At 47.4% G+C, this 1,153,433-nt stretch overlaps 1 protein-coding gene across 4 annotated transcripts; it reads left to right on the top strand.

Moving 5' to 3' along the window:
- The first annotated feature begins 591,984 nt into the window (after positions 1–591,984).
- Positions 591,985–1,152,763, top strand: REEP1 (receptor accessory protein 1). 4 transcript variants are annotated; one of them, XM_069632177.1, is made up of 9 exons: positions 591,985–592,720; positions 752,976–753,048; positions 838,546–838,622; positions 908,004–908,124; positions 911,984–912,097; positions 954,501–954,551; positions 1,000,764–1,000,926; positions 1,081,865–1,082,022; positions 1,141,576–1,152,763. In XM_069632177.1, the coding sequence occupies exons 1-9, from the start codon at positions 592,689–592,691 to the stop codon at positions 1,141,645–1,141,647; spliced, it is 861 nt and encodes a 286-aa protein (XP_069488278.1). In that variant the 5' UTR covers positions 591,985–592,688; the 3' UTR covers positions 1,141,648–1,152,763. The 4 variants fall into 4 exon arrangements, with proteins under 4 accessions (XP_069488278.1, XP_069488281.1, XP_069488279.1 ...); XM_069632179.1 differs by lacking the exon at positions 1,081,865–1,082,022 and adding an exon at positions 1,125,860–1,125,994 and having other exon boundaries at positions 592,080–592,720; XM_069632180.1 differs by lacking the exon at positions 1,081,865–1,082,022 and having other exon boundaries at positions 592,005–592,720.
- Positions 1,152,764–1,153,433: the final 670 nt, after the last annotated feature.

The raw sequence follows: 1,153,433 nt of genomic DNA, 5'->3' as shown, positions 1-1,153,433 counted from the left end.
TGGAAAGCAGGAACTCTTTTCTCACCTAGGCGAGGCTGTGGAAGGAGGGACCTAAGCACTACAGGAGGCTATTTAAACCACACCCGATGGATGAATCTTGCTTTGCGTTATTCTGCATTCTCTGCAGCAGAACGCTCATCGTGTCTTCTGCTTCTGATCCTGGGCCTAGGGGAACAAAGGCTTACCATCCTGGAATCCAGTCTTCAGCAGCACCTGTAAAGACAAAGAAAGAACAGGTTAGCACTACGGTCTTCAGTGGCAGCGCATCTCTTACCTGGTCCTTCGGCTGTCACCAACGCCTCGCGCTGCATTCCGGCATCTGAAAGACAAAGGCTTACCTACTCTTCGCATGCTCCAGAGGCCTTCGGCGCTGCATCCCGCATCTGAAAGACAAAAGAAGGTGCGTTTAAAGACATTGGGCAACTTTATTACTCACGTGCCATTACTCCTTCCCACGCCGAATCCAGTGGGTATTCCAGCACCCTTCAGCTTCTCTAAAGCTCCGAACTTGTACCTGCAAGATAAAAGGGACAGTTAGTGCGCATCGTGAAGCAGGCTACAAGCGCTTACTTACGTGCTTCCAGGCGCTTCTATTTCTCACGCGGGTTCGATCCTCAACTCTCATCAGCCCGCCATCCGCCATCGCCGGAACCCTGCAAAACAAGAGATATCATTACAAAAGACTTTTAAGACATTTGAAGTGCCCAGAACTTACCGTTCGTGCAGTTAACGACGGACAGCAGTCCTCTGAGGTCAAGAGGCCTGCACCCTTATCCAGTGAAGAAACTGGTTACGGAACCCTGCCCCGAGGCAGATGGAGAGCTCGGCGTTCACTTACCTAAGGTGAGGGCGTTAACCTTTGGGGTTCTACAGGAGAAGAGAAAGGGAAGAGGAGAGAGGCACCCAATAACCCCAGTTCATTAATCTCATATTTTCTACCTGCAGACATCTTACTCTTCGAGTCAGACATACAGTGCACAGAGGTCCAGCCCAAAGAGCCAACCGTGTGTTACACATCACCTTTGAAGATACGGCATTCACCCAGTCAAGACCGGCGCCTCTGCGGGAATCAGGTGAGCGTTACAGAACGCAAAGCCTACCGCAAAACTCCCACCCAGGCGCTATGGAAACCTCGGATACCGACCAGCTAGCCCAGTTACTTGGGGAACTAAGAGCAGAAGTGCATGCAGCCCGTCAGGAAACAAATGCTCTAAGAAGGGAACTGATTATTTCCAAGGAGCGAACAGACGATCTCGCCAGACAATTGCTACAGTCACAAGCCGGACAAACTCCGTTACCCGCATCAGGGGCAAATCTTCCTTCAACATCCTCTACGAACCCAGTGCAGATCAACCTACCTGGGAATGTACCTCTGGCTCCGCCCGAACGATTTTCTGGTGACCCAAAGAGGTTTGCAGTATTTATTAATCAGTGCCGGTTGCACTTCTTATGCCGGCCAGCAGCCTTTCCAACTGATCAAGCTAAGGTAGCTTTCGTGCTTTCGTACCTTAGTGGCAATGCGGCAGACTGGTCGATCCCTCTAGTTAATCAAGATGATCCGGTTCTCCATGATTTTCAAGCTTTTCAGCTCAGTATGGAAAAACTGTTTGCAAGACATTCACAGGGGCAGGCCTTGGACAATGAGCTCCTTTCATTGCGACAGGGTAATCAAGACCTCTTAGCTTATATTGCGTCTTTCAACAGACTGATAGTGGAAACTCGATGGCCTGAGGACAAAAGGATTACGCTGTTTTATAGAGGTCTACGTGGAGAGCTCAAAGATGTGTTAGCCCAAGTAGTGAATCCCCCGCAAGACTGTTCGGACTATATTGACTTAGTCGTTCAAATTGACCACAGTCTGCAGAACAGGAAGGCCGATCGTTCCAAGTTTGATGCTCGAGTATTTTCCAAACCACCAACTCCTACCAAAGGAGTAGACTCCAGGGAACCCATGCAAATAAGGGGACTGAAAGGTCCACTAACACAAAAGGAGCGGGAAAGGAGAAAACAGCTGCAATTATGCCTCTATTGCGGAAACTCAGGGCACTTTCTTCGAGACTGTCCGGTGAAACCAGCCAAGAAGGCAGTAGGAGCTGCAGTTACCAGGGTCACAAACTCTGAGCAGGGAAACGACCTCGCCCGACAAGAATAGAGGTCCTCTTGCCGAGCGTTAAAACCAGTTCCGTGACCTCGCATTTCGTGATACCTATGGTCCTCATTAGCCCTGAACATCCGGATCGATTACATGCGATTGAAGCTTACGTCGACAGCGGTGCCATCGGCAATTATGTGGATCATGAAATGGTTTTGAGGATGAATCTGACTCTTTGTCCAAAGGCTGTAAAGGACGTCATTACTACGGTGGATGGTACGGAGATAGCCTCCGGACCAGTAACGCATACCACCCAAGAAGTGACGCTAGTAAGTCAAGATGGACACCATGAGAAGATCGTGTTCGATGTGATCAAGGCCCCTCAGTTCCAGATTATTCTAGGAATTCCTTGGTTAGAGAAGCACAATCCTCAGATCGATTGGCGAGCAAGAACGGTTCAGTTTCCAGAATGTGTCTCTACTTGTCACCCTCGACCTGGTGTTTCACTGGCAGCAATTTCCCCGGAGGCTCCCCAGTTACCTCCTGAATACCTAGAATTCCAAGATGTTTTCCGGAAGGATCAGGCTAACTCTCTACCTCCTCATAGGTCTTATGACTGCCAGATAGACCTGATACCTGGATCTACTCCTCCTTGTAGTAGAATTTATGCCCTCACCGAGCCTGAGAAGCTTCACCTCCGACAATACCTGGATCAATACCTAGCGAATGGGTTTATTCGTCCTTCCAAGTCCCCTGCTTCCTCAGCTTTGTTCTTCGTTCCAAAAAAAGAAGGGGACCTTAGAACTTGTATAGATTATCGCGCCCTGAACCAGATCACCGTTAAGAATAGATATCCATTACCTTTGATCCCTGAACTCCTGGACCAAGTCAGAAAAGCATGCATATATACAAAGCTAGATCTTAGAGGAGCCTACCACTTGGTACGAGTAAAAGAGGGCGATGAATGGAAGACGGCCTTCCGCACCAAGTATGGGCTATTTGAATATCAGGTCATGCCCTTCGGACTTTGCAATGCACCGGCCGCCTTTCAATATTTTATGAACGATGTCCTCAGAGAACTCATAGATGTGTGTGTTGTTGTTTACATTGACGACATCCTTGTTTATTCTTCATCGGAAACTGAACATCGGAAACACGTGAAAATGGTCCTCGAGAGATTGCGTCAACACAAACTTTTCGCTAAGTTTGAAAAATGTGTTTTCAACGTGACTGAAGTTGAATTCTTGGGATTCATATTATCACCTAGCGGAGTGCGTATGGATTCAAAGAAGGTCGATGCAATTCTCAAATGGCCATCGCCATCCTCCGTAAAAGGTGTTCAAAGCATGTTAGGCTTCGCTAACTTTTACCGCAGGTTTATCCCCGAATTCTCTCGAATAGTCCAGCCCATCACCGACTTGTTAAAGAAAAACAAACGTTTTGAATGGTCTACCGAGGCGGAACAAGCTTTCCAGAATTTGAAGACTAGATTTATCTCTGCACCGATCTTAAAACATCCTCGCCCAGAACTCTCCTACATCGTTGAAACTGATGCTTCGAGCCTTGCCATGGGGGCAGTTCTATCACAAAAGGACCCAGTAACCAATCAGTTGCATCCCGTGGCATTTTGGTCCCGCAAATTCTCGCCTCCTGAAATCAATTACACTATTAGTGATAAGGAACTTCTAGCTATCAAGTCCGCCTTTAAGGCTTGGCGGCATTATCTTCTGGGGGCCCGACACACCGTTACTGTGATTACAGATCACCGAAACCTGAAATATTTGAAAACTGCAAAAGCTCAATCCTCTAGGCAACTCCGTTGGGCACTATTCTTTGCCGAGTTTGACTTCATAATTACCTATCGACCTGGTACAAAAAACGGTAAAGCTGATGCCCTTTCTCGGATGGGAGTGGCAGAACATTTGATCAATCCTAAACCTGTACCTATCATTCCCGAACAAAGAATTCTAGGTGTAATCGCCACACAATCCATAGAGGAAGTTAAGGATAAAGCCAGGCTACTGGTAACTCCAGCAGACATACAGAATTGGCATCTGCAGGGAAAGGACTTTACGGTGAAGGACAACCTATTATATTTCCAAGAACGGTTATACCTGCCCAGCACAGATTTACAGAAAAAGGTAATCTCTTGTTATCACGATTCTTTAATGGAAGGACATCCCGGTATGACCAAGACCTCGGAAAAGATCAAGCGCTACTTCTGGTGGCCGTCTTAGAAAAAAGATATCAGAGACTTTATAATGTCCTGTGGAGTATGCGCCCAAAACAAGAGTCAAAAGGAAAAACCAGCCGGCCTCTTACGCCCTATTGACATCCCACCTCGCCCTTGGCATACGCTTTCTATGGACTTCATCACCGATCTACCTCCATGCTCCGTATACAATACGATCCTAGTAATCGTGGGCCTATTCTCCAAGATGGCGCATTTCATTCCACTCAAAGGCTTACCAACAGCAGCAACTCTGGCCCGAGAATTTCTCGAAAACATCGTCCGACTGCACGGTTTTCCTTCAGTTCTAATTTCGGATCGAGGTAGTCAATTTATTTCTCATTTTTGGCGAAGTTGCTGTCGGTCGGCTCAAATTGATGTGAGACTTTCGACCAGCCACCACCCTCAAACCAACGGACAAAACGAGAGTACCAATCAAACTCTGGAACAGTATTTGCGCTGCATGCTACAGCAAACTAAAAAAACTTGGAAAGATATCCTTTGGATAGCCGAATATGCCTACAATAACTCTGTCCACTCGGGAACTGGGAAGACCCCGCTTTTTCTTTTATACGGTAGTCACCCTCGAACCTCGGAGTTGGATCCACTCCAAGATCTTGGAACACCAGCAGTAGACCACCTGCATTCTACAATCACCCAAGCCTTTAAGGAAGCCGTTTCTCACCTTCAAAGGGCTAAAGAACAATACAAGAAAGGAGCAGACCAACATCGGAAGGAAGCCCCCCAATATCAAGTAGGAGATCAAGTCTGGTTATCCACCAAATATCTACCTCTAAAAGGACCACGCACATTCAACCCAAGATGCCTTGGTCCCTATTCCATCACTACCATAGTAAATCCAGTAGCGGTCAAGTTGGACTTACCCCCTCACATGAAGATACATCCGGTCTTCCACGTCTCTCTATTAAAACCCGTGCAACCTCAAACCCGACTAACTAAATCTCCAAAACCTATTCTAGTTGATGGAGAACTCGAGTTTGAAGTCAAAAGCATCCTGGATTCCAATATCTCCAAATCTAAACTATTTTACCTGATTGACTGGAAAGGCTACGGTCCCCAAGAAAGATCCTGGGAACCTGCAGAATATGTCCAAGCGCCTCGTCTAATCAAAAGATTTCATCGAACATTTCCTAACAAGCCCAAACCCCCGGAGAAGCCCGGTTTGGGAGGGGCCTTGAGGGGGGGTGCTGTCATGATCTCTGCTTCCAAAAGATCAGGACTTGCCCGACTCCCTTGGAAGCAGACCCATAACCCCGGTTCCGAGTGCCAGCCAGTCCCAATTGGACCTTTTGGACCCTGTCCTGGTGCCAGTGGCACCAGGCTCATAACGATGCCCAGTCCCAGCGCTGGAAGCGCCGGGCTCATAATGCTTGGGTGGACTTACCTGCAGCAGACCATGCTGCTTACTTACCTGCCAGTTGAGCCCCTGATCCTCTTCTGTTTGGGACTACTTTTCCTGTTGGGTGGGGCAGGAGCCACTCCCTAGGTTCAGAACACTGGAACTCTTCTGGAAAGCAGGAACTCTTTTCTCACCTAGGCGAGGCTGTGGAAGGAGACACCTAAGCACTACAGGAGGCTATTTAAACCACACCCGATGGATGAATCTTGCTTTGCGTTATTCTGCATTCTCTGCAGCAGAACGCTCATCGTGTCTTCTGCTTCTGATCCTGGGCCTAAGGGAACAAAGGCTTACCATCCTGGAATCCAGTCTTCAGCAGCACCTGTAAAGACAAAGAAAGAACAGGTTAGCACTACGGTCTTCAGTGGCAGCGCATCTCTTACCTGGTCCATCGGCTGTCACCAACGCCTCGCGCTGCATTCCGGCATCTGAAAGACAAAGGCTTACCGACTCTTTGCATGCTCCGGAGGTCTTCGCACTGCATTAAGGCATCTGAAAGACAAAAGCTTACCAGCTCTTCACACGCTTCGGAGGCCTTCGGCGCTGCATCCCGCATCTGAAAGACAAAAGAAGGTGCGTTTAAAGGCATTGGCCAACTTTATTACTCACGTGCCATTACTCCTTCCCACGCCGAATCCAGTGGGTATTCCAGCACCCTTCAGCTTCTCTAATGCTCCGAACTTGTACCTGCAAGATAAAAGGGACAGTTAGTGCGCATCGTGAAGCAGGCTACAAGCGCTTACTTACGTGCTTCCAGGCGCTTCTATTCCTCACGCGGGTTCGATCCTCAACTCTCATCAGCCCGCCATCCGCCATCGCCGGAACCCTGCAAAACAAGAGATATCATTACAAAAGACTTTTAAGACATTTGAAGTGCCCAGAACTTACCGTTCGTGCAGTTAACGACGGACAGCAGTCCTCTGAGGTCAAGAGGTCTGCACCCTTATCCAGTGAAGAAACTGGTTACGGCACCCTGCCCCGAGGCAGATGGAGAGCTCGGCGTTCACTTACCTAAGGTGAGGGCGTTAACCTTTGGGGTTCTACAGGAGAAGAGAAAGGGAAGAGGAGAGAGGCACCCAATAACCCCAGTTCATTAATCTCATATTTTCTACCTGCAGACATCTTACTCTTCGAGTCAGACATACAGTGCACAGAGGTCCAGCCCAAAGAGCCAACCGTGTGTTACACATCACCTTTGAAGATACGGCATTCACCCAGTCAAGACCGGCGCCTCTGCGGGAATCAGGTGAGCGTTACATATAGAGAGCATATTAAATGATGGGCCGACGCCCTGGATGGCAGCTCTCGTGCCGGTCTCTTTTACCTTGTGACCACAGGCCAGTTCGACACCACTGCTCTGGATGGTGAAAACACAGGGTTCGCGAAGAGAGCCCACCATGCCGGGACAAGTAGAATATTCGATTTACTATGCCGTTTGCAAGCTGACCTTTTCCTCCAGGGTAAACTATTGATCAAGAGCATTGACCTTAAAGTGAAACTATCTAGAAACACAGATGCTTTCTGCCTCATAAGCAGGAATGCCGAACAATACGAGCTAGTCATCGTATCAGTGAGTTTTTTTGTTAAATGTGTGAGCGTCTCACCTACAATTAGACTAGCACATGCAGAGGCGTTGCAAATATCTTACGTAAAGTATCGGTGGAAAGGGTAGCCCTTAAAGTCTTTAGCATTCCTACTGGTAGCCGGGGTACCAGTCAAAACAACCTGGGACAGCTCCCAAAAAAAATCATCATGGGGATTGCTGAAATAGTGGTGCTCACCGGTGCAGATGATCAAAATCCCTTCGACTTTAAACACTTTAACATGAACTATGCGGTGCTGCATAAGGATGGTGTCTTGATCCCAGCAAAAGCATACACTCCTAACTTTGGAGTTCCAAACATAATCAGGGAGTACATGGGACTGGTGTTTATCACAGGAAAGCACATGCATGATGAGATATCAACGTAATGACCAGTTTTTGGATGGCGCCCTTTTTCTTTTTCAACACACTTACAAGTCAGTGTGTTAGGGGGATGTGTCCCTTTAAAGTGTTCTGCGCATCCTGTAAAGTAGCGGGCACCAGATTGTCAGTCGCCATAGCTAGAATGGCCTTACATTGTTGAGGGGGGCATGGACAAGCATTTTGCGCAGCACGATATTGAACCGTATCTGTGCTGACATGTTGAAAGCACGATCAGCTACTGACACGATATTACGGTAAATGGTGTTTTTTAGCAGTCCTTTTTAGGGGTGTAAAAAGCGGGTAGACCGGGTGGGAATATGTCGGTGCGCATTATATAATCCTCTAGAGTGGTTGTTTTTAAATCAACCAGCAGATAGCCATAGGGCTTACTGGTCGCGTATTCAAAAGCCTCCATTAAGAAACACGCTTTGGATGGATACATCTGGTGAGCTATCACTGCTAAGTTATTGCTGATAACGGAGGTTTTTAAATAACACTATATAATTAGCGTTTAGCGTTATAGACCTGTTGCTCTTACCCTTGTTGCACAAGTTCTGTGTGATGTACCAAATGCTTATATTGCGGTGATGTCAATATTGAGTAAAGGATTTCTCAAGTTCAGCGCTATGGCCACCCTCTGTCATCAAATCACCTGCTATGACCATATTCACCATACTCAGTCGCAGTAAACAGTCATCGTTGAGACTGTCCGGCATACCTTCTACAAAACAAAGGTGTTAAAACTGTTGCTGTAAAGTTGTATAAAGAGGCTTCCAGCAGCTGTACAGCCATACAATATTTGTGGGTACGTACATCAAAGCTGTGTGGGCATTTTCTATACGTTTTCTGACAAAATATCTCTTGCCGCAGCTGGAGGGGCCAGCTAACACAAACGGGTGTTGTAGCCTGGTATCCATAGCACCAAATTCTGAATAACCATAGGGGTGTGTCAAGCCATCCACTGCTAACATTCTTTTATCAAACATGAAGCTGAGAGTCTTCTGCAAGGTATTTGTGTTATCTCCCACTGCGTTTTTACTGTGCACGATACACGGATGCATAACAACGATAAACCTTAGGTAGTTACGCTCATGTCCCTCTTCAAAGTACTGTACAAGATCTTTCAAACACTCAAAATCTATCTCAGCTGTATTGTTAAAGTTCAGCGGTATGCCTTTCACTTTAATACTGATGGTCCCTAGATGTGTAATAGGCATATGTTTTGGCGCTTGCGTATACAAACTCCACAATGTGTTCCTTGGGGGCTAGATCCAAAGTTAGATACCCTAGATAATCTTCAGTGGGCGGCTTGACATTCCTTGGGGCGCTAACAAAGATAACACTATCGGTGTCATGATACGGGACCCTCTCTTGCAATTGTTCCATCACATCGCACAAATTCAAGCATGCGTGAGTGATCGTGAACGTGACTATAAATATATTGGTATTGTCAGAAGTTGTTGGATATTCCTTGGTGTATCGCCAGCATAAACATGCTGTTTCATCATCTAGGAACATGGTGCCGCTCATGTTGTAAGAATGATCTAATAGATACGCATGATGCACATCGGGGACTGTGATGATGGTTGTGTTTGGCAAATTAACTCTTTGTACATACTTGCCCCACAACGAATTAAGGCATAGTTTTACCAATAGCCGCCGAACTGAGTTTTCCTCAATGTGTTCCAAAGGAAAGCTTATGCCCTGAGGTTTATACTAATCATCTATGTAAGCCTATTTAGCGGTATGGTCCACACAGTGTGCAGGGAACTCTGAGGCCTCCTGTTTTTGTTACAGGAACATCTGAATATAGCCACAGAAAAGCTCTAGGGTGATAATTTTAAAATGCCAGATCTTGTGTGTATGCCCTAGTTGATAGCCCGGTTTCAAAGTGCTCTGTAATTTGATCATACACCAAGTACCTGGCAGCCTTCGCTCTTCATTTGTGTGCCGGAACCCAGCCTATTTTGTCTTCACACATATACGGCAAAGCGGAAACATTACCATATCGTCACATCTATAGGGCAGCATGGGTAAGTAAAGACCACAGGGTGAGTAGGCCTCACACCTGATCAAGCCAAAATACTGGTCTATATACTCGAAATTATCACAGATGGTCTTGGGGTGTCGTACAGGGTACGGTTTGTCATTGTCCACAGATGGGTATAGGCTGGTAAAATCTAAATAGTGTATTTGTTCACCCTCAGAGATATGGAGGTATAACTTTAAAGCATTCGTACAACCCCTGTACAATGCATCATAGGGATGTATAGGGATAGGCAGTTTCTTCTCTTTAAAAAAATGTCCCACTTTTGGATTGTTTTGCACCATCCGTGCCACTCATGTTCCCAGGTACTAACACATGAACACCCCGGGTGGCTAAAAAACTGGGTGCGCCTATACAGCTGCTCATAAGTAGTACCTGTCAAAGTATTGAAACCGCCGGCTGGATAACATTCGTGACATCCATGGTAAAAGCAACTGAGGAATTTTTAGGCTATTTCCACACCTCAAAACAGATCATACCCGTCCAACCAGTACTCTTTACCATAGCGTTTCTCACTGCTGCTCATTAAAGCATGTTATATCGTGATGCTCGCAGTCTCTGCTATGCATAGGAGCCACAAATAGCTGCCGGGGAATAAAGTTTCTGCTGCTTGTGTTATGAATCCTGGGGCAGGAGAACGATTGTTTCAGGCTTTAAATACAGTTTGTAGATCTGCGTACAACAACTAGCCAGTGTGATGCTTTTAATAGGATTGACGTATGATATGTGTGAACCACCCTTTACAGGTGCTTCCTGACAGGTCATTTCAATGATCTTGTCCCTGAATAAATTACAAGTTTTTCATAAAGTGTTGGCATCTTCTTGACAATAGGCCCTTAATTCCTGCCGAAGGTCAAACATGCAACGTACATTCGCCTTATACCACGTCATGAGCTGGTCTTTTTCACTAGGCATCATGTACTGGCAGCGGTATTAATCTGGGGGCAGGATCAGACCTACATAGTTCTGTTTAGCTGCAGTGTTGAAAAGACGTGGAAAGAAGCCCTTTGGACCGGGGGAACTAAAAGCTTTTGGGAGTTTGCTGAATTTCATAGGTAGGAATTCAAGGAGTCAATAAAACGTATATGTAAAGCTATCACAAACACGGCCATAAGCTTAGCACCTTGTGTGATAGGTTTCACTTTAATTCGCTCCTTCACCTGTTGTCTGAGTATAAAGTAGCCAACATACGCTTTGGCATTATGATACAAAAATGTGTAGTCCCTGAATTTACTTCTTACAAAGGTGCTGACAAAATCACTTACACACCAATCGCCCTCAAACTCCCAACAACTGCCTGTTAGATGGCAGACATACATATAGTTTGGCTGGTGGGTTACATTCTCTTGGTGGGCCTCCATGTCATACACAATATAATCTTTGCTTTTATTTTGAGGTCTGCCAGCCGTCATATACCACAGGTGTTCATTTGTGTTGACAACAGGCACTTTGCATACCTGACAGACTATACCATTACACTTGTGACTCTCGGGAGTAATTTCCGGCACATGGGAAAATCAATGCCTTGCTTGCACATGGCGACCCCACTGCAACTTTGTGTATGTGGATGTCTAGACGCGCCTGCAACCTTGCAAAGGTGTGACATTGCAAAAATGTTGAAGGTATCTCAACTGCTTGGCACTCCTCTCTTAAACACTAGCCACAGTGATAATGGCAGCTGTGTTTATGTTTGTTGTTGAAAATATGTTGACAATGCTTACAGAGGTGTTTAGCTCCCAGAGAATATTTTAGATGGGTTATACCGTAGAAATGATAATCGTGGTGTAAAACATACAAAGTGAGTCTTGCTGTTTCATCCATTAGCAGGAAATATCTTGCATACTGCGGTTAAAGTACAATATTTTGATGGGTCTATCGAAATACTCTTCAAAGAGAACCACCTGTTCAAACCCTACAGGTGTATCTGTTGGAATACCCAGCTCTTCATGGGCTTGCAAAGCTTTTGCAATCATATTGGCATCTGTTATGCTCTGTGGTTCGATTAAACCTATGAGACTAGACACCAGACATAGATTTAAGGGGCCGTGACAACCATCTGGTTTTAGATTTTATTATATGGCTGTGAATAACTTTGCTTAAAGGTTTATAAGCACCGCTGTAGCACGGTCGGACAACTAACCACGATTCTTAGTGGCGCAAGACACATGATCTCAGTATTACTCTGCTGGAGCCTCCGCTGATTCTCCAAAAAATTGTAAAATGCAGAAAACATCCTGTGTGGATCGCTTTGTAAACAATGGCCTGGTTAAGCCATCAGTGTCCAGATGTAGCTGGATGAAATCGTTGGGTTAGGCAGTTTCCAATATACGCCGGACTAGTGTTTCCACGGCTTCTGTTATATTGGCTAGCCCATGGCCCAAGGAGCGCAATTGGTCCAAGTTCAGAAATCTAAATTCTTTGTAATGCTCCATGGCTAGAAATGTTTTATAAGCCGTTTGATAGGCCATCACCCTCTCCAAATAGACAGGTGCATCGGAGGCAGCAGGGTTTGGGGGTGTGGGGTTCTAGGTTGATCATGTCTGGATATAACCAGTCTGGCCTTTTTAAAGATTTTAAAGAACTGTCCTTGTTGGGCTCTAGATCTGCACCATTTTATGTTTTGCTCTCTGTCTTTTGGGGCAAATACCCACCCCCGCTCTGGACAGACACCCCACCTGTCGAAAGCACCTATGTTTTTAATTTCCCCCAGAGGATCACTCCCATTACAGTGGATGCTGGTTAAATGAGATTGTGCTTTAGCGGCTTGCTGATTGTTTAAAAGATGCCTCTGGATTCCACAGGGGCATTTACTTTTTGGGGGTTCACTAATTTGCTAGTCATAGGACTTTAACGTCTGCTTTTATATCCAGCGATTGCAATATTGCTGGGGAGGTTACTGACTGGGTACAGGTGGCCCTGTACTAGGACCAGCTAACACTACATCACGATTTTCACCAAGTGTCTGTGGGATAGAAGCAGTTTTGTGATTTTCAAACTGACAGGGGTCATTGTGGGCTAATGTGTTATCTTCCACATTTGGGGCAGTGTCTATCATGGTATTAGCATGCACGCCCAGGTATGCCCCACAAAGCCCCTGACAGGATCCCTTGGGGGCTAGCGTGTTATCTTCCACATTTGGGGCAGTGTCTATCATGGTATTAGCATGCACGCCCAGGTATGCCCCACAAAGCCCCTGACAGGATCCCTTGGGGGCTAGCGTGTTATCTTCCACATTTGGGGCAGTGTCTATCATGGTATTAGCATGCACGCCCAGGTATGCCCCACAAAGCCCCTGACAGGATCCCTTGTGGGCTAGCGTGTTATCTTCCACATTTGGGGCAGTGTCTATCATGGTATTAGCATGCACGCCCAGGTATGCCCCACAAAGCCCCTGACAGGATCCCTTGGGGGCTAGTGTGTTATCTTCCACATTTGGGGCAGTGTCTATCATGGTATTAGCATGCACGCCCAGGTATGCCCCACAAAGCCCCTGACAGGATCCCTTGGGGGCTAGTGTGTTATCTTCCACATTTGGGGCAGTGTCTATCATGGTATTAGCATGCACGCCCAGGTATGCCCCACAAAGCCCCTGACAGGATCCCTTGGGGGCTAGTGTGTTATCTTCCACATTTGGGGCAGTGTCTATCATGGTATTAGCATGCACGCCCAGGTATGCCCCATAAAGCCCCTGACAGGATCCCTTGGGGGCTAGTGTGTTATCTTCCACATTTGGGGCAGTGTCTATCATGGTATTAGCATGCACGCCCAGGTATGCCCCACAAAGCCCCTGACAGGATCCCTTGGGGGCTAGCGTATTATCTTCCGCATTTGGGGCAGTGTCTATCATGGTATTAGCATGCACGCCCAGGTATGCCCCACAAAGCCCCTGACAGGATCCCTTGGGGGCTAGCGTGTTATCTTCCGCATTTGGGGCAGTGTCTATCATGGTATTAGCATGCACGCCCAGGTATGCCCCACAAAGCCCCTGACAGGATCCCTTGGGGGCTAGCGTGTTATCTTCCACATTTGGGGCAGTGTCTATCATGGTATTAGCATGCACGCCCAGGTATGCCCCACAAAGCCCCTGACAGGATCCCTTGGGGGCTAGTGTGTTATCTTCCACATTTGGGGCAGTGTCTATCATGGTATTAGCATGCACGCCCAGGTATGCCCCACAAAGCCCCTGACAGGATCCCTTGGGGGCTAGTGTGTTATCTTCCACATTTGGGGCAGTGTCTATCATGGTATTAGCATGCACGCCCAGGTATGCCCCACAAAGCCCCTGACAGGATCCCTTGGGGGCTAGTGTGTTATCTTCCACATTTGGGGCAGTGTCTATCATGGTATTAGCATGCACGCCCAGGTATGCCCCACAAAGCCCCTGACAGGATCCCTTGTGGGCTAGTGTGTTATCTTCCACATTTGGGGCAGTGTCTATCATGGTATTAGCATGCACGCCCAGGTATGCCCCACAAAGCCCCTGACAGGATCCCTTGGGGGCTAGTGTGTTATCTTCCACATTTGGGGCAGTGTCTATCATGGTATTAGCATGCACGCCCAGGTATGCCCCACAAAGCCCCTGACAGGATCCCTTGGGGGCTAGTGTGTTATCTTCCACATTTGGGGCAGTGTCTATCATGGTATTAGCATGCACGCCCAGGTATGCCCCACAAAGCCCCTGACAGGATCCCTTGGGGGCCAGTGTGTTATCTTCCACATTTGGGGCAGTGCCTATCATGGTATTAGCATGCACGCCCAGGTATGCCCCACAAAGCCCCTGACAGGATCCCTTGTGGGCTAGTGTGTTATCTTCCACATTTGGGGCAGTGTCTATCATGGTATTAGCATGCACGCCCAGGTATGCCCCACAAAGCCCCTGACAGGATCCCTTGGGGGCTAGCGTGTTATCTTCCACATTTGGGGCAGTGTCTATCATGGTATTAGCATGCACGCCCAGGTATGCCCCACAAAGCCCCTGACAGGATCCCTTGGGGGCTAGCGTGTTATCTTCCACATTTGGGGCAGTGTCTATCATGGTATTAGCATGCACGCCCAGGTATGCCCCACAAAGCCCCTGACAGGATCCCTTGAGGGCTAGCGTGTTATCTTCCACATTTGGGGCAGTGTCTATCATGGTATTAGCATGCACGCCCAGGTATGCCCCACAAAGCCCCTGACAGGATCCCTTGAGGGCTAGCGTGTTATCTTCCACATTTGGGGCAGTGTCTATCATGGTATTAGCATGCACGCCCAGGTATGCCCCACAAAGCCCCTGACAGGATCCCTTGAGGGCTAGCGTGTTATCTTCCACATTTGGGGCAGTGTCTATCATGGTATTAGCATGCACGCCCAGTTATGCCCCACAAAGCCCCTGACAGGATCCCTTGGGGGCTAGTGTTTTATCTTCCACATTTGGGGCAGTGTCTATCATGGTATTAGCATGCACGCCCAGGTATGCCCCGCAAAGCCCCTGACAGGATCCCTTGGGGGCTAGCATATTATCTTCCACATTTGGGGCATTGTCTATGCCGTATCGGGTTGCACCCCCATGGACACCTCACAAGAATCTGCCACCAATGCTGTAGTACCATCAGTAAGTTGTTTTATTAGTGTAGGCACCACCCCACCACATATTCAAAAGCACCCCTGTAACACATTCCCCTGTTTTGTTCTTACAGTAAAACTTCCGTTTTTTACCAACATTTTTTTATAACTTTGTTTTAAAGTTTAAGTACAGCCTGTATGTTACTGCTCTCTCGAATTTTATTAGGTTTTTTTTGTTCTTTTTGGCTAATGTTGCAGGGTTTCGAGTTCTAATAACTGATGTATACCTGCATGTACCCTTGGTGCCGTCATCCATAGTAATAATACTAGCGCAGAGGTCATTTGAAATGATAGCGGTCCCCACTGTTTATTATCACACTACTTCCCTGCATCATTAACACCCCCTTCTGAGGTTCAGCAGTCTGATCAATGCCCGTGTCTGGGTTATTAACAGTGTTAATATTAATGACCCCACCATCTTGAGCATCAACAGGAGCCGTCTGTGGAGTAACAAACACATAGGGCCTTGTTACGAGTGACGCAGTCTGGAAATAAAGTTGCGGGTACCAACACTGGCATCTTTATTTCCGGACCGGGTCACTCCGACTCTGCCGGTAGTGGCAATGAACAACCGGTAGGCCTCACCTTCCGGTAGTTCAGGCCCCTAGCTGCAGGGCTGTCTCTGAAGTACTGGCACTATTAACAACGGTGCCGGTGCTTTCAGTGTTCCCATTCCCATGGCGTTCTATAGGACTTCATGGGCATAGGAACTTACTGTACCACCGCCTGAGATATACCGTTAACCCCGGGTTGTCAGGCGGCAGAAATCGTAATGCGAGGTTGCACCTGTAGCACCGGCGGGTTAATGGCAACCTCTTAATGAGGCCCATATACTCGAATACCATCACCTTCACTTGTAACAGCAGGATAATTATGTGGGGTCATATTGTAGAGTGTGTACACCATGTCAGAAACCTCCTGAGTGGACAGATCGATATAGGGTTCTAACTCATCATCCTTCAGCACATCCCACGCAGCGTCTATGTTATCAAATTGCACAATCTCCTTGCCAGGCCTATCACATTCTCCCCCACATCTCCCACATCCTCAACATCCCCTTTACCCTCATCTTCCCCTGCGCTAATGTCGCTATACTGAAGCAAGGCAGTTGGACACTATGGAATAGCTGTTATATGTACAGTCGAGTTGTTTATAGGGGTCAGTGGAACATTAACAATACTATCATTGACATTTTCAGCTTCACAGTTAACCACATTATTTTCTTCAGAACTAACACCTGCTACAAGATGACCCATAGTTACTAGCATAGCCTGTATTCTAACATCCTCGTCATCGATGATGACAACCCCTTGGTCACCCCCCTGTTGAAAAACAATTGTCTGTTGTTGCCACCCCTGAAGTACAGGTACACATGGATAAATCATAGATGCAACACCCCATCATAGATCCTACCCATAGGCCAATATTTGTTCTTTTTTAGACTCAGTGTTATTCCTCTAGACCTGGGTTGTCTTTCAGCGACATCATGCTGCGCTTTTGTCTTTTACAAGACTCAAGATTCAGATCTCCACTCCCCAGCTCACACATCAACTCCAGGTAGGCCTGAGGCTATTGAACACTTTTAAAGCTGTGCATCAATCCCAGACTAGCAGGGGTGTGCATGATGGTGTGGGTAATGCAAGCAGCCCCATTCCTGACCCTGCAAAACACGACTCGTCATTTAATGAAACTATACTGTCCACCATCACATCCTGTAGCGTCGGCTGGGGGCCTGGACCTACACGCCCCTGTTCTGAGACAAGGCAGCCCCCTGTAGCAGCCATTTGACACCATTTGGCAACATTGTTGGCCCCCCATGGATGCAGAATATTCCATAGGCACAATGCTTGGAACGAACTGCCCTTGGTGACAGCATGACCCCACAGTTAGAATCTATTGTGTCTCGACATAAATGCAAAAATAAATCTGGATTAAAAATAACATCCCCACATCATAATCAAGCGCACAGTTTAATTAGACCCACAACGTGGGGATTTCACAGTCCTGATCGGCACACAAGCCTCAAGATGTCAGACCTCTAACACTTCTTATCTATACCAAAAGCACAAACATGGCTGCTATTTAAAAGAAATATTCTCACACCCAGTGCTTAAAATACAATTACACAGATATTTGTAGTTCTCTCCCCAGAGCGAGGGGGGCTGTCAAAGCTTCCAGACACACTGGCTTTAAAAGCTGCAGGCCCCAATAGTTAATATTAGTTTTTTTTTTTAAAACAGCAGCTATATCACCATAGATTGGAGAGACCTAACTGACACAGAGGTTTTACATTTCTTAAATACACTGCATGACAAGTGCATACACAGTTTAAAAAATATATACACAAGGCCTGGCATTTTCCCCTAAACAATGTCGTGGTAATGGCTTACAGATATCTAGCACCACGTGGGCAGCTGGCAAATGTCTGTTCGTTACGCGTAAGCCAAAGCTGCGACCCCAAACAACTAACTCCCCATGACATCAGCCAATACTAAACAGAAACACAGAATTGTTTTGCTCGCCACAGCGACACACAGGCTTTAAAAGCTGCAGGCCCCAAGAGTTCATATTTTTTCTGAAAAAAAAAAACAGCAGATATTTCACTATATATTGGCGAGGCCTAAAAGAAACAGAGGTTTTACATTAAAAAAACGGTGCATCACAATTAAAGACACTATTTAAAAAAAAAGTTTAAAACAGTTATATACAGAAACTGTGCTTACCTTATTCACACTGAATAGGTCAAAGCTTTGGAGTCTCCCAGTCCGCGGTGTCCTGTAGAGAGGACCAGCACCGAACTTGTGTCATCCTGAGTTAGCCAAAATGTTGTGCTTCAGAATAGATCTCCAAACTTCTCTGACACAATGCCTCAGGTTCTCTGCAATGTCCCAGAATTCATAAGGAGCATCACGGCACGCGGAACTCCACATATAAATCAAATAATATTTGACAGACTTCCAATGAACGGCTGAGAGGAAAGCAAAATCAGAACATAACTCAAAACATAGAATCAATCAGACAAATTTTATTAATATAACATGAATAAAAATATATTAAATCTGAAAATTCCGCCCATAATTCGTATTGGGCATTCATGATAGCAACAAAAGCACAAGGTGATAAAGTGCTGATACATTCCTTGTATGTACCTAACAGGGCTCAAGTGGAGGGTACACGCGGGGGACAGAGTCCATCCACTTCTTTCAGAGGGTGGACTCAGTCCCCCCAGCTAAAGTGAGAAACATTGAATGTTCTCTTTGAATGTATGCATTAAAGCCGACCAAGGGGATCACACCACAGTCATCAGGTCTGTAGGCCAGACACTTCACCACTGCATTATATAACCTGATGAAAAATAAACAACTAAAGGTAAAATGTCCCATTTCGGTACTGCAAGTCCCAGAGAAAACATTTGTATTGGTTCTTGGAGATTAAAACATGCACACCTTTTAACGTTTTCAAAAACACTATTAGAAGAAAATATCCTCTCTGGGTTTTGTGTGTGTGTTTTTATGAAAGGCAAATGTCATTCGTCCTGTGCAATTGGGGTGGGTATGAAAAGCCAATTTAATGAAATGTGCATATTTCACCTTGATATGCTAATGTCTGGCGATGGCACATCCCACTGCATTTGTTGATCAGTCCCCCCACTTTAATTTTTAGGACTTGACCACTGGTACCTAATGTATGGTCGAGAGCAAAACAGCAGATGTCCAAGGGACAGTACTCCCACTAAGTGAAGGGGATCACATGGAAGAAGGCTGTCACTCACAACACTGCTGGAATGAAAAATCCCAAACAGCGTCGTCCTGTTGGGGGCTGACTCTGGGGTCGGTCCACATTAGCTAATTATCTCTGCATGGACTCCAGCAATGCTCTGTGCTCTGCCAAAGGTGTTCGTCAAGAAAACAAACCCACTCTAGCTTATCCCAAAGATACAATCCAAGTGCTCGAACAAATGGGGCAGTCCAGGGCCTCTTTTATAGACCAAGTTACACGTCTTTAAAAGGTGGTTGTAGTTCTGTCTCACAGGACCCTCGGCTGATGACATTAATGCCATGTCATTTTACATGTTTGATATTGTCTCCTTAAATTCTGTTGTACTCCTGTGAGCACGCAACACTCAGCTGAGAGTCGCGTGACATTCCCGATTTTCCTCACCTATTCAAATGACTTTTTAAACTCCTGAGCAACACTGGAAACACAGGGCATGGGGCCCTCAGCTGACCAGTGGCCTGAGCAAAAACTCCTAGGTGGCAGGATCATATGTTTAAACTCAGCAGAGATGCATTTATTTTAATTAAGCTGCCACCACAATTACTTTTAAACACAGCGCATGGAACATTTTTCTTCTTCTGAAGGCTCCAATGTTTTACAAGCAGCGTCCTGCAACCATGAACAACCTGAATCTTTTAAACTGGCATAATCCGAGGACACCTTACAGACATGACCACACACAAACGTGGATCAGACTTCATTTCTGCAGTGTTCAAATAATGTCAGCTGTAAGACACTTTGCAATTTGAGTGCAATTTTTAAACGTCCAAACTAATCGCACTCTGTCTAAATGCAAAGAGTTGAATTTGAAGCTATGCGTGGAGTGGACTCATTGATTCAAGATCTCAGTGTTAAAAGCACTGTGCATTCCTTAAAGAGTAAGCATTGACAAAGCCAGCCGTTTGGACTTTTGTGCAGGCGTGGCAAAGACACTTTGCTTATAAATGTTTGATGTTACAGGTTGCTTCAATCGAGCTCAAATGTATAGCGGTGTTGCAATGACCGTGCATTCATTAAAGAACAAGCATTGGCAAAGCCAACAGGCTGGGATTTTGTGTAGGCATATGCAAGGCTCTTTGCTTATAAAGTGTGACGTTACAGGTTTATAAAGCGATCTCAAATTTATAGGGTTATTTTGTGGGTGCAATCAGATTTATAGGGGTTCATTACGTCATCTATTTATACACTACAACAGTGGTCTTATTCAATTTATATCAAATTCATATAAAATGTATATAAAACATTTGGGGGTTCAATTTAGTGGCTCAATGTATCATCTATTTATAGCCCATATCGGGTCTCTTATCAAATTTATATACAAAATGTTAGTGGTCAAATACAATTTATATAAACATTATTGTGGGTCAATCAAATGTATAAGGGTTCAGGGGTTGTGGAAAGGAAAAGGGCAGGCCACCTGTCACTTTTAAAATTGACAAAAAAGATATCCGACCACACTACTCCCTGTATTTACAGAATGAGATTAATTGTTTGTATACCGAGTTAGACTGTGATTTATTCATAGACAGCTATTTATTTACAAAAGAAGTCACAATGGGGTTTACAATATTCAGACTGGATGCAAACAAACTGGGATCATGCCAAGTGATCCAAAGTACATATATGCAGAATTGCATGATGTATTGTTTAGTGCTGGCAGACTTTGTCTAACACTCCTGCACCTCCACTCTGGGGCACTTCCAGATCTCTTTAGGCCATGCCCATTGTTAGAGCCCCAACCAAAGTATTATATTCCTCTTTCACTTCTATAGACAGGGGTATCCTTTGTTTGTAGGATGCTCCCCTCTAGAGGTGTTGTCTCTGAAGGACCCTGTAATGTAGAGGTCCCGGGAATATCGCCTGTATTGACGAATCTAGGCGTCCCACTATTCTCGCTAGCTCTCTCAGGGATATCATCTCTGATGTTGACCTGTTCCGTACCTCTTTCTTTATGTCGTTCACCTTGCTCAGAGGGAGGTTTAACGTTCCCTGCACTGTGTCTAATCTGAAACCCAGAAATTCCATGTTCTGTTCTGCCTGCAGGTCTGACTTCTCAGTTTATTAGAAAGCCCAGTTGTTGTAACAGATCTATAGTAAGTTCTATCTGTTCCATGATCAGCATTATGTTGTGGCACATGCCGTCCAGATAAATGATTAGTCTGATCCCTCTCTCTCTGAGGAAAGTCACTACCGGTTTCATCACCTTTGTGAAGCACCAAGGGGCTGATGCAAGACCGAATGGTAGGTAAGTGAATTCCCAAACTTGCCCCTGCCAGCGAAACCTCAGAAATCTCTGTAGTTTCGCTGCCATAGGTATGGTCAGATAAGCGACTTTGAGATCTATTCTTGCCAGCCAATCCCCTTGTTGCAAAATGTCTCTCAGCAAGTGTATACCTTCCATTTTGAAATGTCTGTAGAATACGAACGTGTTTAGTTCTCTTACGTTTGTTATTGGCCTTGTCTTGGACAGTCTGTCACTATAAACATGTTGCTTATGAAGCTGTCTCCTATGTTTGTTACCTGCTTTACAGCATCTTTCTGTGCTTGCTCTCTTATTTCTGTATCTAGTAACTCTTCGTCTGCTGTGCTGAGCATTCATTATTTCGGCCATCTGTCTTGTTATGGTAAACTTATCCAATCTATGTGGAAGCCCTGTACGGTGTCTAAAACCCAAGCATCTGAAGAGATTAATCTCCATTTCTCTACACATTTCTCTACTCTCTCCCCTACTGTGGGAATATGCGTTTGTGTTTTCTGCACTTGTGCATTTCTTCTCACCTGTGTTACGCTGGTGTTGGTTTCCTCTTCCTCTTGATGTGAAGAATGGGTTTGGCTTTCTTTCGTCCTGTGTCCAGTGTTCTCTGTCACTTTCGAATCTGTTACTGCCTCTTCCAGCCCTGTCAAAAACCTGTCTGCCAAATACTCTCTTCAGAGAGGCTTGTGCTTTGTCTATCTCCACATAAGAGTTGGCGAATTTTGTTAGCTCTTTAATAAAGGCATCTCCAAAGAGCTTCCCTTTTGCTGAAGCTGCTGCCTCAGATGTGGCCATCTCACTCAGTTTGGGATCAATCTTGACCAGAATTGAGCTTCTCCTTTCCGCCATAATAGCGCTGTTGGCATTACACAGTAGGCAAATAGCCCTCTGGGCCCAGCCCGATAAAATGGTTGGGTCGATAGGTTCATTTTTACCTTTCGCCTCTTCTGCCACCTCCATTATCTTTTTAAGTGGTCCAACCACATCTAGCATTCTATCTTAACATGATCGCCAGGATCTGTCTAATCCTTTCTTTATATCTTTCACGTATCTTCCCATGAACCTGACCATGCAGTCATCAATGTCTGGGGTCTCTGCGATCCCTTCTGGCAGTTGTGGCCTTGGGCATTCAGCCCTCAATTTGTTTCTGGCTTCTTTTGCCAGCAGTGTTCGTAGCCTCTTTTTTTAATATACGCCACAATCTTGGCCGGCAGGTCCCATTCTGAGGACATAGGGTGTATGAGTGCGTCTGGATCAAATTCATCTCGGGCCTCCGTTTTGTCCTCTGTTCTCTTTTCCTTAGGAGCTCTATCTTCTTCTTCTTCCGAAGAGATCACTTTCTACCTCTTCCTCCGATGATGGGCTCCCCCAATCATCTCCATCATACCCCTCTGAGCTCTGAGAGGTGTTATCACGCCATTTATGTTCTTTTCTTTTCCGTTTATACCCTTTTTTTTTGCCCTTACTTTGTCATGGCGAGCCTGGGGGGAGGGGGGTTCTTGCCTTTCTCTGCCTTGCAGGCTTTTTTCCTTTCCCCTTTATCCATTCCTGTACCCCTTATCCCCTTCAGCTCTTCTATTCCTCTGGAGAACTTAATCCAGTCCTCCATGACTGCCAGTTGTTGAGAACTGCGCCCCATGTAATGACTCAGGGCTTGATGCAGTCTCTCGCCCATGCCAGGTTATGATATGATATGATATGTCATTTATAACGCGCCTATGCACAAGTGTTTCAAGGCGCGCTGAGGCAAGGGAGGGGAACAAAGCGAGGACAGACAGCGATCCTACTAGGCCAGGTGTCATTCAGATTGCACAAGTGCGTGGGAAGGTGTCATGATTCCTGCCCCTCATGTCTCCAGCTCTCCAAGATGTCAGGCTGGAGCCAGGCCACGATCACCTACATGATCCTCAAGGGCCTCTCCATCCATCCAAAGACCCACTTGGAGTCAGACTTGGTGCTTGTGGCACCAGACTCACTCACTCCCGTAGGATAACATTGGGGATTGGACTTGTAGTGCATTGATGGGGACAAGACGGATGTCCCCACATATTTCGGTTCCCAGAACTGCATGTGCAGTCTAGTCTTTTGGGTGTGGTTCAGCCCAGAGACTTCTGGGATACCCAGAGACTATTTAAGCCACGCCCAGGCTGAGAAACATGCTTTGTGTTTTCTGCACCTGCAGCGTGACACTCACCGTGTTCGGATCGGTCTCCAGTAGGACTGCATCTTTCTTCTGCGCTCAGCTCCTGCAAGAACAAGAACACCATTTAGGAACAGCCTTACCTTGCGGTGCTTCTGCCCATCATTCATCGCTCCTTCTGTTCTGCGGGCATCTTCGGCGGTACCATTCCCATCCCGGCACTCCGCTTCCTAAGGAAAAGGGAAAAGAACAGAAAAAAGGCATTAGTAATCATTCGCTTATTTTTAAATACTGTACGTGCTTCAAACGCTTACCTGAATCCCAGCCGCTCTGGGGGAATTCTGTCTCCGGAACTTCTCATCCATCTGCAAGAGGGAAAAGACACTCCAGGTTAGTGTGGAAACATCTAGAGGCGCCGCATACCGCGCTTACTCACCGCATTTGTTCTTCATAACCGGCATCCACGCTGAAAACGTCGCGACACCTAAAAGACACAGGAAAAGAACTCAGTTCAATACAAATACGAAAGGGGTGCATCGCGCATCGCGCTCTCACTCACCTTCAGCGCTACTCATCTCAGCAGCACGCCGCCACCCCCGGACGCCGGCCATCATCTAAGGATGGAAAGGAACAAAGTTAGAGAACTGTTCAAAAGACTCATTATACTTACCTGTCAGACTCTTGCCAGTGAAGTAACTAGGCAGCAACGAGCCCGCATCAATCAACGTGCCTCTGCGCTGAAAGCAGGATGGAGAGCACACTATCCAAGAAAACAAGGTGAGCTGTGGGTCAAAGGGAAGGGTTGGACCCCGGGGAAGAAGGGGTTCAAGCACACAGAGACAATAGGGAGCTAAACTCTACCAATCCTGTGTTTCAGGCCTAGTCTCCAGTCGAATAGCCTCCGCGGAAGGGTTCGAGGTCATAAGAGGTCAGAACAGGCTAAGTGACGTCCCCGTGGATACCAGGTGAGTGTTACAGAAGGGGGCAGGGAAAGTACACTACATGGAAATAGATAATAACAATGAGTAAAGTAACGGTAAGCATGTAGCAAGTGCAAGAGTAAGTGCAGACATCAGGTGTGAAGGGCAGGTGGGGGGACTGTAGGAATACAGAAACAGTCCCAAGTGCGGGGGTTGCCAGGCGGGCAGTGCAGGTGTATGACGATGGCGGGGGGGGTCCTGGGCCCGAGATCAGAGGGTGACCAGGTAGCCAGTGCGATTCTGGTTACAGCCGGGAGGTCAGCAGAGGAGAGGAGGGGAAAAGGCAGAAGCAATGAGAGGTGAGGATCTTCAGGAACCGGAGATGGTTCTCCTCAAGTTTAAGGGAGGCAGGAAGGCTGTTCCAGAGGGAGGCACCGGCCGAAGAAAGAGATCTACCACCAACTCGTTGCTTGGAGAAGCGACTGACCCTGGGGGAGTTGGAGGCGGATGAGCGAAGAGCTCGAGAAGCAAGATATTTAGGAAGAGAGAGTTGAAGGTGTTGAGCCCCAGGCCCCAGAAGGCCTTGTGGATGATGCAGAGGGTTTTGAACTTAATCCTCGCAGCCACTGGGAGCCAGTGCAGAGATTTCAGTCCTGGAGAGATGTGATCCCTGGGCTTGAGGCCAAGGACACGTTTCGCAGTCCTTTTTCTGGATGAGTTGCAGAGGGCGGAGAGTAGAGGCAGGCAGATTTACAAAGAGGCTGTTGCAATAGTCCAGCCTAGAGAGAACCAAAGCTCTGGAGACAGTGAGCTTCTGGGGGAAGGAGAGGAAAGGAAGAATACCTCCGAGGAGGTGCAGCTGGTAGTGTGACTTCTTGGAGACGTCAGCGATGTGAGGAGAGAAGGAGAGTGTGGAGTCGAAGATGACACCAAGGTTTTTAGCCTTGCAGGTGGGAGCAGGAAGATGGCCAAGAGAGGCCGGCCAGAGAGCTACAGGAAAGGAGGGAGCGGGTGTGCCGATGAGGAGAATCACAGTCTTACTGGCATTAGGGCAGATGTCATTGGCGGCACACCATCCCTGGATAGCAGACAGACAGTCAGAGATGAGCGGAGAGGAGGAGGCCGAGGGTAGCCTGAAAATGTGCTGGGTGTCATCCGCATAGCACTGAATGTTGGGGCAGAGAGCGGCGATGCGGTGGGCAAGGAGTGCCAGGTATTGGTTGAACAGCCAGGGAGAGAGGTGAGACCCCTGGGAGACACCACATGTAGACAAAAAGATAACAGAGAGGAAGGACCCAAGTTGGACCTGGGAGGGTCGGTCAGAGAGGAAAGAAGTCAGCCACACCAGAGCCTGACCAGTGATACCCAGGTTATGATGGAGACGGTTGAGCAGGATGGCATGGTTGACAGTGTCAAAGGCAGAAGAGAGATCAAGCAGGATGAGGACACAAGGGGTGTTAGAGTCAAGATTGGAGAGCAGGTCTTCACAGATGTTCAGGAGAGCAGTTTCTGTGCTTCTGGCAGCTCTGAAGCCAGACTGATGGTCATGAAGACAACCATCAGATTCAGTGTGGAGATTAATCTGGGAGATGGCCAGTTTCTCCAGGAGCTTTCCCAGGAAGGAAGTGATGGACATTGGGCGATAGTTAGCCGGGCAGGAGGGGTCGGCAGTGGGTTTCTTAAGAAGAGGGTGCACAAGGAAGTGCTTCAGGGGGGATGGGAAGACTCCATTGGTGAAGGAATGATTGCAGAAATCAGCCAGGGCAGGAGCCAGGGAGTCGATGTGGTCCTTGATAGTTTTGGAGGAGCAGGGGTGAACCTGTTTCGACAAGACTTTCATAGATCAGACTTGTCTAGAAACCTCATCTGCGGAGAACAGGGGAAAGGCAGAGAAGGAGGGAGGAGAGGTGACTTCAGAAGGGCCAGAGGAAGAGCAGGGAGTAGGGGGGTTAGGAGGAGAGTGAGGACAGGATGTCCTGAGTTTTAGAGATGAAGTGAGAATCCAGTGCCGTGCAGAGGGCCTGGGAAGGGACTGGAGAGGTAGAGACTGCGGCAGGATTGGCTATTTCCTTGCAGATTTTAAAGAGTTCAGCTGAGTTGTTACAAGCCACAGAGACGCAGGCTTGGATATGGGCTCTCTTCTTGGTTAGGAGAGAGAGTCGGTATTGCCTTTGGAGCAGGCGGCATGCCAGTTTGTCAGAGAATGTACACAGAGCACGCCATTTCCTCTCGACCACCCTACACTTGCGTTTTAGGGTGACGAGGTCTGAGTCGTACCAGGAGTTGCACTTTGCTTTGGGCTTCATGCAGATTCCCATGACAGGGGCAAGGATATCAAGAGTATCAGATATAGCAGAGTGGAGCATGGCGAGGGCTTTGTCAGGGTGAGAGTCAGCCAAAGGGGGAGGGGGTGCTGAGATGGTGGCGGCGAACGCCTCAACTGATACGCGCTTCATGGGTCGGGTGACCGAGAAGGTGGGTGGCAGTGATGGAAGTGTCTTGGCCTGAGGGGTAGGGAGGGTGAGGTGGCAGGAGAGGAGAAAGTGATCACTCCAGGAGAGAGGAGTGGTGAGAGGCACAGAAAGGGGAAGGTCTGAGGAGATTAGAACATCCAGCCGATAGATAGTAGCCACAGTAAGGGAATGGCTAGGGGAGAGAGAGCCTGCAGACAAGGAATGCAAAAGAGGAGTAGCCCTGCGTAGGGGTGACAGAGGCAGGAATCCACTCAGAGAAGATCAGAGCTGCACCCCCTCCAGAGCGGTTGGACCTGGGCACGGAGAAGATCTTGTAGCTATCGGGTAGGAGCGTGTCAAAGCTAGTGACAGAGCTGGCCGTGAACCAAGTATCGGTGAGACCGAGGACAATCGGTTCTACGTTATTTCGCCAAATGAAATTTCACCTTGGGACTTTTCATCGCCGACCCTTTCATCGCCAACATTTAATTTTTTAGAATTTTTTTAGGGGGGGCGTTTGTGCGGGTTGGGGTATGATTATTTAAGTAAGGAATTTGAGGGGGCGCAGCCCCCCCATAAATAAAAAAAAAAAAACAATACAAATGTTGGCGATGAAAGGGTCGGCGATGAAAAGTCCCACGATGAAATTACGTTCGGCGAAATAACGTAGAACTGGACAATCGAGGTCAAGTTCTTCCAGAAGGCGGCAGATGTCAGAGGAGTGTTTGACAGCAGAGCGAGAGTTAAGAGTGGAAATATGGAGAAGGTTTCCATCCTTGAAGGACTTCCGAGGAGGGGTACAGATCAGCGGTACGCCCTTCGGAGGTGTAGGAAGAGCCCGAGAAGGGGCAGAGAGGGTACGAGAAGGCAAGGTAGCCACGGAGGAGGCAGAAGTGGGAGACGAGGTAGTCGCAGATGGGGGAGAGGGGACAGCAGGAGAAGAAAGGAAATAGATGAGGCGCGGGAAGCGTCTATCGAAGAGGTTTTTTGATTGATTGATATTTTATTTCTATCGCGCTCGCACACAAGTGTTTCAGAGCGCGACAAGGCAAGGGAGGGGAACAGGGGAGAGCGAAACAGCGATCTTACTAGGCCCAGCAACATTGAGAACGAGCAAGTGCATGGGAGAGGGGGGAGGGAAAAAGTGCATGGAAGGGGGAAGAAGTGCAAAGTGTGAAGCAGAGGAGAAACAGATAAATAACAATAAATAAATAATAAAGGCAACAAACAGTGGTAATGCAGCCAGCAATTTGGATGATGAAGGTGTGCCGTTGAGCTAGGTTTAAGGCAACAGACAGGGTAGGTCTGATAAGTGCAGGAAGACAAAGGGGGGGTTGTATGGGTACAGATACAGACACCAGTGCAAGGGGTGGCCTGGAGGCAGTGCGGGAGGGTGGCAGGGTGAGCAGGTACCTGGGCCCGAAGGACAAAGAGTGGCCAGGTGCATGGTGCCAAGAGAGAACAGATCAGCAGGGGAGAGGGGGAGCGAAGGCAGAAGAAAAGAGGAAGGTCTTGAGGTGCTTCCGGAACCGGAGATGGTTCTCCTCAAGTTTTAGAGTGGCAGGGAGGCTGTTCCAGAGGGAGGCCCCAGCCGAAGACAGAGATCCACCCCCAGCTTGTTTCTTTGAAAAATGACTGACCCCGAGGGAGTTGGAGGTAGAGGAGCGAAGAGCTTGAGAGGGGAGGTATTTGCGGAGGGATAGCTGAATGTATTTTGGACCCAGGCCCCAGAAAGCCTTGTGGACAATGCAGAGGGGTTTGAATTTAATCCTTGCATCCACTGGGAGCCAGTGGAGAGATTTCAGAGCTGGAGAGATACAATCCCAGGGCTTGAGGCCAAGGACAAGTCTCGTAGTTCTGTTCTGGATTAGTTGCAGAGGGCGGAGAGTAGAGGCAGGTAGAATTAGAAAGAGGCTGTTACAATAGTCCAAGCTAGAGAGAACCAGAGAACCAAGCTTCTGGGGGAAGGAGAGGAAAGGCAGAGTACCTCTGAGGAGGTGCAGTCGGAAATTTGACTTTTTAGAGACCTCGGAGATGTGGGCGGAGAAGGAAAGGGTGGAGTCAAAGATGACCCTGAGGTTCTTAGCCTCGCAGGTGGGGGTAGGAGGAGAGCCAAGGGAGGCCGGCCAGAGAGTGAGGGGAAAGGATGATGAAGGTGTGCCGATGAGGAGGATCTCTGTCTTGCTGGCATTCAGACAAAGTTCATTGGCAGCACACCAATCTTGAATGGCAGTTAGGCAATCAGAGATGCGAGAGGGAGAGGAGGTGGCAGAGGGCAGCCTGAAAATGAGTTCAGTGTCATCAGCGTAGCACTGGAAATTTGAGCTGAAACTGGCAATGCAGTGGGCGAGAGTTGCCAGGTATTGGTTGAAAAGCCAAGGCGAGAGGTTAGACCCCTGGGGAACACCACAGGTAGAGAGGAAGATAGATGAAAGGAAGGACCCAAGTTGAACCTGGGAGGGTCGATCTGAGAGGAAAGAGGTCAGCCAGGCCAGAGCCTGATCAGTGATATCCAGGTTTTCACGGAGACGGTTGAGCAGGATGAAGCAGTTGAGGCGGTCGAGCAGGTGAAGGTTGGCCTGAGGGCCTTGGGCCAAGATGGTCCCATCACTGGCGTAACTGGGGCCCTGCAGCTCCTGCGGTGCTGGGGCCCCACCAGCACATGTCCTGGGAGGGGGCCCCACTTGAACAAAAAATACATTCTTTTTGATTTCACTTTGCATTCATAAAGAAATTACTTTCTTTTTGAAGTCTGAGGGATCCCTCCACCCCATGCAATGGAAGACCCTAGGCTGGAGGCCTCCATGTCATGGGGTGGGGAAGCCCTATGATTTCAAAAAGAAACAGTGGAACTCATTATGTGTTTGCCAGTCCGGAAACAATGGTACCGGTAAGCTTGCCAGTACTGTTGTTTCCGGACCGACAAACTATGAGTTCTGCAAGCGGGTGCCTTTCGGCCCACCAGGTCTGACCTGGCGGGCGGATCGCACCAGCGCGCAGAACTCGACGGATGCACCATCACCATTCATGAATGGTGCCGGTGCATCCAGCCTCCCCATTCCCATTGAGTCCAATGGGACTAAAATGGGAATGGGGAGTAATATTTTCCGGCGCCCGGGAATGGGCAATTACCGGGTCCACCAGGGCTGTAATGCACCAGTAATTGCCCATTCTCGGGCACCGGACAATTCATGACTCAGGCCGCAGCCGTGCCAGTATTTTCTGGCATGGCTACCGCCAGGGTCATAATTGCCCCCAGTATCTTTTTGAAGTCACTCAGCATTCATAAAGAAATTATTTCCATTATGGTTCAGTCCTTAAAGGAAATCATTTCTTTATGAAGTCTACGTGACTTCAAAAAGAAAATTTATTTTTGAAGTAATAGGCCTCCCCTTAACCCCATGACAGGTGCGTGTGTGAGTGTATGGCGAAAGGGTGCACACTTAAATGTACGGGTGACTGCCTGGGTGTGCCTGCATGGGTAAAGAGTGCACACTTAAATGTATGGATGGCTGGGTGTGCATGTGTGTTTATGGTGAATGGTGTGTGTGCTTGTGTTCAGGGGTGCAACAAAACCTTCCTTCCGGGGGGGCTAACCATTCAAATGTTGGGAGAGGCACTAACTTCACGGGCGGTGGGGGAGGGGCAAACTTATTTGTGTGGGGGCATCCAATTTCTTTACGCATTTTAATGAGACTATTCTAGTGCAGCTTCAATGTTACAAGCAGTTAACTCTCTCCTTTAAGGTTTAAAGCTCCCACTTATGAGTGGTCTCCTGTTCCCTCTCTACCCTTCCAATCACTCCCTGGCATGCAAGTACTAAACCCACATCACGACTTCAATTGGCTAAAAAATGTCTCATTTGAATGCAGGTACTAACAGTGAAATGCTTTATGTTAGTAATTGCTAGGCTCTTGTGAACAGCAAAACCCAGGTGCCGTTTAAAATCTTTGTCCTGTAGTGTCCGGCAACTGCTCTGAAGGTCAGCCAGGTCGAGTCAACATAGCCCAACAGTTCGGGGGAGAGGAGTGCTGAATCCCAGTTAACTCAATGGTGTTGCACTACTACTTGTGTTAATGCCTTGATTACTTATTGGTAATCTTCATTACTCCTAGCCCTCTGCCTCATACACAAGTACTGGGATGAGGTAGAGGTACATGGAGGTAATGCCACACTTAGCTACCTGTAATCTTCATTACTCCTAGTCCCACTCTTCCTCATCCCCGTACTTACTTATGAGTGAAGGAGCCTTATATGTAAGCTCTGGGACAAGGAAGAGGGACGTGGCGGTAATTCTGGGCCAAGGCGCTGATTTTGGAGGTTGGGGAAGAGGTTGGAGGGAAAGGGGGATGTTTGTGGGGGTGCGGGATTGTGTGACAAATCAGAACAGTTGTCCATGTCCAGTATACGCAGGCATGATATGTGGTATTAGCGGCTAGAGAGGCATTTTGGTGCAGCCAGTCCAGTCATTCCTCAGTTTGGTATGACTTTTTTTTATAACTAAGCATTTCTGATAAAGCAGTCCTGCTAAGTGTAATTACCTGGCTAGACTGGCATTTGGGTGCTGCCAGACTAGTGGTTTCTTACTGGGGCATTGCATAATTTTCTGGGCATCTGTGATAAAATTATATTATATAAGTCATTTATAACGCGCCTGTACACAAGTGTTTCTAGGCGCGACAAGACACGGGAGGGAAGACCGAGGGAGGACAAGACAAACAATCTTACTAGGCCTTGTGTCATTTAGATCATGCAGGTGTGAGAACGAGAAGTGCAAGGGGAAAGGGATGGGGAAGTGCAAGGGAGAGGGGAGGGAAAACAGGGCAGCAATTCTCTGAGTAAGTGCAGCCAGGGCAGTGCAACTCTGGGTAGTGCAAGGAGAACAAGGGACTTTAGGGTTACAGTTACAGCTCCTAAGTGCATGGTAGGCCCAGAGGCAGTGCAGGGGTGACTGATCAAGAAAGAGTCTGGACATAGTGAGACTCTGAGGGTAGCCCAACAACCAGTTGGTACAGCAGACAGGTAGGTAAAGTAGGCCAGGAGGGGAGGGAGAGAGAGAAAGCAGAGAAGAGGAAAGTTTTGAGATGCTTCCCGATCTTCAGGTGGTCCGGCTCAAGTTTGAGAGGGGCAGGGAGGCCTTTCCAGAGGGAAGCACCTGCATAGGAGAGAGATCTTCCCCCGCCCCATACTCTCTGCCAGGGAAAGTGTCTAACCTTTAGAGAGTTGGAGGTAGCTGAGCGAAGGGCTTGAGAAGGAATGTATTTTGGAAGAGAGAGATAGATGTAGTGTGGGCCCGGGCCCATAAAGCTTTGTGGACAATGCAAAGGGTCTTGAACTTGATCCGTGCAGCAACTGGGAGCCAGTGGAGAGATATGATCCCTGGGCTTGAAGCCAAGGATAGGTCTCACAGTCCTGTTCTGGATTAGTTGCAGAGAGTAGAGAAAGGCAGGTTGAGAAAGAGGCTGCTGCGGTAGTCCAGCCTAGAGAGAACCAGGGCTCTAGAGACAGTGAGTTTCTGGGGGAAAGTGAGAACGTGAGAAAGGAAAGAGTCCCTTTGAGGAGGAGCAGCTGGTAGTGGGACTTCTTGGTGATGTCCGAGATGTGAGGAGAGAAAGAGAGAGTGGAGTCAAAGATGACAAACACATTTTTTGCCTCGTAGGAAGGTGAAGGAAGAGGGCCCAAGGTTGGCGGAGAGAGTGCGAGAGGGAAAGCAGGGGCAGGGGTCCCAATGAGAAGGATCTCCATCTTACTGGCATTAAGGGAGAGATGGTGGATGTGCACCAATCCTGAATCACAGATAGACAGTCAGGAATGAGAGAGAGAGAGGAGAGGAGTCTGAGGGGAGCCTGAAGGAAAGCTTGGTGTCATCTGCATAAGAGGAGAAGGTAGAGATCAGGTGAGCCAAAGGGGCCAAGAAGTGGTTGGAAAACCATGGTGAGAGGATGGGGCCCTGGGGAACACCACAGGTATGGAGAGATGTGGCGGAGAGAAAGGGACCAAGTTGCACCTAGGAAGGGCAGTCCAAGAGGGAGGAGGTCAGCCACTCAAGGCCTGATCCATGATACCCAGGTTCTCATGGACTCGATTAATCAGGATGGCGTGGTTGACCGTGTCGAATGCAGAGGAAATATCAAGGAGGATGAGGATAGAAGGAATGCTGTAATCACGTTTAGAGAGCAGATCTTCACAGGTGTTCAGGAGAACAGTTTCCATGCCTCTGGCAGCTCTGAAGCCAGACTGATGGTCATGGAGACAACCAACAGATTCAGTGTGGAGAGCATGCTGGAAGATGGCCAGTTCCTTCCAACAGTTTGCCCAGGAAAGGGGTGATGAATATTGGGCGATAGTTTACCAGGCAGGCAGGAAAGGCAGACGGCTTCTTGAGGACTGGGTGCATAAGGGAGTGCTTAAGGGGAGAGGGGAACATTCCAGTGGTGAACAAGTGATTACAGAAATCGGCCAAGGCTCGAGCTATGGTGTCAATATGGTCCTTGATGGTTCTAGAGGAGCAGGGGAGCACCTGTTTGGACAATCCTTTCAAAGATCGGACTTGTCTAGAAACCTCATCAGGTATTGCCAGAGAGAAAGAGGAGAAAGGAGGAAGAGAAGTAGAGCTGGCCAATGGGGGGCCAAGAGAGGAAGAGGGAGAGGAAGAGGAGATGGGGGACTGGATGTCCTGAGTTTTAGCAGAGAAGTGAGAGAACAGAGCCATACAGAGGGCCTGGGAGGGAACAGGAGGGGTGAAGACCGCAACAGGATTGACCAGTTACTTACAGATTTTAAAGAGTTTGGCTGTGTTGTTAGAGGACATAGAGACACAGGCTTGAATGTGTGTTCTCTTCTTGATGAATGTTATTGCTTCGACTGGCATTTTGGTGCAACCAGTCTAGATATGTCTAAATGTGCCATGGCATGCTTTACTGTAATGTTAATACACTGGTCTACATTGTGCAGCCAGTTGGACATGTTATCATTGTGGTATGGCATTTTTAATAGCAAAGCATTAATGTTCCTGTGCACTTGTGGTGACTTGCATGTATTGGATTGGTGTTAATCTACAAAACCATTGCAAACACTCTGGCTTTTTCGCCAATTTTTCTCAGAAATTGTGCTGTATATTGCATTAAAACACATTTATATCTTTCTCCTAGCGCAGTGTGTGGCATACACCGTCAACAGCACATTTGTGCGTATTGCGCAAGCGTGATAATCTTGGCCGGCCCAGTTTGTGGTGCGACCAGTGATTTGTTGCTGAGTTGGTGGGGGGTCTCCTCAGCATGGATCGCAGGGGGGCCACCACATTTTGTGTTACGCCACTGGGTCCCATTCAAGTAAACATTAATGGTAACCTTAGAGGAGTGGTAGGGGCCCAGGAGGGCGTCCCAGCGGGTGCCACCATTAACGGGAGAAGAGGAGAAAGGTGAGAGCATAGAGACCATATGAAGGGTCCATAGATCTGGCGAAGGAATGACAAAAAGGATGTCAGTGAGAGTTTCCTTGGAGGAGGCACTGGTGTAGATGTCAGTGATAGGGAGGCCTGGGTTGGAGACCAGGATGCCCTTTTTAAACTTTTTCCTTCCAGATTTAATGAGGAGAGCAGGATAGTCAATAGAGAAGCAGTTGGAATAGATAGTGGAGACAGAGAGCACCATAGAGTAGGTGGGAGAGTAGAGAGGTGGAAGGGAGAGGGGGAGACACTAGAGAAGGACACAAGAGTAGGTATACAAGACAGCAAGAGGCAAGCAGGAGGAGCAATAGGATAGGATGATGGACGATGACACTCAGGATAAAGAGCTCAAAAAATGCACATTGTAAGGCAGGAGAGAAAAACACACCTAAGTTTGAGAATCCTGAATGGAGGGAGAAAAGGCCTAGGTTCACAATGCATTTTTTTAAATACTGATACAGTGCATATTACAAGAAACAGTGGGACAAACACCTAAGTTTGAGAATTCTGAATGGAGGGAGAAAAGGCCTATGCTCACAATGCCATTTTTTTTAAAATACTGATACAGTGCATATTGCAAGTAACAGGGCGAATACCCTCAGTTAATTAGACTGCAGGTGGAAGGTGGAGTAGTCAGGGAAGCCTGTGGGACTATCCTATATGACTGACTGGCAATTGGCATCTCCTGCGGACACCTACAGACACGACAGGAGCCGCTAGTGTGGGAGCTGTCTTTTGCTTCGGGCCCTTAGCCGTAGGGGCTGCCGGGCAGAGGAATGCTCAGGGGAAGTCAGTGAGATACAAGGCACTGGCCAATCACAGTGGCGGGGAAGGGAGGGAGGGCGGGGAATAACACAACAGACCGGGAAGGGAAAGAAAGAAACAAGTGGGGCCAGGGGCACCAGCAACCAAAGGAGTCCACAACAAAACAACACAATCCCCCAAGGGGACTCACCGGCACAGAAGGATCAGCTGCAGAAGCGGTCTCCCGCTCAGCCAGGTAGAAATGGCGAGCGAGGAGCACCGCAGGCTGCCACAGTCACAGAGCCAAGGCACTGGCCAATCACAGTGGAGGGGAGGGGAGGGAGGACAGGGAAAAAAACACTATGGACCGGGAAGGGTAAGAAAGAAACAAGCGGGGCCCAGGGGCATCAGCAACCAAAGGATTCCACAACAAAACAACACAATCCACCAAGAAGACTCACCGGCACAGGAGGATCAGCTGCAGCAGCGGTCTCCCGCTCAGCCAGGTGTAAATGGCGAGCGAGGAGCACCGCACGCTGCTACAGTCATGGAGCCAACGCACTGGCCAATCACAGTGGGGTGGAGGGGAGAGAGGGCGGGGAAAAAACACAGTGGACCGGGAAGGGAAAGAAAGAAACAAGCGGGGCCCAGGGGTACCAGCAACCAAAGGATTCCACAACAAAACAACACAATCCCCCAAGGGGACTCACCGGCACAGGAGGATCAGCTGCAGCAGCGGTCTCCCGTCTCAGCCAGGTGGAAATGGCGAGCGTGGAGCACCGCAGGCTGCTACAGTCACAGAGCCAAGGCACTGGTCAATCACAATGGAAGGGAGGGAAGGGGGGGCAGCGAATAACACAATGGTCCAGGAAGGGAAAGAAAGAAACAAGCAGGCCCCAGGGGCACCAGTAACCAAAGGATTCCACAACAAACAACACAATCCCCCAAGGGGACGCACCGGCACAGGAGGATCAGCTCCAGCAGCAGTCTCCCGCTCAGCCAGGTGGAAAAAGTTGCAGTCTTTTCTGGCTCACCTGAGTCCTGCCTCCCTCACTCGAGCTAGACATGATGGGTTTAAATGGAGACAGTAGTGCCACTTTATCACTCTAAATCGCAGGTGTCTTGGGCCTGCACCCGTCTTATTATTCTCAGGGCAAACTGTGAGTTTTCCTGGTGCGTTCAATGCTTGAAAATTAGTTTTCTCCGTGGCTGTTATGCCTTTTGGCCAGTAGATGGTGTTGCCGTAGCATTACCATGCTCCTTCTCTAGCTTTATGCTTAATGTCTTTGAATGCCTTAATTAGTTCACTCCTGATTTCCGAAGCGTTGGAAATTGACGAGAAACCCCTTGCAATGAAACTCTGCACAGTATGTGTGATCCGAATTACAGGCGCTCAACGAAAGAATGTCACAGAAGTAACTGACGAGGAGCACCGGAAACCTGAAGAGACACTGGCCCTCATTACGACCCTGGCGGAAAGCGACTGACCGGAGCGCCACAGCGTAAATAGCGTTTCCGCCATTGCACGAAGGAGCAAAGTGCGGCCCATTCCGACCCATCGGGCACGAGCACCACGGCATGGCGGAAGTGCAAAGTCCGCGATGGCGGAAATGACCCCAAAACGGCCCACACCGCCGCCGTACGGCGCCCTAGGTGCAATACCGCCACCCCTCTTAGCGGTCACCGCAGTGTGCGCCTACCGGAAAGTACGGTGGCCGGAAATATACGGAAACGGAAGTTAAAACATGGGCCCGGAACGGGAAACATCCCGGCGTACACCTATAAATACACTAAAACCACACAACCACTAAAATCACTACCCTGAAACACACCCCAACCCGTCAACCACCCTAGCGAAACCAAGAAAAATGGGAAAAGCAGCGAAGAAAGCGTGCGACCGCAAGCGGCAGGTCCACTTCTCCCGTGAGGAACTCACCGTGCTAACAGAGACCCTCCAGGAGAATGCTGCCGTCGTCTTCTCCACGCAAATGACCAGAACGGCACTTGCAAACAAGAAGGCCATATGGGCTCTGGTGGCACAGCGGGTAAGTGCGGTGGGGACCGCACCCCGCACCCCACAGCAATGCCGCAAGCGATGGGACGACCTGCGGATACGCGTCCGCAGCATACTCTCTGCCAACCGCAACATTGCCACAGCCACCGGGGGAGGTCCTGAATCACCCATCAAGTTGCCCCCCTGGGAAGAAATCTGTGCCTCCACCATCGGAATGGAGAGCATAGAGGGAGTCGGAGGGATGGAGAAAGGAGTGCAGACATCCGAAGATTCAGGTAGGTGGGCCAGATAAAACAATGCCAAATCCACACAGTCCATCCATGTGAAGTACCATGCGTCCACATAGTGCAACAGAAACACATGTCCAGGAGAACGTCCACACACATCGGCCTGCAAGCGCACGTTAAAACCCACAATAAATACATAAATAATTAAAAACCCCTAATACACGCACTACACGTGCAGCAGGCACACCCTAACTGCAGGCTGCCAGACAACTGCACCCTCACTCCACACACAAATCAAAGCACCTCCAAGGCCCCGACCCAAATCACCCTCAGGTACCACCCCAATGCATGTGATACAATGCCATTCCAATTCCCACAGACCCATCAATAACCCTCGCCCTCCTTTACTCCACCACAGGGTCCGATCCAAACGACGAGCTACAGGACACCCCTACCAGCACACCTGCAAAGAGGGCCAAGACCAACGGCCAGAGACCCTCCACCTCAGCTGCACGCATCAAGACACGGCAGCAGCACAAATCAGGTGGCAGCACAGAGGAGGGAACATCAACAGGCACCCCAGCAGCCAGCATGCCCACAACACCACCACCACAGGTCCCCCCAATGGATGCCACAGAAGGCACTGCCTCTGGTGGCAGCAGCACCATAGGTGACACCCCATTGATGGCAGCATGCTCGGACACAGAAAACGGGGATGCCGAAGTCAGATCCATCCATGACCTGTCCCAATCCCCCTGTCTGTTCCATCCCGTACAACATGAGGATACCACGCAGGGGCACCCACCAGACGACGACTGGCCATCCCCCACAAGCCCTGTGGCAAGGCAACATGAGGACAACAGCCCCTCTGTGACACCCCCGCAAATGGCCATGGCCCAGCAGAGGCAACAGTCCCTCGACCAGTTGATCGAACAACAGCAGCAACTGGCCACACTCCTCAAGGACCATGCCGATGAATGTGGGGGCACTAAGGCAGACATAGAAACATCAACTGAGACACTTAGGGCAGAAATGGAGAGAGGTACAGAGACGCTAAGGGCACAAATGGAGAGTAGCACCGAGAGCCTGAGAGTCCAAATGGAGAGTAGCACCGAGAGCCTGAGAGTCCAAATGGAGAGTAGCACCGAGAGCCTGAGAGTCCAAATGGAGAGAAGCACCGAGAGCCTGAGGGGGGAACTGCATGCGACGTCCAAAGACGTATGTGCCGAACTTGCCGCAGTGCACCGTGTGCTCACTGAGCTCTCGCAAACCCTTAGGGACATGCATGGACGTGAGCAGGCAGACACATCATCCGTTGCAAGTTCCGTCCAGGGCAGCCCCCAACGTAGATCTGGGAGGAACCTGCGCTCCACAGGCAGGGGTGCCCCTGATACCCGCAGAGGGGGCTTGCAATAGCGTCTGGCCACTGACAATCAGCATCTTTGGACACTGGTGTTCGGGGGGGAGGTAGGAGGGTGGAGGGGGTGTGTTGGGCTCACTTGGGTGGCGGGTCGATAGGGTGTTCAACATGATATCACATATGCCATAAACAATGCACGATCAACCAATGAGATGTGTGGACATTGATCTTTGTGTACTAGGCCATCATAGGCGTACAGTCCATATTGTGCATGTCCCAGACACACACAGTGCCACGAGTCCCGTGTCCATGTATCAGCCACCAGGCGTGAGTGCTAGAAGCATACATCAATGAGATGCTGACGAATGTCACGGGCCTCCGGTGCCTCGCAGACTCCATGAGGTGCTGCCACATCCCCACCCTCATCATGACCATCATCAGGTGCTTGCAGTTCTGCGTCAGGGGGCATGGGCACATTTCTACGTACGCACATGTTGTGGAGCATGACACATGCCATCACCATCTTTGCAACCTTCTCATGGCGGTACAGGAGTGCCCCGCCAGACCTGCTGAGGCAGCGGAAACGGGTCTTCAGTAGGCCGAATGCCTGTTCAATGACTACACGGGTACGTGAGTGGGCATGGTTGTAGTCCTCCTCATGCTGGTCCCGTGGGTTCCGGACTGGTGTGAGGAGCCATCTCTTCAGTGGATATCCAGCATCACCTGTATGTGGACGAGAAACGTATGATGTGGAATGCCATTGATACGTACGCACACCCCCCCCCCCTTCCTGGCAGGTCAATGCCAATTCACATACCCCACATCATCATGCATGTAATGAGACTCACCGAGTAGCCAGGATCTGTTCCCTGCGTGTCGCTCCATGTAGCGTGGTATTGTAGAGTTCCTCAGGACCATCGAATCATGGGTTGATCCAGGGAATCGGGCACAACAATGTGTAATGATCCTGTTGGAGTCACACACCATCTGTACATTCAGGGAATGAAATTGTTTTCGGTTGCGGTACTGGGCCTCCATGGCATGTGGGACGACCAATTCAACATGGGTGCAGTTGATGGCACCAATGCAACCCGGTATGCCGGCAAGTGCATGGAATCCCACTTTTGTGTTGGTTATTTCCTGCTCCGAGCGTGGTAGAGAGATGTAGTCGTCTGCGTGCTTCAGGAGGGCATCGAGCACTTGCAATAGTGTCCGTGAGAACAGTGGCTGAGAAATGCCATGCAACTGTCCGACTGTGTGCTGGTAGGTGCCTGTGGCCAGGAAGTGGAGTACAGACACCACCTTCAGTAGGGGTGGGATGGCGGTTGGGCTATCTATCATGCTGACAAGGTCAGCCTGTGTCATGTCCACAATGGCGGTTATGGTGTCCCGGTCCAGACGGTAGAGGGTGTGGATCTGCTCATCAGTGAGGTTGAACGGATGTGCTCGGAGGCGTGGGATTGCGGGCTGCCTGCGTGGTGGTAGTGGCTGTGCTGGCAGCCCTTGCTGGCCCTGCCTTGGCCTCCTCCTCCTCCTGCGTCTCCTCCGTGCGGCTGGTTGTAGTTGGTGTTCGTCTTCTTCTTGGAGTCGGAGCGCTTGCAGTGCTATCAGGTCCCCCAGGGCCAACATCGCGAGTCCTGCCGGTAGCATTTCGGAGTGGGTGTGGTTGTGGGAGGAGACTGGCTGTGCAATTTATGTGTTTTCAGGCTGTATGGCCTCCACCTGTGGTGATTGATTCCACCTGTGCAAACTGCTCTCCCCTTTGGCCGAGCACGTCCCGCGCACAACGCTGCAATTCGGGGAATTGTATCTTGCTATTGCAATCATGTATTTGTACCCGATGGCCGTGTAAGATTGGTTGATATGTTCATTCTGCTGTGGTCCCATTGTTTCACATACTATCTGTGCAGTCGCGAACTGACTTGTGAGGGGTCAGTGGAACGTAGTACTCGAGTAACGGTGGACCCTCATGCATCACTGCACCGAGGTTCAACGACGGGCGGGGCGTCCCATTCGTGGGTGAAGGCAGTTGCCATTTTCACACACAGCCGCACTCGATGGAATAATTAGTGATTTCAAACGGCCACAGATGCCTTTTCGACGTGATGTTGCAAATGAGGAATTCGAGGGGCGGCGCTTTCGGTTTCCAGCTAGCGGCGAGGAGATGCCCACAGGTCTGACTGCAAATGTAACGTTCTATTGTTCTATGTCCTTGAGACAGGGCCCATGGCGAGGGAGCAATGATTGATATGAATAGTTTGGGATGCGCAATAGCTACGTGGGCGATGAGGCCGTCCGTTCCCAAAAACATGTTACTTCACAACACTGGAATTACGGGCTGGGGCACTGTGGATTTAGCAGGCTGCATAACGCACGGACTCAATGGATGTTTCTAATGTTATGTGAGTAATTAATCAGGCATTTTGATCCCGGGATGAGGGAATGATGGATGGATGCATGGGCAGGTGATTTGATACAGAGTTTGCCATGTACAGGGCTTCTTGGGATCTATCCGCCTCCCCTACGCTATGTGATGCAGGGCTGCCATTGTGGGACCATCGTCCATCTGGCCTTGTTGAGCCCTCCCTGTCTCGAGGCGCCCTCAGACACTTGTGTCCATGCACGTTAACATTCCCATCTGATGGAATCTGTTTTGACAGACGCATGCACAGGTACACTCGTTTGTGATGGTGTTTGCACCTCGATATAGATGGTTATGAGTCGCAAGTGGTTTTGGGGTGGTGATGATCCTTTTGGTTGGGCTAGCATGCATATGGCTGTGGATTTCGTGTGATCATTGAAGTGAGTAGTTGGAATGTAGTTCTGATGGCCATTCTGTTCTTTTTCTTTTCTTTTGGTTGACAGGTATCTCCTCCCCTTTTGCCACTGCCATCTGTATGCCACTCCTGCAGATGGATTTTACTCCCGACACCTGCTGCTTCGTGTTAATCAGTGGAGCAGCATTATGATCTTATGGGACGATCGCCAATGGGCCACATGCCCTTACGCAGTACTGGTGGCTCGGAGCAACATTTCGGCCTTTCAGCTGGACTAGTGCCTCCCCATTGGGACGGGCCTGCGGTTCTGTGCGCTTCCATGTTGCCTTTTCGTACGTGATTGTGGCTCTGTGTACCATGGGGGAACAGGGCGACACACAGGTAGTGGCTGGTCATTTCTTGCGGAAGCAGCCCACAATGGTGATTGGTGTTTTGGAGTTCATGGCCTGATGGCTGTATGGGCTTGGTGATTTTGATGTGCATTAAATTTCTATTCGGATTTGGCCCGTGTAGCGTTTTTCTTTGCAAGTGATGTGGCATATGCCAATTTGGGGGGCGATGTATTGTGAGGAGATCTGCATCGGGTTCCGGCTTCGGGGTTTAGTTGCGTGGTACTGTACTGGGCGCGTTTGCCTACGAAGCCCAGTGAGGTCAGGGATGGGGGCTGCCAATATGACAGTTTAAATGTTGTCATGCTCAGGGGCGGGGGATTGGGTTTTGTGTAACAGATGCCGGTCAGCCAGGTGGACTGGTGGAATGATGTGATTTTCGGAATATTGCTGGTCACAGGTGCCTGTGTTTGCGTGCGTTTCTTGGTGGGGGACTGTGGTCATGTCCATTGGGATGGCTTCTGTATTCGTGCCATCTGTGCCCTGCAGCTCCCATTGGCCCCTGTTGTGTTTCTTTTGTTCGTTGGCATGCATGGGTGACTTGTACATTTCAATGGTTGCATTGTGGCTTCATTGCACCTACGGGGAGTTGTACTTTGTGGGCAGGGAGCGGTGTACAGGCACTCAGTGGGGCCGTTTACGGTTGATTCGCGATGCCGTACTTCTCGCCATGGCGGAATGGTACATTACGCCATGCCTGATGGCGTTAGGTGCATGTCCGCTAGGGTCGGAATTGGCGTACCGTTGCACCATGGTGGTGTTTGCGGTTTGGCATGGCGCGCGCGCGCGTGCTTGGTGCAGTTAGCGTTGGCGTTCACTACGGTGTCGCTAATGGCTTCGTACTTTGCGGTGACGGGTCATAGTCGCACCGAGCGCTATTCGATGGCGGTATTGCATTTCCGCCATCGTTTTTCGATTTCCGCCAGGGTCGTAATGAGGGCCACTGTCATGCTCCTCTGACTTCTGTGACTACAGTGCCCTCTAAAGCCTACGCAATCGCTGGAACGTTCATCCTGTCGCGTTTTAAACAACGTTATTGTTTTAAATCCCTCCGGATATGCTCCGCCACTTTAAATGAATCCTGCGCATTTACTCGCTACGCTTATATATCTTTACAATTGTGTAAACATCACCACTAACACTCTCATTCAATAAAAGTAACGTAACGTTAGATACTTAACTGGCCTGCCGAGCAGCAAAGCAAGAGGAAGGACACAGGATTGTGTAGGACCATAAAGGACTGTCTTTGTGGTGATTGGTGGAAATAGCACGTGGTTTTGTTTTTTCATGAACACAAAAGAATGAACTACACTTAAAGACTTTATTGGGAAATTTAGTTTTGGTGGTGTTATTCTTTGATGGTTGAAACTGTTAAATTTCAATGCTGCTCTATTTTTCAGTAAAGGAAGAGAAGCATAATACGAGCCTCTGTGTCTTGACATTGAGGTGTCGATTCATGGAATTAATGTGCGCCGAAAATTCCCGCGCAGAGGTGCCAAAACGTGCGATTCGCAGTAAAAGTGCTGTTAGGGAGAATTCTCTGTTTAGGCTGAATTTCCTAACCTAGTGAGTCCCCCAGCAGCTTTGCTGGATTTCTGGAGTTTGTTTTTCCATCCTGCCAAGAGTGGGACCCTTTTACCCTCACTCTTGGACATGTATGTGTGTAATTCCTTTGAAATGTCAATGTGTTCGATGGGCTATGGGGTCTTTTACTCCATAGGGTCTCATCAGTTTTTCTATGTGTGTCACTCTGCACCCTACGTGTCGTGACGCAGGGGCGCCCTTGCAGGTCCCCCACCATAGACTCCATACCCGGGGACTGACTACTGTCTCCCCGGGCATGTAAAGTCACCATTGGCTTTACTAGACCCAAATTTGCTAACAGAACTAGTACCAACCATCTTATTGTGGACGTGCTAGTAAGGGTAATTCGATTACTCCTGGATCTGTTACTCGAGGGGGCACTGTCCCGTCCCCCCTCGTCGAGTTTTGGCTGGTGGCAGTGGAAACTACTTGTTATGTTCGACCCCGAGCATAACCCTATGGGATTCGTCCCATTGTTGAAGATTGATACTGTTTTTTTCGTTAATCTCCAACGTACCACCGATCTACTTATCTTAAATAGGTTTATCGAGTGGTATTTTCTGCCAGAACTCGGTTTGTAAAATAGCGTCTGTGTTTATCTCTGTGACTCCTAAACCAAAGGTCGAGCCCGTTGTTCGACTTTTGGCGGGCCTCTGGACAGAGACCCTCCGAGGTGGCGCCATTCTGTCTGGGTTACCTCAGGGGTGTGGGAGGGGGTTTAGACACCCTGGACCGAGTTGCCTTGCCAACTCAGGTCGCACTCTGGAGTGATTGGCCCAGGTGGTGAGCCTTCCCGCTCACCACTTAGCATGTGTTGATTGACAGCTAGGCTGAATGAATGGGGGGCGTCTGCATAAAAGCAGGGCTTTTGGGACTGGATCTTCGGAAGTCGCCACTGGACCTAAAGAATCCGACGAGGGTAACGCTGAGCCGACCTGCAAACAGTCTTCTTCTTCGTGCTTTTTGTTCGCCCAGGACGCAGTGGTCGAATTGCCCGTGCAGAGCACCCGGCAACCGGATAGCCACTACTCCTGCACCGTGAGCGAAAGGTGGTGCCTTGTGACGGAGCACTCCGCGGCTGGTTTCTTCCCTGGTGGTGCACCGGACTTCTTCTCTTCGACGACGAGAGCATCTCTTCTCTTGGCCAAGACCCGTCGTGCATCCACCACCAGGAACAACTGCCCCCGCCGGAGCTGCCCTCCACAACAAGGTACCGTAACCGCCTGGCTTCCCTTTTCGATCGGTTCGTGTGAGGTATCTGATTCCTCTCCGTTCCGTTGGGTTGCCTCCAAGCTTTATTCACTCTTTGTTCTGAACTGGTTCAACCTGTCGCTAAACAATTTGCTAACCAAGACTTGAGTGCATCGTCAGTAGAGACTTTCTAGGACATCGTGCCTTGCCTCTCGCCGAGTGGGCCTGGCCGCTGAACTTTGTGATCTAATGTGGTTAATGCCTTCCTGCCTTGCATTTTACCCGCTTCAGCACGAACCGTGTTGACTTCATTACCTGCCCATCTCTTCTCTCCCTTCCACACTAAATATTCGAGTGTCATCTGGGTTGAGGTATACACCTCTGTCTGAAAATAAGTGGTGCCGTAGAACCTAGAGTTGTCGATATTGTGTTTCGGGGGATTGAGCTTAATTCCATTCTGCAGAGTAATTGTATTTCGATTTGTTTGCCGTGATTTGCTTTAGTATTTTCTATAGACGTTCTGTTATAAATAAATAACTTACTATCTTTATACTAAGCCTGGTTGCGTGCTTACTCGTTTTGCTGCGAAGAATTGCCCTATCTTGTATACTCCCTATACTGACCAACTTTTCTTGAGAGAAGTCTGACTGCTCAGCCACAGCTACCAATTGAATCTGTGTGGTACAGACGGCTACCAAGTGGGTTCATCGCAACACCTGTAGTCCTAAATCTTTTGCAGTGGTCCCAGAGGGAACTGCACAGGCTTCCGCCTAACAAGTGCGAAAATCGCAGTGTAAGTGCGAAAATCGCAGGGAAACCAGCGCACATCGATTCATGGAAGGCCGTGCGCGAGAAAAATATCGGATGTGCGCTGAAAAAGTGCGGCCCACGCCGGCGCACAGGATATCTAATGGCGTGCGCCACGGCCACAGCGAAATCGCACATAGCGCGGCGCACACAACAAAAGTAGGCGGAACACGGGGCGTAACACTCGGAATGGGGAACAACTCGTCAAAATGTGGGTGTCACGGGGGAAGTACAGGAGGAAAGTGTGCGGAACACCCACACGCTCGCCTACATCACGTATTCATGGAATCCAATAGGGCAAACCAGCGCACGGTCAAACCAGCGCACAGGCCCAAACACGTCCGCCACAAGAAAGCAGGCGGTAGTGTCCCTGCCCCTGAAATAAATGTGCGCCAAAATGTGCGCTAACAAAAAGCACCTATATACAGCTATGATGAATGTCACATACTGTAGCCCTCTAAGACAAATGACGTGCAAAGGGGTACGCGACAAACACGGACACCCGCTGTGTAAAAAATAGCGTGTGCGTGTATTCTGTGCTGCGCGGAAAGTCCCACACGCGATTTGCCTGGGTAAGTGTATTATGGGGTGCGTGGAAAGTCCCACACGCGATTTGCCTGGGTAGGTGTATTCCGGGGTGCGCGGGAAGTCCCACACGCGATTGGCTGGGTACGTGTATTCTGGGGTGCGCGGGAAGTTCCACACGCGAATTGCCTGGGTCCGTGTATTCCGGGGTGCGCGGGAAGTCCCACACGTGATTGGCCTGGGTACGTGTATTCCGGGCTGCGCGGGAAGTTCCACACGCGAATTGCCTAGGTCAGTGTATTCCGGGGTGTGCGGGAAGTCCCACACGCGATTGGCCTGGGTACGTGTATTCCGGGGTGTGCGGGAAGTTCCACACGCGATTTCAGCAGGGTACGTGGATTCCGGGGTGCGCGTGAAGTTCCACACGCTAATTCTGCAGGGTACGTGTATTCAGGGGTGTGCGGGAAGTTCCACACGCGATTTCAGCAGGGTACGTGGATTCCGGGGTGTGCGTGAAGTTCCACATGCTAATTATGCAGGGTACGTGTATTCCGGGGTGCGCGGGAAGTTCCACACGCAATTTCAGCAGGGTACGTGGATTCCGGGGTGCGTGTGAAGTTCCACATGCGATTTCAGCAGGGTACGTGTATTTCGGGGGTGCCGGGTAGTACTACATGTGAAGTGACCGTGTGGGTCCTCCCAGGTGTTCAACCTCCACGGCCCCTGCAGGCAGGCCACACCACAGGGGACTACCCTGCACCCCTGCTCATGTCCCGCAGGCAGCCCATCCACCATGACCATGTCCCCCAGCCAAGCCACATGTCACCTTGCACTACTGATCACCAACGCATGTCTCCCAGCACCCCCACCCACCAGCATCCAGGGGCACCCTTCACCAGGCCCCCACTCATGTCGCCCTGCACCCACACCCCCCAGCAGCCAGGGGCACCCTCCACCAGGCCCTCCCTCATGTCCCCCTGCACCCCCACCCCCCAGCAGTCAGGAACACCCTCCACTAGGCCCCCACTCATGTCCCCCTGCACCCCCACCCCCTAGCAGTCAGGGGCAGCCTCCACCAGGCCCCCACTCATGTCCAACTCATGTCCCCCTGCACCCCTACCCCCCAGCAGTCAGGGGCACCCTCCACCAGGCACCCACTCATGTCCCCCTGCTCCCCCATCCCCCAGCAGCCAGGGGCACCCTCCACCAGGCCCCCACTCATGTCCCCCTGCGCCCCTACCCCCCAGCAGTCAGGGGCACCCTCCACCAGGCCCCCACTCATGTCCCCCTGCTCCCCCACCCACCAGCAGTCAGTGGCACCCTCCACCAGGCTCCCACTCATGTCCCCCTGCACCCCCACCCCCCAGCAGTCAGGGGCATCCTCCACCAGGCCCCCACTCATGTCCCCCTGCACCCCCACCCCCCAGCAGTGCAGGGCACCCTCCACCAGGCCCCCACTCATGTCCCCCTGCACCCTCACCCCCCAGCAGTGCAGGGCACCCTCCACCAGGCCCCCACTCATGTCCAACTCATGTCTCCCTGCACCCCCACCCCCAGCAGTGCAGGGCACCCTCCACCAGGCCCCCACTCATGTCTCCCAGCACCCCAATCCCCCACAGTCAGGGGCACCCTCCACCAGGCCTCCACTCATGTCCCCCTGCACCCCCACCCACCAGCATCCAGGGGCACCCTCCAGCAGGCCCCCACACATGTCTCCCACCACCCCCACCCCCCAGCAGCCAGGGGCACCCTCCACCAGGCCCCCACTCATGTCCCCCTGCACCCCCACCCACCAGCATCCAGGGGAACCCTCCACCAGGCCCCCACACATGTCTCCCACCACCCCCACCCCCCAGCAGTCAGGGGCACCTGTCAGCAGGCCCACACACATGTATCCCACCACCCCACCCCCCAGCAGTCAGGGGCAGCCTCCACCAGGCCCCCACTCATGTCCCCCTGCACCCCCACCCCCCAGCAGTCAGGGGCACCCTCCACCAGGCCCCCACTCATGTCCCCCTGCACCCCCACCCCCCAGCAGTCAGGGGCACCCTCCACCAGGCCCCCACTCATATCCAACTCATGTCCCCCTGCACACCCACCCACCAGCAGTCAGGGGCACCCTCCACCAGGCCCCCACTCATGTCCACCTGCACCCACACCCCCCAGCAGCCAGGGGCACCCTCCACCATGCCCCCACTCATGTCCCCCTGCACCCCCACCCACCAGCATCCAGGGGCACCCTCCACCAGGCCCCCACACATGTCTCCCACCACCCCCACCTCCCAGCAGTCAGGGGCACCTGCCTGCAGGCCCACACACATGTCTCCCACCACCCCCACCCCCCAGCAGTCAGGGGCAGCCTCCGCCAGGCCCCCACTCATGTCCAACTCATGTCCCCCTGCACCGCCACCCACCAGCATCCAGAGGCACCCTCCACCAGGCCCCCACTCATGTCCCCCTGCACCCACACCCCCCAGCAGCCAGGGGCACCCTCCACCAGGCCCCCACTCATGTCCCCCTTCACCCCTACCCACCAGCATCCAGGGGCACCTCCACCAGGCCCCCACACATGTCTCCCACCACCCCTACCCCCCCAGCAGTCAGGGGCACCCTCCAACAGGCCCCCACTCATGTCCCCCTGCACCCCCACCCCCCAGCAGTCAGGGGCACCCTCCACCAGGCCCCCACTCATGTCCCCCTGCACCCCCACCCCCCAGCAGCCAGGAGCACCCTCCACCAGGCCCCCACACATGTCTCCCACCACCCCCACCCCCCAGCAGTCAGGGGCACCTGCCAGCAGGCCCACACACATGTCGCCCACCACCCCCACCCCCCAGCAGTCAGGGGCAGCCTCCACCAGGCCCCCACTCATGTCCCCCTGCACCCCCACCCCCCAGCAGTCAGGGGCACCCTCCACCAGGCCCCCACTCATGTCCCCCTGCACTCCCACCCCCCAGCAGCCAGGGGCACCCTCCACCATGCCCCCACTCATGTCCCCCTGCACCCCCACCCACCAGCATCCAGGGACACCCTCCACCAGGCCCCCACACATGTCTCCCACCACCCCCACCCCCTAGCAGTCAGGGGCACCTGCCAGCAGGCCCACACACATGTCTCCCACCACCCCCACCCCCCAGCAGTCAGGGGCAGCCTCCACCAGGCCCCCACTCATGTCCAACTCATGTCGCCCTGCACCCCCACCCCCCAGCAGTCAGGGGCACCCTCCACCGGGCCCCCACTCATGTCCCCCTGCACCCACACCCCCCAGCAGCCAGGGGCACCCTCCACCAGGCCCCCGCTCATGTCCCCCAGCCAACATGTCATCACAATCCAGATCCCAGGCTCCTATGCCCACCCAAATCCCACCCCACGCCACCCCAGTCCAAACACACAACCAAGCTTTACATCCATTCAAAATGGAAATACCCATTACATGATAGATAACAAATAAGCAGTATGCGCATGAGTACAAGTCCGTCAGACCCACACAATGGCAACACATGACTGTGAAAACCCACATTGTGACAGGCATGAAACCAATGAGAGAAGTCCACACATTGAAGTAAGAAACAAAAATGTATTACAGTGTAAATGAAGTGAATGAAATCTAAACAAACAATAATGGCAACAAATATCAAAATGCAGCATGTCCACATGTTCACAAAAATAATAAATAACGAAAATGGGAATCCAAAATAACCGTAAAGAAATTGTGTCCAAAGTCACCGTCCAACAAAGCAAATCCAAAGGGAAAGTAAAGTGAAAATTCATTGCTCCATGGTGAAAAAAATAATAAAAGATGAAGGCCACAAATCCACTGTCAAACTATGTACAAAGAGCAAATCCATGGTCCATGATCCCAACGATGTAAATGAAACCTACAACAAAACCTACCTAACCAATAACTATATACAAAAAAGTGGGGCATAGTCCAGGCGTCCCAAATTAAAAAAAATAAATAAAACCTAACACTAATTAACTATATACAAAGGCGGCGGGCTAGTCCAGCGGCTCACTCCGTGGTGTCCCGGGCCAGGGCATCATCGAACTCCTGTTCGATGTCCCAGAGGCGGTCCTGTTCCATGGCCCCGAGGGTCCGCAGGGACACCGACATGTCCTCCTCCAACTCCCTGCGGATTCCCTCGAGGCACTCGGCCTGCCTCAGGGCCCTCCGCATGGAGTTCTCCGCCCTGACCATCGTGAGCCGCGCCTCTACCGCCCGCCGCCGCTCCGCACCTATCTGCTGGCCCAACCGCTGCCACACAGAAGACACTTCCCATCCTGGGTCCTCCTGCCCTCCAGCCGATGCCTGCCCCTCCGATGTAGATTGCCCCGAGCCATGATGCCTCCCACGTTGACTCCGCTGTTGCCTCCGACGCAACTGCCTCTGCCAGCACGACGGCATCCAGGCTGATGGAATCCACCGACGCCGTCGTGCACGTGTCCTGCCCAATGATGCCGGCACATCCTCCATCTGCTGGGGCCCAGTTGCTGTGGTGTCCACCCCTGCTGGACCTCCGACTCCCGACTGTGGCAGGGATGGGATCCCCACCAAGCTGGCTGTGTTGGTCAGGGCAGGTCCACAGGGGGCCCTGGTGGCATCTGGGCCAGAAGACGGCATGGAGAACGACTGGCGTATAGTCTCCACAGAGAAGGAGAGGGCCGCCAGATTGGCCGACACATGTATGAAACCCCCGACCACGGCCGATCCCAACTGGGCCACGTCGGCACGGTGCTCTTCGTGATGACGTGCAAGCTCCTCCCGGGAAGCATGCACGTCATCACGAATGACACCTGTGCGCAACGCGACACCAATCAGGACTTCACCATACGGCCACGGGTCCCCTCGTCCGCAGGTGGAGGGGAGTCAGATGACATGGACATCCCCCCTACCTGCGGACGGGCCTGGGATGGGGCATCCCTGCTGGTGCATGATGGTGCAGTCACAGTGTCAGGCGACCTGTGCTGCCTCCTGCCCCTGCCCCTGGACTGCACCACTTGCACCAGCAGGGATGCCCCCACCAGGCCCCATGTGCGCCTCATTAGCGGCCTCCTCCTCCTCTGTGGAAACCACCAACCTGGATGGCTCCACACCGTCTTCCGCCGTTGCAAGCCCGTGTAGGGGCTCACCCACCCCTTCCGCTGCAGCCGTGGGGGCATCCCCGCCGCTTTGCTCCACAACGCCGTCCCCGCCCTCTTCTTCACTTGCCGCTGTGTAGAGGGAGACATATAACACAAGCATCAGGGTAGTGTACAATGGTCCCCTAGACAGGAAGCAATAGCAGATGGGTGGCACTGTCAAAGATCACTTCCATCATGTCCCTCCACAACACACGGGTCATTGCAGGCAAAACACACGCAGTAACAGGCATGGCACATGCTATGGACATTTGCATACATGTCCAAGGGACTCTCCAAACATACAATGTTGTTATGGAACTCACATGCATCATGGGTCATGCCTATCACATGCACACACATCACCGTAGTTTCATCCATCTGGCCTTGTACACCCCAGACACAGTGGATACAAGGATAACTAGGCTGCATCTGTGAATCTGTACATTGTCACAGGCATGTGTCATGCATGCATGGCATTCACAAGTCATAGACACGCAGGTCAGACACTCAGACATGGATACCATACATGTACATGGCATCAGCACCCATCCCTCACCCCCACCCATGTCCAGGAACAGAGACTGGCATGCTCTCATGTGTCCAATCCGCATAGGGCTCCCCATGTTGCATTTAAACACATGCACCAACTGTGTGGTTCACACATTACTGGTCTCACATGCATGACCATGATGTCCGTGCACACATACATGCGTACATGGCCTATGTCACACATACAGTCAAGCATCAGACAACCAGCACACTGCAACATGCCCTGTCTCACACAGCAATGCTTGCCCACTTACCGCTCAACTCCAGACGGGTCTGCCTCGCAAGGATCTGGGCGTGGAGCGCTGAGTCTACACGTTCCAGGACCCTCAGCTGGATGGTACTCATGCGACCCCGGCCCCCCTCCACGAGGCGCCGGGCCTTCAAGAGGGTCCTGGACCTCAAGTCCTCCCAGCGCTTCTTGACTTTCTGGATGTTGCGGGTTGCCACCCCCTCCGCGTTGATGGCAACCACCAAGTCGTCCCAAATCCTGTCCCGTCCTTCCTTGTTGGCGCGTGACGATCCGAAGAGGGCATCATACTGCCCCAGGACTTGCTCCACCAGGACACCAACTTCGGTGGCAGTGAAGCTGGTGCCCCTCTGCCTCTCTGGCCGGGGGGTGCCACTGGTGCCAGATGTTGCAGTGCCCGACATGGCAACCCCAGAGGCAGGAGTGGGTGGGCAACTGGGTCCTGGGGCTGGGCTGTGGAGCGATGGTATACCAGTCGGGAGTCTTCTGTTCCAGCAGGGGTGGACACAGCAACTGGAGCCCTGCAGATGGCAGATGTGCAGGCACAAAATGGCAGGGCACGGTGGCAGCAGGCAGGCAGGCAGCAGCAGATGGCTCCTGGGAGGCTGCTCGGGGTTCTGGGGGGCAGTAATTCGGCCTTCTGGGCAGGAGCGTGGTTTTCCGTGTGCTTACGCGTGGCCAGCTTGATACGGAGTGAATTGGCACGTGAAAATCCTGCACGTCAACGTGAAATTCGAGGAAAGGGCCTTAGCGCGTAAGCGCGTCAGCATGCATACGCGATTCCATTGGACCAAAGACCCTCAGCGTGTAAGCGCATCTGTGACGTGACGCGCGCGGGTGTTTCCCTCCTAGCACGTGATGACAGAGCACACGTGGAAACACTGCACGTCAGAGTATCATTGCGTGTAATTGGAGGAAAGTGCGCGTACATGCAATTGGCCTGGGTACGTGTATTGCAGGGGCGCGCGGGAATTCTCACAGGCGATTTGCTTGGGTACGTGTATTGCAGGGGTGCGCTGGAATTCTCACATGCGATTTGCTTGGGTACGTGTATTGCAGGGGTGCGCGGGAATTCTCACACGCGATTTGCTTGGGTAAGTGTATTACAGGGGTGCGCGGGAAGTTTTACACGCTTGCCAACAACACGTATCCATGGAATTGAATGGGGCTAAGGCATGCGCACAAAAAAACGTGCTAATCCGGAATCACGTACGCCAGCAGGAAGCAGGCGTACGTCGACCCGCGCAGCATAAAAGTGCGCGCAAACAACAAACAAGCTCAGACGCCAGGATGAATATACCGTTCCTAGCAGCAGTCGCCGTGGGTTACCAAAGGAGGAGGAGGAGGATAGTGAGGGCCCGAATTTTCACACCCAGAACCAGCCTTTTTGGGATGCCTGATGACCAGGTGTATGGGAGTTACAGGTTTCCACCTCACATAATACTGGACCTGGTGAGTGAGTGGGAGGATGACCTCACATCACCCACCCTGTGCTCCCAAGCACTCAGCCCCCTGGAGAATGTCCTTAATGTACTGCACTTCTTGGCCACTGGATCATTTCAGCGGACAAGTGCCATAGTGGGTGGGGTGTCACAGGCCACGCAGTCCCGCTGCCTACACCAGGTCTTGAACATCATCACTGCACGCCCATCAGTCCGCAGGCACATATACCTGCCCAGAACACCTGCAGAAAGGCAGGCTGCCGCCCTGGATTTCTACGGTGTGGCACAATTCCCCAAAGTGCTAGGTGCCATTGACTGCACCCATGTGGCACTATGTCCCCCCAGGGCATCTGAGCACATCTATAGGAACCGCAAGCACTGGCATTCCATCAACGTGCAGGTAGTATGTAATGCCAAGGGAATCATCACCTCAGTATATGCCAACTATCCAGGGTCCACCCAGGACAGCTTCATTTACCGAATGTCTACCCTAAGCCGGGACCTAGAAGCTGGGCGGCCTGGCGATACATGGCTGCTTGGTGAGTATGAATGCCACTGCACATGCATGCATGTCAGATGCAGAGTTATGTCACTACCCCACTAATGATACCCATCACCTCCTCACCAGGGGACAGTGCCAAGCCTCTGAGCACCCACATGATGACGCCAATTCGGAACCCCATCACGCCTCCCGAGGTAAGATACAACACAGCCCATATTGCAACCCGGGGCATAGTGGAGAGCACATTCGGAGTGCTCAAGTCACGCTTTCGCTCCCTTGACTGTTCTGGCGGGCAGCTGTTATATGCGCCCCCAGTAGTGTGCAGGATCATAGTGGCAGCATGTGTCCTGCACAATGTTGCAACACGCCGGGGCCTGGCTGTGGACATGGTGGTGCCCCCACATCCCCAACCACATGCACGCCCGCTGCGCATGGGAGGGGAAAGGGCACGGGGTGAGGCAGCCCGTACGCAGCTGGTGGCTAATTTCTTCACATAGAAATCACACCCCTGTGGAGTGCACACAGCCCTGGCACATACCATCTGATAAGCATTGATGACTCGACCTGACAATTATGACGAACAAAGGGACAGTCAACTGTCAGAACCATAGCAGCCTGAGATTGTTCATGTGGAAGTGTCACAATGTGTGCATCCCTACCTACACAAACACCACCAATGCAGTGTCATCAAAAGACACACTTCCATGCAGCAAAAATGAATACCCACTTGCAAAATACTACATGAGAACAGTGCCATGTCACCCAACCCCTCCTCGGCACGGCCACACAACACACCATAGCATGTCATGAAATGTGAGAGCAAACAAATTAATCCCCACAACATGCCCCAAGTTTCACCAAATACAGTGTCCCTAATGGAAACTGGCCACACATGAAATGCTCACAGTAATGCAGGATCAACAACTCCCTTACCAAGAATACCAATCACCTACACAACCTCCAACCTACCATAAACATGACAGTACAGACTTAAAAAATTGGTAAGCTCACTACCTGATAATGCCAGCACTTCGAACACTTCCAAGTATACAGTGTTAGCACCACGCAAGAGTGTAGGTGCACTGCTTACATTCATGGACTCCAGTCCCAAAGTAGACCGCCTTGTGAAGACATGAGAAATGGACCTGCAAATTAGGAGGATGAGATGGATGCAGAGGCACATATCAATACACCATGCAGTGTACAATACAACAACAATATGCACTAGGAATGTATAAACAGTATTTACTACAGACTGCCCACACATCAAATGGGAGTCCAACGTCACTGTGTACGTCAATGTTACTTGGGCACACCCTTTACAAGCCCATGGAAACGGGAAGCAGGAGGGGTGTGTGTCACACAAACCCAAGCATCTGACCCAAATTCAGGACAAGCCTGCATGTGCCCAGCCACAATACAGCGTAAGCCCACGGGAGCCACACAAGGCAACACACTGTCCAAAAAATCAAAAATTAAAAAATTAAAAAAAATTAAAATAATAAATAAAAAATGGCCATTAATGGGCACGGGGGGGGGGAGTCCACCCAGGAGGTCCTAGGACAGGGTGCACACCAAAACCCACCTGTGTGGATCTTGCGGAAAAAAACCACCTCCATGGGCTCATGGCCTGCACGGCTACCCTATTGTGAGAGAATCACTGCTGTCGCTCTCCTCAGACTCTGCAGCTGCCTCAGGAGGTGGTGGCACTATGGGAGGCAGCCCACGCAAAGCCCTAGTCTGGTCCTCCATGGCAGCAAGCATGCGGGTCTGGAAGGTCTGGTTCTGGAGGACAATCGTGCGGAGGTCCCCATGCAATAACTCACGGGATGACCGGACCTCCTCACGAGTTGCCTGCATCTCAGCTGAGAGCGTACGTGTGAGACGCTCCAGCTGCTGTTCTGTCCTTGTGTTTGTTGAATCCTCAAGCTCAACAAGAGTCGTCCTGAGGTGACGGAGTTCCACCCTCAGGGCTTCCCTGTGGCCCTGGGACTCTATGTAAATGGCTTCCCGCAGAGTCGCCAGTGCCGCCCGCCTGTCCCTGTCGGATGCCAACATGTCCTCCCTGTGTGACTGGCAGATGGAGTCTGTTGCCTGCTGTAGTCGCTCCATCAGCCTTTCTGGGGGGACAATGGAAGTGGCCACCCTATCCATGGCCTGAGCCATCATCTCTGATGATGCTGCCTGTTGGATTGCCATACCGTATATGGATTGCTCCCATGCGGTATTGCCAAGTGGCGTACGGCCACCACGTCGGCGGGCACCACACCTGTCTGGGGCAAGGCGAACTGCGCCTTGCTGTGCCGGCACTGCCTGAGGCTGCAGGACTGCATTCCCCCTCTGATCTCCTGGCCCAGGAACAGGATCAGTTGTTGCGGAGTGTGACCCTGCATCCGTAACCACCAAAGGCGTACCTGCCAACACTGACATCCCCATTGAGGGTTCTACCCCTGGTGCAGGTGGGTCGGACAGAACAGAATCCCTCCCAGGAACACTCACATGCGACGGCACATATGTCTCATCATCCGAATCGACACCTGAATACAGCTCGGGGAGGTGCACCCAGAGACACCCCTTGAGAGCACGACCTGCAGCAGTTGTGGGTTCTCACCCACCACACACCACGTCCCTCACTGGTGGTCGGTCGGCCCTGAGACCCCTCCTGGGTCTACACCATCTCCACAACCCCAGCAGTATCAAGTGCGTCATCCCCTGCAAAGACATGAAAGAAAAGAAATGGAAACAAGCATTAGCAATATGGCACACAATTAGGGCTGAGAAGCTACAGAACCAGTACTTGACTGACACATGTCCCACATGACTAAAACCCTCCCATGCATGCACCGTCACTGCGTATGAAGGGGAGGCAAATGGCACACATTGATGACACCAAGATGGAAAATCAACACATTTGCTGCATGCTGCCTAGCAGTGGCATCACACATAGGCCTGTGATTGGCAGGTCAAATACACATGCCATCACACAGATGGCATGTACCCTAGCCATAAAGTGAAGAGGGAGTGGAGGGAACCACTTGTTCATTCAGTCTAGTTTGCTCATGAAATTGCTTTTTTTATTGAAATAGTTCAAATGTTTAACCTGGAGCTGCCAGTCCAAAATGGTCCTATAGCACAGGGACATGTCTAAACAAATGATATCCAGGAAACAAAGTCAGTCCACTTTACCATAGCCATGTCAGACATGTGACAATAGGACTGAGAAATGACTAGTAAAAGTGGTGTAATGCAAACAATCTGCCTGAATAAACAGAGAAAAATAAGCAACAATGTTGTGGCAAGATGACACTTCAAGGGTAACTGGCGTGGTGTTGGGCTAGATGTCTACTGTTGGCAGAAGGGATACTGCTATACCCAAATGCTGGTGCGCAGAATGTATTGGATGAGGCACATGGGTGACCCAAACCAATCAGGCACACACACCCTCACCTGGCACCCAAACAGAAGCCCTCACACACACACCATGCACATGGATGACACACACATGCATGTGCACTCACCGAACAATGCCTTGTAATCTGCCGGTTCTCCCACGCCTTGGATCTGTTCCTCCGTGACGTAGGTCCCAGCAACATGCTCATGTGGAGTGAGTTCTATGTCCTCTGCTGGAGACCCACCTCCAGTCACTAGAGTAGAGGCATGACTTGAGGCCAGCTTATTCTTTGCCCTGCGCTTCAGGTCATTCCAGCGCTTGTAGCATTCAGTAGCTGTGCGCCTCACGATTCCAAGGGCACTTATGATGTCCGCGATGGTCTGCCAGTGTGCCAGACGTTGTGCAGGTGTGGTCTTGGATCCTGCAATAATCACCATTTCGCGTTCATGTGCGGACACATACTCTACAAGTGCATTCAGTTCGGCCTCATTGAAGCTGGGTTTCCTTGACGGGCCGGACTGTGTAGCCGTGTCTGGGGCATCAGCCTCTACTGGACGAGCACTCTTCCTCTTCCGCTTGGAAGGTGGTGGGGATCCTGAGTGTCCTACGCCGCTCTGGACACTAGGGGCAGGAGCCCCGGTGGACTCTGTACTAGGAGTGTGGGATTGCACACTCAGCATGGGAGTTGGTGCAGGCATTAGCTCAAGTGTGATGGTGTCAGGGGGAATGTCAGCAGGATGGACTTGGACCGACACTGTTCTGGCTGGGTGTGTGAGAGGTGGGGTGGATGGAACCGCAGCTGCCCCTGCAGCCTCCCCACCCTGCCTACTCGGGGCAGCAGATGACCTAGCTGCCCCTGATCCACGTGGCCTGATGACACCAACATGCACCGGCACACGTGGCCTAGACCTGCTGACCTGGAAGTCAGCCATGGAGTCACCCTGTGCCAGGTCTGGTGCCACAGTGGGCTGGTCAAACAAGGGCTGAGCATGGATGGTGTCAGCCATGTTACCCTCAACCAGGGGGAGGGGGGGCATGGGTATCCCTGATTGGTCCTCCACACATGGGGGGCTAGGGGCACCCTGCAAGTCACGGCCACGTCCCCTACCGGATCCACCACGGGCCACCACTTGGGGCTCGGCCACCTTTGCCACCCTTATGGCTTGGTCGCCTCCCAGCCATGGCACTGATGTTATTGTGCGTATGGTAGTCGCTGTGAACTATTGTCCTGGGCAATTGGGGGTCAAAGGGGTTGGGTACCAGATGGTAATCGTACCCTAGTGCTCTAGCAAGGCTGTATGTCACCCCTGGGGAAAGATGACGGGTCACGCAACGCACAGGCACCCCAAAAAAGGGAAGTAAGGTGCACGCAACCCCTCCTAGACCACGTGTGTGGAAAAATAAACCTGCACTACGCTGTGGCACCCAGAAACACAAAAATGAACGTATGCGTGTCACACGCAGCCTAGAATGACCTCTGAAGGGGTACGCGGCACGCGGGGCAAGCACAGATGTTAAATACGTGCGCGACTAACCGTCTGCCAGGAAAAAAAGCATGAAAAAGGCGTGCGTGTGCGCGTTGTCAACACCCCCGCCAAAAGAAGAATTGTACGCTGTCTGAGGAGACAGGACAACAGTAGAAGGGAACGCTGTTTGAGGAAACAGGCCCAGGAAAAAGAGGAAAACAGAAAAAGCTGTCAGAGGTAACGGAGTACGAACTTGAAACGCCGTGAAGTAAATCGCGTGTGAACCGACAAGAAGTACAGATTTCACCCACTCGCTCTCCACGAAAAGCACGTACAAGGAAATGGTGTTCTACACGTCCCTTTTATACACACGTCACAGACGCGCATACGCGCTGAGGCCATTTCCACCAATTACACGCTTTGACACTCGGACGTGTATTTTTTTTTACACGCGCCATTCTCAACGGCCATGCGTGTGACGTCATAGACGCGCCTGGGGGCCTTTGGGCCAATGAATTAACGTACGTGTGCTGACGTGCTTACGCGCTAAGGGCCTTTCCTCGAATTACACGCAGACGTGCTGGATTTTCACATGCCAAATCACTCAGTATCAAGCTGGCCACGCGTAAGCACACGGAAGACCACGCTCCTGCCCAGAAGGCCGAATTACTGCCCCCCAGAACCCCGAGCACGCTCCCACCTGCCATCTGCTGCTGCCTGACTGCCTGCTGCCCATGTGTCCTGCCATTTGCTGCCTGCACATCAGCCAGGGGTGCTGCTGCTGTGACCACACCTGCTGGAACCAAAGACTCCCGACTGGGATACCATCGCTCCACAGCCCAGCCCCAGGACCCAGTTGCCCACCCACTCCTGCCTCTGGGGTTGCCATGTCGGGCACTGCAACATCTGGCACCAGTGGCAACCCCCGGCCAGAGAGGCAGAGGGGCACCAGCTTCACTGCCACCGAAGTTGGTGTCCTGGTGGAGCATGTCCTGGGGCAGTATGATGCCCTCTTTGGAAGGTTGCGTGCCGACAAGGAAAGACGGACTCGGATCTGGACGGACATCGTGACTGCCATCAACGCGGAGGGGGTGGCAGTCCGACTATTCCATCATGTGAAGAAGCGCTTGGAGGACTTCAGGTCCAGGACCCTCAAGAAGGCCCAGCGCCTCCTGAAAGCAGCGGATGCTAAGGGGCGCCGGGGCCACTTGTCGGAAGATCAGATGAGGGTCCTGGAACGCATATCCCCAGCGCTCCACGTCCAGGTCCTTGAGAGGCAGACCCGTCTGGAGTCGAGCGGTAAGTGTACATGCATACTGATTGTAAGCTGTGCGTGTGGTGGTGTGGCAGGAGTGTGCAGGTTGCACATGTGGTTTTATGTGGCCAAGTATGGGGGGGTACAGGGCCGTGAGGCTGACACATGCGAGGGCTCTCATGTGTGACACATGGATGGTGCTTGTGTGTGTAGGCTTGCACGGCAAAGGATGTGGAAGAGGTTTGGCAGGTGTGACATGGATGCCGATCTGAACACTGCGACAGTTGGCGGAGGTGTACACATGCATGCAAGTGTGTTGGTGTGTGTGCATGTGTAGTGCACTCCCTGTGTCGCATGTGATGTCTGGCTCACCTTTGCCTGCTCATGCTATTGTATGTGTATGGATGGTGCTGGCTGTTGCGATATGGCTGTGGTATAGCTCATGTGTGCAAGTTGAAATGACATGTGTGTTGGGGATTGTGATGCCATGTCTGAGGTTTGCCAATGCCACTCATGTACAACTGTCATGTGTTTATGAGTCCATTATACAGTGCCCTGATGCCTGTGTTTTATTTCTCCCTGTCTGCAGCGTCAACTGATGAACAGGGCGGAGAAGGTGCTGTGGAGCACAGCGGCAGGGGTCGCACACCAGCCGGAGACGCAAGGCCCGGCTCCCCTCCCGGGATGTGATCTTGTCGGGGAGTGAGGAATCCGGTGCCGCGTTCGAGGCCGCAGCTGCCGAGGGGAGGTCCAGGAGGCAGAGGTTGGAGTTGGACTCCTCGGCAGCAGAAGGGGCAGCTGGGACCCCACAGGGCTCAACGGAGGAAGATGGCACGGAGTCATCCAGGTTGGTGGGGGGTTTGGTAAAGGAGGAGGCTGTGCAAGCAACAGAGGCGGGGTCTGGAGGTGGGGATTCCACTGGTGCTAGTGGTGCAGTGCAGGACCAGGGACAGGTGGCAGCACAGGCCGCCGCGGAGGTGCCTGTGTGCAATCCTGTCCCTGCTCCTGTCACTGCATCATCTTGCACCAGCAGGGATGCCTACCTCCAGACCCGTTCTCAGGGAGGGGATTGGCTTACACCAACTGGCCTTCCTCTCCCTGCGGATGTGGCTATCCTGCAACAGGTTGAGCCTGTCCAGGGTGGGGTGGCGTTGCGTCAACGGGCCATGTGAGCTGACCTGCAGTCTTTCCATGATGAGACTGCATGTCTTCTTGCATGGCTCGTTGACCGCGTTGACCCACTGGGACAGCTCACCATGGCCGGATTCCTCCGTTTCCTGGACCTTGTTCCGACCCCCTCCTCAACGGAACCCCCTATGCCCCAGTCGTCCTCCATGCCATCTTCCCACACATGTATCACCTGGGTGCCCTGTGGAGCTGCCTCTGACCGTGCGGCTAGGCTGGTGGACAACAGATCCCTGCCACAGTCGGGAGTCGGAAGTCCAGCAGGGGTGGCCACATCAACAACTGCACCCCAGCTGGAGGAGGATGTGCAGGCACCATCGGACAGGGCACATGGACAGCAGCAGCAGCAGCAGCAGGAGGCTGTAGGTGGGAGCCACGATGGCTCGGGGCCTTCGACATCGGAGGGGCAGGCATTGGCCGGAGGGGAGGAGGACCCAGAATGGGAAGTGTCTTCCGTGTGGCAGCTGTTGGGCCACGCCATCAATGCGGAGCGGCTCACGATGGTCAGGGCGGAGAACTCCATGCGGAGGGCCCTGAGGCGGGCCGAGTGCCGCGAGGCAATCCGCAGGCAGTTGGAGGAGAACATGTCGTCGTCCCTGCGGACCCTCAGGGCCATGGAACAGGACCGCCTCCGGGACATTGAGCAGGAGTTCGATGATGCCCTGGCCCGCAACATCCAGAAGTGAGCCGTTGGACTAGCCCGCTGCCATTGTATATAGTTAATTAGTGTTAGGTTTTATTTTTTTTTTTTAATTTGGTGCGCTTGGACTATGCCCTACTTTTTTGTATATAGTTATTAGTTAGGTGGGTTTTATTGTAGGTTTCATTTACATCGTTGGGATCATGGACCCTGGATTTGCTCTTTGTACATAGTTTGACAGTGGATTTGTGGCCTTCATCTTTTATCATTTTTTCACCATGGAGCAATGGATTTTCACTTTACTTTCCCTTTGGATTTGCTTTGTTGGACGGTGACTTTGGACACAATTTCATTACGGTTATTTAGGATTCCCATTTTCATTATTTATTATTTTTGTGGACATGCTGCATTTTGAATTTTGTTGCCATTATTGTTTGTTTTGATTTCATTCACTTCATTTACACTGTAAATTAAACTGTTTCTTGCTTCAATGTGTGGACTTCTCTCATTGGTTTCATGCCTGCCACAATGTGGGTTTTCACAGTCATGTGTTGCCATTGTGTGGGTCTGATGGACTTGTACTCATGCGTATACTGCTTATTTGTTATCTATCATGTAATGGGTATTTCAATTTTGATTGGATGTAAAGCTTGGTTGGGTGTTTGGACTGAGGTGGCGTGGGGTGTGATTTGGGTGGGCATAGGAGCCTGGGATCTGGATTGTGATGATGTGTTGGCTGGGGGACATGTGTGGGGGCCTGCTGGCAGTTGCCCCGCACTGCTGGGGGGTGGGGGTGCTGGGAGACATGAGTGGGGGCCTGGTGGAGGGTGCCCTGCACTGCTGGGAGGTGGGGGTGCAGGGGGACATGAGTGGGGGCCTGGTGGAGGGTGCCCCTGACTGGTGGGGGGTGGGGGTGCTGGGAGACATGAGTGGGGGCCTGGTGGAGGGTGCCCTGCACTGCTGGGGGGTGGGGGTGCTGGGAGACATGAGTGGGGGCCTGGTGGAGGGTGCCCTGCACTGCTGGGGTGTGGGGGTGCAGGGAGACATGAGTGCGGGCCTGGTGGAGGGTGCCCTGCACTGCTGGGGGGTGGGGGTGCAGGAGGACATGAGTGGGGGCCTGGTGGAGGGTGCCCTGCACTGCTGGGGGGTGGGGGTGCAGGGAGACATGAGTTGGACATGAGTGGGGGCCTGGTGGAGGGTGCCCTGCACTGCTTGGGGGTGGGGGTGCAGGGAGACATGAGTTGGACATGAGTGGGGGCCTGGTGGAGGGTGCCCTGCACTGCTGGAGGGTGGGGGTCCATGGGGACATGAGTGGGGGCCTGGTGGAGGGTGCCCCTGACTGGTGAGGGGTGGGGGTGCTGGGAGAAATGAGTGGGGGCCAGGTGGAGGGTGCCCTGCACTGCTGGGGGTGGGGGTGCAGGTAGACATGAGTTGGACATGAGTGGGGGCCTGGTGGAGGGTGCCCTGCACTGCTGGGGGATGGGGGTGCAGGGGGACATGAGTGGGGGTCTGGTGGAGGGTGCCCTGCACTGCTGGGGGATGGGGGTGCTGGGAGACATGAGTTGGACATGAGTGGGGGCCTGGTAGAGGGTGCACCACAGTGCTGGGGGGTGGAGGTGCAGGGGGACATGAGTGGGGCCTGATGGAGGGTGCCCCTGACTGCTGGTGGATGGGGGTGCAGGGGGACATGAGTGGGGGCCTGGTGGAGGGTGCCCATGACTGGTGGGGGGTGGGGGTGCTGGGAGACATGAGTGGGGGCCTGGTGGAGGGTGCCCTGCACTGCTGGGGGGTGGGGGTGCAGGGAGACATGAGTTGAACATGAGTGGGGGCCTGGTGGAGGGTGCCCTGCACTGCTGGGGGGTGGGGGTGCAGGGGGACATGAGTGGGGGCCTGGTGGAGGGTGCCCTGCACTGCTGGGGGGTGGGGGTGCTGGAAGACATGAGTTGGACATGAGTGGGGGCCTGGTGGAGGGTGCACCACAGTGCTGGGGGGTGGGGGCACAGGGGGACATGAGTGGGGGCCTGGTGGAGGGTGCCCCTGACTGGTGGGGGGGTGGGGGTGCTGGGAGACATGAGTGGGGGCCTGGTGGAGGGTGCCCTGCACTGCTGGGGGGGTAGGGGTGCAGGGGTACATGAGTGGGGGCCTGGTGGAGGGTGCCCCTGACTGCTGGGGGGTGGGGGTGCAGGGAGACATGAGTGGGGGCCTGGTGGAGGGTACCCTGCACTGCTGGGGGGTGGGGGTGCTGGGACACATGAGTGGGGGCCTGGTGGAGGGTGCCCTGCACTGCTGTGGGGTGGGGGTGCAGGGAGACATGAGTGGGGTCCTGGTGGAGGGTACCCTGCACTGCTGGGGGGCGGGGTGCAGGGGGACATGAGTGGGGACCTGGTGGAGGGTGCCCTTGACTGGTGGGGGGTGGGGGTGCAGGGGGACATGCATTGGTGGGCAGTAGTGCAAGATGACATGTGGGTTGGCTGGGGGGCATGGGCATGGTGGATGGGCTGCCTGCGGGGCATGTGCAGGGTAGTCCCCTGTGGTTTGGCCCGCCTGCAGGGGCCATGGAGGGTGTAGAGGGAACACCTGGGAGGACCACATGGGCAATTCACATGTAGTGCTCCCCGCGCACCCCTGGAATACACGTACCCTGATGGATTTGTGTGTGATACTCCCCACGCACCCCTGAAATACACGTACCCTGCTGCTTTTGCATGTGATACTTCCCGTGCACCCCTGGAATACACGTACCCTGATGGAATTGCGTGTGATACTTCCAGCGCACCCCTGAAATACACGTACCCTGCTGCTTTTGCGTGTGATACTTCCAGCGTACACCTGGAATACACGTACCCTGATGGAATCGCGTGTGATACTTCCCGCACACCCCTGAAATGCGCGTACCTTTCTGTTTTTGCGTGTGATACTTCCCGCACACCCATGGAATACACGTGCCCTGATGGAATCGCGTGTGTTACTTCCAGCGCACCCCTGATGTACACGTACCCAGGACAATCGCGTGTGAAACATCCCGAGAACCACTGAAATACACGTTCCCTGCTTGGCGTTTGCTGTTTGGCAGCCCTGTGAACTGGTCCAGGGTTAGCGCAGCCCTTTGCGATGATTTGGGAATTCTGAAGGCTTTTCCTTGCGCAAGGGCTTTCTTGGGGGCGTAACTGGCGCTGCTGCAGGGTCGCTGCGCCACTCTGCGCCACGGCTGGTTTTTAAGGCTAAAATCCATGAATACGCTGTGCGAAGAAAAGGATTTTATCGCACGCGGCTGGCGCAGTGTATCGCACGGGGACATTATGCGCCAGCCGCGTGCGCCACTTTTGTGCGAATTTCTATGAATTACCCTGTGAATTGGTGTGACTGTCCACAGAACATGGGTACGAACATTGCATGTTCTATTATGAACCAACCTTCTCAGTGGGATAACAGAGGCTGTGGGGTGTTAGGTGGCTCAGAGCTTGGTGAAGGATGAGTGTTCCTCTGTCTCTGTGAACCCCCTGGCTATCTATGATGGTGGTGTAGTTAGATACATAGTTGGATGGTTGGGATTTGGGAATTCACACTGGTTGGAAGGCCAGGATTGAAAGTGGTCCCAACGTGGTTTACGCATTTGTGACTGTTAGGTAAAGTTTGAATGCAGTACCCTCTGGGAACACTACAAACAACTATGACTACAGGTATAGGCAACCCAACCTTTGGTATAATCTTGCACTCCACAGATTTGGTAGCGTGTTGAGCAACCAGGCTTATCTCAAGAGGGGAAATGTGAGCTGTAGTGGAGTTACACAAAGATTCACATAAACTCTTACACTAAAGGTCTCTTGCATAAACAATTAATAATTTATTTATCAGTCAGTTATAAAGCCTTCTTCAGAAGGGAGCAATAGAATAGTCACAAACAAATATACTTCAATACTGTGCACTTTGAGTTTCTGAATCAGAAAAGGCCCTTTTGGGATGGCCCACAGACACAACCTACCCCCACAGGTGACTTCAGTAACAAGGGTGCTGGGGACATTAATACCTTACTGTTTGCATTCAGAATACTCTTTAAAAAGTAAGTAAAAGGCAAAGGTTATTAGAACACAAGAATTTACAAATATTCATAAGCAGGGCAAATACTTTCAGATAGCACTTAGAACAGTCATTCAATTCAATAGGCTAAGCCAATATCAATAGGCCAACGTCTTTGTATAGGATGCAGCACTTCAGGTAAGTAAATGGAAAAGTCTTTGCACAAGTTCTTAGGAGTCTTTGATAAAAAGAAGAACCAAATGTAGGGCCACAAGCTGATTAGACTTGCGAGTTGCAGAAGTTACAAGCACTTCCACAGTAAGATGTAGGTTCTCTTAGGCTAATGTTACAGTACCTTAGTAAAGAAGAACAAGATGCAGCTGAAGACTTCTGTCCCTGTACAGCTCTGCAGATCTCTGTTCCTGGGGCTCAGTTGTGGGGACAAGAGGGAGGACGTCGGAGGACTCCTGCACTGTACTGGCACCGCCAAAGCTGGGAACCGGCAAACTTTACTTTCAGTGGCTGTTTCGAGTTTCAGCTCCTTGCGGTATAGCAAATAGCAATAAGCACGGTTCCTGGCTGTCAAGGTGGACTTTCCTCTGAGGTCCCGCACTCAACTGAGGGGGGTCAGGCTTGGTCAATCCTGCTTCGTGGGAGTCCAGAGGATCTTCCAAAAGCTTTAGGTGAGCTTACAAGCAACACACACAATCTGGTGTCCCTCTCCCTGGCTCTTCGGTTTCCTGCAGGTAACTCTGAGGAATTCCAACCAGCTCCGATATGGGTGTCCAGGTGGCTTACTTGGGAGTTGATTGGTCCCACCACCTCAAAGGGAGAAGTCGTCCTTGCAGGTCTTCTATATCGATGCGCACTTGGAGATTTGGAACTGCAGAAGGGCTTCGCCAGGCAAACCAACAATCCAGGAAATGCAGCAGCCGTCCTCTTCAAGCTCTTCTTCGGTTCCTTCATCCAGTGGTCGACTCTGCCTTTCAAGCCAAGAGACTCGCCTTTTATTCAGTTCTCTCTCATTCATTCCAGCCTAGCCGGACAGTCAGCCAGCCAATCGTCACAGAGTGCATTTGGGTCTCCTTGTTACGCTCACCTGGTAACCCTGGGGACGCCACCCAGCCAGTTGGTCATTGGTGCCCTTTTCAATGATTCCCTGGTGCGGTTCTCGGTGGAATTTCTCCTGGAAATGAAGACTATGTTTAGGACTGCACAGCCAAGGTAAGCCTTCCCACCTCCCTTGTGATTTCAGCCCCTCCGGGTTCTCTTCTCACCTTGTTATCGAAGTTGGTGGGCTCTCCATCCTGCTTTCTGGGCAGGGGCGCGTTGTCTTTCGTGGGTGCATGCTGTCCAGTTACTTCACTGACACCGGCCCAAGTTATGTCTTTCAGGTAGGTCTTATTGCGGTTTATGGAGTTGTTATTCTTGCATGCCTTTTCTCTGTTCGATAATGTCTCTGTTTATCTCCTTTAGTTGCGTGGAGTGTCCGCTTGGCGAACTGGGTAGGCTGGTTCTCGCTGGTAAATGATGGCGCACAATAGCGCTATGATGCGGTTAGTAGGCGCTTTGCACAGCGCGGCGATGTCTTGTCTTCACTGACCTGTGTTTTCTCTTTTTTGTAGGTCGCTGTGTGCTCCCAGCGCGGATGGAGTTCCGGAGCTATACCGGTCGAACAACCACCAACCAGGTAAGTCTCTAAGCAATTTGTGGTTGAAATGTCTCTACAGCCTTCTTTAATGATGTCTTTTTTCCTTTCCCAGGTCCTTCGATCCAGGTGGCGAACCATCCACACGGAGCTGCCCAGGAGCTGTGAACAGTGAAGGATGGAGATTGCAGGTAAGATTCTGCTGCTAACGATGTTCTTTGTTGTTTTCTGCCTTTTCCGGATCTTGCCAGGCTCGTGAGAAGCTGGACACAGTGAGCGTCACGTTGCTAGTAGCAAAGTAACGCAAAGCGTGTTGTCTTGTTCGGGTGTGGTTTAAATAGTCTCTGCAAAGTAGTCCAGGTAAAGTAGTCCCTAGGCCACCACACCGAAAATACTATACCGCATAGCTTGGTTCTAGGAATCAAGCTATGTGGATGCCTCCATGTTAGCTGAAAACCTGAATAAAGTAGTTCCTTTAGCTGATGTCTTTCCCTGTTTATGAGCCTGGTGCCAAAGGCGCCAGGACTGGCCCCAAGAGGGCCTGTGAAGCGGATGCCAGGCCTTATTTGCAATCCGAAGTCTGAGTCCACCTGTCCAATGGGCTTGCCAGTGGGGATCAGGGCTGAGGGTCGTGACAGCACTCCCCCCCAAGGCCCCTCCTATGGTGTGTCTCCTGTCTGGTCCTGGTTTAGTTGGGAAGTTCCGATGAAACTTCCTGATGAGACGTGGTGCATGGATGTTCTCACTGGGCTCCCAGGATCTATCTTGGGGTCCAAATCCCTTCCAGTTGATGAGATAATATAACTTGGCTCTAGAATATTTAGAGTCCAGGATGCCTTTGACTTCGAATGCTGGTTCTCCATCAATAAGTATGGGTTTAGGTGGTGTCTTGACTCGTGTACTAGGTTGCATTGGTTTTAAGAGGGACACATGGAATACCGGATGGATTTGTAGATTAGGTGGTAAGTCCAATTTGATGGCTGCCGGGTTGATAATTGCCTTGATGGCATAGGGTCCTACATATCGAGGATGGAAGGTCCGGGTCCCTTTGATGGGGACATATTTGGCGGCTAACCAAACCTTGTCTCCTACTTGATAGTCTGGGGCCTTTTTCCGATGCTGGTCGGCAAAGTGATTTTGTTTTTCTTTAGCATGAATAAGATGTTCCTTCACCTTTCTGAACGCCTGAGTGAGGGTTGTGTGAAAAGTCTTTACTGCAGGCATTTCCAAGCTGGCAGGAAGGTCGAGTTCTGAGGTACGTGGATGTCTGCCATACAGGGTGTAAAAAGGTGTTTGTCCCGTGCTAGAATGTACGGAATTGTTATATGCGTACTCGGCTATCCAAAGTAAGTCCTTCCAATCTCTCAATTCATGATGCAGCATGCACCGTAAATACTGCTCGAGGGTCTGGTTGGTCCTCTCGGTTTGGCTGTCCGTTTGGGGGTGGTGACTGGTAGATAGCGGACGTCAATCTGTGCCATTGCGCAACCTTTTCTCCAAAAATTGGATACAAACTGGCTGCCTCGATCAGAGACCAGAACTGATGGGAAACCATGTAGCTTGACAATGTTTTCCAGAAATACTTCTGCTAAGGTGGATGCGTCCGGGAGGCCCTTGAGAGGAATAAAATGTGCCATCTTAGAGAACAAATCCAAGACTACAAGAATGCAGTTAAAGCCTTGACTAGGTGGCATATCAGTGATGAAGGCAAGGGAGAGAGTGTGCCATGGAGCGGGAGGGATGTCCAGTGGTTGTAGGAGACCCGATGGTTTCTATTTCTGTGATTTATTTTGTGCACAGACACCGCAGGACTAAACATACTGGACAATTCAGAGAGTCGTGATAATCTGAAATGATATGCTGTTGTAACTCCTTCTTGGGTACATATAGCCGGTCCCTAAAAACAGGTAACTGATCCTTGATGCAATATTGTTCTCCTTGAGTTTGCCATGCGAGGAAAGCATCTGGGTTCATTGACTGCCGAATTCGTTTCGTAATTCTGCTTGCGATAAGGTTGTCGTGATACCCAAGAGTTTGTCTTCTGGTATGATGGGTAAGGTGTCTGGGGTTGTATACACTATTTCATTGATGCCAATTTGAGATAAGGCGTCAGCTATTCCATTCTTTACCCCTGGTCGAAATGTGATCACATAGTCATATTTGGCGAAAAAAGGGGCCCACCGTAACTGGTGTGAGGACTGGGCTTTGGCTGTTTTGAGATATTGCAGGTTCCGGTGGTCTGTGATCACTGTAATGGCGTGTCTAGCTCCCAGAAGATAGTGTCGCCACGCCTTGAAAGCGGACTTGATGGCCAGGAGTTCTTTGTCTGTCATAGCGTAATTAATTTCCGGGGGTGATAACGTTTTTGACCAGAAGGCCACAGGGTGCAGCTGGCCAGTTTCTGGGTCTCTCTGTGAACGGACCGCTCCCACTGCCATACTGGAAGCATCAGTTTCTACGACATGAGGGAGGTCTGGACGAGGGTGCCGCAGGATTGGGTCGGAGGTGAATATTCATTTCAGTTCCTGAAAGGCTCTTTCTGCTTCCTCGGCGGCGATGTCTTGTCTTCACTGACCTGTGTTTTCTCTTTTTTGTAGGTCGCAGTGTGCTCCCAGCGTGGATGGAGTTCCGGAGCTATACCGGTCGAACAACCATCAGCCAGGTAAGTCTCTAAGCAATTTGTGGTTGAAATGTCTCTACTGCCTACTTTAATGATGTCTTTCTTCCTTTCTCAGGTACTTCCATCCGGGTGGCGAACCATCCACACGGAGCTGCCCAGGAGCTGTGAACAGTGAAGGATGGAGATTGCAGGTAAGATTCTGCTGCTAACAATGTTCTTTGTTGCTTTCTGCAGGTCCGGATCTTGCCAGGCTCGTGAGATGCTGGACACGGTGAGCGTCACGTTGCTAGTAGCAAAGTAACGCGAAGCGTGTTGTCTTGTTCGGGTGTGGTTTAAATAGTCTCAGCAAAGTAGTCCAGGTAAAGTAGTCCCTAGGCCACCACACCCAAAACACTATACCGCATAGCTTGGTTCTAGGAATCAAGCTATGCGGATGCCTCCATGTTGGCTGAAAGCCTGAATAAAGTAGTTCCTTTAGCTGATGTGTTTCCCTGTTTATGAGCCTGGCACCAAAGTTGCCAGGACTGACCCAAGAGGGCCTGTGAAGCGGATGCCAGGCCTTATTTGCGATCCAAAGTCTGATTAAACAGACCAATGCCAGTGGGGATCAGGGCTGAGGGTCGTGACACTCCTAGGAGACTAAGCACAGGGAGTTTCTGGCACCTCCCTCACTTTTGCCATTTTGATAAAGATGGCTCCCGCGGTTAACGTTACTGGGTCCACTAACGGTCGCGGTAAATGCAAACCTTGGTAGTTCAAAATGAAATTACTGCCACCAGCCAGAATTGAGGAAAGGGTAACAAAAAAGATGTTACATGAGCATTTAGACACAGGGGATACTAAGTAACCCCTCCAGCACTCTATTGTAAGATAGGGTGTACTGGGTCTAGCAAGTACAATGCTAAGTAGAGTCCATTACTGCTCTTGGAAACAGTAGTTTATCCCAGAGAAGGTATTTAAACCTTGGGAAACCTAAATGACTTCTCTGTGACACTGCACTGAAGGTGCTGTGTGACACAATTGTAAAATATGATGCCTACTGAGTTTTTAGACTCCATAACCAAAAAGAAACACAGAGGTAAAATTCATACAAAAATCCATGAGAGAGTGGGAAAAAGTCTCACACTCTCTCCAGGTTATAAAAATCAAGTCCTGAAAATCCAGCATAGTTACTGGGGGTCTCTAAGGTAGAGGGAATTAGCACATTTTTGAGAATTCTCCCTAACACTCGTCCCCCCCCAGACTAAGGGACAGGAGGATTTAATCCACCCCTGGATGAATCTCCTTACTCCAGTCGGTCATACTTCCTGGAAAGACCATCAGAATTTTGGTGATTACACCCTGACTTGTCTTCAATGGTAAAATCAAACCCCTGTAGGCTGATTGACCATCTTAACAATTTAGGATTCTCCCGCTTCATCTGCATTAACCATCACAAGGGTTGGTGGTCTGTTTGAATCACAAAAGTAGATCCATACAAGTATGGTCTAAACTTCTTCAAAGACCACACAATGGCAAATCATTCTCTTTCTATGATTGCCCACCTTGTCTCAGGTTCCTTCAGCTTCCTGCTGATGAAGCAGGTTGGGTGTTCCCTGCCTTTCTCATCCAGCAGATTCAGAACTGCACCTAAATATGTGTTGGAAGCATCTGTCTGTACAATAAAGGTTTGGCTGTAGTCAGGAGCTCTTAAGACTGGAGCTTGACAAAGGGCTTTCTTAAGTCCTTCAAATGCCTTAGTGGACTACTCATTCCACCTGACCTTCTTGGGGAATTTGGGTGAGGAGATCACGTTTAAGGGAGAAGCTATGGTCCAATAGTTCTCTATGAAGTTCCTATCGTACCCTGTGAGACCTAGAAAGGCTCTCACTTGGGTTTGAGTACTAGGGGTGGCCTAGTTTTGTGCAGCTTGTACCTTGCGAGGCAATGACCTTATTTCACCTCCTCCTACCTCATGTCCAAGGTAGACCACTTTACTCTGACCAATTTGGCATTTACTTGCCTTTATGGTCAGATTGACCTGTTCAAGAGCCTGCAATACATATCCTAAGTGGTCAATATGCTCTTTCCAAGTAGGAATGAACACTGCAATGTCATCCAAGTATGCCATGCAGAAGTCCTCCATCCCATTCAGAACATGATTCACCATCCTTTGGCATGTAGCAGGTGCATTTTCTAATCCAAAAGGCATAACCTCAAACTAGTAGAGGCCTGCTAGGGTCGAAAATGCAGTTTTCTCCTTGGCATGGTCTGTCAGAGGTATTTGCCAATAGCTTGATGTTAGATCAAATGTACTTGGTACTTGGCTGAACCAAGCTTGTCCACCAGTTCATCTGTCCTAGGTAAAGGATGGGCATCAGTTCTGGTGACTGCATTAAGGGCTCTATAGTCTACACTGAATCTCAACTCCTTGGATCCTGCCTTTGGTACTAGCACAACTGGACTAGACCAAGGACTTGTAGATGGCTCTATTACCCCGAGATCAAGCATCTTGTTGACCACTTCCTTTATGTGGGCTCTTACATGGTCTGACATTATGTAACCTCTACTTCTAAGAGGTAAAAAGTCACCAGTGAGAATCTCATGCTGGCCCCAAGGGGTCAATCCTGGTGAGAGTGAAAACAGAGGGGCAACATGATTTAACAGAGCTTTTCACTCCTCCTATTGTTCCAGTGTCAGATCAGACGAGAGATTAACCCCTTCTATCTTTCCATCTAAAGGTTATCCCCTGAGGAGGTCAGGTAGAGGCTCACTCTCCTCCTCCTGATCGGATGCTAGAAGCAAAGCTCCCAGGTCTGGTCTAGAGACATAGACCTTTAGTCGGTTGGTGTGAAAGACCCTGGGGGCCTCTTTAGGATTACCCACCAAATAATTGACCTCTCCAAGTTTTGCCACAACCTTGAAAGGTCCAATCCATTTGTCCTTGTAGGCACCATAAAAGGAACTAGCTGGTCTTGAGTAAACCCAACCATGTTGGCCTTCTGTTCATGCTAATGCTTCACCAGAGCCTGACCTGCTTTCAGGTTTTCTGAAGCTTCTGTCATCATGTGTGTCATTCTCCTTAGGAGACCTAACACATAGTCAGTGACTCTCACTGGCTTGTAGGAAGTACTACTCTCCAACCCCTCTTTGATTAGGGCCAATGGACCTCTAACTGGATGACCATAGAGAAGCTCAAAGGGACTGAATCCAACCCCTTCTTGAGGGACTTCTCTATATGAAAAGAGAAGGCATGGCAGCAGAAGGTCCCACTTTCTTCTAAGGGGTTCTTCTATAGCACCTATCATGCTCTTCATAGTTCTATTAAACCTCTCTACCAACCTGTCATGGCCACCCAGTCTAAGGTACACATGCGCATCCAACCTCAGGAAAGGAGCCCCTTGGGAAGATCCAAAATTCCTTATGGGAGGTGTTCTGGAGCCAAGTGGGCATTGTCCTGGTGCCTCTGGGGATTCAGGCTCATGAGGAAGGCCAAACTATGTGGAGCACTGCATCTGTCAACCTACCAGGCATACTGTACAGGTGCATCGTGCACTGGGCGTGGCAGGGTGTGCCCATCAGCATCTCATGTCGGGAGTGGCAGGGCGTGCCCAGCCAAGCCACCTGCGGGCGTGGCTACAGCCTATGCTATTTAAGCCCCGCCTCTGCTCCAGTCCGTGCTTCGTGTTACTTTGCCTTGCAACGTGACACTCACTGCGATTCTGTCTGCAGATATCATCCCGTCAACCTGAGAAACCAGAAGCCTGCAATTGCTTACCTTGAGACGCACAGTTGTCATCGTCGACACGAGCGGAGAAACCTGGATACCTGCAAGTCTGCAATTACTCACCTGCGAATCCATCACCACGTCACGACCGCTACGCTGGTAAAGAAGAGAAAGGTTAGCACAACACCTTTGAAAGCACACGCAACGCCAAGTTTGCTCGAGTTCACATCAAAAGCTTCACTTACCTGTTACTCATGTTGCTGCACACCACGGCGTGGACATCTGCATACGGGGACCCATTGTCACTCATTGCAGTCGCCTCAGCATATCGCGCTGCACCACCCCGGAGCTGCATCACAACCTTAAAAGTGAAGAGACAAGGTGAGCACGAGCGACATTACAACAGATGCGAAGGACATAGAAAGACACAAAATACTCACCGGATCACAAATACTTACCGTACTGCCACAAAGGGGAAAAGTCACACTTAAGGACTACGCCAGAGCTTGCCTGGGTCAGTCCTCACTAGGAACCAGTGAAGTAACTGGATTCCAGAAGAATAGCACCCCTGCAAGGACAGCAGGATGGGGAGTTTATCATTGCAAAACAACAAGTGAGCCACGCAGCTTGCCCATTCCCCAAGAGGTATGAACTGAAAGGATGGGGAGGGTTGTTTTAGACCACCCTAGAACTATCAAGACTCAACTTACCTTTCTGTCCACGTAGGAGCAGACCCAGGGAGGTTGTTGGGGACCATCCTAACGCCTTTGCAGAGATCAGGTAAGCGTAACAACCAACCCATTCATCTGGGGATGGTAGGCTGTTGAGAACTTGTAGGTCACTCCACAGTTTGTCATATGGCCTGCATGTAGTGGGACATAAAATATGATCCCCTGTCATAGATAACCTCCTTAGGAAAACCTACTCTGGTAAAATACCAAGTAGTGCCTTAGCAACTGCCTGAGCAGTAACAGTCCTCATAAGTATAGCTTCAGGATACCTGGTAGCATGGTCTACCACAACCAATAAAAATTGGTTGCCTGAAGATTTAGGAGGGTCTAAAGGACCAACAATGTTGATTCCTACCCTCTCAAAAGGAACTCCCACCACTGGGAGGGTCATCAAGGGTGCCACATTTTTGGCTCCACTCTTGCCAGATGTCTGACAAGTGTGACAGCTCCTACAGAATTTATCTTCAGCAGACCGCAACTTAGGCCAGTAAAAATAAAGAAAAATCCTTTCCTTGGTCTTCTTAAAACTTAAGTGACCAGCTAAAGGAACCTCATGGGCTAACTGTAGGAACTGATGTCCTACCTCCTGGGCCACTACAAATCTTCTGTAGTCTCCTGGGGTAGACTCAGTAGGCTCACTGTAGAGAAGACCATCCTCCCAGTATAACCTGTGCTTCCCTGGCTCTTGCCCTTCCAGCTGGGAAGCTGCCTGTTTGCAACCTTGACTCTAACATTCCATGTGTTCTCATTTTGCTAGATCTCTCTTCTGCCTTTGATACTGTCAACCATACCATCCTGCTTAACCGTCTCCGTGATAACCTGGGTATCACTGGTCAGGCTCTGGCTTGGCTGACCTCTTTCCTCTCAAATCTACCCTCCCAGGTCCAACTGGGGTCTTTCCTGTCTGACATCTTTTTCTCTACCTGTGGTGTCCCCCAGGGTTCTAACCTCTCTCCCTGGCTGTTCAACCAGTATCTGCCACTTCTTGCCCACTGCATCGCTGCTCTCTGCCCCAACTTTCAGTGCTATGCGGATGATACCCAGCTCATTTTCAGGCTACTCTCGGCCTCCTCTTCTCCTTCCCTCATCTCTGACTGTCTTTCTGCTATCCAGGAATGGTATGCCGCCAACGACCTCTGCCTTAATGCCAGTAAGACTGAGATTCTACTCATCTGCACACCCACTCCCTCCTTCCCTGCAGCTCTCTGGCCGGCCTCTCTTGGCCCTCTTCCTGCTCCTACCTGCAAGGCAAAAAACCTCGGGGTCATCTTCGACTCCACACTCTCCTTCTCTCCTCACATTCCTGACGTTTCTAAGAAGTCACACGACCAGCTGCACCTCCTCAGAGGTATCCTTCCTTTCCTCTCCTTCCCCCAGAAGCTCACTGTCTCCAGAGCCCTGGTTCTCTCGAAGCTGGACTACTGTAACAACCTCTATCTAAATCAGCCTGCCTCTACTCTCCGCCCTCTGCAACTCATCCAGAACAGGACTGCGAGACTTGTCCTTGGCCTCAAGCCCAGGGACTGTATCTCTCCAGGACTGAAATCGCTTCACTGGCTCCCTGTGGCTACGAGGATTAAGTTCAAAACCCTCTGCATTGTCCACAAGGCCTTCTGGGGCCTGGGGCCAAATTACCTTCAACTCTCCCTTCCTAAATATCTTCCTTCTCGAGCACTTCGCTCTTCCGCCTCCAACTCCCTCAGGGTCAGCCGCTTCTCCAAGCAACGAGTTGGGGGAGATCTCTCTCCGCAGCAGGGGCCTCCCTCTGGAACAGCCTTCCTGCCTCCCTGAAACTTGAGGAGAACCATCTCCGGTTCCGGAAGCACCTCAAAACCTTCCTCTTTGATTCTGCTTTCTCTCTCCCTCTCCCCTGCTAAATCACTGAAACTGTACTGAATCAGCAACTGGGCCACTCACCAATCTCGGTCCTTGGCCCAGCCACTCTTCCCTGCACTGCCTTCCTGGCAACCCCTGCACTGCGGGACTGTCTCTGTATCCCTACAGCCCCCCTTCCCAGCACTTGCTGCACTTATCTTGCACTTGCCACCAGCTTGCCCGTATTATTTATCCTGTTCATTACTAACCCTGTACTGCACTTTCCCCTCTCCCTTTCCCCCTTGCACTTTTCCCGTCCCCCCCTACCCATGCACTTGCGCGATCTGAATGACACCTGGCCTAATAGGATCGTTGTCTGTCTCCCCTTGTTCCCCCTTCCCTGCCTCGTCGTGCCTTGAAACACTTGTGTATAGGCGCATTACAAATGCCATATCATATATCATATCATATCATATCAAAGTCCTTCAAGAGTAGGACACTCTCTTTGACCTCTGCTGAAGTCTGCCCTACAGAGGTCACCTTCTTCCAGTGAAGACTGCAGCTCAGGATGGTCTTTATGATCCAGATCTCCAATAGGACCTCCCTCTGATTTGGCACCAGAGGTTTCACTAGACTGACCCAGTTTCCCATGTGGCTTACCCTTTTTCTGTTTGTGGCCCTCTTTTGGATTAGATTTTTTAGAATTCTCTTTGTCCTGCTTCCCTTCATCCTTTTTATGAGTGGCCCCAGAATCCTTGTGAGTAGCCCTGTTGGCAACCCACAAGTCAGCGGCCTTTGCTAGCTTCTTGGGATCAATCTCTTTAGAGTCAGCCAAGTGCTGTCTCAGCGCAGGAGAGCAGGCATCAAAAATAGATTCTAACAAAAACAGAGGTCTCATTCCTTCAAAAGAGTTCACTCTGTAACCCTTAACCCAACCATCTATGTTTTTCAAACATTCACACACCCAGGTAGCCCAAGGGGTACCATCAGTCTTTTTGAGGGTCCTAAACCTCTTAAGGTACTGGGAAGGAGTTTTCCCAAATCTAGCTATCAAAGGTAGCTTCAGATTTTCATACTCCAATCTTTCAAGTTCCTCCACCTCCATTACAGCATCAATTGCTACCTGGGGGAGCCTAGGCAAAAGCCAAGGAATCAACTGATTCCCTGTAAAACCCTGAATCCTATAGTTATATTCAAAAGCACCCAACCAATCCAAAATATCAAGTTTCACCTCATACATACTCACAGCTTCCTTAGGCATGCAAGGTCTCTTAGGCATGGAAGACCTAGAAGACTCTGGGATGAAAACATTTTCAAGAGACAATTTCTTCGTTTCATGAGCATGTTGTAATTCCATTTCCCTTAGTTTGAGATCATGATGTTTGGCTTGAGCTTGGATTTGTAATTTTTTTTATTCTAACTCAAGTCTCATTTGTTCAAGAGAGACACATTCTGGACCCAGTACTGGACCTGGTAGGGTCCCTATGGCTAAATGTTGAAGTATATGGGCCTGTTGAGGCAAAGAGGGGCTCACATCCTGAGACGACTCTAACTCTTCTCACTCTTCAATAACATTAGCGTTAGACTCTGAATCATCATCATCCTCATCATTTTCCACATTTCCTGGATTAGTAGGTGTGATAGGCCTACTACCCAAACTTTGATTTTCAAAAAATCTTGCAATAAAGTTCATTTTTCTTTCCTTTAACAGGGAGAGACATGACTTTACACATTTCTTTCAGTTGCTCTACTGTCAAAATGATCAGGGTTTCCTGTCTGAAATTATCCATATCTGGCATGTTACAATTGCTTTTCTAGTGGGGCTTAGCCTTGTGAAGGTTACTATTTGAACAAAAGTAGAGTAAACTCTAAATGTAACAACTCTACAATATATCCTCACCGCTTGCCACCAGCGTTAGGCAAAGTTTGAATGCAGTACCCTCTGGGAACACTAAAACAACTATGACTACAGGTAAAGGCAACCCAACCTTTGGTATAAGCTTGTACTACACAATTTTGGTAGCGTGTTGAGCAGCCAGGCTTATCTCAAGAGGGGAAATGTGCGCTGCAGTGGAGTTACACAAAGATTTACAGTTACAGGTATTCAAATAAACTCTTACACTCGAGGTTTCTTGCATAAACAATTAATAAATAATTTATCAGTCAGTTATAAAGCCTTCTTCAGAAGAGAGCAATAGATTCGTAACACACAAATATACTTCAATACTGTACACTTTGAGTTTCTGAATCAGACAAGGCCCTTTTGGGATGGCCCACAGACACAACCTACACCCACAGGTGACTTCAGTAACGAGGGTGCTGGGGACATTAATACCTTACTTTTGGTATTCAGAATATTCTTTAAAAAGTAAATGAAAGGCAAAGGTTATTAGAACACAAGAATTTACAAAAAGACCAGCCTACAAACAACGCACACAATCTGGTGTCCCTCTCCCTGGCTCTACGGTTTCCTGCAGCGACTGTGAGGAAATTCAACCAGCTCCGAGATGGGTGTCCACGTGGCTTACTTGGGAGTTGATTGGTCCCACCAACTCAAAGGGAGGAGTCGTCCTTGCAGGGCTTCTCTGTCGATGCGACCTTGGCGATTTGGACCTGCAGCAGGGCTTCACCGGGCCAACCAATAGTCCAGGAGTTGCAGCAGCCATCCTCTTCAAGCTCTTCTTCGGTTCCTTCGTCCAGTGGTCGACTCTACCTTCCAAGACAAGAGACTCACCTTTTATTCAGTTCTCTCCCATTCATTCCAGCCTAGCTGCCACTCACCCAGCAGGGTGGTTGTCCTTGCTGGACAATCAGCCAGCCAATCGTCACAGAGTGCATTTGGGTCTCCTAGGAGACTAAGCACAGGGAGTTTCAGGCACCTCCCTCACTTCCTGCCTACCCCAGACACTCTGGAGCCAGAGGTGGGTTTCACTCCTGAAGCCCGCCAAAGGCGAATGAACAAAGAGACCAAGCCTGGTTTGGCGCGCAGAGAAAAACTCTAGAAGGACCTTTCCACAAAGACCTGGCAAAAAAGAAGACCGAGCACCATTTTAACAACGATGGCTAGATGCCATTTTGAAAAAGATGGCGCCCACGGTTAACGTTACCGGGTCCACGAACGGTCGCAGTAAATGAAAACCTTGGTAGTTCAAAACAAAACCAATGCCACCAGCCAGTCAATTGAGGAAAGGCTAACATAAAAGATGTTACATGAGCATTTAGACACAGGGGATATTATGTAACCCCTCCAGCACTCTATTGTAAGATAGTGTGTGCTGGGTCTAGCAAGTACAATGCTAAGTAGAGTCTATTTCACTTGACTGCTCTGGGAAACAGTAGTTTATCCCAGAGAAGGTATTTAAACAATGGGAAACCTAAAAGACTTCCCCGTGCCACTGCACTGAAGATGCTGTGTGACACAATTCTCCCTAACAGTGACTCGCATGAAGCATGAGCATGCTATTCTAACAGTAGTTAATGTTTATTTTTCTCTGTCTGAGGGAGAAGCGCTCAGTGATATAAATAAGAGTTTCCCCATTGAGAGTTATTTTTTCTTTTCGTACAACATGCAACCAACCAAACACAAAGACATGTTATGTAGGCTTCAGCATTACCGTCTGCTTGTGGAAGGACCATCTATCATTAGGTGGTGTGAAGATATTGGAAGCGCTTGTACGCCAGTTATATTGCTAGCCATTCTGTAATAACATTTTACTGGATGGGGCAGCCGACTGGTCCCATGAGGTTTTTCTTCCTATGGTTCAATCTGGCAGATAAGGTTCCTATAACGAAAAAGGATTGCATACATGCCAACCCTACAGATTTAGGCAGTAGGCTACTGATTTTGAAGCAGTCCTACCGCCTACAGATTTCAGTGACAGATCATACTGCTTTTTACAGTGGCAAGTAATTTAGGCAGGCTCCAGGACAGAGCATCCAACACATTAATTAGTCTGTCTGTACAGTGGACTGGTAGGTGATTACTTTGCACTCAGACCAATCCACTGACCTGACAGCTGTGTGACTCTTTCCTGCACTCTTGCCCGTACAAACCGTAGGCGGACCAGCAGTGAAAGCAAGTGGCAGAGTGTAACACCATCACACAGCATCTGCCGACAATTTGGTGTTAGCATTTAGAATTATACATTTTTAACATTTCAACATCTTTCTATGTTGTACTGTTTGTATGTTTTGTATTTTCCTGTGATGTCATTGTTATGGAAATTATTATTGTTCAAACTTGACAAATCCTACATCTTTTGGTCACAGAATGTTGGCAAGTATGGGATTCAATGGTACGCGGAAGAGTGTTGTGGGGGGGGGGTGATAACTGGATTACTACTCTTCCCCATCACAGTCCTGAATCCATTCCTCTTTGCCCTGTTCTTTTTTCTTAATTCACCTCATTAAAAAAGCAAAAACAGTCTAGGAAAGGCTGGAGGAATACACTGGCGTATTCCACTTCTGAGGCAAGGGTAAGCCACGGGATCCTGCTGATGGGGTGATATCGCCGCATGGAAAAGGACAGTGACGAGGAAGAGTAGGATTTAGAGTAACGACGGTTATCGGAAACCTACTTTACCGATCCTTTTTTATCGATGGGGATGGCTGTAATCTCATTTGAGCAGAACAACCATTTCGCATATGGATTAATACCATATACTGTAGCTTTGAAGTGGAGGTTGCAGGACGTTCCCTTTAGAAACGCTCTTTTCCTGGCACTTCAGGAAACATTTTTTGTGCGAGCAGCTCAGGAGATCTGCTAATTTATGCCCGAGTCTCGAGCGCCATCTTTGTGAGAGTGAGTGTTTTGCAGCCTCCTATCCATGCGCAGAGGTGCCTATATGTAAAATGTATGCTTATGAGAAGAACGACAATCTGCGGTATAATATGTAATTTTAACAATAATCAATGGCATGCAAGTTACAAAACCAGTGATTGGTGTTTTGCACTTTTGCTCAGAATTAAATGGCCAATGTATGCGCACGAAACCTATAAGCAGTGGCATCTATGAAGAGTGATTTTCTTCACGAGGAGTGTGTGAATTGCGAGATAATGAATAATTAAAAGGTTCACAAATGTGAAGAGGAGGCGATGACTACCAGACTGCCTGCCTCACCAATGGCCCTGCGTCACTGTTAGCAGAAGGGAAACATGCAAGGAGATAATACAATAGCGGTCGCCATGCTGTTTACAGTGGAGGCGGCGATATTGCTTCAAGAGGAGGACATCTGCTTCCAGCAGGGGTTTCCTCCATTTCCTTTTCAATGGGCCTATTTCTTGCTCTTTCAATGTGGCGAGGGGTGAACTGAGGGTTGCTTTAATACGAACTTTACCCCAGCACAGAGGAGCGCTGAATTGTCTACAGTTTATAGCAGAGAACTTACAATTTGGGGAAAGTAGCACCCTTTCAATGCCTGGTCAGTTCTGGTCTTTCCAGCCATGTGTGCACTGCTCTTTCTCATGACGTTAGGGCAGAGGCAATAAGTGCTGCTAACGATGTACCAGACCTAAAGCCGGAACCGTCACGTGTTATTCTGAAGGGGACGTGTTTGAAAATACCAATAGAAATGGAATTTGTGAGAAAGAATTCAAAACAAAAAAAAGACATTTTTTCCACGCACCCGGAAGTACAGAGAAGTACACTGTTTGCTGCGGGAGACTTGACAAGCCGTGCTGTATAGAGAGCCGAAGAGACGCCACATTGACTGAACAAGTGGAGGAAGTCTTAGAAGGCAACACAGAAGTTGCCTGGACAAAGTCTAGCCTGATTGGGCACAGCCACAAGGGACCGCCCCGCCTCTGTATTGAAATTCCGTGTGCGTGCACCCGCGCGCGTACCCGGAAGTACAGAGAAGTACACTGTTTGCTGTGGGAGACTTGTCAAGCCGTGCTGTATAGAGAGCCGAAGAGCCGCTGCGTTGACTGAACAAGTGGAGGAAGTCTTAGAAGGCAACACGGAAGTTGCCTGGACAAAGTAGTTATAAGATTTATTTTTTTTACCTCAAAGTGTGGATTCATTGTAACAGCACTGTAACATCATTCACACGGACTAACCATGTTTTCACCCTCCTCCTGTCTCCCCGACTCTTAGGTCTACCCTAATTGGGCACAGTCACAAGGGACCGCCCCTGATCCGTCCCGCCTCTGTATTGAAATTCCGTATGCGTAGCGCACCCATGCGCGCACCCGGAAGTACAGAGAAGTACACTGTTTGCCGTTTGCAGCTTTGAGAGGTAAGCACTGAGCAGATAGCTTTGATGCTCAGAGAGTTACCAACAGCAAGGTTACATAGAAAATTTCAATTAAAGAAGCGACAGCTTGGGTGTTATTGGCGTGTGCTAGTAAGCAAGGGAGATAGCGCCAGAAATTATAAGCACGTGTGAAAATCCTTGCACGTTGAAGGTATACGGCATCCTATCGCATAGAGAGCGAATTGCGAAAATAGCGCATTTGTTTGTTTGCTGTTAAGTCTGTTTGTTTCTTGGAGTAATGAAAAGGAAAATACTAGACACCAAACGCAATAGTGCAATGCTGAATAATAGTGTAAAAACAAGGAGAATGAGTATTGCGTATGCAGCTGCCCTTCCTCTCCCAGACTCCCCTGACACGGATGAGGAGCTTGTGGAGTGTGCACAAAATACATCAAAATTCACCTTGGAGGATGCATGTGTGAATGATTTGCCAGATTTCTCCCAATCATTATTCAATGAGGAAAGAAGGCAGGTGGAGATACCATGCGATCTCAATAAGGCAAGGCAAACCTAGGTTTGTCTTTTATGGACACACCACCAATTTTTCTAACAGGAGAAGTAACAATGTTAGGCTTATCAGAGCATTTTGACACTACAACCCAGACTTCTACTTCTATGGGTGTAAATAAGTTGGTCACAGTAAGTAGCGAAGCAAACTTTAAGCCTTGTATGGGTGACACCAAAGAAAGGGGTTCAGATAATTCTCAGTTATTTAAAGAGGTAAAAGCACAGACTAGAATCTTAAATGAAATTTTGCTTGCTCTAACTGCGTGGCCTGAGATGTTTGCGTAATATATTTCTAAAATGTTGCTCCCTCTTGGTGGGGCGGGTGATAAAGTACAGAAGCCATCTCTGGCAATGAATTTAAATGAAAAACAGCTGAAGGGTAATGGCAATTTTCCAAAGCTACGCCTTAGCGAAAAATCTGATGCTCAAAATGAGAACAATAAAGATAGTAATCCTTGGAGAGCCATGAGTGGGTCAAGGGAGAAGGACTGCTGTGCTATAGAAGTAGCTGAAGATAAGGTATTAGAAAGTGTGCCTGATGCTCTCTTAATGCTGACCGTTCCTAAGCCCCCTATTATGATTGATGATGATCTTTCACTTCCTACGGTTGCGAATCCCCCCATTAAGGTTGCTGAGATATTTAATTTAAACATCTCCAAAAAAAATTGAAAAAAATTAGGAGGAAGCAAGCACAGGCACAGAGGGCTCTGAATGTATCATCACATACGTTCCTGGGGGAGCCTAACTTAAGAGAAGCTGAATCTAGTTCAAAAGAGGTGGACGACGCAATCATGGTTATTGAGTCCCCTACAAAGCAGCAAGCTGGTAATAACCCGATGAGACTCAATCTGACGAGCGAAAAAGAGCCTTTTAGAAAAGAAGAAATGCCGCCTGGTTATTATGATGCAGAAACCAACTTAGCGGATGCTATGAAACATAAAGTACTAACTGATAGAATTGACACTAATTTAAAGAATCTAGAAATGGGGATGCTGGACATATTTGACCTATTTAAGAACCCTGATGCCCCTTTACGCATCAAGATTCCATCAAGGGAAGAAATAGGACCAGGAATGTGTCCCTCTCTAGGAGAAAAGTTTTGTCTTCCAGAAAGAATGAATGTAAAGGACAAAGCCCCAAATCAGGAAGGGCACAAAAACATTACAGAAAAGATAAGTCCCTATATAAATGCAGACTTAAAGGAGTTAAATGGCCCCCTCGAGAGTACAAGGGAAAGCAAAGCGTGCAGGTTTTAAAATCCCAAGCACAGGGCGACAACCCTGACCTGTCCTCCTCTTATCCGACACAAATAATGAATCTGAGCTTGCCGCATCAGGCAATTACTTAACTGAGGATTCTGTCCGGCGGATCATAAAGGATCTACTCAAAGAAAAAGATGAAGCGAACACTAAGCATGAAAGTGTAGCCTGTGAAATACCAAGGATAATATCAGAGCAAGCCAGGCTGGAGCACGAGATGGGATATGTAGGAGGTGCACAGGTTGAAAGTAACAGAATAAGCAAGCTATAGGGGGAGAGAGTAAGTGGTGGTGTTCAGTAAATGCCACTGGTGATAGGAGGGTTAAAGAAAACAATGAGGAAAAGATCAAACACGCAGGTTTTGGGGGGACTCCAATTATGCACTGCGACGCCCGCACTTCCCTGAGGCTCCTAGTCTTATACTGTATTATGTCTTTGATGATCATCATTCGCCAAACCTAAATAGAACCTACATATTAAGTCTGTTCAGTGACATTCCAGAATTGTCATTAATATCTTCTTCTGACATACAATTGGTTGATTACATTCATCCACAAAGATATGATTTTGTGCGTTTGGTGATGCAGTCACCTCTTGTGCATGGCCTGATTTTGAAGGAAGCAGGTTCATTGCAAAAGAGGGGCTTCGACACCTATAATTTCTTAGAACAAGCTGGTATGGAACCTGTGAATAAGAATGTGCATGTGACACAAAATAACTACTCATTGGATAAGAAGGATGACAATATGCATGGTTATAAGGACGATATGTCCCTATTGGAAATGAAGGAACTAATAACATTGGCAGTGTCTCTTAAAGACTCCCTAGAACAACTGAAAAACATAGGTAAGCCACTCTAGCGATGGAGGCCTATATAAGTTGGTGTCGTGGAACTCAAGAGGGCACTCGCACTTAGCTCAGAATAAAAAAGTATGCAAAGCATTAGAGAACTTTGATTTTGTACTCATACAGGAATCTTGGGCCTGTGGGCAACTGATTGTGGTATTGTGTCTTCCTGGTTCATGTGGGCCGAGAGGGCGCCCCAAGGGGGGTTTGGCACTTGCGTATCGTAATTCACAGGACATAGAAATACGATCAGTAAAACATCTGTACACTTCATGCTTGGCTGCGACTTTTTATCTAAAAACACAAAATGACAGGGTGGGTTTAATGGTCATTAATGTGTATTGGAACAGTCGGGAATATGATGATCAAATGCTAGAGAAGTTGCTAGAAGAAGTAAATGACTTGATTGGCGAATGGCTTGTAGGTTCCCCAGGTGGTTTTATCATAATAGCAGGCGATATGAATGCAGACTGCAATCCATCTGGCATAGAGATGGCATGGTGTCTAGGGGACAAGGGAACCAATGGCTCAAAAAAGGGAGACAAACGCTATAGAGGTGCGCTATGGCTTAATTAAATAAAAGCATGGGGAATGGAAAAGATGTATAATGACAAATGTACATGGCATGCTCGGGGTGAGTCTTCAATTATAGACTACATTTTTGTGAGTGATAAACTGATTAAGGACTCAGAAAATATGCTCGTACAGCTGAGGTCTGAAAGTGATCATGCCATGATATCAATCAAACTGAACCTAGAGAAAAAACATACAAACGGAAATGCTTTTTGTTTCCCGATATCTGTCAATGTGAGAGGAAATAGGATCAAATGGCATAAGTGTAAGTCAACTAAATTTAATAATATGATGTGGCAAGACTATGAGACAAGATCCCTGGAACAAAAAATGGAAACATACTTGATTGTTGCGTTTGAGGAGTTACTGGTCACTAAGCTAGCTCAGGTACAGAAACCAAACTTAGGCACAGCTAATATTAAAAGGACTTTTAAGCATGCCTTTGACTTAGAGGTTAAGGAACATAGAGCTGCTCTGCATAAGCAATTACGGGCTATTAGGAAACTGAACTTGTCTCCTGTTAAGCGAAAAGAACAAGATAGAGTATGTCAACAAGCTTATAAGAACTGGAGGATCTACCATCGTGCCTCTCTAGAACAGAAAGATGCGGAAGCATTGCTAAGCGCTATGAAGGAGAACAATTCCAGAAATTATTGGGCAATTATTAATAGTACTGAAGCATCACAAGCACAGTTAGCTACGAATCCCATTGGTGAATCAGTATGGTGCAACTTTTTTGAGAAACTATATGCCCCCTTGAATGAAGGTATAGCAGCAGTTGAATGGAAGGGATACAAATGGGCATTAGATGTTTCAGTGGAGAAAATAATGTTAATGATTCAAAAATTAAAACCATCGGCCACTCCTGGTCCCAATAATTTAACAGGAAATACTCTTAAACAGAATTGCCATCTTTGGGCCAAAATACTGCACTTTATATTTAGAGATGTTATTCAGACCCAAACAATGCCTAACTCGTGGAAACTCTCTTATGTGATACTCATATTCAAAAAAGGTAATAGATAGTGTCCGAAAAACTACAGACCAATATCCTTAATTAATATAGAGGCAAAGATATTTGCAGCCTTGATACTGGAAAATCTGTTGAACTGGATGGAGGAGAAAGAAATCCTAGATGTTAGGCAATTTGGATTCAGGAAGGGCCTGGGGACAGACGCTGGGGGCTTGATAGTAGCCTTGTTGCAGAGTCAAGCTAAGAAATGTGAACACGTTCCACTGTACGCAGCCTTTATGGATCTAAAGGCTGCATTTGACATGGTAGATAGACCACTATTATGGCAAAGGCTTATTGCACTGAAAATTGAAGGCGGCCTGTTAGCCATGATCATTCATCTTCATTCGAATACTGTCCTAAAGGTCAGGCTAAATAATGAAGGCTTGATGTCCAGAGAAATAAGAGCTAGAAATGGTTTGAAGCAAGGATGCTCTTTGGCGGCGATTTTATTCAATCTCTATGTTTCCGGGGAAAATGACAAACTAGAATCTGTTGGGATGTTACCACCCAGGATTGGGGGGACTGTTGTGAATTGGGTTTCCAATGCTGATGACTTTCTGCTAATGGATCGTACAAAGATAGGGCCTCAGAGGTTAATAAATGTGTTTTCGGAATTTGTCAAAAAAAAAAATTGAAAATGAATCCTACAAAAACTGTTGTAATAAACTTGGGACAGTGCGATAGGGTAAGTTCAAAGTCAGTGTGGTGTGTAGAAGGAACCAACTTAAGACCACAGAAAGTAGTAAAATACTTAGGATATACCTTTGCAAGTAACATGACGATAGGCTTTGCAAAAAAATGTTTAGAATCCAAGGCGAAAGAGGCTGGAAATCATTTGAAAGCCATTGAAAGGAAGTTTGGAAAATTCACAATGAAGGGATGCAGAGATTTCTACATGTTAAAGGTTATACCAAGGTTAACATATGGTCTGGAATTCTATCCGATGAAATTGACTCCCATTTTAAAAACTATAGAAACTTTAATTTGGAAAAAAGTATTATTTTTCATACCTAAGTGTGTACTATTAGAAATCATAAGGTATGAGTTTGGTCTCTGTTCACTAAAATTAATAATGGAATGTAAAAGAGTGATGTTATACAGAAAAATGCATTTTGGCAGGACATAATTCGTTGTACAAAATAATAAAGGATGGTGTAACAGAGAAATATATGATGGATTTACAACTTGAGGTGGAAAATATATTGTTGAATCTTGGCGTCTCAATGAAGTGCCTCATAGAGAAACCTGCAAAGATCAAAACACTGATTAAAGCTTTTGACTGGGTGACTAACAATGAAGTGATTATGAAGTCAAAGTTATACAATCAAGTAGTTTCCATGTGGAAATGGATACCTGAACTTGAACCATATTTGGCTAAGTATCCTTCAAGGAAAATCCGTAATAGTGTGATGAGATTTAGGTTCAATGTTTTAAATACTAATGAAATCGGCAACATTAGAAAACTAAGCACTGTGAATAAGAAAACATGTAGGTTTTGTGAAAAAGTTGATGCTGTTGAAACATTATGTAATCTGCTGTTAGTATGCCCAATGTTAGCTAATGAAAGACTTGTTTACTTTTCTGAATTTGTATTTGACACATCATATGTATTTAGGGAGCAATTGTGGTTTTAAATGTTGCATGGGACCAATATTGCACTGAAGTGCAAAGTGATAGATTTTTTAACAATTATCTGCAAGGTGACTTGATTAAAGGTCCCTAAGTATAAATCCCGGGTTCGAAAATGGCAATGAAGTTCAGAACTGTATGTTTTACAGATTGTCAGAATAAGAAGGTTTTAAGTGGTTTCTAGACTGACTAATGCTGGTCATGGTTACCTAGGAGACGTTGTTCTTAAATAAGGATATGTGATACATGATTCTAATTTTTGTAACTTTAGAATGTATTTGTTCTAGATTTGATTAATCAGTTGCAAATTGTTATACTGTTTTGAAAGTTTGCTTTTATGATTTCTGTATATTCATTGTTTTGTAAAGGTTTAAATAAACCAAATACAGTTAAAAAAAGACATTCAAATTAATTAAGAGAATCATTTCAAAGTAAAAAAACATGCTTACTTAAACATATATTAAAAATTATATTTTATTCTTTTTAAGGAAAACTGAAAAAATGAACAGTAAAAGGCAGGGGGAGGGGTGCAGGAGACTGCACATTCTATTAGGAGCTAGTTCGCTCAGTGGGATGTTGGGCTTGGATGTAGTGTGCTTTGGAGCGAAAGGGGGTCTGGGTGCTCCACTATCACTGTGCACCCCCTGGGTGTCAGGGCATGGCTGGATTTGGTTTTGACGGTTGTGTTTCGGCCGCTTCTGTGGAAGGGAAGGCAGGGGATTGAGAGTTATTGAGGAAGTGGGCTTTTGCAGTTAGCTGCATACATGCCAACATTCCAGCGCACCTGGGAGGGAGAATTCGTCAGAGAAATAGGGAGATGTACTTTTTCCCATAGGAATGCTTTGGGGCTAGAATTCTCTTTTTAGATGGGAGAAAGTGAAAAATAACAATACTTTTCACTGAAAAATCGGGGTTATCCGCCTAAATCGGGAGGGTTGGCATGTATGTAGCTTCTATGTAGCGCTATGGCCACACAGGTAGGCTGTTCTTAATACACGGCAAGCATGCTCCATAGTTTTGGGATGCATGTAAGACAGCCACTACCACATGCTTTGCCCTTAGGCACTTATGGAGTGAATCATCACCTCTCCCCTTCCCCTTTCACCCCGTTCCTTGGGTGTTAGCACTTGCACACCGCCATACAATCAGTGGCAATGCATATTTCCCATACATCTATGAGTTATTTCACACTTGTGAACAATGTGTCTTTTACCAAAAATTGGCACTTTGTCTATTTTTTGATTGAGAAACGGGTTGACTGACACCCCGTTCTCTCTCATTTGTTTTGTCTCCCTTACAGGGGACGGAGCAGCTTGTCCATATTGCCTAAACTAGGGGCAATGCTGGAAGACTGATCTACTACAGAATACAAATTATGGTCCTGAAGAAGATGGTTCAAATCACCTCTACCATTGAAACCGGTCGACCTTTCTGGCCATGGGGGCTCCCATGACCATTTAGATATCCCTGACAATCAGGGGGATACATAAGCATCAAGATACCATCGTAAAAACTCACACCACATGAGCATTTTAAGTTGTCCCAGTTAGATGGGTACATTTTTACACAAAAAACACAACTTCTGCATGTGGCAAATTAGATGCCCTAGGGTGACTAAAAAATCGATGGCTATCCCACGGCTACATGAAGTCCATGCAAGCTAACTAGCTGTTCTGACAAGATCTAATAGCCAATCGTGTTCCCTACAGCAGCCAATATGTTGTGTTTTCTCTTCAGTTGCTGTTTTTATGATTAATCAAATTTCTACAAATTTTGGTATTCCCATACAATTGGTGAGATAAGGGACAGTTTCCTCTCTATCTAACCCTATTAGATAGGCGTTACACCATACGCCACCTAGGGCCAGGCACCCCTGTTAGCGTCATGGTGCTGTTTCTGTAAGGATAGACAGCACATTGTTTTCCCCATTGGTGTTTGTCTCAGTCATATGTTCACCACCTTTTTAGCAATATTGTTTCTCCCAAAGAACCGTTTATGTTGTGATTTGTACTGTTTGCTTAACGGTTAGTGACTATAGCTATTTTCCCGTATTGTCTTTGAATTTACCCTGCTGTTCTTCCCTTATTATAGTCTACACGTGGAAAGATCCTTTACAATTAGGTTTGGCATGAAGGTCTTGCAAACGCTTGTTCCTGTATGCCAGTTATATTGCCAGCCAATCTGTAACAACAAGGTACATTGTCGAAGTTTGAATAGTACATTTACAGTATGGGGCAAATCACCTGCCTCTTCCTCTTTCTTGCAAAGAGTGCAAAACAGATCACTGCTCCTTTTCATGACAAGTACACAAAGCGTCCATGATCCCAATGGCTCTCTCTGGAAACCCCTTAAAGAAAAAGGTATTTGGAAACACTATGACAGCTTGAACTAAGATATGCTAATCTTTGCTGCTGGAAGAAGTTTAGTCTGGGGGTGGGTCAGTGTTGGTGCAAATTAATGTATGTTTGCACAGTTATTAAAGTTCTCCCACCTGGGGTTTGAAACAGTTTTTAAAGGATTTCCAAGTTTATCTACTTCCAAAATCTCCATCTGGCTTCTTGCTGGCAAAGGAACTAGATCTGGGACTAATCTTGGCAATACATAGATTTGTGTTGTTCTGCCAGGATTTAATCCAAACCCGCCTGTTGCTTTTAGCAGGTTGCCAAGTGTATAGGATCCCCATATTACCATTTCTTTTACCTAAGTCTTTTTTCTGGAGCAAACACATTTGTATTACAAGCCCTTTCTGTCCAAACTAGGCCTAAAGACTTTTCAGTGCCAAAGAAAGGGCATGTTTTATAGTAAACTGGGTTGTTTTCCCACAGCTATCTAGGTTTCTTCCTACTGTCACCAATTCAGCTAACTATGCACCTCCATCTCTGTGAATGTGATTGAAAATTGGTAGTCTATACACCCATTATTCCCAGGGTAGCCTTGCAATCACTTTAAAGGGGTCACAGTCTCCACAAAAAACCACACATTTTCAAAGGCTTGCTGAATGGCATACTGCTGCTCGGGCAGCAGCTTCAGGGATGTATCCACAGCAGGGAATATGCAAACTGAAATACATCCTAACCTGGAAGTTTCTTCAGGGTCACCCATTTATCTCTACGATATAACTGGCTGTTCGTGGCCCTTCGGGGTTGCTCATTGGGAAAACTGGTACTTACATGGTTGGCTTGCAGCCTAAAAGATTTCCACCCTGCTCCTCAGTGTTGTGAGGTGGGCTTGCTGTGGTATAAAGCGTTACACAGAACATACACATTGTTTGATTTACTTCCTCCGGCTTTACTACCTTAATTCTTTCCATTCTACACCCCTTACCCTTTGTTACCAAAAGCATTGATCTCTTGCACATCCTCCTGTTGAAATAGACCATGTAGGCAGCCCCAGAAGTATTATTCGGGAATGTACCTGTGGTACCATTAATAAACACAGCAGGTGGACAAGCACGCTCTTGAGCTCCTCACACAGCCAATGCTTCTCCATCGCTATATTATAATCCCCCTAAACTGCCTTGGAATCAAAGTGCATATATTAGCTCAACACATACCCTTTTGCGCCCCCTCTCTCATCACCTTTCTCTAGAAGATAGTCCATATATAATGGATGAACACACATCCAAACTAATTCACGCATTTAGCTTTGCTTAACGCCCTCCTTACGTTTGCAAACTCCTCTCTCGCTTTCCCATCCTTATTCTCTTTGTCACAGCAGACTAAGGTCTAGATAATATTGGTGGGGGCATAATACACCATGTAGGATTAAGTGCTTTGATCCCATACTACAGTGGTGATTCAGCACTGACTGAAAGCTTAGTGACATAACATAACCCAACTAACAAAACGTTATAGAAGAAGCAGTAATTGCTGTTTCCAATGGATCTGACCCAAAGCCATGACCATCAACATTTTTATTGAAACTGGTATGAGGGGCCTTGTTTCAAAACATTTTACAGAAATTCTATTGAGATAAAAAATTAAAACAAAAACAAAGCATTTAAAAAAAGACTGAATTAATGACCAAGTGACAAAATTGAATTAAATCAATGGAATAATGTATATGTAACCACAATGCTATTTATATATATCACACGGCCTGTGGTAGCGGCTGTGTAGTTATGGTTAAGTTGCTCAACTCATAGGAAGAGCACTTTTTGGGCAACTTATAACTTTACTCGCCCTAGAGGAATCCTTAGCAAACTTTGCAGAAAAAGTAAATGACCCGCTGTGAATTTTGGTGAAGGTTTCGTCAAGGGGGGCAAATTTATAGACACAATGGAAACAAAATTGTGTTCACGCCTACAGCCCAAACCGTGGGACGGATTTTCACCACATTTGCAGCAGGAGCCGCGGCTTGGTCCCAAAAGCGTGCTTTTTAAAATTTGGTGTAAATCCGTTTAGTATTTTTCTTTAAAACAGGCAAAATGTAGGTCCCAAAAAATGTGTGATAGCTGGGTCCGCTTGGCGGACAGGTCTCGGATTGGTCCGGAGGGCAGCGTGATGTCCGCCGACACCCAACGCGTTGCTGATTGGCTGGTGAAAAGCATGATGTGCGTCATATTTTTCCAAAAGGCCTGCCATGTTCTATCCGTGGTGAGGAACAGGGCTGGGAAACATGTTTTTGGGCATCTGGTGTTGGGAAGAGGGACTGGGAAGGGTGGGGAGTGAAAGATGGCTGATATCATGTATTTGTTTCAGTGGAAGAAGACCATGCGGAGCACGGCAGTCTGCAGAAAGGGTCTTGGCCGGTCGACTTATCTGATGACTGTAGGCAGGCTTCATTAGGGTGGGGGAGTGGAATCTAGATGATATGATGATGTTTGTATAGGTTAAAAATAGGCCATGCACCGAAGCATCTAGGCTCCGCCACAACTACTGCAGTATCATACGGCCATGCAACCAGGAATTTGCCTACAACTATTGCAGTAGGTAGTGTTTGGTGGGCAGTTGGAGGAACATGTTTGGGGATATTTGGTGACTGCACGCCGGCTTGTTAGAGTAGGAGAGTGCAATCTAGATGATATGGTGATATTGGCATTGGTGAAAAAGGTTAAATTGTTGTGTGTTGGTTGTGGTCAGTGGCCAGATTCTTGGGAGCATGGCCGTATTATGCTGTGGTGATTGTAGCCAGACCCTAGAATCTTGGGTGCATGGCCGGAGGCTGTAGGCCATAGGCCATGCACCCAAGAGTCTAGGGACTGGCCACAACCACCACAGCATAATACGCCCATGAACTCAATAATCTGGCCACTGGCTGCAAGTACTGTAATAATATGTGTACAGAAATTAAATTTGGCCATTGGAAAAAACCATTACAATAATATGTGTATAGTAGTCAATAGACCATGCCTTGGGCTTATGTGGTGACTGCAGGCAGGCTTTATTAGGGTAGGGGAGTGGAATGTAGATGACAGGAGGATGTTTGCATAGGTTAAAAATAAGCCATACCCGCAAGAATGTAGGCACTGGCAGAACGACTGCAGTATCATACGGCCATGCAACCAAGACTTTACCCACAAGTTTTGCAGTAGCTAGTGTTTGGTGGGCAGTTGGAGAGACATGTTTGGGCTCATTTGGTGACTGCATGAGGGCTTCTTACAGTAGGATAGTGGAGCCTGGATGATATGGTGATATTGCCATTGGGGAAAAATAAGGTTGGCGGTCTACTTTAATATGTGCAGATGGTGTTCAAATTGGGAAGGTAAAAGCAAATTGTTGTGTGTGGCTTGTGGCCGCTGGTCAGATTCTTGGGTGCATGGCAGTATTATGCTGTGGTGGTTGTGGTCAGTCCCTAGACTCTTGGCTGGAGGCCGCAGGCTATAGACCATGCACACAAGAGTCTACAGAAATGCAATTAGGCCATTGGAAAGAAGCATGCCACTAATATGTGTATACTCATTATACATACTATCCAGGCACTGTATACGTTTTGGAACACGGTGACACAGTACCATTGAAGTAGAAATGGCACTTTTGATTGATGTGCCATTGTGGCCACACATTCTGTTTCTTGCACATGGTAATGCAGGAGAAATCGTTGCTTCTTTCTCTGTGAAAAAAGAGCATAATATGTTAGGTAAGGTACTTTATAAAGTATTATACACAATGTCACATATTCATGTAGTTTGTAGACCCTCATAATTAGTACATTACAAGTACTATGCTTCAAACAACATTACTGTGCGATGCACACAGTTGCTGTGTTCGGTTGCATAATCATTGGGTCTGTGGGAAAAGAAATCCATGCAGGATAAAAAAAACCTAGTACATTTATTTGTATGTTTATTGATTTGTGCAGTACTTACAGGAATGTTTAAGGTGCACACATACATGCTTTTGCTGTTACAAGCACTGTTGCAGCAGGAGGAAATGAAATGGTCTATGCGTTTTTCTTTTCCGAAGTAGTGGGGGTATAGTTGTAGTTAGATACCAGTTGGCATATTCTAACTGTTTATTGTTTTTCACTTTTTAAGACCATCCTTTGATGCACTTTGATTCCTGTTGGTGTATTCCAAGTACTTTACTATTGCAAACTAATATTGCAGTATTGCGGTTGCAGTTAGATACCAGTTGACGTATTCTAACTGTTGCTAGTTTTACAGTTCTGGAGGGTATTTTTTGAAGCACTTTCATTCCTGTTGGTGGATTTCAAGTTTTTCACTATTGACAAGCGATATTGCAGTATTATGGGTGCATTTAGATGCCAGTTGCCATATTCATTGCAGTGGTATGGGCACAGTTAAACAGCAGCTGGCATATTCTAACAGTTGCTAGTTTTACAGGTTAGTGACTACAGTTTGTAGACCCTCATACTTAGTACATTTTAAGTACAATGGTTGAAATAATGTTAGTGCGTGTTTTTCAGTTATTGTTTCTGTGTGCATAATCTTTGGGTCATTGGGGAAAAAACTGTATAGCCTTATGAAAAATGTACAACATGCACATCTGTTGCCGTATTGAAACTGTTTTGCATTTCAGAAACAGCATTGTTGGGCTATGCATATACTCACGTACCAGTTGGTGTATGCTAAATTGTTATACGTTTGCAGGTCAGAAGGGTATTTTTCTTTTGCACTTACATACCTGTTGGTGTCTATCGGGCCATAGCTTATGCTACTTTTACAGGTCAGTGAGTAAATTTAGGTTTCAGGTACATTAAGTAGGCATTTGTTAGATTTGCTGGTAATCTCTGTTTCAGAGTAACGTATGTATAATTGCATTCAAACCACCTACATTTTTTTTAAATGTATGCATTATAGTGACCTGCACTGGTTGTGGCACCCATGTGGTAGATTATGCTTACTGTTGTGAAGGTTTTCTTGCCAAGCGAGACTTGCCCGTGTGTGATGCTAGTAAGCTTGCAGTTGTATTTGGTACCATCTGCGTTGTATCTTAAAAGCATTACTATTACGCATTTGCTATGTGAGTTTATGTGTAAGGTGCAAAGATTGTCTGAATTGCAAAAAGTACATAATATGCCATGATTTGCATTTTGCACCAGCTGCTGAAATGGAATGGATTCACCATTAGGTATAGATATATACACAAAGCGCTCATTAGGGACATGCTCCTGCACAACATGGTTGCAGAGAGTGTATGTATGTTTCCACATATATGAAATCTGGAAGATTTCATTTATAGGTATATTTTTGCTTTCTAGCACTTGCAGTATGTACATTAGAAGTTCTTGTGTATTTATGGTGAATCTCACCATTCCTGCACAATAGTCCAATTCCTGCCTAACACTGTAAGTGTTGTCAGGATTGTTTGTTGCATTTCTATGAAGAGGGAGCATTTGCAAACACAACCGGTCTGCGCCATTCAAGTAAATGTTTTGAACAATTGGTGGCAATTGGAACAGAATATTGTTTGCTAAATTTGCATAGCAATTTACACCAGTTATGTTGGAAAATGTAAATGGACCTGAGATTTCTGTGTTATTTGCTGGAGCTCCACTTGTTTTTTTATAAGACATATTTCTCTTTGTTTGTGCTGTTGGATGTGCACTTGCGTTTGCACTACATACTTTTGTGATTGTGGTTGTGCTACTTGATGGAGTAGCAGCTGCTTTCATTTTTTTAGGTGGTACTGTTGGGCGATCTCTTATAAGTTCTGTTTGCATTACTTTTCTTTTAACAAGTTATTTTTTTTCTTGTTTTTAATCAAAACAGATTTCTACAAGAACACTTTGAAAATTCAGTACAAATATTTCTTTACAAAATACAAATTAAATATGAAATAACATTAGTGTCATCGTAGTTTTACATTGTATTGCATCATGTCCTTTAGCATATTTAGTGCAATTTACATGTAAATCTAGTACATGGGCATATCTTATAAACAAGTCAAACATCGCATAATGTACGTAAGCAAAGATTATTAAGAAAATCTACTGATGCAATGAATAAACTCATGTTGGTGGAGTTTAACAAACAGGCCCATCTCATGTCCGGCTGTACACTAGCAACCACAGACAAATATTTCCTGTGTGCATTATTTCTTAATGAGCACAAGGCAGGGCATTCCACTACTATGTGTTCTAAGGTTTCTTTTTGTGACACATTTTGAAAGAACCTACAGAAGTTATCTGACATGGCTGTTTGTTTCCGCTGTGCCAAGATGTCTCGGGTCAGCCACAAATTGAAACGCATTCTCATAATTGCCATACGGACTTACGGGGAAGGTGATTTTAACAGATAATTTTCAACAGTTACCATTTTTTTGTCCGGAAACAGATGGCTACTAAAATTTTTGTAACTCGGGCAAAGAGCACGATTCGACAACCAATCATGAAAATAGATTTTTTTTTTTGCTTGATCAGGGTTCTGTTTTAAGATTTCTACGTCTACGTCAGCTGCAGCCATTATTTGAAAGACATAGGTGGTCCATTTGGCTGTGAATCAGTGATTTGAGTTAAACAGATATGCAGCCAGTACAGACAGAATTGATTCAAGTTCGATGTTCACTAAACATTTCCTAAATAATGCGCAAATCTACCAATGATATCTCGCCTTGAGTGATGTGAGAACGAGTTCATACCTTATGCATGATACTGGAGCAGATTGTGGAAGCTGTAAGATGTTTCTCCAGAATTTAGCTTTCATTCTGTCTAGATCTTTCACATCAGTGATAGCTACAGCCTCCAGCCCATATAGTATTATAGGTGTTACTTTTTGTTGCCAATAATATAATGCAGGCTTGAAGGAAAATTTACCGTATTTATGTAGAATCAATTTGGACTGGGATATTGCTGTGATCAGTTTACTTTGTAGCAATTGGTGATGTTCAATGGACACAGAGTTAGCTTCAAATTGGGTGCCTAAATACTTGTAGCTCGAGACAATGTCAAGGGTAATGTCTTTGACCCTCCATATAAACTTGGTTCTTTGTGATCGCGTAGGGGTGTCAGCTACAATCTGAGATTTGTTTATATTCATTGATAACTCATTGTCTTTGAAGTAACTTTAGAGTACAGTTATAAGCTTCTGGAGTCCTATCAGTGTCTTGGAGATTAGAACAAGGTCATCGGCGTACCATAAGGCTTGTATTATAGAACCATTCATTTTCGGTGAATCAGTAGGTAGATTGAGAAAAACTTCTTGGACATCGTGGATGAAGAAGTTAAAAAGTGACGAGGCCAAGATGCACCCTTGTTTCTATCCTCTCGATGTGTTGATTGCTGTGGAAAGCAGGCCATTGGAGGACAACCGAATTTGGATGGATGTGCCTGAATGAAGAGCGGTTATGATGTCGATTAGATCTTGAGGGCACTTTGCTCTAATTAATCTTTGGAAAAGTTTTACGCGGGAAACCGAATCAAACGCAGCATTTAGGTCAATAAATTCAAAAAACAATGATGTTTTTGTTTGTTGTGCTTGAGCTTTTAATGAATTGAGGATCATAACATTTATTGACGTCCCCAGACCACGAACAAAACCTGTTTGATTCCGGTCTCTGCTTTTATTTTCAAGTGTCCAAGTGTTGAAGGCCGTTAAGACTAATCTGTTGAATATTTTGCCTGGGGAGGCCAAAAGCGCTGTCGGGCGATAGTTGGCTGGTGTACTGCAGTCCCCTTTTTTAAAAATCGGAACAATAATAGAGGTGCGCCATGAGTCTGGAATACTTGAGTTTTCAATATAAGTTGGAAAATGTTGTTCAGAATTTTGGCCCAAAGTTGTGGATGTTGCTTTAGCGTATGATTAGTTATGCCATTTGGGCCTGCCGCTCGCGAAGATGAAGATTTAGCTATGAGCGCCTCAATTATTTCTTCTGAACATTCTATGTTCCAGGACACTGCTGAATGGCTCTTGGATTCATGCAGAAAAAAAGTTTTGTCTGTGTACAGCGATGAAAAGTGTGCTACCCATTGGCTTTCGGTAACTCCATTTAATTGTGATTGCTGAATATTCGGATTTAGTTTTAGATTGAGTAATTGCCAAATTTGGGCAGAATTCTTGGTTGCTGTGGCTGTCAAAAAGGCCTCTCCATCCTGTTGAAATAACTGTCCTTTATGAGATCGTATCCAGGATCTATAGCAGGTTTTTAATGCTTTACATACTTCTTGGTTTTCAGGCCATGGAAGACGTCTGGCTGATCTTAACTCCTTGCGATGTTCTTTTTTTTTTTGGGACAGTAGCTGATCATATATATGTGGATGAGAATGTCCCGTGGGAGTAAAGAAGGTTCTGTAAGTGGAAAGTGCTTCTACATATGATTGAGTATTCTGTAGATCATTCTGTAGCATTAGATTTGCATTAAGGCTTAGTAGTTTAGATGGTGTTCACTTAAATCGTGATTTAGCATTATTGATTGCCAGTTATTGCGGCATCCATTGAGGTTTGAAACAGTCTTCCTGTGTGTCTCTTGGCCATGTTAAAGTTAACATGTGATGGTTGCTTCTCAATTGCTTAATTATCCTGAATTCATTTGATGTCATGAATAACCCCACTGAAAGGCATATGTAATCAATGATGCTTGACGACGTTCCTCTTTGCCACGTAACTTGTGGCGGAGTATCTCCTGGGATTGAGCCATTGGCCATTCTCATATCAAATTGCTTCATGAGGTGACTCCACTTTTTGTAATCCTGTGTTCTTTTCGCCAATTCACATTTGAAGGAATCTATATTGAGGTCCCCATCTAGAATGACATCAGTTATTTCTTTGGTTTGTGCAATTATGTCGAACATTTTAGATAGATCTTTGTAAAAACAGTCATCCATAATCGCGGCTGGGTTTCTGTAAACGTTTATTAATGCAAGCCTTTGGGAATCAATCGAGATTTTTACCATCTGTATGAACTTATTAGGGTTTTCCCATGCTTGTAGTCGTATTTTAGATCCCGATTTAACGGCTACCAAAAGCCCTGCCATCGGCCGACCTTTTTGTGCTGTAATTGCAGGTTTAATTGTGATGTCATGATTATCCCATAATGGGGCAACACTTATCCATGTTTCTTGAAGGACTATGATGTCCGCGTCATTCAAGAAGGAGTTAGGGTTAGTCAAAAGGTGGGAGTAGCCCCTTGTATTCCAACTTGCAAGTGTTAGAAGGTCAGCTTTTTGCTCAATTGATTCTTGAATCAATGGTGGTTATGACTGGGAAGAACAGTCATTGAGAAATGCAGAGTCCACAGCATTGCATTTTTTACACTGACATACGTTTGTTGCGGGAGTGGCTATTACCAGTTTCTCCGGGGTGATTTCGCTGTTTTTTCTTTCCGGATCTTGAGCTAGCAGGAAACCCATTGCAAAGAGTTTCATTCGAGCCTGCCACAGGGCATTCATGACTAACCCGGATTTCATCCATAGACGCACAATCCCTAAGTTAGCATCACAGATAAATTCCACTTGGTTAATGTCAAATGAGGTAAGGTCTCCTAATTCTGGCACATCGCTAAAGATGTTAAGGACACTCGTGCGGGACAGATCATATTGAGGATGAGGAGCCGCACAACATTTTAAGATTAATGTGTGATGATTCGCAAATTCTTTTTTTCTTTTTGAATCCTGTTTTTGTGTTTTTTTGCTGGTTCATGATTTTTGGAGGATTGTTTGCAATTCGATTCACTAGTCACTTTCTTTGCCTTTTGACATTGGTCAAAGTCACTGTCAGGTCTGTGTTCATCAGAAAACGTAACTTTCGTCGGTTTCTCTGTTAAACATCTTGGCATGAGCAACGGACCCAAGTGAGTAGCCAAATAAGATTCAATTACTGATTTTATCTTCTCATTTTGATCGTACCATATCTCGTCAACTTGATATTCATTTGCTACCTCCGGATCACACCAGGTACTGGACGTAGATTGACTTCTGTTTTCTCTGGCTTTTACACACTGGATTTCAGCGATGGGTTCGCTATTCTGTACAGTGTTCAAGAAGCATTTCGCGACAGTGTTCTGCGTGCTTTTTTTTGCTGCCAGGTCCTTTATCTTACCTGTGCGACAAAGGATATATGAATCTACCGCAGCTTTGAGTTGTTCAATTTGTAGCCTATCAGTTGTTGGCAAGATAACTTGAGTTATTTTTTCGGTTGTCTTGCTTGACTGAGCATTTGGATAAGTTTCATAGTTCAATAGATTCCTTGTTAGTGCAGGCTCATTTGGAATCGCTGTTTCCAACGCCGTGACCAATTGACTCAATGGAGACTCACTGATTTGTGGTATGTGATTGTTCGACGAAGGAATTGCAGCAGGATTCTTTTCACCTGATGTATCATCTCCAATAGCCTGATCAACATGAGGCTTTACAGGTCCAGTCAGGTCCACTGTTTGTGAACGCAATATGCGATTAGATGATTTATTATTTCGTTTCGTAGGTTGGAGCGGTTTGTTTATTCCAGTTTGTTCTTCGTTGCACCTTGGAGAGGGGCTTGTAGGATCTCCATTTGTGCCGCATTAGTAGGCTTGGGTGTGCCTTCAGCATTGAGATCCTCTTGTTGAGATGAAGGCTTTGCAGAAAGTTGGATAGAGTTTTTTAGTACCGGGCAAAATTGCCTAATGTCTTTGCTTGCGAGTTGAGTTTTCCAGCGTGTTTTGGCACGCAGTGTCAATGTTATCGATGTAGACGATGTAATTTTTTTAAAATTGCTTTTTGATCTGGTTGCGACAATCTCAGTTGGAGTGTTTTTGGCCACCGCTGGAGAAGGCATGCTGGATTTGCGCATTTGCGGGGTTAAGCTCATTTTGATTTCGCAACAAAGTTATTAAATAATTAGGCGTAAAGTCAACAATGCACAATGTTAAAAAAAAAGGTTGAAGGTAATAATAACAATAAATCAACGATAAAATACAACATATAAATACAATATATATTGCAATGGTAAACGTTTTATAGGTTATTCAATCGCCACGTATATAAAAATTAAATAAATTGTCGTTAAAACAGAACTAACCATGGACAAGAATTGCTATATCGTCCCCTTAAGTAGTCACGCCCACAAGGATAGAAAGCAAAGCCTGCAGAGGTAAATATGGTATTGTTATACGTGTTTAAGACGTATTATATTTAGTATATTCCTTGTATACTGTTAATCACCTTGTGGTATAGTGAGTCCTTGAAGTAACAATAGTCCAACAATAGTCCAAGGAAATCCAGCAGCAGCATTGTAGTTGATAGCTGGAGAGCAGGAGCAGAGAACATCAGCAAAGCGGGACTTACACGGGACTTCGCCGGTGCGCGCGCGCGGTGCGTGCGCGGGTCCCCTTAAGTAGTCACGCCCACAAGGATAGAAAGCAAAGCCTTGTGGTATAGTGAATCCTTGAAGTAACAATAGTCCAACAATAGTCCAAGGAAATCCAGCAGCAGCTTCGTAGTTGATAGCTAGAGAGCAGGAGCAGAGAACAGCGGCAAAGCAGGACTTACACGGGACTTCGCCGACAAGTTTTCCTTTCTGAGGAACAGGGTTCACATCAAGATGGGGTGTGTAGAGTGACCATAGTCTGTTGTATTCCACGATGCAAGGAATGTAAACCTTGACTCTGTTTGTATCAAAAGTGACTGGAAATAGTCCTTCGAGTGTACGTAGCCGTGACAGTGCTACTTAACTCATACCTTCTATAAAGACTGTGCTGCCTTCTCAATCAATGCCTGATCTAGGGTTAGACGTTGCGATTTATGAATAGTGACTGCATATGCAAGAGACAGAGAGAACTGTTCTCTGCGTACATATATGTCTTTGAAAAGAAGGAATCATGCTGTTGAGCATCCTATCCTTTTCATTCATGAAGGTTTGGCAAAGTGGATATTGTCACATGGATATGTCTGGAAGCCAACAACTGTATCAAGTGCTCCATTAACCAAACCTTGCTCCATGTCAAGGTTACATATCAGAATTACTCTGCAGGTTCAACACAATGTTAACATTTTCTGCAAACCAGCTGTGTTGGAGATAACGTTTTCTAAGCTATTCAGTCATGCTGTTGCTTGTTGACACATAGGGAGTGTCATGCCGTGCACTTCCAGTTTTTCTGTGGAGTTAATTTGCACTATTGGTAGCATTTTTTTGTTTTTAACATTGTCTCATTGCATTGTGTACAGCTTGCTAGGGTTGGCATTAAGGACATACATTTTACATTTTTGTGTTCTAATTGTTCCATGACATCAGGAGCAGATGTGTCATGCCCATATAGCTCATGGATGAGTCTACTATTCAAGATAGATTGTGCATCTTTAGAAAGAAATCCAATCCAAATGTTTTTTTAAATGTTAGCATAGGTGAGATCTTCAGACTGACGCATGTTTTGAGTTAGTTCTCTGTATTGGAAGTGTTGCCATAGATTTACATTTCCTATGCTGCCAAGTTTGTTATGGCACAGTTTGTGTCCTAAGGTTTTAAAAATAGGTTCACCTTTCACTGGGGTTAATTGTAGGAGATCTCTGAAAACAATAACGTTTATGCGGACATCAAATCACATATGGAGAACAACAGATCTAAAATGCTTTCAAATCTTGAGTTCTGGGTTGTGGAAAGATAAATGAAAGCAGATACGGACATTCAAACACTAATGCAGAACCCAGTCAATGCAAAAAAGGCTATGGACACAATTGACTGTATCCTCACAATAGAGAATTTGCGATCAATAATTGGAATAAACACATTCGAGTCTATAAATAAAAAATTGGTTTATATTTCAAAATATCTAGTAAAGTTTTCCGCCTGGAAAATAAGGAAAAAGTTCCTTAGACTACGATTAAATATTGCTCAAACTGGAGAGGTGCTTTCAAGACGAGGAATGATGGAACACACCAAGTTCTGCTGTAATGGGTGCAAAGCCCCTGACGAACAAACACTCAAACACCTGCTACTGGACTGTGAGGGAACTTGGCTGTTGAGATCTTTGTTGTTTGCCAGATACGGTGTGAATTCTGCTAGACATGTACCAGATATGTTTTGGGACCGGTTAATCTCAGGACAGAATCATTCCCTCTCAATCACAGCTGAGCAGGTCTTGGACAAATTCAATATATCATTTTAGAAAGTTTAGCTTCTGTAAAAACCTGAAAGGTCATGCTTGTGATATGCCTCAAAGTAGAGATGTTTGTTCCATTCCAAGTTTATGTTCCCTGTTTGTTCTGTCACCCGGTGGTTCGCTACTCTTTTAGTTTAAATTTTTCTACTTTGCATTTTTTTATGTATAATTAGACAGCAGATCAATTATTTGTTTCTCAATTTTTAAAACAAATCTTATATGTTGTATTTTTAACTTTAGTACAAACTGGAATAACTGCAAATGTAATACTGTCATGGCTATGCTATATGTAAAAGGTTAATAAATGTTTACCAACTACAATAAGAAATAAAAAAATAAATAACGCATTTCCTCCAAAGAGCTCTTCGTTGTTCGTTTTAAGGACCTCTTGCAATCTGAGGTGAATCAAAGCCAGCATTAGGTTCGAGACCATGCTCACCTCATCTAAATGGAGCAATTTCATTTGTTTTAGAATACTGAGGCGCTCCATAGCAGCTTCTGTTAAAAGTTAGTAGTATTCTAATTTGTTTTGGTGTTCTACTGGAAGGAGCAGAAGGCGGTGTAAAGTAATACCTCCTATGTTGTAGGTAACTAAACCTGTGGGGGCTGAAAGCTTGTTGTTTTTGAATTTTTGGAGGAGTTTGCTGATGATTTTTATTAAGAATGTTTTGCCTGAACCAGCTTCAACACTTACATAGAGGAGTACAGGTTTATAATTTTCAATCCAACAACTTTATTCGGCCAAAAGCCCATCAAAGCACATCGTAAACATACATTTCTTGTGCAAAATTACCACATGGCCATCAGAACAGGATAAAACAGAAAATGCCACCAACCAAAGCTTTTGACCCATGGTCAACAACCACCTCCCCCATGTCTCTTATGGTACCCATCGCGTCTTCGGCACAATGGGATAAGATTTGCCCCTGACACGGGTCGATTGCCAGTGGTGACACTCAAAGGAAACATGAGTCCAGAATTGAAAGTGAAGCTGACTGTAATCCCAGTAAAGCCAATGATGGTTGCATTTTTCCATACCATCCCTAACCATATAAGCGTCCCTTAGAACCAATTTGACAGTATCCGATTTGGCATGGCATGAAAAAAGCCTAGTGCATTCTAGCAGAGAGCCCCTGGACAGAAACCCACAGTCCCCCATATTCCGCATCCAGTGAAGGTATTTATTCAAGAGGGCATCCCTTGGTTCTCTTGAAACAGGGGAAAGTTTAGGAACCCCATGTATTGCTACCGCGTCCTTCACATATATGATGCCTGGACAAGGACCTCCTGTGGCCGGGGGTTAATACATTGGCTGCCCTCCCCACTGAATGCACCCTGCCCTCGACCATCACAACAGGGTTCTGCAGTGGTAGAAACTCAGTCCCCACAGCTGGGCTCCCTGTGGGCTCCCTCAGAGGGAGTAACACTGTATGTTGGACTACCGCTGTGCGGCTTTTCATGGGTGGGGGAATCAAAACCGTGGGGACGGGGGGGGCAAGGAGAAGAAGAGTTTGGCCCTTTGGCACTGGCTAAGTTTGGCCCCTCAAACCCATCCCCTAACAAGCCCCCACCTACCACCCCTCTAGCCCCCAACACCCCCTTAATCAGGGTCAACAGCAGATTTTTAATCACAGCCAATTCAGAATGCAAGCCTTGACATAAGCAAGTTGGCAAGCTGGCTGATACAGTGGACGATAAAGCCTGCAGGTGATTATCTCCTTTTATGTGGGGTTTAGGAACCCAGAGGGGGCTAAGGTGTATAAAAGAGCTAGCCCCCGAGGGAGCATCTGGCATGGGCTCACTCCAGGGGCTTAACAGGGGGCTAGCCAGTTTTTCTTCGCCCGCTCTCTCACAGCCTGGGTCCCCTGTGTCAGCAGCCATTGTCATTGGGGGGGGGCTACTGGACCGGTGACTGGTGTAGGACTGAGGAATCAGGGTTTGGAGCAGAGGAGGGGAGGGCGTGGACAGACACCAAAGATGGAGCTGAAGAAGTGCATCCACCAGACACATTCGTAATGCCCCTGGAAATGCTTTTGCAGCCAATGGCCAAGGTATCCAGGAAATCAGCAGTCACCACACTGTCAAAGCCCCCCCGCCCCAGGGGTTAGCAGATCAGTCAACAAGTCAGCTTTGGGTAGGGATGCATCCAGGAGAAGACTGGCCAGTCCAAGGGCGAGAGGCGAGTTCCGATTAGTAGGGCGGAAAGCCCCACAGGGCTAAGGTGGAGCCGCCACCTGAGGGCAGTGGGTGCAGGATAGTACTAATACAGATTCCCCCAGGCCCCCTCAGGGTTACAAACGGTGTCCATAGATGGTTGGGGTACTCTGACCCCTTTTATACCTCCATTCCCCTGCATGCCACCGCCCTGCATATCCTGCGCAACTGCAGCGGTTTTAAATGATGGGCCCCCTTTCCTTCTTCGCCCCATAATGGGTTTCTGAAGCACCTGCGGGACTAGAGGTCCTTGTGAGTTCAATAGGAGGGAAGATTTGGTGAGATAGAGGGGGGAGAAAGGGGAAGAGAGGGCCCCTCCTTCCATAACATCAGCCGTTTCCATTGATGGGAGAAAAATCCAAAAAGCTCAAAACAAGAAAAATGAAGCTCACTTCATGGTGGTTATTCTGAGGCCACTAACCTCATACACCTTATGGGAATCCATACCTGCAGGGCACGAAAACACTGTTGGGACCAAACACCCGCGCCCTTTCACCCCCACGGGCTTCCACCCTGGCAGGATCCAGCAGCAGCAATATCCAGGAGGAGGCAGGGCTTGGGGGACAGACAGCAAGGACAGACTCCATAACTCCCAAATCGCGGCAAAGTTGCGGCAAACACCCGCGCCCTTTCACCCACGTGGGATTCCACCCTGGCGGGGTCCAGCAGCAGCAATATCCAGGAGGATGTGCGGTTTAGGGGACAGACAGCAAGAGCAGACTCCAGAACTCCCAAATCACGGCTAAATCATGGCAAAATCCCACAGCCTTTGACCCCACTGGGTTTCAACCTTGGCGGGGTCCAGCAGCAGCAATATCCAGGAGAAGGACGGGCTTAGGGGACAGACAGCAAGGGCAGACTCCAGAACTCACAAATCATGGCAGAATCGCGGCAGACACCCGCACCCTTTCACCCCCGCGACTAGGGACAGGGACACATCTGAAGACTGTAACTTGTTAAGTTACCCGAGGTCACCTGGGCCAATTGCTCCCACCACTCCACAGGGTTGAAGCACTAATGAGGGTCTTCAGAGATCAGTTGAAAGCTAAGTTTTAATTTCATGCTGCAAACCATGTTCAATTTCTTTACTTCGAGGAAAATGCTACGTTGCTCCTCATTGAGTTGTGATATTAGCACAGCCAAGTTTTCTTCAGATTCCTCATATTGACACATGGTGTTCTCTACTTCGGTCTGCTTCATTTACTATGAGTGGCTCTCCAAGTGGTTCTTGGCTTCCTGTAACAGAAGGTTGACTGCCCTCAGGAGTGTCTTCATTTAGTTGTGCTTGAACTTCTTCCTCTTCTTGGCGTTCATTGTCAAACATGTTTTTGTACTGCTTGAAATGGTTATTTGTTATACTTCTTTAATTTGCATTGAAAGTATCTTCATAAGAGTCACGGGTGCCTAATAAATCTTCTTTTCTCCATGGTTTAAAAAGTTGGAGTAGGGACATGTAGTAAAGTTCTCTATGTTGAGGAGTTTTAAATGATAGCTTTATATGATTAATTAGGCTGGGTTTGGTAAGTTTAACGAGGCTGCCTTCACAAGTTTTGACTATGTATTTACCTTTTTTTCATCTGGTTTAATATTATTCTTGCATGAGAAATTTTGGGCATTGTGGCTTAGGCACATGTTTTCCAAAGCAGTACTTCTGTTTGGGTAGTATGTGTCCAATAAACTGCTTTTCAAAATATCCTGGCTGTTGGGATCATTTGTGGTTATTGTTTCTATGTCTTGATTTGATTTCAGCACTCTTTTTCTGGATGCAGCAGGACCAGGGCTCAGCCAGACTATGTTTTCAGAATTGCAATATAAAGCTGTGCTTGTTAAACGGTCTGTAACTTTCTTAGCATCCCCATTCTCTATGGGAGAGCATTTTTATGCCAACGCTGTATACTTTTTGTGTCATCCCAGAGGTCTTGCAGCTCTGTTTTATCAGCTTTGGTTAGGAAGGCTGTAACATATCGTGCAATAGCAGTGGAATTGTCTGCAATGTACTGTATATCTATGTTTGCATACCACAAGAGGGCAATGATTGCATTGTAATCATTGATGTAATTTGAAGTTTTGCTTCTTTTAATGCAGTGTGTGTTCTTAGGTGATTTGCCTTTTACACTGTGCCTAACAGAATACATGAAGCTGCCTTTGCTGAAACTGGTCTAGGGAAATCAAAGCGGCATTTGGTGTAGTATTTGCCTTTGTTTTTATATCTGCTTCGACAATATTTGCCACATTTATGTCTTTGGAACTGTAAAATATGTCTATGTAGCTCACTATGTGTACTTTCTGAAGGGACGTCACAAGTTACATATTTGTGAATGAACTGCAAAACAGTGGCTTCACTGTTCTGACCAAATTTAGGAGCACATTTTATCCACAAGAGCATGTGGATGAGTGGTGCTCCTCTGGACTGATATTCTTTTCTCCAGAGGGGAGGAATTGTTTTTTATTACAGATGAAGTTTAGCATGGCAATGAAGCGGTGGTGGAAGTACCTTGATACATTTACAGGGTCAAGAGAGCAGAGTTCTCCTGGTGTTTTTATGTCTATCCCTGCTTTGTTTTGGTTTGCTATGCGTAGGAAGTTGTGCAAGTCTTCCCATGCATACTCTGCATAACTCAAAGTGACAAACCATGTGGGTGGGCCAAGGTTCCGAAGCATACACTGCACATCTGCATGATGTCGGAACCAGTATTCTTTTGTACCATGCATGTTTGTCAAGAGATTTGTGATACTTGACTGCAAAACTTAATCTTTGTCTTGTATCTTTTAAAGTAGTTATGTAGCAGACATGTTTAAAAAATTGGAACCTGTTTTTAATGTGTGTGCAACTCCGTAATATAGAGTTGCTAGTTCACTTTGAAACAGGAGGTGGAATATGTATTCAACATTTTGTCTGAATTTGGGGTCTTCAGAATACAATCGTAGAGAGCGGTATTCAGATGCTGTTATAGTAGGAAAGAGCAGAGGAAGAGCAGAGGAAAGGCTTGTGCTTCCACACTTTTTTCAATATGTTGATTAGAGATCATTTGGCTTGCCGCATTGATATGTTTCTAGTGCATCATCTACGCTGTCTTTGGAGTGCAGCGGGTGAATTGTATACGGGTCCAAAATATTGGAGGAATCCTGAATTATTTCGGTGGTTTCTCTCAGGTTTTCTTCAATGTTTATTTATTCACATTGTTTTGTCTTTCGTAGGTACAGCATTCACTAGGATAATCATAGATTGATCTATTGGCCATTGCACTCCCAGAGTGTCTACATTTTCTTTAAGATCTAATGGCAAATAAACTACTTTGCCACAAATGCCTTTCAGTAATTCAGAAGGAGGCAACTTGGCTGTTTTAGGTTGAAGACGTATTATAGCTTGAAATGGGCTTATTGTTTGAATTGTAATGCTCTCAAACAAATTAAGCTGCTGGAGAGGTTTTGGAATTGGGAATATTTCCAAGTTATTAGTGATAGCCCGTGAAGGCATTTGGTTATTATCAAGCTTTGTAGTGCAGTATGTGCAAAGTAATGAGGAGTTAGTCATTTCGCATTTGTTTTTTGCTATCAGATAGCGAGCTAATTGTACCCATGAGATTCCTCGCTGTCTTCTATTTTGTACGTTATATCTACAGTTTTGGTGCTCTTTGTATAAAAAGTTATGCGACAACACACACGTACTTGGTTTGGTACTTCAGCAGATGTGCTTTTCAACTTTGCTATTTCTTTTTTGTGCGTGTGTATTAGAAGGTTGGCATCTGTATGGTTTTTGCTACTCTTCTCTAAAGTTACTGGATTTTCTAACTGCTCTTCACATCCAAAAGATTTGCTTTGGATGTGTTCTATTTCTTCAAGGAGTTCTTTGGCTATGCCATGTAGGAGAATGTGATTAAAATGTTCTGGTTCTAAAGCAAAACTTTTTCCATAGTACAATCTCTGGACAAGATTACGTATAGTGGAATGGTGTGTCGCTAACATTTTGATGTGGTGGAAGGTGCTTTTACAAGTAGGTCTGGAAATGCAGGCTAATGAATTTCCTCGCAGTCCTGTGTATTTGCGCACTGGACAGGAGTCCATGGTTTGCAAAGTTTTTATTCTCACTTTCACATAGTGATTGAGGAATTTCCGTAAAGATTTGAAGGATTGCTTGCATATGTTACACATTGTGGTGCACGGCCATTTGTAGATGGGACGGATTTGTTCGGTGGAATGGAGAGTTGATTGTAAGTTTGTTGGGGGCGTTCTTTCAATGATTGGTTCTTCTGCCATAATGGTGTTGTCTACCATTTTATACCCTTGGCCACTGCTATGTATGGCAATTGGGTTTCTCTGCTCTTGTTTGTATGCCTCTTCATTGAAATATGGTTCTGTGCATAGATACAAAGGTATCTATGTTGACATTGCGCATGTTGCGAAGTACTTTTTGTAGTTTATTGATTAATTTTGTTAGTGGCTTCATTCTGGTTAAAATTAATATAAACAATTTTCTTTTGCGGAGCATTGCACTGTCAATGAGAGCTCCCAGGATTAGTTTTCTGCGGTAAGTTTTAAGGGTTCAGCGTGATTTCTCTGCTGTTCTTAGAAGATTCTGAAGTACTCTACGGTGGAACATCTTTTGTAAAACTAATTTTCTGGAATGCTTGACTGTGGCTACGTTAAAATTGCTAGATGTAGTGCTAGCGCTATTGATACTTTTATTCTTCTTAATACATTTCTTTTTATTTTAACTTTTAAAGTTGTGCAATGTATTTGCATGCACTGTGCATGAGTGTCTGAATATGAGGGCAGCCATAAATAGAGGACTGTGTGATTGTGCAATGGGCTGTTAGTTTTGGTTGGGAAGGTTGTAATAGTAGCTGTTTGTGTTGATGTGTTAAAGGCTTGTTGCAGTGCATATGATGGTGTACTGTGCATGAATAAGTAAGGACATTATGATTTTTTCAAAATACTAGTCAGTGTTACGATACTGGTGTTCAGATGAGAATACAAAGAGTGTGCCTGCTGAGGTACAATGAGTAAGAGTGGAGCAAATGCTGTTCAATTGGATAGAATCTTGTAGGCTACTGTATGAGTAACAGAAAGAGTACTAGTACACTACTGCACTTACTATGTTGGATGTGAAGAGTACTTTCTCTGGGTTTTATCTTCTAGTAGAGACATTTCTGTCTTTCAGGAGGCTCTTCTTTGCTGCAGCTGGGAAAGAAACAAATCAGTGGGTATGTGTGGTAATAGCAAAATAATTGTACTGGAAGAACACATTATTTTACACTGCAGTAGGATTTGTTGGGAAGAAGAGTTAGTAACAATGCACGTGATTATGAGTATGATTGTAACACCGCTGTTGGTGCAGACGGGTTGGCACCAGATTCCTAATACATGTTTGGCAGGTAGCTTCCCAGTGTCACTAGGATATTACAGGTCCTGTTGGCCTGGAAGGTCAGGTGTTGGAAAATGTCACTCTCTATGTGTGTGCAATTGTACAGCACCTTTGTGAATGGGGAATTAGAAGCATCAGCATTGTTGGCTTTGGGGCTGGTGGTCCTCTGATAAGTATGGTGTATGGGGCTGCAGTTTTCAAAGGCTGTGAGTTGTTGTTGTCCTATTTCTATTGAAAATGGAGTACTGCAAGTCCTAGTAGGCTGAGAGAAATGGCGATGCCAAGACAGATGTACAGATTAGAAAGAAAAATGTTAGTGTGTGCCATTTCATTAACTTTGGTAGATGCATCCTATTGCAGTATGTTGGAGAAATGCTTCACCTTTCCTTTCTTTTTTTTGCTAAACATTTCAGACAGCATTGCTATAAATGTGTACATGCATTCATTTGGTTGCGATCTATGTACATGGCATGCTTTGGTAACATACATGAAGTTTTTGTTTTGAGTCTGCATTGTGGATGTTTTACTGCAGGTGTGTTAGTGGGAGAAGTGGTTTTAAAAGGAAAGAAGAAAATAACAGTGTGCACATTAGAATGGGTGTTTTGGGCAAGCATGCATGACATGGTATACATTGCACTTCCGCATAGGATGTGCCACTTAAACATGCTGTGGAAATGTTTGAAATGTGCATTTCCTTTTCTGTTACAAAAAAGTCACAAAGTCTGCAATTGAAATGTCTGTTGTGAAACTGTTATGAAAGTGCTCATTACAAGAAAACTTTCTCAGCAGGCGATATTGTATGTAACTGCCACTTGATGTCAGGGGATGGGACAAATGAGAGTTTGAGTATTGAGTTGGTTATGCAGGGTAAGTGGCAGGAAACCTGATTATATGCATTTTTCATTAAGTTGGCAATTTACTGAACAAAATATATGCATACCTTCACTTTGTGTTGCTAGATGCAGATGTGGTTGAGTCTAGAAGTAGACATCTTGGAGCGTTTTACAGTACTTTTTGATGCATATGCTTGAACAGTACATCTGCAGTGGTGAACTGAGATGACAGAGTTAGATGTACAGTTATTGGCTGAGATTGGTGGATGGTTGTGTGACTGCCTAACAGTAGCCAATGAGGGAGTGCTGCAAAAGTAAAGTGGAAAGGGAAGAAGAGCTGCCCTGTGTTACGGGGTCTGTGGACATGCACGGTAGTCCACAGACAGGGCGTGACACATACAGAACTTTTCAGCATGCCTAGCATGGAAATGGGACTTTGTGGATTAGCCAATCGGATTCTCAGGTTGTGCTTTATAGGAAGAGAGGTTAATACTTTTTTCAATGCTGTATGTGCTGAAGATGGCTGTTGTTGGAGAGATCGAGAGAGTTAGAGTGTGGATGGTGAGAGATTCCTTTGTGAGTGATCTGCAGAGGTATGCAGATGGAAGTGGCCTATCTGGCAAAGTTATTTTTCATGGAGTGGAGGCTTTGTGGTACAGTGTGCCTGGCCGCAATTTGCAAGGGAGTGCTTGCACTTTGCAGAGATATGGCCACTTTCAGTACTCCTGATTTTCTTGTGGTGCACTGCGGGGGAGTGCATTTGGGTTACATCAGTGCTGCAAGTTTACTCAGTGCACTGAAGTACTTGGTGAAGGCATTGATGCTGCTTTTTCCCAGTGCAAAGGTGGTTTTCTCACACATACCACCTAGAGCAGTATGGAACAACCCCAATGTCTTCATTCCTCAGAAAGATGCAGGAAGGTGTCTTGTGAACAGAGGCATGTCTTCATTTCTTTGTAGTGCTGGGAAGTTCTCTTTCCCAACTGAGAACATTAAATCTGACAGTGTGAACATTTTCACTGCAGATGGCATTTCTTTGTCCAACATTGGAAATGCCATTTTCCTTTACAATGTAAGGGATGCTTTGAAGATGTTCATGTAAGCCTGTAAGGAAGAGAGAAAGAGAAAAGGCCCCAACATTTTTTTCCAAAAAAGGCGTTTGTTTACAAGCACCTAAAAAAAAGGCTCTTTTCAGAGCCACCACTAAAGAGAAAATGTCCTACCAGGGTTTACATGTCTGTCCCCACTGCATTGAATTGGATAATATGTCCGTGGAAACCTCAGTAGTCTGTGGATTGCACGTGCCATGGCCAGGGCTTTTGAAGATGGGGGAATGGAAATGGGACTGTGGAGGCCAGGGGATTGGCCAATAAGGTTTACTGGGTGTGGTGTGCAAGCAGAGAGTGTGGCAGAAGGTCTGTTTGCTGAGAGGAGTGCAGATGGCAATGGCTATGGCTGTGTCTTCCAGGAAGCATAGTGTGTGGATTTTGAGGGACTTGTGGATCTACTGGTTGCAGGTGTATGCAGAGCACTGTAGAGTGGCTGCACATCTTGTTTTATTTAATTAATTTATTTGAATTTATAAATTGCACAGCGGTCCTGAGGAATTGTGGCACTGTTACAGTATATTCACTTAGATGCAGTTTACGAACAGACTCATCAAACAAGAATGAGGAGGATAAATAACAATAATGCAGTAGGGATGGTCCATGGTTACAGGGGAATAACATTCAGTACAGTCTAGTTGAACATTACAATCTAGTTGAACAACTTGGTTTTTAGCGCCTTTCTGAACGGCATGAGGGAATTTTCCTTTCTGAGTGTGAGTGGGCATTCCAAGCAGTGGTATGGGGTGCGCGGCATGAAGTAGGTTGACTTGCTGCCACTTTGGTGCCGTGCCATCATCCGGGCATTATTACCATTCATTGTGGAGGGAATAGTTTAGGCCATGGGTTAGGCCATGGGTTTGCAACGAAGGAGACATTTGGGAAAATGATGGACATGTTTCCAAATAACAGAGTAATTTTTTTCTCGCATTGCTCAGAGACAGATGTGGCTGGGCTCCACTTCATTTGGTCCACAAATGGAGAAAGCGAGGTGCAATGTCAACAAGGCTGTTTGTGCATTTTTGAGAGATGTTGATATGATATGACTTGGAAAAGGCCAGGGAAAAAGGCCTTGTTGTTTGCCATTGTTGCCCCCCACTTCATTCCATCCCTGCAGGAGACTGAGAGGGCAGGAGCCCTCTCACCCTGCCCCTGCACCAGCCCTGCATCAGCCCTCCAGGATCCCTTCCACTGCGAACCCCCTGATCCAGCTGACCTGCACTGAATGCTGAGGTAAGGCCAAGCAGCTTACTTCGACCTGAACCGCCTCCCACTGCTGATACTGCGGCCTACGATCAGCTGTAGTCTCTCAGCGAGCGCCGCACCTGATTCCAAAATGGCGAGCGCAACGCGGCCTCAAACCGAGGCTCGCACTGGTTGCTGATCAACCTTTCATCACAATTGCAACGTGCATCCGCCAGCAGGCGGAAGGAAGCCGGCCACTTGGAAAAGGCCAGGGAAAAAGGCCTTGTTGTTTGCCATTGTTGCCCCCCACTTCATTCCATCCCTGCAGAAGACTGAGAGGGCAGGATCCCTCTCACCCTGCCCCTGCACCAGCCCTGCATCAGCCCTCCAGGATCCCTTCCACTGCGAACCCCCTGATCCAGCTGACCTGCACTGAATGCTGCGGTAAGGCCGAGCAGCTTACTTCGACCTGAACCGCCTCCCACAGCTCATACTGCGGCCTACGATCAGCTGTAGTCTCTCAGCGAGCGCTGCGCCTGATTCCAAAATGGCGGGTACAAAGCGGCCTCAAACCGATGCTCGCACTGGTTGCTGAGCAACCTTTCATCACAATTGCAATGTGCATCCGCTGGCAGGTGGAAGGAAGCCAGCCACTTGGAAAAGGCCAGGGAAAAAGGCCTTGTTGTTTGCCGTTGTTCGTCGGTGGCAGCCGCTGGCTACCCAGATCCTTACTAAGGTACTTATCAATATTAGGTGCACGTAACACTGCACCTCCATCAACACTCACTCTGCCTGCAGCCACGCTCCAATATCGATTCAGCCTGTCGCTCTAAACTACAAACTATATTATAAACCATAACATTTCAATAGAAGTGCCTCATGCACTGAGCGAACACCATCCGCCGTGTGTCCCCCCGCCAAAAGACATCCTGCGCCTTTTTAGGTTGCTTTATGGTGCACGAACTACCTAACTGCTATTACTATCTAGCAGCGCCTCTCCTGTCCCTAGTACGGTTATCACCCTAGCATTGCCCACTGTTATGCATTGCCGCCCCTTTAGCTATTCACTCTCACTACAGCTGCCTAACTATGTACTGAACGATCTCGTATATCCAGTTACCAGTGTCACAAGCCCTCGAGCTAAACATTGATTCTAGATGCCAGCACACCCAAGCACAGCATGCTAGAACTATCTCTCGCATGCTACCATGCAAATGTACTGTATGTTAGCACACTGTATTCTCCTAGGTTTTAGGCCTCCGAGGCAAAATTCGAATCTAGATGCTAGTACAGCATGCTAGAATTATCTCTTGCATGCTACTATATTAATGTAATGTATGTTAGCACACTGTATTCTCCTAGGTTTTAGGATTCCGAGGCAAAATTCGAATCTAGATGCTAGTACAGCATGCTAGAATTATCTCTTGGATGCTACTATACTAATGTACTGTATGTTAGCACACTGTATTCTCCTAGGTTTTAGGCCTCTGAGTCAACGACACTGCCTGCATTTTACCAAGTGTTGTGCCTTACCTGATATTGCTTATACTAGTTTCCACCCGAACACTACTGCTGCTGCTACAGTGCACCTTTCTACTATGGCTACAGCCTGACTAACCCCCCTATACAACAGTCGCACCACACTACTGTCGCTGATCCCGTATCTAAATTGCACAATGTATCTTAGTAAGAGCCAAACAGCCACACTACCGTTCCTCTTCATACATCTATTACACCTTGCCATCTTCACTACTGCCATAACTATGTACCCTTCAGAAAATGCACATTGTCCAACTACAGAAAGAAACACCAGATTATGAGCCAGACTACCCCGCCTCTTCGAGCCCATCTGCCACAACAAGAGACCCACCTTGCAACACACTAAAACCCGCCCTAACCAAACCTCACCCTGCTACAAATCCACCCAACCCAAACTCATCCCCATAACAATCCAGAACACTCCCAACACGACCACTATATCCGGAGCCTTGATCAACGCTAGATCGCTAGTGGCCCATGCCACAGAAATAGCAGAAACCTTATCCACAAACAACCTCGACCTCCTAGCAATCACCGAATCATGGCTGCACGAAGCAGCAGGCCCAGCACTTTCAATAGCCATTCCAGAAAATTACCAAATAATCAGAATGGACAGGCCCAACAATAGAGGAGGTGGCCTAGCCATCATAGCTAAAACAAACCTCGAGCTAAGACAACTGCCTCAAGCAGCTCTCAAATCCTGCGAGCTCCTAGTAGCCAAATTGCCTAACTCCAACTGCCGCACCTTAACCATTTATCTAATATATAGGCCACCTGGCCCCATTGGCTCATTCGAAGCTGACCTATCCAGCCTCCTAGCCAAAAACATAAAAGACACCTCCCAAATATTATTGCTAGGCGACTTGAACCTTGGGCTAAATGACTCTGATGACAAACCAGCACAAGCTATAGCTAACATGCTAGATGAACATGGCCTAATCCAAAGAGTGCTCACCCCCACCCATAATAAAGGTAGGACCTTGGACTGGATCGCCACCCTGAACTGCGACGACGTCATTAACAAAATCACTCCCCAACACTGGACAGACCATCACCTCATTGACTTCACTTTATCTCTCAATAAAGAAGTCAACAAAGAAAAAATAATGGCACCACCAATGCTCACCAGAGCAAAAAAAACATAACCCCTGACAACCTCCTGCGACTACTACTGCCAACACTCAATGCTCTTCCCGACAACCTAAATCCAGAGTGTCTAGTAGAAAACTACAACAATGCCATAAAGAAAGGACTAGACATCATTGCCCCTCTTAAACTGCAAAAGAGCAAACAACAAGCCCATCTCAACACCTGGTTTACCCCCCATCTGAAAGAACTTAGATTGCACAAATAATAATAATAATATCTTTAATGTGATATAGTTTAAAAATCCAAACTTTACACATATACATCTTAATTACTTTCAGTACAAAATTCAAATCATCATAATCATAAGATTAAAGTTAAATGAAAATTCTTCGTAAAATAGCACACCATAGTTGCCCATGGGCATAATTTTGATTATTTCTTATCATGGCGGCAATTTTGAATACATATGCTAGTCTGTATTATCCCATAGTTCTATTCAGTACGATGGCTAGCTCTCCTCATATGGATATGCCCAGCTCATCTTCCACTCTTAGCCAAATGGAATAGAGCGCAGTTAGTAGTCGCATACTGTTGGTGTTTACACAATGATTCCAGAACAGTATGTCTCCGATAGTCTCCCAATTATGTACAAACATACTTAAGTGTAGTTTTATGTCAACCATCATACCCTGGCATTCAGTTAGTACATGTTTAGCTGTCTCTAAGGCTTCCTGATTCTTACACAGGCGACAATAGCGTTGTTCTCTGGGTATCTTTTCCATAATACCAGTGGTCATCTTAATAGGAAGATATTCCATTCTTAATAGAAGTATGAACCTCCTTAATCTTGGGGACGGGCATTGCATCAGGTATTTCTGTGGTTTCTTGAAAGTATATAATCTAGTTTCCATGAACTTATACCTTTTTAATTTGCGTAGATGTTCATAATTCTCTAGCCAATCCCATAACTCAACTCGTCTCTCCATACAGGATTGCATAGCCTCCGTATAGGTCCCTTCACGATGATTCCAGCAAATTTCTTTGAGCAATTGTTCCATTTGTTTTTTGAATTCACTGAGGGTGTTTTCATTATTATTATTCAGGGCAAACGTCGTTAGCAGAGCATTACCCGCGCCATTCACCATTTTTAAGTAGAATCCGGCTCTTTTCTTTAGTGTCTGTGCTTTTAATGATATCAGGCCCAACTCGAGTCTGAGGAGAGCCATAGGGATACATACCGGGAGTCCTAATATCTTCCTCCAGTATTTTCCCTCAACAATTTGTAGCCAATTTAGATCCATCTTAATTAGTGATTCCAATCCATACACCATCATGGGCGCTAGGACCTGTATATATAGGTGTCTAGATCCCCATAGTGTGTAACCACCCTGTTTAATTGTGTAGATTGCACAAAAGGAAACTAGAAACCCAATGGCGCAACTCCCCTACAGAAGAGAACAAATCACAAGTTAAAGTTTTTGCGAACAACTATAAAAAAGAAATCCTACTCACTATAAAGAATCTCGTCAATGAAAGAATCAAAAAATCTAGCTCCAACACCAGAGAACTTTTTGCTATACTAAGGGAACAAGACTCCCCCATACCCCCACCAGACAACATAACTAAGGACAAAGTATGGTGCACCAGCGTCCAAAACGCCCTAACTAATAAAACCAAAACTCTACAAGCTAAAATCGCATTAAAAAAAGACTCCCTCACCACTAACGAAGCATCTCCTAGCAACCACGCCAAAATAACCAACCCTCCAGGACCAAACCTCTTCAGGTTCACCAAAATATCTATCCTAGAAACAGAAAGAGTTATAGCCTCAGTTAAACCATCTAACTGCAAAGGCAACAACTGCCCTCCCCAGATAATCAAGGATGCTGCCAGGGACCTAGCCCCCTTTATAACCAAGCTGATCAACGCATCCTTCTCTTCTAACACCATACCAAGCAACCTCAAAGAATCTTGGGTCCTGCCTCTCCTCAAGAAGCAAACCCTAGACCCCGCTATTCCCACCAATTACCGGGCCCATCACCACGTTACCGTTCCTGTCAAAGATAATAGACAGAGTAGCATATCTACAAATTCAGCAATATCTTGAAACTCACAAACTACTAGGCACCCGCCAATCAGGCTTCAGACCTCAGCACGGTACTGAGACAGCCCTAATCAACCTTAAAACCCAGATCAACGAGATTAATGACAAAGGGAACACCGCCATGCTACTCCTCCTCGACCTATCGGCAGCGTTCGACCTGGTGGATCACACAGTCCTGTGTGAACACCTGGCCTCAGCTGCCCATTTCTCGAAAGAGGCCATAACCTGGATCCAATCATTTTTGGACAATCGAACTATGAGGGTCTTCTCCACTCTAGCCTCAGCAGACCCCATCAAAATAACTTGCGGGGTACCCCAGGGCTCCTGCGTCTCTCCCACCCTCTATAACATCTTTACCAAGCCCCTATTTGACAAGTTGGACAGACTGGGTGTCTCATATACTAATTATGCAGACGACACCCAGATCCTCATACCCCTTTCGGGCAACTTCGACTCAGATACGGCCTTGGTAAACAAAATATATCTCATCATTCAGGCATGGATGGCCACACACGGCTTATGCCTGAATGATGAGAAAACCAAAATCCTGCTCCTCGGATCCAATACTAATCTAAAAAAACTCCAACTATAAGGCCTTCAACATCGATGGCAACACCATCACAGTGGCCAAAACAGTGAAAACACTAGGCTTTCACCTTGCTGCAACCATGTCACTAAAAAAACAAGCCAATTCACTAGCGTCCTCTACCGCCTACACATGCAGGCTAATCAGGGCAAGTAGAGCCTTCCTCACCCAAGCCAGCTGCATCATCATCGCCAATGCCCTAATACTATCCAGCCTTGACTATTGTAATGCCATGTACCTAGGAGGCAACAAATACATAACCAACAAACTACAGACACTACAAAATAACGCCCTCAGAACAGCCCTGAATCTACCTTCCAAGGAACACATCTCCAACAAAAGGAGAGAACACAAATGGCTCAAAATCTCTGACCGCATCTCTCTCAAAACAGCATCACTCACTTTCAAATGCTTAAATAATGCAGCCCCCCCCATATCTTGCAACCAGAATAAAGAAAAAAACCTCCACCCGCCCCACCAGATCGATTAATTCTTACTGCCTGCAGGTACCCAAATTCAGACAAAAGAAAACCAGTGGCAGTAGTTTCCCTGTTTTGGCAGCCGAACACTGGAACGCCCTCCCACTCAACATTAGGACAGACCAATCCTACTATAGCTTCAGGTGAAACACCCTCACCTGGTTACGGTCCAATGATCCCCATGACTAACCCTGCCCTCTCACCTGCCCATACCTTCGTTCTAACCTGACTATGTACATAGCATTAACTATGTAAATATGTATGCTCAACCAAACTACCTCTATGCACAGCATAAAATATGTAAATATGTAAGTAATTTATCAACTATATGTATATATGTACATTCTACGAAATGTAATGCTATGCTTATCTTCATGTGTGCCTTATCCTGTAACTAAGTTTGTATGTAATCTTACCTTCCTACTCTCTGTTGCGCCCTGTTACCTCTGGGTTTTGTGCGCCATACTAAATAAACAAACAAACAAACCTCTTTCCACAATGAAAACATGAAATTTCAAGCACCAATATTTTTCGCAGAGATGGAGTACATTTTACTGATGCTGGTAATCAGTTTTTTTTAAAACTAAATATGCAACATGCTTTGCAGCCCTTTCTGCAAATATAGCAAGCATTTCATAGTAGGAATTACCTTCTTTATCTCAAAACCTTGAAAAAAACCTCCGAAACAGAATAATACAACAAAGAAGGCTCTTTTCAGAGCCACCACTTTTTCCCACAAAAGATTGCAATGGTTTGCATGCTGCCACCACCAACATTTTTTGAATATCTCTGGACTACCCTGCTGTCTGCGGACTCTGTATGCTGCGAAGGGGCCTGCACCATTTTTTGGTACTTCTATTTTTCAACTGTGAGAGGTGACTCTGAAAAGAGCCTTTCATTTTTGTATTTTGTAATGTATTTTGTCTTTTTTAGACATCACACAGAAGGAAGGGAAAGGAAAGGGGGGTAGGTTAGGGGCACCAACCACAGGGACAAAGGGGCAGGTGGAGTGAGAAAGATGTTGGGTGGGCCTCACTTAGGTAGAGGACAGTCTTTCTCATGCTCCCGGACCGTAGCCTTGAAAGCACTTTGAAATTGGTCTCCACTGCAGAGTACTGCATCACAGTACATACTAAGTACAGTGACCCTCGAAAGGCAAGGGTCCACTGCGTTCCGTATGGCCTGTGAGGCATGTTCGGGGATCCGCTGCCCCGCAGGAGTGTGTCTTGTGCTGACAGGTGCAGATGTCAAGGGTGCGTCAGAGGAACTCAACCTACTACTGCCTTTGAAAGAGACAAAGCTCCAAACTGCTGCTTTGTGGTTTGACCTCAGGTGTTGCTGGATGGAGGGGGGCACCTAGCAGTACAGCCCAAGCTTACCGCGACTCAGTGCAGCGAACCTTGGCCGCACGCTCCTTGAGTATCCCACCAATGGTGGTAAATAGGCTCTACACCCAAGGCTCCTGCTGGCAGCTAGTAGTAGGGACTTCCACTACCTCATCCTCTTCTTCTTCTTGACCCCCCTCTACATCACCACACCTGTTCCCCTCCCCAGGCCCTCCAGAAGGTGGTGGTGGGGGGTGGTGGTGCTGAGGAGGCAGCAGCATCCATGAGTGTCATAATGTCTAACAGCAGGAATCCAGCAACAGCAATGCATTGTCAGCCAAGTGATCTTTCCTGGGTAGTCAAAAACAGAATGAGGAGCAGTAGTGGGGTGTGGCATTTATATGGGTGCGCTCCACGGATATTCTTCACGCTCTGCAGACACTTTGAGCCTCAGGTTGGGCACAGAATGTTGCAAAAAGTCTTTAGATTGACGAGAGCATGGTCTGGGACCTCTGCAAGGGTGAAGTTTCAGCTTAAAACACCCTGGATTGGCCAAATATGCACATTTAGGTGTCCAGGAGTAAGGACAGGGTCCCCGGATAAGCTTGACGCCCTGCGCAAGTGTGGTCACATGGTGATGTCCCCGGACATCCGCGGATAGGACGGCTGTTTGTAGAACACCTATTGCACAGGATGCAATGTGCGCATGCGCCCAGGTGTCCGTAGGAGAGGGGCGGGATCCCCAAACTAATTAAAAAAGCAACATGTGCAGAGGACAGTTCCAGACAGGTGCAGTGTTCGGAGAGCAGGGGACACAGGGGAATTTACTCAGGTGTCCGTAGGACAGGGGCTGGACGCCATAACTAATTAAAAGTACGCCACAAGTTTACGGACATCTGCGGCCAGGCGCAGTGTTCGGAGGGCACAGGGGTTCGGATGCGCATGTGCTCAGGTGTCCGTAGGACAGGGACTGGACCCCCAAACCAAGTAAAAGTACTCCACAACTTTATGGACTTTTGCAAACAGTCGCGGTGTTCAGATGGCGCAGGGGATAGGATGCGCATGCACCCAGGTGTCCGCTGGAAAGGACAGGTGCCCCCGAACTATATAAAGGTGCGTTATGATTTTACAGACATGTCCACTGTGCTGTTCGGGGGAACCTCAATTTTGATCACGGACAGGCCGTACAGTCGTGTTGTCCGCAGACTGCAAATGAGGATTTAAACAAAAAAAAAATCACACACAGAGCAACAGTAAACACATAGGGCCTCATTACACGGATGGCGGTAGGGATTTAACGTTACCGGTAATGTATTACCGGTAATGTTAAATCCCCATGTGGATCACGACCCGGCACACCGCTATTAGCGGCACCGCTAATTACGGTGCCACTAATAGCGGGCAGGCCGCGTGCACGCGACCCTCCATCTCGTTAATTACGCCGTGCCGCTATTAGCACAGAATCACAAGGCCAGTGCACATGCTAATAGCGGCATGGTAAATCCCCCCAAACCCCTTACCGCCATGGTGCAAATACCGGCATCGCGGACCACCCGTTAAGGGAAATGAGCAGTGTTCCCACCTGCCACAGGTGGACCAAATCAGCACAGGTGAAGGCAATGGAGACTGTGGCAGCTCAAAAGGAGCACACCACACCCCTTCCCACACCCCTCCCCACACCAAGATGGTTCCAATACTGGCAGCATTACATGGCCTGGAGGACCTCATTGCAGCGCAGCTGCTACAACAACAGGCAGCACAAAGGAGACGCAGGAGGAGGAGGAGGAGGAGGAGGGCAAGACATGCACAGCAGGCACCACAACGGCACCTAATCATACCACAGAGGCACCCACCAATACCCAGGATCAGAGCCAGTCCATTCAACCTGTCCCCAGAGCAGATACACACCCTGTACCGTCTGGACAGGGCTACCATCACCAGCATCGTGGACATGATCCACGACGACATGTGAGCCTCATAGACATCAGAACTGCCATCCCCCCACTACTGAAGGTGGTGAGTGTGCTCCACTTCCTGGTCACAGGCACCTATCAGCATACAGTGGGACAGATGCATGGCATCTCACAACCAGTATTCTCACGCACGCTGAACCAGGTACTCGATGCACTCCTGAAGCATGCACCTGAACACATATCCATGCCACAGACTGCCCAGGAGATTGCAAACACAAAAGTTGGCTTCTATTCACTGGCAGGCATTCCAAGTTGCATCGGGGCCATCAACTGTACCCATGTGGAATTGGTGGTCCCACATCACAATGAAGTAGTGTACCGAAACAGGAAGCAATTCCACTCTATCAATTTCCAAATGGTATGTGACGCCAACAAGATAATCACACATTGCTGTGACAGATTCCCAGGATCAACACATGATTCCATGGTTCTGCGGAACTCAACTATCCCACGCTACATGGAGCGACACACCGGACAACGTTTGTGGCTACTTGGTGAGTAGCAGGGCAAGCACATGGCAGCGTGATTTGGGGGGGGAGATACATACTCCATTTGGGTGTGAATGGGGGGGGAGAGATACATACTCCAACTGGGTGTGAAGGGGGGGGAGATACATTCTCCAACTGGGTGTGAATGGGGGGGGAGAGATACATACTCCAACTGGGTGTGAAGGGGGCGAGAGATACATACTCCAACTGGGTGTGAATGGGGGGGGGAGATACATACTCAACTGGGTGTGAATGGGGGGGAGAGATACATACTCCAACTGGGTGTTGACTGGCGTCCGTAGGGAAAATGGACATACAGATGTACGCCAATGTCCTTCAGGGAAGGCCACGATGTACTTGAGAAGAACCCACATGCAATTCGAAGGTGCACAACATTGAGAACAATGCAGGTTGCAAAATATCACACATCCATCCACATTGCACATCATGCCACGCCACATATTACACAAATCAGAAACATGGCGTCAAGACCGTAATACAGAATCAGTGCAGCACAACATAAATCCAGCAACGCGCCCTTGAATGTATGCAAAGGGATCACCCCTAGACATAGCACTGAACCACACACCTATGGCACCACTGAAGTGATGCTTCACAGCATGGCAACATCGGTGTCAGGATGTCAGTACACTAGCAGTGTGTTACCTAATTTGGATGGGCCAGGGACACCTAAGACCTGGCCTCACCCAGGACATGTCAATTACTGTTGGAGGCATGAATGTGGCATTTGTACTTGCAGGGTCGACCTCCCCCTTGCACGTTGCTGTCACACAGACCATCTGCATGTATGCTGTCAATTCAGTACTTGAATCACAATGCAATGTCAATTTGTGTGATGTGAACAGGCCGATCTTGAGGTGAACAGTAACAGGACCCCGTTCATTCCCCCATACAGGTGATGCTGGCTATCCCCTGAAGACCTGGCTCCTCACACCTGTACGGAACCCACAGAACAGGCTCGAGGAGGAATACAATCGTGCACATACCCATACCCGCATCGTGATCGAGCAGACTTTTGGACTTTTGAAGTCACGTTTTAGGTGCATTAGCAGGTCTGGTGGTGCTCTCCTGTATGGACATGAGAAGGTGGGCAAGAACACCATGGCATGTGTCATGCTGCACAATATGTGTATCAGACGGAATGTGCCACTGCCCCCTGACGTTGAAATAGAAGCACCTGAGGAGGATGATGATGGTGATGAGGACGGAGGTGAAGGGGATGCAGGTGTTGCAAGAGGGGATGGCCAGGAGGGACGTGCTGTGTTACAGCATCTGATCAACCAAATATTCTGAGGAACATGTTTCCGTACTGTCACATGGATATGGGGGGTAATGCACTGATACATGTTTTGAAGCACGCAATGGACCCCGTCGCCAATAAAGTACACACACACAATGAAGATGTCCAAGCCTGTGTTTTGATCAGAAACCAGTGTATTGAGTGACATAAAGGTGTAGTAGTGCAAGCCCAAAAACATCCCACCACCCTCCCCCTCTGCCCCACAACAGACCCATAACACCCTTCCCACCACCCCCCACAACAGACCCATAACACCCTTCCCACCACCCCCCACAACAGACCCATAACACCCTTCCTACCATGTCATTTGCAAAGACTACCTCTGCATGCTCTGCAAGGGTCTGTGTTAACATGACCAATTCCTCATTGGTATATTTTTCCTTGCGCTGCCTGTCACTGGTTTTCTTCAGAGCCTTGGGCATGATGCAGGTGTCCCAGATGAATTTGCACAGCTCCCAACTCAAAACAGGTCCAGGGTGCAGAGGATGGCAATGGATTGTGTTTTTAAAGATGGCCGCCGTGCTCTTTCCCGTTCCTGCGCGATGACGCTATTTCCGGTTCCGCAATTTAACAGTCACCGCTAATAGCGGTGACCGCTAATGGCGCGAGGGCGGAGGTGCTATCTGCACTTTCGCGGAAGGCGGTAAATGACTTTTTGGGGACTTTAGCGGCATGGCGATAGGGTCATTAACGGCATGGCGCTATGCTCGTGTCCTCGTACTCGTAATGGTACGCCATCAGCACCCTCTTGCGAGGGCAGACACGTTAATAGCGCCATGCCGCTAATTTGCAGTTTTTAGCGCACAACGTGTAATGAGGCCCATAGACATTTATTAACACACAAATACACTCAATTAGGAAAGGGAAAGGGTAGCGGAATGGGAAACATATACATGGGAATTGGGGTTTTGCAAAGGCTATTCATCAGGGGAGGAAAGGTTTGACGTCCCATCATAGCGTCTTTGACTAAAGGGAATTTGTGGGGATGGTTGGCTGGGAAGAGGGAAGGGGCACAGGTACAAGTGAGGCAGTGGTATTTAATATTGTCCATCATATGCCTTTCTACAAAAGTCTTCAAGTGTGTAAAATTGGTGTTCAGCTGATCAGTTTTTGCACACATGTTTATCAGTTAATTTACTACATTTCCACTTTGGGTCTGTCTGTGCCCATCTTCTTGCACATTTGCTGGTGCTTCCGGCCCATTTTATTAATTTGCAGTATGTACTGTTAAAAAAGAAGCATTTTTCAGTGACATGTGAAGCAATGTGCATTACTTTTCCTACTTTAGAAATTATACTGTGCACCATTAGAGTTGCTATCATCACTCATTTCATCATGGGGGAAATTTTCCTCTAGCCACTGCAGTGTAAATAAATAATGCAATAATGCATTTTACCAGTCATGTACATACAACAAACTCCACTGTTACAGGAAGAAATATAGTGTACTTACTATTTCTGCACTTGCGTGTGACAGTTGCTTCTCACTGTGTTAGCAAAGCAGCACTGAGGTAATATTGTTAGATGCACAGGTTATTTCTGTGCTTTGTGTGTTCCATTATGTTGCACAACCTATGTAATTGCACCTCTGCTTTTAGAAGTACAGAGTTTGTAGACTTCATTTTTGCTTGTAGTATACATACGTGTTGCATTTTAAACATCGTCTGTTGTTCGCTGCATGCTACAACAATGTAAGAGAACCCCTGTGCTTTTGGGCAGTGTGAATGCTGCCCGAGGTCCGCAGACATTTGCATAGTCCGCGGACTCTGTGGCTAACATGTTGGGACAGGGGGGTCAGTATGTTGTATGGCACATTATACACAAATTAAGGGTATCTTGGTAAAAACCTGTGAAATTCAGTGAAACAACTTTGTTAAAGGGATGTTATGGTTAAGTTGCGCTAATAAAAACCTATCAAATTCAGTGAAAAAACATTGTTAAAGGGACCTTATGGTTAAATTGCACTAATAAAAACCTATCACAACCAGTTGAAAAAGTGTGTTAAAGGGATATTATGGTTACAAGTAAAATCGCCAAAAAAGAATTCAACAGTTATGGTAAGCTAAGCAACCATAACCCACGCCACCACTGTGCACTGCTAAGACTAGCCCCCATGACATCACTTATGACATCACATATGTCATTTACTTTTGATCAAAAGTCCCTAGAAGGGGTTGTGATTACAATGTTGGCAAACAACTGTCAGGTGTGATCGGGAGATGTATCATGAACTATGTACTTCATTAAACAAAGTACTGCTCTAAACAACATTCCATTGCAGTGTTCTTTCTAGTACAGGAACCTACTTATACAAAAACATAGGTATTGCCTGCAGCATGCACCATAGAGGTGCAATATTTGTAATCTTGCAATGTTGGATAGTAAAATAATTAATGCTTCCTCATCAGACCTTTGCGTACTGTGAAACATGTAATAACTAGCTAATAATGCATCACTTAATACACACTTGTACTACCATAAATAAAACATTCAAAGACCACGATGCATACAAATCTGGGCCATATACAGGGAAAGTAAAGTAAGCAAAAAAGAAGCTGTATCATCAGAAACTGATCATAGCCTAATTGGTTATCATCATGCATAGAATTGAATGCTGTGTTTCAAACCTGCTTGATCCCCCATGTATATTCACCACAAGCAGCGACTGAATCCTAAGGAAAGTACTGTAAAAACATACGAGAGGGTAACGTCTACAAATATAGTACCTTTTGAATTTTCAGTTTCTGACTGTCAGTGAACAAAACCACCTGCCCTAGATATGTCAGTGAACAAAAACAAGGGGCCAGACATGGGATGTCATCATTGACATTTGTCATCTTTGGTGTCATGGGTGTTAGTCTTAGCAGTGCACGGTGGTGGCGCAAGTTATGGTTGCTTAGCTTACTATAACTGGTGAAATTCTGTGGGTTTTTGATTTTACTTGTAACCATAATATCCCTTTAACACACCTTTTCCACTGGTTGTGATAGGGTTTTATTAGCGCAACTTAACCATAATGTCGCTTTAACAAAGTTTTTTCACTGAATATATATATATATAAATATATATGGCAAAAGGAAGCCTTTCCTAAGAAAGGCAGCTGGTGGAGTGCACTCCCAAGAGCAGATGCAGGGGAAAAAATATCCCTGCAACAAATAAGAGAAAACTAGACACCTCAAAGATTCCTGGCAACAAAAATATCTTCTTTTTTAGTGTTTATGCGTCAGGAAAGGGAAACATCCTGGTAGAAAAAACGACGCGTTTCGCGGTATGCAAACTGCTTGATCACGTAGGTTATATATATATTTTCAAAACGAAAATAATGCCCTGAAACAAGGCAAAATCCAACGGGTTGCACTCCCAAGAGCAGCTGAGGCGTGGAATCCAGTCTCAGCAGAGAGAAGGCATGAAACTAGTCCAGGCAGCACAAATATACTGCCTGGACTAGTTCTTTATTTATAAAAGGTGCAGCAGAAGGAAAAGCCTGGATAACAAAATGACGCGATTCGCTGTACACTGACTGCTTGTTCACATAGGTAGGGGATATATACATAGGGTAACAATAGTTCCCCACAGACAAACAAGGTCCATTGTTGGCAAAGCGCAAAGCCCAAACTGCTGGACGGATTTGGACCAGGTCCGAAACAACTTGGGCTTGAAGCGTTGACTCGCGATTTATGTGTGTTTTGGGGTTATTCCGTGCAGTAGTTATTGAAATATTTGACGGAGAAGGAGGTGCCTCCTTCTAGATAGCTCTATCTTGGGGATTTACCTGAAACTGGGGTTTTTTAGAAATTAAACGACTGCCATCTTGTTTTTGTCTCGTTGCAAGAGATATCCGCTGCTACAGCCGAGGATATGGGTAAATTAAACGCAGGAAAAAAGCAATTTGCAGGTCAAAAAACAAGCACATGTCATCAGGCTAGAGGTGGGGGAGCGGAGGCGGTGGCTAGTGGGCATCAAGCGCAATTTAGGAGTTGGAGGGGGTCTAGGCACCAAGTTTGCAACACAAAGCTTTCTGTAGCCTCGGCTATTGCCTTGAATAGGCAACATCTCAAAGCAAAATGCGTGTCAGAAACAGCATGTGTTGTGGGGGGAAAGTGAGAGGGCAGGTGAGATGAGGAGGCCATCTGGGAAGTGGGGGAGTTGACATGGAATTTTGTTTTCTGGCCGGTTTGCTTATAATTGCGGCTATATCTGAGGCTATGAAGGACTATGGGTACCCGTAGTTGAGAGTATTTCCGTGCCCGCGGCTATATATTTTAGGGTGTCAGTGTTTTATCACTTTTGAAAGTTATTTGTATAGGTATAGTGATGTTGGGGGTGAAAAATGACTGCCCATGGCCAATGGCTGTGCTCAGTGACACGGTATGTATTTGGGAGTCTTATCTATTGTGGCTGTGTGTTTTCAGACTTTCGTACATTTGAGAGTGTGGAGAAAAACAGAAGAAAATCATTAAACAAATTAATACAAAAAGGAGCCTTCCTACTCTAGTTTTAGGTGCGCCATGCACTGTATTTCAGTCTGTGTATTGTCACTCATGCTATTATATCTTGTGCCTATTAAATGTTTTCGTATCTAGTTTACTGCCATGTATTATTCTCTGCTTTCTTTATCTTCAGCTACTTTACATAACTACATGAGCAGTGTTGTACTGTATTGATCTTTTTAGTTCTATTGCATTATAACACCTGAAGTGAGTCCCCCACAGTTATAATAAAAGTCAATGAACTGTAGACACAGGTACCATAAAAAATATTTTTGGATTATTATTTTTTGTATGTGTGTATTTATATGTGTGGAGTCACGCTTCGGGTGGTGCCGCGGCGTGCACTCAGCCCGCACGAGTCCGGAGATGCTGGAGTCCCTGGTGGCATGCCCGCCCTCCTATTCTTGTCCGCCCTTCCCGTTGTAGCAAGGAAAGGGGAAGCCGCTGCGGACAGCCGCGCTGCTGGCGGTCGCGGTGATGCTGCGGAAGGAGCCGCTGTAGACAGCCGCGGTGAAGCTGCAAGAGAAGCCGCTGTGGACAGCCACGGCGGGGCCGCGGAGCACTCACCTGTGTTCCACCCTGGCCCGGGGGACGGGGAGCCGTGCTCACGGTGGTACCAAGACGTGGGAGAGCAGCGACTGGCTCGCCGCCCCCGTGCTCCTTCTGACGGTGCCACCAGGATTACATATGGCTGGAGAAGGACGCCCATCGTCCGGATGCATCCTTACACCACTCGGCCACGGCCGCATGGCCAACGCGAACCCTCACCACCTCAAGGGAAACGGGAATGGCGACACCCCAGGGCAGCAACCTTTAAGGGAGGCGGGACAACGCCCCAGGAACCAATGAGAAGGGGGTTAGCCCAGGCTCCCAGTGATTGGAGGGGGTTTGAAACCTCCTGTTATGATGAAAGGGCGCCAAACCAGACTAATGGGTTGCTCTCATTCTCAGGACACGGAGAAGAGAGAGGAGGGAGAACCAGAGTGGTGGGCCTATCCGGACAGCTCAAGATAAGACCAGACCAGGACTAACGTCGTTATACTTCGGAAGACCAAGACACTGGTGAAGCTAACCGGGAGGACTTGATAGTAATTCCCTTAAGCATAACGCTATCCTTCAACCAGTGATTAAAATATTGTTTTAGCATCCATCTGTCTCCGAGCTTAATTCCACACTGGCGACGAAGGTGGGATTATTGACAGCGCTATGGAGGCATTTATAAAGACCTTGACCGAGGGTCAACAGCAATTGCAACAGATGGTGCAGCTGCAGTCACAACAAACAGCTGCGGATCGGCAAGCCTTTCAACTGGCCATCCAGCTACAGGGTACTATACAGACCACTGCGCAGGACAAACAGCAGGAGACCATAACCTGTCTCACGGATGCAGTAGCCAATACGAGAAACCAACCACTGGTGCCCTCGGCCCTCCTGCAGAAGTATAAGGGACGGGGAGGATCCTGCCTTTTTTTTACCAGTTTTGAACACATAGCCAGAAACGCGCAATGGCCTCCGGACCGGTGGGGTCAGTATGTCGCCCCCCTTTTATCTGGGGTGATGCAGGGTGCCTACCAGGCAGTAAACCCCAACGGCAATACGCCGTACGGACAGATTAAGGCAGCAGTGCTAGACCGCTTAGGCTGGACGATGAAGCCTACCGGATCCAGCTAAGGGAAGCCAGACTCAGGGCTGGGGAAAGCCCACGCCAGCTATATTATAGGATAAAGGACCTAGCCGAGAAGTGGTTGCTGGCTCCAAACCCCGCTAACCAACCCCTGCTCGATAAAATCATACTGGAACAGTTCATAGAAGCCCTGCCCGGGCAAATGCAGAAATGGGTCAGGCAGCACCATCGGCCCACCCTAACCGAAGCAGTGGACATTGCGTCGGCATATCAGAAGGCAGGTCACTTCCGGCTACCACCCACAGCAGTATCAGCCCGCATTGCCATCCCGATTTCCGACCCCCTGTGATTAGGGGTAGCCGAGCCCTACCCATAAGATGGAAACCCTCAGATGAGAACACCAGGAGACCAGAGGACAAGAGACCAGGAAGCGAAGGTAAGGCCCCAATGGCGACACCTGGTTACAAGCAACCGCAGTGTTATGAGTGCAGCGAGTGGGGCCACATAGCCCGGTTTTGTCCCAGGAGAAGACCGGTTGAACCCATGGACATCGGTTACCTGAACCCAATAGACGAGGAGGGCGTCCCGGGGCCCTATGTGGTGGACATTCGTGTCGACGGCCGACCATCACGTGCACTCTTGGACAGCGGCAGCAGGCAGACGGCCATATCACCAACCGTGAATAACGCTCCCTGCTTATCTAACGTAACGGTACCTATCCGATGCATTCACGGGGACACCAAGTGTTACCCAATGAAGGATGTAGTGATTGACTTAAATGAAACCTCCACTCCCTTGAGGGTTGCCGTCCTACCGTGTCTCCCCACCCCGGTGGTAATTGGGACTGACCTCCCCCACTTCAAGCAGACCTTAAGGGACCTAGGGGAAGAGAAGTACCCACCCGAATCCGATGTTACGGGAACGGACCCTGTTTCCCGGAGACCCCTACCAGGGCGAAAGAGGCAGACCCGGATGGCATGGTGTCAGGCCAGTTATATGACCCGGCCCATCGACTGGAAGCTTGAAGATAACGAGGACACCATAAGGGGAGAGATCCTAACCGACCCCACCCTACGTGTGGCCAGGGACAGGGCAGCCCGGGAAGGGGAACCCAACCTGGCCAGAGGCCCAGGGTTCCTTCTACGCCATGGTCTCCTATACCGGAGGTATAAGGGTGATGATGACGCCATAAAGGAACAATTGGTGTTACCGAAGAGTCACCGTCTCATAGTACTACAACTGGCCCACAACCATCCCTGTGGGGGTCACATGGCCTCCCTTAAGACCCAACAAAATCTTCTAAAGAGGTTTTACTGGCCCGGCATTTATGGGGAGGTAGCCCAACATTGCAAGAATTGTCCCACCTGCCAGCTAACCAGCGGGGTACTACCCGCCAAGGCACCACTACAGAAAATGCCCCTCATTTCGATCCCATTCCAGAGGATCGGCATGGACATAGTGGGACCCCTGGAACCAGCCAGCCGCGGTTATAAATACTTATTGGTCGTAGTCGACTACGCCACCCGCTACCCAGAGGCCTTTCCCCTAAAGGGAACATCGGCCCGGGTATTGTGCGACCAACTAATCCCGTTCTTTGCCCGAGTGGGGATACCCTCCGAGAAAATAACTGACCAGGGCACTAATCTCATGTCAACCCTCCTAAAACAAATATGTGGACAGCTTCAGATCAAACAATTGAGAACCTCAGTATACCACCCCCAAACTGATGGGCTGGTAGAACGTTATAACCAGACAATCAAGAAAATGCTAAGAAGGGTGACGGGACCAACCGGGAAAAACTGGGATCGGGCGATCCCCCTGGTGTTAATGGTGTTAAGAGACACCCCCCAGTCTTCCACTGGTTTTTCTCCCTTCGAGCTCTTGTTTGGGAGACAACCTCGGACGATACTGGACCTGGTTAAGGAGGAGTGGGAATCCACGGAAGAGGTGTCCTTAACCGAGTATACAGAGGAATTAAAGGAACACCTAACCGCATTACGTACACTGGCCCAGATCAACCTTGGACATGCCCAAACAACTCAAGAAAGAAATTACAACAATGGGAGCCGAATGAGAACCTTCAGCCCAGGAGACCAGGTATTGGTACTCCTGCCTACCAGCACCAACAAGCTCTTAGCCAGATGGAGATGGCCCTACAAGATCATTGATGTGCTAATCCCAGTGACCTACCGGGTACAGCAACCCGATCGAACTACCCCAGAAAAGGTCTATCACATCAACCTTCTAAAAAAATGGAACAAGCCTCTTCTGGGCGCCTTTGTGACCATCGAGGAACCCGAATCGGAAGAGATCCTGAACACCGTTCCCGATACCCTGGATTCAGTCAATTGGGGAGACACCCTTTCTCCCGAAATGAAGACGGACATTAGGAACAGGCTGTCCCCCTATGCTGACGCCTTTTCCTCCTTACCCGGACGAGCCGATGTGCTTGAGCATGTAATCAAAACGGACCCCGGACCACCCGTGAGGCTTAGACCATACCGGATACCCGAAGCCAGGCGGAACATCATCAAATCCGAGGTGGATGAAATGTTACGGATGGATATCATCGAGCCGTCTGTCAGCGTTTGGTCGTCCCCCATAGTGCTCGTTCCTAAACCGGACGGTTCGGTCCGTTTCTGTATGGACTACAGACAATTAAACGCCTTGTCCCGATACGAAGCCTATCCAATGCCTCGGATGGACGAACTACTGGAGGGCCTTGGAGCGACCCATTTCTTAAGTACTCTGGATTTAACCAAGGGCTATTGGCAGATACCCCTACGCTCCCAGGATAGGGAGAAAACTGCCTTTTCCACCCCACAAGGCTTATACCAATATAACGTTCTACCCTTTGGACTCCATGGGGCCCCCGCCACGTTCCAGAGGCTGATGGACATCATACTAACACCGCGTGCTGGATACGCTGCTGCTTACCTGGACGACATTGTCGTGTACAGCCAATCCTGGGGGTCGCATCTGGACCATCTGGAACTAGTAGTAGCTGATTTACAGAGGGCAGGGTTACATATCAACCCCAAGAAGCCTACGATGGGAACCCACGAAACCAAATATCTGGGCCACATAGTGGTTGGGGGAGTGCTAAAACCTCAGTTGTCCAAGACCCAGGCTATACGCGATATACCGACTCCCACCAACAGGAAACAAATATGAGCGTTCCTGGGGTTGATCGGGTATTACCGGAGATTCATCCCTGACTTCTCCTCGGTGGCCGCACCTTTGACAGATTCATTAAGGCTCAAGGGAGATCCCAACCTGGCCAACAACCCGAGTGCCTTGAAAGCCATAGCAGACCTGAAGCGACGGATCACGTGAAACCCGGTCCTCTGCTGTCTGGACTTCCAGAAACATTTCTTTTTACAGACAGACGCCTCCAACCAGGGCCTAGGGGCTGTACTATCGCAGGAGAACGGAGGGGATCTGCAACCGGTGTGCTTCATCAGTCGGAAGTTGTTGCCCCACGAGGCGGCTTACTCGACCATTGAGAAGGAGTGCTTGGCCATCAAGTGGGCCGTTGACTCGCTCCGGTATTATCTGCTGGGTCACCGGTTCACCCTGTATACCGACCATGCCCCCCTCCAGTGGCTGGCTCAACATAAGGACACTAACCAGAGGGTTCTCCGCTGGTTTCTCTCCCTTCAGCCTTTCGACTTCGTCACGTTGCACAGACCTGCCAGGTTCCAGCTGGTGGCGGACTATCTGTCTAGATGCTCACCCTGGCCCGAACGGCCTGGGATCGGGGTGGGGATGTGTGGAGTCACGCCTCGGGTGGTGCCGCGGCGTGCACTCAGCCCGCACGAGTCCGGAGACGCTGGACTCCCTGGCGGCATGCCCGCCCTCCTATTCTTGTCCGCCCTTCCCGTTGTAGCAAGGAAAGGGGAAGCCGCCGCGGACAGCCGCGCTGCTGGCGGCCGCGGTGATGCTGCGGAAGGAGCCGCTGTAGACAGCCGCGGCGAAGCTGCGAGAGAAGCCGCTGTGGACAGCCGCGGCGGGGCCGCAGAGCACTCACCTGGGTTCCACCCCGGCCCGGGGAACGGGGAGCTGTGCTCACGGTGGTACCAAGACGCGGGAGAGCAGCGACCGGCTCACCGCCCCCGTGCTCCTTCTGATGGTGCCAGGACTACATATGGCTGGAGAAGGACGCCCATCGTCCGGATGCGTCCTTACACCACGCGGCCACGGCCGCATGGCCAACGCGAACCCTCACCACCTCAAGGGAAACGGGAATGGCGACACCACGGGGCGGCAACCTTTAAGGGAGGCGGTACAACGCCCCAGGAACCAATGAGAAGGGGTTAGCCCAGGCTCCCAGTGATTGGAGGGGGTTTGAAACCTCCTGTTATGATAAAAGGGCACCAAACCAGACTAATGGGTTGCTCTCATTCCACAGGACACGGAGAAGAGAGAGGAGGGAGAACCAGAGTGGTGGGCCTATCCGGACACCTCAAGATAAGACCAGACCAGGACTAACGTCATTATACTTCGGAAGACCAAGACACCTGTGAAGCTAACCGGGAGGACTTGATAGTAATTCCCTTAAGCATAACGCTATCCTTCAACCAGTGATTAAAATATTGTCTCCAAGCTTAATTCCACAATATGTGATAAGTAGTTCTTAAAGGTTAGGTCTACTCCATCATGTTCATAGAAATTGGCCATGTAGAACTGTATGTTGTTGTTTGAAATCCATAATTGGTTGTGGTCTCTCATGAGTGCTGAAATGACTTTATTAACATTTCTCTGTGATTTCTCAGTTTTACTTTTAAATCTGGTGGTCCATCTCCATTTTTGCCTCTGAGTCAAATTGGAAAATGTTCGGAAGGGGAGAGCCTCCCTTACCCACCAGGCACTTTAAAGTGAGGCGAGATGCATTTGAGGCACTGTGATGGGCCAGAAGTAGGGGGGGAGGACAGTGAGAGCAACGCCTTCCCGTGTAACAGGCCCCCATTTTTATATAACCAATTATAGTTTAACTACCTGGTGTGTCCCAAGGCATGAGCGGCATCACTATTTTGCGTAGATATTAGTAATCCTAGGTAGAAGGGAAGGCCTGCATGGTAAATGTGGCATTGCATGCACTAGGCCCAAATCCACGGGGCCAGAGACATCTCCAGTCATGTCCAAGCTCCCTTGAGGATAGTTTGCAACCCCACCCGCCACAACGTCTATTCATTGGCCCAAAAGTGTTGCAAAGATGTGTTTTTCACCCAAGAGGAATGTGCCCTACAAGGCTTTGATCACAGACTGGCGCCTGGTGTGCATGTTATCTCACACTTGCCAAAGCATGACCCGGCTCATTCCCAGGTGACCACGTGTTATAGCCCATAAAACTGACTAAACTCTAAGATCCCCGAATTCCATGGCGCCAGATGCCCTTTGACCAACAATCCCAAAGTAACAAGTTCTGAAATGTTCAAAGAGGATGGATAGGGCATCTTGTTGAAGCGACAATCGTGTGATTTGTATTGCGAGGTGCTGGGTGGGATAAAGGTTAGAGTTAGGGTGTGAATGTTAGAGTGCCACAGAACCTCTATTTGTCCGTTTTAAGGCCTGCAAAGTGCACAGTATGAGTGATAAAACAAGCCGTATATTAGGAGTATAATTAATTTGTTTTCTGCTCTTCGGCGTGAGAAGAAGATGAGCCCTGCAACACCCACGTGATGAAGACGGGTGGACTGGGCTGGGATTAATAAAACTGCCATGCCTTATGGATAAAAGTGGTACATGTTTAGGGTCCATCCAATCAGATGCACAGGTTTTTACTGTATGTATTGCGTCATCTATGACAATGTTTTCCCTTATAAGATTCTGCTTGTACTACTATTCGGCAGAATGTTTTTAGCAGCAGCATTCTGCGCTGTTGCTCTCATCTGCGTGTGAGATTAAAACTTGTTATCCTTACATGATCCACTTGGGCTTTTCTTCCCCAGAGGGTTGTATTCTCTCTGGTGTGAGCATTTATGGGCGTGTTTTTAATTTAGTACTCCCCGTACCTGCAGAGGCTTCCATTCCACTTCTCCAGAAGGAGCCGCGCCCATCTATCGGTCCTGAAAAAACATGTGTTCTGAGTGGTTTATGAGGAGCCATTTTAAGAGAAGTCCTCTCTGCTCTTTGAAGTGGGGCACGGCTCTGTGGAGAATGCAGGCCAGTGCTGGAACCCCGTGATGGAGGAGTTCGGGTGAGCACAACCATGTGAGTAGACTCTTGTAAGCGATAACAAGCAGGGGACAGATGCATGGGGAAGTGTGAAAGGTGTGAGTATGTGGAAAGCGAGTTCATCAATGTGACATGGATGAGGTCAGGGTTATTTGTTGTTAAAATTTGCACTATGAATTGAGTTTTTCAGTAGACATCCCCTCCTTGGAAGGGGAGGAAAGGTGGTATAACAAGGTAGTATAGTATTTAAAGGAGGTATATGGAAATAAAAAGTAGGGGTCTCATATAAGTAGCAGGCCTGGAGCAAGTAGTGGTTGTCTGTTTAGCGTGTTGTTCTAATATATTTTGTTCATGTTTTTTGGGTGAAGGTGCGATAATTGTGTGTGTCGCTGTGTGGTGTGGTGTTGAACGACTTTCTGGAGCGGTGTATATGTGCAACGAAGGGTGGAGTTGCTTTTCTTTGTTTTTGTTGTCATAAGGTTGTCATAAACAAGTGGCAATGTGCACAGCTCTTTAGAGGGACTTTGCAGGGTCAGTACGAGATAGACATCACTAGCATGGGGGGAGGAACAACAATAGAGCACATGTACAAGGTCCTCTCACTGTATCGTGACAGGGTGAAGGCAGGGTGAAGAAATATCATAAGCAGTGGATCGTGGAGACGGGGGAAGAGGGGATACCCTGCCTATAGCCAGGGCAGGGCTCACATAACATGTGCATTCTGGATCACATGTCCCCACTTTTAATAGCAAAATATAAGGGAAAGCAGCTACAGAAGAGAAAAGAAATTCTAGATCTTTGACGTATGTTCGAGGACGCAGAAGTTAAAGGGAACGGAGTAGAGGTGCAGAGACAGAAAGATGGGCAATGCAGTAAGGGAGAAGGAGAGGGCGGGGTGCCAGTGGAGTGTTGGGGATTATATTCTTTAACAGCATATCCTGCAGAAGGGTATATTAATCCAAGCTATGTACCTGTTGCAGTAGTAACCCCTTCTGCTGCGGGAGGGTCTCCCGTAGTGGTAGGGTCTCCCGCAGCACCAGTAACACCACAAGCTTCCGCCCCCCACCTCCTAATACCCACCCACATGAAGTACCGGCATTAACGGGTTATAGGTCTAGGGAGTTTGAGGACAGGTTGACAGGATTACCAACAGAACTAAGAAGGATACAGACATCCCCAAGATCAGCAAGGGATACAGGGGCATCAAGAGAAGGGTCCGGAGAATGGAAATAGGGGTAAGTGCTGCTTAAAATGGATTCTAAAGGAATAAGACGTGTAGGTGTTGAGAAAGAAATAAGCCCGGGTGGTGGATCGTCCTGGGAGGGAAGAATACAGTGGTGGAGGAGAATCCAGAGCAAGAGGATGCTGATACGTTTACTGAAGATCAGAGTCAAGAAGGGTGGGGTGAAGAAGCGGCTAAAAATACCCTCCAAGTAGAGGGTCAATGGGTGGGGGCAGGTAGAGGAACAGGGCCGGCCGGATGGCATTGGTAAAGAGAAGAGGAGTTATGAAGAAGGGTGTGGGAATAGGGCAAAGATGCAGATGCCCCTCATACATAAGTGAGTTGGGTGGACACAGTATCTGCCCTGGCCCCAAATGGATAAGAATAATTTAATTATGGTACTCCTGCAGCTCACTCAAGGGGCTAGTAACTGGATATACAAATTCAAAAAGCAAACGGCAGGGGTGCCCCTGGCAAAAGGGGTTCTTAGGAGCCTGCTGATTGCCGTAATTGGAGATCAGGGTGGGGACGTGTCGGTTAAGGCCGGATTCCCAGGAATAACCCTGGAGGACGATGCACATGATGGAGCACCATTCAATGGAGTTAGGGGATTGGTATGGGACGCACTACGGAAGGCCTTCCCAGATACCCCTGATTTACAGTCTTTGATTCAGTATACTATTGGTGATGATGGGAACCTAGTTAGATTTATTCTTAAAATGGAAGTGAAGTGGAGAGCTGAGATGGGAGGGCTGTGGGATAAATCAATACCATTCTTCTAATTTATTGTGAAGAGGGGCGTGCCGAAGGAAGTGCAGAAGGCGCTGAATAAGATTGTGGGTATAGAGGCGAAGGGATGTCCAGAAATACAGAGTATAATAGTGCATCATTGTAAAAGGATTAAGGAGCAGGAGAGGGAAATGGCCCAAAGGCATCAGGGGGATGAAGCGAAATTGGTGGGAAAAAAATTGCCAAAGGTAGCAGTTCAGGGGCCTGTATCCGACGCCAGTACAGGTAGAAGGAACAGCGAGCACCCAGCAAGTCTTGAGTGCCAATATTACAGCACTCTGGGCCGAAGGAGGACAAGGACAGTGGGGTGGGGGACAACAGTACCCCGGCCCACAGTGGTAGCTAGGGGGGCTGCAGCAAGGAAAAGAGGGATTTCGTGGAGCAAGAGGAGGAGGGTTTGGACCCAGGGGAGATGGGTTTGGACAGTCTCAATGTTGGAATTGTTTAAGGTGGGGGAATTTCATAAGGGAATGTATGAGCAGGTCTGCAGTGGGGTATAATTATGGGCTGCAGCAACAGGGCCAATTACACAAGGGCCCCAAGGATTTGGGTATTTGCTACAGGTTCAAGAATATGAGAGCTAATGGTACTCTCAGGGGCAACACCAAACACATAACCAGCAGCCTCAAACATCTGACATGCAAGTGCGCCATCTGCCACAGCAGCAGCAGGACAGTGCTGCCCCAGTAAACAGAGTACCAGGTGGGGCTGCTGCTCCCTCTGGGGGAGCAGCAGTAGTGGGAGGTAACCCCTTCTTGTTCACCGGAATGAACACGTATCCTGATAATGACACCCCTCAGAGAGTGCTCGCATGTCCGGTCTTGTCAACGACTACCCACCCTGAAGAGCAACAATTGGTGTAGGTGGAGATAGGAAATAAGCAGTTCATATTCATGGTGGACTCTGGTGCAACCAAATCATGTATCATGGAAGGAAACTTTCCACCATCAGGAAAGTATCTTGACGCGTAGGGATTCCCTGGGGCAATTTCCAAGGTTCCATACACTGAGGAGTGAGATGTAAAGGTGGGAGGGAAGGTAGTATGGGTGCCCTTACTATATTCTGGGAGTAACCCTGTCAATCTGTAAGTTAAACTGCATCTTTTACAGATCATGGTGTAGTATTGAACAGCCTCTGATTGAATGACTGAGGTAGGTTTGATGCATTTCTCATAAGTGTCACATACGTTATGAGATCCTTTTTTTTCCCTCCTTGCGGCAGCAGCAGCGAAGTAATGAATTGGGCATAGTGCCTTTTTTGTTTTTGTTTTATTTGTTTGATAAAAGTCTCTGCCCTGCAGACACAAGAACCGATACAAGAGACCCCCACACCCCGAGTTAGGGGAGGCGATCTTCAAGACAGCAAGAAGTACTGGAACCAACAGGAACCAACAGCAACAAAAGCAAAACAAGCACGCAGGTGCCCGGTAAAAGGGCTCTGGGGTGTAACCTGAGGGTGTAACCTTGAAACTATTTTTTTTCTTTTTCATTTTGCTAATTTGCTTTTAACGCCCCAGTGGCTTTTCCACCTATTTCATGCCCCACCCCCAGTGGGCTGGGGAATGCTGCTGCTGGGGCTAATGGAGAGTCCCTGCTACGGGCCCGCACAGAGTGCTGTTTAGGTCCATTCAGCCTGGACGTTGGTAAACATGATTCTGCATCGTGAGGACCCTGATTGAGGGCTGAATCAAGAAGCAGAAACATAAACAGTGCCCCCTTTACTTGTGTTTGTGGCAGTGAGTGCAGAAAGCACCTCACTCTAACATTGGTTTTGGTGGCCTATTGGTGGCCTATTGGAGCTTGCTGTCTAATCAAAAAGATAGACCAATCATTCCTCCTGTAATCCATCATATAGTGAAAATGAAATTACTGAGGCCGCGCAGAGGTGGTCTCCGCATTGAGACAAATTGCTTGGGAATGGGACCCTGACGTCTAGGTAAATGGGCAGAGTTCCTGAAAGCCCAGCCATGCCTCAAAAAGGGAAAAGGGACTTACTCAGTGCTGCCAGTAGCAATACTGGGAAACAATAAAAAATTAACAACTTCTTACCTACCATAGTGCCGCGCCATTCACAATCGGCCCCTGTCCCTGCTGAGCTCCTACTACTGTCCCCTTCAACGGGACATCACAGCTTGTTGCTTAATCTATGTCTTGACTTGAAGCACAATTCACTGTGCCAGAATCAAGCTAAGTATAATGATAACAGCTTTAGAGGTGTTGATCTATTAGCCAGTTCCAACCTCGCAGCCATGGCCTCAAGCCAAAGGTCCTCGGATGAGGAACGTGCATATGGGGAAGTTTCCTCTCTAAAGTGGAGGCACTGTTCTCACTTTGTTCACATTTGGCAGCAGAACATCAAGAATTAAAACACATCATCTAAAGAGTTTTAGATGTCATCCTGGCCAGTAGTTCGGGTCTAAGCACACAAGTGGGAATAACACCTACGGAGACACATACACATCTGTTAGCAGAAGAAGTTGAAATTGCCCAGACTACCGTTATTGGGTCTCTAGTAAGCAAACTGGCAACAGTAGCTGAATCACAGCAAACTGATGTTCCTCTGATCCATCTGGCTAATATGCATAAGGAAACCTTAACCATAGCAGCGGCAATGGATAAGGATGCCATCGAGGCAGAGTGCCTTGAGATATCTCTCCTAGGCTACCGCCCCAATCAGACAAATAGCTATGGGAAAAGGCTGGCAAAAGAAAAAAACTCAAGCAGGCTAAGGAGAGTGGAGTTCACCCAAGCGATTTGCCTCTCCAACTTCAACTACTATTTCAAAAGGCCTGGGCAATGGGACCACAAGGCAGGTTGTACTTAGAGGCTGTCAGGGTGAAGGGGTTCATAAGGGGGAGTCAGGGCTTAGTGAGAGACCCAGGGCGCAGAGGAACCAGACAGAAAATGAAGCAAACCCAAAGGAACAGCCTCCAGCCTTACAGGAGGCTTCTCTGTCCCTTTTGCAGGCAGAAGGCTCGCCGGACCACAACTCCCAGCAGCCTCCGGGCCGGGAACTACTTTTCCACTCCCAGGTTGGGAGGCGCTCGCGCACGCGCATGCGCGCAGAACAAAGGCACAGGGCTTGTGCTTAAGCTCCCGACCGGAACGGACGCATCCTGCAGAGCTCCTGTCGACGGGGATCAAACGAGGGGCCACGCCCCAAGGAACCAGCATTCCGGCCCCTCGCTCACAACAGATAAGTGCATGGGAATCAGAAGCGCAGCAGCGGGGGAGAGCGCAAATCAAGCAGAGGAGCATTGGGAAATCCAGTCCGTTGAGGGGCTCGCGCAGGGGGCACCGCCCAGCCATATTACGTCCCCTGCAAGGGACAAAAGCTAAGTGCCAATCAGCGCTCCCCAGCGTATACCCAGCCCCGATTTTGGCTACCAAGACTCGTTATCATTAACGCGTGCAGCGTTTAACTCCAAACGTGTTTTCAGCCACGTGCGGCAAACTTTGGCAGCACGTAGTGCTTAATATGAGCCACGTGCGGCAAAACTTTGGCGGCACGATGGATCTTGTTCCTTTTAAGCTTTAAGCCACGTGCTGCGAACTTGAGCCACATGTTCTGAACCACTCGCTATTGTTGGGAACCAAGAGGCTCAGAGAGCGTGTAATGTGCATGTGTTAGCACTGTATGTGTGTGTGATGTATTATGCCTATGTGAGTTAACACAGGTCACTAATACCAAAAACTCTCTTGCAGCATTGGAACTGCTCCGATCTCCGGACCTGAGAGTGCGCAGGCAGGAGGAAGGCCAGCACTCAACCACAGAGCTAAGTGCCTTTTGCATCAAAAGCAATTGTAAACACTGTGTGTATGTTTGGACGGTAGTGTAAATGTTACTGTTGTTTTTTCCCATATGTTCCCTTGCCTGTCCACTTACCCTCTCCTAACCCTCACTCCGGTTACCCTCTGTTCGAGACCCATCCAACCAACGAGATCCTAACCCTCTTTCCCTGCTGGGGTCTCGGTGGCCTGTGTAAGCTTGTCTTGCAGGTGCTCAGACCGCAGTGGGGGTAGTTGGTTCACGCCACTCCTGCACCTGGATTTAGAAAGCCGTGAAAGAGGCCCCATTGACAAATGGAAAAAGAATAATGCTGAGGCTGCGAGCGGGCATCAAGATGTCCTGATGGAAAGAATTGGGCGATCTGGTAATAAAGCTGAAAACAGCACTATGAATGACACTCAAAGAGTTACCAGATCCACCTCTAATAGTCTGCCTGGCCCATTGCCAATGAAATACATGGCAATGGATTCCTATAAAGAATATCTAAGTGACTGCCCCAAGCCCTTGCAAGATTTGAGATCATCAATACCCCTGGGCCAATGGTCAAACTGGAGGAACTGTCCCCAATGGCCACCAGTGTCATGGATTTCCCCCTTTCTCACCTGAGATCGATCCTTGCAGGATTTCTTGGAAGGAGTCTTCTTGCGCACGGATCGGGTTTTGTACAAGCCCGCGCGAGACTCTTCTGGCTCCAGCATGCGTTCAGTGTTCCGAGATACTTGGAGGCTCCGGGAAGTCCAGGAAACGTGGAAGGTGTACACGAAGATGGCACACGAAATCTGGGAAGCAAGGTAGAGAGAAGAGGGAGGAAGGGAGATGGGATTTAGAGGGTTCCGGAACCAGGAACAGGAGAATAGTTCAGCGAACTACGGAGCACACGTCTAGCCACTACCAGCGATAGCGTTGAGACGCGGAGGGCCCCTGGGGCGTGGTCTATTTGTAGAATACGCTACGTCCGACATGGAGGCTGGTGGAAGGCGTACCACGTTAGACGGCCATGCTGGGAGTATCAAGGAGTGCAAGCCCCGTTGTGATAGGGACCACGAAGTCCAAAAGGGGCGTGTTCTGTGGATCATGACAGCATGCCTCCTCTGAAAACCTGTTCCACCAGGTTTGCCCGGGTGTATGAGATGATACCTTCGGAGCAATTGAGAGGAATTCAGATTAGAAATTTGTTCCCAGGTTCTTTCACATGGAGGATATCCTTTCGACTCGACCAGGTATTGGAGTTGACCCCGTTTATACCTGGAGTCGCATATTCTGGAAACTTCATATTCCAGCTGGTCGTCCACAACCACGGGGTTGGGTCTGCAGGATTTCCAGGAGGATCGGATGTAAGGTTTTAATAAAGAAGTGTGAAAAACTGGATGAATCTTTTTCCAGGAGTCTGGCAACTTGAGCCGGAATGAGACTGGGTTTATGATTTCCTTTATGGAAAACGGGCCATAATATCGGGGGGCCAGTTTGTTTGGTCGTAAATGTCGAGGCAGTAGTTTCGAAGACAGCCAGACTTGATCACCGACGGCATAAGCAGGCCCTGGTCTTCTTTTGGTATCCGCATAACGCTTAGTGTGTGTTTGGGCCTTTTCTAAATGTTCTTTGGCTTCCTTGTGTACATTGATGAGAGTTTCAATCCAGAAGTCGACGTTTGGTACTGGTGTGGGATGTGGGAGAATGGAAGGTAGAACTGACGGGTGGAATCCTTGGCTGCAATAAAAAGGGCTGGTCTTGACTGCCGAGTGATCAGAATTATTGTAGACGAATTCAGCCACGGGTATAAAGAGCGACCAGTCGTCCTGTACCTTGGTGGCGAAACAACAAAGATATTGTTCCAGGGTCTGGTTCACACGTTCCGTAGCTCTGTTAGTCTGTGGGTGGTATCCTGATGAGAGGGCACGTGTCACGTCCTCTCACACACCCCATCTCCCACTTACCCCCTCACACCTGTCTCTCCGATCAGGCGCTTCTCGCCGTCGTGTTCTCCATTCACATCAGCAGGGGAAGCACGGCAGGCGGGATACCATGTTGGGCGGACCCGCCTCTTTTCGCCCATTTCCACGCTGGCGGTTACCATGGCACCTCCTGCACAGCCGGCGATGCCAGGATACCAGGAAGTACCGGCAGCCCCAAACGCTGGCCGCGTTGTGCTCCGTGTAACGCCTGCGAGCGGTCACGTGATGCGTCACATGACACCGCTCGCCGCTTCAAAAGAAGCCGGCAAACAAGACACTTTGCTTCACAGCTACTTCTACGGAGGACTGCCAGGCGTTACCTTTTGCTTCTTGTTACTCTCCTTGCCTCGACCTTGGAACGCTTCATTTGGACCTGCTCTCGGATTACCCTTAGACTCTGGCGTGCTCACTGATTTCCCGGACACCTGACACCTGTCTGTACTCTGGACTTGCTTTTGGATTACCCTTCTGTTTCTGCAAACCTCGGATTGCTTCAAGTGTTTGCCACGGATCAAGTTCTTGCTCCACCAGATGTTTTCAGGAGTGCCAAGTACATCATCTCAGCCTGCTGTGGGTTCCCCTGCTGTCTGCATAGGTTTCTTACCTATACTCCACCCTTTTTAGGTAAGCTGGTGTCACTGCATCTTGTTTGCTCTCTCTGCCAATTGCCTTTTGGGTTTTTCCTTGATTATAACCCTTTGCCTACAGCACTCAGGGGTCCTTCCGGCGTTCCCGGTACCAGGCTGACGACAACACTCCCACCTGTGGCCTCAAAGATTGCTAGGGCAGTATTTTACATTCTGCTCGAGCGGTACTTGGGGACGGAGGCATTACATAACTGCACGACCATCAAGTCGGACCCATCAAGTTAGAACAGACTGTGAAGCCTTATGGTCGTCCAGTTATGGATGTTTCAGCCGGGGACCCTGTGACTGCCTTAATGCAAGCAGTGACATCACTAAGGACAGATATGGCAGCTGCTACCACTGCCCTCCGCACTGACTTAGCCACTGCCACCACTGCACTGAACCACCGTCTTGACGCCATGCAAAGCACACGACATCCCTTACCTGTTGACGCTGAGTTTGGCGATGCTGCCCCATCCCAAAACCCGATTCCCGTCACACCACCCACTCTGCCAGCCCCGTCTGTGGTGGTTCAGACCCCATTTCCTCTAGCAGCCCCATAGAGGTATCAGGGGCATCCTTTGAAATATCGCACCTTCATAAATCAGTGCAAACTGCATTTCTTGTGCCGACCCCAGGGTTTCTCTGATCCTGTCTCTAAGGCGGCTTTTCTTCTCTCCCATTTGTCGGGTGTGGCAGCCACGTGGGCTAACCCATTGTTGGAGGGTAACCATCCTGCTCTGTATTGACCCAAGAAATGGCCAAGGTTTTTGACACTAGATATAAAGCCCAATCCAGAGACATGGAACTCCTAGATCTTACTCAAGGCCGGTCCACCCTCATTGAGTATATCACAAAGTTCAACCAACTCGCTACTGAGACCTCCTGGCCAGAGAACAAAAAAGCAGTGATCTACTATCGGGGCCTGTGTGGTTCCATGAAGGATGCTTTATCTGTGGTGCCTTCTCTTCCCTCACTCTATATCGACCTAGTTGATTTGACCTTGCAAATCGACGCCAGGCGGGCAGAACGTAAGGGGGAAGAAGGGTTATCCCATACCTCACATTCAACCACATCCGGCACCTCACCCGAACCCATGCAGATCGGTGGGGTACGCAGCCCCAATTCTCATGCCGAGCGAGAGCGCAGAAGGGCGGACAACGCTTGCTTCTACTGCGGTCTTAACTGGCATTTTGTAAAGGAGTGTCCCCGTCGGCCAAGGAACAAAATTCCGGGTTTTCCGAAGACTCACCCTTGAGATCAGGGGTTGGGGCGAGTCCTATACAGAATTCCTCTGATCCGCCTTTTGGTCCCGTCCGACCTGTGGTGATACAAGCTTCCTTAAACCCTGCTGCAGGGATCTCCCATGCAGTACGAATAGTGATCGACTCTGGAGCTACAGGCTGCTTTATAGATATAGCGCTAGCCAGTTCACTAAACTTACCTCTGATCAAAAAGAAACACCCCAAACCGGTTCATGCAGTAGACGGGACATCCCTAACTTCTGGACCAATCTTACAACAGACAGCCCCGTTGGAATTAGTCATACAGGAAGTCCATAGAGAGACCATGTCATTTGATCTCATAGCCACGCCTCAGTTTGGAGTTATCTTGGGCATTCCTTGGCTAAAGAGGCACAATCCTCTGATTAACTGGGGCACGGGTCAGGTCTCCTTTGAATCAGAAATGTGCCAATACTACTGCCTGCTCGAGTCACCTCGGGTTTCCAGCCCCGCAGACATCCTAGGGGTAGTCGCTTCTTTAGCCATAGAAGACAGACCCGACACCCAGGACACTCACATGGTAGGTGCGGTCACAAACAATATTCCTCCTGAGTATTATGAATTTCGGGCTGTGTTTGACAAAGGCTCTGCGGAAGGTCTTCCTCCGCATCGATCCTACGACTGCCTCATTTGATTTAGTCCCGGACGCCCCCATCCCAAAGGGCCGGGTCTACTCCCTAACCCAGACGGAAGAGGAGCCCTGCAAGAATACATGCAGCAGGCCCTGCGTCTGGGTCACATTCGCCCATCAACATCCCCAGCTGCAAGTCCTATCTTCTTTGTGCCAAAGAAGGAAGGGGATCTCCGTCCTTGCATAGATTACAGGCGTTTGAATGCCATCAAGGTAAAAAACCGCTATCCAATACCTCTCATTACCCCATTGTTAGACAAACTCACTCATGCCACGATTTACACCAAACTGAATCTTCGGGGAGCGTACAATCTCATATGCATGCGTGATGGAGACGAATGGAAGACGGCCTTCTGCTCACGGCAAGGGTTGTTTGAGTATACAGTTATGCCGTTTGGCCTCTGTAATGCTCCTGCTACGTTTCAGCGCTTCATGGATGACATATTTGGTGATATCCTGAACACCTACGTGGTAGTGTACTTAGATGACATATTGGTGTTCTCTTCCTCCCTCGATGAACACATCACACATGTCAAGGAAGTGTTGTTGCGTCTCCAAGCTAACGCACTATTTGCTAAACCCGAGAAGTGCATTTTCCACACCAGTCAGGTTGAGTTCTTGGGGTTCCATATATCTCCCGGGGGTCTCTCTATGAATCAGTCCAAAGTCCGGGCAATCAACGAATGGCCAATTCCGACCTCACTCAAGCAACTGCAGTCATTTTTTGGTTTCGCTAACTTTTACCGACGATTCATTGCTGGGTTCTCCTCTATTGTAGCACCACTTACTGCACTCACTAGCCCTTCCGTCCCCTATGTCTGGTCTGTGGCAAAACAAAACGCCTTTAACTCTCTGAAAACTATGTTCACCACTGCTCCAGTGTTACAACACCCTGACCCTGAACTCCCGTTTGTCCTCGAGGCAGACGCATCCTCCTATGCATTAGGCGCTGTACTGTCCCAACCATGTCCCGCCACTGGTCGTTTACATCCGGTTGCATTTCACTCTCGTAAGTTCACGGCAAGCGAATTGCACTACACAGTTACAGAAAAATAATTATTGGCCATTAAGGACGCTCTACAGACCTGGAGACACCACCTGCTGGGCGCAAAACACCAGACGGTGGTGTTCTCCGATCATAAGAATCTCCAGGACCTTGCCTCTCTGAAATGTACAAACAGCAGACAAGTACGTTGGCATCTCTTCTTTGCCGCGTTCGACTTCGTGGTCAAACATAGGCCTGGTGTCGGGCATGGGAAAGCAGACGCTCTGTCTCGTTCCCCTGGGGGGGGAAGTTCTCTCATCCTTCCCTGAAACCTTGTTGAGTGAGACTCATGTAGTTTGTGTCTGCACACCGTCACCTTCTTTGCAGTCCACCATACGACAGTGGGTCTCCCGCTATCCACAATCACTAACAGAATGGGATCGGTTATGCAGGATGGGCTGCCCTTTGTACATGGGAAGCTCTTTCTTCCCACAAGTGAAACCAGGAACTTGGCGTTAGAGTGGTCACATGATGCTGCCATTAATGGTCACCCCGGGCAGCATTGTACTGTGGACCTACTCAAACGCTGGTGTTGGTGGCCGACTATGAAACGAGATGTACAGAACTACGTCAATACCTGCTCAGTCTGTGCCCAGGGCAAGTCACGCAGGGGCCGACCTTTGGGTCTTCTTCTTCCTCTCCCTGTTCCTCCACGACCCTGCCACACGGTCTCAATGGACCTGATTATCGACCTGCCACGTACACAGGGTTTCGATACTATTTGGGTCGTTGTCGACTCCTATACCAAACTGGCCCATTTCATACCATGCAAGGGGGTACCCTCAGCCCCGGTCTTGGCCAAGCATTTCTTTAGGTCTGTGTTCTGTCTCTTTGGCCTGCCCCATGTTTTGGTGTCCGATCGAGGCACACAGTTCACCTCCCGTTTCTGGCGGGCCCTCACCTCTCTGTTGGGTATTGATGCTCATTATTCTTCCACTTTCTTCCGCGTTGCGCTCCGCGTGTAACGTGTGCGAGCGGTCACGTGATGCGTCACGTGACACCGCTCGCCGCTTCAAAAGAAGCCGGCAAACAAGACACTTTGCTTCACAGCTACTTCTACGGAGGACTGCCAGGCGTTACCTTTTGCTTCTTGTTACTCTCCTTGCCTCGACCTTGGAACGCTTCATTTGGACCTGCTCTCGGATTACCCTTGGATTCTGGCGTGCTCTCTGATCTCCCGGACACCTGACACCTGTCTGTACTCTGGACTTGCTTTTGGATTACCCTTCTGTTTCTGCAAACCTCAGATTGCTTCAAGTTTTTGCCACAGATCAAGTTCTTGCTCCACCAGGTGTTTTCAGGAGTGCCAAGTACATCATCTCAGCCTGCTGTGGGTTCCCCTGCTGTCTGCATAGGTTTCTTACCTATACTCCACCCTTTTTAGGTAAGCTGGTATCACTGCATCTTGTTTGCTCTCTCTGCTAATTGCCTTTTGGGTGTTTCCTTGATTATAACCCTTTGCCCTACAGCACTCAGGGGTCCTTCCGGCGTTCCCGGTACCAGGCTGACGACAACACTCCCACCTGTGGCCTCAAAGATTGCTAGGGCAGTATTTTACATTCTGCTCGAGCGGTACTTGGGGACGGAGGCATTACATAACTGCACGACCATCAAGTCGGACCCATCAAGTTAGAACAGCACGTTGGATTCCTAGAATGCGACATAGATGTTTCCAGAATTGAGAGACGTATTGAGGTCCTCGGTCTGATATGATCTTGGAAGGGAGTCCATGAAGGCGAAATATATGTTCCAGGAAAATGCCAGCGAGTTCTGAGGAAGATGGCAACTTGTATAAGAGTGTAAAATGTGCCATGTGGGTGAATAAATCAATGGTGACCATAATAGTTGTGTAGCCCCTAGATGGTGGTAATTCCACGATAAAGTCCGTAGCGATGAATTCCCAGGGCCTAGAAGGTAACATAGGTTGAAATTGGAGACCTGCCGGTTTCTTGTTATCATGCTTGTTTTGATTGCAGACTGCACAGGCTTGAATGTACCGTTGAACGTCAATTTTCATCATAGGCCACCAAAATTGTCTTTGTATTAGACGGAGGGTGTTGGTGACGCCACGTTGCCCGGAGTGAAGAGTGTCATGACAGAGGTTAATGATCCGTAGTTGCAGTTTCTGTGTGGGAATGACCAGGGCATTGTGCTTGAACAGGTACCCGTCTCTAGTTACAAGACTTCACCGATTTTTCCCCGTGAATTCTTTCCAGATCTCAGAGGACTGGGTTTGTATTCGAATATCTTCCAGGAGACTGACTGCTTGGGCTACAAAGATTGTGTGGGGAAACATCTTAGGATAGGCCCGATCTTCAAGAGTTTTGTAATCTGGACGTCGAGATAAGGTGTCAGCAATTATGTTCTGTGATCCAGGGACATGATGGATGTGGAACTGGTACTGGGCAAAGAAGAAGGCCCAACAGGCTTGACGACTGTTCCTACACTCCAGAGATTGTAGAATTTGGAGGTTTTGATGGTCCGTACGGACCTGGACAGGATGTTTAGCTCCCAGAAGTAAGTGTCGCCATTCTGTGAAGGCTTGGCAGATGGCTAACAGCTCCTTTTCCAAGACAGAATAATGAGCCTCGCTAGGAGTTAGGGTTCATGAAAGGTAAGCAATGGGGTGCTCCAATTTGTCCTCGAATTCCTGCTTTAGCACTGCTCCTATGGTGTAGTTAGAGGCATCCGTCTCCACTAGGAATGGTCGATTAATATCGGGTTGAGCTAGGATGGGGGCTTGAGTAAACTCTGTTTTTAATTGTTGGAATGCCTTGTCTTGAGCTGAGGTCCAGAGAAAGGGAGTATCTTTCTTAAAAAGAGCAATGATCGGTTGAACTATCTCAGAAAAGGACGGTATGAACTTCTGGTAGAAATTGGCAAGCCCCAGGAAGGACTGAATCTGTTTCACGGAAGTGGGAACCGGCCAAGATAGTATGGCTTTTACCTTTGAATGGTCCATTCCAATTCCTTCTGGACTAAGGACAAATCCTAGGTAATGAACAGAAGTGACATGAAAAAGGCATTTCTCGGGTTTAGCTAGGAGTTTGTGTTCACGTAGCCGTTGCAAGACTGCCTTTACAGGCTCTTCATGCTTTAGAAGGCCCTTGGAGTAAATCAAGATATCCTCCAGGTAAACGATGACGAAGAGGAACAGCATGTCAGAAAACACCCTATCCATAAAATGTTGGAAGACCGCGGGGGCATTAGCAAGTCCGAAAGGCATGACCAAGTATTCAAAGTGACCAAAGGGTGTTCTAAAGGCGGTTTTCCATTCGTCTCCTTCCCTAATACGGATCAGATGGTAGGCACCCCTGAGATCCAATTTCGTAAAGATTACAGCTCCTCTCACCACTTCCAGGATATCAGAGATTAAGGGCAAGGGGTAGTGGTCCTTGAGGGTGCATTGATTTAATCCACGATAATCAAGACAAGGTCTAAGCTCTTTAGTGTCTTTCTTGGGAACAAAAAACAACAAAGCTCCAGCTGGGGATTTAGATGGTTTTATGGTGCCATTTACAAGGTTAGTATCCAAGTATTCTCGAAGGGCCCTTTTTCCGGTTCGGATAGAATGAACATCCTTCCAAAGGGAATCACTGCTGAAGGTTCTGTGTCTATAGCGCAGTCTTCAGGTCTGTGTGGGGGTAAGGCCTGGACTATAGCAGTTGAAAACACATCAGCGTATTCCTGATAGGCCTTAGGAACCTGTATGATATTAGAAACCATGAGTGGGCCTTGCTGGTCTATTGGAATGTTTTCGGAAGATGTCAAGGAGGAATCCAGTAGTAGACAGTGAGACATGCAAAACTCAGAACCAAGAAACAAGGATCCTGCTGCCCAGTTGATATATGGATTGTGTTTCTGTAACCAGGGCATGCCCAGTACTATGGGGTAATGAGCCGACTTAATTATGTCAAATTTGATCACCTCTTGGTGATGGTTTATCGAGAGTTGGATCTCTTTGGTCTGCAAGGTTATAGGTCCTGAAGTGAGAGGTCTTCCGTCAATCGCCTCCACAGGTTGCATGATGCTTTGTGTTCCGTATAGAATGTGGTTGCTAAGGACCCAATCTTGATCAATGAATATTCCCATAGCCCCACAATCCACCAAGGCCAAAATGGGGTAGGTCTCATTCTTGGATGGCGATAGGAAGTCCTGTAGAATCACTAGGTTGTTCTGTCCAGGGGAGTTCAAGGATGAAATAGATGTGGAGCAAACATCTCTCTCCCGAAGCCTTCCTCCATCAAGGATTGGGAGCTGGCATTTCCCGAATGCCGTGGAGGGGCGAGAGGGCACTCTCTAACTAGGTGTTTATCCGAGGCACAATACATACATAACCCTGTATGGATTCTTCTCATCCTCTCTTGCGGGATATGGGTCCACGGAAAGCCCATATTTGCATGGGTTCTGGATCGTTGACAGAGACTGGAGTAGGGTCAAGTTTCGATGAGGTCTCAAAGGACACCTTCTGGGAGGGCATCTTGGACTTTTTCTTCTCTGCCTTCCTTTCCTGGATACGAAAGTCTATCTGCATGGCAAGATCCATAAGGGCCTGGAATGAACTTGGGCGAGCCACTCTGGCTAATTCGTCCTTGATCTCCTCATTTAACCCCCTTCGGAAAAGAGTAAAACTTGCTTCTGAAGACCAATCCGCTTCCTTAGCCAATTGTTTGAATCGAGTTACATAGATAAGCATGTCCTGGGATCCTTGCTGAAAATCAAGTAGACATTCCTGGGCGCTATAGACCTGTTCTGGGTGGTCAAACATGGTCTTAAGGGCCTGTATAAATCCGTCGCAATCATCCAGGAGGGCATCTCCAGAATTGACCAGGTTAGTGCATTTCCAGAGAGGTGTGAGATTATAAAGCCCACCTTAGCCCTGGGAGTTGAAAAGTAGTAGGGCTTAAAGGTAAAGTGGACTAAACAGGAATCAAGGAATCCACAAAGGGTTTTTGCAGACCCATCTTATTTGTCTACAATGCCGCCCAGTAGTACGCTTTCCTTTGTGGCAGAATCACGGGACAAAACTAATTGTTTCAATGCAGCGTTTTCTGCCTTTAAATTCTGCACCTTCTTCGTTAATTCTTGCATGCCACGCATGAGATCCTGAACGGCCGCTTCCATGTTAAATTCAACTTCGGTCATTTGGCGTCTCAAACTGTCACGGATTTCCCCCTTTCTCACCTGAGATCGATTGTTGCAGGATTTCTTGGAAGGAGTCTTCTTGCGCACGGATCGGGTTTTGTACAAGCCCGCACAGCGCCTCTTCTGGCTCCATCGTGCGTTCAGTGTTCCGAGATACTCGGAGGCTCCGGGAAGTGCAGGAAACGAGGAAGGTGTACACGAAGACGGCACACGAAATCCGGGAAGCAAGGTAGAGAGAAGAGGGAGGAAGGGAGGTAGGATTTAGAGGGTCCGGGAACCAGGAACAGGAGAATAGTTCAGCGAACTACGGAGCACACGTCTAGCTACTACCAGTGATAGCGTTGAGATGCGCGGGACCGCGGGGGCGTGGTCTATTTGTAGAATACGCTACGTCCGACGTGGAGGCTGGTGGAAGGCGTACCACGTTAGACGGCCATGTTGGGAGTACCAAGGAGTGCAAGCACTGTTGTGATAGGGACCAGGAAGTCCAAAAGGGGTGTGTTCTGTGGATCATGACAACCAGCTCCTTTCTTAACCGATCTAGACTATTGGCAATATGGAAGGATATCCTGTGGCTTTCATCAATTAAAAGTAGGGACCTACTATGTGTGCAATTACCAAAGTGGAATAGCCCCACAAACTGGCCTCATCCGCCATTGCATCACTACTCTGTGTGTGTTCACCTGCATTGCATGAGTTGGGATTCAAATTGAGGGTATGCCACAACGATAATGAGAAGAGGGTGTACGTTTGGAATGGTGGAACATGAATGGGCTATGCTGTGAGCAATATGGGAGAGGCTGCCTGAGTGAGCCAGGAAGGTGGTGCTGAAATGATTATACACACAATGAAGATTATATCCTGGAATATATCAGGGCTCAATAGAGTTATATCGAACCCGAATTGGTGTAACTTTGCCAGAAAATATAAGCTGCTGCTGTTTCGGGAGACTTGGTCATTAAGCCCTGTGAATTTCCAAGGGTACATACCATCCCGGCGACTGGGGACACGAGGGACAGGCCATCAGGGGGTCTGCAGATTTGGATTGACATAAACCTGGACTGGAAGATCACCAACGTGAACACCCGCTCAATGGACCTGCAGGTCCTCTCGGTGGCAACAAAAGAGGCAATTCGATTCTTGTTAGTTAATTTCTATAACCACCCCACATTAGACTTTGACAGTGGAGTCATGTCAAAACTTCAATAGCTGACTGAATTTAGCATCCCCCTGTCCCTTCAGGGAGAATTCATTATAGTTGCCGGAGATATGAAATTCCAGATTGAACCTCTAAAAGAACATTAGATCTTTGGGACGGCCAAGATGTAGCTTGGACTATTCCAAATATCAAGACCGCTCTGCCAGAAAGGGCCCAAATATGGGCGTTGAAAACAGCTTGCACTGTTGGGAACTTGATCCTAAGAGCCTGCAATGGCAGAACCCCAGTCGACCTGCCAGCGAAAGCAACATTTAATGGTCATAATTGTTCCCTGTTTATAGACTATATCTTCATTACCGGCACTAGCTGGCTGGCCTAAGGGCCTGAGTTTTGAAATAGTAGAAAGAAGTGACACCAATCACTATCCTCTTGTGCTGCAATTCATCATAAAGGCATTAAATCCTTTGCCAAAGCAAGTCCGGCACAGGATAGTGTGTGGTGACTGGCTTATACATTGTAAGAAAAACTACAAACTGGGCTACATGGATAAAAGAGATACACAGTCAAAGGTGTATGACTCCATTAAAGATAATTTGGGAAATATTCATAACAGTGGTTTGTCAAATAAAATGATCATTGCAGAATTTGAACAAATAAGTAGGAAACTGACCTCCTTTCTAACGTATGTACCAGGCGACCGAAAAAGAAGATCATAGTGCTAAACGCTTGGTATGACGAGGCCTTAATACTAACAAAAAAAGGAGTTAGCCAAAACAAGGTGGGAAATCCTGCACATGGCATTGGTGCAGGGAGAAAGCGCCGGCTTTTGGAAACTAGTAACACCAAGAAAGACAAACCCCGAGCAGGCTCTTCAATGGCACATTTCTGCAGAAGAGTGGTGGTTCCATTTCTCTAGACTGTATGCAAACCCAGATCTACCAGCAGGGACTGAGCTTGGGCAAAAAGAGAATGACCAAATCCAACCAGTGCCCTGGCTGTTTACGATTCATGAGGTAAAAAATGCCCTGAATTTACAAATATCATAAAAGCAGCTGGCCCTTACCTGATCCCAGTGGACATCGAGAAAGATGAAATCTTAATTTTGGGCTCCAATTTTGCTCATGGTTTTCAATGCTGTTATTGGTGTGGGAGAAATCCCTAAGACTTGGAGACAGGCAATCATAGTTGTCATATACAAGAAAGGGGGAGAAAACATCCAGAGAATTACCGCACGATCTCGCTACTAGACTGTGTCATCAAAATATTTGGAAGAATAATCTTGACCAGACTCCAAACTTGGGTGAACGAAGCAGGGGTCATCACAGTAACACAAGCAGGCTTCTGCGCTGGTAGAGACACCATGGACAATTGGCTTCTTTTATTTCTATTGACTAAAAAATATGTAATGCTGTCCAAAACTAGACTTTATGCTATTTTTCGTGATCTAAAAGCAGCTTTCGATACTGTCTCAAGAATGACCCTTTGGAAGGTACTATTATACTCAAAATCTGAGGCCTCAGTCCGTTGTGGATTTGTGGGGGAGGAATCAACGCTGATTGTAGTGAATAGAGGGGTGCACCATCTCTTCATACTTTATAAAGAAGGCCTAATAGATGTATTTGAAAAGAATGCTCTAGATGCCCCAAGAATTGGGAACAAGAAATGGCCTACCATCTTCTATGCCGATGATGCAGTTATTTTGTCCACGTTTCCTAGGGGTCTGGAGACAGCATTGGCAATTTGTATGTGTAAGTGTAGTGAGTTTGGCCTGGAATTGAATGCTGCTAAAACTAAAATTGTGGTCTTTAAGCCTCTATATGAAGAAAACTCCTCTGAGATTAATGGTAGTTTGCATAAAGTTGGAACAAGTCACATTTAATGACTTGGGAATTAGGTTCCACGAATCAGGGGGCTGGTCTGACCAATTTACTAAGGCTAAGGCTAGCCTGGGGAAGTATAATGGTGGAATATATTCTTTTTTTTCCAGTCATGGTAGTGGGGCAATCTCCCCGGCACTGGAAATATATGACAAGCAGGCCTTACCAGCGGCACTTTATGGGGCAGCGCTGTGGGCCCATTCTAAATCAGTCCCATCGTCATGTATTGAGAACAAGCTTTTGAAAATGTTACTGTTGTTACGTATAAGTGCCCCGACATCCCTGGTGCTAGTGCGCCTTAGTCTTTTTTCTATAGCAGACCAGATTGCTCTCAAGCTGGTGCTCTATTGGGTCAGACTATGGTGTACCCCCGGGCTGTCAACATACCGTGAGGCTCTGAAAAATATTTTACTTTTGGAAGGGGCAAAGAGCTGTGGTTGGCTGGCCCATGTAAAGCATCTATTATATATGTGGGGCGAGAGAGCACTCTGGGATAACCCATCTATCTGTAATAATTCTGCCAAAACTGAGTTTAAAGCAAAGGCAAGGAGGAAAGCTATGGAAAGGCTGGAAGTGCAATGGACCTAATTGAAGAATGCTCCAGAGAGTCCACGCAGTAAAACAATGGGAAACTCGCAGAGCGTTCTGGATGAAATCCCTCCCCCTTACAAGTGTTCTTTGTACGTACGAATGAGGCTAGGCATAATGCATACAGCATGGTACACTCGCACATCGTCAACCTCGAGATCTGGGCTATGCCTATTGTGTGCTTCTACTAATTTATTTATTTATTTATGTGAATTTATGCATCGCACATCGGCCCTTGGGCATCGTGACGCTGTTAAAGGATACTTGCTTAAGTAAACATCAGTTTGCATGTGGTTTACAACAGTTTACAGATTGTGTTCTCACACATATGAAAGTTAAATGCGTTGGTAATAGCAAAAACATTTGGTTGTCACTGTGGTATACAGCAGTTTACCGATTGTGTTCTCATACATACGGAAGTTAGATGCATTGGTAATAGCAAAAACATTTGGTTGTCACCTCTGAGAAGTAGTGCGCCTATGAGACAGTGGCTATTGGAAGAGTGGAGTTTTCAGTGCCTTGCGGAACACTGTGAGGGAGGACTCCTTCCTGAGTGCGGGTGGTAGCGTGTTCCCGTTTTTCGGGGATAGGACTGCAAAGCTTGTACCTCCTGCTCTGGATCTTTTAAAGGTAGGGATTGCAAGTCGGTTACAGTGCTGAGTCCGCTTGGGTCTTTCAGACGTGGCGTGGTGAATGGTTTCTGAGAGGTAGGGGGTGCTGTGTTTGATAAGCAGGAGTGTGTGATGGAGAGGGTTTTAAAGGGGATGTGCTCTTTAACTGGGACCCAATGGGCGTCCCGCCTGGCTTGGGATATGTGCTTCCTCTTCGGAATGCTAAGGGCTGCTCTGGGGGTGTTGTTCTGTCTGGTTTGGAGTTTTTTCAGGTTTGTGGATGATGTGCCTAGGAACAGGACGTTGCAGTAGTCCAGCCTTGCCCCACAGTGGCTCTAGCTATGGACAAGCAATTTTTCAGGGAGAGGTATGGTTTGACAGCGTTAATGATCTTTGTTGTTAGTGCGGATAATGAGATGATGGCGCTAACTTGCCATGAAATGGATAGAGTGGAGTCTAGGTATACTCCTTGAGTTTTGGCTACCGCTGATGTGGTGATAGTAGTGTTGTCAATGTTGAATGATGAGTATTTACTGTCCAACTTGTCAAGAATTTGTTTTGGACCTACTAGTAATATTTTGGTCTTGTCTCCATTGAGACATAGACCCTTAGTCGCCATCCAGGCCTGGATGAGGGCATAGATCTTGCTGAGTGTGGCTGTGTCTTAGGAACCGGTGAGTGGAAGTAACACTTGCGTATCATTGGCGTAGTTAGTATATGCTATACCGTGATCGTCAAGGTCATTGAAAAGAGGGAGGCTAAAGATGTTGTAGAGGGTAGGCGAGGTGCAGGATCCCTGAGGGACACACGCAATGGATGGGGATGGGCGTGGTGCATTCCTGATCTGAGAAAACTCTCATTTGTCTCGCCTCCACGAAGGAGGTGATCCAGGAGGTGGCTTGCTGGGAAAAATGGGCTGCATCCTTGAGGTGTCTGCATAGGGTCTTGTGATCTACAAGATCAAAGGCTGCAGACAGATCAAGGAGCAGGAGCAGTGCTTGTTTACCTTTATCCGTGGTTTGCTCAATTTGAATTTTTAAATGGAGTAGGGCAGTCTCGGTACCATGGCGTGGCCTGAAACCAGATTGCCTCTTACCCAGGGTGTTGTTGTCTTCAAGGAATTGTTGTATCTGGAGGTATGCTGCCTTGCCCAGTAGCTAAAGCAAGAATCGGACAGTGGTTATAGGTCTGTAGTTGTTTGGCATGCCTGGATCGAGCAAGTTTTTGTTTAGAAGTGGTCAAACCCAGGCTTCTTTGAGGGAGGGCGGTACGATGCCATAGGAGAGTGATGCATTGATGGAGGCTGTGATCAGCGGGGCTAGGAGTTCTGCACTGTCTTTGATGAGTTGATGAGTGCCACAGGGCAGATGTCTCCCTTGCATGAGGAGGGTTTAATGTGCTTCATGATGGCTAGGATTTCTGTTTCGGTAACTTGTCTGAAGGAGAATGAAGTATGAACACATTGGGCCTCATTACGAGGTAGGAGCTAAGGGATTACCGGCACCGGTAAGGGTGCCGGTGCCAGTAATCCCTTAACTCCATATTCCGAGGTCCCTTAGCGGGTCCCTTCCTTAACGCCTGGTCTGACCAGGTGTTAAGGACGGGCCCCGCTAAGGGACTTCAGAGCTAATCACAGTACCGCAAATTGCGGTACCGTTATTAGCTACTTCCCCATTCTCATTGAGCTGTATGGGGACTCAAATGGGAATGGGGAATGGTTCTCAGAATGGGGACTTACCGGGTCCTCCAAGGTTGGATTGACCTGGTAAGTACCCATTCTGAGAACCCGGACCCAGTATGCGGTAAGGGGGTAGTCATGGTGCTAATAGCACCATGGCTACCGCCTACCACGTAATGAGGCCCATTATATTTTAATTTGCCCTGGTACTATGGATTTAAGAAGAGCGTATTTGAAATAGCACCATGGCTACCGCCTACCACGTAATGAGGCCCATTATATTTTAATTTGCCCTGTTACTATGGATTTAAGAAGAGCATATTTGAAACCATTATTTTCTGCTGCCCTGGAAGTGCGTGGCACGAAGTTAGCTATGCAACTTTTAATGTGCTCAGTTGATAGGAAAATTGTTTTTTCCCCTGCACGTTATGTTCCTCGAGCCTAGCTATTGAAACAGAGACATATGGGAAGTGTTTTTAATAAAGAGGCTGCCAGCGTGCTCGCCTCACAAAAGGGATATTGGATGAAGATGTAATATCATTTCTGATTAGTGTTCTAGGATTTGCTCTTTTTATTTTATTGTTCAATGTGCTTTTACCTTTATTTCTTTTAACATTTGTATATTTAACTTATTGTATTTTTCTTGTATAAACTGCTGAATTGAATTCATGCTAAAGGTTCTATGCCGAATAAATCTGCTGAAAATTAATGTAGTATGTTCCATGCCAGGTATGTGAGCTATAAGGGTGATTTTGAAAATACACACAATGACAAGGAAGGTGGTATTCTGCGGGATTCTCGTAGACTCAGCCATGTTTATCTGTGGTATTACAGTGAAGGTGGTGCCCCAGATTACCAAACAGTGCTGAGGAGTGCGCGCTGATTTAATTTTTCATCTGGCAGCGTCACCCGAGGCGGTGGCAGGAACGTTATTATCACTGGACCTACAGGTGTTGTTGATTTCGGACAAGAGGGTTGTCCTATTGGGAATGGATAGGGACGGGTGTGAGTGGCGCACAGTGCTCTGTGTGGATCCCATAGTGTAGCTAAAGGAGATGACGGATGACAAATTGTTTGGGAGTAACGATAAAGAGTGGAAAATAATCATAGAGATATGCATCCCATGTGACATAAAAATACAGTACCGAAGAGTGCAGTGTCCCTTAATGGCAGCATTAACTCTATCTCCATTTTTCGATGAAGATTTACAACATGTGTCTTCACAGTTGTGGACTACAAATCCACATGATGTAGAATTATTGAAAGATGTAACACCTGTGCCTATAACACTGAAGTCAGGTGCCGTGCTGCACAGGGTAAGACAATATCCACTATCAAGAGAGGCAAAGGAGGGTATTAGAAAAACAATACAGGCCCTAATGGACCAGGGGATTATCGTGCCATCTACATCCCCGTGTAACATGGCAATATATCCTGTTACACAATCAACGGGGGGCAATTGGAGAATGATTCAGGACTTGCACCCCCTAAATGATGTGGTACAGAAAGAATTTCCAGTCGTTACGAGCGCTGCGACAATTTTATGCAGCATCCCCAAAGAAGCCACGTATTTTACTGCAGTGGATTTTAAAAATGCAGTAATCTCGATTTCACTCAATCCACAGTCGAGGTACCTCACAGCATTTACGCAGGGCCAGATGTGGTTTAAACACACTAGATTACCTCAGGGGTACTGCGAGAGCCTGAGCATATTTAACAGAATACTGCATGCCAATCATGTGAATATTCAGGTGCCTAGCCCGATTCTCCAGTACGTTTACCATCTGCTTGCAGGGGCGTAGGAGACCCTTAAAATCTGGGGGGGGACAGGGGACACCTTGGACACTTTGCTTTTTTAATTTATTTATTGTGTTTTAGTCAAAGAACTCGACTGTTCACAAAATTAAAATGGCAGTATGTATTAAATTACATATATCATCACTGTATAAAACAAGAGAAAACAAGAAAAGAAAACCGAAGAAAATTAAGAAAAAGAAAAGCAGTTCAGAGTATAAAATCCTCCCAGTGATGGACATTTAGAGAGATCTTTTATAATACTCTCACCTGCGCTTTAAGTGCAGATGCTTGATGGATTTTCGCCAGCCCATCCTATCCTATTCCACTTGAGCCCCTCTACAGCAGTGTATGGGCTGCAGTCATACCTCGGCACCAAGGTATTCATTGGATTTACATGGATAGCGGAACAAGTGCTGTTTTGAATCTAGAGGTTCTGCTTTATTTTTTTCTGGGTCACCAAGATGGCTTATGGTAGCCGCTATTAAAACTTGTCTACAATGCATTAGTCAGCTGGTAGTGGGTACCAAAAATGCATTCTTAAAACAAGCATTGGCAATGGCAACCATTTGGGCTTTAATGTAGGCATGCAAAAGGCACTTGCCAAGCACTGTCATAGTGGTATTAGGTACCCACTGATGGTAGCAGCTGCAAAATGGTGCAAGTACCGGGACATTTAATAGCAGTGCCTGGCAAATTCCCAATACGTATACACAAGCAAACACTTGCCATTGCTGGTTTTTAGCAGGACTTCAGTGAAGGAAATGCATAGTGCTAATAGAGTGGATGAAGGCATCCCTGGCTAATGTTAATGTTAATGTTAAAGGATATTTGTACCGTGCACTATCACCACTGGAGTGGTCCCCTGGTGCTCTGGCGACTCTGAAAGAAGAAGGGAGGGGTGGTTAGTGGAAAGTAGCTGGAAAAGTGCAAGGGAGCAGTGATGTGGTGTTGGCGGCCTCAGCCCGTTGGGTCCGTTGGCTGGGCCTGGGGTGTTTTGCGGCCTGTAGTCGTGTACTGTTGTGCGAGTCTATGTGTGTTTTTTGTTTTGTTGTTGCAATGTAGTGAAGATTTTGCGGTTTGTTGTGCTGTAGTTTTGTGGTTGTGTTTGGTTTGGAGTGTGAGAGGTGTATGCAGAGGGGCAAATTGTTAGTGCAATTGGTTAGTTGGCATTTTTATCCTGAATTGAGGTGCAGGGCTAATTACCCCAGGTGGGGTTCGGGAGCACCCCTGTGCCTCTGTTTAGATCTTTGTATGTCCGGTCTTCGTGGTCCCTTTCACCTCTGGCCCCCTCCTCCCCCAGTCTTCCCTTCACACCCATATGGCTAGCGCACCTGCCCATGTCCACAGCGCATATATTGTGGTGATTATCCCAATAATTCCCCTATACTGTGGTACCCGGTGGCAACTTACGGACAAGTGCAGTTGTTGGGTGGGGAGTTTATTCTGTCTCAGTTGGGGTGTCGCCTGTGTTCCCCTCTAACCAGCGTCCTTCGTCCAGGTGCCGTGGGAGCTTCTTCACATAGGGAGACGTCTGCAGTCTGTACTGTGGGTTGTCCGAGTCCAGTTCATTCATCCATTTCCTTTCCGATTTGGTTTTCAGTTTAAGACATTTGTATTACACTAGTACTATGTTCACAGCTCCAATGAAGTTATTACCTACACAGGGCTTTGTAGTAAACATCCCTAAATCAGGGGCTTTATCTAAACCAGAAAGTGCCCTTTATAGAACATTCTAGTGTTTTTTTAAAGGAATAGGTTATGGCGTAAAAGGAGTCTGCGGCCCGTGTGGCATCCATCCACCAAAAACCCATGAAAGTTGCCAAGATAGTCCAAATAACATGATGCTGTGTCGCAAGGCAAGATTCCAAGCATCCTGGCGCCAGCTCCCACTACAGGACAGGTCAGAGGTGAATATATACCTCATTTAAGGTTAGTCCTGACTTCAAACCTAGGCTGCAGTTAGGATTGAGTGAAAAAGGAGTTGATGCAGGAACATCCTCCGGCTGTGACTGTCTCTTCCTGGAGAGGAACAAGACAGGAGCGCAGATGACACTGGGGCAGGGGGAGAGCATCGAGCCCGAGCTCCCACGTTCCCTCTAATAAATCCTCCCCATGCCGGCCTGCACCTGGGAGAGGGGGACACTCTGTGTATTATCAGGCCCAATCAATGTGCAGACAGGTATGGTGTAGTATATATATCTGCAATTATTTCAACAAACGACTTCTAATCATCCTCGTGCAGGCCTTGTGAGCATGGATTAAGCGTTAGAAGAAGACGCATTCGTGACTCTACCCTTTATCTGGGAATATGAGGCGAGACACCATTCTTTCTTGTACAGATCTCCCCTCTGTACCTTTCTCTACTCCACATTCTCGTCTGCTGTAATCCCTTTTCTCCCTAGTCCCTTCCCTGCACCCCACACCAAGTCACTCCTCTGACACACTGCCCTCTGCACTTTCTCCTCACTTGTCTGTATTTCTCTCTCATTTGCAAAACTTGAAGCACCTCCTATGCCATTTATGCCCTACACCACTCTCCCTGTGTTCTGGTCTTTCCTGCACCCCTCTCTCCACTGCACACACTGGTCACCCCATGCTGCAAACCATCCATATCTTTCATCTGCACTCTGTTCTTGTTCTCATCTCTCCCCTCCCTTGCTCCTCTCTCTTTCTGTCCTCTGCACCCTTTCTACCCTTTTTGATTTTGCAGTCCCACACTCTACTGCACCCCAGTCCCTCCCTTCCCATTCCCCCAAGGCCAGCACCCCACAACTATCATCTGTACACTTACTCAGCACTTTCTCCTCAGTCTTCAGAGCACCCTCAATATCTTGGTTTACATTTCACAGGTTTTCTCTTGCATGCCTTGCATGACCAACCACTCCATATAGCTTCTCAGAATAAGCTGGAACAGGCATGCCAGATCCATGACCTTTAAAGGGCCCATAATACCTGCAAGCGTTAACTCTTAAATAGTCAGGAGCATGGATATTTGAACGAGGGACAGACAGAGAAGTCACTAAATCCACGTACTGCCGAGGCTCTACCCCCAAAATCTGATTGCACTGCAACCACTCAAGTACGCTGACAGAAACAGCCAGGCTGAATAAAACAGGGTGAAGCTTAGCCAAAACCTACAGAAGTTTCACGCTTGATTTCTTTTGGGAGATGCGCAGGATGGGCACCAACAAAAGGTTTATTTTGGGCAGGGACAGATTTCAGGTCTGTGCTGGTAGTATTTTGTTTTATGGAATATAATAACACTTTGGTCATAGTGCTTCATGCCTGATGCTTTCAGCTTCTAGGCAATGCAATAGCAGGTATTATTACGGTACTGAATTAATGAAAGGTTAAGTGGACCTGGCTGCTTCTGGGTTTGAACTAGAGAAATGCAGGTAGCCCTCATGTCAGAGACCAAGCTTTAGGTGTGGTACCTTCCAAACTTCAAGCAGGTGTGAGTTGGTGGGAAGAGGTGGAGGGGTGTGCCTTAAGTGAGTCCTACTGATATTAGAGTATACATCAAGTGTTTTCCCTTGCCCACCTTAGACATTACTATGGAAAAGAGCACACATCCCACGTAGCAACCCTTCTTGGGATTGGCTCATCCTCATTTTACTTTATATGGTTTCATGAGGATTTTGCACGCTATGTCAGGCTGATATCTCTGGCAGTGTCTGCACTTTGCAAGCCAGGCCTGGGGTACAGGGACATCTTGGAGAAAATCCAGTCTTTGCCAGATTGTGTGATCCTGGGCGAATCGTGTGACCTCCCCACTGTGCATTTGTTTACTTGGGATCATCTAGAAGTGACTCAGTTGGCAATGTACACTATAACGAAATGCTTCAATTGTAAATGTTCTAACAGAGTTTCTTGTTGCTCCATGTATGCTAAGCATGTTGAGTGAGTGCCAAGAGGGACAAAGTGTCACAGCAATAGATGTCACCTTCAGCTGGGGGACCAGGTCTCATTATGGGAAGCAGTTATAGATTAATTCATAGAATCTGTAATGTTTTTTGCAGAGAAACGTGTCCGGTATGGTCAGCTTGATCCAATTCTAAGGGAAAAAACAAGAAACAATCTCAAAATAACCTGACGTTTTAAGGGCACTAGTGTAAGCAGCAACAATAATCATCATGCCCTTCTCCTTAAAAAAGGCAATACATAATATATTAAACAGTGTTGTGCCTGGCATTTGTATAGAAACTGCATGTACATGTCAATAGCGGCTCCCATTGTGCACCCTTGATACTCTGCTGTATCTGTGAATGGCCTCCGTATTTTGTTTGTGCAGCCTTGCAAGCCTGTGTTGGCCAATGCTTTGAGCTTAAATGTGAGCCCTGGCTGCCCATCAGTAAGGAAGAGCCATTCCAATGTGATGTTCCTCTTTGGCAGGGGCACACTTTCATGAATAGAAAATTGAAAAACCTGAGGGCGGCAGGGCCTCAGGTTTTTCAATTCATGAAAGTGTTCCAACGTCAGATGTACAGTTTCTAAACACGCGCAGCGCATTGAAAACTGATCAGGGCATCCTGGCCCCTTAATGTTCAATCATGAAACATTAAGAGGCCAGGATTCCTGATCAGTTTTGCAACGTGCCACGCATGCTTAGAAACTGTATACCTGACGTTGGCAATGGCACATTCCCTCTAATAAATCCTCCCCATGGCGCCCTGCACCCGGGAGAGGGGGGCCACGCCACTTGACTTACCTAACGGTAGCTGAGGACTCAGGTGGAGGTTGAGTCGCAGTCGGACTAGGAGTCTGTCTCACTCTGTCTCCCTCAATAACACACGCTGTCACAGAGTCACTGGAGCATGGATCGCTGCCTGGCTTCTCATTCGTCAGGAAAAACAAAGGCTAAGGCTGCGCAGCAGTGCACTGCAGTTTGTCCCCCGGCCTGGGCATGTTCATCATGCGCAGGCGCGGGGCATAGCAAAAGAAGTTGCAGACAGTCTACTTTAACTTTTGCAAGCTGACATCGTATTTTACATGCTGCAGATACTTGCCTGTTGTTCCAGGGACAGCTAAACCACTTGACCTTTCAAGATGGGCGAATTCAGATGCTGATAGTGGTGATCCCATTAAAAGCAAATTAGATCACATATATTCTGGCGGTAATGAGGGATTCTAGTCCGCCCACCCTATTCTAGATTATGAAAAACCTTTGTTCTTTTCGTGAGGGTGAAGCTGATCCCAAGGAGGGTGGCACCCCTCAAACGAGGTTGATGTGAGAGGTGTGGGGCTTACTTTTGGCACTTTGTGTAAACACATTTTGGAGAAATCTTTATTATATTTTGACCAGTTTGTCAGGGGCGCAATGAAGCCATTCTAGTCGGGACCTTTTGAGAATGCCCTTAAGTACTAACTTGTAGGAAGCCTGCAGATGTTAATCTTCCCCATTTCAATGTGTCTCATTTTACTGTTCTAAGCGAGATAAAGGGCTCTGTTGGGCACATGTGACGTGATTGACTTCTCTTCTCTACTGGTCTTTAAGAGGGACCGGTGCCTAATAATGGCCGCCTTGGTGCATCGCCAATGTACAGGGGCTGCTTTCCAAATAGGTTAACGCTTTATAATACCCATGCATTCATACATTACACAATTCCGTGGCAGACATTTGATGGCCGTCAGAGGAACAGAAGGTGGTGTAGGCACAACCAACATGTAACTGCCCCAGTCCTAGCACAGTCTCTGAAATACCAGCACCCGGCCCACCTGACACGTGACTGCCTCTACTCCCCCAGCTCTGCCTTTCAATGACAGCATAAGAAGTGCACACATTTCAATTTTATGCGACACCCCCTCCACCTACCAGCGCTGTGCTGTAGTTCCATTATCCCCTCCCCACTTCTCTCTCACGGCCTAGTTTGTACAAGGCAGCGTATACTGCTTCTCCAAATATTGGACGGAGTATTGTAGAGTGCCAGGAATATACAAAAGTGCTAAAATATCACCACAAGGGGAAGACTTTTTCTTTTGGGACTAGGCTCATCTTTCAAGGTGAATAATTTGTTATAAAAAGGCTTCCAAAAATCTCACAGGAGGTGACACAGAGTGACGGCATGGTGACTGATGTGGCCAAGAAGGGACAGCAACACTGACATAGCGGCCTGGCAACAAAGAGCGTACTCTGGAATTGACCGGCCGAGAGAGTGGGGGCACCCATGGCAGTGGATGCAGAGGTGATGGAGAGCCTGGGGAGGGGCAAGGGTGGCACCACTGCAGTTGAAGGGGGGTGGAGGGCACACGGGTGCCGCTGTGGCACTGCATACAGCGAGGAGCGGTGGGCTAGTCACTTTGTGTGGCAGTGCATGCATTGTGGCCAAGGGGTGAACGGAGGAGGCAGGGCCCGCAATGGGGCATTATGGTTTAAGTATTCAGAGGGGTGTGTGTTCTGGCATTATATGCACTTGATGGGGGGAGAGAAAGAGTGTGTCTTCACTTAGTGCGTGTAGTGGGGTGCAGTGAAATAGATGGGCTGTGTTTCGTCACTGCATGCAAGTGTTGAAGTGAGCTAGGGTGCGTGTGTTCTGGGGTGCTTTCTTTAGGCATTGCATGCATTATGTTGAGGAGTGTGGGTGATCTAACACTGGGGGAAGAACGTAATATGGTGTGTGTGCTGACACTGTATGCATTGTGGAAAGAAAGATGGGATTTGTTTGGGCATTGAAAGCGGTGGTAAAAAAAAATGCTGTGGTCTGCCACTGCATGCCAGCAAGGAAGATAGAGTGAATGTGAATTGGGGTGCAGTCAGCAATGCGCCCCCTTCCTCGCAACAGCCCTTCATCCAGGACTACAGCAACAAAGACACTGGATGAAAAGGTGTGTGCGTTCTGGCACTGTGCACTGGGCAGCAGGGATAACACCCGGCGTGCTCTGTCACTGCGGGCAAGAGGCGGGGGCATTCTGGTCCTGGAGCCAGTGAGGTGTTTTATGGCACATAGGAATGAGACACACAAACGTGGCATTGAGGTGAAGTCGCCAGAGCATGGGTCTCCAACCTTTACGTTAGCTAGAGCTACTTGTAGTGGAGGCCAACAGTGAAGAGATACTAGCGGGTGATATTGGGGTGGGGAAATTTATAAACCTCTGAATTTTTACCAATATTTTTTTGGCCTGATTATTTCCCCTCTATAAACAGATGGAATAACACATGCCTTCACAATTATATTAAGAACGTAAAACCGCTTTGTTGCATTATTATTTATTAGTAGCTGTCTCAAAAAGACAGATATTTGTTGGACTACCACACAAATATCCTGTAATTTTTGTGCCCCTTCCTTTGCGGTTTATGCAGGCTTTCTACATGCTAGGCACACTATTGTTTTCCAAATGAGCATTTCACACTTCCATTAAAAAAAAAAGTAATTTCCTAATTGAAAAATGCTGCTTGCGTTCACTAGTTTTCTTTTAAATGCTTTTTTTTGTCAGACACCACACATACTTTGTTATTTTGTGTGCCCCACTGTGTTTTCGCACAGGTTATATTTATAAAGATGTTATATACTTGTCAAACTGGTTAATCACAAATAAATGCTTCTGTTGTGCTGACAGCAGTTTTTAGGAAATTAAACAGTGGGTTCATGGGTGCCAACTGTTGATTTTCACTACAAGGGCAGAAATATCCCAACCTCCACCCTGAATATAAGCAAGCAACCAGCCCAACCCATACCTTGGCCAAACACATTTTATCACACTTTTTTTTATAAGGCATTGCAAAAAGTCATACGATTAACAACCTGTAGTTTGGAATATACAACATCTCTGCATCGGTCTGTCAACTTGCTGAGCTACCCTGATAGGTTTCTACTGTACAGCGTGTCTATGGATCGCTTAATGTACTAAAAGTGGGTGTACTTGTGTCATGGAAGTGATTTAAAGTGGAAATGTACAGTGTGGAGTTTGGAAAGAAGCCACATGAAAGAAATTGCACAATTTTTGTTAATATTATTTTGAACATTTCCAGGCGAGCGGCAGTGCTACTGTGATATTTTCATTGCGTGGTCACAATGATCCTGCCCCAGCCCCTCCGACATCTCTGGCAAACAAGAGCAGCTTGCTTAGGCAAGACTGTGTCGTGGGGGCGCACAAGGCCAACTGTGGTACTACAGGCGGCCTGCAGAAGCAGAACACGATACTGACATCTGTCAGCATACTTACAAGTAGCTCCACATGGCACAGCAGTCAAGCTCCCCGCCCTCAATTGGGACAACCAGGGTTCGGATCCTGAACACGGAAAATAGCCACAAACCATTAAATAATTTAACTTAAAAAAGTGTATATTAGAGAAACAAATTCTGGGGGGGATAAAAGCTATTATATCCCCCCACTTAAAATTGTGGGGGGGATTTGTCCCCCCCATGTCCTACGCCCATGTCTGCAAGTGTGCAGTGACAGTGAACAGTACTGCTGAAGGTACTCCATTACACTCCTACAATTGCTAGCCTGTAAGGGGTACAAGGTCGACAAGGCCAAATTACAATATTGCCAACAGTAAGTAATCTGTTTGGGGCAGTTCACATCGGCGAATAGTAAGAGAATACTACCTGACAGGGCAGCATCAGTACGTGTCCACCCCAAGACCCGCTGCAGTTAAAGAGATACAGAAGTTTCTGGGCCTATGTAATTACTATAGGCCCTGGATTCTAGATTATACAGCGTGCACAAGACCACTACTACAGGCCCTTAGGGAAGAACAAAAGATAAAGGATCACAAGTTACAGTGACGGCTGAAATGTCAGACAGTTTGACGACTTAAAAGAAGTCATTGGTTTGGCACCCATATTGGCCACCCCCGATTTTACACAGGCATTTTATTTGTTTTCACATTTGGATGGCCAGCTCATGACAGCGGTGTTGACACAGAAAAGCACTATGGGCCATACGCCATTGGCCTATTATAGCAGCACTTTGGGTGTAGTGATGCAGGGGCAGTTCAAATTCGTACAGACCATTGCAGCTGCTGCTTTTTGCAAAAGATAAATGTTCTACAATAGTAATGGGGTGTTCAGTTACATTGTATGTGGCACATTCTTTGTTTGCCATTCTAGAAAGGTCAAAATCTACCCTGACTAGGCAAAGGCCATCAGCATATGAGATCATCATTTCTAAACCCCATATTCATGTGGTTAGGTGTAAAACAGTAAATCCTGCCACCTTTTTCTAACAGACATGCCTACTACAGAACACCTGACGGTGCATGACTGTGCCACATACGAGGGGGAGGAGGATGACACTCCCAAAGCAAGGGACTATGCAATGACAGAAGGTGAGATACCTTTTGTTGACGGGTCGTGCACAATTGATCAGGAGGGTGAGTAAGGACAGACAGGGGAAGCAGTGGTACGACTTGAGGAAAGGGAGTACAAGACAGTATTATTGTTAGTCTCATTTTACATAAATATAAAGAATGGACTTACAAAATCCTGAATGTGGTGTATTTTCTTCTGGTTGATTTTCTTCAGCGTCTTCTTTTTTAATTTCTTCCTCTGTAAGATAATTGTCCTCCAGTCATTGCATGTAGTTTTCCATTTTAATGTGGTAGAAAGAAATACTGGCCCTCATTACGAGTCCGGCGGTAGCCATGCCAGTAAAACTGGCAGGCTGCCGCCAGACCCGTGGGGACTTACCGGCTCCAGACTTGCCGGAATCACTGGGGCATTAGAGCCCCGGTGCTCCGGTAATTCCGGAGCCGGCATTCTGTAAATCCCCATTTAAATGGGGAAGTGGAAACACTGGCACCATGTGGTAATGGTGCCAGTGTTTCCGCGTCTGTCTGCGGCCGGTGGCGTTATGCCCACCAGGTCAGACCTGGCGGGTGTAACACCACATAGCCACAGAACTTGTAGTTAGCCGGTCTGGAAAACGGTGACGGTACAGTTTTACCGGCACCATTATATATCCGGACCGGCTAACTTGTAATGAGGGCCACTGTTTGTCACTTCAGATGTCAGAATTAGCAATGGAGGCCAAGTACATGAGGAGAGAAGGTGGAATGTTTGTATTTATTTTCTGATTGGTTGTTCATTGTCTGTGTGGTGGTTGGCTGCCAATAGGATGCCAAGTACCTCGGATGTTGCTGAATTGTTGAACGTATTAGAGAATGTATTTTTTGAGTGATGTTTATATATGTCAGTAAAACTGTAGATTATATTGTATCATTGTATTAAGAGTTTATTGCTTGAGATTGAGCTGTAGTTTTAGGAGAGTGTGCCAATGTTGGGGTATATTCTTTGTTTGATTGGATATTTCAAACATGCAGCCAATTTCAGAAGGAGAGGATTTTCATTGGTCAGAAGACTCTGGAGAATTTGAGAATTTTGAACATGGGGTTCATAGTGATGCTGAGGACATAGGTGATGTGTTGTCAAAGAATTGGCTTCCAAAGCTTTTTTGGTTCTATAATATTATTTTAGATGGAGTGTTGTGTTTGAAATGAGAGGATTATGCTGCAATTGTGGAGAAATATTTTCGACAGGTAGCACAGGTTTTTAAATGAAGTAATCATCTAAAGAAAGAACACAGAGAAATATTCCAAGATTTTTAGAATTGTAATAGAGATGAAGAGTATTTCTCTGTTTGAAAATATTTTTTGGGGTTATTTATTAATAAAAGAACCCAAAGGCTACTTTAAGAGTCACCCAGAGAAATTTTAAAGTATATTTTAAACAAAAACTACTGTTGATGCCTTTTTTAAAAAAAAAAATAGCTGCGTTTACGACAGTAGCCAATGAAACGTTGTGCCCTGTCAGATGGATTATAGCCGCGGGTACCGCTAAGCCAATGGGACACCATGTATTTTTGGTGGGTGTAGATGCATTTATGACTATCACTTAGCCACAGGTATGGTGATTTCAATTTTTGTGCATTGATCATGTTGTTTAATTGATTTTACACTACACAATTTTACATGTGTTCCTGATTCCATGCCCTCATTTGCACCTTTATGTTGTTTGAATTGTTACACCTTGTTAATATGTCTTTTTGAATCTGTAAAGATGTTACGGGTAGTCGCGACTATTGGCAGTTGACTCGATTTGCGGCTATGAACGCTCCAATCGTACGTCATACTTTGTGACAGGCTTTGTTAGCCACAGGCATGTACCTGCTCATTGTACCCATAGTTATTGGTATTTGTATTTTGGTGCAGTGATCATATTATTTCATGGATGTTTTAGCACATTTTTTTATATGTGTTTCTGTTTGGGTGTTCTCACTTCATGGCATATGTGATTTAAATTTGAACTGGTTGCAATATGTGTTTTACTGAGCATTTGAACAATTTATGTGTACCCACGTCTATAGGAGGGTCCTCGCCGTGTAACCAGGGTTATACCCGCGGTTGTGTAATTTGTCAAATTAAGAAGAAAAAAAGTTTCTTTAATTGTGTTTGTACATGTTCTACAAATTATTCTTTGGAAGGATTGTGTTGAGGTTTATTGACTGTTATAGGTTATAATAAAATTGTCTTGGCCATTTTACTTGTTTTCTACAGTTCACTTTTTGTGCTATTGATTTCTGAAAGCTATGGAATTAACCTTCTTGTGAACTTTTGACATCCTGATTCCAGAACTGAGAGTGTGCACATGTTCTGTGTTTGGCTATTGTGAAGATCTATTCATTATTTGGAGCAGCTGAAGGTGAGTGATTGTCTGTTTTTCTATATTTTATGTATATTATGAATAGTTGCATTTGTATGATAAATTAAGTATATTTAGGTGTCTGATTTAGTCAAGTTTATATGTATTGTTTGGAAAGTAGTGTTTTCCATATTTTAGTTGGGTGTTTTCTGGAGAGTGATGAAGCAGTATCACATGTTATGCTATGGCTATGTGTGACAAAAATATATTTGCATTTAAAGGTTGTTTCTCACTGACATTGGAAGATGTGATATGAATGGGGTGCAAAAGAAACCATAGTGTGAACCAAGCAGCATAACGCTACCCTTGACAAGTATTGCAGCTGTTTATGTGCTTTGTAGTTGGATATTAACATGTTTCCTATTATCCTATTTTGGTGATGGTAATTGTGGAAGTGTTTGAATGTGCGACATTGTATGAGGCAGTGCACCTAATGAATGCTAACTTGGTTATGTTGTTCGAAAATCTTGTTTTGCTTATTCGTGTAGATTTGTGCATTCTGTAAGCTTACTAAGAAAGGTCATTTGAACTGGTAAGTTTGAGTGAACATTTTGGCTCTTGAGAAGTGGTTTGGGAATTGTACTGTGAAGTTATGGCTAGAGTATTATTGAAGTCTTTTGGCATTTGAGGCAAAATACAGCAGGTAAATGGTTACTGAGAAATTATGAAGCAAAGTGAATTCATAGTGGCTAAGTGGGTAAAGTCTGATAGTTTGCATTTCAGCTTTTATGCAGTAATGTATAAAATGTGTTTTACTCTTTCAATATAGGTATGAGTTTGCAAATGACATGGTTTATGCATACATTTACCTTAATATGTGCATGCTTTATCATGAATTGTTAGGTTATGGAAGAGGTAGGTACTGTGGTGTATAGGATTAGCTCACTTTTTATTTAGGATGGTAGGTTGGTACATCAAAGCAAAGATGTGTAACAGATTATCGTGCAACACCTTTATGACTGTGAATTAAGACATTATGTTAATATATGGCATGTTTACTTTGCTCACGCCTAAAATGCCCACTTTGCACCTTTAGTTTATAGTGATCAATTAATGTAGAGAGAGAAGAGCACATGCTCTTCTTTGAAATTTCTGATGAAGGAATGTCTTTTGTCTAGTAGGCTGACATAACGTTTGTAGATTAGCCTCATATGATTGGAGAATGTGTGTGAAGGATTGCATGTAGTGTACATAAGATGAGCAAATTATAGTTTGCATGAGTGGCAATTGAGTTTCTCAGTTTGTGATGCATTTGTGTTTTGTATAGTACATTTTCAAGATGCTAGGCCTGAATATAAACTGAGCTAATTGTGTAAGTTATAGTGACCATTTGTTTTACAGCCTTAGAAATCATGATAAGTGGTGCACATATGAAATAAAAGATATGCACCAACTGAGGGAATTGCCAGGCCATACATATAGAGAAAGAAGGAAGGACATTTGATGTGGGAAATGTATTTGTTTTCATAAATAACTATAGCATAACATGTGCTACTACTTGAACCCTCTTCAGAAAACACTGAAATTAAATATGGAAAACCCTACTTTCCAAGTAATACCTGTAAAGTGTATTAAATTACAAACCTAAATAGTCTGAATACATTTAATATAAAGACCAATTAATGTTATATATTGAAAATATAAAGGAACACAATGACTGATCTTCACATCCCAATTTCTTTTTTTATAGCTTCTTTGCGAGCTGCCCTCAAGAAAGCAACAACAACATGCCATAAAAAAAAATAGTGTACAAGGAAATCAAGTTTTGAAACATAATATTTTAAAAAGTAGTGTTTTTAACTCTGTAGATACAAATATTGTGGATAATACAATACCAGTTACCGATAATGCTTTTAAAAATCTGCAATTTCAAATAGAAGATGTTCCAACTGAACAAACTGATGGAACCGAGAATATTTTAAGTGAAAGTAAGAAAATGAAAATGTATCAAATCTGTTAGTAGCTAGTAAAAAAACAAAGATTTTTAGAAGGAAATATAGCAAATGTGCTATCAATTTGAAACAGAGAAAAAAATATATATATTAATATATATATATACATATATAGGAAAATGTACCACTCTCTAGTTTTTACAAATCTTTGGAGAAGCGTGAAACCAAAATCTAGATATGTGATAAAGCGTTTTTTGCAAAAGAAAAAAGTAGAAGTAATAATTAAAACAGCTTTTCATATGAAAAGAAAATTGTTCATTTTTGTATTGAATAAACTTAATTACTTAAGGTGACTGCTCCATTGTATACAATTATAGAAAGTGCACATGTACTTACATGTGACAACTTTTGTGACGTGTTTGGTGGAAAGTGAAAACACACTTCTCATACAGAAAGATTTTTTAATGAGGAGAGTTACATTCAAGAAGAGAATATTCAACTAGCTATTGATGAGAGAGGACACAGCTATGAAGTCAGAAATGGTGTGATTTCTGAAAAAGAAGAAATCCTTAGGTCTGATAATACAGAAATGCAAAGTCTAGAATAAAACCTAAAAAGCATTGTGAAGTATGGATATGCAATTTTTTGTGCAATATTGATAAGTTTCCTTGTAAAGTCTTAAATAGATTTTTGCAAGTTTTGCACACAAATAATAATGTTCAAAGATAGATCAAGATGCTACAGAGAATAGATGACTGTGAAGTTCATCAAAAATTCACTCTCTAGCTTGTCTTGATAAAAGTAGATGTAAGAGTCAGTTTCATCATATATGGATGCTGGCTGCACATGATACTAAAATGAGATACCTTCTAGTTGAACTGTATGAGTGCAAAACACCAAGTATGCCTCTTGCACTTTTAAGTCAAACATGTCAGACTGGAACTGAAGAACAGTTAGTTTCTATAATGCAAATAATAAATATCATGCATTTAGTGCAAATAATAAATATCATGCATTTAAAATAGTATATGTATGTAGATGATACACTTACAGGACGTGGAAATGATTATCTTATGCTTTCAAAGGATCAGATTTTTCACAGTATACAAAAAGGATTGCAATGTTTGAGTTGTCTTCTACTGAAAGACCTGACATTGTTTATCTTCTCGACACACATTTATAAGTCTCAAGTGCAACTAGTGTACTTTTAGGAGAACATTAAACACAGTCTACAAGATGTTTGGAAATAACGTTATCTGTATTTGTTTGTAGAAGTATGATTCAACACAAGTGAGGCACTTTGATTGTAGACACAGTGTTGGGTTTTATAATCAAAGCAGTATTACTCCTAGAAGTTTCTTGAACAACATGGTAGTGTCTGATATTCCTGTTGAGCTTCAAAAACTGAACATGTTTGAAGTGATTGCGTTGCAAACTATTCACCCTTTGCAAGTTACTGTTAGATTTCCATTTTTAAGAAAATGTGAACACTCTAGGAGTGAAGCGTGACATTGCAGATTCTTTGTTTGTTTTAGTAAATGGTGTTGCCATTAAAGATAAGAGCATTTGGCAACAGCTTATAGATATAGGAAAGGTGAAAAATGCATTGGCGATTCCATTGGAGCACAATGATTTATACAAAGGCAGTCTGACTGTACCAGACTTGACTATGCTTGATGTTGAGTCAACAAACAAAAGCAGTGATGGTCAGTTTCAACGTCTATCTGTTGCAGAAGGGAATAGTTTGTAAGAACATTACACTATTCATCCTCTACACTCATGTGACAGTTTATAATTGTATCAAATGAAAGCAACAAAAAGTTGACCAATCAATGTCTGGGAAAAGACATTAGAAACTCGTTGTTTCTCTATGCTTTTTACCACTGGTACAGGAGATAGATTGGAGGATCAGAAGGTTTGAATCTCTTCAGAATATCATTGTACAAGAATATATCCAGAAGATTCCCGATTCTGCACCAATGTTGAATATATTTTTCACTTATTGTATGAAAGTGAATTTTCAACATTATGTTATGCTGTTGCTCATATACTTCAGATAGAACTAACTTTCAAAATCTTTCTGCATGTGAGATGCTGCAACAGGTGAAATGAAAAAAATTAAGTTTTAGACGGTAGACTTACTAATAGTCTTTCTACAATGAGAGGTACCAATGAACATTGGTATTGGAGAAACTCCGAGGTTAGAGGCATGATCAGAAACTTGGGCTCTCCAACTTTGTTTGTGGCTTTAAGTTGCACTGAGTATAGTTGGGATGATCTTGCAGAGGGGATTTGTGAAAGTAGTCCACAGAAAGAAGACATAGAACACATGACACGCAGAGAATTGTGTTCCATGGACCCTGTAAGTGTATTGGGGTTCTTTCAACACCGATCTTTAGTCGTGTTAGACTTTATATGTAATAAAGACAATGGTCCATTAGGCACTGTGGAACATTTCTTTTGGAGGAAAGAGTACCAAGCATGTGGGGTTCCACATATACCTACCTTATGTTATGTTATTTGAACTTGGTAAAGCGCATGTATGCCCAAAGGCATCTTGGTGCTTTTGTGTGAGTGAGGATAATTTATACCATAACAAAACTGGACAATTAGAACAGGGTGGTTTTCAATAATCTACGAAAGGCGAGATGATCAGTGGTACTCCGTAGGACCAGAGGGAGATTATTCTAGGCTCTGGCGACCCCCACGGAGAAGGTGCTGCCCCCCTTGCGTGACAAACGATAATGAGGAACAGCAACAAAAAGAGCCAATTGAGATCTCAACAGGCGGGCTGGAACAAAGTGAGCAAATTTGGCCTGCAGATACTCCACTCCAATTACATAAAAGGCACAGTGCACAATACACATGGATTTAAAGAGGTTCTGATTGGCAACAGGGAGCCAATTAAGTTTCTTCAGCAGAGGTGACATATGAGATCCGAAAGGGCGGTGTAGTATAGAACGAGCAGCCACATTCTGCAAAAGTTAAAGCCTGTTAATCAAATAGCATGGTTGGGCAAGATAGAGAGATTTGCAGTAGTCAAGAGTGCTCAAGACCATTGTAGCCACCACCGAGGCCTGACACTCGACAGGGATAAATGGCAAGACCTTACGCAGAATGCAGAGCTTGAAGTGACCAGCTCTTCATACCGCAGCCACCTGGTCATCCAGAGCAAGAGAGGCAGAGATTCTAACCCCCAGGTTTCTGACCGTTTTGACCGGCGTGGGGAGTGTGCCAAGGCTATGAGGACAGAATTTTGAGGTCCAAAACAATTGGGGAGATGTAGTGTCCAAAACCAGGACCTCGGTCTTGCTGCCATTAAGCTTCAGCCAGTTTCTCCTCATCCACAGCCCCAGGTCCTCCAGACATTGGCATATGCTGTTGTAGATTAAAGATGCTCATCAGATTGGTAAAAAAAAGTGATGACTGTGTGATGGAGTTCATAAGAAAATATGTGACTTGTTCCATTCCTGCTCAGCAAACATGACAAAAGCAGAAAAGAGCAATGCAGCTGAGGTATGGGCATATTTATCAGCAGATAAAAGTCTTAGTCAAAAACCTCTAAGCTTTGGTCTGAAGATGCTCTCACATAGAGAGTGTGGTAGCTATGAAGCTGCAGATCGGCGAACTAGTTTGCTTCGGTATGGATATAGAATTAATACAATTTGGTTAAGTCTTGGCCCAGCTAGTTCTAGAAATCGGTGTACTGAAAAATTTGAATGAAATTCAGCAGTTAACTGAAGCAGTACCTGACAGTACAGAGATTCAGAAAATCAACTTCATTGATACATATTATCCAAATCGATCTGTAGCATTGGAGGATCTTTATTTATATGAAGTAGCAGAATGCTACTCTTATCGATATATTGAAGTAAACAGAGACAGAGGATGGTTTAAAGTACATGGATATACTGGTTGTCTAGTGAGACATGAGAAGACAAGTCTTATCAACCACATGAAACTGTCTTGCCAAATTCAAGAAAAAAAGGACATTATTTTATTTTGTTTTTTGCAGTTGTTCTTCCCATGGCGTGCAAAGAGTGATTTTCTTGGACGTTCTGAAACCTTTGAAGAATCATGTTTTTCTAAAAAAAAAACTAATTACTTATCCAAAATTTGAGCAGTACATGGAGTTACTAGAGAAAGAACTACGGCAAGAAGAACGTTTGGAGTCTGAATTGGCAAAAGAGACTCCTGAGGGAAGTCAGGATTTTGCAGCAGGAAGTCAAAATGTGCTTGCTGAGCAAAATATTCAAACTGATGTTGAGCTTGCCATGGAAGAAGTAGAAAGTGCAATGCAACAAACTAAAGTTGCAGATGTGAATTGTGATGAAATACTTAGTAAACTTAATGTAGAGCAACAAGATGTTTATTATAATATTAAAGATAGCTCATTACATGGTTTACATGAATGTTCTTGTGTGCAATACAAACCTGTATTGTTATATGTTAGTGGACAAGCAGGAACAGGTAAACCTTTTTTAATTCATGCAATAAGAGCTATGATCCGAAATGTACCAGATTGCTCTTTGTCATGTATTGTAGCTGCTCCAACAGGTTTAACAGCATTTAATGTAGGAGGTGTTACTTTACATCGACTGTTGATCCTACCAGTGGATCATGACAATAAACTAGAGTATCAAAAACCTGTATCAAGTGCAGCACAAGAAGTAGGAAATGTTCTTAGAAAATGAAATACCTTTATTGTAGATGAAGTGATGCTAGCTTTCATTCACTTGCAAATGCAAGGGGTTTTGAAGACTGACTACTAAGCTTTGTTTGGAGGTAAGTATGTACTTGTTTTTGGAGACATGTTACAATTAACTCCTGTGAAAGGTCAAGCAGTTTTCAGAATGCTGCAATCTAAGGATAGTAAAAATAAGTATAGGAAGTATTGGTCAATTTAATCTTTGGAATTGTTTTGAATTCCAGGAACTTACCATTAATATGAGCCAATGTGCAGACTTCGAGTATGCAGAAATGCTCAATGAGATTCGTATAGGTGTTTCTGAGGAAATGTGAAAGCAGTCTGAACGGGAAAACTGATTTCTAACATGTTTCATGCAGATTGCAGTCTGTCTGATGTCATGTTGACTCTTAAGGAAAGAAACATTTCTTGTGTTGCTTTGATGTGCACACTTGCAGAGCGTAACAAGTTTAACTCTACAATGCTACTGTCAGAGAAGCAAAATATTGTGGTGATAAAATCGTGTGATGTTTTAGATGGTCATGTTATGTTATTAGAGTTGTATAAGATAACAAAAGCTCGATTAGGCCAACTAGAGAATTAAATTTCTAAAACAGCAGGTTGTTAAAGAGGAACTTGAATGTAGGAATTTGTCTAGTCAATGAAGCGATGGGAAGAGTGATTGTATTTCACACTTTTCCTCACAGTACAAATATTGAACATGTTGAAGTAAAATTTGATCGTGTAGCAGAAACTCATTTGATTTCTCAGACCACTGCACATTTCATTCTTTTCAAGGATACCTTTGTGAAATGAGCACAGGTTCCATTGCGCTCTGCATATGCAATAACTATTCATAAATCACAAGGGTTGACTTTAGAAGCAGCACTTATTGACATTGGTCATACAGTGTTTAAAGAAGGAATGTCATATGTAGCTTTGTCACGTGAATAATATAGGTTTATTTTGAATAAACTTTGATGAAAGAAAAGTGACAGCAGATATTTCTTGCATTGAAGAATATAATAGGTTAGGTTAGGTGTACTGTATGCTCCTTACCTGAACCTTATACCTATACCTGCTAAGCTCTTAGCCAGGAATCATAAGGAGTCAGTGAAACTACATTCAAATAAAATCATTCCTCTTAAGACTAAAAAACAACAGACTCTACCGGAGTTGGAGAGTTGTTCAACTATAACATGCTCTCATTGCAGATTTAGTAATGAAACACGAGTTTAGTGCTATTGTAATGCAGCTTTGGGTATGTTATTTCAAATGACTCCATTGATGCAAGACATTGCTTCCACAGCAGAGAAGCAGCTATGTGTAGAACTTTCATTTCTTAAAATATCTGTATATGAGAAACCATACAGTACACATTGGGAATGTCAATCCAAAATGTAGTAGCTGTTTGTGAAGGATTCCAATCACATACCAGACCAGGACCCTTGGTCTTTGCCTAGGATGTAGCGCTCATTGAGAATACATTTTCTTTATTTTCTACGAATTCGAATTGAGCCGATACCTGACCCATCTCACACACCCTTTTACAAATTCCCCGGGTCAAAATGGACCATGAACCAGGCCAGTGGGTGGTAATACAATAGTTATTTATTTTAATTTCAAAGGAAATCACACAATTTTTATATTGGGCAGCAATCATCAATGGGTTGAAAATCACTGAAATACACTTGGGTAACCGTCTACAAGAACATATCCAAAGCACACATGAATAGGAGCACTTGTTCTATTTCGGGTAGATAGCACCCTACTTAAGGTTTCCTCCTGCAATGTTCCCTCAACCCCCAATTAATCGAATTCTGAGTGGATAGAAAGAAGTAGCAGGGAGCTAGGGATATGAGGCAGCAAACAGAATCAAAATACGACCTTCCCTTTGCAATGGCATAAAATGAGACTCGGAATTTGACAAATAATTAATTATTTGTGTGATTAAGTAATTATATACATATGTTTTTATCACAGTATCAGGGATGTTATATCACTAGCAACTATAAGGTAAGGTATCACAAAAGGCATACAGTTCAAAAGCAGCTTGAAATGGAGAACATAGTACAGTCAAAATCACACATGGAAAAGTTGCAATTTACACTTTTTGGAGTTATAAATGTCAGAAAGTTTTTTTTTTTTAAAACAGGTGAAAGATACAGAATCAGAATGCGGTTTTTAGGCTGGGGAATCGATGCACATCACAGGGACAATATAGAAGTGAGGGAGTGATTATAGCTCAATACATGGATGAGATTTTCAAGGTGAAAGAAATTAGGTTTTGGTCATATAAAGCAGTTAAAAAGAGAAAATTGGTTTGGAAAGAAAAAGACAAGTTTTACTTAAACTAGATTATCAAGAAGCTAGCGCTGCCCATGAAACAGTTTAAGCGGCCGCATTAACCCCCTTCACGCCCAGTGTCTCTTTATGTGGAAATTAATTATTCAAAATATTGCTAAGGAGGTACAAGATGGGTTGAATGAAAAGATGATGCTAACACTAGGAATTCCAGGACCGGATGCACAGAGAATTCTAATAGTTTTACACAAGTTACCAGGGTTACTAATAGGATTACTTAGAAAGTAGGACAAAGACAAAGGGTCATGATGGGATAGGCTATGTGTTGCTATGGGATGGGGAAATACTAACAATCCACACTTGGGTTTGGGATTTGGGACATCCAACTGGGTTCTGGTCTCAAAGACTCTGGTCCCAGCACGGCGGGCGCCCCTTACAGCAAGCAGCTGGGCAAGTCTTGTCACTGGATGGCACGGGTACAGCGGGCATGCAGGTAGTGGACAAAAAGCCGGTCTGGTCACAGGATACTCCCAAAAGGGTATCACAGCTTTTCCCCCTTGTTATTGGGTTTTTTGTGATGTTTCTGGATCATTGGCCTTGCTGGGATAGGATAACCTATGCTTTGGCCTGGCGGTAGGGTCTGGAATCTTGCAAAGATGGATCTGGAATGTCTGGATACCCAGGCACTGGAAATTCAGGAGAGTGTGTCCTGTCCCTGTGAGCTCCCACCCCTTATATAAAGCAGGTGACATCACTGGGTATATTGTTGGGCAGAACTAAGCTAGACCTACCCCCAAGAACCAGATAGGTCAGCCTAAGTTGGTCACCTCCTCCAGGAGGGGACTCAGTTTATGTGTTTGTATTTTATGAAATGCAAAGCCATCCCACAATCCTTTTGCCAAAAATCAATCATAACATAAATCACACATTTGTACAGTTGTAACACTTTCACAAATTACATAAGCAGATTAAATATTTCACACAGAGCATGGTGTTCCCACTCCCAGGTCTGTACAACATTATTTTGCCCTAATAGTTTTTTGTGCTTTTTAGTGGGAACCGCTTTACCCAAAATCCCACAAGTTTAGGTATGTGTACATATTATTTTTAATGTTCCACCGTATGTACTTTTTTCATGATTCACATTCTCTTGGTGTTTACGTCCCATACATGCTATGGACAGCCACAATATATTGTTTGAAAGCCACAAAAATTACCTTTAAACTGTAAACACTTTAACATTACTACCTTGTCCGGTTATAGAATGAACAGTCCTTAAAGTGTATTCATTAAATAGTCTTTGAGCCACAATGGGATGGCCTTTGTCCTCCAACTGGGACCAATTTTTTCCAGGCTATGTCAGTTTAGCCCAGGACTGCCTTGAAGTTGGCTTTGAAGCTCCCCAGTAGAAGTTGAGGGGAGGTGATTTTCCAAAAGTCACCTGTGGGTGTCCCGGAATCTATTGTATCATCCTGGAGCACAGACAGAAGTCTGCCTCCTGGTCTATTCAGAGATTCAAAGGGCACAATTAACACATAGGTGACCTAGAATTCCCTTGTGGCTTCTTTGAGGGGTAGGCAACTCCTGTTGTCAAAACCCAAATGTCTTTTGAGCCAGGGCAGAAAACCTTTTGGGCTGATTTTCCAGTACAGCCAATACATGTATTTCTTTATTTTATTTTGTTCTGAATAATCAAAAGCAAGCCTGTTGAAGTAAAACATCCCATATATGTTTCCCAGCAAAACCCCCTTTACATTGCTAGGCAAGGACAGAGCCTTATTCAACATTACACTTTAAACAAAGATATTTTTCTTATTTTCAAAAGCACATTTTAACATGTAGTGAAGGCAGCTGGGATGTCCCTTTCTTTTTAAACTTTTCTTTATTGGCAGGAAGTAACAGCAGGTACATGGCACAGTGCTAGAACAGTGACATACTCACAATTAGGTCTTACAATACATTCAAAGAGTACACAATGGGATGGGCTGTCAGCCCGTTGTGTTTTCCGTTGTTCGGGGTCTGGGTATATCTAGCTAGTCTGGCGGGGGATGGAGACAATTTCAATATCATCTTTGTTATTTAGGTAGCTGGAAAAATCTGTCCACACATTTTTGGGGTGGAAATTTGTAGGGAGGGAGCTGATATATTCCTCCTCGCATGTCTGCGTCCAAGTGAGGGACTTCAACCACATCTCAAATGTAGGGGGGAGCGGCGCTTCCAACACTGCAATATACATTTTTTGGCCACCATGGCGCTCACATTAAAAAATTTAGAATTTTTTTTTACCTCGTTCCTAACCCATATTCCAAACAGCAAGGCCAATGGATCGAGGCCCACAAGGGTCCCGATTATCTCTGAGAGGGCTTGCGTCACTGCTGTCCAGAACGCACTAAGCGCATTGCAGGACCGGAACATGTGTATGTGGTCTGCCTCTTTGGATCTGCATCTTGGGCAAGTGTGGGTCTGGTTGTGTGCACATTTCGCCACTTTGTGTGGTGTGTATTATAGTCGATTGAGGAGTTTGTACTGCATGCATTGGAATCTGGAGTTGAGGGAGACTTTGCATGTGTGCGAGCACATTTTGCTCCACATGCCATCTGTAATTTCCAATCCCAGCTCCTCCGCCCACTCGTCCCGTGGACGGGGGATGCATCCTCAGATTTTCCCAGCAGTATCTTATATAGAGAGGATATTATGTCCCTACTGCCTGCTTTGTTGGCTATGTATTGGATCTCGGGTGAGTCAGGGAGCTCGTCTGGATAGGAGGGTGACATTTCCCGGACTGCCGCTCTTAGACTGAAGTATTGCAGCAGTTCTAACGCCGAACCAGAGTGTTCCGGCGCCATGTCTGCGGGGTAATGAATTTACCGTCAGGGTATAGGTCTGTCAGTGCTCGGTAACCCAGGTCTGACCAATGACGCAGGAGGTGTTTGTCGTGAGTGGGGTGAGACCCGGGAACTGCCAGATGGATAGCCACTTGTAGTATGGGCGATGCTCCAGGTGTGAATGCAATAGCCGGTTCCATGCCATAATCGTGGTAGCCACGGGATCCACTGGGGCGTCTGTTTGGTATGTGCGGTGGAGAATTAGGGACAAAATATTGGTTATCTCCCCTGCTAGTTTTTCGAGTTTCACGTGAGGGGGTGTTAGGGAGAATTCTCTGTTTAGGCTGAATTTCCCTACCTAGTGAGTCCCCCAGCAGCTTTGCTGGATTTCTGGGGTTTCTTTTTTTTCTCCTGCCAAGAGTGAGACTCTTTTACCCTCACTCTTGGACATGTTGAAGTGTGTTTTCTTGGTTAAACCTTGTGTTGAATGGGCTATGGGGTCTTTTACTCCATAGGGCCTCATGTATTTTTTGTGATGTGGGTTACACAGCACCCTCTGTGCCGTGACCCAGGGGTGTCCTAGGGACTCCCCAACCTAGACTCCATACCCTGGGACTGACTACTGTCTCCCAGGGCATGTAAAGTCACCAAAGACTTTGCTAGTCTTGAATCCTGAACAGAACCAGTACAAACCATCATATTGTGGACGTACTGGCTGGGGCAATTCGATTGCCCCAGGGTCTGTTAGTCGAGGGGGCACGTCTCCGTCCCCCCTGATCGAGTTTTGGCTGGTGGCAGTGGAAACTACGTTTTATATTCGACCGCGAATATTTTCCTATGGGATTTCCCATTGTTTTAGGCTAACACATTTAATTATTTATTTACGGTAGCCTTAAACATACCGCCGGTTTATATATTTATTTTTATAACTCCGGTTGGGACTTTTTGCCAAAACTTGATTCTAAAATGGCGTTGGTGTTCGCCTCTGTAACTCTGACCCAAAGTGGAGCCCTTTGTTCCACTTTTGGCGGGCTTCTCCACAGAAGCCCTCCAAAGTGGTGCCACTCTGTCTGGGGTACTTAGGAGGGGTGGAGGGGGATTTAGGCACCCTGGACTGAGTTACCTTGGTAACTCAAGTCGCACTCCGTCCTGATTGGCCCAAGTGGTGAGCCGGCCGGCTCACCACTTAGCATGTTTGAGTGACAGCTAGGCTGGGTGAATGGGGGTTTGCTGCATAAAAGCAGGGCTTTGGGGACTGGAACTTCAGAAGTCGCCACAGGACCAAGAATCCGACGAGGGAAGAGCTGAGCCGACCTGCTTCGACGACACCACCCGGTGGAGCCCTGCTGAACCGTCTCACCACTTTTCCCGACGACCGAGGAGAACTCTTAACGGAGTGGCTCCTTCCCTTGACTGGTGGGGACAACCAGTTTTCGCCTTCTTTTCGCTTCTCGAGGTATCTCGTGGCCACCTTGCCAGTGCCAAGCACCCCGGCAACCGGAACCCCACCACTTTTACCCCAACCACGAAAGTTGGTACAACCCTTTGACCGGAGGACTCCGCAGCTGGTTTCTTCCCGGGCAGTGCAACGACCTTCTTCTTCTGCTCTTCTGCAAGAACTTCTTCTCCCCTGACCGACGTCGAGCCTTGCTGCCACTGCCTGGAACAACTGCCACCGCTGGAGGATCCTTTCCGCTTAAGGTACCGTGTTCCGCCTGGCTTCCCTTGCCACCGACTGTACGGGGTAGATTTAGCCCCCGGCTTTCGAACCTGGGAGTGCCTGGAATACCCTGGCTAAACTTCTAAGCCACTCTAAACCCTTTCTAACTCTTTGCAAGACTTTGAATCCCTAATAACGGTGTGATCTTGGGCACATTTTCGCTCCGGCTACTCTAAGAGTGGGCCCTGCCTAGTGACTTTTGCTCACCTGTGACTTTGTGCTTCTTTGAGCCTATTGCAAGTGTTCTGGACCTTAGAGTGGTGTGTTTAACCCATTTCTGTTTCTTTTTATCCCTTCCTTAAACCTACTAGAGTGTCATCTAACGTTAAGCGCTCACCTCTGTTTTAATTATGTGGAGCTAACTTAGAGTTGTCTAGATAGGAGTAAGGGTTGAAACTGCTTTCATTATAACTGTGTTTTAAGTGTTTTTACTATACTTTGCTAGAGTGTTTTCAACTTATGTGTTCTTAAAAAATAAATAACTATATACTTTTGAAACCAAGCTCTGGTCAGTGTTTGCTTGTGCTATTGTGTCTGAGTACATATTGTGTATACTTTGCATACTGCCTAACTCTTCTTGAGGGAAGTCTGACTGCTCAGCCACAGCTACCAGGTAAATCTGGGTGGTGCAGACTGCTACCAAGTGGGTTTACTGCTATACCTGTAGTCTTAAATCTTTTGCAGTGTTCCCCAAGGGAACTGCACAGGTTTCTGCCTAACACTGGTGTACAGCGGTGGGATTTGTATTGAGTATACATTTTATTGTGCTTTAGATACCTTAGTGCAACTAACCACAAAGCTTAGCACTGTAAAAGTAATCCTCTAACATGTCAGTTATAGAAAGCTATAGTCAAGAGTCCCTTGCAGCCAAAACTGCTGATTGTTTAAGAGTGCTCTGTAAACATAAGGATCTCCTGACTAAGGGCAAGAAAATGGAGCTGATTGAAAGATTGTTAGCTAACCAAAGTCTGGGTGATGGTTCAGAGGAACCTACCACTCCAGCAACTGTAGATGACAGTATTGAAGTTAACATGGAGCAAAATGTTGATGATTCTGAGGAAGAGTCAGAAGAGGAGGGTGAGGCTGTTATGACTGTCCCCCCTAGGCCTCTGCCTGCTCTACCTGCTGTACCTACTGGACCTTTACCAGGTCCCACATTTAGTCCTCAGTACTTTGAACTGGAGAAAATGAAACTAGAATTGGAGTATAAGAAACTTAATGCTCAAACTGACAAAGAACTAAGGCTAAGGGAAATGGAGCTCAAGTATGACTTAGAAATGAAGAAATTATCTGTTGAGAATGCTTCTCTCTCTGGCTCCTCTAGAAGTTCCAGTCCTAAAAGACCCCGGATGCCTAAAGAATTGGTTGGTATGTATGAGCCTAAGTTGGATGTGTTGGATTGGTTGTCTCTGTTTGAATATAATCATGGGCTCCAGAACATCACAGGAAATGACTTACTCACCTGGTTGTTCTCTAGGCTTCCCCCTGTTGCAACTGATGTGGTAATGGAGATGGGGGAGGAGGATAGGAAGGACTATGAATGTGTGAAACTAGCTTTGATAGCTAGGTTTGGGAAGACCCCTTCCCAGTATCTTAAGAGGTTTAGGAGCCTCAAAAAGCATGATGGTACCCCTTGGGCTACCTGGGTGAATGACTGTTTGAAAAACTTAGAGGGATGGATTAAGGGTTACAAGGTGAACACTTATGAAGGTATGAAGAATTTGTTTATGTTGGAGACTATTTATGATGCCTGCTCTCCTGAGCTCAGACAACACTTGGCTGATTCCAGGGAATTGGATTCCCGGAAACTAGCTAAGGCTGCTGACTTGTGGGTTGCCAACAGGGCCACTCACAAGGATTCTGGGGCCACTCAGAAGAAGGATGGGGAGAAACAGTCTAAAAAGGACTCCAAAGAGAATTCTAATACTACAAATTCCAAAGAGGGCCCCAAACAAAACTATAAGGGTAAGCCACCAGGGAAACCAAATCAGGCTAGTATACCTCCTGGTCCCAGACCAGAAGGAGGTCAGAACAAGCCTCCATTCCAGCGAGCCTTTGGCTCATGCTTTGTTTGTAAGGCTACTGACCATGTGAAAGGAGATCCCAGATGTAAGGGTAAACCTTCAGGGGTCCAGCTTGCCTCCTTAGCCTTCGATCCAGAAGAGGAAGTACATATGGCAAGTGGAAACTTTCTATTACTAGCTGATGAACCCACTGGAGTCTCAGCTAGTGTTTCTTTAGTCTCTCTGGGGTTGTGGGAACAACAGAATTTAGATGTCTATAACTCTATCCCTGATAATACTAAAGAGTATTATAAGGACAGTGTCCAGGTGAATGGTCAGGAGACTCCTGCCATTAGGGACACTGGAGCCAGCATAACTGTGGTGGATGAATCATTTTTCAAGGCAGAGGATGTTGCTAAGGCACCCAAATGCCTCACCAAGTTAGCTGGTGGGCCTGTGCAGATGTGTCCCCAGTTACCAGTTCTCATCCAATGTAATGATATGGCTGTAAAAATACCTGTCAGTGTACAATGTGAAGTGCCAGGTAGGGTTCTGTTGGGTAATGACCTCAAAGCTCTTGGAGTTGTATCTCATACCCCCAGACCCCCTAGCAAAAGGTTACAGGAACTCACAAAACCTGCAAGAGAGAAAACCCTGAGAGGGTTATCTCAGGAGATGATGACAGAAATCACTCCTCTCCCACTGGAGCAGCTTACTGCAGTAACTACCAGATCAGGAGCAAAGGGGCAACCCAAGACTCCTAGGAAAAAGCCAGCAGCAAGCACCCCAGTGCTTCCAACAAGGACTTCCCCTAGGTTGTCCAAAGTTACACCTGTAACTCCACCTCCAGCTGAGGCTGAGAGGGAGGTACCACCCTGTGCGGTTGAGCTAGACTCTGAGGAAGAGCTAGAAGGAGGCCCCAACCTTATTGGAGATTTGGACCCTGAGGACCATCCTGAGCTGCAGTCTTTACTGGCAGAAGGTGGGCCTAGCAGGGCAGCTTTTCGTAAGGGGCAAAGAGAATGTCCAACTCTGGAGGGTCTCCGCCACCAGGCAGCTTCTCAAGCTGATGGGCAAGAGCCTGGGAAGTATAGGTTACACTGGGAAGATGGCCTCTTCTACAGTGAACCAACTGAGTCTGAACCTGGAGACTACAAACGCCTTGTAGTCCCACAAGAGAACAGACAACAGTTCTTACAACTAGCCCATGAGATACCTTTGGCTGGTCACTTGAGTTTCAAGAAGACCAAGGAAAGGCTCTCTCTCTACTTTTATTGGCCAAAGATGGGGGCTGAAGTAGACAGATATTGTAAGAGCTGCCACACCTGCCAGACTTCTGGTAAGGTTGGTTCCAAGAATGTGGCACCTTTAGTGCCTCTCCCAGTTGTGGGAGTCCCATTTGAGAGGGTAGGGATTGATATTGTTGGTCCCCTTGATCCTCCAACCTCCTCAGGCAACAGGTTTATCCTTGTTGTAGTAGACCATGCTACTAGGTACCCTGAGGCAATTCCTATGAGGACTGTTACAGCTCCGGCTGTGGCTAAGGCCCTCCTCGGTATTTTTACCAGGGTTGGGTTTCCTAAGGGGGTAATCTCTGACAGAGGGTCAAACTTTATGTCCCACTACATGAAAGCCATGTGGAAAACCTGTGGAGTTACCTACAAGTTCTCAACCGCTTACCACCCTCAGACAAACGGGTTGGTTGAAAGGTTTAACAGAACCATGAAGAGCATGATAGGTGCTTTAGAAGAACCCCTTAAGAAAAAGTGGGACCTTCTACTGCCATGCCTTCTCTTTGCTTATAGAGAAGTCCCTCAGGAGGGAGTAGGTTATTCTCCCTTTGAGCTTCTCTATGGCCATCCAGTCAGAGGTCCATTGGCCCTGATTAAGGAGGGATTGGAAGGTGCTCCTCCCCTCAAGCCAGTCAGAGTGACTGACTATGTGATAGGTCTCCGGAGGAGAATGTCACACATGATGGCAGAAGCAAGTGACAACTTGAAAGCTGGTCAAGCTCTGGTCAAACATTGGCACGACCAGAAGGCTAACATGGTTGAGTTTACTCAAGACCAGCTAGTTCTAGTTATGCTCCCAACAAGGCAGAGGGCCTTGCAAGACAAATGGATGGGACCCTTCAAGATTGTGGGAAAACTTGGAGAGGTCAACTATCTGGTGGATCTGGGCAGACCCAGGGAAGCTCCTAGAGTCTTCCACACCAACCGACTAAAAGCATACATCTCCAGACCTGATGTAGGAGCCTTGCTTCTAGCTTCAGCTGCAGAGGAAGAAGAGAGTGAATCTCTCCCTGATCTCCTCAGAGGTGTGCCTTTAGACGAAAAAGTTGAAGGAGTCAATCTCTCTTCAGACCTGACACCTGAGCAACAAGAGGAGTGCAAATCTATGTTAAATCAGTTTGCCTCCCTGTTCTCACTGTCACCAGGCTTGACCCCTTGGGGTCAGCATGAGATACTCACTGGTGACTGTCTGCCAGTCAAAAGCAGAGGATACAGAATGTCATAACATGTCAGAACCCACATCAAAGGAGAGGTCAAGAAGATGCTTGATCTCGGGGTAATAGAGCCCTCTACTAGTCCATGGTCTAGCCCAGTTGTGTTAGTACCAAAGGCAGGATCCAAAGACTTGAGATTCTGTGTGGACTATAGAGCTCTAAATGCAGTCACCAAGACTGATGCCCACCCTTTGCCCAGGACAGATGAGTTGGTGGATAAACTTGGTGCAGCCAAGTACCTCAGCACATTTGACCTGAAGTCAGGCTATTGGCAAATAGCCCTGACAGACCATGCCAAGGAGAAAACTGCATTTTCAACCCCAGTTGGCTTGTACCAGTTTAAGGTCATGGCTTTTGGACTAAAAAAAATGCACCTGCCACATTCCAAAGGATGGTGAACCAAGTTCTGGCTGGGATGGAAGACTTCTGCATGGCATACTTGGATGACATTGCAGTCTTCAGCCACTCCTGGGAAGAACATGTGACCCACCTAGGACATGTGTTGCAGGCTCTGGAACAGGCCCATTTGACAATCAAAGCCAGTAAGTGCCAGATTGGTCAAAGTAAAGTGGTCTACCTTGGACATGAGGTAGGAGGTGGAGAAATAAGGCCTTTGCCCAGCAAGATTGAAGCTGTGCAAAATTGGACAACACCAACTACTCAAACCCAAGTGAGAGCTTTTCTAGGCCTCACTGGATATTACAGGAATTTCATCGAGAACTATGGGACCATAGCTTCTCCACTGAATGTAATCTCCTCTCCCAAATTCCCAAAAAAGGTAAAATGGAATGAGGAGTGCAATCAGGCCTTTGAAAAACTGAAGAGAGCTCTTTGCCAAGCTCCAGTCTTGAGAGCTCCTGACTACCACCAACCTTTCATTGTACAAACTGATGCTTCCAATGTAGGTATAGGTGCAGTTCTAAGCCAACTGGATGAGAAGGGTAGGGAGCACCCCATTTGCTTCATCAGTAGAAAACTGAAGGATCCTGAGACAAGGTGGGCAACTATCGAAAGAGAATGCTTTGCTATTGTGTGGGCACTGAAGAAGTTTAGGCCATACTTGTATGGTTCTACTTTTGTTATTCAGACTAACCACCAACCCTTGAGATGGTTAATGCAAATGAAAGGGGAAAATCCAAAACTATTGAGATGGTCAATCTGCCTGCAAGGGTTTGATTTCACCATTGAGCACAGGTCAGGGTGTCACCATCAAAATGCTGATGGACTCTCTAGGATGTATATCATCGACTAGAGGTATGAGGTTCATCCAGGAGTGGATTAGATCCTCCTGTCCCTTAGTCTGGGGGGGGCGAGTGTTAGGGAGAATTCTCTGTTTAGGCTGAATTTCCCTACCTAGTGAGTCCCCCAGCAGCTTTGCTGGATTTCTGGGGTTTCTTTTTTTTCTCCTGCCAAGAGTGAGACTCTTTTACCCTCACTCTTGGACATGTTGAAGTGTGTTTTCTTGGTTAAACCTTGTGTTGAATGGGCTATGGGGTCTTTTACTCCATAGGGCCTCATGTATTTTTTGTGATGTGGGTTACACAGCACCCTCTGTGCCGTGACCCAGGGGTGTCCTAGGGACTCCCCAACCTAGACTCCATACCCTGGGACTGACTACTGTCTCCCAGGGCATGTAAAGTCACCAAAGACTTTGCTAGTCTTGAATCCTGAACAGAACCAGTACAAACCATCATATTGTGGACGTACTGGCTGGGGCAATTCGATTGCCCCAGGGTCTGTTAGTCGAGGGGGCACGTCTCCGTCCCCCCTGATCGAGTTTTGGCTGGTGGCAGTGGAAACTACGTTTTATATTCGACCGCGAATATTTTCCTATGGGATTTCCCATTGTTTTAGGCTAACACATTTAATTATTTATTTACGGTAGCCTTAAACATACCGCCAGTTTATATATTTATTTTTATAACTCCGGTTGGGACTTTTTGCCAAAACTTGATTCTAAAATGGCGTTGGTGTTCGCCTCTGTAACTCTGACCCAAAGTGGAGCCCTTTGTTCCACTTTTGGCGGGCTTCTCCACAGAAGCCCTCCAAAGTGGTGCCACTCTGTCTGGGGTACTTAGGAGGGGTGGAGGGGGATTTAGGCACCCTGGACTGAGTTACCTTGGTAACTCAAGTCGCACTCCGTCCTGATTGGCCCAAGTGGTGAGCCGGCCGGCTCACCACTTAGCATGTTTGAGTGACAGCTAGGCTGGGTGAATGGGGGTTTGCTGCATAAAAGCAGGGCTTTGGGGACTGGAACTTCAGAAGTCGCCACAGGACCAAGAATCCGACGAGGGAAGAGCTGAGCCGACCTGCTTCGACGACACCACCCGGTGGAGCCCTGCTGAACCGTCTCACCACTTTTCCCGACGACCGAGGAGAACTCTTAACGGAGTGGCTCCTTCCCTTGACTGGTGGGGACAACCAGTTTTCGCCTTCTTTTCGCTTCTCGAGGTATCTCGTGGCCGCCTTGCCAGTGCCAAGCACCCCGGCAACCGGAACCCCACCACTTTTACCCCAACCACGAAAGTCGGTACAACCCTTTGACCGGAGGACTCCGCGGCTGGTTTCTTCCCGGGCAGTGCAACGACCTTCTTCTTCTGCTCTTCTGCGAGAACTTCTTCTCCCCTGACCGACGTCGAGCCTTGCTGCCACTGCCTGGAACAACTGCCACCGCTGGAGGATCCTTTCCGCTTAAGGTACCGTGTTCCGCCTGGCTTCCCTTGCCACCGACTGTACGGGGTAGATTTAGCCCCCGGCTTTCGAACCTGGGAGTGCCTGGAATACCCTGGCTAAACTTCTAAGCCACTCTAAACCCTTTCTAACTCTTTGCAAGACTTTGAATCCCTAATAACGGTGTGATCTTGGGCACATTTTCGCTCCGGCTACTCTAAGAGTGGGCCCTGCCTAGTGACTTTTGCTCACCTGTGACTTTGTGCTTCTTTGAGCCTATTGCAAGTGTTCTGGACCTTAGAGTGGTGTGTTTAACCCATTTCTGTTTCTTTTTATCCCTTCCTTAAACCTACTAGAGTGTCATCTAACGTTAAGCGCTCACCTCTGTTTTAATTATGTGGAGCTAACTTAGAGTTGTCTAGATAGGAGTAAGGGTTGAAACTGCTTTCATTATAACTGTGTTTTAAGTGTTTTTACTATACTTTGCTAGAGTGTTTTCAACTTATGTGTTCTTAAAAAATAAATAACTATATACTTTTGAAACCAAGCTCTGGTCAGTGTTTGCTTGTGCTATTGTGTCTGAGTACATATTGTGTATACTTTGCATACTGCCTAACTCTTCTTGAGGGAAGTCTGACTGCTCAGCCACAGCTACCAGGTAAATCTGGGTGGTGCAGACTGCTACCAAGTGGGTTTACTGCTATACCTGTAGTCTTAAATCTTTTCCAGTGTTCCCCAAGGGAACTGCACAGGTTTCTGCCTAACAGGGGGTGGCGTTGGGTGTACGTACCAGTGTGTGGCATGCTGGGCTTGTGCAGCGATCCAATACAGTGTCATATCTGGGGCCATGAAGCCCCCTCTCTCATAGGGAAGAGTCATATGTTGCCACTTCTAACGGACCGCACCGGAGTGCCAGAGGAATTGGGCACACGCGGAGTGTAGCTTCTTAAAGTATTGCTTCCCAGGCCATATCGGAACATTGGCAAAGACATAGAGGAGCTTGGGGACCACTATCAGTTTTATTAGGGATAGTTTGCACACGAGAGAATTTAGATTCTAGGAGTTGCGCCGTGGTTGTGTAGTTATCTGCCAGTAGGGAGGATTTGGATAATGATACTTGAACCCCCAGATACTTAATACCTCCTGGGGACCAGCGGAGGGGAAATTCGCATGACGGCTGCTGGGTCGCCGCAGTAAGTGGGAATATCTCCGACTTGGAGTAGTTAATGGTGAAGCCCGAGTATGTGCCTATTTTTTTTTGTTATGTAATGGATGATCGGGTCTAAGTGTGTAGATGGGGTTCTGATGTACAGGAGTACATCGTCAGCGTATAGTGAAATTATTTACGGTGTGGCCTGTAGCCGTATACCCTTGCGGGTGTGCCGATCCCTGAAACTTTCAGCCATGGGTTCGATGGCAAGTGCAAATAGGATTGGGGAGAGGGACAGCCCTGAAGGGTACCCCTGTGCAGCGCAAAGGGGGCAGACGTCAGGGAATTAACCAGGACTTTGGCTAGTGGCCTTGTATATAGCAATTTGATGTAGGATATCATGCTTGGTCCCACCCCCATTTTCCCCAGTACTGCCCACATGTATTGCCAGGATACCATGTCAAATGCCTTCTGAGCATCTAGTGTGACCGCTACTGCATCGGCCTTCGGGTCAATTCTGGACATTACATTAAATAGTCGATGAATATTGAGGGCTGTTGAGCGGCCGGGGGCGAAGCCGCTTTGGTCTGCATGGACTAGGTGTGGCATGATTGGGAGGAACCTGCTTGCTATTACCTTAGAAAATATTTTGTGTCCGTATTTATAAGCAATAGCTGCCTATAGGAACCGCATTTATCTAGGGGTTTACCCGGCTCGGGGATGACAGTTATTAGGGCTTGCTGTAAAGATTGGGAGAGGACGGACAGGCGGAGTGACTCAGCCCAGACCTCATGTGGTATGGGTGCCAGGATGGCAACATGTTCCTGGTAGAACTCTGAGGTGAGCCCGTCTGGTCCCAGGGTCTTGCCCTTTGGAAGGTCTGAGATAGCTTGAACTATCTCCTCGAGAGTGAACGGGGCGTCAAGTTGTTCTCTAGTGTTTTGGGAGATGTAGATCATAGGGATATGGTCAAGCAGGTTGTCCATGTCTTGGGTGGTGTGCTCCCGCTGAGGGGGGGGAAAAGGATTGGCATGGAAGTCCGCGAAAGTTGCAAGTATGTGCTGATAGGACCAGTGTTGCATGCCTTTTGCGCCTATGATACTGTCGATGTAGGTTTTACCCCCCTCTGCTCTCACCAACCTGGCCAGGGTTCTCCCTGGTCTGTCCCCATCACCGTACTTCCGTTCTGCTAGGGGCCGCGTGTATTACCGCACCTCACTAAGGGCGTGAGACTCGAAGAGTTCAAGCTCTGATCCTATCTGTGCCAGGTTACCCGGGGTGGGTGTAGTGGCGTATTCACGTTCTAGCTCCTTGAGTCTCGTTTCGGAGTGGTGTAAGGCATGCCTTATCTCTTTTAGTTCGCCTGCTTCCCTCAAAATGCACATGCCTCTAATAAAGACTTTGAACGCCTCCCAGCGGTTCCCCTCCGATGTGTCGTGACGTTTGTTACAATCAAAGAAGGTATTTATGTCCGTTAGGATCTCTGCTTTGAACACTGTGTCACGTAGAGCTTCTGACTTGAAGTGCTAGGCAGGGCGGATAGGGGAGTCGGGCCCAAGTTGGATTTGCATCGTCACCGGGTAATGGTCTGAAAGTGTACGCGCCAGTATCTTGATATCTATAGTCTTGCCTATCAAGTCGCCTGATATTAGAAACATATCTATCCTGGAGGAGCTGTCGTTTACTGTTGAGTGAAAGGTGTAATCTCTCGTATGGGGGTGAAGTGTTCTCCATGCATTGTGTATGTTCAGTGACACCATATGTGCGTGCAATCGTCGGGCTGCTCGGGACATGACTCTGCGGGTTGCACCTGTTCTGTCAAGGACGTTAGCTAGTATCAGGTTCATGCCCCCTCCCATTGGTGGGGACCCCAATATATCTCATGAGTAGGGTGGCCACCTCATCGATGAATTCAGGGGCGTCAATATTCGGGCCATACGTGTTTACAAGTAAGCATTCCTCATTGGCCAGCGTGCAGTGAAGGATTACGTATCTGCCCCCGTGTCTATGTGGGATGTGTGCAGTGAGAATTTTACTGATTTGTGGATCAAAATCAGCACTTCCCTGGACTGGGTAAAGTATTGTGTATAGAACCTTTTAGGTCCCCAGGTTGGTGCCAAGTTTGATGCGAGGTGCCCCAGAGCGTGCGTCTCCTGGAGCAGGAGTATTTTGATCCTGTGTCTCTGTGCATATGCAGTGATTCGGCGGGCCTTCTTGAAGTTAGTTAACCCCCGAACATTCCATGTCATCAGTTAAACAGACATGAGATGTGATTATTGGACATCCCAACTGTTGGATCTGTCACTGCTCACTGCACTGTGCGTCGCTGTATCGCGACCATACCTCGTTCTGAACCCAGCCACCACTTTCGTGCCAGTTTTCTTATTCCATTCCACAACTTCTCCACCCCCCACCCTCACCGCCCAACCCCAACCAGCGGTGTAATAGTTCCCACCCATAGAGCGGACTATGGTGTGCCATCCCCAACTGAGCAACACTAGTCCATAGGCCCAACAGGGGCGCAAACTCAACAATTTCACCTGAGTAGGCATTGCAGCTGCAGTGGGGGCCCCGCTGCCGTGTGACCAACTTTTGCTTATATTACGCTGATGAAACTCCATTCTTCTTCTAACGGCTATTGATGTTCTAGTTTTCAAGAGTAATCCTATTATGCAAGATAAGAGATCATAACAGTTGAACCGCAAGCTATGGTGCCTGCGGGTGAGCCAGACCGGCCGGGGTGCCACCTCAACGTGTATGGGAGTAGTAGACAGGATCCAGGATGTCCTCTCTTTCAGCAGAGGGTGTTATTAGGGTGATATTGTTGGGGTGCAGTTGGCTCAAGCTAGAATGAGGCGGGGGGAGGGATGAGAAAGGGGGGGAGATAACAGGTTGCACCCGGGAGAAGGCCGCCTCATTCGAAGAGTGTTATCTGCCTTAGTCATTGTCCATTAACTCATCCACCGGTTCCCTTAGTGGGATTTGTGCCTCTATGAATTTCACTGCTTCATCTGGCACCGTGAAGAAGTAGAGTTTGTTGCGGTGGGTACATTTCAAGCGAGTGGGGAAAAACATTGCATACTCAATTTTTCTGTCTCCTCCGGATTGCCGTTGCTCCATTTGAACCCCTATGGAGAAGTCCAGGAAGATTCTGATGATTTGTGAGTCTTACCTTAGCTCCCCTTTTTCCATTGCCAGGCGGAGTATGTGGTCTCTGTTTTTGTAGCTTAGGAGCTTGCAAATTATTGGTCTGGGAAAGTCGCCAGGCTTGGGGCGAGGCGCCAGTGCGCTATGTGCTCGCTCAATAGTAAAAAAACAGGGATGGCTCGGTATTGCCAAGTAAGTCTTTGAGCAGCTTTTCGACAGCAAGTTCCATTCGCCCCCTGAGTGCCGATTCGGGAACACCCACAATGCCAATGTTGTTCCTGCGTGACCTAGATTCTAAATCATTGCACTTGGTTTTGACCTGCTTCATGTTGTGGACGAGCTCCGTGACCGTGTTTTGTAGGGCTTGGACCCCATCCTCATTGGCCCCAATTCTGGTTTCTGCCTCGGTAATCCTAGCCCCATGTTGATCTAGTTTAGCCACATTTGCGTTGATATCCTTGTGTTTCTCATGAAAGGATGTGACATTTTTTGCCATGGACTCCATCATTACTGTTAAGTCAGGTTGAGGGGGTCTGGTGGCATGTCCATGTCTTTGTGCCCTGTGGAGGAGCACCCTTGCTTTTACTATGCGACCTTCAGTGCAGCAAGTATGCTGATCCGCAGTATTTTGATATTGCGCAGTTGCAATTGACAGGTAGGCGCAACCTGGGCAGTAGCTCTTGCCGGTCCATCAGAGAGTGTTGAGCTGGACGGGGATGTTAGGGTGGATCTAGGGTGACAATTGCGGGTCGAGGCGTGGAGCTTTTGCTGCAGCCAATGAAGAAAGTGGGGCAGGTCACAGCACCATTTTCCACCCACTCTACTGTGCAAGCTTGTCACTGTGGGGCCCTTAGCAGTGTGTCAGCAAGGTTGAGAGGGAATTCCAGCGCTCAAAGGTCCATTCACATATGAAGAGCACATCCCCAGCCAAAGATATCTTCCCCATTATGTTTTTTTTTCCTTTCTGTTTTTTTTTATTTATTTTTCCCCCTGCACTCTTTCGCCACTGATAGAGTGTATTTAGTTTATATTTCACTGGGTTGCGGGCAGTTAATGTCCACAGGCTGCTGCATGCAGTGTTTTGTAGAGGCTGCGCATGTTCGCCTTGCACCGACTTTCTTACAGAGGTGAGATATGTGGGCCGAGGCCCACAGTCGGAATTCCTCTCCGGTTTGGACCAGAGTTCAGGCGGGCAGGAGGGAAGAGGAAGCCGCAACGCCTCAGCAGCAGAGAGTGGGTGGGGCAGGCCCGTGGCCCCTCCACGAGTGCAGGCCCCCAGGGAGGTGCAGGCGCGGGGGCCGCTCAGCTGCGGGGGCTGCAGATCACAGCAACACCGCTCCTCGCACCCCTCTTGAGCGGACCTACCTTGGCCGTCCGCAGTCAGCCGCAGCCCGTGGTGGCACAGGCAGGGTGCTGATGGTCTGCCACAGGGGGGAAGCATCACGGTCCAGTCTGCTGGTCGCCCGCAGCGTCGCTCACGCTCCAACAGGTCCTGGGACTCCCGAGCGGCTCTTCTATGTTTCTCACCGGGCCGCAGCAGCACCAGAGCCGCAGGCGCTGCCTCAGCCCCTCGCGACACAGCAGGCAGGCCCGGCGCGGCCTCGATCAGCAGGCAGCATAGATGCCCATATCTCGGGCCAACCTCTTCCGTTTTCAGCGATTTTTGGACTGTGCGTGCTCAGTATCCACAGAAGGTCGTACAGCTTATTTTCCGGGCTCTATATGGCAGGATCACGCCGCTGTTCGCAGATTGGTGTCCATGGCAAACGGAGCTTCCAGGTGTCATGATGCCTACCTCCAAGGAGCCAGGTCCGACCCAGCAACCCCAGAGGCAGGCATCATTTCCCCCAGGGGAGTGCCAGCGGGCCCAAGCTGGGGCCCTTTGGGCGCAGTCCTGGCGCCTTAGGCGCCAGGCTCATGTTGGACCCCTGTCCTGGCACCTTAGGCGCCAGGCTCATAAAGTTAGACATGTGTTCAAGTGTTTTAATGTGCACTTAGCTGATGCAGACCATGCTGCCACATCCAGGCCCTCTTGAGGCCAGAATGGAACTACTTTACCTGTGGGATTACTTTCCACCCGGGTGTGGTCGGGGAAGGATACATACCTGATCGGAGGAAGGATACACACTTGGAACTTCTTCCAAAGCTATTTAAACCACACCCGATCAGCAACTCACGCTTCGCGTTGTTCTGCTCCTCGCAGCTGGACGCTCACCATGTCAGCTCCTGCATCTGGACCTCAGCCACGCCTGTCAGTATCCTGGGTCACCTGCAAAGGGAGACAAAAGACCTTACCTGCTAAATCAGCACCACAGAGGCATCACACCGACGATCCTGAAAAGGAAGACATCATTTTAAAAGCATTTCGCTACGATCGCTGCAGCGCTGCATTTCACTCACCTTTCCTGGACGCCACCATCTTCAGCAGCGATCATCCGGATCCACAGCCACTTCCCAGAACCTAGAGAGAAAGAGAAGAACAAGGTGAGAGAAGGAAGGGAATAGGAAAAGCTCAGTTTCCTTCTAAGTCTTACCTGTTGGGTCATTCCCATTTCATTTCGGGTCTTGCCGCTTCCAGGCTTCCGAACCCCGGCCCCTAAGGGGAAAAAGATAATGAACATTATTATTAAGCTTGGACTTTTGAACTTGCAACAGAACTTTTACAGAGCCTTACCTGAATAGTCAAGCTTACCTGAACTCCCATAATCCTCAATCCAGTGAAGTAACTGGGTTTCAACGTGCCCCTGCATCAGAAGCAGGATGGAGAGCTCATCCTTCCTGACCCTAAGGTGAGACTTCACAGGGAATCGTGGAAGGGTATCGTGGAGGGTTGGAAGAGAGTGGGAGGCTTGAGCATAACTCAGTCAGTAGGTAATACTCCCTTTTCACGCACAGGGGAATATTCCTGTGAGCCGGAGAAGCCAGAGTAGAGGGGCCCTTCCTGTCCATCTTCAGAGTCCTGCGCTTCACCATTGAAGAAGCATCAGCACTCGAAGCCAGACCTGCGCCTCCGTGGGAATCAGGTGAGCGTTACACCAGGCTAGGCTGCCATTTTGCCAGCTGCTCAACAGCGCCCCCCCCTGGGATGTCCCTTTCAAAAGGTTTTCTCTTCCATCTAAATTCTCAACATTGTTTTGCAGCCTTATTCAGTTTCTCTTATGCAGCAGCCTGTTCAAGACACAGGTCCACTGAAATTGCCATATTCCCATAGAGCTAGGGTTTCTTTTGAAGCATTGATTTTTGACATTTTGCAGCCCAAAAGTCAAGCGTTTTTCCATGCGACTGAGAGTAAAGTTTCTATTAATTTCCCAGTTCTTGTCTGACACATCTTGTCATTCAGAGATAATGCTCTCTTCTGCTGGAGCACAATCTGAATATGAATGGGCAGGGCAGGGCCTAACTGATAAAAGTAGTGTAATGTTTGAACAGATGAAAAGTGCATCAGGGCAGCATCCTTTTCAATGTAAAATATTCCCTTTTCAATGGGAACTTTTTAGCAAGCAGCAGAGCAGCGCTGCTTTTCAATTTGCTTCTTTGGTGCACACAAGAACACACTGGCAGCCTTTCTCAGTGTGCTCTCTGTTCCAACTTGCACAATAGGTGCGTGGCAAGACAGTGCAGCCGTCATTTTGTAGCGACAAACACAGTTTTGATGCGGGGCAATGGTGCTCAAAGGAGCCAGCACAGCCATTTTGCTGTTAACTGCTGAAGTGCAGCTTGGTTATGGATGGGAATTCTGCTAAGTGGGTCAATGTATTCCAGGTGTTACAAGTGAAAATCAACAATTATCTCCAAATAAATAGGATGATAGTCAAGAATTATTAATGAATGTCTTCAATTTATTAGTGCAGGAAAGTGTTAGTATAGATAGGTATGTAGGAGTTAGTTATGAGTGGAATCATATGCGTCCCCAATGTAAGAAAGATTACAGTACTCAGTATTGTTCTGAAAGATTTGTATATGTTCCTATCCCTGATCAGAAAAGTGTACATTTTTCTGATCTTCTGACTAAAGTATTCCATGACATGCAATGCAGTGATTGTGGTTGTAATTTACGAACAACACTGCAAAATCTAGTTTGTATTATGTTTCAAAGATACAGTGTAGATGGTAGGAAAGTTAACATGTTAGTAATGAATTTTGTAAATAGTCAAGTTTCTATAAGTAAGAAAAACCTTTAAGACGTGCAATTATTTTTCATAAGGGGGCATCCATTCACTGTGGACATTTCACAACATGGGTGTAGAAAAGTAGATTGGCTTGTTTGTAATAACTCTATAGTCACACACCAAGCTAGATTGACAAAGGTTTTAAAGAATGCTTACTTAATGTTGTTAGAACCAAAGTTTTAAAATTAAAGTTTTGTATTCTTTGTGAATATAAACATGCAAAAGAAAAGTTTGAAATGGAAGAATAGAATAATACGTGTTTTATGTAAAGTAGAAGATGGATTGTTACTAGGATGTATTTGAAAAACAGTACAAAATAAATGTAGAGGTATGATTCTGAAGATTACATAAATTGGAAGAGAAATCAGAATTCTGCAATCTTCTAAATCTGTTGTATTGCGTAAAACACTCTGGGGGTAATTAATGGATTATTTGCGCCAAAATAACCAGGATTTGTGTGCCATTCTGCCCCCAAATCCCTGCTTAACTAATGGGGATTGGCGGGCAGAATGGCGCACAAATCCCGTTTTCTTCGGCGCAAATAATCCATGAATTACCCCCTCTATATTTTAATATGTGCAAGCATTCCCTATATATGTCCTAGGTTACGTACATGGTTCCATGTAGATTATTTTGAGTGTTAGGGAGTGTAGAAGGTCATGACTGTTTACATATGGAAGATGTAAACAGTAGGTTGTAGATACAAAAATAATAAAGTACAATGTTTGTAAAATAAGTGAGATATATCTACTAATAAGAGTTTAAGGGAAGCATTTATACATTATTATAATTATTGTTGTGTTGTGCTCGGTGTGAATGCTGGTGCTGGGTAATGTATGAAAGAAAGTTGTTATGTCTGAGAGACTGTTTAGGGTGAGTGAAGGAATGCTTGCAGTAAAGTTTCCACAGACAGTCAGTTGGCGAGCACCTGCCTGGGTGATGGGAGCCAGTGGTTCATACTATTTCATTTTATAGCAACCTAATGTAACAAGAATAAAGTTAACTGATTAACTTACCTGATGTGTCCAAAGGATCATATTTATTACAATTATAATTGTTAATTTATAACACGCTTAATACCAATGAGTGGTTTCTAAGCGTGGGATTGGGATTCGATCCTGTGTTGCACTGTGTTGTCTTGCTTACATGACAAATGCGTTGCGCCTGAGATATCCTTCCTCCCCTCACAGATATACTGTGTTTAGTGTTATATGTGTTTACGTGGTGAAAATAAGTACGCTCACAACATTTAAAAAAATTCAATTAAAAATGAAAACAGCTTACTTGAAGTGTTACTTTTTTCAATGTTCAAATATGTTCTATGTGCACTGTGGACGTTTTCAGATAAGTTGTACAATATTAAACCATGGAAGGAATTTCTTTTTTTATAGTAGGTTTTAGGAAATTGCGATTAACGTCTTAGGTGTGGAGGTGGCCAAAGAAAGGATGCACACCAAATGATAAAAGAAGTATTATAATGGGAATGTAGATATAATATTTATATTTTAGAATGCATTTTGATATCATATAAAAAGTATTCCACACTGCACACACCTATCTGTGCCAATAGAGGTTTAAATAACAGTTTCTAGTTTTTAAAATGTTTTAATATGATGGGTACATTTTGAAATGTCATTATGAACTCCTCATGTGTAGGTGGCCAAACAAAGGACGTAGATTTTGCAAGAAGCATGGAAATGACATATGTTAGGTTATTAGTGTAATTTTTTGCAAAGTGTGAATATGTTTGCACATACAAAGGTTTGCATTGTCTACCTTTTGTTTGAAATATTTGTATGACTATACTTAAAAAAGATTTATACTCAACATAATGTTACATGTCTTCAGTTATGCATTTGTAAAACTGAAGTTGTATAAATGAATCTGTGAATTTGTCATCATTTAATATTAAATAATGTTTGTACTGTAATAACACATTTTTATTGTAGTAAATTCCCTTTGTAGGTGCACAAACTATTGAGATTGTGGGTAATTCTTTTTATTAGTTGCTGATGCACAACCAAGTTCGTAGTTACCTAAATGGTTAGTATAATTGAAGTAATCATACTGCATTTTATTTCCTATGCTAGACTGTAGCAAACCTTTTTGTTATTGAAAGTTCTTTTTTTAAGGGTATTTTTTGGATACAATGTTATTTTATCACATGTTATATAGATATACTTGTTGAAAGTGAGATGGTGTACACTATGTATATGTATATAATTTTATTGTTAAATATTTTAATAAACTGAATAGCGTTTTTTTCTCTCCAACGAGAAGTCTTTCACTCTATTGTATGATTAATGAATACAACATTTTATTGGTTGTGTACTGGGAATACATTCTGGAGCCGATTCATGGAATTAATTTGCGCTGAAATTTTCAGCGCAAGCGTGCGAAAGCGTGCGAATCGCAGTGCCAGTGCGAAAATCGCAGCGAAACCCGCGCACAGCGATTCATGGAAGTCTGTGCGCGAGGAAATTCCAGGATGTGTGCCACAATTCTGCGTGGCGCACGCTGGCGCACACGTCTCCAAACAGCGTGCGCTAAGCGCACAGCGACATCGCACATAGCGCGGCGCACACAACAAAAGTAGGAGGAACAGGGGGCGTGACACGCAGAATGGGGAACAACTTGTGAAAATGTGGCCGTCACGGGGGAAGTACAGGAGGCAAGTGTGCGGAACGCCCACACGCTCGCCTACAACACATATTCATGGAATCGAATAGGGCAAGCCAGCGCACGGGCAAAGACGCGCACAGGCCTAAACACGTCCGCCACACGAAGGCAGGCGGTAGAGTCCCTGCGCATGAAAAAGATGTGCACTAACAAAAATCACGTACACACAGCTATGATGAATGTCCCATACTGTGTCCCTCTAGGACAAATGACGTGCAAAGGGGTACGCGACAAACACGGACACCTGCTGTGTGAAAAATAGCGGGTGCGTGTATTTCGGGGGTGCGTGGGAAGTTTCACACGCGATTGTCCTTGGGCGAGTGGGGTACGTGTATAACTGGGGTTCGCGGGAAGTTTCACACGCGAAAGGGCCTGTGCAAGTGGGGTACATTTATTTCTGGGGTATGCGTGGAGTTACACACGCGATAGGCCCTGTGCAAGTGGGGTACGTGTATTCCTGGGGTTCGGGGAAGTCTCACACGCGATTTCAGCAGGGTACGTGTATTTCGAGGGTGCCAGGAGTCCTACACATGAATTGGCAGTGTGGGTCCTCCCAGGTGTTCCCTCTACACCCTCCACGGCCTCTGCAGGCAGCCCACACCACAGGGGACTACCCTCCACCATGGGCATGCCCCCCAGCCAAGCCACATGTCACCTTGCACTACTGATCACCAAGCATGACCCCCTGCACCCCCACCCCCCAGCAGTGCAGGGCACCTGTCAGCAGGCCCCCACACATGTCCCCCAGCACCCCCACCCCCCAGCAGTCAGGGGCACCTGCCAGCAGGCCCCCACTCATGTCCCACTCATATCCCCCTGCACCCCCACCCCCCAGCAGTCAGGGGCACCTGCCAGCAGGCCCCCACTCATGTCCCACTCATGTTCCCCAGCACCCCTACCCCCAAGCAGTCAGGGGCACCTGACAGCAGGCCCCCATTCATGTCCCACACATATCCCCCTGCACCCCCACCCCTTCAGTAGTCAGGGGCACCTGCCAGCAGGCCTCCACACATGTCCCCCAGCACCCCCACCGCCCAGCAGTGCAGGGCACCTGCCAGCAGGCCCCCACTCATGTCCCACACATGTCCCCCAGCACCCCTACCCCCCAGCAGTCAGGGGCACCTGCCAGCAGGCCCCCACTCATGTCCCACACATGTCCCCCTGCACCCCCACCCCCCAGCAGTCAGGGGCACCTGCCAGCAGGCCCCCAAACATGTACCCCAGCACCCCCACCCCCCAGCAGTGCAGGGTACCTGCCAGCAGACCCCCACTCATGTCCCACTTATGTCCCCCAACACCCCCATCCCCCAGCAGTCAGGGGCACCTGCCAGCAGGCGCCCACTCATGTCTAACACATGTCCCCCTGCACCCCCACCCCCCAGCAGTCAGGGGCACCTGCCAGCAGGCCCCCACACATGTCCCCCAGCACCCCCACCCCCCAGCAGTCAGGGGCACCTGCCAGCAGGCCCCCACACATGTCCCACACATGTCCCCCAGCACCCCCACCCCTCAGCAGTCAGGGGCACCTGCCAGCAAGCCCCCACACATGTCCCACACATGTCCCCCTGCACCCCCACCCCCCAGCAGTCAGGGGCACCTGCCAGCAGGCCCCCCACTCATGTCCCACACATGTCCCCCAGCACCCCCACCCCCAGCAGTCAGGGGCACATGCCAGCAGGCCCCCACACATGTCCCACACATGTCCCTCTGCACCCCCACCCCCAGCAGTCAGGGGCACCTGCCAGCAGGCCCCCACACATTTCCCCCTGCTTCCCCACCCCCCAGCAGTCAGGGGCACTTGCCAGCAGGCCCCACACATGTCCCGGTGCACCCCCACCCCCCAGCAGTGCAGGGCACCTGCCGCAGGCCCCCACACATGTCCCCCAGCATCCCCACCCCCCAGTAGTGCAGGGCACCTGCCAGCAGGCCCCCACTCATGTCCCACTCATGTCCCCCAGCACCCCCCAGCAGTCAGGGGCACCTGCCAGCAGGCCCCCACACATGTCCCCCAGCACCCCCACCCCCCAGCAGTCAGGGGCACCTGCCAGCAGGCCCTCACACATGTCCCCCAGCACCCCCAGCCCCCAGCAGTCAGGGGCACCTGCCAGCAGGCCCCCACACATGTCCCACTCATGACCCCCAGCACTCCCACCCCGCAGCAGTGCAGGGCTCCTGCCAGCAGGCCCCCACTCATGTCCCACTCATGTCCCCCAGCACCCCCACCCCCCAGTAGTCAGGGGCACCTGCCAGCAGGCCCCCACACATGTCCCCCAGCACCCCCACCCCCCAGCAGTGCCGGGCACCTGCCAGCAGGCCCCCACTCATGTCCCACTCATGTCCCCCAGCACCCCCACCCCCCAGCAGTCAGGGGCACCTGCCAGCAGGCCCCCACTCATGTCACACTCATGTCCCCCAGCACCCCTACCCCCCAGCAGTCAGGGGCACCTGCCAACAGGCCCCACACATGTCCCCCTGCACCCCCACCACCAGCAGTGCAAGGCACCTGCCAGCAGGCCCCCACACATGTCCCCCAGCAGCCCCACCCCCCAGCAGTGCAGGGCACCTGCCAGCAGGCCCCCACTCATGTCCCACTCATGTCCCCCAGCACCCCCACCCCGCAGCAGTCAGGGGCACCTGCCAGCAGGCCCCCACAAGGGTCCCCCAGCAACCCCACCCCCCAGCAGTCAGGGGCACCTGCCAGCAGGCCCCCACACATGTCCCACTCATGTCCCCCAGCACTCCCACCCCCCAGCAGTGCAGGGCACCTGCCAGCAGGCCCCCACTCATGTCCCCCAGCACCCCCACCCCCCAGCAGTCAGGGGCACCTGCCAGTAGGCCCCCACTCATGTCTCACACATGTCCCCCTGCACCCACACCCCCCAGCAGTCAAGGGCACCTGCCAGCAGGCCCCCACACATCTCCCACTCATGTCCCCCTGCACCCCCACCCCCCAGCAGTCAGCGGCACCTGCCAGCAGGCCCCCACTCATGTCCCCCTGCACCCCCACCCCCAGCAGTCAGGGGCACCTGCCAGCAGGCCCCCGCACATGTCCCCCCGACAGGTCATCACACTCCAGACCCATGCCCCTCATGGCCACCCAAATCCCACCCCAGTCCAAACACCCCACATTGAATTCCCAAAGTCATGATAGAAAATACATAACCAGCATGGCCATGAATCAATGTCCCTCAGACCCACGCAATGGTGACACATGACTGTGAAAAGATCAACATTGTGACATGCACAAAACAAATGAGATAAGACCACATCAGTAAAGTATATAATAAATGTGTATTCAATAATTAACCAAATGAATAAAAAGAAATCACACAATAATGGAAAAAAATGAACAAAAAGCTGCATGTCCAAAATATTTAAAAAAAATGTGTGAAACCAGAATCCAAATCAATCCAAAAGCAAATGGGTCCAAAGAGTCTGTCCGTCCAACCAAATCCAAAGTGTAAAAATAAGACACATCCATTGATCCATGGTAAAAAAGAAACTGACATGAAGTGAAATCCATTGTAGAACTATATACAAAGTACAAATCCAGGGTCCATGAGCCCAACCATTGAAAGGAAACCTACAAAAACCCTACCTAATGAACAACTATATACAAAAAGGTGGGGCATTGTCCAAGCGCCCCCAATGAAATGAAAACCAAAAGGAAACCTAACACTAATTAACTATATACAATGGCAGCGGGCTCGTCCGACGGCTCACTTCCTGATTTCCTGGGCCAGGGCATCATCGAACTCCTGCTCGATGTCCCGGAGGCGGTCCTCTTCTAAGGCCCCGAGGGTTTGCAGGGACGATGACATCCGGACCTCCAGGTCCCTGCGAATTGCCTCGAGGCACTCGGCCCGCCTCAGAGCCCTTTGCATGGAGTTCTCCGCCCTGACCATCATGAGCCATGCCTCTTCCGCCCGCTGCCGCTCCGCATCTATAGCATGGCCTAACCGCTGCCACACGGAAGACACTTCCCGTCCTGGGTCCTCCTGCCCTCCGGCCAATGCCTGCCCCTCCGATGTCGAAGGCCCCGAGCCATCATGGCTCCCACCTTGTTGCTGCTGCTGCTGTGCCTGTGCTCGTGCCCTGGCTCCTGCTGCCTGCACATCCTCCTCTGGCTGGGGTGAAGTTGTTGAGGTGGCCACACCTGCTGGACGTCCGACTCCCGACTGTGGCAGGGATGTGTCCTCCACCAGCCTGGCCGCACGGTCAGAGTCAGCTCCACAGGGTACCCAGGTGATACATGGGTGGGAAGATGGCACGGAGGACGACTGGCGCATAGGGGGTTCAGGTGAGGAGGGGGTCAAAGCAAGGTTCAGCAAAAGGAGGAATCCGGCCTGGGTGACCTGTCCCAGTAGGCTGACGTGGTCAACGAGCCATTTGAGATGACGTGCAGTCTCCCCATGAAAAGACTGCAGGTCATCTCGTATGTCCCGTTGACACAACGCCACCCCACCCAGGACAGGCTCAACCCAGTCCCGGATAGCCACGTCCGCAGGGAGAGGAAGGCCAGTTGTCGTAAGCGGATCCCTTCCCTGAAAACGGGTCTGGACGTAGGCATCCCTGCTGGTGCGGGATGATGCAGTCACAGGATCGGGGACAGGATTACACACAGGAACCTCCGCGGCGGTCTGTTCTGCCTCCTGTCCCTGCCCCTGCACTGCACCACTGGCACCAGTGGAATCCCCACCTCCAGACCCCGTCTCTGTCCCTTGCATGGCCTCCTCCTCCACCAAACCCCCCACCAACCTGGATGACTCCATGCCATCTTCCTTCGTCGGACCCTGTGGGGTCTCAGCTGCCCCTTCTGCTGCTGAGGAGTCCAACTCCGACCTCTGCCTCTTGGACCTACCCTCGGCAGCTGCGGCCTGGGACGCGGCACCGGACTCCTCACTCCCTGACGAGATCACAACCTGGAAGGGGAGCCGGGCCTTGCATCTCCGGCTGGTGGTGTGATCCCCGCCGCTGTGCTCCACAGCACCCTCTCCGCCCTCTTCATCGGTTGACGTTGCAGACAGGGAGAGATAGGAGACAGACATCAGGACACTGTACAATGGACTGTTACACACATGCCAGTTGCACATGAGTGGCAGTGTCAAACTTCAGACATGGCATCACAATCCCCAACACACATGGCATGTCAACTCACACACCTGAGCAATTCCACAGCCATATGGCAACAGCCAGCACCATCCATACACATACAACAGCATGAGCAGACAAAGGTGAGCCAGACATCACATGAAACACAGGGAGTGCACTAGACATGCACACATGCTACCACACTTACATGCTTACACCCCCACCAACTGTCGCAGTGATGAGATCAGCATCCATGTCACATCTGGCAATCAGTCTTCTACGTATCAGTGTCCCAAGCATCCATGTTGCATCACTGTTGCACCCTTGTGAAATACACACACATTCACATGTACACAGTGCAGATACATGCAGCTGGAACCGACATCCATGTGTGCACTACAACCATGCCAACTTACATACACAGTCATTCAAGCATGTGTGCTCACACATCTGCATTTGGCATGCAAGCTTACACACACATGCACCATCCATGTGTCTCACACATGAGAGGACTTGCATGTGTTAGCCTCATGGCCCTGTACATACACATCCATACATGGCACTACAAAACCACATGTGCAACCTGCACACTACTGGCACACCACCACACGCACAGCTTACAATCAGTATGCATGTACACTTACCGCTCGACTCCAGACGCTCCACTCCAGACGGGTCTGCCTATCAAGGACCTGGACGTGGAGCGTTGGGGATATGCGTTCCAGGACCCTCATTTGATGTTCCGACAGGTGGCCCCGGCGCCCCTTAGCATGCGCTGCCTTCAAGAGGTGTCGGGCCTTGTTGAGGGTCCTGGACCTGAAGTCCTCCCAGCGCTTCTTGACATGTTGGAATATCAACGCCTGGAAAACACACGCACCGCATGTACAGAGCAATGGAAATCCACGTGGGATCTTCAAGCCCTGGCAGGGCAACGCCCGTGCGCGATACGTCACAGACGCGCTTACGCGCTAAGGGCCTTTGGTCCAATGGAATCGCGTGTGTGTGTTGACGCACTTACGCGCTAAGGGCCTTTCCTCGAATTACACGCTGACGTGCAATTTTTTCACGTGCCAAATCACTCCGTATCAAGCTGGCCACGCAAAAACACACAGAAGACCACGCTCCTGCCCTGAAGGCCATTTTCCTGCCCCAAGAGCCCCGAGCACACTCCCACCTGCCATCTGCTGCTGCCTGCCTGCCTGCTGCCCACGTGCCCTGCTATTTGGTGCCTGCACATCAGCCATCTGCAAGGGTGCAGTTGCTGTGACAACCCCTGCTGGAACGGAAGACTCCCGACTGGGATATCATCGCTCCACAGCCCAGCCCAAGGACCCAGTTGCCCACCCACGCCTGCCTCTGGGGTTGCCATGTTGGGCACACCACCATCTGAGACCACTGGCAACCCCCAGCCAGAGAGGCAGAGGGCCACCAGCTTCACTGCCACCGAAGTTGGTGTCCTGGTGGAGCAAGTCCTGGGGCAGTATGATGCCCTCTTCGGAAGTTTGCGCGACGACAAGGAAGGACGCACCAGGATCTGGACGGACATCGTGACTGCCATCAACGCAGAGGGGTGGCAGTCCGAAGATTCCAACATGTCAAGAAGCGCTGGGAGGACTTGAGGTCCAGGACCCTCAACAAGGCCCGGCGCCTCGTGGAGGGGGGCCAGGACCGCATGAGTACCATCCAGATGAGGGTCCTGGAACACGTAGGCCCAGCGCTCCACGCCCAGATCCTTCGGAGGCAGACCCGTCCGGAGTTGAGCGGTAAGTGGCCAAGCATTGCTGTGTGAGACAGGGCATGTTGCAGGGTGCTGGTTGTCTGATACTTGCCTGTATGTGTGACATAGGCCATGTACATATGTGTGTGTGCAGGGACATCATGGTCATGCATGTGAGACCAGTAATGTGTGAACCACATGTGTTACAATGCAACATGCGGAGCAGCATGGGGAATGTACACATTAATGCATGCCTGTCTCTGTAATTGGACATGGATGGGGTCTGAGAGATGGGTGCTGCTGTCATGGACATGTATGGTGTCCATGTCTGTGTGTCTGACTTGCGTGTCTGTGACTTGACTTGGAAATGCCATGGATGCATGACACATGTCTGTGACAATGTTCAGATTCACTGATGCAGCCTACTCATCCTTGTATCCACTGTGTCTGGGGTGTACGAGGCCAGATGGATGAAACTAGGGTGAAGTGTGTGCATGTGATAGGCATGACCCATGATGCATGTGAGATTCAAACCAGCATTGTATGTTTCAAGAGTCCCTTGGACATGTATGCTAATGTTCATAGCATGCGCCTTGCCTGTTACTGCATGTGTTTTGCCTGCACTGAACCATGTGTTGTGGAGGGACATGATGGAAGTGATGTTTGACAGTGCCACTCATCTGCTATTGCTTCCTGTCTAGGGGACCATTGTACAGTACCCTGAGGCTTGTGTTCTATGTCTTCCTCTACACAGCGGCAAGTGATGAAGAGGGCGGAGACGGCGCTGTGGAGCAAAGCGGCGGGGATGCCCCCACCGGCCGGCGATGCAAGGCCCAGTCACCCTCCCAGAATTTACCATCGGCCGGGAGTGAGGGGACTGGTGCTGCGTCTGCCACTAAGGCTGCAGCGGAAGGGGTGGGTGAGCCCCCACAGGGGCTTGCAACAGCGGAAGACGGTGTGGAGCCATCCAGGTTGGTGGTTTCCACAGAGGAGGAGGAGGCCGCTACTGAGTCGCACAGGGGGCCTGGTGGGGGTGGTACCACTGGTGCAAGTGGTGCAGTCCAGGGCCTGGGGCAGGAGGCAGCACAGGTCACCGCGGAGGGGCCTGTGCATGTCGTTGAACCTGAACCTGTGACTGCACCACCATGCACCAGCAAGGATGCCCCATCCCAGGCCCGTCCGCAGATAGGAGGGATGTTCATGTCATCTGACACTCCTCTACCTGCGAACGAGGGGACCCCTGGCCGTATGGAGAAGGTCCTGATTGGTGTCGCGTTGCGCACGCATGACATTCGTGATGACATGCGTGCTTCCCGGGGGGAGCACGCACGTCATCACGAAGAGCAGCATGCCAAGGTGGCCCAGTTGGGAGTGTCCATGTTCGGGGGTTTTGTACATGTGTCAGCCACTCTGGCGGCCCTCTCCTCCTCTGTGGAGACTATATGCCAGTCGTTCTCCATGCCGTATTCCAGCCCAGATGCCACCAGGGCCCCCTGTGGACCTGCCCTGACCAACGCAGCCAGTTCGGTGGGGATCCCATCCCTGCCACAGTCGGGAGTCGGAGGTCCAGCAGGGGTGGACACCACAGCAACTGGACCCCAGCAGATGGAGGATGTGCCGACATCATCGAGCAATGCATGTGCACAACAGCGTCGGTGGATTCCATCAGCCTGGATGCTGTCGTGCTGGCAGAGGCAGTTGCGTCGGAGGTAGCGGCAGGCTCAACGTGGGAGGCATCATGGCTCGGGGCAATTTACATCAGAAGGGCAGGCATCGGCCGGAGGGCAGGAGGACCCTGGAATGGGAGTGTCTTCCGTGTGGCAGCGGTTGGGCCAGCAGATAGGTGCGGAGCGGCGGCGGGCAGAGGAGGCACGGCTCATGATGGTCAGGGCGGAGAACTCCATGCGCAGGGCGCTGAGGCAGGCTGAGTGCCTTGAGGGAATTTGCAGGGAGTTGGAGGTGGACATTGCGTTATCCCTGCGAGACCTCGGGGCCAGAGAACAGGCCCGCCTCCAAGACATTGAACAGGAGTTCGATGATGCCCTGGCCCATGACATCAACAAGTGAGCCGTTGGACTTGCCCGCAGCCATTGTATATAGTTCATTAGTGTTAAGTTTAATTTCTTTTTTCTTTCATTTGGGGCGCATGGACTATGCCCCACATGTTTGTATATAGTTAGTAATTAGGTAGGTTTCATTGTAGGTTTCATTTATGTCGTTGGGCTCATGGACCCTGGATTTGCTATTTGTACATAGCTTTACAGTGGATTTTTCTCCTTCAACTTTTTTTTTCTTCACCATGGAGCAATGGATGTTACGCTTTTCTTTCCCTTTGGATTTGCTTTCTTGGACGGTGACTTTGAATACATTTTCATTAGGATTAATTTGGATTCTAATTTTTTTTATTTATCATTTTTTGGGACATATGCATTTTCATTATTATTGGCATTATTGTGTGTTTTTATTTCATTAACTTCATTTTGACTTGATTACATTTTTGTTTCTTACTTCAATGTGTGGTCTTCTCTCATTGGTTTCATGCATGTCACAATGTGGGTTTTCTCAGTCATGTGTTGCCATTGTGTGGGTCGGACAGACTTGTACTCATGCGCTTACTGCTTATTTGTGATCTATCATGTAATGGAGATTTCAATTTGGAGTGGATGTAAAGCTTGGTTGGGTGTTTGGACTGGGGTGCTGTGGGGTGGGATTTGTGTGGCCATAAGAGCCAGCGATCTGGATTGTGATGACGTGTTGGCTGGGGGACATGTGTCAAGGCCTGCTGGATGGTGCCTGTCAATGATGGGTGGGGTGGGGGTGCAGGGGGACATGAGTGGGACATGAGTGGGGGCCTGCTGGAAGATGCCCCTGACTGCTGGGGGGTGGGGTTGCAGGGGGACATGAGTGGGACATGTGTGGGGGACTGCTGGCAGGTGCCCCTGACTGCTGGGGGGTGGGGGTGCTGGGGGACATGTGTGGGACATGAGTGGGGGCCTGCTGGTTGGTGGCCCTGACTGCTGGGGGTGGGGGTGCAGTAGGACATGAGTGGGACATGTGTGGGGGCCTGCTGGCAGGTGCCCCTGACTGCTGGGGGGTGGAGTTCCTGGGGGACATGTGTGGGGGCCTGCTGGCAGGTGCCCCTGACTGCTGGGTGTGGGGGTGCAGGGGGAAATGAGTGGGACATGTGTGGGGGCCTGCTGGCAGGTGCCCCTGACTGCTGGGTGGTGGGGGTGCTGGGGGACATGTGTGGGGGCCTGCTGGCAGGTGCCCCTGACTGCTGGGGGGTGGGGGTGCAGGGGGACATGAGTGGGACATGTGTGGGGGCCTGCTGGCAGGTTCCCCTGACTGCTGGGGGTGGGGGTGCTGGGGGACATGAGTGGGGGCCTGCTGGCAGGTGCCCTGCACTGCTGGGGGTTGGGGGTGCTGGGGGACATGAGTGGGACATGTGTGGGGGCCTGCTGGCAGGTGCCCCTGACTGCTGGGGGTGGGGGTGCTGGGGGACATGTGTGGGGGCCTGCTGGCAGGTGCCCCTGACTACTAGGGGGTGGGGGTGCAGGGGGACATGTGTGGGACATGAGTGGGGGCCTGCCGGCAGGTGCCCTGCACTGCTGGGGGGTGGGGGTGCTGGGAGACATGAGTTGGTGATCATATTGCAACGTGACATGTGGCTTGGCTGGGGGGCATGCCCATTGTGGATGGGCTGCCTGCGGGACATGAGCAGGGGTGCAGGGTAGTCCCCTGTGGTGTGGGCTGCCTGCAGGGGCCGTGGAGGGGGTAGAGGGGACACCTGGGAGGACCCACACTGCCAATTCTCGTGTAGGACTTCCCGCGCACCCCCGAAATACAAGTACCCAGGCCAATCGCGTGTTAAACTTCCTGCGCACCCCTGAAATACACGTACCAAGCACAATCACATGTGAAACTTCCCGCGCACCCCTGAAATACACGTACCTAGCCCAATCGCGTGTGAAACTTCCCGCGCACCCCTGAAATACACGTTCCCAGCCCAATCGCGTGTGAAACTTCCCGCGCCCCCCTGAAATACACGTACCCAGGCGAATCGCGTGTGAAACTTTCCGCGCACCCCTGAAATACACATACCCAGGCCAATCGCGTGTGAAACTTCCCGCTGTTAGGCGGAAACCTGAGCAGTTCCCTCTGGGACCACTGCAAAAGATTTAGGACTTCAGGTGTTTGGCAGTAAACCCACTTGGTAGCAGTCTGTACCACACAGATTCACTTGGTAGCTGTGGCTGAGCAGTCAGACTTCCCTCAAGAAGAGTTAGGCAGTATGTGGAGTATACACAATAGGGCAATTTACACAGTAGAACAAGCAAACACGGAACAAGGCTTCGGTGTAAAGATATAAAGGTATTTATTTATAACAACACATCTATAAAAAACACTCTGGCACTAATACTATACGAAGAAAAAGATAAATCCCCCTAACAATAGTTCGACAAGTCTAGGTTCACCGGCATCACTTATTTGCAGAAAGAGGTGTATGCTTTAACCTAGATGGCACTCTAGTATTCGTTAGGATGGGAGAGAAAAATAAGGCAGGTTATGAAATCAACTCGGTACCAATACTTTACGGACAAATGCAAGGCAAGTAAGGCAGGGTCTACTACAGATCACAAAGTTCAGAGGCCAGGCCCACTCGGAGAGAGGCAAGGCGATATGTTCCAAAATGTGTCTCAGTGGAAATGCGCTTCGAGTCTTTATCGCAAATTGTTATGGAAGATTGGACCAGTTCAGAACAACACGTTAAAGAAAGGTTGGAGGCGACCCAATGGAAAGACGAGGATTAAGACACCTCACTCTATCCGGCAGAAAGGGAAGCCAGGTGGACACGATACCTTGTTTGTGGAGAGACAGCTCCGGCGGGGGCAGTTGTTCCTGGTGGTGGATGCATGTCGGGTCTTTGCCAAGAGTAGAGATGATCTCTTCGTCGAAGAAAAGTGAAGTCCGGTGCACCACCAGGGAAGAGACCAGCCGCGGAGTGCTCCGTCACAAGGCACCACCTTTTGGTCGTGGTACAGGGGTAGTGGCTATCCGGTTGCCGAGGTGCTCTGCACGGGCATTTCGACCACTGCGTCCTGGAGCGAAGAAAAAGCAAAGGGGACTGGTTGTTCCCACAGTTAGGGGAAGAGACTCTCCGGCAGGGAGATCTCCTCTGTCGTCGGGAAGTGGTGAGTCGGTTCCGCAGGGCTCCACCGGAGGTGTCGTCGTTGCAGGTCGGCTCAGCTTTACCCTCGTCGGATTCTTAGGTCATGTGGCGACTTCTGAAGATCCAGTCCCAAAAGCCCTGCTTTTATGCAGAGAACCCCCATTCATTCAGCCTAGATGTCAATCAAAACACGCTAAGTGGTGAGCGGGGTGGCTCACCACTTGGGCCAATCACACCAGAGTGCGACCGGAATTGGCAAGGCAACTCGGTCCAGGGTGCCTAAACCCCCTCCCACACCCCTGTGGTAACCCAGTCAGAATGGCACCACTTTGGAGGGTCTCTGTACAGAAGCCCGCCAAAAGTGGAACAAAGGGCTCAACCTTTGGTTTAGGAGTCACAGAGACGAACACAGACGCCATTTTACAAACCGAGTTCTGGCAGAAAATACCATCCGATAGACCTATTTAAGATAAGTAAATCGGTGGTATGTTAGAGATTAATGAGAGAAAAAGTATTAATCTCCAACAATGGGAAGAATCCCATAGGGTTATATTCAGGGTCGAATATAACAAGTAGTTTCCACTGCCACCATCCAAAACTCGACGAGGGGGGACGGGACAGTGCCACCTCGAATAACAGACCCAGGAGTAATCGAATTACCCCTACTAGTACATCCACAATAGGATGGTTTGTACTAGTTCTGTTAGTAAATTTAGGTCTAGTAAAGCCAATGGTGACTTTACATGCCCGGGGAGACAGTAGTCAGTCCCCGGGTATCGAGTCTATGATGGAGGTCCGCTAGGACGCCCCAGTGCTACGGAACGGAGGGTGCGTTGTAACACACATAGTAAAACATATGAGACCCTATGGAGTAAAAGACCCCATAACCCATAGAACACATGGACATTCAAAGGAATTACACACATTCATGTCCAAGAGTGGGAGAAAAAGAGTCTCACTCTTGGCAGGATGGAAAAAAACAAACTCCCGAAATCCAGTAAAGCTGCTGGGGGACTCCCTAGTTTAGGAAATTCAGCCTAAACAGAGAATTCTCCCTAACACTCGCCCCCCCCAGACTAAGGGACAGGAGGATTTAATACACTCCTGGATGAATCTCATACCTCTAGTCGATGACATACATCCTAGAGAGACCATCAGCATTTTGGTGGTGACACCCTGACCTGTGCTCAATGGTGAAATCAAACCCTTGCAGGCAGATCGACCATCTCAATAGTTTCGGGTTTTCCCCTTTCATTTGCATTAACCATCTCAAGGGTTGGTGGTCAGTCTGAATGACAAAAGTAGAACCATCCAAGTACGGCCTAAACTTTTTCAGAGCCCACACGATAGCAAAGCACTCTCTTTCGATTGTTGCCCACCTTGTTTCAGGATCCTTCAGCTTGCGGCTGATGAAGCAAACGGGGTGCTCCCTACGTTTCCCATCTAGTTGACTGAGTACGGCACCTATTCCTACATTTGAAGCATCTGTCTGCACAATGAAGTGTTGGCAGTAATCAGGAGCTCGGAGTACTGGGGCTTGGCAAAGAGCCTTCTTCAGGTTTTCAAAAGCCTGATTGCACTCCTCGTTCCATCTAACCTTTTTAGGAAATTTGGGCGAGGAGATGACATTCAGTGGAGAAGCTATGGTCCCATAGTTCTCGATGAAATTCCTGTAATACCCAGTGAGGCCTAGGAAGGCTCTCACTTGGGTTTGAGTAGTAGGTGTTGTCCAATTTTGCACAGCGTCAATCTTACTGAGCAAAGGCCTTATTTCTCCACCTCCTACCTCATGTCCAAGATAGACTACCTTACTCTGTCCAATTTGGCATTTACTCACCTTTATGGTCAGATTGGCTCGTCCAAGAGCCTGCAAAACATCTCTCAGGTGGGTTACATGTTCTTCCCAGGAATTGCTGAACACTGCTATGTCATCCAAGTATGCCATGCAGAGGTCCTCCATCCCATTCAGAACCAGATTTACCATCCGTTGAAACGTAGCAGGTGCATTCTTCAATCCGAAAGGCATTACCTTAAACTGGTATAAGCCAACGGGGGTAGAAAATGCAGTTTTCTCCTTGGCATGGTCTGTCAGGGTTATTTGCCAATAGCCTGACGTCAAGTCAAATGTGCTGAGGAACTTGGCCGCGCCAAGTTTATCCACCAACTCATCTGTTCTTGGCAAAGGGTGGGCATCAGTATTGGTGACTGCATTAAGAGCTCTATAATCCACGCAGAATCTAAGCTCTTTAGATCCGGCCTTTGGTACTAACACAACTGGGCTAGACCATGGACTAGTAGAGGGTTCTATTACCCCGAGATCAAGCATCTTGCTGACCTCACCTTTGATGTGGGTTCGTACGTTTTCTGACATTCGGTATCCTCTGCTTTTGACTGGCAGACAGTCACCAGTGAATATGTCGAGCTGGCCCCAAGGGGTCAAGCCTGTTGAACGCGAGAACAGAGAGGCAAACTGATTCAACATGGATTTGCACTCTTCTTGTTGCTCGGGTGTCAGATTGGAAGAGAGATTTACTCCTTCAATTTTTTCGTCCAAAGGTAAGCCTCTGAGGAGATCCTGAAGAGCTTCACTCTCTTCTTCTTCCTAGGATGATGCTAGCAGCAACGCTCCTACATCAGGTCGGGAGACATACGCTTTGAGTCGGTTGGTGTGGAAGACTGTCGGAGCCTCCTTGGGATTGCCCAAGTCCACCAGATAGTTGACCTCTCCGAGTTTACCCACAACTCTGAAGGGTCCCATCCATTTGTCTTTCAAGGCCCTCTGCCTTGTTGGGATCATAACGAGAACGAGCTGGTCTTGAGCAAACTCAACCATGTTAGCCTTTTGATCATGCCAGTGCTTGAACAATGCTTGTCCAGCTTTCAAGTTATCGCTTGCTTCTGTCATCATGTGCGACATTCTCCTCCAGAGACCTATCACGTAGTCAGTCACTCTGACTGGCTTGGGGGAAGGAGCACTCTCCAACTCCTCCTTAATCAGGGCCAATGGACCTCTGACGGGATGACCATAGAGAAGTTCGAAGGGAGAATAACCTACTCCCTCCTGAGGGACGTCTCTATAAGCAAAGAGAAGGCATGGCAGTAGAAGGTCCCACTTACGCTTAAGGGGTTCCGCTAAAGCACCTATCATGCTCTTCATGGTTTGGTTGAACCGTTCTACCAACCCATTGGTTTGTGGGTGGTAAGCTGTTGAGAACTTGTAAGTAACTCCACAGGTTTTCCACATGGCCTTCATGTAGTGGGACATAAAGTTTCACCCCCTGTCAGAGATTACTTCCTTAGGAAACCCGACCCTGGTAAAAATACCAAGGAGGGCCTTAGCCGCATCCGGAGCTGTAACAGTCCTCATAGGAATTGCCTCAGGATACCTAGTAGCATGGTCTACTACAACAAGTATAAATCTGTTGCCTGAGGAGGTTGGAGGATCAAGGGGACCAACAATGTCAATCCCTACTCTCTCAAACGGGACTCCCACAACTGGGAGAGGCACTAAAGGTGCCACATTCTTGGAGCCAACCTTACCAGAGGTCTGGCAGGTGTGGCAGCTCCTGCAGTGTTTTTCTACTTCGGCCCCCATCTTTGGCCAATAGAAGTAGAGAGATAGCCTTTCCTTAGTCTTTTTGAAACTCAAGTGACCAACCAAAGGAATCTCGTGGGCTAACTGCAAGAACTGTGGTCTGTTCTCTTGGGGTACTACAAGCTTGTAGTCTCCAGGTGCAGACTCGGTCGGTTCACTGTAGAAGAGGCCATCTTCCCAGTGCAACGTGTATTTCCCAGGCTCTTGCCCTTCAGCCTGAGCTTCGGCCTGGTGGCGAAGACCTTCCAGAGTTGGACATTCTCTCTGTCCCTTACTGAAGTCTGCCCTGCTGGGTCCACCTTCTGCCAGTAAAGACTGCAGCTCAGGATGGTCAACAGTATCCAGATCTCCAATGAGTTCCTGGCCTTCCATTAGCTCTTCGTCAGAGTCTAATTCTACCACACAGGGTTGTACCTCCCTCTCAGCCTCAGCTGGAGGTGGAGTTACAGGTGTATTTTTGGACAACCGCGGGGAAGTCCTTGTTGGCTGCACTGAAATGCTGGCTGCTGGTTTCGGGGTAGAAGTCTTAGGTTTCCCTTTCGCTTCTGGTTTCTTCGAGACAGCGGCCAACAATTCCAGTGGAGCAGGAGTGATTTCTTTCTTCATCATCTCCTGGAGAGTACCGCGCATGGTCCTCTCTCTTGCAGGTCTGGTTCTGGTTAGCTCCTGTAACCGTTTACTAGGAGGTCTGGGAGTATGCGATACAACTCCGAGAGTTTTCAAATCGTTACCCAACAGTACGCGTCCTGGTACCTCACTTTGTATGCTGACAGGTATCTTCACAGGCATGTCGTTACACTGGATGAGAACTGGTAATTGGAGAAGCATCTGCACAGGCCCTCCAGCTAACTTGGTGAGGCGTTTGGGTGCCTTAGCAACATCCTCAGCCTGAAAAACGATTTATCCACCACAGTTATGCTGGCCCCAGTGTCCCTAATGGCAGGAGTCTCCTGACCATTCACCTGGACACTGTCCCTATAATACTCTTTAGTATTATCGGGGATAGAATTATAGACGTCTAAATTCTGTTGTTCCCACAACCCCAGAGATACTAAAGAAACGCTGGCTGAGACTCCAATGGGTTCATCAGCTAGCAGTAGAAAGTTTCCATTTGCCATTTGGACTTCCTCCTCTGGAGCGAAGGCTAAGGAGACAAGCTGGACCCCTGAAGGTTTACCCTTACATCTGGGATCTCCTTTCACGTGGTCATTCGAGCCACAAACAAAGCATTTACCAAATGCTTTTTGGAATGGTGGCTTGTTCTAGCCTCCTTCCGGTTTGGCACCAGAAGACACACTATTCTGCTGCGGTTTTCCTTGTGGCTTAGCCTTCTGGTTTTGTTTGGGGCCGTCTTTGGAATTTGAGTTATTCAAATTCTCTTTTGAGTCTTTTTTAGGCTGTTTTCCCTCATCATTTTTCTGAGTTGCCCCAGAATCCTTATGAGTAGCCCTGTTGGCAACCCATAAGTCAGAAGCCTTAGCTAGCCTCCGGGAATCCAATTCCTTCGAATCAGCCAAGTGCTGTCTAAGCTCAGGAGAACAGGCATCATAAATCGACTCCAACATAAAAAGATTCTTCATACCCTCATAAGTGTTCACTTTGTAACCCTTAATCCATCCCTCTAAGTTTTTCAACCCTTCACTCACCCAGGTAGCCCAAGGGGTACCATCATGCTTTTTGAGGGTTCTAAACCTCTTAAGATACTTGGAAGGGGTCTTCCCGAATCCAGCTATCAAAGCTTGTTTCAAACTCTCGTAATCCGTCTTATCCGCCTCCCCCAACTCCATTACCACATCGGTCGCAACAGGGGGGAGCCTAGAGAACAACCAGGGAAGTAAATCATTCCCGGTGATGTCCTGGAGCCCATGATTGTACTCAAACAGTTTTAACCAATCCAATACATCCAATCTCGGTTAATACATACCCACTAATTGCTTTGGCATCCGGGGTCTTTTGGGACTGGAGCTTCTAGAAGAGCCAGAGACAGAAGCAGTTTCGACAGACAACTTTTTCATTTCTAACTCATGCTTGAGCTCCATTTCTCAGAGCCTAAGAATTTGTTGCATTTCTTGGTGCTTCTGTTCAGTTTGAGCAGTAATCCTTCTAAATTCCAAGTCTATTTTCATTTTCTCTAGTTCAAGAACTTGAGGACTTAATGTGGGACCTGTTATAGGCCCAGTAGGTACAGCTGGTAAGGCAGGTAGAGGAGCAGGGGAGACAGTTTTTTTAGCCTCTCCTTCCTCTTCAGCCTCCTCATCACTATCGTCAGAATTACGATTTTGATCAACACCATCACTGTTATCTACATCTGCTGGAGAAGTTGGTTCCTCTGAACCAGTACCCAGACTTTGGTTTTCCAGCAATCTCGCTATCAGTTCTAACTTCTTGCCTCTTACAGAAAGATTCTCTTGCCTACAGAGAGCTCGTAAACTCTCAGTATTTTCACCTGACAAGGATTCTCGATTGTAAGCTTCCATAGTAGACATGTTTTTGAAAGTTGCTTTTTAGTGCTAAGCTTTGTGGTTAGTTATCCTAAAGTGTTGAAAAGCACTCTAAACTGTATACTCGATACAAATCCCACCGCTGTACACCAGTGTTAGGCGGAAACCTGTGCAGTTCCCACTGGGACCACTGCAAAGATTTAGGACTACAGGTGTTTGGCAGTAAACCCACTTGGTAGCAGTCTGTACCACACAGATTCACTTGGTAGCTGTGGCTGAGCAGTTAGACTTCCCTCAAGAAGAGTTAGGCAGTATGTGGAGTATACACAATAGGGCAATTTACACAGTAGAACAAGCAAACACGGAACAAGGCTTCGGTGTAAAGATATAAAGGTATTTATTTATAACAACACATCTATAGAAAACACTCTGGCACTAATATGGCAAACAACTTCAATCACAATTACTATACGAAGAAAAAGATCAATCCCCCTAACAATAGTTCGACAAGTCTAGGTTCACCGGCTTCACTTATTTGCAGACAGAGGTGTATGCTTTAACCTAGATGGCACTCTAGTATTCGTTAGGACGGGAGAGAAAAATAAGGCAGGTTATGAAATCAACTCGGTACCAATACTTTACGGACAAATGCAAGGCAAGTAAGGCAGGGTCTACTACAGATCACAAAGTTCAGAGGCCAGGCCCACTCGGAGAGAGGCAAGGCGATATGTTCCAAAAAGTGTCTCAGTGGAAATGCGCTTCGAGTCTTTATCGCAAATTGTTATGGAAGATTGGACCAGTTCAGAACAACACGTTAAAGAAATCTTGGAGGCGACCCAATGGAAAGGCGAGGATTAAGACACCTCACTCTATCCGGCAGAAAGGGAAGCCAGGCGGACACGGTACCTTGTTTGTGGAGAGACAGCTCTGGCGGGGCAGTTGTTCCTGGTGGTGGATGCACGTCGGGTCTTTGCCAAGAGTAGAGATGATCTCGTCGTCGAAGAAAAGTGAAGTCCGGTGCACCACCAGGGAAGAGACCAGCCGCGGAGTGCTCCGTCACAAGGCACCACCTTTTGGTCGCGGTACAGGGGTAGTGGCTATCCGGTTGCTGAGGTGCTCTGCACGGGCAATTCGACCACTGCGTACTGGAGAGAAGAAAAAGCAAAGGGGACTGGTTGTTCCCACCAGTCAGGGGAAGAGACTCTCCGGCAGGGAGATCTCCTCTGTCGTCCGGAAGTGGTGAGTCGGTTCCGCAGGGCTCCACCGGAGGTATCGTCGTTGCAGGTCAGCTCAGCTTTACCCTCGTCGGATTCTTAGGTCCTGTGGCGACATCTGAAGATCCAGTCCCAAAAGCCCTGCTTTTATGCAGAGAACCCCCATTCATTCAGCCTAGCTGTCAATCAAAACACGCTAAGTGGTGAGCGGGGTGGCTCACCACTTGGGCCAATCACATCAGAGTGCGACCGGAGTTGGCAAGGCAACTCGGTCCAGGGTGCCTAAACCCCCTCCCACACCCCTGTGGTAACCCAGACAGAATGGCACCACTTTGGAGGGTCTCTGTACAGAAGCCCGCCAAAAGTGGAACAAAGGGCTCAAACTTTGGTTTAGGAGTCACAGAGACGAACACAGACGCCATTTTACAAACCGAGTCCCCGGGTATGGAGTCTATGATGGAGGTCCGCTAGGACGCCCCAGTGCTACGGCACGGAGAGTGCGTTGTAACACACATAGTAAAACTAGTAAAACATATGAAACCCTATGGAGTAAAAGACCGCATAACCCACATGGACATTCAAAGGAATTACACACATTCATGTCCAAGAGTGGGAGAAAAAGAGTCTCACTGTTGGCAGGATTGAAAAAAACAAAATCCTGAAATCCAGCAAAGCTGCTGGGGGACTCACTAGGTTAGAAAATTCAGCCTAAACAGAGAATTCTCCCTAACACCCGCGCACCCCTGAAATACACGTACCCAGCCCAATCGCGTGTGAAACTTCCCGCGCACCCCTGAAATACATGTACAAAGCACAATCGCGTGTGAAACTTCCCCCGCACCCCTGAAATACACGTACCCAGCCCAATCCCGTGTGAAACTTCCCGCGCAACCCTCAAATACACGTACCCAGCCCAATCGCGTGTGAAACTTCCCGCGCACCCCTGAAATACACGTACCCAGGCCAATCGCGTGTGAAACTTCCCACGCACCCCTGAAATACACGTACCCAGGCCAATCGGGTGTGAAACTTCCCACGCACCACTGAAATACACGTACCCAGCCCAATCGCGTGTGAAACTTCCCACGCACCCCTGAAATACACGTACCAAGCACAATCGCGTGTGAAACTTCCCGCGCACCCCTGAAATACACGTACCCAGCCCAATCGCGTGTGAAACTTCCTGCGTCCCCCTGAAATACACGTACCCAGGCCAATCGCGTGTGAAACTTCCCGCGCACCCCTGAAATACACGTACCCAGGGTAATCGCGTGTGAAACTTCTCGCGCACCCCTGAAATACACGTACCCAGGCCAATCGCGTGTGAAACTTCCCGCGCACCCCTGAAATACACGTACCCAGCCCAATCGCCTGTGAAACTTCCCGTGCACCCCTGAAATACACTACCAAGGCCAATCGCGTGTGAAACTTCCCATGCACCCCTGAAATACACGTACCCAGGCCAATCGCGTGTCAAACTTCCCGCGCACCCCTGAAATACACGTACCCAGGCCAATCGCGTGTGAAACTTCCCGCGCACCCCTGAAATACACGTACCCCGGCCAATCACGTGTGAAACTTCCCGCGCACCCCTGAAATACACGTACCCAGGCCAATCGCGTGTGAAACTTCCCACGTACCCCTGAAATACACGTACCCAGCCCAATTGCATGTGAAACTTCCGCCGCACCTCTGAAATACGCTACCAAGCCCAATCGCGTGTGAAACTTCCCGCGCACCCCTGAAATACACGTACCCAGGCCAAACGCGTGTGAAACTTCCCACGCACCCCTGAAATACACGTACGAAGCCCAATCGCGTGTGAAACTTCCCGCGCACTCCTGAAATACACTACCAAGCCCAATCGCGTGTGAAACTTCCCGTGCACCACTGAAATACATGTACCCAGGCCAATTGCATGTGAAACTTCCCGCGCACCCCTGAAATACACGTACTCAGGCGAATCGCGTGTGAATCTTCCCTCGCACCCCTGAAATACACGTACCCAGGCCAATCGCGTGTGAAACTTCCCGCGCACCCCTGAAATACACGTACCCAGGCCAATCGCGTGTGAAACTTCCCGCGCACCCCTGAAATACACGTACCCAGGCCAATCGTGTGTGAAACTTCCCGCGCACCCCTGAAATACACTACCAAGCCCAATCGCGTGTGAAAATTCCAGCGCACCCCCAAAATACACGTACCCAGGCCAATCGCGTGTGAAACTTCCCACGCACCCCTGAAATACACGTACCCAGGCCAATCGCGTGTGAAACTTCCCATGCACCCCTGAAATACACGTACCCAGCCCAATCGCGTGTGAAACTTCGCACGCACCCCTGAAATACACGTACCAAGCACAATCGCATGTGAAACTTCCCGCGCATCCCTGAAATACACGTACCCAGCCCAATCGCGTGTGAAACTTCCCGCGCATCCCTGAAATACACGTACCCAGCCCAATCGTGTGTGAAACTTCCCGCGCCCCCCTGAAATACACGTACCCAGGCCAATCGCGTGTAAAACTTTCCGCGCACCCCTGAAATACACGTACCCAGGCCAATCGCGTGTGAAACTTCTTGCGCACCCCTGAAATACACGTACCCAGGCCAATCGCGTGTGAAACTTCCCGCGCACCCCTGAAATACACGTACCCAGCCCAATCGCCTGTGAAACTTCCCGTGCACCCCTGAAATACACTACCAAGCCCAATCGCGTGTGAAACTTCCCGCGCACCCCTGAAATACACGTACCCAGGCCAATCGCGTGTGAAACTTCCCGCGCACCCCTGAAATAGACGTTCCCAGGCCAATCGCGTGTGAAACTTCCCGCGTACCCCTGAAATACACGTACCCAGCCCAATTGCGTGTGAAACTTCCCGTGCACCCCTGAAATACACTACCAAGCCCAATCGCATGTGAAACTTCCCGCGTACCCCTGAAATACACGTACCCAGCCCAATTGCGTGTGAAACTTCCCGCGCACCCCTGAAATACACTACCAAGCCCAATCACGTGAAACTTCCTGCGCACCCCCGAAATACACGTACCCGGCCAATCGCGTGTGAAACTTCCCGCGCACCACTGAAATACACGTACCCAGGCCAATCGCGTGTGAAACTTCCCGTGCACCCCTGAAATACACGTACTCAGGCCAATCGTGTGTGAAACTTCCCGCGCACCCCTGAAATACACGTACCCAGGCCAATCGCGCGTGAAACTTCCCGCGCACCCCTGAAATACACGTACCCAGGCCAATCGCGTGTGAAACTTCCCGCGCACCCCTGAAATACACGTACCCAGGCCAATCGCGTGTGAAACTTCCCGCGCACCCCTGAAATACACTACGAAGCCCATTCGTGTGTGAAACTTCCCGCGCACCACTGAAATACACGTACCAAGCACAATCGCGTGTGAAACTTCCCGCGCACCCCTGAAATACACGTACCCAGCCCAATCGCGTGTGAAACTTCCCACGCACCCCTGAAATACACGTACCCAGCCCAATCGCGTGTGAAACTTCCCGCGCCACCCTGAAATACACGTAACCAGGCCAATCGCGTGTGAAACTTCCCGCGCACCCCTGAAATACACGTACGAAGGCCAATCGCGTGTGAAACTTCTCGTGCACCCCTGAAATACACGTACCCAGGCCAATCGTGTGTGAAACTTCCCGCGCACCCCTGAAATACACGTACCCAGCCCAATCGCCTGTGAAACTTCCTGTGCACCCATGAAATACACTACCAAGCCCAATCGCGTGTGAAACTTCCCGCGCACCCCTGAAATACACGTACCCAGGCCAATCGCGTGTGAAACTTTCCGCGCACCCCTGAAATACACGTACCCAGGCCAATCACGTGTGAAACTTCCCACGCACCCCTGAAATACACGTACCCAGGCCAATCGCGTGTGAAACTTCCCACGCACCCCTGAAATACACGTACCCAGGCCAAACGCGTGTGAAACTTCCCACGCACCCCTGAAATACACGTACCAAGCCCAATCGCGTGTGAAACTTCCCGCACACTCCTGAAATACACTACCAAGCCCAATCGCGTGTGAAACTTCCCGTGCACCACTGAAATACATGTACCCAAGCCAATTGCATGTGAAACTTCCCGCGCACCCCTGAAATACACGTACTCAGGCGAATCGCGTGTGAATCTTCCCACGCACCCCTGAAATACACGTACCCAGGCCAATCGCGTGTGAAACTGTCCGCGCACCCCTGAAATACACGTACCCAGGCCAATCGCGTGTGAAACTTCCCGCGCACCCCTGAAATACACGTACCCAGGCCAATCACGTGTGAAACTTCCCGCGCACCCCTGAAATACACTACCAAGCCCAATCGCGTGTGAAAATTCCCGCGCACCCCCAAAATACACGTACCCAGGCCAATCGCGTGTGAAACTTCCCACGCACCCCTGAAATACACGTACCCAGGCCAATCGCGTGTGAAACCTCCCATGCACCCCTGAAATACACGTACCCAGCCCAATCGCGTGTGAAACTTTGCACGCACCCCTGAAATACACGTACCAAGCACAATCGCATGTGAAACTTCCCGCGCATCCCTGAAATACACTACCAAGCCCAATCGCGTGTGAAACTTCCCGCGCACCCCTGAAATACACGTACCCAGGCCAATCGCGTGTCAAACTTCCCGCGCACCCCTGAAATACACGTACCCAGGCCAATCGCGTGTGAAACTTCCCGCGCACCCCTGAAATAGACGTTCCCAGGCCAATCGCGTGTGAAACTTCCCGCGTACCCCTGAAATACACGTACCCAGCCCAATTGCGTGTGAAACTTCCCGTGCACCCCTGAAATACACTACCAAGCCCAATCGCATGTGAAACTTCCCGCGTACCCCTGAAATACACGTACCCAGCCCAATTGCGTGTGAAACTTCCCGCGCACCCCTGAAATACACTACCAAGCCCAATCACGTGAAACTTCCTGCGCACCCCCGAAATACACGTACCTGGCCAATCGCGTGTGAAACTTCCCGCGCACCACTGAAATACATGTACCCAGGCCAATCGTGTGTGAAACTTCCCGCGCACCCCTGAAATACACGTACCCAGCCCAATTGCCTGTGAAACTTCCTGTGCACCCATGAAATACACTACCAAGCCCAATCGCGTGTGAAACTTCCCGCGCACCCCTGAAATACACGTACCCAGGCCAATCGCATGTGAAACTTCCCGCGCACCCCTGAAATACACGTACCCAGGCCAATCACGTGTGAAACTTCCCACGCACCCCTGAAATACACATACCCAAGCCAATCGCGTGTGAAACTTCCCGCGTACCCATGAAATACACGTACCCAGCCCAATTGCGTGTGAAACTTCCCGCGCACCCCTGAAATACACTACCATGCCCAATCGCGTGTGAAATTTCCCGTGCACCCCCGAAATACACGTACCCAGGCCAATCGCGTGTGAAACTTCCCACGCACCCCTGAAATACATGTGCCCAGGCCAATCGCGTGTGGAATTTCCCGCGCACCCCTGAAATACACGTACCCAGCCCAATCGCGTGTGAAACTTCCCGCGCACCCCTGAAATACACGTACCAAGCACAATCGCGTGTGAAACCTCCCGCGCACCCCTGAAATACACGTAACCAGCCCAATCGCGTGTGAAACTTCCCGCGCACCCCTGAAATACACGTACCCAGCCCAATCGCGTGTGAAACTTCCCGCGCACCCCTGAAATACACTTACCCAGGCCAATCGCATGTGAAACTTGCAGCGCACTCCTGAAATACACGTACCCAGGTCAATCGCGTGTGAAACTTCTCGTGCACTCCTGAAATACACGTACCCAGGCCAATCGTGTGTGAAACTTCCCACGCACCCCTGAAATGCACGTACCCAGCCCAATCGCCTGTGAAACTTCCCGTGCACCCCTGAAATACACGTACCAAGCACAATCGCGTGTGAAACTGCCCGCGCACCCCTGAAATACACGTACCCAGCCCAATCGCGTGTGAAACTTCCCGCGCTCCCCTGAAATACACGTACCCAGCCCAATCGCGTGTGAAACTTCCCGCGCCACCCTGAAATACACGTACCCCGGCCAATCGCGTGTGAAACTTCCCGCGCACCCCTGAAATACACGTACCCAGGCCAATCGCGTGTGAAACTTCTCGTGCACCCCTGAAATACACGTACCCAGGCCAATCGTGTGTGAAACTTCCCGCGCACCCCTGAAATACACGTACCCAGCCCAATCGCCTGTGAAACTTCCCGTGCACCCCTGAAATACACTACCAAGCCCAATCGCGTGTGAAACTTCCCGCGCACCCCTGGAATACACGTACCCTGGCCAATCGCGTGTGAAACTTCCCGCGCACCCCTGAAATACACGTACCCAGGCCAATCACGTGTGAAACTTCCCGTGCACCCCTGAAATACACGTACCCAGGCCAATCGCGTGTGAAACTTCCCGCATACCCCTGAAATACACGTACCCAGCCCAATTGCGTGTGAAACTTCCCGCGCACCCCTGAAATACATGTACCCAGGCCAATCGCATGTGAAACTTCCCGCGCACCCCTGAAATACAAGTACTCAGGCCAATCGCGTGTGAAACTTCCCACGCACCCCTGAAATACACGTACCCAGGCCAATCGCGTGTGAAACTTCCCGCGCACCTCTGAAATACACGTACCCAGGCCAATCACGTGTGAAACTTCTCGTGCACCCCTGAAATACACGTACCCAGGCCAATCGTGTGTGAACCTTCCCGCGCACCCCTGAAATACACGTACCCAGCCCAATCGCCTGTGAAACTTCCCGTGCACCCCTGAAATACACTACCAAGCCCAATCGCGTGTGAAACTTCCCGCGCACCCCTGAAATACACGTACTCAGGCCAATCGTGTGTGAAACTTCCCGCGCACCCCTGAAATACACATACCCAGGCCAATCGCGTGTGAAACTTCCCGCGCACCCCTGAAATACACGTACCCAGGCCAATCGCGTGTGAAACTTCCCGCGCACCCCTGAAATACACGTACCCAGGCCAATCGCGTGTGAAAATTCCCGCGCACCCCTGAAATACACTACCAAGCCCAATCGTGTGTGAAACTTCCCGCGCACCACTGAAATACACGTACCCAGGCCAATCGCGTGTGAAACTTCCCACGTACCCCTGAAATACACGTACCCAGCCCAATTGCATGTGAAACTTCCGCCGCACCTCTGAAATACGCTACCAAGCCCAATCGCGTGTGAAACTTCCCGCGCACCCCTGAAATACACGTACCCAGGCCAAACGCGTGTGAAACTTCCCACGCACCCCTGAAATACACGTACGAAGCCCAATCGCGTGTGAAACTTCCCGCGCACTCCTGAAATACACTACCAAGCCCAATCGCGTGTGAAACTTCCCGTGCACCACTGAAATACATGTACCCAGGCCAATTGCATGTGAAACTTCCCGCGCACCCCTGAAATACACGTACTCAGGCGAATCGCGTGTGAATCTTCCCTCGCACCCCTGAAATACACGTACCCAGGCCAATCGCGTGTGAAACTTCCCGCGCACCCCTGAAATACACGTACCCAGGCCAATCGCGTGTGAAACTTCCCGCGCACCCCTGAAATACACGTACCCAGGCCAATCGTGTGTGAAACTTCCCGCGCACCCCTGAAATACACTACCAAGCCCAATCGCGTGTGAAAATTCCCGCGCACCCCCAAAATACACGTACCCAGGCCAATCGCGTGTGAAACTTCCCACGCACCCCTGAAATACACGTACCCAGGCCAATCGCGTGTGAAACTTCCCATGCACCCCTGAAATACACGTACCCAGCCCAATCGCGTGTGAAACTTCGCACGCACCCCTGAAATACACGTACCAAGCACAATCGCATGTGAAACTTCCCGCGCATCCCTGAAATACACGTACCCAGCCCAATCGCGTGTGAAACTTCCCGCGCATCCCTGAAATACACGTACCCAGCCCAATCGTGTGTGAAACTTCCCGCGCCCCCCTGAAATACACGTACCCAGGCCAATCGCGTGTAAAACTTTCCGCGCACCCCTGAAATACACGTACCCAGGCCAATCGCGTGTGAAACTTCTTGCGCACCCCTGAAATACACGTACCCAGGCCAATCGCGTGTGAAACTTCCCGCGCACCCCTGAAATACACGTACCCAGCCCAATCGCCTGTGAAACTTCCCGTGCACCCCTGAAATACACTACCAAGCCCAATCGCGTGTGAAACTTCCCGCGCACCCCTGAAATACACGTACCCAGGCCAATCGCGTGTGAAACTTCCCGCGCACCCCTGAAATAGACGTTCCCAGGCCAATCGCGTGTGAAACTTCCCGCGTACCCCTGAAATACACGTACCCAGCCCAATTGCGTGTGAAACTTCCCGTGCACCCCTGAAATACACTACCAAGCCCAATCGCATGTGAAACTTCCCGCGTACCCCTGAAATACACGTACCCAGCCCAATTGCGTGTGAAACTTCCCGCGCACCCCTGAAATACACTACCAAGCCCAATCACGTGAAACTTCCTGCGCACCCCCGAAATACACGTACCCGGCCAATCGCGTGTGAAACTTCCCGCGCACCACTGAAATACACGTACCCAGGCCAATCGCGTGTGAAACTTCCCGTGCACCCCTGAAATACACGTACTCAGGCCAATCGTGTGTGAAACTTCCCGCGCACCCCTGAAATACACGTACCCAGGCCAATCGCGCGTGAAACTTCCCGCGCACCCCTGAAATACACGTACCCAGGCCAATCGCGTGTGAAACTTCCCGCGCACCCCTGAAATACACGTACCCAGGCCAATCGCGTGTGAAACTTCCCGCGCACCCCTGAAATACACTACGAAGCCCATTCGTGTGTGAAACTTCCCGCGCACCACTGAAATACACGTACCAAGCACAATCGCGTGTGAAACTTCCCGCGCACCCCTGAAATACACGTACCCAGCCCAATCGCGTGTGAAACTTCCCACGCACCCCTGAAATACACGTACCCAGCCCAATCGCGTGTGAAACTTCCCGCGCCACCCTGAAATACACGTAACCAGGCCAATCGCGTGTGAAACTTCCCGCGCACCCCTGAAATACACGTACGAAGGCCAATCGCGTGTGAAACTTCTCGTGCACCCCTGAAATACACGTACCCAGGCCAATCGTGTGTGAAACTTCCCGCGCACCCCTGAAATACACGTACCCAGCCCAATCGCCTGTGAAACTTCCTGTGCACCCATGAAATACACTACCAAGCCCAATCGCGTGTGAAACTTCCCGCGCACCCCTGAAATACACGTACCCAGGCCAATCGCGTGTGAAACTTTCCGCGCACCCCTGAAATACACGTACCCAGGCCAATCACGTGTGAAACTTCCCACGCACCCCTGAAATACACGTACCCAGGCCAATCGCGTGTGAAACTTCCCACGCACCCCTGAAATACACGTACCCAGGCCAAACGCGTGTGAAACTTCCCACGCACCCCTGAAATACACGTACCAAGCCCAATCGCGTGTGAAACTTCCCGCACACTCCTGAAATACACTACCAAGCCCAATCGCGTGTGAAACTTCCCGTGCACCACTGAAATACATGTACCCAAGCCAATTGCATGTGAAACTTCCCGCGCACCCCTGAAATACACGTACTCAGGCGAATCGCGTGTGAATCTTCCCACGCACCCCTGAAATACACGTACCCAGGCCAATCGCGTGTGAAACTGTCCGCGCACCCCTGAAATACACGTACCCAGGCCAATCGCGTGTGAAACTTCCCGCGCACCCCTGAAATACACGTACCCAGGCCAATCACGTGTGAAACTTCCCGCGCACCCCTGAAATACACTACCAAGCCCAATCGCGTGTGAAAATTCCCGCGCACCCCCAAAATACACGTACCCAGGCCAATCGCGTGTGAAACTTCCCACGCACCCCTGAAATACACGTACCCAGGCCAATCGCGTGTGAAACCTCCCATGCACCCCTGAAATACACGTACCCAGCCCAATCGCGTGTGAAACTTTGCACGCACCCCTGAAATACACGTACCAAGCACAATCGCATGTGAAACTTCCCGCGCATCCCTGAAATACACTACCAAGCCCAATCGCGTGTGAAACTTCCCGCGCACCCCTGAAATACACGTACCCAGGCCAATCGCGTGTCAAACTTCCCGCGCACCCCTGAAATACACGTACCCAGGCCAATCGCGTGTGAAACTTCCCGCGCACCCCTGAAATAGACGTTCCCAGGCCAATCGCGTGTGAAACTTCCCGCGTACCCCTGAAATACACGTACCCAGCCCAATTGCGTGTGAAACTTCCCGTGCACCCCTGAAATACACTACCAAGCCCAATCGCATGTGAAACTTCCCGCGTACCCCTGAAATACACGTACCCAGCCCAATTGCGTGTGAAACTTCCCGCGCACCCCTGAAATACACTACCAAGCCCAATCACGTGAAACTTCCTGCGCACCCCCGAAATACACGTACCTGGCCAATCGCGTGTGAAACTTCCCGCGCACCACTGAAATACATGTACCCAGGCCAATCGTGTGTGAAACTTCCCGCGCACCCCTGAAATACACGTACCCAGCCCAATTGCCTGTGAAACTTCCTGTGCACCCATGAAATACACTACCAAGCCCAATCGCGTGTGAAACTTCCCGCGCACCCCTGAAATACACGTACCCAGGCCAATCGCATGTGAAACTTCCCGCGCACCCCTGAAATACACGTACCCAGGCCAATCACGTGTGAAACTTCCCACGCACCCCTGAAATACACATACCCAAGCCAATCGCGTGTGAAACTTCCCGCGTACCCATGAAATACACGTACCCAGCCCAATTGCGTGTGAAACTTCCCGCGCACCCCTGAAATACACTACCATGCCCAATCGCGTGTGAAATTTCCCGTGCACCCCCGAAATACACGTACCCAGGCCAATCGCGTGTGAAACTTCCCACGCACCCCTGAAATACATGTGCCCAGGCCAATCGCGTGTGAAATTTCCCGCGCACCCCTGAAATACACGTACCCAGCCCAATCGCGTGTGAAACTTCCCGCGCACCCCTGAAATACACGTACCAAGCACAATCGCGTGTGAAACCTCCCGCGCACCCCTGAAATACACGTAACCAGCCCAATCGCGTGTGAAACTTCCCGCGCACCCCTGAAATACACGTACCCAGCCCAATCGCGTGTGAAACTTCCCGCGCACCCCTGAAATACACTTACCCAGGCCAATCGCATGTGAAACTTGCAGCGCACTCCTGAAATACACGTACCCAGGTCAATCGCGTGTGAAACTTCTCGTGCACTCCTGAAATACACGTACCCAGGCCAATCGTGTGTGAAACTTCCCACGCACCCCTGAAATGCACGTACCCAGCCCAATCGCCTGTGAAACTTCCCGTGCACCCCTGAAATACACGTACCAAGCACAATCGCGTGTGAAACTGCCCGCGCACTCCTGAAATACACGTACCCAGCCCAATCGCGTGTGAAACTTCCCGCGCTCCCCTGAAATACACGTACCCAGCCCAATCGCGTGTGAAACTTCCCGCGCCACCCTGAAATACACGTACCCCGGCCAATCGCGTGTGAAACTTCCCGCGCACCCCTGAAATACACGTACCCAGGCCAATCGCGTGTGAAACTTCTCGTGCACCCCTGAAATACACGTACCCAGGCCAATCGTGTGTGAAACTTCCCGCGCACCCCTGAAATACACGTACCCAGCCCAATCGCCTGTGAAACTTCCCGTGCACCCCTGAAATACACTACCAAGCCCAATCGCGTGTGAAACTTCCCGCGCACCCCTGGAATACACGTACCCAGGCCAATCGCGTGTGAAACTTCCCGCGCACCCCTGAAATACACGTACCCAGGCCAATCACGTGTGAAACTTCCCGTGCACCCCTGAAATACACGTACCCAGGCCAATCGCGTGTGAAACTTCCCGCATACCCCTGAAATACACCTACCCAGCCCAATTGCGTGTGAAACTTCCCGCGCACCCCTGAAATACATGTACCCAGGCCAATCGCATGTGAAACTTCCCGCGCACCCCTGAAATACAAGTACTCAGGCCAATCGCGTGTGAAACTTCCCACGCACCCCTGAAATACACGTACCCAGGCCAATCGCGTGTGAAACTTCCCGCGCACCTCTGAAATACACGTACCCAGGCCAATCACGTGTGAAACTTCTCGTGCACCCCTGAAATACACGTACCCAGGCCAATCGTGTGTGAACCTTCCCGCGCACCCCTGAAATACACGTACCCAGCCCAATCGCCTGTGAAACTTCCCGTGCACCACTGAAATACACTACCAAGCCCAATCGCGTGTGAAACTTCCCGCGCACCCCTGAAATACACGTACTCAGGCCAATCGTGTGTGAAACTTCCCGCGCACCCCTGAAATACACATACCCAGGCCAATCGCGTGTGAAACTTCCCGCGCACCCCTGAAATACACGTACCCAGGCCAATCGCGTGTGAAACTTCCCGCGCACCCCTGAAATACACGTACCCAGGCCAATCGCGTGTGAAAATTCCCGCGCACCCCTGAAATACACTACCAAGCCCAATCGTGTGTGAAACTTCCCGCGCACCACTGAAATACACGTACCAAGCACAATCGCGTGTGAAACTTCCCGTGTACCCCTGAAATACACGTACCCAGGCCAATCGCGTGTGAAACTTCTCGTGCACCCTTGAAATACACGTACCCAGGCCAATCGTGTGTGAAACTTCCCGCGCACCCCTGAAATACACGTACCCAGCCCAATCGCCTGTGAAACTTCCTGTGCACCCATGAAATACACTACCAAGCCCAATCGCGTGTGAAACTTCCCGCGCACCCCTGAAATACACGTACCCAGGCCAATCGCGTGTGAAACTTTCCGTGCACCCCTGAAATACACGTACCCAGGCCAATCACGTGTGAAACTTCCCACGCACCCCTGAAATACACGTACCCAGGCCAATCGCGTGTGAAACTTCCCGCGCCACCCTGAAATACACGTAACCAGGCCAATCGCGTGTGAAACTTCCCGCGCACCCCTGAAATACACGTACCCAGGCAAATCACGTGTGAAACTTCTCGTGCACCCCTGAAATACACGTACCCAGGCCAATCGTGTGTGAAACTTCTGCGCACCCTTGAAATACACGTACCCAGCCCAATTGCCTGTGAAACTTCCTGTGCACCCATGAAATACACTACCAAGCCCAATCGCGTGTGAAACTTCCCGCGCACCCCTGAAATACACGTACCCAGGCCAATCGCGTGTGAAACTTCCCGCGCACCCCTGAAATACACGTACCCAGGCCAATCACGTGTGAAACTTCCCACGCACCCCTGAAATACACGTACCCAGGCCAATCGCGTGTGAAACTTCCGGCGTACCCCTGAAATACACGTACCCAGCCCAATTGCGTGTGAAACTTCCCGCGCACCCCTGAAATACACTACCATGCCCAATTGCGTGTGAAATTTCCCGCGCACCCCCGAAATACACGTACCCAGGCCAATCGCGTGTGAAACTTCCCACGCACACCTGAAATACATGTGCCCAGGCCAATCGCGTGTGAAATTTCCCGCGCACCCCTGAAATACACGTACCCAGCCCAATCGCGTGTGAAACTTCCCGCGCACCCCTGAAATACACGTACCAAGCACAATCACGTGTGAAACCTCCCGCGCACCCCTGAAATACACGTAACCAGCCCAATCGCGTGTGAAACTTCCCGCGCACCCCTGAAATACATGTACCCAGGCCAATCGCATGTGAAACTTCCCGCGCACCCCTGAAATACACGTACTCAGGCCAATCGCGTGTGAAACTTCCCACGCACCCCTGAAATACACGTACCCAGGCCAATCGCGTGTGAAACTTCCTGCGCACCTCTGAAATACACGTACCCAGGCCAATCACGTGTGAAACTTCTCGTGCACCCCTGAAATACACGTACCCAGGCCAATCGTGTGTGAACCTTTCCGCGTACCCCTGAAATACACGTACCCAGCCCAATCGCCTGTGAAACTTCCCGTGCACCCCTGAAATACACTACCAAGCCCAATCGCGTGTGAAACTTCCCGCGCACCCCTGAAATACACGTACTCAGGCCAATCGTGTGTGAAACTTCCCGCGCACCCCTGAAATACACATACCCAGGCCAATCGCGTGTGAAACTTCCCGCGCACCCCTGAAATACACGTACCCAGGCCAATCGCGTGTGAAACTTCCCGCGCACCCCTGAAATACACGTACCCAGGCCAATCGCGTGTGAAACTTCCCGCGCACCCCTGAAATACACTACCAAGCCCAATCGTGTGTGAAACTTCCCGCGCACCACTGAAATACACGTACCAAGCACAATCGCGTGTGAAACTTCCCGTGTACCCCTGAAATACACGTACCCAGCCCAATCGCGTGTGAAACTTCCCGCGCACCCCTGAAATACACGTACCCAGCCCAATCGCGTGTGAAACTTCCCGCGCCACCCTGAAATACACGTAACCAGGCCAATCGCGTGTGAAACTTCCCGCGCACCCCTGAAATACACGTACCCAGGCCAATCGCGTGTGAAAATTCTCGTGCACCCTTGAAATACACGTACCCAGGCCAATCGTGTGTGAAACTTCCCGCGCACCCCTGAAATACACGTACCCAGCCCAATCGCCTGTGAAACTTCCTGTGCACCCATGAAATACACTACCAAGCCCAATCGCGTGTGAAACTTCCCGCGCACCCCTGAAATACACGTACCCAGGCCAATCGCGTGTGAAACTTTCCGTGCACCCCTGAAATACACGTACCCAGGCCAATCACGTGTGAAACTTCCCACGCACCCCTGAAATACACGTACCCAGGCCAATCGCGTGTGAAACTTCCCGCGCCACCCTGAAATACACGTAACCAGGCCAATCGCGTGTGAAACTTCCCGCGCACCCCTGAAATACACGTACCCAGGCAAATCACGTGTGAAACTTCTCGTGCACCCCTGAAATACACGTACCCAGGCCAATCGTGTGTGAAACTTCCGCGCACCCCTGAAATACACGTACCCAGCCCAATTGCCTGTGAAACTTCCTGTGCACCCATGAAATACACTACCAAGCCCAATCGCGTGTGAAACTTCCCGCGCACCCCTGAAATACACGTACCCAGGCCAATCGCGTGTGAAACTTCCCGCGCACCCCTGAAATACACGTACCCAGGCCAATCACGTGTGAAACTTCCCACGCACCCCTGAAATACACGTACCCAGGCCAATCGCGTGTGAAACTTCCGGCGTGCCCCTGAATACACATCCCCCGCCCAATTGCGTGTGAAACTTCCCGCGCACCCCTGAAATACACTACCATGCCCAATTGCGTGTGAAATTTCCCGCGCACCCCCGAAATACACGTACCCAGGCCAATCGCGTGTGAAACTTCCCACGCACACCTGAAATACATGTGCCCAGGCCAATCGCGTGTGAAATTTTCCGCGCACCCCTGAAATACACGTACCCAGCCCAATCGCGTGTGAAACTTCCCGCGCACCCCTGAAATACACGTACCAAGCACAATCACGTGTGAAACCTCCCGCGCACTCCTGAAATACACGTAACCAGCCCAATCGCGTGTGAAACTTCCCGCGCACCCCTGAAATACACGTACCCAGCCCAATCGCGTGTGAAACTTCCCGCGCACCCCTGAAATACACGTACCCAGGCCAATCGCGTGTGAAACTTGCAGCGCACTCCTGAAATACACGTACCCAGGTCAATCGCGTGTGAAACTTCTCGTGCACCCCTGAAATACACGTACCCAGCCCAATCGCCTGTGAAACTTCCCGTGCACCCCTGAAATACACTACCAAGCCCAATTGCGTGTGAAACTTCCTGCGCACCCCTGAAATACACGTACCCAGGCCAATCGCGTGTGAAACTTCCGCGCACCCCTGAAATACACGTACCCAGGCCAATCACTTGTGAAACTTCCCGCGCACCCCTGAAATAGACGTACCCAGGCCAATCGCGTGTGAAACTTCCCGCGTACCCCTGAAATACACGTACCCAGCCCAATTGCATGTGAAACTTCCCGCGCACCCCTGAAATACACGTACGAAGGCCAATCGCGTGTGAAACTTCTCGTGCACCCCTGAAATACACGTACCCAGGCCAATCGTGTGTGAAACTTCCCGCGCACCCCTGAAATACACGTACCCAGCCCAATCGCCTGTGAAACTTCCTGTGCACCCATGAAATACACTACCAAGCCCAATCGCGTGTGAAACTTCCCGCGCACCCCTGAAATACACGTACCCAGGCCAATCGCGTGTGAAACTTTCCGCGCACCCCTGAAATACACGTACCCAGGCCAATCACGTGTGAAACTTCCCACGCACCCCTGAAATACACGTACCCAGGCCAATCGCGTGTGAAACTTCCCACGCACCCCTGAAATACACGTACCCAGGCCAAACGCGTGTGAAACTTCCCACGCACCCCTGAAATACACGTACCAAGCCCAATCGCGTGTGAAACTTCCCGCACACTCCTGAAATACACTACCAAGCCCAATCGCGTGTGAAACTTCCCGTGCACCACTGAAATACATGTACCCAAGCCAATTGCATGTGAAACTTCCCGCGCACCCCTGAAATACACGTACTCAGGCGAATCGCGTGTGAATCTTCCCACGCACCCCTGAAATACACGTACCCAGGCCAATCGCGTGTGAAACTGTCCGCGCACCCCTGAAATACACGTACCCAGGCCAATCGCGTGTGAAACTTCCCGCGCACCCCTGAAATACACGTACCCAGGCCAATCACGTGTGAAACTTCCCGCGCACCCCTGAAATACACTACCAAGCCCAATCGCGTGTGAAAATTCCCGCGCACCCCCAAAATACACGTACCCAGGCCAATCGCGTGTGAAACTTCCCACGCACCCCTGAAATACACGTACCCAGGCCAATCGCGTGTGAAACCTCCCATGCACCCCTGAAATACACGTACCCAGCCCAATCGCGTGTGAAACTTTGCACGCACCCCTGAAATACACGTACCAAGCACAATCGCATGTGAAACTTCCCGCGCATCCCTGAAATACACTACCAAGCCCAATCGCGTGTGAAACTTCCCGCGCACCCCTGAAATACACGTACCCAGGCCAATCGCGTGTCAAACTTCCCGCGCACCCCTGAAATACACGTACCCAGGCCAATCGCGTGTGAAACTTCCCGCGCACCCCTGAAATAGACGTTCCCAGGCCAATCGCGTGTGAAACTTCCCGCGTACCCCTGAAATACACGTACCCAGCCCAATTGCGTGTGAAACTTCCCGTGCACCCCTGAAATACACTACCAAGCCCAATCGCATGTGAAACTTCCCGCGTACCCCTGAAATACACGTACCCAGCCCAATTGCGTGTGAAACTTCCCGCGCACCCCTGAAATACACTACCAAGCCCAATCACGTGAAACTTCCTGCGCACCCCCGAAATACACGTACCTGGCCAATCGCGTGTGAAACTTCCCGCGCACCACTGAAATACATGTACCCAGGCCAATCGTGTGTGAAACTTCCCGCGCACCCCTGAAATACACGTACCCAGCCCAATTGCCTGTGAAACTTCCTGTGCACCCATGAAATACACTACCAAGCCCAATCGCGTGTGAAACTTCCCGCGCACCCCTGAAATACACGTACCCAGGCCAATCGCATGTGAAACTTCCCGCGCACCCCTGAAATACACGTACCCAGGCCAATCACGTGTGAAACTTCCCACGCACCCCTGAAATACACATACCCAAGCCAATCGCGTGTGAAACTTCCCGCGTACCCATGAAATACACGTACCCAGCCCAATTGCGTGTGAAACTTCCCGCGCACCCCTGAAATACACTACCATGCCCAATCGCGTGTGAAATTTCCCGTGCACCCCCGAAATACACGTACCCAGGCCAATCGCGTGTGAAACTTCCCACGCACCCCTGAAATACATGTGCCCAGGCCAATCGCGTGTGAAATTTCCCGCGCACCCCTGAAATACACGTACCCAGCCCAATCGCGTGTGAAACTTCCCGCGCACCCCTGAAATACACGTACCAAGCACAATCGCGTGTGAAACCTCCCGCGCACCCCTGAAATACACGTAACCAGCCCAATCGCGTGTGAAACTTCCCGCGCACCCCTGAAATACACGTACCCAGCCCAATCGCGTGTGAAACTTCCCGCGCACCCCTGAAATACACTTACCCAGGCCAATCACATGTGAAACTTGCAGCGCACTCCTGAAATACACGTACCCAGGTCAATCGCGTGTGAAACTTCTCGTGCACTCCTGAAATACACGTACCCAGGCCAATCGTGTGTGAAACTTCCCACGCACCCCTGAAATGCACGTACCCAGCCCAATCGCCTGTGAAACTTCCCGTGCACCCCTGAAATACACGTACCAAGCACAATCGCGTGTGAAACTGCCCGCGCACTCCTGAAATACACGTACCCAGCCCAATCGCGTGTGAAACTTCCCGCGCTCCCCTGAAATACACGTACCCAGCCCAATCGCGTGTGAAACTTCCCGCGCCACCCTGAAATACACGTACCCCGGCCAATCGCGTGTGAAACTTCCCGCGCACCCCTGAAATACACGTACCCAGGCCAATCGCGTGTGAAACTTCTCGTGCACCCCTGAAATACACGTACCCAGGCCAATCGTGTGTGAAACTTCCCGCGCACCCCTGAAATACACGTACCCAGCCCAATCGCCTGTGAAACTTCCCGTGCACCCCTGAAATACACTACCAAGCCCAATCGCGTGTGAAACTTCCCGCGCACCCCTGGAATACACGTACCCAGGCCAATCGCGTGTGAAACTTCCGGCGCACCCCTGAAATACACGTACCCAGGCCAATCACGTGTGAAACTTCCCGTGCACCCCTGAAATACACGTACCCAGGCCAATCGCGTGTGAAACTTCCCGCATACCCCTGAAATACACGTACCCAGCCCAATTGCGTGTGAAACTTCCCGCGCACCCCTGAAATACATGTACCCAGGCCAATCGCATGTGAAACTTCCCGCGCACCCCTGAAATACAAGTACTCAGGCCAATCGCGTGTGAAACTTCCCACGCACCCCTGAAATACACGTACCCAGGCCAATCGCGTGTGAAACTTCCCGCGCACCTCTGAAATACACGTACCCAGGCCAATCACGTGTGAAACTTCTCGTGCACCCCTGAAATACACGTACCCAGGCCAATCGTGTGTGAACCTTCCCGCGCACCCCTGAAATACACGTACCCAGCCCAATCGCCTGTGAAACTTCCCGTGCACCACTGAAATACACTACCAAGCCCAATCGCGTGTGAAACTTCCCGCGCACCCCTGAAATACACGTACTCAGGCCAATCGTGTGTGAAACTTCCCGCGCACCCCTGAAATACACATACCCAGGCCAATCGTGTGTGAAACTTCCCGCGCACCCCTGAAATACACGTACCCAGGCCAATCGCGTGTGAAACTTCCCGCGCACCCCTGAAATACACGTACCCAGGCCAATCGCGTGTGAAAATTCCCGCGCACCCCTGAAATACACTACCAAGCCCAATCGTGTGTGAAACTTCCCGCGCACCACTGAAATACACGTACCAAGCACAATCGCGTGTGAAACTTCCCGTGTACCCCTGAAATACACGTACCCAGGCCAATCGCGTGTGAAACTTCTCGTGCACCCTTGAAATACACGTACCCAGGCCAATCGTGTGTGAAACTTCCCGCGCACCCCTGAAATACACGTACCCAGCCCAATCGCCTGTGAAACTTCCTGTGCACCCATGAAATACACCACCAAGCCCAATCGCGTGTGAAACTTCCCGCGCACCCCTGAAATACACGTACCCAGGCCAATCGCGTGTGAAACTTTCCGTGCACCCCTGAAATACACGTACCCAGGCCAATCACGTGTGAAACTTCCCACGCACCCCTGAAATACACGTACCCAGGCCAATCGCGTGTGAAACTTCCCGCGCCACCCTGAAATACACGTAACCAGGCCAATCGCGTGTGAAACTTCCCGCGCACCCCTGAAATACACGTACCCAGGCAAATCACGTGTGAAACTTCTCGTGCACCCCTGAAATACACGTACCCAGGCCAATCGTGTGTGAAACTTCTGCGCACCCTTGAAATACACGTACCCAGCCCAATTGCCTGTGAAACTTCCTGTGCACCCATGAAATACACTACCAAGCCCAATCGCGTGTGAAACTTCCCGCGCACCCCTGAAATACACGTACCCAGGCCAATCGCGTGTGAAACTTCCCGCGCACCCCTGAAATACACGTACCCAGGCCAATCACGTGTGAAACTTCCCACGCACCCCTGAAATACACGTACCCAGGCCAATCGCGTGTGAAACTTCCGGCGTACCCCTGAAATACACGTACCCAGCCCAATTGCGTGTGAAACTTCCCGCGCACCCCTGAAATACACTAACATGCCCAATTGCGTGTGAAATTTCCCGCGCACCCCCGAAATACACGTACCCAGGCCAATCGCGTGTGAAACTTCCCACGCACACCTGAAATACATGTGCCCAGGCCAATCGCGTGTGAAATTTCCCGCGCACCCCTGAAATACACGTACCCAGCCCAATCGCGTGTGAAACTTCCCGCGCACCCCTGAAATACACGTACCAAGCACAATCACGTGTGAAACCTCCCGCGCACCCCTGAAATACACGTAACCAGCCCAATCGCGTGTGAAACTTCCCGCGCACCCCTGAAATACATGTACCCAGGCCAATCGCATGTGAAACTTCCCGCGCACCCCTGAAATACACGTACTCAGGCCAATCGCGTGTGAAACTTCCCACGCACCCCTGAAATACACGTACCCAGGCCAATCGCGTGTGAAACTTCCTGCGCACCTCTGAAATACACGTACCCAGGCCAATCACGTGTGAAACTTCTCGTGCACCCCTGAAATACACGTACCCAGGCCAATCGTGTGTGAACCTTTCCGCGTACCCCTGAAATACACGTACCCAGCCCAATCGCCTGTGAAACTTCCCGTGCACCCCTGAAATACACTACCAAGCCCAATCGCGTGTGAAACTTCCCGCGCACCCCTGAAATACACGTACTCAGGCCAATCGTGTGTGAAACTTCCCGCGCACCCCTGAAATACACATACCCAGGCCAATCGCGTGTGAAACTTCCCGCGCACCCCTGAAATACACGTACCCAGGCCAATCGCGTGTGAAACTTCCCGCGCACCCCTGAAATACACGTACCCAGGCCAATCGCATGTGAAACTTCCCGCGCACCCCTGAAATACACTACCAAGCCCAATCGTGTGTGAAACTTCCCGCGCACCACTGAAATACACGTACCAAGCACAATCGCGTGTGAAACTTCCCGTGTACCCCTGAAATACACGTACCCAGCCCAATCGCGTGTGAAACTTCCCGCGCACCCCTGAAATACACGTACCCAGCCCAATCGCGTGTGAAACTTCCCGCGCCACCCTGAAATACACGTAACCAGGCCAATCGCGTGTGAAACTTCCCGCGCACCCCTGAAATACACGTACCCAGGCCAATCGCGTGTGAAAATTCTCGTGCACCCTTGAAATACACGTACCCAGGCCAATCGTGTGTGAAACTTCCCGCGCACCCCTGAAATACACGTACCCAGCCCAATCGCCTGTGAAACTTCCTGTGCACCCATGAAATACACTACCAAGCCCAATCGCGTGTGAAACTTCCTGCGCACCCCTGAAATACACGTACCCAGGCCAATCGCGTGTGAAACTTTCCGTGCACCCCTGAAATACACGTACCCAGGCCAATCACGTGTGAAACTTCCCACGCACCCCTGAAATACACGTACCCAGGCCAATCGCGTGTGAAACTTCCCGCGCCACCCTGAAATACACGTAACCAGGCCAATCGCGTGTGAAACTTCCTGCGCACCCCTGAAATACACGTACCCAGGCAAATCACGTGTGAAACTTCTCGTGCACCCCTGAAATACACGTACCCAGGCCAATCGTGTGTGAAACTTCCGCGCACCCCTGAAATACACGTACCCAGCCCAATTGCCTGTGAAACTTCCTGTGCACCCATGAAATACACTACCAAGCCCAATCGCGTGTGAAACTTCCCGCGCACCCCTGAAATACACGTACCCAGGCCAATCGCGTGTGAAACTTCCCGCGCACCCCTGAAATACACGTACCCAGGCCAATCACGTGTGAAACTTCCCACGCACCCCTGAAATACACGTACCCAGGCCAATCGCGTGTGAAACTTCCGGCGTGCCCCTGAATACACATCCCCCGCCCAATTGCGTGTGAAACTTCCCGCGCACCCCTGAAATACACTACCATGCCCAATTGCGTGTGAAATTTCCCGCGCACCCCCGAAATACACGTACCCAGGCCAATCGCGTGTGAAACTTCCCACGCACACCTGAAATACATGTGCCCAGGCCAATCGCGTGTGAAATTTTCCGCGCACCCCTGAAATACACGTACCCAGCCCAATCGCGTGTGAAACTTCCCGCGCACCCCTGAAATACACGTACCAAGCACAATCACGTGTGAAACCTCCCGCGCACTCCTGAAATACACGTAACCAGCCCAATCGCGTGTGAAACTTCCCGCGCACCCCTGAAATACACGTACCCAGCCCAATCGCGTGTGAAACTTCCCGCGCACCCCTGAAATACACGTACCCAGGCCAATCGCGTGTGAAACTTGCAGCGCACTCCTGAAATACACGTACCCAGGTCAATCGCGTGTGAAACTTCTCGTGCACCCCTGAAATACACGTACCCAGCCCAATCGCCTGTGAAACTTCCCGTGCACCCCTGAAATACACTACCAAGCCCAATTGCGTGTGAAACTTCCTGCGCACCCCTGAAATACACGTACCCAGGCCAATCGCGTGTGAAACTTCCGCGCACCCCTGAAATACACGTACCCAGGCCAATCACTTGTGAAACTTCCCGCGCACCCCTGAAATAGACGTACCCAGGCCAATCGCGTGTGAAACTTCCCGCGTACCCCTGAAATACACGTACCCAGCCCAATTGCATGTGAAACCTCCCGTGCACCCCTGAAATACACTACCAAGCCTAATTGCATGTGAATCTTCCCGCGTACCCCTGAAATACACGTACCCAGCCCAATTGCGTGTGAAACTTCCTGCGCACCCCTGAAATACACTACCAAGCCCAATCGCGTGAAACTTCCTGCGCACCCCCGAAATACACGAACCTGGCCAATCGCGTGTGAAACTTCCCACGCACCACTGAAATACACGTACCCAGGCCAATCGCGTGTGAAACTTCCCACGCACCCCTGAAATACACGTACCCAGGCCAATCGCGTGTGAAACTTCCCATGCACCCCTGAAATACACGTACCCAGCCCAATCGCGTGTGAAACTTCGCACGCACCCCTGAAATACACGTACCAAGCACAATCGCATGTGAAACTTCCCGCGCATCCCTGAAATACACGTACCCAGCCCAATCGCGTGTGAAACTTCCCGCGCATCCCTGAAATACACGTACCCAGCCCAATTGTGTGTGAAACTTCCCGCGCCCCCCTGAAATACACGTACCCAGGCCAATCGCGTGTAAAACTTTCCGCGCACCCCTGAAATACACGTACCCAGGCCAATCGCGTGTGAAACTTCCCGTGCACCCCTGAAATACACTACCAAGCCCAATCGCGTGTGAAACTTCCCACGCACCCCTGAAATACACGTACCCAGGCCAATCGCGTGTGAAACTTCCCGCGCACCCCTGAAATAGACGTTCCCAGGCCAATCGCGTGTGAAACTTCTCGCGTACCCCTGAAATACACGTACCCAGCCCAATTGCGTGTGAAACTTCCCGTGCACCCCTGAAATACACTACCAAGCCCAATCGCATGTGAAACTTCCCGCGTACCCCTGAAATACACGTACCCAGCCCAATTGCGTGTGAAACTTCCCGCGCACCCCTGAAATACACTACCAAGCCCAATCACGTGAAACTTCCTGCGCACCCCCGAAATACACGTACCCGGCCAATCGCGTGTGAAACTTCCCGCGCACCACTGAAATACACGTACCCAGGCCAATCGCGTGTGAAACTTCCCGTGCACCCCTGAAATACACGTACTCAGGCCAATCGTGTGTGAAACTTCCCGCGCACCCCTGAAATACACGTACCCAGGCCAATCGCGCGTGAAACTTCCCGCGCACCCCTGAAATACACGTACCCAGGCCAATCGCGTGTGAAACTTCCCGCGCACCCCTGAAATACACGTACCCAGGCCAATCGCGTGTGAAACTTCCTGCGCACCCCTGAAATACACTACGAAGCCCAATCGTGTGTGAAACTTCCCGCGCACCACTGAAATACACGTACCAAGCACAATCGCGTGTGAAACTTCCCGCGCACCCCTGAAATACACGTACCCAGCCCAATCGCGTGTGAAACTTCCCACGCACCCCTGAAATACACGTACCCAGCCCAATCGCGTGTGAAACTTCCCGCGCCACCCTGAAATACACGTAACCAGGCCAATCGCGTGTGAAACTTCCCGCGCACCCCTGAAATACACATACGAAGGCCAATCGCGTGTGAAACTTCTCGTGCACCCCTGAAATACACGTACCCAGGCCAATCGTGTGTGAAACTTCCCGCGCACCCCTGAAATACACGTACCCAGCCCAATCGCCTGTGAAACTTCCTGTGCACCCATGAAATACACTACCAAGCCCAATCGCGTGTGAAACTTCCCGCGCACCCCTGAAATACACGTACCCAGGCCAATCGCGTGTGAAACTTTCCGCGCACCCCTGAAATACACGTACCCAGGCCAATCACGTGTGAAACTTCCCACGCACCCCTGAAATACACGTACCCAGGCCAATCGCGTGTGAAACTTCCCACGCACCCCTGAAATACACGTACCCAGGCCAAACGCGTGTGAAACTTCCCACGCACCCCTGAAATACACGTACCAAGCCCAATCGCGTGTGAAACTTCCCGCACACTCCTGAAATACACTACCAAGCCCAATCGCGTGTGAAACTTCCCGTGCACCACTGAAATACATGTACCCAAGCCAATTGCATGTGAAACTTCCCGCGCACCCCTGAAATACACGTACTCAGGCGAATCGCGTGTGAATCTTCCCACGCACCCCTGAAATACACGTACCCAGGCCAATCGCGTGTGAAACTGTCCGCGCACCCCTGAAATACACGTACCCAGGCCAATCGCGTGTGAAACTTCCCACGCACCCCTGAAATACACGTACCCAGGCCAATCACGTGTGAAACTTCCCGCGCACCCCTGAAATACACTACCAAGCCCAATCGCGTGTGAAAATTCCCGCGCACCCCCAAAATACACGTACCAAGGCCAATCGCATGTGAAACTTCCCACGCACCCCTGAAATACACGTACCCAGGCCAATCGCGTGTGAAACTTCCCATGCACCCCTGAAATACACGTACCCAGCCCAATCGCGTGTGAAACTTCGCACGCACCCCTGAAATACACGTACCAAGCACAATCGCATGTGAAACTTCCCGCGCATCCCTGAAATACACTACCAAGCCCAATCGCGTGTGAAACTTCCCGCGCACCCCTGAAATACACGTACCCAGGCCAATCGCGTGTCAAACTTCCCGCGCACCCCTGAAATACACGTACCCAGGCCAATCGCGTGTGAAACTTCCCGCGCACCCCTGAAATAGACGTTCCCAGGCCAATCGCGTGTGAAACTTCCCGCGTACCCCTGAAATACACGTACCCAGCCCAATTGCGTGTGAAACTTCCCGTGCACCCCTGAAATACACTACCAAGCCCAATCGCATGTGAAACTTCCCGTGTACCCCTGAAATACACGTACCCAGCCCAATTGCGTGTGAAACATCCCGCGCACCCCTGAAATACACTACCAAGCCCAATCACGTGAAACTTCCTGCGCACCCCCGAAATACACGTACCTGGCCAATCGCGTGTGAAACTTCCCGCGCACCACTGAAATACATGTACCCAGGCCAATCGTGTGTGAAACTTCCCGCGCACCCCTGAAATACACGTACCCAGCCCAATTGCCTGTGAAACTTCCTGTGCACCCATGAAATACACTACCAAGCCCAATCGCGTGTGAAACTTCCCGCGCACCCCTGAAATACACGTACCCAGGCCAATCGCATGTGAAACTTCCCGCGCACCCCTGAAATACACGTACCCAGGCCAATCACGTGTGAAACTTCCCACGCACCCCTGAAATACACATACCCAGGCCAATCGCGTGTGAAACTTCCCGCGTACCCATGAAATACACGTACCCAGCCCAATTGCGTGTGAAACTTCCCGCGCACCCCTGAAATACACTACCATGCCCAATCGCGTGTGAAATTTCCCGTGCACCCCCGAAATACACGTACCCAGGCCAATCGCGTGTGAAACTTCCCACGCACCCCTGAAATACATGTGCCCAGGCCAATCGCGTGTGAAATTTCCCGCACACCCCTGAAATACACGTACCCAGCCCAATCGCGTGTGAAACTTCCCGCGCACCCCTGAAATACACGTACCAAGCACAATCGCGTGTGAAACCTCCCGCGCACCCCTGAAATACACGTAACCAGCCCAATCGCGTGTGAAACTTCCCGCGCACCCCTGAAATACACGTACCCAGCCCAATCGCGTGTGAAACTTCCCACGCACCCCTGAAATACACTTACCCAGGCCAATCGCGTGTGAAACTTGCAGCGCACTCCTGAAATACACGTACCCAGGTCAATCGCGTGTGAAACTTCTCGTGCACCCCTGAAATACACGTACCCAGGCCAATCGTGTGTGAAACTTCCCACGCACCCCTGAAATGCACGTACCCAGCCCAATCGCCTGTGAAACTTCCCGTGCACCCCTGAAATACACGTACCAAGCACAATCGCGTGTGAAACTGCCCGCGCACCCCTGAAATACACGTACCCAGCCCAATCGCGTGTGAAACTTCCCGCGCTCCCCTGAAATACACGTACCCAGCCCAATCGCGTGTGAAACTTCCCGCGCCACCCTGAAATACACGTATCCCGGCCAATCGCGTGTGAAACTTCCCGCGCACCCCTGAAATACACGTACCCAGGCCAATCGCGTGTGAAACTTCTCGTGCACCCCTGAAATACACGTACCCAGGCCAATCGTGTGTGAAACTTCCCGCGCACCCCTGAAATACACGTACCCAGCCCAATCGCCTGTGAAACTTCCCGTGCACCCCTGAAATACACTACCAAGCCCAATCGCGTGTGAAACTTCCCGCGCACCCCTGGAATACACGTACCCAGGCCAATCGCGTGTGAAACTTCCCGCGCACCCCTGAAATACACGTACCCAGGCCAATCGCGTGTGAAACTTCCCGTGCACCCCTGAAATACACGTACCCAGGCCAATCGCGTGTGAAACTTCCCGCGTACCCCTGAAATACACGTACCCAGCCCAATTGCGTGTGAAACTTCCCGCGCACCCCTGAAATACATGTACCCAGGCCAATCGCATGTGAAACTTCCCGCGCACCCCTGAAATACACGTACTCAGGCCAATTGCGTGTGAAACTTCCCACGCACCCCTGAAATACACGTACCCAGGCCAATCGCGTGTGAAACTTCCCGCGCACCTCTGAAATACACGTACCCAGGCCAATCACGTGTGAAACTTCTCGTGCACCCCTGAAATACACGTACCCAGGCCAATCGTGTGTGAACCTTCCCGCGCACCCCTGAAATACACGTACCCAGCCCAATCGCCTGTGAAACTTCCCGTGCAACCCTGAAATACACTACCAAGCCCAATCGCGTGTGAAACTTCCCGCGCACCCCTGAAATACACGTACTCAGGCCAATCGTGTGTGAAACTTCCCGCGCACCCCTGAAATACACATACCCAGGCCAATCGCGTGTGAAACTTCCCGCGCACCCCTGAAATACACGTACCCAGGCCAATCGCGTGTGAAACTTCCCGCGCACCCCTGAAATACACGTACCCAGGCCAATCGCGTGTGAAACTTCCCGCGCACCCCTGAAATACACTACCAAGCCCAATCGTGTGTGAAACTTCCCGCGCACCACTGAAATACACGTACCAAGCACAATCGCGTGTGAAACTTCCCGTGTACCCCTGAAATACACGTACCCAGCCCAATCGCGTGTGAAACTTCCCGCGCACCCCTGAAATACAAGTACCCAGCCCAATCGCGTGTGAAACTTCCCGCGCCACCCTGAAATACACGTAACCAGGCCAATCGCGTGTGAAACTTCCCGCGCACCCCTGAAATACACGTACCCAGGCCAATCGCGTGTGAAACTTCTCGTGCACCCTTGAAATACACGTACCCAGGCCAATCGTGTGTGAAACTTCCCGCGCACCCCTGAAATACACGTACCCAGCCCAATCGCCTGTGAAACTTCCTGTGCACCCATGAAATACACTACCAAGCCCAATCGCGTGTGAAACTTCCGCGCACCCCTGAAATACACGTACCCAGGCCAATCGCGTGTGAAACTTTCCGTGCACCCCTGAAATACACGTACCCAGGCCAATCACGTGTGAAACTTCCCACGCACCCCTGAAATACACGTACCCAGGCCAATCGCGTGTGAAACTTCCCGCGCCACCCTGAAATACACGTAACCAGGCCAATCGCGTGTGAAACTTCCCGCGCACCCCTGAAATACACGTACCCAGGCAAATCACGTGTGAAACATCTCGTGCACCCCTGAAATACACGTACCCAGGCCAATCGTGTGTGAAACTTCCGCGCACCCTTGAAATACACGTACCCAGCCCAATTGCCTGTGAAACTTCCTGTGCACCCATGAAATACACTACCAAGCCCAATCGCGTGTGAAACTTCCCGCGCACCCCTGAAATACACGTACCCAGGCCAATCGCGTGTGAAACTTCCCGCGCACCCCTGAAATACACGTACCCAGGCCAATCACGTGTGAAACTTCCCACGCACCCCTGAAATACACGTACCCAGGCCAATCGCGTGTGAAACTTCCGGCGTACCCCTGAAATACACGTACCCAGCCCAATTGCGTGTGAAACTTCCCGCGCACCCCTGAAATACACTACCATGCCCAATTGCGTGTGAAATTTCCCGCGCACCCCCGAAATACACGTACCCAGGCCAATCGCGTGTGAAACTTCCCACGCACACCTGAAATACATGTGCCCAGGCCAATCGCGTGTGAAATTTCCCGCGCACCCCTGAAATACACGTACCCAGCCCAATCGCGTGTGAAACTTCCCGCGCACCCCTGAAATACACGTACCAAGCACAATCACGTGTGAAACCTCCCGCGCACCCCTGAAATACACGTAACCAGCCCAATCGCGTGTGAAACTTCCCGCGCACCCCTGAAATACACGTACCCAGGCCAATCGCATGTGAAACTTCCCGCGCACCCCTGAAATACACGTACTCAGGCCAATCGCGTGTGAAACTTCCCACGCACCCCTGAAATACACGTACCCAGGCCAATCGCGTGTGAAACTTCCCGCGCACCTCTGAAATACACGTACCCAGGCCAATCACGTGTGAAACTTCTCGTGCACCCCTGAAATACACGTACCCAGGCCAATCGTGTGTGAACCTTCCCGCGCACCCCTGAAATACACTACCAAGCCCAATCGTGTGTGAAACTTCCCGCGCACCACTGAAATACACGTACCAAGCACAATCGCGTGTGAAACTTCCCGTGTACCCCTGAAATACACGTACCCAGCCCAATCGCGTGTGAAACTTCCCGCGCACCCCTGAAATACACGTACCCAGCCCAATCGCGTGTGAAACTTCCCGCGCCACCCTGAAATACACATAACCAGGCCAATCGCGTGTGAAACTTCCCGCGCACCCCTGAAATACACGTACCCAGGCCAATCGCGTGTGAAACTTCTCGTGCACCCTTGAAATACACGTACCCAGGCCAATCGTGTGTGAAACTTCCCGCGCACCCCTGAAATACACGTACCCAGCCCAATCGCCTGTGAAACTTCCTGTGCACCCATGAAATACACTACCAAGCCCAATCGCGTGTGAAACTTCCCGCGCACCCCTGAAATACACGTACCCAGGCCAATCGCGTGTGAAACTTTCCGTGCACCCCTGAAATACACGTACCCATGCCAATCACGTGTGAAACTTCCCACGCACCCCTGAAATACATGTACCCAGGCCAATCGCGTGTGAAACTTCCCGCGCCACCCTGAAATACACGTAACCAGGCCAATCGCGTGTGAAACTTCCCGCGCACCCCTTAAATACACGTATCCAGGCAAATCACGTGTGAAACTTCTCGTGCACCCCTGAAATACACGTACCCAGGCCAATCGTGTGTGAAACTTCCGCGCACCCCTGAAATACACGTACCCAGCCCAATTGCCTGTGAAACTTCCTGTGCACCCATGAAATACACTACCAAGCCCAATCGCGTGTGAAACTTCCCGCGCACCCCTGAAATACACGTACCCAGGCCAATCGCGTGTGAAACTTCCCGCGCACCCCTGAAATACACGTACCCAGGCCAATCACGTGTGAAACTTCCCACGCACCCCTGAAATACACGTACCCAGGCCAATCGCGTGTGAAACTTCCGGCGTACCCCTGAATACACATCCCCCGCCCAATTGCGTGTGAAACTTCCCGCGCACCCCTGAAATACACTACCATGCCCAATTGCGTGTGAAACTTCCCGCGCACCCCCGAAATACACGTACCCAGGCCAATCGCGTGTGAAACTTCCCACGCACACCTGAAATACATGTGCACAGGCCAATCGCGTGTGAAATTTCCCGCGCACCCCTGAAATACACGTACCCAGCCCAATCGCGTGTGAAACTTCCCGCGCACCCCTGAAATACACATACCAAGCACAATCACGTGTGAAACCTCCCGCGCACTCCTGAAATACACGTAACCAGCCCAATCGCGTGTGAAACTTCCCGCGCACCCCTGAAATACACGTACCCAGCCCAATCGCGTGTGAAACTTCCCGCGCACCCCTGAAATACACGTACCCAGGCCAATCGCGTGTGAAACTTGCAGCGCACTCCTGAAATACACGTACCCAGGTCAATCGCGTGTGAAACTTCTCGTGCACCCCTGAAATACACGTACCCAGCCCAATCGCCTGTGAAACTTCCCGTGCACCCCTGAAATACACTACCAAGCCCAATTGCGTGTGAAACTTCCTGCGCACCCCTGAAATACACGTACCCAGGCCAATCGCGTGTGAAACTTCCGCGCACCCCTGAAATACACGTACCCAGGCCAATCACTTGTGAAACTTCCCGCGCACCCCTGAAATAGACGTACCCAGGCCAATCGCGTGTGAAACTTCCCGCGTACCCCTGAAATACACGTACCCAGCCCAATTGCATGTGAAACCTCCCGTGCACCCCTGAAATACACTACCAAGCCTAATTGCATGTGAATCTTCCCGCGTACCCCTGAAATACACGTACCCAGCCCAATTGCGTGTGAAACTTCCTGCGCACCCCTGAAATACACTACCAAGCCCAATCGCGTGAAACTTCCTGCGCACCCCCGAAATACACGAACCTGGCCAATCGCGTGTGAAACTTCCCACGCACCACTGAAATACACGTACCCAGGCCAATCGCGTGTGAAACTTCCCGTGCACCCCTGAAATACACGTACTCAGGCGAATCGCGTGTGAATCTTCCCTCGCACCCCTGAAATACACGTACCCAGGCCAATCGCGTGTGAAACTTCCCGCGCACCCCTGAAATACACGTACCCAGGCCAATCGCGTGTGAAACTTCCCGCGCACCCCTGAAATACACGTACCCAGGCCAATCGTGTGTGAAACTTCCCGCGCACCCCTGAAATACACTACCAAGCCCAATCGCGTGTGAAAATTCCCGCGCACCCCCAAAATACACGTACCCAGGCCAATCGCGTGTGAAACTTCCCACGCACCCCTGAAATACACGTACCCAGGCCAATCGCGTGTGAAACTTCCCATGCACCCCTGAAATACACGTACCCAGCCCAATCGCGTGTGAAACTTCGCACGCACCCCTGAAATACACGTACCAAGCACAATCGCATGTGAAACTTCCCGCGCATCCCTGAAATACACGTACCCAGCCCAATCGCGTGTGAAACTTCCCGCGCATCCCTGAAATACACGTACCCAGCCCAATCGTGTGTGAAACTTCCCGCGCCCCCCTGAAATACACGTACCCAGGCCAATCGCGTGTAAAACTTTCCGCGCACCCCTGAAATACACGTACCCAGGCCAATCGCGTGTGAAACTTCTTGCGCACCCCTGAAATACACGTACCCAGGCCAATCGCGTGTGAAACTTCCCGCGCACCCCTGAAATACACGTACCCAGCCCAATCGCCTGTGAAACTTCCCGTGCACCCCTGAAATACACTACCAAGCCCAATCGCGTGTGAAACTTCCCGCGCACCCCTGAAATACACGTACCCAGGCCAATCGCGTGTGAAACTTCCCGCGCAACCCTGAAATAGACGTTCCCAGGCCAATCGTGTGTGAAACTTCCCGCGTACCCCTGAAATACACGTACCCAGCCCAATTGCGTGTGAAACTTCCCGTGCACCCCTGAAATACACTACCAAGCCCAATCGCGTGTGAAACTTCCCGCGCACCCCTGAAATAGACGTTCCCAGGCCAATCGCGTGTGAAACTTCCCGCGTACCCCTGAAATACACGTACCCAGCCCAATTGCGTGTGAAACTTCCCGTGCACCCCTGAAATACACTACCAAGCCCAATCGCATGTGAAACTTCCCGCGTACCCCTGAAATACACGTACCCAGCCCAATTGCGTGTGAAACTTCCCGCGCACCCCTGAAATACACTACCAAGCCCAATCACGTGAAACTTCCTGCGCACCCCCGAAATACACGTACCCGGCCAATCGCGTGTGAAACTTCCCGCGCACCACTGAAATACACGTACCCAGGCCAATCGCGTGTGAAACTTCCCGTGCACCCCTGAAATACACGTACTCAGGCCAATCGTGTGTGAAACTTCCCGCGCACCCCTGAAATACACGTACCCAGGCCAATCGCGCGTGAAACTTCCCGCGCACCCCTGAAATACACGTACCCAGGCCAATCGCGTGTGAAACTTCCCGCGCACCCCTGAAATACACGTACCCAGGCCAATCGCGTGTGAAACTTCCCGCGCACCCCTGAAATACACAACGAAGCCCATTCGTGTGTGAAACTTCCCGCGCACCACTGAAATACACGTACCAAGCACAATCGCGTGTGAAACTTCCCGCGCACCCCTGAAATACACGTACCCAGCCCAATCGCGTGTGAAACTTCCCACGCACCCCTGAAATACACGTACCCAGCCCAATCGCGTGTGAAACTTCCCGCGCCACCCTGAAATACACGTAACCAGGCCAATCGCGTGTGAAACTTCCCGCGCACCCCTGAAATACACGTACGAAGGCCAATCGCGTGTGAAACTTCTCGTGCACCCCTGAAATACACGTACCCAGGCCAATCGTGTGTGAAACTTCCCGCGCACCCCTGAAATACACGTACCCAGCCCAATCGCCTGTGAAACTTCCTGTGCACCCATGAAATACACTACCAAGCCCAATCGCGTGTGAAACTTCCCGCGCACCCCTGAAATACACGTACCCAGGCCAATCGCGTGTGAAACTTTCCGCGCACCCCTGAAATACACGTACCCAGGCCAATCACGTGTGAAACTTCCCACGCACCCCTGAAATACACGTACCCAGGCCAATCGCGTGTGAAACTTCCCACGCACCCCTGAAATACACGTACCCAGGCCAAACGCGTGTGAAACTTCCCACGCACCCCTGAAATACACGTACCAAGCCCAATCGCGTGTGAAACTTCCCGCACACTCCTGAAATACACTACCAAGCCCAATCGCGTGTGAAACTTCCCGTGCACCACTGAAATACATGTACCCAAGCCAATTGCATGTGAAACTTCCCGCGCACCCCTGAAATACACGTACTCAGGCGAATCGCGTGTGAATCTTCCCACGCACCCCTGAAATACACGTACCCAGGCCAATCGCGTGTGAAACTGTCCGCGCACCCCTGAAATACACGTACCCAGGCCAATCGCGTGTGAAACTTCCCGCGCACCCCTGAAATACACGTACCCAGGCCAATCACGTGTGAAACTTCCCGCGCACCCCTGAAATACACTACCAAGCCCAATCGCGTGTGAAAATTCCCGTGCACCCCCAAAATACACGTACCCAGGCCAATCGCGTGTGAAACTTCCCACGCACCCCTGAAATACACGTACCCAGGCCAATCGCGTGTGAAACCTCCCATGCACCCCTGAAATACACGTACCCAGCCCAATCGCGTGTGAAACTTTGCACGCACCCCTGAAATACACGTACCAAGCACAATCGCATGTGAAACTTCCCGCGCATCCCTGAAATACACTACCAAGCCCAATCGCGTGTGAAACTTCCCGCGCACCCCTGAAATACACGTACCCAGGCCAATCGCGTGTCAAACTTCCCGCGCACCCCTGAAATACACGTACCCAGGCCAATCGCGTGTGAAACTTCCCGCGCACCCCTGAAATAGACGTTCCCAGGCCAATCGCGTGTAAAACTTCCCGCGTACCCCTGAAATACACGTACCCAGCCCAATTGCGTGTGAAACTTCCCGTGCACCCCTGAAATACACTACCAAGCCCAATCGCATGTGAAACTTCCCGCGTACCCCTGAAATACACGTACCCAGCCCAATTGCGTGTGAAACTTCCCGCGCACCCCTGAAATACACTACCAAGCCCAATCACGTGAAACTTCCTGCGCACCCCCGAAATACACGTACCTGGCCAATCGCGTGTGAAACTTCCCGCGCACCACTGAAATACATGTACCCAGGCCAATCGTGTGTGAAACTTCCCGCGCACCCCTGAAATACACGTACCCAGCCCAATTGCCTGTGAAACTTCCTGTGCACCCATGAAATACACTACCAAGCCCAATCGCGTGTGAAACTTCCCGCGCACCCCTGAAATACACGTACCCAGGCCAATCGCATGTGAAACTTCCCGCGCACCCCTGAAATACACGTACCCAGGCCAATCACGTGTGAAACTTCCCACGCACCCCTGAAATACACATACCCAAGCCAATCGCGTGTGAAACTTCCCGCGTACCCATGAAATACACGTACCCAGCCCAATTGCGTGTGAAACTTCCCGCGCACCCCTGAAATACACTACCATGCCCAATCGCGTGTGAAATTTCCCGTGCACCCCCGAAATACACGTACCCAGGCCAATCGCGTGTGAAACTTCCCACGCACCCCTGAAATACATGTGCCCAGGCCAATCGCGTGTGAAATTTCCCGCGCACCCCTGAAATACACGTACCCAGCCCAATCGCGTGTGAAACTTCCCGCGCACCCCTGAAATACACGTACCAAGCACAATCGCGTGTGAAACCTCCCGCGCACCCCTGAAATACACGTAACCAGCCCAATCGCGTGTGAAACTTCCCGCGCACCCCTGAAATACACGTACCCAGCCCAATCGCGTGTGAAACTTCCCGCGCACCCCTGAAATACACTTACCCAGGCCAATCGCATGTGAAACTTGCAGCACACTCCTGAAATACACGTACCCAGGTCAATCGCGTGTGAAACTTCTCGTGCACTCCTGAAATACACGTACCCAGGCCAATCGTGTGTGAAACTTCCCACGCACCCCTGAAATGCACGTACCCAGCCCAATCGCCTGTGAAACTTCCCGTGCACCCCTGAAATACACGTACCAAGCACAATCGCGTGTGAAACTGCCCGCGCACCCCTGAAATACACGTACCCAGCCCAATCGCGTGTGAAACTTCCCGCGCTCCCCTGAAATACACGTACCCAGCCCAATCGCGTGTGAAACTTCCCGCGCCACCCTGAAATACACGTACCCCGGCCAATCGCGTGTGAAACTTCCCGCGCACCCCTGAAATACACGTACCCAGGCCAATCGCGTGTGAAACTTCTCGTGCACCCCTGAAATACACGTACCCAGGCCAATCGTGTGTGAAACTTCCCGCGCACCCCTGAAATACACGTACCCAGCCCAATCGCCTGTGAAACTTCCCGTGCACCCCTGAAATACACTACCAAGCCCAATCGCGTGTGAAACTTCCCGCGCACCCCTGGAATACACGTACCCATGCCAATCGCGTGTGAAACTTCCCGCGCACCCCTGAAATACACGTACCCAGGCCAATCACGTGTGAAACTTCCCGTGCACCCCTGAAATACACGTACCCAGGCCAATCGCGTGTGAAACTTCCCGCATACCCCTGAAATACATGTACCCAGGCCAATCGCATGTGAAACTTCCCGCGCACCCCTGAAATACAAGTACTCAGGCCAATCGCGTGTGAAACTTCCCACGCACCCCTGAAATACACGTACCCAGGCCAATCGCGTGTGAAACTTCCCGCGCACCTCTGAAATACACGTACCCAGGCCAATCACGTGTGAAACTTCTCGTGCACCCCTGAAATACACGTACCCAGGCCAATCGTGTGTGAACCTTCCCGCGCACCCCTGAAATACACGTACCCAGCCCAATCGCCTGTGAAACTTCCCGTGCACCCCTGAAATACACTACCAAGCCCAATCGCGTGTGAAACTTCCCGCGCACCCCTGAAATACACGTACTCAGGCCAATCGTGTGTGAAACTTCCCGCGCACCCCTGAAATACACATACCCAGGCCAATCGCGTGTGAAACTTCCCGCGCACCCCTGAAATACACGTACCCAGGCCAATCGCGTGTGAAACTTCCCGCGCACCCCTGAAATACACGTACCCAGGCCAATCGCGTGTGAAAATTCCCGCGCACCCCTGAAATACACTACCAAGCCCAATCGTGTGTGAAACTTCCCGCGCACCACTGAAATACACGTACCCAGGCCAATCGCGTGTGAAACTTCCCACGTACCCCTGAAATACACGTACCCAGCCCAATTGCATGTGAAACTTCCGCCGCACCTCTGAAATACGCTACCAAGCCCAATCGCGTGTGAAACTTCCAGCGCACCCCTGAAATACACGTACCCAGGCCAAACGCGTGTGAAACTTCCCACGCACCCCTGAAATACACGTACGAAGCCCAATCGCGTGTGAAACTTCCCGCGCACTCCTGAAATACACTACCAAGCCCAATCGCGTGTGAAACTTCCCGTGCACCACTGAAATACATGTACCCAGGCCAATTGCATGTGAAACTTCCCGCGCACCCCTGAAATACACGTACTCAGGCGAATCGCGTGTGAATCTTCCCTCGCACCCCTGAAATACACGTACCCAGGCCAATCGCGTGTGAAACTTCCCGCGCACCCCTGAAATACACGTACCCAGGCCAATCGCGTGTGAAACTTCCCGCGCACCCCTGAAATACACGTACCCAGGCCAATCGTGTGTGAAACTTCCCGCGCACCCCTGAAATACACTACCAAGCCCAATCGCGTGTGAAAATTCCCGCGCACCCCCAAAATACACGTACCCAGGCCAATCGCGTGTGAAACTTCCCACGCACCCCTGAAATACACGTACCCAGGCCAATCGCGTGTGAAACTTCCCATGCACCCCTGAAATACACGTACCCAGCCCAATCGCGTGTGAAACTTCGCACGCACCCCTGAAATACACGTACCAAGCACAATCGCATGTGAAACTTCCCGCGCATCCCTGAAATACACGTACCCAGCCCAATCGCGTGTGAAACTTCCCGCGCATCCCTGAAATACACGTACCCAGCCCAATCGTGTGTGAAACTTCCCGCGCCCCCCTGAAATACACGTACCCAGGCCAATCGCGTGTAAAACTTTCCGCGCACCCCTGAAATACACGTACCCAGGCCAATCGCGTGTGAAACTTCTTGCGCACCCCTGAAATACACGTACCCAGGCCAATCGCGTGTGAAACTTCCCGCGCACCCCTGAAATACACGTACCCAGCCCAATCGCCTGTGAAACTTCCCGTGCACCCCTGAAATACACTACCAAGCCCAATCGCGTGTGAAACTTCCCGCGCACCCCTGAAATACACGTACCCAGGCCAATCGCGTGTGAAACTTCCCGCGCACCCCTGAAATAGACGTTCCCAGGCCAATCGCGTGTGAAACTTCCCGCGTACCCCTGAAATACACGTACCCAGCCCAATTGCGTGTGAAACTTCCCGTGCACCCCTGAAATACACTACCAAGCCCAATCGCATGTGAAACTTCCCGCGTACCCCTGAAATACACGTACCCAGCCCAATTGCGTGTGAAACTTCCCGCGCACCCCTGAAATACACTACCAAGCCCAATCACGTGAAACTTCCTGCGCACCCCCGAAATACACGTACCCGGCCAATCGCGTGTGAAACTTCCCGCGCACCACTGAAATACACGTACCCAGGCCAATCGCGTGTGAAACTTCCCGTGCACCCCTGAAATACACGTACTCAGGCCAATCGTGTGTGAAACTTCCCGCGCACCCCTGAAATACACGTACCCAGGCCAATCGCGCGTGAAACTTCCCGCGCACCCCTGAAATACACGTACCCAGGCCAATCGCGTGTGAAACTTCCCGCGCACCCCTGAAATACACGTACCCAGGCCAATCGCGTGTGAAACTTCCCGCGCACCCCTGAAATACACTACGAAGCCCATTCGTGTGTGAAACTTCCCGCGCACCACTGAAATACACGTACCAAGCACAATCGCGTGTGAAACTTCCCGCGCACCCCTGAAATACACGTACCCAGCCCAATCGCGTGTGAAACTTCCCACGCACCCCTGAAATACACGTACCCAGCCCAATCGCGTGTGAAACTTCCCGCGCCACCCTGAAATACACGTAACCAGGCCAATCGCGTGTGAAACTTCCCGCGCACCCCTGAAATACACGTACGAAGGCCAATCGCGTGTGAAACTTCTCGTGCACCCCTGAAATACACGTACCCAGCCCAATCGCCTGTGAAACTTCCTGTGCACCCATGAAATACACTACCAAGCCCAATCGCGTGTGAAACTTCCCGCGCACCCCTGAAATACACGTACCCAGGCCAATCGCGTGTGAAACTTTCCGCGCACCCCTGAAATACACGTACCCAGGCCAATCACGTGTGAAACTTCCCACGCACCCCTGAAATACACGTACCCAGGCCAATCGCGTGTGAAACTTCCCACGCACCCCTGAAATACACGTACCCAGGCCAAACGCGTGTGAAACTTCCCACGCACCCCTGAAATACACGTACCAAGCCCAATCGCGTGTGAAACTTCCCGCACACTCCTGAAATACACTACCAAGCCCAATCGCGTGTGAAACTTCCCGTGCACCACTGAAATACATGTACCCAAGCCAATTGCATGTGAAACTTCCCGCGCACCCCTGAAATACACGTACTCAGGCGAATCGCGTGTGAATCTTCCCACGCACCCCTGAAATACACGTACCCAGGCCAATCGCGTGTGAAACTGTCCGCGCACCCCTGAAATACACGTACCCAGGCCAATCGCGTGTGAAACTTCCCGTGCACCACTGAAATACATGTACCCAAGCCAATTGCATGTGAAACTTCCCGCGCACCCCTGAAATACACGTACTCAGGCGAATCGCGTGTGAATCTTCCCACGCACCCCTGAAATACACGTACCCAGGCCAATCGCGTGTGAAACTGTCCGCGCACCCCTGAAATACACGTACCCAGGCCAATCGCGTGTGAAACTTCCCGCGCACCCCTGAAATACACGTACCCAGGCCAATCACGTGTGAAAATTCCCGCGCACCCCCAAAATACACGTACCCAGGCCAATCGCGTGTGAAACTTCCCACGCACCCCTGAAATACACGTACCAAGGCCAATCGCGTGTGAAACCTCCCATGCACCCCTGAAATACACGTACCCAGCCCAATCGCGTGTGAAACTTTGCACGCACCCCTGAAATACACGTACCAAGCACAATCGCATGTGAAACTTCCCGCGCATCCCTGAAATACACTACCAAGCCCAATCGCGTGTGAAACTTCCCGCGCACCCCTGAAATACACGTACCCAGGCCAATCGCGTGTCAAACTTCCCGCGCACCCCTGAAATACACGTACCCAGGCCAATCGCGTGTGAAACTTCCCGCGCACCCCTGAAATAGACGTTCCCAGGCCAATCGCGTGTGAAACTTCCCGCGTACCCCTGAAATACACGTACCCAGCCCAATTGCGTGTGAAACTTCCCGTGCACCCCTGAAATACACTACCAAGCCCAATCGCATGTGAAACTTCCCGCGTACCCCTGAAATACACGTACCCAGCCCAATTGCGTGTGAAACTTCCCGCGCACCCCTGAAATACACTACCAAGCCCAATCACGTGAAACTTCCTGCGCACCCCCGAAATACACGTACCTGGCCAATCGCGTGTGAAACTTCCCGCGCACCACTGAAATACATGTACCCAGGCCAATCGTGTGTGAAACTTCCCGCGCACCCCTGAAATACACGTACCCAGCCCAATTGCCTGTGAAACTTCCTGTGCACCCATGAAATACACTACCAAGCCCAATCGCGTGTGAAACTTCCCGCGCACCCCTGAAATACACGTACCCAGGCCAATCGCATGTGAAACTTCCCGCGCACCCCTGAAATACACGTACCCAGGCCAATCACGTGTGAAACTTCCCACGCACCCCTGAAATACACATACCCAAGCCAATCGCGTGTGAAACTTCCCGCGTACCCATGAAATACACGTACCCAGCCCAATTGCGTGTGAAACTTCCCGCGCACCCCTGAAATACACTACCATGCCCAATCGCGTGTGAAATTTCCCGTGCACCCCCGAAATACACGTACCCAGGCCAATCGCGTGTGAAACTTCCCACGCACCCCTGAAATACATGTGCCCAGGCCAATCGCGTGTGAAATTTCCCGCGCACCCCTGAAATACACGTACCCAGCCCAATCGCGTGTGAAACTTCCCGCGCACCCCTGAAATACACGTACCAAGCACAATCGCGTGTGAAACCTCCCGCGCACCCCTGAAATACACGTAACCAGCCCAATCGCGTGTGAAACTTCCCGCGCACCCCTGAAATACACGTACCCAGCCCAATCGCGTGTGAAACTTCCCGCGCACCCCTGAAATACACTTACCCAGGCCAATCGCATGTGAAACTTGCAGCGCACTCCTGAAATACACGTACCCAGGTCAATCGCGTGTGAAACTTCTCGTGCACTCCTGAAATACACGTACCCAGGCCAATCGTGTGTGAAACTTCCCACGCACCCCTGAAATGCACGTACCCAGCCCAATCGCCTGTGAAACTTCCCGTGCACCCCTGAAATACACGTACCAAGCACAATCGCGTGTGAAACTGCCCGCGCACTCCTGAAATACACGTACCCAGCCCAATCGCGTGTGAAACTTCCCGCGCTCCCCTGAAATACACGTACCCAGCCCAATCGCGTGTGAAACTTCCCGCGCCACCCTGAAATACACGTACCCCGGCCAATCGCGTGTGAAACTTCCCGCGCACCCCTGAAATACACGTACCCAGGCCAATCGCGTGTGAAACTTCTCGTGCACCCCTGAAATACACGTACCCAGGCCAATCGTGTGTGAAACTTCCCGCGCACCCCTGAAATACACGTACCCAGCCCAATCGCCTGTGAAACTTCCCGTGCACCCCTGAAATACACTACCAAGCCCAATCGCGTGTGAAACTTCCCGCGCACCCCTGGAATACACGTACCCAGGCCAATCGCGTGTGAAACTTCCCGCGCACCCCTGAAATACACGTACCCAGGCCAATCACGTGTGAAACTTCCCGTGCACCCCTGAAATACACGTACCCAGGCCAATCGCGTGTGAAACTTCCCGCATACCCCTGAAATACACGTACCCAGCCCAATTGCGTGTGAAACTTCCCGCGCACCCCTGAAATACATGTACCCAGGCCAATCGCATGTGAAACTTCCCGCGCACCCCTGAAATACAAGTACTCAGGCCAATCGCGTGTGAAACTTCCCACGCACCCCTGAAATACACGTACCCAGGCCAATCGCGTGTGAAACTTCCCGCGCACCTCTGAAATACACGTACCCAGGCCAATCACGTGTGAAACTTCTCGTGCACCCCTGAAATACACGTACCCAGGCCAATCGTGTGTGAACCTTCCCGCGCACCCCTGAAATACACGTACCCAGCCCAATCGCCTGTGAAACTTCCCGTGCACCACTGAAATACACTACCAAGCCCAATCGCGTGTGAAACTTCCCGCGCACCCCTGAAATACACGTACTCAGGCCAATCGTGTGTGAAACTTCCCGCGCACCCCTGAAATACACATACCCAGGCCAATCGCGTGTGAAACTTCCCGCGCACCCCTGAAATACACGTACCCAGGCCAATCGCGTGTGAAACTTCCCGCGCACCCCTGAAATACACGTACCCAGGCCAATCGCGTGTGAAAATTCCCGCGCACCCCTGAAATACACTACCAAGCCCAATCGTGTGTGAAACTTCCCGCGCACCACTGAAATACACGTACCAAGCACAATCGCGTGTGAAACTTCCCGTGTACCCCTGAAATACACGTACCCAGGCCAATCGCGTGTGAAACTTCTCGTGCACCCTTGAAATACACGTACCCAGGCCAATCGTGTGTGAAACTTCCCGCGCACCCCTGAAATACACGTACCCAGCCCAATCGCCTGTGAAACTTCCTGTGCACCCATGAAATACACTACCAAGCCCAATCGCGTGTGAAACTTCCCGCGCACCCCTGAAATACACGTACCCAGGCCAATCGCGTGTGAAACTTTCCGTGCACCCCTGAAATACACGTACCCAGGCCAATCACGTGTGAAACTTCCCACGCACCCCTGAAATACACGTACCCAGGCCAATCGCGTGTGAAACTTCCCGCGCCACCCTGAAATACACGTAACCAGGCCAATCGCGTGTGAAACTTCCCGCGCACCCCTGAAATACACGTACCCAGGCAAATCACGTGTGAAACTTCTCGTGCACCCCTGAAATACACGTACCCAGGCCAATCGTGTGTGAAACTTCTGCGCACCCTTGAAATACACGTACCCAGCCCAATTGCCTGTGAAACTTCCTGTGCACCCATGAAATACACTACCAAGCCCAATCGCGTGTGAAACTTCCCGCGCACCCCTGAAATACACGTACCCAGGCCAATCGCGTGTGAAACTTCCCGCGCACCCCTGAAATACACGTACCCAGGCCAATCACGTGTGAAACTTCCCACGCACCCCTGAAATACACGTACCCAGGCCAATCGCGTGTGAAACTTCCGGCGTACCCCTGAAATACACGTACCCAGCCCAATTGCGTGTGAAACTTCCCGCGCACCCCTGAAATACACTACCATGCCCAATTGCGTGTGAAATTTCCCGCGCACCCCCGAAATACACGTACCCAGGCCAATCGCGTGTGAAACTTCCCACGCACACCTGAAATACATGTGCCCAGGCCAATCGCGTGTGAAATTTCCCGCGCACCCCTGAAATACACGTACCCAGCCCAATCGCGTGTGAAACTTCCCGCGCACCCCTGAAATACACGTACCAAGCACAATCACGTGTGAAACCTCCCGCGCACCCCTGAAATACACGTAACCAGCCCAATCGCGTGTGAAACTTCCCGCGCACCCCTGAAATACATGTACCCAGGCCAATCGCATGTGAAACTTCCCGCGCACCCCTGAAATACACGTACTCAGGCCAATCGCGTGTGAAACTTCCCACGCACCCCTGAAATACACGTACCCAGGCCAATCGCGTGTGAAACTTCCTGCGCACCTCTGAAATACACGTACCCAGGCCAATCACGTGTGAAACTTCTCGTGCACCCCTGAAATACACGTACCCAGGCCAATCGTGTGTGAACCTTTCCGCGTACCCCTGAAATACACGTACCCAGCCCAATCGCCTGTGAAACTTCCCGTGCACCCCTGAAATACACTACCAAGCCCAATCGCGTGTGAAACTTCCCGCGCACCCCTGAAATACACGTACTCAGGCCAATCGTGTGTGAAACTTCCCGCGCACCCCTGAAATACACATACCCAGGCCAATCGCGTGTGAAACTTCCCGCGCACCCCTGAAATACACGTACCCAGGCCAATCGCGTGTGAAACTTCCCGCGCACCCCTGAAATACACGTACCCAGGCCAATCGCGTGTGAAACTTCCCGCGCACCCCTGAAATACACTACCAAGCCCAATCGTGTGTGAAACTTCCCGCGCACCACTGAAATACACGTACCAAGCACAATCGCGTGTGAAACTTCCCGTGTACCCCTGAAATACACGTACCCAGCCCAATCGCGTGTGCAACTTCCCGCGCACCCCTGAAATACACGTACCCAGCCCAATCGCGTGTGAAACTTCCCGCGCCACCCTGAAATACACGTAACCAGGCCAATCGCGTGTGAAACTTCCCGCGCACCCCTGAAATACACGTACCCAGGCCAATCGCGTGTGAAAATTCTCGTGCACCCTTGAAATACACGTACCCAGGCCAATCGTGTGTGAAACTTCCCGCGCACCCCTGAAATACACGTACCCAGCCCAATCGCCTGTGAAACTTCCTGTGCACCCATGAAATACACTGCCAAGCCCAATCGCGTGTGAAACTTCCCGCGCACCCCTGAAATACACGTACCCAGGCCAATCGCGTGTGAAACTTTCCGTGCACCCCTGAAATACACGTACCCAGGCCAATCACGTGTGAAACTTCCCACGCACCCCTGAAATACACGTACCCAGGCCAATCGCGTGTGAAACTTCCCGCGCCACCCTGAAATACACGTAACCAGGCCAATCGCGTGTGAAACTTCCCGCGCACCCCTGAAATACACGTACCCAGGCAAATCACGTGTGAAACTTCTCGTGCACCCCTGAAATACACGTACCCAGGCCAATCGTGTGTGAAACTTCCGCGCACCCCTGAAATACACGTACCCAGCCCAATTGCCTGTGAAACTTCCTGTGCACCCATGAAATACACTACCAAGCCCAATCGCGTGTGAAACTTCCCGCGCACCCCTGAAATACACGTACCCAGGCCAATCGCGTGTGAAACTTCCCGCGCACCCCTGAAATACACGTACCCAGGCCAATCACGTGTGAAACTTCCCACGCACCCCTGAAATACACGTACCCAGGCCAATCGCGTGTGAAACTTCCGGCGTGCCCCTGAATACACATCCCCCGCCCAATTGCGTGTGAAACTTCCCGCGCACCCCTGAAATACACTATCATGCCCAATTGCGTGTGAAATTTCCCGCGCACCCCCGAAATACACGTACCCAGGCCAATCGCGTGTGAAACTTCCCACGCACACCTGAAATACATGTGCCCAGGCCAATCGCGTGTGAAATTTTCCGCGCACCCCTGAAATACACGTACCCAGCCCAATCACGTGTGAAACCTCCCACGCACTCCTGAAATACACGTAACCAGCCCAATCGCGTGTGAAACTTCCCGCGCACCCCTGAAATACACGTACCCAGCCCAATCGCGTGTGAAACTTCCCGCGCACCCCTGAAATACACGTACCCAGGCCAATCGCGTGTGAAACTTGCAGCGCACTCCTGAAATACACGTACCCAGGTCAATCGCGTGTGAAACTTCTCGTGCACCCCTGAAATACACGTACCCAGCCCAATCGCCTGTGAAACTTCCCGTGCACCCCTGAAATACACTACCAAGCCCAATTGCGTGTGAAACTTCCTGCGCACCCCTGAAATACACGTACCCAGGCCAATCGCGTGTGAAACTTCCGCGCACCCCTGAAATACACGTACCCAGGCCAATCACTTGTGAAACTTCCCGCGCACCCCTGAAATAGACGTACCCAGGCCAATCGCGTGTGAAACTTCCCGCGTACCCCTGAAATACACGTACCCAGCCCAATTGCATGTGAAACCTCCCGTGCACCCCTGAAATACACTACCAAGCCTAATTGCATGTGAATCTTCCCGCGTACCCCTGAAATACACGTACCCAGCCCAATTGCGTGTGAAACTTCCTGCGCACCCCTGAAATACACTACCAAGCCCAATCGCGTGAAACTTCCTGCGCACCCCCGAAATACACGAACCTGGCCAATCGCGTGTGAAACTTCCCACGCACCACTGAAATACACGTACCCAGGCCAATCGCGTGTGAAACTTCCCACGCACCCCTGAAATACACGTACCCAGGCCAATCGCGTGTGAAACTTCCCATGCACCCCTGAAATACACGTACCCAGCCCAATCGCGTGTGAAACTTCGCACGCACCCCTGAAATACACGTACCAAGCACAATCGCATGTGAAACTTCCCGCGCATCCCTGAAATACACGTACCCAGCCCAATCGCGTGTGAAACTTCCCGCGCATCCCTGAAATACACGTACCCAGCCCAATTGTGTGTGAAACTTCCCGCGCCCCCCTGAAATACACGTACCCAGGCCAATCGCGTGTAAAACTTTCCGCGCACCCCTGAAATACACGTACCCAGGCCAATCGCGTGTGAAACTTCTTGCGCACCCCTGAAATACACGTACCCAGGCCAATCGCGTGTGAAACTTCCCGCGCACCCCTGAAATACACGTACCCAGCCCAATCGCCTGTGAAACTTCCCGTGCACCCCTGAAATACACTACCAAGCCCAATCGTGTGTGAAACTTCCCACGCACCCCTGAAATACACGTACCCAGGCCAATCGCGTGTGAAACTTCCCGCGCACCCCTGAAATAGACGTTCCCAGGCCAATCGCGTGTGAAACTTCTCGCGTACCCCTGAAATACACGTACCCAGCCCAATTGCGTGTGAAACTTCCCGTGCACCCCTGAAATACACTACCAAGCCCAATCGCATGTGAAACTTCCCGCGTACCCCTGAAATACACGTACCCAGCCCAATTGCGTGTGAAACTTCCCGCGCACCCCTGAAATACACTACCAAGCCCAATCACGTGAAACTTCCTGCGCACCCCCGAAATACACGTACCCGGCCAATCGCGTGTGAAACTTCCCGCGCACCACTGAAATACACGTACCCAGGCCAATCGCGTGTGAAACTTCCCGTGCACCCCTGAAATACACGTACTCAGGCCAATCGTGTGTGAAACTTCCCGCGCACCCCTGAAATACACGTACCCAGGCCAATCGCGCGTGAAACTTCCCGCGCACCCCTGAAATACACGTACCCAGGCCAATCGCGTGTGAAACTTCCCGCGCACCCCTGAAATACACGTACCCAGGCCAATCGCGTGTGAAACTTCCCGCGCACCCCTGAAATACACTACGAAGCCCAATCGTGTGTGAAACTTCCCGCGCACCACTGAAATACACGTACCAAGCACAATCGCGTGTGAAACTTCCCGCGCACCCCTGAAATACACGTACCCAGCCCAATCGCGTGTGAAACTTCCCACGCACCCCTGAAATACACGTACCCAGCCCAATCGCGTGTGAAACTTCCCGCGCCACCCTGAAATACACGTAACCAGGCCAATCGCGTGTGAAACTTCCCGCGCACCCCTGAAATACACGTACGAAGGCCAATCGCGTGTGAAACTTCTCGTGCACCCCTGAAATACACGTACCCAGGCCAATCGTGTGTGAAACTTCCCGCGCACCCCTGAAATACACGTACCCAGCCCAATCGCCTGTGAAACTTCCTGTGCACCCATGAAATACACTACCAAGCCCAATCGCGTGTGAAACTTCCCGCGCACCCCTGAAATACACGTACCCAGGCCAATCGCGTGTGAAACTTTCCGCGCACCCCTGAAATACACGTACCCAGGCCAATCACGTGTGAAACTTCCCACGCACCCCTGAAATACACGTACCAAGCCCAATCGCGTGTGAAACTTCCCGCACACTCCTGAAATACACTACCAAGCCCAATCGCGTGTGAAACTTCCCGTGCACCACTGAAATACATGTACCCAAGCCAATTGCATGTGAAACTTCCCGCGCACCCCTGAAATACACGTACTCAGGCGAATCGCGTGTGAATCTTCCCACGCACCCCTGAAATACACGTACCCAGGCCAATCGCGTGTGAAACTGTCCGCGCACCCCTGAAATACACGTACCCAGGCCAATCGCGTGTGAAACTTCCCACGCACCCCTGAAATACACGTACCCAGGCCAATCACGTGTGAAACTTCCCGCGCACCCCTGAAATACACTACCAAGCCCAATCGCGTGTGAAAATTCCCGCGCACCCCCAAAATACACGTACCCAGGCCAATCGCATGTGAAACTTCCCACGCACCCCTGAAATACACGTACCCAGGCCAATCGCGTGTGAAACTTCCCATGCACCCCTGAAATACACGTACCCAGCCCAATCGCGTGTGAAACTTCGCACGCACCCCTGAAATACACGTACCAAGCACAATCGCATGTGAAACTTCCCGCGCATCCCTGAAATACACTACCAAGCCCAATCGCGTGTGAAACTTCCCGCGCACCCCTGAAATACACGTACCCAGGCCAATCGCGTGTCAAACTTCCCGCGCACCCCTGAAATACACGTACCCAGGCCAATCGCGTGTGAAACTTCCCGCGCACCCCTGAAATAGACGTTCCCAGGCCAATCGCGTGTGAAACTTCCCGCGTACCCCTGAAATACACGTACCCAGCCCAATTGCGTGTGAAACTTCCCGTGCACCCCTGAAATACACTACCAAGCCCAATCGCATGTGAAACTTCCCGCGTACCCCTGAAATACACGTACCCAGCCCAATTGCGTGTGAAACATCCCGCGCACCCCTGAAATACACTACCAAGCCCAATCACGTGAAACTTCCTGCGCACCCCCGAAATACACGTACCTGGCCAATCGCGTGTGAAACTTCCCGCGCACCACTGAAATACATGTACCCAGGCCAATCGTGTGTGAAACTTCCCGCGCACCCCTGAAATACACGTACCCAGCCCAATTGCCTGTGAAACTTCCTGTGCACCCATGAAATACACTACCGAGCCCAATCGCGTGTGAAACTTCCCGCGCACCCCTGAAATACACGTACCCAGGCCAATCGCATGTGAAACTTCCCGCGCACCCCTGAAATACACGTACCCAGGCCAATCACGTGTGAAACTTCCCACGCACCCCTGAAATACACATACCCAGGCCAATCGCGTGTGAAACTTCCCGCGTACCCATGAAATACACATACCCAGCCCAATTGCGTGTGAAACTTCCCGCGCACCCCTGAAATACACTACCATGCCCAATCGCGTGTGAAATTTCCCGTGCACCCCCGAAATACACGTACCCAGGCCAATCGCGTGTGAAACTTCCCACGCACCCCTGAAATACATGTGCCCAGGCCAATCGCGTGTGAAATTTCCCGCACACCCCTGAAATACACGTACCCAGCCCAATCGCGTGTGAAACTTCCCGCGCACCCCTGAAATACACGTACCAAGCACAATCGCGTGTGAAACCTCCCGCGCACCCCTGAAATACACGTAACCAGCCCAATCGCGTGTGAAACTTCCCGCGCACCCCTGAAATACACGTACCCAGCCCAATCGCGTGTGAAACTTCCCACGCACCCCTGAAATACACTTACCCAGGCCAATCGCGTGTGAAACTTGCAGCGCACTCCTGAAATACACGTACCCAGGTCAATCGCGTGTGAAACTTCTCGTGCACCCCTGAAATACACGTACCCAGGCCAATCGTGTGTGAAACTTCCCACGCACCCCTGAAATGCACGTACCCAGCCCAATCGCCTGTGAAACTTCCCGTGCACCCCTGAAATACACGTACCAAGCACAATCGCGTGTGAAACTGCCCGCGCACCCCTGAAATACACGTACCCAGCCCAATCGCGTGTGAAACTTCCCGCGCTCCCCTGAAATACACGTACCCAGCCCAATCGCGTGTGAAACTTCCCGCGCCACCCTGAAATACACGTACCCCGGCCAATCGCGTGTGAAACTTCCCGCGCACCCCTGAAATACACGTACCCAGGCCAATCGCGTGTGAAACTTCTCGTGCACCCCTGAAATACACGTACCCAGGCCAATCGTGTGTGAAACTTCCCGCGCACCCCTGAAATACACGTACCCAGCCCAATCGCCTGTGAAACTTCCCGTGCACCCCTGAAATACACTACCAAGCCCAATCACGTGTGAAACTTCCCGCGCACCCCTGGAATACACGTACCCAGGCCAATCGCGTGTGAAACTTCCCGCGCACCCCTGAAATACACGTACCCAGGCCAATCGCGTGTGAAACTTCCCGTGCACCCCTGAAATACACGTACCCAGGCCAATCGCGTGTGAAACTTCCCGCGTACCCCTGAAATACACGTACCCAGCCCAATTGCGTGTGAAACTTCCCGCGCACCCCTGAAATACATGTACCCAGGCCAATCGCATGTGAAACTTCCCGCGCACCCCTGAAATACACGTACTCAGGCCAATTGCGTGTGAAACTTCCCACGCACCCCTGAAATACACGTACCCAGGCCAATCGCGTGTGAAACTTCCCGCGCACCTCTGAAATACACGTACCCAGGCCAATCACGTGTGAAACTTCTCGTGCACCCCTGAAATACACGTACCCAGGCCAATCGTGTGTGAACCTTCCCGCGCACCCCTGAAATACACGTACCCAGCCCAATCGCCTGTGAAACTTCCCGTGCACCCCTGAAATACACTACCAAGCCCAATCGCGTGTGAAACTTCCCGCGCACCCCTGAAATACACGTACTCAGGCCAATCGTGTGTGAAACTTCCCGCGCACCCCTGAAATACACATACCCAGGCCAATCGCGTGTGAAACTTCCCGCGCACCCCTGAAATACACGTACCCAGGCCAATCGCGTGTGAAACTTCCCGCGCACCCCTGAAATACACGTACCCAGGCCAATCGCGTGTGAAACTTCCCGCGCACCCCTGAAATACACTACCAAGCCCAATCGTGTGTGAAACTTCCCGCGCACCACTGAAATACACGTACCAAGCACAATCGCGTGTGAAACTTCCCGTGTACCCCTGAAATACACGTACCCAGCCCAATCGCGTGTGAAACTTCCCGCGCACCCCTGAAATACAAGTACCCAGCCCAATCGCGTGTGAAACTTCCCGCGCCACCCTGAAATACACGTAACCAGGCCAATCGCGTGTGAAACTTCCCGCGCACCCCTGAAATACACGTACCCAGGCCAATCGCGTGTGAAACTTCTCGTGCACCCTTGAAATACACGTACCCAGGCCAATCGTGTGTGAAACTTCCCGCGCACCCCTGAAATACACGTACCCAGCCCAATCGCCTGTGAAACTTCCTGTGCACCCATGAAATACACTACCAAGCCCAATCGCGTGTGAAACTTCCGCGCACCCCTGAAATACACGTACCCAGGCCAATCGCGTGTGAAACTTTCCGTGCACCCCTGAAATACACGTACCCAGGCCAATCACGTGTGAAACTTCCCACGCACCCCTGAAATACACGTACCCAGGCCAATCGCGTGTGAAACTTCCCGCGCCACCCTGAAATACATGTAACCAGGCCAATCGCGTGTGAAACTTCCCGCGCACCCCTGAAATACACGTACCCAGGCAAATCACGTGTGAAACATCTCGTGCACCCCTGAAATACACGTACCCAGGCCAATCGTGTGTGAAACTTCCGCGCACCCTTGAAATACACGTACCCAGCCCAATTGCCTGTGAAACTTCCTGTGCACCCATGAAATACACTACCAAGCCCAATCGCGTGTGAAACTTCCCGCGCACCCCTGAAATACACGTACCCAGGCCAATCGCGTGTGAAACTTCCCGCGCACCCCTGAAATACACGTACCCAGGCCAATCACGTGTGAAACTTCCCACGCACCCCTGAAATACACGTACCCAGGCCAATCGCGTGTGAAACTTCCGGCGTACCCCTGAAATACACGTACCCAGCCCAATTGCGTGTGAAACTTCCCGCGCACCCCTGAAATACACTACCATGCCCAATTGCGTGTGAAATTTCCCGCGCACCCCCGAAATACACGTACCCAGGCCAATCGCGTGTGAAACTTCCCACGCACACCTGAAATACATGTGCCCAGGCCAATCGCGTGTGAAATTTCCCGCGCACCCCTGAAATACACGTACCCAGCCCAATCGCGTGTGAAACTTCCCGCGCACCCCTGAAATACACGTACCAAGCACAATCACGTGTGAAACCTCCCGCGCACCCCTGAAATACACGTAACCAGCCCAATCGCGTGTGAAACTTCCCGCGCACCCCTGAAATACACGTACCCAGGCCAATCGCATGTGAAACTTCCCGCGCACCCCTGAAATACACGTACTCAGGCCAATCGCGTGTGAAACTTCCCACGCACCCCTGAAATACACGTACCCAGGCCAATCGCGTGTGAAACTTCCCGCGCACCTCTGAAATACACGTACCCAGGCCAATCACGTGTGAAACTTCTCGTGCACCCCTGAAATACACGTACCCAGGCCAATCGTGTGTGAACCTTCCCGCGCACCCCTGAAATACACTACCAAGCCCAATCGTGTGTGAAACTTCCCGCGCACCACTGAAATACACGTACCAAGCACAATCGCGTGTGAAACTTCCCGTGTACCCCTGGAATACACGTACCCAGCCCAATCGCGTGTGAAACTTCCCGCGCACCCCTGAAATACACGTACCCAGCCCAATCGCGTGTGAAACTTCCCGCGCCACCCTGAAATACACATAACCAGGCCAATCGCGTGTGAAACTTCCCGCGCACCCCTGAAATACACGTACCCAGGCCAATCGCGTGTGAAACTTCTCGTGCACCCTTGAAATACACGTACCCAGGCCAATCGTGTGTGAAACTTCCCGCGCACCCCTGAAATACACGTACCCAGCCCAATCGTCTGTGAAACTTCCTGTGCACCCATGAAATACACTACCAAGCCCAATCGCGTGTGAAACTTCCCGCGCACCCCTGAAATACACGTACCCAGGCCAATCGCGTGTGAAACTTTCCGTGCACCCCTGAAATACACGTACCCATGCCAATCACGTGTGAAACTTCCCACGCACCCCTGAAATACATGTACCCAGGCCAATCGCGTGTGAAACTTCCCGCGCCACCCTGAAATACACGTAACCAGGCCAATCGCGTGTGAAACTTCCCGCGCACCCCTTAAATACACGTACCCAGGCAAATCACGTGTGAAACTTCTCGTGCACCCCTGAAATACACGTACCAAGGCCAATCGTGTGTGAAACTTCCGCGCACCCCTGAAATACACGTACCCAGCCCAATTGCCTGTGAAACTTCCTGTGCACCCATGAAATACACTACCAAGCCCAATCGCGTGTGAAACTTCCCGCGCACCCCTGAAATACACGTACCCAGGCCAATCGCGTGTGAAACTTCCCGCGCACCCCTGAAATACACGTACCCAGGCCAATCACGTGTGAAACTTCCCACGCACCCCTGAAATACACGTACCCAGGCCAATCGCGTGTGAAACTTCCGGCGTACCCCTGAATACACATCCCCCGCCCAATTGCGTGTGAAACTTCCCGCGCACCCCTGAAATACACTACCATGCCCAATTGCGTGTGAAACTTCCCGCGCACCCCCGAAATACACGTACCCAGGCCAATCGCGTGTGAAACTTCCCACGCACACCTGAAATACATGTGCACAGGCCAATCGCGTGTGAAATTTCCCGCGCACCCCTGAAATACACGTACCCAGCCCAATCGCGTGTGAAACTTCCCGCGCACCCCTGAAATACACATACCAAGCACAATCACGTGTGAAACCTCCCGCGCACTCCTGAAATACACGTAACCAGCCCAATCGCGTGTGAAACTTCCCGTGCACCCCTGAAATACACGTACCCAGCCCAATCGCGTGTGAAACTTCCCGCGCACCCCTGAAATACACGTACCCAGGCCAATCGCGTGTGAAACTTGCAGCGCACTCCTGAAATACACGTACCCAGGTCAATCGCGTGTGAAACTTCTCGTGCACCCCTGAAATACACGTACCCAGCCCAATCGCCTGTGAAACTTCCCGTGCACCCCTGAAATACACTACCAAGCCCAATTGCGTGTGAAACTTCCTGCGCACCCCTGAAATACACGTACCCAGGCCAATCGCGTGTGAAACTTCCGCGCACCCCTGAAATACACGTACCCAGGCCAATCACTTATGAAACTTCCCGCGCACCCCTGAAATAGACGTACCCAGGCCAATCGCGTGTGAAACTTCCCGCGTACCCCTGAAATACACGTACCCAGCCCAATTGCATGTGAAACCTCCCGTGCACCCCTGAAATACACTACCAAGCCTAATTGCATGTGAATCTTCCCGCGTACCCCTGAAATACACGTACCCAGCCCAATTGCGTGTGAAACTTCCCGCGCACCCCTGAAATACATGTACCCAGGCCAATCGCATGTGAAACTTCCCGCGCACCCCTGAAATACACGTACTCAGGCCAATTGCGTGTGAAACTTCCCACGCACCCCTGAAATACACGTACCCAGGCCAATCGCGTGTGAAACTTCCCGCGCACCTCTGAAATACACGTACCCAGGCCAATCACGTGTGAAACTTCTCGTGCACCCCTGAAATACACGTACCCAGGCCAATCGTGTGTGAACCTTCCCGCGCACCCCTGAAATACACGTACCCAGCCCAATCGCCTGTGAAACTTCCCGTGCACCCCTGAAATACACTACCAAGCCCAATCGCGTGTGAAACTTCCCGCGCACCCCTGAAATACACGTACTCAGGCCAATCGTGTGTGAAACTTCCCGCGCACCCCTGAAATACACATACCCAGGCCAATCGCGTGTGAAACTTCCCGCGCACCCCTGAAATACACGTACCCAGGCCAATCGCGTGTGAAACTTCCCGCGCACCCCTGAAATACACGTACCCAGGCCAATCGCGTGTGAAACTTCCCGCGCACCCCTGAAATACACTACCAAGCCCAATCGTGTGTGAAACTTCCCGCGCACCACTGAAATACACGTACCAAGCACAATCGCGTGTGAAACTTCCCGTGTACCCCTGAAATACACGTACCCAGCCCAATCGCGTGTGAAACTTCCCGCGCACCCCTGAAATACAAGTACCCAGCCCAATCGCGTGTGAAACTTCCCGCGCCACCCTGAAATACACGTAACCAGGCCAATCGCGTGTGAAACTTCCCGCGCACCCCTGAAATACACGTACCCAGGCCAATCGCGTGTGAAACTTCTCGTGCACCCTTGAAATACACGTACCCAGGCCAATCGTGTGTGAAACTTCCCGCGCACCCCTGAAATACACGTACCCAGCCCAATCGCCTGTGAAACTTCCTGTGCACCCATGAAATACACTACCAAGCCCAATCGCGTGTGAAACTTCCGCGCACCCCTGAAATACACGTACCCAGGCCAATCGCGTGTGAAACTTTCCGTGCACCCCTGAAATACACGTACCCAGGCCAATCACGTGTGAAACTTCCCACGCACCCCTGAAATACACGTACCCAGGCCAATCGCGTGTGAAACTTCCCGCGCCACCCTGAAATACATGTAACCAGGCCAATCGCGTGTGAAACTTCCCGCGCACCCCTGAAATACACGTACCCAGGCAAATCACGTGTGAAACATCTCGTGCACCCCTGAAATACACGTACCCAGGCCAATCGTGTGTGAAACTTCCGCGCACCCTTGAAATACACGTACCCAGCCCAATTGCCTGTGAAACTTCCTGTGCACCCATGAAATACACTACCAAGCCCAATCGCGTGTGAAACTTCCCGCGCACCCCTGAAATACACGTACCCAGGCCAATCGCGTGTGAAACTTCCCGCGCACCCCTGAAATACACGTACCCAGGCCAATCACGTGTGAAACTTCCCACGCACCCCTGAAATACACGTACCCAGGCCAATCGCGTGTGAAACTTCCGGCGTACCCCTGAAATACACGTACCCAGCCCAATTGCGTGTGAAACTTCCCGCGCACCCCTGAAATACACTACCATGCCCAATTGCGTGTGAAATTTCCCGCGCACCCCCGAAATACACGTACCCAGGCCAATCGCGTGTGAAACTTCCCACGCACACCTGAAATACATGTGCCCAGGCCAATCGCGTGTGAAATTTCCCGCGCACCCCTGAAATACACGTACCCAGCCCAATCGCGTGTGAAACTTCCCGCGCACCCCTGAAATACACGTACCAAGCACAATCACGTGTGAAACCTCCCGCGCACCCCTGAAATACACGTAACCAGCCCAATCGCGTGTGAAACTTCCCGCGCACCCCTGAAATACACGTACCCAGGCCAATCGCATGTGAAACTTCCCGCGCACCCCTGAAATACACGTACTCAGGCCAATCGCGTGTGAAACTTCCCACGCACCCCTGAAATACACGTACCCAGGCCAATCGCGTGTGAAACTTCCCGCGCACCTCTGAAATACACGTACCCAGGCCAATCACGTGTGAAACTTCTCGTGCACCCCTGAAATACACGTACCCAGGCCAATCGTGTGTGAACCTTCCCGCGCACCCCTGAAATACACTACCAAGCCCAATCGTGTGTGAAACTTCCCGCGCACCACTGAAATACACGTACCAAGCACAATCGCGTGTGAAACTTCCCGTGTACCCCTGGAATACACGTACCCAGCCCAATCGCGTGTGAAACTTCCCGCGCACCCCTGAAATACACGTACCCAGCCCAATCGCGTGTGAAACTTCCCGCGCCACCCTGAAATACACATAACCAGGCCAATCGCGTGTGAAACTTCCCGCGCACCCCTGAAATACACGTACCCAGGCCAATCGCGTGTGAAACTTCTCGTGCACCCTTGAAATACACGTACCCAGGCCAATCGTGTGTGAAACTTCCCGCGCACCCCTGAAATACACGTACCCAGCCCAATCGTCTGTGAAACTTCCTGTGCACCCATGAAATACACTACCAAGCCCAATCGCGTGTGAAACTTCCCGCGCACCCCTGAAATACACGTACCCAGGCCAATCGCGTGTGAAACTTTCCGTGCACCCCTGAAATACACGTACCCATGCCAATCACGTGTGAAACTTCCCACGCACCCCTGAAATACATGTACCCAGGCCAATCGCGTGTGAAACTTCCCGCGCCACCCTGAAATACACGTAACCAGGCCAATCGCGTGTGAAACTTCCCGCGCACCCCTTAAATACACGTACCCAGGCAAATCACGTGTGAAACTTCTCGTGCACCCCTGAAATACACGTACCAAGGCCAATCGTGTGTGAAACTTCCGCGCACCCCTGAAATACACGTACCCAGCCCAATTGCCTGTGAAACTTCCTGTGCACCCATGAAATACACTACCAAGCCCAATCGCGTGTGAAACTTCCCGCGCACCCCTGAAATACACGTACCCAGGCCAATCGCGTGTGAAACTTCCCGCGCACCCCTGAAATACACGTACCCAGGCCAATCACGTGTGAAACTTCCCACGCACCCCTGAAATACACGTACCCAGGCCAATCGCGTGTGAAACTTCCGGCGTACCCCTGAATACACATCCCCCGCCCAATTGCGTGTGAAACTTCCCGCGCACCCCTGAAATACACTACCATGCCCAATTGCGTGTGAAACTTCCCGCGCACCCCCGAAATACACGTACCCAGGCCAATCGCGTGTGAAACTTCCCACGCACACCTGAAATACATGTGCACAGGCCAATCGCGTGTGAAATTTCCCGCGCACCCCTGAAATACACGTACCCAGCCCAATCGCGTGTGAAACTTCCCGCGCACCCCTGAAATACACATACCAAGCACAATCACGTGTGAAACCTCCCGCGCACTCCTGAAATACACGTAACCAGCCCAATCGCGTGTGAAACTTCCCGTGCACCCCTGAAATACACGTACCCAGCCCAATCGCGTGTGAAACTTCCCGCGCACCCCTGAAATACACGTACCCAGGCCAATCGCGTGTGAAACTTGCAGCGCACTCCTGAAATACACGTACCCAGGTCAATCGCGTGTGAAACTTCTCGTGCACCCCTGAAATACACGTACCCAGCCCAATCGCCTGTGAAACTTCCCGTGCACCCCTGAAATACACTACCAAGCCCAATTGCGTGTGAAACTTCCTGCGCACCCCTGAAATACACGTACCCAGGCCAATCGCGTGTGAAACTTCCGCGCACCCCTGAAATACACGTACCCAGGCCAATCACTTATGAAACTTCCCGCGCACCCCTGAAATAGACGTACCCAGGCCAATCGCGTGTGAAACTTCCCGCGTACCCCTGAAATACACGTACCCAGCCCAATTGCATGTGAAACCTCCCGTGCACCCCTGAAATACACTACCAAGCCTAATTGCATGTGAATCTTCCCGCGTACCCCTGAAATACACGTACCCAGCCCAATTGCGTGTGAAACTTCCTGCGCACCCCTGAAATACACTACCAAGCCCAATCGCGTGAAACTTCCTGCGCACCCCCGAAATACACGAACCTGGCCAATCGCGTGTGAAACTTCCCACGCACCACTGAAATACACGTACCCAGGCCAATCGCGTGTGAAACTTCCCGTGCACCCCTGAAATACACGTACTCAGGCCAATCGCGTGTGAAACTACCCGCGCACCCCTGAAATACACGTACCCAGGCCAATCGCGTGTGAAACTTCCCACGCACCCCTGAAATACACGTACCCAGGCCAATTGCGTGTGAAACTTCCCGCGCACCCCTGAAATACACTTACCCAGGCCAATCGCGTGTGAAACTTCCTGCGCACCGCTGAAATACACTACCAAGCCAAATCGCGTGTGAAACTTCCCGTGCACCACTGAAATACACGTACCAAGCACAATCGCGTGTGAAACTGCCTGTGCACCCCTGAAATACACGTACCCAGCCCAATCGCGTGTGAAACTTCCCACGCTCCCCTGAAATACACGTACCCAGCCCAATCGCCTGTGAAACTTCCCGCGCACCCCTGAAATACACGTACCCAGCCCAATCGCGTGTGAAACTTCCCACGCTCCCCTGAAATACACGTACCCAGCCCAATCGCGTGTGAAACTTCCCGCGCACCCCTGAAATACACGTACCCAGGCCAATCGCGTGTGAAACTTCCCGCGCACCCCTGAAATACACGTACCCAGGCCAATCACGTGTGAAACTTCCCGTGCACCCCTGAAATACATGTACCCAGGCCAATCGCATGTGAAACTTCCCGCGCACCCCTGAAATACACGTACTCAGGCCAATCGCGTGTGAAACTTCCCACGCACCCCTGAAATACACGTACCCAGGCCAATCGCGTGTGAAACTTCCCACGCACCCCTGAAATACACGTACCCAGGCCAATCGCGTGTGAAACTTCTCGTGCACCCCTGAAATACACGTACCCAGGCCAATCGTGTGTGAAACTTCCCGCGCACCCCTGAAATACACGTACCCAGCCCAATCGCCTGTGAAACTTCCCGTGCACCCCTGAAATACACTACCAAGCCCAATCGCGTGTGAAACTTCTCGTGCACCCCTGAAATACACGTACCCAGGCCAATCGTGTGTGAAACTTCCCGCGCACCCCTGAAATACACGTACCCAGCCCAATCGCCTGTGAAACTTCCCGTGCACCAATGAAATACGCTACCAAGCCCAATCGCATGTGAAACTTCCCGCACACCCCTGAAATACACGTACCCAGGCCAATCGCGTGTGAAACTTCCCGCGCACCCCTGAAATACACGTACCCAGGCGAATCACGTGTGAAACTTCCCGCGCACCCCTGAAATACACGTACCCAGGCCAATCGCGTGTGAAACTTCCCGCGTACCCCTGAAATACACGTACCCAGCCCAATTGCGTGTGAAACTTCCCGCGCACCCCTGAAACACACTACCATGCCCAATCGCGTGTGAAATTTCCCGCGGACCCCCGAAATACACGTACCAAGGCCAATCACGTGTGAAACTTCCCACGCACCCCTGAAATACATGTGCCCAGGCCAATCGTGTGTGAAATTTCCCACGCACCCCTGAAATACACGTACCCAGCCCAATCGCGTGTGAAACTTCCCGCGCACCCCTGAAATACACGTAACCAGCCCAATCGCGTGTGAAACTTCCCGCGCACCCCTGAAATACACGTACCCAGCCCAATCGCGTGTGAAACTTCCCGCGCACCCTTGAAATACACTTACCCAGGCCAATCGCATGTGAAACTTCCAGCGCACCCCTGAAATACACGTACCCAGGTCAATCGCGTGTGAAACTTCTCGTGCACCCCTGAAATACACGTACCCAGGCCAATCGTGTGTGAAACTTCCCACGCACTCCTGAAATGCACGTACCCAGCCCAATCGCCTGTGAAACTTCCCGTGCACCCCTGAAATACACTACCAAGCCCAATTGCGTGTGAAACTTCCCGCGCACCCTGAAATACACGTACCCAGGCCAATCGCATGTGAAACTTCCCACGCACCCCTGAAATACACGTACCCAGGCCAATCACTTGTGAAACTTCCCGCGCACCCCTGAAAAAGACGTACCCAGGCCAATCGCGTGTGAAACTTCCCGCGTACCCCTGAAATACACGTACACAGCCCAATTGCCTGTGAAACCTCCCGTGCACCCCTGAAATACACGTACCCAGGCCAATCGCGTGTGAAACTTCCCGGGCACCCCTGAAATACACGTACCCAGGCCAATCGCGTGTGAAACTTCCCGCGCACCCCTGAAATACACGTACCCAGGCCAATCGCGTGTGAAACTTCCCGCGCACCCCTGAAATACACTACCAAGCCCAATTGCATGTGAAACTTCCCGCGTACCTCTGAAATACACGTACCCAGCCCAATTGCGTGTGAAACTTCCTGCGCACCCCTGAAATACACTACCAAGCCCAATCGCGTGAAACTTCCTGCGCACCCCCGAAATACACGTACCCGGCCAATCGCGTGTGAAACTTCCCACGCACCACTGAAATACACGTACCCAGGCCAATCGTGTGTGAAACTTCCCGTGCACCCCTGAAATACACGTACTCAGGCCAATCGCGTGTGAAACTACCCGCGCACCCCTGAAATACACGTACCCAGGCCAATCGCGTGTGAAACTTCCCGGGCACCCCTGAAATACACGTACCCAGGCCAATCGCGTGTGAAACTTCCCGCGCACCCCTGAAATACACGTACCCAGGCCAATCGCGTGTGAAACTTCCCGCGCACCCCTGAAATACACTACCAAGCCCAATCGCGTGTGAAACTTCCCATGCACCACTGAAATACATGTACCAAGCACAATCGCGTGTGAAACTTCCCGCGCTCCCCTGAAATACACGTACCCAGCCCAATCGCGTGTGAAACTTCCCGCGCCACCCTGAAACACGTACCCAGGCCAATCGCGTGTGGAAACTTCCCCGCGCACCCCTGAAATACACGTACCCAGGCCAATCGCGTGTGAAACTTCTCGTGCACCCCTGAAATACACGTACCCAGGCCAATCGTGTGTGAAACTTCCCACGCACCCCTGAAATACACGTACCCAGCCCAATCGCCTGTGAAACTTCCAGTGCACCCCTGAAATACACTACCAAGCCCAATCGCGTGTGAAACTTCCCGCGCACCCTGAAATACACGTACCCTGGCCAATCGCGTGTGAAACTTCCCACGCACCCCTGAAATACACGTACCCAGGCCAATCACGTGTGAAACTTCCCGTGCACCCCTGAAATACACGTACCCAGGCCAATCGCGTGTGAAACTTCCCGCGCACCCCTGAAATACACGTACCCAGGCCAATCGCATGTGAAACTTCCAGTGCACCCCTGAAATACACTACCAAGCCCAATCGTGTGTGAAACTTCCCGCGCACCCCTGAATACACGTACCCAGGCCAATCACGTGTGAAACTTCCCGTGCACCCCTGAAATACACGTACCCAGGCCAATCGCGTTTCAAACTTCCCGCGTACCCCTGAAATACACGTACCCAGCCCAATTGAGTGTGAAACTTCCCGCGCACCCCTGAAATACATGTACCCAGGCCAATCGCATGTGAAAACTTCCCGCGCACCCCTGAAATACACGTACTCAGGCCAATCCCGTGTGAAACTTCCCACGCACCCATAAATACAAGTACCCAGGCCAATCGCGTGTGAAACTTCCCGCGCACCCCTGAAATACACGTACCCAGGCCAATCGCGTTTGAAACTTCCATCGCACCCCTGAAATACACGTACCCAGGCCAATCGCGTGTGAAACTTCCCGCGCACCCCTGAAATACACTACCAAGCCCAATCGCGTGTGAAACTTCCTGCGCAACCCCAAAAAACACATACCCAAGCCAATCGCGTGTGAAACTTCCAACGGACCCCTGAAATACACGTACCCAGGCCAATCGCGTGTGAAACTTCCCGCGCACCCCTGAAATACACATACCCAGGCCAATCGCGTGTGAAACTTCCAGCGCACCGCTGAAATACACTACCAAGCCCAATCGCGTGTGAAACTTCCCGCGCACCCCTGAAATACACGTACCCCAGGCCAATCGCGTATGAAACTTCCCGCGCACCCCTGAAATACACATACCAAGCCCAGTCGCGTGTGAAACTTCCGCGCACCCCTGAAATACACGTACCCAGCCCAATCGCATGTGAAACTTCACGCGCACCCCTGAAATACACGTACCCACCCCAATCGCATGTGAAACGTCCCACGCACCCCTCAAATACACGTACCCAGCCAATCGCGTGTGAAAACTTCCCGCGCACCCCTGAAATACACGTACCCAGGCCAATCGCGTGTGAAACTTCCCGCGCACCCCTGAAATACACGTACCCAGGCCAATCGCGTGTGAAACTTCCCGCGCACCCTGAAATACACTACCAAGCCCAATCGCGTGTGAAACTTCCCACGCACCACTGAAATACACGTAACAAGCACAATCGCGTGTGAAACTTCCCGCGCACCCCTGAAATACACGTACCCAGCCCAATCGCGTGTGAACTTCCCGCGCTCCCCTGAAATACACGTACCCAGCCCAATCGCGTGTGAAACTTCCCGCGCCACCCTGAAATACACGTACACAGCCCAATTGCCTGTGAAACCTCCCGTGCACCCCTGAAATACACGTACCCAGGCCAATCGCGTGTGAAACTTCCCGGGCACCCCTGAAATACCCGTACCCAGGCCAATCGCGTGTGAAACTTCCCGCGCACCCCTGAAATACACGTACCCAGGCCAATCGCGTGTGAAACTTCCGCGCACCCCTGAAATACACTACCAAGCCCAATTGCATGTGAAACTTCCCGCGTACCTCTGAAATACACGTACCCAGCCCAAATTGCGTGTGAAACTTCCTGCGCACCCCTGAAATACACTACCAAGCCCAATCGCGTGAAACTTCCTGCGCACCCCCGAAATACACGTACCCGGCCAATCGCGTGTGAAACTTCCCACGCACCACTGAAATACACGTACCCAGGCCAATCGTGTGTGAAACTTCCCGTGCACCCCTGAAATACACGTACTCAGGCCAATCGCGTGTGAAACTACCCGCGCACCCCTGAAATACACGTACCCAGGCCAATCGCGTGTGAAACTTCCCGGGCACCCCTGAAATACACGTACCCAGGCCAATCGCGTGTGAAACTCCCGCGCACCCCTGAAATACACGTACCCAGGCCAATCGCGTGTGAAACTTCCCGCGCACCCCTGAAATACACTACCAAGCCAATCGCGTGTGAAACTTCCCATGCACCACTGAAATACATGTACCAAGCACAATCGCGTGTGAAACTTCCCGCGCACCCTGAAATACACGTACCCAGCCCAATCGCGTGTGAAACTTCCCACGCTCCCCTGAAAATACACGTACCCAGCCCAATCGCGTGTGAAACTTCCCGCGCCACCCTGAAGTACACGTACCCAGGCCAATCGCGTGTGAAACTTCCAGGCACCCCTGAAATACACGTACCCAGGCCAATCGCGTGTGAAACTTCTCGTGCACCCCTGAAATACACGTACCCAGGCCAATCGTGTGTGAAACTTCCCACGCACCCCTGAAATACACGTACCCAGCCCAATCGCCTGTGAAACTTCCAGTGCACCCCTGAAATACACTACCAAGCCCAATCGCGTGTGAAACTTCCCGCGCACCCCTGAAATACACGTACCCTGGCCAATCGCGTGTGAAACTTCCCACGCACCCCTGAAATACACGTACCCAGGCCAATCACGTGTGAAACTTCCCGTGCACCCCTGAAATACACGTACCCAGGCCAATCGCGTGTGAAACTTCCCGCGCACCCCTGAAATACACGTACCCAGGCCAATCGCATGTGAAACTTTCCAGTGCACCCCTGAAATACACTACCAAGCCCAATCGTGTGTGAAACTTCCCGCGCACCCCTGAAATACACGTACCCAGGCCAATCACGTGTGAAACTTCCCGTGCACCCCTGAAATACACGTACCCAGGCCAATCGCGGTTTAAACTTCCCGCGTACCCCTGAAATACACGTACCCAGCCCAATTGAGTGTGAAACTTCCCGCGCACCCCTGAAATACATGTACCCAGGCCAATCGCATGTGAAACTTCCCGCGCACCCCTGAAATACACGTACTCAGGCCAATCCCGTGTGAAACTTCCCACGCACCCCATAAATACAAGTACCCAGGCCTATCGCGTGTGAAACTTCCCGCGCACCCCTGAAATACACGTACCCAGGCCAATCGCGTTTGAAACTTCCATCGCACCCCTGAAATACACGTACCCAGGCCAATCGCGTGTGAAACTTCCCGCGCACCCCTGAAATACACTACCAAGCCCAATCGCGTGTGAAACTTCCCGCGCAACCCCAAAATACACATACCCAAGCCAATCGCGTGTGAAACTTCCAACGGACCCCTGAAATACACGTACCCAGGCCAATCGCGTGTGAAACTTCCCGCGCACCCCTGAAATACACATACCCAGGCCAATCGCGTGTGAAACTTCCAGCGCACCGCTGAAATACACTACCAAGCCCAATCGCGTGTGAAACTTCCCGCGCACCCCTGAAATACACGTACCCAGGCCAATCGCGTATGAAACTTCCCGCGCACCCCTGAAATACACATACCAAGCCCAGTCGCGTGTGAAACTTCCCGCGCACCCCTGAAATACACGTACCCAGCCCAATCGCATGTGAAACTTCACGCGCACCCCTGAAATACACGTACCCACCCCAATCGCATGTGAAACTTCCCACGCACCCCTCAAATACACGTACCCAGCCCAATCGCGTGTGAAACTTCCCGCGCACCCCTGAAATACACGTACCCAGGCCAATCGCGTGTGAAACTTCCCGCGCACCCCTGAAATACACGTACCCAGGCCAATCGCGTGTGAAACTTCCCGCGCACCCCTGAAATACACTACCAAGCCCAATCGCGTGTGAAACTTCCCACGCACCACTGAAATACACGTAACAAGCACAATCGCGTGTGAAACTTCCCGCGCACCCCTGAAATACACGTACCCAGCCCAATCGCGTGTGAAACTTCCCGCGCTCCCCTGAAATACACGTACCCAGCCCAATCGCGTGTGAAACTTCCCGCGCCACCCTGAAATACACGTACCCAGGCCAATCGCGTGTGAAACTTCCCACGCACCCCTGAAATACACATACCCAGGCCAATCGCGTGTGAAACTTCTCGTGCACCCCTGAAATACACGTACCCAGGCCAATCGTGTGTGAAACTTCCCGCGCACCCCTGAAATACACGTACCCAGCCCAATCGCCTGTGAAACTTCCAGTGCACCCCTGAAATACACTGCCAAGCCCAATCGCGTGTGAAACTTCCCGCGCACCCCTGAAATACACGTACCCAGGCCAATCGCGTGTGAAACTTCCCGCGCACCCCTGAAATACACGTACCCAGGCCAATCACATGTGAAACTTCCCGTGCACCCCTGAAATACACGTACCCAGGCCAATCGCGTGTGAAACTTCCCGCGTACCCCTGAAATACACGTACCCAGCCCAATTGCGTGTGAAACTTCCCGTGCACCCCTGAAATACATGTACCCAGGCCAATCGCATGTGAAACTTCCCGCGCACCCCTGAAATACACGTACTCAGGCCAATCGCGTGTGAAACTTCCCACGCACCCCATAAATACAAGTACCCAGGCCAATCGCGTGTGAAACTTCCCGCGCACCCCTGAAATACACGTACCCAGGCCAATCGCGTTTGAAACTTCCCTTGCACCCCTGAAATAAACGTATCCAGGCCAATCGCGTGTGAAACTTCCTGCGCACCCCTGAAATACACTACCAAGCCCAATCGCGTGTGAAACTTCCTGCGCAACCCCAAAATACACATACCCAAGCCAATCACGTGTGAAACTTCCAACGCACCCCTGAAATACACGTACCCAGGCCAATCGCTTGTGAAACTTCCCGCGCACCCCTGAAATACACGTACCCAGGCCAATCGCATGTGAAACTTCCAGTGCACCCCTGAAATACACTACCAAGCCCAATCGCGTGTGAAACTTCCCGCGCACCCCTGAAATACATGTACCCAGGCCAATCGTGTGTGAAACTTCCCGCGCACCCCTGAAATACACGTACCCAGGCCAATCACGTGTGAAACTTCCCGCGCACCCCTGAAATACACGTACCCAGGCCAATCGCGTTTGAAACTTCCCGCGTACCCCTGAAATACACGTACCCAGCCCAATTGCGTGTGAAACTTCCCGCGCACCCCTGAAATACATGTACCCAGGCCAATCGCATGTGAAACTTCCCGCGCACCCCTGAAATACACGTACTCAGGCCAATCCCGTGTGAAACTTCCCACGCACCCCATAAATACAAGTACCCAGGCCAATCGCGTGTGAAACTTCCCGCGTACCCCGGAAATACACGTACCCAGGCCAATCGCATTTGAAATTTCCCTCGCACCCCTGAAATACACGTACCCAGGCCAATCGCGTGTGAAACTTCCCGCGCACCCCTGAAATACACTACCAAGCCCAATCGCGTGTGAAACTTCCTGCGCAACCCCAAAATTCACATACCCAAGCCAATCGCGTGTGAAACTTCCAACGGACCCCTGAAATGCACGTACCCAGGACAATCGCGTGTGAAACTTCCCGCGCACCCCTGAAATACACGTACCCAGGCCAATCGTGTGTGAAACTTCCAGCGCACCGCTGAAATACACTACCAAGCCCAATCGCGTGTGAAACTTCCCGCGCACCCCTGAAATACACGTACCCAGGCCAATCGCGTATGAAACTTCCCGCGCACCCCTGAAATACACATACCAAGCCCAGTCGCGTGTGAAACTTCCCGCGCACCCCTGAAATACACGTACCCAGCCCAATCGCATGTGAAACTTCCCACGCACCCCTCAAATACACGTACCCAGCCCAATCGCGTGTGAAACTTCCCGCGCACCCCTGAAATACACATACCCAGGCCAATCGCATGTGAAACTTCCCACGCACCCCTGAAATACATGTACCCAGGCAAATCGCGTGTGAAACTTCCCGCGCACCCCTGAAATACACGTACCCAGCCCAATCGCGTGTGAAACTTCCCGCGCACTCCTGAAATACACGTACCAAGCACAATCGCGTGTGAAACCTCCCGCGCACCCCTGAAATACATGTAACCAGCCCAATCGCGTATGAAACTTCCCGCGCACCCCTGAAATACACGTACCCAGCCCAATCGCGTGTGAAACTTCCCGCGCACCCCTGAAATACACGTACCCAGGCCAATCGCGTGTCAAACTTCCCGCGCACCCCTGAAATACACGTACCCAGGTCAATCGCGTGTGAAACTCCTCGTGCACCCCTGAAATACACGTACCCAGGCCAATCGTGTGTGAAACTTCCCGCGCACCCCTGAAATGCACGTACCCAGCCCAATCGCCTGTGAAACTTCCCGTGCACCCCTGAAATACACTACCAAGCCCAATCGCGTGTGAAACTTCCCGCGCACCCCTGAAATACATGTACCCAGGCCAATCGCGTGTTAAACTTCCTGCGCACCCCTGAAATACACGTACCCAGACCAATCACTTGTGAAACTTCCCGCGCACCCCTGAAATAGACGTTCCCAGGCCAATCGCGTGTGAAACTTCCCGCGTACCCCTGAAATACACGTACCCAGCCCAATTGCGTGTGAAACTTCCCGCGCACCCCTGAAATACACTACCAAGCCCAATCACGTGAAACTTCCTGCGCACCCCCGAAATACACGTACCCGGCCAATCGCGTGTGAAACTTCCCGCGCACCACTGAAATACACGTACCCAGGCCAATCGCGTGTGAAACTTCCTGTGCACCCCTGAAATACACGTACTCAGGCCAATCGTCTGTGAAACTTCCCGCGCACCCCTGAAATGCACGTACCCAGGCCAATCGCGTGTGAAACTTCCCGCGCACCCCTGAAATACACGTACCCAGGCCAATCGCGTGTGAAACTTCCCACGCACCCCTGAAATACACGTACCTAGGCCAATCGCGTGTGAAACTTCCCGCGCACCCCTGAAATACACTACCAAGCCCAATCGCGTGTGAAACTTCCCGCGCACCACTGAAATACACGTACCAAGCACAATCGCGTGTGAAACTTCCCGCGCACCCCTGAAATACATGTACCCAGGCCAATCGCGTGTGAAACTTCCCGCGCACCCCTGAAATACACGTACCCAGCCCAATCGCGTGTAAAACTTCCCGCGCACTCCTGAAATACACGTACCAAGCACAATCGCGTGTGAAACCTCCCGCGCACCACTGAAATACACGTAACCAGCCCAATCGCGTATGAAACTTCCCGCGCACCCCTGAAATACACGTACCCAGCCCAATCGCGTGTGAAACTTCCCGCGCCACCCTGAAATACACGTACCCAGGCCAATCGCGTGTGAAACTTCTCGCGCACCCCTGAAATACACGTACCCAGGCCAATCGCGTGTGAAACTTCTCGTGCACCCCTGAAATACATGTACCCAGGCAAATCATGTGTGAAATTTCCCGCGCACCCCTGAAATACACGTACCCAGCCCAATCGCCTGTGAAACTTCCCGTGCACCCCTGAAATACACTACCAAGCCCAATCGCGTGTGAAACTTCCCGCGCACCCCTGAAATACACATACCCAGGCCAATCGCGTGTGAAACTTCCCACGCACCCCTGAAATACACGTACCCAGGCCAATCACGTTTGAAACTTCCCGCGCACCCCTGAAATACACGTACCCAGGGTAAATCGCGTGTGAATGTTCCCGCGTACCCCTGAAATACACGTACCCAGCCCAATTGCGTGTGAAACTTCCCACGCACCCCTGAAATACACTACCATGCCCAATCGCGTGTGAAATTTCCTGCGCACCCCCGAAATACACGTACCCAGGCCAATCGCGTGTGAAACTTCCCACGCACTCCTGAAATACATGTGCCCAGGCCAATCGCGTGTGAAAATTCCCGCGAACCCCTGAAATACACGTACCCAGCCCAATCGCGTGTGAAACTTCCGGCGCACCCCTGAAATACACGTACCAAGCACAATCGCGTGTGAAACCTCCCGCGCACCCCTGAAATACACGTAACCAGCACAATCGCGTGTGAAACTTCCCGCGCACCCCGGAAATACACGTACCCAGGTCAATCGCGTGTGAAACTTCCCGCGCACCACTGAAATACACGTACCCAGGCCAATCGTGTGTGAAACTTCCCGTGCACCCCTGAAATACACGTACTCAGGCCAATCGCGTATGAAACTACCCGCGCACCCCTGAAATACATGTACCCAGGCCAATCGCGTGTGAAACTTCCCGCGCACCCCTGAAATACACGTACCCAGGCCAATCGCGTGTGAAACTTCTCGTGCACCCCTGAAATACACGTACCCAGGCCAATCGTGTGTGAAACTTCCCGCACACCCCTGAAATACACGTACCCAGCCCAATCGCCTGTGAAACTTCCCGTGCACCCCTGAAATACACTACCAAGCCCAATCGCGTGTGAAACTTTGCGCACACCCCTGAAATACACGTACCGAGGCCAATCGCGTGTGAAACTTCCCGCGCACCCCTGAAATACACGTACCCAGGCCAATCACGTGTGAAACTTCCCGTGCACCCCTGAAATACACGTACCCAGGCCAATCGCGTGTGAAACTTCCTGCGTACCCCTGAAATACACGTACCCAGCCCAACTGCGTGTGAAACTTCCCGCGCACCCCTGAAATACACTACCATGCCCAATCGCGTGTGAAACTTCCCACACACCCCCGAAATACACGTACCCAGGCCAATTGCGTGTGAAACTTCCCACGCACCCCTGAAATACAGGTGCCAAGCCCAATCGCGTGTGAAACTTCCCGCGCACCCCTGAAATACACGTACCAAGCCCAATCGGGTGTGAAACTTCCCGCGCCACCCTGAAATACACGTACCCAGGCCAATCGCATGTGAAACTTCCCGCGCACCCCGAAATACACGTACCCAGGCCAATCGCGTGTGAAACTTCTCGTGCACCCCTGAAATACACGTACCCAGGCCAATCGTGTGTGAAACTTCCCGCGCACCCCTGAAATACACGTACCCAGCCCAATCGCCTGTGAAACTTCCAGTGCACCCCTGAAATACACTACCAAGCCCAATCGCGTGTGAAACTTCCCGCGCACCCCTGAAATACACGTACCCAGGCCAATCGCGTGTGAAACTTCCCGCGCACCCCTGAAATACACGTACCCAGGCCAATCACGTGTGAAACTTCCCGTGCACCCCTGAAATACACGTACCCAGGCCAATCGCGTGTGAAACTTCCCGCGTACCCCTGAAATACACGTACCCAGCCCAATTGCGTGTGAAACTTCCCGTGCACCCCTGAAATACATGTACCCAGGCCAATCGCATGTGAAACTTCCCGCGCACCCCTGAAATACACGTACTCAGGCCAATCACGTGTGAAACTTCCCACGCACCCCATAAATACAAGTACCCAGGCCAATCGCGTGTGAAACTTCCCGCGCACCCCTGAAATACACGTACCCAGGCCAATCGCGTTTGAAACTTCCCTCGCACCCCTGAAATAAACGTATCCAGGCCAATCGCGTGTGAAACTTCCTGCGCACCCCTGAAATACACTACCAAGCCCAATCGCGTGTGAAACTTCCTGCGCAACCACAAAATACACATACCCAAGCCAATCGCGTGTGAAACTTCCAACGCACCCCTGAAATACACGTACCCAGGCGAATCGCGTGTGAAACTTCCCGCGCACCCCTGAAATACACGTACCCAGGCCAATCGCATGTGAAACTTCCAGTGCACCCCTGAAATACACTACCAAGCCCAATCGTGTGTGAAACTTCCCGCGCACCCCTGAAATACACGTACCCAGGCCAATCACGTGTGAAACTTCCCGTGCACCCTGAAATACACGTACCCAGCCCAATCGCCTGTGAAACTTCCCGCGCACCCCTGAAATACACGTACCCAGCCCAATCGCGTGTGAAACTTCCCACGCTCCCCTGAAATACACGTACCCAGCCCAATCGCGTGTGAAACTTCCCGCGCACCCCTGAAATACACGTACCCAGGCCAATCGCGTGTGAAACTTCCCGCGCACCCCTGAAATACACGTACCCAGGCCAATCACGTGTGAAACTTCCCGTGCACCCCTGAAATACATGTACCCAGGCCAATCGCATGTGAAACTTCCCGCGCACCCCTGAAATACACGTACTCAGGCCAATCGCGTGTGAAACTTCCCACGCACCCCTGAAATACACGTACCCAGGCCAATCGCGTGTGAAACTTCCCACGCACCCCTGAAATACACGTACCCAGGCCAATCGCGTGTGAAACTTCTCGTGCACCCCTGAAATACACGTACCCAGGCCAATCGTGTGTGAAACTTCCCGCGCACCCCTGAAATACACGTACCCAGCCCAATCGCCTGTGAAACTTCCCGTGCACCCCTGAAATACACTACCAAGCCCAATCGCGTGTGAAACTTCTCGTGCACCCCTGAAATACACGTACCCAGGCCAATCGTGTGTGAAACTTCCCGCGCACCCCTGAAATACACGTACCCAGCCCAATCGCCTGTGAAACTTCCCGTGCACCAATGAAATACGCTACCAAGCCCAATCGCATGTGAAACTTCCCGCACACCCCTGAAATACACGTACCCAGGCCAATCGCGTGTGAAACTTCCCGCGCACCCCTGAAATACACGTACCCAGGCGAATCACGTGTGAAACTTCCCGCGCACCCCTGAAATACACGTACCCAGGCCAATCGCGTGTGAAACTTCCCGCGTACCCCTGAAATACACGTACCCAGCCCAATTGCGTGTGAAACTTCCCGCGCACCCCTGAAACACACTACCATGCCCAATCGCGTGTGAAATTTCCCGCGGACCCCCGAAATACACGTACCAAGGCCAATCACGTGTGAAACTTCCCACGCACCCCTGAAATACATGTGCCCAGGCCAATCGTGTGTGAAATTTCCCACGCACCCCTGAAATACACGTACCCAGCCCAATCGCGTGTGAAACTTCCCGCGCACCCCTGAAATACACGTAACCAGCCCAATCGCGTGTGAAACTTCCCGCGCACCCCTGAAATACACGTACCCAGCCCAATCGCGTGTGAAACTTCCCGCGCACCCTTGAAATACACTTACCCAGGCCAATCGCATGTGAAACTTCCAGCGCACCCCTGAAATACACGTACCCAGGTCAATCGCGTGTGAAACTTCTCGTGCACCCCTGAAATACACGTACCCAGGCCAATCGTGTGTGAAACTTCCCACGCACTCCTGAAATGCACGTACCCAGCCCAATCGCCTGTGAAACTTCCCGTGCACCCCTGAAATACACTACCAAGCCCAATTGCGTGTGAAACTTCCCGCGCACCCTGAAATACACGTACCCAGGCCAATCGCATGTGAAACTTCCCACGCACCCCTGAAATACACGTACCCAGGCCAATCACTTGTGAAACTTCCCGCGCACCCCTGAAAAAGACGTACCCAGGCCAATCGCGTGTGAAACTTCCCGCGTACCCCTGAAATACACGTACACAGCCCAATTGCCTGTGAAACCTCCCGTGCACCCCTGAAATACACGTACCCAGGCCAATCGCGTGTGAAACTTCCCGGGCACCCCTGAAATACACGTACCCAGGCCAATCGCGTGTGAAACTTCCCGCGCACCCCTGAAATACACGTACCCAGGCCAATCGCGTGTGAAACTTCCCGCGCACCCCTGAAATACACTACCAAGCCCAATTGCATGTGAAACTTCCCGCGTACCTCTGAAATACACGTACCCAGCCCAATTGCGTGTGAAACTTCCTGCGCACCCCTGAAATACACTACCAAGCCCAATCGCGTGAAACTTCCTGCGCACCCCCGAAATACACGTACCCGGCCAATCGCGTGTGAAACTTCCCACGCACCACTGAAATACACGTACCCAGGCCAATCGTGTGTGAAACTTCCCGTGCACCCCTGAAATACACGTACTCAGGCCAATCGCGTGTGAAACTACCCGCGCACCCCTGAAATACACGTACCCAGGCCAATCGCGTGTGAAACTTCCCGGGCACCCCTGAAATACACGTACCCAGGCCAATCGCGTGTGAAACTTCCCGCGCACCCCTGAAATACACGTACCCAGGCCAATCGCGTGTGAAACTTCCCGCGCACCCCTGAAATACACTACCAAGCCCAATCGCGTGTGAAACTTCCCATGCACCACTGAAATACATGTACCAAGCACAATCGCGTGTGAAACTTCCCGCGCTCCCCTGAAATACACGTACCCAGCCCAATCGCGTGTGAAACTTCCCGCGCCACCCTGAAGTACACGTACCCAGGCCAATCGCGTGTGAAACTTCCCGCGCACCCCTGAAATACACGTACCCAGGCCAATCGCGTGTGAAACTTCTCGTGCACCCCTGAAATACACGTACCCAGGCCAATCGTGTGTGAAACTTCCCACGCACCCCTGAAATACACGTACCCAGCCCAATCGCCTGTGAAACTTCCAGTGCACCCCTGAAATACACTACCAAGCCCAATCGCGTGTGAAACTTCCCGCGCACCCCTGAAATACACGTACCCTGGCCAATCGCGTGTGAAACTTCCCACGCACCCCTGAAATACACGTACCCAGGCCAATCACGTGTGAAACTTCCCGTGCACCCCTGAAATACACGTACCCAGGCCAATCGCGTGTGAAACTTCCCGCGCACCCCTGAAATACACGTACCCAGGCCAATCGCATGTGAAACTTCCAGTGCACCCCTGAAATACACTACCAAGCCCAATCGTGTGTGAAACTTCCCGCGCACCCCTGAAATACACGTACCCAGGCCAATCACGTGTGAAACTTCCCGTGCACCCCTGAAATACACGTACCCAGGCCAATCGCGTTTCAAACTTCCCGCGTACCCCTGAAATACACGTACCCAGCCCAATTGAGTGTGAAACTTCCCGCGCACCCCTGAAATACATGTACCCAGGCCAATCGCATGTGAAACTTCCCGCGCACCCCTGAAATACACGTACTCAGGCCAATCCCGTGTGAAACTTCCCACGCACCCCATAAATACAAGTACCCAGGCCAATCGCGTGTGAAACTTCCCGCGCACCCCTGAAATACACGTACCCAGGCCAATCGCGTTTGAAACTTCCATCGCACCCCTGAAATACACGTACCCAGGCCAATCGCGTGTGAAACTTCCCGCGCACCCCTGAAATACACTACCAAGCCCAATCGCGTGTGAAACTTCCTGCGCAACCCCAAAATACACATACCCAAGCCAATCGCGTGTGAAACTTCCAACGGACCCCTGAAATACACGTACCCAGGCCAATCGCGTGTGAAACTTCCCGCGCACCCCTGAAATACACATACCCAGGCCAATCGCGTGTGAAACTTCCAGCGCACCGCTGAAATACACTACCAAGCCCAATCGCGTGTGAAACTTCCCGCGCACCCCTGAAATACACGTACCCAGGCCAATCGCGTATGAAACTTCCCGCGCACCCCTGAAATACACATACCAAGCCCAGTCGCGTGTGAAACTTCCCGCGCACCCCTGAAATACACGTACCCAGCCCAATCGCATGTGAAACTTCACGCGCACCCCTGAAATACACGTACCCACCCCAATCGCATGTGAAACGTCCCACGCACCCCTCAAATACACGTACCCAGCCCAATCGCGTGTGAAACTTCCCGCGCACCCCTGAAATACACGTACCCAGGCCAATCGCGTGTGAAACTTCCCGCGCACCCCTGAAATACACGTACCCAGGCCAATCGCGTGTGAAACTTCCCGCGCACCCCTGAAATACACTACCAAGCCCAATCGCGTGTGAAACTTCCCACGCACCACTGAAATACACGTAACAAGCACAATCGCGTGTGAAACTTCCCGCGCACCCCTGAAATACACGTACCCAGCCCAATCGCGTGTGAAACTTCCCGCGCTCCCCTGAAATACACGTACCCAGCCCAATCGCGTGTGAAACTTCCCGCGCCACCCTGAAATACACGTACACAGCCCAATTGCCTGTGAAACCTCCCGTGCACCCCTGAAATACACGTACCCAGGCCAATCGCGTGTGAAACTTCCCGGGCACCCCTGAAATACACGTACCCAGGCCAATCGCGTGTGAAACTTCCCGCGCACCCCTGAAATACACGTACCCAGGCCAATCGCGTGTGAAACTTCCCGCGCACCCCTGAAATACACTACCAAGCCCAATTGCATGTGAAACTTCCCGCGTACCTCTGAAATACACGTACCCAGCCCAATTGCGTGTGAAACTTCCTGCGCACCCCTGAAATACACTACCAAGCCCAATCGCGTGAAACTTCCTGCGCACCCCCGAAATACACGTACCCGGCCAATCGCGTGTGAAACTTCCCACGCACCACTGAAATACACGTACCCAGGCCAATCGTGTGTGAAACTTCCCGTGCACCCCTGAAATACACGTACTCAGGCCAATCGCGTGTGAAACTACCCGCGCACCCCTGAAATACACGTACCCAGGCCAATCGCGTGTGAAACTTCCCGGGCACCCCTGAAATACACGTACCCAGGCCAATCGCGTGTGAAACTTCCCGCGCACCCCTGAAATACACGTACCCAGGCCAATCGCGTGTGAAACTTCCCGCGCACCCCTGAAATACACTACCAAGCCCAATCGCGTGTGAAACTTCCCATGCACCACTGAAATACATGTACCAAGCACAATCGCGTGTGAAACTTCCCGCGCACCCCTGAAATACACGTACCCAGCCCAATCGCGTGTGAAACTTCCCACGCTCCCCTGAAATACACGTACCCAGCCCAATCGCGTGTGAAACTTCCCGCGCCACCCTGAAGTACACGTACCCAGGCCAATCGCGTGTGAAACTTCCCGCGCACCCCTGAAATACACGTACCCAGGCCAATCGCGTGTGAAACTTCTCGTGCACCCCTGAAATACACGTACCCAGGCCAATCGTGTGTGAAACTTCCCACGCACCCCTGAAATACACGTACCCAGCCCAATCGCCTGTGAAACTTCCAGTGCACCCCTGAAATACACTACCAAGCCCAATCGCGTGTGAAACTTCCCGCGCACCCCTGAAATACACGTACCCTGGCCAATCGCGTGTGAAACTTCCCACGCACCCCTGAAATACACGTACCCAGGCCAATCACGTGTGAAACTTCCCGTGCACCCCTGAAATACACGTACCCAGGCCAATCGCGTGTGAAACTTCCCGCGCACCCCTGAAATACACGTACCCAGGCCAATCGCATGTGAAACTTCCAGTGCACCCCTGAAATACACTACCAAGCCCAATCGTGTGTGAAACTTCCCGCGCACCCCTGAAATACACGTACCCAGGCCAATCACGTGTGAAACTTCCCGTGCACCCCTGAAATACACGTACCCAGGCCAATCGCGTTTGAAACTTCCCGCGTACCCCTGAAATACACGTACCCAGCCCAATTGAGTGTGAAACTTCCCGCGCACCCCTGAAATACATGTACCCAGGCCAATCGCATGTGAAACTTCCCGCGCACCCCTGAAATACACGTACTCAGGCCAATCCCGTGTGAAACTTCCCACGCACCCCATAAATACAAGTACCCAGGCCAATCGCGTGTGAAACTTCCCGCGCACCCCTGAAATACACGTACCCAGGCCAATCGCGTTTGAAACTTCCATCGCACCCCTGAAATACACGTACCCAGGCCAATCGCGTGTGAAACTTCCCGCGCACCCCTGAAATACACTACCAAGCCCAATCGCGTGTGAAACTTCCTGCGCAACCCCAAAATACACATACCCAAGCCAATCGCGTGTGAAACTTCCAACGGACCCCTGAAATACACGTACCCAGGCCAATCGCGTGTGAAACTTCCCGCGCACCCCTGAAATACACATACCCAGGCCAATCGCGTGTGAAACTTCCAGCGCACCGCTGAAATACACTACCAAGCCCAATCGCGTGTGAAACTTCCCGCGCACCCCTGAAATACACGTACCCAGGCCAATCGCGTATGAAACTTCCCGCGCACCCCTGAAATACACATACCAAGCCCAGTCGCGTGTGAAACTTCCCGCGCACCCCTGAAATACACGTACCCAGCCCAATCGCATGTGAAACTTCACGCGCACCCCTGAAATACACGTACCCACCCCAATCGCATGTGAAACTTCCCACGCACCCCTCAAATACACGTACCCAGCCCAATCGCGTGTGAAACTTCCCGCGCACCCCTGAAATACACGTACCCAGGCCAATCGCGTGTGAAACTTCCCGCGCACCCCTGAAATACACGTACCCAGGCCAATCGCGTGTGAAACTTCCCGCGCACCCCTGAAATACACTACCAAGCCCAATCGCGTGTGAAACTTCCCACGCACCACTGAAATACACGTAACAAGCACAATCGCGTGTGAAACTTCCCGCGCACCCCTGAAATACACGTACCCAGCCCAATCGCGTGTGAAACTTCCCGCGCTCCCCTGAAATACACGTACCCAGCCCAATCGCGTGTGAAACTTCCCGCGCCACCCTGAAATACACGTACCCAGGCCAATCGCGTGTGAAACTTCCCACGCACCCCTGAAATACACATACCCAGGCCAATCGCGTGTGAAACTTCTCGTGCACCCCTGAAATACACGTACCCAGGCCAATCGTGTGTGAAACTTCCCGCGCACCCCTGAAATACACGTACCCAGCCCAATCGCCTGTGAAACTTCCAGTGCACCCCTGAAATACACTGCCAAGCCCAATCGCGTGTGAAACTTCCCGCGCACCCCTGAAATACACGTACCCAGGCCAATCGCGTGTGAAACTTCCCGCGCACCCCTGAAATACACGTACCCAGGCCAATCACATGTGAAACTTCCCGTGCACCCCTGAAATACACGTACCCAGGCCAATCGCGTGTGAAACTTCCCGCGTACCCCTGAAATACACGTACCCAGCCCAATTGCGTGTGAAACTTCCCGTGCACCCCTGAAATACATGTACCCAGGCCAATCGCATGTGAAACTTCCCGCGCACCCCTGAAATACACGTACTCAGGCCAATCGCGTGTGAAACTTCCCACGCACCCCATAAATACAAGTACCCAGGCCAATCGCGTGTGAAACTTCCCGCGCACCCCTGAAATACACGTACCCAGGCCAATCGCGTTTGAAACTTCCCTTGCACCCCTGAAATAAACGTATCCAGGCCAATCGCGTGTGAAACTTCCTGCGCACCCCTGAAATACACTACCAAGCCCAATCGCGTGTGAAACTTCCTGCGCAACCCCAAAATACACATACCCAAGCCAATCACGTGTGAAACTTCCAACGCACCCCTGAAATACACGTACCCAGGCCAATCGCTTGTGAAACTTCCCGCGCACCCCTGAAATACACGTACCCAGGCCAATCGCATGTGAAACTTCCAGTGCACCCCTGAAATACACTACCAAGCCCAATCGCGTGTGAAACTTCCCGCGCACCCCTGAAATACATGTACCCAGGCCAATCGTGTGTGAAACTTCCCGCGCACCCCTGAAATACACGTACCCAGGCCAATCACGTGTGAAACTTCCCGCGCACCCCTGAAATACACGTACCCAGGCCAATCGCGTTTGAAACTTCCCGCGTACCCCTGAAATACACGTACCCAGCCCAATTGCGTGTGAAACTTCCCGCGCACCCCTGAAATACATGTACCCAGGCCAATCGCATGTGAAACTTCCCGCGCACCCCTGAAATACACGTACTCAGGCCAATCCCGTGTGAAACTTCCCACGCACCCCATAAATACAAGTACCCAGGCCAATCGCGTGTGAAACTTCCCGCGTACCCCGGAAATACACGTACCCAGGCCAATCGCATTTGAAATTTCCCTCGCACCCCTGAAATACACGTACCCAGGCCAATCGCGTGTGAAACTTCCCGCGCACCCCTGAAATACACTACCAAGCCCAATCGCGTGTGAAACTTCCTGCGCAACCCCAAAATTCACATACCCAAGCCAATCGCGTGTGAAACTTCCAACGGACCCCTGAAATGCACGTACCCAGGACAATCGCGTGTGAAACTTCCCGCGCACCCCTGAAATACACGTACCCAGGCCAATCGCGTGTGAAACTTCCAGCGCACCGCTGAAATACACTACCAAGCCCAATCGCGTGTGAAACTTCCCGCGCACCCCTGAAATACACGTACCCAGGCCAATCGCGTATGAAACTTCCCGCGCACCCCTGAAATACACATACCAAGCCCAGTCGCGTGTGAAACTTCCCGCGCACCCCTGAAATACACGTACCCAGCCCAATCGCATGTGAAACTTCCCACGCACCCCTCAAATACACGTACCCAGCCCAATCGCGTGTGAAACTTCCCGCGCACCCCTGAAATACACATACCCAGGCCAATCGCATGTGAAACTTCCCACGCACCCCTGAAATACATGTACCCAGGCAAATCGCGTGTGAAACTTCCCGCGCACCCCTGAAATACACGTACCCAGCCCAATCGCGTGTGAAACTTCCCGCGCACTCCTGAAATACACGTACCAAGCACAATCGCGTGTGAAACCTCCCGCGCACCCCTGAAATACATGTAACCAGCCCAATCGCGTATGAAACTTCCCGCGCACCCCTGAAATACACGTACCCAGCCCAATCGCGTGTGAAACTTCCCGCGCACCCCTGAAATACACGTACCCAGGCCAATCGCGTGTCAAACTTCCCGCGCACCCCTGAAATACACGTACCCAGGTCAATCGCGTGTGAAACTCCTCGTGCACCCCTGAAATACACGTACCCAGGCCAATCGTGTGTGAAACTTCCCGCGCACCCCTGAAATGCACGTACCCAGCCCAATCGCCTGTGAAACTTCCCGTGCACCCCTGAAATACACTACCAAGCCCAATCGCGTGTGAAACTTCCCGCGCACCCCTGAAATACATGTACCCAGGCCAATCGCGTGTTAAACTTCCTGCGCACCCCTGAAATACACGTACCCAGACCAATCACTTGTGAAACTTCCCGCGCACCCCTGAAATAGACGTTCCCAGGCCAATCGCGTGTGAAACTTCCCGCGTACCCCTGAAATACACGTACCCAGCCCAATTGCGTGTGAAACTTCCCGCGCACCCCTGAAATACACTACCAAGCCCAATCACGTGAAACTTCCTGCGCACCCCCGAAATACACGTACCCGGCCAATCGCGTGTGAAACTTCCCGCGCACCACTGAAATACACGTACCCAGGCCAATCGCGTGTGAAACTTCCTGTGCACCCCTGAAATACACGTACTCAGGCCAATCGTCTGTGAAACTTCCCGCGCACCCCTGAAATGCACGTACCCAGGCCAATCGCGTGTGAAACTTCCCGCGCACCCCTGAAATACACGTACCCAGGCCAATCGCGTGTGAAACTTCCCACGCACCCCTGAAATACACGTACCTAGGCCAATCGCGTGTGAAACTTCCCGCGCACCCCTGAAATACACTACCAAGCCCAATCGCGTGTGAAACTTCCCGCGCACCACTGAAATACACGTACCAAGCACAATCGCGTGTGAAACTTCCCGCGCACCCCTGAAATACATGTACCCAGGCCAATCGCGTGTGAAACTTCCCGCGCACCCCTGAAATACACGTACCCAGCCCAATCGCGTGTAAAACTTCCCGCGCACTCCTGAAATACACGTACCAAGCACAATCGCGTGTGAAACCTCCCGCGCACCACTGAAATACACGTAACCAGCCCAATCGCGTATGAAACTTCCCGCGCACCCCTGAAATACACGTACCCAGCCCAATCGCGTGTGAAACTTCCCGCGCCACCCTGAAATACACGTACCCAGGCCAATCGCGTGTGAAACTTCTCGCGCACCCCTGAAATACACGTACCCAGGCCAATCGCGTGTGAAACTTCTCGTGCACCCCTGAAATACATGTACCCAGGCAAATCATGTGTGAAATTTCCCGCGCACCCCTGAAATACACGTACCCAGCCCAATCGCCTGTGAAACTTCCCGTGCACCCCTGAAATACACTACCAAGCCCAATCGCGTGTGAAACTTCCCGCGCACCCCTGAAATACACATACCCAGGCCAATCGCGTGTGAAACTTCCCACGCACCCCTGAAATACACGTACCCAGGCCAATCACGTTTGAAACTTCCCGCGCACCCCTGAAATACACGTACCCAGGGTAAATCGCGTGTGAATGTTCCCGCGTACCCCTGAAATACACGTACCCAGCCCAATTGCGTGTGAAACTTCCCACGCACCCCTGAAATACACTACCATGCCCAATCGCGTGTGAAATTTCCTGCGCACCCCCGAAATACACGTACCCAGGCCAATCGCGTGTGAAACTTCCCACGCACTCCTGAAATACATGTGCCCAGGCCAATCGCGTGTGAAAATTCCCGCGAACCCCTGAAATACACGTACCCAGCCCAATCGCGTGTGAAACTTCCGGCGCACCCCTGAAATACACGTACCAAGCACAATCGCGTGTGAAACCTCCCGCGCACCCCTGAAATACACGTAACCAGCACAATCGCGTGTGAAACTTCCCGCGCACCCCGGAAATACACGTACCCAGGTCAATCGCGTGTGAAACTTCCCGCGCACCACTGAAATACACGTACCCAGGCCAATCGTGTGTGAAACTTCCCGTGCACCCCTGAAATACACGTACTCAGGCCAATCGCGTATGAAACTACCCGCGCACCCCTGAAATACATGTACCCAGGCCAATCGCGTGTGAAACTTCCCGCGCACCCCTGAAATACACGTACCCAGGCCAATCGCGTGTGAAACTTCTCGTGCACCCCTGAAATACACGTACCCAGGCCAATCGTGTGTGAAACTTCCCGCACACCCCTGAAATACACGTACCCAGCCCAATCGCCTGTGAAACTTCCCGTGCACCCCTGAAATACACTACCAAGCCCAATCGCGTGTGAAACTTTGCGCACACCCCTGAAATACACGTACCGAGGCCAATCGCGTGTGAAACTTCCCGCGCACCCCTGAAATACACGTACCCAGGCCAATCACGTGTGAAACTTCCCGTGCACCCCTGAAATACACGTACCCAGGCCAATCGCGTGTGAAACTTCCTGCGTACCCCTGAAATACACGTACCCAGCCCAACTGCGTGTGAAACTTCCCGCGCACCCCTGAAATACACTACCATGCCCAATCGCGTGTGAAACTTCCCACACACCCCCGAAATACACGTACCCAGGCCAATTGCGTGTGAAACTTCCCACGCACCCCTGAAATACAGGTGCCAAGCCCAATCGCGTGTGAAACTTCCCGCGCACCCCTGAAATACACGTACCAAGCCCAATCGGGTGTGAAACTTCCCGCGCCACCCTGAAATACACGTACCCAGGCCAATCGCATGTGAAACTTCCCGCGCACCCCGAAATACACGTACCCAGGCCAATCGCGTGTGAAACTTCTCGTGCACCCCTGAAATACACGTACCCAGGCCAATCGTGTGTGAAACTTCCCGCGCACCCCTGAAATACACGTACCCAGCCCAATCGCCTGTGAAACTTCCAGTGCACCCCTGAAATACACTACCAAGCCCAATCGCGTGTGAAACTTCCCGCGCACCCCTGAAATACACGTACCCAGGCCAATCGCGTGTGAAACTTCCCGCGCACCCCTGAAATACACGTACCCAGGCCAATCACGTGTGAAACTTCCCGTGCACCCCTGAAATACACGTACCCAGGCCAATCGCGTGTGAAACTTCCCGCGTACCCCTGAAATACACGTACCCAGCCCAATTGCGTGTGAAACTTCCCGTGCACCCCTGAAATACATGTACCCAGGCCAATCGCATGTGAAACTTCCCGCGCACCCCTGAAATACACGTACTCAGGCCAATCACGTGTGAAACTTCCCACGCACCCCATAAATACAAGTACCCAGGCCAATCGCGTGTGAAACTTCCCGCGCACCCCTGAAATACACGTACCCAGGCCAATCGCGTTTGAAACTTCCCTCGCACCCCTGAAATAAACGTATCCAGGCCAATCGCGTGTGAAACTTCCTGCGCACCCCTGAAATACACTACCAAGCCCAATCGCGTGTGAAACTTCCTGCGCAACCACAAAATACACATACCCAAGCCAATCGCGTGTGAAACTTCCAACGCACCCCTGAAATACACGTACCCAGGCGAATCGCGTGTGAAACTTCCCGCGCACCCCTGAAATACACGTACCCAGGCCAATCGCATGTGAAACTTCCAGTGCACCCCTGAAATACACTACCAAGCCCAATCGTGTGTGAAACTTCCCGCGCACCCCTGAAATACACGTACCCAGGCCAATCACGTGTGAAACTTCCCGTGCACCCTGAAATACACGTACCCAGGCCAATCGCGTTTGAAACTTCCCGCGTACCCCTGAAATACACGTACCCAGCCCAATTGCGTGTGAAACTTCCCGCGCACCCCTGAATTACATGTACCCAGGCCAATCGCATGTGAAACTTCCCGCGCACCCCTGAAATACACGTACTCAGGCCAATCCCGTGTGAAACTTCCCACGCACCCCATAAATACAAGTACCCAGGCCAATCGCGTGTGAAACTTCCCGCGCACCCCTGAAATACACGTACCCAGGCCAATCGCGTTTGAAACTTCCCTCGCACCCCTGAAATACACGTACCCAGGCCAATCGCGTGTGAAACTTCCCGCGCACCCCTGAAATACACTACCAAGCCCAATCGCGTGTGAAACTTCCTGTGCAACCCCAAAATACACATACCCAAGCCAATCGCGTGTGAAACTTCCAACGGACCCCTAAATACACGTACCCAGGCCAATCGCGTGTGAAACTTCCCGCGCACCCATGAAATACACGTACCCAGGCCAATCGCGTCTGAAACTTCCAGCGCACCGCTGAAATACACTACCAAGCCCAATCGCGTGTGAAACTTCCCGCGCACCCCTGAAATACACGTACCCAGGCCAATCGCGTATGAAACTTCCCGCGCACCCCTGAAATACACATACCAAGCCCAGTCGCGTGTGAAACTTCCCGCGCACCCCTGAAATACACGTACCCAGCCCAATCGCATGTGAAACTTCACGCGCACCCCTGAAATACACGTACCCAGCCCAATCGCATGTGAAACTTCCCACGCACCCCTCAAATACACGTACCCAGCCCAATCGCGTGTGAAACTTCCCGCGCACCCCTGAAATACACGTACCCAGGCCAATCGCGTGTGAAACTTCCCGCGCACCCCTGAAATACACATACCCAGGCCAATCGCGTGTGAAACTTCCCGTGCACCCCTGAAATACACTACCAAGCCCAATCGCGTGTGAAACTTCCCACGCACCACTGAAATACACGTACCAAGCACAATCGCGTGTGAAACTTCCCGCGCACCCCTGAAATACACGTACCCAGCCCAATCGCCTGTGAAACTTCCCGCGCTCCCCTGTAATACACGTACCCAGCCCAATCGCGTGTGAAAATTCCCGCGCCACCCTGAAATACACGTACCCAGGCCAATCGCGTGTGAAACTTCCCGCGCACCCCTGAAATACACGTACCCAGGCCAATCGCGTGTGAAACTTCTCGTGCACCCCTAAAATACACGTACCCAGGCCAATCATGTGTGAAACTTCCCGCGCACCCCTGAAATACACGTACCCAGCCCAATCGCCTGTGAAACTTCCAGTGCACCCCTGAAATACACTACCAAGCCCAATCGCGTGTGAAACTTCCCGCGCACCCCTGAAATACACGTACCCAGGCCAATCGCGTGTGAAACTTCCCGCGCACCCCTGAAATACACGTACCCAGGCCAATCACGTGTGAAACTTCCCGTGCACCCCTGAAATACACGTACCCAGGCCAATCGCGTGTGAAACTTCCCACGTACCCCTGAAATACACGTACCCAGCCCAATTGCGTGTGAAACTTCCCATGCACCCCTGAAATACATGTACCCAGGCCAATCTCATGTGAAACTTCCCGCGCACCCCTGAAATACACGTACTCATGCCAATTGCGTGTGAAACTTCCCACGCACCCCATAAATACAAGTACCCAGGCCAATCGCGTGTGAAACTTCCCGCGCACCCCTGAAATACACGTACCCAGGCCAATCGCGTTTGAAACTTCCCTCGCACCCCTGAAATAAATGTATCCAGGCCAATCGCGTGTGAAACTTCCTGCGCACCCCTGAAATACACTACCAAGCCCAATCGCGTGTGAAACTTCCTGCGCAACCCCAAAATACACATACCCAAGCCAATCGCGTGTGAAACTTCCAACGCACCCCTGAAATACACGTACCCAGGCCAATCGCGTGTGAAACTTCCCGCGCACCCCTGAAATACACGTACCCAGGCCAATCGCATGTGAAACTTCTAGTGCACCCCTGAAATACACTACCAAGCCCAATCGCGTGTGAATCTTCCCGCGCACCCCTGAAATACATGTACCCAGGCCAATCGTGTGTGAAACTTCCCGCGCACCCCTGAAATACACGTACCCAGGCCAATCACGTGTGAAACTTCCCGTGCACCCCTGAAATACACGTACCCAGGCCAATCGCGTTTGAAACTTCCCGCGTACCCCTGAAATACACGTACCCAGCCCAATTGCGTGTGAAACTTCCCGCGCACCCCTGAAATACATGTACCCAGGCCAATCGCATGTGAAACTTCCCGCGCACCCCTGAAATACACGTACTCAGGCCAATCCCGTGTGAAACTTCCCACGCACCCCATAAATACAAGTACCCAGGCCAATCGCATGTGAAACTTCCCGCGCACCCCTGAAATACACGTACCCAGGCCAATCGCGTTTGAAACTTCCCTCACACCCCTGAAATACACGTACCCAGGCCAATCGCGTGTGAAACTTCCCGCGCACCCCTGAAATACACTACCAAGCCCAATCGCGTGTGAAACCTCCTGCGCAACCCCAAAATACACATACCCAAGCCAATCGCGTGTGAAACTTCCAACGGACCCCTGAAATACACGTACCCAGGCCAATCGCGTGTGAAACTTCCCGCGCACCCCTGAAATACACGTACCCAGGCCAATCGCGTGTGAAACTTACAGCGCACCGCTGAAATACACTACCAAGCCCAATCGCGTGTGAAACTTCCCGCGCACCCCTGAAATACACGTACCCAGGCCAATCGCGTATGAAACTTCCCGCGCACCTCTGAAATACACATACCAAGCCCAGTCGCGTGTGAAACTTCCCGCGCACCCCTGAAATACACGTACCCAGCCCAATCGCATGTGAAACTTCACGCGCACCCCTGAAATACACGTACCCAGCCCAATCGCATGTGAAACTTCCCACGCACCCCTCAAATACACGTACCCAGCCCAATCGCGTGTGAAACTTCCCGCGCACCCCTGAAATACACATACCCAGGCCAATCGCATGTGAAACTTCCCACGCACCCCTGAAATACATGTACCCAGGCCAATCGCGTGTGAAACTTCCCGCGCACCCCTGAAATACACGTACCCAGCCCAATCGCGTGTGAAACTTCCTGCGCACTCCTGAAATACACGTACCAAGCACAATCGCGTGTGAAACCTCCCGCGCACCCCTGAAATACACGTAACCAGCCCAATCGCGTATGAAACTTCCCGCGCACCCCTGAAATACACGTACCCAGCCCAATCGCGTGTGAAACTTCCTGCGCACCCCTGAAATACACGTACCCAGGCCAATCACGTGTCAAACTTCCCGCGCACCCCTGAAATACACGTACCCAGGTCAATCGCGTGTGAAACTCCTCGTGCACCCCTGAAATACACGTACCCAGGCCAATCGTGTGTGAAACTTCCCGCGCACCCCTGAAATGCACGTACCCAGCCCAATCGCCTGTGAAACTTCCCGTGCACCCCTGAAATACACTACCAAGCCCAATCGCGTGTCAAACTTCCCGCGCACCCCTGAAATACACGTACCCAGGCCAATCGCGTGTGAAACTTCCCGCGCACCCCTGAAATACACGTACCCAGACCAATCACTTGTGAAACTTCCCGCGCACCCCTGAAATAGGTGTTCCCAGGCCAATCGCGTGTGAAACTTCCCGCGCACCCCTGAAATACACTACCAAGCCCAATCACGTGAAACTTCCTGCGCACCCCCGAAATACACGTACCCGGCCAATCGCGTGTGAAACTTCCCACGCACCACTGAAATACACGTACCCAGGCCAATCGCGTGTGAAACTTCCTGTGCACCCCTGATATACACGTACTCAGGCCAATCGTCTGTGAAACTTCCCACGCACCCCTGAAATGCACGTACCCAGGCCAATCGCGTGTGAAACTTCCCGCGCACCCCTGAAATACACGTACCCAGGCCAATCGCGTGTGAAACTTCCCACGCACCCCTGAAATACACGTACCCAGGCCAATCGCGTGTGAAACTTCCCGCGCACCCCTGAAATACACGTACCAAGCACAATAGCGTGTGAAACCTCCCGCGCACCCCTGAAATACACGTAACCAGCCCAATCGCGTATGAAACTTCCCGCGCACCCCTGAAATACACGTACCCAGCCCAATCGCGTGTGAAACTTCCCGCACCACCCTGAAATACACGTACCCAGGCCAATCGCGTGTGAAACTTCCCGCGCACCCTTGAAATACACGTACCCAGGCCAATCGCGTGTGAAACTTCTAGTGCACCCCTGAAATACATGTACCCAGGCAAATCGTGTGTGAAACTTCCCGTGCACCCCTGAAATACACGTACCCAGCCCAATCGCCTGTGAAACTTCCCGTGCACCCCTGAAATACACTACCAAGCCCAATCGTGTGTGAAACTTCCCGCGCACCCCTGAAATACACATACCCAGGCCAATCGCGTGTGAAACTTCCCGCGCACCCCTGAAATACACGTACCCAGGCCAATCACGTTTGAAACTTCCCGCGCACCCCTGAAATACACGTACCCAGGCCAATCGCGTGTGAATGTTCCCGCGTACCCCTGAAATACACGTACCCAGCCCAATTGCGTGTGAAACTTCCCACGCACCCCTGAAATACACTACCATGCCCAATCGCGTGTGAAATTTCCCGCGCACCCCCGAAATACACGTACCCAGGCCAATCGCGTGTGAAACTTCCCACGCACCCCTGAAATACATGTGCCCAGGCCAATCGCGTGTGAAATTTCCCGCGAACCCCTGAAATACATGTAGCCAGCCCAATCGCGTGTGAAACTTCCCGCGCACCCCTGAAATACACGTACCAAGCACAATCGCGTGTGAAACCTCCCGCGCACCCCTGAAATACACGTAACCAGCCCAATCGCGTGTGAAACTTCCCGCGCACCCCGGAAATACACTACCAAGCCCAATCGCGTGTGAAACTTCCCGCGCACCCCTGAAATACACATACCCAGGCCAATCGCGTGTGAAACTTCCCGCGCACCCCTGAAATACACGTACCCAGGCCAATCACGTTTGAAACTTCCCGCGCACCCCTGAAATACACGTACCCAGGCCAATCGCGTGTGAATGTTCCCGCGTACCCCTGAAATACACGTACCCAGCCCAATTGCGTGTGAAACTTCCCACGCACCCCTGAAATACACTACCATGCCCAATCGCGTGTGAAATTTCCCGCGCACCCCCGAAATACACGTACCCAGGCCAATCGCGTGTGAAACTTCCCACGCACCCCTGAAATACATGTGCCCAGGCCAATCGCGTGTGAAATTTCCCGCGAACCCCTGAAATACATGTAGCCAGCCCAATCGCGTGTGAAACTTCCCGCGCACCCCTGAAATACACGTACCAAGCACAATCGCGTGTGAAACCTCCCGCGCACCCCTGAAATACACGTAACCAGCCCAATCGCGTGTGAAACTTCCCGCGCACCCCGGAAATACACGTACCCAGGTCAATCGCGTGTGAAACTTCTCGTGCACCCCTGAAATACACATACCCAGCCCAATCGTGTGTGAAACCTCCCGCGCACCCCTGAAATACACGTAACCAGTCCAATCGCGTGTGAAATTTCCCGCGCACCCCGGAAATACACGTACCCAGGTCAATCGCGTGTGAAACTTCTCGTGCACCCCTGAAATACACGTACCCAGCCCAATCGTGTGTGAAACTTCCGCGCACCCTTGAAATACACGTACCCAGCCCAATTGCCTGTGAAACTTCCTGTGCACCCATGAAATACACTACCAAGCCCAATCGCGTGTGAAACTTCCCGCGCACCCCTGAAATACACGTACCCAGGCCAATCGCGTGTGAAACTTCCCGCGCACCCCTGAAATACACGTACCCAGGCCAATCACGTGTGAAACTTCCCACGCACCCCTGAAATACACGTACCCAGGCCAATCGCGTGTGAAACTTCCGGCGTACCCCTGAAATACACGTACCCAGCCCAATTGCGTGTGAAACTTCCCGCGCACCCCTGAAATACACTACCATGCCCAATTGCGTGTGAAATTTCCCGCGCACCCCCGAAATACACGTACCCAGGCCAATCGCGTGTGAAACTTCCCACGCACACCTGAAATACATGTGCCCAGGCCAATCGCGTGTGAAATTTCCCGCGCACCCCTGAAATACACGTACCCAGCCCAATCGCGTGTGAAACTTCCCGCGCACCCCTGAAATACACGTACCAAGCACAATCACGTGTGAAACCTCCCGCGCACCCCTGAAATACACGTAACCAGCCCAATCGCGTGTGAAACTTCCCGCGCACCCCTGAAATACACGTACCCAGGCCAATCGCATGTGAAACTTCCCGCGCACCCCTGAAATACACGTACTCAGGCCAATCGCGTGTGAAACTTCCCACGCACCCCTGAAATACACGTACCCAGGCCAATCGCGTGTGAAACTTCCCGCGCACCTCTGAAATACACGTACCCAGGCCAATCACGTGTGAAACTTCTCGTGCACCCCTGAAATACACGTACCCAGGCCAATCGTGTGTGAACCTTCCCGCGCACCCCTGAAATACACTACCAAGCCCAATCGTGTGTGAAACTTCCCGCGCACCACTGAAATACACGTACCAAGCACAATCGCGTGTGAAACTTCCCGTGTACCCCTGGAATACACGTACCCAGCCCAATCGCGTGTGAAACTTCCCGCGCACCCCTGAAATACACGTACCCAGCCCAATCGCGTGTGAAACTTCCCGCGCCACCCTGAAATACACATAACCAGGCCAATCGCGTGTGAAACTTCCCGCGCACCCCTGAAATACACGTACCCAGGCCAATCGCGTGTGAAACTTCTCGTGCACCCTTGAAATACACGTACCCAGGCCAATCGTGTGTGAAACTTCCCACGCACCCCTGAAATACACGTACCCAGCCCAATCGTCTGTGAAACTTCCTGTGCACCCATGAAATACACTACCAAGCCCAATCGCGTGTGAAACTTCCCGCGCACCCCTGAAATACACGTACCCAGGCCAATCGCGTGTGAAACTTTCCGTGCACCCCTGAAATACACGTACCCATGCCAATCACGTGTGAAACTTCCCACGCACCCCTGAAATACATGTACCCAGGCCAATCGCGTGTGAAACTTCCCGCGCCACCCTGAAATACACGTAACCAGGCCAATCGCGTGTGAAACTTCCCGCGCACCCCTTAAATACACGTACCCAGGCAAATCACGTGTGAAACTTCTCGTGCACCCCTGAAATACACGTACCAAGGCCAATCGTGTGTGAAACTTCCGCGCACCCCTGAAATACACGTACCCAGCCCAATTGCCTGTGAAACTTCCTGTGCACCCATGAAATACACTACCAAGCCCAATCGCGTGTGAAACTTCCCGCGCACCCCTGAAATACACGTACCCAGGCCAATCGCGTGTGAAACTTCCCGCGCACCCCTGAAATACACGTACCCAGGCCAATCACGTGTGAAACTTCCCACGCACCCCTGAAATACACGTACCCAGGCCAATCGCGTGTGAAACTTCCGGCGTACCCCTGAATACACATCCCCCGCCCAATTGCGTGTGAAACTTCCCGCGCACCCCTGAAATACACTACCATGCCCAATTGCGTGTGAAACTTCCCGCGCACCCCCGAAATACACGTACCCAGGCCAATCGCGTGTGAAACTTCCCACGCACACCTGAAATACATGTGCACAGGCCAATCGCGTGTGAAATTTCCCGCGCACCCCTGAAATACACGTACCCAGCCCAATCGCGTGTGAAACTTCCCGCGCACCCCTGAAATACACATACCAAGCACAATCACGTGTGAAACCTCCCGCGCACTCCTGAAATACACGTAACCAGCCCAATCGCGTGTGAAACTTCCCGCGCACCCCTGAAATACACGTACCCAGCCCAATCGCGTGTGAAACTTCCCGCGCACCCCTGAAATACACGTACCCAGGCCAATCGCGTGTGAAACTTGCAGCGCACTCCTGAAATACACGTACCCAGGTCAATCGCGTGTGAAACTTCTCGTGCACCCCTGAAATACACGTACCCAGCCCAATCGCCTGTGAAACTTCCCGTGCACCCCTGAAATACACTACCAAGCCCAATTGCGTGTGAAACTTCCTGCGCACCCCTGAAATACACGTACCCAGGCCAATCGCGTGTGAAACTTCCGCGCACCCCTGAAATACACGTACCCAGGCCAATCACTTATGAAACTTCCCGCGCACCCCTGAAATAGACGTACCCAGGCCAATCGCGTGTGAAACTTCCCGCGTACCCCTGAAATACACGTACCCAGCCCAATTGCATGTGAAACCTCCCGTGCACCCCTGAAATACACTACCAAGCCTAATTGCATGTGAATCTTCCCGCGTACCCCTGAAATACACGTACCCAGCCCAATTGCGTGTGAAACTTCCTGCGCACCCCTGAAATACACTACCAAGCCCAATCGCGTGAAACTTCCTGCGCACCCCCGAAATACACGAACCTGGCCAATCGCGTGTGAAACTTCCCACGCACCACTGAAATACACGTACCCAGGCCAATCGCGTGTGAAACTTCCCGTGCACCCCTGAAATACACGTACTCAGGCCAATCGCGTGTGAAACTACCCGCGCACCCCTGAAATACACGTACCCAGGCCAATCGCGTGTGAAACTTCCCACGCACCCCTGAAATACACGTACCCAGGCCAATTGCGTGTGAAACTTCCCGCGCACCCCTGAAATACACTTACCCAGGCCAATCGCGTGTGAAACTTCCTGCGCACCGCTGAAATACACTACCAAGCCAAATCGCGTGTGAAACTTCCCGTGCACCACTGAAATACACGTACCAAGCACAATCGCGTGTGAAACTGCCTGTGCACCCCTGAAATACACGTACCCAGCCCAATCGCGTGTGAAACTTCCCACGCTCCCCTGAAATACACGTACCCAGCCCAATCGCCTGTGAAACTTCCCGCGCACCCCTGAAATACACGTACCCAGCCCAATCGCGTGTGAAACTTCCCACGCTCCCCTGAAATACACGTACCCAGCCCAATCGCGTGTGAAACTTCCCGCGCACCCCTGAAATACACGTACCCAGGCCAATCGCGTGTGAAACTTCCCGCGCACCCCTGAAATACACGTACCCAGGCCAATCACGTGTGAAACTTCCCGTGCACCCCTGAAATACATGTACCCAGGCCAATCGCATGTGAAACTTCCCGCGCACCCCTGAAATACACGTACTCAGGCCAATCGCGTGTGAAACTTCCCACGCACCCCTGAAATACACGTACCCAGGCCAATCGCGTGTGAAACTTCCCACGCACCCCTGAAATACACGTACCCAGGCCAATCGCGTGTGAAACTTCTCGTGCACCCCTGAAATACACGTACCCAGGCCAATCGTGTGTGAAACTTCCCGCGCACCCCTGAAATACACGTACCCAGCCCAATCGCCTGTGAAACTTCCCGTGCACCCCTGAAATACACTACCAAGCCCAATCGCGTGTGAAACTTCTCGTGCACCCCTGAAATACACGTACCCAGGCCAATCGTGTGTGAAACTTCCCGCGCACCCCTGAAATACACGTACCCAGCCCAATCGCCTGTGAAACTTCCCGTGCACCAATGAAATACGCTACCAAGCCCAATCGCATGTGAAACTTCCCGCACACCCCTGAAATACACGTACCCAGGCCAATCGCGTGTGAAACTTCCCGCGCACCCCTGAAATACACGTACCCAGGCGAATCACGTGTGAAACTTCCCGCGCACCCCTGAAATACACGTACCCAGGCCAATCGCGTGTGAAACTTCCCGCGTACCCCTGAAATACACGTACCCAGCCCAATTGCGTGTGAAACTTCCCGCGCACCCCTGAAACACACTACCATGCCCAATCGCGTGTGAAATTTCCCGCGGACCCCCGAAATACACGTACCAAGGCCAATCACGTGTGAAACTTCCCACGCACCCCTGAAATACATGTGCCCAGGCCAATCGTGTGTGAAATTTCCCACGCACCCCTGAAATACACGTACCCAGCCCAATCGCGTGTGAAACTTCCCGCGCACCCCTGAAATACACGTGCCAAGCACAATCGCGTGTGAAACCTCCCGCGCACCCCTGAAATACACGTAACCAGCCCAATCGCGTGTGAAACTTCCCGCGCACCCCTGAAATACACGTACCCAGCCCAATCGCGTGTGAAACTTCCCGCGCACCCTTGAAATACACTTACCCAGGCCAATCGCATGTGAAACTTCCAGCGCACCCCTGAAATACACGTACCCAGGTCAATCGCGTGTGAAACTTCTCGTGCACCCCTGAAATACACGTACCCAGGCCAATCGTGTGTGAAACTTCCCACGCACTCCTGAAATGCACGTACCCAGCCCAATCGCCTGTGAAACTTCCCGTGCACCCCTGAAATACACTACCAAGCCCAATTGCGTGTGAAACTTCCCGCGCACCCTGAAATACACGTACCCAGGCCAATCGCATGTGAAACTTCCCACGCACCCCTGAAATACACGTACCCAGGCCAATCACTTGTGAAACTTCCCGCGCACCCCTGAAAAAGACGTACCCAGGCCAATCGCGTGTGAAACTTCCCGCGTACCCCTGAAATACACGTACACAGCCCAATTGCCTGTGAAACCTCCCGTGCACCCCTGAAATACACGTACCCAGGCCAATCGCGTGTGAAACTTCCCGGGCACCCCTGAAATACACGTACCCAGGCCAATCGCGTGTGAAACTTCCCGCGCACCCCTGAAATACACGTACCCAGGCCAATCGCGTGTGAAACTTCCCGCGCACCCCTGAAATACACTACCAAGCCCAATTGCATGTGAAACTTCCCGCGTACCTCTGAAATACACGTACCCAGCCCAATTGCGTGTGAAACTTCCTGCGCACCCCTGAAATACACTACCAAGCCCAATCGCGTGAAACTTCCTGCGCACCCCCGAAATACACGTACCCGGCCAATCGCGTGTGAAACTTCCCACGCACCACTGAAATACACGTACCCAGGCCAATCGTGTGTGAAACTTCCCGTGCACCCCTGAAATACACGTACTCAGGCCAATCGCGTGTGAAACTACCCGCGCACCCCTGAAATACACGTACCCAGGCCAATCGCGTGTGAAACTTCCCGGGCACCCCTGAAATACACGTACCCAGGCCAATCGCGTGTGAAACTTCCCGCGCACCCCTGAAATACACGTACCCAGGCCAATCGCGTGTGAAACTTCCCGCGCACCCCTGAAATACACTACCAAGCCCAATCGCGTGTGAAACTTCCCATGCACCACTGAAATACATGTACCAAGCACAATCGCGTGTGAAACTTCCCGCGCTCCCCTGAAATACACGTACCCAGCCCAATCGCGTGTGAAACTTCCCGCGCCACCCTGAAGTACACGTACCCAGGCCAATCGCGTGTGAAACTTCCCGCGCACCCCTGAAATACACGTACCCAGGCCAATCGCGTGTGAAACTTCTCGTGCACCCCTGAAATACACGTACCCAGGCCAATCGTGTGTGAAACTTCCCACGCACCCCTGAAATACACGTACCCAGCCCAATCGCCTGTGAAACTTCCAGTGCACCCCTGAAATACACTACCAAGCCCAATCGCGTGTGAAACTTCCCGCGCACCCCTGAAATACACGTACCCTGGCCAATCGCGTGTGAAACTTCCCACGCACCCCTGAAATACACGTACCCAGGCCAATCACGTGTGAAACTTCCCGTGCACCCCTGAAATACACGTACCCAGGCCAATCGCGTGTGAAACTTCCCGCGCACCCCTGAAATACACGTACCCAGGCCAATCGCATGTGAAACTTCCAGTGCACCCCTGAAATACACTACCAAGCCCAATCGTGTGTGAAACTTCCCGCGCACCCCTGAAATACACGTACCCAGGCCAATCACGTGTGAAACTTCCCGTGCACCCCTGAAATACACGTACCCAGGCCAATCGCGTTTGAAACTTCCCGCGTACCCCTGAAATACACGTACCCAGCCCAATTGAGTGTGAAACTTCCCGCGCACCCCTGAAATACATGTACCCAGGCCAATCGCATGTGAAACTTCCCGCGCACCCCTGAAATACACGTACTCAGGCCAATCCCGTGTGAAACTTCCCACGCACCCCATAAATACAAGTACCCAGGCCAATCGCGTGTGAAACTTCCCGCGCACCCCTGAAATACACGTACCCAGGCCAATCGCGTTTGAAACTTCCATCGCACCCCTGAAATACACGTACCCAGGCCAATCGCGTGTGAAACTTCCCGCGCACCCCTGAAATACACTACCAAGCCCAATCGCGTGTGAAACTTCCTGCGCAACCCCAAAATACACATACCCAAGCCAATCGCGTGTGAAACTTCCAACGGACCCCTGAAATACACGTACCCAGGCCAATCGCGTGTGAAACTTCCCGCGCACCCCTGAAATACACATACCCAGGCCAATCGCGTGTGAAACTTCCAGCGCACCGCTGAAATACACTACCAAGCCCAATCGCGTGTGAAACTTCCCGCGCACCCCTGAAATACACGTACCCAGGCCAATCGCGTATGAAACTTCCCGCGCACCCCTGAAATACACATACCAAGCCCAGTCGCGTGTGAAACTTCCCGCGCACCCCTGAAATACACGTACCCAGCCCAATCGCATGTGAAACTTCACGCGCACCCCTGAAATACACGTACCCACCCCAATCGCATGTGAAACGTCCCACGCACCCCTCAAATACACGTACCCAGCCCAATCGCGTGTGAAACTTCCCGCGCACCCCTGAAATACACGTACCCAGGCCAATCGCGTGTGAAACTTCCCGCGCACCCCTGAAATACACGTACCCAGGCCAATCGCGTGTGAAACTTCCCGCGCACCCCTGAAATACACTACCAAGCCCAATCGCGTGTGAAACTTCCCACGCACCACTGAAATACACGTAACAAGCACAATCGCGTGTGAAACTTCCCGCGCACCCCTGAAATACACGTACCCAGCCCAATCGCGTGTGAAACTTCCCGCGCTCCCCTGAAATACACGTACCCAGCCCAATCGCGTGTGAAACTTCCCGCGCCACCCTGAAATACACGTACACAGCCCAATTGCCTGTGAAACCTCCCGTGCACCCCTGAAATACACGTACCCAGGCCAATCGCGTGTGAAACTTCCCGGGCACCCCTGAAATACACGTACCCAGGCCAATCGCGTGTGAAACTTCCCGCGCACCCCTGAAATACACGTACCCAGGCCAATCGCGTGTGAAACTTCCCGCGCACCCCTGAAATACACTACCAAGCCCAATTGCATGTGAAACTTCCCGCGTACCTCTGAAATACACGTACCCAGCCCAATTGCGTGTGAAACTTCCTGCGCACCCCTGAAATACACTACCAAGCCCAATCGCGTGAAACTTCCTGCGCACCCCCGAAATACACGTACCCGGCCAATCGCGTGTGAAACTTCCCACGCACCACTGAAATACACGTACCCAGGCCAATCGTGTGTGAAACTTCCCGTGCACCCCTGAAATACACGTACTCAGGCCAATCGCGTGTGAAACTACCCGCGCACCCCTGAAATACACGTACCCAGGCCAATCGCGTGTGAAACTTCCCGGGCACCCCTGAAATACACGTACCCAGGCCAATCGCGTGTGAAACTTCCCGCGCACCCCTGAAATACACGTACCCAGGCCAATCGCGTGTGAAACTTCCCGCGCACCCCTGAAATACACTACCAAGCCCAATCGCGTGTGAAACTTCCCATGCACCACTGAAATACATGTACCAAGCACAATCGCGTGTGAAACTTCCCGCGCACCCCTGAAATACACGTACCCAGCCCAATCGCGTGTGAAACTTCCCACGCTCCCCTGAAATACACGTACCCAGCCCAATCGCGTGTGAAACTTCCCGCGCCACCCTGAAGTACACGTACCCAGGCCAATCGCGTGTGAAACTTCCCGCGCACCCCTGAAATACACGTACCCAGGCCAATCGTGTGTGAAACTTCTCGTGCACCCCTGAAATACACGTACCCAGGCCAATCGTGTGTGAAACTTCCCACGCACCCCTGAAATACACGTACCCAGCCCAATCGCCTGTGAAACTTCCAGTGCACCCCTGAAATACACTACCAAGCCCAATCGCGTGTGAAACTTCCCGCGCACCCCTGAAATACACGTACCCTGGCCAATCGCGTGTGAAACTTCCCACGCACCCCTGAAATACACGTACCCAGGCCAATCACGTGTGAAACTTCCCGTGCACCCCTGAAATACACGTACCCAGGCCAATCGCGTGTGAAACTTCCCGCGCACCCCTGAAATACACGTACCCAGGCCAATCGCATGTGAAACTTCCAGTGCACCCCTGAAATACACTACCAAGCCCAATCGTGTGTGAAACTTCCCGCGCACCCCTGAAATACACGTACCCAGGCCAATCACGTGTGAAACTTCCCGTGCACCCCTGAAATACACGTACCCAGGCCAATCGCGTTTGAAACTTCCCGCGTACCCCTGAAATACACGTACCCAGCCCAATTGAGTGTGAAACTTCCCGCGCACCCCTGAAATACATGTACCCAGGCCAATCGCATGTGAAACTTCCCGCGCACCCCTGAAATACACGTACTCAGGCCAATCCCGTGTGAAACTTCCCACGCACCCCATAAATACAAGTACCCAGGCCAATCGCGTGTGAAACTTCCCGCGCACCCCTGAAATACACGTACCCAGGCCAATCGCGTTTGAAACTTCCATCGCACCCCTGAAATACACGTACCCAGGCCAATCGCGTGTGAAACTTCCCGCGCACCCCTGAAATACACTACCAAGCCCAATCGCGTGTGAAACTTCCTGCGCAACTCCAAAATACACATACCCAAGCCAATCGCGTGTGAAACTTCCAACGGACCCCTGAAATACACGTACCCAGGCCAATCGCGTGTGAAACTTCCCGCGCACCCCTGAAATACACATACCCAGGCCAATCGCGTGTGAAACTTCCAGCGCACCGCTGAAATACACTACCAAGCCCAATCGCGTGTGAAACTTCCCGCGCACCCCTGAAATACACGTACCCAGGCCAATCGCGTATGAAACTTCCCGCGCACCCCTGAAATACACATACCAAGCCCAGTCGCGTGTGAAACTTCCCGCGCACCCCTGAAATACACGTACCCAGCCCAATCGCATGTGAAACTTCACGCGCACCCCTGAAATACACGTACCCACCCCAATCGCATGTGAAACTTCCCACGCACCCCTCAAATACACGTACCCAGCCCAATCGCGTGTGAAACTTCCCGCGCACCCCTGAAATACACGTACCCAGGCCAATCGCGTGTGAAACTTCCCGCGCACCCCTGAAATACACGTACCCAGGCCAATCGCGTGTGAAACTTCCCGCGCACCCCTGAAATACACTACCAAGCCCAATCGCGTGTGAAACTTCCCACGCACCACTGAAATACACGTAACAAGCACAATCGCGTGTGAAACTTCCCGCGCACCCCTGAAATACACGTACCCAGCCCAATCGCGTGTGAAACTTCCCGCGCTCCCCTGAAATACACGTACCCAGCCCAATCGCGTGTGAAACTTCCCGCGCCACCCTGAAATACACGTACCCAGGCCAATCGCGTGTGAAACTTCCCACGCACCCCTGAAATACACATACCCAGGCCAATCGCGTGTGAAACTTCTCGTGCACCCCTGAAATACACGTACCCAGGCCAATCGTGTGTGAAACTTCCCGCGCACCCCTGAAATACACGTACCCAGCCCAATCGCCTGTGAAACTTCCAGTGCACCCCTGAAATACACTGCCAAGCCCAATCGCGTGTGAAACTTCCCGCGCACCCCTGAAATACACGTACCCAGGCCAATCGCGTGTGAAACTTCCCGCGCACCCCTGAAATACACGTACCCAGGCCAATCACATGTGAAACTTCCCGTGCACCCCTGAAATACACGTACCCAGGCCAATCGCGTGTGAAACTTCCCGCGTACCCCTGAAATACACGTACCCAGCCCAATTGCGTGTGAAACTTCCCGTGCACCCCTGAAATACATGTACCCAGGCCAATCGCATGTGAAACTTCCCGCGCACCCCTGAAATACACGTACTCAGGCCAATCGCGTGTGAAACTTCCCACGCACCCCATAAATACAAGTACCCAGGCCAATCGCGTGTGAAACTTCCCGCGCACCCCTGAAATACACGTACCCAGGCCAATCGCGTTTGAAACTTCCCTTGCACCCCTGAAATAAACGTATCCAGGCCAATCGCGTGTGAAACTTCCTGCGCACCCCTGAAATACACTACCAAGCCCAATCGCGTGTGAAACTTCCTGCGCAACCCCAAAATACACATACCCAAGCCAATCACGTGTGAAACTTCCAACGCACCCCTGAAATACACGTACCCAGGCCAATCGCTTGTGAAACTTCCCGCGCACCCCTGAAATACACGTACCCAGGCCAATCGCATGTGAAACTTCCAGTGCACCCCTGAAATACACTACCAAGCCCAATCGCGTGTGAAACTTCCCGCGCACCCCTGAAATACATGTACCCAGGCCAATCGTGTGTGAAACTTCCCGCGCACCCCTGAAATACACGTACCCAGGCCAATCACGTGTGAAACTTCCCGCGCACCCCTGAAATACACGTACCCAGGCCAATCGCGTTTGAAACTTCCCGCGTACCCCTGAAATACACGTACCCAGCCCAATTGCGTGTGAAACTTCCCGCGCACCCCTGAAATACATGTACCCAGGCCAATCGCATGTGAAACTTCCCGCGCACCCCTGAAATACACGTACTCAGGCCAATCCCGTGTGAAACTTCCCACGCACCCCATAAATACAAGTACCCAGGCCAATCGCGTGTGAAACTTCCCGCGTACCCCGGAAATACACGTACCCAGGCCAATCGCATTTGAAATTTCCCTCGCACCCCTGAAATACACGTACCCAGGCCAATCGCGTGTGAAACTTCCCGCGCACCCCTGAAATACACTACCAAGCCCAATCGCGTGTGAAACTTCCTGCGCAACCCCAAAATTCACATACCCAAGCCAATCGCGTGTGAAACTTCCAACGGACCCCTGAAATGCACGTACCCAGGCCAATCGCGTGTGAAACTTCCCGCGCACCGCTGAAATACACTACCAAGCCCAATCGCGTGTGAAACTTCCCGCGCACCCCTGAAATACACGTACCCAGGCCAATCGCGTATGAAACTTCCCGCGCACCCCTGAAATACACATACCAAGCCCAGTCGCGTGTGAAACTTCCCGCGCACCCCTGAAATACACGTACCCAGCCCAATCGCATGTGAAACTTCCCACGCACCCCTCAAATACACGTACCCAGCCCAATCGCGTGTGAAACTTCCCGCGCACCCCTGAAATACACATACCCAGGCCAATCGCATGTGAAACTTCCCACGCACCCCTGAAATACATGTACCCAGGCAAATCGCGTGTGAAACTTCCCGCGCACCCCTGAAATACACGTACCCAGCCCAATCGCGTGTGAAACTTCCCGCGCACTCCTGAAATACACGTACCAAGCACAATCGCGTGTGAAACCTCCCGCGCACCCCTGAAATACATGTAACCAGCCCAATCGCGTATGAAACTTCCCGCGCACCCCTGAAATACACGTACCCAGCCCAATCGCGTGTGAAACTTCCCGCGCACCCCTGAAATACACGTACCCAGGCCAATCGCGTGTCAAACTTCCCGCGCACCCCTGAAATACACGTACCCAGGTCAATCGCGTGTGAAACTCCTCGTGCACCCCTGAAATACACGTACCCAGGCCAATCGTGTGTGAAACTTCCCGCGCACCCCTGAAATGCACGTACCCAGCCCAATCGCCTGTGAAACTTCCCGTGCACCCCTGAAATACACTACCAAGCCCAATCGCGTGTGAAACTTCCCGCGCACCCCTGAAATACATGTACCCAGGCCAATCGCGTGTGAAACTTCCTGCGCACCCCTGAAATACACGTACCCAGACCAATCACTTGTGAAACTTCCCGCGCACCCCTGAAATAGACGTTCCCAGGCCAATCGCGTGTGAAACTTCCCGCGTACCCCTGAAATACACGTACCCAGCCCAATTGCGTGTGAAACTTCCCGCGCACCCCTGAAATACACTACCAAGCCCAATCACGTGAAACTTCCTGCGCACCCCCGAAATACACGTACCCGGCCAATCGCGTGTGAAACTTCCCGCGCACCACTGAAATACACGTACCCAGGCCAATCGCGTGTGAAACTTCCTGTGCACCCCTGAAATACACGTACTCAGGCCAATCGTCTGTGAAACTTCCCGCGCACCCCTGAAATGCACGTACCCAGGCCAATCGCGTGTGAAACTTCCCGCGCACCCCTGAAATACACGTACCCAGGCCAATCGCGTGTGAAACTTCCCACGCACCCCTGAAATACACGTACCTAGGCCAATCGCGTGTGAAACTTCCCGCGCACCCCTGAAATACACTACCAAGCCCAATCGCGTGTGAAACTTCCCGCGCACCACTGAAATACACGTACCAAGCACAATCGCGTGTGAAACTTCCCGCGCACCCCTGAAATACATGTACCCAGGCCAATCGCGTGTGAAACTTCCCGCGCACCCCTGAAATACACGTACCCAGCCCAATCGCGTGTAAAACTTCCCGCGCACTCCTGAAATACACGTACCAAGCACAATCGCGTGTGAAACCTCCCGCGCACCACTGAAATACACGTAACCAGCCCAATCGCGTATGAAACTTCCCGCGCACCCCTGAAATACACGTACCCAGCCCAATCGCGTGTGAAACTTCCCGCGCCACCCTGAAATACACGTACCCAGGCCAATCGCGTGTGAAACTTCTCGCGCACCCCTGAAATACACGTACCCAGGCCAATCGCGTGTGAAACTTCTCGTGCACCCCTGAAATACATGTACCCAGGCAAATCATGTGTGAAATTTCCCGCGCACCCCTGAAATACACGTACCCAGCCCAATCGCCTGTGAAACTTCCCGTGCACCCCTGAAATACACTACCAAGCCCAATCGCGTGTGAAACTTCCCGCGCACCCCTGAAATACACATACCCAGGCCAATCGCGTGTGAAACTTCCCACGCACCCCTGAAATACACGTACCCAGGCCAATCACGTTTGAAACTTCCCGCGCACCCCTGAAATACACGTACCCAGGGTAAATCGCGTGTGAATGTTCCCGCGTACCCCTGAAATACACGTACCCAGCCCAATTGCGTGTGAAACTTCCCACGCACCCCTGAAATACACTACCATGCCCAATCGCGTGTGAAATTTCCTGCGCACCCCCGAAATACACGTACCCAGGCCAATCGCGTGTGAAACTTCCCACGCACCCCTGAAATACATGTGCCCAGGCCAATCGCGTGTGAAAATTCCCGCGAACCCCTGAAATACACGTACCCAGCCCAATCGCGTGTGAAACTTCCGGCGCACCCCTGAAATACACGTACCAAGCACAATCGCGTGTGAAACCTCCCGCGCACCCCTGAAATACACGTAACCAGCACAATCGCGTGTGAAACTTCCCGCGCACCCCGGAAATACACGTACCCAGGTCAATCGCGTGTGAAACTTCCCGCGCACCACTGAAATACACGTACCCAGGCCAATCGTGTGTGAAACTTCCCGTGCACCCCTGAAATACACGTACTCAGGCCAATCGCGTATGAAACTACCCGCGCACCCCTGAAATACATGTACCCAGGCCAATCGCGTGTGAAACTTCCCGCGCACCCCTGAAATACACGTACCCAGGCCAATCGCGTGTGAAACTTCTCGTGCACCCCTGAAATACACGTACCCAGGCCAATCGTGTGTGAAACTTCCCGCACACCCCTGAAATACACGTACCCAGCCCAATCGCCTGTGAAACTTCCCGTGCACCCCTGAAATACACTACCAAGCCCAATCGCGTGTGAAACTTTGCGCACACCCCTGAAATACACGTACCGAGGCCAATCGCGTGTGAAACTTCCCGCGCACCCCTGAAATACACGTACCCAGGCCAATCACGTGTGAAACTTCCCGTGCACCCCTGAAATACACGTACCCAGGCCAATCGCGTGTGAAACTTCCTGCGTACCCCTGAAATACACGTACCCAGCCCAACTGCGTGTGAAACTTCCCGCGCACCCCTGAAATACACTACCATGCCCAATCGCGTGTGAAACTTCCCACACACCCCCGAAATACACGTACCCAGGCCAATTGCGTGTGAAACTTCCCACGCACCCCTGAAATACAGGTGCCAAGCCCAATCGCGTGTGAAACTTCCCGCGCACCCCTGAAATACACGTACCAAGCCCAATCGGGTGTGAAACTTCCCGCGCCACCCTGAAATACACGTACCCAGGCCAATCGCATGTGAAACTTCCCGCGCACCCCGAAATACACGTACCCAGGCCAATCGCGTGTGAAACTTCTCGTGCACCCCTGAAATACACGTACCCAGGCCAATCGTGTGTGAAACTTCCCGCGCACCCCTGAAATACACGTACCCAGCCCAATCGCCTGTGAAACTTCCAGTGCACCCCTGAAATACACTACCAAGCCCAATCGCGTGTGAAACTTCCCGCGCACCCCTGAAATACACGTACCCAGGCCAATCGCGTGTGAAACTTCCCGCGCACCCCTGAAATACACGTACCCAGGCCAATCACGTGTGAAACTTCCCGTGCACCCCTGAAATACACGTACCCAGGCCAATCGCGTGTGAAACTTCCCGCGTACCCCTGAAATACACGTACCCAGCCCAATTGCGTGTGAAACTTCCCGTGCACCCCTGAAATACATGTACCCAGGCCAATCGCATGTGAAACTTCCCGCGCACCCCTGAAATACACGTACTCAGGCCAATCACGTGTGAAACTTCCCACGCACCCCATAAATACAAGTACCCAGGCCAATCGCGTGTGAAACTTCCCGCGCACCCCTGAAATACACGTACCCAGGCCAATCGCGTTTGAAACTTCCCTCGCACCCCTGAAATAAACGTATCCAGGCCAATCGCGTGTGAAACTTCCTGCGCACCCCTGAAATACACTACCAAGCCCAATCGCGTGTGAAACTTCCTGCGCAACCACAAAATACACATACCCAAGCCAATCGCGTGTGAAACTTCCAACGCACCCCTGAAATACACGTACCCAGGCGAATCGCGTGTGAAACTTCCCGCGCACCCCTGAAATACACGTACCCAGGCCAATCGCATGTGAAACTTCCAGTGCACCCCTGAAATACACTACCAAGCCCAATCGTGTGTGAAACTTCCCGCGCACCCCTGAAATACACGTACCCAGGCCAATCACGTGTGAAACTTCCCGTGCACCCTGAAATACACGTACCCAGGCCAATCGCGTTTGAAACTTCCCGCGTACCCCTGAAATACACGTACCCAGCCCAATTGCGTGTGAAACTTCCCGCGCACCCCTGAATTACATGTACCCAGGCCAATCGCATGTGAAACTTCCCGCGCACCCCTGAAATACACGTACTCAGGCCAATCCCGTGTGAAACTTCCCACGCACCCCATAAATACAAGTACCCAGGCCAATCGCGTGTGAAACTTCCCGCGCACCCCTGAAATACACGTACCCAGGCCAATCGCGTTTGAAACTTCCCTCGCACCCCTGAAATACACGTACCCAGGCCAATCGCGTGTGAAACTTCCCGCGCACCCCTGAAATACACTACCAAGCCCAATCGCGTGTGAAACTTCCTGTGCAACCCCAAAATACACATACCCAAGCCAATCGCGTGTGAAACTTCCAACGGACCCCTAAATACACGTACCCAGGCCAATCGCGTGTGAAACTTCCCGCGCACCCATGAAATACACGTACCCAGGCCAATCGCGTCTGAAACTTCCAGCGCACCGCTGAAATACACTACCAAGCCCAATCGCGTGTGAAACTTCCCGCGCACCCCTGAAATACACGTACCCAGGCCAATCGCGTATGAAACTTCCCGCGCACCCCTGAAATACACATACCAAGCCCAGTCGCGTGTGAAACTTCCCGCGCACCCCTGAAATACACGTACCCAGCCCAATCGCATGTGAAACTTCACGCGCACCCCTGAAATACACGTACCCAGCCCAATCGCATGTGAAACTTCCCACGCACCCCTCAAATACACGTACCCAGCCCAATCGCGTGTGAAACTTCCCGCGCACCCCTGAAATACACGTACCCAGGCCAATCGCGTGTGAAACTTCCCGCGCACCCCTGAAATACACATACCCAGGCCAATCGCGTGTGAAACTTCCCGTGCACCCCTGAAATACACTACCAAGCCCAATCGCGTGTGAAACTTCCCACGCACCACTGAAATACACGTACCAAGCACAATCGCGTGTGAAACTTCCCGCGCACCCCTGAAATACACGTACCCAGCCCAATCGCCTGTGAAACTTCCCGCGCTCCCCTGTAATACACGTACCCAGCCCAATCGCGTGTGAAAATTCCCGCGCCACCCTGAAATACACGTACCCAGGCCAATCGCGTGTGAAACTTCCCGCGCACCCCTGAAATACACGTACCCAGGCCAATCGCGTGTGAAACTTCTCGTGCACCCCTAAAATACACGTACCCAGGCCAATCATGTGTGAAACTTCCCGCGCACCCCTGAAATACACGTACCCAGCCCAATCGCCTGTGAAACTTCCAGTGCACCCCTGAAATACACTACCAAGCCCAATCGCGTGTGAAACTTCCCGCGCACCCCTGAAATACACGTACCCAGGCCAATCGCGTGTGAAACTTCCCGCGCACCCCTGAAATACACGTACCCAGGCCAATCACGTGTGAAACTTCCCGTGCACCCCTGAAATACACGTACCCAGGCCAATCGCGTGTGAAACTTCCCGCGTACCCCTGAAATACACGTACCCAGCCCAATTGCGTGTGAAACTTCCCATGCACCCCTGAAATACATGTACCCAGGCCAATCTCATGTGAAACTTCCCGCGCACCCCTGAAATACACGTACTCATGCCAATTGCGTGTGAAACTTCCCACGCACCCCATAAATACAAGTACCCAGGCCAATCGCGTGTGAAACTTCCCGCGCACCCCTGAAATACACGTACCCAGGCCAATCGCGTTTGAAACTTCCCTCGCACCCCTGAAATAAATGTATCCAGGCCAATCGCGTGTGAAACTTCCTGCGCACCCCTGAAATACACTACCAAGCCCAATCGCGTGTGAAACTTCCTGCGCAACCCCAAAATACACATACCCAAGCCAATCGCGTGTGAAACTTCCAACGCACCCCTGAAATACACGTACCCAGGCCAATCGCGTGTGAAACTTCCCGTGCACCCCTGAAATACACGTACCCAGGCCAATCGCATGTGAAACTTCTAGTGCACCCCTGAAATACACTACCAAGCCCAATCGCGTGTGAATCTTCCCGCGCACCCCTGAAATACATGTACCCAGGCCAATCGTGTGTGAAACTTCCCGCGCACCCCTGAAATACACGTACCCAGGCCAATCACGTGTGAAACTTCCCGTGCACCCCTGAAATACACGTACCCAGGCCAATCGCGTTTGAAACTTCCCGCGTACCCCTGAAATACACGTACCCAGCCCAATTGCGTGTGAAACTTCCCGCGCACCCCTGAAATACATGTACCCAGGCCAATCGCATGTGAAACTTCCCGCGCACCCCTGAAATACACGTACTCAGGCCAATCCCGTGTGAAACTTCCCACGCACCCCATAAATACAAGTACCCAGGCCAATCGCATGTGAAACTTCCCGCGCACCCCTGAAATACACGTACCCAGGCCAATCGCGTTTGAAACTTCCCTCACACCCCTGAAATACACGTACCCAGGCCAATCGCGTGTGAAACTTCCCGCGCACCCCTGAAATACACTACCAAGCCCAATCGCGTGTGAAACCTCCTGCGCAACCCCAAAATACACATACCCAAGCCAATCGCGTGTGAAACTTCCAACGGACCCCTGAAATACACGTACCCAGGCCAATCGCGTGTGAAACTTCCCGCGCACCCCTGAAATACACGTACCCAGGCCAATCGCGTGTGAAACTTACAGCGCACCGCTGAAATACACTACCAAGCCCAATCGCGTGTGAAACTTCCCGCGCACCCCTGAAATACACGTACCCAGGCCAATCGCGTATGAAACTTCCCGCGCACCTCTGAAATACACATACCAAGCCCAGTCGCGTGTGAAACTTCCCGCGCACCCCTGAAATACACGTACCCAGCCCAATCGCATGTGAAACTTCACGCGCACCCCTGAAATACACGTACCCAGCCCAATCGCATGTGAAACTTCCCACGCACCCCTCAAATACACGTACCCAGCCCAATCGCGTGTGAAACTTCCCGCGCACCCCTGAAATACACATACCCAGGCCAATCGCATGTGAAACTTCCCACGCACCCCTGAAATACATGTACCCAGGCCAATCGCGTGTGAAACTTCCCGCGCACCCCTGAAATACACGTACCCAGCCCAATCGCGTGTGAAACTTCCTGCGCACTCCTGAAATACACGTACCAAGCACAATCGCGTGTGAAACCTCCCGCGCACCCCTGAAATACACGTAACCAGCCCAATCGCGTATGAAACTTCCCGCGCACCCCTGAAATACACGTACCCAGCCCAATCGCGTGTGAAACTTCCTGCGCACCCCTGAAATACACGTACCCAGGCCAATCACGTGTCAAACTTCCCGCGCACCCCTGAAATACACGTACCCAGGTCAATCGCGTGTGAAACTCCTCGTGCACCCCTGAAATACACGTACCCAGGCCAATCGTGTGTGAAACTTCCCGCGCACCCCTGAAATGCACGTACCCAGCCCAATCGCCTGTGAAACTTCCCGTGCACCCCTGAAATACACTACCAAGCCCAATCGCGTGTCAAACTTCCCGCGCACCCCTGAAATACACGTACCCAGGCCAATCGCGTGTGAAACTTCCCGCGCACCCCTGAAATACACGTACCCAGACCAATCACTTGTGAAACTTCCCGCGCACCCCTGAAATAGGTGTTCCCAGGCCAATCGCGTGTGAAACTTCCCGCGCACCCCTGAAATACACTACCAAGCCCAATCACGTGAAACTTCCTGCGCACCCCCGAAATACACGTACCCGGCCAATCGCGTGTGAAACTTCCCACGCACCACTGAAATACACGTACCCAGGCCAATCGCGTGTGAAACTTCCTGTGCACCCCTGATATACACGTACTCAGGCCAATCGTCTGTGAAACTTCCCACGCACCCCTGAAATGCACGTACCCAGGCCAATCGCGTGTGAAACTTCCCGCGCACCCCTGAAATACACGTACCCAGGCCAATCGCGTGTGAAACTTCCCACGCACCCCTGAAATACACGTACCCAGGCCAATCGCGTGTGAAACTTCCCGCGCACCCCTGAAATACACGTACCAAGCACAATAGCGTGTGAAACCTCCCGCGCACCCCTGAAATACACGTAACCAGCCCAATCGCGTATGAAACTTCCCGCGCACCCCTGAAATACACGTACCCAGCCCAATCGCGTGTGAAACTTCCCGCACCACCCTGAAATACACGTACCCAGGCCAATCGCGTGTGAAACTTCCCGCGCACCCCTGAAATACACGTACCCAGGCCAATCGCGTGTGAAACTTCTAGTGCACCCCTGAAATACATGTACCCAGGCAAATCGTGTGTGAAACTTCCCGTGCACCCCTGAAATACACGTACCCAGCCCAATCGCCTGTGAAACTTCCCGTGCACCCCTGAAATACACTACCAAGCCCAATCGTGTGTGAAACTTCCCGCGCACCCCTGAAATACACATACCCAGGCCAATCGCGTGTGAAACTTCCCGCGCACCCCTGAAATACACGTACCCAGGCCAATCACGTTTGAAACTTCCCGCGCACCCCTGAAATACACGTACCCAGGCCAATCGCGTGTGAATGTTCCCGCGTACCCCTGAAATACACGTACCCAGCCCAATTGCGTGTGAAACTTCCCACGCACCCCTGAAATACACTACCATGCCCAATCGCGTGTGAAATTTCCCGCGCACCCCCGAAATACACGTACCCAGGCCAATCGCGTGTGAAACTTCCCACGCACCCCTGAAATACATGTGCCCAGGCCAATCGCGTGTGAAATTTCCCGCGAACCCCTGAAATACATGTAGCCAGCCCAATCGCGTGTGAAACTTCCCGCGCACCCCTGAAATACACGTACCAAGCACAATCGCGTGTGAAACCTCCCGCGCACCCCTGAAATACACGTAACCAGCCCAATTGCGTGTGAAACTTCCCGCGCACCCCGGAAATACACTACCAAGCCCAATCGCGTGTGAAACTTCCCGCGCACCCCTGAAATACACATACCCAGGCCAATCGCGTGTGAAACTTCCCGCGCACCCCTGAAATACACGTACCCAGGCCAATCACGTTTGAAACTTCCCGCGCACCCCTGAAATACACGTACCCAGGCCAATCGCGTGTGAATGTTCCCGCGTACCCCTGAAATACACGTACCCAGCCCAATTGCGTGTGAAACTTCCCACGCACCCCTGAAATACACTACCATGCCCAATCGCGTGTGAAATTTCCCGCGCACCCCCGAAATACACGTACCCAGGCCAATCGCGTGTGAAACTTCCCACGCACCCCTGAAATACATGTGCCCAGGCCAATCGCGTGTGAAATTTCCCGCGAACCCCTGAAATACATGTAGCCAGCCCAATCGCGTGTGAAACTTCCCGCGCACCCCTGAAATACACGTACCAAGCACAATCGCGTGTGAAACCTCCCGCGCACCCCTGAAATACACGTAACCAGCCCAATCGCGTGTGAAACTTCCCGCGCACCCCGGAAATACACGTACCCAGGTCAATCGCGTGTGAAACTTCTCGTGCACCCCTGAAATACACATACCCAGCCCAATCGTGTGTGAAACCTCCCGCGCACCCCTGAAATACACGTAACCAGTCCAATCGCGTGTGAAATTTCCCGCGCACCCCGGAAATACACGTACCCAGGTCAATCGCGTGTGAAACTTCTCGTGCACCCCTGAAATACACGTACCCAGCCCAATCGTGTGTGAAACTTCCTGCGCACCCCGGAAATGCACGTACCCAGCCCAATCGCCTGTGAAACTTCCCGTGCACCCCTGAAATACACTACCAAGCCCAATTGCATGTGAAACTTCCCGCGCACCCCTGAAATACACGTACCCAGGCCAATCGCATGTGAAACATCCCGCGCACCCCTGAAATACACGTACCCAGGCCAATCACTTGTGAAACTTCCCGCGCACCCCTGAAATAGACGTACCCAGGCCAATCGCGTGTGAAAATTCCCGCGTACCCCTGAAATACACGTACCCAGCCCAATTGCGTGTGAAACTTCCCGTGCACCCCTGAAATACACTACCAAGCCCAATCGCATGTGAAACTTCCCGCGTACTCCTGAAATACACGTACCCAGCCCAATTGCGTGTGAAACTTCCCGCGCACCCCTGAAATACACTACCAAGCCCAATCGCGTGAAACTTCCTGCGCACCCCCGAAATACACGTACCGGGCCAATCGCGTGTGAAAATTCCCGCGCACCACTGAAATACACGTACCCAGGCCAATCGTGTGTGAAACTTCCCGTGCACCCCTGAAATACACGTACTCAGGCCAATCGCGTGTGAAACTACCCGCGCACCCCTGAAATACATGTACCCAGGCCAATCGCGTGTGAAACTTCCCGCGCACCCCTGAAATACACGTACCCAGGCCAATCGCGTGTGAAACTTCTCGTGCACCCCTGAAATACACGTATCCAGGCCAATCGTGTGTGAAACTTCCCGCGCACCCCTGAAATACACGTACCCAGCCCAATCGCCTGTGAAACTTCCCGTGCACCCCTGAAATACACTACCAAGCCCAATCGCGTGTGAAACTTCGCGCGCACCCCTGAAATACACGTACCCAGGCCAATCGCGTGTGAAACTTCCCGCGCACCCCTGAAATACACGTACCCAGGCCAATCACGTGTGAAACTTCCCGTGCACCCCTGAAATACACGTACCCAGGCCAATCGCGTGTGAAACTTCCCGCGTACCCCTGAAATACACGTACTCAGCCCAACTGCGTGTGAAACTTCCCGCGCACCCCTGAAATACACTACCATGCCCAATCGCGTGTGAAACTTCCCGCACACCCCCGAAATACACGTACCCAGGCCAATTGCGTGTGAAACTTCCCACGCACCCCTGAAATACACGTACCAAGCCCAATCGCGTGTGAAACTTCCCACGCTCCCCTGAAATACACTACCAAGCCCAATCGCGTGTGAAACTTCCCGCGCACCACTGAAATACACGTACCCAGGCCAATCGCGTGTGGAACTTCCCGCGCACCCCTGAAATACACGTACTCAGGCCAATCGCGTGTGAAACTTCACGCTCACCCCTGAAATACACGTACCCAGGCCAATCGCGTGTGAAAGTTCCCGCGCACCCCTGAAATACACGTACCCAGGCCAATCGCGTGTGAAACTTCCCGCGCACCCCTGAAATACACATACCCAGGCCAATCGCGTGTGAAACTTCCCGCGCACCCCTGAAATACACTACCAAGCCCAATCGCGTGTGAAACTTCCCGCGCACCCCCAAAATACACGTACCCAAGCCAATCGCGTGTGTAACTTCCCACGCACCCCTGAAATACACGTACCCAGGCCAATCGCTTGTGAAATTTCCCGCGCACCCCGGAAATACACGTACCCAGGTCAATCGTGTGTGAAACTTCTCGTGCACCCCTGAAATACACGTACCCAGCCCAATCGTGTGTGAAACTTCCTGCGCACCCCGGAAATGCACGTACCCAGCCCAATCGCCTGTGAAACTTCCCGTGCACCCCTGAAATACACTACCAAGCCCAATCGCGTGTGAAACTTCCCGCGCACCCCCAAAATACACGTACCCAAGCCAATCGCGTGTGTAACTTCCCACGCACCCCTGAAATACACGTACCCAGGCCAATCGCGTGTGAAACTTCCCGCGCACCCCTGAAATACACGTACCCAGGCCAATCGTGTGTGAAACTTCCCGCACACCCCTGAAATACACTACCAAGCCCAATCTCGTGTGAAACTTCCCGCGCACCCCTGAAATACACATACCCAGGCCAATTGCGTGTGAAACTTCCCGTGCACCCCTGAAATACACGTACCAAGCCCAGTCGTGTGTGAAACTTCCCGCGCACCCCTGAAATACACATACCCAGCCCAATCGCATGTGAAACTTCACACGCACCCCTGAAATACACATACCCAGGCCAATCGCGTGTGAAACTTCCCACGCACCCCTGAAATACACGTACCCAGGCCAATCGCGTGTGAAACTTCCCGCATACCCCTGAAATACACTACCAAGCCCAATTGCGTGTGAAACTTCCCGCGCACCCCCAAAATACACGTACCCAGGCCAATCGTGTGTTAAATTTCCCGCGCACCCCTGAAATACACGTACCAAGCCCAATTGCGTGTGAAACTTCCTGTGCACCCCTGAAATACACATACCCAGGTCAATCGCGTGTGAAACTTCCCGCGCACCCCTGAAACACACGTACTCAGGCCAATCGCGTGTGAAACTTCCCACGCACCCCTGAAATACACGTACCCAGGCCAATCGCGTGTGGAACTTCCCGCGCACCCCTGAAATACACGTACCCAGGCCAATTGCGTGTGAAACTTCCCGCGCACCCCTGAAATACACGTACCCAGGCCAATCGCGTGTGAAACTTCCCGCGTACCCCTGAAATACACTACCAAGCCCAATCGCGTGTGAAACTTCCCGCGCACCCCCAAAATACACGTACCCAGGCCAATCGCGTGTTAAATTTCCCGCGCACCTCTGAAATACACGTACCAAGCCCAATTGCGTGTGAAACTTCCTGTGCACCCCTGAAATACACGTACCCAGGTCAATCGCGTGTGAAACTTCCCGCGCACCCCTGAAATACACATACTCAGGCCAATCGCGTGTGAAACTTCCCACGCACCCCTGAAATACACGTACCCAGGCCAATTGCGTGTGAAACTTCCCGCGCACCCCTGAAATACACGTACCCAGGCCAATTGCGTGTGAAACTTCCCGCGCACCCCTGAAATACAATACCAATCGCGTATGAAACTTCCCGCACACCCCTGAAATACACGTACCCAGGCCAATCGCGTGTGAAACTTCCCGCGTACCCCTGAAATACACTACCAAGCCCAATCGCGTGTGAAACTTCCGGCGCACCCCCAAAATACACGTACCCAGGCCAATCGCGTGTTAAATTTCCCGCGCACCCCTGAAATACACGTACCAAGCCCAATTGCGTGTGAAACTTCATGTGCACCCCTGAAATACACGTACCCAGGTCAATCGCGTGTGAAACTTCCCGCGCACCCCTGAAATACACATACTCAGGCCAATCGCGTGTGAAACTTCCCACGCACCCCTGAAATACACGTACCCAGGCCAATCGCGTGTGAAACTTCCCACGCACCCCTGAAATACACGTACCCAGGCCAATCGCGTGTGAAACTTCCCGCGCACCCCTGAAATACACGTACCCAGGCCAATCGCATGTGAAACTTCCCGGGCACCCGTGAAATACACTACCAAGCCCAATCGCGTGTGAAACTTCCCGCGCACCCCTGAAATACACGTACCCAGGCCAATCGCTTGTGAAACTTCCCGCGCACCCCTAAAATACACGTACCAAGCCCAGTCACGTGTGAAACTTCCCACGCACCCCTGAAATACACGTACCCAGCCCAATCGCATGTGAAACTTCCCGCGCACCCCTGAAATACACTTACCCAGGCCAATCGCGTGTGAAACTTGCAGCGCACTCCTGAAATACACGTACCCAGGTCAATCGCGTGTGAAACTTCTCGTGCACCCCTGAAATACACGTACCCAGGCCAATCGTGTGTGAAACTTCCCACGCACCCCTGAAATGCACGTACCCAGCCCAATCGCCTGTGAAACTTCCCGTGCACCCCTGAAATACACTACCAAGCTCAATTGCGTGTGAAACTTCCCGCGCACCCCTGAAATACACGTACCCAGGCCAATCGCGTGTGAAACTTCCCGCGCACCCCTGAAATACACGTACCCAGGCCAATCACTTGTGAAACTTCCCGCGCACCCCTGAAATAGACGTACCCAGGCCAATCGCGTGTGAAACTTCCCGTGTACCCCTGAAATACACGTACCCAGCCCAATTGCATGTGAAACCTCCCGTGCACCCCTGAAATACACTACTGTTAGGGAGAATTCTCTGTTTAGGCTGAATTTCCCTACCTAGTGAGTCCCCCAGCAGCTTTGCTGGATTGCTGGAGTTTATTTTTTTCTCCTGCCAAGAGTGAAACTCTTTTACCCTCACTCTTGGGCATGTTGAAGTGTGTTTTCTTGGGTAAACCTTGTGTTGAATGGGCTATGGGGTCTTTTACTCCATAGGGCCTCATATATTTTTGTGATGTGGGTTACACAGCACCCTCTGTGCCGTAACCCAGGGGTGTCCTAGGGACTCCCCAACATAGACTCCATACCCTGGGACTGACTACTGTCTCCCAGGGCATGTAAAGTCACCAAAGACTTTACTAGTCTTAAATCCTGAACAGAACCAGTACAAACCATCATATTGTGGACGTAATGGCTGGGGCAATTCGATTGCCCCAGGGTCTGTTAGTCGAGGGGGCACGTCTCCGTCCCCCCTGATCGAGTTTTGGCTGGTGGCAGTGGAAACTACGTTTTATATTCGACCGCGAATATTTTCCTATGGGATTTCCCATTGTTTTAGGCTAACACATTTAATTATTTATTTACGGTAGCCTTAAACATACCGCCGGTTTATATATTTATTATTGTAACTCCGGTTGGGATTTTTTGCCAAAACTTGATGCTAAAATGGCGTTGGCATTCGCCTCTGTAACTCTGACCCAAAGTGGAGCCCTTTGTCCCACTTTTGGCGGGCTTCTCCACAGAAGCCCTCCAAAGTGGTGCCACTCTGTCTGGGGTACTTAGGAGGGGTGGAGGGGGATTTAGGCACCCTGGACTGAGTTACCTAGGTAACTCAAGTCGCACTCCGTCCTGATTGGCCCAAGTGGTGAGCCGGCCGGCTCACCACTTAGCATGTTTGAGTGACAGCTAGGCTGGGTGAATGGGGGTTTGCTGCATAAAAGCAGGGCTTTGGGGACTGGAACTTCAGAAGTCGCCACAGGACCTAAGAATCCAACGAGGGACGAGCTGAGCTGATCTGCTACGACGACACCGCCGGTGGAGCCCTGCTGAACCATCTCACCACTTTTCCCGACGACCGAGGAGAACTCTTAACGGAGTGGCTCCTTCCCGTGACTGGTGGGGACAACCAGTTTTCACCTTCTTTCCGCTCTTCGAGGTATCTCGTGGCCGCCTTGCCAGTGCCAAGCACCCCGGCAACCGGAATACCCACCACTTTTACCCCAACCGCGAAAGTCGGTACGACCCTTTAACCGGAGGACTCCGCGGCTGGTTTCTTCCCGGGCAGTGCAACGACCTTCCTCTTCTGCTCTTCAGCGAGATCTTCTTCTCCCCTGACCGACGTCGAGCCTTGCTGCCACTGCCTGGAACAACTGCCCCCGCTGGAGGATCCTTTCCGTTAAGGTACCGTGTTCCGCCTGGCTTCCCTTGCCACCGACTGTACGGGGTAGTTTTAGCCCCCGGCTTTCGATCCTGGGATTGCCTGGGACACTTGGGCTAAACTTTCTAAGCCTCTCTAACTCTTTTCCGAACTCTTTTGCAAGACTCTGAATCCCTACCAACTGTGTGATCTTGGGCACGTTTTCGCTCCGTCTGCTCTAAGAGTGGGCCCTGCTTAGTGACTTTTGCTCACCTGTGACTTTGTGCTTCTTTGACCTTACAAAAAGTGTTCTTAACCTTAGAGTGGTGTGTTTATCCTAATTCTGCTCCTTCTCCCTTCTTTTTACCTACTAGAGTGTCATCTAACGTTAAGCGCTCACCTCTGTTTGAATTATGTGGTGTTAACCTAGAGTTGTCTAGATAGGAATAAGGGTTGGGACTGCTTTCCATATAACTGTGTTTAGAGTGTTTTACTATATTTTGCTAGAGTGTTTTCAACTTATGTGTTCTTGAAAATAAATACTTATATACTTTTGAAACCAAGCTCTGGTCAGTGTTTGCTTGTGCTATTGTGTCTGAGTACATATCGTGTATACTTTGCATACTGCCTAACTCTTCTTGAGGGAAGTCTGACTGCTCAGCCACAGCTACCAGGTAAATCTGGGTGGTGCAGACTGCTACCAAGTGGGTTTACTGCTATACCTGTAGTCTTAAATCTTTTGCAGTGTTCCCCAAGGGAACTGCACAGGTTTCTGCCTAACACTGGTGTACAGCGGTGGGATTTGTATTGAGTATACATTTTATTGTGCTTTAGATACCTTAGTGCAACTAACCACAAAGCTTAGCACTGTAAAAGTAATCCTCTAACATGTCAGTTATAGAAAGCTATAGTCAAGAGTCCCTTGCAGCCAAAACTGCTGATTGTTTAAGAGTGCTCTGTAAACATAAGGATCTCCTGACTAAGGGCAAGAAAATGGAGCTGATTGAAAGATTGTTAGCTAACCAAAGTCTGGGTGATGGTTCAGAGGAACCTACCACTCCAGCAACTGTAGATGACAGTATTGAAGTTAACATGGAGCAAAATGTTGATGATTCTGAGGAAGAGTCAGAAGAAGAGGGTGAGGCTGTTGTGACTGCCCCCCCCTAGGCCTCTGCCTGCTCTACCTGCTGTACCTACTGGACCTTTACCAGGTCCCACATTTAGTCCTCAGTACTTTGAACTGGAGAAAATGAAACTAGAATTGGAGTATAAGAAACTTAATGCTCAAACTGACAAAGAACTAAGGCTAAGGGAAATGGAGCTCAAGTATGACTTAGAAATGAAGAAATTATCTGTTGAGAATGCTTCTCTCTCTGGCTCCTCTAGAAGTTCCAGTCCTAAAAGACCCCGGATGCCTAAAGAATTGGTTGGTATGTATGAGCCTAAGTTGGATGTGTTGGATTGGTTGTCTCTGTTTGAATATAATCATGGGCTCCAGAACATCACAGGAAATGACTTACTCACCTGGTTGTTCTCTAGGCTTCCCCCTGTTGCAACTGATGTGGTAATGGAGATGGGGGAGGAGGATAGGAAGGATTATGAATGTGTGAAACTAGCTTTGATAGCTAGATTTGGGAAGACCCCTTCCCAGTACCTTAAGAGGTTTAGGAGCCTCAAAAAGCATGATGGTACCCCTTGGGCTACCTGGGTGAGTGAAGGGTTGAAAAACTTAGAGGGATGGATTAAGGGTTACAAGGTGAACACTTATGAAGGTATGAAGAATTTGTTTATGTTGGAGACTATTTATGATGCCTGCTCTCCTGAGCTCAGACAACACTTGGCTGATTCCAGGGAATTAGATTCCCGGAAACTAGCTAAGGCTGCTGACTTGTGGGTTGCCAACAGGGCCACTCACAAGGATTCTGGGGTAACTCAGAAGAAGGATGGGGAGAAACAGCCTAAAAAGGACTCCAAAGAGAATTCTAATACTACAAATTCCAAAGAGGGCCCCAAACAAAACTATAAGGGTAAGCCACAAGGGAAACCAAATCAGGCTAGTGTACCTTCTGGTCCCAGACCAGAAGGAGGTCAGAACAAGCCTCCATTCCAGCGAGCCTTTGGCTCATGCTTTGTTTGTAAGGCTACTGACCATGTGAAAGGAGATCCCAGATGTAAGGGTAAACCTTCAGGGGTCCAGCTTGCCTCCTTAGCCTTCGCTCCAGAAGAGGAAGTACATATGGCAAGTGGAAACTTTCTATTACTAGCTGATGAACCCACTGGAGTCTCAGCTAGTGTTTCTTTAGTCTCTCTGGGGTTGTGGGAACAACAGAATTTAGATGTCTATAACTCTATCCCAGATAATACTAAAGAGTATTATAAGGACAGTGTCCAGGTGAATGGTCAGGAGACTCCTGCCATTAGGGACACTGGAGCCAGCATAACTGTGGTGGATGAATCATTTTTTAAGGCAGAGGATGTTGCTAAGGCACCCAAATTCCTCACCAAGTTAGCTGGGGGGCCTGTGCAGATGTGTCCCCAGTTACCAGTTCTCATCCAATGTAATGATATGGCTGTAAAAATACCTGTCAGTGTACAATGTGAAGTGCCAGGTAGGGTTCTGTTGGGTAATGACCTCAAAGCTCTTGGAGTTGTGTCACATACCCCCAGACCACCTAGCAAAAGGTTACAGGAGCTCACAAAACCTGCAAGAGAGAAAACCCTGCGAGGGTTATCTCAGGAGATGATGACAGAAATCACTCCTCTCCCACTGGAGCAACTTACTGCAGTAACTACCAGATCAGGAGCAAAGGGGCAACCCAAGACTCCTAGGAAAAAGCCAGCCGCAAGCACTCCAGTGCTCCCAACAAGGACTTCCCCTAGGTTGTCCAAAGTTACACCTGTAACTCCACCTCCAGCTGAGGCTGAGAGGGAGGTACAACCCTGTGTGGTTGAGCTAGACTCTGAGGAAGAGCTAGAAGGAGGCCCCAACCTTATTGGAGATTTGGACCCTGAGGACCATCCTGAGCTGCAGTCTTTACTGGCAGAAGGTGGGCCTAGCAGGGCAGCTTTTCGTAAGGGGCAAAGAGAATGTCCAACTCTGGAAGGTCTCCGCCACCAGGCAGCTTCTCAGGCTGATGGGCAAGAACCTGGGAAGTATAGGTTACACTGGGAAGATGGCCTCTTCTACAGTGAACCGACTGGGTCTGAACCTGGGGACTACAAACGCCTTGTAGTCCCACAAGAGAACAGACAACAGTTCTTACAACTAGCCCATGAGATACCTTTGGCTGGTCACTTGAGTTTCAAGAAGACCAAGGAAAGGCTCTCTCTCTACTTTTATTGGCCAAAGATGGGGGCTGAAGTAGATAGATATTGTAAGAGCTGCCACACCTGCCAGACTTCTGGTAAGGTTGGTTCCAAGAATGTGGCACCGTTAGTGCCTCTCCCAGTTGTGGGAGTCCCATTTGAGAGGGTAGGGATTGACATTGTTGGTCCCCTTGATCCCCCAACCTCCTCAGGCAACAGGTTTATCCTTGTTGTAGTAGACCATGCTACTAGGTACCCTGAGGCAATTCCTATGAGGACTGTTACAGCTCCGGCTGTGGCTAAGGCCCTCCTTGGTATTTTTACCAGGGTTGGGTTTCCTAAGGAGGTAATCTCTGACAGGGGGTCCAACTTTATGTCCCACTACATGAAAGCCATGTGGAAAACCTGTGGAGTTACCTACAAGTTCTCAACCGCATACCACCCTCAGACAAACGGGTTGGTTGAAAGGTTTAACAGAACCATGAAGAGCATGATAGGTGCTTTAGAAGAACCCCTTAAGAAAAAGTGGGACCTTCTACTGCCATGCCTTCCATTTGCTTATAGAGAAGTCCCTCAGGAGGGAGTAGGTTATTCTCCCTTTGAGCTTCTCTATGGCCATCCAGTCAGAGGTCCATTGGCCCTGATTAAGGAGGGATTGGAAGGTGCTCCTCCCCTCAAGCCAGTCAGAGTGACTGACTATGTGATAGGTCTCCGGAGGAGAATGTCACACATGATGGCAGAAGCAAGTGACAACTTGAAAGCTGGTCAAGCCCTGATCAAACATTGGCACGACCAGAAGGCTAACATGGTTGAGTTTACTCAAGACCAGCTAGTTCTAGTTATGCTCCCAACAAGGCAGAGGGCCTTGCAAGACAAATGGATGGGACCCTTCAAGATTGTGGGAAAACTTGGAGAGGTCAACTATCTGGTGGATCTGGGCAGACCCAGGGAAGCTCCTAGAGTCTTCCACACCAACCGACTAAAAGCATACATCTCCAGACCTGATGTAGGAGCCTTGCTTCTAGCTTCAGCTGCAGAGGAAGAAGAGAGTGAATCTCTCCCTGATCTCCTCAGGGGTGTGCCTTTAGATGAAAAAGTTGAAGGAGTCAATCTCTCTTCAGACCTGACACCTGAGCAACAAGAGGAGTGCAAATCTATGTTAAATCAGTTTGCCTCCCTGTTCTCACTGTCACCAGGCTTGACCCCTTGGGGCCAGCATGAGATACTCACTGGTGACTGTCTGCCAGTCAAAAGCAGAGGATACAGAATGTCAGAACATATCAGAACCCACATCAAAGGAGAGGTCAAGAAGATGCTTGATCTCGGGGTAATAGAGCCCTCTACTAGTCCATGGTCTAGCCCAGTTGTGTTAGTACCAAAGGCAGGATCCAAAGACTTGAGATTCTGTGTGGACTATAGAGCTCTAAATGCAGTCACCAAGACTGATGCCCACCCTTTGCCCAGGACAGATGAGTTGGTGGATAAACTTGGTGCAGCCAAGTACCTCAGCACATTTGACCTGACGTCAGGCTATTGGCAAATAGCCCTGACAGACCATGCCAAGGAGAAAACTGCATTTTCAACCCCAGTTGGCTTGTACCAGTTTAAGGTCATGCCTTTTGGACTAAAAAATGCACCTGCCACATTCCAAAGGATGGTGAACCAAGTTCTAGCTGGGATGGAAGACTTCTGCATGGCATACTTGGATGACATTGCAGTCTTCAGCCACTCCTGGGAGGAGCATGTGAACCACCTAGGACATGTGTTGCAGGCCCTTGAACAGGCCCATTTGACCATCAAAGCCAGTAAGTGCCAGATCGGTCAAAGTAAGGTGGTCTACCTTGGACATGAGGTAGGAGGTGGAGAAATAAGGCCTTTGCTCAGCAAGATTGAAGCTGTGCAAAATTGGACAACACCAACTACTCAAACCCAAGTGAGAGCTTTCCTAGGCCTCACTGGGTATTACAGGAATTTCATTGAGAACTATGGGACCATAGCTTCTCCACTGAATGTAATCTCCTCTCCCAAATTCCCTAAGAAGGTAAAATGGAATGAGGAGTGCAATCAGGCCTTTGAAAAACTGAAGAGAGCTCTTTGCCAAGCTCCAGTGTTAAGAGCTCCTGACTACCACCAAACTTTCATTGTACAAACTGATGCTTCTAATGTAGGTATAGGTGCAGTTCTAAGCCAACTGGATGAGAAGGGTAGGGAGCACCCCATTTGCTTCATCAGTAGGAAACTGAAGGATCCTGAGACAAGGTGGGCAACTATCGAAAGAGAATGCTTTGCTATTGTGTGGGCACTGAAGAAGTTTAGGCCATACTTGTATGGTTCTACTTTTGTTATTCAGACTGACCACCAACCCTTGAGATGGTTAATGCAAATGAAAGGGGAAAATCCAAAACTATTGAGATGGTCAATCTGCCTGCAAGGGTTTGATTTCACCATTGAGCACAGGTCAGGGTGTCACCATCAAAATGCTGATGGACTCTCTAGGATGTATATCATCGACTAGAGGTATGAGGTTCATCCAGGAGTGGATTAAATCCTCCTGTCCCTTAGTCTGGGGGGGGCGAGTGTTAGGGAGAATTCTCTGTTTAGGCTGAATTTCCCTACCTAGTGAGTCCCCCAGCAGCTTTGCTGGATTGCTGGAGTTTATTTTTTTCTCCTGCCAAGAGTGAGACTCTTTTACCCTCACTCTTGGGCATGTTGAAGTGTGTTTTCTTGGGAAAACCTTGTGTTGAATGGGCTATGGGGTCTTTTACTCCATAGGGCCTCATATATTTTTGTGATGTGGGTTACACAGCACCCTCTGTGCCGTAACCCAGGGGTGTCCTAGGGACTCCCCAACATAGACTCCATACCCTGGGACTGACTACTGTCTCCCAGGGCATGTAAAGTCACCAAAGACTTTACTAGTCTTAAATCCTGAACAGAACCAGTACAAACCATCATATTGTGGACGTACTGGCTGGGGCAATTCGATTGCCCCAGGGTCTGTTAGTCGAGGGGGCACGTCTCCGTCCCCCCTGATCGAGTTTTGGCTGGTGGCAGTGGAAACTACGTTTTATATTCGACCGCGAATATTTTCCTATGGGATTTCCCATTGTTTTAGGCTAACACATTTAATTATTTATTTACGGTAGCCTTAAACATACCGCCGGTTTATATATTTATTATTGTAACTCCGGTTGGGATTTTTTGCCAAAACTTGATGCTAAAATGGCGTTGGCATTCGCCTCTGTAACTCTGACCCAAAGTGGAGCCCTTTGTCCCACTTTTGGCGGGCTTCTCCACAGAAGCCCTCCAAAGTGGTGCCACTCTGTCTGGGGTACTTAGGAGGAGTGGAGGGGGATTTAGGCACCCTGGACTGAGTTACCTAGGTAACTCAAGTCGCACTCCGTCCTGATTGGCCCAAGTGGTGAGCCGGCCGGCTCACCACTTAGCATGTTTGAGTGACCGCTAGGCTGGGTGAATGGGGGTTTGCTGCATAAATGCAGGGCTTTGGGGACTGGAACTTCAGAAGTCGCCACAGGACCTAAGAATCCAACGAGGGACGAGCTGAGCTGATCTGCTACGACGACACCGCCGGTGGAGCCCTGCTGAACCATCTCACCACTTTTCCCGACGACCGAGGAGAACTCTTAACGGAGTGGCTCCTTCCCGTGACTGGTGGGGACAACCAGTTTTCACCTTCTTTCCGCTCTTCGAGGTATCTCGTGGCCGCCTTGCCAGTGCCAAGCACCCCGGCAACCGGAATACCCACCACTTTTACCCCAACCGTGAAAGTCGGTACGACCCTTCAACCGGAGGACTCCACGGCTGGTTTCTTCCCGGGCAGTGCAACGACCTTCCTCTTCTGCTCTTCAGCGAGATCTTCTTCTCCCCTGACCGACGTCGAGCCTTGCTGCCACTGCCTGGAACAACTGCCCCCGCTGGAGGATCCTTTCCGTTAAGGTACCGTGTTCCGCCTGGCTTCCCTTGCCACCGACTGTACGGGGTAGTTTTAGCCCCCGGCTTTCGATCTTGGGATTGCCTGGGACACTTGGGCTAAACTTTCTAAGCCTCTCTAACTCTTTTCTGAACTCTTTTGCAAGACTCTGAATCCCTACCAACTGTGTGATCTTGGGCACGTTTTCGCTCCGTCTGCTCTAAGAGTGGGCCCTGCTTAGTGACTTTTGCTCACCTGTGACTTTGTGCTTCTTTGACCTTACAAAAAGTGTTCTTAACCTTAGAGTGGTGTGTTTATCCTAATTCTGCTCCTTCTCCCTTCTTTTTACCTACTAGAGTGTCATCTAACGTTAAGCGCTCACCTCTGTTTGAATTATGTGGTGTTAACCTAGAGTTGTCTAGATAGGAATAAGGGTTGGGACTGCTTTCCATATAACTGTGTTTAGAGTGTTTTACTATATTTTGCTAGAGTGTTTTCAACTTATGTGTTCTTGAAAATAAATACTTATATACTTTTGAAACCAAGCTCTGGTCAGTGTTTGCTTGTGCTATTGTGTCTGAGTACATATCGTGTATACTTTGCATACTGCCTAACTCTTCTTGAGGGAAGTCTGACTGCTCAGCCACAGCTACCAGGTAAATCTGGGTGGTGCAGACTGCTACCAAGTGGGTTTACTGCTATACCTGTAGTCTTAAATCTTTTGCAGTGTTCCCCAAGGGAACTGCACAGGTTTCTGCCTAACAACTGTTAGGAAAGATTTCGTAATTGTAGGGAATTTTCCTTCCATGTGGCAACCCCTAAACTTTTTGCTATTGTTTTTAACCTTGTTCTTGACTTTGCCAGAGAAGTACAGCCTTCTGCCGCACTTCTCTGGGCTTTCGCTCCTTTCTTATGGGGAAACTGACATGCCCTTAAGACAGTCAGTACCGGGGAACGCTGTTTCCCGTAGTTTCCTTTATCGTGTTGCGGCTTTAGTGCAACATGACACAAGAGGGCACTGTAAGCTAAGTTACAGCTCTCTTGGGTCTCTAGCCTTCTACAGACCCTAGATACTCTTTTAGGATGGTATTTGATCGGGGCAAGTCATTCAGGGACTCGAATGGTGGCAGCGATCGTTTTGTTTATTTTGAGCTCCTTTTGGCGTTCTGAGCACGTTTTTGCCCTGAACCCAAAATGGTGGCCTGGCTCTCCAAAATGGCCAGACCACGAGGCTCCTTTGTCTTGTCCACTGGCCGTCTTGCTCCCTTCACCTTCCCCAGGTCGGGCGACCCGGGGCCTTCCTTATTTGGGCATGTACTTTCCCGCGAAACGTGGTTGCTTTCGCGGGCTTCTACATGCCGTTTGTGTGCCTCCAGGGTGTGGGCTGGGATGTCTGGTCCCAATACACATCCTGGGTGCCAGAGAGTCTAGGGTGGTGTGAATGCCTGGGACCACCGTGGTCCGTGATTGGTCCACGTATGGTATGTGTGTTGATGAGCGGATCTCCCATTGGCTCCCCTCCGTTTTGGCGCGAAGGGAACCGTGGATAAGAGGGAGCTGGAAACACCACTACCATGTCGATCTCCTGAGTTCTCACGAACGAAGGAATACAGGAGCCAAGTATCCTGCAACCAAGAGGCTGGACCGAGGAATCGCTGGTGACCCGCTGAAGGAATCCTCCTTTGCACTGCTGTCGTCCTGTGAAACCCTTTCCACCTTGGATCGAACCAGAAGGCCTGTACTGGTGCTTCGACCTTTGGAATAGCAGGAACAGCTATTCCCGGCGACTTCATCATCTCCTGCCAAGTAAGCCTTCGGAAGTGTCTCTGGGTCATCCAGTTGACTGACCAGCTTACAAGGGAGTCCTGCTCTGTAACTGCCGCCAGGTTGTGTTGTATTTTCGAGTCCTTGTCACTCTCCCACGCTTCGTACACTTGGCGTTCCCAAGTCTGAAGGGAAGAGTGTACATTTGGCTTGAATACACACGGCCGCTCTGTTGTCCTGCTGCGGCAACAAAACTGTGCTGGTTTCGTCGATTGGGACGTCTTTTTGCTCTACACGACTACGAGGCGTTCCCTGCACTTCTGAACCTGCCAGCTGCTGAAACTAACGTGGAGAAGCCTGGGTCTGCTTGCTTCGGGGACCGGTGAGTAGTTTAGCTAGGATCTGGTCGCCCTCCTGCAGTATCCCATTGCTTTTCCCTGCTGTGTAAAAACAGCACCCTTTTGGCCGTACTCGCGCTCTGCTTCTGCTCGCTGTGGAGGCTGCGCTTGAGTTGCGGAACCTGTTCTCCTTCTGCTGTGCACTAACCCGAACTGCCTGACTTCCTCCGAAGAGCTTCCCCTTTTGCCCGTTGGCACCGGCGTGGCAGGTACTTTGAGCACAAGGCTCCACTCTTCGCAGGGCTCGGACTTCCATCTAGTTAGGTGCCTCTGAAGGCGAACTGAGTCTAAAGCGTTATCGCACTGCCTGTTTTCCCTTTCCTTTCAGGTGGACTACATATTTCGTGCTTTAAACGCTTGCGACTGTGTATTTGTATATATATTGTGTTGATATGGTATGTGTTGGTTTAATATTGTTATAGTGTGATTTTCTCGCTACGGTCATTGTTTTAAAGGCCTTAAAATAAATGTGTATCTATTTTTGATATAACAACTGTTTGGAGTAGTTTGTAAGCGCTCTTGCTTTGTGTGCTCATTGCGGGCTTTCAGTCACCCTCACCCCTCTTGAGACCTAGTCTTGACCGCCGCGATCGCTACCTTGATTGGTCTGGCTTGTCCAGAGGTTACCCTGTTCCAAGTAATTAGGTTGGCCTTCTGAACTTCTGCGCCACCAGGACAGAGTTCAGAAATCCGTCTTAACAAATTGGTGTACAGCGGTGGGATACGACTGAAGGTATCCAGTGTTGCGCTCGAACTAAGGCATTTCAGGTTATTCCAAACAGTACACGTAGTGAATTGTTGTAATATAACTTTAAAAAGGCCATAGTCCTATCAAACAGTATGGAAACAAGTACGTTGTTAACTTTAAATGCTTCCAAATCAGAAACGCTGAAAAAGATGTGTGCGGAGAGAGGTGTTTCCTCTCAAGGCACGAAATTGGAAATGATCCAGAGAATCGTGGCGTGGCAAGAAGCGCAGCTTGACGCTATAACTTCCGAGGACAGTGCAGAAGGTGGTGGGGCTGCTCTCACTGGCAGAACCGACGGTTCTGCCGCTGCACTGATCCATCGCGACCACGAGGACAGGGAGGATGTAATGTCTAATGTTTCCTCTGCCAGTGTTGATGGGGAGGCTATGCTTGAATTCAAGAAGCAAGAGCTGCGGTTTAGGCAGCAGGAGCTTGAATTCAGCATAGCCAAACTAAAAATCGAACAGGCAGAAAAACAGAAAGACAGGGATCACCAGTTGGAACTGGCCAAGCTTCAGGTTGCAAATGGATCCAAGGGTCCTAGACATGGGTCTGGGGCTTCCTCTCATCCACGGTTTCCAAAAGATCTGCTCAGTGTGTATGAAGAAAGGAATGACATTATGGACTGGCTGAATGCGTTTGAGTATGCATGCGAGGTCCAGGAAGTTGACAATGCTGATAAGATTGCGTGGTTGCTCAGTAGACTGCCCCATTCTGGCTGCAGTGCCATTATGGAAATGTCGAAGGCTGAGCGGGCTGATTTCGCAATGTTAAAGCAAACTCTCATTTTAAAGTTTGGGAAGACTCCGGCCCAATATTTAAAGCGTTTTCGAGAGTATAAGAAAAAGGAAGGTGGTACTTGGGTATCTTATGTCGCTGAATCTTTGAAAAACTTAACTGGCTGGGTCGAAGGTTATAAGGTTTCTACCTTCGAAGGCATGATCAATCTGGTCATGCTGGAACATATTTTTGCTTCTTCTTCCCCGGAGCTTAAGCAGCATTTGGCCGATTCGAAGGAGATAGATCCTAAGAAGCTGGCCATTGCAGCAGACTTATGGGTGTCACATCGAGTGTCCCATAAGGACAAAACTCATCCTGGTAAGCAGGAGGAAGGGAAAAAGTCCAAAGATATGGAGGGTGGGGAATCTGCTAAATCTTCTTCCCATAAGGGCCACAAAAAGAAAAACAAGGGTAAGACACAAGAGAACTCACAGGGTAGTGGAGGTTCGCCTCCGAAACAGAACTCTGGTTACAATAAGCCTCCCTACGTAAACAGACCCAATGGGGCTTGTTTTTCTTGTGGAGCAACTGACCATGTGAAGGGGGATCCCCGTTGTAAGGTTAGACCTTTGGGGGTCCACTCCGCTAATCTGGCCTTCTCCTCCTACGAGGAAGAAGAGATTACAGGAGCATCCTTCTCCTCAGACTCATTTCCCAGCGGAATAGAGGCTGAGGTAGTTTTAGTGTCCCTGGGTTCCTGGGAGCCTAAAGTCGCAGAGGCTTATGCTAGGATTCCGGATAATACCAAGCATTACTTTAAAGACAGTGTGCTGATCAATGGAGTGGATACTCCAGCTCTTAGGGATAGTGGGTGCAGTCGAACTGTAGTGGATTCTACCTTGGTAGACTCAGAGGAAGTTGCCAGAGCTACTCTGATGCCCACTAAGTTGGCTGACGGCCCCCTCCGTATGTTTCCCGTGATCCCTGTAAATCTTACTTTAAATGGTACAGCAGTCAGGATTCCAGTGAGCATTCAGAGAAACGTCCCGGGAAAGGTCTTGTTGGGCAATGATCTCAGAGCTTTAGGGCTCGTAGGAGACACTGCCGAAAGACCCTACACACGGTCTCAAGCACGGGCAGCATTGGCCAAGTCCAATACGCCGCCCCAGCCGAAGGGGAAACCCAAGGCGAAAGGAGTCTACAAGTCAAGACGAGGGAAAGAGAATATTCCCCCGAGCTCGCCTACCACTGCGGTGGAGGAAGTTGGTCAATCGCCCGGGCCTGACGAGGAGGTGGCGATGCCTGAAGTATTCGACCCCAACGATCATCCTGAACTAAAGGACTTGTTAGTTGAAGGAGGTCCTGATAGGGACGAATTCAGTAAAGGCCAACGTGAGTGCCCATCTCTGGAAGGCCTAAGGAGACAGGCCTGCTCCCAGCTTGAGGGTGAGCCTCCTGGGAAGCATAGGATTTATTGGGAAGGTGGACTCCTGTATAGTGAGCCCACAGAGTCTACAGAAGGAGACCATAGGAGGTTGGTGGTTCCCCTTGCTGTTAGGCCCTTCCTCCTGCAGTTGGCGCATGAAGTTCCCCTTGCTGGTCACCTTGGTATGAAGAGGACCAAGCAAAGGTTATCCATGCACTTCTACTGGCCCAAGATGGGGGTGCAAGTAGAAAGTCACTGCAGGAGTTGTGCCTCCTGCCAGTTGTCTGGTAAGGTTGGCGCGACAATCCAAGCTCCGTTGGTACCGCTCCCAGTTGTGGGGGTACCATTTGAAAGGGTAGGGATCGACATCGTTGGTCCCCTTGACCCACAAACATCCTCGGGCAATAGGTTTATCCTGGTGCTGGTCGACCATGCAACCAGGTATCCTGAGGCCATCCCATTGAAGACTGTAACTGCCAAGTCAGTTGCAAAAGCTTTACTCGGCATATTTACTAGGGTTGGCTTCCCTAAAGAAGTTGTGTCAGATCGTGGCAGCAACTTTATGTCGAAGTATATGCAGGCTATGTGGAAAGAATGTGGGGTCACCTACAAGTTCTCTTCTGCATACCACCCCCAGACCAATGGTCTGGTGGAACGTTTCAACAGAACGTTAAAGAGCATGATTGGGGCTCTGGAGGAGCCCCAGAGAAGAAAATGGGATCTTCTTTTACCATGCCTACTGTTTGCCTACCGAGAGGTACCACAGGAGGGTGTTGGCTTCAGCCCCTTCGAACTTCTGTTCGGTCATCCCGTACGGGGACCCTTAGCCATCGTCAAAGAGGGATGGGAGATGCCCACTCCCCCTGTTACTACCAATGTAGTTGACTATGTGCTAGGGCTCAGAAAACGGATGGTACTTCTGATGGGCTTGGCTAGTGATAAATTGAAGGCAGGGCAAGCGCTGGTGAAACATTGGTACGACCAGAAAGCTTCCCTCATCAACTTTACACCTGGTCAGCAAGTCCTGATCATGAATCCAATAAGGCCTCGAGCTTTACAGGACAAATGGTCAGGCCCTTACACAGTGGTGGAGCCCCTGGGTGAGGTGAACTATTTAGTGGACCTTGGAAGGCCTGGACAGGCTCCAAAAGTGTTCCACGTGAATAGGCTGAAGGCTTTCGTCCCAAGAGTCGAAATCGCAGCACTGCTACTGGCTTCAGATGTTGAGGAAGAGGAGTCAGAACCTCTCCCCGACCTGTTCCAGAGCGGTCCTTCAGATAGCTCCGTTGAGGGTGTCCGAGTGGCCCCTCACCTGACTTCTGATCAGCAGGCTGAGGTGAAAAGTTTGCTTAGGCAGTTTTCCCCCCTGTTTTCACAGTCCCCTGGTTTGACACCTTGGTGCAAACATAACATTGACATAGGAGACAGTGTACCTACCAAAAGTAGGGGATACAGGATGTCAGATAAAGTACGGTCTTATATTAAGACCGAGGTCAACAAGATGTTAGACCTTGGGGTGATTGAACCCTCTAGTAGTCCTTGGTCCAGTCCTGTGGTTTTGGTTCCAAAAGCAGGCACTTCTGAATTGAGGTTCTGCGTGGATTACAGGGCTCTGAATGCTGTCACCAAGACAGATGCACACCCCTTGCCTCGAACAGATGAGCTGGTGGATACTTTGGGTGCCTCCAAGTACCTCAGCACGTTTGACCTCACTGCTGGCTATTGGCAAATAGCTTTAGCAGAACATGCCAAGGAGAAGACAGCATTTTCTACTCCAGACGGCCTTTACCAATTCCGGGTAATGCCGTTCGGGTTGAAGAATGCACCTGCCACTTTCCAGAGGCTTGTGAATCATGTGTTGAATGGGTTGGACGAATTCTGTCTTGCATATCTGGACGATATAGCAGTTTTCAGTGCCACCTGGGAAGACCATGTGAAACACCTCAGGATTGTGCTCCAGGCTCTTCAGAAAGCCCACTTGACCATAAAGGCTAGTAAATGCCAGATTGGACAAGGCTCAGTGGTTTACCTTGGACATGAAGTAGGTGGAGGGAGGATACAGCCTCTACCCAGTAAAGTACAAGCAGTACAAGACTGGCCTACCCCCACTACGCAAACCCAAGTGAGAGCCTTTTTAGGACTCACGGGGTATTACCGCAATTTTGTGGCAGACTATGGCACCATAGCTGCTCCTCTGACTGCCCTCACAACTCCGAAGAAACCCAAGAAGGTAACTTGGACTGACGAGTGTGAGAAGGCCTTCAATGGCTTAAAAGACTCCTTGTGCCAGGCCCCTGTGCTCAGGGCCCCTGATTATCAAAGACCTTTTATCGTGCAGACGGATGCCTCTGACACTGGGATAGGAGCTGTACTATCACAAGTAGATGAGAAGGGTAAGGAACACCCTATCGGTTTTATTAGTCGCCAGCTTAAGGACAGAGAGCTCAGATGGTCCACGGTAGAGAAAGAATGTTTCTCTGTTGTGTGGGCCCTAAGGAAGCTGAGGCCCTACCTCTATGGGACCCACTTCACTGTGCAGACTGACCATAAGCCGTTAAAGTGGCTAATGAACATGAAGGGGGAGAATCCAAAGTTGCTTAGGTGGTCCATAAGTCTACAAGGCTTCGACTTCACTATTGAGCATAGGCCAGGTGTCCAACATAGCAATGCTGATGGGTTGTCCAGAATGTTTAACCGACCTGAACAAGAGACTCATCCAGGGGTGGATTAGTTCCCCCTGTCCATAGTCTGGGAGGGGCGAGTGTTAGGAAAGATTTCGTAATTGTAGGGAATTTTCCTTCCATGTGGCAACCCCTAAACTTTTTGCTATTGTTTTTAACCTTGTTCTTGACTTTGCCAGAGAAGTACAGCCTTCTGCCGCACTTCTCTGGGCTTTCGCTCCTTTCTTATGGGGAAACTGACATGCCCTTAAGACAGTCAGTACCGGGGAACGCTGTTTCCCGTAGTTTCCTTTATCGTGTTGCGGCTTTAGTGCAACATGACACAAGAGGGCACTGTAAGCTAAGTTACAGCTCTCTTGGGTCTCTAGCCTTCTACAGACCCTAGATACTCTTTTAGGATGGTATTTGATCGGGGCAAGTCATTCAGGGACTCGAATGGTGGCAGCGATCGTTTTGTTTATTTTGAGCTCCTTTTGGCGTTCTGAGCACGTTTTTGCCCTGAACCCAAAATGGTGGCCTGGCTCTCCAAAATGGCCAGACCACGAGGCTCCTTTGTCTTGTCCACTGGCCGTCTTGCTCCCTTCACCTTCCCCAGGTCGGGCGACCCGGGGCCTTCCTTATTTGGGCATGTACTTTCCCGCGAAACGTGGTTGCTTTCGCGGGCTTCTACATGCCGTTTGTGTGCCTCCAGGGTGTGGGCTGGGATGTCTGGTCCCAATACACATCCTGGGTGCCAGAGAGTCTAGGGTGGTGTGAATGCCTGGGACCACCGTGGTCCGTGATTGGTCCACGTATGGTATGTGTGTTGATGAGCGGATCTCCCATTGGCTCCCCTCCGTTTTGGCGCGAAGGGAACCGTGGATAAGAGGGAGCTGGAAACACCACTACCATGTCGATCTCCTGAGTTCTCACGAACGAAGGAATACAGGAGCCAAGTATCCTGCAACCAAGAGGCTGGACCGAGGAATCGCTGGTGACCCGCTGAAGGAATCCTCCTTTGCACTGCTGTCGTCCTGTGAAACCCTTTCCACCTTGGATCGAACCAGAAGGCCTGTACTGGTGCTTCGACCTTTGGAATAGCAGGAACAGCTATTCCCGGCGACTTCATCATCTCCTGCCAAGTAAGCCTTCGGAAGTGTCTCTGGGTCATCCAGTTGACTGACCAGCTTACAAGGGAGTCCTGCTCTGTAACTGCCGCCAGGTTGTGTTGTATTTTCGAGTCCTTGTCACTCTCCCACGCTTCGTACACTTGGCGTTCCCAAGTCTGAAGGGAAGAGTGTACATTTGGCTTGAATACACACGGCCGCTCTGTTGTCCTGCTGCGGCAACAAAACTGTGCTGGTTTCGTCGATTGGGACGTCTTTTTGCTCTACACGACTACGAGGCGTTCCCTGCACTTCTGAACCTGCCAGCTGCTGAAACTAACGTGGAGAAGCCTGGGTCTGCTTGCTTCGGGGACCGGTGAGTAGTTTAGCTAGGATCTGGTCGCCCTCCTGCAGTATCCCATTGCTTTTCCCTGCTGTGTAAAAACAGCACCCTTTTGGCCGTACTCGCGCTCTGCTTCTGCTCGCTGTGGAGGCTGCGCTTGAGTTGCGGAACCTGTTCTCCTTCTGCTGTGCACTAACCCGAACTGCCTGACTTCCTCCGAAGAGCTTCCCCTTTTGCCCGTTGGCACCGGCGTGGCAGGTACTTTGAGCACAAGGCTCCACTCTTCGCAGGGCTCGGACTTCCATCTAGTTAGGTGCCTCTGAAGGCGAACTGAGTCTAAAGCGTTATCGCACTGCCTGTTTTCCCTTTCCTTTCAGGTGGACTACATATTTCGTGCTTTAAACGCTTGCGACTGTGTATTTGTATATATATTGTGTTGATATGGTATGTGTTGGTTTAATATTGTTATAGTGTGATTTTCTCGCTACGGTCATTGTTTTAAAGGCCTTAAAATAAATGTGTATCTATTTTTGATATAACAACTGTTTGGAGTAGTTTGTAAGCGCTCTTGCTTTGTGTGCTCATTGCGGGCTTTCAGTCACCCTCACCCCTCTTGAGACCTAGTCTTGACCGCCGCGATCGCTACCTTGATTGGTCTGGCTTGTCCAGAGGTTACCCTGTTCCAAGTAATTAGGTTGGCCTTCTGAACTTCTGCGCCACCAGGACAGAGTTCAGAAATCCGTCTTAACAACAACTACCAAGCCTAATTGCATGTGAAACTTCCCGCGTACCCCTGAAATACACGTACCCAGCCCAATTGCGTGTGAAACTTCCTGCGCACCCCTGAAATACACTAACAAGCCCAATCGCGTGAAACTTCCTGCGCACCCCCGAAATACACGTACCCGGCCAATCGCGTGTGAAACTTCCCGCGCACCACTGAAATACACGTACCCAGGCCAATCGCGTGTGAAACTTCCCATGCACCACTGAAATACACGTACTCAGGCCAATCGCGTGTGAAACTACCCGCGCACCCCTGAAATACACGTACCCAGGCCAATCGCGTGTGAAACTTCCCGCGCACCCCTGAAATACACGTACCCAGGCCAATCGCGTGTGAAACTTCCCGCGCACCCATGAAATACACGTACCCAGGCCAATCGCGTGTGAAACTTCCCGCGCACCGCTGAAATACACTACCAAGCCCAATCGCGTGTGAAACTTCCCGCGCACCACTGAAATACACGTACCAAGCACAATCGCGTGTGAAACTGCCCGTGCACCCCTGAAATACACGTACCCAGCCCAATCGCGTGTGAAACTTCCCGCGCTCCCCTGAAATACACGTACCCAGCACAATTGCGTGTGAAACTTCCCGCGCCACCCTGAAATACACGTACCCAGGCCAATCGTGTGTGAAACTTCCCGCACACCCCTGAAATACACGTACCCAGGCCAATCGCGTGTGAAACTTCTCGTGCACCCCTGAAATACACGTACCCAGGCCAATCGTGTGTGAAACTTCCCGCGCACCCCTGAAATACACGTACCCAGCCCAATCGCCTGTGAAACTTCCCATGCACCCCTGAAATACACTACCAGGCCCAATCGCGTGTGAAACTTCCCGCGCACCCCTGAAATACATGTACCCAGGCCAATCGCATGTGAAACTTCCCGCTCACCCCTGAAATACACGTACTCAGGCCAATCGCGTGTGAAACTTCCCACGCACCCCATAAATACAAGTACCCAGGCCAATCGCGTGTGAAACCTCCTGCGCACCCCTGAAATACACGTACCCAGGCCAATCGCGTTTGAAACTTCCCTCGCACCCCTGAAATAAACGTATCCAGGCCAATCGCGTGTGAAACTTTCTGCGCACCCCTGAAATACACTACCAAGCCCAATCGCGTGTGAAACTTCCTGCGCAACCCCAAAATACACATACCCAAGCCAATCGCGTGTGAAACTTCCAACGCACCCCTGAAATACACGTACCCAGGCCAATCGCGTGTGAAACTTCCCGCGCACCCCTGAAATACACGTACCCAGGCCAATCGCATGTGAAACCTCCAGTGCACCCCTGAAATACACTACCAAGCCCAATCGCGTGTGAAACTTCCCGCGCACCCCTGAAATACATGTACCCAGGCCAATCGTGTGTGAAACTTCCCGCGCACCCCTGAAATACACGTACCCAGGCCAATCACGTGTGAAACTTCCCGTGCACCCCTGAAATACACGTACCCAGGCCAATCGCGTGTGAAACTTCCCGCGTACCCCTGAAATACACGTACCCAGCCCAATTGCGTGTGAAACTTCCCGCGCACCCCTGAAATACATGTACCCAGGCCAATCGCATGTGAAACTTCCCGCGCACCCCTGAAATACACGTACTCAGGCCAATCCCGTGTGAAACTTCCCACGCACCCCATAAATACAAGTACCCAGGCCAATCGCGTGTGAAACTTCCCGCGCACCCCTGAAATACACGTACCCAGGCCAATCGCGTTTGAAACTTCCCTCGCACCCCTGAAATACACGTACCCAGGCCAATCGCGTGTGAAACTTCCCGCGCACCCCTGAAATACACTACCAAGCCCAATCGCGTGTGAAACTTCCTGCGCAACCCCAAAATACACATACCCAAGCCAATCGCGTGTGAAACTTCCAACGGACCCCTGAAATACACGTACCCAGGCGAATCGCGTGTGAAACTTCCCGTGCACCCCTGAAATACACGTACCCAGGCCAATCGCGTGTGAAACTTCCAGCGCACCGCTGAAATACACTACCAAGCCCAATCGCGTGTGAAACTTCCCGCGCACCCCTGAAATACACGTACCCAGGCCAATCGCGTATGAAACTTCCCGCGCACCCCTGAAATACACATACCAAGCCCAGTCGCGTGTGAAACTTCCCGCGCACCCCTGAAATACACGCACCCAGCCCAATCGCATGTGAAACTTCACGCGCACCCCTGAAATACACGTACCCAGCCCAATCGCATGTGAAACTTCCCACGCACCCCTCAAATACACGTACCCAGCCCAATCGCGTGTGAAACTTCCCGCGCACCCCTGAAATACACATACCCAGGCCAATCGCATGTGAAACTTCCCACGCACCCCTGAAATACATGTACCCAGGCCAATCGCGTGTGAAACTTCCCGCGCACCCCTGAAATACACGTACCCAGCCCAATCGCGTGTGAAACTTCCCGCGCACTCCTGAAATACACGTACCAAGCACAATCGCGTGTGAAACCTCCCGCGCACCCCTGAAATACACGTAACCAGCCCAATCGCGTATGAAACTTCCAGCGCACCCCTGAAATACACGTACCCAGCCCAATCGCGTGTGAAACTTCCCGCGCACCCCTGAAATACACGTACCCAGGCCAATCGCGTGTCAAACTTCCCGCGCACCCCTGAAATACACGTACCTAGGTCAATCGCGTGTGAAACTCCTCGTGCACCCCTGAAATACACGTACCCAGGCCAATCGTGTGTGAAACTTCCCGCGCACCCCTGAAATGCACGTACCCAGCCCAATCGCCTGTGAAACTTCCCGTGCACCCCTGAAATACACTACCAAGCCCAATCGCGTGTGAAACTTCCCGCGCACCCCTGAAATACACGTACCCAGGCCAATCGCGTGTGAAACTTCCCGCGCACCCCTGAAATACACGTACCCAGACCAATCACTTGTGAAACTTCCCACGCACCCCTGAAATAGACGTTCCCAGGCCAATCGCGTGTGAAACTTCCCGCGTACCCCTGAAATACACGTACCCAGCCCAATTGCGTGTGAAACTTCCCGCGCACCCCTGAAATACACTACCAAGCCCAATCACGTGAAACTTCCTGCGCACCCCCGAAATACACGTACCCGGCCAATCGCGTGTGAAACTTCCCGCGCACCACTGAAATACACGTACCCAGACCAATCGCGTGTGAAACTTCCTGTGCACCCCTGAAATACACGTACTCAGGCCAATCGTCTGTGAAACTTCCCGCGCACCCCTGAAATGCACGTACCCAGGCCAATCGCGTGTGAAACTTCCCGCGCACCCCTGAAATACACGTACCCAGGCCAATCGCGTGTGAAACTTCCCACGCACCCCTGAAATACACGTACCCAGGCCAATCGCGTGTGAAACTTCCCGCGCACCCCTGAAATACACTACCAAGCCCAATCGCATGTGAAACTTCCCGCGCACCACTGAAATACACGTACCAAGCACAATCGCGTGTGAAACTTCCCGCGCACCCCTGAAATACACGTACCCAGGCCAATCGCGTGTGAAACTTCCCGCGCACCCCTGAAATACACGTACCCAGCCCAATCGCGTGTGAAACTTCTCGCGCACTCCTGAAATACACGTACCAAGCACAATCGCGTGTGAAACCTCCCGCGCACCCCTGAAATACATGTAACCAGCCCAATCGCGTATGAAACTTCCCGCGCACCCCTGAAATACACGTACCCAGCCCAATCGCGTGTGAAACTTCCCGCGCCACCCTGAAATACACGTACCCAGGCCAATCGCGTGTGAAACTTCCCGCGCACCCCTGAAATACACGTACCCAGGCCAATCGCGTGTGAAACTTCTCGTGCACCCCTGAAATACATGTACCCAGGCAAATCGTGTGTGAAACTTCCCGCGCACCCCTGAAATACACGTACCCAGCCCAATCGCCTGTGAAACTTCCCGCGCCACCCTGAAATACACGTACCCAGGCCAATCGCGTGTGAAACTTCCCGCGCACCCCTGAAATACACGTACCCAGGCCAATCGCGTGTGAAACTTCTCGTGCACCCCTGAAATACACATACCCAGGCCAATCGCGTGTGAAACTTCCCGCGCACCCCTGAAATACACGTACCCAGGCCAATCACGTTTGAAACTTCCCGCGCACCCCTGAAATACACGTACCCAGGCCAATCGCGTGTGAAACTTCCCGCGTACCCCTGAAATACACGTACCCAGCCCAATTGCGTGTGAAACTTCCCACGCACCCCTGAAATACACTACCATGCCCAATCGCGTGTGAAATTTCCCGTGCACCCCCGAAATACACGTACCCAGGCCAATCGCGTGTGAAACTTCCCACGCACCCCTGAAATACATGTGCCCAGGCCAATCGCGTGGGAAATTTCCCGCGAACCCCTGAAATACACGTACCCAGCCCAATCGCGTGTGAAACTTCCCGCGCACCCCTGAAATACACGTACCAAGCACAATCGCGTGTGAAACCTCCCGCGCACCCCTGAAATACACGTAACCAGCCCAATCGCGTGTGAAACTTCCCGCGCACCCCGGAAATACACGTACCCAGGTCAATCGCGTGTGAAACTTCTCGTGCACCCCTGAAATACACGTACCCAGCCCAATCGTGTGTGAAACCTCCCGCGCACCCCTGAAATACACGTAACCAGTCCAATCGCGTGTGAAACTTCCCGCGCACCCCGGAAATACACGTACCCAGGTCAATCGCGTGTGAAACTTCTCGTGCACCCCTGAAATACACGTACCCAGCCCAATCGTGTGTGAAACTTCCTGCGCACCCCTGAAATGCACGTACCCAGCCCAATCGCCTGTGAAACTTCCCGTGCACCCCTGAAATACACTACCAAGCCCAATTGCGTGTGAAACTTCCCGCGCACCCCTGAAATACACGTACCCAGGCCAATCGCATGTGAAACATCCCGCGCACCCCTGAAATACACGTACCCAGGCCAATCACTTGTGAAACTTCCCGCGCACCCCTGAAATAGACGTACCCAGGCCAATCGCGTGTGAAATTTCCCGCGTACCCCTGAAATACACGTACCCAGCCCAATTGCGTGTGAAACTTCCCGTGCACCCCTGAAATACACTACCAATCCCAATCGCATGTGAAACTTCCCGCGTACCCCTGAAATACACGTACCCAGCCCAATTGCGTGTGAAACTTCCCGCGCACCCCTGAAATACACTACCAAGCCCAATCGCGTGAAACTTCCTGCGCACCCCCGAAATACACGTACCCGGCAAATCGCGTGTGAAACTTCCCGCGCACCACTGAAATACACGTACCCAGGCCAATCGCGTGTGAAACTTCCCGTGCACCCCTGAAATACACGTACTCAGGCCAATCGCGTGTGAAACTACCCGCGCACCACTGAAATACATGTACCCAGGCCAATCGCGTGTGAAAATTCCCGCGCACCCCTGAAATACACATTCCCAGGCCAATCGCGTGTGAAACTTCTCGTGCACCCCTGAAATACACGTACCCAGGCCAATCGTGTGTGAAACTTCCCGCGCACCCCTGAAATACACGTACCCAGCCCAATCGCCTGTGAAACTTCCCGCGCACCCCCGAAATACGCGTACCCAGGCCAATTGCGTGTGAAACTTCCCACGCACCCCTGAAATACACGTACCAAGCCCAATTGCGTGTGAAACTTCCCACGCTCCCCTGAAATACACTACCAAGCCCAATCGCGTGTGAAACTTCCCGCGCACCACTGAAATACACGTACCCAGGCCAATCGCGTGTGGAACTTCCCGCGCACCCCTGAAATACACGTACCCAGGCCAATCGCGTGTGGAACTTCCCGCGCACCCCTGAAATACACGTACTCAGGCCAATCGCGTGTGAAACTTGACGCTCACCCCTGAAATACACGTACCCAGGCCAATCGCGTGTGAAAGTTCCCGCGCACCCCTGAAATACACGTACCCAGGCCAATCGCGTGTGAAAGTTCCCGCGCACCCCTGAAATACACATACCTAGGCCAATCGCGTGTGAAACTTCCCGCGCACCCCTGAAATACACTACCAAGCCCAATCGCGTGTGAAACTTCCCGCGCACCCCCAAAATACACGTACCCAAGCCAATCGCGTGTGAAACTTCCCACGCACCCCTGAAATACACGTACCCAGGCCAATCGCGTGTGAAACTTCCCGCGCACCCCTGAAATACATGTACCCAGGCCAATCGTGTGTGGAACTTCCCGCACACCCCTGAAATACACTACCAATCCCAATCCCGTGTGAAACTTCCCGCGCACCCCTGAAATACACATACCCAGGCCAATTGCGTGTGAAACTTCCCGTGCACCCCTGAAATACACGTACCAAGCCCAGTCGTGTGTGAAACTTCCCGCGCACCCCTGAAATACACATACCCAGCCCAATCGCATGTGAAACTTCACACGCACCCCTGAAATACACATACCCAGGCCAATCGCGTGTGAAACTTCCCACGCACCCCTGAAATACACGTACCCAGGCCAATCGCGTGTGAAACTTCCCGCGTACCCCTGAAATACACTACCAAGCCCAATCGCGTGTGAAACTTCCCGCGCACCCCCAAAATACACGTACCCAGGCCAATCGTGTGTTAAATTTCCCACGCACCCCTGAAATACACGTACCAAGCCCAATTGCGTGTGAAACTTCCTGTGCACCCCTGAAATACACGTACCCAGGTCAATCGCGTGTGAAACTTCCCGCGCACCCCTGAAACACATGTACTCAGGCCAATCGCGTGTGAAACTTCCCACGCACCCCTGAAATACACGTACCCAGGCCAATCGCGTGTGAAACTTCCCGCGCACCCCTGAAATACACGTACCCAGGCCAATTGCGTGTGAAACTTCCCGCGCACCCCTGAAATACACGTACCCAGGCCTATCGCGTGTGAAACTTCCCGCGTACCCCTGAAATACACTACCAAGCCCAATCGCGTGTGAAACTTCCCGCGCACCCCCAAAATACACGTACCCAGGCCAATCGCGTGTTAAATTTCCCGCGCACCCCTGAAATACACGTACCAAGCCCAATTGCGTGTGAAACTTCCTGTGCACCCCTGAAATACACGTACCCAGGTCAATCGCGTGTGAAACTTCCCGCGCACCCCTGAAATACACATACTCAGGCCAATCGCGTGTGAAACTTCCCACGCACCCCTGAAATACACGTACCCAGGCCAATCGCGTGTGAAACTTCCCGCGCACCCCTGAAATACACGTACCCAGGCCAATTGCGTGTGAAACTTCCCGCGCACCCCTGAAATACAATACCAAGCCCAATCGCGTATGAAACTTCCCGCACACCCCCAAAATACACGTACCCAAGCCAATCGCGTGTGAAACTTCCCACGCACCCCTGAAATACACGTACCCAGGCCAATCGCGTGTGAAACTTCCCGCGCACCCCTGAAATACACGTACCCAGGCCAATCGCATGTGAAACTTCCCGGGCACCCGTGAAATACACTACCAAGCCCAATCGCGTGTGAAACTTCCCGCGCACCCCTGAAATACACGTACCCAGGCCAATCGCGTGTGAAACTTCCCGCGCACCCCTAAAATACACGTACCAAGCCCAGGCACGTGTGAAACTTCCCGCGCACCCCTGAAATACACGTACCCAGCCCAATCGCATGTGAAACTTCCCGCGCACCCCTGAAATACACTTACCCAGGCCAATCGCGTGTGAAACTTGCAGCGCACTCCTGAAATACACGTACCCAGGTCAATCGTGTGTGAAACTTCTCGTGCACCCCTGAAATACACGTACCCAGGCCAATCGTGTGTGAAACTTCCCACGCACCCCTGAAATGCACGTACCCAGCCCAATCGCCTGTGAAACTTCCCGTGCACCCCTGAAATACACTACCAAGCCCAATTGCGTGTGAAACTTCCCGCGCACCCCTGAAATACACGTACCCAGGCCAATCGCGTGTGAAACTTCCCGCGCAACCCTGAAATACACGTACCCAGGCCAATCACTTGTGAAACTTCCCGCGCACCCCTGAAATAGACGTACCCAGGCCAATCGCGTGTGAAACTTCCCGCGTACCCCTGAAATACACGTACCCAGCCCAATTGCATGTGAAACCTCCCGTGCACCCCTGAAATACACTACCAAGCCTAATTGCATGTGAAACTTCCCGCGTACCCCTGAAATACACGTACCCAGCCCAATTGCGTGTGAAACTTCCTGCGCACCCCTGAAATACACTACCAAGCCCAATCGCGTGAAACTTCCTGCGCACCCCCGAAATACACGTACCCGGCCAATCGCGTGTGAAACTTCCCGTGCACCACTGAAATACACGTACCCAGGCCAATCGCGTGTGAAACTTCCCGTGCACCACTGAAATACACGTACTCAGGCCAATCGCGTGTGAAACTACCCGCGCACCCCTGAAATACACGTACCCAGGCCAATTGCGTGTGAAACTTCCCGCGCACCCCTGAAATACACGTACCCAGGCCAATCGCGTGTGAAACTTCCCATGCACCGCTGAAATACACTACCAAGCCCAATCGCGTGTGAAACTTCCCGCGCACCACTGAAATACACGTACCAAGCACAATCGCGTGTGAAACTGCCCTCGCACCCCTGAAATACACGTACCCAGCCAATCGCGTGTGAAACTTCCCGCGCTCCCCTGAAATACACGTACCCAGCACAATCGCGTGTGAAACTTCCCGCGCCACCCTGAAATACACGTACCCAGGCCAATCGCGTGTGAAACTTCCCGGACACCCCTGAAATACACGTACCCAGGCCAATCGCGTGTGAAACTTCTCGTGCACCCCTGAAATACACGTACCCAGGCCAATCGTGTGTGAAACTTCCCGCGCACCCCTGAAATACACGTACCCAGCCCAATCGCCTGTGAAACTTCCCGTGCACCCCTGAAATACACTACCAAGCCCAATCGCGTGTGAAACTTTCCGCGCACCCCTGAAATACACGTACCCAGGCCAATCGCATGTGAAACTTCCCGCGCACCCCTGAAATACACGTACCCAGGCCAATCACGTGTGAAACTTCCCGTGCACCCCTGAAATACACGTACCCAGGCCAATCGCGTGTGAAACTTCCCGCGTACCCCAGAAATACACGTACCCATCCCAATTGCGTGTGAAACTTCCCGCGCACCCCTGAAATACATGTACCCAGGCCAATCGCATGTGAAACTTCCGGCGCACGCCTGAAATACACGTACTCAGGCCAATCGCGTGTGAAACTTCCCACGCACCCCTGAAATACACGTACGCAGGCCAATCGCATGTGAAACTTCCCGCGCACCCCTGAAATACACGTAACCAGGCCAATCGCGTGTGAAACTTCTCGTGCACCCCTGAAATACACGTACCCAGGCCAATCGTGTGTGAAACTTCCCGCGCACCCCTGAAATACACGTACCCAGCCCAATCGCCTGTGAAACTTCCCGTGCACCCCTGAAATACACTACCAAGCCCAATCGCGTGTGAAACTTCCCGCGCACCCCTGAAATACACGTACCCAGGCCAATCGCGTGTGAAACTTCCCGCGCACCCCTGAAATACATGTACCCAGGCCAATCGTGTGTGAAACTTCCCGTGCACCCCTGAAATACACTACCAAGCCCAATCGCGTGTGAAACTTCTCGTGCACCCCTGAAATACACGTACCCAGGCCAATCGTGTGTGAAACTTCCCGCGCACCCCTGAAATACACGTACCCAGCCCAATCGCCTGTGAAACTTCCCGTGCACCCCTGAAATACGCTACCAAGCCCAATCGCGTGTGAAACTTCCCGCACACCCCTGAAATACAAGTACCCAGGCCAATCGCGTGTGAAACTTCCCGCGCACCCCTGAAATACACGTACCCAGGCGAATCACGTTTGAAACTTCCCGCGCACCCCTGAAATACACGTACCCAGGCAATCGCGTGTGAAACTTCCCGCGTACCCCTGAAATACACGTACCCGGCCCAATTGCGTGTGAAACTTCCCGCGCACCCCTGAAACACACTACCATGCCCAATCGCGTGTGACATTTCCCGCGGACCCCCGAAATACACGTGCCAAGGCCAATCACGTTTGAAACTTCCCACGCACCCCTGAAATACATGTGCCCAGGCCAATCGTGTGTGAAATTTCCCGCGCACCCCTGAAATACACGTACCCAGCCCAATCGCGTGTGAAACTTCCCGCGCACCCCTGAAATACACGTACCAAGCACAATCGCGTGTGAAACCTCCCGCGCACCCCTGAAATACACGTAACCAGCCCAATCGCGTGTGAAACTTCCCACGAACTCCTGAAATGCACGTACCCAGCCCAATCGCCTGTGAAACTTCCCGTGCACCCCTGAAATACACTACCAAGCCCAATTGCGTGTGAAACTTCCCGCGCACCCCTGAAATACACGTACCCAGGCCAATCGCGTGTGAAACTTCCCGCGCACCCCTGAAATACACGTACCCAGGCCAATCACTTGTGAAACTTCCCGCGCACCCCTGAAATAGACGTACCCAGGCCAATCGCGTGTGAAACTTCCCACGTACCCCTGAAATACACGTACCCAGCCCAATTGCGTGTGAAACCTCCCGTGCACCCCTGAAATACACTACCAAGCCCAATTGCATGTGAAACTTCCCGCGTACCCCTGAAATACACGTACCCAGCCCAATTGCGTGTGAAACTTCCTGCGCACCCCTGAAATACACTACCAAGCCCAATCGCGTGAAACTTCCTGCGCACCCCCGAAATACACGTACCCGGCCAATCGCGTGTGAAACTTCCCACGCACCACTGAAATACACGTACCCAGGCCAATCGTGTGTGAAACTTCCCGTGCACCCCTGAAATACACGTACTCAGGCCAATCGCGTGTGAAACTACCCGCGCACCCCTGAAATACACGTACCCAGGCCAATCGCGTGTGAAACTTCCCGGGCACCCCTGAAATACACGTACCCAGGCCAATCGCGTGTGAAACTTTCCGCGCACCCCTGAAATACACGTACCCAGGCCAATCGCGTGTGAAACTTCCCGCGCACCCCTGAAATACACTACCAAGCCCAATCGCGTGTGAAACTTCCCACGCACCACTGAAATACACGTACCAAGCACAATCGCATGTGACACTTCCCGCGCACCCCTGAAATACACGTACCCAGCCCAATCACGTGTGAAACTTCCCGCGCTCCCCTGAAATACATGTACCCAGCCCAATCACGTGTGAAACTTCCCGCGCCACCCTGAAATACACGTACCCAGGCCAATCGCGTGTGAAACTTCCCGCGCACCCCTGAAATACACATACCCAGGCCAATCGCGTGTGAAACTTCTCGTGCACCCCTGAAATACATGTACCCAGGCCAATCGTGTGTGAAACTTCCCGCGCACCCCTGAAATACACGTACCCAGCCCAATCGCCTGTGAAACTTCCCCCGTACCCCTGAAATACACGTACCCAGCCCAATTGCGTGTGAAACTTCCCGTGCACCCCTGAAATACATGTACCCAGGCCAATCTCATGTGAAACTTCCCGCGCACCCCTGAAATACACGTACTCAGGCCAATCGCGTGTGAAACTTCCCACGCACCCCATAAATACAAGTACCCAGGCCAATCGCGTGTGAAACTTCCCGCACACACCTGAAATACACGTACGCAGGCCAATCGCGTTTGAAACTTCCCTCGCACCCCTGAAATACACGTACCCAGGCCAATCGCATGTGAAACTTCCTGCGCACCCCTGAAATACACTACCAAGCCCAATCGCGTGTGAAACTTCCCGCGCACCCCTGAAATACACGTACCCAGGCCAATCGCGTGTGAAACTTCCCGCGCACCCCTGAAATACACGTACCCAGACCAATCACTTGTGAAACTTCCCGCGCACCCCTGAAATAGACGTTCCCAGGCCAATCGCGTGTGAAACTTCCCGCGTACCCCTGAAATACATGTACCCAGCCCAATTGCGTGTGAAACTTCCTGCGCACTCCTGAAATACACTACCAAGCCCAATCACGTGAAACTTCCCGCGCACCCCCGAAATACACGTACCCAGGCCAATCGCGTGTGAAACTTCCTGTGCACCCCTGAAATACACGTACTCAGGCCAATCGTGTGTGAAACTTCCCGCGCACCCCTGAAATACACGTACCCAGGCCAATCGCGTGTGAAACTTCCAGCGCACCCCTGAAATACACGTACCCAGGCCAATCGCGTGTGAAACTTCCCACGCACCCCTGAAATACACGTACCCAGGCCAATTGCGTATGAAACTTCCCGCGCACCCCTGAAATACACTACCAAGCCCAATCGCGTGTGAAACTTCCCATGCACCACTGAAATACACGTACCAAGCACAATCGCGTGTGAAACTTCCCGCGCACCCCTGAAATACACGTACCCAGGCCAATCGCGTGTGAAACTTCCCGCGCACCCCTGAAATACACGTACCCAGCCCAATCGCGTGTGAAACTTCCCGCGCACTCCTGAAATACACGTACCAAGCACAATCGCGTGTGAAACCTCCTGCGCACCCCTGAAATACACGTAACCAGCCCAATCGCGTATGAAACTTCCCGCGCACCCCTGAAATACACGTACCCAGCCCAATCGTATGTGAAACTTCCCGCGCCACCCTGAAATACACGTACCCAGGCCAATCGCGTGTGAAACTTCACGCGCACCCCTGAAATACACGTACCCAGGCCAATCGCGTGTGAAACTTCTCGTGCACCCCTGAAATACACGTACCCAGACAAATCGTGTGTGAAACTTCCCGCGCACCCCTGAAATACACGTACCCAGCCCAATCGCCTGTGAAACTTCCCGTGCACCCCTGAAATACACTACCAAGCCCAATCGCGTGTGAAACTTCCCGCGCACCCCTGAAATACACATACCCAGGCCAATCGCGTGTGAAACTTCCCGCGCACCCCTGAAATACACGTACCCAGGCCAATCACGTGTGAAACTTCCCGCGCACCCCTGAAATACACGTACCCAGGCCAATCGCGTGTGAAACTTCCCGCGTACCCCTGAAATACACGTACCCAGCCCAATTGCGTGTGAAACTTCCCGCGCACCCCTGAAATACACTACCATGCCCAATCGCGTGTGAAATTTCCCGCGCACCCCCGAAATAAACGTACCCAGGCCAATCGCGTGTGAAACTTCCAACGCACCCCTGAAATACATGTGCCCAGGCCAATCGCGTGTGAAATTTCCCGCGAACCCCTGAAATACACGTACCCAGCCCAATCGCGTGTGAAACTTCCCGCGCACCCCTGAAATACACGTACCAAGCACAATCGCGTGTGAAACCTCCCGCGCACCCCTGAAATACACGTAACCAGCCCAATCGCGTGTGAAACTTCCCGCGCACCCCGGAAATACACGTACCCAGGTCAATCGCGTGTGAAACTTCTCGTGCACCCCTGAAATACACGTACCCAGCCCAATCGTGTGTGAAACTTCCTGCGCACCCCTGAAATGCACGTACCCAGCCCAATCGCCTGTGAAACTTCCCGTGCACCCCTTAAATACACTACCAAGTCCAATTGCGTGTGAAACTTCCCGTGCACCCCTGAAATACACTACCAAGCCCAATCGCATGTGAAACTTCCCGCGTACCCCTGAAATACATGTACCCAGCCCAATTGCGTGTGAAACTTCCCGCGCACCCCTGAAATACACTACCAAGCCCAATCGCGTGAAACTTCCTGCGCACCCCCGAAATACACGTACCCGGCCAATCGCGTGTGAAACTTCCCGCGCACCACTGAAATACACGTACCCAGGCCAATTGCGTGTGAAACTTCCCGTGCACCCCTGAAATACACGTACTCAGGCCAATCGCGTGTGAAACTACCCGCGCACCCCTGAAATACACGTACCCAGGCCAATCGTGTGTGAAACTTCCCGCGCACCCCTGAAATACACGTACCCAGCCCAATCGCCTGTGAAACTTCCCGTGCACCCCTGAAATACACTACCAAGCCCAATCACGTGTGAAACTTCGCGCGCACCCCTGAAATACACGTACCCAGGCCAATCGCGTGTGAAACTTCCCGCGCACCCCTGAAATACACGTACCCCGGCCAATCACGTGTGAAACTTCCCGTGCACCCCTGAAATACACGTACCCAGGCCAATCGCGTGTGAAACTTCCCGCGTACCCCTGAAATACACGTACCCAGCCCAACTGCGTGTGAAACTTCCCGCGCACCCCTGAAATACACTACCATGCCCAATCGCGTGTGAAACTTCCCGCGCACCCCCGAAATACACGTACCCAGGCCAATTGCGTGTGAAACTTCCCACGCACCCCTGAAATACACGTACCAAGCCCAATCGCGTGTGAAACTTCCCACGCTCCCCTGAAATACACTACCAAGCCCAATCGCGTGTGAAACTTCCCGCGCACCACTGAAATACACGTACCCAGGCCAATCGCGTGTGGAACTTCCCGCGCACCCCTGAAATACACGTACTCAGGCCAATCGCGTGTGAAACTTCACGCTCACCCCTGAAATACATGTACCCAGGCCAATCGCGTGTGAAAGTTCCCGCGCACCCCTGAAATACACGTACCCAGGCCAATCGCCTGTGAAACTTCCCGCGCACCCCTGAAATACACATACCCAGGCCAATCGCGTGTGAAACTTCCCGCGCACCCCTGAAATACACTACCAAGCCCAATCGCGTGTGAAACTTCCCGCGTGTTAAGACGGATTTCTGAACTCTGTCCTGGTGGCGCAGAAGTTCAGAAGGCCAACCTAATTACTTGGAACAGGGTAACCTCTGGACAAGCCAGACCAATCAAGGTAGCGATCGCGGCGGTCAAGACTAGGTCTCAAGAGGGGTGAGGGTGACTGAAAGCCCGCAATGAGCACACAAAGCAAGAGCGCTTACAAACTACTCCAAACAGTTGTTATATCAAAAATAGATACACATTTATTTTAAGGCCTTTAAAATAATGACCGTAGCAAGAAAATCACACTATAACAATATTAAACCAACACATACCATATCAACACAATATATATACAAATACACAGTCGCAAGCGTTTAAAGCACGAAATATGTAGTCCACCTGAAAGGAAAGGAAAACAGGCAGTGCGATAACGCTTTAGACTCAGTTCGCCTTCAGAGGCACCTAACTAGATGGAAGTCCGAGCCCTGCGAAGAGTGGAGCCTTGTGCTCAAAGTACCTGCCACGCCGGTGCCAATGGGCAAAAGGGGAAGCTCTTCGGAGGAAGTCAGGCAGTTCGGGTTAGTGCACAGTGGAAGGAGAACAGGTTCCGCAACTCAAGCGCAGCCTCCACAGCGGGCAGAAGCAGAGCGCGAGTACGGCCAAAAGGGTGCTGTTTTTACACAGCAGGGAAAAGCAATGGGATACTGCAGGAGGGCGACCAGATCCTAGCTAAACTACTCACCGGTCCCCGAAGCAAGCAGACCCAGGCTTCTCCACGTTAGTTTCAGCAGCTGGCAGGTTCAGAAGAGCAGGGAACGCCTCGTAGTCGTGTAGAGCAAAAAGACGTCCCAATCGACGAAACCAGCACAGTTTTGTTGCCGCAGCAGGACAACGGAGCGGCCGTGTGTATTCAAGCCAAATGTACACTCCTCTCTTCAGACTTGGGAACGCCAAGTGTACGAAGCGTGGGAGAGTGACAAGGACTCGAAATACAACACAACCTGGCGGCAGTTGCAGAGCAGGACTCCCTTGTAAGCTGGTCAGTCAACTGGATGGCCCAGAGACACTTCCGAAGGCTTACTTGGCAGGAGATGATGAAGTCGCCGGGAATAGCTGTTCCTGCTATTTCAAAGGTCGAAGCACCAGTACAGGCCTTCTGGTTCGATCCAAGGAGGAAAGGGTTTCACAGGACGACAGCAGTGCAAAGGAGGATTCCTTCAGCGGGTCACCAGCGATTCCTCGGTCCAGCCTCTGGGTTGCAGGATACTTGGCTCCTGTATTCCTTCGTTCGTGAGAACTCAGGAGATCGACATGGTAGTGGTGTTTCCAGCTCCCTCTTATCCACGGTTCCCTTCGCGCCAAAACGGAGGGGAGCCAATGGGAGATCCGCTCATCAACACACATACCATACGTGGACCAATCACGGACCACAGTGGTCCCAGGCATTCACACCACCCCAGACTCTCTGGCACCCAGGATGTGTATTGGGACCAGACATCCCAGCCCACACCCTGGAGGCACACAAACGACATGTAGAAGCCCGCGAAAGCAATCACGTTTCGCGGGAAAGTACATGTCCAAATAAGGAAGGCCCCGGGTCGCCCGACCTGGGGAAGGTGAAGGGAGCAAGACGGTCAGTGGACAGGACAAAGGAGCCTCGTGGACTGGCCATTTTGGGAGCCAGGCCACCATTTTGGGTTCAGAGCAAAAACGTGCTCAGAACGCCAAAAGGAGCTCAAAATAAACAAAACGATCGCTGCCACCATTCGAGTCCCTGAATGACTTGCACCGATCAAATACCATCCTAAAAGAGTATCTAGGGTCTGTAGAAGGCTAGAGACCCAAGAGAGCTGTAACTTAGCTTACAGTGCCCTCTTGTGTCATGTTGCACTAAAGCCGCAACATGATAAAAGAAACTACGGGAAACAGCGTTCCCCGGTACTGACTGTCTTAAGGGCATGTCAGTTTCCCCGTAAGAAAGGAGCGAAAGCCCAGAGAAGTGCGGCAGAAGGCTGTACTTCTCTGGCAAAGTCAAGAACAAGGTTAAAAACAATAGCAAAAAGTTTAGGGGTTGCCACATGGAAGGAAAATTCCCTACAATTACGAAATCTTTCCTAACACTCGCCCCTCCCAGACTATGGACAGGGGGAACTAATCCACCCCTGGATGAGTCTGTTGTTCAGGTCGGTTAAACATTCTGGACAACCCATCAGCATTGCTATGTTGGACACCTGGCCTATGCTCAATAGTGAAGTCGAAGCCTTGTAGACTTATGGACCACCTAAGCAACTTTGGATTCTCCCCCTTCATGTTCATTAGCCACTTTAACGGCTTATGGTCAGTCTGCACAGTGAAGTGGGTCCCATAGAGGTAGGGCCTCAGCTTCCTTAGGGCCCACACAACAGAGAAACATTCTTTCTCTACCGTGGACCATCTGAGCTCTCTGTCCTTAAGCTGGCGACTAATAAAACCGATAGGGTGTTCCTTACCCTTCTCATCTACTTGTGATAGTACAGCTCCTATCCCAGTGTCAGAGGCATCCGTCTGCACGATAAAAGGTCTTTGATAATCAGGGGCCCTGAGCACAGGCGCCTGGCACAAGGAGTCTTTTAAGCCATTGAAGGCCTTCTCACACTCGTCAGTCCAAGTTACCTTCTTGGGTTTCTTCGGAGTTGTGAGGGCAGTCAGAGGAGCAGCTATGGTGCCATAGTCTGCCACAAAATTGCGATAATACCCCGTGAGTCCTAAGAAGGCTCTCACTTGGGTTTGCGTAGTGGGGGTAGGCCAGTCTTGTACTGCTTGTACTTTACTGGGTAGAGGCTGTATCCTCCCTCCACCTACTTCATGTCCAAGGTAAACCACTGAGCCTTGTCCAATCTGGCATTTACTAGCCTTTATGGTCAAGTGGGCTTTCTGAAGAGCCTGGAGCACAATCCTGAGGTGTTTCACATGGTCTTCCCAGGTGGCACTGAAAACTGCTATATCGTCCAGATATGCAAGACAGAATTCGTCCAACCCATTCAACACATGATTCACAAGCCTCTGGAAAGTGGCAGGTGCATTCTTCAACCCGAACGGCATTACCCGGAATTGGTAAAGGCCGTCTGGAGTAGAAAATGCTGTCTTCTCCTTGGCATGTTCTGCTAAAGCTATTTGCCAATAGCCAGCAGTGAGGTCAAACGTGCTGAGGTACTTGGAGGCACCCAAAGTATCCACCAGCTCATCTGTTCGAGGCAAGGGGTGTGCATCTGTCTTGGTGACAGCATTCAGAGCCCTGTAATCCACGCAGAACCTCAATTCAGAAGTGCCTGCCTTTGGAACCAACACCACAGGACTGGACCAAGGACTACTAGAGGGTTCAATCACCCCAAGGTCTAACATCTTGTTGACCTCGGTCTTAATATAAGACTGTACTTTATCTGACATCCTGTATCCCCTACTTTTGGTAGGTACACTGTCTCCTGTGTCAATGTTATGTTTGCACCAAGGTGTCAAACCAGGGGACTGTGAAAACAGGGGGGAAAACTGCTTAAGCAAACTTTTCACCTCAGCCTGCTGATCAGAAGTCAGGTGAGGGGCCACTTGGAAACCCTCAACGGAGCTATCTGAAGGACCGCTTTGGAACAGGTCGGGGAGAGGTTCTGACTCCTCTTCCTCAACATCTGAAGCCAGTAGCAGTGCTGCGATTTCGACTCTTGGGACGAAAGCCTTCAGCCTATTCACGTGGAACACTTTTGGAGCCTGTCCAGGCCTTCCAAGGTCCACTAAATAGTTCACCTCACCCAGGGGCTCCACCACTGTGTAAGGGCCTGACCATTTGTCCTGTAAAGCTCGAGGCCTTATTGGATTCATGATCAGGACTTGCTGACCAGGTGTAAAGTTGATGAGGGAAGCTTTCTGGTCATACCAATGTTTCACCAGCGCTTGCCCTGCCTTCAATTTACCACTAGCCAAGCCCATCAGAAGTACCATCCGTTTTCTGAGCCATAGCACATAGTCAACTACATTGGTAGTAACATGGGGAGTGGGCATCTCCCATCCCTCTTTGACGATGGCTAAGGGTCCCCGTACGGGATGACCGAACAGAAGTTCGAAGGGGCTGAAGCCAACACCCTCCTGTGGTACCTCTCGGTAGGCAAACAGTAAGCATGGTAAAAGAAGATCCCATTTTCTTCTCTGGGGCTCCTCCAGAGCCCCAATCATGCTCTTTAACGTTCTGTTGAAACGTTCCACCAGACCATTGGTCTGGGGGTGATATGCAGAAGAGAACTTGTAGGTGACCCCACATTCTTTCCACATAGCCTGCATATACTTCGACATAAAGTTGCTGCCACGATCTGACATAACTTCTTTAGGGAAGCCAACCCTAGTAAATATGCCGAGTAAAGCTTTTGCAACTGACTTGGCAGTTACAGTTTTCAATGGGATGGCCTCAGGGTACCTGGTTGCATGGTCGACCAGCACCAGGATAAACCTATTGCCCGAGGATGTTTGCGGGTCAAGGGGACCAACGATGTCGATCCCTACCCTTTCAAATGGTACCCCCACAACTGGGAGCGGTACCAACGGAGCTTGGATTGTCGCGCCAACCTTACCAGACAACTGGCAGGAGGCACAACTCCTGCAGTGACTTTCTACTTGCACCCCCATCTTGGGCCAGTAGAAGTGCATGGATAACCTTTGCTTGGTCCTCTTCATACCAAGGTGACCAGCAAGGGGAACTTCATGCGCCAACTGCAGGAGGAAGGGCCTAACAGCAAGGGGAACCACCAACCTCCTATGGTCTCCTTCTGTAGACTCTGTGGGCTCACTATACAGGAGTCCACCTTCCCAATAAATCATATGCTTCCCAGGAGGTTCACCCTCAAGCTGGGAGCAGGCCTGTCTCCTTAGGCCTTCCAGAGATGGGCACTCACGTTGGCCTTTACTGAATTCGTCCCTATCAGGACCTCCTTCAACTAACAAGTCTTTTAGTTCAGGATGATCGTTGGGGTCGAATACTTCAGGCATCGCCACCTCCTCGTCAGGCCCGGGCGATTGACCAACTTCCTCCACCGCAGTGGTAGGCGAGCTCGGGGGTATATTCTCTTTCCCTCGTCTTGACTTGTAGACTCCTTTCGCCTTGGGTTTCCCCTTCGGCTGGGGCGGCGTATTGGACTTGGCCAATGCTGCCCGTGCTTGAGACCGTGTGTAGGGTCTTTCGGCAGTGTCTCCTACGAGCCCTAAAGCTCTGAGATCATTGCCCAACAAGACCTTTCCCGGGACGTTTCTCTGAATGCTCACTGGAATCCTGACTGCTGTACCATTTAAAGTAAGATTTACAGGGATCACGGGAAACATACGGAGGGGGCCGTCAGCCAACTTAGTGGGCATCAGAGTAGCTCTGGCAACTTCCTCTGAGTCTACCAAGGTAGAATCCACTACAGTGCGACTGCACCCACTATCCCTAAGAGCTGGAGTATCCACTCCATTGATCAGCACACTGTCTTTAAAGTAGTGCTTGGTATTATCCGGAATCCTAGCATAAGCCTCTGCGACTTTAGGCTCCCAGGAACCCAGGGACACTAAAACAACCTCAGCCTCTATTCCGCTGGGAAATGAGTCTGAGGAGAAGGATGCTCCTGTAATCTCTTCTTCCTCGTAGGAGGAGAAGGCCAGATTAGCGGAGTGGACCCCCAAAGGTCTAACCTTACAACGGGGATCCCCCTTCACATGGTCAGTTGCTCCACAAGAAAAACAAGCCCCAGTGGGTCTGTTTACGTAGGGAGGCTTATTGTAACCAGAGTTCTGTTTTGGAGGCTGACCTCCACTACCCTGTGAGTTCTCTTGTGTCTTACCCTTGTTTTTCTTTTTGTGGCCCTTATGGGAAGAAGATTTAGCAGATTCCCCGCCCTCCATATCTTTGGACTTTTTCCCTTCCTCCTGCTTACCAGGATGAGTTTTGTCCTTATGGGACACTCGATGTGACACCCATAAGTCTGCTGCAATGGCCAGCTTCTTAGGATCTATCTCCTTCGAATCGGCCAAATGCTGCTTAAGCTCCGGGGAAGAAGAAGCAAAAATATGTTCCAGCATGACAAGATTTATCATGCCTTCGAAGGTAGAAACCTTATAACCTTCAACCCAGCCAGTTAAGTTTTTCAAAGATTCAGCGACATAAGATACCCAAGTACCACCTTCCTTTTTCTTATACTCTCGAAAAAGCTTTAAATATTGGGCCGGAGTCTTCCCAAACTTTAAAATGAGAGTTTGCTTTAACATTGCGAAATCAGCCCGCTCAGCCTTCGACATTTCCATAATGGCACTGCAGCCAGAATGGGGCAGTCTACTGAGCAACCACGCAATCTTATCAGCATTGTCAACTTCCTGGACCTCGCATGCATACTCAAACGCATTCAGCCAGTCCATAATGTCATTCCTTTCTTCATACACACTGAGCAGATCTTTCGGAAACCGTGGATGAGAGGAAGCCCCAGACCCATGTCTAGGACTCTTGGATCCATTTGCAACCTGAAGCTTGGCCAGTTCCAACTGGTGATCCCTGTCTTTCTGTTTTTCTGCCTGTTCGATTTTTAGTTTGGCTATGCTGAATTCAAGCTCCTGCTGCCTAAACCGCAGCTCTTGCTTCTTGAATTCAAGCATAGCCTCCCCATCAACACTGGCAGAGGAAACATTAGACATTACATCCTCCCTGTCCTCGTGGTCGCGATGGATCAGTGCAGCGGCAGAACCGTCGGTTCTACCAGTGAGAGCAGCCCCACCACCTTCTGCACTGTCCTCGGAACTTATAGCGTCAAGCTGCGCTTCTTGCCACGCCACGATTCTCTGGATCATTTCCAATTTTGTGCCTTGAGAGGAAACACCTCTCTCCGCACACATCTTTTTCAGCGTTTCTGATTTGGAAGCATTTAAAGTTAACAAGGTATTTGTTTCCATACTGTTTGATAGGACTATGGCCTGTTTAAAGTTATATTACAACAATTCACTACGTGTACTGTTTGGAATAACCTGAAATGCCTTAGTTCGAGCGCAACACTGGATACCTTCAGTCGTATCCCACCGCTGTACACCAATTTGTTAAGACGGATTTCTGAACTCTGTCCTGGTGGCGCAGAAGTTCAGAAGGCCAACCTAATTACTTGGAACAGGGTAACCTCTGGACAAGCCAGACCAATCAAGGTAGCGATCGCGGCGGTCAAGACTAGGTCTCAAGAGGGGTGAGGGTGACTGAAAGCCCGCAATGAGCACACAAAGCAAGAGCGCTTACAAACTACTCCAAACAGTTGTTATATCAAAAATAGATACACATTTATTTTAAGGCCTTTAAAATAATGACCGTAGCAAGAAAATCACACTATAACAATATTAAACCAACACATACCATATCAACACAATATATATACAAATACACAGTCGCAAGCGTTTAAAGCACGAAATATGTAGTCCACCTGAAAGGAAAGGAAAACAGGCAGTGCGATAACGCTTTAGACTCAGTTCGCCTTCAGCGGCACCTAACTAGATGGAAGTCCGAGCCCTGCGAAGAGTGGAGCCTTGTGCTCAAAGTACCTGCCACGCCGGTGCCAACGGGCAAAAGGGGAAGCTCTTCGGAGGAAGTCAGGCAGTTCGGGTTAGTGCACAGTGGAAGGAGAACAGGTTCCGCAACTCAAGCGCAGCCTCCACAGCGGGCAGAAGCAGAGCGCGAGTACGGCCAAAAGGGTGCTGTTTTTACACAGCAGGGAAAAGCAATGGGATACTGCAGGAGGGCGACCAGATCCTAGCTAAACTACTCACCGGTCCCCGAAGCATGCAGACCCAGGCTTCTCCACGTTAGTTTCAGCAGCTGGCAGGTTCAGAAGAGCAGGGAACGCCTCGTAGTCGTGTAGAGCAAAAAGACGTCCCAATCGACGAAACCAGCACAGTTTTGTTGCCGCAGCAGGACAACGGAGCGGCCGTGTGTATTCAAGCCAAATGTACACTCCTCCCTTCAGACTTGGGAACGCCAAGTGTACGAAGCGTGGGAGAGTGACAAGGACTCGAAATACAACACAACCTGGCGGCAGTTGCAGAGCAGGACTCCCTTGTAAGCTGGTCAGTCAACTGGATGGCCCAGAGACACTTCCGAAGGCTTACTTAGCAGGAGATGATGAAGTCGCCGGGAATAGCTGTTCCTGCTATTCCAAAGGTCGAAGCACCAGTACAGGCCTTCTGGTTCGATCCAAGGAGGAAAGGGTTTCACAGGACGACAGCAGTGCAAAGGAGGATTCCTTCAGCGGGTCACCAGCGATTCCTCGGTCCAGCCTCTGGGTTGCAGGATACTTGGCTCCTGTATTCCTTCGTTCGTGAGAACTCAGGAGATCGACATGGTAGTGGTGTTTCCAGCTCCCTCTTATCCACGGTTCCCTTCGCGCCAAAACGGAGGGGAGCCAATGGGAGATCCGCTCATCAACACACATACCATACGTGGACCAATCACGGACCACAGTGGTCCCAGGCATTCACACCACCCCAGACTCTCTGGCACCCAGGATGTGTATTGGGACCAGACATCCCAGCCCACACCCGGGAGGCACACAAACGACATGTAGAAGCCCGCGAAAGCAATCACGTTTCGCGGGAAAGTACATGCCCATATAAGGAAGGCCCCGGGTCGCCCGACCTGGGGAAGGTGAAGGGAGCAAGACGGTCAGTGGACAGGACAAAGGAGCCTCGTGGACTGGCCATTTTGGGAGCCAGGCCACCATTTTGGGTTCAGAGCAAAAACGTGCTCAGAACGCCAAAAGGAGCTCAAAATAAACAAAACGATCGCTGCCACCATTCGAGTCCCTGAATGACTTGCACCGATCAAATACCATCCTAAAAGAGTATCTAGGGTCTGTAGAAGGCTAGAGACCCAAGAGAGCTGTAACTTAGCTTACAGTGCCCTCTTGTGTCATGTTGCACTAAAGCCGCAACATGATAAAAGAAACTACGGGAAACAGCGTTCCCCGGTACTGACTGTCTTAAGGGCATGTCAGTTTCCCCGTAAGAAAGGAGCGAAAGCCCAGAGAAGTGCGGCAGAAGGCTGTACTTCTCTGGCAAAGTCAAGAACAAGGTTAAAAACAATAGCAAAAAGTTTAGGGGTTGCCACATGGAAGGAAAATTCCCTACAATTACGAAATCTTTCCTAACACCGCGCACCCCCAAAATACACGTACCCAAGCCAATCGCGTGTGAAACTTCCCACACACCCCTGAAATACATGTACCCAGGCCAATCGCGTGTGAAAGTTCCCGCGCACCCCTGAAATACACGTACCCAGGCCAATCGCGTGTGAAACTTCCCGCGCACCCCTGAAATACACATACCCAGGCCAATCGCGTGTGAAACTTCCCGCGCACCCCTGAAATACACTACCAAGCCCAATCGCGTGTGAAACTTCCCGCGCACCCCCAAAATACACGTACCCAAGCCAATCGCGTGTGAAACTTCCCACACACCCCTGAAATACACGTACCCAGGCCAATCGCGTGTGAAACTTCCCGCGCACCCCTGAAATACACGTACCCAGGCCAATCCTGTGTGAAACTTCCCGCACACACCTGAAATACACTACCAAGCCCAATCTCGTGTGAAACTTTCCGCGCACCCCTGAAATACACGTACCCAGGCCAATTGCGTGTGAAACTTCCCGTGCACCCCTGAAATACACGTACCAAGCCCAGTCGTGTGTGAAACTTCCCGTGCACCCCTGAAATACACATACCCAGCCCAATCGCATGTGAAACTTCACACGCACCCCTGAAATACACGTACCCAGGCCAATCGCGTGTGAAACATCCCACGCACCCCTGAAATACACGTACCCAGGCCAATCGCGTGTGAAACTTCCCGCGTACCCCTGAAATACACGTACCCAGGCCAATCGCGTGTGAAACTTCCCGCGTACCCCTGAAATACACGTACCCAGCCCAATCGCGTGTGAAACTTCTCGCGCACTCCTGAAATACACGTACCAAGCACAATCGCGTGTGAAACCTTCCGCGCACCCCTGAAATACACGTAACCAGCCCAATCGTGTATGAAACTTCCCGCGCACCCCTGAAATACACGTACCCAGCCCAATCGCGTGTGAAACTTCCCGCGCCACCCTGAAATACACGTACCCAGGCCAATCGCGTGTGAAACTTCCCGCGCACCCCTGAAATACACGTACCCAGGCCAATCGCGTGTGAAACTTCTCGTGCACCCCTGAAATACATGTACCCAGGCAAATCGTGTGTGAAACTTCCCGCGCACCCCTGAAATACACGTACCCAGCCCAATCGCCTGTGAAACTTCCCGCGCCACCCTGAAATACACGTACCCAGGCCAATCGCGTGTGAAACTTCCCGCGCACCCCTGAAATACACGTACCCAGGCCAATCGCGTGTGAAACTTCTCGTGCACCCCTGAAATACACATACCCAGGCCAATCGCGTGTGAAACTTCCCGCGCACCCCTGAAATACACGTACCCAGGCCAATCACGTTTGAAACTTCCCGCGCACCCCTGAAATACACGTACCCAGGCCAATCGCGTGTGAAACTTCCCGCGTACCCCTGAAATACACGTACCCAGCCCAATTGCGTGTGAAACTTCCCACGCACCCCTGAAATACACTACCATGCCCAATCGCGTGTGAAATTTCCCGCGCACCCCCGAAATACACGTACCCAGGCCAATCGCGTGTGAAACTTCCCGCGTACCCCTGAAATACACGTACCAAGCACAATCGCGTGTGAAACCTCCCGCGCACCCCTGAAATACACGTAACCAGCCCAATCGCGTGTGAAACTTCCCGCGCACCCCGGAAATACACGTACCCAGGTCAATCGCGTGTGAAACTTCTCGTGCACCCCTGAAATACACGTACCCAGCCCAATCGTGTGTGAAACCTCCCGCGCACCCCTGAAATACACGTAACCAGTCCAATCGCGTGTGAAACTTCCCGCGCACCCCGGAAATACACGTACCCAGGTCAATCGCGTGTGAAACTTCTCGTGCACCCCTGAAATACACATACCCAGCTCAATCGTGTGTGAAACTTCCTGCGCACCCCTGAAATGCACGTACCCAGCCCAATCGCCTGTGAAACTTCCCGTGCACCCCTGAAATACACTACCAAGCCCAATTGCGTGTGAAACTTCCCGCGCACCCCTGAAATACACGTACCCAGGCCAATCGCATGTGAAACATCCCGCGCACCCCTGAAATACACGTACCCAGGCCAATCACTTGTGAAACTTCCCGCGCACCCCTGAAATAGACGTACCCAGGCCAATCGCGTGTGAAATTTCCCGCGTACCCCTGAAATACACGTACCCAGCCCAATTGCGTGTGAAACTTCCCGTGCACCCCTGAAATACACTACCAATCCCAATCGCATGTGAAACTTCCCGCGTACCCCTGAAATACACGTACCCAGCCCAATTGCGTGTGAAACTTCCCGCGCACCCCTGAAATACACTACCAAGCCCAATCGCGTGAAACTTCCTGCGCACCCCCGAAATACACGTACCCGGCAAATCGCGTGTGAAACTTCCCGCGCACCACTGAAATACACGTACCCAGGCCAATCGCGTGTGAAACTTCCCGTGCACCCCTGAAATACACGTACTCAGGCCAATCGCGTGTGAAACTACCCGCGCACCCCTGAAATACATGTACCCAGGCCAATCGCGTGTGAAACTTCCCGCGCACCCCTGAAATACACGTACCCAGGCCAATCGCGTGTGAAACTTCTCGTGCACCCCTGAAATACACGTACCCAGGCCAATCGTGTGTGAAACTTCCCGTGCACCCCTGAAATACACGTACCCAGCCCAATCGCCTGTGAAACTTCCCGTGCACCCCTGAAATACACTACCAAGCCCAATCGCGTGTGAAACTTCGCGTGCACCCCTGAAATACACGTACCCAGGCCAATCGCGTGTGAAACTTCCCGCGCACCCCTGAAATACACGTACCCAGGCCAATCACGTGTGAAACTTCCCGTGCACCCCTGAAATACACGTACCCAGGCCAATCGCGTGTGAAACTTCCCGCGTACCCCCGAAATACACGTACCCAGCCCACCTGCGTGTGAAACTTCCCGCGCACCCCTGAAATACACTACCATGCCCAATCGCGTGTGAAACTTCCCGCGCACCCCCGAAATACGCGTACCCAGGCCAATTGCGTGTGAAACTTCCCACGCACCCCTGAAATACACGTACCAAGCCCAATTGCGTGTGAAACTTCCCACGCTCCCCTGAAATACACTACCAAACCCAATCGCGTGTGAAACTTCCCGCGCACCACTGAAATACACGTACCCAGGCCAATCGCGTGTGGAACTTCCCGCGCACCCCTGAAATACACGTACTCAGGCCAATCGCGTGTGAAACTTGACGCTCACCCCTGAAATACACGTACCCAGGCCAATCGCGTGTGAAAGTTCCCGCGCACCCCTGAAATACACGTACCCAGGCCAATCGCGTGTGAAACTTCCCGCGCACCCCTGAAATACACATACCTAGGCCAATCGCGTGTGAAACTTCCCGCGCACCCCTGAAATACACTACCAAGCCCAATCGCGTGTGAAACTTCCCGCGCACCCCCAAAATACACGTACCCAAGCCAATCGCGTGTGAAACTTCCCACGCACCCCTGAAATACACGTACCCAGGCCAATCGCATGTGAAACTTCCCGCGCACCCCTGAAATACATGTACCCAGGCCAATCGTGTGTGAAACTTCCCGCACACCCCTGAAATACACTACCAAGCCCAATCTCGTGTGAAACTTCCCGCGCACCCCTGAAATACACATACCCAGGCCAATTGCGTGTGAAACTTCCCGTGCACCCCTGAAATACACGTACCAAGCCCAGTCGTGTGTGAAACTTCCCGCGCACCCCTGAAATACACATACCCAGCCCAATCGCATGTGAAACTTCACACGCACCCCTGAAATACACATACCCAGGCCAATCGCGTGTGAAACTTCCCACGCACCCCTGAAATACACGTACCCAGGCCAATCGCGTGTGAAACTTCCCGCGTACCCCTGAAATACACTACCAAGCCCAATCGCGTGTGAAACTTCCCGCGCACCCCCAAAATACACGTACCCAGGCCAATCGTGTGTTAAATTTCCCACGCACCCCTGAAATACACGTACCAAGCCCAATTGCGTGTGAAACTTCCTGTGCACCCCTGAAATACACGTACCCAGGTCAATCGCGTGTGAAACTTCCCGCGCACCCCTGAAACACATGTACTCAGGCCAATCGCGTGTGAAACTTCCCACGCACCCCTGAAATACACGTACCCAGGCCAATCGCGTGTGAAACTTCCCGCGCACCCCTGAAATACACGTACCCAGGCCAATTGCGTGTGAAACTTCCCGCACACCCCTGAAATACACGTACCCAGGCCAATCGCGTGTGAAACTTCCCGCGTACCCCTGAAATACACTACCAAGCCCAATCGCGTGTGAAACTTCCCGCGCACCCCCAAAATACACGTACCCAGGCCAATCGCGTGTTAAATTTCCCGCGCACCCCTGAAATACACGTACCAAGCCCAATTGCGTGTGAAACTTCCTGTGCACCCCTGAAATACACGTACCCAGGTCAATCGCGTGTGAAACATCCCGCGCACCCCTGAAATACACATACTCAGGCCAATCGCGTGTGAAACTTCCCACGCACCCCTGAAATACACGTACCCAGGCCAATCGCGTGTGAAACTTCCCGCGCACCCCTGAAATACACGTACCCAGGCCAATTGCGTGTGAAACTTCCCGCGCACCCCTGAAATACAATACCAAGCCCAATCGCGTATGAAACTTCCCGCACACCCCCAAAATACACGTACCCAAGCCAATCGCGTGTGAAACTTCCCACGCACCCCTGAAATACACGTACCCAGGCCAATCGCGTGTGAAACTTCCCGCGCACCCCTGAAATACACGTACCCAGGCCAATCGCATGTGAAACTTCCCGGGCACCCGTGAAATACACTACCAAGCCCAATCGTGTGTGAAACTTCCCGCGCACCCCTGAAATACACGTACCCAGGCCAATCGCGTGTGAAACTTCCCGCGCACCCCTAAAATACACGTACCAAGCCCAGTCACGTGTGAAACTTCCCGCGCACCCCTGAAATACACGTACCCAGCCCAATCGCATGTGAAACTTCCCACGCACCCCTGAAATACACTTACCCAGGCCAATCGCGTGTGAAACTTGCAGCGCACTCCTGAAATACACGTACCCAGGTCAATCGCGTGTGAAACTTCTCGTGCACCCCTGAAATACACGTACCCAGGCCAATCGTGTGTGAAACTTCCCACGCACCCCTGAAATGCACGTACCCAGCCCAATCGCCTGTGAAACTTCCCGTGCACCCCTGAAATACACTACCAAGCCCAATTGCGTGTGAAACTTCCCGCGCACCACTGAAATACACGTACCCAGGCCAATCGCGTGTGAAACTTCCTGCGCACCCCTGAAATACACGTACCCAGGCCAATCACTTGTGAAACTTCCCGTGCACCCCTGAAATAGACGTACCCAGGCCAATCGCGTGTGAAACTTCCCGCGTACCCCTGAAATACACATACCCAGCCCAATTGCATGTGAAACCTCCCGTGCACCCCTGAAATACACTACCAACCCTAATTGCATGTGAAACTTCCCGCGTACCCCTGAAATACACGTACCCAGCCCAATTGCGTGTGAAACTTCCTGCGCACCCCTGAAATACACTACCAAGCCCAATCGCGTGAAACTTCCTGCGCACCCCCGAAATACACGTACCCGGCCAATCGCGTGTGAAACTTCCCGTGCACCACTGAAATACACGTACCCAGGCCAATCGCGTGTGAAACTTCCCGTGCACCACTGAAATACACGTACTCAGGCCAATCGCGTGTGAAACTACCCGCGCACCCCTGAAATACACGTACCCAGGCCAATCGCGTGTGAAACTTCCCGCGCACCCCTGAAATACACGTACCCAGGCCAATCGCGTGTGAAACTTCCCATGCACCGCTGAAATACACTACCAAGCCCAATCGCGTGTGAAACTTCCCGCGCACCACTGAAATACACGTACCAAGCACAATCGCGTGTGAAACTGCCCGCGCACCCCTGAAATACACGTACCCAGCCAATCGCGTGTGAAACTTCCCGCGCTCCCCTGAAATACACATACCCAGCATAATCGCATGTGAAACTTCCCGCGCCACCCTGAAATACACGTACCCAGGCCAATCGCGTGTGAAACTTCCCGCACACCCCTGAAATACACGTACCCAGGCCAATCGCGTGTGAAACTTCTCGTGCACCCCTGAAATACACGTACCCAGGCCAATCGTGTGTGAAACTTCCCGCGCACCCCTGAAATACACGTACCCAGCCCAATCGCCTGTGAAACTTCCCGTGCACCCCTGAAATACACTACCAAGCCCAATCGCGTGTGAAACTTTCCGCGCACCCCTGAAATACACGTACCCAGGCCAATCGCATGTGAAACTTCCCGCGCACCCCTGAAATACACGTACCCAGGCCAATCATGTGTGAAACTTCCCGTGCACCCCTGAAATACACGTACCCAGGCCAATCGCGTGTGAAACTTCCCGCGTACCCCAGAAATACACGTACCCATCCCAATTGCGTGTGAAACTTCCCGCGCACCCCTGAAATACATGTACCCAGGCCAATCGCATGTGAAACTTCCGGCGCACGCCTGAAATACACGTACTCAGGCCAATCGCGTGTGAAACTTCCCACGCACCCCTGAAATACACGTACCCAGGCCAATCGCGTGTGAAACTTCCCGCGCACCCCTGAAATACACGTACCCAGGCCAATCGCGTGTGAAACTTCTCGTGCACCCCTGAAATACACGTACCCAGGCCAATCGTGTGTGAAACTTCCCGCGCACCCCTGAAATACACGTACCCAGCCCAATCGCCTGTGAAACTTCCTGTGCACCCCTGAAATACACTACCAAGCCCAATCGCGTGTGAAACTTCCCGCGCACCCCTGAAATACACGTACCCAGGCCAATCGCGTGTGAAACTTCCCGCGCACCCCTGAAATACATGTACCCAGGCCAATCGTGTGTGAAACTTCCCGTGCACCCCTGAAATACACTACCAAGCCCAATCGCGTGTGAAACTTCTCGTGCACCCCTGAAATACACGTACCCAGGCCAATCGTGTGTGAAACTTCCCGCGCACCCCTGAAATACACGTACCCAGCCCAATCGCCTGTGAAACTTCCCGTGCACCCCTGAAATACGCTACCAAGCCCAATCGCGTGTGAAACTTCCCGCACACCCCTGAAATACAAGTACCCAGGCCAATCACGTGTGAAACTTCCCGCGCACCCCTGAAATACACGTACCCAGGCGAATCACGTTTGAAACTTCCCGCGCACCCCTGAAATACACGTACCCAGGCAATCGCGTGTGAAACTTCCCGCGTACCCCTGAAATACACGTACCCAGCCCAATTGCGTGTGAAACTTCCCGCGCACCCCTGAAACACACTACCATGCCCAATCGCGTGTGACATTTCCCGCGGACCCCCGAAATACACGTGCCAAGGCCAATCACGTTTGAAACTTCCCACGCACCCCTGAAATACATGTGCCCAGGCCAATCGTGTGTGAAATTTCCCGCGCACCCCTGAAATACACGTACCCAGCCCAATCGCGTGTGAAACTTCCCGCGCACCCCTGAAATACACGTACCAAGCACAATCGCGTGTGAAACCTCCCGCGCACCCCTGAAATACACGTAACCAGCCCAATCGCGTGAGAAACTTCCCGCGCACCCCTGAAATACACGTACCCAGCCCAATCGCGTGTGAAACTTCCCGTGCACCCCTGAAATACACTTACCCAGGCCAATCGCGTGTGAAACTTCCAGCGCACCCCTGAAATACACGTACCCAGGTCAATCGCGTGTGAAACTTCTCGTGCACCCCTGAAATACACGTACCCAGGCCAATCGTGTGTGAAACTTCCCACGAACTCCTGAAATGCACGTACCCAGCCCAATCGCCTGTGAAACTTCCCGTGCACCCCTGAAATACACTACCAAGCCCAATTGCGTGTGAAACTTCCCGCGCACCCCTGAAATACACGTACCCAGGCCAATCGCGTGTGAAACTTCCCGCGCACCCCTGAAATACACGTACCCAGGCCAATCACTTGTGAAACTTCCCGCGCACCCCTGAAATAGACGTACCCAGGCCAATCGCGTGTGAAACTTCCCACGTACCCCTGAAATACACGTACCCAGCCCAATTGCGTGTGAAACCTCCCGTGCACCCCTGAAATACACTACCAAGCCCAATTGCATGTGAAACTTCCCGCGTACCCCTGAAATACACGTACCCAGCCCAATTGCGTGTGAAACTTCCTGCGCACCCCTGAAATACACTACCAAGCCCAATCGCGTGAAACTTCCTGCGCACCCCCGAAATACACGTACCCGGCCAATCGCGTGTGAAACTTCCCACGCACCACTGAAATACACGTACCCAGGCCAATCGTGTGTGAAACTTCCCGTGCACCCCTGAAATACACGTACTCAGGCCAATCGCGTGTGAAACTACCCGCGCACCCCTGAAATACACGTACCCAGGCCAATCGCGTGTGAAACTTCCCGGGCACCCCTGAAATACACGTACCCAGGCCAATCGCGTGTGAAACTTTCCGCGCACCCCTGAAATACACGTACCCAGGCCAATCGCGTGTGAAACTTCCCGCGCACCCCTGAAATACACTACCAAGCCCAATCGCGTGTGAAACTTCCCACGCACCACTGAAATACACGTACCAAGCACAATCGCGTGTGACACTTCCCGCGCACCCCTGAAATACACGTACCCAGCCCAATCACGTGTGAAACTTCCCGCGCTCCCCTGAAATACATGTACCCAGCCCAAACACGTGTGAAACTTCCCGCGCCACCCTGAAATACACGTACCCAGGCCAATCGCGTGTGAAACTTCCCGCGCACCCCTGAAATACACATACCCAGGCCAATCGCGTGTGAAACTTCTCGTGCACCCCTGAAATACATGTACCCAGGCCAATCGTGTGTGAAACTTCCCGCGCACCCCTGAAATACACGTACCCAGCCCAATCGCCTGTGAAACTTCCCGCGTACCCCTGAAATACACGTACCCAGGCCAATTGCGTGTGAAACTTCCCGTGCACCCCTGAAATACATGTACCCAGGCCAATCTCATGTGAAACTTCCCGCGCACCCCTGAAATACACGTACTCAGGCCAATCGCGTGTGAAACTTCCCACGCACCCTATAAATACAAGTACCCAGGCCAATCGCGTGTGAAACTTCCCGCGCACCCCTGAAATACACGTACCCAGGCCAATCGCGTTTGAAACTTCCCTCGCATCCCTGAAATACACGTACCCAGGCCAACCGCGTGTGAAACTTCCTGCGCACCCCTGAAATACACTACCAAGCCCAATCGCGTGTGAAACTTCCCGCGCACCCCTGAAATACACGTACCCAGGCCAATCGCGTGTGAAACTTCCCGCGCACCCCTGAAATACACGTACCCAGACCAATCACTTGTGAAACTTCCCGCGCACCCCTGAAATAGACGTTCCCAGGCCAATCGCGTGTGAAACTTCCCGCGTACCCCTGAAATACACGTACCCAGCCCAATTGCGTGTGAAACTTCCTGCGCACTCCTGAAATACACTACCAAGCCAAATCACGTGACACTTCCCGCGCACCCCCGAAATACACGTACCCAGGCCAATCGCGTGTGAAACTTCCTGTGCACCCCTGAAATACACGTACTCAGGCCAATCGTGTGTGAAACTTCCCGCGCACCCCTGAAATACACATACCCAGGCCAATCGCGTGTGAAACTTCCCGCGCACCCCTGAAATACACGTACCCAGGCCAATCGCGTGTGAAACTTCCCACGCACCCCTGAAATACACGTACCCAGGCCAATCGCGTGTGAAACTTCCCGCGCACCCCTGAAATACACTACCAAGCCCAATCGCATGTGAAACTTCCCATGCACCACTGAAATACACGTACCAAGCACAATCGCGTGTGAAACTTCCCGCGCACCCCTGAAATACACGTACCCAGGCCAATCGCGTGTGAAACTTCCCGCGCACCCCTGAAATACACGTACCCAGCCCAATCGCGTGTGAAACTTCCCGCGCACTCCTGAAATACACGTACCAAGCACAATCGCGTATGAAACCTCCTGCGCACCCCTGAAATACACGTAACCAGCCCAATCGCGTATGAAACTTCCCGCGCACCCCTGAAATACACGTACCCAGCCCAATCGTGTGTGAAACTTCCCGCGCCACCCTGAAATACACATACCCAGGCCAATCGCGTGTGAAACTTCACGCGCACCCCTGAAATACACGTACCCAGGCCAATCGCGTGTGAAACTTCTCGTGCACCCCTGAAATACACGTACCCAGACAAATCGTGTGTGAAACTTCCCGCGCACCCCTGAAATACACGTACCCAGCCCAATCGCCTGTGAAACTTCCCGTGCACCCCTGAAATACACTACCAAGCCCAATCGCGTGTGAAACTTCCCGCGCACCCCTGAAATACACATACCCAGGCCAATCGCGTGTGAAACTTCCCGCGCACCCCTGAAATACACGTACCCAGGCCAATCACGTGTGAAACTTCCCGCGCACCCCTGAAATACACGTACCCAGGCCAATCGCGTGTGAAACTTCCCGCGTGCCCCTGAAATACACGCACCCAGCCCAATTGCGTGTGAAACTTCCCGCGCACCCCTGAAATACACGTACCCAGCCCAATCGCCTGTGAAACTTCCCGTGCACCCCTGAAATACGCTACCAAGCCCAATCGCGTGTGAAACTTCCCGCACACCCCTGAAATACAAGTACCCAGGCCAATCGCGTGTGAAACTTCCCGAGCACCCCTGAAATACACGTACCCAGGCGAATCACGTTTGAAACTTCCCGCGCACCCCTGAAATACACGTACCCAGGCAATCGCGTGTGAAACTTCCTGCGTACCCCTGAAATACACGTACCCAGCCCAATTGCGTGTGAAACTTCCCGCGCACCCCTGAAACACACTACCATGCCCAATCGCGTGTGACATTTCCCGCGGACCCCCGAAATACACGTGCCAAGGCCAATCACGTTTGAAACTTCCCACGCACCCCTGAAATACATGTGCCCAGGCCAATCGTGTGTGAAATTTCCCGCGCACCCCTGAAATACACGTACCCAGCCCAATCGCGTGTGAAACTTCCCGCACACCCCTGAAATACACGTACCAAGCACAATCGCGTGTGAAACTTCCCGCGCACCCCTGAAACACACTACCATGCCCAATCGCGTGTGACATTTCCCGCGGACCCCCGAAATACACGTGCCAAGGCCAATCACGTTTGAAACTTCACACGCACCCCTGAAATACACTTACCCAGGCCAATCGCGTGTGAAACTTCCAGCGCATCCCTGAAATACACGTACCCAGGTCAATCGCGTGTGAAACTTCTCGTGCACCCCTGAAATACACGTACCCAGGCCAATCGTGTGTGAAACTTCCCACGAACTCCTGAAATGCACGTACCCAGCCCAATCGCCTGTGAAACTTCCCGTGCACCCCTGAAATACACTACCAAGCCCAATTGCGTGTGAAACTTCCCGCGCACCCCTGAAATACACGTACCCAGGCCAATCGCGTGTGAAACTTCCCGCGCACCCCTGAAATACACGTACCCAGGCCAATCACTTGTGAAACTTCCCGCGCACCCCTGAAATAGACGTACCCAGGCCAATCGCGTGTGAAACTTCCCACGTACCCCTGAAATACACATACCCAGCCCAATTGCGTGTGAAACCTCCCGTGCACCCCTGAAATACACTACCAAGCCCAATTGCATGTGAAACTTCCCGCGTAACCCTGAAATACACGTACCCAGCCCAATTGCGTGTGAAACTTCCTGCGCACCCCTGAAATACACTACCAAGCCCAATCGCCTGAAACTTCCTGCGCACCCCCGAAATACACGTACCCGGCCAATCGCGTGTGAAACTTCCCACGCACCACTGAAATACACGTACCCAGGCCAATCGTGTGTGAAACTTCCCGTGCACCCCTGAAATACACGTACTCAGGCCAATCGCGTGTGAAACTACCCGCGCACCCCTGAAATACACATACCCAGGCCAATCGCGTGTGAAACTTCCCGGGCACCCCTGAAATACATGTACCCAGGCCAATCGCGTGTGAAACTTTCCGCGCACCCCTGAAATACACGTACCCAGGCCAATCGCGTGTGAAACTTCCCGCGCACCCCTGAAATACACTACCAAGCCCAATCGCGTGTGAAACTTCCCACGCACCACTGAAATACACGTACCAAGCACAATCGCGTGTGACACTTCCCGCGCACCCCTGAAATACACGTACCCAGCCCAATCACGTGTGAAACTTCCCGCGCTCCCCTGAAATACATGTACCCAGCCCAATCACGTGTGAAACTTCCCGCGCCACCCTGAAATACACGTACCCAGGCCAATCGCGTGTGAAACTTCCCGCGCACCCCTGAAATACACATACCCAGGCCAATCGCGTGTGAAACTTCTCGTGCACCCCTGAAATACATGTACCCAGGCCAATCGTGTGTGAAACTTCCCGCGCACCCCTGAAATACACGTACACAGCCCAATCGCCTGTGAAACTTCCCGCGTACCCCTGAAATACACGTACCCAGCCCAATTGCGTGTGAAACTTCCCGTGCACCCCTGAAATACATGTACCCAGGCCAATCTCATGTGAAACTTCCCGCGCACCCCTGAAATACACGTACTCAGGCCAATCGCGTGTGAAACTTCCCACGCACCCCATAAATACAAGTACCCAGGCCAATCGCGTGTGAAACTTCCCGCGCACCCCTGAAATACACGTACCCAGGCCAATCGCGTTTGAAACTTCCCTCGCACCCCTGAAATACACGTACCCAGGCCAATCGCGTGTGAAACTTCCTGCGCACCCCTGAAATACACTACCAAGCCCAATCGCGTGTGAAACTTCCCGCGCACCCCTGAAATACACGTACCCAGGCCAATCGCGTGTGAAACTTCCCGCGCACCCCTGAAATACACGTACCCAGACCAATCACTTGTGAAACTTCCCACGCACCCCTGAAATAGACGTTCCCAGGCCAATCGCGTGTGAAACTTCCCGCGTACCCCTGAAATACACGTACCCAGCCCAATTGCGTGTGAAACTTCCTGCGCACTCCTGAAATACACTACCAAGCCCAATCACGTGAAACTTCCCGCGCACCGCCGAAATACACGTACCCAGGCCAATCGCGTGTGAAACTTCCTGTGCACCCCTGAAATACACGTACTCAGGCCAATCGTGTGTGAAACTTCCCGCGCACCCCTGAAATACACGTACCCAGGCCAATCGCGTGTGAAACTTCCCGTGCACCCCTGAAATACACGTACCCAGGCCAATCGCGTGTGAAACTTCCCACGCACCCCTGAAATACACGTACCCAGGCCAATCGCGTGTGAAACTTCCCGCGCACCCCTGAAATACACTACCAAGCCCAATAGCGTGTGAAACTTCCCATGCACCACTGAAATACACGTACCAAGCACAATCGCGTGTGAAACTTCCTGTGCACCCCTGAAATACACGTACTCAGGCCAATCGTGTGTGAAACTTCCCGCGCACCCCTGAAATACACGTACCCAGGCCAATCGCGTGTGAAACTTCCCGTGCACCCCTGAAATACACGTACCAAGCACAATCGCGTGTGAAACCTCCTGCGCACCCCTGAAATACACGTACCCAGGCCAATCGCGTGTGAAACTTCCCGCGCACCCCTGAAATACACGTACCCAGCCCAATCGTGTGAGAAACTTCCCGCGCCACCCTGAAATACACAAACCCAGGCCAATCGCGTGTGAAACTTCACGCGCACCCCTGAAATACACGTACCCAGGCCAATCGCGTGTGAAACTTCTCATGCACCCCTGAAATACACGTACCCAGACAAATCGTGTGTGAAACTTCCCGCGCACCCCTGAAATACACGTACCCAGCCCAATCGCCTGTGAAACTTCCCGTGCACCCCTGAAATACACTACCAAGCCCAATCGCGTGTGAAACTTCCCGCGCACCCCTGAAATACACATACCCAGGCCAATCGCGTGTGAAACTTCCCGCGCACCCCTGAAATACACGTACCCAGGCCAATCACGTGTGAAACTTCCCGCGCACCCCTGAAATACACGTACCCAGGCCAATCGCGTGTGAAACTTCCCGCGTACCCCTGAAATACACGTACCCAGCCCAATTGCGTGTGAAACTTCCCGCGCACCCCTGAAATACACTACCATGCCCAATCGCGTGTGAAATTTCCCGCGCACCCCCGAAATAAACGTACCCAGGCCAATCGCGTGTGAAACTTCCCACGCACCCCTGAAATACATGTGCCCAGGCCAATCGCGTGTGAAATTTCCCGCGAACCCCTGAAATACACGTACCCAGCCCAATCGCGTGTGAAACTTCCCGCGCACCCCTGAAATACACGTACCAAGCACAATCGCGTGTGAAACCTCCCGCGCACCCCTGAAATACACGTAACCAGCCCAATCGCGTGTGAAACTTCCCGCGCACCCCGGAAATACACGTACCCAGGTCAATCGCGTGTGAAACTTCTCGTGCACCCCTGAAATACACGTACCCAGCCCAATCGTGTGTGAAACTTCCTGCGCACCCCTGAAATGCACGTACCCAGCCCAATCGCCTGTGAAACTTCCCGTGCACCCCTGAAATACACTACCAAGTCCAATTGCGTGTGAAACTTCCCGTGCACCCCTGAAATACACTACCAAGCCCAATCGCATGTGAAACTTCCCGCGTACCCCTGAAATACACGTACCCAGCCCAATTGCGTGTGAAACTTCCCGCGCACCCCTGAAATACACTACCACGCCCAATCGCGTGAAACTTCCTGCGCACCCCCGAAATACACGTACCGGGCCAATCGCGTGTGAAACTTCCCGCGCACCACTGAAATACACGTACCCAGGCCAATTGCGTGTGAAACTTCCCGTGCACCCCTGAAATACACGTACTCAGGCCAATCGCGTGTGAAACTACCCGCGCACCCCTGAAATACACGTACCCAGGCCAATCGTGTGTGAAACTTCCCGCGCACCCCTGAAATACACGTACCCAGCCCAATCGCCTGTGAAACTTCCCGTGCACCCCTGAAATACACTACCAAGCCCAATCACGTGTGAAACTTCGCGCGCACCCCTGAAATACACGTACCCAGGCCAATCGCGTGTGAAACTTCCCGCGCACCCCTGAAATACACGTACCCCGGCCAATCACGTGTGAAACTTCCAGTGCACCCCTGAAATACACGTACCCAGGCCAATCGCGTGTGAAACTTCCCGCGTACCCCTGAAATACACGTACCCAGCCCAACTGCGTGTGAAACTTCCCGCGCACCCCTGAAATACACTACCATGCCCAATCGCGTGTGAAACTTCCCGCGCACCCCCGAAATACACGTACCCAGGCCAATTGCGTGTGAAACTTCCCACGCACCCCTGTAATACACGTACCAAGCCCAATCGCGTGTGAAACTTCCCACGCTCCCCTGAAATACACTACCAAGCCCAATCGCGTGTGAAACTTCCCGCGCACCACTGAAATACACGTACCCAGGCCAATCGCGTGTGGAACTTCCCGCGCACCCCTGAAATACACGTACTCAGGCCAATCGCGTGTGAAACTTCACGCTCACCCCTGAAATACATGTACCCAGGCCAATCGCGTGTGAAAGTTCCCGCGCACCCCTGAAATACACGTACCCAGGCCAATCGCGTGTGAAACTTCCCGCGCACCCCTGAAATACACATACCCAGGCCAATCGCGTGTGAAACTTCCCGCGCACCCCTGAAATACACTACCAAGCCCAATCGCGTGTGAAACTTCCCGCGCACTCCTGAAATACACTACCAAGCCCAATCACGTGAAACTTCCCGCGCACCCCCAAAATACACGTACCCAGGCCAATCGCGTGTGAAACTACCCGCGCACCCCTGAAATACACATACCCAGGCCAATCGCGTGTGAAACTTCCCGGGCACCCCTGAAATACATGTACCCAGGCCAATCGCGTGTGAAACTTTCCGCGCACCCCTGAAATACACGTACCCAGGCCAATCGCGTGTGAAACTTCCCGCGCACCCCTGAAATACACTACCAAGCCCAATCGCGTGTGAAACTTCCCACGCACCACTGAAATACACGTACCAAGCACAATCGCGTGTGACACTTCCCGCGCACCCCTGAAATACACGTACCCAGCCCAATCACGTGTGAAACTTCCCGCGCTCCCCTGAAATACATGTACCCAGCCCAATCACGTGTGAAACTTCCCGCGCCACCCTGAAATACACGTACCCAGGCCAATCGCGTGTGAAACTTCCCGCGCACCCCTGAAATACACATACCCAGGCCAATCGCGTGTGAAACTTCTCGTGCACCCCTGAAATACATGTACCCAGGCCAATCGTGTGTGAAACTTCCCGCGCACCCCTGAAATACACGTACCCAGCCCAATCGCCTGTGAAACTTCCCGCGTACCCCTGAAATACACGTACCCAGCCCAATTGCGTGTGAAACTTCCCGTGCACCCCTGAAATACATGTACCCAGGCCAATCTCATGTGAAACTTCCCGCGCACCCCTGAAATACACGTACTCAGGCCAATCGCGTGTGAAACTTCCCACGCACCCCATAAATACAAGTACCCAGGCCAATCGCGTGTGAAACTTCCCGCGCACCCCTGAAATACACGTACCCAGGCCAATCGCGTTTGAAACTTCCCTCGCACCCCTGAAATACACGTACCCAGGCCAATCGCGTGTGAAACTTCCTGCGCACCCCTGAAATACACTATCAAGCCCAATCGCGTGTGAAACTTCCCGCGCACCCCTGAAATACACGTACCCAGGCCAATCGCGTGTGAAACTTCCCGCGCACCCCTGAAATACACGTACCCAGACCAATCACTTGTGAAACTTCCCACGCACCCCTGAAATAGACGTTCCCAGGCCAATCGCGTGTGAAACTTCCCGCGTACCCCTGAAATACACGTACCCAGCCCAATTGCGTGTGAAACTTCCTGCGCACTCCTGAAATACACTACCAAGCCCAATCACGTGAAACTTCCCGCGCACCCGCGAAATACACGTACCCAGGCCAATCGCGTGTGAAACTTCCTGTGCACCCCTGAAATACACGTACTCAGGCCAATCGTGTGTGAAACTTCCCGCGCACCCCTGAAATACACGTACCCAGGCCAATCGCGTGTGAAACTTCCCGTGCACCCCTGAAATACACGTACCCAGGCCAATCGCGTGTGAAACTTCCCACGCACCCCTGAAATACACGTACCCAGGCCAATCGCGTGTGAAACTTCCCGCGCACCCCTGAAATACACTACCAAGCCCAATAGCGTGTGAAACTTCCCATGCACCACTGAAATACACGTACCAAGCACAATCGCGTGTGAAACTTCCTGTGCACCCCTGAAATACACGTACTCAGGCCAATCGTGTGTGAAACTTCCCGCGCACCCCTGAAATACACGTACCCAGGCCAATCGCGTGTGAAACTTCCCGTGCACCCCTGAAATACACGTACCAAGCACAATCGCGTGTGAAACCTCCTGCGCACCCCTGAAATACACGTACCCAGGCCAATCGCGTGTGAAACTTCCCGCGCACCCCTGAAATACACGTACCCAGCCCAATCGTGTGAGAAACTTCCCGCGCCACCCTGAAATACACAAACCCAGGCCAATCGCGTGTGAAACTTCACGCGCACCCCTGAAATACACGTACCCAGGCCAATCGCGTGTGAAACTTCTCATGCACCCCTGAAATACACGTACCCAGACAAATCGTGTGTGAAACTTCCCGCGCACCCCTGAAATACACGTACCCAGCCCAATCGCCTGTGAAACTTCCCGTGCACCCCTGAAATACACTACCAAGCCCAATCGCGTGTGAAACTTCCCGCGCACCCCTGAAATACACATACCCAGGCCAATCGCGTGTGAAACTTCCCGCGCACCCCTGAAATACACGTACCCAGGCCAATCACGTGTGAAACTTCCCGCGCACCCCTGAAATACACGTACCCAGGCCAATCGCGTGTGAAACTTCCCGCGTACCCCTGAAATACACGTACCCAGCCCAATTGCGTGTGAAACTTCCCGCGCACCCCTGAAATACACTACCATGCCCAATCGCGTGTGAAATTTCCCGCGCACCCCCGAAATAAACGTACCCAGGCCAATCGCGTGTGAAACTTCCCACGCACCCCTGAAATACATGTGCCCAGGCCAATCGCGTGTGAAATTTCCCGCGAACCCCTGAAATACACGTACCCAGCCCAATCGCGTGTGAAACTTCCCGCGCACCCCTGAAATACACGTACCAAGCACAATCGCGTGTGAAACCTCCCGCGCACCCCTGAAATACACGTAACCAGCCCAATCGCGTGTGAAACTTCCCGCGCACCCCGGAAATACACGTACCCAGGTCAATCGCGTGTGAAACTTCTCGTGCACCCCTGAAATACACGTACCCAGCCCAATCGTGTGTGAAACTTCCTGCGCACCCCTGAAATGCACGTACCCAGCCCAATCGCCTGTGAAACTTCCCGTGCACCCCTGAAATACACTACCAAGTCCAATTGCGTGTGAAACTTCCCGTGCACCCCTGAAATACACTACCAAGCCCAATCGCATGTGAAACTTCCCGCGTACCCCTGAAATACACGTACCCAGCCCAATTGCGTGTGAAACTTCCCGCGCACCCCTGAAATACACTACCAAGCCCAATCGCGTGAAACTTCCTGCGCACCCCCGAAATACACGTACCGGGCCAATCGCGTGTGAAACTTCCCGCGCACCACTGAAATACACGTACCCAGGCCAATTGCGTGTGAAACTTCCCGTGCACCCCTGAAATACACGTACTCAGGCCAATCGCGTGTGAAACTACCCGCGCACCCCTGAAATACACGTACCCAGGCCAATCGTGTGTGAAACTTCCCGCGCACCCCTGAAATACACGTACCCAGCCCAATCGCCTGTGAAACTTCCCGTGCACCCCTGAAATACACTACCAAGCCCAATCACGTGTGAAACTTCGCGCGCACCCCTGAAATACACGTACCCAGGCCAATCGCGTGTGAAACTTCCCGCGCACCCCTGAAATACACGTACCCCGGCCAATCACGTGTGAAACTTCCAGTGCACCCCTGAAATACACGTACCCAGGCCAATCGCGTGTGAAACTTCCCGCGTACCCCTGAAATACACGTACCCAGCCCAACTGCGTGTGAAACTTCCCGCGCACCCCTGAAATACACTACCATGCCCAATCGCGTGTGAAACTTCCCGCGCACCCCCGAAATACACGTACCCAGGCCAATTGCGTGTGAAACTTCCCACGCACCCCTGTAATACACGTACCAAGCCCAATCGCGTGTGAAACTTCCCACGCTCCCCTGAAATACACTACCAAGCCCAATCGCGTGTGAAACTTCCCGCGCACCACTGAAATACACGTACCCAGGCCAATCGCGTGTGGAACTTCCCGCGCACCCCTGAAATACACGTACTCAGGCCAATCGCGTGTGAAACTTCACGCTCACCCCTGAAATACATGTACCCAGGCCAATCGCGTGTGAAAGTTCCCGCGCACCCCTGAAATACACGTACCCAGGCCAATCGCGTGTGAAACTTCCCGCGCACCCCTGAAATACACATACCCAGGCCAATCGCGTGTGAAACTTCCCGCGCACCCCTGAAATACACTACCAAGCCCAATCGCGTGTGAAACTTCCCGCGCACCCCCAAAATACACGTACCCAAGCCAATCGCGTGTGAAACTTCCCACACACCCCTGAAATACATGTACCCAGGCCAATCGCGTGTGAAAGTTCCCGCGCACCCCTGAAATACACGTACCCAGGCCAATCGCGTGTGAAACTTCCCGCGCACCCCTGAAATACACATACCCAGGCCAATCGCGTGTGAAACTTCCCGCGCACCCCTGAAATACACTACCAAGCCCAATCGCGTGTGAAACTTCCCGCGCACCCCCAAAATACACGTACCCAAGCCAATCGCGTGTGAAACTTCCCACACACCCCTGAAATACACGTACCCAGGCCAATCGCGTGTGAAACTTCCCGCGCACCCCTGAAATACACGTACCCAGGCCAATCCTGTGTGAAACTTCCCGCACACACCTGAAATACACTACCAAGCCCAATCTCGTGTGAAACTTCCCGCGCACCCCTGAAATACACGTACCCAGGCCAATTGCGTGTGAAACTTCCTGTGCACCCCTGAAATACACGTACCAAGCCCAGTCGTGTGTGAAACTTCCCGTGCACCCCTGAAATACACATACCCAGCCCAATCGCATGTGAAACTTCACACGCACCCCTGAAATACACGTACCCAGGCCAATCGCGTGTGAAACTTCCCACGCACCCCTGAAATACACGTACCCAGGCCAATCGCGTGTGAAACTTCCCGCGTACCCCTGAAATACACGTACCCAGGCCAATCGCGTGTGAAACTTCACGCGCACCCCTGAAATACACGTACCCAGGCAAATCGTGTGTGAAACTTCCCGCGCACCCCTGAAATACACGTAACCAGCCCAATCGCCTGTGAAACTTCCCGTGCACCCCTGAAATACACTACCAAGCCCAATCGCGTGTGAAACTTCCCGCGCACCCCTGAAATACACGTACCCAGGCCAATCACGTGTGAAACTTCCCGCGCACCCCTGAAATACACGTACCCAGGTCAATCGTGTGTGAAACTTCCCGCGTACCCCTGAAATACACGTACCCAGCCCAATTGCGTGTGAAACTTCCCGCGCACCCCTGAAATACACTACCATGCCCAATCGCATGTGAAATTTCCCGCGCACCCCCGAAATAAACGTACCCAGGCCAATCGCGTGTGAAACTTCCCACGCACCCCTGAAATACATGTGCCCAGGCCAATCGCGTGTGAAATTTCCCGCGAACCCCTGAAATACACGTACCCAGCCAAATCGCGTGTGAAACTTCCCGCGCACCCCTGAAATACACGTACCAAGCACAATTGCGTGTGAAACCTCCCGCGCACCCCTGAAATACACGTAACCAGCCCAATCGCGTGTGAAACTTCCCGCGCACCCCGGAAATACACGTACCCAGGTCAATCGCGTGTGAAACTTCTCGTGCACCCCTGAAATACACGTACCCAGCCCAATCGTGTGTGAAACTTCCTGCGCACCCCTGAAATGCACGTACCCAGCCCAATTGCCTGTGAAACTTCCCGTGCACCCCTAAAATACACTACCAAGTCCAATTGCGTGTGAAACTTCCCGTGCACCCCTGAAATACACTACCAAGCCCAATCGCATGTGAAACTTCCCGCGTACCCCTGAAATACACGTACCCAGCCCAATTGCGTGTGAAACTTCCCGCGCACCCCTGAAATACACTACCAAGCCCAATCGCGTGAAACTTCCTGCGCACCCCCGAAATACACGTACCCGGCCAATCGCGTGTGAAACTTCCCGCGCACCACTGAAATACATGTACCCAGTCCAATCGCGTGTGAAACTTCCCGTACACCCCTGAAATACACGTACTCAGGCCAATCGCGTGTGAAACTACCCGCGCACCCCTGAAATACACGTACCCAGGCCAATCGCGTGTGAAACTTCCCGCGCACCCCTGAAATACACGTACCCAGGCCAATCGCGTGTGAAACTTCTCGTGCACCCCTGAAATACACGTACCCAGGCCAATCGCGTGTGAAACTTCTCGCGCACCCCTGAAATACACGTACCCAGGCCAATCGCGTGTGAAACTTCCCGCGCACCCCTGAAATACACGTACCCAGGCCAATCACGTGTGAAACTTCCCGTGCACCCCTGAAATACACGTACCCAGGCCAATCGCGTGTGAAACTTCCCGCGTACCCCTGAAATACACGTACCCAGCCCAACTGCGTGTGAAACTTCCCGCGCACCCCTGAAATACACTACCATGCCCAATCGCGTGTGAAACTTCCCGCGCACCCCCGAAATACACGTACCCAGGCCAATCGCGTGTGAAACTTCCCACGCACCCCTGAAATACATGTGCCCAGGCCAATCGCGTGTGAAATTTCCCGCGAACCCCTGAAATACACGTACCCAGCCCAATCGCGTGTGAAACTTCCCGCGCACCCCTGAAATACACGTACCAAGCACAATTGCGTGTGAAACCTCCCGCGCACCCCTGAAATACACGTAACCAGCCCAATCGCGTGTGAAACTTCCCGCGCACCCCGGAAATACACGTACCCAGGTCAATCGCGTGTGAAACTTCTCGTGCACCCCTGAAATACACGTACCCAGCCCAATCGTGTGTGAAACTTCCTGCGCAACCCTGAAATGCACGTACCCAGCCCAATCGCCTGTGAAACTTCCCGTGCACCCCTAAAATACACTACCAAGTCCAATTGCGTGTGAAACTTCCCGTGCACCCCTGAAATACACTACCAAGCCCAATCGCATGTGAAACTTCCCGCGTACCCCTGAAATACACGTACCCAGCCCAATTGCGTGTGAAACTTCCCGCGCACCCCTGAAATACACTACCAAGCCCAATCGCGTGAAACTTCCTGCGCACCCCCGAAATACACGTACCCGGCCAATCGCGTGTGAAACTTCCCGCGCACCACTGAAATACACGTACCCAGTCCAATCGCGTGTGAAACTTCCCGTGCACCCCTGAAATACACGTACTCAGGCCAATCGCGTGTGAAACTACCCGCGCACCCCTGAAATACACGTACCCAGGCCAATCGCGTGTGAAACTTCTCGCGCACCCCTGAAATACACGTACCCAGGCCAATCGCGTGTGAAACTTCCCGCGCACCCCTGAAATACACGTACCCAGGCCAATCACGTGTGAAACTTCCCGTGCACCCCTGAAATACACGTACCCAGGCCAATCGCGTGTGAAACTTCCCGCGTACCCCTGAAATACACGTACCCAGCCCAACTGCGTGTGAAACTTCCCGCGCACCCCTGAAATACACTACCATGCCCAATCGCGTGTGAAACTTCCCGCGCACCCCCGAAATACACGTACCCAGGCCAATTGCGTGTGAAACTTCCCACGCACCCCTGAAATACACGTACCAAGCCCTATCGCGTGTGAAACTTCCCACGCTCCCCTGAAATACACCACCAAGCCCAATCGCGTGTGAAACTTCCCGCGCACCACTGAAATACACGTGCCCAGGCCAATCGCATGTGGAACTTCCCGCGCACCCCTGAAATACACGTACTCAGGCCAATCGCGTGTGAAACTTCACGCTCACCCCTGAAATACACGTACCCAGGCCAATCGCGTGTGAAAGTTCCCGCGCACCCCTGAAATACACGTACCCAGGCCAATCGCGTGTGAAACTTCCCGCGCACCCCTGAAATACACATACCCAGGCCAATCGCGTGTGAAACTTCCCGCGCACCCCTGAAATACACTACCAAGCCCAATCGCATGTGAAACTTCCCGCGCACCCCCAAAATACACGTACCCAAGACAATCGCGTGTGAAACTTCCCACGCACCCCTGAAATACACGTACCCAGGCCAATCGCGTGTGAAACTTCCCGCGCACCCCTGAAATACACGTACCCAGGCCAATCCTGTGTGAAACTTCCCGCACACCCCTGAAATACACTACCAAGCCAAATCTCGTGTGAAACTTCCCGCGCAGCCCTGAAATACAGGTACCCAGGCCAATTGCGTGTGAAACTTCCCGTGCACCCCTGAAATACACGTACCAAGCCCAGTCGTGTGTGAAACTTCCCGTGCACCCCTGAAATACACATACCCAGCCCAATCGCATGTGAAACTTCACACGCACCCCTGAAATACACGTACCCAGGCCAATCGCGTGTGAAACTTCCCACGCACCCCTGAAATACACGTACCCAGGCCAATCGCGTGTGAAACTTCCCGCGTACCCCTGAAATACACTACCAAGCCCAATCGCGTGTGAAACTTCCCACGCACCCCCAAAATACACGTACCCAGGCCAATCGCGTGTTAAATTTCCCGCGCACCCCTGAAATACACGTACCAAGCCCAATTGCGTGTGAAACTTCCTGTGCACTCCTGAAATACACGTACCCAGGTCAATCGCGTGTGAAACTTCCCGCGCACCCCTGAAATACACGTATTCAGGCCAATCGCGTGTGAAACTTCCCACGCACCCCTGAAATACACGTACCCATGCCAATCGCGTGTGAAACTTCCCGCGCACCCCTGAAATACACGTACCCAGGCCAATTGCATGTGAAACTTCCCGCGCACCCCTGAAATACACGTACCCAGGCCAATCGCGTGTGAAACTTCCCGCGTACCCCTGAAATACACTACCAAGCCCAATCGCGTGTGAAACTTCCCGCGCACCCCCAAAATACACGTACCCAGGCCAATCGCGTGTTAAATTTCCCGCGCACCCCTGAAATACACGTACCAAGCCCAATTGCGTGTGAAACTTCCTGTGCACCCCTGAAATACACGTACCCAGGTCAATCGCGTGTGAAACTTCCCGCGCACCCCTGAAATACACGTACTCAGGCCAATCGCGTGTGAAACTTCCCACGCACCCCTGAAATACACGTACCCAGGCCAATCGCGTGTGAAACTTCCCGCGCACCCCTGAAATACACGTACCCAGGCCAATTGCGTGTGAAACTTCCCGCGCACCCCTGAAATACAATACCAAGCCCAATCGCGTATGAAACTTCCCGCACACCCCCAAAATACACGTACCCAAGCCAATCGCGTGTGAAACTTCCCACGCACCCCTGAAATACACGTACCCAGGCCAATCGCGTGTGAAACTTCCCGCGCACCCCTGAAATACACGTACCCAGGCCAATCGCATGTGAAACTTCCCAGGCACCCGTGAAATACACTACCAAGCCCAATCGCGTGTGAAACTTCCCGCGCACCCCTGAAATACACGTACCCAGGCCAATCGCGTGTGAAACTTCCCGCGCACCCCTAAAATACACGTACCAAGCCCAGTCACGTGTGAAACTTCCCGCGCACCCCTGAAATACACGTACCCAGCCCAATCGCATGTGAAACTTCACGCGCACCCCTGAAATACACGTACCCAGGTCAATCGCGTGTGAAACTTCCAGCGCACCCCTGAAATACACGTACCCAGCCCAATCGCGTGTGAAACTTCCCGCGCACCCCTGAAATACACTATCAAGCCCAATCGCGTGTGAAACTTCCCGCGCACCCCCAAAGTACACGTACCCAGGCCAATCGCGTGTGAAACTTCCCGCGCACCCCTGAAATACATGTACCAAGCCCAATCGCGTGTGAAACTTAACACGCACCCCTGAAATACACGTACCCAGGCCAATCGCATGTGAAACTTCCCGCGCACCCCTGTAATACACGTACTCAGGCCAATCGCGTGTGAAACTTCCCGCGCACCCCTGAAATACACGTACCCAGGCCAATCGCATGTGAAACTTCCCGCGCACCCCTGAAATACACGTACCCAGGCCAATTGCGTGTGAAACTTCACACGCACCCCTGAAATACACGTAGCCAGGCCAATCGTGTGTGAAACTTCCCGCGTACCCCTGAAATACACGTACCCAGCCCAATTGCGTGTGAAACTTCCCGCGCACCCCTGAAATACACTACCAAGCCCAATTGCGTGTGAAACTTCCTGCGCACCCCCAAAATACACGTACCCAGGCCAATCGCATGTGAAACTTCCAGCGCACCCCTGAAATACACGTACCAAGCCCAATCGCGTGTGAAACTTCCTGCGCACCCCTGAAATACACATACTCAGGCCAATCGCATCTGAAACTTCCCGCGCACCCCTGAAATACACGTACCCAGGCCAATCACGGGTGAAACTTCCCGCGCACCCCTGAAATACACGTACCCAGGCCAATCGCGTGTGAAACTTCCCGCGTACCCCTGAAATGCACGTACCCAGCCCAATCGCGTGTGAAACTTCCCGCGGACACCTGAAATACACTACCAAGCCCAATCGCGTGTGCAACTTCCCGCGCACCCCCAAAATACACATACCCAGGCCAATCGCATGTGAAACTTCCCACGCACCCCTGAAATACACGTATCCAGGCCAATCGCGTGTGAAACTTCCCGCACACCCCTGAAATACTCGTACCCAGGCCAATCGCGTGTGAAACTTCACGCGCACCCCGGTAATACACGTACCCCACTCGCACAGGCCCTTTCGCGTGTGAAAGTTCCCGCGAACCCCGTAATACACATACCCTGCTGAAATCGCGTGTGATACTTCCCGCAAACCCCAGTAATACACGTACCCCTCTCGCACAGGCCCTTTCGCATGTGAAACTTCACGCACACCCCAGTAATACACGTTCCCCGCTTGGTGTTTGCTGTTTGGCAGCCCTGTAAATTGGTCCAGGGTTAGCGCATCCGTTTGCGCTGAATTGGGAATTTTGATGGCTTTTCCTTGCGCGAGGGCGTTCTTGGGGGCGTAACTGGCACTGCTGCAGGGTCGCTGCGCCACTCTGCGCCACGGCTGGTTTTGGGGGCTCAAATCCATGAATACGCTGTGCACGGAAATCGATTTTAACGCACGCGGCTGGCGCAGACTTTCGCACGTGCACACTGTGCGCCAGCCGCGTGCGCCACTTTTGTGTGAAATTCTATGAATTACCCTGTGAGTATTCACTTAGTACCATTATAAAAAAATATATGAATATTCTTGTTTTTATTTTATTAGGAAATACATTTGCATTCGGTTTCAAGTTAGTAATATTGAAGAAAGAAGACAACACACAAAGGTATTCAGTAAGGTATTCAGTATGACATTTGATAAATATGATACATATATGTGCAAAGCACATATGTATAGACTCAGATATGTATATTTTTTAAAATATTATTATTTTTAGCTGCGGCTACTTGATCAGCCAACGAGTCACAGGATTATGCTTCCGCGGGTAAGGAGAGCAACGACTGGAGTGGTTCTTTCCATGGCTAAATGGCTCCCGCGGTTACAAATAAATATTTTGGGGGATTTTAGGGACTCAAACTGCATAAAATACATTACAATAGATATTATAATATGTTTTTGCAGTCTGTGTTCAATTTTATCTATTTTTGTAACTTAAAGGGTGGCCCTTAAAAGGGGCATTTTGGTGGAAGGAAAGAGGGGGTGGAAAAAGGGAGGAAAACACATAAATATGAAACATGTAACAAATAGAATTTAAACATATTTGGTATTTTCCTTTCTTTTTCTTTTTTCCAAAAACGGGAGGGGGTTGCCACTTAATAAAATAATTAAGGACAGCAGTTAATCTGCTGTCCAGATATTAACTTCTCCCAATCCTTAAAAGTGGCACATCCTGTGGCTACCCAATGCGAGGAATCTTTCACAGAAGACTCTCATCACTCAGCGATTGGGAGCCAGTAAAATGTCAGCTGGTGCAGATGTTGAGGCTTCAGTCTCAGTGATGTCCCACTGGTGGATGCAGGTGCTGCTGATGTCCATGCTCGTAATACATGAGGCCCATACCTTTTAAAACAGTGATGGGCTACTAGACATGGATTTTAACCATGAACATTGCTATTTTTGCACACTAACCAACCACTAGCTATGGCCTTTGTTGCTGACCCGTGACACCAGCCTATGTCTTTGCCAAGTCCATAGCTGTTATGCTTGAGCTAAAACATGGCACTGAAGCGCAGTGCATTCTGGGGGCACTCAGAGCTATAATGGATATTTATTCCATGCCTCAGTGAAAACTGCACTTACTTTGCTAAAAGACCTGCTTTCAATGTTATTTTATTCCATGCCTCAGTGAAAACTGCACTTGCTTTGCTAAAAGACATGCTTTCAATGTTATCCGTTGCTGAGCCTGGTATGCAGACTTTAGTCAAGGACATTGTGCTGGGAAAGCTGGTTTTGTTATGTCTTGGTATGAGTCATGGAATTGTTTTCCGTGGTGTTTTAGAAGAGGGAAGCTTTGCTCCTTGGGGGTTACTGTCGGTTGATCCGGCCGGCAACCAACGGTCACTCAACAATGCGCAATTGCTAATGCCAGAAGGTTTGAGAAATTGCCACCCCTTTTTTGAGGAGGGCATGTATAAATGGGAGGCTCTGGAAATGTCAGAGGGAAAAAACACAAAGACCTCAGTCGGAGGGGGGACGCCTTTTTCTGACCTTCCTGTGGGCTGTTACGGGGTCTTCCAGATGCTTCTGGCGGGATGAGTGATTCAGTTAAACCCACAGTGATGTATCTTCTTTTGAATTCTCTATCATCTCTGTGATTTATTTCTGTTTTATCACTTGTTGCTTCTTAGCTATGAATAAATAGCCGTATAAGTGCTCATTATTTTGCTAACTGCGTATCTGGTTGTGAGTTATTGCTCCGTCTACCTGCGTTCAAAATATTTTCTTTGCTCTGCAAATGTACTGGTGAGAAATAATTGTCCGTGCACTCTTGGCGAGCAATACAACGGCCTAAATTCTTATTAAGGTAATCAGTGTTTTCATGTACTAACTTATAAATGATGTTATGTCTAATTCCATTATTGATGTAATCAGTTATATACAATGTAATTAGTGTTATCACCAGTGATGGCATCAGTGATGTGTCCTCATACACCATGTAATTAGTTATGTCATCAGTGATGTGATCTGTGATGTCATCATTGTGGTCATAGGCTGCGGCACAGGTGCCGCAAAGTTAAGGGGGCTTTAGCTGAATTTCAGGGTTTTTTTGCATTAAGTTCTCACCTTAACGTCCCTGCAACGAAAACATTTTCCTTGAATATATATATATATATATATATGTAAAAACAAGCATTGTCAAACCCAACAGTTCTGGTTTTTATATAGGCATGCAATAAGCGTTTGACAGGCACTGCCATAATCGTACTCCGTAGCCATAAAATGGCAACAACAGGAAAATGATGTGATTACATGGGCATATGATAGCAGTTCCTGATAAATACCTATACACAAGCTATAAATGTTGGCTTTGTCAATGCTTGTTTTTCACATGGAAGAAATATAAATGAAGACAGTGGCTGAAGGCACACTTGGTTGAGACATTTTTGTTACATCAGTAGCACATTTCCAGCTGTAATTAAATGGCATGACTTTCAGCAAACTGCTTAGAAATATTACCAGCAGGCCAAAGTTTGATGTTATTGCTTGAAATAGCTGTCTCAAAGTGGCCTCCAATGAACCGTGCAAAACGTACAACAATAACAAAATAAGTCCAAAATGTATTTTGCATCTGTATGAGTATTTGTATTTATTTGGTAGTCTGGCAAGGCCGCCTGCTGGTTTTCAGAGGTGCCTTGCTGTGTGTTCCTAAGATGCTCTGAGTCTACTCTGCAACACCCGTTTCTAACAGGAGGAGATAGTAGCACGGATAACCTGATAAGCCCCCTTTCTGACTAACTCCCAATACCTTCCCTACCACGGCAGCAGCCCGAATAACAACCATCAAATCCAAATCCAGCTATGCCCTGACAACCAGAGGGTGCACAGTGATAGGAGCACTCAGAGGCCTTCTCGCTCCAAGGCACACTACATCCAAGCCCTACATTCCACTTAGAGGACTATCCCCAACAGAATTCGACGTCTCCTGCATTCCCCGTTTACTGTATATTTTTTTCGTTTTTTAAAATATAATTTTAATAAATGTTTAAGTAAGCATGGATTTTACTTTTAAATTATTCTCTTAAATTATTTTTTGTTAAAATTAAGCATTAGCATCAGACTATTAGTTTTAATTCTTTCTCACAAATTCTATTAACGTTTTCAAACACGTTCCCTCAGACCGGCTTCAAGAGAACACGTGACGGTCCCGGCGTTAGGTCGGGTACATTGTTAGCAGCACTTAACATTGCCTCTGCTCTAAAGTCACGAGAAAGAGCAGAACTGACCAGGCATTAAAGGATGCTACTTTCCCCATATTGTAAGTTCTCTACTACAAACTGTAGACAATTCAGCGCTCCTCTGTGCTAGGGTAAAGTTCGTGTTAAAGGAACCCTCAGTTCACCCCTCTCCACATTGAAAGAGCAAGAAATTGGCGTATTGGAAAGGAAATGGAGGAAACCCCTGCTGGAAGCAGATGTCCTTCTCTTGAAGCAATATCGACGCCTCCACTGTAAACAGCATGGCGACCGCTATTGTATTATCTCCTTGCACGTTTCCCTTCTGCTAACAGTAACGCAGGGCCATTGGTGAGGCAGGCAGTCTGGTAGTCATCGCCTCCTCTTCACATTTGTGAACCTTTTAATTATTAATTATCTCGCAGGTCACACATTCCTCGTGAAGATCACCACTCTTCATAGATGTCACTGCAGCAGATTGTCGTTCTCATATAAAAAGAACCAAGTGGTGTCACATGAGAAACCAATTAATATAATCAATACGGCCAAACTCAACCAAAAATCTCACATCTGATTTATGTAATTCATCTCAAACTACATTAATACAAAAGTACAGGAAGTGCCTCAGCAGCTGACAAAGAATAATAAAGTAAAATCTAGCGGTCCACACCATAACTCTGCAAGGTCATAACATTCAAACCGCTGCTCTGCAAGTTGTTTGTATGGATGGATTGGGTGAATAATTGATTTTTGATGTGCATTTTTTCACCTTTTCTACTATTTGATATATATTATAGTGAACAATTGTTTTAATACATCTTTGGTTGTCAGTATTACAGAGATGAGTGAATTCCCTTTTGATGGGCTGGAACTAATTTGGAAGTATTGATTTATTGATTTGGTTTCTCATATGACACCACTTGGTTCTTTTTATGTTACTTATATATTTCCCCAGGTGTCAATTAGTGATGGGGTTGCCGCCTTTTTTAGGCGATTGTCGTTCTTCTCATAAGCATACATTTTACATAGAGGGGGTCATTACAAGTTGGGTGGTAAGGGATACTGGGCACCGGTAAGGAGACCAGTGCCGGTAATCCCTTACCGCCCAATTCCGAGGTCCCTTAGCGGGAACCGCAATGGACGTGTGGTCGGACCACACGTCCTTTACGGGTCCCGTTAGGGGACCAGGGCGCTAATTACGGGCCTGCTATTAGCATTAGGGCCTGCTATTAGCAGGCCAGTAATTAGCACCTTCCCCATTCCCATTGAGCCCTATGGGGGCTCAAATGGGAATGGGGAATGGCATTTGGAATGTGGACTTACCGGGTCCGCCTAGGGTGGAATTTCCCGGTAAGTCCCCACTCCACCAGATCGGAACCGGACACGATTTTGGAGGCAGCCATGGCGCTAATAGCGCCATGACTACCTCCAAAGTCGTAATGAGGCCCATAGACTAGGCATCTCTGCGCATGGCTAGGAGGCTGCAAAACAGTCACTCTCACAAAGATGGCGTTCGAGACTCAGGCATAAATTGGCAGATCTACTGAGCTGCTCGCACAAAAAATGTTTCCTGAAATGCTAGGAAGAGAGCATTTCTAAAGGGAACGTCCTTCAACCTCCACTTCAAAGGTACAGTATACAGGTATTAATCCATATGGGAGATGGTTGCTCTACTTAAAAGAGATTACAGTCATCCCGATCGACAAAAAGGGATCGGTGAAGTTGATTACTTTCAGATAACCATCATTACTTCAAATGCTACTCTTCCTTGTCACAGTCCTTTTCTATGCGATTATATCATTGAATCTCAAGGAACCCATTCCAGCATGCCAATCTTTTTAAGTCATTATCCTTGCCCCGGAAGTGGAATAAACCAGTGTATTCCTCCAACCTTTATCCCAGCCTTCTTACGCTTTTTGGAGCAGCTGCATTCTTACTCTGGCCATCTTTCTGGAGCAGTTGTATTCTTCATTCTGCTCATCTTCCTGGAGTAGTGGTATTCTCCGTTCTGGCGATTTCTTTCCGGTTCCCTGTTTTGTCTCATTATTCCTACCATCCGAGAGGTCTTTGAGGACTTTAAGGACTTTGACTGGAGTGTTTCGTTTCCTCTCTAGTCAGAGTGGGTTGCAAGAGGGACAGGCCTTATCTCACCCAGACCCACCACCAATGGATCGAGGAGGTAAGACCTGTCGCTGACAGATTGAGACGCCAGCTACCTCTGTCCAGCATGGACCAGTTTCAGGATCTTTTTGCTGCAGTCCAAGGGTTGACAGCAGAAGTACAGGCTCTCAAAATCGAAAAATACCATCTTACGGAATGTCGTAGTTCAAAAAACTCCTAATGTCCACAAACCTGTTCCACCGCCCTTGGGATTAGGAGCCTTTGACGTTAACCCAAACTGATTGCACCAATTCCCAGATGCGGTTCAATCCAATTTACTATTTGTACCTCAGCGTTCCCTTATAACCACAGCATGGTTGAGTTTCTCATAACCAACATGTCTAAAAGTGCACTATCATGGGCCACTGCTTTAGTTAATTCCAGTAGCCCCCTTTTGGATAATTACAATGGGTTTTTTGTAGCCCTCAAGGTATGTTGGATGACCCGATTTAACCTACACCACCCACGAATCCCTGTTGGAGTGTACTCAAGGTACTCAGGGTGTACTGGCTTACGTCGTCACTAGGTTCAAATGATTAGCCACAGAGGCAGCGTGGCTGGAAGATGTGGAGTACTTCTTGTTCTGTAGAGGCCTCAAAGATGAACTAGCCTGCATGACATGACCTCCATCCTGGCAAGACTTTATTACATTGGTCCTTCAATTCGAGTATAGGCTGAATGAACGCCGAACTGAGAAAAGGAGATACCATCAAAAGACAACTTCAGATGTACGTCCGCTGGAGGAAAGCAAGGAAGCAACTCCCGAATTGAGTTCTCGCAAACCATTGCATATTGGTGCAGCTAGAGGCCCCTTGACCGATAGCAAACAGCAAGGACATCGTCAACAAGGTCTCTGCATGTATTGCGCCATTCGAGAACATCTGGTTTGCAATTGCCCTATTGCTCCACCAAGGAAGTTGTGAAACGCCAGTACCCGTTCCTAATGTGGGCCAAGGAGCGGGTTGCTTTTTCTGGTCCTGAGTACTCTATGGTATCCTAAGCCAGCTGTTCTTATCATCGCCTCATGGGCCTTCTGGTCGAGCTCATTACTCTTCATGGTAATGAGAAATGGCGGGTTCCTGCCCTTATAGACTCTGGGGCAGATGGCCTCTTAATAGATCAATGATGGACACAAGCCCATCATCTTTCCCTGCTACAGAGAGCAGCGCTACACCTGTTGAAGGAGTCGATGGACGACCTCCACTACCTGGTCCTGTAAAACACACCACTGAACCCATGGGCATGACCGTAGCTGCCCATCGTAAGAATTTGACCTTCAACGTAATCACTTCTGGTTACTTCCCGATCATTCTTGGATTACCCTGACTGACATACCATAATACTTACGTCAACTGGGCAGTGGAAACAGTGGTTCCAAATTGTGTATGCAGGAATACACAATGGAAGAAGCACATGTCTGTTCAACTTGGAATATCTCTAAGGACACGACCACTGCTGGTATCTGTTCCATCACCATGTTCCCTGCCAAATACAGTGTTTACCAAGTAATCTTCAAGGATGCAGCTTGCAGGACTTTGCCTCTTGTGGTGAACCATAAGAAGGACTAAGATGTGCTATGTTAACTGAATGTTTTATTTAAATAAAAAGAAAATGCCTGTCTAGCCCTACTGCTATGAGGGAAGTTCCCTGCCTAACCAACTAAAAGTAAGGGTGCGTGTCAAAGTCCAAAGAAATAGTCCTTAGGCCAAATCCTTTTAGCTAACTAGTTGTCACTATCTGGAGGTTCACACGCTGGAGGCGTAAGCCACAATCTAGTGCTAGAGCAAGTGATCAGTGATAAAGGTCGGTTTACGCTTCCAGTAATTAGGCGTACTTTCCCTTTAAGGAAAGCCTTCAGGGGGAAGCGCTTGACCAACAGCTGTAGGTTGCCATGGAAGCTGTGGCATCCGTTATGTTTGGGCCAGCTGCGTAAGGTCACGTGAGTGCGTCCTTATCTGCTCCGCCTTTCGCTTGGTTCCTTCAATCTGTAAAAACTTATCAACTCCTGCTTACACTCTATGTTTTTCTTGGTTGCCAGATCCTGCTTCGGTTCGCGTTGTGCTCTTTGCCTGCCCCATTTGGAATTTTTGTCTGTCTTCTTTACCTTGGATTCGACCCGGCCTGATTCCGACCTGCATTTGGACTATCCTTGTTGGCTTGACGTCTTGCTCTGTTTTACGAGTGGAGGTAGTCTGGTGCTATACCTTCCGTTTCTTGTCTTTGGTCCTTGTAATCTCGCCTTAATGCCTATCCTTAAATGAGCAGGGCTGTCTATCTGTTTCTCTGTCCTCTGTGAAGGGTTATCGGACTACTTCTAGCCTAATTCCATCTCTGCTGTGCTGGACTCTAGTGAGGACACAAACGCGCGCTACATGGGAGAACACTTCCATCTCTGCTGTGCTGAACTCCAGTGAGGACACAAACATGTGGGATATCAGTTTCACTTACTGCACTAAATCCCTGTGAGGAACGGAAACTCTCGCCACCTGGGATTATTGACTTGCGTTTCTTGTGGGTTTTTTTGCCTTCTACAGTATACTTCCTGTTGAACATGGATCTTCACCTTCTCATCCATACTCTCCTTACGTGCCCTAGGATTCCACAGTAAGATCACTTCCTTTGGGTTCTTGCGCTTAGGGGTTCTTGAGCCTGGACCTAATCTTGTTCTTGTTTTTGCTGTTAGCTAGCCTTCTACCTGCCCATCTGTGCCTCCAGAGCCTTTTTGATCAGAAGACCTTGTGCTAATTGCACAGGTCCATATTGCACTGATAACAGTCATAAGTAAGGAAGTAGATGTTTAAGTATTTGTTGACTCGTATTGTTCCTAAGGGGAAATGGTTTGGGATACCGAGTAGCATAGTCAACAGTCACGAATATGAATTTATTTCTCATCTTAGATGTTTCTAGCGGGCCCATTATGTCCATCGCAATGAGGGAAAAGGGTACTTCAATGATGGGAAGGGTTTGCAATGGAGCCTGGGGAACTGGAGTGGCTGAGGTCTTCTGGAAAATTGCACAGGTAGAAACGTAGTTCTTCACATCTGTGAACACTCTGGGCCAGAAAAAATGGGTACTAACTGGCTTTGGGTTTTTACTATTCCCTGATGGGTGGCCGTTAGATGGGAATGGGCAAGCTCCAACACTATCCTCCGATGACTGAGGGGGAACACCAACTGTGTTCTAACCCAAGCTGATGTTGACTGGGGTAGAGTCGGGGCTGGTTCCCCCACACAAGGGGCTGAGGAGCTTCCTGTAATTTAAGTGGTATGAAGGCAGTGAAAACATGAGGGTCCCACTGAACTGGGAAGTACTGTGGTAATATAGTCTGACAGAGGACCCACTCACTGACAGACAAGAAGGCACAGCAAACAACAGAAGTAGGAACACAGAAGGAGAGCGAGAGAAAAAGAGCAGGCAGAGAGAAGGATGGAAAGAAGCCAACACGGTTGGAAAGGAGAGACACCGGGCAGCAGAAGGCAGGACCAATGGCTGAAAAAGGGGCTGGAAAACAAGTCCCAGCACATGGAGAGACAGTGGAGGGGTCATACCATGGGAGCGATAAGACACACTGGAAATGAGGGACAACCAACCTTATGCAGAGCCTGCATCTCTGGCAGCTTTGGTTGCCAGGCAACTGAGACACTGCAGGCCGGGAGAGCCGTCAGGTGACCCAAGTTTAGAAGGCTGCATCGTGACCTATGCACAATGTGGACCTGACCCCGGAAACATTCAGCAGGAAAAAGGAGAACTCACGCAGCACCCCTCCAGTGCTTCCCCCAATGTATCTTGTGATGGTAGTTAGCACAAGGATCCGAAGAGCCGCAAGTGTAACACTCTGCCCCATCCAGGGGACCTCAGGAAAGCAGGCTTCTTGGGAAATCGATGGTGAAATAACCACACCATGCGTGGTTCATGGACTTGAGACACGGGCTCCCAGGTACGATCTGCAGAGGCGTAAACTTCCCAGTCTATCAGATAATACAGACGGTCCCTGCAGAAATGGGAATCACAAATGGACCGGACCACGTATTCAGGGGATTCATCCAGATCCACCAGTTCAGGTCTGACAGGTAGTCACCCATAGGAATCAGGCACAAAGGGTTTCAAAAGGGAGACATGGAACACAGGGTGAACACGCCACATCATAGGCAGTTGTAATTTGTAGGCAACCAACGAGATCTTCTTCAGAACCAAAAAGGGGCCTAAATACTTGGGAGCCAATTTGACAGGTAGGTTCTGCAAGGGTAAGTTCCTGGATGATAACCATATCCGATCTACAATCTGGTATGTAGTCTCCAGACGTCAGTGTTTATCCGCCTGCTGTTTGGGGTAGGCTTCAGTGATCTGTAATATGGAATCAGTGAGCTGATGCGTCTGCTGAGTGTGCCGTATCATTGAGTCTGCTGAGGGCACCGGGCTGTCAGTGATGGATTCCATAGGGCACAGACAGGGATGCTGACCAAAAAGTGACAAAAAAACATGAATACCGGATTGATGAATGCCAAGAGTTGTTATAGGCGAATTCAGTCATGTCAAAACAAGAAGACCAGTTATTTTGCATTGCGTTGGCATAGCAACGGAGGTACTGCTCAATTGTCTGATTGGTTCTCATTGTCTGCTATTAGTCTGGGGATGATAGCCAGAACTAAGACCCCAATGTATTTTCAGATGCTTGCAAAGTTGTGTCCAAAAACGAGTGATGAATTGTGATCCACGGTCTGAGATGATCTTGGACGGTAATCCACGTAGGTGGTAAAATTCATGCAAAAACCCATGGGCCATTTGAACAGCCGTAGGCAGTCCTGTTAATAGCACAAAGTGGGCTAACTTTGTGAAGCAATCAACCACCACCATTTTTCAGGTATGGTTATATGATTCTGGGAGCTCTACAATGAAATCTACGACGATGGTATGCTAGGGTTTGGGCGGTTTTTCAGTGAGTTGCCGTAGGCCGATGACTTTCTGGCATGATGCTTTTGACTCGGCAGAAACTGGACAGGATTTTACATACTGTTCGATTTGTCTGCTTAGCTCAGGCCACCAAAAGGTACCGGAGGTCAGTTCCATAGTAGTCTTGAGCTCCCTATGTCCAGCTTTGGGTGCATCGTAGCACCCAAAAGGGATTTGTCTACGTCGTTCAAGAGTGGGAATGTACAAACGTTCATGGGAACGTTGGTGGTAGAATGCTAGGCCATCCTTGGAACGCACATCCTGTTGGTTCAGAAGGTCAGGCATTGCAGGGTCTGTGGAAGTGGCAGAACAAATAAGATCAAAAAAGGATTGAATTATTCCCACAAAATGCTTATGGTGCAGAATGGTTGCAGGGTATTCTCCCAGAATGTTGTTGGGGTCAAAAGATCTGGACAAGGCCTCAGCACAGATATTGGAAGAACCGGGAATGTGGGTAAGGACAAAGTCGTATTGGGAGAAAAAGAAGGCCCACCTGGCTTGTCAGCGGTTGCGGCATGGGAAGGACTGTAGGTGCTGAAGGTTTCGGTGATCCGTATGAACCATCAAGGTGTGTTGTGCTCTTTCAATATGGTGTCTTCACTGTTCAAACGCTCTTTTGATGGCCAATAACTGCTTTTCGATCACAGAATAGTTGCCCTCGCTAGGGGCTAATCTGTGAGGGAAGTAGGCAATGGTGTTGTCAACCAAGGACTGCACATCAGCTTGCAATAACACTGCCCTGATCACTTTGTCAGAAGCATCGGCTTCAATGTAGAAAGGGGCCAAATCATCTGGATGACGAAGTACAGAAGCAGACATAAAGGCTTTCTTTAACTTCTGGAAGGCCAATTCGGCTGGTGGACCCCAACAGAATATATGGTTGGTGCATAGTACCTGTGTTATATCCAAAGTTATTTGAGCAAAATCGGCTAGGAAGTCCTGGTAGTAGTTCACGAAATGCAGGAAACGTTGTGTTGCCTTGCGGTTGTTGTGAGTTTGCCAGTCTTTATTGGCTTGAATGTTGCTGTCATCCATCTGTATACCATGCTTACTAATTGTGTGTCCCAGGAAGTCAATCTTAAGCTGATGAAACACGCATTTGGAGTGTTTGGCATACATATGATTAGTCTCTAAGCATTGTAGAACTTGAGCCACATATGTCTGGTGCTCTTCGAGAGAGGGAGATGAGGTCAGAGTAGATGGTGTCCATAACCATCTGGAACACTGAGGGCTCATTACAAAGCCTGAACGGCATCACTCTGTAGTCAAAGTGCCCATGGGGCATTTGAACGCCGTCTACCATGCATCCCCTCTCTTAATCCGACCAGATGATAGGCACCCTGCAAATCCAATTTCCTGAAATAGCAGCCTCCTTTCAGGGATTCCAGGATTTCCCGGATAAGAGGCAGAGGATGACGCTCTTTCACTGTGATGCTATTCAGATCTCGGTAGTCCACAAAGGGCTTCAAGGTTCCCTCTTTCTTGGGCACAAAGAACAGGGGTGCACCTGCCGGAGACTGAGATGGCACATTATACCACATCAGTAGACAATCCTTCAAATATTGTTGAAGTTCTTTCCGTTCACGCGGCAATAGGGAGTAGATTCTTCCTTGAGGAATGTCTTTGTCGGGGAGGAGAGCGATGAAGCAGTCGAAAGGCTGATGCGGGGGGAAGGGGATGTCCTCAGGTTTGGTGAAGACTCTCTTGACCCCTGAATAGATTGCAGGGACTCCGTTTCTGGCGCAAGCATTCGGTATAGTGCTGGCAGAATCAATCAATGTGGAGGAAAAACAGGAATCACTGGTCTGTTAAACACAAAATTGGGTATCTTGCTTTGTCATGAGCTAAATGAGCCGGTCTGAACAGGTACTGGATTTTACAATGGTTCACGAATTCGATTAGTGTCCTTGGATCCCCATCAAACTTCATGGTGGAAGAATGAGCTATGGTACTTTCAGAGGCAGATGCTGTAACATCATGTGCTATAGCTGCACATAGGCCACTGTTTTATTGTTTTAACGTGGCAACCTCTAAACTTAGAGCTTGCATCTCAACCCTTAGTTATTGCAATTTATCCATATCGCGTCCGGATTGTGATAGTCTTATTCAGTCAAGGGCTTGATCAATGGGGCGTTGCTTACTGGACCCTGGTTGTGAAGATCCTTTCTTCTTGGAGGCGCTGGTTCGAAACTCATCCAGGATAAGTAGGGGTCAGTGCAAGCAGGAGACCCAGCCCCGTTCCAACCCAAGCTCATGTTGACTGGGGTAGAGTCGGGGACTGGTTCCCCCACACCATGGGCTGAGGAGCTTCCCGGAATGTACATTGTGCGAAGGCAGTGAAACCACAAGGGTCCCACTGAACTGGTATGTACTGTGGTAATATAGTCTGACAGAGGAGCCACTCACTGACGGACAAGAAGGCACAGCAAAGAATAGAAGTAGGAACCCAGAAGGAGAGAGAGAGAGAGAGAGAGCAGGCAGAGAGAATGATGGAAAGATCCCTACAGGGTTGGAAAGAAGAGAAGCTGGACAGCAGAAGGCAGAAACAGGACCAAACGACTGAAAAAAGAGGCTAGAAGACAGGTCCTAGCCCATGGAGAGACACTGGAGAGGTCAGACCATGGGAGCGATAAAACACACTGGAAATGAGGGACAGCCAGCCTTATGTAGAGCCTGCATCTCTGGTAGCTGTGGTTGCAAGGTAACTGAGATGCTTAAGGCCGGGAGAGCAGTCACGTGACCCAAGTTTAGAAGGCTGCATTGTGACATATGCACAATGTGTGGCCCTGACCTCGGAAACATCCAGCAGGAAAATGGAGAACTCACGGAGCATCCCTCCGGTGCCTCTCCCAGTGGCTCGTATGATGGTAGGTGGCGCAAGGATCACAGGAGACACGGCGCCCGCTCACGCCACCCATGATACATATGCCAAGATCTTGCAGGTAAACGGTGCGGGTGGCACAGGTAGCTGTAAGCAAGCGTAACACAAAGCTGGTATCATCGTGCTGCATAGGCAGTGCTTTGTACCTGCAATATTATATGGCCTTAAGGCCCTCTCGATGCAGGACTACTCTTGGTTGAATAAACTAGAGGGTTCCTTTAGGTGTGCAATCCTGGGTTTGGGCCCATCGTTCTCTTTAGAACATATACGTCTAGAACTCGGGCTGACTTCATTGAGGGGAATGGCACTTCGTGCTAGAGGCTGCCTGTACATAAAATCTAAATCTTGTGCTGCCTGTTAATTATTGTCAGGCTTGGGCCCGAGTTTTGATGGAGATGCTGTATTTGAGGGGTCCAACTATAAGACCTTGAACAAAGCTGTTTTTATTGACGTCAACTGGATCCAAGACCTCAGCAAAGGCTCGCCTTACATATATTTGAAAAAGTCTTTTGAGAGGCAATTTGACAAATGGGACTGGTGCAATAACTAAGCCCACCTTTAAAAATTAAAGGGATATGGGGCCATGTCCCATGTGGGGGATCTATATAGGAGGACCCAGCCATACTTGTTATTGTGCCCAGATCCTGCAATAAGGCAATTTATACTGCATCTACAGACAAGCCAATTACCAGTACTGGCTGTCCATGGATGGCAGAGGGACATACCTGCCAAGGATAGTTTTTGTCGCATCTGTGGGTTGCCTGAAACTGCTAGGCATGCGCTGACCCAGTGTTTGCAAATGGGCACTATATATATGTGTAATCTTGGTTGTCTCGTTCACAGGTAAGAGGCTATTTTATCTGAATCTTTTTGGGACTACTGCCAGAAAATGGAAAACATCTCCTGACAAATTGCCTTATATCGGGTTTGGTCACAGGTGAAGAAATTACTATTATTATCAAAGTTGCACGATAAGGAAATTATTTCAGGATGAGGTATCCATAAGGGGAGATAAGTTATCTTAAAAATATTTAAGGGCTTGCAATGAACTATGGGTACTAATATTGAATTTAACTCTACCAAGCTTGATGTTTTTAAATACATTTTAAACGATGAACTGTTCTATTTTACCAGCAAAGTTTAATTTAAATCTTGGAAATTCAATGAAAATTACCTTTGATTTTTGTCATCAAGAATTTAAATTGAATACATTGTATGTACGATTGATGGGAAAGCATATGAAGAGGAACTGACTCAAATTGTATCGAACAGAATTGCAGTGCTGACTGGATAGTTTACGAATGTTTTGAATGAATTTTATGGAATTGTATGGATTAATTGTATTGTATCATATTGTATTTTATGATATGTTTTCTTTTGTGTAAAGTTCAATTACAATAAAATATAGTATTATTATTATTAAAAAGAAAACACCTGTCTATTCCTACTGCTATGAGGGAAGTAAGAGTGCTTGTCAAAGTCCAAAGCCTCATTACGAGTCCGGCGGTAACCGCGGCGGTAAAACCGCCTGGTTACCGCCGGACTCGTATTACCATTCCGCCTCCGTGATTCCCGGAATTACCGGGGCATTACAACCCCGGTTTTCCGGGAATCACGGAGGCGGAATGGTGTAAATCCCCATTCCCATTGAGTCCTGTAGGACTCAATGGGAATCGGGATCATGGAAACACCGGCAGCATCTCGTAATGCTGCCGGTGTTTCCTCGACCGCCTGCAGGCGGGCGGTGTTAAACCCGCCAGGTCAGACCTGGCGGGAACATCACCTCCCGCCTGCAGGGGTCGGGATCAGGCGGTCCGGAAACAACGATGGCGGCGGGTTTATCGCCACCGTTATTTCCGGACCGCCAGGGTCGTAATGAGGCCCCCTTTTAGTTAACTAGTCCCTACCACTTAACAAAAAGTAACTGAAAAAGGAGGGTGGAGCAATAGCCTTTGTCTTTGGCTTCTGCCTGGCCCAATCACTTGGATCTCTTTTCAATAGGTTTCAAAAGTTCATCAGTTTCTCGTAACACAGTTCACAACCTTTCTGCAGGTTTGGTATGTCAAATCTTACTTCCATACAGGTGCCCCTTTCCACCATTTCTGACTTGGTACTTAACAACGTTCTTGTTCCGTACTTAAGAATTTAAACCATCTCTCTCTCTTGTTCTGTTCGTTATATTGTGTGGTTCATGGGCTTCCCAAAGCCCTCAGCCCCTCTGATAGGCTTGCTTTAGCTCGGATTTGACAGGGCATCTTGCCACCCAAGTTTATTGGGCTCATGTGACCCTTGTGGCTTTCCCAGCCCTGACTATCAATGTCTCTCGGTTTCTCAGGGCGCTCCATAGTCCTCTGGTCCTCTGATATGCTTACTTGAGCTTGATTTAGGTAGGGTATCTGCACACTCAGGTTTATCAGGCTCCCATAACCCTTGTGGCTTTCCCAGCCTTGAATATCAATGTTCACCCCATTTGCTTCCCTTCTGCTGCTTGGCTCGGCAGCTAATGCACTTCTCATGCGGAGCTCAGGGATCAGGGCTCTCCACTGCAGCCTGGTCTCGACATTGGCTGACGGGACCCAGGCCCACCATGGCTTTCATATGGTGGCGTCACCAGGTGAGACGGGCACTTTCCCGTTTCCGTCTCTTTCTTGATCTTGGCTTTTCACCAGTCAGGACACCAGCCTGCTGGCATCTTGCAAGCGATTCATTCTCTCTCCACACTGCAGCTGGCTCCATGATCTAGCGTGGCTCTGCCCCCCAGGACGGGATCATGGAAACACCGGCAGCATCTCGTAATGCTGCCGGTGTTTCCTCGACCGCCTGCAGGCGGGCGGTGTTAAACCCGCCAGGTCAGACCTGGCGGGAACATCACCTCCCGCCTGCAGGGGTCGGGATCAGGCGGTCCGGAAACAACGATGGCGGCGGGTTTATCGCCACCGTTATTTCCGGACCGCCAGGGTCGTAATGAGGCCCCCTTTTAGTTAACTAGTCCCTACCACTTAACAAAAAGTAACTGAAAAAGGAGGGTGGAGCAATAGCCTTTGTCTTTGGCTTCTGCCTGGCCCAATCACTTGGATCTCTTTTCAATAGGTTTCAAAAGTTCATCAGTTTCTCGTAACACAGTTCACAACCTTTCTGCAGGTTTGGTATGTCAAATCTTACTTCCATACAGGTGCCCCTTTCCACCATTTCTGACTTGGTACTTAACAACGTTCTTGTTCCGTACTTAAGAATTTAAACCATCTCTCTCTCTTGTTCTGCTCGTTATATTGTGTGGTTCATGGGCTTCCCAAAGCTCTCAGCCCCTCTGATAGGCTTGCTTTAGCTCGGATTTGACAGGGCATCTTGCCACCCAAGTTTATTGGGCTCATGTGACCCTTGTGGCTTTCCCAGCCCTGACTATCAATGTCTCTCGGTTTCTCAGGGCGCTCCATAGTCCTCTGGTCCTCTGATATGCTTACTTGAGCTTGATTTAGGTAGGGTATCTGCACACTCAGGTTTATCAGGCTCCCATAACCCTTGTGGCTTTCCCAGCCTTGAATATCAATGTTCACCCCATTTGCTTCCCTTCTGCTGCTTGGCTCGGCAGCTAATGCACTTCTCATGCGGAGCTCAGGGATCAGGGCTCTCCACTGCAGCCTGGTCTCGACATTGGCTGACGGGACCCAGGCCCACCATGGCTTTCATATGGTGGCATCACCAGGTGAGACGGGCACTTTCCCGTTTCCGTCTCTTTCTTGATCTTGGCTTTTCACCAGTCAGGACACCAGCCTGCTGGCATCTTGCAAGCGATTCATTCTCTCTCCACACTGCAGCTGGCTCCATGATCTAGCGTGGCTCTGCCCCCCAGGACGTCTTCCCGTCAGAGGCTCACCTCTGCGTAGGATTCACTCTCTTCCATTCAACCTTCCTCATGGTTTTATGTACGTATATAAAAACAAAAGGGGTGTGTCCTTCCTCTTTGACTGTGGTGCTCAGGCAAAATCCAGCCTTACCTGAAGCCAAAGAGATTGAAGAAATGTCACTATTCAGTGAATCCAAAACAGGCTGAACAGTGTTTCTGACTTCCATGTAGGTGGATAGTGTGTTCTGGACAGGGATTTCCTTACTGGAATGGGAATCCTTGTCCCCAAGAGGGGGGTCACTCCCACTTGCCCAAACCCATAGGGAGGGTCTTGCTGAGTGGGCTCACCTTTCTGGCCTCAAAGGTGGTTGCTCCAGATTCATCACACTTCCCATCGGAATGACAACTTTTCCATTGGCCTGATACCATGAGCAACAGTACCACTTGGACACGTGTATTAATTATCAGAGCATGAGAAGCTGGCACAGCAAGCATAACTGGATAAGAGCATTAAGGACAGACTGATCACTCAGTTGAAGTCTCCAGGGGGAGCGTCCTTGGTTTTTCGTCGCTAAAAAGGACACTGAAGAATTGTATCTCTGCCTGGATTACAGGGGCCTTAAAAAGATCATGGTGAAGGATAAATACCCACTACCTCTGATCCAGGATATCCTCACTGTGGTACAAGGCGCCACAGTCTTCACTAAACTTGACCTTAGGGGGGACCTTATCAGGATTTGTTGCAGGATGAATGGAAAACAATCTTCGGAACACTTTTTGGCCACTATGAGTATCACATGATGCCTTTTGGTCTGGCAAATGCGCCTTCTGTGTTCCAACGGTTTATGGACCGATTTATTGGGGCACAAAGCCATTGTTTCTTTGGAATACATTCGTATTTTCTCTAAGGATCTTTTGTCGCACACAGACCGCGTCACACACAGATTGGGTCAAGAAAGTCCTTAAAAGACTGTATGCTAATAATCTCTTGGTCAAATCTGAGAAGTGTGATTTTATGTTACCACCATGTTGTATTTGGGTTATCGTTTGTCCAAAGGAGAATTTTCTATGGATCAAAGGAAGGTGGATGCAGTAGTTTGCTGCCCACCACCTGCTGTGCTGAAGGTGTTGCAGCACTTTATTGGCTTTGCCAATTTCTACAGGAAGTTTATCTCTCACTTCTCCTTCATCTTTTTACCTCTTATGGACCTCTCGAAGACCACAAAGTCCTTCCATTGGGACCCTACGATGGCAAATCCCTTGCTGGATCTGAAAACCTCATTGACCCCTGCCCCGATAATCCACCAACCGGATCCAGGTAAACCATTCATCACTGAAGTGAATGCCTTGCAACAAACAATTCTTTGGGGTTAGTCTTAAAGAAAGTCAAGGAAGACAAATTAAAACTCCCCTTCTCAGTCATTGAAGAGGAACTTCTGGCCATTAAGAGTGTTTGTGAGGAGTGGAGACCGTTTCTAGTCGGAGCATGTCATCCTGTGGACATCCAGTCTGATCACCGGAACCTGAAAGTTCTCCTCCTGTTCGAGTGTTCCAACAGCAGACAGACTTGCATGGGCCTACATTTTTGCCCAGTATGCATTTTGTAATGCTTATATACCCAGTTCTGCCAACACTGTAGCTGATATCTTATCCAGCAGATATACAGAGCTCCCATGTGCAACCTTTCCTGATAAAGGGCCTCATTACACAGATGGCGGTAAGGATTTACCGGTACCGGTAAATCCTTACCGCCTTACTACGAGGTCCCTTTGTGGGTTGGGGGATTTAATGCCTGCTTTTTGCAGGCGTTAAAATCCAACCCGCTAAGGGACCTCAGAGCTAATTACGGCACCGCATTACGGCCTTCCCCATTCCCATAGAGCCCTATGGGGCAGAAATGGGAATGGGGAAGGGCAATGGCAGAAAGGGGATTTACCGCCCCTCCAACCTTGGAATGGGGCGGTAAATCCCCTTTCCGCAAAGGCGGTGCAGGTATTTTACCGGCATGAGCCATGGCGCTAATAGCGCCATGGCTCACCGCCTACCGTGTAATGAGGCCCAAAGTCTTGGACGGGAAAAGGTTTGTTTTGCTCATATCCCGGTTTCCTGGATCAAGTCAAAGAGGAGCAGATATGTTTAAGGGTGGATTTGTAGAAGCGGGGTCTGTGTCTCTCTCAAGCCTTTTGTATAAACATAGATGCCTTTCCCTACCTACTGGGCATTTGCAGCACCTAGCCCCTCAACATAGCCATGATGCTTCTGTGGCAGGCCACAGAGGGATCCAAGGGACACAGGATATGCTACAGCATTATTTTTGGTGGTATTACTGGCATTTAGATGTTTGTTGCTACATTTCCTCTTGTTCTGTTTGTGCCCAACATGAGGTACCTTGTTGTCTTTCTGTGGGCAAGCTGTGCCCTCCAGAATTCGCATAATCTCACAGCAGACAGCTATTCACGGATTTCGTTGTTGATCTCCTTCCATCGCAAGGTCATACTGTCATCATGGGTACAGTGGATAGATACACTAAACTGCTGCATTTTTTTTTATTTCCCTAGGATACGCACAGTTTAAGCCATGGCACACGTATTGCTCAGGGATATCTATAAATTGCATGGGGTTTCTGATGGCATTATATCTGCTCAATATACTTCCTGTTTTTGGACCACGTTGTGCAAACTCTTGAGGATCCAACATCTCTTATCGTCAGGATTTCACCCTTAGACGAACGGGTCAACTGAATGTTTGAACCAAACCCTTAAGCAATACTTATGTTACTTTGCCTCTGCTACAAAGGATAACTGGTATTCCCTGCTTCCCTTGGCCAAGTTCACGAACAACAACGGGTTCCACACTGCCATCCAGAGCAGCCCGTTTAATTGTACCTATGGCTACCACCCTCAGGTTTCTTCGTCTGCTGTTCCTACATTCGATCTTGAGCCTTCTGTGACACAGCACATTCTTGACCTTCAGGAGGGGCATCAAGCAACCATGCTTGGTCCGGACAAGGTCTTTGGGAGATAGGGTTTGGCTGGCCACGGGACCTCATCCCAAATAAGTTTGCTCCAAAGTACTCCAGTCCATTCTACATCTTGAAGAAGATTATTCCTGTGGCATTCAGACTCAAGCTACCACCTTCCTGGAAGAAAAGACACCCTGTTATTCACTCCTCCCTACTGAAACCCTTCCTGGCCAGCAGATTCTCCAATCATCTGACCACCCCTCTCCTCTGGTCTGTACTGGAACTCAACCAGAATACAAGATCTGTGTCATTTGTGACGACCATCTCCATCATGGGAAACTTCCGTACATCATCAATTGGCATTGTTATGGTCTGTCTGACAAGTCCTGGTAACCGGTCTCACATGTCCATGCCCCTCAACTCCTTTGTCGCTTCCATCTCTGTTACTTGTGGAAGCCTGGACCCTTGGAATCAGGAGGTAAGCATGCTGTCAGGATACATGCACATGGAGCCTGGAGCCTGTTTGAATGCTGGAGGCATGGTCTTCCCATCCCAAGATGGCTGCGGCACATGCCACACATACACGCACGTGTCTGACACTGCCAGTGACATGCTGTGTGTTCCTGGACGATAACAGCTACCTGGAACCGTGGCTGGTAGTGTCTCAACACTCTGCAGTTCTTCGAGCAGACACTTGCCTCTGCTACTGTGTCTTGCCCTTTTTCCCTGCTCTAAGGGCCCTCATGACTTTGTTCTTTTCCTCTTGTTCCTGTTCTCTGCACCTGGATTCTCTTCCTCATTTCTCCTCTTCCTTCCTGCTGCTCCTCCTTATCAGGATCCTGTTCTCTGCCACAAGGATCGCCTCATTTCTCCTGATACTTGTTTCTCTTCATCTGGAGGCTACCACCCATCTCCCTGGAGCAGCTGCATTCTTATTCACCCATCTACCTGGAGCAGCTGCATTCTTATTCACCCATCTACCTGGAGCAGCTGCATTCTTATTCACCCATCTACCTAGAGCAGCTGCATTCTTATTCACCCATCTTCCTGGAACAGCTGTATTCTCATTCTGCCCATCTTCCTGGATCAGCTGTATTCTTCGTTCCGCCCATCTTCCTGGATCAGCTATATTCTTCGTTCTGGAGGTTTTTTCCATTTCTCCCTTTTTTCACCTTATTCCTGCCATCTGAGAGGTCACTTTGGGCCTCATTACACGGATGGCGGTAAGGGTTTACTGCTACCAGTATTTTACCGGTACCGGTAAATCCTTACCGCCTTACTACGAGGTCCCTTTGTGGGTTGGGGAATTTAACGCCTGCTTTTTGCAGGCGTAAAAAACCAACCTGCAAAGGGACCAAGGAGCTAATTACAGTAACGCAATTTGCGGTACTGTAATTAGCGCCTTCCCCATTCCCATAGAGCCCTATGGGGCAAAAATGGGAATGGGGAAGGGCAATGGTGGAAGGGGGAATTACCGTCCCGCCAACCTTGGAATAGGGCGGTAATTTCCCTTTCCACCAAGGCGGTGCCGGTATTTTACCGGCATGAACCATGGCGCTAATAGCGCCATGGTCCACCGCCATCCGTGTAATGAGGCCCTTTGACTGGAGTGTTTTGTTTCCTCCCTAGTCAGAGTGGCTTATAGTAGGGACAGGGCTATCCTCAGCCAGCCCCACAACCAATGGATCGAGGCGATAAGGCGTGTCAGTGACCGCACCATAGTGGAGAGTATAGAGTTTGCCGAATATTTGAGTGATTTGGCACAGTTTCTGTTTTTCACAATTATTACATGCAGTAGCTTTTTCAAACAGTCATGTAAATTCTTTGCATCCTTTCATGTCTTACTAATGATACTTGCCAAGTGTGCTTTCAAATGTACTATTTGAGACTAGTTTCACCCAAACCCATCCTCATACTCACACTCAATTGACGTCTGAGGGTCACCCTGCTTCTCCTTTCAGGAGAGAATGTAGCCTCTGCCGTATGAGGAGGTTTGGGAATCACACCGAACTTTAGAAGAGGGGGGGGGGGTTCGGAAAAGGAGGTCTAGGCTATCAGGGTAAGAATGTCTTTTTGTATGGGGCCGTGCACATGAAAATTCCCTTATTTATTTATTTAGATTTCTTATAGAGCGCCTTTTGCCCAGAGGCCTCAAAGCACTACAAAGAAACATGACTTACAGATAATATAGACAAACATAGCAAAAAGACAGACAAGAGAAGCAAAGATAGGAAACACAATACAATAAAACAATAAACAATATAACAGGACCGGTGTGGCCCCATCAGTTCACTTCTTCAAACGGCAGATCAGGTCAGACTGCAAGTCCAAGGATCGAGGAGCCCATGGGCAAATATTTTTCACAGTCTCAGATTTGCAGAGACATCCTTAGAGAATTATATTTAGGAAAGGATGTGGGATATGTGAACATGTACATGCTAATATCGTGTATGCATCTGAAACCAGAAGTGAAATGTAACTCGTTCACTAATGTAACTGTGTGATCATAGCCATCACTCCTGCGTCAGTAGCGACCTGCAGTCTGAGCATAGACCGGCCCAAGCGAAGCTACGGCTTCGGCGAGAGATCAGGACCGTTAATGGCCCTGTACACCCCTGACAAGGAGGCGATATCTGTTCGCACCCCGTGGCTACGTCAGGGTGTACATTGTTTCCATTTGCATCCTCAGGAAATGGGCACCAAATGTGCGAATCCAAACTTGCGCAAAAAAAAAAAAAACTAGATTGCTGCCGTCATAGAAAATAGAAAAGCTGCTAAGGGGGTAAGCGTGGGGGGCGGGGGGAAGGTCAGGGGGGACAGAGGGGGTTAAGCGATGATATGGCAGCCGGGGGTGGGAAGAGACAGAGGGGCAGGTGGAAGGGCTGGAGGAAGAGGTGCCGAGGCATCTAAAGAGGAATGGCCGCAGCTGGTGAGTGGGATTGGGTGGCTGGTGGAATGTGGGAGGGGCACTGGCACTTCTCGCCTGGATTTCCAGCCACCGGATTGCTTGAACGGGGGCCAATTAATGACATACATTATTTTCTGGCAGATGGTTATCATTCCATGATCCATTCAGCATTCTACTCTTTTGAATTACCCAGATGAGACAGAGGAAGCAGTGTTACTTGAGAAGGTAGAAGGGGGTGTCAGTACAGTATTTCTCTATTTGCCCTAGGAAAGCCTCATGTTCACATTCTTTTGTCTGTATATATGTGTTATACAGTTTAACTTAACTCTCACTACCAATGAATCTAATTGAAACCATTATTTTGTACAGCTAACAATTATTGTTAACCATTTTTTCCACCTACATTTTTTATATTAGTGTTGGCCCGACCTGCTGTGTTGCCTTGGGCAATATACATGTCTGTAATGGGCGCTTTGTGAGCGCTTTGAAACACATCTTGCTGTATGAGCACCTTCCAAATGCACAACAAGTAAATAAATAAATAAAGAGGGTCACTGAATTTTATTGTGCCCACCAGCTAAGTAGGACAGAAGAACATTCTTAGGGCCTTAACAGGGATTGGGCAGAGCGGTAAAAATGCAGCAGTAACAATATCACCGCTGCATTACCGTTCCACCCAAACCCGAGTTTGGGAGAAACTTGGATGATTCACCGCCAGCTCTGAGCTACTCAAAATGCTAGTAATTATAGTGGATTCCTGGCCCTGAGGAAAAAGTCAGAAGCTCCTTTACAAGTACAAAAGTCTGGCAACAAAAACATTAGCAACAGTTACTAACCAAGTGTCATCCAGCAATACTCACCAGGAAACAATCTGATAAAAACCTTTAATGGAAGGCCAGAGAAACATTTGTTGAACAACCTCGTACCTGTTACCATCAAGTGGTTATGGCTCTTAAACATAATGAGGCGATATGGCCCGAGGCAGCGGTCCGACCCGGTCGGTAAGGGCCAGCCACCCAAGTTAAGTGCCCGAGCAAAATAAGGGCCACTCAACGCGATCTGTGGTCGCATTACCGACAGGGTTAGCCCACCGCCGCGGGGCATATCGAGTTTAGTCACAAAGGTGTATACGGGTGTAGAGAAGCACTCTGAAACTCTGTGTAGCTTGAGGTGTTTTCTTATATAATTTCAACAGTGCTTAGGTGCTATACAGAGTCTGATTCTGGGCTACAGAATCCAAAGTATAAAGGTTTGTGTGATCAATCTAGCTAAAATGATAGTACTCTGTGCACACTTTTGAGCATAGAACATGCTAAATCTCGTTAGATATAAACATGTTTTTTAATCCAAAAATGAATAAAATGTTTCTCAATACTCTCAATCAATGTGTCTGTTTGATTTAGTTAATTTTCCAAAATAAACAATTTAACAAACATTTCATTCATGCAATCTTGTATTTTCAGATTGTATACAGTTTTTTAACACATAAACAATATAAATCTTTTGTCGAGTTATTTTTAAACCAAGGTCACTTGATTGCTTTGATAATTGATTTCCCGTTGCGTCTTTATAGTTCAAAAATTGTCCCAAGTTCACAATCGACTAATTTTATAAATGATCTTTTTACTCTTTAATGCACAACGCGTTTCGGGCTATCTGAGCCCTTCATCAGGTGCGACCAAATTCTATTCTTCAAAAGTGTTGTATCTGTAAATAGATATATATTTTTGTTTAGTTCTTATATCCTTATTTTCAGTGTTTTGTTAATTTAAAAAATGTCCCTATTCAACAAAATGGGTCATTGTACCTGCAACACTGTGGATCACTCCCGTCTTCAAATATCTAAGCCTCGTCAATTAAGCTTCACTGTTATATCTTCATCAATTTTTTATCCTCCATGTGTGTCTGCCCGATCTGCAAAACGAATAGTTCACCCGCTTTTAATCGGAATTTGTGAATATGCATATGTGGGTTTTGTGCTGCGAACAGTCGCTACATGATAGCGCTGTGCCCCAGACACAAAGCCCTGATTCAATCTCTTGCATGCTTTTCAAATGTTCTGCTTCTGGACTTCTCACCTTAGTCGACTGGACTGCTGCATGCACCAAGTCCTCAACACGCCATATGCGCGACCACGTTGTTTACACTTTAGTTCTGCGGCGAGCCGCTTTGTTTCCTCTCTCGCTTCCCTCGTTTTCCTCCACTGGTCCGCTCACACGTCTCCTCTCTCCAGTTCACTCCACAGTCTGCAAGTCACGTTACGGTTGTGATTCTGACTTCGTGTTTTTGTTTACTGGACCTCTGTGCGTATAGTCCTTTCTTGCTTGCTGTTGAATGTACAGATGGGGAAACTGTCGCGTTTCCCTGGGCGCCATCTTATGGTTGTTTGGTTTATTCGTTGGTTATCCGTGTCTCTCCATTGTGTGCTTGAAAATGGCTGCACTATTTTACGGATTTCTTGATCGCTCGATGTTCTGAGCTTAAGGTTGAATGTGTGTTGTGTAAGTTTTGTTGCAAGACCACAGACAATGACTGATGATGTCTTCGTTATGAAATTTCCATGGCCCACTTGAGCTCACAGGAAGCTCGCCCTTTGGAGGCAGAGTTGCTTTGAACATTGTTTTCCATGCCACATTCACCTTGACTTCTTAATGTGTAGATGTCGTGTACAGACTGTATATTCTGTGCAAGGTTACAGAAAGCAGCTCAAATCCCAATCCGCATTCATACCATTTGGCTGCATTGAATTAAATTTATCAATCCAGTACGTTTCTCTTTGCAAGAGTATTTTGTTTAGATTACCTCCTCTTCTTGGTGTTTTTATTTGTTCCAGAATGATGAATCTTATCTGGGAAATATTGTGTCTTTCTTTTTTGAAGTGTTGAGTGACCGGTGATTTAATGGCTCCTGTCCTGATATTTGATTTGTGTTCGGACCATCTTATTTTGGCCTTTCTCATTGTCATCCCCACGTAATATAATCCACATGGGCATCTTATGCCATATATAACGTTTTTCGAATCACAGGTTGAAGAGTGATAGAGGTTTATTTTATGACCTTTGTGTGGATGAGTTATCGTGTTGCCTGAGATCCAGTTGTTACAGTTATTACAATTGTGACACGGAATTTTGCCCTTATAGATGTCCGGTGTCTGTCTTTCCGCTGCAAAATCTGCTTTGATTAAGTGTTCTCTCATTGATTTGCTCTTGGAGTATGCAAAGAGTGGTGGTTCTGGGAAAAGTCTTTTCATTGTTGGATCCAAGGTCAATGTTGACCAATTCTTTTTAATGATTTTCTTGATTTTAGGGCTCTGTTGGGAGAAAGTGGTCACATACACTAATTTCTCATGTTCCTCCTTTTCTTTGGATAACAACGCTTCTTCTCTGCTAATTCTACCTGCTTTTTCAGCCCCTGTTGTGATAGTAGATGGTGGATAACCTCTTTTCTCGAACTTACTTTTCAATTCTTCTGTTTTTCTAACATATTCTTCATCTTCTGAGATTATCCGTCTATATCTGAGAAATTTGCTGAAAGGTATGCTTTCTATTGTTCTGCGTGGATGAAATCTGTTTGCATGTAGAATGATGTTTCTGTCTGCTGTTTTGGTGAATATTGTGCTTTCCAGTCACCCTCTTTTCTTGTATATTTGCACATCTAGAAATTCAATAGCTTCTCTGCTTGTTTTTGTGGTCAATTTGATCCTAGGTGCCATGCAGTTAAAGTGATGAAAAAAGTCAGTAATTCCTCATTCGAACCATTCCATATTCCAAATATATAATCTATGAAGCGGAACATGCATTTCAATTTGTTCGTCCATCTCTCTTCGTTGAATATGTGGGTTTCCTCTAGATAAGCCATATATGTGTTGGCATAACTTGGGGCCATTGCGGCCCCCATTGATGTTCCAGATATTTGTATGTAATACTTATCCTCAAACATGAAGAAATTATTTTGTAACACGATTTTCAATAGTTTTAGAATGAATAACTTGTCAGCTTGACAATCAGTGTCTGGTTTCAACAATAGCCACTCCATGTCTTCCAAACCACCCTCATGCGTGATGTTGGTGTAGAGACTTACTACGTCCATTGTAAATAGGATATCGTGCTCCTCATCAATTTTAACTGCTCTTAGTTTGTTCAGAAAGTCATTCGTGTCTTTTATGTATGTTTTGAACTTGTGGACTGAAGGTTGTATTGCTTTGTCTATGTATCGTGCCAGTGGTTCAAGTATGCTGTTGTTTGCAGCAATAATTGGTCTTCCTGTTTGCTGAGTCAGATTCTTATGAACTTTTGGCAAAATGTATATGATCGGCATCACTGGATGGAGATTGGTAAGAAATTGTTTTGTGCGATAACTTATTAGCTCATCCTTTTCTGCCTCATCCAATGTTTCCTTGATTAGTTTCTGCACTTTCTCCATCGGATTTTCGAATATTTCCAAGTATGTGTTGTCATCTGATAGTTGTCTTTCTATTTCCATTTTGTAGTGTTGTGAATTCATTACCACTAATGCTCCTCCCTTGTCCGCTGGTTTCAATATTAGATTCGGATTTTGCCACAGTTTATTTAACACTTGTTCTCTTTTCGAGAAATTCGTTTTTGATCTTTGTTTCTAATTCAATTTTTCCAAATCTTTTAAGACTTGTTTCTGAAACACGTCAATCAATGGACTTTGAATAGGTGGCATGAATGTGCTCTTGGGTTTCATCTCCAAATATGGGCAATCTTGTTTACTTGTTCCCCATTCGCATGTGTCAAAAAATAGTTTCAATTTCATCTTTCGAGTTAATTTGAAGAAATCAATTTTTTCTTTCAACAGTGAGCTACTGTGATAAGGGACGCATGAAATGCCCTTCTGTAAAGTTTTTTCCTCAAATTTGCTGAGTCTGTAGTCTGAGATGTTAATTACTAATTTCTCTTTTGCAGGAAGTGCACCTTCCGCGATGGATTTTTTCTTCTAGCCTCTTCTTGTTTTTCTCTGTCTAAAAAAGACGCTATGTTCTCTGCAGGTGTTTTAGATGTTCTAGATGTTGATGGTGTTTGTTCGTTTCTTTCAGATTGTTGTTCCTGCTCTTGTGGTTCGGATTCACCACCTGATGCCTCAGATGAGGCACTCCCCGTGGTTGGAGTTCTTCTGTTGTAGGGTGTTCTTCCGCTTTTGGTGTTGTCTTTTTGCTCATAGTATTCTTTCCACAAATATACTATGTCTAGCTTATAGTCTAGGGTATCCCTCCGGAATTTCCTTATTTTATTTGCTTCAATTTCCTTTTTGTACGAGTCTAATTTTTTGTTTGTTTCTTCTAGTATGTTCACTAGTTCTTCCTTAGTTATGGTTTTCACTAATGAAATTTTTAGTTTTTCGAGGTCCGCTTCTATATTGATCAATGATTTGGACAGTTCTTCAATCGTTAATAAGATTAAATCCAGTGAGCATTTGTTTAATATGCATCTCCACCTTTTCACAAATTCAGGATTTTCCTTACAGAGAGTTGGTTCGAGGTCAATCCTCAACCCCCGTGGTATTCGTTGTGCTTTGTTATATTGGGCTAATGTTGTTGCATGTAGCTTTTGACTTATCTCCCTTTGTATGAGGCGTTCTAGTTGATGTATTAGTTCTTCGGGATTGTCGAGTTTAGTACCAGTGAGTTACTACACGTGGGTGCTATAGGCAATGCTAAAATTGAACAAAGGAAAAACGTACCTTCATTCCGTAAAGCTGTATACAATGATGTCTGTGCTATGGCTTAAACTAGGTCCACCGGCACTGTAATGGAGATACAGTTGCCTCGAGGGCTGATCTCTACGTGATCCTCTCAATGGAGGTCAATTTTCTACTGGTGTCAGCCAGTTGCCAAAGTGGTTGCTATTATTGTCCCTCGTACATCTTCAGCTCAGGAGAACCTGCCCGGCTGCAAAGCTTGCATGCCGTCTGCTGACAGAATCAGCCGATTCGCGCTGGAATGCTGAGTCACTGCGGTGGCGGGGGCCTGGCTGCACAGCGTTAGTAACAGACATCATTTCATCCAGCTTTTCATCCTGATGGAGGCCGTATACAAGATGAGGCACATCAAGCCTACCTAAAACAGCTGAAACACCCCGGTGTAGACGCACTACCCCTAATTTCAGTGGAGTAACTCTGCTTGCTTCAAACAGAACTCTTTGTCTTCAATATCCCCATATGATGTTAAAATGTTGAATTGTTGAGATGTACACTACAATATGTGTTTTCTTTTGACAAACCGCGATTGATTTCGAGCTTGTCTTACACACACAAATTGGCAGGTGTGCCGAATAATGTTCTGGTTCCGTGTGTTGTAAATATCCTTTGTCTGTATTTGTCATGATGCCCGCTCCCGGGGAGCCGGTTCAAGCCCTGCGTCCCCGAAAGTGGACATCCAGTCCCCAAGGAAGGACCCAGCAACCCCATATAGGGGCCCTTTGGACAGTGTCCTGGCGCCTATGGAGCCAGGCTCATAAAAGACATCAGTCCTGGCGCCATAGGCGCCAGGCTCATTATGGAAGTGCTTGGGTGCACTTATCTGATGCAGACCATGCTGCAGGATCCCGGCCTTCTTGAGGCCTGAAAGGAACTACTTTACCTGTGGGACTAATTTACCATCCGGGCGTGGATACATACCTGATTGGAGGAAGGATACATACCTGGAACTTCTTCCAAGGCTATTTAAACCCCACCCGAACAGCCACACGTGCTTCGCGTTGTTCTGCATCTAGCAGCTGGACGCTCACCGTGTCTGCTCCTGCATCCTGACTTCTGCCACGCCAGCCAGCATCCTGGATCACCTGCAAAGGAAGAGAAGAAGAGAACAGAAGAAGGAAAAGTCCTTACCTGCTAAATCCGCATCCCGGAGACATCTCGCCGACAATCCTGAAAAGGAAGACTTTTATTTAAAAGCTCATCGCGTCGATCGCTGCAGCGCTGCATTCCACTCACCTTTACAGGGCACCTCCATGTTCAGCAGCGATCATCCGGATTCGCAGTCACGCCCCAGCGCCTAGGGAGAAAAAGACCAGAACAAAAGGTGAGAGAGAGAAGGGAATAAGGAAAGCTAAATCTCCATGTTAAGACTTACCTGTTGATTCATTCCCTCTTCATTTCGGGTCCACGCCGCATCCTGGCATTTCCGGACCCCGGCCCCTAAGGGGAAAAAGAGACATCAGTGTTAATGAGCGAATGAAAATACATTACCAAAAAACGCTCATTAAAGACTTACCTGATTTCTGCAAGGATTTCACCTCTCATCTCAGGTCGGTGCCTGTTCCCCGGCATTCCGTACCCCGGCCCCTATGGGGAAAAAGACACTAGCATTAGTACATTAATGCATGGACACAAGGGGAACCTCTTATCAAAAAACTTACCTGGAAGCCAAGCAAGTTTGGTTCTCACCAATCCGAAAATCCAGTGAAGTAACTGGATACCAACATGCCCCTGCATCAGAAGCAGGATGGAGAGCTCGTCCTTCCAGACCCTAAGGTGAGACGCTACGAGGAATCACAGAAGGGTTTTGAGGAGGGTGAGAGGGGAAAGTGGGAGGCCGATTGCATTACCACGCAGACAGTTAATCCCCTATTTTCGCCTACAGAAGGATACTTCTGCGAGCCAGACAAGCCAGATTTGGGGGCCCGGTCCAGTCCGTATTCCGAACCCTGCGCATCACCTTAGAAGAGGTCACAGCAGCGCGAACCAGGCCAGTGCCTCCGTGGAAGTCAGGTGAGCGTTACAGTATTTCTCAGTTTTAATACCGTGTGATGTCTTTTCTATTGAAATGTATTTTATGTTGATTTACACCACTTTGAATATATAAAAAAACAAGATTTACTTCGGAAAAAGAGTATGAGGGAGTGTTTCATTTTCTCTATACATGCAGAAGGTGATAAGGATTAGGAGTATAATCTGAGCAAAATGGTTTTTGGACCTATTCAGCTGTAATTGTTATTCCCCACCATGGGGATTGGACTAAAGCAATTGAAAACATGCCATTTTGCATGACACATTGCGTAGCCTTTGCTGCTGGAGTTAATGAACGCTCAAATAACAGCCAGGGAAAGGGGACTAATGCAATGCACATCAAGATAAGAAATACAGATAAAAGTGCAATTGAACTGTTGCAGAACTGGTTCCGATGTCTAAATTAAGTAGGGCGTAGCATACTCTGGGCAGGTTGTGCAGGATCATGGAGCACATTGTGCCTCATGGCCATTGGCTGGCGTGTACCCATGCCACCTCATGATGACACAGGCGCAGAGAGCTACACTGAGAACTAAGTCAATCGTCTGGCTTCATTGTGTGAGTATGCAGATTGGACAAAGACAAGGAACACACCTGTGAAACACCTTGCTACTTAAAGTGTTATGCAGTTGAACCTCATATGATGCAAACAACCCTTACTCTCGGTCTAGGCGCAACACAAAATACTGTAAGCGATCAGAAGAAAGACTCTGACATGGAGAGGTCATTATGGTAGATATATACTTTTATTCAAAGTGCTAAATGAAAAGAAAACCCTATCTTACCCTAACTCTAAGAAGGGGGTTCCTTGCCTCAAACAAAAATAATAGTGTCACCATCAAGATGTCCAAAAGCAAACATCCACAGTCCGATGTCAGAATCCTAACTCTGTCCCTCAGACTCTCTATTTAACTAAATCAAAGGAGTTCTTCCTAGTCCAGAGGAATGACTCCCTTTCACTGGACGAAAAGACAGTTTTGGGTTTTGGCAGTTTTTAAAAGTTCAATCTCAAGTGTTGTAGGAAATGTCTCCATTCCCAGCCTTTCTCAGGCTTCTCGTACAGTTCCTCAATTGCTGTGGGACTCTCATCCCAGTCGGCCTTTCTCTGGTTTCTTGGCTTGGACTCTCCTCCAAGCTGTGGTGGGTCCCCGACCCCGGTTGGCAGTTCTGGTTTCCTTTTACCAGGCACTACGACAAATAAGAGTGGCCTGGTTGCTCCCCGAGCTCCAGTGGGTCCCTGACCCCGGTTGGCAGTCCTGGTTTCCTTCTATTGGGCACTGTAATGAAAAGAAGTGCTTGGATGTCCCTCCAAGTTGCAGTGTGTCCCTAACCCCAGTTGGCAGTCCTGGTTTCCTTGTATCCAGCACTGCGCCAAAGAGAAGTGGCTTTGATGCTCTTCCAAGCTGCAGTGGGTCCTTGACCCCGGTTGGCAGTCCTAGTTTTCTTTTCTCTCAGGCCTCTTAGTCCCAAACACAGACTGTGGGGCTTATCACGAGTTGGGTGGTAGCCCTTAAATGCGCCAGTAAATCTGTTACAGCCGCATTTAATGCTCTGCCCAATCTCGAATCCGGTATGTTTACCCCAGCTCAGAGTTGGGGGTAAACAAAGCAGAAAAAATTATCGGCGCAACAGTTAGCATCCAACCCGTGATCTGGCAGTAATACCCCTGGATGGGTGGGCGCTAATGCAAATACAGTTGGCCGGTATCCCAGTCGGGATACCGCGCAACTCGTGATGAGGCTCATTGTTTCCTCGCCTGCCACATGCAGTAGTCATATATACTACTCTCCCAGTTCTCTTGATCTCACATGCAGATTTGGTTCAATCGCCTGCCAGGTTCTGCATTCATATTCATCATTTTCACTGTTTTCTTTATAGTGTCTTGAACTCACATGCAGACTAGGTTTGGACCCCTGCCAAGCCCTGCGTGCATGTGTCTTATTCCCACAGTTCTCTTTATCTTCTCCTTTCTTATTTGACAGCCCTGGGAGGCCTTCCCTCCAAGCGCTGTCATGAAGAAGATTGAGTACTTTTAAAACTTGAAACTTGGTAAAATCTGTTCTTGCAAGGGTCCCAGATTCTATTCCCCTCGTTATGTTATAGTGATAATGTCTCACTTTCCTCCACTTTCCATATGTTATTGGTATCAGAGTTTCTTCTAGCCTCTGGGGACCCCCAACCATAGGCTCAGCCACCCAAATACCTTTAGGGTCTTGGCTGCAGCCCTCCAGTCGGTCGCTGATTTCCCCTGGTCTTTCCCTACTTCGCCAACACTCTGGGGCTCTTCTCCGCTTGTCGCTGTTAGGACAGTTTTTCTGAAGTCCAAAAAAGGGCTTAGAAAAACCATTCAATTGAGGCAGTAAAAGACTCCACTCTTAGTATAAGGCTGTACCACCTGAGTTCAGGGTAGCGTAGACAGAGAAGCCAGGCATATCTTAGGAGGGAGAGAGGGCTGTAGACACAGTACAAGTGAAATTGTAATACAAATGTTCCAAAGAAACACTGAAACACTATGGGCCTCATTATGACTGAGGCGGAATGGGTTAACGGGCTCCGCTAAAGGAGGCGGACCCGTTAAACCCGTTCCGCCTCATTACAAGCTCCCCTCACGGGACCCGGTAAGTAACCCCTGGTCAAACCAGGCATCCTTACCAGGTCCCACGAGGGGAAGAGGGAGCAAACAACGGGCCGCTCGTAATTGGCCCGTTGTTTGCTCCCTCTCCCATTCCCATTGAGCCCTATCGGGGCTATCGGGGCTCAATGGGAATGGGGAAGGTCCGGACCCGGGTTTCTGGAGGGAGGAATTACCGGGCCCTCCGAACTCGGAATGGCCCGGTAATTCCCCATTCAGGGAACCCGGAGCCGGACCCGATTTTGGCGGCAGCCATGCTGCCAATAGCGGCATGGCTACCGCCAAAGTTGTAATGAGGCCCAATGTATTGTAAAAATAAAGGATTTATTTAAATCCAGGTAGGCCCAGATAAATCTAGGGGTAAGCAAGTACTGACACATTATATGAAATCATAGTCTAAAAACACAACACTATACTTGAAAGTACACAGACCCAAGTATAAACCTTATTTGGAACACCTAACAGTAATTCTAGGGAAGTCAAAACCTTGTTATACGCATTTAGTATAGGACAAGCCTATTCTTTGGGAGTAAAAGACCAATGGTTACTTTCAGATTACTTCAGTAATACCAGGGCAGTAGACCCTTCCAGTTGTACAGTGACTCTTGGAACAAATCACATAAACAGTCAACTGGACATTATACTTTTGTTGAATAGTGAAACACTTATCCTAGGTGCAGTAAAAACCTATAACTACTTTTGTCATAACACACAGTTATACAAGGTGAGTAAAACCTAATGATGTAATATACAATTACAAATGCTTTTGAAATCAGGGCACCCCAGATTGAGGTAAGCAATAACTCTGGTAACTTATTTTGGGTGGCACACAGCTAATACAAGGTGAGTAAAACCCACAGACTTTAACTTGACTATGAAGGGGAAAGTAAAACCCAATGTCACACTTTACTGAATAGTTACTCTAGGTAGGCAACAACCTAACGTAGACCTATTAAGGACAGGCTAGCAGCAAGTCAGGGGAAGCAAGACCCAGTTGGGGGACACTCATACAGTTATCCTAACAGGACTAACCTGGTGATACCAACAGTTGGAGGACACTCATACAATTACCCTACAGGAATAATCTGGTGAAACCAACACATTACTTTTGTAAAGAGGCACAACCTAATCACAGGAGAGTAAAATACCTTCACATCTACTTTCTATTAGACTGGCAAAACAGTGGCTAAGGAAGAAAAGATGTTAACCATACTTTTAAGAATACTGCATCACACATTTAAGATCAGTAAGAACTTTTGTAACTGTCCACTCTTAGAATTACAGTTACCAACCAACTCTTCACAAGTAAGTAAAACACTTGATTTCTTTTCTATGCAGAAGTCCCAATCCCTTCAAAGTCTTTCCCTTATTCTTGGAGCATGAGTGTTCTCAGTTGCAGAAGAGGGGGGCAGGGGGAGGGTCACTAGCACTAGTAACCAACAGGCAGTGTTAGAATAAGTTCTTTAGTAGCAAAAGTCAGAGGGCCTCATTACACGTTGTCCGGTAAAAATCGGAATTTTACGGCATGGCGCTATTAGCGTGACCGCCCTCGCAAGAGGCCGCTAATAGCGTCCCATTACGAGTTCGCGGACACGAGCATAGCGCCATGCCGTAAATGTCCATACCGCCATGCCGCAAAAGTCCCCAAAATGCCCCTTACCGGCTTCGACCAAAGTGCTGATAGCACCTCCGCCCCCACGCTACATGCAAATAGCGGTCACCGCTATTAGCGGTCACCGTAAAAAAGCGGAACCGGAAATAGCGTCGTCGCACAGGAACGGGAAAGAGCACGGCGTCCATCTTTAAAAACACAATCCATTGCCATCCTCTGCATCCAGGACCTCTTTCCGGAGAACTCCGACAAGAAATCATCCAGGAAAGCCCGAAGATGCCGAAGGCCCTAATAAAATCTTCAGATCGTCAGCGGAAAGAAAAATTCTCAAATGAGGAGCTGATAATGTTGACCGGGGCACTTGCAGCTAATGCAGAAGTTGTCTTCGCCAATGATATGCGGCGGGAGGCCATCATTAAGAAAAAGGCCATCTGGGCCGAAGTTGACCGCAAAGTCAGTGCGGTGGGCACTACCACTCGCAATATCAAGGACTGCCGCAAGAGGTGGGACGACCTCCGGGTCCGTGTGCGGAACATACTAACAGCCAACCGTAACCTGGCAATGGCCACAGGAGGTGGCGCAGATTCCCCTTTGAAGCTGAAGGAGTGGGAGGAGACATGTGCTTCCACAATTGGAGTCGAATCCGTAGAGGGAGTCGGAGATATGGAGCATGGTGTGGCCATTTCATCCGATGGAGGTGAGTGTATACATCAAACAATGCACAGTGAAGGGTGAGGGGTCCCCCAAATATGTGTTCATGACCAGGCCATTGATCCAGCCACACACATACATGCATGCATCACCATATGCACGTGCAACAGAGACCCATCCATGCATGACCAACCCGACATCCCCATTACTAGAATCAATGATAAAGAACCCCCAATGTATAGAGCAGCATGACGTGAACATTCTGCATAAGGCACCTAGAACCATTAATGATTATATACCCTATTTTTGTCCTCTACAGGATCACCGACAGACACTGAAGGCACATGCTCTGCAACACGTACCCCCCCAGCAGCCAAAAAGGCCAGGATGAATGGGAAAGGTGACACTGCCACCACCTCTAGGTGAACTCTGCGTCCATGGCCCCATTACTGGTTCATAGACCCCCAGTAATCTATATATTGTATTAGATTCCCCCAGACACCATGCACTGGGGGAACACAGGCATACATCTATTTATCACCGCTAATTCTATCTATTATTCCATCAGCATGAACAAATGGGCAGCTATATTACCAAAGAACATGAATTTTCCCCACATCTGGATAGGCAAATCCAAAACAGTGAAGACTCAAAAGTATGTATATCTGTATCTTATATTGCAAACAATTATAAAGTCATGATACAGTTCTTACCATTTGCATTTCATCGCTACCTGTAACAAAATGAGAAGAGAAAAACAAATCACAGATACAGTGCAAATAAATCTTTTTCAAACTAGGATTCAACACATGACAAATAAAAATGCAAGGGATTTTCTTTTGCTTTGCTATCCTAACTGCCTGGTATTTTTAGAACACATTTGCCAAGCAATCGCATAAAAACAACCTCACTTCGACCTTGGATGCTCACCAAATATTTGCAGTTCCCTCTCCCACACAATCTCCTTTTCACTCAAACAGGCCCAGACAGCAGGGGTTTTCTCTGTTATCTCGAATGTTTGGAGTGTGTGGCGAAAACATAGGGTTCCTAAGCCAGCGCTAAGTGAAACCAGGCACGTCCGTCTGGAAGCCTGGTCATTCTCCAACTGCCTCTCCCTCTGTCAGTCTTTCCCCAGCAAACCTCTGCACCTTCCCCTTTTCCTACGTAGAACCACTGCAGATACTTTGCACCAATCAAATTAAAAAGGCTGCATCCCTCTTCCTTCAACACAATAGAGCAGTTGTACAGTGAGAAACTGTAACTAATATGATTTCCTGGTATGCAGATTCTGCTTGCTGCAAACACAGAGAAATAAAAATATTCTAGTGCACATTTGAAAACGAATTTCAGAACATGTACTTTCACCTCATTTTTCACATAGAGATTACATTATAATGTTAATGAGTTAGCACTAGTGATTAGTAATTGTTAATTAGTCAGTTAGATAAATAATGTAGTCTCCTATGTATGAGGCATTTCAAAGAAGAGAAAACAAATATTCTGGTGCACTTTTAAACCTGCAGCCTGTCTCCATCCACATACTCACATGTTATGCTAGCAACATAGACTGGCTATATGTGTTTGCCACATTATTATTGCTGGCAACAAAATGCTATCACATTCAGTGAGGCGCTATAAATTTCAATACACTATAAAGCTCTATATATTACACTACATTATCCTCCTTTTCTGACAAATTGGCGGTGGTCCAAGACACAATTGGAGGAAACCCAACTTGCGCTCCTTTTTTTTCCATCATAGCAATTCAACAAAACGAATATTCACCTTTTTCACAATAAATCACTGCTTAACTACCATAAAATCAAAATTTATCTCAAATGAGTCCATCAGTTCTTACAAAATATTTTACATATTTCTTCCCAACTGAAGTGTCCATAGTCCAATGTCCAATAGACATCCGTTTAAGTGTAGATCAACATATTAAGTTCAATTGCAAAATAATAAAATAAAATAATTAATTAAAACAAATAATTAATATAACAAATTAAAATAAATAATTAAAATAACAAAGGTGTGGCACTCCATACTTCTAGGATACATCCGAATTAATGCACCCACAACGCTGCAAGCTTATTGTTCCACCACTGATGTCCACCTCTGAGACGTTCCGACCAGCAACATCACATCATAAGTTCATTTGGGGCATTCTTTCACTCTTGGATGGCACTCTTGGATGGCACTTTCGGACTTCCATAGGAGTCATACAAATTTTTGGTGTGCCGGTTACTTTGTCTTCACCTCCATCCTGAGGCAAGCATCACTTGATCTTCATCCCGCGGACTCCAGGACTCCATCGCCTCCGGTGTCCTTCAGTCCTGTAACCTCCGACCTCAAAAGACAGGTTAATGATTCTAAATCAAATAGAAAAGAAACAGATTAAGTACATAGCACAATACTAATTTCATCCATTTACCAAAAATAAAATATCTATATATTCAAAATATTTCGCCCTTTTTCTTTCGCTTTCTGAAATTAAGCACATGTTAGAGAGAAAACAAATATTCAAAGCATCATTGATAATTTAACATATTTCAACTTTGTAATAAAATAATTTCATTAGCCTCAGCCCCCTTTTAATGATCATCACATATAGTCTTTTTATTTACATCTATTCTATTACAACAATCACCTCTATTTTTATTACTCTGTTATTGGGCCCTATGAATAGACTCATGTGTCTTCTTTTATGTATTTAAGGGACATGATCTGTTTCTACATGCTCAAGCCTCCCTACCTCATGTTGGGGATGCCAGGGCCTAATATGGTTAACATGAACAAATTGCTCTGTTACCGTTTCACCTTCAGTTCTTAAAATTGTATAAACCACTGGAGACACCTTATCTATGATTTGAAATGGCCCCTCCCATTCCGCCATAAATTTAAATTTTTTCTGTTTATCCTTTCTAAATTGAAATGTATACACCTGATCCCCTACACAATACTCTTTCACAGATGTCTTTTTATCATAATATGATTTTGCACTGTCAGCAGCCCTTTCTAAATTCCGCTGCACAAAAGCAAATGCATGTTGTAAATGCTTCATCAGTTCTTCCATATATTCATGAACTGTAGATGCGCTTACAAGTGTCTGCTCATGTGTCTTGTATAGCAGATGTTGTGGCAACACCATCTTCATACCTGTCACTACTTCATGAGGGCTGATGCCTGTGGCTTTGGCAGGAGTTGATCTGATTGCCATCAAAACCAGAGGTAAACGTAAACCCAAGTGGAACCTGCCTCTGCTACAAACTTCTTTAATATTTCCACAACAGACCTATTACAATGTTCAATACCACCAGAAGAGGCAGGTCTGTATGCAATGTGCAGCTTTCTTTTCACTCCCAGTATTTGCCACACCTTACTCATTAAAGCGCTTGTGAAATGACTTCCTCTGTCTGATTCTATTCTTTGTGGTAACCCAAATCTTGAAAATATATGATTACCAGCAATGTAGCTGCTGTTTGCGCACTACAATCTGGTGCAGGAATATACTCTATCCATTTTGACATTAAACAAACCACACTCAAAATGTAACGGTTCCCCCTGCTCGACCTTTTTACAGGCCCTACAAATCTGACCATGGAAGAGTTAAGCCTCTTTTCATTAATGGGGCTCTATGCATTGGTGAAGCAGGTTTAAATTGGGCACATACTAGACATCCCCTAGTATATAATTCCACATCTTGGGACATATGTGGCCAGTAAGCATAATCTTTCAGTATCTCTAATATCTTTTGTGAACCTCTGTGTCCCGCGATTATTGCATCATGTGCATGGTGTAGCATTAGCCCTCTGAATGAAAGCAGTACCACCCATTGTATTTGTCCTGTTATGGACTCCCTAATCATGAGTCCATCCTGTAGTCTGATTCGTTTTTTATTCTTTAATAGCACCCTCAACTCTTCTTTTCCTACACAAACATTTTCTGTTAAAGGGTTTTGTTTAGGGTCTATCAAATGATTATAATAGATTCACAAAATTGGATCATCTTTTTGTGCTTTAATCAGATCTTGATCTGGTGTATCATAACTCCATTGCACTACTGGTTGATCAACCTCTTTTGGAGCTTTAGAGCGTGTAACTGCATCAATTTGTATTTCACCAAGTAGATGTTCAATAGGTAGCAACTCTCCCATCACAGCCCCAATTTTAGCTAAATCACCTGCCTTATCATTTCCCACCTTATCCTCTCCTGGTGTTTTTAAATGCCCACGAATTTTTCTCCAGTATATTGTTAAATTATTCTCTGACACCAATTTGTCTATGGCTTGTATCATTTTTCCATGTTTAAGGGGCTTCTTGTTGTACGTAATCATGTCTCTTGCTTTAGAGCCAGGCAAATATTCCACAAAGCTATTTCGTGCATAATCAGAATCAGTCACCAGGACAATTTCACTCAATTTATTATCAACTGCAGTAGTAACTGCTTTATAAATGCCAATTCCGCTACTTGACTGCTCCTAGCCCCAATTCTCATCCCTATACTGGGAATGTCTTCACATTTCAACCAGACATTTCCTATTCCTGACATCAATTGTTTATCACTGTCATTTTCAATGTGAAAAGCACAACCGTCAACATATACTGTCACGACTCGCTCCCTTCGCTCCCGTTCCCGCCACTTGGGGGCATGTTTTGGGGTTTATTCCCTACTGGACATTTCCTCCGAACCTAATGCTACAGTGCTGTGATGTATTGGGAGCGGTAAAACCTTATTTTCCAAGTTACTTCCCTTCCGGATCCATTCCAGGTTTTTGGCAGCCAGCATGCTACTTTACTCAAATGACTATGCTTCCCAGAATGCCTGGCTCACTGCTTCACCTCCTCCCTTGCAGGACAAGGTTGGGTGGAGGATAGGCAACACCTGTGGCTGCAGGTGCAGCAGGCGGCACACCTGAGGGGTGTGCTCGTTAAGCAGCTTTAAAAGCCTCCGTTTACTTCAGTCCAGCGCTGGTCATCGTTGCAGTGTTCCTGTTGTGACTAGTCCCTTGTTCCTTGTTCCTGGCTTTTGTGCCTAGTTCCTAGTTCCTGTTTCTTGTTCCTCCGCCCTGAATTTCGGATTCATGTGCTAAATTGATTTCTGCTTTCTGAATTTCCCTTTCTGTCTTCCTCTGTCTGCAGGCAGCCTTTCTCTGTGTTTTATCCTTTGATGCAGCCCAATTTGCCTGTGTTTTCTGTTTCTTTGATGCTGTCCTTTGCTACTGAAAAACTTGATGCATTAGTCTTTCCTTTTTTAGATTTAGTTTCCTGCCTTTTCCCCTTGGATGGGTGGGTAAGGTTTCCTTTTGTGATATCATTTTCCCTGCTCCTGATCCTTACTTCCGATTGGGATCCATGCCATGTTTTCCATTTCACTTCTGCATTTATTTCCCATTTGATTATTTAGGTGTGGGGTGCTGTAGTAACTAGTCCCTGTGTGAATGCCTTTTGTTTTCCTCACTATTTCTTTAATCACAATTCCTACTTGCTCCTTGACTTAGGTCTTAGGTATTTAGTTATCCTCCACCCGTTGCTGTTATAGCCTTCTGGGTCCCTGTTTGATCAACTGGGTTCGTGGGTTTACTGACATTCAAGTGGTCTTTCCGGTTCTCGTGAGTACTGTTTCTAAGTTCCTTATTCAGTATCATCACGAGTGTCAGCACACAGATCCTGTCCTTGCTTGCCCTCTACGTGGGCTTAGCGCTGTCAGTATCTGTAAGAGCATAGTGGGTAAGGAGTTTGCCGACTTTCCTTTCAGTCATAAGGAGGTTCTAAGTGCTTACCCCACATCCCTTTTCATATATAGGTATTTTTGTTTCACTCTATCTGCACTCCTGGGTTTTAGTATTATGAGTCGTGGTTCTTGTGTGCACGTTGTTTGATTCAAGGTTATTCACTGTGCGATTTTGTGCACATTTCCCTTGCCATATTCGCTGCCTTTGAACTCACCTGATTAATCCTGACATATACAGTTGGCAAATCCTTGCATGTTTTTTCATCAAAAGCTTTATGAGGTGATTGTCCAAATTCCTGTAAACTAGATTCCACTTCTACTTCATTTGATACACATTCAGCTGCACAGTCATGTAGATCTGCCAAACCTTGAGCAACTGGGCTCTTTTTATTTTGGCCATATCTCACTTCTACAGGAAAGCCTTGCAATGCCAGTGTCCATGAAGTAATTCTGGACTGTGCTTGGTTGCCTGACCTAATTCTTTTACTCTCTAAAAACTGCAAATGTTGATGATTTGTCTCAATAATTACCTTTTCTCCCTGAACAATTGGTCGGAAATTCCGTAGCACCCACACAGTGGTCAAAAGGGCCTTTTCACGTTCACTGAATTTAATTTCAACTTGGGAAAATGCCTTACTTGCATAAGCAATGATTTTGTGATTCAAATCATTTTTTTGTGATAAAACTGCTGACATACAATGTTCAGAGAAACCTATTTCTATAAAGAAATCCCTATACTTTATGGGGTATGCTAAACATGGTGCCTTTATAATTTATACATTTGCAGTCTCAAATACAATTGATAGCGAATTGGTCTTTGGTTGACAGTGTTTTTATTTTGATAAAGGTAATTTGGGTGCTGCTTGGTGGTGACTAGTAGCACTCAGACTGCCGAGTGAGTCCCAATTTTTGAAGAACAGAATTTTCAAGTCACCTTCTAGTGCACCTAAAGTTAACGCTAACTATAGGTTAAATGATGTTCCAAAAATCATGTTTGTTGTATCATGAGGCTTTTTTATTTCAAAAATGATCCTCCAAAAATTGTTCTTAAATAGTAACGCAAGGAAACAAGGAAAGAAGACGATTTTCAGAAGCTCTCAAGTCTCAATCGAAAGACTTTAAAGAAACTCCCATTGGGGTAAAACAGCACAGGGGGAACCCCAAACACACATGTTACCAAGACCACTCCAATTTCAAACTAATTTGGAATCTAAACATGGACCAAGCTCTCTAGATGAATGCAAATATTTAATCATTAGGCATGTTTATATCTAATCAATGAATTTGAATTGAATTTTCTGTTATAAATCCCTCCAGATGAGCCAAAAGATTGGTGAAACACGTGTAGAGGGCACTACTATTTAAGAACAATTTTTGGAGGATCATTTTTGGAATAAAAAAACCTCATGATACAACAAACATGATTTTTGGAACATCATTTAAGCTATAGTTAGCGTTAACTTTAGGTGCGCTAGAAGGTGACTTGAAAATTCTGTTCTTCATAAATGGTGCCTTTATAAGACATTCCTTTAATTTAGCCACTGCCTCAGACTGCTCTTTTTCCAATTTCCAGGGGGTATTCAGCTTCAGTAGTTTAGTCAATGGTTGAGTAATTTCAGCATAATTTTCAATAAAATTTCTGTTATAGCCCCTCATTCCTAATAAACGTTTTACTCCTTTCCCACTTTTAGGATCTTAGTTTTTGTAGGGCCTCTATCTTCTTCTTTTGTGGGTTTAGTCCATGTTCAGTCACTTCATAGCCTAGAAAATTCACTTTTTTTTGCACCATTGTGCTTTTTATAAAGATACTTTGGCACCTGCTTTTTGCAATTGGCCAAGAACATGTGTAATTTCATCAAAATGGCTTTTTAAGCTTTCATTTTTTATCAGGACATCATCCACATAAACTATAGTTCCTCTTTCCGCTGCATCAGGCATAGCCTTTCTCAAAAATATGGCAAATTCACTCCCACTATTGACATACCCGAATGGAACTCTAACCCATGCGTATTGTGTCTTATCAAATGAAAATGAAAATAAATTCTGAATCTCCTCTGCCAATGGCTCGCACCAATATCCAGATGTGAGATCTAATGTAGTAAACACTTTTGAGCCATGCAACTGAGCCAGGCCTTGATCAATGAATGGTAGTGGCCATCTGGACACTGACATTCTTTTATTTAATTCTCTCAAATCTGCACACAGACGCCATTGACCATTTGTCTTTAACACACCTAGAATATGTGTGTTGGATGTGCTATGAATAGGCCTGATAATTCCCAGAGACTCCAAATGTTTAATTATCTCTGCCAATGACTCTAAACGTGGCAGTGGTAATCTATACTGGCGCACAAATACTGGGCTTCTACTACACCCTTCCGGTAGCGTGGACACATGTAAATTAGTTAGACCACAATCATAAGTATCTTTAGCAAAGACATCTTTAAACTCCATAAATATTCTCCTCAATTAATTTCTATCCTCATCTCTGTCGCATGCATCTGCTGATAAAATCTGTTCCTCTACAATTTTTGAAAATTTAGGGAAATCTTCCAGTGGAGGAATCTCTGTGCTTTCTTCTAATTGTGTGGCTGTGTCTCTCTGTAAAGCTGCCACTTTTAAATATTTTGCCATATCAGCTTCCACTTCAATGGGCTGATTTTCTGTTTCATATTCATTTAAGTCAAATACTATATAATCCTTTTGATGACAGCACACTGTCTCATTTGAATCATAAGGGTACACAGAATGAATTTTAAAGATCCCTTTGGGCTGAGAATTCAATTATTCTGGCAACACACCCCTGGCATCTACATACCTTTCAGGGATATTTCCAATCACCATGTTATTTAGCTCTGCAGTATAATGTGATTTTTGAATGGCCATTCCTAATGAAGAATTTTCCTCTAAATGAATATCTTGACCCCCTTTATTATTCACCATAATTTTCACAGACCCTTCACCAACATCTATCAATGGAATGTATTCATAATCCAGACTTTAATGTTTTATGGATTCATTCAATCACACAAATGCATCAGAATCCTTCATCTGCTGTCCATTTGTGCACTTTAGCGTTATTGCAACCTGCTTGGTGAATGCAGGGATAAAAGTATCCTTCCTCCGCTGTAATTCAATTGTATATGGGACCAGTTGTGCGCAATGATAAACCCTTCTTTTGTCTTCAAATTCAGGTGCAGGCCCACCTAGCCGTGACCATATTTTTGATTAAGGAAATCTAACACCATGCACATTCTGTGCATGATATCATTGCACATGTAAAAGTCATTTTGTGTCCCACTCACTATCCACACATTATGGTAAATTGTTTTCTGTCCAATACTAATCTTCAGCATGCATCTGCCTGCATTTCGATTTTCAAAGTCTGGATTGTCCAAACCAGAGACATATTGGTTTTCAATTCTAAATTTTGGGATCTCCTCCTTCTCCATTATTGTTTGCAGTAATTTCTCATTAATAAAGCTTCTTTCCTGTTCAAGCGCTAGTATGGCTTTTACTACTTTAGAACGGTCATTTATACCAATGTGAACCCATGGTTGCTCATCTTCCATGTGTATTTCAGCAAGAGTAGTAATGTGTTTTTCTGTGTCTGTTTTAGGAGTAGTATTTTGTTTGCATGTCTGCTCGTTTAAATAAAAACATAATGTGTGCTCATCTATTGCAGTTTGCCATTTTTTCCTAGGGGCTAAATAAATTTGTACAGATTGTTTATCATTTTCACTGTGCATTTTAACTTGACACATCAAGATAACAGTGACGCTAGGTATACAGCTATTCTGGAGATATACCTCTACTGCTTCATTTGTTTTGGCAACGGTGTGACATTCATTTATATTGTTGTTTTGTGAGTTTATTTTCTTAGGTCTCAATGTTTTTTTTTGTTAAGCACCACAGTACTCCATTCACCCCATCTATAAGAGGAGAGAATCTTTTCAGGCAATCTGTCCCCATCAGAAATGGAAATTCACAAATAGATGTGATCAATACCTCCTGTTTCATTCTGTGTTTTCCTATCTTTATGTCAACCTCGGTAACACCTATAATAGGCACCTTCTCCCCATTAAAATTATGCACACGACCTTCATTTTGCCTCACTGTGATCTGATTCTGTGGAGATCTCCCCTCATTAATACTTTTTAACAATTCTTTGGACATAATTCTGGCCTGTGCGCCAGTGTCAATCATTGCAAATGTATTGCATTTCTCTTTCTCACTTCCACAGTGATGGGAGCATAATACCTGTCTTCAACTTCCTCTAATGCACATGAGAAGTGCACATTCTTACTGATTTCAGGACTCACCTTTCTCAGGCCTTTTTTACTTTTGGCTAAGCACATTGGTAAATGGAAAGACATTTTTCCCTTCTTTCTGTCCATTTCTGTGTGAGAGACTTTATTAATTTCCCCATGTTCAGAGGTTTTTTGGAGTGTGGCCACTGTTTGCCCATCCATCCAGGGATCATCAGAAGTCACACTACAATCCTCCAACTGAACATATGTAACAACATCACTTGTCAATTTGTCATTGTCTAATTCTATGCATTTGTATTTATTTAGTATGGTGTTAGGAAAGATTTCATAATTGTATGTAATTTTCCCTCCATGTGGCAACCCCCAAACTCTTTGCTGTTGTTTTGCACCCTGATCTAGACTTTGCCAGAGAAGCGCAGCCATCCACAGCACTCCTCTGGGCTCTCGCTCAATTCTTATGGGGAAACTGACATGCCCTTAAGACAGTCAGTACTAGGAGACTTAGTTTCCCTTAGTCCTTTCTTCATGTTGCAGCTTTTGTGTAACATGAAACAAGAGTGCACTGTAACTTACTTTACCGCGCTCTTGGGTCTCTAGTTATTCCAAAGGCCCTAGAAACCTCTCGCTGGACTTATTATGAACTGTGCAGGTGTGTCACGGACAGGACTGGTGACAGCTATCGTTTCTTTTCTGTGTTGAACCCTTTTTTGACATGTCATCCGCGCTTACCGCGTTTGGCACGAGTAAGTGGCCTGGCTCCAGAAAATTGCCATGCCACGAGGTTCTTAGTCCTGTCTGCTGACCGTCTTGCCCCTTCACCTTCCCCCAGGTTGAGCCGACCCGGGGCAGTCCTTATTTGGTCATGCACTTTCCCGCAAAACACAACGCTTTCGCGGGCTTCTGCATGCCTTGGGTGTGCCTCTAGGATGTGGGCTGGGATGTCTGGTCCCAATACACATCCTGGGTGCCAGAGAGTCTGGAGTGTCCTGAATGCCTCGGACCACCGTGGTCCATGATAGGTCCACGTATGGTGTGAGTGCTTGTGAGCAGATCTCCCATTGGGTCCTCTCTGTTTTGGCACGAAGGGAACTTTGGATAAGAGGAGGCTGGAAACACCACTACCATGTCGATCTCCTGAGTTCACACAGAACAAGGGGTAAGGAGCCAAGTATCCTGCGACAAGAAGCTGAGTCGAGCAACCGCTGGTGACCCGCTGAAGGTTTGGCACCCTGAGCCGCTGTCGTCCTGCGAGACCCCTCTGCATCTGATCGTCCTAGGAGGTCTGCGAAGGCGCTTCAACCCATTGGAATAGTGGGATCAACTATTCCCGGCACCTTCATCAAACCCTGCAATGAAGCCTCTTCGGAAGTGTCCCTGGGCCAACCAGTGGGTTGACCATCTTACGCAGGACGCTTTGCTCTGTCACCGCTGCCGTTTTGGGGAAGACCTCGAAACTTGGTCTAATGCTTGCTCTGTGTCCACGGCACCCTCACACCGAATTTTGTACACTTGGTATTCCCAGGTCTGAAGTGAGACGAGTGCGCCGGACCAGAGTAAACACAGTTGTCGTGTTGCCCTGCTGTAGTAGCAACCTGTGCACGTCCGCTGTATTTGGGACACCCTCGACCCTGCATCCTGTTACGCATAATCTACATGGTGTCGAGACATCCTGATCATCGCAGCTGAACCTGCCAGCAACGTGAACTGAACTGGAGAAGTCTGGGCCTGTCTGCGTCGGGGACCGGTGAGTAGTCCATACCCCAACCGGTGGCCCCTCGCGCAGGAGCCTGTTTCTTTTCTACCGATGTTATGAAATAGCGACTCTATGCCGCACTCTCACCCTGCCTCTGCCCACAAGTGGAGGCCTTGCTTGAGTAGTGGGGACTAGTTCTGCATCGCTTCATTCACCTTCCTGAACTGCCTGATATCCTTGAAGAGGCCCTCTTTTGTCCATTGGCACCAGCGTGTGCAGGTACCTTTGAGCATAAGGCTCCTCTCTTCGTAGGGCTCGGACTTCCTCCTAGTTAGGTGTATTTTAGATATCGAACTGGGTCTAATGATTACTTGCACTGCCTGTTTTCCTCCCCATCTAGGTGGTCTACATATTACGTGCTCCTAACTCCTAAGAACCCTCGGTCTTGTATATATATTGTATTGATTGTGATGTATTGGTTTACTTTAGTATTATTGTGATTCTTTGCTATGGTCGATGTTACAAAGACCTTGTAATAAATGTGTCTGTATTTTTAATATAACACCTGTCTGGAGTAATTTGTAAGTGTCCTTGCTTTGTGTGCTCATTGCGGGTTTTCACTCACCCTCACCCCTCTTGAGACTTAGTCTTGACCGCCGCCATCGCTACCCTGATCGGTCTGGCTTGTCCAGAGGTTACCCTGTTCCAAGAAACTAGGCTGTCCTTCCGAACCTCTGCTCCTCCAGGTCCGAGTTCAGAAATCCATCTTAACAAATTGGTGGCAGGGGTGGGATACGACTGAAGGTATCCAGTGTTGCGCACGAGCGAAGGCATTTCAACTTATTCCTACCAGGACACATAGTGAATTGTCGTAGTATAACTTTTTAAAGGCCATAGTCCTATTTAACAGTATGGAAACCAGTACCTTGTTAACTTTAAATGCTTCTAAATCCGAAACATTGAAAAAGATGTGTGCTGAGAGAGTTGTCTCCTCTCAAGGCACCAAAATGGAAATGTTCCAAAGAATCATGGCGTGGCATGAAGCTCAGCTTAGCGCTATAGCTTCAGAGGACAGTGCAGAAGGAGGTCGGGCTGCTCTCACTGGTAGAACTGACAGTTCTGCCGCTGTACTGATCCACAGCACCATGAGGACAGGGAGGATGAAATGTCCAATGTTTCCTCTGCCAGTGCTGATGGGGAAGCCATGCTTGAATTCAAGAAGCAAGAGCTGCTGTTTAGGCAAAAGGAGCTTGAGTTCAATATGGCCAAACTCCAGGAAGAGCTTGAGTTCAACAGGGCCAAGCTAAAGATCGAACAGGCAGAAAAACAGAAAGACAGGGACCACCAGTTGGAACTGGCCAAGCTTCAAGTTACCAATTGTTCTGATCTTGATGGTCGTGCCGATTATTGAATACCTCCGTCCCCAAGTACCACACAGACAGAATGACCAAATACTGTATGTGCAATCTTTGAGGCCACAGGTGTAGTGAGCCGTCAACTGGAACCAGGAAACGCCGGAAGAACCCCTTTGACCGATGTAAGGCAATAGAAGGTTATCACACTAATGCAATATGGACACAGTAATAAGGGATTGAATGAAGCAAGGCTTACCTAGATGAACTGTGGGCCAGGTTGTAATGCAATAGGGGCAATCAGCAGAGACAGTGGGTCGGGTTTCAGAGAGGCTAGGCTGGTAATTCCACACCTGGGTAGGTTGACAACAACAGTCCAAAAGAGGAGTCCAAAAACACGTAATGGGGTCGAAACCAGTTCAAAGCACAAGATCCAAGCAAGGGATAGTTTGTTTGAGCAATCCGTGAAGAAGGTGCAAGCAAGAAAAGTTCCAGGGCAAAGGTAACAGATGAAGCCAGGAAGAAGTAGAGTATCCAAAAAACAGTCCGTGGTCGTAGAGCCAATGAATCCTTGATGAAAACAATAACGCCAAACAGTCCTTACGAGAAGCAGCTGAGAAGCGCTGCCAACATGGTTTCCGGCGCTTTTGAATGTTAGTTGTAGTCACATGATGCAAAAACGCGGCAGCGTGGAAAATCACGTGATGGCAAAGGATAAACGTGATTGACAGCAGTTCATCTCACTTGACGCGTGAATCGCCGTGTTCCTCGGCGGTGCTGTAAGGTATACGAAATTTTCCACGGGAGTTGCCAGGACAATGAAGGTCGGAAAACACCTGGAAAACCAGTCATCCTTCTCCAGTGTTGAACAGAAGGTTGTTTCCTTGTGCCCTGATGTGCAGTGAGAAATGTGCCAGGTAAACGTGGGCTGATCGTGGGTTGCCTAGTGGGTTGCCTAGTGATGGGCACACTGCCAGGTAAATGTGGGCTGATCGTGGGTTGCCTAGTGGGTTGCCTAGTGATGGGCACACTGGGAGACGTGACACCATTGATCCAAGGGTCCTGGACATGGGTGCGGGGCCTCCTCTCATCCAAGGTTTCCAAAACATCTGCTCAGTGTGTATGAGGAAAAGAATGTCATTATGGACTGGCTGAATACATTTGAGTATGCATGTGAAGTTCAACAAGTTGACAATGCTGATAAAATTGCCTGTAAACTTAGCAGACTGCCCCATTCTGGCTTCAGTGCCATTATGGAAATGGCAAAGGCTGAGAGAGCAGATTTTGCAATGTTGAAGCAGACTCTCATTTTAAAGTTTGGAAAGACTCCTGCCCAATACTTAAAAAGATTCAGAGACTATAAGAAAAAAGAAGGTGGTACTTGGGTATCTTATGTAACTGAATCCTTAAAAAACTTGACTGGCTGGGTTGAAGGTTATAAGGTTTCTACCTTTGAAGGTATGATAAGTCTTGTCATGCTGGTACATATTTTTGCATCTTCTTCGTCTGAGCTTAAGCAGCATTTGGCAGATTCAAAGGAGATAGATCCTAAGAAACTTACCATTGCAGCAGATTTATGGGTGTCACATCGAGAGTCCCATAAGGACAAGTCTCATCCTGGTAAACAGGAGGAAGGGAAAAAGTCCAAAGATAAGGAGGGTGGGGAAACTGATAAATCTTCTTCCCAAAAGGGCCACAAAAAGAAAAATAAGGGTAAGACACAAGAGAACTCACAGGGTAGTGGAGGTCAGCCTCCGAAACAGAACTCTGGTTATAATAAGCCTCCCTATGTAAACAGACCCAATGGATCATGTTTTGCTTGTGGAGCAACTGACCACGTGAAGGGGGATCCCAGATGTAAGGTCAAAACCTTGGGGGTCCACTCTGCTAATCTGGCCTTCTCCTCCTACGAGGAAGAAGAGATTACCGGAGGATCCTTCTCCTCTGACTCCTTCCCCAGTGAGATAAAAGCTGAGGTAGTTTTAGTTTCCCTGGGTTCCTGGGAGCCTAAAGTCGCAGAGGCTTATGCTAGGATTCCAGATAACACCAAGCACTACTTTAAAGACATTGTGCTGATCAATGGAGTAGATCCTCCAGCTCTTAGGGATAGTGGGTGCAGTCAAACTGGAGTGGATTCTACCTTGGTAGACTCAGAGGAAGTTGCCGGAGCTACTCTGATGCCCACTAAGTTGGCTGACGCCCCACCTCTCATGTTCCCAGTAATACCTGTAAATCCTACTCTCAATGGTACAGCAGTCAGAATTCCAGTGAGCATTCAGAGGAGTGTCCCAGGAAAGGTCTTGTTGGGCAATGATCTCAGAGCTTTAGGGCTTGTGGGAGATACTGCTGACAGACCCTGCACAAGGTCTCAAACGAGGGCAGCATTTGCCAAGACCAATGCCCTACCCCAGCCAAAGGGGAAACCCAAGGCTAAAGGAGTCAAGAAACCAAAAAGAGGGAAAGAAAATATTCCCCCTAACTTGCCTACCACTGCGGTGGAGGTAATTGGTCAATCAACCGGACCTGACGAGGAGGTGGTGATGCCTGAAGTATTTGACCCCAATGACCATCCTGAACTAAACGATTTGTTAGTAGAAGGTGGTCCTGACAAGGAAGAATTCTGTAAAGGCCAACGTGAGTGCCCATCTCTGGAAGGCCTAAGGAGACAGGCCTACTCCCAGCTTGAGGGTGAACCTCCTGGGAAGCATTGGATTTATTGGGAAGATGGACTCCTGTATAGTGAGCCCACAGAGTCTACGGAAGGAGACCATAGGAGGTTGGTGGTTCCCCTTGCTGTAAGACCCTTCCTCCTGCAGCTGGCGCATGAAGTGCCCCTTGCTGCTCACCTTGGTATTAAGAGGACTTAGCAAAGGTTATCCATGCACTTCTACTGGCCCAAGATGGGGGTGCAAGTAGGAAGTCACTGCAGGAGTTATGCCTCCTGCCAATTATCTGATAAGAATGGTTCAACAATCCAAGCTCCACTGCTACCACTCCCAGTTGTGGGAATACCTTTCGAGAGGGTAGGGATCGACATTGTTGATCCCCTTGACCCCTAAACATCCTCAGGCAATAGGTTGATCCTGGTATTGGTCGACCATGCCACCAGATATCCTGAGGCCATCCCATTGAAGACTGTGACTGCCAAGTCAGTCGCAAAAGCTTTACTCAGCATCTTTACTAGGGTTGGCTTCCCTAAAGAAGTTGTGACTGACAGAGGCAGCAACTTTATGTCGAAGTAATGCAGGCTATGTGGAAAGAATGTGGGGCACCTACAAGTTCTCCTCTGCATACCACCCCCAGGCCAATGGTCTGGTGGAACGGTTTAACAGAATGTTAAATAGTATGATTGGGGCTCTGGAAGAACCTCAAAGAAGAAAATGGGAACTTCTTTTACCATGCTTACTGTTTGCCTACCGAGAGGTACCACAGGAGGGTGTTGGCTTCAGCCCCTTCGAACTTCTGTTTGGTCACCCTGTGCGGGGACCCTTAGCCATAGTCAAGGAGGGATGGGAGATGCCCACTCCCCCTATTACTACCAACGTAGTAGACTATGTGTTAGGGCTCAGAAAAAGAATGGTACTCCTGATGGGTCTGGCTAGTGATAAGTTGAAGGCAGGACAAGCCCTGGTGAAACATTGGTATAACCAGAAAGCTTCCCTCGTCACCTTCACACCTGGTCAGCAAGTCCTGATCATGAATCCCATAAGGCCTAGAGCTTTACAGGATAAATGGTTAGGCCCTTACACAGTGGTGGAGCCCCTGGGTGAGGTCAACTATTTAGTGGACCTTGGAAGGCTCCAAAAGTGTTCCATGTAAATAGGCTGAAGACTTTCATTCCAAGAGTTGAAATCGCAGCACTGCTATTGGCTTCCGATGTTGAGGAAGAGGAGTCTGAACCTCTCCCTGTCCTGTTTCAAAGCAGTCCTTCAGATAGCTCCTTTGAGGGTGTCCGAGTGGCCCCTCACCTGACTTCTGATCAGCAGGCTGAGGTGAAAAGTTTGCTTAGGCAATTTTCCCCTCTGTTTTCACAGTCCCCTGGTTTGACACCTTGGTGCAAAAATAACATAGACACAGGAGACAGTGTACCTACCAAAGGTAGGGGATACAGGATGTCAGACAAAGTACGGTCTTACATTAAGACAGAGGTCAACAAAATGTTAGATCGTGGGGTGATTAAACCCTCTAGTAGTCCTTGGTCCAGCCCTGTGGTTTTGGTTCCAAAAGCAGGTACTTCCGAATTGAGGTTCTGCGTGGATTACAGGGCTCTGAATGCTGTCACCAAGACAGACGCCCACCCCTTGCTTCGAACAGATGAGCTGGTGGATACCTTGGGTGCCTCCAAGTACCTCAGCACGTTTGACCTCACTGCAGGCTATTGGCAAATAGCCCTCACAGAACATGCCAAGGAGAAGCCAGCGTTCTCAACTCCGGAAGGTCTTTACCAGTTCAGGGTAATGCCTTTTGGGTTGAGGAATGCACCTGCCACTTTCCAGAGCCTTGTGAATCATGTGTTGAATGGGTTGGCTGAATTCTGTCTTGCATATCTGGATGATATATCAGTATTCAGTGCCACCTGGGAAGACCATGTGAAACACCTTGGGATTGTGTTACAGGCTCTTCAGAAAGCCCACTTGACCATAAAGGCCAGTAAATGCCAGATTGGACAAGGCTCAGTGGTTTACCTTGGACATGAAGTAGGTGGAGGGAGGATACAGCCTATACCCAGTAAGGTACAAGCAGTACAAGACTGGCCTACCCCCACTACACAGACCCAAGTGAGAGCCTTCTTAGGACTCACTGGGTATTACAGAAATTTCATGGCAGACTATGGCACCATAGCTGCCCCTCTGACTGCTCTCATCACTCCGAAGAAACCCAAGAAGGTACCTTGGACTGAAGAGTGTGAGAAGGCCTTCAATGGCTTAAAGACTCCTTGTGCCAGGCCCCTGTCCTCAGGGCCCCTGATTACCAAAGACCTTTTATTGTGCAGACAGATGCCTCTGACACTGGGATAGGAGCTGTACTATCACAAGTAGATGAGAAGGGTATGGAACACCCTATTGGTTTCATTAGTCGCCAGCTTAAGGACAGAGAGCTCAGATGGTCCACAGTAGAGAAAGAATGTTTCTTTGTCGTGTGGGCCCTATGGAAGCTGAGGCCCTATCTCTATGGGACCCACTTCACTGTGCAAACTGACCATAAGCCCTTAAAGTGGCTGATGAACATGAAGGGAGAGAATCCAAAGTTGCTTAGGTGGTCCATAAGTCTACAAGGCTTCGACTTCACTATTGAGCATAGGCCAGGTGTCCAACATAGCAATGCTGATGGGTTGTCCGGAATGTTTAACCGACCTGAACAAGAAACTCATGCTGGGGTGGATTAGTTCCCCCTGTCCTTAGTCTGGGAGGGGCGAGTGTTAGGAAAGATTTCATAGTTGTATGTAATTTTCCCTCCATGTGGCAACCCCCAAACTTTTTGCTGTTGTTTTACACCCTGATCTAGACTTTGCCAGAGAAGCGCAGCCTTCCGCAGCACTCCTCTGGGCTTTCGCTCAATTCTTATGTGGAAACTGACATGCCCTTAAGACAGTCAGTACTGGGAGACTTTGTTTCCCTTAGTCCGTTCTTCATGTTGCAGCTTTTGTGTAACAAGAAACAAGAGTGCACTGTAACTTACTTTACCGCGCTCTTGGGTCTCTAGTTATTCCAAAGGCCCTAGAAACCTCTCGCTGGACTTATTATGAACTGTGCAGGTGTGTCACGGACAGGACTGGTGGCAGCTATCATTTCTTTTGTGTTTTGAACCCTTTTTGCCATGTTATCCGCGCTTACTGTGTTTGGCACAAGTGGCCTGTCTCCAAAAAATGGCCATGCCACGAGGTTCTTTGTCCTGTCTGCTGACCATCTTGCCCTTTCACCTTCCCCCAGGTCGAGCCAACCCAGGGCAGTCCTTATTTGGTCATGCACTTTCCCGTGAAACCCAACGCTTTCGCGGGCTTCTGCATGCCTTGTGTGTGCCTCCAGGATGTGGGCTGGGATGTCTGGTCCCAATACACATCCTGGGTGCCAGAGAGTCTGGAGTGTCCTGAATGCTTGGGACCACCGTGGTCCATGATAGGTCCATGTATGGGGTGAGTGTTTGTGAGCAGATCGCCCATTGGGTCCTCTCTGTTTTGGCGTGAAGGGAACTTTGGATAAGAGGAGGCTGGAAACATCACTACCATGTCGATCTCCTGAGTTCACACCGAACAAGGGATAAGGAGCCAAGTATCCTGCAGAAGCTGAGTCGAGGAACCGCTGGTAACCCGCTGAAGGTTTGGCACCCTGAGCCACTGTCGTCCTGCGAGACCCCTCTGCATCTGATCGTCCTAGAAGGTCTGCGAAGGCGCTTCAACCCATTGGAATAGTGGGATCAACTATTCCCGGCACTTTCATCAAACCCTGAAAGTAAGCCTCTTCGGAAGTGTCCCTGGGCCAACCAGAGGGATGACCAGTTTACGCAGGATGCTTTGCCCTGTCACCGCCGCCGTTTCGGGGAAGCCCTCGAAACTTGGTCTACTGCTTGCTCTGTGTCCACGGGACCCTCACACCGAATTTTGTACACTTGGCATTCCCAGGTCTGAAGTGAGAGGAGTGCGCCCGGACCAGAGTAAACGCGGTTGCCGTGTTGCCCTGCTGTAGTAGCAACCTGTGCACGTCGGCTGCATTTGGGACACCCTCGACCCTGCATCCTGCTACGCAGAATCTACACGGTGTCGAGACGTCCTGATCATCGCAGCTGAATCTTGAACCTACCAGCAACGTGAACTGAACTGGAGAAGTCTGGGTCTGCCTGCGTCGGGGACCGGTGAGTATTCCATACCCCAACCGTTGGCCCCTCGCTCAGGAGCCTGTTTCTTTTCTGTTGGGAAATAGCGACTCTATCCCGCACTTTCACCCTGCCTCTGCCCACAAGTGGAGGCCTTGCTTGAGTAGTGGGGACTAGTTCTGCATCGCTTCATTCACCTTTCTGAACTGCCTGATATCCTTGAAGAGGCCCTCGTTTGTCCATTGGCACCAGCGCGTGCAGGTACTTTTGAGCATAAGGCTCCTCTCTTCGTAGGGCTCGGACTTCCTCCTAGTTAGGTGTATTTCAGATGTCGAACTGGGTCTAATGATTACTTGCACTGCCTGTTTTGCTCCCCATCTAGGTGGTCTACATATTAGGTGCTCCTAACTCCTTAGACCCCTCGGTCTTGTATATATATTGTATTGATTGTGATGTATTGGTTTACTTTAGTATTATTGTGATTCTTTGCTATGGTCGATGTTACAAAGAACTTGTAATAAATGTGTCTATATTTTTAATATAACACCTGTCTGGAGTAATTTGTAAGTGTCCTTGCTTTGTGTGCTCATTGCGGGCTTGCAGTCACACTCACCCCTCTTGAGACTTAGTCTTGACCGCCGCCATCGCTACCCTGATTCTTCTGGCTTGTCCAGAGGTTACCCTGTTCCAAGAAACTAGGCTGGCCTTCTGAACCTCTGCCCCTCCAGGTCCGAGTTCAGAAATCCATCTTAACATATGGTACCAGTCCTTTTAACTCCTTCAAAAATATGTGGCTCAAAGAATTCTTCGGGTGATTGACCTGTACCCTCCTTTTGAGTATTTATTTTTCCTGCCTGTGTTTGGTTATCGTTTTGTTTGCCCAGGGAAGGAGTTATAGCATCCCCACTTACTCCCTGTTCACTGGTAGTCCCCTTGCATGAGTAATATTTTAAAAATGTGTCTCTTTGTTCTTTTGGAATTTCAGGTTTTCCTTTTTCATTTGTACAAATCTCCAATGTTTGATTTAGCTCTATGTTAAACCGAACTTCTTTTTTATGTTTATTTGCACTTTCTGTCACATGTTCATTTACTGGTACTTTCATTTTTAAATCATTGGACATCTCAGACTCATTTTATGCAAAATCACATCAGAGCAATCTGTTTTCTTGGCACTGCAGGTATCATAAATACTTAGTTACTTATCAGAAACCGCCCGGTCAGTGCTATGACCTTCTGCCCCCACCTTTGATGACTGTTCTTGTGCTGTACAAAGCTTTCCTATTTGCTCAGCCAACATTTTCACTTGGGCCTCGAGACACTGGAATCTTTCCATTTCTCTAGAATCATCTCTCTGTGGCCTAGATCGATATTGGTTGTTTTCCCCCTGATTGAATCTATTCTGATACCTCGCAGGGGAATGATTTCTATTGGGATTGTTCCTGAACTCTTGATTCATATGTGGAGGGGAGCGGGGTGCACCAATCCTTTGGTTGTAGTCCCCTGTTGGTGGTGAATCACTGTATTGACATGGAGCGTAATTCATATTCTGCCTTATGTCCTGTCTCTCATGTTGTGGGTACTGACCCCTATGTTGATTCCCATTATTAGTAAATCGATCCACATATCAGGGTCTATCCTGATTACCATATATCATGGTGTTGGGAACAAATCTGCTCTGTGTTCCCAATGTCTGTCAATGTGTTTGTTAGGCAGAAACCTGTGCAGTTCCCTTGGGGAACACTGCAAAAGATTTAAGACTACAGGTATAGCAGTAAACCCACTTGGTAGCAGTCTGCACCACCCAGATTTACCTGGTAGCTGTGGCTGAGCAGCCAGACTTCCCTCAAGAAGAGTTAGGCAGTATGTAAAGTATACACAATAGGTACTCAAATACACCAGCACAAGCAAACACTGACCAGAGCTTGGTTTCAAAAGTATATAGTTATTTATTTCTTAAACACACATAAGTTGAAATCACTCTAGCAAAATATAGTAAAAACACTTCAAACACAATTATAATGAAAGCAGTTTCAACCCTTACTCCTATCTAGACAACTCTAGGTTAACACCACATAATTAAAACAGAGGTGAGCGTTTAACGTTAGATGACACTCTAGTAGGTTCAAGAAAGGGATAAAAAGAAACAGAAATGGGTTAAACACACCACTCTAAGGTCCAGAACACTTGCAATAGGCTCAAAGAAGCACAAAGTCACAGGTGAGCAAAAGTCACTAGGCAGGGCCCACTCTTAGAGTAGCCGGAGCGAAAATGTGCCCAAGATCACACTGTTATTAGGAATTCAAAGTCTTGCAAAGAGTTAGAAAGAGTTTAGAGTGGCTTAGAAAGTTTAGCCAGGGCGTTCCAGGCACTCCCAGGTTCGGAAGCCGGGGGCTAAATCTACCCCGTACAGTCGGTGGCAAGGGAAGCCAGGCGGAACACGGTACCTTAAGCGGAAAGGATCCTCCAGCGGTGGCAGTTGTTCCAGGCAGTGGCAGCAAGGCTCGACGTCGGTCAGGGGAGAAGAAGTTCTCGCTGAAGAGCAGAAGAAGAAGGTCGTTGCACTGCCCGGGAAGAAACCAACCGCGGAGTCCTCCGGTTAAAGGGTTGTACCGACTTTCGCGGTTAGGGGTAAAAATGTGGTATTCCGGTTGCCGGGGTGCTTGGCACGGGCAAGGCGGCCACGAGATACCTCGAGAAGCGAAAAGAAGGTGAAAACTGGTTGTCCCCACCAGTCAAGGGAAGGAGCCACTCCGTTAAGAGTTCTCCTCGGTCGTCGGGAAAAGTGGTGAGACGGTTCAGCAGGGCTCCACCGGGTGGTGTCGTCGAAGCAGGTCGGCTCAGCTCTTCCCTCGTCGGATTCTTGGTCCTGTGGCGACTTCTGAAGTTCCAGTCCCCAAAGCCCTGCTTTTATGCAGCAAACCCCCATTCACCCAGCCTAGCTGTCACTCAAACATGCTAAGTGGTGAGCCGGCCGGCTCACCACTTGGGCCAATCAGGACGGAGTGCGACTTGAGTTACCAAGGTAACTCAGTCCAGGGTGCCTAAATCCCCCTCCACCCCTCCTAAGTACCCCAGACAGAGTGGCACCACTTTGGAGGGCTTCTGTGGAGAAGCCCGCCAAAAGTGGAACAAAGGGCTCCACTTTGGGTCAGAGTTACAGAGGCGAACGCCAACGCCATTTTAGAATCAAGTTTTGGCAAAAAGTCCCAACCGGAGTTATAATAATAAATATATAAACCGGCGGTATGTTTAAGGCTACCGTAAATAAATAATTAAATGTGTTAGCCTAAAACAATGGGAAATCCCATAGGGAAATATTCGCGGTCGAATATAAAAAGTAGTTTCCACTGCCACCAGCCAAAACTCGATCAGGGGGGACGGAGACGTGCCCCCTCGACTAACAGACCCGGGGGCAATCGAATTGCCCCAGCCAGTACGTCCACAATATGATGGTTTGTACTGGTTCTGTTCAGGATTCAAGACTAGCAAAGTCTTTGGTGACTTTACATGCCCTGGGAGACAGTAGTCAGTCCCAGGGTATGGAGTCTATGTTGGGGAGTCCCTAGGACACCCCTGGGTCACGGCACAGAGGGTGCTGTGTAACCCATATCACAAAAATACATGAGGCCCTATGGAGTAAAAGACCCCATGGCCCATTCAACACAAGGTTTAACCAAGAAAACACACTTCAACATGTCCAAGAGTGAGGGTAAAAGAGTCTCACTCTTGGCAGGAGAAAAAAAGAAACCCCAGAAATCCAGCAAAGCTGCTGGGGGACTCACTAGGTAGGGAAATTCAGCCTAAACAGAGAATTCTCCCTAACACTCGCCCCCCCCAGACTAAGGGACAGGAGGATTTAATCCACTCCTGGATGAACCTCATACCTCTAGTCGATGATATACATCCTAGAGAGTCCATCAGCATTTTGATGGTGACACCCTGACCTGTGCTCAATGGTGAAATCAAACCCTTGCAGGCAGATTGACCATCTCAATAGTTTTGGATTTTCCCCTTTCATTTGCATTAGCCATCTCAAGGGTTGGTGGTCAGTCTGAATAACAAAAGTAGAACCATACAAGTATGGCCTAAACTTCTTCAGTGCCCACACAATAGCAAAGCATTCTCTTTCGATAGTTGCCCACCTTGTCTCAGGATCCTTCAGTTTCCTACTGATGAAGCAAATGGGGTGCTCCCTACCCTTCTCATCCAGTTGGCTTAGAACTGCACCTATACCTACATTGGAAGCATCAGTTTGTACAATGAAAGGTTGGTGGTAGTCAGGAGCTCTCGATACTGGAGCTTGGCAAAGAGCTCTCTTCAGTTTTTCAAAGGCCTGATTGCACTCCTCATTCCATTTTACCTTTTTAGGGAATTTGGGAGAGGAGATTACATTCAGTGGAGAAGCTATGGTCCCATAGTTCTCAATGAAATTCCTGTAATATCCAGTGAGGCCTAGAAAAGCTCTCACTTGGGTTTGAGTAGTTGGTGTTGTCCAATTTTGCACAGCTTCAATCTTGCTGGGCAAAGGCCTTATTTCTCCACCTCCTACCTCATGTCCAAGGTAGACCACTTTACTTTGACCAATCTGGCACTTACTGGCTTTGATTGTCAAATGGGCCTGTTCTAGAGCCTGCAACACATGTCCTAGGTGGTTCACATGTTCTTCCCAGGAGTGGCTGAAGACTGCAATGTCATCCAAGTATGCCATGCAGAAATCTTCCATCCCAGCCAGAACTTGGTTCACCATCCTTTGGAATGTGGCAGGTGCATTTTTTAGTCCAAAAGGCATGACCTTAAACTGGTACAAGCCAACTGGGGTTGAAAATGCAGTTTTCTCCTTGGCATGGTCTGTCAGGGCTATTTGCCAATAGCCTGACGTAAGGTCAAATGTGCTGAGGTACTTGGCTGCACCAAGTTTATCCACCAACTCATCTGTCCTGGGCAAAGGGTGGGCATCAGTCTTGGTGACTGCATTTAGAGCTCTATAGTCCACACAGAATCTCAAGTCTTTGGATCCTGCCTTTGGTACTAACACAACTGGGCTAGACCATGGACTGGTAGAGGGCTCTATTACCCCGAGATCAAGCATCTTCTTGACCTCTCCTTTGATGTGGGTTCTGATATGTTCTGACATTCTGTACCCTCTGCTTTTGACTGGCAGACAGTCACCAGTGAGTATCTCATGCTGGCCCCAAGGGGTCAAACCTGGTGACAGTGAGAACAGGGAGGCAAACTGATTTAACATAGATTTGCACTCCTCTTGTTGCTCAGGTGTCAGGTCTGAAGAGAGATTGACTCCTTCAACTTTTTCATCTAAAGGCACACCTCTGAGGAGATCAGGGAGAGATTCACTCTCTTCTTCCTCTGCAGCTGAAGCTAGAAGCAAGGCTCCTACATCAGGCCTGGAGATGTATGCTTTTAGTCGGTTGGTGTGGAAGACTCTAGGAGCTTCCCTGGGTCTGCCCAGATCCACCAGATAGTTGACCTCTCCAAGTTTTCCCACAATCTTGAAGGGTCCCATCCATTTGTCTTGCAAGGCCCTCTGCCTTGTTGGAAGCATAACTAGAACTAGCTGGTCTTGAGTAAACTCAACCATGTTAGCCTTCTGGTCATGCCAATGTTTGACCAGAGCTTGACCAGCTTTCAAGTTGTCACTTGCTTCTGCCATCATGTGCGACATTCTCCTCCGGAGACCTATCACATAGTCAGTCACTCTGACTGGCTTGGGGGGAGGAGCACCTTCCAATCCCTCCTTAATCAGGGCCAATGGACCTCTGACTGGATGGCCATAGAGAAGCTCAAAGGGAGAATAGCCTACTCCCTCCTGAGGGACTTCTCTATAAGCAAAGAGAAGGCATGGCAGTAGAAGGTCCCACTTTTTTTTAAGGGGTTCCTCTAAAGCACCTATCATGCTCTTCATGGTTCTGTTAAACCTTTCAACCAACCCGTTTGTCTGAGGGTGGTATGCTGTTGAGAACTTGTAAGTAACTCCACAGGTTTTCCACATGGCTTTCATGTAGTGGGACATAAAGTTTGATCCCCTGTCAGAGATTACTTCCTTAGGAAACCCAACCCTGGTGAAAATACCAAGGAGGGCCTTAGCCACAGCCGGAGCTGTAACAGTCCTCATAGGAATTGCCTCAGGGTACCTAGTAGCATGGTCTACTACAACAAGTATAAACCTGTTGCCTGAGGAGGTTGGAGGATCAAGGGGACCAACAATGTCAATCCCTACCCTCTCAAATGGGACTCCCACAACTGGGAGAGGCACTAAAGGTGCCACATTCTTGGAACCAACCTTACCAGAAGTCTGGCAGGTATGGCAGCTCTTACAATATCTATCTACTTCAGCCCCCATCTTTGGCCAATAAAAGTAGAGTGAGAGCCTTTCCTTGGTCTTCTTGAAACTCAAGTGACCAGCCAAAGGTATCTCATGGGCTAGTTGTAAGAACTGTTGTCTGTTCTCTTGTGGGACTACAAGGCGTTTGTAGTCTCCAGGTTCAGACTCAGTGGGTTCACTGTAGAAGAGGCCATCTTCCCAGTGCAACCTATACTTCCCAGGCTCTTGCCCATCAGCTTGAGAAGCTGCCTGGTGGCGGAGACCTTCCAGAGTTGGACATTCTCTTTGCCCCTTACGAAAAGCTGCCCTGCTAGGCCCACCTTCTGCCAGTAAAGACTGCAGCTCAGGATGGTCCTCAGGGTCCAAATCTCCAATAAGGTTGGGGCCTCCTTCTAGCTCTTCCTCAGAGTCTAGCTCAACCACACAGGGTTGTACCTCCCTCTCAGCCTCAGCTGGAGGTGGAGTTACAGGTGTAACTTTGGACAACCTAGGGGAAGTCTTTGTTGGAAGCACTGGAGTGCTTGCTGCTGGCTTTTTCCTAGGAGTCTTGGGTTGCCCCTTTGCTCCTGATCTGGTAGTTACTGCAGTAAGTTGCTCCAGTGGGAGAGGAGTGATTTCTGTCATCATCTCCTGAGATAACCCTCTCAGGGTTTTCTCTCTTGCAGGTTTTGTGAGCTCCTGTAACCTTTTGCTAGGGGGTCTGGGGGTATGAGATACAACTCCAAGAGCTTTGAGGTCATTACCCAACAGAACCCTACCTGGCACTTCACATTGTACACTGACAGGTATTTTTACAGCCATATCATTACATTGGATGAGAACTGGTAACTGGGGACACATCTGCACAGGCCCACCAGCTAACTTGGTGAGGCATTTGGGTGCCTTAGCAACATCCTCTGCCTTGAAAAATGATTCATCCACCACAGTTATGCTGGCTCCAGTGTCCCTAATGGCAGGAGTCTCCTGACCATTCACCTGGACACTGTCCTTATAATACTCTTTAGTATTATCTGGGATAGAGTTATAGACATCTAAATTCTGTTGTTCCCACAACCCCAGAGAGACTAAAGAAACACTAGCTGAGACTCCAGTGGGTTCATCAGCTAGTAATAGAAAGTTTCCACTTGCCATATGTACTTCCTCTTCTGGAGCGAAGGCTAAGGAGGCAAGCTGGACCCCTGAAGGTTTACCCTTACATCTGGGATCTCCTTTCACATGGTCAGTAGCCTTACAAACAAAGCATGAGCCAAAGGCTCGCTGGAATGGAGGCTTGTTCTGACCTCCTTCTGGTCTGGGACCAGGAGGTACACTAGCCTGATTTGGTTTCCCTTGTGGCTTACCCTTATAGTTTTGTTTGGGGCCCTCTTTGGAATTTGTAGTATTAGAATTCTCTTTGGAGTCCTTTTTTGGCTGTTTCTCCCCATCCTTCTTCTGAGTGACCCCAGAATCCTTGTGAGTGGTCCTGTTGGCAACCCACTGTTAGGCAGAAACCTGTGCAGTTCCCTTGGGGAACACTGCAAAAGATTTAAGACTACAGGTAGAGCAGTAAACCCCTTTGGTAGCAGTCTGTACCACCCAGATTTACCTGGTAGCTGTGGCTGAGCAGTCAGACTTCTCTCAAGAAGAGTTAGGCAGTATGTAAAGTATACACAATATGTACCAAAACACAATAGCACAAGCAAACACTGACCAGAGCTTGGTTTCAAAAGTATATAGTTATTTATTTAAAATACACATAAGTTAAAAACACTCTAGCAAAAATATAGTAAAAGCACTTCAACACAGTTATAATGAAAGTAGATTCAATCCTTTCTCCTATCTAGACAACTCTAAGTAAACACCACTTAATTAAAACAGAGGTGAGTGCTTAACGTTAGATGACACTCTAGTAGTTTCCAAGAAAGGGAGAGAAAAAGCAGAAATGGGTTAGACACACCACTCTAAGGTCCAGAGCACTTGCAATAGGCTTAAAGAAGAATAAAGTCACAGGTGAGCAAAAGTCACTAGGCAGGGCCCACTCTTAGAGTAGCCGGAGCGAAAATGTGCCCAAGATCACACTGTTAGTTAGAGATTCAAAGTCTTGCAAAGAGTCAAAAAGAGGTTAGAGTGGCTCAGAAAGTTTAGCCAAAGTGTCCCAGGCACTCCCAGGTTCGAAAGCCGGGGACTAAATCTACCCCGTACAGTCGGTAGCAAGGGAAGCCAGGCAGAACACAGTACCTTAAGCGGAAAGGATCCTCCAGCGGTGGCAGTTGTTCCAGGCAGTGGCAGCAGGGCTCGACGTCGGTCAGGGGAGAAGAAGTTCTCGCTGAAGAGCAGAAGAAGAGGGTCGTTGCACTGCCCGGGAAGAAACCAGCCGCGGAGTCCTCCGGTTAAAGGGTTGGTACCGACTTTCGCGGTATGGGGGTAAAGTGTGGTATTCCGGTTGCCGGGGTGCTTGGCACAGGCAAGGCGGCCACGAGATACCTCAAAGAACGGAAAGAAGGCGAAAACTGGTTGTCCCCACCAGTCAAGGGAAGGAGCCACTCCGTTAAGAGTTCTCCTCGGTCGTCGGGAAAAAGTGGTGAGACGGTTCAGCAGGGCTCCACCGGGTGGTGTCGTCGAAGCAGGTCGGCTCAGCTCTTCCCTCGTCGGATTCTTGGTCCTGTGGCGACTTCTGAAGTCCCAGTCCCCAAAGCCCTGCTTTTATGCAGCAAACCCCCATTCACCCAGCCTAGCTGTCACTCAAACATGCTAAGTGGTGAGCCGGGCGGCTCACCACTTGGGCCAATCAGGACGGAGTGCGACTTGAGTTACCAAGGTAACTGAGTCCAGGGTGCCTAAATCCCCCTCCACCCCTCCTAAGTACCCCAGACAGAGTGGCACCACTTTGGAGGGCTTCTGTGGAGAAGCCCGCCAAAAGTGGAACAAAGGGCTCCACTTTGGGTCAGAGTTACAGAGGCGAACACCAACGCCATTTTAGAATCAAGTTTTGGCAAAAAGTCCCAACCGGAGTTATAAAAATAAATATATAAACCGGCGGTATGTTTAAGGCTACCGTAAATAATTAATTAAATGTGTTAGCCTAAAACAATGGGAAATCCCATAGGGAAATATTCGCGGTTGAATATAAAAAGTAGTTTCCACTGCCACCAGCCAAAACTCGATCAGGGGGGACGGAGACGTGCCCCCTCGACTAACAGACCCTGGGGCAATCGAATTGCCCCAGCCAGTACGTCCACAATATGATGGTTTGTACTGGTTCTGTTCAGGATTCAAGACTAGCAAAGTCTTTGGTGACTTTACATGCCCTGGGAGACAGTAGTCAGTCCCAGGGTATGGAGTCTATGTTGGGGAGTCCCTAGGACACCCCTGGGTCACGGCACAGAGGGTGCTGTGTGACCCACATCACAAAAATACATGAGGCCCTATGGAGTAAGAGACCCCATAGCCCATTCAACACAAGGTTTAACCAAGAAAACACACTTCAACATGTCCAAGAGTGAGGGTAAAAGAGTCTCACTCTTGGCAGGAGAAAAAAAAATAAACCCCAGAAATCCAGCAAAGCTGCTGGGGGACTCACTAGGTAGGGAAATTCAGCCTAAACAGAGAATTCTCCCTAACACTCGCCCCCCCCAGACTAAGGGACAGGAGGATTTAATCCACTCCTGGATGAACCTCATACCTCTAGTCGATGATATACATCCTAGAGAGTCCATCAGCATTTTGATGGTGACACCTTGACCTATGTTCAATGGAGAACTCAAAGGTTTTCTTTTGCAAGCTAACGGACCTACAGACCCTTTGAGGAACATCAGTCTTTTTGTTATAGGGGATCTGGTTGACCAGTCCCTCAGAAGTTGGTACAACTTCTGAACCTATGTTAGGCTTTTTCAAGGGGTCCTTATAAAGGATTCCCTTAGATCTAGAGGGGCCTCCAAGGTTCCTCACCACCTCTCTTGTGGGAGCAGGTTGGGTCTTAGGCCTCTTGGTTGGAGGGGTTGGGGTTAGGCAATGTACCTGCTTCCCCTTCCTCTTAGATCTACCTTTACCTATTTTAGGAGTTTCCCCCCTAATATTAGGCTTGGAGTTGGGGTCTTCAGTAGAAGGTCCAACAGTCCGAAGGTTTTTGGCCTTAGACTTTTCTTTTCTGGTTTTCCACCAGCACTGAGAATTACCAGTTCTCTCAGGTCCAGATAGGGGCCTAGTTGGTCTATCCACCTCTTCCTCAGAAGCAGGGGGAGTCAGAGACTCTGAGACTAGGGGAACAATGATGGAGCTTGGTTGGGGCTCCCATGTTCCTAGCATACTATCCTGAAAGGTGCCTGGGTTAGAGGTCAACTTACTAACACCAGGGCTTGTAGTGGGGTTCTCAGTAGAGGGTCCCACAGGCTTAGAAGGGTCCTTCAAGGTAGCCTTTCTAGCCAATTTGGTTAAGTTCTGCTTCTCCATACTGGGAGGCCTGGGGGTATGTGACACTACTCCTAGAGTTCTTAGGTCATTCCCTAACAGGACCTTCCCAGGTACCTCAGCCTGAACACTGACAGGGATCCTTACTGTCATGTTGTTACATTGAATGAGGGCTGGTAGAATAGGAACCATTTGGACAGGGCCTCCAGACATCCTAGTGGGACCTTTGGGTGCTTTGGCCACATCTTCAGGTTGAAAGAAGCTTTCATCCACTACTGTTCTGCTGGCCCCAGTGTCTCTCCTGGCAGGAGTATCCTGGCCATTGACAAGAACACTGTCCACATAATACACCTTAGAGTTAACAGGTAGGGAGTTATACACAACCCTATTCTGGGGACTAACCAGACCCATAGGCTCTAAGTTTACAGTTGCTTGAAGACCCAAGGGTTCTTCAGCAAAGAGTTCAAAGTGGGCACTAGCCATCTGTACTTCATCCTCAGGAGTGAAGGCTAAGGAGACTGTGCTGATCCCTGCAGGTTTACCCTTGCACTTGGGATCTCCTTTGATATGGTCAGTACCCTGACAGACATAGCATTGTCCAAATGCTCTCTGGAAGGGTGGCTTGTTCTGACCTCCTTCTGGCTTGTGGCCAGAAGGTACAGTAGCCTGACTAGGTTTCCCATGTGGCTTACCCTGGTTATTTTGTGGTTTGGGGCCCTCTTTGGGATAGGAATTATTAGAATTCTCCTTGGAGTCTTTTTTTGGCTGTTTCTCCCCATCCTTCTTCTGAGTGACCCCAGAATCCTTGTGAGTGGCCCTGTTGGCAACCCACAAGTCAGCAGCCTTAGCTAGTTTCCGGGAATCTAATTCCTTGGAATCAGCCAAGTGTTGTCTGAGCTCAGGAGAGCAGGCATCATAAATAGTCTCCAACATAAACAAATTCTTCATACCTTCATAAGTGTTCACCTTGTAACCCTTAATCCATCCCTCTAAGTTTTTCAAACATTCACTCACCCAGGTAGCCCAAGGGGTACCATCATGCTTTTTGAGGCTCCTAAACCTCTTAAGATACTGGGAAGGGGTCTTCCCAAACCTAGCTATCAAAGCTAGTTTCACACATTCATAGTCCTTCCTATCCTCCTCCCCCATCTCCATTACCACATCAGTTGCAACAGGGGGAAGCCTAGAGAACAACCAGGTGAGTAAGTCATTTCCTGTGATGTTCTGGAGCCCATGATTGTATTCAAACAGAGACAACCAATCCAACACATCCAACTTAGGCTCATACATACCAACCAATTCTTTAGGCATCCGGGGTCTTTTAGGACTGGAACTTCTAGAGGAGCCAGAGAGAGAAACATTCTCAACAGATAATTTCTTCATTTCTAAGTCATACTTGAGCTCCATTTCCCTTAGCCTTAGTTCTTTGTCAGTTTGAGCATTCAGTTTCTTATACTCCAATTCTAGCTTCATTTTCTCTAGTTCAAAGTACTGAGGACTAAATGTGGGACCTGGTAAAGGTCCAGTAGGCACAGCAGGTAGAGCAGGCAGAGGCCTAGGGGGGACAGTTACAACAGCCTCACCCTCCTCTTCTGACTCTTCCTCAGAAACATCAACATTTTGTTCCATGTTAACTTCAACACTGTCATCTACAGTTGCTGGAGTGGTAGGTTCCTCTGAACCATCACCCAGACTTTGGTTAGCTAACAATCTTTCAATCAGCTCCATTTTCTTGCCCTTAGTCAGGAGATCCTTATGTTTACAGAGCACTCTTAAACAATCAGCAGTTTTGGCTGCAAGGGACTCTTGACTATAGCTTTCTATAACTGACATGTTAGAGGTTTTACTTTTTCAGTGCTAAGCTTTGTGGTTAGTTGCACTAAGGTATCTAAAGCACAATAAAATGTATACTCAATACAAATCCCACCGCTGTACACCAGTGTTAGGCAGAAACCTGTGCAGTTCCCTTGGGGAACACTGCAAAAGATTTAAGACTACAGGTAGAGCAGTAAACCCCTTTGGTAGCAGTCTGTACCACCCAGATTTACCTGGTAGCTGTGGCTGAGCAGTCAGACTTCTCTCAAGAAGAGTTAGGCAGTATGTAAAGTATACACAATATGTACCAAAACACAATAGCACAAGCAAACACTGACCAGAGCTTGGTTTCAAAAGTATATAGTTATTTATTTAAAATACACATAAGTTAAAAACACTCTAGCAAAAATATAGTAAAAGCACTTCAACACAGTTATAATGAAAGTAGATTCAATCCTTTCTCCTATCTAGACAACTCTAAGTAAACACCACTTAATTAAAACAGAGGTGAGTGCTTAACGTTAGATGACACTCTAGTAGTTTCCAAGAAAGGGAGAGAAAAAGCAGAAATGGGTTAGACACACCACTCTAAGGTCCAGAGCACTTGCAATAGGCTTAAAGAAGAATAAAGTCACAGGTGAGCAAAAGTCACTAGGCAGGGCCCACTCTTAGAGTAGCCGGAGCGAAAATGTGCCCAAGATCACACTGTTAGTTAGAGATTCAAAGTCTTGCAAAGAGTCAAAAAGAGGTTAGAGTGGCTCAGAAAGTTTAGCCAAAGTGTCCCAGGCACTCCCAGGTTCGAAAGCCGGGGACTAAATCTACCCCGTACAGTCGGTAGCAAGGGAAGCCAGGCAGAACACAGTACCTTAAGCGGAAAGGATCCTCCAGCGGTGGCAGTTGTTCCAGGCAGTGGCAGCAGGGCTCGACGTCGGTCAGGGGAGAAGAAGTTCTCGCTGAAGAGCAGAAGAAGAGGGTCGTTGCACTGCCCGGGAAGAAACCAGCCGCGGAGTCCTCCGGTTAAAGGGTTGGTACCGACTTTCGCGGTATGGGGGTAAAGTGTGGTATTCCGGTTGCCGGGGTGCTTGGCACAGGCAAGGCGGCCACGAGATACCTCAAAGAACGGAAAGAAGGCGAAAACTGGTTGTCCCCACCAGTCAAGGGAAGGAGCCACTCCGTTAAGAGTTCTCCTCGGTCGTCGGGAAAAAGTGGTGAGACGGTTCAGCAGGGCTCCACCGGGTGGTGTCGTCGAAGCAGGTCGGCTCAGCTCTTCCCTCGTCGGATTCTTGGTCCTGTGGCGACTTCTGAAGTCCCAGTCCCCAAAGCCCTGCTTTTATGCAGCAAACCCCCATTCACCCAGCCTAGCTGTCACTCAAACATGCTAAGTGGTGAGCCGGGCGGCTCACCACTTGGGCCAATCAGGACGGAGTGTGACTTGAGTTACCAAGGTAACTCAGTCCAGGGTGCCTAAATCCCCCTCCACCCCTCCTAAGTACCCCAGACAGAGTGGCACCACTTTGGAGGGCTTCTGTGGAGAAGCCCGCCAAAAGTGGAACAAAGGGCTCCACTTTGGGTCAGAGTTACAGAGGCGAACACCAACGCCATTTTAGAATCAAGTTTTGGCAAAAAGTCCCAACCGGAGTTATAAAAATAAATATATAAACCGGCGGTATGTTTAAGGCTACCGTAAATAATTAATTAAATGTGTTAGCCTAAAACAATGGGAAATCCCATAGGGAAATATTCGCGGTTGAATATAAAAAGTAGTTTCCACTGCCACCAGCCAAAACTCGATCAGGGGGGACGGAGACGTGCCCCCTCGACTAACAGACCCTGGGGCAATCGAATTGCCCCAGCCAGTACGTCCACAATATGATGGTTTGTACTGGTTCTGTTCAGGATTCAAGACTAGCAAAGTCTTTGGTGACTTTACATGCCCTGGGAGACAGTAGTCAGTCCCAGGGTATGGAGTCTATGTTGGGGAGTCCCTAGGACACCCCTGGGTCACGGCACAGAGGGTGCTGTGTGACCCACATCACAAAAATACATGAGGCCCTATGGAGTAAGAGACCCCATAGCCCATTCAACACAAGGTTTAACCAAGAAAACACACTTCAACATGTCCAAGAGTGAGGGTAAAAGAGTCTCACTCTTGGCAGGAGAAAAAAAAATAAACCCCAGAAATCCAGCAAAGCTGCTGGGGGACTCACTAGGTAGGGAAATTCAGCCTAAACAGAGAATTCTCCCTAACACCCACAAGTCAGCAGCCTTAGCTAGTTTCCGGGAATCTAATTCCCTGGAATCAGCCAAGTGTTGTCTGAGCTCAGGAGAGCAGGCATCATAAATAGTCTCCAACATAAACAAATTCTTCATACCTTCATAAGTGTTCACCTTGTAACCCTTAATCCATCCCTCTAAGTTTTTCAAACATTCACTCACCCAGGTAGCCCAAGGGGTACCATCATGCTTTTTGAGGCTCCTAAACCTCTTAAGATACTGGGAAGGGGTCTTCCCAAACCTAGCTATCAAAGCTAGTTTCACACATTCATAGTCCTTCCTATCCTCCTCCCCCATCTCCATTACCACATCAGTTGCAACAGGGGGAAGCCTAGAGAACAACCAGGTGAGTAAGTCATTTCCTGTGATGTTCTGGAGCCCATGATTATATTCAAACAGAGACAACCAATCCAACACATCCAACTTAGGCTCATACATACCAATCAATTCTTTAGGCATCCGGGGTCTTTTAGGACTGTAACTTCTAGAGGAGCCAGAGAGAGAAACATTCTCAACAGATAATTTCTTCATTTCTAAGTCATACTTGAGCTCCATTTCCCTTAGCCTTAGTTCTTTGTCAGTTTGAGCATTAAGTTTCTTATACTCCAATTCTAGTTTCATTTTCTCCAGTTCAAAGTACTGAGGACTAAATGTGGGACCTGGTAAAGGTCCAGTAGGTACAGCAGGTAGAGCAGGCAGAGGCCTAGGGGGGACAGTCACAACAGCCTCACCCTCCTCTTCTGACTCTTCCTCAGAATCATCAACATTTTGCTCCATGTTAACTTCAATACTGTCATCTACAGTTGCTGGAGTGATAGGTTCCTCTGAACCATCACCCAGACTTTGGTTAGCTAACAATCTTTCAATCAGCTCCATTTTCTTGCCCTTAGTCAGGAGATCCTTATGTTTACAGAGCACTCTTAAACAATCAGCAGTTTTGGCTGCAAGGGACTCTTGACTATAGCTTTCTATAACTGACATGTTAGAGGTTTACTTTTACAGTGCTAAGCTTTGTGGTTAGTTGCACTAAGGTATTTAAAGCACAATAAAATGTATACTCAATACAAATCCCACCGCTGCCACCAGTGTTAGGCAGAAACCTGTGCAGTTCCCTTGAGGAACACTGCAAAAGATTTAAGACTACAGGTATAGCAGTAAACCCACTTGGTAGCAGTCTGCACCACCCAGATTTACCTGGTAGCTGTGGCTGAGCAGCCAGACTTCCCTCAAGAAGAGTTAGGCAGTATGTAAAGTATACACAATAGGTACTCAAATACACCAGCACAAGCAAACACTGACCAGAGCTTGGTTTCAAAAGTATATAGTTATTTATTTCTTAAACACACATAAGTTGAAATCACTCTAGCAAAATATAGTAAAAACACTTCAAACACAATTATAATGAAAGCAGTTTCAACCCTTACTCCTATCTAGACAACTCTAGGTTAACACCACATAATTAAAACAGAGGTGAGCGTTTAACGTTAGATGACACTCTAGTAGGTTCAAGAAAGGGATAAAAAGAAACAGAAATGGGTTAAACACACCACTCTAAGGTCCAGAACACTTGCAATAGGCTCAAAGAAGCACAAAGTCACAGGTGAGCAAAAGTCACTAGGCAGGGCCCACTCTTAGAGTAGCCGGAGCGAAAATGTGCCCAAGATCACACTGTTATTAGGGATTCAAAGTCTTGCAAAGAGTTAGAAAGAGTTTAGAGTGGCTTAGAAAGTTTAGCCAGGGCGTTCCAGGCACTCCCAGGTTCGGAAGCCGGGGGCTAAATCTACCCCGTACAGTCGGTGGCAAGGGAAGCCAGGCGGAACACGGTACCTTAAGCGGAAAGGATCCTCCAGCGGTGGCAGTTGTTCCAGGCAGTGGCAGCAAGGCTCGACGTCGGTCAGGGGAGAAGAAGTTCTCGCTGAAGAGCAGAAGAAGAAGGTCGTTGCACTGCCCGGGAAGAAACCAACCGCGGAGTCCTCCGGTTAAAGCGTTGTACCGACTTTCGCGGTTAGGGGTAAAAATGTGGTATTCCGGTTGCCGGGGTGCTTGGCACGGGCAAGGCGGCCACGAGATACCTCGAGAAGCGAAAAGAAGGTGAAAACTGGTTGTCCCCACCAGTCAAGGGAAGGAGCCACTCCGTTAAGAGTTCTCCTCGGTCGTCGGGAAAAGTGGTGAGACGGTTCAGCAGGGCTCCACCGGGTGGTGTCGTCGAAGCAGGTCGGCTCAGCTCTTCCCTCGTCGGATTCTTGGTCCTGTGGCGACTTCTGAAGTTCCAGTCCCCACAGCCCTGCTTTTATGCAGCAAACCCCCATTCACCCAGCCTAGCTGTCACTCAAACATGCTAAGTGGTGAGCCGGCCGGCTCACCACTTGGGCCAATCAGGACGGAGTGCGACTTGAGTTACCAAGGTAACTCAGTCCAGGGTGCCTAAATCCCCCTCCACCCCTCCTAAGTACCCCAGACAGAGTGGCACCACTTTGGAGGGCTTCTGTGGAGAAGCCCGCCAAAAGTGGAACAAAGGGCTCCACTTTGGGTCAGAGTTACAGAGGCGAACGCCAACGCCATTTTAGAATCAAGTTTTGGCAAAAAGTCCCAACCGGAGTTATAATAATAAATATATAAACCGGCGGTATGTATAAGGCTACCGTAAATAAATAATTAAATGTGTTAGCCTAAAACAATGGGAAATCCCATAGGGAAATATTCACGGTCGAATATAAAAAGTAGTTTCCACTGCCACCAGCCAAAACTCGATCAGGGGGGACGGAGACGTGCCCCCTCGACTAACAGACCCGGGGGCAATCGAATTGCCCCAGCCAGTACGTCCACAATATGATGGTTTGTACTGGTTCTGTTCAGGATTCAAGACTAGCAAAGTCTTTGGTGACTTTACATGCCCTGGGAGACAGTAGTCAGTCCCAGGGTATGGAGTCTATGTTGGGGAGTCCCTAGGACACCCCTGGGTCACGGCACAGAGGGTGCTGTGTAACCCATATCACAAAAATACATGAGGCCCTATGGAGTAAAAGACCCCATAGCCCATTCAACACAAGGTTTAACCAAGAAAACACACTTCAACATGTCCAAGAGTGAGGGTAAAAGAGTCTCACTCTTGGCAGGAGAAAAAAAGAAACCCCAGAAATCCAGCAAAGCTGCTGGGGGACTCACTAGGTAGGGAAATTCAGCCTAAACAGAGAATTCTCCCTAACACTGTTCCCCTGACTTTGTCTCTGATTATTATTCATACCTGACATTTATTATTATTTTTATTTTTATTTTTTTTATTTTACATTTATTAAGCGCTCACACAGCCCGTAGGCATCGAGGCGCTGTTACAGAAATTGTTTGTTTTTCTTGGTTGCGTAATTGTATTATTTTTTTTTGTCTTAGTTACGTATTTATAACGCGCTTAAACACCCCGAGGTTTCTAAGCGCGGACCCGGGGATCGAACCTGTTGTTGCTTCGTGTCGTCTTGCTTCCAAGATGCGCACGCTGCCGCTGAGCTATCCTCCCGGGACAAATCAGGCATATCAGGCCTGCCTGCCCGGGGCCTATCTCCTAAGTACCTAGGGCTGATGTAGCTCTCCCTATTATTAGGATCATGTGATTGAAACATTGGTGCAGGGAGTGACGATCTCTGTTGATTACCACTTTGTTCAGGTGTCAAATTATTCTTACCTGGACTTTGAGCAGACTCAAGGGACATTTTGGCTGACCTGATTTCCATCACTGTTGCTGAGGGTTCTTTAGATTTTGGTCTAGTGTTTTTCATTTTATCATTTTCTCTACCCTGACAATAGACTACCTCATATAGTTTTGTGCTTTGGTGTACAACCCATTCAAGTGATTTGTCACGGTCAAATTCACGGACCAACTGTGATATGATGTCTTTCTGTAGCTCATAGAAGTAGGCAGTTTTAAACTCATTGGAATTTGGGTTAAAAGATACATCAAAACGAGAAAAAGCTCTTTTTAAGTCTTGCAAAAATTGGCGAGGTGACGTATTAGGCCCAGCAGTAATCGTGTAAACAACCTCTTTCGCCTCCTTCAATGATTGGAAAGGAGAAAAATGACGTCTAATCTCTTTTTCAAACTCAGCCCATGTCATATTCTGCTGTTCATTTAATCCCCTTATGATACTGGCTGTGGGAGCATCTAGAGTTAAATGAAAATATTGTCTGTATTGTTCCTTTGGTATCTGGAGGGCTTTAAATATTTCATGCACTGCTTCTAAGTGATCCTCTATGCAGCATTCCCCTCCCTTTTTAAATGGTGTGATCAGAGCTTTGATGGATTGCATTATCTTTATGGGGCTACTTGTTGCTATGCATGGAATTGCACTACTTTGTGATTCAATCCTGGTTTCCGGTGTATGGGATTGGTGGCGGCCCCCAATGGGTGTATCAAATCCCCCAAGAGCGCTGCAATCAAGTTCAGTCACCGGCCCAATCACTGGGGCACTAGCTCTTTGGGTAGAAATAGGATTCACCTCAACTCCATTGAATGTGGTGCCCTGCCGTCTATCCTGGGACTTGGAAATGCACATTTGCTGTTCCAAATCCTTACACTTCTTAAGGAGCCTATCTGCCTCTTTTTGCAAATAGTTGTTTTCATCACTCATTTTATTAATTACCTCCTGCATATCGCACATTTGCATTTGGCATTCATTGAATTCTTTGTTTCTCTTCTCTCTTTCTTGAAACATTTTAACCATTTCCTGTTCAGCATTTTGGAGATCACTTTCTTTTTCATAATGTTCTTTTTGCAAAATCTGCATTTCCGAAATAATCTCATCTTTGTCTTGTCTAATATGGTCTAACAGCGCTTTCGAATGTACCAATTCTTGTTCACTATCCTCAAACTGTTTCTTGCTTTTAGACAATTGAGTATCAAGATCCCTACATTTTAACTGCATGTCTTTTTGACATACCTCCAATTCTGCTCTTAACATTTCCTCTTAGTATCATTTTGTTGCATTTGCAGGGACCTATTCAAGATAAAGCATGTCTTGGCGCATAGCCATATCAGACAATCTTTCTCTGCATGTTTATCAGCTGCATTTAATAGTCTCAAAAGGCAGACCTGAATTATGCTGCCTTCTGCAAAAATGCTGTCTAGTGGTTCTTTCTGTACTTCACCATAAATGCGGTCATGTCATTCTGTGGCATTATTTGATGACCATGTCCCATGTGCATAAAACTTTGCCTCCAGATATTGCACTAGCTCTGGGAATGTGGCTTCCATTTGAGACATTCTGAAATTCACTTTTAGTGTCACACTGCTATTATGAAATGGGTTCCCTCTAATGCACGGATGGTAGTGTGAGACACACCTGCCACGCCCCGTATATATGTAGGATATTTTGTGTAGATTTGGGGTATTTTCTTACCGCCAAAAGAAGAGTGGTAATTTGGTGATAACTTATCCTTGCATCTAGATTGGGTTTGGCATTACCTCATTCCAGTGATCATATTTTGTTACACTATATTGGAGAATTTAGTAATATACACTATTGGCGGTATTTTCTGGTGGTAAATTACTTAGTAGTGAGCATGATTTTCCTTCCCTACATTATTACCCCATCATGCACAACACCTTCCTTATTCTTATAATACTCTTGTGATCTATAGAGAGCCTTGGACCTACATTCAGGAACACCACACGTTCACATAGAGTGCCACCTACAACCTGTGGCTTGTTATCACTGATTTATCTACACCAGTGAACTATGCGTCCATGGCCCCATTACTGGTTCATAGACCCCCAGTAATCTATATATTGTATTAGATTCCCCCAGACACCATGCACTGGGGGAACACAGGCATACATCTATTTATCATCGCTAATTCTATCTATTATTCCATCAGCATGAACAAATGGGCGGCTATATTACCAAAGAACATGAATTTTCCCCACATCCGCAGGCAAACCCAAAACAATGAAGACTCAAAAGCATGTATATATATATCTTATATTGCAAACAATTACAAAGTCATGATACAGTTCTTACTATTTGCATTTCATCTCTACCTGTAACAGAATGAGAAGAGAAAAACAAACCACTGATACAGTGCAAAGAAATCTTTTTCAAACTAGGATTCAACACATGACAAATAAAAATGCAAGGGATTTTCTTTTGCTTTGCTATCCTAACTGCCTGGTATTTTTAGAACACATTTGCCAAGCAATCGCATAAAAACAACCTCACTTCAACCTTGGATGCTCACCAAATATTTGCAGTTCCCTCTCCCACACAATCTCCTTTTCACTCGAACAGGCCCAGACAGTAGGGGTTTTCTCTGTTATCTCGAATGTTTGGAGTGTGTGGCGAAAACATAGGGTTCTCAAGCCAGCGCTAAGTGAAACCAGGCACGTCTGTCTGGAAGCCTGGTCATTCTCCAACTGCCTCTCCCTCTGTCAGTCTTTCCCCAGCAAACCTCTGCACCTTCCCCTTTTCCTACGTAGAACCACTGCAGATACTTTGCACCAATCAAATTAAAAAGGCTGCATCCCTCTTCCTTCAACACAATAGAGCAGTTGTACAGTGATAAACTGTAACTAATATCATTTCCTGGTATGCAGATTCTGCTTGCTGCAAACACAGAGAAAAAAAAATATTCTGGTGCACATTTGAAAACGAATTTCAGAACATGTACTTTCACCTCATTTTTCACATAGAGATTACATTATAATGTTAATGAGTTAGCACTAGTGATTAGTAATTGTTAATTAAGTCAGTTAGATGAATAATGTAGTCTCCTATGTATGAGGCATTTCAAAGAAGAGAAAAAAAAATTCTGGTGCACTTTTAAACTTGCAGCCTGTGTCCATCCACATACTCACATGTTATGCTAGCAACATAGACTGGCTATATGTGTATGCCCCATTATTATTGCTGGCAACAAAATGCTATCACATTCAGTGAGGCGATATAAATTTCAATACACTATAAAGCGCTATATATTACACTACACACTCCTGGGTAAGCAGTATTTTGTTTAGAGAATAATTCTCCACCACGTTCAGACTAGCCACTTTCATACCTCCAATGTTCTGATTTCCTTCGACAGGACAATCAACTCTTCCGAGATTTCCAATGTGTTCCTCCCTGCACTTTTTTGGTCTTGCTTGAGTCTTGGTTCAGCTGTTGTGCCAAGAGCAGGTGATTGGTAACATGTCAGGTATGCCACACGCAAGCAGGCTAAAGGCATGAGGAGCAGGCAATGGAGCAGGAAACCTATGGTAGCGAATGGTGGCGAGGTTCTTCAGGGCATTGAATGCTCAGCAGGTGGTGTTCTATATGAAAGGGGAATAGTGGTAGGGCTGTACAGGCCATCAAATGCTCAGCAGGTGGTGTTCTATGTTGGCGAGGAATGGTGGTGGGGGCTCTACAGGCCATTGAATACTCAGCAGGTGGTGTTCTATGTCCGAGGGGAATGGTGGCGGGGGTTCTACAGTCCATAGAAAGCTCAGCAGGTGGGGTTCTACAGGCCATAGAACAACACTCAGCAGGTGGTGTTCTATGTGCGAGGGGAATGGGGATGAGGGTTCTACAGGCAATAGAAGGCTCAGCAGGCAGGGCTCTACAGGCCATACAATGCTCAGCAGGTGGTATTCTATGTTGGAGGGGAATGGTGGTGGGGGCTCTACAGGCCATCAAATAATTCTCAGCAGGAGGTGTTCTATGTCCTAGGGGAATGGTGGCAGGGTTCTACAGGCCATAGAATGCTCATCAAGTGGTGTTCCATTTGCGGGGGGGGGGTGGCTAGGGTTCTACAGGCAATGGAAGGCTCAGCAGGTGGGGTTCTATGTTGGAGGGGAATTGTGGTGGGGCTCTACAGGCCATCAAATAATTCTCAGCAGGTGGTGTTCTATGTCCTAGGGGAATGGTTGTGGGGTTCTATAGGCCATAGAATGCTGAAAGGTGGTGTTCTATGTGCGAGGGGAATGGTGGTGGGTGCTCTATATGCCATCAAATGCTCAGCCGATGGTGTTCTATGTGCAAGGGTAATGGTGGCAGGGGCTCTACAGGCCATACAATGCTCAGCAGTTGGTGTTCTATGTGGGAGGGGAATGGTGGCAGTGACTCTACAGGCCATAGAATGCTCAGCAGGCAGTGTTCTATGTGTGAGGGGAATGGTGATGGGGGTTCTACAGGCCATAGAAAGCTCAGCAGGTGGGGTTCTACAGGCCAGAGAACAACACTCAGCAGGTGGTGTTCTATGTGTGAGGGGAATGGTGGTGGGGGTTCTACAGGCAATAGAAGGCTCAGCAGGTAGGGTTCTACATGCCATAGAATGCTCAGCAGGCGGTGTTCTATGGGGAATGGTGGTGGGGCTCTACAGGCCATACAATGCTCAGCAGATGGTGTTCTATGTTAGAGGGGAATGGTGGTGGGGGCTCTACAGGCCATCAATTAATTCTCAGCAGGAGGTGTTGTATGTCATAGAGGAATGGTGGCAGGGTTCTACAGGCCATAAAATGCTCAGCAGGTGGTTTTCTATGTGCTAGGGGAATTGTGGTGGGGGTTCTACAGGCCATAGAGTGCTCAGCAGGTGGTGTTCTATGTGCAAGTGGAATGGTGGTGGATCTCTACAGGCCATACAATGCTCAGCAGGTGTGGTTCTACAGGCTATTGAATGCTCAGCAGGTGGTGTTCTATGTCCGAGGGAAATGGTAGTGCGGGTTCTGCAGGACATTGAATGCTCAGCCAGTGGTTTTCTATGTGCAAGGGGAATAGTGGCAGGGGTTCTACAGGCCATAGAATGCTCAGCAGGTGGTGTTCCATGTACGGGGGTGGCTAGGGTTCTACAGGCAATAGAAATCTCAGCAGGTGGGGTTCTACATGCCAAAGCATGCTCAGCAGGTGGTGTTCTATGTCCTAGGGGAATGGTTGCGGGGTTCTACAGGCCATAGAATGCTGAAAGGTGGTGTTCTGTGTGCGAGGGGAACGGTGGTGGGTGCTCTATATGCCATTGAGTGCTCAGCCGATGGTGTTCTCTGTGCGAGGGTAATGGTGGCGGGGCCTCTACAGGCCATACAATGCTCAGCAGGTGGTGTTCTATGTGGGAGGGGAATGGTGGCAGTGACTCTACGGGGTATAGAATGCTCAGCAGGCGGTAATCTATGTGCGAGTGGAATGGTGGTGGGGGTTCTACAGGCCATAGAAAGCTCAGCAGGTGGGGTTCTACAGGCCATAGAACAACACTCAGCAGGTGGTGTTCTATGTGCGAGGGGAATGGTGGTGGGGGTTCTACAAGCCATAGAATGCTCAGCAGGTAGTGTTCTATGTGTGAGGTGAATGGTGGTGGGTGCTTTACATGCCATTGAATGCTCAGCAGATGGTGTTCTATGTGCGAGGGGAATGGTGGCGGGGCTCTACAGGCCATACAATGCTCAGCAGGTGTGTTCTATGTGTGAGGGGAATGGCGGTGATGGTTCTACAGGCCATAGAAAGCTCAGCAGGTGGGTTCTACAGGCCATATGACGCTCATTAGGTGTTGTTCTGTGTGCAAGGGTAAAACAAGGCATTTCCCAAAAAGTGGCAGTAGATGTTCCTCTCTGGCAACAACAGGGTGCCAATGGACGGACTTACTAGCTCTAGGGATGCAGGGGGAAATGGACAGGGAGAACGAGATGAGCAATGAAGGCACAGGTCATCAGCACATGCACAGGCACTATAACTGTGGAGCAGGTGTCATATGTATTTTGGCATACGTTTTACAGCCATGCATGAGCATGCCCTAACTGCACATGCACACTACACTTTCGATTTCAATGCAGGCGTCGAAGTCTTTTTGATCAATAAGACAGAAAGCTCAACAACTGTCTTCACCCACCATACGATTGGGCAATTGGATCTTGATCATAGCACTATTTTATGGACAGTGTGCCATGAGCTTAGAACGTTGGTGTGAATGGGTTGGAAGATGGATGGCAGTCATACAAGGCCATCACTTGGCTCTTTGGTGAGGCACACAGGAAGGTAAAGTGATGGATATGAGCTACTAACCCAGTTTACCAGCTGGTCGTGAACCAAGCTAGTTAACTGGGTTATGATCTAGAATAGTGTGAGTTATCAAAAAGGGCTGGTGACAACTGGAGTGCAGCAGTATTCTGCTGCTGCCCGGTATTCTTCAATATGTTCAGATGAACATACTAGCAGGCGGCATGTTAACGTGTCATTCGGTAAAGAAGCAAAACGGAGTTGACAAATAAGCCTGGAGATGAGTTTTTAAACGTCGGAAGCCCAAAAGCAGTGGCTGTAGTGTGCAAAAGGTAGTAGTACAACTATATTCCCTGCTGCCCTGCACCCCACAAGCCCCATCACCACTCCCCCTCTGACACATGCCAAAACCCGAAGCAAACACACCTGCTGTTTACGGAAATGTTCAGTGCAGTACACTGAAGTGCAAGTTTCAATTTCTTCCTACTGTTTTATTTTAAAACTAAATTATTCCACGATGATTTCTTTTTGAAAATAAAGTATAGGAACAGCAACACCTAAAAAGAAAAAGTAGAGGAGCACCACTCCCAACCGCCCCGCCCACCTGTCTGAAGAACTGTTGGGACAGACTGCTAGGTATGCCAGAGCGTAGGAGGGCTCAATGGTGTATTACAGACAAAACTAACAGGGATCAATACAGGAACACAGGTGGATTCCAGTACGTCTTCAGCTTTCTCTGGCTCGCAGACCAGTTTTAGTACAAATTTGCGTCCCTACTCCTTCATTATTTGCGACTTTACTTTTATTAATTTATACCGTGTAATCCATGGACCCGAAGGCTTAAGGGCGCCAATACAAAGAAACAAACACAAAAATACACAGACATCAAACAGAATGCAGATGCCACCAAGAAGAGGGGACTAAAGTGATGATGAGGAATTCATTAAAAAGCCATGTTTTTAATTTTCTTTTAAAGACTTTGGTTGATTTGATGTCCCTCAGTTCTGGGGGTAGTCCATTCCAGGCTCTGGGCGCCGCATTCATGAAATCACCTTTGCTAGCCTCGACGATATTACATTTTGGTACAGTGAGCTGATCAGTGTTGTGGGACCTGAGACATCTCGTGTGACTTTTGTCTTCAATCAAGGCCTGATGATAAGTCAGCATCTTACCCAGCCGACACTTGTGCACAATTAACAAAAGGCGGTAAAGCAATCTGGATTCAACCGGCAACCAATGTAGGCCACGATGGGCCTCGGAGATATGAGCTCTACAAGCAGTACCTGTTACCACTTTGACCGCGCTGTTTTGATTAACCTGCAGACGCTGACACTCCCCTTTATTAATGCCAAACAAGAGACTACAACAGTAGTCCATTTTTCGCGCCCACTGTCGCCCTCGCGATAGTCTCAGCATTCAGTTGGGTGATGAAGGGACGTAGATGAGTCAGACGTTTTATGTAATAGGGAGATGACGACACAAGGCAACTGATATGAGCCTTCATGTTGAGATGTTCATCCAGCACGACGCCAAGTGTCTTGACTTGCTTTTGTGCGACAATCTTGGTGTCCTCTAAGCTGAAGTTCTCATAAACTGGACCCAATATTTTTAATCATATTCTGGGTGCCTGCTACCAGGAGCTCAATTTTATCCCTATTTAAGGCAAGGTTGTTCTGAACCATCCAATTGTCGATGATATTGTAAACCTTGTTAAGATGTAGTTCATCTTTGTCGTGGTTACCTGTAAGAGGGATAAGGCACTGTGTATCATCAGCGTAATTGGTAAATACTATAACATTTTCCTCGAGGAGCATGAAGAATGAAACAGTAAAGATTTCGTAAACACATGGAGATAGGCATTCTACTTGTGGAATGCCAAATTCTAATATTATGGGAGGGGACTCCGCCTCCCCACAGTGGACCCTGCACTCCCAGTTACTTAAAAAAGAGGAGAGCCACTGTGCTGCCTCGTTAGAGGCAAGCCCTTATCCATGCGATCGACTAATCTTGACTTAGGTTCCAGAATGGCAGACTCAGTTCCGAACCTCTGCCTGAACCCTGATTGAAACAAATGAAGAATCAAGTGAACGTTGAGATGGGCAGATAGCTGAACATAGGCCACCCGATCCAAAAATGTTTATAAAAATTGAGTATTAGAGATAGGTCTATAACTCAATGGATTATCATCAGGTAAACCAGGTTTTTAAGAATAGGTGTAATCCACGGTTTTTAAAGACCTGTCGGCACCAAATTCTCTACAAAAGACGCATTAACAAATTTACAGATGGCATCTAATAGAGTAGCAGAGCAGGATTTTATAATCAGTGCTGAGCAAGGATCTCCTTTGCAAGTGGTGGCCTTAAGCAGCTCTATCATAGTGGCCAGTTCGTCTACAGTTATCGCCGTGAAACTGAAAGAGGGAACCTGGGAATTAATGACCAGAGGAACATGGTCAGTGACTCCAGATATTTTAGTTTAAATCTCACTTTTCCTGACAATGTTAGATCTAATTTTGTCTAATTTGCCCTGCATGCCTTCGTGGATGGATGTACACCAAGCAGCATCCTTAGTGACTGAACCAATATCCTGCCTATAAGGGGTTTCTTGTTCTTTAAGGATTTTGAATAATTCCTTAACTTCCGATTGCGCATTAAGAATTCTTGCATTAAGACTATTCTTTTTAGCATTGACAATAGCAATTTTATAGTCTTTAGCAGCAATTTTATAAGTGGCTAAAGTGGAGGTAGAAGAAATATTTTTTCAGGCATAAAACACTTGATAATATAAGATTTAAGTTTCCTAAGATCATCTGAAAACCAAGTGTTCCTGTGACAAGCAACTTTTTTCAGTTTCATCTTGAGAGGGCCTAAGGAATTGGTGATATTGTCAAAGGAAGAGACCAGCGCGTTAGAAAGCTCTTCAGCTGAAACTAATTAAGAATCTTCCCAATGGTAGAACTCAGAAATGATTCAATACGTTCCCTGGTGATATTCCTCAGATTTCTACAAACTATTGCTTGCTTGGGTAAGCCTTTCACTTTAATGGGATGTTCTGATTGTAACTTAAGTGTACAAAGAAATGATCCAACCAAGGACATGCAAGTACCAAGAAATCTTTGGTAATGACATTTAGAATAGCAACCCAGTCCAGTGTGTGACACTTAATGTGAGTGTGTACAGAGACCTTTTGCGTGAAGCCCAGATTAGAAAACATACCCTCAAGGTCTGAGGCTCTGCTATCAGAGTCCAGCCCAAACCATACATTAAAATCACCCAATATTAAAAACCTTGTTTTAGGTTTAAGAAATGGCAGAATAAAATCAGAAAGAACTGAGGTAAAATCATCCATGACTGAAGGTGGTCTATATCATAACAGGAGATTAACAGTTGCTTCTGCATTCAGGCCAACCTTAACACATGTCATCTCTATACCATCAATGTATTGAAGGTAACTCTCCAAAAACCTATTGCTGCGTGGGATTGGCCGTCAGGAGTCTAATAACCTATATGGGTATCTATATGTGTTATTCTACTAGTTCTTACATGTCAGGTGGCTGGCCTGTCCCATCCCCAATTTACTAACTAATATATTGTTGAGGAGTAGTGGGCATACCATTAGTTCTCTTCCGTTGCTACCCACCCCTGGAGGGCTAAACTGAGATTGGCTAGAGCTGACGTGCGCAGGTCTGGGACCATAAATGGTTCTCAGCCCACTGGGCACCTTTTCAAGGGGATGTGAATGATTCTGCATTGTAACTTGTGTGCACCACCTTTGCCTATGAGACCATGTCTCGCTCCTCGCAACACTTGTTGCACACTTGTTGCCACCTGTGTCTGGCTTCCTGGGATCGGCACCCCTTTCTCACCACCGATCACTGTCCATTGTCTGCTTCAGCTACATCACGTGTCTAGAGACCACAAAATCGAGCTCTGCAGCTCCGAATTATGAGGATTTATTCTATTTCTCTGCAGCTGGTCCTTTTGTCATCTGAGGATTGGAATTTCTCCATGTCTCTAATCCTTGACTGTGGGCCTCGTCTCACGCGTCTTGCTCTCTGTCCAGCCTGAATCGGCTCAGCTTGTCTCCTGCTCAATGATTTGAGGCCTGCTATAATTTTCCTAAACCTTAGAATGTGGTTTCTACATTGTCCATGTTATGCTACATTCCCTATGGGTTAGCCATACGTGGTTCGATCAGGTTCTGCATACACCTGTGAATCCACGCGATTATTGGCTTTAAGCATCAGCAAGCTCCCTCAGGATCTCTTGTGTCTTACGGTTTAAGCGTAACTGCATTTCACTAATTACAAAATAATAAAAACAATCACAGTATATATATGTATCTGTCCTCTAACTATAGAACTAGGCATTCATGTTCTTCATGTCTACTGGTGTGTGTTTGTGTGGTGGAGTGCGGACTGCACGTGTGCTTCATGTCTAACGCTGCTGTGTTATGGTGTTTCTAATGACATCAGTAACATGGCTTCTTGGTGCTCAGTCGAGACTGTCTATATAGGTGTCTCTGTCCATGATCACTGGCTCTTCTCCCACACAGGGATTGATTTGTACTGTACGTTTGGTCTATATGGCTGGCTGAGAGGGTATTTGTCAATCATTGGTGCATTTGGGATTCGTCTGAAATAGAATGGGTGGTTGCAGTGTTTTCTGGCCTTCCTTCTTATCATGAACTGTACGGGAGGGGGGATGGTCCCAGGTTCCCGACTCCCTCATCAGAACTCAAAAGGGGAATGCAATAAACACAGCTGCAGGTAAATAGGGGGTAACTCTGGGGTGCAGGTACATGTAGGAAGACGATGTTACTGAGTTATATAACTTCTGAGCCCTTTCCCACTTCCGGGGGCCTCATCTCCTAAAGGATGAAAACAGTTTGGCCAGAGGCTGGGCTACCAAATTAGGGGATGACGTCTACAAGGCGTCAAGAACATGGGCCCTAACATTTTGTGGATATCGCTGTGAGAAATTAAAATAATGCCCTGCCACCAGTCTTGTTCCCAAATGAGATTGCTACTCGTATATGTGTATACACGGTTTTTTTAATGCATGTATGTGCTGGGTTTCATATAGCACAAAGCTAGCCTTAAAGCCACGGTGGAAGGTGCAACAAGACGGGCACAGCGATGGAGTCCAATAATATGGATACAACGATGAGGATGGGCTGACCAAAAGGACGGGTGTGACTACACAAGGCACCACCTCATTCCCCCAGTTAATGCACGCATCACAAGGGGTTATTGGCGGGCAAATACACCTGGCTCAAGAATTCCAATAAAGGTGGCAGTGGAGACGGGAATCTGAGGAACGACCTAGCATAGGAAAACATTTTTTTTCAGACAACAAAAGCATCAACCTTCCAGTAGATGCCACAGAGGCCCACGTGATCGAAGACATCGAAAATGTCTGAATTGGACAAAAGCATGCAGCCCAGATCCACCCCCCCCCCCCCCCACCACAGCACTCATAATCTGCTGTCACTTCTAGCTGTAAGTAACACATATGACAGATTTCTTGCGCCAACATTTCATTGGTTCTTCGCACTTCGCTCTGCCTTGCTCATTAGTGTCACACAATATCTCTGAAGATCCTCGGTTCAATGCAAAGTAAAGATCACTGCTTGTTTTCTGGCTGGTCATTAGAATCAGCAGCTGGTTTCCCATTACAGATCCTGCTTTAATGACCCAGTTATTTTGTACTGTAGGTGATGATCTCATTGCGTCATTATATATTCATTTCGTCTTGCTGGTAACTTGAGAGGAGACTCGCTTTTACTGCATAATTATGCTTCTTGGTTTACACCTGAGAAAAGATATGCCATATTTTAGCATTTTATGTATTCATTCACTCCAAACGACCTTAGGATACCTTCACTGGTACAAATCTGCTAATGCCAGGACGACTCGCCTTCCGAGCATACTCCGTAAACCCTAAAGAAAGTTATTGAAAAGGAAAGCCCTACCATATGCAATCATATATGTATTTATGAATAGGAATTCTTTTTAGCTTATTATGATGCACCTACGATATTTATAGTGATATTATTTTATGTTACTGGATCTTGCTGTAGCAGACCACTTGCCATGTGCAAGCCCTTTTGGATCTTTGGGCCCTGCGAGTAAAAAGGTGGGGGTTTGGGTGGGTTACTGAGAGCAGAATGAGCAGAGCAGACTTGGCTATTTGTTCATGTGTGCAAGGCAGACTGTGCTTTATCATTGCCTGTGTGTGGGCCATGGGATGTGTGTACTTTGTGTTCGGCATGCCCTAGTGTTGTGCTGGTGTTCAGCAAGCCACAGACTGTCCCATGTGCGCAGGTTATTCTACGGTATGATGAGCTGTCGAGGGGTGCTGAAGTAGTTTGGGTTTTGAGTGAGTGCTTCATTTGTGTGATGCTTGCTGTCTGGAGAAAGAGAAGCAGGTCGAGGGTGCTATTGTAGAGTTTGGTGTGTGGGGGTTTGTGTTAGGGTGGCAGGCGGAGAGCTAGCTGTTAGCAGAATAGAATTGTAAATATTATATGATATAGCAAAATTTGCAGACACTGCATCGTTGTCAATGCTTGCGCCCGTAGAGTACGTCAAAGCTTAGCGCGGCTTATATTAGAGAGCAATTGTTGAAATGGCAAATGAGTTGGGAGCCGGAACGGAATGAAGACTGAGGGCCCGATTCTGAGCTGTGCTAAAAGTAGTGTGGAAAGCCAACATTCTCCCCTCTGGTTTCCAGCCTCAGCGTTCTGAGGTGGGTGGCAGTGTGCTCTAGCACTGTGAAGCGTGTTCTATTTGATAGATGGAATTATCAGTAATCATCTCAGACCAAATAACTGGACAGAAGAAAGGAAGATGGTAAAATACTGCTCTAATCTCTATGAAAGAACGCATGGCGATAGGACAGCTATCAAAGTAGATGCTCAATGTTCACACAGAATTGTGTTTGCATTCTTTCACATAACTCATTTATGACGTCCTCCTAACTGGCATTTAATAAAAGCTATCGCTGGGAGTGATTGGATTAGTGGAACCTATCTAGAATTATATACGTGTTAATATCTTATTGGCTGTCTCTTGTCTGTAGGACACGCCCTTAGCTACTCCTACTTACGTCACATACTGATTATAGCAGAGAATATGGCAGCGAGCTAGTAACTGCAACATTGTGTATGAAAGTGTATGGCAGGCCTTTTGATTGATTGGTAACCCTATCCAGCCTTGGGCCTTCGGCTTCTTAGCAGCACGTGAACAGAACGAGACCTAGGTGTTCAAGCTGCGTCACCTTGTTCTTTATTTTCCCAATTAGTTAATTACATTTCATCGACCTGATCCTTAGCCAAGGTCTATCGTTTGTAGTTGGCCTCGTAGTCTGCTCACTTTTCTGGGATATTCGAGGGAGTGTGAGCACACCACTATCTTAACTCAAGCTCTAATGCATAGTCTTTGTTTTGAGTTCTTCATCACGTGTTAGGAGACCAGGATTTTGTCAATTGAAACCTCCCAATTACTGCTATTTGATTAAATTAAACAGGGCATCACTACCCCTGCTGGCCTTTAGAGACTTGCTCACTCCACCTTACATAGGCTTTTGCCTTTGTATTTGTCCAACTCTTGGCGTATTTTGAGGTAGCTAGTTTGATTCTTTAACACAGGGCGTCGTCCATTTTCTTCCAATGGCTGTCCTAAACATTGCATATATACCTCTTTTTAGCAAGCTTCTATATGCTTTTTCTACCTTGCGTTACAGCGTATTTACAGGTATTGGTCAGCAAGTTACTTCATCTTCTTATTTTGCATGATTACTTCATTTTTAGATACATGTTTCTCTTCGTGCTTCAGTTACACCATCAGTATTAAGTATTTTCATATTGATTCAACATAGGTTCATATATCTTCTTCATGACATTATTCTGTTGTCGTCAGACTTTTCCTTAGCGTTCACCCATAATTCCCATAGCGGCATTTTGGCACTTTGGCAGTGGGCATCCTTCTTGGTAACTTCCTTCCACTATCTCAATGTGAGGGTATCTTCTGAATGGCTGTCTGAGTGCATATTGTCATTCATTCAATCAACGCAGTATGGTCATGTCGCATAAACTTGTGCATGGGTTCCCAACTGTAGCTTTTCGTCTACTACTCCAATGAAACAGTGGTGAGTGCTTGGGGACTAGAGAAGAGGCATCCACCTGCTCCTCTACATTCCCTCCTCTGGTTGAAGATTCAACAATACCCACTTTTCCACTTCTTTCCTAATACCTGCTTCATCTTCTTCTATCATCTCATCATATTTTCTTTTTTTTGTGACCCATATGTTTCTCACCCCCTCAGGTGACCTACATTCTTTATGTGTTCCACACTCCAGGTCATATATCGACAATCCCCTGCCGGTGAACAGAATATCCATCGCCCCACGTATCTCTCCCGATCTTAGGTATAGTAAAATGTTGTTCCTGGAGGTGCAGGAGAACTCTTCTTGAAGCTTTCTTGAGAACTCTCATCAGTCTGTGTTTTTTCTTCAGTGCCACTGTTAATGTCAATCATTATCTTCATTCCAATAGCTTTCTTGGCTGTTTTCTGGTATTGTCCCACGATGATCCTTAAGAGACAGAATCCTAGCAACACTAACACTACTTTTGCTCCAAGTAATTTGAAAGTAATTTGAAAGCATTCGCCAACCAAGATGGGATCCATGCAAACAGAGATGAGAACCAATCGTCTCCTGCGTCTCATCAGATCCATCTTCCATTTTTGTGTGTAAAGTTGACAGCATTGTTATTGCTTCTGTCAGTGTTCCATTTCCTTCATCATGAGATGGTATGAACCTTCAGCAAGAAGGCCCGACCTTGGCACAGAATGCCTCCTTCCATTTCTGTTATCATATCCGGAAAATACCTGTTCTGGAGGGTCATCTGCCTGATGACTCTCATTTCTTCTTTGAATGCATTGAATTCTTTTATCGTTGCATTAATTGTCTGCAGCAATTCCCGCCTAATCATCTGCAACCACTTGGCCTTTAATGCAGCCTGGAGTCCCGGTGTAAATATAGATGTCATTATCATGGCAGTCTTACTGAATAGTTTGTGTTCATCAGGAATGTCTTCATAGGCCTTTATTGACTTTGATGAGAAATAATTCTCTCTTTTTAGTCGATGAAGATGAAATGATCTCTTCCTTCTATTGTATTCATTCATTTTTGGGAGCTCCTCAATATGGAGGTTACTTTGGGGAATCACCAAGGCTGGGACGTGCACATTTACAATGGAGCACACTCCTTCCCAATCTTTAGGAAACTGCATGTAGGCTCTTTATTCGCAGGCCCAATATCGATCCATTAGTACTGCAGTTCCTCTATTCATTCCTGGTACTTCAATTATTTCTCCACAACCTTTATTCCTTCCAACATAGTCCTTGCCATCATTCTTGAAGCAGGTTGTTGCGTTCTTTAATTGTAATATATGCCCTGGACATGTTTTGTTATCAACCCAGGTTAGTAGTTTAGCATACTTGGCCCATGATTCCAGGCATTCATCGTTCACCTTTTGCACCTTGTGGACTGTTTCTTTTTTTTTAGTAAATGTGCAGGGTATGATATTAGTCCATCTTTCCATCCATTGCTGGTTGCTATATGCCCATACACCAACAGCTGTCTTCTCTTCCAGCGTCCTAGCTCTCCTGATTTTCAGTCATGTCTGAGCAGTTCATTCTTTTCATTTCAACAGTTTGTATTTTCTTTCCATACTGTGATGGATACATATGGGTTTTGTTTGTCCATCCTAGTCCAGTCTTCATTCTTTTTGTCTTCACGTATGTATCTTCGTATGGAAATGTCTGTCTGTATCGCCATCTCAGAGTTGCCCATTTTCCTTCGAATTGTCCTCTGGTGGTACATGCTGCCAGATTTTACATTGTGTGAAGACATTTCTCTTGCAATACATGTTCTTGCAGCATTCATAGCATATGGTAGTAATGAGTATACATAACAACTCTCTTCCAAGGTTCTTGCTCCCATCTCTTTCATGTGCTGGTACCATAGATTATTAGCTAGATGAGCCGATTTAGTATGAATTGTCTACTCAGCATCTCTCTTTATTTGAGAAAAATGCCTTTTAATATCAGGGATCAGTGGGGTTTTTGGACTCTTAATAGGGACAATGGGGATAACGGGAACAATGGGAGATGTTTTGTTTTCTTTTTCTTCACTGATTATAATGTGTGTGAATGCCAACGTAATAGGGATAGCAGGTAAAATCAAAATACCACAAAAAGCGCCAGTAATCATTCTCCATATAGTACATCTTTTTTTTAGAGCTACATTTCCAACGCCTTGGAACATTTCCATTTCTCTGATTATGTTTGACATATATCAATGGTGTCAATTATGGATGATTTATGAATTTATAGCAAAAACTGCAAAATAATTGCTAATATAATTCTCAAAACAATAGTGTTATTTTTTGGATTACCAAGAAATGTCAGTATATCGGTATTTCTTCTTATCAAAGTTGGGTAAGACTGTAATAGGTATGAAAATACTGCAAGTAAGAACATGTGTAAAATGGGTAGCATAAAATAACAAAGGATTCTCCTTTTCTTCTGACTTCTACTGCTTCTGTACCACTGCCTCTGTTTTCTTAGTCTAGAGAAGGTGTTCCAAGATCACTGCCAGTCCATCAGTCCTTAAGAAACTCTGATCTAAAACTTTTGCTTCTTCTTCCTTTGTCTTGTCTTGGTTTTTGGTCTTGGATCTTGTCTGCATTTGCTGAAAGTCTTCACTTGCTTCAGTAGGGACAGCTGCAGGAGAGGTCAAGGTTTCTCCTTTGTATGGTTTGACATCATGTAGATGTATCCTTGCTCTTCTACCTTTTAACTTTACCACAGTAGGGCTTACTTCCTCTACTTTGTGAGGACCTACAAAACGAGGGGTATTCCATGTACGCACAAATTCACGTACCAGCACCTGTCTCCCTGGGTATAAACTAAAGGGCTTCAGTGTTGCTTCCAAATCAATGGGCTGATTGTCGTTTTTGTTTTCCATTGACCCCTCCCGTCGGTTCTGGAGCTGTTGGGACATAAAAGAAACACTTTCAGTCGTCATTTTTAAATAATCATGCATTTCGTTCGCCTCGATTCGTCTTGAAAAGGGACATACTACAACTAACATATACCTATAAACATTGCAAGTCTTCAGCATGTCTACATAATCAATGTGTAGATGCTGGAATGATCCATTTGGTCTTTGAATTACTCCTATCACTGTTCACAAAGTGTGTCCTGCAGTACATTTCTGGCACACAATACAGTTTATAATCAATCATGCCTCATGTTCAGATAGGTTTCGGTACGAACCATTCTTCTGCAGTAGTAGCAGCTAAACTCTCTCGAGTCACATGCGCTGGGTAGTGAAGCTGTTCCAATGCTACTCTCAATAATGCTAGAGGCATAACTGGATTTCCAGTGCTGTCCTGTCTCCAAATTGCCTCAGTAGGGGATAGAGAACATCCCTGCTTTTTCTTTCTGCAATCTCGTCCTTGTATTTCAATTAACTGCACAATGGACGCCATATTAAATCCTTCTATAACCAACATGCATCGCCCTGTTGCCTGCTTTATATGCTTTACTTCACTCTCAACTATGGTTGGTTAATAGGCTGCTTTTTTGGCCTCTAAATCTGTGGCTTCGTTTCTGCGAGTGATTTAATCTGTTCTCATTGAGTGGACTGCGCATTTTACAATTGCTATAGTCTCTGGGAAATTCAATGCTTCAATACATTTTTCTAATAATCCTGCATGTTGCAGTGGAGGGCTGTTTCCGTGTAGGAAACACCTTTTTTTCCAACGTGACAAGCCTGGTGTACAGTTGACGTCACATAGGCAGAGTCAGAATACACTGTCGCTTCCTCATCCTCAAAGCTTCGCCGCACGTCAATACGTGCAGCTAATTCTGCAGCCTGTGCGAATAATTTGGGGACAATCTCCTACTAATCATCACCTCATATTTACCCTCTCGGGTACAGCTTTAACACTGCCGATCCTGAATGTCTCACCCCACTCTTTTGGTCAATTCCTGCTGACCCATCAATGAAGACCACTTCCCCCCTTCATAGAGCGTTTTCTCTAACTTGGGGAATATCATCATAACACCCGGTATACATTGTACAATCATGCATATCATCATCTTCTCCCACTGGTTCAGCTATAAACATTGCTATGTTCCCTGTGCTACGCCTGACAATTTCAGTTGCAGGGTTTGAGATACTTACCTTATACCATGATGCTCTTTGTGTGGCCAATGTGCTTTTAGATTTTTCCAAAATTGCAAATAATGCATATTCCACGAGTAACGGTACTGAACACCCTATGCTTATGCTTTAGGCTTTGTCTTTTTTTTTAAACTTTGGTTTTTATTAGCATTTTTTGATAAAACAAACAATCGTAGAAAACTGAGTGACCCCTTACCCCGCCCCCCATCCATCCCCCCACCCCAACCCCAGCCCACCCCCCTAACCCGTGTCCAGATCAGTGCATTCGTCTAGGGAGGCTCCTAGTGTTCTCTCCGTATCCTGTGCCTCGGTGATGATGCGATTAGTGACCGTGTCGCCGACTGACTTAGCGCCACCATTCCCCGGGTCGTGGGTCCCCAGGTCGATTGTCATTCATCTCGGGACTAATCCTGCCCCGCTTGGGCCGGGATCTATACCTTGGATTCAGTGAACGTCCCAACCCCAATATTGTTGAACTCCATACCAGTTCGTGAGGAATGAACTAGTATCATTGTTCACCATAGCAGTCAGTTTGTCCAGCTTTAGGTTTTTCGATTGCAAAGGCAGCTGCTGCCGCTCACAAGGATAATACCCTTTCATGATGAGATCTAAGATCCCACTATAATGAGCTAATGGTTTATGACTATGTCATAATGGTGTTCCCTGTGTGAGCACTGCTGTCATGACTTCTCCATTTGAATGAGAGAATAAGTAAAATTCTTCACTGTCATTTGGAATCCCTAACAAAGTGGCTGTTCTGATCGCATTTTTCAATTCATGAAATCCTTCAGTCATCTCTTCTATCCATATTAATTTATGTTTAGTCATCTGTGCCTCTTTAAGTCCTTTTAACAGTGGTCATATATATGTACTGTAATCAAAGACCCAGGCCCTGCAATAATTGCATAGGCCTAAACATTGTTGTACTTGTCTCACTGTGTTTGGCTGTTCAGTCCTCATAACAGCCTCTGCCCTTTCAGGAGTCACATTTCTCCCTTCGTGTTGGATCAACTGCCCTACATACAATTCTTCTTCTTGGCAATATTGTAATTTCTCCTTATCCACGTTGTGCCCTTTCTCTGCGAGTATAGTCATAAGTTTGACAGAGTCTTCTCTGCATCTTTCTTCTGTTTCACTGCACACTATAATGTCATCAACATATTGAATTATGGTACTTTCAAGTTGAACATTACCCAAGTCCACCTGAAGGACTCTATTAAAAATTGATGAGGACTCACAGTACCCCTGAGGCAAATGAGTATGTTTCAGATGAATCGTTCTATATGAAAAGCTAGTCAAGTCTTGTGAGTCTTCATAAAGGGTAATCAAGTAAAATACTTTGCTTCCGATGGGATATTATGCAATACTGTCGCAGGGTTTGGAACTAAAGGAAATTCTGCTTTGACTATATTTTTTAGGGGTCTCAAGTCCTTGTTGAAACTCCACAACCCCCGTTGATATTTTGACAGGGTACACAGCCATGTTACACGGGGAATCAGATGGTACCAAAAGACCTTGTTTCATTAAAGCGGATATGGTTTTGAATATACCTTCCTCCACTTCACTAGACATGGGATACTGTTTTCCATGTGACAGAATTGCTACTGGTTTGAGCTTTATCTTTACTACTCCCACTCCTTTCAGTAAACCCATGTCATATTGACTTGTAGTCCATAAGATACTTGGTACTTTTTCCAAGACTTCCTGAAAAAATGGCAGCTTCTTTTTTACCAATGCCATTCACTGCAGTATTTCTGCATTCTCTACTTTAATTCAATAAGTAAGATTTATGAAAAATACTACCTCTGCATTCGAATAATGGTCCCTACATAGCTCTTTGTCCGTTAAATCTGTCAACCTGTATCCTTCAACAAGGGCTATCACTGTTATCCATCCCCTTCCCTCATTGTCTATCCCATGAAGCATCACCTGTTCTTCTTTTACTATTGCTGCTTCTAGTTCCAAAGGGATAGTTTGTCCTTCCTCGTCATCCATAGGAATCTCTGGCATGAACACAAACGTATCAAGTATCACGATCAGTTTTGGTATCCATGATAATTACTTATTGATTGTTTCTCATTCTCTGTGCTTGTTATACTCCTGCTCACTATGTGTTACTTCCTGTAACCTAAGCTTTGCATATCCTAGTAACCTCCTGCACCCTGATACCTCCGGGTCTGGCAGGCACTACAAATGAATAAACAAACAAACAAACAAACAAACAAACATACAAAACACTTCCTCGTCTAGAGGTACTCTGCATAGAGATTTCTTTCCTGTGTATGCTAGTATGAGCTCCTGAGTTTATGGCCCTTAGGAACGTGCATATGGAATGGATGGGATTACACCAGAGTAATTCTGAGTCCAAATACCTCAGGAAGACAGCAAAGTACTGTTTTATTAACAATTATCTAAAACTGGGAGGTTCCAATGACCATCAACGGATGTACGCTCAGTATCTCAATGATTTTCACACAAAATAGAGTCTTTATACTTAATAATCCATCAGAATGACATCCTACTACATGGCAATAGTGAAAAACAAAGGACGGGATTGGTTAAGGGAGACATCTAAGTATACATTTCTATAGGAGGTAGGATTGTTAATTGATGCCTGTTGTCAGGTGGACAATTTATGCCTACCTCTAAAAACATGTAATTTCAGAAACATTAGATACACAGTTTCTCATTGGTTTTCAAACTATCAGGTCCTTTGTTATATGGATTAATATAATTGGTTGGCATGCTTGTGCCACGTCTGGAACATTCGGTTCATTTAGCAGCACGTAAGCCCAGACCCAGGTGCAAGGAGATAGGGCATGAAACAACATCACCACCCAATTAACCCAGCATCTCTCATCATCCATGCTTTCTGCCATGAAATTGTCTTTGTACTTGGTCTTGCAGAGTATCCTTGTCTTTGAGAATGCATGTGAGTGAGGGCACTCGATCGTGTCTGGAATTTCAAGTTCAAACTCTATTTCCCTCCTTTTCTCATGTGACAGGAGACCACGATTTGATCCATTTTGCAGCTTTTAAATGCTCTAAAGGAATTAAAGCTTGTCATCCTTTGTATTCTTTCTTGAACCTTAAAATGAGAAGGTTCATCTTCCTCACACTCGTCCTTCTTCAGAGGCGATAGCTGACCTTGCTTTCTAGAATCTTGACTTTAGGCCAGGCAGCCTCAACACGCAGCTCCATGAGCCTATTATTCTTGCTGCGACACAGTTTTCCATTCCCGCTTCATGGTTTCTGGCGTACTTAATTCATGAAACCAATGTCCAGTTTCTATACATTGGTGGCTTTGCTTGCATTCTATTCACTACTCATAGCCAGCTTCTATGATGATTTAATCTACCTTGCTTTTCAGCGTATCTACATTTATTGAACGGTTGGTTTTCTGCAGCATTTCGTGCAAGTGTAATCTTCTACTTTTACATTTGAGAGTTCACTGAATTCTTTACTTCGTCATAGGTTTTTACAGGATCTATACATAATTTTCAGCCAGTATCTCGAGATGTCATGCACACATTTTATGGTGTCACTAGCTCCTCTTCTTTGCTATTCCTCAACTTCCTTCAGGCAGTTCCCCCTGCAGGTTATTGGGTACACGCAATAAGGTTCTCTTAATGGGTATCTTCTTCCAAACAGTCACTGCGGTATTGGCACAGTGGCTTGTGTCAAACACGGCACAGTCTCATGTCTCCAATACAATGGAGGAATGGGGGCAGATGTATACAGCTGCTCCTCTACACTCCCTCACATTTACATAATGTATTCCTGGAGTAGAACACCCTATCCCTTTGTCAGTAACAGATATCGTCATGTTAAGTTTCATCATCAAATCACGCTCTAGTATGTTTACTGGCGTTTGTCTAGCGTATAATAATATTGACATACAGATGTCATGTTCACCTATAGAAATTGGTAATTCGTCTGTAAATGGAACTAAATTCATTGCCCCAGAAAATCCCTGCGCATTCATGACAATGCCTGACATTAGATATTTTCCTTCAGAGACACAGGAACGAGGTCCTCCAGTGTCCACAAGAAATGAAAACATCTTGCCTCCTATCGTCACCATGACCCTTCTCTCCTCACTGGGGTCTGGTGTTACAGATAGCACTGAACACATCAAGTCCTTCTGTGGGCTGTCCTGTTGTGGATATAAACCCATCCCCGTACCTAAATGATTTCCTTCCACCCCAGTCATATTCCCTGATATTCCCATAAATGTGGCTACTTGCATGGCTTCGTATCCATGTAGACAAAGTTTGGGTACTTCCCTATTTTTTTTTTGATGAGGGGCCTGTTTCAACAGGAAGAATTACATATAAGAAACAGGAAAAAAGGAAACAGGCTACCCCGCCCTTAATTATGTACGTACGTGGAAATATGGAAAAACTGAACTGTATAAATAATCAGTTCATGGGTCAGAGAAATGTAAAAAACATAATTTAATATATATTACTGCACACAACCCACATATGCAGTACTTCAACATATACTTACAACATAATACGATCGTTGTACTCCAATCTGCACAACATGTCATATTTTATAAAAAAATCATGACCAATGCGTCAAGGGAGTTTGTTTGTTTGTTGAATTTCTAATGCGCATCAGACCTGAGGGTAACAGGGCGCAGCAAAGGTTATGCAAGGCTTACAAGGTTACATAATGACAAGCAGTAAGATTGACACGTGAGATATAAAATAGGTAGAGCTCAGAATATACAATTAGTAGCAATCAAGAAAAGGTTATTTACATCATAGTGTACAGTAATATACAGTGGTTGGCAATACTGGGCAGTAAATTGTGCTAATGTGCAATAGTTTCAGTTGAGACTATTCTTCAGTCAGATTGAGGTAGGTGATAAGGTTCTGTGGGTGGGGTTGATCAGCTCTCAGCTGGTATGGCAAGGAGTTCCAGAGTTTAGCGGCCTTCACAGGGAAGCTATTGCCTCCAATCTTGGAAGATTTAAATCTTGGTACCACCAAGCAGTTTGTATTGACAACTCTGGTAGGTCTACTGGAAGTTCTTCTTGGCAATTTGTCAATTAGGTAGCTAGGGGCAGCAATATGTAGTGCTTTGTGTGTCAGGGAGGCGATTTTTAGTTGTATTTTGTTAGGGGTGGATAGCCATTTAAATTGGTGTCTGATTGCAGTCATGTGCACTCTTTTATTAATGCCTAGTGCGGCTCTGAGAGCGTTGTTTTGTAGTATTTGTAGTTTTTGGATACTGGCGTTGTTGGCACTGCTGTAGAGAGCGTTGCAGTCGTCTAATCTGGAAAGAATTAATGCTCTGGCCAATATGATGCAGCTGGCATTAGAAAGGAAAGGCTTACCAGCTCTGATAAGCTTGCACGTGTAGGCTGTAGTGGAAGCCAGAGATTTCAGTTGTTTATTAAAAGACATAGTGGCATCCAGGTAGAAGCCTAGAGTTTTTACCTCCTTTGAGATGATGGTGTTATTGCCATCAATGATAAAAGACGCGTATTCAAGACCTAGTTTGGAGATGTTGGAGGGGGTACCAAGAATGATCAACTCTGTCTTGTCATCATTCAGGCATTGGCCGTGTGTGGCCATCCATGCCTGAATAATGAGGTAGATCCTATTCACCAGTGCCAAGTCCTTACCATGATCCCCTGAAAGTGTGAGGAGAATCTGTGTATCATCTGTGTAATTAGTGTAGGTGATACCCAGAAGGTCCAGATCATCGAACAATGGTTTGGTGAATATGTTGTACAGAGTTGGGGACACGCATGAGCCCTGAGGGACCCCGCATAAGATTGGGGTAGGGTCAGCCACCGCTGATGGGGAGAATACTCTGATGGTTCTGTCGCTCAGGAATGATTCTATCCACTTGACAGCATCAGTGGAGAAGTGGGCTGCTGAGTCAAGGTGCCTGCAGAGGACCTTATGATCCACCAGATCGAATGCAGCTGAGAGATCAAGTACCAGCAGTAGAGCTGTCTTCCCTTTGTCTCTCAGCTCATCGATCTGTGTTTTCAGATCTATCAATGCAGTTTGTCTGACCCCTAGGAGTTTATATAGCTCAAGGTGTTTTTGGATCTGCGAGTAAGCCACTTTGTCCAAAATTTTAAGTAAAAATGGTACTGTTGTGATGGGGCGGTAATTAGTGGCGATAAGTGGGTATACAGTTTGTATCTTTAGAAGTGGGGGAACCCAGGATTGTTTGAGGTTGGCTGGGACAGTGCCAGAGGCAAATGAGGCATTGATCAACTTGGGGATGAAAGGAGAGACTTCTCTTGCGGCCTCTTTTATGATGTGAGCTGGGCAGACATCTCTTTTACAGTTAGATGGTTTAAGTGATAAGATAGTTTTTTTAACTTCTAGCATGGAAGTTTTGGTGAAGCTTAATCTATTATTATGATTCATGGTTTTGTTATTCTGTGGGAGAGAGTTTGTCGGCTGTGGTAGGTTCAGAGCGTCTTTCTTATATTTTATTTTGATTTGTAGGGTGTTTATTTTGTTAGTTAAGGCTTGTTGGATCTCTGAGCACCATGTCTTGATTTTGGTACAGATATCAGGTGAGGAGATGGGAGAGTCTAGGTCTCTTAGTATTGGAAATAGTTCTTTCATACTAGAGTTGGAAATGGCAATACGTTCATTGTATGAGTGTCACTTTGCCAGACAGATTTCATTTTTGTAGTGGGATGCGGTGGAGGATAGCTTCATTTTATTCTCGTTAGAGGGGTAAAGCCACCAGGCGGTTTCACATTTTCTTTTTAGTAGTCGCAAGTCCTTTAGTTGTGGAGTGAACCACTTGTTAAGGTGTGCTTTGGCTTTGCTTGGTCTCAGTTTTAGTGGGGCAACTTTGTCCAGTGTGGAGAGCATAATCTTATTATATTCCTGCACCAGGGTGCTGGGGTCATGATTGTCTGGCAGAGAATTTAGGGTAGGTAGAATATTAGGAATCACACTGTCCACTGTGATATTCTTTTTCATTCTGGTTAGACAGGGTGGTGCTACTTGAGGAGCTATGGTTAGTGGTCTAGTGGTGGATAGTGTCATGGACACGAGGGAGTGGTCAGTCCAAGATAGGGGGGAGATGGATGTAATGGTGGCTGTGCAATTGTAGTCAGCTACCCAGTCCAGAATTCTGCCCTTGATATGGGTGGGTTCATTTACTTTTTGCATTATTCCCAGTGCATTGAGGGAGTTGGCGATGAGTAGGGCCTGTTTATCCAAGGGATAGTTAAAACCTAAGTTAAAGTCACCATGCAACAAGACTTGGGATGTAGTTTTGAGATTACTGGTGAGTATATTATGCAGGTACTCCTCAAATGTTCAATGGCCCAGGGGGTCTGTAAATGACATGCATGGTAAGTGATTGGGAGTTGATTAACCAGAGTTTGATGGAGAGGAGTTCGCAGGATTGCAGAGTTTGGGGAGAGGCTATTCTCATAGATAAGCTCTCTCTGGATATAATAGTTATTCTGCCACCTCAGGTTACATCTCTGTCTTGTCTACAGAAGGTATATCCTACCGGGGTAGCTAGCATGAGTGCTGGTCCTGCAGCATCGTGTAGCCAGGATTCCGTGATGGCTAGGAAGTCCAGGCTGTGTTCTGTGATTAGGTCAGCTATGTCAATAGCATGAGCCACCAGAGACCTTGCATTAAGGAGAGCTCCTTTAAGGGGCTGATTGTCTGTTTTGGCTGCGGTAGAACTTCGAGAAAGGCTGGTATGAGTCAGACTCTTGGCGCGAGGTGTAGTGGTCTGAGTAGCAGTGGCACAGGTGATGGATGGGGAGGTAGGTCATTTGGCAGTATTGGGAGTCGTGATACGGTGGCAATTCGTATTCTTGTTGTTGGGAGGTAAAGATCTGGTCAGAGGCTCGTATAGTTGGGGAAGTCTGGCATGCAGTTTGAGATTTCTATTAGTTGTAGTACATGGGACCGTGGTATAGTCTCCTGAAGACTTGCAAAAGGGATGAATGGAGAGGGCGGGGCTGCTAGGGCTAGGAGCCATGGTTAACAGGTTGAATGGGTGTGATGTATTCTCTTCTAGTATAGTTCCGTTAGGATGGACTGTGATACTAATGGCAAAGAGTTGTCGGGCACCTAGTATCAGGATGGGGTGAGAGATACTTTGGCCTAGCATTTTTCGCAGTGGATCAGGATGTGGTATAATTTGTATGGCGGGCTTAAACACAATGGGCAAGTAAACAGAGTGTCATAGGATCCAGTGAGTCACAATAGGCAGATTACATTTTGGCTGGGTGAGCCTAGAAACACAGTGTGTAGTGGAAGCAAGCAAGGTGCCATAGAAGCACAGTGGATCACAATAACACAGTCGCAGTATATCACAATAGGCAAGTTTGATTTTTTTCTAATAGGGCCTAAAACACAGTGGGCCTCATTACGACCCTGGCGGAGTGGGTTTACGCCAGCGGTATTCGCGGCGGACCCGTCCGCCCCACTACGAGTTCCCGTAGCGCCATGGAGCGTTTTCCGCCTGGTTTTTCCGGGCGGAGAAATCCATGGCGCTACGGGACCTTGTTGTTAATTACGCCACCGTATTTTACGGTGGCGTAATTAACGCCTTCCCCACTCCCATTATACCCTATGGGGCAAAAATGGGAATGGGGAAGGGTAAAATGGGGAATGGGGATTTACCGCCCCGCCAAGGTCGGAATGGGGCGGTAAATCCGCCAACCCCCATGGCGCTATCGGCAGCTTTCCGCCGTGCTCCATGGTGCATTTGGCGCCACGATTTCCGCCAGGGTCGTAATGAGGCCCAGTGTGCAGAGGAGGCAAGGTGTCATAGAAGCACACTTAATCACCATAACATAATCACAGAATATCGCAATGGGCAAGTTTGATTTTTGCTAATAGGGCCTAAAACACAGTGTGCAGAGGAAGCAAGGTATCATGGAAGCACACTAAATCACGATAACACAACCACAGAATATCACAATGGGCAAGTTCGATTTTTTTCTGATAGGGCCTAAAACACAGTGGGCCTCATTACGACCCTGGCGGAGTGGGTTTACGCCAGCGTTATTCGCGGCGGACCCGTCCGCCCTACTACGAGTTCCCGTAGCGCCATGGAGCGTTTTCCGCCTGGTTTTTCCGGGCGGAGAAATCCATGGCGCTACGGGACCTTGTTGTTAATTACGCCACCGTATTTTACGGTGGCGCAATTAACGCCTTCCCCACTCCCATTATACCCTATGGGGCAAAAATGGGAATGGGGAAGGGTAAAATGGGGAATGGGGATTTACCGCCCCGCCAAGGTCGGAATGGGGCGGTAAATCCGCCAACCCCCATGGCGCTATCGGCAGCTTTCCGCCGTGCTCCATGGTGCATATTGCGCCACGATTTCCGCCAGGGTCGTAATGAGGGCCAGTGTGCAGAGGAAGCAGGTGTCATAGAAGCACACTAAATCACAATAACACAATCACCGAGTATCGCATTCGGCAGGTTACATTTTGCTAGTAGGGCCTGAAGCACAGTGTGCAGAGGAAGCAAGGTGACATAAGAGCACAGTAAATCATGGTGGCAGTAGAAGTGTAGATCTTGTGATGTTAGCTTGATGAGAACTAGTCTGCGAAGGTGCATGGAGGTGACTGGGTAAAAGGTATGTATCATAGCTTTCAAGGGTATTACCTTTGCAAATAGCAAACCGGTATTTCATACAGATCATAGATTACACGTGTGAATGCAGATAACAGGTACTCACAGTATAACGAAGTAAAGAGGATGAAAGTTAAATGGGAAAAGTTACACATCAGAGGTGGGCACGGGTGACCCCAGAGGTGTTGCTAGGGGGGGGCTAAGGGGGCTATAGCCCCTGGTCTTTTAGTTGTAGCCCCGGATAGAATCTCAGGAGCTACAACCAAAATGCTAGCTAGCCCCGAGTCCTGACAGTCCCGACATTAGCGTAGCCCCGGGTCTTTTCCAGACCTAGCAACACCCCTGGGTGAGCCAATGGCTCGAGGGTTGTCTCGTGGTCGTAATCGAGGGCCAACAGGATAATATAGGCAGCTGAAGATCGTACGTTTACAAAGTAGCACTTGCATTTGCATTTGCTAATAATTATCCAGTATACGTGCAGCAGAGGGAGATACATAACAGGCTAGCTCCATATTTAAAGTCAGTGAGTGTGATGACTTCAGGCACTGAATGGCTTACCAGGTCATAAGCTGGGATCGAGGAGGGGCAGGGAATAGTTCCTGGTGCAGGTCCGGTATAGAGTGCGGCCCTGGGCTCTGTCCGGCTCGTGACAGGCTCAGGACAGGAAGCCTTGGTAGCCTGGGCTTTAGAGGCGGGCCGGCTTCTCGCCTGCCGGCGAATCGGCTTGTCGGTTTAAGGATGGCTCCAGCCAATCCTTAGGTAGCTTCACAGGGCCTGGTCCTCTACAGAGGAAGTAGGGCAGCTCCGAAGTTGCGGACGGCCATTTTAGAAGGGGGAATCCCTCATGATTTTTGGGCGCACTTGGGCAAGAAAAAGCACATTTAACAGCTGATTGCAAGCTGATGTGAGAGGCAGTTATTATGGACAAATACGGCTTCAGGATGCGTGGGTAGGCAGCGCCTTGTGCAGCTTTGCTAATTAATTCTAATTAGCGGTGGAGCGGCCACGGGCTTACCGTGTGCAAGATAGCTCATCCAAGGCGTCGTCCACTGCTCCAGCAGTGTAATCAGAGCTCCTGCTCATTCAGCTGGCGTTGTGGCTGATGGGGCTCAGGACAGGAATCCTTGGTAGCCTGGCCTTTGGAGGCGGGCCGGCTTCTCGCCTGCCGGCAAATCGGCTTGTCGGTTTAAGGATGGCTCCAGCCAGTCCTTAGGTAGCTTCACAGGGGCTGGTCCTCTACAGAGGAAGTAGGGCAGCTTCGAAGTTGCGGGTGGCCTTTTTAGAAGGGGGAATCCCTCGTGATTTTTGGGCGCACTCGGGCAAGAAAAAGCACATTTAACAGCTGATTGCAAGCTGATGTGAGAGGAAGTTATTATGGACAAATACGGCTTCAGGATGCGTGGGTAGTGTGACGTCCCAGTTTGTGGTAGCGCGCATGCGCGGGCCTCGTTGTGGACCCGCGCATGCGCGGTTGGAATAAACTGCGTCCGTGCGGCAGTTGCCGCCGGGACGCGCAGCGAGCAACATCGCGTCCCGTGTCCTCATTGTACGAGTGCGTGTGCCTGCCAGGGCCGTGGGGCCACACGCAACAACTGGCGACGAGGCGGGATTGCCGCCGTAGTGTTCGCCCAACACACGTGGGCGTACAATCTGCATCACTACGCGATGGCACGACGCGGACCTAGCGCGAATGTTCTTTTCTCATCAGAGCAGTAGCGGCCTGAAAAGGTGCTCGTGAGCTGCTACCCAGAGAATAGAAACTCAATTTTTGGAACATTTGACTGTCCCCAACAACCTGGGGACAATCTGGAACTACAGACAAAAGGGGAAGAGGCGTCAGACAACAGCCGGAGGTACGTTCAGCCCTACCCTAGCCAGGTTTGCGGCCTCTAACACACCCAGAGGTGCCTGTGCGACCTGTGAAGATGGCCAGTAGCGACGAAGAAATGGAAGTAGTGACAAGAGCGGTGAGGACACAACAGGGGTCGTTGTTACCAATGCAGGAGTTTGATACGTCGGGGCCCCCGTCCAAACTAGGCCCCAGGTGGCTACTATGGGTAAAGAAGCTCGAGATGTACTTCACGGCGACCGGAACCACCAACGATAATGCAAAAAGGGCGACCCTTCTATATTCGGCCGGGCTGGACGTAATGCGCATCTACGAATCACTCACCCTGCCAGTGGTCACCTACACCACTGTCAAGACTGCGCTAGAAAACCATTTCATTCCACAGTCGAATGTTGACTATGAAAGGTTTTTGTTCTGCAGAGAGAAGCAAAGGGAGGAAGAATCCCTCGATCAATTCTGTGCCAGACTGCGGCTGATGGCCAGCACATGTCGCTGGGACAACGAAGAGTTGATGATAAGAAACCAGGTCCTCCAGGGCTGCAGCTCAGGTAAATTGTGGCAACAAGTGCTGAGAGAACCGGGGTGGACACTACAGCAGATACTAGATAGTGGCCGGACGTACGAGCTGGCGGAATCCAGGGGAGCGAGCATGGTTAGGCCAAGCACGCGAGAAGAAGCTTTCGCCATGAACAAACGGATCAAGCTGAAGGATAAGTGGGTCCCGAAGACAACTGAGAACAGACATCCTACATCGCCCGGATCACTCTGCCAAGACTGCGGATATGACCTGCCACATGTAGAGGAATGTCCTTCCAAGACAAGATCCTGTGGACGGTGCAATGGACCGGGGCACTATGCCCGCATGTGCCGCGCCCCCGCTCCTGTGCCTGCACAGAGAGGCCCCGCGAGAGCATCGCAGCTCTCGAACAAGAGATACAGAGGTTGCAGCTTGCAGAGGAAGAGGAAGAGAAGGAGGAGGACGAAGAAGAAGTATTCTTCATTTCAAACATTGCCTCAGGAAGCAAACGGAAGAGGCAACCCAAGTGTGTGGTGAACATATTGGGTGTGCCGACACAGATCCTCATCGACACCGGAGCATCTGTATGCATGCTGGCGGAGGAACACTATCAAAGACTCCCAGGCCCCCCGGCACTGGACAAATCCATGGCGAAGATATTCACTTTTGGAGGAGACACTCCGTTACCACTCAAAGGGGTGTTCGTGTCACCGGTATCGAGAGGGGAAAACACCATCAAGGCAAGGTTCTTTGTCACGGACGTTAGCCCTCACTCGCTGCTCAGCTGCGCTGCATTGGAGGCCCTCAATTTGGTTCATTTTGCATATGGTGTCTACCAGATTGACATCGAAATGCTGCTGGACAAGTTCTCAGGCATCTTCGAGGGAATAGGGAAGCTGAATGCACCCCCGGTGCGCCTACATATCGATGAATCCATCAGACCGACAGCCCTTAAGCACCGAAGGATACCGTTCCACCTCAGGGAGAAGGTGGAGGAAGAACTACGATCACTCGTTAGCATGGACATTACTGAGAGAGTGGAGGGGCCGACACCCTGGGTGTCACCGATTGTGGTGGCTCCCAAGCCGAAACAGTCCGGTGCGGTGAGAATATGCGTAGACATGCGCCTTCCAAACGCCGCAATCAAGAGGGAAAGGCACATTACTCCAACTCTAGATGACATCATCGGAGAACTACAAGGGGCAAGAGTATTCTCAAAACTGGACCTACGGGCGGGCTACCACCAGCTTGAGCTGCACCCGGACTCCAGATTCATAACGACCTTCACGACGCATGACGGGCTATATCAATTTAAACGCCTGTGCTTCGGAGTGTCGTTGGCTGCCGAAGTCTTTCAGAACACCATCAGGGGGGTGTTGGCAGGCCTAAAAGGCGTATTGAACATGAGCGACGACATCTTAGTATTCGCGGATTCGGAAAGGGAGCACATGAAGAGACTGGAGAGCACGCTCCAGAGACTGAAGAACCTAGGGCTCACCCTACATCGCCAAAAGTGCGAATTTTTCAAAGACCGCATTGGGTTCTTCGGCTTCATCTTCCACGCGGCCGGTGTGTCACCCGACCCGGCCAAAGTCAAGGACATCAAGGAAGCCCCTCCCCCACAGTCCCCCACAGAAGTAAGGAGTTTCCTGGGGATGGTGACCTACTGTGGGCGTTTGATCAAAGGGTTGGCGTCGCTGGCAGAACCACTCAGGGCGTTAACAAGGAACGACACAGTGTGGAAATGGGGTGCCAGTGAACAAGAAGCATTTCAGGCCTTGAAGAACGCCCTGTCCGATGGGGATACCATGGCATACTTCAACCCCAAGGTGGAATCGGAGGTGGTGGTCGATGCAAGTCCGGTGGGAGTAGGGGCTGTGCTGCTGCAACCCGATGAACGCGGGGACATGCGTCCCATCGCCTACGCAAGTAAGGCCCTTTCAGACACAGAAATTAAATACTCACAGATCGAACGGGAGGCGTTGGCTATCCTGTGGGGCTGTCGCCATTTCCGCTTATACATCTTGGGCAAACCCGTCGTGGTGGTGACCGACCACAAGCCACTACTGCCCATACTTGCAGGCGTGTCATCCAAGCCGCCCCCCAGGATCGAAAGGTGGATGCTGGCCCTGATGGAGTATGGTGTGCGACTGATCTATCGACCAGGAACAAACAACCCGGCCGGCTATTTGTCGCGTCACCCCAACAAGGAAAAAACCGTCACTGACATCGGGGCGAACGAATGCGATGGCTGCTGTGTCAAGTGGTGGAAGGGTCCCTTCCAATGGCACTCTCCAGAATTTCAATAGCGATGGAATCCTCCAACGACGAGGTTTTTAGCATCATCAAAACCGCAGTGAGGAGCGGTGATTGGAGGGAGGTGCTGCGCAACAACTCGCGCCGACAAGAGGAGGCCCAGAGAGACCTCCAGGCACTCTGGAAAGTGAGGGATGAACTCTCCATCTCAGACGATGGGCTGATACTCAGAGGGCGACAAATCGTCATTCCACAGGCACTGAGGACAAGGGTGCTCGAACTGGCCCATATTGGTCATCAGGGGGTCGTCAAAACGAAGGCACGGCTAAGACCCAAAGTCTGGTTCCTGGATCTAGAGGGGAAAGTGGAGAGCTTTGTGAGGAGATGTGTGGCCTGCCAGGCGGCGACCCCAGGAGACAGAGCCCCACCGATAAGATCGATGGAGTGCAGCAACAAGCCATGGGGGAATGTCCACGTAGACTTCGGTTCGACTGGTCGCGGCATGTACTTTCTGGTAGCAGTCGACCAATGGTCCAGATATCCCGAGGTGGAAGTGGTGGAGTCGATGGCAACGGAGTTCGCGACGAAGGCGTTGGACAAAATGTTCGCCACACACGGATTCCCGGACTTACTATGTTCAGACAACGGGCCGCCATTCACAGGCAGCCAGTTCGCAACCTACCTCCGAGAAAGGGGGATCCAGCATGGCAGAGTGTCCCCACTCTGGCCGCGAGCCAACGGTGAGGCCGAGAGAATGATGCGGACCCTCAACAAGGTCCTAAGAATTTCCGCCAGTGGCGGTGAGGACCTGGAGAGAAAATTAGTGGAATTTCTATGAGAGTATCGCACGACGCCCCACCAGTCCACGAGAGTGGCTCCCGCCGAAGCACTGTTCGGACGATGCCCGAGGGGAATGCTACCGGAAGAGGAGGGCCGTCTGCCAGGAATGATCAATGAAGAGGGAGTCCAGGAAGAACGGGCCAGGCGCAACAACAAAGAAAGTGAACGGAGGGGTCTGCAGGAGAAGGTGATGCGGGTAGGGGACACGGTGCTGGTCAGAAACCGGCACCCAGAAGGGAAGCTGTCCCTACCATTTGAGCCGCGCCCGTGGAAGGTAACGCATGTGAAAGGCACGATAGTGACGGCGGCCTGCGACCGAGGAACAGTCACGCGCAACCGATCCTTCTTCAAAATACTCGAAGTGCCCGCTGAGAATGGGGCTCCGGAGGAATCCGGGAGCCGGGAAGAGCCACCTGGAGATCAGGAAGGGGAGCAAACCAGGGCCTCCACAGACTTTGAATCGGGGTGTGCCACACCGACCACCACCTCGCCAAGATACCCGGTCCGCCGTGAGCGGAGGCTGCTGGGGCATCTCAAGGACTACGTCCTGGACTCAGGTGACTGAGCCGAGAAGGTGAGGTGAGACTTAAAGTTGACAATGCGACCACCAGATGGTCACAAGTTACGCAGGGGTGCGCCCACCCCGAAGGTTCACACTGTTTTGGTTAAAGTTAAAAAGGGATGTGACGTCCCAGTTTGTGGTAGCGCGCATGCGCGGGCCTCGTTGTGGACCCGCACATGCGCGGTTGGAATAAACTGAGTCCGTGCGGCAGTTGCCACCGGGACGCGCAGCGAGCAACATCGTGTCCCGTGTCCTCATTGTACGAGTGCGTGTGCGTGTGCCTGCCAGGGCCGTGGGGCCACACGCAACAGGTAGGCAGCGCTGTGTGCAGCTTTGCTAATTAATTCTAATTAGCGGTGGAGCGCCCACGGGCTTACCGAGTGCAAGGTAGCCCATCCAAGGGGTCTTCCACTGCTCCAGCAGTGTAATCAGAGCTCCTACTCATTCGGCTGGCGTTGTGAAGTTGGTAGCTGTGACAAATATACAGAAACATATTCAGAAAAAAGGCAACCATGTTGCTGCATGCCTCTTCTGCTTCTGCAAACTCTAGCTAAATGTAAAAATGTACCACAACTCCGACATTGCAGTGACTGTCCGCTATTAAATCCTCCCCTTCCATAAGGGTTTTGAACTCCATCTCATCATCCTCCTTAAATTCACCTCGTCATCTTCCTCGATGCCCATTCCCTCTGCTTATGTGCATAAAATTGTACCCGTTCTGATCCATGGCCCATGCCGCATTATTCTGCTGCGGAAACTGCATTATTTGTGCTGTCGCCCCCTCATTGTCTGTCAATACTGCTACTTCTATGATGTTTTTTGATAATGGTTTCTGCACCAACTTAGCTTCTTCCTGTTTTCTACACTCCGCTTTCTTTTTGACTTTCAAATTGAATATTCAACAGTGATGCACAATTTCCAATTGAATCTCTGGCCATGACTTTGCTTCCATTCCTACCTGTTTCTTTAACTGATGTTGTACTGGCTCTGGTAGCCCTTGATATAAAATATGGTAAAATAATGCTAACTTCCTGTCCCATGATTCATGTGCTTCCAAATTCCATCTGTCCTGAATCTCCTGAAAAGAGATAATGTGTCTTCAGTTTCTCCCAGTTTCCTAGTCATTATTGCCCCAATATCCGATTTGTCAGGATGTTGTACTCTAAGCGATTGCCATATATCTGCTATACAACTATCAAATGGCACTTCATCGTGCACTGTGTTTTGTGCAGTGACTTTCAGGTATCCTGCTCTTTTCCAAACGTGGACAGCCCTTTAATGTCTCCTATAGCTAAAGTCGCTCCTGATGTTCTTTTTTCTAGTTCAGAAATACATTTTCCTGCACCCGAAGTTAAACTCGATAGTGGGTACTTTAAATTCTCCTTATCCGTTCAGGGCCATGGTATATATTTTGGTCGACCCCCCCTTCTCTAATAGGGGGAATTGTGACAATCCTGATTCATAAGCATACCCACCCACACTCCTTGTTTTCCACGTCCTGGTAATTTTTTTACGTCCTGGTAATGCCCTTAATCTGTTTATATAAGGTGGGAATATATCCCGTGTACTGCGCAATCGTTCTTGCGGTCATTCAATATATGGTGTTTTTTCTATGGGGTGTTATAAATCTGACCATATTACCCCTTTACGGTCAATTTCCTTGAAAATCTGGATGTGCCCTCTCTCTGCGCCCTCTCATTTTCCTCTCTTTCTTCATCTGACATCATCATGGCACAGTTTGTGAGGCTATCTTCTTCTACATTTTCAAGATCTAGCCTGCTGAAGGGCATAGTGCTATGATCGTCTGTTACAACGTCCCTTGATTTACCTTCAGTTCCCTTCAATCGGGAACTTTCAGTATTCTATGAAGTCTCATATCTTTCTCTGTGCCTCATTTGCCTATATAATTTCCCAAGCCTCTGCTCTATGTATTCTGTATCCTGCACACCGGCCCATACTGATCGTGGCGTTCCTTGCAGGGGCTGTTGTGACCCTCTTTCTTCTTCCAATCATTCTTGTGCTTCTATGCTTCTGTAGAATACATATTCGATTTCATGATCTTGTAATCCCTACTCCTGTTAATTTCTTCCTCTCTTCTGCTTAATTCCCCTTCCTCTCACCTTCATTGCAACCCCTGTACTTTCAATCTTTGGACTTTTACCTCATTTTGTTTATCCTCTTCCATTCTCTCCTTCTCTTTTCTTATCTTGCACCTTTCCGTTCCTCAATTCGCTTACATTCTTTGGCCCTTTCTTCTTTGTATTTTCTCTCTTCTTCTGTCTCTTTCTCTCTTCTTTCTCGCTCTTCCCTTTCCTCTTTTTTCCATACTCCATCAATGCCCTTATCGTCTAGTTTGAGCAATATGTGTACTCCCATCCATTCATTCTGTACTATTTTCATTGCCTTAGCTACATCCTTTGTTCCCTCTGTCTTTCTGCCTTTTCCTCTATCACTGCCCATTTCTCTTGTCTTCCTAGTCTCTCATCACGCTGTTTATCTTCATCGCGTTTTGATATATTTTTGCGTTCTCTTTTCCCGCTCTCTTCTGAGGTGGCTTCACTGTTATAAGCAAGGGGCTATGCGTTATATTAACATACCCTGCTGCTGCCTTTAATTCCTGTAAGTATGTCTTCATGTGATGTAATACCAGTTTTGATAATGAACTCTATTGAGGCCACGACATAAGTGCTTTATTAGTTGTGCCCTTTATCCACTCAGAATGATACTGCCTCATTTTGGCTGTATATCTCAACAATGTTCTGTGTAGGTGTAAACAATGGGTGTTTTCTATGGTGCCAAGTCCCTTCAGACTGTCAATACTTACCCAATCTGTTATTCTTCTTTCTAGGTGTATTAAATATATTGTTTTAATGCTTTTGAGCAAGTAACATCAATCGCTGCGCATAATCCATGAATCAAACTATTTTGAAAACTTTTTGCACCACTGTTCTTCTTACTCATTCGTTTACATTTTCTATCAATTATTTTTATATCGTTGTTGTTTTTTTAGCATCTTAAGGTTCTCTTCTTTATTTGTAGCTCAATTATATTTAATTGTAACCTTTTGATTGACGTCAATCCTTTGTTTAAGAAATGCGCCCAAAAATCATTTTTATTTATTTTTGCTGTTGTTTTATATCTATCAGTTTAAACATGCAAACAACTTTATAAATGCATATTACACTGCCTATAGATATGCACTTTCAATGTGTTCCCCTACATACTCCTTCCTTTATTGTTTGTTTGATTGTTTGTTTGTTTGTTTGATTATTTGTTTATTTTACTTATATAGCACGCCTGACCCAGGGGTATCTGGGCACTTGAAGTACAGATAATGGTTACATATGATTACAGGTAGGCAGCAAATACATGATACAGAAGATACATAATACAGATGCGTGTATAATACAGATGTGTACAGATATACAGAGAAGCAAGACACATGCGTATGTACAATATACAAGTGATCAGTACAAAGTGTGAATGATCTGCTGGAGTCACAGAGTTGAACAGTTTTTAGGGTAAGTTCTTGTTCAGTAACCATAAAATGACATGACTTCTGAATTCTTTGAGTGATTGTGTGAATTTGATGTTCTGTGGAAGTATGTTTCATAATTGGGCGGCAAGAACCGGGAAACTGGTTCCGCCCGCCTTTTTAAGGTTATATCTGGGCACCACGAGGCAGGAGGTGTTGGTAGATCTGGTGGTTCTGACTGACAATTTATGGGTAAATGTGTCAGTAATATAAGATGGGGCTGGATGGTTCAGAGCTTTGTGGGTAAGGCAGAGGGTTTTTAAGTCAATTTTTTCTTGTATGGACAGCCACTTATAGTGTTTTCTATTAGCCGAGATGTGCTCTCTTTTGGGTATGTTTAATGCTGCTCCAAGCGCATTATTTTTCAGAATCTGCAGCTTGTTGGTTATAGATTTGTTGGCACCTAGATATAAACCGTTGCAGTAGTCCAGCTTAGATTGTATAAGTGCTCTGGCCAGTGTGAGGCAGCTGTCGGAGGATATTAATGGTCTGCAAGCCCTGATCAGCTTACCTGTGCAGGCAGTGGCTGAGGCAGTCATATTGACTTGTTTAGTAAGGTTACAGTTGGCATCGAGGTAAAACCCTAAGGTTTTTACATCTTTGGTTATGGGTATGTTATTCCCTTCTATGTGGATACTAGTGTAGTTGGGACTCAGTTTTAGTATGCTGGGTGAACCGACTATGAGCAGCTCAGTCTTATCATTTGGGCAGAGGCCGTGAGTGGCCATCCATGCCTGAATGATGGTGTAGACTTTGTTGATCCGGCAGACGTCTGTGTCGTAGGTCCCAGATAGTGGTAGGAGTATCTGGGTGTCCTCTGCGTAATTAGTGTGGTGACACCCAGAAGGTCCATTTTGTCGAATAAGGGCTTTGTAAAGATATTGTACAAAGTGGGCGATACACAAGAACCTTGTGGGCCTCCACATGTGATAGGGATTGGGTCTGCCACTGCTGTAGGAGAGAAGACGCGCATGGTCTTGTTGTCAAGGAAGGACCGTATCCACATGCCAGCGGGGTTAGAAAAGTGAGCAACCAATAACAGGTTTTCATATAGTATGTTATGGTCAACCAAATCAAAGGCTGACGACAGGTCTGGTAGGAGTAGAATGGCAACTTTGCTTTTGTCTTTTAGGTCAGCAATCTGGCTTTTGAGGTCAACAGGGCCGTTTCTGTTCCATGTTGTGGTCTAAAGCCAGATTGACGAGTTCCTAGTAGATTATTGAGCTCTAGATAATATTGAATTTGCAAGTAGGCACCTCTATCTAAGATTTTCAGTAATAAAGGGACTGTAGTAATCGGTAAATAGTAAGTGGGAATAGCCGGGTCAAGTGTTTGTTTCTTGAGTAGGGGGAGGACCCATGAATGTTTTAGGTTACTTGGGACTGAGTTATTAGCGAATGAGGAGTTTATTAGTTTGGTGATAAAGGGAGCTAAGTCCCTGGCCGTGTCTTTTATGATCTGCGCTGGACAGCTGTCACCTTTACAATTCAAAGGTTTCAGTGAAGCTATGATTTTTTGTACTTCAGGAATGGATACCTTGTTGAATTTGAAACCTAAGTTATGGTCAGTGGTGGAGAGAAAAGCTGGACTAATTGGATTGGCTGAGGACAGTTGGAGTTGTTTGTCTGCTATTTTGGTCTGGAGTCCCGAGATTTAGTTGGAAAGCGCATTTTGGACACTGGTGCACCAGGGTTTATCCTTAGTGCTGGTGTCTATGGGGGGGTTGGGGTTTTCTAACTCTCTAAGGATAGTGAATAGTTCCTTAGAGTTGGATCCTGTTTGATTGATTCAATCGTTATACGTTTCTTTTTTGGTTCTGATGATCTCACTTTTGTATGTGGCGGTAGTATTGATAAGGTTGGTTTTGTTTTCTGGGGAAGGAGACAATTTCCAGAGTGTTTCAAGTTTTCTTTTTTCTGCGCGAAGTAGTTTAAGTTCAGGGGTGGACCAGGAGTTCAGATATGCTCTGGGTTTAACTTTTGTCATGCATCAGGCATGGAAGCACTGGAACCGATGGCGAATCTCCTAACATGGTTGTTTGAAGTCCATCTTAACGGTCTATGCTTTTCCAATATGACTGCTTGTCAAATAATAGGTCAGAGAATCCAAGTCCTCAGGTGGAGCTCCATTGTTTTTTGTTTCTAAGAAAGATTCCCAGGAATTATGTCCCAGTATAGACTATCGAGGCTTAAACAGTATTACTATCAAGGATCGATACCCCATGCCCTTAATAAGAGACGTTCTTGAAGCTGTAAGCAAAGCTCATTATTTCACCAAATTGGATCTCTGCGGAGCTTACCATCTCCTGAGAATAAGAAGTGGAGATGAGTGGAAGACAGCTTTCAGGACACCCATGGGTTATTTGAATACTGCATCATGCCGTTTGGGTTGGTTAACGCCCCGGCAATCTTTCAAAGATTTATGGATAAACTTTTTGCTGACATGCTTTATATTTCCGTGGTTGTCTACTTGGACGACATACTTGTCTTTTCCAAGAACCTTGATGAGCACCGACAGCACGTGTCAGAGGTATCGAAAAGACTCCAGAATAATCATCTATATGCTAATCCTGAAAAGTGCATATTGGAAGCTGAAGCAGTACCCTATTTGGGTTTCATCCTCTCATCCCAGGGGGTTTGGATGGATCCGGACAAGGTAAAGGCAATTACCAGGTGGACAGAGCCATCCTCTGTAAAGGAGGTGCAACGTTTTTTGGGACTGGCAAATTTTTATCATCGTTTTATCCCAAATTTTTCTGAATTGGTACTGCCCATAACATCCTTGTTGAAGAAGGGTGTTCCCTTTGTTTGGCATCCTGAAGCACAGAAGGCCTTCCAGTCTCTCAAAGAGGCCTTTACATCAGCTCCTGTTCTCATTCAACCTGATCAAACGAAACCATTTATACTTGAAACAGACGCCTCAGGAGGTGCGCTGGGGGCCGTCTTGCTACAAGAAGACCATGATGTACAAGAACACCCAATAGCATACTATTCACGAACACTGTCCTCTAGTGAGAGGAATTACTCTGTACTAGAACGGGAACGTCTGGCAATGCGTATGGCTACTGAAGAATGGCTTCACTTGTTGCAAGGCGCATCCTACCCTTTTGTGATTCAAACTGATCATCGCAACCTCAAGGTCTTGAAGCAGATGCAGTGCAGAAATGCTAGACACGCACGCTGGGCTTACTACTTCTCCAATTTCGACTTTACCATAACTTACATACTCGGTACCCAAAACAGCATTGCAGATGCATTGTCCAGGAGTTGGCCGAAGGAAGACCAGGGTATATCCTCAGTAGAAAGAATACTACCCGAACATTGATTCGTTATGGAGGTGAACACATTTCTTCAGAAGGTTCGGTCTGAAGTAAGTCAATATTCCCTAAGAGAGCTGAAGTCCTTCCGTCTGAAAAAGAGAGAAGGGTTATGGTTCCGGAGTAACGCTCTCTTTCTGCCTTCATATGCCTTACAAAGAATGGCTCTCCAATCCTGTCATGACGCTCCCTTGGGAGGACATAAGGGACAGAAGGCCACTTACGAGTTGTTAACATGCAGTTTTTGGTGGCCTACCATCAGCGAATATGTAAGATCCTCTGAATCCTCTTGTCCTACATGTGCTGCTTGTAAGGTTTCCTGACAGAGACCTCTGGGTCTTTTACAGCAGGCCAAATTACCCTTTCAACCGTGGGAAGTTATATCAATGGATTATGTAGTCGATCTTCCGGTGTCTCGAGGACTAACTGCCATAATGGTGATCGTAGACTCAAAACACAAAATTGGCCCATTTCATAGCCCTAAAAGGGGTACCTTCCGCCTCAGAGACCGCTGGTGTATTTCTTCGGGAGGTCGCAAGGCTACATGGTATTCCTCAGACAGTAATCTCCGACAGAGGTACTCAGTTCACTTCTACGTTTTGGGCATCCCTCTGTGTTAGGTTGGGTATTCAAAGGGCTCTTTCTTTGGGCTACCATCCCCAATCTAACGGACAGACTAAGAGATTGAACGCCAATTTAGAATAGTACCTCAGGTGTTTTTGCAATAAGGAAAAGAATGACTGGTCTGAATTTCTCCCAATGGCAGAGTTTGCCTATAATAACACTTATCGCACATCTATCCAGATGAGTCCTTTTAAATGCACCTATGGTTGCCACCCTCGACACATGCCAGTTCTAAGTTCCTTTGATACAAGAACCCCAGCAGTGGAAGGAATGGTATCGGAACTAAAGAGAATCTACAAAGAGGCCTTGCGATACTTGGAGGATAGTTGGAAGACTTACAAGAGGTATACCGATCGCAAAAGAACCTCTAACGCTCTATGGGAACCTGGTATGCGAGTGTGGCTCTCCACAAAATACCTTCCACGGTGGGTACAGTTAGGCAAGTTTACTCCCCGGTATAATGGACCTTTCAGAATACTGTCCAAGATGAACCCTGTAGCCTTCAAGCTAAAGCTGCTCACTAGCCTGAAACGTGTACATCCAGTATTTCATACTTCTCTACTGAAAGAATATAAGCCAGATCCTTTCAAAAGACAACAAAAGAAGGTTATGACATCGGCTCCTACAGAACCAGAGGAGTATGAGGTCTCCAGGTTGGCGGATTCCCGTTACAAGCAGGATATTCTACAGTATCTGGTTCATTGGAAGGGATATCCTACATCGGAAAGGACTTGGGAACCCCGATCCCATATCCATGTTCCCAGACTGATTCAGAAATTTCACACGCTCTACCCGGGAAAGCCTGGAGAGGGTAGGCACCGAAGAAGGCATACTGTCATGCATCAGGCATGGAAGCATTGGAACCGATGGCGACTCTCCTAACATGGTTGTTTGAAGTCCATCTTAACGGTCTATGCCTTTCCAATATGGCCCCTTGTCAATAAATAGGTCCTTTTCTCTAATGCCGGTGTGTTGTATCATCTCTGATTCTCTCGCTGACAGTCCCTTTGATTTTTCAGTGACTTTTTGCCTTCCAGCGTTTTCCCCTTTCTACCCTTTATTCTTCTCTAGGTCTACTCCGTGTTTTTGCTGCCCCACCTTTTCGTAATTTCATCTTATAAGGTACGTTTGGTGTCCTACGATATTTTCCTTTTTCACTACTTGGTCAGTTCCTATTTCCTCTTGGTGCTTTATACCTGAACCGGTCTGCTCATCTGTCCCTCTTTCTATTCTTACTTTTCCTCTCTCTCTCTGAACTTTTAATTTCCTCTTCGCGTAGTTCGGATTCCATCTGAACACTTGTGTTCTCTCTGCTCCACTCGCTTTGTACGAGTGTCTCCGGTTTACTTCGGGTTCTGATTACTCCGCCTCCTTAAGGTTTTACTTCTACACTATTCTTACCTGATCTCTGCTTCATTGCGGCTCCTCCATCACGCTATTCTTACCTTTACTCCGCCCTCCTTGTGGCCAGACCTTACTTACCTTAGTTTCCCCTTCTGCCTTGCTTCCATCTTTCGACTCTGTTACTTTTTCTCTCGAGCTTCGGCATCAGACTGCAGCTTCCTCCTGTTTTCATTCAGCTTTCCGTTTGGAACTACTAACCTTGGTTCCGATTTTACTCCAGTCCTCATTCAAGACCCTTCCTCTTCTGAACGGCAGAGCTGTTGTCAATTCCTATTACGCCTTTACTCCATCATATCCTCCAGGAAAGAAAGACCGAACTTACAGTATACACCCTCTGCCATTTAAAGTTGCCACCTTGAAGTCTTCTATCAACCACGCACTTTTGAGAAATCCATCGGTTGCCTTCTTCGTGCAAAGACTAAGATACCATGGTTTTTTCTGCTACGGCTTTTTCCCTGAATTAGGGGCTTGCTCCTTGGCCTTCCCCCTGACTCTGGTCTTATCCCTGGTCAAGGTGGCATCTGAGGGGGCTCACCCTTATCTACATCATAAAAAGGAAAGAAAGGAAAGGTCTACCAAGTCAACGAGACTAAAGACGAAATCAGAAAAGCAGGAGAGTCCCTGTGAAGACACAGGTGAGGAAGAGTGGGGTGAAGATTTGTCCAGTCTTGACACCTTTACGTAGTTTGAGCGGGGCAGTAAGTATCAACGAGTAGATTAAGGTCATTAGTGTCGGGTAATGCATTGAGTGTAGGGATGACCAGGAGTATTATGGCCTCGGCTGTAATATTACATTTGTTTCTGGTGAAACAAGGTGGTGCAACTGGAGGCTTTATTAGCTCTGGGTTGTTAACATGAAGTTCTAGGGATAAGAGGTGGTGGTCAGACAACACAAGTGGTATCGGGTCTTTGAGGGTGATGTTGCAATTGAGGTCTGCTACCCAGTCAAGTATCCTTCCCTTCTCATGGGTGGGTAGGGTGCTGACTTGAATGAAGCCTTGTTCAGATAGGGCAGTTGCTAGGGAGGTGGCAGGTATGTCATTAGGGTCATTATAACCAAAGTTGAAGTCCCCTAGAATAATATTTTGCGTTGTGAGTTTGGTGTTGTTAGCTGCTAACGATGTTATGTCTTCCTCAAAGGATCCGGCAGGACCTGGGGTCCTGTATATAAGGTGGTTAGTAATGGTATTTTTAGGAGGATGTTTGGAGCTGTCAGAATGTACCAAAGTATTAACTGAAAAGGATACAATACTCAAAAGGATACAGGAGGTAGGGTCTTCCGGATCCCTGTTCACACGATTTGATAGTTGTGAAGTCAATTGAAGACCTTCCAAATGATACAACCCTCTGGCTGATAAAACAGGCAGAGCGATGGATCACTGGAAAGGGCGTGGGTAAGGTATAGAAAGCCAGCCTAGGACAAATTAAAGTATCATGAATAACTGCTCCAACCTGAGTATGATGAATTAGATAATGACAGGAATGTTCACACTGACCTTTAGTTTAGGGTAGAATAATCCAGAAGTCTCTTGATGGATTTGAATGAAGAACAAACGACAAGGAAGGGGAAATTAGTAAGGGAGACTTATCCCGAACGGAACGAGGCTCACGCTAGATACGGGTTGAATTCACCACAGGATAGCGTCCAAAAGTTCAGTTCAATGTCACCTTCCAATAATCCTTGAAAAGCTTCCTTCCCACTATAGGGGTCAATCCTTCTGTTAATTCCACAGATGCAGGAGTTAGAAATAGCGCACTTTTTAAGGAAAAACAAAGTACACGCGGTTATAAACAGCCGCGAAGAAAATAACGTTTGAAGACAACGTGCGCGTGTGGATATTACACGCGGGCAGGATTCGCGCAGTCTGGGCCAGCCGCGTGTGAAGACAACGTGCGCGTGTGGATTTTACACGCGGGCAGGATTTACGCAGTCTGGGCCAGCCGCGTGTGAAGACAACGTGCGCGTGTGGATTTTACACGCGGGCAGGATTTACGCAGTCTTGGCCAGCCGCACTTGAAGATAGAGAGCGCGTGTGGATTTTACACGCGGGCAGGATTTACGCAGCCTTGGCCAGGCGCGCTTGAAGACAGAGAGCGCGTGTGGAATTACACGCGGGCGGTGTTCCCGCAGTCCGGAACAGCCGCGTTTGGAGACAACGTGCGCGTGTGGGATTACACGCGGGCAGGATTTACGCAGTCCGGGCCAGCCGCGTATGAAGACAGAGTGTACGTGTGGATGTACACGCGGGCAGGATTCCCGCAGTCCGGACCAGCCACGCTTGAAGACAGAGAACGCGTGTGAATTATCACGCGAAGGAATAGCTCCAGGAATCAGCGTGTGGCGGAACACACGCTATTGAAGGCCCAAAAGTAGCTGTAGAAATATGCCAGGATGCAGATCAGAGGTTCAGCTACACAACGGCAATAGATTCGATCAGAAGCAGCGAGTGAAGTTTCTACGCTGCTTAAATACGTAATACCGTAGTTCACGTGACGAAGCAAAAGTCACGTGAAGTTAGCGACGTGAAAAGTGCAAACGTCGTTTTCCCGGTAACGTATCGAATAACCTCCATTTGGAATAGAACGGTCTAGCTGTTCTACGAGCGTAGCGTCCAGCATGCATGACAGTGCCATCCCCCAAAGGGACAACCTCTCCCCTTCTTGTGTGAAAGCGCTTCAATAAAGCAGGAGCATGAATATTAGAAAGAGGTTCCCAGGACCTATCTTCGGGACCATAGCCCTTCCAATCCACCAGATAATATGGTCTACCAGAACGTAGTTTCATATCCAGTATGTCTTGTACCTCGTATTCATCTGAACCCCGCACAGAAATAGCAACAGGCCGTACAGGCAGTCTAGTAGCTTCAGAAAATGGCTTAATGAGTGACACGTGGAATACAGGATGCACTCGCCATCGTTGTGGCAAAGCCAGACGTACAGCAGCAGGATTAAGAACTTGGAGCACTACATACGGACCGATGTATTTAGGCAACAATTTCTTTTTGCCTGGAATTCTTAAGTTCTTAGTGGACAGCCAGACTTTCATACCAGCCTTATAGACAGGTGCGGGTACTCTATGAGCATCAGCATAGAACTTGTCACGTCGTTTAGCCTGCTCCAATTGCTGCTTCACCTTTCTCTGTAATCTCTTCAGATCACGAAAAGTACGGCCTGCGGCAGGCGTGTCCAAGGATAGACCGGAATCCAGAGGTATTGATCGGGGGTGTTGTCCATAGAGAGCATAGAACGGTGAAGTGCCTATGGCACTATGATAAGAGTTGTTATAGGCGAATTCAGCCGCCGGCAGTACCGTGAGCCAATCCGATTGGTATTGCAAACACAGACACCGCAGATATTGTTCCATAGTACAATTGACCCTTTCAGTCTGTCCGTCAGTTTGAGGATGATAAGCACTGGACATTCTATCATCAATCAGTAATGCAGATGTTAAAGCTCTCCAAAAGCGTGACGCAAACTGTGAGCCCCTGTCTGTAATGATTACTGATGGTAGACCAAAGAAACGAAATACATGTTGGATGAATAGTTCAGCCAGAACAGCAGCAGTTGGTAAACCAATACAGGGAATAAAAAGAGCCAATTTAGTGAAATAATCCACTACGACCCATATGGTATCATATCCCTGATTTGGGGGGAGTTCTACCACAAAGTCCATAGATATCATGTCCCATGGTTTGTTAGGGACAGGTAGGGACTGGAGTAAGCCCACTGGTTTACCAGGAGTATTCTTACATTGGATACATACAGAACAAGAAGATACATAGTTTATAACATCTGTTGCCATGGATGGCCACCAGCACCACCTTTTGAGCAGCTCCAGTGTTTTCTTCTGTCTAGGATGGGCTGCAATCAAGGAATCATGATTCCATTTGAGGGCTTTATTCCGCATTGAAGGAGTTGGTAGATAAAGTACTCCTTGTGTGAATGGTAAACCGTTATGTACGTCCAGATTCATATCCTGGACTACTTGTGGATGAATTTTTACCCACTCTTGTACTTCGGTTTTTAGGGATGGTTGAACCGAACAACTACATATTACATGATCTGCCAACAGCTGAATCTGTACTTGTTTTTCTTCCTGCGCCTCTTCACTCATACGGGACAAAGCGTCCGACTTAACATGTTCTCGGGCAGGACGATAGGTGACCTGGAAATCGTATTGGGCAAAAAAGACATGCCATCTGGCCTGACGGGCCGTAAGGCATTTCATGGATTTGAATGCTTGGAGATTTCTATGGTCAGAGTACACCAACACCTGTTGTTTGGCCCCAAGAAGATGATGACGCCATTCTCGGAAAGCATCTTTGATAGCCAGTAGTTCCCGCTCAGTGACGGTGTAGTTCCGTTCATATGAGGTGAGTTTGCGAGAGAAGAAAGCCACTGGGTGTTCCTCCTTGGTTTCTGTGCAAACTTGTGAGAGTACTGCACCAATAGCGACACTGGATGCATCCGCTTCAACGACAAACTGGCGATCAGGATCCGGATGTTGAAGCACGGGTGCAGTGGTAAATGCTTCCTTCAGCTTTTCGAATGCTGCTTGGGCATGTTGGTTCCAACAGAAAGGAACTTTAGAACTAGTTAAAGCCGTCAAAGGAGCTACTGTTTTGGAAAAGGAATGGATAAATCTGCGATAGAAATTCGCAAAGCCTAAGAAAGACTGTAGTGACTTGACATTATGCGGAATCGGCCAATTCAAGACGGCCTTTACCTTGGAACGACTCATTCGAGCACCTAGATTGGTAATGTCGTAACCAAGGAATTCCACTTCCTGTGAATGAAAGACACATTTTTCGGCTTTCACATAAAGATGGTTCTCCCTGAGTCTTTGTAGGACTGTAGAAACATGTCTGACGTGTTCCGATAAAGATGATGAGTAGATCAGAATGTCATCCAGATAGATAACCACAAATTGGTCCATTATGTCTCTGAATATATCATTCATGAAGAATTGAAATGTGGCGGGAGCATTGCACAGACCAAAAGGCATCACCAAATATTCGTAAAGACCATACCGTGTCTTAAAAGCGGTCTTCCATTCGTCGCCTTCACGAATGCGAACCAAATTGTATGCACCTCGCAAGTCCAATTTGGTGAAATAACTGGAAGTGCCTAATTGATCCAACAGAACGTTTATTAGTGGTAAGGGGTATTGGTTTTTGATGGTGATATCATTAAGTGCCCTGTAATTAATGCAAGGTCTGAGATCTCCCTCTTTCTTAGGAACAAAGAATAGAGGAGATGCAGCAGGTGATTGTGAGGGCCGTATAAAGCCCATTGCTAGCGCTTTATCAATGTATTCTTTTAACACAACATCTTCTTTAGGTGTTAGTGAATAAACACGGCCTGTAGGAATTTTGGCACCAGGAATCAATTCGATAGGACAGTCGTACTGTCGATGAGGAGGTAATTGTTCTGCCTGGCCTTTATCAAAGACATCAGCATAATCAGCGTATTCGCATGGTATGATATTGTCGCATTGATGTACAACGCTGATAGTTGAATCCTCCACCATAGAGGCCAATATGTGTTGTTTATTTGACACCTCCTGACTGGTAAAGCAATGTTCATTGCAATGAATCGAAGGATATTGGAGCGATCCCGAAACCCAGTCAACAGCAGGATTGTGAAGGGTTAACCATGCAAGACCAAGTATGATCTTGTACTGTGGAGCAGCAATAACATCGAAGATGATTTCTTCTGAATGATTATTCGATAAGGTCATCTGAACAGGTACCGTCTCCTGGGTTACCATACCAGAAGTCAAAACAGATCCGTCCACGGTGTTCACCGTTTCAGGTCTTTTTTTGTTTACAAGGGGTAAGGAACAGTTCTTGGCATAAGTGATGTCTATGTAATTGCTGGTGGCTCCAGAATCAACCATGGCCTTGGAAACCACTTCTCGCTCATCACAACGTAACGTCACCTGAACTATTACAGGTGCATGTTTAGGAATGGTACTGGAGTCCGATGAAACACTCGACATAGGGACTCCTGCTATTGTCGAGTTTTGGCGTTTCCCGCACGCTTGATGGGTTTTTTAGGACATGTTGCCAATAAATGCTCGGAAGAACCACAGTACATACATAAGTGGTTTTTTCTTCGGTTCTCCCGTTCTGCATTGGACAATCGGCCTCTCACGGCGCCAATCTGCATGGGTTCAGGGTCGTTAGAGATGACTGCTGGTGTCTCTGACCGCCCCGAGACTGGCATGAAGGGCTTTTTCTCTCCCTTTCGAGCATTCCTTCGGGCGTCGATTTGTAGAACCAAATCGAGCAACTCTGGAAAACCCGTAGGAACCACAGGAACTGTAGATAAGGCATCTTTCAGTTCTTCAGAAAGACCCTTGTAGAAAACAGCCGTTTTCTTGCTGTCAGGCCATTGGGTTTCCGCCGTCAGTTGATTGAACCGGGCAACGTAAGACATAAGGGTTTGGCTGCCTTGTTGTAGGTTAAGCAACTCTAAATCTGTGGCTTGAGTAGAGTAACGCATGTCAAAGACTTTACTCATAGCAGTCAAGAGATCGTCACAATCGTACAACAAAGGGCTATTTGTTTCCAACAAAGGGTTAGCCCAAGCAGCAGCTGTGCCCCCTAAATGGGAAAGCACGAAGGCTGCTTTTGTGGTTAGATCAGGAAAAGATGTAGGACGGCAAAGAAAATGGAGTCGGCACTGATTTACAAAGGTTCTATAGGTTTTGGGATCACCCGTGAACCGTTCCGGAGGGGCCAAGGGAAACTGAGTGGGCATAACCACATTAATAGTTTCCTGTGGGGGTGCCGTAGTCCCAGATCCAGATGCAGTAGCCATCGGCACCTGTGCTCCCTGAGGACTACCATGTAGGGCGTCTTGCATAACGTCCATACGGTGCCGTAACATGTCCTGTGCTGTAACCATTTCATTTCTCAAATCGCTGATCAACTGTGTCAAAACAGCTAAAGGATCCGTACCCTCCATGGCTTCTGATTCTGTCAGAATGTACCAAAGTATTAACTCAAAAGGATACAATACTCAAAAGGATACAGGAGGTAGGGTCTTCCGGATCCCTGTTCACACGATTTGATAGTTGTGAAGTCAATTGAAGACCTTCCAAATGATACAACCCTCTGGCTGATAAAACAGGCAGAGCGATGGATCACTGGAAAGGGCGTGGGTAAGGTATAGAAAGCCAGCCTAGGACAAATTAAAGTATCATGAATAACTGCTCCAACCTGAGTATGATGAATTAGATAATGACAGGAATGTTCACACTGACCTTTAGTTTAGGGTAGAATAATCCAGAAGTCTCTTGATGGATTTGAATGAAGAACAAACGACAAGGAAGGGGAAATTAGTAAGGGAGACTTATCCCGAACGGAACGAGGCTCACGCTAGATACGGGTTGAATTCACCACAGGATAGCGTCCAAAAGTTCAGTTCAATGTCACCTTCCAATAATCCTTGAAAAGCTTCCTTCCCACTATAGGGGTCAATCCTTCTGTTAATTCCACAGATGCAGGAGTTAGAAATAGCGCACTTTTTAAGGAAAAACAAAGTACACGCGGTTATAAACAGCCGCGAAGAAAATAACGTTTGAAGACAACGTGCGCGTGTGGATATTACACGCGGGCAGGATTCGCGCAGTCTGGGCCAGCCGCGTGTGAAGACAACGTGCGCGTGTGGATTTTACACGCGGGCAGGATTTACGCAGTCTTGGCCAGCCGCGTGTGAAGACAACGTGCGCGTGTGGATTTTACACGCGGGCAGGATTTACGCAGTCTTGGCCAGCCGCACTTGAAGACAGAGAGCGCGTGTGGATTTTACACGCGGGCAGGATTTACGCAGCCTTGGCCAGGCGCGCTTGAAGACAGAGAGCGCGTGTGGAATTACACGCGGGCAGTGTTTCCGCAGTCCGGAACAGCCGCGTTTGGAGACAACGTGCGCGTGTGGGATTACACGCGGGCAGGATTTACGCAGTCCGGGCCAGCCGCGTATGAAGACAGAGTGTACGTGTGGATGTACACGCGGGCAGGATTCCCGCAGTCCGGACCAGCCATGCTTGAAGACAGAGAACGCGTGTGAATTATCACGCAAAGGAATAGCTCCAGGAATCAGCGTGTGGCGGAACACACGCTATTGAAGGCCCAAAAGTAGCTGTAGAAATATGCCAGGATGCAGATCAGAGGTTCAGCTACACAACGCCAATAGATTCGATCAGAAGCAGCGAGTGAAGTTTCTACGCTGCTTAAATACGTAATACCGTAGTTCACGTGACGAAGCAAAAGTCACGTGAAGTTAGCGACGTGAAAAGTGCAAACGTCGTTTTCCCGGTAACGTATCGAATAACCTCCATTTGGAATAGAACGGTCTAGCTGTTCTACGAGCGTAGCGTCCAGCATGCATGACAGGAGCTTAGCTGAGAGGAGTTCACAAGATGTCAAAGAAGGAGAGGTGGCCAATCTCATGTCTAATGTGGATTTGAAAATGATGGCGGTTCCTCCTCCTCGAGCATTAGGTCTATCGGCTCTGATGATGGAGTAGTTGTCTGGCACAGCTAAGGTGAGCGAAAGGCCTGCAGCGTCATGCAGCCAAGTTTCTGTCACTGCAAGGAAATCGAGGTTGTTAGTCAAAATGAGGTCTGCGATCTCGGTTGCATGGGCAACGAGGTACCTGGCATTTAGATGGGCTCCTTTTATAGGTAACTTCTGTGTGTCCTTCTGGACGTGGTTCGAGGTGTTATCAACTGAATTCTTTATCTGGTTGGTGTGGGATCTTTTGCAGATTTGTTTTTTGCTGGTAGATTTAGTGCAACGCTTGCTAGTGGAGTTAGGGTTGCGTTCAGTTGATTGGTTACAGTGTATCGAAAGTCTACTGGCTAGTCTATTGTTACGATCTGTTATGTCTGGGATGGAAGTGGGGATACTTGTGCGTGGGGGAAGCAGTTGAGAGGCAATAAGTGCGAGGCAGGGTATGCCATATTTAACTCGAGGAGAGGTGAAGGGGAGTAATGGGGGGAGAAAAGAGTTAGGCTTGATCTTGGAATCCCAGTAGGTTAGATTCAATGCTGGAAGGAAGATGGTAGGTGTATTCATGGGATTCAGGTCAGGGGCTCTGAGGGGCTCTGACATGTGGCTAGGAGGTTGACTAAAGTTAAGCTTTGAGAAGGTGAGTATCAGCGGAATAATGCAGAAGGTGCTGATCATGATGGGTCTATTAGCTATCGTAAAGAGGCTATTACAAAAGCAATATTTTTAGACAGTGTAATCTAGATCAGCATAGTGTGGATTCATACATGGATTAGTACATTCAGGCAGAATAGGCTATTACAAGAAGCTCTTGTGCAGGGTAGGCTAGTATGTCTCATAGGCAGAGTAAGCTATTACAAGAGACTCTTGTGCATGATAGGCTAGTACATTCAGGCAGAATAGGCTATTTCAAAGATTAATCCCATATGCAAAAAATGGGCTAGTACAATCAGGCAGAATAGGCTATTTCAAAATTGAATCCCATTTGCAAAAATGGGATTGCGCTAAACAAGAAGTACTCAAGCATGCTTAGTAGGCAGTAGTTCATCCAAGGACTCGACTAAGAGTTGGTGAAGGGCGTGAGTGTGTCTATTGGATCCGTATGGAGGCGGTTCGGTAGGACGTGCATGAGGGACAACATAGACCAGATCTTATGCTGGTAAGCGGCCTGGATAATGAGGCGCAGTAAATTGAGAGCAAATAGTGCCCACCCTATAGTCAGTTGTGCTCACAATTAAAATGCAGCGTGTGTGCAGCAACAAGCTGACCATCAATTATACACATGGGGACGTTGGTCGCAAATCCAGTGATAAGCTGAAGTGTGTAGAAGGCAGCAATTAACAAGGGTGCATGTGATACAGGACTATAGGTAGAAATACAGAAATGTACAACACAGTGCTAGGTGCGGGAGCGTGGTTACATGGCATAGATATCGGGTAGCATTATCAGGCACAGGTAATTGAGCTGGAGGAGATTAATACAGTGGTTATTATAATACATGTACAGCTAACAAGTCCAGGACAAATCTATTACAAGCGTAATTCTTACTGAGTCGTTATGCAGATGAAGGAAGCTAAGGTGTACAAGTCCAAGCAGGGTAGGAGTGCCAGCATTGTGGAGGGAATATTGGGCATAGAGTCTGGCCCTGGCCTCTGCCAACTCTGGACAGGCTTGGGACAGGCGCCTTATATGATGTGCCTTAGCGAAGGTGCCGGCTTCCGCCTACCGGTCAGCTGGTGGGTTGGAAAAGGGCAGCAGGCACCAATCAGCGATGCCGAAGAATTTTTCAAAATGGTGGCATTCAGCGAGACGCGCACTGCGCCATTAGTAAGGGTCAAAGCTGCCTGTGCTGAATGCACAGAGGTAGCATGCAGGAACTGGCGCTGGTTGTAGTTTGCAGGAATAATAATGCCAAATCACTCAGAAATCGTGGCAGGCATATGTAGAGAGATTATAAAGAATTGCGGATTGGCGTGAAATAAAGCAATTTCTTGAGGTATTTTATCCCAATACAGCCTGTAGGCTTACCTCAGGAGCCGAGGGACTCCATACTGCTCCTGCAGCACAGATTGATGAAAGGAGAGCTCGAGCTCAATTCCAGATGCGACGCACTCCAGTGCGCTCGGAGGGGCTGATGAAGGAGTATTCTTAGTAAATGTATCTCATCTCTTTTTGACTTCGTCTCAGAGTTTAATACAAGGCCTTCTTATTGTATTTATGCCTCAGGAATTCCTTAACACTCATATATGGAGTTATGGCATGTATTCTTTCCGTCCCTTATGGGCCCATGAAATCGAGAAATGCCTTCTCTCCTTTATAATCCCTAAAAATCCAGTTACTCTTTCTATATATATATATTCAATACACCATAATACAATCTCTCCCCTTTTAAGTTCATCAGTCTTAAGTATTTTCATTTCGTTTCAGACTTTTCCTTTGCGTTCATCCATAATTCCCATAGCTGCATTTTGGCACTTGGGCAGTGGGCATCCTTCCTGGTAACTTCCTTCCACTGTCTCAACGTGAGGGTATCTTCTGAATGGTTGTCTGAGTGCATATCGTCTTTCATACAATCAACCTGGTATGGACATGTCGCATAAACTCATGAATGGGTTCCCACTTGTGGCTCTTCCTCTGCTACTCCAAGAAGACAGTGGTGAGGGGGTGGGGACTAGAGAAGAGACATCCACCTGCTCCGCTACAGAATTATTGGAGTGGAGAGTTTGTGCTTTCCTGCAGCTAAGGCTGCTAAAATCTCTCGTTGTGGGAGAAACATGTGCCTCAGTGGCAGTATGAGCATTTCTTTAAAGACTGCCAATTTTCTAATTTACGAAAGTGTCCTTAAGCTTTCAGCAATTTACAATAGTGGTGCTGCTGTCTGGAAAATGCAATTTTTAACAAGTAAAATGGTGCTGTAGAAAATACTGACACCTCAGAGGTGTCGTAGTTTATCTCCTATTTTTTATGAGCAAAACCGGTTCTTTTGAAAGGACAATCCCCACGCAGTGGCTGCCCTGCACTCCTCCTGGTTGCTAAGGCTGTTGTCAACAGTAAATCAGGCACATGCAGAAGTGGTGACTTTGATGCCAGGTAGCCTCATTATCACTTTTTTCTTTTTTTAAACATGTTTTTATCGATTTTACAATTATTCAAGAAAACAATACAACCATGAAACACCTCAATCCCTAACCTCCTGCACCCACCCCCCTACGGAAGGGATCTTGGTGTGGCTTTTTAGTCTTTCTGCTTGATATCTAATTTCTACTAGTTGAACAAGTTGAGGATCCTTATTTTGTGCGGGCACCTTTGTTCCATGTAATCATTTTGTAGGTAAGTAAGGGCTGTACTCCAGTCTGTCTTGAATCTATGTTGATCTCCCTGGATATTGTACGCGATCCGTTCCATTGCCATGAATGACCACACTCTTTGTAGCACTTTGTAGATTGTCGGTGGGGATTTCCGTTTCCATTTTTGGACTATTGCTAGCCATGCCGCTATTAGAAGTCCCATAAGGTTCTACTTCTGTGGTTTCGTCATAAGCTTCTCTCGGGGATCCCAGAGCCCTCAAAGCCACACCCCCTCTTCTAGCCTTCCCCCGTCTGTGAACATCCTTTGCAATTGTGTTTTCACATCTCCCAAGAATTGCGGTATAACCGGGCTTTCCCACCAAACGTGCTTTCAGTCTCCTATTCCCCCACATTGTTCGAGGTTCGAAGATACATTGCGTGCAGCCTTTCTGGGGTATAACGCCATTGGACTAAGATCTTTGTTCACATCTCTCTGGTCTGAATTGCCCTGGTAAGTTTGTGAATCGCCCCCCAAATGTATTCCCAGTGTTCTTTGGGCATAGTACTCCAGAGGGTTTTTTGCCACCTCTTCATATATAGCCATTTGGCCACTTCTGTGTGTGTGTTCAAGAATTTGTATGTGTGCTAGACAAATCTTTTCGTGCCTGAGTGTGTCATGAGATAGGATTCGAATGGGGTCAGTTCCCTAGTCGCTGCTTGTTTGATCTGCATGGACGACAGACCGTGGTTTAGCTTTTCGTATTTGTACGTGTCTTTAATTGTCAGGCCCAGCTGCGCTACACATTCTTCAAAAGTTCTGATCTCTTGTTCATGATACATGTCTCCTATCTTAGTGCAGCCGCCCTCCTCCCATTTCCCATATGCCCCTTTCTTTATCCCTGGTGGAAATTGGCATAAAAGGGGCCAGGTCTTTTGTTAAGGTTTATTCCTTTGTTGCTTTGTCCCAGACCTCTAATGTCGCTTTCATTACTTCGCTTATTTGGAGATTTGGGTGTCTATGCTGTTTTCCTTTCCAAAGCTGGTCACGTAAGTGGGTGTTCACTACTGCCTTATCCTGAGAGGCCCATATTTTCTGTGAGGTCCCTGGGATCCATTCTGTCAGAACCTATGTATCGGCGCTGCGATGGACTGCTCTACGGGGTCTTTTTCTCCCGTATGAATGCCATTATTATTTTGGAGATAGTTTTAAAATAGGATGCAGGAATGTTAATTGGTATTGCTTGGAAGAGATAGAAGACTCGGGGGAGGACGGTCATTTTTACCGTAGTTATCCGAAGCCACCATGAGATAGTCAGGGGGTTCCACCTTTCTACAGCCCGCTTGATCTTCTCCAGCTGTTGGGGGTAGGTCTCCCTATATAGCTTGTCTGTTCTTTCGGTAAGGGTTAAACCCAGGTATTTTACCCCTGTGTCAGCTAACCTCAGCTGTAGCGTAGAGGCCTGCTGTAGCAGCACCCTCCTATCTCCCGCTAATATCAGTACTTCAGACTTTTGTCTATTAATCTTGAGTCCCAATATTGCTCCATATGCTTCTATCTCTTGGAGGAGTAGCAGCAGCGTCTTTTCTGGGTCCCCTAGTGCCACCAACATGTCACCCGCATATGCTACTACCTTATGTGTAAGACCTGCCATATCTATTCCCTTCAAGATCAGTGATTCCCTTATTCACGCAAGAAGGGGTTCGAGGAAGAGCGTGTATAAGAGCGGGGATAGGGGGCATCCCTGTTTGGTCCCTCTCTCGGTGTTAACCCTGTCTGAGATCTCACCATTTACTGCTATGCGGATACTGGTGGAGACATAGTTGGCCCGTATCATGTTGATGAACGGTTCTTCCATACACATTTATTTCAATATGCGAAAGAGCAGCGACCACTCGACGCGGTCAAAAGCCTTCTCTGCGTCGAGTGTTAGGAGAATGGCTGGGCTGTGGGTAATCCCTATTTTTTCCACCAGATGGATTATTTTTCTGATATTATCGTGTGTCTGTCTATTAGGGACGAATCCTGACTAGTCTTGGTGTATTCGCTTCGGAAGGACCTTTGACAGTCTATTGGCCAGTATTTTCCTATAATTTAGCATCTAAGTTAATTAATGCTATCAGCCGATATGAGCCGGGAAGTTCCGGGTTTTCCCCTGGCTTGTGGAAGACTGATACTTTTGTCTTGTTCATTGATGGGGTTATGTTGCCCTTATGCTTGAAGCTGTTGAAGAGTTCTGTAAGGATGGGGGCTATGATGTCTGAACATGTCTTATAAAATAGTGCTGTGTAGCCATCTGGGCCAGGGGATTTGTTCCTGGGTAGTTCTCGAATTGCCTTTCTTACCTCGTCTTCAGTTATTGCCCCGTCTAGGTATTGCTTTTCCTCTTCCGTTATGGCCGGGAAGGAAGTAGCATTTAAGTATGCCTCTTCGTCCTGCCCTTTTGGGTGTTCTGAGGAATACAAGTTTTGGTAGTATACTTTGAATGTATTCCAGATTTCGACTGTATTGGTCTGAGGTAGCCCCTTATTGTCTGTTATTCTTTTTACCGTTTGTCTGTTTTGTTTCACTTTTAGCTGCCTTGGTAAGAGTTTGTCTGCCTTGTTTGCCTTGGTGTAATACCAATGTTTCAAGTGGAGGAGATGCCTGTCAGCTCTTTTAGTGCGAAGGGTTTCTAATGGGCCCCGGACGTGCTGTAATGCTTTCTTTATTTTGGACGATGGTTTTTGCACCATCTCTATCTGTATCACTATCAATTTCTCTTCTAAGTACGATTCCCATTGGCGGCTCTGTTTGTCCCTCATCATCGCCTTGAGTGCTATAAATTGCTCCCTAGTGACTGCCTTAAAGGCTTCCCATAGAGCCTCCTTTGATGTTTCGGTCTGAATATTTGAGGAAAATATTCAACGATGCCGGACTCAAGCAGATTCCCAGTGCTGGGTCCAGTATGATGTTGGACGGAAGCTTCCAGCGCCAAAGCCTTGTTTGTAAATGAGAGAGCGAGAGTTCCACCCAGAGTGGGGCGTGGTCGGATAGCGATATGGCTCTGATTTCCATATGTTGATTTTTCCCCATAAGCCCTGTTGAAGCCCATATGTAGTCTATTCTGGACATTATGTTGTGATCGTGTGAGAAGTGGGTGTATCCCAGTTGTTGCCCCTTGGTATTCCACCACACATCCTCCAGCGAGAGTGTCTTTGTTTTCTCGTGCAAGGCTTTTGATGGGGCTCCCTGTCCCTGTGGTTTGGCGCCAGATCTATCTATGTTGGGTGCCATTCGAGGTTAACATCCCCTCCCATTACTATCTCTCCTGTAGCAAATCTTTCCATTCTATCTAGGGTGTCTGTGAGGAAGCCATCCTGTGGGGGCATATATTGCTGCTAGTGTCATGGGGCGTCCTTCTATTTGAGCATTTGTGAAGATAACCCTCCAGTGTTTGTCAGAATGCGTATTGTGTATTTGAATCTTTAGGGTGTTATGAAAGGCTAACAGAATCCCTGTCCTTTTCTCCTGCTCATTCGCTTGGATGATCAGGTTGTACCCTCTCAGGTGAATTTTCCCTTTGTCTTTCTCCCTTATGTGAGTCTCTTGTAACATTATGATATCGTATTTCCCCTTGTGGAGGAAGTGATCTACTTTTTCCTTTTTGCCGGGGAGTTCAGCCTCCGAACGTTATACATTAAGATTTGTATCATCTTCATTTTGTGGTTTGTCTCTTCCCCCCTCTCACCTCATGTTTCCATTTTGCCACTTCATAAACCCTTCCGGAATTCCCCCCTTGACATTCCCGCCCTCCTCCCCTCTATGCATCCCCTAACTTGCATGTTCCCCTCCCTCCCTAAAACTGTCCTGAAAGCTTAACTGACGCCATCTTGGAATCCGTCCTCATTATCACTTTAACAGAATGTGGTGCTTTTAAGAAAAGAGTTCTTCCTTCACGGAAGAACACTTTCCTATGTTGGCATGCTCCTCAGAATCAAGGCTTGGGTCTCATGGGTTCATGGTAAGTTCCTTTATTTCACTTGCTGCGTCCAAAGTATAACAATTGGTGAAGATGATTTTACAAGTCTCTAGTCAATTAAATCCACTGGTGCCCATTGCTCAGACTGATCACCAACCAACTGACACCAATGGAACACAAGCTTCTCAAACTGCCCCATACATTTTAACAGTGACATCAGCATATGACATCACACAACGGAACAGCAGCTCACCACGTCTATCTCCCACTGTGCAGTGTGAGAGAGCTCTTGAATTGAATCACAACATGCATCAAAATATGAGTTGCTACCAGTGTTGGGTATATAGTGATGAGATGGTTGCAGGTATGCATGCAGATCTTGACACAGCCTAGCACAAAAAAGGAACCAGTTCAGAATATCAGATTGAACATCATACATCTATTGCATTGTGTTTACCAGTCTAGCCCTCTAGGTGATGCCCGATGGGTAGGACTTTTTCTCTTGGGCTTTTCATCTGTTATGTTTCTTATCAATACTTTTAGGTACTTTTCTATGTTTGACCCAGGCTTAGGTGCCCATTTAGTAGGTTCATTTGGACAGGCCTGCCGAATTCAACACCGTCCACCTCCAGCTGCTGCTTCAAGGCCTTGATAGAGTGGAAAATCATAGATTTGCTGTCTCCTGGATTCCATCCTTTCTTTCTCGCCAGACCCGATCAGTTATGATCCCCTTCTAATCCTCATAGTTGTGGGATTCTCCAGCAATCATCTTTGCCACTTGTCTTCTTTCATAGTTTTGTTCAGCCTTTGACTAAACTCATCCACTCATCTGGACTCAGGCTCGCCCATGTGGCCATGATACCAAGAACCTCCACCGCCTGGATTGTGGCTGGGGCTCTGTGGTTGTGTTTAAGAGCAATGATTCCTTATGGGCTTTGGACATGAGAAACTATCCCTCCAATTGGATAAAAAAATATGGGGGATAAGTTTGGCAAGACTTTATTCTTAGTTCCTCAGGTGAATACATAATCCTGTGTCTACCACCTGAAAATGTAATGGAAGATGTTCCCTTTCTGGTCCTCCAATACTTACACTTCGATAGTTACTGCTACCATTACAGTTCAGCTAGACTACTGGCATTCCCTGTACTTGGGTTGTTCTGACTACCTTGTAAGGGGATTGCAGATGGTCCAGAATGCTCTTGCTTTGATCACACCACACCTCACCAGGTCTTCCCCAACTTCACTGCGTGCCAATTTATAGTTGGATCTGTTTTAAGATCACCTCTGTAGTCCACTGAGTCTTGCATAACTCAGGTCACACTTTTCTCATATCCAATGTAAGCCTTATTGCCCTTCTAGAGGCCTCCTCGAGCCTATGATCTAGAACTTCACTTCCCATAACAGTCCAATGGCGTCTAAGGAACGGCTTGGGGCACCACCTTCTCGGACTTGACCCCAGAATTGTGGAACTCAGTTCCTACTCTATTTGTCCCGTTTGTGGTCTCCGTCCTTTCTCTCACACTGTTAATACCTGGCTGTTCTCTGCACTTGGGTTTTCCATCCTCACTCACTGTAGCTCAGTGGCAAGAAGCCCCTCTGTGTATGTGAACTCTTAGGGATTGTAAATTAAGCAGGGCGGCAAATTGTCTTTTGTTGCATGACATATGCAGGGTTTACTTTTCCATTTCCCTGTTATACACAAATGATTACAAATAAATGAGGTCACGTTTTGTTACAAAGTGCTTCAATCATGTTTCTAAAAAGCACAATTTTTATTGAAATGGAACAATCACTGTACATTTGATCAACGGAACGGCATTAAACTTTAGTACAGAAATGTTGTAATTCAAAGGTTTAAAATTGCACAGTATTTTGGTATAAGGCCTCTCTGCAATCATTACGCTTAAACCCTTTTGTGTAAAAGCACCACATTGAGCAGATTGAGAGTGACCGCCCACACAACCATTTTTTAAACAATTTTCTTATAAAGATCTTATCAGAATCATATAAAATCTTATATAAATCCTACTTCAAACTTAAACGATTTTATAAGAATTCAATAAGCATTTCGGTGCCATATAAGTTCTATAACGTTTTTATTATTGTTCTGAAAAAGTCATGAGTTTCTCAGAAGTTCTTATAAACTCATTATCAGACTCTTATAAGGCATTTCTGTGGCGGGTGGCTCGTTCCTGCTGTGAGAACTTACCTTTGCGTAATATTTACCGTGACGGGTGCACTTGAAATCGAGATGTGCTTAAGAAAGGTTTAACAGAGCGCTTTCCTCATTCTCTTTCTAATCACACAGAAGTGTCCCTGGTGCAAGGATATAGAAGTACTGCCAAGGAATGTTCGGAACATTTTTTTAAGGTTTATTATATTTCTCAAGCCATGCATTCATCATGAAATACAATGCATCCCATGCTCCACCCTGAACAAATGCTAAAATACCTCACCATTTACCAAAGCACAATTAAGGAGTGATATCACATCTGTCATCAATATAAGTATGGAGTCAGGAAAGAGGATTAAATGGGTGAGACCCCAGTACCTCGTGGAGGGCTGGAGAAAGCAAAAGAGGGGGTTGGGGGAGGGGTGAGATGGGATCACTGATACAGGTAATACCCATTTCCACCATCATAGCCACAATAACTTATATAACGTAATGCCACTAAACAACCTTAATCGAAGAACAACTAAATGCCAAAGCTCGTTAAACATCAGTCTGTAAATATCCATAAGACCACGTTGTTGATGCAAGAACTCTGCCTTAGCACAGAGGGACAGCATCTCTTTCAACCACCCCTCCACTGTAAGCTCTATTTGGCTCTTCATTTGCCTTAGACCGGCCTCAGCCCTTTTTCAGCCATGAGGCTTGGCATGTTTAGAGGTCTGTCCCAAGAATCCTATAAGAGATACCAACAGATTTTGCAGCACCACAGTTGGCAATACCAGGCCCATCCTGTCTAGCAGTTCAGACCAGAAGACTTGATATTGATGGATGACTATGGAATAGGAACAACTGAACCCTATTTCTTCTTGTACAACCAACAAACGCGTGTGTCCAGGTGGCCAATTCATTGAGTGGGATCGAACATTGTTGTATTGAATACTTTGTTGGGTAAACCTAGAATCAAATTCCACTTGAAAGTTTACTGCATTTAAACAGATAGAGTTCCATTATAAGTCACTGATCCCAAGCCAAGGTATTGAACCCATTTCTCTTTCCTCTTACTTCAATAGCGCAGAGACCTCAGTTGGTGGACTAATGAACTTGTAAATAGCGGATGCAGAGGGAAGGCAGGATCCTGCCAATGTAGGGAGTGCAGGTGGCTCATAGATATGGAAATCATGCAATAAACTAATGAACCCAAAACCCCATACAGATGATCCTCTTTTTTCATGTTACAATGAGAATCGGTCCGACTCGATCTTCTTTCTATCACCCACACTGTTCTCTTTCCCTATCTCTACCTCTCACAACTCTGCTCACCCAACTCAACCCTCCTCTATTCTCTTCCACCTCATCCTCATCTGTCCCTCTGACGTCTTTCGCCCCGTCTAGACCTCATCCCCACTCTGATGTTACTATTCCCTCCACAAAACTACTACTTCCATATCCACTATACTACTCACTCCTCCACATTACTACCCCTCCCCTACACTACTACCTGCTACTACACACTACTACTCCCTCCTACATACTGCCACTCTATCCTTCACCCTTCACCTCTCTCCTCCACACTACTACTACTACTCAACCCACCTTCTTCTCATACAACCTTCTTTCACTCTGATATCCATTTCACAGTCACTCCCTACACTCCTTCTCTATTCACACTCACTACTCTTCCATGCACACACGCAACACAAAACCACTTGCACTCACTAACCAATACCCCACCGGCTCCAAAAATTGCCTTCACAATGTATTTGACCGCCCTTCCTCGTGCTGGTCTCTTTGTCGGCCACCTCCTCATCCTCCTCTGACATCACCCGGAAATAAAACACTTGGTTGCTAGGGTTCTTTTAGCCCTCAACCCTTGCTCTGGTTGGTCATCTGGCCCTGGTCCAATCTGGGCGTGTTTTCTTTGCCTGGGAGGGATCAACATTAAAGAAATCTTTCAAAAGTGTTTTACACCCCACCCCATTTCTCCGCGCAGGGCAGCCGTGCTCCAGTAATGGTGGCACTCAATGCCTAGTGTCCAAGTTTGTGTTAGGGGTCTGCGGCTCGTTCTCCCTTAAAGTAAGAATGGTCATTGTTTGTTGTATGTCATGTCCCTGGTGGTCTAGGGCTGCTGTACCAGTCTCACTGCTCTGTGTGTGTTGGCTGGCATGTGGTGCACAGCTTCCATAGCAGCCATGCCGGATTTCTGGCTCCTTATTCGGTTGCACCCACTTTCCCAGCAGTGCTCCCTTGTGTGAGGCTCCTGGAAAAAGTGCAAGCGTTCTGTCTCTCTTACCACTGAGTCTTTTTCCCGGGTTGGGCTTTGGGCTGCTTTAGAGTGGAACGCTGATGGGTTGATGTATTCTGGGAATTCTTATCCCATAGCTGTGTTTTCCTTGGAATTCCTGAAAAAGCAAGCAAAATTTTAGCCAGCACTTTATTTAAGCGGCATGGGGTGATGCAAATCGATGCTGCACATGTATAGACTGGTATTTGGGGAGGGGCAGGAATTTGGACCCTCTCAAATGCCACTGCCGCCCTCTGGGTTAGGACTGCCTCTGGATTCCAACTTGGCAGGCCTCCAAACCCAGGCTGAGAGTGGCTCCTGTCCGCTCTTGACAAGGTCTCTTTACTGACCTTGTCATAGTTCCCCAACCTTGTTTCACACAGTAAATTCTTTCTTTATGATGCAGCTCCTCCACCCCGGCCTCAGCTCCGGATTAGAGCCTATTTGGTGAATTCTGTAAGTAAGGATATCAGTGGTGGGCCTTCCAACAGCGAGCAGAGCCACATAATTATAGGAGGCGGCCTTAAAGTTAGTACTGAGTTCTTACTCTGCCCCTCACTGCCTTTCTCTTTTCCTGGGCTCTGTGTTTCCAGCCACCTGCCCCAATCTCTACCTCTTTCCAGGCATCCTGCCTCAAGAATTGCTATCACAAAGCTTTGCAATAGGTTGTCTGTCTTCCTAGAAACACCCATTTGGCTCTAAGCACTGGTACCTCATTCTTAGAAATATTCAACCCCACTACCTCCCATAGTCCTTTAATGATCCTACCCTTCACCTCTTTAGTTCCTTCTACTACTGTCTTTTTCACTTCCTTGATGTTTGTTAAGAGGGTCTTTCAGAACCTACTCTGATGAGGAGTTCTGAGAAGCCAACATAAAGTTGCAACCAGTTTTCACTCTAAAGTCCTTGGCCAAACTCACAAAGGTAGAGTTTCTGAGCAGTTAGGCATGGATCCTGCAGGAGGTAGGATGTGTATGAAGTACAGTTAGCAAGAGCAAAGCCTGTTAAGGAACCTACGACAGCACAGGTAGTATCAAATGTATACCATTTATGAAATGAAGGCAATCAAAATACCCTACTGACAAGTAAGGTAACTATAAACACATGTATGCAGCACAGCACAGGTTGGTAACACCAAAATGAACTGTCTATGACTTTAGATTACAAAACAGTTTATTAACGTAAGGTACACTGTAAATAGCTGGAGTGGGGGAAAAGATTAAGAACAGTTAAACAGCCTTATGTAAGCTATAAAAAAACTTCAATCATTAAGAGAAATACTTTAGAAGGCCACACCTACGTTTGTTAGAGTTGAGTATGCTACAAGCAGGTGTTCTTATCAAGCAGGGCTAGTAAAAGGTCACTATAACAAATGGCATGTTCATCGTCCAGCTATGAAAGATGTAGTGTAGGTGAACCCAAGGCCTGATGTGACCGAAGAGACGACTCTTGGCCCAGAGGTAAGTTAGATAGTTACTTAAGGGATTTTCAATGCAAGTTAACGTGGCTCAGAGCCCTTAAAGAGACTTACAAGTATCCTGGGCCCTGGACTCTGACTTGCAACCCCACAGACACCACACATGACCAGGAATTGGAGGTGACACTATGGCTCACCATAGTGGAAGATGCTGACGGCTCATTGGCAGAGAGTTTGAGGCTTCCACTGACGGTTTGATTAGACCCTTGCAGAGGCCCCAGGAAAGTGAAGACACCTACATTTTAGCTACAGCAGCCACGAAGACTGCTCACGAGGAACAACCCAGAGAAGAAATGTAACAGACCCCAGTTATGGTCAGCATGCCTTCAGTACATCCAGACTGCAATTTCCAGCAGGCCCTTTCCCGTGGTGAGAGATGGCAGCAGCAGCAGGTTGTTGAGGTCAAAGCAGAGCTCTCAGACTGCCAGCACACCCAGGGATGAATCTGACTTTTAAACAGCAATGGATGCAAAATAGGGCTTCAGACTGGTTGATCCGAGCAGTACAGAGGTGGAAGGCATCGCCTGTAGGTCTTCCAAGTCAATCTGGAGGCAGAGGTCTGAAACATAGTGGATAACCTGGCCAATGCTGGTTGCAACAGCAGTCCTCTGTGGGTAACTTGACGTCCTTCTACTATAGATGCTTGTATGTTGTGGTCAATGATCTTGAATGGTCCAGGGCCTCTCCTTTTATCCAGAATGCGATCCAGTAGGTACAGCCTTCCACCTCATGTTCTGCCCAGCAGCAGGGCATGCCCTTGCTGAAGTGTGGATTCATACCAAGTAGTACCAAAACCTAGTTTTAGCCAGTTCACATACACAAATCACTGACCGGGAGCCCAGAGACAGACTGCATGCCTTTACATAGAAACGTCTGCCCTGAAAAGGAAGGATGATAGCCATCAAAATTAGTTGCACAAATATCAGGGCTTATGATGATATGATGTGGCAATTATAACGTATCTGTACACAAGTGTTTCTAGGCGCGACAAGACAAGGAGGGGGAAACAAGAGAGGACAAAACAATGCTCTTACTAGGCCTTGTGTCATTCAGATCACGCAAGTACGGGAAAGAGGGAAGGGGAGAAATGCCAGGGGGAAGTGCAGTTAACTCACAAGTGCAGCCAGCTGGTGGCTCATAAGTGCAGAGAGAAGGGATTGTAGGGTTTCAGATACAGACTCTTAAGTGCTGGGGAGCCCGGAGGCAGTGCGAGGGCAACTGGACATGCAGGAGCCTGTACCCGAGTTCAGAGGTTGACCAGGTGGCCAGTGCGCAGAGAAGTCAGCTGCATCAGCAGGGGAGAGGAAGAGAGAAAGCAGAAGCGAAAAGGAAGGTCTTGAGTTGCTTCCGAAAACGAAGGTGGTACTGCTGAAGTTTGAGAGAGGCAGGGAGGATGTTCCAGAGGGAGGCCCCAGCCGAGGAGATAGATCTGCCCCTAACTCTCTGCTTGGAGAAGCGTCTGACCCTTAGAGAGTTGGAGGTGGATGAGAGGAGAACACGAGAAGGAAGATGTTTTGGAAGAGAAAGTTGAAGGTAGAGCAGTCCCAGGCCCCAGGAAACCTTGTGGACAATGCAAAGGGTCTTGAAGTTGATCCTTGCATCCACACGAAGCCAGTGAAGAGATTTCAGAGCTGGAGAGATACGATCCATGGCCTTCAGACCACAGACAAGTCTTGCAGTCCTGTTCTGGATAAGGTATAAAAGTCAAAGAGAAGAGGAAGGAAGATTTAGAAAGAGGTTGTTGCAATAGTCCAGCCTAGAGAGGTCAGAGCTCTGGAGACAGTGAGCTTCTGGGGGAAAGTGAGAAAAGGAAGAATACCTCTGAAGAGGTTCAGCTGATAGTTTGACTTCTTAGAGACATCAGAGATGTGAGGAGAGAGGGAGAGGGTGGAGTCGAATATGACACCAAGTTTCTTAGCCTCACAGGAAGGAGCAGTAAGAGGGCCCAGAGTGGGCGGCCAGAGAGAGAGAGGACAGGAGGGAGCGGGTGTCCCAATGAGGAGGATCTCAGTCTTAATGGAATTAAGGCAGAGATCATTGGTGGCACACCATTCCTGAATTGTGGCCAGACAGTCTGGTATGAGAAAAGAAGTAGAGGTGGCTGAGGGAATCCTGAAAGAGAGCTGAGTGTCATCCGCATAACATTGAAAATTGTAGCAGAAAGTAGCAATGCGGTGGCCAAGAGGTGCCAGGTGGTGGTTGAAGAGCCAGGGAGAGAGGGTAGACCCCTGAGGAACACCACAAGTAGAGGGAGAGAGGGATAGAACAGAAGAAAGACCCAAGTTGGACCTGAGAGGGTCGGTCGGTGAGAAAGAAGGTCAACTAGGCCAGGGCCTGATCAGTAATACCAAGGTTGTCCCGGAGACGATTGAACAGGATGGCATGATTGGCCGTGTCAAAAGGAGAGGATAGATCAAGGAGAATGAAGACAGAAGGGAAATTAGAGTCAAGATTGGAGAGAAAGTCTTCACGGGTGTTCAGGAGAGCAGTTTCCGTGCTTTTGGCAGCTCTGAAGCCAGACTGGTGGTCATGGAGGCAACCAAAAGATTCAGTATGTAGATTAAGCTGGGAGATGGCCAGCTATTCCAAGAGTTTGCCCAGGAAAGGAGTGGTGGAGATCAGGCGATAGTTAGCCGGAGAGGAACGATCGGTCAAGGGCTTTTTTAGAAGAGGGTGCACAAGAGAGTGCTTAAGGGGGAGGGGAAAGTTCCAGTGGCAAAGGAGTGATTGCAGAAATCGGCCAAGGCTGGAGCAAGGTGGTCGAAATGTGGTCCTTGATTGCTCTGGATGAGCAGGGGACTAGTTCAGACTTGTCAAGAAACATCGTCAGGATTGAACAGGGGAACAGGGGAAAGGATGAGAAAGGAGGAGGAGAGACAGGCTCAGACAGGTCGGGAGTGGTAGAGAAGGAGGAAGAGGAGGCAGAGGAAGAAAGAATTTTAGTAGTGAAATGAGAGGCCAAGTTCGTGCAGAGGACCTGGGAGGGAGCAGGAGAGGTAGAGACCGCAGCAGGATTGGCCAGCTCCTTGCAGATTTTGAAAAGTTCGGCCTAGTTGTTAGATGCCGCAGAGATACTGGCTTGGATGTAGGCTCTCTTCTTAGAGAGGACAGAGAGTCTGTACTGCCTTTGGAGCAAGCGGCAGGCCAGTTTGTTAGGGGGTGCGCCCGAGGCCCTCCACTTCCTCTCTGCCGCCCTACACTTGCAATTAAGGGCGGCAAGGTCCGAATCATGCCAAGAGTTGCACTTGGATTTGGGCTTCAAGCGGATCCTCATGCCAGGCGCAAGGACATCCAGAGTGTTAGAGATAGAGAGATAAACGTTAGAGAGGACTGTGTCAGGGTGTGAGTCAGCCAAAGGTCCAGGAGAAAGAGAGAAAGTAGCGGCAAAAGCCTCAACTGACACACGCTTCATGGGTCGGATGGCTGAGAAGGTAGGTGGCAGTGCTGGAGTCGGCTTGACCTGTGGTGAAGAGATAGCGAGGTGGGAAGAAAGGAGAAAGTAATCACTCCAAGAGAAGGAGTGGCCAGAGGGTTAGAGAAGGGGAGGTCTGAGGAGAACAGAAAATCCAGAGTGTGCCCTGTAGAGTGAGTCGGGCCAGAGGGAAGAATAGAGACAGAGAGAGAAAATCGTAGTGGTTGCGAAAAAATCCTGAAGAGGGGCTGGTAGCATCCAGGTGGATGTTGAAGTCTCTGAGGAGGAGACGTTGGGAGGGAGATGCAAGGAGCGAGGAGGAGGGGTCAGCCCACTCAGAGAGGAAGAGGGTGACCTGGCCAAGCGCCCTGTAGATAGTGCCCACAGTGAGAGAGAGGCCAGGAGAGATGGAGAGCCTGCATACCAGGCATTCAAAGGAGGAGTAGTGCTGTATTGGAATGATAGAAGCAGGGATCCATTATGAGAAAATAAAGGCTACACCCCCACCGGGATGGTTGGTTCTGGGTTTAGAGATGATCTTGTAGCCATCGGGAAGGAGAGTGTCGAAACCTGTGACAGCTGGCCGTGAACCAAGTCGCTGTGAGACCGAGTGCATCTTCCTGGAACCCGGACCCGGTATCCGGTACGGGGGTAGCCATGCCGCTAAAAGCGGCATGGCTACCTCCATACTCGTAATGAGGCCCATTGTCTATACGGTTCAGATCTGGGGTTAGGGAGAGGCGGATCACACCCTTCCTTCAAAGAGCCACGAACCTGATGGTCAAAAAGGAGCTCGAAGAGGCTGAAACCAACATCCTCCTGAGGTATGTTTCTGTAAGCAAACAAGAAACATGGTATAAAGAGATGCCACTTTCTTCTTATGGGTCTTCCAAAGCACCAATTACACTCCTCAGGGTTCAGTTAAACCATTCAAACAACCCATTGGTTTGTGGATTGAGGTGGTGAAAAACATACATGTCACACCACATTGCTTCCACATTAGCTTTAAGTAGATGGACATGAAGTTGGGCCACTTATCAGCTACAACTACCTTTGGTATACCAAATCTGGTATAAATGCCAAAATGGGATTTAGCAACTGACTTGGCATTTACTGTTATAAGTGGGATTGCCACAGGATACCTCCGGTCAAGGTCAACTACCACCAAGATAAATCTAATTCCTGAGGAAGTCTGAGGATTTAGAGGACAATCAGTGTCAATACCTACTCTCTCAAAATGCATCCCTAAACAGGGAGTGGCACCAAAAGTACCTGGATCCTTGCACCAGGCTTGCCAGGTAGCTGTTGGCCTAACTCCTACAGTGTCCTACGACTTGTACTTGGGTCAGTAGAAATATAAGGATATGCTCTTGTTAGTCCTGATGATACCCGGAGGACCTGCAAAGGGGACATAATAAGCCACCATTAGCAGAGTGGGCCTCACGGTCTGGGGCAGAACTCATCTTCTGCGTTGTCCCCAGGATTGGACTCTATGGGCCCACTGTAAAGGTTCTGCCCTCCGAATAAATCCAATGTTTCCCAGGTGGCACTCCCTCCAATTGGCACCAGGCTTGCCTTCTTAGGCCTTCTAGGGAGAGACACTCCTTTTGATCCTTAGTAAAGTCTACAGTAGGGGGTTCACCTTCAGAGATTAACATTTGGAAGCCAGGATGTTCTCTAGTGCTTTAGAGGAGATGGTGTCACCTTTTCTTTCTCCTCTTTGGGAGATGTGTCGGGCACCATAGCCTCAGCTGATGGTGCTGAATGGGGCGAAGCCTTCTTAACTTTCTTGGCTTTGGGTTTTCTTTGGCTTCAGTTTAGGCTTACATATACACTTGGCTAAAGCCTGTGCCTTCCTAGTTTGAGATATCGTCCTTGAAGGGTCTGCTGTGTCATCGGCAATTCCTAACTGTTTTAAGTCATTGCCTTTGAGCATTTTACCAGAGACCTGTTTCTGAATACTGACAGTTAGAGTGACAGTCATGTAATTTACTGTTATGGTAACAGGCATCAAGAGGAACCTGCGATGGGATCCATCAGATTGCAGGTGAGTCCTAGCCACTGTATCTACATTAAAAAAACGAATCCTAAAAGCTTAGGTTAAAAAATTGCTAAGCCGACTTGTTCGCATTTTGAAACTCGTTCTTTTGGGATTTTCTTCATTTGTCCCTACTTTACATTTAATGCATGCAGGGGACACTCCCGCAACACAGAAGCCCATACTGCTGAACTAGGGGAGCAGGGGATACCCCTGCAGCCCCTGCTCAAATAGTTCAGCATTTTGAGCTTCAACATTTTCTGCTATGCCGAATGCACAAAAATCGCGCATTCAGCATTTTTTTTACTTTCTTTTCGGGCAATACCCAAGCCACTGCCTGTTGGTCTACCAGTGTGTAATCCATCACCGGTGTCCTGCTGGCTCCAATGTCTCTGATTCCAGTGGATCCCCTTCCATTGATCATGGCATTATCCTTAAAATATTCCTTGGCATTATCAGGAAATCCTTTGTTAGCATCTACCACTTGTTCTTCCCAGAATCATAGGAACACTAAAGAAACATCATCCTGAACACCCATGGCCTCTTCAGCAGAAGAAAAGGCTGTATCTGTGAATATGTTTTCTTCATCTTCAGAACATTCAAGGTTCAGGGATCTGACCTCTAAGGGTATTATCCTTATACTTGGGGTCATCCTTCATGTGGCTAACATCCCCACAGACCACTCATTTACAAAATGCTTTTAGGGGCTTGTGATTACCTCTACTCCTATTTGGCACCAGTTTCCTTAACCTTGATGAAATTCCCATCTTGATTACCTCCCTTATTGTGCCCCTGATTGAAATGATTTCTTTTTTCCTCTCACCCTCCTCGGTCTTGTGAGGAGCTCCCTTGTATTTATGGGACACGCTTTGTGAGACCGATACCTCAGCAGCTACTGACGACTTCTTAGGATCCCGCGCCTTGGAATACGCTGATTCAGCTAAGGGGTACAAGAATAAAAAATATGTTCCAGCATGACCAAATAGTCCATGCCTTCAAAAATTGTAACTTTGTTACCATCAATCCATCCATTCATGTTTTTTATGGAATTCCCTGCAATCATCCACTGCACATTCTCCTTTTTGTGGTCTGCGAACATTCTCAAGTATTGGACAGTAGTCGTCCCAAACATGTTCTCCCCTTTCACTTGCTTGCACCTCTAAAATGGCATTGTAGCCACTCTGGGGTAGTCTATTCAAGGGACAGTTAGCTTAGTCATCCACGTTCAACTAGTGTATGTCGGTTGCCAGTCATTTGGTCGAAAAAAATTGGTCGACTAGACAAATGGTCGAACCAATTTGATCGAAAACCAAATGGTCATATTTTTTTTATTTTTTATTTTAACCCTTTTTTTTTTTTATTTGGGGGGGTCCCCCCCAACCCCCTTTTTTTCTCTAAAAACCCCTTTTTATATTAAACGAAAACCCGAAAAATAAATATATAAATAAAAAAAAAAATTCGACCATTTGGTTTTCGACCAAATTGCGTCGACCAAATTGCAGTCGACCAGTTTTTTTTCGACCAGTTGACTGGACACCGTGTATGTCACATATTAACTCAAAGGCAACAATCCTGTACAGCACATCACTCTTCTCATCAGACATACCCACAAGTTCCCCTGGAAACCTGGGATGAGGCAAAGAAGTGTAGCTATTACCAACAACAGATCATGAAACATTAGACAGTATTTCAACATCATCTTAATGGGAATCTGAGGGGGTTTAAAATTAATACATAATGTATTTTTTTTTAATTATTTTTTTTAATTTATTTATTTGTATTGTGCCGGTAGCTCTCAAGCTTCGGGGCGCAGAGACAAGAACACGAGAGACAGGCGATGAACAAGAAACATGTAACACGAGACATTTTCAGTAGTTTACGGAAACGTTGGTAGTTTGGTTCCATCCTTAGCTGGCCTGGGAGGTTGTTCCATAGGCCTGCTACAGAAATGGGGAAGGATTTGCCCCGTTTTTAACGTCTGAAAGGGGCCACAACAATCAATCCTTGTTCAGCCGATCTTAGGTTTCTGATGGGCGTGTATGGGGTGAGTTTGGATTTAAGGTATTGGTAAAGTAAGGTATTGGTAAAGCAGGAAGCAGGGGCTTTACCAAATATACATCTGAAGCTAGCTTTTATACCAGTACAATTGAGATGTCTGCCTTTACACAATGTTTTCAGTGTATCTAATTTGATCTGCGTCAGTGCCACTTCTGCTAATGTTTCCATGACTACAGAAATAACCTCTGTGGGAGTATCCTAACAAAATGCACCCCTATGTGGCTTTTTGAGTTAACAGCACTGTGCTTGCTTTACTGAGTTTTGACACCACCCTATTCACCAGCTGACATCATGTTAAGAGGGGCTTTTATGAATCGACTCTGGTGAGGGGTTATGAAAAGTCTAATGGTGCAACCAGTTTTAAGCCCTCCTAGCCCCACACAACATCCACATCCACCAATACACAGATGACACACAGCTATACCTCAAGATCGACTCCATGAAGGACACCGTAGGCTCAAAACCTGCCTCTTGCTGATCCTGTCTTGGATGTCCAGTGAATACTTGAAGCTCAACCCCTCCAAGACTGAATTCCTACTCTCACCAACAACACTAAACACCCAGCCATACAGACTTGGCTATCAACCATGAACTCTGAGGGCTTCACACACGAGCTCACCTCCGGCGCCAAGTTCCTCGGGTTCCACATCGACAAACACCTCTCCTTCAAGACACAGATAGCTAAGAAAACTCAGACAGCTTTGTATCAGCTCTCCCGCCTGCGAAAGGTCAAGCCCTTACTCAGACAGCTTTAGATCCACCATTCAAGCATTGGTCCTATCCCATCTTGATGGGGGTAATGCACTCCTTAACGGCCTCCGCTCATCCCTTTTGCCCATAAGAAGTGTCCTACACGCGGCCCCACGCCTCATCAAGGGTCTATGCAGAAACAACAACATCACCCCGTTCCTCATAGACCTTCATTGGCTCCCACTGCACGCATGAATCACCTTCAAGTCTTGCTGCATCATCTATAAGGCAGTTGCTCTCAAGTCACCCAGATACCTTGCGGAAACACTCTGCATCTCTGATGGACAGCGCACCACCAGAAGCCAGGACACGTGCAGACTTGAAATCTGCTGTGGCAAAAAGTAAAGGACCAGAAAACATGCCTTCTCTGCCTCGGCCCAAGACTAGGGAACCTCCTCCCCGTCAGCATCAGACTCGTCCCCACACTCCTACAATTCAGAAAAGAATTCAAGAGCATCACATGCCTCTCTCCTCCCCGTAACCCGGTACAGCTGCACCCCTCCCCTGCCCCCTCTGTATCCTAACCCCGCTGTATATCGGTTCTGTTGTTACCAGTGAAAGGTGCTCTGTTATGTATCTGTAATGTTGTACACCTCTGTAAAGCGCCTCGTTATGTATCTGTATTGGTGTATATCTCTGTAAAGCACTCTGTTGCTTCTTGAAGCTAGGTCTGTGCTCAATAAATACAATAATAATAATAATAATAGTAATAATAATAATAATAATAATAACAATAAAATGTAAGTCTTTAACTGAACTTTCAATGGCCAAGTGGCTGAGTAATGAGGCGTGGCATGAAGTGTAGTTAACAAGAGCAAAGCCTGATAAGGAACAGAGGTCTTCACAGGTAGTATCAAAAATATACTATATATTAAACAAAGGCAAGCATTAAACTCAACACACTGCTGATAAGTTCACTATAAATGCACACACACACACACAGGCACACGCACATGCACATGCGCACACACACACAAACACATAATTTGATAACAGCAAGTTAGGTACAATCTACTTAGCTAAAGTAGGGAAAATGATTAAGAACAGTTAACCCTGGGTATGATAGACAGAATTCATGCAACAAGAGCAACAATTTAAAAGTCCAAAGCTACCTTGTTATACTTCAGTCTATTACAGTCAGGTATTGTCAGTAAGCAATTTCTTGTAAATTGTCATGTGGCCAAGTCCCAGTTCATCCTCCAGCTATGGAGAAGGGAGTAGTCTACCAGTGCCTAAGTAACTGAGAGAAGACTCTTGATGCATGCTAGACCACCTGAGGCCCGGTACGGTAGTTCGGGAGTTCCATTGAAGTAGTTGGTCGACAGTAAGATTAACAAAAACTTTCCTAACAATGTTTACCCAATGTTTTCCTCTCCAGGTATTGCTATAACTGAGTTCATCATCTTGGGAACTACCTCTAACCTCAATAAACTTGTCCACAAATACACCACCTTTAATATCGATGGCAATACTATCAAAGGTGCCAAAGAGGTAAAAACCTTAGGTTTTTATCTAGACGTCACCCTCATCTTTGCCAAACAAGTTAACTCCATGGCCTCTACCACTGCATACACATGCAAGTTAATTAGATCCGGCAAACCATTCCTATCCAAGAACAGCTGCACCATTTTGGCTAGAGCTCTAATTTTGTCCAAATTGGACTATTGTAACTCCCTATACCTTTGTGTCAATAAGTACATCATTAGCAAAATTTAGATTCCACGCTTTCTTATAGAGAGATTCAATAGAAAATCCTGCAATCGACCAACAAGAACAGCCAACTCAAATTGCCTGATTGTACAAAGGTTTCAACTTACCAAAGCTGGAGGGAGTAGTTTCTCAGTCAAAGATGCACAGCTCTGGAACCCTCTACCCCCTTCCCTGAGGGCAGACCAAACCTACCGAACTTTAGACACAACATCATCAACTGGATTCAAGAAAATGACCACTAATACAACCCAGGGTTACCGCCCGCCTTTCTCAATCCAGTACCTTGCACTGTATATAGTTATGCTATTGTGATGTTATGATACAATGGGCCTCATTACACGGTAGGCGGTAAACCATAGTGCTATTAGCACCATGGTTGCCGCCGGTACCATACCTGTACCACCATGGAGGAAAGGGGAATTACCACCCCATTCCAAGGTTGGCGGGCGGTAATTCCCCCTTTCTCCATGGCCTTCCCCATTCCCATTTTTGCCCCATATGGCATAATGTGAATGGGAAAGGAGCTAATTACGGTACTGCAAATTGCGGTACCGTAATTAGCACCAAGGTCCCTTTGCGGGTCCCAACTTTAACGGCTGGTCTACACCAGCCGTTAAGGTCGGGTCCCACAAAGGGATCTCGTAGTAAGGCGGTAAGGGTTAACGGTCACCGGTGACCGTTAACGCTTACCGCCTTCCGTGTAATGAGGCCCAATGTCTTTGCCTATCTGCCTGTATATAACATTCTGACCTTTATCCTTTCTGTATATATCTGTCTCTCTTCCTACACAGCTGTGTAACCCTAAGCTGAAAGTATCGTTGTTTTCTTATGTGCCCTGATACCCTTGGGTCTGGTGTCCATTACAAATTAATAAAACAAACAAACAAACAAACAAACACTCCTGGGACGGTTCTGAAACTGAAGGGAAGATCCCATAATTCAAAATATCTGTTGTGATATGCAAACCTGATGAAGCACAGATGTTCTTGACAGTTTGGAATGCTTGCATACCCATTCGTCATGTCAAGAGAGCATAGGAAGTCTCCCAGGCAGACCAAAGCAATGACCTTCTGAAGGGATTGATACTAGGTAGTAGCCGCTGATTGAGTCTCTGCAACTCCATCACCGGCCGTTATTCCTTCTAGAATGAGTTCTGCTGCCAAGAACAGGGTGGAGTATAAACTTCTCTACTGGTAGGTCTGCTCTCTTTTGGGTCATATCCTGATTCCCCAGACACGAAGCCTTCATTGTGGCTGAATTCCTGGGTGTGGATGTTGAAGAAAACCAGAATCTGCAGGGTCTTCAGTAATACTATGTTTACCACCTAAGAGTCTGAGATTTTGGCTTCCCAGATGCAAGATTAGGCAAATAGGCAAACTCCATCTGGACCTTCTTGTTTCTTCACGCCTGCATAGTCTGGCTGTCTGAGTCAGTTTGGAGGGAGCAGACTCTTTTTGGAGAGGAAGGCTTAGAGGGGTTCTATTCCATTCCATGGGCAGCTTGAGTGGAAAGAGGAAGCTGATACAAGGATGTGGTATTCGGCAAGATACCGTTCTATTCACACAACAACTGAAAGGAGATGTTACAATGCTTCTGTGCTCACTGTTCATAGTAAAAAACAAATTTTGGGAATGGGCGCATCCGGCCACCACTTGAATGTCCATTGATTAACTATTGTCTCTGCGTTTGAGTTGCAGGTTTTCTGGGTCCCTAAACCCTCTTCTGCTGCGACCGAGGTACAGGCCCTCCATAGCCAACAAGTCACAGTCTTGAAAAATCATAACGCCTCCTCCAGGAGCCAAAGTCAACATTCAAACCTCTTTAGCACTGGCTCACTCTGCATCCCTCTGTGTAAGTCTCTGATTGCTCTTTGTCTTCTGATCACCTCTCTACTCTAGGGTCCTGGTCCTTGCAACTCTTTCCTCCTGACTACATCTGTTGTAATCTACTTGACCCCTAGTGATATTGCACCATCTCATACCTACTCCGCCTCATCTTAATTTATCTTGGACCGTCCTGGTCTACCAGAAATCGTTGGTCTCTCTCACTAATCAGGGTAAGTGTTCCCATCTCTCCTTCTCAGGTATAGCAGCTGTATCTCCCCTTCTACCTTTCTTCTAGTTCTCTTCATGGAGGGTAGTAGCTCTGCCGTCATCCACCCTTTCCTTCTGGTGAATCAACTCCTCCACCTTTCTGAATCTCTCGACTGTGCTAAATCTCTCTCCAACCTTTTCAAGGCTGTCCCTCCAAATCCATCCTCCTCATAGATCCCAGTCTTCCTCCAACTTCTAATTCTTTCCTTCTGCTTTCCTCCCAATAGAACCTTAGCTCACACCCTCTTCCAAGCACCACGTCATTGCCCCTTCTCAAACACCCCATGCTGCCAGACTGAACTGGCTACTTTTTAAAGTGTTGCCTCTCCGCCTCTTGCACAGTGATTAAGCACATGGGTAGCAGCTGTGTAGCGTGGGTTGTTCTGCTATGTGATTGGGCCATATCCTTGAGGTCATTTGGACTGGAGGTTGGAATCAGATTGATCCAAGCTCAAATTAAGGTCTGCTGCCATCTTGGATTCCATAAATGACTGGGAAATGTGTGAGGTCTGCTTCATGCCCCCTTGAACCTCTACCTTAATTTCCGGCTTACACCTTTGCCCCATTGCTTTCTCAGCATCTGCATATAAAGTAGGAAAACCCTCTGGTAAGCTTGTGCAACTATTTGGTGTAAGTGTAACTCCATCGTCACTGTGAATTTTCAAGATTGCAGTCCCTGTGATGTGAACTGTAGCAGGAGAGTACCTGTCACTTGTTTCTCTTGTGTACAATGAAAACCAGTGTGACTTAGTTGTGTGAAACTTAATGCAGAACATCAGTGCAAGTTTAATTTAAAGGAGTAGTGTGCTCAAAAATGTGATTGTCTTAAAAGATGGCCAATAATGAAAAACATATATTAAACATCTTTTTAAAGAAAGTTCCTATGTAAAATTACAATGTTTAAACCCCTTTAATTTTAAGCACTAGGAGGCATCCATTTTGTGAAATGTATGAGCCTCCTGTGCTTGTGTTAATCTCTGCCCTTGCGGCAATAATGAAGCAAAAGCCACCTGCTGGTAGCTTTTATTACAGCAGCTTTTGCTTCATTATTGCCGGAGAGCAGAGAAGTGCTTTTATAAATACAATGTTGTATTTATGATTGCCGTGGTTAAAAAATCATGTAAATCATAAATACAACAATGTTGTATTTATAATTGCAATGGCTTTCGCTTTGAGTCTCCCAGGCTCCCCCGCCCCGGGGCAATGCGGGAGACTGAAAGTGAAAGCAACTGCAATCATAAATACAACTGCGTTGTATTTGTAAATGCTGTGGTTTTCTATTTAAGTTTTCTGTGCTCACCCAGGCCGGAGGAGCCCGGGAAACTTAGAAAGAAAACCACGTCAATCATATATACAACGCAGTTGTATTTATAAATGCTCTGGTTTTCTTTTTAAGTTTCCCGGGCTCCCCCGGGCCAGAGAAGCCCGGGAAACTTAAAAAGCAAACCACAGCATTTATAAATACAACAATGTTGTATTTATGAATGCTGGTACTTTTGCTTTGAGTCTCCCGGGCCCCCCGCCTCTGGGGAGCCCGGGAGACTCATAACAAAAGCTGCTGCAGTCATAAATACAATGCAGTCATTTTCTTTTTAAGTTTCCCAAGCTCCCCCGAACCATAGGAGCCCGGGAAACTTAAAAAGAAAACCGCAGCATTTATAAATACAACAACGTTGTATTTATAAATGCCATGGTGTTCATAAAAAAAGCAAATAAGCACTTACCGGCTGCAGCCTTCCTGCCTGCATTTTCTGCTCTCCTGCACTAATGAAGCAAAATCTGCTGCAATAAAAGCTACCAGCAGGTGGCTTTTGCTTCATTATTGCCGCGAGGGCAGTGATTAACACAAGCACAGGAGGCTCATCCATTTCACAAAATGGATGCCTCCAGGTGCTTGAAGTTTAAAGGGTTTAAACGTTATTTGTGCAAACCTTTACATAGGAACTTTCTTTAAAAAGATGTATAATAATGTTTTTTATTATTGCCAATCTTTTAAGACAATCACATTTTTGAGTGCACTATTCCTTTAAGTTCAGAGATGTTTTCTTCGGCACTGGAAATGTATCTCACTGCTCACCACTGCCATCAGAAAGTTGTAACTTGGATTCTTTAAGGGGTTTTGTCTCCCTTTTCCCTTTGGGGGTCCTGGTTCTTTGTGAGGCTGTTGGGGCTGGGACTGCTAGTGTAACTGGCCCATGCCTTCATGCAGGGAACCAGTTGGGGTGGTCTATACATCTCCTTCGGGTTCATTGTACACTAGCGCTGGAAAGCCCCTGGCCCCTTTGACACACCAGAGTGGGTTTTTAAGGTTTGATAGGAGACGTCACAACCAGTCTTGGTTTCCCGGACAGCTTAAAATTCTGGTGAAAGGATCGACACACAGTGTGTAGATGAGGAGCATGGGCTCAAGTCCTTTGTTAAAAGGCCAGGGCTGTTTGCTGAGCTTCATACATCATTTGATGCCTATTTGTTCTCCAAATAGATGTTGGCTCAAGAAAGGAAGCTCCAACAGCCTGGATCTCTGTGAGACTTCAGCTTTCTAGTTCTTTATGCAAAATGTCCATTTGCCTAATGCTGAGTATCCAGGTGCTAAGGCAGTCCCCTTTACTGTAGATTGTGAAACGTGGGGTCAGGCATCCGCTCCACTTGTCATTGGATAATCTCCAGCACTGATGAGCAGTGACATGATTTAGGACTTGCACATTTTTTAGAACCAAGTTAGCTGTATGTACCTCTTATGAAGCTGAATGAACAGCTAAGCTGGAACCATTAAAAGACCTTCTGAAAGGGTATGCAGTGATTTTGTCGAATTGAAAACAACAAATGGAATTTTTAACGAACCCAAAGCAGCTAAAAGAAATTACGATTTTTTAAAAACTATATATATGTGGTTGGGGGTGGGTGAAAAGTATGAATTAAAAAAAAGGGCGGTTTGGGGGCAATCCCCCCCGAAAAACGACGAAAATAAATCGTTATTTTTTTTAGATGTTTTTGTTTGTTGAAAATTAATGAGTTGTTTTGTGAATCGTTAAAATCACATGTAACATTTGAAAGCTCATTAACGCAATGATGATTGCATCTATGAGTGTGGGGCTTTCAGCTGACAACAATGTAAGCCCTATCAGATGCTCAACATTGGAAGCACTTGTGTGAAGCAAGATAGTGACGGTTCCGACCCCCTGTCCTTGTGACAGATCCTTTTTTCATCTTTCATCATCGACATGTTATGTTATGTTACCTAAATTTATAGAGCGCACGGTCGCCTAGAGGCATCATGGCGCTAGTGAGGAGGCAACAGGCTAGAGAGGATCAGTAGAGAGTCAGAAGGCTAGAATAGAGTGGTTTTCAAAGCTTTCCTGAAAGCCAAATGGTTAGAAGTAGATTTGAGTAATAGTGGGAGAGTGTTCCAAAGCTTGGCTGCGGCAATGGAAAAGGCTCTGCCGCCAAGTCTTTCCCGGTTAAACCTGGGGACCATAAGTCGGTTAGTGGTCGAAGAGCGAAGATTACGTTCCGGAATATATTGGGAGAATCTGGATTGAAGGAATTCAGCTCCTAAGCCATGGATTGCCCGATGGACAATACATAGCGACTTAAACTTAACTCGCCACAGGTAGCCAATGGAGTCGACGGAGCACCGGTGAAACATGAGCATCATAGGGGGAGCCAGTGGCTAATCTGGCTGCCAGGTTCTGCATACGATGGAGCCGTTGGAGCAGGCCAATCGGTTGAGACAGATACAGGGAGTTACAGTAGTCCAACCGTGAGAGGACCAGCGCCGCCATCACCGGGGGACGCATGGTTTCCGGAATCATAGGTAGGACCCTCTTTAGAACCCTGATCTGGTGATGGGTGGACTGACAAATAGCCGTAACCTGATTTGACATGGAGAGAGAGGCAGAAAGAATAACCCCCAAGTTCTTCACTTTGTTGACTGGACTAGGCAATGGGCCCAACGATATAGGCAGGGGTCCATAGTGAGAGGTTGGGGGGGCAGCCCACCAACATCACTTCTGTTTTATCGCCATTGAGCTTGAGCCAATTTTGGTCCATCCAGGCACTGACTGCTTTAAGGCAGTCATGAAGACAAGCTGAGACCACAGTTTGATCCTGATAAAGCCGGATCAGGATTTGGGTATCATCAGCGTAGGAATAACAATTAAGTCCATAGGAACGAATAAGGCAGACCAGTGCCCAAATATAAATGTTGAACAGAATCGGGGAGAGAGAGGATCCTTGAGGGACACCACAGGTAAGAACACAGGGGGCAGAAAGGACAGGAGGCATAGCGAGAGTCTGAGTGCGGTCTGAAAGAAAGGACGTAAACCAAGCAAGAACAGGGCCAGAGATCCCAATCTGTGCAAGACGAGATAGAAGGATAGGATGGTCCACCGTATCAAACGCGGCAGACAGATCCAGTAGGATCAAGGCGCATACTCCACCCGCATCGACAAGTCTGGACATATAATCTTGTATTGAGACAAGCACACTTTCCGTCCCTCTCCCTGGCCTAAAACTTGCCTGGGCGTTATTGAGAATCTTTGAGGATTCCAAGAAGGAGGACAGAAGGGGCGTGACCAGGGATTCCAAAAGTTTGGCCAGGAATGGAAGTAGAGAAATGGGGCGAAAATGTGCAGGAACGGTAGGGTCAAGTGAGGGTTTCTTAAGGAGAGGGATAACCCTCGCAGATTTCAATTATGGGGGGACCAGTCCGGATTGGCAGGAGTTATTAATAGCCGCGGTGATATCAGCTAGAATATCAGGGGCGATCGTCTTCAAGATAATAGCAGCAATGGCATCCTCAGGGGAGGAAGATTTAATCTTTAGAATAGCTGCTGGGACTTCTGCCTCAGTGAACAAAGGAAAAACGAACCAACTAGCAGGGGAATCAGTAGAGGGGGATGGCACAAAGCTGGTGGTACCAGGAGGTAGTATCGTCGAAGATTTAACGATGTTTGATCGAATCACATCGATTTTAGTGGTAAAGAAGGATGCAAGGTCATTGCACAACTTTTGTGATGGCTTGACCATGGAGGTCAAAGGTTCAGAGGAAGCGAGTCTGTGAACAATAGAGAACAAAGCTTTAGGCTTAAGTAAAGCATTTTCAATTCTTTGAGCAAAAAAATTGATTTAGCTAGTTTAACATTAGCTAGATAGGTGGAGAGACTGAGCTTGTACAAGTCTCTGAGTGTCGGATTGTAGCTGATCCGCCACTTACGTTCAGCTTGTCTAAGTTGTAGACGGGCATTTTTTAGCAGATCAGTGAACCAGGGCTGAGACGGTAGCCTATGGCCTTGAGTCAGTTTCAGTGGGGCATAGCAGTCGGCAGCAGACACCAATGACTGTGAGAGTGTAGTTAATGAAGGAAGGTTTTGGACACCTTTACCTGTTCTCAAATATAGAGATAGATGTAGCCGCGCGGATCAGAAACACTAGATCCTCACGTGCTGGATCAGGTGCCTCACCGTATCCTTGGACACAATATCTGCCCATCATCTCATTAGTGCCCTTTGATTCTCACCCACGTCAGAGGAAGACTATGTTATGAAAAGGTTGGAATGGGTGAGGATAAGGATGGATCACCACTTCCACTTCCACTTAATATTGTGTTGTGGAATATAATAATGTGTTTCTTCTGAGATTTAGACATTTTTGAAGAAGCTCTTTGTGAGGTGGTACAGCCCCTGGAGCCGTGTCTTTTAGCACAGCCAGGAAACAGGTGCTTGCTCTTTCTGAACCTTTGCTGCCCTTGATCCTCCTGCATTCCCAGACTTTCAACAGAGAATAAGACACCTAGGTATGTGCTTTAAACAGAGGCGTTGCTAGGGGGGCATGGGGTTTGGAGCCCCGGGTCTTTTGTTTGTAGCCCCGGATAGAAGCTCAGCGGCTACAACCAAAAGGCCAGCTAGCCCCCTGACAGACCAGACATTAGCGTAGCCCTTGATCATTTCCAGACCTAGCAACAACCCAGGCATTAAATTCCCCTTTTTCCAAGAAAAACGAGTGAAATCTCTTTCCCTCCAGAGCTTTCCCATGCATCTCCATTCTGAACTGATAAATTAAGAGAAATTGCTGAGTCAGTTGATTAAGAGGTTGCACCATCCAAGAAAATTCTTTGACAAATGACCGATGAAAGATGGTGAATACCAAGAATCACTGTAGTTCTGTGAGATTGGCAGGCGTAGGCCGCTCAAAGCCAGTTTTCATCTTCCTGTGATCCATCTTTATGACATTGTGGGTGAGCAGATAGCCTAAAGAACTCTGTCTCCTTCGTTTGGAACTGGCGCCTCTCTAATTTCACATAGAGTTTGCGCCATTGGTAGAGTACTTGCTGTATGTGGCGGACATGGTCGTATCTGTCATGGGAGTAGATGAGTATATTTCTCAAACACAAAGCTTCATAAACACTGTGATATGTGTTGAAAGGCAGCAGGAATGTTTCAGAGGCCAAAAGGCATAATGATATACCTGAAGTGGACGCACTTGGTCTGGAATTTGGTCAGGAATTAGCAGTTGTGGGTACTGGTTCTTTACTTGCAGCTAGTTTAATCCAACGGTAGTCAATGCACAGCTGGAGATCTCCAGATTTTATTTACACAAATGTTTGGGGCCCTGCAGGACAGGTTTGAAGGTCAAATGATCCCCTTCTGCTGGGATTCGTCCACATTAGTCTTCATAAGGTGTTCTTCTTTTGCAGACAAGGGGTTGATTCGACCATTTGAAATCTTCTGAACTGGCATGAGACCTATTGGGCAATCGTAAGAGTGGTGTGGTGGCAACTTTTTGGCACATTTGTGAATACATTATATTAGAGCAGAATCTCGCTCAAAGTGACAACCGTGGTGGAGAATGCCCAGGCTACCACATGAACCTCATTGAAGAAAGCAGGCAGACTGGATGACAGTTTTGCAACATAACATTCACTTCTTGCTTAACCCAATTGATGCTGGGAATATGATGGGCAAACCAAGCCATCCCAAAAACCTCTTCAAGGTTAGGAGAATGAATTGCCTCAAAGTGGATAACTTCCTGGTGATATTGAAAGTGCATTTGGAAAGCAATGGTGACATGAGTGGATTGGATTGACACAGACTGAGGATTCAAAATTATGGGTATTGCATGCTTCTTGGCAAACTGTTAAATCCATACAGTTATAGGTTGCCTGCCATTCAACGAAGGGGGCAACTTTCACCAGGGCTGTAGGTGATATGTAGATGTGTGAAGATGGGCTAGTAGAAGAACAGGCCAATGGGGAACACAGAACAGAATAATATATGTTCAAATAGATGTTCCCCATTTGGTCTTTCCCAAACTCGATAAAGGACAGTCTCAAACAAAGTGGCAAACAAAGGTCTGGGAGCTGCCGAGAACAAACACATCCAAATAACCTGTTCTCTGGGAAGGTTCCCACTCGGGAGGGTCTACAACCACATTTTAGATCACTGTACCTTTCACAGAGGAGAAATATTCATTTGCATATCAGTCTGGTTCCACCCACTTCGGCAGTTCAGCACCAAACTGCTAGGCAATACTCCTGTGAAAAAGAGCACCAAACTTATCAAACAGAGTGGGTCTTGTTTCTAAAGTACATGCATAGGCCTCTCAAGCATGTCTTATTCAGCTCTTGCAAAGGGAGAGTATCACAGAGTTGACCTATGTCCATGGGATAGGTTCTTGCATGACCTATTGATTCCTCAGTCAGGAATTGATGGTCTGACTGAGAAAGGACTCAAAAGTCCTGTATTTGCTGAACAATTTGAAGTGCCACGTTGATCAGGTTTTTGACAGCGTTGTAGGCAGTGTGAATGCGTACTAGGGCATCCTTAATTTCGTCCCAGATTCCATGTTGGAAAACCATCATCAGTGTGAATTTGGACCATAGGCTTCCTATAACAAATTTCTAGAATTGTGCAAGATGGAAAAGCAAGTGCCAGGCACCCTGTGTCATGATGCATACCCCCGGGCATCCAGACCACGTCCATCAGTCCCGGGAGCAGGCATCATGTCGCCTTGAGAAAACCCAGCAACCCCTGCTAGGAGCTGTCTGGGTTCAGTCCTGGCGCCTGTGGCGCCGAGCTCCTATGGGACATCAGTCCTGGCGCCATAGGCGCCAGGCTCATAGGTGCACACTTACCTGAAGCAGACCATGCTGCAAGAAGATCCAAGCCCATATGAGGCCTGGAAGGGACTACTTTACCTTAGGGACTATTTTGTTACTCAGACGTGGTCGGGGAGGAATACCTACCTGGGACTACTTTGGAGGCTATTTAAACTACGCCTGAATAGCTCCCTCACTGGGTTGTGTCGAGTAATCAGCTGAAGAAATTGTATGCACGCTTCGAGAACCGATGCGTAAGGCATTGCAGGTTTGCTGAATTATAGAATCTGCATATTCAATAATGCTTAAGTAATATAGAATGTTCATTTGTGTCCGGTCAACAGTGGCAATTTTTCTGAAAGGAACTACTGACTTGATTTCCGTACTTGTTCCGGTTAATTTAGGAAAATAATCTGTACTGGCCGGCAATGGGCGACCTGAGTGGTGGAGTAACCACACGACCCAAAGAGATGGATTTGGGGCCACGCCTAGTACAGCAGTTCTGTTTGGCCTTCTCGTCACAAGCTACAACGGGAGCATTTAGGGTGACACATGGATTCAGAACTCCTAAATTCACGCTCAAAGCTGCAACAAGAGCATCTTTGTTATGGCAGCTCATGGCAACATCCAAAATCAGTTTTTTTTTTTGGCTGATCCAGACTCAATAGTAGCCACACATATATCAGTTTCAAGACAATGCAATTTAGATTAAATGTCCGGTTCAACACAATCCAACTTGGATACAATGGCAGGAGGCTGAAATGGTTGGCTGCGCAACCCAGTGCGTAGTGACATAGTGTGTTAATGTCCAGCTAGACACAAAAGGAAAAAAGTCACGAATGCTCAACAAATTACAATTGCTACTTGCCGGCAAGTGGTTCAAAGGGATGCACACGAGCACTGTGTCACCCCGCAGTCACCACCAGAGAATAGACTTGATGCCAGAAGGTAAACAAATAGGTTTATAGAAACCAATTGGGCACAACCGGTTCAAAGGAAGGACAAGCCCCCTGCAGTCACCGCTACAAAGAAGAAAAAAAGATTCAGCAGCGCCGCGCCAAACTCACCATTCCACGTAGCATATCTTCGATCCGGTCGCTGTCTCCATCTTTACATCGCCGAATCCCGGCACCTAAGGGGGACAAGAAACAACAAGGTGAGCAGAGAGAACAGACAGAGACAATCTCTTTAGCCACCATATGCTTACCTGATTTTACCGCCGGAGGTATAATTCATCAGCACGCCACATCTTCTTATGCCCCACCTGTAAGATAAGGAGTAAGCAGCAAGTTTAACCCTTGGCATTATTTACCAGACAGTGTTGGGTAACACAGACTTTTACCGGAGGGCTTTCAGCTGTCAATCTTCTTATTGGGTCAAAAGCTGCAAGATAAAAGAGGAATTGGACAGGAGTGAATTCCAGACATTTTGAACTCTTACGAACCATATACTTACGGCTCTTCGCCAGGATCTTTTGGAGTTAGGATTCGTCTACAACTCTTCCAATACCTTCAAGCCAGTGAAGTAACTGGTCATCAATGTGCCGCTGCGTGCTTCGCAGGATGGAGGGCTCATCCTTCAAGAATATAAGGTGAGATTGCTGAGAGGGCGCTTCAGAGGTGATTAGTGGGGAAGACAGTGGGGGTGCTATCACTTGAATCCTCAAGTGGCTAAATCCATCTCTCCACTTGTAGGAGAATATTTCTACAGGCTATGTGGGTGTCTTTCTGCAAGGGAAATCCGGAGAAGGCTAAAACAAAAATATAATCCAAAGTCAGATTGGAAAAGCACATCACATTACTGGCTGAGAAATAAAATGCAGCAGTTTTACTGAAACTGACGCCCATCAAAGGGTGGTTCACTGTGACGATTCAGACTCACTTTTCAGCAGGAAAAAGAGCAGCAGAAAAGAAAAATGGATTTTTATTAATGAATGAAAGAAACATCCCTATACCTTCAGCGTAAAAGCAAAGTGGACTCTGATAACACTGTATGTCAAGGAATCAGGATTGATGTTAGAAAATGCAATTTGTGAGTCCATTTCAGCCCAGGACAAATGGTGGGGCTCTGGCCAAAATTCAAAAAGAACAACCCCATGGCCAGCTTGGTTTGTGCATCCCAACTTTTTATAACTGCAATGAAATGGGTCCTGCCTGAGGGGTGTTGGAAATAAACTTTCTTGCTGTCTCTGCGGGACAATTTCCCTTCGCTAGTGCATGACCGGAATGTAGCGGAGAGGTGTGAAACAGGGGCTGCAATCAAGACTGAACTCGAATTCAACTTCAAAGAGTCTAATAAAAGCAATGGCCCAGAGAGGCAAATGGCACTCGGGATAGGGGGCTCTAATTTGCATATCCCAAAGATGTGCTATTAATGTAAAAGGACTATTATCCTTCAGGCCTTTTTTCTCAGCAATCATAAGTTGTACTTTCTTGATTGACATTTCATTTTGTAGGTAGTTTCCAGGTGATTTTGGTGATATAATCCATCCACCTGTGCCTCAGAGAACTGTAATGGCCATCTAAAAGGCGTTTCTGGCTGATTTGAAAATGTTCCAAATTTGAGAGTTGGACGAATGGGTGGAGGGTGAAAATAGGAATATGGATAATAAATTGCATGTTCCTAACAATTATGCTTTTTGTAAAAACAGCAGAAAATTACCACACCGCCATGCAAAATTGTGCACGCCTGTCTATTGTCTTATTTAATTCCCCATGATTAGCTGAATCATAAAATATGTATATTATGGCAGTTAGTCGTAAAATTATGAGGTTTAGCCAAATAACTAGTTTTTGCCAAATATTTCACATGAGAACAAATGGGGATTGCAAATGGAAGCTGCCATATGTCTGTTCCAGACTCCTAAGCCAATCTTTAGAGACGGGATAGATTTGGGAGGAGAGTGAAGGGTAACTGTCCAATCCTATTGGCAAGAACTCCTACAGGGTACTCTCCAGGATTGTAAACTTGACGGTGTCATCCCTGCTATATTACGTGGATGCACTATGAGCAGGGGAGAGAGCTCCTGAAATTATCATCGTAGAGATTTGCTAAAAATTACCATCAGGCAGAGTTGCTGAAATTTACCATCGGGGAGCACTGCTGAAAATAACCATCTGACAGCTGCCAGGAACCACCAAAGGAGACTTTGCAGAGATTGCATCTGGGTGGAGCTGTCTATTTCTGGGAAGGCCTAAAAGCTGACTGGGTCCTATGGTGGAGAGCTGGGGACCATCCTTGAGACTGGAGTGACCCGGCCCCAGCCCTGTCCTTCCAGAGGGTCCTGAAATGCAGCTGGCTTTCCGGAACTTTAAACAGAGGTTTTCTATGTAAGTTGAATTTAACCCGTTGCAACCAAAAGGTGGGGGATCTCATGGATTCAAATCCTTTCCCTTTATATCAGAGGATGGAGGTGGGCAAAGCTGTGTAGGTCCTTAGTCTATTTAACTAAAAATATTAATTTAATTAATTCCCCTTGTCAGAACACCACAGGGTGATTTGTGTTCAAACTTGAAATAAAAAAAACTCATTCAGAGTGTGCTCTGAAAACTATAGACTTTAATTTAATTGGGTAATCCTGTGTGTTCAGCTTCCCCAACACAGGCCTAAAGTGGAGGGGGGGTGTCATACTTCCGAAATTCCCAAATCATCCTCATTTTTACCATCCAACTTCCCCAACACAGGCCTTTAAGTGGAGGGGGCCTGAAATCCCAAATTCTCAAATAATCCCATTTTTTTGCTATTCAGCTTCCCTAAGACATGTCTTTAAGTGAGGGGGTCTGAAATCCAAAATTCTCAAATCATCCCAATGTGACAATGCAGCTTTCCCCAACACAGGCCTTGAAGTGGGGGGGGCGGGTCTGAGATCCAAAATTCCCAAATCCATCCAATTTTTCTATCCGACTTCCCCAACACAGACCAAAGTAGGGGGCGGGGTATGGAAAAAAACTGCTAAATCACTCTGTGTATTTACTGCTAGCCTCTTAAGGGCACAGGAAACCCGAAATTGTACAGCATCGCAAATGTAAAGTGATGTTATTCAGGGAACAGTGTTGATGATCATTTATTTTGAAATTTGTATAAAGTCAACTACTGTGATTTAAGTTTTCCAATACAAATTGTGTGAGTTATTTATGTGGAGCGAAGTTTATTGTGTTGGGCCACGGATAATGTGGTGTTTGACGTTTTAGTGCAATTTTCTATTTCCTATCATCTAAATATATTTCCTGTACGCCGGCCTGGTTCTTGGCTCATTGGTAGCTCAGGGAGAGGGATTCAAGGGGCATGATATGAGACTGAGATAGGGCTGAATAAAAAAACTGTGATTAACCATTTATTGTGTGACACTTGCTTGGGGGAGGGAATGAGCTCCCTATTTTGAGGGTGGCCTCTCAATAAACTGTTACATGATGAATACAATCTTGGAATGCTTATTTGGAAACAGGGAGTTTCATGAGGAAATACAGACAGCACTGTGCTTGGTATGGTTTGTACGTTTTCAGATTGCCATAGAAGCGTTCTGGTGGCAGCAACGAGTGTGGTGCATCCCGGTGTTCTAGACTGCTTCTAGGCACCAAAGAGGAACACTCTTTAGCCCCCAGTGGTTTCCTATCTATCTTTTCCATCAAAATTTAGACAAATTCATGCATGGCAGCAGTTTCTGAGTGACCAGCAACGTCTCTTTGAACTTGTTTGAACTTGGCAAGGCAGTTACCAGTTGGAGCGCAGTGGGAAGGTCCATTAGTTCAGCTGCCGAAAGAGGTCTGCCTCGCAAGATGTCATCCTTTAGACTCTCAAAAATCACACAGGAACTGATGATGGCTGGCAACCATCTCATTGCCTCCTAAAGACCATCCAGCAGATAACAAGGTGTGTTGGGTAGAAAGGTGGCTTTGGACCATCTGGTCAGGACAAGTGCCAGAGGGTTTAGAGTGATTCAATTCGAAAAAAAAGTTTAGAATCACAAAACCTTTGAAAACAAAGTTTCGAAAAAAAAATCTTTGACAATCTATATTTGACATGTAAAATTTCTTTCAAAACCAATCCATCGACAATAGACATGGACTGGTTTCAATTGAAATGCACATTCACATGTAAAAAGTATCATTTCAATGCTTTTTTGTAACTTTAAAACGTTCCATGGAGCTGTCCGGTGCTGAAATTTCAGCACTGTCCAGCCCCCTGTAACGTTTTAAAGTTTTTGTGTATATTGGGGGAGTGCCCCAAGAACTAGTCCAGAAGACAAGAATGGGCAGACAACGTTGTTTGCCGGGATCACGACCTACGAGCAACCGACGAGACAGAAATGATGAATGATGTGTGGCAAAGGACCCGGGCGCAGAGACCGTTTTTCTAAATTATGGTTTACATAAGTGGACTCTAGCTTCCAGTTGCGCAACGTCATTGAGCTAATCGGGCCCCGATTTGTGGGTTGAGGGGCGGGGCTTTCACACTTCGTTTTTGCTATGCAGAGAGGAGAGGGAAGCCCTTCCTGAAACTTGCATTGGTAAAGTCTTCCCTCACCTCTCTGCTTGACAAAAAGCAAGTGCGCACATCAGCCCCCTCCCACACATGACATTGTTGGCTCGCATCCCTGGGGAGGGGCTGCTGATGTGCTGATGTGCACTTGCATTTTGTGAGGCAGAGAGGGGGGGGAGTATTTCCTGAAACCTGTGGCGTTAATGTTTTACTGTGTTGATGCAGAACTATGTATTTGCGCAAACGCAGCAACACTTAAAGGGCCTGATTCACCGAAGCAGTTTACAATGGTGCAATTCCATAGGAAAACGCTTCTGTGAATCAGGCCCTAAAGCTGCTCGTTCCAGGAACGGCTTCCCTCGCCTCTCTGCCTAGAAAAAAACGTATGCGCACATCAGCCCCCTCCAGACGGTTGTGACCCAATGTGCTCTTTCACATCCGAGGGGGGGAAGGGGATGATGCGCGCACTTGCTTGTTGTTAAGGAGAGAGGTGAGGGAAGCAATGTTGTTAGTTAGCTCAATATGTAGGCAAGGAGTGTGTACATGTATTATGCAATGTGTGTGTGAAGGAGTGCAAGATGAATAGGGGACTGATGTGCACGTATGAATGAGCGAGTGTACAGGGAAGGGGACGTGAGTGAATAGTAGGTTTAAAATGAGTGAGTGAATGTTGTGTAAATGTGTGTGTGAAGGAGTGCAAGATGAATGGGGGACTGATGTGCACGTATGAATGAGCGAGTGTACGGGAAGGGGGGCACCGGGGGGAACGCAAAGCGTTTCCCCCCGGGGAGTTTTTGGCGCTGCACACGGCCAGCGAGTGGCCGTGGGGGGCAGAGCGCCTCCCGGGGGTATTTAAGGGCTCAGGGAAGGTTCGGGAGGCAGGCGACGGTTTGGACTTGATGATTGTGGATCGGTCCTGTCGCCTGCTCCCGAGCCTTCCCTGAGTTAGCTGGGCCTTCGTGTTCAGGATAGCGTTAGGTGAGAGAGATATAGTTTGTGAGAGGGATAGAGTGGGTTTGGGGGGAAAGTTAGTAAAATTAGTTATTTCATTTTACATTTTTATTTTTATTGGATTGGCATAGCCGGGGGTACCGTAGATAAGGTACCCCCCCCTTACTGTTGGTTCGTGTCGCCCTCTGCGTATCCAGGATCGGGTAGATTTTCTCCGTTCGGTTGTCAGTCGTACGGAGTCGGCTGGGAGTGATTTAGGGCGGGGGAGAGGGCGGTCTGTTAGGCAGCTGTTTTTTCGGTCCTGCGTGTCGTTAGTTGTGGAGGGCGGGTTTCGGCATAGTTCGAGTCCCGTGTGTAGTGAAGGGATTCTCGGTACGCGGTAGCAGTCGCGTGTCAGAGGGGGCGGTGTGGGATTTCTTAAAGGGGCCGCGTTGTAATTGTGGCCAGTAGGTGCGGTGGGGCATAGACGCAACCAGGGGGCAGTGTAATCTGTCACATCTTGGCCCCAGTTTAGCTGGTTTGCTGGTTGTTAGGGCTCTCTTGTTCTGGTCAAGTTAGTTCCTGGGCTGGGGGTTTCTTTAGGGAGCAGGGCGGTATTTAAGGGGTAATTTTAAGAAATTTAAAAAATAAAAAAAAAAGGAAAATATACAGTAATTATTTAGGAGAGCTGCTGGGTATTTTATTAGCGGTTGGGGTTTTTTAAGGGCGTATTTATCCAGTATCTAGTTAGTGCTGTGCAATTGGGGCACAGGTCCACGGGTAGTTTCTGGCTCGGGGGCTGAGGTTGCTAGGTTAAGTGGCAAGGGGTGAATATATATTAGTGCTCAACCAATTTGGTAGTGCACAATGGTGGGCCAGGGAGCCAGCAAGAAGGGTCTAGTGGATGCTGGGGCTCTGAGGGAGGCCTTAGAAATAATTAGTAGGGCATCTAGGGCCCAGTTGGAGGGGGCAGTGGGGGAGGTCACTGGTGGAGAGGTCACAGGGGAGGGGGAGGTAAGTGGTGGCAGGCCGCAGCGTAGAGCAGCGGCAGATGGGGCTCTCGCGGCAGTGGTGGCTTGCACCCCCGCGGCGGGGAGAGGGGAGGTTTGGGAAACTAGGAGCAGGAAGTTGAGGAAGGAGATAGACAGGAGGGCGTCAGGGGGAGAAATGATTTCGGGTGGACAGCCATGGAGGGAGGGAGCGAGTAATAGCCTGTCGGGGAGAAGCTGGATCCCCCCCCACCCCCAGGGCAGTGGGGGGCCAGCAGCCATATCCTCACCAGCTATGGGAGGCCCCAACACCTCCCATATGGCCCCCAGAAATGCAACAGAGTTCCAAGCAGGCAGCAACATGTTTCAAACTGCTTTATTTCTAAGCACAGAGAAGAGAAAAAAGCCAAAGAAAAGCATCGTGAGTTCAGGCGCCGTTCCCCCGGAGCTGTCTTGCAAGTAAGTTTTATAATCACACTGCAGGCTGACCTCACAGAATTGGATCAGCTCCCAGAAACCTATCTCCTCCTGTTATTGGCTGCAGAGTGGTGGGTTACATATGTAGCCCTTATAGAGAGCCTGATAATTGGATATTAACCTCCTGCGTCAGTGGGTTGATTTAGCTGTGCCAGCCCCCATTACCTAATTCTAATCATGTTGCAATGTGACTTTGTTCCCATAACTTTTTAGCTGGACAAGCAGTTCGCACCTGGCCCTGGCTTGTTACAAGTTATGTTTCAATGTTGTGCGTGTCCTTGAGAAAATGTCTTTCTTTCCCAGAAAGAAAAAAAAGCACACTGGGTTGCCGTGGTTTATTCGCATTTGTGGATAATTAAAAAATGTCTGTCTGCAGAAAGTAGTTTTATCTTGAATTTGCGGCCTTGGCAAGTCGGACTTGTTTTGCGAGGAATGTTGATAAGGCTCCCGCAGCCAGTGTTCAGTGTTCAGTGAGTGAAATGAACTTAGCTGTAATTTTCCTGAAACATAGCTTTACACTGTGCATTTAGACCATGTTAATTCATATAGGCATTTGCAAGCCTTTAAACAGGGATTTTTGTGTTTGTAGATTCTGATACTGCAGCGTTGATTCTAATGTAGCATAGAAGTTGCACTGTTGGTGAAGTGGGTGTGTTTCAGCATATTTGTCACCCATGGGTGCGCTGGGGCGCTTGGGGTGCGGGGGCATGGATTTGGTCTCCATTTTCCCTCTTCAGTCCCCCCTCTGGTCGACTTTTGTCGACCACACCACCAAGCAACATTCACCTCCTTCCGGTCTGCATATCTTTGCCAATTCCTTGAAGTGTCCATAATTTTCTGCATTGTTGTTGATCAACAGTACATATAGGAGTGTTCCCCTTCTGTGTTCCACCACACTCACTCCCCTTCGTACTTCCTCTGATCACAGGGAGTGGCCACCTTTATTACTGCTGGAACCATGTTGCGCACCGCTATCTTAGTCCGGCTCTTCCTTTCACCATGTCTCTTATTTGCATTCCGATGTCTTCTTCTGTTGTTCTCTTGCAATGTATCTCTATCTTGCACAATGGTGCTGTGCTCGGTACTCGTCCTTCCGTTATCACCTTCAAGCAACCAGGCAGTCATGATGTCATCCATCACCATGCAAGCACTAGCTAGTTCTTTGCTTTCTTTTTTCAGATACATTTTTTGCTGATCATTCTTTGGTATGCTGGTACTGCACCCACTCATTCTTCTTTCTCGCTCGAGAAGTAATTCCCCCCTCTTTTTACTTCTCTGTCTGTTTCTCTTCTTCCGTTGTTTTCCACCTTGGTGAATGTGTCACTCTTCACATCTTCCTTGGTCATCACCAACAAGGGCATGCTGATGCGCACCAATGAACACTCTCCTCCCCAATTCAGTGGTAGTTTCTCTTGATCTTTGGATGCATGTGCTCAATAGTAGTCCATAAGCAGTGATGTTCCTGCTCTCATCTCGCAACTTCTCTCAACCTTCTTGCATCCAGCATGATTGTCCACTTCTTGTCACTGTTGTGCTGGTAACATAACGTTGGTACCTTAACAGTATACGTCCTTCTTCAGTGACCATCTTTGCTCTTTTCTCTCACTCTGTTAGGCACTTATCATATTTTTGTCTCTTATTATTTTATTTGTTCTTCTCTCCTTTTGTTTTTCTTTCTTCTTTTATTATTTATTTATTTATTTTATTTTCAATCTCAATGTTGCTGTCTTCCCTTGCAATCTTCTTCGCACCTTGTCATACATGGGCGTCGTGCTCTGCTGTAGTAATTTCTGTTCTAATCAATTCTCTTCCGGCATATGTTAAAGAACAGTCAGGACAGCTCTCTCCAGTGGTGTCCCTACCAATTTTGTACATGTATGCATGTTGTTGGTCACTTCTGATATGTGTGTTATGTGTATGTTTTACTCCCCTTGTGTCTGCCCTTAACTCTCTTTACTTTAGCAGCAGCTTTTCCTTACCCACTGACGCCGTAACTGTTCCTGCTTAGGTTAGGGAATGTTAGCAGGGGATACAGCGGTAATGCTCATTATTACAACTAATTTTCAAAGTACCACCCCCATAATTTCGTTCATCATTAATAGTCCCATCGTGAAGGTAAAAGTCCTTATTTGCGTGCCCATAACCACTTACGCTGCTGGGTCCTTGCAGCTGATGAGATGATAAAGTTGCCCGCCTGAAAATCGCAAGAAAAGCGTTAATACGTTAGTACATGTTAGTAACATCAAGCTCCGCGAACTAAACAATCACTAAGGGCAAAAATCAAACCTTCCCCTGGACATTTCGTGTTTTCAAAATTTCTCAATATGGGTAGGGAAAATCTTGGGCTGTTTATTCAATGCAAGCAAGGAAATATACTTCAGGGAAACATGTTCTAAGGGGTCTGAGGTTCTTGATAGGGTGGGCAATTGAGTGGGGAATGCTTCACAATGTTTTACTCAGTGGACCTCACAGTTTCTAATGGAAGATAACATTAAGGAAATTTCCTACACATTTCTAACAGCATACATACGCAACAACCTGCATGTGCGGGGAAAAGAGAAGAAACAAAACAGTGTTACAGCTGTAGGTGCACAAAATGTAATATGAAACTCAATTAAACTTTGGAAATGCGTGTGTCAGTCCCTATTCTAGTTGCTAGTGTGCGTTGGACCATGGGATGGCCATGTTTCCCTAACTCGGGAGAGTTCGTGCTATTTTGCAGTTCATGAAAATCTCTTGCGTTGGCCCTGTTGATCGTTGCTCCCTCGTTGCCAGGGTGGCCACCGCTTTGTAGGGCTTGACGCCTTACACTTCTGACAAAGTCTGTCAGGAGGGGAAAATGTCCCACTGTAGTCCATAGCCATTGGGTGTTGGTCGTCCGTTGTCTTCAGGCCTGCCCTGGGTCCTTTGGATCTGGCGAGAAATGAAATGGAAGCGCTTGAGACCTGAGAATTTACATATTCTTCATTTTCTTGACCTAACCTCTCTGCACTACTCTCACATTATTCAGTGTCCTAGTGGGAGGAGCCAATGGTGCACCTATGCACCATCCTGTCACCACCTGGTGGCGTTCAATGGCGGTCTGACTGTAAATTATTACACAATTCGGAATGTACCCAGAAAATGGGTAGGCACTTAATTTATGTGAAGATACTCATTACACACTTGGATCATATATATGCAATTTGGGTGCTAGTGTACAAATGGGCCTTTGGATCCTTGTATTTACTGTGCTTTTGTTGTAAGCTATTTATAGTGCGTGCCTTTGTCCCGTGGGGCATCAGGCACTGACAAGCTAAATAGGGAAACATCAGGGTGGTAAATTTGTCATATAGGGTGGCTGTGTTTCTAAATTAAGTGCACCATGTTACTTAGTTAAGATAATCGCAGGGTTTTAAAATCTTTTTTTTTTTTTATTTATTTATTTATTTATTTATTTATTTCTATGGCTCCTCTCACACTTCTCAGGGCGTGCCTCGCAGTGAACTGCAGGCACTTTAAGCTGGTACTAACTGCAGGCACTTTAAGCTGGTACTAATGAAATCCGCTACCAATTTGCTCCCATTCTCTCTATCCCACCCCATGTCCACCTTTTAAAGCTTACCTACTCTGTTAATTACTCATTTAGTCTAGTATTTTATTACTCCACTACTGTAATTACTGTTACATTTAAACAATATATATTTCTAATTACTGTTACATTTAAACAATATATATTTCTAATTACTGTTACATTTAAACAATATATATTTCTCCCCCCAATATCTGCTTTCAAATTTTAATACAACCATTATGCTCCAGTTCGTGCAGCAATGACCTCTTTCCCTATGTGTGTTGGCTAATGCATTTGTGCCAGTGTTATTTTCAAAAGCGCTAGTGGCAGTACCACTTGCACTGTTATTTTGTTGCCAAATTAATTCTGTTGGGAACATGGATCATCCACCCTTTACCCCTATTTCTCTCCTCCTGTGGTGAACTGTCAATGAAATGTAGTCCTCCCCCCTCAAGTGCACCTTCTTCCACCTTGTGTGTCTCATTTAATTGTTCTGTGTTAATCGTGTATTCATGAGCCCAGTCTCCTTGCTGAAAGATGTGTGCTCAGAATGTAGCTAAATGTACTCTCTTGTTATGCGCTATCTCTATGCACCCCCCTCTGTACCGTGCACCCCCATTATTCTTAAACAATCTTCCTTACTTTCAACATGTGTATGCCTGGTGTTTAACAAGTTATGTATTTCTCTGTTAATAAGGTGGTCATATCCACATTGCTCATGATGTCACAAATGTCTCTTCCCTAATGCATGGCCTAGTCGCCCCACTGTCACCCAGAAAAGAAAATGTTTTGATACCTATCACCACCCCTATGCAATTGTCCTCTGCATTATTGAGTGTGCGTGAGTGTGTGTGTCGGCGCGCGTCTCGCCCGCTCTGTCGGTGAAGCGGAGCATGAGTGTGTGTGGCAGAGTCCGTCAAATCAAGTTTGTCTTGGGCTGTCCTATTAGCGGTATAATGTCAATCTATGTCCTTTGAAACATTTGTTCCCCATCAGGAAGACCCCACCCAGTCATGTAACCGGTACCATTGCTATTGTGTCAGTGTTCTGTATGGGTGCTGGCTGCTGTGCAGTGCCCCTGTGTTGTCATTCTAGTCAGTCCTGGGGTAGTGGTGCTGTCATTTGTTGTGTCTGTACATGTAGTGGTAACAGTACCTGCATTGGTGCTTGTGGTGTCTGCTGAAATGATCCCATCCTGCCCCATGTATCCTCCCCACATGGGCGGTTCATATTGTGGTGATTGTTGACACTGCTATTGTGATTCTTGTGCGTGTGTGTTGAAGCTGTTTTTAACTGCCCCTCCCATCGCATGCTTGAATGATTTATTTTGTTCCTACTTGTCCTCATCTGCCTTTCTCTGCCCCTGTGTCATCAAATATTACACTCCCGGAGGTTCAGAAGGGTGAGTCCCCTCTTCCCTCTGCTCGTGTTTGTTCAACATCAGCTGACCCCTCGCATTTTCCTTTTCCTTCGTGCACACAGTTCAACTGTAGCCATGTGCTTTTAAAGCTATTCCCGTGTAAGTGCTGTGTATGTGTGTCCTTAGCTATTGCTGCACGCTTCTGGAGAAGCCGCCTATGAGCAGCCATGGTCTTTTTAATTTACCTTCAGTACTTTTGAATCTTTGCACACTATGTTTTACTCACTTATTTCAGCATGGAAGCTGTGTGCTACACAACAAGTGAAGGGGAGTCATTTCTGTATTGTGTGATACATTTTACCTCTATTCAATTCGAAAATTTCGGTAGTCCGCTGTTCAGGGAGCAAAAGTTAGAAGATAATTGAACATTTTTTTTTTTCAACTTCTGTGAGCCTTCTTTGCTCCGCACCTTAGCCAGTGCACTCCACGTGCAATCCATCTTCACCAAACCATTGCCTTCTCCGGCACACTCCCACAATCTTGCGCATGTGTCTTCCACACACCGCCTCTTGGTCACCTATTCTCCAAATCCAAAACCACACCACTATCTCCTCACCATCAAAACTTTGTGTCCTTATGCATCAATCTGAAGGTGACGTCACCAAACTAAAAACACAATGCAAATGAACAGACAAATGTGCATACACAGAACAATAACCCATTTCTCCCAACCCCACAAAAAATCCCAAAATAAAACCCCACAATCCCCACAGCTGTCTTCCTGTCTCAACTGGAACAGGGTAAACCACAATAAACTCTTATAATTGGACTGCACACACTGCGACGCCTAGTGCATGATACGCTCCTCACCAGGGGACCTTAACCAGCCAACTATCTTCCGCACTCGGGAACAATGTAGCTACCTCCTGCGGGGAAACATCATCCACTCACTGAACTAAAACGCTCAATTAGCAGGGAACCTCATCTACTCATTGATCTATAACGTCAATTCATAGGAAATCCAGACCCCGTACATGAAATCACCATCCAGACCAATCAGCGCGGCAATCCTGTTCTAGACCAATCAGCGCGGCACTCCTGTTCTAGACCAATCAGCGCGGCACTCCTGTTCTATGTGTAGGGAGTCACTACCCCACCCAATATGCTCAAAAACACAAGAAGGGACCACTGCCACCACCCCAGTCCCAACTACAATTCACGTGCCGATCACTACCAATGCGCTGAATTTTGTGACAATGTACAATCACCCACCACCCAATTTACAATCCCTCCTTAAAAAAAAAATTTAAAAAACAAACACTTTAACATTTCTACTTTAAACATTTCCCCCCCTCAGAGCCCATGTTGCTGGTTTACTTACATTTTCCTATGCTGCACTGGCAATTGCACCACTGCTGGACACTCCCTCAATGCGCTTCACCGGACCCCTTCTCCTGCAGGGCTCTCACCTGCCCTCAAGCGGGGTATTTCCAAGTGGCCCCCGAAGCCTTTAGCCGGTTACGCGTTTTTCCGGTGGTCTTCAGGTGCAGGCGAGGGTCTCACAGCTTCCTTGAGTCGGCGGCAGGGAGCTCAGTCCATCGTAGAGCTTGCGCAGGCAGAGCTCAATTACCCATGTTACAATGAGCAATGAGCCTCACAGAGGGCACCAACTTGTCGGGGAGAAGCTGGATCCCCCCCCACCCCCAGGGCAGTGGGGGGCCAGCAGCCATATCCTCACCAGCTATGGGAGGCCCCAACACCTCCCATATGGCCCCCAGAAATGCAACAGAGTTCCAAGCAGGCAGCAACATGTTTCAAACTGCTTTATTTCTAAGCACAGAGAAGAGAAAAAAGCCAAAGAAAAGCATCGTGAGTTCAGGCGCCGTTCCCCCGGAGCTGTCTTGCAAGTAAGTTTTATAATCACACTGCAGGCTGACCTCACAGAATTGGATCAGCTCCCAGAAACCTATCTCCTCCTGTTATTGGCTGCAGAGTGGTGGGTTACATATGTAGCCCTTATAGAGAGCCTGATAATTGGATATTAACCTCCTGCGTCAGTGGGTTGATTTAGCTGTGCCAGCCCCCATTACCTAATTCTAATCATGTTGCAATGTGACTTTGTTCCCATAACTTTTTAGCTGGACAAGCAGTTCGCACCTGGCCCTGGCTTGTTACAAGTTATGTTTCAATGTTGTGCGTGTCCTTGAGAAAATGTCTTTCTTTCCCAGAAAGAAAAAAAAGCACACTGGGTTGCCGTGGTTTATTCGCATTTGTGGATAATTAAAAAATGTCTGTCTGCAGAAAGTAGTTTTATCTTGAATTTGCGGCCTTGGCAAGTCGGACTTGTTTTGCGAGGAATGTTGATAAGGCTCCCGCAGCCAGTGTTCAGTGTTCAGTGAGTGAAATGAACTTAGCTGTAATTTTCCTGAAACATAGCTTTACACTGTGCATTTAGACCATGTTAATTCATATAGGCATTTGCAAGCCTTTAAACAGGGATTTTTGTGTTTGTAGATTCTGATACTGCAGCGTTGATTCTAATGTAGCATAGAAGTTGCACTGTTGGTGAAGTGGGTGTGTTTCAGCATATTTGTCACCCATGGGTGCGCTGGGGCGCTTGGGGTGCGGGGGCATGGATTTGGTCTCCATTTTCCCTCTTCAAGCCCTAGGGAAGATAGGAGTTCTCAGATGGAGGTGGCTCAAAGGAATCAGAGTGGAGCCAGTGAAGGGGTGCAGAGGGGGGTGACAGGGCAGAGGGGAAGAGGGGGTAAATACCTGCAGAGGAGTGCAGGTGGGAGAAGGAGGGAGAGGTCGCCGTCATTTGAGGAGGTTGGAGTGGGGCGCGGAACGGCCCCCCCGGGTAGGAGGAGTGAGGGCGGAGGGCGCTGCGCAGCCCCCGCTGGTCAGGTGGAGGTAGAGGGTTTCAGTACGGCCCCTCCTCGGTCAGCGCAAGGAGAGCCTAGAGGGTGCAGCACAGCCCCTAGCAATGAGGATTCCAGGGTGGAGGACGGAACGCCTCGCCCGAGAGAAGAGGACCAGGCAGGAGTTTCCGCAACCCCGCCGAGAAGAGGTCAAAGGAGTGGCGGGGCGGACGCCCCGGGCTCGCAAGAAGATCATCAACTCAACTCGGGCATGAGCTCGCATCCGCAATGGTATTTAAGGGGTGATGAAGTTGGATGGGAGGAATATGTGGGGCAATGGGAAGTAGATGATTATAGGGCGGCAAGGGAAAGGAGGGAGGAGAGAAGAAGTTTGAGGTGGGATCTGGAAAGGGAAGTGCAGGGTGGTCGGGGGTAAGGGGTCAGGGGAACTATTGGCTGGGTGAGTCTGCTGACATGTTTTGTCCCCTCAGTAGAAGCCCTCTAAGAAAGGAGATGAGGAGCATCGGTGTCGACGCCAGACCACAGATGGCAGGCGTGGGAAGAGGTGAGCGGGAAAGGGAATGGTCATCTGCATGGCAGAGAGGGGTCACATGAAGGGGGACAGGAAATGAAGGGTCTGGACTGCAAGGTGTAAGGAAAGAAGTTGGTGTGCAGGCCATTGGAGCCGCAGGGGTTGAGAAGAGCATTTGCTCAGTGGAGGTCCAAACGGACAAGGTGGTGGAGCCATTGGTGCTCGAAGTGCAAGCTGGAAAAGATAAGGAGGTTGAAGTGAAAGACAAGGAGAAAAAATTGCCATACATGGGGATAACAAAACCATTGGGGGCGCACTTGATGGCAGCGACCAGGGAGAAGATTCAGGCGGGGGAATTTGTGGATGTCTTTAAATTGCTCCATAGGGAAGTGAGAGCAAAGGAGGGGTCTAAGGAGGAAGAGAGGGAACTGGCTTCGCGCCCAAGGGTCCCGGTGACTATTGAGAATTGGACATCGGCATTTATCATTTATGCCAGTGTGTATTGTGAAAAATTCCCAGAGCGTTGAGTGGCCCTGCTTAAATATATGGATTTAATCAGGAAAGCTTTCACGAGTTTTGGGGGCTTTGCCTGGGTAAGGTATGATGAGGAATTCAGAGCGAGAATGGCGGAGGACAGTCAGGCGGTCTGGGGGGAGATAGACATGGATCTCTGGCTGCAATCGATGGCTCCAACGAGGCCTGCCCCGACATTGCACACAGCAAGTGGGCTGCCCGTGACTTTCCGGCCCTTTCTTGGTCGCCCCGCCCATAAGGGGGTGGGGGGAGGAGGCAGGGGTCAGTCCTCAGCAGCGTGCTGGGGGTATAATAAGGACGGCTGCACAAGGACCCTGTGTTGGTTCAGGCACGAGTGTAGCAAGTGTGGTGGAAAACACCCTCTCACTCAGTGTTTCCAACAGGGAGACAGGGGGAGAGGGAGAGGTTCAGGTAGAGGGGTTGTGGGGAAAAGCTTTTACTCCAATTAAAGTGGGGGTGCTGGAAAAATGATTGCAATTTTATCCGGACAGGGAAGGGGCTATGATTTTGAGTGAGGGGTTTTGTCAGGGGTTCAGATTGGGGTACCAGGGCCCAAGGGTACGTCGGTGGGCTGAAAATTTGAAGTCAGCAAGAGAGAATGTTGAGGTGGTAAGACAAAAATTGACCAAGGAAATAGCGGCAGGAAGGATAGTGGGCCCATTTGATGACATGCCGGGTGATTTAGTTATATCCCCATTGGGGGTGGAGCCCAAGAAAGCTCCAGGGGAGTTCAGACTGATACATCATTTGTCATGGCCGGAGGGTATGTCAGTTAATGATTTCATTGCCCCGGAAGAATGTGTGGTTGTGTATGCAAGTGTTGACCAGGCGGTGGAGCTGATAAGGAAGGAAGGGCGAGCGGCCTTCATGGCCAAGTGCGATATCAAGGTGGCTTTCAGGTTATTGCCGGTGCACCCGGAGGATTTTTGGTTGTTGGGTTTGCAGTTCGAGGACCGCATATACATAGACAAAGCCTTGCCAATGGGGTGCCCAATTTCCTGTGCTTTGTTTGAACGTTTCAGCTCTTTCTTACAGTGGGTTTTCTCATTCAGCTCGGGTTGGGAGAGTGTGCTGCACTATCTGGATGATTTTCTGTTCATTAGCGGGGCAGAAAGAGAGGAGGACTGCAAAGAAATGCTAAAGTTGTTTCAGGAGCTGATGGAGGAGCTGGGTGTGCCCTTAGCGGAAGACAAAACAGAAGGGCCGGCAGTGGTGTTGACATTTCTAGGAATTTAACTGGATTCAGTGGCCATGACCTCACGCTTGCCGCACGACAAGGTGAGCAAATTGGTGGTACTGTTGGAGAAAGCGGTGGGGGCCAAGAAAATGATGCTGGTGGAGATGCAGAGATTGGTTGGGCATCTGAATTTTGCATGCAAGGTTGTGGCCCCAGGGCGGACGTTTTGCAGGAACATGGCAAGGGCTATGGCGGGAGCAAAGTGCCCACATCATCGGATAAGAGTATCGGGGCCAGTGAGGGAGGATTGCAGAATTTGGCTGCGCTTTTTGGAGAGTTTCAATGGAGTGTCAATGTGGTTGCAGGGAGACCCGGTGACATGGGAAGTTCAGATATTTTCTGATGCAGCAGGGGCAGGAGGTTTCGGAGTTTTTTGGGGGGGAAAGTGGTGTGCGGAGAAGTGGCCAGCACGGTGGTTGAAGGAAGGAAGGAGTATAGCATTTCTTGAATTGTTTCCATTGCTAGTGGCATTGGAGTTGTGGGGGAAGGATTTGCAAAACAAGAAGGTGAATTTAAATGTTGACAATGAATCCGTGGTCCATGTGGTGAACAGGCAGTCAGCTAAGGATCAGAGGGTGGCAAGACTGATGAGAGAATTTGTTCTGCACTGCATGGAATGGAATGTGGTGTTTAAGGCAACACATGTGCCGGGGACGGATAATGGCATCGCTGATGCATTATCTCGTTTTCAATGGCAGAGATTCCGTGGATTGGCTCCAGATGCAGATCAAGAGGGGCAGCAGATTCCAGAGGAGCTGTGGAAGATAGGAAGCTGAGAGCGCTTGCTTTGGTGGAGGGTTCATTGGCCTCGGCATCTAAGGAGTCATAGACGAGGGCCTGGGAGGATTTTATTAGAGGGGGAGCTTGTAGTTGGAAGGGTAGATGGGATGCGGAAGAGCGGAGGAGGGATGATGTCATGAATTTCCTCCTGAGGTGCCTGGACAGGGGCTGGTCAAGGGCAACGATAGCGGGAAAGTTAGCCGGGATTGCTTTTTATGGGAAATGGTTTTGGGGTTTTCAGCCAAGTGGGGGGGAAATGGCGAGTAGGATGTTGGAAGGATGGGCAAGGGAGAGTAAGAGGGACAAGGATAAGAGGAGGCCAATATCGGCGGAATTGCTGCAGAGGTTGATTGAGGTGGTGGGGGGAGTTTGCTGGTCGGTATGGGAAGGGGAACAGTTTGCGACTTGTTTTACTTGGTTATTCTTTGGGGCTTTCAGGGTTTCTGAGTTGGTCGGGGGAAGATGGGGTGTAGGGGGACTGCAATGGGAAGATGTTCAAATTACAGAAGAAGGTTTGGACATCAAGATTAAAAGTTCTAAGACGGACCAAAAGGAAAGGGGCTCTTGGGTTCTGCTGGGTCGAGGGAGCAAGGATTTATGCCCAGTTCAGGCAGGCAGGGTGTGGAAGGAGCGTTGTGGGGGTAAGACAGGCTTAGTTTTTCAGCATGCGGATGGATCGCTGGTTTCAGCGGCCCAGGTGCTGGGGGTATTGCGGAAGGCGCTGGTGGCAGTGGGAGAAAAGGCAGAGGATTTTGGGACTCATTCCTTTAGGATGGGCGCAGCATCTGAGGGTACTAGGCTGGGTTTTTCAGAAGACAAGGTGAAAAGATTGGGCCGTTGGAGGTCTGGGAAATACAAGGGGTATGTCAGGGAGTTTGATAAAGTGGAATGTTGAAAAAAGGTGGCGAAGGACTTTGGGGACAACTGCTTTTTGTTGGAATATTTTGACTTGTCAGTGATTTTGTAATTTCTTTTTCAGATGCTGCGCGAAAGGAGGGGGAGTTGGCGCAAGTGTGGATTGTTGGCCATTCAATTGTTAAGTGGGCTGGGAAAGAGGCGGAGAAAAGGGTGTTTGGTAGGCAAGTGGGGTGAAGCTATAAGGAGGTGGTGGTGAGATGGCACGGGTTGGGGGGCCTGCGGTGGGATCAGCTGCTTCCTATATTGGCAGGGATGAGGGAACGCTATGGGGTTCCAGAGGTGGTGATTATTCATGCAGGGGAGAATGACCTGGTGAGGGATACGGGGGTGGCTCTGCTAAGGAAAATGAAGAGGGATTTAGTTTGGGTGCGGGAAATGTGGCCTCAAGCAGTGGTGGTGTGGACGGGAGCGAGAAGTGAGGGAGCAATAGAGCGGGCCAGGAAGGGGATAAACAGAGAAATGGTTAAGTTTTGTGCCTCGGTGGCGGTGCAGGTCATGGACCATAAGGAAATAACATATGAAGGTCTCCTTATCTTTAGAGAGGATGGGGTACACTTGTCCGTGTATGGGAATAATCATTCCCTGGCGGACTTGGGTTCTTGGCTGGGAGACTGGGTAAGGATTTGGAGGTAGAAAAAATGGAGGGGATGGTGCAGAAAGAACTCCTCGGGGGAGGGTTTTTCCGGTGCGGGGGGCATGGCCCCTTTTGATGTGGGGGGAGGGAAGCACAATGGGGGAATGACACGGGAAAGGATGGGGTGGCGCTGTTTGCACAAGCAGGTCACCCCGGGGGAACAGGTATTGAGTCTGGAGGGGCATGGCCCCTGGGAGAAAGCGGGACGCCTGGAAAAGGGGCAAGGAGACGGTAGGGTCCAAGGGATAATTAGGGAGGAAATGGCTTATTTAATTATGTAATTGTTGGGGGAAAATGAAAAGGAAAATGTTTAATTATTTAATTGGTTGTTAAAATATTTCTTTAGTTTGTTAGGCCATGGAGCCAGTTAAGCGTTTTGATTGTAAGCTTTGGCCTGTCACATTAAAGCGACCTTTTCCACTTTTAAATGAGTCTGGGTTTTTGTGCAGTAAGCCAAAATGGTGGAGCGAGTGAATAGTATGTTTAAATGAGTGAATGTTGTATAAATGTGTGTGTGTGTGTACTTATGTGTAATGCTGGGCTGAGGAGCTGATTTTGGCGGGTAGAGAGTATGAGTTGGGGGTGGACGGGCCAGATGGGAGAGGGAATGGCGGTGGCACACTGTAAAACCGTCTGGTCCCCTGGTGGTCTCTTTTGCATAAAAGGTTATGCCTGACTGGATACCCACACTTTAGATATAAAAATGTTCAAAGCAACTAAATGTGTATGTTATCTTTAAATCCAATCACTTGGTCATTCCCCCAGGCATATTGCGCTTACTTGGGCCCCACGTCAGACAACCCTGGGGATTGAACAGACGGGGCGGGGCTTCCAAGTTTGCCCCGCCCAGTTTCTGAAGTGGCCCCTCCTATCAGCATTTAGACCCCCACCCCTGAAATGAAGCTTTCGTTGGACCCCTGGTATCTTCGGGTGAGAGATGAGCATGCACAGAGAACTTCAGGCAAAATTAACTCTAGCTGTTCCTGAGCGCCGGGTCCTGTGCTGCCAGTGATCTGCGTGAGAACCCGAGCTGATTCCTGGCACAGATGGTGTTACTGACTTAACCCCCGCCCCATGCAAAATTCCTGCAGATCTGAGGGCCACCCTAAACATGTAGATTGTCACGTTTATTTAAACAAAACACGGAGTCATTCCAATTTAAAAACAGGTGCACTTTCTTTTGCATATCACACCTGTCTCGATGAATATCTAAACATGTTTCCTACTTGGACTTGTTACTCCAGACAGCACGAAGGATCTCCTCTCCTGTCCATTGCATTAGGCATATGAACCCATTCTCATCCATGCAGGAGAAGGCCAGTAGTGTGCGAGGGTCTCCTCGCACAGACTGAGTAAAGGTGACGGTGGATGGGTGCAAGACCAACGCTCTAACTTAATGCAGCTGCAAAGACACCTTTCCCCTTAGCGGTGTCAGCCCCCATTGACCACCCCACCCGTCTTGTTGTGAGGAAGAAACATACCTAAGGACCTACCTACTACTGACAGAACGACAGACACTGGTTTTACATTTGGAAACAACAGGTCACAATTTAGTGGAGCATACAACATGGGGGCAGTACCAGCCCACAAACATCATGGTTCACAACCATACTTTCAAAGTGGCCCAAAAGCAGGGCAAAGTTCTACTGCTGAATGTTCTCGGTGTCCCCTTGCCGCCCCTGGCTTCCGCAAGGCACCGGACATACGCTCCAGCTTTGTACTGCACAGAGTACTTACTCCTCGGGCCACTGAATCTTGAAGGTGAGGAATCTCAAGTGTCCCTAAGGGACTCAGTGCCCTTCGTCCGATTTTGGCTCGCGTGCGGCCATCGGGAAATCTGCCCACGGTTCAAGCCGCGGCGTACTCTCCTCCCTGGCTAGGACTGCCCCAAACTCCGCCTGTGACAGAAATGGAACAATACATAATAGAGAAATCATGAGCAAACAACATTTGACCACTTACACCTCGAAATCCGCTGAAAATTAAAATTCTACATCCTTTATATAACACCGTTAGAGAAAACATTGTACATTCTTTATATAACAACGTCAGAAAAACTGAAACACTGATAAGAAACCATTTACTTACACCTTGAATCCCCTGTTACAGAAATCCACTTCCTTTACATTGCTATTGACCTCCCCCCTACTAGCTCCTTTTTCTTACTTCAGTTTGCACAGAAAAATTGCCATGCATCCCAAAGCATTCTATCCCCCAGCAGTAGGTGCTGCTAACTGCTCCAAAAGCGTGATGGAGGGTGGGATTCAAGCTGGGGAGGCACTGGAAAGAGACTGGGCTCCAGTCCCTCCCCAGCTTATAAGCAGTCCCCAGGGCGAGCCGGAAGCTCGTGCCCTGAGAACTGGCTCCCCCCCTTCCTGTGGGAGGGGTGGAGAGACCCCGTCGAGGAGTGGGGTTGCCAGAGGGGCATCCCGCTATGTGGGATGTCCCTCTAGCGTCCCCTACGGCGCCTTGGACAACCCCTGTGCTCGTGCACCCCATCCCGCACCCTTTCCACAGGTCTGGGAATGCATGCTAATTGGCAGGGAAGCAGATCCTACATTGCAAACAATGCCTGAGTTGATACGACCCCTGCTGCAGACAGGACTTGACCAAAGAAAAGTCTAGCATCGCAATCTGCTCACTGGCGAAAATTCCACGGATCGGTAACATGTGGGTGCAAACTGTGTACATGTTCTCTCTAATCCGTGAAATATTCGTTAGGTTCCCTTGGCAGAGCCGGGGGAATGGAACGTGGAGATTTGCTCTGCGTGCTTCCTGGCTCCATGGGGTGGACCATGATAGCGCCTCTGGCAGCAACTGATTATGAGGCACTACTTGACAGGCGGAATCCATAGGGATTCATTGTAATGACAGCCATGGGCACCGGTCCTCTCCTGGCCGGGCGGTAAGAGCCCTGGGAACCTGGAAGCAGGACAGATTCTCTTGCCTTTTTATCACCCTGACCATGGAACGATCACAAACGGGCAGAGAGGACCACGAACGTGGTCACGGTGGGGGTCCACTCCGACAAATTTAGTAGCTCAAGCAAAATGAGCCTGGGGGAGTCCCTTGCATCCCTGCCCAAATGAGTCTTGGCGCAACCTAGGACTGGCCTGCAGGGCTATGGGGCAATGCCCGAACCAAATACACAAAATGCTAGTGCGGGCCAGCGTTTTTTCGTCAAAGTGGGCCACGTTGATGAGTTACTTCACTATGTGGCTCGTCATTTTGACTATTGTTGCTGAATAAATATTCTTAAAATAATTGCACAATTTGTCTCAGGGGCAACATGCTCGTCTTGGAAGCAAGACGACATGGAGTAACACAGGTTCGATCCCAGGGTCCGCGCTTAAAAACCTCTGGGTATTAAGTACGTTATAAAGAACATATCATAGAAATGTGCATCACATTGTATCAGAAAACTCCCCGTGGGTACTATTCAACCTGCCTTTCCCAAAAGGACTGAGCTGCCATTTGCAAGTGTAGGCCACCTTTTCATTGGTGCCCGAGGCAATGTTATGCCCCAGTCCAACCCTGTGCAGGCGCTATGCTAATCGCTGCGCTACAACGCCCTTGTAGTTCGCCCACATGAAACCTCTGGCACACAGTCTGCTGGCTCCATTGTCTCCCACTCACCCACCCTTTTCAACGGAAAACACAACATGAATCCATTTTTGTATTCACACCTCGTTACATTTCGGACTTGGTATTTTCAAGGCAAGAAGTGAAGAGTTTGCTTTACATGAGAGAAATGGCAAGTGTATTGAAGAGTATGGGAACACCATGGCGTGGTGACAGACACACATGCGTGTGCACATATGTGTGAAATGGTGGCGTCGGTGAGGTGCGGACCACACCAGCATGTTGCCCGTGTGCTGCCCCTGGCTCTCTCCCGCCGGGGTGAGCTGTCAGTGGCGGCCTTGGCAGAAGGCCCTGCGGTAAGTGCACGGTGGGCAGCCCCGCCCTCGTGCTCTCGGGGCAGCCCAGTCAGCACCGCCTGGGCGGTGGTCCGCAGCCAAAAGCAGCCGCCGTTTATTGACAGCCAGCAGCAGCTCCTGTCGGTTCCCTCCTCCTCCTCTGCTCTGGAGCCGGCCAGCTGCATTCACAGCCCTGCACCCTGGGTGCAGCAGCAGAGAGGAGAGCAGGGCGCACCGGCAGCAGCAGCGGAACCACCCCGACCCCCCCGTCCTCCCTCTCCACCCCCTCCGCCGCCAGGACCTGACGCCTGCGCCGATGGAGGTGGCTGATGGCTGAGCCCCTGAACCGTCCCTTCTGGAGGTAGCAGCCGAGCAGGACGGAGGAAGCACCCCCCTCCCTGGGAAGGAGAAGCACCCCGGCAGCCCCCACGCTCGCCCACAGCCATGGTGTCATGGATCATCTCCAGGCTGGTGGTGTAAGTATACCCGACACCTATATGCCTGCCTCCCTCCCTCCCCCAGGCATGCACGCTCCCCGTGGCGCCCTAAATATAGCAGGCAGCGTGGCGTGTTATGGATACAGCGAGGGCGAGCGGCCCCCGGGGCAGGCTGAGGGCCACATAGCGGCCCTACACTGCAGACAATAGCGCGGGGCGCTGGCTGAGCCAGGAGGCGTCCGCCCTTCACATGACCAGAACATAGCATGCAGCACAGACAAGGCCCGTCTTTTCTGCCCGCTGCGTCCTTTGCGCCTTGCACATATATGTTTATGGATAGGGGGAAATGCCAGTTCATTCTAAATGAAGCGCTCCCCGGTTATTGTCATTCTGTAGAACCAACACCTTGGCTGTCCGCTAGGGGGCGCTGCCCGCCGACTGTTAACCACACACAAGGTTTTTCTTTTGAATTCTGTGGTTAATTTTCTTTAAAAATTGACACCGGCGGTGTGTTTGGTGACTGCCAGTGATTATCGGCAATGCAAGAATCCTGGACGGACAATGCATGGACTTGAAATCCTGGGAGATGGGGCCATGCAAAAACATGTGGTCTGGGTGTGCTATGCATAACATGGAGGAAAACTGTATTGGACATAATGTGGTACTAATTCACAGAACGTTTTACGATGGGGTTTTGCCATTATAAAACGTTTTTTTGAATTGGGCCCTGTGTATTTAAACGCCGTTATAGGGCATCTATTTCGCTATATGCGCCCAAACATATCTATCAATCTAACTGCAGTGTTTTAAAAAATACAATACTATTTCATTGACACGGCCTAGATAACGGCACCGTTGTTTTTTTAAGGCTTAGAATGATTGAGACCACTTTGCGCCCAGTGAATGGCTTGCACTTGGGATATTGGGCGTTGGTAATGCGATTGGTATTCTGCACGGGTTCTCGGTGAAAAGGGGGGGCACCTCTGGCACAGAGCATGTGCGGCTGCGGGCCATTCAATGCATTGTTGTTCTCCCCCCACCCCGTGCGAGGGGCCTCCCCCACTCCTTTGTCTGAGGCGGCGGAATGCGCCACGCTATTGCGCGGCCAGCACAGTCCACGGGCGGTGCACAAATTCCTATACTCTCCGGGCAAAGGGTGGGGGGGGGTGAGGCGAGCGAACAGGCCCGGGCGTTATCACCCGGGAGGGGGCGGCAGGTGTGCAGCGCCCAGGATAAACACACGTGGCTTCTGCGGCCCACACGACGCTGCCTCCTGGTGCCAGTCCTCCTGCCACCCCGGGCGACCCCAGAAATCAGCAGCAGCTGCTGCCAGGTGGCGGCGCAAGCCTCGCTCGTGATCCCCGGGTGCAGTGGGGAGGTCGCTGATCAGCCCCACCGTTTCCAAAGGCCATGGGCCTCAGAGCGTATATAAATTAGATTTTCCCATTGAAAAACGCTTCTGTCAATCAGGCACTGTGCTTCTAAACCGACACGACTGTGCTTCTAAACAGGGACGACAATTCCCCAAAACAACAGAGGAAACAGTCAGAAGTGACATATCTCACCCATTGACATTGCCAGATCTGCCATCACACGACCTTTGCCCCCCTAGTGACATCAAAGGAAGTGACTTGACCGATGGAAGACAAAACCTCGAAATTGATGAAATGAAAATTTGCGCATGGCAGAGTCTAATTTAGGTATCAACAATAGTGTAATTTGGGTACTACATTGGTATGCCATGGGCATTGTCAACTATGCCAGGGATACACAGCGCAGAAGCAGCTTAGGCCGCGGACACTGCCATATGTCTGTAGAGTCTTATGCAGCCTGTTGATGCCATGGTATTTCAGCTGTAGCCTTCGCACACCTGGTGCATTAATTGCATTCTAAACAAGTGCTGTTTTACTGTGCCTTAATATGCTGAATGTAGTCTCTGACATGCTGATGCTGGCATCTTATGCTAGATGAAGCCAAGCAAGTCAGGCACGGCATAATACAGTCCCATATCTCCAGGGCATTCCATCATATGCCCGGTGGGGTTTCCAATACGTTGGATGCCAGTTAATGCCTCACACACCTGTAATAGATGCCGTGTATATGGCACGGCCAACATGACCAGGTGCTGCAATCATGTGCTAGGTGCAACCTCAGATGTCAAATCAATGCCGTCCTATGCCAGATATGACCAGGTGCTGCAATCATGTGCTAGGTGCAACCTCAGATGTCAAATCAATGCCGTCCTATGCCAGATATTATCAGGTGCTGCAATCATGTGCTAGGTGCAACCTCAGATGTCAAATCCATGCTGTCCTATGCCAGATATGACCAGGTGCTGCGATCATGTGCTAGGTGCAACCTCAGATGTCAAATCCATGCCGTCCTATGCCAGATATTACCAGGTGCTGCAATCATGTGCTAGGTGCAACCTCAGATGTCAAATCCATGCCGTCCTATGCCAGATACGACCAGGTGCTGCAATCAGGTGCTAGGTGCAACCTTAGATGTCAAATCCATGGCGTCCTACGCCAGATATGACCAGGTGCAGCGTCAGATGTCAAATCCATGCCGTCCTATGCCAGATACGACCAGGTGCTGCAATCAGGTGCTAGGTGCAACCTTAGATGTCAAATCAATGCCGTCCTATGCCAGATATGACCATGTGTAACCTCGGATGTCAAATCCATGCCGTCCAGATATGACCAGGTGCTGCAATCATGTGCTAGGTGCAATCTCAGATGTCAAATCCATGCCGTCTTTTGCCATATATGACCAGGTGCTGCAATCAGGTGCTAGGTGCAACCTCAGATGTCAAATCCATGCTGTCCTATGCCAGGTATGACCAGGTGCTGCAATCAGGTGCTAGGTGCAACCTCAGATGTCAAATACCTGCCGTCCTACGCCAGATATGACCAGGTGCTGCAATCAGGTGCTAGGTGCAACCTCAGATGTCAAATCCATGCCGTCCTACGCCAGATATGACCAGGTGCTGCAATCAGGTGCTAGGTGCAACCTCAGATGTCAAATCAATGCCGTAAAATGCCGTCCTATGCCAGATAAAGCTTCCTATGTTGTGTATAGTCATAAAAAGTAGCATCCTCATATGTTTAGGTGCTTCTATCATATGCTCCTCTCACCCTCACATTTCACAGCCCAGCCATACTCTGGAAGTTAGAAAAACATACACACACTGTAGCCATTACTTGTAAACCATTACCCTACATGCCCAGGTGCTCCTATCCCTTAAATGTCCCAGTAAACCAATGCCATGCCAGTTAATAATGTGTATGCCTGGTATCTGTAAGTTACAGCGGCATGTGCCCAAATGATGCCAATGTATTTTAAGTGTAGCCTCAGCTGGCTCCAAAGGGGTGTCTGATACCTAGTTTTGCTCCAGATGGCTAAACAGTAATCAGGTTTGGTACAGCCTCTCATTCGGCCTCATTACGAGTTTGGCGGTAAGCGCTAAAGTTGGAGGTAACTCTGTTACTGCCAACTTTACCACTGCGCCAATTTACAAGTTTGGGCCAGGAGTGAAGGATTTGCCTGCAGGAAAATCCTGGAGGTAAATCCTTCAACTCACCGCTGAAAAATCGGCTGAATCGATGGAATTACCATGGCGGTAATACCACCACGGTAATTCAACCAAAAAAGGACTCGAAAAAAATGTGGATTGACACCGCCAGCACCAATTGTAATCCGGTGGTAATTCCTTCAGACAAAGGTGGCGGACACAGTAATTCAGTTTGGTGGTATCTGGGCGGATTTACTGCCCAGATACCACCAAACTCGTAATGAGGCCAATTGTCAGGTGTTACCCTCTCCAGCTCTTTGCCGCTACCACCACTCTTACCCCAAATGGCCTCCCAGGTCCCATTTATGTAGCTCCTTTAAAAACAACTTGCAAAAATCGACTTTATTTCATCTTTTAAAAATGGATTCAAAACAACAGTAATATTTCAAAGCACTTGTCAAACTCCCAATACAGTAAGCAAGCTGCCATAGACCTATGATAATATATTTTTATAGCGCCTTTACCGAAAGCGCTTTACAAAGTACATATTTACATACAATATCACCCAACCGAAATTGGTATTCATTTTTTGACCTCAGAAGGAGGAAAGGCTGAGTTAGGTTTGCCGGGATTCGAACCTGCAACCTGCAGATTTCGCTCAGATCGCAGCTTCGAGCGCTCAACCCTCTGAGCTACCTTACCAGGTATGTTAGAATCTACAATAAGGTACTTGCAAGCTGCCTTTCGCATGCAACATGTAAAGTGTTTCACCACATTCTCCTTAGGAGAACGGAAGATATTGAGGCGTTGCTATCATAGTGTATGTGCTCCCCAGATGGGGGCTTTTAGCATAGGTGGCCAAAGGCCTGGTGTCATTTGGTAGATGTTTATTAAGTCTTGTTTCTGTGTGAATTCTGGGGGTCTTACTGTTTTACTATGCCCCTTATAAATCCAGGACTACAAACAAAACTGGGCCGCATACGCGTTTCCCGAATAAGTTGGGACATGTTTGCACACATAGGCAAGACTGCACCAATTCAACAAACACCCACTCACTCAATCAGATTCTGGCACCTCGTCCAGTCAGGCAATGTTCTCCCCAATGCAAGGCATTCAAGTTTCAAATAAAGCCGGTGAGCCTTATAACGATGACATATGGAGTGGTACAGAGCAATTACACACTGATCGACATAGGATTCCGTGGCTATCCGATGCCCACGCAGGAAACGGAATCCTTTGCCACTGGCAGCCGGAGCTGTCACCGTGGGGCACTCTGTGTGCACTGGATGTTTAGAATGACTTGACAATTACAAAATCATGAACACTGTGGGGCGGAGTCACAATGCATCGCTCTGACTGCGCCCTGCCTTTAACCTGGAGAGGGGGCTGGGGGGAGGGGGGTTATTTCCAACGGGGTTACTCTGTTTAAGTCAAACGTACTCCTGATTTATACCTAGCTAGTGAGGAGTAAGTCAGAATTACTCTGAGAGTCTGCCTTGTGAAATGGCTCCTGCATTCAGTCCTGTGAGGTTGTCGTTGCCTAACAGCAGGAACGTTTAATGTCCAGTGGGTTTGTCATTGGCTTTCCTGCGCGTCCCATTCCTGCCTGGAAAGCCGTCAGTTTGGGAAGTGTTTGCGAGGCGCATTATGACAGCTGCACTGGCCAGGCCGCTCCTGTGGGGGCGCATTTACACAAGGTTAATGACATGGAGCGCCAGTTTACGCCTCGGTATTATTTATATATTTAACCTAATGTGCTGTAACCCCATAATAATGCACTCATAAATTAATCACCTCCCTTTTGGTTGAATAACACGTGTGTTGCCTGGAAAATGTATCATGTGGATTGGTGCCCCGCAGGGAACACTTGCCGGAACCCTAAGGCATAGTCAGTGGTGAGCTCAGTGTGAAGGGCGTCCTAGAATCCCAGTCCTGTCTGCTGCGTTGAGGTGTCCTCCCCCCACCCCCGCCCCCCGTGGCTTGCAGAGAAGCTCCACAGATATCTCGTTTAGACTCCGCCTTGCTTTGTAATTACTTAGGATGGCCTGATTTTTCAAACGCCTCATTTTATTTTTTATTTATTTGTCTATTTAATTTTCAACATCAAGTTGTCATATCAACTATGGTCTCTTTAGAAAGTCATCATTTCAATTGTCCACAGAATGCGGCGTAATAAGTGCGCGGTCGCAGAATTCCCCGCGTACTGCTGCTACTGCCATTGTGATTTCTCGCCCCTCTGTTACAGAGCGCTCTGTTGTTTCTCAGCTTGGGTCAAGTCTGACAGTCATTCAGATAATAGTTCCGGTGGATGGCTTATGAGTTCAGTGACCCCCTCTGACATGGGGCCAACCTGCAATTTGCAAGATTGAAACCTTATGGCTGGGCCGACTCAGTCCTTCAACCTCCCGGTGTTGATAAATTGCATACCATTAAATTGGGTTATAATAACACTGATCATTCCAGCGCTTAGAAGCAGGAGGAATCCGCCACGAAGCGCTGTATAAGAACCCAGCGTATTATTATCACGCACATTGATTCTAGTTTCTTTTATAAATATTCCTAATAGTTCCCAGCGGCCTCAGCACCACACCAGCCCAATAAGGTCACTTTTGAAGTGAATGGCTCGCTATTTGCCCCGTGGCTGTTCTGGGAAAAGGGCCACACTCAGCAGTCTCTGCCGCTGCCTTCCTGTTTGTCATCTGGCGAGGTGAAATGGATGCGAGTGCGCATGTCTGGCGCGCATGCACGGATGTGACTGCGCCCTTTCGGTGCCACACCTTCAGGGCCTGGCATGGCACTGCAGCAGGGCTGCAGGATAATGCCATGCCGCCCTGTCTTGCGCCGCAGCAGGCCCCCTCTGGCTGGCCGAGTGGCCGGACAGGACATGGGCCAAGCCCAGTGCCTTTTTATTGTTGCCTTTCCAAGGTTTTCTTTGTTCATTTCCACGCTGTCTTCTTTAGTTGTCAGCCCACATATGTCTATCCCTATTTTGAACCATGCGACACTGCACGAGCCCTGTGGTATGGGGCTTGCGTTACAACAGTGTTTGCAGTGCCCCTTCAACCACCCCAGGACAGAAACGCCCCCTCTCCCCACCCCCAACTTGGTGCATGGCCAATGGAGCGTTTACAGCGGCACTATGACTGCGGCGTCTGGGAGAGGAGTGAAAGCTGACCGCGTGGCGCTGATTGTTCGGTGGTGGCATGGGCATAAGCAGCATGCAGGTGTGTGTGCATTTGTGGAGGGCTCCCGGCTTAACTTAATTTCTTGTCCCCTTAAATAACAAATACACTATGGCTGCTTGTTTCAAGGTATGCCAATTAGATGTAATGTGAAAATATCCAATGCGTGAATCAGTCAAGGTCATAAGATATTGAGGGCCTCTTGACCGCTACCACGGCAGGGATAGCAGTGGGATAGCAATAGCGCGCATTGCTCCTTTCCCTGTTTACTTGCGCATCGTTGTCTTGAACCAGCCCCCGACTGCCAGCGGCGTGGCAGCAGGTGGGGGATTGTGTAGGTCCCCCATCATACAGCTTACACTCCCAGACAGCGGGAGGACTATGGAGGGACGCTGATTGCCCCGCCCACTTCCTGCCTCCACAGCCTCCTCACTCTTCCGCTGGATGGGGCGGGTGGCCCTGATGAGCGGCCCCGCAGCTCGTTCACACGGCGACCCCCACAGGTTTTAGTCCGCTTTTGGGAATCAGGTAATAATGTCCCCATATATATGGTCGCCATATATAATGTCACCAGGAAAAGGTTGTGGCGACATTATATAGGTGAGGGAGTGGAGGCTGCGGGGTGTCCCTCGCTCCCCTTGAAATAAAGGTTTTGGGGGTCGGAGGGGTGTCCCCCGCATGTTCCATGCAATAATGTCTCTGCAAAAAACGGCACATTTTCAGCGCTTTATTTGCATGGCAGTATTTATGAGGGGACATTATTACATGGAACCCGCATTATGCCTCTAGAACTACTTATAATTGTAAGGTTACCAGAAATGGCCCTGCTGCCGTCGTTGTTCAAAACACATATCTTCTGCTTCTTACAATACATACAAAAATACACATTTTCTCCACCTGACCTTACACCATATAGTTACTCCCCCACTGCAACGTGGAGCTAGAAATACGAAAGGGGGGAGCGCTTTCCTGGGCTTCCACGTGCTACATTTGATTTGCAGCTGCGGCGTGTAAGAAGCGTAGGACACCGCTGCCTGCATGCTTCCAGTAAGACGATATCCCCTTGAGCTACTAGTTACACACGTGCTTTGTGACAGATCCCGATTTAGCAAGCAGCATCGCACGTGCTTATGTGGAACAGCCTGCAGTGTCCTGTATCGAAAGGACAAGAAGAGAGGAACCGTCCCATCTTACATTGTCGCTGGTTTATTTGCCATCTCCTCTAGCGATATGCAATACATTACTAGTTAAACATGCAATACATTACTAGTTAAACACACAAAGCCAACATAGGCCTTTTAAAACCACAAGCCAAACATTAAATAAATGAGTTTACTTCACTACACTGTAACAACAAAACAAAAAAAAAAACATGTTCTGCACACAACCTTCCAACGCCCGGCTCGCTTTTCTAACCCCTCCGCCCCCCACACCCTCATGTACATCACTCCAATGTTTCCGGTTAGGTGTGCGCTTTATAAAAAACATGCATTGCATCAAATCAAACTTACGATTTTTGGGGATTTTAGTGGAGAAGATAAAAAAATAACAGACAAGCAGAAGCTGTCTCCGAAGGATAGCTCAGGAGCAACGTGCTCGCCTTGGAAGTAAGACGACAAGCGCACCACAGATTAGATCCCCGGTCCGTGCTTAGAAACCTCTGGATATTAAACATATCATATACTCCAAGAATTCAAACACATGGCCAGGCACCATCGCCCAGCATATTACATGGCATACCCAGACATTTTGGAGGGGTTCACTCATGCCGTTTTTGAGCATTTAAAAGCTGAAATTGATTGTTGGGTGTAGAGGTGGGGCCATGGCACATTTCTCCAGAATTTTCCAAAATATCAGACAGTAATGAAGCCCACAGATCTGCAGCCAGGAGGAACATTTCAAGGGAAACCAACTAGCCTGTGACTGCTGCATGATTATATGTGTACATGCTTGCATACTCACTGTGGCATGTTCCATCACATCGGTCATACGTTTGGATTCATGCATTAATTAGTTGCCTGCTACTGTGGGTCACCTCGGGGTGTATGTGGGGGCTAGGAGTTTTATAGTGTAACATTTCCATTGTTATCTTTGTTAAAGAAGACCACCTAAAATGGTAGCTAAGCAAACAGGTATCTGAGGTGGCCCCACTAAGAATTCCAGAATTCCTTCTTGTATCCACAGGGAAATGGCGGTAGAAACACCTGCCTACAATTCAGATCCAGACTTTCAGGCTGCAATGTATAGTATGGCTTATCTGGCTACGAACACCCTGGAGTTCGGTTAGAAACCTGTTCCCATTAGTCGTTCTGCCAATAACATGAGAAGAGTGTTGAACAAATCAGCCTTCCCTGCGTCAAAAGACTGCATAGGAAAAACCATGAGGTTCCTGAACTCACCATCAACAAGTTTCAGCAAAGCACGATTCCCATGGTCAGAGGGAAAAAGCAATCCTGAATCAAGAATTCAAACATACATTGTAACTGCTGAACCCATATGCATGCAACTTGTATTGGCCGAACCCTAACCCTCACCAGAAAATAAGATAGAGCACGTAGTTTGTCAAGTGTTGGCAATAAAAGGCCGTAGGATTTTATTGTGCAGATATGGTTATGGAAATAACAATAATCACATATCATAATAATCATACTTTTGGGCACCGGGTCCTGAGGTTACCCCCTCTGGCCTGTGCCGTCACACACGGGTAGGTTGCCGGCTGACCGTGTTCCCCCGAAAGTATCACTTATATGCACCCCCTGGAGGCTAGGGTTGCAGAAATTTCTCGAAAGAAATGTTCCATGCCCTGGTTTGATAGGTGGGTGCCGTCTTTAAGAAAGAGATCTGGTCCACCCAAAGTGATAGCCAGGTGTTTTATGAAACCCAGGCCTCTTGCTATACAGAATTTCTCAAGTCCCCTGCTCAGTTTCAATCTGGAAATGTCTTGATTTGTAACAGGTGGCCCCCTGCCATTTCTTTCTGGGCAGGATGGGCGAGAAGTATATTTCTGTGTCCCTCCAGTTGTGTGAAATGCCAGCTAACGAGGAGAACATTTCCTCAAAAAGTTTTCTCCTTCCTGTGGTCACCAGGTCGTTGCCCCCTAGGTGTACTATCAGGAATTCTGGTGGGTCTCTGTATGCGACCAGCTCTGCCAGCGTATCGTGGATGTCGGCCCAGAGGAGGCCTCTGTATCCCCACCAGGAAGCTATGGTGTTTCTGAAGGGTGGGCCCTCTTTGGTTTCTTCTGCCCATCGTTCTGTCCTGATGCCGAATGAGTGTCCGACTATCCATGCTGATCGGAGTGGGATCTTGTCCCCGTCTTTTGTTTCTGGAGGGGTGGAGAGAAGAAAAGGGGGGAGGGGTGAAAAGCAATATTAGCTGTGGTCTGATGTATCTTTTGTAGCAGTCTGATTTCCATCTCTATATTTTTTAGCTGTTGTGATGCTAGGCCTCCTTGCCATGCCGAGGTGGCGTCCCCGATTCTAAAGGAGTGGGTGCCAAACTCATTTGGGTCCCATCCTGCTTTGCTGATTGCCTTCATCCGCACCCCTTTAAATTGGTAGCGGCTTAGTGCCGAGGCATCAGTGTGGATTAAGAACCTCCCCCACACTCTGGGCCTTTGTGCGTAGTAAAGGTTGGTGATGCACACCGGGCAGTTTGCTGCATCATCAATGCAGCAAATGTTGATGGTTCTTTTGGCCCCCGTTTTGGACTGTTGGATGTCTAACCAGATGCTGTTCTGTGTGACCCTGGCCTCCATAATGCCTAACCCGTTGTTGGCTTTGGTGCTGGAGGCGATGAGTTCCCCTACCCGAAAAGCCCCGAAGTATGCCAGAATAAATGCTGTTTTAAATAGCATGGTCTCATATGGGTGCCAGCATATGGCCTCCAGTTGTTCAGCTATCTTTACCAGTTTGTTGAAGTCTAGGGGGCGGCAGGTGTCTACCTCGGGTCCCTCTGTTCTGCCCCAGCCTTTCATGGCGTAGGAGATCAGTGCGTTCTGTGTGGGGTCCGAGTGTCCCTGTATTTTTGAATAATATGAAATTGTTACCAGGTGTCTTTTTGCCCAATCTCTCTTAAAACCCTGCTCGCGTGCCCATTGAAAAAATATTTCTATGTCTCTAATCGTTATTAATTCTACATGGTCTAGACCTGTAGCTTTGAATACTGTTTGTAAGCACTTACTGTATTGAGCTGCGGTAGTGCCTGCCAGTGCTTTCACTGCCATCTCTGTTAGGAACCCTGTGCCAGGGTTCATGTTCTCTGTGGGTGTGTCGTTGGCGCCCGTTTTTGAGGTGCCTGGTTCTTGTTGGGCATCCCAGCCTGGGCTCTCTGGCGCTGGCGTTGATGCCATTTTTCTTAGTTTCCTATTATTGACCAGCATTCTGCTGGTATTGCTGTCATCTGTTCTCAGGCGTGCGGTGCCAGCTCCCAGAATCTTGGCCACTGAAAGCGAGATTGAGATTGCATCAGCAATATTATTGTCTGCTCCAGCTATGTGCTTTGCTTTGACCATAATGTTGTCTTGTAGTGTGACTGCTGTAATGGCTCGTAGGACTTTTAGCACTAAATGGCATTTGGTAGATCTTCTGTTTATGGAGCCTACCGCAGCCATGTTGTCACACCAGATCAAGTGTGCCGTGTTAGCTACCTGTCGCCCCAGATGTGTAAGGTTAGCCAAATAGGAAATATTTCTAGGAGGGTGATGTTTTTTGTCCACCCTGCAGTTTGCCATGATTTGGGTCTGTGTCCTGCCACCCATTCTGAGTCTAGTATGGCTCCAAAGCCCCTGCTCCCGGCTGCATCAGTGAAAAGGACCCTCTTTGTCCATGTTTTCAATGGCGTGCGCCAAAGTGAGGTCTGGAAATTCCCCCAAATTTCCAGATCTTGTTTTACCTCTTTGCCTAACCGGATGTGTAGGTGGGGTTTGGTGTATGATTTGATTTTAGTTCTAGACTTCTGGAGAATATCTTCCCCTGGGGGATGATTCTGGCTGCAGAGTTGAGACTTTCCGCCAGTGACTGGATTTCTTTTATGTTATGTTATGTTATGTTATTTCGCATTTATATAGTGCATTATATACCATTGGTATGGTCTGAAGGCGCTGGTAGGTTGAAAGCCCTTGGGAACCGAAGTTCAGATCAGTAGAGACAGTAGAGAGAGTTAAAGGTGCGTGTGAGCACCGGCTATGTGTGCAGCTGGTGCGGTATTCGTGTAATAGCTGCTTCTTAGTGGTAGGTGTGGTGGTTGAGAGATCAGGAGTATGTGTTAGTTCTGGCAGGATTTATCCAGACCGAGTGTGACTGCGTTATGCCTGAGGAGAACGCCCGGCTGGGGGGGGTGTAACCAGCAGTGTTTTACTTAGAGTGCTGTGGAGTATGCGGCAGATGTTAGTATGAGAACAGTTATACCGAATGGTATCATAGTATCTCTGTGTTCTAGTTGAGTGGTGGTGTAGAGGGGAGAGTAAGCGTGGTGGTGTGATATGATGTGTTATATGCTCTTTCAAAACGTTCTCTGCATTCCAAACCATACTATATATGTCACACAGTTCTATGCGCTCCAGTCGTTCCATGCACTCCTATCCACTCCATGCATCCCAATCTGCTCCACACACTCCGGTTTGCTCGACGCACTCATGCGCTCCAGTCCGCCCCGCGCGCTCCAGTCTGCCCCGCGCATACACTCGTCTGCCCCACGCGCACCATTTCACTCATACCATCCACTCTACGCATTCAGTATCTCTGCGCACCTCGTCCGCTCTAGTAACAGGTCAGTTCCACTCTGGGCACTCGTTCGCTCTAGGCACTCATTCGCTCCAGGCACTCGTCCTCTTTATGCCCTCACACGCGCTATGTATTCACCTGTTTTGCTCACTCATCGGCTCTACGCATCCGCCCCCTCAATGCACCTGCCCCCTCTACGCACTCGGCCCCTCTACGCACCTCTTTTTTCATATGCCCTCTTTCGCTCATATGCACTCGTCTGCTCTATATACTTGTCGGCCCTACATACTAGTCTGTTCTATGCGGCCCTCCACTCAATACGTTCTTCTGCTCAGCTCATCCATCCTGCTCCGCTCATCCATCAGTTCCCGCACTCATCCGTTCTATGCTATCATCAGCTCTGCATGCATTCCGCACTCATCCGTTCTACATGCTTATCTGTTCTGCCGACTCACCCGGTCTATTTAACTCCTCTGCTCTAGGCATTTGTCCGCTTTATCCCCTCGTATGCACCATACCTTCATCTGCTCTACGCATTCATCCACCCTACGCAATCACGTGCTCTTAGGGTGCGTGGGGGGTGATAGGGTTTTAGCTTGTCTTGAAGATATTGAGGTCCGGTGGTTTTATGCAGTGCTCGATGGGAGATGCATAAGGTTTTGAAGGTCACCCTTTGCGCTACAGGAAGCCAGTGCAGCGTCTTAAGGGCTGGGGAGATGTGGTCTCTTGGGCCGAGCGCAAGTAGCATTTTGGCTGACGCGTTTTGTGCCCTTTGGAGTTCATTCAGTTGGTAGATGTGGATTCCGAGGTATAGGGGGTTTGCGTATTCCAGTCTTGATATAATGATTGATTGGACCGCGGAGAGTCTGTTAGGAAAGGAGAGATATGGAAAGATGCACCTAAGGTTTTTAAGGTGGTAGTGGCAGGACTTTGAGACGTTGCTGACTTGGCGCGAGAGTGTTAGGTCAGAGTCAAGGGTGCATCCAAGATTTTTCACTGAGTTGGAGGAGGTCGGTGAGTTGCCCATGGCGGGTGGCCAGGGTAGTGTGTGCGGAAGAAGATCGGAGTTGCCACAAACCATGATTTCTGTTTTGGAGGGGTTTAACAAGAGGTGGCTTTGGGTCATCCAGAGTTCTATGTCAAGGAGGCAGGAGCCAGGTCAGGTCGGGAGTTGGGTTTTGAGTTCAGGAGTTTTAGAATTAGTTGAGTGTCGTCGGCGTAGTTGTAACACAGGATGTTGTGTAAACGAATTATTGGTGGGAGGGTGATTAAATAGAGATTGAACAGGAGGGCGGATAGGCATGCTCCTTGTGGGACTCCCGTGTCGACGGGTCAGGCTTGGGGTCGGGCTTGGGGTCGGGCTTGGGAGGTATAGCTGGAGAGTATCGTTATTTGGTACCTGTCTTTGAGGAATGAAGCTATCCATTTAAGAGCGGTTCCACAAATTCCTAGGGAGTGTAGGCGGTCTAGGAGGATTGAGCGATTTATTGTGTCAAAGGCAGCGGATAGGTCGAGAAGGATTAGTACGGCGCATCCCACGGAGTCTGCTGTCATTTTAAGGTCATCCCAGATTGAGGTTAGGGTGGTTTCAGTTCCGTGATGGGCTCTGAAATCTGATTGTGCGGCGTCTAGGAGATTGTAGGCTTCGACAAAGGCATTTAGTTGGGAGTAGGCGGTTCGGTCAATGAGTTTGGCAAGGAACCTGGTGTTTGAGATGGGGCGATAGTTTTTGGGCTCGAGAGGGTCAAGGGAAGGTTTTTTAATCAGAGGTTTGACATGGACTATTTTGAATGCGTCGGGAAAGATACCAGAGGAAAGGGAGGCATTTATGTTGGACTTGCATGTTCTCCTGCGCAGGTGGAAGCGAACATTTCTTTGAGGGTTGTTGCTGGGCAAGGGTCTAGCGGCGAGCCAGATGGTTTGCGGGCAGATAGAAGTTTGAGAAATTGCTCTGGTGATATTGGACTAAAGGATTCGAACGTTGGTTGCGTAGTGGTTGCAGCTGTGCCCTTGTTTTTGTTGTTAGGCCTTGTATTTTTTCCAGGAGTTCAGTTATCTTAGTTTTGGGAATTCTGCATAAGCCTCCTGCTGAATCTATCTCAATTCCTAGACAGATTATGTTGGTGGCTGGTTTGGTTGTCTTTTCTGCCGCCAGGGGGATGCCCTACTGTGCGGCCATCTTTACCAAATTGGACAGGGCTCTACTGCATTCTTCAGAATTTGCTGGTCCCATTACCATAAAATCGTCGAGGTAGTGTACCACTTTGGCCCCTGGTCTCTATTTTTGGAATTCCTATTGGAAAAAAAAGCTGAACTGCTCAAATAGGGCACAGGGTACTGCGCATCCCATGGGGAGGCATCTGTCGGTGTAAAATTTGTTTTTGAAAGTAAAACCCAGCCATTGCTGAGAATCTGGGTGGACCGGCAGTAGTCTGAAAGCAGATGCAATGTCTAATTTGGCCATAAGGGCATTCCTACCACATTCCTGTATGAGTCTTACTGCCTCTTGGAAGTGTGTGTAGGATACCGCGGATTCCGTGTGCGGGATTCTGTCGTTCAGTGATTGGCCTTTTGGATAGGACAGATGATGGATTAGCTTGATTTTCCTATTGGTGAAACAATGTACTCCATGAAAGGCATGGAGTCCCAGGGACCTGCAACCCTGCCTAGCAGCAATTCCTTCTCAATTTTGCTCTCCACTGTTTCTGGGTTGTCTATGGCTGACTTCAGGTTTTTTGGGATTTTTTTGTGTCCCTGTTACCTTGAAAGGAATAGTGAAACCCCTGATGAAACCTTGCAAGATTGCCTTGCTGGTTTCTTTGTCTGGGTAGTCCATCAGTGCATCTCTAAAATTGTTTGGATTGATGGGGGTTCTGCCTGGTTCTAAAAGTGGGGTTGGTGCTAGGCTTTTGCATTTTTGGCTGGAAGTCTGGTGCAATTGCTTGCTGCATGATCGCTGTTGCAGTTTGAGCATGTGTGTTTGTACCAGCATTCCTTCCCCCAGGTGCACAGGTACTTCCCAAAATTCCTGCATGGGATATTGGCTTTGGGAGAGTGGTTTTTGTTCTGCCTGTGGGCATTAGACTTAGCCGTCCATCCATGGCTGGTTCTTCCGAAAGGGCTGCTCCCCCTTCTTGTGCTTTTCATTTTCTGAAAGTCTGGGGCCCTGTGAATTTCTGTTGTTTTTGAGTATTACTTGGGGGGCCTCTTCTTCTGATGGAGGCTCGGCGTTTAACATGTATAAATCATTTTGTAACTTGTCCCATTCTATGGCTGGCCTCTCTGACATACTCCGCCTGAATCTAATATCATATGCTAGCCAGGTTTTTCCCCTTTGAGCTATTTTTACTTCTCTGATCTTGTCCATGTATGCCCATAGTTTTTTAACATCCTCTGGGAATTTTTCCTCGTAGATAGTTGCCAGGATGGCAAAGGATTGTAACCAGTTGTCCCAGTTCTGTTCTACCTGGGCGTTTCTGGCTATGGCTTTTTCTTCTATCTTTTTGGGATCCCTAAAAGCATCTCTCCCTTTTCATTGGGCCTCTATAAGTGAAAAGATTTCGATGAACTCTTTTGCACATATGGCTTCTTTGATTGTGATGTCAATGTTCCATGCCAGACATCTTTTGTATCTGTTCATGATTTCTGTTTGGAAGGATTTCAGCTTTTGGTCTAATTGGGCACTGCTGATCATTACCATGTCTGATGGGCTGTTGCTGTTTCCCCCTGTTTGCCCCGGTGTTTTTGCACTGGGGGTTGCCCATGCTTTTAGTGCCCCTGTTGGGTCTGGTGTATCCGCTGTTGGCGTGAGTGGACCTGTGGCGGCTGCTGTAGGTACCGTTGCTGTGTGTGGCAGGGGTGTTGCTGGGGGTGGTAGTGCAGGTGTTGATATTGTTGTGGGTGCAGGGGGGTCTATGATGATGACAGGTTCTAGTGATATGGTGGGGCCTGTGGGTCCCGACCCGCCTGGGGTGAGTGGTTGTTTACCCCTGATTTCAAGCAATAATTGTTGCATTTCACTCATGTTTTCGCATAATTTTGATAGTTTTTTGTTTTTGTTACCTTTTCCCATGCCCTCTGTCGACTTCCTTTTCTTTGTTGGTGGTGGGTCATCCTCCTGGCCAGGTGGCAAGTGTACCCCTTCTTTTGGTAGGCCGTATATGTTTTCCCTGACCCAGGTCCAACCATAATATTCAGCTGCCTCAATTGCTGCCAACAAGTGAGGTGATTTGGGTTTCTGTGGCGGGGTTGTGGGTTCCTGTTGTTTTCATTTGGGGGCCGTTATTCTTTGCCTGTTTGAGTCAAAAGAATTGTAAATATTTTATTCCCCTTTGTATTTGGTGCAATAACCCAACTGTCTATGCAAAAAACGTGACAATTAAATCACAAGATGGCTTGTTGGCCCGTGCAGTTGGAAAATATGTATGCAAAACTTTATTATGCTGCTGTCCGCTTTTGGTAACTGGCTGCTGTTATGCCTGTATAACTCCAATTCTATGTCCTTTGTTGACTATACTGTTTAGTAAAATGCAATTCCCTGTAACGATGTATCATCGGTTTTGTACAATTTAGCATTTATGTAGCGTTACCAAAATAACTGAGCGCTGCTTATTATTGCCCACAGTGCGTGGTGTTCATTTATGAACCTCAGGATTTTTTTTTTTAAATGTCCTGATCAGGCAAGCGTTTTAAATACTAAGTACTGTGACAAGGAAGAGCATGCATATGTGCAATGGAGATTACTGGGAAGTAAGAGCAGCACTTTCCAATTACTAAGTACTGTGACGAGGTAGAGCATGCATATGTGTGCTGGAGATTGCTGGGAGCACTTTCCCGCTTTTACTGTGCATCATCACGACAACCAACGAATGCGAGGTTGAATTTGGACCCTGCAAGGATTCGAAACTGCGTCTGCCGGCTCCCAAAGTGAGCGCTCTGATCGTTGTGCTATTTGACAGATGGCAGTGCTCTTTAAATTATAGCCTGGCAGATATACTGTCAATCTTCATTCACCGATTGGTTAATTGGTGCCCTGTCAATTGTAGCAACAGACTCCCCGTGCTCCTGCAACAAAAACTATTGGCCTGCCTTTCCCATATTCATTGTTGTTTATTAATTTGGGAAACTGATGTTTGGGCATTTAAAATCAGTCGTGTTGTAGCGGACCATGTTGCTTTGTGCTGACTTGCTTCAAAATGAAGCAAAGTCATTGTCAGTTTCACCCTGCAGCATTCTTAAACCCCTCCTTGCCAAGCTGGACCCAGCCGTGTAAGTAGCGGGCGTGTTGTTTTGAGTTGATTTGTCTAAGAGGGGGAGGCTGAATCCATTTCGTTCGGCCGCTATGCTGTGTGCAGCGGCCCGCATTGCATCCGCCCCGGTACCAAGGCTGACTTACTTGAGATAATGTAGCAATGTCGCCGCAGTGCCGGGATCCTTTTCTTCAGCGTTCCAAACTCCTGAGGCTCGCTGCAGTTTCACGATTCCCTGGTCTGCTAGTGTCATGATCCCTGCTTCCAAGGGGTCAGGACTTGCCCCACGACCTTGGAAGCAGGCCCATGACTCTGATCCCAGGAACCAGCCAGTCCCCATAGGGACCCTCTGGACCTTGTCCTGGCGCCAGTGGCGCCAGGCTCATGATGGTGACTGGTCCCGGCACAGGAAGCGCCGGGCTCATATTGGATAAGAGTGCTTGGTGGACCTACCTGTAGCAGACCATGCTGCTTACTTACCAGCTAACTGGTCTCCTGATCCTTCTCTGCCTGGAACTACTTTTTCTGTCTGGGTGGAGCAGGAGCCACTCCCTGGAAGCAGAACACAGGAACTCTTTTTGAAATCTGGAACTCTTTTCTTACCTGGGTGGGGCCGTGGAAGGAGACGCCTAAGCACTACAGAAGGCTATTTAAACCACACCCGATTGGTTTCACGTGCTTCGCGTTATTCTGCATCTGCAGCAGGACGCTCACCGTGTCAGCTCCAGGAAACCTCCAGCTCCAGATCCTGTGAACACGAAATAACCTGCTGGAATCCAATCTTCAGTCTTCTTCAGTCTTCTGCAGCTCCTGCAAAACAAAGGCACAGGTTAGGCTAAAGTAGAGGCAGTGAATCTACTTACCTAATCCAACGGCAGCATCCAAGGCGCCTTTTTCTGCCTTTCTCTTCCGGCATCCGACATCTGCAAGGAGAGAGAACATCGGTCAGTAATATTCAACTACAAGTTCTGCTTACCTGTGTTACGCCCGTTCCAACTCAGCTCGCGCTGCATTCCGGCACCTGCAAGGCAAGATACATCTGTTAGTAACGCTTAGTTACAAGACTGCTTACCTGTGTTACGCTCGCTTTCAATCTGTTCGCGCTGCACCTCAGCACCTGCAAAGACAAAAGAGACATTACGGAGCATTCTCCAGCGCTAGTGCAGTCTTTCTACTTACGTGCCATTAGAAGGATAATCTTCATCGTCACAGCATCTGAAAAGGGAAAGACATAGACTTTACAGACTTAAGACTTTTGAAAGAGAAGAGAACAAGGCAAAAGGAACTTTAATACTTACAAGGCACGCTCGTGCATTAACGGCGCCTTCGCTCTCAGCAAATCCTCTGCTATCAAGAGGCAGAGCTCGCATCCAGTGAAGCAACTGGATCCAGTGCCCCTGCATAAGACGCAGGATGGAGAGCCCGGCATTTACCTATATAAGGTAAGCGCAATATCAACCCAGTTCCACGGGGAAAGAAAGGGCGAGAGGGGCTAGGAACTTTCCGAACCTTCCAAACACTAATACCTTGGTTTACCCTTGCAGACACCTCACTCTTCAGCTTAAACTGTCGGTGGGAAGGGGGCCCAGTCCGGGAGCAAAACGAACCCTGCGCCTAACACTGAAGACAGTATCCTCGCCAGATCAAGACCTGCGCTTCCGGGGGAACCAGGTGAGCGTTACAGAACGCGAAGCCTTACCACAAAATTCCCGCCCAGGCGCCATGGAAACCTCAGACACAGACCAGTTGGCCCAATTACTCGGGGAGTTGAGGGCGGAAGTACACGCTGCACGTCAGGAAACAAATGCCCTAAGGAGGGAGTTAGTGGTCTCCAAAGAGCGAACAGACGATTTGGCTAGACAATTGCTGCAAGCCCAAGCCGGACAAACTCCTCTACCAACCCCAAGTGGGGGCCACGCTCCTCCAGCTTCCTCGAATCTGATACAAATCAATCTACCAGGAAATATACCTTTGGCTCCGCCCGAACGCTTTTCAGGTGATTCAAAAAGGTTTGCTGTGTTCTTCAATCAATGTCGCTTGCACTTTTTGTGCAGACCCGCCGCTTTTCCAACGGACCAGGCTAAAGTGGCCTTCGTGCTCTCTTATCTCAGTGGCAGTGCCGCAGATTGGTCTGTTCCTTTAGTGTCTCAAGATGACCCCATTCTCCATAACTTCCAGGACTTCCAAGCCAGTATGGAGAAACTGTTCGCAAGGCACTATCAGGGACAGGCCTTGGACAATGAACTTCTTTCACTACGACAGGGCAATCAAGATCTTCTGACTTATATTGCATCATTTAACAGACTAGTGGTGGAAACCGGATGGCCGGAGGATAAGAGGATCACACTGTTTTACAGAGGTCTGCGTGGGGAATTAAAAGACGTTCTGGCTCAAGTGGTAAATCCTCCACAAGACTGTTCCGAATATATCGATCTGGTAGTGCAATTGGATCATCGACTACAGAATCGCAAAGCCGATCGATCCAGATTTGAAACCCGACTTTTTTCAAGGCCGCAAGGTTCTACGAAAGGAACTGATTCGTGGAACTCATGCAAATAGGGGGTGTAAAAGGACCTTTAACCCAAAAGGAGAGGGAAAGGAGGAGACAACTGCAATTATGCCTCTATTGCGGAAACTCAGGGCACTTTCTTCGAGATTGTCCAGTGAAGCCCAAGAAGAAGATAGTAGGGGCGTCTGATAAAGGTACCAAGAATTCTGAGCCGGGAAACGACCTCGCCCGGCAAGTGTAGAGGTCCGCTTGCCGAGCGTTAAAACCAGTTCTTTGACCTCGCATTTCATCATGCCCATGGTCCTCGTGAGTCCTGAACAACCTAATCGTATGCATGCCATTAAAGCATACATTGATAGTGGCGCAATCGGGAATTACTTGGACTGTGAGCTGGCTGCCAGGATGAATCTATCTCTTTGTCCAAAGACGGTGAAAGACATCATTACCACCGTGGATGGGACGGAAATAGCTTCCGGACCCGTAACTCACACCACCATGGAAGTAACGTTAGTAAGCCAAGATGGGCATCAAGAGAAGATCGTGTTTGATGTGATCAAGGCCCCTCAGTTTCAAGTCATCTTGGGAGTTCCTTGGTTGGAGAAACACAATCCTCAAATTGATTGGCGAGCAAAGACAGTCCGGTTTCCAGAATGCGCTTCTACCTGCTACCCTCAGCTCTCCACTAAACTAGCTGCAACTGTTTCTGAGAGTCCGCAACTGCCTCCTGAATACCAGGAATTCCAAGATGTCTTTCGGAAAGACCAAGCTAATTCTTTGCCTCCCCACAGATCATACGACTGTCAGATAGACCTGATTCCCGGATCCACTCCTCCGTGCAGTCGGATTTATGCCCTTACTGAACCTGAAAATCTCCACCTAAGGCAATATTTGGACCAGTACCTGGCTAACGGATTCATCCGTCCTTCGAAGTCCCCGGCCTCCTCAGCTCTGTTCTTCGTGCCAAAAAAGGAGGGAGACTTAAGAACGTGTATAGACTACCGTGCCCTGAACCAGATTACAATTAAGAACAGGTATCCATTGCCATTGATCCCAGAACTACTTGACCAAGTCAAAAACGCCTGCATATATACTAAGTTAGACCTCAGAGGAGCCTACCATTTGGTGCGAATAAAGGAGGGCGATGAATGGAAGACGGCCTTTCGTACCAAGTATGGACTGTTCGAGTATCAAGTGATGCCCTTCGGGTTGTGTAACGCACCGGCCGCATTCCAGTTCTTTATGAATGACGTGCTCCGTGAACTCATTGATGTGTGTGTAGTTGTATACATTGACGACATTCTGGTTTATTCGTCCTCTGAGGCAGAACACCGAAAACATGTAACCGCAGTACTGGAGAGGCTCCGCAAACACAAACTTTTTGCAAAATTAGAGAAGTGCGTCTTTCATGTTACTGAGGTCGAATTTCTGGGATTTATTTTGTCACCTAACGGAGTTCACATGGACTCGAGGAAAGTAGATGCAATAATCAAGTGGCCCTCACCATCATCTGTTAAAGGGGTTCAAAGTATGTTGGGCTTCGCCAACTTCTATCGCAGGTTTATTCCAGACTTTTCTCGGGTAGTCCAACCCATTACAGCTCTCCTCAGAAAAAACAAACGTTTTGAATGGTCTACCGAGGCAGAACAAGCCTTTCAGGAGCTAAAGACTAAATTTACCTCCGCCCCGATTTTAAAACATCCCCGCCCGGAACTACCTTACATCGTCGAGACCGATGCCTCCAGCCTTGCTATGGGAGCAGTGCTTTCACAAAGAGATCCAGAAACCAACCAGTTGCACCCCGTGGCGTTTTGGTCTCGCAAATTATCAGCCCCAGAAATCAATTACACCATTACCGATAAGGAACTGTTGGCTATTAAGTCCGCCTTTAAGGCCTGGCGGCATTATCTCTTAGGAGCCCGACACACAGTCACAGTCATTACTGACCATCGTAATCTACAGTATCTTAAATCAGCCAAAGCTCAATCCTCCAGACAACTTCGCTGGGCATTATTTTTTGCCGAATTTGATTTTATAATCACCTACCGACCAGACAATAAGAATGGTAAAGCGGATGCCCTTTCTCGAATCGGAGTAGAGGAACACATGGTTAACCCCGAGCTCGTACCTATTATTCCTGAACAAAGAATCCTGGGTTTGATCAGCATGCAATCCATTGAAGAAATTGAAACCCAGGTTAAACGACTTGTAACTCCAACGGACATACAAAAATGGCAACTTCAGGGGGAAGACTTCACAGCAAAGAACAACTTATTATACTTAAGGAACGACTTTATCTACCCTGTACCAGCTTACAAACTCAAGTCATCTCTTGTTATCACGACTCCTTAATGGAAGGACACCCGGGTATGGCCAAGACCTCGGAAAAGGTCAAGCGTCACTTTTGGTGGCCATCTTGGAGAAAAGACATCAGAAACTTTGTCATGTCCTGTGGAGTGTGTGCCCAGAACAAGAGTCCTAAGGAAAAACCAGCAGGCCTCTTACAACCACTTGAAATTCCACCTCATCCCTGGCATACCCTTTCCATGGACTTTATCACCGACTTACCTCCCTGTTCCGGATACAATACAATCCTGGGAATCGTAGACTTATTTTCAAAAATGGCACATTTCATCCCACTAAAGGGGTTACCGTCAGCAGCAATCCTGGCTCGAGAATTTCTTGAAAACATCGTTCGGTTGCACGGCTTTCCTTCAGTTTTAATCTCAGACAGAGGAAGTCAATTCATCTCCCACTTCTGGCAGAGTTGCTGTCGGTTAGCTCAAATTGATGTGAGGCTTTCCACCAGTCACCACCCACAAACCAATGGTCAGACCGAAAGGACCAATCAGACTTTGGAACAGTACCTACGCTGCATGCTGCAACAGACAGGAGGAACTTGGAAGGACATCCTTTGGATAGCCGAGTACGCTTACAATAACTCGGTCCACTCTGGAACCGGAAAGACCCCGTTTTTTCTTTTGTATGGTAATCATCCTCGAACCTCTAACCTGGATCCACCTCAGGATCTTGGAACACCAGCAGTTGACCACCTACATTCAACCATCACCCAAGCCTTCAAGGAAGCTACTACCCACCTTCAAAGGGCCAAGGAACAATACAAGAAAGGAGCAGATCAACATCGGAAGGAAGCCCCTCAATACCAAATAGGAGATCAAGTCTGGTTATCCACCAAATATTTACCCCTAAAGGGACCACGCACTTTTAACCCAAGATACCTGGGACCCTACTCTGTTACTGCCATAATAAATCCAGTAGCGGTCAAGTTGGATTTACCCCCTCGCATGAAAATGCACCCAGTCTTCCATGTTTCACTACTAAAACCTGTTCAACCAGAAACCCGATTGACTAAATCTCCTGAACCTATCCTAGTTGACGGAGAACTTGAGTTTTAAATCAAAAATATCCTGGATTCCAAGATCTCCAAATCAAAACTACACTACCTGATTGACTGGAAAGGCTACGGCCCCCAAGAAAGATCTTGGGAACCTGCAGAACATGTACACGCTCCCCGACTAATCAAGAAATTTCATCGGACATTTCCTAACAAACCAAGACCTCCGGAGAAGTCAACCTTGTGAGGGGCCTTGAGGGGGGGGTGCTGTCATGATCCCTGCTTCCAAGGGGTCAGGACTTGCCCCACCACCTTGGAAGCAGGCCCATGACTCTGATCCCAGGAACCAGCCAGTCCCTATAGGGACCCTCTGGACCTTGTCCTGGCGCCAGTGGCGCCAGGCTCATGATGGTGACTGGTCCCGGCACAGGAAGCGCCGGGCTCATATTGGATAAGAGTGCTTGGTGGACCTACCTGTAGCAGACCATGCTGCTTACTTACCAGCTAACTGGTCTCCTGATCCTTCTCTGCCTGGAACTACTTTTTCTGTCTGGGTGGAGCAGGAGCCACTCCCTGGAAGCAGAACACAGGAACTCTTTTTGAAATCTGGAACTCTTTTCTTACCTGGGTGGGGCCGTGGAAGGAGACATCTAAGCACTACAGAAGGCTATTTAAACCACACCCGATTGGTTTCACGTGCTTCGCGTTATTCTGCATCTGCAGCAGGACGCTCACCGTGTCAGCTCCAGGAAACCTCCAGCTCCAGATCCTGTGAACACGAAATAACCTGCTGGAATCCAATCTTCAGTCTTCTTCAGTCTTCTGCAGCTCCTGCAAAACAAAGGCACAGGTTAGGCTAAAGTAGAGGCAGTGAATCTACTTACCTAATCCAACGGCAGCATCCAAGGCGCCTTTTTCTGCCTTTCTCTTCCGGCACCGACATCTGCAAGGAGAGAGAACATCGGTCAGTAATATTCAACTACAAGTTCTGCTTACCTGTGTTACGCCCGTTCCAACTCAGCTCGCGCTGCATTCCGGCACCTGCAAGGCAAGATACATCTGTTAGTAACGCTTAGTTACAAGACTGCTTACCTGTGTTACGCTCGCTTTCAATCTGTTCGCGCTGCACCTCAGCACCTGCAAAGACAAAAGAGACATTACGGAGCATTCTCCAGCGCTAGTGCAGTCTTTCTACTTACGTGCCATTAGAAGGATAATCTTCATCGTCACAGCATATGAAAAGGGAAAGACATAGACTTTACAGACTTAAGACTTTTGAAAGAGAAGAGAACAAGGCAAAAGGAACTTTAATACTTACAAGGCACGCTCGTGCATTAACGGCGCCTTCGCTCTCAGCAAATCCTCTGCTATCAAGAGGCAGAGCTCGCATCCAGTGAAGCAACTGGATCCAGCGCCCCTGCATAAGACGCAGGATGGAGAGCCCGGCATTTACCTATATAAGGTAAGCGCAATATCAACCCAGTTCCACGGGGAAAGAAAGGGCGAGAGGGGCTAGGAACTTTCCGAACCTTCCAAACACTAATACCTTGGTTTACCCTTGCAGACACCTCACTCTTCAGCTTAAACTGTCGGTGGGAAGGGGGCCCAGTCCGGGAGCAAAACGAACCCTGCGCCTAACACTGAAGACAGTATCCTCGCCAGATCAAGACCTGCGCCTCCGGGGGAACCAGGTGAGCGTTACAGCTAGGTGTCTCGCGTTCCGTGAACCGCTGGGGCCTCCATGAACTGCGAAGGGATATGTTTGTTGTTCTTCCACGTTGCAGCACGAAGCACGGCTGCCGGGGGTTTCAAAAAGTAACAGTGACAATGTTCCAGGTAAAGGAAAATGACGCCGCGTGTAGGGCGAACATGAAAAATAGTTAACTACACGATACTGAGCGCATAGCAAACGTGAAGTTTAAAAGAAAGCTTAAGGAAGCAAAGAGTGGAAGACGCTGAGTGAACAGCAAACCTCCTGTTTGTTTGGGTCCCCGTTCAGGGTCCACAAACAGATTGTGTTTTCTAAGAGCATGCTGCTCTTATTTATAAGACCCAGGGAAGCCCTGGGTCTTTCATTTGCATAGTGGTGGGGGCTGTGGTCCAGCCCCCAGGCCGGTGTAGCTGACTGTCTGGCCCCCTGAGGGGGGAGGAGGTATTTGAACCTGTGCCCTGCCTGACTGTTGGTTTTTCCTAGGGGCTTAGCACCTTGTTGCTTTGTGGAAGGGTGAGGTGATTGTTCACACCTCACCCTTTTTGGGCTTTGTGTGGCAGAGACTGAGTGTCTATAAGTCTGTGGGGGAGAGAAGCAGCCTTGGGGGTGGGGGCTGCCCCTCTCCCTGGCCTTTGGATGGTAACAGCAGTTACCCTGCCTCGCCTTGGGAGGCCCTGCGCCATTGCCCAAAAACAGTGCAATGGGATAACCAAACAGAGAGACGGAGACACAACTCCAGAGGCCTCAACCAATCCAATCCCGAAGGCAAAACAAAGAATAAGAACCTCTGAGGCACAATAACAACATGCAGGGAAGGAAACGAGGGAAAAGGTGCTTGCAGGAAAGCAGAGACGTCCTCCATTGCCCCTGGATACATAGGGACCAGGCTACATGGGGGCATATAGTGCTTCACTTGGCCGTCCTGCAGCAGTTACTCCAGAAGGGGCTGACCCAGAGAGCTACCTTGCAGAGGACCAGCTGCCTAGACACAGGTGAACCTAGTGAAGGGTCCAGAGCCAGGAAGAGGGATGCCTGAGGGAAGGCTTTTCCTGTTTGACCCATTGCTGTAGGATAACAGAATATTGGCTGCCTGAAAATCGCCGTGAATGATAGGGGAGAGAATGCTTATTTAGTCCATGGTCTGGGAGAGACCCACTGAAACGAAAGATGAGAAACTGGAGGTCTCTGCGGTGGGTCAAAAGGACACATAAGGCTGGGTTTCTTCCATTACTGGAATTTTATTCGAAATAAAGAGAAGACACACTCCAAACTATCCCTAAGCTATGGGGCTTCCATACCTAACACAAACAAACTAGGGTGCTCATCAGTTGTCGGTGAGTCCAGAAGGAAGATCTGTCCTCTGTCCAAATCTAAACTATATACCACTATCAAAAGCAACGTAAGCCCAGGAGAAGGACTCCCCTCTCCTGTGATTTGCTTTTCAGCACAGTTACCTTAGCAACTTAGTAGTAGATAGTTCTTGACAACTATTTTGACTTCAAACAGTTCAGAAATAGGGCTCTTCATTTTCTCTCTTGTGTCCTTGACACCTTGCTTCCCCCTACTGAGGTTATTATTTGCTTGCTCTTCATTTGGTACACTTGGTACTTCTTCTATAGACAATGTCCACTGTTTCTCCTGGCTGGGCCAGTCGTAAGGTTGCTCAAGTAAACTCGTTTTTCTCTTGATAGTCACAGAGACTAATATACAAATTCCCCAAAAGATTCTCTCTCTTGTATTCACTTCATTGGTTTTATTGGGACGAGTATGAATGCTCCAGTAACATATTCTCTTCTGTTTCTACTTCTTGGTTTTAGTAGGAGGAGTATGAGGATACCAGTAATGATTCTCACTTCTCTTCACCTGCTTCTCGCTCCTTTCTGCCTTTTTAGTATTACTGGGGCGAGTATGAGAGTAATAGTAATGATTCTCACTTCTTTTCTCCTCTTTAGTATTACTGGGACGAGTTGGAGTGTACCAGTAATAATGATTGCTTCGTTCCGACTCTTTACTGTTACTGGTAGGAGTATGAGAGTACCAGTAAAAATGTTTTTTGTTCTCCACTGTCCTTTGTTTCTTATCAATGTCCCCATATAACTTCCCACTCTCCTGCAGGAATATTGGGTTGCATCCCTGATTGGGACGAGTATGATTATTATGCTCATTATGTTTGCTATGCCTCCCAGGTCTCCCAGCTTCCCTGTTACCTCTCTGACTTGGGGTTAGTGTCAACAGGCCTGCGATCAGGACAGGATGCTACCTTTTGTTAGTCTGGTTGGCCTCTTGCCTCTCAACTTCTCCGTCTCATTCTCAGCATCCGCTCTGTGTCGGGAACAGGACTGTGGTCTTTGCATCATTCTTGGACTGAACAGTCCACTGACTCTCGGTCACGCCACCACTTAAGACTTGGTAGGCAGTCTGAGATTTCCCTCCCTCAGCTCTTCTGCCTGTTTCCAAACGGTCAACTTCTTGCACACAGCTGATTCGATTCTCCCAAGCTTCCTCGTCTGACAGGATTTCTCTTCCTCCCTTTATGACGCGTAGCTGGGCCTTCCCCGGCGGAGCATCCACGTCCTGTCTCTCTGTTGGCAGAGTACTCTGCATTACTCGCCCAATCTTCTTCTTCACAGTATTGAATTAATTTCCTTTCTCATGGGAAATTGATGTTTCTGTACCACAGTAACATACATTAATTTGTCCTTCATGAGTTCTTTGGATGGAAGCTGTTTATATTTATTTTGATTTCTAAAGCGCTGGAACAGAAGCCTGGAGGCATAAGAGCGCTGACAAGACACACAACAAGAAAACCCATAACGCTGATAAAAGGCCTAGGAAGAAAACCTGAGAAAAGAGAGTCGAGGCCAGGGAGGCATTTTAATCAGAAAGAAAGGTTTTCATGTTGCGTTTGAACCTGGGAAGACTGGGCACAGCCTCAAATCAAGCAGAAGGGTATTCCACAGATGAGGAGTTGAGACTAGGAAACATCCATTTGCACCTGCACCAGTTTGGCCTTTTGAGTAGAAAGCAGCCCAATGTTGTTGGATCTTAGGTTACGCCAGATTGGTAACCACTCCAACTGTGCTGTCAGGTAGGATGGGCTTATTCCATACATGTGGACATATGCAATGCAGAGGGTATAAAACATGACAGTCTTTGCTATGAGGAGCCAATGCTCTCTGCGCTGTTGAGATTTTTACGCAAACCCATTACCACCCTCACTGCGTTGTTCTGGACAACTTGCAGACGATTAAGTTCTCCTTTACCCAAACCCAGTAGACTGCTGGCACCGTAGTCGACACGGCTCCCAATGATCGCCCTGGCCAGGGTGGCACAGCTGGAGATCTCTAGAAATGGTCTAATTTGTGCCAGGAGTTTGATGTAGTATATTGAGTTGGACACTAGACAGCTGATATAGGGCCTCGTTGAGAGCTCTTGGTCAATAGTGACTTCCAGGGTTTTTACTTTTTTCAGGGTGGGGAGAAGACAATCAGTGATTTGAATGGATGAGTAGGACTGATCTAAAAGGCATAGTTTGGCAAGATAATAATCTCAGTTTTTGAGTTGTTCAGGGCTGGGCTGTTATACAGCATCCAGAGCTGTATTTGGTTGTAAGTAGCATTAATGACCTCTGTGTCTTTAGTGTAATCATCTGAGAGAGGGAAGAGACCCTGAGTATCATCAGCATAGATGGCATAGCAGATGCCATCTGCATCAAGTTGATCAAACAGTGTGAGCATAAATAGATTGAACAGGGTAGGAGACAAACACGAGCCCTGAGGTACTCCTCACTGTAAGGTGAAGCCTTCAGACAGAGCGTCTCCTTGGAAGACCTTGGCCGATCTTTCTGACAGAAACTAGAGCACTCAGCTGACTGCTTCCTCAGGAAAGGAGGCCCTTCTAGCAGTCTGCTGGCTCAAATGGAATGATTTACCAAGGCAAATGCGGCTGTCAGGTTCAGGAGCATCAGCAATGATGTTTTACCCTTGTGCATAGATTGAACAATGTTAGTTTTAAGGTCCAACAATGTGGATTCAGTACTATGCGCACTCTGGAAAACCTGATTGTTTTAGGCCTAGAATGCTATGAGCACTCAGAAAGGTCTGAATCTGATTGTGTGCTATTTTGTCCAATGCCTTCAACAGGAAGGGAGAGTTAGTAATCGGGTGATAGCTGCCTGCCAGGCATGTATCCAGTGAGGGCTTTTTCAAAAGTGGAGTGATCCATGCTTGCTTGACATCAATGGGCACAGTCATGTCTGTAAACGATGTTTTTTTTTTTACAAATTTCGGAATCAATGGGACAAGCAGCTGGGCACAGGCCTTCACTATTTTGGCAGGGCATATATCACCCTTGCAGCTAGTGGGATTCAACCTAGTTAATATATCCAGGACCTCCGCTTCTCTCACCTCTGCAGAGGTAAGCAGATTTGGCGGGGGTGTCTGGAGTCCAGCGCCAACTAGAGTGGGTGGAGGATTCAGATGGACAAGCCTAGCTTTAATATCCTCTCTGATTACAGAGATCTTATTAGACATGGCCTTTTCAATCTGAGAACACGAGTCAGCATCTTTCAGAACTGTGAACTTACTAGGACTTTTAAGGATCTTGAAAAGTTCCTTTGTGTCTGAGGTGGCCCCCCTGATAGTCTGTTCATTAAAGCACTTTTTAGCAGCACAAATGGCCACTTGATGCTCTTTGGCTGTGAGGCTATGGTTGGATTTCCACAGGGTCTTACCTTTCTTAAGTGGTCTGGAGGTGGGTTGTGGGTCAGTAACTTAGAGAGTACCTCTTTGAAACGAGAGTCCTTGACACCAAGGGGGGAGTCTCTCCCTTTAAGGTGCTGCATGCCTCTACCCTGTAACGGTTTATTGAGAAGCCACCCTCAAAATAGGGAGTTCCTTCCCTCCCCACTCAAGTGGTTATTCAACAAACAGTTTAACAGATTCTTTTTTAGCCCTATCTCAGACACATAACATGGCCCTTGGATCCCTTGCCCCTGAGCTAACAACGAGACAAGAACCAGGCCGGTGTATGGGAAATATATTGGTATTTATTTAAATGAAAAATAATAGAAATTTGCATGAAAATATCAAAACACTACTTTATCTGTGGCGCAAAACAATCAATTTCTCTCAGCATAAATACATCACAAAAGTGAGTAAAAAAGAACACAAGTCTTACTTTCTGCAAATTTCACTTCACAAAATAATGACACTGATCAATAACAAAGGCATTTATGTAATGTCGTGCGATTTCGATTTTCCTGCAGGCTTAAATGTATAGCAGTAGGATTTCAAGATTGGTAAAAAAAACAAATGACAATTATAATTTCGCCCACACTTTTGGTTAAGAATAAACACAGGGTGATTAATCGCTTCATTTTTCAGACCCACCTCCCCCTTGCTTTGGTCTAGTGTGGGAAGTCAGACAGAGAAATTGGAATTCTTGGGGGAATTTGGCATTTCAGACCCCCCACCCCCAAACCCAATAACTGAAAGGCCTGTATTGGAGAAGCTGGATAAAAAGGTTGGAATGATTTAAGAACAAAGACACTCCTCCTCCTTAAAGAAGTTGAGGTCAGCTGGGCAACAAGGATTACCCAATTAAATTATAGGCTATAGTTTTCAGTGCACACTGGGAAGTGAGCTTTGTTAATTTAGAATTTTAACACAATTCACTGTTAGTGTTCTACCAAATGGGGAATTAATTAAATTCAAAATGTTGGTTACATAGGCTAAGGATCTACAGTGTCCCCCCCCATCCCCACCCACTATAAAGAGAAAGGATTCATGGCAAGTAGACTCCCCCACCTTTTAGTTTCCCTGGACTCGGTTCTACTTACATACATGGTTTAGGGGTCTGCAGCAACATATGGCAATTGCCATTTGGAATCGCCCTTTTGTTCTCCTTTCAACTTTTTTTGGCAAAAACTAGTTATGTATCACAATTTCTTAATTTTACCAGCAACTGCCATACTAACCATATTTTCTGTTTTAGCTGATCACAGGGAATTTGATAAGCCAACCACCAAATCTGTATGATGTAGCATGGCCATGTGGCACATTTTTGCTGTTTCCATAAAAAGCACAACAGTTATGACGACAAAAGTTATTAAGCATATCCCTAATTTCCTTTTCCACCCGCTCACCAAATCTCACATTTTGAACATGTTCAGATCAGCCCGAAACCCAGTCTAACTGGCCATTACAGTTCCCAGAGTCACAGGTAGAGGCATTTTATATCTCCAAAATCGCCCGGAAATTACATTAAAAATGCTACAAAAATGAAATCAATCCACATTATCGTTGCTGAGAAAAAGGCCTAAATGATAATAGTCCTTTTAAATTATTTGTGAATGTTCATGTGGGACAAATAGCAATTTCTGCCTTCCAGCCATTTGTTTTCACTGAGTCAGCCTGTACCTTTATCAGTCACCTTTGTGTTGGAAGCTTGCTCTTTGAAGTGGGTGCCCCCATTTTCACACATATTAGTCATGCTCCAGCCAAGCAGTGACTTTTCCTGAAGTCCATGCTTTCAGAGCCAGCAGGCCTGGAGAACACTGAATTTCGACGCCTTTAGCAGGAAATGTTATTGCGGGTGGTCATTAGATGTGAGATGTGACATCCAGACTGAGAGTGGGAGTTTTCCTTGTGAAGTTTTTGCCCACAGCCTGCAAAATGGTCTGCTTTGGGCTGACATTTTCCGTGAAGACAAAGTGGCTCTTCAAATGTCACTGCAGTTTTGTAGGTGAAACACAATATACATTAATTTTGGACAAGCCGCACATTTTGTTTTCCTACCATTTTTCTGTGAGCAGTGATATTTTTTGCACTTTTACTGTTTTTTTTAATCCGTTTTCATTTTGCACACACATGAACTGGCCGTTTTTGCTTTCAATGTTTAAAATCCTGTTTTCCATGTGACAGAGATCTTTGATTCCTCCTTCCTTTGTACATTAAAATGATGCTTATCAATTGATAATGACAGATAGGCCCCATTCCACATGGCTCTTTATTTTTTACTTGAAAAACAAAAACAAAGTCCAGGCCGTTTTTGTTTCAGTGGTTAAAATGGCTGCCATTCATGTGAAAGGGACTTCTGTTTGGGGGCTTTAAATGCACCCCATAACCCCTAGGGAGGGCATCGCTTAGTGGGCTCCCCTCCCTAGCCTCCCAAGGAAAGGCACCCCCATTGGGAGAAATGAGTGAATCTCGTGATTCGTCACATCTAGATCATACCTTCCATGTTTACTGAGAGAATCCAATGTCTAGGAGAGCACTATTGCATGCATTGACAATCCCGAGCGGTAGGAGAGTCATGCTATGAGAGTTGAGAATACCAAGGTCTGGTAGTGACTTGCTGAATATGTTGATGAACCCAACCTATGGGAGATACCTATTGTGTATATTGAAGGAACGCAAGGTCTGAGAGAGACCCATTGAAGAAATCCAAGGTCTAGGAGTGAAAGATAACTGCTATGAACGCTCGGCCACCAAAGGTCTGGACGGGGAAGCAGCATGGCAAGGGCAGTGCTCCCTAAATTCACAGGAGCGTTGCGTTGACAGCCATGTTGCCAATATTGCATGGCTCTCAGTGCGGCACACCCTCTCATCACAGGAGCGCCACTGTGACAGTCATGCTGCCAGTGGCGCATGGCTCTCAGTGTGGCACACCCTCTCATCACAGGAGTGCCACTGTGACAGTCATGCTGCCAGTGGCGCATGGCTCTCAGTGTGGTGCCTCCTCTCGTCACAGGATCGCCGCGCTGGCAGCCATGCTGTCAGTACTGTTCTCCTCTTTGCCCAGGCTGCACCTGACAGATGTGGCACAGGCACTGGAAATAGCCCGCCCCACTCCTTACCGTCTTAGGGTGTAGGGCGGAGGATCCAGCCAGCACCGCTCTCCTCCCCTCCCCAGCCTGGCCGCAGCAGACAGACGCGACCCAGGCACAGAAAACACCCATCACGGCTCCTCACAATATCCACTTTTCCTCGCAAGCCCATGATTAATTTTCATGAAATGATCAAGTCTTTGTCTCAAAGAATCTAGCCAGTACAGTCTCAACGAATCTAGCCAGTACAGTCTCAAAGAATCTAGCCAGTACAGTCTCAAAGAATCTAGCCAGTACAGCCTCAATGAATCTAGCCAGTACAGTCTCAAATAATCTAGCCAATACAGCCTCAAAGCATCTAGCCAGTACAGTCTCAAATAATCTAGCCAGTACAGCCTCAATGAATCTAGCCAGTACAGTCTCAAATAATCTAGCCAGTACAGTCTCAAAGAATCTAGCCAGTACAGTCTCAAAGAATCTAGCCAGTACAGCGTCAATTAATCTAGCTAGTACAGTCTCAAAGAATCTAGCCAGTACAGTATCAAAGATTCTAGCCAGTACAGCCTCAATGAATCTAGCCAGTACAGTCTCAAAGAATCTAGCCATTACAGCCTCAATGAATCTAGCCAGTACAGTTTCAAAGAATCTAGCTAGTACAGCCTCAATGAATCTAGCCAGTACAGCCCCAATGAATCTAGCCAGTACAGCCTCAATGAATCTAGCCAGTACAGTCTCAAAGAATCTAGCCAGTACAGCCTCAATGAATCTAGCCAGTACAGCCTGAATGAATCTAACCAGTACAGTCTCAAATAATCCAGCCAGTACAGTCTCAAATAATCCAGCCAGTACATTGTCCAGTGTAGTGATTAATGTGAAGGCAATTTCGGGTAAACATTTATCTGTCAGTCTACTTCGAATGTGGAATTTAAATTTTTATTTTCACAGTAAGCAAACATAAATAATGTTTATTTTTTTTATTTTTTTCTACTTCGAATGTGATCAGAAATGTAGATGCAGGTAAACTTTTCAACTGTTCTTAGCGGGAGATGAGCACACCCCAGACAAAATAAAGCTCTTCCTGCAGGAGAATGATGGCTCACCATGTAGACATGTCTGGGATGCCATGAGTGCTGTGCTTAGGGGAGGGTTTATTAACTATGCAGCGCATACCGAAAAGATCAACGAGTTGCGAGACAAACTGAAGGCTGCATAGCTTCCTGTGTGAGGACAAATGATATACGTTATAGGTTAACTTTGGGCAGGTTGAGGGGCGACTTCAATTCTCTGTTCACTACTAGCAGCACCGAAGAGAGGGTTTTTCCATGCGCCATATTTACTGGAGGCAGGCCGATGGATGTGGAAAACTACTGGCCGGTGTGGCTATCAAAGTTGGGCATTAATAACAAATATAGAGGTCATTTATATGGCAGATGGGGGATTTAATTACCTCAAACAAATCTATTAATTCAGCATTTCTACACTTTTGCATCTATGTACGGAATCTTTTGCTCCGGCCTGGGAAGTGCTGGATCGTTTCTTTGACGGTCATCTTTCACCAACGCTTAGTGACGCATGTAGAAAAAGCCTGGAGTGTCCCTTTAGTTTAGAGGAGATCTGTTTAGCAATTGATAACATGCCTCTTGGCAAGATGTCCTGGCCGGTTTACAACAGCATTTTACAGAGTGTCCCACAAAGCCCGGCCTTGCGGGTGACTAAGCTGTTCAGTGCCAGCGCTCAAGTGAAACGGATGCCCGAGTCCATGTCAGAGGCTGTGACCACCTTGATATTGAAACCAAGCAAAGATGGCGACTATTGCGAAAAATGCAGACTCATTTCCATTTCACACAGCGAGTATGAACACAGTATTCGGCAAATTAATAGATGGTTCACTTCACAAACAGAGTTTACCCTGGCCAGACATAGCATCACACGCCCACTCGGGTGCTGCCAAACTTTGCATTTATAGGGCGTACCCCCCTTGAGCATGAGTGATGCCCAGAAAGCCTGCCGGGCCTACGTGAAGCACACACCGGGAAGGTTCGGATTCTGGGAGTGGTTTGTTAGGGCTTTTCAGGCCCTGTGTTCCAAACCAAGAGCGCGGGGACACTAGCCAAGGGATTGATTTCAGATTACTTTAGGCTGTCAAAGGGAGATGGGGGTGTGGGGCAGGACTGTAACCTTTCACTCTTATTTTTTAATCTGGAAATGTAACTCTTGGCTGCAGCTATTGGGCAGGGTGCTGACCATAAGGGCTTTATGCAGAGAGAGGAGAGAAAAAACTCTGCTTACCTGCAGACGGTATCAGGCAATAATGTCCCTATATGTATGGTCGCCGTACATAACGCCGGGATAAGTTCATGGCAACATTATATAGGTGGCCATATATATAGGGACAGGGGGAGCGTGGGTTGTGGGGGTGACCTACTCCCCTTGAAAAAAAAATAAGATTTTGGGAGTTCTGGGGGTGTCCCCCGCATGGTCAATGTAATAATGCCTCTACAAAAAACAGCAATTTTTCGAAATGGATGTTTTGCATGGCAACATTTTTGAGAGGACATTATCACATGGAACCCCTGTGGCACCGAAACTAGGGGAGTCAGAATGTTTTGATTCATGGTCAGTGAAGTGGGCGGAAAAGGGGAAAGTAGAGCATAATGTCAAGAAATGGCTTTCTCTGAATCTAGCGACTGAACTCGAAAAGACTACAACTGACATTACCAGGTGGGCGTGGGGGGACACCCTGAGATTATGTGGAAAATGTAATACCATTAAAATGTATCTCCGCCATGAAGACCTTTACATTATACAGACGTTTCCACTCCCATTTTAAAAAAAAGATGATGACAGGATAGAATGGGTATTCAAAGGTTTCTTATGGGGTGATGGGAAACGCCCCAGACTCAATGCTCTTTAAAAAGTCAATTTTGGGGGTTTGGATATCCCAACCAGAGATGCTACGGGGCTTTTGTCCTGCGAGACTCCAGGCACTGTCTATGACAAGAGGGGCTGATTCCCTAAATTGGTTTCATCCTGAAAAGTGCCCCCTACCAAGCGGACATGCTGCCCTCTATGAGTAAGGTGCCAGGCAAAGCCCATAGCTTTACAAGAGCAATCTTGGGCACGGGGGAGCTGCCTGATAGATTGGTATTCCCCCCAAAAACCGAACACAAAAACACACAGGCCGAAAATAATGAATTTTTATGGCCAAATTTGAGCGAGATTTTCGCACCTTTTTTAAAAAAAAACAATTGATGGGTTGGGTAAAGGCATAAAAAAGGCAGGAGAATGGGGGCGGGAGCCTCCCCACATTTCTAAAAGAAGAAAATCAAAAAAATCTAAAACATTATTTTTAAAAACGGCCAGAAAATGTTGATGTTTTCAGCCTCTGTGTTTTATATTCGCTATTTTAACGTAGAACCGACACATTTTCGTGATAACATGAAGAGGCAACCTGATGTAGGAGTCCTGACTTCAGGCGTAGGAACAGGCAAGTCCATTCTTGTAAATGGATCATGGCAGGCATTCTGAGGCTGTGTGGAGTGTGGAAATGACCGGACAGGGTATAGCAGGCGGGTAAAAACAAGGTTCAATGAGCTACTTCATCACTTGCTGGAAGCCATGATGGGTGTGATACAGTAGGAATGAGCAAAACAGTATTTATCCTTGGTCGCCTTAGCACGGCTCCTTTCGCAGCCTCCAACCTATTTATTATGATTTGGCGGAAGTGGTCAGAGTTTGAGGGAAAAACCAATAGGAAACGATAAATGGGCAATGGCGACACATGGCGATGGATTTGTAGTTCGGCCAGTGCAGCAAAACTAGATTTGCACCCGGGGTACAAACAGCAATGACTGGTGTGCAAGAGATACTGGTTTCCAGCACACATGCATCATCTTTGGTGCTCCGGTTGAATGCCACACCTTTTTTTTTTATTTTTTATTGATTTGATTTAATTGCGTTGCACATTTTTACAAAACTAACAGTATCAAATCACAATTTTCCTGTTTCCTGTATCCATTTTCCTCTTTCAAAATGCGGCTTCATACTCGATCATCCAGAGTGTAAGTGTCCAGTTTCAGGGCGTCTTAGACATCTTAGATGTCTTTCCCACTTCTATTTCCAAAGTTCACTGGGCTTTCGTGTCCTTTTATTATTGTGGGTAATTAGATCGGTGGGTAGACCTTCTTGATGAACAGGACGGCTGACCATTAAGGATGGTCATTAAGGCTGACCATCCATATTCGTCATCCAAAGTTTGAAGGGTGCAAAAGAGGGGTGTGAGAAAGTTCGAACAACCCAGGACAGCTGATTATCACGTGTTTGATGGATTCCTCTGTTGCAGGGTTCCTGCAGAATCTGCAGCTGTTCGTCTGCCTGAGCCCTCTAATTGCCATTATTTCATTTGTTTGAATTAGGTTATGGTGCATTTTCATAAAGGTTGCCCTAAAAAGTCGACTTGGAACTATTCGAAGGTAAGGCTGCACCACGTTGAGCTTTATAAAGATCTGGGGCACCTCTTTAACCAATTTCGAAGCACCTGCCTTTTCCAGAGAATTAATCCAGCCAAGCAAAAACAGTTTTTTCTTCATGTTCATCGGGTTTGTGATTAAATCCTCTTCTGAGCAGCCAATTTTTGTCCATGATTTTCTTGATGTTGCTTACCCATTTAGCTAATCTCGAAGGTGTCCCTTTCTTTATTTCACAGTTAATTATCCTCAGGACCATCAGGCTATTTGGGATAATTATTTTTTGGAACAAGGTTAGCCTTTTCCAATCGACAATCGCTTGAAGTGATGCTAGGTTTAATTCTTTGCGAATTACATCGATTTGTGCTGAATTTGGCAGGTTTAAGATTTTTTTTCTCCAAACAATGGCTTCTAGTCTTCCCCAGATCTCTACAGAAATATCCAGGATAGCTTCCACCCCATATATTAGTGAAGGGACTACTTTCCCCTTGTAATATTTCAGGGCCTCCATTAATGAGAAACTGCCATATTTGCTATCCATAAGCTTTGCTGGAACCCCCAGTAACTTGGCGTTTACTAGTAAGTCTTCTTGGAGGGGGATCTTAGCTGGACTGTTATTCATGATAATTCCCAAGTATTTGAATGTCTCAACTTTTTGTATTGGGTTTGTCCCCACCATCCATACAAACGGCTCCTTCCTTGAGTTTCCTTGTTGAAAGCACATTATTTTTGTCTTTGATTGATTTATCTCAAATTCGTTGAGGATGGTGTATCTATGTAGACTGTCTAGCTGTTTTTGTAGACCTATTTTGGTTTGATCTATCAATATAAGATCATCTGCGTACACCAGATGTGGCACTTTCTCCCCTCCAATTGTTGATGGAAAAGATCTCCGCATGGGTTCAAATTGCTGAATGTCTGATGTAAAGAAGTTGTAAATTGCAGGTACCATGGGACACCCCAGCTTGACCCCTCGATGGGTTGCGATAGGAGAGGATAAGAACCCTGCACGGTTCAACCAGACTCTGATCTGAGTTCCTGTATGAAGGGCTTTCAGTGGACTCATTACGTCGTCTGGACACCCACGTTCTTCCAGCTTTGTCCACAAAGCTTGCAATCTACTTGATCGAAAGCTTGGACGAGGTCCACGAATGCTATAAAGATCTTACCTCCACTTAGATGGTACTTGTATTTCAATATGCTCAGTAGCAGGATGTTTACAGACGTTCCAACAGTTTTTACAAACCCAGCCTGAAATGGATCAATTGCATTTACACGTGATGTCCAAGCTGAAAATTTCTCCAACAAAAAGGACCCAAAAATGTTACCTATAACGTCTAACAACGCTATAGATCTATAGTTCTTCGGGTCAGACTTGTCTCCTTTTTTTGTGGATAGGGACTATTGTTGCTGTTGCTGATTTCCACGAGTCAGGTATTATCCTATCTTTGGAGATTTCTCTGAAGACTACTTGTATGCCACATATTTCAGGACCTTGCAGTAGCCTGGGATAAGGGGGAAGTGTTGGTAGGGCTGCTAGGGTCAGCTGAAGACCTTCTTTGGATGGGTAAAACAGTAGCTATTTTGAAGAAGGCAGTAGAGAGAGATTAAGGAGGATGTCGAAGAGGGGGCTGGTAATGGGTGCATCATTCTGGATGGTTTTAAGTGAGGATCCACATGAGTCCAGGAAGGATTGGCCGCTCATAGGATGGGTGTCAGCCCAGCAGGTGGAAGGACTGGTCGCCCAGAGGATGGGTGCCAGTCCAGCAGGTGGAAGGACTGGCCGCCCAGAGGACGGGTGCCAGTCCAGCAGGTGGAAGGACTGGTCACCCAGAGGATGGGTGCCAGCCCATCAGGTGGAAGTACTGTCCGCCCAATCCAGCAGGTGGAAGGACTGGCCCCCCAGAGGACGGGTGCCAGTCCAGCAGGTGGAATTTAAAGCAGCCACGTGAGGATAGCCTAATAATGAGGGCTGGTGGAGAGGGGGGCATGGAGTAGAAGGGTAGTCCAGGTGCCTCTTATCTTGGAGATCCTGGAGGATAAGTAGAGGGCAATGTCATTGGCTGAGAGAAAGGAGGAGCTCAAGCATGGCTTGCGATGGTGCGCCGTGGCCTGGCGAGTAACAGATAGTTTGAAGGGGTAACAGCAGAGAGACGAGATGATGTTTCTATAGTAGTTAGACTTAGAGTCGCTTACATTTCCGGGCTTCCTGGGTATGGAACAGTTTGCCGCATTGTTGACCACTGGGCTTTAAGGTGTCAAATAAAAAAACACACCTTTTCCCAAAACAACACAGGAACTTCCTACTAAACACCCGTTTTCCATCTCTGACAGTTTGTTCTGTGTATTTCAGTGCCATAGTGGCCCTCGTTCTGCGAAATTCAAACTTTACAAATACATATAACATGGCATAACATCACAGTTCTACTTCCAGAGAGCTTGGAAAAGTGTGTTCTTGTCTTGTTTCTGTATCTTAAACCTTGTTTGGTACTTTGCCTTCAGTTCTTTTTTGATATATTCTCTTGTATCATAGGACATGTTCGACTGAATATTCACAATGTTATCATCCTTACTATACTTACTATCTGGCCGGTTAGGTAGCTTAGCGGGTTGAGTTTGAGTGCTCTCTGCTGTGATCTGGAGATCGCAGGTACGAAACCCGTAAAAGCTACTGCATCCTTTCGAGGTCGATAAATGAGTGCCAACTTCGCTTTGCTGATAATTGTATGTAAATATGTTCTATGTACAGAGCTTTGCTGATAGAGATGCATGAATAGCACATCATTATACTTACTATATTATGGACTTACTATCGGTCTTATTTCCTTCTTCCATATCGTATATCAAGAACTTTATCCCAATATTGTGTGTCTTATGTGGCACCTTAGTGATGGTATTTATGAGTGGCTCCTTTCACATAATGTACCCATTTATCATTCTTTATTAAATTAATGAATCTTCTATAACGTGCCTAGTACCAGAGACCAGGCTCTCATCGCTTTCTTCCGGAGACCAAGCGCGGGACCGGGTCTCCAACCTGTGTTGTCTTGATTCCAAGACTAATGTATTACGCCTGAGCTGTCCTCCAGGCCTGGGGCAGTGGGAACAGTCTTAAAATATACTATTTTTGTGAATGCAATCTTGGCTGTTAATAGTAGGTACAATCCTAACTTTGCATTTTCGGAATATAAAGACCCATTTGAAGTAAAATATCTAGCAATGCCAGCAGTTGGCCCTACCTGGCTCTATATCCTAAAATCAGTTGTTGTTTCTTTAATTACCTTAGCCCTATACGCATTGCTAGTTGTGTGTCTTATAGGCGTTTTGTTGTCACCAGTTTAATTTTCCTCGTGGTTGGCGCGGGGGTGTTGCTAGGTCTGGAAAGGATCCGGGGCTGCCCTAATGTCAGGACTGTCGGGACTCGGGGCCAGCTAGCCTTTTGGTTGTAGCCAATGAGCTTCTATCCGGGGTTACAACCCAGGGCTATAGCCCCCTCAGCTCTCTCACCAGCCCCCAGTGCCCCTCAGGAACGCTTCTGCATTGGGGTATCTTCACAAATAAGCAGGATAGCGTCTCTTCTGTGCAGCAATTTCTTTAAAATCACAGGGGTAGCTGAAGGGCATTCAAAGGCTTTTTGGACCACAAATGACATCACCGGAAGTGACATCAGACAACTTTTGACCCCCAACGGTAGTTCATTGTAAACAGAATCAAGGCTGTAGAATTTTAATAGGCAGTGATTGCTAGCAGGCACAGTCATCTGCACAAATTAGCAACAGCTGAAGGCGCACGTACAAAAAAATTGTCACAAATTGCACTAGTCACATGGCCATGGCTGTAGAGCATTGCAGTACTGCTTCTACAGCAATATAGGTGTAGTGATTAATGATTTCTATCGTTAACAACCCCACAATAACGCTATTCACAAATCTCCGGAAGGACTTAACATCTATAAATCATAGCTATTTGCCATTTGGCCATTGCAGGGCATCCATTGCATACACTACCTGTGAAATGTACAGTTCATGACTCAAAGTCATTTTTCTTATCGCGTGCAACAGTCAGGTATGAAATTAGCACATTACACATTTTCAGAGTTACAAAAATTCACCAGTTCCAAAACTATTAATACTGTATTATACTGTTGCGCTTTCATTGTTTCACTTCATATGCAAATATTTGAAATTCTCCATGGACATTTAACTCGTTTACTGCATAACTCATGTGAGTTAGTTGCTCTGATAAGAGGAGCAAGCACCTTTCCAAACCTTTGCCCATATCCACCCAAAATGGTTTGCACATTCGAGCCGCGCCTCTGACACGCCCCCGATTATGCGTACTTTGTAAGCCTATTTAGAGATTGCACTTGTGTAGTTCGCATAAGCGCACCTCTCAGCGAGCACTACAGCGGTCACTACTTTTTCCAGGTCTAAGTCTCACATCCACACCCTCACCCTTGGTCAACCGTGCAAAGATCTTCCTAGCATCTCACAAGACAGGATAAAGCTTCCGCTAGCACCCCTGACCTTTAGTAAACTAGCATACCTGACTAGCACATGGGAAGGGGTCCATTGACAGATGAGTCGCCCTCCCTCATTCCTATCACTGGTGACTACGTGGCGGACACTAAGGCCCTGAATGAGGTCTACCTGGTCATCCAAGCCTGGAAAGCGCAACACCAGTTATGCCTCAACGATGACAAGTCCGAGCTCCTCATCTTGGGCACTACGCAACGTCTCAGTAAACTTGAGCCATCCTACCGATCATTTATCATCGATGGCAACACCATCCATGTTTTGAAGGACACCAAAACTCTTGTCGTCTATCTTGACGCCACTCTATCACTAACCCGACAAACAAACGCAGTCAGATCCTCCTCAGCCTACACCTGCAAACTCATTACAGCCTGCAGGCCATTTCTGACTACACCCAACACTGTCACCTTAGCCAGAACTCTCATCATGGCCAAAATTGACTATGGGAGCGCCCTCTACCTTGGAACGAGCCAAGAGAACTTGCACAAACTGCAAATTACCCAAAATAAGGCTATCTGAGCAGCCCTAAACATCCCTCGAAACCATCACATCTCGGAATCCAGATCAACCTACACTGGCTACCGGTCAAACAGAGAATTTCACTGAAAGTCTTAGGCCTCACCCACAAATGCCTAGCTAACCAAGCCATACCATACCTCTGTAGCCGGTTATCCCGTCACGCACCTACCCGCCCGCAAAGAACGGCTCAGACCCATTGTCTAACCATTCCGAGGTTCAAACTACAAAAGGCGGGTGGATCTAACTTCCCCGTCCTAGCCTCCAAGCTTTGGAATGCCTTCCCTCTCACCATCCGATCTGAAGAAAGCTTTAGCGCCTTCAAATCTAAAACCAAATCCTGGCTATTTAACCAGCCATGATGCCCAGACCCACTTCGGAAAACGCTTGCGCCAAGCTACGTCTGTATATATGTATATATTGCTTGTATGCCCTGATTACTCTGTACTGTAAATTTGTTGACTATATGTAACTGTTTGCTTATGTAACCATGTCTAAATTGCGCCCTGATGCCTCCGGGCCTGATGGTGCACCTTACAAATAAAACAAATACAAATACAAAACAAATACACCAAAGTCACTCAATCTGCAGCAAAGGACCTGTGTAGAAGCTGTCTGAAAATCCAGTCTGCAATAGCCTGTATGGCTGAAAATCCAGTCTGCAATAACCTGTATGGCTGAAAATCCAGTCTGCAATAGCGTGTATGGCTGGAAATCCAGTCTGCAATAGCCTGTATGGCTGGCAATCCAGTCTGCAATAGCCTGTATGGCTAGAAATCCAGTCAGCAATAGCCTGTATGGCTGGTAATTCAGTCTGCAATAGCCTGTATGGCTGGTAATCCAGTCAGCAATAGCCTGTATGACTGAAAATCCAGTCTGCAATAGCCTGTATGGCATGAAATCCAGTCTGCAATAGCCTGTATGGCTGGTAATCCAGTCTGCAATAGCCTGCATGGCTGGAAATCCAGTCAACAATCGCCTGTATGGCTGAAAATCCAGTCTGCAATAGCCTTTATGGCTGGTAATCCAGTCTGCAACAGTGTTGCCCTGGAGAGTTATAGTCTTGTCCGGGCAGAAAAGCTAAAGCTCCCTCACCATATCCGCCTGACCCTTGGATTCTGTACCCTCAGGTAGTTGATATAAGAGATCGCTGAAATGCTCACCAAGGAGGACACAACAGTTAATCATTGTGAAGGAGCCTGCCAGAAGCTCCAAGCTGTTGATGTGGAGAGTTTGCACTTCCTGTGACCATGGACAGGGGGAAAAATCGCTCCCCAGTCCAAATTGCTGCCACCGGGCTCTAACACTTGGAGAGGGACCCGAATTGTCCTCCCATACAAGGCATCTATGAGCTTCAGGCACCTTCTTTGGCATCTGAAGTGAGACATATCACCTGGGAGTAAGACAGTCTCCTGTGTTGGGGTCTGGCTTTGAGCTGGTGGAAAACTCTGTAATGAAGGGGACCGAGGAGCCTGAATGGATGCCGACAACATCCTCATCTCCTTTGACAACTAAGATGAATCTCTTGTACAGCCTTGAATCTATATCGAAGCTCAGAAACTATAAGCCTATCAAAGTAGGAGGTCAATGGGCCTCATTATATGGTAGGCGGTAAGGGATTACCGGCACCGGTAAGGGCACTGGTGCCGGTAATCCCTTACCGCCCTACTATGAGGTCCCTTAGCGGGTCCCTCCCCTAACGCCTGGTTTTACCAGGTGTTATGAAGGGACCCGCTAAGGGACTTCAGAGCTAATAACGGTACCGCAAATTGCGGTACCGTTATTAGCTCCTTCCCCATTCCCATTGAGCCCTACGGGGGATCAAATGGGAATGGGGAATGGTTCCCGGAATGGGGACTTACCGGGTCCTCCAAGGTCGGAATGACCCAATAAATCCCTATTCCGGGAACACGGACCAGGAATGCGGTAAGGGGGTAGCCATGGTGCTAATAGTGCCATGGCTACCGCCTACCGTGTAATGAAGACCAATGTCTTCATAGGGTTCCATTCAGCAGTACGATGTCCATTCATCAGCGTATTTATCTTTTGCTGCATTTTTGCCACCGCATATTTACCACAAAAACCCATTGAAAAATATGGGGGGTTGGTAGAGGGATATAAGGTTTTGGGGTATTTCGGGACAACATTCTAAATAGGTGGGAAGAGGGTTTGGGGGTGTAACCACCCCAAAAAAAACATTAAAGAATTTGAGTTTTTGCGGCCAACTAATCTGCGGCAAAAAAGGCAGCGAAATAAAAACGGGCGATGGAATGACATGGAACCATTAAGCATAGTCCATATTCACCTGGACAAGTAGATGTAGAGGGGAAAAGGATGGACAGCGGATCCTGCTCCCTGAGGCAAACCTCTAGCCACATCCCATAGAACAGTAGACGGTTTGGCATCCCAGGTAACCCCTCTGCTAGCATTAACCATATTCCCTTCCCAGTCTCCAGTCTAAACAACTTGCTCGAAAGCCCCACAACGCATTGGCACAACCGTAACCCATGAAGACGAAAACACCCACTGACAGCGTTATGGCCATTAAGGAGGGGCCGCCTCTGATGGGCACCATGCAGACACCTGCACTGAAGTACCCAAGGAGCATCGAGTACAAGGACACAATCCACTAATAAGAAACCCCAACCTTGTGATAGTAACTAAAGGCACCACTGTGGAAACGGGAGCACGGTGTGAGGGTCGGTCTACACAATTCTCCGCGCAGGCGCGCACAACCCGGAGGTCACTGGAAGCTGCACAGGGCGTCAATGAATGGACTAAAAGGTCCCTATATGAGCCTCTCACAGGCGTGTAGCCCGAGCCTCAGTATCGCACCAATAAGCGGGCTGGCGCTGAGGCTCCAGGTACCGTGCCGCTGCAGTGAAACACAATAACAAATGAATATTGGTATAAGCAACAGTTTGACCAATAATTTAGCGCACTCCTACACCACACATGATTACTGCATAAAATGGATGGTACTTAACTTGTTGGCATCAGCAGCAAAGAAGAGAGAATGAAATAAAAATGCAGGACTCATATAAGCAGACATGTTACCTTATTGTGCGATATGGCGGCATGAACTAGGCCTTCATGTTGGATTGGGATATAGTCTCATATATCATTGTGTTTTTTTTTAAATAATGAAAACTTGTTCATATTTGGAACAGGCGTTTCTCTTTGCTGCGTGCATAATTAGACGTTTCCAGGCTTGACATCACATTTACATATGTATTGACATCACTGCAAGGGACTATACAGCAAATTTGAACAGGGTGGCAGCAATCTTTCATCTATTATTACATCACCAGGAGTTACCGTACAAGAAACAAGTTTGTGAAGTGCGTGTGACTGATCACTAATATTATAAATGGAGCAACATTTATAATCTATTAAACTGTGATTGAGGCTGTAAACAGAATCGGTTCTATGGACTAACAATTTTGGCAGAAGTGGTAAATGAAGAGAACATTATTTGCCACAGATCACACATTTTAAATAAAGAAGCTGGGATTTGAGCCTAGTGTGCAATTTGGGCCCAACATGGACCACGCCCCTTCTTAGCCCTGGTTTGTGAAAAATATATAATAAACCAATCTGACAAATATATAAATGATTGTAAAGCTATATTAAGTATCGTATGACTGTAGCTTTACAGTCGCCATTCGGAATTGAAGCATACAAGTAATTGGATGCTAAATAATGTGGGACTAACTACCTCTCTATTCTGCAACTTAACTGTAAACCTTAAAGAAACATGGCTTCCAGCTTGTAATTATGCACAACGTGAAGAAAATGTCAAGTTCCCAAAAAGGTATACACATATTTTTCTTCCATAACATCATGGACATAAATTAGTTAAATAATCGGGCCAGAGAGGATTTTTCCACCCAATATAAGTGTCTTGAGGGAAGATATGTGGGGGCTTCCGGATGCAAAAACCCCCCACCAGCTCTTATCATCCAAACGTTCATGTCAAAATTATAGGACGTGCTGCCATTCACAGCTGAAAAAGCGCTGCCCGTTGAAATTTATGGAAAAGATAAGGGATTTGCGCGGCCCCAATGCCGAGTTTGGGGCAGTCCCATTTTGAACACAACAGCCTCCTACTCATGGTTGGAGGTGACTGGGGGATGCAATGCCCCAAGGACAGCAAGGCCCTGGGACAGGTGGCCCATAAGGAGGTCACAGGAGGACAAAGGCCTGTGACTGTTCACAGAAGCTGGCCTAATGAAAGCCATTGCAAGATGAAGGACCGTTTGCTTTATATTTTAAAGACTCATCACCTTACTAATGTGATGATCTTTTTCCTTAAAATTCCCTTCCTGCATGTTTTCCTGAGTCAATAGTCAGGTGGCAACTATGCTGAACACCGGGGGGACAATCTGCAGTGCCACCAAAGTCGAGGGGACAGACACTTCTGCTCCCCCCCTCTCTGAATTCAGAATTTACGCCCCCTACCTGTAGCTGGTTTCTCATTGGACTATACGTGGCCTCTGTACATACTTCATTTTTATAAGTATTAGTAGCCCTACATCTCTTGCAATGGGAATGAAGCTATAGAAGCATTCCGCGCATTGGGGGCCCAATGGTGTAATTGAAACAGAGAAAGGACTAGAAACCCTATTGGAATATAGGGATAAAGGATTTATTCCAGCCACTCCATGCCTCCATCATTGCCTTTCCTTCAGTGTGGCTCTCAAAAACCCAAGGTTCTAATGAAATACAGAGCTTGTTCTTAACCTCCATTAATACTCTCCATATATGCAGCCAGGACTCCGCTGCTATGCGCTTTATGGGATGTCCAGTAGGCAGATAAGGGGCTTTATATTAAGCAATGCTCAGTAACATCAGCTGGCGGCTCTTTCTAAAATCCCCCGTGCTTATAAAGCGTTATCCTGTTTTTAAGTGCAATTAACTTTTTACAGTGTTTATTGTATGGTCTTACTAAATGTAGTCTTTTAATGGGGTGTAGCTTTTTGCTCTCCTTACATCACCATGGGAATAAAGGTGGCTGGAAAAATAAATAACATAACCAAAGAAGCACTGCCAGTTTCCATGCCAACCAGAAATTCTTTTTCTAAACCACTCTTCTGTGCAGTATCCGAAGTGAGAACATTATATGACCAAGCGTTTTATATTATTCTGCTAAGAGCAGTTGTATGACAATGTATCATTAACGTGCCACCAGGTTCGCCTGTGTATATGTTTATATTTCTAGGAAAAGAAACCATAAATCAGACAGAACAATTGTTTTTTTTTGTTGGGGGAAGGGACCAGTGTGAGGGGGGTTGTTCCTCAAATTATGGCTTCTATAAATGAAAGTATTGTTTCCTATGAATTTGCGTTTAAGTGGCCTGAGTGCAACTTCGAGTGAGAGTGAATATGGTAGACTGCGTTTCCACAGATACCATACAGTGCTTAAAATATCAAACACATTTGCAAGTGTTCAGGCGATTTTAATGGTTTATTGAAAGGCCGCCCTCAACACAGGGAGTTTCTTCCCTCCCTAATCTAGGTGTCACACAACACATGGTTTAATGTCAGTTCTTTGTTCAGCCCTATTTCTGATGCATATCATACCCCTTGGATCCCTCCCCCTGAGCTACCAATGGGCCAGGAACCAGGCCGGTGTACAGGAAATATATTTGTACTTATTTGGATGACAGGTAATAGAAAATCACACTAAAATGCCACACACCACTTCATCCATGGCACAACACAATAAACTTCTCTCAACATAAAACACGTGCAGAATTTGGTTGGGAAAAACACAAATCACAATACTTTACTTTCTACAGAGTTCACTTCAAGAAATAATCAGCAGTGACCAATTACCGAAACCATTTACATATGCAATGCTGTGCAATTTCGATTTTCCTGCACGCTTATGAGGCTAGCAGTTTAGTTTTACACATTTGTGCAAATGCATATGGCAATTATTATTTCATACACACCTTTTCTTTAAAATAAACACAGGGTGATTTAGCAGGTTGGTTTTCAGACCCCATCCCCCCAACTTTTGTCTGTGTTGGGGAAATTGGACAGCATTTTTTTTTATTAATTAGGGATTTCAGACCACCTCCACTTAAAGGCTTGTAATGGGGAAGCTCGACAGAAAAATTGGGATGGTTTGAGAATTTTGGATTTCAAACCCCCCCCCCACTTAAAGGCCTGTGTTGGGGAGGCTGGACAGAACAAAATTGGGATGATTTGAGAATTTTGGATTTCAAACCCTCTCCACTTAAAGGCCTGTGTTGGCAAAGCTGAACAGAAAGATTGCCCAATTAAATTGCTGGCTATAGTTTTCAGCGCACACTGGGAAAGAGCTTTGTTAATTTTGAAATTTAACAAAAACCATCCTATGGTGATCTGACAAATGGGGAATTAATTAAATTAATATTTTTAGTTAAATAGGCACCTTTTGGTGTTTCCTTGCGGCTGTCAGATGGTAATTTTCAGCAGCTTTGTCCCTTCTCTCACAGTGCACTCACTTTATATACCAGTGATGACACCATCAAGATTTCAATTTTGGGCAGTTCCCTGCAAGAGTTGTCGCAAACCAGGATTGGACAGTTACCCGTCTCTCTCCTCCCAAGTCCAGACTTTCTCTAGGAATTTGTTTAGGGGTCTGGAGCAGACATACATTTGAAATCCCTCTTTGTTTTCATGTCAAATGTTGGCAAAAATCTAGTTATGTGTCAAGACTTTGTGATGTACTAGTAGCTGCCATAGTATATACATTTTCTGATTCAGCTAATCATGGGGAATGTATTAAATGACACCCGGGTCCGCACCATGTTGCAATGCTGTTTGGCAATTTTCCACTGTTTTATAAAAAGCAAAATAGCTAGGACATGTAATTTATTACCCACATTCCTAATTTCACACTTCACCCGTTTGCCAACTTTCAAATTCGGAACATGTTCAGAGCAGCTAGGAAAACCTTTTAGCTGGCCATTACAATTCCCTAAGTGGCAGGTGGAGGCATTTTATATCATGAAAATCGCCTGAAAATTACTTAAAAAATGACACATCAACCAAGAAAGTATGCTTATGGTTGGTGAGAAAAATGCCTAGATGATAATACTCCTTTTAAATGAATAGGATACATTTAGGTGATGCAAATTAGAGCTTGCCTGTCTCCAGCACCATTTGCCTCTCTGGGCCAGCCTGTGAGGTTTTCTTTTGTTAGTCTCTTTGTAGTTTGAAGTTGGTAGCTGCTGGTCATAAAATCTGGGGCCTTGGCAACACAGAGATCCCTCTCCCCACATTCCTGTTATGCACTGGCTAAAACATTTGCATGCTCAGAACCACCTTCAGAAACAGCAGGTCTAGGGAAACTTGGTTTTCAACACCTCTTAGCAGCCACACTTTATTGCAGTTGTAAACAGCTGAGATGCCAGCCAGGCTTTCAGTAGGAGAGTCCTTTGTGATATTTGCCCCACAGCAAGCAAAAGGGTCTGACTCAGGCCTACAGGAACTTTTTCATGGAAACCCCTGGAAACAAAGTGGACTTTTCTTTTCAAATGTTTGCCGGTATTTTGCATGTGAAACATGATATACATTACATTTTGTTAACACACACCCTGTCTTTTCCCTGACATCTTTATATTAGCAGGGGGACATTTTCTCATGTCTTGCTTTAAACTGCAAACGCCCATGCAAAGTCACTTTGGTGTCAAAATGATGCTGTCCTTTTTGTAATAACAGGTGAGCCTTTTCACATACATTTTCTGTCACATGCAGAAACCCCCATAGTCTGCCTTAATAGGCCCAGTTTCTGTGTGAAGGTTGTTCTTATATTCTTTGAAAGTTGGCAGGCCATGCACCCTGTGGCCTTTCAGTTTTGTTTATATGGGGACTTTGATTTATCCCCACACGCTGAAAGTTTTCTTTCACTTGTCTTACAGTAAGAGCTTGCTTGTTGCTGACCATAGATGTATGTGTGTAGCTATCCCCAACTTACCAATTATCTGTGATGCCACTTTGAAAGCTGAGATGGAAATCAAACATGTGTTGTCAACTGCCCAGCGACACATTTATGTTGCTGTTTTTACTACTGCAGCTGTGACTTTTTTTATGGCAGCCTCTTTCCATTTGGATGAGCAGCGAATAACTTCTTTGAATTAGGTGAATGCAAAATGTATTTGACTTCCTTACTAGTGAAAGCAGCTAGCTCGCGAAGTAAGGACATCATTTTGAGAAGGTGGCCCAATATTTTTTTAACAGAGAACTCCAAAGTCTGGTGATACATACATTGCTATGGTGTTGGATTAATTGCAAAAAGTAATGCTCTGAACCAATCCATTGTGAAAATTTGCAAATAGGTCTATTACTGAGACGCCAATGGATATTTGGAAAATACATGGATCGCTGAAACGTTGTTCAAACTAATAAATATATGCATTACCACAGTATTATGGAAATAGGGCAGGTATTTGCATTTCTGCAGCATTTTGTTAAATGTCAAATGTATGCATTACTGTCATGTGGTAGAATATGGGCATTTATGTGGATTACTGTGGCATTGTGCAAACTAGACACTGGGAATATTCGTGCATTACTGCATCATTGTAGAATTGAGGAATATATGTGTATTGCTGTGACACTGTGGAAACTGGACAAATACATGCATTACTGAAGTGTTGTGGATGCTGCACCGATATGTCCCCTTCTGCAACATTGAAAACGCTGGGAAAATATGTGCATTGCTATCGCATAGTGGAAACTGGTAATGAATGTATCGGAGGTGCCTCCACTGCCCTACAAGAGCGGCGCCATTAGGGGCTGCCTCGTGGGCCATGGAGGGGGCCTTGTTTTCACTGGGATCTTCCGGAGGAGCAAAGCGGGCGGGGCTCAGCTGTGGAAGGTCAGGTGATGGGCTGCCTTACCGGAATCCGGTGGGTCTAGGGTATTTAAGGCAGGTGAGCCCAGCCATTTTCCCCATTCCCACTGCAATTCCACGTCTTCAGGACAAAGGTAGCCCACCCACCCAACCCCTTTATACTGACGGTTGTTGTAAGCTGTGAACTAGTTTATGGATCATTTCCAATTCATTGGGAAGATCAAAGTGGGTATCTATACTGTGTGTTTATTGGAATTTTGCATTTTATTGGCGCTGTTGATTGTGACACACACAAGGGATTCTGAAAATGTTCAGACAAAGACCAAAAATGCTGAACTAAGATGAGCTATGAATTTGCTACGCGGTTTGAGGATTGAGTGGTCCACTCGTGTCCAATAGGCCAAGCAGGCATGGCGATGAAGGTGGTCACTCGGGTTGCTCGTTGAGTGGATAGTTAGTCCAGGCTTGAGCGTTGGACTGTCGGGCTGGACATTGGATTCTGCAATTAACCCTCGAGCAACCCGGACAGCCAGCAGGCCAAACAGGCAGCTGACGGTTCAGCAGGGATGCTGCGGCCAAGGTCATAGTATTCGAATATGGATGATGTAAAAGACATGTGGCGTCCCCCTCAGAATCTTAGTGGATTTTCTGTAATAAAATACAGCCTGTTTACCTCCAAAAATGTGTGTAGTATAATTTGTATAATACAATGTATGTTTTATGAAGACATGGGCATATACGAGTGCCCCCCTAATACAGAGGCTTTTCGGAAGTAGACAGTGTGTGAAGACAGAATGGTAAAAAGTGGTTTTAAGTCCTTCTCCTGCCCGTTGAAGCCTGCTCCCACAAAAGACGGCTGTTTTTAGGCCACCTCAAAGCAGCCTCCAACGGGCTTGATTCTCTGCCACCCCCAAAAACCATATGCCTTGCGCCTGTCCTTTCTCCCCCCTGACTTGTCCTCCTTGTATGCTGGTCTGTACCTCGCCCGACACCCCTATCCCTGTTGAGACCCGTGCTCCACACCCACGCAAGGTGACTCCACTTTGCCAACCCCCCTCCCTCCGGCCCAAAAAAACCCCACTTACCTTCAGTGGCATACCCCTCTACTGGGCCAGCTGCGTGCCCCGCATGCTGTGGTGCAGTATTCTCTGGGTGGTGTTTCCTGGGCAGTCTCTTGTAGAGGAAAACTGGTTCAGACTCACACCTAAAGTGCTTGTATGGGCATATCATATTATGGCATTGGTGCTTGTATATGCCATGAATTGTTATAGCTTATACATGCACTAATAGCACAGGGACATTATCTGCTGAGATACTGGTCGTCTACATAGCACTTATGGGATAAGACAGTTATGCGATAAGAGTGGGGCTATTATGTACATATAGGGTGAATGGGCAGATTTGGGGCTGTTGGGTACTGAGATGAGACTGAAGATGATGCTGTGGTATAAAGGCGCCGATCTATTGGTTTACTGGAGGAATGACTTAAACAATATATATCCATCAAGCTCAAACCCCATTTACAATGGTCTCGGGGGAGAAAAACACTTTGAAGACTGCATTGTTTGTTTGTTTGTTTATTTATAGGGCGCCAGAAAACCCTCAAGTAGCTGGGCGCACAGAATAACAAGAATACTTAGAACTTGGTTACAGGTTGCATTGTACAGGAGTTTTCTAAAAAATGAACCAGGAAATCTACACCTGACTGGCTGGTTTTTACCAATCTTTCAGCTTTAAACATGTACCCTTTACACCACATTTTCCTTAACATCCTAACTCCAAGCTTCCCTGTACCACCAAAATGTAGTTAACTTCAATATAAGTTTACCCCGCTGGTACATTGTTCTTTGAAAGATGCCCTTAGTGCACATTTTCCTTAAAACACATTGTGGGAGGATTGAAACCCTGTTGTAATCAGGGAGGGTGTTGGGGCCTTTTCGACTTTTTCAAATGAAAGTGGCCCGAGCCTCAGGAGTGGGCCCAGCAACTGCCCCATATTGCCAGTCAGCAGTCTAATAACACAGCAACATATTCCTTCATATATCACTTATGTTTTGGGGCGTACAGTGTTTGCTTTTCAGCGCTAGCTTCACAAGCTGCGTTTGCTGGTGGCTGTCCGGCTGTCACTTCCATTGGGGAAAACAGAAGTGTTAGGACCTTGTTGGCTTTCAACATCAATCACTCACTTGCTTACATAGAAGGATTCATAGCTATTCAGCAGACATTCAGTGTTTCAGCTCCCTGCTGGCTCGCTGGCTAGTGATAATCAGAAGCTATTAGCTGTTCCTTTATCTCCATTATAATGTGTGCCCCCCATGGGTGCTCAGGCTGCTTTCCACTCTAAGCAAGGGGGAGCAATCATGTTGAAATTATCCCCTACATATCTTCATCCGGGCCTGCATGTACATTCATGCGATGGTCCCACTCATCCTGAAAGCCAGGAAGACCCTCAAGGAGAGCTATGAGACCGATGGTATCAACATTGAGATTGCCTCCTTTACCGTGCAAAAGAGGGCCAGGCTCCTACAGCTAATCAGAAGACCCAGCAATATCCAAACTGCATAGAATTACCTCTACAACGCCCGGGCCCAACAAGCAAACCTCATCCAGGGATATAGCCGTCTTTATATGTCCATTCTCTCAACGGTGTACAGCGCTACGAGGTGGTTGTAGGGTGACATACTAGCACTCTACACAATCCTCAGTAAATAGGGTGACCAGATTTTCTTTTTTTTAATACCGGGCCAGGCCAGAGACATAGAAGTAGGACCACAGTAAACACAAACAGGACTCCGATAAAACGGCAGTCCTACTTCTATGTCAGTGGCCTGTTGCAGTGGCTTGGGGGGGGGGGGGTCCAGGCACACTCCTCTCATTGAAGGAGAGCAACCAGGATTCGGAAAGGGGAGGAAATGGGGGGGTGAAAAGCCTTCACGCGCAGGAAGAGTCGTTCCGGGCCTCAGATTTCAGGATTTCTGAATCGGTTCCCGGCAAAAACCAGGGCCGCAGCCACCCGCCCATCCAATCCCGGAACGGGGTTCATTAAATGAAAAAACTCTGGAGGTCCAGGGACGGAGGGCTATTTCCCCTGACTGTCCCGAAAAAAACGGGATGCCTGGTCACCCTACCCATAAATAAAAAAATAACATTGTCGTAAATCTGAACCGTTTTCGACCAATGAGAGCGAACTGGAGAACTTTAAAATGCACATGTTGCATCACATTTTCGAAAATGTCCTTGTTAGACTGACCTAAACTTAGTCTTATATTATTTTTGGCTCTTTTTTGGATTTCACCAAGAATACTTTTTCAATGAATATTTAAACATCAAGCCTACGACTTGCGGTGAAACTCACAACCCATGAGTAAAGTTGTCTTTAAGTAATTTGAAATGTTCACTAATATCGCTGATTTAATGTCCTTGATATGCACTATTTCCAATAATCTTCCCCAAAAGGTATTGGGATATTAAAGTTCCATAACGCCTTTACAGTCTGCCCAATTTGATATAATGCGAGTGGCTCCCAGTCTCTTAAAATGCACCGTTTGCCCCACATTTCGCATACATGCGCCCCCCCTGGTTGCTGTGCAGCTCAGGGGTGTTCTAATTCAGGATTCACAGAGTAACCACTATCCAACTCTTCGTCCTGCTCCAACCTTGGCTGCATCATCTGCGCCGTGGAAGCCTAGTGTCCAGATGTGGCAACTTGGAAGAACATGAATGACCACTGTGCCCTACTGTGTGGGCGCAGATTGCTGGTAGCCAGGTGCTTGGTGGCATTGGCCTCCCGCCTCACCAACAGTTGCACGCGCGCCTTGTGTTCAGCACGCACCCGTGCCTTGCAGGCTATGCAAAGTAGGGATGAGGCGCTGATGTCCATGGCCAGACCTGCCTTCTTCATCTTGGTGGGCATGTGATGAAGCAGGGTGACCACTTGCCAACGTTCCCATGTCTGCTGCAATCTCCAGAAGGCTACGTGCCAGTACTTATGTTGTTGTCGTCATATGCTCTGGTCTGATTGTCTTGGCAATAGTGTGTTGTTGTTGCAGCTACAGCTGAAACCTCAGAGTCTGTGTTTGGTGTGTCTGTGGCCTTGTTGACACTCTGGAAGTGGTATTGTTTGGACCGCCCCTCCCTTCATTTTTAGAATGTGTGTGAATCCATGAGAAAGTGACATTTTGTCACTCTCTTGATAAAGGTCTTCATTGTGGAGCTGGTTGGCAGGTCTTGGTGCAGATTTTCGCGATGTCTGGGCACGGCACTGAGACAACCTTGGCACGGAGCCTAGAGCAACTGTACAGTGGACTCCTAAAAACAAACTAAAATGTATGAGTAACCGCGTGTTCTTACCTATATGAGGACCCTCCTCCAAACAGCCCAGTAGTTTCAAGGTCAATGATATTGTTGTTAGGAACTGGTTAATGATGGCGCTACTGACCGAAATAAGGAGGTTTTGCAAATCTCAAGAGTTCTTTGTCCTAAGCCTTTTGCTACATGGTTTGTGTGTGGAAATGTACTAGACAAGTTGTAAGAAAGGAGCAATTCTGCGAAGAAAGTTGTGTTACGGGATTGGAAGGGTCAGGGGTAGCGGAAGTGACATCATACGACCCTTGCCCTCTGATGACATCCCCGGAAGTGATGTCATTTGACTCCACCCCGAAGTGACATCACGGAAGCGATGGGAGATGACCTTTCACCCCTTGACAAAACAGGAAGTGGCATCCCATAGCATTGTTTCTAAGTACACTACTAAAATATGACTAGGATATCACTGTAAAGTGATATGCATTTCCTAAAAGAATGGATCACTATATGTATCGTTAATATCAGTGCATATGGTCCCATATTACCAAATTACTGTGAATGGAAGGAGGACATCAAGGCCAAACGATAATGATGTGTTATTATATAGCACTTACGCTTAAGCGCTTCATATAAAACAAATATAGATACAATATCACCCAACCTTTGTTATTACTCATTTATCAACCTCAGCAGGATGAAAGGCTATGTTGACCTTGCTGGGAGTCAAACTTGCAGATCACAAACACATTACAGCAGCAAGAGCTCAACCCACTGAGCTAGCTTACCGCTATAGCTGTCAGAAAACCAGCCCCTCCAGAAACCAAGAGCCACATGCTGCTGGCCAAAGCCCACAAGCCTCAATTTAAAAAATAATAATGAATAAACATTTTTTTAAATATTTATTAGGGTTGGCAAGGGAGACCACAGGGGTAGCAAGGGAGACCTTAGGGGTTGCAGGCGTTGCGACCCCTAGCAACCTCTAAATGACGTCCATGGTAAGGGTACTACCTTCCCATCGAGGTCGGCTTGGGTTGGGGACCTGTGGAATATGTTGCTACTTGAGCGAGTCATCAGGCTGTGCAAGCAGTAGAGGGGAGACTTGTATGAGGAGATCTGGGGTGGATTTCTGGATCTGATATAACCGCGTATACCTTGTATTTTGTCTGGCCTATCTGTCTCCATTGTTGTAATAATTGTTTCAATAAAAAATGTGAATACAAAAAAAAGGAAAGTCCAATTAGCTTTCATCTACTGAATGCTTGCTCACTAGTGAACATGGCCAGCCCTTTCCCAATACTATTTTGCACAATGAGCCAGGGATTTGCTTTAGAAACTAAATCAGTGGCTTGGGGACCACCTGGCACCACCTCTTGCTCGGGCGGCGCGGGCCCCATGGCATGGACCTGCGCCTTCTTCGGAGGGGGGAAAAGCACACTCGTCTCTCACTCGCCCTCTCTTCACATCGACGCTGTATTTGCTCTCTGCCGGCTCTGCACCATTACATTTATATGTTTTTTAAACAAGCAGCGACTTCTGTCTTATAAGACAACAATGGAAAACGTTTCACATCCCTACAATTTCGATATTGTAGTACATGCGGAGGAAAAAATTGTATCGAAAACGTTGCAGACATATTAAGAAACCGAAGCTGTACAATCCTGGAGATAAAAAGAAACTCCTGGCTCTAGGCACTGGATCTAAAAACTAGGAATTATAAAGTTTCCAAGAATAACGCCGATTGGAAAAGACTTTTCCCATTGTTGCATAGCAACGATGATAGGAAACTCTGCTCCTTGTTTCGCTCCATTGCCAATGGCTCTAACGGTAGCGAAAGCAATGTCCTTAGTATGGCGGGCTGGACGGAAGCTATTTTAGAACTGTATAATAAGCCGAGGCTTAGCCAGTTCCTAATGCCTTTTGCCCATAGTATTGAATTCGCTCAGGGATTCGTGATAGATAATATAAGACTCATTATTAAGTCTCTCAATGGATCTAGAGGTCCTGGTCCGGACATGCTCACAAATGTCATCTTTAAACCCGATCCGGAATTTTGAGCTATGCCATTGTCTAATCTTTTTCAATTAATTCTTAATACTGGCTTGCTTCCTTCCAGCTGGCATACATTCATCCTTATCCCTGTGTTTAAAAGGGGTGATCGACATAATACTGATAACTATATGCTTCAGACCATGCTAGACATTAGCTCTAAAATATTTTCTAGTTACTACAGAGAAAATTAGTTGAGTGGACTTTGTCTACAAGGTTTTTGTCCCCATTCCAAATGGGATTTCGTAGATTGTATGGTACGCTGCACAATCTCTGTACTTTACAAACGATTATCAGTCACTGCCAGGAAGAAAACTATGGGAATATTCACTTTTGTTTTGTTGATTTTTCTAAAGCTTTTGATTCTGTTTCACATAACCGAGTTTGGGATAAACTAATTAGTTGGGATATTGATCGCTCCCTGTTATACTTTGTTGTTGCATTATATACTAACACTACTGTTTATCTTCAGGTGAACCAGCAGGGTGAAGTCACCAAGGATATACCAACTAATACAGGTCTGAAACAGGGTTGTGGCTTGGCCCCTTTTTTATATAATGTGTACGTGGCAGATATGGGTGTCTGTATTGAAGCTGTCCATAACTTCCCTCCTCGTATTGTTACAGTTCCTGTACCTTGGATTGGTTATGCTGACGATATGTTCATCATGGACCGCACACCTATCGGGCTACAGAGATCTTTAGATGCCCTGTCCGTGTATGCGCAGGCTAATGACCTCTCTGTTAATAGGGACAAAACTAAGATTCTGATATTTGGGAAAAAAAGACGCCGCAAGCATATGTTCAAGTGGCGCTATGGGGGGGACCTGTTGGAAGTAGTGGACAGCTATGTATATATTGGGGTACCTCTTTATAGCACCCCATCGACACAAAAGTATGGTGATTATATAATAGTGAAAACAATGAAGAAATGGCTTACGATCAAGAGATATATACATAATAAATGAGGTAATAAATGGTTGAAATCTTCTGGAAATGTATTGTTCCTATGATCTTGTATGGTTCTCCCATTTCCTTAAATCCATGATTAAATGGATGGACAGCTTGGAGTCCCAGCTGTTACGTTCTATTTTAGGGGTGCCTGCTTCTGTCCCTCTCGAGGCTCTTCGTTGCGTACTTTGGGTTCAATCTATCTGTTCGCTATGGTCACATCAGCGATGCAAACTGTTTCTGGCGATATATTGTTCATCTATTGAGGCTGAGAATGTTGATAGTTATATTATGCAATTTTATAAGGGGACTACTTCTTCTTGAACAGCTCAAAGCTACTGCGTTTGAACATTTATCCAATCTCGATATTGACATCTCCGATATATTGGGTTTGCCCAACTCTTCCCTCATTTTAAAAGGAAGAATATTCACGCTGATTGTGTGGCTAATATCCAATATCTAAGTAAGAAATCTATGTATCAGGTGTATTCTACTCATGGATTTTGTCGAGGACAGCCCCGCACTTATTTGACAATAATACTGTCTACTAACATACAGCGGTTTATATTGTACCTACGGTTCAATGTGCTCCCGACACAAGAGCATAGAGGGAGTCGGATTAAATTGGCCCAATGTCGTGGACTTTGCCAACTTTGTAATGTTCATATTGAGACTGCACATCATCTGCTAACTCAATGTCAGGACCTCAGCGTACTATGCTGGCTACAAGGAATGTATTTATTTTATTTTCATTTATTTATTATACAGCCTGCGGGCATCAAGGTGCTGTTACAGGAATTTTTTGTTTTCTAGTTGCGTAATTGTTTTTTTTTGTCTTAGTTGCGTATTTATAACGCGCTTAACTACCCAGAGGTTTCTAAGCACGACCCAGGGATGGAACCTGTGTTGCTTCATGTCGTCTTGCTTCCAAGGGGAGCACATTGCCGCTGAGCTATCCTCCCGGAACGAGGAGGAGATGCATCATATTGCGGCAATTGTTGGCAACCAATTTTGAAATACCTTATACAGTGCCGATTCCATTGTTATAACAGGAGCAACCTTTCCCGTTTGGAATGTGGCTTTGCAGCAAATATCGAATTTAAATATATCTAACATATAGATAGCATATTTTCTTTTGTGTATAATTATGAATTTAACTTCTCTAATTGTCTGATGTACTTTGTTTGAACCATTTTATTATTGTATATGCCTTATATATTAAAATGGCTAAAGGTTTGTATTTTAACCATATGCTTTACATTTTAAAAAAAGCAAAACATAAATGACTATTTACAAGATGCTTCCTGTCTACCCACACCTGACCTCACACTCGTTCTTTGCTGGTTTCCTTGGGGTTGAGCTCACTGCTCTGGCAATTGAGCACAGTAATTTGATCATCACCAGGGAACTTAAATGCTTAGTGTGAGTCATCATCTCCTGACTCATTATAAGTGCCTCTTCTCATTCCACCTGCCACACGTTGGAGCTAATATTTCTACCACCGACATGGTGGCCATGAACTCCCCCAAACCTCTGCACCTCCCCCTGTCCTTAGTCTGCACTGATCGTCATCCAACTGTCGCACTCAGATGCATCCCTGTCCACTCCCCCCCCCCCAAGTGGGCACATGGCAGTATCTGGTGACGTCATGGTCCGGCCTACGTGCCTCACTTTTCGGGCTCACTTTGTCCCCTTTGCACTCCGCCCCCTTCTCAATCCATGCATTCTCCTTGGTGCCAACTCTCTTGCCGCAGAGAACACGGATACACACCGGTATCAGAGTCCTTTACTGGCACCAGAGATGCTCGCAGAACAAGGCCATAGGCACATAGGCCTGGGTTACCCAATCTCCTCGAAAAAACTCTGCGAATCACAGTGAAAAGGGTGCATCCAAGGTATACGTTTTTGCACCGGCACAATGTTTACACATGAGAAAACGTGTTCTAATCAGCTGCACGTGTGTGTTTAGGGTCCTGGAGGCCCAAGTACTCGTTGGACTCACGTGCCTGCTTTAGAGGCCAGCTGGAAAGATATCACAGCATGATTAAATCAGCAAAACAGTGGCACTCAAAGCCCTAATATAATAATGTTTCATGGTAAAGGATTTGATCACGCCACACGCCTAAGCACTCTGAAACTGCTTCGGTGGTGATTTAGTGCAGTATAAAAGCATAGTTAACTGAACCCCTGGTCAATATGGCACCATGAACCAAGTTCTGCCAGCTCTTGCTTTGCCATGGTTAGAGTGCACACTGCATCCCCAGAGTTCATTTGGAGCCCCCCCCCCCCCACCTCGGGTGTCCGTGACCCACTCTGGGCTGTCCTTTTCTGACTGTCCCCTTGTATCCTGTCAGGTATTAGTTAAACTGCAGGATCCAATCGTATTATCACTCCTAACTCACAAAGTCCCACTCCCGTCTGGTGAGCCTACATCTACTCAGCCCGCCTTGGATCTCTCTGTACCATCACAGGTTCGGCCCATTTCTCCATTAATCAGGTTGGGCTGGAAACCAAATATAACTGTGACGAATCAACTTCCGGGTCACCAGTGGTCCAGGGATGAATATAGGTTTCTAAACCATCAATCATGCCCACACCTCTAGTACACCAGAAGGGATCCGAAACAGATTGGAAACACAAGTAAATTATAAACCTCTGTGTCTAATTTTAGTAGTGTGGGCGGAACGGCAGGTTTATCTCCGCAAGGTTGTGGATCATTGGTTAGTTGCAACACAGCGAATATACAATTATTACCCAATGATAAAAGAGACTGTCTAGTCAAGGTTGTACAAAAATATCTACTTTTTATTATTATAACAGACAGTTCGAGCACACTACAAAATACAGCCCACCCTGTAATGAAACAAAGAGGACAGAAAGTTTCACGAAGGAAGGGGGTGCACTCTGGATACTATCAGGAGGGTAGTCGGTAAAGCAATCAGTCTTAACTGTCAAGGTTATTTGGTTTCAGCACCAAGGGAGCAAAGGGATGTAAATGTCACTATGGGTCTTCGGAGAAGGACCATGGGGACATAACCACAATGTACCTGGTGCTTCAGATGATCTTGATGCTTGACAGCATCAAGTCGGTTCCATGATGCTTTTCAGCTCCTGCAACAGAGTTCAAGACGGGACACAGCTGTAGGTATCAGGTGGTAGGCAGTTCGGCAAGCGAGGCTGGACGAACGGCTGCAGGCTTGTCTGCACAGCGGCTCTGGGTGAAGAATCGTTGTCTCTGTGCTGGTTGGCAGATCTGGAACACTGGTCGAGGCATCTCGGATGGCTTTAGTGACTGCAGCGTGACAACAGTCAGTCGTGCAGCCTGTCACAGTTCGAGAGCTCGACTGCCTCGAAAATGTCCTTAAAAGATGGACGCTGGTTGATGCTTGATGTGGCACTCCTCCTAGATTCTTCGCTGGGCACCTGTCATCCTTTAAGGCGGACGACCCAAAGCTCAGGAGAGAGTTTGGAAGGCAAAGACCTTGTCCTTTGTTCAGGGACTCTCCAGGCACTTCCCACCTAGGAAGCTTGCTGGGAGAATCTAGCAGGGCACTGTGTGCTGGCTGGGTGCGAGTTCTGGAGCTGCTGGACGAGTCCTCTGAGGTCGGTATCTCCCTCCGTTCCCTGGGAGTTGTTTAGGGGAGGGATCTTGCTTCCCTCTTGGAAATCCTGGCCTTCCTTCCCTGGTGGAAGCTGTAAGTCAGACTGTACCTTCCGCCGAGGTCCAAATGAGTCCTTCTTCTTATTCCTTTTGAAATCATCGGATAGTCTGCCAAAAGAGGGGCTCAACCCTATTTTAAAGCCAAATGGGCCTACAAAGGGGTGGAAGCTAGCTGCCAATTGACACATTGCATATCAAAGAGGTGTTAGATTTGTGTCCCTTGTGTTAGTTCGGTGACCAAGCCTCTTCGCAGGCATGCTTTCATTTATCTCTCATCAGTATGCGCTGCCACTACATAGAACTTAGACAATAGAACAGGGCGGTTCCATGGAGCCTTTGATATTTAATTAGGCTGGTCATGGCAATAGGAAAGTATTACCTTCACTTTTCCTAAGATGCTTTGATGTACTCGTGGCTGTTACATTCCAGCTAATGTGACAGGGAGGACTACACCTGTAGGCTGTGTCCCCCCGGAGTACTCTTGACCATATGGTTGTTGTGCAGCGAGCATAGGAAAATTGATGCAGATTAGCACCACACATTTTCTGACGTTGATCTCCCATCATTCTATTTCTAACAAAATTTCAAAAAAGCCCAGGCGAGCGCACACTCCCCGTGCTGTGGTCGAATACCTCACAATGACCATTGGAAATGTTGTCCAAAGTGGCCCCATATTAACATATACTGGAAGCTTTGTAACACATTCTTTACTTCATCCCACTCAAAAGAGGCCCATTATGCAGAGGCCCACTGGCAAATCTCTAGAGTTCCCTGGAGGCTTGTCTACCAAGACTTTGCCTGTTCATACAAAGCTCCTAGAGGATGGTCTTATGCTCACCCTTTCAGTATCAGCTCAAAACCGCTTGTGTCTTTGCAGTCTTGGCCATCCACTTTTATAACTCTCTTTCATTAGTTACCAGGCTCCAGGGATCCCCACCATCTGGTGGGCGTGTAGTGGCAGATGGAGATGTTACTGCTTTGGTAGCTAAATGTTTTGCAAGTAGGTGCTGTATTTCCTATTCTTCTGGAGTTTGGATGATCAACAGTGCTTTGTGGAGGTGCAGTAGCAGCAGCTGCAGCACTGATCATGTCAGCCATTGCGGGTGCGTTGGTGGATGTGGATATGGCTGCATTGGTGGGGCTGCAGTGGTGGCCTGAGGCACTCTGCTGTCTGGAGGCAGAGCTAAGGATATCTTCTTCCTCTGAATCAGTTTCTGGGACCCCAGCTGGACACGCAGAGGGGACACAGTTAAGGTGTGCACACATGACAACATACCCCTTGCCATTCTGGAGCTACTTGTCCAATACTGATGTCCTGTCACCACTCCTGGTTTGAATATGGGGGACTCTAGGGGTTCAACTGTTGGAATGTGCCCACAAGGACATGGTCAGCCGTGCTGCCACCATATGGTAAGTGGCATGTTGGTAAGTAGATGCATGATGTGTGTGTATATTCACAAAGAATAGGGAGGGGACCAGGTGCTGTGACACAAGGGACATGACTGTCACCATAAGGTCATTCCACATCTTGTCAGCTATGTGCTCCATTAGAGGGTTTTTTGTGGCTGCAGTTGCTCTAGCGCTGAGGGATCCAAATAGTTGGGGCACTCCTGGAGCATATCACCCACCACGATGGTGAGTTTGTCTTTACTAAACTTTATTGTTCCGATGCAGCCTTCCCTTCCAGGGCCTGCAGATCCTCTTTTGTGGCTCATCACTGGTGGATGGATGGTGGGAAGCAGGGAATCAGATGGATTAAGGTTTCCAAAATGGCCACCACATTGGTTGGTGATCTCATGGCAGAGAAAACTGTATTTTTGGAAAGTCCACCGGCATAGATGTTTTTTTATGGTCTAGCTGCAGTGGTAAGGGTATTTTCATTACGATCACCACTGTCATGGCAGTAAACCTACACTCTGGTGAAACTGCTTAGATTAGCACGAGCGACAGTGCCCATTTTATCTGTGCTTCGGTCACAAAAAATACGGGCAAAATTGTAACAAGGCCCTAATTAACATACATTCAGATAGTTGCTGAATGAAATTACTCTCATAACTAAGGGATCTACAAATAATATTAAGGAAAAGTACCAGACAATTCAAAATTGGTACTGAGCAAGGCAGCATTTTCACTATGAGCATGGCAACAGTATACGTATTTTATCAAACCATTTCAATGCCATCCCCTTTTCCCCAACTCTGTCAGCATGGCATAAACCATAGCACCTGGCACCAATTCATCAAATGCAGGAAGGAAGGATGAAGAAAACCAGGTCTCAGCTAAAAATAGTATTTCAAAATGAAATCCAAAATGTCTTCCCTCATATCCTGAGAATGGTTTACTGGAGAGGTGAAATTTCAAAAGCGCCGATTCTGCTTCCGATTGCCTCAGCACTTTAGTATCATATATTTTCCTAAGCGGTTGCTAATCAAAGTAGAACAATGCATACTCCAGTAAATAGGGCGTTTAGCTCTACACTGACCATATAATATGATTCAACTATGCTTCTGTGGTCCTAGTAATTGGCCCATTAAAACACTGCATTAACAAGTTAAAATAGAACTGAACCTGTATCAGCTCAAATCTGACGTGAAGCCCAATATAAAAAACATTGTAATATTTATTAGCACATGTAGATCGTTATTGACATCCTCTCAGCCAATCAGAATGTGTAGAGTGCAGTCAATAACTACTGGTATGGACTGTATTCTGAATATTCTGTCTTCAGAAGCAGACAGTGAAACAACAATGCAATTTCCAGCCATGATTTTTTCAACAAGATACTTCCTTTCTGGGAAGAACTTTTTTTGGATGCAATATTCTTTTTGACAGACGAAAGAGAAAGAGCAAACACCGGAAAATGCTTTCACTTTCTTATAGAGAAACCATTTACTTTGACATTATACTTAGTGCATGGTCATGTAACCGCTTCCAGCTCAACCAAGTTAAAATTTATGAAGGCAACCATGCTATTTAAGTACCACACCATAAAACCACGTTTAATGTATTAACTCAGTTGTCTATTTACTTTTCTCACTCTTAAAGTAGCATATTTTCCTTCACTGCCAAAACTCCAACACGTGTATTTCTTCTACCACTATGTACCAGTTCCCTTTCCAGCTGAAGTTTTCTCCCTTCGTCTATAAGGATATAAAATATTAGCCAGAACATCGGTATGGGTAGAAAGGCGAGGAGGCCAATCAAAGACAGAAGAGGCCCAGATAGAAAGAACACACCAGAGCCACCCGAAATGTGTAAATGCCCAACCAGCAGTGCCGTGTGGGAATTTACATATGTTAATGTCACTGCAGTGAGCCCAACTACATTAGCTTCAGGCCCACTTGTTGGACAATCCTGGCTACACCTCCCAGACAGGCGATCTCTCAAGTTCCATGTGTCATGCATGACTAGATAGTCCAGGCCTGGTTTTGATTCTCCTTGCATTTGGGTACACGTAGACCTGCATTTATAATGGGCCATTCAAAGGTGCTGGTATCCGGATGCGAAGAGCAAACCCAGGACTGGATCTACTCACGCATGAGGTCCTGGTGGGCAATGTTGGGCCTCTGTGGAAGCCCCGAGCAAGCAGGCCCTTGCCATTGTCCTTTCTGAGAGAATGGCTTGACACCCTGCCTCAGTGGCCCCCCGCGGACCTCCTTATTCACGAGTCGTGTGGCTGTCCCGTAAATATGACTGCCACCCATTAGTCACTGGGCTCAGCTGGTGTCGCGTGCGCGGGGCCTGGGATCGACGCACTTCGGGGAGCTCTGGGTCTGGCCAGGCTGCGGTGATCTCACCAGTGAAACCAATACCAGCAGTTCCAGTCTTTAAACCATGCACTTGCTTTTAGGAACACATGAATAATTAAACGTCAGTTAATTGTCTAGCGGTGCGTGAGTTCACAGGCGGGATCAGATGTTTGCAGGAAATGCTCCTAGATCACTGTGTCTGAGGCTCGGGTTGGGCACAAACCCTTCCCCTGCGCGGTCGCCGGCACAGGGAATGCAGGGTTAATCACCCATCGATTCTAACCCATTAACGGCCCGCTCCGTGACCCCTGTAACTCTATAGTAATGGCACGATTGCATTTTCTCTTTAGAAATCTGCCGCACAAGAAATGCACCCCTGTGTTATGAAGCTGTACTTTGCTTGCCAGTGACCCTGTGTCATGCTTTGTGTTTGTTGTGAAGCACCCAGGCCGGAGATGAATATGATATGTGTTACTGCTTTGTGGAAGCCACACAATGGGTCTTTAAGAAGAAGAAAAAAAGAACAGAATAGTGTTGGAATGAGCGTCAGCGTTATAATTCTATTAATACTGTGTCACTCATCACGTGGGGGGCACTGCTGGGGAGCAAGATATTACACGATGGAATAAAAACATCGAAAAATCAACAAATCATTAAAAACGCAGATCAGATAATTGCATGCATTATGACAAATTGAACGCCCTTTCCATTCGAAAGACAGCCTTTCGCCTCTGATTGGCCCATTAGGAAAGATATCACGTGACGGTGTGACTGAAGCGAGATCAGTGATTGTAGAGCTCGGAAGGCATGTAATATGCAAACAAACCTTTTAAAAAAAACGATCAAAGTACAGCAAACGCCGGAGGAAGGCATGTGATTTCTTATTTAAATAGCACTTTCGAGAAAGCACTGCAGAGTGAACATTTACGTACAATCGCAGTTGGCACTGGTATGAAAAGTAATTAATGCGACTCGTAGACCGATACATACATTCCACAAATGGTCCCGAGTGCATAGCCACCCTCAAGTAGCACAAGGGACCCGTTTTAAAATGTGAGGCATCGGGGGATTTCAGTAGCACTATGAATTTCACTTAAGGGTAGGAGGGTTCCTTTGCTTGTTGGGCGCCATCAGGCGCGGGTGCTGCAATGAGGCGCCTCTAGGTAGGTGCCTAGAGCACCCCCAACATCGGTGCAGCTGAGCACGCTACTGGTGAGAGACTGGGGTCATCAAAGGGGCACTTCGCTTGTGGCTGCGTACGTACGTCCTTGTGACTGACATGGGTACTGCACTGTAGTGATAATTATATAGCTCGGTGCTATATATATATATAGAGCACATATCACCCAACCGATATTAGTACTCATTTATCAATTTCAGAAGGATGAAAGGCTGGCCTTCCCAGGATTCGAACCTGCGTCCTGCAGATAACAGATAACGATGTGTTTTTTTATATAGCGCCTTAATGCAAAGCACATATTTACATACAATATCACCCAACCGAAATTGGTCCTCATTTATCGACCTCGGATGGATGAGAGGCTGAGTTGGCCTAGCCGGGATTCGAACCTGTGACCTGCAGATCACGCTCAGATCGCAGCAGTGAGCGCTCAACTCACTGAGCTGTCTTACTGGCTGACGAGTTATAGTGGTTTGAGAAACTTAAACAATGCCCCTGCATAACCTCGAGACCCTGCTCACGTTGGGCCACACTCTGGATATTAGTGGAAAAGGCATGTTTTCGTGATTTTCAAAAGCTAGCAGTGACAGTGTTCCTCGTGGGCATGGCACAATTGGGAGCTGGACAAATGCGCAGAGAAATCAAAGAAGGAACTGCTGCCAGTGCATTTTTTGTATAATTGGGGCTTTACTAAATGTCTCTCTCTTTATGGTCTCAAGCATCTTGATAGGAGCTAAGGGCGTAAGGCTCTATGGCATAGTTCTGCAACGTTGGACTCTCCACATGTTTTGGACTACGACTCCCATCAGCCATAGACAGCATAGTCAACGGTGAGGTGTCATAGTGCCAAAAATCTGGAGAGCCACACGAGGCACTACACACAGTACTTTAAGCTTGGTAGTCTGCTAGTCAAGCAGAACATTCCCATGGTCCAAAGAGAGGAGAGTTGAGTGGAAGCCAGGGCAATCATGGGACTGATGGCAGGAGAGCCACTTCACATGGAAGTAGCAAAGGCATACCAGTGCATTGAACCAGGGCATCAGAGACAGGACGCTGAGGCCTTTGCCCCAGGTACCTGCAAGGGCGTACCAGTGCACTGAACCAGGGCATCAGAGACAGGATGCCGAGGCCTCTGCCCCAGGTACCTGCAAGGCAGGGGTGTTGTTAGGTCTCGAAAAGATCTGGGGCTACACTGATGTCGGGATTATCGGGACTCGGGCTAGCTAGCCTTTTGGCTGTAGCTCCTGAGATTCTATCCGGGGCTACAACCAAAAGACCTGGGGCTATAGCCCCCAAAGCCCCCCCCTAGCAACGCCTCTGCTGCAAGGGCGTACAGTGCACTGAACCAGGGCATCAGAGACAGGACACCGAGGCCTCTGCCCCAGGCACCTGCAAGGGCATACCAGTGCAATGAACCAGGGCATCAGAGACAGGACACCGAGGCCTCTGCCACAGGCACCTGCGAGGGAATACCAGTGCATTGAACCAGGGCATCAGAGACAGGACACCGAGGCCTCTGCCCCAGGTACCTGCAAGGGCGTACCAGTGCATTGAACCAGGGCACCAAAGACAGGACACCGAGGCTTCTGCCCCTGGTACCTGCAAGGGCGTACCAGTGCACTGAACCAGGGCAGCAGAGACAGGACACAAAGGCCTCTGCCCGAGGTACCTGCGAGGGCATACCAGTGCACTGAACCAGGGCATCAGAGACAGGACACCGAGGCCTCTGCCCCAGGTACCCGCAAGGGCATACCAGTGCACTGAACCAGGGCACCAGAGACAGGACACCGAGGCCTCTGCCCCAGGCACCCGCAAGGGCTTGCCAGTGCACTGAACCAGGGCAGAAGAGACAGGACACCGAGGCCTCTGCCCCAGGCACCCGCAAGGGCATACCAGTGCACTGAACCAGAGCACCAGAGACAGGACGCCGAGGCCTCTGCCCCAGGTACGTGCAAGGGCGGACCAGTGCACTGAACCAGGGCAGCAGAGACAGGACTCCGAGGCCTCTGCCCCAGGCACCTGCAAGGGCGTACCAGTGCACTGAACCAGGCCAGCAGAGACAGGACGTCTGCCCCAGGTACCTGCAAGGGTGTACCAGTGCATTGAACCAGGGCATCAGAGACAGGACGCCGAGGCCTCTGCCCCAGGTACCCGCAAGGGCGTACCAGTGCATTGAACCAGAGCATCAGAGACAGGACGCCGAGGCCTCTGCCCCAGGCACCTGCGAGGGCATACCAGTGCACTGAACCAGGGCATCAGAGACAGGACACCGTGTCCTGCCCCAGGTACCTGCAAGGGCGTACCAGTGCACTGAACCAGGGCATCAGAGACAGGACACCCAGGCCTCTGCCCCAGGTACCTGCAAGGGCGTATCAGTGCATTGAACCAGGGCATCAGAGACAGGACACCGTGTCCTGCCCCAGGTACCTGCAAGGGCGTACCAGTGCACTGAACCAGGGCATCAGAGACAGGACACCGAGGCCTCTGCCCCAGGTACCTGCAAGGGCGTAGCAGTGCATTGAACCAGGGCATCAGAGACAGGACACAGAGGCCACCAGTGCACTGAACCAGGGCATCTTATCTTAGACAGGACACCGAGGCCTCTGCCCCAGGCACCTGCGAGGGCATACCAGTGTATTGAACCAGGGCATCAGAGACAGGACACCGAGGCTTCTGCCACAGGTACCTGCAAGGGCGTACCAGTGCATTGAACCAGGGCATCAGAGACAGGACACCGAGGCCTCTGCCTCAGGCACCTGCAAGGGCGTACCAGTGCATTGAACCAGGGCATCAGAGACAGGACACCGAGGCCTCTGCCCCAGGCACCTGCAAGGGCATACCAGTGCATTGAACCAGGGCATCAGAGACAGGACACCGAGGCCTCTGCCCCAGGCACCTGCAAGGGCATACCAGTGCATTGAACCAGGGCATCAGAGACAGGACACCGAGGCCTCTGCCCCAGGTACCCGCAAGGGCATACCAGTGCATTGAACAAGGGCATCAGAGACAGGAAACCGAGGCCTCTGCCCGAGGCACCCGCAAGGGCGTGCCAGTGCATTGAACCAGGGAATCAGAGACAGGACACCGAGGCCTCTGCCCCAGGTACCTGCAAGGGCATACCAGTGCATTGAACCAGGGCATCAGAGACAGGACACTGAGGCCTCTGCCCCAGGCACCTGCAAGGGAATACCAGTGCATTGAACCAGGGCATCAGAGACAGGACACCGAGGCCTGCAAGGGCATACCAGTGCACTGAACCAGGGCATCAGAGATAGGACACAGAGGCCTCTCCCCCAGGCACCTGCAAGGGCATACCAGTGCATTGAACCAGGGCATCAGAGACAGGACACCATGTCCTGCCCCAGGTACCTGCAAGGGTGTACCAGTGCACTGAACCAGGGCATCAGAGACAGGACACTGAGGCCTCTGCCCCAGGTACCCTCAAGGGCATACCAGTGCACTGAACCAGGTCATCAGAGACAGGACACCGAGGCCTCTGCCCCAGGCACCTGAGAGGGCATACAAGTGCACTGAACCAGGGCATCAGAGACAGGACGCCGAGGCCTCTGCCCCAGGCACCTGCAAGGGCATACCAGTGCATTGAACCAGGGCATCAGAGATAGGACGCCAAGGCCTCTGCCCCAGGCACCTGCAAGGGCATACCAGTGTATTGAACCAGGGCATCAGAGACAGGACACCGAGGCCTCTGCCCCAGGCACCTGAGAGGGCATACAAGTGCATTGAACCATGGCATCAGAGACAGGACACAGAGGCCTCTGCCCCAGATACCTGCAAGGGCGTACCAGTGCATTGAACCAGGGCATCAGAGACAGGACACCGTGTCCTGCCCCAGGTATCTGCAAGGGTGTACCAGTGCATTGAACCAGGGCACCAGAGACAGGACGCCGAGGCCTCTGCCCCAGGTACCAAGGGCGTACCAGTGCATTGAACCAGGGCATCAGAGACAGGACACCGATGCCACCAGTGCACTGAACCAGGGCATCAGAGACAGGACACCAAGGCCTCTGCCCCAAGTACCTGCAAGGGCGTACCAGTGCATTGAACCAGGGCACCAGAGACAGGACGCCGAGGCCTCTGCCCCAGGTACCTGCAAATGCGTACCAGTGCATTGAACCAGGGCACCAGAGACAGGACACCGAGGCCTCTGCCCCAGGCACCTGCAAGGGCGTACCAGTGCACTGAACCAGGGCAGCAGAGACAGGACTCCGAGGCCTCTGCCCCAGGCACCTGCAAGGGCGTACCAGTGCATTGAACCAGGGCACCAGAAACAGGACGCTGAGGCCTCTGCCCCAGGTACCTGCAAATGCGTACCAGTGCATTGAACCAGGGCACCAGAGACAGGACACAGAGGCCTCTGCCCCAGGTACGTGCAAGGGCGGACCAGTGCACTGAACCAGGGCAGCAGAGACAGGACTCCGAGGCCTCTGCCCCAGGCACCTGCAAGGGCGTACCAGTGCACTGAACCAGGCCAACAGAGACAGGACGTCTGCCCCAGGTACCTGCAAGGGTGTACCAGTGCATTGAACCAGGGCGTCAGAGACAGGACGCCGAGGCCTCTGCCCCAGGTACCCGCAAGGGCGTACCAGTGCATTGAACCAGAGCATCAGATACAGGACGCCGAGGCCTCTGCCCCAGGCACCTGCGAGGGCATACCAGTGCACTGAACCAGGGCATCAGAGACAGGACACCGTGTCCTGACCCAGGTACCTGCAAGGGCGTACCAGTGCACTGAACCAGGGCATCAGAGACAGGACACCGAGGCCTCTGCCCCAGGTACCTGCAAGGGCGTACCAGTGCATTGAACCAGGGCATAAGAGACAGGACACCGTGTCCTGCCCCAGGTACCTGCAAGGGCGTACCAGTGCACTGAACCAGGGCATCAGAGACAGGACACCGTGTCCTCTGCCCCAGACACCTGCAAGGGAATACCAGTGCATTGAACCAGGGCATCAGAGACAGGACACGAGGCCTGCAAGGGCATACCAGTGCACTGAACCAGGGCATCAGAGATAGGACACAAAGGCCTCTGCCCCAGGCACCTGCAAGGGCATACCAGTGCATTGAACCAGGGCATCAGAGACAGGACACCATGTCCTGCCCCAGGTACCTGCAAGGGTGTACCAGTGCACTGAACCAGGGCATCAGAGACAGGACACCGAGGCCTCTGCCCCAGGTACCCTCAAGGGCATACCAGTGCACTGAACCAGGGCATCAGAGACAGGACACCGAGGCCTCTGCCCCAGGCACCTGAGAGGGCAGACAAGTGCACTGAACCAGGGCATCAGAGACAGGACGCCGAGGCCTCTGCCCCAGGCACCTGCAAGGGCATACCAGTGCATTGAACCAGGGCATCAGAGATAGGACGCCAAGGCCTCTGCCCCAGGTACCTGCAAGGGCATACCAGTGTATTGAACCAGGGCATCAGAGACAGGACACCGAGGCCTCTGCCCCAGGTACCTGCAAGGGCGTACCAGTGCATTGAACCATGGCATCAGAGACAGGACACAGAGGCCTCTGCCCTAGATACCTGCAAGGGCGTACCAGTGCATTGAACCAGGGCATCAGAGACAGGACACCGTGTCCTGCCTCAGGTATCTGCAAGGGTGTACCAGTGCATTAAACCAGGGCACCAGAGACAGGACGCCAAGGCCTCTGCCCCAGGTACCAAGGGCGTACCAGTGCATTGAACCAGGGCATCAGAGACAGGACACCGATGCCACCAGTGCACTGAACCAGGGCATCAGAGACAGGACACCAAGGCCTCTGCCCCAAGTACCTGCAAGGGCATACCAGTGCATTGAACCAGGGCACCAGAGACAGGACGCTGAGGCCTCTGCCCCAGGTACCTGCAAATGCGTACCAGTGCATTGAACCAGGGCACCAGAGACAGGACACCGAGGCCTCTGCCCCAGGCACCTGCAAGGGCGTACCAGTGCACTGAACCAGGGCAGCAGAGACAGGACTCCGAGGCCTCTGCCCCAGGCACCTGCAAGGGCGTACCAGTGCATTGAACCAGGGCACCAGAAACAGGACGCTGAGGCCTCTGCCCCAGGTACCTGCAAATGCGTACCAGTGCATTGAACCAGGGCACCAGAGACAGGACACCGAGTCCTCTGCCCCAGGTACGTGCAAGGGCGGACCAGTGCACTGAACCAGGGCAGCAGAGACAGGACTTCGAGGCCTCTGCCCCAGGCACCTGCAAGGGCATACCAGTGCACTGAACCAGGCCAGCAGAGACAGGACGTCTGCCCCAGGTACCTGCAAGGGTGTACCAGTGCATTGAACAAGGGCATCAGAGACAGGACGCCGAGGACTCTGCCCCAGGTACCCGCAAGGGCGTACCAGTGCATTGAACCAGAGCATCAGATACAGGACGCCGAGGCCTCTGCCCCAGGCACCTGCGAGGGCATACCAGTGCACTGAACCAGGGCATCAGAGACAGGACACCGTGTCCTGCCCCAGGTACCTGCAAGGGCGTACCAGTGCACTGAACCAGGGCATCAGAGACAGGACACCGTGTCCTCTGCCCCAGGTACCTTCAAGGGCATACCAGTGCATTGAACCAGGGCATCAGAGACAGGACACTGAGCCCTCTGCCCCAGGCACCTGCAAGGGAATACCAGTGCATTGAACCAGGGCATCAGAGACAGGACACCGAGGCCTGCAAGGGCATACCAGTGCACTGAACCAGGGCATCAGAGATAGGACACAAAGGCCTCTGCCCCAGGCACCTGCAAGGGCATACCAGTGCATTGAACCAGGGCATCAGAGACAGGACACCATGTCCTGCCCCAGGTACCTGCAAGGGTGTACCAGTGCACTGAACCAGGGCATCAGAGACAGGACACCGAGGCCTCTGCCCCAGGTACCCTCAAGGGCATACCAGTGTACTGAACCAGGGCATCAGAGACAGGACACCGAGGCCTCTGCCCCAGGCACCTGAGAGGGCATACAAGTGCACTGAACCAGGGCATCAGAGACAGGACGCCGAGGCCTCTGCCCCAGGCACCTGCAAGGGCATACCAGTGCATTGAACCAGGGCATCAGAGATAGGACGCCAAGGCCTCTGCCCCAGGCACCTGCAAGGGCATACCAGTGTATTGAACCAGGGCATCAGAGACAGGACACCGAGGCCTCTGCCCCAGGTACCTGCAAGGGCGTACCAGTGCATTGAACCATGGCATCAGAGACAGGACACAGAGGCCTCTGCCCCAGATACCTGCAAGGGCGTACCAGTGCATTGAACCAGGGCATCAGAGACAGGACACCGTGTCCTGCCCCAGGTATCTGCAAGGGTGTACCAGTGCATTGAACCAGGGCACCAGAGACAGGACGCCGAGGCCTCTGCCCCAGGTACCAAGGGCCTACCAGTGCATTGAACCAGGGCATCAGAGACAGGACACCGATGCCACCAGTGCACTGAACCAGGGCATCAGAGACAGGACACCAAGGCCTCTGCCCCAAGTACCTGCAAGGGCGTACCAGTGCATTGAACCAGGGCATCAGAGATAGGACGCCAAGGCCTCTGCCCCAGGCACCTGCAAGGGCATACCAGTGTATTGAACCAGGGCATCAGAGACAGGACACCGAGGCCTCTGCCCCAGGTACCTGCAAGGGCGTACCAGTGCATTGAACCATGGCACCAGAGACAGGACGCTGAGGCCTCTGCCCCAGGTACCTGCAAATGCGTACCAGTGCATTGAACCAGGACACCAGAGACAGGACACCGAGGCCTCTGCCCCAGGCACCTGCAAAGGCGTACCAGTGCACTGAACCAGGGCAGCAGAGACAGGACTCCGAGGCCTCTGCCCCAGGCACCTGCAAGGGTGTACCAGTGCATTGAACCAGGGCACCAGAGACAGGACGCTGAGGCCTCTGCCCCAGGTACCTGCAAATGCGTACCAGTGCATTGAACCAGGGCACCAGAGACAGGACACCGAGGCCTCTGCCCCAGGTACGTGCAAGGGCGGACCAGTGCACTGAACCAGGGCAGCAGAGACAGGACTCCGAGGCCTCTGCCCCAGGCACCTGCAAGGGCGTACCAGTGCACTGAACCAGGCCAGCAGAGACAGGACGTCTGCCCCAGGTACCTGCAAGGGTGTACCAGTGCATTGAACCAGGGCATCAGAGACAGGACGCCGAGCCTCTGCCCCAGGTACCCGCAAGGGCGTACCAGTGCATTGAACCAGAGCATCAGAGACAGGACGCCGAGGCCTCTGCCCCAGGCACCTGCGAGGGCATACCAGTGCACTGAACCAGGGCATCAGAGACAGGACACCGTGTCCTGCCCCAGGTACCTGCAAGGGCGTACCAGTGCACTGAACCAGGGCATCAGAGACAGGACACCGAGGCCTCTGCCCCAGGTACCTGCAAGGGCGTACCAGTGCATTGAACCAGGGCATCAGAGACAGGACACCGTGTCCTGCCCCAGGTACCTGCAAGGGCGTACCAGTGCACTGAACCAGGGCATCAGAGAGAGGACACCGAGGCCTCTGCCCCAGGTACCTGCAAGGGCGTAGCAGTGCATTGAACCAGGGCATCAGAGACAGGACACAGAGGCCACCAGTGCACTGAACCAGGGCATCTTATCTTAGACAGGACACCGAGGCCTCTGCCCCAGGCAACTGCGAGGGCATACCAGTGTATTGAACCAGGGCATCAGAGACAGGACACCGAGGCCTCTGCCACAGGTACCTGCAAGGGCGTACCAGTGCATTGAACCAGGGCATCAGAGACAGGACACCGAGGCCTCTGCCCCAGGCACCTGCAAGGGCGTGCCAGTGCATTGAACCAGGGAATCAGAGACAGGACACCGAGGCCTCTGCTTCAGGCACCTGCAAGGGCGTACCAGTGCATTGAACCAGGGCATCAGAGACAGGACACCGAGGCCTCTGCCCCAGGCACCTGCAAGGGCATACCAGTGCATTGAACCAGGGCATCAGAGACAGGACACCGAGGCCTCTGCCCCAGGTACCCGCAAGGGCGTACCAGTGCATTGAACCAGGGCACCAGAGACAGGACGCTGAGGCCTCTGCCCCAGGAACCTGCAAATGCGTACCAGTGCATTGAACCAGGGCACCAGAGACAGAACGCTGAGGCCTCTGCCCCAGTTACCTGCAAATGCGTACCAGTGCATTCAACCAGGGCACCAGAGACAGGACACCGAGGCCTCTGCCCCAGGCACCTGCAAGGGCGTACCAGTGCACTGAACCAGGGCATCAGAGACAGGACACCGAGGTCTCTGCCCCAGGTACCTGGTACACACCCAGAACGTTCTGTTTGTGTGTTAGCCCACTGTTGGTTGTTCGTGGAAAACATGCTAGCAATAGAGCATGCATGAAGAGAAGGCAGCAGCTGAATTTATCCAATGAACTCTGTGTCACTGGCAGAACACATTCCCAGATTCCCAAATGTAGGCTTGAGGAGGCCCTCATTGCAAGTTTGCCGGTCCGGGAAAATTGTCAGTAAAATTGCTGGTCATTCGGTAACCAGCAATTATCCTGGACCGGCAAACACCAAGTTTGTCAGTGGGGGGTTCACTGATTTACCTCCAGCCAAGAGATGGAGGTAAATCAGGTCCCCACTAGTAAAAAACAGCCAGTATTTCCAGCACTGGTACGACTGGTGCCAGAAATACCGGCAATCCCCTCCATGGAGTCTTTGGGACTCCATGGAATGGATATTTACCGTCGTTTCTGGCACCTGGTATATCCTGGTAATGCTGGGATATCAGGGGACAGTAACGGTAATGGTAGGGTCAGATTGCCGGTATCCTGCAGGTAATTCCAGGAAACTCATAATGACCCCCAAAGTGATGTGATATACCCGTTCTAGTTGCAGAGTCCTGGAAGCTTTCCTAAACGGCGGCCAACAGTCCTTACCCATGATTCTTACCCTCTATTCTTTGTGTCCAGATTGAGAATTGTTCAAATCTGATTGGCCACCATGGCTTCGATTTTGCTTTCAGACTTGGAACAAGAAGGTAGAACAATCTCCATAACTTTTGACCTCTGTTTAACCAACCTTCTATCACAACCAAGGGTTGTTTGGCTCAATGTCCAGCACAAATGTGGGCTCTTTGACCTGTGAACTTGATGTTTGGGGATGAGCCGGCATGTCACTTTTGTTGGAAAAGCCAGGCATTTAAGTCTCTATTGAAGGATACGTGCTCTGGAATATTCTTGATACATACACACAGGTAGTTCTAGTGGCAAGTGTTATGAATGCACAACTGCCAGATTGTGGTGGTGTCGAGATTAGAATTGTGAATTAGATTTGAGAATTGCCAGGTTGAGGGTGGTGTTGAGGTTATAATTGAGAATTAGAATTGAGAATTGCTAGATTGCGGTGGTCTCGAGATGAAAACTGAGAATTAGTATTGAGAATTGCCAGATTGAGGGTGATGTCGATATTAGAATTCTAGCTAAGGAGGGTCGATTTCTGACGGGACTGTATTAATGATATTTTGAAAAAAGAAATAGGGGTGATTTTAGAATTAAGAGCAACGGGTGATAGATTTTAATTCAGTGCTCTTTGGAACAGGCAGCCAATGGAGGAAGGCGAGGTCTCGAAATATGTTGCCATCTTTTCCTGAGTCAAAGGAGATGTACAGCAGTCTTGCACAGTTCCCACAATCCATTCTGGAGGAAACAAGGGTGTCGACCACAGTGATCACAAGGAACGGAATCATGTTTTTGCAGATCTGAAAGAAACTGTTTTACATAATATCCTTAGGTGGATAATGTGCTCAAAATACCTTAACAGACACATTTCTTGCACTGACAGAAAAGACCACAGTTGTAACATTCATAAAACAAATATACACAAATACTATGAAACAGCGCACGCTATCAACAAATAAAGTTAAATTAATATATACAATAATGTTAAGTCATTTTGTTATTCTTTTCCATTTTTGAAACAGATTTCTTATTTTATATAAAAGTATAAACGCAAATATGAAGGAGAAAGGAAATGAAATCATATACATTAATACATATTACTAGTACATCACAGCAAGACAATGAAAATCTACTTGTGCATAATCCTATAATGTGACGCAAGACAATAACATACACAAAAATATGACCTGAACATGTTCACATGAATTGATCCTTTGTGGCCCTACATTAGTTACACACAGTTTTTAAGACACCTTTTCCAGTCAAATCTCAATTATTGTAATTGTATCAGGTTGACAAAATGGATTGATGCTTGTATCTCAGCAAATCGGTCTAATTATGGCCACACTTTACTCAGGATTCACTATTCAAACCTATAAACAAATAATAGTGAAATGACAACCCTACATATTATTTTCTAAGGACGTCTGTGCATTGTTTACTTGGTATAAGTAACATTATCTGGCTCCTACACGCAGCAAGATTAGCACTACCGCTGCAAATAGAAAAAGCAGGGCAGTCATGCCTCCAGTGGAGTGCAAGAATTTGCAGTCATGCCTCCAGTGGAGTGCAAGAATTTGCGGTCAGTATTCCAGTGGAGTGCAAGAATTTGCAGTCATGCCTCCAGTGGAGTGCAAGAATTTGCAGTCATGCCTCCAGTGGAGTGCAAGAATTTGCAGTCAGTATTCCAGTGGAGTGCAAGAATTTGCAGTCATGCCTCCAGTGGAGTGCAAGAATTTGCGGTCAGTATTCCAGTGGAGTGCAAGAATTTGCAGTCATGCCTCCAGTGGAGTGCAAGAATTTGCATTCATGCCTCCAGTGGAGTGCAAGAATTTGCGGTCATGCCTCCAGTGGAGTGCACGAATTTGCGGTCAGTATTCCAGTGGAGTGGAAGAATTTGCAGTCATGCCTCCAGTGGAGTGCAAGAATTTGCATTCATGCCTCCAGTGGAGTGCAAGAATTTGCGGTCATGCCTCCAGTGGAGTGCACGAATTTGCGGTCAGTATTCCAGTGGAGTGGAAGAATTTGCAACCGTTTTACACCCACATCCCATTCCTAGAGCTGACCAAATGAATACATATTGTTCACGATTACAAGCACTTTCTTAATACCTGAATCCAGTGGATCCATCCTCGCAGAGTGTTGCCCTGTAAATACCAGGCCGGTCCACATTTCGGGGTATGCCGCTGTGGCTGCTGATCTCATTATACATGACCCTGAAAAACACTGCATGCCCACCCAAAAAATACAGCAGCCCCTCCTTTAAGATAGTTCTTTCATTTCTCTGGTCACACTGCTGTCAGCAACGGCTGGCTGGCTCTAGAAAATGTGCCCTCTGGCAATGCGACTCTCGCTCACACAGGGGGACAGAGAGAGCGGGAAAGGGAGATTAAATAGAGAGAGAGAGAGAGCTAGATCGGCGTATGGAACTTGCTAGTTAATCCAATCAATTGCATGGCACATTATAGATGACTTTACACTAAACATTACTGTTTACATCACATCTTTACCCCAACTCAAGTTTGTAAAGGGACGGCGTAAGTGTGAAATGCCCAGCTAAGCAAATAGCGTTGTTTTTCATAGCAAAGAATTGTGAATATACGTGCAATCGATAGTGTAAGTTCATAACATGACATCTTTGTTTTTTGGGAAACATTTACCAAAGAATGGCAGAAGAAAAACTGAAATTGGAGCACCGTACATATTCGTAAATGCGCCACAACTACTAATGCACATCCCGCCAATTACCTAAGTGTGAAATAATGCACCAAAAGCTCCAGGCTTCTGAATTCCACAATCAACATAGCTTGTTCAGAGCATGAAGTGGAGAAAACTCACGCCTCCCAATGGGGATGAAAAGGAAAGTGTGTACAGACACCTTTCATGCACATACTTTTCAGACATATTTATAATGAAATTACATTTTACAGCTAATGGGTAAAGTGACTCAGTATGGTAACCATCTTAATGGAAAAAATGGCCACAATAGCCATACAAAGAGCAGCCATTAACTTATTGGACCTAATGACCGCCATCATTAAAGGAAATGTGGATGCCATATTATTATTATTATTATTCTTTGGGTATTTATTGAGTGCAGACCTAGTTTCGAGAAGCAACAGAGCGCTTTACTCTTATGAGGGAAGAACATTGTGGGGGGAGCAGAGAAACAGGGGAGCGGGCAGAGGTGGTCAATTGTTCAGCAAGGGATCTGCAAGCAACCATTGGAAGAAACAGTTGGGATCAGATCACCCAGTCTCAGGTAGGGTGGGGGGTGGAGGGTAGTGTGGACCTAGGTGTTAGGGAGCAGTCATTCCTTGAAAAGAAGGCTCTGGAAATACTTCCTGAACTGTGAAGTGGAAAGGCGAGGCCGATGTTGACGAGGAGGAGGTTCCAGAGTCTTGGGGTGTAGACAGAGAAGGTCTGTCTTCTGGTTCTTTCCTTTCCATAGATTTAGTATACAACATTATTTTTGCACTGGGCCAAACAATGGCAGCCATCTTAGTTGAAACAATGTCCACTATAATTCAATCCATGGTATTTATGGGGCAATTTAGATGCCTTCTTGGAAAGAACCAAGCTTGCCATGTGCTTATATTAAGAGGTATTGATTTACTGTAATTTACTACGTACTACTTAAAGAAAAGTAAGAAAATGGAAATTAAGAGGAATTGTTTAAATAAAATTGGCGCTAATTATTAAAATACAATATCAGAATTGAAGTAAGCTATACGTTCGACATCAGCATATTAGTCATACCATAAACTTAGTCATTTGAAAAGGTACTGATGTCATAGTAGATCAATTATTCAGAACAATAATGTCAGCCATTCAAGAAATTCATTCAGGCCATCCTGATACGAATTAAGACTGAAAATCCAATTCTGTCCATGCCTGCGAAGCAGAGGAACCAAATTAACATGCCGTGAATATAAGGGCACTCTCTCCAAAATGCACCCTTTTATGTTTGTTTTTGAATGAGCTTTTTTCAGAAAGTGATTAACTAAGACATTACAGGTGGAAGACACAATCACTGACCATTGACTTTACTTGGGAGGTGAACAGGGCTAGATTCAGTTTTTCTAAACATGCCTGCCAAAGTGCACATGCAGTTGGCAGATGCTGGCTCCGTTTAGGGGGCTCGAAGAAAATGATTGCCTTCAAAGCATGACCTCTGAGACTTTCAAAAACTCTGTGGCGTTTTTCGCAGGATATGTATGGCTTCCTGCATCTAGACTTTAAATGTATCCGTCTCAGACGATGCAGTACGTTTTGTGTCCAGGTCTCTGTGCAAGGTGGTGGTAGCAGTGGGTTCTGCAGGGTTATTATGATTCGGTTGCGGTGTTGGTGAAGTAACCTTGGCACGGGGCTCAGAGCCCAAATGAGATGGGTCTTTACTGGGCCTCCTCTTGGGGAGGTGAGGGGCTCTAACCTCTGGGCTTTGTCAAGGATGATCTTGTCATGATCTCTGCTTCCAAAAGGTCAGGGTTTTCCCAACTCCATTGGAAGCAGATCCATAACCCAGGTTCCGAGGGCCAACCAGTCCCAATTGGGACCTTTTGGACCCAGTCCTGGCGCCAGTGGCACCAGGCTCATAAATATGCCCAGTCCCAGCGCTGGAAGCGCCGGGCTCATAATGCTTGGGTGGACTTACCTGCAGCAGACCATGCTGCTTACTTGCCTGCCAGCTGAGCCTCTGATCCTCTTCTGTTTGGAACTACTTTTCCTGTTGGGTGGGGCAGGAGCCACTCCCTAGATTCAGAACACTGGAACTCTTCTGGAAAGCAGGAACTCTTTTCTTACCTAGGCGTGGCTGTGGAAGGAGACACCTAAGCACTACAGTAGGCTATTTAAACCACACGCGGTGGATGAATCTTGCTTTGCGTTATTCTGCATCCTCTGCAGCAGAACGCTCATCGTGTCTTCTGCATCGGATCCTGGGCCTAAGGAAAAAGGCTTACCATCCTGAATCCAGTCTTCAGCAACACCTATAAAGACAAGAAAGAACAGGTTAGCATTCCGGCATCTGAAAGACAAAGGCTTACCTACTCTTCGTGCGCTCCGGAGGTCTTCACACTGCATTCCGGCATCTGAAAGACAAAAGCTTACCAACTCTTCGCACGCTCCGGAGGCCTTCGGCGCTGCACCCTGCATCTGAAAGACAAAACAAGGTGCGTTTAAAGACATTGGGGAACTTTAATACTCACGTGCCATTACTCCTTTCCACATCAACCCCAGTGGGTATTCCGGCACCCTGCAGCCGCTCCGAACTCGTACCTGCAAAATAAAAGACAGTTAGAGCGTATCGTGAAGCAGGCAACAAGCGCTTACTTACGTGCTTCCAGGCGCTTCTATTCATCACACGGACTCCATCTTCAACTCACTTCAGCCCGTCATCCGCCATCGCCGGAACCTGCAAAACAAGAGACATCATTACTAAAGACTTTAAAGACAATAGAATTACTCGAAACTTACCGTTCGTGCAGTAAACGACGGACAGCAGTCCTCTGAAGTCAAGAGGCCTGCGCTACCGATCCAGTGAAGAAACTGGTTACAGCACCCTGCCCCGAGGCAGATGGAGAGCTCGGCATTCACTTACCTAAGACATCTTACTCTTGAAGTCAGGCATACAGTGCACAGAGGTCCAGCCCAAAGAGCCAACCGGGTGCTACACATCACCTTTGAAGATACGGTAGTCGCCCAGTCAAGACCGGCGCCTCTGCGAGAATCAGGTGAGCGTTACAGAACGCAAAGCCTACCGCAAAACTCTCGCCCAGGCGCTATGGAAACCTCGGATACTGACCACCTAGCCCGGTTACTTGGGGAACTAAGGGCAGAAGTGCATGCAGCTCGTCAGGAAACGAATGCTCTAAGAAGGGAACTAATTATTTCCAAGGAGAGAACAGACGGTCTTGCTAGACAATTGCTACAGTCACAAGCCGGACAAACCCCGTTACCCGCATCAGGGGCAAATCTTCCTTCAACATCCTCTATGAATCCAGTGCAGATCAACCTACCTGGGAATGTACCTCTGGCTCCGCCCGAACGATTTTCTGGTGACCCAAAGAGGTTTGCAGTATTTATCAATCAGTGCCGGTTGCACTTCTTATGCCGGCCAGCAGCCTTTCCAACTGATCAAGCTAAAGTAGCTTTTGTACTTTTGTACCTTAGTGGCAATGCGGCAGACTGGTCGATCCCTCTAGTTAATCAAGATGATCCGGTTCTCCATGATTTTCAAGCCTTTCAGCTTAGTATGGAAAAACTGTTCGCAAGACATTCACAGGGGCAGGCCTTGGACAATGAGCTTCTTTCGTTGCGACAGGGTAATCAAGACCTTTTGGCTTATATTGCATCTTTCAATAGACTAATAGTGGAAACTCAATGGCCTGAGGACAAAAGGATTACGCTGTTTTACAGAGGTCTACGTGGAGAGCTCAAAGACGTTTTAGCCCAAGTAGTGAATCCCCCACAAGACTGTTCGGATTATATAGACTTGGTCGTTCAAATAGATCATAGACTGCAGAACAGGAAGGCCGACCGTTCCAAGTTTGATGCTCGAGTATTTTCCAAACCGCCAACTCCTTCCAAAGGAGTAGACTCCGGGGAACCCATGCAAATAGGGGGTCTGAAAGGTCCTCTAACACAAAAGGAGCGGGAAAGGAGAAAACAGTTGCAATTATGCCTATATTGCGGAAACTCAGGGCACTTTCTTCGAGACTGTCCGGTGAAACCTGCCAAGAAGGCAGTAGGAGCTGCAGTTACCAAAGTTACAAACTCTGAGCAGGGAAACGACCTCGCCCGACAAGAATAGAGGTCCTCTTGCCGAGCGTGAAAACCAGTTCCGTGACCTCGCATTTCGTGATACCTATGGTCCTCATTAGCCCTGATAATCCGGATCGATTACATGCAATTGAAGCTTACGTCGACAGCGGTGCCATCGGCAATTATGTGGATCATGAAATGGTTTTGAGGATGAATCTAACTCTTTGTCCCACGGCTGTAAAGGACGTCATCACTACAGTGGATGGTACAGAGATAGCCTCTGGGCCAGTAACGCATACCACTCAAGAGGTGACGCTAGTAAGTCAAGATGGACACCATGAGAAGATCGTGTTCGATGTGATCAAGGCCCCGCAGTTTCAGATTATTCTAGGAATACCTTGGTTAGAGAAACACAATCCTCTGATCGATTGGCGAGCAAGAACGGTCCAGTTTCCAGAATGTGTCTCTACTTGTCACCCTCCACCTGGTGTTGCACTGGCAGCAATTTCTTCAGAGACTCCCCAGTTACCTCCCGAATACCTTGAATACCAATATGTTTTCCGGAAGGATCAGGCTAACACTCTACCTCCTCATAGGTCTTATAACTGCCAGATAGACCTGATACCTGGATCTACTCCTCCTTGTAGTAGAATTTATGCCCTCACCGAGCCTGAGAACCTTCACCTTCGACAATACCTGGATCAATACCTGGCGAATGGGTTTATTCGTCCTTCCAAGTCCCCTGCTTCTTCAGCTTTGTTCTTCGTTCCAAAAAAGGAAGGAGACCTTAGAACTTGTATCGATTATCGCTCCCTGAACCAGATCACCGTTAAGAATAGATATCCGTTACCTTTGATCCCTGAACTCCTGGACCAAGTCAGAAAAGCATGCATATATACAAAGCTGGATCTTAGAGGAGCTTACCACTTGGTACGAGTAAAAGAGGGCGATGAATGGAAGACTGCCTTCCGCACCAAGTATGGGCTATTTGAATATCAGGTCATGCCCTTCGGACTTTGCAATGCCCCGGCCGCCTTTCAATATTTTATGAACGATGTCCTCAAAGAGCTCATAGATGTATGTGTTGTTGTTTACATTGATGACATCCTCGTTTATTCTTCATCGGAATCTGAACATCGGAAACACGTGAAAATGGTCCTTGAAAGATTGCGTCAACACAAACTTTTCGCTAAGTTGGAAAAATGTGTTTTCAACGTGACTGAAGTTGAATTCTTGGGATTCATATTATCACCTGGCGGAGTACGTATGGATTCAAAGAAGGTCGATGCAGTTCTCAAATGGCCATCACCATCCTCCGTAAAAGGTGTGCAAAGCATGTTAGGCTTCGCTAACCTTTACCGCAGGTTTATCCCCGAATTCTCTCGAATAGTCCAGCCCATCACTGCCTTGTTAAAGAAAAACAAACGTTTTGAATGGTCTACCGAGGCGGAACAAGCTTTCCAGGATTTGAAGACTAAATTTATCTCTGCACCAATCTTAAAACACCCTCGCCCCGAACTCCCCTACATCGTGGAAACTGATGCTTCAAGCCTTGCCATGGGGGCAGTTCTATCACAAAAGGACCCGGTAACCAATCAGTTGCATCCCGTGGCATTTTGGTCCCGCAAATTCTCGCCTCCTGAAATCAATTACACGATTACTGACAAGGAACTTCTGGCTATCAAGTCTGCCTTTAAGGCTTGGCGGCATTATCTGCTGGGGGCCCGACACACCGTTACTGTGATTACGGATCACCGAAACCTGCAATATTTGAAAACCGCAAAAGCCCAATCCTCTAGACAACTCCGTTGGGCATTATTCTTTGCCGAGTTTGACTTCATAATTACCTATCGACCTGGTACAAAGAACGGTAAAGCTGATGCCCTTTCTCGGATGGGAGTGGAAGAACACTTGATCAACCCTAAACCTGTACCAATCATTCCCGAACAAAGAATTCTGGGTGTAATCGCCACAGAATCCATAGAGGAAGTTAAGGATAAAGCCAGGCAACTTGTAACTCCAGCAGACATACAGAATTGGCATCTGCAGGGAAAGGACTTTGCAGTAAAGGACAACTTATTGTATTTCCAAGAACGATTATACCTACCCAGCACAGATTTACAGAAAAAAGTAATCTCCTGTTATCACGATTCTTTAATGGAAGGTCATCCCGGTATGGCCAAGACCTCAGAAAAGATCAAGCGCTACTTCTGGTGGTCGTCTTGGAAAAAAGATATCAGAGACTTTATAATGTCCTGTGGAGTATGCGCCCAAAACAAGAGTCAAAAGGAAAGACCAGCAGGCCTCTTACGCCCTATTGACATCCCACCTCGCCCTTGGCATACGCTTTCTATGGACTTCATCACCGATCTACCTCCATGCTCCGGATACAATACGATTCTAGTAATCGTGGACTTATTCTCCAAGATGGCGCATTTCATTCTGCTCAAAGGCTTGCCAACAGCAGCAACTCTGGCCCGAGAATTTCTCGAAAACATCGTCCGACTACACGGTTTTCCTTCGGTTCTAATTTCGGATCGAGGTAGTCAATTTATTTCTCATTTTTGGCGAAGTTGCTGTCGGTCGGCTCAAATTGATGTGAGACTATCGACCAGTCACCACCCTCAGACCGACGGACAAACCGAGAGGACCAATCAAACTCTGGAACAGTATTTACGCTGCATGCTGCAACAAACTGAAAAAACTTGGAAAGATATCCTTTGGATAGCCGAATATGCCTACAATAACTCTGTCCATTCGGGAACTGGGAAAACACCGTTTTTTCTTTTGTACGGCAGACACCCTCGAACCTCGGAGTTGGATCCCCTCCAAGATCTTGAAACACCAGCAGTAGACTACCTGCATTCTACAATCACCCAAGCCTTTAAGGAAGCTGTTTCTCACCTTCAAAGGGCTAAAGAACAATACAAGAAAGGAGCAGATCAACATCGGAAGGAAGCCCCTCAATATCAAGTAGGGGACCAAGTCTGGTTATCCACCAAATATCTACCTCTAAAAGGGCCACGCACATTCAACCCAAGATACCTTGGTCCCTATTCCATCACTACCATAGTAAACCCAGTAGCGGTCAAGTTGGACTTGCCCCCTCACATGAAGATACATCCGGTCTTCCACGTCTCTCTATTAAAACCCGTGCAACCTCAAACCCGACTAACTAAATCTCCAAAACCCATCCTAGTTGATGGAGAACTCGAGTTTGAAGTCAAAAGCATTCTGGACTCCAAGATCTCCAAATCTAAACTATTTTACCTAATTGACTGGAAAGGCTACGGCCCCCAAGAGAGATCCTGGGAACCTGCTGAATATGTCCACGCTCCTCGCCTAATCAAAAGATTTCACCAAACATTTCCTGACAAGCCAAAACCCCCGGCGAAGCCCGGTTTGGGAGGGGCCTTGAGGGGGGGTACTGTCATGATCTCTGCTTCCAAAAGGTCAGGGTTTTCCCAACTCCCTTGGAAGCAGATCCATAACCCAGGTTCCGAGGGCCAACCAGTCCCAATTGGGACCTTTTGGACCCAGTCCTGGAGCCAGTGGCACCAGGCTCATAAATATGCCCAGTCCCAGCGCTGGAAGCGCCGGGCTCATAATGCTTGGGTGCACTTACCTGCAGCAGACCATGCTGCTTACTTGCCTGCCAGCTGAGCCTCTGATCCTTTTCTGTTTGGAACTACTTTTCCTGTTGGGTGGGGCAGGAGCCACTCCCTAGATTCAGAACACTGGAACTCTTCTGGAAAGCAGGAACTCTTTTCTTACCTAGGCGTGGCTGTGGAAGGAGACACCTAAGCACTACAGGAGGCTATTTAAACCACACCCGGTGGATGAATCTTGCTTTGCGTTATTCTGCATCCTCTGCAGCAGAACGCTCATCGTGTCTTCTGCATCGGATCCTGGGCCTAAGGAAAAAGGCTTACCATCCTGAATCCAGTCTTCAGCAACACCTATAAAGACAAGAAAGAACAGGTTAGCATTCCGGCATCTGAAAGACAAAGGCTTACCTACTCTTCGTGCGCTCCGGAGGTCTTCACACTGCATTCCGGCATCTGAAAGACAAAAGCTTACCAACTCTTCGCACGCTCCGGAGGCCTTCGGCGCTGCACCCTGCATCTGAAAGACAAAACAAGGTGCGTTTAAAGACATTGGGGAACTTTAATACTCACGTGCCATTACTCCTTTCCACATCAACCCCAGTGGGTATTCCGGCACCCTGCAGCCGCTCCGAACTCGTACCTGCAAAATAAAAGACAGTTAGAGCGTATCGTGAAGCAGGCAACAAGCGCTTACTTACGTGCTTCCAGGCGCTTCTATTCATCACACGGACTCCATCTTCAACTCACTTCAGCCCGTCATCCGCCATCGCCGGAACCTGCAAAACAAGAGACATCATTACTAAAGACTTTAAAGACAATAGAATTACTTGAAACTTACCGTTCGTGCAGTAAACGACGGACAGCAGTCCTCTGAAGTCAAGAGGCCTGCGCTACCGATCCAGTGAAGAAACTGGTTACAGCACCCTGCCCCGAGGCAGATGGAGAGCTCGGGATTCACTTACCTAAGACATCTTACTCTTGAAGTCAGGCATACAGTGCACAGAGGTCCAGCCCAAAGAGCCAACCGGGTGCTACACATCACCTTTGAAGATACGGTAGTCGCCCAGTCAAGACCGGCGCCTCTGCGAGAATCAGGTGAGCGTTACAGATCTAGGGCAGAGGTCTGCAAACTGTGGCTCTCCTGATGTTTTGAACAACAGTTTCCATCACCCCTAGCCAGCACAGTCAATGGAAAGGGATCATGCAATTCGTAGGCCAAAACAATTGGTGAGCCAAAGGTTGCAGACTTCTGTTCCAGGGGTTGTCGTTAGTGCCTATCCTGGATCTGTTGGAGTTTTATTGAGTACCACCCCAATGACAAAGCAATTTGCAAGCTTCAACCTTTCGCTCTTTGCCCAGCGTGTGGCCCGGAGTTCATCTATGGTGATGTTATTCAGTCAAGATCAATAAAATCGTCCAATTTAGTAAAAATGTAAAGTTCAGTAAACAGGTATTGATTGCAAGTATTTGGTAACACTGTAGAGCTGTAAATTGCATAAAACATGCACAAAAAAAGGCAGCAGAATGCAAAGGGAAACTTGACACTTTGGCAACAAGTGCAAACTCGTTATTGGCAATAAGTTTAATGCATAAATAAACATACACCGAGAAAGCCCAAATTGCAAGGGGTTGAAATAGGTAGTGATAACCTGGGATGTAAGGAGAAGCACACAACCTATTGAGCTATCTCAAAAGTGCCTCCAGAAATATGTCAGTGGTGGCTCAGGTTTGCAGTGCTGCATGCATGACAACGCTACGCCTACAGGGTGGTTATGGATCCCTGACAAAGTGGCCCATCGTACCTTGGTAAAACCAGGACCCCTAGGCACCCCTGAGTTCAGTGGTAGGGTGGTGCATAGACAACAGTTGCAGGGATGACATAAATGATTCTTAAGGTAGTCACTAGTCAATGTAATAAGGAGGTAGTTCCTGGATCCCCCAAAGACGGTGGAGAATATTATACCATGAATTCTGTGATCAATACTCTATCACCTGGAAGGCATTAATCATTGATGGCGAGCCAAATGTTAGCTTCACTCACTTTAGTATGGCTTCAAGAATGATTTTCAATTAACTGCTCATTACAGTCTTGTGACTGGCATACCCAGCCTTGCTCTGTTTAACATAGCTTGCAACAAACTGTCACAAAACACCAGTTAGTGACCGAGTAACATTGATGCTGCTCCCAAACAGTACCGTGGCTTGCTTTTAAATAACTCCTACAGCTTCGACATTGGGTGGCCAATTCTAGGATAACCCGTCGGGGGTGGGGGATGAGGGGGTACAGAGACACAAAGAAAATGGAAGATTTCTTCTTGGGAGGCCCATCAGCCAGACAGGTTTCTAGTCTCTATAGGACCCTCGATGGATGCTGGCTGATCAGGCCCTCTGCACAGATACATGTCTAAATGGGAAGAGGAGATTGGATTTCCGATTGATGAAATGTCATGGTTTATTATTTGGCCTGGTTCTGCGGAATTGTCAAACTGTATTCAGCGGAAAGAGAATGGGTACACAATAATGCTCCGTTGGTATCTCACACCTGACAGGATTCACAAGATGAACCCAGCATTTCCCGCAGCTTGTTGGCGATGTGGCCTGGCAGGCATGTTATTTCACATACGGCGGCAATCTTGTTCAATCTTACTGGAAAGAGGTTCTGGCTCTTATTAAGACCATAACAGGGATCGACCTCTCAGTAGATCCGCTGGTGATTATCCCGGGGAACGAGGATGGGGCCCTGGGGAGGCATTATGCAAATTGACTGCGCAAGCCTCTAAGCTGAACACCCATTTTCTGGTGGCAGCTAGAGTCATTGTGGCCCGCAAGTGGAAATCTAACGCTTCTCCGATTATTTGGGATTGGTGGCCGAGAATTTGGTTTGAGGTTGCAATGAGCACAAGATTACCGCGATGATGTCTGGATTGGTGATCCAGCGACTTCCTCCTGTGTGCAGGGGTGGCAGTGATCCTCTTATGAGCCACAGGGGTGTACTTCTCCCACAGCGTTAGTCCGAAGTCACCCACATCTGGGTGCCAGCAGCTTAGAATGCCAGAACATCTGCTGGCAGGGTCCAAGTATTGTGTTGTATCTGTAGATGGGTGCTTCAGGCATGATGCAGGAGGCCAGTCAATAATGTGAAAGGCTTGATTTGCTCAAGTTCATCTTACAGCCTTATAAGTGCATCCAAGACAGCAGACAAACACAGGCCAACACACACAGACCAGATGAGTCCCATCTGACATTCACACGGAACATCCATTTGACACTCACCCATCATCCTCAGAAATGCACATGCATCATCACACACAAGTATTCCAAGACTCACACAGAGTGGCCAGCAGGACAGGCAGACTAGACAGGCAGACTAGGCACAGCACACAACATAACACAGTCTCTCACCACACACATATTCCTCAAATACGCTCTCATGCATGCACACCGCTCAGCTGCAGCCACCCACACACTCAAGTGCCAACACACCTCGCATTTTCCTGGAGTGAATACATGATTTACTAATGCCTAAAATGTGAAATGTCCCTTCATGAGCACACAGCTCCGCGCATGTATTCTCTGGGACATGGAGTTCTGCAGCATTGCTGTCCTTTCTGCCTTGGAGAAAAACCTTGGTAGTAATCGTACCTATAACCCAGGGCGAAATCCCATGCCACACCATTCTTGTCTAAACATATGTATAACAGGCTTCTATTTTCTTAAACACAACTAAATCTATAGTACATATCTAAAATACATAATCCTAGTATGCCACAAAACTGGCTGCAATGTGCCTAAAGTGAAACTATGAATATGGTCGAATATGATGACAACCATTTCAAGTGGCCAACTGGACCCACTTTAAGTGGCTATATACGAATGACACTATGGCCTTCATTAAAGTTTTGCCGGTACCCCACCAGTAATTTCGGCGGGATACCGGCAAAACCGCCTTACCGTTTCCACCGACTGATATCCCGGTGTTACTTAGATATTATGGGTGGCGGAGACGCTGGTAAATTCCCATTTCCAGATTGGGTAGAAGGAATTAGCGGCACCAGTAGTACTGGTAGCAGTGATTCTGGCGTTTATTTGCCAGTAGGGGCCTGAACACCTGGGAGGTCCGGCCTGCCGGTAGTTCACTGCCTCCACCGGCAAACTTGTGTTTCCCCGGTCAGGGAAAAATGCTGGTGCCGGAATTACTGCAATTTTTTCCGACATTTTCTCCAGGCCGGGAAAGTTATAATGAGCACCTATATATTAAGCATTGCTATCATGAATATAGCTAGTAAATGTTAAAAAGTAATATAAGGGCAACATCACAACTCTGTTTTACAAACAGTGAGGAGTGCTTTGTGACACTGAACAGGGGGTTACACAAATCTAAGAAAATCACACAAAGACCCTCAAGGTGCTGAGGCCATACATATTATGCCACTGCCCAGTGGTAGCCATAATTAACATCGGGTAGCCAGGCATGTCACATGAAAAGGAGCCCAACCACTTGATTGTACTGGTGCTCTAAGCCACTCAGAACATGACCAGCCTTAAGTTGGCCTAGTTTGGGTGCTGTTTAGTGGAGCACCCCAGAACTCTCGAACAATGTCCAGAGTAAAAGGATCACATGCCTGCGGGGGATCACTGTGCCTGCTGGATAGGAGGAATGTACACACTCCCCCTCTATATGATACGATATGACATTTATAACGCGCCTATACACAAGTGTTTCAAGGTGCCATAGGCGCTATAGCCATGAAGGCCGTTTCTAGCCTCAGATACTGTGAGTGTGGTGTGGAATCGTGATTGCTGAACAGAAACCATGTCACTCCGGTCACTTGACATTTGGTCTGGAAGAGATGTATAGCTTCCGAGACGATGTTACCACAGCTTAGTAACAATGTATCATAATGTTATATTTTGCTATGCTTTTGTACTGTGCCAAATCACCACCACAGTAGTTTCTAAGTGCCAAATCCTTATCCCAGGCATATTGTGTGGCCGCCTGGTCTAACCAGACCTTAGTCTGTGGTAAGACCAGCATGAGAAAAGGTTAAGTAAGAGAGAGGGGAAGATTGAAAGGAATTTGCAGGTGAAGGGATGGTGCTAGACAGGGCTCAATGTTTGTATGACTATGGGTGTGTGTTTCTCCAGTTTATACAGCCTTTCCTTTGGAGAGAGGTGACACAGAAGAGCGTGTAATGAGCTACTATGCATGCTGGTATTCCAGCACAATTTTGGAATTTCATAAACCAGAGAGCGGTAGGATTGCGTGTGTGAGGGTCTCGAGAACATGCTCAGGCAATCTTATATAGATATGTAGGCTTAACATATATGTCATGTCCATTTATGGTACCACAGCCAAATTCCAGAATAATAATGCTGGAGCTGCCAAGCCAACCTAGAAAGCAACCTAATCCAAGAGTAGGACATGTGAGAGGTGGATGATGTTAAAAAAAGGCAATGGAGTGGGATGGACAGAAGACATTGTGCTTATTTACACCAGCTGACCTTTGAACATTCCTGGGTTGTTGTGGAGACTTGAGCCCCTCTGGGGATATTCTTCATTTAAACCGCCCCTTTCCAGCCGTGCTTCAGTTAGGCTAACATGTGGTAGTAGAGCAAAACCCAGATTGCTTAGGGAAAGCAGCTTAGTTTACTGGACAACCTGCTACTTCTACAGCAGTGACCAGACTACAGGACCGACGTCCCAGGGCAGTCTTCAGGCCCAGAATGCAGAGTATGGGCTAGAAACGCACATTTGCTCCGGAAACAGACTCACGGACAAGGGAAATAGTAATCTGAGGAGTTTATGCACCTGGAAACCCTTTCAAATCAACAGGTGAATTTGCATTTAATACCTGTCAAAATCCAAAAGGATTTTCAACAAAGCTGACTCCCAGACCGAGACCCTTTGACAGCAACAGGATAGGTTGGGTTTGGGCAGTAAATACACTGGGACATTCTTTAAATGCAAATCCCAAGTGGGATTATATTAGAATCTGTGGAAACACACATTAACACACATGACTACTGACCCACCCACAGACTAAATGTTTTCCGGCAGGGAAAAGAAATGTGTTTTAGTTCGTGCATTCGAAATATTCCTAAATAACCTTTTCCTTTACTGGGTTTTCAGAAAAACCCAGAAGCACCATGCAGTCTTCTGTGCATTTGGTAAAACATACCATCCACCCAGTCCACAAGTATTGCTTGTGCAATGAAGACCAGAGTTTATGTAAGAGCCTAGAGGGGAAAAGAACATTTATCCAGTGTCTTTTAGTCTCTCATTTTCCAGTCCCTAACCCCTTAACTACTGGCCTATGGAAATAGGACGAGCATACTTGTCCTCATCACTTATTAATGGTGCCCTGTACAGCTGTGTTATTTATTATCAACATTTCGAGTATTTCCTTTGAGGGTCATGGAGAGAGCCATACATTTCCTACAGGTAGATGTTTTCATTGCACAGATTTAATCCATATGTTCAGGTTAGACGAACCTATTATCAGGGTATCAGGTAATATTATCCCCAACAATAATATCGCCATATATATGATCGTCCGGAACGGCCTTAGGCGAAATTAATGGTGGGGATAATTTATGGGGTAAATGGGAGCAGGGGTTGTGGGGGTGTCCCTCGCTGGTTCCATGGGTTAATATTGCTGCAAAAAAACAGCACCATTCATGTATGGCAATATGTTTGCGGGGATATTAACACATGGAACCATAATCAGCATCCGCTGCCACAGCTGGAAACTCTTCTGACCATAAAATGTTCAGTTCAATAGAGGAAACTGCAGTCCGATTTTGCACAATGTTAATATAGTCTCAGGAGTAGCGAGTACATCACATACCCAATGGCACACCCTACCCTTTGACTATGATAAAAACACAAGATTTAAAACAATGACAAAATAATGAATAAAGTACAGATCTTGCAGAGGCAGATAAAAGGCATGAGTGTCGACAGTCAGAGTGTACGTGTTGCGGCCTCTGCTGATCCTTCTAGGATGTTCCTGCCCCCGGTTAATGTGCCACAAAAGGCCTGGCCGCCGGATCCTTGCTGTTATAATGTGGGATGGTGATGAGGGAATAAAGCATGTGTAACCCTGCTTCCATGGCTCATTGCCACGCCAGGGTCATTGCCACATCTGAAAGCTGAAAGTATCAGAAGCACAGGAGTTTCAGGGGAAACTCCGGGGTACCCCAGATCCAAATTTTGCCCGTACATTGGGTCCGGCAAAGCAGACCGTGTTATGGAGCACGTTCTCTTTTTTCATAAAGCCTCTTGTCAAGCTTGGGTGCTGGGATTACAACTCTCTTCTTGGAAACTTACTAGTGAGAAGCTGGTCTAAGGTTATCAAGTTATAAAGAACAAGTGTGGCAAATTAAATCACATCTCAGTCTTTGCTTCCATTAGCCCACATTACAAAGGCACAGAGAACAGACATCTCCTTCCAGAAGGGAACATGGGCATGGGTTCCTTCGTGCTTCCCGACTGAAGACTCGCAGGCCTGCTTTGCTTAATAGAGGCTCGTGTTAGATGTGCTTCGCATACAGTAAGGGAGCATTCCGTGTACTGTTCCCCAGATAGACTTTATTAACCTGCTCAATGCAGAGGATGCCTTGATCGTATTCTGAGCGCAATGTTTATGTTGCTGACGATTGTTAGGGCAGTTCTTCTAAACTCCATACAAGGGGCTTTATAAAACTATACCTTGGGCAATACAGAAAACTCCAACTATTAGTATATACCTGTACCACCTGATATTATGGTAGCAATGACAGAGCAGCCCGGCTTATCTTAGGAGGGAGAGAGGGCTGCAGAGAGGTACAAAGAACTTGTAGCATACATATGGACCAAAGAAACACTGGTACACTGATGTATTGTGAAAATAGAGGTTTATTTTATATACACAGGAAATGAGAATTCTTCAGAAAAGTAAGTACTAATCAAAGTCATAAGCACATTATAAAAACTAACCCAATGTCACACATTTAGAAGGGCAGTAAGATATTCAAGGTGAGTAAATCCATATTGGTAGTAAACCCTTACACTTATTCTATTTCAGGATATGTAGGTGCACCAATGTTACTTTTTAGAAGAGTGGAACACAAGTCAAAGGCAAGTAAATAACTTTGTACACTTTTCAGAGGGGCATTAAGCAAATCAAAGGTAAGTAATAACTTATGAACACTTTGTAACTTATTCTGTTAAAAGAATCAAAGCTACAACACTAATACATAGCAAGTTAGTACTTTGCAACACTTGTTATATTTTCTCTGCAGAGGCCTTATACATTGCAAGTCCTTCCGTATTCTGGAACATGAATGTTCTCTGAGGCAGACAGGGATCCCTGGAGGTCCAGGAGCTAGCTGTAGGCATGTCAGGAAAAGGCAGAACTGTAGGAAAGTCAGAGTTCTAGAGGATTTCTTGTCAGACAAGTACTTTTCAGACTTTAGAGCCAGTGGAAGTGTTCGGGGACTTCGTAGAAGGCTCCCTATATGTGCTCCAGTGTTAGGCATGGGCAAACGGTAGGGGCAAACTCCTGAATACCAGAATCACCTCCCTACCCACACAGGAGTGACACAGGACTATAAGTAAGTATTTACCCCAAGCCACAGAGTACTTCAGCATTGAAGAAGAGCTTGCAGATGGACGCCTTCAAGATGCAGCAGCGCAGGACATGGTCTGTGGATTCTTGGTCGTGCTGGCGAAAGACGGATACTGGGTGGGAACCTGCAGCAGCAGTTGACAGAAAAGACTCTCAACAAAGTATTATTCAGTGTTTCTGGTGGTCTGTGGATGTGGCGCCATTTTCAAAGTACCAGATGAAGGACGGTCGTTGCCGAACAAATTGACCTTGATATCTCAGTTCAGCATTCTGATGAGGGGACATCAAGACATGGAATCATGCTTCTGGAGGTCCAGCAAGAGTCCACCAAAGATTCAGCAAGATTTGTTCTTCAGAAGACGTTGCACAACACTCAGGATCGAGGTCCCAGGGTATTAGCAATTTGCAGGCCAGGAAGGTGGGATGGCTCGAAATCCAGGTCTTCTTAAGACTGATTGGTCTCACCAGTCTATGGGTTGGAGTCATCTTCGAGACTCCTCTGTTGCATCAAATAAGGAGTCTGCACATGCAGTGGTTACTCAGCAGGGATTTCCAATTGCTGGAAGTAGCTACCTCAGTCTTCTCCTCTTCTACTTTATTGGATTTAGCTCTAGTGGCCGACTTGTCTTCAGCTTACAGATCCAGGTCAGATATACAGGAACCCACACTCATCCTCTGCATACTCTACCGCAGTTTACAAAAAGGCGTGGGTGTCTGTGCAATCAGGACAGCTAACCCCCCTGGGGAACTGGTTTCTCTCAGGCACAGAGGAGACAAAGGTGATAACATTTTCAGACTCCTCCTTCCCTTCCTGTTTTCATAGACCCTCTGGGGCCTTGGAAGGCTAAACAAAGGGTTCCAGCCGAAGACAAAAGTACAACCAGGACTTCCCCCTCCCAGGACGACAGAAGAAGGACAAAGAAAGGACAAATACACTAAAAATGTATAAAAAAGAAAGAAGCCACCATTCTAGCAAAATGGTGATCCCTCTGTGCATTACCACGGCTGTAATGACAGCATGTGAGTAATTACATAAAAGTCAGTAAAATATGTCCGCTGCCACTAGCCATAATTGTAAGCTTGTCCCTGTAACAGAAATGTTACAGGAGCAGTGAGAAAGTGGATAGAGAGTAACCCCCCAGGACCCCACATAAGGTGGGCTGTGCTGGTCTCACAATATACAATGTAGAGAGGATGAAAATCCCCCTTACCCTTGAGAACTGCAAGGTATGTCAAGAGAAATTAAAAAGCGAAGCACAAGAGGCAACCCCAGCAACACTGCACAGAATGTGCTGTGCTACAATGTAGATACCCAAAAAGTTATAAGAAAGTATAGATTCAAAAATAAAGTATGGATTGTCAGAAAAACTACACCCATAAAAAGGGTAAAAGAAAGGGTGAGTGGGGAAAAAGGTTCACACTCACTCAGGATCATAGAAAAAGAATAAGCATTATAGCCAACTGCTAAAGCTTTAGAAATATAGTAACAAAATGACCTTCATTGTGACATTGGGCCACATTACGAGTGACCCGGTCCCAAAATACAGGTTCCGGTAACAACACCAGCATCTTCATTTCCGCACCGGGTCACTCTGAGTCTGCCGGTAGGGGCACTGAACAACCGGTAGGCATGACCTGCTGGTAGTTCAGGACACTACCGGCAGGTTTTTCACCGAAGCACCGTCACTGTTAACAACGGTGCTGGTGCTTCAGTGTACCCATTCCCATGGAGTCCCGTGGGACTCCATGGCAATGGGAACTTACCGTGCTGCTGCCGCCAGTGATATCCTGGTAACACTGGGATGTCAACTGGCGGAAACAGCAATGCAAGGTTGACGGTAACCTGCTGGCAGCACCAGCAGGTTACAGGCGAACCTCGTAATGAGGCCCAATTTGTAAAATCGTAATGTAAAAGAACAGTATATAACGGATGCTAAATCACCTGATTGCAGACTGATCATTGCTCCTCTGTGACCTAAATTGTTTTTTTATTTATTGGGTATTTAATAAAGCGCCAATCCAGCAAATGGTGTTTCAAGGCGCCACAAGACAAAAAGAGGGGCGGGGGTCAGGGAAGAAAACACAAATAACGGTCTTACTAGGTCGTGGGCTATTCGTATCGTGTAAGTGCAGTGGCAAGAAGTGGAGAGGGAAGTGGGGGGTGACAGGTGTGCCGGTAGGGGTGGAAGGGATAATGCTAGGATGGGTGGGGAGTGAGGGGCAGGGTGGAGGCATACAAGTGTATGGAGGACACGGAGGGGAAGATGAGGGCCTCTGGGGCTAGGCAAGTGCTTAGGGGAGGCCAGGTGGGTAAGTGCCAGGGGATGCAGGGAGTGAAGGGGATGCAGGGAGTGCAGGGTGTGTGGACCACATGCTAAGTGCGAGGACAGGGTTGGACCAGGCTCAGTAGGGATGCACACCCTGCCATGCTATTTAGGGGAAGGGGGCCCGGAAAGGCAGGTGCAGTTTAGGGGGGTCAGGGAGACCAGGGTACTGGGGTAGACTGGGAGAGGAGAGCCTGGTTCCCTGTAGGACGCAGAAGAGACCAGGCAGCCAGTCAATGCAGAAGAGTGGGGCATTAGCAGGGGAGGGGGAGAGGGAAGGAAGTAGAGAAAAGGATGGTCTTGTGAAGCTAGTTAGGGGAAGGGGGTCCAGAAATGCAAGTGCAGTCTAGCGGGGGGATAAGGGAGAACAGGGTACTGGGGTAGACTGGGCGAGGAGAGCCTGGTGCCTTGTAGGACTCAGAGTGGACCATGCAGTCAGTCAATACAGCAGTGGGAGGCATTAGCAGGGGAGGGGAAGAGGGAAGGAAGAAATGAAAAGAGTGTCTTGAGAAGCTTCCGGAACCTAGGGAGTGTGAGGAATTTGACTATCCGCACAGGGAGAGTGCGATCCCCTGGGCTATTTGATTTTTTGTTTATTTGAAAGAATGAATGATGGGAGATCAACCTCCAGAAACTATGTGGGGCCATTACTGCACATATTTTCCACGCTCACTGCACAGCAGAAAAATAGTCATGTACTCTGGGAAGACACAGCATACCAGTTCTGCCCTCCTCTGTCATGTGTAGATGACACCTGACATTTGTGGGTACATCAAAAGCCTCTGGATGTGGGCAGCCTGATGAGCATTTCAAGGCCCCATGGATTTGCATCTCCATTGTTACACCTTGCTGGTGGTGGGGAATATTGAAGAAAGTTAATTAGTGAGCCTCAGGGAAGGTCTGGGTGCAGGAAGTGACAATGGAGACCAGAGACCAACACCTCTTTGTAATGCAGTGTGCCAACTTAGTACTAACACCCCTCCTTGGTATGAACTAGCAGTGAATGTCCTGTCTGGAACCACTCCTTTCAGAGCAGGGAAGTATGTGAATTGTAGGAGACGAAAGTCTGCTTTCAACCCCCTACTTCAAAGGAGGCCCATGTTGTGACCAAACGCCACATAGGACTCAGCTAATTAGGGAGACACTTTGATGTACAGCAGACAGGAAGATGATGGGTGGGACTTAGAAGTATATGGTGTCATCCTTCCCCTGTCTGTTGCCAAATGCTCTGATTCTGACCTGAAGCATTACTAAAGATTGTTGGTGGGGACCGAGGATTCGTTCATTAAGGTGGGCTTAGCCTGCACCAATCACTGGGGCCCATTTGGCTTGAAAAGTGGGCTAAGCCCCTCACTGGGCTGATCATCTGAAGACTTTACAAGGAGTAAGAAGAAGGACTCATTTGGACCGGAGCTGAAGGTACAATGTACCTTACATCTTCGGCCAGTGAAGGAAGGCCAGGAGTTCCAAGAGGGAAGCAAGATCACTCCCCTAAAAATCTCCCAGGGAACAGAGGGAGATACCAGACTCAATGGACCAGTACAGCAAGCTTCCTAGGTGGGAAGTGCCAGAGAGTCTCTGGACAAAGGACAAGACTGTTGCCTGCTAACACCCTCTTTAGCTTTTTGCCGTCTGCTTGAAAGGACACAAGCCCTGCGAAGAAGCTAGGAGGAGTGCCACTCAAGCATCATCCAGCATCCATCTTTTTAAGGACAATTTCGAGACAGTCGAGTCCTCGAATGCCTCCGGCAGCACCACTGACTGTTGTCATGCCGCAGTCACCAGAGCCGTCCCACATCCCTCGACAAGCATTCCAGATCCGCCAACCAGCACAGACTCAATGATTCTTGGCCCCATGCCACGGCGCCAGACAGCCTGCAGACGTCCGTCCAGCCTCACTTACTGAACTGCCTGCCCTCTGGTACCCACAGCTGTCTCCTGCCACTAACTCTGTCTCACAGGCTGCGAAGTGCCCTGGAACTGTATCGACGCTGTTGAGCACCAAGAACTTCTTCAGCACCAGGTACGTTGTGGTTCTGCCCCCAGGTCCTTCTCCGAAGACCCCTAGAGACAGTAATGACTCTTTGCCCCTTTACCAAATAACCTTGAACAGTAAGACTGATTGCTTTACCAATTACCCTCCTGTCAGTATCCAGAATGCATCCCTTTCCTTTGTGAAACTGTCTGTCCTCTGTGTTCCTTAACAGTGTGGGTTGTAATTGTAGTGTGCTAGAACTGTCTGTTGTAGTAATAATAAAGTAGAGATTTCTATACAACCTTGACTGGACAGTCCTTTTTATAATTGGGTAATAATTGTATGTTCGCTGTGTTGCAACTAACCAATGATCCACGACCTTGCAGAGATAAGCCTGCCATTCCGTCCAGGTTACCAAAATTGGACAAGAAGGTCTTATAATTTACTTGTATTACAATCTGTTTCGATGCCTTCTGGTGTACTAGAGGTGTGGGGTTGATTGATAGTTTAGAAACCAATATTCATCCCTGAACCACTGGTGCCCCACAAGTTGATTCGTCATGGGGAGATCTGGCTCAAGCCTGAGAGGGGCAGGGAGGCCATTCTGGAGGGAAGCTCCTGCCGAAGAGAGAGATCTACCCCACCCCCAATTCTCTGCTTAAAAAAACATCTGATCCGCGGAGAGTTGGAGGTAGAAGACCAAAGGCTCTAGCAGGGAAGTTTTTAGGAAGAGAGAGTTGGATGTAGCGGGGTCCCAGGCCCCAGAAAGTCTTGTGGATGATGCAGAGGGCCTTGAACTTGATCCGCACAGCCACCGGGAGCCAGTGAAGAGGTTTTAGGGCTGGTGAGATGCAGTCACTGGGCTTGAGGTTAAGGATACGTTTTGCAGTCCTATTCTGGATAAGGTGAAGGGGGCGGAGGGAGAATAAAGGCAGATTGAGGAAAAGGCTGTTGCAGTAATCCAGTTTAGAGAGGACCAGAGCTCTGGAGACATTGAGTTTCTGGGGGGAGGTGAGGACAGGGAGAATGCCTCTAGCTGAATGTGGGCCTTCTTGGCAAGGTCCGCGATGTGAGGAGAGAAGGAAAGAGAGGAGTCAAAGATGGAGGATGGAATGGGATTTCTAGAAACAAGGGTGTGCTTTCCTCTACAATTTACCTGTTCCTGACATCTGAGTGGGACTTGTGTCTTTGGTACGGCTGCCTTAATATTTTCAGTCCTTAAAATCATAAGGCCTTTGTCCCATAATCCACCCTAAAAAGATGCATCTGTGTACCTGTGAAACAGTGTGTGCTAATCTATCTACATTTGAAAAAAATGAACATGTGGCATCATCATATCTGTAAACAGGTTTTACAGTAGAGCAGTCAGCACACTTAAAATAAAGTTCATCTCCTTCACTGAATGCAGTAGGGAGTGCTGGAAGCACGCCTATGGGAAGTCAAGGGATTCACAGAACAGTCTAGTGTTACACCTTTCCAACGCTGGTCCGTGGTCTATAGGAGAAAGATGCTTCATTCTACAAGACGGAGGGCTGCAGAACCCGGCAGAATGAGCCTTAGCGCTCTAGTTGATTCACGCTATCAGCGCACGCCGGCAGAGAGTCACGTGACCCTATTAAAGGATCGTCTATACTCGCATCTAAGCGTCGCTACTGTTGCCAGAGACGCTCCGTAAGTTCGAATCTAGGGTTAAACCTTTCCTGACCAACTTTCTGTCTTTCGTTGCTCACTCTCTCTCTTGTTTCCCTCTTCCCAGAGACTTTGTTCCAGGTTTTCTCCAACACGCCAGACTCTTCCGGCATCACCCGCGCTCCCCTATCCATTACGCTCGTTCAAGTGTACGGTGTTCAGTAGGACTCAGAGCCCCTCTCATACAGTAAGTGTCTCTTTCTTGGGTTTCGGGTTTCTCCTCACATTCCGATACTTACTCGTTCAGTCTTTTCAGGATCACCCCCCCCGGCGCTTCGAGAACCAGGCTCACGAGCAGATCCTTACTCCACGCTCACCCTCTACATCACTAACGACTGTTCAGGTCAGACTCCCGTAAGGATTCTCCTTTCCTCTCCTTTCATAGTTTTCTCTCTCTCCATCATCCATCACTTACCTGTCCTATTTTCTCCCGTAGGGCTTGTGCCTCAACCCATTGAAGATGCACATGTGAAGGGATTCCATCCATCCGAGAAGCCTCCATCCGCTTCATCAGGGTTTTTTCCCCCAGAGGGTTTCCCTGGGGTTTGTGCCTCCCCTCCGTGGGTATTCGAGCTCCGGTGGGGGTGCAGGCTCCTCCGGGAGATTCTTGCTTTCTGCAGTTGCTGCTCCCGTGTTGGCCGTCTGACCAGGTTAGTGTGATTGTGAGTTACTTAATATTAACAGCTAGCCTACTTGGCTAAACTATATGAACAGGGAATAGCAGGTGATGGAAATAACTTGATGCTGCCTAAAGTCTCTAGTATTTTCCTGGTCCTCTCCTTCTACAAGCCCAATACTATTCATATGGTATTGGTAACCCCTGGGCTACGTTCCTGGGGTTATGGATCCTTTAGGATCTATTTCTCCCCAATCTAAAATCAACGAGGAAAACTATGGCTGGCAGTGTTAGGATTAGAAAAACTGTTGCAAGGAATAATTCTAAAAGGACGTCAAGTCGCAATCCAAGGTTAGGTCGGCATATCAAGGCTCACCTGGGTAGCTGCCAGACGTGGCGTTGATGCCCCCTCCAGGGCGTCCATTAGGTAGCATGCTGCTGGAGGTGATGCTTCCCGCCACGGTGTGTCTGCACTCCGCAGCGGCTAACTCTGTCTCTCCCTTTTCTACCCCATGGGCTGTTCTTGCGACCCCTGGGTCAGAGGACAAAGGTGGAGCACCACAATTGTAGAGATCTAATCTTCACCTGAATAAGGCTGTTGCGCATGTAGCTAAATGCGTCATCAGCTGGAACCTAGATCCTCATTCGCTGGAGAAGTAACTGAGAAGCCAGAAATCCATGAAGTTGCCGTTGTTAGCAGGTTGGCAGGCCATTGGTGAAGAACGCCTAAAGGGGTGGGTTAAGAGGCAGGGCTTGTGTGCAGCTCTTACCCAGTAAAGGCTGCATTAACCAATCATGCCTGGGCCCTGTGTCACCTGACCAGCTCTGTCAGACCTGCATCACGGGCAAACTCCCACTGCATCTGAATTAAACCAACTGATGTTGCCTCAAAATAATCAGCTGGGCCTTTCATAGGGGTGAGATTAATGGCGGAGCCTTTCAAAATAATAAAAACTGTGTTTACTGTGACACGCGACACGTCTCCCAACATCTCTCCTCTGTCCCACACCTCCCTCTAAAAGAAACCGAAAGGGGGGTCCTTAACAAATAATAGATTAATACAAATGTTGACGTTATTTAAAGAAGTACACAGATACAATTATAAGCAGAGGTCTGTCCTCTCTCATCTACCCCCTCAGGCTCGCAATCGTCAGGCTCCTCCAGGTCTCTCATTTCCTCTTAACCTTTTCATCTACCCCATCCTCAGCAGATCTACCATTTCTCCAGCCCTCGCCAGCTGTCTCGTCTCTCCAACCCTCCCATTCTCCTCAGCAGCTCCTAAATCCCTGCCATTCCCCAGCTGTTCCATTTGTCCCCCCCAGGGGAGTTGCTAGGTCTGGAAAAGACCCGGGGCTAAGTGGATGCGGAACTGCTGGGACTGGGGGCTAGCTAGTCTTTTGGCTGTAGCTCCTGAGATTCTATCCGGGGCTACAACCAAAAGATCAGGGGCTATAGCCCCCTTAGCCCCCCCCTTAGCAACGCCCCCGCCCCCCCTCTTCAGTGCTCCCATTTCTCAATCTTCTACAGCTGTCCCATTTCCTCTACCCTCTCTAGCTCTCACATGGCTCAAGCCAGGGGTGGACTGGCAAGCGGGGGGGCAAAAGGGCAATTACCCCCCAGGATGGCTGAGCTGCTAACCTCAAGGCCACAGCTGCAAAATGTAAACACAATAATTGAAAAAGACAAAATCCTTCAGAATCCAGCCTACCTCAAAGGAGGTGACTACTACAGGGGCTGCTTAGCTTCTTTGAAGATGGGTGAGGCACTCTTCTTGATTTCAGAAATGTTGCAGGTGTGCCTGTGCGGCCCCCACATGTGGGCCTTCAAAGTGAGTGAGAGTGCGAAGTGCCTAAGCTGCAGGTGAATGCTCATTATGTACGCATTTAAATGCCGCGTCACGTGACCCTACATGGTAATGCTGGCACCACTGCGCACATACACCATTGGTCTGTTACAATCGTCCTAAGCCTATCATGATTCCCACAAGCAGAGAAAGTAAGGGTCCATATGTTAATACAGTTTGTCCTAGGCCTCATTCTGTAAGAATTATTCCCCCATGTTCTGGTGGGTTTCTTGATCACTTGTGAGTTCACGTATGGATGTTACTGGATGGCGGTTATGGAAATAGTTGTTGTATTGTTTGTGGTACATAGTTTTGGGAAGAGTTGAAAAACACGCACAGAAATATGTAACATTCAGGTATTAATTAATAGTAGAGATTAATTTGCAGTGGTTTGAACTTAATGTATTTGCGCCTGAAACCTGTAATATCTGTATAAGGCTATTGCGACTGACTGGAAGGAAAATTGGAGATGGCACTCAAACTCAGTGTCCTATAGTGCAAACAGTGCTATTAATCATCCAGGTATTAGGTACTCATGCCTCTATAATTCAAATATCAACTACAGATAATGTTTCTGGTCTTAATTTTTGAGGCTTCTAAATATAACTGTACAGCATTAATACTTAGTATGCATGTCTTGGTTGTATATCTTGAAGTCGGCTATTTAGTCAGACAAACTATACGTTTAAGTTGCTTGCCAGCTTAGAAGCTGTTTGCTAGCATGTGTATTGCCCAAACAGGCTTTTTCAAGGCTTCTTGTTCTAATATAATGAGTGAACTAGCTATTGTGGGAATTTCCTTGTTGCTAGATCAGTCTTCACTCTTCATATTTCTGGAGTGTATCCTGGCACAGAAGTCCTTTTTCATTCCAGCATCACAGTTCATAAAACATTGATAGGGTTTATACTCTGGGTTTTGTCAATTAACATTGGTCTGAAGTAAGTACGATTTCCTTCTTTTTAATACAAGTTACAGGCCTGAGAGAAGTGATGGCTGTAAAGCCGGGCCCAGGTGCCTTTACTGGGCCGGTGCAGCCCGCAGAACAGAGGAGGAATGCTATTAGCACCCCGAGGCAAACCCTCAAGGTACTAATAGCTAAAAATAAAAATAAAAAGGGAGAGTCAGGCAGGGTTGGTTGCCATGGAAATGGAAGGCGGGGCTCTGCTCGCAGCCCCTCTTCCATTTCCATGGCTTTGACCAGGAAAAGAAGCTGACTCTTCGGCACGGGAAGAGGAGCCCCTTTGAGGTAAGGAAAGGGGTTGGGGGGTCTTGAGGGGCAGGATTTGGGGATGGCTGCACCGGGTGGAGAGTGGGTGCGGAGAGCACTCAGGATGCTCCAAACCTGGGCTTGCATTGGTAGATTCAGCCCGGTTTTGAAGAAACCTGATTGGCTCCCACACCCACCGAGGGTGTTAACAGGGCATACAGCCCTGTTCTTATCATAGAATGCCAGTACCTATACACATGTGGCTGAACGTGGTGTATGGTGGAAGTAACTGGGAATGTGACACTGTAGCTGACATATAATGACTGTGCAAGCCCATGAGACAGTAGCTGGGAATAAGGCATCTTTTGCACTGGATAGTTGAAGCGCATAAGAGGATATAGTAGCCTTTGCCAAAGAGAATATGGGTTTCTAGCTGGGTTAACGGCCTATACATAATACAAGGACATACATAATCAAGCAGCTAATTTCTGCATCCAGGGAATATCAGGCAGGCATTGCAACTAAACATTTGGCTCGTGACTAAAATAGCCTTCTACCTGATTTAGTAATTATTTTATTTTAACCAGCTCAGTGATTGTAGTTTTTGTTTACTCCTGCAATGTCATTTCTGTGATTTCGTCAGGTTTGACCCATTTAATGCTAGTTTTATTTATGTCTGTCATTTTTGCATAGGAATACATACTAGCTCAGCAGTAATTAAAGATCATATGACCTCACTTAATTGCTGCCGAACAAAATTCATAGGATGTCACTTCGGTGACCCCTGGCATTTTGGTGAACTGAAGTCAACTTCCCCCCTCTCTCTCTCTGACCACCCTCCCCCCTCTCTCTCTCGGATCTCTCTCTCTGAATCATTATTTATCTCTCTCTGTCTCGCTCTCTCACACACACACACACACACACACTCACCATGCTCCCATCGAACTAAAGCTGCCTCTTGTACCATTTAATCATTTGGAGATTTTGACCAAAGGGATTGCATTGTAATACTGATGCACAGACGACATAAAATACGAAAGCACTTAATGCTTAAACATAGTAGTTTAGCTAAAAAGCGGATAGATAAAAACCGAGAAATAACCCCTGGAGTGTGACTGCCAGAGCCTACCCCAGCTGTAGAATCAGCAGCATTGTCCAGCGGTGCAGCAGCTGTACTGAGCCAGTTGTCATTACTGTCGGGTGGAAGGGCACAAAGCCAACACATGGCTTAGATGGTCGTGCTGTGGCGTGCGCCTCTCGCCGCAGCCTCCCAAAGTTCTGTCTCCGCGGCTTAGATGTTCCATTTGTCAGGAGAGACTGCAGACAGAATTCTTAAGTGCTTAGGCACTGCAGTAGAATTGTATTGCAGTGCGCCTCCTTGCCCCAAGCTCTTCGTGTGAAGGCGCTCGGTGAGTGCAGTGAACCCCTCCTGCGTTTCTCATCTGATGGCCCTTCGTACAACCAGGCAGCGTTTAATTCAGAACCTATCTCTCTACTTGAGGGTGGGATTTTAAGATATATGTTAATGTTAATGTTAAAAGTATTTGCACTTCGCACCGTCACCAACGCAGTGGTGCTCAGGAGGATCTGAAAGAGGAAGGGTGGGGGGTTAGTAGGGTGTAGTGGGAATAGGAGAGTGAGAGTTGTGATGTTCTGTTGGCAACTTCAGTTCGGTTTTCACTATTCACTGAGCATGAATGCGGTTATCGGGTCGGTGAGAGTTGCCATGTGGTGTTCATAGTCTGTTGTAGTCTGGTGAAATACATGCGGATTGCTGTGCGGAGAAGTGGTTGTGTGGGTTTCTGTGCGAAGCGTATGCAGAAAGATGAGGTTTCTTTATTGTTGGGGTGAGATTTTGTTCAGTTTCTTACCTCTTAATCTTAGCAAGTTTTTTGCTCCAAATCTATAGTTATCCTGTGAGTTTGATATTGTAGTTTGTCTGTCTAGATTGCAGGTATGATAGGGTGGCAATTTTCCTCTGTGCTACTTTAGTTGTTTGTGTACCTGGTGTGAGGCCAGTATGTTAGCCCACCTTATTGTTGAACAATGCTTAGTTTAGAGGATTCTCATCCCATCCTGCCCATTCCCTGTTGGTGGTCATTACCTGCCTGCGTTTCCTCTGTGGACTAGCGGTACATGGACATGGCATCCTCCCCCTGCTCTCCTGGTCCCTCCTTGCCAATTCCTTGGTGGGATCCTAACCTACCTGCATTTCCTCTTTGGTATGGCGGTATGCTGTAATGGCATTTTACCCCCAGCCTACAGTTAGGGAAGATAAGTTTGGAAGTTAGGGAGGATGGGTACCCTCTCTGGGATTCTTGTTTCCTGCTGTGTATATGCTTCCTAGTTGTTTCCTTCTGGTTCTGAGGCAAAGAGCCAAGTTTTGAGTAGTTTTCTGAATTGAAGATGATCCCTTGTGTTACGTATGTTTTTTGGTAGCTCATTCCAGGTTATTAATGACAAGTGAGAAAAATATGATCCTCTGAATTTTCTTTTGTTGTACTTTTTAGCTCTTGCCGGATGTCGTTGCTTGATCTGAGTGGCCTTGTTGGTCGGCATACGTTTATTCTTTCTTTTAGGAACTCTGTTTCTGGGCCGAGGATTGCTTTGTGCCGTAAGCACATTGATTTGAACTTTATTCGCTGTTTTATCAGTAGCCAGTGTAGCATTTTCAGTGTGGTTGTAATGTGTTCTCTTCGTGTTAGTTTGAGCAGGAGTATGGCTGCAGCGTTTTGGAGGTGCTGGAGTTTTTTAACAATCGTTCTGGCATTTCTAGACATAGGCTGTTGATGTAGTCAACTCTGGACATGATGAGAGTGATGATGGTTATCGTTTTGTGAGTGAAAGAGAGGAATTGTAGGATCCTTTTTACTGAGTGTAGGAGGAAGAAGAACTTCTTGATTATAGCATTTACTAGTGGCTCTAGCGTTAGTTTGTTGTCCAACAGAACACCTATGTTTTTTACTATCGTTGATGGAGCTGGCGCTGTACCAAATTCTGTCGGCCCTGGGATGTAGTGATTGTTTTCTCCACCTTTGGATATGATCATCATTTCTGTTTTGCCTGTGTTGAGTTTGAGGTTCTAAGAGTTCATCCAGCTATAGAGCTCTTGTAGGCAGCCTTCCAGCGTGTTTTCTTCTTGTGTGTCTTGGGTTTTGTAGACTATTTGTGTGTTGTCACAGTAGTTGTAGCATGTGAGGCCATGTCCTTTAATGAGCTTAATTAGTGGAGTCAGGTATATGTTGAACAGCAACAGGGAAAAAGATGATCCTTGTGGTACTCCACAGGTGGATTCTCTTGAGGTGGAATTTCAAAGGTTTGATCTATATGGTTTCTGTTCTGTTTGTTAGGAAGGATTTAATCCAAAGTAGTTTACCTGGCATGTGGTTGGTGATGAGAAAGGACATCATCCACTTATAGGTGGGAGGCTGGGAGCTGGATCCCACACACTTCTTTCTCTACACTGGGCAGGTACTTGGTGCACAACGCTCTCCTGCTGCTCAGCAGGCACTAAATTTACAACCTCACCTCCTGCCAACCTGGCAGGTATTGGCACCCACACATCCTTTTCTCTTTCTCTACACTGGGCAGGTACTTGGTACACAACGCTCTCCTGCTGCTCAGCAGGCACTAAATTTACAACCTCACCTCCTGCCAACCTGGCAGGTATTGGCACCCACACATCCTTTTCTCCACCATAATCTCCCTTCCTCCACTCCTGGGCTCTCACAATTCCGCTATCACTAGTACACCACAATAACCTCCGTGCTATGTAATGCTCCCCTTGCTTCCATCATAGTCGTCTAATTGTAATGCACCCACACATGGGATTTCTGCCATCTTATTTCAGTATTTATTTGTGTTTATTTTGGGTATTTATTGAATGCAGACCCAGCTTTGAGAGCAATAGAGCGCTGTACAATTGGCGTGGGTAGGACGATGGGATTGAGAGTGTCTATGGCGCATAAAGAAAGTGGTCCTTAAAAGGAGTTTCTTGTTTTCCTTTTTTATTTGCTTGAATGTGAGTGCAAGTCTAATCTTTATGGGTCTGAGGCCCCACAGCCTGAGGGGTAGATCGAGAATGCCTGTTTCCTGTTTTTGCTTTTTGACATTTTTGCAGCCTTTATCTGACCAGGTCATGGCTTCTTGTAGAGCATTGGCTGCCAGAGTCAGTGATCTTGTTGTCTAAGTAGGAGGGAGTACTGAGTGTAACAGCTTTGTAAATGATGCAGCTGACCAACAAGGTAATGTGTGCTTGTAGGGGCGACCAATGTAGGTCGATGAGTGTGGGCAAAATCTGGTCAAATGTGTCCAGATTTGTCCAGATCTGGAGGCCTTTGATGAATCAGACCCTGGTGTGGAGAATGATTCTCATTGTTACCATGACGGAGATGGGTCGAATGATGACCAGGGCATTTGCATCATCTAGGTGAGGAAGGGCATGTGCTTGTACGGTGCATCAGAAGTTATTGTCTGGGAGAAATGGTTTGATTTTCTGCAAAAGAGAGAGTCGGCACTAAGCTGTATGAATTTGGCTTCCTAGTTGTATTTTGAGGAAGAGATGACTGTCAATGTGGAAACCCAGGGATGCGTGCTTGGTGTTAGTAGTGGGGGGAAACCCTCTTGATTCATAGTGGACAACCAGGTCTGGAGGTGGGTGTGTTCGGTATTATAAGATGTGAGTATGAATTTGTTTTTTGTGGGCTGAGTTTGAGATATGCACTGGATGTCTTAGTTTTTAATGGGGCTGATAAGGCCTCAAGCAGGATATCTTTGATGGAAGAGACTCTGGTAAAGTTGAGAATCATCTATGTATTGCTGGATGTGGATCTTGTGGGTGGCAAGGAGGGATTCAAGGGTGCCGTGTAGAGAACAAGGTTGAGAGGACAGATCCTTGTGGGACTCCACATATGACAGGTAGCAGTGGTGATCTGGAAGTAACAAACTAGATGAACTAATAATCATCTAGTTATGATGTGAACTAGACAGTTTCACCAATTCCTATGTAGTGTGCAGTATGTCACTGAGGGCTTGAAGAACGGCTTTGTTGAAGGCAGTTGAGAGATTGAGGAGTACTAAGAGGCAGCGTGATTCTCATTGAGGGGGCAGAGTGCCTTGTCTACCACTTAGATGGTGGCAGTCGCTGTTTCACATCTTGGTCTGAAGCCAGACTGGTAGATCTCTGGGAGGTTGTTGGTGTTGATGTTGATGTGTGCTTAAAGTTGAGTGGCCATGGAATTTTAAGGATCTTGCCAAGGAAAGGAAGGCGTTTGATGGGGAAGAGTTAATGGGAGTCCAGTGTTCGTTTTTTTGCAAGGAGGAGTGGTTTTCCGGTTTTGAGGTTAGTTGGAAATGTTCCTTGGTTCAGGAATGCATTGACGATAGCCAGGAATGCATGAAATGCTTGGATAAAGTGCTTCCATGGGGAGCGTCTTGAAGATGGAGGCTGGCAGGGTGTCATAAGAGGGGACTTTGAGGTATTTTAGAGTGCTAATCAGGTCTACATTGATATCGTTCTGAAGGTGGTCCACATCATTGTTTCATGCAGTGGGATGAGAGTTGTGGTGTGTGTGAAATATAGTTGGCAGTGATGTTTTGGTGGATCTTGTTCATCTTTTCAATGAAACCATTGTTGATGCTGGTGGATCTCTCCACAGAATGTGGGATTGGCAGCTCAGGGAGAGGACTGAAGCACTGCTTGAGTGCCTTGAATAGTGTTTTGCTTTAATTGTTGGATTTGGTTATGTTATTCCGGTAGTAGATGGGATCCTGTGTGGTTATCATTTGTTTTCAGATAGTCCAGAGTTCTTTACGTCGGGTTAGGTCAGATGAGGGTTTTGACTTCCATTGAGTTTCTCTTTTTTCTGATGACTCTTTCATTGATAGAAGATGCATGCATGTACAAGTAGGCTGATGGGTTATGTCTGATGGTTTGATGTTTCTCTGGGGTATGAAAGTTGATGTTAGTCTTCATGGTCCTGTTCGGTGCTTCTAGTATGTCATTTGCAACCCTGTACTAGGTTCTGGTAGGATAGGGAGAAGTAGATATTGTTGAGGTCATCAACGACTGGTTCTATAGGAAATCCTTTGAAGGAGCATACGGTCTACTGGCTAGGGTGATTTGTTTGCGGTTTGCCTTATATGCTGTTGTTTGTGAAACACCTCATGCCTAATGCCTTAATAAAATATAAAAGTACAAGCAGAATTCGTACTCTGACTTGATGCAGACATTCATGCAGCAGTGATGCCTGTTTCACGAGGCTGGGCTTTCAGGAGCAGTGGTAGAAGTGCACCAAAAAAGGTTGTGGCACTGTGGTCTCAGCAGGGAAGAGGGTAGGCGGAAGCATAGTGCAACATGTGACAAAGTGTTGCAGCCCGGGGATTGCAATAGTCTAAGTGACTTGTAACTAAGGCTCCAATTACAACTTCCCACTTGCACAGGGACATGAACGGACACATCCTCTACCTAGAATGGTGAACATGGTCATAAAAAGTGGAGGCATGATAAAAAGAAAAGAATAAAAGTAGTGAAACACCTCTCCCGACCGTTCCCTCTCACTTCGATCACTCTGGCAGTGCTGGCGGAGTTGAATCCTGCTACTCAGTCAGAGCCCCTTCGATCACATCTTCAACCAGAAATTCCATGCATTAGTAAACAGAGAGCTCAATGTTCCAGGACATTGTTTAGGAGAACATACTTTTGAACGTTTATATTGTTCCCAGAATTCTTACTAGCATCGATTAACCGCTTTGTAGTACAAAGAAGAACATATGATCTGTGAATAGTATGCTTAGGAAATGTATTTCAGGAAGACCAAATTCAGCCCCCATAGTAAGTGCTGGCATAGATTTCCGCAAGCAGTAATCACCATGACAACTATAGGAAATCTGATGGGGTCTGCATAATTAAGAGCTCGACTGTGCTACGAAAGTAACACTTAGATAGCAATGAATTTCGCAAATAATGCATGCATCTTTCAGAAATACTGAATGTGATGTTTTAAAAACCTTTTGAAATGTGTTTTAATCCCTTTTTAAGGGGAGGAAAAGAATAACGAGCAGTAATATCTCACCTCAAGACCTTCCTATTTGCTTCTGTTTTCTCTCCTCCTCTCCCCTGCTGATCTCCTGACTGAAACTGCACTGGTTACCTGGCCACCCTCTGATCTCGGGCCCAGGTACCCTCCCCCGCCAGTTGCACACCTGCACTGCCTCCCTGGCACTTGGGGACTGTTTTCTGTATCCCTACAGTCCCCTACCAGCACTTGACACCTGATGTCTGCACTTACCCTTGCATTTGCCACCAGCTGGCTGTACTTTTACTTATTGTTTTTATTTATTCTATTTATCCCATGTGTCGCACTGTCCCCACCCCTTTTCCCCCGCACTTTTCCCCTTCCCACTTTCCCTGCACTTGCGCAATCTGAATGGCACCTGGCCTAGTAGGATCGTTGTCTCTGTCTTCCCTCTGTTCCCACTCCCTTGTCGCATCGCGCCTTGAAACACTTGTGTATAGGCGCGTTATAAATGCCATATCATATCATACCGTTACCGTCCGATAAATAATAAAGCACAGAAGGGTCAGTAAAACCCTTCTGTGTTTTATATAGTAAAGGGAATCTGAGATGCCCACATTATCAGTTCTTCTGGAGATTGAATAGAATCTGTGTCCCTTAAATTGAAAGGATGCACTTTTTGAGTAGACATAAACATGCAGAATGTACAACTCATAAGTCATGCAGTGTTTACTGCATTTGCTAGTGCCCGAAAACACATGAGGTCAATAACTCACAACCTGTTAATTAGGCATTGAAAACAGGCATTATTTCAAATAATGCCTGTTTTTATTGTTCGCGCCTCACTCATAAATGATCCCCTTGGAGTGGAATTCTTAATTTATGCAAAGTGCTATGAGTTGGTATAGCAAAGGCTATCCCCTCTTTCTCTGGTGATGCTCAGAATTGCTGTGTGTACATCAGAGAGATTATGCAGCTTGCTCTAATCCATCCGTGAGAGAGTTCTGGTGTACGTTTCACCAAGGGTTGGTTGGCATCATGTAGCATGCATCTCGTGTCCGTTTCAAGATGATTTAGAGTTCATTTCAGTGACACCTGGCTGAATCTTATATGTATTTTAGCATATGCGGGGTAAGCCTGTATCTGTTAAAGGAGTACCCGGGGTAACAGTGGAGGATCCATTTCATGGAGATTTGAGGCATCTGTGTCTCTGTTTTAGGTGGATAAGTGGGCACATGTATTCATGTCAGGGATGTTTGACATTCTTGTCTCTGCTTTAAGTGGGTAGATGGATTTGAAGCTTTCTTTTCTCTGTTTTAGGTAGACAGACACATGTATGGATTTCTGTGAGATTTGCAGCATTTCTGTCTCTGTATTAGGTAGACAGACACATGTATCAATTTCAGGGAGATTTGCAGCATACCTGCCTCTGTTTTAGGTAGACAGACACATGTATGGATTTCAGGGAGATTTGCAGCATACCTGTCTCTGTTTTAGGTAGACAGACACATGTATGGATTTCTAGGAGATTTGCAGCATTTCTGTCTCTGTATTAGTTAGACAGACTCATGTATCAATTTCAGGGAGATTTGCAGCTTTCTTTTCTCTGTTGTGGGTAGACAGACACATGTATCAATTTCAGGGAGATTTGCAGCATTCTTGTCTCTGTTTTAGGTAGACAGACACATGTATCAATTTCAAGGATATTTGCAGCATTCCGGTCTCTTTTTTTAGGTAGACAGACACATGTATCAATTTCAGGGAGATTTGCAGCATTTTTGTCTCTGTTTTAGGTAGACTGACACGTATCAATTTCAGGGAGATTTGCAGCATTCTTGTCTCTGTTTTAGGTAGACAGACATATGTATCAAATTCTGGGAGATTTTCAGCATTCTTATCTCTGTTTTAGGTAGGTGGACACATGTATCAATTTCAGGGAGATTTGAGGTATTTTTACCTCTTTTTTTGATAGGTAAGTGGACACACGTATCAGTTCCAGGGAGTTTTTAGGCATTCTTCTCTGCTTTAGGCAGTTAAGTTGATACGCTTATCATTTGCAGCGATATTTGAGGCACCCTTGTCTCCATTTAAGGTAGGTAAACAGGCTCATATATAAATTGCAGGGAGATTAGATGTCAATAACGGGATAAGAAAACATTGCTATCTAGTCAAGCGAAATACTGTAGTTGGGGATGACCCAGTTCGTCTTGATGACGCCGTCATCCGACGGCGCTGCCATGGCCCTGCAGGAGTTGCGCCATTAGGGGCTGCCTCGTGGATCATGGCGTGTGGCCGGTTCTGGTATCTGGAGGTTGCTGGGAAGGCCTGCAGGGTGGGGCTCAGCAGCTACAGGTGGGGTGGGGGTCAACCTACCCTGCATCCGGTTGGGCAGTATTTAAGGGGCTGAGCCCATTCGGTCGCTCTCTTTTCTTCCCGCTTCCCGGTTGGGCCTTGTCAGTGCAGCATCCATGGAAGGCCAGAGATAAACTAGTGCACAGTTTTGAACACAATTCGTTACAAACAACACAAGTGTTGTTGCTGCACGCTGTGATGGCCAGTCCATCCATATATTGTAGGTTTTGATTTGGTTTTGAGTTGCTTTACCAAACAAATTAGGTATTTATTTAATGTTCGTGAACTATCATTCCCTATTCATATGGCGATGGCTAGATAAGACTGTGATTTGCGGGTTGGTAAACAGGGATTTTCATTACGCTTTAGTACTGTTTTTTCTAGTTCAGTAATTCCGCTATGGGACTACTACTTATTGACGGAAAGGGGGTTGCCAATATTTGAACAACTGTTCAGCTCGAGGAATAAAGTTTGTATTCGCTGTGAATGATGGGATTGCGGTCAGCCGCAATTGAATGGGAAAGCTAACATAGCAGGGCAGTTCTCTCTTCTGAGCACGTGACATTGTCTATGCAGGCGAACATGCCTTCACTACTAGGACTAATGCAGTGATCTCCTGCGGCAGGGTCTCATTTGATAGCACTTCCGGAGGAAGCACTCTGTCCTTGTCGTAAAGAAATGGACCCATAAGTTGTATGGGTTACTGCAATAGCTTGATCGTAGCTAGCGCAGCCCGCTACATGGATCTTAGTTTTGGGTTTAGTGATGGTCCGAGTGGTAGATACTTAACTAAGCTCATGCATTTGCTGTCGCCAGCTGGCTATCTCGGGGATGCCCATTGGTTGGACGGTTATACATTTCCAGATTTCTCCCTGAGCAGAAGTTGGGAAGGCCTTTGTTTGGGAATTTTAGCTATGACAGATTGAAATTTACATCTAGTCTTCTTGCTAAATTTAAAGGTAGCACCTTCTTGCTGGTATCGAGATGGCCGATTGAAATTTACATCTGGTCTTCTTGGTCAATTTAAAGGTAGCACCTTCTTGCTGGTATCGAGATGGCCGATTGAAATTTACATCTGGTCTTCTTGGTCAATTTAAAGGTAGCACCTTCTTGCTGGTATCGAGATGGCCGATTGAAATTTACATCTGGTCTTCTTGGTCAATTTAAAGGTAGCACCTTCTTGCTGGTATCAGGATTATTATTATTAACCAAGAGCAAAGTATTTCCTGGTTATCAGGTAGCGGTTGCTTTCAAGCTGAACAGGCTCGCTTTGGTTAGGTTAAGAGTGTTCGAACCCTCTTCTTATTGGTGTACATGCGTGAGCAAGGACGTGTTTTGAAGATCCATTTTATTTGGAATGTTATATGTTGTGTTGGGGTGATATAATGATAATGATAGGTTATTTATAATGCGCTTAATACCCAGAGGTTTCTAAGTGCAGGCCCGGGGATCAAACTTGTGTTGCTCCGTGTCGTCTTGCTTCCAAGGCACGCACGATGTCCATGAGCTATGTGCTTGGGAGGACCTAGATGGTCTCTTCATCGATTATCCACGAGAGACGTTTTGAAAATAAATACTATTCTCCTTTCGGTCTTGAAAGCGTCTGAAAAGTGAAAAGTCGGAATTCACTTTCTGTACCATGATAGCAAAACAGGTGTTTTGCAGGCACAAAGGTTTTAGCCATTTGCTAGAAGCGTGACTAGGTTTTAAGTGGAACTTTTGGTCTGAATGGTTTTGTCTTTGAAACGTCATGCTAGCAAAGGTCTTGGGGGACTGCCGTCAGGGTCAAGGAGAGCAAACTGCCTGCCGTGGAAGCAAGGCACCCCCAAGCATCTTGGTTCTTGATCCAGGGCCCTTCCACGTGAGACAAGAAACCAATCCACCAACAGTTGCGTTTTAGGTTGTCCACCATGTGATTGTTCCGCAACCTGACAGAAGGATGTTCCCAGTTTTTCTTAATTTTCTCTTGTTCAATAAGAACATTTCATGAGCTGCCTGCGCCGCATGAGGTTTCCAATAAGAGAAAGGTTTCGTGAGTGGAGTTCCAAAATAACAGACAGCCTTTCGGTGGAGGTCGCAGCCGTGTATATGTGTTGTGGTCCATGCATGTGTTTCCCATCGGGTGTCAATAGGGTGGAATGTATCTGCACCTCCGGTTGTAATATCAGTGTGGCTGGTGAAGGTGCAAGATACGGTGTGACTCAAGATTTGTGTGTCTGTCTATTGAGGAATGGAATACAGAGATATCCCACCCATTAAGGGGGGTATGCGGTAATAAAGGAATACATTTTAAGTGGGGGTTTAGGTTGGTTACCACCCATGCAAGTGTTGTCGAGTTGGGATCAATGGGATGGTATTTATTTGGGCCTCTTGTAGTAGTTTCGAGTGGCCTGTGTAGGATGAGCAACTCCGGTTGGTGAGTGCCTGCTATGGAGGGGTATTATGATGCATCCCACCCAGTGTGTGGGTTATACAGCAATCCTTGAGGTTCAAGGATATATTGCCAGAAATGGAAAGACCACATATCTAGGGCATCATTGCACAGTCTCATTGATCGATAGTACTGCCTTTTTCACCAGGCTGAGACACCCGGATCTTCTATGGTATGCATTTTCGAGCTCTTTCGGTTTGTATTATTTATAAATCCTACCCGCTCGGTTCAACCAATTTGTTGGCATTTGTTCGTCTGCCTTTATTGTTGCCTACCTGTACGAGGGCATGCTATGTGGCTGATGATTGCACATTGAGAATTTCTAAGGGCTGTGGCAGATGGTTTGTGGTTGGTGGTGATCCACTCTCGTCCAGTGGGCCATGCCGGTGGAGACGGTGGCCCCCTCCATTTGGTGGTAATGTAGCCGAGGCTTGGGCTTTGAACGGTCCGGATGGACGTTGATGATTTTGTTACCCGGGTTGTGGGGCACACTCACGTCCAACAGGCCAAGACGGCGGGGACGGGTTGCCTATTGGGTGGAAGGTGGCCCAGGATTGGGTTTTTGACTATCCGGCTGGTCAATGACATTTTGATTTTGCGATTATCCCTGGAATATTTACGAGTGCCTATACCCTAGCATCGGGGGGGAGGGCTGTTGGACAGTAGCCCTACATCCCTGTGGTGCTGTGGATGGGAACCTACACAACGGATTGTATATATAAGGTTCAGACCATGAGCAAGAATGCTGAACTAACATTAACTATTATTTTGCTACCCGGGTTGTGGGTTGAGGGGTCCACTCGCGTCCAATAGGCCAGCCAGGCGAGGAGGGCAGGCGTGGCCCCTCGGGTTGCCCATTGGGTGGTTTTTGTCCCAGGCTTGGGCGTTTGGACTGTCCGGCTGGACATTGGATTTTTTATAAATATCCCTTGGGACAGCTCAGATAGCCAATAGGCCAATCAGGCAGCTGGCCGGGTGGCAGTGCTGCTAGGGTCAAGGCCATGGGAACCAATAATAGATCTGTGGGCTCCCGTCACTTTTTGATGAAAATACCTGTTTAATAAAATGCAGCCAGTTTTACCTCCATTAATGGTGTCTTATTGTATCATCTGTTCACAATGATGTGTTATCTTATGGAGGCATGGGCTGAAAGGAGTGAACCCCCCCTATGTGATAGACCAGCTTTTAGTGTTGGATACCCGTGAAGTAAATATGGAGAATTGCTGACTAAAATGTGGCGTTGGGTTCTAGATCAAGCTCCACTGCTGGATTGAATGGTCGGGATCTCGTGTCCGGTATATGTTTCCTGATCACCCTGTCCCACCAGCGGGAGCTCAGTGCAGCCTGTGACGCTCTAGTGTGGGCAGGGCGAGCCGCCAATCAGGGAGCAGGGGCGCTGATCTCCTCTCCAGAGACAATCGGCTTGCCTGGATCACCACGTCAGCCGCATGGCCCTTAAACGCTGGGAATTATACACCGCCATGCTGGTCCTGCCCGGGGCATCCAGCCACTTAAAAGCGGCCTCTTTGCGCATCCGTTCCGACACGCGCCATCGCATCACAAAGAGCTGTTTATCCATGCACAAAACGAGCTCACAACGCTGCGTGCAGCATTATAGCTATTGCCACCGCCCTGATGATATCAGCTTCCGAACCCCATTCATTTTTTAAATGTCTTTTTGTGCCCAGTATATAGTGAAGACTGCTAGCACATATAATACAAAATGTTTTTATTTTATTAACAAGCATCTAATATTCATAGCCGTTGTCCCCTGATGTTAAAGACGTGAGTCCCTAGGGCAGGTCAATGCATGGTTTTCTATGTAAATAATAATGTTTCTATTGTCTGCTTCCATCGGCCCAGCAAATATTGGACGTACGTCCAGCGGTATGATATGATATGATAAGGCATTTGTAACGCGCCTATACACAAGGGTTTCAAGGCGCGACGAGGCAGGGGGGGGGGAACAAGGGGAGACAGACAACGATCTTACTAGGCCAGGTGTCATTCAGATCGCGCAAGTGCAAGGGTAGAGGGGAAGGGAAAAGTGCAGTACAGGGTTATAAGCATACAGCATACAGGATAAATAACAAGGGCCAGATGGTGGCAAGTGCGATGTAAGTGCAGACATGTGCTGGGAAGGGGAGCTGTATGGATACAGGCACAGTCCCGTAGTGCAGGGGTTGCCGTGGAGGCAGTGCAGGGGAGAGTGGCTGGGCCGAGAACGGTGAATGGCCCATTTGCAGATTCAGTGCAGTTTCAGTAGTATTAGCAGGGGAGATGGGGAGAGAAAGCGGAGGCAAAGAGGAAGGTTTTGAGGTGCTTCCGGAACCGGAGGTGGTTCTCCTCAAGTTCCATAGGGAACACTGGAGATTTCCTAGTAGGCCTCTGCACCCTGGGCCTCTTTTGTGTGTATTTCCCATAGGAAAAGGGTTGGCTTGCTGAAAATGTGTAATATGGTCCACTTTGAAAATTATTTCCAGGGCCTCTTTTGGCTCCCAGTCCACCCGAGGGTATGTCAGTGGTGTGGGATGATTTCAAAATTACTGTTTTTCCACCTTAGTCCCCAACACGAGACATGGCTGTGTATTCTGTCAGAATTTTTATCGTCAACAGGTAATCGGAGTAAATAGGCTAACCAACTTGCCGCGCCTCGTGACCTGTGCCCAAGTAGCCCCCATCGCCCAAAGTCACCCACTGCGCAGAAGGGCAGGAGGAAGAAGGCAAGGACGGGAAGCCCCGAATGCCAGCATGGAGAGTTCTCCTTTTAAGGTTGCAAGAGGGAGTATGGACGCCCCACAGATCAGGTCGTGATGATTAGTCAGGATGTTTTTATAATGAACTTGAAACCTAACATTACCCTTAATAGCATCCACAGGAAGGTCTCCAAGAAACCGGAAGTGACAAGGACTCTCTGCGATGCCAGGAAGCTGGTAAGGGTCCGTTTCTTCCAAGTGGGCAATATGTCTGTATAATATTACCTGGCCACACAAAGGGTTACCCAGGTACTCAGGTACTCAGAATCGTTGATGTCCTGGGCTGCGCAGTCCAACTGCAGATGGGAAAATGTGGAATGCCGAGCGGGTTTCAAGGTCTTCTTCACACACCACGTGTAGGTCGGGACTACCCGGAGGCTCGGGTCGACTGCCAGCCGTGGTGCAGTACCATCAGCCAGTGGAAAGGGAATGCCCTCCTCACCTGGCAGGGCAGGCAGGGTGACCCCCGGCATGTGCACGGCCCTAGTTATGATCATGCCAACAATGGGACCCACAGGCAGGTACCCATGACGTGTGAAAGGGTTCCATCATCGCTTTGGAGAGGGTGCATGCGGGCGCAGTCATTCAGTTATGATATGATATGATAGGTTATTTATAACGCGCTTAATACCCAGAGGTTTCAAAGCGCGGACCCGGGGATTGAACCTGTGGTGCTTCCAAGGCGAGCACATTGCCGCTGAGTTATCCTCCCGAGACTGTTGCTACTAATGGACAGAATACATTGGTCAGATATAGACAGCAGCTTTAGGGGTTACATTGACCCTATATCAGACTGGACCCGTCATATCATGTTTAGAAAATAGCCCTTGGAGTATTACTTTCCTTGTTAGATAATAGACAAACGTGGAAGATGTGTTATGTGCTAAATGCCCTGTTATCGCGCCCTCATCTTTTCCCCACCCCACCCGATCTTCTCACCCAAGCCCCTCGTCCTCCACTCCTGGCCGCTCGCATCCTCCTCCGAATTAGGTTCTAAGAACGAGTGACGTAAGCAGATTCGAAGAGAGTTCCTTGTGAGGGCCGAGCACCAGAGAGGAGGCCACATGGTGTATTCGGCCTCAATAAGCTGTGTGCTCCGCTACACTGCCTTCCCATTGTGTCTCTGCATGCACACCACCGTGTGTGCTATCACAAGCAATAAGTGACCGTACCCAAATATTTTATTAGCACTCCTGTGACAAGGCCGAAGCGCAGTTTCCCCACCACTACTGCCACCACCCATAGCTGATCCCCACGGTGTCGACATATTTGGGGTCACACTAGAGCTCACATCTGCTCACTGTGGTTGATGGATGCACTGAATATCACCACTTCACAATTAGAGTGAGTCTGAGACAATAAGTGCTGGGGCTCAAAAATAAGTGCCAGGGCTCATCCCTGGCAAACACGACCACAGAGTAAGCCCTTATTACAAACCTATTCATTGTGCCTTTGGTCTGAAGATTCTTTCAGAACAGGCATGACACATGTCCCAAAACAAGGACCAGGCTGATAATTACTGTAACTGTGACAACAGGAGCCATTCAGTACATGTGGAAAAACTCTATTGCATAAACCCTGTTATAGAACGTAATGCCTCTTTCTTTGGAAACCTGAACTCCTTCTAAATTCTGTTCTATTCTATTCTATAGAATTTAGATTAAGCGCCAACTCGCCCGCGGGCCTCAGAGCGCTAACAGTCTATACAAACATGAAACACAGAAAATGCAGTAAGACGCCCTAGGACAGTGTCAAGATGCGATACCTTGTGGGGAGGGAAACATGTCTGTAAAGTGCAGGCAATCTCCAATTGTGTAGAAACTATTGCTATACTGGCACAGCTGTGGCGACAAGGGCAGCTTCTTCCAGAATGAGTGCCCTGGCAGCCAGATTGTGATGTTATCCTTCTCTTTAAAAGGGAACATGAGCTCTCCCGCTGTGCCAGCTGCGTATTCTATTTTTAAATGGCTTGAGACGTACTTAGGCTGTTTGTTTGCTTTTAATGAAGGCGTGTTCGCACATCTATGTAATAATTTTAAAAGCAAAACCATTGTGTCAGAAATATACATTAAAAAAATATTGAAAAATATAGTACCAAATAACGAATATACGTTAAGCTTAAAAAAAAATGTATTATGCCAAAAAAAAAAATAGACTTCGGTCAATATCAAAAAAGAAAAATTACTATTGAATTGTTTAGTAAATACGACATAAGAAAGTATTATTCATTGTTTTTTCTTATATTTGCTTTAAAAATTATAATTTTTACCATGGTATAATGTTTGTAAGTGTTATATATAAAGAAAACATGTGAAAAGTTATTTGAGCTGTGACACATAATAAAAAGAAATACCTCTGAATAAACAATAAAGGCGCATTACACAAATAATCTATCACTCACTGACCACCATCTGGCATCAAGACTTATCCGAGTGACTTGTGTCCAAACCTAGGTTTCTTGATCTTGTCCTATGTTTTGAAGACGTGGGTGCAGGTTTCGAGGGAGTTGGTGTAAGAGGGAGCAGGAAGGTGCACAGTAGCAAATGGGTGAGGAAAGGCATTAGGGGCGGGCTTGAGTTCGTTGAAAGTTGGGTTCAAGTAGCTTGGATTTTCTTCTTCAAGCGACAGATAGTGAGGAAATTTAGCAGGGTAGAGCCAAAATGGTGATAGCTTGAGACGCAGGGGTGCACAACTTATGTCTCTGGCGAACTGAATGTACCACACAAGTCCCATACATTGGACCAAACCATACCTGGGACTGAGCGGGTTCTAGGTGCATCAGTGTGTGAACTTAAGCAAAAGAATTGGCATTACGGTGTACCTTTTATTACCTTTCTACTGTAGCACATGATGCATAGCCTTTTAATCGCATTTACCACTTTGAGGTATTTGTATTATGGGTCTGAAATACCGGACATGACAGACTTAGTGACTGCCTTCAGGCCAGGCAACACTTCATTAAACTCATGAGATTTGGAGGGCCATTAATAATGTCCTAGAGGGCTGCTTTTGGCCCACGGGCCTCATGTTGTGCATCGCTGCTTTGGAGACGAATTCTAGCCGGCAGGTCAGGTACTACCAGTTCGGTGTATTCAGAAGGACTGTGTGATGTGCTCAAGCAATCCCCTGGAGTTTGGAGCCCAGCAACCTTCAAATCTGGAGCACCATCTATTGGGGGAGGGGAGCGGCTGAAGGAGCTCCCTATATTCCTTATTCCAACTACAACTTTAAAACTATCCAAACTGTGAATTTGAAATCATTTTAAAATTGACTACTTTTTTACGTTGTTTTTCCCATCTTCTTTTATCATAATTTAACCTACATTTCATTTTCCTGCATTACTTTTATATGCCTTCCCTTTTCCATGATATTTTAACCTGTTACTAAATTTACATTTGACCCTGTGAAGCTGAAAAGTTATATATTTAGACACTTCAGTCAAAGTTTTTTCAAACTTGGGCTTTTTCAAAAGCACCCAGAATCTCAGCCTCCTGCCTAGCCTGTTACTTTTACAGGCATTGAACATGCAGTCATGTCCAGCAGTCAAGCTGCTAAAAGTCACAAAAGATGGGTGATGCCCAGAAACAGAAAACAAGCAATGCAACGTGGTCTCTGCTTCCTCCCTTACGACTCGGTGCGAGGCCTGCAGCCATAATGGGGAGCGTGAGAGCGCTGACACTATCGGTGGAAGCTGAGGTCATGCATTCGCCTGTGGTTAACAACGTTCTCCTGCACCTCTCCCTCTTTTGCTTTAACTTACTGCTACGCTTGCTGCTTTTCTCTCCCTTTCCCTCCTGTTCTGCAGAGTAGACCTGGGCAGAGGTCTATCGTTTGTGCAATCTGACCCATGTGTTGCTTGTGCCTACCTTTACTAGGTCTGAATGCATTACAATTCAGCTGCTGCCTTCCCCAGACCACCCATTATTGTGCAAATGTGTAACAGCACCTTTTCATAAGCAGGTGCACACTGTTTTATAGAATGTCTGTACAGTGGATTCTTTGTCTAGAAGCACTTGGGTGTTTAGAAGAGAGACACACACACACACACACACACACACACGGGACACACACACACACACACACACACACACACACGGGACACACACACACACACACACACACGGGACACAGACGAGGAATGCATTTTCTGTAAATGTGTTGTACGATGATTAGTATTGAACCTATGTTGGTCGGGTTTTTAAGAATATATATTGTAATGCTGAATAACTGTAAAAATAACTGAATTATCTGCTAAGATATGTGTATGAGAAATAGATATGAAATAAAATAAAAGAAGATTGAGAAAAAGTAAAAGATAAATTATATGCCAATAAATATTGAAATTGATTTTGGACCCTAAATTGTATGAGGTTTGATTTTCATGAATTGAAACTCGTAAAAAATGTAAGTAAAAAGGAATAAAATAAGACGAATGTTGGGTGTGCTTTTGTAAAAAAGCACAACTCATGGTTGCGTACTTGCCGATCAATATTCAGGAAAAGATGGCGACTCCTTGTAGTCTCTGTAGTGTCCTTGTTATCTGTGGATGCCATGTGAATCTTAGATGCCACCTGTCAACGGCATCTGCCCCACTCCTAGTCCCCACGAGTGGCACCCCAGGTCCTGTTTGACGGAAGCCTTAACATGCATGCACAGGTTGCGGTGGTGCTTGCGGCTGGGTGCGGTTATATCTGGACTCTGGAATCGATTATCCAGGTCTTTGTCTCAACGCACTTGGATGACATTAGTGCGCTTTATTGGAAGCTACCCAGAGGTTTAACTCAGAGTCTGATGCAGAACGTGCCAAAGTGTATTTCGCACTTTGATCGCATACGGTCTGCGTTCCTTCTCGGTCCTTGCACTTACCCTGTGGAATGCACTACCGGACTAGCTGCGAAAAAATGGAGACCAACTTCAGTTTCGAAAAGCACTAAAAACACATCTCTTTAACGTTTTATGTGACATTGCAGTTCACCAGGGCTCTCCCTCCTCAGCACCTAGGTGCCTTTGGGCCATAGTCTGCGCTTTACAAGTTATGTTATGTTATGTTATGTTATGTTATGTTATGTTATGTTATGTTATGTTATGTTAAAAGTACTTATATAGCACACCATCACCAACGAAATTGGTCCCCAGGCGCTCTGGCGGATCTGTAAACAGGAAGGAGGGCGGGTAGGGTTAGTCAGGAGGAAGGGAGTAGGAGAGTGGGAGAGATGGTGTGCTGTTGGCAGCTTCGGCTCAGAGTACACCGGATGCTGGGCTTTGGTGCAAGTATCAGATCGGGCAAGGCCTTGTGTGCTGTAGGTGCTGTCTATGTGTTGATGTGGTGTGGTAAAGTGCATGCGGATTGCTGGGAGAGAAGTGGTTGTGTGAGTTTTGTGTGGCTTGAGTATGCAGAAAATTGAGGGTTGGGTTAGTGGGGTCTGTATCCTGGTTCAGGTACTTCTGGTTCCGTTTGAGCTGTATCCCTGTTGGTGGGGCTGTTGCTGGTTCCTTATGGGAACTCGCTGTGGTGGTGCTGCGCATATCCAGCTGTGTCATAGTGAGTCTTGTATGGGGTGGTAGGTGTGTCTGAACCGTTTTTTCGGGTGTGGAACTGGGTTGGTGCTATCTATTCTCTGGTTATCTAGTGTGACACTGGTCAGTGGAAGCTTTGAATGGTTCAGGGTCAGAATGCTGTTGATGAGGCATCCTAGTGCGTCCGTCTTGGTCATCTTGTGTATTCCGTCGTTAGTGTCCTCCTATCATGACTACCTTTCCGTTAGTTCTTTGGTTTTCGTGGGGTGACTTCCTTAGGGCTATTGTCAAGTTGTATTTCGTGTGTGATGACGCATTGTGCTTCCCGCTATATGTGGGTGAGCATTGGGTCAAGTGGGTGCTTATTCTGTTTCTCACCCTCTGGATTGGGCGGGCTAATGGTACAGGGATTTCCTGTTCCCTCGCTGTCTGCTGTGATTAGGTCTAATGGGAATTGCTATAGTTTAGGGTAAGGGACCTATTGACAAGTTGTCCGGATGTTTCTGTCTTCGTCTTGCTATTTATTCCGTCTTTGGTCTTAATACTATGTTACTTTACATTACGTTGTGTCCATTCAGTCTTCTGTGTCAAGAACCACCTGGCATTTTGCCCTTAGAACACTGAAAGATGTTAGGCCACTCCAACTGTAGATGCAGATGGTGTATCGGACGGCCTGCATCAATACACAGCTTGCCCTCCTACTGTGGTAACTGCCACCAGCAGTGAACTGGGAACCATAAGTGGCCCTGGAACTGTTTTTAAGCCCCCCCTTTTACACTGTGAGTGCAAATCGAACCCTCTAAGTAGATCTTGGGGGTTCTCCCCCGAGAACATTTGGAACAAATGCGTCCAAATAGTACATTGGGAAGCATATGCGTTACTATATCGGGGAGTTAAACAGAGCAAAGAGATGTTGTTTAGGAAAGATGGAAGGAAATGGTAGGACGCATGAGACAGAGGAGGAGAAATCTCCAGAGTTGCCTGTAGGCCAATCCATCACTCTGGTATAAATGCGTACTATATCATATTAGGCAGGAGTTATGGGGCCTGTCAAATTTGTTGTTTTTATTTTCCCTCGGGCACACAAAGAAAGCCATTGACCGCTACATTTCATATATATTTTTGTGAAACTTTCATGAAGGCTCCACATTTTAAAGGAGCATTTATTACGATGTACATCCATTGCGAGCTGTCATCACAGCACAGCGTCTAGTTTGGGTGGTCAGACATATCCCAAAATATAATAACTTTTTTGTACACACAGCGCTTTCACCAAATCTCTTTACATAGAAAATGTTTCTATACAATTATTATTCATTAAAAACGGGTGCTTAACTGAAGACGTCAGTAGGATGAAAGGCTGAATTGGCTCTTCCAGGATTCGAAGCTGCAGAGCACACACGAGTCGTAGGAGCAAGCAGCACTTCCCCCACTGAGCTATCTTATTGACAAGTGGGTAGAGTGGAAAAAATGATCACGAGACTTCCAGGTCCCACTAAGAGAGATGCAAGGGCTTGAGTCAGTACATTTTGGAGAAGGGGATGGAGACAGGATACAGGCCAGAAGCACTGAAATACATCAATGATCGCGATGCATTGTGGGAGGTCAGCATATTGCAATAGATGTGTAGTGATAATGATAAAGCATGTCGAGAGTGAGTCATGTGTGCCAGACGGAAGTTTCATCTGTACAGGAGTGCAATAACTTAAACAAACTATCTTCTTACAGTAGTGGCCAGAGTTATATTCACACCAGAATTGAAACAACTGGGAGAGACATCAGGTGAAGGCTGGAGACAGCATAGCATGCACCATGCCGTTCCAGGCAGGCAAGTAAGCAAACGAGATCGGCCTGGACGTCAGTTTCCTTCCACCTCTGTGTGCCTTTGGTAACTAAAGAAAGGTCACCAGGACACCGACATTGTGATTTACAGAAAAGCTTAAGTCTCCAGCACGCGGTCATTTGTTAGATAGCCTACATTTTCCGTTAAGGTGTTGATGGCTCAAAACACCATGAATTTATTTGGCTTCACTTTTTTTTTTTTAACTCAGGCAGTAATTGAGAAAGTGGGAAATAACTGCCACTGTAGATTTGCAGAAACATTTCAACAAGTCATGGATCAGAAGTAAATTGGGCGGTGGGGCATCCCAAACCACCAGACAGAATTTAAGGGCCTCCATCTGATGGCCCAACTACAAAGGCCTCTCCTGCCCCCAGAAATAACCCAAATACCAGAAAGATTACTTTGGGCTACCCTTAGATGCTCCCTTCTGGTGTTTAAGGGTAGCCAATAGTGTTGTTTTGGAGTAAGGGAGACATGGTCAAACATTATGACCCCTAACCTGGCAGAAGCACATACAACCACCTTCAGGTGACCAAGAGGGCTTGAGGGAGCCCAATCAAAACAGAGTACCCAAAATCATTCAGAGATCAAACTAAAGCTTGGAACAAAAGTCAAAAGTCAGATGGGGGAGCAATAGGTTGAATTATCCTTAATGGAAATAAGTGGCAGTTAACTGCCTTCACCATATGATATGATAAGATATGATAGGTCATTTATAACGCGCCTGTACGCCAGTGTTTCTAAGCGCGACAAGACAAGGAAGGGGAAGACGAAGGGTAACAAAACAAACACTCTTACTAGGCCTTGTGTCATTTAGATCGTGCAAGTGCAAGGAGAAGGGAGAGGAGAAGTGTGGAATAAAGAACAAACAGAGGTTCAAAATAAAGACCATTTTCAAGGCATACCAGAATTAGAAGCTACCACCAACCATTAAAGGGGAGATGGGCAAAGAGCGATAAAAACAATGACTGGCATCAATAGTGTAAATGTTTCTGCCATGCTGACCTACACATTTACTACTGGATTACGAGTGGTTGTAGAGTGGTTTTAAACTCCATTTTTGGAGTCCATAGGAATCTATGGGGATTTGTGGTAATGCTGCCACGGTAAATGACTGATTTTTAGCGGTAAAGTGGAGCATACACCTCCAGCGATACGCTAAAAGTACAGAATGAATTATTGCACCTCTTCAACAAGCATATAGCAAATCAATGTAGGCCACACTATTCTAAAGGGCCAGTCCGCTTCATTCAAATTGAGAAAACCAAGATGTTAATCAAACAGTATACAGTGGAGTCCAAGAGATCACCCAAGGGGCGCTGAAAATGGGGCCAAACGATGTGAACGCGACACAGCTGGCACCCATAGGCACGGCATGGTCAGCTCACCAATGGCATATAGTGAAGGCTTCACAAAGCAGGATCTCATGTGTAGAAATAGCGGTCCCACCCGGCAAACTGACCAAGGGCAGTGCATGCCAAATTCAGTGCAACAACAACGGCAGCAGCACTACATAGTCCACAAAGTCGAGGGCTCGACTTTGTAGACTGCGCGCTTGGGTGATCTCTCGGACTCCACTGCATGCTGTTTGATGAACATCTTGGTTTTCTCAATTTGAATGAAGTCGACGGGCCCTTTTGAATAGTGTGGCCTTCATTGATTTGATATATTGTTGCCCTGAGGAAGACGTGCAATAATTCATTTTGACGTTGAAACCGGTTGGGTGTGTTCCCAGTAGCCTGAAGAAGGAAAAAACCATCTCTTCCCTTCGCTACTGTGTTTTGGGGTTGATGATTTATCATTGTTTTCCTTTGTGTAAATATTGTGCAGAATTGTATGCACTTCTGTAGGTTTTAATGAGTTTGGATGCAGGCACTGATGTATGTGAAATGGTGGAGAGTGATACCTGAATGTGGTTTGTTGGTGGCTTGTTCATGATCGTTGAATGTTTAATTCATGTTGTTCTGATGAATTGGTTTGGAATTAATGTACTGATTGTATTTATTTGTATTTAAATTTAAATTGTTGCTTGAATTTGCTGATCCAGATGACCTCTTCTGTTTTTCTAGTATTGGTTCCCCTTATCTTGTAGACAGGGACCCCTGCCTTAATATTCATCTGGCACCAAAACTGTAAATCTTTCAGCCACTACTACCTACAAATTTACCACAGGATTAGCAGGGGTGCTAAAGTGATTTTAAAGAGGAAGACTTGGTCTACTGTAGTCAGGCAGAATCTGGAGCCAACATGTACTAGATTACCCAAGCCTTTTAAGTCTGTCTGTTATTGTAGTTTCTTCAAGGTGATTTTTCAGAAGGTTTTGCAGTCAATATCGGGTAAGACTGATTGGCTGGTAAGATTTCACTTTCTTTTTTTGTATTCCGCAATGTCTGTGCTCAGCTGCCATGATGTGGGGAAAGTTTGCAAAAAACGTTTGCAAAAAAGATGCATGTTCACTACATTTTTGTATCACTACAAAATTGCAACAAAAATGTATCTTTTTAGCACTAGGGCAATTTTAGCCATGCTGCGATTAATATGCCACACTGCGCTTGTTCGATTGCAATGGTTATTTAATGTGTCCCAGTGTTTTAAAAAATAGGGCAAACTTTGCCCTGGTGCAATTACCGTACAAACTTTGCATTTGCACCGGTGCAACGTTTCTGTACTCTGGCCCCAGGACTTCAAAGATTTCCTATGGGAATTTGGTATATACTTATGTCCTGAGGGCAGTGAAGGGTTACAGAAAGTGACCACCCCCCCTAACTCAGAGATGGGCGCTTCTGTGTATTGCTTGAAAGTGCCCATGCCCTGGGCTATAGATTTCCAGAATGACTGGCTCTTTTGTTTTAGCCGCTGCCTCTGGCTCAGACCAGCGGTTCCTGAGAAGGGGTTTCCCAGTTGCCATTCCCTGTGGTCTCCTTAGATTTGCTGATTACCTTTGCCAGTCCTGGTCTCTCTCTGTCTCTCTCAGTACATATCTCTCTGTCATTATTTTGGTTTCTAGTCACTCAGCGCAAAGCAGCAGTGTTAGCCAAACACTTTTCCTGTCAGCATGGCTCTACATGGAGGTGAAACGGAGGTGCAGCCAGCCAGACCCAGACACCCAGACTCTCCACCTGGGGCAGCTTTTAGTACTTGACCTATTAGACTAATCTTGAACATCCAGGGATAATGTGGGCATTGATTACCTGTAATCTTCATTACTCCTGGTCCTACTTGTCGTCATCCCAGCACTTGTTATACCTCATATTCTGTAATGGGACGAGGACGAGGAATGTGGTGGTAATGTGGGGATTACTTATGTTATGCAATGTTATTGGGACTTGTACCTCGCACCGCTGCCATTTTTCATGGTCTGCAGGTGCTCTGGCAAATCTGAAAGGGAAGCGGGTTGGGAAGGTTAGTTGGGAAGAGAGGGACAGGCCCAAGAGATCCTTGATATGCTGTTGCTAGCTTCAGTTTGGAAAAAACGGGCACTGTGTGCTAGTATGATTTTGGTGGATTGGCATTTGTATGTTGTATGCAGGTGTTTTAGGTGTGTATTGGGTGTTGAGGAGAGATGGAAGAGTGTTTGTGGTTTCGGTGTCTTGTGTTGGAGGTTTGTGTCAATTTAGTTATGTAATGGGTGGTGGATATGCTGAGTGTAAGGAAGTTACAAAGTTATTAGCAAACAATGCAACACATTGGTTCACCCCAAAATTCTCCAAGTGCAACTCATTGTCTATCTACGTGTTTCATCCAAGTGTGGTGTGTTTTTCATTCTCCTAGATCTATTGTGTGCTGTACCTAAGCTAGCTTCACCATATTCTAAGTGAAATGCAACTGTTCCGTTCACGTGGAGGCACATGGACCAATGATATGATATGATATGATATGGTATTTGTAACGCGCCTATACACAGGTGTTTCAAGGCGCGACGAGGCAGGGAGGGGAGGAACAAGGGGAGACAAAACAAAACGATCCTACTAGGCCAGGTGTCATTCAGATCGCGCAAGTGCAGGGGTGGGGGAGGGGGGAAAAGTGCAAGGGGAGGGGGGGAAGTGCAGTAAAGGTAAGTGGCGTAAGTAATAAATAAAAAAGGGCCAGCTAGTGGCAAGTGCAAGGTAAGTGCAGAGCAAGTGCTGGGGAAGGGAGGGGGCTGTAGGGATACAGAGACAGTCCCGTAGTGCAGAGGGGTTCCAGGGGATCAGTGACTGGGACCAGGACCGAAGGCAGTTTAGAGTGGTCAAGTTGCAGGATCAGTGCAGTTTAGTGAAGAATTTAATTAGCTGTTCAGCAGGGGAGAGGGAGAGAGAAAGCAGAAGCAAAGAGGAATGTTTTGAGGTGCTTCCGGAACCGGAGGTGGTTCTCCTCAAGTTTCAGGGAGGCAGGAAGGCTGTTCCAGAGGGAGGCCCCTGCCGCGGAGAGAGATCTACCCCCAGCTCGTTGCTTCGAGAAGCGGCTGACCATGAGGGAGTTGGAGGCGGATGAGCGAAGGGCTCGGGGAGGAAGATATTTGGGAAGAGAGAACCAAATGGGCAGGCAGGGGGGAATGATAAAGGAGGGTCAGTACCAGCAATCTTCATTACTCCTAGTCCTACTCTTCCTTGTCCTTGCACTTGTTATACCTAATATTTTGTACTGGGACGATGTGGAGGTAATGTGGGGATTATTCATCTTCATTACTCCTAGTCCTACTCTTTCTTGTCCTAGCACTTGGTATACCTAATATTTTGTACTGGGACGATGTGGAGGTAATGTGGGGATTACTTATCTTCATTACTCCTAGTCCTACTCTTCCTTGATACAGTACAGAATATGAGGTATAGCAAGTCCTGGGACGTGAAAGAGGTACCTGGAGGTAATGCATCTATGTCTTATAATCACCTTAAGGTTCTAGCACAACGCCCCTTCTCAGCCTACACCATATTCCCTTACTCAGCAGACTCCCCTGGCCTTCCCTTCTCTCCACCACAGAAGGGAGGAAGCAGCTGGGTAAATACAGGGCAAAGTACAGCTTAACTTTTCAAAAGTTGTTTCTACTGGACAAGCTGCTATAATGGCAGCTAGGTCCAATTCAATACTGAGCACCTGTACCCAATTGGTTAGCTGTAGGAGGCTTGGGCAAAGAGGGTGGCTGGGAGAAAGCGGCGGCAGTGGCCCTGGGTTAAAAGAACAATACCTGCCACCCATCTGTGTAAGCGAACCTGGGCACTGGCACTGCCGCCCAGAAATGCTGTCACCTAGGTGCAGTTTGCATTAGCTATACCTGCCCTTGTATTGCTGCTTGCTAAACCTATGATTTCACCAATCGGACTGCCACTGATCATTGGATAATCAATGCACTTTTAGCTTTCACTGTTTTTCTGTGCTGGTGTCTGTGAGTGTTATCAAGCAATGATTCTTAAAATCCTGTATGCCTCAATAAATATGTTAAAGAAAAAGGACAAGGCCCTTTATTTTCAGGGATGGGGAGGACTGACTGACTGGCTGCGGGTGATGAAGCGGTGGTAAATGTAGCGGTGTTTGATGTCACTTCCTGTAATGAGTGTGTGTGGGGGGCTGGGGGATTAGGAGATCTGTGAGATGTTTTGCTGCGTCGGCTTTGTCCCGTCTGTTCAAAGACATATTATTGGACAAACACAGGGAATAAAAGCTCCGCGTCAACTTTCTTAACGAGATCAGGTCGCATTTCTTTCATTCCCATTTTCAACCATTATTCTTTCGTGCTCGTTTTCAGAACAGCAACACAAAATATCAATGGAGGGAGTGGTGCTTAATTGCTTTGTGGGACCAGTTTTGTCAGCGTGGGCTTTTAAGAGGTGACAATGATACACAAAAGTGTAGGCCTCGATTTCCTTGAGCACAGCAGGGCGCGGTGCTGTGAAATTGCAATAAGACACTCTCCTCGACGCCATTTTAAATAATAGTGGAACATGCTTTCATGTAACGCGATCCGAAACCAATTTCCCTTGTGGGTTTATATGGCAGGGCAATGCGCCATAATACCTAGCTTTCAGAGAATATTGCCGCATTGAGCTGGGATGATGTGGGCAATTACTATCCACTTTTTTTGTTCCTGTTCTGATATAAGCACTGCTTAATTCTGCAATTAGGCTTTGATGAGGAGGACACGTATCACAAGGCAGCATAAAGACAAGACTTTGATCAGGAAATCTTGGCTCTGGTTTGAAAAATGTAATTGCAAAGACCAAGAGCGTGGAAGTCACTTACCCAGGTAAACCTGCCCAAAAGTGACCTTCTCTTGGGTTGCCAGGATAATACCTCAATTATCCAAACACTGGTCAGCTCATCGTTTCCACCAGTATAGTTATTTTTCCAGCAACAGTGTGATCGTTGTTTTCATCAGCTCAGTGGGTTAATGTGTCAGTTGCAGAGTTATTTGTGTAAGTGACTTGTTCGAATCTCGGCTTATCTTTATTTTAGTCCTCTCATGCCCAAAACATATATGTAACTACAGTGCCCTGGAACTTACTTGAGACAGTACTATGCAGTGAGGCCAACAGAATAATAATATACATTATTAATATTACTGTTAATGTTATAATAATATACTTGGAATTCATCCAAGGAGTGCAATGTGAAAATCGAGGTATGGCATGTGGTACATTGGTAGGCTTCCCCTATTCTAGTGTGCCAAGAATGGTGGGCAATGCCGGGGTATCCACTCCAGGTGCCACCTTCTCCTCTGAGAGCTGCAAGAGAGAACATACCAGAAATGCATGAGACAAGAGTCGGAAAGCGGGACTGGCCATACATCCAATAGAAGTGGAGGGCCCGGTCTTGGGAGAATAGCTCAGGGGCAACATGCTCGCCTTGGAAGCCAGACGACACGGAGCACCACAGAATCGATCCCGGGTCCACGCTTAGACACCGCTGGGTATTAAGCGCGTTATAAATAACCTATCATATCATGTCTGAGTGCACCCCGTTGGCTGGCACGCAGAAGGGGGTGGCGCCACTCATTGAGTGAAGGGGTAATCGGCTCACTTGCAAGTGAAGCAGGCGGCGGGATCATTATGGCTCTATTCCGCTGCCATCTCTTAGCACCCCACGGGAACCCCAAGACAGGTATATACCTCATGATAATAATAATATACAGTTTTATAAAGCGATACAAACCCGCAGGCATCTGAGCGCTGAAATAACTGTTGATATCATTACCCCACAGCATGGTACTCAATTTATCAACCTCAGAAGGATAAAAGGCTGAGTTGGCCCTGCCGGGATTCGAACCTGCATCAGCAGGTTTCGCACAGAGGTCAGAACGAGCACTTTGCATGTATTGCATGGCAGGAAATACAGTTTTTATGGGAACTCCCCTGCTACTCCCTTACTGCCCCACCCCTGTTTGGCCATGGTCCCCAATCCATTCAGTTATGGGGCCTCGCCCCTGGTTCCCTATACCACAGCGCACCTGCATTTCCTCTTCCGCGCCTGTTATGCTCAAAGTCATGGCTAAGCAGGCCATGCTCAGAAGGGCCATAGCTTGCACAGCGGGTCACCAGTTGAGCATGGGTTAATGATGGGCAAACCCGGGGTAAGAAGGGGAGACCATGCAAAAAGCGTCTCTAGACCCTCAGTAGGGTGGCGCAGCGCTAGTAAGTGATGCCCACTCATCCATTAATATAGAACAGGCGAGATTGCCCTGCATACAAGGCTATAGAATATACCAAGTGGACTAATAGCCCGTTTTACACTGAGCACTAAGCGAACCAATGACATTCTCAGTCATTAAGAAACCAAAGCAACCAGGGCTCTGCACACCTGTGTCCAGAGGCGTTGCTGGGGGGGGGGGGGCTGAGGGGGCTATAGCCCCAGGTCTTTTGGTTGTAGCCCCGGATGGAAGCTCAGGGGTTACAAACGAAAAGGCTAGCGCTAGCCCCTGGTTCCGACAGTCCCAAAATTAGCGTAGCCCCGGATCTTTTCCAGACCTTGTAACACCCCTGCCTGTGTCTAACCATGTCTGACCTTGCCACCTGGATCAGCCTGGCGAGGTGGCACGTGCACCCGAGTGTTGCTGATCTATAGGAGGCGAACCCTGTCCACGCTTGCCGGATTGGAGCCACTAGAACGCTAGTGCCTAGCTAATGACAAGCCCCATGGAATGGAAGGCTTTCTTCAGCACCAGCCGACGAGGTTGATGAATAGCGGAGAATCCAGTCTAGGTAGCTCCTGAGGCGTGCGGCAGTGTGCAGGTTAAGGGCCCTGGTCCCAGAAGCTGTAGCCTCACGCTCTCTGCTCTGGACCTCAATACCGAAAGAAAACCTGAACGGAATACAAATCTTCAGAAGGAAATCAAACCGGGCCAGGGCTTGACATTAGGGTGAGCTCAGCACTATTTAGCTGCTGGAAGAGGTAATAAGGTACCTGCAAGACTGTTTATGAGTGCTTTTCAGGTTTTGGTTTAGTGCCTTGTGATTGAGCACAGTACAGACACGAAGATGCCACTCTCCACTGTTAACTCACATAATCCATGCTGAATCTGTTGGTTGTCTCCACTACCACCAGTCTTGCTTTAGAGCAGCCAGAGGCACGGAAACTACACTCCTGAACACCCATGAAGACATGCTCTCAAATCTCGATTCCAACTCTCCTTCCGTTCTCATCCTTCTTGACCTTTCCTCTGCCTTTGAAATGGTCAATCAGGCCACCCTTATAAATCGGCTCCGTGCTAACCTTGGCATCACAGACCTGGCACTGGGCTGGCTGACCTCCTCCCTCTCTGCCCGACTTTCAAAGCTTCAACCAAGCCTTTTTCTCTCCCCATCCCACTCTCCACCTGCGCATCCCTCAGGGCTGTATCCTCTCGCCATGGCTCTTCAACATCTACCTTACCCCTCTTGCCCATTTGATCTGCTCCTGCTCTCCTCATTTCAAGTGTTATGCAGATCACACTGAGCGCTCCTTCACGCTTCCCTCCACTGCCTCCTCTTCTTCCTCTCTTATTCCCGACTGTCTGACTGCTATTAAGGAATGGTGTACTGCTAACGATCTCTGCCTTAATGCCAGTAAGACTGAGATCATTCACACTGGGACCCATGCTCCCTCTTTCCCTCCCACTCTCATATTAAACTCCTCTCTCTCCTTCTCTCCTCGCATCACGGACCTTGCCAAGAAGGCCCACTTTCAACTGCACCTCCTCATAGACATTCTCCCTTTACTCACCTTCCCCCAGAAACCCAATGTATCCAGAGCTCTGCTCCTCTCTAGGCTGGACTACTGCAACAGCCTCTTCCTCAATTTGCCTAAATCCTCCCTTCGCCCCCTTCCATTAATCCAGATTAGGACTGTGAGAATTATCCTTGTCCTCAAACTCAGGGGCTGCATCTCTGCAGCCCTAAAGTCTCTCCACTGGCTCCTGGTTTTTCCTCTGTATCATTCACAGGGCTTTCTGGGGCATGGCCGTGCTACTTCCAACTCTCTCTCCCTAACTGCCTCCCTGCTAGAGCCTTTTAGACTTCTAGCTCCAACTCTCTGCAGATCAGAGGCTTTTCCAAGCAGAGAGTGGTGGTAGAGCTCGCTCTTCCGCAAGAGCCTCCCGCTGGAATGGTCTCCCTGTGCCCCTCTCAGCCTTGAGCTGGAGTGCCTTAAGTTCCAGAAGCTTCTCAAGACCCTCCTTTTCCCTTCTTCCTTCCCCCCTCCCCTGCTAATGTCCTCCTCAGCTGCATTTTGAGTGGCTGCCTGGTTCCTTCTGACTCATACAGGCCACCATACCCTCCTCGGCCCAATTCTACTCCTGCACTTTGTTCTACCCTGACCCCACCCCCCAAAACCTGCACTTGCCATACGAGGCTCCCACTCCCCTGCACTTCTTGTGACTGCACTTGCACAATCCGAATGACACAATGTCTCATAGGACCACTTTTATGTTATTCTTAATCCCTGCCCCCACATACCCCCTCTTTTGGTCATGTGGCACCTTGAACACTATTTGCTGTATAGGCGCATTATAAACACTAAATAAATCAAATCCGGTCAGCATCCTCAATAGCAATTTGAGAAATGATCTGCCCAGTGAGCACGTGTCTACCCAACCACATGAACAATGCCAGATGGAAGAGAAAGGCGTACTGTGGTCAACATCCTAACAAGCGTTAACACGTGCTGAGTATAACCTCAAAATAGGGAGTATCGCTCCTAAAGTATCCCTGCCCGACACAATCTAGTTCTATACATGTATTGATCATTTCTAGTGTTTATCTCCCATACTTGGCGCATAATTCATTTCAGCACAGGTGTGAATGGAATCGCCTAAGATCACGCAGTGTTTTTTATTGCAAAATCCAGGATTAGTATCCTGATCCTTTGGTTCCATTGATTTGAAACTAGTTATTTAACGTCATCTCATCGCTTTAGATGGGACACTGATGTGTCACATTTCTGCAACATGTGGCACTCCAGATGCGTTGGGCGACGGCTCCGGCTCCGTGGACCCCTCACCTCTGATTGTGATGGGCGTGGCTGATGGGAGTTGTGGTCCAAAATAACTGCGAGTCTAGCTCTACAGACTGGGCTGAAGTACCCAGACATACCACTGGCTGGGCAGGAACCCTTGAGCGGTCTTGGAGCCTAGAGCCTCCCTGGGCAGCGCATGCAATGTAAAGAACAGCTGATTTATTAACAGAGTCTACCTTTGTTACTGGCTGCACACTTATCATAAAATATGACTGGCAAGCGCCCAGGGAGTGCACCTAGGAAGTAACCATGGCATCAGCCCTAGCTGATGAGCAACGCAGTGGGGCACAGATCCACCCACCCCCCTTCATTTCCAGTAACCCCTCCCATGGTGGCTGCCACCTGTGTCCACTCTTATATGGAGGGTCAGCTTTAGCTGTTTACATCTTATTAATGCCCGGGTGATTCCAATCAATCCATTTCCCATGTGCCTAATGTCTCCGTGTATAAAGGTTCCCACATCATGCTATAGCCACATGCTTTTTTAATCGTACACCTACTCGTGTATTTGACCATGATTCCCAAATATATGCCAACATTATTTCCCCTCCTGTGCATTTGTCACGGCCCCGTGATAGTAATGTGCATTTTATTTTTTTATTTCATCGATAGGGGGCTTTACTGATGTAACTGTACATCAATCACCTAACATTACAGACACAGGAAGTCCTTATGGTACAGTGGTCACATGCGCCCATCCTCAGCCGCTTCAGAACTCCATGCAGCCAGCGAGGCAGAGACACGCCAGGAGATGCAGGCTCATGTTCAAGGGGTTAGTTAGGGGGTTACATGTCATTTCAACGCACCTACAAAATATTGCATAGCTCAGCGATATTCGGATTCCCCCACTATCCAGCAGCGCCTACACAGATTCTAGGACCGCGTCTAATTAGTTACACTGATCCTACAATAGGTCCTGGGAGCTATTTAGCGGCAGAAAAATAACATCAATTCTCTTGTGAACATTTGGAGGTTTTGATGAGCATTCAGCGAGACATCGGGTTTCCTCCATAAACGCGGGGCCTTTGACTGTTTTGCATCTGCCCCTGTGTTTGGCCATGTTGAATTTGTGTGTGTGATGAACAGTGGTGTGGCTACACCGTGGGTCTGTGGAGTTTGTGTGCAATTCTCAGGCCATAACCGGCGCCTTTGCCATTGTAAGCTTTGTGGATAATACATAGACCCTGATATCCAAGTGCATTGCAGCGGAGCGCCTTTGGGGCCGCCAGCCTTGGTGGGAGACATTTCATCATGACCTGGGTGCATAACTGGGGCCTGAATTGGGATCCTCTGTTGTCTGTGTACTTTTTCTTGGACACAGAGTGTACACACGTGTGCAGTAGCCGCGTTGCTTTAGAGGCAAAGATTAGTTTGGCTCAGTCTGATGTCCCTTTCCCGAGCGCGTAGGCCTGAAAATAGACCACCTTGGGGATGACGTGTATATGTAGATGTACGTCCGAACTGATAGGTCTGAATGAAATATTCTTCTCAGTTGTCAAGTCGACCTGGGATCTCAGTGAGAGGGTTTTATGGCCACGAGTGTGTTTCCGTTTTTACGGCCAGTGTCCGCACTCTGGCTCTTGTTCCCTGGAGGCAGCTCCCTTTCTTCCAATGAAAGATGAGGTTGTGGGATCAGTTGGAGAAGGATCATGGGTCACCCACATGCCCTTGGAACTAGTTGTCGTAGATCAGTAGGGGTGCTCATGTTCGGGGGACCCCAGAGCTTACCTTCCTTATGCACAAGACGAAGGTGCACATGTGCATTCTGGGGGGTGTGATTTTAGAAAAGAGATTGAATCCATTCCATTGCAACACTCTTAACCTCATTCCACACTTGAATAACTGCTGAACCCATATGCATGCAAATTGTATGGGCCGAACCCTTACCCTCACCAGTAATAAGCAAGAGCTCACATTTGTCAAGTGTTGGCAATAAAAGGCCGTAGGATTTTATTGTGCAGATATGGTTATGGAATAACAATAATCACATATCATAATAATATCATACTTTTTGGCACCGGGTCCAGAGGTTACCCCCTCCGGCCTGTGCCGCGTTATTGTCCCACAACTTGTAGTGGTCACCGTACAGTGTCCTTCCTTTTTTCTTTGTTCTTCTCCCTTCTTTTGTAGGGTGGGTGGGTTTTGTGGTAAAGAAACAAAGATTGGAGGACGCTGAGTGCACAGCGAACCTCCTGTTTGTTTGGATCCCCGTTCTATGATGATGTTGGGTTCAAGTGGAGTGGTGTGGCTTGGGGAAATGGTCCCGCCTGGGGGAGGTGGCTGTTGACCCCTGATTTCAAGCAATAATTGTTGCATTTCACTCATGTTTACACATAATTGAGATAGTTTTTTGTTTTTGCTACGTTTTCCCATGCCTTCTGTTGGATTTCTTTTTTTTGTTGGGGTGGGTCGTTCTCGAGGCCTGGTGGCAAACGTACCCCTTCTTTAGCTAGGCCGTATATGTTTTCCCTGACCCAGGCCCAGCCATAATGCTCGGCTGCTTCTATTGCCGCCAGCAAGTGGGGTGATTTGGGCTCTGTGGTGGTGTTGTGGGTTCTTGTGGTTTTCGCTTGGGAGCCATTATTCTTTGCCTGTTTAAGTAAAATAATTGGAAATACTTTATTCCCTTTTGAACTTTGTGCGGTTACCTAACTGTCTTTGTGAACACGTGACTAATCATTCACCATTCAATTTGTTTGTTTGTGTCACAAAATTCTGTATGCATGAAACTTGTCTATGCTGCTGCATGTTTTGGGTAGTTGGCTGTTGTTGGGCCTGCATCGTCCAACTTTGTGCACTTTATCTGCTATCCAGTTTCAGTATTATGGAAAACCCCCTTCAAGAAATATCAAATGGCTTCTGTAACATTCACTGGATTGTGAATAATATTGCCCAGGGCGTGTGGTGCTTATTTATTGACATTGGAGGGATAAAAGGCTGAGTTAGGCCCTGCCAAGATTCGAACCTGCATCAACAGGCTCTGCACGCCTGTCGACGTTGGCGCTCTACTCGCTGAGCCACTTGACCGGGTGTGGACAATGTGGGTCTGCAGATGGTTTTTTCAACTTTGCAGCTTTACCCACACACCCTTTAGAGTATAAGCATTCCCGTGCCCCTTTACACAAACAAATGCTGAGTGCACGGCAAACGTGTTAAAGTAAAGAAACAAAGATTGGAGGACGCGGAGTGCACAGCGAACCTCCTGTTTGGGTCCCCATTCAGGGACCACAAACAAGTAGTGTTTTCTTAGAGCATGCTGCTCTTATTTATAAGACCCAGGGGAGCCCTGGGTCTTTGATGTGCATATTGGGGGAGCTATAGTCCAGCCCCCAGGAGGGGGGGACAGGTCCTTGACCCTGCGCCCGGCCTGATAGCTACCTTCCTGGTGCTTAGCACCTTGTTGCTTGGTGGAAGGGTGAGGTGATTGTTCACACCTCACCCTTCCCTTGATTTTGTATGCTGGAGACTTCGTGTCTCTGTGTCCGTGGGGGGGAGAGGAGCAGGTCTGGGCGTGGGGGCTGCCCCTCTCCCAGGCTTGCCACATGGTAACATCAGTTACCCTGCCTCGCCTTGGGCGGCCCTGCGGCATTGCCCAGAACTAGATGTCATAGAAGCCGATTAAATGGGCTGAGACGGCCATAGATCAGTAGGGGTGCTCATGTTCGGGGGACCCTAGAGCTTACCTTCCTTATACACAAGACGAAGGTGCACATGTGCATTCTGGGGGTGCGATCTTCACGTATTCTGCCCCACGGCATAGGAGCAGCAAATGAAATACCATTTCATGCGAGAATTCCCCCCATAATACAACATTGACTTGAAGTAGTGATATGTTATGGCAGTAATAACACGCATGTCCACAAGTGTTTCTAGGCGCGACAAGATAAGGAGGGGGAAACAAAGGGAGGACAAAACAACAATCTTACTAGGCCTTGTGCCATTCAGATTGCGCAAGTGCAGGGAAGCAGGGAGGGTAGAAGTGCCAGGGGGAGAGTAGGGGGAAGTGCAGGTAAATCAATAAGTGCATCCAGCAGTTGGCTCATAAGTGCCTTGAAGAAAGGACAGTCTATACTATAATAGTGCTATAAACCAGCAGAAGTATACTCAAAGAGCTTTCTGCTCCTAGAGGCCTACATTAGCCTTGTATTACAAAATGTAGCTACAGAGCAAGGAGCAAGCTTTTATGTGTAACCATTTATTATAGCAAAGCACTTGCAGTTTAAAACCAACGCATTCATTCATACATGCATTTAAATATCTCTATGTATGAAGTTTTGAGCAGGACACTGCATGAACCTCAAATGCACTTCGTATAGACCTCCATTTTCCATTTAGAGAGAATAAAGGATGGCGTGCTTAGGCCAGGACAAAACATGAGACTATTACGTAGGTCCTACATATATATTTCTGCAAGCTGCTCCAGAGCATATTGCTAAGAACTGATTATTTAGCAAGATGCTTCAGGGCAACATGCTAAACAGTGATAATCCAGCATCAGTGTTAGCAAGGTGCTAAAGAGGAGCTACCATTCATGTTGTTTACATACATCACAAACAAATTGAGGAACTGCCAATGTTTTGCAGGTTAGAGACAGAAGAGAGAGTTCTGCCCACCGGATGACAGGGGATTTCCAAGCTAGAAGACCCTATAAATACCATGACAGCACCTATACAATTGCTGTCAGGCTGTCGTGCTGAGGCGGTGTTATGCTGAGACCCTGTCAGAGATTGCATGGGGGTGCATGTTTTAACATGCACCTTAGAGCAAGGGTGCTTTACTGTATAATGTGCCCTAATTCTGCTCTTTTTGAATAATGCAGTGAAACTGTGCTTTGCATATGAACATTATGATGATATACATTGAAAAGTATTGCTCAATGTATTGTTATTTGCCATAGACTAGGTTTGAAGAGCCTATACAATGTATTGATTTAGAGATTTAAACTTTGCGATGTGCCTTTAAACTTGTGATGCCGTTTTATATAATATAGATGGGGTACCCATTGCCCATGTCCTGATCAAGTGGTGTCTCATGTGCCCTGGAGGATGTTGCTCTTGTCCTCTTGTCGGCAAGTCTTGCTTCAGTTTGCTCTGGCATCTCTTTTGCCCTGGAGAAAGTTGCTCTTGTCCTCTGGTCGGCAAGTCGTGCTGCTGTTGTTTATTGTGTTTCAGAAGCTCTTGATATTGATTTTCGTTTTGCATCAGATGGAGCTTTTCCAAGTGATGTTCGTTTTTTGTGCGGCATGTTTCAGTCACTCAATGGCTTCGGCACATTTGAGAAAATGTCCAAGAAAGATTGATTGATTGTGCTCTTTTCTTGTGAATTAACTTATGTAAACTGTAACCTTGCCATTTCCCATATTTGGGGTGGCCTGATAAACATTTTTTACATTTCTTCCTTGTTTTAATTCCCTTTAAAAATGCTTTAATAAACACTTTCGAATTGTATACAGTAGTAATACATTTCAAAGGAATAACCTACATATGGGGCATTTTGCTTCAGACACTTTTCCAAATGTTGCCGCATTCTAGTACCTACTGTAGTGAATCAGGGTGTGCATCAGTGAATGAGGTTGTCTGCAGAGTGAATTTTTTGCATCCAAACATAGACTACAATCATTCCCCAGACAAATAAGGAATCCATGCAAAATGTGGTAGACATGGGTTAAACGGTGTGGATTTGTATAGCCGGACAAACATACACAACACACACATCGCAAAATGTTTTGTATGTACGATTTTGCCATCCAAACATAGACTACGAGATTGCCACAGCCAAAAAAGGAATCCATGCACAATTTGGTAGACATGAGTTCAACGGTGTGGATTTGTATAGTCGGACAAACACACACACACATACACATACATACCTTCAGCTTTATATATAAAGATTGCCTCATTTATAGAGCAAGTGTATTCTGATTTTGATTGTCCTTAAGCAGAAGGGATAAGGCTGGTCTGGGCTTTTGTGCCTTTGTCAGAAGAAAGGTGATTTAAACCTCATGTGAGGTTGGACATGGCCTTATATGCTTGACATGTATTTGAATGCCCATGACTAAAGCATTGATCTAGAATGATTTGATTGTAGAAGGTGAGACTGGTTACTTACCAGACAAACACATGTGTTTAGTTCTATGTGAACTTGTAGAGGTGGAATAATGTGTTTTCTAGAGAGAATGTATGATTGATTTATATGTGTAAGTAATCACTTCTTTTTCACAATGCTACTCATTCTTGGATCTATGACGTTGGCACAGTGACATGCTAATTGATAACAAACACTGTATTATGCAATGCATACTATGCCTCCCTCCCTGAAGTCTTTCTGTTTTGTCAAACCTCTATATCCTAAACATGTGCACTAGATGAGACAGGAATTGTCGTGGATGTGTTGCAGAGCCTGGGAGTAAGTAGTTTGTTGTAAGGGTTGTACATTGATAGAGCTGTGCAACCGAGTTGGGAAGGGAAATGAACTCTGAGCTCCTCGAATCCACATTTTCTAATCAATGTAGCTAGAGCACAGTAGCGGTACTGTAAAAGGCGAGAGGAGACCTCTTCTGGGCTCCGTTTCAGTAACTGGCAGCTTCCCTGTCGCATGAGAAGGGCGCTAGACCTTAGCTAGGCCGAGAGTTGCGGGGGAAACGTCTCCCCTTAAAGTCAGTGTCCTTACTAGCGGCCGGGCTGATCCCATAGGGACACACAGCACAATAATTAGAAAATAGATTACTGTGGAGGAAGGGAAAAGAGTGTCACATACATAGAGTATATTCCCTTCGATAATGTTGGACACATTCATAAATTGTTATTTTTCAAATCTGTAAAAAAAAAATACCCCTTTAAGGGGTATTTAGTATTTTTTAATTGCTAGCATTCCAGGTAATACTACCACATGTTTCACGTGGTGTCGTTAAATTGACTACAATAGTTCCTTATGTTTTATGTGTATGTGGGCTAGCGACACATGAAGAATACAGGGATTTGATCCTGAAATTATGCCTACATAATGGGGCTGGAAGCATCGGCATGAAGTACAGATGTGGAATGCATAAAGTTGCTTTCCTCTGCATAGCCTTCTTTATTTCTGGAGTGCATTCGTTTAGTATCATAGAATGGCAATGGGCCAAGGAGTGCCTCAGAAAAGGATGGGCTTGCTAGACTAGACTCTGGCAACCGGAGCGATCATGATGAGCTCAATGCAGTGGATAGAGTTGAGCTCAATGCAGTGGATAGAGGACCCATCCCTTGCATTTGGGAAGCTTCGCTCTCCTTTGATTTACCTCATTTGTATTTTGTCTTTATTTGTATTTATCAAGCACTTACACCTAAGTGCCGCACAATGAAATAATGAATGGTGTAAGTTTGTAGGTGAAGCAAACCTCTCCATGGCTGGGGCCATTGCCACCCTTCGGTGTTCCTCAGTTCTCCTCAGGTTTTATCATCTGCACTGTGAGTCTTTGCAGAGCGGCTTTGGAAAGGCAATCTTTGCGGAAGTGATTCTGTTTGTTGCCGTGGCAGTAGATGTAGCCACGCACAGGGCATTCTTCCGCTGCAGAGAAAGTGTGGGCCTGATTCACAGAAGCGTTTTATAATGGTGCAATCCCACTGAAAAATGCTTTGCGAATAAGGCCCCATGTGTGTTAATTGGTTTGGTTTATCCCTGGTCTATCCCTTCTGCTGGTTGGTTAGATATGTGGGCCTTCATCATGAGTTAGTTGAGTTTAGTGGATGAGCTCTTTCGCCACCAGGCTTCTCCATTCCTATCCCTGTGACAGGTGTCCGGGAATCAGCCCAGTCGTAGTTAGGTGCCATGTTCCATCATTTTCCTCCATGATATGAGCGGTTCTCTGAGAATGCCTCAGCGCACCTTTGCAGATGCGCTGATCCCTAACTTTACTATTCACAGTAGAACATTTGCCTGATGGTAAGGTGGTGACCCTACCACAGACATTAGTAAGGTGGTGAACCCTACCACAGAAAGCGTCCAAAGATTCACCTTGCCATTGTTTGGCTTGTCTCAAGTTGAATCTCAAAGTCCTGGTTCGCTGGGGTTTGGCACACACAAGTGACAAAGTGACTGCCAGTGTTTTTTCATAGCAGTCTTCTGAGAGTTTATAAGTTAATTGGAGCACTACTGGTATAATAAAAATGTCTTAACCAGGTCTGACTTCAGCCACTCAATTTACAAGCACTATGCTTGGGCTCGACAGAAGTCCTGTTCAAAACAAGCATTGGAAAAGCCAACAGTTTGGTCTTGTGTATAAGTATTAGGCATTTGCCTGGGGCTGCTATTAGAAGCCCTGGTACTCATACCATTTTGCACCTGCTATCGTCAATGGGCAGTTAATACCAGTTCGGCTGTGCCTAGCAAGTGCCTTTCCCATGACTATACAAAAGCACAAACTGTTGGCATTGCCAATGCTTGTTGTATATGAAATCCACCCGTAGGAGAATATTAGATAGCTTTTCATTCTTTTAAACCCCTCAAATCAACCATTTAAAGGGAACCGGCTGTGAAGGACTGAGAAACATTATGCCCACTGAAAAACAATACACTTTCAGACGTGATAGACTGGTACAAGCTTCACATCCCCAGCACCAGTGGTGTGTCCAGGGAGTGACCTGTGCTGGCACATGCTACCTCTGTAATCTGATTGGCCACCCCAGGTGCCACCCTCTTATCCTGAACTATGATCATTAAACTTTAAACACAGGAATGTAAGACACTAATGTTAGTGATTAAATTAGAAATGGGTAGTGGAGACAAATAGTAAATGAACGCTATTCAGACGTGAGTGAGCGCGCGCACGTGCGCGAGCTCGTACTTCATGCCACCCCTGCATAAGTCAGTGCCCCACTTGGGCCACCACAGTCAAAAGAGTCTGGACGCCTGAAGTCCTAAGTACACAAGCAGGGTGCTGTGAACCCGGTCATAGGTAAAGCTTCTCCTCTGCTGCACATTATAGTGACTGTTTATTTCCATGCCCTTTGTCGCCGTAGCATTATCATTTTTAGTATTGGCTCAGCTGTCGTGCATATTGTTATGGAGTTTAGAGAGGGGAAATGGCGTCTGGGTCCTAGTGTTCTTATTTGTTGCTAGCTGTGTGTTACACTGTTACTCTCATAGATCGAGATATTTCAGCCTCTATAGAGGACAATTTCGTGTTTTTCCTGCTCGTCAGACTTTTATTTGTCACTTACACTAATGTATGGTAAATTTAATTTACTGCATAAAATAACAGCTCTGAGAGTTAGCACATCTTTTGCAAACAAAAATACAGGGAGAGGATTGGCAAAGTCAGCAGTTCTGCCTGTAGTATAGGTTTGAAATGACAGCGCGGTATCTGTGTGAATAGCCTTGACATTGACATTGTTTACGAAGTTATGTTCTTGGCGTCAGCGTGTTACTGGCAAGGTTGCATGCCGCACAGTGTACATATACTACAGAACTAATACAATGCTTTTGTGGATATGAAGCAGCAGAGTGTATGCATTTTGGGCGATTTCAGGAGGGGGCTAAATGAAAAGGAAGATGCTTGAATGGGTACATGGGTAGAACAGCAAATAAACTGACAAAGCAAGTGAGCTTTCTGCACTTATGCTTTGAGAACACCGCAGTCCGATATCATTGAAGCTGTACCCTTTTTCTGTGTGATTACTGGTTTGATACTGTATTTCTAAAATGGCCTGTGGGCCTATTGGCACAATGTAGCAGAACATAAGATAGCTTAGTCGATCAATGCGCGTGCTGCCTGGACAGTTGTGTAGCCTACATGTCACAGTCCTGCTAATTTGGCACTCCACTGGTGCCTATATTTAGGATCACACAGGCGGAGAGACGTTGTCACGTCCCAGTGGCAGGGTGTAAAGGTGTTTTTATCTGAAAGAGAGGACCTGAAAGCTAGTGTCTATATTCACCATCCGTACATTTGCGCGGGTCCAATACAAAGTGCTTGGCCCTCCACAGGGTCAATGTTGTGGTATTAATAAACTCATAATTAAAGGTTGATTTTTGGTTCATGATTACCTCGTGGCGCGGCCCTCTAGAGTAACATTGTTGGGGTGGCAGAGACTCTACTCACTCTTCAAAGCAACTTCTAGATGTAAAGCAATGAGGGAATGGTTTGATGGTGAAACCTCTATGTCTACAAAAGATGAGACAAGCAAGTTTGGGTAGCACATTTCAGTCATTCTCAACCAAGAAAGTGCTGCCTCCCATTCTAGCTTTCTGTTCACCCATGGGCAGATCTCAAATGCCTGATTGCGGTGTGGTGTAGTGAGTGAAGTGTTTAATGAGGAAAAGAGAGCCAACCCGCTATGCAATGTTGCTAGAGTCCTTCAGCAGCCCCAAGTCTACATTGTGAGGCACAGGAACATTTCCTGGACTATTCTAATGACAATCCTGTGAGTACCTGACTCTGAAGGGAAACACTAGCCATTGAAAGGCGGTTTCTCGTGATTTGGAATGGGGTGACTCCCGGTTCAATGATGCCGTTGATGCAGCTCCTTGCTCTCTCTACGCGACCGTTGGTCTGGCTCTCGCGGGTGGTGGGAATCCTGAGTTCCTCCTTTCTTGTCTTTTGTAGTCCTGGTCTGGGTGACTTTCCAGGGACCCTGGACTTCAGGCGGAAGATTTCTCTCATCTTGCTATCCCCCTACTCTAATGTTCTCACTTAAGTGTATGCACCATCCATTTGAAAGTGTTCCTCACATTGCTCAGGCATCAATCTGTCACCTAAATGCATGTCAGTGACAGAGGCTATGACACTCTCTTTTTGCCACCATGTCTGTGTTTTTGGTCCATGTGCTGTTAAGAGGGAGAGGCAGTCTCAGTCGGCGTGGTTTCTCTGTCACCATGGGATGGGCTCTTTTAGGTAATAGAGCTCTTGCATTTTTAAGGTCAGTTTCACTGGCATTGTTTGTTGGTTGCCAAGTTATTTTCTAAGTCTTTTTTGAATGGATGCAGGCTAATTGCTATTCCAATCTCTGTCTGGCTCTTCTAGAAAGCTTCTCAGCAATGCTCATCTGTGGGAGAATGATACTCCTTTTCTCAGTCATGCTCTCATGCATTCTATTTTGCTGAAAGGTCTCTCTCAAATTTAGCGTTTTAGGACCAATCCAAGGTATACAGCTGTTCCTTGCCTATGCGTCCTGGTCCCTTTAACATCTATTTGACTCGATTATTTTATGATTCAGCTCCCGGTCTTAAGATAGTGGATTGAGGAAGTCCAGTCTGGTCTGTAGACATTGCACTTCTCCCTCTTCAATTGAAAACTGAACTTCTCTTGTCCCTCGAGCACATCTTATAGCATTCTGTTCTGTTCATGTTCATCAGTCCTTGGAACAGTATGTCTTCCTGGAGTATTTAACTTTGGTGAGCTCAAATGTCTTATCCTTCTGACTCTGTGAAAGACTGAAGTGCATGCAGGAGTTGTCAAAGCCGTGACTGGTCGGGGGTCTGGATATAACTGCATTTGGTGATGGGCACTTGTTATATCTAATTTTGCAACACCATACAATGACAGCACCAGCTCTGTGATGTTGCCATCCACAACCTCCTGATTCAGGCTACATAGATCTACGCACAGTCTTAACTTATTGTTGTCAGTCTTACATGCCACCACTGTTGGGCTCAGCCACTCTGTAATTCCAACAGGTGCAGTTACGCTGTCTCTTGTCATTGCTGTCCGTTTTCTAGCTCTTCTCTTGCTGTCAGTGGGACTTGCTTCACCGTATGCTGGACTGAAACGGCTCCTTTCCTGAGTATGATTTCATGCACATAGCCTTTAAGTATGCCAACGAAAGGTTCTGACATCTCTATCAGATCTGCCGGTTGTGTTCCTATTCTATAACCTTAATTCTCGCATCAGGCACATCGTAGTAAGTTCATATTGACTCACTCATGGCCATTAGGGTGAGGGGGGAGGGCTCACAACACATTCTGCTTATTTTCCTTCCTTCTTGCCCCCACGGGTTTCTCATGAAATAATTGTGAGCTCTGCAGACGAATGCTCCATTATGCGTAGGAAGTTTCCATCTACCTGGAAGTTTCAGTACTGTGGAAGCATTTGTTCTTTGCAGCAGTTTCTCTCAAGCTTAGCACTCTCCTCTCTGGAAAGTATTATATATATATATATATATATATATATATATATATATATATATATATATATATATATATATATATATATATATATATATATATGGTTTGTAAAGCATGAACCTAGCTTGAAAGCTTCTCTCCTCTTGACAGGTTCTCCTCCATCACTAATCTCTCTTTTCACTGGATACACTGTTCTTCTGGGACACACTATTTGCATACTGTCCCACTTTCAGAACTGCAGAAGCTTTCTCTCACTAGAAGAGCATTCTTGACTGGTAGCCCCGGGGGTGTGGCTGACGCAACCGTAGCATTATTCCCTGTTCCCGTTCTCTTCTGGCCACACGTTGTACGCATAAGGATTTACGCACTTCCTCAGCCCTCTTCCCATTTCAGTCACTGCAGTGTTTGCTTTGTTATGAGCGTGCTGCCTTCCCTTGTTGTTCTACAGTGAGGCTTCTTCTATGCTCTGCACCAAGGACACAATCTCTTCAAATGCAGTATTTTCGCTTTGCAATAACTTCTTTTGTGTTTTTGCTCCTTGGGAAGAAGTCTCTTATCATTGTGTCTGTCGTGTCATTGTAGTGGCACTGTAATGCTGATATATGTGCTGCGGTCATAGAATTGTCTTCTGACCCCCAAAGAGGTTGTTCTTTATTGAATAATCTGTGCATAAATTCATTTCCTTCCAGCCTATCACAATTCTGTGTTTTGCAATATGCTGTTATACACTATTGGACTGTTCAGGGCCTCATACCTGTAGATTACCCTAGTACATTATCACACATACAAAATCTCAGGTCACAGTACTGTATCCATTTTACATATACCAACATGTGTCGCCCTAGTCTCTCTTGCCCTTCAAACTCACTCAACTAAGCCCTTGTGTCTTCCTATCCCTAGAAAGTGCTGGCTGCTCTGCCTATCTAGGGTGAGGGGATAGTGGAGAGGAACTTGCCCTATCGCTAACCTATACACTCTATCCAGTGTCTGTTAGTATTTTGCTAAAAGGCACATGCCATAAAACCTAGGGCATAGGACGTCTGCCTTCCAAATGGATATCTTTCCCTTTTCATTCGGATTCTTTGTATTACAGATATATATTTAAAATGAGTTCTAAAAAAGTACTCTGTGTTCATGCCTTGCCACTTCTATCGGCACGAAACTCGAGAGGACCTACTGTCGCAGTTTTGCCCGCAGACTTTCATATCTTTCAAGAGAAACAACCCCACATAACCACCTTCGAGATCCTACTTATTGGGTCTCACTGTGTTATGTCTGTGAGAGGTTCTGTGTCCTTCCTGTCTTTCATAGGAGGATCTATTACGACCTTTTCTGTTCTATAAAGTGGTTAGTTTTTCTACAAAAGGTCGTTTCAGTGGACTGATGTCAATATGCCACGTTCTCCAGGGCTATCTACAGCACCGATCTGTCTGCTGTTTCTCATTCAGTCTCAGCTCTATGTGCAGTTGTCTTGTAATACCCCACCCTACTTCTTATGATCCTCATTTCTTTGGTTCTTTGGTTCCTGCGTAGCTAGGGTCAGGAGTAGTTGCAGGATGCCTCGGTTATAGGCATTCCATGGTACCTCGCTATTCGTACCATTGCATTTTCAACCCATCCAGAGCTGCGCTGCGCCAATAGGCTGTGCAAGCCAATAAAATGCCTGCAGAATCCGGCCATTCTACTTCACAGCTTTTCCCTTTGTTCAATTGATTCACTTCACACTCTCTCGTCGGTGCAGGGCGCAAGGCATCAAGGTGTCCGTCGAGGCGGGGGACTCTGCGCAAGCAAATCACAAATGTCCAGGGCCTTGACTGCGCCTAGAACAAGCATCCCTGCCTAACAGGCCAAGTGCACACATATTATGTCTTGTGTGTGCTGAGCAAGCCACAATGAAGCCCAAGCAATTGGAGGACATAGGATTTTATTGGGCCTCTGTCAGCCTCCAGTGGAACGAACCTACCATTGCCCCCTGGGAAGAAGTGGCTTGGATCTAGCATCTGCTATCTGGTGCCGATATAAGGACCACCAGGCCCGATGACACTGTATTCTGTTGCGTTCTGCCATTAGTATTGTGCATGGAGCACAGGAGAGCTCTTCAGCCAGTGAAGGCCTGGCACCGCAGCATACGTGGCTCCCCTGCAATGAGACATGCGCACACGGGATGGCTGCTTATCTCTCTGGATCTCACGGGAAGGTCCTAATTATTGGCATTGTGACATTCCTAGAAGTCCCTGTCGGTGTGGATGTGTGTGTATGTGCAAGCCTTGCACATTCTGCACCGCAGAGACTTCCCTGTGTCTGGCAGACACCATCACATCCCTCTGCCCCTTCAATAAAGTACCACTGACTCCCTCAGAGAGCCACAGCGATAATGTTTGTCATTCAACATTCTCCCAAATTCAAGTCTTTGCATCAAGTCTTTGCACTTGCCTGGTTTCTTTTGACTTCTTCTGGGATACCTGCACTCAACTGTAATGTTGGAGGTCTCTGGGTCTTCAGCTTTACCTGGTTTCCCATGTGGAAGAGGTTCATCGTTTTCTGACCTCTGCACATATCCATGTTCTCCTTATCTTTCATAACTTGCTTCCTGACCTTCTCCAATGCCCCTTGTATCTTCTGGACCTCTTGCCAGGGCCTTCAAGTGGGATGAGTTCCTCATGACCCGTGTCGGTCCTTGGCAGGCTGTGACCATGCTTCCTTGCTTGGCTGTTACTGTGAGCAGGTGTGGGTCGGGAAATAATTGGAGGTTTCCTTGAGGCCTTGAGATTTTACCAACATGGTGTCTCTGATGTCTAGGGTGGGTTCATTGCCTCTTCTTCGTATCTCAGTGAGGCTGTGCTCTTCATGTTGGGCTGTACACCTTTGGGCATCAAGCTCACTCAGTGTCCATCCAGGAGATGTGGCAGTGGTGGTTGTAGAGGTTCTTCCAGGAGTTGGATTGTGGGATCTACACCAGTGGAAATATGTGGCATCATGTGATATTCTCTCAGCAATTAGAACATTGCTCTTTTGGCAGCTGTGTGCTGATCCACTGATATTCCGAGTCTTGCTGAGAGTGCGCTTGGAACGCACAACATCTCCATTCATTTGTGGCCAGCATGGGGAATGTAGAAGTTTCCATTAACTGTCTTATTTCCCTGTCTTAAAATGAAAGTTCAATGTCAGCCTTTGGGATTACTTGTAGCCCATGAGTGGTGAATATTTTCTCCAATTTTGGTGTTACCGTGGAAATCTCTGTGGATTCAACTATTTCTACCTCCGGGTAGTGGGAGAATTAGTCCACGAGCACAAGGGTGGGATTCCCAATGGGTAAGGATCCAATGTCTGCACTAACATTCTTGTAGAGTTCCCCGCCTCAAGGCATGTCATGGTAGAGGCTTGAGGTGGTGAGGACCAGTCATATGGCATGGGGTGCATCTTGCTATGATGGCATCTACTACTTGTTCTAACCACAGGAATCATACCTTTTTGCTATTGACTGGTTTTCATTTTGCATATCACTTGATTGCGGGCATGTACTAGGTGCACCACCCAGTTAGGCAGGGCCACTGGGATCACGATGTGTGACTCTCGCAGCAGAAGTGCTTCCTTGGAGATGGACAGCTCATCTTTGGGAGGAATAGGCTCAGCAGGCAGTATTGTGCCACTTCTGTCCAGTGCATTGGGCTTGCAGGAATCCGTTCCATCTTACAATCGCGTGCACCCCTTTTACTAACTTAATGCACTCATTAGTGGCAGCGGCTCCTTGATCTCTTCCACCTTTAGGGTCGTGGCGATGTTCCCTCTGGCCACCATGTACACATGCTGCTCTAAGCACAGTGTCACTCTTGTCTGGCTTGCTGTCGCTTCTCATGGGTGGATCAACAGGAGGTCTGCCAGGTTCACCATACCCAGATGATATTCAATGGTGAATTTTAATTCCTGGAGTTGCTGTGTCCACGAACAAGGGGGGTCGTGAGAGTGTCTCTCTACCGGGTTAGAGTGTCAACAAGATTTTCTAGCTCACCATCCTTTCACAGAAGAGACATTTCCAAAACATATCAGTCTTTGTCCTGCCCAAGAGCAGTCCAGCACCAAAATGCCAGGCAATTCTCTTCTGAACAAGAGTACCAACAGCAACCCCAGACACGTGTTTCGGCCTGGTTGGGCCTCGCCAGGGAGGTGGAGCTGTGGCTCTCTAAGCATTGTCACCATGGCGCTGCGGTTGTCCCGGGTGGGGGTAGGAATAATGGCGGTGACGTCACATGATGTGTCATGTCATATGTAGGCCCTTTTCTGGTTTTTGGAACTTCTGATTCTGCTTCCTCCCTTGGTTGTCTTTGCTGCTGTTCTTCCCATTGATCGTTGATTGATCGTTGATCGCATGATCCCATCCTCGCCGCCATTTGTGGGAGGCTGACATCAGAGGCATGAAGCCGGCAGTGGAATGAAAAGCAACATTTTGTTCATGGGAATGGGAGTTTTTGCCACAGTACATTTCGTCGAGAAGAATTCGAGTTTGTTTACAACGAATTTTGCCACATATCTATGTGAAGGGTGGGTTTATGGAAATCATTAATGTAGGGCAGTTAAGGGTGAGGGCTGCAGGGGGTCTCCCCGCATATATATGCAGCAAAATCAACTGGTCAAAAAACAGAAAAAATAATCGATTCATTCTTCTTCGACTAAATGTTTCAATAAGATTGCATAGAACCTTTGTTCACCAGTTACAGCTGTGCATGTGCTTCATATAGCCTGGTTGGAAGATTTCTAGTCCACCTCTTTGCATGCTTACTCCTCCCACTCTTGCATTTCACCTCCCCCTCATGCCCTCTGGGTTGAAGCGACATGCTTAGAGATTACACTATACACAGGGGACAATTGGCGATCAGGACAGAACACTGCAAGTTCCTAGGGTCCTGGTCAATTTTCCTAATTGAAGTTTTATGCCATGGTAGACAAAACATAGATTTAAGTGCTGCGGTTTTCTTGAAGATTTATTTGGAGATAAATTCTCAATCCTCCCCACAAGCAAAACAGACAAGAACAAATCCTTTCCGATGGACCTTGGCTATGATTCCAGCTCTGCAGCAGTGTCTCCACTCCCTCTCCCACCCCTTGCCCCCCCTGTAGGACAGCATGCAAGCTGCCACTGTATTAATAAGATATGAAGCCTCATTGACCCGAGGCTGATGCATGGGGACAGACCTTGGTTTCATCCAGTACACAATGAATTCCCTTTTACAGCCCTTCGCCATGTGCGCGCTGTTCATTGCATTTCTAGCTGCCATTTATTGCCAATGAATGCCTCCCTGGATGGCCCAATGGAAGGCCGAGTTGGCAATTGTACTCTAAATCCCTGACATGCCATTTTCTAAAGCTGGATTTACATCTTCCTTTGTAAATAATTGTAAGCTATTACCCAGTTATTTGTGTTACAGCCACACGCATAATGCTGTGCCTCCACGGTTGAGTTGGATAATGACTTTCATGCTAGGCAGCATACGCTGTGCTCAGAGGATCACGCATTCAGTCAACCCGAAACCTGCATGTCTCTAATGCCCCACGCTTCTGTAATTCGGGAACATTGTCTTCTGGGGCATCGCCCTCTCGAGGTGGATAAATGAATGCCTCTAATGCCCCATGCTTCTGTAATTTATGGATATTGTCTTCTGGGGCATCGTCCTCTCGGGGTGGATGAATGAATGTTTTTAATGCCCCGCACTCCTGTAATTTGGGGATATTGTCTTCTGGAGCATTGCCCACTCGAGGTGGATGAATTAATATTTTTAATGCCCCACGCTCCTTTAATTTGGGAACATTGTCTTCGGGGGCATTGGCCTCTCAGGGTGGATGAATGAATGCCTCTAATGCCCCACGTTCCTGCAATTTGGGAACATTGGCCCTCATGAGTGTGGCGGAAAGGCAACAATGGCGCTGGTAGTGCTACCGGCACCATTGTTACCTCCCCACCACATTACGAGTTCTGCTCATGGGTGCCGGACTGCACGCGTGATCTGACCAGGCGTGCATACCGACACCCGCGAGCAGAACTCATGATTGCACCGGCACCGTCGGTGAAACCATGCTCTCGACCCCCATTCTGCCCTATGTGACAGAATGAGGATCGGGAGGCCGGCCATAATGGCACCCTCGAATGGGAAATTACCGGGTCCGCCAAACTGGGCATGACCTGGTTATTGACCATTTGAGGGTGCCGGAAAAAAAATTACCCTGGCGGCAGCCGTGCCCTTAAAAAGGGCACGGCTACCGCCAGAGTTGTAGTGAGGGCCATTGTCTTCTGGAACATCACCCTCTGGGGGTGGATGAATGAGTCATTTGGGAACATTGTCTTCGGGGGCATTGCCCTTGCCCTCTCGAGTTGGATGAATGAATGACTCTAATGCCCCATGCTCCTGTAATTTGGGAACCTTGTCTTCGGGGGCATTGCCCTCTCGGGGCGGATGAATGAATGTCTCTAAGGCCCCACACTCCTGTCATTTGGGAACACTGGGCCTCATTCCAAGTCCAGCGGTAACCCCGCCATTACTACCGGCGGGTTGCCACCAGACTCGGAATTAATTACCGGCGCCTGACTTCCCGATAACACTGGGGGATTACAACCCTGACAGTCTGGGAAGACAGGCGCCAGCAATTTGTAAGTCCCCATTCCAATAGAGCCCTTTGCGACTCTATGGGAATGGGGACCACATAAGCACCAACACTGTTGTTAATGGTGCTGGTGCTTCTGTGACGGATTGCCTACCATGGCCGCTGTGTTCGGCAGGGTCAGTCCTGTGTGGCACAATGGCTCAGGCAGGCAAACCCATAGTATGCCGTCCGGAAACAATGGTGCTGGTAAGCTTACCAACACCATTGTTTCGAGACTGGCACACTTGTAATGAAGGCCATTGTCTTTTGGAGAATCGCCCTCTGAGGGTTGATGAATGAATGCCTCTAATGCCCCACACTTCTGAATTTGGGAACATGGACTTCTGGAGCATTACCCTCTCGGGGTGGATGAATGAATAGATCTAATGCCCCACACTCCCGTAAAATGGGAACATTGTCTCCTGGGACATTGCCCTCTCAGGTGAATGAAATAATGCCTCTAATGCTCCAAACCTCTGTATTTGAGAACCTTGTCTTCTGGGGCATTGCCCTCTAGGGGTGGATGAATGAATGTCTCTAATGCCCCACACTCCTGTCATTTGGAATCACTGCCTTCTCGAGAATTGCCCTCTCGGGGTGTATGGATGAATGCCTCTAATGCCCCACACTTCAGTATTTGGGAATATGGACTTCTGGAGCATAGCCCTCTCAGGGTGGAAGAATGAATAGTTCTAATGCCCCACGGTCGTGTAATATGGGAACATTGTTTTCTGGGGCATTGCCCTCTCGGGGTGGATGAATGAATGCCTATAATACTCCAAACATCTGTATTTGAGAACATTGTCTTCTGGGGCATTGCCCACTCGGGGCGGATGAATGAATGTGTCTAATGCCTCACGCTCCGGTCATTTGGGAACATTCTCTTCTGGAGCATTGCCTTCCTGGGGTGGATGAATGAATGTCTCTAATGCCCCACACTTCTGTATTTGGGAACATGGACCTTTGGAGCATCACCCTCTTGGGGTGGATGAATGAATGCCTCAAATGCCCCACGCTCCTGTCATTTGGAAACATTGTCTTTTGGAGCATTGTCCACTCTGGGTGGATAAATGAATGTCTCTGATGCCCCACACTCCTGTCATTTGGGAACATTGTCTTCTGGAGTATTGCCCTCTCAGGGTGGATGAATGAAGGTTTCTAAGGCCCATGCTCCTGTCATTTGGGAACATTGTCTTCTGGAACATTGCCCTCTCGGGTGGATGAATGAATGCCTCTAATGCTGCATTCTTCTGTATTTGGGAACATGGACTACTGGGGGTGGATGAATGAATGCCTCTAATGCTGCATTCTTCTGTATTTGGGAACATGGACTACTGGGGGTGGATGAATGAATGCCTCTAATGCCCCATGCTCCTGTAATTTGGGAACAGTGTCTTCTGAAGCATTGCCCTCTCAGGGTAGATGAATGAATAGCTCTAATGCCCCACGCTCCTGTAATTTGGAAACATTGTCTTCTGGAGCATTGCACACTCGCGATGGATGAATGAATGCCTCTAATGCCCCACGCTTCTGTAATTTGGGGATATTGTCTTCTGGGGCATCGCCCTCTCAGGGTGGATGAATGAATGTCTCTAATGCCCCATGCACCTGTCATTTGGGAACATTGTCGTCTGGGGCATCACCCTCTCCGGTTGGATGAATGAATGTCTCTAATGCCACATGCCACATGCTCCTGTCATTTGGGAACATTCTCTTCTGGAGCATTGCCTTCCTGGGGTGTATGAATGAATATCTCTAATACCCCACACTTCTGTAATGCCCCACGCTCCTGTCATTTGGAAACATTGGGCCTCATTACACGGTAGGCGGTAAGGGTTTACCGGTTCCGGTATGGGAACCGGTACTGGTAAACCCTTACCGCCTTACTACGAGGTCCCTTTGCGGGACCCGACCTTAACGGCTGGTTTTACCAGCCGTTAAGGAACGGGCCCGCTAAGGGACCTTGGTGCTAATTACGGTACCGCAATTTGCGGTACCGTAATTAGCTCCTTCCCCATTCCCATTGAGCCCTATGAGGGCAAAAATGGGAATGGGGAAGTGCCTTGGTGAATGAGGAATTACCACCCCCGCTCACCTTGGAGTAGGGCGTTAATTCCGCCATCCACCAAGGAGGACACAGTAAAATACCGGCGGCAACCATGGCGCTAATAGCGCCATGGTTACCACCTACCGTGTAATGAGGCTAATTGTCTTTTGGAGCATTGCCCACTCTGGGTGGATAAATGAATGTCTCTAATGCCCCACACTCCTGTCATTTGGGAACATTGTCTTCTGGAGCATTGCCCTCTCGGGTGGATGAATGAATGCCTCTAATGCCCCACACTTCTGTATTTGGGAACATGGACCTTTGGAGCATTGCCCTCTCGGGTTGGATGAATGAATGCCTCTAATGCTCCATGCTTCTGTATTTGGGAACATGGACTTCTGGGGGTGGATGAATGAATGCCTCTAATGCCCCATGCTCCTGTAATTTGTGAACATTGTCTTCTGAAGCATTGCCCTCTCAGGGTAGATGAATGAATAGATCTAATGCCCCACGCTCCTGTAATTTGGAAACATTGTCTTCTGGACCATTGCACACTCACGGTGGATGAATGAATGTCTTTAAGGCCCCACAATCCTGTCATTTGGCAATATTGTCGTCTGGGGCATCACCCTCTCAGGGTGGATGAATGAATGTCTCTAATGCCCCACGCTCCTGTCAATTGGGAACATTGTCTTCAGGAGCTTTGCCCACTCGGGGTGGATGAATGAATGTCTCTAATACCCCACACTTCTGTATTTGGGAACATGGCCTTCTGGAGCATTGCCCTCTCTTTGTGTATGAATTAATGCCTCTAATGCTCCATGTTTCTGTATTTGGGAACATGTACTTCTGGGGGTGGATGAATGAATGTCTCTAATGCCCCATGCTCCTGTCATTTGGGAACATTGTCTTCTGGGGCATTGCACACTCGCGGTGGATGAATGAATGCCTCGAATGCCCCACGATCCCGTCATTTGGGAACATTGTCTTCTGGGGCATCGGCCTCTCGGGCGGATGAATGTCTCTAATGCCCCATGTTTCTGTATTTGAGAACAGAGCCTTCTGGGGGCAAAGTACCCCACGAAAGAAATCTAAATAGGAAAGTGGTGACAAGTCATTGAAAGTGCAATCTGCACGCCTCCATAAAGAAACATCGTATTTTAAACAGTATTCTCTGGTTCCGTTTTTAGAAGGAATTATTGCTGTACTTTAATAAAGATCGCATGCTAACAAACCCCACCTTTCCATTTTTCTTTCAGGCTCATATTCGGCACTCTGTACCCTGCGTATTATTCTTACAAAGCAGTGAAGTCGAAGGACATCAAGGAATATGTGAGTAGTGCACGCGTGTTATTGATATGTGCCTGCAGATCTGTAATTGTTGAAGTTAGAAGGTGCCTGTGTATTCTGGAACCCCAAGTCCTTCCAATTCCAAGTTCTCGTTGGCTTGCTGAACTCCAGCGATTATCTCTCCTCATGCATTGTCCACAAGGATTTCTGAGGCCTGGGTCCAAAATACCTTCAGCTATCCCTCCGCAAATACCTCCCCTCTAGAGCTCTTCGCTCGTCTACCTCCAACTCCCCCAGGGTCAGTTGTTTTTCAAAGAAACGAGCTGGGAGTAGATCTCTGTCTTCGGCTGGGGCCTCCCCCTGGAACAGCCTCCCTGCCACTCTAAAGCTTGAGGAGAGCCATCTCCGGTTCCGGAAGCACCTCAAGACCTTCCTCTTTTCTTCTTCCTTCGCTCCCCCTTTCCCCTGCTGTTCTGTTCTTTCTTGGCACCATGCACCTGGCCACCCTCTGTCCTCCGGGCCCAGGTACCTGCTCACCCTGCCACCCTCCCGCACTGCCTCCGGGCCACCCCTTGCACTGGGGTCTGTATCTGTACCCATACAGCCCCCCCTTTTCTTCCTGCACTTATCAGACCAACCCTGTCTGCTGCCTTAAACCTAGCACTTGAAAATTGCTGGCTGCACTAAAACTGTTTGTTGCCTTTATTATTTATTTATTGCTATTTATCTGTTTCTCCTCTGCTTCGCACTTTCCACTTCTCTCCCCTTCCATGCACCTTTTCCCCTCCCCCACTCCCATACACTTGCGTGTTCTCAATGTCACTGGGCTTAGTAAGATCGCTGTTTTGTTCTCCCCTGTTCCCCTCCCTTGCCTTGTCGCGCTCTGAAACACTTGTGTACGAGGGCGATAGAAATAAAATATCAATATCAATGCTCCCTTTTATGGCGCATTCCTGGCCTGTTGCGTTACAGCTGAAGGCAATATGAGGTTCCCCACTGCACCTGATGGAGCTACTGGGAGTTTGATGGCATATAAGGACCACCAACAGTTCGGGTCTTCCGTGTAGAATCTGCTTAGACCCATCCTCTTAATGGAATCGGATGCAGAGAAAATTAGCACAAAACATGTGTGCTGATTTCCGCCCCACCTGCCTACTTTAATCCTGAGCGGGCAGACGCTTTGCCGGTGCCACACTGGTTCACGAACCCTGTGCAGGATCTTTGCATTGGGATATCGCATGTGAGGTTCCCCCGCGCGCGTGCTGGAAATTCTTTGCCCACCGATGAATGCTTTTCTGATCCCCATGGAATGAGTGGAGATCTACAAGTTATTGCCGGTCTTTGGTGGAGATGATTGTGCACTGGGCAGTTCTCCCAGAAGTATTGCTATGTGACTAAGCTAGTTCGGAAGCCGGAGAAGATGCGGTGATGATCAGAAACACAGGAAAGAGCCAGACCACAGAGACGTGCTGGTGGCCGAGCTCTTTCCTGCAGTTATACCACAGGGATCAGTCTCCAGTTCTGTCTTTGGTCTTACACTATTCCTATTCCTCTGTGTGTACGTTGCCCCTTTTTTAATTGCTTTTGATTTTGCACTAACCACTTGGTCTAGAAGGAGGTGCCATCTTTTAGCCAATGACATCTTTATTGTTTTTTCCCACTGTTTCTCACTAAGAATCTTGGGTCATAGAGAGACCAGTTCTGCAAGGTCCTGAAAAAGCTTGACAACATATGTCTGCCCTCAGCTTTTGTACTTGGCCATCTCCATATTCCTCCTGGGGTACGTGGACTGTTTAAAGTGTAAATTCGTTCCTATCCCTCTAGTCCCTCCCTTTTACTATGCCGATGCTCTAAAGCCACCACAACTGCACTAGATAAGGAAACAGAGCAATACATCTCCCTTCTGTCTGTGGTCTCCAAGGCATGGTTACTCATTATGTGGCCCTCCAGATGTTTTGGACTTCAACTCCCATCAGACCTCGCCAGCATGGTCAGTGGGAGAGGATCCTCAGGAGGGCCACATAATGAATAACTGTGCTCTGAGTGTTTTCATCTCTCAACAGAGGATCCTGCTGCCGGCCTTTCAGCTCATTGGTTATTTTCATCTGGGCTTTCCCGGATCTATCTGGACATGAGGTCCCCAAGATTAATTCGCAGAGTGATGGCCTCCAACACCCTCACCCCCACTTGGACATCTCCCTGAGGCTTAAGTGGTCCAACTTTATGACTTTGGATTTATCATCTTTCCATATTGCATTTTTTAGTCCCTCGTTATGTTTCCCGCTCCCTCCATCATACCATCTCTTTAACCAATAGATCACACCTTTCCTTAGAGTTCTTATGCAGTGTGGCAGATAAACGCATTGCAGAGGATGCACCCTAGTAGTGAACTTTGTGGTACCCCACTTATCACCCACCCTCCCCAGTGAGAAATCCTTTTACAGGCGCAGTTTAAAAAAAAAAAGTCCTTTCATCTCCCCAACGATCATCGTGCTGTACACATCTGCCATCTTCTGTCTCGGGCCACTCCACTATTGGACAGACCTCAAGGTGCTCTGAGGAGGCTAAGAAGAGGAATTTACCTCAAAAAAACCTAACTAGAAAATCAGAAAATGAATCTATATTTATGAAAACACTAGGTTTTGAAAAATGTAGACACTTCACCCTGAGGTTCCTATACTCGTAACTGACTTTATTTATTCATATTTGTTAAGCGTGCAGCAGCCCGGAGCATCGTGGCGCTAGTTACAGACAGTTTAATTAGTTACAGATGTAATGAACAATTGCAATCATATATACAGACATGAGGATATAGCAGAACATACAGGGGATAAGATGAAGTGGAAGGTTTTGAGTTTTTTGCGGAAGATGAGGAGAGAGTTTTCTGATCTGATGTCTGTGGGTAGGGCTTGGCGGCTATATAGGGGAAACCTAGTCTGCCCGCTTTAGACCTGTTGATGTAGGGAGTGTGTATTTGGTTGGTGTAGTGAGTCTTGATAGGTCTGGAGTGAGCAGGATTGGATATGGTTTGCGCAAGATATGAAGGTGCTGTGAAGGTGAGGCATTTGTGTGTGAGGGCGAGGATCTTGAAACTGATGCGTTCTTTAACAGGGAGCCAATGAGCCGCTTGTCTGGCCTTGGAGATGTGTTCCCTTTTGGGAAGGCTTAATGCTGCTCTGAGCGCCTTATTTTGCGTCATTGGAAGTCTGTTTAGATTATTTTCCGAGGTACCAGCTAGGAGGGCATTGCAATAGTACAGTTTGGCACCAATAGTTTCTCTGGCTATTGTAAGACAGTTGTGCTTGGATAAGTATGGCTTTACTGCATTTATGAGTTTAGGGGTGTGTGTTGAGGCAGAGGTGATGGCGCTGAGCTGCCTGGACATGGATAGCGTGGAATCTAGGTAGACGCCTAGGCTCTTTACAGAAGTGGATACAGGGATAATAGTGTTATCAATGGTGACTTTATTTCCCATTGTATTTCAAGTTTTTGTAGAAAACTCACATAAAGCAGAATAAATGGAGGAGAAGAGGAAAGAGTGGCCTCCTCTAAAATAAGCAGCAAGAAAGACAGCAAAGACACAACAGGTTAAGAATGACCTTCTGGTATTCTAGTAAGGGATCGCATCACTGCTTTGATGTTGAAAGTGTTTTGCGGGACTCAGGGCTATGGCGGCATCGGGAATACCACCTGTTTTTACCCACCTTTCTCATCATAACTAGTGAGGTATTACTACCTTATGCAGTTTTTTGTAATTACAGCATAGAATGAATATTGCATGATTTGGGGCTGAAATACCTGAGGTTTTTCTCCATAACCAACTTCCGCCCACAAGGTGAAAATATCTTTTTTTTCCCTTACCACATATTTCATAAAAAGGCAATGTGTTATACCGAAGGCATGTAAATATTAGCACCTGCGATATTCACATTGTATCCCCTCTTGTGTATGGAGATGGCAATCAGGAGTTTGTAAGGGGGTGGGCGGGGTGGGGGCTGGCACCAGACGAGGACCTGGAAATATTGTTCAAAGTGACCCCTTATTACATAGTGTGAGCAAGCCCAACCCCTTTCCCATGAGAACATTTGGAAATAAAATAGGTAACCACACAAAAGAGGCCCATGATGCAGAGGCCTACTGGGAAATCTCCAGAGTTCCAGCAGGGCCAGTCCGCCACGGTGCGCAATGCACAGAAGAGTGATTACTGAACCTCCCATGCACGTCTTCTCCATGGACAACAGCAGTGTTAGTCAATGGTCTAACACGTACATTCTCACCCCGCAAACAGGCATGTATATGTATTTTGTAAATGTTTTACCCCACTGAACATGCACTATTTATGACATGGACATGCCGTAATAATCAATGTGTTACCAGTTATTACTGCATGTGGTATTACTGTAGTGAAAACAACAAAACCCTTGATGCAGTGATGGCTAGTTGTACAGCTACTAAAATCGATGCTGCAGTATTTTAGACAAGAAAGTGGTCAGGAAGGCCTGCAGAAAACAGGCAAACCTTCAGCGGCACGGCGGCTCTTAATAAAAAACAATTTAGTCATGGGAAAGAATTTAAAATGTGACATGAGCAAAATGGGTTTCATTGACAAATGTTTGAGAAAGAGCAGCGGGTAGAGTGCATTTATTTAAACGTGAGCACGCCTCTCAAGGCTGCATGTGTGCACCGCCAGTTTCCCATGTGGTTGCAGTTCTATGGAAAGGGATATTCATGTTTATTTGGTGTATTTCTGAGCCAAACCAACATTGGTTCATTTTCAGAAACCTTTGCACCAGAGTTCCAAAACAAACAGTCCTGCTAGAAGTGCTTCCTTATTGAAAATCCCTTTTATAATATGCCTGGAAAATCTTATAGGAAAACTGGCTAATGGCAACATCTGTGTTCCATTACCTCAACTCTGCCAAGCTGCAGATATAATAAAAAAAGGGACTTTCTTTAGTCTAGCACATCATGTTGGAGTCCTCTTGCTTCTAAGTGCTGTGATAATAGTGTTTACATGTCTCCTAATGTATGCAATGTATCAGCTTCAGAAGGATGAAGGGCTGAGTTGGCGCAGCCAGGGTTCGGAAGTCTGGAGAGCAGGCTGGCCCTGTGTCGAAGGGGAGTGCTTAACTCTCCCAGCTTCCTAATGATGTCGAGCGAGGCATTAAATGCAATGGACGGTCCATTCTTGGACGGGATTTCTTAGACGCAGAGAGAGATCTGGCTTACCCAGCTCTGTGCAGGAACATCACCTGAAATTCAACCTTTATCTAATTTTGATGAAGGTGGCAGGGATCGCATTGAATCCAGGCCTGTACTGGCCTATAGGGCAATAGGCCCATGGACGAACCAAACATAAAAAATGCTGGCGTGGGCCAGTTTTTTGGGTCAAAATGGGCCACTTTTCTAGACAATTTGGGCCAGTTTGATGAGCTAATTCACTCTGCAGATAGTAATTTGGACCAGTGCTGCTCAATAATTATTCTGTAAAATGCACAATTTGCATCACACTTTATCAAAACACTCCCCATTGATTAATGTTCAAACAGTGTCACGAAAGAAATGAATAGCCATTTGCAACTGTGGACCACTTTTTCATTGGGGCCCGAGACAATTGTATATCCCATTCCGACTCTCATTGGATCTCCGCTTGCTATTTATACCTGTAGAGATATACGTACATGACGGGCAGCACTACTACTCATTTCCAGGACCGTGGCGGCAAAAGGCCCAGGAACCCCCAAATGATCCAGGTTCTGTTCTACTACCACTGTGCTTGGAAATCATACAGGACCCCACTCTGGGGATAATACTGCTCACAGGTAGCCTGTATCTATGTACAATTTCTGTTGTAAGACTAGATGTGTGATGAATGTGTTATAGTGATGAAAGGTGCCTTAGGGAGATGATATTCCAATCGTGCCTTGGCATGTGGTCTTTTTGCGCTTTCAATGTATCCAATTGTGTGTGTGCAGTCATTGAATGATGGCGCAGTAGCCATGACCCTACCACAGGGTGGGTGCATCTAGGCCTGATGGGTTTTCAGAATCTCCCTTATTAATTTTCACAAGGAAACATGTGCATACATTGTTTAGAAATGTATCTCATGAATATTAATGAGGGGTACACTGAAAATCCGACATGTTTCCAGCCCTCGAGGGCTGGAGTTGAACAACCCTGGTCTAAGCACTTATGTCCTGTTGGGTCATCCAAACCACCCTGGCCTTAATCACAAGTGCAAAGCCTCCAGTAACAGTGGAGACAGCATGCTGGGTTAAGCACAGGTTTAATTAGTGGGGTCAGGTTAGAGAGTACTATGGTAAAGAGGGGCCCGATTCAATGAGTGCCCTGCAAGGTCTACTAACCGTCTGGCCTCCACCCCATAAGGGGATCCTGAATAAGTGCACCTCTCTTTAGTGAAAGGCAGCAGGACCTGACTGGGGGTGCAGCATAGACTTGTAGGTAGGTCCATTTTTGCATGTCATTTTGGCACAGCATTGGGTAGGTTGAAGGTCCCACTGATACAAGGGGACAGGTAACTGACTTGTCAGCTGATTGGCAGCTGAGCGGGTGCAGCGTCAATGGTTATCTATATCAAAACATCAGTTTCCCGCTGCCAATCCTCTAAAAAGCACCTTTCAAAACCCTAAGGAAGATACGGTAAAGGGACTTAGTGTATGAAGATAAAATCCTTTATAAAATGATTAGTAACATGAGAAAAATATGATCTTATATTTTCTTGACATGTGTTTGTATTCTCCCTGCTGTTTCATTTGTTTCTATTAAGGAAAACAATGTCCGATGCGGCGCCAGTCAATGAGACCCAGTTTTTGTACCATCTACACCATGATACAAACACCGAGGCACAAACCACACCAGGGCACTGAACAGTCTATGAATTCAAGTTAATTTATTATAAAACAACATTGCTCCGCCCTTTGCCACATTACTAACTTTGCAGAAGCGATAGGCCCAGACCAAAACATATGAGAGGAGTAGGCGGGATTCAGAGCATTGTAAGCCAATTGCCTTTTCAGCGGGGAACCTTATCATTCTGGGAAATTGCCTGAGGTCGAATGCCGCTAGATAATGCGGTCACTGATCAAGCGCCAGCCTCTCCCATTGCTCTTCTAGCAGGAACCACAAGAAGAGAAGGGATAAGCGGAGGTGATTTAAAACCCAGCTTGTTCCTCTGCCCTCTCATTGCATCCACAATGGGCTCATATCTCATGCCTGGGACCGGTAGCATCTCTGTGCCAATAGTGCCTTCATTACTGACCGCGGCTTTGGAGATTAGTCATGTGTAGGATGGTTTAATTGAAGGTCAGGAGCTGGAGAATCTGCGCTGAGCCGTTAGTACCTTCCCTTAGCAATCCTTCAATGGTTCCTCTCCTCACCTCTTGCGATCCGCCCAGTCCATTCCAGTACCCAAGTAGATCCTTTAGATTTGCATCTTCACAGACCTTGCATGTGGCCCTATTGTGACAGCAGTAGGATCAGTGGTCGGCAGCTTCATATTGGCCCGGTTGCATTATCCTGGATAGGTCTTCAGATAAAACCAAAATTGACGGGAAAGAGAATCATAGAGAACAGCAATGAAAATTGATGCATTTGGCAAAAGATATGCTGAGAAATTATTTGTTCTCTCCTGCAACACACTGGTGTAAGCTAGCAATTAAATGCAACATGGAGAGTTTCAGAGCAGGGGAATTTCTTCTCCCCTGTTGCCCAGGAGGTGTGCTGAATACCAGTACAGGGTGTGTGTGGCCTGCCATTGACCTGCCACTCTTCCGTAGCAGGGTTCTGCTTTCATCCTGCTGCTCAACTGAAGGCACTGGGAGCGTGTCTGGATTTGAACCTGAATGGCCCGGTAAAAGCCATTCTCTCCCTCTCCCGCAAGGCCACTCGTTCACTTACCCCCTTCCCCAGGTCCATTTCAGGCAGGTAACCTCTGAACCCCACTTCCTGGCGCCCGGCGGCAGGTCCCCTCGCCTCTCACCCTGCATTCCCCCGCACTGCTTGCATTCCTCACCACCCTCCTCTCCCACTCCACCCTCAAATCCAGTCTCCAGTCTGCAGGCCTGAACAAGGAAGGAGTTGACCCATGTGCACAGGTCTCAGGAGGATAGCTCAGGGGCAAAAGCCCATTATGCTTCAGTCAGCCAAAATGGCTGTGGCCAGTATGTCGGCCTGTGGCCAGGACAGCAGGAGACAACATTGATTTGGGCATGCCAGCTCCATGGTTGGGGTTCTATTCATGGAATTTGGGGAGCCTTCAAAATGGGTGGCATTGCTGCAACAACAGTAGTGATGGCAGTCTCTGCGTTTCCAGGTAGCCACAAAGCACTTTTTGATAATATGAGCTATCTAAGCACGGTACGACAGCCTTTCATCGCGGGATGTTTTTTGCCACAAATTTATTTCGAAAAAACCTATAGAATTTTTTAGGGGGGTTAGTAAATTATATATATGTGGTGTGGGTGTTTGGAAATACATACAAATTAAAGAAAATGGGGGGTTTGGGAGGAACCCCCCTGAATAATTTAAAAAAAACATGGTAAAAAACCCTGTGAAAAAACATCCCGCGATGAAATGACATGGAACCATCTGGTGGGAGAGCAGAGAACATGAAGGAATATTTGGGGAATGTCTGTGCTGATGAGAAACATGAAGTGGGAAAGTGTTTTCCAGGTTAAGAAAATGTAACGTTTTACAGCCATTGTCAAATATGAACGAGTTTGACTTTCTGATTTTTATTTTTCACTTTATTAGATACTTGGAAAAGGATAACATTCATACCTGAAGAAGGGGCATTTGCCCTGAAACGCGTAGTGCATAGCTTATAGAGGAGCATCTCAATGATATACTACTATCTCTATGGATACTTTATTGCTCTGATAGAATTCTAGGGTTGTTATCTCATAAGATAAACAGGTATATTTTGGTCAATGACAATATTCATGGTTTGTCTAAGATGGAAGAAAGACCTTTAATTTTTTTCTGTGTTTCTTCTTTCTTCCTTATGATGGAATTGTTGATCTGGGACATGAGCTTTGTTCTAAATCTTTAAACTACATTTGTGATCAAAAGAAAACATTTTGATTCAAAAGAATTGTTCTGCTATTAGTATACATGTTAAACAATTTCCTATAACATTTCCCCATTAGAGTGGCTGGCTAACTTATATGTAGCAGTAGTGCCCCCCATTGAACCCATATCACCTATATATGAGTGCCAGACTGCCCCCAGACCTCTGTAAGAATCCTGGCCGTATTCATGGAGATTGGCTCAGACCCCACAGGTTGATGCTGCAATTAAAAACTATTCCAGGGTTCATTCTAAGATGAGTTTAAGGCATCATCCTCTTAAACCCATGGTCGGCAGTGTACTTTAGTTTAAATTACATAAATGCTCTGGATCTAAGCAGCCCCAAAACATGCTTACCACAACTGCAGCGAGCCCCCAATGCAGGTGTCCAGCAGTTTCCAGAGATCTGCAGTCCACCCACTGTTTTCAGCTGTCTGCAGTCCACGCACTATTGTCCCAGGGAGCAAGGGTGACATGTGATAACTCCTCCTCAATCATCAATGCTTGAAACAAAAGTCAGCACATAGCAGTCAGACCAGCCACTCCAAGCAGCAGGGCACACAGGCATGGCAGACTAGAGTAAGGCCCTGGCCCCAAAGTACGATAGCCGGCTCAACATTTTACTGGCTTCTGCTCTCACGTAACCCCAGGCCATGCCCACCTTTGGAGACCTCTCGTATTGTGAGGGCTATGATTGAGGTAAGAATCTAATATTGCATCGCAGTGCACTTACGGCTCTTAGAAGGCCGGTTGAGTTTTGCTCCTCGCACTGTACTAATCACTCCCAACAGAGAGAACTATAACCTCTGAAAACAAGGTGTTAGAGAGTGATGGTATAACATGGAGCCAGAGAGAACACGCCTGTCCCATCCCATCAAAACTGCACTGGCTTCAAGCAATGCTAGAGTCTCTGTTAAGGCTTTGACGCGGGCGCCTTTGGAGGCAAGGCCCCACCTATTTCAGGAAGAAGATCCACTGGTGCCAGCCTGCCAAAGATCTGAAAATGCATCTGCTTAACAGCTCTTGATTTAGGAAGGCACTCTCCTTCCCCTTTCAGGTCTTTGCCGCCAAGCTTTAAACACACTCCCGGAAGACTTGCGAGGCCAGGACCAGCCGATGACCTTAAGGAAGTGGCTGAAGACTTGTCACTTCTAGTCACCTTTCTTGACTCGCTTTTGCCTGATGGTCAGCACTAAGATGCTTGCTTAAGCAATAAGTGCAATAATAACCACTCAAAAATCAAATGTCAAACAATCCGTGTTATAGGAATCACAATTTGGAATGATCTGCATGAAAAGATAAGATTGAAAAGGATTGCATCAAACACCAAAAACCATAAACTCATTTTTGACATTCATACTGAAGAAGCACAGCTGCTGAACACCTAGTGTGCAGAGTCAGTTGTGCGGCATCTTACAGTAGCGTGTAGGGTTGTTTAATTATGTGTGGTGTGGAAACAAAAACGCAAACAAAGAGGCGATGGCTGGAAGCTTTACAATTCATGTTAATCTCTGGCATAGCTCTGGCCAACCCTCTAGCCCATCGTTCTCCAGCCTTCCAAGCTGGAGAGTTATCATTATTATGATTATGGAATTTATGGAGCATGGACCTACCTTTGGAAAGCAACAGAGCACTTTGCAAATCATTGTGTAAAGGACAGATTGAGGGAAGCAGAGATACAAGGGAGTGGGGAGTTAACAGCATGGAGGGAAATTTGGCAGCAAGGGATCTACAAGCAACCAGGAAAGGAAATAGGGGGGAGCAGATTGCCCGGTCTCGGATAGGTGGGGAGTGGAGGGTATGTGGTCCTAGGTGTTAGTGCGTAGCCATTACTTGAAGAGGTGGGTCTTGAGCTCCATCTTGAAATGTAAAAGCAATAGTGCAAGTATGGTGTTGATGGGGAGGTTTTCTCTAGCACCTTGAAGCGTCGCTTGTGCTAGATGGAATTACCAATAAAGACCTTAGACCAAATAACAGGACAGATTCAAGGAATATGGCAAAGTACTACTTTATTCTTAATTTGGCAGACATTGGACTGCACACATAAACTTAATTACTCAGGGGTCCTACATGTCAATATGCATCATCTATAACGTCATGCTATGTGGCAGACCCTAAAACCTATCAGCGTGAGGGATTGGATTGGGGGAACATATCTACTTACAGAAGGTATACGGGTTAGTACTTCATTGGCTGTCTCTTATCTGTAAGATAACCTTCGAACTACCTCTAAATACGTATGATACTGATTATAGCAAACAAAATGGCAGCTGATTGATCTATACAACATTGTATAGAAGGTTGGCCATAGACCCACTGATTGGTTGGCATTCCCACTCAACCTTGGATTTTTGACCCGACTAGCAGCACCTACAGAAAACCGAAACCCAGGTGCTTGGATCGCATCAGATTACTCCCTACTTTCCCAATTAATCCTTCATCTATCATCAGTTCGTCCATGAGCCAAAGTTTGCTGTCTGTAGTTGACCTTGTAGCCTGTACTCTGTTCTGGGACATTCAAAGGAGTGAAAGCACATCACTATCTTCATTCAAGGCTTAATGAATAACACTTGTTTTCGACTTCTGGGTCACGTGTACAGAGACCACACATTTGTCCATTTCAGCCTCTTATTTACTGCCATTTGATTTAATTATACTGGGGGTCATTGCACCTCTTGGCCTCTAAAGACTTGCTCACTCTACCCTGCATAGACTTTATACACTTTTGATTGTCCAATATTTGGCTCTTGCAGATATTTTCTTCTTCCTTAATCTTAGAGAAATATGTCTCATGTCCATGACTCATCTGTCAGCCTCCCTTTGTGCTTTGCAGCTAGTCCTTAAAAATAGCCTCCTTGAACCCAAGCCAACATCAACTCCTCTTTGTTTTGCACACAAAGTCTCTTGATTCTCCAACCCTGATTGGCTTCTGAGGTAGTTGAATTGAATATTTACATGAGCCGGCGTCCATTTTCCAATAATGGCTATCCCTGCCACGATATATATTTCTCTATAGCAAGCTTCTATGTATCTTTTCTACCTTGCGTTACTGCGTATTTACACTTATTGGTCAGTAAGTTACATTGTCTTCTTTGGCATTCATGATTACTTTATCGTTTTGTACATGTTTCTCTTATCGCTTCAGTTACATCATGACTCTTAAGTATTCTCATATTGTTTCGATATGTCCTCGTATAGCTTCTTTATGACATCACTCACTGCTCCTTGTTGTCCAATGGTGCGTGCTGACATCCTTCCATATGGCATCCGGCCACACTTTCAGTGCAATGGTATATTTAATACGGTTGTCTGAGTGCATATCGTCTCTCATATACTCGATGAGGTATAGGCATAACACATGGAGTTCCACATATAGCCCTCCTCCTGCTGTTCCAGTATGACAGTGGTGAGGGGGCCGGAGTTAGGGAAAATGCATCCACCTGCTCCTCTACAGAGGTTCTAGAGTTTGGGGGTGCAGTCATAGAAGGCCTGTCCTCTGGTTCTTTCCTTTCTGCACCGGCAGAGTTGAAGTCTGCACATGTCCTTACTTCTGGAGGATCGTAGGCCTCCGGTGTTCTGAGTTTCTCAGTGAGATAGCTTGGCAGGGTTGCCAGAGGTTACAATTAATTCTAAACTTTCCAGTCATAACCTCCTTTTCTTTATCTTTTTCTTTATCTATGTGAGCTAAGAAGGACGACACATAAAGACATACACAGACATACATGGATGTATTATTTTGGTTTGCTACTCATTGTGAAATAATTCCATCTGGTGTGGGTTTTTGATGTTAACAATTAAACAGATGCAGATAATTCTGTTTCAGAAAGGGAGGTTTGCCAATCAGGCCCCCTTTCAAAATGCCAATGACACATTATAGTACTCACAGGTGCCTTGCTGTAACCAGTCTACTGACATATCAGCTCCAGCTCTGCTGTGGCACTGAGCAGGTTCAAAGGTCACCCATGCATCACTGACAGTTGCTGTGACCCAAAGTAACTGCTGACATACGTAGCATTTTAACTTCTGCGCCTCTGCTCCAAATTATGATAATTGTCTACTTTAATCAGCCTGGTAGCAGAGTAATTCCTACATCTAAACCATGCCTGATCATGATGATATGGTAACTGATTAGAGCATACAATTTTGAAAGCCACACGCAATGTAATATCATTCAAATACTAACTCTGCCCAGCTATGTCATGACAGTGCGTATCCATTGTTAGTCTGATTGTCTACACTACTGCCAAGTGAGATAATAAACCAGGATGTTGCCTGCTTTGATTACTCTAGCAGGCAGGGCATTCCTTCTTCCAGAGCATGGAAACCTACCCCAGCTGGTCTCCAGGAAACGGTGCTACAAAACCTACACTGCCATAACAAAGCCAGTGTACACTAGCATCTTGGAGTGTCTCATGTGCTCAATGGAATTATCAATAATGATCTCAGACCCAAATAACGGGATAGACTCAAAGAATACGGTAAAGTACTAATTTATTATTAGCTCAAATAAAGTATGGCAATCCGGCAAACCATGAAATGTAGTCCACGCACTCACACTCACGTTTCGATTGTACATAGGCTTTATACCTCAACATGCGTCATCTATGACATCATCCTACGTGGCAAACTGTAAAACGTATTGAAGGGAGGGATTGGTTAAGGGAACATATGTAGCTATACATCATGTAATTATTAATTATATCACTGGGTATCCCTTATCTGGTAGGCACGCTTTGAACCACCTCTAAATATGTATAATGCAGATTATAGCATAATACCAGCAGCGGATCGGCCTGTGCAACATTGTATAGCATGTAGCTACATAACCCTATGATCGGTTGGCATTCTCTCCAAACCTTGGACTTTCGGTTTCGTTAGCAGCATGTAAGCTAAACGAAACTCAGGTTCAGAGAACAACATCAGAATACTACCCACTTGCCCAATTAGTCCATCATCTCTCATCAGCCAGGCCCAAGCCGAGGCTCCTTCTTTATAGTTGACCTTGCTGCCTGTTCTCTGTGCTGGGACTTTCAAGGAAGTGTAGGTACACCATTATCTTCGTCTGGAGCTTAATGAATAGCACTTGTTTTCGAATTCTGAATCACATTTGAGGAGACCATGATTTTGTCAATTTAGACTGTTTATTTAGTGCTATTTTATTCAATTAGGTTGGGTGTCATTACTCCTCATGGCCTATGGAGACTTGGTTGCTCTACCTCACATAGGCTTTCTAAATCCTTGACTGTCCAGTACTTGGCACTTACAAATGTTTTCGTCTTTGCTTAATCTAAGAGAAATATGTCTTATGTACATGGCTTATCCGGTAGTTGTAGAAATCTAACAATCCTGTGGTGAGAAAACAAAAGATTTTTGGTTCCAAAGCTGTCGCTGGTTGACTCCTGGTATTGTGTCTGCCCAAAAGTTAAATGTAGTCTAAGTACGGAGGTGGAGTCAAATCCCTGTGCCCGCTTATACACAAACCCACAGAGGTTGAAGTGGGTGATCGAAAAAGTAGGAAATAATCCTTCTGACAGGTTTTCAATAGATTTTCTTTTTTAAGATCCTAGATTCATCATAAATGATCTTTATAAACTCATACACTGATTATTGGTGTATGGTCCTCATAATTAGTTTTGGTGTACTTTCTCTTAAATTATTAATCCTAGATAACATTCAGTGATTCATATTTGCAGGGCTAAAGCACGATGTGCTGTGTGTTGGTCTATGCGCAGCACTCTTTTGTGCCTTACACTTTAGGTCTGGGGTTTGGAGACCACAGTCAGGTTTTGCTATTGTTTTTAGTTAGTTGATTGCGTTTTTACTGTTTAATTAAAGTATGTGTTTGTATAAAACCGAGATTGGACATGCTTTTATTTTGGACAGTCATAGTTACATTGTTTGGGTTGTTACTGCTGTCACCTCACATGCTCACTGAAGATATAGCCTGCCCTGGGCCTGTGCTACTATATTAGGTGAATGAGGTATATCTTTTGGGCTGTGGCTGTTTCACCTTCATGATTGGGATCACTACTAGTTTGATAGTTGTGTGGGACTGACTGGGTGGTTTAGTCACCACTCATCCCTGTACTCCAGCCCAGTAGTAGCCATTCAGAGCAGTCATCATCTACAGACTTTCACAAGGAATTCAATTAAACACTGACATACGTCTCTTTGGCACCATAACACATTGGGCCTCATTATGAGTTTGGAGGTATTTCAGAGGAAAATCCTCTGAAATACCACCCGACGGATTTACCGTTACTGCCACATGGTCAGGCGGTATTTCTGCCTGATTACAAGTGGTGGTAGTGATGTAAATCCCCATTTATTTTGGGTCCATTGGAACCAATGGGTCTGTTTTTGCAGAATTACCACAGCAGAATTACTGCTGCAGTATTTCGACCAATTCTGCTGATTTATTGGGCGTTGTGCGTCAAAATTTACCTCCACGGTTTTGCTGGAGGTAAATCTTCCACTGAAAGCCAAAACTCGAAATTTATCATAGTGGTAAAATTGGGGGTAACTCAGTTACCTCCAATTTTACCACTTACCGCCACACTCGTAATTAAGTTATCTTCCAGTAACCAATCACACCAAAGCCAACCACCTCACAAACTCCAGCACACCTGTTCCGTGAAACCAGGCAGCAGCTTGAGAGGAGTACATTCTTGGAGTTGTGCTGCATGTATTTAATTATTCAGTCATTCATTTAACAACATATAAACACCAAAAATACTGATGCTAACTGATCACCTTAAATACAAATTAATAATAAATATGTTTGCAGTTTTTTACTTGCACTTTCAAGGCATTGAAGGTTGGAGTCAGAGTTTTTCACGTTTGCTACTAATTGTTGAGTGGGAGGTCATTACTCTGAATTAGCCACATAAGTGAACCCTGAGAATGGGAATGACTTAGAACCTGAAAAGTGAATTCTCATGCTTGAGCATCAATGAAGAATACATTAAGGTACAGAAAGGCAGCAGGTGGCATCAGAAGCAGTAAGGGGAACTTTGGAGCTTATTTGGTCATCTGGTCAAAGGTCACCCATATTTGCACATTGTGGTGGAGTTTCAGTTAGCAGTGCAAATGCAATGACCGCATTGGTTCTATTTTAGAACTAGCTTGAAGGCGGGATGTTTGGAGGTTTTATGGATGGCACAAGCGGCCTAATTACGAGTTTGGTGGTAAGTGGTAAAATTGGTGATAATTCTGTTACTGCCAACGATACCACCATGCCAAATTACAAGTTGGGCCTGCAGTGAAGGATTTGCCTTCAGGAAAATCCTGGAGGTAAGTCCTCCAACTCACTGCTGAAAAAATAGCAGAATTGGCAGAATTACTGCAACGGAAATTCCACCACGGTAATTCCACCAAAAAAGCCCCATTGAGTCCAACAGACTCAAATTAAATGGGGAATTACATTGCCACCACCAAGTGTAATCCGTTGGAAATTCCGCCAGACCAAGTGGCGATAATAGTTATTCATTTGGCCGGTATTCCAGAGGATTTACCACCTGGGATACTGCCCAACTCGTAATGAGGCCCATTTCTGCAGCTTTTAGTGGTACACAAATAGTAACACTAGCCTGTATGTGGGCATTGGACAGGTGCTTCCGATGATGAAAATACTGACATTGCACCAATGCGAAACTCAGCCATAATTTATCCATGCACTGGCTCTGCAAATAGGGAAAACCTCGTACTGCTCCAGCACTAACACCCGTGAATGTGAATGCACCTTAAAGTAGTTTCTAGAGCAGAGTTTTGACAGTTGTCCTACCGAGACCTGTCTGCTTGCCGGCGGGCTGGGCCTGGCAATGATGTCGATGCCTATCAGGAACTAGAAATTAGTTGTAAGTGGGCATAGAGGATTTCTGGCAAAAGGCATATAGCAGACTTGGAATATAATGTGATAAGTGGGTTTGCAGGCCGCCGGCAATGATGTGCTATCTGATCATATCATGAACTGGGAATGTGGTGCTAGCGAAATTCAAATAAACATACATACCAACACAGAGAACATGTTATTTATTCATCAAAATATTTGGATTTTCATCTTGGAAGTGATTGTAACTTTGATTTGTACTTGATGGGTGGAGGAAAGGAAATTGAATCTTATTAAGGCTGTCAATGCTCACGTTGTCAAGCAAAAAGGGATGTGATCTTCTTAATTTCTGTTGCTCTGATCCACCTTTGCGATAGATTATTTGCAATCTCTTCTATTGCTGTCTGTAATATATAAAACAACAAGACTGTTTGTAGGGACAATTTATAAACCCTCTTCTTAATGTTTTGGTATGTTTCTTAACAATTGATGTATGTATGATTGACACTGTGTGTAGATTAATGTTTGAATGATGCACATTGAATGAAAAGTGTTGTGGTATGTTGAGCTATTTTAGGTACATGCTTTCCTGCTACGTTATAGATTGATTTAGTGTATAGTGATATGTGATCAATTGACACTTTGTTTGAATTTTGTATCATGCTAAATACATTTTGATACGTCATTTATTAAACGAATATGTCCTCTGGACAATTTATTCAGTTTCTCGTGTTACAGTAATACTCTTGTCCAGAGTGTAGGGTCACCCTGCGTCTTTCAGGTTTTCCACGTTGTCAAGCAACCTTGTGATATAATAAATTATTATCTCTCTCTCTATATATATAAAGCGGAAAATATGTTTGTTTTTTCATTATACAATTACACACCGTTCCACTAATCTGCACCAAACTTTGCATAGTTACCTGTTAGGACCCTCTGGGCATTACTGACTACATGTCTTTTGAACATCACACCCCTTTCTTTGGATTTCAGCCCCTTCACATGAGACGGTTGCCTCAAATTGGTGCAACATCAATGTGGTCGTAGAAGGACCGTCCCGACACAAGTCCAAAATCAAGTTGCAAGGCCCTAGGACACACTGTTTCAGAGATATTTTAGCTGTGATGCACCGCAAAGCACTGCACCACGCCTGGGTGAGGTGACAGGTCAGGAGAGCGCACGAAAGGTCCCATTATTCTGCAGCACGCCCACTCTCGCCTCCCCTCCACGTCGGTTCTGGGTTATGTAAGCCAGCCACGCGTGCCCATTCTCAGTGCAGTTTACCTCAGAGTGCAAAGCACATCAAGCGATAAGAGACTCAGAACAGCCACCTACAGGATCTACAGGATCATTAATTTTCAACAAATAATGAGAGTGTTAATATGTCTGCAGAACCCGTGCGGGGTACGGGTACTTTTTGCTAATTATATATTATATAAAAATGGGCTGAATCTAATTTGAAGTGGGGGCACTAGATACCCGTCCTCATAAGGGCTGGCTTCAATATCCTCTGTATAGTGCGCAGAGCCACTCTGGGTAATAGACCAAAATACTTTAAATCCAGATATCACTGAATTTTTATTCTAAAGGTTGGGGAGGTCTGAGCTGCAGAGCAACTGCCGTTGGAATGTGAAGTCCTTTTATTTTACTTAAACTGCATGGGTTCTTTGCAATGGAGGGCCCTGTTTAGTGACAGTGCTGGAGCACATTTGCACCATTTTAGCATGTACATCGAGCAGTGGGCAAAACCAATGACCATCTTTAAAGCAATGTATTAATTGGAATAGCATAATGGAACATAAAATGCTGCTTGGATGTTATGTGAAAAAAACATGTATGTTGGGCCCATCACCATCGTAATGGTCTTTGGACACCAATGCACGACTGAAAGGGTGGCCTAATGTACACCTGCCCATGATGTATGTTGAAAAGAAGACTGTACTTTTACAGGACCTAACCATTTAAAATGTTCTTTTTCTTAGAAAAGCAGAATGTTTATTTACATCTTCATATTATCTTGCTGCATCTTCTAAGAGTAGCGCCAGAACAATGTGCAGGCTACTAGGACAATGCAATCTTCCTTAATGAATCAGTAAATTGACCATGAAAGGGCTGAGACCTATCTCAGTGCCTGCAGAGGAAAGGCCCTGCAAGATAGATCAGAGGAGAGTTCAGCAGCAGAAATCACAGCCAGGACCTGTGGAGTGCGGTAAGCCAGAAGAAGGAGACAAACCAATTGGTGGCATCTATGAAAGTTTGCTTATTCAAATAATAGGTAAAAGGCCTTTCTAATCCCTGGTAATAAGGTGGGTGCCCTACCTAACACAAAAATACCTAGGGTGCTCGTCGTCAGGGAAGTTGCCCAAATCAACAGTCCGCCCTTCTTCCAAAACTATCCTATGAATGGAGGATAGCACAGGGGCAACGTGCTGGTCTTGGAAGCAAGACCACGCAGAGCTACAGAGATTTGAATCCCGGATCCGTGCTTAGAAACTGAGCTCAGGTATTAAGCGTGTTATAAAAAAGAAACAATCAATTATTCTGGCCAAACCACTAATAAAGAAAATCCAAAGAAAATAGTGGTTCAGGAGAATGACTCCCTTCTCCTGGAAAGGCTTCTATAGCCTTAACAATTCTGTCTTGGCATGGCTTCTGGTAATGTCATCTACCAGCTATTTTCATTCTTTAAGGGGGCTTTTATCCCTCCTGGGCTTCCCCTTGTTTTCTGTACAAAACGTTCCCTTGTTCCACAAATAATGATTTTCTTCCTGCTTCCTCTTTGAATCTTGCAGTGTTTACCAGGCCGAAAAGTCCCTGGTATGCCAGAGGTACTGGAATTACTCCAAACCAAACTCAACGACGGAGTAGACAAAGTGCAAGGCAAAGTTCAGCTTTATTATCATCCAAATAAAGCAAGGACAGCCAACAAGCATCAAAATCTTGAGTCTCTCCTCAAATACATACAAAACAACACTTTAAGTACCTTTGACGCATCATATATGGCGTCCTACATCATCACAATTTTTACAAAACCTACAAGGGATGGTGATTGGTTAAGGGCTGTGGCAACATATAGATCACATAGGGTTTACACAGTTAATTGTGTAAATCGTATGTGATGGCTCCTACTAGAAGCACCCCAAAATTACATAATTTCTAAGAAAAACAATTAGCTGGCATAATACATAGTGGGCAGCATGACACTAAGGGATTCGATTGGTTGACTTCTTGCTAATCAACAATGGACATTTTGACAGGTCATCAAGATATGCGGCAGACAGGTAGTAGGGGGAGAGAGTCCCATGGACTGTTTTCTATACATTAAAGAAATTAACGTCCCTCATTCCTTAGACCATGAGCTTGGGCAATCTGGGATGAGTGTGATTAGCCCCTTGGTAATCTTCACTTTCTTTCCAATATTTACTTGTACTGGGATGAGTATGATTAGCCCCATGGTAATCTTCACTCTCTTTCCAATATTTACTTGTACTGGGATGAGTATGATTAGTCCCTTGGTAATCTTCACTCTCTTTCCAATATTAACTTGTACTAGGAGGGGTATGATTAGTCCCTTGGTAATATTCACTCCCTTTCCAATCAGTCCTCCAGCCGGATTGCCCGCCGTTCGCGTTACCTCTTTTGAATCGGGTCGGCATCACTGGTTCTCCCCAGGGGGTTGGGTTCCTACTTTTGACACAACTGCTTTGGTCATTCCCTTCTTATCTTTTCTTTGTGCAGATTCAGGGAGCTCTACCTGGTATGCTTTTGGTGCTGTTAGAGGACCACCCGGTGTAAAGACTGGAGGGGGGGTCTGTACTCCTGCTCTCTATATAGTAGAGAAGAGGCACAGAGGACCCCAGCCAAGACTCTCTATTGTTGGTAGCAATGAACGAGCAATCAGGGCCTAGCTTCTCAGGAGGTGATGCAGGCTGGTTCTTAAGTACAGTGTAGTCCCCAAGCCCCCACAAAGGAATGTCCACACACTGTATTAGTTAAAACACAGTCTTTATATAATGAAAGGTTAAAGGTTATATACACAATCACAATAACCGACTTTGTGCTCAGTACATGTACAATGGCAAATATATACAGTTCTAAGTGGTACCACAATTATTATTAGATTTCATTAAAGTGCATCAACTGTACTCTGGTTAAATGTCACACAAATCACTTAATAAAGATAACCAACAATAGACATAGGAGGAAAGCAGTTGGTTAGAACAATTGGCAGAATACTGCCCCATTACCTAGACACAGTTCTGTGTGGAGATCCCCCCACCTGGGCAACCTGAAAAGTAAAGATATTTCACAAGCCCAGTCCATATATTGTTCTATAAGTCTTATTTCCTTCTATAATGTTTCTGCCACCCCAATGTAACTGGAACAGCAGAGTTCAATGTCGGGTCGTCGATGGATCCTTCTTGAGCAGCTCCCTTTAAAGCAGGAGCCACGGATCATCGAGATCCCTCGAAGAAAGTCAATTTGGTGTTGAGGCGGCAGCTTCGGTCCCAGCGGGGCTCAACGACGGCTATTCGAAGGCGTCCTGCACGGAAGAGGTGTGCGGGGCACCTCTATGTCGATAGTTCAGGACCGCAAAGAGTTTGTGAAGAACTGTGGCCCAGCAAAGGCGTTGAGTCGTCCAGTGTCTGTACTGTCTTTGGGTGGCGGGAAACCCACCGGCGGATGCTCCTCGGCGCATCGACGGCCTGGCCTTCTCCGGCGGGTTAAGGCGGGCGGCGGTGCGTATGAGCGCGTCCATGAATCAAAAGTCTTAGGCAAAGGAGAGTGAGGCTCCGGTCATCGATGGCACAGTGTCAAGCAGTCCCCTCTTCTGGGCAACACGGCTTCGACGGGCCTCCAGCAATTATGCAAACCTGCGAACGCTGGTCGGCGACGGTGGACGGAATGTCCAGTGTTTATCTTCGTTCTCCTCAGCGGTCCCCGTCTCCGGTCAGCAGCCTTTCGAGGGTCTGACTTCCAGGGAGCTTCGGCGATCGTCAGCAGTGCTCGATGGCCCCTCGGAGCATGGGAAGAGGGCGCCTAAACAGGTCCTCTCTTGGATCAGTCTGATTTCGGCAAAGGGAGACAGCAGTCAACCTTCTTCTTCAGGCTCGGCTTCGAGATTAAGAGTCAGTTTCAACTTCAGCTTCTGAATGAATTCTAGCAGTGAGAGGCCCCCAGATATACTAGTTGATCTCCCATTCATTCTGCTGGGTCACACTCAGGCAACCAACCACTCAGAAGGGAATTCAGCAGTCAGTCAGCCAATCAGGCATACAGTGCATTCAGGCCATTCTCCTCCCTCTCAGACACTCACAACAAGGAATGTGTATTGGGACAAGTACTCAGCCATTCAACACTACACACTGCATTCATACCAGTTTCGGGCCGGGCTGTCTCAGTCATTGGGCCTCATTATGAGTCAGCCGTCCGGAAAGAACAGTGGCGGTAAAATCACCACCACCGTTCTTTCCGGACCAGCTGATTCCGAGTCCTGCGGGCGGGAGGTGTCACTCCCGCCAGGTCTGACCTGGCGGGTTTAACACCACCCGCCTGCAGGCGGAAATGGAAACACCGGCTCCGTCTGAGACGGAACCTGTGTTTCCATTATCCCCATCCCCATGGAGTCCTAAGGGACTCCATGGGAAAGGGGTCTTACACAATTCCGCCTCCGGAATTCCTGGGTCACCAGGGTTGTAATGCCCCGGTAATTCCAGGAATCACGGAGGCGGAATGGTAATACGAGTCCAGCGGTAACCTGCCGGTTTTTCCGGCTCGGTTACTGCCGGACTCGTAATGAGGCCCATTGTGTCCAACACCAGAAACCAGACATCCACAACAAGAAGTGCATATTGGTCACACACTCCATTCACCCAGGTCCCCCCCACAGGGTGTACCCACAACATACAGTCACTGGGAAGGCTCCAGCCAGTCTGGCCTGGACTTCACAACAACACCATATATGGAACTTCCACCCAACAGCCAGTCAGAGGGAAGGGACAGAGTCAGGGCTTCCCAGGACTTTGGGAAAACAAGGTAACAGATAATAGAAAGCAAGAGGCCACAGGGGCCATCTTGTTTCCTATCAGGAATCAACTGATTCCAATGGCAGGGTCTGGGTATCCCAAAATGGAGGATACTCAGAGCACCTGTCAAGTTCAGCATGGAGCTGCCACCAGCCCATACCCTTCTCTGTGTGCCACACAAAGGTGCCCAAAAACATACACTAGGGGCACAGGTTTGTACCCCCACCCATGGGTGACATAGGGGTATCCCATGGGTCTGTACACCAAACCAAACCAAAAACAGGAAGAGCTGCACTGCCAGGAGCCCCACATGGACTCCTGGGCAGAAAACAATACAGCACACAAATGAAAAAGGACTATAGGGAAAGGACAGGGAGGCCCTGTCCCTCCAATGCATTTCCAGCATCACACCCGGTCAATCCTTTCTGGGTTGCGCCACTGCCTCCAGGTTCTTTCCAGGTACACAGCTTGGCTCCCTACCTTCCCCGTGCCTCCTCCATCAGCTTTTCAGCATCATCTTTGCTCAGGACGTGTTGGTGTCTCCTGGCTTCGTTCTCAGCCCTAGTTTGAACTTCCCGGGCTGCAGTGACAAACTTCACTGGTCCTACTTCTCTTTTTATTAGCCAACACTGGGTACTCACTAGCATAAAAGCCCAGTCCTTTATTTATCTCAATTGAGGACTTGTGGCTCCTTGGTCTATCTTCTTCATCCACGTGTGGTTGGCTGCCAAACACTAATTACTCTGTTTGGTTCTCACATTTCTCTTCTTTACAGTAAAACGGACCTGGTGAGGTGGATTCTCAGGGATTTTGCAGTAACAGATAGTAACTGGTTTGGATTGACTTGTGTGGTCATCAGATATTCATATTGACTCATCGTGAAGAGGTCTAGGGAGTTCCTTAACAGAATGGGAGTTCCTGTCCCCAAGAGAGGAGTCTCTCCCTGTTAGGACCCACTTTCGCACCCCTTGGGGGAATATCGCATAGTGGGCTAACCTCCCTAGCCTCACAGAGAAGGGCTCCCCTATGGGGTGAAGTGACGAGATCCTGTGAATCGTCACATGTGGAGTCATGTCAGTCTGAGCAAAGGATTGAAATTAACTAAATCGGTCTTAACTGTTATTTTATGGCAATTTGTTTTTATGGTGGTCAGTCAAAAGGCCGAATACATAATACCGAATGTCAAAAATCTCGAAACCAAAATCTCGAAAAAAAAATATCGAATTATTTATTAATTTATTTATATGTGTTTTTGGGGTCAGGTAAGTAAAAAAAATGGTTAAAATAAAAAAAAAAGGGGGGTTGGGGGGGACCCCCCCATTTCGAAAAAAAAACGTCATAAAAAAAATTCGATATTTTTTTTTTCGGCCTTTTGTTTTCGAGATTTTGGTTTTCGAGATTTTGGTATTCGGTATTATCACTATGAACCTGTTTTTATACTGTGCCCAATCACCACTGTAGTAGTTTCAAAGTGCCAAGGCTTGTTCGTAGATTGGCGTACAGTGCCCCAGCCAGGAGTTCCCTCCATCCGGAGACCACATCCTGCTGCAAAAAAAGAAATGAGTGAGGTGAAGCTAAGGGCATGGGAAAGTGAGAAATAGATGCTACAATCACACACTGGGTGGGAGGGGGGCAGCGGAAGAAGAATGTTTTGTGATAACATGGGTGCATGTACATCCTGTTAGATCGACCATGGCTCGGAACAAGAGAGTCAGATGTGCACTGAAGTGTTGGGGTAATTGTCTCCAAGGTGAATTTGGAGAATTGTAAGTCAGTACGCAATCTGATATTGGAAGCATGAGGGGCTTGAACGTTTTGTTCAGGCAATCCAAGTGGTCCATTGACCTCCAAGTTAAGTTCAGGATTTATTAGGCATTTCACTCCGAATTGACTGTGATTCATATAGATATGTGCCATTATAGCCTTCTTCTTTAGAATCACAACAGGTTGACATCAGAGGTGGGTTGGGCAATGGAGAGACTGATGAAATATTCCTTTGAGTTACTTTAGTCTCTGGGCCCGTGGTATTGTACACTGCATAGCTACTTCACATTTGATTTATGGGCCATCAGCGTGTTATTTATATGGGCCTGTTGGAGTAATGGCTATATTGACAAAGTTAGCTTTGGCGACTTTGCTCAGTAAAAGGCAGGCATCAGCTACTCAGAGCTCATCACAGTGCTCTAGCCCCTGCACAGTGCATACCTCTCAACTCTCGCTGAGCGAATCATCACTGCTCTTCTTTACAGTCTTCACTGGCCATTCAAGTCAAAGCCCCTTTCTTTGATGGTTGCATTAGGCTGAGTGTGGTATTTGTTGCTCTCAACTGACCCGCATATTGAAATCTCATCCTCATTTTAGTTACAAAAAGCATTTCAAAGTGGCAACCTCCCCACTCCTTTACCCTCAAACAACATCGCAAAGCACTACATCACCACCCTGCCGCTCCTGCTTCCTCCTTACTCCAGAACTGCTGCATCAGGGATTGTTAGGAAAGATTTCCTTTTTACAACTTTCCCTACATAGATTTCTATGAGACACCCTTTCTTTTTGCTTGTTTTGAAACCTGACCTGACTTTTTGGAGGTAAGTAAAGCCTTCTGCTTTACTTCCCTTGCCTTTTTTCTCATTCCTATAGGAAACTGACTAGTTCCTAAGACTGTCAGTACTGAGAGACTATGGTCCTCATTGGGAGTTTGCCGGTAACCTGCTGGTGGTACCAGTGGGTTACCAGCAAACTTCTCTTACCGTTACCAGCGCCCAATATCCTGGTGTTACTGGTATATTACAGGCGCTGGCAACCGCGTTAAGTTCCATGGAATGGGAACAACTGAAGCACCGGCAACGCTGTTAACGGTGCCGGTGCTTCAGTGATTTTTCTGCTGGTGGATTCCTGAACTCCCAGCTTGTCGGGCCTGTCGGTAGTTCACTGCCCCTATCGGCAGACTCAGATTAATCCGGTCCTGAAAAATGCTGGCCTTTTGACAGGCATTTTGTCCATACCGGATTACTCATAATGACCCCCTTACAGTGAAGTGCAGTTAGGATACTTTGTATCCTCATAGCTTTTTATATAATGGCTTTTTGGTTACTTTCACAATGTGCCTAAGACAAGCTGGTGGCAGCTGTGATATTTTTTACCATGTATGACACATTTTACTTGTGTGCTTTTGCATTTACAAAAAATGGCTACTAAAGACAGCTAGCACCCTAAAATGGATGTGCCACGAGATTTTTGGCCATATTGTTCTTTGGCCTTGTTCCTGCTCTCTCGGCTCAGGAAATGCCTTACATGGAAATCCCTTTCCAAGAGAAAGCCGAGGATTTTGCAGGCTTAGGGGCATTATGTTTGTGTGTATGCCAGAGAAAGGGGGTGGGACTGTCTATTCCAAATCCCCATGTCTGGTGCTTGAATGTCTGTTTCTGGTGCGATGTGGTGACCAGTGGCTATCCATGACTGGATAGTCACTGACTGTTTAAGTGGTGCAGATCCTTACCATTGGTGACCAGTGGCTATCCATGACTTGACAGCCACTGGCTGTTTAAATGGTGCAGAGCCTTACCATTGGTGGACTTGCTTGCAGCCAGAATCTTGTATACAAGTGAGGCTCCTGCAACTGTTCATTAGATCACTTTGGAGCCAAGACTTCTACATAAAAGTGCAGCCCGCTGATGACCTAAACACGACCCCTGCAGCTGACTGCATCGACTCCAGTGTTGTCCCGATGGAGCCCTGCTCCTCTGTTCTGATCTTAAGAAGGCCTGAGTTGGTGCTTTGAACTGAAACGGTGTGGACCCCTGCTCAAGATCCCTGTCTGCTGATCCTTCGGAAGTGCCCGTGGTCCAACCAGTGGACTGACCAACTCTCTCCTGGGCTACTCAATTGCAGCCGTCACCACTCGGAGAAGCTTGAAACTTTGCAGATCTTCAGTTTATGCCACAATCCGCTTGCTCCTGCATTGTCAGCCATCCCACTCCAGGGGAAGCTGTAGTGGGCCTGCTCCTGTGTCCACTGATAGAGGATTGCCTGTGACCACTTGACCATGGTGACGTTTGTTGTATCTTGTCTTCGTGTCCATGAGGTGTCACTTTACCATCTGTCCTGCAGAAGTGGTCGTGTGTTCGTTTGTGTCTTCAACTCGTAGCGCTCTGAAACCAATTCCTAATCACAGCGAATGACCAAAATGAAATCCTGTGAAACAACGTATCTCTTCTGTATAGATGTCTAGACAACTCTGCCGAAAGGAACCAAGATAGGAGAACAAGACTGAAATGAAGCCTGGCACTACCACAAGCGGTATCTGAAGAACTCTGAGCAAGCGGGTATGTCTGCATTCCTGCTGCTCCCCCTCCTATCTCCCATAAGGTCCTGACCATAACTCACCCTTAACCTGGTGGAACCTCGGTTAAGGGTCCCTGCCTATGAATATATTAGTGTGTTGGATTGGTTAAGTCCTACTCTGAACTTTACTTGAAATGTTATGTAACCTTTTGATTATTCATTAATCATTACCACTGGTATTAAAATTCTCTAGATAGACCTACCTGAATAGTGAATACTTCTGAACTGGTGACTTTTGGACACAAGGCCCCACACTATCTTAGGGTTGTTCTGTGAATATTCTGAAGATTACTCTCTATTTCTATGCATCTGACTACTTACCTGTATTGCACTGGCCATTGATTCAAATGCTACTCTATCTCTCCAAAGGGTGAATGTACATATCTGTTTTATAAGAGTTTTGGGTGACAATATTTGTGTGGTATTTTCATCTTCCTAATGTGTAACTAAGGGCCTAATATATGTCTTCCTGAGACTAAGCCTTGCCGCTCAGCCACCTCACCTTGATTGGGTTTGGCTAACATTTCAGTGCCTTCCCTGTTTACCGCAACAGAGTGGCGTCCCAAAATCCTCTCACTAGTGCTGATTAATTAAATCCATCTCAGCAGCAAAATAGGCCCCCATCAACATGAGCATCCACCCAGTAGAGTTCTACAGCACTATCACAGCACTAATGAAATCCAATAGGATTGAATGTACTTGTGAGGAGGCTTACACAACTGAGTCCTGTTGCACTGACAGCGTCTTTATGGGGGAAGCCGGTACTACTGGGACTTCGTAGCGCTGATAGGGCAATGCTGAATGAAGCACACAGTGCAGCAGCCCATAGCATTAGCAAGGCCTAGGAAGGGAAGTTGAAATTGCTAGAGGCTTGAGTATTCTGCATGGGACTGGTAATGCCTGGGGTGTGCTTTTTGAATGGTGCTGTGTACCAGTGGCAATCATTTGAGATATGCGTTGTGGACAGTGCAGTCTTTGAAGAAAGCAAGGGTAAATTAGAGGTTACCGTATCTTGGCATACGGGACACCAGTAAGAGCTTGTTAAAATCAAGTGGAAATAAGTGTATGTGCTATGGAAGTGTAATGTAATTGTCCGGGGGTTGGGTGTGGTACCTGAGTGTCACTGAACAGGTGTGTGTGTGTGTGTTACTCGAGTGTAATTGCCCAGGCAAGTGTATAAACCATCTCAGATTTCCCTTCCTGCCCGTAATTCTGCTGGAGCTCTTGGTTTCTCGTCTGCTTTGTGTCTGTCTCACTTGTGTCTATGTTGGTGCGCCCTGATGCCTGCGGGCTTCGGCGCCTCATAAATAAATAAATACAATATTATAGACCTGCTGCTGCTGTGTGTGGTGCTGAACACAGGGGCTCAATCTCTCATGCATCATAGCACTATAACTGCACACCTCATGAGTCATAGGGGTGTTGCAATACGGAGGGGGAGTGTGTGTGTGTGTGTGTGAGAGAGAGAGAGAGAGAGAGAGAGAGAGAGAGAGAGAGAGAGAGAGAGAGAGAGAGGCAGTGCGCATTGTAGACATATAGCTGCATACAGTGCCGGTAGAGAATAGGCTATATGGAGCAGCGGGCAGGTTTATTCCTTTCGGTCTTGTGTTATATTATGAGAAGCATTATTTGTGAAACACGATGTGCATTATTTCCATGGCATCCTGGCACTGGCAATATTCGCAGAGGCGAGGAGGTATTTCACAAGGGGTGGGTTGCCCTCGGTGTAGATTTCCCCAAGGGGGCAACTACTGTGCTATAGCCCAGATACCCTAGAGTATTATGTGGGTGTGTCTTCGGCATAGAGGGGATCTGGCCGGGAAGTCTTCTGTGACTCGGGTGTCAGGGTGCATGCCCCTGTGGGCGTGTTGCAACAATGCACAGGATCATCATTTCTGCCCACAGCACATGCCTTGAATGGCCCAGGTTCTAACATCAGAAAAGCTGAGCGAGGGTGGCCCTTGATTGTGGTTTCTCTGGAGGTGAAAGATCAATATGACAGGAGAAATTATTGGGGCATGGATGGGCTCCTCACTTCATCGTGCACAATATTCAGTGCACTAAAGACGCCCCCCCGCCCCCCCACACACACACACACAATCGTGGTTCTAAGAAACACAAGGCCATTGGTGTCGTGGACCAGCAGGAGAATGTCAAATCTATTGAAAACAGAATGCTGTGACCTAGTTTTGCAAATGTGGAGAAAAGGGCTGGTTGAGGCCAGGAACCAGCAGTTAATTGTTGGATCTGCTGCAGTGGGAAAAGGGGAGTGCCAGGCCTGGACTTGGAGTGAGGGCTTTGCAGAACGGATCGGGCAGCTGGACAGTTTACCAAATAAGTGCAAAGTGTGGGTTTAAGGGAGAAGAGGAGGAAAACGAGTCTTTACAGGCTGGTTCCCCAATAAATAGACATGCAGGTTGAGTGCCGCAGCTGTGGTCTGAAGAGGGGGAGCCTTACGAGGCATGCTCTTTGTTAAGATTAGCATTTGCTGGCGTTGCCGAAAAGAGCAACATGTTGGCCTTGCTCCTGTGTATAAAATACACCTGCAACATTTTTCATCCCAAAGTACCAGAACACCATGGATAACCGCAATATTTCAGAGCACACTATCAAGACATGGAACTCCATGGGAGGAACGGCGTGGACCATGCTGCCAGGACGTGCTTGAGGCGTGTATGTCACCTTCCAGCAGCTTTAAAGCGCGTGTCAACCTTGTGGATGCCTTCAAGGTGGAACGTTCTGAACTCATTGACAAGCGCCCCGATTCTCTTTTGGTTGATGGCACTATACAACTGATGTAGAGGGGCGGCATATACAGTGTTCTCCAATTGGTGGGGCACTGCCCCTCCGCACTGTCCCTCTGCTTTACATTATTGCACCCATATTTCATGTTCATGATATTACAAATGCAGTAGAAGAATGCCAAGAAAAGGACAAGGCTGAATTGGATTGGATGCTGGAATGTGTCTCAGACATCTTGAGTTCTCTGCAGTATTTGCAGGTCAGGATGTTGCAGAGAACATTTGAAGCAATCGTGTGTTCAGCTATTTGATAACCACATGATGATTTAAATATGCTTCATTGGCGGCCCAAGTGATGCACCTTGTATTGTTTTTGTCTTTGCATCCTGTACTTCAGATTTTACATTAGAAATGTAAAGATGCAAATCGCAGAGTGTAATGGGATAACTTGATACATCTGTGACTGCTCTCCAGGGATGTATTATTAAGGAATAGCCGCCTGCTTGTATTATTGTTTGCAAAGGGTATGCAGCGTAATATCAAGCAGTAAGCAAATACAATTTACAGTGCCACAAAAAAATAAAAATGTTTGAATGAGAATCAGTCAAACAGCATTGTATCCTTTTAAATGTTGTTTAAATTTCCTTTTATTTCAAAAATAAATAAATCTCCAGGCCCTGGTGGGGATTTGGTTTTGAATTTCAGATGGTCCATCAGAGTCTGAACAAGAGGATTAACGAAGATGTGAGTCTTTTCACAGTGAAGTTTCACTGAATGTGAGCAAGACCCATTTTACATCAATGGCTGCCTCCTGTGCAGTTCTTGACTGGCAGGACATCTGCACACTACTACAGCATAGAACACCACAAAGAAAACCACACTGTGATCAGAGCAAGAAGGTACTATAGAGGAACCCCAGTCATGATCTCCCTAGGCCCAATGCACACTCCCTCTCTGCAGGAGAGAGCAGTGTGCACGTTATCAGTGCACTGCTTTGAAGAAGGATTAAAAGGTCGCTGCTGCCGTTTCCTGCCGCTGGTGCCCACACTCTGCTGTAGGAAGCAATGTCAGAAGAAGGGAGAGGCCCAACATTTGGGGGATCTAACGGACACTTTTCATAAGTTGAAGGGGACAGTCCCACTTAGATGCACCTATTGCGCTCAGGAAACGTTCTTCAGCAGCACCCCCTGATTTCGATCTCAGGGCACTCTTTATTTTATAGTCAACCCTTGTTGAGATCTCAGGTGATACATGTTCCACACAGGCCATCCTCATGAGATCTTGGGATCATTTCCATGTTGCCCCTTCCCTCTTCCATGGTGTCTCCTGCCCCCTTTAAAATCTAAGGGTCATTTTCATGGTAGCCAACTGTTGTTGAACTCGCAAGACCCTTTACATATATAGTCCAATATCACTTCCTGGATACTAACTCTTTCGTGACTCACTAATTTGACAAACATAGGTTAGGTGGCTGTATTATTTCTTCCAGAGACCCCTGGCTGTGGGGAAACCTCGGGCCATACCATTTTACCACCGAGGGCTAAGAACCTTTCCCACGGTATCACTACATATTATCTCCTCCAAAAATATTGCCATATATATGGTCGTCTGGAACGGCCTTAGTTGATATTTTTGGGGGGGATAATATTTGGGGGTTTTAGGAGCAGGGGATGCATGGGTGTCCCCCGCTCCTTTAAAAATAATGTAGGGGTTGCGGTGTGTCCCCCGCAGGTACCATGCCTTAATATTGCTGCAAAAATATGGCGATATTTTTGTAAGGCGATATTTCTGCTGGGATATTAACACATGGAACCCTTTCCCACATAGTTTGGTGCCTTGTAATGAGACCTTTTCATGTCACACATTGTTGGGAGCTCTATCTGGAACTGGGTGAAGAGCCTTTGTATCTCTCAGTTGTACGCCATGTTCACTCAAGGATATAAGAGTGGTGTGCTCAAGATAGAGATGACCTTCATATTGGGAAGAAACTCCCCCTTTTATATGCACTGCTTACAAAGTTTTATTCCTTGCCCTAACTGTTAACTCAGCTGAACCTTGCCTTTTAGTATAGAGACTGTACATTCTTTAAATGCATGCTTTCTATTTCTTTTCCTGTCTAGTACTGGCTCCTTCCCTAGAATAAGACTATTAAGTAGATAAGGACAGGAGTCCTATTATTATTATGGTATATATTGAGCATGGGCTTAGCTGCGTGGACCTAGCTTGGAGAAGCAAAGCAGCACTTTACAGAGGTACAGAGCAATACAGATACATAATGGAGAGCTTTACACAGGTATACAACAGTACAGATGCATAACAGAGCGCTTTTCAGAGGTATCAAAAGAACAGATATACAGCGGGGAATAAGATACAGAGGGGCACAGAGGAGGTAAACAACTGTCCCGGGTCGCAAACAGGAGAGGAGGGGCGGCATCTAGCGGGACAGATGGCGCGAGGGGGGCAAGGTGATGGCCTAGCCGTTGAGGAGGAGATACTCCTTGAAGAGGTGGATCTTGAGTTCTTTTCTGAATTGTTGGAGCGTGGGGACGAGTCTGATGCTGATGGGGAGGAGCTTCTATAGTCTTGGGGTGTAGGCAGAGATGGCTTGTTTTCTGGTCCTTTCCTTTTTTGCAGAAGCGGATTTCAAATCTGCATGTGTCCTGGTTTCTGGTGGTGCGCTGTCAGCCGGAAATGCTGAGTTTGTTCATGAGATAGCTGGGTGACATGAGGGCTTATAGATGATGAATGAAGACTTGAAGCTGATTGTGCGTGCTGTGGGAGCCAGTGAAGGTTGATGAGGGTTAAGGTGATGTGGTTGTATCTGCATGAACCCTTGATGAGGTGTGCGGCCGCGTGTAGGACAAGTCTCAGAGGCACAAGGGAGGACGACGGGAAGCCTTCAAGGAGTGCATTGCCCCCACCCGGGTGGGATAGGACCAGTATCCTGGCCCAAGCCCCCACCATTTCCGTTACCTTCCAAAATAGATACCACATAGACTCAATAACATTGGCAACAGCTGGAAACGACACCAATCCAATATTATTTCAGACAGGCACCATTCATTTGAGAACAGGCTCTTTTTGGTATATCAAACCCAAGACCGCACTTCACAAGGTGAACTCTATGGAACGGTACAGAAATCATCCTCTGGGAGCTCGGAGGGATGGTATAAGCATATGAGTAGGATTCTGCACCAGATTTGCACCTCTCTTTTTCAGACCTACGCTTGTCATCTAGGAGGACACTTGCTGTTGACCCCTGCCATTAGAAGCAGGCGCCATTCATTTGGCAAAAGATCTCTTAGGGGAGGTCGGTCTAGGGACGCTGCTGTGCAAAGAGTATGACTCAAACATCCTGAACTCCTTCTCTCAGAATGTCTTCCTCTAGGGGTTGTTATATACGCTATTTTTCTTACCACCACAAAGCTAATTTGATCACTGCCAAGCTAATCCAAAAAAAGTGTAGCGACCAACCTCACCAAAAAAGATTTTCTGAAACATTACAGTCCATGTAAGCATCAAGGACAACCAATCTTGTCAATTGAATGTATCTATGAAAACATTTAGCACCAAAACATGGATTTAAAAGCCTAACGGTGATACCCACAGTTAGGCTTTTTTCCTCAGCATGGTGGTGTCCCAGCTCTGTCCATACTCTGATTATGTGGCGTTGCATGTCCAAACATCCTATACATCACCATCCCCCTCGCTACTTCTCCCTCCTACTGTATCCCCAGGTTCCTTTGGCCATACAGGACCGATAGACAAGGACGGAAAGGGGGAAGAACCTAAAGCCCCGCATAAACCACCCCGCGGCAGCGCAAGGATATTACTAAAGAATAAGAGAGAGTGCAGGGACCTACCCGAGCTGAATGTGGATGAAAATAAGAAGATACTTGCAAGAAGCTACAGCAAGTCCACCAGCAGAGGGAACCTCACCCCAGTCCAACTGAGAACTAGGTGGGCTCCTGCAAAGACCTGTATCCAAAGGTTCAGACAGTTCAGGCCTGAAATAAGTTCCAGAAAAACAGCAACAACCCTAGGGGCCACCCAAAAAATCCAAATTTCAGTGTATTAGTCCACACGTCAGCAACAAGAAAAATCAGTAGATGGTGCGGGCGTCGCTGCAAAGGGAGAAAGGCAGAATTTGCCCATAAAGCTTTGCAAAAGTTAATTCAATGAAGTACGAACAGACAGAATGAGTATGAGTAGTGAAACAATTCCTGCGGTCTGGTATACTGAGTATCAACAAAAAATGCAAAAGTCTTCAGACCAATGCCAATAGGAGAAGGCCAGACAGAGCCTCCCCAAAGAATGCTGTGCATGGGCTGTCATTTGCAGCAAGAATGTGGGTGTGGTAGGGTGTTTGGGCTTGGTGGTCCAATCCTGTAAGCACCATGGAGATTGCATGGGGCAAAATCCTGACAAATAAGCGTTGAGAGACTACCAGAGGGGGCCAGTTGAAGGCGTTTCCTTGTTCCGCTTCATAGGTCGCTCTCGGCCGCATGCCGATTTCGTGTGTAGTACTTTTTAATGTATTTTGCAGAGCACTTGGTCCTAGGGATGGATTCCGTTTCAGGTGGTCCAGCCCCGAATCTGTCTTCAGCCAATCCGGGTGCAGGTAAGTAACTATCCGTTAGAGATTTACATTATAAAGGAAAATCCCTAAACATAATCGCTCAGACTAACAGTCACTTTCAAGTTTTTTGAGCTTAGTACTTTTTCATACAATGCCACCAAATTAAAAATACTTGCAAGCCCTTGTCAAAGCGCCAATGCAGTTGGTACCACCTGCACTGTGTTCCCAGCCCGGCTGATGGAGGCAACCACTCTGTGTCTTCTTCTGGTCCCATTTATAGTAGAGCTGAGATGCTCAACCAGTGTTGTTCAGGATGGATACCAGGCTCTTCAAGGCCACTTGGAGGTTGGGAATCACCAATAGCAAGTGATTGCTAACCTCCAAATGGCAAAGCCATGGTGGACAGGCCAAGGGAACGGAGTCCGATTCAGGTGCCCTTTCTGCGCAGCCTGTCTTCAGTCAGCCAGGACTAATGTAAGTAAGGTGGCACTTCGTTTAGCAATGAAGCTTGTATTCTTAAAGATATTGAAAGTGAGTGGCTCATAGATTGGAATAATAAAGTTAAATTCCAAACTTAATTGATATGACTTCTCCAGCTAACCAGAATATGTGTCCTTGAATTGGAGCCATCTCATATTTCTATGTTTTTTTATTTTATTGGTGTCTTGTAACATGCTACCTTGCGAGCAAGCCTCTTCAAAGCGTAACAGTTTATATGAGGGCGAGGGTCAAGCACAGAGGGGATGAGAAAGGAAACCATGATGAACACACTGCTGGCCACCAGGGATACATCAGAAGGATACCAATACTTCTAGAAGAAGGGGTCTCTCTCGCCTTAAGTGATCATGCTGCGTGTCCCACAGGATTAAGTCTTATTTGACATGACTCGGACAGATGTAAGAAGGTGGGTTCATCTTATCTTTCAGGGGATGAATAAGATGGGATTGTGTTCACTGGTTCTCACATAGATCCTGACCTGTACCTTGGATGAGAAGCTGGGCTTTTGGTGGTTTTTGTATATTCTGTGGTTCCATTGGATTCTCAATTTCCCAGAGAGATTGTTCCAAAGGATCGGGCCAGGGATGGACATACTCCCCCAGTCCCCATTCTAGATTTCCTAAATCTGAAGGTGCAGAGACAGTGTTTCTTTCACTAATGACTCGTAGGTTCCTTGTGGGGGTTTTGACAGCTTCTTGTTGAGTAGTCTGGAGTGAAGCTGTAAAGTGCTCTGTGGGTGAGGCCAAGCATCCCGAAGGGCGTCCTCTGTTTCACAGGGAGCGAACCGAGGAGCTTCAGTGGTTCCCAGAGATTTTACCAAGACTTTTGAACTCGAGTATACGTCTGGCCACTGGATTCCCGTATGAGATTTATAAAGGGCCAACCTAGCAGAAAATGAACAGAGTGCTATGTAAAGTGGATACACACAGGGGCACACAGGCACAGTGGTGGGGCGGAGGGGTGCCTGAATTGTTAGGGAGAGCAGGTGAGGAGGGGGACTCGTGGGGGTGGGGGTGTGGAAAGAAATACATTTTAGATGAGTGAGCAGTGATTGGCGAGATGTGCTTTGAAGAGGAGGGTCTTCAGAGTCTTCCTAAATGTAGGATGGAGGGGCCAGTCTGATCTGCATCGGTAAATTGTTTCAGAGACAGGATTCTTTGTTGGCAGTCTAGGAGAGGTGAGGTGTTTTTCAATATGCAGAGTCAGAAGTTAGCTTTTTGCAAATAAAGTCGATTTGGGGTTGAAATGACAATAATGTGTCAAAGCTGATCCCAAGACTTCTTGTCTTTTTAGTGGATTTGGGCGGGGGCCCAAGGCAGGCTGCTTTGGAGAGGTGAGTTTGTGGGGGCCTGTCTAGTATGTGTTCCATTTTGTATCCATTTAGGAGTAAGATATTTGTCATCCATTCATCTGGAATATATACATCCAGGTGGTGTTGTGCTATATAGGGTCGCAAGCTAGTAAGATTAGGAGTTGAAGTGTAGCTTTGGAACAGGAATGAGTAGAATGGGGTGGCTAACATTTTTATTTAATGAATAAATTAATTATTTATGACATGCTCAATGCCGGAGTCCAGTCTCTAAGCGTAGGAACAGGATTCGTACCTGTGTTGTGCTGCGTTGTCTTACTTGCAAGAAAAGCACGTTGCCCCTGACCTATCCTTCCAGCCCAATGTATTTAGGTTTTGAAGAGTCAACAAGGTAGTGCAGATCCTTTGGAACATGGTGGGGAGGTGGGGGAGAGGTAATGACCCACTTTGACCTAGTATGATGACTCTGCGAAGATGGAGTTGAGCCTTCTGATGCCAGCTATGCTGAAGTGTTGGTGTATGAGGATGTTGTGTTTGACTGTGTCGTGGACCACTGAGAGGTTGAACAAAATGAGAGGGTGGTTATTGTACGGGGTGTGGAGGGGATTTTCTCAGCTGTCAAGTAGGGTCGCTTTGGATCTCACCTCAAAACATACAGTACGTTTGCAGGGAGTCATAGTTAAAGCAACTTAAAGTTACAGCTAAACCTCCTCCAACTTTAAGGCACACATTCCAATTCATCACCAATGAACATTGGTGCTCGAAATGAATTCTAGGAGGAAAACAAATCCAATGTTGCACTTTCCTGTTGGAGCTTTAAAGGGTCTCTTGACAACTTTTCTTCCAGGGCCATACAGCCCTCCTAAGGGGCAGGCTCCCATTGTTGTTGTGAAGCTCTAATAGAGAGAGAACACGCTTCAGTAGGCTTCCTCGCTTGCCACAAAAAGGCTGTCATCGATTCTTCTGTGGGAGCATTAAAGGGCCACCCCGATAAATTTATCAGCTGAATGCCAGTATTCTGAGGAAAATATAAATTGGGCTGCATTGGAGGGCGGAGCGACCTCTGAACGGGCCCCTGAGATTCAGAGCTCGCCCTCCGGCACCTTAAATCGAGATAGCTGCACCTTGAGGAGGATGGGGTGCAGGATTCTCTTACTCCAACACCAATCAATAAGGACAAGTCAATGGTTTGGCAAAGAGAAGTCCGTTTAATGACAAGTACAAAAATGGGGAAGCAAATGGAAATCATCAGAGCTGCGATCACCTGTCTCGCTTCAACTTCCAAATTCTTCATGCAACCAGTAACTTTTATAGCAAATTCTCATCATCATTGACGTGTAAAACTCATAAGTTTGACATGCAATTCTATTTTTTGGGAAAGGTAATTTAAGTATAGGTACTATATCTGTATATGGTAACAGAGCGTGAGGATTGGATAACTCTTATCGGGTGGGCGTCTACGCCCATCCCTCTACATCACTCGTGATAGACGTCAATACAAGTACGACGTCTCATTGGTTTTACTAGCTATAGGACCCTAGATTATTTGGTCCATTGTGATTGGGTAGGTTACACTCCTAGACATAAATCTGAGATTCACCAAGATTCACCCTGCCTTCCTTCCATCAATCAGTACATTAGGGCTATGTGTCAATTAGTTGGCTGAGGATGGCCTCGAAGTGTAGCTTCTTATCAGGAAAAGTTATGGCACCCTCTGGTTTGGGTGACATCAGACGTTGGTACCTCTTCGCACTTGGCTGATCACGTGTCAGTTCACAGTGAATTTGCTTCATTCTCCCTCAATTTGTATATTTGATTCTTTTGTTCGGCCTCGCCACCTGCCGGGCCTCCTTATCTCGACCTTCACGGGGCAGGCTTCTATGCTCTTAAGTTTCGTTTCTTCAGAGTTGCCGCTCTCCTCCCTTCCTGGAGTTGACCTCGAATTCCTAGACATGAGCCGCTTCTTGCTGAGTTTCTATTCCGCTCTTTCATCTGACTTTGAGCTAGTATCTGAATCCTGGCCTGTTTGTCCTTCACCGTCCAGGGCTTAATTCTGCATTTATAAAATGGAGTCGCACTTGTATAATGTGCTTCATTGAGGTAGATATATAATTGGCGCTTGCCGCTCTATCCTCCTACTAAGCATTGCAAGCAGTAATGTTTCCTTAGCGTCTTGCTTTCCGAGCCTATTTACAGGCATTTAGCCACTAACATACTTCCATTCTGTTTAAATGGTTACGTTTCTACATAGTTCAGCATTGTTTCTTCTTTTATGTGCATTACATCCTTATTCGCAACATTTCGTCTTTGTTTATCACCTTTTGGTTGTCGGTTCTTTCATCTGTGAGTCTGTCCAGACCATTGTGATGTCAGCATTCGCCTCCAATGAGAGCCCTTTGGTTCTCTTCTGGGACAGTTTGTAAGAGGTCTTCATTTCACGTCTGCTGCTGGTACGGCTGTCTCAATGGGTATCATGCGGACCATGGTTGCCTGATTATTGGTGCTTTAATAGGTATACAAGTCCTTCTGATGGGCACTGGACAGAGCCCTACTGTGGCTCTCTGTTGGTTTATTTTCTCCTTATACGTCACATATCTTGGTGAGTATGCTTCTGGCATCGCAACATGGGTGGCTGGAGTGCAGGCCATATTTGGGACCTCCTCTGCACACCCCCATCTGGTCGGTTTACCGACCACTTCTTCTTCCTCCTTTAGATTACTCTTGCTTGGATCTTCTGCATCCAATTCTTCGTCTTCTGGGTTTGTACATGATGGTGTAAACATGTGTTTCCTTGGAGTCCATATTTGTATCACTCCTTTCAGGCTTCCTGCTGTTTTTACATGTTCGTCTTTGTTCCAGGTCACAAGCTGACACTGACCAATTGGGCTACAATAGATCATTTTCCTTCATAATGTCTGTGTCTTCTGGGATACACAAATTTTGTTCCTTCTGGCGCAAATTCGCTGGCCTTCATAAAGTCTCTTATTTCTTCATCTGTTAGGTCTCTCGGCTTCCAGCCTGGTTTGACGTCAATCATGATCTTCATCCCAATGGCTTTCTTTGCACTTTTCTGGCATTGTGTGAGGATTATCTTGATAACACAAAATCCTAGTAGTATCATGAATAGCAGGGCTCCCAGAAACTTGAATATGTCTGCCATCCATTGTGGGACCCATGAGAAAAGTGTTCCAAACCAGCTCTCATCATCAACTTTGTCAGTTTCATTGATCATCTGGTTCTGTAGGTTTGTCAGCATACTTATGGCTTCTGTTAAGGTTCCATTTTCTTCTCGTCATACGAAGGTATAAATGTGCAACATGATTCTCCAATTTTTGTGCAAACACCTCCATCTATCGCTGTGATCATGTCAAGTACATATCTGTTCTGGAGGGTCATCTGTCAGATTGCTCTTAGTTCTTCCTTAATAGCATTGAATCCTTTTATGGTAGTGTTGATGGTCTGCAATAACTCCCATCTGATTATCTGCAACCATTTAGTATTTACTCCAACTTGGATCCATGGCATGAGGATCGTTGTGAACACTGATGAGGTGAGGCTGAAGAGCCTGTGTGGGATTGCATGGAATGCCTCTTCCGATTTGGCTGAAAAGTAGTTTTCTCTCTTCATTCGGGATACCAGTTCTGCAGATCTCCTTTTCCTCAGGTGGGCATCTGCTTTTGGAAAGCTGTCAATGTTCAGGTCATTCTTCGGGATCACTAGTGCAGGGACGTGGACATTCACTATTGTGCATATGCCTCCCCAGTTTCTCGGCAGCCTTATATATGCTTTGGATCCACATGCCCAGTAATGATCCATAATTCCTGCAGTTCCGTGAGTCATACCTGGAGCTTCAAAAATGTGTCCGCAGTTCTGATTCTCTCACATCTTCCTCAGGCCATTGTTCCTGAAGCACAATTTTGGGCTTTCCAGAGGCACTATCTGCAATGGTCCCCCTCTATCTTCGACCCAGGTTAGTAACTTTACCAACTTTGGCCATAGAGATTTGCACAGTTTTTGTGAGTTTTCTACTGCTTCTTTGCAGGCTCCAAGGACCATCCACTCACTACTCCTTTTTCCCATCCGTTTGGTGAACGCGCTGTTCCCCAAATCTGCATTTGGCCTCTATTCTTCTAAATTTGGGCTTATTCTGGAGTTTTTCCTCGGACATTCAGTCTTGGGTTAATTTCCCATCTTGTTCCTGCTCCTTTCACTTCTGGCTTTTCATACCTGATTACATGATTCCTGGTATGAGCTCTGTTTCTTGTCTTAATGTCCTGGACATAATCATCTTCATCGGGATATGCTGTTTCAGTTGCCCTTATCAGTGAGGCATCTTTTCCCATAAACTGTCCTCTGGTGTTGCACATTGCTACGTGTGACAAATAGTGTGCTGTCGGGACATCAATTTCTACAGCCACAAAGATCTTGGATTTTCCCATGCTGTATGGTAGAAGTGCACACACAAAGCATTCTCCTTCCGAATTTCGTCTTCCAACTTCTTTCATGTGCTAGTACCAAATGTCGTTCCCCAGATATACTGTGCTGACCAGGTAATCGTTCAATTAATTGTTGTCTTCGTGTGGGCTTCTCTTGATTCTTAGTGTCTTCCTGTAGTTTGCTATAACTACATCTCTAAATGCGTCTATGTGACTTTTCCTTGCTGGGGGATTCTCAGGCATTCTGGTCGATGGTGCATGTTTCCTTCTCTGCATCGATGTGGTAGGTGGAGGTTTTGCAATTCTCTCCTTCTCTTCTTTCATCCTTTTCCTGCCCACTATAAGTGTCTTTATTTGGCACCAGCCTGTCACCGGCCCCATGTATGGCTGCATCATGGGCCTGGTACTTGTTCCTTGTGTTGTAACTTGTGTGATTGTCAGTACAGTCTCTGTGGGTTTGGTTTCCAGTTCCTCATGTAGCTTCTTAGCTTTAGCTGTGAACGGGAATAAATTATCTATCAACATTTGTGTCCTTGCAGTGAATTCTCCTACAGCTGCTTCTGTCTTTTTAAGGGCTCTTGTTGCGTCTTCTGTAGTTGCCGTTTCTCTTGATTCTTCTCGGTTTCTCTCATTGTTTTCTGAGGCTGATTGTTCGGCAGACAGTCTGGTGCTCTCTGCTGCCTTTGCTTGAGGTTCCATAGCCATTGACACTTGCCCTAGTTTGTGTGCATTTAGTGTGTGGGTGTGTGTAGTGGTCAGTGCTATGTTTTCATTCGTTCCGAGCGGACCCTGTCTCAAGCCTTTCTCTTCATTCGTTAACTCAGGTGTGTCTGTATCACTGCTAATTACATTCAATTTTAGTTCATTTACCATACCATCAGATTTTCTCGGGACTGGAATAACTATATAGGGTCTAGGCGCTTGTGTGGGACTCATGCGTACATTATCATGTGGGTGCACTGCAATTGGACCGCTTCGTGCACCAATAAAGAATGCTGTTCTGATTGTTAATGACAAAAAGACAATGATAATCACCATGCATATACATATGATCGTGCAGTAAAACAGGTGGCAGCATTTCCTTTCAGTGAAGGGGGGACGCCCCTCTGCTGGTGGGATGACCAGGTTACTGTTCTGGGCCCCCATTTTGATTATAGGAAAATGTCAATGTTCTATTCTTTTCGTTCACTCATTGGCCCTCATTACGACCCTGGCGGAAAGTGACTGACCGGACCGCCACAGCGTAAATAGCGTTTCCGCCATTGCAAGAAGGAGCAAAGTGCGGCCCATTCCGACCCATCGGGCACGAGCACCACGGCATGGCGGAAGTGCAAAGTCCGCGATGGCGGAAATGACCCCAAAACAGCCCACACCGCCGCCGTACGGCGCCCTAGGTGCAATACCGCCACCCATCACAGCGGACACCGCAGTGTGCGCCTACCGTAAAGTACTGTGACCGGAAATATACGGAAACGGAAGTAAAAACACGGGCCCGGAACGGGAAACAACCCGCCGTACACCTATAAAACCACTAAAACCACACAACCACTAAAATCACCACCCTGAGACACAACCCAACCCGTCATCCACCCTAGCGAAACCAAGAAAAATGGGAAAAGTAGCGAAGAAAGCGTGCGACCGCAAGCGGCAGGTCCACTTCTCCCATGAGGAACTCACCGTACTCACAGAGACCCTCCAGGAGAATGCTGCCGTTGTCTTCTCCACGCAAATGACCAGGACGGCACTCGCAAACAAGAAGGCCATATGGGCTCTGGTGGCACAGCGGGTAAGTGCGGTGGGGACCGCACCCCGCACCCCACAGCAATGCCGTAAGCGATGGGACGACCTGCGGATACGCGTCCGCAGCATACTCTCTGCCAACCGCAACATTGCCACAGCCACCGGGGGAGGGTCGGAATCACCCATCAAGCTGACCCCCTGGGAAGAAATCTGTGCCTCCACCATCGGAATGGAGAGCATAGAGGGAGTCGGAGGGATGGAGAAAGGAGTGCAGACATCCGAAGAATCAGGTAGGTGGGCCTAATGAAACAATGCCAAAACCACAAAGTCCATCCATGTGAAGCACCATGTGTCCCCATAGTGCAACAGAAACACATGTCCAGGAGAACGTCCACACACATTGGCCTGATAGCGCACGTTAAAACCCACAATAAATACATAAATAATTAAAAACCCCTAAAACACGCACTACACGTGCAGCAGGCACACCCTAACTGCAGGCTGCCAAACAACTGCACCCTCACTCCACACACAAATGAAAGCACCTCCAAGGCCCCGACCCAAATCACCCTCAGGTACCACCCCAATGCATGTGATACATTGCCATTCCAATTCCCACAGACCCACCAATAACCCTCGCCCTCCTTTACTCCACCACAGGGTCCGATCCAAACGACGAGCTGCAGGACACCCCTACCAGCACACCTGCAAAGAGGGCCAAGACCGACGGCCAAAGACCCTCCACCTCAGCTGCACGCATCAAGACACGGCAGCAGCACAAATCAGGTGGCAGCACACAGGAGGGAACATCAACAGGCACCCCAGCAGCCAGCATGCCCACAACACCACCACCACAGGTCCCCCCAACGGATGCCACAGAAGGCACTGCCTCCGGTGGCAGCAGCACCATAGGTGACACCCCATTGATGGCAGCATGCTCCGACACAGAAGACGGGGATGTCGAAGTCAGATCCATCCATGACCTGTCCCAATCCCCCTGTCTGTTCCATCCCGTACCACATGAGGATACCACGCAGGGGCACCCACAAGACGACGACTGGCCATCCCCCACAAGCCCTGTGGCAGGGCAACATGAGGACAACAGCCCCTCTGTGACACCCCCGCAAATGGCCATGGCCCAGCAGAGGCAACAGTCCCTCGACCCGTTAATCGTGCAACAGCAGCAACTGGCCACGCTCCTCAAGGACCATGCCGATGAATGTGGGGGCACTAAGGCAGACATAGAAACATCAACTGAGACACTTAGGGCAGAAATGGAGAGAGGCACAGAGACACTAAGGGCACAAATGGAGAGTAGCACCGAGAGCCTGAGAGTCCAAATGGAGAGAAGCACCGAGAGCCTGAGGGGGGAACTGCATGCGACGTCCAAAGACGTATGTGCTGAACTTGCCGCAGTGCGCCGTGTGCTCACTGAGCTCTCGCAAACCCTTAGGGACATGCATGGACGTGAGCAGGCAGAGACATCATCCGTTGCAAGTTCCGTCCAGGGCAGCCCCCAACGTAGATCTGGGAGGAACCTGCGCTCCACAGGCAGGGGTGCCCCTGATACCCGCAGAGGGGGCTTGCAATAGCGACTGCCCACGGACGATGAGCATCTTTGGACACTGGTGTTCGGGGGGGAGGTGGGAGGGTGGAGGGGGTGTGTTGGGCTCACTTGGGTGGCGGGTCGATAGGGTGTACAACATGATATCACATATGCCATAAAAAGTGCACGATCAACCAATGAGATGTGTGGACATTGATCTTTGTGTACTAGGCCATCATAGGCGTACAGTCCATATTGTGCATGTCCCAGACACACACAGTGCCACGAGTCCCGTGTCCATGTATCAGCCACCAGGCGTGAGTGCTAGAAGCATACATCAATGAGATGCTGACGAATGTCACGGGCCTCCGGTGCCTCGCAGACTCCTTGAGGTGCTGCCACATCCCCACCCTCATCATGACCATCTTCAGGTGCTTGCAGTTCTGCGTCAGGGGGCATGGGCACATTTCTACGTACGCACATGTTGTGGAGCATGACACATGCCATCACCATCTTTGCAACCTTCTCATGGCGGTACAGGAGTGCCCCGCCAGACCTGCTGAGGCAGCGGAAACGACCCTTCAGTAGGCCGAATGCCTGTTCAATGACTACACGGGTACGTGAGTGGGCATGGTTGTAGTCCTCCTCATGCTGGTCCCGTGGGTTCCGGACTGGTGTGAGGAGCCATCTCTTCAGTGGATATCCAGCATCACCTGTATGTGGACGAGAAACGTATGATGTGGAATGCCATTGCTACGTACGCACACCCCCCCCCGCCCCCTTCCTGCCAGGTCATTGCCGAATCACATACCCCACATCATCATGCATGAAATGAGACTCACCGAGTAGCCAGGATCTGTTCCCTGCGTGTCGCTCCATGTAGCGTGGTATTGTAGAGTTCCTCAAGACCATAGAATCATGGGTTGATCCAGGGAATCGGGCACAACAATGTGTAATGATCCTGTTGGAGTCACACACCATTTGTACATTCAGAGAATGAAATTGTTTTCGGTTGCGGTACTGGGCCTCCATGGCATGTGGGACGACCAATTCCACATGGGTGCAGTCGATGGCACCAATGCAACCCGGTATGCCGGCAAGTGCATGGAATCCCACTTTCGTGTTGGTAATTTCCAGCTCCGAGCGTGGTAGGGAGATGTAGTCGTCTGCGTGCTTCAGGAGGGCATCGAGCACTTGCAATAGTGTCCGTGAGAACAGTGGCTGAGAAATGCCATGCAACTGTCCGACTGTGTGCTGGTAGGTGCCTGTGGCCAGGAAGTGGAGTACAGACACCACCTTCAGTAGGGGTGGGATGGCGGTTGGGCTATCTATCATGCTGACAAGGTCAGCCTGTGTCATGTCCGCAATGGCGGTTATGGTGTCCCGGTCCAGACGGTAGAGCGTGTGGATCTGCTCATCAGTGAGGTTGAACGGATGTGCTCGGAGGCGTGGGATTGCGGGCTGCCTGCGTGGTGGTAGTGGCTGTGCTGGCGGCCCTTGCTGGCCCTGCCTTGGCCTCCTCCTCCTCCTGCGTCTCCTCCGTGCGGCCGGTTGTAGTTGGTGTTCGTCTTCTTCTTGGAGTTGGAGTACTTGCAGTGCTATCAGGTCCCCCAGGGCCAACATCGCGAGTCCTGCCGGTAGCATTTCGGTGTGGTTGTGGGAGGAGACTGGCTGTGCAATTTATGTGTTTCCAGGCTGAATGGCCTCCACCTGTGGTGATTCATTCCACCTGTGCAAACTGCTCTCCCCTTTGGCCGAGCACGTCCCGCGCACAACGCTGCAATTCGTGGAATGGCATCTTGCTATTGCAATCTTGTATTTGTACCCGATGGCCGTGTAACATTGGTTGATATGTTCATTCTGTTGTGGTCCCATTGTTTCACATACTATCTGTGCAGTCGCGAACAGAGTTGTGAAGGGTCAGTGGAACGTAGTACTCGAGTAACGGTGGGCCCTCATTCATCACTGTACCGAGTTGCAACGACGGGCGGGGCGTCCCATTCGTGGGTGAAGGCTGTTGCCATTTTCACACACAGCCGCACTCGATGGATTAATTAGTGTTTTCAAACGGCCACAGATGCCTCTTCGACGTGATGTTGCAAATGAGGAATTCGAAGGGCGGCGCTTTCGGTATTCAGCTAGCGGCGAGGAGATGCCCACAGGTCTGACTGCAAATATAACGTTCTATTGTTCAATGTCCTTGGGACAGGGGCCATGGCGAGAATGCTATGATTGATATGAATAGTATGGGATGCGCAATTGCGTAGTGGACGATAAGGCAGGACGTTCCCAAATACATGTTACTTCACTAGACTGGAATTACGTGCTGGGGCACTGTGGATTTTGCAGGCTGCATAACGCACAGACTCAATGGATATTTCTAATGTTATGTGAGTAAATATTCAGGCGTTTTCATTACGGGATGAGGGAATGATGAATGGATGCATGGGCAGGTGATTTGATACAGTGTTTGCCATGTACAGGGCTTCTTGGGATCTGTCCGCCCCCCCTGCGCTATGTGATGCAGGGCTGCCATAGTGGGCCCATCGTCTATCTGGCCTTGTTGAGCCCTCCCTGTCTCGACGCGCCTTCAGACACTTGTGTCCATGCACGTTACTAATCCCATCTGAAGGATTCTGTTTTCACAGGCGCATGCACAGGTACACTCGTTTGTGATGGTGTTTTCACCTCGATATGGATAGTTATGTGTCGCAAGTGGTTTTGGGGTGGTGATGATCCTTTGGAGTGGGCTTGCATGCATATGGCTGTGGATCTAGTGTGATCATTGAAGTGAGTTGTTCGAATGTAGTTCTGATGGCCATTCTATTCTGTTTCTTTTCTTTTGGTTGACAGGTATCTCCTCCCCTTTTGCCACTGCCATCTGTATGCCACTCCTGCAGATGGATTTTACTCCCGACACCTGCTGCTTCGTGTTAATCAGTGGAGCAGCATTACGATCTTATGGGACGATCGCCAATGGGCCACATGCCCCTACGCAGTACTGGTGGCTCGGAGCAACATTTCGGCCTTTCAGCTGGACTAGTGCCTCCCCATTGGGACGGCCCTGCGGTTCTGTGCGCTTCCATGTTGCCTTTTCGTACGTGAATGTGGCTCTGTGTACCATGAGGGAACAGGGCGTCACACAAGTAGTGGCTGGTCATTTCTTGCGGATGCAGCCCACAATGGTGAAATGTGTTTTGGAGTTCATGGCCTGATGGCTGTATGGGCTTGGTGATATTGATGTGCATTAAAATTCTATTCTGATATGGGCCGTGTAGCGTTCTTCTTTGCAAGTGATGTGGCATATTCCTATTTGGGGAGCGATGTATTGTGAGGGGATCTGCATTGGGTTCCAGCTTCGGAGTTTTGTTGCGTGGTCCTGTACTGGGCGCGTTTGCCTACGAAGCCCGTGAGGTCAGGGATGGGGGCTGCCAATATGACAGTTTGAATGTTGTCATGCTCAGGGGCGGGGGATTGGGTTTTGTGTGACAGATGCCGGTCAGCCAGGTGGACTGGTGGAATGTTGTGATTTTCTGAATATTGCTGGTCACAGGTGCCTGTGTTTGCGTGCGTTTCTTGGTGGGGGACTGTGGTCATGTCCATTGGGATGGCTTCTGTATTCGTGCCATCTGTGCCCTGCAGCTCCCATTGGCCTCTCTTGAGGTTCATTTGTTCGTTGGCATGCATGGGTGACTTGTGCATTTCACTGGTTGCATTGTGGCTTCGTTGCACCTACGGGGAGTTGTACTTTGTGGGCAGGGAGCGGTGTACGGGCAGTCAGTGGAGCCGTTTACGGTTGATTCGCGATGCCGTACTTCTCACCATGGCGGAATGGTGCATTCCGCAATGCTTGATGGCGTTAGGTACATGTCCGCTGGGGTCGGAATTGGCGTACCGTTGCGCCATGGTGGTGTTTACGGTTTGGCATGGCGCGCGTGCGCGTGCTTGGTGCAGTTAGCGTTGGCGTTCACTACGGTGTCGCTAATGGCATCGTACTTTGCGGTGACGGGTCATAGTCGCACCGAGCGCTATTCGATGGCGGTATTGCATTTCCGCCATCGTTTTCCGAATTCCGCCAGGGTCGTAATGAGGGCCATTGAAAGTTGTTTTTTTTTAATTTCTTTATTGGTTTTGAACAACAAGACAACAAAAACAAAACATACAATCTGACACGGCACAGCATCACTGGCGCGTTAGTATGTTTCTCGGAGCCTGCTGTAGTTCCGCAGCTTCGGGGTTCTCAGGCGACCGTACCCTTCATGTCCATCACCTTTGTTGGGTCTACCGCAGAGTTCTTTACAGAGGTGTCTCGCCACGGAGCTCATGCCGGGTAACCTCATTCTTACTCGTTAGTCTGCCGTCCCCATGGGGTCTTCACTGTCTCTCTCTTCTCTCGTGTCGAATAGGTCCTGCATCAAGGAGTTACATGCGGTCAATTTGTGTACTGTTTCCCATTGCCCTCTTTTCACCGCTCTTATCCACACCGCAGTCTCTGTCTGTGCCCACATTTGGAGATCTGACCACCATGCATCTATGTTCGGGCCCTCCCTTGACTTCCATGACATTGCTATTCTTCTTTTAGCCAATATGCATATTAAGTCCTTCATTTTTGCTTGGTGCGATTCATGTCTGCTTCCTCTTGGGAAGAGGCCTAGTAGGTATCTCTCTGGATGCTCTGCTTGTAGTTGGAGTCCCCTTGTGCTATCTTGGTTCTGATTCTGTCCCAGAAGGTCTGTATCACTGGGCATGTCCAGAACATGTGGAGCACGTCGGCGTCCTCAGCCAGGCAGCGTGGGCACCTGTTTTGATTTTCCGTCCGCATCTTGTGCATCCTCTTGGGCGTGAGGTATGCTTGGTGTGTGATATATAGCTGTGCCTGCCTGAACCGTGCATTCCTTGAGACCTTTTTTGGGTATCTTAGCGCCCTGGCCCATTCTTGATCGCTAAATGGCCTCTGGAGTTCCTCCTCCCAACGTCGCCTCGTGTTTGATCCTTGTGGGTCTACTGTTTTTAACAATTGTTCATATAACCTGGAGGTTGTGTGGGTTCCCTCTGAAATGTCATACCATACGTCTAACTCTGTCATCTCCTCCTCCTCCGGGTCTATCCATTCTGGCCATCTTTTTTTGATATTTCGTATTATGCAATTGTAAAGGATGAATTGGCCTTCGTGTATCTCGTGGTCATCCACTATTTCTTGGAAGTCTGCCCACCTCTCCCCTCTCCTCAGGTCTCCAATTTGTGCTACACCTTTGGCCTCCCAGTGCACTCGGTACATCGCTAGCATGTTCGTGTTCCTCCCTAGGAGGCCCGCCAGAGGGTTCTGTGTCGAGCACGGGTCTTTCATACCCTGGAGTTTCCATGCCCTTTTCCATAGCCCCACTGCGATCTTAAGCATGTTCGGCAGGGTCTTGAGCTGGGGTGTGTTAAGCCACAAGATCTCCCTCAAATAGTATTGTTTCAGTGCTGGCTAAAAGACAATTGTGTCTATTGTTTCATCCTCTCCCAGCCACTTGACTGCGAACTGCAGCTGTCCTGCTAGGTAATATTTTTCGAAATCCGGTAGCCTGATACCGCCGTCCTCGTAGTCTTCCTGGAGAGTCTCCATAGCAATTCTGTTCCTCCCTCCTCCCCATAGGAAATTCCGTGTTATCATATTTAATCTGTTGAAGAAGGCTCTGGGAATGGCGTATGGGAGTTAGTGTCTTAAAGTGTCTGGTGCTTCGTAAGTATCCCCCCCTTGTGGGTGATGATTGTCTCTGGATATGGGATACAGTTCCCTTGATAGACTATGGAAAAAGATTAGACTAACACCTTTGGCGAATCACATTCATTGTGCATATTAAAAATAGGTGAGATCCCAGTCCACCCCCCGAATCTGCTTCAGTCCTGAGGACATGCTGGAATCTGTTCAATGCAAAAAAATAGAAAACTAGCAATCACTCAAAATTAAAGTAAAAAAATAAGGAAAAATAAAACGGTGAAGTTCTCGTCCCTGCTTCCACGATCTGTCCCACGGCGGAAAGATGAAGTGCTTTGATTCTGTCTCCTGGATCTGTCCCACGGCAGATGGTTTCACTGGAATCTCCTCGTGTTGTCTCTCTGAAAGTTAGACAGCTCCACTTGCAGCATGATACCGTGGAGGATCGTTCCCATCTGTGCGACGTTAGCTGGATCTCTGATGAAAGTGAGGACGTCAACCTCGACAGGTCTCCCCACCATTTCCCGAAAGTTAGTTACTAGGCGAAACAGGACGTTGTGTTCCAGCCCGCTGTCCTCGGGTGACAGGGACATTTGTCCTGCTTGCTGGGTTCTGGATCACAGGCCCGTCTTTTGACGAGAACAGTCCCTGCACTTTCCTGCTGCGTGGATTGGTACTACGTAATTCAGTTTGACCCACAGCTGGTTCAAATGTTCAGTGTTTGTTGGATCTCTGATGAATGAAAGGGTGTCTGTGGTTCTCCCGATAAGAGCTGGGCACTCTTCGATTATGCGAAAGAAAAGTGTATAAGTGAGTTCATCTATAATTGCCTGTGTTGGAAACATTTGTGTCCTTGTCACTGTATTCAGGCAAATGAATGTAGGCCTCTGTGATGACAGTTAATTGCCAGATTACTTTCTTGTTGGCAGGATCTTGAAACAGTCTGTGATGCTGGTGACTCTCCCTACAAGTGACGGATATGTCTCTACTACTAATTGGAAACAGGAGAATACATCCCTTGTGATATTTCTGCTAGGTGACACCATAGATGTTACAACGCGATGACCTGTTCTTTGATGAATCGGGATGCTTCGTTTAGCTCTTTAGGCAAAAGTCTTTTGATCACAATCTATTTTTGTCTTGTTTTATTCGACGCTTCAGTGTGGTTGCTTGATAAGTCCGAGTCATCAAACGTGTTGTGGCTTAGATGCGCAGTTGTCTTCATCACCCTACAACTGAGATGCATAAAGTGTCCGTTATGTCCTTATCCCCTTTTTGCTTACGGGAACTGTCCAGTTTAAGCCACAACTTGCAAACGGGTTCTTTGTCTTGGCTTTTCTGCTCATGCATCCTTCTTCCTCGTCATGGATCTCGTCTGCACGTGCTGAGGTTCTTTCCCGTTGTCTGTAGTTTCTTCGCGGTGGGGTGCAGCTTGGGGGCTTTCTCCAATATAGGGCTTAATGTCATTGAGAAAAATCCATGCTCTCCTGCCCCGCAATTTGACTGCTGATGGAGTGCAGTCTTCTACGACGAACGGACCATTGAATCTCGGCTCATCCCACCTTTTCCTTGTGTGGTTCTTGATTAGAACTGCGTCTCCAGGGAACATGAGTGGTATGCAACGACCTTGAGCTGGGTCTGTTGCAGAGTCTTCTGTAATGCTTTGTGCTGTGCTGCACCCTTTTTATCGCCACTGCAGCTGGTCTGAAATAAGAGTAAGGCTGGATGTCATACAGTTCAAGTATTGTGCCGATTTGGTTCCCAGGACCTCTTTGGTTGGCTCGGCATCACATCTAGCTCTATCTCGTGGTGTGAGAGGGGTATTCATTCTCCTTCCCGTGGCTTCTCGTGCGGTGTAAGATGATGGTCGGAGGCTGGTTGGTTCCGAAGAGCATACAATGCCAGTGGAAGGCAGTGCAACCATCCCCTCTTTAGAGTAAGCTTCAACTTGGCTATCCTTTCCTTTAACAAGCCGCTGAGCCTCTCACAAATACCATTACCTTCCAGATGATACGCCAACGAGAACTTGTGCTTTATACCAAGCAGCAAGCTGATCTGTTCAAAGACTGAGTTAACAAAATGAGCCCCGTTGTCTGACCTCATCACCTCACACACCCCCATCTAAAGAACACTTCCCTCACCTGGAATTTGGCCGCACAGGTTGAGTCTTGGTGTGTACAGGGACCTGCTTCTATCCATCTAGAGAATGGACACACCACTACAATTAAGTACCTGTACCCGTTACACACTTGGATCATGTCGACGTAGTCGATATGTAAGTGCTGAAAAGGGCCATTTGGCTGGGGAAGGACTCCTCTCAATACTTTTAATGTGTGCCCAGTGGTGAATTGCTGGCAGATTATGCAGTTCACCATAAAGAATGCAACATGCTCTGCTAAATTCGGTATGAACCAGTCTTCCACGAGCGTTGACGCTAGATTCTCTTTCGACATATGTAATGGGTAATGTAATTGCTCCAATGCTATTTTCAGTAGGGCTACACTCCATCAGAGGGGTTTAAAGAGTACCCTTGATGTTTCCAAAGGTTCTTTTCATCTTGCGGTGCCTCCCCTTGAAGCTCCATCAGTTGTGTCTGCCCCATGTTACTATAGGCTTCGGGTGTGGTTCGTGCCACCATCATTCGTTCATGGGTGCACGCCACTTCTACTTCCATGATCGTCTCACTTTTGGAGGCCATACGCTTGGCTTCTGTGACCTGCTGCATGATTTCCGCGCGACACAAAATCTGTCCCGTGAGTATGGGCGGTGCATTTCACGACCGCTATGCCCACTGGGAGCTGTAGTGCCTTAATCAGCCTATCCAATAAGGCTGCGTGCTGCACTGGTGTGCCGTCCGTTTGGAGGTATCCCCTCCTTTTCCAGCGCGCTAGGCCTGCATGCACTGTGGATGTCACATAGGCGGAGTCACTGCACACTGTTACTTCCTGGTCTGCGTGATTCTCAATGGCGAGTATCAATGCCAATAACTCTGCAGCCTGTGCTGAGAAATGAGATGGTATTCGTGCACTGACGAGTGCTCGAAATTCCCCGTTTGCTATGTGTTTCATCACGGCAACGCCTGAATATCTTTGTCCGTCTTCTTGGTCAATTCTTGAAGAACCATCAATGAAAACGATCTCTCCTCCTGCTAGGGCATTTCTTTTACCCTTGGGATTTCATCATAGAATTCCTCATAGTTTGCACAGTCATGTATTGGTTCTTCTTCAGTGACTGGCTCGGCTACAAATGTAGCTGGGTTTATTGTTTTAAATCGCACTATTTTGATCGATGGGTTAGATATAATCACCTCATAGGCAGAAGCTCTTTGAGCTGTCAGCGTACCCTTCGGTTTCTCTAAGATGGCAAATAATGAGTGCTCAACGTATAACGTCATGGAGCATCCCATTACAATGGTTGTCGCTTTCTCTATGGCGAATGCTGCGGCAGCTAAGTTTTGTTCGCATGGGAATTGGCCTCTCATTACTGGGTCCAGATTCCCACTCTAATATGCCAGAGGCTTGTACCCCAATGACGTTTTTTGAGCGAGCACTGCCGTCACAATGCTGCCATTCGTGTTCGAGGATAGGTAGAATTCCTCTGCATAATTAGGAATTCCGAGGACTGGAGCCATGCAAATTACTCTCTTGAGTTCTGTGAACCCCTTTTCCATTGTCTCAGTCCATTCAATCTTTTCCTTTGTCGCCTGGGCCTTCTGTAGGGTCTGGAGCAAGGGCTTAGTATACGAGCTGTAACCGAAGACCCATGCTCTAACATAATTGCACAGACCTAAAAAGCTCTGCATTTGCTTTACCGTGAGTGGCTTTGGCGTGTTCATGATAGCTTCAGCCCTTTTCCCCTCATGCGAAATCAACTGGCCTATGTACAGCACCTCCTGCTGACAATATTGCAGTTTTTCCTTGTCAACCTTATAACCCTTCTCAGCCAGTATAGTCAGTAGCTGAACTGAATCGCGCCTGCATTGTTCTTCTGTCGTGCTGCAGATCAGAATGTCATCCACATACTGCAAGACGACGCTTTCTACTGCAATATTGCTCAGGTCCATCTGGAGGACTCTGTTAAAGATGGACGGGGACTCACAGTACCCCTGTGGCAACCTTGTGCTTTTCAGACGCATTTGTCTGAATGTGAACAACGTCAGATCTTGTGAATCACGGTGCAACGGGATTGAGAAAAAAGCATTTTTCAAGTCAATCACTGTGAAATATTTTGCCTCGATGGGTATATTACATAAAATCGTGGAAGGATTTGGGACTAGAGGGAACTCGGCTTCAACAATATCGTTTAACGCTCTTAAATCTTGAATTAAACGCAAGACCCTCCTTTTGATTTCTTGACAGGATGAATCACTGTGTTACATGGTGACTCTGAAGTCACAGGGATGCCCTGTTCCATCATGGCGGAAATAGTCTTTGCGATCCCTTCATCCGCCTCTCTGGACATGGGATATTGTCGTGCTTTTGGTAAAATTGCTCCTGGTTTCAGTTTAATTTTCACTTCTCCCACCCTCTTCAGGAGGCCTACGTCATAAGGTCCTGTGGTCCATACTGAGACAGGCACCTGGGCCATGTTGTCATCAAAGTATTCTGGACATATCAGTGCCAACATCATTCTCTGGGGCACTTCTCTTTTGATCATTTTCACCCAAAATATGAGACTCACTTCTACCCTTGTCTCTTCTGAATCAGGCTGTTCTTCAAACAGATCGTCATCGGTGACGTCAGTCACTCGATACCCTTCTTCAATGGCGATAATTGCACACCATTGTCTGCCTTCATCATCGTAGCCTTAAACTAATGCTATCAAACTTCGCACTGCTGCAGCATATATCATCAAGGAAAATATTTGTCCCTTCTCTTCATGCATTGGTATTCTCGGCCTGAATAGAAATTAGTCCGGGGTTCTCCTGACCTTGTCTGCGAGGCCTGGTAATCCCGCCATAAGTACACGTATGCCATATGCGAAAACCTCAGGTTCCAGTGGTATAGCTCTCATGGCTTTGTGTCCTGAATAAGCTCTGATCATATCGCACATGTTCGAATAATGCATTCCTGGGGTAGAGCATACTATGCCCTCCTCTGTAAACAAGATGGTCATATTTAATTTTGTCATTAAATCTCGACCCAGAATGTTTACTGGGGTCTGACGCGAATACAACAAAGGTACATTCATTTCACATTCCCCTACGGAGACTGGGAGTGCGTCTGTAAAGGGAACTCGACTGTGAGCTCCTGTAAAACTCTGAGTATCTATAGCCTCGCCAGACAAGGAAAATGTGCCTTCTCGTATGCACAAGCGTGTTGCCCCCGTGTCAACTAAGAAGGAATATTCTTTACCCCCTATGGCGACATTCACCCTAGGTTCCCTGTTAGGGTCTGGTGTCACTGATAGGATAGAGCACATCAGGGTTCCCAGTGAGCTGTCCTAGTTCATATATAAGTTAGGTCCACTGTACACTTGTGGATTTTCTCCATTCCCGGAGTTTCTTCCCCTAGCAGAGTTTGTGCCCTGAGCCATTTGCGGTGGTGCCTGTTGGAATTGCCCTTGTGGCAAGTTCCCCATGCTCGGGGGTTGAACCCCCTGCTGCGCACCCTTCTGCATGCCTGGTGCTTGCTGCTGTACTGTGTGATTCTGTGCACCGCCCTGTTGTGGGATTGCAGGTGCATTCTCTGCGCCTGCTCCCAATCCTTGGATATTTTGCCACGCGCCTTGGCTTTTGCACGCACGCACCAGGTGCCCCGTCATTCCACACAGCCAACACACCGGCGGTGGTTGGGCTATTTGTCCATTTGACATATCTGGACTGCCCTCTGCACGTTTTGAAAGCCTCCTTGATTACTCTGGAAACCTCCCTGATTACTCTGCCATCTTCTTCCTCTAAATCCCCTTCCCCTTGGGTATTGTCCTATGAAACCCTGGTTATTCTGCTGTGGGATAGCCGCCTGTTGTGCGTTCTGTTCAGCTGGGCTAGTTAGCATGGCTCCTTTGAGAGCATACTTGGATAATTTCTTTTGCACCAGCTTCGCTTCCTCACCTTTACGAGTTGCCTCCTTTTTCCGATTCTTTTCTTGCAACAGTCTGCAATAATGTGCAATCGTCAACTGTATTTCAACCCAAGGTTTAGCCTCAACTCCTACCAATTTCTTAAGATGTTTTTGTACAGGCTCTGGTAGCCCTTGGCATAAAATGTGGTAAAACACAGGTATGGATTTTGTCCATGATTCATGCGTTTCGAGCACCCACGCGTCTTGAAAATTATGGATATAAATTAACGGATCTTCTGACTCCTTCATTTTGTGAGTCATTATAGCTCCCATATCGGAAGTATCTGGGTAAAGCACTCGTAGCGTTTCCATACTGCTGCTCTGCAATTATTAAATGGCGCTCTGTCGTGGGCAGTGTTAATTATGGTAACACCAGGGTACCCAGCCCGTGCCCATGTATCGTCTGCTCTCTCACCGAGTATGGCAATCAGGAGATCTTTAATGTCCCCTATAGTTAACGTGACACCCCCTGTCATTTTTTCTAACTCGTGTATCCACTTCCCAGCTCCAGATGTCAACATTGGAAGCTTGTTTTTCAAGTTTTCTCGATCCATGTGTGGCCACGGAATATATTGCGGTCTCGCTTCCCTCTTTTCTAGAAGCAGAAATTGTAACGCGCAGACTCCCTTCTCTTTCCTCATAGCTCTGTTGTCTAATGCTGGGGTAACATTCCTGCATCGCCGTCTACCTGGCAATGTCCTCAATCTGTCCGCATAGGCGGGCGCCGGCACCCCCCTCTGACCATGGGGTGTTCCTTCGTGTCGGTCAGACTGTGTGGTAGACTCTGATGCCCTTGGTACGGACTCGCTAGCATCTGACCATCGTACCCGTTTGTCCCTTGGGAGGCTCTTTTCGTGCTGTCTCCCTTCTTTATTTTCGTCGCACTCCATCTCCTCTCCAGAGTCGGACATTGATTGTTCCCAATTCACGCAGCTCCTTGCGTCATCTTCGTTCTGACTGATTTCCAGCCTATGCAGGGACAGTCTCCTGCTCCCACTACTTCGGGTGACGTCCTCAGTGTCATCTAGCTGAGTGCTTTCTAAGCGCTCATCTTCCCTTTTCCCTTGGGATACTCGTTCTAACCCCATTTCATCATATATTTTATTGATCGTTTCCCCGATGCTTCTGGTGTCGAAGTCATCCTCAATATTCGCCCCACTGGTGCCTGGTACTGAATAGTACGCAGGGAAAAATTCTTCAATGTCTTCCCATTCTACAACAGGATTGGGTTTTTTAACTTCCCGCTCCAGATAGTCGAGATTGCGTGCCCTCTGTCTACGCTTACGTTCAATATCATCATCGAATTCCTTGCGCTTCCTCGCCTCTTCTCTGCCCTTATCTTCTTCCCTTCTTCTTTCATTTCTACGTTCGTTTGCCCTTCTAACTTCCTCATCTTCTCATCTCTTTATGTTTCTTTCATGTTCTCTTTGCTCTTCTTCCAACCTTTGCAGGATCTGCCTGTACTTGTCATAGGCTGCGCACTGCTTGCGACTGAGCGGCTTTCCTTGCTCTTCGCGATATAGCTGTTCTCACCTCAGCCTATCTTTCCTCTTTATTCTTTTGTCCCTTACTTCCTTTTCCTTCTCTTTCTCCCTTCCCTGTGCCTCATCAGACCTCTCTCTCCGTCTCACATCATCACTTCCTTTTCCATCGAGTTTCAACAATATCTGTCCTACCATCCATTCGTCTTTCTTGAATGCTATCTCATCAGTTCTGTCTTCACTTCCTTTACATTTCGTTCCCTCTCTCTCCTTATCGAGAGGTGCACTTGTCTGTGCCTGATCCTCCTTTTCATCATAGCGTCTCTCCTTGTCCCTCGGGACTGCGGAGGTGAGATTCTTATCCTGATCCTTCCCTTTATTTTCATCACTACTGTACGTAGGTGACTCATATGCAGGGTTGCTATACCCTGTAGCTGCCTTTAGCTCTCTTAATGGGTAGAGTCTCTCTGACTTACTTCCCTCAATTTCTGGCTCAGGCGGGGCTGGTGGCGCGGTAGGCGTCTCACCCTCCTTCGTGCATACATTTAATATCCAATCTGAAGGTGGCTCTTCCTCTTTCGCCTGTTTGAACATTTTCCAAAGTTCTAGAACAGCAAGGCATTTCTCTAGCTTCTTGCCTGTATATGTGGCATGCAAATAAGTCGTCATATGTTGTAAGACGGCTTTAAATAAGGACCCATTCTGTGGCCATGGCATAAACATCTTGTGGGCGGTGTCCTTAACCCACCCTGTACTGTATTTCTTAAGCTTGGCTGCATGTTTAGGCAATTGTTTACACAAGTGAGCTAGCGGAGTAATATCTTCCATGCTCAATCTGTTTTAGCAATACTTTCATGCAATTTCACTGCACCCACCAATATGAGCGAGCACCAAATGTTGCAAGCTCCAAACCAATCTTCTCCCACAAAATATTTTATATCACCAATTCATTCAAGAACATCAATTCATGTGCGATTCCCTCTTAATTATAGAATTGCGAAAAACCCCTAATCCATTTCAAACAACATAGAAACAAATTTTGTTACATGTGACACATCAACAGAACATGTATGACGAACGTTAAACAGACTAGACAGACTAGACAGACACCAGCTGGACACAGATATCTCTGCCTTCTAATCAATACCCCGACATGGAGTTTAAACAAACTCCTTTTATGACGTCTTTAATCGTCATAGTAGCCTAGTTTTTCCCTATTATGTGAGACTATGAGTTCACGTTTCTTCTGACCGCTATATTAAAGCGCAGGAACAAGGCGAATCCTTCACCTCAGGTGTCCTCCCCGTATCCTCTCTCTCCTCAGGTGTCTGCCCTGGTGTCCTCTGTTTTCTCTTGGGTGTCTATCCCGGTATTCTCTGTTTTCTCTCGGGTGTCTATCCCGGTAACCTCTGTTTTCTCTCGGATGTCTATCCCGGTAACCTCTGTTTGTATCTCGGGTGTCCTATCCCGATATACTCTCTGCTTTATCTTGGGTGTCCTATCCCGGTATACTCTCTGTTTTATCTCTGGTGTCCTATCCCGGTATACTCTCTGTTTTATCTCGGGTGTCCAATCCCGGTATACTCTCTTTTTATTCAATTATCCTAGAGTCATTATTCCCTTATATATATATACAGTCTACTCTACTTCTGACTATTTTGGTTTCTCCACCTCCCTCCGTTACCTTTCCCCTTACTTGTTCTATTGCCTAGGAACATTTGCCAAAGCATCACTTTTCATTTCCCTCACCGCTCGCACCGTTCCTCTGGATCCTCGGAATCACCGCCTCCTTTTACCGCCTCCTTCAGTCTTTTCATCCGATCTGCTGCCCGTAGGAATGAGAAGGGTTATGCTTTGTAAGGCAGGTTCCTTCAGACCCACTGCAGTTTTTTGATGGACTTACACTATCATTGTCCACGGGAAGCTTCTCAGTCTACTCAGCCAAATGGCGAAGGACTTGTGATATTGCCGAAAACCTAGAGTTACTACGTGTCGACGGTCAATAGGTGTCATATCAATAATCAAAATTCACTGGTTGATGGTCAAACCCATCCTCGTCGCTACCAAGTGTACAGGAGGGCAGAGCGACCTCTGAACGGGCCCATGAGATTCGGAGCTCGCCCTCCGGCACCTTAAAACGAGATAGCTGCACCTTGAGGAGGATGGGGTGCAGGATTCTCTTACTCCAACACCAATCAATAAGTACAAGTCAATGGTTTGGCAAAGGGAAGTCCGTTTAATGACAAGTACAAAAAACGGGGAAACAAATGTAAATCATCAGAGCTGCGATCGCCTGTCTCGCTTCAACTTCCAAATTCTTCATGCAAACAGTAACTTTTATAGCAAATCCTCGTCATCATTGACGTGTAAAACTCATAAGTTTGACATGCAATTCTATTGGTCGGGAAAGGTAATTTAATTATAGGTACTATATCTGTATATGGTAACAGAGCGTGAGGATTGGATAACTCTTATCGGGTGGGCGTCTATGCCCATCCCTCTACATCACTCGTCATAGATGTCACTACAAGTATGACGTCTCATTGGTTTTACTAGCTATAGGACCCTAGATTATTTGGTCCATTGTGATTGGATAGGTTACACCCCTAGACATAAATCTCCACTTTAATTAGCATAATGCAGAATGGACACCCAGATACGGTGTGCCCCAAGATTCACCCTGCCTCCCTTCCATCAATCAGTACTTTAGGGCTATGTGTCAATTAGTTGGCTGAGGGTGGCCTCGAAACTGTAGCTTCTTATCAGGAAAAGTTATGGCACCCACTGGTTTGGGTGACATCAGACGTTGGTACCTCTTTGCATTTGGCTGATCACGTGTCAGTTCACAGTGAATCTGCTTCATTCTCCCTCAATTTGTGTATTTGATTCTTTTGTCCGGCCTCGCCACCTGCCGGGCCTCCTTATCTCAACCTTCACGGGGCAGGCTTCTATGCTCTTAAGTTACGTTTCTTCGGAGTTGCCGCTCTCCTCCCTTCCTGGAGTTGACCTCGAATTCCTAGGCATGAGCCGCTTCTTGCTGAGTTTCGATTCTGCTCTTTCATCTGACTTTGAGCTAGTATCTGAATCCTGGCCTGTTTGTCCTTCACCATCCAGGGCTTAATTCTGCGTTTATAAAATGGAGTCGCACTTGTATAATGTGCTTCATTGAGGTAGATATATAATTGGCGCTTGCCGCTCTATCCTCCTACTAAGCATTGCAAGCAGTAACGTTTCCTTAGCTTCTTGCGTTACAACCCTATTTACAGGCATTTAGCCACTAGCATACTTCCATTCTGTTTAAATGGTTACATTTCTACATAGTTCAGCATTGATTCTTCTTTTATGTGCATTACAACCTTATTCGCAACATTTCGTCTTTATGACCTTTTGGTTGTCGGTTCTTTCATCTGTGAGTCTGTCCGGACCATTGTGACGTCAGCATTCGACTCCAATGAGAGCCCTTTGGGTCTCTTCTGCGACAGTTTGTAAGTAGTCTTCATTACGCGTCAGCTGCTGGTACAGGTGTCTCAATGGGTACCGTGCGGCCCATGGTTGCCTGGTTATTGGTGCTTCAATAGGTATACAAGTCCTTCTGATGGGCACTGGACAGAGCCCTACTGTGGCTCTCTGTTGGTTTATTTGCTCCTTATACATCACATATCTTGATGAGTATGCTTCTGGCATCGCAACATGGGTGACTGGAGTGCAGGCCATATTTGGAACCTCCTCTACAGGGCAAAGGGTATTCTCTGGAGACCTGTTTGGCTTTGAGTACGCGTTCTTACATTTATAAAGTTCTATCAACTGTTGTCTGCTCGTTGATTCAGCCTTCCAACAATGTACATTGATTTCAGAGTACAATAAAAAGGTTTACCCACATTTTTATTTGCACACTTGTCTTAGTTGTTGCCACTTTCAAAAAGTTGATCCCTCATCGCTTGAGAACATCCATGTCACATTCTTGACACTACGCTCACAGTGCAACGCGTTCGAGACATTCTTATTTATTCATTTATAAATGTTGGAGTGCAGACAATCTGATCCCTTCGAACTGTGACACCAAGAGAAAGGCAGCAGGGGAGGGCAGAGTGGGGGAGAGGGGGCGGGGATTTGATATCAATTACACTTTGTACTGTGCAAAATTGACTGCAAAATGTAAGGGTTAATAGGCTAGACTCTCCCGGAAATTATTTATCATGTCTGATATATCCTTTTTATGTGTGTTGGATTTAGAGGCCAGTGACATTTGTTTACGCTTGTTTCAATCATCAAGACTTATTTGTATTGTAAGCATGTTGCACAGATCATACCAATGTTCCAAATGCTGCACACAACCAATGAAAGGATTGCCTTTTACTTGGAGAATATTAGGATCCTGGCAAATAACACATGCCAATGTATTCCCAAGAGAATAGATATGTTACGGTAAGGTAACGTAAGGTAAGGTAAGGTAAAGGGTCTGGTATAGCACCTTTCTGACAGTAATGTTGGCCTCACTGTGCATGGCTCTGTAGAAAATAGAGGTTGGATAGGCGATTGTTAGTGGGATAGTGGGAAAGGCAAGGAGCAGAAATACTGTAGTGTTGGCGAGCGTAGGTCGGCAGCACCTGATAGCCGAGTTCTGGGTATTGATTTTCCTGTGTTAGAACTGGTAAATGTGTGTGCATTTGCCATAAGGCAATCCCAGAGTTAAAGTGATTGCAGAGGATGTATAGGAGTCAGGTGAGGTGTTGATGGTAGGTTGGAAGTTGTGTATATTGTGATAGACCTTGTGGGCCATCTACGGGGCGGTGGGTGTGCTATAAAAGGGGGTAGATTTAGCGTTATATAATTAGTGAGGGATACATAGGTGGGAGTTAGGTATGGGCTGTGTGTATGGTGATTCCTTGGGAGTGTTTGTGCATGTTTGCTTTGATGCAGCAGACCCGACACCATTGTGAAAAGTTTTGTTGGTTTGGGTGTTAAGCTGACAAGAAAGCGTAGGATTAATCTGAGTTATTTGTTGTATATGCAGTTCGTTTCAGCTGAAGAGCTTTGTTTTGAGTAGTTGAATGAAAGTCTGTTGGCTCACTTCAAGGTGAAGGTGTTTGGATAGTGACGTGGGAAGTTTGGTAGCTAGCAATGAGAAGGACGATCGAATTTGTATCTTCCTCTAGAGGTCAGGGGCAAGAACTGCAGCAGCGTTAGTGGGTGTGTAGTGGTGAAGCATCCTTGTGAAGCAATCCAGGCCCTTTCAATGGTAAACATGGTGGGCAATGCAGATGTTTTGAAATTAATATTTTCATCAACGGGGAGGCAACGCAGCATGCAAAGTGCAGATGTGAGGCCCGCGGGCGAGTCAGCGCTTTATAAAAATGCTATATAATAGAATTGAATAGAAACCCTTTCATCCTAAGGAGTAGTCATGCCGCCACATGTATCCTTTGTAGCTTGCTCTTGAGGTTATTTGGGTGCTCTAGTTAAAGGCTATCTGCATAATCCAGTCTTGTTTGGACAATCGATACAATGACCTTAGTCCTGTGGGTGTGCAAAAGGTATGGCAGTATGCATTGTAGTGTGTGAAGGATACACTTCACGGCTAGTGCCAGAACTATGTAATCAAATAGGTATACATCTTGAGAAAGATTTTTAAATCGCCAAATATCCATCCCAATAGACGCGGGGATAGAAATACTCCAATGATAGGGCACAGTTTATCCAATAATTGCATACAGAAACCTGCCCCTTTCGAGCATATGCAGCACCTATGTCAAACTCTGAACCCTCCTTCCAACACCGGATGGGTAACATAGGTCCTGTTTACTATTTTAAGTTGGAACAATTCCCAGAAGAGGCTTATGGATACTAAGCGGGTATGTACATATATTTTGCCCATTACCTGTCTGGGATGGTGAAATTGAGGGACCACATTCCCACTTCGTCTCATGCCATCCTCCCCATATAGTTCTAACATTTGGACCTGGGGGATATAGAGTGATACCAGAACATATATAGTAATGCAAATGGATTGCCTGTTTTGTGGGTGGTACAACCAAATACATTGTACGCTCTTTATTACTGTTACAAGTTGGAGACCCCAGTGCCCATACATAAATGACAAGTCCTCTCATGTTACATACTATGCCTCAGGAAACATGTCACCCATTCTCATAATTCTTGCTCCATCACAAATGTTCCTAATGAGTTTGTCACATGTGGTGGGGGAGGGGGGCATCCTCGAATTGCCCCAGGGGTCAGTCTCCCTTGCATATGGACTAGTCTCCCTGAGTTGTTGGTACAGCTTTGAGCATGCATCTGAAAGGGTCAAATCTACTGCCTTCATCCACCGTCAGAGGAAGTAGTGGTCATGAGAGGGATGGAGACTATACAATGACCTTTCTATGCCAGCATGGGGCAGTGGGCAGGCCCAGCACAACCAGACAAATGAAAATTGAGCTTCCATATATGGTGCTGCCCTTCCGCCCTGCTCGTAGGGTCTAGTCGGCACTTTCTAGCCAATCTGTTGCTGCTTGGAACTCCACGATCTATCAATAAATTATGCATCTTCTCAAAGAACTCCCTGTCAGGCTACATCACTATGTTTTGGAATTAGTAAAGTTAATAGGAACAATCAGCATTTTAGTTGTCGCTACTCTACCGTAAAAGGACACAGGATGATACACCCAGTGACTGATTTCAGCTGAAGATCATGTAATCAGCCTTCCTAATTCACTGCCAATAATTCCTGTGCTGCCTGTGGTACTTAACCCCCCAGATAGGCAGTTCACTCTCAAGCCCATATGTACCCACACGACTCAGATATTTGGTGTCCCCTCTGTCAGTGGAAATAGATCTTATTCCAACCAGTTCACTATGAATCCTGAATATTTACTTAACATCGATGAGGAGTGGAAGGGAGACCCCTTCCTCATACCACACTCCAGAAAGAAGGTCCAAGAAAGAGGGCAATTAACTCTGAACCTTGCCAACAGTTTGATGTAAAATTCACGACAGGTGGATACTATTCACTATGATATAATATGATAAGTAATTTATAACGCGGCTGTACACAAATGTTTCCTTTACATATTTACTCAACCCCATTTTACTCATAACTATAAAGACGTTCTTTATAAAAACAGAGGGTCAAATTACTTTTAGGCACCCAACACTTGGGCACTGTAGGTAATTCAGGCTTTATTTGTGCCAGTATACAGAAAAGGCATCAGGGGAAGGAGGACCACCAGATATGGATGTAAGAGGGAGGGCATATGAGTCACTCTAGTGGCAAGTGACGATTTACGATTTATGCATCAATAATTATTAGAGATAATTGTCATAGTTCTGGCTCCTTGCCAGGTTTTAAAAGAGGGGGGCAGTGTCCGGACGGGGCCGGTTCTCAGTTGATTGAGGGGTCCTTGGGAACCATGAAAAACAGGCACCTCTGTCATGATGTAAAGATTCCTAAAGGAACATACAGAAAGACAGGTGGTTGACACTGTGCAGGAGCGTCTTAGTGGCTTTGCCCCTTTTCCTAGTGATACTCCGGATCCCCAACTCAGGAGCTGCAGTGGTGACAAAGGTACAGGATTTAGGAACCTGTATGGGGCTTTCACAGTAATAATTTATAAACACACAACACCAAACTGGGATGCCATAACATAAGGGTAGAACACCTGATCTCATGTTGTGTCAGGCTAGAACCATCCAGAGTGCCAGTTCTGTTCTGCTATACTCACAGAACCAAAATGATGGATTTAGGAGATTCTCTCCTTGCATGTCTCACTGCGGCACAAAACTGAGTTCAGAACAAAACCCCCAGTCATGGGTGAAATACCGACTTGGGAACTCGAAGCCGCAACAACGAAACTGGAACTGAACACGGGCTAGGGAACTCCAAGCTGTAGCAAGGACCAGAACTCTAGTGCCTCCTAAACATCTTAATACCTAAGAATACCTGTAAATGGGAACCGCAGACTCGGATGTGTCATCTAAGCAGTTGCAAGACAACGCGCTCTGCTGTCCTTCTGCTTGTCCTTCTGTTTTAAAACGAATGAAAGAGACGCAGTACTGTTTGCGTGCATGCTCAGAGCGGAAACTAGAATGCAACTTGTGCTTTGGTACGGGACGCTCGGAAGCCATTTTGGGTATTTAATGCTGCATAGCTAGAAGCACTACGCCCGTGGTGGCCATCTTAGAAGGGGGAATTATACCTTCAGGCATACACACATAACAATGGAGATCATCTCTGACACTGGCTAAGCTACCCTTCCACCCAATTAAGGGAACCCATGTCGGTTGTCATTGGCAACTAGGAAGTAGGGGCACAGTCCACGGGCGAACCCTAACAACACATCCCCCGGCGAACATCCTGGTACCGCAAATGGGCTTATCAGGATGCAATCCATTAAACAAACGCAACAGACGAGGCGCGTTAATGTCAGGTGCCCGACCACATGACCTATTTTTCTGCCCATAACTCTTCCAATGGACTAAGCATTCCACAGAACCCCGGACCTGTCTAGCATCCACAGAATCTGACTGATTTTGTAGACCTCATCAGTTCCAACTGCAGGCGGTTTAGGAGGGGTAGGATCCGAATAATTTTGACTACGGATTACCGGTTTGAGCAAGGAGTCATAAAAGACGGAATGGATTTTATATGTATGTGGCAAGGTGAGCCGAAGTGAAACAGGTTTGATCAACCTGCTGATAGGAAAAGGGCTCATATAGCGTGGTTTGAGCTTATGAACAGAAGAGGGAATGTGTATCTTGCGAGTAGACAACCAGGCCTGGTCTTTCACTTGGTACACAGACCTCCGTGTCCTTCTTGTATCAGCAAAGGGGGTTTCCTGTCTTTTGTAAACCCTACGACCAGGCTTCTCGTGGGCTTACTTAAATTGACTCATCAGTATGCGTCACTGCCATCAGCAGGGCCAACAAAGGATAGGGTGGATTTATGGAGCCTTTGTTATTTAATTAGGCTGGCCATGGCAGGAGGAAGGTTTTGCCCTCACCTTTTGAGACGCCTTGGTGTACTCCTGGGTGTCACATTCCAACTAAATGTGACAGGGAGGACTGCGTCTGTAGTCTATGTCCACCCAGAGTACACAGTTCTATGTGTATGTTGTGTGGTGAGCATAAGGAAATGTGTGCACATTTGCCCCACACATTTTCAAGAGGTTGATCTACAATCATTGAATTTCATATAACAAAAAAATTAAAAGCCCAAGTGAGCGCACATCCACCGTGCGGATGGTCGAATTCCTCACATAGTGAATACAGCATTGCTAGCAAAAGGCCTTAAAGTCTTGGGTATGCTCTCCGTATTTGGTGGGCATGGGAGGAGTAGGTATTTTAAGACCCAACCCCAGTGGTTGAAATACTGCAGGGGCTATAACTGACTTGCCATCATCCCTAGGGGAAGAGATTCCAGGGGGACCGGTAAGACCCCCTGCAACTCCTCAAGGGTGTCCCACCCCTGGACCTGTTCCTGAGATCTGTTGCTCCACCTTTGTTTGGAGGGCCGTAATAGTCTGGAACAGAACTGTACTTTCTTGTCCAGCAGTATGTACTCCCGACCAATTTAAAGCAACGAATACTACTCCTGATGATGGGATTGTTATCCCGAAATGCTATTTTGTATAAATTGCCATTTTGTTTTGTTATTGTAAACACAAAATGTGTTTTTGAATTGAACATTTGACATTAAAAACTGATTAAACTCAGTGTAACCCTTAAGTGTACTGTATCTATATGATATTAAATTCAATATATATATTAAAAATGTTTCCTAAATTCTGACTGAGGTTTTCAACAGATATATAGGTGTCCTTGAATTTTGGACACTACTTTCTTTTCTCAGCTTTATTTTCATGGAAGGCTTTAGGATATTCCACAAAAATCCAATACTATAAATACAACCTATTTTTTTTTAAAGAAATAATTTTATAAATACAATTATTATTAGTATATTAGTCTGATAAACAAGACAAAACAGGTAAAGTCATATACAATAGTTGATATAGAAAAGTCCAGCTGAAATGCATCCACGACAAATAGGCTGTAATATTTCTTAATTCCTTGGTTAAAACAATTGATCTAATCTCTGCAGATACCTAGACACCACAAACAACACGCCACCGTGGTTCGTCATTTTACATAAATCAAACAAAGCAGTCTAGTTGTTAGTCTGGTATTTAAAAATACCGTTGGATAAATAATAAACAGCGCTCAGAGACCTGAGGGTTCGTAGCACTATATAAATGCTAAATTATTATTATTATTAGAAAGGATTGGAAATAACCGTTGTCTCCTTAATCTAATATACGTTGGACAAATTAAAAGAAAGTGGACTGTAGATTCTTCCTCCAATTGGCAAAAAGGACTAGATTTTGAATTAAGTGAGGACCATTTAATCAGCCACCGTAAATACGTTTAGTCTAAACTTTATATCAAGTGTCCATGCTTGGATTGGGTACATTTAATTATGGCAGGGTTCTGGGTGGCGGTCACATTTAAAAGTTATGTAGCTGTGAAATTGTGATTGGTAAGACCAGTCAAAAATAAGTGACGTCATCCACAGAACATCTAATTGGGCTTTAATTCCCCCAACCATTATATCTGAAATGTGTGTGTCCTTTTTAAGAAAATGTGTAGGTCCTGAGATGTTCATGATATCTGCAACCTGCTTGTAATTTTCCCTTTTGTGCCTCTTTGGGATTCAATAACGTACCACATGATCTTCTTTAATGAGCTCAAATTGCCATATTTGTGCAGGCGCATCGAATATAATAGTGGTTTGCCTTGCACCCTATAACGAATGCTTTTCATTCTAGGTTCCATAAGAAAAGAGAGGGTCAGCGTACTTTTAGGGATGCCCATGATTTGCTTGATAAATCTATTTTCCACTGCTGTCATACGTTGCACACCTTCTGTACCCTATAAATCACTGCCATTCAGTGCAGCTGGTAATGGCTGCACTCTGTGTACCGGCATATAGTTAAATGCAGTTGGTTTCCACATTGGCTGCTCAAGGAGATTAGTATACCAGCATGCCTTTTTAAAATTAATTTGCTATTGGTGCTTTGGGGGTAACCATTTTATATTATTTTATTGCTTGACAACCAGATACTCATACAAACTCACTTCCTGTAGGTACTCCACCCTCAATCTGAATGTTTGCCTTGAGTTTATCATTAGGATGATCAACCATTAATTACTTTGGGGGTGTGGCCAGCATGCGAGCAGGCAGGACGTGAGTCCGTGGAGCTCCAGCGGCCGCCGACAAAATCCTGTTTAAACATCCTTTTCGATGGAACATTTTTGGCTTCAAACACATCTGTGGCGAAGAAGATAAGGTGTGGCACACGGAGCTGGATAGCAGAAATCCAGCCTCTTACCGAGATATTCGACGATAACGAAACCTGATCGGGCGCAAAAGTGTGAAACCAAGATGGCCGCCGCAACTTAGTGGAGCTGCGGGAGAGAGCTGTGGCGTCCACGAAAGGGCTGGGAATGTGGCTGTGCTGTCGCCTGGTTAGTGTGCCCAACACCGAGGAGGCAGACAACGTGTGCGGAGCTGCGGTGCAGGACGGAGGGAGAGATGCAGGGAGCAGCGGGAGTGGCAGGTGATATGCAGAGCGGACGGCACAGTGCTGTGTGTGCCTCCCGGAAAGAAGGTAGGAAGGGACGCTGTTCCGAGAGGGAGCGGACGGATCCCCCTTCCCTTCGTTGGAGTAACGGCTCGCCGTTGGATTGGCGGTGCGGCTGGGACTTCGCTCTGGGGACGAGGCAAGAGACTCAAGTTGGCGTGAAGCGGCCTCCCCCCGTGAGTGGCACTGGCTTTGCGGGCCACGGCCGATCCTATCCTCGCCTCCCGCCCCCGCGAGGAGAACTGGAGAAAATCTGCATTCCACGGACTGGGCAGAGAGGCAACAATAGATCCGGAACCGGCGCCTGCAGGGATACTCCTGAAAGTACTCAAACACAACTCCTACCCTGGCAGTTACGAGAAGCGAAACAGGCATGGAAGCGAACCACGAAGTGTTAAACCCACTTCGCCCCAGTCAAGGTGTGCTGGCACAGGGGTAGTGTGAGTGGCACCTCCCGTTAAGAAGAAGTGGTTATACAGCGCTCGGACCAGACACTGCCAAAGCGGACTCACAGGAGGCTCCTTGCGGGGGCACGGCGGCACATTTCAACCAGCATAGCAGTCACATATCTAAGTGATACCTGTGAAATAAGTTAAAGAGTTTAATAGAGCAAACTTCCACACACTATACCGCCACCTCCCACACTACAGAATGGGGAAAGACAAACCGCAGAAATCGAGCATACAAAGCAGAATGGACCAATATGCTTTCGCCACGACATCTCAACCGACGGATCAAGCACGGCTGGCAAACTCTCCAGACGCGGAGGACACCCTTTCTCTGAAAGATGTAATGGCGGCCATTGCGAGTTCCCGCACCTCCATGGAAATGAAAATAGACAGTATAGCGGCGGATGTGTCCTTCCTCCGCCACGACCTGCAAAAGCTCACCTCTCACATGGGGGAAGCGGAACAACGCATCTCAGGTACAGAGGACAACATTAGCAATATCAACCAACAATTGTCACAGACACTGCGCTGGTTGAAGACCCTGGAGGCCAGAGTGGATGAGGGCGAGGGCAGGTCTCGCCGCAACAACGTGCGTATCCTCGGAATTCCGGAGGGAACAGATGGACAGAGCATGGAACTGTTCTTGGAACAGTGGCTAGCGGACATCTATGACCCTCATTCCTTTTCCAAATTTTTCTCAGTAGAACGCGCTCACAGGATACCTTCTGGCAAGCCCATCCCAGGAATGCCGGCCAGGACTGTAATTGCCAAGCTCCTTAATTATCGTGATAGGGATGCACTGCTCCAGATGGCCCGTGCGAAGGGAACGATCACTTACAATGGCTCCCGGATAGCCTTCTTCCCTGATTACACAAAAGAAGTGCAACGCGCAAGACAATCATTCGAACGACTGAAGCGGCAGCTATCCTCATGAAAGTGAAATTCGGACTGCTATTTCCAGCTCAGCTCAAGATATATCATAAAGGTACGACCACACACTTCACCGACCCTCAGGAGGCCTGGAAATGGGCAGAGACCCACATTGAGGGCAACTGGTCGGCGTGACCAAGGAGACAGGAAGATAGACGCCGGCCTCGCCCGGACCAGGGCCCCCAGGGGAGACCCCCTGGGGGCTCTAGAACAAGCAGTGGAGCCCGCCGAGCACCAGCCAGGTTGATGCACTCTTACTCCGAACCACAAATAACATTACGAAAACAACATAACAACGGCGGCCGCCCGAGGCCACCTGTCATGATGCCTACCCCCAGAGTACCAGGCCAGGCCGAGCACCCCCGGGAGCAGGCATCACGCCCCTGGGTAAAAGCCCAGCGGCCCTTTATAGGGGCTCTTTGGACTCTGTCCTTGCGCCGTTGGTGCCAGGCTCATGTTGGACATCAGTCCTGGCGCCATAGGCGCCAGGCTCATAAGGGGAAGTGTTTGGTGTACTTACCTGAAGCAGACCATGCTGCACACTCACCTGATGCAGACCATGCTGCATGAAGAACCAAGCCAAATGAGGCTTAGGAGGGACTATTTTTCTGAAGGAACTATTTTTGTTACTTGGGTGGGGCTGTGGAAGAATACTCACCTGGAACTTCTTCCAAGGCTATTTAAGCCACGCCCGGACAGCCACACGTGCTTCGCGTTGTTCTGCATCCCAGCAGCTGAACGCTCACCGTGTCGACTCCTGCACCTGGACTCCAGCCACGCCCGCCTCGAACCTGGAACACCTGTAAGGAAAGAAGAGAAGAGAAAGGTGAAAACCAAGAACTTATTCAACCTTCTTACCTGCATCCAGAATCTTCACGCCAGCATTCCTGAAGGAAGACTTCCATTTAAAAGCACTGCGTTGCTCGCTGCAGCGCCGCGCTTCACTCACCTGTTCCCGAGACGCCGCCCGGCTCCATCGCGGCTCTCAGCACCAGTCGCCACATCTCTGCACCTAGGGGAGAGAAGAAGAGACAAAAGGTGAGCAAGGGAACACAAGAGGAAAGCCGAATTTTCAGCCATATTACTTACCGGCTTTTCTTGGTGAACCATTCCACATCTCGGGTCGGCGCCGCATCTTTGGCAGGTACCGCACCCCGGCCCCTATGGGGAAAGGACAAAAGACATTACTGGGGAATTATAAAGACATTTAGAGGGGTCGCCCTCATCACTAACTCACCTGATTTTAACCCCTCAACGTATCGCCTTGGTTCTGCACCTGAAATTAAGGACAGATCACAGGTTAGGAGAAACAACATAAAGGGAGGCTCACACTTGAACTTTTGCATCTTCATACTTACGGTGTATCGCTCAGGAAAGTCAAGTGGATTTGCCAGCGCCATTCTGAAAACCAGTGAAGTAACTGGACGAACGCGCGCCCCTGCACCAGAAGCAGGATGGAGAGTTCATCCTTCCAAACCATAAGGTGAGCTTAAACCGGGGGGTTTTGGAGGAAGTCAGAGGAGAACGAAGGGGGAAAGGGGGGAGCAAGCACACTATTCAACAGACAGTTAATCCCCTTTCTCATCTGCAGAAGGATATTCCTACGGGCCAGACAAGCAAGATTTGGGGGTCCTGTTCAATCAGTGGTCCGAATTCTGCGCATCACGCTTGAAGAGGCCACAGCAACCCAGACCAGACCAGCGCCTCCGTGGGAGCCAGGTGAGCATTACAGAACGCGAAGCCTTCCAACAAATTCCCACCCAGGCGCTATGGAAACTTCTGAGACTGACCAGTTGGCCCAACTACTGGGGGAATTACGGGCCGAAGTACACGCCGCTCGTCAAGAGACTAATGCTCTCAGGAGGGAAGTGATTGTATCAAAGGAAAGGACTGATGACCTGGCTAGACAGCTTTTGCAAGGTCAAGCTGGACAAACCCCTTTACCCGGTTCCGGAGGGAACCCCGCTCCTGTGCTTTCCAGTAACCCGGTGCAGATTAATCTACCAGGAAACATGCCGCAGGCCCCACCCGAACGCTTTGCTGGGGACCCCAAACGATTCGCCGTATTCATGAATCAGTGTCGTTTGCATTTCCTGTGCAGACCTGGGGCCTTCCCTAATGACCAGACCAAGGTAGCCTTTGTATTGTCATATCTCAGCGGCAGTGCTGCCGATTGGTCAGTTCCACTGGTAACTCAAGATGACCCGATTCTTCGTGATTTTCAAGGATTTCAAGCAAGCATGGAAAGGTTATTTGCTCGTCACTCCCAGGGGCAGGCTCTAGATGACGAACTTCTATCTCTGCGACAGGGCAATCAAGATCTCCTTTCCTACATTGCAACCTTTAATAGACTAATTGTGGAAACTGGGTGGCCAGAGGATAAAAGAATCACGTTATTTTATCGAGGTCTACGCGGAGAACTTGAAGATATCCTGGCCCAGGTTGTAAATCCGCCCCAAGAATGCTCAGAATATATAGACTTAGTGGTCCAATTGGATCACAGACTGCAAAACAGAAAAGCAGATCGGTCCAAGTTTGAGACCCGGGTGTTAGTCAAGACCCACGTTAACATCAAGTGGGCTGAAGCCTCTGAGCCAATGCAAATCGGAGGAGTTAAAGGACATTTAACTCAAAACGAACGTGAAAGAAGACGGCAGATTCACTTATGTCTTTATTGTGGATCCTCTGGACACTTTCTACGAGATTGCCCGGCAAGGCCGCCCATGAAGGTGTTAGGAGCCGCTGATAAAATCCATGAAACCTCTGTATCGGGAAACGACCCCGCCCGACAAGCGTAGGGGTCTGCTTGCCGAGGTTGAAAACGAACTCTCAGACCTCGCATTTCATTGTGCCAATGGTCCTCGTAGATCCGGAACAGCCTAAGCGGTTGCATGCAATAAAGGCATACATCGATAGTGGGGCTATAGGAAACTACGTGGATCGTGAATTAGTCTCCAGGATTAATCTCCCTCTGTGTCCTAAAACCAGCAAAGATGTCATCACCACAGTTGATGGAACCGAAATTGCCTCGGGACCGGTAACACATTCCACAGCTGAGGTGACACTTGTAGGTCCGGATGGCCATCGGGAGGCAGTTGTGTTTGATGTAATCAAGGCTCCACAGTTTCAGGTTATTCTCGGAATCCCTTGGTTAGAGACACATAATCCTCGAATTGATTGGCGAGCGAAGAGAATAACCTTTCCGGAGTGTGCACGAACCTGCTACCCAGAAAATCTGAAGATCAGTCTAGCATCAGTAACCTCTGTCTCCATGCAACTACCTCCGGAATACCAAGACTTTCAGGACGTCTTCCAAAAGGAACAGGCCAACACGTTACCTCCTCACAGATCGTACGATTGCCAAATCGATCTGGTGCCCAGTGCTCAACCCCCTTGTAGCAGGATTTATGCCCTTACTGAGCCGGAGAATCTGCATTTGAGACAATATTTAGATCAATACCTAGCCAATGGTTTCATTCGCCCGTCAAAGTCTCCGGCATCCTCGGCTTTGTTCTTCGTGCCAAAAAAAGAAGGCGACCTTAGAACTTGTATCGATTACCACGCATTGAACCAGATAACTGTTAAAAATCGTTACCCTCTGCCTTTGATCCCTGAACTCCTTGACCAGGTGAAGGACGCTTGCATATACACCAAGTTAGATCTCCGGGGGGCTTATCATCTGGTACGAGTAAAAGAAGGCGACGAATGGAAAACAGCCTTCCGTACAAAATATGGACTATTCGAATACCAGGTGATGCCTTTCGGGTTGTGCAACGCGCCTGCTGCCTTCCAATTCTTCATGAACGATGTCCTTCGGGAACTCATCGATGTCTGTGTTGTCGTGTATATCGATGACATTCTGGTGTACTCCTCTTCGGAATCAGATCACAGAAAACATGTCAGGGCCGTCCTTGAGAAATTGCGCCAGCACAAACTGTTTGCAAAGCTGGAGAAATGCGTTTTCCATACCACCGAGGTTGAGTTTCTTGGATTCATCCTGACACCTAAAGGGGTCCGAATGGACTCACGGAAAGTGGATGCCATCCTCAAATGGCCATCACCTAGTTCGGTGAAAGGTGTCCAAAGCATGCTTGGTTTTGCCAATTTTTATCGCAGGTTTATCCCGGAATTTTCACGGGTGGTGCAACCCATCACTGCACTCTTGCGGAAGAATAAACGTTTTGAATGGACCGAGGAAGCTGAACAGGCCTTTCAGGAATTAAAAGCTAAATTTACGTCCGCACCAATTTTGAAACACCCGCGTCCTGATCTCCCATATATAGTCGAACCGACGCATCCAGCTTAGCCATGGGAGCTGTCCTGTCCCAGAGAGACCCCGAAACCAACCAACTGCACCCCGTAGCATTTTGGTCCAGAAAGTTCTCGCCGCCGGAGATAAATTATGCAATCACCGATAAGGAATTATTAGCCATTAAGTCCGCCTTTAAGGCTTGGCGGCATTATCTTCTTGGCGCCAGGCATACCATCACCGTGATCACTGATCACCGAAATTTACAATATTTAAAAACTGCCAAGGCTCAGTCTTCACAACAGCTCCGATGGGCTTTATTCTTTGCTGAGTTCGATTTTGTAATCACTTACCGTCCCGGCTGTAAGAATGGCAAAGCGGACGCGCTATCTCGAATTGGAATGGGAGAAATGGACACAAACTCAGAACCTGTGCCGATAATTCCCGAACAAAGAATCTTGGGGATAACCACTTTGCAAACCCTTGAAGACATTCAAGCACAGGTAAAACTATTCCTGGACTCTTCAGCCTTGCAGGATTGGATCAAAAGGGGGTCTGACTTTTCAATCAACGATGGCTTACCTTACTTCCGAGGACGTTTATTTTTGCCAGAAAAGGAATTGCAAGAACTGGTTATTTCCCGTCATCACGATACTCTGATGGAAGGACATCCTGGCATTGCCAAAACAGAGGAAAAAATTAAACGACAATTCTGGTGGCCGTCCTGGCGAAAGGATATTAAATCTTTCGTGATGTCCTGTGGAGTTTGCGCCCAAAACAAAGGTCAAAAATCAAAACCCGCCGGTCTTCTTCAGCCCTTAGACATTCCACCAGCACCTTGGCACACCTTGTCACTAGATTTTATCACAGACCTGCCCTCTTGTAATGGATACAATACTATTCTGGTTGTGATGGATTTATTTTCCAAGATGGCCCATTTTATTCCGTTGAAAGGTTTACCTTCAGCTTTTGTTCTTGCCAAGGAATTCCTCGAAAATATCATCTGTCTGCATGGATTCCCGTCCATACTAATCTCCGATCGGGGAAGCCAGTTTATTTCTCATTTTTGGAAAAAGTGTTGTCAACTGGCACAAATCGACGTAAGACTTTCAACCAGCCACCACCCACAGACCGATGGTCAGACGGAGAGAACGAACCAGACCCTTGAACAATATCTACGATGTATGTTGCACCAATCGGAGGGTAATTGGAAGGATATTTTATGGGTGGCTGAATATGCATACAATAACTCGATACACTCTGGAACTGGTCGGAGCCCCTTTTATACCCTATATGGACATCACCCTCGTACTTCAGACTTGGACTCACCTTTGAGCCTCGAAATGCCCGCAGTGGACCATTTGCATTCTACGATTACTCAAGCCTTCAAGGATGCTACTGCACACTTACAACATGCGAAAGGGAAATACAAAAAGAATGCGGATCTGCATCGAAAGGAGGCGCCTCCATACCAAATAGGGGATCAAGTATGGTTGGCTACCAAACACTTATCGCTCAAGGGACCTCAGACTTTTAATCCAAGGTATTTAGGCCCTTACTCGATCAAAGCTATAATTAACCCACTGGCAGTCAAGCTAGATCTACCAGCTAACATGCGGATTCACCCCGTTTTTCATGTGTCGCTTTTGAAACCAGTGCAACCAGGAACCAGATTAATAAAGCCACCAGAAACAATCCAGATAGATGGGGAGCCTGAATTCGAGGTGAAGAACATTTTGGACTCTAAGATCTCAAAATCAAAACTTTTCTATCTAATTGATTGGAAGGGGTACGGGCCTCAGGAAAGATCTTGGGAAACCAGCGACCACGTACATGCACCTCGGCTAGTAAAAAGGTTCCATCGGAATTTCCCGAACAAACCGAAACCTCCTGAGGGAATGACCTCGGGAGGGGCCTTGGGGGGGAATGCTGTCATGATGCCTACCCCCGGAGTACCAGGCCAGGCCCAGCACCCCCGGGAGCAGGCATCACGCCCCCGGGTAAAAGCCCAGCGGCCCTTTATAGGGGCTCTTTGGACTCTGTCCTGGCGCCATTGGCGCCAGGCTCATGTTGGACATCAGTCCTGGCGCCATAGGCGCCAGGCTCATAAGGGGAAGTGTTTGGTGCACTTACCTGAAGCAGACCATGCTGCACACTCACCTGATGCAGACCATGCTGCATGAAGAACCAAGCCAAATGAGGCTTAGGAGGGACTATTTTTCTGAAGGAACTATTTTTGTTACTTGGGTGGGGCTGTGGAAGAATACTCACCTGGAACTTCTTCCAAGGCTATTTAAGCCACTCCCGGACAGCCACACGTGCTTCGTGTTGTTCTGCATCCCAGCAGCTGAACGCTCACCGTGTCAGCTCCTGCACCTGGACTCCAGCCACGCCCGCCTCGAACCTGGAACACCTGTAAGGAAAGAAGAGAAGAGAAAGGTGAAAACCAAGAACTTATTCAACCTTCTTACCTGCATCCGGAATCTTCACGCCAGCATTCCTGAAGGAAGAATTCCATTTAAAAGCACTGCGTTGCTCGCTGCAGCGCCGCGCTTCACTCACCTGTTCCCGAGACGCCGCCCGGCTCCATCGCGGCTCTCAGCACCAGTCGCCAAATCTCTGCACCTAGGGGAGAGAAGAAGAGACAAAAGGTGAGCAAGGGAACACAAGAGGAAAGCCGAATTTTCAGCCCTATTACTTACCGTCTTTTCTTGGTGAACCATTCCACATCTCGGGTCGGCGCCGCATCTTTGGCAGGTACCGCACCCCGGCCCCTATGGGAAAAGGACAAAAGACATTACTGGGGAATTATAAAGACATTTAGAGGGGTCGCCCTCATCACTAACTCACCTGATTTTACCACCGGCAATTTAACCCCTCAACGCATCGCCTTGGTTCTGCACCTGAAATAAAGGACAGATCACAGGTTAGGAGAAACAACATAAACGGAGGCTCACACTTGAACTTTTGCATCTTCATACTTACGGTGTATCGCTCAGAAAAGTCAAGTGGATTTGCCAGCGCCATTCTGAAAACCAGTGAAGTAACTGGACGAACGCGCGCCCCTGCACCAGAAGCAGGATGGAGAGTTCATCCTTCCAAACCATAAGGTGAGCTTAAACCGGGGGGTTTTGGAGGAAGTCAGAGGAGAACGAAGGGGAAAAGGGGGGAGCAAGCACCCTATTCAACAGACAGTTAATCCCCTTTCTCATCTGCAGAAGGATATTCCTACGGGCCAGACAAGCAAGATTTGGGGGTCCTGTTCAATCGGTGGTCCGAATTCTGCGCATCACGCTTGAAGAGGCCACAGCAACCCTGACCAGACCAGCGCCTCCGTGGGAGCCAGGTGAGCGTGTACACCACCTCCCAGGAACTTGAACTTAAATTTAGACTGTGATCACAAACAGTCAATTTGGCAACAGAACAACCAAAGTAAGACAGTTGGAGATTGGTTAAAGCAGAAGCACAGAGACTTGGGTAATGGTTATTAGTTATTGAGTTACCTGTCCGTTTGACAGGGTGTTTGATTGATGTATTGGGCGACAGATGCTTCAGGTTGGGTGGAGTATAGGGTGGAGGTGGGAGGGTGGGAGTTGTTATGTTAAAAGCTACACCAAGTTAAAGAAGTACATGCCAATAACTCCCTCGCGTTTGACCCGCATGGAACGAAAGAGTCCCGACACTGAACCAACAGATGCACGATCCAGCTCAATCTCGATCCGGGTTGGTGGATCATGGAACACTCTTAGATATACAATATACTGACACCACACATGCACAAGTTACATGGCACAGAACACCAATGTAGATAAAAGCAGAGCCATCCGGGTGATGACATGGAACGTTAACGGGCTCGGAAATAGTATTAAAAGACGCCTAGTCCTACAAGCACTGAACCCTCACTCACCGGATGTGGCCTTCTTAACAGAGACACATCTGGAGGGCACAAGATGCACACTGTTTAGTCGCACAAACTACCGACAAGCCTTTCATGCCGGATTCACCATAGGATCACGTGGGGTATTGATCCTAGTACATAAAAGACTCCCCTATAGCCCCACGGCAGTCACCCAGGACCAGGGAGGTAGATATGTACACACGATAGGAACCCTGTGGGAACGCACCATCTCTATGATCGCTGTATATGCACCACCTAACCTCCTAACCCCCCCGACTAACAATATTACAACCCTAATTGTTGACAACACTGAAGGCCTCACGTTGATTGGAGGTGACTTTAACAAAGTCATGAACACAGAGTTGGATAGGACACATGTACGATCCAGAAACCCACATATATGCGCTAAACTCGCCACATTTACCAATGCACTGGGGTTACATGATGCATGGAGATCCCTACATCCCAATACAAGAGAATATTCGTACCACTCCGGTGCACATGCTTCGTTATCCAGGTTGGATTACTTCTTCTTACCAATGTGTAACATACATGAGGCGTGTGACGCACAACTGCTCCCCAGAGGTATTTCAGATCATTCCCCACTTATGTTTACGATTAAGACCAGCAGACCACTCTCCCCATCCAGTTGGAGACTGAATGGTTATTACCTGGGGTTTCCCGAACTGGTGGAACACATACAAAAAGTTACCGAAACATACTTTTAAATAAATACTGACTCTGAGCCCAACAACGCTATGGGAGGCACTAAAAGCAGTATTGAGGGGTGAAATCATAGCCTGGACTGCAGCCCACAAGAAAAAACACCTTGAAGCGATACGTACAGCTGAAGCCAAGGTACGGAATGCAGAATCTGCTACCCGAGACACAACGTGCACTGCAGTTAGCACAGAAACAGCTACAGCACATAGCCTTAGACAATGCAAAACAAGCGCATGCAGCAATGCGAGCGAAAATATATGAAACTGGGGACTAGGGGGGGGGGGAATTCTGGCATGGTTGGAGCGCAGGGACTTAGGCCTCACTCAAGTTAGGAAACTAACGACAGAAGAGCCAGACACGCAAGTAACAGACCAGGACATAGCGGAGGGATTTGCTAAATATTGCGCTGAACTGTTCAGTGCACCACTTGCACTGCCACTGACCGATATATTAGAAGAAATTACCCTTCCTACCCTAGACGAGCAACAGTCGGTCCTACTAGAACAAGAAATCACAGAGGAAGAAGTATCCTGTGCAATGTCAGAACTTCAGTCAGGGAAGACCCCAGGCCCGAAACGGTTTTCCTGTCGAAATATGGAAGAAAATAGGTGCAAACATAATCTCTCCACAACTACTGCGCCTCTTTCAACACTCGCGCTCACATGGTTGCCTCCCCCCAGACCTCAGAAAAGCTACAATAATAGTTTTGCCCAAAGCAGATAAGCCACCTGACAAGTGCAGTTCCTACAGACCCATCTCTCTTATAAACTGCAAGGCCAAAAAACTGGCGAAAGTACTGGCCAATCGGCTGCAGAGCGTCTTACACACGTCTTAGTGTCTTAGTGTGTGTAAGATGCTCTGCAGCCGATTGGCCAGTACTTTCCCATGGTGCACCCGGACCAATGCGGATTTATGCCACAAAGATCCACTAGGCAAAATATATATAGATTACACACAGCACTAGAAAAAACACCTAAGCTACCAAACCCCCCAGCCCTACTGTCCATAGATTTCGAGAAGGCTTTCGACTCTGTGCACTGGGAGGCAATTTGGGAAATTATGCGACGAATGGGCATAGGCCCTTACTTCATGAGTTGGGTTAAACTACTATACCACCTTCCAGTGGCAGTAACAAGAGTGAATGGGTATACTTCCGAACCCTTCCAGCTAGGTGGGGGCACACGACAAGGCTGCCCCCTGTCAGCTTTGATTTTTGCATTAGCAATCGAACCTTTAGCAATCCTGTTAAGATCCACGCAAACAGGGAGTGGCTTCAGGTGGGCGGACGGCTGGGAAGACAGAGTGTCTTTATACGCGGATGATCTGTTAATTTATCTGGCGGACCCGCGAGTTTCCTGCCCTGTTGTGTCGCATTTACTAGAGAGATATGGCGCGTTCAGCGGACTCTGCATCAACTGGTCAAAGTCCATACTATTCCCAGTGAAGCATATAGACATTGCGATACCAGAAGTGTGCCCCTACCGTATTGAAAGGGAACAGTTCAGATACCTCGGTATACAAATCACACACAAACTAACGGACTATGTGGGGAAAAACTTACAACCAGTAGCGACCAGGTTTTTCCCCACATAGTCCGTTAGTTTCTGTACAAATCACACACAAACTAACGGACTATGTGGGGAAAAACTTACATCCAGTGGCGACCAGGTTTTTCCCCACATAGTCCGTTAGTTTGTGTGTGATTTGTATACCGAGGTATCTGAATTGTTCCCTTTCAATACGGTAGGGGCACACATCTCCCAGAAATGGCGACCAGGTTCAAGGATGATGTTCGCCACTGGATGTCCCTACCACTCACATTACTGGGACGTGCGGCACTCTTAAAAATTATGGCCTTTCCCCGTTTTCTCTACGTGCTACAAAATGCACCACTATCAATAGCACCCTGTGAGTTCCATAAGATAGATCAAACACTTAGGAAGTTGTTATGGAAAGGGGGGCACCCACAAATGGCACTTACTACCCTGCAAAGATCAATATGGGAGGGCGGAATTGGGCTCCCCCGGCTACAGACCTATTATTGGGCCAGTCAAATGGCAATAGTGAATGACAAACTGTATGGGGATTCCACTCTACCGCATAACATAATACTAGACACCGACGCACAAGAAAGACCCATCATGAGCCTCGTCTACCGGAAAAAAGAGCGACCCGCTGACCCATCCATGTTGTCGCATATAACCCTAGTCTGGGCAGATACACATAAATACCTAGGTTGGGATAGAAAACTAACTCTAGCACAACCACTCTGGAACAACAGACATCTCCCGGAGGTGAACAAACTCCCTAAATGGCAAGCATGGGCCCAACTAGGTATTACGAAAATTGGCGATGTGATGAAAGAAAATGTAATAATAGCATTTGCGGATCTAGCTGCCACCTTTGCACTCCCCCCCAACGAACAATACCACTATATCCAGCTCAAACATGCGTTGCAGGCCCATCTCCCTGAATTGAGTGACATACCTGATTATTCTCCACTAGAACGTAATGTATTCCCAGAACTGCTTAAACAGAAAGTCACATTGACTATGCACAGTGCTATTAACTCCTTTGCTACGAAAGAGCTGTGGAGCCTGAAAGCCAAGTGGGAGAGGGAGGTAGGTGATATACTCCCAGAGGAATGGGTGACTGCTCTGATATACCCCAGAGAATCAACTATCTCCTCCAGGCTTAGATTAATTCAACTGAAGATACTATATTATTACCCAAGGGTGGCACTGTTTAAGTGGGGAAAGGCTATGAATCCATACTGTTTTCGATGTAAGAGGGAGGAAGGCTCCTATTATCATATCCTGTGGGACTGTGCCATCATTCAACAATACTGGCAACAGTGCTGTGAAGAACTGTCAAGAGTAATGGGCAAGAGGATACTTGCAAATCCAAAGCAATTATTGCTGGGGGATAGAAGGAGACACTGATCTAACGAGGTATGAGAGGTATGAGAGAGCGCTCTTATCTACCACCACTGCGATACTTAAAAGGAACATAGCGCAACTTTGGGGCTCCGAGAGGCCACCGAGCCTTGAACAATGGATCACGGATGTGGATATCTGCATCGCGATGGAACAGAGAGTCTATACTGCCAGGGGGTGCCAAGAAAAAGCGCAAAAGATATGGCAAAGTTGGGAAGAGGCACACTAAAAGTAACTTATAATATTGTACCATTACGCTATCCAGAGACTTGCAGATGGACTGGTGGGTGTAATGCGAAAGGAACAAAATGTTGTGGCATGTTTTGCAGCTCGTTGGTAAGGGACCACAGCGGGGAGTTGTTGGTGGGCGGGTATGGGAAGTTTTGTTTACCCCACTGTGTGGGGCTGTATGTGTTGTGTTTCCAATAAACCAAGAAAATGTGGTATTAAAAAAAAAAAACATTAATTACATTGTATCACTGTTAATTTTAAGCCTCCTTTCCTCACAGACACCCGGAGAGATTGCACATTGCTTTGTTAAGCCCATTCTGGTTTTGGACATTATAACAGCATTGTGTGAATATAGTAACATTCCTATTTTCCCAGCCAACAATATAAGGTACATCTGTGTCTGCATTTGACATTCTTAAAGCTAAATCATTAATATATATTAAGAAAAGTAATGGGGCATGGGCGCATTGCAGAAGCCCAATTTGCACGGCAGAATGTCTGATTTCTCCCTGGCCATATCTAACTGCAGCCAAATTAGTGCTATAGAGACTCTGGATGGGTGTTAGAATGTCCATCGATACATTTAGGGTATTCATAGTTTCCAATAATTTGTTCCGGTCTACAGATTCAAAGGTGGTTTTTTAAAATCAGGTTTTTAAAATCAATGAAGAGTTGCTACAAAGGTTCTTTCCTCAAGCCTACACATTTGCTTAAAATTGCAACACACAGAACACATGGCATATAGTGCCTACATAAACCTGCTTGGCGTTCTGATATAAAACTTTCCAACATAGATAAAAAAGCTTTCCCATATCCTTTTGAAAGTCCATCAATCAAACGTATGTGTTGGTAGTTCCCTGGGTCTTGCCCCACAGTACCAGCCGCGGGGGAACGACTGATGGCTCTCAGCCAAAGCAAGATAAGGGATGTGGTCCCTCCAGCAGCTGTCCCTCAACGGGCCCTTCCCTGCCTCCACTCTGGGAGATGACTATCACTGTCAGGAATCAAGGATGCAGGGGTTACAGGGAACAACAGCTGCTGCGGCCAGCCAGGTCACTGGATCTTCAAACAGAAATTTATGATCCCGCCATCACATACACCTTGAAACGAGCTGCTTCCCTCTGTGGATCCTTCTCCACCGATTTGTTTGATTCAAATAAAGGACCAAGTTAAACCACTCATGCTAATATTAGACTGTGCGCTTTCCAAGGCACTACACACCAGTAGTCTGAGCAGCTCCACTCATTATCAGCTCATGAGCCTTAAACTTGAAACAGCTCCAACCTCTCCTTTCCGATTCTGCCTGCGCAATTATAGCACGGGCCACAATCGGGTCTAGACGTGATTACTCTATTAGTCGTTATGCTGATTCTACCAGATATATTATCCATTGTCTGCAGATTCTTCCAAACATGGCCGCTCGCATTGCCACTAATAGCAATAGGCGAGACTACATGACTCCTGTATTACAGAAGCAATATTAGCTCCTCATTCATGCTAGGACTGAATTCAAGCTTCTCACCTTAATTCACAAGTCCCTAAATGGCACAGCCCATTCAACATGACATCGCCGTTTACCTGGTTTCATCCTAGCCGATCCCTCAGATTCGTGTCACACTACCTCCTGCCAATCCCAAGATTTCGCAGTTCAAGAACATTTGGCAATTCTCGGTGGCCATTGGCAGTCAGCTCTGATACAGTCTCCCCCTTGATATCGGGAAAACACCCAACCTTCTGCATTTCAGAGAAACATTGAAAGCCTTGTTTAGTTACTGCTGATAGGACTATCAGGATCAGCTCTTTGTTTGCCCCCTACTTCTTGTTTGGCCGCTGACTCAAGTGCTGAGAAACCAATTAATGCTAGTAGCACCTACCACCATGGAAACTGAAATTGAGAAATGCACCCTACGGCCGACACGTGGGCTGCAAACAGCTGATTAGAGCAGGAGGGATAATTATATGCCGCAGATCATATAGAGCTTCCCAAATGCACTCATATTGGGAGGTGGCTCACCATTAATCCCCCCAAAATGACTTCTTAAAGCACCAATGTAGGACTCGGAATCTTTCATTAGTAAAGGTATGTGTGCTTTTTGTGTTTGATGAGTTTTTTTTGTCAAATGTAATAGTGTTTTTAATGCTAGCCTAATCTTACGGTGCATGCCTTAAGAGTTTTTTAAGGTTAACATAGTATTATGATGTGTGATTTTAACTCAGTAATTTGCATTGCATAATTATTTATTTTATGCATTTGTATGTGTTTGATTATCCTTTTCTTTTACAAAAGGCTTATGGGGCCAAAAGTTTGACTAAATATATTTTTCTATCTGGAATGTAGACCTGCAACTTAAATTACTTCTTTCTTTGTTTTTTAAAAGGATTATCCCCATAGGAATTTCTTACAAAATGTAGAGTTTGGGGTTTCAGTTATGCGGAACGTTTTTTTAAAATTTAGGGTAGTCTGTAGTTCTTCATTGTATGATGTGTAGTATTTTTCTACAGTAATAGGGGCGTTCCATGGGCCTGTGTCCTATGGGAATTAGGGCATCCCAATGCTTGGAATTAAAGAAGCAAGCTCCCATGTGAGTAGGCCCTGTTTATGTGCCACAAGGGAGGCAGCACACACACACTTTGCGCCCGCAGAGGCGTAGACAGGGTAGGGACTGAGCGAAAAAAGGCCTATTTAAAATCTGTAAATACCCACTCAGCAGCGCTTTGTGGGTGGTGGGCCCAACTACATTAGCTTCAGGACCCACTTGATGGACAATCCTGGCTACGCCTCTGCCACAGGGCAGATTGTGCCCATGTAGACCAAGGACACCATCCATGGCTGCGGTGCACTTACAGTCTGGGGGCCGGGAACATCTCTGAATGTGCGCTCAGGGTTGACTCTCGTGTCTGCTCTCAGTGTTGCTCAGGGGAGCGCGCCCGCGGTTGCGTAGTAAGGTCACGGTCTGAGTATGGGTTAGCTGACCTGCGCACTGCCTGCCCTCCTTCTGCTTTTGCCGGACCGAGTGCAGCCTGGGTAATACGGTCCAAGGTGTTGAAGCATTTTAGCCATGTGACAGTCTGATGTGAAGAACTAACCTTGATATATTTTTCATATTTTCCTTAGGTAAAATGGATGATGTACTGGATTATATTTGCACTTTTCACTACAGTGGAAACATTCACAGACCTGTTCTTATGCTGGTGAGTATTGATACCAGAGTTCTAAAATGTCAACTGATAGAAAGACATTTTTTTTGGAAAGATGCATGGTCCTAAGAAGGACCAGATTGGCGTGCCCGCAGCCAGGCTAGCGCCGCAGTAGTCTTGAGGCATGCTGCTGTTATGGCACCGATTTGCAGAGAGTGCCAGGTTAATTTTAGAACCCTCTCTCCACTCTGGCATGGGAACAGATCTCTCAGGATGGCACGTGGCATTGGGAGAGCTTGACTACCCGACATTAAAGCAGATACCTCTAAAAAGCAGCCTGTATTTTACAATGTTTTTACGCAAAACAGGAAGATCAGTATTTCAGGAATAAATACGGTGTGAAGGCCCAAGAAATACATCTAAAAGCGCTTCCATGCCGCTGTGACTCATTAGTGTCAGGGGCTATGTGTTCTCACTGTTTACCGTGGCACTTCTATTCCTGTCAGCAAACCGAATCACGTGACTCTAATAATTCCTTCCTATAAGTTCGCACAGATGTCCTTTTCTGGGCTTCCATTACAATATCTTTCTGGCCCACCAGTGCACGTTGGTACTTACTCATTCCGGGCTTATTTTGTTTGTCCCCTGCTGGGGATTCGATCCAGGGCTCTGCCGCCAGTGTCACATAGCACTGTGCTATTTCAAAGACTCCGGATTTTTTGTGTTTCATTTAATAGACTGCTTCACACATAAATTGATTCATTCAATAGACTGCTTGACACACATAGCCTGCAACAGGATTTCTGTGTCAAGCAGTCTACTGAATGATATGATCTGATATGATGTGATATTTTATTTATAGCCCGCCTATATACAATTGTTTCAAGGCGTAACAAGGCATGGGAGAGGATCAAGGGGGGACAAGACAACGATCTTACTAGGCCTAGTGACATTGAGATTACGCAAGTGCAGGGGAGAGGAAAGGGGAGAAGTGCCGGGGAAGGGAAGGGGAGGAGGAGCAAGTGCAGGACGTAGGATCGAGACATCAAAAACAAGAAGTGCGGCCAGCCGGTGGAACTGGATGTAAGGGTTGAGTGCAGACAGCAAGTGTTAGATAGTGCAGGTAGGGGGACTGTAGTGTTGCAGATTTCAAGGACCCTGAGCAACTGTTGTTTTTTCCCCGTGTTCCCACCCTCCTTGAGCGCTTTGAAACACTTGCCTGTGTATAGGCGCTATATAAATAAACAATAACATACCAACAATACCAGATACAGCCCCAAGTGCAGGGTTGCCAGGCGGCAGTGCATGTGTGCAACTGGGAGGACACGGACCTGGGCCCGAGGTTCAGAAGGTAACCAGGTATCCAGTGCAGTATCAGACAGAGAATCAGCAGGGGAGAGGAAGAGAGAAGGCAGAAGCAAAGAGGAAAGTCTTGAGGTTCTTCCGGATGGTTCTGCTCATTTTTCAGAGAGGTAGGGAGGCTGTTCCAGAGGGAGGCTCCAGCCGAAGAAAGAGATCTGCCCTCAGTCACTAAACATATGACACAAAACATATTGAGCACCAGTGAAATAGCACAGACTGATGCAACACTGGCTTGTTACCGGCATGGATTGGGTTCAAAACCCCAGCAGGGCCAATAAAAAAAAAAGCAACCTGACAGCCCCTTCTGGGGACACTTAAGGCCTTGCCCATCCTTTAGGCCACACCTCCTAGTCACAGCCCCCCCCTCGATTTCTCATCCCACTTAAAGCACTGTCCTTGTCTCCAGCACCCACATGGCTACTACTGATGCTCCGCTTACCACAATGGTTATCCCCTGCTCCCAGCATGTTCTCCCTAGGGACACCACACACCTCACCTTGGTGTAAGTCAGGTCATTTATAAAAGCAGGGACTGAAATCTCCAGATTCTTTTAGTCTACGATTCCCATTGCTCTGGCTTGGGTTGAGATTTTGGCTTGGGAGTTTTAGTCCAAAGCAGGAGAGTCAAAGGTTGCAGACCCCTGGTTTAAAGTATCCAGCTTGTCACCCTAAGCACACCCTTTGGCACATGAGCATGTGCGTCTTCCCAGGTGAAAAGTATTCTAAATCTCAGCAAAATCCCATTAACATGGGTGGACGCCAACACACAATAAGTGAACCACATACTTGCAAGAAAGTTGAAATAGCAGTTAATCGAGTGCCATCTGAATTCCCAGAATGCACCATTGGAGAGGAAGGATCTCGTGATACCATAAAACAGGTGCAACCATTTGAGGTCATGGTTGTCCCTCTCAGCATCTTTAGCTGACAGGTCTGCTCAATAGACTGCTGCTTTGGCTGGCAATGGTATGAGTAGGTCCCTCCAATATGCCATGGACTCTCAGACTGGGAATGTTTCGACCATCACCCTTCCTCCCAGAAATGTCTAAACTTCCATCAGCGCTCCATAGCACATTTTGTCCAATTGAAGGCCTTGTCAGGTTATTAGCGTGATATCGTAAACGCAAGCCTGGTTGGAACGTCATTGAGGTCCTCCAGTCTTCATGCCTAGTTTGGCGAGTGGACCATGGGGTCTTTGCTGACCAGGGTATGAAAGCGAACCCCATTTAACAGGGGCGCCCCTTAAATACAGGGGACCCATAATCACGCTTAAACCAGAGTAAATGCACCCCTCTAGGGAATTAAAACCATGAGTCTATCTTGCAAGAGATAACCTGACCAATCTTTCCTGCAATGCTCTTAGCTTATTGTCAATGTCTACCTGTGAGCCCTCTGGGTACACAAATGCTACAGATATATTAGAGCTTGTACATCACCATAATATCTTTTACGTCATCATAATACCATTCACATCACCATAATACCATTCACATCACCATAATACCATTCACACATGTTCCCATTTTGTTATCACCTGCAAGAGTATACTCACCTAAGTGTTGTTGACTTGAGTTTCCCTCTGTTACAAAGTCCCCATGCCTGTCATTCTGTAGCCACGCCCTGCTCCATTGAGCAGAAAGAATTTCTTTTAAAATGACTTCTACTAAAGTCGCTCAAGATACATGGGTTTTTTGAGTTAGGAGTCTGGTCACTACAGTTGGGTGTGGCTGACCTGCCTGGGGCTTCGCAAAGTACAGGGGAAGAAACTAAGTAACACGTCACAGTCACCACTGAAAGCGAACCCCATTTTGCAGGGGTGTCCCTTTAATACAGGGGACCCATATTCACGCTTAAACTAGAGTAAATGCACCCCTGTAGGGAATTAAAGCCATGGGTCTATCTTGCAAGAGATAACAGAACTTTAATCTTTACAGATCATGAGGATGGGGGAAAAATGGCAGAGGACTCTGCCATTTACAACCAGCATTCTGTCCTCCGTGGCTGGCTCCCAAGTCATGAAGACTGGTGCTGGGCATGGGGCTTAAATACTCTTGACTTGGTCACTGGATACCAGCAGAGCTCCTTCAAAACTGATGTCCTTGCCATACATGGGATGCTGCAGAGTCTCCAGTGTCGCATGGCTAGGTTCTGTTTGGGACAAGCCACATAACATTATGCTGCATATAAGGGAAAACTTTGTCACTTTTGTTTAGCATAATTTACTATGTTATAAACATTAATACATAAACACATCTTCCCGCCATTATCTCAACACTTAACTCCATGAAATTATATATTATCTGGTCCAGTGGTTCTCAAAAGAAAAACTTGTTTTCATAGTACTCTGACGTCCTGAATCTTTTTTAGTCTCCATTGGCTTGTGATAGACAGGAACAGCTGCTGAGTTACCTCGTGCTCTCTACCAGCCTGCTGTAGTCTACGTTAAGCACAGCCTAAAATCACTGTGTGCTTTGAGAAAAGCTAGCTAAAATTGAACAGTGTTACAAATATATCCATCTACATAGTTGTTTGCCCTTATATTTCAAACCTAACTATCTTTATTTAGTGACTGGCCAGGCTTCTGTGTGATTATTTTTGCATGAAAAAAGCTTTCTCAGTGCTTAGAAGTTTTGCCTCATTGTAAAGCGCTTGAGGAGTGCAGGAAGGCACTAGCCAAAGGTGCTAGCTCCTCCCCAACAAGTACCCGATGTTGACCTTCATTTATAGACCTCCTTTCCTAGCAGTCTTTCAGGCATCCTGTAACAGGACCTGACATCTGTGATATCTTGCAGGAGCGCAGTGGCTGTGGTGTAGAAGAAGTAATACAAGGCATCAATCAGTACGAATGACCACTCCCCACCCCTCCTATGTCAAGTGTCCCTTTCATGGTCGCCGCTTGTTCCATCAATTTTCCCATTGGAATATCTGAGTTTGCAGTCCATTTCTGCAAAGCTTAGCAAGACATGGCACTATCTTTTGCTGTGCTCTATCACAATTTCTTTGAAGGTGAAGTAATCAGATCATTTTTGGTTTCAATAGTCAATTGCGTTATATTTCGCCAACCACTTGCCCTGGTAGCCCATTAGCTTAGGCGATGGTGTGTCTATGTTAAGGCTGTTACACTGTTTTGAATAATTTCTCTGCATGGATCTTGTGGAGGCCGAGAGAGAGCGGGAAAACTGAGGCACATACAGATCTGGTTGTTAGGGACTAGTACTAAAACCCCTAGTCACGCTGCCGATGTCCAGAAGCCTACTACTGACCTCTAGCCTGTTTCCTGGCTTGCCGAGTGGTGACACAGGCTGCCAAATTCACAGGACACAAGTGAGAAGGAGGGGTACAGATAGACAGAAATGATAAAGTAGCTGGGTGTTCTGATTGGATGCACGGGAGTCGGGAAGCCTCACCTTAAGAATTAGAGGCTGTGTGTGCGCAAAGTGATCGCGTGAGCACAGTCTCCCCAATTCCCTTTATTTACACACATTGCCCCACTCACCACTTGTCAGAGCCTCTCCTCTGTGGAAGGCACCGTCCTGAATCTGTGCTTGCCCCCCTTCAGCGGGGCCGCTAACTCGATGGGATCAGTGCTGTCCACACACACAGAGTGGGAAAGGGAGGCATGTTGTTGTCAATGTCTATATGATGCAGAGAAGGAAGACTGGGTGTTGATAACCAGTGGACCCATATGCAGCCAGGATAGAATCACAATGGGCCTCATTACGAGAACAGCGGTAGCCATGGAGCTGCTCCATGGCTGCCACCGTACCGGGCTCCATTACTGGGTTTCTGCAATGGGGAATTACCGGGTTACTCCGAGATAGGAGGACCCGGTAATTCCTCCATGCAGGAACCCTTCCCCATTCCCATTTGAGCCTCCATAGGGCTCAATGTGAATGGGGAGGGAGGTAATAACGGGCAGATTACATCTTGCCCGTTATTTGCTCCCTCTTCCCCTCGCGGAACCTGGAAAGGACGCCTGGTTTTACCAGGCGTGCAATCCGGGTCCCGCGATGGGAAGCTTGTAATCGGCGCTACCCAAATGAAGGGAGCCGGTGCTGTACCGACCCCCTTCATTCCGGGAGCACCAGGGTCGTAATGAGGCCCAATATCTGGATAGAAACCATCTATCTTCCCCCCCCATGTAATACACGAAAACATTGGGTGAGTGTTGGCAATAAAAAGGCTGTGGAATTTTATTGCACAAATGATGGTAATAAACAAACATAATCACAATTACAGTATCCATAATATGCTGTACTTTTGGGCACCAGGTCCTGAAGGTTGCACCCTCTGGCCCATGCTGCCTTCCTTGTCCCACAACAGTGTGGTCACCGTACAGTGACCTGTCTTCTTTCACTTTCTTCTCTCCCTTTTTCTAGGGTGGGAGGGTTCTGGGAAAAAGAAGAGAGAGACTCTGCGTACGCAAAGTACTCTTGTGCTTGGGTCCCTGTGCAGAGACCCAAGCTGGTTTCTGTTTTTCTGCTGAAAAAAGCAACTCCTTATATGTGACTCAGGGGCTGGCCCTGGGTCTTTGCCGTGCCTGTGTGGGGGGCTGGGTTGCCAGCCCCCCATCCTGTTGGCACCAAAGTCATCACACCACGAGGTGCTTTCTCTGGAAGCCCCTGCCTGTTTCCTTGCCTCTCCTGACACTGGTGCTTAGCACCTGCTTGTGAAGAAACGACAAGGTGTTGGTTTCTCCTTGCCCTTCCTTCTTCCTGCTTGTTCTGGCGTCATTGTGACTGCCCCCAGGGGGGACGTGAAAGAGTGACCGGGGAGAGGGGGAGTAGCCCTGTGCGACGTCCTTGTGCTCAGTCTGCCCCCGCCCTCTCCCCAACCTGTCAGCCATGGGGCACAGGTTATCTGCCCCCGCCTGGTACCATTGCGGCACTGGCTATAAGTACTGGTGGAGTTCACTCCACGTGTGCCTATTGCCATGAATTGGTAGTGAGGGTGTGTGAGCGAGAGAGAGATAGAAGCATAAGTAGATATTGCGGGATTCTAGCGGCGTACATGGCATTAGCATAATTGACCTAAAAACATTTGGTCTAATTTTGTTGCCCTTTTTTTCGTTGAAATTTACTTAAATATATATATGGGGGTGGGTAAGGGTATAGATTAGGTTGAGGTGAAGTGGGCAGGGGTGCGGGGGTCTCCCACCAGATTTAAGACCGAATAAAAGTCAAATAAATTCGATCAAATGTGATTAGGTCAAATGTTTTAGGTCAAATAGACCCAAACAGCGTCCATCACAGTGTTGCGCAATGATGATAGAGGAAAGTACTTGCCCATGTCAATAATGTCGCGCCACTCAATTTGAGTACTTTGTAGTGCTAGATCTTTGCCCAAAAGTGCACCAGCATAACACAGACCATCTTGCCTGCGTTATTGTCAAAATAAAATCTGATTATAAGTGGCATGTGAGGAAATATTGCCATTCAGATTATGTAAACATACAAATCAACTGCCCTTGATGAGAACATTATGCTGGAATGGACTTCTCGACTTGTTTGCTGATTTAAAAAAGCAGCAACCTTCTGGTTATCAGTTATTTCATAGTCTGCTTCCATTCTTGCAAATCAATTCTTCGTGCCATTATAGACAGAAATCGTAATACTTATTCATCCAGAAATCATTAGTGAAATGATGATTGCCTTTCGTTTGCTGAACCCATTTCTCTTCTTCACACATGTCTCCATACACATAGGAAATACACTCATTAAATATTTATAGTTATTTGTATGTAAAATAAAGAATCAATTTATTTGGATATGGATCTCGAATCCAGTTTTGTTCTTGGCAGGATGACAGATCGTTACATCATAAGGATTTGAACTATCAAGGTCTCCTTATTACCTAGATTCACCCTGACCCACCGATCAGCATCCCTTTCCGCCTGGGTGAAGGTGGTGGCTGTGATGAAGTGAAGCCCTGTCAGCCTTTACACCATCACACATCCACGAAGTTAAAATGTGATGTTTCTGTACCTAGTCACTGCATATCCTTACACCTCCAACCCAGCCAAACGTGGGATGATGCACTGGATTGCATAAATTAAGACTGAAGCATCACTACGCCTTTTGGGAATGTAGCCAGATATGGGATAATACGAGGTTCGCTCCTTTTATTTTTTACTGCTAACAGTTACTCTACTTTTTAGAGTCTTTCCAGAACTTGTTTTTTGTGCATTTAAATCGGAGCCCGCAGTAAAATAATGCAATGACTTTTCCAAGTGCTGTTGTTTAGTTTTGGTGTAGATGTGGACGGTGCTGCACGAAAACTGAGTTTTTGGGAAGTATGCTGCACAAGTGGAGAAGCTCACATTTATCACATAATCATATAGATTGTGTTTCTTAAGAGCTCTGGAGGACTTTAATGGCCCAAACCTATAGCATATTGATTGGATCTCTGTATCCTTTTGATATTTATTTATTTATTTCACATTTGTCTAGCGCTCCCAGCCCGGGGGCAACTGTGCGCTGAGTGGCGCAGTGTCAAAGTATAGATGCAGAACCGTCGGTGTTATGTACAATTCCATAAATATCTTTTGACACCCATTATAGTTTTTTGCTGGATCAGATTCGTTACGTTAACCCTTCACATAAGCCCAACTACTCCTGCCCCGCTTTGCAGTCATTATCAGCATCTCCAACTGAGCTCCCAAAGCCGGTAAAGAGGAAAGGGGTACACATCTGATAATCGATTGTGCTACATTACAAGGTCAGTGCTTCCACCCCCACCTCTCCGTTAGTTTAGTGTTTGGAAAAACATTGGGTCCGCTGTAACATGGTTTTTCTTTACACGTGGAACTGGTATATGGCCACATAAAATACTAAACCAGGGAACACCATGATCTCAAAATCGAAATGGTTATCTCGCCTACACTTTTTATAGAATGTTTAGGATTTACCCCGGAAGAACTACCTAAAGCCCTCATAGCAGTTGCATCCAACATGGAATTGGGTTGGAATCCACAAGGAAGCACTACACTCACAGGCACTGCATTCTCTCCAATCTAAATTCTTTAAAAGGTTCCCTTTATGGAAATTAGCATACGCCACCTTAAGAAAAAGAGTGGGAGCTATATGTTCTCTTCTAGCTGTCCTACATCTATGTTGTGCAGAGTCTGCAGTAGCACCCGCAGGTGGTTCATTTTTCTGCTCTGGTTATAAAGTTGCAGCCATATAATAATGTCAAGGAATTGTTGTTTTTCTCAATACCAAAACCATGTATATACATATGTGCAGCCACATTACCGCTTCCCCCTCCAATCCTTCCTCCATTCCCAAACCCGTTGCCCTTCACATCCTTTTGCACATTCATTCATTAGTGTACAATTCAGTTAACCAGGTGTGGTGACTTCTTTTATTTGTATTATTAATATTATTATCATTAGGGTACTTATTGAGCGCAGGCCTAGAATCAGGAAGCAACAGGGCACTTTACAATCATAGATGGAAGAATAAGGTTAGGGAGTACAGAAACATTGGAGTGGGGAATCTAACAGGGGTGGGAAGGTGGGTAATAGTCAGCAATGGATCTACAAGTAACCAGGGGAAGAAACAGTGGAGATGAGATCACCGAGTCTCAGGTATGGTCGGGAGTGGACGTTGTATGTAGGGAGGAACCATTCCTTGAAGTGTCACGGTTTATTACGCAGTCACACTCAACTCAGGGAGTTCCTTTCCCACAATGAATGCGGCGCACAGCAAATCACTATGATTTTGATTCAGGTTCTATTTGGTAAGGCCTCCAACCCGTCTTGCACCCAACCTCAACAAATACCCGGTATCACAATGGACTTAGAACAAGGCCGGTGTGTAATAAGTGTATATTTATTAATTTATTTAAAGCAAATTTGATAAATAGACTAACATCAGCCACCAATGCTGTGGCAACACAAGAACAAAAACGACTTCCGTAAAGGCACTGCCAATAAAGAAAAAGAACAATTCAGGACAGACAGTGATTGCTGATTTGGTTATAATACTTTTCTCTCAGCAAACCCCACCCTCCAAACATCAATTAGGCTTGGTCCCTCGTAATTGAAGGCCAGTGGCAGAGAGTGGCAACACAATGGGAAAAGCGATTTTGGATTCTGATCACAGATGCAATGTGAGGGAAAGAAAAGCAATGGGAACATTATTTTTGCCACACCTAAAAAGAACATGCAGGACTTTGTGGTTTTGCTCAGAGCACAATGGGAACAAAGGAGCAATTTTGTTTTCTTTGTACCACACATGCAAAGGAAATACCAGGCTCACACTTCTGATTTAAAATTAAGGGGATCAATGGGGAATTTTGTTTTGCACCCTGCACACTCACGTGGAAACAGGGTTTTGGGATTAATTCTTTTGGCAAATCTTTATATCTATACCGGCTCAAAACACACTGGGAAGAGCTTTTGGTTTCGAATGCCAATAAAACACATCCCCTGATTTTTATAGGGGAATTAATTGATTAACTTTAATAAAATATGCTAAGGATCTACACTGACAAACAGGATATTTTGCTAGGGGGAAATAACTAAAACAATGTTTGGAAATGCAGGGCCTACACAATCTATGGCTTTGGGGATAGTTTTACTTACAGGAGAGGCCTTGTAGTGGATATCAGGGAACAGCAGGGAACCTATGGGACAGCAAGGGAGTCAGTCAAGGACAATCTCCTCTGAATCCTCCAAGGGGTCCCAGTCAGCTTCTATGTCTCCTGGTTCCTGTCTCCAATGCAAGATATGGGGCCTCTCTGCTTGGATGTTTCTCACAAGAGTTCAGCAGCAGGTTGCCTGCCAGAATAAGTGAAAAAGCCCAGTTCTAATGCAAACTGGTTTACTTATAGGGCAAATGACATCACCCACTTGTCTTGATTCCGGCGAAAGGGCTTGGTTGGTTTTCTCTACCCACCTCCCACCTGCATGCTAATAAGGAGATGAGGGGTGTGAGTTAGAACAGCTGTAGGAGGAGAAAGACCCATCATTCCAATTTGACAGGTGGCTTCGGCATGTTCAACATTTTACAAATCTATCAACATGGCACGTACCCTAATTTTTCAAATCTTTACATGTATGAATATATTTTTACGAACTATATTTTAAGGCACACCCCTCCTATGGAGAGAAATGGTTTTTCTTCATTTACTGAGGAGCTGTATCAGTGAAAAATATGCCTCCTAATAGTTCTCATTTTTATTATTTCCTTTGGTGTGTGGCTACAGAGCCATGAGATAGGACATGATTACAATTTGAGTCGGCTACAACACTGAATTTCGGAACTACAAATGCATTAATAAGTAAGGAACACTGTGATCACAATTCCGCAGTGGAACCTAACAAGGCACAGGAATTGTGAGCTGGAGAAGTGGAGCAGAGTCCCGTCAGCAAAGGAACAAGATGGCGGCTGCACGGGAACAAAGGACTGAGCAGACAGGCTTAGACAGTGAAAGCAGAGTGGCCGTTACACAGATGAGGCTGGATTAGGCCCCTACGGACTGGAAGTCAGAAGCGGAAAGGGGCAAAAAGCAGGAAGGCAGATCTGCACTACGCTGACAAGCACAGGAACCTCTGCTGTGACTGGAAAGTGAACTGGAGGCTAGAAACAAGGAAGAGGAGCATACGCTGAAGGTCCATGTCTTGTGTGAAACTGTGCTGCAATTAAGGCTCTGAGTGACCTTGGGGCATATAAAAAGGTCTTTTTGGCACTTAGCCCATATTAAACTTAACTTAGGCTCCCCACAGGATGACTACATTTCAAGATGGTTATAATGCCATTTGATGTATTATCATGAAACTTTGCTAATTAAATATATGGCCAACCAGAACGGTTTCATGAAGTTCTGTATAAGGGAGGCTGAAGTTATAGGACGGGTCACAAAACAAACGTGTTTTCATTGCTAGTTCCCTTAGGCTAGCTTTTTCCCTCATCCATAGCTATAACTGCTGGTCAGATTTGCACCAAGCAGCAAATGCAATTGTTTAATTTTACAGCAGAATTTGTGCCAAAAGTTGGGTAAAATGTCATGCTGTTTACAATTATTTATGTAGCTTAACATATGGAAAGATTGCCCAGAATATATGCCAGCACTGATACTGTAAAGCACATGTTTTTGTTATCCCTGTGCCCAGAGTATATGTCATCATTGCCATTATAAAGCACTTCCATGACGCTGATGCCACCAATATGTCATCTTTGCACTTTAACACATATTGCATGGCACTGGTGCCCCCGCTAAGTCATTGTTGCCACCTCAAATCATGTATATTAAGGTGGTGCCACCAATACATCTCTTCATTGCTGCCTTAAATCATGTTCATGGTGCTGGTGCTCCCAATGAATGTCCATACTTGCCACTTTAAAATGTGCTCATCATGACGCAGGTGCCCCAAATGTAAGCCACTATTACCACTTTAAACTACATTCATGATCTGTTGGCACCATTGCTACTCTAAAACACTTTAATGATGCCTGTGTCTACACTGTGTGTCATCACTGCACCTGTTAAAGGCTTTCATGATGTTGGTGCCCCAATAGAGGTAATCACTACCACATGATGCTTTTGTCCACACTCTATATCATCAATGCTATTTTGAAAAGACTCTTGTGCCACCAATATGTTGTCAATGACATTCTAAAATACTTTCATATTAATAATTATCATGTTAATAGCATTCGTTGGACCCCAAACATTAGCAGGTATATGCTGTTGGGGCCTCTGCATGCAACTTTAAACTCGCACAAGGCAGAGGGGAAAAGGAAAGCGTAAAGCGGGTTGAACTCGATTCTACTCTTTCATTTTGCTCTCTGTCTCATGAACAAGTAAACTGTCCCGCATTTTGCGCATTGCAGTGTTTTCCGATTGATTCCTACTGAATCTACCTAGTTATTAGCAGCTGTAAAATTGATGCGGATTTCATAGGAATCCATTTGTTTTATGCCTACATGAAAATCTCATTCAGGTTTAAAGTGAAACACACTGATGTGACGGGGATGGTCAACACGGCAGAGATCCTATCTCTGCGCTGTGCTCCTCCTCTGCCTTATCATTCATTGGAACTAGGGCCAAGCAGGAAATTGAGGTTTAAAAGCATTATACCTCACTTTTATGATTCCATTTCCCACTCGACCCAATGTGAAATGAAGGTAAGTTTTCAATGCCACTGTAAAAGGACTTCATGACCTTTGTGCCCACAGTATATGCCATCACTGTCTCTTTAAACTGCATACAATTACTTGCTACCCATAATATGTCAACACTGTTACCTTAAATCATGCTAATGAAGCTGGTGCCACCAATATATGTCATCGTTGCCACTTTAAAAGGGTTCATGATGCTGCTACCCCAACATAGGTCATCATTGACACTATAAAAACACTTTCATGATGATCGTGTCCACACTATATATGATCAATGCCACTTCACAGTGTTTTCATGATGCGGAGCACGCACACTTTCAAGATGCTGGTGTCTGCACTATATAAAAGCAACACAAAAGAATGGTGTCCAAGGCGAATGAATTAAGCCAAATCTTGGAACGAACATGTCATAATTCTTCTAGTTCACTGGAGTGGACATGTGACCCACGTACTGAATAGAAATATACATCTTCATATCTTGCATGAAAAGACAGTGTATATACAACTTCAATGTGCAAAAATACATTAGAACAAATACAACAAATACCAGACAATATAAGACAAATTCAAAGGAAAAAGAAGTGTCTCAAAATCACTAATATATATTTATAATCTACTGATAAGAAATCACAATAATGAATACATGAAACAAAGTGCAATATGAAGATGATCTGATAGACTATTCTTGGCTAAACATGGTCTAAAATAAGACCATTCATAGCTAGATGCGGTCAACTAGCAGAGGTCACTTTTCATTATAGAATGAGGTCAAACATATATAATCACAGGACCTTCCATCAAGCTAGTTTCGACATGATGTCAGTGTATACATTATGCCATCAGTCTTCCTCGGGATATTGAATGCCAATAAACATATTTTTAAGCTGTATCTGCATGTGGAGTCCATCTGGTATCTTCGGATAGACCAATTTATAATTGGCTCTCCACCAAGTCAATTAGCAATCTAATTCTGCTATAAATGCTTTATTCAATTCCCCAAGTCACCAATCACCTGCATGTTGACAACTTCCACGAGGACATCTCTGGCTGCTCTATATGCCATGAATGCCACTGTAAAAGACCTTCATTACTCTGGTGTACACAGTATATGGACACCATATACTTCATTACCACTATAAAGCGTGTTCCTTATGCTGGTGCCCCAATATATCATCATTTCCACATTAACTTAAACTACTGATGCTGTTGCCCATAAATGAATAAATTGGCCTTGCTGCATGCCCTGGCCTTACACTTCTGTGTGCATCCATTTAAACACATGCACAAAGATATGTCACCGTTTATTAGGTGGTCACACTCAATTCAGGGAGTTCCTTTCCCACAAGCAACGTGGCGCACAATAACATGCTTTTTATTTCAAGTTCACTTTGGTGAGGCCTCCAACCCGTCTCGCACACAACCTCAACAAATGCCTTGTGTCACCACTGGACTAGGAACCAAGCCGGTGTATAGTAAGAATATTTATTTATTTTACATTTGACAAAGAAAACAAACAGTCAATATCAGCCACCAATGATATGGCAACACCCAATATCCCAACAGTAACTATGTTACTAAAACAGCACAGGTGCAATTTTAAAACATACAGTCACACCTTACGACACATTTTATTTCAATTTAACCAATAGAAAACCTTCACAATACAATGGAAACATGTTTTCCAACACACATTCAAAGGACAGGCAAAGCTTTGGGATTCTTGTTTTGGGAGGCAAGGGCATCAATGGGAAAATAGGTTTTTATGCTTTCATTTGAAAGGTACAGTTGAGAAAAGGAACTCAAATGGAAATCTTTTTTCAACACACAACACACATGAGAATGAGAAGCAATGCCTGGAAATTCTGGTCAGAGAAATTGAGAACAAAGGGGAAATTTCATTTTGGTAACACCCACACACACAGATGAGATGCAATGCTTTGAAATTCTGATTTAAAATGAATTGGACATTTTGTTTTGCACCCTCCACACTGACTTGAAAGGCAGTGTTTTTTGGATTACTTCTTTTGGGATTCAGGTCCCACCCCCATTCTGTATAGAAGGCAAGGGTTTCAGAAAACTGTCACCCAAGTCTTTATGGGCTATACAGGCTCTAACACACTAGGCATGAACGTTGTTAGTTGTGAACTCTAACAACACTCATCCCGTGATTTTTCTATATGGGAATTAATTGATTTACTTTAATCCAATGTGCTAAGGGTCTACACAGTGTCTCCCACTTTCCCCACATTTTAATGGAAAGGATTAAGGCAGGCAGTTCCCAACACAATTCAATTTCAACACAGAGGGTGGTTTTCTATGGGGAAATAATTGGAATGAGATTTAATAATTTGTGCGAAGGGCCTACCAAGATCCACCCCCCCTTTTACCCACTACTGGAAAGGGATAAAGGAAGGTGGCTCCCCACACAATTGATGGCTTTGGGATATCTACTTACATGGGAGCTTTCTGCTCTTTACTCAGGAAGCCGGTCAGATTTTTAAGACCCTCTTTTGGTAGGCATCTCACACCAGGCCTCTCCCACAGCAAGGTCCTAGGCTTCTCTCAGATAGGGCTCCCAGGATTCCAGGCAAGGTTTACCCTGATGGCCTTGGTAGCTGTCCTTGCCTCTCTGCTAGTTGTTCCTCACAAGAGTCCAGCGGCGGGCTATGTCCCAGAATAAAGTCAAAAAGCCAAAAAGCCCTGTTCTGATGCAAACCTGCCCTTTTATAGCACGGATGACACTCCAACCTTGTCATAATTCCTACGCTCAGAATTGGCTAACTCGCTCCCTCTACCTCCCCCCACCACATCCCCTGCCTGCTGATAGGGCCAGGAATTGAGAGGAGTGTATGATGTAGGCTGAGGGAGGAGAAAAGATACATCATTTTAAATTGGCAGATATTTTTACATTTTGTGTTTTGAAAAATCTCATAAGGTGACAACCCCCTTAATCTTAGATATTTTTTAATTATATATTTAATGGCGAGCCAGACAATACTAATTTTATTTCGGCACGCCCTCCCTGGGCGGAGCTAGCATTTTTCACGGTTTGCTGCTGCGCCGAAATAGCTAAAAATTGTACCATTTCCAATTTAAACCTCAATTTCATGATCTATCCATTTGCCAACTTTCCTATTTCTTAGGTCTATAAATATGTCAGAATCATAATTTTTCCCATAACTGAGTTGGTGTATATCCCACAAGTTTTGTTTTACAGGGTCCTAACCGGCTTATCATCCCCTTTAATTTGAACCTGGGGTGGGCTGAATAGGACACACAATGCTTCTTTTATTTAGGAAAAACTGTATTCAATGTTTAATCAATGGCAGAGCATGACATGGCCCCTAGTTTCACATTCAGATCAGCCACAAGCAGTTTCCATTCCCCTTAAACAATGCCTTCTGGTTTATCTGAACAATTACAATTACAACCTTTTCCCTCCTTGGCTGCAAAGCCTTGCTTGGTGCTTAATGCACTGTTTATGGGAAGGCCTGACCTTAATGTCACTTCTGCAGGACATGCTACCAGCAACTCTCATAACTATCAATCTACTTCTTTGTCAATAATAGCATTTAACCTTACAACCAGACATTCTTCTACTGGGTCCTTAGCCAAAGATCTTGAGTTCAGATTTTCAAAGGGTCTTTGCTCAGAGCTAATGCACTTTTCATGTGGATATTTAACCTTGAGGTCACTTCTGTTAGTCAGGTTATCAGACATTCACCATAAATTCGATTTCTTTCTCTGTTTATTTAAGCATTTACTTGAAACTAGTCCTGGATCCCTGGTATTCATCATACTAAAGGTCTCTGAGGTCAGGGTCCAAATACCCTATTCAGTTCACAGTTCAGTGGGGGATTTCAGCTCAGAGAGAACAACAAGTTGCAGTTTACCATTCTGAAAGGCTAACATATTAAAATTTAACCACTGTGTACCTACAACATTCAATGCTGCACCATGGCCTGTTATTCATAAATACAATCTTTTCTTAATACAATATTAGAACAGATGTCAATGAACCAATCTCCTGCACAAAAAATAGGCCATAGTTAGCACGGGAAATCAGTGTTCCTTTTATGAAAGTGAAATAGGCCTTCCTCTTACAAATGTCATTTTAATAGGTTGAAATCAAGTCTCTTATTACTGGATAAAAGCAGTCCGCCATTAGACTTTATCGCTAAATTGAAAAGGCATTATTCCTCCTTTTTAGCTTCCAAATGCGCAACTATTTCTTTCCATCCCATTTTTACGGCTGCACTTTTTAAATCTGTCCATGTGTAATGTATTTCTTTGATATTACAGTTGAAATGACATGAGCATCCCTTTGGTATTGTCCACGCATAGGCCATCATTTACCATGGGAAACCGATGTCCCCTTTAATACTTCAAGGAGGCCTTTGCCTTTAAATGTCAGTTCATTTGTGGAAAGTAAGTGTCTTTCTCCACCTGCACACTTGTCCATGTTAGTAGCATTTAACTAGGCCCATTTCTTTGCATGTCACTAGTCCTTAATTCAGAAACAGAAGTGTTTTGGGCTGACCTGCAATTTCCAATGGATAGCACCACTCTTAAATACTGGGCTGGCCCGGCCTGGCCTCTTTATTTCTGACATTCAGGGGCTATAATTGACCCCACAGATTGACACACAGGTGTCTGTGTCCAGATCCTCCCATCCTCATGCTGAGCCTGTGCCAATACACATGAACACTCACATACAACTGGACCCTTAATCCTCATGCTCTGTTATGGTCCTGCAGGCCAGGGAAGAGCTGGGGGCCCATTACACCTTTCGGCACAAGTAAAAGTCTAGTTTGTCTTAGCAATGGCTGCACCCGTTATGAACTCCATAATGTGCCTTTATTACCATTGGATGATGGCTCAATCCTGTGTCGCAGCACCTCAGCATTCTGTGGCAGATGCTCCGTTCTTGCTCCTGTGAGTACCTTCCTGTCTGCACTGTTCTTAACCCCTTGCCCAAGCTTCCTCCTTCTGTATTCTGCTATTGTCCCTAGCCTGGCTTCTTTCCCTGGTTCTTAGTCCAGTCTCCCCCTTCTTCGGTTTCTGCTACTGAATTTCCCCCCATGACATACTCTTTGTGTTCATGCCTTGTCCTTGCCACAGTGGAACTGTTGCTGATGTTCTACTCCCAGCTACCAGCAGAGTTTCACTTCTACAAGCCGACTATTCCATCAGAGGTTTTCTTCCCCAGAGGGTTTCCCCATTGGGTCAGTCATCCGCAAGACGGCCATCTGACTCCCTGTTGCACTTCAAGGGATGCCTGGTCTATAGAGATAGACCCTATCTCTTCACACCCAGATGTTCCCAAAACCATCGGTAAGATCTGCATCGGGTCGTAACAGGTTCACACACTCACAGACTCCTGAAATTGTAACCCTCAGCATCACACACATGCATATACACAGTCCTTTGACATGGTGGAAAGATCTGACCTTTGGAAAAAACTAAAAAAATTGAACTGTCCGGAAGCGATTCTCGATAATGTAAAAGATCTACATGCAGATACTTCAATCAGAGTAAGGCTAAACCAAGCAGGCCTATTGTCTGAGTCTATCCCTATGAACACTTGGTTAAAGCAAGGTTGTCTATTGGCGACCGATTTATATAAACTCTTTACCTCAGACATGGGGGACGTCTTTCTTGATTTAGGAATCTTTCCAGCAAAAATAGCAAGTGTGACAATCGGCAGATTAATTTACGTGGACGATATAGTCCTAATTGATGAGACCCCAATAGGCCTCCAACACCAACTAAACACCCTGCAGAAATATATGGTTACTAATACAATTATCATTAATTCAGAAAAATCCAGAATTTTAAGATTTGGTAATTCAAAGAGGGGAAAACAAACTAAGAAAGACAGCAGTAGTTTGTTTGTGCCTACACCTCTTTGCGCCAAATTTCTGATCTGAATGAATCAAAGTACGTAGTCAAGTTTCTTCAAGCATATTTTCTTAATTAATTTGATATATATTCTGCCCATATGGATGACACGTGTTTCGGCGTTTCTTTGACGCCTTTTTCAAATCCGGGCTGAATGCAAACATAACATGTAATAAAACAAAACACAAAATATAACATATGAAATAGCATTTTAGCATATTATGTAACACATTTAGTAGTTAAAAAAGTGACTTAGGCTGTGTAGTATATCCTTTGAGCATTCTCAAATTACATGAACACCTGAAAGTGCAGCACCTCTTAGTTACCTCAAATGGTTAAAAATAAATCCATTACAGTGACTATGTTAGTTTTTAAAATTAAATATGTGCAATCCGAAAAAGAAGTAAGTATGGGATGGCATGGATCTAACAATTTTTGGCTGTCAGAAAAACATGTAAATTTGTTTTCTTACCCTTATTGAATGTAATACGAATCTCCCTTTCTTTATTTCCGGGAATTAGTTTTTAGTTGAAGTATATCACGGTAGTTCCAGGGTTAAATCCCACCTAAAACAAATTTGATTATTCTATTATGCTAACATTAGCCTTTTAACCTTCTATCGGATTGATTCTTTGTGCATGATTCCCTTGCATATAGTTAGACACATTTTAAACTCTGGTAAGCATGACTAGTAACATCTTTCTCATTAAATTTATATAAAAAGTGTTATTCATATTTGCAATCCTCCAATTGCATTACATATCCTTGGTCTCATGCATTCTGTTACTCTAGCGGTCACTAGGAATTGCTTTTTCAGTTACAACGACTAGTAATCGATTTGCTCCCCATTTGTGTTTACCAAAACACCCTGTCGCGTGAGTTTGAAATCCCAACAAAAATATATTTTATTTATGCCACTCGGCATCAAGCATGCTGGTTTCTACATTGAGCATGCTTGTAGCGGTGTTCTTTCCACCCCTTAAAAGCGCTTACCTACAAATTCACCTGCTCATGCCTCAAGCGTCGGGGGTCCCGTTGTGATTCTGACAAATCCTTGTTCATAAAGAGTTACAGATTGCTAGTCCCTCTTTCCTTTGGTTCATTTGCAAAATTCGGCAGCCATACTTCGGGCTGAGTTTTAGTACGTAAGTCCTTTTTTCCTTTTTGGTGTTTAAAATGATCTGTTGCATTTGTGTTTAGTGTAACATTGGTTTGGATTTAAACTTCCGTATTTAACTTGCGCAGCTGATCTGTTACTTATTATTTATGTCCAAATTATACAAAAATTAAAATTAAAAGAGTAACTAGTTTTACACTATGTTTATTAATATTTTTTACGCAATCTCTTTATATTATGTATACCTGAGACAGTTTCCTGTTGGGAATGATGCGTTATGGTAACTTTAGTTTTCTTCATTGACCATTATTTTTTCACTATATTTTGTTAGCATTCTTTTCACAATTTCAGAATGGTGCATTGTGGTACCTATGGTTTGATGTTACTTTCGCCTCTCTCATCTGTTTAACTTTCATCTGAATAGCGGTTTCGCCCATATAGGATCTCCCCATGTGTATATCTGCAGCATATAATTTAGCAGTGCACATTCTTCTCACAATTTCAGAATGGTGCATTGTGTTACCTGTGGTTTGATGTAAATTTCACCTCTCTCATCTGTTTAACTTTCATCTGATTAGCGGTTTCGCCCATATAGGATCTCCCCATGTGTATATCTAAAGCATATGATTTAACATTGCACTATTCAATAATATTTTTCTTTACAACAAGTTATAATCGAACAAAATGGAAACCAGGAAAAAACATTTTTATGATTAATGAAAACATTTGCAATATTCATAACAAGAAACCTGTATATTATCATTTTTTTGGTTTTGTTTCTGCTATTTCTCTGCTACTTCTCCAGCATCACAAAAAATGAATCATTTCATTATCTGAATTTAATCCATGTTCCAATGTTTGAAAATGGCAGATTAATCTGGCTTCTTCTTGCCTTAAGCAAAGTTCTTGATTTCCTCCTCGTTTGCCCATTTTGATTCTTTTCAGTCCAATAAACCTAATGTCTTTTTTATTTTGCATTTGATGTTGGTTTTGCCAATGAACAGATAACGGAAGGTTTTTGTCATGACTTCCTATAGCTGAAATATGTTCTCTAATTCTAGTTCTTAACTCCCGAATGGTGCTCCCAATGTAGAGCAGATTACAGACACATATCACTGCGTAGACCACATGTTTAGATCTACAATTAATGTGTTCCCTGATCTTTGTTTTGACACCTTCTTGGTTCGTAAAAGTAACTGTTTCTTGTACTGCATAGTGGCACATCGAACAGAAGCCACATTTCCTAAAACCTGACTGTGGTTGTTGTAACCATGTTTGTGATCTTGTTTCTTCTTTCTCCTCTTCGGACAACATAGAAGGACTCAACATGTTTTTCAAAGTTCTGGCTTTCCTATAAGTTATTGTTGGATAATCTGGTATGTGTTTCTCGATATGTGGGTCTAGTTTTAATAGATACCAGTTCTTTTTTAGGACTTTTTTAATTTCTTTGTTGTTTGCACAATATGCCGTAATAAAATGAATAGTATCATCTGGTTGTATACTTTTGCTGCTTTGAGATAATGTTGATTGTCTGGTCATGTTTTTGGCCTTCATTTTTGCAGTTTTAATTGATTTTTGTGAGTATCCTCTGGCCTTAAATCTGTCTGATAACAGTTGACATTCACTCTCAAAATCTGATAATTCTGTGCAATTACGTCGTGCTCTAATGTCTCTCCTTTTGGAATGTTATAGATAACCGGTTTATGGTGGCAGCTAGTCGCATACAATGTTGAATTGACTTCCGGCTCTTTTCTGAATGTTTTTGTGTGTAATTGTCCTGTAGATACAAAAATGGTTAGATCCAAAAAGTTAATTTACGTTTTGCTGCTTTGCCCAGTAAATTCTAGGCCAAATTCATTGTTATTTGCTTGGTTTAGTAGAGACTCCAGTTCTTCTGATGTACCGTTCCAAATAATTAGTACATCATCGATGTACCTTAACCATTTGATTATTTTATTCTTGAACTCTAGTAATTGGTATATGTGTAGGTCTTCAAACATTCCCATTACAATGTTGGCAAGGGCTGGGGCATATTTAGCGCCCATTGCAACTCCACGTATTTGTCGAAAAAACTGATTATTGAAAATGAAAACATTGTTCTCTAAAGTTGTCATGAGCATTTCTTTAAGCATGCATACAGAGTTATAAAATGACACAGATCTATTTTTGAAAGTATAGTCCATTGCTTCCAGGGCCAGTTCATATTTAATAGATGTATATAGAGCCTTAACGTCCCATGTTGCTAGTAAGTATGTATCCTGCCACTCAATTTCTTCTACAATTTTGATAGCATCTGTTGTATCTTTCAGATATGCCTGTATTTTGGGTACTTTCAGGTGTTCATGTAATTTGAGAATGCTCAAAGGATATACTACACAGCCTAAGTCACTAAGTCACTTTTTTAACTACTAAATGTGTTACATAATATGCTAAAATGCTATTTCATATGTTATATTTTGTGTTTTGTTTTATTACATGTTACGTTTGCATTCAGCCCGGATTTGAAAAAGGCGTCAAAGAAACGCCAAAACACGTGTCATCCATATGGGCAGAATATATATCAAATAAATTAAGAAAATATGCTTGAAGAAACTTGACTGCGTACTTTGATTCATTCAGATCAGAAATTTGGCGCAAAGAGGTGTAGGCACAAACAAACTACTGCTTACTTTACAAACGGAGCTGGGGGACTCTATGTCTCTGTGTTGACCTACACCCTTGCGACACAAGAATAAAATAAAACAACCATTGCTAACCTTAATAGCACTGACATACGGGTCGCGAGAGTACACCTTATGAGATCCCCACTCAAGAAGTTCCTCACTCAGCTGAAACTAAGAAAGACCAATGGTTTCTAAACAACAAAAAATCATGGTAGTTTCTTCTTTTACATACTTGGGGGTTTGCGTCAACAACGACAAAAGCGAACTATCCAGAATCACGGATCTGAGGAACAAAGTAAAAAATCTGACAGGACAAGCAAAGATCCCGATGACCCGATTCTGTAGATTCTCTTTGAAACCATTGGTGGTCTTTTATAGAGCGAAAGTGGTGGCAATCCTAACGTATGGAGCCGAAACTTCCCTTCTTCTGGACGCCATAATATGGGCAATATTTAAAGGGATATTATGGAGAACGATCCTTCGATTGCCTAAATCCTACCCAATACAAATAATACGAAGAGAATTAGAATTGTCTTCACTGAAAACTATCGCAGAGTGGAAGATAATTTCCTTTTCCCGAAAATTCCTGGAAGCAACTTCGACGGGTGGAATCTCAGTCCTGAGAAAAACAATTGACAGTCACACTGAGCCGATATTATCGCAATGGGCCAAAACATGTCAGACAATCTTACGAAACCTGAACGAATCTGAAGAATCGCTATTAAAGAATCTAGACCAGGTAAAGAAAAAAATGTACAGGCTCGACTGGATTGAAACAAATGAAGATCTTTATAAATATCAAGGATACAAATATTTCTGGGCTGACACCCAAAAGCTGGACAGATTACCAAAGTATTTGTCGCTATTTCCAAATTGGTTCTTGAGATCTGTTTATTTTTAAGATTCCGTCTCAATCTCTGGCCATGCAGAGACAACAACTATAAGAACAGAACCAAAGAAGAACCAAAGCATTGCAGACTATGTCAAGACACAAAGGTGGTTGAATCTCTGAAACACTTGATGCTGGAATGTCCGATTCTTAGTCTGGAAAGACAGACTTATTTGGGCCCCATCTGGAAGGACTACCGCTCTAGAGAAATTGATCTTTGGTGGAGATGTCTGTTGGAAGGGGAAAAGATCTCAATCAATCTAGCTGTAACAAAATTTGTGTTGATCATTTTTTGCAAAAATCGCAAAAATATGTTTGAGTATATGATCATAACTGTTGGACCCATATGCGGGAAAACTTACATTTGTTGTGTTGGGGTGAGTGCGTCATGCCCTACAGCCCTTGCCCTCCCCCTGAAATATTACTCCACACATTTGGTCAAGTGTTGGCAATAAAAGGCTGTAGGTTTATGGAACATAAACAATAAGCGCATAACATAATATATCGTACTTTGGGCACCGGGTCCTGAGGTTACCCCCTCTGCCCTGTGCCGCTTTTCTTATCCCACGACTTGTTGTGGACACCGTACAGTGTCCTGATTTTCTTTGCATTGTTCTTCTCACCTTTTTCCTGGGTCCCCGTGCAGGGCCCACAAAGAGCTTGTGATTATTCTGAGCTGAAAGCATCTCATATATAGGACCTGGGAAGCCCCAGGTCTTTGAAGTACTTCTGTGGGGGCTGTGAACCAGCCCCAAGGCCAGCCTTGCAGCTGACAGCTTAAGCCCCCCTCGGGGGGGGGGTCTCCTTGTATTATTCCCTGCCTGGGTATTCGGCTGCCCGCCTCCCACATGGGTGCACGGCACCCATTTGTCTCTGTGGAAGGGTGAGGTATTTTTATTACCTCACCCTTCATGCGCTTTGAAGTGCCAATAGCCTGCTGTCTCCCTTATAAGCTTGGAGGAGAGGGGAGATGGCCCTGTGTGTGGGCTGCTGCCCCTCTCCTGAGCTTGCCGCCATGCGGCAACAGTTACCCAGCCTCGCCTGGGCAGGCCCGTCGGCGTTGCTCGTAACTGTTGGACCCATATGCGGGCAAACTTACATTTGTTGTGTTGGGGTGAGTGCATCATGCCCTACAGCCCTTGCCCTCCCCCTGAAATATTACACCACACATTTGGTCAAGTGTTGGCAATAAAAGGCTGTGGGTTTTTATTGTTTACAGATATGGTTATGGAACATTAATAATAAGCGCATAACATAATATATCGTACTTTTGGGCACCGGGTCCTGGGGTTACCCCCTCTGGCCCGGGCCGCCACACACAGGCAGGTTTTCGGCTGCTTGTGTTCCCCCAAAATTAGGTTATTTGCAGCCTCTGGTGGCTAACGTATCAGTGATTTCTCTATACAATTGCTCTGTGCCGTGCCCGGACAGGTGGGTGCCATCCCTGTGAAACAGATCGGGGTCCCCTAGTGTTATGGCTGGGTGTTTTATAAACCCCAAACCTCTGGCTATACATAATTTTTCAAGCCCTCTGTTCAATTTCCTCCTGGAGTTGTCTATAAATGTATAGCAGGTGGCCCCTTCCCATATTTTCCTGGCAGGATTGCTGAAAAATAAATTTCTGTGTCCCTCCAATTGTGCGAGATGCCTGATAGTGAGGCACATATTTCCTCGTATAAAGCTTTTCTACCCATGCTTACCAGGTCATTGCCCCCCAGGTGAATTATCAAAAATTCGGGCGGGTCTCTGCAAGCGACTAGGTCGGCTAACTTGTCATGGATGTCCGTCCAGCGGAGGCCTCTGTAGCCCCACCATGAGGCAATTGTGCTCTTCAAGGCTGGGCCGTTTTTGTTTTCTTCATCCCACCGCCCTGTCCTGAACATATCTGAGTGCCCAACTATCCAGGCTGAATTCAGGGGTGTGCCCTGCTCCGCAGGTGTTTCTGTAGAGGAGGAAAATGGGTTGGGGGTGGGAGGAGTATCAGGAAAAGAGTGGGGTTGAAAATGAAATGACATTAGTTCTGGTCTGATGTATCTCTTGTAACAATCAGATTTCCATCCCCCTATTCTCTTTACTTGCTGAACGCCCAAACCTCCTTGCCAAGCTGAGGTTGCTTCCCCAATCCTAAAGGAGCAGGTGCCGAACTCCGTCGGATTCCACCCTGCTCTGGTGATTGCTTTCCTCAGCACCCCTTTAAATTGGTAGTGACTTAATGCTGAGTTATCTCTGTGGATTAGGAATCTCCCCCCCACACTTTGGGCCTTTGTGCGTAGTAGAGGTTAGTGATGCACAATGGGCAGTTTGGGGCATCATCAATGCAGCAAATGTTAATGAACCTTTTGGCCCCTGTTTTTGATCGTTGTAATTCTATGTTGACGCTGTCCCTTCTTACCCTGGTTTCCATGATGCCTAACCCATTGTTGGCTTTGGTGCTGGAAGCTATTAGCTCTCCCACCCTAAACGCCCCGAAGTATGCGATAAAAAACGCTGTTTTAAATAATAGCGCTTCATATGGGTGCGAGCATATGCTTTCTAATAGGCTTGCTATTTTTACTAGTTTATCAAAATCTAGTGGGCGGCGAGTATCAACCTGCGGCCCTTCTAGCTTGCCCCAACCCTTCATTGCATATGAAATTAACATGCTTTGTGTGGGGTCTGCGTCACCCCGTAGTTTTGAAAAATAAGATATCGCCACCAAATGTCTCTTTGCCCAATCTTTTTTAAAACCCTGATCGTGTGCCCACTTTAGAAATATCTCTATATCTTTTATTGTTATTAACTCTACATGTTTTAGACCTGTGTCGTTAACCACTGTTTGCAAGCACTTACTATACTGGGATATAGTGCTGCTTGCCAATGCCTTCTCCGCCATCTCTAGTAGGAACCCTGTGGCAGGGTTCGTGTTGTCTGTGGGTAGCATGCTGCTGACACTCGTTTTTCAGGTGCCTTTTTGTTGATGTGCATCACGGTTTTCGCCCCCAGGCGCAGACGTTGATGCAATTCTGTCTATCTTCCCATTATTGCCCAGCAGTCTGCTGGGATTGGTGTCATCTCTTCCCGGGAGTGTGGCGCTAGCTCCCGGAATCTTGTCCCCTGAAAGCGAGATAAAGCATCTGCAATGTTATTATCTGCTCCAGCGATGTGCTTTGCTTTAACACAAATGTTTTCAAGCAGAGTGACTGCAGTGATGGCTCGTAACACTCCGAGCACCAGGTGGCATTTGGTAGTCCTTTTATTTATGATTCCTACCACCACCATGTTGTCACACCATACCCTGAGTTCTGTGTTTGCCAACAGCCTGCCCCATATATTTAAGGTCAGCCAGATGGGAAGTATTTCTAACAGAGTGATGTTTTTCACCCATCCTGCTGTGTGCCATTCCTCGGGCCAATGTCCAGCCACCCATTCCATGTCTAGTATGAAACCAAACCCCTTGCTTCCTGCTGCATCTATAACGAGGACCCTTTTCGCCCCAGTGTTCAATGGCGTGCGCCAAAGTGTGTTCCTGTTGAAACTTGTGAGGAAATTGCCCCAGACTTTAAGGTCCTCCTTCACTTCTTTGCTCAGCCTGATGTGAAGGTGGGGTTTGCTGCATGCTTTGGTTTTAAACTCCAGGCTCCTGGAAAATACCTTCCCCTGCGGAATGATCCTGGCCGTGAAATTGAAACTGCCCGTTAGTCATTGTAATTCCCTTACTGTGCCCTTGTTCTTTGTGCTTAGTTCTTGGATTTTGTCTAAAAGTTCTGCTACTTTTGGGATTCTGCAAAGGCCTTCTAAAGAGTCTATCTCTATCCCCAGAAAGATAATGTTTCTGGATGGCCTAGTTGTCTCCTCTGCTGACAATGGGATGCCCCATTGTGCGGCCATCTTTTCCAACACGGTTAGAGCCCTACTGCATTCATCTGAATCTGTTGGGCCCATCACCATAAAATCGTCCAGGTAGTGTACTACTCTGACCCCTGGTACTTGTTTCTGAAACGCCCATTGAAAAAACAAGCTGAATTGCTTAAAAAGCGTGCAGGATTCTGGGCAAACCATGGGGAGGCAGCTGTCCACATAACATTTCCCATCAAAAGTAAACCCTAGCCATGGCTGTGAACTTGGGTGGACTGGTAGTAACCTAAACGCGGATTCAATGTCCAGTTTTGCCATAAGGGCTTCCCTGCCGCAGTCTTGTATTAATCTTAACGCCTCCTGAAAATGTGTGTAGGTAACTGCGGATTCAGTATGCAGGATGCTGTCATTGAGCAATCAGCCCCTGGGGTATGACAAATGGTGTATTAGCCTCATTTTACCAGTTTCCTTTATAGGTACCAGGCCCAGTGGTCACACTAGGTAGTTTAAAAAAGGCATCCTATGTATCCCATGGGCCCGCAACCCTCCCCAGGCGCAGTTCTTTCTCAATTTTCCCTCTCACCACTTTAGGGTTGTCCCTGGCTGAGACCACATTTTTGGGGATTTTATGGGACCCTACGCAGTTAAACGGGATAACGAAGCCTTCCTTGAAGCCCTTTTTGATCGCTGAGCTGACTTCTCTGTCAGGATAAGTCAATAATGCTTTGCTAATATGTATTGGATTGATGGGAGTTCTGCTGGGTTCCAGAACTGGCGGCAGTGTTTCACTACTGTTCTTCCTTTTTGGTGGCTTTGGCGGGCAATCTGGTGCAGTTGCTTGCTGGGTGTTCCCCGTTGCAGTTGGAGCAGCTGTGCTTATACCAGCACTCGTTGCCCCATGTGCACTGGTTTTTACCATAATTACGGCATGGAATATTGGCTTTGTGGCGTGCTGAGGTTTACTTTGTCCGAGGGCATTTGACCTAGCCGCCCATGGCTGGTGTTTCCAAAAGGGCTGTTCTGCTTTCCTTTGCCTATCGCTCTCCCAACCTCTGTTTGCCCCCTGTGGGTTTCTATTTGACCTCCCGGTTGCTTGGGCAACCTCCTCGTCAGATGGAGGCTCGGCATTTAACGTGTACAGGTCATTCTGTACTTCATCCCATTCAATGGCTGGTCTTTCTGACATACTCCTTCTGAATCTTATGTCGTACGCCAGCCAACCTTTCCCTTTGTAGACGAGTTTTACTTCTCTTATTTTGTCCATATAGGCCCATAGTTTTATCCCATCCCCAGGGAGTTTTTCCAGGTATATTGTTGCCAAAATCGCAAATGATTTCAGCCAGTTGTCCCAGTTTTGCCCTACGTGAGCGTTCCTGGCTATGGCTTTCTCCTCAATCTTTTTGGGATCCCTGAACGCATGCCTGCCCTTGCGCTGGGCGTCAACAAGCGAGAATATCTCAATGAATTCTTTTACCCAAATGGCCTCTTTAATTGTTATGTCGATGTTCCATGCCAGGGACTCCTTGTACCTATTCAGGATTTCTGTTTGAAAGGATCTTAGTTTTAATTCTAATTGGGCACTACTGAATATCATAATATCCGAGCTGGCGCTACTGTTTGAGTTTATGGGCCCTGTGTTGTTTGATGTGGGGCTTGCCCATGCCTGTAGTGGCCCTACCTGTTCTGACCCTGTCGGTTCCGCCACCAGTGCTGGTGGTACTACAGGTGTAGCCGCTGGTGTTGGTGGGAGTGGGATTGTCACCACTGCTGTTGTTGCTGCTTTGGGTGTCCCAGGATTTATAAATATTGTGGTTCCCAATGGTGTGCTTTGGCCTATTTCCCCTTCCGGCTCATTGGAAGCCTGTTGCTTGCCCTTAATGTCGAGCCTCATCTGTTGCATTTCCTTCATATTCGCACATAAATTTGACAATATACGGTTTCTGTTACCTTTACCAGAGCCATCCTGACCTTTGGTTTTCTTTATTGGGGGGGGCTGCCTCCATCCCCTGGTGGCTGTAGCAACCCCACCTTTGGCAGCCCGTGTAAATGTTCTCTGACCCAGTCCCATCTGTAATGCTCCGCTGCCTCTTCTGCCGCACACAGGTGTGGGGATTTGGGTTTTAGCGGCAAACTGGTTGGCTCCTGTGGTTTTCTCTTGGGTGCCATGTTTCCTTTAGGGGAAAAGATAAAATACTGCTTGTTACCTCCAAGCCGTGCTTTGTGCTGTGCTCCACGTTATCGGGCCCTGCACACCCAAATGTGACAGCCTGAAATATACGTGGCTCTTGTGGTAAGTACCCAGACTTAAAGCCCGTTGCTACCCGTGTTGCAGTAGCTGATGTGTTGTGTCCCTTAGCCGGACTCTGGCCATGCCATGCTGTGTTTGTCAGCTTAACCCAAAAATACCCCCAGTTGGCGTATAGCGCCAAATGACTTCCGGTTCCGACGTAAAATAGTGTTTGTTGGGGCTACCCTTGGTCTGTTTACCTAAGCACCATGCTAAAAACCGCTTCCTGGCCTTCTAAACAGCCTTCGCCTAGTGTTGGCTTGCTTTCAAGCGAAAACGTGCGTTTTAATCAAAATGCATTAGTCCGCCGTCTTCAGCAGGACTTTATTACCAGAGAATGTGTTTTGTGCCAGAAAACACGTCTGTCCGCAGTCCCAACAAACATCTCTAACCCCTGTGGTTGTTTTACTGTTTGTAGGTTAACTAAATTCCCCTCGCGCTCCTGGAAGCTTGTTACCCTTCATTCAGTTTATATCTTGAACATTCTCTATCTCATAAATGTCCAGGTTGTTTTTTCCCCCCGTGGTGTAGCTAACACTGCTGCTTTGTGTTGGCTTGCTTCCAATTTCGGAAGCGTTGTTTTGTAATTGTTTGTGGCGCTTGTGGCGCTTGTGCCGTGCCCCGCGGGTCGGAATCCCGGCGCTGCTTCTGACTTACTTGAATTAACGTTGTAAAGTCACTGCCTGTGCCGGGTCCCCTCGCAGCCGCTATCTTCTATCCTGGGTGGCTGACACCCTGCTCATCAGTTTGCACGGGCCCCGCCTTGCTGTTGCCAATGATCACCGTCCCTGTGGGTGCAGCAAACTATGCCAGGAGCAAAAGTGTTTCCTTCTTCTCTACTGCCCTCGCTAGGCGGACGCTTGAACAGTACAATGTTCAAAATCAGCAGGGGACAGACAAACACGACGCTGCATATGTGGCGAACGTATGAGATGCTCCAGAAGCGATGCTGAGTGCACAGCAAACGCCCCAGGTAAAGAGAAAGAAAGAAAGAAAAAAGAGCAGGAAGGTGCTGAGTACACATCGAACTTCCTTTAGGGTACTTGGGACCCCATGCAGGGTCAACACACAGCTTGTGATTATTCTGAGCTGAAAGCAGCTCATATATAAGACCTGGGAAACCCCAGGTCTTTGAGGTACTTCTGCGGGGGCTATGAACCAGCCCTCGGGCCAGCCTTGCAGCTGACAGCTTAAGCCCCCCTCGAGGGGGATCTCCTTGTATTATTCCCTGCCTGGGTGTTCGGCTGCCCGCCTCCCCCATGGGTGCACGGCACCCATTTGTCTCTGTGGCAGGGTGTGAAGCGCCAGAGCCTGCTGTCTCCCTTATCAGCTTGGAGGAGAGGGGAGCTGGCCCTGGGTGTGGGCTGCTGCCCCTCTTCTGAGCTTGCTGCCATGCAGCGACAGTTACCCAGCCTCGCCTGGGGAGGCCCGTCGGCGTTGCTCATAACACTAAAGCTGATTGCGAAATGAAAAGAGTACATAGTGGAGTTACCTGGTCACTTGGACAAGGAAGAAGAACTTTTGAAGAGACACTTATGCGATATTTATTTCAAAATAATTCGTTTTTTACCTGATGATACTGTTTTTTTCTTTGTATATATGTGTTTATCTGAATAGCTAAAGGTTTTCTTTTTTGTGTAAACCAAAGTGCTAATAAAACATTTTTTTCAAAAATAAAAATTAAAAATATACACAGTTTTGTTTTTTTAACTTAGCTAAAATTGGGCCTGGTGTCTTTCCTGATCCATCTCCAGCAAGGATCACGCCACTGTCAGGAACCACGAAGTAATGAGCATGCAGACAGTGTGCATGATGGGGCATTGAAATGTCAACACTTTGACTCTGCCCAAAATAAATAGCAGATCACTGTGCATGCAGAGTTGTGTGATGATGATTAAGAGAGGGCTTTTGGGTTTCATGGAGCCAAGATTCAGCCAGAATATGTTTGCCGGTTTCTAGATACTGAGAAATCAGGCCTAATTCCATCACTGGTGAGTGTGCAAATGTATGCCCTGTGCAGTAGCTTGCCTTTCCACATATATAAGCTTGCATTGGATTGCTGTGAAATATGAATGGACCCTTGGAACGGATGAGTGCTGGATGAGTGTTCCACTGGATGGCAGCTGAAGAGTGAGCTGGCTTTGGTGTGGATGGACCAGGGTCTGTTCCCTACATACTTAGCTACTGTACCTTGTGTGACCTACCAGAACTGTACTAATGAACTTACCTGAACATGCAATCAAGGATTTAGCATTGTATGTCCTCGTGGAGAACCGGGTCACTTGACACAATGTGGGGTAGGTAGGGACAATGGGTTAGAGACATATTCAGTGGGACACGAAGGCGCAGAATTTCTTTGGCGACATAGAGGGTAAAGAAGGTGCACAAATTCTATTCAGAAGCCCCTCCCCTCACTGTTCAAGATGTAAGAGCTCTCGCACTTTATGCCCAAGCCGAATGGCACATCCATAGATAAATCTGCTATCTTCCCACTATCAGAACTCTCAAATATGACTCACATCCATCATTTGTTCAATAGTCTACTCACCAGCACACAGTCATTATATCATATCAGCATACACGCCTATAAGCACCTGACAATGGCACCCATATCCAAATACAAGCCACCTGACAGCACTCACCTGCTCTCTACCTTCAGACCCCCACTTCCTATTGCAACTAGAAATGTGCCTCGCACATCCCCCACAGATGTTTGCCTCTGGCTGCATTTGATAGGGCATGTGGGGGCGGACTTCGCATAGAGATGTGGGGTTGCACAGTGATGACAGACAGGCCACTAGCGGCAGACATCTGAAGGACTGGAATACCCCAGGGATGGGACCACACACACAGTGTTATGTTCATTTGTAAAACCGGAGATTTCAAAGGTTCTATGGGGCGTCTCTTACTGAAACAGACACTGTCAAGAAGAAACTGAGTGGCGGGTTGCTTGTTGTACAGCATTTAATACGCACTGGCCCCAGTTATTTGAAACTTATATAATAGGCAAAGGTCATTTCTTATGCCTAGAGTTAAGTTGTTCTAGGCTAAAGAGGTTATTTCTGCATCTTTGTTACAGTTGGAATTGTAGGGTATTGTGATGCAGGGTTTTCTTCAGCCAATCAGAGCAGTTCAAGTAGCACCCTGACTTCCATCGACAGCAAAGAGGGACGTCACGGAACTGGTGTCTTGTTAGTCAATCTCTGCACCTGCTATTATTTCCTGGTGTACCTATTGCAAGGAAGGGAGACAGGTTGTAGCATCACTTTGTGCATTCTTGCCCTTGTAGAATGCGTTGTTGTTGCAGAGACATCCCCCGATTCCATGGAGGACCATTACTGTTGGTCTGACAGATAGTTTTAGAGGAGAGATCCTATGCAAGGGTTTCTAATCAAAGGGCCCTTAACTTATTGATTGTATTGCTGTCTGGCTTAATTTCTGCAGACTCTTCATAGAGTGTACTTGGTGGCGGGTGATTTACCAAGCCTTACGCAAAGACTTCCCTAGAAGCAATGAAGTGGTGTGTATCAAGAACGGTAGAGAAGACAGGGCACTTTCCTACTGACGTTAGACGTGGGTGCCATAATGATTTGGATGCTTTCCTGGGTTGTGTGGTGTTGGGTTTGGTTTTCCTGTTAGTTACCTGGGCCGACCCCCTGAAGCACTGACTACCAAAATCAGACATGATGTGATGAAATCCTATTCCAAGATATTAAAGGTGTATGATGGTTCACACACCATCATGAGTCTCGTTGGCCCAAGCCAGTAGTTCCTATGTGGTGGCCAGACAAGCTGTCTTAGTGCCTTGATCTGGACCAAAGATGGACAACCATTCACAAGAGAGGGACTGCACCACTGCACTCTTCTCAAGAGCCTTCACCACTAAGTGGGCATTTGTGCATGAGCAGTAAGTTTATATCAAGAATGTACTCGATTGTACATGTGCGAGGGGAAGCCGACTTGGAATTGGCAGCTACCTGGAGGAACCCTAAGGTGGGATGAAAAGCATACACTGAGCCATCGAGCTACGCAAGGCTACAGCATAATGTTGTCATCCTCCAAGAGGTGCAGAGTGAATAGAGAAACAGGAATCACAAAAGCAGCAGTAGATAAAATGCAAGCAATGGAATAGAAGCTGAGGTGCAAAGTGTCCTTTGAAGGAAGGAAACCCCTCCGAAAAGCAGGCAACACTAACCAATACTAAGGATATGCATAGAGCAACTCCAGCCACGAGAATTTAAGAGAAAGGAAACACCCTCAGAAAACAAGCTTGTTGAAATCTTGAGCTACTGGTATATGAGGTCAGAAAAATAGCATTCATAATTATGGGAAAAGCTAGGACAATTTGTGTGCTGTATGACACATTATCCAATACGCAAGGAACAGTGAAGGGCTCCCAAAGAGTGTTTGCTGGAATGCCACACCGGGGGTATAACAACTCAAACGCGAAATCCTAGGAACACGCAATAAAGGCTGTAGACCAATAGCAAGCAACTAAGAGGAAACCTTGGCATGGCTTCACTTTCAGCATGCCGGGTGATCCACTTGCCTAGCTCAACGCTGGGAAACAAAAGATACTTGAAACAGACAGTTCTGGGTACGTGACAGAGCTAGGAAAGACTAGCCAGAGGAATTCTCTTAAATGTATTTCTGGAACCGCTAACTGATATGCATCTTGCACAGAGCTTACAAGAAGATAAAGGGATCCTGGCAGAAGTAATACTGGAACCGCTAACTGATATGCATCTTGCACATGCACAGAGCTTGCAAGAAGATAGAGGGATTCTGGTCAATGTAGTTCTGGAGCCGCTAACTGATATGAATCTTGCACAGAGCTCAGACGAAGATGGAGGGATCCTGGCAGATGGAGTCCTGGAACCGCTAAATGATATGAATCTTGCACAGAGCTTATAAGAAGATAGAGGGATCCTTGCAGATGTAGTCCTGGAACCGCTAGCTGATATGCATCTTGCACAGAGCTTATAGTTAGATAGAGGGATCCTGGCAGATGTAGTCCTGGAACCGCTAGCTGATATGCATCTTGAGCAGAGCTCGCAAGAAGATAGAGGGATCCTGGCAGATGTAGTAATGGAACCGCTAACTGAAATGCATCTTGCACAGAGCTTGCAAGAAGATAGAGGGATCCTGGCAGATGTAGTTCTAGAACCGCTAATTGATATGCATCTTGCACAGAGCTTGCAAGAAGATCGAGGGATCCTGGCAGATGTAAATCTGGAACCGCTAGCTGATATGCATCTTGCACAGAGCTCACAAGAAGATAGAGGGATCCTGGTAGATGTAGTTCTGTAACCGCTAGCTGATATGCATCTTGCACAGAGCTCGCAAGAAGATCGAGGGATCTTGGCAGTTGTAGTCCGGGAACCGCTAACTGATATGCATCTTGCACAGAGCTTACAAGAAGATAGAGGGATCCTGGCAGATGTAAACCTGGAACCGCTAGCTGATATGCATCTTGCACAGAGCTCACAAGAAGATTGAGGGATCCTGGTAGATGTAGTTCTGTAACCGCTAGCTGATATGCATCTTGCACAGATTACACAAGAAGATAGAGGGATCCTGGCCGATGTAGTTCTGGAACCGCTAACTGATATGCATCTTGCGCAGAGCTCACAAGAAGATCGAGGGATCTTGGCAGATGTAGTCCTGGAACCGCTAACTGATATGCATCTTGCGCAGAGCTCACAAGAAGATAGAGGGATCCTGGCAGATGTAGTCCTGGAACCGCTAACTGATATGCATCTTGCGCAGAACTCGCAAGAAGATAGAGGGATCCTGGCAGATGTAGTCCTGGAACCGCTAGCTGATATGCATCTTGCCAGAGCTCGCAAGAAGATAGAGGGATCCTGGCAGATGTAGTCCTGGAACCGCTAGCTGATATGCATCTTACACAGAGCTCGCAAGAAGATAGAGGGATCCTGGCAGAAGTAATACTGGAACCGCTAACTGATATGCATCTTGCACATGCACAGAGCTTACAAGAAGATAGAGGGATTCTGGTCAATGTAGTTCTGGAGCCGCTAACTGATATGAATCTTGCACAGAGCTCAGACGAAGATGGAGGGATCCTGGCAGATGGAGTCCTGGAACCGCTAAATGATATGAATCTTGCACAGAGCTTATAAGAAGATAGAGGGATCCTGGCAGATGTAGTCCTGGAACCGCTAGCTGATATGCATCTTGAGCAGAGCTCGCAAGAAGATAGAGGGATCCTGGCAGATGTAGTAATGGAACCGCTAACTGAAATGCATCTTGCACAGAGCTTGCAAGAAGATAGAGGGATCCTGGCAGATGTAGTTCTAGAACCGCTAACTGATATGCATCTTGCACAGAGCTTGCAAGAAGATCGAGGGATCCTGGCAGATGTAAATCTGGAACCGCTAGCTGATATGCATCTTGCACAGAGCTCACAAGAAGATAGAGGGATGCTGGTAGATGTAGTTCTGTAACCGCTAGGTGATATGCATCTTGCACAGAGCTCGCAAGAAGATCGAGGGATCTTGGCAGTTGTAGTCCGGGAACCGCTAACTGATATGCATCTTGCACAGAGCTTACAAGAAGATAGAGGGATCCTGGCAGATGTAGACCTGGAACCGCTAGCTGATATGCATCTTGCACAGAGCTCACAAGAAGATAGAGGGATCCTGGTAGATGTAGTTCTGTAACCGCTAGCTGATATGCATCTTGCACAGAGCTCACAAGAAGATAGAGGGATCCTGGCCGATGTAGTTCTGGAACCGCTAACTGATATGCATCTTGCGCAGAGCTCACAAGAAGATCGAGGGATCTTGGCAGATGTAGTCCTGGAACCGCTAACTGATATGCATCTTGCGCAAAGCTCACAAGAAGATAGAGGGATCCTGGCAGATGTAGTCCTGGAACCGCTAACTGATATGCATCTTGCGCAGAACTCGCAAGAAGATAGAGGGATCCTGGCAGATGTAGTACTGGAACCGCTAGCTGATATGCATCTTGCCAGAGCTCGCAAGAAGATAGAGGGATCCTGGCAGATGTAGTCCTGGAACCGCTAGCTGATATGCATCTTACACAGAGCTCGCAAGAAGATAGAGGGATCCTGGCAGATGTAGTAATGGAACCGCTAACTGATATGCATCTTGCACAGAGCTCGCAAGAAGATAGAGGGCTCCTGGCAGATATAGTTCTGGAACCGCTATCTGATATTCATCTTGCATAGAGCTCGCAAGGAGATAGAGGGATCCTGGCAGATGTAGTTCTGAAACCGCTAACTGATATGCATCTTGCACAGAGCTCGTAAGAAGATAGAGGGATCCTGGCAGATGTAGTAATGGAACCGCTAGCTGATATGCATCTTGCACAGAGCTCATAAGAAGATAGAGGGATCCTGGCAGATGTAGTAATGGAACCGCTAGCTGATATGCATCTTGCACAGAGCTCACACGAAGATAGAGGGCTCCTGACAGATGTAGTAATGGAACCGCTAACTGATATGCATCTTGCACAGAGCCCGCAAGAAGAATGAGGGCTCCTGGCAGAAATAGTTCTGGAACCGCTAGCTGACATGCATCTTGCACAGAGCTCACAAGAAGATAGAGGGATCCTGGTAGATGTAGTTCTGGAACCGCTAGCTGACATGCATCTTGCACAGAGCTTACAATAAGATAGAGAGAACCTGGCAGATGTAGTTCTGGAGCCGCTAACTGATATGCATCTTGCACAGAGCTTGCAAGAAGATCGAGGGATCCTGGCAGATGTAAATCTGGAACCGCTAGCTGATATGCATCTTGCACAGAGCTCACAAGAAGATAGAGGGATCCTGGTAGATGTAGTTCTGTAACCGCTAGCTGATATGCATCTTGCACAGAGCTCGCAAGAAGATTTAGGGATCTTGGCAGTTGTAGTCCGGGAACCGCTAACTGATATGCATCTTGCACAGAGCTTACAAGAAGATAGAGGGATCCTGGCAGATGTAGACCTGGAACTGCTAGCTGATATGCATCTTGCACAGAGCTCACAAGAAGATAGAGGGATCCTGGTAGATGTAGTTCTGTAACCGCTAGCTGATATGCATCTTGCACAGAGCTCACAAGAAGATAGAGGGATCCTGGTAGATGTAGTTCTGTAACCGCTAGCTGATATGCATCTTGCACAGAGCTCACAAGAAGATAGAGGGATCCTGGCCGATGTAGTTCTGGAACCGCTAACTGATATGCATCTTGCGCAGAGCTCACAAGAAGATCGAGGGATCTTGGCAGATGTAGTCCTGGAACCGCTAACTGATATGCATCTTGCGCAGAGCTCACAAGAAGATAGAGGGATCCTGGCAGATGTAGTCCTGGAACTGCTAACTGATATGCATCTTGCGCAGAACTCACAAGAAGATAGAGGGATCCTGGCAGATGTAGTCCTGGAACCGCTAGCTGATATGCATCTTGCCAGAGCTCGCAAGAAGATAGAGGGATCCTGGCAGATGTAGTCCTGGAACCGCTAGCTGATATGCATCTTACACAGAGCTCGCAAGAAGATAGAGGGATCCTGGCAGATGTAGTCCTGGAACCGCTAGCTGATATGCATCTTACACAGAGCTCGCAAGAAGATAGAGGGATCCTGGCAGAAGTAATACTGGAACCGCTAACTGATATGCATCTTGCACATGCACAGAGCTTACAAGAAGATAGAGGGATTCTGGTCAATGTAGTTCTGGAGCCGCTAACTGATATGAATCTTGCACAGAGCTCAGTCGAAGATGGAGGGATCCTGGCAGATGGAGTCCTGGAACCGCTAAATGATATGAATCTTGCACAGAGCTTATAAGAAGATAGAGGGATCCTGGCAGATGTAGTCCTGGAACCGCTAACTGATATGCATCTTGCGCAGAGCTCACAAGAAGATAGAGGGATCCTGGCAGATGTAGTCCTGGAACCGCTAACTGATATGCATCTTGCGCAGAACTCGCAAGAAGATAGAGGGATCCTGGCAGATGTAGTCCTGGAACCGCTAGCTGATATGCATCTTGCCAGAGCTCGCAAGAAGATAGAGGGATCCTGGCAGATGTAGTAATGGAACCGCTAGCTGATATGCATCTTGCACAGAGCTCATAAGAAGATAGAGGGATCCTGGCAGATGTAGTAATGGAACCGCTAGCTGATATGCATCTTGCACAGAGCTCACACGAAGATAGAGGGCTCCTGACAGATGTAGTAATGGAACCGCTAACTGATATGCATCTTGCACAGAGCCCGCAAGAAGAATGAGGGCTCCTGGCAGATATAGTTCTGGAACCGCTAGCTGACCTGCATCTTGCACAGAGCTCACAAGAAGATAGAGGGATCCTGGTAGATGTAGTTCTGGAACCGCTAGCTGACATGCATCTTGCACATAGCTTACAAGAAGATAGAGAGAACCTGGCAGATGTAGTTCTGGAGCCGCTAGCTGATATGTATCTTGCACAGAGCTCGCAAGAAGATAGAGGGATCCTGGCAGATGTAGTAATGGAACCACTAACTGATATGCATCTTGCACAGAGCTTGCAAGAAGAATGAGGGCTCATGGCAGATATAGTTCTGGAACCGTTATCTGACATGCATCTTGCACAGAGCTCACAAGAAGATAGAGGGATCCTGGCAGATGTAGTTCTGGAACCGCTAGCTGATATGCATGTTGCGCAGAGCTCACAAGAAGAAAGAGGGATCCTGGCAGATGTAGTTCTGGAACCGCTAGCTGATATGCATCTTGCACAGAGCTCGCAAGAAGATAGAGGGATCCTGGCAGATGTATTAATGGAACCGCTAACTGATATGCATCTTGCACAGAGCTCGCAAGAAGAATGAGAGCTCCTGGCAGATATAGTTCTGGAACCGTTATCTGATATCCATCTTTCATAGAGCTCACAAGAAGATAGAGGGATCCTGGCAGATCTAGTAATGGAACCGCTAGCTGATATGCATCTTGCACAGAGCTCGTAAGAAGATAGAGGGATCCTGGCAGATGTAGTAATGGAACCGCTAGCTGATATGCATCTTGCACAGAGCTCACAAGAAGATAGAGGGCCACTGGCAGATGTAGTTCTGGAACCGCTAGCTGACATGCATCTTGGACAAAGCTCACAAGAAGATAGAGGGATCCTGGTAGATGTAGTTCTGGAACCGCTAGCTGACATGCATCTTGCACAGAGTTTACAAGAAGATAGAGAGAACCTGGCAGATGTAGTTCTGGAACCGCTAGCTGATATGTATCTTGCACAGAGCTCACAAGAAGATAGAGGGATCCTGGCAGATGTAGTTCTGAAACCGCTAGCGGATATGCATCTTGCACAGAGCTCACAAGAAGATAGAGGGATCCTGGCAGATGTAGTTCTGAAACCGCTAGCTGATATGCATCTTGCACAGTGTTCACAAGAAGATAGAGGGATACTGGCCGATGTAGTTCTGGAACCGCTTACTGATATGCATCTTGCACAGAGCTCACAAGAAGATGGAGGGATCCTGGCAGATGGAATCCTGGAATCGCTATTGATATGCATCTTGCGCAGAACTTACAAGAAGATAGAGGGATCCTGGCAGATGTAGACCTGGAACCGCTAGCTGATATGCATCTTGCACAGAGCTCACAAGAAGATAGAGGGATCCTGGTAGATGTAGTTCTGTAACCGCTAGCTGATATGCATCTTGCACAGAGCTCACAAGAAGATAGAGGGATCCTGGCCGATGTAGTTCTGGAACCGCTAACTGATATGCATCTTGCGCAGAGCTCACAAGAAGATCGAGGGATCTTGGCAGATGTAGTCCTGGAACCGCTAACTGATATGCATCTTGCGCAGAGCTCATAAGAAGATAGAGGGATCCTGGCAGATGTAGTCCTGGAACCGCTAACTGATATGCATCTTGCGCAGAACTCGCAAGAAGATAGAGGGATCCTGGCAGATGTAGTACTGGAACCGCTAGCTGATATGCATCTTGCCAGAGCTCGCAAGAAGATAGAGGGATCCTGGCAGATATAGTTCTGGAACCGCTATCTGATATTCATCTTGCATAGAGCTCGCAAGGAGATAGAGGGATACTGGCAGATGTAGTTCTGGAACCGCTAACTGATATGCATCTTGCACAGAGCTCGTAAGAAGATAGAGGGATCCTGGCAGATGTAGTAATGGAACCGCTAGCTGATATGCATCTTGCACAGAGCTCATAAGAAGATAGAGGGATCCTGGCAGATGTAGTAATGGAACCGCTAGCTGATATGCATCTTGCACAGAGCTCACACGAAGATAGAGGGCTCCTGACAGATGTAGTAATGGAACCGCTAACTGATATGCATCTTGCACAGAGCCCGCAAGAAGAATGAGGGCTCCTGGCAGAAATAGTTCTGGAACTGCTAGCTGACATGCATCTTGCACAGAGCTCACAAGAAGATAGAGAGAACCTGGCAGATGTAGTTCTGGAGCCGCTAACTAATATGCATCTTGCACAGAGCTTGCAAGAAGATCGAGGGATCCTGGCAGATGTAAATCTGGAACCGCTAGCTGATATGCATCTTGCACAGAGCTCACAAGAACATAGAGGGATCCTGGTAGATGTAGTTCTGTAACCGCTAGCTGATATGCATCTTGCACAGAGCTCGCAAGAAGATTTAGGGATCTTGGCAGTTGTAGTCCGGGAACCGCTAACTGATATGCATCTTGCACAGAGCTTACAAGAAGATAGAGGGATCCTGGCAGAGGTAGACCTGGAACTGCTAGCTGATATGCATCTTGCACAGAGCTCACAAGAAGATAGAGGGATCCTGGTAGATGTAGTTCTGTAACCGCTAGCTGATATGCATCTTGCACAGAGCTCACAAGAAGATAGAGGGATCCTGGTAGATGTAGTTCTGTAACCGCTAGCTGATATGCATCTTGCACAGAGCTCACAAGAAGATAGAGGGATCCTGGCCGATGTAGTTCTGGAACCGCTAACTGATATGCATCTTGCGCAGAGCTCACAAGAAGATCGAGGGATCTTGGCAGATGTAGTTCTGGAGCCGCTAACTGATATGCATCTTGCGCAGAGCTCAGTCGAAGATGGAGGGATCCTGGCAGATGGAGTCCTGGAACCGCTAAATGATATGAATCTTGCACAGAGCTTATAAGAAGATAGAGGGATCCTGGCAGATGTAGTCCTGGAACCGCTAACTGATATGCATCTTGCGCAGAGCTCACAAGAAGATAGAGGGATCCTGGCAGATGTAGTCCTGGAACCGCTAACTGATATGCATCTTGCGCAGAACTCGCAAGAAGATAGAGGGATCCCGGCAGATGTAGTCCTGGAACCGCTAGCTGATATGCATCTTGCCAGAGCTCGCAAGAAGATAGAGGGATCCTGGCAGATGTAGTCCTGGAACCGCTAGCTGATATGCATCTTACACAGAGCTCGCAAGAAGATAGAGGGATCCTGGCAGATGTAGTAATGGAACCGCTAACTGATATGCATCTTGCACAGAGCTCGCAAGAAGATAGAGGGCTCCTGGCAGATATAGTTCTGGAACCGCTATCTGATATGCATCTTGCACAGAGCTCGTAAGAAGATAGAGGGATCCTGGCAGATGTAGTAATGGAACCGCTAGCTGATATGCATCTTGCACAGAGCTCATAAGAAGATAGAGGGATCCTGGCAGATGTAGTAATGGAACCGCTAGCTGATATGCATCTTGCACAGAGCTCACACGAAGATAGAGGGCTCCTGACAAATGTAGTAATGGAACCGCTAACTGATATGCATCTTGCACAGAGCCCGCAAGAAGAATGAGGGCTCCTGGCAGATATAGTTCTGGAACCGCTAGCTGACCTGCATCTTGCACAGAGCTCACAAGAAGATAGAGGGATCCTGGTAGATGTAGTTCTGGAACCGCTAGCTGACATGCATCTTGCACAGAGCTTACAAGAAGATAGAGAGAACCTGGCAGATGTAGTTCTGGAGCCGCTAGCTGATATGTATCTTGCACAGAGCTCGCAAGAAGATAGAGGGATCCTGGCAGATGTAGTAATGGAACCACTAACTGATATGCATCTTGCACAGAGCTTGCAAGAAGAATGAGGGCTCATGGCAGATATAGTTCTGGAACCGTTATCTGACATGCATCTTGCACAGAGCTCACAAGAAGATAGAGGGATCCTGGCAGATGTAGTTCTGGAACCGCTAGCTGATATGCATGTTGCGCAGAGCTCACAAGAAGAAAGAGGGATCCTGACAGATGTAGTTCTGGAACCGCTAGCTGATATGCATCTTGCACAGAGCTCGCAAGAAGATAGAGGGATCCTGGCAGATGTATTAATGGAACCGCTAACTGATATGCATCTTGCACAGAGCTCGCAAGAAGAATGAGAGCTCCTGGCAGATATAGTTCTGGAACCGTTATCTGATATCCATCTTTCATAGAGCTCGCAAGAAAATAGAGGGATCCTGGCAGATCTAGTAATGGAACCGCTAGCTGATATGCATCTTGCACAGAGCTCGTAAGAAGATAGAGGGATCCTGGCAGATGTAGTAATGGAACCGCTAGCTGATATGCATCTTGCACAGAGCTCACAAGAAGATAGAGGGCTCCTGGCAGATGTAGTTCTGGAACCGCTAGCTGACATGCATCTTGGACAAAGCTCACAAGAAGATAGAGGGATCCTGGTAGATGTAGTTCTGGAACCGCTAGCTGACATGCATCTTGCACAGAGCTTACAAGAAGATAGAGAGAACCTGGCAGATGTAGTTCTGGAACCGCTAGCTGATATGTATCTTGCACAGAGCTTACAAGAAGATACAGGGCTCCTGACAGATGTAGTTCTGGAACTGCTAGCTGATATGCATCTTGCACAGAGCTCACAAGAAGATAGAGGGATCCTGGCAGATGTAGTTCTGAAACCGCTAGCTGATATGCATCTTGCACAGTGTTCACAAGAAGATAGAGGGATACTGGCCGATGTAGTTCTGGAACCGCTTACTGATATGCATCTTGCACAGAGCTCACAAGAAGATGGAGGGATCCTGGCAGATGGAATCCTGGAATCGCTATTGATATGCATCTTGCGCAGAACTTACAAGAAGATAGAGGGATCCTGGCAGATGTAGTTCTGGAACCGCTAGCTGATATGCATCTTGCACAGAGCTTACAAGAAGATAGAGAGATCCTGGCAGATGTAGCTCTGGAACCGCTAGCTGATATAAATTTTGCACAGAGATCGTAAGAAGATAGAGGGATCCTGCCAGATGTAGTTCAAGAAGATAGAGGGATCCTGGCAGATGTAGTTCTGGGACCGCTAGCTGATATGCATTTTGCACAGAGATCATAAGAAGATAGACGGATCCTGGCAGATGTAGTTCAAGAAGATAGAGGGATCCTGGCAGATGTAGTCCTGGAACCGCTAACTGTAATGCATTTTACACAGAGCTCACAAGAAGATGGAGGGCTCCTGGCATATGTAGTTCTGGAACCGCTAGCTGATATGCATCTTGCACAGAGCTCACAAGTAGATGGAGGGATCCTGGCAGATGGAATCCAAGAATCGCTATTGATATGCATCTTGCACAGAATTTACAAGAAGATAGAGGGACCCTGGCAGATGTAGTCCTGGAACCGCTAACTGATATGCATCTTGCGCAGACCTCACAAGAAGATCGAGGGATCTTTGCAGATGTAGTCCAGGAACCGTTAACTGATATGCATCTTGTGCAGAACTCACAAGAAGATAGAGGGATCCTGGCAGATGTAGTCCTGGAACCGCTAACTGATATGCATCTTGCGCAGAACTTGTAAGAAGATAGAGGGATCCTGCCAGATTCAGTTCAAGAAGATAGAGGGATCCTGGCAGATATAGTTCTGGGACCTCTAGCTGATATGCATTTTGCACAGAGATCATAAGAAGATAGAGGGATCCTGTCAGATGTAGTTCAAGAAGATAGAGGGATCCTGGCAGATGTAGTTCTGGGACCACTTACTGATATGCATCTTTCACAGGGCTCGCAAGCAGATAGAGGGATCCTGGCAGATGTAGTTCAAGAAGATAGATGGATCCTGGCAGATGTAGTCCTGGAACCGCTAACTGATATGCATCTTACACAGAGCTTACAAGAAGATACAGGGCTCCTGACAGATGTAGTTCTGGAACTGCTATCTGATATGCATCTTGCACAGAGCTCACAAGAAGATAGAGGGATCCTGGCCGATGTAGTTCTGGAATCGCTATTGATATGCATCTTGCGCAGAACTTACAAGAAGATAGAGGGATCCTGGCAGTTGTAGTCCGGGAACCGCTAGCTGACATGCATCTTGCACAGAGCTTACAAGAAGATAGAGAGAACCTGGCAGATGTAGTTCTGGAACCGCTAGCTGATATGTATCTTGCACAGAACTTACAAGAAGATACAGGGCTCCTGACAGATGTAGTTCTGGAACTGCTAGCTGATATGCATCTTGCACAGAGCTCACAAGAAGATAGAGGGATCCTGGCAGATGTAGTTCTGAAACCGCTAGCGGATATGCATCTTGCACAGAGCTCACAAGAAGATAGAGGGATCCTGGCAGATGTAGTTCTGAAACCGCTAGCTGATATGCATCTTGCACAGTGCTCACAAGAAGATAGAGGGATACTGGCCGATGTAGTTTTGGAACCGCTTACTGATATGCATCTTGCACAGAGCTCACAAGAAGATGGAGGGATCCTGGCAGATGGAATCCTGGAATCGCTATTGATATGCATCTTGCGCAGAACTTACAAGAAGATAGAGGGATCCTGGCAGATGTAGTTCTGGAACCGCTAGCTGATATGCATCTTGCACAGAGCTTACAAGAAGATAGAGAGATCCTGGCAGATGTAGCTCTGGAACCGCTAGCTGATATGCATTTTGCACAGAGATCGTAAGAAGATAGAGGGATCCTGCCAGATGTAGTTCAAGAAGATAGAGGGATCCTGGCAGATGTAGTTCAGGGACCGCTAGCTGATATGCATTTTGCACAGAGATCATAAGAAGATAGACGGATCCTGGCAGATGTATTTCAAGAAGATAAAGGGATCCTGGCAGATGTAGTTCTGGGACCACTAACTGATATGCATCTTGCACAGAGCTCGCAAGAAGATAGAGGGATCCTGGCAGCTGTAGTTCAAGAAGATAGATCGATCCTGGCAGATGTAGTCCTGGAACCGCTAACTGATATGCATTTTACACAGAGCTCACAAGAAGATGGAGGGCTCCTGGCATATGTAGTTCTGGAACCGCTAGCTGATATGCATCTTGCACAGAGCTCACAAGTAGATGGAGGGATCCTGGCAGATGGAATCCAAGAATCGCTATTGATATGCATCTTGCACAGAATTTACAAGAAGATAGAGGGACCCTGGCAGATGTAGTCCTGGAACCGCTAACTGATATGCATCTTGCGCAGACTTCACAAGAAGATCGAGGGATCTTGGCAGATGTAGTCCAGGAACCGTTAACTGATATGCATCTTGTGCAGAGCTCACAAGAAGATAGAGGGATCCTGGCAGATGTAGTCCTGGAACCGCTAACTGATATGCATCTTGCGCAGAACTCGTAAGAAGATAGAGGGATCCTGCCAGATTCAGTTCAAGAAGATAGAGGGATCCTGGCAGATATAGTTCTGGGACCTCTAGCTGATATGCATTTTGCACAGAGATCATAAGAAGATAGAGGGATCCTGTCAGATGTAGTTCAAGAAGATAGAGGGATCCTGGCAGATGTAGTTCTGGGACCACTAACTGATATGCATCTTTCACAGGGCTCGCAAGCAGATAGAGGGATCCTGGCAGATGTAGTTCAAGAAGATAGATGGATCCTGGCAGATGTAGTCCTGGAACCGCTAACTGATATGCATCTTACACAGAGCTTACAAGAAGATACAGGGCTCTTGACAGATGTAGTTCTGGAACTGCTATCTGATATGCATCTTGCACAGAGCTCACAAGAAGATAGAGGGATCCTGGCCGATGTAGTTCTGGAATCGCTATTGATATGCATCTTGCGCAGAACTTACAAGAAGATAGAGGGATCCTGGCAGTTGTAGTCCGGGAACCACTAGCTGATATGCATCTTGCACAGAGCTCGCAAGAAGAATGAGGGCTCCTGGCAGATATAGTTCTGGAACCGTTATCTGATATCCATCTTTCATAGAGCTCGCAAGAAGATAGAGGGATCCTGGCAGATCTAGTAATGGAACCGCTAGCTGATATGCATCTTGCACAGAGCTCGTAAGAAGATAGAGGGATCCTGGCAGATGTAGTAATGGAACCGCTAGCTGATATGCATCTTGCGCAGAGCTCACAAGAAGATAGAGAGAACCTGGCAGATGTAGTTCTGGAACCGCTAGCTGATATGTATCTTGCATAGAGCTTACAAGAAGATACAGGGCTCCTGACAGATGCAGTTCTGGACCTGCTAGCTGATATGCATCTTGCACAGAGCTCGCAAGAAGATAGAGGGATCCTGGCAGATGTAGTTCTGAAACCGCTAGCTGATATGCATCTTGCACAGCGCTCACAAGAAGATAGAGGGCTCCTGGCAGATGTAGTTCTGAAACCGCTAGCTGATATGCATCTTGCACAGCGCTCACAAGAAGATAGAGGGATCCTGGTCGATGTAGTTCTGGAACCGCTAACTGATATGCATCTTGCACAGAGCTCACAAGAAGATGGAGGGATCCTGGCAGATGGAATCCTGGAATCGCTATTGATATGCATCTTGCGCAGAGCTCACAAGAAGATAGAGGGATCCTGGCAGATGTAGTCCTGGAACCGCTAACTGATATGCATCTTGCGCAGAACTCGTAAGAAGATAGAGGGATCCTGCCAGATTCAGTTCAAGAAGATAGAGGGATCCTGGCAGATATAGTTCTGGGACCTCTAGCTGATATGCATTTTGCACAGAGATCATAAGAAGATAGAGGGATCCTGTCAGATGTAGTTCAAGAAGATAGAGGGATCCTGGCAGATGTAGTTCTGGGACCACTAACTGATATGCATCTTTCACAGGGCTCGCAAGCAGATAGAGGGATCCTGGCAGATGTAGTTCAAGAAGATAGATGGATCCTGGCAGATGTAGTCCTGGAACCGCTAACTGATATGCATCTTACACAGAGCTTACAAGAAGATACAGGGCTCCTGACAGATGTAGTTCTGGAACTGCTATCTGATATGCATCTTGCACAGAGCTCACAAGAAGATAGAGGGATCCTGGCCGATGTAGTTCTGGAATCGCTATTGATATGCATCTTGCGCAGAACTTACAAGAAGATAGAGGGATCCTGGCAGTTGTAGTCCGGGAACCGCTAGCTGACATGCATCTTGCACAGAGCTTACAAGAAGATAGAGAGAACCTGGCAGATGTAGTTCTGGAACCGCTAGCTGATATGTATCTTGCACAGAGCTTACAAGAAGATACAGGGCTCCTGACAGATGTAGTTCTGGAACTGCTAGCTGATATGCATCTTGCACAGAGCTCACAAGAAGATAGAGGGATCCTGGCAGATGTAGTTCTGAAACCGCTAGCGGATATGCATCTTGCACAGAGCTCACAAGAAGATAGAGGGATCCTGGCAGATGTAGTTCTGAAACCGCTAGCTGATATGCATCTTGCACAGTGCTCACAAGAAGATAGAGGGATACTGGCCGATGTAGTTCTGGAACCGCTTACTGATATGCATCTTGCACAGAGCTCACAAGAAGATGGAGGGATCCTGGCAGATGGAATCCTGGAATCGCTATTGATATGCATCTTGCGCAGAACTTACAAGAAGATAGAGGGATCCTGGCAGATGTAGTTCTGGAACCGCTAGCTGATATGCATCTTGCACAGAGCTTACAAGAAGATAGAGAGATCCTGGCAGATGTAGCTCTGGAACCGCTAGCTGATATGCATTTTGCACAGAGATCGTAAGAAGATAGAGGGAGCCTGCCAGATGTAGTTCAAGAAGATAGAGGGATCCTGGCAGATGTAGTTCAGGGACCGCTAGCTGATATGCATTTTGCACAGAGATCATAAGAAGATAGACGGATCCTGGCAGATGTAGTTCAAGAAGATAAAGGGATCCTGGCAGATGTAGTTCTGGGACCACTAACTGATATGCATCTTGCACAGAGCTCGCAAGAAGATAGAGGGATCCTGGCAGCTGTAGTTCAAGAAGATAGATCGATCCTGGCAGATGTAGTCCTGGAACCGCTAACTGATATGCATTTTACACAGAGCTCACAAGAAGATGGAGGGCTCCTGGCATATGTAGTTCTGGAACCGCTAGCTGATATGCATCTTGCACAGAGCTCACAAGTAGATGGAGGGATCCTGGCAGATGGAATCCAAGAATCGCTATTGATATGCATCTTGCACAGAATTTACAAGAAGATAGAGGGACCCTGGCAGATGTAGTCCTGGAACCGCTAACTGATATGCATCTTGCGCAGATCTCACAAGAAGATCGAGGGATCTTGGCAGATGTAGTCCAGGAACCGTTAACTGATATGCATCTTGTGCAGAGCTCACAAGAAGATAGAGGGATCCTGGCAGATGTAGTCCTGGAACCGCTAACTGATATGCATCTTGCGCAGAACTCGTAAGAAGATAGAGGGATCCTGCCAGATTCAGTTCAAGAAGATAGAGGGATCCTGGCAGATATAGTTCTGGGACCTCTAGCTGATATGCATTTTGCACAGAGATCATAAGAAGATAGAGGAATCCTGTCAGATGTAGTTCAAGAAGATAGAGGGATCCTGGCAGATGTAGTTCTGGGACCACTAACTGATATGCATCTTTCACAGGGCTCGCAAGCAGATAGAGGGATCCTGGCAGATGTAGTTCAAGAAGATAGATGGATCCTGGCAGATGTAGTCCTGGAACCGCTAACTGATATGCATCTTACACAGAGCTTACAAGAAGATACAGGGCTCCTGACAGATGTAGTTCTGGAACTGCTATCTGATATGCATCTTGCACAGAGCTCACAAGAAGATAGAGGGATCCTGGCCGATGTAGTTCTGGAATCGCTATTGATATGCATCTTGCGCAGAACTTACAAGAAGATAGAGGGATCCTGGCAGTTGTAGTCCGGGAACCACTAGCTGATATGCATCTTGCACAGAGCTCGCAAGAAGATAGAGGGATCCTGGCAGATGTAGTAATGGAACCGCTAACTGATATGCATCTTGCACAGAGCTCGCAAGAAGAATGAGGGCTCCTGGCAGATATAGTTCTGGAACCGTTATCTGATATCCATCTTTCATAGAGCTCGCAAGAAGATAGAGGGATCCTGGCAGATGTAGTTCTGAAACCGCTAGCTGATATGCATCTTGCACAGCGCTCACAAGAAGATAGAGGGCTCCTGGCAGATGTAGTTCTGAAACCGCTAGCTGATATGCATCTTGCACAGCGCTCACAAGAAGATAGAGGGATCCTGGTCGATGTAGTTCTGGAACCGCTAACTGATATGCATCTTGCACAGAGCTCACAAGAAGATGGAGGGATCCTGGCAGATGGAATCCTGGAATCGCTATTGATATGCATCTTGCGCAGAACTTACAAGAAGATAGAGGGATCCTGGCAGATGTAGTTCTGGAACCGCTAGCTGATATGCATCTTGCACAGAGTTTACAAGAAGATAGAGAGATCCTGGCAGATGTAGTTCTGGAACCGCTAGCTGATATGCATCTTGCACAGAGCTTACAAGAAGATAGAGAGATCCTAGCAGATGAACCTCTGGAACCGCTAGCTGATATGCATTTTGCACAGAGATCGTAAGAAGATAGAGGGATCCTGCCAGATGTAGTTCAAGAAGGTAGAGGGATCCTGGCAGATGTAGTTCTGGGACCACTAACTAATATGCATCTTGCACAGAGCTCGCAAGAAGATAGAGGGATCCTGGCAGCTGTAGTTCAAGAAGATAGATGGATCCTGGCAAATGTAGTCCTGGAACCGCTAACTGATATGCATCTTACACAGAGCTTACAAGAAGATACAGGGCTCCTGACAGATGTAGTTCTGGAACTGCTATCTGATATGTATCTTGCACAGAGCTCGCAAGAAGATAGAGGGATCCTGGCAGATGTAGTAATGGAACCACTAACTGATATGCATCTTGCACAGAGCTTGCAAGAAGAATGAGGGCTCATGGCAGATATAGTTCTGGAACCGTTATCTGACATGCATCTTGCACAGAGCTCACAAGAAGATAGAGGGATCCTGGCAGATGTAGTTCTGGAACCGCTAGCTGATATGCATGTTGCGCAGAGCTCACAAGAAGAAAGAGGGATCCTGGCAGATGTAGTTCTGGAACCGCTAGCTGATATGCATCTTGCACAGAGCTCGCAAGAAGATAGAGGGATCCTGGCAGATGTATTAATGGAACCGCTAACTGATATGCATCTTGCACAGAGCTCGCAAGAAGAATGAGAGCTCCTGGCAGATATAGTTCTGGAACCGTTATCTGATATCCATCTTTCATAGAGCTCACAAGAAGATAGAGGGATCCTGGCAGATCTAGTAATGGAACCGCTAGCTGATATGCATCTTGCACAGAGCTCGTAAGAAGATAGAGGGATCCTGGCAGATGTAGTAATGGAACCGCTAGCTGATATGCATCTTGCACAGAGCTCACAAGAAGATAGAGGGCCACTGGCAGATGTAGTCCTGGAACCGCTAGCTGACATGCATCTTGGACAAAGCTCACAAGAAGATAGAGGGATCCTGGTAGATGTAGTTCTGGAACCGCTAGCTGACATGCATCTTGCACAGAGTTTACAAGAAGATAGAGAGAACCTGGCAGATGTAGTTCTGGAACCGCTAGCTGATATGTATCTTGCACAGAGCTCACAAGAAGATAGAGGGATCCTGGCAGATGTAGTTCTGAAACCGCTAGCGGATATGCATCTTGCACAGAGCTCACAAGAAGATAGAGGGATCCTGGCAGATGTAGTTCTGAAACCGCTAGCTGATATGCATCTTGCACAGTGTTCACAAGAAGATAGAGGGATACTGGCCGATGTAGTTCTGGAACCGCTTACTGATATGCATCTTGCACAGAGCTCACAAGAAGATGGAGGGATCCTGGCAGATGGAATCCTGGAATCGCTATTGATATGCATCTTGCGCAGAACTTACAAGAAGATAGAGGGATCCTGGCAGATGTAGACCTGGAACCGCTAGCTGATATGCATCTTGCACAGAGCTCACAAGAAGATAGAGGGATCCTGGTAGATGTAGTTCTGTAACCGCTAGCTGATATGCATCTTGCACAGAGCTCACAAGAAGATAGAGGGATCCTGGCCGATGTAGTTCTGGAACCGCTAACTGATATGCATCTTGCGCAGAGCTCACAAGAAGATCGAGGGATCTTGGCAGATGTAGTCCTGGAACCGCTAACTGATATGCATCTTGCGCAGAGCTCATAAGAAGATAGAGGGATCCTGGCAGATGTAGTCCTGGAACCGCTAACTGATATGCATCTTGCGCAGAACTCGCAAGAAGATAGAGGGATCCTGGCAGATGTAGTACTGGAACCGCTAGCTGATATGCATCTTGCCAGAGCTCGCAAGAAGATAGAGGGATCCTGGCAGATATAGTTCTGGAACCGCTATCTGATATTCATCTTGCATAGAGCTCGCAAGGAGATAGAGGGATACTGGCAGATGTAGTTCTGGAACCGCTAACTGATATGCATCTTGCACAGAGCTCGTAAGAAGATAGAGGGATCCTGGCAGATGTAGTAATGGAACCGCTAGCTGATATGCATCTTGCACAGAGCTCATAAGAAGATAGAGGGATCCTGGCAGATGTAGTAATGGAACCGCTAGCTGATATGCATCTTGCACAGAGCTCACACGAAGATAGAGGGCTCCTGACAGATGTAGTAATGGAACCGCTAACTGATATGCATCTTGCACAGAGCCCGCAAGAAGAATGAGGGCTCCTGGCAGAAATAGTTCTGGAACTGCTAGCTGACATGCATCTTGCACAGAGCTCACAAGAAGATAGAGAGAACCTGGCAGATGTAGTTCTGGAGCCGCTAACTAATATGCATCTTGCACAGAGCTTGCAAGAAGATCGAGGGATCCTGGCAGATGTAAATCTGGAACCGCTAGCTGATATGCATCTTGCACAGAGCTCACAAGAACATAGAGGGATCCTGGTAGATGTAGTTCTGTAACCGCTAGCTGATATGCATCTTGCACAGAGCTCGCAAGAAGATTTAGGGATCTTGGCAGTTGTAGTCCGGGAACCGCTAACTGATATGCATCTTGCACAGAGCTTACAAGAAGATAGAGGGATCCTGGCAGAGGTAGACCTGGAACTGCTAGCTGATATGCATCTTGCACAGAGCTCACAAGAAGATAGAGGGATCCTGGTAGATGTAGTTCTGTAACCGCTAGCTGATATGCATCTTGCACAGAGCTCACAAGAAGATAGAGGGATCCTGGTAGATGTAGTTCTGTAACCGCTAGCTGATATGCATCTTGCACAGAGCTCACAAGAAGATAGAGGGATCCTGGCCGATGTAGTTCTGGAACCGCTAACTGATATGCATCTTGCGCAGAGCTCACAAGAAGATCGAGGGATCTTGGCAGATGTAGTTCTGGAGCCGCTAACTGATATGCATCTTGCGCAGAGCTCAGTCGAAGATGGAGGGATCCTGGCAGATGGAGTCCTGGAACCGCTAAATGATATGAATCTTGCACAGAGCTTATAAGAAGATAGAGGGATCCTGGCAGATGTAGTCCTGGAACCGCTAACTGATATGCATCTTGCGCAGAGCTCACAAGAAGATAGAGGGATCCTGGCAGATGTAGTCCTGGAACCGCTAACTGATATGCATCTTGCGCAGAACTCGCAAGAAGATAGAGGGATCCCGGCAGATGTAGTCCTGGAACCGCTAGCTGATATGCATCTTGCCAGAGCTCGCAAGAAGATAGAGGGATCCTGGCAGATGTAGTCCTGGAACCGCTAGCTGATATGCATCTTACACAGAGCTCGCAAGAAGATAGAGGGATCCTGGCAGATGTAGTAATGGAACCGCTAACTGATATGCATCTTGCACAGAGCTCGCAAGAAGATAGAGGGCTCCTGGCAGATATAGTTCTGGAACCGCTATCTGATATGCATCTTGCACAGAGCTCGTAAGAAGATAGAGGGATCCTGGCAGATGTAGTAATGGAACCGCTAGCTGATATGCATCTTGCACAGAGCTCATAAGAAGATAGAGGGATCCTGGCAGATGTAGTAATGGAACCGCTAGCTGATATGCATCTTGCACAGAGCTCACACGAAGATAGAGGGCTCCTGACAGATGTAGTAATGGAACCGCTAACTGATATGCATCTTGCACAGAGCCCGCAAGAAGAATGAGGGCTCCTGGCAGATATAGTTCTGGAACCGCTAGCTGACCTGCATCTTGCACAGAGCTCACAAGAAGATAGAGGGATCCTGGTAGATGTAGTTCTGGAACCGCTAGCTGACATGCATCTTGCACAGAGCTTACAAGAAGATAGAGAGAACCTGGCAGATGTAGTTCTGGAGCCGCTAGCTGATATGTATCTTGCACAGAGCTCGCAAGAAGATAGAGGGATCCTGGCAGATGTAGTAATGGAACCACTAACTGATATGCATCTTGCACAGAGCTTGCAAGAAGAATGAGGGCTCATGGCAGATATAGTTCTGGAACCGTTATCTGACATGCATCTTGCACAGAGCTCACAAGAAGATAGAGGGATCCTGGCAGATGTAGTTCTGGAACCGCTAGCTGATATGCATGTTGCGCAGAGCTCACAAGAAGAAAGAGGGATCCTGACAGATGTAGTTCTGGAACCGCTAGCTGATATGCATCTTGCACAGAGCTCGCAAGAAGATAGAGGGATCCTGGCAGATGTATTAATGGAACCGCTAACTGATATGCATCTTGCACAGAGCTCGCAAGAAGAATGAGAGCTCCTGGCAGATATAGTTCTGGAACCGTTATCTGATATCCATCTTTCATAGAGCTCGCAAGAAAATAGAGGGATCCTGGCAGATCTAGTAATGGAACCGCTAGCTGATATGCATCTTGCACAGAGCTCGTAAGAAGATAGAGGGATCCTGGCAGATGTAGTAATGGAACCGCTAGCTGATATGCATCTTGCACAGAGCTCACAAGAAGATAGAGGGCTCCTGGCAGATGTAGTTCTGGAAGCGCTAGCTGACATGCATCTTGGACAAAGCTCACAAGAAGATAGAGGGATCCTGGTAGATGTAGTTCTGGAACCGCTAGCTGACATGCATCTTGCACAGAGCTTACAAGAAGATAGAGAGAACCTGGCAGATGTAGTTCTGGAACCGCTAGCTGATATGTATCTTGCACAGAGCTTACAAGAAGATACAGGGCTCCTGACAGATGTAGTTCTGGAACTGCTAGCTGATATGCATCTTGCACAGAGCTCACAAGAAGATAGAGGGATCCTGGCAGATGTAGTTCTGAAACCGCTAGCTGATATGCATCTTGCACAGTGTTCACAAGAAGATAGAGGGATACTGGCCGATGTAGTTCTGGAACCGCTTACTGATATGCATCTTGCACAGAGCTCACAAGAAGATGGAGGGATCCTGGCAGATGGAATCCTGGAATCGCTATTGATATGCATCTTGCGCAGAACTTACAAGAAGATAGAGGGATCCTGGCAGATGTAGTTCTGGAACCGCTAGCTGATATGCATCTTGCACAGAGCTTACAAGAAGATAGAGAGATCCTGGCAGATGTAGCTCTGGAACCGCTAGCTGATATAAATTTTGCACAGAGATCGTAAGAAGATAGAGGGATCCTGCCAGATGTAGTTCAAGAAGATAGAGGGATCCTGGCAGATGTAGTTCTGGGACCGCTAGCTGATATGCATTTTGCACAGAGATCATAAGAAGATAGACGGATCCTGGCAGATGTAGTTCAAGAAGATAGAGGGATCCTGGCAGATGTAGTCCTGGAACCGCTAACTGTAATGCATTTTACACAGAGCTCACAAGAAGATGGAGGGCTCCTGGCATATGTAGTTCTGGAACCGCTAGCTGATATGCATCTTGCACAGAGCTCACAAGTAGATGGAGGGATCCTGGCAGATGGAATCCAAGAATCGCTATTGATATGCATCTTGCACAGAATTTACAAGAAGATAGAGGGACCCTGGCAGATGTAGTCCTGGAACCGCTAACTGATATGCATCTTGCGCAGACCTCACAAGAAGATCGAGGGATCTTTGCAGATGTAGTCCAGGAACCGTTAACTGATATGCATCTTGTGCAGAGCTCACAAGAAGATAGAGGGATCCTGGCAGATGTAGTCCTGGAACCGCTAACTGATATGCATCTTGCGCAGAACTTGTAAGAAGATAGAGGGATCCTGCCAGATTCAGTTCAAGAAGATAGAGGGATCCTGGCAGATATAGTTCTGGGACCTCTAGCTGATATGCATTTTGCACAGAGATCATAAGAAGATAGAGGGATCCTGTCAGATGTAGTTCAAGAAGATAGAGGGATCCTGGCAGATGTAGTTCTGGGACCACTTACTGATATGCATCTTTCACAGGGCTCGCAAGCAGATAGAGGGATCCTGGCAGATGTAGTTCAAGAAGATAGATGGATCCTGGCAGATGTAGTCCTGGAACCGCTAACTGATATGCATCTTACACAGAGCTTACAAGAAGATACAGGGCTCCTGACAGATGTAGTTCTGGAACTGCTATCTGATATGCATCTTGCACAGAGCTCACAAGAAGATAGAGGGATCCTGGCCGATGTAGTTCTGGAATCGCTATTGATATGCATCTTGCGCAGAACTTACAAGAAGATAGAGGGATCCTGGCAGTTGTAGTCCGGGAACCGCTAGCTGACATGCATCTTGCACAGAGCTTACAAGAAGATAGAGAGAACCTGGCAGATGTAGTTCTGGAACCGCTAGCTGATATGTATCTTGCACAGAACTTACAAGAAGATACAGGGCTCCTGACAGATGTAGTTCTGGAACTGCTAGCTGATATGCATCTTGCACAGAGCTCACAAGAAGATAGAGGGATCCTGGCAGATGTAGTTCTGAAACCGCTAGCGGATATGCATCTTGCACAGAGCTCACAAGAAGATAGAGGGATCCTGGCAGATGTAGTTCTGAAACCGCTAGCTGATATGCATCTTGCACAGTGCTCACAAGAAGATAGAGGGATACTGGCCGATGTAGTTTTGGAACCGCTTACTGATATGCATCTTGCACAGAGCTCACAAGAAGATGGAGGGATCCTGGCAGATGGAATCCTGGAATCGCTATTGATATGCATCTTGCGCAGAACTTACAAGAAGATAGAGGGATCCTGGCAGATGTAGTTCTGGAACCGCTAGCTGATATGCATCTTGCACAGAGCTTACAAGAAGATAGAGAGATCCTGGCAGATGTAGCTCTGGAACCGCTAGCTGATATGCATTTTGCACAGAGATCGTAAGAAGATAGAGGGATCCTGCCAGATGTAGTTCAAGAAGATAGAGGGATCCTGGCAGATGTAGTTCAGGGACCGCTAGCTGATATGCATTTTGCACAGAGATCATAAGAAGATAGACGGATCCTGGCAGATGTATTTCAAGAAGATAAAGGGATCCTGGCAGATGTAGTTCTGGGACCACTAACTGATATGCATCTTGCACAGAGCTCGCAAGAAGATAGAGGGATCCTGGCAGCTGTAGTTCAAGAAGATAGATCGATCCTGGCAGATGTAGTCCTGGAACCGCTAACTGATATGCATTTTACACAGAGCTCACAAGAAGATGGAGGGCTCCTGGCATATGTAGTTCTGGAACCGCTAGCTGATATGCATCTTGCACAGAGCTCACAAGTAGATGGAGGGATCCTGGCAGATGGAATCCAAGAATCGCTATTGATATGCATCTTGCACAGAATTTACAAGAAGATAGAGGGACCCTGGCAGATGTAGTCCTGGAACCGCTAACTGATATGCATCTTGCGCAGACTTCACAAGAAGATCGAGGGATCTTGGCAGATGTAGTCCAGGAACCGTTAACTGATATGCATCTTGTGCAGAGCTCACAAGAAGATAGAGGGATCCTGGCAGATGTAGTCCTGGAACCGCTAACTGATATGCATCTTGCGCAGAACTCGTAAGAAGATAGAGGGATCCTGCCAGATTCAGTTCAAGAAGATAGAGGGATCCTGGCAGATATAGTTCTGGGACCTCTAGCTGATATGCATTTTGCACAGAGATCATAAGAAGATAGAGGGATCCTGTCAGATGTAGTTCAAGAAGATAGAGGGATCCTGGCAGATGTAGTTCTGGGACCACTAACTGATATGCATCTTTCACAGGGCTCGCAAGCAGATAGAGGGATCCTGGCAGATGTAGTTCAAGAAGATAGATGGATCCTGGCAGATGTAGTCCTGGAACCGCTAACTGAAATGCATCTTACACAGAGCTTACAAGAAGATACAGGGCTCCTGACAGATGTAGTTCTGGAACTGCTATCTGATATGCATCTTGCACAGAGCTCACAAGAAGATAGAGGGATCCTGGCCGATGTAGTTCTGGAATCGCTATTGATATGCATCTTGCGCAGAACTTACAAGAAGATAGAGGGATCCTGGCAGTTGTAGTCCGGGAACCACTAGCTGATATGCATCTTGCACAGAGCTCGCAAGAAGAATGAGGGCTCCTGGCAGATATAGTTCTGGAACCGTTATCTGATATCCATCTTTCATAGAGCTCGCAAGAAGATAGAGGGATCCTGGCAGATCTAGTAATGGAACCGCTAGCTGATATGCATCTTGCACAGAGCTCGTAAGAAGATAGAGGGATCCTGGCAGATGTAGTAATGGAACCGCTAGCTGATATGCATCTTGCGCAGAGCTCACAAGAAGATAGAGAGAACCTGGCAGATGTAGTTCTGGAACCGCTAGCTGATATGTATCTTGCATAGAGCTTACAAGAAGATACAGGGCTCCTGACAGATGCAGTTCTGGACCTGCTAGCTGATATGCATCTTGCACAGAGCTCGCAAGAAGATAGAGGGATCCTGGCAGATGTAGTTCTGAAACCGCTAGCTGATATGCATCTTGCACAGCGCTCACAAGAAGATAGAGGGCTCCTGGCAGATGTAGTTCTGAAACCGCTAGCTGATATGCATCTTGCACAGCGCTCACAAGAAGATAGAGGGATCCTGGTCGATGTAGTTCTGGAACCGCTAACTGATATGCATCTTGCACAGAGCTCACAAGAAGATGGAGGGATCCTGGCAGATGGAATCCTGGAATCGCTATTGATATGCATCTTGCGCAGAGCTCACAAGAAGATAGAGGGATCCTGGCAGATGTAGTCCTGGAACCGCTAACTGATATGCATCTTGCGCAGAACTCGTAAGAAGATAGAGGGATCCTGCCAGATTCAGTTCAAGAAGATAGAGGGATCCTGGCAGATATAGTTCTGGGACCTCTAGCTGATATGCATTTTGCACAGAGATCATAAGAAGATAGAGGGATCCTGTCAGATGTAGTTCAAGAAGATAGAGGGATCCTGGCAGATGTAGTTCTGGGACCACTAACTGATATGCATCTTTCACAGGGCTCGCAAGCAGATAGAGGGATCCTGGCAGATGTAGTTCAAGAAGATAGATGGATCCTGGCAGATGTAGTCCTGGAACCGCTAACTGATATGCATCTTACACAGAGCTTACAAGAAGATACAGGGCTCCTGACAGATGTAGTTCTGGAACTGCTATCTGATATGCATCTTGCACAGAGCTCACAAGAAGATAGAGGGATCCTGGCCGATGTAGTTCTGGAATCGCTATTGATATGCATCTTGCGCAGAACTTACAAGAAGATAGAGGGATCCTGGCAGTTGTAGTCCGGGAACCGCTAGCTGACATGCATCTTGCACAGAGCTTACAAGAAGATAGAGAGAACCTGGCAGATGTAGTTCTGGAACCGCTAGCTGATATGTATCTTGCACAGAGCTTACAAGAAGATACAGGGCTCCTGACAGATGTAGTTCTGGAACTGCTAGCTGATATGCATCTTGCACAGAGCTCACAAGAAGATAGAGGGATCCTGGCAGATGTAGTTCTGAAACCGCTAGCGGATATGCATCTTGCACAGAGCTCACAAGAAGATAGAGGGATCCTGGCAGATGTAGTTCTGAAACCGCTAGCTGATATGCATCTTGCACAGTGCTCACAAGAAGATAGAGGGATACTGGCCGATGTAGTTCTGGAACCGCTTACTGATATGCATCTTGCACAGAGCTCACAAGAAGATGGAGGGATCCTGGCAGATGGAATCCTGGAATCGCTATTGATATGCATCTTGCGCAGAACTTACAAGAAGATAGAGGGATCCTGGCAGATGTAGTTCTGGAACCGCTAGCTGATATGCATCTTGCACAGAGCTTACAAGAAGATAGAGAGATCCTGGCAGATGTAGCTCTGGAACCGCTAGCTGATATGCATTTTGCACAGAGATCGTAAGAAGATAGAGGGAGCCTGCCAGATGTAGTTCAAGAAGATAGAGGGATCCTGGCAGATGTAGTTCAGGGACCGCTAGCTGATATGCATTTTGCACAGAGATCATAAGAAGATAGACGGATCCTGGCAGATGTAGTTCAAGAAGATAAAGGGATCCTGGCAGATGTAGTTCTGGGACCACTAACTGATATGCATCTTGCACAGAGCTCGCAAGAAGATAGAGGGATCCTGGCAGCTGTAGTTCAAGAAGATAGATCGATCCTGGCAGATGTAGTCCTGGAACCGCTAACTGATATGCATTTTACACAGAGCTCACAAGAAGATGGAGGGCTCCTGGCATATGTAGTTCTGGAACCGCTAGCTGATATGCATCTTGCACAGAGCTCACAAGTAGATGGAGGGATCCTGGCAGATGGAATCCAAGAATCGCTATTGATATGCATCTTGCACAGAATTTACAAGAAGATAGAGGGACCCTGGCAGATGTAGTCCTGGAACCGCTAACTGATATGCATCTTGCGCAGATCTCACAAGAAGATCGAGGGATCTTGGCAGATGTAGTCCAGGAACCGTTAACTGATATGCATCTTGTGCAGAGCTCACAAGAAGATAGAGGGATCCTGGCAGATGTAGTCCTGGAACCGCTAACTGATATGCATCTTGCGCAGAACTCGTAAGAAGATAGAGGGATCCTGCCAGATTCAGTTCAAGAAGATAGAGGGATCCTGGCAGATATAGTTCTGGGACCTCTAGCTGATATGCATTTTGCACAGAGATCATAAGAAGATAGAGGAATCCTGTCAGATGTAGTTCAAGAAGATAGAGGGATCCTGGCAGATGTAGTTCTGGGACCACTAACTGATATGCATCTTTCACAGGGCTCGCAAGCAGATAGAGGGATCCTGGCAGATGTAGTTCAAGAAGATAGATGGATCCTGGCAGATGTAGTCCTGGAACCGCTAACTGATATGCATCTTACACAGAGCTTACAAGAAGATACAGGGCTCCTGACAGATGTAGTTCTGGAACTGCTATCTGATATGCATCTTGCACAGAGCTCACAAGAAGATAGAGGGATCCTGGCCGATGTAGTTCTGGAATCGCTATTGATATGCATCTTGCGCAGAACTTACAAGAAGATAGAGGGATCCTGGCAGTTGTAGTCCGGGAACCACTAGCTGATATGCATCTTGCACAGAGCTCGCAAGAAGATAGAGGGATCCTGGCAGATGTAGTAATGGAACCGCTAACTGATATGCATCTTGCACAGAGCTCGCAAGAAGAATGAGGGCTCCTGGCAGATATAGTTCTGGAACCGTTATCTGATATCCATCTTTCATAGAGCTCGCAAGAAGATAGAGGGATCCTGGCAGATGTAGTTCTGAAACCGCTAGCTGATATGCATCTTGCACAGCGCTCACAAGAAGATAGAGGGCTCCTGGCAGATGTAGTTCTGAAACCGCTAGCTGATATGCATCTTGCACAGCGCTCACAAGAAGATAGAGGGATCCTGGTCGATGTAGTTCTGGAACCGCTAACTGATATGCATCTTGCACAGAGCTCACAAGAAGATGGAGGGATCCTGGCAGATGGAATCCTGGAATCGCTATTGATATGCATCTTGCGCAGAACTTACAAGAAGATAGAGGGATCCTGGCAGATGTAGTTCTGGAACCGCTAGCTGATATGCATCTTGCACAGAGTTTACAAGAAGATAGAGAGATCCTGGCAGATGTAGTTCTGGAACCGCTAGCTGATATGCATCTTGCACAGAGCTTACAAGAAGATAGAGAGATCCTAGCAGATGAACCTCTGGAACCGCTAGCTGATATGCATTTTGCACAGAGATCGTAAGAAGATAGAGGGATCCTGCCAGATGTAGTTCAAGAAGGTAGAGGGATCCTGGCAGATGTAGTTCTGGGACCACTAACTAATATGCATCTTGCACAGAGCTCGCAAGAAGATAGAGGGATCCTGGCAGCTGTAGTTCAAGAAGATAGATGGATCCTGGCAAATGTAGTCCTGGAACCGCTAACTGATATGCATTTTACACAGAGCTCACAAGAAGATGGAGGGCTCCTGGCATATGTAGTTCTGGAACCGCTGCTGATATGCATCTTGCACAGAGCTCACAAGTAGATGGAGGGATCCTGGCAGATGGAATCCAAGAATCGCTATTGATATGCATCTTGCGCAGAATTTACAAGAAGATAGAGGGACCCTGGCAGATGTAGTCCTGGAACCGCTAGCTGATATGTATCTTGCGCAGACCTCACAAGAAGATCGAGGGATCTTGGCAGATGTAGTCCGGGAACCGTTAACTGATATGCATCTTGTGCAGAGCTCACAAGAAGATAGAGGGATCCTGGCAGATGTAGTCCTGGAACCGCTAACTGATATGCATCTTGCGCAGAACTCGTAAGAAGATAGAGGGATCCTGCCAGATTCAGTTCAAGAAGATAGAGGGATCCTGGCAGATATAGTTCTGGGACCTCTAGCTGATATGCATTTTGCACAGAGATCATAGGAAGATAGAGGGATCCTGGCAGATGTAGTTCAAGAAGATAGAGGGATCCTGGCAGATGTAGTTCTGGGACCGCTAACTGATATGCATCTTTCACAGAGCTCGCAAGCAGATAGAGGGATCCTGGCAGATGTAGTTCAAGAAGATAGTTGGATCCTGGCAGATGTAGTCCTGGAACCGCTAACTGATATGCATCTTACACAGAGCTTACAAGAAGATACAGGGCTCCTGACATATGTAGTTCTGGAACTGCTAGCTGATATGCATCTTACACAGAGCTTACAAGAAGATACAGGGCTCCTGACAGATGTAGTTCTGGAATCGCTATTGATATGCATCTTGCGCAGAACTTACAAGAAGATAGAGGGATCCTGGCAGATGTAGTCCGGGAACCACTAGCTGATATTCATCTTGCTCCGAGCTCACAAGAAGATCGAGGGATCTTGGCAGATGTAGTCCTGGAACCGCTAACTGATATGCATCTTGCGCAGAGCTCACAAGAAGATAGAGGGATCCTGGCAGATGTAGTCCTGTAACCGCTAACTGATATGCATCTTGCGCAGAACTCGCAAGAAGATAGAGGGATCCTGGCAGCTGTAGTCCTGGAACCGCTAGCTGATATGCATCTTGCGCAGAGCTCCCAAGAAGATATAGGGATCCTGGCAGATGTAGTCCTGGAACCGCTAGCTAATATGCATGTTGCGCAGAGCTCGGCAAGAAGAAAGAGGGATCCTGGCAGATGTAGTCATGGAACCGCTAGCTGATATGCATCTTGCACATAGCTCGCAAGAAGATAGAGGGATCCTGGCAGATTTAGTAATGGAACCGCTAACTGATATGCATCTTGCACAGAGCTCGCAAGAAGATAGAGGGCTCCTGGCAGATATAGTTCTGGAACCGCTATCTGATATCCATCTTGCATAGAGCTCGCAAGAAGATAGAGGGATCCTGGTAGATGTAGTAATGGAACCGCTAGCTGATATGCATCTTGCACAGAGCTCGTAAGAAGATAGAGGGATCTTGGCAGATGTAGTAATGGAACCGCTAGCTGATATGCATCTTGCACAGAGCTCACAAGAAAATAGAGGGCTCCTGACAGATGTAGTTCTGGAACCGCTAGCTGACATGCATCTTGCACAGAGCTCACAAGAAGATAGAGGGATCCTGGTAGATGTAGTTCTGGAACCGCTAGCTGACATGCATCTTGCACAGAGCTTACAAGAAGATAGAGAGAACCTGGCAGATGTAGTTCTGGAGCCGCTAGCTGATATGTATCTTGCACAGAGCTTACAAGAAGGTACAGGGCTCCTGACAGATGTAGTTCTGGAACTGCTAGCTGATATTCATCTTGCACAGAGCTCACAAGAAGATAGAGGGATCCTGGCAGATGTAGTTCTGAAACCGCAATCTAATATGCATCTTGGACAGAGCTCACAAGAAGATAGAGGGATCCTGGCCGATGTAGTTCGGGAACCGCTAACTGATATGCATCTTGCACAGAGGTCACAAGAAGATGGAGGGATCCTGGCAGATGGAATCCTGGAATCGCTATTGATATGCATCTTGCGCAGAACTTACAAGAAGATAGAGGGATCCTGGCAGATGTAGTTCTGGAACCGCTAGCTGATATGCATCTTGCACAGAGCTTACAAGAAGATAGAGAGATCCTGGCAGATGTAGTTCTGGAACCGCCAGCTGATATGCATCTTGCACAGAGCTTACAAGAAGATAGAGAGATCCTGGCAGATGTAGCTCTGGAACCGCTAGCTGATATGCATTTTGCACAGAGATCATAAGAAGATCGAGGGATGCTGCCAGATGTAGTTCTGGGACCGCTAGCTGATATGCATTTTGCACAGAGATCATAAGAAGATAGAGGGATCCTGGCAAGTGTAGTTCAAGAAGATAGAAGGATCCTGGCAGATGTAGTTCTGGGACCGCTAGCTGATATGCATCTTGCACAGAGCTCGCAAGAAGATCGAGGGATCTTGGCAGATGTAGTCCGGGAACCGTTAACTGATATGCATCTTGTGCAGAGCTCACAAGAAGATAGAGGGATCCTTGCAGATGTAGTCCTGGAACCGCTAACTGATATGCATCTTGCGCAGAACTCGTAAGAAGATAGAGGGATCCTGCCAGATTCAGTTCAAGAAGATAGAGGGATCCTGGCAGATATAGTTCTGGGACCTCTAGCTGATATGCATTTTGCACAGAGATCATAGGAAGATAGAGGGATCCTGGCAGATGTAGTTCAAGAAGATAGAGGGATCCTGGCAGATGTAGTTCTGGGACCGCTAACTGATATGCATCTTTCACAGAGCTCACAAGCAGATAGAGGGATCCTGGCAGATGTAGTTCAAGAAGATAGTTGGATCCTGGCAGATGTAGTCCTGGAACCGCTAACTGATATGCATCTTACACAGAGCTTACAAGAAGATACAGGGCTCCTGACATATGTAGTTCTGGAACTGCTAGCTGATATGCATCTTACACAGAGCTTACAAGAAGATACAGGGCTCCTGACAGATGTAGTTCTGGAATCGCTATTGATATGCATCTTGCGCAGAACTTACAAGAAGATAGAGGGATCCTGGCAGATGTAGTCCGGGAACCACTAGCTGATATTCATCTTGCTCCGAGCTCACAAGAAGATCGAGGGATCTTGGCAGATGTAGTCCTGGAACCGCTAACTGATATGCATCTTGCGCAGAGCTCACAAGAAGATAGAGGGATCCTAGCAGATGTAGTCCTGTAACCGCTAACTGATATGCATCTTGCGCAGAACTCGCAAGAAGATAGAGGGATCCTGGCAGCTGTAGTCCTGGAACCGCTAGCTGATATGCATCTTGCGCAGAGCTCCCAAGAAGATATAGGGATCCTGGCAGATGTAGTCCTGGAACCGCTAGCTAATATGCATGTTGCGCAGAGCTCGGCAAGAAGAAAGAGGGATCCTGGCAGATGTAGTCATGGAACCGCTAGCTGATATGCATCTTGCACAGAGCTCGCAAGAAGATAGAGGGATCCTGGCAGATTTAGTAATGGAACCGCTAACTGATATGCATCTTGCACAGAGCTCGCAAGAAGATAGAGGGCTCCTGGCAGATATAGTTCTGGAACCGCTATCTGATATCCATCTTGCATAGAGCTCGCAAGAAGATAGAGGGATCCTGGTAGATGTAGTAATGGAACCGCTAGCTGATATGCATCTTGCACAGAGCTCGTAAGAAGATAGAGGGATCTTGGCAGATGTAGTAATGGAACCGCTAGCTGATATGCATCTTGCACAGAGCTCACAAGAAGATAGAGGGCCCCTGACAGATGTAGTTCTGGAACCGCTAGCTGACATGCATCTTGCACAGAGCTCACAAGAAGATAGAGGGATCCTGGTAGATGTAGTTCTGGAACCGCTAGCTGACATGCATCTTGCACAGAGCTTACAAGAAGATAGAGAGAACCTGGCAGATGTAGTTCTGGAGCCACTAGCTGATATGTATCTTGCACAGAGCTTACAAGAAGGTACAGGGCTCCTGACAGATGTAGTTCTGGAACTGCTAGCTGATATTCATCTTGCACAGAGCTCACAAGAAGATAGAGGGATCCTGGCAGATGTAGTTCTGAAACCGCTAGCTAATATGCATCTTGGACAGAGCTCACAAGAAGATAGAGGGATCCTGGCCGATGTAGTTCGGGAACCGCTAACTGATATGCATCTTGCACAGAGGTCACAAGAAGATGGAGGGATCCTGGCAGATGGAATCCTGGAATCGCTATTGATATGCATCTTGCGCAGAACTTACAAGAAGATAGAGGGATCCTGGCAGATGTAGTTCTGGAACCGCTAGCTGATATGCATCTTGCACAGAGCTTACAAGAAGATAGAGAGATCCTGGCAGATGTAGTTCTGGAACCGCCAGCTGATATGCATCTTGCACAGAGCTTACAAGAAGATAGAGAGATCCTGGCAGATGTAGCTCTGGAACCGCTAGCTGATATGCATTTTGCACAGAGATCGTAAGAAGATAGAGGGATGCTGCCAGATGTAGTTCTGGGACCGCTAGCTGATATGCATTTTGCACAGAGATCATAAGAAGATAGAGGGATCCTGGCAAATGTAGTTCAAGAAGATAGAAGGATCCCGGCAGATGTAGTTCTGGGACCGCTAACTGATATGCATCTTGCACAGAGCTCGCAAGAAGATAGAGGGATCCTGGCAGATGTACTTCAAGAAGATAGATGGATCCTGGCAGATGTAGTTCTGGAACCGCTAACTGATATGCATCTTACACAGAGCTCACAAGTAGATGGAGGGATCCTGGCAGATGGAATCCTAGAATCGCTATTGATATGCATCTTGCGCAAAACTTACAAGAAGATAGAGGGACCCTGGCAGATGTAGTCCTGGAACCGCTAGCTGATATGTATCTTGCGCAGAGCTCACAAGAAGATCGAGGGATCTTGGCAGATGTAGTCCGGGAACCGCTAACTGATATGCATCTTGTGCAGAGCTCACAAGAAGATAGAGGGATCCTGGCAGATGTAGTCCTGGAACCGCTAACTGATATGCATCTTGTGCAGAACTCGCAAGAAGATAGAGGGATCCTGGCAGATGTAGTCCTGGAACCGCTAGCTGATATGCATCTTGCGCAGAGCTCGCAAGAAGATAGAAGGATCCTGGCAGATGTAGTAATGGAACCACTAACTGATATGCATCTTGCACAGAGCTCGCAAGAAGATAGAGGGCTCCTGGTAGATGTAGTTCTGGAACCGCTATCTGATATCCATCATGCATAGAGCTTGCAAGAAGATAGAGGGATCCTGGCAGATGTAGTAATGGAACCGCTAACTGATATGCATCTTGCACAGAGCTCGCAAGAAGATAGAGGGCTCCTGGTAGATGTAGTTCTGGAACCACTATCTGATATCCATCATGCATAGAGCTCGCAAGAAGATAGAGGGATCCTGGCAGATGTAGTTCTGGAACCGCTAGCTGATATGCATATTGCACAGAGCTCACAAGAAGATAGAGGGATCCTGGCAGATGTAGTTCTGAAACCGCTAGCTGATATGCATCTTGCACAGAGCTCACAAGAAGATAGAGGGATCCTGGCAAATGTAGTTCTGGAACCGCTAGCTGATATGCATCTTGCACACAGCTTACAAGAAGATAGAGAGAACCTGGCAGATGTAGTTCTGGAGCCACTAGCTGATATACATTTTGCACAGAGATCGTAAGAAGATTGAGGGATCCTGGCAGATGTAGTTCTGGGACTGATAACTGATATGCATCTTCTAGAGAGATCGTAAGAAGATAGAGGGATCCTGGCAGATGTAGTCCTGGAGCCGCTAACTGATATGCATCTTGCACAGAGTTCACAAGAAGATAGAGGGATCCTGGTAGATGTAGTTCTTCCCAGAACACCTGACAATATGTGTGGGGTGGGGTTATGTGGTTGGACTGGAAAGTATTCTGTCTAATTCTATGCTTCCAGTTACCTAGGACAGTGGTGTGTGGTGGAAGCATTGGTTGCAGGCAGATGAGGGATGCAGGTGATCTGGAGAGGGATCTTAAACAGTACCTTCGGCAGGGTTGCTTAAGCCAGTCTGCCACGTGTCCTTCATAAAAAAGCAGATTGATAGGAGGGAGTGATTCAGTGCATTCCGTGATAAAGGGGTTGGGGTAGGATCACTCAGACTCCATGTCGCACTAATCCCTCCACAAGTTGCCACGCCTACTTGCAATTTTTCACGGTGGGATAGCGCTTTCTTGCTTTTTACTGTCGCTCTTTTTGTTTTTAAGCCTGCAGCGGTGACTCGCTTGGCGTGTTACCCCCCACTATTGTATACATTTGGTGCATTATAATAAAACAAATAAATGAATCGACAGGGGCTCACGTTCTGAAGACAAGACATGGGTTTCATGCTTTTAAATCTCAAATACACAAGTAATGTTCATTTTAGAGTGGTGTGCTAGTTTGGGGGTGGAAGGGACCTTGATCATGGTTTTGATGCGTAGCAATGGACCAGGCAAGATCAGGGGTCTGCAACCTGCTGCTCTTCACATGTTTTGGACTATGACTCCCATGATCCCGCACCATTGACTCTACTGGCTAGAGTTTATGGGAATTGCAGTCCAAAACCTCTGGAGCAACAAAGTTTGCAGACCCCTAGGCCACATTGTGAGGTAACTGGCAGCAATCCTCCCGAGCTCTTACAAAGACCTATGCAAACATGGGGGCAGCTCGTCCCCATGAGCAGAACAGATGTGAAAATAAGTCCTTGCATGGCAGCCCTCCAGAGTCTGGCCTGGAACCTTTGTGTATACTCCGGAGGCTGTAACATGTGAGTTTAAATGATGGAATACCTAGACTGGGTTCACGTGCTTTAAAAGACCTTTTGGTGAAAAGTCGTTCTTTTTGCTCTTACACTTTCTCTTCATTTTTCACTGGAGGCGAGGGAGTGTCAGAACCCACACCGCATTCAGGGTAACAGATGTTGCACGTCTTTCCTTGCACACATGTCAGCAGTTTGGGCATGCACAGGTTTCCTACTTCTAGAATCGGTCTACTGTCCGTATGCTTCGCCACAGATGGAGCACATGCGCCCACACGCGTGTACAAAATAAGTGCAAGCCGACAATGTAAGTGCACAATTAAAAAACTAATATTGGAATCGCCTATTCACATTACCCAATTGTGCAAGATAGCGGCCCCCGAAAAATAGCCCTTTCTGATTTGTGGACACGTTTTGATTGATGTGCACGTTAAAACAAAAAAAAGAAAAAAAAAGCAGAGGACTGGTAAAAAGAAAAAATAACTTTTCATATGTATATTTGTGATATAAATGAAGTGCATAGTTTAAATGTTTACATTTTCTTTTTTAAGATGATTTATGAATTGTATTATACTTGAAAATGTCAATCAAATATTGAAAAGTTGGCTTAAGTCAGCTGTTCCAATAAAACATTTTTTTTTAAAAAATATTAATATTTCTGATATTGTAAAAAAGATATGTGTCCTTACATTAATTTAAACTGTGTTGTCCAGTATGTTCGAGACTGGTAGCAAGGTCAGAAAACAGGATAAGACATCAGAAAATCACTTTCATATTAATAGAATGAAATGGCAGTTAATGAAGCAACCAGATTCGGCCTCTAGGCTTCTGGGAAATCGTCTCTGGCCGCTGAGCTCCAATCAGCGGATCGATGGGAAAGCGCTTCTGCCTCACACTGTCTGTCTCCTTCTGCAGGTTTCCATTCTATTACGAGCTGAAAATAGCCTTCGTGGCCTGGCTCCTCTCCCCGTACACAAAGGGCTCGAGCCTGCTCTACCGGAAGTTCGTGCATCCCACGCTCTCTTCAAAGGAAAAGGTACCGTATCTGATGACTCGTCTTTCATGGGGCTGTGAGCACCTCCACACCTGTTCCCTGCATGGCCTCATTGCTGTGGTGGGTGCCCATTGGCCTGGCTATAGAGTGCATGGCTTGTGTAGCGTGATAGTCTTTAAGAGATCAGATGCCTTTTGCCCCCAATCTTGAGAGTGGGAAATCTTAGAATGTAAGCATTGGTCTCTCTTCAAGGGCGCTACATACCCCTTCAGACCAGGGGTTTTCAAACTTTGTCTGCGCCTCTGTATTCTGGACTGCAGCTCCCACCCACTGTGGCCAGCATAAACAATGTGATGGATCGTGGGAGCCGCAATTCAAACATCTGGAGAGCCTCAGGTTGCAGACCCCTACTTAAGGCAATGCTTCTTTGCAGTATGTCATCCTGTGGGCTGGCGCTGTGAGAGCATTATGGAAGACGCGCCCCATGTACTGTAGAAGCATTGCCCACAGGCCCATGGCCACTGGTCAATCGTAGGCACCAATTGAAAACAAAGGCATCACAATCAATAAGCACCCGGGGAAGAACGCTCAGCCAATCAGGTGGCTGGAACAGCGGGCGAGACTACAACATCCCTGCCTGCTGTCCCAGCCACCCGAGGCCCTTCCCCGGTGGCGTTTTTCTTTTTTTCCCTGTTGCCCCCTACTCCAAAATGCCTTGCTTCCACTCCCCAATCCCCCTCCACTCAACTGCGGGACCAGAGCATTGTGCTACGGTCCCGAGCTCTTCCTGTCTGGCCGCCGCCATAGACATGGCGGCTGCCGCCTTTTATTTTCATTTTACATTGGGAGATTGACTGCGAAAGCAGCGCAGATCTCCGGATGCAAAACTGTGACAGCCATTCGCACCCTGGACGCACCCTGGGGTGTGAATGGCTTTCATGCTCTGCCTGTCAGGCGGACAGCCTTTAATGGCCCACAGCCAGTGCTTAGGCCCTCGCTTAGGCCCTCGCGGCCTTATCTCGGGCTGGCAGGCCGTTAAAGACTGTGTCTGCCCTCCAGGCAGGGCATGAAAGCTACAGTCATATAATATTAGGTTACTGCTTCTGACTTCTGCATTTTTTTATTAAAACAAGTGCATAGGATAAGCACCAGCATATTGGGTTCATGTCTCCATTATTAACATTGAAGACTCTACTCAAGGAGGACCGTTCCTCAAGAACGAAATCCAAACCATGGTTTCAGTATATCCACACAAAAATATATTTAAATGGGGGTAATTTGCATAATTGTTATCCTGAAAAGCTGGTGAGGTTGATGCTCATGAGGAATGGATTGGAGACTCCTGCTCGACTCTCTTATAAATCCTGTTGCTAAATCTCGCTTACCCTGCCCAATCCCCCTCCACTTAAATCCAAGCCATGGTTTCAGTATATCGACTCAAAATATATTTAAATAGGGGTAATTTGCATAATTGTTATCCTGAAAAGCTGGTGAGGTTGATGCTCATGAGGAATGGATTGGAGACTCCTGCTCGACTCTCTTATAAATCCTATTGCCTGAGTATTAGCATTTTAGGAATTTCAGGGTGGAGGGAGATGGCAGGGACAGAGGTCGTAGTAAAAAGAGTAGAGGATCCCCTTGACCTTCTCCCGTGTCTCCTGCTGAAACTGTCAGTCATTCAACAACTGGAACTGTGGGTGGGAGGAGGGAGAACCATCTCTGCAGCCCCTTCCTCTTCTGTAGCCTTTCGCTCAGGCATGGCTCTGGGTGGTGACACGGAAGTGCCACACTCTCTCTCCACCTGTGAATCCTGCTGTAGAGGAATGACATACCATTTGGAACTGAATCCCAGTAGAGGATCGAAATGCCCCTACCATTCTCCAGTTCCTCAAAACACTACAAACGTGGCTGTTTTAACAATACCTGCTGGACTAATAAAATCCCTCTCTCCCTCCACCAACAGTACTGAGTTACTGTATAAAATGCTAGGCACAGTCCTGTTGTAAAGCGCTCTGCTGCTCTTAAGGTAGGTTTGCGCTATAAGCAATACAATACAAATAAAATATAAAATAAAATAAAGCAGGGCTGCGCACACCAGTGTATAAGGCCAATATGGAACTATCTATTTAGTTCATTGATGCAGGTGAAATGATGGGCAAGTCGCTGGACACAGTGTGTTTGATGCTCCTTGTTAGTGCATTCTGCCCTGTGCGGGTGCCATTGCTCATTACAGCAGGCTTTACGTGGTGGTGTAACCTTCTCCTTCTTTTGAGACTCTCGCTTTTGGCTTGCGGCCTATTATTTGGGCGGCTTCCAGTTACCGCACGAAAGGGACTGCTACACCATTCCCTGAAGATAGAACAAAGCATGGCGCCTGAATAGGACAGTTGTTTAAGGCCTGGTTAGTTTCGCTCAACTAATCAGTTGTTTTCAGTGGAACACCAAACTTTCTAATGCTCTAATAATAGCACAGAAAGGATATATGTTGCCTCTCCCCACAGCCAGTCAGCTTTAAGGGATGCCAGTCAATAAATACTTGGTATTTGACCACGGTCCATGACCAGTCCGAAGAACGGCTTACTGTTTTTTCTTTACTGTTCCGCAGTTGCCTTGATGGCTTAGTGTACAGATACTTTAACCACCTAATATATCTATAATTTAACTTTTCCTGTAACCTTTTCACACTATCTCTAATCAGTTGATTTATGGCACTGTATAAATGTATTATTTTACATTTTAACCAATATTGTCATCATCTCCATTCTACGGTCCCAGCAATTTTTTTTAAACAATACTTTTGCTTTGTCAGCAAGTGTCATGCCATGCTAGCATGCCGATGCTTCCCCAACATTTGACAAAAACACCTCTCTTCTGAAAAACACTTTGAAAAGGTCAGTTAACAAACATTAGCACCCTGGAAGGGGGGCTGGCCAATCAGGATGCTCGGAACGGTGGCTGTATTGTCTGGTACAAGCCAGCTTTCCGGGCAGCCTGTGTGCTGCAAGTCAGCTACTCCTGTCTCCACTCCTTACCTCTTAGTACCCGTGTATTTTCCAACGTGGGTGCTAAGTGTGTATATTTAAAAAAAATAAAAAATAAACATACCTTGCTGCGTGGCCCGGTGATGCGCAGTGCTTAGCTGAGTACATTTTCAATGTTGATCACGTCACAGTCATCAACATTTAAAACAGACTCGGGCAAACAGACTCGGGAACCACCGCTGCCTTGAGTCATATTGCCCCATTATAAAGCAGATGCTTCTCCCAACATTCCGCCTCTATGTTCAGTGTCTCCCCATGTCAACATTCCACCAGGATAAGGCTCACTGCAAGGTTCTGAACGCTCTCTCCAACTGTTTTCTTTTGTTTCTAACCTGATTTTGTGATTTAGCTAAATTATAATGACATTACAAGCCTGGGGTTGAGGGCTCTGTCGGGTGTTAGTGTGTTTTTCATTGTGTACCCTTGGATTCGCCTCAGGCCACACCCATAACTGGAGCACTGGTTGATAGCGCTTTTTGCAGCCTTCTTCCCCAGGGCTGTAATGCCTCATTATTGACTTCAAATGACGTCAATAATGCTAAATTAAATCACAGGTGAATATGCGTGCAATTTCTAAAGTAAGCTTTTAATAAGTTCCAGCAGTCCTGAAAGACAGCCCAGGCCAATGCTCATGTGCCCTTGACTTCTCCAAACCTTATTTGATGATAGCTGTATATATATATCACTATATTGGTTGATGGGTTTATGATTTAAGATGTGCAAAATGTATTCAGAATACCAGATGACAGCAGAATGCTTTGGGTTCAGAAACCGTTTAGCATGTAATGTAGTTATTTGCATGAACATAGTACCACTTTTTACCGGACGACTTGCCATTTTGCTTTCTGTTTATTCGACAGGAGATTGACGACTGTCTTGTCCAAGCGAAAGACCGAAGTTATGATGCGTTAGTGCACTTTGGAAAGCGGGGATTGAACGTGGCGGCCACGGCTGCTGTGACGGCTGCTGCAAAGGTAACTACTGCCTACAACCCAGAGAGCCCTCATTAATTACTGCAACTGACTGCATTCATGACATGGTGAGGCAGGCCGGGTCAACGTGCAAGTGAGTGGCTCATAGAAGGGCACACGAGGCTAGAACATACGTACAATCTTGTGTTTAGGACAGTATTAACATTCCCTGCAAATGTCATGAGTGCTGTGCGTGGTCTTTAAAGGCACTAAAGTCCATCACCAAAGACTACATTGGAAATTCCCCCTCAATATAGGTCTGAGCCAAAGACGAGGAAGAGTCAATATAACGCGCAGTGTAGCCATTGGTTGTCTGGCCATGATGCTAGTAGGACATTCCATCCATGGGGGTAGAATGTTCTCAGTCAAGCATAGGCGGAAAGCCAGAAGAGAACATATCACAGCAGATAGGAAAGCCCTCCACTGGCTGGCTCTCGGAGGACAGGATCACCTTTAAATCCATGACCATGGTACCTCTCTGCCTATATGGGCTTGCACCTGCCTACTTGAAGAAACAGATCACCCACTATACTCCAGGTCGCTCCTTAAGATCCGAGGCATCAGGGCAGAACGCGCGATTGGGTTAGGGCGATCTTTTCCCAAAAAAGCGCCTCATTTAAGACAAGAGAAAAACTACATTATTTGCAGGAAAGCACTGGAAACAAGTATCTTTAAATAAGCAGTCAACTAGGTTTTCAGTTAGCAATCTGATGTCCCGTCTAAGTTTGTATGCCTGTGTCTAATTGTGCGCGCCCTGATGCCCGCGGGCTTCGGCGCAATATAAATAAATACATATAAATATAAAAATATAGAAGACACTTTGAGGGCCTGCACCACTCTACATTGTCTGCAGGAAGCTCTCAACATTTCAATGTTCAATTGAAGTATCCAGGCCATGGACAAACCGCCTCTTTGGAGCTGGTAGCATGGATTTCGGCCACCGTCGGGGCAGATAAGAGCATAATGGGTACATACACCCGCAGGCTATTCCATTACAGGCTGCCGGGTAGACTCTCGCCCAGATCTGAGATTTAATTTTGGGTAATGATTTCATTCTCTGAACTTTGAAAAAACCAAGCAAATGATGTCTGGCAGGAAACATACGCATTGGCAAACTGAGTAGGCATGGGATGGGCATTTTCCAGGCACTGCCATAATGGCACCACTCGGCCTGAGATGGTAACTGCTAGAAAATGTTGTGAGTAGCTGGGCATATAATAGCACTGCCTGTGAAATGCCTATCTTATACCTGTACAAAAGCAGAGGCTGTTGGCTTTTCCAGTGATTATTTTTAACAGGACTTCAGTGCAAGGACACACGTAGTGCTTATAAATCAAGTGGCTAAAGGCACACTTGGGTAAGGCATGTTTATTTCATCAGTAACACATTTACATGTGCAATTAGCCCATTAACTCTGTTTGATGTTGCTGCTTCATAAAGCTAGCTCATAGAGCTAGGAGTATGGGCAGCCAATAAGTGGGTAAACAACCAAAGAACACCCACAAGCTGTTTGTCACTTCTCAGATCTCATCTCCCTCCTAGCTGTACACCAATGCAATAGTGTCAGTGTACAGGTAGTGCTTTAACACCACTTAATACGCAAAGCTAAAGTGGAGCGCTTTCAATAATGAAGCAAGCCCTTTATTTTCCCGTCGAAGAAGGAATGTTGTCCAGGATGAGCGAATCCGTAGGGGGATCTAGGCACCAAGTCCATAATTTTGCTTGAAACTCCAGCACAATACCAGCGGTTATTGCCTGTGTTTCGGGCATAGTGATTTTATTATTTATTTTTGTTTACTCTTTATTTGCTCTTATTAGCTGAAAAACTAAAACTTCCTCATCACAATCTGATTTCAAGTTACCTAAATATTTGAACTCAATGCCCTAATCTTAACATGAATTACATTGCTATGTTCTTGATACTCTTAATACTAATACTAAACGTTACCTTCTAAGAACGTTACTTTAATCTGCTTCCTTGCTCTTCTAGTTCCACACATACCGCTTTCATTTGTAATTAAAATATCATCTTGGTTTTCCCACCACAATAATTAGATAATTGCCTTTTCACTATGGTAATAAATATAAAACCCCACACCTAAGTATGCCACAGTAATTGTGCACTCCTTGTCTCTCAGCCTCTAGCGCTGTGCGCCGGCGAATCCACTGTGCGCTTGAAACCAATAATAGCCTTCAGGCCTCAGGCCACTGAGTGTCCATTGCTCAGCGGCCATTTTAAAGTATTTTCGTTGTAGTGCGCTCTCCACACCACACTCCCAAGGAGAAGGAGCAGTGCACAACTTCACAGCCGCGTGCTAATATTAATATTGCCCCGAGCTGAAGAGCAATACGGATTCTTATTAACCCTTCGCTCGGGCCTATGGGTACTGCTTACGTGCTCATAAGAACCCATTTTGCTCGCAGCTCCAGGCAATATTGCACAAGAGGTGTTTGGAAGCATAATCAAAGGTGGCATACACATCTGTGTGCATGGCTTTCAGAGGCTCAGTTAGGGTGTCCTGCATCTGTGCATTCTTTAATACCATTACCGGCGCCCCTCCCACATAAGTCCACAGAATACCCTACTATCATTTCCTGCTTTTCTAATAAGGAGAAGACTGGAAGCTGCTCAGTGACTGTTTTCAGCTGTATCAGCTTGCAATTATGATATACAAGTAATTCATTGGGCCATAATGTTCTAATTATCTACTAGTCATTCATTACCAGGGAACTGGTACATTATCTCACATTGCTCGAGTTGTGAGGTCATGAACAGCTCAACACAGGAAGTAATGCTCACGAAACATGCTGTAGCCCTCAACATCCCAAGAACATGCAAACAAGCACTTTAACTCGCAGACAATATCACTTTCCAAAAACCTAAAGACAGCGCATCTGAACACTGCAACATCTCCCTAACTTCAAAGCATGTTTTGAGTACTTCAAAGGAGAACTATCTATTGCCCCTTAGGTATTATATAGAATAATGTAAGCCCATCACCTTTTTCCTCAGTATAAAGAATTGACACTAAATTCATGGCAATCTTAGAATCAATCCCTCATGATGAGTTTGGCTGTCTTTTGAATTGTTTTCCCTGTGACTGATTAGGCAATTTATAATTATAATTGTTGTTTTAAAACATGCTTAATAACAATGAGTGGTTTCTAAGCACAGGATTGGGATTTGAACCTGTGTTGCGCTGCTTTATCTTGTTTCCAAGACAAATGATTTGCCCCTGAGCTATCCTTCTTCCCCTAATAATTTAATGTAATTTAAATGTGAAGTCTCAAAGTTAAAGCTGAGTCGATAGGTCCTTCCTCTTCATCATAAGGGCATCAGTGTCCTCCATAATTCTGGACTCAAAGTTTGTCTGAACTGGGCATCGTCTGTATCATTTTTCATCTATTGTTTTGTTTTGTTGCTAACATTCAGTTGTCCAGCATATTGGGTTTTCCGGAACAGTTGAGAGTCCGCAGAGGCCTAATAGTCGATGTTTTACTGTAGCTCACACACCTCAACATGTAGACTGTTTAAAACTGCAGAAAGAGCATATAACATTTCGAGCCCAGGGACTAGCCTACCATCCTTATTATGGAATCTCTTTCCTTCCCTCCACTGGCTGCTTGTAATGTCTGTGCTGATACTGTTACATGGGCCGGCATCACCCAGTACAGCTGTCATTTCTTTCACCACTTTTACCGTGAAAGTCTTCAAATGATTGCTGCAATGGCTACAAAGGTCACATCATCATGTGTTTACAATTCCAGTCTCAACTTCTCTCATCCTCATGTAATGAGCGAATTGTCCTATCTCTTGCCGAGGTCCAACTCCCCATTCTGCTGATCTGGTTTCCCTCTTCTTGGGCTCTTTCCACCATTCGATTCATAATTGCCTGAAGCTCACCCATAATTTTGTTCCCATGCTAATATTTAGTTTAGCGCTGGATCTCTCTGCTTTTGCCTGGTCCTGTTTCCTGCTGTTCTGCCCAGCCTTTTCTTTGTGGCCTTGTTCCAGCTGGTTTGATTGATATTGTGCGTGATTCCATCTCTTTTCATTTATATTCCTCCTTTTTCAGTCTACTTGGCTCCATAGTCACTTTTGCCAGGTGGCAAACCGTCCCGGGAGCGTTACTACCTCTCAAACCACTATTCATTTGAAGCTACTTCCACTGGGCCATTATGAACCCTCTCAACCCTGAGTGGCTGTTTTTGTGGGAGACCAAAACAAGAGCCTCCAGCTTTTCTTTCCAAAATGGTCTTGGATGTTTGCATCAACCAGGAGCTGGCACTGCCAGTATTCTTTGCTAGACCTCATATGATCTGGATTCATACGGCATAAAGAGCGTTCTGTGCTTTTTTGCATTGACCACACGAAAATGAAAGACAGACTCTCCCTCAGGGTCGCCATCTTCTTTGTGGCCGCCAATGTATGCAAACGATTTAGACCAATTTCCACTACGAATAGTTTTTTTGTATCTATTTGTTACTATTAAAAGATAGAAATATTCTTGCCCCAACAAGGGGTCGATGGGTATTCCACTTTAGCTTGGGCAGTTGATGCTGTTCTATAAAGGCACAATACACAAAAGAGAATGGAATGGGGTCCACTTGGGTGGCAGTGGGTATGTCTTGTCCATCTCATTTCACAGAGTAAATGAAGGTGCTGGATTAAAAGGGATATTCTTTATCCAGGAGACAGTAGCGCTGAAATGGAAAAAACGCTCAACGGAAGTATTGTTGTCGGCCATCTGAACATGTGAAATGTCAATTTCCCTGAGGAGCATTTACCAACATTAGAAGCCAACAGAAGAACATGCTCGGCCTACTTTGATCAAAGCAGGGTTTCAACATAACCAGGAGATGTACAATACCAGAGCCTCCCTGCAGGCGGATATGGGCTCTGGCGATACCGGGAGCATGCATTTGTGAGCCCGCAGGCAGAATATTTAATTTCATTTAAAATAATATTGGGAGGTAGAACAAGTAGTTTTGGGTACTCCAAAACATGTCTAAGTGAACTGTTGTGGAGTATGTAATTAAAAAAGAAAATTAATGCCAAGACATATTCACAAGTGAATCCTCTCGTATACTTTATGAACGCAGCCTCCAGACTTCAGTAGGAATGCTCCCCTTTCTAATTCAGCTCCGGTATCATACACATTGAAAGTGCATTCAAGAAGTATCTCACGACTCACGCAGGATCCAGATTAATAAACAAAACTTTATTCAGGGGATTCTAGCAACACTGAACAACCTCCATTCAGAAAGAAAAATAGTTTGGTAAGCTGGGTAGCGCAGGTGGGAGTCTTATGAGCGCGTGAGCGTGTCTAATGGAGGGTGGAGTTTCAAAGGACGTGCCTCCACACCCTTATTCAACATGCACTCTGTGCAAGGAATGGCACTTGGAGAGTAGGAGTGGAGAGAGAGGGGGAGGGTCCAACAGTTACCAGAAAGGACCCCAGATGGGAAAGAGGTAAGTGTGCGTGGATGAGGGATTGGGACTGGCGGGGGAAGAATGTATGAGGGAGCGGAGGAGTGAGGCCTTCCCCCGCCAAACAGAGAGCGTGAAGATGACCTTGGCAGAAAGCCAGTGCAACCGGGGACAGGCAATAAAGCATGTTGGCAGAGATCAGAATGGAAATGGAATGGTAGTATATCGTAGACATGACTTAGAACCAAATACACGCCGAGAGTTCCCCAGGCAGGAAGGACCCTATTATTTATTTATTTATCTATTCATTTATATTTAGTTCATACAAAACAACTTTTACAACATTAATCAATTCACAATTTCACAATTCCTTTCTCATAATACTTCAAATCATTCATCTATATTTCACATTCATATAATGCAATACAACTAATACAGAAGGAAAGTTACAGAGGAAAACACTTGATATAAGATATACTTCCACACTTAATTCTCGCATTTCTTTATGGATTTTTGGACAGAATCAATGCTCTTTTAAGGGTCGGTGGACACATACATTTTGCAAAGCCTGTAACATAACTTTAGGTAAGTTTACCTTTTTGGTACCGATTATTCCACGTTGAATGCATTAGTTATGCCCTCAACACCCTATTTTGCCTGCTCACGCATATATATATATATATATATATATATATATATATATATATATATATATATATATATATATATATATATGCTATTAAAGCCTTTAAACATTGGCTTGGTGACGACACCATCAACACAATGGTAGAAGGTAATTTAAGAACTTACATATCCAGGTAAATCATTGCAGTTTTGGATTAGTAGGATGCCAACAAAGCCAACTTAAAATAGCCACATGTGAACAGGGAAAATAGTTTCTTTGCAGTGTGATCGATGCATTCCATTTGGAATGCTCGCCATCTTTAAAAAAAATGGTAATTGGAAATTTAAGGAACGTATACATATATCATTCATCAAATTTAGTGAGCCTGTCCAAAATTGCTGTACTATCTAACATAACCCCTACCATCTAGTATTTTCCATACCCTCAGCGAGACTAGTATAGCCTTATAGACCAAAGAAGGGGCCATTATCATGAGATAATGACCCACCCAAAGTTGGTGGAAGGGTCAATATCCCAAGGGAGAATGGTCCCACTTGAAATGTGTTGATCTATTAGCAAATACTGCTAATAGCATTATAGGTTGGGGTTGGGATGCTAACCAAAATGTGGCAGTAAATTAAATGTGGTTTAATTTTGTAGTATTTATATGGCATTTATATCAATTATATTCAATTCACCGTATAATTTTGTAATGACAATGAATCCCCGGAAAACTAGAATAAACCCATCTTTTCTAAGTGATCCATTTTATGATCCTCCAAACAGGGCTGACATGCACCCGTGCTATCTGGAAATATTCCCTGCCCACTTCATCTCTCCATGCTTTTGTCTGTGGCACTTATCCCCCTTACCCATCCTGCTATCTTTACCCTGCTCAGTGTCCTGCCTGGATGCATAGAACAGGTGAGAAGGTACATGCAGAGTAACTGGATGAGGTGCTCTGTAACACATAAAGCCATTGCGGACACATTTATCCCCCTTACCCATCCTGCTATCTTGACCCTGCTCAGTGTCCTGCCTGGATGCATATGACAGGTGAGAAGGTACATGCAGAGTAACTGGATGAGGTGCTCTGTAACACATAAAGCCATTGCGGACACATTTATCCCCCTTACCCATCCTGCTATCTTGACCCTGCTCAGTGTCCTGCCTGGATGCATAGAACAGGTGAGAAGGTACATGCAGAGTAACTGGATGAGGTGCTCTGTAACACATAAAGCCATTGCGGACACATTTCTATCATGAAAACGGACAATGATAGGATTGAAAAGAAATAGTAATTGTGTTTCAGATGAATTTTGTGATTTCACCTAATTTCACATCAAGCATGAATGAGTAAACGCAGCCTAGAAATGTATTTAATCAATACATGTTTCACCCCCCAAAAAGGGATTTTCTCAAAAGTAACAATGACTGAATAAATGCAATACCAGTGTGTGTAATATTAACCAAAAGCCCTCTTGCGGTCGTAGGTTTTTCTTCAGTGGTATGAAGTAAATGGACGCTTTTTGATGAAGTAAATGGACGCTTTTTACCATCCCCCATATCACCGTCTAAATTGAACTATTTTAAAAGCTGTGAAAGTTGTTTGCATTTTGTAAGGTTAGCCACCTTATCTTGTGTATTCTTTTACTGTTAAGAGGTTTGTTCAATGCCATTGAAAACCAATGTCTCGGTACCTCGAGATTGAGATTTGCATGGCACTGTTCTGATCAGGCAACCACTGTTTGGAACATTCCATGAGCAATGCGTGGATACCCCTGGCAGGCGAACAATACGTCACCTCCGGTACAAACCTCAGTGATCCACGACTACTATAGTGGTAACTATTAACGTAACATTACTACTGCCTCCCTCGCCTGCAGCTTCCTCAGATGAGAAGCATAGCTAGTACTCCTGCCCCTTAAGTGGTCTTCAACGAGCCATAGAACACAAAGACACCTGAACTGACCCATCATGTTCACGAACATAAGTGCTAACTCCCACTGAACACATTTCACCAAAGCATCATTCAAAAGTTCTGACGCCATCTTCTCCCACAGGGCTTGCCACACCCAGAAGAGTCCAAGGCAGGAGAGACATCAGCACGGTCCGATACGGCAATGTCCCCTACCTCAGCTATCATAATGCTAACAAGTAAGGCTTTGATAACCCAAAGATTGATGTGGAGCAGAATAAATGGTGTACTGCTTTACCATTGGATTAAGGGATGTCCAAGGATCAACTTAGAGCTGATAGTGTTAAAGCTCGCTTGGCACTGTCCTCAGCTTGGGGTGGACCGCTAGTCCCATCCTAGTCACCATGCCTAAAGCATTTACCATCACTCAATTGAGGTCACCCGCTACAAGTACGCCCTCCCTTTGCATTTCCTCTACTGTGTCATCAATATCCCTGAAACAAACACGCAGTCCACAGTAAGTGCATAGGTATTCACAAAGAGCAACTTTCAAGCCTCCCAACTGATGTCATTTATTTATTTATGTATGTCATAGTTTATACAAACGTTTCACACAACACAATAACCACATTACATAGTAAACAGAAAAAAGCAAACAATATTCATATAAAAAAGAAAGAAAGTAACCCCACAAAAAAGATGCGCTGCTAGCATAGGATTTTAACTGAGAGCAATACAATGTTACAAGAACAATGGTACAATTTGCAAAAACTGGAAGACAAGGTGATTGGTGTTGCAAATGATGTTTTATATCCTAATTGGATATTTCGAATCTAGTCTGCCGACACGTGTTTCGACCCACACTGGGTCTTTCTCAAGGCAAGACTATGCATAAAACAAACATAAAATATCAAACATAACATATGGGAGCATTTTGCCAAAAAGGATATAACAGCGGAACCATAAATATACATGAATGTACATATGTAGTGAGTCAAACAGATTAAAAAGGAGGAAACAGGGATTATATATTGTGGCATTGGTTACAGGAAGGGGAACGGAAGTAAGGGACCAGACAGGAAAGGAGAGACACAATGAAGAATAAAGCCCAAAATAAACATAAATGTCAAGTACATTACCAGAGTAGGTGAGAGATATGCGTTGTGAGGTCAGGAACAGGTTGATGTGGAACAGAAGGATCAGAGAGAGCATATTTAGAGGGGATTGGGTCCTCCGACGTATTCCATATCTATGACAGGTAATCACCACAGCTGTGCTGCTTCGGAAAATCTTTCGGCGTCTGCGTCCTGCATCAATGACGTCGACACGCTGTCCTCGAGGACCTTCGTCGAGCCGACGTCACCGGATCTTATAAGTAAGACGCACGATGCCCGTAGCCTCAGTTCTGTTTTTTCCGCAAACGTGTTCGCTTTAGAGATCTCGGCGCGCCTCAGTTCTTCTGAGTTCCGTTCTTTCAGTTCTTCTTCTTCAAACCTGTTTGTTGTGAAGATTTCCATGATGTCTTCGGCTTCTTCCACCCCGCGGCCGGGTTTTAAGAAGTGTCGGGACTGCGGGTCCAAGATGTCGTTGATGGACTCGCACAACGCCTGCCTCTGGTGCCTCGGTGAGGGCCACAAAACGGATGATTGTGTTGACTGCCAGTCGCTTACGTTGAAGGCCTTGCGGGAGCATAAGAAGAAGTTTTCTGTCCGTAAGGTGGCCAAGCCTCGGAAGTCGAGATCCACGGGGCTTTCGACTGACAATATGAGGGGCGACTGTTCGCATCATCGTCATCGGTCCGGGGGGTCTCGGTCCCGGAGTAGGTCCCGCCATTCCTCTTCCTCTTCGAGGCACGCACGGAAGCGCCGTCATCGGTCACCTTCCCCGTCCTCGTCCGAGGGCTCCGACCGTCGGCGGGTGGCTTGTCCCAACAAGCATTCCACTCCTGTGGAATGGGATTCATTTTGGCAGGAGATGATGGCGATTTTTCAGTCGCAGGGCTCTGTTCAGTCCGCGCTGTCGAAAGACGCCGGCTGTGACTGTGCTAGAGCCGCCACTCGCACGCCTTTGGGCTCGGGTGGTCGGCGCGATCATCGAGCACCTTCAAGGTCTCGATCGGACAAGGTGGATCGCTCTAGACATGCCCGCTCTAGGTCCCGGTCCTCGATGCCCTCGAGACTGTCAGAGCCCGTGAGGTCTTCGAAGAAGACAAGGACGCCTTCGACGCCAAGGTCGTCGAGAGACTCTCTCGAGGCTTTGCCTCTGAGGAAGACGTCGACGCCATCAGCGACCAGGCGGTCGAAGGTCACGCTCGGGTCTCCACCCCCGAGGACTGTGTTGGAGATGTCGGCGCCATGCTTGACGTCGATGCCGATTCCATCAACGCTCTCAACGCCTTTCGAGGCTGCTTTGTCGGAGGTACCCCGTGGCACGGTGGAACCCCCTAGACTGCCCAAGTCTAAAAATGTGTTTGTCCCTTTTTCTGTGCCCCCATTCCAGCCTCTGGATTATATTTCTGAGGTGGAAGAAGGGTCTGAGGAAGAAGGTTTGGTTCCTGATGAGGTACCTGATGAGATTTTGTCTGGTCATAGCCAGCTTGAGGACCTGCATCAGTCGTTGCACGACGCCAGTGGTTTGGACACCTCTCCGGAGGTGTAGTTCGGTAGGCCTGAGCCTGGCACCCACGCCAAGTCCTCGTACCGGCACCTTATGTTGAGGGTAACAGAATACTTGGGGTGGTCTGCGCCACCAGTGGATTTTCTGCAGGATGACCTGACGGATATCCTTGACCAAGGTCCACCAACTGACCCGGTACTGCCATTCCATATGGCCTTGCAGAGAAGGGTGGCAGCGGCTTGGACTGCTCTGGAGAGTCTCCCGGCAGTGAGCAAGTCTTCGCTGAAGAAATATCGTCCAGCCAGTAGCGAGCCCAGCTACTTGACTACGCACCCCACTAGGGAGAGTTTGGTGGTGCAGGCGGCTACAGCCCCGGCAAAACAGGCGTCGTACCCTATCATCCCTCCTGATAGGGACCACAAACATTTTGATGGCTGGGCGAAGAAAGTGTTTTCTTCAGGGGGTATAGCTTTACAGGCAGCCAACTCCATGTGTGCCTTAGCACGTTTCACTCATACTCTGTGGAATTGTGTCTCGTTGGCGGTTGAACCCATTCCCAAAGAGGAGGAACGCAATGGCTTTCTTGCTCTTGTTCAGGATGGCAAGGATGCCATGTGTGAATCCGTTCGGTTGGGTCTGAACGTGGCAGATTGCGTCAGCCGGTCCATGGTGGCGAGCACCGTAATGCGCAGATTTGCGTGGTTGCGGAAGTCGGGGTTTGCTCCTGATGTACAAGCCCGGCTCCTCAACATGCCCTTTGATGGTGAACATCTTTTTGGCAACAAGGTTGACGAGAGCCTTGAGAGGTTGCAGACCTCCAAAGCTGCAGCGAAGTCGTTGAGCACTGCAGTTCGGCAACCTCTGCCTTTTTGTCCTAGGGGACAACAATGGAGGGGAGGTTCCTTTCGATATTACTCATCTTTTGGTAGATCGAGGGGAGCTGCAAGTCAAAGTGGCAACCGTCGGAGTACCAGAGGTGGAAAACAAGGTACTCGAGGTGCTAAGGCCGCTCAGGCAGTTGCCTCTTTACCCTCAGGCAATGCCGCAGCCGCTTCAGCTCAGTCATGAGGCCATGTCCCATGGTTCGCCGGTTGGGGGAAGGCTGGTGCAACATCTTGTAGAATGGCATGCCATTACTTCAGATGTGTGGGTTCTGGAGATCATAGCCCACGGCTACTGTCTTCCTTTCCGGGAGAGGCCTCACAACAATACACCAGGGAATCTGTCTTTGAAGAGTACGGATCCGCACCTTGCGCAGGAAATACTATCCCTGCTGGAGAAAGGCACCATAGAACTGGTGCCCACTCACCATCACCGGTAACACTCCCACCCCATGGTCTGACCACCACATCATCACATTTAGCATCCTCACCAATAGTGCCCCCGCTGCCCCCCCACCCCAATCCCTCCCTCCCTGCCTCGCCAGAAGCTCCCGCCAGCTCACAAAGGAAAGGCTACTGCCCTTCCTCCAAGGCCCAGCCTTCAGACCACCTTTCTCCTCAGACCCAGAAACACTTGCTACAGCCTATGATGCTGCCATCAAAGCAGCTATCAACTCCATTGCCCCTCTCAAACCCCGCAAATCTAAACCCACTACCCACTCCAACTCATGGTTCACCCAGGACCTCCTTACTCTCCGCAATGAGAAAAAGTGGCAAACGTCCCACACGGACAAGGATAGGATGATCTTTAAAGCTCTATCCATCAAATTAAAAAAAGGCAATCACCCAAGCAAAGGCCAAATCTTTTGAATCCAGAATCTCGGAAGCTCAATCTAGCACAAAAGAAATCTTTGCCATTTTTAGGGAACTCGAGACACCCACTCCCGCCCCCCAGAATTTCACCAAAGACAAAACATGGTGTGATGACATACAAAAGGCCATGCAAACCAAGGTAAGTCTCCTCAAAAACAAAATACTAGCCACCAAACAAGCCCTTCCTAATAAACATATCCCTGTCCCACCACCTGCCCCGCACCCCCCCCAACCTTTCTCCTTCAAACCCATTCAGGAAAAAGACATCATCAACATAATGAGGAACATCAAACCCTCAAACTGCAAAGGGGATGCATGCCCAGCCCCCCTTATCAAAGACTGCACTGAAGCGCTAGCGCCCTTCCTCACAGCCTTGGTTAATGCCTCATTTACCACAGGGAAAGACCCCACCTCCCTCAAGGAAGCCTGGGTCCGGCCTCTCCCAAAAAAAACAACACTCGACCCTACCTCCCCTAACAACTACAGACCCATCACCACTGTCCCATTCCTCCTCAGAATACTGGACAAAGCAGCCTACCTGCAGATCCAGCACTTCATTGAAGAAAACAAACTCCTTCGACTCCGCCAATCTGGTTTCCGCCCCAGACACGGGACTGAAACCGCCCTTCTTGACCTGAAAAACCAGATGGACGATGCTAGAGACACGGGTAAACCAGCACTTCTCCTACTCCTTGACTTATCCGCGGCCTTCGACCTCGTAGATCATGACATCCTATGCCACCACCTTTCCTCCACTGCCAAATTAGAGGCCACAGCATGGATCACCTCCTTCTTACAAGACAGAACCATGCAAGTATTCTCCGACCTAGCCTCCGCCTCAACAACCATCATACTCTGCGGTGTGCCCCAAGGCTCTTGCCTCTCCCCCACCCTCTACAATATCTTCACACGACCCCTCTTCCTCGTACTCGACGCTATTGGCATCTCCTACACCAACTACGCCGACGACACACAGATCCTCCTCACCCTCACTGGCAACTATAACACTGACTCCCTGACCCTCAACAACCTCTATAACACCATCCAAGCCTGGATGGCAGACAACGGACTATGCCTTATCTCTGACAAGACTGAACTCCTCCTGGTAGGTTCCCCCGACCTGCTCAAAAACCTAGACTCACAATTTAGCCACTTCATCATTAACACCATCAATATTCCTGTCTCAGATTCTGTCAAAACCCTTGGAGTCTACCTGGATTCTAGCCTATCCATGGACAGACAAGTCAATGCAATAGCCTCTGCAGCTGCATACCATGCTAAACTTATCAATGCAGTCAGACCCTTTCTCTCCAAAAAGAACTGCACCAACATAGCCAGAGCCATCACCGGCTCTAGGCTTGACTATTGCAATGTACTCCTCCTAGGAACCTCCAATAAGAACCTAGAGAGACTACAAGTCATACAAAACAATGCTCTCCGGGCAGCCCAAGGCATTGCCAAAAGAGAACACATTTCTGAGGCCAGGAAAACAGCCCACTGGCTCCCAATCAAGGAAAGGATTGTCTTTAAAGCTCTGACACTTACCCACAAATGCATTCACCTCACCGCCCCTGCTTACCTCTCAAAAAGAATCCACCCCCTCTCCTCTACCAGGCCAACTAGATCACCATATACCAACATGCTCTCTGTGCCACTAGTAAAAAAGCCAGAGCGGGCGGAGCCAGCTTCCCCTATCTCGCACCCATTCACTGGAATGCTCTACCCCCCACAATCCGAGGTGAAGCCTCCCTCACCACCTTCCGCAAAGCTATGAAAACTATCCTCTTCACATAAAGCCCCGCACATTATCATGAATACTCACCACATGACCCAATGCATAATTTGTAACACAATGACCAACTGTAATGTCTCAACACCAGCACGATATTCTGTAGTATTCATAATGTATCAACGACCGCCACTATGCCTGTACCTGTGTAACTAAGCTTCTTGCAAGTAACAGCGCCTCAATGCCCGTGGGCTGCTTGTGCGCTATATAAATATAAATAAATAAAGAGGAACAAGGGATGGTATTCCCCTTATTTTTTGATTTCCAAGAAGGACGGAGGATTGAGACCCATCATGGACTTGCGCGGTTTGAACAAGCTCCTCAGGAAGGACAAGTTTAAGATGGTTACTCTTTCTCAAGTCCTCCAGGCCCTTCAACTGCAGGACTGGTTGGTGTCTCTCGACCTCAAAGACGCTTACTTTCATGTGCCGATCCATCCCAAGCACAAGAAGTACCTGAGGTTTGCGGTTGGCGACTCGCACTTTCTGTTTCGGGTCCTGTCGTTTGGATTGACCTCCGCACGAGGATCTTCACCAAGCTAATGGTGGTGGTGGCAGCGTATCTCAGGAAAGGGGGGATTCATGTCTACCCCTACCTGGACGATTGCTTGATCAGAGCGCGCTCTCCCGAGCAAGTCCTGGATCATCTGACCGTCACCTGCCACTCCCTTCACAAGCTGGGCTTCTCTCTCAACTTAAAGAAGTCCCACTTGACGCCAACTCAGCGGCTCCAGTACATCGGAGCAGTACTCAACACATCCCTGGGGCAGTGCTTCCCTCCCCAGGTGAGGGCTCATCACATTCAGCAGATGGTGCACAAGTTGCAACAGGCCCAGAGTCTCACAGCGTTCGAGTTCTTGAGGTTGCTCGGCCTCATGGCATCCTGCATTCTTCTGGTGCCGGAGGCCAGGTCGCGGATGCGATCTCTGCAATGGGCTCTCAAGATGCAGTGGTCGCAGTCCTCCGCCAGGATGTCGGACCCCGTTCAGGTGCTGCCCTCGGTCACCCAGGACCTTCTGTGGTGGGTCGTCGAAGGCAATCTGATGAGGGGGGCTCCATTTTGGCTAGCCTGGCCGGAGGTGACGATTGTGACAGTCGCATCCCTCACGGGATGGGGAGCTCATGCTAACGAGTTGACAGTCAGCGGTCGTTCGTCTCCGTCGGAGTCCAGACTCCATATCAATCTGTTGGAGCTGAGGGCCATCAGGCTTGCCCTGAAGGCTTTTCTGCCGACAGTGCGAGGGAATAATGTCCTGATTCTGACGGACAACACAGTGGCCATGCACTACCTCAACAATAAGGGGGGGCAGGGTCACTTCCTCTGTGCAGGGAGGCGATGCAGCTCTGGTTCTGGGCCATCCAGCAGGAAATTTCAATCTCGGCAGTTCATCTGGCCGGAGATGGAAACGAGACGGCGACGCTCTGAGCAGGCAGAGCACGATCTCTCACTAGTGGGAGCTGGCTCAGGAGATTCTCCTGGAGATCCTCTCCCTTTGGGGGACCCCACAAGTGGATCTCTTTGCCTCCGGTGTCAACCCGGAAGTACGAATGGTTCTGCTCGTGGGAATTTGCTCCAAGAGGAGCCTTAGGAGATACGTTCGTGGTAGAGTGGTCCTTCCCACTGCTGTATGCGTTTCCTCCAGTCCCCGTCATCCCGCAAGTGCTGCGGAGATTACGGAAGTTCGGTTCCAGGATGATCCTCATTGCTCCGGCATGGGCCCGGAGAACGTGGTACCCGCACTTTCTCGACTTGTCCATTTGCCCTCCACGCCGTCTTCCCTACCGAGACGATCTGCTCTCATGGGAGGGGGGTCAGGTTCTCCATCCAGAGGTCAGATCCCTCAACCTTCACGTTTGGCTTCTGAAAGGTTGAGGTATAAGGATGGGGAGGAGTGTTCCTATTCATAACATCTGTGAAGCAGCCACTTGGGCTTCGGTCCATACCTTTTTACGACACTACTCCCTAAACTCTATCCATGGGCAGGATCTGGCCTTTGGCAAGGCGGTCCTTTACTCTGCAATTTGATTGGGCATTCTAAATTTCTATATTCTAAATTCTTTTCCCTCCTCCATACGTTGGTACTGCTTTGGGAGTCTGTCATAGATATGGAATACGTCAGAGGACCCAATCCCCTCGAAGAACAAGTTACTCTCTTACCTGGTAACGTTCTTTCGATGGGATGGTCCAAACGGCGTATTCCATATTGCTCCCTCCCTGCCTGCGCCACTACAGAATTTCTTATGCGATTGCAGCTTACGTTTCCGCAAGGCTTTCTGTAGTCATTCTGGCAGAAGATTGGTGCCACACGTTCTGAGGAAAAAACTACAACTGTAGTGACATCCGGTGACGTCGGCTCGACGGAGGCCCTCGAGGACAGCGTATTGACGTCATCGACGCAGGACGCAAACGCCGAAAGATTTTCCGAAGAAGCACAGCTGTGGTGATTACCTGTCATAGATATGGAATACGTCGTCGGACCATCCCATCGAAAGAACGTTACCAGGTAAGAGAGTAACTTGTTCTTCTCATTAGCAATCTCAAGAGGGTTACATAAAAGACACAATTCACACAGTGTTACATCAATGTGACCATGTCCCTTATAAGAGAGCGTGTGTTCACTGAATAATAATGAATAACCATTGTAATTTTTTAGGAAGGTCTTGTATTTTCTATAATAGTTGACTCTTCGCGAAAAATTAGCAATTGCTTTTATTTTTAGGTAGGTTATGCATTTTTTCGGGAGTTGAATGTGTTTCCTTTTTCACCCTCATATGAGGCAGCGAATTTATGCATGTAATCTTGCTCCCCCGCCGTACTGCTCGTTTGGCACATTTTTTTCTTCGCTCTCTCTTACGTAGTTTTCTTGACATGGACAGTGTTAGAAAGAGGATTTCCTTGAGTTTATTCATGGCGCAGCTATTTTCAGCCTCTGACCGGCTCTCCTTTCATTCGGATCACGTGATGAGAACGTATCACGTGACCCTATCACACATGTTGCAATAGGAAGTTCCTCTTTTTACTTAATGGGCCGTGCTTGAGTGCTACGCACATTGTGGATACGAATTAAAACGCTAATCGGTTTTGGGAATTGACTCCAGGTATAGGTACATCAGGGAATTTGACTAGCACGGCTTAGAATTGCAAGCTGCATATTTGTGCGCAGACGTTGTACCTCAGTAGTAGACCTCGTATTATAGGTTGTGCTATTTGAACGCATCCTTACCTTATTCGGGCAGGCTTTCCATTGTGGGCGTGACTCAGATGCATGCAATATCCATACTCAGTCTGCAAACTTCTGCCCTAACTGGTTTTTCATTTGGACATTAGACCAGGTACATTTTTCGCTTGTTTTTAGGGACTTTCAAGGGATGGAGAACTATACTGTTTGATAACTTGTTTACCGCCTCTGCCCATGTTTTTTAGGAAGCGTCACGCATTGGCGTGATTTAGTAAATCATCATTACGGATCCTTTTGAAGGTTCTGTCCATTTGCCAGCATCATATTACTCACGGTAATCATTTCTGCGTTCTTATCATTGTTTCCCCTGCACGTCACATTTGTACACAATACTCCAGGTCTTACGCCTTTGTCTCACTGTGTTTTTCCTTGGTCTACCCAGGTTTATCACCCCGGTTTGCATCCCCATTGCATGTTGGTTTTATTCCCCTATTTTTGGATAGGAAGTGATGTTGGACATCATACTTCCCTACAAACAACCCTCCACTGGCCTATCAGGAAATGTCAGTCCATACTACAGTGATATTTATACATTATGTGATTTACTAGTTATGGTACGGAACATTGTTACACAATCTAAGGGTTTCCTTTCACCTTGGAGGTGGTTATTCATTATTATTCAGTGAACACATGCTCTCTTATAAGAGACATGGTCACATTGATGTAACACTGTGTGAATAGTGTCCTTTATGTAACCCTCTTGAGATTGCTAATGAGAAATATGCTCTCTATGATCCTTCTGTTCCACGTAAACCTGTTCCTGGCCTCACAACGCATATTTCTCACCCACTCCCGTAATGTACATGACATTTACGCTTATTTTGGGCTTTATCTTTCATTGTGTCTCTCCTTTCCTGTCTGGATGCTTATTTGCGTTCCCCTTCCTGTAACCAATGCCACAATATATAATCCCCGTTTCCACCTCTTTTTTTTAAAATTTGTTTGACTCACTCCTTATGTACATTCATGTATATTTATGGTTCCCCTATTATATCTTTTTTTGCAAAATGCTCCTATATGTTATGTTTGATGTTTTATGTTTGTTTTATGCATAATCTTGCCTTGAGAAAGACCCAGTGTGGGTCGAAACACGTGTCGGCAGACTAGATTCGAAATATCCAATTAGGATATAATACATCATTTGCAACACCAATCACCTTGTGTTCCAGTTTTTGCAAATTGTACCATTGTTCTTGTAACATTGTATTGCTCTCAGTTAAAATCCTATGCTAGCAGCGCATCTTTTTTGTGGGGTTACTTTCTTTCGAATAATGTGGCAGTAGGGTTGCGGTACCTACTAGTCCCACTTTGGTGCGGCAGCTAGCTCACCAGTTTCAAATAGTTGCATCATCCACCACTTGCCCAAGCGCTTTCAATACCCGGTTAACCTCGAAGTTTTTGTGTTTTTAATATTCATATCAACATATCAAAATTACTGAAATACATTATCAATTTAAAATATCATAGGAAAAACTTCTTAAATAAGCAAAAGCAGCAATGCATAGTGAAATCTCAGAACAATTTAAAATTAGTTGCCAAAAGTCATCACAGGAGAGTGAGGCGTCACTGCAAACAAATCTACCAAAAACCTCTCTACGAATATCCATTAAAAAATGCATTCCATAAAAAGATGTTTAAGATTTGCTAGATAACTGTTACAATAACGACACTCTCTCTCGTTTTTCGCTAGGTTATTTCTTGCACCAATAATATCCCTGGCTGGGTACAAATTCAACGTATGTCTTACAAATAGAATTTCTTAAAACACGAGAAGGATGCTTACTTATATATGGTTACATTACATTAAAATACTTCATATTCCATCAAAAATGATTGCTAGTCTGGACCTTCCAATTCTAGGACTTTCTTTTTTGTGCCACCCGGGCGAAGACATAACTCCTGATTGGAGAATCCAACACTTACCAACAAGGAACCACAAAAAGTCTTCCAGTGTGTCAGAACTTTACACAGATTTGAACACAGAACATCTTTAAGTTAAACAAATAAACTATCTGTGGTAAGAGAAAGGATCTTATTTTATATCTTATGAATCCCCCAATTACCAGATGCCTGAAGGGATGTCAGTCCTAACTCCTGACTGATTGCTGCAATAGGAACCCCCTGAGGGAATGCAAGATCCCTTCTCCATAATAGTGCTTGCCACTAATACCACTCCACTAAAAGGTCACATGCATTTGGTAAAAATGCCCCACTGAAATAACCTATAATCTACACACCTGCATGTCTACCGTCCGCATCTACATCTTGCCTGCCAGCACTAAAGTACAATAGTTTCCTAAATAAGATCACTGACCCGCTTGATTTCACTCTCACACAGCTAGACTGTTTCCTGATGTGCAATTGATTGAGAAAAATATCCCTGTCTTGTTAGGAGCATCTCCTAACGTAAAAACAACATCTGCCCCTTGCCTATTTATGCATGGCAAAGCATTCTTCTTCTTTGTTGGGCTACTTCCACCCTTAAAATTCCATTAAAGGAATTTCAAATTCGCTATTATCTGACAGAATAAGGAAAAAGGCGTTATCTCGCCAAGCTCCCACTTTTGTCACAATCCTTGACACATCTATTCCAAAAACACAATTGCCCCTTCAGGACGCCCAAAAGAAAACCAAGTTTACAATCAAGCAGATGCCATATCATTCTTTCCATAAAAATCATAAAATAGTAGCCACAAGCCTTTCCATCCCACAAAGGAGTGGAGAGAGGGATAACACAAAAGGTACACATCCATACAAAATAACACAACTTGGGGAAACTTATCATATCCCTTCCAATTAATAATCTTAGTCGCTGCTAACCTTAAGGCACAAAACAATGCAACACGAAACTTAAATATTTGGTATGTTATGTATAGAGAACTCCAATCATGATGTCACTGGTCCGGAAGATGAGCAGGTTCTCCCTCACTTGCTAGGTGTAGGCCAGTGATAAACTCACCACATTTCCTGAACTCACCATCTCACAGCTAATTACACACAATCCCCAACGCAACACTCTTCAAAGCCCTTACAGCCACCAAACCTCCCTCATTAGAGAACGCATCCCATGTCAGATCTATGAGTCAACCAATGGGAAGATCAAAGAAGACCCACCAACCCAAATAAAGAAGGGTAGATGCTCACTTCTTAGCCATTTTAGCAGCGTGAGAAGTGTGATAAATATGAAAGGTCTCCATACCTGCAAGGCTGTTGGGTCTCAAACTCCCCTACAACCCATCAGCTCCTTCCAGACTGGAGCCTTTTATGCGGCATCATGCAAGGAAGGTATTTAGGAGTCATTCTCAGTAGGGGCCCACAGAGACGAAAACAAAATTGATATAGAAAATCCGCTCAGAGACTGCCCTGAGCGATGTCACTAAGTCAAACTGTTATGCCCGTGCCGCACACGAGTGCATGCAGAGACTGCCAGGCGCGGCCAGGTGCGGGAAGTTGCGGGAGTGAGGCAAGTATTTTTTTTGTTTGTGTGTGTGTTTTTGTAAGTGAGTGTGTGTGTGTGTGAAACTAGGGAAAATGTTTGTGGTGGGGAAGGGAGAGGGCCGGGAGCAGGTAAAAGTGAGTTTGCGTGTCTGTGTAAGTGGTGGAGAATGAGGGGGAATGTGCTGGACTGGGCAGGGGATGAAAGGGGTATTCAGGGGGAAACCACCCTATTTACTAGAAATCCCACCAGTGCAGGAGAGTGAGGGGCTAGTTGTGGGGGCGTGATCACCTTCCCGGCCGGTTGGGGGCGGGGGGATCAGAATGTGATTTTTCGTAATTTTGAAGGGGACAGAAAATCGGCTGAAATAAATCAGTCTTTTTTTTTGCTCTGATATCAAAATGCGGAAATATCACTTACAAACCCTGTGCACACCATGCTTTGGCTTCGCTTTCCGATATATATGTGTGTCTCTTTTTTGCCTGCTCAGAAAGGACATGGAAATGGTTAATTTGTCACCCACCAAAGAAGATGCAAAGTTCCATCCGGTAGGTATCCCCCAACCATGCTTCTTCTCCAGAGCCCCACTTCACCCAGCCCATTCTTCCATGAACAGTGGTAGCACTCCCCCTCCTGCTGTAGTGTGGGGCTGCCTGTTTAGCACTCAATCTCCATGCATGCCTCAATACATAATGGGGAGCAATTCAAAAAAGAAAAGCAAACCAACACTGGTATGCAGCGCCATTTTAGCCCATCAGAATAATGTGTTCCTCAAAGAAATAACAATTCAAAGTAAGGGTCAGCTAATGCAACTTTGGCCTGCTATTATTGCCCCATCTTTCATTGCTATCGGAGGTATTAATATTGGGGCTTCAATCTGTACTCCAGTCAATAACCATATCTATTCACGGAGTTGGGCGAAGAGTTGCTGCAGTCTGCGCAGTCTTTCTGTTGTGTTTACTGTTTTGAGGAGGAGGAGTTTTCTACCAAAGCTCCATTCTACTGTGCAGTGGCCGCAAAGTTGGGCGAAGAGTTGCTGCAGTCTGCACAGTCTTTATGTTGTGTTTACTGTTTTGAGGGGGAGTTTTCTACTAAAGCTCCATTCTACCACAGATTTGGGCAAAGAGTTGCTGCAGTCTGCGCAGTCTTTCCATTGTGTTTACTGTTTTGAGGAGGAGGAGTTTTCTACTAATGCTCCATTCTACCGCAGAGTGGCCGCGTAGTTGGGCGAAGAGTTGCTGCAGTCTGCGCAGTCCGCGAAGGGCATGTAGGGAAAAAGAAGGTACTTTTGTTGTTGGGGATTAACATTTCCACCCTCACTTCCTTATTACATCAGGCTTGTTCCTACTCAATATTCGCCACTCTTACCGGACTTTGCATATACTGCATATGAAGCAGTTGGATTGTGTGTTTTTAACAGCGTATCTTTTAATATTCAACTATTGGCTGAAGGCATTCAATTCCATCTGAGTGACTGAGAGTGACTGTGGGCTTATTGTAGCGTCTGAGCTCTTGTGAGTGTGATGGTCTCCTTCATCTACTTGTACAGTGACTTCGGAGAGTGTCCGCAGCGCCTTTGAGCTCTCGTGAGTGTGACGGTTTACTTCATATACCTGCACAACTTCTTTTGAGGAGGAGGAGTTTTCTACTAATGCTCCATTCTACCGCAGAGTGGCCGCGTAGTTGGGCGAAGAGTTGCTGCAGTCTGCGCAGTCCGCGAAGGGCATGTAGGGAAAAAAAAGGTACTTTTGTTGTTGGGGATTAACATTTCCACCCTCACTTCCTTATTACATCAGGCTTGTTCCTACTCAATATTCGCCACTCTTACCGGACTTTGCATATACTGCATATGAAGCAGTTGGATTGTGTGTTTTTAACAGCGTATCTTTTAATATTCAACTATTGGCTGAAGGCATTCAATTCCATCTGAGTGACTGAGAGTGACTGTGGGCTTATTGTAGCGTCTGAGCTCTTGTGAGTGTGATGGTCTCCTTCATCTACTTGTACAGTGACTTCGGAGAGTGTCCGCAGCGCCTTTGAGCTCTCGTGAGTGTGACGGTTTACTTCATATACCTGCACAACTTCTTTTGAGAAGGACTGGGGGCCCTCCCCTGGAACTCTCGGGCCTTAGCAGTGTTTTTTTCTATCCTGTGGTGATGTGTCTAATGTCACCCTGTTCTGGTCGGTGAATGCAGGCACTTTGCATCTTTGAGCCGACCCATAGGTGGAGCAGGAAAGATAACATTGTTCTCACTGTCTACACCTCCTGCTTGTTGGCTGCTGTTCTACTCTGCTTTGAGGAGAGATTGTGTGTACATGTACCATGAACTGACTCCGGAGCTCATATTGATTTACTGCTTCTCATTTCAATAATTGTTCATAACTATAACAAATTGTCTCTATCACAGAAATCTTCCCCCTCAACTCCTGGGTGGCAGCCTCCTGACCAGATCTCACCTTTGGGTCACCCACGAAGAATAACACGCACTTGGGACATTCAGCAGGAGTGACTGTGGATAGCCTCTTAGAACGCTTGCTGAACAAACACAATAAGTTTACTTCCCACTGTGCACTGACTTTCACACAAACAGTTTAGACAACCACTGATGACAAGTACCCACTCTTCTGAGGCAAATGTTGAGGTCAACAATGCCCTCTCCTATTCTCTGTAGAGAGGGTGCAGATTCAAATGTCACGTTCGTATAATCCACCCAGCGAACTGCTACACGATGATCGCAGAGCACCGGAAACAGAATACCCCTCTCTTGAGGGAAGTTGGGATCAAACCCCAATAAAACCATCTAAACCCGATAAGCAAAGCGGGTCTATCAAAGAAGAGCACTTTCCAATAGAGAAATGGGAGGATGCAGAGAAGAATGAAGTGGGCAAATGTAATTATCATGAGATGCCATAGGTGTCTGGGCAAGTAGACCATGCGATACAAGACACAGATTCGATAACTGCTCACAATCTGGTATACACACGATAAAAGCCAAAATTAATCATCACTTTCCAATTCGCAAATGTCACAGCTTGGGACACATGACTCAATCTTGCATCAACAGAGATCTGATGCCACACAACAAGGCAGACAGAAACAGTCCTAGAACCCAAGAGGGCAAGAGGATGTGGAAGACAGCCGATATCGGTATAGTACCCATTTCACCCACATTTTCGGTGATGAATGAGCACACAAACAACCATACCAAATGAGTAAAGATATTTATAGGAATGGTTCGGTCAAAAATGTTTATTGTCCCTATGGGTCGGCCATGTGTTTTTAAGCCTAAGTCGCTCGATTTTAGAAAAATTTCCTATGGACCTTACCCGAGTTTTCGTCCATTAAACACACGCAAAACAGGCACCAGGGAGCTGCCATTTTGTGATAATCCTATCGCTTGCCCCATAGCCCTGGCTGACCTGCTTTTGCGGCACTAAATCATATCCCCCGCCCCTGAGCCTGACATTATCAAAACATTCATATTCCCCGCCTCTCTCCGTGACGTTACTGTGCTGCGTAGGCAAACGCGCCCAGTCGTCTTCTACGTGACTTCACAAAGAACCCGGAAACCAACACAGATCAACTCACAAAACAGCGCGCCACAATTCGGAATATGAAACTGTACTTTAAAATCAAACAGCAATACGGTACATTTGGTAAAGTACATTTATTTGACATTAAATGTTTAGAGAATATTCAGCAATTGGCATATTAAATCGGAATGGAATTTTTTTTCTTTTCTCTCGATCCGCAAATCCGGAAAAGTTTATTGTGAGTCATGCGCTGTTCCTTTATGGTACACAGGGTGTTGGTTTTCGTTAAAAGAAGCACTTTGGACGCACGGTGAACCGCAAGGCTGTTCCATCAACTAGGCACTAGGCCACCATAAAGGTCGATATGTTGCTCTAGCCGCTAGTACCGCGTAAGGGCATATGGCTCCTTGGCGATCGTCCCATAAGATGGTTAATGTAGAGCAGTTGTTTACAAGAAGCTGCAGCTGGCGGTTGAAAAATCCGTCTGCCGGGGTCTGCAATAGGTGGCAGTGGCAATACGGTAGGATGTACCTGTTTAGAAAACATAAAAATTGAAATTAGTCTCACCAGCCGATCTTTATTACTATTATTCATTTTATTTATTACGGGCAAGCTGAAACTATTTGCTTGCGAGGATAGTGCAATGGAGTATGTTCGGCTCTAAAAGCAATACGAAAACTAATGAAATAAATCGAGGGAAACACACAAACTAATGATTTTTTTTACCGTTGAAACACTGAGAAATGACTGTTTGTCTACATGCGTGTCGAAAGGGCACATGCATGCCCATGTGCCCGGTAGAAAGACGATCCCACAAATGTTGTACTTGCTCTTCATTCATTCATTCATTCATTCCGGTATAAAAGCGTCTAAAGACTTACTTACATTATATTTGCCATTTTCATTGTATCTCTGTGTAATGCAGTCTGTAAATCCCACTGTGTTCGTGCCAACGATTTTTCATATACTGAACTAACATGAAACTCGGTCTAGTTTCAGAATTTTCAGCCTTATCGTCTCTTACGTTATTGCCCCCCTCCTTCAAATGAAGTCCTTTCGGCATGGTCCCTGTCTCTCAAGGTCAAAAAACAATAGAACCTTATACTTCCAGTGCTATTTGCGGGCCTCTTCAGCCCGCGAGCAAAAAATCAAAGCCGCTGGCCTTCACTCTGCATGAGCGTACATTCTTACTTTGCAACATCCCGTCTAAAGCCATCTGTGAGAACTTGAATTTTCGACTCCATGTTTGTACTAGGCCTCAATGTGCAAATGCAAACTGGCTTCTCTCCCATCTGCAACGCCTCGCTTGGCGCGTTCTAAGGCCCCCAATTTTGTCCTTGTTGTCCGCGAGCTTTGCAGCCCTAGAGAACCATAACTATGGAGACATTGACTTTTTGGGGGAAGGTCAGGGAAAGTATAAAGTACCCGAGGAGTTGAGTTGAAAGTGAGATTTATTGTTTATTTGTTTTATTATTTGCAGTACGCAAGCCTCCCCTCGGTTAACAGTGCGCAGCATTTACATGAGATTGCGAAACTTAGTTAGAGCAACAAAAATATATACATACACATATTCACAAGGTCAGCGATATGAGGTGAATAGAGAGAGAAGTCAAAGATGACACCCATGTTGTTCGCCACCCAGGATGGTGAATGGAGGGTTTAGGGTTAGCATACTTTGTATGCACACTGTACAATAACATTATTTTCAAAAAGACAATCAGATTACAATGATTTATTTAAACCGGGATTGAACTTCTCAACAAGCTCTGCTTTGGGTGGACATGGCACAGTGGCAATGTTTGGTGGCAATGCATCAGTGCTCTGCACAGAAACGCTCAAAATTCCATATCTGTGCTTCTCTAGTACACTAACAATAAGGCCTTTAACAGAGTCGAACTCCATTTCCTCATATACTGGTTTTACCCCCCATTTCTTAGTTCTTTTTCCAAAGGTCGTAGTGTAGCGAGGCATCCCTACATTTTCTGTAGTCCTAGACTGTTCACGGCCCACATTCTCGTTATGGGCCAAGACCGCTAGTAGAGTCCTATGTTTCATGCCCTGTAAGCTGAAATGCAATCGCTTTGGCCTGTACTTTAGGCACATATTGTGGAACACCTCCAATTCTCCTGTGTGACAGAATTCTGTCAGTCCCCTCAAATCTCTTGATAGAGTTTTATCGAAAACAATCTTCTCAATGGCTTTGTGTGTAGGTGAAGATGCAATCAACCATTTCTTCTTCCGTTCCTCCTCTGTGGACAAAGGGCCATGTTCACATTGGTGGAAATGTTGGTTTTCTGTCCAGCGGTGAACGTTGGTACAGTGGTGCATCAGTGACCGCTATTTTTCAAGTAGGATTTCCACTGACCCTTCACAAGTTTTGGAGCTCCACCAAAGATGGTTGCTGATAGACTGGGACCACTGTGAAATACTTTCAAACCCTTTTTTTCCCCTACAGCTGAGATTTTCTTATTGATAGATTTAGCAAGATGCCATACGTCAAATTGATGTTTAATATGTGGGAACTGCTCTCTCATTGTCTTGGCAATTGAAACGTGTCTGTCCATGGCTATGAGGTCGATGTGCATTCCCCTTGATTGTAGATATTGCAAAGATTTTATAAATCCTAGTTTCTCCATGGCCACTGAGGATTTACATTGGGACACCTGCACGACCACAGAACTCACAATTTTCTTACTATCCATGTCCTGAAAGTGGTAGGTGCAGTACTTGGCAGAAAATCCAGGGCTGTCGCACTGTCCATCGCCGGCTAGCCTGAATCGTTTCCCTCCGAATGTACTTGCTAGAGACAATTGTTCAATTTTCCAAGCATCACTAATGACCGGAAACAGATAATCATGTTGGTATTTGTAGTATTGCGTTTTAGAAATGAAATGGAGTCCCACAAACTGAAAGAAAGACTCTAACTTTCTAAAACTGGACCCACTAAAAAGTGAGGCAGCTGCACACAGTAGATTGCCTGCTGGCTGCTTCCCCAGCATCGGTTGTGTAGACCATGAGAACGCATGATTTAATCTACAGGCGGCATGTATTTTGACGTTACTGCCTTGTTTTTGACGAGTCATATGAATTAATGGCTCCCCACATACTTCCCCTCCAACTGAATGCCCACATTTCAGCATACTTATAATATCCATCAAACAACTGTCGAATACTTTGTATTTGACTCTTTCATTAGACTGTCATCCAGTGTGAAAGTTGTTTCGGACTGTGCCGTTGAGGACATATCAACAAATTCGAAAGAAATATCGCTGATATCAAGTTCTGATGCGTCGTTGGGTGCTGCTGCTGGTTCATTCTCTGTCATTTCAACATCTGTTACTTCAGCATTGATGGGAGAACACAACATTGTCGACAGCATTTTGGGTGGCATTTTTTTGGCGGGTGTAGATTGTGTGAATTGATCTGCGACTACTTCAGAGCTATCTTCAATACATTCAGTATCATCTTCTTTTGGTGGTGCGGTCGAACTGTAGCAATGGTCCAATACAACTTTACTGGATTCTCCGGACACATTCAATTCATGTTCTGGCCATTGGACATGAGCATCCCGAGTCTCAACACGCCGAGTCTGAATTAATAGTTCCTCCATAGTGTAAATGGTCTGGCAAGTAACATCTCTCATTTGCTTCACTGTCTGTGTATGTGTATTTCGTACACCCACGGGTAACTAGAGGACAGATTGGAAAAGGGATGTTCATTTTAAACACAATATAAAGTATAGTACAATTGACAGGAAAAAAACATAATATATTCCCCAACACAAAACAATTCCTAAAATTATGAACTGTTTGTAACTAACCTTATTTTTGTTTCTTTTCTTTGCAACTTTCTTGACTTGAACTTCAACATCTGCATGCTGTTGCCTCGATTGGTTTCCGCATGTCTTCCCTTCCTCTTGCGCTGCAACAACTATATTTTCTGGATCCTCATAGACAGTACGGAATGACGCTCCATCGACTCCCTGAAACATAGTACTTACATTACTATGTATCACAATATTGAAAACATAAAACACACGTGAGGACGAACACACAGGTACATCTCAATAGCTAAACACGAATTAAACATTCTGTAGAACAATCAAACGACAAGTATTCGAGCTCTGATGATCTAGTTCGATGGAACTGTCAGTATCCATACCTCTGGCTCTGCATGGACTGCCATGAATGGTTGTATTGGAGAGGAGGCATCAGCAACTCCCTGAAACACAGTACTTGCATTAGTATAGTTTTCAATATTGGAAACATAACACACACTTGGGGTCGACGGCACAGGTACATATAAAGAGATAGTTTAACAATGGTTGGAGTTAAGGTGTCGGGACTCCCACTCTCCTGCGCACCTGCTTGTTGCTTTTTACTAGATCTACCTGCAGCCTTAATCCTGGTTTGTCTAGGGACCAACTGCTAGGTTCCTGTTTGGTTAGATGCTTTGTGGGGATGACAAATCCATGGATCGGTTTGGCGCTGGTTGGATATGTTAGTCCATAGTGTCACAGTTTTGCGAGTTGGTAAAATCAATGATCACGTCTTATTGTTTTGTCAGTACAAGCATTGTTTATTTCTTGGTTGGTTGGCACCAAAAAGCCAGACGATGCCGAGTTCGGCCTGAGCTTCTCACACGCTTCTCGAGAACCCCGTTTTAGAAGCTCAGGCCGAACTCGGCATCGTCTGGTTATCCACCCACCCTGGCGCCCTTACCTGGGAGGATCAGCCCTCAACTTTTCGGAAATTCACCTTCAAACTTAATTGGCCTTGAAAAAGACTAAGGTTGAAACGTGCGTCGGCTGTGTTGTTGTTTTCTCACCATGTCAAAAAATTGTCATTCATTTATACAATGATGTTCTCTTTGGTGCCAACCAACCAAGAAATAAACAACGCTTGTAATGACAAAACAATAAGACGTGATCATTGATTTTACCAACTCGCACAAACTGTGACACTATGGACTAATATATCCAACCAGCGCCAAACCGATCCATGGATTTGTCATCCCCACAAAACATATAAAGAGATAACCACAAATGATGTATTGTCTAAAAGAATCAAAGAATATCTAAATATGATCAGATTTCATCGACTTATTTCTGCGATTTCTTTACATCTGCATCACCTACAAGGGATGTTGTAATTGTAGAGGAAGCTCTGTCGTCTCCCTGAAACACAGTACTTGCATTAGTATGTTTTTCAATATTGTAAACATAACACACACTTGGGGTCGACAGCACAGGTACATATAAAGAGATAACCACAAATGATGCATTGTCTAAAAGAATCAAGGAATATCTAAATGTGATCAGATTTCATCGACTTACTTCTCCGATTGATTTACATCTGCATCATCTAAATGGGATGTTGTTATTGTAGTGGAAGCTCTGTCTCTCCCTGAAACACAGTACTTGCGTTAATAGGGAAGAAAGTATAGCAAATGGAATCACGTTATATGATGACGCTCGATGGATCTGTCAGTATCCATACCTCATGCTGCCGAAGAATATGTAGGGATGTTGTAAATGTAGTGCGCACTTCCGAAAGCTGTTGCGCCGATTCGTATACGCAAGGTCCCGCTTCCACTTCCCCTGGAATTACTTGAATGTCAGGCTCCGCATCAAGTGCAGGGGTTGACGCTCCATCAACTGCCTGAAAGATAGTACTTGCATTAGTAAGCATTACAATATTGAAAACATAACACACACTTGGGGTCGACTGCACAGGTACATATCAATGGCTAACCACGAATGAAACATTGTGTAGAACAATCAAACGACAAGTATTCCAGCTCTGATGATCTAGTTCGATGGAGCTGTCAGTTTCCATACCTCGTGCTGCTGAAGAACATCTAGGGATGTTGTCAATGTCGTGGACGCTTCAGCATCTCCCTGAAAGAAAGTACTTGCATTACTATGGATAACACTAATCATAACTAAAAACAAACACCAGTGGACGATAACTAAGGTGTATATCAATTGGAAAGCACTAACCAAAAATTCAGTAAAATAATTACACGCTACAATAAAAATATTACTTGACATGCATAAAACAAGTCTGTAGCGGAATAGCCAAGTAAGATTATCTGATACGCGCTAGAAGTGGTTGATAACTGCGAGCACGTCACGGATGTAGAATGTTCTTGCTTCAGATTCAAGGGATAGTCAAGCAGTTGTAAAGGTAAATTATTGCTTGATAATGAAATGCCAATATAAAAAATTGCCATGTAAGGAGACAGAATACTTGAGAGTAATGCTATTGAAAATGCGCAATATAGCACAGTTCCCTGTGTCCATATATAGATTTCGTTTGTGGGTTATGAAATTGAAAAAGAATATATTGATAAATGTCATTATTCAAAAAGCTATACACTCATATCAATGTCGAAAGTATTACAAGGGACACAACACCTAAAATATCAATTAATCCATTCGGCTACCTACACACTACCGCAAGGCCTAAAGCTAAATCCGGACACTTGACTCACCAGTGGCGGAATGTGGACGAATAGAGTGGGAATAGCGTTCGCAAGCAATTTCCGTGTCGTTCGCCGTTTATTCTTCTTTGCTACCCAAGATGTTGTGTACATGTTCGAGGAAAAGTGCCGGCTGTAGATACGGTATCGATCACCCCTCTTGTCCTCTAAGACTTGTTGGACTCTACTTTCCAGCTCATCCAGTGGATATCCGCAATGTCTGACCCATTCTCTTATTCGATCAACAGTTTTTGGGAATACATGCATTATAGTGCCTTCAGATTTAGCATGGGTCTTCGAAGGGCAACCGCTAATCGAACAGGCAGACATTGTTGAAAATTCTGAAAAGTAAATATCGACATTATTATACAATTTTGATGAATAAAAATGTGATACAAAAGTAAATGAACCATACAATGTTCAATGCAAGTTTTGTTTTGGTCGATGGAACTATACCAGTTCATCATGTGCGGCTTAGCATTTGCATAAATTGCAGAAATTTATAAATGAAGTGACTAAACTCTGAACATGTGACTCGTCCCTTGGATGTTCTGTCTTGCACAAGAAGGAAGCATGCTTACATTATAGACTGGACCCCCGAAGGATGCAATTCGATGACAATTGACACAGATGAAAATAAATAGATCTATTGATAGCATAACAATGGAAACTCAAGTCAATATCAATGAGACCAATGAACATAGCACTATTGAGTACTCTACCCACAAATAGATAGAAATTTAAAAATCAGCGAAATATGGCCTTACCTTGACCAACAAACAGTTGGATTCAGCAAGCAGAGCAGTATGTTGCAGGAGAACAGGTAGATGGCCACAGGTAGCACACTGACGAGTTTGCTCAAAGCAGTCACAGAAGTTCGCGGATGGCACGATGACGAGCAGATTAGCATAGATCTCAGTGGTTCTCAGGTAGCACATTCAGGAGTTGACTTGCAAAGCACAAAGATGTTCTCATGAGACATATCAAGTGGTTTATAAAGTATTACAAACAGGGGTGTGTTTGTAAATGAATGACGTGTGTATGTCGTGGTATTATGTGATTTGCCGGGAGCTGGCCACCGTGATGGGGGGGGGTCTTGGCCAGACACACAGGGTCTGAGGAGGCCATGTGAGCGATGGGCCCTTGGCGTGGGATACCTTTTGAAGTGTACATGCTGTTTGGCACCTTGGCCGTTCACGCCCCTGCCAGCCCCCCATGGCAGCGCGCATCCACTGGCGCGTACCGCCTTTGATAGAGGGGGGTGGGATGGATGGGCCTGGGGTGTGCAGATAAGGCACAGGAAGACTGCTGAATGGAGACACACTTATGTGGATTGCAGGGGGGCGGCTTGCTTCAAGGGGGAGCCCTGCCTGGAGACACAGAGGCCCTCATTACGACCCTGGCGGAAATCGCGGTGCTAAATGCACCGCGGAGCACGGCGGAAAGCTGCCGATAGCGCCATGGGGGTTGGCGGATTTTCCGCCCCATGCCGACCTTGGCGGGGCGGTAAATCCCCATCCCCCATTTTACCCTTCCCCATTCCCATTTTTGCCCCATAGGGTATAATGGGAGTGGGGAAGGCGTTAATTACGCCACCGTAAAATACGGTGGCGTAATTAACAACAAGGTCCCGTAGCGCCATGGATTTCTCCGCCCGGAAAAACCAGGCGGAGAAAGGTTCCATGGCGCTACGGGAACTCGTAGTAGGGCGGACGGGTCCGCCGCGAATAACGCTGGCGTAAACCCACTCCGCCAGGGTCGTAATGAGGGCCAGAGTCTGAGGAGGCCATGTGAGCGATGGGCCCTTGGCGTGGGATACCTTTTGAAGTGTACATGCTGTTTGGCACCTTGGCCGTTCGCGCCCCTGACAGCCCCCCATGGCAGCGCGCATCCACTGGCGCGAACCGCCTTTGATAGAGGGGGGTGGGATGGATGGGCCTGGGGCGTGCAGATAAGGCACAGGAAGACTGCTGAATGGAAACACACTTATGTGGATTGCAGGGGGGCGGCATGCTTCACGGGGGAGCCCTGCCTGGAGACACAGAGTCTGAGGAGGCCATGTGAGCGATGGGCCCTTGGCGTGGGATACCTTTTGAAGTGTACATGCTGTTTGGCACCTTGGCCGTTCGCGCCCCTGACAGCCCCCCCATGGCAGCGCGCATCCACTGGCGCGAACCGCCTTTGATAGAGGGGGGTGGGATGAATGGGCCTGAGGCATGCAGATAAGGCACAGCAAGACTGCTGAATGGAGACACACTTATGTGGATTGCAGGGGGGCGGCCACCTTCAAGAGGGAGCCCTGCCTGTAGACACAGAGTCTGAGGAGGCCATGTGAGCGATGGGCCCTTGGCGTGGGATACCTTTTAAAATGTACATGCTGTTTAGCACCTTGGCCGTTCGCGTCCCTGACAGCCCCCCATGGCAGCGCGCATCCACTAGCGCGAACCGCCTTTGGTAGAGGAGGATGGGATGGAAGACTGCTGAATGGAGACACACTTGATTCATTTAAAAAATCGAAACAACCGTTGTTAAAATATATTTGGTGTTTTATTTTGTTTCTTTTTTTGATGGCACAAAAATACAAATCTTTACACATTGTACAGGTCAGGTTGCAGCACAGCGAGGAAAAATCAACTGTACTAACCGCTGTCACTCGGGAAAGTTTCTCTTATGGCACGAACGGCACAGGCGGGTATTACTCTTCGAACGCGGTGTCCAAGCCTCCCGTGAAGCCACCATGTAAAGGAATGATAGGCCACCAGCCGGTACCACCTGTGAAAAATAATGATACAAACTGTTTTTAAATGACTAAGATAAGTTGATTAAACGTTTGTTGTCAATGACAATTCTTGTAACTAATGGCATTCTGCTCGGACAAATGCTATCTAGACACTGCACACTATTGAATGACTTTCATGCGTTACAATGATATGTAGATGTAATTTTGGATATAGGAGACGACCATGAAATAGTAGTGGCATCACAAGCAGATTATACTTACTCGTTACTCGGATTACGAGGATGAACAGTTGCGTGAAGTTTGTGCATAAGCTCCATCATTATCCTCAAGACGGACCGTGTGAGGCAGGCTGCCCTGAAGTCTGGCAGCTCGGTGATGCATTGCGGTAGTGGCTCGCCTTACGAAATGTAGGCCACGCATCCCGAGTTTTCACAGCAGCAGCAGTTCTCCTCCTCGGTTGGCATTAGCTCGCACCGATTGCATGTGCACCAGGTGTAAACACCGTCCATGCGACTAGGTCCAGTGTCTTCATCCGTTGATTCGTCCTGCCAACTGCCGTCCGAAGCCCAATAGTTTTCGCGTGTTTCCCTTTCCAGTAGTTCCTCCTCGGTAGGGCATTATTGTAGCCATTGTGTGGTAAACAAACTAAAATAATTTATAGCGATGGTACAGATGTTCCCATGGGCTACAAGCGGCAAAGGGAGCTAACCAGAGCACAGAAACGAGTCACAGAATACTGAAAGTAACACAGAGAGAGGAATGGAATCGAAAATCTGCTGCTGTGTGTTGTGAAACGGTCTGTTTATACTTATTTAGGAAAGAGGCCTCTTGCCATTTCCATGGCGACACGTCATTAGCTGAAGTGCAGCGATTGTTGACACGAGACGTGCTTTGGCGTTGTGAAATGGGCGGTACGCGTCTGCTGATGACAGGCTCAGAGGCGGGGGATATGATTTAGTGCCGCAAAAGCAGTTCAGCCAGGACGATGCGGCAAGTGATAGGATTATCCCAAAATGGCAGCACCCTGGTGCCTGTTTTCGTGTGCGTTTAATGGACGAAAACTCGGGTAAGGTCCATAGGAAGTTTTTCTAAAATCGAGCGGCTTAAAAACACATGGCCGACCCGTAGGGACAATACACATTTTTGACCGAACCATTCCTTTAAGGAGCACAAGAAGAAAGAATTGGAATGCGATCTGTCCCCGGGTCCTATAAAAAATCACTCTCTACCAACAGCCAGGAGACGAAACATTCAGAAGAAGAGAAAGTGAACAGTAACACACTTTCTGCTCTGATCTTTGTCCTGAACTCGCTTGTCAATGTTTTTGAGTTGGTGAAAGATGAAGTTCAGACTCACTCAAGTGCATTGATGGAGATGACCAAAGAAATCGAAAAGTGAAAATTAACTGTGGTCGACGTCCAAACAGTACTAAGCTTAAAAATAATGGATGCCCTTAAAGACTTAACGACAGAAGCCATTAAAGAAACAATGAGCATTGGGGAAATGCATGAAACCTTCAAAATAATGAGTCATCGCATGGAATTACTAGAAGGTAAAATAGTTTCTTTGGAAGAGAAATCCAAGTCATTGCCATCAGAAGGGGACAGCCCACATTCGATCACAGAAGCTGTAATATATTGTGATCTGGAAGGCACGCCTTTGTCAGTATCTGTGCTAGAAGAGGTCATAAGGCTAGCACAAATAGGAGATGAGCCAGGCACAACAACAGAAAGTCAACTCATCTCCATCACTAAGCCAACTAACACTGTGAACAGGGAAGATCCCTCTCAGGCATCTTCAACATCTGAGTAGAGTCAGACAAAATCTCAAAGGTGAAAGAAGAAAAGGAGCAATGGATCTTCTGATACAATGCTGCCAATTTCGGTTGTATACGAATTGTTCGTTTTACAACTGCTCGAATGACAATTGACCTTTTCCCAATTGACCGAATTGTGACCATATATGTGGGGGGAACCCCCCATAACCCCCCACCCAGCGCCAAACCCCCCAAAAGCCATATATATATATATATATATTACCAAATCGATATATATATATATATATATATATATTCGGTCAATTGTGAAAAGGTCAATTGTGACCCTTTAAATTCGGTCAATTGTTCATTCGAACAATTGTAAACGAACAATTTGGGTAATACCCCAATTTAAAATAAGTCAATAGAAATAGTTGCTTCACCACCTCCCCTTGCCTTAAATGTAGAAAATGCCAAACAATCAAAGAAGAAAGGAAAGAGAAGATTGACAAATAACCAACCGTTTCTTTAGCAGGATATCCCTGCCTCATACAGAAGAGGAAGTCACTTGCTCAAAAAAAATCGGATACCACAAAAAAGCAGAAAAAAAGGGAAAAGTAAGAACAACAAACACGAAATGTGGTAGATCAAGCTGCACAAAATTAACACCAGCAGATCCTGCCTGATACTCAAAATCAAATTATTAAATTGTCAAGCGATTCGAATGACCCCACATGCAAAACAGCCATAACGGGAGGAATTGCGGCGCTAATGCTGGCCCCAATCTTCTTCAAGGGGCAGACGACGTCTCAGCGTGAAACTAGTCAGAGAGAAACCGAGACCAGGAGAAAATCAGACAAATATAGAAAAGATGGTTAGAGAAGGGAATGGATGTGGCTCAGATCACTCACAGGAATTGTCTGCAGAGATTGAAGAATAGGAAGGCAAGCCCACAAATAACATAAGCAGAGACAATCCATTTGCCATTCCGAGACTGTGGATGCAAGGCTCACAGAGTGGCAGAGGTTGCAAAGCCTTAAATAGGAGCACTTTGATTTCCATCTTTACTAAGAATCCCAAAACTGTACTTTTTCTTATCTCAAGACTTAGAATATTTGCGTTTTCCATGTAGAGAGCATGCGCATATTGTGGAATTGGGCTTAAAATCTTGGGTGGGTGCTAAAGCACTGATGGATGCAATCCCTGAATAAATCGTGATAACAGCGACTGAATCCCCCCTTGATCCACAATGCAGAGAAACAAAAGAGAGACAATCAGATGAAAGAAGGAAGAGTATGTGTGAAGAAAACAAGTATGTCAAAGGTAATGGAGCCACCCATGAGGAAAGAGGGGAGAAAGAAGAGGAAAGATGTGTCATAAAATCAAGGATTTGTCCTTTATTACTGGAAATAATCACTCAGGTCTTGATCAAATGGGGGCTTACAAATGAATGTCTCTATCTAGAGTGGAGATGAGTGTGCTGTGTTGGAACACACAAGGTTCTAATTATTTCAAAGATCCCTGTGTATGAGGTTTAGTCTTTGGTGATTCCAATCTAGTATTGTTACAGGAAACATGGTTGTTGAGATATATGGGGGTGGATGATTTCTCCACATTCAATACATTGGCATCGAGAGAGAGGGGAGGTCGACCTTCCGGTGGCTTGTTAATTGCTATCCGCAACTCGGTTATATCTGAGTCTTTTGTCATCAGTGATGAATTTCCCAGCATCTTGGCCATTGGCATAATAACCAAAGGCTTTGCCTCTCCATAAAGATATCTGTAATAAACATATATTGGAATACTGTGGTAATAAGTCAGACGTGCTTCTTGCAATCCCTAATGTCAGTATTATCAAGCACTGAAAACACACTTGAAGACTTTACATTTTATTCATTGCTGGGGATTTGAAGCCGCAATGTGTACTTAGCAGAACACAAGGCATAACGCAAAAAGTGAGTCAAATCACCAGCAAAGGCAAACAGTGGATTGCCTTCATGGCTGAGTGGGCTTTAACAATGGCAAATGGGAATATTAATGGTGATGTACCTCTGACATTTACCTGACAGCCGTGGGCGAAGGGCTCTATCATTGACTATATGTTTCTGTCAAATGTCCTACTCTCCAAATGCACACATTTCCAGATACAGCAGCAGGCAGTTAGCGACCATAACATGCTAGTAGCCAAATTTGCTTTTCCCTCTGAAAAATAAATAAGTGCATATGTGGGTGAAATAACTGTTGATGAAGGAAGAAACCACATTAGAAAGTTGAGGAGGAATGGCTTCTTTCTAAATCACAATACCAAATGTCTGTGGAATACTGCATCAGACTTCGAGATACAGAAGTTATGTTCACCGAAACACTTTGCAGATTTTTTATGTGAGCTGGATCCCCCGAGACCAGGGGGAGCAAAAAAACATCTCAAGCGCAACCATGCATATGACGAAAAAACCTCACAAAAGAAAAGGGCCCTAAGAAAATCCATTGGATCCTTCAAGGGGGAAATTAACAACCACTTAGAGTATGCAGCAAAGTTTAAATCTCTAAACAATGTGTAGAGAAATTGATCAAGAAGCCACATGCAGTTATGCCTTCATAATGATGAGCTCTCTTCAAAATAGTGACTCACAAGTGCCCCACAAGGTCTGCTGAAGGGCAATGTTGTTTCAGAGTCCACCTGGTGCCGTTTCTTTGAGAGTCTATATAAGAAACCTTTAGATGAAGTCTTTAAAGTTGACAGAGTCTGCTTTTGGCATGTAACTGTAACAAAAGAAGGAATAGAAGACCTGATCAAGAGGTCCTCATCTTCTCGAGCAGCCGGTCCCAATGGCCTCACCAATCAAATTCTGAAGTCTGACATAGACATGTGGGCCACAATCCTAGAGAAATTGTTTAGGAAAATAGTAATGTTGAAATGCCTTCCAGAGTCATGGAAGTGTGCAGTCGTCATCCCAATATACAAGAAGGGCAACCGGGCGGATCCCAAAAACTACCACCCGATCGCCCTCTTTGATGTGGATAGTAAAATATTTGCGGGACTCATCCTGAGGGAGCTGGAAAGTTAGGCAGAAAGTAATGGAATCCTGCCAAATCATCAACTAGGATTCCGAAAAGGAATGTCCACCTCAGTGAATGGACTGCTTATGAGCATACAATGCAAAACAATCATGGAAAAAGGGGGGACCTATATGTATGGAGCTTGGGTCGACCTGTCGCAGGCGTTCAATACCATAAATAGAGAATGCCTGTGGAGTCAACTTAAATCTTGGGGATACCCAGACCTGGGAGAAGCACTTCGCACATCTGCCCTTAACAGTCCAAAGGGAGGGGGGGAGATGCAATTGGATTGCATATTCAGATGACTTGGTTCTCCTAGACTATGCACCAGTCTCCAAAGGATGTTGAATGCTCTAGAGAAATATGCAAACCTCAGTGGCCTGTCCATAAACCCTGAAAAATCATACATAGTCAAATTCAAAAGGCCTTACAAACAGTCCCTGAAATTGAGGTGGATTCTGAACCGGCAGACAGTGCCAATCACCACTGAACAGAGGGCTTTTCCAACACTAGCCACATTAGAACTTGCACTAGACACCAAAGCGGAACAACTAATTTGTCAAATGAAGAATCTGTTGTACTCCCTTTGTCAATTCTCATTACACCCACTAATGGGATTTTACAAATCAAAGGTGATTCTTTCTTTATTGTATGGTGTCGAAATAAACCAGATGACTAGTAATTACAATTTGTGCTGGAAGGCCGAATGTGGAAAAAAGTACATGGTCTACCAATTAGCCTTCCAATTTATTGCTTGAGACATGAGCTGGGTCTCCCCTCTAGGCAAACGCATGTGGACTGGAAGGTTCTTTCGCTGTTTAGACTTATATGGCTCTCCCAAACACGATCTCTGTTGGAAAATATTAATGTAATGAACATGTGCCCAAACAGTTTTCTAATCAATCATAACTGTGATGCTCGTGAAATGTTGAAACATTGGGCCTCATTACGAGGTGGGCAGTAAGGGTTAAGGAGGCTGGTGCCGGTAAACCCTTAACGCCCTATTCCGAGGTCCCTTAGCAGGTCCCTCTATGGGTGCCTGGTTTTAACAGGGAGCTAATAACAGCGGGCCCATTATTAGCTCCATCCCCATTCCCATTGAGCCATATGGGGGCTCGAATGGGAATGGGGAATGGTTCTCGGAATGGGGATTTACTGGGTCCCCCAAGGTTGGAATGACCCGGTAAGTCCCTATTTCGAGAACCTGGACCCGGAACGCGGTAAGGGGGTCGCCATGGTGCTAATAGCACCATGACTACCTCCTACCTCATAATGAGGCCCATTGTCAACGAGCAATACTTAGAAACTCAAAACTACCCTGTATAAAAATGACTGGATAAATAATATCCCAGAGGCCCGAAACTCAAAGGTGACGAGACCATTGTCCAATTTAGACAAACAAGGGGTTTTCATGCCAAGTACCTCTGGTAAGGAGGTACTTGGGAAAGACTAATTGCTGGACATGAAATTTTTCTTACTAATGAAATTTTAACTACTAACTTCAAAATCAACGGAACTGGAAGGAAAGGCCTGTTAGAGTACACAGGGGGGTAATCAGAATCATAGCTTTAGAAAAGCCCACCTTGGCCATCCCGGGTGAGCTCTTGCCCATCCACAAATTATCAGAAATTAGGAGTAATAGTCCAGAAGGTGGCATAGCTGGAATGGGCAGGTGAGGATATGTATTTGTATTTATTCATTTTTAGTTGCTTATTGAAGATGAAATATGCCTTGCTTAGATAGAAGCTCTACCTAAATGGGATATGGGTGGCTGCAGCAATGTCATTGATGGTGCTTGCCATTGTCATTATATAGTAGTTTAACGCATTAAACAAGATAGTGATAAGAAATTAAGTGGAAATTAAGTGGAAACTGAGGAAGCTTAATACAGCATAAAATACTTGCAGTTCTTACTGATATATGCACAGGTATGCAATCCAGTGGTGGCGTTGGTTGGTGACCCTGTGGGCTGATCACTCTATAAGGCTCTCTGGGGCTCCCCCAGAAGAGAAGGTGTTGCTTAAGAGCAAGTTTAAACAAGACACTGTTGAAATGTCCTTAATCTGTGTGGGTTGGGCGTTACAATGTGGTGGAACCAGGAGAATGAAGGAGCAAAAGCAGAAGGCAGCACAGAGTTGACTGTGGATGGTAAGGATGAGGAGGAAGATGGAATGTAGTGTGCAAGGAGGTAACTAGTGAGTTGTGGTGGTGGAGGGCTAGCACATGGCAAGATTTAAATATAAGTAGAAAGAAATGGAATCTAACCATTGAACAATTTCATATTAGTAACCACTCTTCAGGAAGGCGTGGTGCAGAGGTGGGTGAGGCCTATGGGAGGTTGTACAAAGTGTGGGTAGCAAAGTTCAGCAACTTCTTGAGAAGGGAAAAAGAGAAGAAGGGGTGCCACAGGAGAAGGTTGGAGCAGTAACCCAGCCTGCGGTGAGTGTGTTGGTAGAATAACAATTGGATGAAAACCGGCTGTACGGATGTTCATGAGGGTAAGCCTGGCAGCCATAGTAGTGGAGGTGATTAGCTGCTCACGTCAGACATTGGGCATGGCGAGTGTTTTAACGAATCATACAAAGGTCGGTGCTCAGTGTTTGCCAAACAGTTGATTTATCTCCAGGGGCCAATATTATTCAGAGTAAGCCAAGTCACTTCATCCTGCTCCCAGCGTTTTGGCTTGAGAATGGCTGACATTTTCTTTTCATTCCCCATCCCACCCACCACCCTCTGCCATTTTTCTCCCCTTTCATTCTGAACCATTTTGAATGAAGCCGGTGCATTAAAAACCAATAAATAAGGAGATGACATTTTTAAAAACAAAATTCATAGTTCTCAGTTAAAGTTCTGTATTTTTCAGTCTACAAAGTTGTGGAAATGTCCATGAATATTTCCACAGAAACCTATATTGTGAAAACTGAATGATTTTCAGCACTTGCGAGCAATTTCATTTATTCATACATTTCAAAACCACATTTCACTGAAATGCTTAGTCACAGATCACACCACTGAAATGCTTAGTCACAGAGCACATCACTGAAATGCTTAATCACAGATCACACCACTGACATGCTTAGTCACAGATCACACCACTGAAATTCTTTGTCACAGAGCACATCACTGAAATGCTTAGTCACAGATCACATCACTGATCACTGAAATGCTTAATCACAGATCACTTTCTCCAGCTGCCTGTGCCAAGTGAAGTCAAGTACTGCTTTTTGCTGGTGAGTAAGTCCTCAGATGTAAACCTGCCTGGATGAATGCATGTATGCAAAGAGTTTCAGCCCTTCAGCAATAAGCGCTGGTGGAGGGAATATCACAGGGTTAGGAGATCTCCCCTGAACTCATCATTGATTCTTGAAGAGATGTGCGCCAGGCTTCGCGCCCTTTGTACCCGTTTCTCCTGTGCCTAGCTTTCCGCTTCTCAAGCATGAACGGTAACACAAAATGCATCCCCGGTGAAGGATGGACATTGCTAATACTACTGTTGATATGTCCACTCCTTCAACAGAAATGGAAATGGGAAATGAATTGTATCCATCTCTTTATGGTCTGTCTCTGGTATCATGCGCCCAGCACCCACGTGATGCATATGCCGAGCTCTGTAGCCAGGTGGGTGCTGAGAGCCCGTGCATATGTGGAAGTCCAGCATGCAAACTACGCCCATATATATTTGGATGGTCATTCCACTCATAAGCAGTGTGTGGCATTACACTATTTAAACGTTGTCTAGGCCAAATGCAATGCATTGAAATGTAATTGAAAGGTGAACTAAAAAGGATAGATCCGACAACCTCACACACTGTTGACCTACCTGAGTATGCAAATACTTTCCATGTGCTTTGTTCAGTGTCGAGGGTGTTCTTGTACAGTAATGCATCTGTTCCCTAAGCATTGGAGGCCTTGCTGTGTGTGCTGTGAATATGCAGAAAGTCTATCGACAATTGAACTACATGAGAAAACACACACACGTAAGAACGGTTTAACTTTGTTGTTACAACGTCTGCTTTTCCTCAATAGGTTTCTCAAGGTGTTCACATGGTCTTATACTTGGACCTCACCGAAGGGCAGGTACCCGGCTAGATGTTGAGACTAACATCAAACTAACTGCACCAAGCTGGACGTTAGCCTAATGACATGCTGTGTTTACCACAATTCCTGTGCACTAATGGGCACGACGTGTTCTTTCAGGGAAATTGCATAGCCCCTGCTATTCCTGTAGCTTTACCAACATTTCTAAATCATCACATACACCCCCATGCCCTGCCAGCACATGTTCTTTGTCCTCTGTCTGCAAAATAAGGTCATTGGGGATTAAGAAAGTTGCAGTTGTGTGCACTCGAATATTTCCAGAGTAGAACACTGATGCTTGCAGTTTGCAGATTCTGGATTATATCTGCAAAGGCAGACTAGAGCTTTTTTATTTTGAAAAACCGCTTGCAATGTTGTATGTTCACAATGCGACTTGTAACTGGATCATCCAGCATTGTAATGAACGCTACATTTTACATCCAGGAGGAACTGTTAGGCCTTTTATGGTGACTGGAATCGCTCATCGATGTATTGCATGCCACTACTTAAACACATCATTCTCCCTCTCTTGAAACCCAATAGCAACACCCATCAAACCGTTGTCCCTGACAGCAAATCAAGTTCAAGTGACAGGGAACGCAGCTAACAGTCTGCATCCTTATAAGATGTGATTGGTGATTATTGAAAAACAAATGATTGCTCCAACACTACTGCAGAGACATATGGGAAATAACAAACTGTACTTCGCACACTGCCTGTCATAGTCCTCTAGCTCCTATATAAACAGCATTACCCTTGGCTCCTCTTGAGTGGCACTTAAGCACCACACCTGAGTCAAATCTAATTAGGGATCTCCCGTGATTCACACTGTACAAGAAAACCCACCAATCTTTGCAGAATTGCTCAAAATCTTAAAATAGTTAAAAGCAGAAAATACAGAGAGAGGTCATGATGGACAGCATACACAGGAGGGGAGCTGTGGACCTAAATACAGGATACAGCACTGCAGTCACTATGCATCAAAACCCTCAACTAAAGATCCCTACTGAGAAGAAGTGTTGCTATGGCTAAAGTGTCAAACTCAAGCAAATGAACAAACTGGCAGGTGTAGAACCGCAGCCGAAATAAAGGCTTTGCCCATGTCCGTGAAGACATTAAGAGAGACCCTGATGGCCAATGCAGTCAAACCGATAAAACAGGCACAACCCTCTATCAGGTGTGTGTAGCGCAATGTGAACCTCTAATGAATGAACTTGTGAAACCTATACATTAAAACATTAACATTGATTATCAATTATGTGGCTGTTCATCGTCACCCTAATAATGGCACATGTAGGTTGCTCTCTTCATCCCATCCCTGGCCATTGTACAGCAGCAGTAAACAAATGACGGATGAGCCGTACTTATGAAGTCAATAAGAATTAGTTTTACACTCAAACAGTCCTCCGTACGGAAGTATCAAGCGTAGGCGTCCCTAGATCAATGAGAAAGAATCGGCCATTCAGAGATTTTCAGAGGTGAGGTTAGATATTAGTCGAATCATGGGCATGTGATAGAGTGAGTTTGATTTAGAAGTTGAACATTTTATTTTATTTTACTTTAAGGCTCTACAGTTATTTAAAGTAGCACTCTGGGCGCCCTTTCCAGTCAATTAGGGTACCAGGATCATGGGTGTTCGCTGCTGGTGTACGCCTGTGCTCCCGCCCAAGTGCTACTCTGCCACCATCCTTCCGCTTTCCACTACTATGCTTATTTGCCTTCCACCATTTAAAAAAAAGAAACCTCACTTACCCAATCTGTACCAGCCTCCTCTTTAACCGAATGTCTGCAATGGATAGAGAAATGGGCCACGTTCTCAAGAGCTCTTCCCTTGTATCCCTGGTTGCCATCTTTGTTTGGGGCATGTTTACTTTCATGAAAGGTCTTTCATGGAACGTCATTTCCTTAAAAGAAATTACCTTTTTGTAATGCCATTAGTGGGTACTAAAGGGGATAAAGGCCGTTGAGTCTATGCTAGCTGCTGAAGTCCGCCAGCACATGATAAAAGCCCTTCCTCCTCTCTGCCCATTGCCTCGATTTAGCAGGCCTTCACCAGCCAGTACGGCCCAGCCCAGTGGCCAATATTGCCATTATCTCCATAAAACATGCACACGAAGGCTGTAAACTGTAATATGACGACTTTTTTCAGAAAATAAAATGTCGGGTTTTATCTTCTCCACGTGAGTTTATATCAACTGCTGCCGCTGAAATGGTTTCATAACTACTTTGCACAGGAACACATTTCTAAAAGCTTAGAGGAAAGGAAGATTGACGCAAGTGCTTGTCAGAGGTCGAGTGATACTGACAAGAGGTCAGGAAGGGGCGTGAACTGGTGGCCTGGTAACTGGAGTGCGCGCCAGAAAATAAATACATGTGCACTTAAATTGCTTCTAAATGGTACTCAGCTATATGTTTGGTACTTCAAAAGGAAAAAGTGAATTTAGGGACAAGAGGTGCCGAAAATACTTAGGAGGCTCGCCTAAGGAGCACAGGCGAGTGTTTTTGGCTTCAACACATGTGGCTTTCGCATGTTTCGTGCTGAGCAACACAGGTTCGATTCCCGGGTCCGCGCTTAGAAACCTCTGGGTATTAAGCCTTATAAATAACCAATTACAATTACTGTTTGCCCGCGTGGTTTTTGTTGGGCAGTTAACCTGCTGCAAAACCCTACTTAAAGCAATTCGGCTTAATCGCTCCATTAGCCAGCAAACGCGTGGGGTACCTTTGAAAAATATTTCCAGTGTCGCTTTTTGTTCCCAGTCCATAGGAGGTCAGGGGCACGTGTGAAGGAAGGTACGTGTCGATGAAACGTGCTTTTAGAATTGCTGTGTACCTTAGGTGTGAATCAGAAAGGTTGCAGTCAGCAGATCAGAGTGACTTAGGACAAGTCCAGTTTTTGGTGTATGCCATGCCCCCTCGGGCTGTGGTCGTGAAACCTTTCATGCACAACCATAATCCTCTATTTTAAGGAAATTGTCAGGATTTCTCCTCTTTCCGCTTTACTTTTTTATAATCAGTAGAAGAAAAGTCAAATGTTGCAAGTAATCCAGCACCTAAACTTTTCTAAGAGGGCTTGAGGGTGGGGGAGTTAGTTAGCAAGGAAAGTGGACCAAAAATAACATTCAATTCTACCTGTTCTCGCACAATAAATATGTGGAATAAGAATAAATAAACGCGATGATGCTAAGCGTTCCTAACTTGGTTTCGGCCTGTCGTTTCAAGTTCCAGGGACGTCATTCGGGGGTCGCCAGGGGTCACAACTGCGACCCCTTAGGTCTCCCTTGCTACCCTGTGTTCTCCCTTGCTACAATTAAAGAAAAGAAAAAAAAGTATTTTTTAAATAATTTTTTTAAATGGAAGTTCCTGGGCTGTGGCCAGCACCATGAGGCTCTTTGTTTCTGGAGTGACTGGCTTTCTTGTTCAGGCCTCTTAAAAACAAACAGGGGGTTGCACGAGTGTAACACTTTGAGCAGTGACCCTAAATAAGAAAGAATAGGAATATCAAATAGTCTTTCTGGAATTCTATACAGTAATTACTAGACCCATTAAAGGTTTATTGTAGGAACACTTCAGGGGGCGAGTCACTGATTTAGTCTGATTTAGTCTGTTCTTAAACACCTACAATTCACAATGCAAACAAAAACTATGTGTATTTTGTTTTTCACAAGTTGCAGTTATAGCATGTTTTTTCTCTGACGTTGACTCTATTATGATCATCACAAGACATTCCATCTCGGTGTCCTCGGTCACTTCACAAAATCCTTGTGCCTAAAAGCTTGTGTACAGTGTAGAACTGTTTGACCATATCCCTTCAAGTGCCCCTTGATTTCATTGTGCCACAATTAATGCTTTGTTGTAATGTGTCTATCTTTCCTATCTCCCTGGCATGCTGTTCAGGATGTTTGTTTGCATGTATGAGGTAACGAGTGCCCAGAGTACGGGATACCGTGTGAGTGCTCTGCTTTCTCTGCGTTACACTAAATTCTTTAACACACCGTCATGAACCCTCCCAATGGTATGTATTTTGACAACCTCTGAAGCCTGAAAAGTAGATCCACGCAGGTTTGACATGTGGCCAAATTTGCACCAGACCTGCAGGCAGAAGAACTGGCCTGCTGTTAAATCTCAGTTACTAGTTTATTGGTATCCACTAGAGAGTGTAATTTGCTTTCTAACTTTGAGAACAATCAGATATGTAATTGCTCATTTTACTACAGCCAGTAAGATAGCTATAGCTCGTAAGATAGCTCAGTGGGTTGAGCGCTCGCTGCTGCGATATGTGTGTGTGTGATCTGCAGGTTGCAGGTGCGAATCCCGGCAAGGCCAACTCTGCCTTTCATCCTTCTGAGGTCTATAAATGAGTACCAACACAGGTTAGGTGATATTGTAAGTATATTTGTTCTATATTAATCCCTTTAGCGTATGATGCTTTATAATAACACATCATTATCATATGGCCTTGGACGTCTGGTTGCATTCACAGTAGTTTGGTAATATGGGCCTATACACACAGATATTAATGATACATATGGTGATTCATTCTTGCATGAAATGTATATCACATTACAGTGATATCGTAACCATATTTATCGTAGTGTACTTAGGAACAATGCTATGTGATGCCACTTCCCGGTTGTGTTCCATTGCTTCCGGTGATGTCACTTTGGGGTGGGGTCAAATGGCATCACGTCTTGTGATGTCATCGGAGGTCAACGGTCATGTGATGTCACTTCCGCTACCCCTGACATTTTGGCGAAATGACGTCCCTGCTAAGTTCTCAAAACGAAAAAAAGAAACATTTCAAACATTATGTGTGATCATGTTGAGATGTGTCTTTTAAAAATGTAATTTTCGCAAGTGTGAAACACAATTGGTTTTTCAGACGGACATAACATGGTGCAAGCATTTATGCCACAAGTCAGTGGTGCAGGAACAATTTTGAGTGGAAGGGGAGGGGGCCGCCAGTGTTGTTACCTTACCAAAATCATAGTAGTCACACGAAACCGTGTTCCTACTAAAGTTGCCTATCTAGTGGTGGGGTAACATCTCAAGAGATCGTTTAAAATCACTTTTTCCCCCACTAGTTGGGTGAATGTATGGCACGGTAAGGTATTGTTCTTTGTAGAGAGGACGTTCTCCATCCAAAGCACGAAGGCTTCTTAGGGCTTAGAAGTCACAAAACATCACAGCTGGGCAGCCCAAGTATTGGAAAACGTCCAGACTTAATCATTGATTGTTTTAATAGTGCTTAATAGGAGGGGGTGACAAGGCGCACTGTCTTTGCTTGCGGCGACCAATCTTGTGTCAAACCCCTCACAGCCATCCTAGCATATTATTATCTATCGTAGGATTCAACATTCCTAACTCTTTCTTATTGCCTTCTTTATTTTAGAAGCAATTGATATTATGAACTCTTTCTCTTTGAGCTGTCTTTATGTGACTGGTTATATAGGCCTCAGGACATGGCCTCGGAATGAACAGTCACTATGGATGTCTATTGGAATGAAGAACACACTTGTTACTTTAAATCTCGAATAAAAGTAACTCAGTGGCAATCTATTGGCATTTCAAGGATGGGTGTTTGGAAAGATAGCCATCCACTTTTTAATGCACTGTGTAGTTACTTAAAATTATCATTCTCTTCAAGGATCTACTCCAAGAGTGTACCCATGGCATTGGTCTTGATAATACATAGTCATGCAGAGCTCTTACTCTCCATATACATCCTGCCATGTCGCTCAGTACACTGCTTGTGATAATATCTATGTTCACTCAGAGGTCTGCAAAATATAATCAATCACAACTTTGTTTCCAATAATTCGTAAAGTGAGTTCAGTTGTGCAGTCTCTGCTAGGTGCTGCACTACAGGCATGAACAGATTTAATCTTGATATTAAACAGACTCACTCAGGACTCAATTCTTGATAACTCAGGGCACAGTTCTTGATAATCGCAGACAGATAATATCCAGACTCACGCAGGGCTCTATTCTTGATAATCGCAGACAGATAATATCCAGACTCACGCGGGGCTCTATTCTTGATAATCGCAGACAGATAATATCCAGACTCACGCGGGGCTCTATTCTTGATAATCGCAGACAGATAATATCCAGACTCATGCGGGGCTCTATTCTTGATAATCGCAGACAGATAATATCCAGACTCACGCGGGGCTCTATTCTTGATAATCGCAGACAGATAATATCCAGACTCACGCGGGGCTCTATTCTTGATAATCGCAGACAGATAATATCCTGACTCACACAGGGCTCTATTCTTGATAATCGCAGACAGATAATATCCTGACTCACACAGGGCTCTATTCTTGATAATCGCAGATAGATAATATCCAGACTCACGCAGGCCTCTACTCTTGATAATCCCAGACTGACTCAAAACTCTGCTGATAATGGAACACAGGCTCACTGCTCCTGATAAAATGCAGGTTCATCCAAGGCTTTTTCCTTTATAAAGTCATGTGAGGAATCTGGCCTGTTTGTCCCTTCTCCCCAGAGTGGAACCACCCCCTGTGAGGCTAGGGAGGTGAGCCCAATCTGCAAGAACCTGCCTAGGAGTCTGGGCAAATGGGACCTCACTAGGAGTGACTCCCCTGTTGGGGGTAAGGGCACCCAGTCCGATAAGGACCTCCCAGTGCAGACTATATGTCAACCTACATGGGATTTGAGAAAGCCGTTTTTTCTTCTACTATGACTCCACCAACTAGTGACATTTCTTCCTTCTATTTGGCTCTAGGCAATACGTGTTTTTGCCGGAACACCACAGTCAAAGAAAGACACACACCCTCTTTGTTCGTGATGACTTACATAAGCCTTGTAGAAACTGTGAATGGAGCAGGAACTCCTATGCAACGAGGAGGGTGATTGCTATGCAGAGGCGAGCCTCGGGAGAGGAGATGTCCTGAAGGGGTGGAACCACGCTCAGCTGCAGACTCTGAGGTAACATGGAGAGTGAGTCTAATGCTAGCCAGGCACCGTAAGGTTGGCCTCTCTTCCGACTGAGAAGCCAAGGTCGGGCATAGAGGCAGAGACAAGGAAGCACCAATTTCCTCTGGTGGTATGACCACAAGGAAGCTGTAGAGAGCCTGGCGCTCGGCAACCGCTGCTGAGACCAGATCGCTGAGAAAACCTCGGGTCCCTGAGCCCTACGCCTGAATGGCAAGGGCTGCGGAGACAAGTGGCAACAGGGAAGCAAACACTTCCACAGGGATACTACCTGTTAGGAAAGATTTCTTAATTGTAGGTAATTTTCCTTCCATCTGGCAACCCCTATCCTGCAACTAAGAGGCTGAACCGAGGAATCGCTGGTGACCCGCTGAAGGACTGCTCCTCTGCACTGCTGTCGCCCTGTGAGACCATTCTGCCTCTGATCGAACGAGAAGGCCTGTACTGGTACTTTGACCCTTTGGAATAGTGGGAACAACTATTCTCAGCATTTTCATCATCTCCTGCACGTAAGCCTTCCGAAGTGTCCTTGGGCCATCCAGTGGACTGACCAGTATACCCAGGAGCCTTGCTCTGTCACCGCCGTCAGGTTGCTGCTGTATTCCGAGTCCTTAGCACTCTCACACGATTCGTTCACTTGGCATTCCCAGGTATGAGGTGAGAAGTGTGCATTGGGCTGAAATATACACGGCCGCTGCGTTGCCCTGCTGTGGTAACAATCTGTGCGGGTTCACTGCGTTTGGGACATCCTCAACTCTAACTTCTGCTGCCGCGAAATCTACACGACGCCAAGACATCCCCTGCTCGTATCTGAACCTGCCAGCACTGAAACTGACACGGAGAAGCCTGGGTCTGCCTGCATCGTGGACCGGTGAGTAGCAACGCTAGGAACCGGTCGCCCTCCTGCAGTAGCCTGTAGCCTTTCCTCACTGTGTTAAACAGTACGCCTTTTTCGCACTCGCGCTCTGCTTCTGCCCACAAGTGGAGGCCATGCTTGAGTAGCGGAGATCGGTTCGTCCTCATTTGTTCACTGCTCTAGACTGCCTGATTTCCTTGAAGAGACTCCCCTTGGCCCGTTGGCACCAACGTGTGCAGGTACTTTTGAGCACAAGGCTCCACTCTTCGTAGGGCTCGGACTTTCCTCTAGTTAGGTGGCCTCTGAAGGCGAACTGGGTCTAACGATTACTTGCACTGCCTGTTTTCCTCCCCATCTAGGTGGTCTGCATATTTCGTGCTTCTAACTCTTTAGACCCTTCGGTAATTGTATAGATATTGTATTCGATTGTGATGTGTTGGTTTAATTGAGTTTTACTGTGATTCTTTACTATGGTCAATGTTACAGAGGCCTTGTAATAAATGTGTCTATATTTTTAATATAACACCTGCTTGGAGTGATTTGTAAGTTTCCTTGCTTTGTGTGCTCATTGCAGGCTTTCAGTCACCCTCACCCCTCTTGAGACCTTGTCTTGACCGCCGCCATCGCTACCCTGATTGGTCTGGCTTGTCCAGAGGTTACCCTGTTCCAAGAAACTAGGCTGGCCTTCTGAACCTCTGCCCGTCTAGGACAGAGTTCAGAAATCCATCTTAACACTACCAATGAGATGTACGGATACTTTGACTTAAGGCTGGGAGTGCCAACAAGGTTGCAGAAGCCTAAGAAACCCAAGCAGGCAAGCAGCCCCTGTAGATCATAAGAGAACTACTGTAACTTAAGGCTGTAAGAGTCACAAGCATGCGGGATCTGTGATGAATCTGGAGAATTTGTTCCTTCTCCCCAGAAGGGAGCCACCCCCTTTGGGCTAGGGAGGTGAGCCCACTATGCAAGACCCTCCTATGGGTCTGGGCAAGTGAGGCCTCTCTTGGAGTGACTCCGTTCTTGGGGAAAAGAAATCACATTCTAAAAAGGAACTTCCGGTCCAAAAACGCCTTCTGCCTATATGGCTGTTGGAAAGACTTTGACATCTCCCGCAATAACTATAACCAATAAAGACCCTTCATCCACTCTGTTGGCTTCAGGTAATGCTGAACATCATCTGGCGGTCATAATCAAAGAAGATGGACACAAGTCTTTTTGCTCTGATGACAGGCTTAAGAGCAGCATGGACTGTGAATGGAGGAGAGACTCCTTCGGAGGGAGGAGAGGCATCGCTGCGCAGGGGCAAGCCTCCAAAGAGCTGACATCCTCGAGGGGCAGAGCTTTGCCAAGCTGCAGAGCCATCAGTGGCATGGGAGATACGAGACCCACTAGCTGGAGGTTGAGAAGTGGATGGTCTGTCCGAGCAAGAGTCTCAAGTCAGGAGAAGAACGCAGGCGGAAAGAAAACTGTCTGCCCTGGTGGTGTGACCACTGAAGAACAGTGGTGGACCTGTCACCTGGCAACTGATGCTGAGACCAGGGAGAGGAAAGGAGCCCGGGTCCCGAGCTCCACACAGCAAATGCCTTTGCTAACTAGATGAGTATACTAAGATTGCTGAAACCGACAACAATAAGAGAGTCTGAGAAGACGGAACGTGCACACGAACCAGGTAAAACACTGAAAGAAATATCAAGATTGTATATCAAGAATTTAAAGACAACAACAGTAGGAGTGCTTAAGAGAACTGAACAGGCACACATCCTATGTAAAAAGAAATGAAAACGATACGTGTGCTTTATGCCAAGGCTGGGAAAGCTGAACAACATATGAGGAACGGATAATGTTGGACAGGCATACGTACCACGTGTAACTGAGTGAAAGTAGTATGAACACTGTGCAACAAGGCTAGCCAAGCCAACCAGGTAACAGGAACCTGTCATACCCAAGCGGGCAGAAGCCCTAAGTTTATTAATTGGACTGAGAACCAAAAACCCTGCTGCAGTGGGGCTGTATAACAGCCACCCCAGTTACCAGCAGAGAGACACTTAGGCCCATCATAAACTCCCCACCGCAAGAACGGAAGACTCAGCCATGGGACAAAGTTTACTAGCTTTATTATCTAACAAAACAACAGGGATCACATTAGAAAAACATGAGTTCTCCAGGGTTCTCGTCTTCTGTAACCCGGTTTTATCCAGGTGTGACATCACAAAACCAAGCTCTGTCCCCAAATCAGACATTCACATTGGTCAGTTTAGGTGAACTAGGTATATGTCCTATAGGGGTTAATTGTACTATTGGATAGCCATATCGGGTGGCTCATCCTGGGACCACCTCTACATGTTTCAATCTACAATGTTGCAGGGTCGCAGGGAGACCATTGGCTCCTGCAACATATTATATCTTCACATGAAAGGTGACTCTGTATTGGGTAGAGTAGGTCCTGCCAGCCCTGTGAACCTGGATGATTACCAGGCTGAGTGTAGCTTCTTAACGCAATGAGAATGAACATGAAGAGGCTGTGTGTTCCCTAATGTTGCCATCTCTGATCAGCTAAATCTGGGAGAGTGCAATCAGTTGGCAGTTTGTGAGTAACACTTGGATCTTTCCACCTCTGATTTGGTGGGAACATCTTCTCTGCATCCACCTCGATTGAATGGGCATTGTCTTGTTCTGCTAATTTACGTGTGTTAAAACCACGAAGTGGAGGTCTCTTGCCTGTAATTATGATGATTTTAGTCTGAATTTCTCGCAGGTAGCTTATCGTCTTGGTAGCCAGGAACTTTCTATCTCCACCCGTCCTTGGCTGGGTGCATCGTTCGGCTTGCCTTTGGCTGAAGCAATCATGTCTGCCCTTCCATATACTCAAAGCTTGTCTCCCCTTCCTCATTCATTTCAGTGGGCCTATAGCTTCCATATTTGTCCTTATGGCTTTTCCAAGTTAGTGGCAATCAAGCATATGCAAGCTTGGTATAAGTATATTTTGGCGTCTTGCTTTTCAGCTTTAGCAAAGAATGTGACTATATATAGAGATATGTATGTGTGTCTGTCATCTACCTGCATGAGTCAACAGCATCTGTTTCATGTCTATATGCAATAAGCTAATGCATGTTTGTGTAGCTTAGTGAATGGATGGCTATGTACTTTATGCCTAAGTGCGTCTACATAGTATTGTCAGTGATGACGTCATTGATTTCTTTACGGTCAGTCCACTTGTTCGATTAATGGCATCTCCATCTCCTCCAGATCATCAACTGGGTATGGCCTGAATGGCTGTCTGAGAAAATAACATTTCTTACATCTGCACTTCATCGACACTGGCAGTGTACGCCCTAAGAGTGAGGTGCATCTGTCATGTTTCAGTCTTCGGGCTGAGAGTCATGTGGTGGTCAAGAGGCCCATACATGTATCTCTGTCTTCACTGTCCAGGAGTTGCAGGACTTTGGGGAGTCCCAGTGCCAAGAAGGTGGGATACAGAGAAGCGTGAGGAGAATAATCCTGGAGGGAATTGACCACTGATAAAGAAGTAGAGAAAAAAATCAAGAAGAATTCTTCTCCTTTTCCAAACGGGATGTTTGTGTTTTGATCAACTGTGAACTTTATCAATCTACTTCAAATTCAAACTAACTTTGAGATGGAGAATAAATTACATACGAGTTGGGCCAAGCAGAAACCGATTCTGAGGCTGTGGTGTAAGCCTCCCTTTTTCCTTTTAGTTAGATTTTCTAAAGTGGTAGGTCCAGTTAGTCAAGTAGGATTCAGACTCAGAGTCTTTAATTTTAAACTTTAACAAGCACCCTTAGATTTTCTCTTAGAAGGTATGATCTTCCCTCATAGCTATAGGGTCAGATAGGCATTTTCTTGTAGTTTAAATAAATCACACTGAAATATGACCCATTGTATTCCGAGTCCTACTTCTGGTTCACCACAGAACCTAAGAAATACGAACAGGCAAGCGCCCATTGCAAATCAGAATGAGAGCAATATGAACACTTTGAATAAAGACTTGGAGAGTCGACGAGGTTATGGGAGCCTTAAGAAACCTGAGCGGGCAAACGCCTACTGTAAATCAGAACAAGGGAAATATGAACACTGTGAATTAAGGCTGGGAGAGCCAACAAGGTTTTGGGAAACTGAAAAACTAGAGCAGGCAAGCGCTCCGGTGAATCAGAATGAGAGTGACAAGAACACTTGGATGCAAAGCTGGAAGAGCTGGCAAGGGTATGGGAGCCTGAGAAACCTGAGTGGGCAAACGCCCTATGATGCCATCAGACTTTGGGGAGTCCAGGAGCACTGAAATCTGTGTTAAAGGGAACCTGTAGAGGAGAAACCCTTCTTTCCTGAGAAAGGGGGACGGATCTGGAGGATGCTTTCTTTTGAACCCGTAAAGTCTACAGGAAAGCTTTGAACTATTTTATCTTTTGACCCATTGCTCCAGCCTCTCTTTCAGTTAACTTTTTCCCAAAGAGGAAGGGCCGATTAGTTGGATAGGATTTGGGCAAAAGACTGATTTCTTTTTAGGCAGGGAACTTCCTTCGTAGAGACAGGGCAAGCTAGCAGTATTATCTACTTTCAATAAACACCCTTACAAAAAATGTCAGTCCGAGTCCTTCTTCTGGTTCGATTGCAAATTGCATGAGAGGGCATAAACATCAATTGTGTTAGTGAGGTAGAGCCATTGACTAGTGCATCACATGTTATTGGACTCCACCCTATAGACTCCCCTTAAATAGAGCAGGACACTAGTACACAGTGTTTGTTATGGGAAGGGGTTGGAAGAGCCTTATGTCGTCCCTTCAGGTTTGAATTAGTACAGGCACTTGATACCAAAAAGGAAGCCAGTCTGCAATGGTTATCTAACTTAGTGGTAAAGGCACATATCTTTTCTTGGGAGACCAGCCACAAAATATGAAAAAAATAAAAAATATTACCATTCCCTAAGGGGCCTGCAAACTGCAGCACTCCAGGTGTTTTGGACTACGACTCCTGTGATCCCTCACCATTCACTATTCTAGTTAGGCATAAAGGGACGTGATGTCCAAAACTAGTCTAACATATGGGATATTTGTTATAAAGGTCTTTAGGCCTGGGGCTGTATTAGCAATACATAATGCATAGGGTCTGAGAAGTTCTGAAATTCACATGGCCATATCAGATCAACAGTTTGCAAAGATGGGAGGGTCAGATTTCATAGATATTCAATTGCTGACCACTATGCCGAGGCAGTAGTGTAATATTAAAGGGAACCAGCTCTGCTGAGCAGACCTGGTCTGATCACATGAGCATTATAGCTTCCCTGCTATGAAGAGCTGATGCTGCCACATCAACAGTTTATAAAGTGGTCTGCACTGTCCAATCAGCACAGTGATGTGGAATAAAAGAACAGGTGGTTTACACCCAGCATTGGGCATTCTGCCTCTGGCTACAATCCCCCATAGACGAACAGGCGATCCGAGTGGCTGAAAGCCACACACGTTTCAGGGTATAGGTCAATGCCATGGGCTTTGCTGCACACCTTTACGAAACTATGAACAGCCCCACTGAAAACTGCAGTACAGCCCGCGTTCTGAGCCACCTGATTGGCCAGCGCTGCCACCCAGGGTGCTAATGTACTAAAAAAAATCAGACCTTTATTAGATCAAAAGAATAGCACGACCATCGCTAGGGCTACAATACTATCCAGATTGGATTATGGTAATGCCCTACTTCTAGGAGCAAACAGCAATTGCGTGAAGAAATGTCAAGTGATTCAAAATAACGCCATCAGGACCATCACAGGAAGAACTTGGAGGGAACACATCACTGGCAAAAGGAAGGCCCTCCACTGGTTGGCCATGAAAGAAAGAATCACGTTTAAATCTCTCACGATGGTTCACCGTTGCTTATACGGTAATGCGCCAGCTTACCTTAAGAAACACTTCAACTGGTATGCCCCAACTAGGCGGCTCAGATCTTCTAATACAGGCCAACTGCAAACATTCACAACAAAAAAGCAGCATGGACTTGGAAAAGCCTTTCCAACTCTAAGTATAAAAAAATGGAACGAACTTCCCACCTCACTGAAGCTCGAGTCCAACTACATTTCATTCCGTAAAAAATTGAAGCCATTACTTTTCAATTAACTCCGCGGAAAAGGCTAAATCTCTTTGAGGAAATTGGTCAATTTACTTGTGTCCTGTTTATCACTATTCGTTGTCCTGTCTTCTTGTCAGCGCTCTGATGCCCTTGGGCTTTCAGCACTTTACAAATAAATAAATAAATAAATAAATAAATAATGTCTATTAAATGTATAACAGCCGGGCTGATAAGGAGAGCTGCACTGTGCAAAAGAGGTGGATTCTCTTGCACAAATGCATTCAAGAGAAGAAGATAATAAAGTATGTTACACCGTCCTTAGAGATGGCGTCTCGTGTGGAGTGTCCTCACCAAACTGCTCAGTCATGGCAGGCACCGGAACGGCTCTCTGCCAGCAGGAAATCTGACCCCATTTAACATGATGGGGCACTAAAGTGCCAAATGACCTAATGTGCAGTTAAATCCTTGCATGAAATGCCTAGGGCTTACACCTGTTCTGCAGGAGGGGTGTACTGCTCGCCCCGTCTTTCTAATGTTAAACGGACGTGTAGCATGCAGGCAGTGTTTACCTTGTTGCCAAACGGAGCGTAAAGGTCATTTTGCCTGGTTTTACTCTTTACCTTTGCACTCTGCTTTTCAAAAGTTGAAATGTGCATGCAGGGGAGCCAGCAGCATGTAAGTGCAAACGTTGGGGTTCTCCTGAATGCAATGTGTTTAGCTTTTTCATTGCCTCCTTGGGTTTGCCATAGCCAAACGACTCGTTGCTATTAAGTGAATGGCAATGCCATCTTCCCCTTTACATCTTGGTTCAGAAATATAGATGACTTGGGCCACCGCCAAGCACGATTCTGCTTCGCAGGCATGAGACATATTGAGTTGGAAGGGAATGGCGCCCTCTGGTGGAATCTGCTCTTGCGCAGGGTAGTGTCAAACCCTGTTGTTGCTTGCCTTGAGCCCTGAATGCACTCGTTATGTAATGCAAGCGAATATCATGGCAATCCATTCCTTAATTCTTCCCTATACATACCATTCGTAAATGGTTGCATCTTGTATTAATGTTGATGCTTAAAATACATGTTATTTTTTTCTTTCCCTTTACATGCTTGGCCCGTGGCAGTTAGGTTACAGTGGTATATGGGTGCACATTTTAAAACCACAAGAATCAACTTTTAGATAATATCAGACAAACACTCTTGCTTGGGAATGATGAAGGAACAATTCTCTTTTGATCACAAAAGAACATACTATACATAAGAAATCCGATTTGACGGTAAGTGGTGAGCCTTCAGGAGAAGAGATTCCGATCTGGGCCGTTTTGCATCGTCAGCCATCCACCCTGGTAGGTACAAGAAGGTAGGTGTGAAGTGAGGGAGTTCAAAGGGAGTCCTTGTAGCAAAGTTATTGATCTTCTCGAGAAGACAGAAAGCATAGTTGGGGAGACTAAAGAGGATGCTGGCACAGTAGTCCAGTTTAGAGAATACAAGAGTGGTGAATAGATGCTTGGCGGTGTTGAAAGGAAGGAGATGCCTGATTTTCCTAATGTTTCCTAATATTTTGGAGGTTGAGGCAACTAACCACTAGCTCAGCTGTGACTAGTACGTAACAAAAGGATGCTGCTAATATGTCTGCTGATGAAATGCTGAGGTTTTATGCAACTTATACAATGTTTTGCCTCAAAATGAAATATCATACACAGTAGCTCGCGGAGAATGGCTCTCAAAAAACCATTGCACGCCTCAAAAAAATCAAGGAACTGAATGATGCCACTGTGTCTTGGAAACTGACAGAAAGTATGGAATACCCACAGAAACTCACTGCTGAACTCAATGCCTTAAACAATGTTAGATTACAAAACCCAGTCAAAAGTACATTGATATAGATAAACTGCCTCCTTAATAGACAACAGGGGCAGTGGGAAAAGAAACACAACCACAGCCTAAGGACAAGCACATCAGGCTAAATAAGAACAAGGGTGCTTTAAAAATCCAGTTTTAAGAAGGTTTAAAAGGCGCTGTGCTGAAAATTCACTGAAAGCCTGAGATTACCAAGACATTTGAGGACACTGTAACCTGTCTAGACCCAGGGAGAAGCGCCTAGCCACTTTAAGAGAACAGCAGCACACATTCCACATGAGTTTTGGGGGATTACTGAGGAAGTGGAAATAATGTAAGCACTATAAACCAAGGAGAGTGGCATTACCGGTGTGGTAATGCCCTGGGGCAGCAGTTAGAAGCCAGAGTAAAGCGAACGCTTCATTGTGAGCCACGGGCATTACATCACTGGTAACGCCTCCTTCCAAGGGTTATATTGCTATTAGTATCCCAGCACGTTGTATCAGGGTACTGGTAGTGTTTTTATCACAAGCTGAGAAACGGCGTGTTTGTTGTTTTTCAGCTCGTGATAAAACTACCAAAAAAGATGGCCACCATGGATCAGGAGAAGGCAGCTACTCATAGTCCCTTCTCCCTTTCCATGGTGGCTGTTTGGGAGTTAGAGAAGCACTGGAAACAATACCGTTCCTGGTGCCAGTGAGGGAATCATGCAAAGCAGGGTAAGTGGGGAGGGTGTGGGGGTGCTTGAATATGTATGCCAAAACTGTTGGCTTTGCCAATGCTTGGTTTTAACGGGACTTCAATGAAGGACACACATACTACTTATAAGTCAAGTGGCTGAAGGCAGACCTGCATAAGACGTTTTTGTTAGACAAGTAGTGTGTTTTTTTGCTCCAATTAACTCTCAAAACACTGCTTTTAAAAAACACTGGCAAGCTCTTTGAGTGCAACATTTGATGTTAAGGTTTGTGGGATGTATTTACCCATGCATCCGAGCCATACCTCAAAACTGTGCAGTACTGACATGGAAAACTCATGATGGCCAGAGCTTCCCAGAAAATGCACAGGGAAATGCATGAAGAATAGGCTGCCACTCATTTTTGCCGATGTTATGGGCACAGAAGGACACTGCCTAAAACCACCATTGGACTACCCACACAGTAGTCTGAAACCATTGGGAATGGCAATGCTGATTGCCAAATGCAACCTAGAATTGTTGGGAATTCATTTTCTTAAATCCCAAAAATGGGTGCAGTACCAGTACTCACCACTATCCGAAAGCCGGCAGTTTAAAACCACCCTGTGTTTCTCTGAAGGCAAGCCAAAGTGCCTATTTCAAACATTGCAATATGTGCAAAATATTCACTGAACACCAGCAGACATTTGGTAGAATGGAGTTTTGTGTGCCTACAAAATCTGGGAAATGAAGAGCCCAGAAAAATGCTTATAACAAGACTGGCTGCGCTGTGGATTTCAGCAGTTTAAGTTGCATTGGACTGAAAGCCACTACAAATCTAAATGTTCAAATTGACTGAGTGACCTACTTTTGAGTGTCACATAGGTTGAAATTGTTTAAATGTCATAGTTTTAAACTTAGAATCAGCCTTCTAGCTGCATATGTAAAAAAATGTCTTGACTTAGACTGGGGAACAAAAAGTGACATTTTATCTGAAACCTGGCTTAAGGAACTTGATTTTGCTTGGCAGCTACCCCCACCAGGAGTGAAACTTGAGTCACCACTGTGTTCCCAGGCCAACCTTCCTTTTGCTGCCCACACTAAGGATATGCCATCTATCTGATAATTGAATTACCTGTGCTCTGTAGGAGAGTGAACAAAGCCCTCTTCACTCAGGCAAAGGTTTTTATTACGCAGTCGTAAAATGTAGCTTCCTCTTGGCAGGAGCTGGGAGGGGCACTGCCTGTGAGAGCAAGCTGGCTTGGCAGAACTGGAAAGACCAGTATTTCTACCTTGTGCTGAGAGGAAACCACACTCCTTTGTAGCCAGAATATTGTTTAGAAAAAGATGAATAACTCATAGTACGGACATGTGAAAATTTTATAAATGACACCATAATTCTTGTGATTTTTCTGCCCACATTTTAAGAGGTTTTTCGACCCGGTGGCGTGTTCGGGGGGTTTTAGCGGAAAAGTGGATATTACTCTAAATGTATGCATGTTAAAAATCTGAAACTTCTTCAGTTAATGTCCATACTCCCTGCACACATATATGTAAAGTTGGGTCAATGTCAGAAATTGAAAAATCAGTTAAAAAGTGAAATATGTGCCATTTCTGAATGCAAGCTCTTAGAAACAGCAGATTTGGACAGAGACATGGCTAAATTCAGCCACACCATGTATATGTAATTTCAAACAACTGTGTAACTCTGAAATATGTCTTTTATTATCAAATATAGAATATGTGCAATCTGACAGAGGAGTGTCCTATCTGCAAGCCATAAAATGACATCCCTCTGACTCACAGTTCATTCCCCAATCAAATGATAAATGGAAGTTTGACCAATTAGAAGCTGAGAGAGAGGTAGGGTCAGTGATGCTAGAACACACCCACATTCTAAACACATAAAAGCAGACAGACAGGACAGATAGAGACCTTCCAAATCCATCTGCAGCGGGACGCTCTGCCGGAAAAATCCATACTTACCTCCATCAACCTCCAGAAAGCCAAACTAGAGACTTCAATCTATCCAGAACTAGAGACCCAGACCAGAGAACCAGAGAGAGCTGACCCAGATCACTGTGAAGTGCAGAGGCCAGACCAGACCAGACCAGAGTCCAGTCCAAAACCCTGACCAGATCCATGGCGAGGCCCATTTCACTCAAGAATATAGTGTGAGTACCTAGAAAACTGTGCAGAACCAATCTCTTAGTTAAAATAATATAATTCAATCTATTTAATCTAAGTAGAACTGTCTCCTAACTGTCACCTGTCACTTGTAAAGCTGTCACCTGTGATTTGCTAGTTGCAAGCTGCACTTGTCTTTTTGAACTTTAAAATTTCAAATCTGAAAAACGACCTTCACAAAATTGCTCATATCTCCGCAACCGTTTGTGCTAGAGACTTGCAATAACTTTTATTTGAAAGCTTAGAATCTTAGCTTTGAATCGCACCTAGAACCGCATTCCTACCCCTTATAGTTTTACCGCAATCGCGGAACACGCATCCGCAAATTTTGCCGCGATTTGCGAATTTCTTCACATGTAAAAACTGCTGCTGCTTGCCTTCCATTTGCCAGAAATTCGTTTAACCTGCTAACTATCCCTGCATCATTGCTAGTGTGAGTCTGGACTAATATTAACTAGATACCACTCACCCTGAACCTCTGAAAGGGAATTAAAAAGCATTTCCAGCATATTTCTCATCCATTGCTAGCACATATCAAAGCATTTGGGCCTGTGTTTTCAAAACTCCTATCTGTTTTCTGTAAGCTTGCTGGGATTGAACTGAATCACATTTGATTGCATTTCTGAGAACTGTGTGTTTCCTTCCATTTCCTTGCCTTGCATCAAGGGGGGGGGAGGGAATTGCCAGAGAAAAGTGATTACATTGTTTTGTTGAAATCATATTGAGTATTTCTATACTGCATTTCATTCATTCAACCTTGCATCCATTTGAACTCTATAAAGCATTTTGTACCACCTTCTTCTTTTGTTCCTATTTACCAGTGTGCTACCTTATCCATTTCATGTCAACTCATTAGTGATTATAAGAAGTGTGCTAGTGCCAGATTCTCCGTTGTTGATCTTTATCATATCAGATTAAGTGTGCTATTCAATTATTAATTTATTATAAAGTGTCATATATATATCTATTGTTTAAATTATCAAATAAACCTTTTAAACTTGCAAAACAGAACTACTTCTTGGCTCAGTGGGGTCAGGGGGATTCCAAGAGAGGGGTGTTATATAGGGGTAGTCATCCAGAACGCATGAACTGGACCTAAAGATATATCAATAAGGGTTTTCATTCAGTATTCTAGACTAGGCGTTAACTTAGCTGTAGTGCTGAATTGAATCCTCTTACAAATTGGGGGCTCGAGCCGAGACGTTGGGTTAGATTTACCACTTGTGCAGCTTAATACAGTGTGCTAACTGACGGGATACATACATCCGGTCGGATCACCACGCTGCATTACGCTGTGAAGCATTCCTCAAAAGGGACACTCCAAGAAAAGTTCTGTTCTGCAAAAATAAAATACTAACTTCTGTAAGTCAGGACAGAGACCAATCTCTAGAATGACGACCTTAGTAGACATGAAAATAGCCAGAGAGCACCTCTTGCATAAGCTATTTGTGAGAGGTGAATGGACCGAACAGGGCCAGGATGTGTGGTTGCAGGCCATCACACAACAGGTCACTGAAACAGGGTCAGATATATATAGAGATCAGGGTCCATTACATGTGGCCCTGAGTGAACTATATATGGCTCCTAAAGCCAAAGAGGAACACAATAAGATTGCCAGGATAGCAGCATACCTGTACCTATATATGGGAGACATGCAGGATAGATGTGCTGAAAGCCAAAATCTGGCAAATAGGCAACAGATGGCATTACGGAAGGCCCAATCTGATCTGGACTCTTCTGAGCAGAGGCTGCAGAGGAGCCAGGAGGCAGAAAATGATAGTAGGCAATATATCATTAAAATAAAAGAGGATATGGGCATCCTACAACAGGAAAAGACAGACCAGGATACCAGATTTCTGGCCTTGCAGAAGGAGCACCAAGACAGTTTGAACTCCCTACTGCAGAGCCAGAAAAAGCTGGAGCAACAGATCAATTTCAACAGGGCATGCACAGAGCAGGTAGCCACCCTGCAAATCCAACTAGACAGAGAGAAAGAGGAGAGCAACAAACTAATTTTGAAAGACCTGGATACCCAGGCAGAGTTTGATCAGGAGCGCCAGAAAGCCGGCGCCTTCCAAAGGCAAAGGGACGACCTGGCGGCGCAGATGCAGGCTCTTAGTCAGGAAAGAGACGCCTTAGGCCAGGAAGTCTGCCATTTAAAAAGAAAAATGGAAGAAAATCACCTGGCCCTCCAGGGGCTGGGTGATCTCCAAAAAGAAAACCAGAACTTGGTAGAGCACACCAGAAGGGTGGAAGATGCTCTAGCAAGAAAGGAGCAGGCCAATAGGGACATTGCCCAGGAGATAAACCTCCTGCAGCAAAGACTGGCCCAGTTCTCCAGGACCAACCAGGAAGCACAGAGGGAGAATGAGGCTCTCTGCCAACACAATGATAGGCTCCAGCAACAGGTAGCGATGCAGGAGAAACTGATAGAGTCGAGTAAGGCCTTAACAGAGGAACTGAAAGCACAAATGCAGGCTCTTGCATTGCGACAGGGAGCAGGGGCGGATAGAGATGAGGTCCGCTGGGAAAGAGAGATTCCTGACCATAACCGCAGGAGCCCTACCACCAGGGGCCTTCATCTCCCCCAGTCCCTGGACTCTACCACCCCCATGTCCCCTGGCGCACATGAGCACGGGGCCACAGGGATGGCAGATTACTATCCAGCTAAGAGTATGGGGCTCGTAGGCCAGTACCACTCAGGAATGGAGGGGTGGGCATCCGGGTATGGGCACCCAAGTACAGTACAGTTCAATGGGGAACCCCGGGAGAGTAGGCCCATTAAGGGCATCCTGAAAACCTCTGCCCAGTTAGGTCAGTGGAGGGGGTACCCATCAAATCCTGGCAGCAAGGAGGAATCTGAAGACTCCTCTGAACTGCGCAGGACACAGGAGACCAGGTCCCCACATTCTGCCAGCCATTCCCAGGCTCGCAGAATCCGGGAAAACCTGGAAGAACAGACGGGAACCTCTGGGAGCAGTGCCTCTGAGTCCGAGGAAGAATGGACAAGGGTTACCCGAACCAAAAAGGCCAATAAGGCAAAAAGGGCCTTGCTTAAGGACCCCTTAAAGCAGATTAAGGCGATCAGGAGCGTCATCACGCCTTACCATAAGAACGCTAAGTATTCTGTTTGGGAGCACTTAGAGTTGTTTGAACAAATGATGGAGACTTTCCATTTGAAGGACAGCCAAAGCTGCATTCAATATGTAAAGTGGACCTTCTCCCCGGAATACTCCAGTTTCTTTGCGGGGCTGGAGGACCAAAATCATTTAAGATGGTCCACCTATAAGGCGGCCATCCTGAAACATTTTTCTGTTCACAGAAATCCTCAAGAGGCTCGCAAGGCAGCCTACAATTTGCAATGTGGGGAGGATCAGGCCCCACAAGAATTTGTGCAGGAGTTAAAGCGTGCTTTTGCACAGACCACAAGAAGGGTGCGCACAGATAGTAGAGAGTTTATAAATACGTTTTTCCATGTTTTTGCCCAAATATATCATGACCCAGCTTGTGAGGGATTTTCATGAGAAAAGATCTTTAGACTGGGTCATTGAACAGGCTACCCGGATCTATGAGGTGCAGAAGCCCATAGAAAATAAAAGCAATGCCCAGAAAAACCCCAAAGCCAACAGCACCCCTGCTGCTGCCAAGGTGGCAGAGGTAAAGGTCACCCCCGTTTTGGATTTGGAGATGGGGGGGCCTAAAAACCTACCTGCACCTAATAATGCTAGGCCCAGAAGGTCCTCGGGCCAGTCACAGACAGGGAGCCAGGGAGGCAGCCCCACAAATGGGGTCCCTCGCTCTCCTGATTATGTAAGTCCACGTTACAAGGGAAATCGACCCATCCTGGGTTATGTGTGGACTCCTCCAGCCCAAGGGGGGGGATCCAGCCAAGCACCTAACCCAGGGAACTTCCCTCCAAACTTCCCACAGGAGGGCAGAAATTTACCAAACCCTGGGCAGAACTTTTTCCCCAGATATCCTCCCGACTTTCAGCCCCAAAACCATCCATCCTTCTTTCCCCAATTCCCTGAGCCCAGACCACTGAATCCGGGAGAGGGGAGGCCAAGGGTGGAGGGATACCCAAATCTTCCCAACCCGGGGTATTACCAGAGAAGGGACAGCTACCCTTCCCGGGATCAGCCCAGGGGAGTAAACAGGGCCCCGTATCAGCCTGAGCGGGTTTCCCAGTTAGAGCGCCAGGTTCAAAACATGGCACGGGATATGGGTCACATACTCAGGGGTCAGCAGAACCCTCAGATCAGCATGCCGGCGCAGAACGCACCCAACTCTGGACCTGGTGCTCCAGAACAATGACGGGGGCAGCACCCCGATAACTCACCGGTTCCCAGGGAGGAGGCACAAGGGGAAGGGGGGTGTAAAGCCTTGGAGGAAGCTTCCTTCCTCACTTGTAAACAGCCCCTAGAAACCCAGGAACCGGAAACAAAATCTCTTGCCCCTGAAAGTCTGCCTCCTAAGGAGCAGAGGGGGGGTAGGAGAAACAAAAGACCCAAACAGACTCAGTTTGAGGAGGAGGTACAGATCTTCCGATTTGAGGGAGAGGGATCCTCAGAGGATCCTGAGAAAAGGATCTTCTCCTTCAGAGAGGGGGGGACTCCCCCCAAAGAAAAATGGGTCCCTAGGGATGCAAATCCAGACTGGGGAGATGTGGAGACTGAGCTACCGCCGCCCACCATCTCATCCCAGAACCAACAGCAAGAAAATCGCCTGGTTCAAACCCATCCTGGTGACTGCCTCCAAAAAGGGGGGGGCGGCCCAGAACCGGAACCAGGGGAACCCACAATGGCTCTGATCTCCAGTTGCCAACTTTTTCTTTCAGATTCCCAAGACTCTCCACAGAATTCTGCCCAAAATTCTTCTCTCGCGATGTCCAAAACCAGAAAATTAGCCCACCAGTTGTCCAAAAATGTACATTATCTGTGCCCCCTTGAGGAGAAGGAGGGAAGATATTATGCCCCGGTACAAGTACAGGGGCAGGGTACAATCTCGGCACTGGTGGACACTGGATCTCAAGCTACCCTTCTGTCCAGAAGGGCCTTTGATGAACTGAATGCAGGAAGGGGAGAGAATTACCAAATTCCGCTCACCTCTCTTCCTGGACAACTGCAGAACTTTGACGGGAAGGAAATTCCCGTTGAGGGGACTGCAGACTTGGACATTAAGATCGGGCGACACAAGTTGAAACACCCGGTCATAGTTGTGACCCCAGAGGGCACCCCTTGTTTACTAGGGAATGACCTCCTGAGAAGGTTGTCACCCCTAATAGATTGTGTAAACAAGGTCCTCTGGACCCAGACTAGCCGACCAATAAAATTAAAACAGAGTGTCAACCATGTTAGTTTAAATGGCACATGCCACATGGTTGAACAAAAATCTGACCAAGTAGAATTTCACTTCCAGAACAACCAGATTCCAGACGTGACAGTAATAGCAGTAGGACAACAGACTAGTGATGGGGGGTCCTCTCTATTTCTGAAAATCAACCTTCCTTCCAGTTTAAGGTGGTATTCCAAACTGGAAGGAAACACTCTGAAATTCTATACTAATCCACAATCAGAAACTCCCACTCCTATAGTCCAGAAAGATGTGAAATCAGCTCAGAGCCTGGCTGATATTCAGCAAATTGGAGAGCAGTTGTTCATCCCTGTTCAGTTAAATGATGGGAAGGACTCTGTTCTCGCTCGAGTGTGTGTGAACAACGGTAAGAGCTTCATCAGCGAAGCCATGTTTCGCCAACTCCCAAAAGATCCAGCCATTCCCACCTTCAAACTGATAGACAAATGGGAAATGGACCTGGAAGCACCTAATTCCAAACATCTCCTGCCAAGCAGGTGTATGCTCAAAATCTCCATTGGCAACAACAGCATAGTCCATAATTGTTGGGTCGTGCGAGACGTCACTGCCGCCTTTTACTTAGGCAGTGACATTCTCAATCGCTTTGCCATTAGTTTGGACCTAATAAACTCCAAAGCTTGGTCCCGATTAGCGGATAATCCCATGGGCTTTGATGATCCAGAAAAAGCATTTAGGTCAGCTCAATTGCTACCGTATGCAGTTGAAATTCAGGTTAAAGAGGAAGTCACCATCCCAGAAAGGACCCGACAATTCTCCCTGGAAGTGAAAGTTAAAAGGGGACAAGAGTTGAAAAACCCTGATGCTTACATACATCTAAATGCTTCTCTCCAACAGCAAGGGTTGGGGGTAAACCCAACTCCATTAGTCAACCTAGAACATGACACCATTCCAATAGAGGTGGATAACAGCGACTTAAAGAGTGTTACTCTAGCCGCAGGCACCATTATTGGAATGGCGGTTGATGACCGACATTTTTCCATGGATTTAGGTAACGAACTGTTAGGACCAATCCCCAAGGACTGTTTTGACAGTGACAGTGATGACAATACAACACCAGACAGGATTTTTACCCGGCATGGGGGGAACTTCCTGGTGTACACTTCCTGCCCCTATGGTAAGGAAGATGTGACTTGTGACTTCAGGAGGGATGAGGTGATTTTCCAGGTCCATGAGGGCTGCCTTTCCCACCTGAAGCCTCCGGTCCAAATCAGCACTCTGACCAGGGACTTCTCCACCCAGCTGGAGGAGGCCGCTGAAATAGCCAAACCAGAAGTCTTTCCAGGCTTCAGGCAGATGGTGGAAGAGAGAGTCAACCTAGCTGATGCCTGTGTGACTCTGGAACAAAAGCAAAAGTTGAAACAAGTTTTCTTGGATTTCCAAGATCTCTTTGCGGTAGACTCATATGACTGTGGTCGCACTGACATCCACACAACAACAATCCCCACGGACCCTGGCATGACTCCTGTGTTTGTGAAGCAATATCGCTTGCCTCTCGCATCAATGGAGTCCCTTACCGAAATAATTAAGAACCTTGAGTCCCGGGGAATAATCCGTCCAGTCCACAGCACCTTCAATAATCCGGTGCTGGGGATATTAAAGCCAAACGGCCAGTGGAGACTCTGTGCCGACCTTAGGGAGCTCAACAAACGGGTCCATACTTCCCGATGGCCTCTGCCCTACATTGACCAAGGGCTGGCCCAGATCCAGGGGTCACAGGTATTCACAGCAATAGACCTGACCAATGGATACTGGACCGTGCCTGTCAGCAGGGAGGACCAATACAAACTGGCTTTTACCTTTGGGGGCCAGCAGTACACATGGACCCGGACTCCCTTCGGATACCTCAACTCCGGCAATGAATTCAACATTTTCCTACATAAGGCCATGCCCGACCTGGGTGCGAGGGGTAACCTGGCTTATGTAGATGATGTCCTCATCAAAAGTTCATCTGTGGAGGAACACATAGCGGAGATCCGTTATGTTCTGACACAGTTGAGGGCCGCCGGAGCAAAACTTTCCTTTCAGAAAGCACAGTGGTGTAAAACCCGTGTTAACTTCTTGGGGCATGAGATTACTCCTCAGGGTCTTTGTCCCCAGGAAAAGAAAGTGGAAGCACTTCAGAAACTGAAAGACCCCACAACTCTGCGGGAACTAAGGAGCCTCCTTGGACTGACTAATTACAGCAGAAAGTTCATTGAGGGCTACGCAGAGATCACCAAACCCCTGATTCATCTCCTGAAGGGGGGGGTCAAGTGGGAATGGGGTCCAGAACAAGCCGAGGCAGTAAAACAACTCAAAAAAAGCCTCTCACAAGCGCCTTGCCTAGCTTACCCGGTCAGAAACAAGGAGTTCTTCCTGGAGACAGGGTTCTCTAATACGTGCTTGACGGCAGTATTATATCAAAAGCATGACAAGGTCAATAAAGTAATCTCCTATGCGAGCAAAACTTTATCCTCTGTGGAGGAGAAATTCAACGATTGTGAGAAGGCACTCCTGGCAACGGTGTGGGCATTGAAGAATTACCGCCCGTTTATCCAGGGGGAACACATCATAGTGGAGACTCCACACCAGCCTCTGCAATATCTCCAAAGTGACAGAATCCGGGCCGGAAATGTGAGTAATTCCCGAATTACTTCCTGGATTCTGTCAATGCAAGGCTTTCCTGTGGAGGTCCGATATGGCCAAAACAAGAAGAGTCCCCTCGCGCAAGGTCTGGCTGACTTGCATGATTGTGCCAGAGAAAACTGTCTCGAGGACGAAAGTCTAAAAATCAAGGACAACATGGAGGCATACCTTAATTCCCCACACAAAGTCTTTGAAGAAGACAAGTGTGAGGGAATGCCCACTGTCTATGTGGATGGATGCTCTTACCATGTTGACAACGACGGGGAGAAAGAACTGGTGGCGGGCGTAGGGAATGCATGGGTGAATGAGTCCCCAGAACCCTCCGCTGGATACAAAATTGGTCCCCGAAGTAGTCAGGTGGCAGAATTGATGGCTGTGCATCATGCCATCCTCACTGCTGTCCAGCATCAACTCCACGAACTGGTCATAATCACAGATTCGGATTATGTACGGAACGGGTTCGTGGAGCACCTGGTTAATTGGAAAACCAGAGGCATGTTATGTGCTAACAACAAACCCTTGAAACATGGGAAGTTGATCCAAAACATTGATGATCTGGTCACATCGAATGGGATGACCATCTATTGGAAAAAGATCAAGGGTCATTCCAAAGTAGAGGGACCAGACAAAACTGGAAATGACTTAGCTGATCAGCTGGCCAAAACCGGAGCCATCCAAGGGGATCTAATTGAGATTGAGTCCCTGTTGGGGGAAATCCAGGTCACTGCCATCACTAGGTCCCAGACAAATGCTCACAACGACCTTTCAATTGCACAATGGAGTAAGGAGACCCCTGATGCTGATTTGATTACCGCTCAGAAGGGGGATCCAATTATTGGTAAATTTTACCAGCACCTGGAGGACCCTGAGAACTTTCCCCTGACGGATACCGATTACATTGGGAAAGAGGACCTAAGAGTGTTGATGAAATGTCCAAAAATGTTCCGGATCCAAGACGGTTTGCTGGTAAGGAAATCCAAAGCTGGCCACGATCAGTGGGTGGTTCCTACCTCATTCCGAAGCCTGATGTTAAGTCACGCCCATGATGCGGCCACCGCCGGTCATAGGGGGTTTCACACAACACTGGAAATCTTAAGAGAGGTTGCATACTGGCCACACATGGGCCAGGACCTCAACCAATATTTGAAGGGTTGTCTTGTGTGTGCACAATTTCAGCCGACATCCCTCACACACCGGGCACCTTTACAAAAGCGGGGGATGACACTGCCATGGTCAGATTTACAAATCGACTTTGTAGGCCCTGTGATTCGCTCGGCTAGGGGGAATAAGTACATGTTGACTGTGACATGCTTGTTTACCAAGTGGGTGGAATGTCTCCCAGCCCCAAATTGCAAGGCAGAAACTGCAGCTGCCTTGATGATTAACCACATCTTTTCCCGTTTTGGTCTACCTCAAAGGATTGAGTCAGACAGAGGTAGCCACTTCACCAGTGAAGTAATGACAAAGATGTGGGAGATACTGGGGGTCAAGAGAAAGCTGCATATTGCTTACCGGCCAGCTTCTTCTGGGGCAGTAGAGAGATATAACCGAACCATTGTGAGCATATTAAAGAAGTTTGTGGCAGATTCTGGGCCAAGTTGGGATATCCGATTACCTCTGGTCCTAATGGCTATCAGATCTACCCCTTCATCTGCAACCAAAATGTCACCATTTGAGTTGATGACTGGGCGCAAGATGGTGCTTCCTCAGCATTTGCTCTACAGGACCCAAGAGCAGACACTGATAAATGCCTCCACTACTCATGAGTCTGTAGAGAATTTAAGGAAACACCTCCAACATGCTTTTGCTTATGCTCAGCGGAATCTAGAAAGATCAGCTGATAGCATGAAGACCCATTATGACCTGAAAACTTCCAGGAAGGAATATCAGGTGGGAGACCGGGTCTATCTATACAACTTCCAAAGGAACCAGGCCAAGCAGCGCAAATTTTTGCCTACATGGAAAGGACCATTTGAGATCATCGACAAAATCTCCCCTGTGGCCTACAAGATCCGCATCCCCAAAGGCGGTTCGGCAGAGGGGGAAGACAAGTGGGTCCACATAAACCAGTTGAAATGTTGCCATCCCAGGCACACTCTGCAACAACTGGAGGAATCCTCTGGAATCCTAGCGGGTACTGTCTCAGACTAATTCAGTTCCAATCATAAAACGTACCACATCTAGTCTCTAACATACTGTGATTTGTATGAAACTGTCTCTTAGTTATATTGTTTTTTTTTCTCAAAATAAGAATGTAATGTTTTGTTATGATGAAATGCATATGCTGCCCCACTATCTCAACAGTGGTGGAAAAAATCTATGAATAGGTATTGCCGCTCTTCCTTTGTCGTCCTAGGAGAAAGAAGACCTGGAGACGGGCCAAGGAGGACGATCCGGAGACCGGGAGCAGAGACGCAATGGGCTCGGGGTACCGCCCAATACTCCCATCAGGACTGGCGAGGAGAACCGATCGATCAGTACCGGATGGAGAAGAAGATGATGAACTGTGCCATCTATTGGAAGAAGATGAGGAAACATCCCAGGTCTTGCGAGTCCCATTCGTGAAATAGAATGGCCATCGCAAGAGGGGGGCTTGTGGGATGTATTTACCCATGCATCCGAGCCATACCTCAAAACTGTGCAGTACTGACATGGAAAACTCATGATGGCCAGAGCTTCCCAGAAAATGCACAGGGAAATGCATGAAGAATAGGCTGCCACTCATTTTTGCCGATGTTATGGGCACAGAAGGACACTGCCTAAAACCACCATTGGACTACCCACACAGTAGTCTGAAACCATTGGGAATGGCAATGCTGATTGCCAAATGCAACCTAGAATTGTTGGGAATTCATTTTCTTAAATCCCAAAAATGGGTGCAGTACCAGTACTCACCACTATCCAAAAGCCGGCAGTTTAAAACCACCCTGTGTTTCTCTGAAGGCAAGCCAAAGTGCCTATTTCAAACATTGCAATATGTGCAAAATATTCACTGAACACCAGCAGACATTTGGTAGAATGGAGTTTTGTGTGCCTACAAAATCTGGGAAATGAAGAGCCCAGAAAAATGCTTATAACAAGACTGGCTGCGCTGTGGATTTCAGCAGTTTAAGTTGCATTGGACTGAAAGACACTACAAATCTAAATGTTCAAATTGACTGAGTGACCTACTTTTGAGTGTCACATAGGTTGAAATTGTTTAAATGTCATAGTTTTAAACTTAGAATCAGCCTTCTAGCTGCATATGTAAAAAAATGTCTTGACTTAGACTGGGGAACAAAAAGTGACATTTTATCTGAAACCTGGCTTAAGGAACTTGATTTTGCTTGGCAGCTACCCCCACCAGGAGTGAAACTTGAGTCACCACTGTGTTCCCAGGCCAACCTTCCTTTTGCTGCCCACACTAAGGATATGCCATCTATCTGATAATTGAATTACCTGTGCTCTGTAGGAGAGTGAACAAAGCCCTCTTCACTCAGGCAAAGGTTTTTACTACGCAGTCGTAAAATGTAGCTTCCTCTTGGCAGGAGCTGGGAGGGGCACTGCCTGTGAGAGCAAGCTGGCTTGGCAGAACTGGAAAGACCAGTATTTCTACCTTGTGCTGAGAGGAAACCACACCCCTTTGTAGCCAGAATATTGTTTAGAAAAAGATGAATAACTCATAGTACGGACATGTGAAAATTTTATAAATGACACCATAATTCTTGTGATTTTTCTGCCCACATTTTAAGAGGTTTTTCGACCCGGTGGCGTGTTCAGGGGGGTTTTAGCGGAAAAGTGGATATTACTCTAAATGTATGCATGTTAAAAATCTGAAACTTCTTCAGTTAATGTCCATACTCCCTGCACACATATATGTAAAGTTGGGTCAATGTCAGAAATTGAAAAATCAGTTAAAAAGTGAAATATGTGCCATTTCTGAATGCAAGCTCTTAGAAACAGCAGATTTGGACAGAGACATGGCTAAATTCAGCCACACCATGTATATGTAATTTCAAACAACTGTGTAACTCTGAAATATGTCTTTTATTATCAAATATAGAATATGTGCAATCTGACAGAGGAGTGTCCTATCTGCAAGCCATAAAATGACATCCCTCTGACTCACAGTTCATTCCCCAATCAAATGATAAATGGAAGTTTGACCAATTAGAAGCTGAGAGAGAGGTAGGGTCAGTGATGCTAGAACACACCCACATTCTAAACACATAAAAGCAGACAGACAGGACAGATAGAGACCTTCCAAATCCATCTGCAGCGGGACGCTCTGCCGGAAAAATCCATACTTACCTCCATCAACCTCCAGAAAGCCAAACTAGAGACTTCAATCTATCCAGAACTAGAGACCCAGACCAGAGAACCAGAGAGAGCTGACCCAGATCACTGTGAAGTGCAGAGGCCAGACCAGACCAGACCAGAGTCCAGTCCAAAACCCTGACCAGATCCATGGCGAGGCCCATTTCACTCAAGAATATAGTGTGAGTACCTAGAAAACTGTGCAGAACCAATCTCTTAGTTAAAATAATATAATTCAATCTATTTAATCTAAGTAGAACTGTCTCCTAACTGTCACCTGTCACTTGTAAAGCTGTCACCTGTGATTTGCTAGTTGCAAGCTGCACTTATCTTTTTGAACTTTAAAATTTCAAATCTGAAAAACGACCTTCACAAAATTGCTCATATCTCCGCAACCGTTTGTGCTAGAGACTTGCAATAACTTTTATTTGAAAGCTTAGAATCTTAGCTTTGAATCTTTGAAAACTGCTGCTGCTTGCCTTCCATTTGCCAGAAATTCGTTTAACCTGCTAACTATCCCTGCATCATTGCTAGTGTGAGTCTGGACTAATATTAACTAGATACCACTCACCCTGAACCTCTGAAAGGGAATTAAAAAGCATTTCCAGCATATTTCTCATCCATTGCTAGCACATATCAAAGCATTTGGGCCTGTGTTTTCAAAACTCCTATCTGTTTTCTGTAAGCTTGCTGGGATTGAACTGAATCACATTTGATTGCATTTCTGAGAACTATGTGTTTCCTTCCATTTCCTTGCCTTGCATCAAGGGGGGGGGAGGGAATTGCCAGAGAAAAGTGATTACATTGTTTTGTTGAAATCATATTGAGTATTTCTATACTGCATTTCATTCATTCAACCTTGCATCCATTTGAACTCTATAAAGCATTTTGTACCACCTTCTTCTTTTGTTCCTATTTACCAGTGTGCTACCTTATCCATTTCATGTCAACTCATTAGTGATTATAAGAAGTGTGCTAGTGCCAGATTCTCCGTTGTTGATCTTTATCATATCAGATTAAGTGTGCTATTCAATTATTAATTTATTATAAAGTGTCATATATATATCTATTGTTTAAATTATCAAATAAACCTTTTAAACTTGCAAAACAGAACTACTTCTTGGCTCAGTGGGGTCAGGGGGATTCCAAGAGAGGGGTGTTATATAGGGGTAGTCATCCAGAACGCATGAACTGGACCTAAAGATATATCAATAAGGGTTTTCATTCAGTATTCTAGACTAGGCGTTAACTTAGCTGTAGTGCTGAATTGAATCCTCTTACAGGTTTGATTAAAGCGAGCTGAAAGCGTTCCCATGAGGCAGTGTTTGTGGTGGGGAGGGGTAGGAACTGGTTGGGAATGGCCATAGGGATTAACATGGACATGGGCAGTCAATGGGTGGGCAAATAACCAAACAACGCCTTCAAGCATTGTGGCCCTCCTCACATGATATGTTTCCTATCTGTACTCTAATGCAATAGTTTTGGCTAATAGATAGCTCTGCCACCTAATAGCCCAAACCACAAATACAGGTTTCAAACTCCATACCGAGGCGGTGGGCAATGTAAGCGGGCAGGGTTGGAGTTTTGGTGGGGGGGCAGTGTGGGGCATGAGAATATAAGGCTGGATGAGTGAAAGGAGGAGGTGGAGAGAGTTATGGGGGTGCCCCGCCAGATTCTGGGAAAAAATAAAAAGGGGAGCGAGACGTGTGGGTTAGGAGTTAGTTAGGGGAAAGTGACATTAGGAGGTGTGGGCTGCCTGGCAGTGTCCCCTCAGATGCCAGAATGTAAACAAATCCAGAATGGTGAAGTGATGTGCACACAACAGAAACAAATTGCCTATAGATTTCTAAAACAACACTGCGCAATGGAGGTTATGGAAACCTTGCTAGATATGCACTTACTACTGATAAGTGGGTACCAAAAGCCCTCTCAGAATTTATTCTAGTGCCTGAGAATGCCACCAGCTCTGTCCAGTGCCAGGCAACCCTTTGTAAAGGGTAGAGTAGTTGCCTACCATGCATCATCCCCTGGTGGGCATTTCCTAGCATGCCCACTCTATGCCTGTTCAGATGTGTATGTCTTTACATTGTATAGGCACCCTTCGAGTGCACTGGAATACATTTGCTGAAGAAATCTAATTGAGGGTGCGCAATCCTGAAAAGTTCAGCTAAACTAGTGTAAGATTTCAGGACTCACTTCTGGGTCCTTGCAAATGCAAACAGTGCAAGCGAAAACACCCACTTGATTTTGATCAATGGATCCAATAAAATGGACAAGTAAGACATTTGGTCTTCAGCCTGCAGACAACAGGTCTCAATCCCAACCGGGACGGTGTACTCCTTCATCCTTCTGGGGTCAATAAAATGAGTTCAATTACATTGGTCAAAATGCAATGTACTGTAAGTGCTCTTGTATAGCACCAGTCTGCCACTATTGGTGGCTTCGCTGCACTTGGCTCTGTAAGACAAAAGGGGGTGGGGTTCATTTGTGTGACAGTGGTAAAGGCAGATGCAAAACCTCTGGTGTTGATGGGTGCCGGTCAGAAGTATCCGGTTTCTGAGTGCTAATCTGCTATCTATGGGTTAGGCAGCAAAACTTGGCAGTATGTTATCCATGTGGAAGAGCCCAAGATCTGATAGACTACAGTACTTTGGGTCTAGTTAGCGGCTGATGTGGTAGAGTGCTACAGTGCTAAAAGGAGAGCTTAAGTTGATCCGGATGTAAGTGTTAGCGCAGCCTGTTACAGGCTCGTCCTGCTCCCCACGATACCAGTGCTCCTCCAGTACCCTCACATTGTCTCAGGCAATCCAGACACTCGGCACTCGGACGCAAATAACACACAAGACCAGAAGTGGGATCAAAAGGCTCTGTAATGCTAACACACAACAGTGCTTGGGAGGGCTGCATTCGGTTCTGCACCTCCCAGGCCTGGCTCATACTTATGTACAATGCAGAAGCTACATATTATTCTCTACCCATTAACACCATGTATGAAAACATTTCCTGAACAGGGAGAAAGAAAGCACATTTCGTAACAGCAGACTGTCTTTGCATGACAGCCTCTAGCAGCCTTGGGACTTGAGCCAGCAGTGTCCGAACTGTGTACTTCCCAAGGGAGGACTGTTCTCATGCCCATTCCACAGATCAGCTGTGCTCTGCGACATCACTTTCATGGCTGTTAGTTGTTAGGTCAGTCCTTTGGCAAGTCTTTAGGTCTTTAGGAAAGAGTGCAGAATCAGAAATGTATCATGTAACACAGCCTTCTATGTAGTGACTACATGAGCCTATCTGAAATTACGGACAAGAGGCACCTTTGTGATTATCAGGGGAAGATTGTGATTGTTCCTGATCATGGCTGTTTAATGTAAGGACCTCATGCCATGGTAAAGTGATAAGGCAGGTCTAGATCTTGGAGCCATCATGTGTCGTTTTACATTAACTTGCTCGGCATGAGATCGTAAACAACTGTTTTTCGGTGGGACGGAGAGCTTAAAACTGTACATTAAGTGTGAGGATGAAACAATCGATGCATGCAATTAGGAGGTAAAGTAAGCTCTAAAATATGAGCTTTGAGGACATTGGGCAAAGTGTGTAAAGAGGGAGTAGAGTGAACAGAAAGTGGGAGAGAGCTCCATAAAAGGGTACAAGAAAAGGAAATGAACGAAAGTGGAACCAGGCACAGGGAGGATGGCATGACCAAGCCAAACCTGATACACTGAGCAAAGATGTCAAGAATGAAAATAGGGAGAGGAGCGGCTGGGTGAAGACAGGCCATGGATGCGCTAGTACGAAATACAAGGAACAATGACACGTGTAAATGCAAGAAAAGGGAGTAACCAAAAAGAAAGAGAGAGATTGTTTGATCCTTCTGGGGAAAGTTGGGTAATAAACCTAGGTGTTGTCTCTATAAATGAGAAATTTGGACCCTAGATTCTGAGCATGCCTTTTAAAGCAATTCAAAAGTGGGAGAAGCTCATTGTGTCAATTTCTGAATTGAGTTTTACTAATACAAGAAAACCTTCACTCCTGACTCGCTTATCAATTATGGTAAGAATTTCCCTCCAGGAGCCAAATGAACACTGCAATGTAATAAAATGTAATAGGCTTTTAATGGAAGATACAGCCTAGTGGTGAGCCAGGCTTTCCTCTGTATTCAGTAAATACTTGCTATTCCTGTCAGAGACAAAGACCACTATGATCAGAAAGCGTAAAGGAAGGTGACCATCTTTATTGTGTTCAATGTCCATTCAAAAAGGGATTGCCCAATAGTGGCACGTGTTTCCGTCTCACATAGGCCCTCTTCAAACCTGTGCTATACATATCTGTCAAAACATAATCGATTTAAGGTGAAAATAAATATCAATTCAGTGTCATCCCGTGTCAAAACAAAACATCAATAACCAGCAAAACATTATCCGAAAAAGCAAACAAAAAGATGGATCAGAATCACCTATCAATACATATGAGACCACAGAATCATATGCACACACCGAAAGGTAAGGGTTGGCAAAAGGGAGGATTGTGGGGGAGAGAGACATATAAGGAAGTACAGTTCAGAAACAATGTAATGTACTTAAACCTTCTCACCCCATATACAGAATAGAGGCCGCATACATGAGACACAGAGGAGGAGACAGTGCCAGTAGTCCTAACCTCTCCTACTCACTGTGAACTTAAGTCCCCATTTGTCTGCAGTCAACACTTCCCCATACAGCGTTCCTTCCAACAATTTTGGAGGGGGAAGAGATAGGGTCAAACCAGCAGCACCGGGAACTTGTCTACTGTTCTGTGGGAAATGACACTCACCCCCTACACCAAGCTCAAGCAGCCATTGCCATAACAGGAAGCAGCACCACCAAGGGACTTTGAGGTCCAGTAAAATCTGAGGTCCAGATTGGAGAACCACCTACTCAGAATCCTGGCCATGCACATGAGATATAGAGTATAACACAGTGACCACAGTCCAATTCTCTGTTACTTACTTTTACCTCATGGCTCCTTGAAGAGGCGTCTGCAATCCACGCATCCTCATGCAGTGCTCCTTACTCTTTTGACTTGTGCAGCTCAGACTCAATGCACTGCCCTTTGTGGGCCCAGGGAAAGGCATCCACAGCCACCCTCAATCCTGGAACCCCTTGAGCACATCCCAGCAAAACCTCTGGCGGTATCGCCATACTTACCAGGCCTGGGGCTATCATCCCCTTCCAGAGTCCAAGCCCAGCAGGGACTAAGGGGGAAATGAACAGCAGACCTATTAACCCCACAGCTCAGCAGCAGGGTCAAATTTTCTGGAAGCAACAGACAAGCAGGTCGGCTTGCTGCAGCCACCCTCAAGACTGGATACCCCTGATTCTTAACCCAGAAGAGACTCCCGGGTGCCCCATACTCACTAGGCATCGGGTGGCCCTCCTTTCCCAAGGTCCAAGCCCAGCATGGACTGATAGGGAAACCACAAATAGCATGCACTGATCCACAAAGCCGAGCAGTGGGCTCACAACTTTAGGAAAAAGAGCCTCTCCTTGGTTCACTGTTTGGAAGGACAGAAAGAAAAACACCAGCATTATGGGACTGGTCAGATGCTTTATTACCTGGGTTATGAGAGGGAGGGGCCAAAGAAGGCAAGTGACTTTTAATGGGTCAGTACTGGGACGAGGAACAGAGAGGACGTGGAGGTCATATTACAGTTTGTATTGCTATCTAGCTAAGGTTTGTGGGTTTCTAGCAATACTGCAGTCCAAGAACTGAAGATTTCTGACTGTCACGATACATATTTAAAGTTGGTGTGCTGTATCAAGCATGTATACACAGTTGCATGCATATATGTACTCGAGTGCTTATAGTTTATATTGATTTATTTCTTTATTTATTTGTATTCAGTTCAGTAATGAACTTTTACTAAATTAATCATGTTTAAATTCATGCTAATATACTAACAATACAGCATTTTATCAAACATACAGCAAGGAAAAAAAACATAATACATACATATATCAATACATCAGCCAAGAACTATAATGAGACATATTTACCATGTTCACCTTAATTCATTCATCCTAAAATTTCATAAAATCATAAACATAATCTTCTTCAGTACTATGCAAACGTATGTTTTCCCCTTCTGCACCAGCATTCTATGTATAGTAAGTCAACCATTAGGGCCATCAAGGTACCTTTTCACTTGACTCTATACAGGGCAATATGTGTTAACCCATTTTCCGTGTTTAAACAGTACGTCCAAAATGCAGGGGTTTTTATGGACTCATAATTGTGTGTCAGGTGGCCTAGAAGGGTCATATAAATATGGCACAATTTAGAGCACTCCGTGAGAAGATGTCTAACCGTTTCCATAGATTTTGGAATCTCACATACTCCACAGAATCTCCCTCCCTTTGGGATTTTCCGTTGGACTCCACAAATGGTTCTGAAGGGGAGCTGATTAGTACGAATTATCAGTCTAAAACGTTGCGCTTCAGGATCAGGGCAATGTAGCAAGTAACCTTGTGGTTTAATATACTTATGAGCAACTTGCTCAACTTGGCTATGACTATGAAGTTTCTGAACATGTTCATAATTGTTGACCCAATTCAATTTTTTCAAGCGATGTGTAAATGCCCCTTTTAATATCTGGTAGTTCGAACATCACTTAAAATCTGAATTCCAGTCAAGCTTGTGGAACAGGTCTTTCACCAACTTCATAAACCCGTAGTCCTTTCCAGGTGCATGATCAAGACAATAATTAGCACCTAGCATTGTTAATAGGGGGCATAAAGGAAGTGTTTTAAATTTTGCGTTTGAGCACCAGCGATTTTAATGACACCAACCCCAATTCTAGCCGTATGAGGCAGATAGAGCTAGCTCTAGGACAGACCGCCAAAGAAAATCTTCAAGCACCTGGAGCCACTCTAGATCCTGAAGCTCCAGTGCTTCCACTGTTTATAAGGATCAAGGATGCCTCCCAATGAAAACCCAGCATGATGGTGTGCAAATCTACGTACCATGGAAGAAGTGTGTTTGGCTCTACGAGATTTACATGTCATAATCTCGTGGTAACCCATTTTGTTAGTCTTTTCTATTCCTAGGTATTTGTAGCACTGGGTATATTCGATACGCCCAAGGTCAGTAGTCATTGGTTGCATCTGTACGTGGCGTGCCGTAACCTGCATTGTTTTGGTTTTTCTTAAATTGATAGTCAACCCATGTTCTTCTGCGTAACAAGCAATGGTATTCAACATCGACTTCATTCCTGACAATAAGTGATCACATAACACAAGATCGTCAGCATATATCATGGCCGCAACAATACATTGACCAATCTTCACCGGGCATTTGGCGCAGAGTGTCATCTTAGATGGAAGGTCTGCTATGTAGGGGATGAAATGCAGGGCAGCAAGAATGCATTGCTGCTTTACTCCTCTACCAATATAAATATTCCCAGATAGGAGGCCATCGTTGCCCAGCCGTATCTGCTTATAGTATACTCAATACCTATTGAGCGCGCATGCTGTGGATGGAAAAGGCCCTGCAGAAACAATGAGAATTACATCCAGATATCAAGCCAAACTGGGATGGAACTGATCCCACTGCCTTGGAGGAACCCAGCCCAGCCCACACCCAGCAAACACACCAGGCACAGGAATGTGTGTGCAGGATTTAGGGAAAGAGAACAAAATCACAAAAACAATCATTCTTTGATTGGCTCAGGCTGCACAGCCACAAAACAACTATGCGGGCCTGTGGATCAGGGTGGCCAACTTACACCAATGGGCAGTTGACTGCATTTTACACAAAGTAGTTTAAAAATAGAAATTAGTGAATGCAGCCTCACTATGAGAACCATTTGTCAGGCTGTACCTGTTCAAGATGTGTTAATTTTCTGACTCTTGTGGGGATAATGGTGAGTTACAGCCCAGGAGAGGAGGGGTGTGACAGGCCTGCATCCAGCATAATAGGGTAACAAACAATAACACCTGTTACAGCCCCCCTGCGCTGGACTGCAATGCCATTTTAATAGGGTCATCATGAATACCGTTGTTTTCACAATGTTCGGTAGATGCGTTACTGAATGTCTCAGCTGAACCACTTGTGTATGGGCGCGATATAAATAAAATATCATATCATATCATTAAGCATCAGCTGTATGAAGACAGTGGGAGCCTTGCAGTGAGCAGTGCCAAGGTGGAATGCTGTGCAGGGGTGACTGAGCACTCGCGGGACAGCCAAGAGCTAATCAAGTGGCCAGGAGGAACATCGGCGGAATCTGCTTATAACAACCCACTTTTCTTCCTGACCACATGTGTCTCGCCAGCAAGTCCGCTGCTGTGTGCCCGGGCCTTGTAGCAATAGCCCGGGTTCCGCTCACTTGCCCAACTTACCTTTCTGCACCCCACTGTCTCCCTTGCTGGCTGTTGACATCGTCCACAAAGATGGCTGCCCTTGTCATAGTAAAGAGGCTTACTTCTTTATCTATCTTATGAGGCAGCCATCTTGGTTTGTATTTTATAAATGGTATATTGGCTTCTGTGAGCAATGCAAAGCTGATTTCTCATTAACAAAAAAAGAACTAATAGCACCCTGTGTGATTTCTCAGTGTGCTAATAGCACTAGCCGATGGGTTCAGTGGCAGGCATGGGTGGTTCTAGCACCCAGCTAAGTCTACTGCTGGCGGGCCATTACTGCCATTGTCTACCCCCAAACCAGGGGTTAATGCTATATTCATGCAGAACGTTGGGAGGGAATCAGTAGCAGTCCTGGTAATTAAGCATTATTGCCCAGAACCCTCGGTAATACTGGATGTTATCCATAATTGGGCTAAGGGGTGCCAAACTCCACGGTTGCCCAGGCGTTCTGGGCAAGAAAGATTTTAGCACCCGAACATTTAGCCAGGTGCTAGTACAAACCTATGCAATGGGTCGGGGAGGGGTACAATAAAAAATGGAGCAAAGGTCTATTTCAACATGGCTGCCGAGAAATGGACGCTCAGCAGCTGACAGTTGTGGTTTGTTTTCTATGTTCATGCTGTGAGATGGGTGGCAAAGGGAGGTGCATGGTGAAAACACACAGTAAGCAGCCCTACATAGTCTCTGGGTTTAGCCTGTAGACTCTGCGCTCTTCTCGGAGTCTCCGGGGAAGAGCATGGAGTATCCGGATTTCTGGCTGACCCAGCAACTCCGCCCACATCTCCATGTAATTGGCTAGAATCAGACTGCTGGTGGCCAATCACATGGAGGTGGGGGCGAGAGTGACCGCAAGTGATGTCTGTGTGCGTGTTCAATCAAACAGCCATATCAGGCGCAAGACCTTTTTTGAATAGTGGGCGGGACTGGTGGGCAAAAGTGGGCATGGCGGTGGGTGGAGTCGTTTAGTGGATGTGGGCGGGGCGTTGTGTAACCCGAATCTCTGTGTATTAAAATGGGTAATAATAACAGCTATTAGTACTCAGCGAGAGTCAAGCAGAATGCAACACGCATTCTGATTGGTTCTCGCTGGGTCTTTGCCCGGCCGAGAGTCTTTTGATTCTCGGCCGGAATTCAGCTACCTTGTCCTCAGCGGGGGGGGGGCGTGGCAGCCCCTCAGCCAATGAGGAGGCTCGAAGCGGGGCCATCCCCGCTCCGAGCCTCCCCACGGCTGAGAGGCTGCCTTCGCACCCCGCTGGGGACTCCAGGTAAGCTTTTTTTTTCTTTCCCTTCCCTCCCCGCTCCCTGCCCTCCCCACCCCACTTACCTTCTTGTTCCTGCGTCCCCAGTGGGGGACGATGGCAGCCTCCAGCAGTGTGGAGACTCAGAGCGGAGCCATCCCGCTCCGCGCCTTTACACAGCTGGAGGCTGCCATCGTCCCCCGCCGGGGACACAGGTACGTTTTTTTTTTCTTTCATTTTTTTTCCCTTCCCCTCCCTTCCGCCCTCCCAACTGCACTTACCTTCTTTTTTTTCATGAGCGGACAGGCTGTAAACGCTTCTGTTTGCAGCATCCGCGCCTGATGGCCGCCATGGAAAGGGAAAACGGACTTCGTTTTCCCTTTCCCGGCAACCATTTTCTTTGTCATCTTTTTTTTTTTCCTGAAACGCTGCAGCGCTTCGGGACAAAAAAAAAGCTTTTAGTGCCCCTGTCACGCAGTTTTTGCGGGCCGGGTTACTAATAGCTATATGCCCCTCGCGATGGGGGCATTAACGCTCGAGGCATATTGCTTTATTATTACAGTCCATGAAAACTGCAAGACATACGGCATGAAGCTCTATGTAAAAACCTGATATTATTAGTGTCTGTAATCACCAACATCCATGTGGTCGTACTTCGATGGTGCTCACAATGTTCTTCATAAATGGGGTGCATCCAGGACAATGCACGAGGACGATATAACCTAAAATAATTTGAGGGCCACCAAAGACCCTACTCTCTCAAAGGGATGTAGAACGTTTACCCCCAATTAATTAAAAACAACGGGACAACAATCAAAGGGTATAGGCAGCACGCCTAACCTAAAACCCACATAATACAGCAACAGTAAATGCTGAATACCAGCAACAGGTCTGCTCAAAACATGTTAGCTTTAATCACACTAAACGCAAGCTTCTACATAGCTTAAGGTGTAAGCGCTATACAAACGAAACAAATACAAACAAGCACACCTCAGCAACCTCGACACAGTAGGCACTGGCTTAAGTTTGCATGAGCTTTGCCTGGTGTTGCTGCATGTAGTGCGTGATCTCTCCTGCTTAGATGTGATCCCCACCTCCACTTGACAGTAGTTTGGGCTGTGCAGTGACTGTCATCTGTCATTCTGTTTGAAGTTCCTTTACTGTGCGTATTGGTTGCAATTTATGTGGGCATCTAGACACAAGCTGCCACGTGTGCTAAGGAAAGGACCCTACATTTTCCAAGCAGGAGGTGGATTGTTGACACAGGTTAGGCCAGGCACTAAGTGTGATCTGCAACCCGCTAAGGTTGGTAATGTGAAGCAGCGTGGATATCTAGGTGGACACCACACCTCTGCCCTACATTGCATTGCAACTCTAGCTGGATACACCTGGACTCCTATGCACTGTATATCTAGCTGTGCGCCTCTGGTCTGCACTTTCTAGGACAGCTCTTCACTGCATGTCCATCTGGGGTTCCCAGTAATTTCATCGCTGGAAGGGTCACCTTTGGTATGCACTGTATGGCTAGCTAGACAACTTTTGGTCTACACCACACTGTATATTTAGCTGGACACCTCTGTCCTGCACTGCATATCTAGCTGGACACCTTTAGTCTGCACTGTCCAACTAACTGGACACTTCCGGATTCCCACTGCAGTGTATTTATAGCTGGACACCGGCTATGTGCGTTCTAACAGTGCTTTGAAGCAGAATCTTGCTGTATGAGACTCTATGAAACATTTTCCCAGTGTGGAGCACCCTTTAAGAACCGGCACGTGGCACGCCCCGATGGGCACATTTCCAGGCCATAAAAGCCAGTATGGCTCGCAAAAACAATAAAAGGCCTGGAAATTGGCCAATGAGTGGGAAAGCCACGTGACTCTTCCAGTCACCACTGCCGGCAGTGCTGTCAGTGCGACGCTCCCTTGATAATAAGGAGCGCTGCGCTGACAGCCCCGATACCGGCAGGGCTCTCAGCACAATGCTCCCGTGATGAGAGGGAGTGCCGCACTGACAGCCCAGGGTTCTCAGCGCAGCCCTCCCTTCCATCATGGCATCAGGGTGCTGAGAACCCTGCCGCCGGCCACACCATTAAGTCTGCCTGGGACGCACCTGACAGATGCAGCCAGAGCACAGTGAATCCCCTGACCCCCACCCTCTTCCTTTAGCTTCTCATGGTGGGTGGTGGCCATCCGCCTCCTTACCGAATCTTATCGGGGCGTACCTGGCAGATGCAACCCGAGCACGGTGATCCCGTGCCCCCCACCCTCTTCCCTTAGCTTCTCACGGTGGCCGTCCGCCTCCTTACGGAATCTTACCGGACCACACCTGGCAGATGCGGCCCGGCTCCTCTGCTGCCCTCATCTTGCCAGACCGAACATAGAAGTGGCACGGCTGGAATGTATCTAAGCCCCGCCTATCCCTCCTTATCACATTGTATCTAGTGGCTGGGAACTATCCAGTTCCCAGCAGCCACTCCAGGCAGATTGCTTTTTTTACCCCATCCTCTAAGGGTGATAATAGGTTGAGGATAGGGCATGTGGGGCTGAATGACTGTTTGTTTCGAGTGGGGAAGCGTGAGTCGAGGGACTGTGCGGTGTGTGGGGTGCCTGAGACTGTGGGACATTTTTTGCTTAGTTGTGAGAGACATGTTGAAGAGAGAGAATTGATGAGGGTTCGGTTGACTGCGCTGGGTGTGGCTGAGCTGAGTGGGAGGGCTTTGCTGGGAGGTGACGGGGTGAGAGGCAGGAGGAGGAACAGTGTGATGTTGGATTTTGTGAGGCAGACGGGGCGGTGGGAGGAGTTGTGAGTTTATGTGAGCTAATTATTGATTGGTGGGTCTGGTGCACATCATCCTTTAGGATGGGGAAACACCTGCGTGGGTCCGCCCACGCCTCCGATAATTGAGAAGAAGAAGAAGCCTTATAGGCGGTGTCTTCTGGCCGTATATGGAGTTATGGGCCTGTAAATCTCATTAAACACCCTTGCTCTGCTCTGGCCTTTAACTCGGTTTTCAGGGCCCATAACTCCCAGTGCAGCCCTCATGCTAGGGCTATGAAGCCTAATTACCACCTGGAGCTTGGTGATCAGCTGATCAGGGTCTACATCACAAATTCTATGGTATCATCCATCGTTTTAATAAAGCTGATAGCTGCTTTCCCCTGCTTCCCAGCTGACTCATCCACCCTTCTCCCTGCCACGCGCTACTGCTTATAACCTAGAACAAAAACAATCTCTTGCCTGCTTGATTCTCCATTCTACGCCTGTGTGCAGCTCCACCAGAGGCCATCATGGACATAGAAAAGGTGTTCGCTTGATTAAAAAAAGCCTCTCGCACCCGGCAGGCAACTGTTTTCCCTGACCAACAAAAGATCCATTAGCACTCCAGATATTTTCCAAGTGTATAGTGACAGACTGTCCCAGGTGATAATAGATGGTCACCTGACTTAAAGGCTCTTGCTTCATTCGGCCCAATAAAATTGGACTGGGGGCCGATGCAACCTGATACAGCCCACCACTAAATGCATTATCGCCTAATAGTTTCACACCCGAGGCACTGCTATTTCTTCCAACCTAATATGGTATGGCTCGACCTAATTTTGCTCAACTTTAGAATTTAAAACCAAACTTGATGCAAAATCAAAACGACCATTCTTGATTACAAAATCAGCAATCACAAAGATAATTTCATCTGGTGTGCCCCGTGCAAACTCTTAATATAATAGGTGCAAAACCTGTTCGCTGCATAAATTATTAGTGAAATGGTAAAATAGCTCAGTGGGCTGAGTGCTGCACCAGTGACTTGCAGATCACAAGTTTAAATCACAGTAGGGATGATGTGGCATTGCCTCTTTCTGGGGATGATATAATGGACCGACTCAGCATTTCATAATTCTTACGGGTTATATAATGAAAACTGCTGGGTACGTTCTTCAATATTCCCATATATTTAAAAACACACTCTGCACAGCAAGCATGCCCTATCCTGCTTTACTAAGGCACCCCTGTTACTCACATTGATAGCAGCATATGTCAGGTGGGCTCTCCATGTAAAACCGATGGTTGGTCGCCTTCTAGGCTGCCACAGGTCACCACACAGAGACCAGCATTGTTCCTGGAGGCACTGACTTCATCTAAAAGAGTGTCTGGCGCTTCCCTACTCAATAATAGCCCGGCGGTGTCAACTCTTTCTCTTACTGGAATTAGCAGCTGTGTTCCCAGTGCAGACCGGTTCATATAAAGCCGTGTATGTAATAACAGTGCATTGATATGCTATGATTGTACTGTATCGCTGACTCTAAGACATATACTAGCACTGTGATGCCTCCGAGTCTGGGTGCTATCAACAAATGAAATAAATACATAAATAAATATAGTCTCATAAAACTAGGACCATAGGGCCCCATAGGGTGTGAGGGTGCTGTGCAAAGGAAGAGGGAGCGCCATTCAGAAAGGAAAACAAACTAATAGTGTAAGCACACCCAAAAGGAAGTCACACACTATAAACAAGCCACATTGATGTCAGGGTATAACGCAGTGGCGCTTATTGGAAAGGTCAGAAGCAGGTGGGTTGGAGATAGGTGGGAGACATCTAAGGTAATAATCAGGGGTGGACTGCTAACCAAGATAAACCCTGGAAATAATGTTCAAAGTAACCCCATGTTATAGCAAGCCCTAATCTTTTCCTATGAGAAAACCTGGAAACAAAATAGATGACCACAAAAAAGAGGCCCAGGGTGCAAAGGCCTCCCGGGAGATCTCGAGCGTTCCCTGTAGGCTAGTTTTCCCCTGGTAATAGTACTAATTGAGGATAAGGGTGGTGATGTAAAGGGGAAATGCAAGTGAATAGACAGACTGGTGGAATGCAAGCGAATAGGCCAGCACAGGGGTCTGCAAGCTTTGCTCCTCCAGATATATTGGACTACAACTCCCAACACACCTATCTAGCAGCTTTCATCAGGGTCCAATAATTGAGTCATGCAGAGGAGGTAAATGTTACAAGGAACTTTTAGTGTACAAAAAGCCCCTGCATCTTCACCTCTGTGCATCCTCACAGTAACTGACTTCTTTGGAGCTCCCTCGCATCATAATGTTCTACATAACAAATAGTTGCCACCATGATCCATTCCAATCTGTAGGTGTTTATCCGGTCCGGGTTTTTTCGTTGACTTCTGGAACTTGTAGTCTGAGTTTTAGAATGGAAAAGGCAGAACTACAGGTCCCAGAATGCAAAGGAAAAACCTAAACTGGATATGCACCTACAGATTGGAATGGATCATGTAGGCAACTATGGCCCTATGGCACTTCTAGGCTGTGGGTAAGGACCCCTCGCAGTCTACCAGCCGAGAGCGAGCACAGCAGTCTATCAGAAGGGGGTCATCCCAAAAGTAAATAGTTATAAAAAGAGGTCTGAGGACTGGAAAGGTGGGATGAAGAAGGGGAAGTCTTTCAAGGACATTGTACCGGGGGATAGCTCAAGGGCAACGTGCTCACCTTGGGAATACAGCGATGCTACAACATGGGCTCGATCCCTGTCATCGGCACAGTGCATAACTACAGCAGCAGGAAGGGAAAACCCCAACAAGTTGCTGCGCAAAGGAGTGTGTAAATTCATGTGATTGTAGAATTGTTATTCTAGGCAGTAGAAGACACACTATGTTAAGGCAGCGTCTAATAAAACCTCTTTTTGTGCTAGGGGCAGGGAGCTCTTTCAGAGAGACTCCGGAGCTTCAGTATGCAGGACCTGTCAACTATTCGAGCCGATAGCCCGGCGCCCACACCCGTCACCATCAGGACGAGCAGCAAGCCGAGCAAGACTAAGATTGTGAGGAGTGCGCCACAAGGTACCGAGAGCCCAGGTGGGTAGCAGTGATCATTGTTTCAACTGGCACATCACCATCCATCTGTGATTCATTCCATCATTTAGAATATGGCTTGCTTATCTCTGTAGAGCCCAGTAAGTCATTTTAGTTTCAGCTATTTATTTTATTTCCCAAATAAATGGCTCCCAGCAAGTTTGATGAGGTCCAGGAGAATGGGGTGGAGTAAATGTGTCTCCCTTACACTGTGTTAACAATAGGAACATAATGCTGATTCCACTCCATGATGGGCTGCCCACGCGCCACAGGACATCACATGCATCACATCATTGATTGCGGGTCTGCAGCTCGCGGTCTACCAGTTTTGTTGACCTGCACCTGGCATTATCTCTAACAACAGACTATGCTGGCGAGGATTGATGGGAGTTGTATGCCAAAACATCTGGAGAGCCGCAGGTTACAGACCACTGCCTAGCAGATGCTCCTATCGAGCATGTGCAAACAAAGTTTAGCCATACATCTCGATATCTGTGTGTCCGCGAGGCAGAGCTTCCAACGTGTCCCGTTGGAGGTGGCATTAGCCCAACCACCCTCGTTTTTCTTATTATACAGGACTACATGCCCCACAATGCAGTTGACATGGAATTTGTTGGCAGCTCTGCACATTGTGCCATCTAATAGTGAAAACACTGACTACCATCTTCGGGTCAGCGGAATTTAAAACACAATACGCAGATTCAGAGACATTTAACAGCACATTTCAATGAAGATATTTGTAACAAAAGGGGGTATTTAAATCTTCATGTAAACCAGATAACCCAAGCCATGTTATTGAATGTAGGGTCGCGGGTCTCCCATTCTGGTCCTCAAGAGCCAAATTCACTGCTGGTTTTCAAGAGAGCCACACAAAATGCATTTGAATACAGCAAATCCTAATGTGGTTATTTAACTGGTCACCGGTTGCCCTGAAGATCTAGGTAGGGGGGGATTGTGAAGACTGGACAAGGAGACCCGTGACATGGTTAAAGGTCTTACTGTGAAAAAACAAAGGACGCCAAGGGGCACACCCATAATAAATGATCACAGTGTGGGAATTTAAAGACATTTTTAAAAAAAGTCTTCGGTTGCGGAGGAGATAAATACAATCCTAGCACATGGACTGAGAATAGTTATTGGTCTTACTGCACACAAATTTCTTAGAGACCCGACTTTTCCCTAGTAGGCGATGTCTGCTTGGATGGGGAGGGGATGGTGTTAAGAGTTCTCCCTTTCTGGGACCATGACCTCGAGCAACTCCTGCAAACCCAAATCAAAGCAATAGCATTGTGCAGTCAGTTTGGAGCAATAGCATTGTGCAGCCAGTTTGGAGCAATAGCATTGTGTAGTCAGTTTGGAGCAATAGCATCATGCAGTCTGTTTGGACCAATAGTTTTGTGCACTCAGTTTGGAGCAATAGCGTTGTGTGGTCAGTTTGGAGTAATAGCATCATGCATTCAGTTTGAAGCAATAGCATTGTGCAGTCAGTTTGGAGCAATAGCATTGTGTAGTCAGTTTGGAGCAATAGCATCATGCAGTCTGTTTGGACCAATAGTTTTGTGCACTCAGTTTGGAGCAATAGCGTTGTGTGGTCAGTTTGGAGCAAAAGCATCATGCAGTCAGTTTGGAGCAATAGCATTGTGCAGTCAGTTTGGAGCAATAGCATTGTATAGTCAGTTTGGAGCAATAGCGTTGTGTGGTCAGTTTGGAGCAAAAGCATCGAGCAGTCACTTTGCAGCAATAGCATTGTGTAGTCGGTTTGGAGCAATAACATCGAGCAGTCAGTTTTGAGCAATAGCATCGAGCTGTCAGTTTGGAGCAATAGCATCGAGCTGTCAGTTTGGATCAACAGCATAGTGCAGTCAGTTTGGAGCAATAGAATCTTGCAGTTAGTTTGGAGCAATAGCATTGAGCAGTCAGTTTGGAGCAATAGCATTGTGCAGTCAGTTTGGAGCAATAGCATTGTGCAGTCAGTTTGGAGCAATAGCATAGTGCAGTCAGTTTCGATCAATAGCATAGTGCAGTCAGTTTGGAGCAATAGCATCGTGCAGTCAGTTTGGAGCAATAGCATTGACCAGTCAGTTTGAAACAATAGCATCATGCAGTCACTTTGGAGCAATAGCATTGTGCAGTCAGTTTGGAGCAATAGCATGGTGTAGTCACTTTGGAGCAATAGCATCATGCAGTCACTTTGGAGCAATAGCATTGTGCAGTCAGTTTGGAGCAATAGCATCGGGCAGTCAGTTTGGATCAATAGCATCGTGCAGTCAGTTTGGTGCAATAGCATCATGCAGTCAGATTGTAGCAATAGCATCGAGCAGTCATTTTGGAGCAAAAGCATCATGCAGTCACTTTGCAGCAATAGCATAGTGCAGTCAGTTTGGATCAATAGCATAGTGCAGTCAGTTTGGAGCAATAGCATCGTGCAGTCAGTTTGGAGCAATAGCATCGACCAGTCAATTTGAAACAATAGCATCATGCAGTCACTTTGGAGCAATAGCATTGTGCAGTCAGTTTGGAGCAATAGCATGGTGTAGTCACTTTAGAGCAATAGCATCATGCAGTCACTTTGGAGCAATAGCATTGTACAGTCAGTTTGGAGCAATAGCATTGGGCAGTCAGTTTGGATCAATAGCATCGTGCATTCAGTTTGGAGCAATAGCATCATGCAGTCAGATTGGAGCAATAGCATCGAGCAGTCATTTTGGAGCAATAGCATCATGCAGTCCCTTTGGAGCAATAGCATTTTGCAGTCAGTTTGGAGCAATAGCATAGTGTAGTCAGTTTGTAGCAAAAGCATCTTGCAGTCAGTTTGGAGCAATAGCATTGTGTAGTCAGTTTGGAGCAATAGCATCAAGCTGTCAGTTTGGAGCAACAACGTTGAGCAGTTAGTTTGGAGCAATAGCATCGAGCAGTCAGTTTGGAGAAATAGCATTGTGCAGTCACTTTGCAGCAATAGCATTGTGCAGTCAGTTTGGAGCAATAGCATTGAGCAGTCAGTTTGGAGCAAAAGCATCATGCAGTCAGTTTGGAGCAATAGCATTGTGCAGTCAGTTTGGAGCAATAGCATAGTGCAGTCAGTTTGGATCAATAGCATAGTGCAGTCAGTGTGGAGCAATAGCATCGAGCAGTCAGTTTGGAGCAATAACATTGAGCAGTCATTTTGGAGCAATAGCATCGAGCAGTCAGTTTGGAGCAATATCATTGTGTAGTCACTTTGGAGCAATAGCGTTGTGTGGTCAGTATGGGGCAAAAGCATTGTGCGGTCAATTTGGAGCAATAGCATTGTGCAATCACTTTGGAGCAATAGCATTGTGCAGTTAGTTTGGAGCAATAACATCGAGCAGTCAGTTTGGAGCAATAGCATCGAGCAGTCAGTTTGGAGCAATAACATTGAGCAGTCAGTTTGGAGCAATAGCATCGAGCAGTCAGTTTGGAGCAATATCATTGTGTAGTCACTTTTGAGCAATAGCGTTGTGTGGTCAGTTTAGAGCAAAAGCGTTGTGCAGTCAATTTGGAGCAATAGCATTGTGCAATCACTTTGGAGCAATAGCATTGTGCAGTTAGTTTGTAGCAATAACATCGAGCAGTCAGTTTGGAGCAATAGCATCGAGCTGTCAGTTTGGAGCAATAACATCAAGCAGTCAGTTTGGAGCAATAGCAACGAGCAATCAGTTTGGAGCAATAGCAACGAGCAGTCAGTTTGGAGCAATAGCATTGTGCAGTCAGTTTGGAGCTATAGCGTTGTGTAGTTAGTTTGGAGCAATAGCGTTGAGCAGTCAGTTTGGATCAATAGCATCGAGCAATCAGTTAGGAACAATAGCATCGTCCGGTCACTTTGGAGCAATAGCATCGTGCAGTCAGTTTGGAGCAATAGCATAGTGTAGTCAGTTTGGAGCAATAGCATCATGCAGTCAGTTTGGAGCAATAGCATTGTGAAGTCAGTTTGGAGCAATAGCATCGAGCAGTCAGTTTGGATCAATAGCATCGTGCAGTCAGTTTGGAGCAATAGCATCATGCAGTCAGTTTGGAGCAATAGCATCATGCAGTCAGTTTGGAGCAATAGCATCGAGCAGTCAGTTTGGAGCAATAGCATCATGCGGTCCCTTTGGAGCAATAGCATGGTGCAGTCAGTTTGGAGCAATAGCATCGTGCAGTCAGTTTGGAGCAATAGCGTCAATCCGTCAGTTTGGAGCAATAACGTCGAGCAGTCAGTTTGGAGCAATACCGTCGAGCAGTCAGTTTGGAGCAATAGCATCGTGCAGTCACTTTGGAGCAATAGCATCATGCAGTTAGTTTGGAGCAATAGCATCGTGCAGTCAGTTTGGAGCAATAGCACCATGCAGTCAATTTGGATCAATAGCATCGAGCAGTCAGTTTGGAGCAATAACATTGAGCAGTCAGTTTGGAGCAATAGCATTGTGCAGTCAGTTTGGAGCAATAGCGTTGTGTAGTCAGTTTGGAGCAATAGTGTCGTGCAGTCAGTTAGGAGCAATAGCATCGTGCAGTCAGTTTGGAGCAATACCATTGAGCAGTCAGTTTGGAGCAATAGCATTGTGCAATTACTTTGGAGCAATAGCATCGTGCAGTCCGTTTGGAGCAACAGCATCGAGCAGTCCGTTTGGAGCAAAAGCATCATGCAGTCAGTTTGGAGCAAAAGCATTGTGCAGTCAGTTTGGAGCAATAGCACCGTGCAGTCAATTTGGATCAATAGCATCGAGCAGTCAGTTTGGAGCAATAACATTGAGCAGTCAGTTTGGAGCAATATCATTGTGTAGTCACTTTGGAGCAATACCGTTGTGTGGTCAGTTTGGATCAAAAGCATTGTGCGGTCAATTTGGAGCAATAGCATTGTGCAATGACTTTGGAGCAATAGCATTGTGCAGTTAGTTTGGAGCAATAACATCGAGCAGTCAGTTTGGAGCAATAGCATCGAGCAGTCAGTTTGGAGCAATAACATCGAGCAGTCAGTTTGGAGCAACAGCATCGAGCAGTCAGTTTGGAGCAATATCATTGTGTAGCCACTTTGGAGCAATAGCGTTGTGTGGTCAGTTTGGAGCAAAAGCATCGTGCAGTCAATTTGGAGCAATAGCATTGTGCAATCACTTTGGAGCAATAGCATTGTGCAGTTAGTTTGGAGCAATAACATCGAGCAATCAGTTTGGAGCAATAGCATCAAGCTGTCAGTTTGGAACAATAACATCGAGCAGTCAGTTTAGAGCAATAGAATTGAGCAGTCAGTTTGGAGCAATAGCATTGTGCAGTCAGTTTGGAGCAGTAGCGTTGTGTAGTTAGTTTGGAGCAATAGCGTTGAGCAGTCATTTTGGATCAATAGCATTGTGCAGTCAGTTTGGATCAATAGCATCGTGCAATCACTTTGGAGCAATAGCATCATGCAGTCCGTTTGGGACAATAGCATCGTGCAGTCCGTTTGGGGCAATAGCATCGTGCCGTCAGTTTGGATCAATAGCATAGTGCAGTCAGTTTGGAGCAATAGCATTGTGCAGTCAATTTGGAGCAATAGCATCATGCAGTCAGTTTGGAGCAATAGCATCATGCAGTCAGTTTGGAGAAATAGCATCGAGCAGTCAGATTGGAGCAATAGCATCATGCAGTCCCTTTGGAGCAATAGCATGGTGCAGTCAGTTTGGAGCAATAGCATCGTGCAGTCAATTTGGAGCAATAGCGTCAATCCGTCAGTTTGGAGCAATAACGTTGAGCAGTCAGTTTGGAGCAATAGCATCATGCAGTCTGTTTGGACCAATAGCAGCGAGCAGTCAGTTTGGAGCAAAAGCATCATGTAGTCCGTTTGGAGCAATAGCATGGTGCAGTCAGTTTGGAGCAATAGCATAGTGCAGTCAGTTTGGAGCAATAGCATTGAGCAGTCAGTTTGGAGCAATAGCATTGTGCAGTCAGTTTGGAGCAATAGCATTGAGCAGTCAGTTTGGAGCAATAGCATTGTGCAGTCAGTTTGGAGCAATAGCATTGAGCAGTCAGTTTGGAGCAATAGCATTGTGCAGTCCGTTTGGAGCAACAGCATCGAGCAGTCCGTTTGGAGCAACAGCATCGTGCAGTCACTTTGAAGCAATAGCATGGTGCAGTCACTTTGAAGCAATAGCATAGTGTAGTCAGTTTGGAGCAATAGCATTGAGCAGTCAGTTTGGAGCAATAGCATTGAGCAGTCAGTTTGGATCAATAGCATAGTCTAGTCAGTTTGGAGCAATAGCATCATGCAGTTTGGAGCAATAGCATCGGGCTGTCAGTTTGGAGCAATAACATCGAGCAGTCAGTTTGGAGCAATAGCATCGAGCAGTCCGTTTGGAGCAATAGCATCGAGCAGTCCATTTGGAGCAACAGCATCCTGCAGTCAGTTTGGAGCAATAGCTTCTTGCAGTCAGTTTGGAGCAATGCATCTTGCAGTCAGTTTGGAGCAATAGCATCTTGCAGTCAGTTTGGATCAATAGCATAGTGCAGTCAGTTTGGAGCAATAGCATCGTGCAGTCAGTTTGGACGACTAGCATCGAGCAGTCAGTTTGGAGCACTAGCATCGTGCAGTCAGTTTGGAGCAATAGCATCTTGCAGTCAGTTTGGAGCAATAGCATCGAGCAGTCAGTTTGGAGCAATAGCATCATGCAGTCAGTTTGGAGCAATAGCATAGAGCAGTCAGTTTGGAACAATAGCATAGAGCAGTCATTTTGAAGCAATAGCATCGTGCAGTCAGTTTGGAGCAATAGCATAGTGTTGTCAGTTTGGAGTAATAGCATCTTGCAGTCAGTTTGGAACAATAGCATCGTGCAGTCAGTTTGGATCAATGGCATCGAGCAGTCAGTTTGGAACAATAGCATCATGCAGTTTGGAGTAATAGCATCTTGCAGTCAGTTTGGAGTAATAGCATCTTGCAGTCAGTTTGGAACAATAGCATCGTGCAGTCAGTTTGGAACAATAGCATTGTGCAGTCAGTTTGGATCAATGGCATCGAGCAGTAAGTTTGGAACAATAGCATCATGCAGTTTGGAGTAATAGCATCTTGCAGTCAGTTTGGAGTAATAGCATCTTGCAGTCAGTTTGGATCAATAGCATCGTGCAGTCAGTTTGGATCAATAGCATCGTGCAGTCTGTTTGGATCAATAGCATCGTGCAGTCCGTTTGGGACAATAGCATCGTGCAGTCCGTTTGGGACAATAGCATCGTGCAGTCCGTTTGGGGCAATAGCATTGTGCCGTCAGTTTGGATCAATAGCATCGTGCAGTCAATTTGGAGCAATAGCATCGTGCAGTCAGTTTGGAGCAATAGCATCGTGCAGTCACTTTGGAACAATAGCATTGTGCAGTCACTTTGGAGCAATAGCATTGTGCAGTCAGTTTGGAGCAATAGCATAGTGTAGTCAGTTTGGAGCAATAGCATCATGCAGTCAGTTTGGAGCAATAGCATCGAGCAGTCAGTTTGGAGCAATAGCATTGTGCCGTCAGTTCGGGTCAATAGCATCGTGCAGTCAGTTTGGAGCTATAGCATCGTGCAGTCAGTTTGGAGAAATAGCATCGAGCAGTCAGTTTGGAGCAATAACATCGAGCAGTCAGTTTGGAGCAATAGCATTGTGCAGTCAGTTTGGAGCAATAGCGTCGTACAGTCAGTTTGGAGCAATAGCGTTGTGTAGTCAGTTTGGAGCAATAGCATCGTGCAGTCTGTTTGGATCAATAGCATCGTGCAGTCCGTTTGGGACAATAGCATCGTGCAGTCCGTTTGGGACAATAGCATCGTGCAGTCCGTTTGGGGCAATAGCATTGTGCCGTCAGTTTGGATCAATAGCATCGTGCAGTCAATTTGGAGCAATAGCATCGTGCAGTCAGTTTGGAGCAATAGCATCGTGCAGTCACTTTGGAACAATAGCATTGTGCAGTCACTTTGGAGCAATAGCATTGTGCAGTCAGTTTGGAGCAATAGCATAGTGTAGTCAGTTTGGAGCAATAGCATCATGCAGTCAGTTTGGAGCAATAGCATCGAGCAGTCAGTTTGGAGCAATAGCATTGTGCCGTCAGTTCGGGTCAATAGCATCGTGCAGTCAGTTTGGAGCTATAGCATCGTGCAGTCAGTTTGGAGAAATAGCATCGAGCAGTCAGTTTGGAGCAATAACATCGAGCAGTCAGTTTGGAGCAATAGCATTGTGCAGTCAGTTTGGAGCAATAGCGTCGTACAGTCAGTTTGGAGCAATAGCGTTGTGTAGTCAGTTTGGAGCAATAGCGTCGAGCAGTCAGTTTGGAGCAATAACATTGTGCAATTACTTTGGAGCAATAGCATTGTGCAGTCCGTTTGGAGCAACAGCATCGAGCAGTCCGTTTGGAGCAACAGCATCCTGCAGTCACTTTGGAGCAATAGCATCGTGCAGTCACTTTGAAGCAATAGCATCGTGCAGTCACTTTGAAGCAATAACATCGTGCAGTCACTTTGAAGCAATAGCATAGTGTAGTCAGTTTGGAGCAATAGCATCCTGCAGTCAGTTTGGAGCAATAGCATCGAGCAGTCAGTTTGGAGCAATAGCCTCGAGGAGTCAGTTTGGAGTAATAGCATTTTGCAGTCAGTTTGGAGAAATCGCATCATGCAGTCAGTGTGGTGCATTAGCATCAAGCAATCATTTGAGAGCAATAGCATTGTGCAGTCAGTTTGGAGCAATAGCATCGAGCAGTCAGTTTGGATCAATAGCATAGTCTAGTCAGTTTGGAGCAATAGCATCTTGCAGTCAGTTTGGAGCAATAACATCATGCAGTTTGGAGCAATAGCATCGGGCTGTCAGTTTGGAGCAATAACATCGAGCAGTCAGTTTGGAGCAATAGCATTGAGCAGTCCGCTTGGAGCAACAGCATCCTGCAGTCAGTTTGGAGCAATAGCTTCTTGCAGTCAGTTTGGAGCAATAGCATCTTGCAGTCAGTTTGGAGCAATAGCATCTTGCAGTCAGTTTGGATCAATAGCATAGTGCAGTCAGTTTGGAGCAATAGCATTGTGCAGTCAGTTTGGAGCACTAGCATCGAGCAGTCAGTTTGGAGCAATAGCATTGTGCAGTCAGGTTGGAGCAATAGCATAGAGCAGTCGGTTTGGAGCAATAGCATCATGCAGTCATTTTGAAGCAATAGCATCGTGCAGTCAGTTTGGAGTAATAGCATCTTGCAGTCAGTTTGGAACAATAGCATTGTGCAGTCAGTTTGGAGCAATGGCATCGAGCAGTCAGTTTGGAGCAATAGCATCATGCAGTTTGGAAGCATGTGAGCGAGTGTAAAGCCTCTCCCCCAAGCATTGGCGTGTGCCTCTCCCATAACATAGCTGGCCCAACCATCATCCCTGCCCTAGGATTCAAATGCACCAGAAACATCACTTTAAATATCAATTATTTAAAGCGCAGGACTCCCATCAAAGGTATTGCTGTGCTCAAAATATTGTTTGTGGTAGTAGCCTTTCCTCCTAGCTGCTTAAAGTACAGTGAATCCTAAGCTGTTATGTAATATGTGGTCATGGGGATTGTGCTCAGTTGAACATCAACCTACGTTTTGTATGTTTGTCTGTTTCAGTATTTACAATAGGGTCAGTAGAAACCTAAATTCTGTTTCTTTAATTGTTTAGGTATTTTCCTAGGGTCAGTACGAAATTAAATTCTGTTATAGTTTTTGTTCTTTTCTTTTGATAGGGTGAGTATCGGATTTAACTTCTATCTATTTAATTGTTTCGTTTTTCCATAGGTTCAGTGTCAATATATTCTTTAGGGTCAATGTGCCAACTTACATTCAATTCAGACACTGTGTTATGTTCTGTTATTTGGTATTCATATAGCACTCTACATATCATTGGTATGACCTCAAAGCACTGGTAAGTTGAACGCCCTCAGAGACCGTAGTCCAGGTCAGTTAAAAGAGTAAGGTGTCTTAATTATGTGTTGGTGTACCGAGTGAGAGTAGCGATATGAGAGGTGAGTGTCTGGAAGGAGGATTTGATCTAACAAGCTCGCTGTTCCGGATTTCAAGTCTGCATTTGCGATAGCCGCGTTCAGAGTAAACGTATTCATAACTTAATAGCCACATTCAGTGGCATTATTGCTCGGGATATTGTTGAACATTTGTCAGCAGGTTGCTAGGTCTCAGCAGTTTTAGATGGTCATAATCGGCATTATGGAAAGAGCAAGGTTTTTAGAACTTTGCGGAAGGCCATGTAGTCTTGGGTGTGACAAATATGTGGGGTGGAGTGAGTTCCACAGAGTTGGAGCCAAGGTTGAAAAAGTGGATCCTCCGATCCTCGAAGAATTAGAGGTTGGTATCACTAGAAAGAGGGCAGTGCTTGATTTTAGGGTGCGTGATGGGAGGTAGGGTTTTATCTGTTCTTGTAGGTACATTTGGCCGATCTTGTGCACTGCTCGGTGGGTAATGCATAGGGTCTTGAAGGTGGCCCTTCGTCCGACTGGGAGCCAGTGAAGGGTTCGATAAGTAAACAGGAACGCAAAAAAAACATTGAGGCATTGCAGAGCATGTTTGTATCCAAGAGTGTTTGAAGCTAAGATACCTGAGGGATACTGAGCCTGCCCAAATTTACCAACATTCATATAATGCAATGAAGGGAACAGACAACCTGCCAGCCTTTTTTGAAACCTGCTGCACAATCCATAGCCTCTACATAGTCTCCGGAGGACCCTAGTTGTCCCAACCCTCACTGCTCTTTTTGAGTTGCAGGCTCTGCCCGCTCCATAGACCCACACAGAGCTTTTTCACTCATTGTTACTCATCATGTGGCTCGTCAGATAATTTGCACTACAACCTCCATCAATCCCAGCCAGTTTATTCAGAGGTGAAGGATCATGGGAATTGTAGTCCAAATGATCTGAACGGCCATCTAACGAGTAACCATACTTCCAAGATAATCACTTCCAACTAAGCCGGGCTCATCCACCTTCAATCCTCCTGAATGCTCCCAAAGACAGCGGCACCCACCTGGGGCTGCCCTGTAGTCCAGACGTGGAGACTTCTGGAAATGCTAAGGTATGGCTAGAGAGATGACCGCTGGCAGTCTGCCCCATGCCTTAAGAAGACTGACTAGGTCTGCCCCTCACCAAGCTAGCACCTCAAACATTGTGCACTAGTTTGTGTACCTTAAGCAGAATACATACCTCCTGATTTGCAAGCACTATAATAAAATATGGCACTATTACTAAACTCGATGGTACTTATTTAATCCCCTTATATGTCTGAAAGGCCGATTCTCTGCCAGGATTCTGGGTGTACACTGCTATCAGCGACTGCTACGAGAGGAAGAACAGCAGGGGTGCTGAAATTCCATATGCATGTGTGGAATGTGTAATTAAAAGACCAGAAATGGAAGCAGAACATGATCGGCACAATTCAACCAGCAGTTTCCCAGTTCTCTGCCATACCCTCCAGCAAGATGCAAGTGCACAAACAGGAACGCAAAAAAAACATTGAGGCATTGCAGAGCATGTTTGTACAGTCATCCCATATATGCATGCATGTATGCATAGGATTTGTACATTTTCAAACCTAACTGGGAAGCAACAGAGCACTGCACATAGGGGACTCACATCTGGGGATACAAGTAGAGAGCAGCAGGTATGCTGGAAAGGGGGAACTCTGGAGGAGAGGTAAAGTTAAGTGGAGCAATCATCGATTGGAGTGATGCTTTGAGTAGAGTAGGGTCGTCAGGTCTTTCCTGATGTGTAGGATGGAGGGGGCAGGTCTCATTTTCTAGAGACAGGGGACCTGATTTAATGAAGGTTTTGCGCAGTGCATAAACAATGTCCAAAAAAAAGCTGTATGTGTCGCACAAAACTATAACCACCGATTTACAGATCGGCCACTGCGCAGGTTCCCAGCTCGGTGCGCCATGTCCGCGCGACCTGTGCAAGGCTTGAGGGAATAGACAGTGCAAAGACGAAGGAGGGGGCGGAATATGCAAACGTCATTATTAAAGTACAGAAATGAGTGATAACATGGGCGTGGGGAGGGAGGTACTGTGCAAATGGACAAACACGCCCCGTGAAGTGCAAACAAACCCGTATTTACAGATTCACTAGTGCATCTGCCCTACCTAAAAAAGAATACAAATTCTACCGCCACCCGTGACCAGGCGCAAGGTGAGACTGGGCCATGCAACCCCAGGTTTAAAAACCATCATGCAATCGTAGAGAAATGTCGCCACCATGCCCGTTCCTGCATTGCTCACATACCTAAAAGCCAGAATCTACTATACACGCACAATGATATTCGGCATACCTGAAGAGGAAGTATATGGCACATATGCTTCCTCCCCATGTCATCCTTGAATTGGTCAGGGAGTGGGAGAATGACCAGATGTCCCCCTACCATGTGCTCATAGCCAATACCACCCTGAATCAAAGTCCTTACTGCCCTCCACTTCCTGGGGATTGTCGCATTCCAACAGATCACAGCCATTGTCGGTGGTATTTCACAGCCTTCACAATCACGCTGCCTCCAACAGGTCCTAAGCTGCAGCATAGCATGTGTGCACAGCCACATAAACCTGCCATGCATTGTGCAAGTAAGGCAAAGAGTGGCTCAAGAATTCTATGCAGTTGCCCAGTTCCCACAGGTAATTGGGGCAATTGATTGCACACATGTTGCACCACAACTCCCATGAGCCACAGAACATATATATCGAAACCTAAAAAATTGGCATTCGCTGAACTTGCAGGCCATCTGTGATGCAAAGGGTCACATCATGCATGTGAACACGAACTACCCTGGATGCACCCACGACAGCTACATAGTGCCCCAATCCTCCATCCACCAGGCACTGGCATCTGGAACATTCAGCAACTAGTGGCTCATTGGAGAGTATCAGCCAGCACAAACACAAAATCCCACTGATTGGGAGTCACATCCAATACAAGCCACCATGCCATCACACACCATAACAAAATTTGATTTAGGCCATTTACAGGGGACAGTGCATACCTGCTTTCACCATTTCTGATGACGCCTAGACAAAATCCCACCACACCAGCGGAGGCCCCCTACAGTGCAGCCCACATTGCAACCAGAGGCATAATCGAGCATATATTAGGAGTGCAGAAATCACGGTTACGCTGCCTGGACAATTCAGGTGGAGTACTGTTGTATGCACCAGCTGTGTCATGTAAAATCACCTGCTGTGTCATGTAAAATCACATTGGCATGCTGCATCTAGCATAATATAGCCACACGTTGTGGCATACCAACAGAGCGGTTGCGGCCACAGGCAGTACCCATACCATTAGCAGGCCAAAGGGTGAGGGGCCAGCAGATGTATTTATTTTTTATTTATTTCAATGTATATAGCGTGCAAACAGCCCTTGGATGAGCTTAGTTACATGAGGCATCTGAGATGACTTTGGAGTCAATACAGATTAGCTACATACATTATACATTGTAGGAAAGCAATATATGTTACAGGCAGGTAATATTGAAAGCCTCTTATATATGTAACATATGGTGGTGATTAGATGAAGAGTAGCATCTTGACAGCTCTGTGGTAGGCAATGTGTGACTTTTCGGCTCTTTGGGCATTCCAATGCATGGCTGCTAGGTAGGGGAAGCTGGCTCCTCCTGCTCTGACTCGCTTGGCCCACACATATGCAATCAGCTCATCCAGACATACTTCTCATGAATAACATGCAGTGTGAAAGTCACTTCATAGCCACATCCCTGATGGGCTTCAATGATGAAACATGGCAAGTACAGTTGGGCCATAAACAGAAACCTGGGAATGGCAGTTCAGGGTATACCATGTGGTGTGTGCCTCATACTAAAAAAATCACACATATCCTCCATCTACATCCTTCACAAAGAAACCTGAAAACATGGGCAAGGCCCTTAGTATTACACATTGCAATCCCCAAGACACTCTCCCAAGCATACAAATACTGAGAACAGGGTCACTTGGCTACACAGATTTTCTAAGAAAGTAACATGGACATGACCCTTCGAACAATGTCAAACTAAGAGCATGACACACCATCCCATACTGTGCCACATCCATTACCCGTTACCGATGCATGAACCCTTACTAAGGACATTGTAAAAGACTGATTGTCTGCCTGATAATAAGCATTCACCATTTAAATAGCACTAAAAGCAGGCCCCCTCCCCTGGTGGAGGGGCCACAGGGTCGGCCAGTATGGGAGGTTCCAGTGCAGTGGGAGAACTGGTGGCTACAGGCAGCAGCCACCCAAGACTGACGGGGGGCAGCAGAGGCGTTGCTAGGGGGGGGGCTGAGGGGGCTATAGACCCGGGTCTTTTGGATGTAGCCCCGGATAAAAGCTCAGGGGATACAACCAAAAGGCTGGCTAGCCCCGAGTCCCGACAGTCCTGACATTCGCATAGCCCTGTATCTTTTACAGACCTAGCCACACCCCTGGGGGGCAGCATGAAGCCTGCTCGTGCACAACAATGCACGCACAGCGGGTGGCCTGGTGGGGGTGGCCTAGCTCCCAATCATACTGGGCAGTCTAAGGGGGTCATCGGCAGGGTCATGTGACTACAGGTGCCTCCACAGCACCCTCTCAGGCACTGCTCATAGGACACACAGGGGAAATACACTATGAGGGCAGTGGGCTGCAGGGCCAGTGAGCATTGCCACAGTTGGTGGTCCGTATGTCATGGGACAGGGTGGACTTGGCGCGGCACTCATCTAACAAAATACACATAACTCACACATTATGAACATGCAAACGTGAAAAATCAAAAGACTGCTGCTGCATTTCACAGAAAACATCCCCCCTCCGTGGAAGGTCAGATCCAGGTGTGCATGATGAAGTGGCTACTTGACACCAAACAATTCAGAATATGGCATGCAAGGCTTACAGGACATGACAGCTAATAACCCAGCAACAAAGCGGTCAGTGTATGGCCCAGCACCAGGAGCAGGTGCATGTAAGCACCTTTAATAGGCAGACTACGACCAGCATGCTGCAGAGGACAAAACAACGTCCACAATCATGTAAATTGTACCAATCCCATGTCCATAGACTGTGACAATTACCCACATATCACAAGATTGACACCTACATGCACAACCCTACTTGTGCCACATCAGGGAGCTACTGGAATGCATAGACCAATAAACATGGAAATGGGTGACCTTGTACTCCCTAACTGCTGTTGTGCTGTGTATCCCTCACCAACTCCACCTAACAATGTACCGCCTCATTTGTGTCAGGAGTGACAGTGTCCAGCAACGGGAATGGGTAATTGGAGAGAAGGATAGGGATCGTGGTGCATTCACAGGTTAAATGGGAGGTGACTGTGCAAAGTGACCTGAAATGACAACTGATACACATTCAGTAAAGTGCAAGCAACCAGTCAAACATACTCCAAATATAATGCACATCATGGGTCAACATAATGTTTACCTGAATGTCCGATCATGTACCTCAGTGAATCAGCATGTCAGTTATCATCAATGAACATGGCAGTACGTACATGTCACCTGGAGTATCACTAGCAAAGTTCCATTTGAAGTGAACAAACTGCACATGGTGCATCATGGCAATGCCTGTCAGACAAAGAAAAGGAGTCCACCTCTGACAGCAAAAGCATAATATCAACTAAAAACCAGTATTGGGTACAAAGTCAGGGGGGGCATGAGAAAGGGGCGTAGTTAGGTGAGAAGCAACATACGAATCTGGTGCAGGGAAAATCTAAATAGCATCGCTTGCAAGAAGCCTAGCTAAGACCCTTGTGGATCATCCTGGGATGGGGGGCCCTGACCACAAAATGCCAATGGCTGGTCCTCTTGTGCGGCTTCCACATGTGACACAGAAACATGCAACAGTCCACCAATTGCAAGCAGGTCCTGATGACAGTCCGTTTCTCCATCATGTCTGCCTGCATGGTAGCCCTTGTTGCATCCATCTGGATGTTGATAGTGTCTCTCAGGGAGGACATATCAAGATGGTGATGCTCCCTTGAGGCCTCCAACTGCTCATGCAGGATTACACCCAAGTCTGTCATCTCCTGCTGTGCTGGTCTATTGAGGCCTTCACCTCCTCATGCAGGCATTGCCTCACAGCAGAGATCTCCCCACGCAAAAGTTGGAATTCCGTACACATCGTGGAATTAGTTGTTATGATATTGTCTGCCAGGCGATGCATGACCTCGCCCTGTTGCACAATTGTGTGTATCACCTCCTTGTTCCAGTCAAAGAAGGAAGCAGGCATACGTCCCCCACATGTGTGTTGCAGACAAAACCGAGATGAGGCAAAGCGTTCCTGTCTGAGTGAGCGTACTGGCATGGGCTGCGGTTCCACTTGCATCCCACTCCCAGTGCACACCTCTGTTGCCTCCAGGATGTGTGTGGGCAATGTTGCAGGCACAGTGGCGTCAGAAGAAGCATGGCTCACCACTGGCAGGTGCACAGTCTCCTGTCCCCCCTCAGACTCAGTTGCCTCAAAGATCTCAATGAGAAGCATGGTGTCGAGACTGCTGAGTGGTAGTTGTCCCACCATCTGCCTCAATATGGCTGCAACATCTGTATCGCCATCCTCCTCCAATGATGCCTGTGCAGACATGCTCAGACTGGTCTGCAACACCAGCGGGTTCTCACCACGCACAGTGCTGGCACCTGGTTGGGCATCCCCTGACAAATCCTCTGCCACCTGCCCTCACTCTGCTGTATCATCACCTACAAAAAGAAGACTACAAAAGTCATGGGGCCATATGTATATACATGTATGCCTCACATGTAATGCATGCAGAACATAAGGACCATCTACACATGCATCAGACACATGAACTTGCCATATAGACGTGTTCTACATCCATGCTGACCCTAGTAGAAGCACCATGCCACCCCTGACACCCTGCATCGGACATACATCATGGCAGTGTAAACCTGATGAGTAAGGAAAGAGGTATCCATGCAACCTGGACATGTCACGAAAGCCATCAGGATGTACATGAGGCACACTGACAGTGGCCTGCAGATATCAGCGACACATATTCTAGTGATGCAAGTGCAATGTCCCAATCAAGCAGGCATCATCACTTTGCCCAATAAGTCATAGCAGTCATGTCATTGCCAGCAGGACTGGATGTGCTTTGCAGAATGTGCATGTATGTGTTAGCGCCGGTATTCTCACATGTGAGCAGCATGCCGTAGCTACACTGACAGAGGAAGAAACAAATGGATGTTGCGGCTGCAGAGTCAAAAGGCAGGGCAACATTTAGTAGGTGTGGTCTGGCAATGCAAAATGTGATAGACAATGGAACATGCAAGTAGGGAAATGATGCAGGCAGGGGTAGGAAATGGAGTCACAGGAGCATTGCTGCAATTCCAAGGTGTGTGGGCAAAGGTGGCAAGAGCCCGGCCATGTTCATATCAAATCCTGTAACCCGTCCAATCCAAAGGCAAGCCTTGGTGTGTGGATGCGGCCATGTTCAGTCAGTGCCCCATAAATCCCCCTATCACCTCTGTGGGAAAGGGCAATGCCAAGGTTACATGCAGCGCCCCTGCAGAGGTAAAAATCAAGGGTGCCTCAAGTGCCAAATGCACACATGCATCACAGGCATGTCTAGCAAAGCCTGACATGGATGTCATCTGTGTGAACTTACATGTACAGTAGAGCATGGACAATCCAAATGTACCGGCATCATGAGAAGACAGGTCTGTGCTGTCTGTTGCCGGTATTAGGGTTGCAGTGGATGGGAACCCCAGACCATTTCGGTGGCAGTGCACCCCTTCTTAGGACGCCATCTGACCGAAGCAGTGAATGAATCACACATGCATGACCCATTGCTAGTAGAGGAGTCATGTGAGTGCACCCAGCCTTGAGAGTCTCTACACAGGCATGACACTGATACTGTGTGCAATGGCATGTGTCGTGCAGAAAGTAGAGATATTGGCATGTATGCAATGCCATTCACAAATACACCTGTAAGGTGCAGTGAAATGACCATCATGCTTCCAAAAAACACACTACATATCATGTGGAGAGGGTGCACATGTATGTACAGCCCTAATGGAAATGCCCTGACGTGGATCCCCCTGAGCAACATCAATGCACTCATCCATTGTCATGTACAGTGGTGCATCCATTGTCATGTACAGTGGTGTCATGACCAGGTGTATTAGTCACACATGTCACTCACCTGTATAAGTCACATATATAAGTCACACGTGTCAATTCCCCCACTTAGCTTCTAAGTGCCCATTGGGCAATAAGGATCTCGAGACACTGAAGCATCTCATACCGATCTGCTTAGAATTAAGAATATTAAGAGCCCAACACTTTCCTCCGCACATCAATAAATAGGACATTTCTTAAGTAGAGGATGCAACAATTCTACTCAAGACTGCCCCCTGTTGATATGATTGGCATGTGGGGAAAGGTTGATGGGCAACAGAGGGTCTGGCTAGAATGGGCAGATTCATATTTGTATTTTAGGAAGTCATGCTCAGTTCATGGTGGATTCGTGGATGAACTTTAAGATGTCAATTATATCGTTTTAAGTTATATGTTAAAGTCTACATGGTTTCTATAAACTAAATATAGATGTTACATTTACACGAAGCATCAGCAGAGTAAACATTTTTGTTGTTTGTGTAGGTATGTCATAGGCATTTGCCTGTCCTGCCATAATGGTACTACCTGGCCATAATATGGCAGCAACTGGCAAATAGTGTTAGCACCTATGCATAATATAGCAGGGCTGAGCAAATGCCACATGTCTATACCAGAACCAAAACTGTTGGCTTTGTCAATTGCTATTACCAGCAATTCAGGGCAAGGATTAGATGCACGGGTACACATATTGATTACAAATCAACATGTGGAAGGGCACTTGTTTAAGACATGTTTGTTACATATGACGCTGGTTTACAGCTGCAATTGATCAATAACTGTTCACAAGACTGCTTTCATATAATATATATTATCCACTTAAGAGCACATCATATGGATGTGGGAGTGTTTTGGGCAGGGAAGGGCCGATAGTCGGTGGGAATAACCGTAGATACTAGCTAGCATGGCCACAGGTGGTTAATGTGGGTAAAAGGTTACGAAGCCTATATAGATGGGGAGAAATTGCATATTTTGTGGGGGTTGGGGGTATTTTCAGAGTTCTGGAGCAGCCAGCTGATGGCGTTGGCGTTATGTAAGAAAATGAACTAAACTGTTTGATTGATTTATTTATTTATAGAGTGCCTTACACCAAGGCGCTGTACAGTGGAACACCATACTTCAAGATAACAACAACAAAATAACAGTGGGAACTGTTGATGTATTGATGGGAACAGCATACGCATGGAGAGGGGGCTGTATACCAATCCTGGACTTTGCTTTTACCTTTGACTTTCATCCATCATCAATTGAACTGACCCAAAACTACCGCTCCCAGGATGCAATGGATGGAGAAATGCAAGCCCAGGACTGCGGGCGACATGGAGTCATCTGTCAACCACTTGTTTGGCGTTTGCAGTCTTCTGGCAGGTTACTCTGGAGCATATCATCGCGTCGATATTGTACAGCGCGTGTTTTTGTTAGGCCGTGGCGCGTTGAGTAAGGGATGTTGGCCAGGCCTGCTGCCTGCTTTTCTACATAAATGGTAGCGGAGAATGAGGACACCGCCCCATTGACTCGCCCCAGTGTAAGCTCGGAGTGCACTCTCGTCTGTAAGAGCTGCTCTGGCACAAAGGCGAGGCCTCTGAAACGAGTTCCCTCTTTTTCACTCGAAACAATCATTCTCTTTCTTCTTGAGAACTATTTAACACCTGCCAGGAACTAGCTTAACAACGTGATCCTACACACAGAAAAAAATCATGCATTTATGATCAAATTCAAAAACAAGAAAAAATTACATATTTTGCAGCGTTGATGTCTTCATGAGGACCACAGGTACTTCTGTCTGCTAGCTTTCAAGACCACATGGGACGCTTCATCAGGCGGATAGTAGAACTCAATCCTTCATTTATAAGGCAGATCTGTCAGTGACGTCATGTAGTGAGAAAGGCATACGAGTGAGGTGAACACAGGAGAAGTAAGAGAGAAACACATTTTCTGTCTTTCGCACGTGATATTACAGCACTTGGGAAAGCTACTCGTGATTTAGGAGTCTGCTCCAGTCAGTGGAGGTTCTGTTTTAGTTGCACTGTAACCAGCTGCGAGGGGGAGGAAAGATATGGGTAGGTTTTTAAGTGGGGCAGGGCCTTCCTGGTCCCAGACCAAGCAGATCACCAAAGGAACCCCCTTAAGACTGGTCTGTGTCTGATCTGTCATTCCAGTGCAGGTTTCACAGCCCCTCACATGTCAGAAGGATTGGTGACTTGGAGCCAGGGCCCTTTCCTAACTTCTGCTGGAGCCTATCACTGGAAGCTTTTCCCTCTCATTGTGTCAAGACTGGACAAACTTTCACCCCACTCCTCCTCACCTGTGTCTTCAAGGAACTCTCCCGCTTTTCTAACTTCTTCCTTAGTCTTGTTGACTTGGTTGGCTTTTCCTTTCTTTCCTTTCTTATGGTGTAAATAAGGGCGAGCTCCCTCAGCCACCACCTTGCCCAGAGTGAAAACCTAGGTCAGGGTTGCCAAGGAGCAAGCCCCTAAATCAGGGAAAAAGCCTTAGCTGAAAAAACCCTGGTATTCAAGTCTTGGCATGAAGGAGGCAACTGGGAAGTTCTTAATTGGACTACGACTGGAAGAAGACTTCAGGTAGACAACTCCGAACAACAGATGGATAATGTCGTAAGTATACTTCTCTCAGAAGGACTTGAAGGAGTCTATACTGGAAGGATGACTAAGAGTGGTTGGCAACAACTTCGCTGTTTGTACTTGAAAGAGTTCCTGAAAGGCACTGGAGCTTTATAGGAAACAGGTAGACGGAGCTCCAACCGAAAACCTGAACTGTTAGAAGGAGAAGGCTAAAGACAAGAACGAGAGCGTGGTAAAGAAGAATAACAGAGCTGCTAGGCAGAGCAAAGAAAGGTATAAGAAATCAAAGGTAAGTATTACAGAGTGGTAAGAAATAGGAGGAAACAGAAGTCACTCAAAATCAAAGTGCCAAGCAGAGCGGGTAGCGGGAGTCGCTCGTACAGGAATCCGAGCGGTAGACAAGGGATAGTGAAAGAAGAGTACGGAGAGAAAAAGATATGAGGTAAACCAGCAGGAGAAAGGAAATAGGACGAACGGCAGGTAGACACCAAGAGGGATTAATAATCTGAGGCAGTGAGATAAAATAGATAGAAAGATTGCCAAACGTACCTGTTAAGTTTGAAATACGAATATGGCAAAAGACAGCAAAAGTACACGGAAAGAACGCTGGAATGAAAATGGAAGCAAAAAGGTGACATTTGCTGAAAGGCAATAGTCACTGGGAAAAGTACACAGAGACCGACGGCAAAAGAATCCGAGACGATACAACACGCCAGTGTTAGAGAAAAGGACCTACTTATAGACAAGCGGCCATCTTGGAAAGGCATAGACCATTAAAATGGAACTGTTACGGCCACATTAGGAGAGTCACCATCTATTGCAATGCTTCCATGCCTGATGCATGACACATTGTTGTTCTGTCTAGTTTATCTTGCCAGTTGTCAGCTACATTTGCCCTTTGGCAGTGTTGCATTTGGATGTATACAATCTGCCCGTGAACATTATGTTCGCGGGCAGACTACCCACATGAAAACTGCTCGGGCCCCCGTTTTGACCGTTCATTGAAAACAGGGGCCTGAGCAATTCTTGTGCCCCGCCTCCAATGACACCCCCAACCACCTTTTGACCTATTTACCTGAACATGAGGAGCAGGGGACACCCCTGCAGACCCCTTTTGACCTATTTACCTGAACATGAGGAGCGGGAGACACCCTCACAACCCCTGCTCCTCATGTTCACGTAAGTAGGTCAAAAGGGAAGAAGGTTAAAAAGTACACCTATAATTAGGTCAAAGAGACCTAACAAACAAAAGTGAACTAACAAATTGGGTAATTCCTTGCAATTTGGCTTATACAAGCATTTAAAATAACAATTTTCATGGCATTTGTAGTTTTCAGAACTATTTCTGTTGTCCTGGATCAGCCTGCACGTTTCCACAAGTTCCCCTTCATCAGCAGCCTGTACTTCACTAATTGCACTCGAGCACTGACATTAACCTGTTCAGTTTTTTGCCCAGTACTGTGTATTATTTATTAATCTGCACAGGAATTCAAAAGGGTACATTTACAGTGTGGACAGCAACAAGAACTCACCATCTTATTATCTGTGTGGTCGAGTGGGACTTGGACGGTCCGGATACTACTAGATGTGCCTCCTAGAAGGTGAAAGGAGTGCGATCCTGCTGGCTCATCACCCCCACCAAGGCACGATAGTATACCCATTAAGGGTTCCCAAAACCCTCCATCTGCACCCAGGGACATTCTGGTAGAAATATCAGCCCAACCCTGAGATCCAGATTCCCCGCCGTCATGCCTTTTATGGCTTGGCTGGGTACCAACACTCCACTACAGTTTGTAACCCATCAGAACTGCCTCAAAAGGCGCAAGCCTGAACACGTGCATACAAAACGAAGGCGTTTCTAAACTCATTGTCTGCAGAGTTTGGAGGACCACAGTTAGCAGTCCGAGGGAGATGACAATCCACGCTGCAGGACATCTCCCAACTAACAAGGTGGACGCGAAAAGGAATGGTGGCAACACTACGGGCCAGTTTATGAAAAGCAGCGAGAATAGGTGAACTGAAAATACTAATTAAGCAATAGCAAGCAGAACCGAATCAAGAATGTGTCTATTCAGGAAGTTGGAGGTGTGACAATGAGCTACATGATGGCGTAAATATGTTTTCAATTTATATTATAAAATTATACACACAAAAAAGGCAATTGGGGCTTCAAGTCTAGGAGTGGTCTCTGCATCCTTTCCCTCAACCTTGAAGAGGGATCCCACCTCCCCAGCTAGGCTAACTACTACAAGAAGGCTTTCTACAAAATTGGTTCACTATAACCAGGGTATCCCTAAAATCTAGATTGAACCTGATCTTAGGAGGCCTAAAGACCATAGCCTTATCTATCAATCGCCCTCATGGACATCTCAAGTGACCTAAAGTGGGTTAATCTGATGGTCTGATCGTACCACTCCTCTCCTTCCCGCTCCTGGTGTTCTTTTGCTTCTCCCACTTAACCTGTCGCCACTCTCTGTGTCCTTCCTGGTCTTACTACCTACTTCTGTCTCTGTATACACGACTCTCCTGATCTTACTCTCCTACTCCTCACTACTCCTCCTTACTCTTCTTAACCACTCTGATCTTATTGCCTATCTCCACTTCTCCCCGCCTGTCTCCACTCCCTTCTACCTCTCTTGCTCTTACTCCTTTCTCTCATGCTCTCTCCCTCTCACCAACTCCCAGCCAAACATACAACAGAATTTGTGACACTCTCTCAAACCCAACAGCTTACCTTCACTCTCTCCAAACACACCAAACTCTCCTCCCAGACCTCCGACACCTGCTGCACACTCATTTCTGGTCTCTTGGGCCTCCTTCACCTCTTCTTACTTCACCCAATCTCTTTTCACTGTAGACTGACTCCAGTCTTTTTATAGCCCTCCCATTCCTGTCACGAAGGTTCCCTGAACTCCTGTTGAGTGCTCAAGTCAACTGTTTCCCAGGGCGTATTTCTTTCTAATCTATCTCCAAATCTTTCCATCTCCTCCCCTTATGGGCTGCAAACGTCCCTTGAAGTCTTCATAAGTGCTTTTAGTCCTGCCCCATTTCCAGTCTCCATTTCCCGTCCAGCCTACCACGCATTATATGGCATTGTAGGTCCTCTCTGTACCTCCTTTACTTGTTTGAGGAGTGTTTCTTCATGTCTCCCCTGGTACTGTCTATTCCCTTGCTTGTACTAGCACTACCCTAGTAGTTTCACTGCTCCCCTGTAGTCTCTCTGGGGCTGTTTGGCAGATGTCGGGTCTCTCATTTTGCCCCTGGATGGGGGAGGACAGTCCAATTGTGCCAGAACAGTTATTTATTTCCTAATGGGCAGGGCTGGGTCTTGGCTGTTGGAAACAGGTGCACTGCTGGACTGGTCTCTGGACTGGGCTGCATCCCAAGATCCATTATGCATTCCAGAAGTTCAGTGCATGCTGGCAGCTGTAGTCTCTTGCAGTAGTCTATCTTAAGATAGCAGGCTGTGCCGTTCCATTCACCATGCCTCAGGGTATCACCTGAAAACTGTGAAAGAGTCCTGCCGAGGACAGGTGCTGATAGGCACCGGGATAGGGAAAGAGGTACCAATAACTATGCGTCACTCCATATATACTCAAGAGCAAGGGAAGATGGTTCCTCTGAGCTCCCTCACACCACCTTTGAGGCACGTGTGCCTCTGGAATGACCCTGCTGCAAGGCCACCTACCCTAGTTGGAGAGGGCTCCTTTGGGGCCCCCTGACAGAGTCATATTGTTGACCCAGCCACAGTGGAAAGTAGAGGTATCCTTCAACCATTGCTAAATACATGGGGACCACGGTACTTTGGGGTCCAGGAATGCATGCCTTGGCTAGCCTGCATCAGCTACTCCAAAGGGTGCTGACCCAGAGCCCTACCGTGCAGAAGGACCATCTGTTTAGATAAACGTGGGCCTAGAGAAAGCTCCAGTACAAATACTTCAACCCTCATTCACATCTTGTGATTTGAGTTGCAAAGCTGGTAGCTGTTGGAATGTTTTCGTCCTTCCAGATGATACCAAAGTCATTGCATTGATGTCTAAGAATAAAGCCACCTTCTTTCAAGATGCCATGTGACCGCCTACTGAGATAAAAGAAAACGTTGCAATTTTTCTCCCTTATTACAAGGAATTAGTACATTGTTCTCCTGCGAACGGTTGCTCTCCTGATTCCTTGGAGACTGGTCATTTGTCCCCCTTATTAAAGAAAGCGAATTTTGGTGTGGAAGAAATGGCAAATTATAGACCTGTTTCTTTGTTACCATTCTTTTATCGAGAGCACAGTGTCTGACCAACTAATTGAATGGATAGCCAACCAGAATGTATTACCTTTGTTCCAATCTGGCTTTGTAAAGGATGAAGTATGGAAATAGCTATTCTTCACAACCTTGACGATGTCTATAAAATCTTAGTATCAAATGCGGTGGATCGGTGTAACAAAATAAGTAGGCATGATCCACAATAATCTATGGACCATAACATCTTACGTGACATACAAGTAGCGGATGGGAATTAGAGGTCATGTATTGCAATGGTTATGTTGTTCTTAAAGTCCAGACAGCAGGTGGTGGTTATGGGAGAGAACCACTTGGAACCAGTTAGCACTCTATATGTGGTTCCACAGGGTTCTATCCTTTCTCCTGTACTTTTTAATCTCTACATGGAGCCACTGGGCCATCTGGTTACCAAATTTGACATCGACATGCATTAGTATGCCGACGACACACAGCTGTATTTCATCGGGAAAAGATATGATACGCATTGCGAAGTGTTTAGTTGATTTTGGAACCTGGATGTCAAAGCATTTTCTTAAGCTAAATTAGTCTACGAGAGAATTTCTGTTTACGTCTTGGTCCGGTGACCAACCTATCTTTTTAAACTGGTTCTCGCAGGCAAGAATACCGGGCTCACAATCAAGATTCTCACAACAGGTGAAATCCCTGAGCTTTATGTTTGTCTCCAGGATTGCCCTGAATTCACATATAAAAGCCTCAGTTAAATCGGCCAGTTGTCATTGTGCTGCTGGGTGTGAAACCTTAGTGCAGTCTTTGGTCTTATCCCGTATTGAGTATGGCAATTCTCTCATGACTGGGATACGACACTCAGTCGCCCGCTTAGTAGGGGGTGCACAAACATGTTAACATTTGACACTGATCTTACTCTCTTTACATTGGCTTCCATTGGAGGCAAGGATTGCATTCAAGTTACTATGTTTATTCCAACGAGAGTTGACTGTCAGTCTGTACTTTGTATCCTATTTTTCCATGTATTTCTATATGTAAAATTGTAAAGTGCACCGATGCATTATTAATTATTATAATTTTTCTTTTATAAAGCGCTTCTTAACTGAGCCGGAGAGCGGGACTTGAACCTGTGTTGCTATGCGTTGTCTTGCTTCCAAGACAAACACGTTGCCCCTGAGCTAGCCTCCCAACCTGTTAGTGCTTGGTTCATGCTATAGAAGAATTTGAAATTAATTAATAAGAGTGTAACCTGATGGAAGCCATTTCCAATTTGACCCATGGCAGAAGGCTGACATCATATCGGTTTCCTGCATGAGGGGGGAATGATATCTATTCAATCCAATCCATGGTATTGGAGAGAAAACTGAGAAACACATGACAGGGGAAATCTGCTGTGCTTTCTAAAATACCCCAAGGTCTGGGAGAGACTTGTTGGGTATACTGATGGAATCCAACGTCTAGGAGGCACCAGCTATGAGAGTTGATAATCTGTGGGTAGACTGTGGGAATGCAAGGTCTATGAGAGACCTGTTAAAAGAGTTGAGAATCCCAGGGTTTGGGAGAGACTTCCCAAGCATAATGAGGAACCCAAGGTCTTGGAAAGTCATGTTGCAAGTCTTGAGAAATTCAAGGTCTGGTAGAGACCTATTATGAGACCACAAGGTCTTGGAGAGACTTGTTGAGCATCTTGACGAACCCAATCTATCTGAGGGAACTAGTGTAAATACTGAAGGAGCCCATTGTCTGGGAGAGACCTATTGAAGAACACCTATGCCTGAAAGTGATCTACTAACACAATCCAAGGTCTGGCAGAGACCTTCTACAAATGATGGACCACCTAGGGCATACAAAGGGGGAAGGGCCTGCCAAATAAATCCAAGGCCCAAGAGAATCCTGTCCCAACTGCTCTGTGACACTAGGGCTGTGAGAGGCTTGTCATGTGCCAAGTCAGAATACAAATGACTTGGATAGAGCTATTGCTAGTATTGAATGTTGGGTGAGACTTGCTGTGTGTACAAAGGTCATTCAAGGTGAAGGAGAGACCATATGAAAAACCCAAGATCTGGTGAAGATCTGAGCATTGCAGAAACCACATTCTGAGAGAGACCATATATGAGAAAACCGGATCAAGTAACCACAGAGCCCAGCTCCTAGGAGAGGTTTTCAGCATGGGGGAGACTATAGAGAATCCGGTCTGTGCATTAACGAGGGAAGAACATTCCTAGGGGGAATTTGTTTATTGGTAGTAGATGGAAGGGACTTTTTAGATTAGGATCAAAGAACCCATTTCTTGTGTCTAAATTGTGGTCTTTTTTATGTTTGCAGTTTACTGTAGCTAGGCAGCCAAGGACTTCGTAGTGTTAGGTTTTGACGACTTTATGGTGGCCGCATCGTTTGAACCTTATTTGTAAAATAGATCCTCCCATGGGGTGAAGGACTTGCAAGAAAAGATTTTGAAAATTATCTTTGGACCATCAATACCACAAGGCTTTGGTCACCAGGATCAAGTGCAGACTACATTGTCCCATTCTGACACTGTTTCCTTTAGATTTACTTTATCCTTTGTAACTTATACCCTGGATTGTATGGGCGTTCTGACCCATTCCTTAAGAAAACCACAACAAACCAATCTTGAACTACTGCCACTTTTATCATGTGTCCCAACTATTCCAATGGTATTTTCACATATTCAGTAACTGCCATGATCATGTTCTCTACCCTAAGTCTTTTTAAGGGCGTATGGTAAAGTATTTTTTTAAAGCACCTGTCTGACAGGTTGTTGGCCTTGTTGTGTGTGCTCTGCAAGAAAAGTATGGGAGGGTTGTTAGTGGGTACAGCAGATGAGACCTCGTGCAGATGGAAGTACCCAGGCCCTGTGTACTGATGGGTTTCCTTGGATTTTGCGGAGATACTTGAGAGTATGCTATGGAGATGGGTGAACCGAAGATCTGAGGCTAAACGTGCTTTGGGTAAGGGTACCTGCTAACGTGGGAAAGCAGAGGACAGCTTGGTTGTCAATTGACTACATGTTAAGTGGTTTCGGCTTGGCCATCTATGGTCTACTTTGTATGTGTAGTGTCTGATGGGAGGTTTTAGAGAGGCGCAGGTTAGTTGAGGAGAAGAGGGAAGGAGTGTAGATGAGGGTGCAATTTGTGGGGGAGAATGAGGAGACGTTGGGCGCCCTGCAAGAGTGAGGTACTATGTTCCATCAGTTAAAACTCCCTTTGTTATGTATTTTCAGAAGAACCAGTTAGTCTTTGCCAGATTGTTGCATGTGGGAATACGGTATTCTCTATAGTTTAGGACGTCCTTCCATGGAGCAAGTTTGAGGTGGGTAGGTGTGTAGTTGGAAGGGTTTTGTTGCTGGTCTCCTGTTGGGATTAGTTGATTAGACAGGGTATTGGCTGTTTCATGAGCAACAGGTGCTTTTCTGTATGGGGTGTTTTCCACAGCCTGCACAGCACCTACAGCATTGCCAAGCCGGACCCTTAATAGTTATGCAGGGTCTGGGCACACGCCTGCACGCAACTTCATTGATGGTGCATGATCAAATGCTGGAGAGGCGATTGACTATTTCAGATCCACAATGGTCAGGATGCGCTTTACAAGACCATCACGATTTCGCTAGTATTTCTGAAATGCATTTATAAACCTTTCAAAATAAATTTCTCTGAGGATCCCACGTTTGTGACAAAAAGTGGAAAGTGCTGTAGCTGCCTCGGGTCTTCTGATGCAAATGATGTCTGAGAAAATACGATGTAATAACACTCAGCTCCTCTTCCAGTGTGCACATGCTGCCCCGTTTGCAAAATCGTACGAGGTGAGTCGTCCAATGAGAGACCGCAGTGTGCTGTCCTTTTAATAAAAGCTTCTTGCCCCTCTGCTTCCATTATATTGGCAGCATGTATTTATGAGCATCACTTAACACATTCTAGAAATGCATAAAATAGTCAAACAAATATAACTGTAGGTGCTTCACGGGAAGGGCTGCACGAATAACGCGCCCTGTATGAACACGAGTGTGCAGTGTTTGGCTTCTCTGCATTGCTGCTGGTCTGCGGATGATAGCGAACTACGGTGCTTTGCCTGGCTTCCTAACGAAGCAGGTGCATTCCCAGTGTAGACCTGCCATTCCCTTTCTAACCATGAATTCAGAAGCCTCGTGTAGAAATAGTTTGCGGCTTTCTGCACATCTAGACATTCGATGCTATCGCAATTGTGTCCAAATGATTTTTTTTTCTGCAGCATGTCTTTACATCGGTGCATTTGTTCCGGTGGGATTATTTTACTGTGAAAATTCAACTTGGGACACTTGAAAGGAATAAAATAAAGCCAACCAAAAATAGAGAGATAGAAAAAAGTGGTAATGGAGAATACAATAATACATGACAAAGGAACACTACTAGAACTGTGAGCAGCCAAGCAGATAAAGAACTTCATAGCAATGAAAAATATTTTCACTTCAGATGTTTTATAACCCAGTAATCTAATGGTGATGGAATTTACTTTTACTTTAAGATATCTGGAAAGCATGGAATTCAAAGTTTTTGTGTATACAAATGTATTTTTTTATATTTTCCATTGTAGAAGTTCTCGATGTCTTTGCTTACAACTGTGTCAATGGTTACGTAAAGGTGAACACAGATCTCATCTGGGCATTCTAGAACGCTAATAGAAAGGTTGCAGTTCTTATCCAAGTCATGCACTCCTCCCCAATGTCCTTTAATAAATGTAACATCTATTTTAATGTTACCTGAATAGGTCCCCAGTTCCCTCCTGGGATCCTCAGTCACCCACTCAGTGCTCTGCTTCATGGACGGCAATCGCCATGACAGCATCGCCAAGGCAGTATGGGCCATTAGCGAGTGGTGATCCGCGATTGACTGTAGGCTTCTAGCCTGTCCGTCCTGACCCAGATGTAATCTGTATAGCTGCATTGCAATTATAATTCCTCACACCCTTGCTTACCTGTGCCGCTGGACCTGCTGCATCTCTGGCCCACCATCTCCAGCGGGATCATCCAAGAACACACTTTTGCTCCCCTCTGGTGTCTTGGGAAAAACACAGAGCCTTGCAGGCTGATTTCCTATCTGCTATTCCACCTCCTAACATCTTGAGACTGAGCTGCCATCTAATAACATCAGATAATTACATTACATTATTAGCCTTTTACATTTAAGATAATACATATTAGAAATTAGTCGCCATACCAGCTCTACCCCATTGCTGTAGCATTCCGTTCCATTTTTTATTCGTCAAGTAATTACATCAATTGCATATGCTCTCAGCATACTAATGGAATATATTCCCAGGCAACTATATCATTTTGTATAAAATGGGAAAACTAGACTGATCATTTAAAACAATTGAAGTCATCAGACCATGTCCATATCTGTGTGATCTTCTTGTAGAGTTGGATTAAGCTGAAACAACAATTTGGTAAATGTAAGATAGAGAATAGAATTGGTTGGTCCACTACTGATCTACCTACACTGATCCACAACTGTTTAAACGAGAAAGCTCTCTTTGTGCCTCACTCTCATGACAGGTCAGAGGGTGGTCTTGCTATTAAGCCTGCATTATCAATGCCTAAACACCAGCAAACTGTCTCCACATCTGGGCATAAATGGAACTATGTGCTCAGCTAGCTGGATTACCCGGGGAAGAGACTATGATGTCTCATAAATCTAATGTCCTGTGTGATGGGATTTTTCAGCTCAAACCCTTGGTACAATTTACTAAATCTACAAGGAAGGATTAAATCAACTCAGCAACAGACTGCAAATGGAGTATGTTTAGTCTAATATACAATGTATGGCCTTGAGAAGTACAAAAAAAATTCAGTTTTAAAATCACGTACAATTCAAGTTTTTATTTCCTTTTTTAGACGAACTTGAAATAATATGCAGCAATGGGGCCAATGCATTAGCTTTTGCAGTTACGTAGATTTCTCAATCAGATTGCAGTCAAACCGCCATCTCATGAATAACTCAATGGGACTTAAAAAAACAAATGCATTGTACCATCTCTGCATAGTATTTTCTGTTAGTGCAATGAAAGTTTTCTAAACTTGCATTTTGTGTGTCATGGAGAAGTAAGCACCAGCATGGGATAGTGCATCTGCCAGTCTGCAGTCTTTGACCAATTGATTACAAAACAGGGAGAATAGATCCTGAAAGAACAACATTAGACTCTTGGGCATCCCTGAAAACGTAGAGTGGGTGTCCCCCACAATGTTCATTAAGACTTTCTAATAAAGCTTGTAGATCTTTTTGGAGATCCTTTTAAATACAAAGGGCGTAGGGTTTCACTTCTAGAAGAGATTGAATAGTATCTTAACAAGCATATACATTTTTATTGTTTTGATATGTCAATAGGCAATAGAAATTTTGCAAGTGGATTAATCATAACTGACGCTTATCATGGGACTTTCCCAAAATCACAGAACAGAAGAGTCAAGAATTCTAGAGATGACTTTAAATATTTATGTTGTCTTTTAGGGTTCCTCTGCCATCTGAATAACCAGTGGTAATGTTATCAAAGGTTTGGCTGCTTTAGAGGCCATACTCACTTGCCTAGACTGCTTGCATCAGGGTGAGTTGAACGTTGTTCGTCAACAAGGCAATAGGGGAGCATTGCTGTCATAGTTAAGAACCATGATCTCATTGTTGGAGTACAATTGATTGGAGATAGTGCTTTTAAGAGGCAGTGTCATGGTGATAGTGTTTTAAGAAGTGTGTTATCAAAGGGGGTATTTTATTAAGAAACTTAAAATACAAACACTAAGCTTATGAAACAAAGCATTTAATTATTGTCATATAGTTTTTTTGTTTGGCCTTGGTCAGGTCTTTCTGGTGCTGGGCAATAGTCCTACTATGGATACTATGGAAGAAGGTATTATAGTTAGCTATTGTTGCACTGGACCACAGATTAGATTACAGACCCCTAGATCCCAAGTGGGTTGAACCTCATACGTACTAGGGTGCTGTTCAGATAGGTAATTTTATTTTATGATCAGAGATACTAAAAAAATGTTTCCCTCAACACTGGTGTTATAAGCAATAAACAATCCTAGATTTTACTTAAATCGTGATTATTACTTAAATATTGGGTTTTACATTTTAAATAATACATCTCTAAAAACCTTTAAAAGACCTGCAGGCGTGTGTTTATTTGTTCCCCTCTTGATTTTTCTTGTGTTTCGCTTTGTGTCTTCTTTGAGTTGGGCGAGATTCAAAGTTGTTTCGATTCTTTTCTGCAAATACAATTGTCTTCTAAGAAATAAGCTACATTTGATAATAATAAATGTCAAAGGCCTGGACTATCCAATCAAGAAAAAATAAAATAACATGTAATATTCATAAGAATAAGGCAGATATGATTCATTTCCAGGGCAAATATCTGCTAAACAAGAAGGTAAACTATTTTTTAAAAAAGGGGGATATTAGCAATGGAATAAATAGTAATGTTAATGGAATCAATAACAGTTTTTATGCAAAAGCACAAAGTGTCGCAGTCCTGCTAAACATGCATGCTAGAAAGAAAATAGTGTCCGTTTGGAATAGTGAGGAGGGGAGACCTTTCTATCAATTCTAGCTGACATCTGCAACCCTACTTCTAAATAGGGGTAATGCCTGTATAAGCTGTCACATAAAACAATGGCGATGAAAGAGAACAATATCATGCTGGGGAATGCAGTCCATACTGACAACACATTCAGAGACGAAGGAAAGGAAGGCTTGGAAAGATTGAGAAAAGATATGGGCCTGGATGATGCCTGGAGGACTTTAAATATTGCTGGGAGGTATTATATTTTCTTTTGCTCTGTACATGTGACTCATTCCAAGACTGATTCGTTTTTAGTCTGTTATGAAATTCTCACCAGCTTTTGTGGGTTTAACCAGGCCCCATTCTTTAACCATGTGCGAGTCTTGTTTTCTCATGATACCTGTCTGCCAATGTGAGTGAACGTCACTCTAGACAGAGGATGTACACCTGTGTCCTGATGGAAAAAGGGAAAGATTTTCTAAGAAAGTTGCAAGAACGCATTGGCTCAATTGGTAGTATGAGGATTGCCTGTGAGGCAACAACTGCTTCGATTAGAGGTCTGTTTATATGTTTCTTTCCAGAGAATAAAAGTGAAAGAAGTAGATTTGAAAATAATTCTAAAAAGCAACCCTTCACCAAGCTTGAATTAAAAAAAATTGAATATTGAATACTCAAAGGCTGGATACAGGGAATCGGGAGAAAACTACTAGCTTATAGACTTACTAAATTAAAGACCTAGTCAGGAATCTTAAGGCTACGAGATCAACAGTTAAAGATCTTGATGGTAGAGACAAAACACCCTTGAGGTCTCGAGGGCCGGAAGCATGTCAGATTTCCAGGATACCCCTCATTAATATTCATGAGATATATTTGCATACAATGAATATTAATGTGCGATATCCTGAAAACCCGCCAGGATTCCAACCCTTGAGGCCTGGAGTTGGACAACCTAGGGTAAAGTGCAAACCATTAAAATGATGGCACTCCCTAAACTAATGAACATTTTAGATTTCTGCCTATTGTTAGTGACAACATTTTGAGGGGTCTTTTTTGAGGAGGCGTAGAATGAGCAGACAGAAACTACAGATGTGAATTGAAAAATATAGGTGCAACCTGCTTAATCTGTACAACTACTACAAAGCTAAAATTTCGATACCAGGTGTTTATGACCTTCAGGGTAGAGGATGATGAAGCCACACTCACAGGCACAAATAAGAGGGACACATTTCATCACCAAAACCACTGAGTGTTGTATTAGGAAATTGTCATTGTTTACATGTATCCCATTGTCCCACCACACTGAGATTAGGACAACCTGTCTCAAAATAGTAAAGCAGAGGAAAATTGAGAAAGTGCTGGCTAATATTGAACCATGTATATCGGATAACCCTGATGTTATGTTGATTCAAAACAAACGTGTCTTGAGCTACTGTTATAGGGTCTTTGTCAGGCACTCATCCTTATATTGCTTATTTTTGCTGCGAAGATGATGTTACTAACAGTCTACAACTTGAATAGTCTATCCTTCAGTGGCAGGAAGAAGCAGTTGAAGAGAGAATTAAGAGTGAATTGGTATGATTTACTCTCTGTGGTTGACATTTATACCATTGAATGAAGCATCTAAAAAGCTATTTCAAATTACTTAAGCAATAAGCCCCGAGCAGCAAGTCCCTTCTCCCCTTCCATAGCAGCCACTCACAGAAGGAACCCCAGGGCCGTGGCAGTGAGGGGAGTCTTGTCCGGCAGGTAAGGACCCGGTGAAAGCCAATCAGATTGTTTGAAACAATCTGATTGTCCCTCAACGGGTACTGATTAAAAGTACTTCTTAAAATACACTATTAATCTCTTACTGCACTCCAAAGATGGTGTTTAAGACTGGTCGACTGGTCTGAGGGCCAATCACATTTTCCAGCAATACCAAAGATAGTGTCTGTAAATAACATGATATGGCCATGACCTCTGCTAACCTTCTTTTGGTATGACATTTTTACAACATTGTATTTTTTTTTTACAAGAACCCTTACTATGTGGCAATTGGAAAGTGTTCTTGAAGTTACTAATAGAAAACGGACGATTTGGGGAAATGTAAAAAAATGAAGACAAATGAAAATAGACGAGTGTTTTTTAGGATATGCCTGCTCAAGCTGTCCTGCAAATTCAGCTGCAACTTCATATCTATAACTTGCTCTGGGTTGAGTTTGCAAACCATAAGGTTTTGCATATCTCAATAATGCCTTTTGTCCCTATTTTTGTAATGGGACTACTCTCTCTATGTATATTACAAACACTCTCCACTGAATTTATTTCTTTCTTCTACATTTTAACTTAAAAAACAATCAGGGTTATCCTGGTTTCCAAGCACTTGTTATTGTCTTTGTTATTGTCTCTTCAGAATGCCATGGATGAGTCGTCATTCCACAAGGAGAAAGGGGAATTGTTGCGTGTCGGTCCGCCTCTGGACCCAGTTTTGTCTGGTCACATCCGTTTGTTCTTTGAGACATTCTCCATGTTGTACCGTTCGAATAACATGCAAGGTGGCAGTTAACTGGCCATTGCTGTCCTAGGAACATCGTCAGTGCCCCGCGATGGTTGGTTTCTAGAAGCTTCCTCCAGGTATTTAGCTCTGATGTAAGATTTCTCTGATTGTTGGTGCACTCACCAATGGCCAACTCTTGTCATGTGGCGCTTAGAGGGTTAATGAGGTCAAGTAGACTATAAGTTCTATATAAACAACCTTCCATGCTACGTGTATCCTTCGATATGCGCTGTGGCGCGACCCAGAGAGATTTCCATAGCGCAGTTTGTAATGGTCTGTCTCCTCCTTGGAACAGGGAGTAGAGCATATGAGTCAGCACAACTTAAAGAAAAAGACATTCACTGCAACCATTAAGGCAGTTTGAAAACATCTCGTTCACTTCCCATCTCATAGTCACAATACCTGTCAATTGTTGCAGGTACCGACACATTTGGTTGAAATCCATGGTTAATGCAGTGGTTACTGGACTTTTGATGGCAAAAGATGACAAAGGTGTGAGTACCTGGGGTTGTCATGGCAATTCCTGTCCTATGAAACGCATAACATATCAAATACCTGGGCATAAGATGAACATGTCTTTCTAATGCTGAGCGCCTGGTGATTGCATGTGACAATGCCAGGCCAGCAGTCAAATGCCGGTGGTAAAAACGTCGCCATTCTAGTTTTAAACTTTTCAGTTTGACAGCCAATCACCCTTGTTAGTCCCATGCCCATCCCTCCATCCATTTGCAATCAGCATTCCTCGGATGTATACTAATTGACCTTTTTTCACAATTGACCTCAGGAGAATTGACCTAATTTTAAAAGGTCAATTAGGACATATATGCGGGGGGAACCCCCCCAACCTCCCACCCAATCCAAAACGCCCCGCAACCCCCAACATTACTAAGGGTAGTGCCGCCTCTGTGTATGTGTTAAAATGAAGCGCCTGCTTTACATCTAATGGCAAGCATAGTGTTTTTGGAATATTCTTTGTAGTTCCAGGCTGGCGAGTATGGGATGCTCACTTGCAGCCTCCATGCGCTAGGCATATTCCGTCTGGCAAAAAAACGGCATAATTGCATTTGGAAATAATGGTATTCACAAGACAGATGCTAAATATTGCAATTTATGAGAGATTTCAAAGAAGACTTGTGGCCGATTCGCAGCGCTTTTTCCAGACGTCAGAAGGCACACCTGGGTGCAGTGCGCATAAATTGCAGAATACATTTATTTATTTATTTATTTCAGCAGACAAAGCCCAGGAGCATCTAGGCGCTAGCTACCTACAGAAAGTGCATAGTACATTAGAGAAGTGCAAGAGTACTCATAATGATTACAGAAAGACTCAGTGAGTGTGTACTAACAAGTGGAGCCATCCTCATGGAGTGGGGGTGGGGGTTTACGATTAAAGTATGGGTACAAGTGGGTAAGATGCCACATAATAAGGATGCACAGGTTGGGAAAGCCTCACCTTATGGTGCGGGGTGGGGAGCTACATCAAATGCACAGGTACAAGTAAGTAAGAAGCGACATAATAAGGATGCACAGGTTGGGAAGGCCTCACCTCATGGGGCGGCGGGGCTACATCAAATGCACATGTACAAGTAGGTAAGATGCGACATAATAAGGATGTACAGGTTGGGAAAGCCTCACCTCATGGTGCGGGGCAGGGGGCTACATCAAATGTGCAGGTACAATTAGGTAAGATGCCACACAATAAGGATGCACAGGTTGGAAAAGCCTCACCTCATGGTGCGGGGGGGGCTACATCAAATGCACAGGTACAAGTAGGTAAGAAGCGACATAAGAATGCACAGGTTGGGAAGGCCTCACCTCATAGTGCGGGGGGCTACATCAAATGCACATGTACAAGTAGGTAAGATGCCACATAATAAGGATGCCAGGGTTGGGAAAGCCTCACATCATGGTGCGGGGCGGCTACATCAAATGCGCAGGTACAATTAGGTAAGATGCGACATAAGGATGCACAAGTTGGGAAAGCATCACCTCATGGTGCGGGGGGCTACATCAAATGCACAGGTACAAGTAGTTAGGAAGCGACATAAGGATGCACAGGTTGGCAAAGCCTCACCTCATGGTGTGGGGTGGGGGGCTACATCAAATAAACAGGTACAATTAGGTAAAATGCCACATAAAAAGGATGCACAGGTTGGGAAAGCCTCACCTCATGGTGTGGGGGCTACATCAACTGCACAGGTACAAGTAGGTAAGATTCCACATAATAATGATGCACATGCTGGGAAAGCCTCACCTCATGGTACGGGGGGCTACATCAAAAGCACAGGTACAAGTAGGTAAGATTCCACATAATAAGGATGAACGCGTTGAGAAAGCCTCACCTCATGGTGCAGAGGGCTACATCAAATGCACAGGTACAAGTAGGTGAGAAGGGACATAATAAGGATGCACAAGTTGGGAAAGCCTCACCGCATGGTACAGTGGACTACAACAAAAGCACAGGTACAAGTAGGTAAGATTCCACATAATAATGATGCACATGTTGGGAAAGCCTCACCTCATGGTACAGTGGACTACAACAAAAGCACAGGTACAAGTAGGTAAGATTCCACATAATAATGATGCACATGTTGGGAAAGCCTCACCTCATGGTACGTGGGGCTACATCAAATGCACAGGTACAAGTAGGAAAGATTCCACATAATAAGGATGCACAAGTTGGGAAAGCCTCACCGCATGGTACAGTGGACTACAACAAAAGCACAGGTACAAGTAGGTAAGATTCCACATAATAATGATGCACATGTTGGGAAAGCCTCACCTCATGGTACGGGGGGGCTACATCAAATGCACAGGTACAAGTAGGAAAGATTCCACATAATAAGGATGCACATGTTGGGAAAGCTTCACCTCATGGTGCAGGGTGCTACATCAAATGCACAGGTACAAGTAGGTAAGAAGCGACAAAATAAGGATGCACGGGTTGGGAAGGCCTTACCTCATGGTGCGGGCCGCTACATCAAATGCACATGTACAAGTCGGTCAGATGCCACATAATAAGGATGCACAGGATGGGAAAACCTCACTTCATGGTCCGGGGCGAGGGGCTACATCAAATGCGCAGGTACAATTAGGTAAGATGCGACATAATAAGGATGCACACGTTGGGAAAGCCTCACTTCATGGTGTGGGGCTGGGGTCTACATCAAATGCACATGTACAAGTAGGTAAGATTCCACATAATAAGGATGCACACATTGGGAAAGCCTCACCTCATGGTGTGGGGGCTACATCAAAAGCACAGGTACAAGCAGGTAAGATTCCACATAATAATGATGCACAGGTTGGGAAAGCCTCACATCATGGTGCGGGGGGGGGCTACATCAAATGCACAGGTACAAGTAGGTAAGAAGCGACATAATAAGGATGTACAGGTTGGGAAGGCTTCACCTCATGGTGCGGGGGCTACATCAAATGCACATGTACAAGTAGGTAAGATGCCACATGATAAGGATGCACACATTGGGAAAGCATCACCTCATGGTTCGCGGGTCTACATCAAATCCACAGGTACAAGTAGGTAAGATTCCACATAATAAGGATGCACACGTTGGGAAAGCCTCACCTCATGGTGCGGGTGGCTACATCAAAAGCACAGGTACAAGAAGGTAAGATTCCACATAATAAGGATGCACATGTTGGGAAAGCCTCACCTTAGGGGGCTACATCAATTTCACAGGTACAAGTACGTAAGATGCCACATAATAAGGATGCACACGTTGCGAAAACCACACTTCATGGTATGCGGGCCTACACAAATGCACAGGTACAAGTAGGTAAGATGCGACATAAGGATGCACAAGTTGGGAAAGCCTCACCTCATGGTGCAGGGGGCTACATCAAATGCACAGGTACAAGTAGGTAAGAAGCGACATAAGAATGCACAGGTTGGGAAGGCCTCACCTCATAGTGCGGGGGGCTACATCAAATGCACATGTACAAGTAGGTAAGATGCCACATAATAAGGATGCCAGGGTTGGGAAAGCCTCACATCATGGTGCGGGGCGGCTACATCAAATGCGCAGGTACAATTAGGTAAGATGCGACATAAGGATGCACAAGTTGGGAAAGCATCACCTCATGGTGCGGGGGGCTACATCAAATGCACAGGTACAAGTAGTTAGGAAGCGACATAAGGATGCACAGGTTGGCAAAGCCTCACCTCATGGTGTGGGGTGTGGGGTGGGGGGCTACATCAAATAAACAGGTACAATTAGGTAAAATGCCACATAAAAAGGATGCACAGGTTGGGAAAGCCTCACCTCATGGTGTGGGGGCTACATCAACTGCACAGGTACAAGTAGGTAAGATTCCACATAATAATGATGCACATGCTGGGAAAGCCTCACCTCATGGTACGGGGGGCTACATCAAAAGCACAGGTACAAGTAGGTAAGATTCCACATAATAAGGATGAACGTGTTGAGAAAGCCTCACCTCATGGTGCAGAGGGCTACATCAAATGCACAGGTACAAGTAGGTGAGAAGGGACATAATAAGGATGCACAAGTTGGGAAAGCCTCACCGCATGGTACAGTGGACTACAACAAAAGCACAGGTACAAGTAGGTAAGATTCCACATAATAATGATGCACATGTTGGGAAAGCCTCACCTCATGGTACAGTGGACTACAACAAAAGCACAGGTACAAGTAGGTAAGATTCCACATAATAATGATGCACATGTTGGGAAAGCCTCACCTCATGGTACGTGGGGCTACATCAAATGCACAGGTACAAGTAGGAAAGATTCCACATAATAAGGATGCACAAGTTGGGAAAGCCTCACCGCATGGTACAGTGGACTACAACAAAAGCACAGGTACAAGTAGGTAAGATTCCACATAATAATGATGCACATGTTGGGAAAGCCTCACCTCATGGTACGGGGGGGCTACATCAAATGCACAGGTACAAGTAGGAAAGATTCCACATAATAAGGATGCACATGTTGGGAAAGCTTCACCTCATGGTGCAGGGTGCTACATCAAATGCACAGGTACAAGTAGGTAAGAAGCGACAAAATAAGGATGCACGGGTTGGGAAGGCCTTACCTCATGGTGCGGGCCGCTACATCAAATGCACATGTACAAGTCGGTCAGATGCCACATAATAAGGATGCACAGGATGGGAAAACCTCACTTCATGGTCCGGGGCGAGGGGCTACATCAAATGCGCAGGTACAATTAGGTAAGATGCGACATAATAAGGATGCACACGTTGGGAAAGCCTCACTTCATGGTGTGGGGCTGGGGTCTACATCAAATGCACATGTACAAGTAGGTAAGATTCCACATAATAAGGATGCACACATTGGGAAAGCCTCACCTCATGGTGTGGGGGCTACATCAAAAGCACAGGTACAAGCAGGTAAGATTCCACATAATAATGATGCACAGGTTGGGAAAGCCTCACATCATGGTGCGGGGGGGGGGCTACATCAAATGCACAGGTACAAGTAGGTAAAAAGCGACATAATAAGGATGTACAGGTTGGGAAGGCTTCACCTCATGGTGCGGGGGCTACATCAAATGCACATGTACAAGTAGGTAAGATGCCACATGATAAGGATGCACACATTGGGAAAGCATCACCTCATGGTTCGCGGGTCTACATCAAATCCACAGGTACAAGTAGGTAAGATTCCACATAATAAGGATGCACACGTTGGGAAAGCCTCACCTCATGGTGCGGGTGGCTACATCAAAAGCACAGGTACAAGAAGGTAAGATTCCACATAATAAGGATGCACATGTTGGGAAAGCCTCACCTTAGGGGGCTACATCAATTTCACAGGTACAAGTACGTAAGATGCCACATAATAAGGATGCACACGTTGGGAAAACCACACTTCATGGTATGCAGGCCTACACAAATGCACAGGTACAAGTAGGTAAGATGCGACATAAGGATGCACAAGTTGGGAAAGCCTCACCTCATGGTGCAGGGGGCTACATCAAATGCACAGGTACAAGTAGGTAAGAAGCGACATAATAAGAACGCACAGGTGGGGAAAGCCTCACCTCATGGTGCGGGGGATACATCAAGTATGCAGGTACCATTGGACGAGACGGTGAGTAGCAGCGGGTTGCAGAGTCAAAACAAGTACAATTGGCCTAGCTAAGTAACAGTCCCCACCGGATAATGGGCATGATAGATGGGTATTGCCGCTCAAAGCCAGTTAAGTAGCATTTCTGTAGCAATTTAGGCAGAATATTAGGGCCGTAGGAAGCACTTAACTTGGTTGACAATCGGGTGCTGCGGCTCAGCCACTATGGATGGAAAATATCGATCGCTGATTGCAATGTGCGGCCATGAGGAAGCGGAGGAGTCAAACGCGTCGGCAAGGTGGCCTGATGCAGAGATGTCAGGAAACCGGTTTGTGGTGGTAGGGGCAGGAATATGGTGGGAAATAACTCACAGTGGGTGGCATGCTGTGCCATTACATGGTGGAGCTCAACCAGTGAGGGAGGACATCAGCGAGGGCCGGATGCACCTCTTTCCTTGTCGCAGCATGGATGTCCATACTGTAGAAGCGGTCAGTGGTGGTCTGGAGGGCTTAGTGGAGTCCAACAAGCATTGCAGGTGCTCTGATCAGGGCATCCCTGGCCGACAGGAATGGACAGGTGCCTTAGTGCCGGCCTTTGTGAGGGGGCTGGATCCAATCAGGCTACCGCCCTTCGGGTACACACAGCGATTGGGAGAAACAGCTGATCAGTGTTGCCGTGCAGTCGGCCATGTTGGAGAAGGGCCCCTGCTGGCAGTGTGCACTAGAGGCAGCGCATGCTGCTGATGTTAGCAGCCTCAGGAGGGGAGAGAAAAGCGATCCCCTGGGATAACCCAGCCTTTTAAAACACATGGGGCCTCATTACGACCCTGGCGGAAATCGAAAAACGATGGCGGAAATGCAATACCGCCATCGAATAGCGCTCGGTGCGATCATGACCCGTCACCGCAAAGTACGATGCCATTAGCGACACCGTAGTGAACGCCAACGCTAACTGCACCAAGTACGCGCGCGCGCGCCATGCCAAACCGTAATTACCACCATGGCGCAACGGTACGCGAATTCTGACCCTAGCGGACATGCACCTAACGCCATCAAGCACGGCGGAAAGTACCATTCCGCCATGGTGAGAAGTACGGCATCGCGAACCAACCGTAAACGGCCCTACTGAGTGCCTGTACACCGCTCCCTGGCCACATTGTACAACCCCCCGTAGGTGCAATGAAGTCACACAATGCAACCAGTGAAATGCACTAGTCATCCATGCCTGCCAACGAACAAATGAATTCCAAGAGGGCCCAATGGGAGCTGCAGGGCACAGATGGCACGAATACAGAAGCTATACAAATGGACATGACCCCAGTCTCCCACCAAGAAACGCACGCAAACACAGGCACCTGTGACCAGCAATATTCCGATAATCACATCATTCCACCAATCCAACTGGCTGACCGGCATCTGTCACACAAAAGCTAATCCCCCGCCCCTGAGCATGACATCATCAAAACAGTCATAATGGCAGCCCTTATCCCTGACCTCACTGGGCTTCGTAGGCAAACGCGCCCAGCACAGTACCACGCAACTATACCCCGAAGCTGGAACCCAATGCAGATCTCCTCACAATACATCGCTCCCCAAATAGGAATATGCCACATCACTTGCAAAGAAAAACGCTACACGGTTCATATCAGAATAGAAATTTAATGCACAACAAATTCTCCAAGCCCATACAGCCATTAGGCCATGAACTCCAAAATACATTTCACCATTGTGGGCTGCATCCGCAATAAATGACCAGCTACTTCTTGTGTGACGCCCTGTTCCTTCATGGTACACAGGGGCGACATTCTCGTACGAAAAGGCAACATGGAAGCGCCTAGAACCGCAGGGCCGTCCCAATAGGGAGGCACTAGTCCAGCTGAAAGGCCGAAATGTTGCTCCTAGCCACTAGTACTGCGTAAGGGCATGTGGCCCATTGGCGATCGTCCCATAAGATCGTAATGCTGCTCCACTGATTAACACGAAGCAGCAGGTGTCGGGAGTAAAATCCATCTGCAGGAGTGGCATACAGATGGCAGTGGCAAAAGGGGAGGAGATACCTGTCAACCAAATGAAATGAAAAAGAATAGTATGGCCATCAGAACTACATCTGAATTACTCACTTCAATGATCACACCAAATCCACAGCCATATGCATGCTAGCCCACTCCAAAGGATCATCACCACCCAAAAACCACTTGCGAATCATAACTATCTATATCGAGGTGAAAACACTATCACAAACGAGTGTACCTGTGCATGCGTCTGTCAAAACAGAATCCATCAGATGGGATTGGTAACGTGCATAGACACAAGTGTCTGAAGGCGCGTCGAGACAGGGAGGGCTCAACAAGGCCAGATAGACGATGGTCCCACTATGGCAGCCCTGCATCACATAGCGCAGGGGAGGCGGATAGATTCCAAGAAGCCCTGTACATGGCAAACTCTGTATCAAATCATCTGTCCATGCATCCATACATCATTCCCTCATCCCGTAATGAAAACGCCTGTTTCCATACTCACATAACATGTGAAATTTCCATTGAGTCTGTGCGTTATGCAGCCTGCAAAATCCACTGTGCCCCAGCCCGTAATTCCAGTGTTGTGAAGTAACATGTATTTGGGAACGTCCGGCCTCATCGCCCACGTCGCTATTGCGCATCCCAAACTATTCATATCAATCATTGCATCCTCGCCATGGCCCCTGTCCCAAGGACATTGAACAATAGTACGTTATATTTGCAGTCAGACCTGTGGGCATCTCCTCGCCGCTAGCTGAAAACCGAAAGCGCCGCCCTTCGAATTCCTCATTTGCAACATCACGTCGAAAAGGCATCTGTGGCCGCTTGAATTCACAAATTAATCCATCTAGTGCGGCTGTGTGTGAAAATGGCAACTGCCTTCACTCACAAATGGGACGCCCCGCCCGTCGGTCAACCTCGGTACAGTGTTGCATGAGGGTCCACCGTTACTCGAGTACTACGTTCCACTGACCCTTCACAAGTCTGTTCGCGACTGCAAAGATAGTATGTGAAACAATGGGACCATAGCCGAATGAACATATCAACCAATGTTACACTGCCATCGGGTACAAATACATGATTGTAATAGCAAGATGCCATTCGTCGAATTGCAGCGTTGTGTGCGGGACGTGCTCGCCCAAAGGGGAGAGCAGCTTGCACAGGTGGAATGAATCACCACAGGTGGAGGCCATACAGCCTGAAAACACATAAATTGCACACCCAGTCTCCTCCCACAACCACACCCACTCCGAAATGCTACCGGCAGGACTAGCTATGTTGGCCCTGGGGAACCTGATAGCACTGCAAGTACTCCAACTTCAAGAAGAAGACGAACACCAACTACAACCGGCCGCACGGCGGAGACGCAGGAGGAGGAGGAGGGCAAGGCAGGGCCAGCAAGGGCCGCCAGCACAGCCACTACCACCACGCAGGCAGCCCGCAATCCCACGCCTCCGAGCACATCCGTTCAACCTCACTGATGAGCAGATCCACACCCTCTACCGTTTGGACCGGGACACCATAACCGCCATTGTGGACATGACACAGGCTGACCTTGTCAGCATGATAGATAGCCCAACCGCCATCCCACCCCTACTGAAGGTGGTGTCTGTACTCCACTTCCTGGCCACAGGCACCTACCAGCACACAGTCGGACAGTTGCATGGCATATCACAGCCACTGTTCTCACGGACACTATTGCAAGTGCTCGATGCCCTCCTGCAGCACGCAGACGACTACATCTCTCTACCATGCTCGGAGCAGGAAATTACCAACACAAAAGTGGGATTCCATGCACTTGCCGGCATACCGGGTTGCATTGGTGCCATCGACTGCACCCATGTGGAATTGGTCGTCCCACATGCCATGGAGGCCCAGTACCGCAACCGAAAACAATTTCATTCTCTGAATGTACAAATGGTGTGTGACTCAACAGGATCATTACACATTGTTGTGCCCGATTTCCTGGATCAACCCATGATTCTATGGTCTTGAGGAACTCTACAATACCACGCTACATGGAGCGACACGCAGGGAACAGATCCTGGCTACTCGGTGAGTCTCATTTCATGCATGATGATGTGGGGTATGTGATGCGGCAATGACCTGGCAGGAAGGGGGGGGGGGTGCGTACGTAGCAATGGCATTCCTCAAAATTCCTTTATTGTCCACATACAGGTGATGCCGGGTATCCACTGAAGAGATGGCTCCTCACACCAGTCCGGAACCCACGGGACCAGCATGAGGAGGACTACAACCATGCCCACTCAAGTACCCGTGTAGTCATAGAACAGGCATTCGGCCTACTGAAGACTCGTTTCCGCTGCCTCAGCAGGTCTGGCGGGGCACTCCTGTACCGCCATGTGAAGGTTGCAAAGATGGTCATGGCATGTGTCATGCTCCACAACATGTGCGTACGTAGAAATGTGCCCATGCCCCCTGACGCAGAACTGCAAGCACCTGATGATGGTCATGATGAGGGTGGGGATGTGGCAGCACCTCAAGGAGTCTGCGAGGCACAGGAGGGCCGTGACATTCGTCAGCATCTCATAGATGCATGCTTCTAGCACTCACGCCTGGTGGCTGATACATGGACACGGGACTCGTGGCACTGTGTGTGTCTGGAACATGCACAATATGGACTGTACGCCTATAATGGCCTCGTACACAAAGATCAATGTCCACACATCTCATTGGATGATCGTGCATTGTTTATGGCATATGTGATATCATGTTAAACACCCTATCGACCCACCACCCAAGTGAGCCCAACACACCCCCTCCACCCTCCTACCTCCCCCCGAACACCAGTGTCCAAAGATGCTCATTGTCAGTGGGCAGTCGCTATTGCAAGCCCCCTCTGCGGGTATCAGGGGCACCCCTGCCTGTGGAGCGCAGGTTCCTCCCAGATCTACGTTGGGGGCTGCCCTGGACGGAACTTGCAACGGATGATGTCTCTGCCTGCTCACGTCCATGCATGTCCCTAAGGGTTTGTGAGAGCTCAGTGAGCACACGGCGCACTGCGGCAAGTTCGGCACATACGTCTTTGGACGTCGCATGCAGTTCCCCCCTCAGGCTCTCGGTGCTTCTCTCCATTTGTACTCTCAGGCTCTCGGTGCTTCTCTCCATTTCTACTCTCAGGCTCTCGGTGCTACTCTCCATTTGTGCCCTTAGTGTCTCTGTACTTCTCTCCATTTCTGCCCTAAGTGTCTCAGTTGATGTTTCTATGTCTGCCTTAGTGCCCCCACATTCATCGGCATGGTCCTTGAGGAGCGTGGCCAGTTGCTGCTGTTGCACGATTACCTGGTCGAGGGACTGTTGCCTCTGCTGGGCCATGGCCATTTGCGGTGGTGTCACAGAGTGGCTGGTCACCTCATGTTGCCTTGCCACAGGGCTTGTGGGGGATGGCCAGTCGTCGTCTTGTGGGTGCCCCTGCGTGGTATCCTCATGGTGTACGGGATGGTACAGACAGGGGGATTGAGACAGGTCATGGATGGATCTAACTTCGACATCCCCGTTTTCTGTGTCGGAGCATGCTGCCATTAATGCAGTGTCACCTATGGTGCTGCTGCCACCAGAGGCAGTGCCTACTGTGGCATCCATTGGGGGGACCTGTGGTGGTGTTGTTGTGGGCATGCTGGCTGCTGGGGTGCCTGTTGGAGTTCCCTCCTCTGTGCTGCCACTTGATTTGTGCTGCTGCCGTGTCTTGATGCGTGCAGCTGAGGTGGAGGGTCTTTGGCCGTTGGTCTTGGCCCTCTTTGCAGGTGTGCTGGTAGGGGTGTCCTGGAGCTCGTCGTTTGGATCGGACCCTGTGGTGGAGTAAAGGAGGGCGAGCGTTATTAATGGGTCTGTGGGAATTGGAATGGCAATGTATCACATGCATTGGGGTGGTACCTGAGGGTGATTTGGGTCGGGGCCTTGGAGGTGGTTTCATTTGTGTGTGGAGTGAGGGTGCAGTTGTTTGGCAGCCTGCAGTTAGGGTGTGCCTGCTGCACGTGTAGAGGGTGTTTTTAGGATTTTTAATTATTTATGTATTTGATGTGAGTTTTAAAGTGTGCTATCAGGCCTATGTATGTGGACGTTCTCCTGGACATGTGTTCCTGTTGCACTATGTGGGCACGTGGTACTTCACATGATTGGACATTGTGGTTTTGGCATTGTTTTATTTGGGACACCTACCTGATTCTTCGGATGTCTGCACTCCTTTCTCCATCCCTCCGACTCCCTCTATGCTCTCCATTCCAATGGTGGAGGCACAGATTTCTTCCCAGGGGGTCAACTTGATGGGTGATTCCGATCCTCCCCCGGTAGCTGTGGCAATGTTGCGGTTGGCAGAAAGTATGCTACGGACGCGTATCCGCAGGTCGTCCCATCGCTTTCTGCATTGCTGTGGGTTGCGGGGTGCGGTCCCCACCGCACTTACCCGCTGTGCCACCAGGGCCCATATGGCCTTCTTGTTCGCAAGTGCCATCCTGGTCATTTGCGTGGAGAAGACGGCGGCAGCATTCTCCTGGAGGGTCTCTGTGAGCACGGTGAGTTCCTTACGGGAGAAGTGAACCTGCCGCTTGCGGTCGCACGCTTTCTTCGCTACTTTTCCCATTTTTCTTGGTTTCACTAGGGTGGATGACGGGTTGGGATGTGTCTCGGGGTAGTATTTTTGATGGTTGTGTGGAATTTGTGGTTTTATAGGTGTACGGCGGGATGTTTCCCGTTCCGGGACCATGCTTTTACTTCCGTGTCCGTATATTTACGGTCACCGTACTTTCCGGTTGGCGCTCACTGCGGTGTCCGCTGAGATGGGTGGCGGTATTGCACCTAGGGCGCCGTACGGCGGCGGTGTGGGCCGTTTTAGGGTCATTTCCGCCATCGCGGACTTTGCACTTCCGCCATGGCGTGGTGCTCGTGCCCGATGGGTCGGAATGAGCCGCACTTTGCTCCATCGTGCAATGGCGGAAACGCTATTTACGCTATGGCGGTCCGGTCGGTTGATTTCCGCAAGGGTCGTAATGAGGGCCATGGTCCTTGTGAGGGCGCCGGCGGTTGCCTGTTGGCTACAGTCCTGGAGGGGAGAAAGTCGATGCTGCATCTAATCAGGTGGCCTCCCTCCGGGCACACACAAAAGGCGACGAGGAGAAACAGCTGATCAGGTGTTGCCGGACGGGTGGCCATGTTGGAGAAGGGCCCCCAATGGCAGTGTGCACTAGAGGCAGCACATGCTGCTGATGTTACCAGTCTCACAAGGGGAGAGGAAAGCGATCCCCTTGGATAACTCACCCTTTCAAAATACACGGACATTAAAAGTGCAAATCACAAATGTGGAAATCACGAAAGTGTACAATGCTGACATGTAACCTATGGATGGACAGAAAAAACATGGCTTTACATTGCACACAGGAGTGTCAACAATGGTGTGCAAAGGCAGACAACACACATGATATGGGTACAGCCACAGAGAGTCGGAAATGTTGATTGACAGAATAGGAGCCGAGAATTTGCTCATGTATCGTCTGGGAGTGCGGTATGTGCTGGTCTACCGGGCATAACTCGCTTCACTCGGGCCTATAACTATGGGCCCCAGGGCATTAGTCGGTAATGCCCCCCGCTGCTCGGATCATATTGCTTAACTAACACTGAAAGAATGAAGAAGCCAGATGTTGTTCTCATGGAAGATTTCTGAACAGATCTCGAACAGGGCCTTTTCTGGGTGCCACCCACAGAAAGAGACAGTGTCTCCTTGGACACGTCCAAGTCTGGCTTTAGAAGTATCATCTGTCCTTACCAGTCCTGATGAAAGATGAAAACTCATGCTACAGCAGAAACTGGTTGGCTTTCTAGATAAAAGTTTTTTTTTTTTTTAAAGTTGTCATATACCTGTTTAAAATGTGTGCTATTTATTTTATTGCTCATGATTGCTCATCCCACAAACCCTAATGACTGGTAGCATTGAGAGGCCCAAATAGTGCCTTTGATATTATATAGACAAGGAGAGTGTGCTTCGAATTTGCCTTGGTTAGGTCCCCTCTTGGGATGTCTTACCACTTCCTCCTTGCATTACACTAATAGTAATATTGTTAGGACTCACAATTTACACAGTAAACTCATGCATGAAATCACTAATGATTTGACAAAGCATTGCAGTTTCCATTTACACAGCGGTAAATGCCATTTGCACATTTGTTACATATGTCAGAAGACACAGTAGGCGATAATCTAAACAAATAAATCTTAAACCTTGTTAGATCTGGTCATTTGAAGCAGATCCTGAAGCTGCCTTAAATCCAGTCGAGGATGCAAACAGTTTGATAACGTGTTAGAATTAATGTTAACACCACGGTCGGGGGAGCCAGCCAATCAGGTGCGTAGGAATGCAGCCTTGAACTGCTGGTGAAAGCCTGCGCTCCATCCCACCTGACGACTGGCACCCCCGCCGCCATCTTCCCCTCACCGCCACCCCCCCCCCTCTGTCCCTTTATTATAATTGTTCTGTTTATTCCCCTCGCCCCCACTTATCTCATCTTCCACTCTGCTCCCAACGGCCGTTATGAAAAAGGAAGAGGGGCTTCCATGGCCGCCATCTTAAAACAGTAATTTTAGTCATTGAACGGGATGCGTGAGGCACCCTGTTCAATGGCTGAAAATACGTTTTTTTTTAGAACCCTGGTTTACTGCTTTGGTAGCCCGGGGTGCTAATGGCCTTAAGCCCCTGTTCCAGCTCTTGGAACAGTGACTTAACACCACATTAATAAAAATGTTTTAGAGCTCTGCTCATTATTACCTCAATTTATTTTACCTATTGAGAATGAAATGTGGGTCTTGTCAGCTGAGCAACGATGACCGAGTTGAGTGCTTGTATTTATTGTTAGCATCAGCTCCCCAAAGCAGGTGCATTTTACTAGGAATGCATGAGATCAGAGGAGCACATTAAGCCTTTTCCCTATAAAGGATGGAATGGCTTTATGCGGTAAGAATGGCTAGGAGCCTGTGGGGTTAGGTTAATCCGTAATAACCGTAATAATTTTAGAGGATTGAGAAGTGACAGAGCTTGTTCAAAAAGAGGAGTCAGAGTGAAAAGACCCAAGCAGGAACTATAAATATGAGAGAAAGTGATCCGGCGAAATATTAGACACTACAGCATTTTGCAAGGATTCTGTGTCCTTCCGAATTAATAATTAAAGAAATGTACTATGTTGGAACAATAGCATTTCTTTTTTTAAAATAGCTTCTTTTGCCGAGATTATGCACTATTTGTCTTTGAAAATGCCCTTCCTTTTTTAAAGGTATGGACACAGATTAAGTCCAGTGATTTGTTGTATAACAAGTTAGATACTGAGGACTAGGAGCACTCAAAAATGTAGTTAGTGTTCGTGTGATTAAAAAATATGTAATGGGGTGCAAGGGAGATAAACCAGCACTGACACTAGGTGGTATTCAATATTAAAAACAACAGATGTCCACAAACTTGTACTCTCCCGTCCCTCGCACACCGAGTTTGTGTTTTACAACTACAAAAAAATGTAATATATTTATCACAATAGGGAACAAATACAAAAGTATATTCAAGCACAATTGCTTTAACATTCCGCACTTCAAGGTTTACACAAATTTGTAATATACATAAATGAATAAATTCAACAACTCAATCAATTACATAAGCATATGAAAAAATAGTCCATAGGCGCTCCTCTGCGAGAATGAACACGACCCATTGACCTGCTCTTTAGGAAGGTACCCACTCGAGATTCCGCAGCCACACTTTAGCTCACTGTACCTTTCACATATGGGAAATATTCATTTGCATATCAGGCTTTGTTCCACCCACATGGGCAGTCCAGCACCAAAATGCTATGGCAATTCCGTTCTGAACAAGAGTACCAACAGTAACCCCATACACATGTTTCAGCATTGTTGGGCCTCATCAGCGAGGTGGAGCTGAGCTTCTCTAAGCACAGTGAGCAAGGGGTCCACGTCTGGATGACCCTTGGAAACTTCGGGTGCCTAAACCTAAGTCCTTTAAACAATCCAAAAATAGTCCATAGGCGCCCCTCTGCGAGAACGAACACAGCACATTGACCTGCTCTTTGGGAAGAAACCCACTCAAGAGTCCGCAGCCACACTTTAGCTCACTGTACCTTTCACAGATGGGAAATACCATTTGCATATCAGTCTTTGTCCCGCCCACATGGGCAGTCCAGCATCGAAATACTATGGCAATTCCCATCTGAACAAGAGTACCAACAGCAACCCCATACATGTGTTTCAGCCTTGTTGGGCCTAATCAGTGAGGTGGAGCTGTGCCTCACTAAGCACAGTGAGCAAAGGGTCCACGTCTGGATGACCCTAGGAAACGTAGGGTGACTAAAGCTAAGTCCCTTGAATAATCAAATAATAGTTCATAGGCGCCCCTCGGCGAGAATGAACACGGCCCATTGAACTGCTCTTTGAGAAGGTACCCACTCGAGAGTCCGCAGCCACACTTTAGCTCACTGTACCTTTCACAGATGGGAAATATCCATTTGCATATCAGTCTTTGTCCCGCCCACATGGGCAGTCCAGCACCGAAATGCTATGGCAATTCCCTTCTGAACAAGAGTACCAACAGCAACCCCATACATGTGTTTCAGCCTTGTTGGGCCTCGTTAGTGAGGTGGAGCTGTGCCTCTCTAAGCAGTGAGCAAGGGGTACAGGTCTGAATAACCCTAGGAAACTTAGGGTGACTAAACCTAAGTCCCTTAAACAATCAAAAAATAGTCCATAGGCGCCCCTCTGTGAGAACGAACACGGCCCATTGACCTGCTCTTTGGGAAGGTACCTACTCGAGAGTCCGCAGCCACACTTTAGCTCACTGTACCTTTCACAGATGGGAAATATACATTTGCATATCACTCTTTATCCCGCCCACATGGGCACTCCAGCACCGAGTGTTAGGTAAGACTTTCATATTATGATAAATCTTCCTGAACTGTGTCAACCCCAGAACATTTTGCTTGGACTTGGTAACTATGTTACCTTGTCCCCAGGTGAAGGGGAATCTTTTTCCCCTTACCTCGTCTTTTACTCTTTTTATGGATGACCTTTTGTTTAATGTCTCTCCATAGTGTATGATTGAAGGTGTAGGTTCCTACAACTTTTGGGCTTAGGCTGGGTTGCCCCATTGGGCTCCCCTGTTAATTTCTCTTTCCTATACTTGGGTGAACTACTGTTCCCAAGTAGTAAAGAGGGATTTTCATCCACTTTACATTTTGTATAAGGGAGCCAGCACACCCCACCTTATGTTTACTTGAATGGCTTTTGCCAGTGTGACTATTTTTAGGACTTTTAGCCACTATTACTCGCAGGCTGTTAATTCAGCCTCGGTAACGGGGCTCCTTTTTTTTCAGCATTTCTTGTGTACTTGCTGTTTTCAGAGCTCCTCCACTGCCATTCTAGGTGGAAACGACCTCAGTGGAAGTTTCGTCCCTGCCCAGGCTCCAGAGTGTCTGAGAAGGCAGGAAGCAAGTGAGGAGTCCAAAACTCTGCAGCCCTTTATCATTCACCTTGCCGGAAAGGAACCAACTCCCAGTGGGTGACTGGCTGTCCTAATTGGACAGCCAGACCACCCCTACCTGTAAAATGCAGGGATAGAACGGATTGGTTGTGCTGTAGTTCCTGATAAATACTGTGAACCTGGAAGCTGCTGACGAATCGATTACTGGAGCTGAAACTGAAGAGGAAGATGAAGAAAGAATACCTGTAGCAATTTCGAGCGACCGGAAAGCCTGCTGTGTAACCAGAGCCTGTTGTTACCCTTCCTTCCAAATGACCTGGGGGTCCCGAACGTGATGTCCCCTACCCACAGGCTTAAGCGATAGACTAGCCTCAAGAAGATCTGCATGTTGAGCCATCCCACGGCATGCTGTGACCTTGCTAGGCTGCAATACCCCAATGGCCTGGGACCTCGAGTCATTATGCAGTGCATGGTCTTCTGAATTCCGAATCTTGCTGACATTTTGGAAGCATCCTGCTGGACTTGATGTGAGTCCTTGATGTCCCCTCACCAGACTGCTAGACCAGATTAGCGACGAGAATCCGACCGGCAATATTCAGTCTTCTGTTGGCTCCAACAAAGGGCGCCAAAACCACAGAACCGCATCCAGCCATAAAGAAACCCTTGCCTGGAGTCTTCCCCATTGAACCCTGATGCAAATTCCCTCCCAGTGTCCTGTCTTCAATCTTCACGACAAGGAATTAATCAACCAGGTTTTTGGCTGCAGATCCTGAAGATGTCCTGCTGCAAACTCTTCTTCTGTGCTGAGGTACTGTGTTGGCTGGGGTATTACTTATCTTAAGCCTTGTGTGATTCCTGTGATGATTTGGGGGTGATTCATATGATTGGGAGTCCTCTCATCCAGTCCGTCTAGGCCAATTGCTGGAATCCATCTAGGGGATCTTCTCTGAAGTCCCTGCCCCCTTTCTAACTCTAAAGTGACCTACTTACTTGTTTTGAAGAGACCTTCACAGAACTCTGACTTTTCCTACAGCTCTGCCAATCATAACCTGTCAGTTGGCCACTATGGACCTAGTGACCCCCTGCTGCCGCTGAGAACACTCATGCTCCAAGAATAGGGAAGAACTTATAAGGTTTGAGCCTTTTGCCTAGGAAATTCGACAAGTGTTTAAAAGTTACATACTTGTGATAGAGTTGGTTTGGTAACGGTCCCTCTGAAATACCACCAGTTACAAAAGTTATTACTATCCTTACAATGGGCCTCATTACGACCCTGGCGGAGTGGGTTTACGCCAGCGTTATTCGCGGCGGACCCGTCCGCCCTACTACGAGTTCCCGTAGCGCCATGGAGCGTTTTCCGCCTGGTTTTTCCGGGCGGAGAAATCCATGGCGCTACGGGACCTTGTTGTTAATTACGCCACCGTATTTTACGGTGGCGCAATTAACGCCTTCCCCACTCCCATTATACCCTATGGGGCAGAAATGGGAATGGGGAAGGGTAAAATGGGGAATGGGGATTTACCGCCCCGCCAAGGTCGGCATGGGGCGGAAAAATCCGCCAACCCCCATGGCGCTATCGGCAGCTTTCCGCCGTGCTCCGCGGTGCATTTAGCACCGCGATTTCCGCCAGGGTCGTAATGAGGCCCAATGTGTTTTGCAATTCTGAAAAGGACATATAAAATGATTTTTACTCACCTGTGAATTGGGCCCCCCTGTTTCCAAAAGTATGTATAATAGCCTGTCTCAAATAAGTCTGCCTTGGGTTTTACTTACCTTGAATAGCTGTGTACAATTCTTAATATGTGTATTGTGGGTTTTACTAACCTTGGTCTGCCTTGTGCCATCCTAAAATAAGTTAAAGAGTTACTGCTTACCTCAATCTGTATTCAACTGATCTGAAAACAACTGTAATAGTTTATTACAACACTAGGTCTTACCTTGTGTAAGTGGGGGTTATGCTGAATTTAGGTATAGGTTTATTCTGTTCCATGAATTTATGTTCCATATTCAAAAAGGTATCCTGGTAAACGGGTTGGTTTTCTAAGTGATTCATTAACTGGCAGGGTCTACTACCCTTGAATTACTGTAAGTAATCTAAAGGTAACTTGTGCTTTTTCTTCCCCTGAATAGGTTTGTGTGTTCTATTCTAAATGTGTATGATTAGGTCTGACTTGCCTAGAAAATACTGTTAGTGATTCTGAACAAGGTCTATGCTTTCATCTGTGTTCCTTAATGTTAGGGAGAATTCTCTGTTTAGGCTGAATTTCCTAACCTAGTGAGTCCCCCAGCAGCTTTGCTGGATTTTTGGGGTTTATTTTTTTCTCCTGCCAAGAGTGAGACTCTTTTACCCTCAATCTTGGACATGATTTGAGTGTGTTTCTTTGAATCTAGAAGTGTTTAATGGGCTATGGGGTCTTTTACTCCATAGGGCTTCATGTGTTTTTTTGATGTGTGTTACACATCACCCTCAGTGCAGTGACACAGGGGTGTCTTGGTGAACCCCAGTATAGACTCCATACCCTGGGACTGACTACTGTCTCCCAGGGCATGTAAAGTCACCATTGACTTTACTAGTCTTAAATTCTGACCAGAACCAGTACAAACCATCATATTGTGGACGTACTGGCTGGGGCAATTCGATTGCCCCAGGGTCTGTTAGTCAAGGGGGCACGTCTCCGTCCCCCCTGATCGAGTTTTGGCTGGTGGCAGTGGATACTACTTTTTATATTCAACCGCAAATATTTTCCTATGGGATTTCCCATTGTTTTAGGCTACTATTATTAATTATTTACGGTAGCCTCGAACATACCACTGTTTTATTTAATTAATATTAATTCTCCAGTTGGTATTTTTTGCCAAAACTTGATTCTAAAATGGCGTTTGTGTTCTCTTCTGTGACTCCAACCCAAGTCGAGCCCTTTGTTCCACTTTTTGGCGGGCTTCTCCACAGAAGCCCTCCAAAGTGGTGCCACTGTCTGGGGTACTTAGGAGGGGTGGAGGGGAATTTAGGCACCCTGGACTGAGTTGCCTAGGCAACTCAAGTCACACTCCATCCTGATTGGCCCAAGTGGTGAGCCGGCCGGCTCACCACTTAGCATGTTTGAGTGACAAGTAGGCTGAGTGAATGGGGGTTTGCTGCATAAAAGCAGGGCTTTGGGGACTGGAACTTCAGAAGTCGCCACAGGACCTACAAATCCGACGAGGGAGAAGCTGAGCCGACCTGCCACGACACCACCACCGGTGGAGCCCTGCTGGACTGCCTCACCACTTTTCCCAACGACAGAGGAGATCTCCCGCCGGAGAGTCTTCTTCCTTTGACTGGTGGGGATAACCAGTTTCACCGTCTTTTCACTTTCCCGACGTACCTCGTGGCCGCCTTGCCCATGGCAAGCACCCCGGCAACCGGGATACCACGTTTTACCACGACCGCGAAACCAAGGTACCACCTTTAACCGGAAAACTCTGCGGCTGGTTTCTTCCCTGGTAGTGCAACGACCTTCATCTTTCCTCCAAGTCGAGATCTTCTCTTCCCCTGGACGACGACATAACTTGCACCCACTACCAGGAACAACTGCCACCGCTGGAGGATCCTTCCCACTTAAGGTACCGTGTCCCGTCTGGCTTCCCTTGCTACCGACTGTACGGGGTAGATTTAGCCCCCGGCTTTCGAACCTGGGTTAGCCTGGGACACCTTGGCTAAACTTTTCTAAGCCTCTCTAAACCCTTTTTGAACCCTCTGCAAGATTTTCTAAGCCTAGTGTAACTGTGTGATCTTGGGCGCCTTTGTGCTCTGCTCCCTCTAAGAGTGGGCCCAGCCTTTGGACTTTGGCTCACCAGTGACATTTTGCTCTCTGCCTTGCTAACAGTGTTCCTGAATCATAGAGTGGTGTACCTCTTCATATTCTGTCTTTTTCCCTCCCTTTCTCACAAACTTATTAGAGTGCATTCTAGTTAAGCGCTCACCTCTGTATGAAAATGAGTGGTGTTTTACTGTGATTTATGTAACAGGGAAAAAGGGTAATAGTAACTGTGCTTAGAGTATTTTACAATAAGAGTGCTGGAGTGTTTCAACTGTGTGTTTTTAAATAAATAATTATATACCTTGATACCAAAGCTCTGGTCAGTGTTTGCTTGTATTATTGTATCTGAGTGCCTATTGAGTATACTTTGCATACTGCCTAACTCTTCTTGAGGGAAGTCTGACTGCTCAGCCACAGCTACCAGGTAAATCTGGGTGGTACAGACTGCTACCAAGTGGGTTTACTGCCAACACCTGTAGTCTTAAATCTTTTGCAGTGTTCCCTAAGGGAACTGCACAGGTTTCTGCCTAACACTGGTGTACAGCGGTGGGATTTGTATTGAGTATACACTTTAGAGTGCTTGAGGATACCTTAATACAACTAACCACAAAGCTTAGCACTGAAAAAAAGTAATATTTCTAACATGTCAACTATGGAAACTTATAGTCAAGAGTCCCTTGCTACAAAAACTGCTGATTGTTTAAGAGTATTGTGTAAGCATAAGAACCTCCTGACTAAAGGCAAGAAAATGGAGTTAATAGAAAGGTTGTTAGCTAACCAAAGTCTGGATGATGGGTCTGAGGAACCTAACATGCCAGGAAATGTAGATAACAGTATACAAATTGATATTGATCAAAATGTTGATAATCTTGAGGAAGAGTCAGAAGAGGAGGGTGAGGCTGCTGCGACTGTCCCCCCTGGGCCTCTGTCTGCTCTACCTGCTGTACCTACTGGTCCTTTACCAAGTCCCACACTAAGTCCTCAATATCTCGAATTAGAGAAAATCAAACTAGAACTAGAGTTCAAGAGACTGAATACTCTGGCTGAACAGAGACATCAGGAAATGAATCAAGAACTAAGGCTAAGGGAAATGGAGCTCAAGCATGAGCTAGAAATGAAGAAATTATCTGTCAAAAATGCTTCTCTCTCTGGCTCCTCTAGAAGTTCCAGTCCTAAAAGACCCCGGATGCCTAAAGAATTGGTTGGTATGTATGAGCCTAAGTTGGATGTGTTGGATTGGTTGTCTCTGTTTGAATATAATCATGGGCTCCAGAACATCACAGGAAATGACTTACTCACCTGGTTGTTCTCTAGGCTTCCCCCTGTTGCAACTGATGTGGTAATGGAGTTGGGGGAGGAGGATAGGAAAGCGTATGAATGTGTAAAACTAGCTTTGATAGCTAGGTTTGGGAAGACCCCTTCCCAGTATCTTAAGAGGTTTAGAACCCTCCAAAAGCATGATGGTACCCATTGGGCTACCTGGGTGAGTGAAGGGTTGAAAAACCTAGAGGGATGGATTAAGGGTTACAAAGTGAACACTTATGAAGGTATGAAGAATATTTTTATGTTGGCGTCAGTTTATGATACCTGCTCTCCTGAGCTCAGACAGCACTTGGCTGATTCAAAGGAATTAGATTCCCAAAAGCTAGCTAAGGCTGCTGACTTGTGGGTTGCCAACAGGGCCACTCACAAGGATTCTGGGGTAACTCAGAAAAATGATGAGGGGAAACAGCCTAAAAAGGACTCCAAAGAGAATTCTAATACTGCAAATTCCAAAGAGGGCCCCAAACAAAACCAGAAGGGTAAGCCACCAGGGAAACCACAGCAGAATAGTGTCTCCTCTGGTGCCAAACCAGAGGGAGGTCAGAACAAGCCTCCATTCCAGAAGGCATTTGGAAAATGCTTTGTTTGTGGCTCTACTGACCATGTGAAAGGAGATCCCAGATGCAAGGGTAAACCTTCAGGGATCCAACTTGCCTCCTTAGCCTTCGCTCCAGAAGAGGAAGTCCCAATGGCAAGTGGAAACTTTCTACTGCTGGCTGATGAACCCATTGGAGTCTCAGCCAGTGTTTCTCTAGTCTCTCTGGGGTTGTGGGAACAACAGAATTTAGATGTGTATAATTCTATCCCAGATAATACTAAAGAGTATTATAAAGACAGTGTCCAGGTAAATGGTCAGGAGACTCCTGCCATTAGAGACACTGGGGCCAGCATAACTGTGGTGGATGAATCATTTTTCAAGGCAGAGGATGTTGCTAAGGCACCCAAATGCCTCACCAAGTTAGCTGGAGGGCCTGTGCAGATGTGTCCCCAGTTACCAGTTCTCATCCAGTGTAATGACAGGGCTGTAAAAATACCTGTCAGTGTACAATGTGAAGTGCCAGGTAGGGTTCTGTTGGGTAATGACCTAAAAGCTCTTGGAGTTGTGTCACATACCCCCAGACCACCTAGTAAAAGGTTACAGGAGCTCACAAAACATGCAAGAGAGAAAACCCTGAGAGGGTTATCTCAGGAGATGATGACAGAGATCACTCCTTTACCACTGGAGCAACTCACTGCAGTAACTACCAGATCAGGAGCAAAGGGGCAACCCAAGACTCCTAGGAAGAAGTCAGCAGCAAGCACTCAGTGCTTCCAACAGTTACACCTGCAACTCCACCTCCAACTGAGGCTGAGAGGGAGGTACAACCCTGTATGGTTGAACTAGACTCTGAAGAAGAGCTAGTGGGAGGCCAAGAACTTATTGGAGATCTAGACCTTGAGGACCATCCTGAGCTGCAGTCTTTACTGGCAGAAGGTGGACCCAGCAGGGCAGCTTTCCGTAAGGGACAAAGAGAATGTCCAACTCTGGAGGGTCTCCGCCAACAGGCAGCTGCTCAGGCTGATGGGCAAGAGCCTGGGAAGTATAGGTTGCACTGGGAAGATGGCCTCTTCTACAGTGAACCAACTGAGTCTGAACCTGGAGACTACAAACGCCTTGTAGTGCCTCAAGAAAACAGACAACAGTTCTTGCACTTAGCCCACGAGATTCCTTTGGCTGGTCACTTGAGTTTCAAGAAGACCAAGGAAAGGCGCTCACTCTACTTCTACTGGCCAAAAATGGGGGCCGAAGTAGATAAGTTCTGCAAGAGCTGCCATACCTTACAAACTTCTGGTAAGGTTGGCGCCAAGAATGTGGCATCATTAGTGCCTCTCCCAGTTGTGGGAATCCCATTTGAGAGGGTAGGGATTGACATTGTTGGTCCCCTTGATCCCCCTACCTCCTCAGGCAACAGGTTTATCCTTGTTGTAGTAGACCATGCTACTAGATACCCTGAGGCAATACCTATGAGAACTGTTACAGCTCCGGCTGTGGCTAAGGCCCTCCTTGGTATTTTTACCAGGGTTGGGTTTCCTAAGGAAGTAATATCCGACAGGGGGTCAAACTCTATGTCCCACTACATGAAATCCATGTGGAAAACCTGTGGAGTTACTTACAAGTTCTCAACCGCCTACCACCCCCAAACCAATGGGCTGGTGGAAAGATTTAACAGAACCATGAAGAGCATGATAGGTGCTTTAGAGGAACCTCTGAAAAGAAAGTGGGACTTTCTACTGCCATGCCTTCTCTTTGCTTATAGAGAAGTCCCTCAGGAGGGGGTAGGTTATTCTCCCTTTGAACTTCTCTATGGCCATCCGGTCAGAGGTCCATTGGCCCTGATTAAGGAGGGGTTGGAAGGCGCTCCTCCCCTCAAGCCAGTCAGAGTGACTGACTATGTGATAGGTCTCCGAAGGAGAATGTCACACATCATGGCAGAAGCTAGTGATAACCTGAAAGCTGGACAAGCTTTGGTCAAGCATTGGCATGATCAAAAGGCTAACATGGTTGAGTTCACTCAAGACCAGCTAGTTCTTGTTATGCTCCCAACAAGGCAGAGGGTCTTGCAAGACAAATGGATGGGACCCTTCAAAGTTGTGGGAAAACTTGGAGAGGTCAACTATCTGGTGGATCTGGGCAGACCCAGGGAAGCTCCTAGAGTCTTCCACACCAACCGACTGAAAGCGTACATCTCCAGACCTGAAGTAGGAGCCTTGCTTCTAGGTTCAGCAGCAGAGGAAGAAGAGAGTGAGTCTCTCCCTGATCTCCTCAGAGGTGTACCTTTAGATGAAAAAATTGAAGGAGTCAATCTCTCTTCAGATCTGACACCTGAGCAACAAGAGGAGTGCAAATCTATGTTAAATCAGTTTGCCTCCTTGTTCTCACTCTCACCAGGCTTGACCCCTTGGGGACAGCACGAGATACTCACTGGTGACTGTCTGCCAGTCAAAAGCAGAGGATACCGAATGTCAGAAAATGTGAGAACCCATATCAAGGGGGAGGTCAAGAAGATGCTTGATCTCGGGGTAATATAACCCTCTACTAGTCCATGGTCTAGCCCAGTTGTGTTAGTACCAAAGGCAGGATCCAAAGACTTGAGATTCTGTGTGGACTATAGAGCTCTTAATGCAGTCACCAAGACTGATGCCCACTCGTTTACCCAGGACAGATGAGTTGGTGGATAAACTTGGTGCAGCCAAGTACCTCAGCACATTTGACCTTACGTCAGGCTATTGGCAAATAGCCTTGAAAGACCCTGCCAAGGAGAAAACTGCATTTTCCACCCCAGTTGGTTTGTACCAATTTAAGGTCATGACTTTTGGATTAAAAAATGCACCTGCTACATTCCAAAGGATGGTGAACCAAGTTCTAGCTGGGATGGAGGACTTCTGCATGGCATACTTAGATGACATTGCAGTCTTCAGCCACTCCTGGGAGGATCATGTGAACCAACTAGGACATGTTTTGCAGGCTCTTGGACAGGCCAATTTGACTATCAAGGCAAGTAAATGCCAGATAGGTCAAAGTAAGGTGGTCTACCTTGGGCATGAGGTAGGAGGTGGAGAAATAAGGCCTTTGCTCAGCAAGATTGAAGCTGTGCAAAATTGGACAACACCTACTACTCAAACCCAAGTGAGAGCCTTCCTAGGCCTCACTGGGTACTACAGGAATTTCATTGAGAACTATGGGACCATAGCTTCTCCACTGAATGTAATCTCCTCTCCAGAATTCCCTAAAAAGGTCAAATGGAATGAGGAGTGCAATCAGGCCTTTGAAAAACTGAAGAAAGCTCTTTGCCAAGCTTCAGTATTGAGAGCTCCTGACTACCACCAAACTTTCATTGTACAAACCGATGCTTCCAATGTAGGTATAGGTGCAGTTCTAAGCCAACTGGATGAGAAGGGTAGGGAGCACCCCATTTGCTTCATCAGCCGTAAGCTGAAGGATCCTGAGACAAGGTGGGCAACAATAGAAAGATAATGCTTTGCTATTGTGTGGGCACTGAAGAAATTTAGGCCATACTTGTATGGTTCTACTTTTGTCATTCAGACTGACCACCAACCCTTGAGATGGTTAATGCAAATGAAGGGGGAAAATCCAAAACTATTGAGATGGTCAATCTGCCTGCAAGGGTTTGATTTCACCATTGAGCACAGGTCAGGGTGTCACCATCAAAATGCTGATGGACTCTCTAGGATGTATGTCATCGACTAGAGGTATGAGGTTCATCCAGGAGTGGATTAAATCCTCCTGTCCCTTAGTCTGGGGGGGGCGAGTGTTAGGGAGAATTCTCTGTTTAGGCTGAATTTCCTAACCTAGTGAGTCCCCCAGCAGCTTTGCTGGATTTTTGGGGTTTATTTTTTCTCCTGCCAAGAGTGAGACTCTTTTACCCTCACTCTTGGACATGATTTGAGTGTGTTTCTTTGAATCTAGAAGTGTTTAATGGGCTATGGGGTATTTTACAACATAGGGTTTCATGTGTTTTTGTGATGTGTGTTACACAGCACCCTCAGTGCAGTGACACAGGGGTGTCTTGGTGACCCCCCAGTATAGACTCCATACCCTGGGACTGACTACTGTCTCCCAGGGCATGTAAAGTCACCATTGACTTTACTAGTCTTAAATTCTGAACAGAACCAGTACAAACCATCATATTGTGGACGTACTGGCTGGGGCAATTCGATTGCCCCAGGGTCTGTTAGTCGAGGGGGCACGTCTCCGTCCCCCCTGATCGAGTTTTGGCTGGTGGCAGTGGATACTACTTTTTATATTCAACCGCGAATATTTTCCTATGGGATTACCCATTGTTTTAGGCTACTATCTTTATTTAATTATTTACGGTAGCCTCGAACATACCGCCGGTTTATTTAATTAATATTAATTCTCCGGTTGGTATTTTTTGCCAAAACTTGATTCTAAAATAGCGTTTGTGTTGTCTTCTGTGACTCCAACCCAAGCGAGCCCTTTGTTCCACTTTTTGGCGGGCTTCTCCACAGAAGCCCTCCAAAGTGGTGCCACTCTGTCTGGGGTACTTAGGAGGGGTGGAGGGGAATTTAGGCACCCTGGACTGAGTTGCCTAGGCAACTCAAGTCGCACTCCATCCTGATTGGCCCAAGTGGTGAGCCGGCCGGCTCACCACTTAGCATGTTTGAGTGACAGCTAGGCTGAGTGAATGGGGTTTTGTTGCATAAAAGCAGGGCTTTGGGGACTGGAACTTCAGAAGTCGCCACAGGACCTAAGAATCTGATGAGGGAGAAGCTGAGCCGACCTGCCACGACACCACCACCGGTGGAGCCCTGCTGGACTGCCTCACCACTTTTCCCAACGACAGAGGAGATCTCCCGCCGGAGAGTCTTCTTCCTTTGACTGGTGGGGATAACCAGTTTCACCGTCTTTTCACTTTCCCGACGTACCTCGTGGCCGCCTTGCCCGTGCCAAGAACCCCGGCAACCGGGATACCACGTTTTACCACGACCGCCAAACCAAGGTACCACCTTTAACCGGAAAACTCTGCGGTTGGTTTCTTCCCTGGTAGTGCAACGACCTTCATCTTTCTTCCAAGTCGAGATCTTCTCTTCCCCTGGACGACGGCACAACTTGCACCCACTACCAGGAACAACTGCCACCGCTGGAGGATCCTTCCCACTTAAGGTACCGTGTCCCGTCTGGCTTCCCTTGCTGCCGACTGTACGAGGTAGATTTAGCCCCTGGCTTTCGAACCTGGGTTAGCCTGGGACACCTTGGCTAAACTTTTCTAAGCCTCTCTAAACTCTTTTTGAATCCTCTGCAAGACTTTCTAAGCCTAGTGTAACTGTGTGATCTTGGGCACCTTTGTGCTCTGCTTCCTCTAAGAGTGGGCCCAGCCTTTGGACTTTGGCTCACCGGTGACTTTTTGCTCTCTGCCTTGCTAACAGTGTTCCTGAATCATAGAGTGGTGTACCTCTTCATATTCTGTCTTTTTCCCTCCCTTTCTCACAAACTTATTAGAGTGCAATCTAGTTAAGCGCTCACCTCTGTATGAAAATAAGTGGTGTTTTACTGTGATTTATCTAATAGGGAAAAAGGGGTGTATATATCATAATAGTAACTGTGCTTAGAATATTTTACAATAAGAGTGCTGAGTGTTTCAACTGTGTGTTTTTAAATAAATAATTATATACTTTGATACCAAAGCTCTGGTCAGTGTTTGCTTGTATTATTGTATCTGAGTGCCTATTGAGTATACTTTGCATACTGCCTAACTCTTCTTGAGGGAAGTCTGACTGCTCAGCCACAGCTACCAGGTAAATCTGGGTGGTACAGACTGCTACCAAGTGGATTTAATGCCAACACCTGTAGTCTTAAATCTTTTGCAGTGTTCCCTAAGGGAACTGCACAGGTTTCTGCCTAACACTTAAGCATTGTGCAATGTGTTTATATTGTGTTCATGACTCTATGACACAGTACTTACCCACCAAGTTTTACCTTGGTCTATTTTTATTTATAATGAACCTTTATTTTGTAAAACACTTCTGGGTGTAAGTGTGTCTGTTGACCCATTTGTATGATTCAGGTTCTTGGTAGTTACCTACAACCCTTTCTCCCTCCTAAGAGAAGCCTGGCTGCTCTGTCTACACTACCAAATACTCAGGTGGTACAGCCTTATACTAACGTAGAGTTGTGTACTGTCTCAGTTGTATGGTTTTATTAAGCCCTTAGTTGGACTTCAGAAAAACTGTCCTAACATATTGCACTCTTCTGCCAATAATGTGGGCCTCGCTGCGCATGGCTCTGTTAGAAAGGAGGGCAGAGTGTGTTAGTCGGATAGTGGGACGCCAGAAGCAGAAACCTTTGGTGTTTATGGATGCAGATCGGAAGTAACCATTACCTGTGTGTCCATATGAAAATATCTATGTTGTTTGTGGTTGGTATCGACTGGGAAGGTTAGCCATATAGGCATTCCCTAAATTGTGCTTTGCATACAGTGACAGCATGGTTGTTGATAGAAGATGAAAAGGGTCTGAATCTGTGAAGTATACTAGACCTACAAGGTTGTCTGTAGGACTGTGGGAGGTGTAAGGATGCAAGTGAGGAGTTATTTGAGCGATGAGGAGGATTCTAGTGGGGGGGGCGAGGGTGTGTCACTTCCTTGCTCTTGGTGATAGATTTCACAGAGATTAAAAATGTGGACCAGTGATAGACATGGATCGTTCTAGTATAAAAAGTCATAAAAGTGTAATATCGAAAAGTAGCTGCATGCTGTGTGTATGTGCACACCAGCATAGTTTATGGGGTTATGTGCTTGGTATGCAGGCAATTACAAAGAGTGAAATTTAGCTATGTGTCACGTATGCAATGAGCAGTATGGTGAGAAGTGAAATTCTGATGTTTAACTCAATGATTAGCATCTTATATATTATGTATGAATGCAGCATGCATTAGCTGTGCAGATGTATTGGATGGTAAGCACAGATTTAGTCTAGACAATTGCTAGCCATGCAGGCTGAGAATTCCAGGCAAAAAACAGTCTGTCTAGCTATGTGTTATGGGGTCAGAGGTATGATGATTGCTAGACAGAATCAGTCTAAATAATTGCTACTCTAAACACAACATAATTGGTGGAATTTCAGGCAAAAGAGGGCCAATCCAGCTTTGTTATGGGGTCAGTAGTTTAGTGAGTTATACAGATGTGGTGGATACTAAAACATAAAGATTAAGTCTAGATATTTGCTAGTCATGCGGTTTAACACAATGGGTCAGTCAAAGATGTTTTGCTAAGATTTCAGACAAAAGAGAATGTGTTATGGGGTCAGCAGTATACTTAGCAATGCCAATTAAAAATTGTTGTGTAGGCTAACACAATGATTTTATACAACATAGTGCCAGGTCTTCATCTGCAGATATTACAAGCTCAACAGTTGTGGTGTGCATACACAAGTAAATCTGAAAAGGCTATGTGTGAAGTATATAGGCGAAAAACACAGTGAGCCAGACCAAGGTGTGTGCCAGATGTGGGCTGCAGTGTAATTAGCCATGCACATGTGTCGCTAGCATATACATTGCTCTTGCTGTGTGCTAAGGTATTAAGGCATAGATATCAGGATCCAAACAGATTTACTGGTACAGATGCACACAGAGAGCAGATTCAGACAAGTTATGTGCTAGGAATGCAGGGGACACTTTAAGCGTACCTTTATGAGATTTATCTGCCCAAACTGTGGTGGCACTATGGGCAAGGCTGGGGCTGAAAGCCAACAGGGGTCACCCTTTGCCACTGCCCTTAACCTGGCTGCCCGGGCAGTGGCTTCCCTAGAACCAGCGCTTAAGAGATAGACAGCAGAGGGGAGGAAAAAATCAGAAACAAACAAAGGACTTAGGCCCCAAGCACTGTACCCTCTAGGAGCAGGCCATATCAAAAAACGGGGCGACAATATCAGTAAAACCACAGATATATCCCTCCAGTAAAGCACCAACAGGCCCTAAAAGCATTACCATGTTGTTCCTGTGTAGGATGTCTACAGATTAAAACCAGTAGAGCAAGGTTTGGCAGTAAGACAAGGCTGCAGACACAAGAACAGAGACACCTGACTACCTTAGCCAATTGCTATGGAATGGTTGGGGAAAGGAAAAAAGCAGAGACTGGCATTTGCTTGCTGATACCATGCATTGCCATAATGATGCTGCATAGTCATAAGATGGCAATAGATGGCAAATAGTGTGAGTAAAAAATTTTTGGGATATGATAGCAGTGCCTCAAAAATGCTTTTCTAATACCAAGCCAGTAGTTAAAACAGTTGGCTGTGCCAATGCTTGTTTTTAACAGCCTTTTGGTGCAAATAACAATGTAACAGCGATTTATAGTGATTGTTTCGAAACTACATTTTCGAATCACTAAGGCCTCGAAACAAAAGTTTCGAAAACAAAAGCTTTGACAAGCTATATTTAACATGCAGAAGTGCATTTCTATCGAAACCAATCCGTCGACAATAGACGTGGAATGGTTTCAATAGAAATGCACTTTTGCATGTTAAAAGTTGCATTTCAATGCTTTTTATGTAACTTTAAAACGTTACATGGAGCTGTGCAGTGCTGAAATTTCAGCACTGGCCAGCCCCTTGTTACGTTTTAAAGTTTTTGTGTATATTGGGGGGTTCCTCCCAAACCCCCACGCCACCCCTCCACCCCCCAACCCTAACCCAATCCCCAATCCTAACCCTAAACCCTAGCTCTGGCCCCAACCCTAACCCTAATCACAATGTAACCCTTAAACGAACCCAAACCCAACCGTGACCCTATTTTAACACTTAAATTAACCCTAGCCCCAACCCTAACCCCAACCCCAACCCTAACCCTAAGCCCTAACCCTAGCCCCAACCCTAACCCTAACCCAAATTTAACCCCTAAACTAACCCAAGCCCCAACCCCCAACCCCAACCATATTTTAACACTTAAACTAACCCTAGCCCCAACCCTAACGCCAAACCCTAACCCTAGCCCCAACCCTAATTTAACCCCCCAATGTAACCCTTAAACTAACCCAACCCTAACCCTAACCCTGGCCCCAGCCCTGCACTAATACCTACCTTCATTTAGATACCATATTCGAATTTATTTCAGAAAAATGTCTTTTCGAAAAAGTTGCTTTTCGAAAAGATTCATTCTCAGCATTTACATTCGAAACTTTGGGCTTCGAAAAAATTACTGGATACCTGTAAAAGACACACATATTATAAAGTAGCCCAATATTCCCCTGTTCCCTGCATGAGACGCAATCAAAGGTATAACTTTCGGGTGCATGTACATTAGATGCATTACCTCAGTGTGGGAGCATACTACTGGACTGGCTCCAGCATGTCTAGTCTGTATCTTTAATGGACACATACCAAGAAAACAGAGAACAGGGTGCATTCTTTATGATGCTCTGTGGGGTAAACCAATATGGTCTCCATGTTCATATAGCAAGGACACACCTATAAGCAGGAGCCACAAGCACTAGTAACAAAGTGTGGATTCAAGTATCACGACATCTGTCAGTGATGGGCTTAAATTGCTGCTTTCAGCCCCAACTGAACTCTGGGAATATATTTTATGTAAACTGAAGCACAGCATTCTTAGCAGAAGAGAAAAGGAGAAATTGTATAGACACATCAAATTGCCCAGTATCAGTTGAAGGTTTTTGACTGCAATGGATGGCACATGATACTTAGAGCCAGCGTTCACTCTCCAGCAGAGGAACAATATAAACATTGTAATAATTGGAGAAATGTCTAAAAAAACAGTGAAATACCTGCCATCAGTGGACATGCCAGATTTCCCCATTGCAGTCATGCCTTGACAAGAGAAAACCTGTTTGCTTTGGAATTACTATACTAGTGAAACGTAAAGGAACCAAACACCAGAAGATTTAAGGATGGTTGACCAAGCAGAAAAATGATTTTTTTTGTCAAGAAGAGCTATGAGTGGCAAACATGAAGGAACAGGTGGGAAGTGATGGGGAAAGAGAGGTGATTGGAGTGTAAGTGGGAGAGGTAGGAAGCTAGATGTCTGATACGGTAGGCAACAGTAGGAGGAAGAGGAGAAATGTGCATGCCACAGGAAAAAAAGCCCAGGGAGAGTTTGTAGAAGAAATAAAAGCGACCCTGTGCAATAGAAACAGGCTAGGATGCCATGGTACAAGCACACATCAGTGTTCTCCGGTGCACAAAGGGAAATTGGCATTTGTTGATGGATCCCGTCAAAGTGCTGAATTTATATGAAATAAAGGTGTGAGTAGCAGTGTATTAGCAAAGCAAAAGTCTTTTCACAGTGGTGATGGCTGGCAAGTGGACCATTGAAGTGACACCTTGCTTTACATTCCAGGAGTAGGAGCATAATTATGAGGACAACTAATCTATAGGTCACACGATGCAAAGGCGTGTTTAAAAAGCACGGTCTGGCACATGCACGGCCACTTTGCAGCTTTGATTTTCACTTGCCAAAAGTGTCCGATCTACAAAATTACATGGTTTTATTTTGAGGAAAAATAAGATGTACCTACTGTGACAATGTCGATGGCATCCCAAGGCACCGGGGCCCTTTTTCATGGTTAAATTTGTAGTGGTATAGAGTGTGTGTTTGCATCTTAAGATTGTTATTTCTACTCTTTGTAAACTTTACAAAACTCTTTTCTCCAAAAGATTTTTAAATCATTTTGAAAGGACAATTTTAACTCAGAGTCCTGCGGGCAGATGGCACCCATGATGCTATTTATTAATGCATGTTTATTCCGGCGGTGATCTAATGTATGGGCAAATGGGCAGAGCATTGTGTGAACTCCAAGTTAAGATGCTCATCACTTCCCACACCCGCTGATCTTGCCTGGTTTTGTTGCAATGAATCAACAAAACGGAGGAACAAATTACTCATGTTCTTTTGGAAGAATTATCATCTTCACTTGTGTCTTTACTAAACTTATTTGACTGATTTACTTAAGCTGTATCTTCTCTGGGGCCGACTGGCCTAGGACCACAGGCCATGTTTAACCAATTATTATTTAAAAAGACAGTGGCCCACTGGCAATGGCCTCCAGCCCCTGTACTTGGCTCTGGCCTACGGCCAAGGCCCATATCCCCTGCCTGGTAACTAGCCCGATCCCGCCAGTCATGGCATGGCATGTCCACTGTCCATGTTCAACAATTAGGCAAAAAGACTAGCACAGGGCCATACCTCCCTAACTTGTAAATGAACCCACCGACAATGGGGCCTGTCCCTGTCACACCAACACAACTACAAGTGTATGGGTCACAGACCATTGGACCATGCTCCCTTTTCTGTTCACCCTGCTTTCATTTCTACAGTAGTTTGCCCCCTTCAAATTCCTGATGGATCATACTGGTGTCACCTCGATGCTGCCTTGTATTACCACTGTAATCATTACCGATCATCATTCCCACAGTAATGCATAATTTCTGATTATCACAGGAATTGGAAAAAACTTGATAATTTAAAAGTCTTCACCATCCCCACAGCCCAACTCATTGCTATGCTCCTACTTTCTTGGTCTCCCTATTTCCCCCACCTTCTGTAAATCCTCCCTGAAACTCTCCTAATACCCCTTTTCATCCACCGGTTTGTGTGATGCACTTTTTTTCTTGCGCGCCTTGTAACGTTTCTGCTAAAATCCTCCACATATCCCTCGGGATTCCCCTCAGTAAGATGAAAACATTCTTCCACAAAATTGACTCTACAGCCCACCCATAACTCTACCACTACACATGTTGTCCTCTGTCCCCCACCTCACTTCCACCCTAATGTGAAAACCACCCTGTTGCCCTTCAAATCCTATTTTGTGATCTTCTTTTTTTCCGTTTTCCACTGGATTCCTGCAGTACTTTCTCACATCGTGGAAAAAAATGGCGGATTAACATTTCTGAAAATCCTCACTGATGCACTGTACAAAGGGAGATATAGACACCCCCTTCTCTGTTGAATTTTTTTAAAAGTGCTGAGTGGATTTACACCAAGCCAAAAAAGGATTATCTGTGATGCTTTGTGCCTAGCTTGCTTCTTAGCTGGTGCAAATCGGTCGAGCGGCTTTTGTTCTACTGGTTTTCAATGGATGCAACTTTTTCTCAATGGCAAAATGGATGGGAGTAGGCCGCCAAGTTTTTTTCATTTTCTTAATAACGTTTGAATTGTTTAACACATTTTCTCCAAGATTTCTAGTTTGGTGGGTCCCCTGCCAGATTATTATTCTGAAAACTTAAATTCATCAGTTCAGTGAGTCAAATGTTATTAGCAAATTAGCAATATTTTGGGAAAAACTCAATGCAACTTGATTTGATCTTAACTACATCGTCATCTCGTTAGATACACCGTCATAGCAAAAACACATAATAATGGTACACAAAGGGCTGAGATAGACTTGACTTGAGTGACAGCAGGTAGCATTTCTCAAGACACGAACAGCAGCACTTTCTTAGATGATGTACTTCTTAAGGGAATTGTTCCATGTACCATCTATGCTCATCATACATGGGATTAATGTATAGTGACACGAAACCAAAGCACTAAGAGATGAGGATTTTGTGACAGACGAAGTGCAAGGCAAATGCTATTTGCAAAAAGAATGTATTCATTTTAAGACAGATACTACTACTCCAAAAGAATGCGAAGAACATTTTATTCTGTAGAGTTTATTTTCTCTAATCGCTATTCTCTGTTTTTTCCCTCTTTTCTGTATGTAACTATGGCGGCATTCCGGTGTAAGTGGCACCCATTTGCATGAAGTGTTTTACTGTTTTAGAGTTATATGTGTCTGTTCGCAAAGCACAGTTCTAAACATATTAACATCCCGTTGACTTGGTTTCATCAACTAACTGCAACTGAGGTGTGTACAATGGCGACTGTGTGCGTCGCTGGTAACCCACAGTGTGAAGCATTTTGTTTGTTGTTTTTCTAAAGGGATCCCCTAGCTCTTTCTGTGCCCGAGCTGGCGGCAGTCCAGTGCACGCTTCTGGCTGCATGTAGTGCTTTGAAGTTGATTCGAGGCGCATGCGCTAATGCCCAGTTTGCTTGTGTTAAGGGACCTATGCCTGAGGGCTTGACAGCAAATGGCACAGAACTTGAATTAAAAAAGAATGGCATCCAATGTGTGTGTGTACATATAGGTTAATTTGCCCCATGTCTGGGAACATAATTGCGACATGTGTACCTCTAACGTCTGATAATCACTTTCATTCTTTCAAAGCTTTAGTGATTAGTTGATTGGGGGACTGGAATACAGCTGGGCCATCATCTGGGGAGCAGTAGTATGAAGCATTGCTCATTGGGCATGTATTTCCTTCCCAGCCTGCCACACTGGCACTGTCTTCATTGATTTACTTTCTTTCCCGCAAGCACCCATCAATAAATAGAAATGGGCTTCATAAAGATCCCTCCCCTTCCTGTTAGCTGCAGTGTCCCTTGTGGCCCCATGGAACTCTTGGGAGGCCTCATGTCTAGGCCTAAGGTCGCTCTGCATCAGCATGCCAAGCACAGTACTTCCTCTCAAAGGGCCAACAACCAATGGCATTGCCTGTCTTAGTTGCCATGCAGACCTTGATGTCCACAGCTTACCTCAACTTGAATCCAATAAAAGTAGAATTCTCCTGGTCTGTGGGGGCAAGTGACAGACTCTGAAACAAAAATGGCTCCCAAAGGTGAACCTTGATGCTTCTCCCGAATTAGCTACTCTTTTTATGTAACCCCAGACCTGTCCTTCAAATAATGAATCCCAGACTGCTTGCTACTAGAAGGATGAAGTCATTCCTCCAACCAAATAGCTCGCGTTCCACTCTACAAGCACTCGAGTTTTTACACATTGATGCAAACTGAATAGGTCCAGACTAATGGGCCTCCCCAAAAACACCCTTGCCACCCTACAACAGGCCCTACACGCATCAGCACTCTTGATCTCAGACCAGTCCAAATTTGGCCATATCACCCCAGCAGAACTACAAATACTGCCCCCCTCTGACCCTCCCGGGCATGCACACACTAAAAGGATGAGACCTATTCAAACCCCTCAGCACCACCAAACCTGACTAAGTAAGAGAGAAACTTCACCCCACCGCACAAACATGTATCACCCGCAGTTCAAATGTAATGTTCCTTGAAACTCTAAAGACACACAAAAAACAAAGAAGAAAGCCTTCTCTCGCTGTTCTCCTGGAATTCTCTACCACTCTGCTTGAGACTCACCCCATCCTTAAAAACCATCCAAAAATAACCTCAAACCCTCTACTCGCCACTATTCCACGATCGAACCTTCACATCCCTGGGTGGTTTATCAAAGACACCCCCAAGCATCCACTAAATGCATTTCTAAATTGTGCAGCTATGTCAACACACAGACCTCCCCTAACATAGTTGCGCCAATGCTGGGCACAACTGTTTTAGCTCTAAAGCCTCGTTTGGGTAGGCATTGTGGCCGTCCTTTGGCTGAGTGCCCGCCATGCCATTATGACTTCCAGAACTTCACCTTGTTTGGATCTATGTTGCCTCGTAGCCTCCTTATTGAAAGTAAGGCTGACACTTGCGTTTGGTCAAAGGGTCTTGGCTTGGAAACAGCTTTCCCCTTTTATCCATAGAGAGCACAAGGGCATAATTATGCCTCCAAGGTGAAGAGGACGCTATACAGCGGCCCAAGGTCTCCATTCTAGGAGCACGTTTTACTTATAGTCTATCAAGTGTGATGCCCTCTGCACTAATTCATGACAAGGGGCATGCCAGTCTGGAATTATGGCCCTCACATGGTAGCACACTAGTGCCTCAGACAACAAGCCTCTCACCAAAATTTAGCAATTCACAAAGTCTGACGTCCTGTGGCAGGGGTCTGCAAACTGCAGTTCTCCAGATATTTGGACTATGACGCCCTCATTGACTATGCTGGCGAGGGCTGATGGTAGTTGTGGTCTAAAACATTTGGAGAGCCAAAGGTTACAAACCCCTGTCCTATGGTTATATTATTGTATTACCATTGTGTGAGTTTTTATGTGTGTGTACTTTCTCACATTTTGTGTCTACTTTCTATTCTTTTCAAAGCACACTTTCGGCTTGTGGCATGTAGATCTACAAAAACCTATTTCAGAGCAGGAGAATATTTATTTATTTGTGTAACGCACAGACCTGAGGGTATCACAGCGTATGTACAGTGGAGAGAAAGCTGAAGGAGCAGAAATTAGACCAATAAAGGATAGTCATATTTGTAGAACGGCTGTGGTAAAGCCCTAGCCTCTAGTCATATTTGTGGACAGGCCAGGTGTTCACAAGTGGTTTGACCATTGGGTAGGATTGCTTGTTTCTAATGTCCGGTAGTAGGGAGTTCCAGAGAGAGGGCGCTGTGACACAGAAGCTTACAGCTCTTGCTCTGTTGTTTTAGAAGCACAGGTTGAGCAAGTTGAGACTGGTGGAGGAAAGGAAGGGGGCGTACGTAATGTTTCTGGGCAATGGAGTTGTTGAGGTAGAGGGGGGCTTCTTTGTAGATACAGCGCTGTGCAGTGATAGAAGTGTACCAAAAAAGTAGTGGAACTGTGACTCCTGTAGGCAACGGGGTAGGAAGGAAGGGAGCAACGTGCAGCACATTTTTCAAGGGTTGCAGTCATGCTGGTTGAAAGCCAATTGAGTTGAAACGGATTTCACTTTAGCTGTAAATGCTATGCGGTGGTAAAATAGTGAAATGTGCTTTAACTTCACAATGAACAGTACGGGAATGGTGAAAATGGTTGCAAAAAAGTAGTGGAGCTGTTAACAGTAAAAAATAAAAGTAGTGGAACACTGCTCCCAACCGTTCCTGCTCACTTCGACCACTGGCGGTGTGCCATAATCAAAGTTTTGAAGTCAATGCAGGCTTTGATGGGTAGTGAGATTCTCTCCTGGTTGCTGACATTTGGCGGATCGTTGTAGGCCCAATGCTGCACGCAGGGCCTTATTTTGAAGAAGTTGGAGTTTGGTCAAATTCGTTGGAGAAGAGCCCATGAGAAGCGCATTGCAGCAATCGGATTTGCTAATTATTAGAGCTCATGCAAGTGTAAGGAAATTGCTCATTGACAGGAATTGTCTACTCAGGGTGATAAGCTTGTAGGTGTGGATGGTGGATTAAGCCAATGCGTTGAAATGTCTCGTAATGGATAGTTCGGCATCCATGTATACACCCAGGATTTTGAACGGGAAGGCAGAGCCGTCAATGGAGAAGGCAGAAAATGCTAGGTCCAGGTCTCATTTGCCCACAATGAGCAGCTCTGTTTTGCCATTGTTAAGGTAGAGATTGTGAGTGGCCATCCCATTTTGAATGATGCTACACCCTTTTTATAGCAACAGTATCGCTGGTGTAATTACCTGGGATGGGGATGAGAATTTGGTTGTCGTCAGCGAACTTAATGTAAGTTGTGCAACGGTAGTCTAGAAGATCGAGAGGGGCCTAGTGTAAAAGTTATACAGGGTCAGTGATCAACAGGAGCCTTGGGGAACACCAAGGAGGACCGTGATAGGGTTGACTGCTGTGTCACCGATGGAGACTCTTGAAGTGCGCTCACTTAGGAAGAAGTTGACCCAAGTGGTAGCCTCTGCGGAAAAATGAAAGTGTTGTCTGAGGTGTTGGCAAGGGTGTCATGGTCTACTAGATTGAATTCTGCAGAAAGGTCCAGAAGCAGAAGAATAGCGAGGTTACCCGAGTCACAAATGCTGTCTAGTTGGATTTTAAGGTCCATCAACCTGGTTTCCGTTCTGGCTTTTGGGCGGAAACCAGATTTTCTTGCTCCTAACAAGTGATGGTGTTCAAGGAACAGTTGGACTTGGCAGTAGGCATTGAGGTCCAGTATTTGAAATAGGAAGAGGACAGTGATAATGGGCTGGTAGTTCGTGGGGAGTGTAAGGTCCAGTGATGGTTTCTTGAGGAGCGGTCAAACCCAGGCTTCTTTGGGATACTGGATGCTACTACACTGGATGAGAAAGAGGCATTTCCAAATTCTGTGAGGATGGGGGTTAGACTGGTAGAGCAGAGCTAAACTATATGGCAGGGCAACTATCACTTTTACAGTTGTAAGGTTTCAGAGTTTGGATGGTTTCCAACACCTTCGTTTGAGAGATTTGGGAGAGGGTAAATGGAGGGGGCGTGGGATGTTTGGGTAGGGCTGGGGTTGCCATGTCACCTGGAAGCAGGAGTTTGTCTGCAAGTTGTACTTTTTTTACAGAAATGTTTTCACGAAGCGTGTCAATTTTGTTGGCAAGAGTGGTTTACATAGTGGCGCACCAGATTTTGTCAGCCCTAGAAGGGGTGCTGGTTGGGAATGGACTTTCTATCACTCTCAAGATAGAAAAGAGTTCCTTTAAACTAGAGCTGGCATTAGAGATTCTAGAATTAAAGGAGTTGTCTTTACAGGTGACTACTGCTTTTTTGTAGATCCTAGTGGCGTTGGTAAGGTTATCACGGTTAGCGGGGGCGGGAGGCTTCCTGCATAGCTATTCCAGCGCTCTTTCGCTTCTACAGAGGGAGAAAAGCTAATCAGTGAACAAGATGTTGGTCGGCTCGTACGGTTTGGGTATCTTAGTTACGAGTGGGGCATGCTCGTCCATGGTGTGGGGCAAAGGAGGTCTTGGTAGAGGGCCATTTGAGAGGGCTGGTGTATGGCTGGATGGCACTTGGCCGCGAAGACACAGTGCATGCAGGTGGTAGAAATGGCATGAGGTGTGGGATGGCGCACCTATACAACATATTACAACAAAAGATCAGGCAGGTAGGACTAACTCAAGAAGCTGAATTAGCCTTACCTTGTGGGGGATTGAAGAAGTCAGTTTGAACTGCGGGTTTCACAAATCTATCATCTTTGTTAGTAGAAAGCAGCTCCAGTGTAGGTAGAGATCTTCAATTCCAGGGGAGTGTGCGTGGGTGTCCTGGAAGGGCCAGACAAGCACAGACAGGCTCCGGCCTTTCCTGTGGGCCTTTGTTGGTGATCCCAGCTGACAGAGCCTGCAGGCTCTGTGAAGATGCGTGTGTTTCTGCGCATGCCAACCAATCCGGTGCGGGCGCAGGCAGAGCTTGAAGAGGGGCATCAGGGCCAGACTGGAGAAGGTGGATGGCGGTGGGCATCTTTGTGAGGAGCACAGTCTCCTTTGATTGCAGAGAAGACCCACTGAGGCAGCCCTCGCTCATCGGAGGGAGCGGGATACCCATGGGGAGACAGGAAGCAGGAGCAATGAAGGTCTCTGGCACAGACAGGCTCCGCGCTTTCATGTGGGCCTTTGTTAATTGTCCCATCTCTGGGATGGATTTACTACTGTACTGCCCATAGGCATGGCATCGCGATTGATCCCTTGACTTCACCCCACGTTTCAGCCACTCACAGATCTCCCTAAATCACACACACTTGCACGATTTGCCACTGAAAAGCATAGCAGTCACTCAAGCTTTATGCCATCAGAACTTTTTTCAAAGTCTCTGGCATCTCAAGGCCTAGGACCAGGCCTCCTATTTTCAAATCCCACCCTGACAAGCAAGCAAACGCATCCACACATATCCCTCCCCCATACACACACGCACACACTGCCATGAAGCCTGAAATGTTGACATGCATGCTTTTAGAAATATTCTTATTCTATGAATTATATAATGTACGGTACAGTGATTACTCAAAAATGAATGAAAAAGAATTCTCAAGAAATGTATAAAACACACATTCTCAAATTTCCAAAAACAGAATAGTCGAATTTGGAAATAAATATCCAAAGGGTGGATGAAAGGGAAAGAGTGTTGAGCCAGAACATTATCTTTCGGGAATAATTAAGCCAGGGGTCACGGTACAAGTGGTACCCCTGTAAATAGTTAATTTGCCAAAGTAGTAAAAGGGTAGCGATAAGCTGAGTAGGGGTGAGGTGACTCCTACTGGGCTCCATTCAGCGACGTCATTTCTCCAAAATCCCAGGGGTAGCGAGAGTGGCATCATAATGACCCTTGACCGCTGATGACATCACAGGAAGTGATGTAATTTGACCCCACCCCAAAGTGACATCACGGGAAGCGATGGAACACGACCTTTCACCCCTATGACAAAACAGGAAGTGGAATCACATAGCATTGATCCTAAGTGCACTACAAAAAATATGGTTACGATATCACTGTAATGTGATATACATTTCATACAAGAATGGATCACTATATGTATCGTTATCATCAGTGTGTACAGGCCCATATTGCCAAATTACTGTGAATGCAAGCAGACGTCCAAGGCCAAATGATACTGATGTGTTGTTATATAGCACTTACGCTAAAGCGTTTTATATAGAACAAGTATACATACAATGGGCCTCATTACGACCCTGGCGGATGGACCATGGTGCTAATAGCACCATGGTCCATGCCGGTAACTCTCCGACTCCGCCATGGCGGAATGGGGAATTACCACCCCATTCCGAGGTTGGCGGAGTGGTAATTCCCCCTTCTGCCATGGCCCTTCCCCATTCCCATTTTTGCCCCATAGGGCATAATGGGAATGGGGAAGGCGCTATGTACGTTGCCGCAAATTGCGGCACCGTACTTAGCACCAAGTTCCCTTTGCGGCATGGTTTTTAACGCCTGCAAAAAGCAGGCGTTAAAATCACCATCCCGCAAAGGGACCTTATAATCAGGCGTTAAGGGTCGGCGCCGTTTACGGCGCCGTAAAACCCTTAACGCCTGACTCGTAATGAGGCCCAATATCACCCAACCTGTTTTGGTACTCATTTATCAACCTCAGCAGGATGAAAGGCTGAGTTGGCCTTGCCGGGATTCAAACTTGCAACTTGCAGATCACACACACCCATCGCAGCAGAGATTTAACAGCAGGTCAGTTGATCTGCAGGACTGGTGCAAAGTTGGCCACATGTCAAGCCTGTGTAGATCTACTTTTCAGGTTTCAGAGGTTCAGCAAAATACATACCATTGGAAGGGTTCATAACTGTACATTAACACATTTAGAGTAGTGCAAGGAAACCAGTGCACTCACAGGTCTTCCCGTACTCTGGGCACTCGTTACCTCATACATGTAAGCAAACATCCTGAACAGCATGTCATTAAGATAGGATATGATATGGCATTTATAACGCGCCTATACACAAGTGTTTCAAGGCGGACGAGGCAAGGGAGTGGGGACAGAGGAAAGACAGAGACAACGATCTTACTAGGCCAGGTGACATTGAGATTGCGCAAGTGCAGGGGAGGGGGGAGGATGAAAAGTGCAGGGGGAGGGGGCAGTGCAGTACATAGGATAATAGTAAGAATAAATGAAACAATAAATAACAGTGCAGCCAGCTGGTGGCAAGTGCAGGGGTAAGTGCAGACATCAGGTGTCAAGTGCTGGAAGGGGGCTGTAGGGATACAGAAACAGCCCCCTAGTGCAAGGGTTGCCAGGGGGGCAGTACAGGTCTGCAACTGGCGGGGAGGGGTCCTGGGCACGAGATCAGAGTGTAGCCAAGTAATCAGTTCAGCTTCAGTTTCAGCCAGGCAATCAGCAGGGGAGAGGAGGAGAGAAATCAGAAGCAAAGAGGAAGGTCTTGAGGTGCTTCCGGAATCAGAGATGGTTCTCCTCAAGTTTCAGAGAGGCAATGAGGCTGTTCCAGAGGGAGGCCCCAGCCGAAGAAAGAGATCTACCACCACCTCGTTGCTTGGAGAAGCGACCGACCCTGAGGGAGTTGGAGTCGGATAGATACATACAACAAAGCATTAATTATGGCACAATGTAATCAAGGGCCACTTTATGTGTTATGGTTAAACATCTCTATACTGTACACAAGCTTTTAGGAACAAGGATCTTGTCGAGGACAACGAGATGGAACGTCTTGCAATGATTATAACAGAGACAATGGCAGAAAAAAACATGCTATAACTACAACTTGCGAAAAGCAAAATACATCGTCCAAAATGGATGCTTATTCTACTCTAAATAATTTTTTGGAAGTTTCTGTCTACATTGTGAATCAGAGGTGTTTAAGAACTGACTAAATCAGTGACTCGCCCCCTGAAGTGTGCCTGGAATAAACCTTTAATGAGTCTAGAAATTATTGTATATAATTCCAGAAAGACAAATTATTTGTTATTGCTGTTCTCTCTTATTTAGGGTCACTGCTTAAACCCCCTGTTTTATTAAGATGCCTGAACAAGAAAGCCAGCCTCTCCAAAGCAAAGAGCCACATGGCACTAGCCACAGCCCAGGAGCATCAATTAAAAAAAAAAAGAGTATTTTTTTTCTTTCCTTTTTTTAGGGGTAGCAAGGGAGACCACTGGCGACGCCCAAATGGCGTCCCTGGCTCCATTCTCTAAAAATCCAGACAGTAAAACATTGATGCGGATGGACTTTTTTTTGTTCTGTGAATTTAAGTGTGTAGGCCACCTTATTTACAAAGGTAACTTGAACATTTCTGGGTGACTGTGCGCCGGCACAAAAGATGCTCTGTATCGCATCTTTTCATGCATTAGTGGCTCGAGCGCGCTACCAACACAAATGTATGACTGGCTCCAAACACAATAAGTCGGTTTTGGGAGCACATTGGACAGTGAAATGTCAAGAAAAGGGGGAAAAAAGCCTTTCTATCCCTGCCTGAGGGGTAGAAAGGCACATGGGACAGCACAATTTCATACTGCTACACTTGCAATTAAAACATGCATTGCACAGTGCTCATTCCCCTGAACTGGTTCCAATCTGATGCAGGTAATTATTTTTGTTTTCTGCACATTTAAAAGCAAATCCCATTTATGAAAATGGGAAGCACTGTAGTAGAAAAGGTGGAAAACTGTGCACATCATTGATGCGCGCCATCAGATGAACTTTGGAAGTTGGGGAAAAGGTTATGAAAATTGGGCCCAATGTGTTAGAACAGAACAGGACTGGTATATTGCAGTTTTATTTTTTATTTTTGTATTGTTCCATGTTAAATGTTCTGGGTTTTTATTGGCAAAACAAAAACACAATCAAACATCACAGAAAAACAAGGACAAACATAGAGAATGGAAACCACAAGAAATAACTCATTAAGATAATCAGCCTATTGACCTTATGTGCTTATATATGTGATGACACATTTACTTATTTGTGATCTGTGAGGTGCTACACACTGCCTAACATCTGTTTCAGGGCACTGAGATCAGATTAGGAAAGGCACAAATAGACAAGGTCCCAGTGAGCGGAAAGTTTAGGAACACTTTCACAGCTGGACCTAAAGGCAGAATTCTAATCCTCTGTGAGGGGAAAAGGCTGTGGGGCAAATAGGGTGGTCTTTAGTTCTTTGTAGAAGATCAGGCGATCTTGTTGCAGCGCCAGTGTGGTATGCCATGCACAGCTGCATCACTCGCAAAAGCAGCCTGGTAGAGTGGCCTACACACAAGGGTGGACTGGCCTATAGGGAACGCTGGAGATTTCCCAGTAGGCCTCTGCACTCGGGGCCTCTTTTGTGTGGTAACCTATTTTATTTCCACATTTTCTCGTAGGGAATGGGTTGGTCTAGCTGGAAATGTGTAATATGTGGTAACTTGATACATTATTTCCAGGGCCTCTTTTGGTTCACAGTCCATCCCTGGCTACACACATCCAGTAGTTAATGGCCACATTGCACGGACCTGTCTTGCCTGGCAGAAGCATGCTGTTCCTCTGCCTGTTGCTCACCAACAAGGCTATTGCCGCACTGATATTAACCTTTGTCTCCATCATGTAGATTTTCAATGAACAACTTGAAGTTGTTGAGGTAGTCACTGGCGAGTCTGAACCATCACGTGCAGCGGACAGTGAAGGGAAAGCATTAGTGCACTCAGATGGACCTACTGATGAGGAGGGCTCGCTCATGGAGCAGGCACTCCGACCTAATGCTTCCAAAATTAAGAAGCCCCCCATAGAGGTACTGAAACCTTCACCAGTGCACGGCATCTCACCCTCTCTTGGACTAACACACTTGGTGCTTTTGGTTGCATGCAGAACCTTTCCAGTTGCAGTGTTTGCTGTGGTATTTATTTGTACTAAATATGATGGCAATGCTTACTCTAGGAGCTGTGATCAGTGTAAGATAATGGGAGGTGATCACCTCTTCTGGTGATGCATCAAGAGAATGGTAGAAATAGAAGAAAGACTGTCCAGAGAAGTACTTGGATTCATGCCACCCCATGTGAAGTGACATTGAGATACTCCCTCCCTTGCAGTTTGGTGAAAGGTAATGTTTAGGGCCACTTTGGCAGAGCCCTCCCCTCTGTCGGTACCCTAGAATTGCCTCCATAGAACTGACTCGGTACTCTCCGAACCATCCTTCCAGCACTTTCCCGCTCATCATCTGTCCCCTTAGCCCTTTCCGGATATGGAGTGCTCCATGGGCTTTAAAGGGTCTAGGGTTGTAGCCTTGACTCCTCTCCTCTTGGATGTATCCCTTCTTACTGCCCCCCTTTTCTTCTTGGTGTGCCACTGGGTGGGTATTTTGCAGAGGGCACAAAATAAAATAACAATAAATTAATATATAATGACACTTGAAATCCTATGCTTTCAATGCAGGATCTTAAATCTGAAAGGCCTGATTCTCAAACCTTTTTTGGCACAAGTGATGAGGTGTATGAGGTGTGCCACCCCAAGCCACAAAGGGCATCGGAATGTGTGCATCTTAGATGTGCACCTTCAAATGCCCTTTGTCAATCGCTTTCTGCATTTGCACAAGTAAGTGGTGGTTTTGTGCAAATAAGGGGGCATTTCAATTCACATCCCAAATCCACAAATGGGCGGCGCTTTGAAATGCGCAAAAATCAAAGACATGACGCTGCTCTAGGAAGGCGCAAGCCATGAGTGGTTTGTTTCTGATACTTTCATGCATTCTATTTGAAGAGGGAGAGCAGAGGTTCTCCAATTTGCATGTCTATCCTTCAAGCAAGGATAGAAATGCACACTCCCAACACTAATCTATTCAGGGGGGCTAGCAAGACCCCTGGCATGCGCAGGTCACCTTTGAGAGTAAGGTGGCCTGCGTTTCCTGAAATTAACACATTTTTCATTTTTGTTCATTTCTAAGAATCTGGCCCGTCTAGTCTAGATTAAAGGATGCGTAGGGAAGATAGAACAGAGGCCATATAAGTACACAAGGGCTTACAGCCAGCGGTCCCCAGAGCAATCTCCAGAAATTGCACCGGCATGAAAATGCATGCTGGTGCAAATACTAGGGCATTTGGATGGTAGAGAGGAAGGAAAGTGGCGGAAATGCAAATTTCATTCTACGCCTTCCCTTTGCCATGCACCCGACTGAACATGGGGTGTAGCATAAGAAAAATGCAAGGCTTTCATGCATTTTGCCTATGCTATGCTGAAATGAAAATGAGCCCCATTGAGATCAAAACTACAATATAGGACAACTACGACCAAAGGCTCCAATTACACATACAAACAACAGATGTACTATTCACTTGCGCTGTTCCTCCTTTCCACCTTATGCTGTCCCTTCTGCCCCCTTGTGCTGTCCCTTCTGCCCCCTTGTGCTGTCCCTCTGCCCTCACTTGTGCTGTCTTTCCTCCCCCTTGCGCTTCAGTTTCTTCCCATTTGCACTGCTGCTACTTCCACTTGCACTGTCACTCCTTCCCCCATGCCCTGTTGCTCTGTCCCCATGTGCTTTCCCTCTATCCTTGCGCTGCCCCCAGGTGCTGTCGCTCCTTCCCCCTTGTGCTGCTGCTTCTTCCCCCTGTGCTGCTACTTCCTCCATTCTTGCGCTGTCCTTTCTTCCCCCTTTTGCTGTCACTTCCTCCCCCTTGTGCTATCGCCCCATCCCTCTGCACTTTCACTCCTTCCCCTTGCGCTGTCACTCCTTCCCCTTGTGCTGTCACTACTCCCCGTTGCTCTGTCACTCCTTCCCCTTTTGCTTTCGCTCTTTTCCCCTGGCACTGTTGCTGGCTTGCTGCTTCCCCTCTTGTGCTGTCACTCCTTCCCCTTGTGCTGTCGCTACTCCCCCTCTTGCTCTGTCACTCCTTCCCCTTTTGCTTTTTCTCTTTTCCCCTTACACTGTCACTCCCCCCTTTGTCCTGTCATTCTTTCTCCCCCATTTGCACTGTCACTCTTTCCCCCATTTGCACTGTCACTCTCCCCCTTTTGCACTATCACTCCTTCCTTCAAATGTAGCACAATGCTCCTGTGTACTGTTTCTTTCCTATCTTTCATCAATTGGTTTGTTTTACTCCCCCACGTGTTGCCGTTCATTTCTTATTCCTCCCTCCCATGCTGTCATTTATTTCTCCCTGTGCTGTTATTCCTGAATCCTTCCCTCCATGCTAAGTGTAAAGTGTAATAAACAACTACAGACGCCAAAACTATTGGCATTACCAATGCTTGTTTCTGCTACTGACACCAGCAAAAGACTGAAAAACTGGTATCAATTCAAGCTTTCAGAAACAGAAAAGAAGAATTGTTTAATAAGTATAGGATCACTTTAGTAATAAAAACGTGTCATTTTCTCTTTTAGATGGTTTGTTTTTACATACCTTTTTTGGAAAAACTGGTAGACAGAAAAAGAAATGCCTAACAGAAACCTGTGTGTAATTTTATGTATTTTGGCTCTAATCCCAACTGTGATTATTCAATACGCCTAGTTTGGAATGACCCATGATTAGGCATTCCAGGTTTAGGTTTAAAAGAATAAAAAACCTTTAAAACTGCACCATGATCACATGTTGGCTTTTCGCCATACACTTGACAAACACCATGTTCATGCTTCACAGCCACCTTTTTGTGTGCTTTGCATTTACTGCAACTGTTAACGAGGGAGGCCCGGAGCACCATGGGGGATGAAAGGGGCTTGCAGGAGCACACACTGATTGATGTTATGTTCCGAACACATCTGCATTTACGTTTGTCAGGCTAACGGATCAGTTTATTGGTTGGAAATGCAGGCCCTTCTCTTTTTTCTTTTGCCTTACACTGCTTCAGTCCTGTTTCTTTCTCAATAGCAAAGTCTCAAGCACATCTTTTCCATCCAACCACCCCAAGTGTTGCAACCCAAGTGTTGCACCCGCCCTCTCCTATCCCCTCATTTCTCGAATGCGCACCTCGTGCTTTGCACAGATTTTTCTAGCTTCGCACAGCACACGCATGGCGTTATCATATGTTTAAAGTAAAGGCTGACCCAAGATGACCATATGTTTTTCAGTTTTAGTGGAAAAGCATTTACAGTGAAGCTGGTCCATGGACTTTCAAAAGTAATTGTGTGCTAAATGGGATTGTGAAGCTAGTGCCAAATAAGATTTATTTATTTATAAATATTTCCAAACAACAAGAATATTACTTTTATATTTCAGACAGGTCAACGCCATTGCTTCATCATCTGCGTACTACCGTGCTACACTAAAGTGCTTAACGCAGCCAAACCCTTCCTATCACGCCAGAACTGCCTCACCATTGCTAGGGCTATAATCGGCTCTAGGCTTGATTATTGTAATGCTCTGCTCATTGGAACGTCCCAAAAAAACATCAACAAACTTCAGCTGGTACAAAATAACGCACTCAGGGCAGCCACAGGAACTTCCAGAAGTGACCACATCTCTGAAGTGAGAAGACAGGTTCACTGGCTCCCGGTCAAAGAAAGAATTGTTTTTAAAACCCTTCCCATCATCCACAAATGCCTCCATGAGCTCGCACCCCCATACCTTTCCCACAGAATCACCAGGCATACTGCCATGAGGCCGCTCAGAGAAGGCTACTCTAAAACGATCCTCACGCCAAGAATCCGTAGAGCCTGTGCAGGCGGCTCCAGCTTTCCTACATTGGCCGCCACTCACTGGAACGCACTCCCTTCTCACCTAAGACAGATCGAATCCCACCAAGTTTTCCGCAAAGCCATCAAAACTAAGCTATTCAACTAAAAGCTAAAAACCTAGTACCACTCCTCTGAGGTACCACCACCACACTGTTACTCTTTCTTTGCCCATCACGTTGATCACTCTGTATTTCATGAAATGTGTTTCCTGTAATGTGTAACTAACTAAGAAGCCTTGGGCGCATGAACCTGTATGACAAACCTCTTTCATATTCTTGTAAAAGCGCCTCGATGCCTCCGGGCTGCAAGTTGCGCGATACAAATGCAAATAAATAAAATAAATTTCAAAGGACCTTTATACCCTGTGAAATTTTTTCCTTCAACATGTCACATAAAAAGCATTCAAAATCTTTTTTTTTACACACTGTGATTTCCTTTTTTAGGGGAGAGAAAAACGAGAAAACATTGACAAAAACAGATTTCCCTTTTTATCACAGCACTGGAAAACACCACCAGAATTAAAAAGAAATATTCACTGAAAAACATGACCCCCTACCTATTATTAGGAAAATCCTTCTAGCATTGCACATGTTTGTTGACCCTCACACAACGTAGAAGTATTTCTTCAGGCGCGTCTCTGTTTGTGAGCTAATGCTGTGTCACAGTGCCTCAATGGTAGGTGCAATGTGTGCCCTTGTATGAAGCTTCTTGACTCTTGACTGCGCCTAAGAGTGAGAATGATAAGAGCAGCTGTTATTATTACCCGGTGTAATCGTACTCAATGTATTGACTCCGGGAAGCACGAGGTGCTGAAGCAGACTACAGCAGGATTCAAACTTGCAAAGTACATGCTGGCCCAGGTCCGAGATGAGCACTTAACTCGTGAGCTACCCACCCAGAACGAAATGGTGAAGATTAGCTTGTGGAAACAGAAAAATTGATATGAGGCCGGGAAGCCCAAAGGAAACACACCAACACAGGTTACAAAGGACATAAAAAGCGCTTTATTCAAAGATACAACAATTACCAAAAGTCAATTGACATACGGATAGCTATTCGGCCCTCAGAGTAACAGGACGAACCATCAACGGTAGTTCGCCGAGTTAGTGTGAGAGACCGTACATTGGGATACTCAGGTTTTTATACTTTTTATCCAGCTCTGGCCAACCCCCTCGCGGGTTAACCATTCTTGGGACCAGGCTGCGGATTTGTTGCCAGGTCAATCCCATAATGTATGCATTTTGATCAGTTCCGCTGATACAGTTGTTCATTTACACATAGGTCAGGGATAGGACAAGGTCTCAGTTCGCGACCCCAACAAGTGGCCTGCGGGCATATTACTTATTCATGTGTGCGGAGGTCACAACGGCCAGAATCCCACTCGAAATGTCATTCGGCCTCCATTTTGTTGTTCAGGGTGACTTCCACACTGCAAGAGAACCTAAAATGGCGGCTAAATCCAAGATGGCGATTTGCACAATACATTAAGGTCAAGACCTTGCTGCGGAATCTATATACATGATGTTTTTAGACAACTTGGCGTAGGCCAACATACATTCAAACAATGCGATAGGAGGTACAATATTATTTCGATTCCCACAGACCCTCCTTTTGGCCTATGCCAAGTGCTAAACATCATCCCTAATACTTTCGAAAATGACTCCATGTATTATCATCCATAGGTTCCGCCTCATTGTATGTAATGTATATAGCCATAAGGTCGTTCATAAGAACCTCTTGTAACATGAATTCTTTAGATGCTGTATCTGGGGTATATATTTTATGCCCTATTGCGCTCACTGCTTGAGCACAACACCCCCCTATCATTCCACATATACTTGGGAGGCATTGAAAACAACAACAAAGGAATAACAGAATCCCTAAAATAACCAGAATAACGGAAAGCACCTTCCAACCCCAAGATCGCAAAGAATCCCAAAACCAAGTACTAAGGTTCCAGTCTCCTACAGGGATATGGACTTCAGAACTGATAGTATGCAAGTTCTGAATTGCTTTAAAAATTGTTGGTGAGGAGTCTGGTACGAAAACACAACAAGCGGACCCCACTAATTTGCATACTCCACCTCGTTCTGCCAAGATGACATCTAACGCCATCCGATTTTGAAGTGCTACCAATCTTATCGCCTTTTGCTCTAAGGTCATATTGTAGAGTATGTCCGTGGTCCGATTGATCGTTCTCTCCAATACCCTTGCTAATCCCCTAATGTTCTCTGAGTTTGCTATTTGTCCCCAAAAGGGCACGACCGATTTAGCTATGTCCCCCAATACTTGCCCAGGGGTATCTCCATTGTTGTCTCGCCGTGGGCGAGCCTTAGAAACCTCCAATGTACTAGCTACAAATACCCAGGGTAACAATATTCCTAAATAACAGGTTCCCTGCCAATCCTTGGGCAACCAGGGAAATGCTAAACTACCACAAACAAAATAAACAGGCCCTCCTACATACAGAGGCCTGTTTTCCCCAGTCAAATTTACAATATTTTTACAAGTTTCAAAATCTCCCATTGGCCTAGTGCCATTTCTCTGTACACCGAAGGGAACCAAGTCGGGACTATGATTTACAGAATAAGAAAGCGGTACAGCGTCCTTATTGCCTATCGGAGCCATTTTAAATGAAATCAGAGTTTGAAAAGGAAGAGATAGTTTGTCAGACGGCCTAATAGAAGCAACGTTAGGTTTACTTCTATTTGCGAAAAGCGAGCATCCCAGGGGAGTCAATTCACGTTTCTCGAAATCATTTAAATTAGTTCCATCAAAGTTCCCTGAGATGCTATCATTCCATCGGCCAAAGAATAGTGCTCTAAGAGAGGCATAGCAAGAAGTCGTTAAAGGTAGAGGATGTATATACCATCCCAGTCCCTTGTTCCCATGTTGCGGTAAGTGAGTACAAATCCAACAATTACTCTTATTAAAAATGGCATGAGTAGCATTCATTACTATCATCAGAGTGTTATTATGATACTTCTGTCTATGTTGGGAGTATCTAGGGGACAGAGTGTGAAGGTGTACAGAGGGAGTCAAAACAGTTGGTACGATCTTGGTCGGTAATAAAGGTTTCAAAGGATAGACTTCTTCGAAATACCAAAGTCCCACAGCAGCAGTTGCAAAAATAACAATAATCATTATCAGAACACAACAGTACGTTTTCGGAGCCCAGGCACATTGTTCATTGTTCGATTTGGTCACCCCCTTATTTAAAAGTCCAGTGCGGGGAGCAGCGGTGAAGGTGGCAGGCATCGTAGTTTCTCGATCGACGGCCCCAATGTTCGTTGCTGGCGACACTACGGTCGCGTGATTTCTTAGTCCTTCCCAACCCTAGCCAGCAGAATCCCTTTTTGTTCAACAAAACAAAACCATTTTCCGATCACTTCCTTTTCCAGATGCACGACACTCGTGCCGTAGTTCTATTTCCATGGTCGAAGGTTGTACCTGATGGTACCCAAAATTGTCTGGTCCAAAAGCAAAGTATCGTCACTTCCTGAGGGAAGCGACGTGTCGGTGTCGACGGAAGTCGCAGAGCTCAAAACAGTGTTTTCCGGAAGTGATTTTTCAAGAGAGTGCGGAGACGAAATGGACTGTTCCCCAAGCTCCTCAGGCTCAGAGAACTTCCTTGACGCACTCACAGCGCCGTTTGCTACTCCAAGAGCAGAGACTGTAGCACCAGCGAGGGGTTCTGCTTCTTTTGTAGCGTGTGGCGTCGGGTGAGGAAGTTTCTTGACGTGCGTCGCGTGAATCCAATTCTTCTTTCCAGCCACCCGCACTGCTGTCATGGTGACCAATAATACCTTGTGGGGTCCCCGCCAGCGGGGCGCGAGATAGGAAGACCTCTCGTAGGCCTTCACGAGGACCCAACTTCCAGGCTGTATATCGTGTCCTGGGCCCGTGAACCGTACAGGTAAAGCAGAATTCACCTGGTGGTAAATGAAATACAGATTTTTAGTTAACTGGTTACAGTAGTCTACAAGCAATACATTCTCCACCTCCCTCAGGACTTTAGGTTTCGGGATACCCCAAATGTTAGCAGGCCTCCCCATTACTACTTCAAATGGAGAAAGCCCAATCCTAGTCTGAGGTGTGGTACGCATAGCTAATAACACAATAGGCAAAGCATCTGGCCATTTCAGTTTGGTATCAGCACATGTTTTTGAAAGTTTATTCTTTAAAATACTGTTGTGTCTTTCTACCAACCCAGCACTTTGAGGATGTCTAGCTGAATGAAATCGTTTCTCAATACCTAGGGCTGCACATATTTGCAAAATTACTGCTGCGATAAAGTGAGGACCATTGTCCGACCAGATTATCCTCGGGAGCCCAAATCGAGGAAAGAATTCTTTTACCATAATCTTTGCAGTGGTCATGGCGGTAGCATCTTTGACGGGGAAAGCCTCGACCCATTTACTGAAGGCACAAATAATGACAAGAACATATTTTAGATTATTGCATCGTTCCATCTCAATAAAATCAAAGTGAATGACCTCAAAAGGGACAGAGGGGGGCCCGAAACTTCCCCTTGGAGTCACTGTCCCTTTACCCACATTGTGCTGTAGGCAGATCATGCAGTTCTGGACGTGCCTCTTTGCAGTTTCCAGAATTTTGTCATTTACCCAAACCTGTTCTAACATTTTCGTGATCTGCTGGGCACACACATGCGTAGGACCGTGCGCCATTGTAACCATTGCCAATACATAAGAATCAGGAAGCAACCATTTCCCTTCGGATGTATCCACCTAACACCCTTCGTCATCCAGTTTCCCCATTCCTTCAGCCCACTTTCTAGATTCTTCCATCGTGGCATCAGTTTGAATATCTCGCACAGACCCAATACCTTCATCCATTATGCAAACGTCTCTCATTTCCCTCGAGGTATACATGTCTGTGCTAAGGTCTGTGGCCGTTTGTCTGGCTATCAAATCCACAAAAGCGTTCCCTCTGCCCACATCATCTATGACCTTGCGATGTGCTGCACATTTCATGATCGCTAACCGTTTAGGGAGTGAGAGCGCCGAAAGTAATTGCACTATCAAAGGGCCATGCTGAATCTTGGTCCCATGTGAGGTCAGGAACCCTCTTTCCAACCAAAGTTTTCCGAAGTTGTGAGCCACCCCAAATGCGTACTGGCTATCGGTATATATATTTACTCTTCGCCCTTGGGAAAGTTCACAAGCTCGGGTCAACGCTATAATCTCTGCGGCCTGCGCGGAGTTATGCGAAATTCTCTTAGTTTCGACAATTTTGCTCAATGTAGTAACTGCATAAGCAGCTGTAGATGTACCATTCGAAAGTTTGAAGCAGGAGCCATCACAAAACAGCTCCCCTTCTGCATTATCCAAAGGAGTATCTATGAGATCTATCCTGCCCTTCGTTTCTTGCTCGGTGGTATACAGGCAGTCATGTGATTCTTCGTCACCGCAAACAGTGTTTTGCGGGAAAGGTAAGAGTTCAGCCGGATTGAGAACACAGCACCTCTTAATTTGAATATGAGGGGCAAACAGAATTAGTTCATACCTTGTTAACCGTGCAGAGGTGAGGTGTTGCGTTTGGGTTTTGTTCAATAGGATATCAACAGAGTGAGGTACCATCAAAATCAAATCATGGCCTAGGACCATTCCCTAACTCTGTTTTACAGACGCGGCAGCAGCAGCGACAGCGCGCAAACATCTTGGCAAAGCGCATGCGACAGGATCAAGGGCGGAGGAGTAGTAGCCGCACGACCTATTCTTCCCTCCGTGTTCCTGTGTTAACACAGCCAAAGCACATCCATCACATTCATGCACAAACAACACAAAGGCCTTGTCATAATTTGGAGTACCCAGAACCGGTGCCGAACATAGCGCGGTTTTGAGAAGCTCAAATGATCGTTGATGTTCCGATTCCCATGGCAGTGGCAGAGAAATGCCCTTCTTCGTCAAAGCCAACATCGGTTTTACCACTAGTGCGAAATTCGGGATCCACAACCTACAGTAGGAAGCCATCCCTATCAGGGCTCTGACTTCCTTCTGTGTATTTGGAACAGACATGCCAGAAATGTGTTTTATTCTTTCAGGTGTCAATCTTCTCCCCTCCTTTGACAGGAGGTAGCCTAGATAGGCAACCTCCTGACAACAATATTGAAATTTTTTAAGCGAAGCTTTGTGACCATTTTTAGCTAGATGAACAAGCAACAATATAGTGCCTTCTTTACAGGCCTTCTCAGAATCTGCAGCCAAAAGTAAATCGTCAACTTACTGAAGCAGCGTGCAAGTAGGTGGCAATTCAAGGGTGTCGAGGTGCTCTTTTAAAGCTCTACTATAAATACTGGGACTTTCAGTGTACCCTTGAGGTGCTCTTGTAAATGTAAATGAGCGTCCCCCAAGGTGAACGCAAACAGATATCTGCTTTCTTTATGTATAGGGATACTAAAGAAAGCGTTTTTTAGATCCACAACCATACATCCATACCCATCACCTCACCCCCTCCTCCCACAGACCCCTCCCTAGTCGTCACAGAACCCCACCTCAAATGTGCCTTGATCAATGCCAGATCCATCAGCGCCCACGCTCTAGACATTCACGACCTCATAACCACCCATGACCTTGACCTGCTCATGATATCTGAAACCTGGCTACACGAGGCCTCTGGCCCTGCGCTCTCCCTGGCACTCCCTTCTGGCTACTCCATCACCAGACAAGATCGCCCCTCTAAAGGTGGAGGTGTCGCAATCATCGCTAAGGACTGCTATAGTATTAGAAAGATAGATAAATCCCTACACAGCAACAACGACTACCTCCAAGTCAAAATTGTCCTCTCCCCCAACTGCACCATTACCGCTCATATTGTCTATCGCCCTCCTGGCCCAATAGAAGACTTCCAAGCCTCCCTCATCCATCTCCTATCTGACAACCTCAAAAAACATTTGAAAGCCATTCTCCTTGGTGACGTCAACCTAGGCCTACAGGATAAAAAGGACCCAGCAGCTAAATCCTTTGACTCAGCCCTAACAACACTAGGCTGTAAGAACACCATCTTTAGCCCAACGCACACTCAGGGCAGAACACTCGACTGGATTGCTCAGCACAACTGCCCACTCATCATCACTGGAAACACTCCCACCCCATGGTGTGACCACCATATCATCACATTTAGCATCCTCACCACTAGCTCTTCTACCCCGCCACCCCAACCCCTACCATCTTGCCTCACAAGAAGCTCCCGCCAGCTTACTAAGGAAAGACTACTGCCCTTCCTCCAAGGCCCAGCCTTCAGACCACCTTTTTCCACAGACCCAGAAACTCTTGCATCAACCTACGATGCTGCCATTAAAGCAGCTATCAACTCCATTGCCCCACTTAAACTCCGTAAATACAAACCCACCACCCACTCTAACTCTTGGTTCACCCCAGACTTGCTCGCACTCGGAAACGAGAAAAAGGCAGCACTTACTCAGTGGCAAACGTCCCACACTGACAAAGACAAGCTGCTCTTTAAAGCCTGCTCTACGGAGTACAAAAAAGCTATCACCCGGGCAAAATCCAAATCATTTGAATCCAGAATCTCAGAAGCCCAATCCAGCACTAAAGAAATCTTTGCAATATTTAGGGAGCTAGAGACTCCTACTCCCACCCCCCAGAACTTCACCAAAGACAAAGCCTGGTGCGACGAAATTCAAACGGCAATGCTAACTAAACTGAGCCGCCTCCAAAGCAAAATACTAGCTACCAAACAAGCCCTGCCCAATACTCATATCCCTGTCCCACCACCAGCCCAAGACCCTCCCCAACCCTTCTCCTTCAAATCCATACAGGAAAAGGACATCATTAACATAATGAAGAACATCAAAGCATCCAACTGTAATGGTGATGCCTGCCCAGCCACTCTCATCAAGGACTGCACTGAAGCGCTTGCTCCCTTCCTGACAGCATTTGTTAATGCCTCCTTCGCAACAGGGAAGGTCCCCACCTCCCTCAAGGAAGCATGGGTCCGCCCCCTCTTAAAAAAACCAACTCTCGATCCCACCTCCCCCAACAACTATAGACCCATAACCACTGTCCCTTTCCTCCTCAAAATACTCGACAAAGCAGCCTATCTGCAGGTTCAGCACTTCATCGAAGAAAACAAACTCCTGGGACTCCGCCAATCTGGCTTCCGCCCTAGACATGGGACTGAAACCGCCCTACTGGACCTGAAAAACCAAATGGACGATGCCAGAGACATGGGCAAACCAGCTCTTCTCCTACTCCTTGACTTATCTGCAGCGTTCGATCTCGTAGATCATGACGTCCTTTGCCATCATCTCTCCTCCACTGCCAAGTTCTCCCCTGACGCCACAGCATGGATCACATCCTTCCTACAAGACAGAACCATGCAAGTATTCTCCGACCTAGCCTCTGCCTCACCCACTACCATACTCTTTGGCGTGCCCTAAGGCTCATGCCTCTCCCCCACACTCTACAACATTTTCACACGACCCCTCTTCCTCATCCTCGACGCTATGGGTATATCCTACACTAACTAGGCGGACGATACCCAGATCCTCCTTACCCTCACAGGCAGCTACGACACTGACGCCATGACCCTTAACAACCTCTACAACACCATCCAAGCCTGGATGGCAGACAATGGACTATGCCTCAACTCTGACAAGACAGAACTCCTACTGATAGGTTCCCCCGAAACGCTAAAAAAACTTGACTCCCAATTCAGTCACTTCACCATCGACACCATCAAAATACCTGTATCAGACTCAGTCAAAACTCTTGGAGTCTATCTAGACTCTAACCTTTCCATGGACAGACAAGTCAACGCCATTGCCTCCTCAGCCGCAAATCATGCTAAACTGATCAACGCAGCCAGGCCTTTCCTCTCCAAAGAGAACTGCACAAACATAGCCAGAGCCATCACCGGCTCCAGGCTAGACTACTGTAACATACTCTTCCTAGGAACCTCTAAAAGAAACTTGGAGAGGCTACAAATCATCCAGAATAATGCTCTCCGAGCAGCCCAAGGTATTGCCAAAAGGGACCACATCTCAGAAGCCAGAAAACTAGCCCACTGGCTCCCAATAAAGGAGAGAATAATTTTCAAAACTCTCACACTGACACACAAATGCATCCATCTCACTGCCCCCGACTACCTCTCACAAAGAATCCACCCCGTCGCCTCTACAAGGCCAACAAGATCACCCTACACCAACATGCTCTCTGTGCCACTAGTAAAAAGATCCAGAGCAGGTGGATCCAGCTTCCCCTATCTCGCACCCACTCATTGGAATGCCCTACCTCCCACCATCCGCAGTGAGCCCTCCCTCCTAGCCTTCCGCAAAGCATTGAAAACCACCCTCTTCTCATAAGGTCCCTCGCAGCAGCATGAATACCAACCATAGGACCCACTGCTTAAGTTGTATTTACCAACCGCATAATCTGCAATGATAACCGTGCTTGTTCCTTTCTGTAATATGCCTCTTGTTGATACCATGCCTGTAACTAAGCTCATGCAAGTAACAGCGCCTTAATGCCCCTGGGCTGCTTGCGCGCTATACAAATTTAAATAAATAAAATAAATAAATAAATAAACGCTGAAGTGCGTAGCCGTAGCAGGGATCATTGTTAATATCGTCGTCACATTAGGCACAATTGGAAATTGTGGGGCGACCACTCAGTTAATAGCACGAAGATCAATTATAAACCGGTATGGATTTGCATTGTCGCCTTTCTTATATACAGGTAAGATCGGACTGTTACACAAACTACCTGTAATCTCCTCGATCACCCCACGATGTACAAAATCGGAGACAATACATTTCAAAGCACGTTCACCTTCGACTAATATTTTATACTGCGGAATGCGTGGCAGTTTCACCTCATGTTTCAGGACTATTTTAACGGGCTCAATATGTAACACTCCGACATCATTGTCGTCTACGCCCACAAACATTCCGGAACAATGCTAAACTCGGGAGGTAAAGGTCGAATCAAGAACTGAGAATTAGGAAGTTGCTGTGGTGAAACCGTTTGCCGTACTCCATCCGAAGAACAATGAATTACTGCGTTCAATTTCTTTAACAAATTCAACCCCAGCAAATTCTCTCCACAGTATGAAGTGAGAAGAAAAGGGCAATGGTCCGTGAAGGGACCCAAAGAAACGGATACCGGCGCAGAAACCGGAAAGACAGTTGGTATACCAGAAAACCCTACGGAAACATTTGTTTGCCCTGACAGTGGGATGTTTGGAACCCTAGAATGATCAATGGAGCACTTCTGTGCTCCAGTGTCAATCAAAAACTGGTGTTTCCTACTCCCTACTAATAATTCAACGTAGGGGTCTTTTTGATTAACGGGAATAGGCAAAGGTTCCAAACCCTGCTTCGGCAATCCTAATAAAATAGAGCCTCATCAGAAGGAAGCTCTTCAGAAAGGTAGGCAGCAGAAGGGTGATCAAATATATTTCTCGAGTCCATACTCGAGGTCTGATTTTCCCGTGAAAAAGGTTGCTGAGAATCTTGTAAAAGTTGACCTCTGTCAGGGCCCCCTGCTCCAGGGCGGCCCCTAGGTCGTCTACCCATACCTCCAAACGCACTGTTTGACCTCTGGCGAAGGACAGGGCACTGTGCTCGCCAATGACCTTCCTGGCGGCAATAAGCACATTGATTAATATTTACAGGACTCAGAGGAGCATTTCCTTTTGGAACGTACTGACCTCTAGTTTGTGTCATACCTCCTCTGGGGTTTCTAATAATTTGCTGTAATAATACTTTGGTTTTCAAATCTCCCTTTCTCTTTTCAATTTTTTCCTTCTCATTATTAACACGGTTCTCATAATACTGAGCCATGTGCAAAACCTCAGATTGAGATTTTGCCTGCCAAGCACTCTCAGAGGACATAATTTGTGACTGGATGTCAGATAACAATCCACGTACAAATTTGTCCACGAACAACCTCTTCCCCGACTCTGTACCTAAATCCTGTCCACTGAGGTCAGAAAATACCTGCTCGAATCTATTGAAAAATTCGGTGGCGCCTTCAGTTTTCCCTTGAACACAGGCCGTAAGCTTGTCCCAAATAATCCTTTTTTCTGGAATTATAGTTTTTAGTTTAGTGACAATCCTATCAGGTAAAGTAAGTATTACCTGTGGCGGTTTCTCACCAGCTGGTCTTTCTCCATCAATTCTAATCATATTTGCCCACGTATCTCCCAACCCCGGCACATCATCTATTGTCCAAACCTGCTTCCATACATCTACGGGTAGGAGTACAGGAAATAACAAGTCAATGTCACTCAAGGTGAACACAGAGGACTGTAGAACGGACTCTATTTCTTTGTAATACCCTGTCGGGTTTTTCCTAATATCGGGAACTGATTGTCTAATTGTGTTCACTTCCTGTCATGAAAGCGGGACGTGAACAAATTGTGATACATAATGTGCAGGGATATCCACCGCGGGGGCACCAGTCGCCGCGTTGGCGGGGATCTCAACTTTTGGGACAAAGGTCGGAGGAACCTCTCTCATAGGCAACTGAGATATAGGTACCTCCGGCCGCTTACTAAGCAATAGAGCCAGGTCGAGCGCTAAGGCAGCTGTAGAAGTGTCGGGCGAAAAAGCCCTTTTACAAATCCCCAATAATTCTATGGGGCAACTAACCCTCTTCCTTACACATTCCTCTTGCAGGTGCTGTACCATCACCTGAATTACTTTTCTTTGCATCTCTACTGTATACTGACTATACGTGTCATACACTTCGTCTGGCGGTATCGATGAATCCGAGATCCATCGAACCGCATCTTTGGTACAAATTCATACTTCCTCAGGTGCTGTTCTTCGGCACAGAAGGAACCGTTTCTGTACATATATTCTATCATCCTCATCATCCTCATCTCGTGATTTTTCAAAGTCTTTCCTAAACTCCGACAATCTTTCAACATGTCCATATACTTTCTGCTCTGTGTCCCTCGAAAGTGCCAAAGCATTCAGATCTCTCACCCCTTGTGGAAGATCCGAATTTTGTAATCTACCCCACATCACACACAAATGAGTCCCCAAACCTTCGATAAAAACATTTTTCTCGGGAAAACTATTCAAATTAGATAATGTAGAAAAAACATTAGCTTGATCACCTTTCTCCATGCAATGCTTAGCCCATGCAAACAATTCCTGTTTCCTATCTGCAGAAACAGTACTATGAGTCACGATCTTTGACCCTGCACCTGGATCAACTCCAATCAATACGGGGCCACTCGGGAGCGGAGGTATAGGTAAATTTAACAAAGGTGCAGCTATCGGTGCAGGGGGAAGGGGCGGTGCGATAGGCGGAGGAACAACAACCAGAGGACTAGGAACAATAGGCTGTACAGGGGGAACAGGAATAGCAACAGGAACAACAGCAGGAATGGGCAGAGCGCCCAAAACAGGAGCATACGGAAGTGGCGCTGAGGCATCGGGCCTGCGTTCATTTAATATTTTCTCAATAAATTCCTCAGACACATGGAAATCTTTAGAGGGATATATTTTCTGGATCCCGAGTGAAAAGGCTCTATCCATATTTTTAACTGATTCTGACCGCTTTTCTTTATCATATAATAATGCTTTTTCAGCGTTTGTTTTATGACGACGTGCATGTTTATCCCTACTTTTAAGCTGCTGCAATGCTTCTTTCTTCCAATTTTGTAACACATCAAAGGCTGCTGGTCTAACCTTTTTCTTTAACAAGATCGATTCTAAGTATTCAATACGGGGGATCTCAAAACTACCGTTGATTGGCCACTGAAATTCGGAGGCATGTCTGGTCTGTCTGTGCCAAATATCATTAAATACTATACTTCCAATGCCATACTTACAGTACATAGTACACGCCGGCGACCCCACCTGTGGTGCCGGGCGGCTAAATTCCAAGGATTGTCGATCGCTGCGGAACAGAGCCCTAAAGCAGCTAGACAATTTTCCAGGCATTTCACAAAAAATTGGTGTTACCTGGTTCAATAATTGTGTCTGCAGATACAATACGCCAAATTCAAAATGTCAGGGTTAAATTAAGAGCCGGGTCACGACTGCACCTGACCAAACCTAAGGAGGACCATACGGTTTACAAAGAACTTACCTAACGAATTTTACCTTGCGTTTGGTGGTTTCGGCAAATCTGCCCGCCTCAAAATTGGACCCTCGTCAAGATGCCGTGTCAGGCCACACGACTATCGTCCAAGGATCGGATCGTGCAGCGCTGCCGAGGTATCGCGTCTCGATCGGTCGGGCCCGCAGAATCACACCGTCCGATCCCGGTTCGATAGTCTGCGTCAACCTTCAATGATCCGGCATCAATCTTGAGGGTCCCTATTCGGGCGCCAACTGTGGAAACAGAAAAATTGATATGAGGCCGGGAAGCCCAAAGGAAACACACCAACACAGGTTACAAAGGACATACAAAGCGCTTTATTCAAAGATACAATAATTACCAAAAGTCAATTGACATACGGATAGCTATTCGGCCCTCAGAGTAACAGGACGAACCATCAACGGTAGTTCGCCGAGTTAGTGTGAGAGACCGTACATTGGGATACTCGGGTTTTTATACTTTTTATCCAGCTCTGGCCAACCCCCTCGCGGGTTAACCATTCTTGGGACCAGGCCTAGGGTTTGTTGCCAGGTCAATCCCATAATGTATGCATTTTGATCAGTTCCGCTGATACAGTTGTTCATTTACACATAGGTCAGGGATAGGACAAGGTCTCAGTTCGCGACCCCAACAAGTGGCCTGCGGGCATATTACTTATTCATGTGTGCGGAGGTCACAACGGCCAGAATCCCACTCGAAATGTCATTCGGCCTCCATTTTGTTGTTCAGGGTGACTTCCACACTGCAATAGAACCTAAAATGGCGGCTAAATCCAAGATGGCGATTTGCACAATACATTAAGGTCAAGACCTTGCCGCGGAATCTATGTACACGATGTTTTTAGACAACTTGGCGTAGGCCAACATACATTCAAACAATGCGATAGGAGGTACAATATTATTTCGATTTCCACAAGCTAACACAGTCAGCATACGGTATGGGCCGGGAGGATAGCTCAGGGGCAACGCGTTTGTCTTGGAAGCAAAATAGCAATGCAGGTTCGAATCCTGGTATTTAGCGTGTTCTAAAATAACAATTATATATTAAATCCCTGCTAATTCTACTTGTTCAGTGATAAGAACATTTATGACTCTGATTCCTATACTCAATTGCCAATGCGTGTAGCTATTAATAAAGCACACTACGTGCAATATCATGGGCTGCAATTTAAGCAAATACTCTTTGGAAATTAAAATGTGATTTTAAAACAATTGGTAATATACATATGTGGAGAAGGTTACTATCAGCATCTTGTTATGAGTATGTGCCTGGAAGACCTTGCAGGGCTAAAGACGATAGAAGGCAAGTTTTGGAGGACTATCTTAATTCTGTGCTCTTGCACCCCAGTATAAATTATACGGTTGGAATTAGGACTGATGTTCTTAGCCACCATGCTGTTAAAAAGGCATTGCCTCCTATACATCAAATCCAGAGCCATGCCAATGTACCCTTCATTAAAACTATTCGGAAAAGAAAGTATAGACCCTCATATCAGGTGCTTTGCAGCATTAGTCAAGATAACTTTTAATGACATCGATTGGAAACTTGATTGGGAAGAAGACTTCTTTACATTAATAAAAGACTTCTATGCAAAATTGGAAAGCTGGGATTGGACAAAGAATTATACACACATGGCTAACTTAAAAAGCTATACCCTAGTGATGCCACTCTTGGTACACACATACAAAACGCCCCAAATGTATTTGAGAATTTGCCCATCACCAGTGTTGCGACAATTCTTATTACTCTTAAGGTTGAACAAGCTTCCAGTACTAAACGTTATCAGACCAGAATTAAAAATCGCCAAGGAAAACTGAACCTGATCCTTATGCAGCGGTGTAGATTAAAGGGAATCAGCCCGGCATTTTTTAACCGAATGGCAAGTATTTGGTCCACTTTATACCCGTCTGCTTGGAAAATTTGTTGCCAATATGGACAGTATAAATTCAACCTTCTTTTGGCGATACTGCTTGAATTCCGATAGCAAACAGCTGCAGATAGCACTGTATCAGGTGTGGGTTGGAGTGCCACAAGGAAACTGAACAGACCAGAGACTGTTAAGTAATGGCATTAGTATAAGATCCTCTTGCTTGAGCACAACAGAAAAGTCAAAAATGTGCTGAAGAATCCGACAAGCGAAAGCTTGATGAATATATATGAAGTTTAGTATTTTATTAGTGGAAATGTATTAAGATATATTAATATGTAACGTAATGTATGATACATTTTCTTTTTCTTCAATTTTCTTTTATATACTCTTATGACTTTCTTTAAATTTTTTCATCAATTAAACTGTATACATAATAAAAAAGAAATTTTAAAAAAGTTATGAATATGTGTTTTCCACTAAGAAAGGATAACAGTTATTTGAACGTTCAACCGTCATAAATGTGTGGTAATTCACTTTTAACGAATAGACCCACAGTAGAATATTAGACACTTATAACGAAACCTATATCTGTTGCAGAGGGAAGCGTTCTAAGAACGCTGTTTATTGTAAAAATGTATTTATTCATTTGTTCTTCAGCAAAGGTTTTCACACTCTTACTGTTATATTGCATAAATGTCAGATCATTTAGATTAAAATAAAGAAGAAAAAGAGGAAAAAATACAAAATATAAAGAAACCAACAATTATTCCTCATAATAAATAACACGGATCATCTTAAATACAATCTTGTCATGATTTACTATCACATATATTTGTACTATAGTCAAGCTAACCCTTGTTATTAAAATGGCGTGCATGCCCTTTTTATACAGCACCTCAATTCCATTATCTATCTCATGTACGAGGTCAGCCACCTTATTGCGTTCCAATAACTGAAATGACTGTATCTTTTAAATCAAGGGTACATTTGAGAATTCCCGGCGTAACATACGCCATTCTAGCAGATCTTTAAGGTCAATATCGGTCAGTAATTCATAGGGTTGTAGAGTCCCTGTGATGGCATAGGATTGCTCATTAGCATATTTACAGCACCTACTTTCAGTTTTAGCTCGTAAGGAGGCATTCGTAGTACAGAGTTTTGCTCTTTAGAGACTTCAACGTTGAGCCGGTAATTAACTGTTCATTGACCCTGGAACCACTGTGCCCTGTGTGAGGAGAAGTGGGGGTGGAAAGAAGTAACTTGACATTATTCTGAAAGTTTGTGATAGTGGGAGGCGAAGGTGAACACGTAGAATCATGCTCCTTCGGTTTGTTAAAACGATAGCTGTTGTTGAAGTGGAAGGGCACACATTTGTGCACTTTGCCTTTTGAACAGCAGAGGCCAACCTAACACTGATGAATTGCATCAGCTGAATACAGAAAAATAGCTAAGCTTTTGATAATATAGATTGCTCAAGGTTTATGGTAACCTTGCTGGGTTGAAACTTGTGAATGTGAATTTATGCTGCATGATAATCTACACATTACTTAGTTAGAAAGCCCGGATGTTAAAAGAAGGGGCAGGATAGAGGAGGCATTCGTCCTACAGTGTTTCACTCTTTAGAGACTGCAACGTTGAGCTGGTAATTAATAGTTCATTGATCCTGGAACCGCCGTACCCTGTGTGAAGAGAAGTGGGGATGGAAAGAAGTCACTTGACATAATTCTGAATGTTTGGGATAGTGGAAGGTGACCACGAAGAACCATGCTCCTTCTGTTTGTTAAAATGATAGCTGTTCAGGAAGTGGAAGGGCGCACAGAGGTGCACTTTGCCGTTTGAACAGCAAAGGGCAACCTAACACTGATGAATTGCATCCGCTGAGTATGGAGACATACCTATGCGTTTTATATCTATATATATATATAGATTGCTCAAAGCTTATAGTAACCTTGCTGGGTTGAAACTTGCGAATGTGAATTTATGATGCATGATAATCTACACATTACTTAGGAAGAAAGGATGTTAAAAGAAGGGGCAGGATAGACTGGACCCTGGCTATATTTGGGCACAGGTAAACAGGGCTCGGGTGGCCTCGTTGCAATTAGTGGCATTACTCCATGTAGCAGAATGGTCTTGCCCTGACCAGCCCTACTAGATTGTGATGTCAGCCATGCCTTGGATTCTTTCTGTTGATAGACTGAGCCCTTCTACCTATGTCAGGCCTGAGGTTCGTGACGCTCCCTGTATTATCTTATTCTGACCTCAGTAAATCCACTTATTCCTTTAGAATTTCCGTTGCCAAATATTATGTTTCAGTGGTCATCTGAGGCTAGCGAGGTCTTAGACTCCAGACCCTCTCATAGGCTGAATTCTCAAAAGTTAGGCAGAGCATCTGTTGAATTGTGCACTTGGGGTAAATAAAGTGCACCAAGCCGGTAATATGGGTTTGAGACTTTACTAAGTTACAAACTGGAGTCACAAAGGTAAATACATAAGGAGGATGGAGTAAGTACATAAATACGGAGGGAGACATGCACCGGCCCCTCATCCACAACTCTTCAGGTCCCAACTAACTTTCCTAGAACGTATAACCCATCTCACAGACACACATTCCAGGCCAACATTCTAACCAGCATAGCTCGTGCTGACATCACACAAAGGAAAGAAATAACCAAACACAACAGTATCTCGTCTATTCTTCAACGTTTTATGATCCATTCTGTTCATAATTATTAATATCTTAATTTGATAGAAAGAAGACGAATTGACATTTGCACCTAAATCTTGAAAAGAAAATAGTGCTGGAAAATCATAGGGGAGAGTACTTTAGTTTTGGCTGAGACGTTTGCACCCCCTTTAGCGGATAGTTTAATATGGAACTATCAAAGCCGCTGATCTGTGCTACTGCGGAAGCTTTACAATTTGTGAAGGGTGACTTTCAAGGGAGAAAAGGTAAAGATTAATAAAGGCTGGGCAGGTATCTTTAAATGGATACCCCCAGAAAGGGCACTCTTCATAATGCCCTTCTGGTATGTGAGAAGTTTACCATTTTCTTAGTCTGCCCAGATGGTGGAATGTGGCATTCTGATCCAGCTCTAGCCTACGAGTAAGAGTGATATAGAGACCCGTATGGAGTGCATTGCCATAATGGACTGGATTAGTGAATGCTTCCTCGGCTAAGGTGGCTCTGTAGTGATAAAAAAAAGCTGTGGAATTGTATTCCTTATTTTATGCAAACATAAACTGCTCCTCACAGACCAAAATTGTAGGGCCAGGGTTGGCTTTCAGTGAGGTGTAATGCACAGTTTTTGCTTTACCAAAGATTGACAAGAGTTGATCACGAAAAAAGGCAACATCCAATTATTGCCAGAGAGGGTCGACGCTTAAGGCGCACACTATTTCAATTGTACTGCTTTTCAGCTGCAGCCAACTGGACTGCAGTCTGCTGTGTGTCAGGCCACAACATAATTGAAGTGCCTCAGAGATAACAGTCTTACTGGTGTCTTTGATGAAAAGGCCGGGACCATCTACCATCTGCAGCGTCCTGATACAGGACCCACAGAGCAGAAAATGACTTTCAGAAAACAATTGACCCATCTTTACCCATTGATTTCTGTGAAACGTAAAGGAACAAACATATTGTGCTATGGAATTATTGTTGAGGGGCAATGGATGCTTACAGCAGGAACAGTTAACTCTGTGACACTTATCAAGATGACCCAGTTCGTCATCCCAAGAAATGTTGTTTATGTCCCATGTCTTGGTCTACATGCAGTTTGATTGCTGTAGAGGCATTGAAGCATATCTAGTACTTTAGTTGCCACTTTTTACAGTAACTTTGGAAATCACTGGAAGAATAGTGGAGGACTGGAAAATAACAAGGACTTTAAGGTCTGGGGTAGATTTCTTAAGGAACGAACTGTGCATATCAAAGACAGGTAGTCATAGTGGCTTAATGGAAGGACCTTCTTTTAAGCAGCTGAAAGATGACAGTGATTGGCATGGAGTTTTTAAAGTGAAAGTGGGAGCTGAGACTCTGGGATCGGAGTAGGGTCTTTAAAATATAGGTTTTCCAGCAGATCACCCATAGTTATTGAGAGATGGGTGCAATTTGAAGCAGGGTTGTGTGAGGCCTCTCTTGGCAAGTACACATTGGTAAAGTGGCAGAAGGCACCCCATTTGACAAGGGCTGGTGTGTAGAAGCATCGGACGGCCCTTGTCTTACACTGGCAATACTATTACTGAAAAGGCCTTTAGATTATTTTGATGGGCAAGCAAAGGCTGGCAATCAATCACATTAATTACTGTGCAGGCCAGTACATAATACAGTGTGATTATTGAATCAGTTCAGAGCTTCAGTTCAGTATATCTTTTTGCCCTAAAGGAAGGATTTATCATAAGTGTTTGTCATCAGGATGGCTACGTTTACCACAGAGAAGAATTCAAGAGTGAACATGGATAGTCTTTAAATAGAGCGATCTCTACATGGGTGTAGGCGAAAAGGCGAAAACAATGGTATCACAAAGTGTTTCGGGAAAGCAGATTTTGCATTAATTTGCTCTTGTGCAGAACCTAAAGAATTGGGCCTGGGGTGTCGCAGCCACCAAGGAAAATAGGGAACCCATGCATTTCTGAAAAGAAGACACCCCTGGGAATCCACAAAGGTCTGATTTATGCAAATCGCCCTAGAATGTATCACCCACAAGCCCTGACAAAGTCCGAAATATAGGGGAAAAAACACAATTTTCGGACATTTCCCACCTGGAAACCACAGAAACACGCCACCAACAACACATGCCCTACCTTCCCGCATACCCACACGTGTCTCGGCGAAAATGGTATCTCACATGTGTGGATACACCAACCTGGGCGCAAAGGGTTTGGATTCCCAGGAGGGTTTGTGATGCAGAGAATGGAACGGTGCCTCTTTGAGTATTCAACCGCCTGAAGGCACAGGGGGGTATGTGCTCACAAGCGTAAAAACTATGATTTGCTGATCAGGTATCCGCAACTCTCCAACTCGAGTGGACCAACGAAGCATGACCAAAACTCTCCGGAAGCAGGAAAGAAACCAACAGAGGAATGGAACAGAGCAATGCAGAATAGATAAGGCATGAAGGCACAGAGGAGTGGAGGAGCAGCCGCTGAAGCCAAGAAGAAGGGGAAAGAAGAAAACTAGGTAGTGTCAGTGCATGTAAGGATGCAAAGCGACGCAAGGATCTTACCACTGATCCGGTTCTTATGCTGATTGTGTAGCCAGCAAGTCAGAGAAGCCGTCCTAATTTCCGATCGCCATCTTGAGATTGCCTAGAGCGCTACCTGATCCTTTGATGAGAGGGAAAATGTGCTGCTACCTTGCAGGGGTATATTTCCCATAGGGATGCCTCGTCCTCCATTTCTGCCAGAGTGACCAGGTGGGGGAATGATTCCTAACACATAGGGGACTGTGACAAATGCCAGGATGACATCACTGCTTCTGTAAGGGGAGCCCGTATGGGACCAGTGACGACTATTGTGGGAGAACGTGGTATCCACTGAACACTTAAACCACCCTTGTACCCACACTCTCTCCACCTGACTGAGACAAGGAAGAATAGGGGTAACTATTATGAAGATCCAAGCCAAAAATCTGTGACGAGGAAGAGGTGCGGATCCACAGGGATCAAACAGGCGGACATGAGGGAATGGTCTAGTATCCAACTACAGACCGTATTGGAAACTGACATAAAAGCTGACAATGGACTTGCCCATATGTCAGATGCTCTAGAAAAGAACCGTCAGAGGGACTGGTGCTCGGCGGGAAGAGCAGCAAGAGCAGACCCACGCGCAGAGACGCTGAAGTGGAGGTCTCCATCGGGCAAGCTGGGCGAACTGTGTGGCTGGCTGATATGATATGATATTTTATTTATATCGCGCTCAATACACATGTTTCAGAGCACGAAACAGCACTGCAGGACCACGTGGTCCGGTTGGGAGAGAGACGCTGAACAGGGTCAGGAGCTGCGGAGCCCCTGCGGCAACCCAAGAAGAATCCCAGAGCGCCAGCAAGGCAGAGAAAGACACGGGGAAGCCCACAGCCAACCGAAGGGCTGCAGCCAAGACCCTCAAGTTATTTGTGTGGCTGAGCCTATGGTTGGGGGTCCCCAACCCCACAGAGGGTACAGGAAACCCTAAAAAACACAGTGCATGAAAAGTGGGGGAACGAGGATAACCCTTATAGGACAATACATGAAACATTATTGATAGCCTGTAATGAGGGGAACAGGGTCTGGGATTCTTAAAGGAGAAGGACATATCACGTAACAAGAATACCTAATCTTCTTTGTGGCAGTACTTGGAGGGCAGGTGACCCAGTGCTGTTGGATAAGAGAGGAGAAGGTGAGGAGAGCTGTGTGAAAAAGACATACAAATGCAGTGCTTGACAGGAGAGTAAACCAAGTCTGCATGTAAGATCAAGAACCCGTAAAGAGAACTGTGAGAATAATACAGATGAACACAGAACCTGGCAGGCGAGGAAACCAGTTCTGCCAACCAGGGTGAACATCCAACCTACTCGTCTTCATCGCAGTGCCTGGTAATAGGGAACCAGGTCTGCCAAACAGGGTCGAATACCCACCAGAGTTTGGAGAAGTATCCAACCTACTCCTTTTCGTCACAAGGTGTTTGGAAGAAGGAAACCAGGTCTGCCAGCCAGGGACCCACCACAGTTGGGGGAGCATCCACGCCACTTTTCTTCATCGCAGTGTCTGGTAGAAGAGAACTAGGTCTGCCAACCAGGGTCTGGGACCCCAGAGACAGAGAAGAAGCCTGAGAAAGGCTGGTTGGGGGAGGGAGAGATTTCCCACCCAAGTGTTGAGCTGTGTTATAAACCTGAGGAAGGCTCGGGAAGGGAGGCATTCCCCCAGCAATTGATGAACTATTCCAGAAGCCTGAGGAAGACTGGGGAAGTGAGACATTCCCCCCGACATTTGAGAAACATGTGAACCAAGAACTGCCCCTTTTGGCCTGGGGAAGGGAGTCATTCCTCTGGGCTAGGAAGGTCTTCATTTTATTTAGTTTAACATAGAGTGTGAGGACAGAGAAAGGAATCTGACATATGACTTTGGATATCCTGAGAATGACATGAGTATTTTGTATTAGTGAATAGGGAAACCACTCTTAGAGCTAGAGCAAGGTAGGGTTTTTCTTTTCATTTCCTCATTTGCTTAAATGTTTATGCCAACAACAATGACCCCTCTGTGTCAGAGTCTTACTTCTGCACCCTTGCAGGGCACACCTAGGGAGTTACAAATAAGGGTGGAGGGTTAGTAGAGGAGCTGGGATAGAAGGGGAAGCAGGGAAGCTCGAGCCTCTGAGTGCGGCAATCAATGGTTATCCAGGTATTCTTTTCAGAGGAGGCTGCTCAGGTTTTTCCGGAAGTGCAGGATTGAGGGGGCCGGTCCTGTCTGCATTGGTAACTTGTTCCAGAGACACAGTGGGTTGCAGGAGAAGGCCTGTGCCCTGTTTTTCCCCATTTTGCAGTTCTTTGTTTCAAGCCTGGCAGTGGTGAGTTTTTCGACCAGGTAGGATGGCGTTTGGGTTGTGGCTGCCCTGCAGGTGATGTAGGCAGTCTCGAAAATGATGCCTGCTTGTAGGATTAGCCGATGCAGCCCAATGAAGATGGGTGTGATGTGGTTGAATTTGCTAAGTCCTGTGATGAGGTGTGCTACGTGTGCTGAGTAGCTTTGAGAGGGGCCATGGTGGCATTGGGGACTCCTGCGAAGGGGGCGTTGCCAGCATCCACGTGGGAAAGGAACAGGGTTTGGACAACTGTTCTGAAATGTGGGGCACGGATGAAAGCCTTGTCTTTGCAAGCTGGCACTATGCAGATTGGGGCTTCTTGCCAGTGGGTGTTTTGAATGTTAAAGAGTATGTTTTCTCTACATAATTATAATTTATATTATTCATAACATATAATTCTACAATATATTTAATCAGAGGCAGATTGCTAATTTGGTTAATATCTTACATCATGGTTACAGTGACTACATCGGCCGAAAAATAATAATTCTGAGGAGCATAAAGTGGGCAAAACAGCTTGTGGAATCATATGAAATTGGCACGTTTTAGTGATAGTAAAAAAAGCTAAGGAATCACCACAGAATCAGGTGCCATCATGGACTCGTCATCAGGGGCGGCAAGTCATGAGAAGGGATGTGGTCTGGCTTCTGTGGTACTGGGCGTCGGGGTGGTTCCAGGGAGGAGAGGCGGGAGGAAGGAGGCTGCAGGTATGTAGTGTGGGAGTGGGGGACGGGATTTATGGAAGGGAAAATGTGTCACGCAAAGGGGATGGCATACATTGAAGGAGGGTCGGGAGAAAAGCCAGAGGATGGCGGGGACATGGTGGAGAGAATGGGGGTTCCATGTAATTTCCACAAAGTAAATTATTTTGTGGTAATATTACCTCGTGGAAATTACTTTGACAGTTTATATTGAAATGTATTTCACCCCCAAACACCATTTACTACAACCCTTAACCCCAACCCCTGCCCACCGGCATTTTCCCCTTAACCCACAAATAAATACATTTCGATGTAAACTATAATTTACTTTGTGGAAACAACGTAAGACCGGGATGGGATGGTAATGAGTCTGACGATCGATCATATTTTTATTTTGTTTTATTGCATTGGGGTATTTCTATCGCAAGGACCTGGCCCTATTGGGTAGCGGATAGATTTACATAACCAAGGGGGGGGGGTCGGCATTGCATCCCAAGACATGCTGTTTTACAGATGCATGCTATCTCAGAGGGGGGAGTTTAAGAAGTGTATAGGTTATTAGTATAAGGCCCGGAGGTTAGAAAGCGTTTTAGAACTCATGAGTGAAAGGTAGGGGTTTTAGTTCTTTCCTGACTCAGACAGTGGTCAAGATTTAACTGGATGTATGCAGGATCCAAGAAGTTAAGAAGGTCAAGACGTTGAAAGGGTAGAAGTAGAAGGACTGCCTTTCCTTTATTTTTGTTTTGTCGATCCTTTGGGCCTTTAGCAGTATTGTGCTGGATGTGTGGTTGGTGCAGGGTTGTCATTTCAGCATCGTTAACGGAAAAGCAGAGATTTGTGTAATTTTGCTGATGCACTAAGAGGTGAGACATTGGGCTCATTCACGGGTCCGGCGGTAACCCTGCCGGTGCTAGCGGCGGGTTGCCGCCAGAGACTTAATTATTTACTGGCGCCTGACTTCCCGGTGCAACCGGAAGATTACAACTCCGGCAGCCCAGAAAGTCAGGAGCCAGTAAAATGTAAGTGCCCATTCCCATAGATAGTCCCATAGATAGGACTCTATAGGATAGGACCAGAGGTGCTTCCGTGACTGGTCTGCCAACTGTGGCCGCTGTGCCCAGAGGCTCCGGCAGGCAGACCTGTAATATGCTGGCCCGGCACCCTTGTGTCTGGACCGGCAGGGTCCTAATGAGGCCCATTATTCCATTATTTGTCAGGGCCTGAATGCTACTCCCTGCTGGAAGAGGGAGAGTGGGAGAAGCATGGGTTACTTCATAGCGTTTCTTTATTTAGGAGAAATGTGAAATAAAACAGGCATCAATTATGTGACAAAAAGACTGCAATGGACAGAGCAATGGCAGAAGCATTGATGTGCAGAGCACCATGTCCTCTGAGCTCACTAATTACCACTGGTCATACGTATTAATGAAATGATCAGTAATGGGATTGGCAGCTTTCCATTTCAAAATGCCCAGCGTCTCTAAGGGTGTAGCAGAAACCACTGCAGCGACTAAGGTTCAGTTCCCCCAACCCCCAGCACACGCTTTTAAAGATCCCATAGATTAAACTATGGTCTCTGCATGTGTATGGCTGAACGCATTCTGCCTGGTGGTCCATACCTTGTAAATTAATACAAAAAGAGAGTGACCGGCATTTACTTTTGTTGTGCATCTTTGTTTGTTATGAGTAAGGTGGTAAAACAGAGGAGATTTTAGAGAGATCTCAAGTTGCCCTGTGTGAGATCATCAATCAGTCTTGACTTTTTTTGTTTAACTCTTCTCACTTTGCTTTCTGGTACTTGTAGTCTTACATGTGGATCTTGGACCCCTCCAAGCTTCACAATTGGCAATCCCCTGGGTGGCAATGGGTTTGTTGGAGGAGGATTTGGGGGGTTAGGGTCAATGAAACAAGATGATTTTGGTTCTTGCAAAGGGTGAACTGATAATCTTTCTTTCGAGGATTAGCCTTCCATTTAACTTAAATTGGATTCTGGAAGTTGTAGTCCTGACTTTGGTTGAATGGGTGAAACTGGCAATGCTGTGCCTCTTTAATACTGGGCATTCTGGTGATCCAATTCCTGCAGTGCCTCTTCCCCCTCCCTCTACTCTCACATCTCTCTCTCTCTCTCTCGCTCTCTCTCTCTCTCACTTGTCTTTCCCCACACTTTTTGCCTCTTCTGCACGTGATAGATGCAGCAGTAAAATCCACACTTATTTTGTTAGCACTGCCTTTTATGGCAGGAAATGTGGCTAGCCTCGGATGAACTCAAATATTATTTGAAAACACTGGATAACTATCACCAGAATTCACAAAGATAAATGCTGAAAACAGGAAATTCTTTGTGCGAGCGAGCAGGTGCAGTTTCCGTCAGGTGGGGCACTTTGCCAGAGTGGAGGGCTTTGCATATGATACACAGTGAAGTGAAGCGCATGAGGCCCTGGCACTGCCAATGCCTATGTAACTTAGAGTTATAATATTCCTAATACGGCATATAGCTCATTTAGGTTCACTGCAGACCCCCGAGTGCTGCTGTCGTTCATTCAGGATATCCCTCATTAATATTCATGAGATACATTTGAATGTATTTAGAATGCTTGTGTGTATTTTGTATTTGTATTTTATTAGAACTTATAAAGCGCTTTTATCCAAAGTGCTGCACAGAGTATTAAAACAACAGTACAAAAATTTGAAAAAATTAGGGAATTCAAATATCAATTCTGAAAACAGACAGTCAAGGACAGAGAAGAAGATGTTTTTTTAAGAGACCTTGAAAAGAGAAAAAATAGTGATAGGATAGGAAGCGGAAGAGTGTTTCAGTGGAGAGGAGCAAGAAGCTGGAAAGAGCGAAAGCGAGACTGGGCACAGGGTGGACGAGGAACCGACAGCTGGAAAAGACACGAAGAATGAAGGGAACGAGAAGGGGTATAATAAAACAGGATAATGCCAAGGTAATCAGGGGCTAAACCATAGAGAGATTTGAAGACGAGGCAAAGAAAATGAAATTTAAGTTGAGAGTGAAAAGGTAGCCAGCCAAGAGAGGCAAGTGATGCTGAAATAGAATCCCGAGGATCTATGTGATTATTGCGACCCAGTTTACTACGCCGGCCGAAAATGCCGACTTTTTTCTTTTTTCGACCCCCTTTTCACAGACTATATATACAGGGGGATTCCCCCGCAACACCCCATACTCCCCCCAACATTAATTATTTACTTTACCCCATCCCCCACATATATATTCTGAGAGATGGGGTTAAAATAAGAATAATAAAGTCCGCATTTTCGGCCGGCGCAGTAAACCCGGCGTAGTAATTGTATGATTACGAATCTCGATAGTAGAGAAGGCAAAGAAGACGAACAGAAGAATGATAAATAGATTTTAAGGGAGCCAGACGAGATGAGGGGAGGCCAAAAAGTGTAGTACAGCAATAGAAAATTTGAGAAACAATTTGAGAGGAAAGAGCAGTTTGGTTGCATGAAAGGTGAGAAAAGAGCGAACTTTGCAAATGTTGTGCAAATGAAAACGACAGGACCGGGATCTAAGGGAGATATGATGGGTAAAAGAGAGATTGGAATCCAAGTACAGACCAAGATTTTACGCAGTGGGGGAAATGGAAAGGGTAGAGGTTGGAAAGGAAATAGATGGAGGCGGGGAAAAAGAATTGGCAGAGAAAAATAGAAACTCGGTTTTCACAGCGTTCAAAGTAAGAAAGTGCAGTGACAGACAAGATTTGATAGCGGAGAGACAGGAATAAAGAGTGTGGTGAATTTCTGGTGTGAAGGAAGAAAAAGATAAGAAGCGTTGAGTGTCATCAGCATATAGGTGGTGTGAAATTCCAAACGAAGTGATAACACGAGCAAGTAATGACGTATAAAGTGAAAATAGAAATGGAGCCAAGACAGAGCTTTGGGGAACACCGTGTTCAAGAGGAAGAGGTGACAAAGTTTTCCCATTCCAGGAAACTGAAAAAGTTCTATTGGAGAGGTAGGAAGAAAACCAGGAGAGAACAGAACCCTTAAAAAAAAAAAAGAAGAAAGAGAGTCAAGAAGTAAAGAGTGATCCACAGTATCAAAAGCAGCTGATAGATCAAGAAGAATAAGACAAGAGGATTGTTTGGAGTGGCGAGCAGACAGAAGAGAGTTAAGAACACACATAAGTGCAGTCTCGGTGGAGTGACAGGGACGAAATCCGGACTGAAAATAAGGAAGAAGAGATAATTCATTAGCAAAAGATGAGATTTGGGAGTAAACCAGACGTTCGAGGAGCTTAGAAAAGTAGGGAAGAAGAGAAATGGGGTGTAAATTGGAAACAACAAGAGGGTTAGCAGAGTTTATTTTTTAGAATAGGAATAATAGTAACATGCTTGAACGCAGTAGGAAAAGTAGCTGTGGAGAGACAAATATTAAAGAATGAAACAAGAAAAGGTATAAAAGAAGGATAGATTAGAGGAAGAAGAGCAGATGGAATAGGATCCATAGGAGCTTCTGTGGGAGGAACTATGGCCAATAAAAGAGTAACATGAGAATTGGATACAGGAGCAAAGTCAGACAAGAAATTTGAAGGTTTAGGAGGATGAGGAGAAAAGACAATAGAGAGGGAGGTGTATTGGTAATGTCCTGACAGAGAGAATAAACTTTAGATGAAAAGAAGGAAGCAACATCACAAGCAGAGAGAATAGAGTTAATAGAAGGATCAGGAGGAGAGGGAGAAAGAAGACGAGATAGGGTTTGGAACAGACACCTTGGATGATCGTTTGCAGATTTTAGACAGTTATCATAAAGAGTGTGATAACAAAAATAAGCAGAATGGTTAGAAAGAGAACGGGACTTGAACCAACATCTTTCTAGGTGACGTAATAGTCGCTGCATGGAACAAAGATGGGAAGAAAGCCAAGGTTGGGCAGTTTGCAAGAGGGTCGGAAAGCAGAAAGAGGATATAATTGATCAAGACCTAACAGGAAAGTGGATGAAAGAGTGGAGGACACCTCATTAGCAGAGAGTAAGCTGAACTGAGGAAGAGAAGGAAGACTAGTAATGCAAGTGTCGTGAAAAAGTGATTAATGAAATTGCGTCATGACGATAGAATGTGTTAGGCAAGAGAGGAGTAGGAGAAACATAAGAAGTAAGAGGAAGTAGAGATACAGAGAGAAGGGAATGATCAGATAAGTAAACAGGTAAAGTTGACACAAAAGTGGCAGTAAAAGATGAGAGAAAAATTAAATCAAGTGAAGAATCAGAATCATGAGTAGGGGGAGTAGAGAGTGGAACAAGTAGATGAGAATCAAGAATAGAAAGAAAAGAAGATGAAGAGTGAATTGAGGAAAGATGGAGGTATAAATCACCTAGTAAAACAAGCGGGGTAGGGCTAGGGAGAATGTTGCACAGAAGGTGGTGAATGTCGGCACAGAAAGTGCCGAGAGGGCTAGGAGGGCGATAGATGAGAAGAAAAGAAACAGCATGAGGAGCAGTAAAAATCTTGTACATAAATTCAAAAGAAGCATATATGGGTGTATCAAGACGAGATGGGACAGAGATGTAAAAAGAACGGGAAAGAATGCCAATGCCGCCACCGCAGCCAGTAGAGCGAGGTACATGTGGAAATATATGTCATGAATATTAATCAGGGACTTGTTTGCTGCCCTCAAGGCCTGGAATTTAACACCCTTTACCTTTCCTAAAGCTATGCCTTGCAACTATTCATAGTGCCCGTTTGTAAGGAGATGGGATTTTTGTAATATAACTGCGATAGTAGCCAAGTGTGTCACCTGCTTCAGCTACTCCCCTTTCGTTGGGCGAGATCACTATACATTTGGGGAGTTGTGGGCCTATACTCTTAATTAGTTAAATCAATACCTCAAGTACCAGAAGCTAAAATGGTATTGAGACTCATGACATGGGGCCAGTTAGCACTTTTTCCGATTGCTAATATGGCCTGTATGTCTTTTTTTCATTTGTGTTTATCACACCCCACAAAAGGATTGGTACAAGGATTGTTTTGCCACAGGTTGTGCCTGAGTGTCAGTGTGTTTGTCCAAAACAATGGCTGTTGTCACCTTGGGTGGTATCTTTGACTGGAATTCTGATGCAGCCTGATGTCTTACTCCAATCTTATCCCTAGGTATGGGAATGTAAGCAGCCTTGTAGCCATGTTTCAGGTGAAATACAGTTACTGCTATCTGTGGGGAGCTGCATACTTCTTCATAATTAGACATTGTTCGAATACTTTTGGAATTTGTTTTATGTATTTTTGCTGTAGAGCTTTTTTTTGGTGCTCTTTGTGTATAAGCATACACCCTTGTTGGGGTTATCAAAGGCAAACTGATAGATTGCAATACTACTACTGTTAACCTTCTGCAAAAAGCAGAAAATCACATAATGAATGCAAGCGTCAAAGATACATTTAGGACAAAAATGCAATCCCAAGAAAATAATCAACCAATTGTAGTTATGCTCTTATCTATTGCCTATTTAAAAACGGAATTAAAGAAATGTATAATATTATTAACCAGTAATTGGATTAAAAGTATCCCACCAGAGAAATCACTGTAAGCAAGTTGTCTTCTTGGAAGGAATATGCATTTCTTCACTTCAGGTAGGCAATGCTGTGTATTCAAGAGGTTGGTGTGTTATACCATGGGACATGATTGGTGTCCTTAGTGGGAAAGGGCATTTGCAAGATATCCTGTGCCTCTTACGCTCTCTTCCCTTGAAATATCACCCATTAACACAGGTCCTTAGATTTGAGCATGGGTTAGGACAATAGCCCTTAATTATTTAATGAATTATAAAAAGTTAGATTGTTAAGTGGGTGTAAACTGGTAATTCAAAGAGCGTTCAAAGATTAAACAACATATGAGTGTTAATGGAATTAGACCTTAATGATGTTATAATCAGAGAAAATAATGTTAATGATGTGTTATTTATACAGCACTATCGCCAAAGCGATGTACATAGAACATATTTACATACAATTATCACCCAACCGAAGTTGGTAATCATTCAACAACCTCAGAAGAAGGAAAAGCTGAGTTGGCCTTGCTGGGATTTGAACCTGCAGCCTTCATATCGCACACAGATGGCAGCAGCGAGCACTCAACCGGTTGAGCTATCTTTTCTTTAAATCTTAGATGATTTCAGGGAAGTTACTGAGGCCTGTGTATATTGATAATTTGATTGCAGCCAGGGTGTTTAAAATGCACCGTTCTATTAAGAATATGCCAAAAGATCTTAAACCCAGCAAGGCAAGAACAACCAAACAGATGTTCACTCTAGAATCCTTAGGGTTAGTGACTTTTCATGATCGGGTTACGAGTTAAGGGAAGGGGACGATTTTTCTTTCACTATGTAACCAATGCTGTGATACATATTACCAATGCTGTGATACATATTACCAATTCTGTGATACATATTAATACATGCACAGGTGGATACTGGTTGCTTTGCCATATTCACCAATGTGGAGTGCCTGTACTAATGTTAGGAGGACCTTTACTGAGGTTATGGTATAGCCTGAGACTATGGGTACTGTCCAGATGTGAGTAAGCGCATCCATGGTTTGAAGAGTGTTAAGCTGTGTTTGCTTCATAAAATCACCTATCCTGATGCTGAGGCACGCGTCCTGGTGTTGTGGGGAGGGACTTCTCTGGATATTGTGAAGGGTGTACTGACTTTGTGAGAAAGGGTCTGTCGTAATAGTGTGAGGACCTTCCCCATTTCTTGTCTCAGTGGTAGTCACCAACAACCCCTCACCCAGCCCCCTCTGGGATCTACATTTTGACAAACCCACTCCCTTTTTTCAAACCAACAGTAGCAATTGGACTTTGGTATTAGGTCTCTCATCAAGCCTAGTCAGACTGCTATTTACCATTTTATCATAGGGATTGGCCACCAAATTATGCAGTGGACCCACTGTGAGGGGTCAGTAATACAAGACAGACAACTGTTTGAGGATTTCCCAAAATATGCAATTCTTATTATAAAAGAAAATATGTCAAAATGCCTCACTGACCCTACTCTGTTGAGGAATTCCTTGCCTAACCTAGAGCTAAGGGAATACGCCCTAACACAGGAATCCTGGCCCTCACACTAAACAGCAAATACATAAAGAAAAGATATGGCAATTCAACATGACATAAACAACATGTACATTTCCTAAATGACCTTCCAATGTCCTGGGCGATTTCCCTTCTCCATGATTCAAAGTCACTTCTGCAAATGTTCAACCAAAGAAAGAAAATGTGTTAACTCAGTTCTTCATGTTTTCAAGTCAAAGTAAAAGTTAATCAATAAATGTTCCACTGGTAACAAATCTCCTCTTTTGGGTGAAGTTATCCACTTTCCACTTCTAGCAAAATAGCCCCAATGGTAATCTTGGCCACGATGCTTCATCACCCCCACAGGAAGATTTGCTGCAGTAAAAAAGAAAATGAACTGTCACCTTTGGCCCATAGTATTTCACTTTGGCTTTGACAACTGCAATGTAGCATCCACTGACAACCAGATATACCTTTTTACTTTCAATACTTTGGACTACTGCCACAGCTTCAATGACTTATAGACAGACTTCGACAAGATCGATGTTTATAGCCCTTCTCTCTTCAGTTAGGCAAGACACTCTTCCTCTGAATAATTTTCTTCAAAGGGGCAGCCTCTTTGCCTCTCGTGTCTATCTGCCATGATAACAACCTCAGTTTGCCTTTAAGACTCACTTCTCTATGGCTTCCATATTCTTGGGCATTACAGGTTGAGTCTGCTTCAAAATAGTCTTTACAAGCAGCCGGTTCCTCTTCTCGAACTTTAGATGCACCATTCTGCCAGCAATCAGCCCAACAATTACCCAGAAGCCCAGGTGCCACTCTCTTAGCTTCAGGTAATACTTGCACATGGTTTTTCTAGGACATTAACTGTTAGCAACTTCACATTAATTCTGACATGCTCTCTAACTCTGAGAAATGTCGGTTTCACTGTTAGAATGGGGTGCCTCTTGGGTTGGGAAATGCTTGTTCTCTTCAACAGTTTATGCACTTCAACCTCTTACGAATGAAAGGTGTGTTACTTTCAGATATAGAGTAGCATTCAGTCTCTGTAGAAACTACAAATTAGGGTCACACGACCACTCTTTGAAGTAGATTTCAAGGTTTACAGATGGACATATAACTTGCATTCCTGTGTAAAGGTAATAAATAGAGTCCAGGCCTTCTTTGGGAATCACAATTAGGCACACACTAATCTCGAACTCTGAGACAACCACTCTCTGATGTAGTTTTCCCATGTTAAAGATTGTAACTTTTGTATTGTCAAAGTTCTGTGTTTGACAATTGTCTGAGCAGCTTTCCCTCTGCTTAACTAGGGACCCAGGCTCACTCTTTCAAATAGAATATTCTTTAAATAATGGAACAATGTATTGTAATAACGTTCTGCTTATCACGTTGCACGTTGCATACGAGTGCTACATTTCCATAGTTCAGAGTATTCTGAATGCAACAAACAACTTCTACTTGCATAAAGCCTTATGCAGGTTAACAATGAGCTGGTTACTGTTACTGGCAAGGCTTGTGTGATGTATTAGAACACAGTGCTTCAATCACTGGCTTCTTATACACTTGCTCTGCGGGTCACACTGCTTTCCCGACTTCCACTACACCTTTTACTGCTTCTGGCTCGCTGGAGGCCCACACCCTTCTCCTGAACAGGTGTCTCCAGTCCGGCCATACGGTTTTGGAGTTCCTCTTACTGCTTTGACCCTCAGCTTACCAACTGCTTCTTGCCTCAGTCTCCTGCACATCCGCAGCTCGACAATCACAGCAATCAGGCTTGCATGTGGATTGACGATCTCTCCTGTACATCTTCCATTGTGGAGCCTCTGCAATTCTGGGTTTGGGGGAACAGGACTCTCTCAGAACACGCAAGTGAAATCTGCTGTCTCTATGTTCCGGCGTCCCTCTTGTTCTCCCACTTCTGCTTGGTTTGGCAGCTTAGTGCTTTCTTTCTGCTTCCACTGCTACAGCCTGCACTCCTCCTAATGCTCCAGCTCCTTCCACTCCTTCCTCCTACCTTTACCTGAGCAGGCCTTTTATGCCTATGAGGTTCCTTCAGGTGTGGGCTGTTAGGCTTAAATGCCTGACTACTGCAATAGCTGTTATGCTTAATTGCCTGACTGTTCTAGCTGCATGACTCTTCAGTCCTCTTCCTCGTCCCAGTAAATATACAATTCTGGGACTTGTAGTTCCCTTCAACAAAGTTAACTATTTCAACTTCTGCAGTTTGGCAAACAACCATCAACAGTGTGGGATTACGTGGAAAGTTAATGAGGGGGCTGTCACGGTCTTCTTGGTCAGTCCCCCTGCCCCTGTGATCCTCCCACAGTACACCACCCCGAGGGTTGGGAGCAGGAAGCATCTGCCTTTCCCTGGCCACATGAGGAGGGTCCCAGACCAGGTTTCTGGGAGGAATCATCTCTGATTCATCACACCACCCTGCCCGTCCCTTCTCATTCAAACTTCAGTTATTTTGTGGTGGTTTTGTGTGCTTGTGTTGGCAGATGCATTTGTCTTTTCTGAAGCACTGTGCATATTATCTTAGGGTCTTGCAGCTGCATCTTTTTTGAATCACTATGGCCAATTGCTGTATTCAATGCACAGAGGTTAGTTCTAATCCCCTTTCACTGACCAATGCTGTCTTCAGCCTAATTGGAAAAGACCTAGGTGGCCCACCAGGGACAACTCCTGTGTAAGACAGGATGAAGTCTGAGAATACTCTCAGGCCAGAGCCAGGGACATCATTTGGGGGCTGCCAGGGGTCGCAGCTGCAACCCCTGGTGCTTATCTGCGACCTCTGACACTGCCTCTGCTACCCCTGGCCAAGGATTGCAGAGGCAGCACGAAAATGCAAAATTCACCCTGTGAGTTAGGCTTTCTCTAAAGTGTTCTATACACCATACAGCTCAGCCACAGGGGCCTGGCTCAAGGATGGCAGAGAATTTAACTCTGAAGGACGCTGTTTCCACTGTCCTCAGAGAGCAGGGGGATGGGTCTGCGAGTCTGCTATCTGCGTAGGTTGAGGTTCTTATGGCAACTGACACAGGACATCACGGGTCCGGGGCCAGCAGGTCACACTCGGAAGGTGCACAAACATTCTTAGTCAATCAAAGCTAAGCAAGTGAAAATCATTTTTTTTTAAAACCTAAGTCGGAAGCATACATTATTCTCTCCAGTTCGACCAAGGAAGACTTTGGAAGTCTCCTCCCCTTCTGCGTTGAGCAACATCCTGCTGAAAGGATACCAGTTTGCACGTTCCTATAGTCATTGACGGAGAGCACTACAAAAGGTATTCATTTAAATGTGGCAAAGTCCAGTATTTCCATGCTTAACATGAGCTTCACCTAAGTACCAGGTTCAGGCTATCTGCTTCACCACCAGGCCATTGCATTTATATTTTACTGATATTGATGAGAATCTCATAACAATTTAAAGCACAACAGCAACCTTTCTGATGCCAAATGAGAGTATCTGATTGAACTGGAGGCGTGCATCGGGAGAGCCTTGTAAAATTTGCAAGACTCTCCTCCGTTCCATCACATAGCAGTTAAATCCTCTGCTTAATGTGAGCGGCCTTCCACTGATTAGCAGATTATCTGATATAATCATAGATAACCTTGTAATGAGTCGAAGGAGTTTATTTATTTATTTATACATTTGCAAAGCATGCAAAAACCCACAGGCATGAAGGTGCTGGTTACAGCACAGGGCGGTGCAAGGAGGGGAGGGGAGTTAAAGGGATAGTCCAGTAAAAAATGTTATTTTAAAAATAGATAGGCAACATTAAAAAAATAATACTAGCACTTTTTTTTTAAAACTTCCTATGTAAAATTTTGAGCTATTCAAGCTCAAAATTCGCAAAAGCAAGCACATGGGCGCATCCATTTTGTGAAATGGATGCCCGCCTGTGCTGGCTTTTGCTTTTGCGGCACTAATGAAGGAAACGCCAGCCAGCTGTAGGAAACAAAAGCTACCGCTGGGTGGCTTTTCCTTCAGTGGTGCTGTACGCGGAGGACGGGGACCGGAGACCAGAGCAGGAAAGCTGCAGCTGAATCTCGGTAAGTGCTATTTATTTTAAAAAAATGGAGGAGCCCGGAAAACTTAGAAATAAAACCGCAGCTTTAAAAACGTTGTATTTATGTTTGCGGTCGCTTTTGAAGTGACCGCAACCATAAATACAACGTTGTGTTTGAAAACGCTGCGGTTTTTCTTTCCAAGTTTCCAAGGCCTCATCACGACTTTGGCGGTAACCCTTAAATCCGGCGGTAGCGCTATTACCGCCGGATTTAAGGGTCCGCCAAATCAGGACTTCGGCGGATTTCGCCCCAGCTCTGAGCTGGGGGGAAATCCGCAGAAAATGTGCGCTATTACCACAGACGGGAAATCCGCCGGCGGTAAGAGCGTGAATTTTCCCCATTGGGACCCAATGGGGAATGGGGCATTCCCGAATGGGCTCAATGGGGAATGAGGAATTACGTTACCGCCGAACTCGTGATCCGGCGCTATTAGCACCGGGGAGTTCGACGGTATGGATAATACCGCCGGCGGTAATGCCGCCAGCGTTACTGCCAAAGTCGTGATCAGGCCCTATGTGGTGTTTTGGAACATTTAAGGCTGAAATTGGTACATGATCAAAATCAATTACATATGAGGCTGCATAGTACCGCATACCAGGCATAAATGGCATTGAATGGCATTCAGGGGCTGCACTTCACATATGATGGCAGCAATTGAAAATGTGGGGCTCTACCTTACATATGGCGACCATACCAGGTGTATGAGGTAATAACTAACATTGATTGGCATTACTGGACATTTGATGATGCACTTGGCATATGATTGAAACATCTGGATAAATAAAGCTGCAACAACTATAGTTTCACTGTACCTAGAGTGTAAGGCTATAACAAGACATAAAATGGCAGCACCTTAACCTAGAGTCTCCATGTGGCATTCTGTCTTGCAGCAGCCCCTGGAAATGTGGGGGCATAACCAGACACATCCTTGCTAGACCTGACATGTGCATCTATTTTTGATTGCTATAATATGGCTGGAAAAAAGCCAGATAAGTTTGTAATGGCGTAGACATGGCCTATGCTGGTTTGAACTGAGCTACCCTGGTCATAACATGACCCACCTCAATGGCATATGAAGGCATCTTCCTAGTTAAAATGTGGTTCACATTAAAAAAAAGGTATGTCTGCCTGAGTGCCGGTTTGGTATTTTATGAAATGTAAGCTATGCATGCTCTTTTACACTCGTCAGTCACTTCAGGTGATAACATTGGGGTTAAATGCCATATGATGCTATAAGGGGCAAATGTTGTATGACATCACTTCCTGTGATGCCATTGGTGTGTGATGTCATTTCTGCTACCCATGTCATTTTAGTGAATTGATGTCCCTGCCAAAGACCTTGCATTCTTAGGATACAGAAAATCGGACCTGTGATTTTAATTGGGGAGATCGCTATTTCAGAAACCCAGAGGTTCATGTTTCCCATATCCCCAGCATACAGGGATATGAGGGCTGTTCCCAAGCAGCTCATCCTTCACCTTGGCGCACCCTGATCCTTGAGGCACATGCACACAAGTATCGATTGAGAGAGAGAGAGAGAGAGAGAGAGAGAGAGAGAGAGAGAGTGAAAAAGAGAAAAATAGAGAGAAAGGGATGGAGCGAGTTAAGATTAGAGAGAGAGACAGAGAGAGCAATTTGGAGCTGTATGCAAACACCATAGAGTGTTCCTTGCAGTAACTATTCATCCCTAGAACTCATCTGCATTACCTCTCTACTCTTGAAGTAAAGCAAGCATCCGCTTACACACCACACCCTCTGCTTGAGCTTCACACGAGACACAGACCAACATACCAACCGCATCCTCATGATTACACTCATGCAGGTGAGGAATATGCATCTGGATGCCACGCAGCATGAAGTAACTCAACCACCCTGAGGTCCCACGTTGTATTTATTTATTTATTTATTTATTTTTGCATTTGTTATAGAGCGCTGTACCCTTGGGTATCTGGGTGCTCATTACATTGATAGATCAGGAGAAAGAAACAGCAGAAGCAGAGGGGATGGTAGAGATGTTAGGGGGGGTTCAGTACACTGAGACGAAGTTGGTGAATGATCGAGTCTATTAGCGTGGTGCTTTAAGTGAACAGCTAGGTCTTTGGGTTTTTTCTGAATGATCAGTATGAAGGATAGACACATCACCACAAGTTTATCAACATGTAAATTCTTACATGCCCGCTCCAAAATATGTTTTTGTTATCTTGCTCAGAAAACGCTTTCATTAAAAGTAAATTTATTCTGAACCGGCTGCTCCATTAACCACACCCTCCTCTCTTACTGGATCCAAAAACGTCAATAGGTCCTACGCTATATGAAACACAATAACATACCATAATTCAGGTTTGGAGAAAGATGAAGAGACTAGTTCATGTGTTTAAATGATGTTAGACTAGACCGTCGCCATTACAAAGATTTAGAAAGGAGTTCCGTTATTATCTGATATGAACTTAGGTTGCAATATTAGCCTTTATTGTATTGGATGTCTGTTACATGAAAATAAGGTGTATTCACTATTATAAGTTATTAATGTTTATATATTTTTCTCACTACCCCTTTTAATTGTGGAGACCAAATAAATATATATATTAAGTTTTAGTCCTGCTAAGGGGTGGAGAACAGTCGGGGAAGGAGGGGTCACACAACATATCAACCAAAAAAGAAAGGTGGACCATGGTAGACGAAGAATTTACGACTTAACAGAGGTCGTAACAGAGGGGCTGTAAGCACGAAGAACCAAGAAAAAGACTAGCTCAAATGAATGCTCAAAATATGTGATTTATGAGTACTGGGGGTTTGGTTGATAATGTGTAGTTGTGTAAGACACAGTATGTATTTAGTGATCTTTTTAAATCTAAGACTTTATATTGATGACTTATTATTGCTTCTAAGCTAAGCACTGATGCTGGTTCTTTTTTAGAAATTAGAATCCTGACTTGCATATTACTTGGCAGACCTAAAGTTACATTAAACATTTAAAAAGAATGTAAAAATAGGAGTGACAAGATGATGGAGACTTCATTCCAAAGAAGCCTACATTTTTTTGTAATCTCCCAATGTTTCCGTGAAGCGAGGTGCCGGAAAAATACACGAGTCTGGCGGCAGCCTGCCGGTTTTACTGGCACGGCTACTGCCGGACTCGTAATGAGTCCTAGATAGTGCATGAAGCGGTGCCGTTTGTTTCTTAGTTGGGATAGTGTAAGAGTCAGTGGCTTACCAACATCATATGAACATCTCAAGTTCACTTATGGCAGGTGTGTGAACTCCATTATAGCTAAAAGTAGCAGAATGCAAAGAGAAAACCAGGACGAACAGGTCTCCATGGCTGTGGTTGACCAAACTGGATTATTAGTTTGTTGGGATGTGGGTGGCTTGAGCCATGGAAAAAGGATTTCAAGCAGTCAGGAGATTTGGTGAGTGAGTTATATATCGATGAAATATTTTTATATATCTCTTTTTTGTACATGTAATAGCTAAGCAAAATACCCACTTTTGTTTCCAATGAAACGTAGTGTGGTGACTGAATTTGTTTGTAATTATGTCCGATCCAGTCGCTCCAAGTCAAGAATGTGAGTGGCCGCGTGCGTGGCACTTTGATGCCTAACCACTGATTTGAGACAATTGAGGATGCATACAAGGGTGCTACGGAAGGTTTCTCAAGTCCCCTTCTTTAATATGGGGGACCTGCAGCAGACCACGAGAGACCAGCCTGTGGGACGGTTCATCTGGTTCGGTGAACTTTACGCAACGGGACGCGTGGACAAGCATATCTGAGAAATATCATAGTGAGTATCATAAATAATCTGTTGTCAACCAACAAAACCTTTATCAGGGGTCATGTAAATGGGGTTCACGGTGCACATTCTGGAATGGCGTACCCAGAGCTACTGTGCCTGATGTGCAGTGGGGCGGAGTGCATTTCCTGAAATAGGCGGCTGGGCAGGGGACCAGTGCTGGTTCATCTGGGAGGTTTTAGACTCACAAGAAGACGACGCGTTTCAATGTCCACACAGAGACGCAGCAAGTGCAGGGTTCCCCACCAACCTATATTATTCGATGGAATTGGTGGTCACACTCCTCCAGAGAATCGGTTCCATTGATAACGTGTTTTAAAATAATTTGTGTGCAGTAAGAGCTCTATTCCTGACCAAAAACTGTGAGAAAACATCTCGATTGACGAGCAGAAATTGAGGTTGAATCCTCCTGCTATTATTTCAGCCTGCTGCTGTGAGCTGCCTGCTCATGCTACTGTAAGGCTCATCTGATACATGTTATCTACCAAAACACCAAATGATCATAACTGATGCATCCTCAGAAAACCAATGACTTGGCACAGGACAGACATCTTTACCATAGACACACATCTTGACAACATGACATTGGTAGTGGGGCATTTCCTTTGGGTATAATAAGTTACTTGGCTTTAGTCTGCAGCAGATTTCAATGCACTGAAGGGATATTTGTCCTGAGTCACCCCATCACATTTCCACCATTTCATGTTGATTCTTTGACTCAGATGTGCAGGCCAATACTCTTAAAAAAACCTACACCCCTCTTTACTTCTTTCCGTCTGTGCATCTCTCCCCTCCTTCCTTCTCCCCCCATCCTGGTTGCATGTTGTCTTTAGATGCGGGCGAAGCTGAGCAGAAAATTGTCCAACCTAAGACCTCAACGGGAAAAAAACAAGAAGACTCGAACAGGAGCAGAGGGGCCGTAAAAAAGCCACAATAAAAGAGCATTAACCATTTGCCTCCTGGTTAATGTGAGTATACTTATATTTATTACACCGTACTGCAAGTCGGCCCAATGTCCCGGTATAGTTTTGAGAAATGGTGAGGACTGAAAAACAGTCATTATTTCTAGAAAGGTGGCAAATGATGGTGGATGAAAGCTGTTAGTCCAGTTGGGTCTTGCCCATGGTCAACGATGACAGATGAAGATCGTTTGCGCAATCAAGTCTTCCCTGTGTCGAACAACGGAGGATGGGGGCTGTAAGAGCAGTGATGTCTCCCTCTACTAAAATGCAAAGCTCTCAATCCTATTTGCTATTTACGTGTTAACCAACTCTGTGGCTGCTCTTTAAGCAAGTATCGATCAATGGAAGTTACACTCAATCCATGAAATTCATTGTCACACCTGAGTAACTCTCAATTGTCATATTATGTCTAAAGCACTCTCTCAACTACATATGGTCACACAAGGTCACTATTCAAGCTCTCAAATCTCACTCTGAAGTGTTCTAGAATAATGTAATCGGTGCAATATTGTGTCCTACTCTTTGTTATGACTTTGCAATTCAACCCCAGCTTCAGCAAAGACTAGAAGCCTTTGGTAAAGCCCTGAGGCCATTTCATCCGCCATCTTAAACCAGGGGCTATGTGACAGACATGAATGATGTCATGTATGACCAATGCTTTTAAACAGAAACCAAATGATCTCTTCTCTGAGGTTTTTCCTTTACATGTGGCTGCCTTTACGCTGCTTGATTGATGCTTATGAGGTCATACCATGCACACGTACACACACAACATAACAAGAATTTGTAGTGTACATCTTTGAGCTAATAACAGATGTTATGTTCCCCATCTCAGTGATACACTCACACACAATCAAACACAATGCAAAAATATATGTGACTAAGTTCAAATCTTGTATTCGCACCCGGAGAAGGGCACTCAACCAATCGGGTGGCTGCAACCGCGGGTGAGCATACACATTCACTGCCTGCTGTCCCAGCCAAGCGTGGTCCTAAACCGGGTGCCGCCATTTAAAAAAAGAATTGAATGTGGGAAGGTAACAGGGTTCCTCTCCCCCACTACACCCTCTCCTAATAATTCCCTGATCCCCCTTGCCATCCCCTCCCTCCAGCCCCACTTACTTGCAGGACCGGAGCTCTCTGCTCCGGTCCCGGGCCCTCCTCCTGTCTCCCGGCCGCCATAGACATGGAAAAGGGACATTGTCCCGTTTCCATATGGCAGCCGCAATCTTCTTTTTTTCATGTTTGTTCTTTTTTTTCCTTGGGAAAAGCAGCGCGAATCTGCAGAGGAAAAATTATGAAAGCCATTCGCACCCGCATGAACACCGTGGTGCGAATGACTTTCATGCCCACTCAGGAGGGCAGACATGGCCGGTAACAACCCACAACCCGAGCTGAAGCCCTTACTTCCCTCGGGCCTGCCTTAGCTCGGGCTGGCAGGCCGTTACCGGCCATGTTCACCCTCCTGAGTGGGCATGAATGCCATAATCCCAATACGTCTGGGTGAATACAACTGCAGACTTATGAAACCACGTCAACAAATGTCTCTCCAATGACAATAAAGGAACTCCATTATGAAAATTAAATAATTCTATAGGTGGCAATCTGGAGGCATTAGTTGACTTACATGTTTCATCAAGGAGGCACACTCTATCACTGTTGTGATTTTACTGCCATTGCTATTTGTGTACCTTGAAACTGTATCCACATTTGAAGAAAATATTCACTACTACCTGTCCCAATTTCATATTGCCTTTGTGTGCAATACGATTCCCTGGACAGCCATGTCCCGACTAGAGTCATAACATTGGGGCAAATTCTTAGTGGGGGAGTATCATGTATGAGTAAGTGTATTTTTATATCTCACACGATCCAGAAGAGTATCTGTGGGTGCATTAAGCTGGGTATGACCTGAATGCAAAAGTCAATGCAACTGTTAGGTGCTAAAGACCAACAAACAATCCAGCCCAATGGAATCTTGTAATTGTTGAACACAACCTTCTCTGTGATTATGCTCCCAATCCATAAACCAGTATTTAAGGCAGTGTAAAATGTCGTATACCCAAGTGGCTCAGAGAATGTGGTGGTTGTGTGCGAGCGGTCAGAGTCAGCTTCCTGGATAAACCTCTGTATTATACCCAAATGAGAATGAATGGGTCTAGAACCAAGATCTGGCTGTGGCGGAGCTCACCAGTCACAACAGAATATCACCATCGCATCCCTATTCCCTTTAGGCCCCTGGCCCAAGAAATGTGTTTGCCCTTTAAATGATGGCTATGCACGTGGGCTTTCGTGGGCTTAGTTCAGTGTGTCATATGGTTCCATGGATTACAGTGTAACAAAATGGCTTTTGTGTTGTTCCAGACCTTTCAAAATTACAAACTTCGGTTCATGATGCCACATATATCCAGATGCATTACGAAAAGTGTTTGAATTAGCAACACATTGTAAATTATTCTGGCGGAATTGGGGAATTAACAACACATTAAAAATTACTATAAGGGAAATATATGATACAAAACACAAAAGTGAATTTTGGAAACCTATTTATTCAACTATTTACAGAGATTTGTAATTGGGCGTGTCAGCCTAGCAATGCCCATCCGAATTGGCCCCCATCAAGCTTTGTATGGGGAAACAGGGCACAACATATGCCATGCAATGTAACACCTAATAATTCCCCTTTCTGGATGGTTGTGAGAAATAACTCTTACTCCGATATACATATTGTGGGGTACATTTAAAGGCCCCAAACAGAAGTCCCTTTTACATGAACAGCAGCCATTTAAACACTGCAACCAATAACGGCCTGACTTTTGCTTTTATTTTCACATGAATGGCAAGAATTTCAACACTGCAACAAAAATGGCCTGGCGTTTTCTTTTGGTTCATGTAAAATTAAAGAATCATGGGGAAAGGGGCCTATTAATGGACCAGCAGCAATGTAATTCACCCAAGAAGGAGGAATCAAAGAATCCTGTCACAATTTGGGTATCAGTGCATTTCATATTTCTCCATTGAAAACCCCAAATTGCCAGTGTAATCCAGTCATCTTCCCATAGAGGAATCTCTTGTTTACCTTTGTATGTTAGCATATCTCCTTTGAAAACCCCTCATTTGACTGTGTAAATACTTCATATTTTTGTAAGTAAATCAATTAATTCCCTCATTGAGTTTCACAGATCTGGATTGATGAAAATTCGAAACCAACCATCCTCGTCTAGTGTTTTTATTTCATTGTTATAGTCATTAAGATGTTGCCTCAAAAGAATTATTCCCATTGTGAGCTGGAAATCGAATGTGTCCCTGTGTCTAAGTTTTGCCCTGCTAAACAAATGTTCATTTGCCAGTGTCATTCCTATTTGCATCTGTCCTATCAAACCCAAACCGTTGTTCCCATGAGTAATCCCTTTGCCCAAAGCCTGCCTGTTAGCTGCCACTGTCATTTTTACAAAAAACGATTTGCCTATGTGCCTTTCTCATTGTTGAAGCATGTGTGTAATTTCAAGCCCCAGTAAAATTAAGGTGATTCTCCTTTTCGTTTTTCTAAAATTTCTTTTCATTCTTTAAAAAGCATTATTCCTAGAGTATTTGCCTTCCTCTATCCGATTCTGAGTGTGGATTTCGAGTTGCATTTCCTTAATTATTCATTGCTCAGAGCTTGCCTGTCACTTCACAGCCCGAGTAAAATTTTGTGCGATTTGTATTTTAGTTTTTCCAAAAAATCCTTTTCATCCTTTAAAAAGTGATTTTCCTAAAGTATTCCCCTTTCTCTATCATGCTCTGAGCTCGGATTTGGTATTGCCTTTCCTTCATTTTTATGGTTTTGAGCTTGCCTGTCATTTCCAGCTCCAGCAAAAGTTAATGTTATTTGCCTTTTCGTTTTTCTAAATCTTTCTTTTCATCTTTCAAATATAATTCTTCCTACTCAACCCTTCTTCCTCTATCATACCCTGATCACAGATTCTGAATTGCATTCCCTTTATTTTTTTGATTTTCTTTCTCATGTGCTGTTTGTGTTCAAAACGTATTTCCTAAGTGTGCTAGCTAGTCTCTCTTGAAGCCCGATTTGTCCTCTAGTGTAAGCCGCCTGAAGTCCCCTTGTGTGCTGTCCCATAGCAGTAGTATTGAATCATTGAAACCCATTTTTCCATTGTTGCAGGGGGTGTGCTTAACTGTTGATGCTATCACTTTGTGGGAAATGGTTATTTTTCTGTTCATCCATTAAAAAAACGGAATTAACTGTAATGGTATATCTTAACCTGGTGGTTTTGTAGAGATTATTACATTTTGTGTTGCCACACCATTGGTGGCTGTGCAGTTGGTTGATTTTCCTTTTTCATTAAATAATAAATAAAGAAATAAATAACTTATTAATACACACCGGCCTGCTTCATAGTCCATTGTGACACAGGGTGTTTGTGGTGGTTGGGTGCAAGCCCAGTTGGAGGCATACTCAAAAAAAGAATCTGTAGTATATTAAAAATAAAAAGTGTTTTATTGTGCGCCACATTCATTGTAGGGGAAGGAGTTCCCTGGCTGGCGGGAGCCGTGTGATAAACTGTAACAAAGTGGCGGGTTGTGCCGTGACTGAGAAAAGTGTTTTCACCCGTGGCAGTGCAGCACAGCAGACTACCCATTGAAGGTATTGATTACATTTAGTGGATAGAAAGCTGGGTTGCATTGTAAAGGCGCCATCCAAAAACTGGTACCCTAGGTATCAGCGCTGTGTCTCAAAATTAAATATTGTACGCATAAACTATGCAAGAGCATTGTGGACATTTTGCCCTTGCATAGATAACCCACCAGCAGTAGAACACACTTCTCAATGAGCACTGTGGACATTAACATGGCTAGACAGCACCTCCTATCCAAATTGTCCATTAGAGGGGAATGGGCAAAAAACATGAAGTCTGGCAATCAAGAATGATGCAAGAGGTGACCCCTATAAATATGGATGTTTGGTAGGACAGTGGCCTGTTACAACAAGACCTGACAGAGTTTTATATGAGGCAGAACATCGAATATGAGCAAATTAAAATGGTCCAACTCACTGCATATATGTACTTCCACATGATAGTTATGGAAGAAAGGTACCAGAAGAGTGTAACCTCTGTGCAAAATAAGTCTGAGCTTTTAAATCAAACACAGAGTGAGTTAAGGCAAGCAGAGGAGAATGTGCTACAGAGCCAACATTCAGAGTTAGAATTGGGAAACAGCATTCAGCAGCTAAAGTAGGAGTTGGCAGCACAGCAACAAATTTATTCAGACCGAGAGTCCCATTTATCTGCACTAAAAGAGGAGTGCCAAGAAGGGGTTCAGAACTTGAAAGAGAGTCAATTAAAATGGAGTCAACAAGTGACGTACAATAGAGCCTGTTTAGAGGATATGTGCACTTTACAAAATCAGATCAAGCAATTGGAAGAGGAGAATAGCAAGTTAATTATTAAAGAGGTCCATTCCCAAGACGGATTTGACCATGAACGCCGGAAGTTGAGTGCTATAAAACAGCAGAGAGATAACCTCAGTGAACAGAATAGCACATTGTATCAGGAAAAAGATGCCCTATGCCAGGAAATAGGCCAATTAAAGGCAGACCTGGAGAAAGGCGAGTCATGTCTTCAGGAATTGACTGACCTAAAATTTGAGAATGAAAAATTAATCGGGCAAATGAGACAAATAGAATATGACCTAGAGTAGACAATACAGACACACAATGTGCAGAGTGAGGAGATTAGTCTCCTGCAAGAGAAATGATCTGAGTATTACCAGACAATACAAGAAGCACAGAAGGAAAAATTAGACCCTTTGTGATGAGAACAGGGGACTCCATGGCCAAGTAGTAGCGCAAGGTAAGGTCATAGAAGCCAGACAAGCCCTGATAGCAGAGAACAAATATCAGGCCTTTGCATACTATCAAGAAATAAGGGCTGAGAAAGAGAGAGCAATTAAAGAAGGAGTGTGCTATGTTTAAAAAAGCATTGAGGAACCCCGGACTGGTAGGGAATGAAAGGGCAGCCCCTAATCATGGTGTAGGGCTCTCTGTACCAGGGGTCTCAAGCCAATTTACCACCTTGTATGCACAAGGCACTGCTAAATTCACACCTATGAGTTCACAAGAACCAGGAACCATGAGGCAGCTGGACTTAAGTAGGTCTAGCATGACTGAGCCGGAAGGCCAGCCCCATCAGAGATTAATGGACGTGCATCACTGCTTGGGTTCAAAAATATTTTGGCAGATGTATCTGACCAGGAGGACTCCTATAAAGAGAAAATCAGGGAGTTAGACTGGCAGGGACATCAGCTACAAAGGGACCATCTGGTCCATTTTGCGGATAAAGAAGAGTCTGAGTTTAGGCCCCAAAAGAGCATTCTGAAAACCTCCACCCGTTACCAACCACAGAAGGAGGGAGGAGTCGGGAGAAGAGGCTAGGCTCTCTCATTCTGGGAGAGACTCCCACTCTCACAGAATCAGGGAGTGCCTAGACAATAGGGACGGGACCTCAAATAACAGCAGCTCTGAGTCTGAGGGCGAATGGACTCAGGTGCAGCGGAAGAAAAGTCTGCCAAACAAAAGAGAACTTTGGTAAAAGACCCCATTAGACTAAAAGCCCTTAGAAACTTCGTTACCCTTTACCATAAAAATGCCAAATACGCAGTCTGGGAGCATCTGGAGCTGTATGACCAGATGAGGATGTCATTTGGCATAAAAAATAACCAGAATTCAATGGAGTTTTCCAAGTGGACATTCTCCCCAGAATACTCCAGCTTCTTTGCTGGGCTCGAGGATCAGAATCATTCAAAGTGGTCTAGCTATAAGATGGCCATCTTGAATCACTTCTCTGTACCGGAACCCCCAGGAGGCTCGCGAGGCGGCCTACAACCTGCAGTGCGGAGAAGATCAGGCACAGAGTGAGTTTGTCCAAGAGTTGAATCGGGCATTTGCCCAAACCGCTAGACGGGTGCGCACAAACAGTAGGGAGTTCATTAACACCTATTTCCATGCCCTCCCTAAATACATAATGACACAACTGGTTAGGGGCTTCCACGAAGAAAGGACCCTTGCCTGGGTAATAGAGCAAGCTACCCGGATCTATGAGATCCAAAAACCTGTGGAAAATAAGAATTCCCCCAAAAATCCCAAACCGACCAACATCCCGCTGCTGCCAAGGTGGCAGAGGTGAAGAATACCCCCAATTTGGACCTAGAAAATAGGGCGGCCTAAAAATACACCTCCCGCTAACAAACCAAACCAGAGGCAGAGACGACGTTCTGACCAGTCCCAAGCAGGTGGTAGCCAGACAGGGTACCGCACAAATGTGTCACCTGACTCTGACAACTACATTAGCCCAAGGTATAAGGGGAACATCTTGGGGTACGTATGGACTCCCCCGGTTCAGGGGTGGGGGATCCAATCATTTAAGTACGGCCCCAGGAAACTTTCCCCCAAACTTCTCTCCAAACTTCCCGCCAAACTTCCCTCAGGAGGGTAGTAATCTTCCACCATCTAGTTTAAGTTTCTTCCCCAGGTACCCTCTGAACCACAAGATTCAGAACAATCCTTCTTTCTCTTCCTGATTTTAGGAGTGTAGACCCCCAAATGAGGGATAAGGGGGGCCAAGGATGGAGGGCTACCAGGGAAACCTTCCATAGCAAGGCTACTCTGGGCAAAGGGACAGTTACCATTCCCGAGAGCATCAACGATTTGACCCAAGACCCCCATATCAACCAGAGAGGGTGTCACAACTGGAGCACCAGGTCCAGAGCTTGACCCAAGACACGAGTCGCATGTTGAGGGCACAGCAGGGCCCTCAAATGAGCATGGCTGCCCAGAACAGAGACTGGGTGAGAATAAAATTGGCATGAAAATACAGAGCCAACAATTCCAAATATGGTACTCTCATAAACATTGTCCACATTGGAGAAAGATGGGTGACTACTGTAGAGGAGAGAATGGCCTTTTATAAACACAGGAATCAAGAGGTTGCAAGAATACAATGCGCAACTCCACGTGAATCAAGGGATTGCCTAGAAGTTACGACACAGGATCCCTTGCCAAAACAACACATCCAAAACCAAAGTTCATGGCTGAGAGGTTTTGAATAAATTATAATCATGGGCACAGCTCTGGGAAATCCTCCAGGCCATCGTTTTTCAGCCTGCCAACCCATTACAGAAGGGGAACGACCATATGAAAATCAGGTTTGGTCCTGCCGCAAAAGGGGCAGTCCAGCCCAAACTGCTAGGTCACATCCCTTCTGCATGAGACCACAAGCATCCCCAGACATGTTTCAGCCTTGTTGGGCCTCATCAGTGAGGAGTAGCGTGGGTCTCTTAGAGACAACACATGCAAGTTGAAAATGAGCAACCGTTAGGCAGCGCAAACTTTCGAGTGAGGCTGTGAACCCAACCAGGTTGAAGCCCCTGAGACATTTTCAGAGACTCCTGAAGCCCATGATAGTGATTACGGATGTAATATACTCCAATTGAGCCATAGCTCCCGGCAATAGGAACACGCTCACCCTGTGCATGCCTTATAATATCCTAATGGTTACTGCATTCTTTCTAGGCCAATTATTTTGCCCTCCTATGCAATTAGGAATACTGCATATTTAGGGAGTTGTAGTTCTGGAAGTTAACAATGGCATCAATCGACACCAAAATCCCAACAGTGTGTTACATTACTCCCTTGAAACTTTCCGTTCCCTATTATCGATCGTACCCTAAATTTAAGCCACTCTTCAAGCTGTCTGTTTGAATAATATTCTGCACCTTTCATGGAGCTTGTCCATAGCTACCCTGGTGCCTAGGCCGTGCACCCCTCCAAACAAAGGGAGGTAGGAGAAGACTTCAAAGGAAATGAAGCTGTGCGCAAACATATTAGCAGGGTTGAGAAGAACAATCAAAGGTAGGATCACTGTGCATTGCCCGTACCTGAAAACACATTGCTATCAAACAGAACTCCTGTAATGTTTTAGTCTGTAGCATACAAATGATCCGCTCTCTCTGAAGACAGGCAACATTCACCACTTTTCTGCTTGCAAAACTGTATCTCTGATGGGGATGACTAGATAAGAATTACGCACCAATTGTATTTCATTTAGCAAACAAGTATCTTCAGGTTTCCTTCATTTTGGCGAATGCGACTCATGCACCTATTTCCAATGATTTGTGAGACAAACAAATAGGACTTGAAATATGGTGTCCCAAGGACATGAACTCACCTCGACACCACAGCTATAATGGAGTAGTTTTCACAACCAATATCATTTTATTGACCACATTTCAAATCCTCCTTTTGTATTTTCGCCCATAGTTAGAAATTAAGGATCGATCAGATTGAAAGAAATCAACAAAATGAAATGCAACCTATATTCCTCAGTTAAACTTCTTTTGCCAAGAACACCTTTAGATTTTCTTTTGTAGATATCACTTCAATCATTCAAGGAAAGTATTTGGGTTATATTTGGATTCTGTTCCCATTTCAGATAAAAAAAATTTTTGTAAAAACTCGTATTGTTGGACAATTTTTTGGACATTGTGGAATTCCAAGAGTATGTTTGGGTTTGAGCACTTTGACCATGTTTAATTTGCAAACACGCATTGATGGCTAGAAGGCTGTTCACTTGTGTTAAACACATTTTGAAAGCAAAACATTAGCAAGTAACTTAAATTTAGTTTACAATAGTATACATCAGTAAGGATTTTCAAATTTTTAAATATTTCACTCATCAAATTTCCTTTTTAAATGTATCGGAGAAATGGATACCAGAGAAAATGCTTTAGTTTGTTCTGAAAAAATATAAATTCATACAACCTGTTGGCATGTGTGCTGCGTGTCAATATGATACTAGTTTTTCAAAATTGACTTTGGGTCAATTCACATACATCTGCTGCTTCTCTAAATGTTATGTTTTAACCAGTATATTAAATGTTTAAGATGGTTTTATGTAACCAGCACAGCAGATCTACAGCCATGAGCTTTTATTGTGACCCTAGAGACAGGAAGTGACCTAGTCAACAAACTGCAGATGTCTAACAGTCGATGCATGCCTCCTAAATATTCATTTGTGATATTGTGCTTGTTCCTTGTTTTTTCCACTGACATTACTAACTTTTTGTTGAGATGATTTTCATGTGCACATTTTCAAACTTTGCTCACCATTAACCCCTCATAGAATACAATGTGAACCCCAAAGGTAGGTGTTTGCTTGTGTAATTCACAACATGTGTGGTGTGACGAATCGTTGGATGTTGTCAATTCTTGCCAGGGGGAAGCCCCTTCCCATGAGGCCAGGGAGTTGAGTCTGCTACCTGATAGTCCTCTTGGGGGTGGCAATCAGTGGGAGGATCTCATGGGGAGAGACTCTCCCTCTGGGTACAGGGGAGACGCGGTATTCCATACACATAGCCCCCTCCCATACACCCTCATATCCCTTTCCCTCCATGTTACCCAGCTACCCCATCTATGTATGCAAGGCCATAGGACTGACCTCTACTGAGAAGAGGAATAGGACAGATGGTCCAAGTAAAACCTACGGGACTCCAACTGAGACGAAAAAGAGGCGTGGAGCCATGAAGAATACCTGGTGGAATGGTAATCACCATTCTATAGTTCCACAAATGAGGGACTAGAAGCTTAAGATAAAAACTGACAAAGGACTTCCAGAACAATTTGAGAAGCCAGAGATACTGCATTGGGGAGAGCGACGACTGCACCAGCAGCCAAAGCAGAAGGACCGCTCAGCCCGAGAAATTCAAACGAGACATGAAGAACGATTCCCTCTAGTCTCGAAGGTACGAAGTACCTAGTGGAGTGGAGTGAACCTGGTGCAGCATGGGGAGCCGGTACCAGGAATGAGAAGCACGGAATCGGAGTCGGCAGGCAGAGAAACACCCAAGCAGCCCATAAAATGACTGCAAGCACCCGAGAAGGATCAGCAGAGCATCCAGAGGCCTGCGAATGTAAAGGAATAGATGCCAGTGTTGGTGTGAGCTTGGAACACTCGGTACGAGACCCACATATAGAAATGAGATATTATCCTCATGCCAGCACTTGGCGAGAGAGGGCATCACACTGATCTGAAGGAAACAGAAGTGAAAGCTTGGACTTGGACCCACAAGCAGAAACAAGGTATCTTCCTCGTGCAAGTACTTGGCGAGAGGAGCCAAGCTGGTAAGAACAAAACAGAAGAGAAAGCAGGGTATGGGACCCACAAGCAGAAATGAGATATCTTCCTCATGCCAGTACCTGGCAAGAGAGGGAGCCAAGCTGGTCAGAATGTAATGGAAGAGCATGCAGGATCTGGGACCCACATGCAGAAATGGGGTATCTTCCTCATGACAGTACTTGGCAAGAGTGGGAGCCAAGTTGGTCAAACTAAAGAGCAAGAGAGACCAGGGCCGGAGACCCCTCAGACATTAGATGTTTTCCTCACTGCAACACTTGGCAGGAGAGTGAGCCAATTGAACCATACACCCTGTCATCGTGAATTGCAAACCAAGTCTGAGAAAGGGCCAGGAGAAGAGTATCATACCTGACGGCATTGTGAACTGCAAACCAAGAATGAGAAAGGCCCAGGGTAAGAGTATCATACCCCCTGGCATTGTGAACTGCAAACCAAGCTTGAGAAAGGGCCAGGTGATGGTTGATCTAGCCCCTGAAACGGTGTCCTGCAAACCAAGCCTGGAAAAAGGCCAAGAGAAGGAAGTAATTCCCCTTGCATCGTGAAAAGACTGAAAGCAAGATATCTGGAGAGGGAGCAATTCTTCAGGAACCCAATAGTGAAGACACTATGGGCAATAAGAAATGTTGATGTTTGAGTTGGAACTTTAATCTGGAGCATTATTTGGTGCCTTAAAAAGAGATTGAGAACTGGGGAAGGGAGGCATTCCCTCGACTAAAGATCCCACCAAAGAATTATAACTTCTGTCCTTTTGAGTTGAACTGAGAACTTTGCTGCTTGTTGACCTTTCAACTTGGAACTTTGTTTTTTACCACGGAAAAAGATTGTGACCTGGGGTAGAGAGTCATTCCCTCAGGTAAAGGTACCAACTACAATTGAAACTCCTAAACACTGTCCAGAAGAAGGGGGTCATTCTTCTGCGCTAAGAAGATCCACTACCCCTTTAGTCTAGTGATGAGTATAAGGGACAGAAGCAGCGTTTTTACACAGGATGCTGAACTCTTGATTTACTTAGACAGCCTGACTGCATCCTTAGCATTTTGGTTGGGAAAGGGAAACCCCTCTTATAATTAGAGAGAGGTAGGTTTTCTCTTTTATTTTGATTAACAAAGGTATATAACAACAATCATGTCACCTGCGTGTTGGTCTCCTCCTTCTACACCTTTACATATGGTGTCAGAGCGGGATGCTGTTCCACCTGATCAAAAGTGGAGGACCCAAAGATGCCCATAACAAATCCCTTCGACCATCCTTAGCTTCCTAGGAGAAAGGTCTATGATCCTAACAGTTAAAGAGTTACAGGGGAAGGAAATCTGTTTCCAAGTTTCTCCAGGAGACCAAGTCTCTGCCATAAAGACTGTGGGCCTCATTACACGGAAGGCGGTAATGGTTAACGGCCACCGTTAATGGTAACGGTGGCCGTTAACCATTACCGCCTTACTACGAGGTCCCTTAGCGGGTTGGTGCTTTAACGCCTGCTTTTTGCAGGCGTTAAAAACCAACCCGCTAAGGGACCTTGGTGCTAATTACGGCACCGCAAAATTGCGGTGCCGTAATTAGCGCCTTCCCATTCCCATAGAGCCCTATGGGGCAGAAATGGGAATGGGGAAGGGCAATGGCGGAAGGGGGATTTACCGCCCCTCCAACCTTGGAATGGGGCGGTAAATCCCCTTTCCGCCAAGGCGGTGCCGGTATTTTACCGACATGAGCCATGGCGCTAATAGCGCCATGGCTCACCGCCTTCCATGTAATGAGGCCCTGTAATCTTTGAAAAATTCAAGATCTCCATTTGCCAGCAATGACTACTCTACAAGGGAAGAACCCTAGTGAATGAATTATGGCATTATGATTATTCTATCCGCCCAAGCTCAAGATTAAACTTGGTAGTGGAAACTAGTAAGGAATTTTTACCAAGAGGCTCTTTAGGCATAAAACCGAGCCTGAGACATATAAAGGCCCTCATTACAAGTCTGGCGGTGGACCATGGTGCTACTAGCACCATGGTCCATGCCGGATTCCGCCATGGTGGTGGCGGAAATACCGCCCCATTCCAAGGTGAGTGGGGTGGTAATTCCCCATTCACCATTTGCCCTTCCCCATTCCCATTTTTGCCCCATAGGGCATAATGGGGATGGGGAAGGCGCTAATTACGGCACCGTAAATTACGGTGCCGTAATTAGCACCAAGGCCGCTTAGCGCCTTGGACTTTAACGCCTGCAAAAAGCAGGCGTTAAAGTGTGAATTATTCGTTAAGGGTTAACGGCGCCGACGGCGCCGTTAAACCCTTAACGCCTCACTTGTAATGAGGGCCATAGAGTACATAACAAAAAATAATTCAATATAATTGACCTAATACAAATTATCTTTGTGCTTTGAAGCACTCCACCTGTCTATACGTGCTGTATAAATAAACAATTACGATCTGAAATATTTCATGTACCAAGCTTCCAACATTTTTAAAATCTCACAACCACTAAGATCATGGCAACAGAGCCCCATTCTACACTGACAGCCACAAGTTCTTCACATCAACCCTTTCTAGACTATGAACAAATGCACTAAAAATGTAAATCTGCAGGGCCAATAATTTGGGAGAATGTAGCAGCAAATGTTTCGAATTTTTAATGACCCCAGGAGTTCTACAGAATCTGCACTGAGCTATATCATTGGGGAGTTGAGTGGACACATTTAATTTCGTTAGTATTTATCACGTAAAAACAAAATTTCATAAATTAATTCTGAATGTGCGTATCTGGAAATGTATAAACATATAATTTCCCAATTCCAAATCGTTTTTGCACAAAATGTAAGTATTCAAATAGTTTATAATTTCCTAGTCGGTTCCCAGTAGCAATCCAGTCATTCAAGCAAATAGCCAATTTAGCTTTCCCTGGGTTCAACAACAAGGTTTCTAGTGACAGGGTCAAAATGTCGAGCTGCCTATTGCAGTTTTCAACTAATTCCCATACAGGAGAGCTCTTTCCTTTCAAACAGGATTTGCTCAGATATGCATTCAAAACGTCAGACCCAGGGATCACCAATTTCCAAAATAAAGAGAACTGCATTCAAATTGCAAAGAAGTAGAGACTCAATGCAATTGAACAATCACCATATTACAATTATAAGGCATCCTTGAATAATGCATGTAGTATAATAGAGAAACCTCTTTTTATTTTTAATGAGACATATTTGTAAAAATGTTTTCAATAAACCAAAAGAGGTCCTAGGGCAAATGTCACTACTACTGTCCTCACAACCCTCTTAGAAGAGTTTGAAATAAATAGTTTCTCTTCCTTCTATACCCATCTCAACCGTATATGTATTAATCACTTACTTCTGCTCACAATCTCCTAGTCACAGGTCAGGTTCCAAATGAGATTACTTGTTCCCTTAGTAGACCTGCAATTATCCATAAAGCAGTAATTTATTTTGATGTCTTTGGGACTTAGACCCTGTATGGATTTGTATCGCCCCGCTTATTGGTAGGAAATCTTACCCTCTCTTCTGTGGATGAAGTCCTCACTGAAAATGCAGAATACAATTTCCGCCACGTTCCGCTTATAAACAGCGCAGTGATGTAAAAATACTGTCAAAATACCCTACCTGATACCCATTGGGGAGGGGTGGTGGCAGGTCTACTTGTAAGACCAGTAACTTAGAGAATATTGTATCTTTTCTCCTGTAGGAATCCTCAGGATTACACAAGAATTTAGTTTGAGATACACACAGGTTTGCCCCTGATCAATGTCCGGCAAATTCAAGCCATACAGGACAGAAACGTATAAATTGGGCTACCAGAAAACATAGCCTGACTTAGGAGTCCACGTAACTGACGCTGTGTAGAACCAGGTTATTATTGACTTGCAAATCAATGGGAGAAAGTACATAAATTGTGTATCATTTTTCATATGAATTCATTTTCTATATGAATTGATGTTTAAAGTTGTCATATGGACTTTCAATAATTGCAGTTTGGGAAGTATGGTGTGTATTATGTTTGAGTAACAATTGTGTTTTTGAATTGTATAATAAAGTTGAATGTTGTAAGAAATTAGATCCCATTTGGAAGAGCAATTATTTATTTCTAACTCTTCCAAAAGGGTTTTGCGGACACTAGTAGTGACATTTGCCCTAAGATCTCTTTTGGTTTACTGAAAATACATACATTCCCACATAGTAGGAAGGTCCATCACCCCCACAGTGGCCTCCGTCATTGTGAAAATAGTGACATATTTCTAAACCACACATTTCAATAGTAAGTGAGCAGATCTTAAATGTGAATTTGGACGCTGTAAGAATCAAACGAATGTATACACTAAAAGACAGTCGCCTGATGCCGTGTGGTGCAAGCTGTGCAATTTAGTTATTTGATTATTTTTCCTCTTTTCTGTGTCACTTCAGGCTCCACCAAGGACTCTCAGACCTCGCTTCAGGACACAAAGTACCGCCAGCTCCAAAACTGAACCAATGTGAGCCAATCAGCAGCAAGATCCATGGAATGTCTGCTCACAGCCTTAAAAAAGATCTACTTGCAATGCCATATCACCTAGCAGAGAGGTGGAAACTTGTTGAGTGCGCAGAATGGCAGATACGACGTCCCCTCAACTTTTTGTTTGCCTACAAAAATATCAAAATTACAGAAAGCATCACATATATAAGTACATATAGAAAACTCTAATGGTATGATCATGAGCCACTGTACAGAAATAACATGAAGATGTGTCCCATTTAGTTTTCCAAAGTGTTGCTTTGTCCGTTTATGATTTCACTCAATGCAGTTAGGGTACGTTGCCAATATACAATATGAGAGTGATGACCAATAGAGGGTTGCCCTTCTCTGTAGAGTTATACTGTGAATATAAATAGGAACGAAAAGACAAAAATAAAAAATGGAAACCTTGAGGCATGTTGGCTACGCAAGTTGTATTAGGAAAGTTCCTCACAATACATTTTTTTTAAAACAAAGTGCAAAATAAAGGATCATGGGGCTGCCTCGAATTTATTCCAACCTGTTTAAACAATCGAGATTTGAGTCAGCTCAAATGATTTGGAGCAAAAGCCAAAAATATTTAGAACTGAGATTTGAATGTTTCAAATTTAAAAGAGTTTGGTGTTGGCTCAACCTAACTTGAAGTTGGCTCAAATCAATTTTGAATTCTGGGATATTAGAAAGTGAGCAGGAAACAAGAAGTGTATCTACTGACTTTAATAACTCGAGCCATTGGACACACTTCAAGCATGTCCATACAACCCGGAACTAGAAACGTTACTGGTTGAAACACTTCCAACCTGTTCACTTTTAGTATTCTAGCCAATATAAGACGCATATGACCTCAATCGGGTGAAGTGCATCTCGATTTTAATCAGCTCATGAGTCAGTTCGGTTAGAAACTGGACTGTTTCAAGCTCATTAAAACCATTTTTTAACAAGTCAAACCGTTATTCGAGTCTAGCCCTTTAAGGCCCCCCCACGTCCAATGAAAAGACAACTGTGTGTTAAATTAGGATTATTGGATCAGACGTTTTCAAAGGTGGCTCAATTCTATTGGAAAATGGAGAAAAAAAAGAAAAGAATGAAGAGCAGAACTCGGCAAAGATAAGCCTTTGAACTTTCTGTAACATTGGTGGAGTGAGTATGCAATGTAACAGGCCTCTCCTTGGTATGTTGCAACGTAAAACCACATCACTTTACCAGGACTACTCCAGACACTAATAGAATGACTGATGCGAAACACAACCCCCACCTTGCATTACAACCCAAGAGGCAGTCTGTTGGTGCGTTCCTTTGCAAGTAAAATTGAATGCGACAGAAGGCACAGAAGCGACTGCAATCGCATACTTACTTGTGCTTGAAGTGAATGCAGCAAGGTAGTGCCAAGCGTGCGACAGTCCGACGTCAGTAAAACATAACGCGATGACCTCATCGAGGCGTCTGAGCTCCTCCCAGTCCTGCAGTTCCATTTACGCCAGTCTTTCTTCTAAGAGGCTGTCTATCTGAGGCGAATCTATTGCACCTAGTCACAGGAGTAGCAGTTACCAAAGCGCCGGCCTAGCAGAGTTTCAGGGATAATGGACTTTATACGGGGCTGCCATATGCTGCCATATGTTTTAGCTGAGGGTGGCTCTTTTCTGGGATCTGTTCATAAGGGAACGTTGATGCAGACATTAATGGGAGAAGAAATAAGGGGAATTTCTGCCCCGGGTGTCTTTAACAAAATACAAATGTAATTTTCGTTGATAAGGAATTAATGTTGTGTCAGAGCTGTACTAAATTCCTCTGTGCATTCGGTCATAAACATTTAGGAGCTGGGGGGCATTGGCGAGCATGTCTTGCTCCCTTCTCTGAGTGATCTGGGTGAATCCATAACATTATGAAAAAAAATGCCATATCATACCACTTGGCTTTTATTTAAGAATCAGATGCATTCAGGCAGTTGTATAGTAGTCGTGGTAAAGTTCAAAGGAAACATTTGATTTAACTGGATACCAATAATTTATTGAAGGTATGCTCAGGTCTGGAAAACGGTGTCCCCATTATCTTCCACGCACCCAGTATTACCTGGGCCACGTCTAACAGTCATTTTAAGGGGTAAGTGTTGAGAGCAGATACAACCTAGAGGAAGCACTGGAGTGTGGGGGCTATCTATTAGTATGTAGGCACTGGCTTTGTTCAAAGGGAGTAACATTAGGGAAGCCATCCTGCTATTTCAACAACGTGAATGGACTAATTTTAGGGTTGAAGACCTCCATCACCTTCATTTATCTGTGGTCTAATGTGGTGGAAAAAAGCATGAACTAATGCTCTCCTCTGAACTTTTTTCCCTAAGTCATCCAGTACTCCTTTGTGGGTCGTGGTCCGTATGCACGGTTTCCACCTGTCCGTAGACATGCGGCACACCAGACATTTATGATGGTGATGTGTGGAAGTGATCATTTTCGCAACCCTATACCTGAGCCTAACAAATGGTTATGATGGGGGATCTGGAGTGCTGGGTGGAAAAGGTGAGGGTGGTAGTGGGCTGACGAGGCTATAACAACTTTTTACAATTGTTTCCCCATGCCTTGAGCATTCTCTAGGCTTTAAACATACACAGGAGAATACGAGGGCTCTCTGCATATGCGGTGCACCTGGGAAAGGTGCTATCTCTATGAACTTCCAATAGATCAAGTCTTGACTGCAGAGAAACCACAAAATGCATCCGCAGGATGCAGCAGCAAATGAATATTGTCTGGGAACAGCCAGATGTATGGAAGTGGTGGTGCTATTCCATTAGGATTCTCATTGTGAGGGGAATTAAGGCAAGACCATGTTAGGAGAGCTGCCATAAACTAGACGTATATTGTAGGCCAGATGTGAAGGCTTCTCTGTTGAGTCATCTTCGCTCACTGCCAGAGGATTATATCCACCAAAAAATTGGCCTACTAGCCTGGCATGCTGAATTCAAAGTCCCCCCTCTTACAAAGCTCTATGTGGTGCTTTAACTTACTCAAAATTATAGATTGCTAAAAGGAGTGAAGTTTAAGAACGGGTTTTATATTTATATAGTAAAACAGGTTTCACCCAAGCATGCGATAAGATTGAATAAATAGATAAATAAAAAAATATCAATCAATATGTGCTTATACTGAACACACAATTTGAAGCCAGTTGTACAATGGCCAGGGTAATTGCAGGATTTTGGCATCCTAGACAAAGTGTTGTATTGTCACACACTCCCTGTGCAATTAAGCCATATTTTCTGGATGTATAGCCAATCCTAAACTCCTGATGGCAGCCAGAGCTTGCCCCCCAACAGCCCTAGCAACACTCTTGTAAATGTATTCATTCATAATGTATTGGAATGTATGTAAGTGAAAACTCTGAATTAGTAACTATATCATCCACAGTTCACCAGAAAAATCCTCAGTTCTGATATCCCGACAAGTGGAACCGCTTGGAGGGCCTCACCCTATGTGCACCATTGTGGCAGACTGACATCTTGTAGCCAAATGAAAAAAGAGGCACTTGTATATAAATATGTATATGTGGCCGGAAAGGTTGTGCTACTAGCGTTGTGTCCCTCACATGCAGGGAAACAATTTTAATAACTCTACAGTGGCAGGTTGCCAACCGCAGAATCCAGTAGCTCTTAGTTTAGGAAAAGATGTTCACGAAGAGACAGTCACACGGAATATCTAACCGTATAGGTTAAGTATTTTTGGTAATTGTAAAGACACTAAGACACTCTTTCCAATTGAACAGGTGACAACATGATTTGTATTAGCATTAAAGAATACAAAGGGCAATGGAGTTGACATTTGTTTCGCTCCTACAGTCACTTCCTCAGGACTCCAATATTAATCCACATTTCAGTGTAAAAAGAAAGTCAGCCGTAATCTAAATAGTTGCTGGAACTGTGTTTCTCGATCTTCACTAATATAGTGATGGGCATGTAGACCTTGGCAGAAATAGAAATAGAAACCCCTTAACGGAGTTGCTTTGCTGTTGCTTTTCTGAAGGGGATGGCACATACACTAAAGAAACAGACAAGTTTGCACTCAACTATGCCAAACTGTGTGAAAATGAATACAGTACTTAAATATGCTTTTCAGGCACAGTTATTAAACAAAAAGCATTATCTTCTATTTCTCTGTAAAATTCATGATTATTATTTCCTTCAAATGCTGAGGTAGAAATGTTGACCTGTGAGACTTGCCTTACCTCTCAGTTAGTGAAGGCCTTGACTTCGTAGCTGATCCAATGTTTTACAGACTCTGGCAAAAATGTGTGTTATTCAATGAAGCAATTGTAACTGTACAGTATGTATGTGTGTATGTCAAAATGAAATGTGAATACCTGAACATGTACACTTAGTGGTAAACTGTTCTGCACACAGAACAATTATGATTGACTAGTTTTAATTAATTCTGTTTTAGATGCAGGTTGTTTACACAGTGTTGGTTTACACAATGCCTGTAATTTCAGGAAAGTCCGAAATGTGTTTCTGTTTCTTAGATCAGCCCCATGTATATAGTTCTTTTTCTTCCACTTGGTGGACATTTATTTTTAATATTTTAGGGAAGGTAGCTAGAATGCCAGGTACATGTGAGTTGTTCTTAAACATTCTCGTATCACTACTGCTCACCGAATTATTATTCTGTGGATTATAATGATTTTCTGATGTACATATCTCTGCTGATTACCATGTTTGATGCCAGTCCGGAGACGATGATGGGATTTCCTGTCATATTTAATGTTCGATTATTGCTGCTTTTTTAGTTTCTTACTGAGGCAAGACATTCACAGTGATTCTAGCAGTTACATAGTATTAGATCTCAGCCTACTTTGTTTATGTATGTGGGTGCCACCATTTTGAAAATATGAAAAGAGGCGGGGCCCTCGCAAAACAAGGAGTTATGTACTGTTAGACCTCAGACTATGTGTGTTCCTCTGTGGGTGCCACCATTTTGACTGTTCTCCTAAACCCTAGTAGGTCCACAGTAAAAAAAGAAGTAAGATTTCAGATTTGTTTTGTTCTTATGGGGAAACAACCACCTTTTTCAGTGTAGTTTTAGAAGCTACCTACCAATCAGGTTGTTCTTATGGTATACTTTCTTGCTTTCTTGCTAACTATCTGATGAAGACAGGTGTGAAAATCAGTGCATTGAATATGTTTAATTTTTATATCTGAGATTACTGTTGGGTACATATGGTACCACCCTGTTGAATATTCTTGTAAAGGCAGACACACTCTCAGTAAATTGTTAAGTTAGTTAGCTGAATTGTTAGATTGGGTACTACTTTTTTGAGTAAACAGCGCTAACCTCTGTAAATCTGTAGGAGTGCAGGACTCATTTAAATTCATGTAATATTTAAAACAAGTATATAATTTGTGTCCCTGGAGGGGGCACTCCTGTGGATCCACCTGACTGCATCCATGGCAATGGAGCACATGTTGGGACAAATCAGCTGCCTCATCAGCGAGATTTCTCATCACAGGAAGTAGGAAAAGAGTCCTCTAGAGCCCCGGTGGAGCAAGGCAGCAGCGCTATATTAACAGTTGTGGTTACATTTTAATTAAATGTTTTTATGAAAGAGAGAATTCAGCAAATTAGGATATCATCTAGTACTAGTCTGAAGGGCAGTTCTTGCATCCTATCTGGATTAAAGCGTGATTTCTCCAACTGATCTATGAGGTTAAGAGAAAAGGTTTAGAAGAGTTACTGATTGATTAAGGTGGAAAGACAGCTTCTTCTGACTAAGATCAGCATACAAAATATCATATAAATATAAACCTCCTGTGCCCTAACAGAGAGAGAAGGTTTAGGACAAGAAATCCAAAATAGAAGATCCATTAAGGTGACCAGCTTTAAAATCCAAGATAAAACGGCCTGAGTCTGAACAGCAGGTGGTGCTTTAAAATGTTATGAATATCCTAAAACAAATGTAAAGAAATGGATAAGACGGTCATCCTTACCGCTGCCAAAAACCAGGGTACAACTTAAATCAACGAACACTATAATACTTAGGGCGTCTGTCATAACAGTACCTAGTTATTATTACAAAACAATGGTCAGATTCTAGGAAACAATAGTCTAATAAATCCACTGAAAACCCAGCACACAGGTATAATATTTTCTAAAGACAGACTAAAGTAACTCTTTAATAATATCAAAAAGATAAACTGAAAAACTTGGCTCCTCAAACACTACCTATTCAAGAACCAAAATGTAGTGATGTGGTTAGAATGGAAAATGATATCTCAAATGCAACTCTTCCAGAGATTCTAGAGGAGCATCTGAAGTTTTGCAAACCTGGTGAGAACATGTTGGATCTATTTTATGTACATGGATCTCGTAATGTATGTTCCCCCACACCAATCCAAGCAAAGGACCGTGGACAGGATATATGCTGTCCTCTGATTCTGAATCTTAAGAAAACGGGCACAAAGGTTGGCGTGTCTCTTCCAGGTATTGTGCCAGAGACCGGGAAAGAGAGAGAGAGAGAAGACAGTTTTATTGCCTTTGCTTGCAAAGCAATTAAGACATCTCCTTTGTGCTTCGGTCTTGCCTGTGTCATACCCAGGCCTGATCAAATGGAAATGGCATTGGGATCCATAGCCATGGGCCAGTGTCCCATATCCCCTGTGCACCAAAGCCAAGGCATGACTCATCCTTTTGCATGCAAATTTAACAGTGTCGAATATACACTTGCAGAACTAATAATATGAGGAATACATACTTTTTTTTTACCACCTCTATATTTAAGGAAAATAAAGTGAAGGTGTTCACTTTATCCAAAGCCAAAAGGAATAGAGAGTCAGCTGATCAATATCCCTAGATAAGGGGACCAATCAAGAATTACAAGTTTTACTGTTTCACAAATATATTCAGCATAAGATACATAAATTGGCCTTTGCACTGTACAATTACTACTTGGAACCAAATTCCTGTTCACTTCTTTTCGTCTTTCTCATACTTTCTCTTGCGAGAGGCAGGACCCTTAGATATAATGCCAGAAAGTTATTAGAAGCATTGGTTGATTATAAATAGCTTGGATGATAGGGGGAAATCAAGGGTACTCCCAAAGCTAAGACTTGGTAACCAGAAGCAAGCACAGCCATAAGGTATCAAATGTGTGTGTTAATATTAAGCTTCAAAAGGCTAACATACCCCCATGTGTATCTCAAAAAGAGTAAGTGTTACACAGGGTTCTGTATTGAGGGGAGATGGGAGCTAATTGGCTCCTGCTTGTAGCCAGGAAGATCCTGGTTTGCTTGACACAAACCACTAGCAGAAGCTACTTGTGGCTTCCCAGACTAACTGATGCCGAGCAAACACACCTATGTAAATTTAACTGTACGTTTGGGACAATCGATACATCGATAAATATTATGATGCATCTATACAGCATTTAAAGTGCAAAGGATCATAATGAATGGAAATTATAGGTTTGCATCTTAAGTGGAAGTTAGATTTGCGGAACGCTTTGTACTAGCTCCTCGTTCCTCAGTGGTAGCTCCTGCTCACTAGTTAATGCTGGATACCCAGGAGCTGCTTTTATCTCCCGCTTATCCAATCTGAATTTCGATCTCTGTTACATATTCCTAATGGGACAATAAAAGATTATAGAAAAGGTAGACCAGAAAGAGTGAAACCACTCATGTACAGAAGAAGAAGATAAGGAAGGAAGTCCAGTGTTGGACAGACCATCATTTTGGGAAATCCTTCCACAGAGTGAGAATGGGTGTTTGTTAGATCAAAAGATCTCCCTGCATTGTGAAAGTGGTGTATACATTGGACAACATAATGACAAAACTAGCAAAGACAATCTTAGACAAACTCAACATAAGCTGAGAAAACACAAGATCATCTAAATACAGATTCAGACAAAGCCACCCAGTTCCAAAGGCCAGCAAACTAAATCCCTTCAGGAATGGCAAACTAATGCTGTTTAGGGATGCCAAAACAATGATCTCGCCAAACAATAGAATAATTTTCAAGCGTGTCTGATCTAAACTGCTCGAAGAAAGGTGAAAACATCTGCCACATATGACAGGGAGGTAACAAGAATGGCCAGCTTTTAAAGACGACCAGTATTAGTACTACTTTCGCCCACATTGTATGATGACTTGATTTGTTAATGAGATGTATAGTGGCACTGCAGCCCCAAGAATGATTGGATGAAGACCAGTGTTGTTGCAAAAGCTAAATATGAAATTAGTGTTGTCATCATTATCATCACTGGTTTGGGTTCCTTATTCCTAGACAAAAGAATGTGTCTGATGAAAAAACTCCCATCAGACCTTGAGTCGCCAATTGTGTAGTGAAAACTACTGATGAATTTTCTACTTTTTCATATATTGCTGGAAAACAGAAATAATTGGAACTAAATCTATGCAGATAGAAAGTAGTCCTTTATAATTTTTCTTGTGGCTTTCTTTATTATCAAAGTTTATTATTATTGAATAAGCAGAATTCTAAAAATAAGCCAATGCATTTCGGACCTACATTACGGCCCTTTATCAGGGCAAATTCTTCTATCTGCTGCTCCAGAGCTTCTTTTCTCGGGCCCCACAATCATCCCAAGACTGCCGCCTCCTAACAGGGTTCTTAGTCCTCTCTCATCATTGAGTCCAGCCAGTGTAGTAGTACCCAAACCATGCATCCAAAATGCTTCCCTGTGTAGAGTTAACTTTCAATTTCTTCTGTCGTTGCTGATATGTTTGTGCCCTTGAGTTTGATTGTGCCCCCAAAAGTAAATTCTGAGTCAAATGTCATAAATACTCTTCTGCGGTAACTGAATGAAAGATATCAACATTCTTTTAAAAGGATTTAAGTCTGAGAAATTCTATAGCCATTGGTGCAAGGATGAGTGGCACCCTAGAAGTGGCACTTTGTCCCTCCCCTCTTTTTGCGAACATAGCTGCAGTAGGTGGTGCTTGTAAGCATCATCTACTGACCTCTGTTAATGGGACCCGATTTAACTGCTAAGTCTTGCCTTCTTCTAGAACCAGTAAAGGTGGTGACACAGAAAAGGATTTACTTTCCTGACAAGATCAGAATGAAGAGAGTTTACCCAGCAACAGCTAGAAGTCTCTGATGGCAGAACCCGGGGCAATCCCAGGGTTGAAGTATGTCTGCTTTAGCATCTGACCACATCAAATAGTATTTTCATGATTATATTGAGCAGGCAAAGACAGCCTGGGAGGGACCTGCTGTCATCGGTCAGTGGAGCAATGAAGGGCCTACTATCTTTGCAGATGAAAGATATCAGTAACAAGTCTTTAGAAGTCAATCAGGTTGAGACAGCCATTGCAGTCTGGGAAAAGAGAACAACATGAACATTTCAAAGGTGAATATAGAAGAATTTGTATTAACACAAACAGAAATTGTACCATGATTTGTGCATGTATATAAGGGCCTGCGTCTTTAGTATTTTGTTAATTGTTTGATGGTAAGAGTTTCAAAAAATCTCTCTGCATCCAGTCAAATTTTAATAGCAGAGGAAATTCTCATGTAGCCTGCTATCAAAATAGTCCTAATATTGATTTTTTTAAACACAGGGGTGCGACAAAACCTTTTTTATTGAAAGTAAATGCTTCCTCGAAACACAGTAGTTTGAAAGAAATATAAATGTCCTCTTGTTATTATCCAATCCCTTGATGTCTTTTCTTGGAATTCTATCAACCTAAAAACTTGCCTTCTTAAGAGTGCCCCCCACCCGAATCATGTTCCCCCGCCCCCACACACTTCAAACAATTCAAAGTTAATGCATGCATGCCAGTCGCTTATAGCAATCATTTCTGTTGTGGTGTTGTGTTCAATAAGGTATGTATTAGTGAACAATGATCCTTTATTGATAAGCTTGATATCAATAGTCATCTGTTTTTCATCAGGCTTAAAAATATTGTGGGTTTTGCCTCAGATTCTCGGCTGTGCTTACTTGCCAATTGTATTTTCTACGGGTGAAGTAAGGAGCCTAAACATGTATAACACCTACAGAATAGTGTGTATCTCTTATAGACAAGGGGATTTCTTTACTAGGGCATCTGTATTCCATGACTAGCAGGAAATCATGATGCAAATGGAGGTTCCATGATCCTGACTGTATCCTGAACTCATCTAATAAAATATTAATGTGACAGTGCGGGAAGCATTAAAATGGTTGCAACCTATACACCAATTTGATTAGAAGCTTGCCATTTCCTGTGTTCCTTACCACAACATAAATCAACGTACCAGCCTTCTTCCCGGGGCCTCCACCTACCACGCCATTGAACTGCCACTATGGCACTCACACAATTGAGGCTGTGTCTTAAACAAATATGTCAGCAACTCATTTTGACCAGGAACATCTTTAAAGTTACTGAAATATGCCTAGCAAATGTGTGTCCCAATGTATGTCTTTGTTTCCAGTATTTTCGCATCTATGGTTGAGTGTATATGCCTCCTTTCTGTACTGGTCTCTTTTGTTCTACTTGTGTATACCCAGAAACAACCAATGGAGGTTTGTGACCCTGACACCGACTGAGAATCACGTAACAATATTTATGTACCTGAGAATGTCCATGTATGGCGATAACCTGCCCCAACTTGACTCGCCACCTTGCATAATCTTAGCACATGAAATCCATGTTACAGCCAAGAAATTATAACATTGTCATCTTAGTTCATCAATTCGTTTCACAAATGTCAAACTTGCTTTCCAACTTTAGACAGTATTGCAAAGTGTACAACTGATTATAAAAAGTGCATATTTTTCTACTGTCTATTTACATACAGGTCCAAGAGTGCACTGCGCAGAAAACCACAATCAGTGTCTGCAATATAAGAGAGGATTGAACAAACTGACGTTTTTGCTATATTATATCAGTCAATCTACATCTCACATAACAATGTCTTATTTTAAAAATCATATTTGTATCTGTTTGATGTATCTGGCAGGCCAGAATACTTATCACTGCATTTCAGATGTTATTGTAAATTATGGTTTTGTGAATTATTGCTAAGTGTATATGTAAGATTTATTCACTAAGTGCTGCATGTTTGTTCTTTTTTCACAATAGCTGTACATATTGCCAATGGGGAAAATAGAACTTCTGAACTACATGTGTCTTGAGTGAGTTATTAGAATATGACAGTTGTGTTGTTTTATGTGTTTTCCCTTTTATAAAGAAGGTTAATAGGCTGCAGGGCTACTGGTGTTATTGGCCAGTGAACATTAAGCATACTCATGGTCATATCTTAAGTGGCACTTCGAGGATGGTATAAGATGTTAACACCATCTAACGCTAACAGGCGTTCAAAGAAAGCTTCATATGTTGTCTTTGTCACAAACTCGAGCTCTCTGCTACCATCTCAGTACAGATATTGACAGAAGGTCCAGAAACCTATGGATTTTGACGTTATCAGCAACATTGTGTATGGGATACATGTTAAATGGAAGCTGAAAAGCAAGGCAAAGTTCGTTCCCACCTCTATTTAATGCATCGCCACATTTTGAGGCAGTGACAATGTGAACGAGAGACGCATATTGGGAGGGATACGATTTCTGCCTTGCACCACTTTCTCGTCAGTGCGTCTCATTGTACGCTTGCATGAGATTTTCATGCAGGCTGCGACAAATGGATTCCTGTGGAATCCGCCTCAGTTTTCCACTTCCTTAAAACCAGGCGATTTTACAGGTGATTATTAGTAAACGCTGCCTACAAGGCATATTTGCAGGCGCCGTTTACTTTTTCAAAATAAAGGAGTACATGCGAGTTTGCCTCACCTTT

The sequence above is a fragment of the Ambystoma mexicanum genome, chromosome 6q (assembly GCF_040938575.1).
Source record: "Ambystoma mexicanum isolate Mex_15411 chromosome 6q, UKY_AmexF1_1, whole genome shotgun sequence".
NCBI classification, from domain to species: domain Eukaryota; kingdom Metazoa; phylum Chordata; class Amphibia; order Caudata; family Ambystomatidae; genus Ambystoma; species Ambystoma mexicanum.
Note: the sequence above shows the minus strand (reverse complement) of the source record. Positions and strands in the feature narration are given on the sequence as shown.

Excerpts from the sequence above, each read along its gene's own strand:
- REEP1 (XM_069632177.1), top strand. The coding sequence starts at position 592,689 with ATGGTGTCATGGATCATCTCCAGGCTGGTGGT. Across the intron at positions 838,623-908,003 it reads ACAGACCTGTTCTTATGCTG|GTTTCCATTCTATTACGAGC; the intron begins GTGAGTATTGAT and ends CTCCTTCTGCAG. Across the intron at positions 954,552-1,000,763 it reads TGGACCTCACCGAAGGGCAG|GGGCAGGGAGCTCTTTCAGA; the intron begins GTACCCGGCTAG and ends TTTTTGTGCTAG.